Source organism: Phyllobates terribilis, unplaced genomic scaffold (genome assembly GCF_046119375.1).
Source record: "Phyllobates terribilis strain yellow unplaced genomic scaffold, ASM4611937v1 Scaffold_2__4_contigs__length_985480577, whole genome shotgun sequence".
In the NCBI taxonomy this organism is placed as follows: Eukaryota; Metazoa; Chordata; class Amphibia; order Anura; family Dendrobatidae; genus Phyllobates; species Phyllobates terribilis.
In genome coordinates, this window is record NW_027362762.1 from 390,382,187 (window position 1) to 391,468,667 (window position 1,086,481).

The window sequence follows — 1,086,481 nt, forward strand, 5'->3', positions numbered from 1 at the left end:
CTTCAGTAGATGAGCTCTGTCAGTGGCTTCATCCATATTAAAATAAATATGTATGTGTTAAGGCAATTTGAATTTGCAGTTTATAAAGGAATTAATAGATATAGCAGTTGATTGAAATCTATTTAAAGGTGTTGTCCGGTATTAAACTATATTTAAGCAAAGGAATGACTATTACATGTCTATACTCAGCACCTCTGGACCTATTAAATGGTGTCCTCAGATCGGTACTATAATTTTCCTGCTTTTATACTTAAATGCATGTATTTTATAAGCAAAGAATTTTTGCAGAAAAACTTCATAAAAAAATTGGGATCATTTGGATTCTATAGCTTTTATGTATAACTGTCCATAGCTGAATGAACAGTGAAACCCATTAGTAAACTCAGCCGATAACTTGGTCTGTAACCCCTATTTCTCTTCTCCTAAACGTTCTTCTAAGCTATTAAAGGAGAAGCCAAAAAATCCAATATTTCTAATAAAACCAAATGGCAAAAATGTATTGCATACAAAAATACATGTTTACTAAAGAGTACCTATTACTAATCTATTTAATAAAAAAAAGTGGGCAGCCCAGACTGGTGATTTTACTACATATCGCTAAGTATCAAAAGTATCCCTGAAATAATCCATCTTTGGTTGTGGGATCCCAGCATGCAAAGCAGGATCACACAAACCTCCTCATCCCCTCTCATTGTGAAAAAGCGAGATCTTGAAAAATCTCATTTTTTTTCACTTACCCCTGTATGTATATTATTAGTGCTGTTGCAAAGTTAGATAACCTAGGGTTAAATCATAGCACTGCACAGGTCTTGATTAGATGCACCAGCCTAGCTTTGACTAAGAACAAGGGCCTGTGTTCACTAGTTGTGTCATTCTGCTGGATGTTGAGCAGAGTTGATTATGCTGCTGGTGACTGACCAGCCAAAATGTGAGCTATAGCTGGGAGAAAGTGCATGGGTCAGCTGGGAAAGCTGAGCAGCCTGTGTGTTGGAGCTCCAGAGAACCGTGTGGATGCTGCAGCTTGTTCAGTGTGTACTGTGCCCAGAGTTGAACACTGTTGTTTGGTGCTGAGAGCTGCTGGAGCTTGGGCTGAAGGGGATACCACAACTCCCACTTCTGTGTATGAAGTTTGCTCCAGGACAATGGACTGTAATCTGTTTGGGTGAGCCCGCACTGACATATGTGTTCTGTTAAATTAACTGTTTGTTTGCTGTGATACCTTTGTGCCCAGAAGAGGCTGATTTTGGTTTTTGAATCACTTGGAGTTTTATGAAAGCTATAAAACTGTACCTGTTTGAACCAAACCGCAATGCCTGTGTGAACACTACCTAATGCCTACCAGAGAGAGTGAATTCCTACAGTCAGGCCCATATTTGCCACTAGGGGTCCGGTGCCTAGATTGGCGGGTTGCGGGGCCGGCACAAAATAGGGAGGTAAAGTTTTTTTGTTTTTTTTTTATCTCCTCTCTCATCAGGCAGACAATGTGATATATCTGCTGTCTTTTCGGAGGAGTGGGGAGCACGCAACTCCATTAATTTGTATTTGCGTCTTTAAGTATTCGCGGATTAAACTCAGAAGTACTAGCACTGGAAGAAGACAGCAGCCAAGAAGAAGAAAGCCACCGGAGCCAGGGTTAGGGGGCTATTTCTGTAGACTGGGGTTTAGGGGGGCTATTTCTGTAGACTCGGGATTAGGGGGCTATCACTGTAGACTGGTGGTTAGGTTAGCTATTTCTGTAGACTGGGGTTTAGGGGGGCTATCACTGTAGACTGGTGGTTAGGCTAGCTATTTCTGTAGACTGGGGTTTAGGGGGGCTATTTCTGTAGACTGGGGTTTAGGGGGTTATCACTGTAGACTGGTGGTTAGGTTACCTATTTCTGTAGACTGGAGATTAGGTGGGCTATCACTTTAGACTGGGGTTAGTGGGGCTATCACTGTAAACTGGGGTTTAGTAGCTATTCCTGTAGACTGGGGTTTAGGGGGCTATCACTGTAGGCTGTGGGTTGAGGGGCAATCACTGTAGGCTGGGGGTTAGGTGGGCTATTTCTGTAGACTTGAGGTTAGTGGGGGTTATTACTGTAGACTGGGGTTTAGGGGGACAATTACTATAGAGTGGTGTTTAGGGGGCTATAACTATAGACTGGTGTTTAAGGGGGCTATTACTGAAGACTTGAGGTTAGAGTGGCTTACAGAGTGAGGGAACAGTGCAAAGGACAAAATGGATGGGGGACAGTGTAAGGACTCAGTATGGTGGGGGACAGTGTGGGCAGGTCAGTATGGAGAGAGGGAAGCAGTATGGAGAGGGGCGACATAGGGGACTCAGTATTAAAAGTGGGGCAGTGTGAAGGGTCGCAGTATGGAGAGGAGGCAGCATTGGGGTCTCATTGGTCAGAGGTGTCAGGGTGAAGGGGCAGCATGAGAGATCAGTATGGAGAAAAGGCAGCATAGGGGGGTCAGTATAGAGAGGAGCAGTGTGAGGGCACAGTATGGAGAGGGGCAGCTTGGATGGCTCAGTATAAAATGGGAACAGCATGAGTGGGACCCCAGAAGTACTAGCGCTGGCACTTCCGTGTCAGAAAAGTGCCAACCAGCTCCCTGCTTTGAGGTGCTGTGGTGTCCAAACACTGCTGACATACCTACAGCGCGATGAAGTAATCTCACCGCACTGCAGACGTCACAGTAGGGCACCGCAGAAGAGGACAGACACCGGAGCCTGGAGGAGGACAGGAGCCCGGAAGAAGACAAAAGCCAAGAGGAAGATAACCACTGGAGTCAGGGGGAGGACAGACAAGGGAGCAGGTAAGGACTCAGATAGCTGAAGATTTGGGGGTTACGGAGGCTATTATTGTAGACTGGGGTTAGGGGAGCTATCACTGTAGGCTGGGGGTTAGGGGGCTATTTCTGTAGGCTGGGGGTTAGCGGGTTATTTCTGTAGGCTGTGGGTTGGGGGGCTATTTCTGTACACTGAGGATTAGGGGGCTATCACTGTAGACTGGAGGTTGGGGGGCTATTTCTGTAGACTGGGGGTTAGGAGGTTTTAACTGTAGACTGAGGGTTAGGGGGGCTTTAACTGTAGACTGAGGGTTAGGGGGGCTATTTCTGTAGACTGGGGATTGGGGGGGCTATTTCTGTAGACTGGGGATTAGGGTGGCTATTTCTGTAGACTGTGGTTAGGGGGCTATCATTGTAGACTGGGTTTTAGGGGAGATATCACTGTAGACTGGGGATTGGGGGGGCTTTTTCTGTAGACTGGGGTTTAGGGGGCTATTTGTGTAGACTGGGGATTAGGGGGGCTATTTCTATAGACTGAGGATTAGGGGGGCTATCACTGTAAGCTGTAGGTTAGGGTTTTTTTTCTGTAGACTTGGGTTTAGCGGGGGCTATTACTGTAAAATGGGTTTTAAGGAGGCTATAGCTGTAGACTGGGATTAGGGGGGCTACAACTGTAGGCTGGTGTTAAGGGGGCTATCACTGTAGGCTGGGGTTTAGGGGGCTATTTCTGTAGGCTGGGGTTTAGGGGTGCTATTTCTGTAGACTTGAGGTGGGTGAGACTATAACTGTAGACTGGGGTTTAGGGGGGCTACAACTGTAGACTGGGGGCTATCACTGCAGACTGGGGTTTAGGGTGCTATTTCTGTAGACTGGGGATTAGGGTGGCTATTTCTGTACACTGGGGTTAGGGGGCTATCATTGTAAACTGGGGTTTAGGGGAGCTATCACTGTAGACAGGGGTTTAGGAGGGCCTATTTGTGTAGACTGGGGTTTAGGGGGCTATTTGTGTAGACTAAGGATTAGGGGGGCTATTTCTATAGACTGAGGATTAGGGGGGCTATCACTGTAAGCTGCGGGTTAGGGGTTTATTTCTGTAGACTTGGGGTTAGCGGGAGTTATTACTGTAGACTGGGGTTTAAAGAGGCTATAGCTGTAGACTGGGGGTTAGGGGGACTATAACTGTAGGCTGGTGGTTAAGGGGGCTATTTCTGTAGGCTGGAGTTTAGGGGGGCTATTTCTATAGACTTGAGGTACGTATGACTATAACTGTAGACTGGGGTTTAGGGGGGCTACAACTGTAGACTGTGGGCTAAGGGAGCTATCACTGTAGACTGGGGTTTAGGGGGGGCTATTTATGTAGACTGGGGTTTAGGGGGGCTATTTTTGTAGACTGGGGTTTAGGGGGACTATTTCTGTAGACTGGGGTTTAGGGGGCTATCACTGTAGACTGGGGTTTAGGGGAGCTATTTCTGTAGACTGGGGATTAAGTGGGCTATCACTTTAGACTGGGGTTAGTGGGGCTATCACTGTAGACTGGGGTTTAGGTGGGCTATTCCTGTAGACTGGGGTTTAGGGGGGCTATCACTGTAGGCTGTGGGTTGGGGGGCTATCACTGTAGGCTGGGGGTTAGGTGGGCTTTTTCTGTAGACTTAGTGTTAGTGGGGGTTATTACTGTAGACTAGGGTTTAGGGGGCTATAACTATAGACTGGTGTTTAAGGGGGCTATTACTGAAGACTGGAGGTTAGAGTGGCTTACAGAGTGAGGGAATAGTGCAAGGGACAAAATGGATGGGGACAGTGTAAGGACTTAGTATGGTGGGGGACAGTGTGGGCAGGTCAGTATGGAGAGAGGGAAGCAGTATGGAGAGGGGCGACATAGAAGACTCAATATTAAAAGTGGGGCAGTGTGAAGGGTCGCAGTATGCAGAGGAGGTAGCGTGGGGGTCTCATTGGTGAGAGGTGTCAGGGTGAAGGGTCTCATTATGGGGAAGGGGCAGCATGGGAGATCAGTATGGAGAAAAGGCAGCATGGGGAGTCAGTATAGAGAGGAGCAGTATGAGGGCACAGTATGGAGAGGGGCAGCTTGGATGGCTCAGTATAAAGTGGGGACAGCATGAGTGGGACATTGTGAAGAGGGGGCAGAATTATGTGGGGACAGTGTGGAGATCATAGTTCATAATTGAGGAAGGTTTGGTGGGTGGGTATAATTTATAAGGGTGGCCAGTGTGGCATATTAGTTTATAAGGGGGCAGTGTGACGGTCATAGTACACAAGGTTGGACAGTGTAATGGTCATAGTATATAAGGGGGGACAGTGTGGTGGGAATATTTTGTAGGAGAGGATAGCGTGGAGGCCATGTACCGTAAGAGGGATAGTGTGGGGAAATATTTTTTTGCAGGGAGCACAGTGAGGAACAATTAATATTTTCAGGGGCAAACCATAGGGCTTATTTAAGGCACAGCATAGGTGGTTATTTTTATTCAGGAACATTATAATGACACTGTTATCTTTAAGGGCACCATGTAGGGATGTGCTGCAGAAGACCGGAGAAGATGGAAGTCTGCAGAGATGAGTTGTGGATGTGAAGTCATTATGGAGTCAGGTACATGAGAAGACAGTGAGTATATTATCACACATACTACATTACACTACACTAACATTTACACAGGTTTAGGGGGGAAAATTACCGGAACTCTTCTTTAATATTTGAAGAAAAATCTACTTTTATCTATTATGCAAATGAGGGCGCTTCGGTGCACCCTTTGTATGGCCTATACTTTGGTGCACCGTTACGCCCTCCTATTTGTATATTAAAGCCAGTATTTTGTCTTTTAACAGCGCTCTGTAAAAGTGAGTGCTGTCTAAAAACAGCTTGCAAGTCTGTGCTTGCACACTGCCACTGAACGAGCACAGCAGCGTGCTACGAGTGTCAGTGTGGGTGCACACAATTTGGCTGCAGGCTCTTTCTGACGCCTGGTGCTTGTCTCTTTGACTGCCCTTTGAACGGCTTCAGTAAAGAGGAGGAGTGTGGAATGAGCAGACAGCATTGTGCATATCACAAGGTCATCTCCACACTGAAGCAATGTGCTTGCTACTCTTCCAGGGCATCACAGGCACGCAGGAATCAGGCATCAGTACGCACCCACAGCCACAGTGCGTGCGCTGGGAGGACTCACAAGTCTGCGTCACAGATTTTTCATTCTAGACCGGACAATCCCTTTAAGCTAAACTGTATATGATTTTTGTAGGGGCTATGTCCCCTATATAAATGTTTATGCAGTTTAATTGCCATTTTGGGGTGACAGACTCATTTTATGTAATCTGAAAAATTATTTCACCCTACAAACAAACATTTTACTTGTGCATCAGGTGATTGACAACCTTTACATAGACCATGCAGGTTCCAATTATTGGCAACATTGTAAATGCACCTCAAAGAGTAACTAAACTTTGGGGAGATTTTTTTTATGTTTTATGGCCAATAATTCTGAGCAGATTGGTGGGGAATCTGGTCCTGAGAACTCAAACCATAGTTGAAAAGATCTTTTAGAAAAGTGCATGCAGAGCGGATGCAGTAGAAAGTCATAATCCTGTCTCCTAAGCTGTGTACTTCTAAGACGTCTTTTGAGCAATCGGTAGGGATCTAATGACCCAGACCCACACCAATGTGCTCAGGATTAATGGAGCTAAAACATGATATCTCCCAAAAGTTTAAAAATACCTTAATAGTTTAATAGTGCTACTGCCTGCCCCTCATCAGTACTGCGGTTCCTGCATGGTCCGCACTCTGATGATGGCTCGTAACAACAACTCCTAGTAACTCTTTACTATTGTTAAAGACATACTGGGAGATGAAATTTCATGTGATACCATTGTATCAATTGGCTGACCTGACATTGCAATTGTTCGTTGTACTAAATTTAGTGATGTACCAACGGTGGTACTGGTGACTTAGTCATGCACCAATGGTGGTACTGGGGATGTAGTCGTGCACCAACGGTGGCACTGGGGATGTAGTCGTGCATCGACGGTGGTACTGGTGATGTAGTCGTGCACCGATGGTGGTACTGGGGATGTAGTCGTGCACCGATGGTGGTAATGGTGATGTAGTTGTGCACCGACGGTGGTACTGGTGATGTAGTCGTGCACCGATGGTGGTACTGGTGATGTAGTCGTGCACCGATGGTGGTACTGGTGATGTAGTCGTGCACCAACAGTGGTAATGTAGTCATCTAGATGTAGCAATATTTTATTTATTAGACTTGATAGTTTTGATCATTACAGGGTCAGTGTGCCAGACTAAAAAAATAGTGAATGAGGCCATATATGTCAGCTGAACAAATATTTGACTAAAGCCCCCATATACTATAGACAGCTATCCCAACATTTGGCTGGCAGCTATCTCACCCAACTCTCCAATACACGGGAGCGCTCACTTTGTTGAGCGCTCTTGTGTTCTTTATAAGAGAACTGCTGCTAGACATCTCTGGTGGCGTGCTTATCTTTTAGAGAACAAAAGGATCCGCATTCCGAATTCAGATATGCTGGAACCTTATCTCCCTGACAATGATTAGACTGTCAGCCGAATCTGTCTATCTCTGGTTTCGGTCATCTTTAGCCTAATGTGTGTGAGTGCCTTAACTACTATCTAAAGAGTATGTGCATGCAATGTGTTTTAGATATCTGCGAATCCTGTGAGTTTTTCAGGCTGAAGACATATTAGGACACATTGACATCCTCTTTTGTCCTAAAGTGGCTGTTTGTTTATTCTTTTCCAACATCTTTTGGCCATTATTTTTTAAATTGAAATTGTATTAAGCACTAGTGAGCCGCTTCCTAGCGGTTTCACGAAAAATTATTAGGTTACCTATTTTAAACTCTTGGCGTCTTTAAAAACCTGAAGCTGTTAAAAGAAGCTCAAAAGACTGAACATATGAGCAGCAAGTGCAGATGTTCATCTTTTTAGGGTTTAATTAACGCTTTTTCAGGCGAGTTACATAGCAGATCTTCCTTTAATAAATTTTGTGTGCACATACTCATAGTTTGACTGAGCTAGAGGGGGTGTGATCACTTAAAGTGCCTAGAGCAACATGAATGCCAAATACGGCCCTGCCTACAGTGCATTATATAAACAAACTGAGAAATTGCTGTAAATGTTTGGATTTTTTCTTTATTAACTAGGTTGCGTTACAGATTGGCATAATTTTCGACAGGGAAACCTCTAACAATTACTGCATGCAATGAGATCCATCTATGAGATCTAACAAATAATTGTGGTGTCCCCTTAGTAATATTCTGGGATTATGGGTGCTAATTTTCTCCAAAATTTCCACCTTCTGATATGTTCTTCTACTCTTTAACATTAGTTAATCAAGTAGGAAAATATGTTGCGAGACTAACATTACAGGCACCCTTCAGTCTCTCTTCCTTCCTTGAGTTGACAGATTTGTTGCTTTTAAACAGTTGACCACGGCAGACACTGAACATTGCTTGAATTCAATTTGGAAGCAATTGTGGTTGTAATTAAATTATATGGCTCAACACTGAACATTAGTCTAGAATACATTTCCACTGGAAGAACTATTTCAAATCAATAAATTGTGCTTTTTATCTTTGTGCTCGAGGATTGCATTATTCTATATACCCCCTGTTTTACTGACCTCATTTAGGTATACAGGTTGCTACAAGGATTTCCTAATAAGAACATTTTCAATCATTTTACTATCCCTATGTGCTGCTATGGAGCTCAAACAGATCAATATGTAACGTCGGCGTCCATGCCTCCTGCTAGGCAGAGACGCCGTTCCTCTCACCTCCCTGCTTCGTCCTCGGCGTCCTCTTCCCGCGCTGCTGGCAGCGCTCGCCGCTTCCCGGGCACTGTGCTTAGGGCGTGCGCGCGCGCGCTCCATCTCTCTTAAAGGGGCCGCGCGCGCCGTCCTAAGGAGTCCCCGGCCAATTGCCGATGGAGCTCCCATATATAAGGCATCTCCTCCAAAATGGAGGTGCCCGAGCAAAGTTGTTGCAAAGCCTTTCACCTCTGCTTCAGCCCTCAGGTCCCGTTGCCAGTCTGTTTTCAAGCTCTGTTTACCTGCTTGCATTCCCTGCGGTCCGACAGTCTGTCTACCAGCATCCGCCAGTCTGTCTATGGACCAGTCCGCCTGATACCTGCCTGATACCTGCCTGAGACCACCGGCTAGCCAGCCGAGAGACTCTTTCCCGCTCACCTGGGAGCGCTCACCTGCTACCTGCCAGCTAGCCTACCTGGAGGCTCTGCCGTCACTTGCCGTGACCACCTGCCAGCCAGCCGAGAGACTCTTACCTGCTCACCTGGGAGCGCTCACCTGCTACCCGCCAGCTAGCCTACCTGGAGGCTCTGCCGTCACTTGCCGTGACCACCTGCCAGCCAGCCGAGAGACTCTTACCCGCTCACCTGGGAGCGCTCACCTGCTACCCGCCTGCTAGCCTACCTGGAGGCTTTGCCGTCACTTGCCGTGACCACCTGCCTGTCTAGAGACTCTTACCCTGCTGTCACTTGCCGTGACCACCCGCCTGTCAAGAGACTTTCCCCGCCACTTGCCGTGACCTCCTGCCCTTCTTCCCAGAGACTGTTCCTGCCACTTGCCGTGTCTACCTGCCCGCCTTCCCTGGGAGCCACCCGCTTCCTTACAAGGACTGCCCCTTTGTATAGTAGCTCAGAGGTTCCACCTCCCAGACCCGTTACACAATATAACACTGACAGCAATTCTGTGTGGCCCCAACCATATGGATAGAAAAATTCTTGTCTGACAGATTAACTAAATCAACCCACACTAGCGTAGGGGCCCGCAGCTGAGGAGCAGGGACTGGCAAGTCCTAATGGTGCCTTGTGTATCCCTGGATGGCTCACACATCAGGAGAATGGGGTATCGTCACCCGACGGGCACTCCAGAAAGCAGTATGTAAATTAGACAGGTGGCTTTCCATACTTGTGACTATCTCTACTGTTGTATATGGGAATTGTGAAACATTAGGAAGTAAGCAAGAAACCCATGACCTATTGTACAGAGCCATGTGCAATCATCACCTCTCCCTTTTTAGGGCCTATTCACACAGTCTTTAATGAAAATTTAGAAGCGGATTTTACTGCAATTTGATATTTAAATAGATACTTCAAATACTCTTTGAATACGCTTCCTGCTAGTTTTACTGTAAAATGTTCAACATAATGTAAAAAAACAGGATTGTGTGCACTACAGGAGCTTTTCCCATTAAAATCAGTCGGAAACTTATGCAAAGAGTATTTGACACATTTTTATGTGGATTTAGGAGCACAAGCTATTTTTAAATCCTCTTAAAAAAACTCAGTGTGAACATAATATTAAAGTGCTGATTGGTGGAGGTAAGAGTCCTGTAAGTAGAATTTGGACCAGACATTTATGATATATACTTTTGATATGCCACAAATGTCACAGAAAGAAATACCCCTTTAATTTTTAGTGAGGTCCTCGAATTGATTCAGTATGAGAATGTCGCCATTGGAGCAAAAAAGGCTGTGTGCAGCCCTGTTTTATAGTGTATAAGAAGTTAAATTGTTTAAGTAGTCCATAGAATTAAAATAGTACAAACATTTTTGGAAACCAGAAATCCAACATTGGGTGATTGTACAATGGTAAATTTAGATTTGAGACTGCCTTTTTGTTGATCTTACAATGCGCCTCCAACATCACTGACATTCTTTATTTCTTTTTTGAAGTTTAATTTTGTTGGCAGGTGATGCAGTTGACTGAAAGGGTAACAGTTGCAAAGACAACCATAAGTTACCAAAAAACATTTCTCCAAAGCTCCTTTAAAACAGAGATTTTGGCAGCCAAAGGCGGATTATAATGAGGGCAATCAGGGCTACAGCCTAGGGTCCTTGGCTCCAGGGGTCCCATGGCCAGATTGCTCTCAATACATTTTTTCTCCACCAGCGGCACTTAAAGTGTTCCTGTAGCTCCGCTGTCACCTTTCTCTATGACTCAGCAGGTACAATAACAACATCGCACTGGCTGCATCATTTAGCATGTACTCGCAGACCACAAGAGGAAGGATGCGGAGCCACGGAGGATAGTCTGGAGAGTTAAGTGGGATTTTTTTCTTTGATTTTAATGAATTAGGGGAGAGAGGTGTGGGAGAAGACACAACATTATAAAGAAGAGTTGGAGAGGACATGATATTATAATGATTTGGGGGATCGGGGTGAGAGACAGGACATGACATTATAAATTTAGTGATGAGCGAGTATGTTCTGTTAACCCTATCGACGAGTATGCTCGGGCCGAGCACCGAGTAGTTACAGCTGCTCGGTGTTATGTTTGAATCACTCCCATGTGCATGATTTGTGACTGTTTGACAACTTTAATACATGTGAGGAATGTGTAAGAAATAGACATTCCTTACATGTACTAAAGCTGTCAAACAGTCGCAAATCATGCACACGGGAGCGATTCAACCATATCACCGAGCAGCTGTAACTACTCGGTGCTCGGCCCGAGCATACTCGCCGAAAGGGTTAACAGAACATACTCGCTCATCACTAATTATAATGAATCGGGGGAGCGGGAGGCATGCAGTGGCGGTGGGTTTAAGACACAGGAGAGTGACTGGTAATGAATTAGGGATAGAATTTAGGGGCTAATTGACTTGTACTTTTATGGGGGGGTGGCTAATTACAGGCAGTAGGGGGCATAATGCAGGTTGATCGATGTATATTTTGAAGAATAGGTTGCACAATGGCTAATTATATATTAATGTTGTGGTCTATGTCTGTATTTAGCGGTGCAGTGTGTAGGGGGGATTACTCATCTACAGGTGCATCTCACCAAATTAGAATATCATCAAAGAGTTAATTTATTTCAGTTTTTCAATACAAAAAGTGAAACTCATATATAATATAGAGTCATTACAAACAGAGTGATCTATTTCAAGTGTTTATTTCTGTTAATGTTGAAGATTATGGCTTACAGCCAATGAAAACACAAAAGTCATTATCTCAGTAAATTAAAATAATTAACAAACACCTGCAAAGGCTTCCTAAGCGTTTAAAAAGGTCCCTTAGTCTGTTTCAGTAGGCTCCACAATCATGGGGAAGACTGCTGACTTGACGATGTCCAGAAGGCAGTCATTGACACACTCCACAAGGTCCCAAAGTTCCAATTCTCATTTAGAAATCAAGGTCCCAGAGTCTGGAGGAAGAGTGGAGAAGCACACAATCCAAGCTGCTTGAGGTCTAGTGTGAAGTTTCCACACTCAGTGATGGTTTGGGGAGCCATGTCATCTGCTGGTGTAGGTCCACTGTGTTTTATCAAGACCAAAGTCAGTGCAGACGTCTACCAGGAAATTTTAGAGCACTTCATGCTTCCCTCTGCCGACAAGCTTTTTGGAGATAGAAATTTCATTCTCCAGCAGGACTTGGCACCTGTCCACACTGCCAAAAGTACCAATACCTGATTTACAAACAACAGTATCACTGTGCTTGATTGGCCAGCAAACTCGCTTGACCTTAACCCTATAGAGAATCTATGGGGTATTGTCAAGAGGAAGATGAGAGACCCGAGACCCAACAATGTAGATGAGCTGAAGGCTGCTATCAAAGCAACCTGGGCTTCCATAACACCTCAGCAGTGCCACAGGCTGATCGCCTCCATGCCACACCGCATTGATGCAGTAATTGATGCAAAAGGAGCCCCGACCAAGTATTGAGTGCATTTACTGAACATACATTTCAGTAGGCCAACATTTCAGATTTTAAAAACATTTTTCAAGCTGTTGTTATAAAGTATTATAATTTACTGAGATAATGACTTTTGTGTTATCATTGGTTGTAAGCCATAATCATCAACATTAACAGAAATAAACACTTGAAATAGATTACTCTGTTTGTAATGGCTCTATATAATATATGAGTTTCACTTTTTGTATTAAAGAACTGAAATAAATTAACTTTTTGATGATATTCTAATTTAGTGAGATGCACCTGTATAATGTATACATTTTTTCTTGTGACCTATTTTTTCCAGGGGTGAAGTGATCACTGACCAACTAACTCTGAAGTGACTTGGTCTCGGCGTAAGGACGACGACATGAAGGCTTGACAAGATGAAGAAAAAACAAAGAAAATGGTTCTAATCAGATGAGATGTCATCAGTAAGTCCCTGGATGTAAATATTTATTCAATATCTATACTGTTAAAGGGTCATTTTATATGGACAAACCGGTGGTCGCACTGAACGACTATTGATGGGTAAACCTTTACCAATCTGTAGTCCTTTAATATCCTGTATAGACAAGTAGACCACAGTAAACGATCACTCAGTTTAGACAGAACGATGCACTTACGAGAACGATGATCTTTTGCCCTGAGCAATGAATAAGCTTTTTGCTCATTCATTGGATGATCGACAGATTGTTTACACTGAAAGATTATCGTGAACAAGCATTCTTATAAACACTCGTTCATGATTATCCTTCAGTGTAAATGCAGCTTTAGTTGCAAAAAGATGGGAGTAATACTCTTGTTTGTAAAAGAAAGGCCCTTATTATGTATAGCACCGTCCCTTAGTATATAGGGTCCTTTCTTCTTCTGTATAGTCTTTTACTACATGGCATTCCCACTTGTTATGTAGAGAGCTGTCCCTTATCATATAGCATCTTCTCTTGTTATTTATAGCACTGTCTCTTATTAAATACAGTGCCTTGAAAAAGTATTCATACCCCGTGAATTTTTCCACATTTTTTCATATTACATCCATAAACATAAATGTTTTTTATTTGGATTTTATGTGATATACCAACACTAATTAGCAAGTATTTGTGAAGTGTAAAGGAAATGATACATGTTTTTCTAATTATTTTAAAAATATAAATATGAAAATTGTGATCTTCATTTTTTATTTAGCTCCCCTGAGTCAATATTTTGTAGGTCCACCTTTTACTGCAATAACTGCTGCAAGTCTTTTAGGGTATATCTATAACAGCTTTGCACATATAGAGGTTGAAAGTTTTGTCCATTCTTCTTCTGCTCTAGCTCAGTGAGATTGAATTGAGAATGTCTGCGAACAGCAATTTTCAAGTCCTGCCATAGATTCTCAATAGGATTTAGGTCTGGACTTTGACTGGGCCATTCAAACACATGAATATACTTTGATCTAAACCAGACCTGCACAACATGCAGCCCACCAAAGGGTTTACTGCAGAGAGACGCCGCTCCCTCTTCCCTATTTTCAAATGTATTCACGTGTTTCAGACGCAAAATACATTTGAGCATTATAGCGCCGGTACTGGGGCAGAGGAGTGCTCGTCATCCCTGGCCCAGACATGTAGCAGCGTGATAAGGTCAAAGCGCTGCTGATATCATCACACTGCTGCTGACGCAGGCGCCGCAGAGGCAGCAGAGACTTAGGGCACTGGTAAGCACTCCATGGAGGAGCTGAAGATGAAATGTATAATTATTTTACATGAGGGTGCCGAGGGAGAGGAGGATTGGGGTTACTGCCAAAGCACATTATGGGGGAGGAAATTGTGAAAAGAGTCATAATATAGCGAGGGGCTGTGGAGCGTGGAGCACTGTGCTGAGGGGCACTGTGGGGGGATATTATGTAGAGGCTCAGTGTCGGGGGGTATATTATAGAGTGAGGCACTGTGGGTGTTTGGGGGGAGGAGGTAGATATTATGAAGAGGCTCAGTGTCGGATGGGATATTATGGAGTGGGGCAATGGGGGGATGAATATTATGGAAAGGGGCACTGTGTGTGTGGGGGGGGAGGTAAATATATTGAAGAGGCTCAGTGTTGGTCAGTGTCGGGGAGTATATTATGGAGTGGGGCACTGTGAGGGTGGATATTATGGAGAGGCTTAGTGTCAGGGGGTATATTATGGAGTGGGGCACTGTGTGTGGGAGGGAGGAGGTGGATAATATGGAGAGGCTCAGTGTGAGAGGTTAAATTATGAAGTAGGGCTCTGTGAGGATGGATATTATGGAGAGGGGCACTGTGGAAGGAGGTGTATATTATGGAGAGGCTCAGTGTGGGGTGTGGACAGTATGGAGAGGGACAGTGGGGGGGGCACATTGCTGAGCGTGGCAGAGTGGGTGAGGTAGTATGGGGAGGGGCAGTGTGGGGAGAATATTATGGAGAAGGGCTGTGTGGGGGACATTATGGAGCGGTTTACATTATGAAGAGGGTCAGTGTGGGAGGCAGTATTTTGTGTAGGAAGCAAAGTAAAAGGCAATTATTTATTCAGGGGCGCAGCATAGGAGATATTTATATTGTGGGGCAGTATAACGATACTTTTATTTTTAAGGGCACCATGTCAGGAAGTGCTGCTAAAGACAGAGCAGAGGGAAGTCTGATGAGACAAGCTCTGGGCATAATATCTCATTATGGCGAATGTATTAAGTGGAGACAAAAGACATGGGAACGACACCAATTAGAGAAGGTACCTAGATGTAAATGTTTTTTGTGATACTGATTATGTCTCATTAGTGCTGTGATTCCTGTATGGTCCACAGTCTAATGACTGGTTACAACAACTGCAAGTATCTCCTTACTATTGTTAAGGACATACTGCGAATAGTAGATTCAAGCAATATAATTATATATTGGGCTGAACTGACATTACTCTTGATCGCTGCACTGTGCTTGGTGCTGTATACATGTACTGATGGTGGTTCCAGCGCTGCCTTCATGTACTGAAAGTGGTTTGGCACTGCATTCATGTATTGATGGTGGTTCCAGCACTGCATTCATGTACTGACAGTGGTTCTGGAGATGCATTCATGTACTGATGGTGGTTCTGGCGCTTCATTCATGTACTCACGGTGGTTTTGGTGCTGTACTCATGTACTGATGGTGGATCTGACCTTCTACACATGTAGCAATCCATAACATGCTTCGTTGCTATGGTAAAACTTAATCTAAAATCTCTAAATTTTGAGTATTTTTATGAGGAAGATTTGGTGAGTTTCTGCTCACACTGTGTTCACACTGATTTTTTTGGAGCAGAAACTCTACCAAATCCTCCTCAAATACTTAAAACTTAGTTCTGGTGATGTATTTGATGTATTGATGTACGTACCCCTTTCATTTTTTTTTGAGGCCCTTGGGATTGGTTCAGTATAGCAATGTGGCCCTTGTACAATAAAATATGTTGAGCACTCCTAATCTAAACAATTCCATTGTGGTTCTGGTATTATGTTTAGGGTTGTTGTCCTGCTGGAAGGTGAACCTACATCCCAGTCTCAAGCTTCTATAAGGTTTTCCTCCAGGATCGCCCTGTATTTAGCTCCATCTATTTTCCCATCAACTCTGAACAGCTTCCATGTCCCTGCAGAAGAAAAGCAGCCCAACAGCATGACGCTGCCACCCCCATGTTTGACGATGGGGATGGTGTTTTCAGGATAAAATGCAGTGTTAGTTTTTTTGCCATACATAGCATTTTGCATTAAGTGCAAAAAAGTTCTACTTTGGTCTCCTCTGACCAGAGCACCTTGCTAGTTGTGTCCTAGCTGGGACTTATGGCTTGCTTTCAAAAATGGCTTTCTTCTTGACATTCTTCCATAAAGGCTAGATTTATGGAGTATATGACTAAGTATTCAATCTGGATCTCTAATTAATGCTCTCCTTGCTTGGGAAGTCAGTTCAGGTGGACGGCCATGTCTTGGTAGGTTTGCAGTTGTGCCATACTCCTTCCTTTTTTGGATGATAGATTGAACAGTGCTCCGTGAGATGTTCAGAGCTTGGGCTATTTTTTTGCACCCTAACCCTGCTCTATTCTTCTCCACAACTTTATTCCTGACCTGTCTGGTGTGTTCCTTAGTTTTCATGATGCTGTTTGATCCCTAATGTTCTCAAACAAACCTCTGAGGCCTTCTCAGAACAGCTGTGGTTATACTGTGAATAAATTACACACAAGAGGACTCAATTTACTAATTATGTGACTTCTGGAGGCAATTGGTCACTCATGGTTTAATTTAGGGGTATCAGATTAAAGAGGGCTGAATACAAATGCCAGTCCCAATTTTCAGATTTATATTTTTAAAATAATTAGAAAACCATGTGTCATTTCCTAATACTTCACAAATACTTATTACTTTGTGTTGCTACATCAAAAGAAATCCCAATAAAATACATTTAAGTTTGTGGATGTAACATGAAAAAATGTGGAAAAGTTCACAGGGTATAAATACTTTTTCAAGGCACTGTAATATACTCTATCATTGTGTATAGCGCTGTACACAAGGTAAAACATTTGTCATGACGTGCTACGCATCTCTGTGCTTTTACATTAGCAGATATGCACTAAAGCACCTGTGTGTATTCATCACATGACATGTCACAAGACACATTGGGTGCTGAAGGTGCCCACTATTCTACACTGCCCAGAGCCCTTGTTACCCTTAAAACTAAAATATCACTTACAGCATGGGCGGATTAGCAATAATTTTGACTGCTCACACTTGTTACAGCCTCTTTCACACCTCCGTTTTTCCAGTATGTGTGGTATTTGTTTGTTTTTTTCACAGATACCACACGTACCCATTATAACCTATGGGGCTGCTCAAATATCCATGTGTCTCTGCAAACCACAAGAAGACATGTCCTTTTTTTACCGGCAGCACTGGTGACAAGGGCTAATACAAGTCTATGGGTCCTTGGAAAACACGTACAACACACGGATGGTATCTGTGTGCCACCTGTGTTAAACATTGCAAAGTATAGAAGTTTTGTCATTTATTTATCCATACTGAAAAAACACTGATGACACTGAGGGTAAAAATGAACACATGGATGACACACTGATGGAAAACACTGATGATACTGATGGTAAAAATGGACACATGGATGACACACTGATGGAAAACACTGATGACACACTGAGGGTAAAAATGGACACATGGATGACACACGGATGGACAACACTGATGACAGTAGTACTGGTTTTTCACGTGTGTTTCATACGGACGTTTGAAGGAGGCCTTAGTGTTCTGTGCAAGGTGTCACTTATTTACTGTATATAGAGACTTCCCTTGGTTATTTATCTGTTAACTTTCACAATATTTTGGACAATAAAAATCAGACTGTCAGCTTGGTAAATAAACATAATTTCTAATTTATTTTCTTTTCGTTACTATTAAAAAAACCTGTGCTTTACTCATTCTCACAGGGTCCAGCACTCAGTCACTCAGTCTCTGCCACTGCTTCTGATATCTGGTATTGTCTGCAGCACTGAAATCATGTCAACAGTGCTCCAATCAATAACAGCTCAGTGACTCTGCCCGATTTGAGTCACTGAACTCACTGATTGGCTGCCATGATGTCAACGTGACGTCAGCACTATAGACTTAGTGTTGGAGCCAGGGAGGGTGAATAAGATCAGTTTGTTTATTAAAACAAACTGAAACCAGGAAACCTCTTTAACTCCTTAGTGACTAAGCCAATTTTAATCTTAATGACCAGGCCAATTTTTTTTAATCTGACCAGTGTCACTTCATGTAGTAATAACTCTGGATTGGTTCAACGTATCACAGTGATTATGAGCCTGTTTTTTCGTGACACATTGTACTATATATTATTGGTAAATTTAGGTCGATATATTTTGCGTTTATTTGTGAAAAGTTCAGAATTTTGGTGAAAATTTAGAAAACTTTGCAATTTTCAAACTTTCAATTTTATACGTCAAGGACCTAATCCCCCCTGTCCCAAGTATTACATACTGAAGGGGTAAATCTATTGGTGACCGCCTGGTACATAGCCTGTATCAGAAACCAACCAAACCAGGCACTTGGCTAGATAGAAAACCTTGTGGGTACTACAGATGTGGTAGCTGTAGTAGATGTGAGTGGATGTGACGCGCCCCTGGGCCTGTGTCGCGCTGCGTTGCGCACGCGGGAGCTTACCCGGAGCCGGATCTGTTTAGGGTTGTAGTCTCGTGGCGGTGACCCGGTCCGTGCCCAGGGAGTCAAACTGGACGGCAGTCTGTTAGCGGTAGAAAATGGTTGATGACTACGCCACCCGTTGAATGCAGCCAGGGGGCTGCTGCTGCAGGGCAGACCGCTGAGGCCGGTGGAAGGATGGTGCAGCGTGATAGTATAACCCCCAACGGGAGGGGTATGGCCTCAGGGCAGCCGACGTGGATGATGGGGGTAGCAGGAACCACTCAGAGACGGTATGGTAGCGTTCAGGGTCTTTACTGGTAACAACGATAGACCCTCCCGGAGTACTTGCTAGCGAACGGGGCCTGGTCAGTCCTTGAGCAGATGGGATCTCCCCTGGCCAGGCGTAGTTGTAGGCCTCCCAAGCTGACTGTACTCTTCTGGCTACCTTGCTAGAAGCTGATGTAAGTAGCCCACGTCCCTGAGTGTACCGTGTGGTGCTCACCCATATGGCCGGTGACTCGGGGCCTTCTAATGGCTTCCGCTCCACGATGGCGGTGCTGGTCCCACGCGTGTGACCGGGCCTTCGGGCTTCTGGGCCAGGGGACCTGAAATCCCCTGCCTGACGGATTCTGCTGCTGGGTAGAAGTTAGTCCCCACAGCCTCGGACTCCGGGTCCGGTAAAGAATCTTCTTAGTCAGGGCGAGCGCTGCAGCTGCCAGCCCCTGACTCCTTGTGACTCTGCTGCTTCCTATGCTGCTCTTGTCTCTACTCTTCCTGGACCCACTAACCCTGCCTCAGCCCCGGGTTTATACAGGGGAAGTTCTTCCCCTCCCAAGGCTGGGCAGGAGGTGTGGCATGCACAGGATCCCTGACCAAAGGACCTCCCACCTGCTCTCAGACGTAATATCTCTATCACTGTGACAACCAGACCCCTGGGGTGTCACACTCCCCCCTAGTGAAATTTAGTACTCCGGGACTAAACACTTTTTAGAAAAATATAACAAGGTATATCAAAGAACAATAAAATACAATAAGGAAACACAATAAGATGGTCACGGATGTCCGCAACCAGGTGCAGTCTTTGAAGAAAAGCAAAGGTGTCCATTTCACCAACACAGGGAGACGTAACCAGGTAGGGGTCTGTCCTACCCCGAGTCCTTAACAGTCTCTAGTCCATCCTGGGTTACGCTCCAACTATATACAAAGGATTCCCGGTAAATCCACCGAAGACTCCTAAAAACAACTAGAAACACAAAATTACACACAAGCAACAATAAACAGGTAAACATTGTAAAACAACTTAAACATTTAGATCCTCCAACGTGCGGGTAACTGGCCTCTAGTGGCCCTAGTGGACCTACGGAGCTGACTGTCTGGCCCTGAACTACAGGGTGTAGGAGCTGTCAAGGGTAAACTGGGCAGCTGTCTACCGGCTCTTTGTCTCACTAGGGGTACGGCAGGCTCACTATAAGCAGAGGGTGGATTCTCCTGTTCCGCTTGGGTGGAGTCTTCTGCCTCCTGGACCGGCTGCTCTTCCAGCTCTACCCGTTGCTCCGTAGGTTCTTGGGATGATGGTTGGAGGAAGGTGAGTACGGGTACCACAACTGCACCATTGACTTGAGTCCAAGACCGAGGGAAGTCCCCGAGCACGGTACTAACCATATCTTCCCTTTCTTCCACGGGTCGATGGTCTTCCTGTTCCTCCTCAGGGTTCCTCAGTTGTTCGGGGCACTTCTTCAGGTGGTCCCGGGATACAATGGCTGTGGTTTCCCCTCCGTCTTTACTGATGGTACAGACCTTCGGGTTCTCGTGGCTTGAGGGCAGTACGGTGTACGGGTCCTTCTCCCACTGGTCGTCCAACTTGTGGAGCCGTCTCTTCCTCTTCAAGACCTGCTCTCCGGGTACCAGGGGAACAGCGGGAGCATACTGGTTGTAAGTCTTCTCTTGTCTTTCCCTAGCCTGACAGAGACTTCGCTCCACGCTCTCCTGTACTTTCCGGTACTGCTGCTGCCTCTCTGTGTCCCAGTCTGTTTCTGGTGAAGTGTCCTCGGGCGTCAGGACTCCCATTTCCAGGTCAACAGGTAACTTACCAGGTCTTGCCCTCATTAGGTAAGCCGGGGTACAGTTGGTGGAACCTACCGGGATGTGGTTGTATAGGTCCACCAGATCGGGCAACTTCTCAGGCCACAGACTGCGTTCTTCCAGGGGCAACGTTTTTAGAAGATCCATTACCACCTGGTTCATTTTCTCACAAAGTCCATTAGTTTGCGGATGGTAGGGTGTCGTCCTTATCTTCCGGCAGCCATACAGATTGCAGAATTCCTGGAAGACCTCTGCTTCAAAGGCAGGTCCCTGGTCCGTCAGCACTTGGTCCGGGTACCCGTGTGGACGGCAAAAGTGCTGCTGGAAGGCTCTAGCTGCTGTTCGAGCCGTTAAGTCCTTGACAGGGACGACAACCAGAAACCGGGAGTAATGATCCACGATGGTTAACGCGTAGACGTAGCCACTTCTGCTGGGGGTCAGTTTTACATGATCCAAGGCTACCAGTTCCAACGGTTGCCGGGTGACGATGGACTGCAGGGGAGTCTTCTGGCTGGCCCGGTCCTTCCTTCTCAGATTGCACGGGCCACAGTCTCTGCACCACTTCTCGATGGTTCCCCTCATGCCTACCCAGTGGAACCGCTCGCGCAGCAGGAACTCCAGCTTTTTCCACCCGAAGTGTCCAGCTCCGTCGTGGTATGCCTCCATCACCATGGCTGCGTCTCTTCGTGGCACCACTACTTGCCAGAGTAGTTCATGCGTCCTGGAGTTAACCATTCTGCGGCACAACTTCCCCTTGTAAAGGAACAGTCGACTCTTCTCTGCCCATAGTTGTTTGGCTTCCTCTGGAGCGTCTGATTCCAGGCTAGCCTCCGGGCGAGTCAGCATCTCCTTCACCAGTCGGACGGCAGGGTCGCTGTCTTGCGTTTCCGCCCAGTTGTAGTGAGGTAAGGGGTTCAACGTAGCAGCCTGCTTACTCCTTACCCGGTGGGAATACTGGATAGTCCCATGACGGTGGAACGCAGGGAGTTCAACTTCTTCCAGTCCCTCCGGATCTTCTCCGTCCGGCAGGTTGGGCATCCTGGACAGGGCGTCCGCGTTGGTATTGGAGCGCCCTGCCCGGTATTTAATTGTGAACTCGTAGTTGGACAGACGGGCCATCCACCTCTGCTCCAGGGCACCGAGTCTTGCCGTGTCCAGGTGTGTCAGCGGGTTGTTATCCGTGTATACGGTGAACCGGGAAGAAGCGAGGTAATGCTTAAAGCGCTCGGTGACTGCCCATACCACGGCCAGGAACTCTAGCTTAAATGAGCTATAATTCTCGGGATTCCTTTCGGTGGGTCGCAGTTTTCGGCTGGCATAGGCGATTACTCGCTCTTTCCCCTGCTGAATCTGGGACAGTACGGCTCCTAGCCCGACGTTACTGGCGTCGGTGTAGAGGATGAAGGGCTGGCTATAGTCCGGATACGCCAAGATTTCATCCCCCGTGAGGGCCATCTTCAGCTGGCGGAAGGACTCTTCCTCTAGCTCTTCCCATTTGAAGGGCGGCTTCTGGTTCTTGGCCTTCCGGGACTGGCCTATCAGGAGGTCCTGCATAGGCGCCGCCTTTTTGGTGAAACCGGGAATAAACCTTCGGTAGTAGCCTACCAACCCTAGGAACTGCCGCACTTCTTTTACGCTGGAAGGGCTTGGCCATCCTTTGATTGCGGTGATCTTATCGGGGTCGGGAGCCACTCCGTCAGCGCTCACCACGTGTCCCAGGTATTGCACCTTTGGTTTCAGGAGGTGACACTTGGAGGGTTTCACCTTTAGGCCGTAACTCGCCAGAGCTTCGAACACCTCCGCCAGGTGTTTCAGGTGGTCCTCATAAGTTTTGGAGTATACGATGACATCGTCCAGGTACAACAGGACCGTCTCGAAGTTTCTGTGGCCCAGACAGCACTCCATTAATCGTTGGAAGGTTCCTGGGGCGTTGCAGAGTCCGAACGGCATGCAGGTGAACTCGCTAAGTCCCATCGGGGTGGTGAATGCGGTCTTCTCCCGGTCCGCCTCTGCTACAGGAACCTGCCAGTACCCGCTAGTGAGATCCAAGGTAGAGAAGAAGTTAGCAGATCTTAAAGCAGCCAATGACTCCTCTATCCTTGGTAAGGGGTACGCATCCTTGTGTGTGATACGGTTGATTTTCCGGTAATCTACACACATCCTCATGGTGTTGTCTTTCTTTTTGACTAAAACTAGTGGGGCTGCCCAGGGGCTACAGCTATCCCGGATTACCCCAGCCTCCTTCATGTCTCTAAGCATCCCCTTGGCGTGTTGGTAATGTGCAGGGGGTACGGGTCGATACCTCTCTTTTATGGGAGGATGATCTCCCGTGGGGATGCGGTGTTCTACCCCCTTGACTCGCCCGAAGTCTAACGGGTGTTTACTAAACACTCTCTCATACTCTTGAACCACCCGATAGACTCCTTGTTTCTGGTGTGAGGGAGTGGAGTCAGTACCCAGATGTAGTTGCTGACACCAGTCCTCCATGTCTTTCTTAGAGCCGTTACCTTCCTCCGGGTGAGATGGAGGCAAGGGTTCCACAGATTGTATAGAATTTTGATTAGTGGTATATAATTTGGCTAGCGTGGCATACCGGGGCAGGTACACTTCCCTCTCCCCGATATTTATTATGCGAACGGGCACCCTCCCATGGCGTACATTGACCACCCCCCGTGCTGTCAAAATGGTGGGCCTACTGTCTGAGTAAACTGGTTCTACCATTGCCTGGTAATCTCTACCTCTCAGACCAATAGCTGCCCGGCACCAAATCATCATTTCACTTTTTGGGGGCATGGCAATAGGAAAAGGGTCACACATTCTTACGCTACCAATCTCACCGCCGGAGAGTTCCACTTGTTGCCGTTGCATCAGTGCCCGGATCTCTTTCTGGAGCACCCGCTGCTCGCCGGAGCTGGCGTTCTTGGCAACCTGCTGTAAAAGGAAAATCACCTCTGCAAGACAATTTTCAATTACATTAGTTCCTAGAGTTATTTTTGGGTGACTCTCATGTTTGTCAATATCTACAATGATCAGTCCCTGTGCGGCCAGTTCGACTCTACCAATTTTGATGGTCACCTCTTTAAATCCGATCTGTGGCACGGGCTGACCATTGCTGGCGATGATACTCAAGTCGTCGTCAGGGTAGCGGGTAATATCCGAGTCATTCCAGTACTGCTTGAAGAGCACGTACGGGATGGTGGTGACCTGTGACCCGGTGTCCAGTAGGGCACTCATGGGAATGCCATCCAGTACCACAGGCAAGACTGGACGTCCTCCCACATATCTGTCGCGCCAGTTCGATGGGCCTGGTGATCTTTTTCCTGGGGGTTGGCCCTCTACCCCAGGTTGTGCCCGTTTAAAGAACAGTACCTTTCCATATGTCCGGGTTGATTGCAGCGGCGGCAGATGGGTCGTCCGTCCTCGCTGTATCGGTCACTGGGTCTTCCTCTGGCCGGTGGGGTCCTCCTTGGTCGACGCCACGGGATGTCCTCCGGTCCGGATGCCAGCTGGATCTTCCCTGGAGTGGAAACCTGTAAAGACTGCACAGTTCGGGTTAGCGCAGCAACGCTTTTAGCTAGCTCTTGGACCTGATGGTGTAGGTCTGGAGCCGGGTCATTGTCCAAAGCCTGCGCATCAGCTCCCACAGGCCCTGCTGACAAGGGCGCCGCCTCCTGGTAGTAAGTGGTAGTGGGGCGTCTGTGGGTCACAACGCCACCTGGTGCCGGTTCTCGGAGCACCCGGATGGCTCTGTCCTTGAACTGTGCAAATTCTAGATGAGGGTCCTGTAAGGCCATTGCCCGCAACTGGGTGCGGTGGGCATTGCAATATAAACCCTCTATAAATTGTTCGGTCAACAGCCTGTCCTCGTTTCCCACTCCATTAGGGTCGGTCTGCTTAATGGCCCTCAGGGCCTCTTGTAGGTTGAGTGCATAGTCCCTTATACTCTCATGCGCTCGCTGCTTGCACCCGTAGAATCTAAGTTTAATCTCGGCTGAGGTGCGGGTATCAAAAGTGTCCTTCAGCCGGGTTAGTATCCCTGCGACAGTCTTCCTCCCAGGTGGCCAGGATTTTACTTCCCTTTTGGCTGCCCCAGTTAGTTGGGCCACCAGGATGCTCACTTTTTGCTCTTCTGTGAGGGGGTACACCTGGAAGAGGCTATCCAGCTTTTCTCTAAAGTCATGCAGGGTATGTGACTCCCCTGAGTACTGGGGTAGCCAAGCTGCTCCCGGGATATAGGGCATGGTGAAGGGCATAACTGCAACAGCGGTAGCGCTGGCGGGGGTTGAGGCAGTGGAGCTCTCCTCCGTATCCGACATCTTCCTCCCCCCTAGTGGACCGTGGCCTACCTTGCGATGATCCTGTTCCGTAGGCCGCGGCTCCGCAGTGGATCGTCAGGGTTGAGGACCTTCCGTCGCGCTCCTGTGACGTCGGCGTCTGCTGGGCTCCTTCCAGGACCTTACGCAACGTCCGGACGTGAGGCGGGGCTTCAGTTCTCGCGCGCTTTCGGAGTCCACGCCCCTCTTCTTCCCGCGCGGCGTCCTCAAGATGGCGTCCAATGGCGGGAAAACTCCACGGATGGCGGGAAGAAGGCTGAAGATGGCGCCGGATGGCGGGAAACTTCACCGATGGCGGGAAGAAGGCTGAAGATGGCGCCGGATGGCGGGAATCTTCACCGATGGCGGGAATCTTCACCACTGGTAAGTTTGAACAGTCTTTGCTTTTCAGGCACGCAGTACCCGGTGGTTGCGGGCACGTGATCCTGCCGACTACGCCAAAGTTGACGCGCCCCTGGGCCTGTGTCGCGCTGCGTTGCGCACGCGGGAGCTTACCCGGAGCCGGATCTGTTTAGGGTTGTAGTCTCGTGGCGGTGACCCGGTCCGTGCCCAGGGAGTCAAACTGGACGGCAGTCTGTTAGCGGTAGAAAATGGTTGATGACTACGCCACCCGTTGAATGCAGCCAGGGGGCTGCTGCTGCAGGGCAGACCGCTGAGGCCGGTGGAAGGATGGTGCAGCGTGATAGTATAACCCCCAACGGGAGGGGTATGGCCTCAGGGCAGCCGACGTGGATGATGGGGGTAGCAGGAACCACTCAGAGACGGTATGGTAGCGTTCAGGGTCTTTACTGGTAACAACGATAGACCCTCCCGGAGTACTTGCTAGCGAACGGGGCCTGGTCAGTCCTTGAGCAGATGGGATCTCCCCTGGCCAGGCGTAGTTGTAGGCCTCCCAAGCTGACTGTACTCTTCTGGCTACCTTGCTAGAAGCTGATGTAAGTAGCCCACGTCCCTGAGTGTACCGTGTGGTGCTCACCCATATGGCCGGTGACTCGGGGCCTTCTAATGGCTTCCGCTCCACGATGGCGGTGCTGGTCCCACGCGTGTGACCGGGCCTTCGGGCTTCTGGGCCAGGGGACCTGAAATCCCCTGCCTGACGGATTCTGCTGCTGGGTAGAAGTTAGTCCCCACAGCCTCGGACTCCGGGTCCGGTAAAGAATCTTCTTAGTCAGGGCGAGCGCTGCAGCTGCCAGCCCCTGACTCCTTGTGACTCTGCTGCTTCCTATGCTGCTCTTGTCTCTACTCTTCCTGGACCCACTAACCCTGCCTCAGCCCCGGGTTTATACAGGGGAAGTTCTTCCCCTCCCAAGGCTGGGCAGGAGGTGTGGCATGCACAGGATCCCTGACCAAAGGACCTCCCACCTGCTCTCAGACGTAATATCTCTATCACTGTGACAACCAGACCCCTGGGGTGTCACAGATGGATGTTTGCAAAACCTTTACTAGCTCAACTACTAGCAGGCATTTCTCCTTGAGGGATTTTGGCAACTGCAGATCATCGGGGGTTGTTTATAAAGCGACATGTACTTGTCCAAAGGACTATGTGGGTAAAACCACTAGAGAGTTACGAGTGCGGGTGGGTGAGCATTTAGGAGACATTAGGAATAAGCGTGACACCCCCATCACACGTCATATGAATGGGACACATGGTGGACGACTTAAAGAAATATCTTTCACTATGATTGAATGCATAAGACCAAAAACAAGGGGGGGGGGGTGACATGAATAAGATAATCCTCAGAAAAGAAACTGAATGGATTTTTAGATTAAAACCTGTGGCCCCTAAGGGGCTAAATGAGCAGCTTTCCTATACATGCTTCCTGTAGACACCCACTGCATGGTCCTCTTTATGTCCACATGTTAGTGCCTGACCTGGTATTTGTTTGGCCTGCCTCCACCCATGTCCTGTTATGAGGATTTATTGCTGAAAGGATGTCTTCTCTATACCTCCAAGCTGGAGGTTCCCTATTGGGGGATGACTATCTATATATTAAATTTACATATCAATTAATTTTATCTCATTGAGTGGATCTAAAAAATCTACCCTCCTTCCCCCTTTTATATATGGTCCCCATAGGGACAATAACTTCCCTGGTTCTTAGTGGGTTTGATATGTATGTCTCTATTTATATGAATATACTTGATAAGTATACTATTTTCCCCACAATGGGATTATGAGGAGTTATTTCTTATCATAGTTATTAAGCACTGAGAGAAAAAATATAGGTGGGGGAGTCTTCTCTTATCGCCGCAAGGTTGAACGCAGAGGGTGGTGTGTATGCAGCAATTTCCTCTGCGTCTCACCCTGGAACGCAAGTAGTGAGATATTCCCGGAAGTGACGATGGGATACAGGCGTGAGCTTAGCCGACTCAATTTCCTTGCGGGTCATCGCTGGAACGCAAACGTCACTTCCGGTTTAGAAAGCGATACGTTCTGCTCGCTGACGACGCAACCTCTAGTGTCCGGGGAACTGGGCATGCGCAGTCCTAATTTCTAGACAGGAGACAACATAAGGTGGGGAGGACATTATTGGAAGTAGGTGTATGAGATTAACGGGCTATGATTGAGCACGATATTTAAACACAGCCGGGGCATATACCAGCATAGCCTGCCACATCTTCCATTGAGCTGCATCTGTTCACATGACGTTCTGGAGTCCTGTACATTTGGCCTCCTGATGAACCCACAGGAAGGGGAAACGCGTTGGGGTGAATTCCAGAATATGAGATAAGTCTGCCATCATGTTGCATTCTCTTTATCTATCGATTAGTATAGTATGAAAATTGTATTAGAGTAGGCAGCCACTCATTACCTGTTTATAGCTCACATTATCAGGGTATAGCAGGGAAAGTGAGGGACAGCCACCGTTGAATGGGGGCGCCAAACTCGTTTATTAGGGTGCCAACCTCCATGACAGGCAGTATCAGTTGAGGCTTTTTGAGATAGGGCAGTTTTAAGTCCTTATTGTATAATAATTAGTGTTGAGCGAGTATGTTCTACTAACCTTTTCGGCGAGTATGCTCGGGCCGAGCTCCGAGTATTTATAGCTGCTCGGTGATATGCTTGAATCACTCCCGTGTGCATGATTTGCAACTGTTTGACAGTTTTATTACATGTGAGGAAAGTCTATTTCTTACACATTCCTCACATGCAATAAAACTGTCAAACAGTCGCAAATCATGCACACGGGAGCGATTCAAACACATCACCGAGCAGCTATAAATACTCGGAGCTCGGCCCGAGCATACTCGGACAGAACATACTCACTCAACACTAATAATAATACTTATCATGTTTAAGATTTTACTGGCCCATTTGTGGTCATCTACTTCCATTTTTTGATTCAATGTTAAATAGTCCTCAAAGGATATTGGATGGTTCTTGATATAACCATGGAGCTTCTTACTCGTGTATCACAAGGGTTTTTTGGTGTTTTTTAAGAAAATTTGAATAAAATATTTTTTAGATGTTTTTTCATGTTTACACATATTCTAGTTACCTCTACTTCAATAGAGTTTTTGTACGTTTATTATTAAAACAAACAAACAAACCAGGAAACCTCTTTAACCCCTTAGTGACCAAGCCAATTTTAATCTTAATGACCAGGCCAAATTGTTTTAATCTGACCAGTGTCACTTCATGTAGTAATAACTCTGGATTGGTTCAACGTATCCCAGTGATTATGAGCCTGTTTTTTCGTGACACATTGTACTATATATTATTGGTAAATTTAGGTCGATATATTTTGCGTTTATTTGTGAAAAGTTCAGAATTTTGGCAAAAATTTAGAAAACTTTGCAATTTTCAAACTTTCAATTTTTATATCCTTAACCCCTTCACCCCAAGCCTGTTTTCACCTTCATGACCAGGCCAAATTTTAGAATTCTGACCAGTGTCAATTTACGAGGTAGTAACTCTGCAACACTTCAACGGATCCCACTGATTCTGAGAATGTTTTTTGGTGACATATTGTACTTCATGATAGTGATAAAATTTACTAAAATTTATTAGATATGATTTTTTGTGAAAAAATCTGAAATTTGGCGAAAATTTTAAAAATTTCATAATTTTCAAACTTTGAATTTTCATGCCCTTAAATCATAGAGATACAGGTGCATCTCACTAAATTAGAATATCATCAAAAAGTTAATTTATTTCAGTTCTTCAATACAAAAAGTGAAACTCATATATTATATAGAGTCATTACAAACAGAGTGATCTATTTCAAGTGTTTATTTCTGTTAATGTTGATGATTATGGCTTACAACCAATGAAAACACAAAAGTCATTATCTCAGTAAATTAAAATAATTAACAAAAAACACTTGCAAATGCTTCCTAAGCTGTTAAAAGGTCCCTTAGAAAATAGCAAAAGGCAATGGTACTCACCAGCCAATGTTTCAAGAAAAATGCACACCAGGACACGGCCGGCCCCCTTTTGTTGGAAGGAGGTAACACAGGTGCAGAATGCTGATGAACAATCACCCTCACCCACTCTCACTGGAGGAGCAATTGCCTAGCACTAAAGCTGCACACAGATGAAACTTGCAGTAGGGTGCAATTCACACACTCGCGGCACCGTGCCTAGCCAGCATCCTATTGCACGCCTCTCCTATTCGATTAGGCGGGATTAAAAATTCTTGAAACATTGGCTGGTGAGTACCATTGCCTTTTGCTATTTTCTAATTTGATTTTGGAATTTTTAAAAAATTCTGTTTATTGTTCTGGCTATGCTGTCTGTTTTTAATGCTAGAGTAGGGATTCGCAAAACCGTGAGGACCCTTGACAATGGGTTGCGAGCTTACGTATTTTGGCCAAAATATTAACTAATACCTCATATGATATTTTTTGCACTTTTTTATCTGCCAGGGCACGGCCAGGCCCAGTAATGGTGACCTTGTGAGTTGGGGCTTCGCAACTCTGTGATGCACGGATAGGGTACCGGGCATCCCGCCTAATCGAATAGGAGGGGCGTGCAATAGGATGCTGGCTAGGCACGGTGCCGCGAGTGTGTGAATTGCACCCTACTGCAAGTTTCATCTGTGTGCAGCTTTAGTGCTAGGCAATCGCTCCTCCAGTGAGAGTGGGTGAGGGTGATTGTTCATCAGCATTCTGCACCTGTGTTACCTCCTTCTAACAAAAGGGGGCCGGCCGTGTCCTGGTGTGCATTTTTCTTGAAACATTGGCTGGTGAGTACCATTGCCTTTTGCTATTTTCTAAGGGACCTTTTAACAGCTTAGGAAGCATTTGCAAGTGTTTTTTTGTTAATTATTTTCATTTACTGAGATAATGACTTTTGTGTTTTCATTGGCTGTAAGCCATAATCATCAACATTAACAGAAATAAACACTTGAAATAAATTACTCTGTTTGTAATGACTCTATATAATATGAGTTTCAGTTTTTGCATTGAAGAACTGAAATAAATTAACTTTTTGATGATATTCTAATTTTGTGAGATGCACCTGTATGTCACACAAAATAGTTAATAAATAACATTTGAAATGACTTTGAGGGGCCTTTATGACAGAAAATACCCAAGGAGCTCAAAACAACATTCAAGAATTTTATTAACCCTTGAGGTTCTTCACAGGAATTTTTGGAATGTGGAAGAAAACAATGAACATTTAACTTTTTTTCACAAAAATTTTACTTTAGACTCAAATTTTTTATTTTTGCAAGGTAACAGGAAAAAATGGACCCCAAAATTTGTTTTGCAATTTCTCCTGAGCACGCCGATACCCCATATGTGGGGGAAAACCACTGTTTGGGCGCATGGCATGGCTCGGAAGGGGAGGAGCGCCATTTGACTTTTTGAATGTAAAATTTGCTGGAATAATTAATAGACGCCATGTCGCGTTTGGAGAGCAACTGATGTGCCTAAGCAGTGGAAACCCCCTACAAGTTACACCATTTTCGAAACTAGACCCCTCAGGGAACTTATCTAGATCTGTGGTTAGCACCTTGAACCCCCAAGTGCTTCACAGAAGTTTATAATGTGGAGCCGTGAAAATAAAAAAATCCCATTTTTCCCACAAAAATGTTTTTTAGACCCAAATTTTTAATTTTCAAAAGGATAATAGGAGAAAATGGACCCCAATATTTGTTGTGCAATTTCTCCTGAGCATGCAGATACCCCATATGTGGGTGAAAACTATTGTTTTGGCAAACGGCTGGACTCAGAAAGGAAGAAGTGACATTTTGGAACACAGACTTTGATGGAATGATCTGCAGGTCTCATATCACATTTGTAGAGCCCCTGACGTGCCTAAACAGTAAAAAAAAACCTCCACAAGTGACCCCATTTTAGAAACTAGACCCCTCAAGGAATTTATTTAGATGCGTGGTGAGCACCTTGAACCTACAGGTGCTTCACAGAATTTTACAACATGGATGTGTAAAACTTAAAAATATATATTTTTCCCTCAAAAATGTTGTTTTAGCCCCAATTTTTTTAATTTTCACAAGGATAGCAGGAGAAAATGGACCCCAAAATTTGTTGTGTAATTTTTCCAGTGTAGCCTATGTGGTCAAAAACTACTTTTGATGCACAGTACAAAGCTCAGAAGGGAAGAAGCACCATATTGGAGTTTTTGCAGAATTTGCTGGACTGGTTTGTGGATGCCATGTTACATTGGAAGAGCCCCTGAGGTGCCAGAACAGCAGACCCCCCATAAGACACCCCATTTTACAAACTACGCCTCTCAATGAAATTAATTAATCTAGGGGTGCAGTGATTATATTGATGTGGCGCCCAGGGGATGGGGACTATTCTGCGCCCAGGACTTAAGGCCTGGTCTTGGGGGATGTCGCGGTGGTCGGCTCCCGGGCCTGTACCCTGGGGTCTCTCTTAAAAAAGGGGAAATTGAAATGTCAAAGTTCGTGACGCCACCTGTGGTGTCTGGTGAGGATCACCAGCGCTGCGGCAGTCCACTGAGGCCGGTGTTACGGCAGCTTTGATGGTGTAGCTCCCCACAGGTGGAGCTAGGCCTCAGGGCAGCGATGTTTGAAGAGGTGCACGATATGGCGGTGACCCAGCCAGGTCCAAGGAAGAACAGGGGACACACACACACACACGGTTTGCTTTTGTACCTTTTACTGGTGGGAATGCAGGTACCGTCCGGAGCACTGTAGGGTGAGGGGTGCACTGCAGGACTCTCCCCAGTGAGCAGGTGTAGGGCCTCCGGTTTCTTCGCCGCTTAGTGTTAGTCTCTGGCCTGCCTGGAGCTAGGCCTAACTTAGTCTCTGCTCTGCACCGGCTGATCCTGTGGTATGGCCTTCTGTTGGAGTACACACTCCCTGGTATATGGGGCCTCGGTAACTCCTGAACCTGGTATAATAGTCAGCGTTTGGTATTCCTGGGACCTGTAGTTCGCCAGGGGTTCTGGTTGTCTTCTGCTGGGTATAAAGAATCCCTGCAGACTCGGACACAGTGTCCGGGATATGGTTTCTGGGGTGAGCTGGTAAGGCTCCTCTGCCCCCAATGCTACTCACTCCTCTAGCCTTCGGCCTACTCAGACCCTCACTAGGCTATACACACTGGCAGTTAGGTGGCTGCCTCTTCTGCTGTTCTCTGAGTGTCAGCAACGCTCCTAGCTCACTTAACTCGAGTTGCTTGAGTCTGACTGAGCTCCACTGCAGACTGACCTGTTTCTCTGTGTCTCACTCTGCAGGAACTGGCTGTGGACTCCAGACTGTTCTGTCTCCACTCTCTTCCTGAGGAGAACTCACTCACAGACTCTCTCCTTCTGTGTCTGAGCAGAAACTGCTGAATCACTCTCTGGGCTGCCTAGCTCCACCATCCCTATTTATATCCCTATCAGGCTCCCTCTGGTGGTCTGAGGTGGAAGGTGGAGGTGTGTGTATGCTCTGAGGGCCTCTTGTGGAGAAAACCTGAAATGCACCCCTCCAGGATCTGTGGCTCCATGCACAGCAGGGCGTCACATTGACACCAAAGATAGGTCACAGAATGTTATACCATTGGACAGTAAAGAAAAAAATAATTAACTTTTTACCACCAAAATGTTGTTTTAGCCCCAGATTTTACAGTTTCACACTGGGAAATGGGTACAAATGCCACCAAAATTTATCCCACAATTTCTGCTGAATGTAGAAATACCCCATATGTGGCTGTACAGTACAGCTTAGACGCCCGGCAAGAATTGGGAGGGACAGAGCGCTATTTGCCTCCTGGAGCGCAGATTCTAGCCCCTAAGTGCTAGAATAGCAGAATCCCACCTCAAGTGACCACATTTTGGAAATTATACCCCTTTGGGAATTTATCTACAGGTATAGTGACGATTTTGACTCCATGGGTGTTTTCCAGAAGCAAGCAGCACTGGATGTTGCTGAATGAAAATGGCAAAGTGCCGTTGTAGTGACCAGTATGTTGTGCAAAGCTCATGTTTCTGGAGACACCCACCTGTAAATTAGGCAGGCTCTCATCAGTACAGAAATGCCAAGCATGTTGATGCTAACTGCAGTTTAGGCACACTGTGAGGCTCAGAAGGGAGGGGGGCATTTGGATTTGGGAGCGCAGAATTGCTGAATTTCTTTTGGGGGCGAGGAGCCATAGCGCTTTTCCAGAGCCTTTGTGTTACCAGTAAAGTATAAACCCCTAAATTTCCATTGACAGATGACAAACCTCAGTGGGGACTTTCTTTTTTTTTGTGGATTGATTTGAAGCTTTTGTTAGGAACATTTTGCATAACATTTTGGATTACATTTATCTAGTATTCTACACTGAGCACTTATATTAGGGTTTCCATCTAAATCTCAAAATGACGTGATTCAGATGAAACCCCTGAGAGATCCATTCACTATAATGAGGCAGCAGAGTTACTCTGGACTCCATCTGGCCTCTGTTCAGTGTTGACCTTTTCAGAAGTGCACAAAACTGTGGCCGACGGCACATTTATGCACGCCTAAAAAGACGGACACTGCCGGATAACAGGTCAGACGGTGTCCACAGTGCCTCCATTTGCCTCATTATAGGTAATCTTCCACCGGGGGTTGCGTCTGAATCACGCATTTCAGAGATTTACATGGAAACCTCGATGTAAGAGCTCAGCGCAAGGCAAGATAAATGTGCACCGAGCCTAACTGCGATCTGTGGGAGGCAGAATGAACAAATCAATAGCAGGTGAAGAATTGGTTTTATTTATTTTTTACGCCGCTCCTCATGCGGTATAAGTGATTAGACGACTTTATTCTTCAGGAAGTTGCGATTACAGCGATACGAGATTTATATCGGATTTTTATGTTTGACTACTGTCACACACTAAAAGACACTTTTTACTGCAAAAACTAGTTTTTACATCGCCATATTTTGAGAGCTATAAATTTTCGATATTTCGGCTGACAGAGTCATGTGTGGGCTTTTTTTTTGCGGGACAAGTTGATGTTTTTATTGGTGCCATTTTCGGGCACATGACATTTTTTGATTGTTTTCTATTTCTATTTTTGGGATGCGTGATAAACAAAAACCAACAATTCAGGAATTGGGTTTTTTTATGCCGTTCCGCATATGGTCAAATTGATAAGGCAACTTTATTCTTCAGGTCATTTCAATTACAGTGATACTACATTTGTATTGTTTTTTTATGTTTTAGCGCTTTTACACAATAAAAACTATTTTATAGAAAAAATAATTATTTTTACATCGCTTTATTCTGAGAGTTATAACTTTTTTGTTTTTCAGGTGATGGAGCTGTATTGCAGCTTGTTTATTGCAGGACAAGATGATGTCTTCAGCAGTAACATTTTTATTTACATTCGTCTTTTTGATCGCGTTTTATTCCACTTTTTGTTCAATGGTATGATGATAAAGCATCGTTTTTTGCCTCGTTTTTTTTTTTTCTTTACTGTGTTCACTAAAGGGGTGGTTAACCAGTAGTAACGTTTTATAGGTTGGGTCATTCTGGTAGTGGCAATACCAAATATGTGTACTTTTACTGTTTGTTTGTTTTTTTTTATAATATTTATTTATGGGTGCAAAAAAAAAAAAAATATATATATATATATATATATATATATATATATATATATATATATATATATATATATATACAGTGCCTACAAGTAGTACTCAACCCCCTGCAGATTTAGCTGATTGACACACGCAGAATTAACTTGGCATTGTGACATTTGTACTGTAGATCAGCCTGGAAGTGGGAAATGCACTGCAGCAAATTTTTTTTTTTTTTTTTTTTTAAAAAACGTTAAAAGTTAATTCAGAGTGTCATTTATTATTCAGCCCCTCAAACCACAAGAATTCTGTTTGGTCCCCCTAAAGTATTAAGAAGTAGTTCAGGCACCAAGAATAATGAGCTTCACATGTGTGGATTAAAGATCTCTTTTGCCAGCCTTTTCTGACTATTTAAGACCCTCCCCAAACTTGTGAACAGCACTCAGACATGGTCAACATGGGAAAGACAAAGGAGCATTCCAAGGCCATCAGAGACAAGATCGTGGAGGGTCACAAGGCTGGCAAGGGGTACAAAACCCTTTCCAAGGAGTTGGGCCTACCTGTTTCCACTGTTGGGAGCATCATCCGTAAGTGGAAGGCTTATGGAACTACTGTTAGCCTTCCACGGCCTGGACAGCCTTTGAAAGTGTCCTCCCGTGCCGAGGCCAGGCTTGTCCGAAGAGTCAAGGCTAACCCAAGGACAACAATGAATGAGCTCCGGGAAGATCTCATGGCAGTGGGGACATTGGTTTCAGTCAATACCATAAGTAACGTACTCCACCGCAATGGTCTCCGTTCCAGACGAGCCTGTATGGTACCTTTACTTTCAAAGCGTCATGTCAAGGCTCCTCTACAGTTTGCTCATGATCACTTGGAGGACTCTGAGACAGACTGGTTCAAGGTTCTATGGTCTGATGAGACCAAGATCGAGATCTTTGGTGCCAACCACACACGTGACGTTTGGAGACTGGATGGCACTGCATACGACCCCAAGAATACCATCCCTACAGTCAAGCATGGTGGTGGCAGCATCATGCTGTGGGGCTGTTTCTCAGCCAAGGGGCCTGGCCATCTGTTCCGCATCCATGGGAAGATGGATAGCACGGCCTACCTGGAGATTTTGGCCAAGAACCTCCGCTCCTCCATCAAGGATCTTAAGATAGGTCGTAATTTCAGCTTCCAACAAGACAATGACCCAAAGCACACAGCCAAGAAAACCAAGGCTTGGTTCAAGAGGGAAAAAGTCAAGGTGTTGGAGTGGCCTAGTCAGTCTCCTGACCTTAACCCAATTGAAAACTTGTGGAAGGAGCTCAAGAATAAAGTCCACATGAGACACCCAAAGAACCTAGATAACTTGGAGAAGATCTGCATGGAGGAGTGGGCCAAGATAACTCCACAGACCTGTGCCGGCCTGATCAGGTCTTATAAAAGACGATTATTAGCTGTAATTGCAAACAAGGGTTATTCCACAAAATATTAAACATAGGGGTTGTATAATAATTGACCCACACTTTTATGTTTAAAATTTAATAAAATTCAACTGAGCAACATAATTTTTTGGTTTGTAAGATTTATGCTTCTGTTCATAAAACCTACTCTCGTTTGCAGTTTGAAGGCTCTAACTTATTTGCATCTTATCAAACCAGCTAAATCTGCAGGGGGTTGAATACTACTTGTAGGCACTGTATATATATATGTATATATATATATATATATATATATATACTTTTTATTATTGTTTTATGATTTTTTTAAATATTTTTAACTTTTTTTTACTTAGTCCCATTATGGGACTTTCACTTTCTGCAGTCTGATCACAGTTATAAGGCATAGCAGTGCAGGATCACTGCAATGCCTTATAGTTGCCAGCCCTGCAGACAGAAGTTAGTTAGATCATGCATTGCGCATTGTGAAGACCCGGGGTCTTCTGTGAGCGTAACACTATTCAGACAACACAGGGTGAGGGTAAAACAGTGTGGCAATACTTTATTGAACCACAAAACTGGCAATAAACTGATAGAACAGTCCCAGCAAATACCCAAGATGGTACAACATTACACAGTCTCACCCTTCCACACACCTGCCTAGGATAGAACAGCTGCGACTTTGGGACTTCCAGGGCCAACTACCTCAACCAGTGGCCCCCCGCTTCTGGTGGGCCCCCACAGAAAAAGGTAGCGACAAGCTTAGGAAGCTAGCAGTGCATCGATTTACAAGGCCAGGAGACCCAAGGAGTCTCACTCTGGCCTCTGAGAGTTTCCATGGGGCCAAATGACCGGCTGGTCCCAATCTGGCTTCTCTGAATGTCTCCATGGGAGGGTCCCACCTGGCAATCCCAAACATATCCATGGGGCCAGGTGACTTCATCATCCCAACCGGGTCATCTCAAATATATCCATGGGCTCTCTGATGGTCAATGGAGCAGATCCGTATCTTTCCAGTCAGTGCCATATACCCTTAGGCCGGAATCATGTAGAATCCAAATCTGTGTCTCTTTGGATGAAGTCACCATGCTATCCATCTACTGTCCTGAAGGATGTCTTTCATTCTCGTTGTAAAGTCTTTCTCCAATCTCTGTTTCAAATCTGACTGCTACAGAAGCACATGTCCCTTAAAATAGTTACAGTTGTCCTTTCAAGTACACATTCACAGGTAAGGGGTCAGGGATGAAGATGGAAGGAGCTCATGACTCATTGTTTGAGCAGTTATTCAACTTGCATAGTTTGTATCCAGCCTGCTCTTTAAATTCACATCTAGCTGGCTTAGTACAATATGTCATTAGCACATTATCAAACATCATTGTTTCCAAACGAAGCAAAGTCAACATTCAGTTTTATACAAATACTGGTCTGTCCTTCTTGACCAGCCACAGAAATACACATACATTCATAAGTCAACAGAAACACAATAGTGTATTTCTCTTGGCTTAACAAATCTAATTGTCTGGCTGATTAAGATTATAAACTGTATCGTCACACGCATGATTTAACTATCTTGCTAGTGCCTAGTGACCCGAATATCGTCATGACGACATCGGGTCACCATGGCAATGATTCGGACCCCGTGATGATGTTGCGGGGTCTCCGATCCAAGAGCAGAGGGGCTTTTGTCCCTCTGCCTGCTCTCTAAAGGCTGCAATCGTAGCATTTAGGGGGTTAAAGTCCCGGGAGTGGTGCGGGCACTGCTCCCGGCACTGAGTGCCTGGTGTCAGCTGTCAGAATCAGCAGACATCAACAGACACTGTGCGCGATCGAGTGCGCGCAGCCTCTGTGGGCGTAAAACTGTCTAAATGTATCTATACGTCCCATGTCGGTAAGTACCAGGCCACAGGGCCGTATGGATACGTCTCATGTCACAAAAGGGGTTAAAACAGTTAGTCATACTGTATAAAATAATTAAAGACATTTCCAATATGTCTACTTTACATTTGCATAATTTTCAAACTTCATTTTATTTTCATAGGATGTTAGGTTTAAAAGCTTAGCATCAATTTCTCATTTTTCGGGAAATTTACAAAACCTTTTTCTGTAGGGACCTATTAAGATTTAAATGGACTTTGAGGGGCCTATATATTGGAAACTACCCAAAAGTTGTACCATTTTAAAAACCACACCCCTCAAAATACTTCAAAACTGCTGTCAGAAATACAATAACTCTTCAGGTGCTACACAGGAGTTAATGCAAAGTTGAATAAAAAAAAAAAAAATTTTACTTTACAATGTTGCATTAGCTCCAATTTTTCCACTTTTACAAGGAATAGCACAAAAAAAATGGACCCCACAATTTGTTACCTAGTTTCTTCTGAGCACACAGATACCCCACATGTGGCATGTTTGGGCACAGGGCAGGGCTCAAAAGAGCAGGAGCACCATTTTTTTTATTTTGGAACACAGATTTTGGTGAAATAGATTACCGGCACCATGTCGCATTTGCAGGGCCCTTAAGGTACCCAAACAGCAGAAAACCCCCACAAGGGACCCCAGTTTGGAAACTACACCCCTCAAGGAATTTATCCAGGGGTACAGGGAGGATTTTGAACTCACATGTAGTACACGGAATTTGACATGAGTAGTCATATTGAACATTTTCACGAAAATGTTGCTTTAGCCCCAAATTTTTCACTTTTGCAAGAGGGAACATGAAAAGTTTGTGACCAACATTCTTCTGAGCATGGTGATGCCCCACATGTAGTCATACAGTCATACATAAGAAAAAAACTGGCCAGATACATAATATATAAAACGAACCATGGTTGTCAGGCACCAGGTTCGTATTGCCTACTCATAAATAATATGCAAAGGAAAAAGGAGAACAGAAGAGTAGTTTGGCAAAAGAACAAAATCTTTATTTGTAATCCATCATCAAAGTGATAAAAGTTATATAAAAATAACAAAGCAAGGGGATAAGGAGAAAAGGTGCCAGAAACAAGGCATTTCCTGGAAATCAAAATGCTGTGCAGTCCAAAACTAAAGGGTACATGTGGGTGTAAAGGCAGAGGAGCAATACATGAGTATATAGCCAAATTAGTCAAAGGCAATACATTAAAAAGGAGATTAACCCATTATGGGACAAAAATCAGCTCAGTCAATATAGTAATAAATATCATGTGCAAAATCGCAAAGTATTGAACAGTAGCCGAGATAAGATGCAAATCAGAGAGTTAAATGTACATATATGCTACACCATATAATTATAGGTTACAATATCAAACAAGTACCCAGGACGTAGTTGAAATTACTCACCCAGCCTAAGTAAACACGGGTAAAGGAGGGCCCGCAGGATGCCAGGAAAGCCTCTTGATAAAGAAAAGCGAACGCGTCGGGGCACGTTCCTCACTGGTAGCAGTCTCTGGGGCTTTCCTGGCATCCTGCGGGCCCTCCTTTACCCGTGTTTACTTAGGCTGGGTGAGTAATTTCAACTACGTCCTGGGTACTTGTTTGATATTGTAACCTATAATTATATGGTGTAGGATATATGTACATTTAACTCTCTGATTTGCATCTTATCTCGGCTACTGTTCAATACTTTGCGATTTTGCACATGATATTTATTACTATATTGACTGAGCTGATTTTTGTCCCATAATGGGTTAATCCCCTTTTTAATGTATTGCCTTTGACTAATTTAGCTATATACTCATGTATTGCTCCTCTGCCTTTACACCCACATGTACCCTTTAGTTTTGGACTGCACAGCATTTTGATTTCCAGGAAATGCCTTGTTTCTGGCACCTTTTCTCCTTATCCCCTTGCTTTGTTATTTTTATATAACTTTTATCACTTTGATGATGGATTATAAATAAAGATTTTGTCCCTTTATACAGTCATACATGCAGGGCTCGGAAGGGAAGAAGCAACATTTTGAATTTGGAATGTAAATTTGGCTGGAATAAATTTGGCTGGAATAGATTGCAGACACCATGTCTTATTTGTCGAGCTCCTGAGGTATCAAAACAGTAGAAAACTCCCACGAGTGATCCCATTTTGGAAACTATACCCCTCAAAGATTTTATCCATGGGTATAGTGAGGATTTTGAAGAAAATTGGGCTAGGGGCGCTGATAGTGCACACAGTGTTCCTGCAGCGAGTGGTATGGGGCACCATATACCCTTACTGGAGAAAAGAGATTGAAGTAATAGGTAACCACCGCGCTGGTCCACTGGGGCCAGGAATAAACAGAGGAATGGAAGTGTAGTAGAAGATTTTATTACGCAAAATTAAATTAAAATCACAAGGTATAAGATTATTTAAAAGATATATGTAAAAAGTATATAGAGTGCACTTTCTTATTTCACAGATGGTCATAGTGGTAGAAATTGCGAGATTTTAGTGCATCCAGAGCCAATGGATATCGGCTGCTTGGACACCTGGCAGGGCTCGGAAAGGAAGGAGCGCTATTTGATTTTTGGAACGTAAATTTATCTGGAATACATTGTGAAAGCCATGTCGCATTTGCAGAGCTCCTGACATGGCAAAACAGTGGAAACCCCCCACAAGTCACCCCATTTTACAAACTAGACTCCTCAAGGAATTCATCTAGGGGTATACTGAGCATTTTTAGCCTACAGCTTTATTCATGAAACTTTATAACATTTAGATGTGAAAAAAAATACATTTTTTCCACTAAAATACTGTTTTAGCACCAAATTTATAATTTCTATGAGGGGTAATAAAAGAAAATGGACCCCATAGTTTGTTATGCAATTTTTACCGAACGTGGCAGTACCCCATATATGGTTGTACACTACTATTTGAGCTCACGGCAGGGATCGGATGGGAAGGAGTGCTACTTGGCTTTTAGAACATAGATTCTGTTTGAACAGGTTGTGGGCTCCATTAGCAGAGCTTCTGAGGTGCCAAAACAGCAGAAACCCCCACACAAATTGCCCCTTTTTGTAAACTAGACCCCTCAAGGAATTCATCTATGGGTGTATTGAGCATTTTTAACCTATATGTGGTTGCACACTACTGTTTGAGCACACGGCAGGGATCGGATGGGAAGGAGCGCTACCTTTGTTTATGAAGTAACGTTTCTCCTTGTGGAGAGCGACATGCTAAGCACGTCAAGGTGAGGAGACTTTTCAAGCCCTAATGCTCCCCTGGGAAATATGCAAATTGTCTCTTCAGTGAGGAAGAGAACTAGATATCTAGTGCCACCTATTGGAAGTAGCCATCCTAAAAGTCAATATTAACCCTTAAACGAGCCTTGTCACATGATTTAGGATAAAAGCCAAGACCAGAAACTCACTAGATACTAGATACCGGTCTGACGCCTCTCACCCAGCCAAACCAGAACTCACACTTTGCACTGATAAGGGGCAGTACCCCGAAATACAGTGTCTGCAAATTGAGTTTCTCTCTTGACTTTTATCCTAAGTCATGGGACAAGGCTCATTTAGGGGTCAATATTGACTTTTAGGATTGCTACTTCCAATAGGTGGCACTAGAGTTCCAGTTCTCTTCCTCTCTGAAGAGACAATTTGTACTTTTGTTTATAGAACGCAGATTTCGTTTGAATACATTGTGGGCTCCATTATTTAAGCCCCTGAGGTGCCAAAACAGCAGAAAACCCCCCAGGTGACCCAATATTTTAAACCCCACTACTTTTTCGATTTCATCTGGGGGTGTAGTGAGTATTTTGATTCCACAGATGCCTCATAGAATTGTATAACATGAGGATGTGGAAATATGACATTTTAGTGGTAAAAATTTAATTTTTGTATTTGCTGTAAATGTGTTAGTTACACAAGGGTTAATAGCTGAAACTGGACCTATCAATTTATTACACGATTTCTCCCAAAAGCAGTGATGTCCCATATGTCGTCAGAAACTACTATTTGGCCACATGACAGGGCTGAGAAGGCAGGAGCGCTATTTGACTTTTGGAGCACAGATTTTGCTAGAATAGTTTCCGGGCGACATTTGCAGAGCCCCTGAGGTGCCAGAACAGCAGAAAAATCCCAAAAATGAACCTATGGTAGAAATTGCAGCTCTCAAAAAATTATTCAATGACTGCAGTGACTATTTTGTAACATACACACCGTGATTTATTCTGGAAAATTGCAAATCTGCCAGTGTAGTGCCCATACATTGTGACCTCATACAGTGTAGTGCCCATACTTTGTGACCTCATACAGTGTAGTGCCCCCATATATTGTAGCATCCTGATACATTGTGCCCAGCTTGTGCTTCTGGCGACACGCACCCCGTAAATTGTTAATTGGGCTCTCCTCACTAAGATAATACCAAACATGTGGCCGCTTACTGCGGTTTAGATACAGTGGGTCTCTGTCGGAGGGGGAATTTGGATTTACGCAAATTTCACTGGATTTTATTTGAAGAGACAGGAGCTGTGTCACTTTTCCATAGTCTTTGTTCTACCAGTAACGTGGGAACCCTCTATAGTTCCAGATAATGGACCTGAGTGGGAGCTGGTTTTGTGCAGGATAAGTTAGGGTTTTTGTTGGTAACATTTTGGGGTATATAATAATTTTTGATCGCTTTCAGTATAAGGCTAGGATCACATTCTCTTGTTCTACGCTGAGCAATTACGTTGGAGTTTCCGTGTAAATCCCACAAAAATGTGAAACCTCTGACAGAAACATTCACTGTAATAAGACAGATGGAGAAACTTTGAAGTCCAATTGGCATCTGCTCTGGTGGTATCCATCTTTTTAGGCATTCACAGAACTGTAGCTGACCACACTTGTGTGCTAAAAAGACGCCTAAAATAATGGGACACAGCCGGAACACAGACCGGTCCAAAGGGACTCCATGTGCCTCATAAGTGAGGGTCAGAATGTGGGAATTTAATTGATTAAAGTTTTCCGGCACCCAGGACAAGAATTCAGTTTGGCGCCCCCCTCATGCGGTTTGAGTTGTTCAGTTGAGGTTTTGTCTTAATCACGGTTTTGGGATTTACACGGAGGAGAGCGCCGGGAAAATGTTAACCGAGCCTTATTCAGCAGTACAAAAACAGATTTTATTTTAATTATTGCACGGTTCACCGTCCAGTATGAATGATTAGACGGCTTTATTCTTTGGGTTGGTGCCATTACAGTGATACCAGATTTATATTGTTTTTTTATGTTTTGCTGCTATCACACAGTAAAAATCCTTTTTCATAAAAAAAAATAGTTATTTCGTCGCCATATTCTGAGAGCTGTAACTTTTTTATTGTTTGGTAAACTGAGCTGGATGCAGGCTTCTTTTTTGCGCGACAAGTTGGGGACTTTTTTGGTACTGTTTTGGGGCACATAACATTTTTTGATTTCTTTTTATTCAGATTTTTTCAGACACAGAATGAACAACAGTAATTAAATTGTCTTTACTTTTTATTTTTTGCTTTATTGTTTGGTAAAAGTCAAAAGACCAATTTATTAGAAGAGTCAATATGATTACAGCGATACCAAATTTATAGTTTTTTTATGCTTTGTTGCTTTTACACACTAAAAACAATATTTTGCAAAAATGAATTTGTTTTTGCATCACCATATTCTGAGAGCTGTAACTTTTTTCCCGCTCGAATGAGCCAAATTAGGGCTTGTTTTTTGCAGGACAATTTGGCGCTTTTATTTATACCACTTTTTTACCTATGATTTTTTTATCGCTTTATCTGACATTTTTTGTGCGTCAGTATGATGAAAAAGTGAAATTTTTGTTGCGTTTTTTTTTTTTTTTTTAAGGTATTCGGTGTACTGAATAAATAACGTGGCAGTTTTACAGATAAGGCTGTCGCGGCAATACCAATTTTGTGAACTTTTTTTTTTGTCTATCACAAACACTGCGTTTTTTATTGGCAAAACTTTTAACATAATTTTTGTGCACTCTTTTGTATTTTTTTTACTTTGATCTCTGGTCTTATGCACTGCATTACTGCTGTGCATGAGACATGTTAGTGACTAGGGATGAGCGAACCAATGGAAGTTTGGGTTCTGGTACCTGATTTTATTCCAAAGTTCGGTTCGGGTACCAGAACTGTACCCAAACTTAAACCAGAATCCGAACCCCACTGAAAACAATGGGGACCCGAACTTATGAGCCAGAAAATTCTCTCTCTCTCACTTTCCCCTCAACTCCAAACATTACAACAGACTTCCCGGAAAAGTCTGTGTTTGACGTTTAGCATCAAATAGTTACTGTCCAGTACGAACTCTGAATTTTTATGTTCGGGTTTGCTCATCTCTATCAGTGACTGTGTTTATAACAGGATCTTACAGGCCACCGTACCCTGGGAACATTAGATGACCTCAGGGTACCATGGCAACGATCGGCACCTGCAAATACAATCGTGGGGGTTGATCCTGCCATAGGGGGTTTCTTAACCTCCTTTTAATCAATTAGACAGCGATGTCACGATTAACAGCGTTATTTAAGGGGTTAATTGGCCCCAAATTTGCTCCAGAACCGGCCAGGGCCTATACCACAGAGTGTCAGCTGGTATTCCTTCCAAAAAAGCTGACGTGAAACGCGCGTTGGGGAACCTGCCCCCACCCTACGTAGGTTGTGTGGATAAGTATGCATTGATTATTTTTACACGGTGCCTTCAAACATGGTTGTACTACCCTATGGACATATACTGACAGTGGGATAAAAAGCGTTTTGTTGCTACTTCTCCTTATTTTAACATTTCTATATGTATATAATAAAGATATATTGGTTTTGAATTTAAATCAGCTGTACTTCTTTTCTTTCTTGGATTTATTTGCTATTTGAAGTGCTACATTGTATAGACCAGGCATTCTTATTGGATTAGTGTCAGCTGTCATGTACCGCTGTCACCCGTTGGAATTTTGGACCTGGGGCGGCGCTATTCTCTTATTTCCGATCGCCGTTTTATAACAGCGATGAGGGAATAAGGCCCCTTAACGCTCGCCGTTTTTATGAGTAAAGGTGGTCATTAAGGGGTTAATGAGCATTAACACCTGCCAAACACAGCTATTAAATGACTGCTGATCAGCAATATTAAAAGCCAAGGAGTAGCATCATGGATTGTTTAGACAGGCTGACCTCAATTCTATATGTGCAGAAGGATTGTTAATATGATCGTTCAGTGCGTATAGAATATCATTAGGCCACGTTCACACGTTCAGTATTTGGTCAGTATTTCACATCAGTATTTGTAAGTCAAAACCAGGAGTGGAACAATCAGAGGAAAAGTATAATAGAAACACGTCACCACTTCTGCATTTATCACCCACTCCTGGTTTTATCTTACAAATACTGAGGTAAAATACTGACCAAATACTGAACATGTGAATGTGGCCTTATATCGGCAGCACACAAGTTTTACTGCTGTTAATGGAATCATAACATGCAAATGATCCATTGCCAGTTTTAACTAGTATGAAGATGAAATTCATTAGTTTACTATAGTTAATTGAAATGAGTCAGTGTATTGTTTGTCAAGCTAAAAAGTTGCAGGTCCTAGTTTCTATGAAAACTGTATGAAACACAAGTAATCCCTAATCTAAATATTATCAATCAATTTTGCTATTATCATCCTTAAAAAAATTGTATTTGGAATATCAAACACATATTTAATGAACTAACACTGCAATTCTCATATAAACTATTGCATTTTAAAAGTCAGGAGATTTGCCTACATAGACCAATGAACAACACTAGAAAAGTGTCAGAACTCCATCACTTGATGCTTCAGTGTATGGAGCCCCCTAGTGGCCAGTCTAATATACACAAAAACCTCTGTATATCTAAGAGGCAGATTTTTAAAACTTTCTTAAATGTTGCGTTTTTGCAGTGTTTTTGTCTGCAGGCAAAACCTACCTTGGCAGTAAAGAAGCTGCTTACAACAAGCAAGTTTTACCAAGTTTTTGCTGCGTTTTCATGGTGCGGATTATATGTCATTTGTTTAGAGCAGTGGTCCCCAACCTTTTTTGCACCAGGGACCGGCTTGAAGCAAGATCATTTTTCCATGGCCCAGCAAGGAGGGGGTGGGGTGGGCGGGGCTTTGGTCATATGGGGGCGGGGTAATGGAGGGATTTGGAGTTTAGTGCATACTTATCATATAGTGTAGACCAGGTCCCCGCCAGGAGCTATGCCAGGAGCCCCACATAATGTGCTGTGCCAGGAGCCGCATCACTGAGGCCCCATCACGCCCTGCAGCAGGACAGGGCAGCTGTCCTGACAGCTGCTGTTCAGCTGCATTTACTTCATCCCAAGGGCGGACACAGACTGTAGTGAGCCCCTGTGCAAGAAATTTTTGGGGGCCCCCCCCGCCCTTCATAAGGCAACAAAGTTATGTAAACATAACCCCCCCATGTGCATCTCTCACCCCCCCATGTGCAGCTCACCCCCTGTGCATCTCTCATCCCCCTCTGTGCATCTCTCACCCCCCCGTGCATCTCTCATCCCCCCCGTGCATCTCTCATCCACCCCGTGCATCTCTCATCCCCCCCGTGCATCTCTCATCCCCCCCGTGCATCTCTCACCCCCCCGTGCATCTCTCATCTCTCCCCTCCCCCCCATGTGCATCTCTCATCTCTCCCCTCCCCCCATGTGCATCTCTCATATCTCCCCTCCCCCCCATGTGCATCTCTCCCCTGCCCCCCATGTGCATCTCTCATCTCTCCCCTCCCCCCATGTGCATCTCTCATCTCTCCCCTCCCCCCATGTGCATCTCTCATCTCTCCCCTCCCCCATGTGCATCTCTCATCTCTCCCCTCCCCCATGTGCATCTCTCATCTCTCCCCCCCATGTGCATCTCTCATCTCTCCTCTCCCCCCCATGTGCATCTCTCATCTCTCCTCTCCCCCCCATGTGCATCTCTCATCTCTCCCCTCCCCCCCATGTGCATCTCTCATCTCTCCCCTCCCCCCCATGTGGATCTCTCATCTCTCCCCTCCCCCATGTGCATCTCTCATCTCTACCCTCCCCCCATGTGCATCTCCCATTCCCCCCACTCCTAGTTAATTGTATTTAAAAAAAAATAAAACTTGTTATACTTACCCCCATGCGATCCCTGCAGAATCCTGGCGCTCGTCAAAATCGCTGACACCAGGTTCTCCTGCCTTCCGGTCATGTGACGGCGCTGTCACATGACCGGAAGTCAGAGGAATTATGAGATGTCCTGGACCCGGCGCTTTGCATGGGGCCGGGGGCCCCATGAGGAGAGAGACGCACAAGAGGGGGGCTCCGAGGGGGCTCCTACCGGCCGGGCCCCATACTGGAGTCAGGGCAGTCATGCCCTGATGGCGGCCCTGCTGGAGGCTGGAGGGGCCCCCTCTCCCTCGGGGCCCCCGTTCAATGAACCGGCTGCACGGGCGGTAGTTCCGCCCCTGCTTCATCCTGCTTCAGGACCTGTGGTGACATCACAGTTATGTACCTTGATGTCATCACAGGTCCTCTACAGGTCTACCCTGCGGGAGTCTAGAACAGCGGGCAGCATCCACCCCACACAGTGTGCTCTGAGCCACCGCAGACCAGAGCACACTGTCAATGTTTAGTGATTGTCTGTGGCGGTGCAGCGGACCGGCTGAAAAACCCCAACGGCCCGGTCCTGGTCCGCGGACCGGCGGTTGGGGACCTCTGGTTTAGAGTATATGTTTAATAAAGTTAATTTTATTCACCAAAAACATAGCAAAAATGCAAAATGGATGCACTCATTGCCTTTTATGGTGAAAAAAAAAACACTTAAAAAAAGCTGGAAGAATTGACATGCTGCAGATTTTAAAAAATGCAGCAGTTTTCTGATTCAGTCAGGAAAAAAAAAACAAGCGTGTGCATGAGATGTCTGAAATCCCATAGCTTTTATTGGTCCTGTAAAAAGCAGCTTTAATTTGCATAAAAAACACAGAAAAGAAATGCTGCAAAAATGCAACATGTGAATATAGCCTCATATTTTTTTTGTAGAACACACCTGTTCAGTGAATCTTTTGGGGTAAAGGTACAACCTCTTGGTTTCAGCTATGAAGTTATTTCATCTTACAAACGTCAGCAGCAGAATTCTGAAACATGAGAGATCTGTGGTCAGAATTTGTGACCCAGAGGGAAAAAGCTGATAGATTGGTCTTCTACACAAAAGAGATATTTCACGTTGAAACAAATGGTTAAAACAAGCAATAAATCAAATGGTATTACGTTCTATATCCTACACATTCATATAGTTACTTTAAACAGCAGACATATTGCTCTGAAATTATCCAATATGGTAGAAGCCAGATGCCCAACTGTACAAATAGATCAGAAGGGTCTAATATGTCATATTCAGAATATATTGCTTAACCAATTCAAGACTGGAACATGTTTCCCAGCTCTTGCCTAGGCACATTTTCATTCATGCAGTTTTAAGCGCTCTAAAATGTTTTATCATTCCAATTTCATCTAGTTTTGCCTTTTTTTAAGGATACCTTTTATGGGTTTTATAGGATAATGGGGAATTAACCCCTTCATCTGCAAGCCAGTTTTCACCTTCATGACCGGGCCAAATATTACAATTCTGACCTCTGTCACTTTATGCGGTAATAACTCTGGAACGCTTCAACAGATCCCCCTGATTCTGAGATTGTTTTTTAGTGACATATTGTACTTCACGATAGTGGTAAAACTTGTTTGATATGACTTGTGTTTATTTGTGAAAATATCGGAAATTTGGCGAAAATGTTGAAACTTTCGCAATTTTCAAATTTTTAATTATTATGCTCTTAAATCAGAGAGATATGTCACACAAACTAGTTACTGTAATTAATAACATTTCCCACATGTCTACTTTACATCTGCATCATGTTTGAAACATATTTTTTTTTGTTAGGAAGTTACAAGGGTTAAAAGTTGATCAGCAATTTCTCAATTTTCCAACAAAATTTACAAAACCATTTTTTAAGGGACCACATCACATTTGAAGTTGAGGGGCCTGTATGACAGAAAATACCCAAAAGTGACACAATTCTAAAAAAATGCACCCCTCAAAACAACATTCAAGAAGTTTATTAACCCTTCAGGTGCTTCACAGGAATTAATGCCATGTGGAAGGAAAAAATTAACATTTTACTTTTTCCAGAAAAATGTTACTTTAGCCACAATTTTTTTATGTTCACAAGGGTAATAGGAGAAAATGACCCCCAAATATTTTTGGAAGGAGCACCATTTGAGTTTTTGAATGCAAAAATAGATGGAATCAAGAGCAGACGCCATGTTGCATTTGGAGAGCCCTGATGTGCCTAAATAGTGGAAACAAGTGACCCCATTTTGGAAACTAGAACCCTCAAGATATTTATCTAGATGTGTGGGGAACACTTTAAACCCAAAGTGCTTCACAGAAGTTTATAATGTTGAGCTGAAAAAATGAAAAATCATATTTTCCACAAAAATACTGTTTTAGCCCCAAATTTTGCATTTTCACAAGGGTAACTGGAGAAAATGCACCTTACAATTTATTGTGCAATTTCTCCTGAGTACGCCAATACTCCATATATGGAGGAAAACTACTGTTTGGATGCACGGCAGTGCTCAGAAGGGAAGGAGTGCCATTTGACTTTTGAAATGCAAAATTGTCTGGAATCATTAGTGGACGCCATGTCGTATTTGGAGAGCCCCTGATGTGCCTAAACAGTGGAAATCTCCCCCCCCAAGTGACCCCATTTTGGAAATTACACCCCTCAAGGAACTTATCTAGATATATGTTGACCTATTTGAACCCCCAGGTGCTTCACAGAATTTTTTAACGTTGAGCCATAAAAAAATCAAATTTTTCCAACAAAAATGTTCTTTTTGCCCCAATTTTTTTCATTTGTTGTGCTATTTCTCCTGAGTACACTGATACCCCATATGTGGTCAAAACTTTTGAGGCACAGTGCAAAGCTCAGAAGTGAGGAAGCGCCATATTGGAGTTCAGATTTTGCTGGAATGGTTTGAGGGTGCCATGTCACATTGGCAGAGCCACTGAGGTGCCAGAACAGCAGAAACCACCCATAAGTGATGTAATTTTACAAACTACACCTCTCAATGAATTCAGCTAGGCGTGCAGTCAGCATGTTGACACCACATGTGCCTCACAGAAATTTATACCATTGGGCTGTGAAGAAAGAATAATTAAATCTTTACCACTAAAATGTTGTTTTAGCCCCAAATTATAAATTTTTATAAGGGTAAAAAGACCTCTCAGTTTGTTGTGCAATTTCTCCTGAGTGCGCTAATACCCATTTGTGTAATCAGGAACTATTTTTCAGGCACAGTACAAAGCTCAGAAGGGAAGGAATGCCATATTATAGTGCAGATTTTACTGTTATTGTTTGTGAATGCCTTGTCACATTGGCCGAGCCCCTTATAAGTGACCTCATTTTACAAATTACACCTTTCAATTAATCTATCTTAGGCTATGTTCACACTTTGCGTTTTTTCAGCGTTTGTTTATGCAAATTTTCAGCTGAGTTTAACAATACCAGCAAAGTCTATGAGATTTCATAAATCTCATGCACACAGCTTGTTTTTTTTGTCCTCATTATTTTGTCAAATACCTTCGGTTTTGCAAAATGTAGCGTGTCACTTCTTTCAGCGTTTTTGCAGCGTTTTTCACCCATTGGTAGTGCAAAAAATGCTGAAAAAATTCAGGTATCAGGTTTTTCTGCGTTTTTGGTGACAAAACCTGGGGAAGTTGAATCAGGTTATTTTTTTGCACTAAACTGTATCAGCATGCACAAAAGACAAGTATACAGTGGAAAAAACGCAGTAAAAAAAAACGCTCCAAAAACACAGCAAAAATTGCAGCAAAAACTCAGGAAAGCATGCTTTTTTGAAGAAGTTTCTTTACCTTAGGATGCAGTGATCATATTGACACCACGGATATGTCATAAAACTTTATATCATTGGGGAATGAAAAAATTATGAATTACATTTTTACCACAAAAATGTTGTTTTAGCCCCAGATTTTACATTTTCACACTGGGAAATGGGTAAAAAAGGCACCAAAATTTGTCAAACAATTTCTGCTGAACATGGAATAACCCATATGTAGTTGTACAGTACTGCATAGCCACACAGGAGGAATGGAGTGCTATTTGTCTCCCAGAGCGCAGATTTTCCTAGGATAGTTTTCAGACTCCATATACAGAGCCCCTAAGTGCCAGAAGAGCAGAATACCCACCTCGAGTGACATCATTTTGGAAATTATACGCCTATGGAAATTTATCTACAGGTGTAGTGATGACTTAACTTCATGGATGTTTTCCAGGAACAAGCAGCAGTGGATGTTGCTAAGTGAAAATTACAAATCTGCTATTGTAGTGCCCGTACATTGTAATGCCCATACATTGTAGTGCCCAGTACATTATGCCCAGCTCGGGCTTCTGGAGACATACTACACCCGTAAATTAGGCAGGCTCTTATTGCTACAGAAATGGCAAACATGTGAACTCTAAATGTGGTTTAGGCACACTGTGGGGCTCAGAAGGGAGAGGGATTTGTGAGTGCAGAATTCACTGGATTTCTTTTGGAGGGTGAGGAGCCGTAGCGGTTTTCCAGAGCCTTTGTGCTACCAGTAACATGGAAGACCCTTTTCCATTGACAAATGACGGACCTTAGTGGGACATGCTTTTTTTGTGTATTGAGTTAAAGCTTTTTTTGGGAACATTTTACATAACATTTTGGATCACATTTATCCCCATGGTCTACGCTGAGCACTTACATCGGGGTTTCCATCTAAATCTCCGAATGACGTGATTCACATGAAACCCTTGAGAGATCCATTCACTATAATGAGGCAGAAGAGTTATTCTTGACTCCGTCTGGCCTCTGTTCAATGGTGTCCTTCTTTTCAGAAGTCCACAAAACTGTGGCGGACCGCGCTTTTGTGCACGCCTAAAAAGACAGACAGCGCCGGATCACACGCCAGACAGTGTCCACAGTGCCTCCATCTGCCTTATTATTGTGAATCTTCCGTCGGAGGTTCCGTCTGAATCACGTATTTCAGAGATTTACACAGAAAACCCGATGTAAGCGGTCAGTGGAGAGCGCAAGATAAATGTGAGCCGAGGCTTACTGTGATCTTTGGGAGGCAAAATAAACAAATCAATAGTAATAGGTCAAGAATTGGTTTCATCAGATTTATATCTTTTTTTCTATTTGGCTGCTGTCACACAGTAAAAGATGTTTTTTTTTGCAAAAACTAATTTTTGCATTGCCATATTTTGGGAGCTATAATTTTTCCATATTTCTGCTGACAGTCATTTTTATTAGTGCCATTTTCGGGCACATGACATTTTTTGATCGCTTTCTATTTCGATTTTTGGGAGGCAGAATGAACAAAAATGAGCAATTAAGGAATTGTTTTTTTAGAGGAGGTTTTATGCGGTTCCGCGTGTGGTAAAATTGATAAGGCGCTTTATTCTTTGGGTCAATACAATTACAGCGATACCACATTTATATCACTTTTTTATGTTTTGATGCTTTTACACAATAAAAACTGTTTTATAGAAAAAATAATAGTTTTTGCAACGCTCTATGCTGAGAGCTATGCGTTTTTTTATTTTTCTGCTAATGGAGCTGTATGGCAGCTAGTTTTTTTGCGGGACAAGATGACATTTTCAGAGATACCATTTTTATTTACATTCGAATTTTTGATCGCATTTTATTCCACTTTTTGTTTGGCGTGATGGTTAAAAAGCATCGTTTTTTGCCTCATTTTTTATCTATTTTTTTAAGATGTTCACTGAAGGGGTTAACTAGTGACAGTTTTATAGGTAGGGTTCCGTACGCAGCGATACCAAATATGTGTGCTTTTTTTGTTTGTTGGTTGTTTTTTGACATAAAAATACTTTATTTTTGTGTACAAAATATATTTATTTTTATTATTTTGTGACTTTTTTTTATATATTTGGGACTACTATAGGACTTTCACTTTCAGCAGTCTGATGGCTGTTATAAATGATTGCAATGTACGAGCATTGCTTTATTGTTATGCGCTGTGCAGAAAGATCCAGCAAGACTGGCACCAAACTGAAGGCGCAGCCACAGACGCACTTGGCACAAGCTGTCCAGCTAGGCGAGCCCTTGAAGGCCAGGAATACTCTTCACCCAGCTCCCAGCAAATGGAAGGGGGACTTTGGCAGAGCCATTCCCAGGCCCAATGTCACCAGACAACTGGCATCTGGTGACGCGGCTGGTACCTAGTCAAGAACCAGGTGAGTACCTCTGCAAGAACCCCAGGAAATGAAACCAGAAGAGAGAATGAGAAAACCCCTGAAAGATAGCAACACTAATGCACCACTCACCACCAAGCACATTGAAACTGCAATAAACAGCAAAGGACTGAGCCAGGAGCAGGATTAAATAGCCCGCCTAATGATCAGGTGTTGAATGCCTCCCAATCATCCCCAGACAGCCACTTCCTGCAAGTTTGAACTTCAGAATGGACAATATCCCACCACTGCATAGTGCCAGGCACAGCAATATCCTGCATTGCCTGGCAATCTGAGAAATCAATGAGAGACACAGGGTCCCGTGTCCTCACAAATCCTACAACACCAGAACGCGATGCTCCATAAGATTAGGACAGTCTCCGTGCACGCGTAGTAGCTCCACCTCCAGGATCAGGACAATGGCAGCGCCTGCGACCGAAGTAGCATAGCACCGGACCTGCACCATTCCCAAGTGGGAGCACAGAGCCACGATCCCTAACATTTACAACTGTCAGTGCTGGACTGACACAAGCCCCTTAGACCATGATATACGCATGGTCTAACAAGCTTGCTGTAGCCTGGTGACCCGGATGTCGTCATGACGACCTCGGGTCACCATGCCAAAGATCGGGCCCACGCGATGACGTCGTGGGGGCTACGATTGGAGGAGAGTAGGAGCACCCTCCCTCTGCATGCATTCTAAATGGTGCGATCAATATCAAATGTAGCATTTAGGGGGTCAAACTGCCGGGAGCGGTGCGGGCACCGCTCCTGGCAGTGAGAGCCGGGTGTCAGCTGCCTGTGCCCACGTGATTGCCACGATGTAGCCTTACGTCCAAGGTCGGGAAGTCCTTCCCAACCAGGACATATGGATACATCAAATGTTGTGAAGCAGTTAAAGGAAATATGTGTATGTTTTCACATTTCATTTTTTTTATTACTTTAAAGGACCATTAAAATACATCTTAGGCCCCCCTTCACACTTCCGTATAAAACATGTAACGCTGTCATCAGTGTTTTCCATCAGTGTGTCATCAGCGTTTTCCATCAGTGTTTTCCATCAGTGTATCATCAGTATTTTTCCGGTATGTATAAATAAAGAAGGAAATCACAAAGCTTCTCCTATACTTTGCAATGTTAAACACGTACAGCACACGGATGACACATTGGATAAGAAAATTCTGCTGCAGGAAAAACTTTGCATTAAACATGCGCTTTTTTTGCCACATTTTTTACAAGTGTTTTTGATGGACCTGGGGATTTTCCCAATTCATTAGTATGGGTCAAAACTGCAGCAAAAACACTGAAAGAATTGACATATTGCAGATTTAAATCTGCAAGGAAAAAACGTGTGCATGAGACTTCAGCAATTTCATTCACTTGGCTGGTACTAGGAAATCCTTCAGGTTTTGTAACAAAACTGACAGCAAACCATATTTTTTCTTAAATCCTTTTATTATTGCATGTGTGTGAATTTACATATAGACTAATCACTAGTCATACATGTGTTAGGAGCCTGAATTTTGGGTTCCGTCAGCCAATCGAATACACATGGTATTTTTGACTGAAGCAATATCATTGTTTGCTACTATTGAAAAGAAAACATAACCCCATAAGACGGTGTGTCAGTGACCATTAAGATCTGGAGGACAACATATCCAGCATAGCCAAAACTCTAGTGTATATAAAGCCCAAATAGGTCTGCTAATTATACTATATTTCTTATCCACTAAAGGTTTATTACCATCTTCATTGATAGGTATTGTTGGAAAGTACTAGTAGATACAAGTACCAGGGCCCGGATGAGCGGCAGGCAGGGTAGGCACCAGCCTAGACCACTACCCCTTTCTGAAGGGGACGGAGTTAAAAAAAAAAAACACCCTACAGTACTGTGCTTGAGGCCGCCTGGTGCCTTCCTTCGGCCACAGGCATTCAGCTCAATGACGGTTGGCGTTCACTCCGTGCACTCGATTGTATTTGCGTCTTTAAAACACTAACACAATTGTTGTGAGCTATGATCAGTGGCTTGCACCGCCGGGAACTCCAGCTACTTCTGGCATCACTGCATTGAGCCATCAAGCGCCCATTGCTATACCAGTTAGAAGAGGAGACGGCAGCCTTGGAGGAAGAGGAGCCTGGATTAGGTGAGCATTAGCTTTTTTTAATGTTCTTATATTATTTGGCCATTGAAACCTAGGCTGTGAATTATATATTATTATATGGGTGTCTGTTGGGGAGACATTATAACTGGGCTGTGGGGACTTCATATTATATAGGGGCTGTGGGGGACATTATACCTGGACTGTAGGGACATCATATTATATTTGAGGCTGTGGAGGACATTATACTGGAGGTTGTGGGGACATCATACTGTATATGGGGCTGTGGGGACATCATACTGTACAGGCGGCTATAGGGGACAATATACTGTATATCAGGCTGCGGAGGACATCATACTGTATAGTGGTCTGTGTGGGACATTATACTAGGGGCTGTGTTGGACATCATAATGTATAGTGGGTCGTGGGAACATAATACTGTTTAGGTGGCTGTGGGGGACGTTATTCTTTGGGGCTGGGGTGCCCACACTGTATAGGGCACTGTGGGGGACATTATAATGGGGGCTGTGGCAACCATATTGAATGTGGGGCTGTACAGGATATTATACTGTATAGTGGGCTGTGGTGACCATACTGTATAGGGGGCTGTGATAAACATCATATTGTATATTTGGAGCCTGTTGTGTATATCATACCCTATTGACTGCTGTGGTGACCATCATACTGTGTAGAGGGGGTCATGTGAGGAGGGGGTAAAGTTCTGAGAGGGCTCTGTGGTCGGCAGTATGAGTGAATAATGTGAAGAGGGGGCACAGAATGGATATGGAGAGAGGGCAATGTGAAATAGGGGCAAAGCAAGGAGAACGGTTAGCATGGCGGGGGGACAGGGTAATGATATAGAGAAAAGAAGGAAAAGGAGTGGAGAGGGGGCAACCATGGTATAGCTGGTTGTTCATAAGGGCGGACAGTGTGGCTGTCATAACTGATGATGGCTCAAATTGTGGTGGTTACAGCTCATTAAGGCAGACCATTTGGCAGGTGTACCTTATAAAGGCAGACAGTATGGAGGCCAAATATCATAGGAGGCTTATTTAGGGCATAGTATGGACAGATATTTGTCACGGGGTTACCGCAATCGTGTGGAGCCAGAAGACCGCAGCGTCTGAGGGCTCCTACTCCAGTTCCGAGAAGAAGCATTTCTCCTACATTTTAAGATATGTTTTATTTCTTCTGGCAGAACAGTGGTTAAACATCCATGTTGGAAATCTTGGTGCTCACAGCTGAGTTCAGTTAGCCACTCCTTTTCCCTTTATAATCTGGGCTCTGATTTTAGTCCATGTCAGAGCTAGCTTTTGCTGCATGACTAACGGAGGGAGAGGAGTTATATAAGAACGAGAGTTGGAGGGATTATCGGAGACTGTTGTTTGTTTATACGCATGGTAATTCCTTATCCTTCTCCATTTTGGTTTATTCCCCTACCTTCACACCCTGGTGCTCCCCTCTGTTATACGTGAGTGAATATTTCGTGTGCTTGGAGTTTTCTGTTTACCCCTGTCTGTGTAGCCTTGTTTGTTGGGTGGGTGTTTTACAGTGCACAGTAGCGCCCCCTTCCCTGGGTGGTGGAGGAGAACAAACGGAGAGCTAACTCAGGAGTTAGGGCGAGGGCACAGGCCCCGGCATCCTCACCTTCAGAGGTATCTCAGGGAATATGGAGAGCTAGGGCTCCCACTAGTGTTAGGGACAGGGTAGGAGCCCCTGTTCCCTGGTCACCATCCAACTGTGCGGTGACAGTATTTTTATGTAGAGGGCATTTTATTAATATACTTTTTTTTAAGGGTACCTTGTCGGAATGTGCTGCAGAAGACTGAAAAAGAAGGAGGTCTGCAGCTTGGTTCTTATATTCAAGTGCTTATGATGGTTTTGAAGATGTGTTCATGTACTAATTATGGTTCTGGTGCTGTATTCATGTATTGATGGTGGTTCTGGTGCCTTATTCATGTACTGAGAGTGGTTCTGGTGATGTATTCATGTACTGATGGTGGTTATTTTGATGTATTAATGTACTGATGGTGGTTCTGGTAACATATTCCTGTATTGATGGTGGTACTAGTGACCTATATATTTACTGATGATGGTTCTGGTGCTAAATTCATGTACTATTGATGGCTCTGGTGTTCTACTGATTTTGGTTTCATATTCATGTATTTATGATGGTTCTGGTGATGAATACATCATCAGAACCTTCATCACTACATTAATACATCATCAGAGCAATTAGTGGTACATGAATACAGCACCAGAATAACCCTCACTAAATGAAAAAGTCACCAGAACCACCATCAGTACATAAATATGTAACAAGAACCACTATCAGTACAGGGATACAGCACTAGAACCACCATCAGTTTTGTTGCAATTTGCATTGGACGCATGACTGACGCAAACACCATCAGACGTATCCCTTTATCTATAATGGGGTCTGTTTAGTTTCCATTTCCATTCCATCGTATCTGCCAAATGCTGGACACCTTAATTGAAACCAAATGGCCCCATATTATAGTTATATTAGTTTCCATTACTATCCTTGGGTCTGACATTCTAAAACATAGGATCTCAGGGATGAATATCGCTATTTGTCCCTGGTATCGTGTAAATGATCCACAAACCATGAATGATTCTGTATCTAACTGTGGAATTGCACTTCCTGTTAAACCTCACCCCTAAAGTATACTTTTTTAGTTAGGCTGGTATTTTTTGGTGAAAAAGGTAACACTTCTAGTGGAAATGGTCGTCACAGGTTGTTACCTGACCCATCGGAGGGTTGTGGTGTGGTAGGAGTCCTGTTAACTTACTCTCTGACCCATTCCTTTGCTTGGGGGCGATGAAGAGGGCGCCATTTGCTATATCTGCCTAGAGGAGCAAAATACTTTGTCCCTGCCCTGACAAGCACTCCTATAATTTTTTATTTATTAAAATTCTGCTCCTTTTCCCTTATAATCACAATTGTATTTTTATTGTTTATTGCTTGTTGGCAGTGGGACCAGCTATTGTTGCTGTATTGGCAGATCATGTGCAGTCCCCAAATGTTTTTTTAATAGATTTTGTAAGCACTGCACTAAGCCTGCCAGGATCGCTGGCGCATATCATTAGCTCCCGATCATGGCCATGCACATCTAATGCTGCAGAGGCAAAGCTACCTCATTCAGTAGCATCAGGAGCGCATAAGGGTCAAGGGTGCAACAATGTTGCTGGTCCAAATTGTCAACAAAGCAGAACAGCCTGCTTGGCTAGTTGGGGAGCTGGGTAGTAAAAGTGGAACTAACCCTTCAACGATTCAATTAACACAAACAAAATGTGTTACTTTAACATGTATGGTTCCTTCAACATACTTCTTAGTTGTGTCAATTAAAAATTATATTTTGCTCAATTCCTGTAACTCCATCTTGTGCATTTAATGTTATATGGCTTGTTGAGCCTGAAAAACATATAGTTTGGTAGAAATATTATTGTACAATGGGACTATGTTTGTGTGACTTCTAAATTTGTCTATTCATGCTGTGAGGCTGTTTCTATAAATGTTCCCCAAAGGGTCTTATACATCTAGGATCAATTGGGAGACTAATTTGTTTTTCTTTTTTTTTGTTTTTTTCACAAGATATTCCCGAAGAAGAGACACATGGTGCAAAGACGGATAAGTCATATAATTGTAAAAATAAAAAGCATTAAGGGAAGAGAAGCTGTTGATTTATAGCAGAATTTGTAAGGTTAGGGAAGGATCTAGATTTTGCCTGTCTCCATTTCAGTGCTCAAGACAGCCATGAACTGTGAGCCTGTTGTGTTCTAATCTGGTGCACCTGGTGCTTTATTTTTGGTGCACTGGTCATTTACAGGTGCAAGGTCATTCCAACAGCTGGACGTGTGTATGGGCAGCCAAGATACCATGTATGTGCATCAGCTGTGCTGAAGCTGAGCAAGAGAATTCACAGCTCAGAATGTTAAAATGGATTCTCACAGTTGGTTTACATATAGCTTTACAGCTCAAGGGGACCTCATCCTGTTATCTGCAACTCATGAGCAAGAAAGATGTAGCCAGCGGAAACAATGGACATGTTTAGGACGAACCAAAAATCTTACACTACCATATAATGAGTCAATGTAAAGGAAACTAGAAGAGCTGTGAAATGACAGAATTGTTCATTAGAGCGTGCGACTTGCAAAAGGACTTAGCCATTTAAGTAGATAGCAAATTGAACTGTAGCAACTAGAGCCAAGCAGCTGCTGCCCAGACAAAAAAGATCATGGGATGCATCACACACAGCATAGATGCACATGATAGCATAACTTTTATACATATTACTAGTTGTTATCATACACACTTCTGGCACTCATGTATATAAACAAAACGTCCCCATTAGCTGGTGCAACAATTGAAAGAACTGATGGATCCACATGATGATATTCATGTATATGTTTAATTAATCTAAGACTGCCATTCTCTCCTCTAATTTAGTGAGAATGTTCTCAAAAATAAATAAGGGATGTATTGTTTTCCCTATATAAAAATATTGACAGGAAAAATATACAGTAAACAATATAATTCAATCTACAGTGGGGGAAATAAATATTTGCTACACTGCAAATTCTGCAAATTTTCCCACCTACAAAGAATAGAGAGGTCTGTAATTTTTATCGTAGGTACACTTCAACTGTGATAGACAGAATCTTAAAAAAAAAATCAAGAAAATCACATTGTATGATTTTTACATAATTAATTTGCATTTTATTGCATGAAATAAGTATTTGATACAATGGAAAAACAACTTAATATTTGGTACAGAAACCTTTGTTTGCAATTACAGAGGTCAGATGTGTCCTGTAGTTCTTGACCAAGTTTGCACACACTGCAGCAGGGATTTTGGCCCACTCCTCCATGCAGATCTTCTCCAGATCTTTCAGGTTTCGGGACTGTCGCTGTGCAACATTGGGTTTCAGCTCCCTCCAAAGATTTTCTATTGGTTTCAGTCTTGAGACTGGGTAAGCCACTCCAGGACCTTGAAATGCTTCTTACATATCCACTCCTTAGTTGCCCTGGCTGTGGTTTTTGGGTCATTGTCATGCTGGAAGACCCAGCCACGATCCATCTTCAATGCTCATACTGAGGGAAGGAGGTTGTTGGCCAAAATCTAGCGATATATGACCCCATCCATCCTCCCTTCAATAAGGTGTAGTAGTCCTGTCCCCTTTGCAGAAAAGCACCCCCAAAGTATGATGTTTCTCCCACCATGTTTCACGGTTGGGATGGTGTTCTTGGGGTTGTACTCATCCTCCTCCTTCCTCTAAACACGGCGAGTAGAGTTGATACCAAAAACTTCTATTTTGGTCTTATCTGACCACATGACCTTCTCCCATGCCTCCTCTGGATTATCCAGATGGTCATTGGCAAACTTCAAATGGGCCTGGAAATGTGCTGGCGTGAGCAGGGGGACTTTGCGTGTCCTGCAGGATTTTAATCCATGACAGCGTAGTGTGTTACTAATGGTAATGTTTGAGACTGTGGTCCCAGCTCTCTTCAGATCATTGACCAGGTCCTCCCATGTAGTTCTGGGCTGATTCCTGACCTTTCTCAGAATCATCCTTACCCCATGAGGTGAGATCTGGATTGGACCCCTAGACAGAGGAAGATTGACAGTCATCTTGTGTTTCTTCCATATTCTAATAATTGTGCCAACACTGCAGTTGTTGCCTTCTCACCAAGCTGCTTGCCTATTGTCCTGTAGCCCATCCCAGCCTTCTGCAGTTGTGTCTTTTCATTATAAACAATAACATTAAAAATCCCTCCGTTTTGCAGAAGTTATTTAATAAGAAGTCAATTGCACTTTGCAATTTTAACAATTCACAAAGCACTTTAAGTAGCAAAAAAACTATTTTTCTGCTCAGGCCCATAGCACCTGCCCTTTCTGCTACCCTAGTAATTACACTCATGGATGTATTTGTATCAATCTTTTTTTTCTCTCCCTTTTCTGTCTTTTGAACTGATTGTACCAATAATGGAAAGTGATGCAAGCCAAAAAACAATTAAAATTCTAGCAAAATCAAAACGCATTACATGTTCATGATAGTGCCAATAATTTCTGCTGGGAAATAACAAACAAGAAAAAGTAGGGTAATTAAAAAATGAACCAAGAATGAGACAGAAAGGAACAGATCATGCCCCACAGCTTATAATCATAATGATTAAACCTTGATTTGCAAATGCGGACACATGGAAATAAGATGAAAGATCACAAATGCATTAAACCAACTATTGTCTAACGACTGTTGTGATGTCTATACTGGTCTAAATTCTGGTCTGTCCTCTGGTTCCTTTTGCCCCAGTTTGTCATTTGGTCACTTCTCTAGGTTTGATTCTGAACCATCCTCTGCTTATGACTCCAGTCTTGCTGCTAAATACAAATTCAGAACATTTTTCAGTTAATTTATCTTTACAATGCTCATCTACTATTACCAGTCAGCGTTTTGACAGCCAGTTTGTCTGATTATGGTTTCACCAATGCTCTTCATATGAAGTGGAAACTGATACTACACATAGATTATATAAAAGATACAAAGAAAATTTTGTATAAAAAAAAAATATCAACAAAACAATCCTGGCACTACATCAACTTTCTTCTGTTCTGGATGCTTTCCAGTTTCCAGAACAATCTCCATTTAATCTTTTAGGCCTCATTCATACATTCAGTATTTGGTCAGTATTTTACATCAGTATTTGTAAACCAAAATCAGGAGTGGGTAATAAATACAGAAGTAATTATACTTTTCCTCTGATTGTTCCATTCCTGATTTTGACTTACAAATACTGATGTCAAATACTGACCAAATACTGACCATGTGGATATGGCCTTAGAGCTGGAGCATGTTCTACATGTAGATTCATTTAATGTAGTGACTGAAGTGGTTTTCTCAATCAATGCATTAACCCCTTCAAGACATTAAACATAAGTTTATGTCATGGTCGGGAAGAGATTCACAACTTATGACGTAAATTTACGTCATGACAATCGTGCAGGCAGCTGTTAGGAGCATAAATAATAGCTGAGACCCTGGGCCATTTAACCCCCTAAATGCTATATTAATTGCAACGTTTAGGAGACCAGGAGAGGGAGGAGGATCCCTCTCCCTTCCGATCAGCGCCCCCACGACATCATCGTGAGGGCCCGATAGTTGCTATGGCAACCTGAAGTCGTCATGACGACCCCCTGGTCTGCCAGCTACAGTGGCCTTGTTAGACCATGCTGGGAGCATGGTCTAAGAGGCTTCGGTCACTGCAGTACTGACAGGTATAATGCATTGCAATGTTGCTGCATTACAATGCATTATACCACCGATCAGAATAATGAAAGTTAAAATCTAGTGATGAGCGAGCATGCTTGTTATTTGAAATTTACGAGCATGCTCGTATGTTTTCCGAGTATCTTCAGAGTGCTCGAATGTTATGTTTCAGTCACTCCATTTCCATGATTTGCGACTGTTTGACACTGTGTCCCTCACTGATTTCTCTGCCCAGGAAAGATGGGACGCTGTCTTTCCTGGTTACCAAGCAATGCAGGACGCTGTTTTGATTGCCAATAAGCAATGGTGGAATTTTGTCCAGCCTGCTGTTGAATATAGCAGGGAGTGGCTGTCTGGGGATGATTGGGAGGTAGTCCGCACCTGATCTTTAGGATGGCTATGTAATCCTGCTCACTGCTCAGTCCTTTGCTGTTTATTGCTTTGGTGGTTTGTGGTGTTAGCATTAGGTTACATCAGGGTTTTCTCATTTTCTCTTTTGGTTATGCTTTTTGAAGTTCCTGCAGAGGTACTCACCTGGTCCTAGACTGGGCACCACCTGTGTCACCAGACGTCAGCTGTCTGGCGACAGTGGGACTGGGAAGGGAACTGTCAAAGTCCCCTTTCCATTTAATGGGAGCTGGGTGAAGAGTATTCCTGGCCCTCAAGGGCTCGCCTAGCTGGGCAGCTTGGTTTGGTGCCAGTCTTTTTGGGTCCCTCTTTGTAGCGCATAACCATATGCTTTTTCATCATACCGCCGAACAAAAAGTGGAATAAAACACGATCCAAAAGTCAAATGTAAATTAAAATGGTATAGTTGAAAATGTCATCTTGTCCTGCCAAAAACAAGCTGCCATACAGCTCCATTAGCGGAAAACTAAAAAAGTTATAGCTCTCAGAACAGAGCAATGTAAAAACAATTCTTTTTTCTAAAAAATTGTTTTTATTGTATAAAAGCGCCAAAGCATAAAAAAATTATATAAATGTGGTATCTCTGTAACTGTACTGACAGGAGAAATATAGCTGTCTTATCACTTATACCACACAGAGAATGGCATAAAAAAAACAATTCCTGAATTGCTGGTTTTTGTTCATTCTGCCTCCCAAAAATCGGAATAGAAAGCGGTCAAAATGTGCCCAAAAATGGTACCAATGAAAACGTCAACTCGTCCTGCAAAAAACAAGCCCTGATATGACTGTTGGCAGAAATATAGAAAAAGTATAGCTCTCAAAATATGGCAATGCAAAAACTTTTTTGGTAAAAAAAGAGAGTCTTTTAGTGTGTGACAGCAGCCAAACCTAAAAACTCGATATAAATCTGGTATCGCTGTAATCGCACCAACCAGAAGAATAAATCTGTCTAATTACTTATACCTCACGAGGAATGACGTAAAAAATAAATAAAACCAATTCTTGACCTGCTGTTGATTTGTTTATTCTGCCTCCCAAAAATCGCAGTCACCTGCGCTCTGCGCTTACATTGGAGTTTCTGTATAAATCTCTGAAATATGTGATTGGTATAAGATGGAGACACTGTGGACGCCATCTGGCCTATGATCCGGCGGTGTTCGTCTTTTTAGGCATAAATGGGACAGCTTACATCTGCGATTATTTTCTCATGCCGATTTGGTATGTGAAAACAATCACAGCATGCTGCGATTGCATCCTCAAATTGGATCGCACGCACCCATATAAGTCTATGCGTGCGTGTGAAACATCGCACTGCACTCAGATAACACCTAAGTGCACTGCAATTCCCGCCGATGCCAGCAACAGAGGAGATGGAGAAATTGATTTCTCCGTTCACTCCGCAGCTGTGCTGCGATTCTCTCTGTGTGAGAGGATCGGAGCATGGAGCCCTTACATTCGGCTCCCGCTCGCAGCAGAGCAGGAGCCGAATATCATTAGCATATCGTCTCCGATGCTCTAGTATCGGATGCCATACGCTAGTGGGAACCCGGCCTTAGATGGAAACCCCGATGCAAGTGCTCAGCGTAGAGCACAGGATAAATGTGATCCACAATGTTATGTAAAATGTTCCCAATGTTATGTAAAATGTTCCCAATAAAAGCTTCAACTCAATCCACAAAAAAAGCAAGTCCCCACTCAGGTCCGTCATATGTCAAGGAAAATACAATATAGGGGACTTCTGGTAGCACAAGGTCTCCGGAAATGCATATGGCTCCTCACCTCCCAAAAGAAATCAAGCAAATTATGCACTCCTAAATCCTAATGCCCCCCTCTCTTCTGAGCCCCATAGTGTTCCTACACCGCAGTTTGCATCCGCGTATGGCAGTTCTGTAGCAATGAGAGCCCACTTAATTTATGGGGACCATGTCTCCAGAAGCACAAGCTGGGCACAATGTATTGGCACTACAACGTACGGGCACTACAATGGTAGATTTGCAATTTTCACTCAGCAACATCCAATGCTGCTTGTTTCTGGAAAACACCCATGGAGTCAAAGTAGTCTCTACACCTGTAAATAAATTCCCAAAGGGGTGTAATTTCCAAAATGTGGTCACTTGTGGGGATGATTCTGCTCTTCTGACACTTAGGGTTCTGTAGTCCACAAGATTTAGTCCACAAACTAATCTACAAAAATTTGTTCTCCAAGAGTCAAATAGCGCTCCTTCCCTTCCAAGTCTTGTCATGTGGCTAAACAGTACTGTACAGCCCCGTATGGGGTATTGCCACATTCAGCAGAAATTGTGGTGCCATTTTTACCTATTTTCCCATGTGAGAATGTAAAATCTGGGGCGAAAACATTTTTTTGTGGTAAAAATGTAATTATTTTTTCTTCACCACCCATAACATTTTGTGACACACCCGTGGTGTCAATATGATCACTGCACCCTTAGACAAATTTATTAAGAGGTGTAGTTTGTAAAATGGGGCACTTATGGGAGATTTCTACTGTTCTGGCACCTCAGGGGCTCTGCCAATGTGATATGGCACCCACAAACCATAACAAAATTTGCACTATAATATGGCGCTCCTTCCCTTCTGAGCTTTTCACTGTGCCTTACAAGTAGACAAGTTGTCCCCGATTATATGAAGGGTATTGGCGCACTCAGGAGAAATTGCATAACAAACTGAGAGGTCCATTTTTCCTATTAGCCCTTATGAAAATTAAAAACTTGGGGCTAAAACTACACTTTAGTGTTAAAAATGTCATCATTCTTTCTTCACCGCCCAATGGTATAAAATTCTGTGAGGCACATGTGCTGTCAATATACTGACTGCACCCCTAGATTAATTCATTGAGGGGTATAGTTTGTAAAGTGCGGTCACTTATGTTGGGATCTGCTTTTCTGGCATGGCAGGGGATCTGCCAATGTGACATGACACCCTCAAACCATTCAAGCAAAATCTGCACTCCAATATGGCACTCCTTCCCTTCTGAGCTTTTCACTGTGCCTCAGAAGTAGTTTTTGACCACATATGGGGTATTGGATGACTCAGGAGAAATTGGGTAAGAAAGTGTAATGTTCGTTTTCTCCTATTACCCCTTCTGCAAGTTAAAAACTTGGGGCCAAGCAACATTTTAGTGGAAAAAAATGGTAATTTTCCATTTACTCAGCCCAATGTTTTACAATTCTGTGAATCGCCTGAGGTTTACAAATGCTCACTACACACCTAGATTAATTTCTTGGGAGGTATAGTTTCCAAAATGGGGTCACTTGTGGGTGTTTCTTCTGTTTTAGCATGTGAAGGGCTCTTCAAATGTGACATAGTGTCTATTCCAGCCAAAATGGCATTCCAAAATTTAAATGGCATTCCTTCCCTTCTGAGCCTTCTGAGCACCGAAACAGTAGTTTTCCATTACATATGGGGTATCGTTGTGCTCATTAGAAATTGCACAACAAATTGTATGGTCTATTATCTCCTGTTACCCTTGTGAAAATGAAAAATGGGGCACAAACATTTTTGTGGGAAAAATGTATTGTCTCATTTTCATGGCTCAGCATTACAAAATGCACCTGTAGGTTCAAGGTGCTTACCACACCTCTAAATAAATTCATTGAGGGGTGTAATTTCCAAAATGGGGTCACTTGTGTTTTTTTTCACTATTTAGGCAAATCAGGGTCTCTGAAAACACGACATGGCATCCGCTATCTATTCCAGCAAATTTTGCATTCCAAAAGTCAAATGGTGCTTCTTCCCTTCTAAGCTCTGTCGTGCACCCAAACAGTAGTTTTCCACCACATACAGGGTATCGGCGGACTCGGGAGAAATTGCATAACAAATTGTACAGTCCATTTTCTCCTGTTACCCTTGTGAAAAGCGGTGACGTCAGTAAGGTTACAATAGTTCACAGCCGCCGGGTCTCACGAGGGCAGCGCGAGAGCTGGAATGATGAGCTGTGACATCCAGCTCTTGTGCTGCAATCAGTGTGACCCAGTGGTTGTGAACTGTGGTAACCTTACTGATGTCACCACTCATCACAGCATCCGGGTTCTTGTGGAGTGCAGAGTGAGAATCAGCACTGCCTGCTGTTCCAGTCTATGGAGCTTCGTTCTTTGAACAGGGCTCCATATGCTGGATGAAGAAGACGGGGATCGTCGAAGGACCTCCATTTGGACTATGACAGATCGGTGTGTTTTTTTTTTCTTAATAGATGGGTGAAAGAGGGAAATTGTGGGGGAGTGATTTTTACAAATAAAGAGCTTTTGTGTGTGTGTTTATTTCTTTTGACCATGGGGTTAGTAATGAGGGTGTCTAACAGACGCCTCTCCATTACTAACCCTAGGGCTTGATTTCAGCGCCAGCTGCTGACATCAATCCCACAATCCCATTACCCCAATTGCCACTGCACCATGGCAATTGGTTAGAGCTGAGGCTAAGTGCCAGAATTGGCACATCTTATGGATACACCATTTCTAGAGCAGCCAAAGGCTGTTATTATTGGTCCATTAGCTTTCCATTAGCTGGTTATTAAAAATAAGGGGGACCCCACGTTTTTACATTTATTTATTTTTTAGCTGAATACATGTACAGTAAACTACACACGCACGGCACTAATTATGTATCTATCTATTCTCTATCTTTCCACATCTAACACCTAAACATCTGTAATTTCTATTCTGCATTCTATTCCAGTACCACACTGTATCAAACTGATGGTGCACACGGATGCCACACACATGGTACATATGAACACACAGATAGCACATGGATTGTACACATGGACACGTCTAGCACCGGTACTGTTTTTTCCAGTACCAGAAATATCAGGACGTGTGAAGTAGGCCTAAATGTGCATAGAGCAATAGCTGTCAGTCACTGATAGGACCGCTCACTGGACCGAAAGTCCCAGAAAAAGCATGCGGCCCCTCCGGCTGCTTCTTGCGGCCCGCAGGCACATAGACCCCGTAGCGATCGCGGCTCTCTCCAGCAGCTGCCGACATCAGCGCTGTAATGCAGTGTATTGCCGCGCAGAGACCGGCTCTCTGCACAGCAATACCAGTGTCAGCTGCTGGCCTCTGATAGGAGACAGCCGCGATCGTTACGGGGTCTGTGTCTGCGGGCCACAGGTGCAGAAAGGACGCCGAGGGAATGGAGGACAAGTGAGAATCTTTTTTTTTCTCTGTCATGTGAATTACAGCACAGGGGACCTGTGCTCAGTATGGGGGGGGCACTGTGCGCAGTATGGGCGGACGGGGACCCTGAGCGCAGTATGGGGGGACGGGGACCCTGTGCGCAGTATGGGGGAAAGGGGACCCTGTGTGCAGTATGGGGGGATGGGGACCCTGTGCGCAGTAAGGGGGGACGGGGACCCTATGCGCGTATGGAAGGACTGGGACTCTGTGCGCAGTATGGGGAGGGGGACCCTGTGCGCAGTATGGGGGGGCCCTGTGCGCAGTATGGGGGGATGGACAGACCCTGTGCGCAGTATGGGGGGGCGGACCCTGTGCGCAGTATGGGGGGGACCTGGATGGGGGACCATGTCTGCAATATGGGGGACCTGGATGGGAGACCATGTCTGCAATATGGGGGACCTGGATGGGAGACCATGTCTGCAATATGGGGGACCTGGACGGGAGACCATGTCTGAAATATGGGGACCATGTCTGCAATATGGGGGACCTGGATGGGAGACCATGTCTGCAATGTGGGGGACCTGGATGGGAGACCATGTCTGCAATGTGGGGGACCTGGATGGGAGACCATGTCTGCAATGTGGGGGACCTGGATGGGAGACCATGTCTGCAATATGGGGGACCTGGACGGGAGACCATGTCAGCAATATGGGGACCATGTCTGCAATATGGGGGACTTGGATGGGGGACCATGTCTGCAATATGGGGGACCTGGATGGGGGACCATGTCTGCAATATGGGGGACCTGGATGGGAGACCATGTCTGCAATATGGGGGACCTGGATGGGAGACCATGTCTGCAATATGGGGACCATGTCTGCAATATGGGGGACCATGTCTGCAATAAGGGGACCATGTCTGCAATATGGGGGACCTGGATGGGAGACCATGTCTGCAATGTGGGGGACCTGGATGGGAGATCATGTCTGCAATGTGGGGGACCTGGATGGGAGACCATGTCTGCAATGTGGGGGACCTGGATGGGAGACCATGTCTGCAATGTGAGGGACCTGGATGGGAGACCATGTCTGCAATGTGGGGGACCTGGATGGGAGACCAAGTCTGCAATATGGGGGACCTGGATGGGAGTCCATGCCTGCAATATGGGGGACCTGGATGGGAGACCATGTCTGCAATATGGGGGACCTGGATGGGAGACCATGTCTGCAATATGGGAGACCTGGATGGGAGACCATGTCTGCAATATGGGGGACCTGGATGGGAGACCATGTCTGCAAAATGGGGGACCTGGATGGGAGACCATGTCTGCAATATGAATGACCTGGATGGGGGACAACGTCTGCAATATGAAGGACCTGGATGGGAGACCATGTCTGCAAGATGAGGACCAGTTCAAAAGGTGTATAGAAAATAAAATGGTATCACTAAAAATGTCACTTTGTCATGCAAATAATGCGGCCCCCCAAATTAAATGTTTTTCTGTGTGCGGCCCATATGCACAGCTGAGTTTGAGACCCCTGGTTTAAATGATTAGATCACAGGTTATCCTGAATCTTTTCTCACAAAACTATATATCATTCTGCTTAGCTCCTTCTGCTCTGTAACATAATACCTTTTAAATGGGTTGTGCCACGAACAAAAGTATATTTTAATCAACAGATCTTGGAATAAAAATAAACTCCACAATTGGATATGTTTAAATAAAATGTCTCTGTGCTGAGATAATCTTATAAATGTGCCCCTGCTGTGTACTGTGTAATGTCTGATCCTGCAGGAACATAGTCTGATCATACCACATCTCCTGGGCAGGGAGGGGGGAGAGTATAGATACATTACAGCAGGAGATCACAAATGATTCTTTCTTTGAGGTAAAATATTGTTTAAACACAGGCCGGGAAATGCATTGTCTCACCAAAAAAAATCAGCTGTCATCCCCAGCTGTAATGTCTTTGCGTCCTCTCCTGGCCAGGAGCTGTGGCATGATCAGACTATGTTCCTGTACGGTCAGACACAGCCATTACACAGTACACAGCAGGGGCACATTTATAAGATTATGTCAGCAGAGGAACACTTTTTTTAAACATATCCAGTTGTGGAGTTTATTTTTATTGTTGATTAAAATATACTTTTGTTCATGGCACAACCCCTTTAAAGAGAACCTGTCATGTCCAATAACGTGATTATCCTGCAGATATAGGGTTAATCTGCAGGTTAATAGTGTTATGAAGGTGCCTAGCTACTGTACTGAAAGTGCGGCACTCGGGAGAAAATTAACTTTATTTCTCCCAGGAGCTGTCGGCTTTCAGTCACGTAGGAGAAATTACAATAACCACTCACAGCATTGAGAGCAGCAGTTGTAATCATATACTTACCGGCACTGACTGACAGGCTCTGCACTGAAGCACTTGCAAGGTGCCAGAGGGCAGTAGCTGCTGCTCCATAACACCAGTGTGCTTTCTAATATATGGTGTGTTATACTCACTTGCAGGCAGCAGGCCTCCGCTTTCTTCTCATCTCCATCTTCAGGAACAGCCGCACACAAATCAGGGGATACCCAGTTTGTTTCAACATTCAAAAGTTTAGTGGACAGTTCAAGTACATCAGATTGTAATGTGCAGTATTGGCACAGCACCCTCCAGTTCTTGTTTCACTAATACAGTACATTTTCCGCTTCACTTTCAGTTCTGCTATCCCCGTGCTTACTGGTTCTTTCAGCCCCAGGGATTTCCTGTCCGGCCCCACAGTATTGTCGAGAAAGACTACCTTTCCCACACGTGGTTCCATGTCCATCTTCCTCTGTACGGAAGGGGTTAAGGTACTCTCCATATCACCTGTTTCGGGCCTTAGAATCCGGACGCTACAGAAATGTCTGTAGGGAGTCTTGTAAGGTCTCATACTGCCCAACTCCAAATGTACTCCTCTAGTTGTCAGCCCACTGCTCCTTGAACTTAACCTTGTCATTGTCACCAACAAACTCTTTCACTAACTCCCTTAAACAGGAGGTGATTCCCTGCCATAATCCCCTCCCAATCTGGACTAGTCCCAAACATTAACTTTATCTTGCCCTAATGTACCTGCAGCTACTACCTATCTTCAACCTAAGCAGTAAACTATGTCCTATACTGTGCTCACCCTAAACTGGTGTACCTTACTCACACTAGGCATTACCTTTACAGCACCTACATAGCAGCACCATTACCTAAAAAACTATGCGTTATGACACATTACATTCCTCAAATCCCATGACATAGTTCACACTTCACATATCACAACACATGTACAAAAACAAATGACACTATTCCCTGTGTAAGAGCAGTATATGGGCCCTTTGATATCCAATAGCTCAACATAGTGCAACAATTCCACCTGTTGTGAAATGAGTTCCTGTAACTTTCGGGCCCCTGTGTGGCTGCACATGTTGCACTACACTGTGTGCAGAATTATTAGGCAAGTTGTATTTTAGAGGATTATTTTTTATTATTGATCAACAACTATGTTCTCAATCAACCCAAAAGACTCATAAATATCCAAGCTTAATATTTTTGGAAGTTGGAGTGTTTTTTTTTTAGATTTGGCTATCTTAGGAGGATATCTGTTTGTGCAGGTAACTATTACTGTGCCGAATTATTAGGCAACTTAATAAAAACCAAATATAATCCCATCTCACTTGTTTATTTTCACCAGGTAAACCAATATCAGTGCACAAAATTTAGAAATAAACATTTCTGACATGCAAAAATTAGTAATCAATATAGCCACCTTTCTTTATGATGACACTCAATAGCCTTCCATCCATAGATTCTGTCAGTTGCTTTATCTGTTTTCGATCAACATTGTGTGCAGCAGCCACCACAGCCTCCCAGACACTGTTCCAAGAAGTGTACTGTTTTCCCTCCCTGTAGATCTCACATTTTATGATGGACCACAGGTTCTCTATGGGGTTCAGATCAGGTGAACAAGGGGGCCATGTTATTATTTTTTCTTCTTTTAGACCTTTACTGGCCAGCCACACTGTGGAGTAGTTGGATGCATGTGATGGAGCATTGTCCTGCATGAAAATCATGTTTTCTTGAACGATACCGACTTCTTTCTGTACCACTGCTTGAAGAAGTTGTCTTAAAGAAACTGGCAGTAGGTCTGGGAGTTGAGCTTCACTCCATCCTCAACTGGAAAAGGTCCCACAAGTTCATCTTTGATGATACCAGCCCATACCAATACCCCACCTCCACCTTGCTGGCGTCTGAGTCGGAGTGGAGCTCTCTGCCATTTACTGATCCAGCCTCTGGCCCATCCATCTGACCCATCAAGAGTCACTCTCATTTCATTAGTCCATAAAACCTTTGAAAAATAAGTCTTAAGATATTTCTTGGCCCATTCTTGACGTTTTATCTTATGTTTCTTGTTCAAAGGAGGTAGTTTTTCAGCCTTCCTTACCTTGGCCATGTCCCTGAGTATCGAACACCTTGTGCTTTTTGATACTCCAGTAACGTTGCAGCTCTGAAATATGGCAAAATTGGTGGTGAATGGCATCTTGGCAGCTTCACGCTTGATTTTACTCAATTCATGGGCAGTTATTTTGCGCATTTTTTGACGAACACGCTTCTTGCGACCCTGTTGGCTATTTGCCATGAAACGTTTGATTGTTCGGTGATCACGCTTCAAAAGTTTGGAAATTTCAAGACTGCTGCATCCCTCTGCAAGACATCTCACAATTTTGGACTTTTCAGAGCCCGTCAAATCTTTCTTCTGACCCATTTTGCCAAAGGAAAGGAAGTTGCCTAATAATTAAGCACACCTTATATAGATTGTTGATGTCATTAGTCAACACCCCTCCTCATTACAGAGATGCACATCACCAGATTTACTTAATTGGTAGTTTGCTCTCAAGCCTATGCAGCTTGGAGTAGGACAACATGTATAAAAAGTATCATGTGATCAAAATACTAATTTGCCTAATAATTCTGCACACAGTGTATTGGTATTAGAGATGAGCGGTGTTCGACTGAAACTGTTCGCCAATCTCAAATTCAAGCTGTTTTGGCCGGTGTTCGAGCCGTTCGACGAACCCGAAAAATTTGCAAAAAATTCGGCTGTTCGAGGTTATGTTCGATAACTGTTCGTGCACCAAAAGCGTAACTGGATTTTTTCACAGTAATACTGTTAATCAATGTTAATAGACAGTTTCAGTGTAGAGTGGGCGGGGGAGGGGCAGGGGATGGATCTCTGCAGAAATAATGCCGATCTCCATTTTTTTTTTCTTTCCCGCATTTACAGTGGGGAGGTGCAGTCTGTCAGCCTATCAGCAGCGCACACACGCAGCAAAGTGCTTTTTTTTCACACAAGCAAGGGCATGTGTCATTGGCTGTGTATGTCACAAGTCCTTGCCCTATAAGACCCAGCCATTTTCCCCATCGCCACCATTTTCTCACTGCTACAGCTGAGTGTTAGACGGCACCGCTGCTGCTGTGGGCGCTATACAGTATAACTGTGTGAATTACGAGCGAATTTGCAGTTAAATAGAGAGATAGGATTAGGGAGTAGGGACTAGTTGTAATTGCAGTCCTTTTGAGGGCTAGGTTACAGCAGTTCCTAGCACTTTTTGCCAGGCAGGTCTGTGCCAGTGCTGTGCAAGTGTTTTTCACAGCATTTGGCTAAATGTAGCTAAGCCAATCCTTTTGGGCCTGTAGCAGTGTCTGGTAGTCAGTGGAGTAGCCCATCTGAACCAAGCTACACCACCTGTGTATCTAATAACAAATTTTTACTGCATCTAGCCCAGTAAATCCTTTTGGGCCTGTAGCAGTGTCTGTTAGTCATTGGAGTAGCCCATCTGAACCAAGCTACACCACCTGTGTATCTAATAACAATTTTTTACTGCATCTAGCCCAGTAAATCATTTTGGGCCTGTAGCAGTGTCTGTTAGTCATTGGAGTAGCCCATCTGAACCAAGCTACACCACCTGTGTATCTAATAACAATTTTTTACTGCATCTAGCCCAGTAAATCCTTTTGGGCCTGTAGCAGTGTCTGGTAGTCATTGGAGTAGCCCATCTGAACAAAGCTACACCACCTGTGTATCTAATAAAAAAATTTTACTGCATCTAACCCAGTAAATCCTTTTGGGCATAGTAGCAGTGTTTGTTAGTCAGTGGAGTAGCCCATCTGAACCAAGCTACACCACCTGTGTATCTAATAACAATTGTTTACTGCATCTAGCCCAATAAATCCTTTTGGGCCTGTACCAGTGTCTGTTAGTCATTGGAGTAGCCCATCTGAACCAAGCTACACCACCTGTGTATCTAATAACATTTTTTTACTGCATCTAACCCAGTAAATCCTTTTGGGCATAGTAGCAGTGTCTGTTAGTCATTGGAATAGCCCATCTGAGCCAAGCTACACCACCTGTGTATCTAATAACATTTTTTTACTGTATCTAACCCAGTAAATCCTTTTGGGCATAGTAGCAGTGTCTGTTAGTCAGTGGAGTAGCCCATCTGAACCAAGCTACCCCACCTGTCTATCTAATAGCAATTTTTTACTGCATCTAGCCCAGTAAATCCTTTTGGGCCTGTAGCAGTGTCTGGTAGTCAGTGGAGTAGCCCACCTGAACCAAGCTACACCACCTGTGTATCTAAGAATTTTTTACTGCATCTAGCCCAGTAAATCCTTTTGGGCATAGTAGCAGTGTCTCATAGTCAGCAGAGTAGCCCACCTGTGAAGCAAGCTACACCGCCTGTGTATCTAATAAAATTGTTTTACTGCATCTAACCCAGCCAATCCTTTTGGGCTAGTACCACAGTTTGGCCACTCAGCTCTGCTCGGTTTCCATCCATCGTTTTTTGTGCAAACAACTACAGAGTTGCCAATTAGTTAACCACCAAAATGAGTGGCAAAAGGCCTGCTGCTGGTGGAAAGGGGAATAGGCGTGTTGGAAAGGGAAAAAAAGGTTGTGTCCGTGGGGTAGGTGGTAAAGCAACAATAACATCTGCAGAGAAAAGACCATCTTCCAGCCAAACTAAGATGTCTATTTCTTTTCGTGGACAATGTGATACGATCCCTTTCTTACGGACACGCCCATCGCTACAAATTCCAGATGAGGCACAAAAACAGCACTTGCTTCAACGGATATCAAGTGCTCCTTCAGGTTGGCTCTCCTCCACCTCAACTTCAACATCACAAATACTCCAGTCCTTAGAGGTGTCACCCCAATCGCACTTGCTTCCTCACAGCTCCCAAGTCTCCATCTGCCCGTCTGAGTATGGGGTAACACAGATGGTTGAGTCTGCAGAGCTGTTTACTCATACTATAACCTGGGAATCAGAGGTCTGCTCCAGAGCTTCTGTGAATCCAGACGAGGAAATGATCTGCACTGATGCCCAGAATGTTTATGAGTCGGATCCAGGCCCAGATGAAGAAGGTTCTGAGCAAAATGTAGACCCTCGTTCCCAAACTGTAACTCCTGTTGGTGGAGACAATGAGGAAGACGATGATGAGACTCAGATACCTGATTGGAGCGACAACTTGACTTTTCGGTCAGGGCAGGAAGAGGTTGGCTCTGAGGACGACGGGTGTGAGAACACACAGGGTGATGATGACGAAGTTGGAGATCCCACTTACTGTCAACCCACAGTCAGCCAGTCGATGAGGTCAGCAGAGGAGGTGGAGGAGGATGCTATTGACGACCAGGTTAGGTTGCGCCTTCCTGGACAGAGACGGAGTGCTGGAAGCACGTGAACAACTGCATCCGCAACCACAACTCTGCCTCTGACCACAAGTCGTGGTGGCTCTTCAGGTCGCATGGGCTCTAAGACTTGCATAGCCTGGGCATTTTTGAGATCGATAAAGATGACCAAACTCATGCTATCTGTAACATTTGTCACCAAAACCAAAGTAGAGGCCAAAAAATCCATAGTTTGAGTACTTCATGCATGAACCGTCACATGGATATGAAGCATAAGTTGCAGTGGGAAGCTCACTGTGCTACAATGCGGCCTAGCGGGCTGGGCCAACCACCGTCTGCCCCATCTTGTGCATCCGCGGCCTCTTCATCCTCTGTGACTGGGGGGACAGCCGTCACACATTTTTTGGATGCAGACCTGCCACCTCTTTACCCGCAACAGCCAGTGTGATTGGCAGGTCGTCAGTTCATTTGGAAGTGGAAACACCTGCTGGTGTTGAGCACTCTCCGACATCGAGAGCACCACCTTTGGATCAAGGCAACATAACATGTCCGCCTGCATCTTCCTTACAGACCGGCAGTTTGACGGGGACACCCTACTCAACCCCGTCTAAGCACAACAGCCAGCCCTCGGTCCCTCAGATGTGGACAAGTAAAAGACCATTTCCTCCTAGCCATGACAAAGCTAAGAGGTTGAATTTCACCATCTGCAAGCTGTTGGCTACAGAAATGCTGCCTTTCTGCCTGGTGGACACAGAGGATTTTCGAGACCTTATGTCCATCGCAGTGCCCCAGTACCAGATGCCCAGTCACCATTACTTCTCAAAGAAAGGTGTGCCTGCGCTACACCAGGATGTCGCACACAACATCACCGCTTCCTTGAGAAACTCTGTGTGTGACAGGGTGCATTTCACCACAGACACTTGGATGAGTAGGCATGGACAGGGGCGTTACATGTCGCTGACTGGGCACTGGGTAACTATGGTGACAGCAGGACAAGGGGCTGCTGTCCAAGTCTTGCCGTCCCCACGAGTTGTACGTCAATCCTCTTTATCTAGAAGTTCCTCCACTGCTTCTGCCTCCTCAACCTCCTCTCGGTCCTCCACCTGCACGCAAAGCCTGTCTGGTAATGCCACCCGCTTTCTAACTGCGCAGAAGGAATCCTGCACACCTCCTTACTATGCTGGCAGCAGGGCTCAACGGCATCAGGCGGTGTTTACTTTGAAATGTCTGGGAAATGTGAGTCACACAGCTGAGGAGTTGTGGTCAGCTCTGGAGACCGAGTTTCATGAATGGTTGTCTCCACTGAACCTGCAGCTAGGGAAGGCCGTGTGCGACAATGCTGCAAACCTGGGTGCGGCCCTTCGCCGGGGCAATGTCACACACGTGCCTTGTATGGCTCACGTGTTGTACCTGGTTGTCCAGCAATTTTTAGCCCACTATCCCGGACTAGATGGCCTTCTGCAGAGGGCACGGTCGCTGTGTGCTCACTTCCGCCGTTCGCATCCCGCAGCTCAATGACTTACATCTCTACAGAAGTCGTTGGGCCTGCCAGTTCACCGGCTGAAATGCGATGTGCCGACACAGTGGAATTCAACTCTGCACATGTTGCAGCGACTGTGGCAGCACCGACGAGCCCTGGTGCAATACATTCTGACGTATAGCCTGGGCCAACGATATCCAGAGGTGGGGCAAATCACGCTGCAGGAGTGGTATCAGATCAGGGACCTATGCACCCTTCTGCACAGTTTTGAAATGGCGACTAAGATGTTTAGTGCTGACGATGCAATAATCAGTATGACTATTCCGGTGATTTACATGCTGGAGCGCACTTTAAACAGAATTCGGAGTCAGGTGGTGGGACAAGAGGAGGGGGAGGAAGTAGAGGAGGAGTCGTATGCTGAAGGGATAACATCTCCAAGGTCCAGATGGTCGACAGCACCAAGGCAGGCATGGGAGGGTGGGGGAGAGGGATTAACAAGGGCGCATGGTAGCAGCCAAACTATTGAGGAAGGTGCAGGAGCTGAGGAAGAAGTGGAGGACGAACTGGCGATCGGCGTGGAAGACTCATCAGATGAGGGAGACCTTGATCACATATCTGTTGAGCGAGGTTGGGGGGAGAGGGCAGAGGAAGGAAGCATGATTCTTACCTCGCCACCACCACATCAAGGACTTGGTCCTCCTGGATGCGCAAGACACATGAGTGCCTTCTTGCTGCACTACCTGCAACATGACCCTCGGATTGTCAGAATTCAAAGTAATCCCGACTACTGGGTTGCCACACTCTTAGATCCCCGGTACAAAAGTAAATTTGCCGAAATAATTCCTGCCATAGAAAAAGATTCACGCATGCAGGAGTATCAGCAGAGGCTGTTACAAAATCTTACATGTGCTTTTCCACAAAACACCAGTGGTGCATGTAGTGAATCTCACAGTTCTAACTTGCCAACCGTGGGACTGTCGAGTCTTCATCACTCAAACCGTAACAGAAACTCCGTATCTGCTGGTAACAGCAATTTTGTGGAATTGTTTCACCAATTTTTTAGACCATCCTTTGTAAGGCCACAGGAGACAAGAAGTCTGACACATAGTCAACGCCTAGAGAGGATGGTACAGGAGTATCTCCAAGTGAACATCGAAGCCATGACTGTGTCACTGGACCCTTGCTCATTTTGTGCTTCCAATCTAGAAAAATGGCCTGAGCTCACCACTCACGCCTTGGAGATCTTGTCGTGCCCTGCAGCCAGCGTTCTCTCTGAGCGTGTGTTCAGCGCTGCTGGTGGTGTGCTGACAGATAAGCGCACGCGGCTATCCACTGACAATGTTGACTGACTCACGTTCATAAAGATGAACAAATCATGGATCCGCAAGGACTTTTCTACCCCTGTGTCATCCTGGGGAGACTAAAAGCTTGAGGATTTTGGAAAATCACCTCACCAACCATTTTAAGCATCTCTGGGGCAATTGATGCCACTTAAGTGGTATCTGTGCCACAATTTTTGGAAAAAATGGAGACTCTTTTTGGAGTCCCCTTGCTGTGTTTTACATGACGTTGGCATCGTCAATTCCAGGTGAGTCGGGTCGCCCCCCCCTTTTAACCGTAAGAAACTACATACACTATGGCTTGGGGTAACACAGATGGTTGAGTCTGAAGAGCTGTTTACTCATACTATAGCCTGGGAATCAGAGGTCTGCTCCAAAGCTTCAGTGTCTGCTAGTCAGCATAGTGGCCCAGCTGTGAAGCAAGCTACACCACCTGTGTATCTAATAAAATTTTTTTACTGCATCTAACCCAGCCAATCATTTTGGGCTAGTAGCAGTGTCTCGTAGTCAGCGGAGTAGCCCATCTGAAGCAAGCTACACCGATTTGTATCTAATAACAATTTTTTACTGCATCTCTAACCCAGCCAATCATTTGGGCTAGTAGCAGTGTCTGGTAGTCAGCGGAGTAGCCCATCTGAAGCTAGCTACACTGCCTTTGTATCTAATAACAATTTTTAACTGCATCTAGCCCAGGCAATACTTTGGGCCTAGTAGCAGTGTCTGCTAGTCAGCGGAGTAGCCCAGCTGTTTTGTAAGCTACACCGCCTGTAGATCTAATTACAAATTTTTAACTGCATCTAGCCCAGGCAATACTTTGGGCCTAGTAGCAGTGTCTGCTAGTCAGCGGAGTAGCCCAGCTGTTTTGCAAGCTACACCGCCTGTAGATCTAATTACAAATTTTTAACTGCATCTAGCCCAGGCAATACTTTGGGCCTAGTAGCAGTGTCTGCTAGTCAGCGGAGTAGCCCAGCTGTTTTGCAAGCTACACCGCCTGTGGTTTGGACACTTAATTTTTTCAAAGGAAACGCTTCGGCCCCCGGGACACTGAGTGAAGAGCATAGGGGAGGCGCTCCAAGGCAAGGGGGCTGGGACTGGCGGTAGCACGCCTTGCGGCGGACCGCCAAGCTCGATCCTTATTAAAGCTTTTTAACAGCAGCAGCTTTAGTGGACAGTACTGGAGCTGGAATTACCGCGGCTGCTGGCACCAGACTTGCCCTCCAATAGATCCTTGTAAAAGGATTTAAAGTGTACTCATTCAAATTACAGAGCTTAGACCTGCCTCCACCGCGGGGGGTCTCGACCCACCAGCGGACAGGCACCAGTATTGGGAGAGGGGGGCTGGCCGTCAGGGCCCACCGCGGCTCTGGCACAAACCCGGCGACACTGAGGTCGCACGGGCAGGAACGGCCTGGCTGTGTCGGCTTCGCACTCCAGCGTAGTCCCTCTGCCCGCTCGAGCCCGTAACCTCAAAGGGATGCGCAAGTGGCTTTTCTTCCCAGGGCTGTTCCCCGCCCAGCAGGAACGTGGGGGAGCTCAGGTCAGCCTTCCACCGTACTCCCTTACCTCCCTCTCCCTCTTTCCGTTCTCCATCTAACCCCTCGGCTCTGTGGTGTCCGCTCTCCCTCCAGCTCTCTCCTTCTCCCAGGTGGACTACCGCATGTATTCACACTGTGGCGAATCTTTTGGGCCCAGGCATAAGAAGTCGTCGAGGTAAGGGATAATATGTGTCCCCTTAGAAACGTCCATGACGACCGATTTCGAGGAAGCAACTAAACGCCTCAAATAGTGAGCAGGATCTGGAGCACCCCATGGGCAAACAGCGATCTATATAGTATGCTCCTTCCCATAAGCAGCCCAATAGGCGGACAATATTCGGAGGCACAGGTAGTAAGTAACCGGAACGCCCCCTCAATGTCTGTTTTGGCCATTAGGGTGCCCCTTCCCAACTTCTTGACCCGCCTGATTGCCTTTTCAAAGGATGTACAGTATATACTACTGTACTTCGTTCTGCGTCGATGTTGTCGTTTACTGACCTGCCCCTTGGATATGACAAATGGTGGATTAGTCCGAATGTATTGGGTTCCGGTTTTGGCATGACTCCCAACGGGGATACCACTATGTCTTGTATAGAAAGTGTTCTGAATGGAACCGCCATTCTACCTAAAGATATTTCTTTTTTTAATTTTCTTGTCACAACGTCTGGGTGTTGGTAGGCTGATTTTAGATTTTTACTTCAGCCTTTCTTGATTTTAGAAGGGCATCACATGCCTATATCTGTGTCTCCTCCTCCTTTTACTCCTCCACCTCTTTTCTTTTCGCATGACTATACAGTGCTGGCCAAAAGTATTGGCACCCCTGCAATTCTGTCAGATAATACTCAGTTGCTTCCTGAAAATTATTGCAATAACAAATTCTTTGGTATTATTCTCTTCATTTAATTTGTCTTCAATGAAAAAAACACAAAAAGAATTGCCTAAAGCTAAATTGGATATAATTCCACACCAAACCTAAAAAAGGGGGTGGACAAAAGTATTGGCACCCTTTGAAAAATCATGTGATGCTTCTCTAATTCGTGTAATTAACAGCACCTGTAACTTACCTGTGGCACCTAACAGGTGTTGGCAATAACTAAATCACACTTGCAGCCAGTTAACATGGATTAAAGTTGACTCAACCTATGTCCTGTGTCCTTGTGTGTCCCACATTGAGCATGGAGAAAAGAAAGAAGACCAAAGAACTGTCTGAGGACTTGAGAAACCAAATTGTGAGGAAGCATGAGCAATCTCAAGGCTACAAGTTCATCTCCAAAGACCTGAATGTTCCTGTGTCTTCCGTGCACAGTGTCATCAAGAAGTTTAAAGCCCATGGCACTGTGGCTAACCTCCCTAGATGTGGATGGAAAAGAAAAATTGACGAGAGATTTCAACGCAAGATTGTGCGGATGGTGGATAAAGAACCTCGACTAACATCCAAACAAGTTCAAGCTGCCCTGCAGTCCGAGGGTACAACAGTGTCAACCCGTACTATCCGTCGACGTCTGAATGAAAAGGGACTGTATGGCAGGATACCCAGGAAGACCCCACTTCTTACCCCGAGACATAAAAAGTCAGGCTGGAGTTTGCCAAAACTTACCTGAGAAAGCCTAAAATGTTTTGGAAGAATGTTCTCTGGTCAGATGAGACAAAAGTAGAGCTTTTTTGGAAAAAGCATCAACATAGAGTGTACAGGAAAAAAAAAGAGGCATTCAAAGAAAAGAACACGGTCCTTATAGTCAAACATGGCGGAGATTCCCTGATGTTTTGGGGTTGCTTTGCTGCCTCTGGCACTGGACTGCTTGACCGTGTGCATGGCATTATGAAGTCTGAAGACTACCAAGAAATTTTGCAGCATAATGTAGGGCCCAGTGTGAGAAAGCTGGGTCTCCCTCAGAGGTCATGGGTCTTCCAGCAGGACAATGACCCAAAACACACTTCCAAAAGCACTATAAAATGGTTTGAGAGAAAGCACTGGAGACTTCTAAGGTGGCCAGCAATGAGTCCAGACCTAAATCCCATAGAACACCTGTGGAGAGATCTCAAAATGGCAGTTTGGAGAAGGCACCCTTCAAATATCAGGAACCTGGAGCAGTTTGCCAAAGAAGAATGGTCTACAATTCCAGCAGAGCATTGTAAGAAACTCATTGATGGTTACAGGAAGCGGTTGTTCGCAGTTATTTTGGCTAAAGGTTGTGCAACCAAGTATTAGGCGAACAGTTCGGCGAACATACCGGTGTTCGACGAACCAAACCAAACCCGAACACTACGGGGGTGGCTTAACACTAATTGGTATGTCTGCCACTGGCAGTCAATCAGCGAGCTCAGAGGCTCTGAGCGGCTTGTGCAGTCTACATTGACAGAACTGCTAAACTCAGTTGTCTGCAACACTGTCGACGTGACTTCAACTCTGCAGACTACAACAGACACCGGTAACAGCCAACAAGACAGCGTTGGAACAAGACTGGGTCATAAGATCACAATTTGTTTTTGTACTATGGGCACTTATAGGAATATTGACTTTGTCACTATAGGGTTAAGATTATGTTCACACAAAGTTTTTTTTTTATGTATTCAAATGAAATTCAGGAAATGCTTTTCTTTTGGGGAGTTTTTGGAGGAACTTTTCTTTACCTGAAGCGGTTTTGGGCTCTGCACGGATTATATCTTTAAAACAACTTCAGGAAAATAGCTTGCGGTCTTTTATTGAAGCACCTTCGCTGTCAGTTTTGCCATTGTCTTTGCAGTACAGCACATGAAGGAAACAATCCTATACAGTGTATCACTAGGATAGAATGTTATAAAAAAGAAGATAAAAAAACCTGCTTCTACTGTGTGTCTGATTCCGCTGAGGGTGAGGGGAACCAAAGAAGTAGGTTTGAAATGACACAGGGACAATCCGAAGGAAAGGCAGACTAGGAATTCAGGGAGGACTCAACCCATATACCTCAGATTTTATTGTACGTATCTTCGCAGCACTGGTATAGATAAATACTTTTCTTAAAAGCAAGGGAAAGATTAACCATTCAGAACTGGTGAATGTTCTATGAGACAACCAATGCCTAGCTACACATTTCCTATCCATAAACAAGGATTCAATTAGAAACAGCCTATCTGATGTCGCTGAGCACTGTTCAGGGTCAATAAACAAAAGGCAGGGCCCAGTCCTCTGTCATGGGATTCTCCATACTGTCAAGAAGAAATCTAACCACCTGGGTTCAGTAACCCTAATCACTGGACAACTCCATAGGGCAGGAGGAGCATTCAGGAACTGGTCTGCAGGACTTGCCGGAGTTGTAGGAAATGGAAAAGTAAATTTCTTGCGAAAAAGGAATGGAGAAGTTGAGACCAAACCCACCCTCTCACTTTAAGGTCACCAATCCGAATCAAGTAGTTCAGAAAGAGTCTTTTTGTTCCAGAGGTGGGAGTCATGATCATAAGAAGGTGCCTGAAAAATTTGTGGACTGCAGCACAGATAAATACAGCCTGCCTGAGGATTGGGAAACAGCTATGCACTTGAGAGACACCCGTGGAGGACGAAAAAGCACATGCAATGGTTGTGTAATCTCTGGGTCATAGGGTCAGACCGTAAGGGCTCTCATGAAGTCCTCATGATTCCACCTAAATATATGGGAAAACTGAGCTTCCAGACAGTACACTCATGGGACTGATAAAGCCGCCCCCCCCCCCCCCAACCCCTTGTCCAAGAATATTGTGAGAATAGAACAAGCTCTGCAACCTTGCCAAATGAAAGAAGAAAACATGGAGTTGAGCTTATTGAATGTAGACAGATTCACATTTCTTGGAGACTGTAAGGGAATATACAGTGGGGAAAATAAGTACTTAATACACTGCCGATTTTGCAAGTTTTCCCACATACAAAGAATGGAGACATCTGTAATTTTTATCATAGGTACACTTCAACTATGAGAAACAGAATCTTAAAAAAAGATCCAGAAAATCACATTCTATGACTTTTACATACTTAATTTGCATTTTATTGCATGAAATAAGTATTTGATACAATAGAAAAATAGAACTTAATATTTGGTGCAGAAACCTTTGTTTGCAATTACAGAGGTTAGACGTTTCCTGTAGTTCTTGACTAAGTTTGCACACACTGCAGCTAGGATTTTGGCCCACTCCTCCATACAGATCTTCTCCAGATCTTTCAGGTTTCGGGGTTGTCACTGGGTAACATTGAGTTTCAGCTCCCTCCAAAGATTTTCTACTGAGGTCAGGTTTGGAGACTGGCTAGGCCACTCCAGGACCTGTCCCCTTTGCAGAAAAGCACCCCCAAAGTATGATGTTTCCCCCACCATGCTTCTCGGTTGGGATGGTATTCTTGGAGTTGTACTCATCCTTCTTCTTCCTCCAAACTCGGCGAGTGGAGTTGATCCCAAAAAGTTCTATTTTGGTCTCTTCTGACCACATGACCTTCTCCCAAGCCTCCTCAGGAACATCCAGATGGTCATTGGCGACTTCAAACATGTGCTAATGTGAGCAGGGGGACCTTGCGTGTCCCTTTCTTCCCCCTTTTTTTTCATCAATATTTGAAAATTTTTATGACGACATTAAAGAGAACATGACATGAAAAATTACAATGATATATAAAGTATATACAATGGATAATGAATACAAATACCGCCTAGTGTACCCATGGGGGTGCTCAAATTGCAGTAACAGATAATGACCATTCCATATGAGAGAGTGACATATACAAACATCTACAGAATAACAGAATGTGGACAGCACACTAAACATTAGTAACCAGTGACAGACAGCAGTTGCCAAGACAAATAAAATCATGGGATACATTAAAAGAGGCATAGATGCTCATGACCAGAACATAAATTTGCCTGTATACAAATCACTAGTGCGGCCACACTTAGAATACTGTGTACAATTTTGGACAGTGTACTGTATATGAAGAACATAGCTGAACTTAAGCGGGTGCAGACAAGAGCGACAAAAGTTATTGATGGAATGGGTGAAGTGCAATTACAAAACAGGTTATTAACCCCTTAGTAACGGAGCAAATTTTAACCTTAATGACTAGGCCAAATTTTTAAAATCTGACTAGTGTCAATTCATGTGTTAAAGGGAATCTGTCACCCCCTGGGACTTATCAGACTTCTAATATGGGCATGCAGGTGATAGAAATGTAAATCTATACGTACCTGTATGCCCCATATTAGAGGTCTGGTTGCATTGAAATGTCTTTTTATTCAGTCCGTTTTCTCATTCTTGCGGGCTCAGGGATGGGAAGAAATCCCTGCCTACTTTTCTAATTACAATATTCCCCCCCTCCCCTGTGCACTGTGACTTCCCGGCGCCTGTGCACAAGATCACTGCTAAAAAAAATATAGCCGGGAGAAAAAAATGTGCGCCTTGCGTTATAGGTGATTTGCACATGCGCGGGATCTGGAAGACGAGACTGCATGTCACAGGGTACTGTGACGTGCAGGGGAGGGGGGGATTGAAATAAGAAAAGCATGTGGTGATTTCTTCCCATCCCCCGGCCCACAAGAATAAAAAAACAGACTGAATAAAAAGATATTTAAAATCAACAAGACCTCTAATTTGAGGCATGCAGGTAAGCATAGATTTACATTTCTATCACCTGTATGCCAATATTAGGAGGTCTGATAAGTCCGAGGGGGTGATAGATTCCCTTTAATAACTCTGGAACGCTTCAACGTATCCCAGTGATTCTGAGACTGTTTTCGTGACACATTGTACATTATGTTAGTTTTAAATTTAGGCCGTTTTTTAATTTAGCGTTTATTTGTAAAAATATTGGAATTTGAACTAGTTAGTCATGCTGGACAAAATAATTAATAATTAACATTTCCCATATGTCTACTTTATATCTGCAGCATTTTTCAAACTTCATTTTATTTTGTTAGGATGTTTGAAAGGTTTAAAGTTTAGCAGTAGTGATGAACAAGCATATTCGTTTAACCCTTTACCGAGCATGCATGTGTGCTTTCCGAGTAGCTTTGGCATGATCGTATATTATGTTCCAGTCCCTGCGTCTGCATGATTTACGCGGCTGTTAGTCAGCCTTAACACATGTGAATATTGCCTGTTTGTTAGGGAATCCTCACATGTATTGAGGCTGTCTTACAGCTGTAAATCATGCAGACACAGGGACTGGAACATAATATACGAGCACGCCGAAGCTACTCGGTAAGCACCCGAGTGTGCTCAGTGAAAGGGTTAAACGAGCATGCTCGCTCATCACTATTTAGCATCAATTTATAATTTTTTCAAGAGATTTACAAAACCTATTCAGATTTAAATGGACTTTGAGAGTCCCCAAAAGCGATACCATTTTAAAAACTGCACCCCTCAAATACTTCAAATCTGCTGTCAGGAAATTTTTTCACCCTTCAGGTGCTGCACAGGAATTAATGCAAAGTGTAATGAAAAAATATTTTCATTTTACCTCTAAAATTTAGTTTTATCCCCAATTTTTTTCATTCTTACAAGGGCTAGTGTGGCACCCCAGGGGTCTGGTTGCCACAGTAATAGAAATATTATGTCTGAGAGCAAGTGGGAGGTTTCTGTGGTCAGGAGCCCTAAGCATGCAACACGGCCCACCCAGACCTGGGAGGGGAGGAATCTGCCCTTATAAACTGGGTCTGGGGCGGGATTAGAGAGACAGAGCCTGCAGAACAAGCAGAGCAGTCAGAGCCTGGAGAGGGAAAGTAAGAACCAGGAGCTCTGTAGAAACAGTAGCTGAATACCAGGGGCTGGAGCTGAGCAGAGTTCGCCATGGTTGAAGACACTAATACCGGACACGGAGTCGAAGGCTGTGGGGACATCCAGGTCCAGCAGCAGAATCCAACCGGCAGGGGATTCCATGTCCTCTGGCCATAGAAGCCCGGAGGCACGGTCACAAGCAAGGGACCAGCAACGCCATTGTGAAGCGGAGGCTAACAGAAGGCCCCAAGTCACCGGCCATACGGGTGAGCACCACACGGTATACTCAGGGACGTGGGCTACTTCTACCCGCATAGAGCAAGGTAGCCAGGAAAGAGTGCAGATAGACGGGGAGGCCTACAACTCCACTTGGCCAGGGGGAGATCCTGCTTGCTCACAGACTGACCAGGCCCCTACTGCTAACCAGTACTCCCGGGAGGGTCTGCTTATTACCATCAGTAAAGACCCTGAACTGCACCACACGTCTCTGTGTTTCATCGCCGCACCAGCACCATTAGTACTAGGACGCTCACACCATCACTCCCATCATCTCTCACATTAACTGCCCTGAGGCAATACTTCTCCCGTGGGGAGTTATCCCATACTCGGCTGCGCAAACAACATCAGCCTCAGCGGTCTGCAGCACAGCGGCGGTCCCCACTGACCGCAATCCACGGGTGGCGTAGTCGGACATTGTTATTACCTAAGACTGCCACTGGTTTGATCGCCCTGGGCACGGACCGGGTCACCGCCACACTGAGACTACAACCCCCAGCGATCCGGCTCCGGGTATCCCCAGATACAACGAGGACGGACGACTCATCTGCCGCCGCTGCAATCAACCCAGACATATGACAAGGTACTGTCATTTAAACAGGCACAACCTTGGGTAGAGGGCCAACCCCCAGGCTTAAGATCATCAGGCCCATCGAACTGGCGTGATAAATACGTAGGGGGACATCCGGTCTTGCCTGTGGTACTGGATGGCATTCCTATGAGTGCCCTACTAGACACCGGGTCACAGGTCACCACCATCCCGTACGTGCTCTTCAAGCGGTACTGGAATGACTCGGACATAACCCGCTACCCAGATGACGACTTGAGCATTATAGCCAGCAATGGTCAGCCCATGCCCCAGATAGGATTTAAAGAGGTGACCATCAAGGTCGGTAAAGTTGAACTGCCGGCACAAGGACTTATCATTGTGGACATTGACCGTCGCGAGAGTCACCCAAAAATAACCCTAGGTACTAACGTAATTGAAAACTGTCTTGCAGAGGTGATTCTTCTTTTGCAACAGGTTGCCAAGAACGCCAGTTCCAGCCAGCAGCGTGTCCTCCAAAAAGAGATCCGGGCACTGATGAAACGGCAACAGGTGGAACTATCTGGTGGTGAGATAGGTAGCGTGAGAATGTGTGACCCGTTCCCTATTGCCATGCCCCCGAAAAGTGAGATGATGATTTGGTGCCGGGCAGCTATTGGTCTAAGGGGTAGAGACTACCAAGCAATGGTAGAACCCGTCTACTCAGACAGTAGGCCCACCATTTTGACAGCACGGGGGGTAGTCGACGTACGCCATGGGAGGGTGCCCGTCCGCATCATCAATATCGGGGAGAGAGAAGTATACCTGCCCCGGTATGCCACGCTAGCCAAATTGTTCACCATCAACCAGAACTCTGTACAGGCCGTGGAACCCTTGCCTCCATCTCAACCAGAGGAAGGTAACGGCTCTAAGAAACCAATGGAGGACTGGTGTCAGCAACTGCATTTGGGTACTGACTCCACTCCCTCACACCAAAAACAGGGAGTCTATCTCGTGGTTCAAGAGTACGAGAGAGTGTTTAGTAAACACCCGCTAGACTTTGGGCGAGTAAAGGGGGTAGAACATCACATCCCCACGGGAGACCACCCTCCTATAAAGGAGAGATACCGACCCGTACCCCCTGCACACTATCAACACGCCAAGGGGATGCTAAAAGACATGAAGGAGGCTGGGGTAATTAGGGACAGCTGTAGCCCCTGGGCAGCTCCACTAGTCTTAGTGAAAAAGAAAGACAACACCATGAGAATGTGTGTAGACTACAGGAAGGTCAACCGTATCACACACAAAGATGCGTACCCGTTACCATGGATAGAAGAGTCCTTAGCTGCATTAAAATCTGCTAACTTCTTCTCTACTTTGGATCTCACTAGCGGGTACTGGCAGGTTCCTGTAGCAGAGGCGGACCGGGAGAAGACCGCATTCACCACCCCGATGGGACTCAGCGAATTTAACTGTATGCCGTTCGGGCTCTGCAACGCACCCGGAACCTTCCAACGGTTGAAGGAATGCTGTCTGGGAAACCGGAACTTCGAGACGGTCCTACTATACCTGGACGAAGTCATCGTCTATTCCAAGACCTATGAGGACCATCTGGAACACCTGGCAGAAGTGTTTGAAGCCCTGGCAAACTATGGCCTAAAGGTAAAACCCTCAAAGTGTCATCTACTGAAGCCAAAGGTACAGTACCTGGGACACGTGGTGAGTGCTGACGGAGTAGCCCCCGACCCTGACAAGATCACAGTGATTAAGGACTGGCCAAGACCATCCAGCATAAAGGAAGTGCGTCAGTTCCTCGGGTTGGTAGGCTACTACCGAAGATTCATTCCCGGTTTTACCAAGAAGGCAGCTCCTATGCAGGACCTCCTGATAGGCCAGTCCAGGAAGGCCAAAAACCAGAAGCCACCCTTCAAATGGGAAAAGCTGGAGGAGGAGTCCTTCCGCCAGCTGAAGATGGCCCTCACGGGGGATGAAATCCTGGCGTACCCTGATTACAGCCAGCCCTTTATCCTCCACACGGACGCAAGCAACATCGGGCTAGGAGCTGTACTGTCCCAGATCCAGCAGGGGAGAGAACGGGTAATTGCTTACGCCAGCCGAAAACTGCGACCCACGGAAAGAAACCCTGAGAATTATGGCTCGTTCAAGCTAGAGTTCCTGGCAGTGGTGTGGGCAGTAACCGAACGTTTCAAGCATTACCTTGCCTCTTCCAGGTTCACCGTGTACACGGACAACAACCCGTTGACACACCTGGACACTGCAAGACTGGGTGCCCTGGAGCAGAGATGGATGGCCCGCCTGTCCAATTATGAGTTCGCGATCAAATACCGGGCAGGACGCTCCAATACCAACGCGGACGCCCTGTCCAGGATGCCAAACCTACCGGACGAAGGGGAGGATCCAGAAGAATTGGAAGAGATCAAACTCCCTGCGTTTCACCGTCATGGGATTACCCAGTATTCCCACCGTGTGAGGGGCCAGCGATCCGCTACGTTCAACCCCTTACCCCACTACAACTGGGCGGAGACGCAAGATAGTGACCCCGCAGTCCGTCAGGTGAAGGAGATGCTGACCCAGGCTGACGCCCGCCTGGACCCAGACGCTCCGGAAGAGACCAAGCAACTGTGGACGGAGAAGAGCAGACTGTTCCTCTACAAGGAGAAGTTATGCCGCAGAATGGTCAATTCCCGGACACATGAGCTGATCTGGCAGGTTGTGGTACCGAGACGGGACGCAGCTATGGTGCTGGAGGCCTACCACAATGGGGCAGGGCACTTCGGATGGAAGAAGCTGGAGTTCCTGCTGCGTGAACGGTTCTACTGGATAGGCATGAGAGGAGCCATTGAGAGGTGGTGTAGAGACTGTGGCCCGTGCAATCTAAGAAGAAGGGACCGTGCCAGCCAGAGGACTCCCCTGCAGCCCATCATCACCAGGCAGCCGCTGGAACTGGTCGCTCTGGACCATGTTAAACTGGCTCCAAGCAGAAGCGGGTATGTCTACGCCCTAACCATCGTGGATCACTACTCCTGGTTTCTGGTGGTGGTCCCTGTCAAAGACCTGATGGCTCAGACAGCAGCCAGAGCCTTCCAGCTGCACTTCTGCCGCCCACACGGGTACCCGGACCAAGTGCTGACGGACCAAGGACCAGCCTTCGAAGCGGAGGTCTTCCAGGAGTTCTGCAACCTGTATGGCTGCAAGAAGATAAGAACAACGCCCTATCACCCCCAAACCAATGGACTCTGCGAGAAGATGAACCAGGTGGTGATAGATCTGCTAAAAACATTGCCCCTGGAAGAACGCAGTCTGTGGCCTGAGAAACTGCCCGATCTGGTGGACCTGTATAACCACATCCCGGTAGGTTCCACCAACTGTACCCCGGCATACCTAATGAGAGCAAGACCTGGTAAGCTGCCTGTTGACCTGGATATGGGAGTCCAGATACCCGAGGACACCTCGCCAGAAGCAGACTGGGATACAGAACGGCAGCTGTACCGGAAGGTACAGGAGAGCGTCGAGCGAAGTCTCTGTCAATCAAGAGAAAGGCAGGAGAGGACTTATAACCAACATGCTCCCGCTGTTCCCCTGGTGCCTGGAGAGCAGGTCTTGAAAAGAAAAAGGCAGCTCCATAAGTTGGACGACCAGTGGGAAAAGGACCCGTACACAGTACTGCCCTCAAGCCACAATAATCCAAAGGTGTACGTCATCAGCAAGGATGGAGGAGAGACCACAGCCACTGTCTCCAGAGACCACCTGAAAAAGTGCCCCGAGAAGTTGCAAAGCACGGATGAAGATCAAGAAGACCCTCAACCCGTAGAGGAAAAGGAGGAAATGATCAGCACCGTACTCGGAGACTTTCCCCGGCCCTGGACACAAGTAAACAACGCTATCGTGGTGCCCGTCCTCACCTTTCTCCAGCCAGCCCCTCAAGTGCCTACAGAAGACCAGGTAGAGCTGGAAGAGCAGCCGGCCCAGGAGGCAGAAGAGTCCACACCAGCAGCGCAAGAGGATCAACCCTCTGCTAGTAGTGAGCCTGCCGTGCCCCTAGTGAGCCAAAGAGTACGCAGACAGCTGCCCAGCTTGCCCATAACACCTCCTACACCCTGTAGTGCAGGACCAGTTAGTGAGCTCCGTAGGTCCACTAGAGTCACTAGAGGTCAGATGCCCGCTCGCTGGAAAATCTAAACTAATGCACTGTGAATTTATCTGTTTAACTGTTTATGGTTTATGTTTGTTGCCTGTTATTAATTATGTCTCTCAGTTACCCTGCAGATTTCTATGGACTAACAGGTTATGGACACTGGATAACCGGAACAATTCTTGTAGATAGTTGCACCTTGGTGCCTCTTGCGAAGACGGCCGCGGAAGAGAAAACCTGTCTGGCGTGGCCTCCTTGCGGCCCAAAGTAGCTAGCTCCAGCCTTGCAGCCACGCCCAAGGCCAACGCAAGGGGTTTGCTTTGGACAGGTCCCCTACTTCGCTTAAAGCTTCACCTTAGGTGACATGGACACCCCCTAGTTTCACAAACTTCACCTTGGGTGATATGGACACCCGGTTACGGACACGCCGTGACCTTTAAAGAACTAAAGCTTCTTGTAAATATGTTATTGTATTATTGTTTATACCCTTGTATTTATGTTTCTTTAAAAAATGTGTTTAGTCCCGCAGTACTAAAATTTACTAGGGGGGAATGTGGCACCCCTGGGGTCTGGTTGCCACAGTAATAGAAATATTATGTCTGAGAGCAAGTGGGAGGTTTCTCTGGTCAGGAGCCCTAAGCATGCAACACGGCCCACCCAGACCTGGGAGGGGAGGAATCTGCCCTTATAAACTGGGTCTGGGGCGGGATTAGAGAGACAGAGCCTGCAGAACAAGCAGAGCAGTCAGAGCCTGGAGAGGGAAAGTAAGAACCAGGAGCTCTGTAGGAACAGTAGCTGAATACCAGGGGCTGGAGCTGAGCAGAGTTCGCCATGGTTGAAGACACTAATACCGGACACGGAGTCCGAGGCTGTGGGGACATCCAGGTCCAGCAGCAGAATCCAACCGGCAGGGGATTCCATGTCCTCTGGCCATAGAAGCCCGGAGGCACGGTCACAAGCAAGGGACCAGCAACGCCATTGTGAAGCGGAGGCTAACAGAAGGCCCCAAGTCACCGGCCATACGGGTGAGCACCACACGGTATACTCAGGGACGTGGGCTACTTCTACCCGCATAGAGCAAGGTAGCCAGGAAAGAGTGCAGATAGACGGGGAGGCCTACAACTCCACCTGGCCAGGGGGAGATCCTGCTTGCTCACAGACTGACCAGGCCCCTACTGCTAACCAGTACTCCCGGGAGGGTCTGCTTATTACCATCAGTAAAGACCCTGAACTGCACCACACGTCTCTGTGTTTCATCGCCGCACCAGCACCATTAGTACTGGGACGCTCACACCATCACTCCCATCATCGCTCACATTAGCTGCCCTGAGGCAATACTTCTCCCATGGGGAGTTATCCCATACTCGGCTGCGCAAACAACATCAGCCTCAGCGGTCTGCAGCACAGCGGCGGTCCCCACTGACCGCAATCCACGGGTGGCGTAGTCGGACATTGTTATTACCTAAGACTGCCACTGGTTTGACCGCCCTGGGCACGGACCGGGTCACCGCCACACTGAGACTACAACCCCCAGCGATCCGGCTCCGGGTATCCCCTGCACCAGCACAGGCCCAGGGGGCGCGTCACTAGCATGACAAAATGGACCACAAAATTTGTTACCCAGTTTCTTTTGAGCGTGATGATACCCCACATGTGGTCAGCAACCACTGTTTGGACAAACGGCATGGTTTGGATGGGAAGGAACACCATTTGAATTTTGGAACACAAATTTGGCTGAAATAGATTGCTGGCACCATGTCGCATTCGCAGGACCCCTAAGATGCTTAAGCAGCAGAAACTCCCCACAAGTCACCCCATTTTGAAAACTATACCCCTCAAGGATTTTACCCAGGGTTATAGTGAGCATTTTGAACTCACAGATATTACACAGAATTTGATAACACTAGGTTGCCATATTGAAAATTTTCATTTTGTCCATGAAAATGTTGCTTTAGCCCCAATTTTTTCACTTTTACAAGGAATAGCACAAGATAATGGACCCCAAAATTTGTTATTCCGTTTCGTCTGAGCACGCTGATACCCCACATGTGGTCAGAAACCTCTATTTAGACAAACGGCATGGCTTGGAAGGGAAGTTACACCATTTGAATTTTGGAACACAAATTTGGCTGAAATAGATTGCGGGTGCCATGTCGCATTTGCAGAGCCCCTGGTGGGCCTAAACAGGGGAAACCTCCTACAAATTACCCCATTTTGGAAACTATACCCCTCAAGGATTTTATCCATGGGTATTGCAAGCATTTTGAACTCACAGATATTACACAGAATCTGATACCATTAGGTCATCAAATTAAAAATGTTATTTTTTTCACAAAAATATTGCTTTACCCCCATATTTTTCACTTTTGCAAAAGGTAACATGAAGAAGTGGACCCCACAGTTTGTTACCCACTTTCTTCTGAGAGCGGAAATATGCCACATGTAGTCAAAAAGTTCTGTTTGGACACACAGCAGGGCTTGGAAGGGAAGAAGCAAGATTTGGTATTTGCAATGTAAATTTGGCTGGAATAGATAGAAGGCACAATGTCTTATTTACAGAGTCCTTCAGGTACGAAAACAGCAGAAACCCCCACAAGTGACCCCATTTTGCAAACTAGACCCAACAAGGAATTCATCTAGGAGGGTGTTGAGCTTGTTTAATCCGTATGTGCTTCACAGAAATGTGAAAATTAATATTGTGTTTTTAGCAATAAAATGTTGTTTTAGCCCCAAATTTATCATTTTCACACTGGATAATAGGAGAAAACAGACCAAATAATTCGTTATGCACATTCTCCTGAGCGCAATGATACACCATAAGTGGACAAAAACTGCTGTTTGGGCACATGGCAGGGCTCAGAAAGGAAAGAGCACCATTTGATTTTTGGAGAGTAAATTTGTGTGGAATTGAAATTGAATGCCATGTCACATTTGCTGAGCCCCTGACATGCCAAAACAGCAGAACCCCCCCCACAAGTGACCCCATTTTGGAAACTAGATCCCTCAAGGAATTCATCTAGTGGTGTACTGAACATTTTTGAACTACAGGCGATTCATAAAACTTTCTAACATTTAAATGTGAAAAAAATCAATTTTCCACTAAAATATTGTTTTAGCACCAAATTTATAATTTACACAAGAAGTAATTGGAGAAAAATGGACTCCATAATTTGTTATGTAATTTTTACCAAACATGGCAGTACCCCATATGTGGTTGTACACTACTGTTTGAGCACACGACAGGGATCGGATGGGAAGAAGCACTCCTTGATTTTTAGAATGCAGATTCCATTTGAATAAATTGTGGGCTCCATTAGCTGAGCCCCTGAGATGCCAGAACAGCAAAAAAAAAAACAGGGGGTTTTCGTTGGAATCATCAATGCCTAAGGAATTCATTTGTGGGTGTGCTGAGTACTTTGAACTCACATGTGCCTCACACAATTTTATAACATTGGGATGTGGAAATATAACATTTTAGTAGTAAAAATGTAATTTTTTTATTTGCTGCAAATTTGTCAGTTATACAAGGGTTAATAGGTGAAACTAGACCCCAAAATTTATTTAGAAACTTCTACCGAACGTAGTGATGCCCTATATGTCGTCGGAAACTACTGTTAGGCCACAGGTCAGGGCTGAGAAGGAAGGAGCGCTATTTGGCTTTTAGAGCACAGATCTTGGTAGAATAGTTTGTGGGAAACATTAATGGAGCTCCCAAGATGGTAGGACAGCAGAAAAACCCCAAAAGTGACCCCATTGTAGAAATTTCATCTCTCAATGAATTCATCTATGGCTGCAATGACTACTTTGTAACATCCAATAAGTCTGGATCACATTCTTGAGTTCTACGCTGAGCACTTACGTCTGGGTTTCTATGTAAGTCCCACAAAAATGCAATTCAGACAAAACCCCTGACGGAACTACTCACTATTATGAGGCAGATGGAGACACTTTTGTTTGAATTGCAGTTTTTGGGATTTACACAGAAATCCCAATGTAAGCATTCAACTAAGCACAGGATAAATATGACCTAAGCCTTTTTCCAATTTTTGGGAGGCAGAATGAACAAATAGACAGCAGTATAAGAATAGTTTTTATTTCTATTTTTGCATGGTTCACCATGCGATATAAGGGAAAAGACGGATTCACTCTTCGGGTCTGTGCAATTCCAGCAATACCAGATTTACAGTATATCGTAATGCTTTTTATATATATACAGTACAGACCAAAAGTTTGGACACACCTTCTCTTTTAAAGATTTTTCTGTATTTTCTTGACTATGAAAATTGTACATTCACACTGAAGGCATCAAAACTATGAATTAACACATGTGGAATTATATACTTAACAAAAAAGTGTAAAACAACTGAAAATATGTCTTATATTCTAGGTTCTTCAAAGTAACCACCTTTTGCTCTGATGACTGATTTGCACACTCTTGGCATTCTCTTGATGAGCTTCAAGAGGTAGTCACCAGAAATGGTTTTCACTTCACAGGTGTGCCCTGTCAGGTTTAATAAGTGGTATTTCTTGCATTATAAATGGGGTTGGGTCCATCAGTTGTGTTGTGCAGAAGTCAGGTGGATATACAGCTGATAGTCCTACTGAAAAGACTGTTAGAATTTGTATTATGGCAAGAAAAAAGCAGCTAAGTAAAGAAAAACGAGTGGTCATCATTACTTTAAGAAATGAAGGTTAGTCAGTCTGAAAAATTGGGAAAACTTTGAAAGTGTCCCCAAGTGCAGTTGCAAAAACCATCAAGCGCTACAAAGAAACTGGCTCACATGAGGACCGCCCCAGGAAAGGAAGACCAAGAGTCACTTCTGCTTCTGAGGATAAGTTTATCCGAGTCACCCGCCTCAGAAATCGCAGGTTAACAGCAGCTCAGATTAGAAACCAGGTCAATGCCACACAGAGTTCTGGCAGCAGACACATCTCTTCAACAACTGTTAAGAGGAGACTTTGTGCAGCAGGCCTTCATGGTAAAATAGATGCTAGAAAACCACTGCTAAGGACAGGCAACAAGCAGAAGAGACTTGTTTGGGCTAAAGAACACAAGCAATGGACATTAGACCAGTGGAAATCTGTGCTTTGATCTGATGAGTCAAAATTTGAGATCTTTGGTTCCAACCACCGTGTCTTTGTACGACGCAGAAAAGGTGAACTGATGGACTCTACATGCCTGGTTCCCACCGTGAAGCATGGAGGAGGAGGTGTGATGGTGTGGGGGTGCTTTGCTGGTGACACTGTTGAGGATTTATTCAAAATTGAAGGCATACTGAACCAGCATGGCTACCACAGCATCTTGCAGTGGCATGCTATTCCATCCGGTTTGCGTTTAGTTGGACCATCATTTATTTTTCAACAGGACTATGATCCCAAACACACCTCCAGGCTGAGTAAGGGCTATTTGACCAAGAAGGAGAGTGATGGGGTGCTACGCTAGATGTCCTGGCCTCTACAGTCACCAGACCTGAACCCAATCGAGATGGTTTGGGGTGAGCTGGACCACAGAGTGAAGGCAAAAGGGCCAACAAGTGCTAAGCATCTCTGGGAACGCCTTCAAAATTGTTGGAAGACCATTTCCGGTGACTACCTCTTGAAGCACATCAAGAGAATGCCAAGTGTGTGCAAAGCAGTCATCAAAGCAAAAGGTGGCAACTTTGAAGAACCTAGAATATAAGACATATTTTCAGTTGTTTCACACTTTTTGTTAAGTATATAATTCCACATGTGTTAATTCATAGTTGTGATGCCTTCAGTGTGAATGTACAATTTTCATAGTCATGAAAATACAGAAAAATCTTCAAATGAGAAGGTGTCTCCAAACTTTTGGTCTGTACTGTATATAAAAAAGAAAATATATATATACATACATACACTGCTCAAAAAATAAAGGGAACACTTAAACAACAGAATATAAATCCAAGTAAATCAAACTTCTGTGAAATCAAACTGTCCACTTAGGAAGCAATACCGATTGACAATCAATTTCACATGCTGTTGAGCAAATGCAATAGACAATAGATGGAAATTATTGGCAATTATCAAGACACCCTCAATAAAGGAGTGGTTCTGCAGGTGGGGACCACAGACCACATCTCAGTACCAATGCTTTCTGGCTGATGTTTTGGTCACTTTTGAATGTTGGTTGTGCTTTCACACTCGTGGCAGCATGAGACGGACTCTACAACCCACAGAAGTTGCTCAATTAGTGCAGCTCATCCAGGATGGCACATCAATGCGAGCTGTGGCAAGAAGGTTTGCTGTGTCTGTCAGCGTAATGTCCAGAGGCAGGAGGCGCTACCAGGAGAGAGGCCAGTACACCAGGATATGTGGAGGGGGCCGTAGGAGGGCAACAACCCAGCAGCAGGACCGCTACCTCCGCCTTTGTGCAAGGAGGAACAGGAGGAGCACTGCCAGAGTCCTGCAAAATGACCTCCAGCAGGCCACAAATGTGCATGTTCTGCACAAACGGTTAGAAACCGACTCCATGAGGGTGGTATGAGGGCCCGATGTCCACAGATAGGGGTTGTGCTCACAGCCCAACACCGTGTAGGACGTTTGGCATTTGCCACAGAACACCAGGATTGGCAAAGTCGCCACTGGCACCCTGTGCTCTTCACAGATGAAAGCAGGTTCACACTGAGCACATGTGACAGACGTGACAGAGTCTGGAAACGCCATGGAGAGCGATCTGCTGCCTGCAACATCCTGCAGCATGACTGGTTTGGCAGTGGGTCAGTAATGGTGTGGGGTGGCATTTCTTTGGAGGTCCGCACAGCCCTCCATGTGCTCGCCAGAGGTAGCCTGACTGCCATTAGGTACCGAGATGAGATCCTCAGACCCCTTGTGAGACCATATGCTGGTGCGGTTGGCCCTGGGTTCCTCCTAATGCAGGAGAATGCCAGACCTCATGTGGCTGGAGTGTGTCAGCAGTTCCTGCAAGATGAAGGAATTGACGCTATGGACTGGCCGCCCGTTCCCCAGACCTGAATCTGAATCCCCACATCTAGGACATCATGTCTCACTCCATCCGCCAACGTCACGTTGCACCACAGACTGTCCAGGAGTTGGCGGATGCTTTAGTCCAGGTCTGGGAGCAGATCCCACAGGAGACCATCCGCAACCTCATCAGGAGCATGCCCAGGCGTTGTAGGGAGGTCATACAGGCACGTGGAGGCCACACACAATACTGAGCCTCATTTTGACTTGTTTTAAAGGACATTACATCAAAGTTGGAAGAGCCTGTAGTGTGTTTTTCCACTTTAATTTTGGGGGTGACTCCAAATCCAGGTCTCCATTGGTTAATAAATTTGATTTCCATTGATGATTTTTGTGTGATTTTGTTGTCAGCACAACTTTGTACAGAGGAAAGTATTCAATGAGAATATTTCATTCATTCAGAGATCTAGGATGTGTTATTTGAGTGTTCCCTTTATTTTTTTGAGCAGTATATATATATACAGTATAGACCAAAAGTTTGGACACACTTTCTCATTTAAAGATTTTTCTGTATTTTCCTGACTATGAAAATTGTACATTCACACTGAAGGCATCAAAACTATGAATTAACACATGTGGAATTATATACTTAACAAAAAAGTGTGAAAAAACTGAAAATATGTCTTATATTTTAGGTTCTTCAAAGTAGCCACCTTTTGCTTTGATGACTGCTTTGCACACTCTTTGCATTCTCTTGATGAGCTTCAAGAGGTAGTCACCGGAAATGGTTTTCACTTCACAGATGTGCCCTGTCAGGTTTAATAAGTGGGATTTCTTGCCTTATAAATGGGGTTGGGACCATCAGTTGTGTTGTGCAGATGTCTGGTGGATACACAGCTGATAGTCCTACTGAATAGACTGTTAGAATTTGTATTATGGCAAGAAAAAAGCAGCTAAGTAAAGAAAAACGAGTGGCCATCATTATTTTAAGAAATGAAGGTCAGTCAGTCCGAAAAATTGGGAAAACTTTGAAAGTGTCCCCAAGTGCAGTTGCAAAAACCATCAAGCGCTACAAAGAACCTGTCTCACTTGAGGACTGCCCCAGGAAAGGAAGACCAAGAGTCACCTCTGCTTCTGAGGATAAGTTTATCCGAGTCACCTGCCTCAGAAATCGCAGGTTAACAGCAGCTCAGATTAGAGACCAGGTCAATGCCACACAAAGTTCTAGCAGCAGACACATCTCTTCAACAACTGTTAAGAGGAGACTTTGTGCAGCAGGCCTTCATGGTAAAATAGATGCTAGGAAACCACTGCTAAGGACAGGCAACAAGCAGAAGAGTCTTGTTTGGGCTAAAGAACAAAAGGAATGGACATTAGACCAGTGGAAATCTGTGCTTTGGTCTGATGAGTCCAAATTTGAGATCTTTGTTTCCAACCACCGTGTCTTTGTGCGACGCAGAAAAGGTGAACAGATGGACTCTACATGCCTGGTTCCCACCGTGAAGCGTGGAGGAGGAGGTGTGATGGTGTGGGGGTGCTTTACTGGTGACACTGTTGGGGATTTATTCAAAATTGAAGGCATATTGAACCAGCATGGCTACCACAGCATCCTGCAGCTGCATGCTATTCCATCCGGTTTGCATTTAGTTGGACCATCATTTATTTTTCAACAGGACAATGACCCCAAACACACCTCCAGGCTGTGTAATGGCTATTTGACCAAGAGGGAGAGTGATGGGGTGCTACGCTAGATGACCTGGCCTGCACAGTCACCAGACCTGAACCCAATCTAGATGGTTTGGGGTGAGCTGGACCACAGAATGAAGGCAAAAGGGCAAACATGTGCTAAGCATCTCTGGGAGCTCCTTCAAGATTGTTGGAAGACCATTTCCGGTGACTACCTCTAGAAGCTCATCAAGAGAATGCCAAGAGTGTGCAAAGCAGTCATCAAAGCAAAAGGTGGCTACTTTGAAGAACCTAGAATATAAGACATATTTTCAGTTGTTTCACACTTTTTTGTTAAGTATATAATTCCACATGTGTTAATTCATAGTTATGATGCCTTCAGTGTGAATGTACAATTTTCATAGTCAAGAAAATACAGAAAAATCTTTAAATGAGAAGGTGTGTCCAAACTTTTGGTCTGTATTGTATATATATATATATTGCAATGCAGCGGCTTGCTGCATTACTGTAATGGTCCAGGATGTGTTTTGGCTGACCATGTACCTTCCCCTCAGGTGACTGATCACATGACTGTGACATCAGCACAGGTCCTGTGCACATAGAAGGTCTGATCACATGACTGTGACATCAGCACAGGTCCTGTGTGCATTGGAAGATATTTAAACCCTGGTAGTTTTGAAACAGGTGTGAAAGGTGTGAGGCTTGTTCCCTGTGTGGGACACCATTAGAGTGTGAGGCCTAGTGAAGCCTGGTGAAGCCTGAAAGGCAGAGGCTGGATCCTTATGTGTAAGCGAACCCAGTAGCGTTGGAGGGCAAGAGGCTTGGAAGACAAGAGTCCCGGAAGGCAGTGGCTGGATGTAAGGTGTGTAAACATACCAGTAGCCTTTAAAGGTACGAGGGCTTGAGACCCCCATCTGGGAAGCCGTAAAGCCACAGCTGTGGCAGAACAAACCTGAAGCAGCTAAAACCCGGCAAAGGTAAAAACACTGATTGATGTGGACATTGATATTGTTGCCTTGCTGAGGGCTGTATCTGGAGCCAAGTGGACATATCTGTCACTGGAAAGGCTCTTGGACATTATGTGTGTGATATGTCGGCGAGCCACTGAGATGGACTCAGTTAGAAGCAGTTATGAAGTATAATAAACTGCTGGTTTGTGAAATACCGGAAAGGTGTTGCCTGGTGTGCTTTAATTGACCCGGTGCAGCGAGTATCCCCCAGCATGATGACTAGCGCTGCCTTACAATATATATATATACATATATATATATATATATATATATATATATAGTTTTCTCGTTGCCATATTCTGGGAGCTGTAACTTTTTTACTTTTTTATTTTTTGGCGAACAGAGCTTGTTTTTTGTGTGACAAGTTGGAGATTTTTTTGTTACCATTTTAGGAAACATAACATTTTTGATCGCTTTTTAATCAGATTGTTCAGAAGCAGAATGAACAAAAGTCAGCAATTCAGTTATTGCTCTAACTTTTAATTTTTTGCGCCATTCACTATGCTGTAAAAGTAAGAAAACTGATTTGTTCGTCGGGTCAGTACGATTGCAGCGATATCACATTTATATCGTTTTTTTAGGCTACTTTTATAGACTAAAAATAAAATTTTACAAAAATTAATTTGTTTTTTTGCATTGTCATATCCTGAAAGCTATAACTTTTATAAATTTTCTTCCCAAATGAACCAAAATAGGGCTTGTTTTTTGAGAGACAATTTGATTTTCATGATATTTGTGCATTTTTTGTGAGTTTTCTTAGTTTATCATATATTTTAGGTAACTTTTTTTTTTACTTTTCCACTTAGTCCCACAGTGAGACATGTATATTTTTTACTCTGATCACTGGTCTCATGCACTTCAGCACTCGTGTACTGCAGTGCCGGAGACCTGTCAGTGACTCACTGACAGATCCTGTGGGACCCTGCTTATAGCAGGATCTTTCAGGCCACCGTACCCTGTGGTCATCAGATGACCTCAGGGTTCTATGGCAACAATTGGCACCTGCGATTACGATTACGAGGGGTTGATCCTGCCAAAGGGGGTCTTTTAACCACTTAGATACCGTTATGGCGATTGACAGCAGTATTTAAGGGTTTAATTGCCCCGATCAGTTTCAAAACTGGCCTGGGCCGGTAATACAGGGCGTCAGCTGTCATGTACAGCTGTTATCTGTGGGAATTTCAGCCGTGGGGCAGCACTATTCACTTATTCCTCAGCGTTGTTAAAAAGCGACGCTGAGTAATAAGGCCCCTTGAGGGCCGCCGTTAAAAGGCATATTGGTGGTCGTTAAGGGGTTAAACTTGGTAAACTTGGGGTCATTCAGTTTGCAAAAATGAAGACTTAGGGCAATCTTATTACAATGCACAAATACAGGTGCATCTCACTAAATTAGAATGTCATCAAAAAGTTAATTTATTTCAGTTCTTCAATACAAAAAGTGAAACTCCTATATTATATAGAGTCATTACAAACAGAGTGATCTATTTCAAGTGTTTATTTCTGTTAATGTTGATGATTATGGCTTACAGCCAATGAAAACACAAAAGTCATTATCTCAGTAAATTAGAATACTGTATAACAGCAGCTTGAAAAATGTTTTTAAAATCCGAAATGTTGGCCTACTGAAATGCATGTTCAGTAAATGCACTCAATACTTGATCGGGGCTCCTTTTGCATCAATTACTGCATCAATGCGTCGTGGCATGGAGGCGATCAGCCTGTGGCACTGCTGAGGTGTTATGGAAGCCCAGGTTGCTTTGATAGCAGCCTTCAGCTCGTCTGCATTGTTGGGTCTGGTGTCTCTCATCTTCCTCTTGACAATACTCCATAGATTCTCTATGGGGTTAAGGTCAGGCGAGTTTGCCGGCCAATCAAGCACAGTGATACTGTTGTTTGTAAACCAGGTTGGTACTTTTGGCAGTGTGTGCAGGTGCCAAGTCCTGCTTGAGAATGAAATTTCCATCTCCAAAAAGCTTGTCGGAAGAGGGAAGCATGAAGTGCTCTAAAATTTCCTGGTAGATGGCTGTGCTGACTTTGGTCTTGATAAAACACAGTGGACCTACACCAACAGATGACATGGCTCTCCAAACCATCACTGATTGTGGAAACTTCACACTAGACCTCAAGCAGCTTGGATTGTGTGCCTCTCTACTCTTCCTCCAGACTCTGGGACCTTGATTTCCAAATGAAAATTGGAACTCTGGGACCTTGTGGAGTGTGTCAATGACTGCCTTCTGGACATCTGTCAAGTCAGCAGTCTTCCCCATGATTGTGGAGCCTACTGAAACAGACTAAGGGACCTTTTTAAACGCTTAGGAAGCCTTTTTCAGGTGTTTTTTGTTCATTATTTTAATTTACTGACATAATAAGTTTTGTGTTTTCATTGGCTGTAAGCCATAATCATCAACATTAACAGAAATAAACACTTGAAATAGATCACTCTGTTTGTAATGACTCTATATTATATAGGAGTTTCACTTTTTGTATTTTGTATTTATATAGGAGTTTCAACTTTGAATTGAAAGACCTGCCGACGTTGGCGTCACGTGACCCGTCACATGACTCTGACGTCAGCGCAGGTCCTTCAACTCACTGCAAGTGCCGGGAACCAAGCAGGAGCGCTGCGCGGGCCGACAGATAGTAAGTATATATATATTTTTTATTTTATTCTTGTTTTACAGCTTTTTTAATGGTACCTGGGTGTGGATGAGACTCTCCTCTTCTCCACACCCGGGTACCATCCGCACATTAGAACGCGCCAATAACGCAAGTACAGATGCAGTCTTGTGGAATTGGCGCGTTTTAATGCAAGTCAATGGCGACGAAAACGCCGCGTTTACGCAAAATTAATTGACATGCTGCGGATTTTTGAGCGCAGCGTTTACGCTGCGGAAAAATCCGCATCACGGGCACAGCACATGCGGATTTCAATTGGGGAACATTGCTGCCCTTCTACCATGCGTTTTTCATGCGTTTCTGCGGCGTTTACGCAACTGCAAAAACGCCGCGGAAACGCATTAAATACGCATCGTGTGAACTCAGCCTATAAAATAGCCCCTAAAAGGACCCATTTAAAATACTTGGGCAGTGTGGCTCTAGATGTAAATATTATTTGGCATCATGATTATAACATCAAAATTTAGTGGTGAATATGATATAGGAATTCAGTTTATATATTCCAGAGATGGGATTACATACAGTGGTGGCCAAAAGTATTGGCCCCCTGCAATTCTGTCAGATAATACTCAGTTTCTTCCTGAAAATGTTTGCAATCACAAATTCTTTGGTATTATTATCTTCATTTAATTTGCTTGCAAGGAAAAAACACAAAAGAGAATGAAGCAAAAATCAAATCATTGATCATTTGACACAAAACTCCAAAAATGGGCCAGACAAAAGTATTGGCACCCTCAGCCTAATACTTGATTGCACAACCTTTAGCCAAAATAACTGCGAACAACCGCTTCCGGTAACCATCAATGAGTTTCTTACAATGCTCTGCTGGAATTGTAGACCATTCTTCTTTGGCAAACTGCTCCAGGTCCCTGATATTTGAAGGGTGCCTTCTCCAAACTGCCATTTTGAGATCTCTCCACAGGTGTTCTATGGGATTCAGGTCTGGACTCATTGCTGACCACCTTAGAAGTCTCCAGTGCTTTCTCTCAAACCATTTTATAGTGCTTTTGGAAGTGTGCTTTGGGTCATTGTCCTGCTGGAAGACCCATGACCTCTGAGGGAGACCCAGCTTTCTCACACTGGGCCCTACATTATGCTGAAAAATTTGTGGGTAGTCTTCATACTTCATAATGCCATGCACACAGTCAAGCAGTCCAGTGCCAGAGGCAGCAAAGCAACCCCAAAACATCAGGGAACCTCCGCCATGTTTGACTGTAGGGACCGTGTTCTTTTCTTTGAATGCCTCTTTTTTTTTCCTGTACACTCTATGTTGATGCTTTTTCCCAAAAAGCTCTACTTTTGTCTCATCTGACCAGAGAACATTCTTCCAAAAGTTTCAGGCTTTCCCAGGTAAGTTTTGGCAAACTCCAGCCTGGCTTTTTATGTCTCGGGGTAAGAAGTGGGGTCTTCCTGGGTATCCTACCATACAGTCCCTTTTCATTCAGACGCCGACGGATAGTACGGGTTGACACTGTTGTACCCTCGGACTGCAGGGAAGCTTGAACTTGTTTGGATGTTAGTCGAGGTTCTTTATCCACCATCCACACAATCTTGCGTTGAAATCTCTCGTCAATTTTTCTTTTCCGTCCACATCCAGGGAGGTTAGCCACAGTGCCATGGGCGTTAAACTTCTTGATGACACTGCGCACAGAAGACACAGGAACATTCAGGTCTTTGGAGATGGACTTGTAGCCTTGAGATTGCTCATGCTTCCTCACAATTTGGTTTCTCAAGTCCTCAGACAGTTCTTTGGTCTTCTTTCTTTTCTCCATGCTCAATGTGGTACACACAAGGACACAGGACAGAGGTTGAGTCAACTTTAATCCATGTTAACTGGCTGCCAGTGTGATTTAGTTATTGCCAACACCTGTTAGGTGCCACAGGTAAGTTACAGGTGCTGTTAATTACACGAATTAGAGAAGCATCACATGATTTTTCAAACAGTGCCAATACTTTTGTCCACCCCCTTTTTTAGGTTTGGTGTGGAATTATATCCAATTTGGCTTTAGGACAATTCTTTTTGTGTTTTTTCATTGAAGACAAATTAAATGAAGATAATAATACCAAAGAATTTGTGATTGCAATCATTTTCAGTAAGAAACTGAGTATTATCTGACAGAATTGCAGGGGTGCCAATACTTTTGGCCACCACTGTAGATAGCATATACTCAAAATTTCATATATATACTACCTTATGATGACAACCATTTATAACAGTAATTACAATTGCAATACATGATTCTGAGGTAGATATTAGAGGCTAATCTGTATATCACACATAATCTCAATTTTGTATCATGGTCACTATCTCTATGGGTCAGAACATCAGGCAAATATAAAATACATAATGCCACCCAGAGATAAAACAGAATATTGAAGGACAAAGATAAATGCTGTGACCCCCATAACTTGATGAAAAACTTTTTAGTCAGCAATAAGCATACAGACCATGTGCCATCTTATTGGAAACCACACTGCCTTGTACCCCAACGCGCATTTTGCGTTCTGCTTCGTCGGGGGGTACTGAGGCAGGGCCATACCTGGGTTTTTATCTGGTATAGAGGATTGAGGTCACCTGGAACATCCCATGATCACAGGCGCATGTATTCTGCCTATCGAAATCCCGCAGCTGCCGTCCCGGAAGTCCAGCTGCGCATGACCGCAAAGCCGGAGTTCCGATTGGACGCCGGAAGCGAGGCCACGATGACGCGGTGCACACACGCACCACATGGAAAATAACAAGGCACCATGTTGGATTAGGGAAAAAATTCCCCCAGTGCCCATTACTAGCCATATAAAGTACATTGCATAAAGAAAGTGACAGGGGAATCTTATACATATATATCCTATATTGTTTGTTGCTTCAATGGGCATACATTTTTAATGATTCATCATACAGTCAGGGTTCAGAATCTTAAAGATAGAAATAATAATATTATTTACAGATGCCCATAATTCCACATAATCATATTACTTCATTGATATAGTATAAGCAACAGGATAATCTAACCTAAATATATGTTACTTATTCATCAAATTTTCTAATACCTTATATAATCCCATATCAGTCTATAAAATAATACTTTAATAGATAAACAATATACATACAATTCCCAGGAATAGCAGCATAGTATAGTGGTACGGGAGTGCATAATATATTTAAGATATTTAGGATCACAGCAATGTCAAGATTACACCAAAAATGGGACAAAGCTCACTAGATCATTCAAACCATTGGGTTTGACAGTATCCAAAACAGTAATCCATTTTGCTTCCGTTTTATAGAGGAGTTTTGTAGCATATCCTCCTCTCACACCTAGATGGATTTGATCAATCCCTTGAAATCGTGAATTACACCAATTGCAGTTGTGGGACTCACGAAAATGTTTAGGGATGTTTTTTAATTTGACTATTTATTCTGGATCAGAAATTTTAGCCGCATTTTTAACATCCCGTATGTGCTCCAGTGTAGCATTGGCGTCTCTGCCCCCTGACAGGCAGAGACGCTGTCCCGCTTACCGCCGAGCTCCTGGTCCGGCGTCTTCCGGCCCTCCTGCTGCTGCTGCGCGCGCCATCCTAAGGAGTCCCCGGCCAATGGCCGGAGGACCTCTCATATAAAAGGCACCTTCTCCAAAATGGAGGTGCCCGTGCAAGGTTGTAGCTCTGTGTTCTAAACTCTGATTCAGCCCTCAGGTCCCGCTGCTAGTCTGACTACCAGTCCAGTCCGCCAGCCTGACTACCAGTCCAGTCCGCCAGCCTAACTACCAGTCCAGTCCGCCAGCCTGACTACCAGTCCAGTCCGCCAGCCTGACTACCAGTCCAGTCCGCCAGCCTGACTACCAGTCCATTCCGTCAGCCTGTCTACCTGTGTCCGCCAGCCAAGCACACTCTCCAGCCCGACGGTCTGTCTACGGTCCTAACCCGCCAGTCTGTCTATGGGCCTGGCTTGCCTGCCTACCTGGAGAACGTACCGGTTACCTGCCGTGCCTACCAGCCAGCCTACCTGGAGGCTCCTGCCAGTTACCCGTGGTGTCTGCCCGGATCACCCGTCAGCCCGCCTGCCGTGCTCATCTGCTGTACCGGTCAGTCCCTGCCTTCTGACCCATGGGAGTCACCTGCTCTCATACAAGGACTGGTCCAGAGTAGCAACTAGTCCCTCTGCTCGGTCCTTCCCTGGTTCACGGAGTTGATTGAGCCGCCGTGCGACCTTGGACAGTCCAAGTTGATACCTAGTTACGCTCCTCTGGTCCCTCCTTGCACCGCAGCACAGAGGTTCCAACATCCAGAACTCTAGCGCAAAATTCTCTGGATGTTAATCCTATATAGATTAATTTACAGGGACAAATTGCCCAGTAAATTACATCAGTTGAGCGACAGGTTATACGATGAAGAATTTTAAAGGTATGAGTACTAGAAAAATCATGAAAGTCAAAGGCTCTATCTACCTGGGGACATGCCCCACATGAACCACATGGGTAACAACCCCATTTTGGAATACGGGAACCAAAAAAGGACCCTTCTGCTGGAGGTGGTATATAATGGCTTCTTACCTGTATATCATTTAGATTTTGAGATCTTTTAGGGGTTACCAAGGGTTTCGGAGACATAATATTTTTTAGGATGGGATCCGACATTAGTACTGGCCAATATCTTGTGAATATTGCAGAATATTTGCGTGATATGGAGTTATCAATCTCACCTGATCATCATTTTTCTTTTGTTTGTTTTTCAGAAGTTGATCCCTTGGGGTCGCCGCTGCTCTACTATAGCCCTGTTGGATGGCATCATTATTATAGTTACGGCCTTTAAAGCGTTTTCTTAGTTCACCAGCTTGATTCTCAAACAAAGCACTAGAGGAACATATTCACCTAGCCCGGAGGATTGACCAGTGGCAATAGATTTAATTACTTGAGGAGGGTGAGAGGATTTTGCACTTAGCAGTGAATTTACTGCCGTTTTTTTTTTATATATATCGGTTGAGATTTGACCATCCTCCTCCTTCCTGATTCTTAGATCAAGAAATTCAATTTCCACAGGGCTTGACGAATATGTCAATTGTATATTCCGTTCATTTCTGTTCAATTCATCAAAAAACCTCTCCAATTGGTGTAATTCCCCCTGCCATATCAAAAAAAGATCATCAATGAAGCAGACCCACATGTGGACCGCTCCATCATCTCTATTCGGGTAATTTATACTTTGTTCCCAATAATCCAGGAAGAGACACGCATATGACGGCGCACAAGATGCCCCCATAGCCGTACCCCTTTCCTGGAGGTATATTCTATCTTTAAAGAGAAAAAAAGTTATGCGTGAGGATATACCGTAATAGCTGGAGGAGTAGTTCAATAAATTGATGATCCATCTTAGTCAGACCCAGGAAAAATTTGACTGCTGTTAAACAGTCCTCATGGTTTATTGACGTGGAGTTTTTTCCCCTGATATGGAACTATCAGCGCCTACCTCATGTTTAATTTTACATTTTCCTGGATTAATATGTTAGGGTATAGGTTGTACTTGATGGACTTGTTGTCACGATTCCTCCTCCCAGTGTGTCTGGGATTCAGTGATGGACAGCTCTGTCATCTTATCCAGTGGTGGGGCATGCTGAGCTGTCAGTGCTTTGATTGACAGCTCACCTGATCTAGCTAAGTCTGGGAGATGCGGAGATTTCTCCAGGTGCTCCCTGTTCTTATTAATTCTCATACCTCATTAGAATAAATCATCGAATAATTATTGTGCTATCAAAATTTGTAAGTTGCTAAGATTTCTCTAGTTGCTCCCTGTTCTTAGTAAATGCCTGTTATTTAAGTGAGCTGTCTGGCCCAGATCACTGCCAGTCAAAGCTTCTGCTCTCTGGTGTGTGGTTGCCTGTCTCCTGTGCTGTGAGTTCTGATCTACTGTTGCCGGACCTTTGGACAATGTTTTGACTACCCGTTTGTTTAGCCCCTTTGCTTAGATCTGCAATTTCTCTGGTATTCTGACCCCAGACTGTGACCTGACTTATTCCTTTGTCTTTTCCCTTAGTTTACTATGTTCTCTCTTGGTACTGGTACTGACCCCAGAACGTCGGACTTCTCTGCTTCCCGGCCTGTCCGTGAGTAGTGACTAGCGTCACACTTGTGTCTTCTTTCATACTTAAAATTATGAAACAGACAGAAGAGGTAAGTACATAGTAAAAAAAAAACTCATGTATTAGTATGGCAGCAAATTGGAATGCTCTATAGATAAAGCAAATTATAATGCATTGTGGATAAAAAAAAAGTCAAACAGACTCACGAGTGGGTGACACTGTGCAATTGATAATAATTACCGTAATCATGTGCACTTTCCTAGTATCATAACAGCAACATTTAAACAAAGTTTAACGATATATTAAAATCTGAAAGATGTTATAACAACCTAAACATTTAGGGATCAATAACAGGCCAATGGAATACAGGGACAGATGTAGGCCAAGCAGAGATGTAGTACCCTTATTTAGAGGAGACAGTGGCGATATCAACACTAGTAGAACGATCGTAAGAAGTATGTTGTGTTATCTGTGTTTACACTGATACTTCCATGCCACTGTCTCCCTGTGGTATGGGACAATGCATTCAAAGTAATAGCGCATAATCTAAAAGTGTCATCAAAGGGAGCATGTGTGTGAGGACCTAGTTAGCCTGTCTAGATCTCAGGGAAGCATACAGTACATCAGTGGGATTGGCTTGATCAAATTAACACAAGGCCTACTTTGAGCAGTACATCCATTATTTTGCTACAGATTTAGCAAAATCGAGATGAAGTTTCTCACTTGATGACAGATGATACACGTTTGCAGAAACTGAGACAGCAGGCAGCATTCATAGTTATAGTAGTAGGTTAGGGCTGCTGGAATTCTTGCAATACAGGAAGCAAACATAAAAGGGCTGGCAGCAGAAAAGGAAATGCAGTCAAGAAACTAGCTACTGTATGTCGTAATCCATGGAAATAGTCATTAGGTACACCTTTACACGTAAGAGGAAGTTTTATAACCTTATTGCTGAGGAAATGAGCAGGAAATAATAATAATCTTTATTTTTATATAGCGCTAACATATTCCACAGTGCTTTACATACATTATCATCACTGTTCCCATTGGGGCTCACAATCTATATTCACTATTGGTATGTATTTGGAGCGTGGGAGGAAACCGGAGAACCCGGAGGAAACTCACGCAAACACAGGGAGAACATACAAACTCCTTGCAGATGTTGTCTTTTGCTGGGTTTGAACCCAGGACCCCAGCGCTGCAAGGCTGCAGTGCTAACCACTGAGCCACCGTGCTGCCCAGGAAATCAGCTAAGGACAGGGCCTTTGTTGCAAAGTCACCTAATAAGAGGCCCGGAAGCATGCATGCATTAGGAGTAGGAGCCGAGGTCCCAGTAAATGGGCATCAGTAAAAAGCAGGAGGTGATGCCTTGAGTCTAAGGGTTCAGTATGAAGGTGGCAACCGCCAACAGCCAGTAGTGATGGTTGCAGCAATAAGAGTTTGTGACAACACTATAGCCATTGACGTGTTTTGCTCCCTTAGTCATGCTGTAATTGCAAAAGGATCCTTAAACGTGTATTCTCAAGTTGTCTCTTGAACAGTTCAGACCAGTGCTTTCTCCATAGTTTCTATACTTCCTGGTTTCCAACAGGGCGGGCTCTTCTGCTTGAGTGACAGTTTTAGTGAATAGTTTAACTGTAGTATTAGTGGAACTGTACAGGTTAGCACTAGTTCTGCTGTAACACATTCCGCTATCAGTGCTTTTTTCTGAAATGTACACAGTTATCACTATATTTACATATAGAGATAACAGGGCATTTGACCAAGCACAGGGCTCCCACAGCTAGGAGCCAAGATTAGCAGACTTGCTGTGAAAGTTGCAGACTTGTGATTTATAACTGCATCTCTTCAAGAGATGAGAGGGAGAGGAGGGAGGGGGAGGAAGGTGAGCAGTAACTTCTATTTAGAAATCAATGGATTCGAAAGAGTTGACTGGTATGTTAAGATTTAACGCCTCACCTGAAATGTAACTAGTGCACACTCTGACAGGGTCTAGAGGCCAAGCTCTATGGAAATGAGCTGTACTGTATAAAAGATAAAAGCTGTAATTGCAGAAAAATGACAGCAGATAGAAACACGTATATTACTTACCGGTAATGTGTTTTTTGGGAACCCATGACGGCACAACGAGAGAGGGGATCCGCCCTTCAAGGACAGGAAACTTTCAAGATAAAAAGGGCGGCGCCTCTCTCCGCCTCAGTGGATTACAGAGCATGAGAGGACACTCCAGTTAGAATACATAAATCTTATTAACTATATACAAATTTCACCCATGTGAATACTTCAATACGCACCAGCCTGAAGGTGATCACCATAGTGACAGGGAGGGAATGTAAAGGTGCCGTCATGGGTTTAGAAAAAAACACATTACCGGTAAGTAATATACGTGTTTTTCTGTCATCCATGACGGCACAACGAGAGAATTACAGAGAACTAGGTATGTAAGGGAGTGACCACAGCCTGCAGAATCCTTCTCCCAAATGTGAGAACAGAGGAGGCAGAAAGGTCAAGCCTATAGTGATTATAGAAAGTGGACTGAGCTGACCATGTGGCCACCTTACATATTTGCTCAATGGGCATGTCCGCTGTTTCTGCCCAGGAAGCTGCCATGGCCCTTGTAGAGTGGGTTTTCAGATTGTTAGGAGGATCTCTGCCTGACCCCGTATAGGCCATCGTGATGGCTTCTCGGATCAACCTTGATAGAGTGCCTTTTGAGACCTTCGTCCCTTTCCGAAATATAGAGCCCTATCCTTCTTCCATGAGCTTGTGGGTACTAAATAATGTGTAAAGCATCTCCTGACATCCAAGGTATGACATTTTTCCTTCTTGCTATTTCTTGGTTCAGGGCAGAAGGATGGTAGTCCTATCTCCTGAGACATGTGAAACTTGGATACAATTTTAGGTAGGAAAAAAGGGTCTGGTCTCAAAACTACCCTATCGTCTAGAATTAAGGTAAAAGGTGGATCTGCAGATAGAGCCTGTAACTCACTAACCCTCCGTGCTGATGTTAAGGCCACAAGAAGTATTGTTTTTAGGGTAAGTAACTTTATGGACCTTGAGCTAAGGGGCTCAAAGGCAGAATTTGTTAATGCGTTTAGCACTAAGTTCAAATCCCAAGAAGGGCCCCTTATTATAGGGGCTGGTTTGGCTCTACTGCATGCCCTCACAAACCTGGAAACCCATTTGTTACCGACCAGATTATAATTATGCAAGGCCCCTAAGGCAGAGATTTGGACTTTTAGGGTGCTAACCGCTAGGCCTTTTTCCAGCCCTTTTTTGAAGAAATTCCAAAATGGACTTTACGGGAACCCCCCCTCCAGGGAGAACACCTCAGATGACAAGAATTTCTTCCAGGTTCTACCGTAAATCTTAGTAGTGATTGGTTTCCTACTACCTAGAAGAGTAGTAACTAGTTTCGATGAGAATCCCTGACCTTCTAGCAATGACCTCTCAAGTTCCAGGCCGCTAAGTGCAATCCTTTCACCTGAGGATGGAATATAGGATCTTGAGCAAGAAGGTCAGGAATCTCTGGAAGAATCCAGGGGTTCGTGATTGACATGCTTCTCAGCCAAAAGAACCATGGTCTCTTGGGCCAGAAGGGGGAAAACCACTCGTGCCTGATCCTCCCGGATCATCCTCAAGACTGCTGGAATTAGGCACGTTGGGGGAAAGGCATAGGCCAGACTGAAATCCCATCTGCACTGGAAGGCGTCTACTACTAGAGGATTTTCTGTGGGATCCAGTGAACAGAACTTTTTTAATTTGCTGTTCTGACGAGTCGCAAATAGGTCGACCTCTGGAGACCCCCACATGGCAACTAGCTGACGGAAGACTGAATGATTTAGAATCCATTCTCCCTGCAATAGTGGCCTGCGACTTAGAAAGTCTGCCTTCGTGTTGTCCCCTCCTCTGATATGAAGGGCATTTAAAGAGAGAACTTTCCCTTCCACTAGAGAAAATATCCTCCCCGCAACCCGCATTAGAGATTTTGAGCGAGTTCCCCCCCTGGTGGTTCACATATGCTACAGTGACCTGGTTGTCGGACAGAATTTTTACGTGATGTCTTTGTAGAAGGGGTAAGAAGCTGATTAGTGCATTCTCTACTGCTCGTAGTTCCCACATGTTTGAAGACTCCAGACTCTCCTCCTCTGACCAAGTCCCCTGTATCGGGTGGTTGTTTGGGTGCGCCCCCCACCCCCTGGGAATGGCGTCTGTGGTAATTACTCTGGTAATAAGGGGAACCCAGGGGACGCCTGTCCGGAACGTGTTCGTCCTTAACCACCAGTGCAGTGACTGAATTACAATGTGAGGGAGTGTCAATCTGCCCTCCAGATGACCCCAGAGGATGACCTCATTATTTAGGACGTCCCATTGTAATTCTCTTGAGTAAAATTGGGCCCAGCATACTGCTGGAATGCAGGAGGTGAGGGACCCCAGCAGAGACATGGCCCCCCTGAGAGTCATTACTGGGTTTGCTATGGCCGCCGAAACCAAGTTTTTTATTTTTTCTGTTCTGGCATGTGGCATTTATGTCGAACTGAATCCAGAGTAAGACCTAAAAAGATCTGAGTTGTTTGCGGGATCAGTTTTGATTTTTCCAGGTTTAAACACCATCCTAAGTTTTTTAAGATGGTGCACACCTGATCCACTTGGGCTAGGCAATGATCGTGAGTTTTTCCCACTATTAGGAAGTCGTCCAAGTACAGAATGATCAATCTGTCTTCCTCCCTGAGATGAGCCGTAACCTACGCTATAAGTTTTGTGAATATGCGGGGCGCCACTGCTAGGCCAAAGGGAAGAGCTCTGTACTGAAAGTGCCTGACGACTGCCTGTACAGTTATGGCCACTCTGAGGTATCTCTGAAAGTCGTGATGGATTGGCACATGATAATACCCATCTCTTAGGTCCAACACTGCCATGTAGCAAAGAGGAAATAGAAGGCTTATTGTTGATTTTATTGTTTCCATCTTGAATGATGGAATGTTCAGGAATTTGTTCAGGCCTTTCAAATTGATAATCACTTTGTATGAGTTGTCCGGTTTCAAGAAATAAGGGGGAATAGAACCCTCTTGTTTCCTCTTGTGGTGAAACCTCGTGTAAGACATTCTTTCGAAGGAGGCCTGAAATCTCTTCCTCCAGTGCACGCTGTTCCGGTAGAGAGGATCTTAAGGCAGTCAGGATAAATCTCTCTGGCGGGTTCCTCAGAAATTCCAGCTTTAATCCTGATGTTATCAATCTGAGGAGCCACCTGTTGGAGGAGATCCTTTCCCAGGCTGGAAGAAAGAGAGAGAGCCTCCCTCCCACCTGGGATAAAGAGTCATTTTGGGGGTTTACGACTATCTTGGGAGGGCCGCCGAATGAAAACGCTTTTCCTCTTCTGGAGCGATCCTCCCACCTAGGTTGTTCTGTGGATGTTCTTGTGCGGGTAAATTTCTTCCTCTGAAAGGAATGTTTGAAAGCCGAGAAGGAAGATTTAGGAAATCCCTTCTTGTTGTCCCCTGCTTTTTCAAGAATTGTGTCAAGAGAGGTACCGAAAAGAAAATCTCCTTCACACGGAAGAGAACATAATTTCCCTTTTGTCTGTATATCCCCTGGGCAACATTGCAGCCAGACTGCTCTGCGGCCGGCATTAGACAGGGACGCAGATCTAGTCGCTAATCTGGCGGAATCTGCAGAGGTGTCAGATAAGAAGGCCGCAGCTCCTTTCAATACTGGTAGAGAGGCCAGAATGGAGTCCTGTGACTCATTGTTTTTAACCTGGTCTTCTAACCTGTCTAACCAAACCATGAAGGATCTTGCAGTACAGGTTGCAGCTATGGCTGGTTTCAATGCACCTGCTGATGATTCCCAGGTACCCTTAAGGAAGGTATCTACCTTCTGGTCCAGTGGGTCCTTCAACATCCCTGTATCTTCAAAAGGGAGAGAAGATTTTTTAGAAGCCTTGGACACCACAACATCCAGCTTTGGGGCTTTATTCCAGGATGCGGTATCTTCCTCATCAAAGTGATATTTTCTTTTGAAGGAGGATGGAAGGGGACCCTTTTTCTCCGGCCTATCCCACTCCTTCTTGATAAGCCCCTGCACCTTATCATTAATCGGAAAAACTCTATGTTTCTTCCGATCCAGGGTACTGAACATAATATATTGGACGGATTTTTTTGCCTTCTGGTCAACTAACCCCATTGTGGACCTGACGGCTTTAACTAAGCTATCAACACTCTCTAGGGGAAAACAATGACCTGTGCCTATCTCTCTATCCGAAGAGGAAGAGTCAGTAGAGTAATCCAGCATTCCATCATCGGATTCTGAGTCTGAAAGGGTGGGTGGGGTTTTTGCTATATGGGTCTGGGACGCTTCTTTTGCCTGAGAAAACGATTTTAGCGATCTTTCCACCTCAGACCTAATAAGGGGTTTTAAATTTGAAGCAAAGTCCGGGGTTCCCTCCGAAATTGTTTCTTCAATACATGGCTGGCATAACTTTTTAGGCCAGTCCTTAGTCAGACACACACCCTGTATTTGGATTTCCCCGTATATTTTTTAGGGACATCCTGACCAGGGGAAAGGAGGAAGGAGAGGGAGAGAGAGAATCTACATTACATCAGAAAAAAGTCTACATTAATACGTCGACTTTCACGTAGCTCACTCACCACCCAGTAGTTAAAAACAGGGTACCGTGGAATCATCAATCCTGCTTGAGCTATGCCGGCTGGATCTTGAATCTTTGGTGCTGCGTGTCCCAGAACGCCCACTGCTCCTGCTCTGCAGTAGATGCTGCTCCTGGGTGCGCTTCTGGCGCCGAGGCTGTACACGCTGCAGCTGCTCCGTCTCCTCGTGCTGCTGCAGCATAATCTGCTGCTCTTGCTGCTGATGCGGTGGGGAGGGTTGCTGTGAGGCCATTATGGTGCACTGCGCCCCTGCCTAGCCAGTGATCTACCCTTAAGTACTCTCATTTGTGCCAGGGAGATCGCCGGCCGGCGTCCTTGCAGCTTTCGGTACCTCCCCCAAAAATTACATCCAGGGGTCAGAGGTCCCGTTGCGAGTCATCGGGGGCGCGACTTCCGGTTTCGTCACTTCCGCCGGCGCCCCGTGACATCACATCCGGGAAGCGGGGTTGCCGGCTACCATGCTGTGTAGGTGCCGCAAACCCCCGCCCGCATGCGAGGAGATCAATGTCGGCGCCCTCCGCGGAGCTTCCAGGACACACAGGACCGGCCGCAGCAGAGACTGTGCCCTGCCACAACTGACCGGCCCCGGACTGGGTAAGACGAAATCTTCCTGCTGTCGCCGTCGACGAATCAGAAGGTCCCCCATCAAGGACAGGAAACCACCGAGGCAGAGAGAGGGGCCGCCTTTTTATCTTGAAGGTTCCTGTACTTGAAGGGCGAATCCCCTCTCTCGTTGTGCCGTCGTTGTGCCGTCGTTGTGCCGTGATGGGTGACAGAAAAAAAGCAAGTTAATTGCAAACGTGCTTATTTTCATGCTGTTTAAATAATTGAAACAATATAAGAACTTGTGACTCTCCCATTAAACTCTGCTTGAAGCCTACTTCAATACGATTATAAAACAAATGCAATATTCAAGTGTATAAAACACTGTATTAAGTATGTGAATTTTTTTCATTGAAAATTACAGAAGTGCACACAAATATCAACTATTATATTTAAAGGGGTTGTCCGGTCTAAAACTACAAGGCTGCACTTACTCTATGTAATTCCTCACATCACGAGCACCTCATGCTGTCAGGATTCTCCAGTGTCAGCGCTGGGAATGGTGGTCATCTGACCGCAAGTCATACTCCTGGCCACAATCTAACTAGACTGTTTCCGGCCTCGGTCAATACACTTGTATTGTATGAGGCCATGCCTATTTAGTCGGATTATGGCCAGAAGTGTGCATACCGCACACTTGCGGTCAGATAACCACCATTCCTGTGCGATGTGAGGATTCCCAAGTCTGTAGTGAAATAGAGTGACAACCCTTTTAACCTTTAATTTTGGGTCATGTAGTAAGTAGGTAAATGAATAAGAGATTCTCCCTGGTGAAGTCCCACTGCCATAGTGATTGCAATCCTTTGACCAGAGATCAAATTATCTGACTGAGTGTTCTCTCACAATTAACATGATCAACACCAGGAAAGTCTGTAAAAAAATGGAAGAATTTTTATTTTGAATTGGTCAAGAAATGAATTTGAAAAAGATGAAAAATTTCTGGTATTAGATACACATAAATGATAATTGTCCAATGATCCTGATAAAGATTTACATGAATATGAACTTGAAAGCTGATAGTGTGAACAAACCCATTTTATTATGCTCATAAAAAGATTGTAATAATTAGAAAGACTAAAAAGCAAACAGTTAAAGGACAATTAGTATAATTACATTTTGTGCTGCCCTTTACATTACCTTATTGAAAGTGCTTGTCTGCTTTAGCCACATTACAAAACTAAAAAATATTTGTAATTAGGGGCAGAAGTAGCTAATACAAAAAGTTAGGTTTTCAGCAGAAATTCTATTAAGAGAAAATTAAGTTAAGGGTGTGATATTATTGTTAGCAGCTTACACATTAGTAGGTTGTACAGATTCACATGTCACTCTAGTTAGCACACCGCCTGTCCCCTCTCACTCACTTTTGATACAGGACTTCTGTCTTTCCCTGTAACCCACTACATGACAACAAGAACAGGTGCACTGCTTAGGATGGTGCCATTGCCCCAACCTCCATAACCGTCCACCAACCCCACCTTTCTTGCCTTTCGAAGCGACCACATGCTCAGTCTAAATGGAGCAACCATTCAAAAAATGACTTGCTGAGGTGTCAGTGGATCAAGTGGAGTTGCTCGCTACCAACAGGTGCTCCTTGCCTGCCGTGCATAAAAGTGATGGGAGCCCGGGGGATGGTGCTGCTGATGAGGACAGAGTCACAGGCTCAAGGCGTATACTGCAGGACCATGAAGTGTGTGAGTGCTGGCATTGGGCAACCTGTAGACTGTAGTAGTGGTTTACTGTCTGATGCTGAAGATCTAGAGAGTGTAAGTGACAGCTCAGAAAAATCTCTTGGCGGAGGAGAAGACGGCGGTTACAGTAGCCCATCTGGGGACAATAGGGGAAAAAGGAAAAAGAAGAGTAAATTGTCTGGAGTCAGCAAACAAAGACAAGCTGCCAATGCACGGGAAAGAGACAGAACACACAGTGTGAATACAGCCTTCACTGCTCTCAGGACACTTATCCCCACAGAGCCTGCAGACCGCAAGCTGTCCAAAATAGAAACCCTGAGGCTGGCTTCTAGTTACATTTCTCATCTAGCCAATATCCTGCTACTGGCAGAGGACTGCATGGATGGACAGCCATGTCTACAGTACAGAGCTTCAGTGACCAGTACTGTCCCCAAACCCATCTGCACTTTTTGCCTTAGCAATCAGAGAAAAATAGTAAGTAATGGTCTAATAGCCTTTACCCGTAAAGTATAGTCGTAATCATTATAGTCAGTATAAATATTTAACTGTATAATTTCCATGTATTTTATTAGACATAGATGTCCTGAGACATAGTCTATTGCAATTAAACAGCATTTTGTCAGGGACCCTATTATTTTTGCAGTGTGTAAAGTGTCTTACTGTGCATATGTAACAGCTGAGTACATGTGATCTATAGTCACTACAATGATTTTAGCAATATATTCTATATTTTCCTTAGAAGATACTGTTCGTTTAAAAATATATATATTTATCTCATATGCCAAACCATAATGAAAAAAATATATAATGTAAGTTGTTTTTTTCCTGTTAGAGAAAGTGCAAATTATGACAATACAGTGAATGTTCTGCTAAGACAAAATTGTGAATGGAGATATAAAAAGTTTAAGAGCCTACCAAATAAGCTAACATAATACCTTAATATGCATGTACCTTGAAATTATAACATTCAATCAATTCTAACTATTACACCCCATTATTTATAGATTATTACCAGCACTGTGTATTTTCAGTAATGTCCATAGTCTGCAAACTGTGACCTTATGAAACGTCTTCTAATCTAGTCTCTGTGTTTTCTTCACAGCACAGGGAAGGGGAGAAGCACTTGTCTATTTAAGGTGTATGTGGACATTTACTCTGAGCAGCTTGCACAATACTTGCACTGAATATAGACCTGTTCTAAATATACCCACTTGATACTCTATGTTTACATAGAATTTTTGTAAAGCAGCTTACGTAATTGTTATTTGTAAACAAAAGGAGAAACCATCATGAAATGCACTTTATTTTACACCGAATCAACTTTATCTAAGACAATTTTCAGCTGAAATCTAACTCAGAATGGATTGTTGCACCTGGTGTTGTTGCTATTTTTGCGCAAGAAATGTTAAACCTAAGCACGATACCGGCGTTGGTTAAACCAATGACACATGATGTAACATGATCCTGGACACGCAATGCTTTCATCAGAGTGTGTTGTCATAACACATTTTCACCTGTGCTTCTAATAATCAAGACCCAGTAGTATGTCCAGAAGGTAAATCCTGCAGCCCCTTTAAGAATACACTCTGAATGAAATAAAAACTGGCACATAAAGCACATTATAATATGCTCTTTCTATTATAGGGGATAATATTGTGTTAAGTGTAAAAAATGATATATTCCTGGAAAAATGTAAAATAGTTCTCTGCATACAATCTGTATATGATGGTTAGTAATCAAATATCATAAAGTAGAATGACTCTCTACTTAGAACACTAAATAAAATAGATAATATAATTACATTATGTTAATAATTTTATTTCTATCACTTTAATTAAAAAAATCTTAATTATTGAAATCTTTAAAATAATTTATAAATTGCTAAATTTCCTGCCACGTAATGAAATCAACTATATAGTACCATGTAGTTGAGAGACTACTGTAGGCTGCAAATGACAAGAAATTTAATGTATGTTAACTCCAGTTACATTTAATGTGCTGGAGGTTGTGATATCAGCCAAATATATGCTTTAAGGGTATGCTCATACAGATTTTTTTCATGCACACTTAAAGGGAATCTGTCAGCAGGTTTTTGCTACGTAATCTGAAGACAACATACGGTAAGGGTTAAAATACAGATTTCATCGATGCCTCTCTTATCAGGCTCCGTGGTGTTGCAATGATTGTTTTAGCCCCAGGAGGTTATCATTGCTGGACTTGGGCGTGCTGTGTATGCTAGTCCGACACGCCCCCTCCTGTGATAAGCACCTCACTGTCTATGGACTTTGCACAAAGAGAGCCTGGTGTAAGCGGGTTTAGCTTTCTCAGCTCTGCTTCATTTTAAACCAAAAAAATCTGATTGGGTCAGAATGGCTGCACCCAGTAAACTAAGTGATACATTGCTGGATTCAGCTTTTATTTTCCTACAATGTAGCAAAAACTTGCTGACAGATTCCCTTTAAGCTCTGTACCAAAATCTGGGTGAAGCAAAAAAGGGAACATGACACTCCAGTCCCAATGCAAGGTGCTCAATAAGGGTCCTATCTGTTATGTCATAATAAAAAGATCTAAGCACTTTTTCAAATTGCAAAGTATAAATATACTGTTTTTTGTTAGGCAATCCAAAATATGCCATTTTGGTCATATAAAGTGACCATTCTGAAATATTATATTGGCAATACAAAAATTGCCAGTTTGGTCACATATCATGACATCAGATTGGAGGAGCTAATCATAATGCTAAACAATGATGCAAGAGTGGCAGTATGACCGCTCAAGTAAGAGGCACCTCTCAACCGAACAATTATACTGCCACTTACTGTGCTTATCTTTTACATTCTGATTAGCTCCTCCAATCCAATGTATGAGAAAAGTCATGTTATGTGACCGAAATGGCAAGTTTTCAGTTTGGCAATCCAATGTTTGAGAAAGGTCATGTTATATGACCAAATTGACACAATTTGGATTGCCTAACAATAAACAGTATATCTATATTTTGCAATTTAAAAAAACATGATCACAAGGGGTTCCAATAGTCAGTTCCCTGTAATCTGCTAAAGGACAATCCCTTTAATATAGGTTATAGAAAGTTTCTGATGCCAAACATTCTAAACTGTATTTTGTTCATACAAACATTGCTCAACACTTATGTTAAATGTAAGGTAATAATTAGGCTTTTAAATTGCATTTCTAATAAGCAGAAAATACAATGGACAGTCATATAGTTAGTCAGCACTTAGATTCAATAATTGCATATTTGATAAATAAAATTGTGATCAATACAATTGTGGGACACATCATTGCAGTAATAAGAACATCACAGGTAGAGTTAATAATTATGACACTTTAAAGTGGATCTGTCACTAAGAAATTACACATTATACTAAGGAAGCGTTTCCTTTGTTTTAGTTCCATTTTTTATTTTATTTTTTCTTTTCTGTCTAACCTTAGTACCTTTACTTAAAATTTGTACCTATAATAGTTCACTTATATGAAAAAGTACAGGTGTTTACTAGGTAATGACAAAAATTATTATGCAAAGCCTAGATGAATCACAATTGTGAAATATGTTGTATTACTGAAGAAATAATGACAGGCCCACTTTAATGCACTTTACAACAAGAAATGTCTAAATACCTCAATGTGCATGATTGTATAAATTACTGAATGTACTGTACTTATGGAAACTTTGTATATTTGGTTCTTTATTAGCTATATACAAGATGACACTGATCTATATCATGCATAAATATTATCTTCTGTACTGTAAATACTAAGTATGAAGAACATTCTGACAATTTTCTCATAAATCTCCTCTGCTATTTCTGAGATTATGTTTAATGAATAGTGTGGTTACTTCAAGAATAATAGGTTATATGTTACTTTAGTTTACAATCAGTCAGATAAACACAGTGTCAGTACTCCTACTATTTACATGCTAGACAGCTTCCATGGCTCATGAAAAGACTACATTACTTAAAGGGGTTGTCCAATACCTATAATGCCCTTCATGAATGTTTATCTTTAAGACCTAACCTTATTTGTAATTTGCCTTATTTTAAAAGTCCCTACCATTCTCCCTATACAGCTATTCCCTATATGTGCTTTTTTTTTCTTTACTTCCTGTGATGCTTTGTTTGAGAGGAATCTCAAACAGGACATCGTAGAAGGATTACCCCCCAGTCACTTCTCTGAAGCTTCTATCATCCCTTCTGAAACAGGACGTCATCAGGGGGCAGCGCTGCGATCACTTACCACAGCTTCTGTTACCGCCCTCCCCTGATGACGTCCTGTTTCAGTAGCTGTGATAGAGAAGTGACTTCAGTGGCCACTGTCATACTTCTTTTTTTCCGCCTGCCTGCATCTTCAGTGGCTGCCACTACACTTATTCTGTCCCTGCTGTTTGGATCTTAAGTCGCCACCACAGTCCCTGCTTCTAGCACCACCACCTCTTTCCCTGAAATGAGACGTTCTCAGGGAGCGGTGATAGAAGCAGGGTGAATGACAGCAGTGCCACCCCACAGCTTCTGTCAGCATCCTGAAACAAATTGTCATCAGGGGGCGGATTGGTGTGAGTCACCCTTCATCGATCATCGCCCCTGGTGACTATTGGTTTGAGGGCGTTGCTGACACTTATCCTGCTTCTATCTCTGTCCCCTGATGACATCTCGTTTCAGTGAAAGAGATGGCGGTGTCAGAAGCAGGGTCTGTGGTGGTGGCCACTGAAGATGAGGGTGTCGAGACAGAAGTGTGGCAGTGGCCACTAGAGCTGCCATCATTTCATGACTGCTACTGGACCATGACGTCATAAAGGGACAGAAGCTGTGGTAAGTAACCACCACGGCGCACCCTGATAACATTTTGTTCCAAGTGGGGGGGGGGAGAAGTGACTGCAGAGCTCCCCCTGTGACATCCCATTTGAGACTCCCTTCAAACGAATCACAGGAAGTAAAGAAAAAAAAAGCACATATAGGGATTAGCAAGATAGGAAGTATAGTAGGGAATTTTACAGTAAAGCTTATTACAAAAACAGTTGGGGTTTAAAGATAGTTATTTATAAAGCGTATAAAGTATCAGATAATCCCTTTAACAAAATGTGAAGGGATCGTCTAATCAGCATGTTGTCACCACAGTGATTAGGTGAGGTCCCCCTGTTAGCACCTCCTGGCAAATGGCTGACTTGCTGGAGGAAGCAGCAGCCTGACAGGTAATTTTCCTGTAAAGATTACAGTACAAATGTAGTATTACATTGCCATCTATATAATACAAGGACAGCTCACTGCAGAAACAACTTTCTGTTCTGGCTCCTCAAAGAGGATTTAGAGGGCTATTCTCAAGTTGTCTCTTGAGCAACACACAACTTTTCAGACTCTTTCACTTCCTGGTTTCTAGCAGAGCAGGCACTCCTCCTTGTGTGATAGTTCTAGTGAGTAGCAGATCTGTATTATTAGTACAAATATAAAGCTCACCAAAAGTTCTGCTGTAACACATTCAGCTATCAGTGATTTGTTCTAGACTCTACATTGTTATCACTGTATTTGCATATAAAGATAACAGTGGGTTTGAACAAGCACACAGCTTAGGACAGTGAGAGCTGTGATGCTGGCTGCCAGGGATTGTGATTCTACAGGGTTGATAAGAACAGCTCATATATTAATCAGTGGGCTGGAATAGGATGGGTGGGATATTAGGAGTTAACTTCTTTCCCAGAATGTAATTATTGCACACTCTTGGCCAGGGTCTCGGCAGGCACTAGTGGTGAAGGTACATGGAAACAAGCTATGCACTATGAAAGATAAAAGTTCTCAATGACAGCAGAGAGAAAAGGCAAGTCAATTATAAAGTTGCAATGCTTGCTTACAGGTATATCTAGACACTGTTCAGAAAAACAGCAAGGGTTCCATAGCCATGGAGTTCTGTGAATTCATACTTCAACTTAATGTCCAATTGATAAACACCAATCTAGTGAGCCACTGAGCCTAATACTCTGCCTCACCTAGAAATTGTCAACAATTCTTGAAGGGAATCTGTCAGGAGGTTTTAACTACGTAATCAGAGAGCAGCATGTTGTATGGGGCTGAGACCCTGATTCCATCGATGTGTCACTTAATAGGCTTTGTCCTGTTGTTTCAATACAATCAGCATTTTATCAGCAGGGGATTATCAGTACAGGACTTTTGTGCCTCCTAGTCCTCCTCTTCTGTGTAACCAAGCCCCCCACCGCTGATTAAGAGTTCTCGGCCTTTCTGTCAATACACAGTGTACATAGAAAGCTGTCAATCACCGGTGTGGGTGGGATTATACAGTGCTCAACATTCAGAACACTGCTAGATCTGCAGCAGAGAAAGCTGTTTTATCACAACTGCTGCACCCAGTACAAACTAAGTGTTACATCGCTGGAATCAGGGTCTCTGCGCTTACATAATGCTGCTCTGATGAGGAAGAAATAACCTGGTGACAAATACTCTTTAAGATATAGAATATTGTTTAAATAAACTAACATCATTATAATATATAAGAAAGAAGTGAGAGCCTCTTTAACACTAAATACAAATGTCCTATTTACTATAAGGTGCTTGAGTGAATTAGGAATGTTTGTTACAGATGAATCCTTCAGTCCATATGATCCATAATGGTACGATGCACACTAATCTTTATCACTCTGGATTCAGTGTATTTTATGTGTTACTTAACTGTAAATGAATGTTGCTAATATTTTTAAAAAAAATGTTATACAAGTGTGGTTAACATAGAATTTATTTTGTGATATTTAAATTTCTATGACATTTACATGAATAGTATTTTAATAAATAAAGATTGCAGCAAAATACGCCTTTGTACATTTCATTTAGACTTAGTACAATTGTAATAGGTTTTAGCCACTTTGTTTTTCTCTAAAATACGACACAGATAAAAGATTTCTAAAATGTTTAATCTTTTAGACGAGTGCATGAACCCTGCAGTGTGGTACATTCTGTGTTGTGGGCTAGTAGGCGCTCTGTGTCCCACCATATCTTTCCCAGAGGATGGACAAATCTTAAGGCAATTTTCCACCACAGTGATTGTACAATATCACTTGTTGTGTAGCCCTGATGTTTGGTAATAGAGTTCTTGTACCCAATACCTGCCCTGAACGTGGGGTCTCTTGACCTGAACTAACTTCCTCATATTATTGGGGTAATAAACGAACCGTATATTATGGATGTGTAAATCTAGTCTAATACTGAGTAATATCACCAGACGTGAAAAGAGGATTTATAAACTATCCTTTATAAAAATAAATAAATAAAACACTTTTTGTTTCTTTTATGGTGCACAGTAAAAAAAGACAATAATCACTTCATTTCTAGGAATTCTTATCTTTTAAGTTCACAAAACACCAGGGGGTATACAGTACCAAACAGTAGTTATTGTAAGAGAGAAAATCTCTTAAAGAGTAACTAAACTTTATTCTTTTATAGAATTTTGTCCAGCTTTTTTAGGGGATTTGTCTTTATTACTTTAAAGTAAAAGAACATGTAAGTTGCTTCTAAACCTGATTTTTCCATGGTCTATTTGCCTTTCTTTAGCTGCACTTATATCTTTACATACATATTAAGATATTAAGAGTACAGATGATGGCAGCAAAAGACCTCAGCACTTGTCTCTATTTCTGAGTGTTGTGCGAAGGGCAGGTACAGACAAGAGTATTTTCTCTCATCCATGAGAATTGGGTCGATCTGATCTGATTCTCTCGGAAGAGGAGAAGATGGAGAAAAAAAAATGTCTCCATCTGCTCCGTTCTGTCAGTCTGTGGAAATCAGACTGCACTCAGATTTCACCTGAGTGCAGTCTGATGTTTTCTATTCATTCGTTGACTTGCATCGCCGAGTACAATCTGAATATTGGTTAAAACTTGGGCATTCAATTTTTCCCTCCGAGGAAAAGAACGGACATGTGCATGGGCCTATAAACTAACATTACAAAGAAAATGATAAAGTCCGCTCACCTATAAACTCCTTCCCGGTGTTTCCTTCTTTCTGCTCGGATAGCAGCAGGCTGCTGCATTGAACACAACTTTAGACCAAAATCCAGTGAGTGAGGATACTCCAGTGATGTGGTGTAATTAAAATTTCCATTAATTTGAAGGATGATATTTCCATAAAAAATGCACTTACAAAGACAGCCAATTCACACCATATGGGCAAACAGAGTAAAAGAAACGCTACGCATTTCGGCTTAGAAAAGCCTTAATCATGGTACCAACTCTAAACAAAGTGCACCGTGCATAATAAATCATCGTCATGCTGACTCACCATATGGAGTCTAAGGTTTGGAAACGCTGAATTGCCTGCAAGAAAAATAATATTCTACTACATACTAGCAATAAAGAGGTTCAATATACCTTCAGTCAAAGAAGTAACATGGCAACAGCGTGATTTTCCATATGATATGGTGACACAATATGACTATTCAACAGTGCCAACAAACAATTATAGGGAAGCTAAGTTCCCTCATGACAAAACAGCTCAGAATACCTTTAAGTAAAGGCCACCACGGGGAAAAGATGTAGGCTGTCTACCTCGCCCCAATGCCGTTTTGCTCTCGCTTTTTTTGGGGGCATATACCAAGAATAAGGGGTGGTCTCTATTTATAGTTGGGATGGCCAATCACAACTACCATGTGAGATGAGAGGGTGGGATAATACAACAGGGGGTGGTCTCTCTTTATAGTTTGGATGGCTAATCACAACTGCCATGTGAGGTGAGAGGGCGGGATATTAGTACTGCGATAGGGTGAGTCTGAAACGCCCCTCGGAAGTAAAGTGACTTCTGGAATCGTGTATGGTGGACCGCATGCTGGAACACAAGCGGTCACCTAATAGGCCAGTGGTGGCCTTTACTTAAAGGTATTCTGAGCTATTTTGTTGAAAAAAAAGATTTTCCTGCACTTCCATTCGTAAAATTCATCTTTTTATTAGAAATTAGTTTAAAAACAGGAGGACCCATCATGAGGATAAAACCTTATGCGTTTCTGGCATACACTACGCCCTTAGTCATAGGAATGGATTGAAGTGCTGGAAAATCCTTTTTTCTTCTTTGGTTCCCATGTTCCTTCTACGTTGCTCAGATTTTTCACAAACAGGGAGAATCGCAAATTACTTCTCTATGAAAGCCTAATGTAATAGGTAGCATGTATACACTGGCAATGGCTCTTACTGGTTTTGAAATAGTGCAAAAAGAGAGTAGGGACCTGCCAGAAATAGTGCAAAAATAATTAAGCCCTACATTGCAACATACTAGTGTCGTGCAGTGTGCATTTATGGCCCCTAATATATATTGCACACATATAAACATTACAAATAAATGCACATATACAGGGCTGTTCACCATTATTGGCACCCCTTCGTTTTTTCATAGACTGTACAATATCTTCAGAAATAAATGTAAATGTACCAAAGTTATATCCTCAGGATTTTTTAATTAGTGGTCCAAAGTAATACAACAATAAAATACCAGAATCACTAGCAGTACAAAAATAGATCACTATAACCCTCATCAGTACATGAATACATCACCAGAACTATCATCAGTACATGAATACATCACTAGGACCACCATTAGTACATAAATACATCATCAGGACCACCATTAGTACATTAATACGCTCCCTTGTAGGGAGTTGCCTTTACAACACCCTCCTTTGTGTTAGTTTAGTCTTTCCTGCTAAGTTAGTTGTTGGGTCCCTGAACCTATTCCTCTTCCTATTCAGTTAGTACCTAAACCTGTGTCCATGACTCTTGTTGTTTAACTGAAAACTTGTTCCATTACCTGTGTTACCTTCAGGGGTGTACATAGTAACCATGGTGCCCCATAGCAAAAGTCCTAATTGTCCCCCCTTCTCTCTTCGTGGAGTAGGTGGGGTCATGGCGCACAGGAAGAGTCACAAAATGGCATACCTCACAACTTTTAAAGATAGGGAGAGAGCCGTGTATTACAGCACATACACAATAATTGTGCAACTTCTTAAGCCCTTTTACTGTTTTCATCCACTACAATACACCTTTTGTGGCCCCATGGCCCCCTTTTGTGGCCCCATAATGCTTCTAAAAATGCATCTAACACGCTGCATGACACCTCCACCCAACAGGGAATTCCCCCGCACAGTATGATGAACCCAATGTCTCCAAAACAGTATGATATCACCACAGTACATACCCCCACATAGCATAACCCCCCCACACCCAATGAGACCCCCATATCAACTCATACAGTATAATGGCTCCTCCTGTACAATTCCCCCAAACACAGTATGAACACACTGACTGATAAAAGAAAGCAGAAATACCACTCACCTAGCCACGTTCCACTTTTGTGTTGCTCCACTTTGTGTAGCGTGTGGACTGAGGCACTGCGCAGCAGGCTCGATCTTGTGAAGTAATTGCATCTGCTGTGCTGAGACTTAGACTTAGACGTATAAGCTGAATGGTGGAGAAAAAATCAGACAGATTCCTGTTCCACCATTGTATTCATTGTCGGGCCCACCAGTGACATTGATTCTCAGGCCATGTACCCACGTAGCGTTTTTGTAGCGTTTTTGCGGCGTTTTTATGCCTGCGAAAACGCTTGTAAAAACATCTGCCATGCAAAGCAATGTGAATTTGGATGTGCTGTGCACATGATGCGCTAATTAGCGCGCCAAATTCACATTGCGTTGCAAAATGCAGCATGAACATTTCTACCGCGATTATCCTGCAAATTTTAAAAAAAAAAACAGTTGTTTATTCACCTCTCTGGCGGCCCCCGGTCTGCTCCAGGCGGCATCCTCTCTCCTTGGCATCCCGAGGTGTACTAGCAGGACCTGCGGTGACGTCATTTAGTCACCTGATGGTCACGCGACCGCTGACGTCGGCGGTCAGGTGATGGTCGCGTGACCATCAGCTGACTAAATGACGTCACCGCAGGTCCTGCCAGTACACTGTGGAAAGCCAAGGAGAGAGGAGCAGACCAGGGGCTGCCGGAGAGGTGAATATACAGGTTGTTTTTATTTTTAACTTTTTAATTCTTTATTTTTTTTTTACTATAGATGCTGCATTTAAAGCATCAGTTGTTCACACATTATAAATCCATGCCGGTTGCATGGATTTATATTGTGTGACCAACTTGTCAAGCACTTTTCCAAGTGATGCTCAAAATCTCTTGGAAAAGTGCTTGAAAAAACGCATGCGAAAATGCATGTAAAAACGCTGAAAAAACGCTTCTCTCTGGCACAAAAAACGCATGTAAATCTGCATGCGTTTTTTTCTGCCAGAGAGAGGCAAAAACGCTCTGCATCAAATCTGCTACGTGGGCACATAGCCTCAGACTCCACCTTAGACCTACATGATAACAATGCCCTGGAAGTGCAAAGCAAAGTTCACATCGCTTTAAGCTTCCACTTCTTATCACATGGATCGTTGTGGGTCAGGATGTAAATGAGACATTTGCGGCTATGAGCTCCCTCCATAATGGGAAGCTAGATACGTTTTACATATGGAGTTCAGCTTCTCCTGATGCCCTACACTGATCATGCAGATCAGTGCCAGCCAGAAGAGAATTGTGCAAATATGAACATCTCAGGAGTACATGATCAGGCAGAATGCTTCATTGGCTCTATGCCCAATATTTAAGGAAATAAACAGGGGGATGGCAATGCTGTGCCTCCCTGAACAGGAACTATAAGACGCACACTTAAACAACATTTTTTTTCTTGCTAAAAATTGTGTCTTATAGCCCTAAAAGTACATTGTATGGAAAAAAAACTATAATGGGGTTTTCTGAAAAAATGAAAATGATGTACACAGGCAGCAACATATACTCACTATTCTAGCTGGCGGTAGCTCCAGTGCCATGTCTTCGATGCTTCTATTCACATGGGCTACAGATGGCACAACCTGGATGCCTAAGTGTCTTTTGCATCTTGTCAGTGGTATATGGCTCAAGACCATGAAGCAGTTAGAAAAAAAATAGTTCTCAGCCCACCAATTTTTCAGAGTGGTGCACGGAACTCCGTTCTGATCCTCACGTAGTTAAGCAATGGATTAAAGAAATAAATGTTCAAGCTCCAAAAAGTTAATTTTTTAAAAATTTCTTAGAAAATTTTATTTGAGAAAAATTATTTTAAAAACAGACAGGATACAAGGGCCGCAGTGGCTAATACCATGTAACAACCATGCAAAAAAAATGCACAGACAAGAGGATAACAGGCTACGCGTTTCGACTGCAACTGCAGTCTTTATCCCAGCTAAACTCACAATTTACTGGACCTAGTATATATACAGTACAGACCAAAAGTTTGGACATACCTTCTCATTTAAAGATTTTTCTGTATTTTCATGACTATGAAAATTGTACATTGACACTGAAGGCATCAAAACTATGAATTAACACATGTGGAATTATATACTTAACAAAAAAGTGTGAAACAACTGAAAATATGTCTTATATTCTAGGTTCTTCAAAGTAGCCTCCTTTTGCTTTGATGACTGCTTTGCACACTCTTGGCATATATCCAGTATGCCTCACGGGTAAGGAGCCTTCTTTGCATGTCTCCTCCACGGAAAGTTCTTTTCACCCTTTCAATACCAAAAGCCTGGAAAGAGATCACTATGTTGGTGACAAGTAATTAAATGTTTGGCCGCCGCAGATATGCTGTGTTGATTATTATTGACATTAACGATATCATAAAGGTGTTCTGAAATACGGACCTTCATCTTATGGGTAGTACAACCAATATACATTTTAGAGCATATATTGCATGCTATAGCATATATCACATTATCCGTGTTACAGTTGATAAATTGTTTAATACAAAATTTAACTGAGTTGTCACTATTGAAAAAATGTTTAACATTATTCGAAAATGTATACATTTTACATTGTCTCCCACCACACTTATAAAAACCTTGGCATTTAAGCCAGTTTCTGTGGGGTGTAGTGGAGAGAAATAGACTTGGAGAAACTATGTTCCCTATCGATGGTGCTCTTCTGGCCACACAATTACAGCCATTGTCCAAAATCTTCTTCAAAACCAGATCCTCACTTAAAATAGGTAAAAACTTGAGGAAAATATTCTTGATACTTGAGAATTGTGGACCATATGTAAGGACAGACAGGGTTTACCACGATAGGAACCTTGATCAGTATTATTTTTTGCTCTCTCACTTTTTAACAATTGCTCACAATTTTTTTGACTGACAATATTGGTCGCCCGATCTAGCATCCAGTTAGAATAACCCCTTTCCCTAAGTCTAAGAGTGAACCAACTCCTCATTATAATTGTATTGGCGGCTACAGTTTCTTTTCAACCTGGTAAATTCGCCAACAGGGATAGATTTTACTGTATGTGCCGGATGGCTACTGTTGGCCCGCAGTATAGTGTTACCAGACAATGGCTTCTTGTAGGTGTATGTATATATAATTTTACCAGGTTCTCCCATAAGCTTGAGATCTAAAAATGAAATACATGAAATGTGAATTATGGGTGAAAACAAGATTAAATTCATTATCATTTATAAAAGACATGAAATGTATGGCAGATACATCTCCGACCCACAACAGGAGTAGGTCGTCTATGTATCTGCCATACCAGGGTATATATTGTGCAAAAGCCAGTGAATGGAAATGTCACAAGGGGCATCTGGGCTGAGACGTCTGCAGCCATTGTAGACGGAAGCATCAGGGAATGTGACACTAAAGCTTCCAGAAATCAGGAAGACGAGTATCTATACATTTAATAAAGGGGTTGTCCAAGAAAAGGTGACCATTACCTGGAGGCCAGATTCTGTAGAAATAATAAAATAAATCATCCTCACCCACTGCCACCCTCCTGGACTCAGTGCAGGCCACCCTATGGTCTGTACTAACATTAATTATGTCACCGTTCTACCAGACACACGACTGCTGCAGCTTGTGATACATGCAGTTCAAGTTACCTGACCGCTGCAGCCTATCACAAGCTGCAGTAGTCCTGTGTCTGGCAGAATTGTGACATTATTGCAGCTGGTGCAGATCACAGATCAGTCTGCACCGGATCCAGGAGGGGGACTGCAGGTGAGTAGGATTCATTTTGTTGGTTTTATTTTTACAAGATCTAACCCCCCATGAGAACCATTTGCCAGACAATCTCTTTAATGTAAATTTATTATTACCGGTGTCCAGCACTTTCATTATTTTGGAAAACTCCTTGAAAGGGAATCTGACAGCTGATACCCATCATCTACGGGAGAAGTATCAGGCACCGGCAGTATGATGTCAGCCAGGTGTGTTTGACTGTGAAACGCTGCGGTATTTCAGAGAAGAACGCACTTTAAAAGCAGTTGGGGACTGAGCCACATAGTGGACAAAATGGAGAGGCGTGACCCGACGGCTTCTCCTCACCCACTGTCAGTGACTGACAAGTCTACAGTATTCTTGAATGCGTGATTAGAGAGAGACCTGTCAGTCACTGGCAATGGGTGGGAGAAGCCACCAAGTCACATCTGTCCAACTAGTCTACAATGCGGCTTGTTCCATGGCGGCTTTTAAAGTATGTTTTTAACTGAAACTCTGTCACATTTCATAGTAAAACATTCCTGGCTGAGATCAACCAGCCAGTACCTGATACATGCTGCCTGTGGATGGAGCAGCATGTATCATCTGTCAGGTTCACTTTAGGCAGCGCTCTATATCACAGGTGGGAACAGAACAGGGACAGATTGTCCAGAGGAAACAAAAACAGCCACACCACGGACATCATGAAATGTATTTATTCACCTATATGTTCACATGTGGCACTTCAGCCCCACCACACTGGGCCTTTCTCGAACTAGTAATGGAGCTGAAATGCCACAAATGAACACACATGACATATTTCAAACTCTACACAAACATATTAGACATACATACAGTACAGACCAAAAGTTTGGACACACCTTCTCATTTAAAGATTTTTCTGTATTTTCATGACTATGAAAATTGTACATTCACACTGAAGGCATCAAAACTATGAATTAACACATGTGGAATTATATACTTAACAAAAAAGTGTGAAACAGCTGAAAATATGTCTTATATTCTAGGTTCTTCAAAGTAGCCACCTTTTGCTTTGATGACTGCTTTGCACACTCTTGGCATTCTCTTGATGAGCTTCAAGAGGTAGTCACCGGAAATGGTTTTCACTTCACAGGTGTGCCCTGTCAGGTTTAATAAGTGGGATTTCTTGCCTTATATAAATGGGGTTGGAACCATCAGTTGTGCAGAAGTCAGGTGGACATACAGCTGATAGTCCTACTGAATAGACTGTTGGAATTTGTATTATGGCAAGAAAAAAGCAGCTAAGTAAAGATAAACGAGTGGCCATCATTACTTTAACAAATGAAGGTCAGTCAGTCTGAAAAATTGGGAAAACTTTGAAAGTGTCCCCAAGTACAGTTGCAAAAACCATCAAGCGCTACAAAGAAACTGGCTCACATGAGGACCGCCCCAGGAAAGGAAGACCAAGAGTCACCTCTGCTTCTGAGAATAAGTTTATCCGAGTCACCAGCCTCAGAAATCGCAGGTTAACAGCAGCTCAGATTAGAGACCAGGTCAATGCCACACAGAGTTCAAGCAGCAGACACATCTCTACAACAACTGTTAAGAGGAGACTTTGTGCAGCAGGCCTTCATGGTAAAATAGCTGCTAGGAAACCACTGCTAAGGACAGGCAACAAGCAGAAAAGACTTGTTTGGGCTAAAGAACACAAGGAATGGACATTAGACCAGTGGAAATCTGTGCTTTGGTCTAATGAGTACAAATTTGAGATCTTAGGTTCCAACCACCGTGTCTTTGTGCGACACAGAAAAGGTGAACGGATGGACTCTACATGCCTGGTTCCCACCGTGAAGCATGGAGGAGGAGGTGTGGAGGTGTGATGGTGTGGGGGTGCTTTGCTGGTGACACTGTTGGGGATTTATTCAAAATTGAAGGCATACTGAACCAGCATGGCTACCACAGCATCTTGCAGCGGCATGCTATTCCATCCGGTTTGCGTTTGGTTGGACCATCATTTCTTTTTCAACAGGACAATGACCCCAAACACACCTCCAGGCTGTGTAAGGGCTATTTGACCAAGAAGGAGAGTGATGGGGTGCAACGCCAGATGACGTGGCCTCCACAGTCACCAGACCTGAACCCAATCGAGATGGTTTGGGGTGAGCTGGACCGCAGAGTGAAGGCAAAAGGGCCAACAAGTGCTAAGCATCTCTGAGAACTCCTTCAAGATTGTTGGAAGACCATTTCCGGTGACTACTTCTTGAAGCTCATTAAGAGAATGCCAAGAGTGTGCAAAGCAGTCATCAAAGCAAAAGGTGGCTACTTTGAAGAACCTAGAATATAAGACATATTTTCAGTTGTTTCACACTTTTTGTTAAGTATATAATTCCACATGTGTTAATTCATAGTTTTGTTCCCTTCAGTGTGAATGTACAATTTTCATAGTCAAGAAAATACAGAAAAATCTTTAAATGTGAAGGTGTGTCCAAACTTTTGGTCTGTACTGTATATATATGCTCACACATTACACAAGGACTTACCGTCCCTGCCGATGATTGCACATGGTACATTCAGCAGGTTCTTCTCTCAGAAGACTGTACTTCCATTTTGTCTGTCAAATTGACCATGATTAAGGCTGTGTAAGCTGAACCGCGTTGGTTACTCAGTGTGCATGCTGGAAATGCAACGTGACTTATTTTTAATTGGATTAAATAAACGAAGATTTTTTAACTGTTTTTTCTCCTCTGGATTTCTCCATTTTCCTTCATCGTGTGATGTCTAGTCGGGTCCCAGACTACTCCGTGCGGAATCCACATCTACATGGGCTTCTGGTGTGCATGCCTCCGGTGAGCTGACTTCCCCTCTCCTCCTCCCTCCTCTTGCATTTGATTCCAATTTCTCTGTGGTGCTGCCTCCCCTTCTCCTGGGGCCCGACTGCAGAGCTAATTGCAGGGCAGAAGGAAGGAGGGGGAGAGCGGCGCTCTAATAGACAGAGCAGGGAGAGCAGTAGACATGCTGTAAGCAGCCACTCTGCTCTGCTGGAGCCCCAAGTTGGTGGGCGGAGCCTCCTCTCCTCCTCTAAACAGAGCAGACAGTGAGTCATCCTCTGCGCGCAGGACCCACAAGTTTTGTAGAGGTGGATTCCTTCTCCTGACTCCCAAGTACCCCTGTCTCACGGGCCCCATAGCGGCAGCATGGTCTGCCACTATGGACTGTATGCCCCTGGTTACCTGAATCCTGACACAGCTCCCTGCGGTACCTGAACCATCATCGGTGCCACCTGAACCCTGACACTGCTCCCGGCGGTACCTGACCCTGAAGCCACACCCATGGTACCTGAACCCTGAAGCCACACTCGCGGTACCTTAGCCTGAAGCCGCACTCGCGTTACCTGAACCCTGAAGCCACACCAGCAGTACCTGAGCCCTGAAGTCACTCCCGCAGTACCTGAAAGCTGAAGCCGCTCCCACGGTACCTGAACCCTGAAGCCGCACCCATAGTGCCTGAACTCTGAAGCTACTCTCGCGGAACCAGAACCCTGAGGCCGCACCGGTGGTATCTGAACCCTGTAACCACACCCACGGTACCTGAACCTGAAACCGTTCCAACGGTACTTGAACCAGCACCAGTGTCTTCTATGGTTAGCGTTCCAGAGTCCGTAATGTTGGAGCTTGTTCCAGTATCTGAATCCAGCCTTGCCTGTGACTCCATGTCAGTATTCGTTCTGCCCGATGACCCAGAACCTGTGTTGTCTGAACAGAGTCCGAATCCAGCTCTGCCTGTGACTCTATGTCAGAATCCATTCTGCCCGAAGATCTAGAACCTGTGTTGTCTGAACAGAGTCCGAATCCTGTTAGGCCAGTGACTTAGATCACTGTCCTTGTCTGAGAGGACTGCCTAGGAATGGTACCTGGTGGCTCCCTGCAGCTCAAAACTAACTCCACCATCAGGAGCTCTAGCAAAAACCAGGTAGCCTCCTATGCAAGCCCGGCCCTGTGGCACAGGGGGTTCACGATCCACGCATGCGTGACACACTCCCTAGAACAAATCCTTAGAGCAACGGAGAGAACCACAGAGTACTATGTCTTCCAGAACTGACAAATTACAAAAACCCAAACTCTGATTTTTATTAAATCAAGATTACACCCAATTACCTCCCATCAGTGAGCTCATATGGGGGCTGGTTGTGAGATGTGCTAGGTCTTTAGAAGATTATAAGATCTCCAACTTTCAGGATCTCTTCGCCCCTGGAAGTCTCAGGAGGGAGATATTGTTGTCATGTTTCCTATCATGATTTTGCCTTTCTGTAGAGTTGAAAAATCATCCAATCTGAAGTTAAGTTGGAGGTGTAAGGTCAGCCTAACAGTGATGTAAGTGAATGCATTTTGTTCGTCACTTTGCCGAAAATATATCTCTCATAAATATCGGATCAATGCAAACCCCAATATTCATCACTGACTCCAGCGTGTCTGAGATAATTACTTTGAACAGAGGAAGCTCTTGCTTCAAAAGAGTACTTCTCCACCTCTGAGTAAACAAATCCTAGACTTGGTGGCTGGTTCTCAGCAGATCGCGTCCCGTTGTAATTACCTGTTCACAGCATGAGGTCCTACTTCAATGGAGGCTGACGTGTTAGCGCTTTCTCACTTCCCCAGTTATAATTAATGTTCAATATGAGGGTGGTATGTCCCCTCTTTGGAGATGTCTTTATGGATTTTACAATTTTTCTATATGACAGCATCTGTTTACCTTTTATGAATATTCTGATTACCAAATCTGAAAATGGTGACCACTATACTCAAACAAACGGGAAACTAATGGCAACAAATTCCTTATTGAGATGGTAAAGCAACCATCCAACACCTCTAAAAAGAGGTATCCTCAAAGGCCAATACCTATGAATTTGGAGAAATTGCTCAAATCTGAGAAAAAGACAAGCTAATGAATTACACAGATTTCTGGAAAGGGGGAATCTAAGGTGCTTCTCAAAGAAGCTTACCAGGAAGCTAACACAAAGGATCATACCCAACTACTAACACCAAGAAATAGTAACAAGGAAGGAGGTGATAAAGTCATACAATTCTAATGACTTTTGATAATGTTGCGTCATGGCTGACAAAAGATATAACGGGATGTTTTAAATGTTGTAACTGTGTGGCATGTAAACATGTCGAAAATATTCAGATGTATAGTGATGGAAGAAATGTATCACACTGAGAGCTTTATTAACTGCAAAACCTGAGGGGTGATTTACAAAGCCACCTGCACAGGTGGAATAGAATATGTGGACAAAATGAAACGGGAATTCAGATGGAAAGTAGGGGACCACATTGGAGATATCACAGATAAGAGAGATACCACACTGGCTAAACATGTCAACCTAGTTCATGAAGGTAGACCAATAGCTATTCAATTGACAATAACAACCTCGTAGGGGAGGGAACTGGGACAGACTGATTTTACAATATGAATATTTTGACCTAACACCATAGGGCCTAAATCGGGATGGAGAACCTCCGGCCCGCGGGCCGTAAATGACCTTTTCTTCGGCCCCCAGGCAGATTCCCGGGGGCCGCAGTGCTCAGACCAGCACCTGCGTTTTGGTGGCTGCCAGTCCCTTAATTTCTTCTTAGTCCATGAGCATGCGCATGCAGTGTTCACTACTGAATGCTGCGGCATGTACAATGAAAGATTACATCATGACGCTGGTCACTGCCAGCATTAGGACGTACTCTGTGGGTGGAGTTAGCACACGATGCGCTCCCATCCAGCAGCGTAACACAGCAGCGCCATCGTTTCCTGTGATGTCATACTCCTGGATTCGATCCCTTGAGTTTGTACTTTGTGGTCGGTTCTCTTTCTGCCGAGCCACAGGAGACACATCTTTTCTCTGGGTGTTTGGGTTCGACTTTTGTGGCTGCAGTCTGCTTAGCTTAACACAAGTGTTTTCATTTGTGTGTTTATCACCTTTTGGGTGCAGCTTTATGTTCTGTCCTCCTACTGGCATTTCCTGATGGTGATGGTGAGGTTCACCACTCCTGATTTGGATGTTCTAACATTCTATTGATGTTTGGAGCCAGTCTGTGAGATTCCAGCTAAGGGTGTTTGGCTTTGCTGTTTCTTTGCTATCCTTTGCACCTACCTTCTGTTTATCATTAGGAAGTAGGCAGTATATTTGCTAACAGTACTAGCTTTATTCTTTGTTTGGTATTTCGTTATTTACTTTACTCACTCTGTGATCTTTCCTTTGTCCAGCACACTTCTCTTGTAGATAATTCACACTCTGCTCTGCCCTTCTTTAGGAGGAACATGAAGCAACTCTTTAGCCTTTTAGGCAGTTAAGGCCAGATTTGCAATCTCCTAGGCTGTGGTTAGGTCTATTTTTGCACCTGCAGGTATCACTAGGGACTGCGTAGTCAGGATATCTAGTCTGTACAGGAACCGGCAGGGTCAGTTGCAGTTTTTAGTGTATAACTATTTTCCTGAGTGAGCTGCTAAATAGGCATAGCTATGCTAGGAGCTGTTAGGAGCATTCAGGGTGAGCCACCGTCGAGTGGGGGCGCCATTGTATTATGTTAGGGTACCAACCTCTGCGATCAGATAGGGACAGACCAGGGTCAGAGTAGGACTTTTACCAGTCTGAACAGGGATCTGTCAGGTTCAGGTATTTTTTCCCCTGGTTTGTACGCTACTCGTATGCATGTGTAGTCATGATTGCTGTCTATACATCATAGCCCCATATCTCCTGTGATGTATATAACGCAGTAGCATGTCTCCTGTGATGTATATACCGCAGCCCCACCATCTCTTATGATGACTATACCTCAGCCCCATATTGCCTGTGATGTCTATACCGCAGCCTAAAATCTCCTATGTGCTGTATATACAGCAGTCTCGGTGTCTCCTATGTGATATATACTTCAGATCTCCCCCTGCTTGAGTTCTATACTATTATATAGGTATGACAGGTTATTTTCCTTCTCTTGTTAGTACAACTTTCGTCACATACTTACAGCTCTCCAGTTCATAAAATTGCTGCTGGTGAAGGAGCATGTGACCAGACGTGTCCATGAGTCATGTCCAATTGAAAATCTCACATGAGAAAGCCGTGCTACATTTTTAATGAAACTCAATTACAAAAAATGATTTTTAGCCCCAATTGCGTGCATTTAGGTAAGAAACGTCCCCAAATATGGACAACCCGTTTAAGGAGTTATGTAAACACTGTGCATGTTCCAGACCTGTATTATAACAGGTTATAGTTGTTTCGTCAACTGTATTCCATCCACCAGATGGGCATGAACAAATATCACACTAATTGGTAAAAATGGAAGCGTATTTCATTGGCCTACAGTATGTTTGCGTTTCACTTGATGCGGATATGACGTAGGTTGCTTTCCACGGGGACCGGATATGACATGGTCAAACTGGAGGTGACCTGGGATGCTGACCTCGGCATCCGAAAGTAGATTAGTGTGGCTGTGCATGTGCAGATTGAGATGGCAGGTATTGCGAGCTGGGCTGGTTTCCTTTTCTTTCTCACCCCATTCAGATGATGCCTGGTTTGGTACATGGAGAGGTAGGACAGTAGTGTTTCAAACAGGAGGCAGGTCACTCATCAAGCAGTGACCTGTCAGACACACACCAGGGGCAGATGTAGGTGGAGGCAGGGACACCTAGGAGAGGTGAGTACATGGATTTTATTATTTTATTATAGGTGGGGACACTGCGGACTACCACTACCCTCATCATTGTCACTGCTGGTGCTGATGGCAGCGCTGGCAGGAAACCATGATGAGGGCAGTGTTTAGCACCCCGCGCTTGGGAACAGCATTAACAGTAGCGCTGATTCCCAGGCGCCATCCGTGTGATCCTGATGCGGCACACGTGCCGCACACGGATGCAACACATGATACACACGGGCGCAAGGATATCTCCAGTACAGGTTTTTCTGATACCGGAAATATCCGGACGTGTGAAACTGGCCTAAAGCTGTCCTTTGTCAGGTATAATCACACACAGCTCTGCAGTGAGATCAGGAGAGCAGAGAGCGACCATTACACCTCACACTGGTAACTCCCCTTCTATTTATAATAAGCCCCGGAGGCAGATTCTCATACAGAAGATCAGTGTCCAGCCCATAGCCTGGAACAGTTCATTTACATATAAAAAAAATGCAGATTTCTTTGGAATAAGACATCAGATCACAGATAGAAAGCTGAATAAAGTGATACCTTGATATGAGTTACATGCCCATGTAGACGGCTTAGGAGGGTTGATCTTACTGAAAGATTCCCTTTAAACAAATGTATCCATGTAGAGTTCCTGTTAATACGTTCCAGCTTTATCTGATCATTATAAGCATAAAATGAGAATAAAAATATAATGTAATAGTCCAAATTAAAGGAAATGAATTCCCGACTTTGTTAAATTATTTCTGGCTCCTAATAGATGGAGCTTGTGATCTGGAGTATTTTAAAACCTGTGATTGACAAGAGCAGGGGTGCAACTATTTTCTACCGCTTTCTAGGACCAAATGTTCTCACTTCATTGAACAGTATTCATCTGCAATGCTTTCATGATAACTGATCCCTGGTGATTTATCTTTGCAATTACACACTTCTAATATATATCTATATATTATGTATGTGGTTGTTTGCTGTAGCTTAATTTCCATTTGGATAGAGGCAGAATATTGGGAGATCAAACCGTCTGGTCTGAGATTATTCTTTTATATTGTGTTAGGGTATGTGAACAAGACATCTTTTTCAGGCTGGTACGCTCCATAACCTGCCTGAAAATGCGCTCAATAAATGTAAAAAAAAATGAAGATAGGCACTGCAATGACAAAATTACTTTCTGTTCATACAGTATGTTCAGTCTTTTTAACTTCTCTTAACCACTTCAGGTTAACAAAGATATGAAGCGGTTAAAAGAAGTGACCGTTCTATTCTTCATGTGGCTTCTGCTTGGAAGCCACTCACTAGTTTCTATATACAAGTTTAGCAAAAAAGACACCGGCGTCAAAACCATTGCAAAAATGACCGACAGGACACCAAAGAAGACGTTTCGGGAAAAACACCACTGACGTTTTCCCGAAGCGGCTTCCATTAGGAAAACTCAACAGATCAAAAAGACCGCTTGAGCACATACCAAAAACTCATTGTGAGAACATAGCTTTAGGGTGAGTATTTTACGCTGCATACTTTCGAAAAAATGCAAGTAACCCATTTTACTTAATGGGAGCAGAAATGGTACAGAAAATCTGCAACATCAAAACCTCACCAAAAGCTCATTCAAGGGAACATAACCTTAGTTTTTGACGCTGCAGAATTTCTGCACCTATTGTTTAAATTTGTTACTTGCGTTTTTTCATGGCATTTTTTTACATGTGTTTTAATCGCGTTTTTGATGCTGCAGTTTGTCTCTTGTTGGTATGTCGTGCTTTAAATAAAGCTGCTCTGTTTTCGATACTTCCTGGTATTTGGCTTTGACAAAACTTTATTACATAAGTTGATGCAGATTATATGCATTTTTGATGCGTTTCCACTGCGGAAGGGCACGAAGAATGCATGTGTGTTTTTTACCTACAGAATTTTCGCACCTAATGCAAGTCTATAAAGAAATTCCGCACAGAAAACTCAGTGTACCACAAGAGAAACTGACATGCTGCGGATTTGAAATATGCACCGCAGGTGAATTTACACTACATTAGCCTGTGTTCCCACAGTGAGTTTTTGAAGTTGCAGATTTCCTGCATCATTTCTTCCCTCTTTAAGTAAAATAGGTTACTTGCATCTTTTAAAAAATACAAAAACTGATCATGGGAACGTAACCTAAGCACAGAGGGCATGAGATTCCTATAAAGCCACATGCACATATTGAGTATTTGGTGAGTTTTTACCTCAGTATGTGTAAGCCAAAACCAGAAGTGGAACAAGCAGAGGAAAAGTATAATAGAAACACGTCACCATTTCTATACTTTTTCTACTTTTATTCATCCTTACCCATGCAAATTTAAATAATAAGTGATAAAAATGTCATATTGCTTCCTAAATAGTATCAATAAAATATACAGCTTTTCCGTTAAAAGAAGTTTGCCAAAAGCTCTGTAAAGAAAAAAATGAAAAGGTTTTAGGCCTCAGAATGTGAAATCCAAATATGCACACAGAACAATGAAAATAAATGGGGTAGTTCAGAAGAATGGGCCATTCTAATCTGTTTTTCAGATCAGACTAGAAAAAATGGAATCCGGCACTCAATTAATTTTGATTTATTCACTCTAAGAATTGTGTATTAACAAATTTTGACCTTCATCAGATATATATATATATATATATATATATATATATATATATATATATATATTATTGTAAGGCAGCGCTAGTCATCTTGCAGGGGGACACTCGCTGCACCGGGTCAATTAAAGCACACCAGCCACGTTTTCCAGTATTTCACAATCCAGCAGTTTATTACACTTGATAACTGCTTATAACCGAGTCCAACTCAGTGGCTCGCCGACATATTACACATATAATGTCCAGGAGCCTTTCAAGTGACAGATATGTCCACTTGGCTCCAGATACAGCCTTCAGCAAGGTAACAATATAAATGTCCACACCAATCAGTGTTTTTACCTTTGCCGGGTTTTAGCTGCTTCAGGTTTGTTCTGCCACAGCTGTGGCTTTACGGCTTCCCAGATGGGGGTCTCCAGCCCTCGTACCTTCAAAGCCTACTGGTATGTTTACACACCTTACATCCAGCCTCTGCCTTCCAGGACTCTTGTCTTCCAAGCCTCTTGCCCTCCAAGGCTACTGGGTTCGCTTACACATAAGGATCCAGCCTCTGCCTTTCAGGCTTCACCAGGCTTCACTAGGCCTCACTAGGCTTCATACTCTAACGGTGTCCCTTACAGGGAACAGGCCTCACGCTTTTCACACCTGTCTCAAATCTACCAGGGTTTATATATCCTCTAGTGCACAGACAGGACCTGTGCTGATGTCACAGTCATGTGATCAGACCTACTGTGTGCACAGGACCTGAGCAATGTCACAGTCATGTGACCAGTCACCTGGGGAGGTACATGGTCGGCCAAAACACACCCTGGACCATTACAGTAATGCCACAAGCCGCTGCATTACATATCCCCCCCTCTGTTCAAACTTGTGGGGTTGAACACATAATATACACAATCACCTTATAACCCACAGCTCACACCAAGACCATGTACTTGACAATTGCGCTGCCCAACCCCTGGAACATTAGTCATCGACATTAGCCCATTCCTTAGGGACCTACCATCCGTCATTGTCACTGACTTCGTCAAGTCACATTTCCAGGTCGCAACCTTGTCAGACCTCCCCCGCTCCCAGCGGTCAGTCGTAACCTTGTCAGACCTCCCCAGCTCCCAGCGGTCAATCGTAACCTTGTCAGACCTCCCCCGCTCCCAGCGATCAATACAGCAGGATGACTCACACGCCCTGGTATCTAAGGTCCGGTTAGACTCCGTACTGTCCTGTACTCTATTGGGTCGTTTGTATGGGCCTCTCAAACCTGAGTTACTGGAGGTCTCACTACCTCTAAACCCATGCCCACTACTCTAAGGACATCTTGAAAGGTCCCTAACTTCTGCTGTAGCTGTTCTGTTATTTAGGGGGCCCTTTCTCTGTCTGGTCTCACAATTTCTAGACGGCTGCCATCTTCTGCTGCTCAGATGATGCTGTCTATCCACTCGCAGTCTAGCGAGATTCAACTGTTCTACCTCTTGCAGGTAGGTGACTCGGTACTCCATCAGCATGCGTATATATGCAAGACTTTCTTCCGTTCCTACAGCGGAGAATGACACCATGACGTCTTCATCTGGTATCCAGTCTTGTCGATCACGTGGACTGCTTACTTTCATCACACCAGACTTCTTTATCATCATCTGCATGGCTCGGCCATTTCTCCCAATCAGCTTTCTCACCAGAACATGAGGCACCCGGATGACCTCTTCCCGCAGACTGTGAGCTTTTCTCATAAGCTCCAGTTGTCTAATGGCTTGTTCCGTCTTCAACCGGAGAAACCCCTTCGTGAGAATACATGGCCAGTGCATGTCACTTAGGATCGCCACCCTCTTCACTGTTACTTCGGTCGTGGACAGGACCACCAGCTGTTTAGCTTCTGAGGTCGAGTACACCTTACTGGCTCCCACGGCCTTCTTAAACTCTTCATGCACGGACTCACTGGTGCACTCTTCTCTCAAATCCTCGGGTACATCTATGAGGCATTTGTACAGAGACGTTTCACCAGTGGTTTCCAGACGATCAACCAGCTCAGGTTTCAGGGACCACTGACTTTCAGCTTCTTCACCCTGTATGCTTCCCCTGAGCTGACTCACAGCTACAACTTCAAGAATTTTCGTCTTGACCACTTCCATCTCATATTTGTCTTCTGTTAACACTCTCTTAGCTCTCCTCAGGTCCACCTTCTCATGGTATAAAGGAGTAAGTGCAACTTGTTTGCCCTTTTCCTTCTCCAAGGAGGCCTCGTTCACTGAGTGATACTTTGCTAGGCGACCTTTGAGCTCGAAAACAGCTGCTCCTTTAACAGTAGAGTTCTCTCAGACCTCTCTGTCTCCAATGTGCCCACTCGGCTCTCAACAGCCAGTCTCTCAAGCTTCTCTTGCTTCAAATGGGCTTGTAGCGACTCCTTGAGCTCCTTGATCTTGGCTCCTACATCCACCGAATCATCCGAGCTCGCATTATTCGAGTAGGTATTTGTTTCATACCTCCCGTCTCCAGTGGCCAACTCCTGGCCGTGGTCTGTGGCTTCTCCGATAGACTCCTCCATCTGTTTCCGCTCAGCTTCCATCTTGCTGATTCTTTCCTTAAGGCACGACTCTGCCCTCTGGAGATTATCACAGAATGTCTGCAGCTCCTTCACCTGAGCTTCCAGACCTAGGGTCTTTTTGCGGAGAGCATCATTTTCATCACGGTTGTCCTGCAGAGTGGTCTCAACCACTTGGCGCATGTGCTCTGCATCCGCCTTATTATCCTCTAGTTTTTCTTTAACCCTGAGGAGATCCTCATAGTCTCTCTTAATTTGTTGCAGTTCCCCACTGCGTTCACCATATTCCTTCTTGGATTCACACAGCTCCAGGTTGAACTGTTCGCGCAGTCGTTCTAGGTTTTGTTCACGCTCAGAAACTTCATCCTGCAGCGCCTCCTTCTCAAGCTTCAACTGCAAAAACCTCCTCCTTGGTTTTACGGCGGTCCTCCTTAATTTCCTGGAACATTTCCTTCCATTGGTTAATTTCCTCGTTGCTTCCCTCCAGGTCTCGCTGTAAGTTCCTCACAACCTGGTATATTTTCTGCCGTTCAGACTCCAGGCTCCGCTGGTCTGAGGACACGTTCTCCAGGTTTTCCCATAGTTGCTGCACGTCACTCTGATACTGCTGCCTGATAGGCTCCAGCTCTTGGTCATGACTGGCCGCCTCCTCTTTCAGGGCTGTCAGATCCTGATCCTTCTGTCTCAGTACTGTACCGGAGGTTGCTACTGGCAACGTCACCTCCTCTTCTGCCTCTAAAGGAGGATCCACACTTGAAACAAAGGCACACAGTACATTTTCTTTATTTTCACTTGCAGCAAAGACTACAGGAGCAACCTCTTTGTGGCCCTTGCACCGTCGACGACGAGAAGGGGACTTTCTCTCCTCGTCTAGCTCCTCCTGACTGAACTCTCCTTCTACTTTCGTAGTGTCACCGTCAGCTACGGAGTCTGTGTCACTCCCCATGGTTTTGTGGACTAACAGGTCACCTCCCACTTTGACGTCAACCCATTCTACTGGAGCTACCCCGTTATCAATGGTCAAATTGTCATTTTTAGGCGGTACCAACCCACAACCAGTAACAAATTTTGGTTTTCTATACTCCATGCTCTTTTGAAAATCCGCCCCCTTTTGAGACTCCGCCCCCTTTTGGACACCCACACCTGTAGGGGGAATTTTACAAAAAAAATCAACAATAGTCTTAGGCCTCAGTTCACAACATCTCTTACCACCTCCCCGGGCACACTGGGACAATACTGGCGCCCCCGGAGAGATCACAGAATGGTCCACTACCGCCATTCTATATGGTGCCCACAGCTCCTGCCGTTCCTGCACCATGTCCTGTAGACGTTTCTCAAATACCTGCTGCGGTTTTAATCGCTCAATAGCTTCATTTTCTTTTGCAGCTCCGTTCACAGCCATCGCGGTATACTATTCACACTAGACACTTCACCGCTTTCCCCGGAAAAATTTTCGTGGCCCCGCCAAGCCACAGCAAACCAGGTTTGAGTGCGAGGACAATTTTCGTAACCCCGCCGAGTTACAGCAAACCAGGTTTGAGTGCGAGGACAATTTTCGTAACCCCGCCGAGTTACAGCCAGATGCTTTAATTTTCGTGACCCCGCCGAGCCACAGCAAGATGCTTGTATCCACATTCGTTGTCCTGTGCCGTTGCCCCTAGCAACTGGGCTGCAGTTGCCCCTAGCAACCGGGCTGCAGTTGCCCGCATTGTCCAACCACATGTAAGGCAGCGCTAGTCATCATGCTGGGGGACACTCGCTGCACCGGGTCAATTAAAGCACACCAGCCACATTTTCCTGTATTTCACAATCCAGCAGTTTATTACACTTGATAACTGCTTATAACCGAGTCCAACTCAGTGGCTCGTCGACATATTACACATATAATGTCCAAAAGCCTTTCCAGTGACAGATATGTCCACTTGGCTCCAGATACAGCCTTCAGCAAGGTAACAATATAAATGTCCACACCAATCAGTGTTTTTACCTTTGCCGGGTTTTAGCTGCTTCAGGTTTGTTCTGCCACAGCTGTGGCTTTACGGCTTCCCAGATGGGGGTCTCCAGCCCTCGTACCTTCAAAGGCTACTGGTATGTTTACACACCTTACATCCAGCCTCTGCCTTCCAGGACTCTTGTCTTCCAAGCCTCTTGCCCTCCAAGGCTACTGGGTTCGCTTACACATAAGGATCCAGCCTCTGCCTTTCTGGCTTCACCAGGCTTCACTAGGCCTCACTAGGCCTCACACTCTAACGGTGTCCCACACAGGGAACAGGCCTCACGCTTTTCACACCTGTCTCAAATCTACCAGGGTTTATATATCCTCTAGTGCACAGACAGGACCTGTGCTGATGTCACAGTCATGTGATCAGACCTACTGTGTGCACAGGACCTGTGCAATGTCACAGTCATGTGACCAGTCACCTGGGGGAGGTACATGGTCGGCCAAAACACACCCTGGACCATTACAGTAATGCCGCAAGCCGCTGAATTACAATATATATATATATATATATATATATATATATATATACTGCTCAAAAAAATAAAGGGAACACTCAAATAACACATCCTAGAGCTGAATGAATGAAATATTCTCATTGAATACTTTGTTCTGTACAAAGTTGAATGCGCTGACAACAAAATCACACAAAAATCAACAATGGAAATTAAATTTATTAACCAATGGAGGCCTGGATTTGGAGTCACCCCCAAAATTAAAGTGGAAAAACACACTACAGGCTGATCCAACTTTGATGTAACAAGTCAAAATGAGGCTCAGTATTGTGTGTGACCTCCACGTGCCTGTATGCCCTCCCTACAATGCCTGGGCATGCTCCTGATGAGGTTGCAGATGGTCTCCTGTGGGATCTCCTCCCAGACCTGGACTAAAGCATCCGCCAACTCCTGGATAGTCTGTGGTGCAACGTGACGTTGGTGGATGGAGTGAGACATGATGTCCCAGATGTGCTCAATCGGATTCAGGTCTGGGAAACAGGTGGGCCAGTCCAACCCTTCAATGCCTTCATCTTGCAGGAACTGATGACACACTCCAGCCACGAGGTCTGGCATTGTCTTGCATTAGGAGGAACCCAGGGCCAACCGCACCAGCATATGGTCTCACAAAGGGTCTCAGGATCTCATCTCGGTACCTACTGGCAGTCAGGCTACCTCTGGCAAGCACATGGAGGGCTGTGTGGCCCTCCAAAGAAATGCCACCCCACACCATTACTGACCCACTGCCAAACCGGTCATGCTGAAGGTTGTTGCAAGCAGCAGATCGCTCTCCACGGCGTTCCCAGACTCTATCGCGTCTGTCACATGTGCCCAGTGTGAAACTGCTTTCATCTGTGAAGAGCACAGGGCGCCAGTGGCGACTTTGCCAATCCTAGTGTTCTGTGGCAAATGCAAAGCGTCCTGCACGGTGTTGGGCTGTGAGCTCAACCCCCATCTGTGGACGTCGGGCCCTCATACCACCCTCATGGAGTCGGTTTCTAACCGTTTGTGCAGACATATGCACATCTGTGGCCTGCTGGAGGTCATATTGCAGGGCTCTGGCAGTGCTCCTCCTGTTCCTCCTTGCACAAAGGCGGAGGTAGCGGTCCTGCTGCTGGGTTGTTGCCCTCCTACGGCCCCTTCCACGTCTCCTGGTGTACTGGACTGTCTCCTGGTAGCGCCTCCAGCCTCTGGACACTACGCTGACAGACACAGAAAACTTTCTTGCCACAGCTCGCATTGACGTGCCATCCTGGATGAGCTGCACTACCTGAGCAATTTCTGTTGGTTGTAGAGTCCGTCTCATGCTACCACGAGTGTGAAAGCACAACCAACATTCAAAAGTGACCAAAACATCAGCCAGAAAGCATTGGTACTGAAATGTGGTCTGTGGTCCCCACCTGCAGAACCACTCCTTTATTGAGTGTGTCTTGATAATTGCCAATAATTTCCATCTATTGTCTATTCCATTTGCACAACAGCATGTGAAATTGATTGTCAATCAGTGTTGCTTCCTAAGTGGACAGTTCGGTTTCACAGAAGTTTGATTTACTTGGAGTTATATTCTGTTGTTTAAGTGTTCCCTTTATTTTTTTGAGCAGTGTATCTATCTATCTATTTATCTATCTACACACAAACACACATCCATACGCATTAACAAGAGAATGTGTCTAAACATGTTGGTAGAATTACGGTATATAGATGAAAGGGAGTTATATTGCGCATACACACACAGTTGAAACCAGAAGTTTACATACACTATATAAAAAAAACACATATGCATGTTTTTCTCAATATCTGACATGAAATCAGAATAAACCTTTCCCGTTTTAGGTCAATTAGGATTACCATAATTTTTACTATTTGCCAAATGCCAGAATAATGAGAGAGCATGTTCTAAGGCATTTGAGGACCATCCTTACTGATATCATCTTGCACTCCTCCCCCTGAGACACGCTGTGCACCGTTGGCAGGTAACCTCTCCTCCACTTCTTAGTTCTTTTTTTTACTGTGAAGAGGTCTGATTCAGCACATTGATGTGCCCCCCTTTGGGCAATTACTGGTTTCTGTTGCTGCTGAGGACCATTTCTACTCACCGTGATACCTACAGGTAGATCTCACTAAATTAGAATATCATCAAAAAGTTAATTTATCTCAGTTCTTCAATACAAAAAGTGAAACTCATATATTATATAGAGTCATTACAAACAGTGATCTATTTCAAGTGTTTATTTCTGTTAATGTTGATTATGGCTTACAGCCAATGAAAACAGAAAAATCATTATCTCAGTAAATTAGAATACTTTATAACAACAGCTTGAAAAATGTTTTTAAAATCTGAAATGTTGGCCTACTGAAATGAATGTTCAGCAAATGCACTCAATACTTGGTTGGGGCTCCTTTTGCATCAACTACTGCATCAATGCGGAGTGGCATGGAGGCGATCAGCCTGTGGCACTGCTGAGGTGTTATGGAAGCCCAGGTTGCTTTGATAGCAGCCTCCAGCTCGTCTGCATTGTTGGGTCTCGTGTCTCTCATCTTCCTCTTGACAATACCCCATAGATTCTCTATGGGGTTAAGGTCAGGCGAGTTTGCTGGCCAATCAAGCACAGTGATACTGTTGTTTTTAACCCAGGTATTGGTACTTTTGGCAGTGTGGACAGGTGCCAAGTCCTGCTGGAGAATGAAATTTCCATCTCCAAAAATCTTGTCAGCAGAGGGAAGCATGAAGTACTCTAAAATTTCCTGGTAGACGGCTGTGCTGACTTTGGTCTTGATAAAACACAGTGGATCTACACCAGCAGATGACATGGCTCCCCAAACCATCACTGATTATGGAAACTTCACACTAGACCTCAAGCAGCTTGGATTGTGTGCCACTCCACTATTCCTCCAGACTCTGGGACCTTGATTTCCAAATGAGAATTGGAACTTTGGGACCTTGTGGAGTGTGTCAATGACTGCCTTCTGGACATCTGTCAAGTCAGCAGTCTTCCCCATGATTGTGGAGCCTACTGAAACAGATTAAAGGACGTTTTTAAACGCGTAGGAAGCCTTTGCATGTGTTTTTTGTTAATTATTCTAATTTACTGAGATAAGGACTTTTGTGTTTTCATTGGCTGTAAGGCTATGTGTCCACATAGCAGATTTGATGCAGAGTGTTTTTGCCTCTGGGTATGTGCACACGATGCAGAAATGAAGCAGAAAATTTCTGCATCATTTCTGCATCTCCCTGGCAGAAAAAACGCATGCAGATTGTGCATGCGTTTTTCCTGCAGAATACATGCGGATCCACATGCGGATTCACATGCGTTTCCGCATGCAGATTGACAAGCGCTTTCCAGGCGATTTTAGAATCACCTGGAAAGTGCTTGACAACTAGGTCACACTATATAAATCCATGCAAACGGCATGGATTTATATAGTGTGACCCGAGAGAGTGTATATACTTACCTCCGATGGCCCGCGCTGTCCTGCTCAATCCGTTCTCCCTCGCCGGCAACTTTGAATTGAAAGACCTGCCGACGTCAGCGTCACGTGACCTGTCACATGACTCTGACGTCAGCGCAGGTCCTACAACTCACTGCAAAGTGTCGGGAACCAAGCTGGAGCGGTGCGCGGGCCGACAGAAGGTAAGTATATATTTATTTTTTATTTTATTCTTTTTTTACAGCTTTTTTAATGGTACCTGGGTGTGGAGGAGAGTCTCATCTTCTCCACACTCGGGTACCATCCGCACATTAGAACGCGCCAATAATGCAAGTACAAATGCAGTCTTGCGGAATTGGCGCATTCTAATGCAAGTCAATGGCGGCGAAAACGCCGCGTTTACGCAAAATTAATTGACATGCTGCGGATTTTTGAGCGCAGCATTTACGCTGCGGAAAAATCCGCATCATGGGCACAGCACATGCGGATTTCAATTGGGGAACATTGCTGCCCTTCTACCATGTGTTTTTAATGCGTTTCCGCGGCGTTTACGCAGCTGCAAAAACGCCGCGGAAACGCATTAAATACGCATCGTGTGAACTCAGCCTCTCTCTGGCAGAAAAAAACGCATGCAGATTTACATGCGTTTTTTTGCCAGAGAGAAGCGTTTTTCCAGCGTTTTTACATGCGTTTTTTCAAGCACTTTTCCAAGCGATTTTTAGCATAACTTGGAAAAGTGCTTGACAAGTTGGTCACACAATATAAATCCATGCAACCGGCATGGATTTATATTGTGTGACCAACTTAGATGTTTTAAATGCAGCATTAAGAGTAAAAAAAAACAAAACCTGCATACTCACCTCTCCAGTCTCCTCCCGGCGGCGATCCTCCCTCGTCGGCTTCCCGCGGTGTACTGGAAGGACCTGCGGTGACATCATTTAGTGAGCTGATGGTCACGCGACCATCACCTGACCGCTGACGTCAGCGGTCGCGTGACCATCAGCTGACTAAATGACGTCACCGCAGGTCCTGCAAGTACACCGTGGGACGCCGAGAAGAGAGGATCGTCGCCGGGAGCAGACCGGAAAGGTGAGTATACAGGTTTTATTTATTTTTAACTTTTTTATTTATTTTTTTCACCGAGTGGTAGCCGGGATGAAGAGGAATTGTAGTCTCCTCTTCATCCTGGGTACCACACGCACCGTGATTACGCTGCAAATTCGCAGCCATTGAATTTAATTGAAACGCAGCAAATCCACATATACCTGCGGGTTTGCTGCGTTTCAATGTTCCTCAATGGCCACAAATTTGCAGCGTAATTGCGGTAGAAATGGTCATGCTGCGTTTTGCAACGCAATGCGATATTCGGCACTCTAATTAGTGCATCATGTGCACAGCACTAGTGTTGAGCCACCCCCATAGTGTTCGGGTTCGGTTCGTCGAACACCGGGATGTTCGAGGAACTGTTCGTCGAACTGTTCGTCGAACACCTTAGAACACCGTCGAACACCGTTAAAACCAATGGCAGGCAAACAAAAACACATAGAAACACATAGAAAACACCTTCAAAGGTGTCCAAAAGCTGACAAACTGCTCAGAAGACAATCTCTTTAAAAAAGCCGGCCGGCAAATTCAGCAGCGGCATACACCGGTACCCGACAATTTAGACAAGAAGGAATAGAGCATCACACATAGATTAGATAGATAGAAACATGTCAGTCACACATATAAGAAGCACAGTGACAGTGTTGGTTACTGTACTTGTCATTTAGTGTAAAGGATTTATTAAAGAAAATATTAGTGTTTTCATGCAACGTCTCTTTAAAAAAGCCGGCCGGCAATTCAGCAGCGGTACCCGACAATTTAGAACAGAAAGAGTAGAGCTTCACACATAGATTAAATAGATAGAAACATGTCAGTCACATATATAATAAGTACAGTGACAGTGTTGCTTACTGTACTTGTCATTTAGTGTAAAGGATTTATTTAAAAAAATAATAGTGTTTTCATGCACCGTCTCTTTAAAAAAGCCGGCCGGCAATTCAGCAGCGGTACCCGACAATTTAGAACAGAAAGATAGAGCATCACACATAGATTAGATAGATAGAAACATGTCAGTCAGATATATAATAAGTACAGTGATAGTGTTGGTTACTGTACTTGTCATTTAGTGTTAAAATAAAGGATTTATTAAAAAAAAAATTAGCGTGGGGTTCCTCGTAATTTTAGTCTCTAGCGGAGGTTAAGCAGACGGCTGGGGCAGATGTTTGAAGCCTGGGAAGGGGGTAATACCCATGGAGCTTCCCAGGCTACTAATATCAGCCCCCAGCTGAATACCTAGCCTTTACTAGCTATTAAAATGGGGGACCCCCCCCAAAAATGACGTCGGGTCCCCCCTATTTTAATAGCTAGCAAAGGCTAGGCAGACAGCTGGGGGCTGATATTAATAGCTCAGGAAGGGTGCCATGAATATTGGCCCCCTCCCAGGCTAGAAACACCAGCCGTCAGCCGCCCCAGAAATGGCGCATCCATAGGATGCGCCAATTCTGACACTTAGCCTCGCTCTTCCCACTGCCCTGTAGCGGTGGCAGTGGGGTAATAGGGCTGGGGTTGATGTCAGCTTATAATGCCAGCTGACATCAAGCTCAGGTTAGTAATGGAGAGGCGTCTATAAGACACCCCCATTACTAACCCCATAGTGAAAGTTAAAAAAAACACAAACACCCAGAATAAAATCCTTTAATTGAAATAAACACACAATTCTTTATTGTTCTAAATTAAACCATACTTACCGTCACGCCCATTCCAGCTGAAGCCAACGATCTCCTGCAATAAAAATAAAATAATAAACCAACATCATCCTTACCTTTCGATGGTTCCCAGGACAGCTCCAGCTCTGCTACATCGAGATGACAGGCTGGACCACAGCAGAACGCTGCCATCCAGCCTGTCAACCCGCAGACACTGAGAAGAGCAGGCTTGCTTGCGCTCCTCAGTGTCTCGCTGTGACGGCATCCAGATGAGCCGAGGTCATGTCCAATGAACTCGGCTCACCTCATGCACGTCACTGACAGCGTGGGAAAATTCTCCTGCACTTAGCTCTTCAGCGTGGGAGAATTCTCACGCTGAAGCGCTGAGTGCAGGAGAATTTTCCCACGCTGTCAGTGACGTGCATGAGGTGAGTTCATGTCCAATGATCTCAGCTCACCTCATGCATGTCACTTACAGCGTGGGAGAATTCTCACGCTGAAGCGCTGAGTGCAGGAGAATTTTCCCACGCTGTCAGTGACATGCATGAGGTGAGCTGAGTTCATTGGACATGAGCTCACCTCATGCACGTCACTGACAGCGTGGGAGAATTCTCCTGCTCTCAGCGCTTCAGCGTGAGAATTTTCCCACACTGTCAGTGACGTGCATGAGGTGAGCCGAGTTCATTGGTCATGACCTCGGCTCATCTGGATGCCGTCACAGCGAGACACTGAGGAGCGCAAGCAAGCCTGCTCTTCTCAGTGTCTGCGGGATGACAGGCTGGATGGCAGCGTTCTGCTGCGGCCCAGCCTGTCATCTCGATGTAGCAGAGCTGAAGCTGTCGTGGGAACCATGGAAAGGTAAGGATGATGATGGTTTATTATTTTTCTTTTATTGCAGGAGATCGTTGGCTTCAGCTGGAATGGGCGCGATGGTAAGTATGGTTTAATTTAGAACAATAAAGAATTGTGTGTTTATTTCAATTAAAGGACTTTATTCTGGGTGTTGTGTTTTTTTAAAATACTTTACTAGAAATTCATGGCGGTCATGTCTAATACTGGCGTGACCCCATGAATTTTGGGCTTAGGGCCAGCTGATAATACCAAGCTGGCCCTAACCCCTTTATTACCCAGTTTGCCACCGCACCAGGGCCCTGGATGAGTTGGGTACAGCGCCAGAAGATGGCGCTTCTATGAACGCGCCATTTTCCGGGGTGGCTGCGGACTGCAATTTGCAGCGGGGGGGGGGCCCAGAAAGCTTGGGCCTCCCTGCGCTGCAGATTCCAGCCCCCAGCTGCCTAGTTGTACCTGGCTGGACACAAAAATAGGGCGAAGCCCCACGTATTTTTTTTTAATTATTTCATGAAATTCATGAAATAATTAAGAAAAAAAGGCCTTCCCTATATTGTTGTGTCCGGCCAGGTACAAATAGGCAGCTGGTGGTTGGGGGCAGCCCGTTCCTGCCTGCTGTACCTGGCTGGACACAAATATAGTGCGAAGCCCCACTTCAATTTTTTTTAATTATTTCAGGAAATTCATGAAATAATTAAGAAGAAAAGGCCTTCCCTATATTGTTGTGTCCGGCCAGGTACAAATAGGCAGCTGGTGGTTGGGGGCAGCCCGTTCCTGCCTGCTGTACCTGGCTGGACACAAATATAGTGCGAAGCCCCACTTCAATTTTTTTTAATTATTTCAGGAAATTCATGAAATAATAAAAAAAAAATTGACGTGGGGCTTCGCACTATATTTGTGTCCAGCCAGGAACAGCAGTCAGGAACGGGCTGCCCCCAACCACCAGCTGCCTATTTATACCTGGCCGGACACAACAATATAGGGAAGCCCTTTTTTTTTTTTAATTATTTCATGAAATAATTAAAAAAAAATTGACGTGGGGCTTCGCACTATATTTGTGTCCAGCCAGGTACAGCAGGCAGGAAAGGGCTGCCCCCAACCACCAGCTGCCTATTTGTACCTGGCCGGACACAACAATATAGGGAAGGCCTTTTTTTCTTAATTATTTCATGAAATAATTTAAAGAAAATTGACGTGGGGCTTCGCCCTGTTTTTGTGTCCAGCCAGGTACAACTAGGCAGCTGGGGGCTGGAATCCGCAGCGCAGGGAGGCCCAAGCTTTCTGGGCCACCCCCGCTGCAAATTGCAGTCCACAGCCACCCCGGAAAATGGCGCGTTCATAGAAGCGCCATCTTCTGGCGCTGTACCCAACTCATCCAGGGCCCTGATGCGGTGGCTCACTGGGTAATAAAGGGGTTAGGGCCAGCTTGGCATTATCAGCTGGCCCTAAGCCCGAAATTCATGGGGTCACGCCAATATTAGACATGACCACCATGAATTTCTAGTAAAGTATTTAAAAAAAACACAACAGCCAGAAAAAAGTCCTTTAATTGAAATAAACACACAATTCTTTATTGTTCTAAATTAAACCATACTTACCGTCACGCCCATTCCAGCTGAAGCCAACGATCTCCTGAAATAAAAGAAAAATAATAAAGCAACATCATCCTTACCTTTCCATGGTTCCCATGACAGCTTCAGCTCTGCTACATCGAGATGACAGGCTGGACCGCAGCAGAACGCTGCCATCCAGCCTGTCATCCCGCTCCACAGTGTCTCTCTGTGATGGCATCCAGATGAGCCGAGTTAATGTCCAATGAACTCGGCTCACCTCATGCACGTCACTGACAGCGTGGGAAAATTCTCCTGCACTCAGCGCTTCAGCGTGGGAGAATTCTCCCGCTGAAGCGCTGAGTGCAGGAGAATTTTCCCACGCTGTCAGTGACGTGCATGAGGTGAGCTGAGTTCATTGGACATGAGCTCACCTCATGCACGTCACTGACAGCGTGGGAGAATTCTCCTGCACTCAGCGCTTCAGCGTGAGAATTTTCACACGCTGTCAGTGACGTGCATGAGGTGAGCCGAGTTCATTGGACATGAACTCGGCTCATCTGGATGCCGTCACAGAGAGACGCTGAGGAGCGCAAGCAAGCCTGCGCTTCTCAGTGTCTGCGGGATGACAGGCTGGATGGCAGCTTTCTGCTGCGGTCCAGCCTGTCATCTCGATGTAGCAGAGCTGAAGCTGTTGTGGGAACCATGGAAAGGTAAGGATTATGTTGCTTTATTATTTTTCTTTTATTGCAGGGGATCGTTGGCTTCGGCTGGAATGGGCGTGATTGTAAGTATGGTTTAATTTAGAACAATAAAGAATTGTGTCTTTATTTCAATTAAAGGACTTTATTCTGGGTGTTTGTGTTTTTTTTAACTTTGACTATGGGGTTAGTAATGGGGGTGTCTTATAGACGCCTCTCCATTACTAACCTGGGCTTGATGTCAGCTGGCATTATAAGCTGACATCAACCCCAGCCCTATTACCCCACTGCCACCGCTACAGGGCAGTGGGAAGAGCGAGGCTAAGTGCCAGAATTGGCGCATCCTATGGATGCGCCATTTCTGGGGTGGCTGACGGCTGGTGTTTCTAGCCTGGGAGGGGGCCAATATTCATGGCACCCTTCCTGGGCTATTAATATCAGCCCCCAGCTGTCTGCCTAGCCTTTGCTAGCCTTTAAAATAGGGGGGACCCCACGTCAATTTTTTGGGGGGTCCCCCATTTTAATAGCTAGTAAAGGCTAGGCATTCAGCTGGGGGCTGATATTAGTAGCCTGGGAAGCTCTGTGGGTATTACCCCTTCCCAGGCTTCAAACATCTGCCCCAGCTGTCTGCTTAACCTCCGCTAGAGCCTAAAATTATGGGGAACCCCACGCCAATTTTTTTTAAATAAATCCTTTATTTTAACACTAAATGACAAGTACAGTAATCAACACTGTCTCTGTACTTCATATATATGTGACTGACATGTTTCTATCTATCTAATCTATGTGTGATTCTCTATTCCTTCCATTCTAAATTGTCGGGTACCGCTGCTGAATTTGCCGGCCGGCTTTTTTAAAGAGACGGTGCATGAAAACACTAATTTTTTTTAATAAATCCTTTACACTAAATGGCAAGTACAGTAATCAACACTGTCACTGTACTTATTATATATGTGACTGACATGTTTCTATCTATCTAATCTATGTGTGATTCTCTATTCCTTCTATTCTAAATTGTCGGGTACCGCTGCTGAATTGCCGGCCGGCTTTTTTAAAGAGACGGTGCATGAAAACACTAATATTTTTTTTAATAAATCCTTTACACTAAATGGCAAGTACAGTAATCAACACTGTCACTGTACTTATTATATATGTGACTGACATGTTTCTATCTATCTAATCTATGTGTGATTCTCTATTCCTTCCATTCTAAATTGTCGGGTACCGCTGCTGAATTTGCCGGCCGGCTTTTTTAAAGAGACGGTGCATGAAAACACTAATATTTTTTTTAATAAATCCTTTACACTAAATGGCAAGTACAGTAATCAACACTGTCACTGTACTTATTATATATGTGACTGACATGTTTCTATCTATCTAATCTATGTGTGATTCTCTATTCCTTCTATTCTAAATTGTCGGGTACCGCTGCTGAATTGCCGGCCGGCTTTTTTAAAGAGACGGTGCATGAAAACACTAATATTTTTTTTAATAAATCCTTTACACTAAATGACAAGTACAGTAATCAACACTGTCACTGTACTTCTTATATATGTGACTGACATGTTTCTATCTATCTAATCTATGTGTGATTCTCTATTCTTTCTGTTCTAAATTGTCGGGTACCGGTGTTTGCAGCTGCTGAATTGCCGGCTTTTCATGTTTCACTGTGAGCACTGTTCCCATCGATTTGGGCAATCACTCTAATGCCACAACCACCATGGCTGTGGCATTACAGTGAGTGGCAGACAATCCCTGCATGATTGGTGCTCTAAATAGCGCCAGACATGCAGGACACGCTTTTGGTGCACGAACAGTTATCGAACATAACCTCGAACAGCCGAATTTTTCTGCAAATCGTTCGGGTTCGTCGAACAACTTGAACACCGCCCAAAACAGCTCAAATTTGAGATTGGCGAACAGTTCTAGTCGAATACCGCTCATCTCTACACAGCACATCCGAATTTACATTGGTTTGCATGGCAGACGGTTTTACAAGCATTTTCGCGGCCGTAAAAACGCTACATGGGCACATGGCCTAAGCCAGATGAATATGTCACCGACAAATGAATATGTCACCGTTTTACAAAAACTCAATATATCCGTTTCCTGTAAAGAGCTGCAAGCTTTCCAACAACTTAACTCTGAGAGAGAGATTGCATGGTGCGTGATATTAAAGCCAAGACAGAGGCAAGAATTGCACTAATGGCCGAGATGTCATCTTGCATTTATGGCTTAGCCAGGCAGTCAAAGTGATCATCTAAGTCACGCTCTTTAAAATCTTCAACCCTCAGCCAACAGCTTATAAAAGCACGTGCAGAAGCTGAGGCCACTAAGGTACAAGCCACTTTTACGTAAAAGAAAACTAAGATGGAAATAGAAGTAGCACGCCAAAAGGCAGAAATGGAAGCCGAATCAGCTCACAAGAAGGCAGAAAGGGAAGCCAAAGCACCACACAAGAAGGCAGAAATAGAGACCCTAGAGAAGGAATGTGAACAGGCCACAACCATGGCAAGGTTAAAGGTCCTGGAACAAGCGATCAGTGGGAGCCAAAGAGACAGCATCAGTTTAAGTGATTTTGATACTGAAGACCCTCTTAAGCGTACAAGAGACTATGTACAAAGCCAAAATAGTACACCCCCAGCTCCAGCAATCCTTCCTGGCAGCACAGACATTCCTTTAAGGCATCAGGGCACAGAGCATTTATCAGTATACTGCATTCAAGGTCAGTACAACACGCTGCCAACCCTTCATCCTGAAGCTCCTCCGTGCACCGGAATGTACCAGGCCCCTGATCCTCACCAAACCCTATACACAGAAGCATACGTGCAGGCCAATATCCAAGCAAGTCATCACATACCGGTCAGCCACAGAGTTCCAGCTCCACATATGGCAGAAACTATGCACATTAAGCCAGTTACTGAACTGAATGCCTACGCTGCACCATACTTTCCTGCATTCCTAGGTCACAACACTACAGACTGTATGAACAATGCTACTCAGCCAGCAACTGTCTTTCCAAAATCAGAGAATGCTGAGATGTCTGCCTTTGCGAGGTACATGATTTGCCGTGATCTAAGTAAGACCGGTCTTACAAGGTTTGATGATGAACCTGAAAACTACAGAGGTTGGAAATGTACCTTTAGGACCTCAACCTCACTGCTGCTGAAGAACTAGATTTGCTGATCAGGTGGCTCAGGCCACAATCCACAGAACGGGTAAAGAGACTTAGGTCTGTCCACATCAATAATCCAATGGCTGGTCTCTCGGCTGCATGGGAGAGACTAGAACAAAGCTATGGTAGCCCTAAGGCCATAGAAAAGGCCCTGTTCAAGCGACTAGAGGATTTTCCAAAAGTATCCAGTAAGGACAGTATAAAATTCCAAGAGGTCAGTGACCTCCTGTTAGAGCTTCAGCTGGCCAAAGCAGACACGCACCTGCCTGGCCTCAGCTACCTGGACACTGCTCGTGGGGTAATCCGAATAGTTTCTAAGCTACCATCCAATATCCAAGATAGGTGGGCCACACTTGGATCAAAGTACAAAAAGGAAAATTAAGTCTCCTTTCCTCAATTTTCCTACTTCTGTGAGTTTATCGAAAATATTGCAGAGTGTAAGACTGACCCAAGTTTTTCCCACAGAGAACCCAGTGGCCCTGTTTTATCTCCTAAACAAGAGAGTCCACGTCCTAATAACAGGAACCGCAGAGCTTCAGTGTCCGTCAAGAAGACTGATGTTCTTCCCACACCTTCATCATCACAAGACAAGTGCAACAAAGGTGAAAAGGTTGAAAATCCTAATCGTATGTGTCCCATTCATAAGAAACCACATCCCCTAAAGAAGTGCATCGGCTTCAGAAAGAAACAACTCCAGGAATGCAAAGAACTTCTAAAGAACTTTGGGGTATGTTACAGGTGTTGTGCTTCTACTGAACACTTTGCTAAGGACTGTAAAATCCTTATTAAGTGTTTGGAGTGCGACAGTGAGAACCATGTGCAAGTGCTCGATCCATCCCAATCTAATGCCACACAGCTGACGCCTTCTTCCACTACAAGGCAAGGCGGGAAGGATGCTGATCAGACAGTGAGTCCTATCAGAATATCGTCTTCATGCACAGAAGTCTGCGGAGAATGCCTCTGGGACAAGTTGTGTGCGAAGATATGCCTGGTTAAGGTGTATCCCAAGGGTCAACCAGAGAAAACCATAAAGGTGTATGTTATCCTGGACGATCCGAGTAACCGATTACTTGCAAAGTCAGAAATTTTTGATCTGTTTAACTTAAAGGGAAATGCTCACCCCTACAACTTGGGCACCTGTAGTGGTGTTACGGAGATCTCTGGGAGAAGAGTCAATGGACTCATGGTGTCTTCTCTTGAGAACGATATGGAGATACCCTTACCCACTCTAGTCGAATGCAACCATGCAACAGAGAGGGGATCCCAACTCCAGAGGCTGCTCGCCATCACCCTCATCTAAAGACTTTGGCAAACAAGATACCAGCTCTTGACAACAGCGTAAACATCCTGATTCTGCTCGGCAGAGACATCCTGAGGCTACACAAGGTACGTCAGCAAATCAACGGGCCACAAGATGCTCCATTTGCTCAACGCTTTGATCTAGGCTGGGTTATCATAGGCAATGTTTGTATAGAAAAGATGAAGAGACCTACAAGGATTTCCTCATTTAAGACTCATGTCCTGCCAAATGGTCGCAGCACTTAATTTCAGCCATGTCCACATCATTACTTTCTCCACATCATTAATGGGTGAAAGAGAAGCTAAGTGTAAGAAACCCCGGACAACACGAACATATTCCTGTCCTGTGATGACAACCTCGGGTCAACAGTGTTCAAGTCTACAAGAGAAGACAACCAGTTAGCACCCGCAAGAGAGGACAAAGAATTCATAAAGATTATGGAAAAGGAATTCGCCCAAGACGATTCCAACAGATGGGTAGCACCTCTACCCTTTCATTCTCCAAGAACAAGGTTACCTAATAATCTGCAGCAAGCAACGGCAAGGTTTTCATCTTTGAAACGCACCCTAAACAAAAGGCCGGAGATGGAGAAACATTTTGTCGACTTCATGCAGAATATCTTCGACAGAGGTCATGTAGAACCTACACCTCCACTGAAGGAAGGAGAGGAATGCTGGTATCTTCCATCCTTTGGTGTCTACCACCCTCGCAAACCTGACCAAATCAGAGTGGTGTTTGACTCCAACGCTCAGTATGAAGGCATTTCTCTCAATAGCCTACTCCTCACTGGGCCTAACCTAAACAACAGCCTTATAGGAGTACTGATTCGCTTCAGACAAGAACCTGTTGCAGTAATGGCTGATATTCAAGAAATGTTTCATTGTTTTATTGTGAGAGAAGACAGTAGAAACTACCTCAGGTTCCTATGGCACAAAGACAATGATGTCCACAACGAGGTCATAGACTACCGGATAAAAGTACATGTCTTCGGGAACAGCCCCTCGCGTGCCGTGGCAATCTATGGACTGAGACGGACAGCACAGGAAGGTGAGAGAGAGTATGGGTCTGATGCTAGTCTATTTGTGGAGGCAAACTTCTACGTAGATGATGGGCTTAAGTCTCTGCCCATATGTGAAGAGACAATTGATCTGCTCTCTAGAACAAAAGAAATGCTGTCAACAGCAAACCTTAGACTCCACAAGATCATCTCCAACAGTAAGGAGGTAATGAAAGCATTTCCATCCGAGGATCACACAGCTAGTGTAAGGGATCTCGTTCTGGGTTCTGACATTCCCCCTATGCAACACAGCCTCGGCCTGCTTTGGGGCATTAAACAGGACACGTTCACATTCCAGGTGTCGGTTTGTGATAAACCTTTCACTAAACGAGGAATCTTAGCTGTTGTGAACAGCATCTATGATCCTCTCGGGTATATTGCACCCATCACCATTCAAGGCAAGATACTGTTGAGACAGATGACCGCTGAGTGCACGGATGGGGACACTCCGCTACCATCCCGGAAACAACAAAGGTGGGAGACATGGAAGAAGTCTCTGAAGGTCTTAGAGCATCTCCAAGTTTCACATTGTTATTCCCTAAGCACCCTTTCAGCTGCCATCAGAAGAGAAGTCCACATTTTCTCCGACGCATCTACAGAGGCCATAGCTGCAGTAGCCTACCTGAAGACCTCAGAAGCTAACAACAAGGTACATTGTGGATTCAAACCCCAAAAAAGAGGTATAAAGAAACTACAATAGTATCAAATACAATTAATAATATATTTTATTTCATTCAAATACAAACAAATAAAAAAACAGACAACAAGACAATAAAAATAAATAAAACATAATTAAAATACAGCTCAGGAGGGGGGAGGGGGATGCTCACAATAAATATTCCACATGGATCTCCTATATAAAGACGTGTATATATATGAATGACAAACAAATTTGATTCACCGTAATTAAATATATAAAAAAATAAATTAAATACACTTAATCATCTCTAATAGCAGCATAATATTCAAAAAACAGTAAATATTATATCAAAAAACCAATATATATAGATGCATGTAAAGTGCTTGTGCCTTAAGCATATGTATATATGCAATTGATTAACAAGTGTTTAGTTACCATGATAATGAAATGCTGCTATGATGATAAAGCCTTAACTGAAAGTTTTGGCTGCAAAGAATCGAATCGTGTCATACACAAATCCTTAAATGAGGGGTAACATAAATGGTATATCACACAGAGGAGACCATGATTATAAAAATAAGATTGGAAACATACCCCGGCCCCCTCACACCACTCCCAGTTGGAGTTTCCAATCTTATTTTTATAATCATGGTCTCCTCTGTGTGATATACCATTTATGTTACCCCTTATTTAAGGATTTGTGTATGACACGATTTGATTCTTTGCAGCCAAAACTTTCAGTTAAGGCTTTATCATCATAGCAGCATTTCATTATCATGGTAACTAAACACTTGTTAATCAATTGCATATATACATATGCTTAAGGCACAAGCACTTTACATGCATCTATATATATTGTTTTTTTGATATAATATTTACTGTTTTTTGAATATTATGCTGCTATTAGAGATGATTATGTGTATTTAATTTATTTTTTTATATATTTAATTATGGTGAATCAAATTTGTTTGTCATTCATATATATACACATCTTTATATAGGAGATCCATGTGGAATATTTATTGTGAGCATCCCCCTCCCCCCTCCTGAGCTGTATTTTAATTATGTTTTATTTATTTTTATAATCTTGTTGTCTATTTTTTTATTTGTTTGTATTTGAATGAAATAAAATATATTATTAATTGTATTTGATACTATTGTAGTTTCTTTATACCTCTTTTTTGGGGTTTGCATTTTGAGTTTTGAGGTATTTGGATTTATTTATTTTTGAAATTTGTGGTATTTCCTTCTCTCTATAGGATTTATTATATTACATTTTGGATTCATCCTCGGTAAGGAAAAACTAACCCCGAAACCTGCTCACTCTGTACCAAGACTCAAACTTTATGCTGCCATATTGGCAGTGGAATTAGCTGAAGCTATAAGGGATGAAATGGACATTGCGATTGATTCATTTACATTCTACACAGACAGTAGAGTGGTACTTGGTTACATTTACAAACAAACAAAACAATTTTATATCTACGTCAGCAATAGAGTAGAACGCATCAGAAGCTTTTCTATCCCGGAACAGTGGCACTACGTCTCTACTGACCTGAACCCAGCTGACCGAGGGATAAGACTCACAGCCACGTCTAAGCTCAATGACAACATGTGGCTATCGCCTCCAAGTCACTTATACGGGGATTCTAGTTCAAAGGACATCAACAACACTTATGAGCTGATGAAACCGGAGTCTGACAAGGAGATCAGACCAATCACAATCATCTCTCCTCGCTACACTTCTGTGATGCCAAAATCGAAACTAAGATCTCACCGCTTTGAACACTTCTCAAAATGGTTAGCTGTTGTGTGGGCCATAGCTCGTCTTATTATTTATTTATTATTTATTATTATACTGCCATTTATTCCATGGCGCTTTACATGTGAAAAAGGGGTATACATACATGAACTATTACAAAGATCTTTAACAAAACGTGACGACTGGTACAGGAGGAGTGAGGACCCTGCCCGCGAGGGCTCACAATCTAAAAGGGATAGGTGAGGATACAGTAGATGAGGGAAGAACTGGTCGTGCAGCAGTATGGTGGAGCAATGGTTACTGCAGGTTGTAGGCTTGTCGGAAGAGATAGGTCTTCAGGTTCCTTTTGAAGGTTTCCATGGTAGGCGAGAGTCTGATGTGTTGGGGTAGAGAGTTCCAGAGTAGGGGGGATGCACGGAAGAAATCTTGTATGCGATTGTGGGAAGAGGAGATAAGAGGGGAGTAGAGAAGGAGATCTTGTGAGGATCGGAGGTTGCGTGAAGGTATGTACCGGGAGACTAGGTCAGAGATATAAGGAGGAGACAGGTTGTGGATGGCTTTGTATGCCAGGGTTAGGGTTTTGAACTGGATTCTCTGGGCAATGGGGAGCCAGTGAAGGGATTGACAGAGGGTAGAGGCCGGGGAATAGCATGGGGACAGATGGATTAGTCGGGCAGCAGAGTTTAGGATAGATTGGAGGGGTGTGAGAGTATTGGAGGGGAGGCCACAGAGCAGGAAGTTGCAATAGTCGAGACGGGAGATGATGAAGGCGTGCAATATTGTTTTTGCAGATTCGTGGTTGAGGAATGTGCGGATCTAGGAGATATTTTTGAGTTGGAGTCGGCAGGAAGTAGAAAGGGCTTGGATATGTGGTTTGAAGGAGAGATCACAGTGCAGGGTTACCCCGTAGCAGCGAGCTTGAGGGACTGGGGAGAGTGGACAGCCATTGACATTGGTAGATAGGTCAGGTGGGGGGGATGAATGAGATGGTGGAAAGATGATGGATTCTGTTTTATCCATGTTAAGTTTTAGAAATCTGTCAGAGAAGAAGGATGAGATAACGGACAGACATGGTGGGATTTTGGTTAGTAGGGAGGAGATATCGCATCTAGAGAGGTAGATCTGTGTGTTGTCAGCATAGAGGTGCTACTGAAAGCCATGAGACTATGAGTTGTCCCAGGCCAAAGGTGTAGATGGAGAAGAGCAGGGGTCTTAGAACTGAACATTAGAGGACACCGACAGATAGGGGGTGAGATGAGGAGGTGATGTGTGAGTGGGAGACACTGAATGTCCTGTCTGTTAAGTATGAGGAGATCCAAGATAGGGCCAAGTCTTTAATGCCAAGAGATGAGAGAGTCTGTAGTAAGAGGGACAGGTCTAGGAGGAGGAGGACAGAGTACTGCCGCTTGGATTTGGCGATTAGTAGGTCATTGGTGACTTTAGTCAGGGCAGTTTCAGTAGAATGGTGTGGTTGGAAGCCAGATTGGAGGCAGTCAAAGAGAGAGAAGGAGAGGTGGGAAGACAGTTCAGAATGGACGTGTTGTTCTAGTAGTTTTGAGGCGTAAGGGAGAAGTGATATGGGGCGATACCAAGTCAGAGAGGATGGGTCAAGGGAGAACTTTATGAGGATGGGTGTGATCGAGGCATGTTTGAAGCATGAGGGGAAGACACCCCTCGTTAGTGACAGGTTGAAAAGGTGGGTAAGGGTTGGGATGAAGACTGTGGTAAGGTTGGGGATAAGATAGGACGGGATTGGGTCAAGTTCACAGGTGGTGAGGTGTGATTTGGAGAGTAAAGAGGCTAATTGGTCTTCCGTAATGGTGGAGAAGCTGGTTTTGGAGGAGGAGGATTGAGTAGGTGTGAGGAGGGGCTGGGGGACTTTAGGCAAAAGCTTTGTCTGATGGTGTCATTCTTCTGCTTGAAGAATGAGGCAAAGTCTTTGGCTGAGATGAGAGGAGAGGGGGGAGGCGCTGGGGGACGTAGGAGAGAATTGAAGATGTTGAATAATTGTTTAGGGTTGTGAGACAGGGAGGATATGAGAGATGAGAAGTATGTTTGTTTTGCAGCAGTGAGTGTGGATTTGAAGGTAATGAGGGACAGTTTGAATGCGATGAAGTGCTCAATGGAGTGGGATCTTTTCCATTTACGCTCAGCAACCCTGGAGGCGCATCGCAGCTCTTTGGTTAAGCTGGTATGCCAGGGTTACCTGTTGATTGTGCGAGCTTTGGTATGTGTGAGGGGGGCGACCGAATTGAGAGCTGCAGCTGTTGTAGTGTTATATAGAGCGGCAGCAACATCCGCGTCATGTAAGGAACTGATGTCTCTAAGAGGGAGGAGGGATTCAGAGAGTGAGTGTAGGTCAAGGTGTTTAAGATTTCTGCGAGGGTATGCAAGTTTGTGGAGTGGGGATTGTTGCCCTGGAGAGGCGAGGGTAGAGAATGTAAGTAGGTTGTGGTCAGATAGTGGGAGAGGTGAATTAGAGAGGTTAGATAGGGAACAGAGGTAGGTGAAGATGAGGTCCAGTGTGTGGCCATCTTTGTGAGTGGGGGCAGAAGACCATTGAGCAAGGCCGAAGGAGGAAGTGAGAGATTAAAGCCTAGAGGCAGCTGCCAGAGAAGTGTCAATGGGGATGTTGACGTCACCCATGATGATGGTGGGGATGTCAGCGGAAAGGAAGTGAAGTAGCCAGGTGGTGAAATGGTCTAAGAAGGTGGTGGCAGGTACAGGGGGACAGTAGATGATGGCCAGTTGGAGGTTGGAGGGGGGAGTAGATGCGCACACAGTGCACCTCAAAAGAGGGGAGAGTAACGGAGGGTGGTAGTGGGATTTGTGTGAAGAAGCAGTGGTCTGACAGGAGAAAATCTACTCCTCCACCATGCTTGCCATTGGGGCGGGGGTGTGGGAAAGGTGGAATTCACCGAATGAAAGTGCAGCTGGAGAGACTGTGTCAGAGGGGGTGAGCCAGGTTTCAGTGATGCCGAGGAAGGAAAGTTTGCTATTGGTCAAAAGATCATGGATGTAGGACAGTTTGTTACCAATGGAGCGAGCATTCCATAGAGCTCCTGCTAGTGGAGCTGGGTGGATGTGTATGAGGTTAGAAGGGTTGTGAGAGTTTGTGATGGATCGTGGATAGGAGGTGGAAGTGACTGTGGGGATGTGGTGAGGAGGGCCAGGATTAGGGGAGATGTCGTCAGCAGTGAAGAGGAGAAGAGAAAGTGTTAGTACGTGGGAGGAGAGACCATGAGCTGGCTTTCTGTGCTTAGAGACACAGGATTGAATGTTGAGGAACAGATATGAGGAGGAGGTGAGATGAATAGGGAGGATGGAGGGAGATGTGAAGAGTACGTTGCTGGGTGTAGGGATTAGGGGTGGTTGTAAAAAGTGAAGGTTTATAGAAGAGAAAGTGAAAACAAAGACAAACATTGTTTACAGTGTCCAAGTATCCAGTTACCTTCTGTTCAGATCTCACACTTAAGCAATACACACTTAAGGCAATGCACTGCAGACTACATCTTTAGCAGACTCCTCGCTCACAATATATGGGCTACAGAATGCATTCACATCGCTCATTCCTTTGCCAGTGACAAATCATCAGAGTGTTGTGGCTGGTATATGTGTAAAGGACACCCTACTGTTGCTGACATCAGACATGCCGAGCAATTCATCATCCAATGCGTGCAACAAGAAGAATATTGTCCCGAGATCGACAGTATCACAAAGGGTACCAGCCTGTCCAAGAACAGTTCACTGCTTGAATTGAACCCAGTGGTCGATCATCACGGACTGTTAAAGGTGGGCGGTCGTACAGAGAAGTGTGATCTATGTGATAAGGAGCAGAATCCTATCATCATTTCGGGTCGGCACTACATTGCTACACTATTGGTCCATCACTATCATGAACGAGTGCAGCACCAAAGGAGACAGTTTACCGAAGGCGCCATAAGGTCCACTGGCCTCTGGATCAGGGGGATGAAGAGATGTGTCTCTCAGTGCTCCATAGATGGGTGTCAAAAATTAAGAGGTAAACACCAACATCAACAGCAAATCTCCCAGCAGATCGGCTAAACAAAGACCAGCCATTCACATATGTCAGCGTAGATGTTTTTGGCCCATGGTCAGTTGTTACAAGAGGGTCCCATGGTGAAGCCGCAAACAGTAAGCGGTGGGCCGTGCTGTTCACCTGTCTTAGCAAGCGAGCAGTTCACATTGAGGTTTTTGAATCCATGGATTCCTCTTGCTTCATCAGTGCTCTCAGAAGATTCTTTTCTATCCGGGGACCTGCCAAACAGCTTAGATCTGACTGTGGCACTAACTTTGTAGGAGCGTGCAAGGAACTACAGTTAGACAACTTCTTGACTGACAATGGGTGCACTTGGGTGTTCAACCCTCCACATTCATCACATATGGGAGGATCCTGGGAGCGTATGATTGGGATCGCTCGAAGAATCCTTGATTCGATTTTGCTGGATCATAAGCTCTCACCCATGAAGTCCTGGTTACCTTCCTTACTGAAGTGTAGGCCGTGATAAATGCAAGACCATTGGTACCAGTATCATCAGACCCCGATGCTCCAATGATTCTTACTCCTGCCACACTTCTTACTCAGAAGGTTGGAGCTGCTGCGATCCCTCCAGGGAAGTTTGTGAACAGAGACATTTACAGGCGTCAGTGGAAACAGGTACAACACTTGTCTAATGTCTTTTGGCACTGCTGGAAGACTGAATATCTGCACTTGCTTCAAAGCCGTCACAAATGGCAGACTGCAAAACCTAACCTCCGTGAGGGAGACCTCGTCCTCCTTAAAGATAAAGAAGCTCATCGCAATGACTGGCCAATGGGTCTTATCACCAAGGTTACACCAAGCAACAATGGAAAGACTCGTAAGGTAGAAGTCAAGGTCACGAAAGGTGGTTCAACTCGTGTTTTCTTCCATCCAGTCACTGAACTTGTACTGCTTTTAAGAAAGGAGGACATCATATGAAGGACATTGATACTGGACACCGCTTATGGCGGGGAGCTTACGGTCATATGCCTCCAGCTGTGTTAGGCCGTTGGAACTTTCTCCAGTGGATTGTTGGGTTGGTGTAAGTGTTTGCACGTTGCGGCTTCCCCAATCCGAACATGGGTTTCCATTTTGGACTCGGTTTATCCGGCTGTTGAGGACTTCAGGCCTCCAACTGAAAATTGGACTACAACTGTTATTGTTGTATGCTTGTGTTTATTTCTTTGTCTTTCTGGTCTACCGTGACATCCCAAGAAGACATCATATCAAAAGAATCATTGAAATCTAAAGATTTCAGACTGGGAGTGATATGTCCCATGATTGGGAATTTCATGGACAATAATGGACTTCTTACAGTTGCTATATATTACTGTTTATTGCATTTCTGTAAGGTTCACCTTCCTTGAAGTTTGCCCCTTCTCTCTCTCTGTCTCCCTCTCATGTGACTGTGATGTAGCTAACCCCTCCCTTCTTCTTCCAGCTTTTCCTCATTCTCCATTAACCACCATTAGAAGCTCATTCATGTGCACACAGCCTGTCTCTGAGGAAAAGTTCTTTTTAACTGCTGCTGGATGTACTTCAACAGGATTTCTGTAAGAAAATAAAGCTTCTTCTAAAATCTTCACAACGTGCTTGCCTGCAGCTGAGTTAAAGCTATCTGCGACCATTGCTCTTGTAAGTAAGGCGAAGAGACAGCGTCTCATAGCGCCCTAAATTTACAGCACAGCCATGGGGACAGTATGAGTACTACTATATTTATCGGGCCATAGGGCATTGTGCAATAATACATTATATACTACTTCTTGGGACATGATGATGATGTGTTGATGTCCTATAGTGTATACCGTTATCTGCACCTGGTGCACTGTTCCACTCTGTGTTACCTCATTGTTTGTCTGTTTGAAGAATTTCTCTAAATTCTGCAAATAAATTTTGATTATACATTTTCAAGATGTCTTTGCTGCGTTGTACTCCTCTTCTTCATATATACAGTGAAGGAAATAATTATTTGATCCCTTGCTGTTTTTGTAAGTTTGCCCACTGACAAAGACATGAACAGTCTATAATTTTAAGGGTAGGTTAATTTTAACATTGAGAGATAGAATATCCCCTCCAAAAAATCAAGAAAATCACATTGTATAAATTAGATAAATTTATTTGCATTTTGCAGTGAGAAATAAATATTTGATTCCTCTGGCAAACAACACTTAATACCTGGTGGCAAAACCCTTATTGGCAAGCACAGCAGTCAGACGTTTTTTGTAGTTGATGATGAGGGTTGGACACATGTCAGAAGGAATTTTGGTCCACTCCTCTTTGCAGATCATCTCTAAATCATTCAGATTTTGATGCTGTCGCTTGGCAACTCGGAGCTTCAACTCCCTCCATAAGTTTTCTATGGGATTAAGGTCTGGAGACTGGCTAGGCCACTCCACTACCTTAATGTGCTTCTTTTTGAGCCACCCCTTTGTTGCATTGGCTGTATGTTTTGGGTCATTGTCTTGCTGGAAGTCCCAGCCACGACCCATTTTTAATGTCCTTGCGGAGGGAAGGAGGTTGTCACTCAGGATTTTACGGTACATGGCTCCATCCATTCTCCCATTGATGCGGTGAAGTAGTCCTGTGCCCTTAGCAGAGAAACACCCCCAAAACATAAAGTTTCCACCTCCATACTTGACAGTGGGGACGATGTTCTTTGGGTCATAGGCAGCATTTCTCTTCCTCCAAACACGACGAGTTGAGTTAATGCCAAAGAGCTCAATTTTTGTCTCATCTGACCACAGCACCTTCTCCCAATAACTCACAGAATCATCTAGGTGTTCATTGGCAAACTTCAGACGGGCCTGCACATGAGCCTTCTTGAGCAGGAGGACCTTGCGGGCAATGCTGGATTTTAAACCTTTAAGGCGTAATGTGTTACCAATGGTTTTCTTGGTGACTGTGGTCCCAGCTGCCTTGAGATCATTAACAAGTTCCCCCCGTGTAGTTTTAGGCTGATCTCTCACCTTCCTCATGATCAAGGATACCCCACGAGGTGAGATTTTGCATGGTGCCCCAGATCGATGTCGATTGACAGTCATTTTGTATTTCTTCCATTTTCTTACTATTGCACCAACAGTTGTCTCCTTCTCACCCAGCGTCTTACTTATGGTTTTGTAGCCCATTCCAGTTTTGTGCAGGTCTATGATCTTGTCCCTGACATCCTTAGAAAGCTCTTTGGTCTTGCCCATGTTGTAGAGGTTACGGGCTGACTGATTAATTGAGTCTGTGAACAGGAGTCTTTTATACAGGTGACTATGTAAGACAGCTTTCTTTAATGCAGGTAACGAGTTGATTAGGAGCGTCTAACTTGTCTGTAGGAGCCAGAACTCATAATGGTTTGTAGGGGATCAAATACTTATTTCTCACTGCAAAATGCAAATAAATTTATCTAATTTATACAGTGTGATTTTCTTCTTTTTTTTTGGATATTCTATCTCTCAATATTAAAATTAACCTATCCTTAAAATTATAAACTATTCATGTCTTTGTCAGTGGGCAAACTTACAAAAACAGCAAGGGATCAAATAATTATTTCCTTCACTGTATGTATGTATGTATATATATATATATATATATATATATATATATATATACACACACACACACACACATACATACACAAAAACCGTATATACCATTATAAAAAATTAAGCAAAAAAAGGAAGAGAAAAAAATACAATGCCGTTTACCAATACTGGAGTGCCATACTTCTATTTTATTTTTTCAGATCAGACTAACACCTTCAACTCCATTGCAAGTAATAACGTAAGTAACTGTATTTGATGTATTAAATCGTATTAACCCTTTCACGACATATGACATATAGTTACATCATATGTCGTGCCTCCCCCTTTGATGCGGGCTCCGGCGCTGAGCCCGCATCGTTTCAGGCACATGACAGCTGATTTCATCAACTGACATTTGCCCCGAATAGATGCGGGTGGAATCCCTCACCTGGCACCAGATCCCGAAAAATGGAGACGCTACGGGTCTCAGAAAATGGCGACATTTATTATTTTTTTTTACAAACTTTGTTTTTTTTTTCAGCACTTAAATAAAACAGAACCAATATATGTGTGGTATCTGCAAACTCGTAATGACCTGGAGAATCATATTCTCAGGTCAGTTTTAGCATTTAGTGAACATGGAATTGCACTTTTTCTGCAATTTCACCCCACTTGGAATTATTTTTTTTCCCGTTTTCCTGTACATTATATGGTAAAATCAATGGTGCTGTTCAAAAGTATAACTCGTCTCGCAAAAATCAAGCCATCACATGGTTATATTGATGGAAAAATAAAAAATGTATGGCTCTGGGAAGAAGGGGTGCAAAAAATGAAAGCACAAAAACCGAAAATGGCCCGGGGGTGAAGGGGTTAAATGTTTATGTATAAAACGCAATTTAATATGGATTTAAAAAATGGAGATACAAATTTCAACAAGGATGAAAAATCGTTTGTTTTTCCGGATGAAAAAACTGATGATTTTTACATACGCTTGTCTGAACCTTGCTTAATAAAAAGTTATCAAAACGTCATGTGAACCACAAAGTAGTAAAACTTATGGTCCTTGGAATATGGTGGCAAAAATAGTGGAAAAAAGGCGAATTTATTGTAGAAACATAGCAAAAAGTAACTTAAACTATATAAATGTGTTCGTTCCATAACTTTACTGTGACACAGAAGAAAATTTGCATTTCAGTTTGTGCAGTAAAATGTCATTAAACAACAACAGTATCGTTATTTTTATCTCCCCCCATAGAGTTAATAAATATGTTCTAACTGGACAGTTGGTCGCCTTTTAGGATAATGATAAAAAGAGATGCAATCCGCTGTTGGCTGCGGAAAATAAGGGTGGCTACACATACACCCTACTGCAGGGGTCTCAAACTCGGCTGGGTATATGGGCCGCAAATGGAAAAAATTTGAATTTGGGGGGCCGCATTTTTTGTTCAATGTGACATTTTTAGTGATACCATTTTTTTTTGTGTACACCTTTTGAACATTTTTGCCGTGTTTATTTTTTTATAGCTTGGGTCCTTATGGATGTGGCGATAATAAACGTGTACTTTTTTGTGTTTACTTTAGTTTACATATAAAACAGCATTTTTAGCGCCCAATATTTTTTATGCTTTATTTTTATTTTTTTGATTTTTACAATTTTGTTTCCCCCAATTGGCCACATACAGTAAAATTGTCTTACAATTAGCATCATATAGTAATAATGGCAAACATCTTGTAGTAATGTCCCCATCTTGTACTAATGTGCCCCAACCAGGTCCCCATCCTGTGGCTATGTGCCCCATCCAGGTCCCCATCCTGTGGCTATGTGCCCCATCCAGGTCCCCATCCTGTGGCAATGTTCCCGATCCAGGTCCCCATCTAGTGGCTCTGTGTCCCATCCAGGTCTCCATCTTGTGGCTATGTGCCCCATCCAGGTCCCCATCCTGTGGCTATGTGCCCCATCCAGGTCCCCATCCTGTGGCTATGTTCCCCATCCAGGTCCCCATCTTGTGGCTATGTGCCCCATCCAGGTCCCCATCTTTTGGCTATGTGCCCCATCCAGGTCCCCATCTTGTGGCTATGTGCCACATCCAGGTCCCCATCTAGTGGCTCTGTGCCCCATCCAGGTCCCCATCTTGTAGCTATGTGCCCCATCCAGGTCCCCATCTTGTGGCTCTGTGTCCCATCCAGGTCTCCATCTTGTGGCTATGTGCCCCATCCAGGTCCCCATCCTGTGGCTATGTTCCCCATCCAGGTCTCCATCTTGAGGCTATGTGCCCCATCCAGGTCCCCATCTTGTGGCTATGTGCCCCATCCAGGTCCCCTCTTGTGGCTATGTGCCCCCTGTGCTGTTCTTCACACACATAAAAAAATAAAAGATGATTCTCACCTGTCCTCCGTTCCCTCGGCGTCCTTCCTGCAGATGTGGCCCGCAGGCACCACAGAGTCCGACCCCTTGACGATCCCGACCTGGTCCAGGAGGAGCCGCCGTCCGCAGCGCTGCATTGCCGCACACAGACTGTCTCCCAGCACAGCATTTCCAATGCCAGCCGCCGGCCAATCAGAGGCCAGCAGCTGACATCAGCGTACGGCAATGACGTCATACTCACTGCGCCGACACGCAGATATCAGCTGCTGGCCTCTGATTGGTCAGCGGCTGTCACTGGAAATGCTGTGCTGGGAAACAGTCTCTGTGTGGCAATTCAGCGCTGCTGTCGGCGGCTCCTCCTGGACCTGGTCAGGATCATCAAGGGGTCTGTGCCTGCGGGCCGCATAAAGCAGCCTCAGGGGCCGCATGCGGCCCGCGGGCCGCGTGTTTGAGACCCCTGCCCTACTGTTACATAACCTACATACTATTCCATTACACTCATTCAAATAAATGGGCTTATAGAATAAAGCTGGCCGAACCTACCTGCCATCTTCTCTGCTGTGAAGTATGTAGCATTATAATCCCCCTCTATGAGGCTCATGTCCACATCTAGGACATGCAGTCACCAGTAGATGGAGCTATCTGCCTATATACAGCCATTCTAAAACTCAATGAGCGCTACATGCAGAATGTAGAGAGTGCCTCCTAGTGGCAGCAGTAGGTTCTGTATATGTTGCACTTTTTTTTTTCTTCTTGGCTCTATATGTGAATACTTTTATGCCAAAAAAAAGCAAAAGTATTCCAGAAGTTATACTTTATTGGATAACCATAAAAATTAATTGCAAGATTTTAAAGCACAGAGTCTTCTTCATCAGACATGAGCACAATATTTAAAAGATGGTACAGCTGGACATTTGTGTATGGGGTGACAGGGTGAAGCCTCCTAAAGATGCATTTCTCACCCACTCCTGATTTTGGCTTACAAATAGTGATGGAAAATACTGACCAAATACTGAACGTGCGAACATAGATAGCCTAAAGGTAAGGTCTGGTGAGTCATAAGTCCAGGGGTTAGATTGAGTCCTTATCAGAGTGAATTCCCTGATTTCTTCTTGGCCAGAAGGTATCTAGCAAACCCCTTCCTTGTTCATGTCTCTGCCTATTTCATGCAGTCACCTGCAGGTGACGCTATCTGCACATAGATTTATGCAGCCACTATTAAGCTCATTGAGAACTACATAACTATGAGTGCGCTCCCCCTAGTGGCAGCAGTAGGTTCTGCATGTGTTAGTTTCCTTTCTTTTCGACCAGAAACAAAGAAGTGTCATGTGGCGCAGGATTTACCCTCACTGGAGACAGTGTGGGAGTTTGGGCACCACACAAATTTGCTTGTTTTTTTAGGACTTTGCTGCAAGTTCAGGTCACTCACAGCCTAGGTACAATGGTAAAGCCCCGCACTATGGCTGTCAGGACAGTCACTCAGCTTTCCCTGTGAGCGGCGGCAGCCATGGAGTCTCTTATCAGTAATGCTATGGAGCAGTGCCCCGTCAGTGACGAGCAGCCGGCGTTGTATAACAGCCCACAGCTGCTTACATAAACTGCTCAGGGTGGGGGCGGGGAGCAGTCACCTCACGTGTTCTCCTGAAGGTGACAATGCCGCTAGTGACCACTTGGGGGCAGCACTCGTCGCCAGTCAGTAATACTAATTAGATCAGCTCTGGCAGTAATCCGAAGCGCATCTGCCCGGTGTGGGCGCATTAACTCGTCCACTGCTGGTTCATTACTATACGTGACGCCGCACCATTCATCAGACTGGCATCTCCTGGAGCCGCGAGCCCTGCCAGGCTGTACAGTGCAGTCGTGTCCATAAGAGAACGGGCGGTGACGTCACGGCTGCTGACTCCGCCCCCTCTGATGAGGTCACGTTTTGGGGATAGAGCCGGGAGGAGAACTTGCTGGCGCCTGGCAGGCAGTGCGCTGTCCGGGGCACACACGGCGTTGCCCACACACACGGCGGTGCCCACATGCTGCCCGGGCGGGGTGTGCCTATGGATTAGGGCAGTGGCTCGCTTGGGTCCCACGTCTGCAGGGACATAGGCAGCACCACTGGAGACGTGAGCTGCATGGAGGCGATGACAGACCGGTGCCTACTTGGTTCCTGTGCTGGCAGCTGCGGTGGGCATGGCCCATGTGCTGCAATGGATTCTGAGGAATCGGGGCATCCTAGAAAGTCCTGGGCACTGGCACTATAATCCGATCTGCTGCACCCACAGGACACAAAGGACGGTGCCACTGGCACTACCCATGCTGTGAGCAGGGCATGACCCCAGACATGGTGATGGACAAGATGGCTCTACACTAGCCCTGCTGATCAACAATGGAGGTGAAGTCTCTGCCCCTGTCTGACCCCTTCTCCCTGGACCCCCCTGGACTATGCTCTGAGATGCTAGGGGTGGCAGAGGAAGCCTTCAAGGCTGGCAACTTTGAGCTGGCAGCAGAGATCTATGGGTCTCAGCTGGATGAGCTGGCCCAGCCTGACAGATCTTTGTATCTGAAGAAAGGAGATGCTTTAGCCTTGGCCGGACGAGTTGCGGAAGCTTTGGCCTCCTACACAAGGGCAGCAATGCTGCGCCAGCTTTGTCCGGAGGAGCTTGGCATACTGGTAGAAAGTATTGCTCAGAACATCAGAGAGAAAGAACTGAAATTACCTTGTGCCAAGATGAAGAGTGATAATCGACATACTAATGAGGTGTATCGAGGATCCGAGACCCCCTGTGCTAAAGACAGCCCTCCGGGGCAATCCCTGGTGTCTGACCTCTTCTCCTGCCCCCTGTGCGGACTCTTACTACTAGACCCCATTACCTTGAATTGTGGACATTCTTTTTGTAAGAGATGCAGAAAATCAACTGAATGTAGTTGCTGCAACCATAGAATAAAAGGCAAAGCGGAGGGGTTTGAAGCACCTTGCCTGGACTTGAAGGTGAACGTGGTGCTTGGAAACCTGATCGAGAAGTGGTTCGGTGCGGAGACGAAGGTACGGAGACTGTCTGTAGAAGGAGATACCCTATGGGAGAACAATGACTTAATAGGTGCACTAGAAAGATTCAACACGGCATTGGAGCTGGGTAAGTGGCATCGCAAACACCATCATGTCACAATATGTCATTATTACCGCCGAATAATGGTATAAAGCTCTATTCTGCTTATTCCAAGGTCACTAAAAATGTCCTTACTGTCCTGCTTGTGACCGAGGAGGAGAAATGTATCTGCACACAAGGCAAAAAGTTTTCAGGACAACCGAGCAATGCACAGCCGGTATTGTTCACAGGTCCCATTAACTGGAATAGGACTGCTGCACAATACTCACTGCATCCATCCTGCCTATCATGCGGTGGCATTTCTTCACACCTGATGCTTTTCCCACTGACCTGACATTAATAATAATAGCCCCATGCACATTAGATGAACAATCATTCATTTACCGATGGCCCCAAACACATTACAAACTGCAATGTGCAATGTCGGATTATTTCGCTTCCATTCCAGATCAGCGGCTGAAAATATCCAACACACCCAATTGTTTTTTTAACTACATCCTTCATCAGGTTGAAACAAACAATTCTTCCTTTAACCAGACCAGTCGGCCAACGTTCGTTACGGTCGAACTTTGAACTTGGTGTTTTGCCTACTTTAGTAGCAGTTCCTGCGTAAATATCTTTATACGTAGACACAATATGTATCTACATACAAAATTAATGGTAATTAAAGGGATATTCCCATTATTTTGTGTTATGACCTATTGCTAGGATATGCCATACTGTTTATGATTTATGGGGGTCCAAGCTATGTAACCCCTACCGTTCAGAAATCGAAAGGATTGAGGTTCTTTTGGCATTTCGGAACTTCAGCATTGCTTTTTGTCTAGTGCAAAAAAAAATCAATTAAAGGAGTGGTCACATCTTGGCTATCTATGGCATATTGATAGGATATGGCTTGTGTCCGATTAGATCTGGGTCCCATCTATGTCGACAATGGGGCCCCGGCCTGCTGTTTGGAATGGAGAGGTGGCTGAACACGTCACATTTTGAGCTCCCAGGAAGTCCCATGGGGAAAGCCTTCTAACCGATTGGGGCGTAATACATAGAATAGGAAGGCTGCAGTCCAGTACAACTGGGAAAGCCTAGGAGTGACACCAGTCTGGGAGAAGGGTACAGGTTATTTGTTTAATTACACCCCTTACGCCAATAGAGCTAATATGGTAGATTATCCCTGTAAATAAATATGATCCCTCACTCAGGTTAGGCAGCATTGTTTAATAGATATAGTATTGATGCTTTTACAAACTTCTGTATGAAAGTCAATAGGAAGATACATGGAGTGTTGGTTTCTACTCCAGCAATGAAAAACCTCACCGCCAGTGAGAAAGACAATGGTCATTTCCATAGATCAGAGTAAATGGGGAGCCTGAAGTTCAGAAAATGTCAGGCAAAAAAGTACTAAAGCGAAGGAGCTCCTGAAGATGATTACAGTTTGGGGCTTTTTTGGCCAACAATGGTGTGACAACTTTAAAGCCAGAAAATCTGCTTTAATTCCGTTCCATGTGCGTGCGTCCTTCAGGCATATGCTTTTCTCATTTCTGTAGGCACATATGCTTAGATAGTTTTAGGGGAGGATGCCTCTGTAATATGGCCTGCTATGGAAAATGCCACACTGTTTTTCTTATGACGGCATAGAGAATATGTGAAAAAAGAAAAACTTTGTGCCACAGAACATTCAATGGATACTGCGCTTAGGTTGCGTGAAATGTAAAAAAATATGCATAGAATTTAATTTTACTGCTGTTAAAAGGGATTAAAATTGTGAAAAAAACTCCCCTGTTTTTAGCTCCGTTGACCTGTTATTTCTTTAATTGAATCTCAGAAGTTTAAAAAGAACCCTTGCCAGTCAATGAAGTGAAAGGTCCTTATCTGTTGCGGGATCACTATGTGCACTCAGACTGCACGTATACAGGAAGGGAAACGTATTCGGTAAACTGGTGCATAGTAAACTCTGCTGCCAACTTACATAATTCCACTGCTATGTTTCCCATCAGGTTGGCTCAGAGTGCTGCAATGTGCAGAGCAACAGCTGTAGCCACAGGAAAGATTAAAGGGTTATTCCTAAAATATTAAACTAGCCCCAAACGTAGAACCAAACCGATTGCTAAGGGTTCCCCAGTGATACTGAGAACGGGGCTTTGGAACATGGGAATCAGGCTCTGCAAAGCCCTGTCTTCAATGGGGCAGAGGTTCACATGTTTCTCTATTCATTGCCTAAGGGTCTTCTGGATATAGAGGAGTACCGTGCTCCTTTTTCCCCCAGCAGTCCCTTAGCCATTTGGTCACTATTTGGTCTATTCATGCCGAGTCTCTGCCGAGCCAGCCAGATTCCCAGGTTCCAAAGCCCCGTATTCAGGATTGCTGGGACCCCAGCCATCAGTAAATGACCCCCTATCATATATAAAGGGGTAACGTAATATCTTGGGAATAACCCTTCAACAGAAATCTAATCCAAGCATCCAAGTTTAACATTTTTTGCACAAATTAGATTTGCACGGAAGATTTGACTTTTGCTAGTTATTTGGCATTAAGCCAGTAATAATTTCTCCCTTTTGTGTTTAACCCCTTCCCTCACAACAGCATATATGTACATTGTGGTGAAGTGTGATTTACCACACCACAACGTACATATGCATGGGGGGAAGCTGGCACAGGCGCTGTCCATGCCATCCACAGAGGGAGATGACGTAAATACAGCTAAGCCATCTCGCTGTAATAGTCAGTACAGCTTCCATTTGCGTTCTCGGGTGTTTAATTCCTTAGGTGCAGCGGTCCATAGTGAACTAAGCATCTAAAGAGTCTGACAAAGGGAGAAAGCTAGCTCTGCCTCCCTATAGCCCCTCTATCCCCTGCAGCACTATCACGGGGTGCCGACGGGTTGACATGCTGACTAGAAGCCTAAAAGTGCACACTGGGTCCGTACAATACGGAAGCCTATTAAAGGGAATCAGCAGGTTTTTGCTACCTCATCTGAGAGCAGCATTAGTAGGAAAAGAGACCCTGATTCCAACGATGTATCACTTAGTTTACTGGGTGAGGTAGTTGTGACACAATCAGAGTTTTTACATTTAGCATGAAGCAGAGCTGAGAAAGCTAACCCCGCCCACACCACAATGGACCCCGCCCACACCAGACTCTTTATGTACATTCTCTTGACAGTGAGCAGCTTATCACAGGATGGGGTGGAGTCGGACCAGTGCTCACAGGCTAGCTAGTCACAGCAATGATAATGTCCTAGTGATAAAATCTTCATTGTAAGTAAACCGAACATAGCCTGATAAGTGACACATCGTTGAAATCTGTGTTTTAACCCCTACCTCTTGCTGTCCTCAGATTATATAGCAAAAACCTGCTGACAGATTCCCATTAATGAACATTAACAAATAATGAGCCTTTGTCAAGTATCATTTCTCACTAAGGCCCAGTATTGGAGCTAAAACACGTACACTCGTGGTCAAAATTTTTGGTACTCCTCGTTTAATGAAAGAAAAACCCACAATGGTCACAGAAATAACTTGAATCTGACAAAGGTAATAATAAATTAAAAATCTTTGAAAATGAACAAATGAAAGTCAGACATTGCTTTTCAGCCCTGCTTCCACAGAATTTTTAAAAAAAATTAAACTCATGAAATAGGTCTGGACAGAAATGATGGTACTCTTAACATAATATTTTGTTGAACAACCTTTTGAGGCAATCACTGCAATCAAATGATTCCTGTAACTGTCAATGAGACTTCTGTACGTCTCGACAGGTATTTTGGCCCACTCCTCATGAGCAAACTGCTCCAGTTGTCTCGTGTTTGAAGGTTGCCTTTTCCAGTTTCAGCTCTTTCCAAAGATGCTCAATAGGATTTTGGTCAGGGCTCATAGAAGGCCACTTCACAATAGTCCAATGTTTTCCTCTTAGCCATTCTTGGGTGTTTTTAGCTGTGTGTTTTGGGTCATTATCCTGTTGCAAGACCCATGACCTGCCACTGAGACCAAGCTTTCTGACACTGGGCAGCACATTTCTTTCTAGAATCCCTTGATTGTCTTGAGATTTCATTGTACTCTGCACAGATTCAAGACACCCTGTGCCAGATGCAGCAAAGCAGCCTCAGAACATAACAGAGCCTCCTCCATGTTTCACAGTAGGGACAGTGTTCTTTTCTTGATATGCTTCATTTTTCCATCTGTGAACATAGAGCGATGTGCCTTGCCAAAAACTTCCATTTTTGTCTCATCTGTCCATAGGATATTCTCCCAGAAGCTTTGTGGCTTGTCAACATGTAGTTAAGCAAATTCTAGTCTGGCTTTTTTATGATTTTTTTTTCAACAATGGTGTTCTCCTTGGTCGTCTCCCATGAAGTCTACTTTGGATCAAACAACGACGGATGGTGCGATCTGACACTGATGTTCCTTGAGCTTGAAGTTCACCTTTAATCTCTTTAGAAGTTTTCCTGGGCTCTTTTGTTACCATTCGTATAATCCATCTCTTTGATTTGTCATCAATTTTCCTCCTGCGGCCACGTCCAGGGAGGTTGGCTACAGTCCCATGGATCTTAAATATCTGAATAATATGTGCAACTGTAGTCACAGGAACATCAAGCTGCTTGGAGATGGTCTTATAACCTTTACCTTTTAACATGCTTGTCTATAGTTTTCTGTCTAATCTCCTGAGACAACTCTTTCCTTTGCTTCCTCTGGTCCATGTTGAGTGTGGAACACACCATGTCACCAAACAGCACAGTGAGTATCTGTAGCCCTATATACAGGCCCACTGACTGATTACAAGATTGTAGACACCTGTGATGCTAATTAGTGGACACAACTTGATTTAACATGTCCCCTTTGTCACATTATTTTCAGGGGTACCATCATTTCTGTCCAGGCCTATTTCATGAGTTTAATCAAAAATGTGTATGTATCACACTATGGTACTGATTAAAACTAAAGCTCCAGATGCAAAAAAAACAAGCCCTAACACAACTCCGCTGACAGCAAAATGTAGAACTTAGGGCTCTCAAAATATGGCAACACAAATACAAAGATATATTTTTTTTTCAAACCATGAATTTATTGTACAATAGTAATAAAACCTAAATAACATTTCAGAAATTTGATTTCGCTACCATCGTACCTACCCACAGAATAAGGTTAGCACTTTATTTGCATGGCACTGTAAAATGTAAACAAAAAAAATGGCAGAATGGCTTTTTTTCCTCCTATTTGTTTCCATGAAGAGTAAATAAAAGTTATATAACTACATCTGGACCAACCATAGATTATAAACTGTCTAAGTTGTACATTGCAGTGACGTTCTAAAATGCCACGGCATAGTAGAGCAGCTGCACGACATAGTGTGGGAGCTGGGAGCCAGTTGTTAGACACAGCTCGACTATCAATAGAAAAGACAGCAACGGTGTGCTACCATCTCTGCCTTACCAGCACTGAACAAGCGCTGTGCATGCAGAATAAGAAGCAGTCACTGGGTCCTAGAAGACAAAGTGAGTTCTGCTTTGCAACCATAAGGTACACTTTACCATGTAACTGGGGTTCATTTTCCAGCCCCAGTTACCAAGGAAATCAGATTAAAAAAGTATTTAAATGTTGAAATGACATTATTATTATTATTATTATTATTATTATTATTATTATTAATAATAATATTTACCTTATGGGAGCATATGTAAAATAAATTAAAAATAAATACATAAATAAAAAGCAGGACAAACAAAATAAAAAAGCTGCTGCCATTTCAAATTGCTGTTACCAGCCCCACCTCCATAAAGAAAAAACATGTCTGATATATAAAAATAATTATTACGGAAAGGGGAATCAATTTTGAAAAGCATTTTAGTGGTCCTTTTGTGGTCATTAAAAAAAGTGAAGAACAGACACATATTTCCTTTATTTTCCCACTGATATCGTCAAAAAATTAGGCCACACATATCATGCAAAAAATATTTACATTTTCAAGCTAGAAAAAAAAAAGTTTTACAACTATTTAAAGGGAACCTGTCACCAGAAAAATTGCGATTAACCTGCAGATATGGGGTTAATCTGCAGGATAATAGCGTTATTTAATTGTTTTTTTGGGGGGGATTTTCTCCAGTCACAGGGGCGGTGCGGGTTCAGTCACCGTTCTGAGTATAAAGAGAGGCAGCTGTAACCGCGCCCCCGGTCCTGACTGACATGCAGCCCCAATGCAGAGGCGGTGTCAGTCAGGGTTGGGGACGCGGTTATCGCCGCTCGGCGGTATACAGAGCGGTGACTGAACCCGCGGCAGCGCTGCCCCTATGACTGGAAGCCTAATGCTGCTGGGGGGGAATAAAGTTAATTTTCTCTCGGCAGTGTTCGGCTAAGTGCAGACGCACGACAGGTTAATAAGGCTATTAAACCTGTGTATTAACCCCATATCTGCAGGTTAAGAGCATTTTTTATGGTGATGGGTTCCCTTTAAACTGCATGTAGCATAAAAAAAAAATGTGCCTAGTCTGGAATTTGGGCAAATGGCCTGGTCTTGCTTGAACAAGTTATTTATATGTACAATATATATTTGTGTATGTATGTATATATAAATAATATTTTACACCTCAAAGTGATGCCACCGAAAACAAGCCCTATATCAAATGGAAAATATAGTTATGGTTCTTGGAAAAAAAGCACGATTCATCTTAAAGACCCAAAATAGGCTATGAAGGGGTTCATTTTTCACCAATTTAAATATCACTGCTTGCTGTCACTTGTAAATATAGTTGTTTACTTTCCAGGCAGAAAATCTTTACATCCCATACAGCAGAAGGTGTGCTACAAAGTATCTGGGGTAGTTCCTGTCCTAAGGGTTTTATTTATTGTATCAGTGAACGTTATGAAAGGATGTGGAGAATGGAAACGGTGTATTAGAATGTTCCATAACACTTCATTATACAATGAGTCACCTACTTTATGTAAGACTTGACAACTCCTTTAATACAGTGCATATTGTTTCATAACTTTGTTGGAATAGTTTATTATTTCCAAACATGCCACATTTTATCCTTCAGGCATTGCCTAACTCTACCTTATTATTTCAGCAATACTAATTTTCGTCCTCGAATTTGTGCCTCAGGCAGGTAGAATATGTTTCTAATTCCTACAATGTCCTTACATAGTGATACAGGGAAAATATATATTTTTGTACCGTGTTAGCCAGTAGATAGAAAAATATTTCGATTTGAGAGTCCTCAGTGGTTGAAAACTTTTAATCACTAACTGAAAAGATGGTAACAAGTTGCAAGCTTTTGAGACTATCAGGCCTCTTCATCAGGCATAGTAGAAACCTGAGTAGTCTCGAAAGTTTGCAATTTGTTACCATCTTTTCAGTTAGCCATTAAAAGGTATCAACCACTGAGGACTCTCAAATCTAAATATTTTTCTTACATAGTGACAAATGTATAATTGGTGGAGAAAGATTGAATTTGATGGACCTGAGTCTTTTTTTCTACCTATGTAACTATATAGATGAGTATTAACATGAATTATGTATCCTCTTCGTGAAGTTTTAAAATAAGAAAATGAAGTTGGGCTCGTCTACACGGAATTAGTCTTCAAAGATTACGCTCTGATCCAGTTGAGTGAATGTACAATCGTGGCCAAAAGTTTTGAGGCTGACCCATATTTTGGTTTTCACAACATTTGCTGCTTTAGTGTTTTTTTAGCTCTTTTAATCAGATATTTCTATGGTGACGTAAGTCCAATTCTAAACACTTCATAAGTTTTAAAACTTTTATTGTCAAATACATCAAGTTTATGTAAATATATATTTACATAAATATATTTACAGTGTTGACCCTTATTACCCAAGACTTCTGCAATCCGCCCTCACATGCTGGATATCAGCTTCTGGGACAAATCCTGAATGATGACCACCCATTCTTGTCTAATCAATGCTTGGAGTTTATCATAATTTTTGTGTTGTTGTTTGCCCACATCTGATTAAATGCTCTTATAAACACTAAAACAGCAGACTTTTGTGAAACCCATCATTTGAGTCATTCCCAAAACTTTTGGCCACGACTGTAAGCATAAAGCTCTGCTGTGGGCCTCTCCTGCATTTTGTGACTGCACTTGTGACGAGTCGGCTCAGACAGCATCTTATTTGTGAATCCGAAGTCACTTTCTCAATGTAAGTCTGAGATCCTCATTCTGTGTCTCATAGACTCACATTAAGAAAGGAACTAATGGTCCACTATGTGAGCCGACAGCTCAGAACTGCGATCACATGATGCAGGAGATGACCGGAACAGTGCTGGAAATGGCAGAAGACCGTGACCGGTAAGTACTTTAATGCACACAATGTACACAAATTAATGGTGACTGATTAGGATGCAATATAAAAAAAAGGCTAGTATGACTTTAATTGTTGTTTAACTCTATCAACCTATTTCTTTCTTATTTATATGGCCAAGTTAAAGGGAATCTTTCAGCAGGTTTTTGCTATGTAATCTTAGTATAATATAGGGACAGAGAGCCTGATCCCAGTGATGTATCACTTACTGGACTGCTTGGTGCAGTTTTGATAAAATCCCTGTTTTATCTGTTGTAGATGTAGCAGTGGTCAGAATGCTGAGCTGTGTATAACCTGCACACACCACTAATTGGCAGCTTCCAGTGTACACTGTGCATTGTCAGCAAGCTGCCAATCAGTGGTGGGGGCAGGGTTGCACATAGTAGCCTGACTGCTGTGCATGTGAGACCTAGTCAGGCAGTGATAATCTCCTGCTGATATAACACGGATTTATATTAAAACTAAAACACACACCCTAATAAGTGACACATCTCTGGGATAAGGCTCACTTGCCCTATATAATACTGTTCTCTGATTAAATGGCAAAAATCTGCTGACAGATTCCCTTTAAAGGGATCCCGTTACATTGAACATGCAGTCTGATCTGGCAGCGGTATGTTATATAGCTGGAAAAGCTGAAGTGATTAATAAATAGGTTTGTGGGAAAAGATTTATTGTAACTTGTATTTTCTTAATTAAATATCTAATCATTCTGATCTTAGCAGTCAAGTGGTGGTGCTAATTAGTGATTGGAAATATCATTGTATACACTTGACTGCTTAGCCTAGAATGAGCTGAGATTTCAATGCATTAAATACCATTTTTATCATATCTTTTCCCACAAACCTATATCTCAATTTGTTCTTTTCCTCTAAAACATGCTGCTAATAGATTTCACTGCATTAGATTCCTTTTATCACCATACACACATAGGAGGTTATGCATCTACACTGCCACCCAATGGTCTCTCCCTGGTTAGCTTGCACTTGAGGTTTGAAGGTGCAGTCTTCCTTCCTGAAGGAGATGCCTTTAGCCTGTCTTCCAGTGCACCACTGCCCAGGTCCACTAGATCATCTCTAGCAGGACAGATATTTTAATGAGGACTATACTTACTAAAGGGTAAGAAAATGCTTCACACAATCACTTGTAGTCTAAGGACACATTTAGACGTGTGAACCATGGCCTTTAAATGACTGCCAATTGTCTACATGCAAGCCGATCAGAAGTTACTGGAGTGTTTGGAAAGGCCGAGCAGCGGTCCATGCACACATAGCAATTAATACAATTGTTGTGTGCTGTTATAATACCATGCTATCGGCAGCACATCATCTGTTTACACAGGACATGTGCTGCCGAGAATGCTGATATCTAAGCCTGCTAAAAAAAAACATTGCTCCAGAACAAGTATTTTGATTGACAATCACCAGACAATCTGTCTAGATGTGCAGATGATCCTAAAAATGCTTATTCCTCGATTGACCCATCTAAATGGGCCTTAAATGAAGAGAATTCAGAAGACCCATAACATGATTTTCACATTACAGTGCACTGACACTTTGTTACCTTTCACCTCATTCTACGCTTATCTTTCTGCAGGGTAAATAATCTAGTTATTGTCGTCTGTGCTTAGCTAGCTTGGAAAGTCTGTCAACAGCTGTGGTCAGTTTTAGATGTATTACATAAGTAATAATGGGCTCCACTATCTCTAAAAACACATTACTACATGCATGGGCACTTCGTGGTGGAAAAACTCAGATCACCTCATTAATCTGAAAGATTAAATACTAAAGCAAAAACACAGGCGTGTTAAGGTTTATTTCTATGTTGGGCAGTAGAAAAAGTCCTCTAGATATACGGAGAGCCTGATCAAATCTATATTAACTGAAGCCACCCCTTAAGGGAATATCCCATGATAAAATAAAAAAAAATTTCCGAAAGTAGTTGAAGGATGTTTGCTGTGACAATCACCTATCATGCTCAGTCCTGTTTCATCTACTGCAGGACTTCTTACCCTTCTTCTTTCTTTCTTTGGGGCCTCCCTAGAGAGACCATTATGATGGGCCTCTCCATATGTAGTGGTCCATTGCCAAAAAAATCTCTCAATTTTTTTGCATTAGTTTTTGGCATATGCTGGTGTCTCTTAGAAGAGCCTTTCTGTCATGTTTGGAAAAGTCTTTAGCATTTTGGAGATTCTTGTTGTATATAGACTTGCCAATGGCTCAGCGTGGATGTAGAGCACAATGCCCCCCTGGGCCCAAGGGCACATGGTTGGGCTTTGATCCATTTAAGGAACATGCTCAGTATTACTCCTTCATAACATCCATCAACATTGTAGAAACTATACACTGAAGTGTTTGTCATAATAACTTGTAGAATGTATAACCCAACTCAAGTCCAAATCAGATTTATGATATCACAGCTTGACTGTAACTTCCTAATACTGACCAAATACTGATAGTGGGGCCATGGCCTCACCGTGAGGCAGGATAGTCAAGGGGTCCGGGGTTCGTATCAAGAGGGCTCATAATAGACAAAGGGAAAAGACAGGTAACAGTCCGAGGTCAGAGTATCCGGAAGGTAGCGGATGGAGACAAAGAGGTAAGTCAAATGGATGGACAAAAGGAAATTCCAAGGTCGTAAACGGAGATCAGGATATAACTCTGAGCACAGATCAGACAAACACCACTTGAGCAAAGCTACAATTGGCAAAGATCTGGCAATTATAAGAGTGCTAAATAGCCTTGTAATGACCCAGAATAGATGACACCTGGAAGAGATCCTATAGACTCAGCCAGATAGGACTGATGAGCTGTCAATCACAACACTAACGCCTCAGATTGGGCGGCAGAGCTGTCATTCACAGCATCCCGAAAACACCATGAGTGATGGAATCAGGACCGTTTCTACTTTCATCTAATTGTTCAATGAAAAATTATTTAGCTCCTTATATCAAGATGTCTACAATGGATAAAACCGTTCTTGTTTGGATTAATTCGCTGACAAACAGGACAGACCTTGTCAGACTTACATTGGATTTACCCATCAGCTGTATCCCATCTAGACAATCCTCTGAGCTAAACAGATCGTGAGCAGCAGTATGGATCTCTTCTGTTTTCATAGTTTGCTACAGTGAATCCGTTTATTCTAAATATAGCAGCTACAGGGCCTGTCCTTTCCCATTTAAGCCGTTTATATCCAATAGATAAGTAGTGTGCAATGGATACCTGGAAGCACTAATCACCCCTGGGCTTAGAGGGCAAGATTGCATCTAATAGATGATCATCAGCTATGGTAACGGCCTATTTAAACAATAGGCATAATTGTATGCGCACAGAACAGTTGTTAATACTATCGTTCTGTGCAAGTAGAATATCACGTTATTGACACCACATAGTCTGGTGATACCACAAGACTACTGATAGCGATAATTTTTTAGGCTTGTTTAAAAATTGTCGCACTTGACAAATGAGCATTTTGCTAGTTTGTCAGGTGATTGCCGGCTTGTTTAGATGTGCAAATAGTTGGGAAGGAGCGTTCCTACTAACTCATTTCCTGATAGAAAGGGGCCTTTACCCTACCTGATTCCCCTTTTTCATGTGCGTAGTATAAACACCTTAATGCATGTGCTCACAGCCTGAAAAGTATGATAAGAGAGTAGGGAAAAGTCAAGATATGTAATGTAATCAGTGTACTGTTTGCTCAGTGCTGTTTGGGTTTAAGCCCTTTGCTGCAAGGAGTTTCGGGACAAGTTTTAAACTTTTTTTTTATTCAGGATGTATTTATCTATATGAAATGCATACCCATAACTATATTATTTATTTATGTTTTATAGTTACCTGGCACACAAATAATTGCCACCTGACATGTGGTCTTTGCGCAAATCTGCATCAAACAGTAAAAATTTGTAAAACATAATTGTTTGATAAAATGGAGACGATAACAAAAAACCTGTGTACTCAGATTACTGATTACTCCTTTGCTGGGATTATTATGTTAGCCTAATAAATAGTTCTCTATGTGATTGGTGCCGGTTACCACCTAATCAGGAATTCTGTACAGGTAACCTACACTGCGGAAACAGTTTTTATTGTTCTTGAAGTGCCCTTCACTTCCTTACAATTCCAGTTCAAGGATTTTGCTGCAGCACAGGTCTCCGTCTGACCAAATGTTTTTTTCACTTTGTAAGTATGTAATTGGTACCATGCTGGGCAGAGATTTAGAATCAAAGTATTTAATATTCAAGTACATATAAATTATGCATGTGCCATAAGCCAGCTTCAAAAGTCAGAATCGTGCTTACATGTTTCCTCCAGAAGGCCTCAGTGCTTGAGGGTTTGGAAAGCACCACTTATGATCAGGAAAATCAATAGCATTTTCTTACGGTGTCAAAAAAGTAAAAGTCTGTGCAGCTGGTATTTACTAGCAATTCCACTGCAAATAGCTCATGGGAACTATTTATAGTCAAGTCTTGAAAAGCGTCGTGTAAATGAACAATAGATTAACTCGTCATCGTCTTGATGAACACAACAGTGAATCCCTGTGTTAATTATAGTGTTAGGCATCATTGATTTTATGGGTTTCCTGCTTTTTTGCAGTTAAACTTTGTGATTTATTTAAAGAGGCTATAATTTATTTATTTTCCGAGAATAATAGGGCTGATTTTTATCAGCATGCTGGATCCAATTATCATCTATTTTTGTGTCCATTTTTATCAATGTGGCATCTGATATTATTTTATTTTTTTTGTATGTAGAAAAATAGGTGTACAAGATTATTTTACCCTTTAGTTCATGAAAAACAGATAGAATGTCTTTTTTTCACTGACTTATTGATTTGAATTGGTGATTGTGATCTCCACATCGAATTAAAATCGGATACGTCTCCTTTTTTATTTGCACGCTACTGGAGAATATGGCCATAGGCTGTAAAGGTTTTATATTCCATCAGCAAAAAATCTGATATTTCATTTACGTGAAACAATAATTTGTGTGAATAAGGCCTTGTATGTATATAAAGTATCAGTTGGTGAAAGAGCGCAAAATAAAATAGTTTTATTTACTTGCAGAATATGCTCTGAAGCACTTAGTAGCATTTCTTATGTTGTTCTGACACAGCCAACTAACACGAGTCATTTGTTAATGAGGTGCCGTGCATAAATATTTTCAGTTATTTTAAAGTAAGTGATCTTAATGAAAAAAAGGAAATTGTGTTTTAAATTCTATTCTCTACAGAATAACAGATTATACCTATGTAAACAAACAGAACAATCCAACCAGATTATGTGATCTAGGTCAACTCAGAGTGTTTTATTTGTAGCTTCTGCATAATGTGTCCTGAGTGTTTACTAATCTGATGGAATACATTCTGCCTGATGCTGTTACATGTAGGTATCATCAACCTTCTCCCTGAAGTTTTAAAGAGGTTGTCAAATTAGAACAAATTCTGGCTTTTCTCAGCCATTTGGGCATATTAAATAATTATGAATAGCCTCTATTAACCAGGACATAGGTGTATTAAAGAGTGGCTCTCACTCTAGGTGGCTTTACACGACTATGTATTACAGCATTTAAATTATCTCTGCCGTTTCATTAGTGCAAGAGGATATAAGGAACTATGTAACATATGTAAATATCCATTATTTACGGCCACAACTGTTTCTCCCCTTCCTACACTGATAGTTCTGCTTCATGTCTCTCGTCTCATTACTACACTATTCCTGTTGTGTAGAATATGTGACTCTTCAGATTTTATGTTATACTGACGCCTGATGAAGACACCCGAGTAGTCTGGAAAGCTGCTATTTGTTTCTCTTTTCAGTTAGCCATTAAAAAAGGTGTCAACCACTGAGGACTCTCAATTTTGAATATTTCTCTACTGGCTAACACTGTACAAAGGTATCTTTTTTTCTGTAATATTTCTCAATTTATGAGCCACTTCCGGCACTGCCTCCTAGACTCACCATCTACTCTGGAGAAAAAAAAACAGCTGAAATTTATCTTGCTCAAGTCAAGATGGACTTGCAGCACAGTGAGGTGTCAGGTTACACCTCCCATTTTAAACTTTAGAGAGGTAAGGGGTAAAAAAGAGTAAGGAGTACTCAGCAATAAGTCATCCGTCCCCATCATTCCACTGAAACTGCCCTGACAAAAATGACTAACGACCTACTTACAGCCAAAGCTAACAGACACTTCTCTATACTCCTCCTTCTAGACCTGTCCTCTGCCTTTGACACAGTTGACCACTGCCTCTTACTACAGATTCTCTCTTCCTTTGGCGTCAAAGACCTTGCCCTATCCTGGATCTCCTCATACCTTTCTAACCACACATTTAGCGTCTCTCACTCCCACAATACCTCCTCATCCCACCGTCTCTCTGTTGGAGTCCCTTAAGGCTCTGTCCTAGGACCCCCACTCTTCTCCATCTATACCCTTGGCCTGGGACAACTCATAAATTCATATCGCTTCCAGTATCACCTATACACTGATGACACCCAGATCTACCTCTCTGGCCCAGACATCACCTCTCTGCTGTCCAGAGTCCTAGAGTGTCTATCAGCCATATCCTCCTTCTTCTCCTCCCGCTTCCTCAAGCTCAATGTGGACAGAACTGAACCCATCATCTTTCCTCCATCTCACATATCTTCCCTACCTGATTTATCTATCACAATAAACTACATCACTCTTTCCCCTGTACCGGATATCTGCTGCCCCGGAGTAACCCTTGACTCTGCCCTGTCCTTCAAATCGCGCATCCAAGCTCTTTCCACCTTCTGTCGCCTCCAGCTCAAAAATATTTCCAGAATCCGTCCTTTCCTCAAACCTCAATCTACTAAAATGCTCGTACATGCCCTCATCATCTCCCACCTGGACTACTGCAACATCCTCCTCTGTGGCCTACCTCCTAACACTCTCGCACCTCTCCAGTCTGTTCTTAACTCCGCCGCCCAACTAATTTACCTCTCGTTACTCCTCCGCTTCCCCCCTCTGCAAATCCCTTCTTCACTGGCTCCCATTTCCCCAGCCTATCCAATTCAAACTACTAGCACTGACCTACAAAGCCATCCATAACCTTTCTCCTCCATACATCTCTGAACTAGTCTCCCGATATTTTCCCTCAGGTAATCTCCAGTCCTCCCAAGACCTCCTTCTCTCCTCCACACTTATTCGTTCCTCACCCAATCGCCTCCAAGACTTTTCCCGAATATCCCCCATCCTCTGGAATTCTGTGCCCCAACACGTCAGACTATCCACCACACTCGGATCCTTCAGAAAGAACTTGAAAACCCATCTCTTCAAAAAGCTTACAGCCTGCCATGACCCCGCTATCTCCTCAACACCACTGGATCTGCTGCCTTACCAACACTGGAGCTGCTGCAACCCCCACCTACTGTCTCCTTCCCCACCATCCTGTAGAATGTAAGCCGCAAGGGCACGGTCCTCTTCCCTCTCTACTAGTCTATTGTTGTTTATTTGTTACTGTAAGTGATATCTGTATCTTATATGTAACCCCTTCTTATGTACAGCACCATGGAATCAATGGTGCTATATAATAAATACCGTAAATAATAAAAATACTACATGTGCTGCAGCTTCAAGCAACTGTTATGCCTTGGTACAGAGCTGGATTCACAGCCGCAAAGCTGGCTTCACAGCCTGCACAGGCAAGAATCCCTTTGTGTCTATGGGATGTGTATGGGAGACATCATAGCAATTAGTCTCCGCCACCCAACTCGGAGACAACTGAGAATTGGAAATACAGCCTGTAGTGGACAAAACTGGTCTATCTACAAGACACGAGACATATAACAGCCAGAAATAGTGTTATTCTTCATGTTTTAAATCAAACATTGAATCTGAAAAAATCTCCATAGTTATTAATTAGGCCGATTACAGCCGAGACAAGTTCTTCTAGAATTGCCAGATTAGCTTCACCTTTCTTTGTCTTCTATTTCAGGGTTCCCCAACTCCAGTCCTCAAGGCCCACCAACAGATCATGTTTTCAGGATTTCCTTAGTATTCCACAGGTGATAATTACATCACCTGCACAAGCAGTAATTCCATCACCTGTGCAATACTAAGGAAATCCTGAAAACATGACCTGTTGGTGGGCCTTGAGGACTGGAGTTGGGGAACACTGTTCTATTTAATTGATTTTCTACTTATTTTACTGTCATACTGACTTCATGCAATAAAAAAGGAAAACGGAGAGATATTTTTAATTTTAGCAGGATCCTCCTTTACAGACGCTGAGGCCCAGATATAGATGTGCTCTTTCTGGTGAGAAGCTTTGGCCTAGACTATTCTAGGTGTCGCGTTTATTTACTTTTACTGCACAAAGCGACAAGCGCAGTAAATGATTGTTCATTTAATATAGATCAAGGTTAGTAGGTGAAGTGAATACTCATAAAGAACGATGCAAATGAAAATCTCACTTAAAAGCAGGCTAGGCGTGGGAGAGTGATTAAGCTGAGATAATTACAGGCAGTAATTTCAGTCTAAAGTGAATGCTTAGGAGAAGTGTAAAGCCACGCTCAGGGAATTGTCCTAATGCTTGTAAAAATGTGTCCTGTATGGAAGAATAAGACTTGTAAATAAAGCATAGATTCATGTGGAAAGGTAAATGACACTATTATGTATTGTACACCATGTGCTTGTAAACATAAAATAGGATTCCTTATACTTTATAGGTTTTATTTAGAATTAAAAAGATAATTTTATTAATAATGGTTTATACATCGACTTGCTCACAAAGTATAGATAGTGACTGATATAACAAGTAAACATTCAAAGAAAATACTATACGATAAAAAAAAAAAAAAATCCTTTATTAGATATTCATTAAAACGATTAATGTTAAGACCATAACAAGTGATCCAAAAACATATAAATACAGTAGAGGTTGAGCGACCAGCCCCAATTGGAACACTTAACACGCCAAAAGAAAATCACGAAGTCTAGGGTTCAACTATATGTCCCTTTTAGACACCCTACCTAAGCGCGGAGGTTGGCACCCTAAAAAATGTAATGGCGGTCCCGCTCAACGAGGACCATCCCTAACAGGCCAAATCTCTGATCAAAGAAACGTATGACTGTTACTGTAACAACCATATAGTACCAGTGACCATGGGTATCCGTATTAATACAACAACCATATACAGCCTTGTTTTACTGTTCTCCTACCAGACTGCAATGTTGCCCCATACAAGCTATTGTAAAGACCTTGTATTCCACATGTTCATTAATCCGATACTTTGTGCAATAGCCATGTTTGTCGGACTATAGGGCATTACAGTTTGCAGCAACTTCCTTTGCTAGAACAACCTAAAAATATATTACTAGTTACCCTAACCCCAACTACCAAAGCAGCGCAAAAAGAAATAACACTAATGTATCCCTAGAGTCTATCCTTCTTCTTTTTATAGAGAATGTCTGGCCGTGCAGTTAACTGTAGAACAGCATTTCCAAAATAACCTGCTGCTCCATTTTTTTGTCTTTTGAAGTATGGCATGAGCTGTTTTATCTTCTTGACGCTGAAGAGCTATGTAGACATTTACAACTATTTTATTGTGCCAATACATCTACAGTGAAAAATGAGGTATGTTTGCTATAAGTCTTGACTACAAGATTCCTATTGTTTTGTTTATACAAATCAAATTTGTATTTCCATGGCAGCAGTCCTAGTATAGTGTAATCCTGCACTCATGCTTTCTTCCATCAGTCCACTGATTCTTGGTAATCTTCTGAATGTTACCATGAAGATGCATTGGAGAACTTTAGACCCTAATTTTTAATTAAAGGGAAGCGGTCACCAGGTTTTTGCCACCAAATCGGAGAGCGACATAATGTAGGGACAGAGACCCTGATTCCAGCGATGTATCATTTACTGGACTGCTTAGTGTAGTTTTATCAGCAGGATATTATCACTAGAGGCCTAGTAAACCTGCTGCCAAGTAGTCCTCCATATTCATGAGCTCTGTATAGCCCTGCCCCACCACTGATTGACTGCATGCTGTGTACACTGTACATGGGCAGAAATCGGTCAGTGGTGTGGACTGGGTTATACAGAGCTCTGCATTCAGATAATGGCTAGATCTGCAGCAGATAAAACATTGATTGTATCAAAATGATATCAAGCAGTCCACTAAGTGACACGTTGCAGGAATCAGGGTCTCTTACTCTACATTATGCTGCTCTCAGATGGGTTAGCAAAATCCTGATGACAGATTCCCCTTAAGACCCATTGTAACGTTGCTTCAATTTTTATGTATCGTAACAAGAAAAATAGTTTTTGAGAAGGTGTACACAGATTTCAATAACTAGAATTCTCTGTACTTTTTTGTTTTTTGTTTTTAGAAACATTAGGGCTTGTTCACAAATTGTGTTTTTGCCAAGGAAAAATGCAGCGTTTTACAGTACCAAAAAATTGAATGAGATTTCTGAAATCACATACCCATGCTGCCTATTTTTTCCTTGCAGATTTGAATTTTCCAAGTGTTTTATTTATTTTTTTCCAGATCTTGAGCATGTCAATTCTTTCATCATTTTTCATCCATATAAATAAGTGGGGAAGAAAACCACAAATAAAAACACGTATGAATCGGAGACAAAAAAATGTGTGTATTTCATACAATGTTTTTGCACCAGAAAAATCTGCTGCAAACACTAAACAGGCACAGATAAAGATGCTGTTCTACCATGCCCAGCAGTAAGGAAGGTCAGGCTTTCATTATCTTTGGGGATTTGTCATTTAAAAGACAGATCAGTGCCGTGGCCTAATTAGCTCTGGCGTTGTATTTAGATATCTTTACAGGTATAAGCTACTTATGGCGACTATATTAAATGTGAGTTCAGCTTCTTCGTTATAAAGCGTTATACAGTTATTAACTAGCTAATGACTGTGTGTGATATATAAAGGGTGTAAGGTAAAATATCTAACATAGCTAGCACATACTTTACCACGTTGTCTTATACACTAATGTTTATGTCAAAGAATTAACTACATTAACAGCAGCTCATCTAATAGGCTGGGTAGTTCTGGCCTTCCAATATAGAACAGTTTATATGTTTTTGTTTTCATTATGCTTCTCTGACATGGTTACATAACATTGTGCCCTCATTATGGCTGGAGTTGATGGACGTAAATACTTTTATCCCGACGTGATGGATTATTTAGTAAATCTTTTGCCACAGTTAGATGCAGTCATTGAAGGTTGAGCTCATTTTTCATGTATTAGGCAGAAAAAAAATAAGTTGGGAAGGTGTACACAAATTTCAATAGCTATAAGGCTTTGTTCACACTAGATGTTTTTTTTTTCTGCAGCAAAACCTGATTTCTTGCCAGAAAGGCTTGTTTTTTGCTGCGTTTTTTTCACTGTCCTTTTGTCTCTTGATGCATGTACATAAAGTTCATTGAAAACAAAAATCTCATTCTATTTCATCAGATTTTGGCTCAAAAAACACTGCAAAACCCGATACCTGCTTTTTTTCACCACCTATTACTTCCAGTGGGTGAAAAACGCTGAAAGAAGTGAAATGCTCTATTCTGCAGAAAAACATGCAAAGCACAAAATACTGATGAAACAAAAACCAAGGTGTGTACATGAGATTTTTGGAATCTAAGGCTGTGTGCCCACTATGCATTTTTTAAGCATTTTCCGCAGCGGCAATTCCGCTGCAGAAACTCTTAAAAAACGCTTGGTAGAAGGTCTGCCATGCTCCCCAATGAAATTTCCGCTGCAGATTATCATTGCGGAAAAATCCGCAGCACTACCAATTATTTTGTGGAAGCGCAGCGTTTTCACCACCATTGACTTGCATTGGAACGCATGGAATCCGCATCACTGCATCTGCGGATTCTATGCGTTTCAATGTGCAGATGGTACCCGGGTCTGGAGAAGAGGAGACTCTCCTCCGGACCCGGGTACCATAGTACCTGTAAAAAAAAAAAAAAAAAAAAAAAAAGAATAAAATAAATATTATACTTACCTTCTGATGGCCCCCGGTGTCCTTGTCTCGGCTTGCCGGCAGCTCGCTGTAGACTAAAGGACCTGTGCATGTACAATCCGCATGTACAATCCGCATGCGTTTTTTCTGCCAGGGAGATGCAGAAACGCTCAGGAAAAATCCGGTGCATTTCTGCATCGTGGGCACATAGCCTCATAGACTTTGCTGGTACTGTAAAACGTAGCAGAAAATTTGCATAAAAAAAGCATCAAAAAACGCTGAAAAAACGCCTAGTGTGAACATAGCCTATTTCTTTGTCGCTTTCTTTTTCTTGTTTTTAGAAACTTTAGGGCTTGTTCACATATTGCGTTTTTGCAGAGCCCTTGCATCAGAATCAAAACCATAAGATTAAACTCTTTGAGTATGTGCACACTGAGGTTTTTATAGGAGTTTTTAGAGATGAAACTCTCCACATCCTTCTCAAAAACGTGGCCCCCAATTCATCAAGACCTATGTGAACAACATCGGTTTTGATGACAGGGCATGTTGGAAACATGCTCCTGATTGATTAAGAAGTCCATGCCTCTTAATAAGAACCTGTCACCAGGATTTTGCGAAGTGAAGTACAGACATGACCATTTTGGCACTGTTCTACTGATTAAAATGATACCTGAGGTGAAGAAATCTGTTTAGTGGATGTTGTGTAATGAGTGATTTGAAGTTTTCTTGTAATCATAGCTTAGTGCATTGGGGCGGGACTGGGGGTAGGGTTTTCAGCTCTGCCATGCCCCTTCACTGCCTCTAGTGTCTTTATTCCTCATGTTTCAAATTTTGCGCTGGCGCCATCCTAGCCATGGCTGGCGCTATCGCACATTGATCTATTGGCAGTCTTCTGGAAAATGGCACCAGTGGTGGTGCATGCACAGATTTAGAGCCATCTCCACTACCCTAATACTACCAAGCTGTTTACACATTCTCTTCTTAATGCATATCTATGTACACTGCTCAAAAAAATAAAGGGAACTCTCAAATAACACATCCTAGAGCTGAATGAATGAAATATTTTCATTGAATACTTTGTTCTGTACAAAGTTGAATGTGCTGACAACAAAATCACACAAAAATCATCAATGGAAATCAAATTTCTTAACCAATGGAGGCCTGGATTTGGAGTCCCCCCCAAAATTAAAGTGGAAAAACACACTAAAGGCTGATCTGACTTTGATGTAATGTCCTTAAAACAAGTCAAAATGAGGCTCAGTATTGTGTGTGGCCTCCACGTGCCTGTATGACCTCCCTACAATGCCTGGGCATGCTCCTGATGAGGTTGCAGATGGTCTCCTGTGGGATCTCCTCCCAGACCTGGACTAAAGCATCCGCCAACTCCTGGACAGTCTGTGGTGCAACGTGACGTTGGTGGATGGAGCGAGACATGATGTCCCAGATGTGCTCAATCGGATTCAGGTCTTGGGAACGGACGAGCCAGTCCATAGCTTCAATGCCGTCATCTTGCAGGAACTGCTGACACACTCCAGCCACATGAGGTCTGGCATTGTCCTGTATTAGGAGGAACCCAGGGCCAACCGCACCAGCATATGGTCTCACAAGGGGTCTGAGGATCTCATCTCGGTACCTAATTGCAGTCAGGCTACCTCTGGCGAGCACATGGAGGGCTGTGCGGCCCTCCAAAGAAATGTAACCCCACACCATTACTGACCCACTGCCAAACCGGTCATGCTGAAGGATGTTGCTGGCAGCAGATCGCTCTCCACGGCGTCTCCAGACTCTGTCACGTCTTTCACATGTGCTCAGTGTGAACCTGCTTTCATCTGTGCAGAGCACAAGGCGCCAGTGGCGACTTTACCAATCCTGGTGTTCTGTGGCAAATGCCAAGCGTCCTGCACGGTGTTGGGCTGTGAGCACAACCCCGATCTGTGGACGTCGGGCCCTCATACCACCCTCATGGAGTTGGTTTCTAACCGTTTGTGCACACACATGCACATTTGTGGCCTGCTGGAGGTCATTTTGCAGGGCTCTGGCAGTGCTCCTCCTGTTCCTCCTTGCACAAAGGCGGAGGAAACGGTCCTGCTGCTGGGTTGTTGCCCTCCTACGGCCCCCTTCACGTCTCCTGGTGTACTGGCCTGTCTCGTGGTAGCGCCTCCAGCCTCTGGACACTACGCTAACAGACACAGCTAACCTTCTTGCCACAGCTCGCATTGATGTGCCATCCTGGATGAGCTGCACTACCTGAGCAACTTCTGTGGGTTGTAGAGTTCGTCTCATGCTACCACGAGTGTGAAAGCACAATCAACATTCAAAAGTGACCAAAACATCAGCCAGAAAGCATTGGTACTGAGATGTGGTCTGTGGTCCCCACCTGCAAAACCACTCCTTTATTGAGTGTGTCTTGATAATTGCCAATAATTTCCATCTAATGTCTATTCCATTTGCACAACAGCATGTGAAATTGATTGTCAATCAGTGGACAGTTTGATTTCACAGAAGTTTGATTTACTTGGAGTTATATTCTGTTGTTTAAGTGTTCCCTTTATTTTTTGGAGCAGTGTATTTATGTATGCAGGTTTTATCCATCCTCAATAATAAAACTACATGCAAGGCACTGCCATCAGATCGAACCCTCATATTCAAACACATTCTTTCTAAATGTCTAGATGAAGGACTAGCTTTGAGTGTCACCAACACCAAAGCAAAAAAAAGTATTTACTAAGAGACCCTCCCATTACCCCCATTTTTCATGGGTTACCCAAAACACAACACAAAGATATGTTCCCCCTCCTCTACATCCCATAATTTTGGTATAGAATCATTGAATGAGGGTCTTAGTGACTGGCTGGACGAACATCTACAGCCGGTGGTCACTGTGGGACCTGGTTATTTGAAAGGCAGCTAGGATATTTGATCAGTTTTCTAGGTATGACAAATTCTCCTTTTTCATCTGTGATGTGGTTTATATTCGGTTATTCCTCACTATCTAGCTATGGAAGTTATACAGTATCACTTAAATCATAATTATTTCATGTTTAATTCTGAATTTTATTTACAGATCAAAGGTGCCCCAATGGGCTCAAAATTCTCTCCATGTTAGCAATTTTCTACATGGCTTGGTGGGAAGAAAAATTCATTTTGAATACCAATAATCCCTATTTAGGTGATGTGGTCTGCTACGGCTGCTATGTGGACGACCTACTTTTTGTGTGATAGGGCCGCATGGCGGCTGTACTGGACTTCATCACCTACCACAATGATAAGAACTGTAATTTACATTTCATGCATTCTCCTTCTGACATCCAAATCCCCTTTTTGGATATTTTCTTATCAGATGATCCCGTTGCTTGCAAAGTTCGTACTTCTTTAACATAGAAAAGACATTTCTGGCAACACCATCTTACAATCATCAAGTTGCCATTCCATATGGGGAAATCGTAAGTGCCAGACGTACCTGTTCTGATGACAACGCTTTCCTGCGGGAGGGTGCCATCATCGGTGACAGGCTCTCCAGTAGTGGCTACAACAAGTATTTAATAAAATCTGCCTTAATTAGAGCCAACGCCAAACCAAGATCAAAGTCCAAAAAGTGACACAAGGGGGCTGTAAATATGTAGCAAAGAGGGGCAGGTCATTTGGTAATATTCTTTCTCCAAGCCTTTTTCAGGAACGATCTTCTGTTCCAATTTGGCTTTCATTGGAAGGCGTCTTTAAGTGTGCAGGCAGTCGCTGTAATGTCTGCGTTTTTGCTGAAAATAAAAAACATCAGTTTTTCGAAGCAGTAGTGGATGGTGAGATATGGAGCCTGAAAGTTAAAAGTTCAAAGCATTGTCAGCCTTTTGTACTTCTAATTTCAGGTTTTATGGCTTGGGAAGCATACCATACCCTATTAGGGGAGGGAGTTGGCAGGAACAACTCACATTTAGTGTTGAGCATTCCGATACTGAAATATCGGGTATCGGCCGATATTCACTGTATCGGAATTCCGATACTTAATTCCGATACTTTTATAATATCGAATACCGGAATCGGAAGTTCCCATAATGCCTGCGCTCTGCATTGTCTGTGAAGGATGACAAGCTGGGTGGCAGCGCTCAGCTGCGATCCAGCCTGTCATCAGAATGCCATCCCAGCGTGGGAGAATTCTCCTGATTGTTTAAAAGCCGGCGGGCGGTAAAAAGCCGCCAGCTTTTAAACAATCACACAGCCCCATACTGCTTCCCCGCAGCCTCCCACCCCGATCCTCCGCTCCCCTCACCACCTCCAATCCCAATCGTAAATTAGGACCGGGCAGGGAGCGCAGCACCAAGGAGTGAAGGACCCGGGCGGGGAAGCCGGCATTGAAAAGACTTCACCGCCGGCTTTCCCGTTCTGTGCTGCGCTTTCCCGCCGGTTATTTCAAATGAACAGCTGAGGTATCAGGTGATGCCGATCAGCTGTTCATTTGAAGTCGCCGCGGTGCCCTCAGAGGGTTCATGTGAGTTCATGCTTGACTGCATTGCATGAACTCACATGAACTTTCCCACGGCCGCACAGGTCAGCCTCACCTCCCGGACCCGTCATGATTAGTGTGTGTGCGGGGTGTGTGTGTGCGGGGTGTGTGTGTGCGGGGTGTGTGTGTGCGGGGTGTGTGTGTGCGGGGTGTGTGTGTGCGGGGTGTGTGTGTGCGGGGTGTGTGTGCGCGGGGGGTGTGTGTGCGGGGTGTCTGTGCGGGGTGTCTGTGCGTGCAGGCAGACATAGGCCGATGTGACACTACTACTCCCATCGGCCTATGTCTGTCCCCCGTCCACTCGTGCCAGCAGGATTAGCTTGATGGGAGCAGTAGTTCCCATCAGCCTGATCCTGCTATTTAAATTGCCCTACTGTGTCCCCAATAAATGTTAGATACATGTCATTGGTGGCCAGTGGTTACCTAAAAGAAATTAGTTCATACATTACCTGTCCCCGCCGATCGCCACCTAAAATAAAGTAAAAAATAAAAAACTACACCTATACTCACCTAGACACCTAATTCCCCGAAGCCATCGATCTCCTGTAACAAAATATAAAATAATAAACCACAACCTTATCCTTACCCCTCCGTAGTAGTCCACGAGTGTCCCACGAAGATCTCCAGTTTAGAGCAGCCACATAGAATGTGACCGCTCTGAACCGCTGCCGCCGCTAGAATGACGGGGCCATAAGGGTTCACCGGAGTTCAGGCAGCGCTGCTCCGGTTAGCTCCTTTACGGCACTGCTGTATCGTGAGAAATTCCCACGGTACAGCAGTGCCGTAAAGGAGGTCTCCGGAGCTGCGCTGCCTGAATGCACTCCGGTGACCTCAGTCAGTGGCTCCTGCTGCCGGGAGCGGACGTGTTCCCGGCAGCGTGAGCTTACAGCAGCCATGCACAGCTGTCACCTTCTCCAGATGTGACAGCTGTGCATGGGAGATCAGCGCAGGAACGTGGACAGGTAACTATTTTTTTTTAGTAAACTAAGAATTAAATAAAATGGTGTGTTTTATTTCAAATAAATTATTTTTTTCTGGGTGTAGTGTGTTTTTTCTTTTTAACACTTTGTAGGTTAGTAATGGGGGTGTCATATAGACGGCCATCATTACTAACCTGGGCTTCATGGCAGCTGGCGCTGACATGAACCCCACCACTATTACCCCCTGCCACCGCACCAGGGCAGCGTGGAAGAGCGAGGCTAAGTGCCAGAATTGGCGCATCCTATGGATGCGCCATTTCTGGGGCGGCTGACGGCTGGTGTTTCTAGCCTGGGAGGGGGCCAATATTCATGGCACCCTTCCTGAGCTATTAATATCAGCCCCCAGCTGTCTGCCTAGCCTTTGCTAGCTATTAAAATAGGGGGGACCCCACGTCATTTTTTTGGGGGGGGTCCCCCATTTTAATAGCTAGTAAAGGCTAGGTATTCAGCTGGGGGCTGATATTAGTAGCCTGGGAAGCTCCGTGGGTTTTACCCCCTTCCCAGGCTTCAAACATCTGCCCCAGCCGTCTGCTTAACCTCCGCTAGAGACTAAAATTATGGGGGATCCCACGCCATTTTTTTTTTAAATAAATCCTTTATTTTAACACTAAATGACATTTGAGGAGTTAATAAAGATGCAGTCCCTAAATTATTATTTATTTTTTAATTAATTTTTCCCAAAACTTTTGACGTGGGCTTCGCCATATTTTTGTATGCCAGCCAGGTACAGCATCCAGCTTCTATGAACGCGCCATTTTCCGGGGCGGCCGCGGACTGCAATTTTCAGCGGGGGGGGGGGGGGGCAGAAAGCTTGGGCCTCCCTGCGCTGCAGATTCCAGCCCCCAGCTGCCTAGTTGTACCTGGCTGGACACAAAAATAGGGAGAAGCTCCACGTTTTTTTTTTTTTTAATTATTTCATGAAATTCATGGAATAATTAAGAAAAAAAGGGCTTCCCTATATTGTTGTGTCTGGCCAGGTACAAATAGGCAGCTGGTGGTTGGGGGCAGCCCGTTCCTGCCTGCTGTACCTGGCTGGACACAAATATAGTGTGAAGCCCCACGTCAATTTTTTTTTAATTATTTCAGGAAATTCATGAAATAACTAAAAAAAAATTATGTGACTGGCTGGACCGCGTTCTGCTGCGGTCCAGCCAGTCATCTCGATGTAGCTGGGGGATGGAATCTGCAGCGCAGGGAGGCCCAAGCTTTCTGCCCCCCCCCCCGCTGAAAATTGCAGTCCACAGCCACTCCGGAAAATGACGCGTTCATAGAAGCTGGATGCTGTACCTGGCTGGCATACAAAAATATGGCGAAGCCCACGTCAAAAGTTTTGGGAAAAATTAATTAAAAAATAAATAATAATTTAGGGACTGCATCTTTATTAACTCCTCAAATGTCATTTAGTGTTAAAATAAAGGATTTATTTAAAAAAAAATTGATGTGGGGCTTCGCCCTATATTTGTGTCCAGCCAGGTACAGCAGGCAGGAACAGGCTGCCCCCAACCACCAGCTGCCTATTTGTACCTGGCCGGACACAACAATATAGGGAAGCCCTTTTTTAAAAAAATTATTTCATGAAATAATTAAAAAAAAATTGACGTGGGGCTTCGCACTATATTTGTGTCCAGCCAGGTACAGCAGGCAGGAATGGGCTGCCCCCAACCACCAGCTGCCTCTTTGTACCTGGTTGGACACAACAATATAGGGAAGCCCTTTTTTTCTTAATTATTCCATGAATTTCATGAAATAATTAAAAAAAAAAATGCGGGGGGCTTCGCCCTATTTTTGTGTCCAGCCAGGTACAACTAGGCAGCTGGGGGCTGGAATCCGCAGCGCAGGGAGACCCAAGCTTTCTGGGCCACCCCCGCTGCAAATTGCAGTCCGCAGCCGCCCCAGAAAATGGCGCGTTCATAGAAGCGCCATCTTCTGGCGCTGTACCCAACTCATCCAGGGCCCTGGTGCGGTGGCTCATTGGGTAATAAAGGGGTTAAGGCCAGCTTGGCATTATCAGCTGGCCCTAAGCCCGAAATTCATGGGGTCACGCCAATATTAGACATGACCACCATGAATTTCTATTAAAGTATTTAAAAAAACACAAACACCCAGAATAAAGTCCTTTAATTGAAATAAACACACAATTCTTTATTGTTCTAAATTAAACCATACTTACCATCACGCCCATTCCAGCTGAAGCCAACGATCTCCTGCAATAAAAGTAAAATAATAAAGCAACCTCATCCTTACCTTTCCATGGCTCCCACGACAGCTTCAGCTCTGCTACATCGAGATGACAGGCTGGACCGCAGGAGAACGCTGCCATCCAGCCTGTCATCCCGCAGACACTGAGAAGCGCAGGCATGCTTGTGCTCCTCAGTGTCTCGCTGTGACGGCATCCAGATGAGCCGAGGTCATGTCCAATGAACTCAGCTCACCTCATGCACGTCACTGACAGCGTGGGAAAATTCTCCTGCACTCAGCACTTCAGCGTGAGAATTTTCCCACGCTGTCAGTGACGTGCATGAGGTGAGCTGAGTTCATTGGACATGAACTCGGCTCATCTGGATGACGTCACAGAGAGACACTGAGGAGCGCAAGCATGCCTGCGCTTCTCAGTGTCTGCGGGATGACAGGCTGGATGGCAGCGTTCTGCTGCGGTCCAGCCTGTCATCTCGATGTAGCAGAGCTGAAGCTGTCGTGGGAACCATGGAAAGGTAAGGATGAGGTTGCTTTATTATTTTTCTTTTATTGCAGGAGATCGTTGGCTTCAGCTGGAATGGGCGTGATGGTAAGTATGGTTTAATTTAGAACAATAAAGAATTGTGTCTTTATTTCAATTAAAGGACTTTATTCTGGGTGTTTGTGTTTTTTTTTTTAACTTTGACTATGGGGTTAGTAATGGGGGTGTCTTATAGACGCCTCTCCATTACTAACCTGGGCTTGATGTCAGCTGGCATTATAAGCTGACATCAACCCCAACCCTATTACCCCACTGCCACCGCTACAGGGCAGTGGGAAGAGCGAGGCTAAGTGCCAGAATTGGCGCATCCTATGGATGCGCCATTTCTGGGGCGGCTGACGGCTGGTGTTTCTAGCCTGGGAGGGGGCCAATATTCATGGCACCCTTCCTGGGCTATTAAAATCAGCCCCCAGCTGTCTGCCTAGCCTTTGCTAGCTATTAAATTAGGGGCGACCCCACGTTATTTTTTGGGGGGGGTTCCCCCATTTTAATAGCTAGTAAAGGCTAGGTATTCAGCTGGGGGCTGATATTAGTAGCCTGGGAAGCTCCGTGGGTATTACCCCCTTCCCAGGCTTCAAACATTTGCCCCAGCTGTCTGCTTAACCTCCGCTAGAGCCTAAAATTAAGGGGAACCCCACGCCAATTTTTTTTTAAATAAATCCTTTATTTTAACACTAAATGACAAGTACAGTAAGCAACACTGTCACTGTACTTCATATATATGTGACTGACATGTTTCTATCTATCTAATCTATGTATGATTCTCTATTCTTTCTATTCTAAATTGTCGGGTACAGATGCTGAATTGCCGGCCGGCTTTTTTAAAGAGACGGTGCATGAAAACACTAATATTTTTTTAAATAAATCCTTTACACTAAATGACAAGTACAGTAAGCAACACTGTCGCTGTACTTATTATAAATGTGACTGACATGTTTCTATCTATCTAATCTATGTGTGAAGCTCTATTCTGTCTGTTATAAATTGTCGGGTACCGCTGCTGGATTGCCGGCCGGCTTTTTTAAAGAGACGGTGCATGAAAACACTAATATTTTTTAAAATAAATCCTTTACACTAAATGACAAGTACAGTAAGCAACACTGTCACTGTACTTCATATATATGTGACTGACATGTTTCTATCTATCTAATCTATGTGTGAAGCTCTATTCTTTCTGTTGTAAATTGTCGGGTACCGGTGTATGCGCTGATGAATTGCCGGCTTTTCATGTCATTCTACATTATTCTTAGTTGTTTTACTTCATGTAGAATTAACCTACAAGGAAAGAAAGGGTTTATTTTCATTCCGATATTTGTGTCCCATTGACTTGCATTGGTTTCCGGTATCGGAATCGGCGATATCCGATACTTTTTGGGTATCGGCCCGATCCAATCCGATACGATATTTCCTGATATCGGAAGGTATCGCTCAACACTACTCACATTACATGAAGCTTACTGGATTCTAACCCTTAACACAATATTTCCCAATGGCATGAATTTAAAAAATGATCTTTTTTACATTTCTTAAATAATGTTGTTGGCCACATAACATCACACTTTGTTTTATACTGTGATTAAGGGCATTTTGTTGTGCCAGAAACGCCCATGATGTAATGTCTGTATACTCTTTTGCTTCCTCCCCTGCCCAGGAGATGTGGTATGATCAGACTATGTTCCTGTACGGTCAGACACAGCCATTACACAGTACACAGCAGAGGCACATTGATAAGATTATCTCAGCACAGGAACATTTTATTTAAACACATCCAATTCTGGAACTTATTATTATTCCAAGATATATTGATTAAAATGAACTTTTGTTCATGGGGAAACCCCTTTAAGTTTGTACATTTCCATTCTAGAAGGGCCACTTGACTTAAAGTATGTCTTCTTCCACTCCAGATGATTGTTGCATCTTCACGTTTTCCTTGGAAACGTGCTTTTTATCCTGCTGTTCCATCTGGCACACGTGTCCTGAGAAAGGAGCACTGCCTCGGCCTGGTTTCCTAGAGACAGCTACATAAGAGTCTTAGTCATTGTCCAGGGCTTTGCATGAGCGGCAGGGTTCTGAATATTATTGTAATCTATAGCGCTTGACTGTAGACCATTACAATGTCTTTTTTCATTGAGATGGAGTTTGGTGTCGTGCTTTTGAGGGCTCACTCATCTGCTTTTTGCTCCATGTGACAATCTGTTGTGTAACATATTTTCACAGTCATAACAAGCGACTAGCTTTCTCCAGCATTTCTCTGCATATATCAAATGCTTTATTGGTTAGGAATCCGTAATATTGTCTTACCTACATGTAAAAAGGATTATTTTGTTCTAATAGTGAATAAATCTGACACATACAGCATCCTTAGGGAAACTCTAAGGCCACGTGCACATATTGAGTATTTGGTGAGTCTTTTACCTCAGTTTTTCTAATCCAAAATCCATTTTTAGCTCATATTTGATGCTGCGGTTTTTGTCTCTTGTTGGTATGTCATGTTTTAAATAATGCTTTATTGTTTGGCTTTGACAACATTATTGATACAGTCATGTTCAGATTATTTGTGTTTTTAGTGCATTTCCAGAGTAGAAACGCACTTTTTACCTGCAGATTTTCCACATCTAATGCAATTCTATGGGGAAATGCTGCACATAACTCAGAGTACCTGCAAGAGAAATTGACATGTTGCTGATTTCAAACTCGCACCACAGGTCAATCTGCGCATCTTAAAAAAAAAATATATATATATATATATACACACACAGTGGGCATGAGAAAAAAATCGCAGATCTGCATTACCCCAGTGTATAATATTGGGCTGAGTCCAGCTGTATTTCTCTTGTGAGGATCGCATCCTAAACCATGTACTGGCCGGCACCACTCCTGACCTGAGCTTGACAGATGAATGGAAATTCATCATGCTGTCATGCTCAGGTCAGGAGAGGTGTCAGGCCAGTCCATTCAGTGTGATGGGATCATCGAACGAGTCATATGGCCGTGTGTCCCTGCCCTAAAACTACAAGTGTGCAGTTTAATGGCCCCATATAGTGCTCCACAGTATAATGGCCCCATATAGTGCCCCACAGTATAATGGCCCCGTTTAGTGCCCCACAGTGTATTGGCCACATATAGTGCTCTACAGTTTAATGACCCCACAGTATAATGGCCACCATCCTGTGCATATGAAATCCATACTGTTATATGGCCCTATATGGCCTCCATATATTCAATGCATAGGAAAAAAACAATAAACGCTTCAACTTACCTTCCCTGCACTCCCATGCAGCATTGTGTCTTGTTCTGTGCGTTCAGATGATGCTTGATCGCAGCCTGTACTGTAGATGCTGCGATCACCGCTCACCACCGATACCTCATCCTGGGCCTCAACTTCCCGGCACTAAGCAGTGCATGCGATGACCAGGGGAATGTGGAGCTCGCAGCATACACTGCAGGCTCCACAAAGATGGCCACAATCTCTTCCCACAGCTGGGACCTGGACAGCCCAGGGGGCGTGCCCAAGCCACAGCTAAGAGGCAAGAGAAACTGCCTCAATAAAAGAGATGTGGACGTTGTCCAACCGCAGTCTCTTATGCCCAGGGCTGCTACATGTGAGGTGTGTAACTGTCGTGCTCCGACACTTACACACCCCCAAAATTAAAAATGGCAGCCCCAAGTGGCTAATGTAAAAATGAATAAATACAAAACTATTAAAGTGGTACATTTAGTTTTGTATTAAAAATAATTGATTATATAGTCATTTTTATTTAAAAGCTTGAATATTATTGCATTCTGTGATAAATTATGTAGCTGTTTTTTTGTGCCATTAAGGTTTTTATACACATTTTTATTTTTTTTTGTCATTTATTGTCCTTGTTATATTTCAGCACTACTTATTAGTTGTTTTTTTTTTACTAGGTCTCTGTGTTTAGTTATGCAGGTTTTTAGGGTATACGTCTCCCCAATGATGTCCATAAGCCAAACTATGACATAGGGACAAGGATTAACAGAGTGAGACGACGCATTGAGGATGGTTTCACACAGAGCTTTTCTATAACACAAAATTAGTGTTCTCCTTGGCATTTTTTTCATGCTTTTTGTTGTCAATAATGAAATCTAAAACTCACTGCATTTCTGCATTTTTAGACTTTTTTCATCTTTTTCAAATGCTGTATTGACGATACTGCCTTTTTATGTATTTTCCCATAAATGTCTAAATGGGGAAAAAAGCCACGTATACAGCAGTCTGTGTGTCTCCTATGTGATGTATATACAGGAGTCTCGGTGTTTCCTATGTGACATATATACAGCAGACTCAGTGTGTCCTGTGTCATGTAGACAGCAGTCTCGGTGTTTCCAATGTGATGTATCTACAACAGTCTTGATGTCTCTCCTATGTGATGTATAAACAGCAGTCTCAGTGCTTGAGTTCTATAAATGTAACCTGAACAGTGATGAATTTCCCACCTTAAGGAGACCTTCAGTGTAATATACATCTGTCTTTAGAGCAACTTTCTGATGCAAGTTTTTTACAAAACTTATCGCAAAGAGCCGACTAAGCTCCATACCGACGTAAACCTTGAAGAGCCTTTGCGACATCATCCATACCACCTAACTTCCAGGGCTGTGGAGTCGGAGTCGTGGAGCCGGTATAAAATGTACGAACTCCGACTCCTAAAATATATAATAAATTGGGAACAGTAGTTCAATGCAGTTTGTGGGGAATATTTTTTCATAAGAATTTGGGAAAGTTATGAAATGTCCTATACATGTCTGTCCTATTCCTGATCTAAGGGTCTAGACTTTTAGCAGAGATGAATCTGTGCTACAGTAAATTTATCACTTAAACATGAGCCATGTATCAGGGAGTTAGTGTCATGGAAATTGAAGAGTCGGAGGTTTGGTTACTGACTCCACAGACCTGCTAACTTCACAGCCTCACCAAAGAGCAGTTCCAGCCATCACATTAGGAGTGTGTAATTATTATAGTAGGAACATTTCCAAATTGATAATTTTTTTATGGTTATAAGCATCCAAATAGCCATTGGCAGAGAAAAAGGTTTCCTACCTCTGCTTTAAAGACAGAAAAAGTGCGAAAGGAGCCTTAAGAAATCTGCTGCTAATGTCTTCTTGTCAGGTAACACAGGACATCTTCAGAAGTCTTGTGTAGTCAATGTCTTAACAGGTCAGAGCTGATTTGGTGGCACGATGGACCTACACAATACTAGGCAGTTGGTTTTAATGTTATGACTGATGAATGTGAATTTGTAGTTATCACTACATTTTCCATATAGTACAACATATCACCTTGTCCTGCCATTTTGTACTTTACTGAAATGCAACATAAACTTAATATCTTAATGTAGCCATGCATCACATTCAGTTTGCCTGCAGAGACTCTTCAATGTCTTCCAAATGCATTCCGAGGATCAGGGCTTGTTAGTTGTTTAGGTAATGATAGCTGTAGGTGGGAACCTGGCACCTGTTTTTGCCTGCAGGCTGTGATTTGTTCTCCTTAAAAAAAAAAGAAAAAAAAAAAAAAAGAAATGTAATTTACTGTGCGTACGTGAGGAAAAAGAGACCTTAAAATAAACAGAGAAATATGACAATCAGAGTAAAAAGCTCAACAGCTATTAAGTTATTATAAATGGTAAAATAAAGAATTGTTATAATCCTTGTGGGTGGGTAAGTACACTTCATAGCGTAACAAAGGTATTCTTCGGGCATTTATTTCCTATTTCTTTTTTTGTAAACTCCAGATATTTATTAAACCTACAGATACTGACATATTATCATTGAAGTGCCAACAAAAGAAAAAAAAATTCCTTGATGACTGTTAGTTGGTGCTGTAGGTATAGTAAGAAGTAAAAAAAAAAAAAAAAAATAGAAAGTAAATAATTTATCCTGGAAAAATACCAGAACTTGGAACGCAGCTTGTATACGAAACGCGTTGGTTTTCTATTTTGCCGCGCCGCACTTGCCATGAATTTTATCTGGAATCCAAAAAACTGTGAATATTTTTAGTCATTGGAGGAAGCTGGACAACACTTTTCTAATTCATGATCCTGCGAAAAACTACACTGCTTAGACTGGTTTCACACATTCATCTGCGATGTCCAGACCGGTAGTGGGTCCTCTGACCGGACAATGCAGATCGTCCTTGACCCATGAATTCTTTACATGTGAAACCGACCTTCTATAGTGTGAGCTTTTTTCATCTGACAATGTCTTGCATTCTAAGAAAAATGTACTTTATTGGGTGATTCTTAAACCATGTCTTCTATATGCCAGAAGGGCACATTGCTGCACCGTACGAGCCTATGAGTATGTTGCAGTATTCCTTTTTTGGTATCCAAAAATGATACGATCTAAATGAGCTAAAAAAAAAAGTGGTATAAAGAAAGAGAATGTATAAAATGTGTACAGTAGTGCGGCTTGTGGTGAGGTGTATGTGCACTGTTCATGTGTAATAGAACATCACAGTGACTCTCAGTGGAAAACAGAAGTCAGGAGTCAACGCCCCCTCAAAGTTATATTTGTCTGTTTTCTGCCGTTACAGAGGATTTTCACATCAGCTATATGTTGAAGTCCCAAGCAGCGATTGTCCTGAACTGCCTGGGAATGTGTACATAAGGCGATGTTCACACATGTTGGGTTTTGCAGCATATTTTGCTGCAGATTTTTATGCAAATTTTCAGCTGCGTTTTGCAGTACCAGCAAAGTCTATGAGAAACCAGAATACTCTGTTCACACATGTTGTTGTTTTTTTTTTTATGCGTATTTTGTGACTTCTTTGTGTTTTTGGAAAATAGAGCATGTCGCTTCTTTCAGCTTTTTTGCAGCAGAAAACCAGGGCTGTGGAGTCGGAGTCATGGAGTCGGTATAAAATGGAACGATATATAAATGTCTGTCCTATTCCTGATCTAAGGGTCTAGACCAGTGATGGCGAACCTTTCAGAGAACGAGTGCCTAAACTGCTACCCAACACCCACTTATTTATCGCATAGTGCCAACATGGTCATTTAACCAGAATACTGAGGTTTTAGTTTAGAAAAACAACTCATACAGAGAGCAGGCGAGGGGAACTGAAAGCAGCCACAAACAGGTGCAGGAGTATGAAACTGCAAATATAAAGAATATGCTCCCCCTTCCATCCTGGTATATGTTTGCCCAACCTTGTATATATGCTGCCCCCCCATCCTTGTATGTGCTGCCCCCCCATCCTTGTATATATGTTGCTCCCCCATTCTTGTATATATGATGCTGCCCCATCCTTGTATATATGATGCTGCTCCCCCACCCTTGTAGATATGTTGCTCCCCCAGCCTTGTAGATATGTTGTCGTCTCCCATCCTTCATCCTGGTACATGCCCCACCCATGAATATGCTCCCCCATCCTTGTATATATGCTGCTCCCCCATCCTTGCATATATGCTGCTCCCCCATCCTTGCATATATGCTGCTCCCCCATCCCTGTATATATGCTGCTCCCCCATCCTTGTATATATGTTGTTGTCCCCCATCCTTCAGCCTGGTACATGCCCCACCCATGAATATGCTCCCCCATACTTGTATTTGCGCTGCTGCTCATCGCTTAGTAAAAACATAATACAAGACAAACATAATTAAGACAAACATAATAAACGCTCCTACTCACCTTCCTTCCTCTCCCTCGCCGCGTCCTGTCCTGAAGCCGGCAGCTGATTTCAGTGTCCTGACGACGGGGCGCATGACGTCACTGCCATGCGCCCAGTCGCTTGTACACTGACTCCGGCTGCTGACAGCGTGTATTGCAGCGCACGGGCCTGGCAAGTTCGTGCGCTGCAATACACTTCAGCAAGATGTGTGTCAGAGAACGCACATCTAGCTGAAGTCAGCGGGCTCTAAGTACTCACCCGCCGGGCCCGGTCCTAGTGCTGAGGTGATGGCGCCCGTGCCCTTAGGGAGGGCTCTGCGTGCCCTCTCTGGCACGCGTGCCATAGGTTCGCCAGCACTGGTCTAGACTTTTAGCTGAGATGAATCTGTTCTGCAGTAAATTTATCACTTAAACATGAGCCATGTATGAGGGAGTCGGAGTTGGAGTTGGTGTCATGGAAATTGAGGAGTCGGAGGTTTGGCTTACTGACTACACAGGCCTGCAGAAAACGCACCTGCGTTTTTGCTTCGTATTTGCAGCGTTTTTTCACCCATAGGAAGTAATGGGTGGTCAAAAAAACGCAGCAAAATATGCACAAAAAAACTCAATTTTTAACGCAGCTGTTTCCTGCCAGAGAAAAGTTAGCAGCAGATTTGCATCAGAAAAAAACACAACGTGTGTGAACATAGCCTAAGGGTGCATTCAGATCTTGTTGTCAGTGTAGATATATTGTATATAGCATGTGTCAAACATATCCATAGACACATAGGTATACATTTTTTTACGCTATCATATACATACGTATGTGTATGAATGTACATACAGCCAGTAAAAGATAAATCCATATAGTATGTGGTTTATACACTGTGTGCAGAATTATTAGGCAAGTTGTATTTTAGAGGATTATTTTTATTATTGATCAACAACTATGTTCTCAATCAACCAAAAAAAGACTCGTAACTATACAAGGTTAATATTTTTGGAAGTTGGAGTGGGGTTTTTTTTAGATTTGGCTATCTTAGGAGGATATCTGTTTGGGCAGGTAACTATTACTGTGCCGAATTATTAGGCAACTTAATAAAAACCAAATATAATCCCATCTCACTTGTTTATTTTCACCAGGTAAACCAATATCAGTGCACAAAATTTATAAATAAACATTTCTGACATGCAAAAACCAAAACCCAAAAAATTACTGATCAATATAGCCACCTTTCTTTATGATGACACTCAATAGCCTTCCATCCATAGATTCTGTCAGTTGCTTGATCTGTTTTCGATCAACATTGCGTGCAGCAGCCACCACAGCCTCCCAGACACTGTTCAGAGAGGTGTACTGTATTCCCTCCCTGTAGATCTCACATTTTATGATGGACCACATGTTCTCTATGGGGTTCAGATCAGGTGAACAAGGGGGCCATGTCATTATTTTTTCTTCTTTTAGACCTTTACTGGCCAGCCATGCTGTGGAGTAGTTGGATGCATGTGATGGAGCATTGTCCTGCATGAAAATCATGTTTTTCTTGAACGATACCGACTTTTTCCTGTACCACTGCTTGAAGAAGTTATCTTCTAGAAACTGGCAGTAGGTCTGGGAGTTGAGCTTCACTCCATCCTCAACCCAAAAAGGTCCCACAAGTTCATCTTTGATGATACCAGCCCATACCAGTACCCCACCTCCACCTTGCTGGTGTCTGAGTCGGAGTGGAGCTCTCTGCCCTGATCCAGCCTCTGGTCCACCCATCTGGCCCACCAAGAGTCACTCTCATTTCATCAGTCCATAAAACCTTTGAAAAATCAGTCTCAAGATATTTCTTGGCCCATTCTTGACGTTTTATCTTATGTTTCTTGTTCAAAGGTGGTCGTTTTTCAGCCTTCCTTACCTTGGCCATGTGCCTGAGTAGCGCACACCTTGTGCTTTTTGATACTCCAGTAATGTTGCAGCTCTGAAATATGGCAAAACTAGTAGCGAATGGCATCTTGGCAGCTTCACGCTTGATTTTCCTCAATTCATGGGCAGATATTTTGCGCCTTTTTTGGCCAACACGCTTCTTGCGACCCTGTTGGCTATTTGCCATGAAACGCTTGATTGTTCGGTGATCACGCTTCAAAAGTTTGGAAATTTCAAGACTGCTGCATCCCTCTGCAAGACATCTCACAATTTTGGACTTTTCAGAGCCCGTCAAATCTCTCTTCTGACCCATTTTGCCAAAGGAAAGGAAGTTGCCTAATAATTAAGCACACCTTATATAGGGTGTTGATGTCATTAGTCAATACCCCTCCTCATTACAGAGATGCACATCACCAGATTTACTTAATTGGGAGTTGGCTCTCAAGCCTATGCAGCTTGGAGTAGGACAACATGTATAAAAAGTATCATGTGATCAAAATACTAATTTGCCTAATAATTGTAGTTTACTGATAAAATTGGCAGCATTGCAAGGTCTAGCTGCTCAGAAAGTCACCTTAAGGCTGTGTGCCCACGATGCGTTTTTTAAGCGTTTCTGCAGCGGCAATTCCGCTGCAGAAACGCTTAAAAAACACTTGGTAGAAGGCCTGCCATGCTCCCCAATGATAATCCGCATGTGCTGTGCACATGCTGCGGAAATTTTCGCTGTGGATTATCATTGCGGAAAAAAACGCAGCACTACCAATTATTTTGCGGAAGTGCTGCGTTTTCGCCGCCATTGACTTGCATTGAAACGCATGAAATCCGCATCACTGGATCTGTACATGCAGATTCCATGCGTTTCAATGTGCGGATGGTACCCGGGTCTAGAGGACAGGAGACTCTCCAACGGACCCGGGTACTATAGAACCTGTAAAAAAAAGAATAAAATAAATATTATACTTACCTTCTGATGGCCTCTGGTGTGCTTGTCTTGGCTTGCCGGCAGATCGTGGTGGACTGAAGGACCTGCGCTGACATCATTTAGTCATCTGACGGCAGGTCCTTCAGTGTACCGCGAGCTGCCGGCAAGCCAGGATGGATTGAATAAAGACTCCTGGGGCCATCAGAAGGTAAGTATAGATTTATTTTTTACCATTCTTTCGGTCACACTATATAAATCCTTGCTGGTTGCATGGATTTATATAGTGTGACCAAGTTGTCAAGCACTTTCCAAGTGATGCTAAAATCGCTTGGAAATCGCTTGTTAACCCGCATGCAGAAATGCATGTGAAGAACGCTTCACATCCGCTTGTCCCTGGCAGGAAAAACGCATGTACAATCCGCATTCGTTTTTTCTGCCAGGGAGATGCAGAAACACTCAGGAAAAATCCGGAGCATTTCTGCATCGTGGGCACATAGCCTAAAGGGAATCTGTCATCAGGTTTTTGTTATATAATCTGAGAGCATCAAAATGAAGGAGCAGAAACCATGATTACAGGGATGTGTCACTTACTGGTGCTGTTTGCTGTTTCAATACAATCAGTGTTTTATCAGCAGAAGATTATCACTACAAGACAACAGTCCTTGTGGATGATGGTCCAACCCTGCCCCCTGCACTGATGGCAGCTCTGTGTCACTATACAATGTACACAGAGAGCTGTGATGTGGCGGGATTATACACAAAACAACTGAGCTCTGCTAGATCTGCAGCAGAGTAAACTGTGATTCTATCACACCTGCTGCACCCAGTAAACTAAGTGATACATCGCTGGAATCAGGGTCTCTGTCCCTACCTCATGCTGCTGTCAGATTACATAGCAAAAGCCTGCTGACAGATTCCCTTAAACTGGACCACATAGTATCTGTGTCACTGGTATTTTTGCCCAATCCCTACAAATAAGCTTTGACTAAATAGGAAATAGGCTTTTTATTCTACCACATTTGAAAACACTGAGCTACTATTTGTAGAAATCTAGGTGACCAATTTAGTTAAATATTTTGAGCTCCTATAAAATGGAAGCACAAAGTAACGCTGCTGATGCAGTACCTAGTTCCCAGTGTTCTAAATATAGGGCGGCTTGCCCTGCAGAGAGCCTATTGATCGTGAAGAATAGCTCTCATTCTGCTGCCTGCTCCACATAATGGGAAAGCGTGAGGCTATTTTTAGCTAGAACAGAAGTGTGTGAACCGTGTCGCTATTATATATTGTTTTTTAATCATGTTTTGAAAGTAAAGTAACCCTGAGGAATAGAGGACATTTAAAGTAGCACTAATTATAGGAAATGCATGTTCTAGAATCCGTGCCGCATCAGACTACACTATAATAGATGTAGCTGAAAGTATCTGTGTGGATATTGATCATCCTACAGACCTTGTAGCATGTCCATTCTGTTGCAGGTTGCCTATGGATGACATCTACAGCACAGCTTTTTGTGACCGTGGCATAATTCTCCCCTTCTAATCCTATTTTGTCTTGTATTACAACTAAAACTGAAAAATGTAAAAAGAAATCTCCTTTGTATGCCATTCCCTTCCCTCTTCACTGTCCTGCATGCTTCTGTAAGCCATCTGGCCGTAGCAGGAGCCTATCTGCTTTGCCCATTCTGCAGAAAGAAAAAAGTTTTCTATTGTCTGGACTCCTCAGCTATGCCCTACTCCACAGTCAGGGACTAGCTGAAAAATGGAATAGAATATGTTTGTTTGAGGAGCAAACTGACAAACAGTGGGGGTAAGGTGAATTGCCTCACAGATATGCTTCTTCAGGGGCATAAGCCTCCCTTGAGGAAGCAATGGGTGAAACTTGTGTTGGGAGGTATATCTATCCTGTCTTCCCCATACATGTGCTGCTCATGCTTTCATTGGTTGTAGTGTACTGCTCCTAGATATAGCTTTCTTATTGTAGGTTTACTGTTTCCAAGTGGCTGGTATGTACATTAAGCTTAGTGAATGTTTTGCTGTGTATTTGTTACATTAGCCCTTTGATTTTTCACAAAAGATTTTATGTAATAATTTTGTCAGTTTGTTATGATTATGTATTTTGATTATTTGGTTCTACTCTTCCGTGCATTAGGATATTGGGGTGACAGTCAGATAATCCTAGGTCATATGTCTCCTTTTAATTTTATGTTTTGGTATAATATTCAATAAAGAGAATGGCTGTTTATTTGCAATGTACTCCTTCCTAATCCTTGTAGTTTTCTTTAGGATGTATAAAGTAAGGCTGTGGTTACATTTGCCAACTGAGTACACATATAAATATTTATACATGCAAACAGACTTTGTAATTAATTATGTTAATAGGAGAGTTACGCATTTTGCACTGAGTTTAATTGCATGTACTGTTGTGACTAGTGTTGAGCGATACCTTCCGATATCAGGAAATATCGTATCGGATTGGATCGGGCCGATACCCAAAAAGTATCGGATATCGCCGATTCCGATACCGGAAACCAATGCAAGTCAATGGGACACAAATATCGGAATGAAAATAAACCCTTTCTTTCCTTGTAGGTTAATTCTACATGAAGTAAAACAACTAAGAATAATGTAGAATGACATGAAAAGCCGGCAATTCATCAGCGGCATACACCGGTACCCGACAATTTACAACAGAAAGAATAGAGCTTCACACATAGATTAGATAGATAGAAATATGTCAGTCACATATATATGAAGTACAGTGACAGTGTTGATTACTGTACTTGTCATTTAGTGTAAAGGATTTATTTTAAAAAATATTAGTGTTTTCGTGCACCGTCTCTTTAAAAATGCCGGCCGGTAATTCAGCAGCGGTACCCGACAATTTATAACAGACAGAATAGAGCATCACACATAGATTAGATAGATAGAACCATGTCAGTCACATATATATGAAGTACAGCGACAGTGTTGCTTACTGTACTTGTCATTTAGTGTAAAGGATTTATTTAAAAAAATATTAGTGTTTTCGTGCACCGTCTCTTTAAGAAAGCCGGCCGGCAATTCAGCATCTGTACCCGACAATTTAGAAACGAAAGAATAGAGAATCACACATTGATTAGATAGATATAAACATGTCAGTCACATATATAATAAGTTCAGTGACAGTGTTGATTACTGTACTTGTCATTTAGTGTTAAAATAAAGGATTTATTTAAAAAAAAATTTGGCGTGGGGTTCCCCTTAATTTTAGGCTCTAGCGGAGGTTAAGCAGACAGCTGGGGCAAATGTTTGAAGTCTGGGAAGGGGGTAATACCCACGGAGCTTCCCAGGCAACTAATATCAGCCCCCAGCTGAATACCTAGCCTTTACTAGCTATTAAAATGGGGGAACCCCCCAAAAAAAATAACGTGGGGTCCCCCCTAATTTAATAGCTAGCAAAGGCTAGGCAGACAGCTGGGGGCTGATTTTAATAGCCCAGGAAGGGTGCCATGAATATTGGCCCCCTCCCAGGCTAGAAACACCAGCCGTCAGCCGCCCCAGAAATGGCGCATCCATAGGATGCGCCAATTCTGTCACTTAGCCTCGCTCTTCCCACTGCCCTGTAGCGGTGGCAGTGGGGTAATAGTGGTGGGGTTGATGTCAGCTTATAATGCCAGCTGACATCAAGCCCAGGTTAGTAATGGAGAGGCGTCTATAAGACACCCCCATTACTAACCCCATAGTCAAAGTTAAAGAAAAACACAAACACCCAGAATAAAGTCCTTTAATTGAAATAAACACACAATTCTTTATTGTTCTAAATTAAACCATACTTACCATCACGCCCATTCCAGCTGAAGCCAACGATCTCCTGCAATAAAAGAAAAATAATAAAGCAACATCATCCTTACCTTTCGATGGTTCCCACGACCGCTCCAGCTCTGCTACATCGAGATGACAGGCTGGACCGCAGCAGAACGCTGCCATCCAGCCTGTCATCCCGCAGACACTGAGAAGCGCAGGCTTGCTTGCGCTCCTCAGTGTCCCTCTGTGACGTCATCCAGATGAGCCGAGTTCATGTCCAATGAACTCAGCTCACCTCATGCACGTCACTGACAGCGTGGGAAAATTCTCCTGCACTCAGCGCTTCAGCGTGAGAATTCTCCCACGCTGTCAGTGACCTACATGAGGTGAGGTCATGTCCAATGAACTCAGCTCACCTCATGCACGTCACTGACAGCATGGGAAAATTCTCACGCTGAAGTGCTGAGTGCAGGAGAATTTTCCCACGCTGTCAGTGACTTGCATGAGGTGAGCTGAGTTCATTGGACATGACCTCGGCTCATCTTTATGCCGTCACAGCCAGACACTGAGGAGTGGAAGTATGCCTGCGGTTCTCAGTGTCTGCGGGATGACAGGCTGGATGGCAGTGTTCTGCTGCGGTCCAGCCTGTCATCTCGATGTAGCAGAGCTGGAGCCGTCGTGGGAGCCATGGAAAGGTAAGGATGAGGTTGCTTTATTATTTTACTTTTATTGCAGGAGATCGTTGGCTTCAGCTGGAATGGGCGTGACGGTAAGTATGGTTTAATTTAGAACAATAAAGAATTGTGTGTTTATTTCAATTAAAGGACTTTTTTCTGGGTGTTTGTGTTTTTTTAAATACTTTACTAGAAATTCATGGTGGTCATGTCTAATATTGGCGTGACCCCATGAATTTCGGGCTTAGGGCCAGCTGATAATGCCAAGCTGGCCTTAACCCCTTTATTACCCAGTGAGCCACCGCACCAGGGCCCTGGATGAGTTGGGTACAGCGCCAGAAGATGGCGCTTCTATGAACGCGCCATTTTCTGGGGCGGCTGCGGACTGCAATTTGCAGCGGGGGTGGCCCAGAAAGCTTGGGTCTCCCTGCGCTGCGGATTCCAGCCTCCAGCTGCCTAGTTGTACCTGGCTGGGCACAAAAATAGGGCGAAGCCCCACGCATTTTTTTTTTAAATTATTTCATGCAATTCATGGAATAATTAAGAAAAAAAGGGCTTCCCTATATTGTTGTGTCCAACCAGGTACAAATAGGCAGCTGGTGGTTGGGGGCAGCCCGTTAATGCCTGCTGTACCTGGCTGGACACAAATATAGTGCGAAGCCCCACGTCAATTTTTTTTTAATTATTTCATGAAATAATTTTTTAAAAAAAGAGCTTCCCTATATTGTTGTGTCCGGCCAGGTACAAATAGGCAGCTGGTGGTTGGGGGCAGCCTGTTCCTGCCTGCTGTACCTGGCTGGACACAAATATAGGGCAAAGCCCCACATCAATTTTTTTTAAAATAAATCCTTTATTTTAACACTAAATGACATTTGAGGAGTTAATAAAGATGCAGTCCCTAAATTATTATTTATTTTTTAATTAATTTTTCCCAAAACTTTTGACGTGGGCTTCGCCATATTTTTGTATGCCAGCCAGGTACAGCATCCAGCTTCTATGAACGCGTCATTTTCCGGGGTGGCTGTGGACTGCAATTTTCAGCGGGGGGGGGGGGGCAGAAAGCTTGGGCCTCCCTGCGCTGCAGATTCCATCCTCCAGCTGCCTAGTTGTACCTGGCTGGACACAAAAATAGGGAGAAGCTCCACGTTTTTTTTTTTTTAATTATTTCATGAAATTCATGGAATAATTAGGAAAAAAAGGGCTTCCCTATATTGTTGTGTCCAACCAGGTACAAATAGGCATCTCGTGGTTGGGGGCAGCCCGTTCCTGCCTGCTGTACCTGGCTGGACACAAATATAGTGCGAAGCCCCACGTCAATTTTTTTTAAATCATTTCAGGAAATTCGTGAAATAATTAAAAAAAATTGATGTGGGGCTTCGCCCTATATTTGTGTCCAGTCAGGTACAGCAGGCAGGAACGGGCTGCCCCCAACCACCAGCTGCCTATTTGTACCTAGCCGGACACAACAATATAGGGAAGCCCTTTTTTTCTTAATTATTCCATGAATTTCATGAATTTAAAAAAAAAATACGTGGAGCTTCGCCCTATTTTTGTGTCCAGCCAGGTACAACTAGGCAGCTGGGGGCTGGAATCTGCAGCGCAGGGAGGCCCAAGCTTTCTGGGCCCCACCCGCTGCAAATTGCAGTCCGCAGCCGCCCCGGAAAATGGCGCGTTCATAGAAGCGCCATCTTCTGGCGCTGTACCCAACTCATCCAGGGCCCTGGTGCGGTGGCTCACTGGGTAATAAAGGGGTTAAGGCCAGCTTGGCATTATCAGCTGGCCCTAAGCCCGAAATTCATGGGGTCACGCCAATATTAGACATGACCACCATGAATTTCTAGTAAAGTATTTAAAAAAAACACAAACACCCAGAAAAAAGTCCTTTAATTGAAATAAACACACAATTCTTTATTGTTCTAAATTAAACCATACTTACAGTCACGCCCATTCCAGCTGAAGCCAACGATCTCCTGCAATAAAAGTAAAATAATAAAGCAACATCATCCTTACCTTTCCATGGCTCCCACGACGGCTCCAGCTCTGCTACATCGAGATGACAGGCTGGACCGCAGCAGAACGCTGCCATCCAGCCTATCATCCCGCAGACACTGAGAAGCGCAGGCATGCTTGCGCTCCTCAGTGTCTGGCTGTGACGGCATCCAGATGAGCCGAGGTCATGTCCAATGAACTCGGCGCACCTCATGCACGTCACTGACAGCGTGGGAAAATTCTCACGCTGAAGCGCTGAGTGCAGGAGAATTCTCCCACGCTGTCAGTGACGTGCATGAGGTGAGCTGAGTTCATTGGACATGACCTCACCTCATGTATGTCACTGACAGCGTGGGAGAAGTCTCATGCTGAAGCGCTGAGTGCAGGAGAATTTTCCCACGCTGTCAGTGACGTGCATGAGGTGAGCTGAGTTCATTGGACATGACCTCACCTCATGTATGTCACTGACAGCGTGGGAGAAGTCTCACGCTGAAGCGCTGAGTGCAGGAGAATTCTCCCACGCTGTCAGTGACGTGCATGAGGTGAGCTGAGTTCATTGGACATGACCTCGGCTCATCTGGATGCCGTCACAGCCAGACACTGAGGAGTGGAAGTATGCCTGCGCTTCTCAGTGTCTGCGGGATGACAGGCTGGATGGCAGCGTTCTGCTGCGGTCCAGCCTGTCATCTCGAGGTAGCAGAGCTGAAGCTGTCGTGGGAACCATGGAAAGGTAAGGATGAGGTTGCTTTATTATTTTTCTTTTATTGAAGGAGATCGTTGGCTTCAGCTGGAATGGGCGTGACTGTAAGTATGGTTTAATTTAGAACAATAAAGAATTGTGTGTTTATTTCAATTAAAGGACTTTTTTCTGGGTGTTTGTGTTTTTTTTAAATACTTTACTAGAAATTCATGGCGGTCATGTCTAATATTGGCGTGACCCCATGAATTTCGGGCTTAGGGCCAGCTGATAATGCCAAGCTGGCCTTAACCCCTTTATTACCCAGTGAGCCACCGCACCAGGGCCCTGGATGAGTTGGGTACAGCGCCAGAAGATGGCGCTTCTATGAACGCGCCATTTTCCGGGGCGGCTGCGGACTGCAATTTGCAGCGGGTGGGGCCCAGAAAGCTTGGGTCTCCCTGCGCTGCGGATTCCAGCCCCCAGCTGCCTAGTTGTACCTGGCTGGACACAAAAATAGGGCGAAGCCCCACGTATTTTTTTTTAAAATTATTTCATGAAATTCATGGAATAATTAAGAAAAAAAGGGCTTCCCTATATTGTTGTGTCCGGCTAGGTACAAATAGGCAGCTGGTGGTTGGGGGCAGCCCGTTCCTGCCTGCTGTACCTGACTGGACACAAATATAGGGCGAAGCCCCACATAATTTTTTTTTAATTATTTCATGAATTTCCTGAAATAATTAAAAAAAAATTGACGTGGGGCTTTGCACTATATTTGTGTCCAGCCAGGTACAGCAGGCAGGAACGGGCTGCCCCCAACCACCAGCTGCCTATTTGTACCTGGCCGGACACAACAATATAGGGAAGCCCTTTTTTTCTTAATTATTCCATGAATTTCATGAAATAATTAAAAAAAAAAAAAACGTGGAGCTTCTCCCTATTTTTGTGTCCAGCCAGGTACAACTAGGCAGCTGGGGGATGGAATCTGCAGCGCAGGGAGGCCCAAGCTTTCTGCCCCCCCCCCGGTGCAAATTGCAGTCCGCAGCCGCCCCGGAAAATGGCGCGTTCATAGAAGCTGGATTCTGTACCTGGCTGGCATACAAAAATATGGCAAAGCCCACGTCAAAAGTTTTGGGAAAAATTAATTAAAAAATAAATAATAATTTAGGAACTGCATCTTTATTAACTTCTCAAATGTCATTTAGTGTTAAAATAAAGGATTTATTTAAAAAAAAATTGGCGTGGGATCCCCCATAATTTTAGGCTCTAGCGGAGGTTAAGCAGATGGCTGGGGCAGATGTTTGAAGCCTGGGAAGTGGGTAATACCCACGGAGCTTCCCAGACTACTAATATCAGCCCCCAGCTGAATACCTAGCCTTTACTAGCTATTAAAATGAGGGACCCCCCCCAAAAAAATGACGTGGGGTCCCCCCTATTTTAATAGCTAGCAAAGGCTAGGCAGACAGCTGGGGGCTGATATTAATAGCCCAGGAAGGGTGCCATGAATAATGGCCCCCTCCCAGGCTAGAAACACCAGCCGTGAGCCGCCCCAGAAATGGCGCATCCATAGGATGCGCCAATTCTGGCACTTAGCCTCGCTCTTCCACGCTGCCCTGGTGCGGTGGCAGGGGGTAATAGTGGTGGGGTTCATGTCAGCGCCAGCTGCCATGAAGCCCAGGTTAGTAATGATGGGCGTCTATAAGACACCCCCATTACTAACCTACAAAGTGTTAAAAAGAAAAAACACACTACACCCAGAAAAAAATAATTTATTTGAAATAAAACACACCATTTTATTTAATTCTTAGTTTACTAAAAATAATAGTTACCTGTCCACGTTCCTGCGCTGATCTCCCATGCACAGCTGTCACATCTGGAGAAGGTGACAGCTGTGCATGGCTGCTGTAAGCTCACGCTGCCGGGAACACGTCCGCTCCCGGCAGCGGGAGCCACTGACTGAGGTCACCAGAGTGCATTCAGGCAGCGCAGCTCCGGAGACCTCCTTTACGGCAGTGCTGTACCGTGGGAATTTCTCACGATACAGCAGGGCCGTAAAGGAGCTAACCGGAGCAGCGCTGCCTGAACTCCGGTGAACCTGCTTATGCAATGACGGGGCTGCTTTACGGCCCCGTCATTCTAGCGGCGGCAGCGGTTCAGAGCGGTCACATTCTATGTGGCTGCTCTGAACTGGAGATCATCGTGGGACACTCGTGGACTACTCCGGAGGGGTAAGGATAAGGTTGTGGTTTATTATTTTATATTTTATTACAGGAGATCGATGGCTTCGGGGAATTAGGTGTCTAGGTGAGTATAGGTGTAGTTTTTTATTTTTTACTTTATTTTAGGTGGCGATCGGCGGGGACAGGTAATGTATGAACTAATTTCTTTTAGGTAACCACTGGCCACCAATGACATGTATTTAACATTTATTGGGGACACAGTAGGGCAATTTATATAGCAGGATCAGGCTGATGGGAACTACTGCTCCCATCGAGCTGATCCTGCTGGCAGGAGTGGACGGGGGACAGACATAGGCCGATGGGAGTAGTAGTGTCACATCGGCCTATGTCTGCCTGCACGCACACACCCGCACACATCGCACAGACACCGCGCACACCCGCAGACATCGCACAGACACCGCACACACCCGCAGACATCGCACAGACACCGCACACACCCCCAGACATCGCACAGACACCGCGCACACCCCCAGACATCGCACAGACACCGCGCACACCCGCACACATCGCACAGACACCGCGCACACCCGCACACATCGCACAGACACCGCGCACACCCGCACACATCGCACAGACACCGCACACACCCGCACACACACCCCGCGCACACACATCGCACAGACACAGCACACACCCGCACACACACCCCGCGCACACACCCGCACACACATCGCACAGACACAGCACACACCCGCACACATCGCACACACCCCGCACACACACCCCGCACACACACCCCGCGCGCACACACCCCGCGCGCACACACCCCGCACACACACACCCCGCACACACACACCCCGCACACACACACCCCGCACACACACACCCCGCGCACACACACCCCGCGCACACCCGCGCGCACACACCCCGCACACACACCCCGCATACACACTAATCATGACGGGTCTGGGAGGTGAGGCTGACCTGTGCGGCCGTGGGAAAGTTCATGTGAGTTCATGCAGTCAAGCATGAACTCACATGAACCCTCTGAGGGCAACGCGGCGACTTCAAATGAACAGCTGATCGGCATCAGCTGATACCTCAGCTGTTCATTTGAATTAACCGGCGGGAAAGCGCAGCACAGAACGGGAAAGCCGGCGGTGAAGTCTTTTCACTGCCGGCTTCCCCGCCCGGGTCCTTCGCTCCTTGGTGCTGCGCTCCCCGCCCGGTCCTAATTTACGATCAGGATGGGAGGTGGCGAGGGGAGCGGAGGATCGGGGTGGGAGGCTGCGGGGAAGCAGTATGGGGCTGTGTGATTGTTTAAAAGCCGGCGGCTTTTTACCGCGCGCCGGCTTTTAAACAATCAGGAGAATTCTCCCCCGCTGGGATGGCATTCTGATGACAGGCTGGATCGCGCTGCCATCCAACTTGTCATCCTTCACAGACACTGCAGAGCGCAGACATTATGGGAACTTCCGATTCCGGTATTCGATATTGTAAAAGTATCGGAATTAAGTATCGGAATTCCGATACCGCGAATATCGGCCGATACCCGATATTACAGTATCGGAATGCTCAACACTAGTTGTGACCCATTTATTTGCTTCTCAGTGTGCTACAATCAACTAGCATAGCAACATTGTCTTAATTTCTAAGGGAAATCAGAGCTGGGTTAAGCCCTGCTTGTTCATGGCGAAGATGCATGGAATAAAAAAGCAGAAAAAAAAGTTGTCCAGTTAAAACATTTTATTACCTATCCACAGGAAATGTAATAACTTACTGATTGGTGGGTGTCCCACCTCTAGGACCCACATCGATATGCAGATTGGGGAATTTTTATTTCTGATGGGGAACATTTTTCCCCATTACAAAATGACACAGTAGGTTGGACTCCCGAATGTCAATCCATTTATTCTTAGTGGGACTGCCAGAAAAAGCCAAATGCAGCAATTAGAAGCCCATAGAGAATGAATGAAACAACGGTAGTGCATGCATACTACTGCTCCAGTCTAAGGCTACAGTCACACGTTGAGTATTTGGTCAGTATTTTGCATTAGTATTTGTAAGCCAAAACCAGGAGTGCAACAATCAGAGGAAAAGTATAATAGAAACATGTCACCACTTCTGTATTTATCACCACTCCTGGTTTTGGCTTACAAATACTGATGTAAAATACTGACCAAATACTGAACGTGTGACCGTAGCCTAATAGGGATAAAAGTTTGCCATTCTGCTGATCAGACCTCTACAGATCAACAAGTGGGTCAGCTCATAACTTATTTTCGCTGGACAGCCCCTTTAAGTGCCATCCTTCTCTGCATTGGCGTGGATCCCAGATATCGAACAACCACCAATCAGTATGTTATATCAGTGATGGGAATATCCCCTTTATCTCCAAATATTTCAGCTCCATTGCTTTGCCTCAAACTAATACTAAAATGAGTAAAACTGTTTAACATCTCTCCAGCATTGCTTTCATTATGAACAGGTCAAACTCTCCATTATGGCAAACTTGAGGGACGTTACTTTTGAGGCTTCTCAGAACAAATTGGATGTCATACTGCTATCTCCAATGGGTACCCCCTCAATTTCCGCTCTCTGTTCTATAATGAGATCTAATTTGTTCGGGGTGCACCAGGACATTTTTTTTTAAATATTGGAGGCAACAATTGGAGGAAATTCCTGTTAAGATCAGGCTGGGTTGGAGTATATTTAGGAAACACATTATAAGCGAAGCATGGAGAGAAACTCAGTATAAAATTATGCATGGGGTCATCTACGCCTTTTAACATACCGAAAAAAGATCCTCTATCAAATAGTCTAACTGCATGTCCTAAGTACCATCATCCTTATTCTGACCTAATATATGGTCTCTTGTCCTGCCCTGAGTCAGCTTCATATTGGAGTCAGGTATTAGATATGATTCACACTATTTGGGGTCCAGGATATACCCTCTCTCCATATCTAGTCTTTTTACACTTCTGGAGTAACACAGAGAACCCTAATAGGAAGACGGGAGGCACTCCTAAATTGCTCCACACCCTACTCTTACTGGCAAAAAAACAGTTACTTAAATATTGGCTAGACCCCAACACTCCCCCTATTGCAGAATTGACAGCTCAATTGAAACACTTTATGGGAGTGGAACAAGATGCCCTCAGCAATAAGGAAACGCAAGCTGGCAAATTTCTCCTAAAGTGGAAACAGTTTATTGTAACTTGCTGCTCATCAAATGAAAAAAAGAAAATGGTGGAACCCTTCACTTCTACAGCGTGGTATATGTTAGAGGACCTCAAAAATAACCTGGGACCACTACGCCTAAATTAAAAAAAAAAAAAAAAGGAGAGAAAGAATAGGGTACAGAAATTACTTGACTAGAGTCCGTAATCTATTCTAAAATTGATTACCCTTCCATGATGGCTTCAATAAAATATAATATGTTAGATCTTATATTAGCTTAGACTATAAAGATTTTATGTTGTTAATGTTAATTTTGTTCTATGTGCTTTACCAGTTAGTCCTATATATGATACTATTATTATATGCCCAGTCTGCGTACGGGCACCTGAATATCTTCTCAAATCTGAATTGTTTATATGTTTTATATGTTTTTTGAAAACTCCAATAAAATGATATATATATAAAAAAAAACTGTTTAACATGATAAAAGACAATAATTAATATTGTCATGTAAATTACACATGACCTGAAAAATAAAACTAAATTATTTTTTTCTTCAGCTCCCCGTGACTCTCTATTAACAGTACAAAGAGCTCAGCTCTACTCAGCCATGAAGAACTTCAAGCAAGCCCTTAATGATGCTGATACCGTCTGCAGAAAACAGCCACTCTGTTCTAAGGTTAGTAGGTACTACCCATATTAAAGTGTCAATCACTAGAAAACGTCACTTCTAGATGAAATGCAGAAAAAAGTTGTAGTGCCGGCGTCCCTGCCCTCTGCTAGGCAGGGACGCTGTTCCCCTCACCGCTCTGCTCCGTGCCCAGCGTCCCTCTCCCGCTCTGCTGGCAGCGCGCGCTCCTTCCCGGCCACTGTGCTGAGGGCGCGCGCGCGCGCCCTCCCTCCCTCTTAAAGGGGCCGCGCGCGCCGTCCTAAGGAGTCCCCGGCCAATGGCCGGAGGACTTTACCATATATAAGGCACCTCCTCCAAAATGGAGGTGCCCGAGCAATGTTGTTGCACCGTTCTACTCTGCTTCAGCCCTCAGGTCCCGTTGCCAGTTACCTGCCAGTTACCTGCCAGATTCCTGCCAGCTTGCTGTCCTAATCCCGCCTGATTTCCTGTTACCTGCCTGCCTGCCTGAGGTCCGACGGTCTGCCTTACAACTCCGGTCAGTCTGTCTAAGGACCAACTTGCCCGCTCACCTGGGAGCGCACATCAGCTACCTGCCTGCTTGCCTGAGGTCCGACGGTCTGCCTTACAACTCCGGTCAGTCTGTCTATGGACCAGCTTGCCCGCTCACCTGGGAGCGCTTCTCCGCTACCTGCCTGCTTGCCTGCCCGGAGGCTCCGCTGTCACGTGCTGTGACCACCAGCTATTCCAGACTCTTGCCCGCTCACCGGGAGCGCTTCTCCACTACCTGCCTGCTTGCCTGCCCGGGGGTTCCGCTGTCACGTGCTGGGACCACCAGCTATTCCAGAGACTCTTGCCCGCTCACCTGGGAGCGCTTCTCCGCTACCTGCCTGCTTGCCTACCTGGAGGCTCCGCCGTCACGTGCTGTGACCACCTGCTATTCCAGAGACTTTCGCTTGCTCACCTGGGAGCACACATCCTCCATCTGCCTTGCTAGCCTACCTGGAGGTTCAGCCATCACAGGTCGTACCTACCCTTTACCTAGAGACTGCCCCGGTCACTTGCCGTGACCTCCAGCCCGTTCTTCCAGAGACTGCCCCGGTCACTTGCCGTGACCTCCAGCCCGTTCTTCCAGAGACTGCCCTGATCACTTGCCGTGACCTCCTGCCCGTACACCCAGAGACTGTCCCGGTCACCTGCTGTGACTGCCTGCCTGGTCGCCACCCGCTCCCTTACAAGGACCGCTCCCTTGTATAGTAGCCCAGAGGTTCCGCCTCCCAGACCCGTTACAAAAGTTATTACTTTAAAGTGACAAAATAATATATTTGAGCGAAGTTCCTTTATATAATAAATATGACATTTTCCGAGACAAAAGCCTTAGTGATTAGGAAAATCCTCTGATCAGAAAGCTGTAAGTGTATTCCCATCTTACACATTTATGGGATATCCATGGCATGTATGCGGACCCCACTATGACTCTGTTAGAAAGGCTACTTATTTGTTAATTCAGAGGTCAAAGGTGGCCTCACCAGGCGTAACGGGTGTCGGAGAAACTCCATTCCGAAGACAAATATGGGACCCAAATGGAACCTACTTCCAGCAAACTTTTATGGCATATTCTTTGAATATGGATATCATTTGGATATGCCATAAAAGTTTGAAAATAGGATTGCACTTTTATTAATTTTATTTGCGCTTCCTAGAGACTTCTTTCTTTCCAAGAAACTTTGTATCATTTTTCTGTCCAATGTAAAATACTTATTTATTGCCCTATGCAGTTGTACCTAATAGAAACCAGACTAATCAATTATAAATTAATTTGTTTTTTTAAAAAAACCTGCTATAGATTAAGGCTATGTGCCCACGATGCAGAAATGAAGCAGAAAATTTCTGCAGCATTTCTGCATCTCCCTGGCAGAAAAAACGCATGCGGATTGTACATGCGGATTGTGCATGCGTTTTTCCTGCAGAAAACATGCGGATCCACATGCGGATTCACATGCGTTTCCGCATGCAGATTGACAAGCGCTTTCCAGGCGATAGCATCACTTGGAAAGTGCTTGACAACTAGGTCACACTATATAAATCCATGCAAACGGCATGGATTTATACAGTGTGAACCGTAAAAATTAAAACAAATAAAGCTATACTCACCCCCGAGGCCCCGGTGTGTGCAGCAGCGCTCGTTCCTGTCTGGTTTCCGGCTGCCGGCATATCGCGAGACAGAGCGGTGAAGGGCCTGCGGCCACATGACTGTGACGTCACCGCAGGTCCTCAAGCGATGCCGGCATTCAGAGAGAAGACGCCGGACAGGTGAATATAAACTTTATTTGTTATTTTATTCTTTTTTTACAGGTACAATGGTACCCAGGTCTGGATGAGAGTCTCCTCTCCTCCAGAACTGGGTACCATCCGCACATAGAAACGCATAGAAGCCGCTTGTAGAAATGTACAGTCGCAATTTCTATGCGTTTCAATGCAAGTCAATGGCGGGAGTTCCGCTGCGCTACCGCAAAATTAAATGACATGCTGCGGATTTTTGTGTGCAGCATAAACGCTGCGGAAAAATCCGCAGCATGTGCATAGAACTTGCGGAATCCCCTTGGGGACCATGGGGTGCGGATTACCTAGCGTTTCACAAGCGTTTATGCTGCGGAAATTCCACAGCATAAACGCTTGAAAAACGCTACGTGGGCACCCAGCCTTAATCGATCTTTTATGATCATGAATTCTGTAAGAACAGAAGCCATGACCCTAATGTGAAAAAGCCATGTGAACTTCTTTTTCATCTATGTAGTGAAATGAGCCATATCATACTTTTTTGACTATAGGACACATTTTACTATAAGATACACCCCAGGTTTAGACAGCAGAAAATAGGAAAACACATTTCTCACTAATTAAAACTTCCCTCGTGAGGTAAATATGTGGTGGGGGGTTAATATTACTAATTTTAAGGCAGTAAGTTAGAAGAACTCCTCCTTAGTGCTTCCTTGCAGCATTTTGTATTATACACATATAACTTTACAGTACACACTCTCTGCAGCGCACACATACACATGCACTGCTATATACACACTGTCTGCTACATACAGGAGAGAGAACTGTGCCGCTGTAAAGTCCTCTCAGTGATCAGGAAGGACGCTGTGTAAGTGTTCTCCTTGAACATAAAAAGCTACCCAGAGTGTTATTTATTATATTATAATAACTAAATGTATTAATCGCTTATGTAATGCCATTAATTCTACAAACATCATAATCTCTGTCCCCATTGGAGCTCACAATCTAAATTGGAGTGTGGGATAAAGCCAGACTACACAGAGGGTTTCCATGCAAACATGGGGGGAACATACAAACTCCTTGCAGATGATGTCCTTGGTGGGACTTAAACCCAGGACCCCAGCGCTGCAAGACTATATTGCTAACCACTGAGGCACAGTGCTGCCCAGTCTGTGGGTATCTAAAAATTTTTGCAGCTTCCTAATGAGGGTCAGTGTATTCAAAAAAACACTGTTTGCTTTTTATTTTATTTGTTGAAAATAAGTGCCCTAGTTAACAAGATGCTTTAATATGCAATGCAAATTAAAGAGACAATGCTGGATGAAGAATACGACAAGATACATTCCACAGGTTTTCTCACCAATGGTAACAGAGCGTTAGAGCTCATGATGTGCAACATCATCATCTTCTATCATAATATATTTTTAGCTCTCTATTATTTTGGGTAGCAGTACATCATTAATACATTTTCTTGTCTCTGGAGAACATGATGTCCTTTGCTGTTAGTGTAATCCTGTGTGCCAGTTTAATAGAGAGGATTATATTTAGAATGCATGGTACAAGATGCTTGGTTAATCGCTTTTAAAGCATGTCACGTTGTTGTGTATGCAGGGGCGTTATGTGAAGGCACAGGCGCTTTCTGGACTGGGGAGAACGGAGGAGTCGTTGAAGGAGTTTCTGCATTGTGTTGCCTTAAACCCTGAATGGAGTTCAGTGAAGGCAGAAGCACAAAAGGTAGCACTGAGCAGGTCACACTTTTTTTCTGTGTATCTCCAATGATTTCAGTTATCTATCTCATTAATTTTATCAGTTCGGGACTAGTACCTACTCTGTAAAATTTTGCATGGACTGGTAACTATTGCCCATCAAATAGTCCTGGGTTTATAAAATCTATCTATAGCTCAACTGATGGCCCATGGATTTGATCAGACCCTCACTTTTAAAAGGTTTATCCAAGACTATGTTTTTAGGCTCATATTAAAATATTTCCTACCTGCCTGCTAGGCCCAGTGCCGATCTCTGCTGGCACAGAGCAGTCACAGACCACTTCTGCCAGTCATTTTGCAGCTTCCACTAATGTCACGTCGACAGAGCAAGCGACTTCTCTTCTGGTCTGTTCTGGGACGTGACTGGCAATGTCACACTGATTGGCAGCCAGCTCCCCACAGTAGGTAGCGGGGAGCTGGCTGTTAATCTTCATGATGTCATCAGTCACACCCCATCGACAGAGCAGATCGGAAGAGAAAGAGCTGCTCTGTTGACGTTGAGCGGCTGTATCAACAGCAGGAGTGACTGATGACCCCTCTGTGCTCGCACGGAGTAGAACAGGCAGGTAGTGAACAACTGCCTGCTTGTTAATTTTTAGGCCCATGGTAAAAAAAAAAAAATAGTCCTTGATAAATCCTTTAACTGAAAAATGCAGAAGGTGTAGCTGTAATTATTTTTTTTTACCTGCACATCTAGGACCTGCAGCACACTGGAGAGAGAAATCCTTTTGTAATGTGTGTGCATATTTTTCTTAAATGTAGAACGTAAATGCACCTAGAAGTAGGTACATTTTGTTCATGTGCATTGTTCAGGTGTTTCATTTAGCATTTTATATGCATTGGGAAAATAGGTTTGCAAAGATGGACATGACCTTTACCTTTTGACGTAGATGAACTCTATTAGTAACTATAAAATTCTATCAACATACCCGTTTAATAAGATGAAGCTTAAAAATATTTTTTATTATTTTTTACTCTCAGCTGATATGTGAAATGCTGTTTCCGGACTTTGAGGATGTCCAGGCCAGTTTTACCGTCCGCGCACAATCTCCATATACTAGATTAAAGCCGGTCTCCCTAAATGGTCCAAACAGTTCTCCTTCTGTGGATGATGTATGTCTACCAGGAGGCTCAAAGGTAAAATGCATTGATTTGTATATTACGCCACTTTTTACTGCTAACCAACGACACCATGGCCCCAATTCATCAAGATCAGCAATTTTCACGTCGGTCTTGATAAGGAGGCATATTAGAGTCAGATGCTACTGATTCATTAGGGGTGCATGAATCTTTAATAAATTAGGCGCGTCTGAAAAGTGGCATGCGACTTGCCATAAATATTACTCCAGTCAATGACTGGAGTAAGATTTCTGACATAAGGTACACCGCAGCTCGTCATGAATCAAACAAGCTGTGGCATCCCACTCAGCTACGCCCATTTTAGCTCAATAATTTAGCAGCTTTTCAAAGCGATTTATGCCGTAATTCTAGTGTAATCTCTTTTTATGAATTGGGGCCTACATCTATTTATTCTTTTCTGTCCAATGGAGCTTGCAGTGCGATTTCTCAAACAAACACGTTAGGGTCAATTGTATAGCAAGGCAGGTAAAGCTTGTGAGCATAGTGTAAACCAAAAGCACTTTCTAAAGCACCCCATAGCAGCTTGACCAACTACCTGATACATTCATCATAATCATTGGAATTAGATTTAATATTTTGTATACTGCAGCCAGGAGGGACATGAGTTATTACTGACATTTGCTGTTTTATCTTCTTTACAGGACCCGGTGTTCAGACTAACCAAAGCCTCGTTTCAAATTAAAAATGTTCTAGCCTATCCTGATATATGTGATCTGTCCGATGACAAAACAACAAAGACCCTTGGAAGTGTCCTCTCTTGCCTTCCTGGAGCTGGTATTAAGAGAAAACGTGACAGCACCTCTGAAGATGTTCACAGTATTGAGCTCCCTGCCAAAGCCATCAGGAATGGTAAATAAAAGAGATATCGATAGATGTCCTACATCAAAATGTTAACTTTCTATTAAAAAGTGTTTTCCAACTTGGAAAGAAAAAAGACAAAAAATCAGGTAATGTTCTACAACAACAAATTAACTTACACTTACCAGTTCAGTTCTCAATGGTCCAAAAGTGGATATTCTCCAGCACCAAAGGGAAGTAGTTAAAACTTAGCTATGATTAAGAGTTTTTATACCCGAAACGCCTAAGCTGTATGGGTTGTTGTTTTTTTCCAAGTATGTGCGCATTCTCCCAATTTATTTATCTGCTAATTAAAGGCTAAGTGTTAACTACTTTCCTGTGGTGCTGCAGAACATCTCATTTTGGACCATTGAGAGCTGTTTGACCTGAAAGCAAAGCCAGTGCATTCTCCGTCCACCACACCCAGACCACTGACTGTCTACCCCGGAAGTCTCCTGGGATGCTTCTCTCAAAGACATAAGTGGTGATCTGAATTGACACTTTGTATTTTTTGTATATTACCCTATCAGTCCGGCATCGCCACTATATTGGTCTCTGCTGGGATTGAAAATGATGATCAGTGAATGCTGGTCATCTGGCCATTTGTTTTGTTTTTTTCATAGCTTGACAACCTTTCCAACCACTATATAAGCTCAATCAAGAAGTGACAATACATATGTGTAGTTATGCCAATATAAATCGCAGTCCCTAGCAGTTAGATAAATGTAAAAAAAAATAGTATAAAATGATGACAAACCTATCGTCACATACCGCTGTATTTATTCCACAGATGCTGAATCCCCATGGAAAGAGCCTACCTCACACTCAGCAGTTAGAGAGATCCCCAAAGAGTTGGTGGATTCTTCAGATTTTGAGTGTTCTCTCTGCATGAGGTATTATTTCACAAGTTCTTGTAACATTGCCTTTAATATAGACAACAATGTAACACAGGCATCGTGGCATATGTTGGAAATGTTCTGCTGAATTACTTATATGTGTTGGTTCCAAAGATTTTATCTGTCAAATGTAACAAAACAACCGTCAATGATAAAAAACAACTTGATTCTGGGAAACATTGCCATATCTACATTCTACTGAGCAGCAAATCTGCTGTAAATGGAAGAATTCATCCCAAAGCTGGTTTGCCGTTCATTAGTCTCACAGAGCTATATGATAGTTGTCACTGTAGCCATATTCTACTTGTCAATTAGCTGGCTATATCCTGGAAAGAATACTGCTGAAGCTTATGGAAAATATGTTACAATACGGATATTTATACATTGAGTAATAGAAAAAAAAAAAAAACTACACTCAACAGACAACTTTTGTATCACTCTGTGTCCACAGATCCCTTTGTGGTGTGTATCAGCATGAACGAAATTTTAGTGATCCAACTCGTAGGATAAAAATAATCCAACGTTATTGAGACTTGATTAAAAAATTCCTCAACATCCACTTTAAGGGCCTCGCTCACACTGGCGTATAATACGGCCGAGTGCAATGCCTTTTTTTTTTGTCAGATAGCACTTGGCACAATGTTATACTATGGGGCAGTGCACATCAGTGATTCTTTTCTCATGCCGGTTCGGCATGAGAGAACAATCGCTGCATGTGGCTCCGACCTTCGGATCACGAGCACCCATACAAGTCTATGGGTGCATGTGAAACATCGGACTGCACTCAGATGTACGTCCACAGAGACAATGAAGAAGATGGAGAAATTAAGTTCTCCATCTTCTCCGCACCTGTGCTGAGATTCTCTTATGCGAGAGAATCGGATCACACTCAGATGACACTTGGATCAAACTCTGACAGAGCCATTAACCTAATCGGCCCGACTCTCGCATGAGAGAATCTACAACAGTGTAAGCATACCCGATTAGACATTTATACAATTTGGATGCTGTTCTCTAACTTAGTTGTGAAAAAGGGTAACGTTTTCATCCAAAAAGTGTAAATCAGTCCTGATGAACTAGTAAACATTTTCTGACTCTTACAAGAAGGCTAGAAGCTAGCTAAAGCACCTTTTGGTCGAATGAGTGACAGAAAAAAAAGACCCTGAAGAGCTAATATGGCTGTCAATGCTAACTGTCAGATAGCCACTTTCTATATGAAAGACTGAATGCAGGTGAAGTCTAGTCAACAATTGGTTGAACTGCATATAAAGGATCAGTAGTACAGCAAGTTTTTTTTATAGAGATATATTCTAACAATAAATCACTAAAGCAAAGCGAAATAGTACTAGATGTTTCAGCTGACCAAGAAAATTAAAACTTTTCATAGTCTTGGTCATTGACTTAAAGGGAATCTGTCACCAGATTTTTACTACCCCATCTCAGAGCAGCATGATGTAGGAGTAGAGACACTGATTTCAGCAGTATATCACTTACTTTACTGGGTGCTGCAGTTTTGATTTAAAAAGTGACTTATCTGCTGCAGATCTAGCAGTTCTCTGAATGCTGAGCTCTGTATAAACCCACCCACACCACTGCTTGGCACGCTACATAGGCAGAAAGCTGCCAGTCAATGATGGGGGCGTGGTTGAACTACCTGGCAGCAGATTTACTAGTCCTCTAGTGATAATCTCCTGCTGCTAAAAGTGTTTTTATGAAAAATACACTAAAGAGTAAGTGACACCTCAGTGGAATAAGGTTCTTTGTCTCTACTTTATACTGCCTCGGATTGGGTAGGAAAAGCCTGGTAACAGATTCCCTTTAAGTGATGGGTTGCAATCCGTCAAATATGTGAAACCGAGGCAAGGGGTAAAGGGGTTGTCTGGGATTTGTCGTGTTTAAAAACTATTTCCAACCTGTAGGAAACAGCAAAGCAAAAAATAAACTTTCTTACACAGTACATAAACCAGACAGTTACATGATGTTACATCAATATGGACACCGACTTATTACACAGACTTATTACTCTTTAGCCAAACATCAAATTAAGCAAGTAAGAAGCCAGTAAGCAGCAGGGTATGTGCACACACACGTTAAGTATTTTCTGCAGACATTACTCCATCAAAAACATGTTTCTTGGCAGGAAAAACATTGCATAGAAAATGCATATTTTTGCATGTGTTTTTTTAATGCATTTTTATTGCATTTTTTTCCGCATTCAATAGAATGGGTATAAAATGCTGCAAAAATTATGAAATAATTGACATGCTACAAGTTGGAAACTACTTTAAATCTGCAAGGAAAAAATAAGCAACATATGCATATGAGTTCAGAAATTTCATTCACTTTGCAGCACCAAAACCGTGACGTCCGAACATACCCTTATAGGAACTTCTTACTTAAAGCAGGTTACTATAGTATTTTTTTTCTAATAACCCATAACCTCCCACTAATGATAATATTATCAAAAAGAGGAATCTGGGAGTTTGTATTCCCAAAAAGAAACTTTAAAAGATTGTAGTGAAAAATAAAAGTAATGCAACATCTTTGTACACAAGTGCAGATAAACTCTGGCCGCAAATTACTGTGGACTTTTCAGACACTAAAATGCTTTTTATTGGTCAAATTTTGAAAAAGGAAGTATGTGTATATGTAATAATGAACGTGTAGATAAAGCAGGCAACATAAAATAAATCCTGTCCTGTATAGAGGTCTCCATTGCTTCTGAAGCAACAGCGCCACCGTCTGATAGCACATAGATCTCCTTATATATACTAGCCGTGCTAAATAACAGCAGGTTTTTCTGTGTCATGTTAATACTTGGGAGATTATCAACAAGGGGAAATAAAAAAAATAAAAAAAAGAGTGGTCTAAAGTAAGCCAATCCCTTCCTATGTCAACGAAGGTGTAATATGCTGGTGCAAGTGATCCTTTTTCCCTGTTTCCTCAGTTATGCTCAGTTACTGCGAGGGTTGCACATATATAATATTTTCTATATGCTTTTCTTTGTTCAGGTTATTTTATGAGCCTGTAGCCACCCCATGTGGGCACACATTCTGTCTCAAATGCCTTGAGCGTTGCCTGGACCACAACCCTCACTGTCCCCTCTGCAAGGAAAATTTGTCACAGGTGAGTACATAATTTTATACAGGTTTTGGTTTGCCAGAGGAATTAAACCATTTATTATGAACACCCACAGGCATTGGTGCAGAGATTTTATGTCACTACAAGATGTTACACCATATTAGCCCTAAAGCATGCCGGTAGAGGAGGCTCCAGAAACTCATGTGAAGTTACAGTTATCTTCTCAAACAACAATTAAAGAAGTGATAACCCTGTAATGCATAACTGAATACATTTCCAGTCAGGCTTGGACTGGCCCACAGGAGAATCCTCTGCACTTGACTCACTATGTACTGACAAAGGCAGAATCTTATTCATTTACCAATCTACAAAGTTCATTGTTCTATAAATTTGTGATTGAGGATAATGTCACATTTGAATGTAGCTGAAAAGTGGGGCCCCAGAGTTGGTTACTGGTGGGCCCTTGGCATCACAGTCAGACACTGTATGCTTGAAAGCTAGTTGAGGGCCATTCCTACAGTCACAATTAATTGTGCATTCATTAACCCCTTTACGACCTTGGACGTATGAGTCGTACTCCATGCAGGCTCCAGCGATGAACTCAAATGTTTTTGGTCACATCTCAGCTGATCTGTACTGCTGACATGTGCCCCTAACAGTCGCGGGTGGAATCGTGATCTACCCGCGGCTGTTAACATGTTAAATGCCGCTGTCAATCTCCGACAGCGGCATTTAACATGAGTGCTCCGAAAGCACGTCACTAATCTCGCCCATGTCACAAGATCGCGGGTCGCCTATGGGTTGGCATGACAACCCAGGGCCTCCAGGAGACCCCTGCGGTTGTCATTGCCAGGATGGGATGAGCGCCGCCCAGCGGTCGGCGCTCATAGCAAGTGAGCATTTGCTATGAGCCCTGCTATGTGTAACACAAGCGATCGGATGATCGCAGCTTCTAGTCTCCCATGGAGACTATTGAATCAGGTAAAATCTAAAAAAAAAATGTTTGTAAAAATATTACATCTAAAAGTTCACCCCCCTTTCGCCCCATTCAAAATAAAATAATAAAAAAAATCAAATATACACATATTTGGTACCGCTGTGTTCAGAATCACCCAATCTATCAATATAAAAAAAGATTTAATCCGATAAGTAAATAGCATAACGAGAAAAAAAAAATCAAAACATCAGAATTACGATTTTTTGATCTCCACAACATTGCAATAACAGGCGATCAAAAGATCGTATCTACCCCAAAATGGTATCAATAAAAACATCAGCTTGGTGCGCAAAAAATAAGCCCTCAACCGGCCCCAGATCCCGAAAAATGGAGACGCTACGGGTCTCAGAAGATGGCGACTTTTTTTTTTTTTTTTTTTTGCAAACTTCGGATTTTTTTCTCTCCCCTTAAATAAAAAGGAACCTCTACATGTTTGATATCTATGAACTTGTAATGACCTTGGGAATCGTAATGGCAGGTGAATTTTAGCATTTAGTCAACATGGTACAAAAAACAACTCAAAAAACAATTGTGGTATTGCACTTTTTTTTGCAATTTCACTGCACTTTGAATTTTTTTCCGGTTTTCCAGTACACGATATGGTAAAACCAATAGTGTTATTCAAATGTAAAACTTGTGCTGCAAAAAATAAGCCCTCACATGGCCATATTGACAAAAAAATAAAAAGTTACGGCTCTGGGAAGACATGGAGCAAAAAACGAAAATGGAAAAACCCAAGGTAGTGAAGGGGTTAAAATCCATACTATCATTAGCAGGACTGGTAAAATATTGCTTAATAGTTATAGAACATGTATGTCTGAACTTGGGTTAAAAATGATGGCATGAAGTACAGTGATTGTCCTGAGGGAAATATCCATTAGATATTCAAAATTACTTTTTAAAACCCCTGAATGTTCAGAAAATAGGATTTACCAGTATCTAGAGTATATAAAAATGAGTAATGGTAGTTGCATAATCTGCAAAATTAGTTGCTAATGTAACTATATTATTTTATTAATTTAGCTTTTTTTATATAAAAATTGTATTAAGATGTTTGAAAATATACAAATGTACACTATTTAATGCATTAATTTAGCTACTATCAGTACAACCTGTCTAGCGGATGTGAGAGAGGAGAGAAGAAAGACGGGGGAGATAAAGCCCCACCCCCGCCAAAGCAAGATCGCCTTAATACTTAATATTAATTTTTTGAAAAATCCTATGCCTAAGGCCACGGCCCCACTATCAGTATTTGGTCAGTATTTTTTCTCAGGAGTGGGAGCCAAAACCATGGGTGGGTGATAAATGCAGAATTGGTGACTTGTTTCTATTCTACCTTTTCTCTGATTGTTCCTCACCTGGTTTTGACTCCCAATCCTGAGAAAAAATACTGACCGAATACTGACCAAATACTGATAGTGGGGCCGTGGCCTAAAGTCTGTTCTGTTAGAAATTGAAGCTTTCTCTTATTTATAGCTTCTGCTAGTCAAGTTCAACCACAGTTGAAATAAAAACTTTATTGAATAAGTCCAGTAGTGCCTGCCTATAATGACTCTGATATGAGCAGTAACAACTTGAGATAGCCATCAACTACTAATCCTGGCAATTCCCCAAAGAGGCATATACACAGATACAGAGGTAAAGGCAGTGTTACAGCCACAGTTCATTTTTTTCTGCAATTGCTGTAACACTGGAATATTTTGCTGTGATTTTTGAATATCACGGCAAAATGTTGCAGTTTTACACCCGTTGTACCGGGAAAAAAAACAGACAACAGTTGCATTGTGTGAATACAGCCAAGGAGCAGCCCAACTTGAACTTAATTAGCAGCAGAATGAACCTTAAAGGGAACATATTGAGTCAGATAATGATATTAACCCTTCACCACCTTGCTATTTTCTGTTTTTACCCTTTTATTTTTTGATCCCCTTCTTCCCAGAGCCATAACTTTTTTTTTTTATTTTTACATCAATATAGCCATATGAGGGCTTGTTTTTTGCAGGACGAGTTATACTTTTGAATGACACCATTGACTTTAAAACAAATATAGTATACTGGAAAACGGGGGGAAAAAATTCCAAGTGCAGTGAAATTGCCAAAAAAGTGTAATTCCACTATTGCTTTTTGAGTTTTTTATTTACCATGTTCACTAAATGCTAAAACTGGCCTGCCATTATGATTCCCCAGGTCAGTACGAGTACGCAGATACCAAACGTGTATAGGTTCTTTTTTATTTAAGTGATGAAAAAAACAAATCCGAAAGTTCTAAGAAAAAAAAATGTCGCCATTTTCCAAGACCCGTAGCGTCTCCATTTTTCAGGATCTGGGTCTGGGTGAGGGCTTATTTTTTGCGGCCTGAGCTGACGTTTTTATTGATCCCATGTTGGTGTAGATACGATCTTTTGATCGCCCGTTATTGCATTTTATTGCAGAGTTGTGGTGGCCAAAAAAACATAATTCTGGCGTTTCGATGTTATTTTTCTTGTTACACCGTTTACCAATCGGATTCATTTACTTTATATTTTGATAGATTGGACATTTCTGAATGCAGCGATACCAAATATGTGTATTTTTTTTTTATTATTTTATGTGTTTTTTTAAAAAAATTTAAAACTTTTTTTTTTTTACTGGTTTCAATCGTCCCTTTAGGAGACTTGAAGCTGCGGTCATCCAATCGCCTGTGCTACACATAGCAGTGCTTAAGCACTGCTCTGTGTATTATAAATCCTGATCTATGAACGCCGATCAGATCAGCTGTCATGTGCAGGTAAAGATGCGGGCTCAGCTTCCGGATGCAGAGACACGACTTTGGACGTACATATACATCCAAGGTTGTGAAGGTGTTAAATGGGAAGAACGAAAATGCCATGTCACTTCTTTGAACCGACTCCTGATGAAATCAGTTTCAAACTAGGCACTGTTCAATCAAATTTTGTGTGACCTGATCTATCAACCTGAGAAACTTGTGCTTCTGAATTGGTTGTTTAGTTGAGGTCCTACAGTCTGACAATATGGATGTGATAGCATTAATAATAATTAAATTCTATTATTTCTACATACATCTAGTACCTTGCAAGCAGAGCTTACAAGAAGACATTTCTGACAGAAGAACTAATAATACGTTACCTACCAGAAGAGCTAAGTGAGCGAAAGAAACTGTACGATGAGGAGATTAAGGAGTTATCAAAGTAAGTGTTGTGATTGAATAAAGGGTGTACGTGACACAGCCAAATGGCTTTTATTCACAGTGTACATCATATTGCAAGAAGTCACATACCCCATTAGCCTTATGGTTTATGTGCGGTATTTTTACCAAATTTGTAGAATGAGACTTTGCCATGTTTTTGCAGTATCTGGTATCTGTCTATGCGTGCGGGAAATTGATTTAGAATGGGACAGTTACTTACAGTAATATTTTTTACAATAATGTACCAAAAATTTTATCATATGAACATCTGTTGTTTTTTATAGAAGCAATCAAAAAGCTGTTTCTATATAGCTTTTATTGAAGTCAGCAGGTGGGGAATATGGAAAAGACCCTCCTAGTCTTTAAACTATTTAATGGCTGCAGATATATTCTCTTTCTCCAGAAATATATTACATAACCTATCATGCGCTGATCCTGAGTTAGAACCTGTATTGTAGGCCATAGTTTGCAACCGCTGCAATCACAATTCTAAAAGCTGTTAACATATTTAACAAAGATGATACCAATAAAACCCAAGGTCTCATAGAGCATATTAAAAGTTAGACAATATATTGTCTGTACCCCAAAACGGTGCCACTGTCAAATACAACACATCCAACTAAAAATTTTGTTTTAAAATAATAGATGTTGAGGAGCCAAAATAATAACCACAGATATTTTTTCGTTTGACTTAAAGCATTTTTGTAGACCATCCTCTATGCATTCATAGGCTTAAAGGGGTATTCCCACCTCTAAGATCCTATCCCAATATGTAGTAGTTGTAATAATAATAACATTAGCAAATCCCTCCAATTAGAGCGAATCAGAAAAACTATCCTACATTTCTGTCTCTTACCTCATGCGCAGGCATTGCAGGACCTTCGGTATCCATGGTTACGACCACTGATATTGTGACAGCTAGTTATAACTTATTAGTGGTCGTAACCATGGATACCTAAGGTCCTGCAATGCCTGCACATGAGGAAAGAGTCATAGCGAATCAGAAAAACTATCCTACATTTCTAATTGGAGTATTTGCTATTATTATTATTATTATTATTATTATTACACCTACTACGTATTGAGATAAGATCTTAGAGATGGGAATACCCCTTTAATGAGTCTTTCAGCTCCATCCGTCCCTTCTTTACGCCCTTCTTTAGCTGCCCACAGTTGGTAGATGGGAGTATTGTACTGCTGGGTAGGCTTACATCTGAAAATACAAATTGATTATTTCAATAGTGTAGATGAACTAACATAAAGCCATCACATTGACGTGTTTGTTTTTATCTCCAAACAGCTTGAATAAAGATGTTCCGATATTTGTGTGCACTATGGCCTTCCCAACAATTCCTTGCCCGCTGCATGTGTTTGAGCCTCGGTATCGCCTAATGATCAGGAGAAGCATGGAGACAGGAACAAAGCAGTTTGGAATGTGCATATCTGATGAACTGAAGGGGTGTGTAAGACGTATTTGGAAACATTGCTTCTGTATGGTATTATGGGAACAAATCAAGGAAATCTACTAAGAAATAGAGAATTTCACCTATGCTTTCATACAGTTGGGTATGCAACCTGAAAGTGGTAATGGTAGCAAGTTTTCTTTTTTTTAAATTCACTTAAATTGTTCACCGTAAAAAAATAAAGTACAAGTGGTTACTAGAATGTTAGCACTAGTTTTGAACTGTTGGACATGTAATGGCTACCAAACTAGCAAAGGATTTTAACGGTTGTAGAGTCTAGAAAGGGCGTATAGAAAACTTTTGAATGCCCCCCCTGTCACCTCAGGTCATTGTCGCTGGTTGCTGCCCACTGTGACTGTAACCACACGTGGTGCTGGCAGCCCTGCAATAGAGGCAGGCGGTTACATGTGTGTGTTTGTTATTCTTTGCCTGCCCAGCATCCCGGGCTACAATGCTATCACCGGACGCTATGGCTACCCATGGTTTACAATAAAACACAGCAGTATATAATATGGCCAAAACTATTGCTCTTTTTAGCTTGTGTACAACGAGACTGCGTCTCACAATATCTATATGAACAATTAGGAAAATAAAAGAAATCACCTCCATCCTGAAGCATTTATCTTGTATCTTTTAACTACCAGGAATTTCTCCTCTACTATAAATGGGTCAGACACATCACTGCAGCGTCTGAGTACATCTATAGAACTTTTTAGACACAGGGGAATGAGAGTTACCAAATATATAGCGTAGGTAAACTGTACTATGTTATATGCGGGTAATAATAGTACCACGATTTTGCAAAGTTATGCACTACTGATTATTTTTGACTCGGATATGAGTACCATGTATAAAATGCTTTCAGAGGAAAAGATAAATCAACACAAATTGAAACTTATATTGTCTTTTCAGATTCGCAGACTATGGTTGCATGTTACAAGTGAGAGATGTCAAGTTTTTCCCAGATGGTCGTTCGGTAGTGGATACAATAGGCCTGAGCAGGTTTAAGGTCTTGAGCCATGGACAAAGAGATGGTTACAACACTGCAAATATTGAATATCTTGAAGATAAAAAGGTAATAATAAAAGCCATAGAAGTGCAGTTATATATTTACTATTCATGAGAATGCATATAGACGTATAAGGCTATGTTCACACATGTTGGGTTTTTTCAGTCACAAATCTGCAGCAAAATCCAACTCTGGCAGGAAATCAGCTGTGTCAAAAACGCAGTTTTTTTGCTGTGTTTTTTCAGTGTTTTTTTCACTGTACTTCTGTCTATATTTATGCATGTAGATAAAGTTTGTGGAAAAAAAATCTCATTCTGGTTTTGGCAAAGTGGGGGAGGTGAATTGTTCAGGAATAGTTTAGACACTGGCAATGCACTGAGTTGGTATGACACTATTTACTTTCACACTATGGGATCTGCCATTCAGTTACATAAGCATTGTTCAATTTCACACCTCACTGGGCCACAGGTATTGTTCAATTTCACACATAGCTCAGCTAATATTTACACATTACTAATTTTAATTAAACTCTCCTAATACTAACAACTATCTCCATTACCAAGACAAGATGGTAAAATCACAAAAATAAATTAGTTTCACATACTGCTGTACTTGCTTATTTTCACTGAAAACGCAGCAAAACCTGATAGCTATGTTCACACTTCATGGTTTTTTCAGCGTTTTTTTACCACCCATTATTTCCAATGGGTGAAAAATGCTGAAAGAAGTGACATGCTCTATTTCCAAAAACCCAACCAAGGCACAAAATTCGCAACATAAAAAACAAGATGTGTGAACGGAGAATTCTGGTTTCTCATAGACTTTGCTGGTACTGCAAAATGCAGCTGAAAATTTGCATAAAAATCTGCAGCAAAAAACAGTGAAAAACCCAACATGTGTGAACATAGCCTAAATCACTAATAGTCTTTTACTAGTATGTGAATCTCAAGTGTATATTGTATATACAAGGGATTCATCATCCTTCAGTACATGTAATCTCATTCCACAAGTAGAAAATTTGGGATTGCAGGTTCTAAATGTTTTTTTTTTTTTTTAGCAAATACATAACTCGGACAATATTATAGGCTATAAAAACAAAGACATTGATATCAATCAGTCCCATTTTATGTACTGCAGTTCTTAGAAAATACAAGATTTTAACCATCATTTTCGCTTTTAGGTTGAAGGACAAGAATATGAAGAGCTTCTCCTGTTACACAATTCTGTGTATGATCAAGCCTTGGCCTGGTTTTCCTCTCTTAAGGACAATCTGAGGGCACAAATTCTGAACCATTTTGGGTCGATGCCAAACAAAGATGCAGATCCACAGGTCAGAACATAATTCCCGGGTATATTTATGAACAGTAGTGAAAAACAACAGTAAGCCAGCTCACTCTAGTCATGGTTTTTCTATTTTTCCCAACCTGCAGACCGCTGTTTAAGGCTTATTAGGCTTTCTCAGAGCTTGATATCGAAGCTATGTATACCTCTAGGGTGTAGGTCATGGGGTGTATTATAACAGAGATAGTTCGGGTGGGTGATGGGGGGCGGGGGTAGGGCTAAAAAGAACCTAAAGAAAAACAGAAGCCATGAACTCTAACTAATTTCAATGCCTATCTAAAATGGAATGAATTTGCCCACTCATTTCCAACACTTTTAGGTCCAAAACTAAATTATGTTCTATGTTTTAGATCATAAATCAATTTATGATCCATCCATTTTGTGCTTAGTTCACCTTGTGCCACATTTTGTCTTAACATCTTTATATTCTGTACATTTTTCACATTTACTGACCACTCCTGCCGGCAATTCTGCGACTTCCGGTGACGTCACGTCGACAGACCAGCTTTTTCTCTTCCACTTGCTCTGTTGACAGGGCGTGACTCCCAATGTCATGCTGATTGACAGCCAGTTCCCCGCTGCATACCTGCTCTATTGCCGGAACAGCCGAGAGGAGAAAAGAACTGCTTTATTGACATGATACAGCAGAATTGCCAGTAGGAGCGGTCTGTGATCACTTTGAGCTGGCACCGGGCTAAACAAGCAGGTATGTTAGTTCTTAACCCAATAGGAAAAAAATAAAATAGTCCCATAAAACCCCAAAGTGCCACACCCTTGGATGAAACCAAGATCTTGAATGAAAAGCAACCCCACTCATGAATAATCTCAGTATGCTTTACTGTTGGCATGATACGGGACTCATGGTATTGCTCACCTTTTCTTCTACGGACAATCATTCTTTCAGATGTCCCAAACAGTCTGAAGGACGCTTCATCAGAGAATATTATTTTGCAGGAAACCGAGGGAATGAACTGCTGAGGACTGGAGTTAAGATAATTTCTCTCATGACGCCCCCATCAGACTGTTTAGGACATCTGGAAGAATGATTGTCAAGTAAAGATGAGCGCTACCATAAGTCCTGTGTTATGCCAATGGTAAAGCATCCAGAGACCATTCATGTGTGTGATTGCTCTTCATCCAGGGGAGTGGGTTCATTCATAATTGTGTCTTGAGAACATGAATAAAGAATAGTATCAAAACATCCTCCAAGAGCAACTTCTCCCAATGAGCCAGGAGCACTGTTATTGATGAACAATGCCTTTTCCAGCATTATGTGTCACAAAGCAAATGTGATAACTAAGTGGCTCGGTGAACAAATCAAAAATTTTTGGATCCATGGCCAGGAAACTGTCCAGGTCTCAATCTCATTGAGAATGTGTGTCAATCCTCAAAAAGTGGGTAGACAAAAAAAAATACAGAAATTGGATAAACTCCAAGCACTGATTATGCAAGACTGGGTGGCCTTCAGTCAGGATTTGGCCAGATGCTGATGTCCATTATACAAGGGTGAACTGCAGAAGTCTTGAAAAATAAGGGTATAGGGAAAATATATATTCTTGTACCTTGTTAGCCAGTAGATAGAAAAATATTTAGATTTGAGAGTCCTCAGTGGTTGATACCTTTTAATGGCTAACTGAAAAGATGGTAACAAATTGATTAAATCATCGCCACACAATAAAAAAAGAAAAAAGAATAGATCTACCTGTAGCCAAGCATTTTTGTTCCCCTGATCACAGCATAAAAGACATGAAATTACTGGTATTAAAAGGTAATTTCAAATCTCAAAGAAAAGAAGAATCTCAGAATATAAACTGATGATGACCTTTAACACTTTCAGAGCAGGAATGAATGTGTCGCATGGATTTATGTCATTCTACATCAACTAAGGAATGTGCCCCTCAGACTTGTGAGGCCATCATTACACTGGACCTAGTCACAGAACAATAAAACTTTCACGCTCCTTATCTATATACTGCTAAAATATTTATAGCCAGAACTGTTTATCTCTTCTCTAATAACTCTGCTTTCCAAAACCTGTCTTATCTATTGCATTATTTTGTGTCTTATTGTGTATAAATATGTGACTCTTCAGATTTTGTGTTATACTAGCCTGATGAAGAGACCTCCGTAGTCTCGAAAGCTTGCAATTTGTTACCATCTTTTCAGTTAGCCATTAAAAGGTATCAACCACTCAAAAATAAGGATCAACACTATAAACATTGAGTCTTGGCATAAACCTGATGTACTGTATATGTCAATAAAAGTTTAAAAACATATGAAACTGTACCAGTTACAAATATAACTGTCTGACTATGAAATTGTTTTATTGTATTCATTTTTTTATGAAATTTACTTTTCTCTTTCAGTTGAACTCAAGTGGCCCAGCCTGGTGTTGGTGGATGCTAGCGGTTCTGCCTCTAGAAAACAAGGCACAGCTTACAATCCTCGCCATGACATCCCTGAAAGATCGCCTTCAGGCTATCAGACGGGTCTTATTATTTGTTACTCGTAAAAGACCCAGATGACAAAGGTTTTCTGCTGATGCTGTGACTTTGTTAATACTATTATTATTATATTATAATTTTATTTTAAGAAAAACTTTTTTTTCTCTGCACTGAAGGACACTTTTTTTATATTCATTGTCTTGGAATTCATCTGAACTCTTTCTGTGAAAATACCATGCAGTGAATGAACAACATTGCTACCTGGTTTATCTTGCCTCCATGCACTCTGCTGGTGCTTGATTATCATCAGATGCTCATTTGATGGCTACCAATCACCTAGAGTACCTTTTTTGTGGACACAAATGAAATCCTTCAACTTGTATGTCATCTATGTATTTTCTGCTGCATTTTTTAATGTGTTGTTAAATACACAATAGGGTGGGAGAGACTAGACGTTGACCACTATGCAGGCTCGCAATTTTCTAATGGCTCCCATACACCTGAGATTAATGTTGGGCAAACGCTCCAATTTTGGTGGCAACTTCTAACAATGTAATGTGTATGGGGCCTTCTAACTTTCTTCAAACAGATGTCAGAGGGAGAAAGAGCGGGCATGCTGATTCACCCAATTCTTTTATTCACACTAACGATAAGCTGCTGCCAGAGACCTCTACCACATTGAAAACACATGCATGATTGGCCAAACCAAAGTATGTATGTATTTAAGGGCTTTTTCAAGTACTTGTGGTGTCCGTTTCCACACGTACTGGAGACACTGACACACGAAGACCCATTCAAATGAATGAGTCTGTGCTTATGTCAGTGTGTTTCCGCGGACCATGTGTCCATGGGCAAAACACGCTGACATGTGCGTTTTTTTTTCTAGCAGCACGGGCCGCAAACCGTCTCGCACACTTGAACAGTGATGTGTCATCAGTGTAACAGGTACCAGTGCCTGGGAATGAGCGGTACAGTTAGGTCTGTTCCCAAGCGCCGGGTGCTGAATGCTGCCCTCATCATTGTCACCTGCTTGAGCAAGGGACAATGTTGAGAGTAGTATTCTGCTCCTGCTGTGTCCTGTTGTAAAAATAAGAATAAAATAAAAAAATCCTTATACTCACCTGTCCGAAGTTGTCCCACGCTGTAATCCATCTAACCGCTCACGCCAGGGAGAATGACTCTCTACAGCTAGTGGGCCCCTACTCCGTGGTGAGCCCACTGAGCAGTGTCCTGTCACTCACTGATGATCCTGATGCTGCACACGATTGCCACACAGGTGCACACGGGGACGGATATCTCCGGTACTGGTCTTTCCAGTACCGACGGATATCTCCGGTACTGGTCTTTCCAGTACCGGAAATATCCGGACGTGTGAAAGAGCCCTAAGGGGGTTACGGTTGAGATAACTGTTAGCAAAAAGAGTGCTCAGTCACCCGCTATCTATGGTGTATTGGCATGCTAACGGGATTGTCTCACAACAGCCATTTATCTGGCATATGCCATACTTGTTCAATAGGTGTAGATCCCAGAAGTGGAACTCTTATCTTTCTCAAGAAAGGGGGCCTCCCACTTCCCACTATAAGTTGCTCCTGTCCTATAGTGACAGGAAAGGTAATCTTGCATGCAAAGGTGGAGCCCACATCTATTAGACATTTATGGCATAAAACGTCTGTTGTGAGATAATCCCTTTAAGGGAAGTAACAGATTTTATTCCATTTTCTTGGAAAAATAATAGAGTTTAGTACATATAATTTCTTAAAGGGATATTCCTAATTCATTTACAGGATAGCCGCAGGATATTCCATAAATGTTTGATAGATTTAGGTTCTTTTTTTCCATCACCTATGTTAAGAATGAGGGGGTTCCTTGACCCCTGTCCTGCTTGCATCCCCAATTGCTGTGTCGATTTATTGTCCACCTTGAGGCCAACAGCCACCTCACCAGATAGTCCCCTAATTACTGTACTACCATTTTCACCATGGTTGAGGCTGCATTGGTCAGACATTTATTGCATATTAATAGCATATGGCATAATGTGCCAGTTAAAAATACCATTTTAAATAATATGTGCATTTAAAAAGGAAGCAAAAAGTCTTGATTAAAAAAAATCCTAGTGTAAAATGTACGCAGCTCTAATGCAGAGTTATATTTACCAATGGTTACAAACTAAATAAAACTAGTGTGCTTCGACAGAAATGTTACTTCAGTCAGAATCGGTCAAAGACTGGAGTAACATTTCTGGCGCAATGTACGCCGGGCACTTTTCATGAACTTGTCAGGCAGGCGTTGACACACCCCGTCCCACTACGGGTCCTCCTCAGCTACACCCACTTTGGCAGTGCTGGCCAGACCTGGCAAGAAAACGCTAAAATTCACAAACTTTTTGCGCAAAGTTGCAACTTTTCAAAGTGTTTATGCCAGAATTCTGGCGTAAACACTTTGGATGAATCTGGGCCACAGTTCTGTCTGTTGAGTGTTTATGGATTTTCATATTTAGCACATACTGCTTGATTTTTAGCATATTTGGAAAGATTTCGGCCTAACAAATTTGTGCAATGTGGACAAAGTCTGCCTCACTTTAAACTACCAGGTGATCCTATTGGCTAGAAACTTGCAGAATCCAGATATGACCACTACCAGAGATCCAGGAAGGACAGACGTCAGGGACGACAGACGTCAGGGACTCCCACCCACTCTCAATATGGAATTTGGTCTCCTACTTTAAAAAAATTAAACAAATTTGACAGATGTTTACAGAAAATGTTACGATAGTAGCAACATTATTATGATCAACCTGTACCTATTACTTACTTTTCAGACATATATATGAGAGAACATGGAGAACTGACAATATGGGGAATCATTTTGAAAACTGGTGCGCACGATAAAGGTCATTAAATGCGTACCTCCTGCTATAAACTACTATTTAGATTTCTACAGTCATGCCATTTTTACTGCATTTTCCAGTATATCTTATTAGGTGAAAGAGCTCTTTTATATTTATGCAGAGCCGCAGTGCCTGATTCCCATTGACATTTCCTATAGAAGTCAGTAGGAGGCTTCAATACCTTGCTGATTGATATGTGTGTAGACTGAGTAGGGGCCAGCAGTAGTTGAGGGCTGACAACATTTTGTAGTTTTTTGGGCGGGGAATGGAGCATCAGTGCTTTGTGTAAGAATAATTGAGTTAACACCCTTAATAAAATAAATTTATAAAACATAGTTTATAGCAGGAGATAAACTGTAAGACCATACATACATCAGTAGTGTCACCAACCACCATTGCAAAATTTCTTCAAAGATGGTCATTTCCTTTTAGTTTTGCACAACTTTGTCTGATCATATATCTTGAGGTAACTGGTAAACTCATACCCTGGGTCAAGTATCACTTCTATAATTCTCAGCAAACAGATATGATGAGCAGACATCTACTAAGTGACTGCTCCGGTTTACAACAGATTTGTGTCTTACTTCATGTTACCATTCAATATGTCGTGTTCTTTCCTCTTGTTTTAGAGTACAAATAGCTTTTTCATTGAAGATGATGGTGTGTTATAGGACTAAAGAATCTTCAAGTACTTTCTGAAAACCAGCATTTAACCACACTCTGTGCCTGCACTGAAGCTGAATGAGCCTCCGTCCATGTTATTATGTCGGAATATGTAGTCACCTTTGTTTTGTACACACCCATACCATATATTCAGAGAAGAGAGAAAAGTTAGAACTGTATGCATTGGCATCGATTTTACTTCCTTTAATGTTAAAGGAAATTGTTACACTTGCTGCGAGACGCTGACGAGGTAATCCAAATCTAGAGGAGGTTTACCACCACAATGGCTCTGGTGCGGTACTCCAACCTTATCTACTTGTCTTCCCTGCTGTGGGTTTGGGATGAAACAAAAAAAAGTCTTTTATATGTTTAAATGTATGATGTATGTACATCCCATTAGACTAGAAGGTCATTTTACATTTAGGTAACAAGTCTGCCTTGGTACCGCTTCTGTAGACTGGTTGACATTAGAACCCTTGCCAAGTAGTCTGTACCAGTATACTGAAGCAGGAGCATACATTGTAGACCAGCAGTAAGTGTGAATATTACTAGAATACTCAAGGTATGCTTTCCACATATAACAAACATTTCTGATGTGATCATTGTAAAGGTCATTATGAACGCTAACCCAAAGAAGAAATTGCAACCATGCTGCACATGGCCATTACTACATACTGATAAGATGGATTTGTAATGGTACTATATGCTGTAGAAATCATGACGAGAAGTGTCATGAAGACCACCCATGTCCATGTGCTCGGTAAGAAAGGCTGGCTGTAGACATTAGATGCATTACTGCTAAATTGTCCATTCGTGGGCAGGGGAGATAAGGGTTGGTCTGTTAGATTTTAGCTGCCTGACTGATCCTATTGTTTTCCAGGAATAAAACAGCCACTGGTGGAACCTGGCAGCTACTACTCCCCTCCTGCTACTAAAATCACATGCATACTCATCCAATCCGAGCGTGCGTGCGTATGAGAGAGACCGCTGCTTTACCGAGAAATAGCTATCTAATCTGTATGGCCAGCCTAAGGGAATGTGTTCACATGTACAATTTGCAGCAGATTTTTCTGCTGCAGAAACCAGAGTGTTGGCAGAAAAAAGGGCGCGTAAAATACACACATTTTTAATGTATTTTTACAACAGTTTTTTTTTTTTATTCATATGAATTGGCGAAAAACACTGAAAGAATTTACATGCTGCAGATTTGGAAAAAATGCTCCAAAAGTTTAAATTTGCATTGAAAAAAATAAGCAGCATGGGCATGAGATTTCAGAAAATGTCATTCACTTTGCTGGTACTGTAAAATCCTGCATTTTTTCCGCGGCAAAAACGCAATGTGTGGCTTCTGTTCCTGAAGACTTGATCTTTTCGTGTACTCATCTGAATGGCTCTCATGCATTACTGCATTTTCTCTGCACTATGCTAGAAGTGTCAGGAGTTGGCTTGGCAGCATGAATATCACTGAGCTCAGACAGCCACTTAAATTAAGCATGGCTGTGTGAGGAGATGGCTAAAACTGAAGTTCCAATTTAATTCATGCATGTAAAAAGGATTATATGAGATTAGAAAAGAAAATGTCTTTTTTATCCAGTCTTGTTCATAGATTGTGTTGCAGCTCAGCTCTATTCACAGCCAATGAACAAGTGAAGCTACTGTTTGTTTGTTTTTAAGAAAAGCAGCAATATTCTTTTAGACTTGTACAAACTCATTTTACGGTAATTCATTGACTATTGAATTAACCATAACTGGTACGTGCATGCCCTTCAAGTTGATTTGTTCATATGGAGAAAATCAAATTAATTGCTGGATTGGGTACTGTGGACAGTCTGTGTTACTGATGAGTTCTGTCAGTTTTTGGGGATGCTCTTTTTAATTTCTTTGTAAACGCAGACTGTAATGTACTTCAGTAATTGTAAGGAGACCTAACCAGACCCTTCAGTGATGAGCAGTGTAACGTAATGTTCAATTAGTGTGCATCTGTCAGCAGACATTATTAATTTTCAGCGTTACATTTCTTAAAGGGAATCTGTCAGTAGGATCAACCCTCCTAAGACATCTACATGGGCATATAGGTCATAGGAAGCTGAATAAAACGATAACTGCTGTCCGATGTCTTATTCCAGAGAAATCCACGTTTTTCCTAATATGTAAATATGCTGTTTAGATCTATGAGCCGGACACTCCTCTGCATGAGAATCTGCCTCCAGAGATTATTGTAAATGAAAGTAGGTGTTACCAGTGTGAGACATGTAATGACTGTCAGTTTGCTGTCCAAATCACACCCAGCTCTGCAGTGAGATCAGAGTTAACACTACAGTAGAACAGTAGAAGTGAACTTTGCCTCATCATTTACAGCAACATTTGTCCTCTCACAGTGCTTTAGCTTCCATCTCGCAGGCATCCAGTGTGGACGGAGGGCAGGACAGCAGAGCTAACAATACTATTGGAGGACAACTGCAAATGTGCTTTTTGTGTTTGTAATGAGACAAAATTCAGCTCTGTTGTACTGTGTTGATTATAATTAGGTACAGTTCTGCAGCAGAGGTAACAGCACTGAGAAGACTAGTGCTGCTGCAGTGTGTGTAATGAGACAAACTTAAAGGGGTATTCCCACATGCAATGACTTGACACTTTGCTCTCAGTCACACACGGCTCTGCAGTGAGATCAAAACTAACACAGTACAGCAGAGCTGACACAGAGCAACAGAAGATTCTATCCCAATATGTAAGGGTTTTTTTATATTGTAATATGGAAAATTAAAAAATATATATATTTTTTATTTGGTTAACAATAGGTCATTTTCTGATTATACATTCCCTTTCCATAAAAAAAGCAGTTTGCCATACCTTCATCTGACAGTTTGGGTCATAGTTCAGCAAAGTCTGCCATATTGCCAAGTTAATAGGATAACACAAGAAATGACTGCTAACAACTTGTAAGGTGGAGTCCTTAAATTATTGCCTAGCATTGGATTTATATTCCCTTTTCCAGCAAAACAATGTGGTAAATGCATTCAAAATGTTCCTTGTAAAGGTCTCATATTGTATGTTTGTTAATAATAATGTATGTGGTCAGATACATGTTACAACTGGTTATGATTACAAATCATGAAATTAAATCATCTTCATAACAGGCTATTGTGTTTTCTTTTAAATCCTCATTATAAGACAAAAAGTAAAACTATATAAATGCTACTTTATGGTATGTGTAGTGTGCGGTGTTAGGCCTTGTCCACTAATCTTTAGTATAAGAAAAATGAACTTCCTTAGTCCATGCATTATTCTCTGCATTGTACACATAATTACTCAGATGGGTCTCTTTCCCTAATGGTACTTACAATCTAACCTTCCTATATCAGACACTAGGGCTAGTTTCATTAAAAAAAAACAATTGACCTGTCACATTGCTGTGGCCTATTTTTCTCAGTGCATATATATTTTTTTCCCATGGGACATTGCTCTAAATACTGCCAACTAGCTGAATCTCCACAACGAGAATCAGTGCCTTCTGGTTAGTTGAGGAAGGGATGACCATCTCAATCTATGTCACTGTAATAACATTTGGTATCCAGTTATTGTCGCCTTCCTGTCCGGTTTAAACAGTTGAAATCTAACTTGCAATGGATAAAAGAGCTGAGATCAAGACATGCACCATATAATTACACACAAATATGTACAAAATAATGATAAAGTGCTCTCGTGCAGTTGTGACATGTGAGCCCGGCGCCCAATCAGCGCTGGCGTCACTGTCCTCGCCTTCATACAAATTGAACATGAAGAGGAAGTCAGAGATCAGCTGCATCCCGGACTTCCTCTTCATGTTCGATTCATGTGAAGGTGAGGACAGTGACGCCAGCGCTGATTGGGCGCCGGGCTCACATGTCACAACAAGCGCACGGGAAACCAAGGACCGCAAATGCTGACACTGTTGGAACGGCATGGGCACTGGAGGTGAGCATTGGCTTTTTTATTTTATCGGGGCCAAACATTTTAGATCAAGAAGAGATTGTCCTAGAAGTGGACAACCCCTTTAATGGTACCAGTGCCCGGGAAGAAAGGTTCGATCTCCCCTAATTCCTACTAGTTATGCATCGTCCTTTCCTGGATCAGGAAAAGAGGTCAAAAAAAAGGTAAGTCTTTAGCATATACTCCCTTGTCCTGCCCAGCATAGCTCCTGCCCTTACAAGGGCAGTGCCCAGGTGTATAGCTATAATATTATGAAAATTACCCCTACAGAAAAATCCCTCCCGACGCTTTTCTGCCTCAGTAAGGAGGTCTCATGAGGGGAAAGAAAGGGGATCCATATGATCCACCTAAAAAACATGGGGTATAGCCGGGCCTACAGTGTAATATAAACATTAAGGTATCTGAAGCGTGCAGAGTGCTGCACTACTTCCCAGGTTTAGTATAGAAAATGGGGCATTCAAAGTACTCCACTGCTTCCCAAATCAAGCACAGTACATATCCAAGGGATGCCTATCTATATGTACAAGTGCTTCTCACTAAATTAGAATATCATGCAAAAAGTTAATTTATTTCAGTTCTTCAATACAAAAAGTGAACTTCTTCAATAAAAAAAAGTGAAACTCATATATAGAGTCATTACAAACAGAGTGATCTATTTCAAGTGCTTATTTCTGTTAATGTTGATGATTATGGCTTACAGCCAATGAAAACGCAAAAGTCATTATCTCAGTAAATTAGAATACTTTATAACAACAGCTTGAAAAATGTTTTTAAAATCCGAAATGTTGGCCTACTGAAATGTATGTTCAGTAAATGCAATCCTTGGTCGGGGCTCCTTTTGCATCAATTACTGCATCAATGCGGTGTGGCATGGAGGATTAGCCTGTGGCACTGCTGAGGTGTCATGGAAGCCCAGGTTGCTTTGATAGCAGCCTTCAGCTCATCTGCATTGTTGAGTCTGGTGTCTCTCATCTTCCTCTTGACAATACCCCATAGATTCTCTATGGGGTTAAGGTCAGGCGAGTTTGCTGGTCAATCAAATATAGTGATACTGTTGTTTTTAAACCAGGTATTGGTACTTTTGGCAGGGTGGACAGGTGCCAAGTCCTGCTGGAGAATGAAATTTCCATCTCCAAAAAGCTTGTCAGCAGAGGGAAGCATGAAGTGCTCTAAAATTTCCTGGTAAACAGCTGCACTGACTTTGGTCTTGATAAAACACAGTGGACCAACACCAGCAGATGACATGGCTCCCCAAACCATCACTGATTGTGGAAACTTCACACTAGACCTCAAGCAGCTTGGATTGTGTGTCTCTCCACTCTTCCTCCAGACTCTGGGACCTTGATTTCCAAATGAAATGCAACATTTACTTTGCATTTACTTAGTGTCAATGGCTGTCTTTTGGACTTCTGCCAAGTCCCATAGTCTTCCCCAGGATTGTGGAACCTACTGAACCAGACTAATGGACCTTTTTAAATGCTTAGGAAGCCTTTGCATGTGTTTTTTTTTTTCAAATTCAAGTTTTTTATTTTTGTGTTGAAAAAGTACAAGAAAATACAATATACATAGTAAAAGGGGTAGCATAACTATAAATCTATGCATATCTACAGTACATTGGGGGGGGGGGGGTACAGGGAGGGTTTTCCATCAATATCCAGATCAAGCATGTATTTTTCCATATGAAAGATAGAGAGAGAGGGAGCGGACCACGGCAGACCACCAATCAATAGAGTGTGATTATGATCATTGTTGTGACGACATCCCGGATAACTTTAGTTGGGGTCTAGATGGTAGGCGTCAGAGTTTTGGAAATCCATCCAATCCCTCCAAATCACACAGTATCTATCAACATCAGCCGGTGAGATGGCAATCAGATGCTCCATCCTATTAAGGAGGGAAATCTCCGCTAACCATTCCTCCTCAGTAGGTGGGTCTCTGCTTTTCCAGTGTCGTGGAATGACATTCTTAGCCGCCTGTATTAGGTAGTCTATTGATGACCTTTTATAACTACGTTTACTTATTGGTAACATTGATAAAAGGAGGGCTTCTGGCGTATTAGGGATAGTCAAACCAGCTATTTTCTCAATCATGGGAACCACCTTTGCCCAAAATGCATTTATTATAGGGCACCCCCACCATATGTGTGACATTGTCCCTTCCCCCTCCCCACATCTCCAACATCTGTCTGAGACCACTGGGTACCATCTATGAAGGACTGCTGGTACCTGGTACCATCTAGAGATAATTTTGAAGGAGGTTTCCTGAGCTTTGGACCCTAGTGAGGTTTTATGTGTTAGGAAGAAACATTTATCCCATTGTGAGTCAGAGAAGGACTTCCCCAGTTCCCTTTCCCATGCACCGCAGAATCCTGGCCTATTGTCAGTTACCTGGGCAATGAGGAGATTATACAGTAGGGAGATGGAGTGTGTAGGGGATGACAATGATAGGCTCAATTTTTCAAAGTTTGTGAGATCTCTATGAAGATGTGTGTGCTTCTTCACAGTTGAATAGAAGTGTTGTAACTGACTATATTCAAAATTAGCCTTCGGGGAAGTGGCTCTTCCCTGTAACAAGTCATTGAGGGGGAGCAGCGAAGTATTGGAGATGACATGAGAAAAGAATATTTGCATGTGTTTTTTGTTAATTATTCTATTCTATTTACTGAGATAATGACTTTTATGTTTTCATTGGCTGTAAGCCATAATCATCAACATTAACAGAAATAAACACTTGAAATAGATCACTCTGTTTGTAATGACTCTATATAATATTCTCTTTCTGCATTGAAGAACTGAAATAAATTAACTTTTTGATGCTATTCTAATTTAGTGAAATGCACCTGTTTATGTAGGAGTTATGCAATTGCTCCTTATCAAGTCCCAGGTACATTATCCTGCATTTCTTGTCTGGCTATGCAGGCATCGCCGTGGAGATGTGATACGCCACATTGGCTCACGCTGCCATGACGTGTCTCACAACTGCTGCAATTCCTGTCCAGTCATGTAAGCATAGCCATGGAGATGCGATAGTTGCGCTCAATTGTCTCACGCTGCCATGACATATCTCACTGATACAGCGCTGTTGTGCCGGCCCTGTGTTTGTTGCAAAGGGAACGCAACCCTAGCGCCATTGGTTCCTGCTTCTGTTGCGCATCACACTCTCAAATGTTACTGCACCGCACTTCTTGGCCTGCAGTGGACACATTGTCACGGTAGACAAAATGCTAGCACTCAATTGGATAACGCTGTAATGACATATCTTGCTTCAATTGGATCTCCCCACTAAGTCACCCCTACGAGCTTACCGGCATTACAAAGGAAATGACTGTGCCAAAGTTAGTGGCACTCACTCATAATATATCCTCTATTTATTAGATATTAAACCTTAAGGGGAAATCATACTTAAATTTGATCTAGCTGGGTGGCCACCTAGATTATATATATTAGACGGGGGCCTTCACTTTTCTGTCTCTTGATCTTATCGGTCCAGAGGCATCACTTTTTTAATTGATCCATCAAATAAAAAATGTGTGACACACCAGCCTGTCTTATAGTCACAGGTCCATAGCTAAGCAGGGTTGTCCATCACATTATGGCACGAAAGGGGAGGGGGGGGGGCTTCGTATTTCTATATCAGAATTATATTGACGAGCAAAAGGGTAACAATGTTTTGAACTTTTGACTTTTAGGCTCCATATCTCACTATCCACAACTGCTTCGAACGTGAGACTACCATCATTTTATAGACTATCATCTTGGCTATCTCATACATAAGTTTGACTTGCAACTATTTAACATATGATTAATTATGCAGATTTTTGTCATGTCACTATATTGTTACGGTTCTGCTCTTGGTAGTGGAAAAATATTTTTCTTCCTGTATATTACAAATTGCAACTTGTTCTCACATTCCCTAATAGTTCAGTATTTTATTAGGTTGATTCCCAAGGGAAAGGTCACTGGTTTGAATGAAGCAATGAGACGAAAGTCAATAGACTAGGCTATGATGGGTGCAAATGGTTCTGGAAGACACGAGGGAAAAAGGGGCTGATGGATCGAGAAATTGAAGGAACTGTCAAGTTTGGTGGAGGAAGCCTGATGATACGGGGTTGTTTCACAGCCAAAGGCATTGGATACTTGACCAGGATCGATGGTGGTCTCAATGCTGAGTTATATGTGAGTGTCCTATAAGACGAGTTACTTCTTATACTCGAGTACTACAGGTATGAAAAGAACTAAATAGTGTTCCAGCAGGAAAACGACCCAAAGCATACATTGAGATTGGGGAAGAAATGGTTCAATGACAATGAAGTAGAGGTGATGGACTGGTCCCCACACTGCAACCCAATCGAACACTTTGGATAGAATTCAAGGAAAAGCTGTATACATATCCAACTGAGTCGACCAGTATGCACCAACTTTGGGAACGTGTAGAAGAGACCTGGGATCAGATTTTGATCGAGACATGCTTGAATCTGATGGAGAGCATGCCCAGAAGGATTCAGGCAGTGTTGAAAGCAAAAGGTGGATTTACAAAATACTAACAAACAAAATAACAAAAAATAAAATGTGGATTTTTGGGAGCAAAACAGTAACAATGCAGTGACATGACAAAAATCTGCATAACTAATCTTACGCAAAATAGTTGCAAGTCAAATTTATGTATGAGATAGCCAAGGTGATTGTCTATAAAATGAAGGTAGTCTCACGTTCGAAGCAGTAGTGGATGGTGAGATATGGAGCCTGAATGTCAAAAGTACAAAACATTGCTAACCTTTTGCTCATCAGTGTATGTTTAATAGTGAACTCACAATCCCTAAATCAAGGAGGGAGGATTGCAGGAAAACCTGTGCTAACCTATGTGATGTCAAGTACCATCTCATAATATTCTTATATCTAAATTCAGCCAGAGTAGTAGTAATTGTGAGCATGGCTAGGGGCTCAGCCATATCCTGACAATCTCTAAAAGGTATGGACTCCCCAAGAGCCTCCACCCATCGTTACATATAAGAGAGCTTATTTAAAGGAGAAGCAAATGGTTTAAACACAGTGGAAATATTTCTTGGACTACCAGAGTTATTAAAATATGTGTTCAAAAATAGATTAGGTATTTATGTCCCCATATTTTTATTTTAATGAAGCCGTAAAATGATGGTTTGATGAAAGCAGAAGTGTTCAGAAGGCAGCATACCATGAATATAAGTAAATAACTCTTGAGATGCCTTTCCTATCCACAAAATCTGTGATACGTATGATACTTATTTATCCACAACAAAAACTCCCCAACACTGTGGCCAGGAGGAAAATTTGGATTATTAACTAAAACTAATGTAGCAGGAGGGGTGTGAGGAGAGCAAATATGATATACACTGCTCAAAAAAATAAAGGGAACACTCAAATAACACATCCTAGATCTGAATGAATGAAATGTTCTCATTGAATACTTTGTTCTGTACAAAGTTGAATGTACTGACAACAAAATCACACAAAAATCATCAATGGAAATCAAATTTATTAACCAATGGAGTCCTGGATTTGGAGTCACCCCCAAAATTAAAGTGGAAAACACACTACAGGCTGATCCAACTTTGATGTAATGTCCTTAAAACAAGTCAAAATGAGGCTCAGTATTGTGTGTGGCCTCCAGATGCCTGTATGACCTCCCTACAATGCCTGGGCATGCTCCTGATGAGGTTGCGGATGGTCTCCTGTGGGATCTCCTCCCAGACCTGGACTAAAGCATCCGCCAACTCCTGGACAGTCTGTGACAGAGTCTGGAGATGCCCTGGACAGCGATCTGCTGCCTGCAACATCCTTCAGCATGACCGGTTTTAGCAGTGGGTCAGTAATGGTGTGGGGTGGCATTTCTTTGGAGGGCCGCACAGCCCTCCATGTGCTCGCCAGAGGTAGCCTGACTGCCATTAGGTACCGAGATCCTCGATCCCTTGTGAGACCATATGCTGGTGCGGTTGGCCCTGGATTCCTCCTAATGCAGGACAATGCCAGACCTCATGTGGCTGGTCTGTGTCAGCAGTTCCTGCAAGATGAAGGCATTGAAGCTATGGACTGGCCCGCCCGTTCCCCAGACCTGAATCCGATTGAGCACATCAGGGACATCATGTCTCGCTCCATCCACCAACGTCACGTTGCACCACAGACTGTCCAGGAGTTGGCGGATGCTTTAGTCCAGGTCTGGGAGGAGATCCCACAGGAGACCATCTGCAACCTCATCAGGAGCATGCCCAGACGTTGTAAGGTTGTAAGGAGGTCATACAGGCACGCGGAGGCCACACTCCATACTGAGCCTCATTTTGACTTGTTTTAAGGACATTACATCAAAGTTGGATCAGCCTTTAGTGTGTTTTTCCACTTTAATTATAGGGGTGACTCCAAATCCAGGCCTCCATTGGTTAATAAATTTGATTTCCATTGATGATTTTTGTGTGATTTTGTTGTCAGCACATTCAACTTTGTACAGAACAAAGTATTCAATGAGAATATTTCATTCATTCAGATCTAGGATGTGTTATTTGAGTGTTCCCTTTATTTTTTCTTGAGCAGTGTAGTTTAGATAGACAATCCCAAAATATGAGGTAGTAAGACAGCGAAGGGCTAATTTTTCAGGTTGGGACTGATTATACTATAAAAGCATGTAAAAAAAGAATTTGGGAGTGCTCTAATGTCCATTAAGACACAACAAGGATGTGAATGCATATCACAAATTGAGCTCAATTGAGTTAGCTGGGGTGCATGATATTTATTAAAATTTGGAACTCCTAATCAACCTAAAGGCCTACGTGTAAAAGGGGTAGACTAAAGGATTCCCTTTCTTACCATGACAAGTAAATTTAAGAATTTTATATCTTAGATCTTTAGATCACTTTTGTAGTTAGCTGTATTATAAAATTCTCCCTATCTATGTGTTCACTGCTGCTGATGCTTCCCTCACCCTGAAAGAAAGTGTCATCAGTGATATTCGTTTCAGGGGCTGAGCTAGTCCCTGCTCACGTGAGCATGCATCGGTTGTCAATTATGATGCATGCTCAGTATGAGCTCCCTGCTCACTGTGTAATATTCCTTTTCAATGCACAGTGACAGTGCGCTCCCTCTCCGCCTCTAATGAAAAGTAACGAGCCAGCAGGAGAGCGCACGGTCAGTGAGCATTGTAAGAAGAGAACGTGATGAGCAGTGACCAGCTCAGCACCCCCAAACAGACGTCACTCTGGCCTGTGACTGTTAGAGGCACATACTGGCTTTGTGTCACAATCATAATTTGCTGGGCATGCTGCAGGCTCCGCCTGTGAGTCTGCTCCACATACCTGCTCTCGACATGCACTGTACATGTATGGTGAATGTTAAATATATGCAGCAGTCCAAATGGAAGTGCTGCTGCATGGAAAAAATGAAGTTATTCTAAAGGCACACTAAGTGGAAGACTTGCAGCTCTTAAAAGGGGTTCCACTTTAAATAGAGTGTGGCCACACTCAAGGCTTCTAGCAAGGAGCTAATTAGATAAACACTTTTAAAATTAACCTGCAATCTCCCTGCATGGATGAAACCACAAGGTCCAGAAATCATCTAACACAATTGCCCTTGTTTCGCCCCGAGTTATCCACAATTAAAGTGTGGCACCGCCAAGCAGCTGATTTGGAGATAGTAGAGGGGAGTTCAGACATGGATGTTAGAGTTACATTCTCCTTACAACCACTAATTTCCAGTCATCAGGGCAACACTGGGATAGTGAAAAGTCAACACTTACTACACAGTCAGCAAGCTGCAATCACATGCTGCAAAACAGGATGTCAATCAAGGAGCAGGGGACATGATTACTGTGTAGTCAGTGCTGATTGTTCACAGCCCTGGTGCCACCCCGATTACTGGAAGCAAGCTACAGGGAGAACATAACTGTATTTTCTCCCTGCATACAAACTTCCATTTAGACTGCTGCATATGTTTAAAATGGTATGTGTAGCGCCGGCGTCCCTGCCCTCTGCTAGGCAGGGACGCTGTTCCCCTCACCTCCCTGCTCCGTGCCCGGCGTCCTTCTCCCGCTCTGCTGGCAGCGCGCGCTCCTTCCCGGCCACTGTGCTTAGGGCGCGCGCGCGCTCTCCCTTCCTGTTAAAGGGGCCGCGCGCGCCGTCCTAAGGAGTCCCCGGACAATGGCCGGAGGACTTCACCATATATAAGGCACCTCCTCCAAAATGGAGGTGCCCGAGCAATGTTGTTGCACTGTTCTACTCTGCTTCAGCCCTCAGGTCCCGTTGCCAGTTACCTGCCAGTTACCTGCCTGATTCCTGCCAGAGTCCTGCCAGTTTGCTGTCTGTTTCCTGCCTGTTATTCCTGCTGCCTGCTTGCCTGCCCGGAGGCTCCGCTGTCACGTGCTGTGACCACCAGCTATTCCAGAGACTCTTGCCCGCTCACCTGGGAGCGCTTCTCCGCTACCTGCCTGCTTGCCTACCTGGAGGCTTCGCCGTCACGTGCTGTGACCACCTGCTATTCCAGAGACTCTCGCTTGCTCACCTGGGAGCACACATCCTCCATCTGCCTTGCTAGCCTACCTGGAGGTTCAGCCATCACAGGTCGTACCTACCCTTTACCTAGAGACTGCCCCGGTCACTTGCCGTGACCTCCAGCCCGTTCACCCAGAGACTGCCCCGGTCACTTGCCGTGACCTCCAGCCCGTTCACCCAGAGACTGCCCTGGTCACTTGCCGTGACCTCCAGCCCGTTCATCCAGAGACTGTCCCGGTCACTTGCCGTGACCTCCTGCCCGTACACCCAGAGACTGTCCCGGTCACCTGCTGTGACTGCCTGCCTGGTCGCCACCCGCTCCCTTACAAGGACCGCCCCCTTGTATAGTAGCTCAGAGGTTCCGCCTCCCAGACCCGTTACAGTTTGCTCGGGCCATGGAACCCGGTGGCACCCAAGCTCCAAGCTCCCTCGCTCTCGGACCTCTGTCATGAACTGTCCCGTCAGAGGTCCCAACAGGAGTCCATCCTGGGTCACCTGCGGAATGTCAATTCTCGCCTGGATACTCTGACTGCTCCACCAGCAACCACCGCCAGTGCCATGACTCGCAACCCGGCAGCTCCGCTGCCCACCAATACCATGGTATCCTACCCCGGACTCCGGCTTTCTGCACCTCCTCGCTTCGGAGGCGACTCCGCCCAGGCTCGGGGCTTCATAAATCAGTGCACCCTGCACTTTGAACTATTGTCCCACCAGTTTAACTCCGACCGGGCCAAAATTGCCTTCATCATGTCCCATCTCACCGGGGAGGCCCTGGCCTGGCTAAATCCTCTATGGGAGAGAGGAGACTCCCTGGTGTCCGACTTGCCTGCCTTCCTCACGGCTTTCCGGAAAGTCTTCGACGAACCCGGACGGAAGACCTCATCCGCATCATCTCTGCTACGCCTCCGTCAGGGAAGTCTCACCGTGGGCCAATATGCCATACGGTTCCGTACCCTTGCCTCGGAGCTGGCCTGGGATAACGACGCTCTGGTATCCGTCTTCTGGGAGGGTCTGTCCGGCCGTATTAAAGATGAACTTGCCGGTCGGGACATTCCTACCACTCTCGATGACCTAATAACTCTTGCCACCCGGATTGACCTACGGTTCCAGGAGCGTGCCAAAGAGGTCACCCGTGAGAGGAGGTTTCCACGTCTAGCTCCTACCTTTCAGAAACCCGTCACTCCCTCCGTCTCTCCCCAGGTACACTCTCCTGAGTCTATGCAGGTCGACCAGACCAAGATGGTCAAAACCCGTCAGGACTTACGCCGTGCCGAGGGGAGCTGCTTCTACTGTGGCAGTAAGGAGCACCGGATCCGTGCCTGCCCAGAGAGGTCGGGAAACGCCTGTGTCTAGGTTCGCTCAGAGAGGTCGACCTAGACAAGAATAAATCCTCTCCATCTCTGCTGCTGTCAGTTTCAATCGTCTGCGGGGAGAACCGTTATTTCGAACTAGCCCAACTGGACTCTGGAGCAGCCGGGAATCTTATTTCACAGTCCCTGGTAGAGAAATACCGCATCCCCACCAAACCTCTGGCTGTACCCTTGTCTGTTGCTGCCGTGGATGGGGGTCTCTTACCACGCCCCATCCAACTCATCACTGAATCCATTACTCTACAGGTGGGAATGCTGCATTCTGAGAGTATCTCCTTTCATGTTCTGCCTGGACTCTCTCACGCCCTCTTGCTAGGTCTACCTTGGCTCCAGAGACATGCACCCGTGCTTGACTGGCAGACCGGAGAAGTCCTTCGCTGGGGACAGGACTGCCATAAGACCTGTCTGGTTCCCGTCCATCCCGTCCGTCCTTCTCCTACCCCAGCTAATCTACCTGGACTTCCGATTCCTTATTGGTCTTATGCTGATGTCTTTAATAAAAAGGAAGCAGAGACACTACCCCCTCATAGACCATACGACTGCCCTATCGACCTGTTACCCGGTACTACTCCTCCCCGTGGGCGTATTTATCCATTATCCGCTGCTGAGACCCGGTCGATGTCCGAATATATTGAGGAGAATCTGGCCAGGGGATTCATCCGGAAATCTACATCCCCGGCGGGAGCAGGCTTCTTCTTCGTAAAAAAGAAGGACGGCTCTCTCCGTCCCTGTATAGACTATAGAGGCCTTAACCAAATCACAGTGAAGAATAAGTACCCCCTTCCGCTCATTCCGAAGTTATTTGATCGTCTGAGAGGGGCTAGAATCTTCACCAAACTGGACCTCCGTGGGGCGTACAACCTGGTTCGTATCCGTCAGGGGGATGAATGGAAGACGGCATTCAACACCCGGGACGGCCACTATGAATATCTGGTAATGCCCTTTGGTCTCTGTAACGCTCCTGCCGTCTTTCAAGAGTTGGTCAATGACATCTTCCGGGACCTTCTCTACTCCTGCGTAGTGGTGTACCTGGACGACATCTTGGTCTTCTCTCCGGATCTCCAGACTCACCGGAGGGACGTTCGTCAGGTCCTGCTCAGGCTCAGGCAGAATCACCTCTTCGCTAAATACGAGAAGTGCCTCTTTGAGCAGACCTCGCTTCCGTTTTTGGGCTACATTATTTCTCAGACCGGCCTACGAATGGATCCAGAGAAACTGTCTGCCATCGAGAAATGGCCTCGACCGGAGGGGTTGAAGGCCATTCAGCGGTTCCTGGGCTTCGCCAACTACTACCGCCTCTTCATACCACACTTCTCTTCCCGGACTGCCCCAATTTCCGCGCTCACCCGTAAGGGTACTAATCCCAAAGAGTGGCCGCCCGAAGCAGAGGAGGCCTTTCTTTCCTTAAAACAGGCCTTCTCTTCCGCCCCGGTGCTGCATCGCCCGGACGGCAACAAGCAGTTCTTCCTGGAAGTTGACGCCTCCTCCTCTGGAGCCGGAGCGGTACTTACTCAAAAATCATCTTCCGGGAGGATGGTAACTTGCGGCTTCTTCTCTAAACTCTTCTCCTCCTCAGAGCGCAATTATTCCATAGGAGACCGAGAGTTATTGGCCATCAAACTGGCATTGGAGGAGTGGCGTTACCTGCTCGAGGGGGCTCTTCACCCGGTAATAATTTACACTGACCACAAGAACTTGGCTTATCTCCAGCATGCCCAGAGACTTAACCCGCGCCAAGCCCGGTGGTCCTTGTTTTTTGCTCGCTTTGATTTTGTTCTTCATTTTCGCCCGGCTGACAAAAACGTCAAGGCGGACGCCTTGTCTCGATCCTTTCTGGTGTCTGATCTCGAGGAAGATCCGAAACACATCATCGATCCCGCCAGAGTAATGCAGGTGGCTCCCGTGAGTCTAAATCGTCTCCCTCCCGGAAAGACGTTCGTATCAGTACCTGATCGGGAGAAGATCCTTCACTGGGGTCACTCATCTAAACTGGCTGGCCATGCCGGTCAGAAAAAGACCCTCCAGCTTATTACCCGGCACTACTGGTGGCCTACCCTGCACAAGGACGTAATAGACTTTGTTTCTGCCTGTGTGTCCTGTGCCCGCAACAAGGTTCCGAGACATCTGCCAGCCGGTCGTCTCCTTCCGCTCCCAGTACCTGCTGCCCCCTGGCAGCATATAGCAATGGACTTTATAACAGACCTCCCAGTCTCTGCCGGTTGTACGGTCATTTGGGTGGTCGCTGACCGCTTCTCCAAGATGGCTCATTTCGTTCCCCTGCCAGGCCTCCCGTCTGCACCCGAGCTAGCTAAAGACTTTATTCGTCACATCTTCCGTCTTCATGGCCTGCCCCTCCACATCGTGTCGGATCGTGGGGTACAGTTCACCTCACGCTTCTGGAGAGCCACTTGTAAACTGCTAAACGTCACCCTGGACTTCTCTTCCGCTTACCACCCACAGTCCAATGGTCAAGTGGAGCGGATCAATCAGAACCTGACCAGTTACCTCCGGCACTTCGTTAATGCCCATCATTCAGACTGGGTGGATCTCCTACCATGGGCCGAGTTCTCTTATAACAATCACGAGAGCGAATCCTCCTCCAAATCCCCGTTTTTTGTAGTCTTCGGTCAGCATCCTCGGATTCCTTTTCCTGTCTCCACCTCTGTGGACAACCCGGCTGCGGAATCTCTCGTTGGCAAATTTTCCTCCATTTGGGAGAGTACCCGATCCGCACTCCTTCAGTCGTCCGAACGGATGAAAAGACACGCTGACAAAAAACGCCTGGATCCTCCACAATTTCGTCCCGGAGATAAAGTCTGGCTCTCATCTAAATATATCCGACTCAAGATACCTTCTTACAAGTTAGGGCCTCGGTTCATCGGCCCCCTGGAGGTCATCAGTCAGATCAACCCGGTGGCCTATAAATTGAAACTCCCGGCCAACTTACGGATCCCTAACTCCTTCCATGTATCTCTCCTCAAACCTGTGGTACTTAACTCTTTTTCCAAGTCTACAGGTACGCCTCCTGCTCCGGTTTCTGCTGAGAACGAGTTTGAGGTAGAGAACATTCTTGCCACCAAAAGGGTAAGAGGAAAGACCTTTTTTCTAGTAGATTGGAAGGGGTTTGGTCCTGAGGAGAGAACGTGGGAGCCCCGGGAGAACATCCATGCCCCTCTTATCCTTGCTAAATTTCTGTCTGGCCTAAAAAAGGGGGGGCCTAAAGGGGGGGGTACTGTAGCGCCGGCGTCCCTGCCCTCTGCTAGGCAGGGACGCTGTTCCCTTCACCTCCCTGCTCCGTGCCCGGCGTCCTCCTCCCGCTCTGCTGGCAGCGCGCGCTCCTTCCCGGCCACTGTGCTTAGGGCGCGCGCGCGCGCTCTCCCTTCCTCTTAAAGGGGCCGCGCGCGCCGTCCTAAGGAGTCCCCGGCCAATGGCCGGAGGACTTCACCATATATAAGGCACCTCCTCCAAAATGGAGGTGCCCGAGCAATGTTGTTGCACTGTTCTACTCTGCTTCAGCCCTCAGGTCCCGTTGCCAGTTACCTGCCAGTTACCTGCCTGATTCCTGCCAGAGTCCTGCCAGTTTGCTGTCTGTTTCCTGCCTGTTATTCCTGCTGCCTGCTTGCCTGCCCGGAGGCTCCGCCGTCACGTGCTGTGACCACCAGCTATTCCAGAGACTCTTGCCCGCTCACCTGGGAGCGCTTCTCCGCTACCTGCCTGCTTGCCTACCTGGAGGCTTCGCCGTCACGTGCTGTGACCACCTGCTATTCCAGAGACTCTCGCTTGCTCACCTGGGAGCACACATCCTCCATCTGCCTTGCTAGCCTACCTGGAGGTTCAGCCATCACAGGTCGTACCTACCCTTTACCTAGAGACTGCCCCGGTCACTTGCCGTGACCTCCAGCCCGTTCACCCAGAGACTGCCCCGGTCACTTGCCGTGACCTCCAGCCCGTTCACCCAGAGACTGCCCCGGTCACTTGCCGTGACCTCCAGCCCGTTCATCCAGAGACTGTCCCGGTCACTTGCCGTGACCTCCTGCCCGTACACCCAGAGACTGTCCCAGTCACCTGCTGTGACTGCCTGCCTGGTCACCACCCGCTCCCTTACAAGGACTGCCCCCTTGTATAGTAGCTCAGAGGTTCCGCCTCCCAGACCCGTTACAGTATGTATCTGCAGATTACCATTGTAGCTGACATTATTTTTTGCTGACAACGTCCCTTTAAACTTTATGCTGCAGTTAAAAGCATGCCCATAAGAGGGCACTTAAATACCAGGTTTTTATTCTTAGTAGGTGAATTAGATGACTTTACATTTCTGCAACTACGACTTGTCTAGTCAAACATACAGTACTGTACAAATATTTTAGGCAGTCGTAGAAAAAAATGCTGCAAATTAAGAATAGTTTCACAATAGAAGTGTTAATAGTTTATTTTTATCAGATAAAATGCAAAGAGCATGAACAAAAGAAAAATCTACATCAAATCAATATTTTAGGTGACCACCTTTTGAATTCAAAAACACAATTTTTGAAGGAACTTGGCATGGAAGTTGTTCCAAACATCTAGAACTAACCACAGACTTTCTGTGGATGTAGGCTTCTACAAATCCTTCTGTCTCTTTGTGTAATTGCAGACAGACTCAATGACGTGTCAGGGCTATGTGGGGGCCATATCATCACTTCCACGGCTCCTTGTTCTTGATGCTGAAGATAGTTCTTAATTACTTTGGCTGTATGTTTGGGGTTGTTGTCCTACTGAAGAATAAATTTGGAGCCAACCATATACCTCCCTGATGGTATTGCATGATGGATAAGTATCTGCATATATTTTCAGTATTGAAAACACAATAGATCTTGACCAAATTCCCAACTCCATTTGCTTCAATGCAGCCTGAAACTTGCAAAGAACCTCCACCATGCTTCACTGTTGCCTGCAGACACTCATTATTGTACTGGTCTCCTGCTCTCCGGCAAACAAACTGCCTTCTGCTACAGCCAAATATTTCAAATTTTGACTCTTTAGTCTACAGATCCTGCTGCCATTTTCTGCATCCCAGTTCTTGTGTTTTTGTGCATAGTCGAGTCACATAGCCTTGTTTCCATGTTGAAGGTATGATTTTTGACTGTAACTCTTCCATGAAGACCACTTATGGCCAGACTTCTTTGAACAGTAGATGGGTGTAACTGGATCACAATGGATGCTTCCAGTTCTGAGCAGGTGTCATTGCTAGATATCTTTCGATTTCGAACGGAAGTAAGCAGGTTGTGTCTTTTGTGTGCTGCACTTGTTTTCCTAGGCCAGCAGACCACTGTGTCTATGGTCCTCAATGTTGAGCATTTCTTCATGTACCTAATGCTAAGTAATACAGACAGAAACTTATTCATCATCATTTGCAGTGCTGGGGTTCTTAGTTCGAATCCCACCGAGGGCAAAATTTGCAAGGAGTTTGTATGTTCTCCCTGTGTTTGCGTGGGTTTTCTCCAGGTACTCGGGTTTCTTCACACATTCCAAGGACATGTGACGCACCCCTGGGCCTGTGTCGCGCAGCGTTGCGCACGCGGGAGCTTACCCGGAGCCGGATCTGTTGAGGGTTGTAGTCTCGTGGCGGTGACCCGGTCCGTGCCCAGGGAGTCAGACTAAGTGGCGCTGTATTAGTGGTAGATGTTGTACGACTACGCCACCCGTTGAATGCAGCGAAGGAGCTGCCGCTGCAGGGCAGACCGCTGAGGCCGGTGGTAGGATTGTGCAGCGTGATAGTATCACCCCCAACGGGAGGGGTATGGCCTCAGGGCAGCCGACGTGGATGATGGGGGTAGCAGGAACCACTCGGAGACGGTACGGTGTAGTTCAGGGTCTTTACTGGTGACAAAGATAGACCCTCCCGGAGTACTGGCTAGCGATTGGGGCCTGGTCAGTCCTTGAGCAGATGGGATCTCCCCTGGCCAGGCGGAGTTGTGGGCCTCCCAAACTAACTGTACTCTTCTGGCTACCTTGCTAGAGGCGGGTATAAGTAGCCCACGTCCCTGAGTGTACCGTGTGGTGCTCACCCGTATGGCCGGTGACTCGGGGCCTTCTAGTAGCTTCCGCTCCACGACGGCGGTGCTGGTCCCACGCGTGTGACCGTGCCTTCGGGTTTCTTGGCCAGAGGACCTGAAATCCCCTGCCGGTCAGTTTCTGCTGCTGGGTAAAGATTAGTCCCCACAGCCTCGGACTCCGGGTCCGGTGATAGCTTCTCAGTCAGGGCGAGCTCTGCAGCTGCCAGCCCCTGACTCTTTGTAGTACTGCTCCCACAGAGCTCCTGTTGTTTCTTCCTATGCTGCTTCTCTTCTCTGTCTCTACTTCTTCTCTACTCATTAACCCTGCCTCAGCCCTAGGTTTATATAGGGGAAGTCCTTCCCCTCCCAGGACTGGGCAGGAGGTGTGGCATGCATAGGATTCCTGACCAAGAGACCTCCCACCTGCTCTCAGACACAACATTGCTGTTACTGTGGAAACCAGACCCCTGGGGTGCCACATTCCCCCCTAGTGAAATTTAGTACTCCGGGACTAAACATATTTTTAAACATAACAAGGTATAAACAATAATAGTACAATAAGAAAAACATATAAAGATGGTCACGGCGTGTCCGCAACCGGGTGCAGTTTTTGAAGAAAAGCAAGGTGTCCATTTCACCAAAACAGGGAGACGTAACCAGGTAGGGGTCTGTCCTGCCCCTAGTCCTTAACAGTCTTTAGTCCATTCCTAGGTTACGCTCCAACCATGTACAAGGATTCCCGGTAAATCCACCAAGGACTCCTATAAATAACTAGAAACACATTATTATACACAAGCAACAAGAAAAACAGGTAACCACAAATAAAACAATTTATACACTTCAAATCCTCCAACGTGCGGGTAACTGGCCTCTAGTGGCCCTAGTGGACCTACGGAGCTGACTGTCTAGCCCTGAACTACAGGGTGTAGGAGCTGTCAAGGGAAAACTGGGCAGCTGTCTACCGGCTCTTTGGCTCACTAGGGGTACGGCAGGCTCACTATAAGCAGAGGGTTGATCCTCCTGTTCTGCTTGTGTGGAGTCTTCTGCCTCCTGGACCGGCTGCTCTTCCAGCTCTACCTGTTGCTCCGTAGGCACTTGGGATGCTGGTTGGAGGAACGTGAGGACGGGTACCACAACTGCACCATTGACTTGAGTCCAGGACCGAGGGAAGTCTCCGAGCACAGTACTAACCATATCTTCCCTTTCCTCTACGGGTCGATGGTCTTCTTGTTCCTCTTCAGGGTTCCGTAGCTGTTCAGGACACTTCTTCAGGTGATCCCGGGATACAATGGCTATGGTCTCCCCTCCGTCTTTACTGATGGTACAGACTTTCGGGTTCTCGTGGCTTGAGGGCAGTACGGTGTACGGGTCCTTCTCCCACTGGTCGTCCAACTTGTGGAGCCGTCTTTTCCTCTTCAAGACCTGCTCTCCGGGTACCAGGGGAACAGCGGGAGCATACTGGTTGTAAGTTTTCTCTTGTCTTTCCCTAGCCTGACAGAGACTTCGCTCCACGCTCTCCTATACTTTCCGGTACTGCTGCTGCCTCTCTGTGTCCCAGTCTGCTTCTGGTGAAGTGTCCTCGGGTGTCAGGACTCCCATTTCCAGGTCAACAGGTAACTTACCAGGTCTCGCCCTCATTAGGTAAGCCGGGGTACAGTTGGTGGAACCTACCGGGATGTGGTTGTATAGGTCCACTAGATCGGGCAGCTTCTCAGGCCACAGACTGCGTTCTTCCAGGGGCAACGTTTTCAGGAGATCCATTACCACCTGGTTCATTTTCTCACAAAGTCCATTAGTTTGCGGATGATAGGGTGTCGTCCTTATCTTCCGGCAGCCATACAGATTGCAGAATTCCTAGAAGACCTCCGCTTCAAAGGCAGGTCCCTGGTCCGTCAGCACTTGGTCCGGGTACCCGTGTGGACGGCAGAAGTGCTGCTGGAAGGCTCTAGCTGCTGTTTGAGCCGTTAAGTCCTTAACGGGGACGACAACCAAGAACCGGGAGTAATGATCCACAATGGTTAACGCGTAGACGTAGCCACTTCTGCTTGGGGTCAGTTTTACATGATCCAAGGCTACCAGTTCCAACGGCTGCCGGGTGACGATGGACTGCAGGGGAGTCTTCTGGTTGGCACGGTCCTTCCTTCTTAGGTTGCACGGGCCACAGTCTCTGCACCACCTCTCGATGGTTCCCCTCATGCCTACCCAGTGGAACCGCCCACGCAGCAGGAACTCCAGCTTCTTCCATCCGAAGTGTCCAGCCCCGTCGTGGTATGCCTCCATCACCATGGCTGCGTCTCTCCGTGGCACCACTACTTGCCAGATTAGTTCATGCGTCCGGGAGTTAACCATTCTGCGGCACAACTTCCCCTTGTAAAGGAACAGTCGACTCTTCTCAGCCCACAGTTGCTTGGCTTCCTCCGGAGCGTCTGGGTCAAGGCGAGCCTCTGGCCGAGTCAGCATCTCCTTTACCAGCCGGACGGCAGGGTCACTGTCTTGCGTTTCCTCCCAGTTGTAGTGAGGCAAGGGGTTAAACGTAGCGGCTTGCTTACTCCTTACCCGATGGGAATACTGGATAGTCCCATGACGGTGGAACGCGGGGAGTTCGACTTCTTCCAGTCCCTCTGGATCTTCTCCTACGTCCGGTAGGTTTGGCATCCTGGACAGGGCGTCCGCGTTGGTATTGGAGCGTCCTGCCCGGTATTTGATTGTGAACTCGTAGTTGGACAGACGGGCCATCCATCTCTGCTCTAGGGCACCGAGTCTTGCCGTGTCCAGGTGTGTCAACGGGTTGTTATCCGTGTACACGGTGAACCGGGAAGAAGCGAGGTAGTGCTTAAAGCGTTCGGTGACTGCCCACACCACTGCCAGGAACTCTAGCTTAAATGAGCTGTAATTCTCAGGGTTTCTTTCGGTGGGTCGCAGTTTTCGGCTAGCGTAAGCGATTACTCGTTCTTTCCCCTGCTGGATCTGGGACAGTACGGCTCCTAGCCCGATGTTACTTGCGTCGGTGTAGAGGATAAAGGGCTGGCTGTAATCAGGGTACGCCAGGATTTCATCCCCCGTGAGGGCCATCTTCAGCTGGCGGAAGGACTCTTCTTCTAACTTCTCCCGTTTGAAGGGCGGCTTCTGGTTCTTGGCCTTCCGGTACTGGCCTATCAGGAGCTGCCTTTTTGGTGAAACCGGGGATGAATCTGCGGTAATAGCCTACCAACCCGAGGAACTGCCGCACTTCCTTTACACTGGAGGGACTTGGCCATTCCTTAATTGCGGTGATCTTATCAGGGTCGGGAGCCACTCCGTCAGCGCTCACCACGTGTCCCAGGTACTGCACCTTTGGTTTCAAGAGGTGACACTTGGAGGGTTTTACCTTTAAGCCGTAGCTTGCCAGAGCTTCGAACACTTCCGCCAGGTGTTTCAAGTGGTCCTCATAAGTCTTGGGATATACGATGACATCGTCCAGGTACAACAGGACCGTCTCAAAGTTTCTGTGGCCCAGACAGCACTCCATTAATCGTTGGAAGGTTCCCGGTGCGTTGCAGAGTCCGAACGGCATGCAGGTAAACTCGCTAAGTCCCATCGGGGTGGTGAATGCGGTCTTCTCCCGGTCCGCCTCTGCTACAGGAACCTGCCAGTACCCGCTAGTGAGATCCAAGGTAGAGAAGTTAGCAGATCTTAAAGCAGCCAAAGACTCCTCTATCCTTGGTAAGGGGTACGCATCCTTGTGTGTGATACGGTTAATTTTCCGGTAATCTACACACATCCTCATGGTGTTGTCTTTCTTTTTGACTAAGACTAGTGGAGCTGCCCAGGGGCTACAGCTATCCCTGATCACCCCAGCCTCCTTCATGTCCCTAAGCATCCCCTTGGCGTGTTGGTAGTGTGCAGGGGGTACGGGTCGATACCTCTCTTTTATGGGAAGATGGTCTCCCGTGGGGATGTGGTGTTCTACCCCTTTGACTCGCCCGAAGTCTAACGGGTGTTTACTAAACACTCTCTCATACTCTTGAACCACCCGATAGACTCCCTGTTTCTGGTGTGAGGGAGTGGAGTCAGTACCCAAATGTAGTTGCTGACACCAGTCCTCCATTGTTTCCTTAGAGCCGTTACCTTCCTCCGGGGAAGATGGAGGCAAGGGTTCTACGGACTGTATGGAATTTTGATTGATGGTATACAATTTAGCGTGGCATACCGGGGCAGGTACACTTCCCTCTTCCCGATATTTATTATGCGAACGGGCACCCTCCCATGGCGTACATTGACCACCCCCCGTGCTGTCAAAATGGTGGGCCTACTGTCCGAGTAAACTGGTTCTACCATTGCCTGGTAATCTCTACCTCTCAGACCAATAGCTGCCCGGCACCAAATCATCATTTCACTTTTTGGGGGCATGGCAATAGGGAAAGGGTCACACATTCTTACGCTACCAATCTCACCACCGGAGAGTTCTATCTGTTGCCGTCGCATCAGTGCCCGGATCTCTTTCTGGAGCACTCGCTGCTGGCCGGAGCTGGCGTTCTTGGCAACCTGTTGTAAAAGGAAAATCACCTCTGCAAGACAATTTTCAATTACATTAGTTCCTAGAGTTATCTTTGGGTGACTCTCGTGTTTGTCAATGTCTACAATGATCAGTCCCTGTGCTGCCAGTTCGACTCTACCGATTTTAATGGTCACCTCTTTAAATCCAATCTGTGGCACGGGCTGACCATTGCTGGCGATGATACTCAAGTCGTCGTCAGGGTAGCGGGTGATATCCGAGTCATTCCAGTACTGCTTGAAGAGCACGTACGGGATAGTGGTAACCTGTGACCCGGTGTCCAGTAGGGCACTCATGGGGATGCCATCCAGTACCACGGGCAAGACTGGACGTCCTCCCACATATTTGTCGCGCCAGTTCGATGGGCCTGATGATCTTTTTCCTGGGGTTTGGCCCTCTACCCCAGGTTGTGCCAGTTTAAAGGACAGTACCTTGCCATATGTCCGGGTTGATTGCAGCGGCGGCAGATGGGTTGTCCGTCCTCGTTGTATCGGTCGCTGGGTCTTCCTCTGGCCGGTGGGGTCCTCCTTGGTCGATGCCACGGGATGTCCTCCGGTCCGGATGCCAGCTGGATCTTCCCTGGAGTGGAAACCTGTAAAGACTGCACAGTTCGGGTTAGTGCGGCAACGCTTTTAGCTAGCTCTTGGACCTGATGGTGCAGGTCTGGAGCCGGGTCATTGTTCAAAGCCTGCGCATCAGCTCCCACAGGCCCTGCCGACAAGGGTGCCGCCTCCTGGTGGTAAGTGGTAGTGGGGCGTCTGTGGGTCACAACGCCACCTGGTGCCGGTTCTCGGAGCACCCGGATGGCTCTGTCCTTGAACTGTGCAAATCCCAGGGTCCTGTAAGGCCATTGCCTGCAACTGAGTTCGGTGGGCATTGCAATATAAACCCTCTATAAATTGTTCAGTCAACAGCCTGTCCTCGTCTCCCACGCCGTCAGGGTCGGTCTGCTTAATGGCTCTCAGGGCCTCTTGTAGGTTCAGGGCATAGTCCCTTATACTCTCATGTGCCCGCTGTTTGCACCCGTAGAATGTAAGCTTGATCTCGGCTGAGGTGCGGGTATCAAAGGTGTCCCTCAGCCGGGTTAGTATCTCTGCGACAGTCCTCCTCCCAGGTGGCCAGGACTTTACCTCCCTTTGGGCTGCCCCGGTTAATTGGGCCACCAGGATGCTCACTTTTTGCTCCTCTGTGAGGGGATACACCTGGAAGAGGCTATCCAGCTTTTCTCTAAAGTCATGCAGGGTATGTGACTCCCCTGAGTACTGGGGTAGCCAGGCTGCCCCCGGGATATAGGGCATGGTGAAAGGCATGACCGCAACAGCGGTGGCGCTGGCGGGGGTTGAAGCGGTGAAGCTCTCCTCCGTATCCGACATCCTTCTCCCCCCTAGTGGACCGTGGCCTACCTTGCGATGATCCTCTTCCGTAGGCCGCGGCTCCGCAGTGGATCGTCAGGGTTGAGGACCTTCCGTCGCGCTCCTGTGACGTCGGCGTCTGCTGGGCTCCTTCCAGGACCTTACGCAACGTCCGGACGTGAGGCGGGGCTTCAGTTCTCGCGCGCTTTCGGAGTCCACGCCCCTCTTCTTCCCGCGCGGCGTCTTCAAGATGGCGTCCAACGGCGGGAAAACTCCACGGATGGCGGGAAGAAGGCAGAAGATGGCGCCGGATGGCGGGAAAACTTCGCGGATGGCGGGAAGAAGACAGAAGATGGCGCCGGATGGCGGGAATCTTCACCACTGGTAAGTTTGAACAGTATTTTTCAGGCACGCAGTACCCGGTGGTTGCGGGCACGAGATCCTGCCGACTTCGCCAAAAGTTGACGCACCCCTGGGCCTGTGTCGCGCAGCGTTGCGCACGCGGGAGCTTACCCGGAGCCGGATCTGTTGAGGGTTGTAGTCTCGTGGCGGTGACCCGTTCCGTGCCCAGGGAGTCAGACTAAGTGGCGCTGTATTAGTGGTAGATGTTGTACGACTACGCCACCCGTTGAATGCAGCGAAGGAGCTGCCGCTGCAGGGCAGACCGCTGAGGCCGGTGGTAGGATTGTGCAGCGTGATAGTATCACCCCCAACGGGAGGGGTATGGCCTCAGGGCAGCCGACGTGGATGATGGGGGTAGCAGGAACCACTCGGAGACGGTACGGTGTAGTTCAGGGTCTTTACTGGTGACAAAGATAGACCCTCCCGGAGTACTGGCTAGCGATTGGGGCCTGGTCAGTCCTTGAGCAGATGGGATCTCCCCTGGCCAGGCGGAGTTGTGGGCCTCCCAAACTAACTGTACTCTTCTGGCTACCTTGCTAGAGGCGGGTATAAGTAGCCCACGTCCCTGAGTGTACCGTGTGGTGCTCACCCGTATGGCCGGTGACTCGGGGCCTTCTAGTAGCTTCCGCTCCACGACGGCGGTGCTGGTCCCACGCGTGTGACCGTGCCTTCGGGTTTCTTGGCCAGAGGACCTGAAATCCCCTGCCGGTCGGTTTCTGCTGCTGGGTAAAGATTAGTCCCCACAGCCTCGGACTCCGGGTCCGGTGATAGCTTCTCAGTCAGGGCGAGCTCTGCAGCTGCCAGCCCCTGACTCTTTGTAGTACTGCTCCCACAGAGCTCCTGTTGTTTCTTCCTATGCTGCTTCTCTTCTCTGTCTCTACTTCTTCTCTACTCACTAACCCTGCCTCAGCCCTAGGTTTATATAGGGGAAGTCCTTCCCCTCCCAGGACTGGGCAGGAGGTGTGGCATGCATAGGATTCCTGACCAAGAGACCTCCCACCTGCTCTCAGACACAACATTGCTGTTACTGTGGAAACCAGACCCCTGGGGTGCCACACATGCTGCTAGGGATTTAGATTGTGAGCCCTAAGGGGGACAGTGATGACAACGTCTGTAAAGTTCTGTGGCGTATGATGGCACTGTATAAGTAAAAAAAAATAAAATATAATCATTGAGGTATTTGGATTAGCTCCAAATTTATTCTGCAGCAGGACGACAATCCCAAACATACAGCCAAAAGAAGAAAAAGGAGTCGAGTTCCTTCAGTGTGCAGGTGTACTTAGAAAAACTGATGCTGTTTTGAAGGCACAGTGATCACACCAAATATTGATTTGATTTAGAGTTCTCTTTTGTTCATTCACTTTGCAACTTGTTAATTAATAAAAGTAAACTATTAACACTTATATTTTTAAAATGATTCTTACGTTACAGCATTTTTTTTCATAGCTGCCTACAACTTTTGCACAGCACTGTATATTTATTTTAAATGAACAAAGTTTACACAATTCTGTTACTAAAAGAATGATTGAAATAGGATTTAGGATTAATAATTTGTCGCCAGGTATTATGTTAACACATTTTGATTTGATGATTTGTAATTTTTTTTAGTTTCTTAAAGGGGTATTCTCAAGTTGTCTTTTGAGCAGCTAAGAGCTCTGCAGTCTCTTTACTTCCTGGTTGCTTGGTGCAGGGTGGGCACTCCTCCCTGACAATTCTGATCCAAAAGCTTTGTCCTGATATTACACATTAATGGTATGTTAGTGTTTGTTCTGAGTCTACATTCTTATCACTATATTTACATATATGGATAACAGTACATTTGAGCAAGCACATGGCCCAGGAAAGTGAGAGCCGTGATTAGGAGAACTGCTCTGGAGTCTGCCAATGGTGGGGGCTGTGGTCTGGGTATTTTTGAGGACTATAGTCAGTTCACGGCCTGAGAGGGATGGGAGGGAGGTGAGTCGCTAACTGCTGTATAGAAATTAATGGGCTGGAGAAAGCTGACTGGGGTGTAAGGAGTGAACAACTGTGCACACTCAGCCAGTGGCTATGGTGGCAGGGCTTCTTGGAAATAAGCTGTACAATGTGAAATAGAAAAGCTCCCACTCCAGGAGAATGAAATCAGGTAGAAAAAAACTTGTCAATTGCAAACCTGCTGATTTTTATGATCACTAAGTAACACAATTTAATAACATGAGAATACCCCTTTATTTTTTTTAAATTCCAGATCCCCAAAATGTTTGCTTGTAGCCTTCCCACATCTTAAAATATGAAGCTTTAGTCCATTCCGCATTTTTAAAAAATGGCTCAAAAGTGCACTTGGTGCAAATGGAACGGCTAAGCTACGTATATTCACTTTAAAGGCTTGTCCATTTCTTTTTTTGTATGTGTTTTTGTCATGATTTGAGGCACTTACTTACTAAAATATAGGTATTACAGGTTCAACACTGGTTTCTTACTTCCTTTACAGGCTGGACGGTTCTCCTGTTCTCAACATGTCAGTCGATGAAGGAGCTTGTGACCAGACCTGTCGATTGCCCTCCTCCGATTCAAAACACTACACTTGCACATTCCCACATAGTAGTTGGAATTTATCATTTCATATATGCATAAGAAAATTATGGAAAATGCCATATTTGTGGGTTTTTTTCACCAGTCATCGTATTTTTCTAAAATAAGGTGGGGCTTAGCAATATAGGATAGGCCATACATAGCTAGGCCAATTTACTGCAATTAATGCCATAAAGTAGCGCCCTGCTGCCGCACACACAGCAAGAGATGCACCTAATCTATTATGAGGCATGCCTCTTAATAAATTAGGTTCAACTTACCCCACTGTTTTTTAAGACTAGTATAAAAACTGCCGGTCTTCATTCTTCTCAGTGTTTTTCAGTTGACGGAGACTAATGGATAGGTCTGGTCACATGCTTCTTCATTAACTTAAAGGGGTTGACTACTACTATTGAAAATAGCCCAGTGTATTTTTAAGATGAATAGAAGCTTCTTTGTAAATACCTTCCTCTGCTGTTTCTGCCTGTGAGCGGCACTATCACTAGCCGCTCACAGGCAGCACGTGACTCCCCGTTGATGTCACGTCAACTAAGGCGTGATTCAGCGCTGGGGTCCCCGCGGTGGCTGCTGGGTTGTGAGCGGGGTTACCCCCCCGCATCACACCCATCATCCACCGCGCGCTTTCCCAATGAATGAGGAGAGGCAGACCGCACTGTGGATGCCGGGTGTGACGCGGGGGGGTGTGGCCCACAACCCAGAATCCACTGTGGAACGCAGAAGAGAGAGACCACCGGCTTCATCCGGAACCATGACGTGACATCAGTGGATGTCAGAGCCGGCTGCAGCCGGGGGTCATGTGATGCCTATGAGCGACCAGTGATAGCGCCTCTCACAGGCAGAAACAGCAGGGGAAGGTATTTACAAAGAAGCTTCTCTTCATCATAAAAATACATTGGGCTATTTTCAATGGTAAAAACAAAAGACAAAAGCACAATACACAGTTACCCTAAAGAATTTACTTTAGGGTAACTGTGTATTGTGCTTTTGTCTTTAGTTTTTTCTGTTCAATGGCCATGTGTGAAAATGTACTTACAGTGCATGCACACTAATTTACTTTTTCAGTTCAGAATTTCTATTTTTGTCAGTCCAATGTGCATTAGTGCATATAAGGGAGTGGCCACCCTTTCTCTGAACTGGAAAATTCATTCTGCTTCCCGGGTCTATGCTATTACAAGTGGTTCAGTCTCTCATCCTTATTCATATGCACGTCACTTGACAAATGGTAAGGTTTTAATACAGAGTTAGGACTGTCCCACAAGGGTTACTGTGACGAGGCGGGATGGCTTTTAGGCTATGTCCCACGATGCAAAAATGCTCCGGATTTTTCCTGATCGTTTCTGCATCTCCCTGGCAGAAAAAACGCATGCGGATTTTACATTTCCTGCCAGGGACAAGCGTAAGTGAAGTGTTTTTCACATGCGATTTCGCATGCGGGTTGTCAAGCGCTTTCCAAGCGATTTTAGCATCACTTGGAAAGTGCTTGACAACTTGGTCACATTATATAAATCCATGCAACCGGCATGGATTTATATAGTGTGACCAAGTTATAGTAAAATAATGATAAAAAAATAAACATTATACTCACCTTCCGATGGTCCCCGGTCTCCTCCGGTGTTTCCGGTGTGTTGGGCGGCTCGCGGTGGTCTAAAAGGACATTCCATGACTAAATGACGTCATGGATGGTCCTTTTAGACCATCGTGAGCCGCCGGGACGCCAGGACGCATCGCTATGGGGACCGGGGGCCATCAGAAGGTGAGTATAATGTATTTTTTTATTTTAAATTCTTTTTTTTTACAAGTATTATGGTACCCGGGTCTGGAGGAGAGTCTCCTCTTCTCCAGACCCGGGTACCATCCGCACATTGAATCGCTTAATATCCGCATGTGCACATATAGTCATGCGAATATTAAGCGATTCAATGCAAGTCAATGGCAGCGAAAACGCCGCGATTACACAAATTAATTGGTAGTGCTGCAGATTTTTCTGCAGCGGAAATTTCCGCAGCATGTGCACAGCACATGCGGATTATCATTGGGGAACATAACAGACCTTCTACCAAGCGTTTTTTAAGCTTTTCTGCGGCAGAATTGCCACTGCGGAAATGCTTAAAAAACGCATAGTGGGCACACAGCCTTACATTATTTTGATCAAAATTATATTAACTAAATACCCTTTATTATTTTCATTATTATCATTACCTTCATGCACTTTTGCAGTTTATTTATTTATTTTATTTACTTTAGGGTAACTGTGTATTGTGCTTTTGTCTTTGTTTTTTTCTGTTCAGTGGCCATGTGTGAACATGTACTGTACTTACACTGCATGCACACTAATGTACCTTTTAAGTTCAGAATTTCCGGTTATTTTCAATAGTAGTGGACAACCCCTTTAAGAACAGTAGAGTTGTGCAGTCTCTGAGGAAGGCTCTAACTTTCCTATAAATTCTAAGTAATCTTTGGCAAGGTCCTCTCTCCCATTGTACCAGTCTGTCACTCACTTAGCTGTGTTTATATGTACTTGTTTTGTGCCTTGTTATATATTGTTATATGAATATTACATCAGAGGTATAGGTGGGCTTTCCTGCACCTGGGGCAAAGATTTACTTTGGCACCCTCACCCCACCCTCACCTAATGCTTAAGGGTTAGGCCTGGCATGCTGTGTCGATGTCCTGGTGGGGGAAAAATGTATTGTGACTAGGGTATACAGTATGGTATCTGTATTGCTTGGCAAAGAACACTGGCACCAGTACCATCCAATATTCAAGTTTTCACCATAGCACAACTGCAAAAGGTGAGTACCTCTTTTTTATGCCATTCTTTTAAACTTTTATTAACTTATTTACCTAATGAGCGCTACTCTCCTCTGTGTTTCTTTCCAAATCGTTACAATTGGTTTTATGGGTAACATAACTGTTATGCAAAATCAAATAAAATGCTGCAGCCGCTGTTACCTGTGTTGTTTTTGGCTGCACCATGGGCATGACACAGCTGTTCCTATTGGCCTTACCCTCAGGTCACACCTTTTAGAGACCATGCCTCTTTTCACTGTTCACACCCATTTACATCCCCCTACCTCAGACATAAAATAAAAGTAATAGTAACCTAAATTAAAGGCACATTAGCCATCTGCAGTCCTATGTACAACACAGATAAAAGTGATAAATCTCTGAGTACAGATAATTTAATAGGTGTTACATGCAGTCTCTATGTAACATGACAGGTGACACAATGATAAATGTGAGTACAGGTAATGTAGTCGATGTTAACTGCACTCTTATGTAACACCACAGATAACACACAGTAATGTCAGTACAGATAATGTAGCTGTTACCTGCAATACTATGTAACACCAAAGTTTACACACAGCGATGAATGAGTACAGATAATGTAAATGTTACCTGCAGACCTGATAATACACAATGATAACACTCTACACACCCTATTGATAATGTCAAAGAAGAAAGAAAACCTTTAACTTTGTTAAAGTAAAACCATTCTGACTTATTTCTTTACATTAAAATGTTACATGGACAGTTACAGATTGAATCACTGCTAATAGTGGCACATAAGAGGTGATGCTATTTGTAACTATTTATAACTGTCTGTTGACATGATCAATATAACATTTTTATGTTAAGATATAAAAGTTGGAATGGTTTTACTTTTACTTTAACGTTGGCTTTCCTTCTTCCTTTACGTCATTTTCTGTTCAGAATATTACAAGGTGGTCAAACAAACAGCAGGTGAGCTGACTATTGCTTGATTATCTATTCTACAGAAAGTAGGCATTAGACCTACTGGTAATAGGTAGTGATGAGCGAGCATACTCGCAAGTATTCGGTACTCGACCAAGCATCTCGGTACTTGAGATGCTCGGAGCTCGCCAAGTACTTTCGAGATGCGCTGGCGGATGCTCGGGTCCCGTCCCTGCATGTTTGGAGCTCTTTAGAGCGCCAATCAACATGCAGGGATTATCTGTCACACACTCTAATGCCACAGCCATGTTGGTTGTGGCATTACAGTGATTGGGTGGCCGCACAACGTCATCAGGTCTATATCAGACCAGGCGCCGCCATGCTCGTCACAGTCTACTCCGCAATCAGGCAGTGTAGGGAGAGGTGCTGCTGAGCTAGGGAGAGATTTGGTTGTTTATTAGTTAGTGTAGGTATTCCGCAAGATTCTCTACATATCCATCTCAACTAACAGTCCTTCTGAGGACTAATCCAGCTGCAGAGATATCAGTGCTAGGCAGGCAGGCAGGGTATATAGCAGACTGCAGTGCATATAGCAAGAGGGTCAATTCCAGTTCTGTCTGCTGGTGCATTTACATATATTATATTTGTAGAAATAGCCCCAGGTATCAGGGGCCAGGAATAATTATTTTTTATCTTAATTCTGATTATTTGCTTAAAAGCAGAGAACGTTTTTCTGCGCCATTTGCTTGTTGGCACTGCAGAATACAGCCAGGTCCTTTCCATATTACAGTGCTAAAAATCCAGCTATTTAAAACTGTGGTTTGTCCGTCACACGGATCACATATAATTGCGCTGAAAATTCTGCCATTTCTGGCCTCCATTGAAATTTTGTTGCAGTGTGTCAGCGAACTTATTGACACGAGATCTCTGTTAAAAATAGTTACCTACAGGCCAGCTATTTAAAACTGTGGTTTGTCCGTCACACGGATCACATATAAGTTTGTTCCAAATTCAGCCATTTGTAGTGAGCGTGGAAGACATTTAAAATGGGCAACGTGCATGGCAAAGGACGGGGAACTGGACGTGATGGTGCATGCAGAGGCCGAGGCCGTGGGCAAGCTGAAACAGTGCCAGAGCAAACACTCACATCTTCTCGCCCGACCTTCCTGTCCCAATTCCTAGGGGACCACAGCACACCACTATTGAACCCAGAGCAGTGTCAAAAGGTTGTTGGTTGGATAGCGGATAATGCTTCCAGTCACTTTGCCACCACCACCACCCTGTCTTCCACACGGTCAAGTCTCAGAAGCCATGAGTCTGGACCCGCATATTCCTCACCCTGACCCTCCTTACTCCCACCATGCCGAGTGCCCAGAGACAACTGATCCCACACTTGGACACCCCGAAGAGCTGTTCACTTTTCCATTTATAGATTCGGGCCTCTTGCCTGGTCCACTTTAAGCGGAGCAAGAGGAGATCGCATGTAGCGATGCACAAATATTTGAGCAGCCACAGTCATACAAAGGCGTCGGTTGGAAAGTGTCACAAGAGGTGGACGATGATGAGACACAATTGCCAGAAAGTCAGGAGGAGGACCAGGGTGCAGAAGTGGAAGACGAGGTGGTGGATGATATAGTAACTGACCCAACCTGGCAGGAGGACATGCAGAGCGAGGACAGCAGCACACAGGGGGAGGGAGGCAGAGCACCCTAACAGGCAGAAACAAGCAGTGTGGTGGCCGCAGACAGAAGGCTGGCAACCGTTCCCCGTAACACCAACACGGCGTAAGTTGCCAGTACAACTGTTAGGTCTTCCCGAGTCTGGTTGTCTTTTAAAGACTCTGCCAATAACCCCCAAAAGACCTTTTGCACCACCTGCCAGGCCAGCATCAGCAGGGGTAGCAAAGCTACCAGCCTGACCACCACCAGCATGATCATGTACATGGCAGCAAAGCACCCGACTTTGTGGGCCGAACCCCAGGGTCCAGGAACACTGTCTGCGGGTGACACCACTGCTTCTTCCGCTGTTGTGCGTGCAAGCCAATCCCCTGTCCATAGTGCATGCGAAGATGCCTCCTGCCCTGCACCTGTCATTGCACACTCTCAACTACCACCATCAGCAAGCACGTTCTTGTCCCAGCGCAGCGTGCAGTTGTCCATACCCCAGTCCTTGGAACGCAAGCGCAAATACGCAGCCAATGCCCCACAGGCCACACTACTAAATTCCCACATTTCGCGACTGCTTGCGCTCAAAATGTTGCCTTTTAGGCTCATGGAGACGGAAGCTTTCCGCAACCTGATTGCGGCGGCCGTCGCTCGGTACTCGGTCTCCAGCCGCCACTATTTTTCCCAGTGTGCCGTCCCCTCATTACACAAGCACGTATCCCACAACATTAGCCGTGCCCTCAACAATGCAGTTACTGGGAAAGTCCACCTAACCACGGACACGTGGACAAGTGTTTGTGGGCAGAGATGGTACATCTCACCGGCGGCACACTGGGTTAACATAGTGGATGCCGGGACCTACTCGGACCTTGGGATGGAACACATCCTCCCGACGCCGAGGATTGCGGGCCCTAGGTCAATCAGGGTTGCCCCTACAGTCTAGAGATCCTGCACCTCATCCTCCTCAGCCTCCTCCTCTTCTTCAGCCTCCATCTCCGAAATGACCACGTCAGTCACAAGCTGGAAGCACTGCAGCACTGCCTCAGCCAAGCGGCAACAGGCTGTGCTGAAGCTAATATGCTTAGGTGACAAATCGCACAATACTGAAGAGTTGTGGACTGCTCTGAAAGAGTAGGTAGATCTGTGGCTGACACCGCTGAACCTACAGGCAGGCATAGTCGTGTGTGACAATGGCCGGAACCTGGTGGCGGCTCTGAGGCGAGGCAAACTCACACATGTACCATGCCTGGCCCATGTGCGTACTTTGACAAGCAGATCCGGCAGCTCCGGGTAGGTTTTGAGAAACCGCTGAACCACGAGGTTAACCTCGTGGTTCAGCGGTTTCTCAAAACCTACCCGGAGCTGCCGGATCTGCTTGTCAAAGTACGCCGCCTGTGTGCCCATTTTAGAATGGTGTGTGATGTCCCCATGCATTGGATCTCTACACTGCAGATGTTGGGAAGGATTTCTGAGCATAAGAGGGCAGTTGTTGACTATCAGAATCAACAAGGCCATCGGTATTCAGTTCACACTCCACATATAAGACCTCAGTAGTGGACATGGATGTCAGACATATGTACCATGCTCCAAAACTTTGAGGACTCCACCAAGATGGTGTGTGGCGATGACGCCATAATTAGCGCCACCATCCCGCTTCTCTGTCTTTTGCTCACAATCAAAGAGGATTGGGTGACAATGAGGAAGAGGAGGAGGAAGAACAGGAGCTAGTTTTATGCGCTATAGACGGTACTACCTGCACAACTGTCATACCGTCTGTTCAGTGTGGATGGCCTGAGGACAGTGAGGAGGAGGAGGAGAGCATGGTCAGTCGTCCTCTTGGTGAGGACACAGAAGTCTTGCCTGTTAGTAGTCTGTCACGCATGCCCCTCGCGTTCTCAAAATTTTGGGTGACAGTCATTACTGGTTGGTGACACTTCTAGACCCACACTACAAGGAGAACTTTCTATCTCTTATTCCTGAGGCGGACAGGTCTACAAAAATGGGGCAGTACCAAAACGACCTTGTTGGGGAACTATTATAAACATTTCCCATCTGAAACCGCTGGCGGCAGAGGTCACAGTTCATTGGACAACCAAGGAGTACAGGCGAGAGAGACACAATTCCAATCCAGCAGAGGCAGGGGAACCTTGTCAAAGTTCTGTGAGAGTTTTCTCAGCCTCTCCCATCGCACAGGCCCTGAGGCGCAGGGTACTCTCACAAGGAGTGCAAAGTTTGGCAAGATGCTAAGGGAGCCTGTAGGGACCAAAAAGACCTACGCATTTCAGAAACAACGGTTTCCTTCCTCAGGGTTCTCCTTTTTTTTTTTCCTCTCTTTTCTCCTCCAGGGGATGACTGCTTTCTAAGTCATGTTATACCCATTGGAAAACTAAGGACCATTTTATATACTAAACCAAAAGCTACAAGGAAATCTTTTTCTCCCCGCCTACAACGGTTTTCATCTTTTAAATCCCCCGATCTTATCCACACGCCATCTTTTATCTCTAATAATTGTTTTAACTGAACCAATAAAATTGTTTTTACTCACTACTGTACTAATTAATTAGTACTGTACTGTACTAATTATTATTACCATTACCTTGGTTTTTTAACTACCCCTTTGATATCACCCCTTTAACTACCCCGTGGATATCACCCCTTTTCCCTCTACGTGCTTATTTTATTAATTATGTCTATATTCATTGTCAGCATATTGATTCTTTTTATATTAATTGAATGCTCTTTATTTCTGGGTGACATTTTGCTTTTTGCACTTTATTTGATATAGTGCTCTACCTGCTGGTGCCACTCACTGTTGATCATCGCACCATTTCTTTCTTTTTCCATATATATGTAGATATGATTATTTTTTTAAATATTTCTTCACATTTTCACTTGCATTGTACTATACCTTGGGGTTTTCAGGCTGATCCTCACATTTTTCTCTGTTTCCGCATTTCACATAGATCCTTTGTATTGTATTTTGAGCATGTTTTTATTGTTAACTGTCTAATAAAGTGAATGATTTTTTACTTATTGAATGGTCGTAGTCATCTTATTATTCAGGATTTGGCCAGATGCTGATATCTAGCACGTCAGGGAAAATTGCAGCTATTTTGAAAAATATACATCAACTTTGTTAGTATTGAAACTTTGATGTATTTTTCAATAACATTTTTAAATCTTATGAAATTCTTATAATTGCACTTCTGTAACTATACACACATCTCACTAAAAGATCTAAAAATACCGAAGCAGCAACCTTTATGAAAAGAAAAATTTGGGTCAGTCTCAAAAATTTTGGACACAACTTTACAATAGTTTTCTGACTATTCCTCTTCAAGTTTTGTAATCCACAAGAATATGGATTGAATGAATGTTTTATTATTAACAAAGCCAGAGGACAGTCTCAGATAATACAAATTCTACTGCGTCTAGTTTTTTAACCCCATCTGCCACTGCACCTGGGTTTGGAACTTCAACCCGCCATCCATGTCACACCATCCAGTTTTGTCTCCAAAGACTATTTTACTTCTGCCTGATGCTACTACCCTGAACTCCTGGTCTTCTATCTACCGTATGTCTTCTCTGAAGGACAATCATTTGCTTGGAAAGTGGACTCCCATCTGCACAGAAAGCCGCTGTAGCTACCCTACCTAAGTCTTCCAGGGAGCAACATGTTCTTTGCACTTTTTTTTCATCTGTACACCATCCACATATATTTGGATCTAGTAAAAAAAAAAGAATGAAAAAATAAATGACTACCAAAATAATCAAGAGCTTCATTGCAGCCATAATAGATATCTTTATAGTTTGTATGCGCCTGTTTAGTCCAACAATCTAGATATTCATGCTGGTTTGATTGGCCTAAAAATCCATACATATACAGTGTAAACTCAGACTAATACAACGTGCTTCTTTTATTAAATAGTACAGAAGCAAATCTTTTTGACTATTCTTTAGAGGTATAGTCTTCTGTATAGGACCAAAAAGTCACAGTCTGCTTAGGGAGTTACAGCTATTTTGATTAACTAAGCAAAGGGGGTGACTGGAAGGTTTGTCATACAGTGCAAATATAAATGGTAATCAGATTCCAATATATGCGGCCTATGCTTCAGCCATGGACACTAATGAGTTCTCTTGAGAACAGCTGCTCTGTGCAGTCATACTACCTTTGCTCTCTTCTACAATATATTAGAAAGGAGGAAGGATGACAAAAGGTCTCTAATGTAAATATCAAAAAGAAAACTATTAAAATCTTGAGTAACATGTAGCGAAATTGATTCTTAATTCAGAGATAAGAAATAGGCAATTTATTTACACCCTGGAACTGATATTTCATTATATTCTTGAATACGCTGGTGCCCAATTATATTACAACCAAGTAGCCCAGGATAAACTATTTATTATAACTAGAAGTTTTTGTATTGGTAGTATATAAAAATTAAAGATGTGTAGAGTGTTTGTGGGAACTGTAAATCATTTTTTAAGAATTTCTGGCTACTACTTGGCAGTTGTTAATTTTATAGTTTGTACTGAAGTTCTTTATGATTTAATGGAGATATATTAGAAGCAGTAATGGTGGGTTTTAAAGAAATAACTTTAACATGAGACCAAGTTATTTCCACATTCTTGCCACTGCATTATTTAGTCTTTGCAAAAAGAACAAAAAAATATAAATAAATATATAAATAAATTGATAGGACAGACGCTGTAACATCCCTGGCGGCGTGCTTGCATAGTGCACCACCTCCCACTATGCAAGACCGCAATCTTACCTGTCAGTCCAGCCTACAAACCTTGCTCCAGTTCATGCTATGTGCATGTCTCTTGACTGACTGTTTAGGGCGGCAGCCCGGTTACTTCCTGATTCTTATAACTGCTGTGGGCGCACCCCTAATTTGTCTCCAGCCTATTGCTGTGAGTTACTGGATATTTAAACCCCCTCCACCCAGTAGGAGGTGCCTGAGCAACACCTTCACTCAGTTAGTCTTTGCTACTGAATTGCCAGGTCCTGTCCTGTTTCTAGTCTGTTCCCGCCATTCTGGGGGCTGTATACCCAGGCCTGTTACCTGTGACTTCTAGTCTGTTTCTGCCACTCTGGGGGCTGTATACCCAGGCTCGTTCTTGTATCTCATTGCAGTAGCAGTTCCTGTCTGAACTGTATCCTAACCTGTTACCTGTTTGTCTCTATGTCCGTACCTTCCCTTTTCCTGCAGTATCTGAACCTGCACCTAACTCCAACTCGTTGTCTCTGTACTTCTCTTTGTGAGTTTTGTGTCCACTCGCTACTTCATGTGAAGTACCTTGTGTGTATCTGGTTCTGCTTGTCCCTTTTCCCTTTCTCCGTATCTTCCTCCTGTGTTCTAGCCATCTTCCTGCATTTTCCTGTCTGTTCCATGTGAACAAAGCCCTGTCCTCTCTGCCTTGTCCTCCACACCTGCGGTTTCGCTCCGCTCTGTCTTGCCCACTGCTCAGGCGGTTTCTCTCCGCTCTGACTTGCCCACCGCTCCGGCGGCTTCCCTCTGCTCTGCCTTACCCACTGCTCCGGCGGTTTCTCTCTGCTCTGACTTGCCCACCGCTCCGGCGGCTTCCGTCTGCTCTGCCTTACCCACCGCTCCGCCGGCTCCTCTCTGCTCTGACTTGCCCACCGCTCCGGCGGCTTCCCTCTGCTCTGCCTTACCCACCGCTCCGGCGGTTTCTCTCTGCTCTGCCTTGCCCACCGCTCTGGCGGTTTCTCTCTGCTCTGCCTTGCTCACCGCACCAGCGGTTTCTCTCTGTTCTGCCTTGTCCACCGCTCTGGCGGTTTCTCTCTGCTCTGCCTTGCCCACCACACCTGTGGTTTTCGCTCCGCTCTACTTGCTCACCGCACCAGCAGTTCCTCTCTGCACTGCCTTGTCCTCCGCTCCGGCGGTTTCGCTTTACTCTGCTTGTCTACCGCATCTGCGGCTCTGTACCTGTCTCCCAGTCTGTACTGGACCCTATCCAGCCTGCGCTCCAACCTGCTAGTACCTCCCTGTCTGCACTCCAGCCGTGCTTGCTAGTATCTCCCTGTCTGCATACCAGCCGTGCTTGCCAGTGCCGACCTGTCTGCATACCAGCCGTGCTTGCCAGTGCCCACCTGTCTGCATACCAGCCGTGCTTGCCAGTGCCCACCTGTCTGCATACCAGCCTTACTTGCCAGTACCCACCTGTCTGCATACCAGCCGTACTTGCCAATACCCACCTGCCTGTATGCCAGTCTAACCTGCCTGTTCCTGCATTCCCCGGTGTGGGTCAACAACTGTGACCGGGGTCTGACCTGGAGTCGCACCTGGTCCCTCTGCTTTGTTCCTCCTTGGTCCACGGAGTCGACTAAGCCGCCGTGCGACCTTGGTCGGATCGGTTCATGGTACAGTGGGATCACTAATCACGCTCACGCCAGTCAGTCCGGGCACGAGCGTAACAGAGGCTATATAAAGAAAACACTCTAATGTCAAGTCAACCAGGATATAACCAAATAAGTATTTTCTGAATGACTCAACAGCCCTTGTCAATGCTTCGTGTTTGGTACCACATTTTGGGTTGACAATGGCAAAGTTCAAGGTTACAGTTGTAGGAAAAAGTAATAATTGCAATAATTAGTAATGATATAATGTGTCTTGATTGTCATTTAAGTATAGACAAACACAATTTGAACTATGACACACAATCACTTCCACTGTTCGTGTCTTTTATTAAGAACATTGAGTAAACAACCAAAGTGCTGGGAGAAAAATAAGTGAACCTTTGTGATAATGATTCAAGATCTAGGTGGCAAAAATAGATAAGATTGGAAGTATGGGCTTCACAGAGGCTTTGCTCTTTAAATAAAGGCACGCAATGCCTGGTTACTAAGAAAGCTATTCTTCTCAAGAAATTTTGATTAGTGTAAACCATGCCTTAAGGCAACCAATTTTAAGAAGACAATTTATCGAGAACAATTAAAGGTGTAAAAGGCTCCAAAAAATTTGCTTAAGGCCTACACATGTGGTCAAAATTGTTGGTACCCCTCGTTTAATGAAAGAAAAACCCACAATGGTCACAGAAATAACTTGAATCTGACAAAAGTAATAATAAATTAAAAATCTATGAAAATGAACAAATGAAAGTCATACATTGCTTTTCAACTCTGCTTCCACAATTTTTTTTTAAAAATTAAACTCATGAAATAGGCCTGGCTCGAAATGATGCTACTCTTAACTTAATATTTTGTTGAACAACCTTTTGAGGCAATGACTGCAATCAAACAATTCCTGTAACTGTCAATGAGACTTCTGCACCTCTCGACAGGTGTTTTGGCCCACTCCTCATGAGCAAACTGCTCCAGTTGTCTTGTGTTTGAAGGTTGCCTTTTCCAGACAGCATGTTTCAGCCCTTTCCAAAGATGCTCAATAGGATATAGGTCAGGGCTCATAGAAGGCCACTTCAGAATAGTCCAATGTTTTCCTCTTAGCCATTCTTGGGTGTTTTTAGCTGTGTGTTTTGGGTCATTATCCTGTTGCAAGACCCATGACCTGCGACTGAGACCAAGCTTTCTGACACTGGGCAGCACATTTCTCTCTAAAATCCCTTTATAGTCTTCAGATTTCATTGTACCCTGCACAGATTCAAGACACCCTGTGCCAGATGCAGCAAAGCAGCCCCAGAACATAACACAGCCTCCTCCATGTTTCACAGTAGGGACAATGTTCTTTTCTTGATATGCTTCATTTTTCCATCTGTGATCATAGAGCTGATGTGCCTTGCCAAAAACTTCCATTTTTGTCTCATCTTTCCATAGGAATAGAGATGAGCGTTGTTCTACTTGAACTGTTCGCCAATCTCAAATTCGAGCTGTTTTGGGCGGTGTTCGAGCCGTTCGGCGAACACGAACGATTTGAGAAAAATTCGGCTGTTCGAGGTTATGTTCGATAACTGTTCGTGCACCAAAATCATAACTGGATTTTTTCTCAGTAATGATGAAAATTAATGTTAATACGCAGTTTGAGTGTACAGCGGGGTGCGGGGAGGGGCAGGGGATGGATCTCTGCAGGAATAATGAAGATCTCCATTTTTTTTTCTCTTTCCCGCATTTACAGTGGGGAGGTGCAATCTGTCAGCCTATCAGCAGCGCACACACGGAGCGAAGTGCTTTTTTCACACAAGCAAGGGCATGTGTCATTGGCAGTGTATGTCACATGTCCTTGCCCTATAAGACCAAGCCATTTTCCCCGTCGCCACCATTTTCTCACTGCTGCAGCTGCGTGTTAGACGGCACCGCTGTTGCTGTGTGCGCTATACCTTGTTAATTTCAAGCCAATTTTCGCACAAATCTACAGATAGCTTGGGAGTAGGGAATAGTTGTGATTGCAGTCCTTTTAAGGACTAGGTTACAGCATTTCCTACGACTTTTATCAGGCAGGTCTGTGCTCTTAAATAGATAGATTGTGGGAGTAAAGACTAATTGTAATTGCAGTCCTTTTCAGGACTAGGTTACATCAGTTCCTATCAGTTTTTGCCAGGCAGGTCTGTGCCAGTGCTGTGCAAGTTTTTTTCACAGCATTTGGCTGAATCTAGCAAAGCTAATCCTTTTTGGCCTATTGCAGAGTGTGTTAGTCAGTGGAATAGCCTATCTGTGTTGCAAGAAATACCACCTGTGTATAGAATACCAATTTTTTTACTGCACCTAGTGAAGTAAAATCTTTTGGGCATAGCATCATTCTATTAGTCCATCTATACTGACCTCCATCAGGTTGCAAATTGAATATAATTTTTTTCTGCATCTAGCTCTGAAAAAATATTTGGGCTTCTAGCAGTGTGTGGGACTTGTTCTATTAGTCCATCTATACTGACCTCCATCAGGTTGCAAACTGAATATAATTTTTTTCTGCATCTAGCTCTGAAAAAATATTTGGCCTTCTAGCAGTGTGTGGGACTTTCTCTATTAGTCCATCTATACTGACCTCCATCAGGTTGCAAACTGAATATATTTTTTTTCTGCATCTACCTCTGAAAAAATATTGGGCTTCTAGCTGTGTGTGGGACTTGTTCTATTAATCCATCTATACAGACCTCCATCAGGTTGCAAACTGAATATAATTTTTTTCTGCATCTACCTCTGAAAAAATATTTGGGCTTCTAGCTGTGTGTGGGACTTGTTCTATTAGTCCATCTATACTGACCTCCATCAGGTTGCAAATTAAAAATAATTTTTATCTGCATCTACCTCTGAAAAAATATTTGGGCTTCTAGCTGTGTGTGGGACTTGTTCTATTAGTCCATCTATACTGACCTCCATCAGGTTGCAAACTGAATATAATTTTTTTCTGCATCTAGCTCTGAAAAAATATTTGGCCTTCTAGCAGTGTGTGGGACTTTCTCTATTAGTCCATCTATACTGACCTCCATCAGGTTGCAAATTAAAAATAATTTTTATCTGCATCCAGCTCTGAAAAAATATTTGGCCTTCTAGTAGTGTGTGGGACTTTCTCTATTAGTCCATCTATACTGACCTCCATCAGGTTGCAAATTAAAAATAATTTTTTGTCTGCATCTAGCTCTGAAAAAATATTTGGCCTTCTAGCAGTGTGTGGGACTTTCACTATTAGTCCATCTATACTGACCTCCATCAGGTTGCAAACTGAATATATTTTTTTTCTGCATCTACCTCTGAAAAAATATTGGGCTTCTAGCTGTGTGTGGGACTTGTTCTATTAATCCATCTATACAGACCTCCATCAGGTTGCAAACTGAATATAATTTTTTTCTGCATCTACCTCTGAAAAAATATTTGGGCTTCTAGCTGTGTGTGGGACTTGTTCTATTAGTCCATCTATACTGACCTCCATCAGGTTGCAAACTGAATATAATTTTTTTCTGCATCTAGCTCTGAAAAAATATTTGGGCTTCTAGCTGTGTGTGGGACTTTCTCTATTAGTCCATCTATACTGACCTCCATCAGGTTGCAAATTAAAAATAATTTTTTGTCTGCATCTAGCTCTGAAAAAATATTTGGCCTTCTAGCAGTGTGTGGGACTTTCTCTATTAGTCCATCTATACTGACCTCCATCAGGTTGCAAACTGAATATATTTTTTTTCTGCATCTACCTCTGAAAAAATATTGGGCTTCTAGCTGTGTGTGGGACTTGTTCTATTAATCCATCTATACAGACCTCCATCAGGTTGCAAACTGAATATAATTTTTTTCTGCATCTACCTCTGAAAAAATATTTGGGCTTCTAGCTGTGTGTGAGACTTGTTCTATTAGTCCATCTATACTGACCTCCATCAGGTTGCAAACTGAAAATAATTTTTTGTCTGCATCTAGCTCTGAAAAAATATTTGGCCTTCTAGCAGTGTGTGGGACTTTCTCTATTAGTCCATCTATACTGACCTCCATCAGGTTGCAAATTAAAAATAATTTTTATCTGCATCTACCTCTGAAAAAATATTTGGGCTTCTAGCTGTGTGTGGGACTTGTTCTATTAGTCCATCTATACTGACCTCCATCAGGTTGCAAACTGAATATAATTTTTTTCTGCATCTAGCTCTGAAAAAATATTTGGCCTTCTAGCAGTGTGTGGGACTTTCTCTATTAGTCCATCTATACTGACCTCCATCAGGTTGCAAATTAAAAATAATTTTTATCTGCATCCAGCTCTGAAAAAATATTTGGCCTTCTAGTAGTGTGTGGGACTTTCTCTATTAGTCCATCTATACTGACCTCCATCAGGTTGCAAATTAAAAATAATTTTTTGTCTGCATCTAGCTCTGAAAAAATATTTGGCCTTCTAGCAGTGTGTGGGACTTTCTCTATTAGTCCATCTATACTGACCTCCATCAGGTTGCAAACTAAATATATTTTTTTCTGCATCTACCTCTGAAAAAATATTTGGCCTTCTAGCAGTGTGTGGGACTTTCACTATTAGTCCATCTATACTGACCTCCATCAGGTTGCAAACTGAATATATTTTTTTTCTGCATCTACCTCTGAAAAAATATTGGGCTTCTAGCTGTGTGTGGGACTTGTTCTATTAATCCATCTATACAGACCTCCATCAGGTTGCAAACTGAATATAATTTTTTTCTGCATCTACCTCTGAAAAAATATTTGGGCTTCTAGCTGTGTGTGGGACTTGTTCTATTAGTCCATCTATACTGACCTCCATCAGGTTGCAAACTGAAAATAATTTTTTGTCTGCATCTACCTCTGAAAAAATATTTGGCCTTCTAGCAGTGTGTGGGACTTTCTCTATTAGTCCATCTATACTGACCTCCATCAGGTTGCAAACTGAATATATTTTTTTTCTGCATCTACCTCTGAAAAAATATTTGGGCTTCTAGCTGTGTGTGGGACTTTCTCTATTAGTCCATCTATACTGACCTCCATCAGGTTGCAAATTGAATATAATTTTTTTCTGCATCTAACCCAGCCAATAGTTTTGGCCTAATACCACAGTTTGGCCACTCAGCTCTGCTCGGTTCCCATCCATTGTTTTTTTGTGCAAACAACTCCAGAGTTGTGAATTAGTTAACCACCAAAATGAGTGGAAAAAGGCCTGCTGCTGGTGGAAAGGGGAATAGGCGTGTTGGGAAGGGGAAAAAAGGTTGTGTCCGTGGGGTAGGTGTTAAAGCAACAGTAACATCTGCAGAAGAAAGACCATCTTCCAGCCAAACTAAAATGTCTACTTCTTTTAGCGGACAATGTGATAAGATCCCTTTCTTACGGTCACGCCAATCGCTACAAATTCCAGATGAGGCACAAAAACAGCAGGTGCTTCAACGGATATCAAGTGCTCCTTTAAGTGGGCTCTCCTCCACATCAACTTCAACATCACAAATACTCCAGTCCTCAAAGGTGTCACCCCAATCGCACTTGCTTCCTCACAGCTCCCAAATCTCCAGCTGCCCGTCTGAGTATGAGGTAGAACAGATGGTTGAGTCTGCAGAGCTGTTTACTCATACTATAGCCTGGGAATCAGAGGTCGACTCCAGCGCTTCTGTGAATCCAGACGAGGAAATGATCTGCACTGATGCCCAGAATCTTTATGAATCGGATCCAGGACCAGACGCAGAAGGTTCTGATTCTGACCATAATGTAGACCCTCATTCCCAAACTGTAACTCCTGTTGGTGGAGACAATGAGGAAGACGATGATGAGACTCAAATATATGATTGGAGCGACAACTTTAGTTTTTTGTCATGGCAGGAACAGGTTGGCTCTGAGGACGACGGGTGTGATAACGCACAGGGTGATGATGATGAGGTTGGAGATCCCACTTACTGTCAACCCACAGTCAGCCAAGAGATGAGGTCAGCAGAGGAGGTGGAGGAAGATGCTAGTGACGACGAGGTCAGGTTGCGCCTTCCTGGACAGAGACGTAGTACTGGAAGCACGGCAACAACTGCATCCTCAAACACAGCTCTGCCTCTCACCACAAGTCGTGGTGGCTCTTCAGGTCGCATGGGTGCTAAGCCTTGCATAGCCTGGGCATTTCTTCAGAACGATAAAGATGACCCAACTCGTGTTATCTGTAACATTTGTCAGCAAAAGCTAAGTAGAGGCCAAAAAATACATAGTTTGAGTACTTCATGCATGAACCGGCACATGGACATGAAGCATAAGTTGCAGTGGGAAGCTAAGTGTGCTACAATGCGGCCTAGCCGGCCGGGCCAACCACCGTCTGCCATATCTTGTGCATCCGCAGCCTCTTCATCCTCTGTGACTGGGGGGACAGCAGTCACACCTGTTTTGGGGCGCAGACCTGCCACCTCTTTACCCGCAACAGCCAGCGTGATTGGCAGGTCATCATTTCCTTTGGAGGTGGTAACACCAGCTGGTGTTGAGCGCTGTCCGACATCGATAGCACCACCTTTGGATCAAGGCAACCTAACATGTCCGCCTGCATCTTCCTCACAGACCGGCAGTTTGCCGGGGACACCCTTATCAACCCCGTCTAAGCACAATAGCCAGCCCTCGGTCCCTCAGATGTGGACAAGAAAAAGACCATTTCCTCCTAGCCATGAGAAAGCTAAGAGGTTGAATTTCACCATCTGCAAGCTCTTGGCTACAGAAATGCTGCCTTTCCGCCTGGTGGACACAGAGGATTTTCGAGACCTTATGTCCGTCGCAGTGCCCCAGTACCAGAAGCCCAGTCGGCACTACTTCTCAAAGAAAGGTGTGCCTGCGCTCCACCAGCATGTCGCACACAACATCACAGCTTCTTTGAGAAACTCTGTGTGTGACAGGGTGCATTTCACCACAGACACTTGGACGAGTAGGCATGGACAGGGGCATTACATGTCACTGACTGGGCACTGGGTAACTATGGTGACAGCAGGACAAGGGGCTGCTGTCCAAGTCTTGCCGTCCCCACGAGTTGTGCGTCAATCCTCTTTATGTCAAAGTTCCTCCACTGCTTCTGCCTCCTCAACCTCCTCTCGGTCTTCCACCTGCACCCAAAGCCTGTCTGGTCATGCCACAAGCTTTCTAACTGCGCAGAAGGGATCCTGCACACCTCCTTACTATGCTGGCAGTAGGGCTCAACGTCATCAGGCGGTTTTTACTTTGAAATGTCTGGGAAATGTGAGTCACACAGCTGAGGAGTTGTGGTCAGCTCTGGAGAACCAATTTCATGAATGGTTGTCTCCACTGGACCTGAAACCAGGGAAGGCCGTGTGCGACAATGCTGCAAACCTGGGTGCGGCCCTTCGCCGGGGCAATGTCACACACGTGCCTTGTATGGCTCACGTGTTGAACCTGGTTGTCCAGCAATTTTTAGCCCACTATCCCAGACTAGATGGCCTTCTGCAGAGGACACGGTCGCTGTGTGCTCACTTCCGCCGTTCGCATCCCGCAGCTCAGCGACTTACATCTCTACAGAAGTCGTTGGGCCTGCCACTTCACCGGCTAAAATGTGATGTGCCTACCCGGTGGAATTCAACTCTGCACATGTTGCAGCGACTGTGGCAGCACCGACAAGCCCTGGTGCAATACGTTCTGACGTATAGCCTGGGCCAACGAGATCCGGAGGTGGGGCAAATCACGCTGGAGGAGTGGTCTCAGATCAGGGACCTATGCACCCTTCTGCACAGTTTTGAAATGGCGACGAAGATGTTTAGTGCTGACAATGCCATTATCAGCATGACTATTCCGGTGATTTACATGCTGGAGCACATGTTAAACAGAATTCGGAGTCAGGTGGTGGCACAAGAGGAGGTGGAGGAAGTAGAGGAGGAGGAGTTGTATGCGGAAGGGCTAACATCTGCAAGGTCCAGACGGTCGGCAGCACCAAGGCGGCAGGCATGTGAGGGTGGGAGAGATGGTTTTACCAGGGCGCATGGTAGCAGCCAAACTAGTGAGGAAGGTGCAGGAGCCCAGGAAGAAGTGGAGGACGAACTAATGGAAGACTCATCAGATGAGGGAGACCTTGATCACATTTCTGTTGTGCGAGGTTGGGGGGAGAGGACAGAGGAAGGAAGCATGATTGTTACCTCGCCACCAACACAACAGGGACTTGGTGCTCCTGGATGCGCAACACACATGAGTGCCTTCTTGCTGCACTACCTGCAACATGACCCTCGAATTGTGAGAATTAGAAATAATCCTGACTACTGGGTTGCCACACTGTTAGATCCCCGGTACAAAAGTAAATTTGCAGAAATTATTCCTGCCATAGAAAGGGATGCACGCATGCAGGAGTATCAGCAGAGACTGTTGCAGAATCTTACATGTGCTTTTCCACAAAACACCAGTGGTGCACGTAGTGAATCTCACAGTTCCAACTTGCCAACCGTGGGACCGTCAAGTGTTCAGCACTCAAACCGTAACAGAACCACAGTATCTGCTGGTAACAGCAATTTTGCGGAATCATTTCACCACTTTTTTAGCCCATCCTTTGCAAGGCCACAGGAGACAAGAAGTCTGACACATAGTCAACGCCTAGAGACGATGGTACAGGAGTATCTCCAAGTAAACATTGAAGCCATGACTGTGTCACTGGACCCTTGCTCTTTTTGGGCTTCCAATCTGGATAAATGGCCGGAGCAAGCCACTTACGCCTTGGAGATCTTGTCATGCCCCGCAGCCAGCGTTCTGTCTGAACGTGTGTTCAGCGCTGCTGGTGGTGTGCTGACAGATAAGCGCACGCGGCTCTCCACTGATAATGTAGACAGACTCACGTTCATAAAGATGAACAAATCATGGATCCGAAACGACTTTTCTACCCCTGTGTCATCCTGGGGAGAGTAAAAGCTTGATGATTGGTTAAAATCACCCTACCAACCGTTTTAAGCTTTCAAATTACTAATCATGTTTATCTGTATCTTGACTGGAAAATAATTTGGGCTTTGTAGCAGTGTGCAGCACTGATCCTATTAGCCCATCTATACTAAGCTCCACCAGATTTAAAATTAATAATAATTTGTAGCTGCATCTAGCCCGGAAAATAATTTTGGGGCTCCGAGATGCGCAAGACACATAAGTGCCTTCTTGCTGCACTACCTGCAACATGACCCTCATATTGTCAGAATTCGAAGTAATCATGACTACTGGGTTGCCACACTCTTAGATCCCCCAAACTTTTCGATCAACCTTTTCATTTTAATAAAGACCAAAAAAATGGTCATTTTTGAAATTATAAGCATTAGCAGGTTATTAGAAACTGAAATCAAACAGTTTTCAACTCAAAACTTTATTCTAGGTGATGTTACATTTTCACATAGGACCCCTTGTTCGAAAGGAGCTTCTGAACTCTCTCGTCCATTGAATTTGTCAGGTTTTGGATGGTTTCTGCTTCAATTGTTTTGCATGAGGACAGAATACCCTCCCAGAGCTGTTGCTTAGATGTGAACTGCCTCCCGCCATCATAGACACTCCTTTTGATGATGCTCCAGAGGTTCTGAATGGGGTAGAGGTCAGGGGAGCATGGGGGTCACACCATAAGTTTGTCCCCTTTTATGCCCATATCAGCCAGAGATGCAGATGTTTTATGTGCAGCATGAGATGGTGCATTATCATGCAAAAAAATGATCTTACTGTGAAATACATGGTTCTTCTTCTTGAACCATGGCAGGAAGTGCTGTTTGAGAAAATCCACATACATTATGGAGTTCATCTTTAGCGCCTTCAGGGATCCTAAAGGGGCCAACAATCTCTCTCCCCATGATTCCAGCCCAAAACATTACTCCACCTCCTCCTTGTTGGCGCTGTAGCCGTGTTTGCGTGGGGTGTCCATCAACCAGCCATCCTCCACTCCATCCATCTGGACCATCGAGCGCTGCACGGCACTCATCCGTGAACAAAACAGTTTTGAAATCAGTCTTCATGTAATGTTTGGCCCACTGGAGCCGTTTCTGCTTGTGTGAAGTGGATAGAGGAGGTCGACAGGATGGCATATGCACAGCTGCAAACCTCTGAAGGACCCTGCATCTTGTTGTTCGGGGGACGTTGGAGGCACCAGCAGCTTCAAAAACTTGTCTGCTGCTATGACAAGGCTTTTTTGCCGCTGCTCTTTTAACCTGACGTAATTGCCTGTAGGAAAGAGTCCTCAATTTGCCCTTATCAGCACGCACACGTGTGTACTGTGAATCAGCTACATACTTCTTGATTGCCAAGACACTTCATCCTGATCATCGCACAATGTTGATTGTAGTCATGCCTTGACCTAAACACTCCACAATTTGTTGCTTCTCAGCAGCCGACACATCCTTTTTCTTTCCCATTTTGGCAGAAAATGTAGGCTGCTTAATAATGTGAGACAGCCTTCTTAAGTAGTCTTGCCTTTCATTGGACACACCTGCCAAACTAATTAGCACACGTGTCTGCAATTGCTTACAGTGATATAAAGAGCCCTGACACACATCACCATCAATGAGTTTAACTGACAAACAAACAAATTCTTCCCTTATCACTCCTAAACACTTTTTGCATAATAATTTGGAACACAGTGTACATGTGCTTTTCCACAAAACACCAGTGGTTCACGTAGTGAATCTTACAGTTCTAACTTGCCAACCGTGGTCTGTATGGAGTTGTTCAATAAAGGGCCCAAAATTAAGATAACATAGATGGGAGAGGTCTCTATGAATAGGAATTCCTTGATACCCTGTGAGGGCCAGGCAAAGGGAAAGTTGGACTGGATGGAATCCTATATGGATTTGGGGAGGGAGACATCGAGGGTCTCAGACTTCGCTGCATTGATTTTAAAATTTGACCATGTAACAAAGTGATCTATTTCAGCCATAACAGCATGGATGGATATATGTGATTGAGTGATATATACTAGTACATCATCAGCAAATAGAGAGCACTTGTACTCGGTGCCTCCCACCTCAATCCACCTAATATTGGGGTTATGGCGAATTGATGAGAGCAGGTGCTCCGTCACTAGGATGTATAAGAGAGGGGACAGAGGACATCCCTGCCTTGTCCCATTGGTGATTGTGAAAGGTGATGAAAATGTTCTGATGCACCCCCTGGGCCTTGGGACACCCGGAGCCGGACCGTTTTTGGTGGATGCTGGTGGTTGTAGTCTTCGTGGCGGCGACCCGGTTCCGTGGCTCAGGGTGGTCAAACCAGTGGCGGAACTATTTATGTGGTTTTGATGTTTAAATGTCCGACTACGCCACCCGTGGATTGCGGTCAGAGTGAACCGCCGCTGCAGGGCAGACCGCTGAGGCTGGTGTTGTGGGTGCAGCAGAGCGTAGCATAACTCCCCACGGGAGGAGTATAGCCTCAGGGCAGTGTATGCGGAGCATGGGGGTGATGGTGCAGGGCAGCAGCAGTAACGACACGGAGTCAGTGATGCAGTCCAGGGCCTTTACTCACATCTGCAGGTAACGGCTGCCCACGTCGTACTGTGCTCACCAGGTGAGGGGCTCAGACAACTCCCAGATAACTTTGGAGCGCTTCACAGGACCCCCTTTGTGTGTCCTTTGTCTGGCCTTTCTTACCAACCCTTCTGTCTGGCTGCCTCGGGCCTCCTCTTGGTAAACTTGGCGCCAGTTTCCCTGACCCTATGTGCTGCCCTCCTAGCGGGTGTAGCGAGGGGCTGTGCCACATAAAATGTCACAGCCTCCGGTTTCTAGCTGAGGGTCGTTTCCTGCCTCCACTAGTTTCGGGGACCGGTCTCCCCCTTTGGCCTGACCCCTCCATGCAGGTGGATTCGGGCGTGCGGTGGCGACTCGCCCGTCCGCACCCCTGGGATCCCTTCGTTCCTCGTTCCTGGAGCCTTCTCCGCTCCTCTTCCTTCCTTCTCCCTCTTCCAGGCCTGGGCCTCTGTTACTAGGCCCGCCTCCGGAGCAGAGCTCATGCAGAGCCCCTGCTCCCTGCCACTTCTGCTCAGACTTCTCTGCACTGAACTAAGATGGTGCCCACCTTTTATACTCCCTTCTCAATGCACCCAGGAACTGCTTCCTCCCTGCTCCTGCACTACAGGGTTCCCCTTCCTCAGTGTTCCCTCCCCCCACTCCAGCCAGGGACAGGGACTGTCGTGCCCATCTCAGGGGCATATTGGTCGCCCTGCCCCACGGCAATGTGGTGTAATGCATGCAGGTGTCGGGTCCTGATCCACACTCCATCCTTACCTGAGAGTGAGATATCACACCTCTGGGTGAGGTGCAATACCTCTGTAGCAGCCGAGCCCTCAGGGTGCTACAGTTCCATTTATCTTCAGCCTAGGTGACGTATTGCGATACAGGGCCGTGATTTTGGCTATAAAAGGGTCCCCTAGACCCCTACCCCAAGCTTTTTAAGAGAATCATATATGGCGTGCCAGGAGACTCTATGGAATGCTTTCTCAGCATCCAACGAGAGTATCTAATTACAAATTTTTAACTGCATCTAGTCCAGGAAATACTTTGTGCCTAGTAGCAGTGTCTGCTAGTCAGCGGATTATCCCGGCTGTTAAGCAAGCTACACCACCTGTAGTTTGGACACTTAATTTTTTCAAAGGAAATGCTTCGGGACCACGGGATACTCAGTGAAGAGCATCAGGAGGCACCCCAAGGCATAGGGGCTGGGACTGGCAGTAGGATGCCTTGCGGTGGACAGCCGAGCTCGATCCTTATAAAAGCTTTTTAACTGCAGCAGCTTTAGTGGACGCTACTGGAGCTGGAATTACGCGGCTGCTGGCATGAGACTTGCCCTCCAATAGATCCTTGTAAATGGATTTAAAGTGTATTCATTCAAATTAGAGAGACAATTTAAATTAAAAAGCTTAGAGCTGCCTCCACCACAGGGGGGCTCGCTCGACCCACCAGCGGACAGGCACCAGTATTGGGAGAGGGGGGCTGGCCGTCAGGGTTCACCGCGGCTCTGGCACAAACCCGGCGACACGGAGGTGGCACGGGCAGGAGCGGACTGAACGTGTCGGCTTCTCACTTTTTGGATTTTAGAAGGGCATGACATGCCTATATCTGTGTCTCCCCCTCCTTTTACTCCTCCACCTCTTTTCTTTTCTCATGACTATATGTACTTGTCACTTTTCCATGTGTTAGTTGTGTCTTCTGAGCAGTTTGTCAGCTTTTGGACACCTTTGAAGGTGTTTTCTATGTGTTTCTATGTGTTTTTGTTTGCCTGCCATTGGTTTTAACGGTGTTCGAAGGTGTTCGACGAACCGAACCGAACTCGAACACTACGGGGGTGGCTCAACACTACATAAGACATTCTCCCAGAAGCTTTGTGGCTTGTCAACATGTAGTTTGGCAAATCCCAGTCTGACTTTTTTATGATTTTTTTTCAACAATGGTGTTCTCCTTGGTCGTCTCCCATGAAGTCCACTTTGGATAAAAAAACGACGGATGGTGCGATCTGACACTGATGTTCCTTGAGCTTGAAGTTCACCTTTAATCTCTTTAGAAGTTTTCCTGGGCTCTTTTGTTACCATTCGTATTATCCGTCTCTTTGATTCATCATCAATTTTCCTCCTGTGGCCACGTCCAGGGAGGTTGGCTACAGTCCCATGGATCTTAAATTTCTGAATAATATGTGCAACTGTAGTCACAGGGCCATCAAGCTGCTTGGAGATGGTCTTGTAACTTTTACCTTTAACATGCTTGTCTATAATTTTCTTTATAATCTCCTGAGACAATGCTTTCTGTTGCTTCCTCTGGTCCATGTTGAGTGTGGTACACACCATGTCACCAAACAGCACAGTGAGTATCTGTAGTCCCTCACACAGGCCCGCTGACTGATTATAAGATTGTAGACACCTGTGATGCTAATTAGTGGACACACCTTTATTTAACATGTCCCTTTTGTCACATTATTTTCAGTGTATCATCATTTCTGTCCAGGCCTATTTCATGAGTTTAATTTTTTTTTAAATTCTGTGGATGCAGGGTTGAAAAGCAATGTCTGACTTTCATTTGTTCATTTTCATAGATTTTTAATTTATTTTTACTTTTGTCAAATTCAAGTTATTTCTGTGACCATTGTGGGTTTTTCTTTCATTAAACGAGGGTACCAACAATTTTGACCACGTGTGTAAGTATACATCAATCCACTGTTCGACAAATTGCCAATAAATGGAGAAAATGTAAAACTGTTGCAACTCTCTAGATGTGGGTATTCTGTAGATCATTCAAACAGAATACCCACATCTGGGTAAGAAACAACCGAAGGGTAATAAAAAAAGACTTTCTGAAGACTCTACAAACTGCTATTACAAAAACACAGAACAAGAATTGTGTTTATGGAAAGACACCACAAAGAAACACAGTGGTGTCTAGAAAAAAAATTGCGGCCAATCTTAACTTTGCCTCAGACCACCAGGATGTTCCACAAAATTCTGGTAAAATGTTCCATGGACAAGATGAAACTTTAGTATGTTTGGCAGACAAAGAACACTTTACAAGAACACCAAAGCCTCATCCCAACTGTGAAGCAGGTAAGCGTCATGGTTTGGGGCCACGGGCATAATGATCATAGTTGCAGAGACAGTAACCTCAACCAGATCCAGAAAGCTGGGGGGCCCACCAATGCCAGCACTATTTTCATCTGGCTCCCCTCGCCACTGGTGTTGGGATATCAATGCAATGCAATGACATCCCTGCTTTGTCTTTTTTATAGAAGTATTAGTTAGAAAATGACCTTATTGCTGCATTTTCTGTGAGATTTATATTTATCTGTATTTTTTTATTTATTTATGACAAACGAACACATACAGTATGTCTTTATAAGCTCCAGCAGTGCCACTGGGACACATGTATCTGAGCAACACTTTGGTGGGGGCGAGGAAGCCCAGATAAAAATTTTACCCTGGGGCCCAAAAGATTGTATTGATGCAACTGTTTGGGACTGTTTTCTACCTCAAAGACTGGATGCCTTGTGATCATTAAGGTAACAATGAATTAAGTTATATGATACCATTTTATAAGAGAATATGAGGGCAGCAGTCCATGACCTCAAGCTGAAGAAATGTTGAGTAATGCAACCAGTCAATGACCCACAGCACTAGTAAATTAACTAAAGATTTGTTATTGTGCAATGGAGTCCTGAACTTAACCTGATGAAGACATTATGGAGTGACCTGAAAAGGTCTATGCAGACCAAGCGTCATACAGATATTGATGGACTGAAACACATTTGCAGGGAGAAATGATCTAAAATTCCTCCTCAACATCATCCAAATCTTATATTCAGCTACAGGAAACAATTTGTAAGCTGACTGCTGTTAATGAGTAGGGTTAAGAGTGGACTTGAGGAAGTTCGGGTTTGGCGGGTTCGTCCGAACTTGAGGAAAAAGTTTGGTTCGGGTACAAGAACTTAACCCCGGACCCAAACCCCATATAAGTCAATGGAAACCTGAACTTTGGTGCTGTAAAATGGCTGTAAAATTGTCATATGAAGGCCTAGGGGGCTGAAAAAGGAAGCAAAATGGGGTTAAGAGCAGGACAATTGCCCTGAAAGCAAATGTGGATAGGAAAATTATTTAAAATAACATAGAAAAAAAGAAAAAATACTCTTGAACCACAAGGCAGAGGTCCAAGTGAAGCAGTGGATCAGTGCCTTGAGTGTGTATTTTACTGTAATTGTTAATAAATAAATAAATGGGAAAAAATGACATGGGGTCCCCCCGATTTTTATAACCAGCCAAGGAAAAGTAGACAGCTGTGAGCTGGTCTTATTATGATGGGAAGGGGCCAATATCCATGGATCTTCCCAGCTTATTAATTTATCAGCTCACAGCTGTCTGCTTTGCCTTTGTTGGTTATTAAAAATGGGGGTACCCTAAACAAAATGACGTGGGATCCCCCCTATTTTTAATAACCAGCTTTATATATATTGGGCCATTCCTAACCTAAAAATATCAGCCTGCAGCCGCCCCAGAAGTGGCATATCATATTTTATGTGCCAATTGTGGCGCTTAGCCTTGGCTCTTCCCCATTGCCTTGGTGCGATGGCAGTCGGGGTAATTGCTTTTGGGGTTGATGTCAGCAGCTGACTGACACAAAGCCCAGGGGTTAGTAATGCAAAGATGTCAATCAGATACCCCCATTGCAAACCTAGTAGTAAAAATAAATAAATACACAGAAAAAAAAATTAAATAAAGACTCCCCCACCCTCCCTCGTTTACACATTTATTAATTAAAAATAAATCCAGGAAGTTCATGTGGGAGATTCCCCAAATGAGGAAGGTGCAGTGGTCAGATGAGACCAATATTGAACGTTTTGGCAACCAAGGTAAACGCTATGTCTGGCGTCAAACAAACTCAGTTCATTACCCCAAGAACACCATCCCCACAGTGAAACATGGTGGTGGCAGGATCATGCTGTGGGGATGTGCTTCAGCACAGGGACAGTGAAAATGGTCCAAGTCAAGGAGAAGATGGATAGCACAAAGTATAGGGATATTCTTGTGCAAAACCATTTTCAGTTGGTCAGTGATTTGAGACTGGGACGGAGGTTCACCTTCAAATAAAACAATGACCCAAAGCATACTGTTAAAGCAACACTTGAGTGGTTTAAGGGGAAACATGTAAATGGCTTGGAGTGGCCTAGTCAAAGTCCAGATTTTAATCCAATTGAAAATCTGTAGTCAGACTTGAAAATTGCTGTTCACCAGAGGAAAGCATCTAACTTGAAGGAGCTGGAGCAGTTTTGCCCTGAGGGATGGGTAAAAATCCCAGTGGCAAGATGTGGAAAGCTCATATAGACTTATCCAAAGCTACTTGCAGCTGCAATTGGCACAAAAGGAGGCTCTATAAAGTATTGAGTTTAGGGGGTGAATAGTTATGCACAGTGAAGTTTTCAGTAATTTTGTCCTAATTGTTGTTTACTTTACAAAAAAAAAACAAAAAACAAATGTTCACAGATGTAGGCATGTTCTTTATATCAACTAATGCAAACCCTCAAAATAACAGTGAAATTCCAGGTTGTGAGGTACCAAGACACGAAAACTGCCAAGGGGAGGGGTGAATACTTTTGCAAGCCACTGCATATATATATATATATATATATATATTATTTATTTATTTTTTTCTTCATTTTTACATTCCATTAGGGAACTTCAACATGCGATTGATTATTATTGATGTACTGTATATAGTGATTCTCCTGTGAAGCTCAGCTTGTGAGCTCGCTCACAACACCGTATAAATCGGACAAGTGCTATCCGATTTTTTTTATGGGATAGCACTCAGACCAATGTTATTCAATGGGGCAGTGCTGATGACTGATTTTTTTCACCGACAGAATCTGTCGGTGAAAAAAATCGCAACATGCTGCTATTTCACTCTAAAATCGGATGAGTGCGGGAAATAAATCTGATCTCATACAGACCATCAATATAGCACCTGATTTGTACGGATACATTACAATTCTGTAACATAGGAAACTGTAGATGGTCCTGTAAAAGATTAATAGCTGCTGAGTAAAAAAACACATTGCATTCGGACAGCAAATGATTAATAACTGACAATTAAAAAAACGGATTCCATACGGATGACACACGGATTACAAATGAGCAAAAAATCGTACCACTTTTCTGGATGAAAATCGTACCGATTTTTTTATACTGACATGTGACCCTAGCCTGTGACTGAGTTTCACAGAAGGACCAAGGAGACAGTTACAGGGGTCTTTAGCATACCCCGACTGCCATGGTAACCCTTTGTTTCTCCACAACTGCAAACATCTGGCTCCACCAGCACCAAGGACAGCTAATCGATGGGGGTTTCAGTTGTTGAACCCAATCCACATATCTTTAGGCTATTTGAGGGCAAACTGTCAGGCTTCCTAGTTAATTTTGGGGGGCATTTTCTATGGTTTTTTTTTGTTGGAGTGTTTATTGTTGTAATTATTATTCACATTCAGCGGTTTTTGCTACATTTGTGTACTTTTTGGGGAATTTAATTTTATTTATAGCACCAACATGTTCGACAGCACTTTACAATTAAGCAGGGACATGTACAGGCAATAAAGACATCACAAAGTGACACATAGTTCAGGAGGAGTGAGAATCCTGCTCGCAAGCTTACAATCTATAAGGAAATAGGGGAGACACAATAGGTATAAGTGCTTGTTATGTATGGTCCAGCCATCGTTATAATAAATAAGGCATTTCAAGTAAACTGCATGATCCGGTCATCAGCCAGAATCTGTCTAAGTACAGTTACCAAGTTCTATTGGGTGCATGGAGGATATGGACACTGATGAGTAGGAATGGCCAGAGTCTGAGGAAAGTTTGAAAAGATGGAACAGATAAGAATTACATTAGTGAAGTATGGAGGCTAGGTATTAGTGGGATTGTCTGAGGTAGTGCATTCCAGAAAACTGGCGCAAAAGAGTATGCTTTTTTTTTATAGAGTGCTTATCTTTGTAACAATTCACATGCAGCGTTTTTGCCACATCTGTGCACTTTCTGGCAAATGATTTTTATATACATATAAATTTAGATTTATTTATGGAAAGTATGTTTTCTTATATAAGTGATGTTACCGTTAAAGTAAACACATTTGAAGATAATTATTTTTTAGAGTGTTTTTAGTTATATATAATATTTATTGACAGACTGGTTGTCTTTCAACAGGTGTCTTTTATTAATGAATGAAAGACCTTGTCTATTCACACTTATTTAAATAGGCTGGTATTTTAATATCTGTCTAGTTTTTAACTAAAAGTTCTTTTTACTTTTTACTAGGAGTAAGAGTGATGTGATGCCCCCTCGTGAAAGCCTCATCATGCGTTCCCCACTTGGTCTCCAGGCCAATCTCCAGGTATCATTGCATTCAAGAAAAAATTAAGACTCATCAATGAAGAGGAAAGACCTCCATTCCAGCCTCCATTGCATTCTTCCTCTGCACCATTATAGCCTTTGACATCAGTGGTGTGAGGTCAATGGACATCTGTAGTTGGACGTCTGGCTTGCTGCCCAATGTCATGTAAAGACCTTCAAATGGTTTGTGTGGAGACTGGATGTTGCATACCACATCTAAGGCGTCAAACTATTTCACTTGCAGTACGGAATGGATCAATGTTGGTACCAATGGTGTGGCCAATTCTCCAACATGTCCAAGGATCCATTTCTCAACATGACAAAGCTAGGCCGCATGTTGCTTGTGCTACTGTGAGCAGCCATAAAGGGCTGTCCAGGCTTGGTATTCAAGTCTGCAGTCACTCTACAGTACATGCTGTCAGGATTCTCCGGTGCTTGGAGCTGGTGGTTATGTGACTGCAAATATGGGATTTGCATACTTCTGGTCACATTCCGTTTAAATGTGTTTCCGGCCTCGCTCAATTCACTTGCATTGAGTGAGACTGTGCACGCCTAGCCATCATGTGGTCTAGTCATATCATTGCGGTAACAAGCCCGCCCGTTCCTGGCGCTGGTACTGGAAAATCCTGACAGCACGCATACTGTGAGGATTCATAAATCTGCAGTCACATAGAGTGACTTGTTTATCCATCCTCTGATTTCCATAACTCCATGACTTTTCCATCTTGGTGTTGCAATTTCATTGTTGAGGATTGTATATATTGTGTGGAGGTGTGCCTGTATGTCACGCCAGTACGGTTACCACTCTGCTCCCTAGTCTTGGGCTGTCTTGCTGAGCTGATTCTTGCAGCATTTCCAACACCGTTGCATCCTCCTGCTGCTGTTAAGTCTCCACCTGGCAATGGGGTCATATTCTGCAGGAATTTAACCCCACTGTGACCTGCAGAGGTTAGTTTCCCTCTAGTGAATACCAGGTAGTCACTTAGTTATGCCCCTCCAGGGTAAGCCTGTCCCGTGGCACAGTGGGTCCACACCACCCACCAGCTTTACAGTTAGATCAGGCCATGGACCCCGCTGACAAATTAGGACCCAGAGATACCCAAGTCAAACATATATTTACTGTGTGCTCTCAACATGAGGGTCAGGACCAGATGATGCAGGCTATTAATGTGGTGGCAACCCAGCTGTAGGTTCTGTCTGATGCAATGTCCACCCTGTCTTCTGCCTTTACCACATCTCGCCAACTCTCCCCAGGACTGTCAGCCTCCCTGATGGAAACACCTAGGGCTCTAGTTCGTGGTGGAACTGCTAAGCACCAGCTTCAACTTCTGTCCCGCTACGATGGAGAATGCCACGGCTTCATTCATTAGTGTCAGATCCACTTAACACTCCACACATATCTTTTTCCTTCGGACCAGACCAAGATAGCATTTATGGTCTCACTGCTGTCTGGACAAGCTCTGGCCTGGACAAATCCCATTTGGAAGCATGGTGATCCGGAGACCCGGGAAGTTCCTTGAGATATTCCAAGCGGTATTCGAGGTTCCAGACCGCACCCCCTCAGCTGCTTTGTCCCTTTTGTCTCTAAGGCAGAGCACGGACACCATATCCCAGTATTCCTTACGCTTCCGTACCTTGGCGGTGGAGTTGGCTTAGAATGAAGAAACCCTGATGGTGATCTTCTAGCAGGGCCTGTCTGGTCGTATAAAGGATGACTTGGCAGGCAGACATCTATCTTCCTCGCTGGATGCCTTTATACACCTGGCCACTAGAATAGATCTCCAATTCCATGAGCAAGCATTAGAACAAGTTTGGTGTCTCCTCGTGCCAGAAGACCACCCAAACTGGCTTCAAACTTCCAGTTCTCCTTGCTACCGCAAGTCGCACCACCTGCCACTGAGCCGATGCAGATTGCGCTGGCCAAACTTTCTGTGCAGAAAGTCCATCGACTTCAGTTCCCTACACGACAGCTGGATCATTCCCCTGACTATTGCCTCCATTGATGAACAACTTCTGGCAGAGTCTATTTGATTCATCACGCTGCTAGTCACACTGCGGATTGGAGTCCTGCATTCTGAAAAAAATATCCTACTACATGCTACTCTGATTCGTGAATTCTGTTCTCTTAGGGGTTCATGTCTACACACGCCAGTTGTAGACTGGTCCACCGGTCAGGTGCTTCACTGGGGATCATATTGTGTTTCCAACTGCTTTGCCAAGATCATGCCCAAGACTCCACCTTGTGTGCCTTCGAACTTTGCTTCTCTGCCCGTCCAGTATCGTGCCTTTGCAGACGTCTTCTGTGAAAAATCGCAGAGGTCCTGCCACCCCACAGGCCTTATTACTGACCCGTTGACCTTCTACCTGCCAGTTCACCACCCAGGGTCCACTGTGTTCACCATCTCTGCCTGAGACTCAGTCCATGTCTGAATACATTCAGGAAAATTTGGCCATGGGATTCATCCGTAAATCCTCTTCTCCAGCCGGCTTTTTCTTCGTGTCTAAGAATGATGGATCCCTACATCACTGTATTGACTATAAGGGTTTAACAAAATCACCATTAAAAACAAGAATTCCCTGCCTTTCATTCCGAACTGTTGGACAGAATCCATGGAGCAAAGGTCTTCTCCAAATTTGATCTGTGAGGGGCTTACAACCTGATTCGTATCCACAACAGTGACGAATGGAAAATGGCCTTTAATGCTCGTGACGGTCACTACGAGTATCTTGTTATGCCTTTTGGTCTTTGCAATGCACACGTCGTGTTTCAGGAATTCATTAACAACATCTTCCGGGATTTCCTCTACGCTTCCGTGGTAGTGTATTTGGACGACATCCTGATTTTTCTCTCCTGATCTACCCATAGAAGGCACGTTCGTCAGGCTCTGCAGCATCTACGAGAGAGCAATTTTTTTGCCAAGTTATCAAAATGTATCTTTGGGAAACCCTCTTTGCCTTTCCTCAGCTATTTTGTTTCCAGCCTGGGCCTCGAAATGGATCCTGAAAAGGTTTCTGCTGTTCTCTCCTGGCCTCATCCACAAGGCTTAGGGGCCATCCAGCGGTTCATGGATTTCGCTAAATTTTACAGATAATTTATTCCGCACTTCACGTCCCGCCTTAACTAAGACAGGGGCTAATGCCAGAGTCTGGCTAGAGTCTTCAGTGTCGGTTTTCCAGCATTGCAAAGTGGCCTTCGCGACAGCCCTGGTTCTGCACCACCCTGACCCTAACAGTTTCTCTGAGAGTTAGGCTTGTCCCAAGTAGGGTCACCGTGACATGGTGGGATGGGTTTTGCATTATTTTGATCAAAATTATGTTAACTAAGTACCCTATATTACTTTCATGCACTATTGCTGTTTATTTATTTATTACAGGGTATTTCCTTATTGTGTTTCTGTCTTTGTTTTTTTCTGTTTAGTGGCCAGGTGTGAACATGCACACCAATTTATATCCCAGTTCACTTTTTTAGTTTTTTTTTTTAAGTTTTTCTGGGAGGTTGATGCCTGCTGGGACAGTGCTCCTGAAAAGAACTTGTTCAGGGAAGTCTGTCTCGTGTTTTTTTTTCTCCAAACTGTTTTCGCCGACCAAGCAAAATTATGCCATTGGGGATCGTAAGCTTCTGGCCATTAAGATGGCGCTTGAGGGATGGCAACATCTACTGGAAGGTGCCATCTCTCCGGTAATAATATACAAGGACCATAAAAATCTGACCTTCCTGTAGTCCACCCAGCGGTTGAATCATCATGAAGCCAGGTGGGCACTCTTCTTTGCTTGTTTTAACTTCGAATTACCAACCGATTCCGTGGAGGAGTCTCAACACATCATTGACCCGGCCAGGATTATTGAAGCTGCCACTGTCCTTTTAAAAGACATTTCTCTGAGTAAAACCTTTGTCCCTACTGCTAGGAGGAGGAGAATTCTGTCCTGAGGACACAAAGTTGGCTGGTCATATGGGCAAGTCCACTGAACTGATTGCTTGCCGCTTCTGGTGGCTCTCATTGGTAAAGGATGTCCGAAACTTGGTAACCGCCTGTTCACAGTGTGCCAGTCTTCCAGGGACAAGCCTGCTGGTCTCCTACAGCCTTTGCCGGTTCCTTCTGCTCCCTGGCAAAATACTGCTATGGACTTCATCACCAACCTGCCTCTTTCCAAGGGTTATGACACCATCTTGGTTGTGGTGGATCGGTTCTCCAAGATGGCTCACTTCATTCCCCTCTCCGGCTTCCCTCTGCACCTAAGCATCCCACGCAATTCTTCCAGCATGTTTTTCATCTCCACGGTCTATCTCTCCACATAGTCTCTGACCATGCAGTCCAGTTCCCTTCTAAATTCTGGAGAAACCTTTGCAAGCTGCTGAATATGCGACTGGATTTTTTTCTCCGTGTACCATCCAAAGACCAATGTACAAGTGGACCGGGTAAATCAGTTTCTCAAAAACTACCTTCGCCACTTTATCTCTGCCCGTCAGCATGATTGCGTACAACTACTCCCCTGGGCAGAGTTTTCCTACAACAACCACGTTGGGGAGTCTTCTGAGGAATCTCCATTCTTGTTTGTTTATTCCCAGCACCCTCGAGTGCCCCCGCCTGTGTCCGCTTTCTTCGAGGTACCAGGAGCTGACTCCTTTTATAGCGTCTTCCTTCAGATCTGGCAGCAATCACAGTCCACCCTCCTTAAGCACGTGTCTCGGATGAAGTTTCATGCAAACAAGAGGAGCGATATGCCACCTCAGTATCACCCTTGAGAAAAAGTCTGGTTGTTTTCCTGGAACATGCGCTTGAAGTGCCTTCTGTTAGGAATACCTGCCGTGGATGCAATTGTCCTGCTTTGGTTTCCAGACTGCTCCGCCGATCTGTCCATGCTGGGGGCAAGCTAACGTGCACTTGGGTGGTGCAACTACATATGGTGATGCCTCGTGTGTGGAAGTGGTGAGTAATGTGGGAACATTGGACATCTTGCTTCCCACTTGTTTCACGGCCAGGGAGACATGGGACACTGTGTCTACCAGTTGCCAGGCAAGGCAGGAAACTGCCTTGCCTGGTGTTAGCCAATGGTGGGAATGTGTGCACTCTGCTGTACAGGTGAGCAGGGAGTGGCTCTCTGGACATGACTTGGAGGAATACATCACCTGATTGTTATCCATAGATTTGGGCTGGCTATTTAAGACCTGCTTCTTATCCAGTTCAGTGCTGGTTATTCAGTTCCTTTGCATAGTGATATGGTGAGTGCTTTTATGCTGCTAGCTTTGGATTTACTCTTGTACCTGAATCTACATCGTCGGCGTCACCAGATGCCAGCTATCCTGCGACAGCAGTCTGGTATGGGCCCCTTCAGAAGAATATCCTGGCCCTTAAGGACTTGCCTAGCAGTGGTGGCTTGCGCAAAGTGCATCTGACTATAGGAAGAAAAAGGAGGGAAGGAAAGCAATTTACTTATTTTAAGGAGAGTTGTAAACTCTACTTTCTACTCCGTCCGGTGTCCTCTGGGGACGAAAAAACTCGGGTTGGCCTCATAATTTCTCTCCTCAGAGGGGACCCTCAGTCATGAGCATTATCATTACCACTGAATCGTTCATCAATTAATTAATTTTTTTAAGCCATGGGGCAGATATATGATGAACCAGACCATGCAGCTTTAGCTGAGTCCAACCTCAGGGCTCTATACCAGGGAGACCTCACTGCAGAGGATTATTGCTCCCAATTTCGGACATGGTCTATAGAAACGCGGTGGAATAATGCCTCTCTCCGCAGTATATTCCTGACTAGTTTGAATGATCAGATTAAAGATATGCTGATCCATCGCTCTCCCTCATGGTCTCTTGAAGTCACCTTGACTTTAGCTGTCCATCTGGAAAGGAGAAGACAAGAACGGCTTCGGTAAAAATGATCCTCTGGACAGTATCTTCCTTCCCCTGCTGTGGGTACCTCTCGAAAGTTGAAACAACAAAGACGGCGTCAGTGGCAATGTCTTCTCTGTGGCGCCCCAAGTCACCTGGTCCATGAGTGTCCACGCCTGGAGCCGGCAGGAAACGACCGCGCCTCGTCGGGACAGGGGCTACCCGGCTAGGCGCTCAGGTATCCCTAGATATGAAAAGAATACTTTTGCCAATTGTTGTTTATTTTTCTAATAAACATTTGAGGATTATGCTTTTTATGGATTGTGGGGCTGAAAAGTTTTTTGGATGCCGCTGTAGCTAAGAAACTGGGGGTTCCCCTAATCTCCTTAGATACTTCTATGAAGCTATCCTCCTTGGATAATTCTCCTCCTCTTAATCCTATCCCACCTCCTCCCCAACCTCACCCCCACACTCATCCCATCCCTAACCCATCTCTTCAACCTATCACTAACTTCTGGTACCTTCCCCGCTGCCTTCAAACATGCCACAATCACGCCCATCCTCAAAAAGCCATGCCTCCACCTAACAGCCTTGTCCAGCTACCGCCCCATATCGCTGCTCCCATTTGCCTCCAAACTCCTTGAGCAACACGTTCACGCTGAATTTTCCTCTCACTTCTCATCTAAATCTCTCTTCGACAACTGACAATCCGGCTTCCGCCCCCACCATTCCACTGAAACTGCCCTTACCAAAATCACCAATGACTTACTTACAGTCAAAGCTAACAGACAATTCTCTGTACTCCTTCTTCTTGACCTGTCTTCTGCTTTCAACACAGTTGACCACTGCCTCCTACTACAGATCCTCTCTTCCTTTTCCGTCAAAAACCTTGCCCTATCTTGGATCTCCTCATACCTGTTTAACCTCACATTTAGCGTCTCCCACTCCCACACTAACTCCTCACCCCGCCCCCTGTCTGTTGGAGTCCCTCAAGGCTCTATCCTAGGACCCCTATTCTTCTCAATCTATACACTTGGCCTGGGACAGCTCATAAAATCCCATGGCTTCCAGTACCATCTGTACGCTGATGATACCCAAATCTACCTCTCTGGCCCAGATGTCATCTCTCTGCTGTCCAGAATCCCAGCATGTCTAGCAGCCATATCCTCCTTCTTCTCCTCCCGCTTTCTCAAACTCAATGTGGGCAAAACTGAACTCATCATCTTTCCCCCATATCACATATCTTTCCCACCTGATCTTTCTCTCACAATAAATGTCATCACACTTTCCCCTGTACCGGCAATCTGCCTTGTCCTTCAAACCCCACATCCAAGCTCTCGCCACCTCCTGTTGCCTCCAGCTCAAAAATATTTCCAGAATCCGTCCTTTCCTCAACCCTCAATCTACTAAACTGCTTGTGTGGCACCCCAGGGGTCTGGTTTCCACAGTAACGGCAATGTTATGTCTGAGAGCAGGTGGGAGGTCTCTTGGTCAGGGATCCTGTGCATGCCACACCTCCTGCCCAGTCCTGGGAGGGGAAGAACTTCCCCTATATAAACCTAGGGCTGAGGCAGGGTTAGTGAGTAGAGAAGAAGTAGAGACAGAGAAGAGAAGCAGCATAGGAAGAAACAACAGGAGCTCTGTGGGAGCAGTACTACAAAGAGTCAGGGGCTGGCAGCTGCAGAGCTCGCCCTGACTGAGAAGCTATCACCGGACCCGGAGTCCGAGGCTGTGGGGACTAACTCCTATCCAGCAGCAGAAACCGACCGGCAGGGGATTTCAGGTCCTCTGGCCAAGAAACCCGAAGGCACGGTCACACGCGTGGGACCAGCACCGCCGTCGTGGAGCGGAAGCTACTAGAAGGCCCCGAGTCACCGGCCATACGGGTGAGCACCACACGGTACACTCAGGGACGTGGGCTACTTATACCCGCCTCTAGCAAGGTAGCCAGAAGAGTACAGTTAGTTTGGGAGGCCTACAACTCCGCCTGGCCAGGGGAGATCCCATCTGCTCAAGGACTGACCAGGCCCCAATCGCTAGCCAGTACTCCGGGAGGGTCTATCTTTGTCACCAGTAAAGACCCTGAACTACACCGTACCGTCTCCGAGTGGTTCCTGCTACCCCCATCATCCACGTCGGCTGCCCTGAGGCCATACCCCTCCCGTTGGGGGTGATACTATCACGCTGCACAATCCTACCACCGGCCTCAGCGGTCTGCCCTGCAGCGGCAGCTCCTTCGCTGCATTCAACGGGTGGCGTAGTCGTACAACATCTACCACTAATACAGCGCCACTTAGTCTGACTCCCTGGGCACGGACCGGGTCACCGCCACGAGACTACAACCCTCAACAGATCCGGCTCCGGGTAAGCTCCCGCGTGCGCAACGCTGCGCGACACAGGCCCAGGGGTGCGTCACTTGTGCAAGCCCTCATCGTCTCCCGCCTCGACTACTGCAACATCCTCCTCTGTGGCCTAACTGCTACCACTCTCGCACCCCTTCAGTCCATCCTTAAATCTGCTGCAACTGGTTCATCTCTCACCTCGCTACTCCTCTGCTACCCCCCTTTGCAAATCCCTTCACTGGCTTCCAATTGCCCAGCGTATCCAGTTCAAACTACTAACACTGACCTACAAAGCCATGCATAACCTCTTTCCTCCGTACATCTCTGAACTAATCTCCCGATACATTCCTTTACGTAATCTCCGGCCCTCCCAAGACCTCCTTCTCTCCTCCACACGTATTCGTTCCTCACCCAATCGCCTCCAAGATTTCTCCAGAATATCCCCCATCCTATGGAATTCTGTGCCTCAACACGTCCGATTATCCGCTACACTTGGATCCTTCAGACGGAACCTGAAAAAAACCCATCTCTTCAAACAAGCTTACAGCCTACCATGACCTTGCTTGCTGCCACCTCAACAACACCGGAGCTACTGAACCCCCCCCCCCCCAACCTGCTGTCTCCTTCCCCGTTCCTGTAGAATGTAAGCCTGCAAGGGCAGGGTCCTCTTCCCTGTGTACCAGTCTATTATTGTTAGTTTTGTTTACTGTAAGTGATATCTGTATTTGGTATGTAACCCCTTCTTATGTACAGCACCATGGAATCAATGGTGCTATATAAATACAGTGGGTATGGAAAGTGTGCCGACCCCTTTAAATTTTTCACTCTTTGTTTCATTGCAGTCATTTGGAAAATTCTAAAAAGTTCATTTTTTTTCTCATTAATGTACACTCTGCACCCCATCTTGACTGAAAAAAATTGAAATGTAGAAATTTTTGCAAATTTATTAAAAAAGAAAACTGAAATATCACATGGCCATAAGTATTCAGACCCTTTGCTCAGTATTGAGTAGAAGCACCCTTTTGAGCTAGTACAGCCATGAGTCTTCTTGGGAATGATGCAACAAGTTTTTCACACCTGGATTTGGGGGTCCTCTGCCATTCTTCCTTGCAGATCCTCTCCAGTTCCGTCAGGTTGGATGGTGAACGGTTGATGGACAGCCATTTTCAGGTCTCTCCAGAGATGCTCAATTGGGTTTAGGTCAGGGTTCTGGCTGGGCCAGTCAAGAATGGTCACAGAGTTGTTCTGAAACCACTCCTTTGTTATTTTAGCTGTGTGCTTAGGGTTATTCTCTTGTTGGAAGGTGAACCTTCGGCCAAGTCTGAAGTCCAGAGCACTCTGCAAGAGGTTTTCATCCAGGATATCTCTGTACTTGGCCGCATTCATGTTTCCTTCAATTGCAACCAGTCGTCCTATTCCTGCAGCTGAAAAACACCCCGATAGCATGATGCTGCCACTACCATGTTTCACTGTTGGGACTGTATTGGGCCGGTGTGAGCAGTGCCTGGTTTTCTCTACCCATACCGCTTAGAATTATCACCAAAAAGTTCTATCTTCGTCTCATCAGACCAGAGAATCTTATTTCTCATAGTCTGGGAGTCCTTCATATGTTTTTGAGCAAACTCTGTGTGGACTTTCATATGTCTTGCACTGAGGAGAGGCTTCCGTCAGGCCACTCTGCCATATAGGCCCGACTGGTGGAGGGTTGCAGTGATAGTTGACTTTGTGGAACTTTCTCCCATCTCCCTACTGCATCTCTGGAGCTCAGCCACAGTGATCTTGGGGTTCTTCTTTACCTCTCTCACCAAGGCTCTTCTCCCACGATTGCTCAGTTTGGCTGGACGGCCAGGTCTAGGAAGACTTCTGGTGGTCCCAAACTTCTTCCATTTAAGGATTATGGAGGCCACTGTGCTCTTAGGAACCTTGAGTACTGCAGAAATTCTTTTGTAACCTTGGCCAGATCTGTGCCTTGCCACAATTCTGTCTCTGAGCTCCTTGGGCAGTTCCTTTGAGCTCATGATTCTCATTTGGTCTGACATGCACTGTGAGCTGTGAGGTCTTATATAGACAGGTGTGTGCCTTTCCAAATCAAGTCCTATCAGTTTAATTAAACACAGCTGGACTCCAATGAAGGAGTAGGACCATCTCAAGGAGGATCACAAGAAAATGGACAGCATGTGACTTAAATATGAGTGTCTGAGCAAAGGGTCTGAATACTTCTGACCATGCGATATTTCATTTTTTTCTTTTTTAATAAATGTGCAAAAATTTATACATTTCTGATTTTTTTTCAGTCAAGATGGGGTGCAGAGTGTACATTAATGAGAAAAAAAATGAACTTTTTAGAATTTACCAAATGGCTGCAATGAAACAAAGAGTAAAAGATTTAAAGGGGTCTGAATACTTTCCGTACCCACTGTAAATAATTTGGGTTCCATACTGCGGAGCCAGTGTCCCTTACCACTGGTTGTTTTCACAGGGAGGAGGTATCATTTTTCATTATACAGGACCGCACTCGTGCAGTGATTTTTGGTCTTCCATGTCTTTGTGCTCACAATCCTATTATTGACTGTGAGGGAGGGGATATTGTTAGACGCCTCGCAGGTTCCTTGGTACTTGGCAGAGTTTTCACATGTGTTTTCTGAGAAGGCCACACAAAGCTGCTGCCACATAGAACTTATGATTGCTTCATTCAACTTAATAAGGGGGCGAAATTGGCTAGGGTAGAATGTTTTATTTTTCAGAAACTGAGAGACTTGCCATGTGAGATTATATTAAGGAAAATTTAGCTAATGGGTTTATTCGCCCCTCCAAATCCCATGTGGGTGCGGGATTTTTTTCAGTTTCCAAAAAGGTTGGGAGTTTGTGCCTATGTATTGATTATCGGGAGCTTAATCGTATTTCTGTACGTAACTAGTACCCCCTTCCACTTATTCCCAATCTCTTTAGCCAAATAATTGGAGCTAATTGGTTCCCCAAGCTGGAGCTCAGGGAAGCCTATGACCTTGTCCGCATCAAAAGGGGAGATGAGTGGAAAATGGCCTTTAATACTTGGAAGGTCACTATGACTATCTTGTCATGCCCTTTGGGCTTTGTAAGGCCCCAGCTGTATTTCAGGTGTATATTGATGATATCCTCATCTTTTCCAAAGACCTTGCAACACATAGGGCCCATGTGCATCCCTTTCTGAAGATATTAAGGTTAGAACCCTCCTGTTCGATTTTTTCCATCTTGTGTTTTGCGGTCACGTGACCATCTGCCTTTATATTCCAGCTCCGCCCTTTTGGCTGTGCTGGACTTCAGTGTTTGACTGTTTCTCTAGCCAGGTGCTTCTGTGCCTTTCTCTGTCAGTTCGTTTTGTCCTTCTGGGACCTCTAGTACTTTTTTGTCTGGTTGTCTTTTTGTGTTCTCTGTTTAGGAGGTGTCCCATTTTTGTCCCAGTCCTTAGTTCTTTTAGGGACCCCTCCCCTTATGCTATAGGTCTTTGTTCAGACTAGCCGAGGACTAAGGCGGGTCTGTTCACTAGGAACAGGCAGCCCGCTACATCGTAGGGATTCAGCTTAGTTTTACTGTAGGGACAGTTTTCCCTTATCTTTCCTTAGTACATGTTGCAGATCATAACAGTAAGTCCAGCCCAAAAAAACTAAAAGGAAAGAAATTCGGGGATCAGTATGGTTTCCATCCAGGATTTGGCTCAATGCCTGAAGGGATTGTCTCTGGAGGTAGCCAAGTTCCAGCAACACGTGAGTAGCTGCTCTGAAGCGCATTTTGTGGAACCCAAGGTAGGACTGCCTGATGTTTTTTATGGTAAACAGCAAGATTTTTTTTCCTTTAAAAATACTTGTTTGTTATATTTTCATTTGAGACCAAGGTCCTCTGGGAAAGAATCACAGCGCATTGGTTTTATTATGTCACTTTTGCACAAAGAACCACAGGGGTGGGCCTTTTCTCTCCAACCTAATGATCCATGTTTAAGGTCTGTAGAAGACTTTTTTTCTGCTATGGGGCTATTATATGACGATCCTGATCGAATCTCATCTGCTGAGGCAGAATCAGGCGTTTGAATCAGGGGTCAGGTGATGTTGAAAATTATTGCACACACTTCAGAAGATGGGCTTCAGAATTTAAATGGAATGATCCAGCTCTGAAATGTCTATTTCTTGCTGGTCTAAGTGGAAGGGTTAAGGATTTGCTAATTGCATTCCCCGCACCTGAGACTCTGCAGGATGCCATGCAATTAGCTGTTCGTGTGGATAGGAGACTGAGATTTAGACAGAATGAGGTAAAGACTCCTGTAATGACAGGTCCTAGTCCTCAGAAAATCTGCTCTGACGGCGGAGAACCGATGGAGGTTGGGGCAAAGTCGCTCCCCTCTCAGGTAAGAGACCGGAGGTTCGCCGAGGGATTGTGTCTTTATTGTGGTAAAGCTGACCATTTGATTAAGTATTGTGAGCTTCGTTTAAGTAAAGAAGAAAAAAAGGTCAGTTACGCCCGTATAGCTTGTTTACGCTCTGCAGGAGTATTTCTTTCTGGGAGTACTACTTTGCAGGAAAATTTGATTGAATTTCAGGTATTTGTGGATTGTGGTTCAACACTTAATGTGATTGATAAAGGGTTTTTGGAAAACCTTAAATTGAAATCCAAACCTTTGTCATCACCTATTTCTGCCATTGCAATTGATAACACTCCCTTGAAATGTATTACTCACAAGGTTGCTGCATTTCCCCTCACTGTCAATGGAGTTCACCAAGAAATTTTGGACTTGGTTGTATTAGATAATTTACCCTCTCCGGTCTTTCTAGGATTGCCTTGGTTAAAACTGCACAATCCTTTGCTGGACTGGTCTACTAATGTGATTAAGTCTTGGAGTCCGAAGTGCTATGATAAATGTTGTAATGGTCGCATTGCGGCTGTGGGAAAAGGGTAATTACCTGTACCTATTCAAGATTTTTGGAGGTTTTTTTCAGAGGAGGAGTCGCAAGTTTTACCTCCTCATAGGGACTATGATTGCGCCATTGAGTTTGTTCCTGGAGCTCTACCCAAGAGTCGCTTGTTTAATCTGACTATCCCTGAAAGAAAGGCCTTGGAGGAGTACATACAGACTAGACTGGCTGCTGGTCACATTAGACTTTCTAAGTCGCCTGTGGTAGTTGGATTTTTCTTTGTTAAAAAAAAGGACGGGGGTTTACGTCCATGTCTGAAATTAATAAGATTATCGTACGCAATTCCTACCCATTACTGTTAATTCCTGACTTGTTTAACCAGTTGGTGGGTCCAAGTGGTTCTCTAAAATTGATCTCCGGGGGGCATACAATTCGTTACGAGTGAAGGAGGGTGATGAATGGAAAACTGCTTTTAACACTCTGGTAGGTCATTTTGAGAATCTGGTGATGCCTTTTGGTCTTACCAATGCACCTGCATTTTTTCAGAACCTTATTAATGACATCCTGAGACCTTTGATTGGTAAGAATGTGGTTGTGTATTTGCATGACATTTTGATTTATTCACCAGATCTAGAGTCCCATTGGCAGAGTGTACTTGAAGTTTTGCAGTTATTGAGTGATAATTCACTCTTTGCTAAGCTGGAGAAATGTGAGTTCGCTATGCAGAAAATTAGTTTTTTGGGCTACATTGTCTCCAGCGAGGGCTTTGAGATGGACCCGGTGAAGGTTCAAGCTGTGCAGGAATGGCCTAGGCCTATTGGTTTGAAATCTATACACAGATTTTTGGGTTTTGCTAATTATTACAGGAAATTCATTAAGAATTTTTCTGTAATTGTTAAGCCTCTGACCGATCTCACCAGGAAAGGTGCGAATACGGTCCAGTGGACTACTGAGGCCATTTAAGCGTTTGAGTATCTCAAAGAGAGGTTTAGTTCTGCCCCTATCCTTATGCAGCCTGATGAGACCAAGCCTTTTTTGGTCGAGGTCGATGCTTCATCGGTGGGGGTCGGAGCAGTTTTGTCTCAGGAGAACAAGGATGGAGTACATCCTTGTGCCTTCTTTTCGAAAAAAAAATTCAGAAACCGAACTGAATTATGATGTTGGAAATCACGAGTTGTTGGCTATTAAACTCACGTTTTAACATTGGCGTCATTTTTTGGAAGGCGCTAGATTTCCTATTCAGGTTTTCACAGATCATAAGAATTTGATCTATCTGGATGCTGCCAATCGCTTGAATGCCCGTCAAGCTAGGTGCGCACTTTTTTTTTCTCGGTTTCATTTTTCTGTTACATACAGTGGGTACAGAAAGTATTCAGACCCCTTTAAATTTTTCACTCTTTGTTTCATTGCAGCCATTTGGTAAATTCTAAAAAGTTCATTTTTTTCTCATTAACGTACACTCTGCACGCCATCTTGACTGAAAAAAAACAGAAATGTAGAAATTTTTGCAAATTTATTAAAAAAAAAAAACCTGAAATATCACATGGTCATAAGTATTCAGACCCTTTGCTCAGTATTGAGTAGAAGCACCCTTTTGAGCTAGTACAGCCATGGGTCTTCTTGGGAATGATGCAACAAGTTTATCACACCTGTATTTGGGGATACTCTGCCATTCTTCCTTGCAGATCCTCTCCAGTTCCATCAGGTTGGATGGTGAACGTTGATGGACAGCCATTTTCAGGTCTCTCCAGAGATGCTCAATTGGGTTAAGGTCAGGGCTCTGGCTGCGCCAGTCGAGAATGGTCACAGAGTTTTTCTCAAGCCACTCCTTTGTTATTTTAGCTGTGTGCTTAGGGTCATTGTCTTGTTGTTAGGTGAACCTTCGGCCAAGTCTGAGGTCCAGAGCACTCTGGGAGAGGTTTTCATCCAGGATATCTCTGTACTTGGCCGCATTCATGTTTCCTTCAATTGCAACCAGTCGTCCTGTCCCTGCAGCTGAAAAACACCCCCATAGAATGATGCTGCCACCACCATGTTTCACTGTTGGGATTGTATTGAGCAGGTGATCAGCAGTGCCTGGTTTTCTCCACACATACCACTTAGAATTATTACCAAAAAGTTCTGTCTTCATCTCATCAGACCAGAGAATCTTATTTCTCATAGTCTGGGAGTCCTTCATGTGCTTTTGAGCAAACTCTATGCGGGTTCTCATATGTCTTGCAATGAGGAGAGACTTCCGCCGGCCACTCTGGCATAAAGGCCCGACTAGTGGAGGGCTGCAGTGATAGTTGACTTTGTGGAACTTTCTCCCATCTCCCCACTGCAACTCTGGAGCTCAGCCACAGTGATCTTGGGGTTCTTCTTTACCTCTCTCACCAAGGCTCTTCTCCCACGATTGCTCAGTTTGGCTGGACGGCCAGGTCTAGGAAGACATTTGGTGCTCCCAAACTTCTTCCATTTAAGGATTACGGAGGCCACTGTGCTCTTAGGAACCTTGAGTACTGCAGAAATTCTTTTGTGACCTTGGCCAGATATGTGCCTTGCCATAATTCTGTCTCTGAGCTCCTTGGGCAGTTCCTTTGAGCTCATGATTCTCATTTGGTGTGACATGCACTGTGAGCTGTGAGGTCTTATATAGACAGGTGTATGCCTTTCCAAATCAAGTCCTATCAGTTTAATTAAACACAGCTGGACTCCAATGAAGGAGTAGAACCATCTCAAGGAGGATCACAAGGTAATGGACAGCATGTGACTTAAATATGAGTGTCTGAGCAAAAGGTCTGAATACTTATGACCATGTGATATTTCAATTTTTCTTTTCTAATAAATGTGCAAAAATTTCTACAGTTCTGTTTTTTTTTTCAGTCAAGATGGGGTACAGAGGGTACTTTAATGAGAAAAAAAATGAACTTTTTAGAATTTACCAAATGGCTGCAATGAAACAAAGAGTGAAAAATTTAAAGGGGTCTGAATACTTTCCGTACCCACTGTATATCCCTGGTACTAAGAATGTTAAAGCCAATGCTTTATCTCACAGCTTCTCTCCTACGGTCGGTGCCGAGGAGGAGGAGAGCATTTTACAGAAAGGAGTTGTGGTGGCGGCATTGGACTCCGTTTTGGATAATGGGATTCTGAAAGCTCAAGATGATGCTCCATCTAACACTCCCCATGGGAGGTTGTTCGTGCCTAGAGCCTTTAGGAGAGATTTGTTTGTGGAGTGCCATGAGTCTCGGTTGGCAGATCATCCAGGAATTTCGGAGACTAAGAGACTTATCAGTCGCAGTTTTTGGTGGCCTGGATGACCTGATTCCTAGTGCGCCTTGTACGCATCTCACAATGGATTTTATTACTGATCTTCCTGTGTCCGAGGGTTTTACTGTTATCTGAGTGGTCGTGGACCGTTTTAGTAAGATGTGTCATTTGGTTCCATTCATTAAGTTGCCCTGCGCCAAGACACTCGCTAAAGCGTTTGTTAAGGAGATTGTCAAGCTCCATAGCGTTCCCACGGATATTGTTTCTGATAGAGGACCTCAGTTTGTGGCTCGCTTTTGGCGCGCTTTTTGTGACAGGTTGGAAGTCCATTTGTCATTTTCGTCTGGGTATCATCCTGAGTCTAATGGACAGACTGAAAGAAAGAAACAGGATGTTGAACAGTTTTTGCATTGTTTTGTGGCGGACAATCAAGAGGTGTGATGTGAATTTCTGCCTCTCGGAGAATTTGCTCTTAACAATCATACATCCTCCTCTGCTGGGTGTTCTCCATTTTTTTGTTCTACTGGGAGACATCCGTCTTTTGGTTCGTTCTCCAAATTGGGGTCGGCGGTGCCGGAGGAGGAGAATTTTTCCGGTGATTTGGAGAGAGTTTGGACTAATGTACGTTGCAACCTGCAAGAGGCTAACAAGAAGTCCAAGAAGTATTTTGACAGGAAACGTAAGGAGGTTTTGTTTACCGTGGGTGACATGGTTGGGTTGTCCTCAAAGAACCTGCGGTTGAGGATTCCCTCTAAAAAACTGGGTCCTAAGTTTGTGGGTCCATTTAAGGTGCTTCAGGTTGTTAACCCGTCTGCTGTTAGGTTGGATGTCCCTACTTCCTGGAAGATTAATCCTGTGTTTCATGTTTCCTTGTTGAAAAAAGGCTGATGTATTAGATAGGGATGCCACTGTCTCAGTTCCTCCTGTGGTGGAAGATGGCGAATATGAAATTTCTCGTATCTTGAATTCTAGATGGCATAGAGGGAGATTACAGTATCTTGTCTCCTGGAAGGGTTTCGGTCCCGAAGACAACTCCTGGGTAAGGACGGATGATGTCTCTGCTCCTAGGCTTGTTAAAGCTTTCCACAAGAGGTTTCCGGATAGGCCTGGTCCTGGAGGATCCAGAAGATCCTCATAAAAGAGGGGGTACTGTTAGAACTCTCCTGTTTGTTTTTTTCCATCTTGTGTTTTGCGGTCACGTGACCATCTGCCTTTATATTCCAGCTCCGCCCTTTTGGCTGTGCTGGACTTCAGTGTATGACTGTTTCTCTAGCCAGGTGCTTCTGTGCCTTTCTCTGTCAGTTCGTTTTGTCCTTCTGGGACCTCTAGTACTTTTTTGTCTGTTTGTCTTTTTTGTGTTCTGCAACAACTTCTCTGTTTAGGAGGTGTCCCATTTTTGTCCCAGTCCTTAGTTCTTTTAGGGACCCCTCCTCTTATGCTATAGGTCTTCGTTCAGACTAGCCGAGGACTAAGGCGGGTCTGTTCGCTAGGAACAGGCAGCCCGCTACATCGTAGGGATTCAGCTTAGTTTTACTGTAGGGACAGTTTTCCCTTTTCTTTCCTTAGTACATGTTGCAGATCATAACAATTAAAGGATCATCACTTGTATGAAAAACTAGAGAAATGTGTATTTGAAGTGCAAGAGTTGGGGTTCCTGGGGGTTATCCTCTCCCCGGCGGTTTTCGGATGGACCTGCAAAGGTAAAGGTGGTGCTCGATTGGTTCTAACCATGCAATCTCAAAGCTTTACAGCATTTCTTGGGTATTGCTAATTATTACAGGAGGTTTATCAGGGGGTTCTCCAAGGTGGTAAAAAACCCTACTGATCTTACTCATAAAGGGGCTGATGTCTCTAACTGGGATCCTTCTGCCATCAAGGCATTTAACACTCTTAAAAAGGCATTTTCCTCTGCTCCCATTCTGGCTCAGCCAAAAGTTAATAGGCCTTTTGTGGTGGAGGTGGATGACTCCGAGGTAGGGGTGGGGGCGGTGCTCTCCCAGCGACCCCCTACCTTAACCAATTTGCACTTTTTTCTCTCATAAATCTTCCCCCCTAGAGCTGAACTGTGACGTTGGCAACAGAGAACTCCTAGCCATTAAGTTAGCTCTAGAGGAATGGAGACATTTCATAGAGGCAGCAAAACATCTGTTTACTCTACTTAAGAACCTGATTTATTTAGAAAATGCCAAGAGATGGGCCTTGTTCTTTACCAGATTTAATTTTTCTATTTCTTACCTCCCAGGGACCAAGAACGTATGGGCGGATGCTCTCTCTTGGAGTCTTTGTCCCACCCAGTCTGAGGTAATTGAGTCTGTGGTCATTCTTCCCAAGGGAGTTGTGGTGTCCTCAGTCAATGTGGCCTGGGAGGTGGTTAAGGCACAGAGATTGGCTCAGTCACCCCATGACAAGTTTTGTTCCTGTGCACCTGAGGTTGGTGTTGCTCAGGAAGTGCCATGACTCTGTGGGTAACCTGGGCATCAAGAGTACGTGTAAGACATGTAGACAGACGATATTGGTGGCCATCCTTGGGAAAGGATGGTAGAGGCCTATGTTAAGACATGTGAAATTTGTGCCAGAAACAAAATCCCTCGCACCACCCTGGCAGGGAAACTCAGACCCCTGCCTATCGCTGTACATCCTTGGTCTCACATATCTGTGGATTTCATAACTGATCTCCCAAGTTCCAAGGGCATGACCACTGTTTGGGTAAATTGTTGACCGCTTTTCTAAACAATATCATTTGATTCCCCTTGCTAAGCTGCACAATGCTCAGGAGATGGTTGATCCGTTTCTCACTCAGGTGGTACGACTGCATGGTGTTCCTATGAATATTGTCTCCGATCGAAGTTCCCAATCTATTTCCAGGTTTTGGAGAGCATTCTGTAAGCGCCTCGAGATGGAGTTGTCATTTTCATCTGCGTACCACCCTCAGACTAACGGGCAGACTGAGCGAACCAACCAGTGTTTGGAGCCATGTTTAAGGTGTTTTTGCTCCCATAATCAGCTAGAATGGGGGCTTACCTGCCTTGGCTGAACTCACTTTAAACAATAGGAACCATGAGGCTCTTGGTACATCCCCTTTCTTCTGTATCTAGGTTTCCATCCTAGGTCCCATGCTTTGAAGGGGGGTTGTGGGACGCTACTGGCAGTCTCTGATACACTCCACCATCTCAGGATGGTCTGGGGGGTGGCTCGACGTCATCTTAGGAAAGCAGGGGAGGGCATGAAGAGGCAGGCCGATAAATGTTGTCAACAAGGGCTCGAGCTCAGGGTTGGGGATAGAATCTGGGTGTCAACCAAGAACCTTAAGATTAAGGTGCCTTCCCACTAGCTGGCATCCAGGTTTATTGGACCTTTCACCATTATTGAAAGAATCAATGATGTGCCCTTTAGGGTTGATCTTCTTATCTCCATGCATATTCCCAATGTGTTTTATAAGGGGTTGCTTAAGAAGGTAGTAATTCTGTTGGTGACCCAGGACCTCCTCCTATTGTGGTAGACAACGCAGAAGAGTATGAGGTAGAGAGTATTGAGAACTCTCGGAAGATTCAGAACTCTGTCCAATTTAATCCACTGAAAGGGGTTTGGTCCGGAGAAGAGGTCCTGGGTCATGAGAAACAGAATTCATGTTCACCTTATCACTGAAATCCATAAGCGGTTTCTGAATGAGGTGGGTGGTGAGAGTCCAGAGGTCTCTCTTAGACAGAGGGGTACTGTTAGGAATACCTGCCGTGGATGCAATCGTCCTCCTCCGGTTTCCCGACTGCTCTGCCAGTCTGTCCGCACTGGGGGCGGAGCTATCGCGCACTTGGGTGATGCGACTACACATAGTTGTGCTTCTTGTGCGGAAGTGGTGAGCGATGTGGGAACACGGGACACCGTGTTTCCCACTTGTTTCACGGCCTGGAAGACATGGGACACTGTGTCTCCCGGGTTGTCAGGCAACGCAGGACATTGCCTTGCCTAGTGTTAGCCAATGGTGGGAATGTGTGCACCCTGCTGTACAAGTGAGCAGAGAGTGGTTCCCTGGACATGACTAGGAGGAATGTTTCACCTGATTGTTATTCTTAGATTTGGGCTGGCTATTTAAGGACTGTTTCTAAGCCAGTTCAGTGCTGTTTATTCAGTTCCTTTGCGTAGTGGTATGGTGAGTGCTTCCTGGTTTGGTTCTGGTTGATTCTCAGCAGTTGCTAATGGTCGTTATTGGTTCTTCTTTATTAGCTATTTTCCCGGGGTTTCCTTTTGGTTTTTATTTGGATTTTATGCTGCTAGCTTTGGATTGACTCTTGTATCTGACTCTACTACATCGTCTGGGTTGCCAGACGCCAGCTATCCCAAGACAGCAGTCTGGGAAAGGCTCTGTAAATGCCCCCTACCCTTTGGGAGTGGGTGAGGAATATTCTGGCCCTTAAGAATTTGCCTAGCAGTGGTGGCTTGCGCAAAGTGAGTCTGAGATTGCGCTTTTGCTGGTCTGATGCAAGTTGCTACAGAGTAGTTATTCCTGCGCATAACACCTTTGTACAAGTTGGACCCTTGGTACTTTGGAACATTCAAGATTTTTTTTCAGGCAGGTCAAAACGGTGACCTATTAACTTCAGCTGCCACCCAATCTTCGGATCTCAAATTTCTTTCACGCCTTGCTCTTGAAGGCGTAGTACTAAATCATTTCTCCAAGGTCCATAATCCTGCCCCTATGCCCATTCCTGAGGGCCCTTTGGATGTGTTCGAGGTTAAGGACATCTTGGACTGCCATTCTCAAAAGGTTCCTTTGATGGTCTGGCCAAAAATGAAGGGAGCATGGGGAAGGGGGTATTGTTATGCCAGTGACTTGCACAGATAATAAGCGCCACCCTTCTCTGAGGTCACCACTCTGCTCTCCCCAGTCTCTGGCTGTCTCGCTGAGCTGCCCCTTGCAGCATTTCCAACATTGCTGCATCTTCCTGATGCTGGTGAGCCTCCATCTGGCTATAAGGAGGCTATACAGTCAGATTCTGGAACAACTTAACCCCACTGGGTTCTGCAGAGGTTAGCTTCCCTGGCCTATTCCCAAGCAGCAGGGGGCATATTATGTGGCTCTTCGCCTGATATAAGGTTCTAGTTTAGTTCCTGTAATGTGCTCTTTTGTATTGTCTCTCCTGTTTTCTGACCCAGCTAGCCTACTCGTTTATTCTGATTTCTCCGCTCCTTTGGCTACGTATATTGATCTTGTGCTGCCTGCCCTGATCTCGGATTGTCTGACCTTGTCTTTTCCTTTGTCCAACTGTACCTCGTACCCGTTTCTCTGACCTTCTGGTCAGCTATTGCAGACCAGGGGACGGCCCTGCAGTGGTAACTGGTGATTACTTGCGCCCAAGCCTATCCTCACCATCAGAGGCTCTAGTAAATACCAGGTAGTTACTTAGTTATGCCCCTCCACCAGGGTAAGCCCAGTCCATGGTGCAGCAGGTCCATACCCACTAGCATTACACTGTGAATAAGGTACATAGAGTGAGGTCCATACTATATACACAGCATCATACTATATATACAGGTCCACACCATAAATTCTAGTATGCCACATGTAGTAGTGGTGAAGGTAGTTTCCCTCCTGCCTCTAAAAGGAGGTTGATTGAATTCGTCCTCCAGAAGGGCTACGGATTCCTGGAGGAGGAATGGACAGGCGACGAGGTATACGTCAGCTGAGACGTTAGTGAAAAGAAAATATCTGCCTGCCTGTCTCCATAATCTACCCATAGGGGACATTGTGTACTTAGTCTAGTGTGAATGTACACGAGGATGTTACGCAGCTGCGTTAACCCGTCCCTACGAGTGGGAGACATCTTGGAGAGGGACCAGGAGGTCCTCCAGAAGAGGGCTAAACGGGAAGCCCAACAGCGATGGGCCAGGGAAGTTCCCAAGGACTTCCTGCTACCTCCAAAAGCGGATGGCCCACACATTGAGAAACATCAGGTGAGACAACGATGGGGAGGGTCTGAAGACGAGGAGGAAGAGAGCTTCGAGAGCTGCGGTGCAGCCGATTCTCCCAGTGAGGTGCAGGCTGTCGGCTTCCCGCCCAAACAGCCGGAGGAGGTAGAGGTGACTGGTCAGGTGGCTGTTAATGACTCATAAACCAACACTAGTCATGTGGTCTAAAAGTTCAGGGTCACTAGCTATGGTCCCACCCAGGTAGGCTGTGGCACCCTATGCCTAGCAGATACCCTGACCAACCCTGGAGGTGGAAGAAACCCCCTCAATCCACTGCATGGGTTTCCTTCATGAAGAAGAAAGGGCAGCTCGAAGGAGGAAGTGAGGCGGCTGTGAAAAGGTCCGTTGACCTTAGAGTTTTGTTTAAATAATGCCCATTGGTGGTTGGTGGTGGTTCCTGGCAGGGACTGATTCCCGATGGGGGTGGATCGCCCCATGTTGATCAGAGTTTTGTTCAAGAAAAAAAATTGGAGGACTGTTCTTCTACCTCCAGGGCTGAGGAGGCCTAAAGCAGTAAAGAGTTTTTTGTTTCTGTGAGCTGCTCTCTTTAATTTTAATTTTGTTGCGCCTGTTGCGCCTTTTTCTGCTGGAATTTACAGCACTGAGACAAGCCTTGAGGATTGATATCCTCTACCACTAAGAGACTTGTGGCCTAGCGGGAAGAATCGGTGACCCCCACTAGGGCCAGACAGAAAGAACTCATGTGGTGACTCCCACGACTGTGTGTCTCAGGACTCTGCCCTTAAGAAAATGAAGGGCTATTGTTGAGTTGACCTATGCTGATAAAATGGACATGGACACTGTGCTTCCAGGGTCCTTACCGAGAAGGAACGATACTATTGAAGAGTTTTAAATGTTATAACAATGAACTGTCCTGAGTGAAGTTCCAGGTCCTTTAACCGAGAAGGGCCGGTTCTTACCCAAGAAGAGGGCGTCAGGACCAGTCTTCCACTAAAATGTTTTAATAATATGTTATAATATTATAAATGTTAATATTTGATTGGTTGTCTAGTATGGCCGAGGATGACCATAATTAAAGCGTGGGGGAATGTAGTAGTAGTGAAGGTAGTTTCCCTCCTACCACTAAAAGGAGGTTAAAAACATGTTCCCGAGAGTTAGATCTCCCTGGGTTGCAGTTAGGTCCAGTTAAGGGGTTAGCACTGACAGCCAGCCCAGTAGAGGGAGGGGGAAACCAGTGTTATTGTTGAGTACAGGAAGTGAATAGTTCAGTAGTGTACAGGACTCAAGAGAAGACAGACAGGCTCCATATACTGGCTGCTAGGGTAGACATTGGCCCAGTATCACAGACACTGGATCATCAGACACAAGAATTTCTTCACCAGAGTTCCCTTGGCCGGCCTGGCAACCTCTAAACAGTCGTCGGGGACCTAGGGGCGCATTCTGTCTGCAGGACTGCAGAAGAAGTTAGGACTCAAGGCTAGTGTGTGGAGAGAACTCAGATCCAGATATACTGTTGTAGCACCCTGAGGATTCGGCTGCTACAGGGGTATTGCACCTCAACCCAGAGGTGTGATATCCCACTCCCGGGTAAGGATGGAGTGTGGGACTGAGCCCAGAAAGCTGCATGCACTACACACATCCCATTTCCGAGGAACAGACCAACGGTACTCCCACTTAGAAATGTGCAGGTACGACCGAGTCTGTTCCTGGCTGGAGTGGGAGGGGGGTGGTACATCCCAGTAGTGTAGGGGCAGATAGGGGGAGCAGCCTGGGTAAAGATAGGAGCTCATTGGGTGCTGGTCACCTGAGCTCACACATAGAGGGAGTATTTAAGGTGGGCACCATCTAAGATCAGGGTCAGTCAGTCTTTGCAGAGGAGTCAGCTTGCCACAGTCAGTCAGTCTTTGCAGAGGAAGAGAACAGAAGAGCAGAGGAGCAGAGCAGCCCCAGGCCCAGAGAGAGTGAGAGAGGAGAGTCAGAAGGACCCAGAGAAAACAAGCAGGAACTCTGAGCACCCACATACAAACACAGGGTGAAGAGTTGGCAAAAGGGTACCGGATCCCAAACTGGTGGGGGCTAAAGCACACCTCAGCCAGAGACCGGAGGCCGTGGGCAGGATCTGCCACGGCCACCCACCACATCCACCCTGAAGGCAAACCACGAGTAGGGTCAGGGAACCCAAGGCCAAGGGTTTCCCAACAGAAGGCCCGAGGGAGCTGGACCTAGGTGGATCCCTGGTGGGGATGGCCAGAAGACAGGACAAGAAGGAGGGCTCAGGGTCACGCTCCGGACTTGCTTGGGGGTTGGCTGAATCCAGGACCTGGTGGACGCAGCACGGCTCGGGTGGTCACTTGAAGCTGGAGTGACCGGAACATCAGCAGTAAGTAAATACCCTAAACTGCACAACCCGACTCTGTCTTTAATTACCATCTATGCTGCACCACCACAACCCCCATCCTCTGCACCTGACCCCCTGAGGCTATACCCCACCCGTTGGGGGTTATACTATCAAAAGCTGCACCAACACCATCAGCCTCAGCGGACCCTGCTGCAGCGGCGGCCGTAGTGACCGCAATACAACGGGTGGCGTAGTCGACATAAAGAACTTTATAACATCTGTAGGACTGCCACATACTCTGAGCTTGACACCCTGGGCACGGACCGGGTCACAGCCACTCGGAAGACTACAACCCCCATCTGATCCGGCTCCGGGTATTCCTCTAAAGAATATGGCCCAGGGGGTGCGTCAACTTTGGCGTAGTCGGCAGCATTACGTGCCCGCAACACCCGGGTACTGCGTGCCTGAAGAAAAGAACGAGTTTACCTCAAAAAGAAGTCTCCTGCCGGTTCCGGAGGGTCCCCGCCATCGGACTCCATCACAGATCGATTCCTGCCGGTTGTCCGCCATTAACAGCTTTTTCCCGCCATCTGCAGAGTTTCCCGCCACTGGGAGACGATTCCCGCCATTTCCAAAGGTTTCCCGCCTTAGAAGAGCGGACGCCATTATGGGCGTGCCAGAGGGTGGTGAGAGGCCGCCTCCCATCGTGGGCCAGGACCGAAAATGGCGCCAAAAGTGGAAACCGCCCCCACCAACAGAGACTGTGATGCTAGAGGTGTCTGTCAGCGTGAAAGAACTGCCCCTGGAGCTGACAATCACCAAGTGGCCCCGGGACCGCCCTCGAAGTGGGAGGACTGAGAAGAAGAGAGCAAAGATGGGTGTCGCTTGGAGCAGTCTGGAGAGAGCGCACCCGGAGACAAGAAGCCTAGAGCTGAGTCCAGAAGAAGCTTACCCGGAGATGGGAGAAGAGCAGAGCAGCACCGGCCCGCTGGCCAGGAGCCTGCTGGAGACAACAGAAGGAGAGCAGAGCAGCACCGACCCGTTGGTCAGGAGCCTGCTAGAAGCAACGACCCCACTAGGCCTAGTGGAGGTCTTGGCACAGCTCCCCCGAGATCGGGAGTGTGCGCAGACTGCGCTGGAGGGCCTCGCACGGAGGATGGCCCGGGTGCAACGAGAGACGTTGGCGGAGTGGAGCCGAGAGATGGCCCAGCGGACCGAGACTCGTCAGCGGAGCACGCCACCCGAGACGAGGAGACAGACCGCCTCTGAGGATGGCGCAGGAGGACTGAAGGCCGGAGACGGCGCCGAGAAGGGAGCCGAACGAAAGGAGGCAGGTAAAGGGGACGTCTCTACCCCAAACCGGGAAACCGCGCACCTGCCCCAGCTCCCCGTCGCAGAGCCCGAAGTACCCCCTGCCGTGCCCGTAACCGCAACGTCACCGCCACAGACTAGGCCTCAACCGGAAGCCGCAGCCGCGACCCCTGTGACGTCACACGCCTTGACCCCGAGCGTGACCAAGCAGGAAGTACCACCAGCCTGGTCGCAAGGCCTAGTACCCCCGGGCGCCGCAATACCAACAGCGCCCCCTACCTCCGCGGAGCCACCGGCCTGGTCGCAGGGCCAAGTAGCCCAGGGCGCCGCCGTCCTTACGGTGCCCTTCACTTTCCAGGTGCCCCAGGCCTGGCCGCAAGGCCTGGGCAACCCGGGCGCCACCACCACCGCGCCCATAAAACCAAGAGTGCCGCATCTGGGAGAAGATCTGTTTGCCCAACATACGTGCCCAAACGGGTCTGAAGTTAAAGGTAACCATAAAGAAAGAGCAGGAGGACGTCGTCGTTAAGTACAGCGAAGCAGAAGCTGTATATAGTTGCCCGTCGGGGCACAGTGAACTGTTACTGCTGCTATCATAGTCCCCGTTGGGACCAGCAAGTGTGAACTGTTTACCCGTTTAACCCTTAAATCCCACTGACCGAGGACTGAGAGCGGTCATTCCTCCCTAATACCTGGCCGAGGACTGAGAGCGGCCATATCCCTTGTAAATAGTTGCGCGTCCTAAAGCGCCCCTACTGGTTTTATAGGAAAGCCACGAGTTCTAAAGACTGTCGCACTTTACCCGGTCACACGTTGCACAGTGACCGGAGGAGGAGCCAGAGACGACGAGAATGTTATTAATATTAAAAGTTTTATGATGATGCTGATATATATATGATATTTTATATGTTTTATTATGTTGTTTATATGAAAAAAAAAAAAAATGTATGTTTGTGGATGTTTTATATCTTACAGCCCGAGGACGTGCTGTGATTTACCAGGGGGGAATGTAGCACCCTGAGGATTCGGCTGCTACAGGGGTATTGCACCTCAACCCAGAGGTGTGATATCCCACTCCCGGGTAAGGATGGAGTGTGGGACTGAGCCCAGAAAGCTGCATGCACTACACACATCCCATTTCCGAGGAACAGACCAACGGTACTCCCACTTAGAAATGTGCAGGTACGACCGAGTCTGTTCCTGGCTGGAGTGGGAGGGGGGTGGTACATCCCAGTAGTGTAGGGGCAGATAGGGGGAGCAGCCTGGGTAAAGATAGGAGCTCATTGGGTGCTGGTCACCTGAGCTCACACATAGAGGGAGTATTTAAGGTGGGCACCATCTAAGATCAGGGTCAGTCAGTCTTTGCAGAGGAGTCAGCTTGCCACAGTCAGTCAGTCTTTGCAGAGGAAGAGAACAGAAGAGCAGAGCAGAGGAGCAGAGCAGCCCCAGGCCCAGAGAGAGTGAGAGAGGAGAGTCAGAAGGACCCAGAGAAAACAAGCAGGAACTCTGAGCACCCACATACAAACACAGGGTGAAGAGTTGGCAAAAGGGTACCGGATCCCAAACTGGTGGGGGCTAAAGCACACCTCAGCCAGAGACCGGAGGCCGTGGGCAGGATCTGCCACGGCCACCCACCACATCCACCCTGAAGGCAAACCACGAGTAGGGTCAGGGAACCCAAGGCCAAGGGTTTCCCAACAGAAGGCCCGAGGGAGCTGGACCTAGGTGGATCCCTGGTGGGGACGGCCAGAAGACAGGACAAGAAGGAGGGCTCAGGGTCACGCTCCGGACTTGCTTGGGGGTTGGCTGAATCCAGGACCTGGTGGACGCAGCACGGCTCGGGTGGTCACTTGAAGCTGGAGTGACCGGAACATCAGCAGTAAGTAAATACCCTAAACTGCACAACCCGACTCTGTCTTTAATTACCATCTATGCTGCACCACCACAACCCCCATCCTCTGCACCTGACCCCCTGAGGCTATACCCCACCCGTTGGGGGTTATACTATCAAAAGCTGCACCAACACCATCAGCCTCAGCGGACCCTGCTGCAGCGGCGGCCGTAGTGACCGCAATACAACGGGTGGCGTAGTCGACATAAAGAACTTTATAACATCTGTAGGACTGCCACATACTCTGAGCTTGACACCCTGGGCACGGACCGGGTCACAGCCACTCGGAAGACTACAACCCCCATCTGATCCGGCTCCGGGTATTCCTCTAAAGAATATGGCCCAGGGGGTGCGTCACTGTCACTGGTGAGGAAGATTCTCTAGGGCTAGAGAACAGAGCAACAGAGATGCTTCACCTAAATTGGGAACCAGGGTTGAAGTTGTATCAAATACCTGTGGGAAAGATGACAACCCGTTGGGCCTTATCCTTTATACTTGCCTGTAAATACTGTAAATACTCCCAGTTACCCAGTAAAGTCCCCGTTATTGTTATGAACTTTGTGGCCTCTGAATTCATTGCTGCCCTGGTTCCAGAAGAGAAATCCCTGGAGACAGAAGAGCCCGGCTGGTCAGAAGTAAGTGGAAAACACCACATACACCGCAGCACATCAGATAGAGGACACACTTTGTCTGTAGGGTGTCAGAGCATGGGCTACAGCTCACCAACAACTACCTCACTGGGGCACCTTACACATATACATGACATGGGATGTGCTGAGACCCTGCCGTATACATCACTCATGAAACACTGAGACTATATCATATACAGTACAGACCAAAAGTTTGGACACACCTTCTCATTTAAAGATTTTTCTGAATTTTCATGACTTTGAAAATTGTACATTCACACTGAAGGCATCAAAACTATGAATTAACACATGTGGAATAATATACTTAACAAAAAAGTGTGAAACAACTGAAAATATGTATTATATTCTAGGTTCTTCAAAGTAGCCACCTTTTGCTTTGATGACTGCTTTGCACACTCTTGGCATTCTCTTGATGAGCTTCAAGAGGTAGTCACCAGAAATGGTTTTCACTTCACAGGTGTGCCCTGTCAGGTTTAATAAGTGGGATTTCTTTCCTTATAAATTGGGTTGGGACCATCAGTTGTGTTGTGCAGAAGTCAGGTGGATACACAGCTGATAGTCCTACTGAATAGACTGTTAGAATTTGTATTATGGCAAGAAAAAAGCAGCTAAGTAAAGAAAAACGAGTGGCCATCATTACTTTAACAAATGAAGGTCAGTCAGTCCGAAAAATTGGGCAAACTTTGAAAGTGTCCCCAAGTGCAGCTGCAAAAGCCATCAATCGCTACAAAGAAACTGGCTCACATGAGGAGCGCCCCAGGAAAGGAAGACCAAGAGTCACCTCCGCTTCTGAGGATAAGTTTATCTGAGTCACCAGCCTCAGAAATCGCAGGTTAACAGCAGCTCAGATTAGAGACCAGGTCAATGCCACACAGAGTTCTAGCAGCAGACACATCTCTTCAACAACTGTTAAGAGGAGACTTTGTGCAGCAGGCCTTCATGGTAAAATAGCTGCTAGGAAACCACTGCTAAGGACAGGCAACAAGCAGAAGAGACTTGTTTGGGCTAAAGAACACAAGGACACAAGGACATTAGACCAGTGGAAATCTGTGCTTTGGTCTGATGAGTCCAAATTTGAGATCTTTGGTTCCAACCACCGTGTCTTTGTGCGACGCAGAAAAGGTGAACGGATGGACTCTACATGCCTGATTCCCACCGTGAAGCATGGAGGAGGAGGTGTGATGGTGTGGGGGTGCTTTGCTGGTGACACTGTTGGGGATTTATTCAAAATTGAAGGCATACTGATCCAGCATGGCTACCACAGCATCTTGCAGCAGCATGCTATTCCATCCGGTTTGCGTTTAGTTGGACCATCATTTATTTTTCAACAGGAAAATGACCACAAACACACCTCCAGGCTGTGTAAGGGCTATTTGACCAAGAAGGAGAGAGATGGGGTGCTACGTCAGATGACCTGGCCTCCACAGTCACCAGACCTGAACCCAATCGAGATGATTTGGGGTGAGCTGGACCGCAGAGTCAACAAGTGCTAAGCATCTCTGGGAACTCCTTCAAGATTGTTGGAAGACCATTTCCGGTGACTACCTCTTGAAGCTCATCAAGAGAATGCCACATATATAATTCCACATGTGATAATTCATAGTTTTGATGCCTTCAGCGTGAATGTACAATTTTCATAGTCATGAAAATACAGAAAAATCTTTAAATGAGAAGGTGTGTCCAAACTTCTGGTCTGTACTCTATATACTGTATATTTCTCTGCGGTATCTGTGCATCATGAATCGTGGTATGTGTTAAAGGGGCCGGCTGAGACTCTTTCACCCAGGGCCCACAAAAACCTAGAGCCGGCCCTGGTATGGAGGACTTAGTGGTAGGTACCCATAATAGTGTATGGAGGACTATGTGAGGCCCATAATGCCGTATGGAGGACTATATTGTCCGGTCTGCACTGTGCGCTGTGAGGATTCGCCGGTTTCTGAGCTATTGTAGAATTTACAATAGATATCGCTCATATAATGTAAGAAGTGAAATCTTTGGCCTTGTACTATATCTATATTTCTCTGCGGTATCCGTGCATCATGAATCGTGGTATGTGTTAAAGGGGTCCACTGAGACTTTTTTCGCCCAGGGCCCACAAAAACCTGGAGCCAGCCCTAGTCAAACTCCACTGTCAAGTAGGAAATTATCCTCTATAGGAACTTATAGTTATTAGAGCTGATCTTTTTGTACACAAGTATGATAGCCTATAAGCATTATTATCCTAGTTGTTTTTGATTGTTGACAATATTACCCTTAGTCGTTACAATATCAGTTCTGTCTACTAGTGTATTGGATGCATTGTGTGTTGGCATCTTTTGTATTTTCTTGACAAGTGTATTTAATAAAGCTTGTATTAATACAATTGTATTAATTACAAATAGTAAATCCAGCTGGTACATAATTACTAAGCTAGTTTAGCCATAAATGCATTGAAAATTAAATAGCAGCTCCGTATAAAGTAGATTGCACAAAGGAGAAAGAAACTGAGACTCTCAAATCTAAATATTTTTCTCAGCTATATAAAAGATTCTTATTTTATTAGTATCAAATATCATAAAAAGACAAGAAAAAAGGATAGACAAAAAACAGTACATAAGTGACCAGCAAAAAAATAAGGGAATGAATGCATAAACATATTAGAGCGTATATATAGCAGACACAGTTGTCATAAATATATATGTAGACATATGGATACATAGATTAGGTATATGGCACAAGAAGGCTCATACTCATAGCAAAAGTGCAAATTGCGAGGTCACCACATGAGGAAAAATCCCCAACGTGTGTGTCTCGCATTAAGTGTGTTGTTTCCTCAGGAGGCTGTTAAGCTAAACTGACTAACAGTACCATAAATCTCAAAAAAATCCGATCATGTGATCAGAATTCTTCCAATGAGTTCCGACAGAGCGGCACACTTTGTTGGTCACTTATAAACTGTTCTTGTCTCTCCTTATCTAATTTTTCTTGTCTTTTTATGATACTAATAAAAATAAGAATCTCTTATATAGCTTCTTTTTCCTTTGTGCAATTGTATTAATTAGTCTGGAGAACAAATGAAAAAAACTTTTTTGGTGCCTCAGGTATTAGGCTTGATTTTAGGTATATTCATTCCTCTGAATCAGAATATGTCACTGTAAAAGGATTGTAGATACTATATGTATCAGATCAGTCCCATAAAGAATAAAGGGAGTGGTGGCGGGCATATGCAGTTACTGCTCCATTCTAAGGGGTCATTTCAGAACCATTGATCTACAAGCTATTACTATTACCTATCCTTTGGATAGGTGAAAACTAATAATAATGAAAATAACCCTTCAAGAAAGAAAAAGTCTTAAAATGTCAGAATATAATTATGTATTTCTCTCTACTACCTTCAATATAGTGTATACTCAGAGGCATATGTGGCATGGAATGATGAAACATGCTCACATATTACTTATAATTTTAAAATTCCCTTATTTTAAGTTGAGAATTATATAAAGATACACAGTTTGTACAAACAGAAAGGGAATGTAAAGGGTTACTGGCTTATTTTGACATTAGGAAGGGGTTACATTTATATTTGCTGTAAAGGTCATACAACCTTACAAAGCAATATAAAAACTGACTTATAGTTTGCAAAAATTTACAGCACATCACTGCCTTTGATAAATTGTTCTTACTGTGCTAGCTGGCAGCTTGTGTCAAGGAAAAAATAAAACCAGTCATGAGAAACAAAAAGAAAGTCTTAGTATTTTTTTAGGGTCTAGCCTCTAATAGCTATATTTGCCCTTTAGAAAGTGCCTTAACAGATTACTGCTTTGGTACACTATGTGTTAGTTCTATTTTCAGTCTTCGGTGTACAAAAGAAAGTGATTCAAAAGGCCGAGAAATAACACCGAGTGAATTGAGATGGAAAGGGCCCAAGATGTTCTCTGAGTACAAATGAGCATCTGTGCACAAAAAGAAAATAACTGCAAAGATTTTTTTTTTCTTTTATTTTCTCAGAAGTGTCACGATGAGAAAAATGATACAGATAAAGCTTGAGCAGAGATGTTGGTAAAGAATGTCCTGTCTGCACCGTTGTTGTGTTAGCCTGGGGACATTTTTAATTAGGATGAGATTGCGGTTCTTTTTCAGGAAACTCCAGACGACATGCTGACTTTGAAATCACAGGCCGTGCAGGTTGGGAGAAAGGAGGACTGGTGTACATGACAAATTGCAATATTCCTGTGGGTACAAGACAGTATTTTTAGTGTAGTGTAATTAAAAGATAAATAAATTTAGATAAAAAATCGTTACATAAAAAAAATTACAAACTGCTGTAGCTAAGGCTTTGTTCACATAGGAGACAAAAGCCATAGCGGTCTGACAGATCTTTGTCAGCAGCTCAAAAACAGTTGAATTTAAAGGGGCTATGAGAACATAATTCCAAGCACGATAATCCGCCTAAGAAGCCGGACATACAGGTGCTTCTCACAAAATTAGAATATCATCAAAAAGTGAATTTATTTCAGTTCTTCAATACAAAAAGTGAAGCTCATATACTATATAGAGTCATTACAAACAGAGTGATCTATTTTAAGTGTTTATTTCTGTTAATGTTGATGATTATGGCTTACAGCCAATGAAAACACAAAATTCATCATCTCAGTAAATTACAATACTTTATAACACCAGCTTGAAAAATTATTTTAAAATCCGAAATGTTAGCCTACTGAAATGTATATTCAGTAAATGCACTCAATACTTGGTCGGGGCTCCTTTTGCATCAATTACTGCATCAATTCGGCGTGGCATGGAGGATCAGCCTGTGGCACTGCTGAGGTGTTATGGAAGCCCAGGTTGCTTTGATAGCAGCCTTTAGCTCGTCTGCATTGTTGGGTCTGGTGTCTCTCATCTTCCACTTGACAATACGGGGTTAAGGTCAGGCGAGTTTGCTGGCCAATCAAGCACAGTGATACTGTTGCTTTTAAACCAGGTATTGGTACTTTTGGCAGTGTGGACAGGTGCCAAGTCCTGCTGGAGAATGAAATTTCCATCTCCAAAAAGCTTGTCGGCAGAGGGAAGCATGAAATACTCTAAAATTTCCTGGTAAATGGCTGCACTGACTTTGGTCTTGATAAAACACAGCAGATGACATGACTCCCCAAACCATTACTGATTGTGGAAACTTCACACTAGACCTGAAAACAACACCTTGGACCACTGAGCAACAGTCCAGATTTTTTTCTCCTTGGCCCAGGAAAGACGCTTCAGGCACGGTCTATTGGTCATGAGTGGCTTGACACAAGGAATGCGACACTTGTAGCCCATGTCCTGGATACGTCTCTGTGTGGTGGCTCTTGAAGCAATGACTCCAGCAGCAGTCCACTCCTTGTGAATCTCCCCCAAATTTTTGAATGGCCTTTTCTTATCAAACCTTTCAAGGCTGCGGTTATCCTGGTTGCTTGTGCACCTTTTTCTACTACACTTTTTCCTTCCACTCAACTTTCCATTAATATGCTTGGATACAGCACTCTGTGAACAGCCAGCTTCTTTAGTAATGACCTTTTGTGGCTTACCCTCCTTGTGGAGTGTGTCAATGACTGCCTTCTGGACATCTGTCAAGTCAGCAGTCTTCCCCATGATTGTGGAGCCTACTGAAACAGACTAAAGGACCTTTTTAAATGCGCAGGAAGCCTTTGCAGGTGTTTTTTTTGTTAATTATTCTAATTTACTGAGATAATGACTTTTCTGTTTTTATTGGCTGTAAGCCATAATCATCAGCATTAACAGAATTAAACACTTGAAATAGATCACGCTGTTTGTAATGACTCTATATAATATATGAGTTTCACTTTTTGCATTGAAGAACTGAAATAAATTAACTTTTTGATGATATTCTAATTTTGTGAGAACCACTTGTATAGCCTCGAGAATATGACTCTAAAAAGCATAGAGGAATTCTATAAAATATAATTTTTAATCTCATTTGCAATATAAAAAACTAACATACCCTCCTTCAGTTCTCTCAGGGGGTGCTCAAGGGTGCATCTGTTAACTCTTAGCACTACCTGATCCATAAACTTATATGGATCAGTGGTGGTTCTGAATATTTTGAGTTAGCACTTTATTAGCACTTTATTTATGGATCAGGTGGTGGTAAGAGTAAACAGATGCACCCTTGAGCACCCCCTGAGAGAACTGAAGGAGGGTATGTTAGTTTTTTATATTGCAAATTAGATTAAAAATTATATTTTACTAGCAGCCCGTGTTCCAAAACAAACATGTTTCGGAAGCTAGAAAAATGTGCTCTACATAATAAAAATTAACTCAAATTTCCCATGTCTATTCACTTTCAGCCTTTTTACACGATAAACAACAAAGTTGTCATAATTAATAAGTTAGTAAATGGCATTACGGAAAACAAAAATAAAATAACATTGGGATATCTGTTTTATGCTAAAGAATTAATTTGGCCGCTTGGATTTCTAGCACATGCATTATTGTACGATGGAAATCACTTAATAAAACTTCATATTTCTGGAACCACTTCCAATTTAAAAAAAAACGAATTACATTTCTGGATTCTTCGCATTTAAATACATATTTCATAAGCAGGTTGATTCTGTGTTGTAGCATTACGTTTTGAGTTAATCAGAAAAGAACAGATCCGTAGAAGCTGTGTTGGTAAGTTAATGTTGTTGTTGAATGTATGTATGTATAGAACTTGGCAAGACAACGAACAGTAAACAAAACAACCTCAGCTGATGTTTTTCTCGGACTCACCTCAACATTAAGCTCTTTGTCATCAATCTTATCGTGCTTGGTGCCTTAAAGTAATTATTCCTCCTCTGGACAGATACAAATGATGAAGGTGAATCTATTCCATAATAAAAATATGCATGAGATAATTATTTGTGTTTCAAAGCCTGTACAACTGTAAACTGAAGAATATAAGTCGATCCTGGCTGTTGGTGCAGCTGTCAGTAACAGCCTTCTGTGGGTGATTACACGGTAAAAAACTTTGCAATCAAAAAAACTTTATAATCACTGGATAGTGGGACCTCCTGAACGTGTTAGGCTATGTGTCCACGATGCAGAAATGCTCCAGATTTTTTCCTGAGCGTTTCTGCATCTCCCTGGCAGAAAAAAACGCATGCGGATTGTACATGCGGATTGTACATGCGTTTTTCCTGCCAGGAACAAGCGGAAGTGAAGAGTTTTTCACATGCATTTCCGCATGCGGGTTGTCAAGCACTTTCCAAGAGATTTTAGCATCACTTGGAAAGTGCTTGTCAACTTGGTCACACTATATAATTCCATGCAATCGGCATGGATTTATATAGTGTGACCGTAAAAGATTGGAAAAAACTAAATATATACTTACCTTCTGATGACCCCCGGTCTCCATAGCGATCCGTCCTGGCTTGCCGGTAGCTCGCGATAGTCTAAAAGGACCTGCGCCGACGTAATTTAGTCATGTGACGGGTCACGTGACCGCCGACGTCAGCGGTTGCGTGACCCGTCATATGGCTAAATGACGTCGCCGCAGGTCCTTTTAGACTATCGCGAGCTACCGGCAAGCCAGGACGGATCGCTATGGAGACCGGGGGCCATCAGAAGGTAAGTATAATGTATATTTTTTATTTTATTCTTTTTTTTTACAGGTACTATGGTACCCGGGTTTGGAGGAGAGTTTCCTCTTCTCTAAACCCGGGTACCATCCGCACATTGAACTGTATGATATCCGCATGTGCAGATGCAGTGATGCGGATGTCATGCGGTCCAATGCAAGTCAATGACGGCGAAAACGCCGCAATTCTGCAACATAATTGGTAGTGCTGCACAGCACATGCGGATTATCATTGGGGAACATTGCAGACCTTCTACCAAGTGTTTTTTAAGCGTTTCAGCAGCGGAATTGCCACTGCAGAAACGCTTAAAAAATGCATAGTGGGCACACAGCCTAAGACTGTATATTTTCATCAAAGTGTATTAAAACGTTAAACATTGTACTACACGATTATTTATTTGGTTTTGATGATGTGGCTGAATATTCATCTAGATAATTTAGTTTTTATTACATCTGCTCTTATGAGGCTATCTAAGGCAGAACTCAGAAAAAAAGAGAACTAAATTGCAAGATTGTAGATCTGCTTTTATCTCTGAGTTTGATGAACATTTGAATCTTATAAAAAATACTATTAAAAAATATTAGGATCATGTTCAAAATTTGGGAGGCTATTTAGGGATCCCCTTAGATTTATTGTTTGAAAAGGCAAGTCAGTTGCCAATAGTCTTATAAGAGCAAATCTATGGGTGCGAGTGAAAACATAAGACTGCACTGGGATGTCATCCGAGTGCAGTCCAACATCTGTGAACAGAGACAAATGAGAAGATGAAGAAATTAAGTTCTCCATCTTCCTTGCACCTGTGCAGCAATTGTCTCATGCGAGAGAATCGGATCCCACTCTGATGACACTCAGATCAATCTCTGACAGAGTTTGAACCAAGTGTCATTAGCATAATCGGCCGAATTCTGACGCATGAGAGAATATATGGCAGTGTGACCCTGGCCTAAAGTTAAATTCCCACAATGAGTTTTTGCTGAGCAAAGAATGCAGCTTCTTACAGTTCCAGCAAAGTGGATGGCATACATAGAAATCTCATGACCACTGTGCTTTTTTTACACTGTGTAAACTGATCTGCAGTGCGTTTTTGAATTATGCAACATGTTAATTTCTCTTGCCGGTACGCTGAGTTTTATATTTGAATTTCATCATAGAATTGCATTAGACCAGGGATGTCAAACTCAAACACACAGAGGGCCAAAATGAAAAACTTAGACAAATTCGTAGGCCAACCAGTATACAGTATAATGGGCCCCACATAGTCCTCCATACTGAATAATGGTGCCCACATAGTCCTCCATTCAGAATAATGGCTTCACAGTCCTCCATACAGAATAATGGTCCCCACATAGTCCTCCATACAGAATAATGGCCCCCATAGTCCTACATACAGAATAATGGGCCCCACATAGTCCTCCATACAGAATAATGGGCCCCACATAGTCTTCCATACAGAAAAATTGACCCCACATACTCCTCCATACAGAATAATGGGGCCCACATAGTCCCCCATACAGTATTATGTGCGCCACATATGGGTGGTAGTTCTGATGTTGCGGGCCAAATAAAACCACCCTGTGGGCCAGAGTTTGACATGTATTGATTAGTTGCAGCAAATCCGCAGGTAAAAAAAACACATGTAATTCACATATGACTGTATCAATACAATTTTGTCAAAGCCAAATACCAAGCAGTATTAAAAAACAAAGCAACTTAATTTAATATATGGCATGCCAAAAAGAGACCAAAACTGCAGCATCAAAAACGCGATAAAAATATAGCCCAAGTGTTACATTTATTGATCCTCTTCCTGATTGTTTATAGCCTTACATCTAACATATTTTCTTTTAGATATTCCTCTATATATCTGATTACTTCCTATACAGACTCAGTTAAGGGAATCTGTTGCCAGGTTTTTGCTATGTAAGCTTCAAGCAGCATGATACAGGGACAGAGACCCTGATTCCAGCTATGCGTCACTTAGTTTACTGGGTGCAGCAATTGTGACAGAATCACAGTTTTCTCTGCTGCAGATCTGGCACCAGCAGGGACAATGATTAGAGTAGTAGTGTCTGCTCCCACAGTGTCCACCTGTAAAAATAAAAATAAAATAAAAAATCATTATACTCACCTGTCTTAAGTGTCCTCCTCTGTAATCCATGCGACCGATCAGCAGAGGAGCCGGGGAGAATGACTCTTGCAGTAAGCGGGCCCGGAGCTCTGCTGAGCTCAGGAGCGGTGTTCTGTTACTCACTGAGTGCAGCTCCAGGGGCCTGCTCGCTGCAGTGGCTCATTCTCCCTGCTTCCTCTGCTGATCGGTCGCATTGATTACAGTGGGGGACACTTAGGACAGGTGAGTATAAGGATTTTTTATTTTATTCTTATTTTCACAGGTGGACAATGTGGGAGAAGAAACTACTACTCTCATCATTGTCCCTGCTGGTGCTGATCACAGCGCCGGCAGGGAACCATGATGAGGGCAGCGTTCAGCACCCGGCGCTTGGGAACAGCGCTACCTGTACACTGATTCCCGTGTGCGGCACATGTTTACACGGACCCATTGACTTGAATGCGTCCATGTTATCTGTGCTGTCGTCCAAAAACGGACATGCCAGCATGTGGAGCACAGGGACACAGGCACACTGACATGTGTGCAGACCCATAGATTTGAATGGGTCTGCGTGTCTCAGTGTCTCCAGTATGTGTGGAAACTGTCGCCACATATACCAGAGATACTGACGTGTGAAAGAGCCCTGAGACCTAAATATGGCTCGTGACCCTCTCTCAAAGCTGAATGTGACTCTCAAGGTCAGAAAGGTTAGGGACTACTGATATATACAATAAATATCAATTTTAAAGGGAACCTGTCACCAGAAAAAACATTATTAACCTGCAGATATGGGATTAATCTGCAGGTTAATAGCATTATTAAGCTGCCCGGCGCCCGCACTTAGTTGAACGCTGCAGGGAAAAAATAAACATTATTCCCCCCGGCAGCGTTCTGGTTTCAGTCACGGGGGCGGCGCCATTTCAGTCAACGCTCTGAGTATACAGAGCGGTAGCTGTAACTGCTCCCCCGGCCCTTCCTGACATCCGACCCCATTGGAGAGTGGTGACTGATCCAGTGCCTGCGCCACCCCTGTGACTGAAACCAGAACCCTGGGGGGGTAAAGTTAATTTCCTCTCCGCAGCATTCAGCTAAGTGCGGGCACTGAGCAGCCTAATAATACTATTATCCTGCAGATTAACCCCATATCTGCAGGTTAATAACATTTTTTCTGGTGACAGGTTCCCTTTAATGTTGGGGCGGCAACCCCTGTAAAGAGAATAGTTGCTCATAAGTGGAAGAGTCACATCTTTTTTCTAAGAAATGACCATCATGTAGAGGATTTTTGTGAACAAAAGTTTTTTTTTAAAAAAGCAACAATTTTGCCTCAGTTTGGAGGCATTCCATCACATAATATACATGCCATATTAACCAAAAACAAAGGGAAAAAACGACAAGGAAGTCAATGTTAGGCTGTGTGCCCACGATGCGTTTTTAAGCGTTTCCGCAGCGGAAAAAATGCTGCAGAAACGCTTAAAAAACGCAAGGTAGAAGGCCTGCCATGGTCCCCAATGATAATCCGCATGTGCTGTGCACATGCTGCAGAAATTTCCGCTGCGGGTTATCATTGCGGAAAAAAACGCAGCACTACCAATTATTTTGCGGAAGTGCTGCGTTTTCGCCGCCATTGACTTGCATTGAAACGCATGGATTACGCATCAGTGCATGTGTAGATGCGCATTCCATGCGTTTCAATGTGCGGATGGTACCCGGGTGTGGAGGACAGGAGACTCTCCTCCAGACCCAGGTACCATAGAACCTGCAAAAAAAAGAATAAAATAAAAAATAAATATCATGTTTACCTTCTGACGCCCCCCGCTGCGCTCGTCCTCCCTTGCCGGCAGCTCGCGATGGACTGAAGGACCTGTGCTGATGTCACAGTCATGTGACGGCAGGTCCTTCAGTGCAGTGTACCGCGAGCTGCCGGCAAGGGAGAATGGAGCGAAGCAAGACTCCGGGGGCCATCGGAAGGTAAGTATAGATTAATTTTTTTATTTTTAAACATTCTTTAAGGTCACACTATATAAATCCATGCCGTTTGCATGGATTTATATAGTGTGACAAAGTTGACAAGCGCTTTCCAAGTGATGCTAAAATCTCTTGGAAAGCGCTTGTCAACCCGCATGCGGAAATGCATGTGAAGAACGCTTCACATTCGCATGTCCCAGGCAGATAAAACGCATGTACAATTCGCATGCGTTTTTTCTGCCAGGGAGATGCAGAAACGCTCAGGAAAAAATCCTGAGCATTTCTGCATCGTGGGCACATAGCCATAAGGTGCAAAATAGCAAATCAAGGATTAGGTGTACAAGGTTAAGAACAACAACCAAAGGAAAGAAGGCGCTAAATCATTTAAATTGCTATTAGATATCAAAGGCATATATCCATTCATATGGGCCAAATGGTATACACAGATAGTACCGTATATACTCGAGTATAAGCTGACCCGAGTATAAGCTGAGGTACCTAATTTTACCACAAAAAAATTGGGAAAACTTATTGACTTGAGTATAAACCAAGGGAGGGAAATGCAGCAGCTACTGGTAAATTTCCCCATCCTGGTAAGCATTGCCCACTCATCCCCAATCCTGGTATGCATGGCCCCCTCATCCCCAATCCTGGTATGCATGGCCCCCTCATCCCCAATCCTGGTATGTATGGCCCCCTCATCCCAATCCTGGTATGCATGGCCCCCTCATCCCCAATCCTGGTATGCATGGTCCCCTCATCCCCAATCCTGGTATGCATGGCCCCCTCATCCTCCCCAATCCTGATATGCATGACCCCCCTCATCGCCAATCCTGGTATGCATGGCACCCTCATCCCCAATCCTGGTATGTATGACCCCCTCATCTCCAATCCTGGTATGTATGGCACCCTCACCGCCAATCCTGGTATGTATGGCACCCCTCATCCCCCAATCCTGGTATGCATGGTCCCATCATCCCCAATCCTGGTATGTATGGCTCCCCTCATTCCTCAATATTGGTATGCATAGCCCCTCATCCCCCAATCCTAGTATGCATGGCACCACTCATCCTCAATCCTGGTTTGTATGGCTCCCCTCATCCCCACAATCCTGGTATGCATGGCCTCCTCATCCCCCAATCCTGGTATGCATGGCCCCCTCATCCCCATCCTGGTATGTGTGGCACCCTCATCCCCAATCCTGGTATGTATGGCACCCCTCATCCCCCAATCCTGGTATGCATGGCCTCCTCATCCCCCTATCCTGGTATGCATGGCCTCCTCATCCCCCTATCCTGGTATGTATGACCCCATCACTGCACACATTAAAAAATAAACACTTATACTCACCTTCCTTCCTCACCTCTGGTCCAGTGCTGCATCCTGTTCTGCTGAAGCAGCTCATGTCAGCATCTGAGCAGCGCATGGTGTCACAGCCTTGCACTCTCCGACGCTGCTGTGAACTGCCGGCATATTCACACCTGTCCATGATGGGACTATGTGCGTGGAGAGGAGCGAATATGCATTTTCTTTAGTAGCGGGCACTGTCAGCAGGAGCCGCGGCTCAGCGCTCCTCTGTGCCCGCTACTAAAGAGAATGAATATTCATTCTTCTCCACGTCCATGGGAGTGGAGAAGAGGGAATATTCATTACCCTTTAGCAGCGGGCACACGTGGTAGTTACAGCAGTGACTGCTGCGTGTGCCCCGCTCCTCCGCCGCTGCAACCCCCCCTCCGCTATCCACTACTGGAATATGTATATACTCGAGTATATACCCGAGTATAAGCCGAGGGTGGCTTTTATCAGCACAAAAAATGTACTGAAAAACTCGGCTTATACTCGAGTATATACGGTAAATATGGGAGAAGTTATTAAAATATATCTAAGTACAATGACTTAGTGTAAATCATGTGAGCCCATGTATCATATATACCGCTACATACAAATATGTACACTACCGTTCAAAAGTTTGGGGTCACCCAGACAATTTTGTGTTTTCCATGAAAACTCATACTTTTATTTATCAAATGAGTTGCAAAATGAATAGAAAATATAGTCCAGACATTGACAAGGTTAGAAATAATGATTTTTATTTGAAAGAATAATTTTCTCCTTCAAACTTTGCTTTCGTCAAAGAATGCTTCCTTTGCAGCAATTACAGCATTGCAGACTTTTGGCATTCTAGCTGTTAATTTGCTGAGGTAATCTTGAGAAATTTCACCCCATGCTTCCTGAAGCCCCTCCCACAAGTTGAATTGGCTTGATGGGCACTTTTTGCGTACCATACGGTCAAGCTGCTCCCACAACAGCTCAATGGGGTTGAGATCTAGTGACTGCGCCAGCCACTCCATTACAGATAGAATACCAGCTGCCTGCTTCTTCCCTAAATAGTTCATGCATAATTTGGAGGTGTGCTTTGGGTCATTGTCCTGTTGTAGGATGAAATTGGCTCCAATCAAGCGCTGTCCACAGGGTATGGCATGGTGTTGCAAAATGGAGTGATAGCCTTCCTTATTCAAAATCCCATTTACCTTGTACAAATCTCCCACTTTACCAGCACCAAAGCAACCCCAGACCATCACATTACCTCCACCATGCTTGACAGATGGCGTCAGGCACTCTTCCAGCATCTTTTCAGTTGTTCTGCGTCTCACAAATGATCTTCTGTGTGATCCAAACACCTCAAACTTTGATTTGTCTGTCCATAAAACTTTTTTCCAATCTTCCTCTGTCCAGTGTCTGTGTTCTTTTGCCCATATTAATCTTTTCCTTTTATTAGCCAGTCACAGATATGGCTTTTCCTTTGCCACGTTGCCCTGAAGGCCAGCATCCCGGGGTCGCCTCTTCACTGTAGAAGTTGACACTGGCGTTTTGCGTGTACTATTTAATGAAGCTGCCAGTTGGGAAGCTGTGAGACGTCGATTTCTCAAACTAGAGACTCTAATGTACTTGTCTTGTTGCTCAGTTGTGCAGCGGGGCCTCCCACTTCTCTTTCTTCTCTGGCTAGAGCCTGTTTGTGCTCTCCTCTGAAGGGAGCAGTACACACCGTTGTAGGAAATCTTCAGTTTCTTGGCAATTTCTCGCATGGAATAGCCTTCATTTCTAAGAACAAGAATAGACTGTCGAGTTTCACATGAAAGTTCTCTTTTTCTGGCCATTTTGAGAGTTTCATAGAACAAACAAATGTAATGATCCAGATTCTCAACTAGCTCAAAGGAAGGTCAATTTTATAGCTTCTCAAATCAGCCAAACCGTTTTCAGTTGGGCTAACATACTTGTGCAAGGGTTTTCTAGGGTTTTCTAAACATCCATTAGCCTTCTTACACAGTTAGCAAACACAATGTACCATTAAAACACTGGAGTGGTGGTTGTTGGAAATGTGCCTCTATATACCTATGTAGATATTGCAATAAAAACAAGACGTTTGCAGCTAGAATAGTCATTTACCACATTAACAATGTATAGAGTGTATTTATGATTCATTTAATGTTAGCTTCATTGAAAAAAAATGCGTTTTTCTTTCAAAAATAATGAAATTTCTAAATGACCCCAAACTTTTGAACGGTAGTGTATATATACACAAGTTTATGATTGTGATGGAGTGCATGGATATCTATGGAGAACTGTTCCCAATAAGTGATGTTATACTAAATGAAAATTATATAGGTGACTGAATATACAGTGGGGAAAATAAATGTTTGATACACTGACGATTTTGCAAGTTTTCCCACCTACAAAGAATGGAGAGGTTTGTAATTTTTACAGTCGGTACACTTCAACTATATGAGACAGAATCTTAAAAAAATCCAGAAAATCACATTGTATGATTTTTACATAATTAATTTGCATTTTATTGCATGAAATAAGTATTTGATAAAATAGAAAAACAGAACTTAATATTTGGCACAGAAACCTTTGTTTGCAATAACAGAGGTCAGATGTTTCCTGTAGTTCTTGACCAAGTTTGCACACACTGCAGCAGGGATTGTGGTTCACTCCTTCATACAGATCTTCTCCAGATCTTTCAGGTTTTGGAGCTTTCGCTGGGCAACGTTGAGTTTCAGATCCCTCCAAAGATTTTCTATTGGATTCAGGTCTGGAGACTGGCTAGGTCACTCCAGGACCTTGAAATGCTTCTTACGGCGCCACTCCTTAGTTTCCCTGGCTGTATGTTTCGGGTCATTGTCATGCTGAAATATGTAAAGAGAGCAGAGAACAAGGCGCAATGGGTGACTCAGTATTGCAATTGTTAGAGGGGTGTGGGGATGGCTACTAACCTTGTGAAGTTGTGCACCTCTGCACAACCCCAGTGTAAAGCTCCACAAGCTCCGCTCTGTTGGTGGCTGTCATCTATTTTCAGCGGCGTTCACAGATCCTGATCTCTCGGTGGTGGATCACGTGGTCAGGTTAGTAGCATGTAACGCCGAGATGGACGCCCAGCTTCACCAACACCCCCGGCAGCGTTCCGGAGGGGTTAGGGCAGCGCAGCTTGGAAAACCAGGGTAGTAATTCTAATTAAATTGCTCCCACAGGTGAAAGAACAATAGATTAAAGGCAGCTCTACCGCACCCCAACAGGGGGAAAGGGACAATCAGTGAATATGAAGGTGGCTGATGAAGGTGGCTGTGTCCACCGAAACGCATTGTGTGTATTAATAAACCAGTCCTTTTAATATTTTTGCCCTGTTATTGGCGCTCTGGTACCGCTATTCATATTCACTGATTGTCATGCTGAAAGACCCAGCCACGACCCATCTTCAATGCTCTCACTGAGGGAAGAAGGTTGTTTGCCAAAATCTCGCCATACATGACCCTATCCATCCTCCCTTCAATACGGTGCAGTCGTCCTGTCTCCTTTGCAGAAAATCACCCCCAATGTATGTTTCCCCCACCATGCTTCACTGTTGGGACGGTGTTCTTGGGGTTGTACTCATTCTTCTTCTTCTTCAAACACAGCGAGTGGAGTTGATATCAAAAAGTTTATCCAGATGGTCATTAGCAAACTTTAAACGGGTCTGGACATGTGCTGGCATGACCAGGGGGACCTCGCATGCCCTGCAGGATTTTAATCCATGACGACATTGTGTAATGTTTGAGACTGTTGTCTAAGCTCTATTCATGTCATTGACCAGGTCCTCCCATGTAGTTATGGGCTGATTCCTGACCTTTCTCAGAATCATCCTTACCCTACGAGGTGAGATCATGCATGGAGCCCCAGACTGAGGAAGATTGACAGTCATCTTGTGTTTTTTCCATTTTCTAATAATTGTGCCAACAGTTGTTGCCTTCTCACCAAACTGCTTGCCTATTGTCATGTAGCCCATCCTAGCCTTGTGCAGGTCTACAATTTTGTCCCTGGTGTCCTTAGACAGCTTTTTGGTCTTGGCCATGGTGGAGAAGTAAGTGTGATTGATGTAGTGTGTGGACAGGTGTATTTTATACAGGTAACAAGTTAAAACAGGTGCAATTAATACAGTTAATGAGTGCAGAGTAGCAGGGTTTTTTAAAGAAAAACTAACAGGTCTGTGAGAGCCAGAATTCTTGCTGGTTGGTAGGTGATCAAATACTTACTTCATGCAATAAAATGCAATTTAATTATTTAAAAATGCTACAATGTGATTTTCTGTTTTTTTTTCTTTTTATATTCTGTCTCTCACAGTTGAAGTGTACCTACGAAAAAAATTACAGACCTCTCCATTCTTTGAAGGTGGGAAAACTTGCGAAATCGTCAGTGTATCAAATACTGTACATGATGTTAGGTATAACCGTATGGGAGCCAGCTGCAATTATCACGAGGATGTGCCCACCCCAACGTGCATTTCAGCATCTGCCTTTGTCAGGGGGTGTGATTACGTTTCACCCCCTGATGAAGAAAGGGCGAAACGCGCATTTGGGCGGCGGGCACTGCACACAATCTTCAGCATTACATGTAAGTGTTTACATAGACGATGTATGTTTGTATTACTAAGTGTAGCACACTTCAATAGTTACTGTAAAATATATAATCAAATTAGGTTTCCCTGTGCACTGGTTACATGCTGTAATATGCTTACTTACCTGGTATAGTGTATAATCTGTTCCCACATTTAAATAGCAGCACATTTTTATGTTATGATATTTTAATCATTTAATAAAGAATTATTTGGGTTCAATATTCTTTTGTTGTTTGGTTTTTCATGCCCCTATTATATATTTGAATATTGCATAATGTAACAAATTTACTTGTAAATTAATTTTATCTTCTTTTCAAGAAGCTTTTTAACCACTTCGCGCCAGAGCCTGTTTTTGCCTTCGTGACCGGGCCAATTTTTTCAATTCTGACCACTGTCATTTTATGAGGTAATTACTCTGGAACGCTTCAACGGATCCCCCTGATTCTGAGATTGTTTTTTTGTGACATATTGTACTTTATGATAGTGGTAAAATTTCTTTGATATCACTTGCGTTTGATTGTGAAAAAATCGGAAATTTGGCGAAAATTTTGAAAATTTTGCAATTTTCAAACTTTGAATTTTCATGCCCTTTAATCAGAGAGATAAATCACACAAAATAGTTAATAAATAACATTGCCCACATGTCTACTTCACATCAGCACAATTTTGGAACCAAAATTTTTTTTTTAGGAAGCTATAAGGGTTAAAAGTTGACCAGCGATTTCTCATTTTTACAACAAAATTTACAAAAACATTTTTTTAGGGACCACATCTTATTTGAAGTGACTTTGAGGAGCCTTTATGACAGAAAATACCCAAAAGTGATACCATTCTAAAAACTGCACCCCTCAAGGTGCTCAAAACCACATTCAAGAAGTTTATTAACCCTTCAGGTGCTTCACAGGAATTTTTGGAATGTGGAAGAAAACAATGAACATTTAACTTTTTTCACAAAACTGCTACTTTAACCTCAAATTTTTAATTTTCACAAGGGCAGCCAGAAAAAATGGACCCCAAAATGTGTTGTGCAATTTCTCCTGAGCACGCTGATACCCCATATGTGGTGCAAAGCCACTGTTTGGGTGCACGGCATGGCTTGGAAGGTAAGGAGCGCCATTTGACTTTAGGAATGGAAATTTGACTGGAATGGATAGCGGACGCCATGTTGCATTTGGAGAGCCCCAGAGGTGCCTAAACAGAGGAAACCCCCAACAAGTGACCCCATTTTGGAAACTAGACCCCTTAAGGAACTTATCTAGATGTGTGGTGAGCACCTTGAACCCCCAGGGGCTTCACAGAATTTTATAATGTTGAAGTGTGAAAATAAAAAAACAAATTTTTAACACAAAACTGCTACTTTAGCCTCAAATTTTTAATTTTCACAAGGGCAGCCAGAAAAAATGGACCCCAAAATGTGTTGTGCAATTTCTCCTGAGCACGCTGATACCCCATATGTGGTGCAAAGCCACTGTTTGGGCGCACGGCATGGCTTGGAAGGTAAGGAGCGCCATTTGACTTTTGGAATGGAAATTTGACTGGAATGAATAGCGGACGCCATGTTGCATTTGGAGAGCCCCTGAGGTGCCTAAACAGAGGAAACCCCCAACAAGTGACCCCATTTTGGAAACTAGACCCCTCAAGGAACTTATCTAGATGTGTGGTGAGCACCTTGAACCCCCAGGGGCTTCACAGAATTTTATAATGTTGAAGTGTGAAAATAAAAAAACACATTTTTAACACAAAACTGCTACTTTAGCCTCAAATTTTTAATTTTCACAAGGGTAGCCAGAAAAAATGGACCCCCAAAATGTGTTGTGCAATTTCTCCTGAGCACGCTGATACCCCATATGTGGTGCAAAGCCACTGTTTGGGCGCACGGCATGGCTTGGAAGGTAAGGAGCGCCATTTGACTTTAGGAATGGAAATTTGACTGGAATGGATAGCGGACGCCATGTTGCATTTGGAGAGCCCCAGAGGTGCCTAAACAGAGGAAACCCCCAACAAGTGACCCCATTTTGGAAACTAGACCCCTTAAGGAACTTATCTAGATGTGTGGTGAGCACCTTGAACCCCCAGGGGCTTCACAGAATTTTATAATGTTGAAGTGTGAAAATAAAAAAACAAATTTTTAACACAAAACTGCTACTTTAGCCTCAAATTTTTAATTTTCACAAGGGCAGCCAGAAAAAATGGACCCCAAAATGTGTTGTGCAATTTCTCCTGAGCACGCTGATACCCCATATGTGGTGCAAAGCCACTGTTTGGGCGCACGGCATGGCTTGGAAGGTAAGGAGCGCCATTTGACTTTTGGAATGGAAATTTGACTGGAATGAATAGCGGACGCCATGTTGCATTTGGAGAGCCCCTGAGGTGCCTAAACAGAGGAAACCCACAACAAGTGACCAAATTTTACAATCTACTCCTCTGTATAAATTAATCTAGTGGTGGGAAAATAAGTAGATAGGTAAATGGTCACTAAACCCATAGATGAATTCCCACAGAGGTGTCATTTCTATAATGGGGTCACTTCAGGGGGGATTATGCTGTTCTGGCACTTTTCAGAGTACCAGAGCTAAAGAATCCCCCCTGAAGTGACCCCATTTTGGAAATGAAACCCCTCTGGGAATTCATCTATAGGTTTAGTGACCATTTTAACTCAATGGATGATTTCCAGAAACAAGCACGCAATGGAAGGTTTAGATTCTGGAGAACCCCCCCTGGAAATTAAGTGAGCTCTACTCGAATGTGTCATTCACTAAATGAACCAAATGTTTGAATGACAAATTGGGATACATTTTTACAGTTTAAAAACGTGGTTCTGTGTGGAAGATTTTAAAGCAGTCAGTGACGCATAAGGCTGGCAATGATGGGCATTGTGGGCAATAGTAGCGGGTATCACGCCTCATTCCTCTCTTAGTACATATACGACATCTTTTCTGGGGGTTCCTTCTTGTTTCCGTTGCTGGAATAAGTGCAATAAAATGTCGCTCAGTGAGTCTTTTCACATCCTCAGATTCTAATGGATGAGCGGGGCTAACACTTTGAAAGACAAGATTTTCAATTACCTTTTCTTGATAATCAAGAAAAGGATCTGAATTTCCTGCTTTTTTGTATAACACAAAAGAATTGTATGTGGCCACCTGAAACAAATAAATAACCAACTTTTTATACCAGGTATAGGACTTTCTTGATACCTGGTATGGCTGTAGAACCTGGTCTGCAAGGTCCACACCCCCCATGTGTTTGTTGTAGTCAATGACTGACACAGGTTTTTGCTTCGGAGTGGTGGATCCTAGTTCTACAGTGGCCCTTGTGGCATCTGTGTGGATCGAGCTGAAGACAAAAATATCCCTCTTATCCCTATATTTCAGGGCAAGCAGCTCTCCGTTGCGTACAGCCCCTGACTGCCCCTTTTGAAACTTTTGGTTGACCAATGGTTGTGGAAACCCCTGACGGTTTTTACGGATGGTCCCACAAGCCCCGATGTTGTGTTCAACCAGACTTTTAAATAGGGGTATGCTGGTGTAATAATTGTCCACATATAGATTGTAGCCTTTTTGAAAAAATGGACTTATCAGCTCCCAAACAATTTTTCCAGATGTCCCCAGATAAGTAGGGCATCCTGGTGGGTTTAGTTGGCTATCTTTCCCCTCATATATGCGAAAAGCGGATGTGTATCCGGTTGAACTTTCGCACATTTTATAGAGCTTTATTCCAAACCTTGCCCTTTTAGATGGGATAAATTGCTTGAGGTGCAGTCTTCCTTTGAATTTTACAAGGGACTCGTCTATAGAAATATTTTGTGTTGGGGTGTAGAGGCTTAAGAATTTTTCTGACAAATTTTCAATGATGGGTCTAATTTTATATAACCTGTCATGTTCTGGGGCATTTCTGGGCAGGCATTGACTATTGTCGTTAAAATGCCAAAACCGCATGAGCATTTCATAACGGGTCCTAGGCAGAATGACTGAAAACATAGGGGTGGCTTGAACAGGGTGGTTGGACCAGTAGGATCGAATGCTCGGTTTTTTAACAAGCCCCATGGCAAATGTAAGTCCTAAAAATTTTTTTATTTCCGGGACATTAGTTGGTGTCCATAAATTTGCCCTAGCATAGTAAGATCGGGGATTCTGGCTTATGAATTGGGACGCGTATAAATTTGTTTGCACGATAATATGCTCTAGCAAGCTGTCTGTAAAAAACAAATTAAAAAAATGAATTGGTCCAAAATCTTCCACCTCCACATTTATACCAGGAATGGCGTTGAAATCAGGGCTGAATGGAGCAGCCGAATCTGAAGCCTCCCATCTGGGAAATGCTAGATCATGTGGCAATGCCCCTTGTACACTGGCGTGCGCCAATTCACTAGTAGCAGGGACAGCGCTTGTACTGGGCAGTGTTCCCTGATTTGGAGACGTTTCTCCAGTAGCGCTATTTGCCCCTATTGCTGTACTGGTCCTTGGGCTTGAGGATGGAACAGAATCACTGCTCATTTCTGGGCTCTCAGTGTCGCCGCTACTAAAGCCCTCAAAATCCATATCTCCATCTGAGATTGCGCTGTCATCAGTGTCAGAACACAGCAGGGCATACACCTCCTCTGCGGTATAAGTCTGACGGGCCATTTTATTTTTATATTTTTTGACTGGACTGAACGGACCGGACTGAAAGGACGGGACCGGACTGGACTGACCGGACTGATCTGACAGGACTGACTGATCTGACAGGACTGACTTACTGATGTGACAGGACTGACTTACTGATGTGACAGGACTGACTGGACTGATGTGACAGGACTGACTGACAGATCTGACAGGACTGACTGACTGACAGATCTGACAGGACTGACTGACTGATCTGACAGGACTGACTGACTGACAGATCTGACTGACTGACAGATCTGACAGGACTGACAGATCTGACAGGACTGACTGACTGACAGATCTGACAGGACTGACTGACTGACAGATCTGACAGGACTGACTGACTGACAGATCTGACAGATCTGACAGGACTGACTGACTGACAGATCTGACAGGACTGACTGACTGACAGACTGACAGGACTGACAGGACTGACTGACTGACAGATCTGACAGGACTGACTGACTGACAGATCTGACAGGACTGACTGACTGACAGATCTGACAGATCTGACTGGACTGATCTGACAGGACTGACTGACTGACAGATCTGACTGGACTGATCTGACAGGACTGACTGATCTGACAGACTCACTAACCCTAACTCTTACTTTCTTTTTTATTTTATTTTTTTTTTTACTTTCACAGTGGCAAGGCTGACAGCTCTTGTCACACTGTTTCTCCTCTGCTCTCTCACTGAGATCGGAGGAGAAACTGCATTTATCAGGCAGATCGCCCGGGAAAGTTTGTTGCTAAAACAAACTTCCCTGGTGATCTCTCTGATTGGCTGGTGTGACGCTGACATCATCGAGACCTGAGCCAATCAGGTCTTGATGATGTCAGAGGTCACAGCACCGGGATCCCCGCCGCTGACAGGTATGTGGGGGGTCCCGATCGCCGACCACCGGCTGTCCCTATCTTTTAAATGCCGCGATCGCTATGGATCGCGGCATCTAGAAGATAGGAACAGGTTAACATCATGGGGACCTGATCCAATCAGGTCCCCATGATGCCACATGTCAGAGCTATCGCTCTGAACCGGTACCGCAGCGCTAGCAGGACCCTGGGGGTCCTGAGCGCTGCGGGACCACCCACCGTTTTTAAACGTCGGCGCTGCACAGAGCCCAGGCAGCGCCGACGTTTATGTACAGTGGGCGGTCCTGAACCGGTTAAAAAGGAACAGATACACCTGATCTTCTTTTATTTCAGAGAATGCTGATCAGACTGTTTGGGGACAGCTTAAGTAAAAAAAAATTAGACAAACTGCAAAATAAAGCAATATTAATAAGTCTAAAATAAAATATAGCGTATTTGTTTTCCCAGTGGGACTAGTTATCAAAGCTGAGCCCCTACATTCCTTCATTTAATAACCCCCTGCAGTTTCACTATGCTTTATATGTATATGTGGAGATATAAATGTTATCCAGCGTTGATATTCAAGACGCTCTACCTATTATTTATAATGCTATATGCATAGGGGGCAGAAGTACCTGCAAAGCACACATAGTCCAACTCAATCACTTTATCACTCAGTTTTGCAGAAGTCTAGTTTTAAACCACTTTAATCATTGCATTAGGGAAGGGAAATAAGTTTTATCATCAGGCTTTCAAATGCATAATTAGTAGTAGTTTACTGCTGTTTGTAAATCATAGAGTCATAGAATGTTAAGGCCCTGTCACACATAACGAGATTGCTAGCGAGATCGTTATTTCGTCACGAATTTGAGATCGCTGTAAAGTCAAATCGTGATCATTGGGGAGCCGTCAAACATGCAGAACTTCCCAACGATTTCGGCCGCCCCAGCGATCTAACTAACGATCTCGTTGGTCGTTGGGGCGCTTTCACACAGCAGCTACTTCAACGATCCACACTTTGATAGGAATTGTACTGTGTCACAAAGGCGTGCATAAAATTACTTTTCCCCGTCCCCTCATCTCCGATTGGTGGACGCTACTGCGTTCTGATTGGCGGAAGGTTTAAAATAAGGCGACGTTGCAGAAATTCCGTTCCTTTGTTCCTATCTGCGCTTTGGTTTCGGATCGTTCCTTTATTCCTATCTGCGCTCTGCTTTCGGATCGTAGCAGTGTTCTCCGGCAAAAAGAGTCGTTCATCTGGGATTTGTTAAGGCCCTGTCAGCGTCCTGATTTTTGGATCCTAGTAGCGTTCTACAGCTGTGATTCCATTCATCTGGGCTTTGTTCCTGACAAGCGTTCTGGTTTGTGGATTTTCTTCAGCTGTGACTCGACATCGATTTTTTGGTTCTTCAGGCAGCTATATTGCTTTGTTTATACGGTTAGTTATTTTAGTGGGTTTTTGCCACATCCAACAAGTATACATTTGCTTATGCATCGGAGGCCATTTTAAGGGGGTCAACAAACAGTGTGCAGTATTTTTTACTGTGTTTTAAAATGTTTCATGTATGCTCACTATATGCTATCCTTTTCCAGATGGCTTTCAAAAGTGAAGAGTTTGTGAGGGAAATGATTGACCTGTACCGCTCCCTGCCGTGCCTTTGGCAAATAAAATCAACAGACTACTGCAATAGAGAGAAAAAGAGGGAGGCATACCAGCAATTGATTGCCCTCTTTAAAAGGCATGAACCCAACGAGAAGGTGGATGAAGAGCTGGTGAAGAGAAAAATCCAGGGTCTACGCACCGTATATAAGAAAGAACTCAACCGGGTGGAGAAGTCAAAGAAGTCGGGTACCGGCACAGATGAGGTTTATGTGCCAACATTATGGTATTATGACTTGCTTGCCTTCACCCGTGACCAGGAGCTACCTCGGCGAATGGCGTGTACGATGCGGCCGACCCCGGAAGAAGACCCTGATATCCAGACTGACTCCCCTGTTGAAGATGTAAGTACCTTCTTTGCTTCCCTGTAAATAGCATTTATACTTTCAATGTACATGCCATAGTTTAGCCGCCCCTCACATTTGTTTTTTAGTGCACGTGTACCCATGCTGGTCATAACTTTGGAGTCGGCTTTCCTGCCCCCGCACTGCTCGTCAGGCAGTATCACACAGGATAGGGTTAGATACACGGCTCAGCAGACAGTATCACACAGGATAAGATTAGATATATAACTCGTCAGGCAGTATCACACAGGATAGGATTAGATACACAACTCAGCAGACAGTATCACAAAGAATAGGATTAGATACACGGCTCAGCAGACAGTATCACACAGGATAAGATTAGATACATAACTCATCAGGCAGTATCACACAGGATAGGATTAGATACACAACTCAGCAGACAGTATTCGGAGTCGGCTTTCCTGCCTCCACACAACATCAGCTGATAACCTCAATTAGCAGGCGGCTATGAAAGCCGACTTCGGAGTCGGCTTTCCTGCCCCCGCACAACATCGGCTGATAACATCAATTAGCAGGAGGGTGTGAAAGCCGACTTTGGAGTCGGCTTTCCTGCCCCCGCACTGCTCGTCAGGCAGTATCACACAGGATAGGATTAGATACACAACTCAGCAGACTGTATCACACAGGATAGGGTTAGATACACGGCTCAGCAGACAGTATCACACAGGATAAGATTAGATATATAACTCGTCAGGCAGTATCACACAGGATAGGATTAGATACACAACTCAGCAGACAGTATCACAAAGAATAGGATTAGATACACGGCTCAGCAAACAGTATCACACAGGATAAGATTAGATACACAACTCGTCAGGCAGTATCACACAGGATAGGGTTAGATACACGGCTCAGCAGACAGTATCACACAGGATAGGATTAGATACACAACTCAGCAGACAGTATTGGGAGTCTGCTTTCCTGCCCCCGCACAACATCAGCTGATAACCTCAATTAGCCCGCAGGCACAGACCCCGTAAGTATCGCGGCTCTTTCCAGCAGCCACAGACATCAGCGCTGTAGTGCAGAGTATTGCCACGCAGAGACCGGCTCTCTGCACAGCAACACCAATGCCAGCCGCCGGCCTATCAGAGGCCAGCAGCTGACATCTGCACATGGCAGTGACGTCATACGCCGCTGCGCTGGGGTGCAGAGGTCAGCTGCTGGCCTCTGATAGGCCGGTGGCTGGCACTGGTGTTGCTGTGCAGAGAGCCACTCTCTGCACAGCAATACTCTGCACTACAGCGCTGATGTCGGCGGCTGCTGGAAAGAGCCGCGATACTTACGGCGTCTGTGCCTGCGGGCCGCATGAAGCAGCCGGAGGGTCCGCATGCGGCCCGCGGGCCGCGTGTTTGAGACCTCTGATCTATACAGATGCATACATATAATGGGTGTGAGTGATGAAACATCTTGTTTGTTTGTAACAAAGTGTAGACAACAGTGGATATAAACTTTAACTTTTTTTTATAAAAATAGAATAAATATAACAACCAACCAAAAAATATCAACAGCAAAAAAATATATTTTATTGGCTGCCGCGACGCTCTTGGGCTGCCACAAATCTTGCCAGCATCACTCCGTGCTGGTGGATTTCTTCGCTTAGTCTCCGCTCTGACGCCAGGAGATCATCTAATGTAGGGATTTCTACGGAGGTAATTGTTAAACTTAAGACAAATAATTCTGTACATTCATCAAATTAAGGCTATGTGCCCACGATGCACCACACCCGGGTACCATCCGCACATTAGAACGCGCTAATTACGCAAGTACAGATGCAGTATTGCGGAATTGGCGCGTTATAATGCATGTCAATGGCGGCGCAAAAAAAAGCGCTTCCGCAAAATAATTGGTAGTGCTTCGTTTTTTTCCGCAATGATAATCCGCAGCGGAAATTTCCGCAGCATGTGCACAGCACATGCGGATTATCATTGGGGAACATTGCTGCCCTTCTACCATGCGCTTTTAATGCGTTTCCACAGCTGTAAAAACGCTGCAGAAACGCCTTAAAAAACGCATCGTGGGCACACAGCCTATCAGTTACATGTTTGTTATTTAACACTTACGGTTTTCGTTTTGCTCGGGTGATGACGAGCTTAAGGACCACCCGGATCCCCTGGCATCACCGGCTAGGGAAAGACACAACACTTCATAGTACATGACAGCCCTATACTTTCCAAGTTGTATGGACCGTATTTTGAAAGCATTACCGTAAGACGAAGCTGCACCCATATCACGGAGTGATGCTGGCGAGCCTGTAGATGACTGCTGCTGGGGCTCCGGGGCTGCAGGTGACTCCCGCTGGGGCTCTGGGGCTGCAGGTGCTGGAAAACAAATAACATTACATACCTAAGGTACTGCACTGTAATTGCAGTTGTAACTAATGTGCTGCCATATACTGTGCTAACGTATTTTAAAACCACTCACCACGATGGGGCAGGGTCTGTGACCGGATGTTGGTGATACGGTTGGCGGATCTGTACTTCAGATCCGCCAGCTTCTTCCTGATCTGGGTAGCAGAGCGCTGCACCCCAAATCTCCGGACCAGGCCCCGACCGATCCTCTGCAGCACCGCCTGTTTATGGAGCACTGGATGTTCAGAGTGCTCATGGCACTCATAATCCAGTGCATCCAGCTGCGCTACGGGGTAGCGCACCTCGGCATCGCCCCACGGAGATGCTCTTGTCCTGGCTGCCATATTACTACCTCTACTGATGAGCTAGGCCGCAACTACATCGTTAAACACGCCCACAACGCATCAACGTCGGTAACCACGCCCATGACGCATTAACGTCGCCCATAAACCCGCACGTTTATTAGAGGACGCTACTACGCGCGAGCTGCGACCTGAATTATTAGCATCTCTGTCAGACTGAAGATGCTGTATTAATAATGCGTCATCTGTAGAATGCAGCAGCGTCTCCAGTCTGACGGTCACACAGGAACACTGGTGTCTAGGTGGTTTTAAGTAGGAATATATATCTATATTTTTAGATAGGTATGCATACTTGTGTGTCTGTGACTATGTATGTGTATATGTAGTTATCTGTATATAAGTGTGGATATGGGTGTAGATTTTTATGTATCTGAATATGTATGTGTATATGGATGTATCTGTATACATATGAGTACACCAGTGGCGTACCGCCATTGGCGGCAGGCCACACAACTGCTATTGGGCCCGTGGCCGTAGGGGGCCCGTGAGCCAGCGGACCCCATAGCAGTCTCCCCCCTTCTGTACTCCACGCTCCGCTGTTTGATTGCCGCCGCCGCCCACTGCCACTGTGTTCAGACATGGCCGCGCGCTGTGCGGCTGTGTCTTGTAGTAATGACGGCAGGGGCGACACTGCACCTTTAATTGTGCTTGTGTCGCCCCTGCTGCGTCATTACTACAAGACACAGCCGCACAGCACACTACGCGCAGCCATTACTGAGTACAGTGCCGGTGTGCGGCGGTTAATCAAACAGCGGCAACGCTGCTACGATGCACCACGCTGTGTCAGACAGTGGAGCTGCCAGCTGCTGTCGTGATGAGAGAGACGGGCTGCAGAGACTGAAGCAGCGGGGAACGAGGAGCGGTAACTATGTATTTATTTATTTTTGTAAATCAGTCAGTACTGATAATACTGGAGGACTGGGGCTGCCTTTTACCCTATGGGGGCTGCATTATACTGTGTGGAGGACCATGGGGAGTGCATTATGCTGTGTGGAGGACCATAGCGGGTGCATTATACTATGTGGAGGACCATGTCAAGCACATTATACTGTGTGGAGGACCACAGCGAGTGCATTATGTATATGTATGCATATGTATATGCTCTCCCACCCTGGTATACAGGGCTGTGGAGTCGGCAAGCCAAACCGACGCCTCAATTTCCATGACTCCGACTCCACGACTCCGACTCCCTCATACATGGCTCATGTGTAAGTGATAAATTTCCTATAGCACAGATTCATCTCAGCTAAAAGTCCAGACCCGATCAGGAATAGAACATTTATAGGACATTTCATAAATTTCCAAAATTCTTTTGAAAAAAATATTCCACACAAACTGCATTGAACTACTGTACCCAATTTATTATATATTTTATGAGTCGGTCCTTTTTATACCGACTCCCACTCCGACTCCACAGCCCTGACAGTAGGGTCATTACACTGTGCATGTGGAGGCTAAAGAGGAGGAATTCACCATCGGGGTATCATACTGTGTTAAGGGGGACACTTTTGTTGGCATCACATTTTATGGGGCTATGAAAGAGGAATCTAGGAGTTCAGCAAGGAAGAAAGTTGCTATACAAAGGCTGGAAGGTTGTGAGATCTGCTCTTCTGTGTCCCCAACAATTAGTTACATTTTTTTTTTTTTTTGTGGGGGTCCCCAATTATAACTTCTGCTATGGGGTTCCATGATTCCTATGTACGCCCCTGGAGTACACGTATGTATATACGGGCCCTTACTACTGAAACAATGAGAAACAAAGCTTTTGCAAAGTAAAACACAGTTTATTAGACAAATCAGTACAAAGCTGAAAGTAGTGTATAATTGTCAGTAATTGCCCACTATAAGTTCTGATGCTGCCAAGTAACAGCACCAGGACCGTTAAAATACTGGCAGTAGTTGTCGCGGCAGGTCTTCGCATCCTGGGTGTTTCTGCCATATCCCACTGGTTGAAGGCCTGCAATTGCTGGATCGTTTGCACGCCATTCTCTGAGCTCCACTTCCCCATTGGCTAGGTCCACAGAGTCCACGAAGCCAGGCGGACAGTACGTAATTGCATCACGTTGACTCAGAAAGTTGTGAAGCGTGCAACAGGCCAAAATAACAGAGTCTATTGATGTAAGCTTCATGCTAATTGGCGTATGAAAAACTCTGAAGCGGTTGGCCATGATACCGAAGGTATTTTCTACAACACGACGTGCCCTTGACAAACGATAATTGAAAATTCTTCTTTCCTGGGTAAGACTTTTTTGGGGGAACGGTTTAATAAGATTGGGATGAAGTGGGAAGGCTTCATCGCCGACAAAAACAAAATTAAGGTTACCTGTAGTCTCTGAGTTGGGAGGCAAGTGTAGGTCACAGTTGTCCAATCGCTCTCCAAAAAGTGTGTGCTCTAAAACACCACCATCAGAAACCCTGCCGTTCATGCCAACATCTACATTCATAAATTCGGAATTGGCATTAACAAGGGCCATCATGATGATGCTGAAATAGCCCTTATAATTATAAAAATAGGATCCGCTATTTGGTGGCTGAGTGATTGGGACATGTTTCCCGTCCAAAGCCCCACCACAGTTAGGGAACTGCCACAGCTGCTCAAAATCAGAGGCAATCTTTTTCCATTCCTCCTCCGTGTTGGGAAACTGTATGTAACTACGTAGACTGTGGTAAATCGCATTACATGTCTCCGGAATTAGAACGCTGAGCATGGGCCTTGAAATGGCTGCAGAAAAATGTAAGTCTTGGAGTGAGCGTCCGGTGGCCAGGAATCTCAGTGTGACTGCCAATCTTTCATCTGCCGGAATGGCAGCACGCATCGCTGTATCCTTCTGTTGAATACGTGGCGTAACTCTTTCCAGTAACAATTTAAATGATTCCTCTGACATCCTCAGATAGTTGCGGAAATCATGAGGATTCTTCTCCTGAAGCTCTCTTACAAGTTGCATGTGGGACAATTCAGACCTCTTCTGCAGCCACTCTCTGGTCCACATGCGACGCTTTCGTTTGGAACGCCTCTGTAGCTCCCTTGCCACATCTTGACGCCGAGCTTCCTCAACCAGCAATGCAGCAACCACAATAGCACACTGCCCGTCGTCTATGATGTGCAAACTGCAAACATAACATGAAAAGATGAGAACACTTTCAACAAAACAATTAATGCAAGTATTTAAACTGTACATAAAAAATATCATGGAAAACCGTGTTCCATTCCGTTAGTGAGCGTGACAGAAAAACTCTGAAGCAGTTGGCCAGGACAGCGTGTCACAAAACGTGCTGTGTGGGTGCGTGTGCATGAGACCCCTAAAATATCTGTCCATGCAAAAGCATATATATACAGATAGAAGCCAAGCCCTCCCTCCCTGAAGAGCAATGATAGCAGATAATTGGTAAATGTCCTATAAATGAATTAAAAATGGAAACTCATTTGAGACCTCAAACAATACCTACCTCGCTAAAGATGCCTGATTTCTTCAAAGAGGAGTCACAGCTGGAGAACGCTACAATGATCCGCAAAAATCAGCACTAGTCCAATGAACGGATATTAACAGCCCGGAGAACTCTGCTAGGATCTGCAATCAAGCACGAGGTCAGAAACAAAGGATGGAATCGCTATTCAGTTGCCTTCTTTATGAGCGGCCGGAAATGAGAACGCTGTAGGGACCACCAATCGGGGATGAGGGGCACGGAAAAGTCCAATTTATGCATGCCTACGTGTCTCAGCTCTGAATCGCTAACGAGGTCGTTGGTTAGGTGTCAAATACAGCGATGCACACTGCCCAGAGGGAGTGCAACGACCCAGGAATGGTCCAGGAAGCTTTGTAACGATCAGCGATCTCGCAGCAGGGGCCTGATCGTTGCTACCTGTCAAACGTAACGAGATCGCTAGCGAAATCACTGTTGCGTCACAAAACCCGTGACGTATCAACGATCTCGCTAGCGATCTCATTATGTGTGACAGGGCCTTTAGAGTTGGAAGGACCTCCAGGGTCATCGTGTCCAACCCCCTGCTCCATGCAGGATTCACTAAGCAAATCAGACAGATGTTTGTCCAGCCTATGTTTGAAGACTTACATTGAAGAACTCACCACGTCTTGTGGCAGCCTGTTCCAAGAGGTGGTGATCTACTTACAAATTATTACTAAATCTCTTACGAAATCTCTACTTCCAAATTGTTACTGTAGTTGCAAACACGCACACAGCTACTAGAGGTGTTGATGTGCTGTGTTAGTGTGACACCATCCGTGTGGTATACGTATGTACGTGTGTTCGTGTCTGTGTGTACCATTCATGTGCTGTCTGTGTGCACCATCAGTGTGACAGGTACTGGAATAGAATGAAGAATATAAATGACAGATGGTTAGGTGTTAGATGTGTAAAGATAGATAGATAGATAGATAGATAGATAGATAGATAGATAGATAGATAGATAGATAGAAATATGTCAGTGAGATATATATAATAAGTGCTTTGCGTGTTTACTTTTCTGTTCTTGCATTTATCTAAATAAATACGGTAAATGAAAAAAATGGCGTGGTGTTCCCTTTATTTTTAATAACCAGCTGAAGGAAAGCAGACAGCTGGGGGCTGGTGCTATTATTCTGGGAAGGGGGCAATATCCATGGAGGTTTCCAGCCTATTAATATCAGCTCACATCTGTCTGTTTAGCTTTACTGGTTATTAAAAAGGGGGTTATTAAAAATGTCATAGGTTCCCCCTATTTTTAATAACCAGCAAAGGCTAAATAAACAGACAGCTGTGGACTGATATTAATAGACTGAGAAGGGGCCATGGATATTGGCCCCCTCCCAGACTAATAACACCAGCTCTCAGCTGCCCCAGAAATGGCGCATCCATTAGATGTGCCAATTCTGGTGCTTAGCCTCGGCTCTTCCTGATTGCCCTGGTGCGTTGGCAATTGGGGAAATGGTTTTGGGGTTGATGTCAGCTTTGTAATGTCCGCTGACATTAAGCCCAGGGATTAGTAATGGAGAGGCGTCTGTCAGACACCCCCATTACTAATCCCGTAGTCAAAAGTAATAAACACACACACAGAGAAAAGTTCTTTAATTGTAAAAATCAGTCCCCGATAAGTACCCTCATTTATCCATTTATTACCATAAAATAAAAGTAATTCACAGGTGTCCGCCATAAATCCATAATAAGGAGATCCCACGACAATCCCAGACTCTGCTACATTTGGATGCTGTGGTGAGTGGTGACATCAGTAACGTGACCGCTCGCCATGGTAGCGGGAACACACACAGTAGCTTAAGAACCGGGCTGCAGTGACGAGCGGTGAAGTAAATAAGGTTACCGCAGGTCACACACAGTGGTTCTCACGGTAACCACTGTGTGAGCTGGCCATGTGTGACATGCGGTAACCTTATTGACTTCACCGCTCGCATCGTAAGAACTTGCTCACGCTGCGAACGGTGATGACGGTAAGGTTAAAGCAAGCAAGGTGGCAGACATCCATTAACAAAGATATTACTGTGGACAATAGTACTCTCTTTGCATTAGCTACAGTGATGCAAGTTCCCTGATTTGTGGCCAGGACTTCATCTCAGGGAGTATGAAAAATGGTTGAATTGTAATTCCTAAGTTCACAGTGAAAAAAAAATCTGTCGGCTTCCTCCTCAATATTGTCTTAGGTGCTCATGAAGCGATGAGAGTCCCTTTAGGATACAAAGTTCCCTTTGGATAGTCTGTTGATGGCTTCCAGAGTTGTCCTAACCTTTTCTTTGGTAAAAGAGAGAACTTCTGCTAGACGTTTGAACATCGTGCCAATGGATTCCATAGTTCTTTTCAGTGATTTACTCTCGATTCATCATTTGCTATTTATTGAACTCACTTTTGTTTTTTGTCTTGTTATATTCGCTGGCATTTTATTCGCCAAATTCTTCAAAATGGAGCATGCAGTTCATTAATTTTGCACAAAATCAAAAATGCTCTTTTTTGTCTTTTTTAGCACCAAAAGTTGCAAATCCTTTAAAATCCTTTAAAAAGTTGAAAAAAATGTGCCTTATTGAAAACTCATCCAGAAACCTTACCCCAGGGGGAACTGGAGTACAATGTGCCCAAAAAATGAGACATCAATCTGTCTAAGGGGAGATTCACAAGGGCGAATAAAAAATGATTCAGAGGTTTATCCAGAAAATGGCACGATTTTTTTCTCACCTGTCATATGTGTTTTTTACAGCAGCAGCTATTAACCCCTTTCTGACAGGGAGCGTAATAGTACGTCCCACGTCAGATCCCCCTATTTACTGCGGGCTCCGGTGCAGAGCCTGCACCTTTCCGGGCACATGTCAGCTGATCTGTACAGCTGACATGTGAACGCAACAGCCACGGTTGGAATCGCGATCCACCCGTGACTATTAACCGGTTAAATGCCGCTGTCAATCTCTAACAGTGGCATTTAACTTGCGTTTCCGGAAAGCGCGTCATTAGCTCCGCCTATCAGCGACCCCGTCACATGATCGGGAGTCACCGATGGGTTGGCATGACAACCTGGGGTCTGCAGGAGACCCCTGTGGTTCTCATTGCCAGATTGCTATGAGCGCCGCCCAGTGGTCGGAGCTTATAGCAAGTGAGAAATTCTGCTACACACAGTCGATCTGATCATCGCCTGTGTGTAGTACATGAGATCAGACAATTGCAGCTTCAAGTCTCCCATGGAGACTATTGAAGCATGCAAGAAGTGTAAAAAAAAAAGTTTTTAAAAATATTAAAAAAAAATATATATAAAAGTTTAAATCACCCCCCTTTCACGCTATTCAAAATAAAACAGTAAAAAAAAAACACACATACACATATTTGGCATCACTGTGTTTAGAATCGCCTGATCTATCAATATAAAAAAAGAATTAATCAGTTCGGTAAACGGCATAACGAGAAAAAAATGAATTAATCCGATCGGTGAACGACATGCTAAACGCCAGAATTACGTTTTTTTGGTCACCGCAACATTGCAATAAAATGCAATAACGGGTGATCAAAACATTATATCTACCCCAAAATAGTATCAATAAAAACGTCAGATCGTAGCGCAAAAAATAAGCCCTCAACCAGCTCCAGATCACGAAAAATGAAGACATGACGGGTCTCGGAAAATTGCGCCATTTTTTTTTCACCACAGAAATAAATAAGAACCTATACATGTTTGGTATCTACAAACTCGTAATGGCCTGGAGAATAATAATGGAAGGTCAGTTTTAGCATTCAGTGAACGTGGTAAAAAAAAAAAAAAAACAACAACTGTGTAATTGCACTTTTTTTGCAATTTCACCGCACTTGGAATTTTTTTTCCCATTTTCCAGTACATGATATGGTAAAACCAGTGATGTCGTTCAAAAGTACAACTTGTCCCGCAAAAAATAAGCCCTCACAGCCATATTGACCAAAAAATAAAAAAGTTATGGCTCTGGGAAGAAGGGGAGTAAAAAAACGAAAACGGAAAATGCTTTGGTCATGAAGGGGTTAATCATTTACAGGACCATTTACAGTTTCCTATGTTACAGAATTGAAATGTATCCCTAAAATTGGATGCTAACCTGTAGCTTCATGTGGCATCTGATTTTTTTGTTGTGCACCCATAGATTTGAATGGGTGAGTCTCATCCGATTTACGGAAGAAACCACTGCCTGCTGCAAATTTTTTCACAAACTGATTCGGTCACTGAAACAAAATCGCTCCTATTGAATAAGATTGGTCCGAGTGTTGTTTTTTTCACGGACAGCTCTCGGACTGACAGATGTGACAGATCCCTGGATAAGCAAAGTTGTTGAGGAAAAATAAAAAAAAAGAAAGACAGCTTAAAAAGTGTCACAAATCGTAAAGAGAATAAGGAGCAAATACTGAAGCCAATAATAAAGAGCAAATTACTCCAGAAAATGATGAATCAGGGCCTCAGAGCCCAATTAATTATTGCATTTCCAAATGTTTTTAGCGTTTTGTGCCTTTTTTTCTTTGAGCCATATTCATATTTCCATTTGTGCCTTTTTTTAAATAATGTTATGTGTTTGTGGTTTTTTTTTCTCCAGGTTTTCCACTGTGGGTGGAATCTGCAATGGTGGCCATACTGGTTGTCAGTCAGATTTCACACAGGCAGTGCGCATATAACTAAGAACTCGATTCACTATTGCATTTGCGCCTGTTTTTCGTTCAGTTTTTGACATTTTGCGCCTTTTTGTTGTCCCAAATTGACCTTTCCATTTGTGCCTTTTTGAAGTCTATGTTATATGTGTTCGCCTGTGTCTTTATGTTCGCCGCTATTACGGTCTCCAGATGTTTTCGCCTTATTTGTTTGCAACTGTTCAAAAAGTCCCAGAATTTGTTGAAAATTGTACTCCACTCCCCTCCTGAAGTGATTTTTGGAAGTCATCAATTTTGCCAAACGTGTGACTTTTTGCACAAAAAAGCTGCAAAAACAGTTGAAGATAAAAAATGCTACTTTTCACTTTGTGCAAAATTCACGATCATATGCGCCATTTTGATGAATTTGGTGCAAAAACAAATCAGTGAATACCACATGACAAAAAAAGTGTCTTAATTAATTGGGCCTTAAGTTACTAGTATCCTTGGGGGTAAAATGCAAGCAGCTTCAGTCTGAAGAAATCAGGGCAGTTTTTCAAACTAGAGTGGATTATTTCTGACAGGAATGGGTGTGAGGACATCTTGGTCCCATTTCCCGCCCATAGATATGTGCCCTTCATTCACATGGAGATGGAGGGGCATTAGATGCTGGAGGTTGCACCTGCCCGTGTGGATGCTGAGGCTGCTGCTTCCTCAGCACAGGGCGGGAGGTGGGGACAAGGAAGAGGGAGAAGGAGCAGAGCTGCAGCCTGACAGGAGAGCGTCCTCACAGCTCACTGCTCACACCCGCGGACATAGCAGGAGGCTACTGCTCCCTGCCATTAACTGAGGGTGCTGGACGAGTAGCACAGGCTGCCACCATGTGAGGTGGCTACTACTACTTCAGCAACCAGACTATGGACACCTTTGACTGGGCTCTGCTGCAGGAATGGGAGCTGGATGACTTGTGGTAGGTGCACGTATTATGTGGCTGGTCTTTTATTATCCTGTGACCTAGGCATGTTTATACTTGGTGTTGCCTCAGTCCTCGCACTTCTCTGGTGGCAAGAATGGTACACATGCCATTGGTGCTTCAGGTAAGCGCGGGTATCGTAGGATTGAAGCAGTATTTGGTGTGTGCCACCAGAGGGCGCTGTCACCCCTCACTTAGATCTGACTAATGAAGGATAAGTTGTGGTCTTGTGTGCCAGTCTCCCCATGTGGCAGTGCCATGCAGACAAGAGCCCATGAGCCCCACTCATTATTGCATTACTCTTTTTTTTGTCTCATTTTTGTTGTTTTTTTGTTTTGTCTGTTTTTCATTTCTTCTGTTACTTTGCGCCCTTTTTGTCTGTTTTATACGTGTTCACTCGTTCTTTTTTAATGTTCACCATTGTGGGCAGAGTTTAGCGCACCCAGATATTTTCATCTGATTAATCAATTGTGAATTGTCAAGGTCGCAAAATTTGTTGCAAATTTAACTCCAGCCCCCACCCCTCCCGGAGTGATTTTATGTACCTCTCATATATCAACATCATTTTTGCAACAAAAAGGTGTGCCAAAAGTGTGACCAAAAGGTTAAAAGATGATTTTTTTTTTTTACTTTGCACAAAATACACGAACTGCGTTCACCATTTTGAAGGAATTGGCACAAAAAACGGCAGCGAATGCCACGAAGCATGAAAGAAAAGTCAATAAAAAAAATTAAATAGACCCAAATGATGATTCGGCACTGTGCCATTTGTCTGGAGGATTGGGCTAGTCCGCTTCATTACTTGTGATGATTGGACCTTTTGCTATTTACTAAATATAAAATGACTACTTCAATGAAATGACAGAAAATGTTGTAATTCACACATTAATATGGAGCATCTAGTCCCTGACACTGGTCCCTAAGTTCTGAATGTACTTTTTGTGGGGTGCAAACATTTATCCCTCTGATGCTTCTCTACTGAAAATGGAACAATCCCAGCGATTGAAGAGATGGATAAAACATACATGACTGCAAAAACGCTGCCTGTGTTTAATTCTTGCTGCCCATAGTTCGGGCTACTTGAATCCACCTTTAGGTTCCTTTTAAATATTGGTTTATACTTGGTTTAGCATTTGCACAATATATCTGCTTCCTTTGTTGTAGTTATCAAGAATAAGAGATCGGTTATATTGTATTGTGTTTTTTAAACATTATCTTAAAGGGGTTATCCGGTACTACGGTACTTTATTTTTGTACTATTGGGCTAAGAACTGACAGGCAGGTAGTTTCTAACTACTTGCTTGTTCTACCTGGTCTTGGCTCGGAATGGTCATGGACCGCTCCTGCTGGCGATTCTGCTGCTTGACATCAACAGAGCAGCTCTTCGTTGACGGGGCGTGACTGGCAACGTCATGCTGATTGAGACAGCCAGCTTCCCGCAGTTAGGCAGCAGAGAGCCGGCTGTCAATCAGAATGACATCCACAGGCACTCCCCGTTAACAGAGCAAAGTGGAAGAGAAGCAGCTGCTCTATCGACATGATATCAGTGGAAGCCGCAGTCGCTGGCACGAGCTGTCTGTGACAGCTTCGGGCAGGACAGACACATAGTTACCTGCCTCTTAGTTCTTAGACCCATAGTAGAAAAAAAAATAAAAAAGTCCCTGATAACCTCTTTATTAAAGAACATTTTTTCAGTTGTTTTACGGCTAATCTAGCGATGAAAACCTACGAGGTTGCAATATTTTCTTCTATCAGCCATTGCCATTGGAAAAAGGTATCTGTAGATTATCAGAAAGTCTGCCATTCAAGTAAGGGCAGACAAGTTACTGGACATTGGCAGAAGTAATGTATGCTGGGGAATGAGGGAAATACAATTACAACATCTGTAGTGGTGGCAAAATGCTGATGGAGTACTGCCTACTCAAAAGAGGGTTAATCCTAGGGCTCGTGCACATGGCTGTATTTTCGATAAGAGAGTGATCAGACAAAACATCAGATCGCACTGGGACCAATGTAAATCTATGGGACCGTGCACATGTCAGATTTTATCCTCGGACTGACCCGGTCTGAGGAAAAAAATCAAGGAAAAAAAATTGCTGCGTGTCCGAGTTTGATATGATATTCGGACCGCACTCGGCCATGCAAGTCAATGAGTTTTGTGGAAACCATCGGACTGCACTCGGATGACATCGACTGACAGAATGGAGAAGATGGAGACATTTTTTTCTCCATCTTCTCCTTATCTGAGAAAATTGGATCACTCTGTGATCACACTCTGATCAGAGTGTGATTTGCATAATTGACCCGATGCTCTTGGATGAGAGAATATATGCTCATGTGACCCTAGACTTTGATTGTATAGTTACTCAGGAGGTAAAGCTCATGTGAGGGGGTTACATAAAGCTGAAACAGGTGGTGGTGAAAAGTAGCATTTAGTAAAGCGCTGCACATGTTATGGTGAGAGATGTTAGGATGGTGAACATGGATTCTAAAAATCATAAGGGGCTGGCTATATTTTCCTAGTAGTAATATAGTTCCTCGACTTTTAGACTGGTGTAAGGAGATGAATATACTGTGCACTTTCCTCCTTGAAGAAACAAGTGTAACATTATATTGTGTAATGTGAATTCTGATATGCGTTAACGTTGTGTGTTGCTTGACAGTAGGGAGAGTTAGAGTTAAGGTTAGGACTAACCCAGAGTGTGAGGGGATAAGATGAAGGGACAAAGACCGTTTCCTGTCAGAACATCAGAAAGGGCCCAGTGTGCATAGAAAGCAGACCTAAGGTCTGAACAGTGAGCAGTGCTGCATTACATGGGTGTCTCTAATGTCAGAGGATACCATGAAAGGGGATAGCAAGATCCTAGTGGAAGAATGGAGAGTAGTGACCGAAGAACAGAGTAATTGTTCTGAGACGGGTCCTGGGAGAGGACGCCTAGCAGTACGGCCCAGAATTTATAACTCAGAGAGGTAATGGGCCAAGACGTGACAGAGTGCATAAGTACATAACTCCCCGGGCGGGAGTTCCAAAGCATCGGAGGCAGAGAAGATAAGTACTGGCCATACTGGGGAAAGAAGACGCAGAACCGCGGGTTGAGAATAGGACTCTAGATAACTGGACTGTAGTTCTGAGCTGGGCTGTGGTGAAGTAGAGAGGAAGGTGAAGATAGAGAACAAGCAAGTAAAGAGGAAGGAATTGAAGCTGTGTGTGGAAAATGCTCCGTATTGTGAAGGAAACGTTCATCAACTTGTGTACTACTGTACATAATCCCCACAAAGTTATCGTTTAATAAAATTTTATTTTTGACTGGTGGTTTCCCTCATTGAATTGTCAAGAATCTGATCCTGGCCAACCTGTGTCATCAGTAACATGCGGCCTGCAAAGGCCTAGCACCCTCATAGCACAAGTCCACACACCAAGCCAGGACCCCCACATTCATGTGACGTGCCAGGGTCATAAGAGTTGAGTACCTCACACACGGCTACCGCCTTGTGCCACGTTACACTGGTATATGCAGCAAAACCAGTTGTATCTTGCATGGACTGAGGGCAGCAAGACCATGCATTTTTAGATATTTTCTGTGAAAGGACAGGTACGCCTAATAGAAAAAAAGGTTATATTTAATATAATTTTTTTTCCAATTAGTATTAAATGTAAATTCCTTGTTTCAAATTCATAACATGTCTATGTTTATGACATTTTGCCTTTCATCCTGGTGACTATTACTGCCTAATTTTAAATGATTCCTCTATAATATTAGTAGCTGCTGTGCTGATTTGCTCAGATCTTTGAATATTAGTCTTTTAGAGCATGCTGGGAAATAGTCATAGCAGCTTCTATATGTTGGCCCTGCTGTGATCAAAACATTAGCCAGCAAATCAGGTTTAAATATGGTGCATCAATCATAAGGCTTATTAAAGGGACGTGCTGACATATTGTTAACCTAATTTGTATCAAATATATTTAATCAAAAACCTGCAGATTAACAACATTTTGGTGAGCAGATCTGTGGTGTCAGGTTTTCACCGTCAGGGTCATGCCATTACCATTTTCAGAGATAGCATATATAATATGGCCTTTCAGTCACTTCCTAGATTTCTAGCAGAAAATGGAATAATTTTAGTTAATTTTAGGCTACATATATTAACTGTCTGCATCAAAGATGTAGCAGTCAAGGTTTAAGGATACGTTCCCATGATGAGCTTTTGGTGAGTTTTTGATGTTGCAGAATTTCTACACCTTTTACGTAAATTAGTATACTTGCATTTTTTCGTGTGTGTTTTTTACATGTGTTTTTATCACGTTCTTCACTCCGCGTTTTTTGTTTCTTGTTGATATGTCATGTTTTTAACAAAGCTGCTTTGTTTTTGATACTTCCAATTATTGGGCTTTGACAAAATTTTATTAATACAGTCATGTGCAGATTAACATGTGTTTTGATGTGTTTCCTCCGCACAGTTTACACTGAGCAAAAAAGAAGCACATTGGGCATGAGGTTTCTATAAATCCCATCCACTCTGCTGGAACTGTAAGGCTACATTCTCACAATGAGCTTTTAGTGGGTTTCTGATGCTGCATATTTTTGCTGCATCAAAAACGCAGCGTTTTACAATTCCAGCAAGGGGGATTGGATTTATAGAAATCTCCTGCCCACTGTGCTTTTTTTTAACTCAGTGTAAACCGACCTGCGGTGCATGTTTCAAATCCTCAACATGTCAATTTCTCTTGTGGGTACGCTGAGTTTTCTGTGCAGATTTTCCCCATAGACTTGCATTAGATGAGGAAAATCCACAGGTAAAAAATGCTCATGCGTTTTTAGTGTATTTCCACAGCGGAAATGCATCAAAAACGCATGTAATCCGCATCTAAGTATTTCAATAAAGTATTGTAAAAGACAAAGCTACTTTATTTAAAGATTAAAAGATTAAAAAAAAAACACAGCGTCAAAAACATGATAAAAACGCATTTTAAAGAAAGGCACACAAATGCAATGAAAAACTGCAAATAACCTAATTTAAATAATAGGTGAAGAAATGGTGCAAAAATTCTGCAAGATCAAAAGCTCACTAAAAGCTCATCGTGGGAACGTATCCTCAGACGCTGTGTTTTTGATACTGTGAAAATACACAACATCAGAAACTCACCAAAAACTCATCGTGTTCACGCAGCCTTAGTGGTTGTCTGCCTTTTGGAATAATTTCATTTTTTTTACTTAAACACATGTATTTGGGGCTTAAAATAATTTTTGTTATTGAATTTCATTTCAAAATGTGCACTTTTTGTCTTCTGTAGCCAATTTGTTCAGCTGTATTACTGACTAAAGAAAAGAATGAGTTAACTGAGAATCCATCACAGTTTCTTCTGATGAGAACAGGAGAGTTCGAACTCTTTTATTTTTTTATCTGAGATGCTGTTATCTCATTTATGACTAGATACTACATCTAAGGTCGGGGTCACACTGCCATATATTCTGTCATGCGAGAGAATCTGGCCAATTATGCAAATGTCACTCAGATCAAACTCTGTCAGAGTTTGAGCCGAGTGTCATCTTAGTGTGAACCAATTCTCTCACATGAGAGAATCTTATCACAGGTGTGGAGAAGACCGAGAACTTAATTTCTCCATCTTCTCCGTTCTCTGTGTCCGCGTACATCGGACTGCACTCAGATGACATTTGAGTTCAGTCTGATGTTTTACACGCACCCATACTCTTGTGTGGGTGCGTGGGATTCGGTCATCGGATGCACCAACAGCGTGCTGCGATTGTTTTCTCATGCTGAATCAGCAGGAGAAAGCAATCGCAGATCTGCACTGACCCAGAGAATAAAGCATTGGATAGCGCTTGGCTGTGTTATACGCCTTTGTGAGAAACCCCTCAGTCAGTTGAATCCACAGGGAACTGATGCAAAATGATGCAAACTTTTTTGAGACAATCAAGTGCACAAATAATTTTAATCCCAAAATACTTGAATTTAAGTAAAAAAAAGTTTCCAAAGGTAGACAACCCTTAAAGGCGTGGTGCGATACTGATAAAGCTCTTTATAAATGCCCTAACTACTTTAAGCCCTAACTACTCTTGTAATTAGCTTTATTATTAAATTCCCCACACTTCTCCATATCCTGCTATTTCCTATTTGTTTTTTTTACTTTACTTCCTGTGATGTTTTGTTTGAGAGGAGTCTCGAACAGGACGTCACAGAAGGCTGGGGCTGCACTCACTTGTCTGCAGTTTTGCCCAGTGGCTAGCACTGTATTTGCAACGTTGTGCTCCTGGGTTCAAATCTCAACATCTGCAAGGAGTTTGTATGTTTTCCCTGTGTTTGTGTGGGTTTCCTCCGGGTTCTCCGATTTCCTCACACACTCCAAAGACATACTGATAGGGAATTTAGATTGTGAGCCCCAATAGGGTCAGTGATGATCGCATCTGTGAAATGCTGTGGAATATGATAGCTATATAAGCAAGCATAATAAATAATAACCTTTCCTGGGACAGGATGTCATTAGAGGGTCAGCACTGCGGTCACTTATCACAGCTACTATCACTGCCGTAACTTGGATCAGTAAAGGTGATCAAGAAGTGACCACATCTTCAGTCTCCGCCATTACAGTCACTGCTTCTAACAATGCAGTCTCCCTGACACACTGCTGAAGTCACCTGACCACTGAAGCCAATGGAAGGCCACAGTGGTCCTGCTTCTGGTGGAACAGTGACATTTCTTCTTCCTGTGTCAATGCAGACCATGGAGTGGCCTACGCTAGATCCAATCACTTGGATCTATCACTTACAGATCCCAGCCCCTGGGAAACTTTTCTTTTTTACAGAACAGAGACAATAATCATGTATTTTTTATCTTTGCTCACCACAGAGCTGCCAGTACCAGATATAATACGAGAGGGTGGGGGTAAACAGTGTTTTCTATCTAGTATTACCTTCATAAGAAGTATGGCTGCATATGATTAAATATTGGTAAAATACCTGGCCCAGGTAGAATTCATCCATGGATACTGAGGGAATTAAGTTTGGCAATTAATAGATTGCTGTATATCATCTTAATAGACTTTCTTGTAACAGGGTCAGTAAAGAAGGGTAAAAAGGTGTATCCCTGTGGCTATTGTCCATTGAGTTTGTGAAATATTTTAAAGTAATCTGAGAGAAAATTCAAGAGTTTATAGTGGTAAATTATTATTAACTGATTACCAGCAAGGTGAAAAACTTGTCACACTTGATTTATCAACATGCTTGATTTCTATTATGAGGTAAGTGCATATCTGGTTTTGAGAAGCTGATGTGATGTATATTTTTAAAAAGCATGTTATACTGTATAAAACGACATCTTTAAACTAAAGCTCCAGTAGCATGGACTAGGCATACTATATGCACTTGGGTAAAGAGCTGGATAAGGCCGGGTTCAGATGGTCATACTAAAACTCAGGTCAGTCATGTCCACAAATTGCACGTGACTGGTTCTGTGTGTAGCTCTGTGTGCTCATCCGCGTAGCTGTCTGCTATTTACCTGTACTAGTCAAGTCTAGAAATTGGATGAGAATAGCGCATGCTTCAAATTTTAACAAAGTGGCTATAATGGCCCACAGAAACAGCACATATACGATTAATAAGATTGTCTAAGCGAGCCCGAAGACAAAATGAGTTTTTGTAGATAGTACATACTTGGGCTAATATAAAAAGTTGTTGCCTTATATGTCAAATATATCCATAAGGCCACGTTCACACGTTCAGTATTTGGTCAGTATTTTACATCAAAGCCAGGAGTGGAACAATCAGAGGAAAAGTATAATAGAAACACGTGCACCTCTCAGGTGTTCTAGGAATGCTGTGAATGACAGCTCTTCCGTGCTATGGGATCAAGGGCTGGCTGAGCTGTCAGGGTTGTGACAGAATTACTGTCAAATCTGAGGCAGAGATGTGAGTATTGTGATTGACAGCTCAGCCGTCCTATCCAGCTGGGTCTATGGTATCTACTCAAGGTGTCATCTATTCTGGGTGATTACAGGGATATTTAGCACTCTGATAATTCTCAGATCTTTGCCAATTGTAGCTTTGCTCAAGTTTTGTGTTTGTGCTTGCTCTGTATTCTGAGTTGTTTTCTGATGCCCATTGCCGACCTTGGATTTACCTTTTTGACCTTCCATTTGACTTATCCCTTTTTCTTGATCCGCTACCTTCCTGATACAGTGACCGCAGACTGTTAACTGACTACGCTTTTGTCTTTTCCCTTTGTGTATTACGAGCTCTCTTGGTACTGACCCCGGCCCTCTTGATTATCCTGCCTCACGGTAAGTTCGTGAGTAGAGTCACAGCATCACTTCTGTATTTATCACCCACTCCTGGTTTTGGCTTAAAAATACTGAGCTAAAACTTCACCAAACACTCAACGTGTTGTATAGGGTAACAAAGCAGATTTCGCTTTCCCATTTGGTGGGCCACCACAAAAAAAGTATAAATAATATTTAATTGGTGACAATAAGTAATATTTACCATTATTTACAGTACCATACATTGAAGCCTTTAGTTGGAGGATTATGTGGGAAATCCTCTTGATATGTACCTCCCTAGAAAGGTAATGCAGTGTGCACAGAGCCCCAAAAAATATAGGTAGTTTAATAAGGCGCATAATGGTAACTTAATACAATCCAAAGCAGATGGGTGCACATATTTTCCAATCAACAGACTCCATCCCAGACCTATTAATTTCAGTGCAATTATCTGGTTGAGACCAGGTACATTTCTTCTCAACAGACTATAGATTTGTAGAATAGGTCGTTTTTTCAGGTTGAGTCACCTTTGTGTAGTTCATTTGGAAGACTATAATAAATTATTCTTCAAGACTTTAATTCACTTGATTGTTTCAATTGAAAAATGAATGACCTGTTCAGTTAATACTATTTGAGCAAAAGTTACCAATTTGAGTTAATATTCACTATTCATCTGCAAAATGACTGATGCCTAAAGAGTACTCATATTTTTATTACAGTATTTCCCACAAGACCACTTAAAGGAAAGCAATTTTCAAACTCATTATAACTGGCACAGTTTTGTCAGGCCAAAAATAATTTACTGCAGACTTGAGTTTAGCATATCTCACTTACATTATTTCCCTGCCTTGGAGTATCTGGATAATTACACTTCAATCACATTTTCACTAGACCTTTGTGTACGAATTCTTACAACTCTTACATTAGCATCTAAAAAAAACGTATTGGTTTGCCCAAAAGCTATTATAATAACTTGGGAGACTGTAATGCTATCCTGTCACTGACAATGGTATCAGATAATTGTAGGTTCCAGTTTCTTTGAAGGTTATTGCAATCTGTTGCTTGCAATATACACAGCTGTGGTTTTATCTTTTCCCTTGCTCTACCTGGAATTAATGTGCTCCCTCATGTTTGCCAATGAGATTTATACACATGTTGAAATAAACTCAAAAGGGCACCCGACTGAAAAAATAAGATAAAAATACAATAAGGTGTTTTTGTTATTTTTGAGGGGGGGGGGTGGAAGGTAAGTTGTTAAAACAGGTGTCCACTTTTATAAAACCTGTCAAGTCGATTTATGCCTCCCAAACTGCCCCCAGTATCAATTAGCTGCCTCCCCAGCATGTTACATGTGTTACTGTAAGGCTTCATTCAGAGGTTCGTGTTTCACATACACGTTTTATCCATGTGCTCCCTTTGTCTGTTATTGTCTGTAACACTGACGTCACGTCTACAGAGATGCAGCCAATCAGTGAGCTTAATGGCTCTTTCTAGGTAGGTGTCACGAGCCATCAAATATGCTGAGCTCACTGATTGGCTGCAGCTTCGTTGACATGATATAAATTATGCAATAACAGACAGTGAGAGTAATTGTGGAGACTCAGCACTAGACCTGGGGAGAGAGACTAAAGCAGAGCTCTGGTCTTGGCTATTAAACATTTATATGCTGCTGTCAATCTCTGACAGCGGCATTTTCATGGAAAGCGCACCAGTGCTCACACGAATTGGCTCTAATTGCCTCCTGCCATGATGAGCGATGGGTTACCATGGCATCTGGCCACTGTCATTTTTGTACTATTATGAAGCCCAGCCTTAGGCCAGGGTCACACGACTGTATATTCTCTCATCCGAGAGAATCGGGGTGATTATGCTATCTGAGTTTGCTCAGAGTGTCAGCATAGGATGAGAAAACTGAAGCACACCGTGAGGAATCCACTTTCACCATCTTCTCCATTGTATGAGTCCGCAGAAATCGGACTGCACTCATCTGAGTGTAATCCGATGTTTTTCATGCACCCATAGACTTGAATGGGTGAGTGTCTTCCGATTTCAGAGTGAAATCGCAGCATGCTGCGATTTTTTTCACAGACAGATTGTGTCACTGAAAAAAAATGGTCATCAGCACTGCCCCATTGTATAACATTGGTCCGAGTGCTATCCGATAAAAAAATCGGATAGCACTTGTCCGATTTATATTCTCGTGTGACCCTGAGCTTAGGCTGAGCTTCATAGGGAACCGTGATTTTCACTATAAACTTCAATACCGTGGTATGCAGAGTATATAGTACAAGTGATCAAACAATCGCAGGTTCAAGTCCCCTGAGGGGATTAAAAAATGAAGTAAAAAATAAAAAGTTTTTAAAAATATATATGCAAATAAAAAATATAAAATTTCAATCACCTACCTTTTTTCTCTTTAGGCATAAAGAAAATGAAAAATAAACATATTTGGTTTTGCTGCGTCTGGAAAAGTCAAATGTCTTAAAATATAGAATTAGTTAACCCTTAGGTAACATACTTGAGAGAGAAGAAAATCATAAGGCAATTGTATCTTTTTGGTTACCTTACCTCCCTAAAATAATTCAATAAAAACAATCAGAATGTTGTTTCCACCCCAAATTGGCATCATAAAAATGTCAGCTTAGTGCAGAAAAAAAGCCCTCATTCAGCTCCACAAACAGAAAAATGAAATTGGATTTTTTTTAATATAATATTTAGAATTTTTATTCATCACTTAAGTATAAAAAAAATCATTGCAAGTTTGGTATCGCTATAATTGTACAGACCTATACAATAATTTTTACAGGTAATTTTTACTGCACAATGATCGCCGTAAAAACAAACCTAAAAAACTATGGCGGAATTTCATTTTTTTCATCATCCCACATGAAATTGTTTTAGCATTTTTTAGTACATTGTATGTCAAAATGATTGGTGTTATTCAAAACTGCAGCTTGTCCTGCAAAAACACAAGCCCTCATACATCTATATCGATGGAAAATAACAGTTATGGCTCTTGGTAATAGATGAGAAAAAAACTAAAGTGCAAAAAATGCAGTTCTCTGGTCCTTAAAAGTTTAACGATAGCTCATTGTATGCAAATTACGAGTCTACAGTTAAGGCAGTGCAGACTTGTGCTGAAAAGTCAAGCTTGATTTTCTTGCACCCTTTTCTGGCTGCCTCTGACTTGATTGACATCAATGAGGACAGTGTGCATTATCCCATACTGTTTGGAAATCTAATGCACACTTGCTTTGACATCTAGTTTAAGCACTAGAGTAGTAAAGCAGGATTTAGTTTGTTCAATCTCAACTCTCAGCTCATTAAAAAATTGACAGGGTTCTCTAGTTTGTACAGTCCCTACTTAGGCCATGCTCATACGTTTCATATTTGGTCAGTATTTTACATCAGTATTTCTAAGCCAAAAGCAGAAGTGGGTGAAAAATGCAGAAGTGGTGACGTGTTTCTATTATACTTTTCCTCTGATTGTTCCACTCCTGATTTTGGCTTAGAGTTGAGCGGATCGAGTTCCAGAAGAATATCCTGAAATCCTCGGTTTCACACGAATTCGAACAATCTGTGATAAGATTTGTGGTTTGCAATAAAAAAAATTGCCCAATGCTATAAAAATGCCCAATGTGGTTCACACTCAGGGAGCAGGCTAATGCAATCTGGCGTGGTCGCGTGCACTTCCCAATAAGGCCCTGCTGCAATCTAGTCACATGGTGTAGCACAGCCAATCAGGGGGGCTATCACAGGCAATATTAAACATAGGGGCCGGCCGAAGAACACCATTTTGTGGCCTGTACTGTATTGGGATAGGAGCGATCAGAGCACACAGGATAGGTAAAGATAAAGACCTAATGCTATTGTGTTGTACTACTTCAGTAATGGTGTACCATATTTAAAAATGGGAATGAGAGTCTGAGTCTGTGACTAGAAATCCTAGATTCAATTGATATACAGTGAACAGTTGTAGCAATCTCATCATTACCACTCAGAGTGTGTGACTGAATAATACATCTGTGATATACAGAGGCAACAGCACCTTAATAGCAACTAGGGTCAGGGACGATACATGAGTTTCACAGCTCAGTGGGTGAATGTTTTCACCAGCGATGCACCACCACATCTGGGACAGGTGGTGAGGCCTGGGAGCTCCTTTTGTTTCCGCCTCCAGGCCCAGGTTATCTGTCTTCTACACCTCCTCAGTATCCTGCTCACCTAACATGACCTCATCCCCAACAAGCACTGGGCGCATCATTTCAAACTGCGCCCTCATTCTTTTCGGTTATGCATGGCAAAGTGCTGCTAAGCAGTTTTACAGCTTGAAATCCGTAGGGTGAGAAGACACACTGCAGAAGAATTGCTGATCATCCAGAGGCAACTAACCAGCTGGCTACCTCCCCGTGAACTGCGATTTGGAATTGTCATAAGGAGCAATGCCCAGAACATTCTGGCTGCCTTATGGACAGATAAAATAACCCACGCTCCATGCATGGCCCACATTCTGAATTTAATAGTGCAAGTTTATTTTCATAAACATACAGTACAGACCAAAAGGTTGGACACACCTTCTCATTTAAAGATTTTTCTGTATTTTCATGACTATGAAAATTGTACATTCACAATGAAGGCATCAAAACTATGAATTAACACATGTGGAATTATATACTTAACAAAAAAGTGTGAAACAACTGAAAATATGTCTTATATTCTAGGTTCTTCAAAGTAGCCACCTTTTGCTTTGATGACTGCTTTGCACACGCTTGGCATTCTCTTGATGAGCTTCAAGTGGCAGTCACCGGAAATGGTCTTCCAACAATCTTGAAGGAGTTCCCAGAGATGCTTAGCACTTGTTGGCCCTTTTGTCTTCACTCTGCGGTCCAGCTAACCCCAAACCATCTCGATTGGGTTCAGGTCTGATGACTGTGGAGGCCAGGTCATCTGACGTAGCACCCCATCACTCTCCTTCTTGGTCAAATAGCCCTTACACAGCCTGGAGGTGTGTTTGGGGTCATTGTACTGTTGAAAAATAAATGATGGTCCAACTAAACGCAAACCGGATGGAATAGCATGCCGCTGCAAGATGCTGTGGTAGCCATGCTGGTGTAACACGGGTACTTTAGATGCAGTGACACAGAAAAACATAGCAGCCAATAATAATAATAATAATAATAATAATAATAAACAGGGGAGGTTTATGATAACAGGGTCAATCTCCACACAGGGAGTAACATGGGAAAATATGGTGGAAAAACAAGGGAGAAGCAGATAAAAGTCTATCACTGACAGTTCACAGTTTAACTGGACGTAGCAGAGTCGAAACGGTTATAATCGACAGTTTTTTCACTTAGCTGACTCTTGCTCCTCACAAGGCAGTTGCCAGCTGATGCCGGTGTTGATTTTTCAGGTGTTCCCGCCCAAACAATACTCCGTCTTCTGGCGGCAGCGGGCGGTCTCCGGTTTTACCCGCTGAGCCCCTAGTCCATAACACGGCACCTCACGTGCCCGGCTCCACCAACCCTGCGTCTCTTCTCTAGTCGGCTTGACTCCTCCGGTCCACTGCACTCGGCTCTTGCTCCCAGTCCTGGAGCCAGGAGCCTGGACCCTCTCACGCTGTTCTGCTGAGCAGGACCCAGCTCCGCTTTCCCGCGCAAATGTCCTTGTCTCTTCCTATCTCTACCCACGTCACCAGTCTCTCAGTCACCTGACCTCCCAGCTCTCACTCTGGACATGCCCCCCTGCAACCAAAGGCACGGCCCCGGCAGTTCCGGATCCCTTGCTCTGAAAGCACTTACACCCCGGTCTTCACCCTTACACTGGTTCAGTATGCCTTCAATTTTGAATAAATCCCCAACAGTGTGACCAGCAAAGCACCCCCACACCATCACACCTCCTCCTCCATGCTTCACGGTGGGAACCAGGCATGTGGAGTCCATCTGTTCACCTTTTCTGCGTCGCACAAAAACACGGTGGTTGGAACCAAAGATCTCAAATTTGGACTCATCAGACCAAAGCACAGATTTCCACTGGTCTAATGTGCATTCCTTGTGTTCTTTAGCCCAAACATGTCTCTTCTGATTGTTGCCTGTCCTTAGCAGTGGTTTCCTAGCAGCTATTTTACCATGAAGGCCTGCTGCACAAAGTCTCCTCTTAACAGTTGTTGTAGAGATGTGTCTGCTGCTAGAACTCTGTGTGGCATTGACCTGGTCTCTAATCTGAGCTGCTGTTAACCTGCGATTTCTGATGCTGGTGACTCGGATAAACTTATCCTCAGAAGCAGAGGTGACTATTGGTCTTCCTTTCCTGGGGCGGTCCTCATGTGAGCCAGTTTCTTTGTAGCGCTTGATAGTTTTTGCAACTGCACTTGGGGACACTTTCAAAGTTTTCCCAATTTTTCGCACTGACTGACCTTCATTTCTTAAAGTAATGATGGCCACTCATTTTTCTTTACTTAGCTGCTTTTTTCTTGCCATAATACAAATTCTAACAGTCTATTCAGTAGGACTATCAGCTGTGTATCCATCAGACTTCTGCACAACACAACTGATGGTCCCAACCCCATTTATAAGGCAAGAAATCTCACTGACATGGCACACCTGACAGGGCACTCCTGTGAAGTGAAAACCATTTCCGGTGACTACCACTTGAAGCTCATCAAGAGAATGCCAAGAGTGTGCAAAGCAGTCATCAAAGCAAAAGGTGGCTACTTTGAAGAACCTAGAATATAAGACATATTTTCAGTTGTTTCACACTTTTTTGTTAAGTATATAATTCCACATGTGTTAATTCATAGTTTTGATGCCTTCAGTGTGAATGTACAATTTTCATAGTCATGAAAATACAGAAAAATCTTTAAATGAGAAGGTGTGTCCAAACTTTTGGTCTGTACTGTACATGCTTGAAAAAAGTGGTGGCTATAGCCAGAAAAGTGTCAGTCCATTTCAGTAGGTCTTATGTGGCAAAGCAAGGCCTCCTGGCTTTGCAACAACAACAAAAAAAAGACGGGCTTCCAGAGCACTACCTGGATTGCAATGTCACAACCTACTGGAATTCCACGCTGTATATGTTTCAGCGTTTGTACGAACAGCGTAGAAAGGGTGACAAACTACAAACTACATCATTCAGCAGTCTAACTGGAGCGTGGGACACTGGCTGCTAATGAGGGATGCATGTTGCTTACTGAAACCCTTTGAAGAGGCGACAGGATTGGGCAGTAGGGACAAGTGTGGAATTAGTATGGAAACGTGAAGCAAAGCAATCATTATTGGATAGCCATGTGTAACGACAACGCTTTTCTTCTTAATTATGCCAGACATACATTCCATAGGTCCGAACCATACATCTTTATTGTTATGTTGACTTTTGAACTTGTGTTCTTCTTTGGTTGCTCAACACAGAATAGTGTTCCTATAAACCTGAATGCTGATCACTTGAGGTGATATTGGTAATTGATGAATGGCTGCTATTCACATCTTATATCATCTCTTACAACGTATCGTCTGCCAGTTTTGCAATACAGGGACTTTGAACAATGGATGTTTGTTAGTCATGTTAAATACCATTGTAGGGTGTTTGCCAGCCAACGTTGGGGGGATGAGCTGTGGATTTTCGAGCATTGTAAATTAATATCATGATCCCTGACACTTGACCTGTGAATGATGGCTTGAAAGGTGAACTATAAAAAGGGGGTCTCTGTGTCTGTTCTGAGAGACTCAATAGGATGTCAGCCTAAGGGACCACAGCCCTGGCTGGAAAAATGCAGAACTACTCCATTGACCATTGCTTAACTCTCAGAGACGATTTGAAGAATCCAGGTTGGGACAATCAGGTCACCTGGCCACATATATCACTGCCCAAATCCCAGCGAGCCAGCGGAAGGGTGAGACTCTGTAATTTGCCCCATCTTGTGTAGTTGATGGGACTGTTCTATATGTTATTGATTGCCTGTGGTTTAATAAATTATTGCCACACTGTTTACCATCACCCTGTGTTGTCTGAATAGTGTTCTGCAGATTCATGAAATAAAAATTAAAATGACTGTTACACTTTAACACAAAAAAATCAGTAATTTTCTTGAATGCATTTTATTTCGGTACATGTCACACGGATGGCACACATGGATGGCACACATATTGTACACACAGATGGCCAACAGAAAACCACATGGATAGCAAAAACGGATCGTCTCACGTGTCTGTTTTTTTAAGCGGACGTGTGAAGGGGGCCTAAGAAGGAGAGGTGTGGAATACATACGTGATTGCTATCCTCATTTTAGTTTCATGGGAGTAGTTGAACAGTTGGCATATTCAGTAAGTCACATAAACTGCAACAGAGATCCCCACTTACATACATGGTCTCCTCCTTTCTGGACTGCAAAGAGTGAAGAAAGGTATGCTGATTCTAAAGATAGGTGGGAGTCCAGCTATGGCCACCAGAACCTCTTCATATATATTTGTTTGTGTAATTATGCTAGCTTGTATGGCACCAACATATTCTGCTAACATATTGTGCAATGTTTTACAGGCATTATATATCATCAATGCCTGAGATGGTTATACATACATTTCAATGTGGCCCTTGGGAGAGGTTCAATCTGACATTGTGGTCCTTAAATCACAAATGGTTGTGCATCCCTGCTTTATGAGAGCAGAACAATAGATTCTAAATTACAAGCACAAACAGTACCTGACATACTTCTTAGACTACAATGGAATCAATTAGGTTTCTGTCATCATGTCCTTCATTTTACCATGAAAAATATCACATAATACTGCTCAATGCAAAATCGTACATGAACACAGATATGAACAAAGCTCTAAAGGGAACCTGTTAGCTTCATTTTCCATTGTCATTCAAAGGTACAGTTGTATAGCTCAGCGTGCCACAATTTCCTTGATACCTCTTTGGTATAGATTTGTTTTATTTCTATGTAAATTTGGCTTTTGAAGTGCACTGCTGGGTGTATCAGTGCACATGCAGTCCATGTCTCTGCTACTCTCTGCCCAGGGCTGTCCTCTGATTTATTGACTCTAGTGTGTGATGTCATTTTATTACTTCTCTGCTACAGTACATTGTATAGACATGTCTCTATTGCATTTGTGGCACCCCAGGGGTCTGGTTTCCACAGTAACAGCAATGTTATGTCTGAGAGCAGGTGGGAGGTCTCTTGGTCAGGGATCCTATGCATGCCACACCTCCTGCCCAGTCCTGGGAGGGGAAGAACTTCCCCTATATAAACCTGGGGCTGAGGCAGGGTTAGGAAGAAGAGTAGAGAGAAGAAGAGAAGCAGTAATAGGAAAGAAAGACCAGGAGCTCTGTGGGAATCGTGCTAAGAAGAGGTCAGGGGCTGGTAGCTGTAGAGCTCGCCCTGATCGAAGCTTTCTCACCGGACCCGGAGTCCGAGGCTGTGGGGACTAACTTTTACCCAGCAGCAGAATCCGTCAGGCAGGGGATTTCCGGTCCTCTGGCCAAGAAACCCGAAGGCACGGTCACACGCGTGGGACCAGCACCGCCGTCGTGGAGCGGAAGCAAATAGAAGGCCCCGAGTTACCGGCCATACGGGTGAGCACCACACGGTACACTCAGGGACGTGGGCTACTTTTACCCGCCTCTAGCAAGGTAGCCAGAAGAGTACAGTTAGTTGGGAAGGCCTACAGCTCCGCCTGGCCAGGGGAAATCCCATCTGCTCAAGGACTGACCAGGCCCCATTCGCTAGCCAGTACTCCGGGAGGGTCTGTCTTTGTCACCAGTAAAGACCCTGAACTACACCGTACCGTCTCCGAGTGGTTCCTGCTACCCCCATCATCCACGTCGGCTGCCCTGAGGCCATACCCCTCCCGTTGGGGGTTATACCATCTCCGCTGCACAACTGTGTCACCGGCCTCAGCGGTCTGCCCTGCAGCGGCGGCTCCATAGCTGCATTCAACGGGTGGCGTAGTCGTCCAATATCTACTGCTACGTACACCGCCACTCAGTCTGACTCCCTGGGCACGGACCGGGTCACCGCCACAAGGACTACCACCCCTAATAGATCCGGCTCCGGGTAACCCCTGCGTGCGCAACGCTACACCAGAAAGCAGGCCCAGGGGCGCGTCACATTCACCTCTGAACGCTAATTGTATAGCAGAAACAGGTATAACACAGCAAATTTAAGTGTACAGGACTTTCCTTACTAGACAGTGGCACAGTGCTCTGTAAATAACATAACAGTATGTTCTCTACTGTCAGTTAACCAGTGGAAGGTGGCTTTGGACAGTGAGAACAGCAGAGAAGACAGGGACTGCAAGTACACTGATAGACCTAGCAGTGCACTTGCAGCCGAATATACATAGAGATAAAGCAAGATTTTTTTGATGATGCAACAGATCTGGAACATCTGGATACCTGTTTAGAACAAGTGGATGTGAAGATGGTAACCTTTGCACTTTATCTTCATCTGTTTCCTAACATAAGTGCTTATACCTTGACTGTCCTTATTCAGCACATTAATCATTTATGACCATAAGATCCCACCACATTTTTTCCAGTGCCAAATGACAGGCTGTTTAAATTAATGGAGCAGGGGTTATCTTCAGGCAAAGTTACATATGGAGTCTAATGACATAACACTGCAATACTGGGAAGCTTTTAGCCAATATATCCAGTTTCACTCTGCTTGCATAGGTAATAGCTTGTCCATACTTAACACATTACAGTAGCTTTATATTGTCAAAGTCATATATAACAATTCAGCATTGGAATAATAAGAATAGTGGTGACTACTTGACAGTTAAACAGAAACAGCTGGTCTCCAGTGCCTTGCAATGGACATCTGCTGTATTCTGCATGTTCCTGTAGAACAAAATATAATATGAATAATAGTGAAAGGAAGCTAACATAATAATTGAACCAGCAGGTATATCTGACCAGGTGTTTGCCTCTATCTAGCATGCAGCGATGTATGTAGCACACAGCTTGCTGATGTACATGATATTAAGATCTATGCCACCCATTCTCTTCCCCCCTATACTAAATGTTACTGATGCGCACCATTAAAGGAAACTTTCAGACAAACATTAGCTTCAATACATGATAAGGGAGAAGAACTTTTTATATAGCTTTCTACCTTAGCAAGTCAATAGTAGTCTTGCTTACAAAAATATAACAAAAAATCATGTTGCTTAGAATTTAAAAAAAATAGTTCCTACTGTAAGTGGTACAATCAGTTAAGTTACATGCGATATGGCCCCGATTCTTCTTTTTTACACCCAAAAAGTGGCGTAAAAGCTTTGAAAAGTCAGAAAATTTTGGCACAACTAAGAGTTGTGGCAAAAGTTTGCCACTTTTGGGGTTTTAACACTAGTTTCTTCCAGTTCTGCCAAAATTGGTGCTGCTGGGGCAGGACGGAGGTGCGCGGGGTCGTAACGTCACCGCTTGTCTAATTCATGACGAGCTGTGGCATTCCCTACGCAAGAAATCTATCTTCAGTCTCTGGCAGACGTGGCGAAGATTTCTGGCAGGGCGCACGGAGGTACATACCACTTGACAGACACTGTGTCATGATTCCACCCCTGAATGTGTCTGGGATGTAGTTACTGACAGCTCAGCCTTCCAATCTGGTGCAGGGGCGTGCTGAAGCTGTCAGTACTTTGATTGACAGCTCATTCATCCAGCCTGGTGCAGGGGCGTGCTGAGTTGTCAGTGTTTTAATTGACAGGTCGGCTGGCCAATTTGAGACTGGGAGGTTCTGGGCTGCCCTCAGGTGTTCCCTGTCCCAGGTGATTGCCCAGCTACTTAGCTGGGCTGTCAGTCCCCGATCTCTGCCATACGTACAGACATACATTCAGCTCTATGTGGTTTGTCTCTCTGTGCCCCGTGTTCTACTTGTGAATCTTTTTGCTGCCTGAACCTAGACCTCGTCCTGACCATCTGTTTTGCCTGCTCCCTTTCCTCTGATCTGCTTTCCTCCTGCTATTCTGACCTTGGAACCGATACCTGACTATGCCTTTGTCTCTTCCCCCTGTTTGTGAAGTGCCCTACAGGCTTTTGACCTCGGATTCATTGACTACCCTGACTCTCGACTTGTCCGCGTAAAGTGTCTCAGCATCACTAGCTCCAGATTCAGTTCATGAAGAGGCATGCAGAAGCGTCTGACTCCACCATGCCCCTTCATTAAGACCGGCGAGAAAATCGCCAGTCTTGATGAATCGAGACTTAGCATTTACTCAGACTCACTTTCTGTAATATTACATTATTTGTAAAGATAAACTATTTAGAGTGGAGAAATAAAATAGGGGACACTAAAAGGCGCAAATTTCACAGTACCATAGTAATCTACTTCCAGTGACCATGGTACATATTAACAGCTGATCACAAAAGGATGCTAACTCAGCTTGCGTTTGATTCATTCATTAGGGTTTGTTCACATGTGGCGTTTTATACGCAATGCCCAAAAGTGAAGGTTTTGGCTGTAAAAAAAAAACTGCAAAAACTCCACGTGTGAACATACCCTTCGAATCATCCTATTTTGGGATATGGTAACCTTACTATTGGGCATTCTGTCAGATTTGAGAGCAAGAATAGTGCTTCATGTATAATTTTTCTAGCCATCAAAACAATAAAAAAGTGACAGACCCCCAATTTTAGTCAATAGATTCTGTTGTGCTCTGTTAAGATATTTTGTATAATAAATGTTTTGAGTATACGCCACCAGCCATATGTGAACAAAGCAGTAATGATTGCCCATTACCACTACCTTCCAGCATTAGTGTATATCTGCAGATCAGTCCTATTTATGTAGCTTGCCAACTATTTCTATATTGTAACTCTAAGAATGTGTGCCAAGTTTAAACAATAGAACCCGCCTTCAACACTTTACTGTAGCTGAATTAGGAACTGCTGAGTATAAATAATTAGTAATTACTGCTCAGTGACTAACAGTTAAGAACTTCTCAGTACAGTAACTTCTTGTCATTGTAACAGTTTGAAATGTTTCTCATGGGAGTTGCACATAATGTAAGGATTGCTAAGATGTAACAAACATTGGCATGAACGCAGCTAACAAAATTAATTGTTCTTTACTCTCATAATTAAGAACAATGCTAAACATCTCATGCTTGTCAATGTAATTAGAATGCTGTAATCAATATTTATTATCATTGTATTTCTCATTTAGTGTGCCTGGGGAGAAACCTGTCAATCAGGAGCTGGAGGGTGGGGGAGACTTGCAACTCATGAATACACTGGTATTCTAGGTTACAGTTATTGCATCCTGATGCAGCTATGAGGGTACATCCAAATAAGATTTATTCACTACGAATTTTCTGCAGCTGCAAAATCTATACCACATTGTGTAAATTTTGCTGTGGATTTGCCATGGATTTCCATCATTGCATGGTAAAGGATACAAACTGCAGTGAAAATCCACAGTTTAATTGTACATGAGAATTAATAATCTGCACCACAGTTCAATTTACACTGGGTTTTTTTTTTGTACGGAATGTTGGTAAGATTTGGTAAAATCTCCTTCATAATACTTCCACTGTAATATTCTGTGAATTATCCATCTGCAATTCTATAGCATTCACTACTTAGAAATATGCTCTAATATTGTAAGTTTAGCAGATTTTCACATACACTACATGGGAACATTATTAGATGATGGAGTCCATTGTTAGAGGATGACGGACACTATTACATAATGGGGGACGTTACTACAGGATGGGGACCAGGACAGGGGACATTATTCCAGGCTGGGAGACATTATTACAGAAAGTGGCCAGGATGGGGGACATTAATAAAGGATGGGGGCCAGGATGGGGAACATTATTAAAGGATGGAGAACATTGTTAGAGGATTTGGGACATTATTACAGGATGGGGACCAGGACAGCGAACATTATTCCAGGATGGGGGATATTATTACAGAAAGCAGCCAGGATGGGGGACATTAATAAAGGATGGGGGATGCCATTATAGGTTGGGGGACATTATTACAAAATGGAGACCAGGATTGAGCAAATTATTCCAAGATGGGAGACATTACAGAAAGTGGCCAGGATGGGGAGCATTAGTAAAGGTTTGGGGACAGGATGGAGAACATTATTACAGGATTGGTGACATACAGTTATATGAAAAAGTTTGGGCACCCCTATTAATCTTAAGCTTAATGTTTTATAAAAATTGGTGTTTTTGCAACAGCTATTTCAGTTTGATATATGTAATAACTGTTGGACACAGTCATGTTTCTACCTTGAAATGAGGTTTATTGTACTAACAGAAAATGTGCAATCTGCATTCAAACAAAATTTGACAGGTGCATAAGTATGGGCACCTCACCAGAAAAGTGACATTAATATTTAGTAGATCCTCCTTTTGCAAAAATAACAGCCTCTAGTCGCTTCCTGTAGCTTTTAATGAGTTCCTGGATTCTGGATGAAGGTATTTTTGACCATTCCTCTTTACAAAACAATTCCAGTTCAGTTAAGTTTGATGGTCGCCGAGCATGGACAGATGTTCAATGATATTCAGGTCTGGGGACTGGGATGGCCATTCCAGAACATTGTAATTATTCCTCTGCATGAATGCCTGAGTAGATTTGGAGCGGTGTTTTGGATTATTGTCTTGCTGAAAGATCCATCCCCTGCGTAACTTCAACTTTATCACTGATTCTTGAACATTATTGTCAAGAATCTGCTGATACTGAGTGGAATCCATGCGTCCCTCAACTTTAACAAGATTCCCGGTGCCGGCATTGGCCACACAGCCCCAAAGCATGATGGAACCTCCACCAAATTTTACTGTGGGTAGCAAGTGTTTTTCTTGGAATGCTGTGGTTTTTTGCCGCCATGCATAACGCCTTTTTGTATGACCCAACAACTCAATCTAGGTTTCATCAGTCCACAGGACCTTCTTCCAAAAAGAAATTGGCTTCTCCAAATGTGCTTTTGCATACCTCAGCCGACTCTGTTTGTGGCGTGCTTGCAGAAACGGCTTCTTTCGTATCACTCTCCCATACAGCTTCTCCTTGTGCAAAGTGCGTTGTATAGTTGACCGATGCACAGTGACACTATCTGCAACAAGTTGATGCTGCAGCTCTCTGGAGGTGGTCTGAGGATTGTCCTTGACTGTTCTCACCATTCTTCTTCTCTGCCTTTCTGATGTTTTTCTTGGCCTGCCACTTCTGGCCTTAACAAGAACTGTCCCTGTGTTCTTCCATTTCCTTACTATGTTCCTCACAGTGGAAACTGACAGGTTAAATCTCTGAGACAGCTTTTTGTATCCTTCCCCTGAACAACTATGTTGAATAATCTTTGTTTTCAGATCATTTGACAGTTGTTTTGAGGAGCCCATGATGCCACTCTTCAGAGGAGATTCAAACAGAAGAACAACTTGCAAGTGGCCACTTTAAGTAGCTTTTCTCATGATTGCATACACCTGGCTATGAAGTTCAAAGCTCAATGAGGTTACAAAACCCCAAAAAAGTGCTTTAGTAAGTCAGTAAAAAGTAGGTAGGAGTATTTAAAACAAGAAAATGATAAGGGTGCCCATACTTATGCACCTGTCAAATTTTGTTTGAATGCAGATTGCACATTTTCTGTTAGTACAATAAACCTCATTTCAAGGCAGAAACATTACTGTGTCCAACAGTTATTACATATATCAAACTGAAATAGCTGTTGCAAAAACACCAATTTTAAGAAAACATTAAGCTTAAGATTAATAAGGGTGCCCAAACTTTTTCATATAACTGTAATTACTGTATGATATCCAGAATTAGAAACATACATTATTAGAGGTAGCAAGGGGGTAATAGAATTACTGTAAGACGCCAAGTAGGGGACATTATTACAGAATGGTGGGACAGTATTACTCCACAATGTTTGACAATAATAATTCACATTGTGACCCATACATTATTAAGGAATGTAGCCACAATATGAGATATTCCAACTGTATTAAGGGAAAAAAAGGTGGACACTTACTGTATAGGGGGGAAAATGGTTTACCATACTTACTATATTGTTGCTATTTGAGCACAAAGAAAGATATTACTACTGTATAAAGAGCATAAAGAGGAATTTTACTAATGGACAGGGGTCACAAAAGGGGACATATGCATTGATATTGTATGGGGACACAAAGTGGGACATTTCTACTGTGAGGAGCCACAAAGTGATATATTATCACTACTGTAATATATATATTTTTTGTAGCTACTGTTACCATGAGAGGAACAAAATGGAGGTACTATTACTCTGTAGTGCACCAGGGTGATATTGCAATTTTCTTTATCTGGTGCAGTGTAGAAGTGGGGGGAAAATGTGAAGGGTTCTGTAGAAGTGACTAGTCAAAGATTTATGAGTGTTACTATTTGCAGAAACGAGTTCTAGCTAGCAGAAATCATATACGTCTGTGTTGGATGAAGAAGAAAAGCAAAAATAATTGATTTTAATTGGAAGCGTTAGCAGTTAGTCACTTGATTTATTATATAACTTATACTCTCTACAGAACTCCAGTATATAACTGTCACTAATGCTAGAGTCGTTTTTGATAATGATCAGTATTTTCCTGTTAGGCCACGTTCACATGTTCAGTATTTGGTCAGTATTATACCTCAGTATTTATAAGCTAAAACCAGGAGTAAGTGAGAAATGCAGAATTGTGATGTGTTTCCATTATACTTTTCCTCTGCACGTGGCCCTAGGCTTCGCTCACACAAGCGTATAGCACGGCCGAGTGCTTTATGATGTTTTATCGGATAGCACTCGGCCCAGTGTTATTCTGTGGGGCAGTGCTGATCAGCAAATATTTTCTCATGCCGATTTGACATGAGAGAACAATCACAGCATGCTGTGATTAGCAGTGAGACTCGGCTCACTCGCACCATACAAGTCTATGGGTGCGAGTGAAACATCGGACTGCACTCGGATGTCATCCCAGTGCAGTCCAATATATACCGAGACAGGCCATGGAGGAGATGGAGAAATTAGTTTCTCTGTCTCCTCCGCACCTGTGCTGCGATTCTCTCATGCGAGAGGATCTGAGCACAGTGAACTGACACTCGGCTTACTCTCGCAGCAGAGCAGGAGCCGAGTGTCATTAGAATATCACATCTGATGCTCTCACATTGCATGCTATACGCTAGTGTGACTCCAGCCTTACTCAGTTATTATGTGGCAGTAATATGTGGTCCAGTCATGGTGTGGTGGTATTTGTCCCTTGTATGTGGTATTATTGGTATATTAGTCTTGGTATAGTGAATTTTGTTCAGTAACAGGATATTAGTTATACCCAGACACTATGTGGGGATAATATATGGTAATTGTGTTGGCAATGTTTATCTTATTTTGGTTGTTTATTATTAGTTTTGGTATAGTGGATTTTTTCTGTAACAGTATGATAATATTTGTTGTTTAGTTACTGTACTGTATGTATTTAGAAGTACTACTTAGAAAATTATTTCAGTGCTGTGTTTACTATGAGATTTATATATTTTATCTGTAGTTTTTCTTTTTATTTTAATTGGGACTAAGGGGAATGAACAAATATGTTTTATAGGATCTAGAATGCTACAGCTTAAAAGGTTTTCCAAGACTTTAATATTGATGGTTTATTCATAGGCCATCATCATCAGATTAGTGGGGGTCTAATTAAATGGTTTCAGTGAGTGCAGTATCACCTTTTTTTACCAGGTACAGCTGTGTACATTTTGTAGTAGTTGTGTTACATTACAACTCATCACCATTAACATGGATGAGGCAGAGCTGTAGAAAATTGCAACAACAGCTGTTGCGACTGCAACAGCTGCTACAAAATGTACAGAACTGTTATGTGTGAATTTTGTTGAAGATTTCAATGGCTGTAAACAAGCTGAAGGTCTGACGTACAGAAGTGAGCCCAAGAAAACAAGTAAGGTTTAGGTGACAAATGGGTAGAAAGTTACAAGGCACTTGGCAGCAAGAATACTCCTAGGCTTCACTCTGTAACACCAGAGGACATTATTCATACAATGTGACTAAAGGGGTTCTCAGGTGTAAACAAGTTATCACCTATCCACAGCATAGCTTGCTTGTACATCGGTGGGGGTCTGGCCGCTCCGACCCACATAGAATGGGGAACTTTCCCGTTAGAATAGAGGTAAAATTGTGCGCATTATTTTGCTGCGTGGTTATCCGGCGCAATGCTGAATGCCGGAAAGAATGCCATAATCTTAAGAGTTGTCTAGGATTTTAAATAAATTGTGTAAAAAGCAGTACATATAGAAAAGTAGGAATATACAGTGGGGAAAAAAAAATATTTAGTCAGCCACCAATTGTGCAAGATCTCCCACTTAAAAAGATGAGAGAGGCCCGTAATTGACATCATAGTTAGACCTCAACTATGAGAGATAAAATGAGAAAACAAATCCTGAAAATCACATTATCTGGTTTAGAAAGAATTTTTTTTCAAATTTTGGTGGAAAATAAGCATTTGGTCACCTACAAAAGGTTATCTCAATACTTTGTTATATATCCTATTGTTGGCAATGACCGAGGTCAAACGTTTTCTGTAATTCTTCACAAGGTTGGCACACACTGTTGCTGGTATGTTGGCCCATTCCTCCATTCAGATCTCCTCTAGAGCAGTGATGTTTTGGGGCTGTCACTGGGCAACACGGACTTTCAGCTCTCTCCAAAGGTTTTCTATAGGGTGTAGATCTGGAGACTGGCTAGGCCACTCCAGGACCTTGAAATGTTTCTTACGAAGTCACTCCTTTTTTGCCCTGGCGGTGTGCTTGGGATCATTGTCATCCTGAAAGACCCAGCCACGTTTCATCTTCAGTGCCCTTGCTGATGGAAGGAGGTTTGCACTCAAAATCTCACGATACATGGCCCCTTTCATGTACACTGATCAGTTGTCCTGATCCCTTGGCAGATAAACAGCCCCAAAGCATGATGTTGCCACCCCCATGCTTCACAGTAGGTATGGTGTTCTTTGGATGCAACTCGGCATTCTTTCTCCTGCAAACACGATGAGTTGTGTTTCTACCAAACAATTCTACTTTGGTTTCATCTGACCATATGATATTCTCCCAATACTCTTCTGGATCATCCAAATGCTCTCTAGCAAACTTCAGACGGGCCTGGACATGTAGTGGCTTAAGCAGGGGGACACGTGTGGCACTGCAGGATCTGAGTCCCTGGCGGCGTAATGTGTTACTGATGGTAGCCTGTGTAATGTTGGTCCCAGCTCTCTGTAGGTCATTCACTAGGTCCCCCCGTGTGGTTCTGGGATTTTTGCTCACTGTTCTTGAAATCATTTTGACCCCACGGGGTGAGATCTTGTGTGGAGCCCCAGATCGAGGGAGATTATCAGTGGTCTTGTATATCTTCCATTTTCTAATTATTGCTCCCACAGTGGATTTCGTCACACCAAGCTGTTTGCCTATTGCAGATTCAGTCTTCCCAGCCTGGTACAGGGCTACAATTTTGTTTCTGGTGTCCTTCGACAGCTCTTTGGTCTTCACCATAGTGGAGTTTGGAGTGTGACTGTTTGAGGTTGCGGACAGGTGTCTTTTATACTGATAACAAGTTCAAACAGGTGCCAGTACTACAGGTAATGAGTGGAGGACAGAGGAGCCTCTTAAAGAAGAAGTTACAGGTCTGTGAGAGCCAGAAATCTTGCTTGTTTGTAGGTGACCAAATACTTATTTTCCACCAAAATTTGAAAAAAAATTCTTTCCAAATCAGACAATGTGATTTTCAGGATTTGTTTTCTCATTTTGTCTCTCATAGTTGAGGTCTACCTATGATGTCAATTACAGGCCTCTCTCATCTTTTTAAGTGGGAGAACTTGCACAATTGGTGGCTGACTAAATACTTTTTTTCCCCACTGTAAATGTAATAATTCTTCACCTTTTGGGCTCGCTCACACTATCCGTATTTGGTCATTATTTCACATCAGTATTTGTAAGCCAAAACCAGGGGTGGAACAATCAGAGAAAAAGTATAATAGAAACACGTCACCCCTTCTGCATTTTTTACCCACTCCTGGGTTTGGCTTACAAATACTGATGTGAAATACTGACCAAATACTGATAGTGTGAGAGAGACCTTAAAACACCACTCCTTTTTAGCACTGATGCTCCACTTTTCCATGCTGGTCTCTGCAGCAGTGCAGCTGACTACTGCAATCACTAGCCTCAGTGCTGATTTACTGCTGTGGTCACATGGAAAGATCATTGAGACCAGGGGATCACCAGAACGGTCATGCTGTATCAGCATTTACACATTTTTTTATAGTCTTGGACAATGTTGTTGAATAGGTAAATCTGATTAATCATATCAGGTTCTCTTCCCTCATTGTAAGTTCCAGTGGCGTACCGCCAATGGCGGCAGGCCACGCGACTGCTATGGGGTCCGTGAGCTGGGGGGGCCCCATAGCAATTGCCCCCCTCCTGCACTCCCCGCTCAGCTGCTTGATTGCCGCTGCCGCTCACCGGCACTGTCTTCAGGCATGGCCGCACGCAGTGTGGCTGTGTATTGTAGTAATGACACGGCAGGGGCAACACTGCGCCTTTAATTGTGCTTGTGTCGCCCCTGCCGTCATTACTAGCAGACACAGCCGCACAGCGCACTGCGCGCGGCCAATCAAGCAGCGGAGCGGGGGGTGCAGGAGGGGGGCCCCGATGAAGAAGGGGTCCTGATGAAGGGAGGCCCTGATGAAGGAAGGCCGCGAGGGGGGCACTGATGAAGGGAGGCCCCGAGGGGGGTCCTGACGAAGGGAGGCCCCGAAGGGGGCCCTGATGAAGGGAGGCCCTCGAGGGGGGCCCTGATGAAGTGCCGTCAATTAAGCTGCGCCGGTGGAGCAGGAGGGGGGCCCTGATGAAGTGCCGGCAATCAAACACCGCCGGAGGTCCTCCCTGCGGAGATGCTGGGGAAGCGGTGTGGGCCCCAACGGCAAGTGGGCCCCTCTGATGGTCCAGGGCCTGTGATGGCCATCAGACAAGCCGGGGGCCCTGCACAGATGGACAGGACACAGGCCAAGGAGCAGGTGAGTGAGGCTTGTCGCCAGATTCCCCAATCCCCATATTAAATATATTTCTAATGTGTCTTGTGTGTATGTCAGTGTGTATGACTGTGTATATATATATTTATGTCTGTTTTATGTGTTTTTAAGAATGTGTTCAAATATGTACATATGTCTGTATGTGTACTTATCTGTGTATCTGTTTGTGTATGTGCATATCTGTGTACCATGTGCATGTCTGCTTACCATGTGCGTGCATGTCTGCTTACCGTGTGCGTGCATGTCTGCTTACCATGTGCGTGCATCTCTGCTTACCGTGTGCGTGCATGTCTGCTTACCGTGTGCGTGCATGTCTGCGTACCAAGTACGTGCATGTCTGCGTACCATATGCTTGCATGTCTGCGTACCGTGTGTGTGCATGTCTGTGTACTGTGTGTGCGCATGTCTGCATATTGTGTGTGTGCGCATGTCTGCATACTGTGTGTGTATGTCTGCGTACTGTGTGTGTACGCATGTCTGAATACTGTGTGTGTGTGCATGTCTGTGTACTGTGTGTGTGTGCGTGTCTGCGTACTGTGTGTGTGCGCGTGTCTGCGTATTGTGTGTGTACATGTCTGCGTACTGTGCGCATGTCTGCGTACTGTGTGCGCATGTCTGCGTACTGTGTGCGCATGTCTGCGTACTGTGTGTGTGTGTCATGATCTGCTACAAGCACTAAGGAAAGACAGGAGATCTGTCCCTACAATAGAACTAAACTGGATCCCTACGAGTAACGGGGAACCTGATCCTGCGATCAGACCCGCTAAAGTCCTCAGCTAGTCTGTACGAAGACCTAAAGATGCAAGGGAGGGATCCCTACAAGAACTAGGGACTGGGATAAAGTTGGACACCTCCTAGCAGAAATTGTAGCAGTAAAAGACAAACACACAACATAGAACATAGAGGTCAGAAGACCTAGCAAAACTAACAGAGAAAGGTAACAGAGCACCAAGCTAGCTCAAGCGTAGAAATTACAATGAAGTCCAGCAAGGCCAGGAGGGCGGAGCCGGATTAAATAGGCAAAAAAGGTCATGTGACCAGCAAACTAGAAAAAAACCAACAGGAGAGTTCTAACAGTACCCCCTCTTCTAAGAGGATCCTCCGGATCCCCTAGGCCCGGGCTTGTCAGGAAACCTCCTGTGAAACGCTCTGACAAGTCTGGAAGCAGAAACATCATCCGCCCTCACCCATGAGTTATCCTCGGGTCCGAAACCCTTCCAAGCGACGAGATACTGCAAACTCCCTCTATACTGTCTAGAATTTAGGATGCGGGAAATTTCATATTCCCCGACCTCCACCACCGGAGGAACAGTGGCAGATGCGTCACCAACCGACACATCAGCTCTTTTCAACAGAGAAACATGAAACACCGGATTAATCTTCCAGGAGGTAGGAACCTCCAACCTAACAGCAGATTGGTTAACTATCTGAAGCACGTTAAAGGGCCCTACAAACTTGGGACCCAATTTTTTAGAAGGAATCCTCAATCGCAGATTCTTAGAGGACAACCAAACCATGTCACCAATAGCAAACGAAACCTCTTGCCGTTTCCTATCAAAGTACCTCTTAGATTTTTTGTTAGCCTCCTGAAGATTATCACGCACATCCGTCCAAACTCTCTCCAAATCACCGGAAAAACTCTCCTCCTCAGGCACAGCCGATACCAATTTGGAGAATGACCCAAAAGACGGATGTCTCCCAGAACAACAAAAAAAAGGCGAACACCCAGCAGAAGAGGATGTATGGTTGTTAAGAGCAAATTCAGCAAGCGGCAGAAACTCAGACCACCCCTCTTGATTGTCTGCCACAAAGCAATGCAAGAACTGCTCAACATCCTGGTTCTTTCTTTCTGTCTGGCCATTAGACTCAGGATGATATCCGGATGAAAACGACAAATGAACTCCCAACCTGTCACAAAAGGCACGCCAAAAACGAGCCACGAACTGAGGTCCCCTATCAGAAACAATGTCAGTAGGAACGCCATGTAGTCTGACAATTTCCTTGACAAAGGCCGAAGCGAGTGTCTTAGCGCAAGGCAGTTTGATGAAGGGAACCAAGTGACACATCTTGCTAAAACGGTCCACGACCACGCAGACGACCGTGAAACCTTCAGAGGGGGGAAGGTCAGTAATAAAATGGATAGCCAGATGTGTCCAAGGTGCACTAGGAACCTCCAGAGGGCAAAGCAACCCCGCAGCAGGAGCATGCGAAGACTTAGATCTAGCACACACAGTACATTGACGCACCCACTTAATGACTTCCTTCTGCCATCCAGGCGACCAAAAACTGCGACCCACAAGTCTCTTGGTCTCAGAAATTCCTGGATGACCTGCCAACCGAGACTCATGACACTCAACAAACAAATCTCTCCTAAAGGTCCTAGGCACAAACAACCTCCCATGGGGAGTGTTAGATGGGGCATTCTCCTGAGCTTTAAGAATCTCATCCTCCAAAACGGAGTCCAAAGCAGCAATCACAACACCTTCTTGTAAAATGCTCTCCTCCTCCTCCTCAGCACTGACCATGGGAGAAAAGCTGCGAGACAAAGCATCCGCTTTAACATTCTTGGTACCCGGGATGTAAGTAACGGAAAAATTAAACCGCGAGAAAAAAAGTGCCCACCTAGCCTGACGGGCATTCAAGCGCTTGGCAGCATCAAGATAGATCAGATTTTTATGATCAGTGAAAACCTGAATGGGAAATTCAGCACCTTCCAAGAGATGACGCCAGTGTTCAAATGCGAGTTTAATAGCCAGCAATTCCTGATTACCAATATCGTAATTAAGTTTGGTCTCAGAAATTTTTTTTGAAAAAAAGGCACAGGGATGTACTCCATCCTTGCTTTCCTGAGACGACACCGCACCGACCCCCACAGAAGAAGCATCAACCTCGACCCCCACAGAAGAAGCATCAACCTCAACCAAAAACGGCTTAGTCACATCAGGCTGCATAAGGATGGGAGCAGAGGTGAACCTCTCCTTTAGAAACACAAAAGCTTCAATGGCCTCAGAAGTCCACTGAACCGCATTAGCACCTTTCCTGGTGAGATCGGTCAGCGGTTTGACAATAATAGAAATTTTTTTTATGAATTTTCTGTAATAATTGGCGAAACCCAAAAACCTCTGTATCGATTTCAAACCAATAGGCCTAGGCCATTCCTGCACAGCTTGAATTTTAACCGGGTCCATCTCAAAACCTTCACTGGAGATAATGTAACCCAAAAAACTAATTCTCTGTACATCGAACTCACATTTCTCTAGCTTAGCAAAAAGGGAATTGTCCATTAATAACTGTAAAACCTCACGTACGCTCCGCCAATGAGACTGCAGATCAGGCGAATAAATCAGAATGTCATCCAAATACACAACCACATTTTTGCCGATCAAAGGTCTAAGGATGTTATTAATAAGATTCTGAAAAAATGCTGGAGCATTGGTAAGACCAAAAGGCATAACCAGATTCTCAAAATGACCCACAGGAGTGTTAAAAGCAGTCTTCCATTCATCACCCTCCTTCATGCGCAACAAATTGTATGCCCCCCGGAGATCAATTTTAGAGAACCACTTGGCCCCCACTAACTGGTTAAACAAATCAGGAATCAATGGCAGTGGGTAAGGATTGCGTACAGTAATTTTATTAATCTCACGAAAGTCCAGACAAGGACGTAAACCGCCATCTTTTTTTTTTACAAAAAAAAATCCAACAGCCACAGGAGACTTGGAAGGCCTAATGTGACCGGCGGCCAAGCTTGTCTGTATGTATTCCTCCAAAGCCTTTCTCTCAGGAATAGTAAGATTAAATAAACGACTTTTAGGAAGAGTCGCTCCAGGGACAAATTCAATGGTACAATCATAGTCTCTATGGGGAGACAAAATTTGTGACTCCTCCTCAGAAAAAAACTCTCCAAAAATCCTGAATAGGTACAGGTAATTCCCCTTTTTCCACCGCAGCAATACGTCCGTTACAACACTTGTCATAACATTTAGGGCTCCAGAACTTAATTTCATTGGTAGACCAATCCAGCACAGGATTGTGCAATTTTAACCAGGGCAACCCCAAAATTACTGGAGAAGGCAAATCCAAATTCTCTTGATGAATACCATTAATAGTGAGGGGAAATTCACAGACCTTGTGAGTAACACTCTTCAAGGGAGAGCCATCAACAGAAACCACAGCAATAGGGGATGACAAAGGTTTAGGTTTTAATTTAAGTTTTTCCAAGAATCCCCCATCAATCACATTCAGAGTAGAACCACAATCCACAAATACCCGAAATTCAATTAATTCTTCCTGAGCAGCGGTAGTAGCAGATAGGAATACTCCATTAAAATTTAAACAGGCTATACGTGCATGACTGACCATTTTTTTTTCTTTGTTCATACGAAGCACACAGTTCTTAATGAAATGACCAGAATTTCCGCAATAGAAGCACAAACCTCCGGAAAGCCTGCGGTCTTTTTCCTGAGAGCGGGGTGCCATCGCCCCAATCTCCATCGGCTCTCCTTTGTCAGCACAGACCCTCTCAAGACTCGGAGCTGACATGGCAGAGGATTTACTCTCATTAACCCTTGCACGCAGTCTCCTGTCCACCCGTATAGCTAATTGCATTGCCTCCTGCAAGTTTCCAGGTGTGGGATAAGCAATCAACAAATCCTTAACCCTTTCTCCTAGCCCTGCAAGAAACAAACTTTTCAAAGCTGAATCGTTCCACCCCACCTGGGCAGACCACCGGCGGAAGTGAGAACAATATTTTTCCACATTACCTGATCCCTGCCTCAGATGTCTCAATTCAGACTCAGCAGATGAGACACGATCAGGATCATCGTACAACAAACCCAAAGCAGAAAAAAAGCTATCCACTGATCTAAAGCACAGATCACTAGGTTGGAGAGAAAATGCCCATCCCTGAGGATCTTTGTGCAAAAGTGACATTATGAACCCTATGCGCTGTGATTCATCACCAGAGGATCTGGGTCTTAAACGAAAATACAATAAACAAGCATTTTTAAAAGAAAAAAAATCTTGTTGTTCACCAAAAAATAGATCAGGCAGACGTACCTTTGGCTCCACAAAATGTGCTCCAGAACAGCTACTCACGTGTTGTTGGAGCTCGGCCACCTCCAGAGAGAGTCCCTGCAAGCGTTGAGCCAAATCTTGAACCGAGACCATGATGGAAACTGGAGGTCTTTCCTTAGAGAAATTTTTTTTTAGGCTGGACTTACTGTCATGATCTGCTACAAGCACTAAGGAAAGACAGGAGATCTGTCCCTACAATAGAACTAAACTGGATCCCTACGATGTAACGGGGAACCTGATCCTGCGATCAGACCCGCTAAAGTGCTCAGCTAGTCTGTACGAAGACCTAAAGATGCAAGGGAGGGATCCCTACAAGAACTAGGGACAGGGATAAAGTTGGACACCTCCTAGCAGAAATTGTAGCAGTAAAAGACAAACACACAACATAGAACATAGAGGTCAGAAGACCTAGCAAAACTAACAGAGAAAGGTAACAGAGCACCAAGCTAGCTCAAGAGTAGAAATTACAATGAAGTCCAGCAAGGCCAGGAGGGCGGAGCCGGATTAAATAGGCAAAAAAGGTCATGTGACCAGCAAACGAGAAAAAAACCAACAGGAGAGTTCTAACAGTGTGCTCATGTCTGCGTACTGTGTGTGTGCGTGTCTGCATACTGTGTGTGTGCGCGTGTCTGCGTAATGTGTGTGTGTGCATGTCTGCGTACTGTGTGTGTGCGTGTCTGTGTAATGTGTGTGTCTGTGTAATGTGTGTGTGTGTGCGTGTCTGCGTACTGTGTGTGTGTGCATGTCTGCATATATGAAGGATGAGGGGACAGCCTGGGCCCTGTGTACTATACCTATATTTCTCCGCCTTATCTGTGCATCATGAATGTTGGTATGTATTAAAGGGTCCACTGAGACTCTTTCGCCCAGGGCCTACGAAAACCTGGAGTCGTCCCTGGTTGATAGCAATGATGGAGGAGGGAACGTCATGTGACACTCTCTCTCCCATCATTCCTCCTCTGCGTCTGACGCAGCGGCGTGATGACGCTCCACGCTCTGTCAGACAGTGGAGCTGGCAGCTGCTGAGGTGATGACAGAGATGCGCTGCAGAGACTGAAGCAGCGGGGAACGAGGAGCGGTAAGTGTGTATTTATTTATAAATCAGTGAGTACTGATAAAACTGGAGGACTGGGGCTGCATTATACTATGTTGAGGACCATTGGGAGTGCATTATACTGCGTGGAGGACCATAGGGAGTTCATTATACGGTGTGGAGGACCATGGCGAATGCATTATACTGCATACAGGACCATGGAGAGAGCATTATACTGCGTAGACAACCATGGCGAGTGCATTATACTGCGTGGAGGACCATGGCGAGTGCATTATACTGTGTGGAGGACCATGGCGAGTGTCTTATACTGTGTTGAGGACCATGACGAGTGTCTTATATCGTGTGGAGGACCATGACGAGTGTCTTATACCGTGTGGAGGACCATGGCGAGTGTCTTATACCGTATGGAGGACCATGGCGAGTGCATTATACTGTGTGGTGGACCATTGCGAGTGCGTTATACTGCATACAGGACCATGGGGAGACCATTATACTGCGTGGAGGACCATGGGGAGTTCATTATACTGCATGGAGGACCATGGCGAGTGCATTATACTGTGTGGAGGACCATGGCGAGTGCATTATACTGTGTGGAGGACCATGGCGAGTGTCTTATACTGTGTTGAGGACCATGACGAGTGTCTTATATCGTGTGGAGGACCATGACGAGTGTCTTATACCGTGTGGAGGACCATGGCGAGTGTCTTATACCGTATGGAGGACCATGGCGAGTGCATTATACTGTGTGGTGGACCATTGCGATTGCGTTATACTGCATACAGGACCATGGGGAGACCATTATACTGCGTGGAGGACCATGGGGAGTTCATTATACTGCATGGAGGACCATGGCGAGTGCATTATACTGTGTGGTGGACCATTGCGAGTGCGTTATACTGCATACAGGACCATGGGGAGACCATTATACTGCGTGGAGGACCATGGGGAGTTCATTATACTGCATGGAGGACCATGGCGAGTGCATTATACTGTGTGGAGGACCATGGCGAGTGCATTATACTGTGTGGAGGACCATGGCGAGTGTCTTATACTGTGTTGAGGACCATGACGAGTGTCTTATATCGTGTGGAGGACCATGACGAGTGTCTTATACCGTGTGGAGGACCATGGCGAGTGTCTTATACCGTATGGAGGACCATGGCGAGTGCATTATACTGTGTGGTGGACCATTGCGAGTGCGTTATACTGCATACAGGACCATGGGGAGACCATTATACTGCGTGGAGGACCATGGGGAGTTCATTATACTGCATGGAGGACCATGGCGAGTGCATTATACTGTGTGGAGGACCATGGTGAGTGCATTATACTGTATGGATGATCATGGCGAGTGCATTATACTGTATGGAGGATCATGGCGAGTGCATTATACTGTATGGAGGATCATGGCGAGTGCATTATACTGCGTGGAGGACCATGGCGAGTGCATTATACTGTGTGGAGGACCATGGCGAGTGCATTATACTGAGTGGAGGACCATGGTGAGTGCATTATACTGTATGGATGATCATGGCGAGTGCATTATACTGTATGGAGGATCATGGCGAGTGCATTATACTGTATGGAGGATCATGGCGAGTGCATTATACTGTGTGGAGGACCATGGCGAGTGCCTTATACTGTATGGAGGACCATGGCGAGTGCATTATACTCTGTGGAGTGTGGAGAGGTGTGGGGCCATTATATTGTATGTAGGCCCATTATACTGCATGGAGGGCTGTGTGGGGGTCACAGTTGGGGGATCATACTGTGTTGGGGTCACCATACTTTGCCTTGGGAGTTGAGGTGGGATATAATAGGGTCATTATACTGTGAATGTGGAGGAATTCACCATGGGGGTATCATACTGTGTTTGGGGACACTTTTGTTGGCATCACACTTTATGGGGGAATGAAAAAGGAATCTAGGACTTCAGCAGGAGGAAAATTACTATGTAAAGGCTGGAAAGTTGTGAGATCTGCTCTTCTGTGACTCCGACAATTATTTACTTTTTTTGGGGGGGTGGGGCCCAATTAGAACTTTTGCTATGGGGCCCCATGATTCCTATGTACGCCCCTGGTAAGTTGTCATGTTCTCAGCTTAGTAAACAACTTTAATCCCCACCTGTGTGTTTGTTACACTTACCTTGCTAATAGACTTCTGCAGGAGATACCGCACTGAGACTTGATGCCATCCATTTTCAGAACAAGTTTTGCGGCTCACACAATGTCCTGATACTGCTGTTATTAGAACCTAGTAAATAGCAAGGATCACTGCAGAGAAGGAGTTCAGCAATAAGAGGGGTAAGAAAAGAATACCTTAATTAAGGTTGTCACCTGTGGGGCAATTAATTTATACAGGATCTATCACCACTCCTTTTTTTTAGTAAATATTAGTATATTCCATGAGACAACATTGCTGGGAAATGTTTTTCTTAAACTATGGTCAGACTTACTAAACATGTATAGTTGTTAACCAGTGTAAACTTAGATTGGGCAGTGTAATTGCTCCTAAAAATGAATGAATAAGGTCAGGCCTACATGGATACTTTCTTTGACAAAACTTATTGATTTTGATGGATGTACAGCAGCAGTACATAGTTACATATATGTTGAAAAAACAACTAGGTCCATAAAGTTCAACCTTTCTCCACTTATACCTTTTATACCCTTTTTTCACTAAATTGTCTAAAACCCACAATGTTATGTGTATCGAGGAAATCATCCAGCCCTTTTTTAAAAGCTGTTATTGTGTCTGCCTTTTCTACCTCTTGTGTTAGGGCATTCCACAGTCTGCATGTTCTAACTATACACTTTCCTGTTTAGTTGCCGGAATCACCTTTCTTCAACTCGTAATGAGTACCCCCTGGTCCTTAGTAAGGTCTTTGGAAGGAATAAGTCATGTGTCAGTCCTTTGTACTGACCACACATATATTTATACATGTAAATGAGATCTCCTCTGAGGCGTTGTTTTTCTAAGCTAAACATGCCCAACTTTTCCAATCTCTCATCATATGAGAGACCTTATGTCACGCAAGGTATGGGAAAGACTAAGTGCAACACAAAGGGAAGAGGGGTAGGGAACCAGACTCTAGGGAAGGGGGAAGTGGAGACCTCCTAGGCTTATCTGATATCATCCTGTCTCCCTTACAGTCCCTATATTGGTTCTGTACCAATCGCCGCACAGGAACCTACCCCTGTATTTCCCTAGCACTTGGCCCTGGATAGGGAAGGAGGGAGATGAGCACTAGTCGATCCCCACTAACAATTAAAGACAACAAGGTAGACAGACACGGGGAAAAAATAACTTGAGCCGACTTCGGAGAGATAACACACATGTCCTCTTTTACCAGAGAGTAAGTAAACAGACAGCACTCGCTCCAAGCTTTCACAAGGAAACATGTGAATATCACTGGCACCGCCCTGCAGCTAAGTGAAACTATTTAAACACCCAGGCAAGGGTGAAAATTACAGCAGGAGGGAGGTAGCCGCTGGGTCCGAGAGTGAAACAGCTAAGAAGGTGTCTGTAATGCCAAACGAAGAGATCTTCTGCAACCAACTGCAGGGCGACTGTCTGTCCCATCTGACACACCCGTGACACCTTCCATCCCATGCAATAATCTAGTTGCCTGTCTTTGAACTGACTCTAACTTCTGAATATCCTTTTTAAAATGTGGAACCCAAAACTGGATCACTTATTCTAGATGTGGCCTTACAAGTAATTTATAGAGAGACAGCAATACGTTGGGATCACGGGATTGTATCTCTTTTTACACACACTAAAATCTTGTTTGTTTTTGCAGCTGCTGCTTGACATTGAGTACTGCTGCTCAGCTTGCTTGTAATCAGAATACCCAAGTCATTCTCCTGTTCTGTAGTCCCGAGTATACTTACATTTAACCCCTTAAGCCCCGCGGGTGGTTTGCACGTTAATGACCGGGCCAATTTTTACAATTCTGACCACTGTCACTTTATGAGGTAATTACTCTGGAACGCTTCAACGGATCCCCCTGATTCTGAGATTGTTTTTTCGTGACATATTGTACTTCATGATTGTGGAAAAATTTCTTCGATATCACTTGCGTTTATTTGTGAAAAAAACGGAAATTTGGCGAAAATTTTGAAAATTTTGCGATTTTCAAAATTTGAATTTTTAAGCCCTGAAATCAGAGCGATATGTCACACAAAAGAGTTAATAAATAACATTTCCCACATGTCTACTTTACATCAGCACAATTTTGGAACCAAAATTTTATTTTGTTAGGGAGCTATAAGGGTTAAAAGTTGACCAGCGATTTCTCATTTTTCCAACAAAATTTATAAAACCATTTTTTTAGGGACCACATCACATTTGAAGTCACTTTGAGAGGTCTTTATGACAGAAAATACCCAAAAGTGACACCATTCTAAAAACTGCACCCCTCAAGGTGCTCAAAACCACATTCAAAAACTTTATTAACCCTTCAGGTGCTTCACAGGAATTTTTTGAATGTGGAAGAAAAAAATGAACATTTAACTTTTTTCACAAAAATGTTACTTTAGACCCAATTTTTTTTATTTTCACAGGGGTAACAAGAAAAAATGGACCCCAAAATTTGTTGTGCAATTTCCCCTGGGCACGCAGATACCCAATATTTGGGGAAGAAACACTGTTTGGGCGCACGGCAGGGCTCGGAAGGGAAGGAGCGCCATTTGACTTTTTGATTGTAAAATTTGCTTGAATAATTAGCGGACACCATGTTCTGTTTGGAGAGCCCCTGTGTGCCCAAACTTTGGAGCTCCCCCACAAGTGACCCCATTTTGGAAACTAGACCCCCCAAGGCACCTTTCTAGATGCATAGTGAGCACTTGGAACCCCCAGGTGCTTCACAAATTGATTCGTAAAAATGAAAAAGTGAAAAAAAAAACACTTTTTCATTTTTACGAATCAATTTGTGAAGCACCTAGGGGTTCCAAGTGCTCACTATGCATCTAGATAGGTGCCTTGGGGGGTCTAGTTTCCAAAATGGGGTCACTTGTGCGGGAGCTCCAATGTTTGGGCACACAGGGACTCTCTAAATGCAACATGGTATCCGCTAACAAATTGAATGGAAAATCGGCTCAAATTGTTAGCGGACACCACATTGCGTTTGGAGAGCCCCTCTGTGCCCAAACTTTGGAGCTCCCCCACAAGTGACCCCATTTTGGAAACTAGACCCCCCAAGGCACCTTTCTAGATGCATAGTGAGCACTTGGAACCCCCAGGTGCTTCACAAATTGATTCGTAAAAATGAAAAAGTGAAAAAAAAAACACTTTTTCATTTTTACGAATCAATTTGTGAAGCACCTAGGGGTTCCAAGTGCTCACTATGCATCTAGATAGGTGCCTTGGGGGGTCTAGTTTCCAAAATGGGGTCAATTGTGGGGGAGCTCCAATGTTTGGGCACACAGGGACTCTCTAAATGCAACATGGTATCCGCTAACAAATTGAATGGAAAATCGGCTCAAATTGTTAGCGGACACCACATTGCGTTTGGAGAGCCCCTCTGTGCCCAAACTTTGGAGCTCCCCCACAAGTGACCCCATTTTGGAAACTAGACCCCCCAAGGCACCTTTCTAGATGCATAGTGAGCACTTGGAACCCCCAGGTGCTTCACAAATTGATTCGTAATAATGAAAAAGTGAAAAAAAAAACACTTTTTCATATTTATGAATCAATTTGTGAAGCACCTGGGGTTCCAAGTGCTCACTATGCATCTAGATAGGTGCCTTGGGGGGTCTAGTTTCCAAAATGGGGTCACTTGTGGGGGAGCTCCAATGTTTGGGCACACAGGAACTCTCCAAATGCAACATGATATCCGCTAACAATTTGAGCCGACAATTTGTTAGCGGATATCATGTTGCATTTGGAGAGTCCCTGTGTGCCCAAACATTGGAGCTCCCCCACAAGTGACCCCATTTTGGAAACTAGACCCCCCAAGGCACCTTTCTAGATGCATAGTGAGCACTTGGAACCCCAGGTGCTTCACAAATTGATTCATAAAAATGAAAAAGTGTTTTTTTTTTCACTTTTTCATTTTTACGAATCAATTTGTGAAGCACCTGGGGGTTCCAAGTGCTTACTATGCATCTAGATAGGTGCCTTGGGGGGTCTAGTTTCCAAAATGGGGTCACTTGTGGGGGAGCTCCAAAGTTTGGGCACAGAGGGGCTCTCCAAACGCAATGTGGTGTCCGCTAACAATTTGAGCCGATTTTCCATTCAATTTGTTAGCGGATACCATGTTGCATTTAGAGAGTCCCTGTGTGCCCAAACATTGGAGCTCCCCCACAAGTGACCCCATTTTGGAAACTAGACCCCCCAAGGCACCTTTCTAGATGCATAGTGAGCACTTGGAACCCCAGGTGCTTCACAAATTGATTCATAAAAATGAAAAAGTGTTTTTTTTTTCACTTTTTCATTTTTACGAATCAATTTGTGAAGCACCTGGGGGTTCCAAGTGCTTACTATGCATCTAGATAGGTGCCATGGGGGGTCTAGTTTCCAAAATGGGGTCACTTGTGGGGGAGCTCCAATGTTTGGGCACACAGGGGCTCTCCAAACGCAACATGGCGTCCGCTAACAATTTGAGCCGATTTTCCATTCAATGTGTTAGCGGACACCATGTCGCGTTTGGAGAGTCCGTGATGTGCCTAAACAGTGGAGCTCCCCCACAAGTGTCCCCATTTTGGAAACTATACCCCTCAAGGATTTTATTAAGGTGTATAGTGAACATTTTGAACCCAGAGGTACGGCACAGAATTTGTTTACATTAGGTCATCATATTGAATAAGTTGTCATTATTCTTGAGCGCAAGTGCTCGCTACTTGAGTTTGCATCGGGTACTCAGGTATGCACCATGTACAGCGTGTGCTTGAGTGACATGCTCGAGTCCCTGCTCCGCATGTTTCACGGTTATTAGGCACCCAAAAAAAAACATGCGGGGATCGCTCGTGCATGGCAGGCAATCCCCGTAAAGTTTTTTGGCCGCAAAGCATATGGGGCAGAGACTCGAGCATGTCACTCAAATACCCACGATACTCAATGCATACCAGAGCACCCGATGCAAACTCAAGTAGCGAGCACTTGCTCTCAACACTAGTCACCATATCGTCATCTTTTTTTCTTACTTTTGAAAAAAATCCCAACCCCAGCCCTAGCCCTAGCACAACCCTAGCCCTAGCACAACCCTAGCCCTAGCACAACCCTAGCCCCAGCACAACCCTAGCCCCAGCACAACCCTAGCCCCAGCACAACCCTAGCCCCAGCACAACCCTAGCCCCAGCACAACCCTAGCCCCAAACCCAGCCCTAACCCTAGCCCAATCCTAACCCAAGAGTTTATTTTTGACGCCGTTCCGTGTGCTTTATAAGTGATTAGACGACTTTATTCTTCGGGTCGGTGTGATTACAGCAATGCCAGAATCATATGGGGTTTTTATGACTGACAGCTGTCACACACTAAAAGACGCATTTTTTGTAAAATCTAGTTTTTGCATCGCCATATTTTGAGAGCTATAATTTTTCCAGATTTTGGCAGACAGTCATGTGATGGCTCGTTTTTTGCGGGATGACTTGACGTTGTTATTGGTGCCATTTTCAGGCACGTGACATTTTTTGATCGCTTTCTATTCCGATTTTTGGGAGGCAGAATAAACAAAAACCAACAATTCAGGAATTGTTTTGTTTTTTTTTTTTTATTCTGTTCCGCGTGTGGTAAAATTGATGAGGTAGCTTTATTCTTCGGGTCAGTACGTTTACAGCGGTACCACATTTGTATAATTTTTCTATGTTTTGGCGCTTATACACAATAAAAGCTATTTTATAGAAAAAAATATTTTTTAGCATCGCTTTATTCTGAGAGCTGAAACTTTTTTAGTTTTCGGCTGATGGAGCTGTACGGCGGATTGTTTTTTGTGGGACGAGATGACGTTTTCAGCGGTATCATTTTTATTTATATGCGTCTTTTTGATCGCGTGTTATTCCACTTTTTGTTTGGCGGTATGGTGATAAAGCATTGTTTTTTGCTGCGTTTTTTTTTTTTTTTTTTTACCGTGTTCACTGAAGGGGTTAACTAGTGGGACAGTTTTATAGGTCAGGCTGTTCCGGACGCGGCGATACCAAATATGTGTACTTTTATTGTTTTTTTTTTATTTTTTTTATAATAATATTTATTGATGGGTACATTATATTTTTATTTTTGGTGTATTATTTTTTTTATTTTTTTATAATATTTTTGCACATTTTTTTTTTTTTTTCCACTTTCAGACAGTTTGTACACCTTATTACTTTGTCCCACTCTGGGACTTTCACTTTTTTTTTTCTGATCGCCTGCATGGCATAGGAATGGAGCACCATCCCTATGCCATGCAGGCTGTCTTTAGTGCACAGTGTTAAGATTGCTTGGAGATGCACTGCGCATGTCCAAGCAATCTTCCTGCTCTCTGGTGACCCGGATGTTGTCATGACGACATCGGGTCGTCATGGCAACACCCGGGAAGCCGCTGCAGTCTGCGCTGGAAGCCGGAAGAGGAGGTGAGTATCGCCGATCACCTCGCCTTGCCCCCGCAATGCCGCGATCGATTTCGATCGACTTCGATCGCAGCATAGCGGGGGTTAATGTGCTCCCTGCACATAGTACCGGGTGTCAGCTGTGACAATCAGCTGACACCCGGCGGCGATCGCGCCCGCACAGCCTGTGTGCGCGCGCGATCGCCATGACGTACTAATACGGGTCTGGCTCTTAAGTCCCAGGGCACAGACGCGTATTAGTACGTCAAATGTTATTAAGGGGTTAAAGGGGTTTTCCCAGAAACAAAAGTTCATTTTAATCAATAGATCTTTGAATAATAATAACTTCCACAATTGAATGTATTTAAATAAAATGTCCCTGTGCTGAGATAATCTAATAAATGTCCACCTTCTATTTGCTGTGTAAAGGTTGTTTCTGACCGTGCAGGAGCATGGTCTGATCATACCACATCTCCTGGGCAGGGGAGGAAGAAAAAGAGTATACAAACATTTCAGCATGGGATTGCAGCTGATTCTTTCTTTGAAATAAAACATTGTTTAAAAACAGGCAGTGAAATGTTTTACCTCACAAAAAGAATCAGCTGTGATCCCGTGCTGTCCTGTCTGTATACTCTTTTGCTTCTTCCCCTGCCCAGGAGATGTGGTATGATCAGACTGTGTTCCGTACATGGTAAGATACAGCCATTACACAGTACATAGCAGGGATACATTTATAAGACTATCTCAGCACAGGAATATTTTATTTAAACACATCCAATTGTGGAAGTTATTATTCCAAGATCTATTGATTAAAATGAACTTTGTTCGTGGGAAAATCCCTTTAATGTATATGCAGCAATAGAATTACTCCATCCTAGGTGCATAACTCTACATTTATCAACATTAAATCTCATTTGCCAAGTGTTTGCCCATTCAGACATCTTATCCATATTGTTTTATAATATTGTACTGTCAAGGTCAGTTATTAATATCCTACATAGTTTGGTGTCGTCAGCAAAGACTGACACTTTACACTCAGTCCCATCCGCAATGTCATTAATAAAGAGATTAAAAAGAATTTGTCCTAGTAGCACAGATCCTTGCGGTACCCCACTGCTGACTATATCCCATTTAGAGAATGTACCATTTATGGCGACTTTGTTTCCTGTCTTTTAGCCAGTTCCTTACCCATCTGCATATAGAGCCCCCAATTCCTCCTTGCTTCTGGAGCCTCAGTATAAGGCTGTTATGTGGTACAGTATCAAATGCATTTGCAAAGTCCAGATAAATCACATCAGCTGCTTGACCAGATTTGCACTTACCTCCTCATAGAAACCCAACATGTTGATCAGACACGACTTATCTTTCATGAATCCAGGCTAATTGTTAGTTATTATATTATTCTCTGTAGTATATTTCTGCAGATCATCTCTTATAATACCCTCAAAAACTTTGCACGCTACTGATGTCAGACTTATCAGACGGTAATTGCCTGGATCCACCTTCTTACCTTTCTTAAATATCGGTACCACATCAGCCATCTTCCAATCTTGTGGCACCAACTTTGCTACAAGAAGATAAGATACAGTGGTTTCCGGTTCAAAGTACAGATACAGATCGGACTGGAACAGGTACTAGAACAGATGCAGGTTCAGGGACCAAGACAACAGGCTTGCAGCTATCATACTGCCAAAACTCAATTGTTGCTCAGGCACCTCTCTACATAAGGAGGTGCCTTAAGTACTAAGTGCCTCCCAGCTATTGGCTGGGAACACATAGGATTGTGCTCGCTGCCTCTTTGAGAGACAGGGAGTGCACGCGCCCTAACCAAGACTAGGATGCGGGAGCAGGGGACATGACAGGGCAGACTGGGCAGTGAGTAAGTGCATTACAGTAACTCCCCCTTACGCCCCTTTTCTTCAAGCCCGCAAGAAATCTCTCTAGAAGAAGTGGGGCATTGATATTCTATTTGGTTCCCACTATCTTTCTTTGAGACTGAACCCCTTCCAATACACAAGAAAAAAGTTTTTTCCACACCTTCTTCATGGCCATGATGCTGTCTACTTCAAAGACATCCTCAGAGCTGTCTGGCGCAAGAGTGGCACTAAGATCTTCGAAGAAAAGTCTTAAAACGATTGGCTTGAGAAGGGAAACATGCAAGGAGTTAGACACACACAATGAAGCTGGGAGCTTCAATTTATAAGATACCGCATTGATCTGTCTGAGGACCTCGAATGGACCAATGAAGCTGGTACCCAACTTGTAAGATGTCTTCTTAAGGTGGATGTATTTTGAAGAGAGCCACACCTTATCTACTGGCTGGAAGGTTGGTGGATCTAAGAGTCTCTTGTTGGCATGCCTCTTCATCTGGTTAGAAGACTTCTGCAGCGTGGCTTTGGTATCCCTCCAGATCTTGGAGAATTCTTCAGAAAGAGCACCGGCTGCAGGAACGCCAGAAGCATCCAACACCAGAAAGGGAGTACTAGGCAAGTAATTATAAATGATGAAGAATGGTGATTTCACGGAGGACTCTTTTACATGATTATTATTAGAGAATTCTGCCCAAGATAACAGCTTGACCCAGTTGTCATGGTGCACATTTGTGAAATGCCGAAGAAAGTTGGATAGGATTTGGTGGGTTGACTCACTCCACCTGACCATTGGACTGGAGATGGTATGCAGATGAAAAGTCCTAGTTCACATTTAACAGTTTCCAAGCAGCTCTCTAAAACCTGGAAGTGAACTAGACACCCTTGTCAGACACAATGTGAAGAGGAAAGATGGAAGATGTGCTGTATAAACCTCTCAGCTACCTCGGCAGCAGACGGAAGACCAGGCAGTGGAATAAAGTGAGCCATTTTCGGGAAGCGGTCTACAACGACCCAGATGATGGAGCAACCAGAGAATACGGGGAGGTTCATAATAAAGTCCATTGCGATGTGCTGCCAGGCAGCTGAAGGAACGGGAAGTGAAAGAAGATGCCGAAATGGGAGATGCTAAGGGGTCTTGTTGCAAGCACAGGGACGGCAGGCACAAACATACTATCCTTTCTCATCGCAGGCCACCAATAATGATGAGAAATGAGTTGAGTAGTCTTCCTCTGCCTGGTATGACCAGCCAACTTAGAAGAGTGCCCCTACTGCAGAATTAGCTTTTTAGCAGATTCCAACACTAAAGTCTTCCCGGGAGAAATCTGAGACAATTTCACCAAAGCCACAGTCACCATCCTGGAGGGTTCAATAATATGCAGGGGTTCTTCCTCTTGGTCAGGAGGTAGAAAGGTCCTAAAGAGGGCAGCTGTTTTGATGTTCTTGTCGGCTGGACAAAATGTAGGAAGAAATCAAAGGGGGTGAAGAACAGCGACCACCTAGCTTGGCGCGGATTCACCCTTTGTGGTAGGTAGGCCAAAGTTCTTGTGGTCAGTGTATATGACAATCGGATGGACTGCTCCTTTTAATAAGTAATGCCATCCTCTAGAGCCATCTTGATTGCCAACAACTCTCGGTCACCAATCGAGTAGTTTAATTCCGGAGCTGAGAAAATCTTGGAAAAGAACCAGCAAGTTACCATACGACCGGAGGAAGAATTCTGTGTGAGAACTGCCACTGCTCCAGAGGACTAAGCATCCACTTCCAGGAAGAATTGTTTGCTTAGCTCGGGACTGTGGAGCACAGGAGCAGAAGAGAAGGTCTGTTTTAGAGAGAGAAATGCCTTCTCAGCCTCCAGAGTCCAGATCATGGTATTAGCACACTTGCAGATCATTGCAGAAATGAGAGCCGTGCAGGATGAGAAATGAGGAATAAACTGGCGCTAATAATTGGCAAATCCTAGTAAATGCTGAATAGCCTTAATGCCATCTGGATGTGGCCAATTGAGAATGAAAGACACCTTCTCTGGATCCATCTTCAGCCCCGTATCCGAGATGATATATCCTAAGAAAGGCAGAGAGGTCTGCGCGAAAATGCATTTCTCATACTTAGCATACAGGTGATTCTCTCTGTGTCTCTGCAAGACTAGACAAACATTTTTCCTATGAGAAGGCAGGTCTGGAGAGAAAACCAGGATATCATCTAGGTACATCACCACGCAAGAGTAAAGGAGATCTCTGAAGACATCGGTCACAAACTCTTGTAAGACAGCAGGGGCGTTACTGAGCCAAAATGGCATAACACAATATTCGTAGTGACCCGACTCGGGTGTTGAAAGCCGTCTTCCACTCGTCTCCTTGGCGTTATCGTATGCGGATCAGATTATATGCTCCTCTCAGGTCCAACTTGATGAAGATCCTGGCACCTCTTAAGTGATCAAACAATTCCAGTGGATATTTGTTTTTGATCGTTATCTGGTTGAGACCTCTATAATCGATACATGGTCAAAGAGAATCATCCTTCTTCTTAACAAAAAAGAAGCCAGCTCCAACCGGAAAAGAGGACTTCTGGATGAGTCCCCTTGCTAGATTCTCCTTTACATATTCAGACATGGCTTGGGTCTCTGCTTGCGACAAAGGAAAGATAGGGCCTCGAGAAGGGGAGGATCAAAAAAAATTCTATTGTCATTTTCTACATTTTAGAAATGACAAAAAGGAAAATAGGCCGATACAAAAGTTTGTTAACCCTTGGAGATTTGTGTGCTCAGATAACTTTGACCAAGGTTTCAGACCTTAATTAGTCTGTTAGAGTTGTGGCTTGTTCACTATCATTGTTTGGAAAGGTCAGGTGATGTAAGTTTCCCAGCTTTATATAAACCCAGCCTCCACTAACCTTGTGCCAAAAACCAGCAGCCACGGGTTCTACTAAGCAGCTGCCAAGCACTCTGAAAAAGAAAATGGTGGAGGCACACAAAGCAGGAAAAGGCTATATGAAGATAGCAAAGCATTTTCAAGATGCCATTTCCTCAGTTCGAAATGTAATTAAGAAATGGCAGTTAAAGTGAACAGTGGAGGTCAAGATATGGTCTCGAAGACCAAGCAATATTTCAGTGAGAGCTGCTTGAAGGATTGCTAGAAAGGAAAATCAGAACCCCCGCTTGACTTCAAAAGACCTTCAGAAGACTCTGTAGTTGTACATTGTTCTACTGTTCAGAGACACCTGCACAAATATAGTCTTCATGGAAGATTCATCAGAAGAAAACCACTCCTGCATCCTCACCATAAAATTCAGCGTCAGAAGTTTGCAAAAGAACATCTAAACAAGCCCTGTAGATCAACGAGGTTAAAATAGAACTCTTTGGCCACAATGATCAAAGGTATGTGTGGAGAAAAAAGGGCACATAATTTCAGGAAAAGAACATCTCACCAACCATTAAGCATGGGGGTGGATCAATCATGATTTGGGGTTGTGTTGCAGTCAATGGCAAGGGGAACATTTCATGGTTAGAGGGAAGAATGGATTCAATGAAATTTCAACAAATTTTTTATGCAAACATAAACCCATCTGTAAAAAAGCTGAAGTTGGAAACAGTATGGCTTCTACAAATGGATAATGATCCTAAAGGTTTTTCAATGGCCCTCACAGTCCCCTGATCTGAACATCATTGAAAATCTGTGGCAAGACCTCACAATAACAGTGCATGCAAGACGACCCAGGAATATCACAGAACTGTAAAAATTTTCCAAGGAAGAATGGATGAAAATCCCTCAAACAAGAATTGAAAGACTCTTGGCTGGCTACAAAAAGCATTTACAAGCTCTGATACTTTCAACAGGGGGTGCTAACTAGGTACTAACCATGCAGGGTTCGCAAAATTTTGCATTGGCCCATTTTCCTTTTTGTTATTTTTAAAATGTAAAAGATGGCAAAATATTTATATATATATATTTTGCCTAAAATACAAAGGAAATGTGTAATCTTTAACGTTAGGCCTTTTAGAGTTAATTTCATATTCAACTTTCTTAACTGTTCACAATACCAGTCATTTTGACCAGGGGTGCCCAAACTATTGCATGCCAATTGTATATATGTTGTAAGTTGGCTGCCAGACACATAGCGGCTGATAGATATTTATCATATATATAATTTATATGTTACTGGTCTGAAGTTTAGACACACCTGTTCATGCGATGATTTTACTTATTATTAGTTGAAAGTGTAAATTGTAGATCCAGATGAAAGACAACAAAACTACGCAGGGGCACAGGTGAAAACCAGGAGTTAAAAAACACTTGTGAAGCGAACCACAATATCTGTTAAACCTTAGATTCCTGAAAATACCCCCCTTTTACTCTGATGATAGCTTTATACATACAGGTGTATCTCACTAAATTAGAATATCATCAAAAAGTTAATTTATTTCAGTTCTTCAATGCAAAAAGTGAAACTCCTATATTATATAGAGTCATTGCAAACAGTGATCTATTTCAAGCGTTTATTTCTGTTAATGTTGATGATTATGGCTTACAGTCAATGAAAACACAAAAGTCATTATGTCAGTAAATTAAAATAATTAGCAAAAAACAGATGCAAAGGCTTCCTAAGCATTTAAAAAGGTCCCTTAGTCTGTTTCAGTAGGCTCCACAATCATGGGGATGTTCAGAAGGCAATAATTGACACACTCCACAAGGTCCCAAAGTTAAAATTTTCATTTGGAAATTAAGATCCCAGAGTCTAGGGGAAGAGTGGAGAGGCACACAATCCAAGCTGCTTGAGGTCTACTGTGAAATTTCAACAATCAGTGATTGTTTGGGGAGCCATGTTATCTGCTGGTGTAGGTCCACTGTGTTTTATCAAGACCAACGTCTGAGCAGCCGTCTATCAGGAAATTTTAGAGCACTTCATGTTTCACTCTGCCAACAAGCTTTTTGGAGATGGAAATTTCATTCTCCAGGAAATTTCATTCTCCAGCAGGACTTGGCACCTGTCCACACTGCCAAAAGTATCAATACCTGGTTTAAAAACCACAGTATCACTGTGCTTGATTGGCCAGCAAACTCGCCAGACCTTAACCCCATAGAGCATCTATGGAGTATTGTCAAGAGGAAGATGAGAGACACCAGACCGAACAATGCAGACGAGCTGTAGGCTGTTATCAAAGCAACCTGGGCTTCCATAACACCTCAGCAGTTCCACAGGCTGATCGCCTCCATGCCACGCCACATTGATGCAGTAATTGATGCAAATGGAGCCCCGACCAAGTATTGAGTGCATTTACTGAACATACATTTCATCAGGCCAACATTTCGGATTTTAAAAACATTTTTTCAAGCTGCTGTTATAAAGTATTCTAATTTACTGAGATAATGATTTTTGTGTTTTCATTGGCTGTAAGCCATAATCATCAAAATTAACAGAAATAAACACTTGAAATAGATCACTGTTTGTAATGACTCTATATAATATATGAGTTTCACTTTTTGCATTGAAGAACTGAAATAAATTAACTTTTTGATGATATTCTAATTTAGTGAGATGCACCTGTACCTTGGTATTTTCTCAAGCTGCTTCATCAGAGAATATCCTGATTTAAACAGATATGCCTCAAGAGTTCATTTGTGGAATCACTGGCCTTCAAAAAGTGTTTGTGAGCATCAGGTGTGTTTTGATGAGGGTTGGTACACCGTTCCAAACTGTGCTGAGCACTGTTTCACAACTGTTCTAAACCAGAGTATGGCAAGAACAGCTCACCTAAATAAAAACAAATAACAGTCCATCATTGCTTTTAAGAAATAAAGGTGCGTTAATCCAGAGAATTGGTAGAACCTTGAAGGTATCCTCAATTGCAGTCACGAAAACCATCAATTGTTATGATGAAACTGACTTTCTTGAATATTACCCTAAGAAAGGAAGGCCAAGAATTACCCTTGCTGCAGAGGATAAGTTCATTAGTGTTTCCCGCCTCAGAAACTGAGAAATTGACAGCACCTCAGATAAAATTCCTCATAAATGATGCACAGATATCAAGTAGCAAACATACCTCAACATCAACTGTCCACAAGAAGCTGCAAGGGGCATGCTTTTATGGTCAAATTACTGCAAATAAACAGCTACTGAGAACTGCAAACAAAAAGAAGAGATTTGTTAGGGCCAAACAGCATGAGGACTGGGCATTAGATCAGTGGAAATCTGTATTGTGGTTTGATAAATCAACATAAGCGAGAGATGAGATGATGTGCAGAGACTTGGCTGGTGACATTGATGGTAATTTATTCTAAATTCAAGGCTCAGTTACATAGCATAACTACCACAGTATACTGCAATGATATGTCATCCCATTTGGTTTAAACTTAGTGGTACCATTTGACCATTTGATGAAGCTGCTGGAATAATTGCCAAGGGTACAGTGTGCATTTTAGGACATGATCAGATATCAAAATCTAACATCAGAATGATGTCAGTTTGAGGCTAAATACCCTGTGTGACAAGTGATCCTAACAAGTGACTTTGATAAGTGACTTTTACAACTGTAATAACAATAAAAAGCACTGTTGGCTGATGGGACTTGAACCCAAAAGTCTGTGTCCAGAATCCAGTGCACTAACCACTGAGCTATAAACTCAATTGGTAAACACTAGGAGTTCTATTTGGTTATATTATTTTCAGTGCAAACCTGTCTGAAACTGATTGGGACTTTCAGAAATACCTCCTCCAAGCCAAATTCAAATGATGTTTGATTTTGATGTGTGAGTCTGATGTGTGACTTTCTTCAAACATGAAAATCAGAATCACAATGACTTTTAGTCACCCTGAGTATTTTCATGGTTGATCTCAAGACAAGAAAAGCTGCCAGCTACTATTACTTGACTGGATAGCTCATTGGTTAGACATCAGCCCCTGAAACTACAGTGTTAGGGTTTAAATCCCAGTAGGAATATTATTATTTTTTTTAATTATGCCTATTTAGCACACAAACTACAGGGGTGTTTTACTTTTAATATCTGACATTCTGATTGTCATCCTGACGTGTTAAGAGTTTCAGACATGCTGTCTATTTGCATGGTAAATGACATAGCCAAAGTAAATTGGGAGGCACTAATTTACTACATATCTATTTCCAGGTGACTGTACATTTGCATAATTTCTTAAAGGGGTCTAATGATAACATTTCTTTATTGTAAATTTTTCTTTCCATCCACCGAAGAACTGGCTGCAAACTCCCAATTTACTTTTGCTATGTAATTATCATTAATAAAGAGATTAAAAAGAATTGGTCCTATTAGCACAGATCCTTGCGGTACCCCACTGCTGACTATATCCCATTTAGAGAACGCACCATTTACGACGACTTTGTTTCCTGTCTTTTAGCCAGTTCCTTACCCATCTGCATATAGAGCCCCCAATTCCTCCTTGCTTCTGGAGCCTCAGTATAAGGCTGTTATGTGGTACAGTATCAAATGCCTTTGCAAAGTCCAGATAAATCACATCCGCTGCTTGACCAGATTTGCACTTACCTCCTCATAGAAACCCAACATGTTGATCAGTCACAACTTATCTTTCATGAATCCAGGCTAATTGTTAGTTATTATATTATTCTCTGTAGTATATTTCTGCATATCATCTCTTATAATAACCTCAAAAACTTTGCACACTACTGATGTCAGACTTACTTTTAGTCACCCTGAGTATTTTCTTGGTTGATCTCAAGACAAGAAAAGCTGCCAACTACTATCAATTGAGTGGGTAGCTCAATGGTAAGACATCAGCCTCTGAAGCTACAGTGTCAGGGTTTAAATCCCAATAGGAATATTATTTTTTTTTAATTATGCCTATTTAGCACACAAACTACAGGGGTGTTTTACTTTTAATATCTGACATTCTGATTGTCATACTGACGTGTTAAGAGTTTCAGACACGCTGTCTATTTGCATGGTAAATGACATAGCCAAAGTAAATTGGGAGGCACTAATTTACTACATATCTATTTCCAAGTGACTGTACATTTGCATAATTTCTTAAAGGGGTCTAATGATAACATTTCTTTATTGTAAATTTTTCTTTCCATCCACCCAAGAACTGGCTGCAAACTCCCAATTTACTTTTGCCATGTAATTATCATTAATATATATCACTACCTAAATAATCAAATAATGAACCTACAGTTTAATGGTAAGGCACTAGTAGCTCTTCTTGTCTTATGAGATCAACCATGAAAATACTCAGGGTGACTAAAAGTCATTGTGATTCTGATTCTGATGTTTGAAGAAAGTCACACATCAAAATCAAACATCATTTTAATTTGTCTTGGAGGAGGTATTTCTGAAAGTCCCAATCAGTTTCAGACAGGTTTGCACTGAAAATCATATAACCAAAAAAGAACTCCTAGGTTTTATTAACTGAGTTTATAGCTCAGTAGTTACTGCACTAGCTTCAAAATGCAGAATTTTGGGTTCAAGTCCCATCAGCGAACAGTGACTTTTTTTTATTATTATTACAGTTGTAAAAGTCACTTATCAAAGTCACTTGTCAGTATCGCTTGTCAGGATTGCTTGTCTGGACCACTTGTCAGGATCACTTGTCAGAATCACTTGTCAGACAAGGTATTTAGCCTCAAACTGACATCATTCTGATGTTTGATTTTGATATCTGATCATGTCCTAAAATGAACACTGTACAAGGGGATGTAAAGCTGTCATCAGAATAAAAGAAGTGTACTTTGAGGAATCTAAAGTTTAAGACATACTCTTACATCAATAGGTGTGTCCCAACTTGTGATTGGTACTATGTTCACAATATATTTATTTATATATATATATATACATATATATATATATATATATATATATATATATACACACAGTGGGGAAAATAAGTATTTGATACACTGCTGATTTCACAATGTTTCCCACCTACAAAGAATGGAGAGGTCTATAACTTTTATCGTAGGTACACTTCTACTGCGAGAAACAGAATCTTTAAAAATAATCCAGAAAATCACATAGTATGATTTGTACATAATTAATTTGCAGTTTATTGCATTAAGTATTTGATACAATAGAAAAACAGAACTTAATATTTGGTACAGAGACCTTTGTTTGCAATTACAGAGGTCAGATGTTTCCTGTAGTTCTTGACCCAGTTTGCACATACAGTACAGACCAAAAGTTTGGACACACCTTCTAATTTAAAGATTTTTCTGTATTTTCATGACTATGAAAATTGTACATTCACACTGAAGGCATCAAAACTATGAATTAACACATGTGGAATTATATACTTAACAAAAAAGTGTGAAACAACAGAAAATATGTATTATATCCTAGGTTCTTCAAAGTAGCCGCCTTTTGCTTTGATTACTGCTTTGCACACTCTTGGCATTCTCTTGATGAGCTTCAAGTGGTAGTCACCGGAAATGGTTTTCACTTCACAAGTGTGACCTGTCAGGTTTATTAAGTGGGATTTCTTGCCTTATAAATGGGGTTGGGACCATCAGTTGTGTTGTGCAGAAGTCTGGTGGATACACAGCTGAAGAAAAAAAGAAAAACGAGTGGCCATCAATACTTTAAGAAATGAAGGTCAGTCAGTGCGAAAAATTGGGAAAACTTTGAAAGTGTCCCCAAGTGCAGTTGCAAAAACCATCAAGCGCTACAAAGAAACTGGCTCACATGAGGACTGCCCTAGAAAGGAAGACCAAGAGTCACCTCTGCTTCTGACGATAAGTTTATCCGAGTCACCAGCCTCAGAAATTGCAGGTTAACAGCAGCTCAGATTAGAGACCAGGTCAATGCCACACAGAGTTCTAGCAGCAGACACATTTCTTCAACAACTGTTAAGAGGAGACTTTGTGCAGCAGGCCTTCATGGTAAAATAGCTGCTAGGAAACAACTGCTAAGGACAGGCAACTAAAAAACACAAGGAATGGATATTAGACTAGTGGAAATCTGTGCTTTGGTCTGATGAGTCCAAATTTGAGATCTTTGTTTCCAACCACCGTGTCTTTGTGTGACGCAGAAAAGGTGAACGGATGGAATCTACATGCCTGGTTCCCACCGTGAAGCATGGAGGAGGAGGTGTGATGGTGTGGGGGTGCTTTGCTGGTGACACTGTTGGGGATTTATTCAAAATTGAAGGCATACTGAACCAGCATGGCTACCACAGCATCTTGCAGCGACATGATATTCCATCCGGTTTGCGTTTAGTTGGACCATCATTTATTTTTCAACACGACAATGACCCCAAACACACCTCCAGGCTGTGTAAGGGCTATTTGACCAAGAACGAGAGTGATGGGGTGCTACGCCAGATGACCTGGCCTCCACAGTCACCAGACCTGAACCCAATCGAGATGGTTTGGGGTGAGCTGGAGCGCAGAGTGAAGGCAAAAGGGCCAACAAGTGCTAAGCATCTCTGGGAACTCCTTCAAGATTGTTGGAAGACCATTTCCGGTGACTACCACTTGAAGCTCATCAAGAGAATGCCAAGAGTGTGCAAAGCAGTCATCAAAGCAAAAGGTGGCTACTTTTAAGAACCTAGAATATAAGACATATTTTCAGTTGTTTCACACTTTTTTGTTAAGTATATAATTCCACATGTGTTAATTCATAGTTTTGATGCCTTCAGTGTGAATGTACAATTTTCATAGTTGTGAAAAAACAGAAAAATCTTTAAATTAGAAGGTGTGTCCAAACTTTTGGTCTGTACTGTACTACAACAGGGATTTTGGCCAACTGCTTCATACAGATCTTCTCCAGATCTTTCAGGTTTCGGGGCTGTCGCTGGGCAACATTGCGTTTCAGCTCCCTCCAAAGATTTTCTGTTTGGTTCAGGTCTGGAGACTGGCTAGGTCACACCAGGACCTTGAAATGCTTCTTACGGAGCCACTCCTTAGTTGCCCTGGCTGTGTGTTTTGGGTTATTATCATGCTGGAAGACCCAGCCACGTCCCATCTTCAATGCTTTTACTGAGGGAAGGAGGTTGTTTGCCAAACTCGCGATACGTGACCCCATCCATCCTCCCTTCAATATGGTGCAGTAGTCCTGTCCCCTTTGCAGAAAAGCACCCACAAAGTATGTTGTTTCCTCCACCATGTTTCACGGTTGGAACTGTGTTTTAGGGGTTGTACTCATCCTTCTTCTTCCTCCAAACACGGCAAGTGGAGTTGATACCAAAAAGTTCTACTTTACTCTCGTCTGACCACATGACTTTCTTCCATGCCTCCTCTGGATCATCCAGATGGTCATTGATGTACTTCAAATGGGCCTGGACATGTGCTGGCGTGAGCAGGGGGACCTTGGATGCTTTGCAAGATTTTAATCCATGACGGTGTAGTGTGTCACAAACGGTAATGTTTAAGACTGTGGTCCCAGCTCTCTTCAAGTCATTGACCAGGTCCTCCCTTGTAGTTCTGGGATGATTCCTGATGTTTCTCAGAATCATCCTTACCCCGCAAGGCGAGATCTTGCATGGAGCCCTAGGTCGAGGAAGATTGACAGTCATCTTGTGTTTCTTCCATTTTCTAATAACTGTGCCAACAGTTGTTGCCTTCTCAGCAAGCTGCTTGCCTATTGTCCTGTAGCCCATCACAGCCTTGTGCAGGTCTACAATTTTGTCCCTGGTGTTCTTAGACAGCTCTTTGGTATTGGCCATGGTGGAGAGGTTGGCGTGTGATTGAGTGCGTGGACAGGTGTCTTTTATAGGTAATGAGTTCAAACTAGTATAATTAATACAGGTACTGAGTGCAGAGTAGGATGGCTTCTTAAAGAAACACTAATAGGTCTGTGAGAACCAGAATTCTTGCTGGTTGGTAGTTGATCAAATACTTATTTCATGCAATAAAATGCAATTTAATTATTTAAAAATCATACAATATTATTTTCTGGCTTTCATTTTTAGATTCTCTCTCTCACAGTTGAAGTGTAGCTACGATAAAAACTACAGACCTCTCCATTCTTTGTAGGTGGGAAAACTTGCAAAATCGCCAGTGTATCAAATACTTATTTTCCCCACTGTGTGTGTATATGTATATATATATATATATATATATATATATATATATATATATATATATGTGTGTATGCATATATATATATATATATATATATATATATATATACATACAGTATATATATATATATATATATATACTGTGTATACAGCAATACAGTAACAAGAGTCTGTGTCTATGAAATGTCATTGTTTTGTTTTTATAAAGCCATTCTATATTATGAAACTGTATGCCATAGAAAACTTGTGTCATACAGTGCAATACTTAGTCACTGTATAGATCTCTTCTGCACAGAAATCCCATCTGCTGCAAGGGGATGATGCAAGTGGCAGTTAACAGGATGGCTCAGTTGTCAGGTCATTGCAGCTTTACATTCAACTAATATACAGCCTGTGATCTAGATACTGTACATCCTGCTATGCTGCTTGTATTTGATCCTCACTATGCTGAACTACTGAAATATCAAGTAGGTGACATTATTATGTTTTTATTTTTATAAGATGATGCAAATTTTATATGATGATTCAAAGCTTTAATTTGATGATTTATAATAGATAACTTGACAACTTTAATTTCTGTTTGTGATCTAGTATTACGCTACTTGATTCCATATTTTGCAGAAGTATCTGCAGTAGCCATATTAAAGTACTAATTATTTCAAGAAAAGGATTGATAGACCTCTGTTTAACCTCCAGATTACATAGCCAAAAGTAAATAGTGGTCATAATGCCGTTTTCACACATTTGACATTCACAAACTGTGATTTCGGAGCTGTAGTGGGTCTTCCAACCGAACTCAACAGCCTCATATCTCATTGTAAAACTGTTGTGGTCAAGAGACCCCCTGTGATTTCACAAACATCTGCTATGATAAGAAATATTAACCCCTCTATATCGATTGTCTGGACATTATGGTTCGACCTAATAAGAGATATTAAGTAAATATAAATATACTGTAATTTTTTCAATGTCGCTTTACAAGAGTCTTAATATTATTTTTCTATCTATGGCATATTTTTTTGCATGCAGACTTGTAATGGCAGCATTTTGGGGTACATATAATTAATTAACTTTTATTATCTCTTTCTTCGTGGTAACGGCAAAAAAAAGCAAATCAGACTTTCATCATTATGCTTTTTTTAACATTTGGCATGGCTGGGGCAATACTCAATATGTAAAGGTTTACTAAAACTTTTTGTACTTTTGCACAGCTTAAAGGGGTATTCCCATCTCCAAGATCCTATCGCAATATATAGTAGGTGTAATAATAATAATATTAGCAAACACCTCCAATTAGAAACGTAGTATAGTTTTTCTGATTTTCTGTGTCTCGTTCCTCATGTGCAGGCATTGCAGGACCTTAGGTATCCATGGTTACGACCACTAGCAACTGGCTAACTAACTTTCACTATCTCAGTGGTCGTAACCATGGATACCTAAGGTCCCGGACATGAGGAAAGAGACAATCCAAATCAGAAAAACTATACTACATTTTTAATTGGAGGCATTTGCTAATAATATTATTATTATTATTATTATTATTATACCTACTACATATTGGGATAAGATCTTGGAGATGGGAATACTCCTTTAAAAATGTTTGATGGAAAAATGTAAATTTTGTTGACTCTACATACCATAACTTTTTTCTTTTTTTTTCAACTGATGAAGGCTTGTTTTTCGCTTGATGAGTTGTAGTTTTATTGATAACATTTTGGGGCATATAAAATATATTTACTGTCTGACTTTTGTTCACTTATTTTATGTTTTATCCATTTAAAGACCAGGCCATTTACCACCATTCTTGACCAGGCACACTTTTTTTCCATACAAGCAGTTGAAAGTGCTGCAACATTTTTACTCTTCCGTTCAAATCATTTTTCAACTATTTTCCATGATATGTAGGGCATAATTTTTATGTTGTTTTAATAATATTCTTTTGCCAACATTGTGTTATATCTGCCAGGAAATAAAGGAAATGCGTGTGTCTGTTTTTCACATTTTTTTTTAAAACCACAAAGGACCACTGAAATACATTTCAAAATGTATCCCCCTTTACGTTACAATTATTTTTATATATTGGAAATGTTTTTTTTTTTTTTACAATGGGGCGAGTAACAGCAACTTTTTTCAACAAACTTTTTTTTCTACTTTTTACTTAAATATTTAGGTAATTTTCATTTATTTCACATACAGTTATATGAAAAAGTTTGGGCACCCCTTTTAATCTTAAGCTTAATGTTTTATAAAAATTGGTGTTTTTGCAACAGCTATTTCAGTTTGATATATGTAATAACTGTTGGACACAGTAATGTTTCTGCCTTGAAATGAGGTTTATTGTACTAACAGAAAATGTGCAATCTGCATTCAAACAAAATTTGACAGGTGCATAAGTATGGGCACCTCACCAGAAAAGTGACATTAATATTTAGTAGATCCTCCTTTTGCAAAAATAACAGCCTCTATTCGCTTCCTGTAGCTTTTAATCATTTCCTGGATCCTGGATGAAGGTATTTTTGACCATTACTCTTTACAAAACAATTCCAGTTCAGTTAAGTTTGATGGTCGCCGAGCATGGACAGCCCTCTTCAAATGATCCCACAGATGTTCAATGATATTCAGGTCTCGGGACTGGGATGGCCATTCCAGAACATTGTAATTGTTCTTCTGCATGAATGTCTGAGTAGATTTGGAGCAGTGTTTTGGATCATTGTCTTGCTGAAAGATCCATCCCCTGCGTAACTTCAACTTTGTCACTGATTCTTGAATATTATTGTCAAGAATCTGCTGATACTGAGTGGAATCCATGCGCCCCTCAACTTTAACAAGATTCCCGGTGCCGGCATTGGCCACACAGCCCCAAAGCATGATGGAACCTCCACCAAATTTTACTGTGGGTAGCAAGTGTTTTTCTTGGAATGCTGTGTTTTTTTTCCGCCATGCATAACGCCTTTTTGTATGACCAAACAACTCAATCTTTGTTTCATCAGTCCACAGGACCTTCTTCCAAAAAGAAATTGGCTTCTCCAAATACCTCAGCCGACTCTGTTTGTGGCGTGCTTGCAGAAACGGCTTCTTTCGCATTACTCTCCCATACAGCTTCTCCTTGTGCAAAGTGCGTTGTATAGTTGATCGATGCACAGTGACACCATCTGCAGCAAGTTGATGCTGCAGCTCTCTGGAGGTGGTCTGAGGATTGTCCTTGACTGATCTCACCATTCTTCCTCTCTGCCTTTCTGATGTTTTTCTTGGCCTGCCACTACTGGCCTTAACAAGAACTGTCCCCGTGTTCTTTCATTTCCTTACTATGTTCCTCACAGTGGAAACTGACAGGTTAAATCTCTGAGACAGCTTTTTGTATCCTTCTCCTGAACAACTATGTTGAATAATCTTTGTTTTCAGATCATTTGACAGTTGTTTTGAGGAGCCCATGATGCCACTCTTCAGAGGAGATTCAAACAGGAGAACAACTTGCAAGTGGCCACTTTAAGTAGCTTTTCTCATGATTGCATACACCTGGCTATGAAGTTCAAAGCTCAATGAGGTTACAAAACCAAAAAAAGTGCTTTAGTAAGTCAGTAAAAAGTAGGTAGGAGTATTTAAAACAAGAAAATGATAAGGGTGCCCATACTTATGCACCTGTCAAATTTTGTTTGAATGCAGATTGCACATTTTCTGTTAGTACAATAAACCATATTTCAAGGCAGAAACATTACTGTGTCCAACAGTTATTACATATATCAAACTGAAATAGCTGTTGCAAAAACACCAATTTTTATAAAACATTAAGCTTAAGATTAATAGGGGTGCCCAAACTTTTTCACATAACTGTACTGTCCTCCCATAAGGTCATAAAGGACCTTTGGGGGCATTTCAACATATAAATCCTTTTTTTTTCTTTGATTTCCCACGTAGCCCCAGTTGCAGAAAAAATTCAGCCTCCTGACTGCATAGCAAAACTGACTTGTTCCCTATGAACCCGCATCTCCTGATCCTTCCCTACACCCAGGGATCATATGACCACTGGGTTTGGAGGATGAAGTGTTGGTAACACTTCCTGTTACTGTATACACAACACTTGTTTAGTACTGGGTATACAGGGATCATGAAGGCAGAGACAGTAATAAACTGACTCTGCATTCTCAATGGGGAGTCCAGCTGTGTCTTACAGCCTGCTCCCCACTCCTGCAGGCTGCACAATTGTATGCAGCTGCTCTGCTGTGCAGTGACGTGTTAGAACGCAGACTGCCTGAATGTTTATCATCTATGGGTGATCTGGAAGTAGTTACGGAAAATGCAAAAAACCTCAGTATTGTCTTTTGCTTTTTTTACATCATGTTCTATACAGTGTAATTAGTTATATTGCATGAGTATCAAATATGTATTTTTTTTATTAAAAATGTAAAAATGTTTTTTGGGGGAGGAAAAAGACTTAAAACAGAAACTTATAAAACAGAATTTTACTTTTCTTTTTCTTTCTGTACCCATAGACACGAGCAGCAAGTTCCCTAATGGCACATTCTTTGATCACTTGCATAGTGCTTTGGAATAAATAGAAATAAAATAAAAATAAGAAAGTATGGCAATACAATAATCCCTGCCAGATCCTATTACTTGCTAACAGTGATTACATGCTGTAAATCTATGTGACCACTTCACGCAATAACTAGCATCAATTAAGATGCCTATGTTTACAGCACAAAACCACTGAGACCTTTGATTGGCTGCATTGGTGACTTGGATCTATGACACATGATTGCATCAGCAAAGTGAGCAAAAACTTTAACCCCTTCACCACCCAGCCTGTTTTCACCTTCCTGACCAGGCCAATTTTTTTCAATTCTAACTAGTGCCACTAGTAATAACTCTGGAACGCTTAAACATATCCCAGTGATTCTGACATGTTGTACTTCATATTAGTAGTAAATTTAGGTAGATATGATTTGGGTTTATTTATGAAAATATCGAAAATTTGACAAAGTATTTGAAAACTTTTCAATTTTCAAACTGTAAATTTTTATGCCATGTGGTAGATCGGCTCACTCGGTTGCACATAGAGGTAGACACAAGAACACTGTCTGTTTAAATCTTCCACTGGTCTTATTAAAAGTGTTGCATAAAACTAGGATAACGTTAGCAAAACAAAAGCTGCCTTCCCAGCCTAACAGGAAAACAAAAACATTATGTATGGCACAGTCCTTGTTGCTACGGGAGTCCGCCCACTCCAGGAACAATCAACACAATGTCCAGTTTTTCTTAACATGAAATAACAGCTCCAGAGCTTGAACCTCCAGGCCCACCCACACACACTGCTCTAGAAAGCTGGATATTTATCCTCTGGACTCCTACCACTCTACAGCTGTTCAATCATCCTAGCACTAAACATGGCTTAACCCCTATCATCACTTAGTGTGCTGGGTGATTTCGCCTAGGTTTATTTTACTGAAGCTAACAATCTCAGTGCTACATATCAGCCCTCTATTACTTTGCCAGTGACTTTGTCACTAGCCTTAACCCAGATAGTTACAGTACAGACCAAAAGTTTGGACACACCTTCTCATTTAAAGATTTTTCTGTATTTTCATGACTATGAAAATTGTACATTCACACTGAAGGCATCAAAACTATGAATTAACACATGTGGAATTATATACTTAACAAAAAAGTGTGAAACAACTGAAAATATGTCTTATATTCTAGGTTCTTCAAAGTAGCCACCTTTTGCTTTGATGACTGCTTTGCACACTCCTGGCATTCTCTCGATGAGCTTCAAGAGGTAGTCACCGGAAATGGTCTTCCAACAATCTTGAAGGAGTTCCCAGAGATGCTTAGCACTTGTTGGCCCTTTTGCCTTCACTCTGCGCTCCAGCTCACCCCAAACCATCTCGATTGGGTTCAGGTCTGGTGACTGTGGAGGCCAGGTCATCTGGCGTAGCACCCCATCACTCTCCTTCTTGGTCAAATAGCCCTTACACAGCCTGGAGGTGTGTTTGGGGTCATTGTCCTGTTGAAAAATAAATGATGGTCCAACTAAACGCAAACCGGATGGAATAGCATGCCGCTGCAAGATGCTGTGGTAGCCATGCTGGTTCAGTATGCCTTCAATTTTGAATAAATCCCCAACAGTGTCACCAGCAAAGCACGCCCACACCATCACACCTCCTCCTCCATGTTCACGGTGGGAACCAGGCATGTAGAGTCCATCCGTTTACCTTTTCTGCGTCGCACAAAGACACGGTGGTTGGAACCAAAGATCTCAAATTTGGACTCATCAGACCAAAGCACAGATTTCCACTGGTCTAATGTCCATTCCTTGTGTTTTTAGCCCAAACAAGTCTCTTCTGCTTGTTGCCTGTCCTTAGCAGTGGTTTCCTAGCAGCTATTTTACCATGAAGGCCTGCTGCACAAAGTCTCCTCTTAACAGTTGTTGAAGAGATGTGTCTGCTGCTAGAACTCTGTGTGGCATTGACCTGGTCTCTAATCTGAGCTGCTGTTAACCTGCGATTTCTGAGGCTGGTGATAAACTTATCCTCAGAAGCAGAGGTGACTCTTGGTCTTCCTTTCCTGGGGCGGTCCTCATGTGAGCCAGTTTCTTTGTAGTGCTTGATGGTTTTTGCAACTGCACTAGGGACACTTTCAAAGTTTTCTCAATTTTTCGCACTGACTGACCTTCATTTCCTAAAGTAATGATGGCCACTCGTTTTTCTTTACTTAGGTGCTTTTTTCTTGCCATAATACAAATTCTAACAGTCAGACTATCAGCTGTGTATCCACCAGACTTCTGCACAACTGATGGTCCCAACCCCATTTATAAGGCAAGAAATCCCACTTATTAAACCTGACAGGGCACCCCTGTGAAGTGAAAACCATTTCTGGTGACTACCTCTTGAAGCTCATCAAGAGAATGCCAAGAGTGTGCGAAGCAGTCATCAAAGCAAAAGGTGGCTACTTTGAAGAACCTAGAATATAAGACATATTTTTCAGTTGTTTCACACTTTTTTGTTAAGTATATAATTCCACATGTATTAATTCATAGTTTTGATGCATTCAGTGTGAATGTACAATTTTCATAGTCATGAAAATACAGAAAAATCTTTAAATGAGGTGTGTCCAAACTTTTGGTCTGTACTGTATATCACACAAAATAGATAATAAGTAACATTTTCCACATGTCTACATCACATCAGCATTATTATGAAACATTTTTTTTTGTTTATCAGCAAGCTCTCATTTTTCCAACAAAATTTACAAAACCATATTTTAGGGACCACATCCCCTTTGAAGTGACTTAAAGGGGCCTATGTGACAATAAATACCCAAAAGTGACATTATTCTAAAAACTTCACCCTCAAGGTGCTCAAAACCTCATTCAAGAAGTATATTAAACCTTTAGGGGCTTCACTAGAATTAAAGCAACATGGAAGGAAAAAATGAAAATGTTACTTTTGCCACCAAAATATTGATTTAGCTCCAAATTTTGCATTTTCAAAAGGGTAACAGCAGAAAATATAGCATACAATTTGCTGAGTAACTCCTCCTGAGTACATTAATACCCCATATAAGTGGTGTGAACTACTGTTTGGGTACATGGCAGGACTCAGAAGGAAAGGAGCACCCTTCAATGTTTGAAGCACAAAATTGGCTGGAATAGACAGCGGATGCCACAATGAACCCATTTTGGAAATATACCCCTCAAATGAACTTATCTAGAGGTGTGGTGAGCACGTTGAACCTGCAGGTGCTTCACAGAATTTTATAACGTTGAGCCGTGAAAATAAAAAATCACAGTTCCACAAAAATGTTCCTTTGACCCTAGATTTTTCCTTCTCACAAGGGTATTAGCAGAAAAAGGACCCCAAATATGTTGTGCGATTTCTCCGGAGTACGCTGATACCCTACATATGGTGGAAAACTACTGTTTGAGCACACAGCAGGGCTCGGAATAGATTGCAGGTATAGATTGCGGGTGCCATGTCACATTTGAAGAGTCCCTGACATTCCAAAACAGCAGAAGCCCCCATAAGTGACCTCATTTTGGAAACTACACCTCTTGAGAAATTCATCTAGGGATTTAGTGAGCATTTTTAACCCTCAGACGATTCACAGAATTGTACAACATTGGGCTGAGTCAATGGAAAATTACCATTTTTTCCACTAAAATGTTGCTTTAGCTCTAAGTTTTTCGTTTTCAAAAGGGATAATAGGAGAAAATAGACCATACAATTTGATATGTAATTTCTTCTGAGTACGCCAATACCCCATAGGTGGTCCAAAACTACTTTTGAGGCACAGTAGAAAGTTCAGAAGGGAAGGAGTGCCATATTGGGGTTCAGATTTTGCTGGAATGGTTTGAGGGTGCCATGTCACATTGGCAGAGCCCCCGAGGAGACAGAAGAGCAGAACCCCGCCATAAGTGATCCCATTTTACAAACTGCACCTCAATGAATTAATCTAAGGGAGCAGTGATCAAATTGACACTATGGGTGTGTCACAGAATTTTATACCATTGGTCAGTAAAGAAAAAATGATTACTTTTTTACCACAAAATTTTTGGTCTAGCCCCAGATTTTACATTTTCACACAGGGAAATGGGTAAAACTGGCAACAAAAATTTGTCACACAATTTCTGCTGAACCATGGCAATAACCCTCAGTGTACATTACTGCTTAGCCACATGGCGAGACTCGGGAGGGAAAGAGCGCTATTTGACTCATGGAGAACAAGTTATCTTAGAATAGTTTGCAGACTCCATATACAGAGCCTTTAAGTGCCAAAAGAACAGAATCCCCCCTCAAGTGACCCCATATTGAAAATTATACCCCCCTTTATCTACAGGTGTAATGATCATTTTGTTCCATGTGTGTTCCAGAAACAAGAAGTGGTGGATTTTGCTGAGTGAAAAATGCAAATCTGCCAAATCTGCCATTGTAGTGCCCGTATATTGCAGTGCCCAGTACATTGCAGTGCCTGTACGTTGTAGTGCCCAGTACGTTGTGCTCAGCTTGTGCGTCTGAAGATATGGACCACATAAATTGCCAAACATGTGGATGCTAAATGTGGTTTAGGCACACTGTGGGGGCTCAGAAGGGAGAGGGGCATTTGGATTTGGGAGTACAGAATTAGCTGGATTTCTTTTGGTGGGCAAAGAGCCATATCGCTTTTCCAGAGCCTTTATGCTACCAGTAACGTGGAAGCCCTCTATATTTCCATTAACAGATGATGCACCTGAGTGGGGACTCAATTTTTTTTGTGGATTGAGTTGAAGCTTTTTTTGGGAACATTTTACATAACATTTTGAATCACGTTTATCCTGTGCTCTACGCTGAGCACTTACATCCAGGTTTCCATCTAAATCTCTGAATGACATGATTCAGATGTAACTCCAGAGGGATCCATTCACTATAATGAGGCAGCAGAGTTACTCTGGACTCTGGCCTCTGTTCAGCGGTCTCCTCCTCCTTTAGAGGTGCACAAAACTGTGGTCGACCGCACTTTTATGCATGCTTAAAAAGATAGGCACCACCGAACCATAGGACAGACAGAGTCCACAGTTTCTCCATCTGCCTCATAGGGAATCTTCCTTTGTGGGTTCCGTCTGAATCACGTATTTCCGAGATTTACATGGAAACCCTGATGTAAGCGCTCAGCGTAGAGCGCAGGATATGTTTTGCCGCTTTTACACAATAAAATCTATTTTATAGAAAAAAAATGTTTTTGCATCGCTTTATACTGAGAGCTAAAACTTTATTTCTCTGCTGACGGAGCTGTATGGCAGCTTCTTTTCTGCGAGATATGATGACGGTTCGAGTGATACCGTTTTTATTTCCATTCGACATCTTGATCGCATTTTATTCCACCTTTTTACGGTGGTATGGTGAAAAAGCATTATTTTTTTACGGTGCTCACAAAAGGGGTCAACTAGTGTGACATTTTTATAGACTCAGCTATATCAAATTTGTGTATTTTTTGGGGGGTTATTTTTACATAAATATGTGTATTTATTGGTATATTTTTTTTTCATTTTTTTGTTCTTTATTTTGGGATTTTTTTTTTAAAAAATATATTTTTACAATTTATTTTTTATTTTTATTACTTAGTCCCGTTATGAGACTTTAACTTTTTTAACTCTGATCGCTGGTATAATGCATTGCAATGGACCAGCACTGCAATGCATTATACCTGTCAGTGCTTCACTGACAGATGCCTCTTAGACCATGCCCTGAGGATGGTCTAACAGGCTTGCTGTAGCTGGCTGACCCGGGGTCGTCATAATGCCTCGGGCTGCCATGGCAATGATCAGGCCCTCGCGATGACGTCGTGAGGGCGTCGATTTGAAGGGAGAGGGAGCCCCCTCTCACAGGCTTTTAAATGCGATTGATATCAATCGCGGCATTTAGGGGGTTAAAATGTCCAGGGCGGTACAGGCAGCATTCCTGGCAGTGACAGCCGGATTTCGGCTTTAACTTAAGTTGAGCTCCGGTGATTATTGCGCGGTTACAGCTCGTGTGCCTGACACGATCGCCATGACGTACCCATACATCAAAGGTCGGGAACCCCTTCATAACTATGGTGTGTGGGCACGTCAAAGGCCGTGAAGGGGTTAAAATTTTGAAGCAATATTCTCTGTGATTAATATGTCACTAACTTAAAGCCCCCCCATACACATTATTTAAACGTCAGACGAACTTACCAATTTTATCAGGATCAGACAGCCATCTAATGTATACGGAGGCCTTCTTACTCTCATTTCATGTCATGGTAGACAAGTATCAAGCAACATCCAAGAGTAAACATGAGAGCTTGGCCCTAATCAAACATTCATATATATAGGAGAGTCGGAAAAAAAAACTGACATACGGCCACCAGTTAACTAAGATGGCACCTTAAAAGGGGTATTCCCATCTCCAAGATCCTATCCAAATATGTAATAGGTGTAATAATAATATTATATTAGAAATGTAGTATAGTTGCTCTGATTCACTATGTCGCTTACCCCATGTGCAGGGCATTGGAGTAGCTCAGATATCCAAGGTTACGACCACTAACAACTAACTAAATGTCACTACACCTACTACATATTGGAATAGGATCTTGGAGATGGGAATACACCTTTAAAGAGTAACTGTAGTTTTAATTTTTATTTCAGACATCAACAGTACGTAAGAAACTTTGTAATATATTTTATCAGAGAAATCTACATTTTCCTCTGCCAGAATTGATCAGTCATTATCAAAATTCTCAATTCTGAGGTAAAATTTGTATTCAGTGAAGACAGACTTTCCCATTACTGAGATAGGAGATGGCAGCTGCTACTGATGCAATTCTATGTAGACGGGAGGAGGGAGGAGCTAGAGACAGAGCTCCTCCTTCCTCCTCCCCCTTCTTTCTAGATAGAATCTTACCAGTACCAACTGCCATCTCCTATCTCAGTAATGGGAAAGTCTGTCTTCACTGAATACAGATTTTACCCCAGATTTGAGAATTTTTATAATGATTGATCAGTTTTGGCCAAGAAAAAAGCAAATCTTGTTGATAAGATATATTACAAAGTTGTTTATTTTCACGTGTACTATTGATTTATGGAATACAAATTAAGGCCATGTTCACATGTTCAGTATTTGGTTAGTATTTTACATCAGTATTTATAAGCCCAAGCCAGGAGTGGGTGATAAATACAGAAGTGGTGACGTGTTTCTATTATACTTTTCATCTGATTGTTACTCTCCTGGTTTTGGCTTACAAATAGTGATGTAAAATACTGACCAAATACTGAACATGTGAACGTGGCCTTAAACAATGACTCTAAGTCTCCCAGTAGATTACCTAACTACTAGTGAATACCATTAACTTTAATTATATTAAAATACAAACTTGTTTGCATAGCTGTAATTGCATGCTTCTCTATTACTTGTAATATGGACACATAACTTATTGATGTGTATATGATTTCTTACTTATTTTCCGCATTACATTCTGTTGAATCCTCATTATTTAGCTGTTTGCTAACATAACTCTGTTTAAAAAAATCAAGAATATGGCCGGACGGTAAACCTGTGGCAGATCAATGGCCGTATGATTGTAAAACATGATCTTGAAGCAATTGGTCATGGTGGTGGACAGAGTTTTGACCACATACAACCAGCCACACCACTGCTACACTGTGTAGCTTTATGTTTATAAGAAATGGGATATGAAACCAGTTTATCAATGTGAACACATTGCTGGTAGGTAATGTGTAGTGCTAATTATTCTAATGGAAATAGTTTTTCAGCTATATGATAGATTAATTAACAGAATTTATTGGAAAAAAAACTATTAAATGAATGTAAGCTAACAGAAACATATGTAGCATGTATAAACATATGTGTGCTATAATATCACTTTTAAATTATATTAAAGGGATATTCCTACCTGTTTTAATTGTGTTTATTGAAAAGTTATCAGCTTTAAAAATAAGATATAAATACCCCAATACATCCAAGTTTTCAGTCCTAAAAGAGAATCAAGAGAATCAAATCAAACAAATGAGTTAGAAATATTAGACTATGCCATTTTTTATTTAGGAAAATGGTCCAATACCATGTCTGTGAGTGCAAAAGTATATGAATCTTTGCTTTCAGTATCTGTGTTGCTCCTCTTTTGCAGCAATAACTGCATCCAAACGTTTCCAGTAATTGTTGATTAGTCGTGCACATTGGCTTCATGGAATTTTAGCCCATAACGCCCTAAAAAAACAGTTTCAACTCTGTTATGTTGGTGGGTATTCTCTCATGAACTGCTCGCTTCATGTCCTCTCACAAGATTTCTATTGGATTAAGCTCAGATCTTTGACTCGGTTGTACCAAAACTTTGATTTGGTTCTTCTTTAACCATTCTGTTTTGCATCAACTTTTGTCCTTTATGTTAATTTCTTGCTGCATGACCTTTTGAGATTCATTTCATAGACCTATGTACTGACTTTTTCCTTTAGAATTTGCTGGTATAGCTAATAATTCATTGTTCCATCAATGAAGGGAAGCCGTCCTAGCCCGGATGCAGCAATACAGGCCTAAACCATGATGCTACCACCACTGTGTCACAGATGGTATGGGATTTTTATGTTGTAATGCAGTGTTTTTCTTTCTTCAGAAATAATGCTTGTCTAGGTAATTTTTAAAAAACTGCAGGTACAGTAGTCGCAATTTTCTTTTTGGAGAGGAGTGACATTCTCATTGCAATCCTGCCATGCACACCATTGTTATTCCTTCTGATGGTGCATTCATAATCATTATCTAGTGTGAGAGAGGCCTTTAGTTGCTTATAACTCACCTTGGGTTCCTTTGTGAGCTTGTGAACTATTATACACTTTGCGTTTAGAGTGATGTTTGTTCATCCAGCGGAGGGTAATAATGGTCTTCAATTTCCTTTATTTGTACAGAATCTGTCTGACTGTGAATTGGTAAAGTCCAAACTCGTTAGAGATGGTTTTGTATCCTTTTCCAGTCCAGCCTGATGAGCATCATCAACTCTTCTTCTGAGATCCTCAGCAATCTCCTTTGTTCATGCCATGATACACTTCCACAAACCTGTATTGTTAAGATTGGACTTTAATATATCCCTTTTTCTTAAATAAAACAAGTCGCCCACCCACACCTGGTTGTCATCTCATTAATTGAAAACACCAGACTCTTAATTTCACCTTCAAATATCTGCTAATCCTAGAGGTTCACTTACTTTTGTCACTCACAGACACGTGATATTGGATCATTTTTCCCATAAAAAAGTGACAAAGTCTGTCTACTTTTAGGACTGAAACCTTAAATATATTGCCTTTTAAAGCCCTGTAAAGGTAGATGGTCTTGTTGTAATTTTGTAACATAGCTCTTTAGGAGTTGTGTCCTCTGTAATATTGGAGTTGGGCAGCTAAGAAGCTAAGAAGTAAATCCAGCGGTTAGGGAGCACCAATCCCTCCATGCCTTTTTCCCTCTGAAAAGTTTCTTGTTTAGTATTGGCTGGGCCCCTCTCCAAATTAGTCTTTTAAACATAATGTTAATTTTATGAAAATATCACATTGGGATCCATGCAGGTGGTTTATGTAAGACAAAACAGCGGAAAGATAGATATAATTTGGATTTGGTTTGTTCTGCCTACAACTGACAGGGAAATTTTATTCCAAGTTTGTAATTTTTGGTTAAATCTGGATGTAGTTGGGGTCAAGTTCAACAGTTCATGGTACAGAGTTGATGGGAATATATCCAATGGAAGTCTCAAAATGTTTCCTGTTGTCTATTTGGATTATTTATTATTGATTTTGATTAGGCTTATTATTAGGCCGTAATGTATCTGAAACATTAAGATGACCTTCATAGCAACCGATAATACATAGTAACATAGTAACATAGTTTTTAAGGTTGAAGGAAGACTAAGTCCATCTAGTTCAACCCATAGCCTAATATATTGATCCAGAGGAAGGCAAAAAAAAAAACATGTGGCAAACACTAAGCTCCACATTGGGGAAAAAAATTCCTTCCCGACTCCATACGACAATCAGACTAGTTCCCTGGAGCAACGCCCTATCAAGGAATCTAGTATATATAACCTGTAATATTATACTTTTCAAGAAAGGCATCCATGCCCTTCTTAAATTTTAATAGTGAATCACTCATTACTACATCATGCGGCAGAGAGTTCCATAGTCTCACTGCTCTTACAGTAAAGAATCCCCGTATGTGATTATGATTAAACCTTCTTTCCTCCAGACGTAGAAGATGCCCCCTTGTCCCCGTCTCTGGCCTCAGAGTAAAAAGATCAGTAGACAGGTCTTTGTACTGTCCCCTCATATACTTGTACATAGTAATAAGATCACCCCTAAGCCTTCATTTTTCCACAGTAAATAACCCCAAGTGTAATAACCTGTCTTGGTATTGCAGACCCCCCAGTCCTCTAATAACCTTTGTTGCTCTTCTCTGCACCCTCTCTAGCTCAGCTATGTCTTTCTTATATACCGGAGACCAGAACTGTACACAGTATTCTAAGTGTGGTCGCACTAGTGACTTGTATAGAGGTAAAATTATGTTCTCCTCATGAGCATCTATGCCTCTTTTAATGCATCCCATTATTTTATTTGCCTTTGCAGCAGCTGCCTGACATTGGCCACTAAACGTGAGCTTGTCGTCCACCAATACACCCAGGTCTTTTTCAGTTACAGTTTTGCCCAGTGTTTTACAATTAAGCATATAATTATACATTTTATTTCCTCTGCCCAAGTGCATTACCTTACATTTATCCCCATTAAAGCTCATTTGCCATTTATCAGCCCAAGCTTCGAGTTTACATAGATCATCCTGTAATATAAAATTGTCCTCCTCTGTATTGATTACCCTGCAGAATTTAGTGTCATCTGCAAATATTGAAATATTACTCTGTATGCCCCCTACAAGGTCATTAATAAATATGTTAAAAAGAAGGGGGCCCAATACTGACCCCTGTGTTACCCCACTGTTAACTGAGACCCAGTCTGAATGTTTTCCATTAATAACCACCCTTTGTTTCCTATCACTGAGCCAATTCTTAACCTACATACATATATTTTCCACTATCCCCATTGTTCTCATTTTATGTATCAACCTTTTGTGTGGAACCGTATCAAAAGCTTTTGAAAAGTCCATATACACAACATCCACTGCATTTCCTTGGTCCAGTCCAGAACTTGCCTCTTCATAAAAACTGATCAGATTAGTTTGACAGGAACGGTCCCTCGTAAACCCATGTTGATATTGGGTCATGAGGTTATTCTTCTTCAGATACTCTAGTATAGCATCTCTTAGGAAACCCTCCAGGATTTTACCCACAGTAGAGGTTAAGCTTACTGGCCTATAATTTTCAAGTTCAGTTTTTGTCCCCTTTTTGAATATTGGCACCACATTTGCTATACGCCAGTCCTGTGGTACAGACCCTGTTATTATGGAATCTTTAAAGATTAAAAATAATGGTCTATCATTACTTAATTCCTGCAGTACTCGCGGGTGTATCCCATCAGGGCCCGGGGATTTGTCAATTTTAGTGATTTTTAGACGCTGCCGTACTGGGTTAAGCAAGTGACATTTAATGGTGAATTTTTGTTATCACTGATCATGTTTTCTGTCATGCGATTTTCTTGTGTAAATACGGTTGAAAAAAAATCATTTAGCATATTGGCTTTTTCCTCATCCTCATCCACCATTTCACCCAGACTATTTTTAAGGGGGCCAACACTATCATTTTTTAGTTTTTTACTATTTATGTAGTTAAAGAATATTTTGGGGTTATTTTTACTTTCTCTGGCAATGATTCTCTCTGCCTCAATCTTTGCTGCCTTGATTTGGTTTTTACAGAATTTATTTAATTTTCTATATTTATTTAATGCCTCATCACTACCTACTTGCTTTAGTTCTCTAAATGCTTTCTTTTTGTCACTTATTGCACCCCTTACAGCTCTATTTAGCCATAGTGGTTTCCTCCTATTTCTAGCATGTTTATTCCCATAGGGTATATATTGTACACAGGTCCTATTCAGGATCCTAATAAATGTCTCCCATTTGCTTTGTGTAGCTTTATGTCTCAGGATATCTTCCCAGTTTATTGCACTAAGATCATCTCTCAACCGTTGGAAATGTGCCTTCCTGAAGTTTAGTCTCCTTGTAACCCCTCTACTACACATCTTATTAAAGGTTACATGAAAACTTATTATTTTGTGATCACTATTACCCAAGTGACCCCCAACTTGTATATTTGATATGCGGTCTGGCCTATTGGTTAATATTAGGTCTAGCAGTGCCCCCCTTCTTGTTGGGTCCTGAACCAGTTGTGAAAGGTAATTGTCTCTCATAGTTGTCAAAAACCTATTACCTTTGCTTGAACTACAGGTTTCTTTCCCCCAATGTATTTCATGGTAGTTGAAGTCCCCCATAATAATGACTCTTTAGCATTTGCCATATTTTTAGGGGAGGGGGCTGGACAACTCCTTTACTCAAGTCACTAATTTTCTCTCAGGTACCAAAACATCACAGAATTACTCATACCTCCTCAAATGCAGATTTAGTGTTTCTCTCTAGTGACACCACCTACTCTTCTCACCCACTTTAGTTTTGTGTCCCTCAAAGCTGCATCTTTGGACCTGTGATCTTTCCATATCTTTGGCCTAAGTGAGTTCTGCTTGTTCTTTGTTCAGCTACTACCCTATTAATTGCTCATGTTTCCTTCAAAACACCTTGAACAACCTATCCACATTAAAGGGGTTTTCCTACTAACAAAGGTTCATTCTAATAATTGTCTGTGTCTGACCGTGTACGGAACATACCACATCTCCTGGGCAGGGGAGGAAGCAAAAGACAATAGAGACATTACAGCAGGGGATCACAGAGGATTCATTTTGTGAGGTAAAATATTGTTTAAAAACAGGCAGGGAAATGTTTTACCTCACAAAATGAATCCTCTGCGATCCCCATGCTGTAATGTCTGTATTGTCTTTTGCTTCCTCCCCTGCCCAGGAGATGTGGTATGTTCGGTACACGGTCAGACACAGCCAGTTTTTAAAATTAACTTTTGTTAGTGGAAAAATCCCTTTAAGCCCTCACCCATCTCTAATCAACTCTTCTCAACCACCAGTATTTTGGCTTCTGAGCCCACCATTTTACAGAAACAACCTTAACCAAAATCACTAATGGTCTATTTACTAGCAGAGTGTCAAAAACTCATACTTGAATAATTACCGTACCTAATCAACCATCTATAGCAATGTCCTCAACTGCGAAGCTAAGATATTCTACATTTTGCCTTGTTCCCCTGCAGCCTGGCCTGCCTTTCTCTAACCATTGCCAAATAAATGAATTTGAGGCTAAGTGCCCACGTTGCGGATCTGAAGCATATTTTTTACGCTTCTCCCTGGCGGGAAAATCGCATGTGGATTTTACATGCGGTTTTCCCGCCAGGTAGAAGCGTTTGTGAGGCGTCTTTGCAGCGTCTTTGCATGCATTTCTGCATGCGGGTTATCAAGCACTTCTCCAAGTGATTTAAGCATCACTTGGAAAAGTGCTTGACAACTTGTTCACACTATATAAATCCATGCAACCAGCATGGATTTATATAGTGTGACCAAGTAATACTTAAAAAAAAAGAATCAGAATGGTAAAAAATAAAAAAATAAAGTTTATACTCACCTTCCGATGCATTCTCTGCCCCGTCCGGAGTCTTGAGCGGCTCACGCTGTTGTGTGCAGGACCTGCGGTGAAGTCATTGAATGATGGGTCACATGACTCAATGACGTGGCAGGTCCTTCACACAACAGCGCGACGGAGGGAAAACATCAGAAGATAAGTATAAACTTTATTTTATTATTTTTTTTACTGGTTCTTTGGTACCCAGGTCTGGATGAGAGTCTCCTCTCATCCAGACTTGGGTACCATCTGAACATTGATTCCGCTGCGCTTCCGCAAAATTAATGAACATGCTGCGGATTTTTGACCGCAGCATATACGCTGCGGAAAAATCCGCAGCATGGGCATTGACATTGCGGAATGCCATTGGGGACCATGTGGTGCGGATATGCATGCGTTTTACAAGCGTTTACGCTGCGGAAATTCCGCAGCATATACGCTTGTAATACGCAACGTGGGCACGCAGCCCGAAGGTTTTAGCAATAACATGCAAGGCTGTCCACAACCTGTCCCTTCCAGACATCTCAGTGTTAATCTCCTGATAACTCCCAACACATAATGTCTGGTCCTTACAAGACCTTCTCTGCTTTCTTCTTGTCTGCTCTTCATATCTGACACGACTTCCTAAGAAACCTTAAAATGTGCAATAACATTCAACTCTTCAGCAATACAAGCAGTATCTACCTTGACCTGACATTTCTTATCCCTCCTTTGTAGATTGCAGTTCTCTCTCCTTTTGTTCCAGTCCCTCAGTAAGGTTATTATTTTGTACTTAAAAGGAACCTGTCATGTAAAATAATGCTATTATCCTAAAGATATGGGGTTAATCTGCAGGTTAATAGTGTTCTGACACCGTGCGGCGCCTGTACTGAGAGCCCCGCTGCCGGGAGGAAATTAACTTTATTCCCCACAGCATTGTTTGGCTTCCAGTCATATGGAGTGGTGCCAACGCAGTTTCAATCACTGCTCTGTGAATAGAGAATGGCTGCTGTAACCATGCCCCCGGCACTGACTGACAGCCAGCTCTAATTCTGAAAGCAGTTGGGGAAAATAAAGTTCATATCCTCCCTGCAGAGGGGCTCTCAGTGCTGGTGCTGCACAGTGTCAGAATGCTGTTAACCTGTAGATTAACCCCTTATCTGCAGGTTAATAGTATTATTTTACATGACAGGTTCTCTTTAATGGTTTTGTTATGTTATATGTTTAACCCCTTCACACCTAAGTTTGTTTTTACCTTCCTGAGCAGGCCAAATTTTTCAAATCCAGCCTATGTCACTTTGTGGTAATAACTCTGGAATGCTTCCACATTTCTCAGTGATTCGAAGACTTTTTTTGTGACAGATTGTACTTTATTATAGTGGTAAATAGAGTACGATATGATTGTCTTTATTTATGACAATATCGAAAATTTGACAAAAATTTGGAAAAAATTGCAATTTTTAGAACTTTGAATTTTTATGCCCTTAAATCAGATAGTCCTACTATACAAAAAAAAATAAATAAAAAGAAATCTGAAGATGTCAGGTAAAAAATATTCAGATTTGGATCACTTGACATGGAATGAGCCTATGTCATGCAGCACTGTTCTTATTAGACCTATGCACTCTGGGCCCTATCTGACATTGTAACAGGAATGGTCTCTTGTCCCTTCAGCTTAGCCCCTCCCACTCTGGTCTAGTCCCAACAATTAACTGTCCCTACTGTCAAACAGCACACATTATCAGCATTGCTAACTCAAGTCACAATTCACATTACAATAACACTTGTTCTTCCAGGGGGAAACTCAGGCAATATGTCCATCTCTTTACACAATCAGAACTGATAGTATCAGAATGTATATGGACTTTGACAAGGAGAACGTTAACACTCAGTTGTTAATTTACTCATGAATTTCCAGCAGAAATAACAGAGAAATGGCACAATTTAGAGTTATTGATAAGTGGAATTGTTATTGCATAGATAATAAAAGAATTGTGCAGTTCCTCTTTAAAGGGGTTGTCCACTTCTCAGACAACCCCATCTCAATCACCATGTTTCCACTAAGTAAAATAATAACACCTAACTCACCTCCGGTGCCGGTGCTGTTTCAGCGGTGTCGGCGCTAGCTCTCACGGGGCCAGTCAAGCGATCCCTGCTACCAATTAGAGGCCACTTCATTCTTCCCGCCTTCAGACAAATCAGACATCCGGAGGAGGTGAGAGCTGTGGAAAACCCCTTTAAACTCTTCTGGAATTCACATGTATATTATTATTATTATTATTATTATTATTATTATTATTATTATTATTATAGCAGTGCTAATAGAAACTGTAGAGAGTTAAACCTGTTCCATCTATATATTATGATCTCAATTATGAATTGCACTTTAAGCGGTTTTGTAAATAAAAATTAATCCCTTTCTGCCATGGGGCCTAATTAAACATATCTGTGCCCTGGGCCTATTGGGCCAAATACGTATTATTACGCACTGGCGATCGCACCCGAACAGTGCAGGCCCGATCGCCAGTGGGTGTCAGCTGATTGTCACAGCTGGCACCCGGTACCATGTGCTAGGAGCGGTGCCGCACCGCTCCCAGCACATTAACCCCCGAAATGCTGTGATCAGAGTCGATCGCTGCATTTCCGGTGCAGGCACCGGTAAGAGCGCGCCTCTTACCTCTATCCGGCATCCCGCGCTGTGTATGCCGGGTCCGGATAGTTGCTATGGTGACCTGATGTCGTCATGACTACATCTGGGTCACCATGCATCAGCAAGATAGGTAGATCATGCTCAGTGCCCAATCTACCTAACTTGTGTGTGCAGGGGCTGCAGCCTGCACAGCATAGGGGATGATGCTTCATCCTTATGCTGTGCAAGCGATCAGTCTGCAAAAAATAAAAGTCCTATAGTGGGACAAAGTGTAAAAGTTAAAAAAAAGTGTTAGAAAGTGAAAAAAAAAATAATTTGTAAAAATATGAAAAAAAATCCAAAAATTAAAAATATACTGTACCCATAAATAAATATTATAATTAAAAAAACAAACAAAAAAGCAATAAAAGTACACATATTTGGTATCACCGCGTCCGTAACGACCTGACTTATAAAACGGTCTCACTAGTTAACCCTATAGTGAACACGGTAAAAAAAAGAAATAAAAAACGAAGCAAAAAACGATGCTTTATCATTATACCGCCAAACAAAAAATGGAATAAAGCGTGATCAAAAAGACTAATGTAAATAACAATGGTACCGCTGAAAACGTCGTCTTGTCCCACAAAAAATAAGCCGCCATTCAGCTCCATCAAGCCGCAAAAATAAAAAAGTTATAGCTCTCAGAATAAAGCGATGCAAAAAAAATCATTTTTTCTATAAAATAGTTTTTATTGTGTAAAAGCATAGGCAGAAATATGGAAAAATTATAGCTGTCAAAATATGTCGATGCAAAAACTAGTCTTTGCAATAAAAAAGGTTTTTTTAGTGTGTGACAGCTGTCAATCATAAAAACCCAGTATAAATCTGGTATTGCTGTAATCGCACCGACCCGAAAAATAAAATGGTCTAATCACTTATACCGCATGAAGAACGGCGTAAAAAATAAACTCAAAGTTTAGGGTTGTGCTTGGGTTAGGATTGTGCTTGGGTTAGGATTGTGCTAGGGTTAGGGTTGTGCTAGGGTTAGGGTTGTGCTAAGGTTAGGGTTGTGCTAGGGTAAGGGTTGTTCTAGGGTTATGCTAGGGTTAGGGTTGTGCTAGGGTTAGAGTTTTGCTAGGATTAGGGTTGTGCTAGGGTTAGGGTTGTGTTAGGGTTAGGGTTGTGCTAGGGTTAGGGTTGTGTAGAGTTAGGGTTGTTCTAGGGTTAAGGTTAGGGTTGTGCTAGGGTTAGGGTTGTGCTACGATTAGGGTTGGGGTTAGGGTTGTGCTAGGGCAGGGGTTGTATTAGGGTTGGAGTTAGGGTTGTGTTGGGGTTGGGATTTTTTCAAAAGTAAAAAAAAAATGACGACAATATGGCGACGAGTGTTAAGCGCAACTGCTCGCTACTTGAGTTTTCATCGGGTGCTCGGGTATGCACCGAGTATCGCGGGTGCTCAAGTGACATGCTCGAGTCTCCACCCCATATGTTTCGTGGCTGTTATGCAGCCCAAAAAAACCACGCGGGGATTGCCTGCCATGAACAGGCAATCCCCTAATGATTTTTTTTCGGTGTCTAACAACCGTGAAATATGCGGGGCAGGGACTCGAGCATGTCACTCGAGTACCCGCGATACTTGGTGCATACCCGAGTGCCCGATGCAAATTCAAGTAGTGAGCACTTGCGCTCAAGAGTAATGACAACTTATTCAATATGATGACCTAATGTTATCAAATTCTGTGTCGTACCTCTGGGTTCAAAATATTCACTATACCCCTTGATAAAATCCTTGAGGGGCCTAGTTTCCAAAATGGGGTCACTTGGGGATTTCCACTGTTTAGGCGCATCAGGGGCTCTCCAAACGCAACATTGCGTCTGCTCTTGATTCCAGCCAATTTTGCATTCAAAAAGTCTCACAGTGCTCCTTCCCTTCTGAACCCTGCCGTGAGCCCAAATAGTGTTTTTTCCCCACATATGGGGTATTGGCTTACTCAGGAGAAATTTTGCAACAAATTGCATGGTGCAATTTCTCCTGTTACCCTTATGAAAATGCAAAATTGGCGGCTGAAAAACATTTTTGTTGGAAAAATGTGAAAATTTTATTTTTACGGCTGAATGTTAGTAACTTCTGTGAAGCACCTCGGGGTTCAAGGTGCTCACTGCACATCTAGATAAGTACCCTGAGGGGTATAGTTTCCAAAATGGTGTCATTTGTGGGGGGTTTCCACTGTTTAGGCATATCAGGGGCTCCCCAAACGTGACATGGCGTCCACTAATTATTCAAGCAAATTTTACATTCAAAAAGTCAAATGGCGTTCCTTCCCTTCCGAACCCTGCCGTGCGCCCAAACAGTGGTTTTCTCCCACATATGGGGTATCGGCTTACTCAGGAGAAATTGCACAACAAATTGCATGGTGCAATTTCTCCTGTTACCCTTATGAAAATGCAAAATTGGGGGCTGAAAAACATTTTTGTTGGAAAAATGTGAAAATTTTATTTTTACGGCTGAATGTTAGTAACGTCTGTGAAGCACCTCGGGGTTCAAGGTGCTCACTGCACATCTAGATAAGTTCCCTGGGGGGTATAGTTTCCAAAATGGTGTCATTTGTGGGGGGTTTCCACTGTTTAGGCATATCAGGGGCTCCCCAAACGTGACATGGCGTCCGCTAATTATTCAAGCAAATTTTACATTCAAAAAGTCAAATGGCATTCCTTCCCTTTCGAACCCTGCCGTGCGCCCAAACAGTGGTTTTCTCCCACATATGGGGTATCGGCTTACTCAGGAGAAATTGCACAACAAATTGCATGGTGCAATTTCTCCTTTTACCCTTATTAAAATGCAAAATTGGGGGCTTAAAAACATTTTTGTTGGAAAAATGTGAAAATTTTATTTTTACAGCTGAATGTTATAAACTTCTGTGAAGAACCTGAGGGTTCAAGGTGTTCACTACACATCTACATACGTTCCCTAAGGGGTCTAGTTTCCAAAATGGTGTCACTTGTGGGGGATTTCCACTGTTTAGGCACATCAGGGGCTCCCCAAACGCGACATTGCGTCCGCTAAGTATTCAAGCAAATTTTACATTCAAAAAGTCAAATGGCGCTCCTTCACTTCCGAACCCTGCCGTGCGCCCAAACATTGGTTACATTTTTGTGAAAAAAAAATAAATGTTCATTTTTTTTCTTCCACATTCCAAAAATTCGTGTGAAGCACCTGAAGGGTTAATAAACTTCTTGAATGTGGTTTTGAGCACGTTGAGGCTGGGTGCCCACGTAGCGTTTTTCAAGCGTTTATGCTGCGGAATTCCCGCAGCGTAAACGCTTGTGAAACGCTAGGTAATCCGCACCCCATGATCCCAAGGGGATTCCGCATGTTCTATGCACATGCTGCGGATTTTTCCGCAGCGTTTATGCTGCGTACAAAGATCCGCAGCATGTCATTTAATTTTGAGGAAGCGCAGTGGAATGGCCGCCATTGACTTGCATTGAGACGCATAGAATGCGCGTCTGTACATTTGTCAAGCGGATTCTATATGCGTCTCTATGTGCGGATGGTACCCAGTTCTGGAGGAGAGAAGACTCTCATCCAGACCTGGGTACCATTGTACCTGTAAAAAAAGAATAAAATAAAAAATAAAGTTTATACTCACCTTTCCGAAGGCTTCTCTGCATGCCGGCATCGCTGAAGGACCTGCGGTGACATCACAGTCATGTGACCGCAGGCCCTTCACCGCTCTGTCTGGCGATATGCCGGCATCCAGGAACAAGCCAGGAAGCAGCGCTGCAGTCACGCCGGGGCATCGGGGGTGAGTATAGCTTTATTTTATTTTATTTTTACGGTTCACACTGTATAAATCCATGCTGTTTGCATGGATTTATACAGTGTGACCTAGTTGTCAAGCACTTTCCAAGTGATGCTAAAATTGCTTGGAAAGCGCTTGTCAATCTGCATGCGGAAATGCATGTGACTCCGCATGTGGATCCGCATGTATTTGGCAGGAAAAACGCATGTACAATCTGCATGCGTTTTTTCTGCCAGGGAGATGCAGAAATGCTGCAGAAATTTTCTGCTTCATTTCTGCATCGTGGGCACATAGCCTAAGGGGTGAAGTTTTTAGAATGGTGTCAGTTTTTTGTATTTTTGTGTCATAAAGGCCCCTCAAAGTCGCTTCAAATGTGATGTGGTCCGTAAAAAAAATGGTTTTGTAAATTTTGTTGGAAAAATGAGAAATCGTTGGTCAACTTAACCCTTATAACTTCCTAACCCCAAAAAAATTTGGTTCCAAAATTGTGCTGGTGTAATGTAGACATGTGGGAAATGTTATTTATTAACTATTTTTTGTGACATGGCGTGAAAAATCAAATTTTGAAAATTGTGAAATTTTCAAAATTTTTGCCAAATTTACAATTTTTTTACAAATAAACACAAGTCATATCAAAGAAATTTTACCACTATCATGAAGTACAATATGTCACGAAAAAGCAATCTCAGAATCAGGGGGATCCGTTGAAGCGTTCCAGAGTTATTACCTCATAAAGTGACAGTGGTCAAAATTGTAAAAATTAGCCTGGTCATTAACGTACATACCACCTTCGGGGGTAAAGGGGTTAAAAAAATGTAAATCTCATTCCTAAAGATATAATCCTGTTGATGCAAAAAATAAATCATTATCTGGTCCATGCATGCTATTTTAATCCCTGGAGGATATCCAGCATGTCTTAAAACGTGACAGCTTTGTGTATGTTTTGCTGGAGAGATATTTGCAGCCTTTCCATTCAGAAGTAGAGTAGTGCTGTAAGCGCATGTCACTGAACTGAGAGCAGCCAAGCAATATGCAGACTCTGTCAGTACTGGCTGTCCTATTTATATAAGTCCTCTCTGTTGTGTTATGCATGTGTGCTCACACAGCAAGACATTCAAAGGGAGGATTGTTAACATCTTTAAGGCTTTCAGAAGCTGGATACATCATATCACAGGCTGTAAGGATCCCTTCATGTTTGGTAAGAGCTCATTTTTCATTACTTGTTTTAGAAAACTGGAGGGATTTATCATTAGTGAGGACTGAGGAAATAAAAGGCACTGGGCTAGCACAGTCATCTGTCACTTGAAAGAGAAAGCACACTGCCATAGCACACAGGCTCTCTTTCTGGATTTCTAGCGAGCAAACTTTTTTTTAACCACTAAAATAGTGCTGAAATCAAATGCTGCAGCATATAAAGAGCAGCACAATTTATTAACAGTGTGTACATGCATCTACAAGCATCACAGTGTTGGGCAGCTGTTCTTGGAGTGTTGATTACTTGCATAATTGGAATATTTTGGGCACATAGTAGATCATTGGAATGAATTACATGATGGCAAAAGTTCATAAGGGTTGTGGTTAATTTGCCTTCTGCCAAAACAAACAAGTAAATTAGAAAATAAATTATTGTGGGTGGCACTGGCTGCATATGACAAGATGTGTGTGTTTTGAAGAAATTGCTGTAGATGAAAGGGTATGGCAGATTTAATTAGGCAGTTTCATGGCGTGTCACATATAAAATAGGAGCAAGATGTAAAGTAAACATTCCCTTCTAATTAGCAATTGCTTGAGCAGTTTGAGACATTCTGCAGGCAGCTGATTGCTGCCTTAACAGCTCCTTAACAATAAAGGAAGCTGACATAGCAGGTGTAAACAGAGACAGATTCTTCAAATGGCAAGCCTCAGAGGTTGCTTTCAAGGTGAAAGCCGATTATGATAACCATATCCATAAATATAAGATCATTACACCCTCACCAACTGCATCAATTGAGACACTTCTGCGTGATATGCCTTTTATGTATATATACATATTTATGTTTTTACATGTATGTTTCTGTCTGCATTTAAATATATTTGCAATGCAGTATTAATACAGGTATAAAAGTGTTACTTTCAAATCTAGAAATATTTGGGGATTGCATCATTTCCATTGCTGCATAAATTGTAAGATTACAACATTGTAACATGGCTAAATGAGAAGATGAGCAGGTACATTTTGTTCAGTACAGTATCATATTCCCATGAGAGTATCTTCACTGTGCTTTGCTAAGTGCTTGCCATTGATGTTTGTCTTCTCAAATATATATTACTTAAGTGTTTCCTGAGAAACTGGACAAATGCAGTGTACCCAAGAAAAGGATAAAGCTGATGGATTTATTGGTAAAGATTGCATTGCCCTGCGCAGTATGAAGTCAGCATAAAGGGCATCTGATACACACTCTTGCTGTTAAAGGAAATTTAATGTATTAGTTTTTTCATTAATTAAAACCAAGTGAATTCTAATTTGTTTTAATTTTCCATTTTTAAATTCCAGTATGCATGTACATAATTATAGGGACAGCTATCATGACTGATCTACTGTTAACAGAATTCAAAGCCATGCATTCCAGCAGCCAAAGGACAGGAGATGTTTATTGACTTGTAGTGGAGTGTGTCCTGGGCATGCTCTTTAACATTTGCAGAGGTCATTGTGCAAGGGTACCTTTCATTCTAATCCTGCCTGTGATAATAATGAAATAACTTCTGAAAAGTAATCTCTGCTGAACAGAGGAAGTGTCTCGACATTATGAGACTAAAAATATAACCAAAACGTTTCAGTTTTTTTTTTATTTTAAATAAAAAGTGACATGGAAATTAAAAAACAAATCTTTAAAAATGTTTAATATAAAACTTGATACAAACTATTCCAATTAAAGGTGTGTGTGAAAGTTCTGCAAAAAATAAACATAGTGCACAGCAATGTCACAATGACATTGCTGTGCACATGTTCCATCTTATGTCACTTATTTAACCACTTTAGGGTTCAGAAACCTTGAAGCCCTTAAAAGACGTAACATGTTCATTGTTTGGCGGCTTCCATTGGAAGCCACCCACTCTATATACTTGAAAGCACAGATGTCGGCGATAGCAAAGCCGCTTTAGGTAAAAACGCCTGCTTTTTTCCTGATGTGGCTTTGCCATTAAAAACTTGTCATTTCCGTCAGAGTCTTAAATATACCATGTGCACATACCCTAACAGAAATGTGCTGTTGAACATGTTGAACATGCTTTATATGACTGTGGTAACTGAAAATCCCTGACTATCCCCTTTGTACAGTTTATTAGAAGAGGACTTACATGGTGAAAGTATAAGGGTATGTGCACACGGTCTGGAAACGCTGCAGATTGGATGCAGCGCACATGCGCTGCATGCAAACCACAGCGTTCTACATGAAAGCAAAGTGGATGGGATTTCAAGAAATTTCAAGAAATCCCATGCCCACTATGCGTCTCCGTGCACCTGCGGATCACCCATAGACACGGACATGCGGCATTTCTTTCCAGACCATGTCAATTTCTCTTGCGGAGTCGCTAGTCTACACAAGAGAAATTAGATCAGTGCAATGTATTGATTGAGGTGAATCCGCATGGTTCAATTAATACATGCAGATTCACCTGCATGCAGCTCTGGATGCAGCATAAAGTATACTGCTTTCAAAGCACTGCCTCTACGGATGATGTGCAAATACCCTAAACATTTTCCTATGCTTTTTTGCATGTGTGCGTGTATCCGTTGACAGGTGAAAGGAATAACATATGGAATAGCTCTGATTATCTCTTAATAGTAAATATCAAGGCGTGGGAATAAATTAAGCAAAAAGTGAACAGTCAGTTCTTGATGTGTTGGAAGCAGGAAAACCAACATGCATAAGGATCAAAGCAACTTTGACAAGGACCAAATTGTGATGGCTAGAAGACTAGGTCCAAGTATCTCCAAAACAGCAGGTTTTGTTTCCTGGTAAAAATAGACTAATACTAGTAGAAGTGCTGCAAGGAAGGATTAATGGAGAACCAGCAAAAGGGTCATTGGTTCCCACAGAAGAGCTACTGTAGCACATAGTGCTGAAAATTTATGATGATTAAGAAAAGTTTTTGAATATACAGCGCATTGCTGCATTAATTAAGGGTGCGCAGACACCTAAAACGCGTTGACGTGTGCTTTGAAGGCTGTACCGCTGAATCTGTATGTCCTTGAGGCATTTCTTGAGAATAAAACATTCACTGTTCGTGGAACTGGATTTCTCTTTACTTTTGCATTTACCCACGCCTTGACGATGTCCCCAGAAGTTCCAAAGGATATGGGAAAGTTAGAGTGACTCGCCCTTAACATACCTATCCCTTGATGCCATGACCTCGTTAATCTCGCGTTATGAGTCCTGATATATGCCCCTTCAAACACATGCAAAATGATATATGATATATATAGATTATAAGAGTGTACCTTTGTTACAACCATAACTGATAAGTGTACTGAATTCTGATAAGGAAGTGGCCTGGTTTAGTAAAGAGTGCAGTGCTCCATAATGAAACTTATGTTTCAACTTGTTTGTTTGTTTGTTTTTCTTTAACTGTTAACTCTAATTATTGAGAATGTGATGTAAACGGTATTGAACGGAGAAAGGTTAATGTTTGGATTATTCTGACCTTATAATATGACAGTATTTGTTTGTAACCATTATCCTGTGGAATTTTTCAAAAGAGTTAAAAAAAAAAAAAAAAAAAAAAAGATGATAATATCATCCAAATATGTGGACACATACTTCTGATGGGGCTCCAACACTATGTCCATCAGCCTCTGGATGTAGCCGGGGCCCCATGTAACCCAAAAAGCAAGATGACATAGTGATAGAGACCCTCCAGTGTTATAAAGGCGTTTTTTTCCTTCGCCGCTTCTGTCAAAGGCACCTGCCAGTAACCCTTGGTCAGATCGAGCGTGGTGAAGTACTGGGCCTGCCCCAGTCTCTCAATCAGCTTGTTCACCCAGGGCATTGGAAAAAGGTCAAATTTTGATACCTCATTCAATTTTCTGAAGTTGTTACAAAACCGTAACGACCCATCCGGCTTCGGAACCAGCACAATGGGGCTATCCCACCCATTCCTGGATTCCTCGATGACTCCTAGTTTGAGCATCTGTTTTACTTTAGCCGCGATGGCTTGCCTCCTTGCTTCTGGTTCACGGTACTGTTTCATTCATACCCTCACCCGAGGCTCGGTGACAATGTCATGTCGGATCACAGAGGTCCGGCCTGGCAGTTCTGAGCATACGTCCGTATTCTGCTGCACCAAATTCCAAGCCTCCCTTCGCTGCTGTTTAGTGAGAGTGTCGCTTATCTTTACCTCTCCCCCGGCCTCGTCTCTGGCCGGTGTCAGAGGGTTCCCAGATGGTACGACCGGAGTCGCATCCGTAACCAAACATTCCCAGTCTTTCCAGGCTTTTAGCAGGTTCACATGATACAATTGTTCCAGTTTTCTCTTTCCGGGCTGGTACACTTTGTAATTCACCTCCCCCACCTTTTCCGGTACTTCATATGGCCCTTGCCACTTGGCCATGAGTTTACTCTCTGCTCTGGGCACTAGCACTAACACCCGATCCCCTTCTTTAGAGGACCTGACCGTGGCTTTTTTATTATACATGCAACTGCGCTGCCTGGGCATCCATTAGATGCTCTGTTACTATAGGCATGAACGCCGTGATCCGATACTGCATGCTTGCAACATGCTCAATTACACTCTTATGCGGAATTGGCTCCCGTTCCCACATCTTCTTGGCTACGTCCAACAACCCCCTAGGATGCCCGCCATATGATAGCTCAAAGGGTGAGAACCCGGTGGAAGTCTGTGGTACCTCACGGACAGCGAACATCAAATAGGGCAGTAACATGTCCCAATCCCTCCCATCCTTGGAGACCACTTTTTTGAGCATAGATTTAAGTGTCTTATTAAATCTCTCCACCAACCCATCGGTCTGTGGATGGTGCACCGATGTGCGCAACTGTTTAATCCGGAGCAACTTACATAGCTCCCTTGTCACCTTGGACATAAAAGGAGTCCCCTGATCTGTAAGGATCTCCTTTGGTAGCCCAAGGCGGCAGAACATGGCAAACAGCTTGCGGGCGATACGTTTTGCCGAAGTGTGGCGAAGTAGTATTGTCTCTGGGTAATGGATGGCATAATCTACTATGACCAAAATATGTTGTTGGCCACGGGCAGATTTTACTATAGGCCCCACCAGATCTATCGCAATCCGCTCAAAAGGTACCTCTATAATGGGTAGAGGTACCAATGAACTCCAGAAATTTGCAGTGGGTGTGGTAAGTTGACACTCAGGACACGATTCACAATGCCTCTGCACCTCAGCATAAATCCCGGGCCAAAAGAACCGCTGTAAAATACTTTCTTGTGTTTTTTTCACCCCTAGGTGTCCACCCAGCATGTGTGTGTGAGACATCTATAGCACCGCCCGACGGGGATACTACCAGCTGTTCCACTACTTCATCCCGGATTTTACCAACTCTATATAATAAATCCTGATTGACAGCCTTGCGTGGGAAAACCGCTTCGAACCTGGTTGCTGAGACACCCCATTTATTTCTACCACCCTTTCTCGTGCCCGGGCTAGAGTTGGATCTTGGAGCTGAGCTGTCCCAAAAGTACCAGGGGACACTTCCAGCTCTGGGATTGACGGGGTTTTCTCAACCTCTCCTGCCAATACCTCTAGGGGAAACCTATCAGGGTTACACTCTGTCCCTAGGTTGGCGACCCCTAGGGCAGGTATTGCTGACTTGGGACCTTCGGGTTCCGCACCCGGACACATCTTTATTCTGGGAGGGTTAATCTTACTTTCCCACAAGGCCCAAAACAGCAGTAAGTCTCTTCCCAGCACAGTCCCATAAGGAAGAGTCTTTACCACTCCGACCAAATGTTTAATCTCTCCGCACGGAGAGGAAAAGGTAACCTCAGCCGTCGGATACTCACAAAGTTCACCATGTATGCATATGATCCCGACCTTCCCTCCCAATGGGTTCCAACCCAGAGATCAATGACCCATGGCGAGGATGACTAGGCTCCCTGAATCCAAGAGAGCTTCCGCTCGATGTCCATTGATGCACTCCTGGCACAGATGGGGTTCACCGCGGTGTAGATGGTCCAAGCATACATAGACAAACTACTGTTAAACCCGCAGTTCATGGGTTCAACAGTCAGGGGGCAGTTGGCAGCCATATGTCCTGGCCCTTGGCATCGCCAGTACCTGATAGCAGTGGCACCACTAGTACTTGAGACAGTTTAAGGGGAAACTGGTCTCCTACCACTCTCTCTCCGGGATACCCCCTCAGTATGGGCTTGGTTCCGACTGTCTCCACAGAGGGACGTGACCCCCTTACAGGCTCCTGGGCATGCAGGGGCAGGCGTGCTACCCACAGTGGGGCAGAGTCCCATACAAAGTCCTGGGCGGTTGTACACCACTCAATCAGGCTAAACACCTGGTCTAGATTACCCGGGTCCCCTTGCCCCAGAGTTCACACCAACCAGTCAACCACTACCCTTACCACCATTTGGGTTGGGCTCAAGGTCTCAGGCTGGAGCCACTTTTTGACTAATTGTAACAAGTCATATGCCTGAGACCTAGCGGGTCGGGACTCCGCAAAGGACCACTGGTACACACTTTGTGCCCGCACATAAGTTTTAACCTCCAGTCGAGCAAGGATCTCACCTTTCAGCTTCCTGTAGTTCAGGGCATCCTCCCGGGGGAGGTCAAAGTACGCCTTCTGGACATGTCCCATCAGGAACGGAGCCACCACCTCAGCCCACTGAGCAATTGGCAAGCTCTCTCGCTCCTCTGTGCGTTCAAACACCGTGAGGAAAGCTTCCATGTTGTCCTCAGGACTCATCTTCCTCAGTGCTGACCTGACTTTGTCCCGGGCCTCAGAACAAATCGGGGGCAGTGTTGGGGGCGTCTCTCTCAGGGCCGTAATCTGCTGCAAAATCAGTTCGTTAGTTTTCTGCTGCTGTTGATACAGTAGCTGCTGCTACTGATTGTGCTGCTGTTGCTGATTGTGTTGCTGTTGCAGCTGCTGTTGCTGCTGCTGGGTGAGTACCAACTGCTTTAGTAACTCCACCATGTTGTCAGCAGGCCTGAACTATTGCTTTGCAGGCTTGATCACAGACATGCAGCTTTTGGGGCATGCCTCAGTTCACACTGCCCACAATCTCCACCATATTGTAGTGCGGTGGTGTTCACACAGTGCGAATTAACAGGCAGTGACCCAAGAATGTCCAAATTAAAGTTTATATTGTGCAAAAAAACTCACACAGTGAAGGCAGCTTTATTCTCTGGATTGCAGCCAGGTTGTCCACAATAGGCCGTACAAACAAAACACCGTTTCCGTGGGCGATTGCACCGCCGTATCACTCCAAGGAGTGTCAGAAACTTTGCCTTCCTGGGGCTCTGTGTTCACTTCACACCGGCCTCTATAGCACACTTCTATAGCACAGAACCTCCTGCTCTGCAGCTTGCAAACCAAAAATTGACACACCCAAACCTTTGCTGCAGGTATTTAAATGAAAATTGTGGCAAATGCAAGACGTGGGCTGCAGGGAGTGAACCGCCCCACTGCTATCCTGTAGTTTACTCCAAAAATAAAAGCCCATGCTGGGTTTTCTTGAATCCAACTTGGTCAAATAGCCTGACCAAGTCCAAACTTACTTTTATTTTGCACTGCAACCACAGTTAGGTATGTGATTGCAATGCACTCCAGCGGGTTCAATATGCTTCTATGCACATCCTGGGGGATACATACCGTCCCTCGCATATAACTCTCCTCACTGCCTCACATGTGGTTTCGGAATGCAAGACCTAGTGAGCTAAATAGCCAAACTGTCAGAGATTACACATCAGGGTATTAACTCGCTCAGGAGCAAACAGCTCCTGAGGTGCTGCCTCCTATTGCAGATTGAGTCTTTACTTCAATTTCACACACATGGAGTCTGGATTATGCAAAGCAATAGAAAATTCTGGAGAAAGCTGGGGGTTTGGAGGCGACTTTCATCATATTATTGAACAGGAAAGAAACCAGACTGCCTAATGAAGTGAATTGCAAACTTTCATAACTTTCCATGCTGCGCTCAATAATGGGTGACAAAAATGAAAATGTAGTTAAACTTTAAATGATACTAACATTAAAAATAAAGTATGTGTTATCTTCTGTGTACAATTTCATATCTTCTGGTATGTCAAGTTGTAGATGTTAGAAGATAGTGGCCCTATCGAGTGCAAGTATAGTAAACTTTACGCTTGCATTGACTTTGTTTGGCCATTTTTTCAGGCCTTCCTATGAAGCAGGGGTAGTGAACTTTTTTTTCTGCCAAGAGCCATTTGGATATTTATAACATTAGTAGTGGGCTGTATAAAATCATCAACTTGAAAATTGCCTTCAATATTTGGTCAATTAGCTCACCCGTGTGATGACTGGAATTGCTTCTCTTTGATGAGGCATGTAATCTTAGGTGGTAGTGATGATGATATTACTCACAACTGCTTTCCAGATTTGCGTCAGTCTGGAGCGCAGTCGAGATTTTGTGATAAGTTTTGTAAAGAACTGATCACATCAGTAAGTTGTACCGAACACAGATATGTATTACACTGCATGTCTCCTCACAGTGGGAAATTCATCTCACATAAGAGACACTTGGGCTTCAGCATAAACATCACATCGGACACACTGGGGCTAGTGCATATACATCACACATAGGAGACACTGGGGCTGGTGCATATACATCACACATAAGAGACACTGGGGGCTGGTGCATATACATCACATAGTAGGAGACACTGCAACTGCTGCCTGAACAGGACAGGAGCGCAGCGGGCACTATGTCTGCAAAGAATGTCCTTCGTTGCACTCGCTGTCTGCGCATGCTCACAGTGTAAGTAAGTATTAAAGGGCTAGCAAAATGGTGCCGCCATCCCCACCTCTGTGGTTCCTGAGACTCTGCACAGGTGCCGGAGGAAATTACACTGTGGGCGATAAATGGCCTGCGGACCAAAGTTTCCGCACCCCTGGTATAAAACATCACAATTCTTTAAATCCTGCAGTTAAACTGATCATTCTCAGACCTTTGGTATCTTCCCCTTTAAAGTTCATTTAGTAGATGCCATGATGGCAAATTAATATAATTATTATACATTATACCAAATCAGTTGGTATCTTTGGATTCATTTTATGTAATCCTTAGAGTTCCCTCTTTAAATAGAAGGACATGGACCAAAGCAATATTTCCTGAGCACTAAGATGATACGCTATGGACCTACCCAAGTATAAATTCATATACAGTACAGACCAAAAGTTTGGATACACCTTCTCATTTAAAGATTTTTCTGTATTTTCATGACTATGAAAATTGTACATTCACACTGAAGGCATCAAAACTATGAATTAACACATGTGGAATTATATACTTAACAAAAAAGTGTGAAACAACTGAAAATATGTCTTATATTCTAGGTTCTTCAAAGAAGCCACCTTTTGCTTTGATGACTGCTGTGCACACTCTTGGCATTCTCTTGATGAGCTTCAAGAGGTAGTCACCGGAAATGGTTTTCACTTCACAGGTGTGCCCTGTCAGATTTAATAAGTGGGATTTCTTGCCTTATAAATGGGGTTGGGACCATCAGTTGTGTTGTGCAGAAGTCTGGTGGAGACACAGCTGATAGTCCTACTGAATAGACTGTTAGAATTTGTGTTATAGCAAGAAAAAAGCAGCTAAGTAAAGAAAAACGAGTGGCCATCATTACTTTAAGAAATGAAGGTCAGTCAGTCTGAAAAATTGGGAAAACTTTGAAAGTGTCCCCAAGTGCAGTTGCAAAAACCATCAAGCGCTACAAAGAAACTGGCTCACATGAGGACTGCCCCAGGAAAGGAAGACCAAGAGTCACCTCTGCTTCTGAGGATAAGTTTATCCGAGTCACCAGCCTCAGAAATCGTAGGTTAACAGCAGCTCAGATTAGAGACCAGGTCAATGCCACACAGAGTTCTAGCAGCAGACACATCTCTTCAACAACTGTTAAGAGGAGACTTTGTGCAGCAGGCCTTCATGGTAAAATAGCTGCTAGGAAACCACTGCTAAGGACAGGCAACAAGCAGAAGAGACTTGTTTTGGCTAAAGAACACAAGGAATGGACATTAGACCAGTGGAAATCTGTGCTTTGGTCTGATGAGTCCAAATTTGAGATCTTTGATTCCAACCACCGTGTCTTTGTGCGATGCAGAAAAGGTGAACAGATGGACTCTACATGCCTGGTTCCCACCGTGAAGCATGGAGGAGGAGGTGTGATGGTGTGGGGGTGCTTTGCTGGTGACACTGTTGGGGATTTATTCAAAATTGAAGGCATACTGAACCAGCATGGCTACCACAGCATCTTGCAGCGGCATGCTATTCCTTCCGCTTTGCGTTTAGTAGGACCATCATTTATTTTTCAACAGGGCAATGACCCCAAACACACCTCCAGGCTGTGTAAGGACTATTTGACCAAGAAGGAGAGTGATGGGGTGCTACGCCAGATGACCTGAACCCAATCGAGATGGTTTAGGGTGAGCTGGACCGCAGAGTGAAGGCAAAAGGGCCAACAAGTGCTAAGCATCTCTGGGAACTCCTTCAAGATTGTTGGAAGACGATTTCCGGTGACTACCTCTTGAAGCTCATCAAGAGAATGCCAAGAGTGTGCAAAGCAGTCATCAAAGCAAAAGGTGGCTACTTTGAGGAACCTAGAATATAAGACATATTTTCAGTTGTTTCACACTTTTTTGTTAAGTATATTATTCCACATGTGTTAATTCATAGTTTTGATGCCTTCAGTGTGAATGTACAATTTCCATAGTCAAGAAAATACAGAAAAATCTTTAAATGAGAAGGTGTGTCCAAACTTTTGGTCTGTACTGTATATATATTTTTTCCTTGATTCATGCTTTACTTTATACTTTATCCCGGCTATTGGTTTGGATTAATGTATTGCTTGTTCTTTGTAATGTTTCTGTCACATCTCTACCTAGAACTGTTCCAGCACCACTTCCCTGTGTTGCCAAGCGTTGGTGGTAGAGGAGACGTTATGGGCAATATCTCTAGGATGTAAAGATGCTGTCTAGCCAGGAATTAGAGTGGCTGAAACCTATGGTGCCATGTAGCCAGGCTATGGGTGTGTTTTCTGTCCAGCAGCACAGCAGGTATAATCAACTTCCTGCTGTGGCCAATGGGGCAGTACCACCCCTACTTAAACTCCCAGCATTGTGCTGATAGTTGCCAGAAATTGAGCTAAGTTACTTTAGGCATCTCTTTTGCTATTCCTGTGGATATCCTGTTACTGACCCAGCATTGTACTAACTTTGTTTTATCTGATTTCTCTCCTGATACTGGCATGTCTGGCTCAGCTCTTGACTAACCTCCTGGAATCTGACCCTAAATTCCCCTCTGACTTTGGTATTAGCTGCTGTTTCTGTATTTGTTTTTGTCCCTCCCTCTTGATATTGACCTGTCTTTGTTTGACAATCTTTGCTGCAGGCTTGCTTCTCTGCTCAGCAGCCACTCCGTGGACGCAACATGGAGTGCCACAGTATGTCTAGGTGTCTGTATAATGGTAAAAGGGTGAAGCTCCGGGTTCTTCTGCTGTTTAGACGGAGTAACTTGAGCCAAGTTTGTCCAAGTTAGCCTTTTTTGAAGTGATTACTTCTGACAGAATTTACAGTTTGCTTATTTACCTTAGGCAGGAAAACTTTATGCTGTGATGAAGGGAGCACATTTTAAATATTTGCATTTTCTCAAATCTAAAAAATAGAACTATACAATATACTATCTCAGTTTGAACCCAAAAAACTGTCATACATGTCATGGACCACATTTATTAGGTATTTTAGACACTAACTCAACAGTGTGGTTTGGTGGAAAAGGGTTAAAATTTGACAACACGTACCAAATTTTGGTACAAATTATCTGCATAAACAAAGCAAAGTGAAAAGGCCTAAAATTAAATAAAAGTTTCTAAAAATGTATTACATTTTAATTCATTGAGAGCCACTGTGACAAATTTAGCTTATGTTGAGACTATCTAGTCTAGGGATTGGCAATTAATTTTCCCGAGGGGCCACATGAGAGACCATGACTGTTGTGGACAGCCGAACCAAAAAGCTGAAATTAATTCTGCTCAATATTAACATATTAATTAAAATTCTGTCATGTTAATGTTAATTGTATCACTTAGGCTGTGTGTACATGTTGCAGATTTAGTGCAGATTTGCCATGCAGATTTGCTAGCAAAACCTGATGCATGCAAAGTGAATGAGAAACCTGAAGTGTCATGCACACAAGTATTTTTGACTTGCAGATTTGGTGTAGAAAATAATCTTCAGCATGTCAATTCTATGTGCTTTTTTGCCTGCGTTTTTCACCCATTGAATACACTGAAAAAATGCAGGCAAAAAAAAAACGTGGTAAAATCGCAGCAAAAACACAATGTTTTTGAGATTGCTTTTCCTGCCAAGAGATACAGAATTGGTGCAGAAATTTCAGCACATAAGATGCTCAACGTGTTGTGAGGCAGTGACTGGGATCGTATACGAGGAACGTTATGTATCCCCCAGAATGTGTACAGAGATCTATTAAACCCATTGGAGTGCATTGCAGTCACAGACACAGCTGCGGCTGCAATGCAGGAATGAAGGTGAGCATTGACCTGGTCAGGCTATCTGGCTAAGGCAGATTAAGTTTTTACTGGCTTTACAGGGCTTTCATTTCTTGGAGGAGGCTACAAGAAGGCAGTGGGGCGGCCTCCTCCCACAGGTCCTTTAAAAACCCTGCACTAAGGGTTAGTGGTGTTCAGTGTTGGGACCTGCTAGGAGCATAGTCGGAAAGCTCGGTGGGCCTGTGAGTAGCTGAACCCACGCCTGGGAAGGCTCTGCACCCGTCAGGCTCTGAGCGGCCCGGTGTGGCTGTTGCCCCCGGCAATCGTTGTTATGGACTTGTGTTAACCCGGCTGCGAATCGGAGGACTTTCTGTTTACCTGTGAGTTTTGCTGAATAAAAGCTGCTCATGTTGGACTTGCTTGGGTCACTGCCTCAGTTACTGCACGGTGTGAACAACGCCACCTTACAGCTTGGTGGAGAATGTGGACATTATGACTGAGGCATACCCTACCGGCAGCTGCATGACCACAATCCGGCCTGCCACTTTTCAGCCCAACCCCGTGGACAAAATGGAGGAGCTGTTAAGGCAATTGGTCCTCACGAAGCGGCAGCAGCAGGAGCAGTTCAAGCAGCAGGAGCAGCTCAAGCAGCAGAAGCACACCAATGAGCTGATCGTGCAGCAGCTCACAGCCCTGCCGGAGACGCCGACGGCACCAACTCCTTAACGTCGAGGCCCGGGACAAGGTTCGCTCAACGTTGAGGAAGATGGGACCGGAAGATGACGTTGAAGCCTTCCTTACCATCTATGAACGCACAGCAGAGCGGGAAAACCTACCAGCTGGCCAGTGGGCAGAAGTGGTGGCTCCGTTTTTGGTCAGCGATGCCCAGAAGGCCTACTTCGACCTCATTCAGGAGGACGCCCAGGACTACCAGAGGCTCAAAGGTGAGATCCTTGCCCGACTGGGGGTCAATACATACGTGAGGGCTCAGCACGTATTTTCATGGGCCTTTGTGGAGACCCGACCCGCCCGGTCTCAGGGTTATGACCTTCTGCAGCTGGTAAAGAGGTGGCTCAAGCCTGAGACTTTGACTCCAGCCCAGATGGTGGAGAGGGTGGTGGTCGACCGGCTTGTGAGGACTTTGCCGGCCGCTATCCAACATTGGGTGGGGCAAGGGGACCCCGGGACCTTCGACCAGGTGGTCAGTCTGGTCGAGCACTACTCGGCCACTCAGGACTTTATACGGGACTCTGCCCCCTCGCGGCTGTCACTCCGGACCCTGCCAAACCAGGAACCGGGAAAGGGGTCACGTCCCTCTGCTGAGGACAGTCAGCACCGTACCCGTGCTGAAGCGGAACCCCGGAGTGAGAGTGGCAGGAGACCAGTTTCCTCCCAAAAGGTCACAAGATCTAACAGTACCTCCGCCATTAGGTGCTGGCGGTGTCAGGGGCCAGGACATGTGGTTGCTAACTGCCCCCTGACTACAGAGCCCATGGACTGCGGGTATAACCGCCGGGTCTCACTGTACACCCGGACCGTCTGCTCTGCGAGTGCCGACCCCTCAGACAGTGAACCCCAACTGTGCCAGGTACTGGTTAATGGGTACCCTACGGAGGCCCTCTTAGACTCAGAGCCTAGTGACTTTGATACATGAGTCGCTGGTGGCAGGAGACAACCTCAGTGGACGGACTGTCGGGGTTGTGTGTATCCATGGGGACCTCTGAGAATACCCAACTGCGGAGGTAGTGTTGTGCACGCCATGTAGGGACACGAAACATGTGGTGGGGGTGGTAAAAACTCTTCCCTATGGGACTGTGTTGGGAAGAGACTTGCCTCTGTTCTGGACTCTGTGGAAAAACAAAAACTTCTTTTCCCCCAGTAAAATTTATTACGGGCGCTGTACCCGAAGAACCCGAGTCAGGGGTACCTACCGTAGGGGTGTCCAACCTAGGGACAGAGTATAACCCCGGTAGGTTTCCCCTAAAGCTGCTGGCAGGAGAGGTCGAGGAGACCCCATTGATCCCCGAGCTGGAAGTGTCCCGGGGCACGTTTGGGACAACTCAGCTACAGGATCCCACCCTAACTTGGGCATGGAAAAGGGTGTTAGAGGTAAATGGTGTAGCTCAACAGACGGGTTCAGATACTGTGATTCCATGCATGGTGGTCAATGGTGAGTTGCTCTATAGGGTAGACATAATCAGGGACGAGGTCGTGGAACAGTTAGTGGTACCTCAGTCGTATCGTTGGGCGGTTCTGGAGATGGCACACACACACCTGCTGGGTGGACACTTAGGGGTTAAAAAGACACAAGAGCATATCTTGCAGCGGTTCTTTTGGCCGGGGATTTACGCGGAGGTCCAAAAGTACTGGGAATCCTGCCCCGAATGTCAGCTGACCACACCCACCGCAAGCTTCCGTAGCCCATTGGTACCCCCGCCAGTGATAGAGGTACCTTTTGAACGGATTGCAATGGACTTGGTAGGGCCCATTGTAAAATCCGCTCGTGGCCACCAACATATACTTGTGGTCGTCGACTGTGCCACCCGGTACCTGAAGGCTATACCGCTATGCCACACCTCGGCAAAACTGATTGAACCGGAGCTGTTTGCCATGTTCTGTCGCCTTGGGCTACCTAAGGAGATCCTGATGGATCAAGGGACCCCTTTTATGTCCAAGGTGATGAGGGAACTGTGCAAACTGCTAAAAATAAAACAATTGCGTACCTCGGCGTACCACCCTCAAACCGACGGGCTAGTAGAACGGTTCAATAAAACCCTTAAGTCCATGTTAAAAAAAGTAGTTTCTAAGGACGGAAGGGATTGGGACATGTTACTACCCTATTTGATGCTTGATGTCCATGAGGTACCCCAGGCTTCCACAGGGTTCTCTCCCTTTGAGTTATTGTACGGCAGACACCCAAAGGGTCTGTTGGAAGTAGCCAAAGAGATGTGGGAACAAGAACCGACTCCACATAGGAGTATAATTGAACACGTGGCTAGTATGCAGGTCCGGATCGCGGCGGTCATGCCCATCGTGAAAGAACATCTGTTATATGCCCAGGCAGCGCAGAGGCGCACATATAATAAAATAGCCACGGTCAGGTCTTTTAACAAGGGCGATCGGGTGGTAGTATGTGTACCCTCAGCCAGGTGTGCGTCCGGGGGAGAGGTCAGGATAAGTGATGCTCTCACTAAACAGCAGCGACGGGAGGCTCGCTCGCTAGTGCAGCAGAATACCAACGTGTTCTCAGAGCTACTGGGTAGGACTGCGGTTCTCCAACATGACATTGTCACCGAACCTGGGGTAAGGGTACGAATGAGACCGTACTGGGTACCCGAAGCCCTGAGGCAAGCCATCATGGCTAAGGTAAAACAAATGCTCCAGTTAGGAGTCATCGAGGAATCATGGAGTGAATGGGCAAGCCCCATCGTATTGATCCCGAAAGCAGACAAATTGTTACGCTCCTGTAGCTAACGATTTCCGGAAATGAAATAAAGTGTCGAAGTTGGACCTTTGTCCAACGCCAAGGAGAGGAATGCGCGAGTCACCAGGTGGTTTCTGTCACTGCAAAATTTCAGTTTCTCTGTAGAACATTACGCTGGGAAGTCGCAGGCAAACGTGGATGCCCTGTTCCGGGCACCCTGTATGGTGACAAATGTTCAACCCCACAAGTTTGAACAGGGGGAGATATGTGAGGCAGTGACTGGGATCGTATACGAGGGACTTTATATATCCCTCAGAATGTGTACAGAGACCTATTAAACCCATTGGAGTGCACTGCAGTCACAGACAGACACACCTGCGCCTGCAATGCAGGAATGAAGGTGAGCATTGACCTGGTCAGGCTATCTGGCTAAGGCAAATTAAGTAAAACCCGGCAGGACCTTCATTTCTTGGGGGAGGCTACAGGAAGGCAGTGGGGCGGCCTCCTCCCTCCAACCTGGGTTTTCCAGTGGCTCTTGCCACAGGTCCTTTAAAAACCCTGCACTAACAGTTAGCGTTGTTCAGTGTTGGGACCTGCTAGGAGCATAGCAGGAAAGCTCGGTGGGCCTGTGAGTAGCTGAACCCATGCCTGGGAAGGCTCTGCACCCGTCAGGCTCTGAGCGGCCCGGCGCGGCCGTTGCCCCCGGCAACCGTTGTGATGAACTTGTGTTAACCGGGCTGCAAACCGGAGGACTTTCTGTTTATCTGTGAGTTTTGCTGAATAAAAGCTGCTTATGTTGGACTTGCTTGGGTCACTGCCTCAGTTACTGCACGGTGTGAACACCGCCGCCTTGCAGTATGCACATACCCTTAATATTGAGCAGAATTAAGTATGCTGACACCCCCTTATATACTGTATGAGCTGGCACACAGCCCTCTATATAACATATGAGCCCATACACAGCTTCTTACAGTGCTGCTCACCATTATTGGCACCTCTTCATTTTTTTCATAGACTACAATATCCTCAGAAATAAATGGAAATGTACCTAAGTTATATCCTTAGGATTTTTTAATTAGTGGTCCAAAGTAATAAACATTAAAAAAAATTGTTTTTCAACTTCCATGTTGCAGTTTCAAAGAAGAAACAGAATGAGCAGCATGTGCAGCAATAAAGGCACCCCTGATTAATACTTGGTTGCACACCCTTTGGCATTGCTGACAGCCTCCAAACGTTTCTTGCAGCCATCTATAAGCTTCTTGCACTTCTCAGCTGGAATTTTCTCCCACTCCTCCTTTGCAGTTTTTTCAAGTTCTTGAATGTTTGCAGGGTTCTTTTTGTCAATGGCAGATTTCATCTTACCCCAAAGATTTTCAATGGGATTGAGGTTAGGACTCATTGCTGGCCATTTTAAACAGTCCATTATTTCTTTTTCAACTATTCCTGTGTGCTTTGGGTCGTTGTCTTGCTGGAGGACCCATGATCTCTGACTCAAACCAAGTTTTCTTACACTGAGTAGGAAATGTCTTGATAATTCTCTGATTTCATGATTCCTGTGATACAGTCAAGGCCTCCTGTACCAGACGCAGCAAAGCAACCCCACAGCATTATGGATCCTCCACCATGTTTAACTGTTGTTAAAAGCTTCATTGCGCCGTCTGTAAACAAACTGTTGCTTTGCATTGCCAAAAAGCTCTATTTTTGTTTCATCTGTCCACAGAACATTTTGCCAGAAGGATTGTGGTCTGTCAAGGTACTCTTTGGCAAAGGTCAGTTGTTCCTTTTTATGTCTTTTCTTCAGCAATGGTTTCTTCCTTGGCCTTCGCTCATAAAGCTCTGCTTGGTTCAGTGTGCAACATATGGTACTTGTTGAAACCATGACCCCAGACTGTTCCACGTTGGCCTTTAGGTCTTTGGATGTTTAACGTGGTGTTTTTACTAGTGTTGAGCCACCCCCGTAGTGTTCGAGTTCGGTTCGGTTCGTCGAACACCCGTGTGTTCGCCGAACTGTTCGTCGAACTGTTCGTCGAACACCTTCGAACACCGTTAAAACCAATGGCAGGCAAACAAAAACACATAGAAACACATAGAAAACACCTTCAAAGGTGTCCAAAAGCTGACAAACTGCTCAGAAGACATAACTAACACATGGAAAAGTGACAAGTACATATAGTCATGCGAAAATAAAAGAGGTGGAGGAGTAAAAGGAGGGGGAGACACAGATATAGGCATGTCATGCCCTTCTAAAATCCAAAAAGTGAGAAGCCGACACGGCCAGTCCGCTCCTGCCCGTGCCACCTCCGTGTCGCCAGGTTTGTGCCAGAGCCGCGGTGAACCCTGACGGCGAGCCCCCCTCTCCCAATACTGGTGCCTGTCCGCTGGTGGGTCGAGCGAGCCCCCCTGTGGTGGAGGCAGCTCTAAGCTTTTTAATTTAAATTGTCTCTCTAATTTGAATGAATACACTTTAAATCCATTTACAAGGATCTATTGGAGGGCAAGTCTCATGCCAGCAGCCGCGGTAATTCCAGCTCCAGTAGCGTCCACTAAAGCTGCTGCAGTTAAAAAGCTTTTATAAGGATCGAGCTCGGCTGTCCACCGCAAGGCATCCTACTGCCAGTCCCAGCCCCTATGCCTTGGGGTGCCTCCTGATGCTCTTCACTAAGTATCCCATGGTCCCGAAGCATTTCCTTTGAAAAAATTAAGTGTCTAAACTACAGGTGGTGCAGCTTGCTTAACAGCCGGGATAATCCGCTCACTAGCAGACACTGCTACTAGGCACAAAGTATTTCCTGGGCTAGATGCAGTTAAAAATTTGTAATTAGATACTCTCGTTGGATGCTGAGAAAGCATTCCATAGAGTCTCCTGGCACGCCATATATGATTCTCTTAAAAAGCTTGGGGTAGGGGTCTAGGGGACCCTTTTATAGCCAAAATCACGGCCCTGTATCGCAATACGTCACCTAGGCTGAAGATAAATGGAACTGTAGCACCCTGAGGGCTCGGTTGCTACAGACGTATTGCACCTCACCCAGAGGTGTGATATCTCACTCTCAGGTAAGGATGGAGTGTGGATCAGGACCCGACACCTGCATGCATTACACCACATTGCCGTGGGGCAGGGCGACCAATATGCCCCTGAGATGGGCACGACAGTCCCTGTCCCTGGCTGGAGTGGGGGGAGGGAACACTGAGGAAGGGGAACCCTGTAGTGCAGGAGCAGGGAGGAAGCAGTTCCTGGGTGCATTGAGAAGGGAGTATAAAAGGTGGGCACCATCTTAGTTCAGTGCAGAGAAGTCTGAGCAGAAGTGGCAGGGAGCAGGGGCTCTGCATGAGCTCTGCTCCGGAGGCGGGCCTAGTAACAGAGACCCAGGCCTGGAAGAGGGAGAAGGAAGGAAGAGGAGCGGAGAAGGCTCCAGGAACGAGGAATGAAGGGATCCCAGGGGTGCGGACGGGCGAGTCGCCACCGCACGCCCGAATCCACCTGCGTGGAGGGGTCAGGCCAAAGGGGGAGACCGGTCCCCGAACTAGTGGAGGCAGGAAACGACCCTCAGCTAGAAACCGGAGGCTCTGACATTTTATGTGGCGCAGCCCCTCGCTACACCCGCTAGGAAGGCACCACATAGGGTCAGGGAAACTGGCGCCAAGTTTACCAAGAGGAGGCCCGAGGCAGCCGGACAGAAGTGTTGGTAAGAAAGGCCAGACAAAGGACACACAAAGGGGGTCCTGTGAAGTGCTCCAAAGTTATCTGGGAGTTGTCTGAGCCCCTCACCTGGTGAGCACAGTACGACGTGGGCAGCCGTTACCTGCAGACGTGGTCTGGATAATAAGAACTGTGAGTAAAGGCCCTGAACTGCATCACTGACTCCGTGTCGTTACTGCTGCTGCCCTGCACCATCACCCCCATCCTCCGCATACACTGCCCTGAGGCTATACTCCTCCCGTGGGGAGTTATGCTACGCTCTGCTGCACCCACAACACCAGCCTCAGTGGTCTGCCCTGTAGCGGCGGTTCACTCTGACCGCAATCCACGGGTGGCGTAGTCGGACATTTAAACATGAAAACCACATAAATAGTTCCGCCACTGGTTTGACCGCCCTGAGCCACGGAACCGGGTCGCCGCCACGAAGACTACAACCACCAGCATCCACCAAAAAGGGTCCAGCTCCGGGTGTCCCAAGGCCCAGGGGGTGCGTCAGAACATTTTCATCACCTTTCACAATCACCAATGGGACAAGGCAGTGATGTCCTCTGTCCCCTCTCTTATACATCCTAGTGACGGAGCACCTGCTCTCATCAATTCGCCATAACCCCAATATTAGGTGGATTGAGGTGGGAGGCACCGAGTACAAGTGCTCTCTATTTGCTGATGATGTCCTAGTATATATCACTCAATCACATATATCCATCCATGCTGTTATGGCTGAAATAGATCACTTTGTTACATGGTAAAATTTTAAAATCAATGCAGCGAAGTCTGAGGCCCTCGATGTCTCCCTCCCCAAATCCATATAGGATTCCATCCAGTCCAACTTTCCCTTTGCCTGGCCCTCACAGGGTATCAAATACTTAGGAATTCCTATTCATAGAGACCTCTCCCATCTATGTTATCTTAATTTTGGGCCCTTTATTGAACAACTCCATACAGACCACGGTTGGCAAGTTAGAACTGTAAGATTCACTACGTGAACCACTGGTGTTTTGTGGAAAAGCACATGTACACTGCGTTCCAAATTATTATACAAAAAGTGTTTAGGAGTGATAAGGGAAGAATTTGTTTGTTTGTCAGTTAAACTCATTGATGGTGATGTGTGTCAGGGCTCTTTATATCACTGTAAGCAATTTCAGACACCTGTGCTAATTAGTTTGGCAGGTGTGTCCAATGAAAGGCAAGACTACTTAAGAAGGCTCTCTCACATTATTAAGCAGCCTACATTTTCTGCCAAAATGGGAAAGAAAAAGGATGTGTCGGCTGCTGAGAAGCAACAAATTGTGGAGTGTTTAGGTCAAGGCATGACTACAATCAACATTGTGCGATGATCAGGATGAAGTGTCTTGGCAATCAAGAAGTATGTAGCTGATTCACAGTACACACGTGTGCGTGCTGATAAGGGCAAATTGAGGACTCTTTCCTACAGGCAATTACGTCAGGTTGAAAGAGCAGCGGCAAAAAAGCCTTGTCATAGCAGCAGACAAGTTTTTGAAGCTGCTTGTGCCTCCAACGTCCCCCGAACAACAAGATGCAGGGTCCTTCAGAGGTTTGCAGCTGTGCATGCGCCATCCTGTCGACCTCCTCTATCCACTTCACACAAGCAGAAACGGCTCCAGTGGGCCAAACATTACATGAAGACTGATTTCAAAACTGTTTTGTTCACGGATGAGTGCCGTGCAGCGCTCGATGGTCCAGATGGATGGAGTGGAGGATGGCTGGTTGATGGACACCCCACGCAAACACGGCTACAGCGCCAACAAGGAGGAGGTGGAGTAATGTTTTGGGCTGGAATCATGGGGAGAGAGATTGTCGGCCCCTTTAGGATCCCTGAAGGCGCTAAAGATGAACTCCATAATGTATGTGGATTTTCTCAAACAGCACTTCCTGCCATGGTTCAAGAAGAAGAACCGTGTATTTCACAGCAAGATCATTTTTCTGCATGATAATGCACCATCTCATGCTGCACATAAAACATCTGCATCTCTGGCTGATATGGGCATAAAAGGGGACAAACTTATGGTGTGACCCCCATGCTCCCCTGACCTCTACCCCATTCAGAACCTTTGGAGCATCATTAAAAGGAGTGTCTATGATGGCGGGAGGCAGTTCACATCTAAGCAACAGCTCTGGGAGGGTATTCTGTCCTCATGCAAAACAATTGAAGCAGAAACCATCCAAAACCTGACAAATTCAATGGACGAGAGAGTTCAGAAGCTCCTTTCGAACAAGGGGTCCTATGTGAAAATGTAACATCACCTAGAATAAAGTTTTGAGTTGAAAACTGTTTGATTTCAGTTTCTAACAACCTGCTAATGCTTATAATTTCAAAAATGACCATTTTTTTGGTCTTTATTAAAATGAAAAGGTTGATCGAAAAGTTTGGGGGATCTAAGAGTGTGGCAACCCAGTAGTCATGATTACTTCGAATTCTGACAATATGAGGGTCATGCTGCAGGTAGTGCAGCAAGAAGGCACTTATGTGCCTTGCGCATCTCGGAGCCCCAAAATTATTTTCCGGGCTAGATGCAGCTAAAAATTATTTTTAATTTTAAATCTGGTGAAGCTTTAGTATAGATGGCCTAATAGGATCAGTGCTGCACACTGCTACAAAGCCCAAATTATTTTCCAGTCAAGATACAGATAAACATGATTAGTAATTTGAAAGCTTAAAACGGTTGGTAGGGTGATTTTAACGAATCATCAAGCTTTTACTCTCCCCAGGATGACACAGGGGTAGAAAAGTCGTTTCGGATCCATGATTTGTTCATCTTTATGAACGTGAGTCTGTCTACATTATCAGTGGAGAGCCGCGTGCGCTTATCTGTCAGCACACCACCAGCAGCGCTGAACACACGTTCAGACAGAACGCTGGCTGCGGGGCATGACAAGATCTCCAAGGCGTAAGTGGCTAGCTCCGGCCATTTATCCAGATTGGAAGCCCAAAAAGAGCAAGGGTCCAGTGACACAGTCGTGGCTTCAATGTTTACTTGGAGATACTCCTGTACCATCGTCTCTAGGCGTTGACTATGTGTCAGACTTCTTGTCTCCTGTGGCCTTGCAAAGGATGGGCTAAAAAAGTGGTGAAATGATTCCGCAAAATTGATGTTACCAGCAGATACTGTGGTTCTGTTACGGCTTGAGTGCTGAACACTTGACGGTCCCACGGTTGGCAAGTTGGAACTGTGAGATTCACTACGTGCACCACTGGTATTTTGTGGAAAAGCACATGTAAGATTCTGCAACAGTCTCTGCTGATACTCCTGCATGTGTGCATCCCTTTCTATGGCAGGAATAATTTCTGCAAATTTACTTTTGTACCGGGGATCTAACAGTGTGGCAACCCAGTAGTCAGGATTATTTCTAATTCTCACAATTCGAGGGTCATGTTGCAGGTAGTGCAGCAAGAAGGCACTCATGTGTGTTGCGCATCCAGGAGCACCAAGTCCCTGTTGTGTTGGTGGCGAGGTAACAATCATGCTTCCTTCCTCTGTCCTCTCCCCCCAACCTCGCACAACAGAAATGTGATCAAGGTCTCCCTCATCTGATGAGTCTTCCATCAGTTCGTCCTCCACTTCTTCCTGGGCTCCTGCACCTTCCTCACTAGTTTTGCTGCTACCATGCGCCCTGGTAAAACCATCTCCCCCACCCTCACATGCCTGCCGCCTTGGTGCTGCCGACCGTCTGGACCTTGCAGATGTTAGCCCTTCCGCATACAACTCCTCCTCCTCTACTTCCTCCACCTCCTCTTGTGCCACCACCTGACTCCGAATTCTGTTTAACATGTGCTCCAGCATGTAAATCACCGGAATAGTCATGCTGATAATGGCATCGTCAGCACTAAACATCTTCGTCGCCATTTCAAAACTGTGCAGAAGGGTGCATAGGTCCCTGATCTGAGACCACTCCTCCAGCGTGATTTGCCCCACCTCTGAATCTCGTTGGCCCAGGCTATACGTCAGAACGTATTGCACCAGGGCTTGTCGGTGCTGCCACAGTCGCTGCAACATGTGCAGAGTTGAATTCCACCGGGTAGGCACATCGCATTTTAGCCGGTGAAGTGGCAGGCCCAACGACTTCTGTAGAGATGTAAGTCGCTGAGCTGCGGGATGCGAACGGCGGAAGTGAGCACACAGCGACCGTGCCCTCTGCAGAAGGCCATCTAGTCTGGGATAGTGGGCTAAAAATTGCTGGACAACCAGGTTCAACACGTGAGCCATACAAGGCACGTGTGTGACATTGCCCCGGCGAAGGGCCGCACCCAGGTTTGCAGCATTGTCGCACACGGCCTTCCCTGGTTTCAGGTCCAGTGGAGACAACCATTCATGAAATTGGTTCTCCAGAGCTGACCACAACTCCTCAGCTGTGTGACTCACATTTCCCAGACATTTCAATGTAAAAACCGCCTGATGACGTTGAGCCCTACTGCCAGCATAGTAAGGAGGTGTGCAGGATCCCTTCTGCGCAGTTAGAAAGCTTGTGGCATGACCAGACAGGCTTTGGGTGCAGGTGGAAGACCGAGAGGAGGTTGAGGAGGCAGAAGCAGTGGAGGAACTTTGACATAAAGAGGATTGACACACAACTCGTGGGGACGGCAAGACTTGGACAGCAGCCCCTTGTCCTGCTGTCACCATAGTTACCCAGTGCCCAGTCAGCGACATGTAACGCCCCTGTCCATGCCTACTCGTCCAAGTGTCTGTGGTGAAATGCACCCTGTCACACACAGAGTTTCTCAAAGAAGCGGTGATGTTGTGTGCGACATGCTGGTGGAGCGCAGGCACACCTTTCTTTGAGAAGTAGTGCCGACTGGGCATCTGGTACTGGGGCACTGCGACGGACATAAGGTCTCGAAAATCCTCTGTGTCCACCAGGCGGAAAGGCAGCATTTCTGTAGCCAAGAGCTTGCAGATGGTGAAATTCAACCTCTTAGCTTTCTCATGGCTAGGAGGAAATGGTCTTTTACTTGTCCACATCTGAGGGACCGAGGGCTGGCTATTGTGCTTAGACGGGGTTGATAAGGGTGTCCCCGGCAAACTGCCGGTCTGTGAGGAAGATGCAGGCGGACATGTTAGGTTGCCTTGATCCAAAGGTGGTGCTATCGATGTCGGACAGCGCTCAACACCAGCTGGTGTTACCACCTCCAAAGAAAATGATGACCTGCCAATCACGCTGGCTGTTGCGGGTAAAGAGGTGGCAGGTCTGCGCCCCAAAACAGGTGTGACTGCTGTCCCCCCAGTCACAGAGGATGAAGAGGCCGCGGATGCACAAGATATGGCAGACGGTGATTGGCCCGGCCGGCTAGGCCGCATTGTAGCACACTGAGCTTCCCACTGCAACTTATGCTTCATGTCCATGTGCCGGTTCATGCATGAAGTACTCAAACTATGTATTTTTTGGCCTCTACTTAGCTTTTGCTGACAAATGTTACAGATAACACGAGTTGGGTCATCTTTATCGATCTGAAAAAATGCCCAGGCTATGCAAGGCTTAGCACCCATGCGACCTGAAGAGCCACCACGACTTGTGGTGAGAGGCAGAGTTGTGTTTGAGGATGCAGTTGTTGACGTGCTTCCAGTACTACGTCTCTGTCCAGGAAGGCGCAACCTGACCTCGTCGTCACTAGCATCTTCCTCCACCTCCTCTGCTGACCTCATCTCTTGGCTGACTGTGGGTTGACAGTAAGTGGGATCTCCGACCTCATCATCATCACCCTGTGCGTTATCACACCCGTCGTCCTCAGAGCCAACCTGTTCCTGCCCTGACAAAAAACTAAAGTTGTCGCTCCAATCAGGTATTTGAGTCTTATCATCGTCTTCCTCATTGTCTCCACCAACAGGAGTTACAGTTTGGGAATGAGGGTCTACATTATGGTCAGAACCTTCTGCGTCTGGTCCTGGATCCGACTCATAAAGATTCTGGGCATCAGTGCAGATCATTTCCTCGTCTGGATTCACAGAAGCGCTGGAGTCGACCTCTGATTCCCAGGCTATAGTATGAGTAAACAGCTCTGCAGACTCAACCATCTGTTCTACCTCATACTCAGACGGGCAGCTGGAGATTTGGGAGCTGTGAGGAAGCAAGTGCGATTTGGGTGACACCTTTGAGGACTGGAGTATTTGTGATGTTGAAGTTGATGTGGAGGAGAGCCCACTTAAAGGAGCACTTGATATCCGTTGAAGCACCTGCTGTTTTTGTGCCTCATCTGGAATTTGTAGCGATTGGCGTGGCCGTAAGAAAGGGATCTTATCACATTGTCCGCTAAAAGAAGTAGACATTTTAGTTTGGCTGGAAGATGGTCTTTCTTCTGCAGATGTTACTGTTGCTTTAACACCTACCCCACGGACACAACCTTTTTTCCCCTTCCCAACACGCCTATTCCCCTTTCCACCAGCAGCAGGCCTTTTTCCACTCATTTTGGTGGTTAACTAATTCACAACTCTGGAGTTGTTTGCACAAAAAAACAATGGATGGTAACCGAGCAGAGCTGAGTGGCCAAACTGTGGTATTAGGCCAAAACTATTGGCTGGGTTAGATGCAGAAAAAAATTATTTTGAATTTGCAACCTGATGGAGGTCAGTATAGATGGACTAATACAAATAGTCCCACACACAGCTAGAAGCCCAAATATTTTTTCAGAGGTACTGTAGATGCAGATAAAAATTAGTTTTAATTTGCAACCTGATGGAGGTCAGTATAGATGGACTAATAGAGAAAGTCCGACACGCTACTAGAAGGCCAAATATTTTTTCAGAGGTAGATGCAGAAAAAAATATATTCAGTTTGCAACCTGATGGAGGTCAGTATAGATGGACTAATACAAATAGTCCCACACACAGCTAGAAGCCCAAATATTTTTTCAGAGGTACTGTAGATGCAGATAAAAATTATTTTTAATTTGCAACCTGATGGAGGTCAGTATAGATGGACTAATAGACCAAGTCCCACACACTGCTAGAAGCCCAAATATTTTTTCAGAGCTAGATGCAGAAAAAAATTATTTTTAATTTGCAACCTGATGGAGGTCAGTATAGATGGACTAATAGACCAAGTCCCACACACCGCTAGAAGCCCAACTATTTTTTCAGAGCTAGATGCAGAAAAAAATTATATTCAATTTGCAACCTGCTGGAGGTCAGTATAGAAGGACTAATAGAACAAGTCCCACACACTGCTAGAAGCCCAAATATTTTTTCAGAGCTAAATGAAGAAAAAAATTATTTTTAATTTGCAACCTGATGGAGGTCAGTATAGATGGACTAATAGACCAAGTCCCACACACTGCTAGAAGCCCAAATATTTTTTCAGAGCTAGATGCAGAAAAAAATTATTTTTAATTTGCAACCTGATGGAGGTCAGTATAGATGGACTAATAGACCAAGTCCCAAACACCGCTAGAAGCCCAAATATTTTTTCAGAGCTAGATGCAGAAAAAAAATATTTTTAATTTGCAACCTGATGGAGGTCAGTATAGATGGACTAATAGACCAAGTCCCACACACCGCTAGAAGCCCAAATATTTTTTCAGAGCTAGATGCAGAAAAAAATTATTTTTAATTTGCAACCTGATGGAGGTCAGTATAGATGGACTAATAGACCAAGTCCCACACACCGCTAGAAGCCCAACTATTTTTTCAGAGCTAGATGCAGAAAAAAATTATATTCAATTTGCAACCTGCTGGAGGTCAGTATAGAAGGACTAATAGAACAAGTCCCACACACTGCTAGAAGCCCAAATATTTTTTCAGAGCTAAATGAAGAAAAAAATTATTTTTAATTTGCAACCTGATGGAGGTCAGTATAAATGGACTAATAGACCAAGTCCCACACACTGCTAGAAGCCCAAATATTTTTTCAGAGCTAGATGCAGAAAAAAATTATATTCAGTTTGCAACCTGATGGAGGTCAGTATAGATGGACTAATAGAATGATGCTATGCCCAAAAGATTTTACTTCACTAGGTGCAGTAAAAAAATTGGTATTCTATACACAGGTGTTATATCTTGCAACACAGATAGGCTACTCCACTGACTAACACACTCTGCAATAGGCCAAAAAGGATTAGCTTTGCTAGATTCAGCCAAATGCTGTGAAAAAAACTTGCACAGCACTGGCACAGACCTGCCTGGCAAAAACTGATAGGAACTCATGTAATCTAGTCCTGAAAAGGACTCCAATTACAATTAGTCTTTACTCCCACAACCTATCTTTTTAAGAGCACAGACCTCCCTGATAAAAGTCGTAGGAAATGCTGTAACCTAGTCCTTAAAAGGACTGCAATCACAACTATTCCCTACTCCCAAGCTATCTGTATATTTGTGCGAAAATTGGCTTGAAATTAACAAGGTATAGCGCACACAGCAACAGCGGTGCCGTCTAACACGCAGCTGCAGCAGTGAGAAAATGGTGGCGACGGGGAAAATGGCTTGGTCTTATAGGGCAAGGACATGTGACATACACTGCCAATGACACATGCCCTTGCTTGTGTGAAAAAAAGCACTTCGCTCCGTGTGTGCGCTGCTGATAGGCTGACAGATTGCACCTCCCCACTGCAAATGCGGGAAAGAGAAAAAAAATGGAGATCTTCATTGTTCCTGCAGAGATCCATCCCCTGCCCCTCCCCCCACCCCGCTGTACACTCAAACTGCGTATTAACATTAATTTTCATCATTACTGAGAAAAAATCCAGTTATGATTTTGGTGCACGAACAGTTATCGAACATAACCTCGAACAGCCGAATTTTTCTCAAATTGTTCGTGTTCGCCGAACGGCTCGAACACCGCCCAAAACAGCTCGAATTTGAGATTGGCGAACAGTTCGAGTAGAACAACGCTCATCTCTAGTTTTTACCACCATTCGCACCAACCTTCAAAGACATCTCTTGTCAATTTTCCTCTTTTCCCCACGTCCCGGGAGGTTCTTGATGGTTCCATGCTTGGCAAACTTCTTAATAACATTGCGCACTGTTGAAACTGGGATACCAAGGTCTTTGGATATGGCCTTTGTAATGCAGCGGCTTGCGGCATTACTGTAATGGTCCAGGGTGTGTTCTTGCTGACCATGTACCTCTCCCTCAGGTGACTGATCACATGACTGTGACATCAGCACAGGTCCTGTGCACACAGAAGGTCTGATCACATGACTGTGACATCAACACAGGTCCTGTGTGTGCAATGGAAGATATATAAACCCTGGTAGTTTTGAGACAGGGTGTGGAAAGGCGTGAGGCCTGTTCCCTGTGTGGGACACCGTTAGAGTGTGAGGCCTAGTGAAGCCTGGTGAAGCCTGAAAGGCAGAGGCTGGATCCTTATGTGTAAGAGATGCCAGTAGCCTTGGAGGGCAAGAGGCTTGGAAGACAAGAGTCCTGGAAGGCAGAGGCTGGATGTTATGTGTGTAAACATACCAGTAGCCTTTCAAGGTATGAGGGCTGGAGACCCCCATCTGGGAAGCCGTAAAGCCACAGCTGTGGCAGCACAAATCTGAAGCAGCTAAAACCCGGCAAAGGTAAAACACTGCTTGATGTGGACATTTATATTGTTACCTTGCTGAAGGCTGTATCTGGAGCCAAGTGGACATTTCTGTCACTGGAAAGGCTCTTGGACATTATATGTATAATATGTCGGCGAGCCACTGAGATGGACTCGATTATAAGCAGTTATGAAGTGTAATAAACTGCTGAATTGTGAAATACTGGAAAACGTGGCTGTGTGCTTTAATTGACCTGGTGAAGCGAGTGTTCCCCAGCATGATGACTAGCGCTGCCTTACACCTTATACCCTTTGGAAATCTTGTGTTTGAGTTATGATGTCCTCAGACAGCTCCTTTGTCTTCACCACTGTGACAAAGGAACAGGACCTACCATGTGGCTTTTTAAAACACTGAAGTCATCATTCATTGGTTTTTCATGTCACATGGGCACCGGCAATTAATCACAGGAGAATCTCTTTTGTGATTTACCACAGACAAGTCAAAATGTGTTTTCATATTAAATTAATGTAAAGGGTGCCAATACCAGTGACACAGCAAGCTTTAGGGTTTTCTATTTTTCCCTCCTATTGTTTTTGGTTTTAAATTATTGTATTATTGTATCATTTTCTCTTTTGTATTTAACACGAGTGCTGTATACAAAAAAACTGTTTCACTTGATTCATTTTTTTTCACGAGATATTCCACATTATGTACTTAAATTTCAAGGGTGCCAATAATAATGAGCAGGACTGTATATACAGTATGAGCCCAAACATAGCCCCTCCATATACCTTATGAGCCCCTACATAGCCCCCTGTATACAGTGTGAGCCCCCATATAGCCCCTCTATATGCAGTATGCGCCCCCACATGCCCCCTGTATACAGTATGAGACCCCCACATGAGCCTCCACACAGCCTCTTTATATATCATATGAGTCCTCATATAGTCCCCTGTATACAGTATGAGCCCCCACATAGTCTCCTATATACAGTTGAGCACCCATATAGCCTCCTATATACAATATGAGCCCCCACATAGCCCACTATACACAGTATGAGCTTTCACATAGCCTTCTAAATACTGTATGAGCCCCATATAGCCTCTTAAATACAGTATGAGCTCCCAAATAATCTCAAATGTACAGTATGAGCACTCACATAGCCCCTAAATGCAGTATGAACCCCCACATAGCCTCCTATATACATGCAAACATCCCATACACATGTGAAAAAAAACAACAATGCATACCCACCTCACTTCCTTTCCCCTAACGCTCTGCTCCTGTCTCCGGTGCACTGACTCTCCACACAGCAGACGCGATGAAGTGATGTCATCACGTCTCCTGGCTCAGTCGCGCACACTGATTGGTGGAAGAAGAAGCCTCCGTCCTCCACTTATTCATCTCTGTCTGCATCCTAGGATACAGATAGCGGTGACTGCGGGCGGTGGTGGATGGACGGCAGGCAAGGGAACAGTGCAGCCCTTCGGCTGTCTTGGTCCACTGGCCAGACAGGAAAGGCCAGTGGGTCAGATGTGACCCACGGGAAGTGGTGTGACCAGCTCTGTGTAGTTCAAGTATACTTTGTCTAAATTATACAGGATTAGTAAATTCTCTAATACACTGCTCAAAAAAATAAAGGGAACACTCAAATAACACATCCTAGATCTGAATGAATTAAATATTCTCATTGAATACTTTGTTCTGTACAAAGTTGAATGTGCTGACAACAAAATCACACAAAAATCATCAATGGAAATCAAATTTATTAACCAATGGAGGCCTGGATTTGGAGTCACCCCCAAAATTAAAGTGGAAAAACACACTACAGGTTGATCCAACTTTGATGTAATGTCCTTAAAACAAGTCAAAATGAGGCTCAGTATTGTGTGTGGCCTCCACGTGCCTGTATGACCTCCCTACAATGCCTGGGCATGCCCCTGATGAGGTTGCGGATGGTCTCCTGTGGGATCTCCTCCCAGACCTGGACTAAAGAATCCGCCAACTCCTGGATAGTCTGTGGTGCAACGTGACGTTGGTGGATGGAGCGAAACATGATGTCCCAGATGTGCTCAATCGGATTCAGTTCTGGGGAACGGGCGGGCCAGTCCATAGCCTCAATGCCTTCATCTTGCAGGAACTTCTGACACACTCCAGCCATATGAGGTCTGGCATTGTCCTGCATTAGGAGGAACCCAGGGCCAACCGCACCAGCATATGGTCTCACAAGGGGTCTGAGGATCTCATCTCGGTACCTAATGGCAGTCAGGCTACCTCTGGCGAGCACATGGAGGGCTGTGTGGCCCTCCAAAGAAATGCCACCCCACACCATTACTGACCCACTGCCAAACCGGTCATGCTGAAGGATGTTGCAGGCAGCAGATCGCTCTCCACGGCGTCTCCAGATTCTGTCAGGGCTGTCACATGTGCTCAGTGTGAACCTGCTTTCATCTGTGAAGAGCACAGGGCACCAGTGGCGACTTTGCCAATACTGGTGTTCTGTAGCAAATGCCAAGCGTCCTGCACGGTGGTGGGCTGTGAGCACAACCCCCGTCTGTGGACGTTGGGCCCTCATACCACCCTCATGGAGTCGGTTTCTAACCGTTTGTGCAGACACATGCACATTTGTGGCCTGCTGGAGGTCATTTTGCAGGGCTCTGGCAGTGCTCCTCCTATTCCTCCTTGCACAAAGGCGGAGGTAGAGGTCCTGCGGCTGGGTTGTTGCCCTCCTACGGCCCCCTCCACGTCTCCTGGTGTACTGGCCTGTCTCCTGGTAGCGCCTCCAGCCTCTGGACACTACGCTGACAGACACAGCAAACCTTCTTCCCACAGCTCGCATTGATGTGCCATCCTGGAGGAGGTCCCACAGGAGACCATCCGCAACCTCATCAGGAGCATGCCCAGGCATTGTAGGGAGGTCATACAGGCACGTGGAGGCCACACACAATACTCAGCCTCATTTTGACTTGTTTTAAGGACATTACATCAAAGTTCGATCAGCCCGTAGTGTGTTTTTCCACTTTAAAATTAGGGCTGACTCCAAATCCAGGCCTCCATTGGTTAATAAATTTAATTTCCATTGATGATTTTTGTGTGATTTTGTTGTCAGCACATTCAACTTTGTACAGAACAAAGTATTCAATGAGAATATTTCATTCAGTCAGATCTAGGATGTGTTATTTGAGTGTTCCCTTTATTTTTTTGAGCAGTGTATTTAATTTAATGTAATAGTTATTTCAAAGTGAGCATTGCTTGAGGAATTTAGTACCAAAAACATAGGGATAATAATGTGTAAAAATGACACCGAGTCACGAACAATTTATTATTACTATATAAGTTTTGGCATTTAGATTGGACAAGCTGGGAATGACAGCTGGGTGAACATAAGGCTAGAGATAGATGCACTGAAGACCTGCAGTGTTGGCATTTGTTTCTTTGATACATATGGCTATTTTAGAAATGACCTGTTTGATATTTGTGTTTTTTATGTTTGGGATTTTATCAAATGAGAAACAGAAACAAGTTCCTACCTTGCTTCAAAATAACAAAAGTTTTAAAACTTTATTTTTAAACTTGTATTGAAATGGTATGAAAAAAACCCCAAAAACTACAAAAGAGCATAAAAAGTGTCAAGACACAATGAATGACTTTTTTCCTGAAAAAGATAACGCTAGAGGGCAAGAGAGAAAAGTCATTGTTGTTCATCTTTATGGGGATAGGCCTGTGTGCGTAAGGCTAAGTACCCATGTAGCGTTTTTCAAGCGTATATGCTGCGGAATTTCTGCAGCGTAAACGCTTGTTAAACGCTAGGTAATCCGCCCCCCCATGGTCCCCAAGGGGATTCCGCAAGTTCTATGCCCATGCTGCGGATTTTTCCGCAGCGTTTATGCTGCGCTCAAAAATCCGCAGCATGTCCATTAATTTTGCGGAAGCGCGGCGTAATCGCCGCCATTGACTTGCATTGAGACGGACATAATCCGTGTCAGTACATTTGTACTCACAGATTATATGCGTTTCAATGTGCGGATGGTACCCAGTTCTGGAGGAGAGGAGACTCTCCTCCAGACCTGGGTACCAATATACCTGTAAAAAAAAGAATAAAATAAAAATAAAGTTTATATTCACCTTCCGACGGCCCCCGGTCTCCTTCCCTTTGCTTGCGGGAAGGACCTGCGGTGACGTCACAGTAATGTGACCGCAGGCCCTTCAGTGCAGTGTCCCGCGATCAGCTAGCAGACAGGAGCGAGCGCAGCTACACACGCCGGGCCATCAGAGGGTAAGTATAGGTTTATTTTTTTATTTTTAAACATTCTTACGGTCACACTATATAAATCCATGCTGTTAGCATGGATTTACACTGTGTTCCAAATTATTATGCAAATAATATTTTCTCAGATTTTCCAAAATTATCTATATGAATTGCAGTCATTGTAATTTTCCAGTCAAATAACTATTAGAGTACAATTGAAAGGTTTTTGCACAAACTGCCTATGATAACAGTATATTTTTAAAAAAATAAAAAACTCAAACTGCACTCAAAATGCATGTTCCAAATTGTTATGCACAGCAGAGTTTTCAACCTTTTCATTTTAATAAAGAACAAAAAAATGGTCATTTTTGAAATTATAAGCATTAGCAGGTTATTACAAACTGAAATAAAACAGTTTTCAACTCAAAACTTTATTCTAGGTAATGTTACATTTGCACATAGGACCCCTTGTTCGAAAGGAGCTTCTGAACTCTCTCGTCCATTGAATTTGTCAGGTTTTGGATGGTTTCTGCTTTAATTGTTTTGCATGAGGACAGAATACCCTCCCAGAGCTGTTGCTTAGATGTGAACTGCCTCCTGCCATCATAGACACTCCTTTTGATGATGCTCCAGAGGTTCTCAATGGGGTTGAGGTCAGGGGAGCATGGGTGTCACACCATAAGTTTGTCCCCTTTTATGCCCATAGCAGCCAGAGATGCAGATGTGTTATGTGCAGCATGAGACGGGGCATTATCATGCATGAAATGATCTCGATGGTCCAGATGGATGGAGTGGAGGATGGCTGGTTGATGGACACCCCATGCAAACACGGCTACGGCACTAACAAGGAGGAGGTGGAGTAATGTTTTGGGCTGGAATCATGGGGAGAGAGATTGTCGGCCCTTTTAGGATCCCTGAAGGGGTAAAGATGAACTCCATAATGTATGTTGAGCACTTCCTTCCATGGTTCAAGAAGAAGAACCGTGCATTCCGCAGCAAGATCATTTTCATGCATGATAATGCCCCGTCTCATGCTGCACATAACACATCTGCATCTCTGGCTGCTATGGGCATAAAAGGGGACAAACTTATGGTGTGGCACCCATGCTCCCCTGACCTCAACCCCATTGAGAACCTCTGGAGCATCATCAAAAGGAGTGTCTATGATGGCGGGAGGCAGTTCACATCTAAGCAACAGCTCTGGGAGGGTATTCTGTCCTCATGCAAAACAATTAAAGCAGAAACCATCCAAAACCTGACAAATTCAATGGACGAGAGAGTTCAGAAGCTCCTTTCGAACAAGGGGTCCTATGTGCAAATGTAACATCACCTAGAATAAAGTTTTGAGTTGAAAACTGTTTGATTTCAGTTTGTAATAACCTGCTAATGCTTATAATTTCAAAAATGACCATTTTTTTGTTCTTTATTAATATGAAAAGGTTGAAACTCTGCTGTGCATAATAATTTGGAACATGTATTTTGAGTGCAGTTTGAGTTTTTTATTTTTTTAAAAATATACTGTTATCATAGGCAGTTTGTACAAAAACCTTTCAATTGTACTCTAATAGTTATTTGACTGGAAAATTACAATGACTGCAATTCATATAGGTAATTTGGGAAAATCTGAGAAAATATTATTTGCATAATAATTTGGAACACAGTGTATATAGTGTGACCTAGTTGTCAAGCACTTTCCAAGTGATGCTAAAATCGCCTGGAAAGCGCTTGTCAATCCGCATGCAGAAATGCATGTGAAAAAGCTTCAAATCCGCATGTATTTGGCAGGAAAAACGCATGTACAATCTGCATGCGTTTTTTCTGCCAGGGAGATGCAGAAATGATGCAGAAATTTTCTGCTTCATTTCTGCATCGTGGGCACATAGCCTAAGGCTTCCTAAGTCAATTTTGGAAGATTGATAGTGATGGTGATAGAAATCCTGCAAAAATTTAAAACCTCTCAGATCTACCTATTTTTTGTTGGATGACAACGAAGAAATGATATTCCTATCTATAGGAAATGTTCTGTAAAGTGAGAATGATTATCATTATTTTTAAAGCAGTGCAAAGTATGATGGAAACATATGAGAGGAGAGTAATCTTCAGGCCTTAGAGTTCCTATCATCAATCTGAGACTGCCCGTTTTATTTAAAGGGAATCTGTCACCCCCTGGAGATATCAGACCTCTACTATGGGCATACAGGTTATAGAAAAGTAAATCTATACATACCTGTATGGCCCATAGTAGAGGTCTGATTGTAGAGAAAAGTGTTTTTATCCACACTGTTTTCCAAATCCCCGCCTAACTGTTTATTATTCCCCTAAATCCCCACCTATATGCTTAATTACCATATTCCCTAATGCTAGAGGGCAAGAGAGAAAAGTCATTGTTGTTCATCTTTATGGGGATAGGCCTGTGTGCGTAAGGTTTCCTAAGTCAATTTTGGAAGATTGATAGTGATGGTGATAGAAATCCTACAAAACTTTAAAACCTCTCCGATCTACTTATTTTTTGTTGGCTGACAAGGAAGAAATTGTATTCCTATCTATAGGAAATGTTCTGTAAAGTGAGAATGATTATCAATATTTTTAAAGCAGTACAAAGCTTATATGCCCATAGTATAGGTATGATATCTCCCAGGGGGTGACAGATTCCCTTTTAAAGGGATTGTCTGGTTTTCTGTTACAAGTCTGCAGTCACTCTATGTGACTGCAAACTTCTGAATTTTTGCAGCATGTGCATCGCACTCTGTCAGGATTCACGGGTATCACTGCCGAGACCAGGTGGTCAGTATGCAAACTACTGACCATATTCCGACGATGTGTATTGAGAGAGGCTGAGAACATGATGGGTCAGACCTAGATTGCAGATTTGTCTACAGATAATCTAGTAATGACACTGTTCAGAAGTAGGCCTAGTGTCCCCTAAAAGGGACCAACTTTCTAGAAAATTCGAGCCCAAACTTCTGGGTTGTGGAATCCAAGTATGTAGGGCGGGATCCCACAACCCTCTACTGGCGCTCTTGTAATGATGCTACCATTTGTCAACAGCTTTACAAAGTGCACAGCAGTGCTGGGTTAGTGGAAAAAGTGATATCTCACTCTTTAATTACAAGTGCGACCATGGAGGGTTGTGCAATCCCCTTCTGAATGCTAGAATCCCACAACCCGGTAGTTCGGGCCTGACTTTGCTGGGAAGTTGAGCTCTTTCAGGGGATATTAGGAACCTTTAAGCATTTTTTTTGCTAGATTATATATAGACAAATTACCAATCTGGAGCTGCCACTGTGTTATTAAATAAAGAGAACAATCACATATTGGTGATAGGTACTCTTTATGGCAAAGGAAGTCTGTAAGAGGTTCCAAAAGAGTCTGCCACCCTGTTAAAAAAGGACTCAAACATTATATGGATCCCACTGTTTTGTCCTATACTTTCATATTCATTAGTGGTTGCTAATCCCTGACCTTTGAAAGCAGGAGACAAATGGAGCTTTTTAGATGCAAATAGAAAAATTCTTTATTAAATCCATTTGTCTCCTGCTTTCATATGTATTTTGGAGTTATGCTGCTGTTGTGGCACACTCTCACTTATGGGTGTTGATGTGCCTCCAGCCATTATGTACCTGGGTTCTCTGTTACTAATCCCTGACCTTGTTGCAGCAGATATATGATCTGGTGACCAAGTTGCATTATTGTCTAGCAAAAGTCACATTGATTACTTGTATGTGCCATCCTAATGCTATGTGATATGTTGTTACGCCGTGCTATATGTGCTGTATATCGTCATCTAAATGTTATTGCCAGGTAGTATTGTGCCTCTTTAGCTAGGTATCTTTCAGCAATAATATAGCTATGTATGCGTTATGACATGTATATTATGCTGCATGGAGGTTTGATTGACGGACTATGTCACAGATATTGTTAGCAAGAAAAATATGCCTTATGCATGGTGTCGCTGGGTAGCGGATGTGAAGAGCTGCTTGCAGCAGTGAGGAGTTTTGCACAGTGTTTTAAAGAATTATTGTGCACCAAGTTATCAGTGTGATTGCTGGGTCATGCTGGTAGCATTTCGGGGAGTATATAAGTAAGTATTTTCCCACCAGTAGAGGTTAGACTCACCGATGTCACAAACTAACATAGAAAGAGGTTATGTTGGAAAAACATCAGTGCCATTAAGTAGCTAGAAGTGAAGGTGATTAAGCACTTGCTTTTGAGGTGGGCTACACTAAGGCTGTGTACCCACGATGCGTTTTTTAAGCGTTTCCGCAGCGGCAACTCCGCTGCAGAAACGCTTAAAAACCGCTTGGTAGAAGGTCTGCCATGTTCCCCAATGATAATCCGCATGTGCTGTGCACATGCTGCGGAAATTTCCGCTGTGGATTATCATTGCGGAAAAATCCGCAGCACTAGCAATTATTTTGCGGAAGCGCTGCGTTTTCGCCACCATTGACTTGCATTGGAACGCATGGAATCCGCATCACTGCATCTGTACATGCGCATTCCATGCGTTTCAATGTGCGGATGGTACCCGGGTCTGGAGAAGAGGAGACTCTCCTCCGGACCCGGGTACCATAGAACCTGTAAAAAAAAGAATAAAATAAAAAATAAATATTATACTTGCCTTCTGATGGCCCCCGGTGTGCTTGTCTTGGCTTGCCAGCAGATCGCGGTGGACTGAAGGACCTGGGCTGACGTAATTTAGTCATGTGACGGCAGGTCCTTCAGTGTACCGCGAGCTGCCGGCAAGCCAGGACGGATCGAATAAAGACTCCGGGGGCCATCAGAAGGTTAAGTATATATTTATTTTTTACCATTCTTTTACGGTCACACATGCCGGTTGCATGGATTTATATAGTGTGACCAAGTTGTCAAGCACTTTCCAAGTGATGCTAAAATCACTTGGAAAGCGCTTGTCAACCCGCATGCGGAAATGCATGTGAAGAACGCTTCACATCCGCATGTCCCTGACAGGAAAAACGCATGTACAATCCGCATACGTTTTTTCTGCCAGGGAGATGCAGAAATGCTCAGGAAAAAATCTGGAGCATTTCTGCATCGTGGACACATAGCCTAAGGCTCAGTTAGGTCCACAGAAAAGTTAAACAGTCTTTCAGCCTAAGATGTAGTGTGTGAGGTCAGACATAGGTGGAGTAGACTGGCCCTGCTGCATAAGAGTGTCCCCCATTTGAAAGCTCTGATATAACCACTAAAGAGGGGTATATAGTAGTCACACCAGAGGAGAAGCAAAGCTGATGCCCAAATGTGAAGAGGAGTCTTACACCATAGCTGAAAAAAAGGTGAATGCCTGTGACGCGCCCCCTGGGACATATTCCTTTTTGAGGGGAATACCCGGCACCGGATCAGATGGGGGGTTGTAGTCTCCGAGCGGCTGTGACCCGGTCCCGTGCCCAGGGCGTCAAGCTAAGTGTTATGTGGCAGTCCTACAGATGTTATTAAAGTTCTTTTGTGTCGACTACGCCACCCGTTGTGATGCGGTCACTGTGGCCGCCGCTGCTGCAGGGTCCGCTGAGGCTGATGGTGGGTGCGCAGCTTGGTGAGATAACCCCCAACGGGAGGGGTATAGCCTCAGAGGGGACAGGCGCAGAGGATGGGGGTTGTGGTGGTGCGATGCAGCCGGCAATGAAGACAGACTCGGGTTGTGCAGTTAAGGGTGTTTACTTACTGCTGATGTTGTACTGGTCACTCCAGCTGCTAGTGACCACCCGAGCCGTGCTGCGTCCACCAGGTCCTGGATCCGGTCAACCCCCAAACAAGTCCAGAGCGTGGCCCTGAGCTCTCCCTCTGTCCTTTCTTCAGCCGTCCCCACCAGTGATTCACCTAGGTCCAGCTCCCTCGGGCCTTCTTTTGGGACACCCTTGGCCCTGGGTTCCCTGACCCTTCATGTGGTGTGCCTTCGGGGTGAATGTGGTGGGTGACCGTGACAGACACTGCCCACGGTCTCCGGTCTCTGGCTGGGGAATGTCTTTACCCCCACCAGCTTGGGTTCCGGTACCCTGATGCTGACTCCTCACCCGGTGCTCTAATTTGGGTTCTTGGGTCCCTTCAGTCTTCCCTCTCTGGGTCTTTCTCTGCTCCACTCTCTCTCTCTCCAGGGCTGCTGTTTCCTTCTCTCTCCTCTCCAACTGACTTGTTCTCAGCGTCTGACCCTGATCTAAGTTGGTGCCCTCCTTATATATCCCTCTATGTGTGAGCTCAGGTGACCAGCACCCAATGAGCTCCTATCACTACCCAGACTGCTCCCCCTATCTGCCCCTACACTACATGGGATGTACCACCCCCCTCCCACTCCAGCCAGGAACAGGCTCGGTTGTACCTGCACATTTCTAAGTGGGAGTACCGTCGGCCTGCTCCTCTGGAATGGGATGTATGTAGTGCATGCAGTCTATCTGAGCTCAGTTCCACACTCCTTCCTTACCCGGGAGTGGAATATCACACCTCTGGGTTGAGGTGCAATACCCCTGTAGCAGCCGAATCCTCAGGGTGCTACATTCCCCCCTGGTAAATCACAGCACGTCCTCGGGCTGTAAGACATAAAACACCAAAACATACAAAATTTTTATATGAACATATAAAACATATAAACATTATATATATATAAAACTTTTTATATAAACATTCTCGTAGACTTCTCTTGTCTCTGGTTCCTCCTCCGGACACTGGGCAACGTGTGTCCGGGAAAAGTGCGACAGTCTCTTAGAAAAACTGTTTTTCTATAAAACCGGTAGGGGGCGCTTTAGGACGCGCAACTATATACAGGGAATATGGCCGCTCTCAGTCCTCGGCCAGGTAAGGAGGGGAAAGGGAATGGCTGCTCACAGTCCTCAGCCTGTAGGATGAAGGGGTTAACGGGTAACAGGTCACTGGTCCCAACGGGGACTTATTTTAGCAGCAACAGTTTCAGTTTCTTTATACCCCCATGGGGTAACTATTTACAGCTCCTGCTCTGCCGCACTCAACGGCGTCTTCCTCCTGCTCTTTCTTGATATGATGTTTCTTCAGACCCGTCCGGGTCCTCTTGTTATGGGCGCGGTGGTGTTAGCGCCCGGGTTGCCCGGGCCTTGCGGCCAGGCCTGGGGTATCTGGAAGGTGAAGGGCACCGTTAGGACGGCGGCGCCCTGGGCTACCTGGCCTTGCGGCCAGGCCGGAGGCTCCGCGGAGGTAGGGGGCGCTGTTGGTGATGCGGCGCCCGGGGGTACTAGGCCTTGCGACCAGGCTGGTGGTAATTCCTGCTTTGTCACGCTCCGGGTCGGGGCGCATGACGTCACAGGGGTCGCTGCGGCGGCTTCCGGTCGGGGCCTAGTCCATGGCGGTGACCTGGCGGCTACGGGCACAGCAGGGGGACTTTCGGGCTCTGCGACGGGGAGCTGGGGCAGGTAAGCGGTGTCACGGCTTGGGGTATAGGCGTCCCCTTTACCTGCCTCCATGCGTTCGGCTCCCTCCTCGGCGCCGTCTCCGGCCTTGGGTCCTCCTGCGCCATCCTCAGAGGCGGTCTGCTTCCTCTTCCAGGGTAGCGTGCTCCGTTGACTGGTCTCTGCTTGCTGGGTCATCTCCCGGCCCCACTCCGCCAGTATCTCGCGCTGTACCCGGGCCATCCTCCTTGCGAGGCCCTCCAGGGCAGTTTGTGCACACTCCCGGTCTCGGGGGAGCTGCGCTAGGATCTCCGCTAGACCTAGCGGGGTTGTGGACTCTAGCAGGCTCCTGACCATCGGGTCGGTGCTGCTCTGCTCGGCTTCCGGCAGGCTCCTGGCCAGCGGGCCGGTGCTGCTCTGCCCTCCTTCCTCGGTCTCTAGCAGACTCCTGGCCAGCGGGCCGGTGCTGTTCTGCTTTCTCTCCATCTCCGGGTGAGCTTCTCCGCTACTCCTTGTTAGACCTCTTGCCTCCGGGTGCGCTCGCTCCAGACTGCTCCAAGCGACACCCATCTTTTCTCTTCTCTTTCGTCTCCTCCCACTTAGAGGGCGGTCCCGGGGCAACTCGGTGACTGTCAGCTCCAGGGGGAGTTCTTTCACGCTGACAGACACCTCCAGCATCACAGTCTCTGTTGGTGGGGGCGGTTTCCACTTTTGGCGCCATTTTCTGTCCTGGCCCACGATGGGAGGTGGCCTCTTGCCCTCCTTTGGCACGCCCATAATGGCGTCCGCTGCTCTTCCAAGGCGGGAAATCTGCGGTTTTGGCGGGAAGCGTCGCCCAGTGGCGGGAAACTCTGCAGATGGCGGGAACAAGCTGGAAATGGCGGACAATCGGCGGGAAACGACTGGTGATGGAGTCCGATGGCGTGGACCCTCCGGAACCGGCAGGAGTCTTCTTTCTGAGGTAAACTTGCACTTTTCTTCAGGCACGCAGTACCCGGGTGTTGCGGGCACGTAATCCTGCCGACTACGCCAAAGTTGACGCGCCCCCTGGGACATATTCCTTTTTGAGGGGAATACCCGGCACCGGATCAGATGGGGGGTTGTAGTCTCCGAGCGGCTGTGACCCGGTCCCGTGCCCAGGGCGTCAAGCTAAGTGTTATGTGGCAGTCCTACAGATGTTATTAAAGTTCTTTTGTGTCGACTACGCCACCCGTTGTGATGCGGTCACTGTGGCCGCCGCTGCTGCAGGGTCCGCTGAGGCTGATGGTGGGTGCGCAGCTTGGTGAGATAACCCCCAACGGGAGGGGTATAGCCTCAGAGGGGACAGGCGCAGAGGATGGGGGTTGTGGTGGTGCGATGCAGCCGGCAATGAAGACAGACTCGGGTTGTGCAGTTAAGGGTGTTTACTTACTGCTGATGTTGTACTGGTCACTCCAGCTGCTAGTGACCACCCGAGCCGTGCTGCGTCCACCAGGTCCTGGATCCGGTCAACCCCCAAACAAGTCCAGAGCGTGGCCCTGAGCTCTCCCTCTGTCCTTTCTTCAGCCGTCCCCACCAGTGATTCACCTAGGTCCAGCTCCCTCGGGCCTTCTTTTGGGACACCCTTGGCCCTGGGTTCCCTGACCCTTCATGTGGTGTGCCTTCGGGGTGAATGTGGTGGGTGACCGTGACAGACACTGCCCACGGTCTCCGGTCTCTGGCTGGGGAATGTCTTTACCCCCACCAGCTTGGGTTCCGGTACCCTGATGCTGACTCCTCACCCGGTGCTCTAATTTGGGTTCTTGGGTCCCTTCAGTCTTCCCTCTCTGGGTCTTTCTCTGCTCCACTCTCTCTCTCTCCAGGGCTGCTGTTTCCTTCTCTCTCCTCTCCAACTGACTTGTTCTCAGCGTCTGACCCTGATCTAAGTTGGTGCCCTCCTTATATATCCCTCTATGTGTGAGCTCAGGTGACCAGCACCCAATGAGCTCCTATCACTACCCAGACTGCTCCCCCTATCTGCCCCTACACTACATGGGATGTACCACCCCCCTCCCACTCCAGCCAGGAACAGGCTCGGTTGTACCTGCACATTTCTAAGTGGGAGTACCGTCGGCCTGCTCCTCTGGAATGGGATGTATGTAGTGCATGCAGTCTATCTGAGCTCAGTTCCACACTCCTTCCTTACCCGGGAGTGGAATATCACACCTCTGGGTTGAGGTGCAATACCCCTGTAGCAGCCGAATCCTCAGGGTGCTACACCTGTATGTGACATACTGTGACTCTGTAGCTGTAAAGGGGAGGTGGCAGGTAGGTGCAAAATGCCAGATAAACTACTGTAGGACATTTCTGCCAAAGAGATGTGACTGTGGGACCCACACCACTTGGCAGAACAGGAAACTTTTATCCCCATTAGAATGGAGCAACAGTGCACATGTTCGATCACTATTCCATTCATTCCCTTTGGGCTGTTGAATGCTGCACTCGCTTATTCTTGCAGCCCCATAGAAAATGAGTATGGCAGTAGTCGGGCATCTGATTTGCTACTCAATTTTAAAACAGTGCCCCATCTTTCCCCCTTCAATAAGCAGATTATCACCTAATTTGCAGATAGAACTTGTTTTCACAGGACAACCCCTTTAACTAAAAAATAATTAATTTAATGTACTATTATAAGTATTATATTATTATTTGTAGATATCTCCACCTTACGGATTGATTTTATGATTATTGAGTAAAAAATCTGGACTTCTATTTTATAGGTACTAGGAAGGAAGGGTTAACAAGTTAGGAAGTGGTCTCATTTATATGGGCAGGTTTTTATTAGGAGCCAGTAACTAAGAGAATATAGGACCTGATTCATGAAGTTGCTTTTGCAAAAATCCTTCAAATGTTGCTCGAGGTTGCAGAAAAAAATTGCAACTTTTTGCATTTTTACGCCAGTTCAGCCAACTTCAGCAAAATAGGTGGAGGTTGGACCGAATGGGGTGTGGTAAAACTCGCCAGCAAATTGTTCAAAATTTACACCACTCTAGTAAATAATTCCAAAAATATACCCTAGGCCCTGAGTGCAGTAAGGCTATGTTCACACATGTTGGGTTTTTCAGCGTTTTTTTGCTGCAGATTTTTATGCAAATTTTCAGCTGTGTTTTGCAGTACCCGCAAAAGTCTATGAGAAACCAGAATTCTCTGTTCACACATCTTGGTTTTTTTTGTTGTGTATTTTGTGACTTGGATAAGTTCTTGGAAAATAGAGCATGTCATTTCTTTCAGCGTTTTTTCAGCGTTTTTCACCCATTAGAAGTAATGGTTAGTGACAAAACGCTGAAAAAAACCATGATGTGTGAACATAGCTATCAGGTTTTGCTGCGTTTTTAGTGAAAATAAGCAAGTACAGCAGTATGTGAAACTCATTTATTTTTGTGATTTTACCATCTTGTCTTGGTCACTGAGATGGTACTGTAGTTTGTATTAGGAGAATTTAATTAAATTAGTGATGTGTACAGTATAAACATTGGCTGAGCTATGTGTGAGATTGAACAATACCTGTGGCCCACTGAGGTATGAAATTGAACAATGCCTGTGCAACTGAATGGCAGACCCCATAGTGTGAAAGTAAATAGTGTCATACAAACTCAATGCATTGCCAGTGTCTAAACTATTCCTGAACAATTCACCTTCCCCACTATGCCAAAACTAGAATGAGATTTTTTTTCACTGAACTTTATGTACATGCATAAAGAGACAAAAGGACAATGAAACCAGTGAAAAAAAAGCAGCAACGCAGCAAAACCTGCATTTTTGACGCAGCTGATTTCCTGCCAGAGTTGGGTTTTGCTGCAGATTTGTGACGCTGAAAAAAACCAACATGTGTGAACATAGCCTAACACTGCTAGCAGCACTTGACTCTTGTTAAATTTCCCTAATTCATTAAGATGCATGTACCTCTTAATGAATTAGGTGCATCTTACTCAGGCTCTGCCTTCATTAAACATGGTGTGCACAAGGACATTCTTAATTAATCTAGCCCTTGGAGTTTTCTAGTTTAGGAGAATTTAATGTTTTCCACATATTAATGTTGTTTTTTTAACACCATCATTCCACGGAGCTTTGCAATTCAGAGAGTACATGTAGAAACAAATTCATATATTACAAAGTGACAAGTAATTAACAGTTCATACAAGAGTGGGAGTTTTGTTCGCAAGAGCTTACTATCTGTGAAAGTCTATATACAAAAGATTGTCTCACATTTCCACTGGAATATTTTGTGACTGCTGTGTCTCTACAAATGCCAGTTCGACTTAAAGCCAGCCAAATACTTGTAATTGTCTCACCAGGAAAGGAGAAACGCTGTAGGTAAATTGCACTTTGCTAGGTAATTATCTCCTATCATCTGAATTAGACGGGGCAAATATTACTCAGTTACAGCTAATATGCACATTTAACTATTAAAGAGATTTTCTGGGTTATTAAAGCTTTGTAAAGCCTATCAGAAATGAAGGAACTTCATAATTTACTTGCTGTTAAAATTCTGCTCTTTTCCTGAGCTTACTTCTCACTGCAGTCCATTTTTTAAGTAACTCAGCCAGTGTGTTCTGAATGGTGATAGCATGGGGTTGTGGTCAGTGATCTTCTGCAAGATTAGTGTGACAGGGGATATGCACAGGAAGGAACAGCAAGAAAAGCACATTGTAGACTCCACACAGAACAAGTAATCTTGACATCCTGTTACTTTAGCCAGATTTCACAAATGCTAGATTACATTAGCATAAATCTGCTAATTATATTACTCATTGCTCCCCTGTAGTACACTGAGCCTGTGTGGTGCCAGGTCAGTATCTGTAACATAGCTGACTTCAGGAGACTGTCTGGATATTACATATTGTGTAGGTATCTCTAGAGCAGGGATTTGGAACCTCAGGCCCGAGGGCCATTTACGGCCTGAGATTACCTTTTCTCCAGCCTCCAGGCAGATTCCTGGGGTCCATATTGCTTGGGCTAGTAGCTGTGTTTTCATGGCCACCTGCCTTTTAATATCTTCTTGCTCTGTGAGCATGTGCACGCAGCATTCACTACTGAACGCTGAGGCACGTCCAATGAAAGATTACAACAATCTTCTGACATCCTGCAAAGAAATTCAAGCATAGACTATCCCAAAACTTACAAGTTCAGTTGATGCAAGAATTGTGAAGGTGATATCAAAGAAGGGGTCCTATGTTAACATGTAACTTGGCCTATTAAGATGTTTTTGATTGAAAAAGCTTTTGATTTCAGTAAATATGACCTCTTAATGCTGCAAATTCAGCAAATGACCATTTTCAGTTTTTTAGAATCTATAAAATGTTTGGAAACTGTTGTGCATAATAATTTGGAACAATGCATTTTGAGGTTTTTTTTAGTTTTGAAAAAAATACTGTCATCATAGGGAGGTTTGTCCAATTAAAATTTGACTTATACTCTAACAAGTTGATGATTTGAACATTATATTGACTCATTTGCATCTACAATTTAGGAAAATCAGAGAAAAATAGCATATGCATAATATTATTTGCGAAGAGCTACATCACAAACCCACAAGTTGCTATAATTCAAATTTGTGTTAATTTACAGTCTTTAGCCAGTTCAGTACTGTGCCATTCTCACACGTCTTGACCAGGCACACTTGCGTGCTTTTGTGTACTTTTGTGCATCTAACAGCTTTAAAAAATGTTCTTGTTCAGATATTCAAATTATTTTTGCCTCTTTATTTCATGATACATGGTGCTTAATTTTTATGTGATTTTTATGGGGTTTTTGTTGCTGATATCAGCGACAAATAGATATGTTTCTATTTTTCATGTTTTAATTTTTTTTTACAACCACAAAGGACCACTGAAAACATTTTAATTGACATTCCCCTGTCCATAGAAATTATTATTTAGATGCGGCGGAGCTAGAATCTGAGATTCGGACTCTGTGTCTATTTTTCTCTTTTTTAAATTCCTATTTTTTTCTTGCTTGTTTAATTTATTTTTTTGCACACTGTATGACCCATAATGTCTTAAAAGACCTTGGAGGGGGAATTTTACCATAACACATTCTTTGCATTTCTGATTTCTCCTGTACCTGAGGCTGGTATTTTAGCCCCAGTTATAGGGGAAATTCAGACTCCTGCCTGCATAAGGCTGCGTGCCCACTATGCGTTTTTCAAGTGTTTTTGCTGCGGAATTTCCGGAGCGAAAACGCTTAAAAAGCTCTTGGTAATATGTGCTCCATGGTCCCCAATGATAATCCGCATGTGCTGTGCACATACTGCGGAAATTTCCGCTGCGGATTATCATTGCAGAAAAATACGCAGCATGTCCATTAATTTTGCGGACACGCAGCGTAATCACCGCCATTGATTTGCATTGGACCGAGTGACATCCGCACGGTTCAATGTGCGGATGGTACCCAGGTCTGGAGGAGAGGAGACTCTCGTCCAGACCTGTGTACCATAGAACATGTTAAAAAAATAATTTAAAATAAAAAATAAAGATTATACTTGCCTTCCGATGTCCTCCCGGTGTTTTCTCCCCTCTGTCTGGTCTGCTGTATGGGTCGCGGTGTTGTGAAGCACCTGCCATGGCGTCATTGAGTCATGTGACCTGACACATGACTCAATGACGTCACCGCAGGTCCTTCACACCACCGCGAGCCGCCCAAGACACCGGACACAGGAGAGAAAACACCGGGAGGACATCGGAAGGTAAGTATAATCTTTATTTTTTACCATTCTTATTCTATTTTTTTTAAATAACTTGGTCACACTACTATAAATCCATGCCGGTTGCATGGATTTATATAGTGTGAACAAGTTGTCCAGCACTTTTCCAAGTGATGCTAAAATCGCTTGGAAAAGTGCTTGATAACCCGCATGCAGAAATGCATGCAAAAACGCTTGACAAACGCTTCTACCTGGCGGGAAAAACGCATTTTAAAACCGCATGGGAGAAGCGGAAAAAATATGCAGCATTTCTGCTATGTGCCCACGATCCAGAAATGCTCCGAATTTTTCCTGAGTGTTTCTGCATCTCCCTGGCAGAAAAAACACATGCGGATTGTACATGCGGATTGTACATGTGGATTGTACATGCGTTTTTCCTGCCAGGGACATGCGGATGTGAAGCGTTCTTCACATGCATTTCTGCATGCGGGTTGACAAGCACTTTCCAAGCGATTTTAGCATCACTTGGAAAGTGCTTGTCAACTTGGTCACACTATATAAATCCATGCAAACGGCATGGATTTATATAGTTTGACCCCAAAGAATGGTTAAAAATAAAAAAATAAATCTATACTTACCTTCCGATGGCCCCCGCAGTCTTGCTTCGCTCCATCCTGGCTGCCGGCAGATCGCAGTAAACTGAAGGACATGCCGACGTCAGCGCAGGTCCTTCAGTCCACCGCGATCTGCCGGCATGGGAGGACGAGCGCAGCGGGGGCCGTCAGAAGGTAAATATAACATTTATTTTTTATTTTATTCTTTTTTTCACAGGTTCTATGGTACCCGGGTCCGGAGGAGAGTCTCCTGTCCTCCACACCCGGGTACCATCCGCACATTGGAACGCATGGAATGTGCATCTACATATACAGTGATGCGGAATCCATGCGTTTCAATGCAAGTCAATGGCGGCAAAAACGCAGCGCTTCCGCAAAACAATTGGTAGTGCTGCGTTTTTTTCTGCAATGATAATCTGCAGCGGAAATTTCCGCAGCATGTGCACAGCACATGCGGATTATCATTGGGGAACATGGCAGGCCTTCTACCATGCGCTTTGTAAGCGTTTCTGCAGCGTTTTTGCCGCTGCGGAAACGCTTAAAAAATGCATCGTGGGCACACAGCCTAACTGTGCTGATTGCAGCTCCTGCTCTCTTGCCACACTCTGTGATCACATGATAGTACTTCCTCCTGCGGACCCAGCTAACAAAGCTTCCTGTACTGTATAAACAGCACTTATGTGGAGGCAAGCACACCTCATCAGTGAAGAAAAACATAAGAGAAAAAGGATGGAAGCAACTGGGACGCAACTAAAGGGCACTTAAGAAAGAAAATGGCCCGTTTTTCTCACATGGTAACACTCACACAGATGTGTGAATTTAGTCTGTAGTGTCGACTGCCTGGATGTTTCAAGTCTATGGGCGGTCCAGCACTGACTAAAGCCATAAATGTGTCATCAAAGACTGAAAAATAGTAATAATAACCATGATTGGGATTTTTGTTCAGAGTAATGTAAATAACTTTTACTTGGAAACTTATGCAATGTAAATGGTAAATTATGTTAATCATGTCAAACATCACCACTTTGGAAGTGTTGTAATTTGTACCCGCTCTTTGTGCCACATTTTGTCAAAAACTACTCATAAGAAAAGCACATTTAGAGGGAATAGTGGGGAATTTTATGATAAATCTAATTACAAAAATGGTTAAGGCTTAAAGATATATATTTATAAAGGACAATACAGGTATCGGACAACCCCTTTAGCTTTAGGTGAGACCACACAGTGCCACTGGCCATGCGGCCAAAACCCGACCTAGCAATGCCAGACAATGGTTGCACGACTATAAAACAAAATTGTGCAGATATTAGCCACCACAGGTGGATAGCTGGGTGACCGACTGTACGTGTGGTTACGCCCTTATCATAGGACAAGCGATGCACTGAGAGTAATGGAGGACCAAATTCATGTTACAAACTTTTGGTTATGATACAGAGCCTAAGATTTCTCTGAAGCAAAATAATTAGACACTGGCTGTTATTTTATTTGTGGGGTTTATTACCCATTCTTATTACGTTTTTGCACTGGTATCTGAAGTGTAATGTTATACAGTATGTAGTATTATATTATGTACACTGTGTTCCAAATTATTATGCAAATAATATTTTCTCAGATTTTCCCAAATTACCTATATGAATTGCAGTCATTGTAATTTTCCAGTCAAATAACTATTAGAGTACAATTGAAAGGTTTTTGTACAAACTGCCTATGATAACAGTATATTTTTTAAAAAATAAAAAACTCAAACTGCACTCAAAATGCATGTTCCAAATTATTATGCACAGCAGAGTTTTCAACCTTTTCATTTTAATAAAGAACAAAAAAATGGTCATTTTTGAAATTATAAGCATTAGCAGGTTATTACAAACTGAAATCAAACAGTTTTCAACTCAAAAGTTTATTCTAGGTGATGTTACTTTTGCACATAGAACCCCTTGTTCGAAAGGAGCTTCTGAACTCTCTCGTCCATTGGATTTGTCAGGTTTTGGATGGTTTCTGCTTTAACTGTTTTGCATGAGGACAGAATACCCTCCCAGAGCTGTTGCTTAGATGTGAACTGCCTCCCGCCATCATAGACACTCCTTTTGATGATGCTCCAGAGGTTCTCAATGGGGTTGAGGTCAGGGGAGCATGGGTGTCACACCATAAGTTTGTCCCCTTTTATGCCCATAGCAGCCAGAGATGCAGATGTGTTATGTGCAGCATGAGACGGGGCATTATCATGCATGAAATGATCTCGATGGTCCAGATGGATGGAGTGGAGGATGGCTGGTTGATGGACACCCCATGCAAACACGGCTACGGCGCTAACAAGGAGGAGGTGGAGTAATGTTTTGGGCTGGAATCATGGGGAGAGAGATTGTCGGCCCTTTTAGGATCCCTGAAGGGGTAAAGATGAACTCCATAATGTATGTTGAGTTTCTCAAACAGCACTTCCTTCCATGGTTCAAGAAGAAGAACCGTGCATTCCGCAGCAAGATCATTTTCATGCATGATAATGCCCCGTCTCATGCTGCACATAACACATCTGCATCTCTGGCTGCTATGGGCATAAAAGGGGACAAACTTATGGTGTGGCACCCATGCTCCCCTGACCTCAACCCCATTGAGAACCTCTGGAGCATCATCAAAAGGAGTGTCTATGATGGCGGGAGGCAGTTCACATCTAAGCAACAGCTCTGGGAGGGTATTCTGTCCTCATGCAAAACAATTGAAGCAGAAACCATCCAAAACCTGACAAATTCAATGGACGAGAGAGTTCAGAAGCTCCTTTCGAACAAGGGGTCCTATGTGCAAATGTAACATCACCTAGAATAAAGTTTTGAGTTGAAAACTGTTTGATTTCAGTTTGTAATAACCTGCTAATGCTTATAATTTCAAAAATGACCATTTTTTTGTTCTTTATTAAAATGAAAAGGTTGAAAACTCTGCTGTGCATAATAATTTGGAACATGCTTTTTGAGTGCAGTTTGAGTTTTTTTTTTTTTTTTAAATATACTGTTATCATAGGCAGTTTGTACAAAAACCTTTCAATTGTACTCTAATAGTTATTTGACTGGAAAATTACAATGACTGCAATTCATATAGGTAATTTGGGAAAATCTGAGAAAATATTATTTGCATAATAATTTGGAATACAGTGTAGATATTTACTGTAGCAGACTTTATCAGTAATATTTAGATAGAAAGCTGGTTTTCTGGATTTAATGGTCAAAATGTCATTCACCTTAAATAGGAATTGCTTGCATAGCTATTTGGCAACAGTCGGAAAAGCAAGCTGCCAACAGGTGGCAGACCTTTCCTTGCCATGGGTGACAGCTAACAGCTGATGCTGTCTTCTTTAAGTACAAGGAGCAATTTTCTGTAAAAGTTGGGTCAGCTGCATGTACTTTGAAGGGTGTAGCGTTAAAAGCTTTCTCTCTTGTATGAAGGAAGCTTGGATGGTAGTCTCCAGAACCAAATTCTTGTGCAGATTAATAGATTATGCAATAAAGTTGACAGTTTTGATGTGCGCAAATTGCCTTCCACTTTGTACTTCAGCATTGTGTTTGACATGTTCAATAGTAATAGATGTAATGCTTATTGATTATACATTTGCTTTTATTGCTAGTTCTGTTTTCGGTTGCATTTGCCCTACTGTCCTTTTCTAGGCTGATACCTTCCACTTTACTGTACAGTTTATAGTCAGGACAAATTAATTAGTGATTATAAATAAGATGGCAATCAGCTAGAGCTGGAAAATATCCCAGGAGATAATACTGCGCTCTTGTGCTCCTTAAAGGACCTAGCACAAAATTGCCATTTGTCTATTTCATGCAGCATCTGTTCTGTCTTTTGCAATTGCAAGAAAAGTTCTGGATATCTTTAATTTGATTTATTTGTTGTGCATTTTCATTTTGATGTGAATAAAGATTGATGAATTGACCACTACATTCTGACCTTTAAAGCCCTGTATAACTGCAAGCATTTTTTATTTATGTGTTTATCTTGTTGAATTACTAAAAGAATAAACAAACAAATGGGTATCAACATGAGAAATAACCTGGTATAGTCTTATTTCTAAACTATAAAAAAATTATTAGATTTTCTCACATGGTTGTGAGCAAGATAATGTATTCAGTGGAGTTATATTATGTTGAAACAAATTGTATAGATGGTCGTCAGATTTGAAGAACATAAATTAATTGAAGAGGTTTCCCAATATACGATAGATATTTTTGGTACATCAACTAGATATACCTTAAATGTTTGATGGATGGGTTTTCAACTTCTGTGGATTGCCCATCTTTCTGAAATTGTTCACCTCAATGAGTTAGTCTAACCTTAATCCTTAAAGGAAGTGTGTCATCAGAAAATGATCTTTCATTTAAATCTGGATTTTATGTTAAATTTATTTTAAAAAAAGATCATTTTTTTTACATTTTTCATATCTCTAATTATAAAAAAAATAACCAGAAATCTGGCAATTTACGAAGCCTGGTACTAGACTCATGCTCCCTGTTCTGTACAGATGACTTTTCAGCAGTTTCATTATAATCATGGACAGGATTACAATGACAGATAACACCCCTGTTATTCAGTAGATAATGCAGGTTTCACAGTGGGGTGTTGTCTCAACTTGCTTCCTCCCTCTCCCTTCACAATGACCTTTGCACAGATTAGAGCATCCTAGAAAATTCTTCCATGGAAAGTCAGCAAGGCAGAGCCTATCTATTGCTGCTTATATGAGTGTAGAATTCGATTACTGGCCAGTGTGAAAATTGCTACATTTCTGAAATGTTTTAGTATAGATGATGATATGGAAAATACATGAAAACTGATTTAAAAAATAGGTCATTTTCAGATAACACATTTTTCTTAACACAGGGATTATTGTATGCACATGTCATTGACAAGTAAGTTTTAATAGATCCCTGGAGTAGTTTCATGGTCTTGCTGTTGCACCTATTTATTGAATGAAATATTGGCTTGATGTTCCTGAATGCACAACAATTTCTATATTTTTTGAATAATTGAAAATCAGAAATAGCATGTGGATAATTATTGTATCATGGATCCTCATTGTAAATGTATGGCTGGTTTACCATAAGTTGATTTACCGTGTTGAGACTTATAAACAGGGGCGTACCGATCGTGGTCGCAGGGTATCTGAGGGGGCCGCCAGGACCAACGTTACTGTTAACTGGAGGTGTGTCTTTGGATGCACCTCCAGTTGAAATCCATTGCTTAGCAGAAGATCTGCTGGCTTCCTGCCCCGCACTTACTTTACAGCTGCGGGCCTCTGATAGGCCAGTGGCTCGCAGCTGTAGAGTATGTGTGGGGTGGGGATCCAGGATGGAGACCGAGAAAGAAGAAGACCAAGCCACTCGGCAAGGGAATTAAAACAAGTGAGAGATTTGGTTGTGTAATGCAGCGGCTTGCGGCATTACTGTAATGGTCCAGGATGTGTTTTGGCTGACCATGTACTTCCCCCTCAGGTGACTGGTAACATGACTGTGACATAGCACAGGTCCTGTGCACACACAGTGTCTGATCACATGACTGTGACATCAGCACAGGTCCTGTGTGCGTTGGAAGATATATAAACCCTGGTAGTTTTGAGACAGGGTGTGTAAGGCGTGAGGCCTGTTCCCGTGTGGGAAACCATTAGCCTGGAGAGGCTTAGTGAGGCCTAGAGAGGCCTGGTGAAGCCTGAAAGGCAGAGGCTGGATGTTGGCTGTGTAAACATACCAGTAGCCTTGGATGGTACGAGGGCTGGAGACCCCCATCTGGGAAGCCGTAAAACCACAGCGGTGGCAGAACAGACCTGAAGCAGATAAAACTCGGCGAAGGTAAAAACACTGATTGATGTGGACATTTATGTTGTTGCCTATCTTAGGGCTGTATCTGGAGAAGTGGACGTGTCTGTCGCTGGAGAGGCTCTTGGACATTATGTGTATGATATGTCGGCGAGCCACTGAGTTGGACTCGGTTATAGCAGTTATGATGTATAATAAACTGCTGGAGTGTGAAAACTGGAAAAACGTGGCTGGTGTGCTTTAATTGACCCAGTGCAGCGAGTATCCCCCAGTATGATGACTAGCGCTGCCTTACAGTTGTTATAATTAATAGTAGTGGAGCACTGTAGGTGCAGACCGTAGATACACATTGGGGGTGTTATGCACACGCCCGGGCTAAGCGGCGTGTGCGTGTGATTGGTAGTGATTCCACTGGACCGTGCCGGAGAGTGAATGCCTGGAGGGGCGTGACTAAGTATTCACCCGATCCGACCAGGGTCGCACGACGGCATACGACGCCAGTGCACCAAGGAGGAACCGAGCAGAGGGACCAGGTGCTACTCCAGGACAGACCCCGGACACGGCTGTTGACCCACACAGGGGAATACAGGAACAGGCTGGTAGGCTGGCACACAGACTGGTGGGTATAGGCAGGCACGACTGGTATGCAGGCAGGCGGGTATGCAGGCAGGGGGGTAAAGGCAAGCACAGCTAGAGTGCAGACAGGGAGGCACTAGCAGGTAGGAACACAGGCGGGATAGGACCCAGTACACACCGGGACTCAGGAACAATACAGGCAGAGGGTTACAGGCAAGCACAGCTAGAGTGCAGACAAGGCTGAGCAGGGAGGACAGGGCTCTGTTCACACGGAACAGACAGGAAGGGAAAGACAGAGCCAGATACTCACACAGTACTTGCAGAGACAACAAGCAGGAGTTAGGTACGAGTTCAGACTCTGCAGAAAAAGGAAGGGAACGGACATAGAGGCAAAACAGGTAAAGGACAGGAGAGAGTTCAGACTGGAACTGAGTGTACGGAGGAGACCGACACTGCAGAGGGATACAGGAGCGGGTCTGGGAATACGGCCCCCAGAGAGGCGGAACGAACAGGCAAGGAGCGTGTTCAGACAGGACAGACCAGACGCAGGAGCGGGTCTAGGAAATCGGCCACTAGAAGGCAGAACGAACAGGCAAGGAGCGTGTTCAGACAGGACAGACCAGAGAACACAAAAAGGACACAGTTCAGACACAGGAGCTGATACCGCAAAGCAGGAGACATACAGGACTCAGTTCAGACACGGGAGCTGAAACCGAAAAGCAGGAGACATACAGGACTCAGTTCAGACACGGGAGCTGATACCGCAAAGCAGGAGACATACAGGACTCAGTTCAGACACGGGAACTGCTACAAAAAGCAGGAGACAAGAGACGGGACCTGGCACCTTCAGAGTGAAAGCACACACTGAAGGAAACACTATGCTCAGGCAGGGAAAGAAGGGAGCTGCTGAGCTATATACCAAGTGACAGACAGCAATAGGCTGAGGACGCACAAGGGGTGTGACCCACAGCAGGTACAAAAGGCAGGAAGTGATCGGGCGCCACCCTTAAGCAGCAGAAACAGACACAGACAGCATGGAGGGAAGCCAGAGAGACATTCTGGACAGGAGATCAAGTGCGCCCTCTTGCACAGTGGGAGATGGACCACCATGCAAGGACGCCGCCAGGTATGTTACAGTACCTCCCCCCTTACGCCCCCTCTTCTTCAGGCCTGCCAGAATCTTCCGCAGGGAATTCGAGGGCCAGTCGTTCACTGGGTTGGAGGGGGACAGAGACTTAAGGGTAATCTCTGCTTCGAGGTACATCTTGTCAAGCTCACAGGAAGAAATAGACGGGTTATCACGTACATAATGAGGAAAAGTCACTGTCTCTTTGTTATCTGGTGGTATCCCGGAGGATTCAGGAAACAACTGGAGGTCCTCCGCCGGGTCAGAAGAGTGCAGAGGCTCAGAGAAAACAACTGCTTCAGAGTACACTAGGTCGGACTCACTGGAGGAAGCAGGCGAGGTATCGGGTACCGAGTATAGGAAAGTCTCTGTCCATTCACCACCAGGTGGCACCCCAAAGGGTTCTGGAGACAGCTGGCGGTCCTCCGCCTGGTCAGAGGGGTGTAGAGACTCACGGGTAACCTCTGCTTCAGAGTACACTAGGTCGGACTCACTGGAGGAAGCAGGCGAGGTATCGGGTACCGAGTATAGGAAAGTCTCTGTCCATTCACCACCAGGTGGCACCCCGAAGGGTTCTGGAGACAGCTGGCGGTCCTCCGCCTGGTCAGAGGGGTGTAGAGACTCACGGGTAACCTCTGCTTCAGAGTACACTAGGTCGGACTCACTGGACGAAGCAAGCGAGGTATCAGATCCAGGATATAGGAAAGTCTCAGTCCATTCACCACCAGGTGGCACCCCGAAGGATTCTGAACACAACTGGAGGTCCTCCGCCTGGTCGGAGGGGTGTAGAGACTCAGGAGTAACCTCTGCTTCGGAGTACACTAAGTTGGACTCACTGGACGAAGCGAGCGAGGTATCAGGTACAGAGTATAGGAGAGTCTCTGTCCTTTCGCTACCAGGTAGCACCCCGAAGGGTTCAGGAGACAACTGGAGATCCTCCGCCTGGTCGGAGGGGTGTAGAGACTCGGAGGTAACTACCACTTTGGGGTACCCATTGTCAGGCTCACAGGACGAAGCGGACAAAGTATTGAGTACCGGGTGTAGAGAAGTCTCTCTCCATTTGTCATCGAGTGGTATCCCGGAGGGTTCAGGAGGCAACAGGGGATCCTCCGCCAGGTAGTAGAGGTGCACAGACTCTGAGGTAACCACAGCTTTGGAGCATCCTTGGACATGCACACCGGTTAAAGAGAAAGAAGCATCTGATGCCGGGTGCAGGAAGTTCTCCTGTGTGGAGTCTGGATGGGTAGAAGTCTCTTCGGCCAGGAGAACTGGTGCACTACCCACGCACATTACCCATTGGGGTTTCTCCGGGATACAGGGAGATGAAGCTTCAGTAGGGACTCCAAGGCTGGGGTCAGGAGGTCTCAGGGAGGACAGACCCTGGCGTGACGGCTTGCCTCTAAGTCTAGCACGTCTGGACTGCCTCTTGAGGTTGAGAGAAGTATTCCGGAAAGCGTAGTCACCCTGTGAGGATTCTGGGTGGGCAGTAGTCTCATTGGGCTGGAGGACTATTGCGCTACCCACACACATTACCCGTCGGGGCTGCTCCGGGATATTGGGAAGTGAAGCTTCAGCAGGGGCTTCAGAGTTAGGGTCCTCGAAGACCATACGAAAGGCCACCAGGAAGGCCTGCAGGTCAAGGATGACAGGATCCCATGCTTCCCATAGGGGGGTGACCCATTTCAAGGCATCACCCGCTAGGTAGTCAATCATAAAGGCCACTTTAGCCCAATCGGAAGGAAAATAGAGAGGGTAGGCCTTAAAGTGTAACATGCATTGCTCCACAAATGCACGACACTGTCTTGGATCCCCATAGTAACGTGGCGGATCCGCAGGAACGAGGGCTGATAGATCCATCTGGACGGGTGCGTAATTCGCCTGGAACTCAGCTAAAGGGGGGAAAAAATTTATTTATTTATTTTAATGCATGTATTCGCTGGAAAAACTTCTCAAAGAGCGAAGGCCGTGGGGCTCAACGGGAACCATGGCCTGAGCATGCTGTTATGCACACGCCCGGGCTAAGCGGCGTGTGCGTGTGATTGGTAGTGATTCCACTGGACCGTGCCGGAGAGTGAATGCCTGGAGGGGCGTGACTAAGTATTCACCCGATCCGACCAGGGTCGCACGACGGCATACGACGCCAGTGCACCAAGGAGGAACCGAGCAGAGGGACCAGGTGCTACTCCAGGACAGACCCCGGACACGGCTGTTGACCCACACAGGGGAATACAGGAACAGGCTGGTAGGCTGGCACACAGACTGGTGGGTATAGGCAGGCACGACTGGTATGCAGGCAGGCGGGTATGCAGGCAGGGGGGTAAAGGCAAGCACAGCTAGAGTGCAGACAGGGAGGCACTAGCAGGTAGGAACACAGGCGGGATAGGACCCAGTACACACCGGGACTCAGGAACAATACAGGCAGAGGGTTACAGGCAAGCACAGCTAGAGTGCAGACAAGGCTGAGCAGGGAGGACAGGGCTCTGTTCACACGGAACAGACAGGAAGGGAAAGACAGAGCCAGATACTCACACAGTACTTGCAGAGACAACAAGCAGGAGTTAGGTACGAGTTCAGACTCTGCAGAAAAAGGAAGGGAACGGACATAGAGGCAAAACAGGTAAAGGACAGGAGAGAGTTCAGACTGGAACTGAGTGTACGGAGGAGACCGACACTGCAGAGGGATACAGGAGCGGGTCTGGGAATACGGCCCCCAGAGAGGCGGAACGAACAGGCAAGGAGCGTGTTCAGACAGGACAGACCAGACGCAGGAGCGGGTCTAGGAAATCGGCCACTAGAAGGCAGAACGAACAGGCAAGGAGCGTGTTCAGACAGGACAGACCAGAGAACACAAAAAGGACACAGTTCAGACACAGGAGCTGATACCGCAAAGCAGGAGACATACAGGACTCAGTTCAGACACGGGAGCTGAAACCGAAAAGCAGGAGACATACAGGACTCAGTTCAGACACGGGAGCTGAAACCGCAAAGCAGGAGACATACAGGACTCAGTTCAGACACGGGAACTGCTACAAAAAGCAGGAGACAAGAGACGGGACCTGGCACCTTCAGAGTGAAAGCACACACTGAAGGAAAAACTATGCTCAGGCAGGGAAAGAAGGGAGCTGCTGAGCTATATACCAAGTGACAGACAGCAATAGGCTGAGGACGCACAAGGGGTGTGACCCACAGCAGGTACAAAAGGCAGGAAGTGATCGGGCGCCGCCCTTAAGCAGCAGAAACAGACACAAACAGACAGCATGGAGGGAAGCCAGAGAGACATTCTGGACAGGAGATCAAGTGCGCCCTCTTGCACAGTGGGAGATGGACCACCATGCAAGGACGCCGCCAGGTATGTTACAGGGGGCCACATTTGGTGGTTGTAGTACTTACTATGTTGGAGCAACAGAAAGGAGCATCTTAAATATATTAGGACACACATATGGATATTATTACTATATGGAAGCGAGAATGAAGGGACATTATTACAGTATGGGGGCTACATAGGTAGGCATTATTAATGTAGGGGAGCCACGTATGGGGACATTATTACAATGTATGGGGACATTTTTACTATATAAGATCCACATAGGGGGACATTATTTCTATATGGAGGCGTGGTTAACGTATAGGCCAGGTACGTGGACATTATTAATGTATGAGGCCACAAATAGGAATATCACTACTATATTAGGGCCACAAAGAAGAACATTACACCTGTAAGGGGGCATAATAGGTGGAGAATTCTACTGTATGGGTGCCACCATGGGGGCATTTGTAAAATATTTGCGCACAAAGGGGACATAACCATCACTACTGTATAGGGGACATATAGCAGAACATCACTATTGTATTATATTTCATTTTGGGGAATACTGTTCTTGTATAAGTGGGGGGAAAGTTGGGAAAGTGTTCTAGATGTGATCAGTCATAGATGTCTATGTGTTGCAGTTTGTAGAGACAAGTCATGCCTTAAAAAAGTCATATAACTACCTGCACCAGGTGAAGAAGAAAACGCTAACGCTAGTCGCTACTCACGGACAAGTCGTGAGGCTGGGTAGTCAAGAGGTCAGAGGTTAAAAGCCAGGAGGGTACGTGAGACAAAGGTGTAGTCATGTAACAGTCCAGGGTCAGGATTCCAAATAGGTAGCGGATCACGACAAGAGGGCTAGGCAAATGGATGGTCAAGGCAAATCCAAGGTTGAGCAGCAAAGATCAGAATACAAGACTAGGAGCTCAGAGCAAATACCTCTTGAGCAAAGCTACAATTGGCAGCAATTTAAGGCAGAGAGCTGGCTAATTAGCCAGGTAATTACTCTGAACAGGAGACACATGAATGAAGAACTGGCACACCCTAGTGCTGATTGAAAAGTTAAACTGTCACTCAAGACACTGACTGCTCAGCACGCCCCAGCAACCGAATGGGTGGCTGAGCTGTCAATAATAATAATAATAATAATAATCTTTATTTATATAGTGCCAACGTATTACGCAGAGCTATACAATTCAGAGGTTCACATTCAACAGTCATAAGTAACAAAGCTAAAGATAATACAATAATTAAAGCAAAAATAATGACGACCCTGCTCGTAAGAGCTTACAATCTACAATGAGGTGGGGGTGACACAAAGTACAGGGGCTTATTTACAATGATGGTCCAGCCATCTTGAGGGGATGAGGGATAGATAAAGGCTGTATGAGCTCATCACCAGCCAGTATCTGTAGTGCTTTTGAGTTCGGTGGAGACTTATGTTTGTGTATGTTGGTGTATGTCAATGACCATACTGATAGTTCAGCACGCCCCTGCCTATATTGGACAGCAGAACTGTCATTCACTGCGTCCAAACACATAGATAGGAGGAATTGTGACTGTGGGTTTTACTCAGGAACAGGAAGGTCTTCATATTCAGACACTATGTGGTAGCATTGTATGGTCATGGTGTGGCAATATTATTTGCCTCTTGTGAGTATTGTTGCTAATTGCCTCTTGTGTGTATTGTTGCTAATATTGGTCTTGGTATAGTGGACCTTGTTCATTAATAGTGTGGGGATAATATTAGTTATTCAGTATCTTCATGACTGTATAATACTATTATTTAGAAAAACACAGCAATAAGATAATTTTTAGATTTGTATATGTAATTGTATTTTTTATGAGTGGCTAACACAGATTATGAGGCCCAAATTCTGCCCTGTCTTTAGTTACGTCACTGCTTAACCCCTTAATAACATCTGACGTACTAATACGCGTCTGTGCCCTGGGACTTAAGAGCCAGACCCGTATTAGTACGTCATCGCGATCGCGCACGCACACAGGCTGTGCGGGCGCGATCGCCGCCGGGTGTCAGCTGATTGTCACAGCTGACACCCGGTACTATGTGCAGGGAGCGGTCCTGCACCGCTCCCAGCACATTAACCCCCGCGATGCTGCGATCGAAGTCGATCGCGGCATTGCGGGGGCAAGGGGAGGTGATCGGCGATACTCACCTCCTCTTCCGGCTTCCAGCGCAGTCTGCAAAGGCTTCCCGGGTGTTTCCATGACGACCCGATGTCGTCATGACAACATCCGGGTCACCAGAGAGCAGGAAGATTGCTTGGACATGCGCAGTGCATCTCCAAGCAATCTTCACACTGTGCATTTCTGACAGCCTTCATGGCATAGGGATGGTGCTCCATTCCTGTGCCATGCAGGCGATCAGAAAAAAAAAAGTGAAAGTCCCAGAGTGGGACAAAGTAATAAAGTGTATAAACTGTGTGAAAGTGGAAAAAAAAAAAAAATGTGCAAAAATATTATAAAAAAATAAAAAAAATAATACACCAAAAATAAAAATATAATGTACCCATCAATAAATATTATTATAAAAAAAAAAAAAAAAAAACAATAAAAGTACACATATTTGGTATCGCCGCGTCCGGAAAAACCTGACCTATAAAACTGTCCCACTAATTAACCCCTTCAGTGAACACGGTAAAAAAAAAAAAAAAAAAAACGAAGCAAAAAACAATGCTTTATCACCATACCGCCAAACAAAAAGTGGAATAACACGCGATCAAAAAGACGCATATAAATAAAAATGATACCGCTGAAAACGTCATCTCGTCCCGCAAAAAACAAGCCACCATATAGCTCCATCAGCCGAAAAATAAAAAAGTTATAGCTCTCAGAATAAAGCGATACTAAAAAATATTTTTTTCTATAAAATAGCTTTTATTGTGTATAAGCGCCAAAACATAGAAAAATGATACAAATGTGGTACCGCTGTAAACGTACTGACCCGAAGAATAAAGCTACCTCATCAATTTTACCACACGCGGAACAGAATAAAAAAAAAAAAAAAAAAAACAATTCCTGAATTGTTGGTTTTTGTTTATTCTGCCTCCCAAAAATCGGAATAGAAAGCGATCAAAAAATGTCACGTGCCTGAAAATGGCACCAATAACAACGTCAAGTCATCCCGCAAAAAACGAGCCGTCACATGACTGTCTGCCAAAATCTGGAAAAATTATAGCTCTCAAAATATGGCGATGCAAAAACTAGATTTTAAAAAAAATGCGTCTTTTAGTGTGTGACAGCTGTCAGTAATAAAAACCCCATATGATTCTGGCATTGCTGTAATCACACCGACCCGAAGAATAAAGTCGTCTAATCACTTATACCGCACAAGGAACGGCGTCAAAAATAAACTCTTGAGTTAGGATTGGGCTAGGGTTAGGGCTGGGTTTGGGGCTAGGGTTGTGCTGGGGCTAGGGTTGTGCTGGGGCTAGGGTTGTGCTGGGGCTAGGGTTGTGCTAGGGTTAGGGCTGGGGTTGGGATTTTTTTCAAAAGTAAGAAAAAAAGATGACGATATGGGGACTAGTGTTGAGAGCAAGTGCTCGCTACTTGAGTTTGCATCGGGTGCTCTGGTATGCATTGAGTATCGTGGGTATTTGAGTGACATGCTCTAGTCTCTGCCCCATATGCTTCGCGGCCAAAAAACTTTACGGGGATTGCCTGTCATGCACGAGCGATCCCCGCATGTTTTTTTGGGGTGTCTAATAACCGTGAAACATGCGGAGCAGGGACTCGAGCATGTCACTCGAGCACACGCTGTACATGGTGCATACCTGAGTACCCGATGCAAACTCAAGTAGCGAGCACTTGCGCTCAAGAATAATGACAACTTATTCAATATGATGACCTAATGTAAACAAATTCTGTGCCGTACCTCTGGGTTCAAAATGTTCACTATACACCTTAATAAAATCCTTGAGGGGTATAGTTTCCAAAATGGGGACACTTGTGGGGGAGCTCCACTGTTTAGGCACATCACGAACTCTCCAAACGCGACATGGTGTCCGCTAACAAATTGAATGGAAAATCGGCTCAAATTGTTAGCGGACGCCATGTTGCGTTTGGAGAGCCCCTGTGTGCCCAAACATTGGAGCTCCCCCACAAGTGACCCCATTTTGGAAACTAGACCCCCCAAGGCACCTATCTAGATGCATAGTGAGCACTTGGAATCCCCAGGTGCTAAACAAATTGATTCGTAAAAATGAAAAAGTGAAAAAAAAAAAACACTTTTTCATTTTTATGAATCAATTTGTGAAGCACCTGGGGTTCCAAGTGCTCACTATGAATCTAGATAGGTGCCTTGGGGGGTCTAGTTTCCAAAATGGGGTCACTTGTGGGGGAGCTCCAATGTTTGGGCACGCAGGGACTCTCTAAATGCAACATGGTATCCGCTAACAAATTGAATGGAAAATCGGCTGAAATTGTTAGCGGACACCACATTGCGTTTGGAGAGCCCCTCTGTGCCCAAACTTTGGAGCTACCCCACAAGTGACCCCATTTTGGAAACTAGACCCCCCAAGGCACCTTTCTAGATGCATAGTGAGCACTTGGAACCCCCAGGTGCTTCACAAATTGATTCGTAATAATGAAAAAGTGGAAAAAAAAACACTTTTTCATTTTTATGAATCAATTTGTAAAGCACCTGGGGTTCCAAGTGCTCACTATGAATCTAGATAGGTGCCTTGGGGGGTCTAGTTTCCAAAATGGGGTCACTTGTGGGGGAGCTCCAATGTTTGGGCACACAGGGACTCTCCAAATGCAACATGATATCCGTTAACAAATTGTCGGCTCAAATTGTTAGCGGATATCATGTTGCATTTGGAGAGTCCCTGTGTGCCCAAACATTGGAGCTCCCCCACAAGTGACCCCATTTTGGAAACTAGACCCCCAAGGCACCTATCTAGATGCATAGTGAGCACTTGGAACCCCAGGTGCTTCACAAATTGATTCATAAAAATGAAAAAGTGTTTTTTTTTTCACTTTTTCATTATTACGAATCAATTTGTGAAGCACCTGGGGGTTCCAAGTGCTCACTATGCATCTAGAAAGGTGCCTTGGGGGGTCTAGTTTCCAAAATGGGGTCACTTGTGGGGGAGCTCCAAAGTTTGGGCACAGAGGGGCTCTCCAAACGCAATGTGGTGTCCGCTAACAATTTGAGCCGATTTTCCATTCAATTTGTTAGCGGATACCATGTTGCATTTAGAGAGTCCCTGTGTGCCCAAACATTGGAGCTCCCCCACAAGTGACCCCATTTTGGAAACTAGACCCCCCAAGGCACCTATCTAGATGCATAGTGAGCACTTGGAACCCCTAGGTGCTTCACAAATTGATTCGTAAAAATGAAAAAGTGTTTTTTTTTTCACTTTTTCATTATTACGAATCAATTTGTGAAGCACCTGGGGGTTCCAAGTGCTCACTATGCATCTAGAAAGGTGCCTTGGGGGGTCTAGTTTCCAAAATGGGGTCACTTGTGGGGGAGCTCCAAAGTTTGGGCACAGAGGGGCTCTCCAAACGCAATGTGGTGTCCGCTAACAATTTGAGCCGATTTTCCATTCAATTTGTTAGCGGATACCATGTTGCATTTAGAGAGTCCCTGTGTGCCCAAACATTGGAGCTCCCCCACAAGTGGCCCCATTTTGGAAACTAGACCCCCCAAGGCACCTATGTAGATGCATAGTGAGCAGTTGGAACCCCCAGGTGCTTCACAAATTGATTTGTAACAATGAAAAAGTGTTTTTTTTTTCACTTTTTCATTTTTACGAATCAATTTGTGAAGCACCTGGGGGTTGCAACTGCTCACTATGCATCTAGATAGGTGCCTTGGGGGGTGTAGTTTCCAAAATGGGGTCACTTGTGGGGGAGCTCCAATGTTTGGGCACACAGGGGCTCTCTAAACGCAACATGGTGTCCGCTAATTATTCAAGCAAATTTTACAATCAAAAAGTCAAATGGTGCTCCTTCCCTTCCGAGCCCTACAGTGCGCCCAAACAGTGTTTTTTCCCCAAATATTGGGTATCTGCGTGCCCAGGGGAAATTGCACAACAAATTTTGCGGTCCATTTTTTCTTGTTACCCCTGTGAAAATAAAAAAAATTGGGTCTAAAGTAACATTTTTGTGAAAAAAGTTAAATGTTCATTTTTTTCTTCCACATTCAAAAAATTCCTATGAAGCACCTGAAGGGTTAATAAAGTTCTTGAATGTGGTTTTGAGCACCTTGAGGGGTGCAGTTTTTAGATTGGTGTCACTTTTGGGTATTTTCTGTCATAAAGACCTCTCAAAGTGACTTCAAATATGATGTGGTCCCTAAAAAATGGTTTTGTAAATTTTGTTGGAAAAATGAGAAATCGCTGGTCAACTTTTAACCCTTATAGCTCCCTAACAAAAAAAAAATTTGGTTCCAAAATTGTGCTGATGTAAAGTAGACATGTGGGAAATGTTATTTATTAACTCTTTTGTGTGACATATCGCTCTGATTTCAGGGCTTAAAAATTCAAATTTTGAAAATTGCAAAATTTTCAAAATTTTCACCAAATTTCCGTTTTTTTCACAAATAAACGCAAGTGATATCGAAGAAATTTTTCCACAATCATGAAGTACAATATGTCACGAAAAAACAATCTCAGAATCAGGGGGATCTGTTGAAGCATTCCAGACTAATTACCTTATAAAGTGACAGTGGTCAGAATTGTAAAAATTGGCCCGGTCATTAACGTGCAAACCACCCGCGGGGCTTAAGGGGTTAAGCAAAAGTTTATGGTATTGGTAGCATGGGTTGGCTTCCTTGGTTTTGCGGTGTTCTTTACATCAGAAATTGATCTAAACTAGTGACAAATTACATCAGTCTGCTTTTTTTCCCAGTGTATCACCAACTGACATCAATAATATAAAAACTGACTATGCTGTTAAAGTAATCATGACTGTATTGGTAAAAATAGATTGAACTCTATAGAAACAAACATGATCTGCCAAATGATTTGTCAAGATCGGGTGGGGGAGGGGGGTTTAGAAAAAAACTAGATATCTCTAAGGCTATTTTTACAATATGACTTTGCCCTCTGTTTAATGTATACGCTTGACCTATACATATGCACATTAAATGTGCGGCAGAAATGTCATATGAGCAGGACCTAAGGCTATGTTCACATCTGTGTTAGGAATTCTGTTTTTCTCTTCTGTAAGATCCGTTACATTATAAACACAAATGGTGGTTTATCCTGCCTTATTTCTTCCGTTAAAGATCAGAGAATCTGTGAAAGGAGCCTGAGTCTCCAAAGCAGATGTGAACAAGGCCTAAGGGTAGTGCGTTTACATCTGTGCTGTGGCTTTGGTTTAGAACCATATTGTAGTACTGATTCTATAGTACTATAGATACAACTTTTGCCCAACACACCACATTGACTTTCCATTAATAACTAGTTTATCCAACCAGACTATTTGAAAAATTACTTCTTATTGCTGCTGACAAACTTGTATAACCTTGTGATTGAATATTATGTGGGTAAAAATTTTTCTTTCCATTGTAAATATAGGTTTTACGTGAATTGCTGCACATGTAAAACAATGTATAGCCTATTTAGAAAAAAATGTTCTTGTTTAGCACTTTCCTTGCACCACTGAGTTCTTGGCTTTGATTCTGACTGTAAGGGTGCTTTCACATTGTTCTTATCTTCACGTTCGTGGATCCCATAAGAGCTTGCAGCCAACCCCCCCCCCCCGCAAAACACTTGTTTGATCAAACAGTGTCTAAGTACCCTACATTATTTACAATTGACTATTACTATTTATTTATTTACTGACTCCAGGGTATTTGCTCATTTTGTTTTTATCCCAGATTATGTCTATATAAAATAGTAAACAAATACATAACTTTCTGTTCTCTTAGGAATTTTGTGCTAGTGGCAATGCCTGCATATAAATGCAGGAAAAAAAAACAGGTTTCTTCAAAGCCATACATGTCTATAACCGTAATCATGAATTTAAAAACCTTTATCAAATAAATCTCAATACCACTAGGTTAGTTTCAAAATATAGTGTTAGAAAGAATCACCTATTTCTATATTTACACCACATTCCAAATTATTGTGCAAATTGGATTTAAGTGTAATAAAGATTTCATTTTTTTTATTCACGCAAACTCATGGATGATTTGTGTCTCAATGCTTTTTGGATTGCTGAAATCAATCTCAAACACCTTTGATAATTAGTTTGCCAGGTGAGCCCAATTAAAAGAAAACTACTTAAGGAGGACATTCAACATTATTAAGCAGGCCACAGGTTTCGAGCAATATGGGAAAGATAAAAGGATTTCTCTGCTGTTGGTAAGCATCAAATAGTGCAATGCCTAGGACAAGTTATGAAAACAATAGATATTTCACGAAAATTTAAACGTGATCATCACACCGTGAAGACATTTGTGGCTGATACAGAGCACAGACAGGTTTGTGCAGATAAAGGCATAATGAGGAAGGTTTCTGCCAGATAAATTCATAGGATTAAGAGAGCAGCTGCTAAAATAGCATTACAAAGAAGCAAACAGATATTTCAAGCTTCTGGTGCCTCTGAAGTCCCACAAACCTCACAAGTGTGGGATCCTCCAGAGGCTTACAGTTGTGCATAAACCTACTATTCGGCCACCCCTAAACAGTGCTCACAAGCAGAAACGGTTGCAGTGGACCCAGACATACATGAAGATTAATTTTAAAACAGTCTTGTTTACTGATGAGTGCCGTGCAACTCTGGATTGTCCAGATAGATGGAGATGTGGATGGCTGACTACCATGTCCCAAAAAAGGCTGTGACATCAGCAAGGAGGCGGCAGAGTCAAGTTTTGGGCTGGAATCATGGGGAGAGAGTTGTTAGGCCCTATTAGGGTCCCTGAAGGTGTGAAAATGACCTTGGCAAAGTATATTGAGTTTCAATGGATGCAAGAATTGTGAAGGTGATATCAAAGAAGGGGTCTTATATTAACATGTTACTTAGCCTTTTAAGATGTTTTTGATTGAAAAAGCTTTTGATTTCAGTAAATGTGACCTCTTAATGCTGCAAATTCAGCAAATGACGATTTTCAGTTCTTTATGTAGCGTCGGCGTTCCTGCCTCCTGCTAGGCAGGGACGCTGTTCCCCTCACCTCTCCGCTCTGTGCCCGGCGTCTTCCTCCCGCTCTGCTGGCAGCGCGCGCTGCTTCCCGGACACGGTGCTTAGGGCGCGCGCGCTCCCCCTCTCTTAAAGGGGCCGCGCGCGCCGTCCTAAGGAGTCCCCGGCCAATGGCCGGAGGACTTCACCATATATAAGGCACCTCCTCCAAAATGGAGGTGCCCGAGCAATGTTGTTGCAAAGCCTTCACTCTGCTTCAGCCCTCAGGTCCCGTTTCCAGTTACCTGCCAGTCACCTGCCAGATTCCTGCCTGTTACCTGCCAGTCACCTGCCAGATTCCTGCCTGTTACCTGCCAGTCACCTGCCAGATTCCTGCCTGTTACCTGCCAGTCACCTGCCAGATTCCTGCTTGATACCTGCCAGATATTCGTTTACCTGCTTGCAAGCCTGCGGTCCGACGGTCTGCCTTCCGACACCTGTCAGTCTGTCTATGGACCAGCCTGCCCGCTCACCTGGGAGCGCTCGTCTGCTACCTGCCTGCTAGTCTACCTGGAGGCTCTGCCGTCACTTGCCGTGACCACCTGCCTGTCCAGAGACTCTTGTCTGCTCACCTGGGAGCGCTCATCTGCTACCTGCCTGCTAGCCTATCTGGAGGCTCCGCCGTCACTTGCCGTGACCACCTGCCTGTCCAGAGACTCTTGTCTGCTCACCTGGAAGCGCTCATCTGCTACCTGCCTGCTAGCCTACCTGGAGGCTCCGCCGTCACTTGCCGTGACCACCTGCCTGTCCAGAGACTCTTGTCTGCTCACCTGGGAGTGCTCATCTGCTACCTGCCTGCTAGCCTACCTGGAGGCTCCGCCGTCACTTGCCGTGACCACCTGCCTGTCCAGAGACTCTCGCTTGCTCACCTAGGAGCGCTCACCTGCTACCTGCCTGCTAGCCTACCTGGAGGCTCTGCCGTCACTAGCCGTGACCACCTGCCTGTCCAGAGACTGTCCCTGTCACTTGCCGTGAGTACCCATCCTTCTACCCAGAGACTGTCCCTGTCACTTGCCGTGACTACCTGCCCTTCTACCCAGAGACTGTCCCTGTCACTTGCCGTGACTACCTGCCTTTCTACCCAGAGACTGTCCCTGTCACTTGCCGTGATTACCTGCCCGTCTTCCCTGGGAGCCACCCGCTTCCTTACAAGGACCGCCCCCTTGTATAGTTGCTCAGAGGTTCCGCCTCCCAGACCCGTTACAGTTTGCTCGGGCCATGGAATCCGGTGGCACCCAAGCTCCCTCGCTCTCGGACCTATGTCATGAACTGTCCCGTCAGAGGTCCCAACAGGAGTCCATCCTGAGTCACCTGCGGAGTGTCAACTCTCGCCTGGACACTCTGTCTGCTCCACCTGCAACCACCGCTAGTGTCATGACTCGCAACCCGGCAGCGCCGCTGCCCACCAATACCATGGTATCCTGTCCCGGACCCCGGTTTTCTGCACCTCCTCGTTTCGGAGGTGACTCCGCTCAAGCTCGGGGCTTCATAAACCAGTGCACCCTGCACTTTGAACTCTTGTCCCACCAGTTTATCTCCGACCGGTCCAAAGTAGCCTTTATCATGTCCCACCTCACGGGGGAGGCTCTGGCTTGGCTAAATCCTCTGTGGGAGAGAGGAGATCCCCTGGTGTCCGACCTGCCAGCCTTTCTCACGGCTTTCCGGAAAGTCTTCGACGAACCCGGACGAAAGACCTCATCCGCATCGTCTCTGCTACGCCTCCGTCAAGGAGATCTCACTGTGGGCCAATATGCCATACAGTTCCGTACCCTTGCTTCGGAGCTGGCCTGGGATAACGACGCTCTGGTGTCTGTCTTCTGGGAGGGTCTGTCCAGCCGTATTAAAGATGAACTCGCCGGTCGGGACATTCCTACCACTCTCGACGACTTAATAACACTTGCCACCCGGATTGACATCCGATTCCAGGAGCGCGCCAAAGAGGTCACCCGTGAGAGGAGGTTTCCACGTCTAGCCCCCACCTTCCAGAAACCCGTCACTCCCTCCGTTACTCCCCAGGCACACTCACCTGAGCCTATGCAAGTCGACCAGACCAAGATGGTCAAAACCAGTCAAGACTTACGCAGTGCCGAGGGGAGCTGCTTCTACTGTGGCAGTAAGGAGCACCGGATCCATTCCTGCCCAGAGAGGTCGGGAAACGCCTGTGTCTAGGATCGCTCAGAGAGGTCGCCCTAGACAAAAATAAACCCTCTCCATCTCTGATGCTGTCAGTCTCTATCACCTGCGGAGAGAACCGCTATTTCGAACTGGCTCAACTTGACTCAGGAGCTGCTGGAAATCTCATTTCTCAGTCTCTGGTAGAGAAATACCGCATTCCCACCAAACCTCTGGCCGTACCTTTATCTGTCGCCGCCATGGATGGGGGCCTCTTACCACATCCCATCCAACTCATCACCGAATCCATAACTCTGCAGGTGGGAATGCTGCATTCTGAGAGCATCTCCTTTCATGTTCTGCCTGGACTCTCTCACGCACTCTTGTTAGGCCTACCTTGGCTCCAGAAACATGCACCTGTGCTTGACTGGCAGACCGGAGAAGTCCTTCGCTGGGGACAGGATTGCCATAGGACTTGTCTAGTTCCCGTTCATCCTGCTCGTCCTTCTCCTACCCCAGTCAGTCTACCCGGTCTACCGGTTCCCTATTGGTCTTATGCGGATGTCTTCAATAAAAAAGAAGCAGAGACATTACCCCCTCATAGACCATACGATTGTCCAATCGACCTGATACCCGGCTCTACTCCTCCCCGTGGGCATATCTACCCTTTGTCCGCAGCGGAGACCCGGTCCATGTCAGAATATATTGAGGAGAATCTGGCCCGGGCATTTATCCGGAAATCTACCTCCCCGGCGGGAGCAGGCTTCTTCTTCGTCAAAAAGAAGGACGGCTCACTCCGTCCATGTATAGATTATAGAGGCCTTAACCAGATTACAGTGAAGAATAAATACCCCCTCCCGCTCATTCCTGAATTATTTGACCGCCTGAGGGGGGCTAGAATCTTCACTAAACTGGATCTCCGTGGAGCGTATAACCTGGTCCGTATCCGTCAGGGGGATGAGTGGAAGACGGCATTCAACACCCGGGACGGCCACTATGAGTACCTTGTAATGCCCTTCGGTCTCTGTAACGCTCCTGCCGTCTTTCAAGAGTTGGTCAATGACATCTTCCGTGACCTCCTCTACTCCTGCGTGGTGGTGTACCTGGACGACATCTTGGTCTTCTCTCCGGACCTTCCTACTCACCGGAGGGATGTTCGTCAGGTCCTGCTCAGGCTCAGGCAGAACCACCTCTACGCTAAATATGAGAAGTGCATCTTTGAGCAGACCTCTCTTCCATTTCTGGGCTACATAATCTCTCAGAGCGGCCTACAAATGGATCCTGAGAAACTGTCTGCCATCCAGAAGTGGCCCCGACCAGAGGGGTTGAAGGCTATTCAGCGGTTCCTTGGCTTCGCCAACTATTACCGCCTCTTCATACCGCACTTCTCTTCCCGGACTGCCCCTATCTCTGCGCTCACCCGTAAGGGTACTAATCCCAGAATATGGCCGCCCGAAGCTGAGGAGGCCTTTCTTTCCTTAAAACAGGCCTTCTCCTCCGCCCCGATGCTGCATCGTCCGGACGGCAACAAACAATTCTTCCTAGAAGTTGACGCTTCCTCCTCCGGAGCCGGGGCGGTACTTACCCAAAAGTCATCTTCCGGAAGAATGGTAACCTGCGGTTTTTTCTCCAAACTCTTCTCCTCTTCTGAGCGCAACTATTCTATTGGAGACCGTGAATTGTTAGCCATTAAGCTGGCACTGGAGGAGTGGCGTTACCTGCTCGAGGGGGCTCTTCACCCGGTAATAATTTACACGGACCACAAGAACTTGGCTTACCTTCAGAGCGCCCAGAGACTTAACCCGCGCCAAGCCCGGTGGTCCTTGTTTTTTGCCCGCTTTGATTTTGCTCTTCATTTTCGCCCGGCAGACAAAAACATCAAAGCTGACGCCTTGTCCCGATCCTTCCTGGTGTCTGATCTAGAGGAGGAACCTAAGCACATCATTGATCCCGCCAGAGTAATGCAAGTGGCTCCCGTGAATCTAAATTATCTCCCTCCCGGTAAGACGTTAGTAACTGTACCTGATCGGAAGAAGGTCCTACACTGGGGTCATTCGTCTAAGCTAGCTGGCCACGCCGGTCAGAAAAAGACCCTCCAGCTCATTACCCGGCATTACTGGTGGCCTACCCTGCACAAGGATGTAATAGACTTTGTTTCTGCCTGTGTGTCCTGCGCCCGCAACAAAGTTCCGAAACACCTGCCAGCCGGTCGCCTTCTTCCTCTTCCAGTACCTGCTGCCCCGTGGCAGCATATTGCTATGGACTTTATAACGGTTCTTCCTGTCTCTGCCGGTTGTACGGTCATTTGGGTGGTCGCTGATCGCTTCTCCAAGATGGCGCACTTCATTCCCCTGCCGGGTCTCCCGTCTGCACCCGAACTGGCTAAAGACTTTATCCGCCACATCTTCCGTCTCCATGGCCTGCCCCTCCACATCGTGTCAGATCGTGGGGTTCAGTTCACCTCACGCTTCTGGAGAGCCACATGTAAGTTGCTTGACGTCACTCTTGACTTCTCCTCCGCTTACCATCCACAGTCCAATGGTCAAGTGGAGCGGATCAATCAGATCCTGACCAGTTACCTCCGGCACTTCGTTAATGCCCACCATTCAGACTGGGTGGAACTCCTACCATGGGCCGAGTTCTCTTACAATAATCACGAGAGCGAATCTTCCTCCAAATCCCCGTTTTTTGTAGTCTTCGGTCAGCATCCTCGGATCCCATTTCCCGTCTCCACCTCGGTGGACAATCCGGCTGCGGAATCTCTCGTTCGCGAATTCTCCTCCATTTGGGAGAGTACCCGATCCGCACTCCTTCAGTCGTCCGAACGGATGAAAAAACACGCTGACAAGAAACGCCTGGATCCTCCACAATTCCGTCCTGGAGATAAAGTCTGGCTCTCGTCCAAATATGTCCGGCTCAAGATTCCCTCCTACAAGTTAGGGCCTCGGTTCATCGGCCCACTGGAAGTTATCAAACAGATCAACCCGGTGGCCTATAAATTAAAACTCCCGGCCAACTTACGGATCCCTAACTCCTTCCATGTATCTCTCCTCAAACCCGTGGTACTTAACTCTTTTTCCAAGTCTACAGGTACGCCTCCTGCCCCGGTTTCCGCTGAGAACGAGTTTGAGGTAGAGAACATTCTGGCCACCAAAAAGGTAAGAGGAAAAACCTTTTTTCTGGTAGATTGGAAGGGGTTTGGTCCTGAGGAGAGAACGTGGGAGACCCGGGAGAACATCCATGCCCCTCTCATCCTTGATAAATTTCTCTCTGGCCTAAAAAAGGGGGGGCCTCAAGAGGGGGGTACTGTAGCGTCGGCGTCCCTGCCTCCTGCTAGGCAGGGACGCTGTTCCCCTCACCTCTCCGCTCTGTGCCCGGCGTCTTCCTCCCGCTCTGCTGGCAGCGCGCGCTGCTTCCCGGCCACGGTGCTTAGGGCGCGCGCGCGCTCCCCCTCTCTTAAAGGGGCCGCGTGCGCCGTCCTAAGGAGTCCGAAGGACTTCACCATATATAAGGCACCTCCTCCAAAATGGAGGTGCCCGAGCAATGTTGTTGCAAAGCCTTCACTCTACTTCAGCCCTCAGGTCCCGTTTCCAGTTACCTGCCGGTCACCTGCCAGATTCCTGCCTGTTACCTGCCAGTCACCTGCCAGATTCCTGCCTGTTACCTGCCAGTCACCTGCCAGATTCCTGCCTGTTACCTGCCAGTCACCTGCCAGATTCCTGCTTGATACCTGCCAGATATTCATTTACCTGCTTGCAAGCCTGCGGTCCGACGGTCTGCCTTCCGACACCTGTCAGTCTGTCTATGGACCAGCCTGCCCGCTCACCTGGGAACGCTCGTCTGCTACCTGCCTGCTAGTCTACCTGGAGGCTCCGCCGTCACTTGCCGTGACCACCTGCCTGTCCAGAGACTCTTGTCTGCTCACCTGGGTGCGCTCATCTGCTACCTGCCTGCTAGCCTATCTGGAGGCTCCGCCGTCACTTGCCGTGACCACCTGCCTGTCCAGAGACTCTTGTCTGCTCACCTGGGAGTGCTCATCTGCTACCTGCCTGCTAGTCTACCTGGAGGCTCCACCGTCACTTGCCGTGACCACCTGCCTGTCCAGAGACTCTTGTCTGCTCACCTGGGAGCGCTCATCTGCTACCTGCCTGCTAGCCTACCTGGAGGCTCCACCGTCACTTGCCGTGACCACCTGCCTGTCCAGAGTCTCTCGCCTGCTCACCTAGGAGCGCTCACCTGCTACCTGCCTGCTAGCCTACCTGGAGGCTCTGCCGTCACTAGCCGTGACCACCTGCCTGTCCAGAGACTGTCCCTGTCACTTGCAGTGAGTACCCGTCCTTCTACCCAGAGACTGTCCCTGTCACTTGCCGTGACTACCTGCCCTTCTACCCAGAGACTGTCCCTGTCACTTGCCGTGACTACCTGCCCTTCTACCCAGAGACTGTCCCTGTCACTTGCCGTGATTACCTGCCCGTCTTCCCTGGGAGCCACCCGCTTCCTTACAAGGACCGCCCCCTTGTATAGTTGCTCAGAGGTTCCGCCTCCCAGACCCGTTACACTTTACAACCTATAAAATGTTTGAAAACTCTGTTGTGTAAGAATTTGTAACAGTGCATTTTGATTCTTTTTAGTTTTGAAAAAAATACTGTCATCATTGGGGGGTTTGTCCAATAAAATTTGATTTATACTCTTAACGGTTGATGATTTGAACATTTTACTGACTTATCTACCATTTAGGAAAATCAGAGAAAAATAGAATTTGCATAATAATTTGGAACGCGATATATACGAAAAATGATTTATACAGAGGATTCTAATAAAATATTTTATTATAACATGAATGTTAGAACCCTCCTGTTAGTTTTTGCTATATTGTGTTTTGCGGTCACGTGACCAGCTGCCTATATATTCCAGCTCCGCCCTTCTGGCTTTGCTGGACTTCAGTGTTGTTTTGACTGTCTCTCTAGCCAGGTGCTTCGGTGCCTATCTTTGTCCCTTTTGCTCTGCAACAACTTCTGTTTAGGAGGTGTCACTTTTTTGTCCCAGTCCTTAGTTCTTTTAGGGACCCCTCCCTTAATTCTATAGGTCTCCGTTCAGACTAGCTGAGGACGAAGGCGGGTCTGTTCACAAGGAACAGGCAGCCCGCTACATCGTAGGGATTCAGCTTAGTCTTATTGTAGGGACAGCTTTTCCTTATCTTTCCTTAGTTTATGTTGCAGATCATAACAATGAAAATACTATGTTTGCAGTGGTATTTTTAGTGAAAAACTGAAAAGTGTTCATTGTATATTTCTATATATTGGCAGGACTGTGACTGAAATTAATGTTATTTGTTTTGCTCACTTATATTGCACCATTTATTTCCACAGCATTTTACAAGCATCATCAATTAAGCTTTGGCATTTGACACAGGGCTACCATGCCCCCCTTTACACACTGCCCCATATAGAAGTCTTTATTACAAATATGACCCTGCCTGATGCTGCAAGAAATCAAGATTTACTGTAAGACCAATATTATCAATAATACTGCTATATAAGGTGAAATAATACCAGTACATGATGACAGATTAAAGGAGCTGTCCTGCCTTTGGGAAACAAATCTGCAGTAGCTCTATGTGACTGCAGACTTCTGATTCCTCATAGTAACCACACAGCTGTAAAAATTCCCTGGGAGCAGGCGGTCATCTGACCCCAAGTATGGGATTTGCATAATGTTGCCCACTATTGTGCCTCCTTATTATTGTAGTATTGCCCTGATTGTGCAATATTGCATCCCATTGTGCCTCCTTATGGTAGTAATATTGCTTTATACTAATAATCACCTCACGCTGCTCTCTCACCGAGCAGTGATGCACTTTTCATTCAGTCCCTGGCCAAGCTCAAGCAACATGATAAAGTAATGTCATCACACCACCTGACGTGCCCTATGTGGCTCTGACCTCTTGCAGGCAACAGGACAGATTCTGCCTATGGCCTGCTTGTGTAAATAATGGAGCAGGGAGCTGATGACTCTCTGATCTGCTACAGTTGTTACATTGATACTGTTAAAAGTGTAGCGGGGCATGTGGCTTGCTGCTGGACCGACCCATCTAGCATTTACCAGAATTGCCAGATGCCCAGTCCAGCCCTGCTATATATTTTAAACATTTATACTTCTCCCTAATTAAACATTGTAATGTCCTATTTTTTGCATACATAATCTCATAGGAAGTAAAAACCATCTCAAATGCTACTGGTTCTTTTTGCAAGCAGCTACAGTATGTGAACTAGGATGCTGTTTCACTGTGAGATAAGGAAGCATTAAATAAAAAGGCTGACATGCCACAGTCAAATTTAATCTCTTCAGTATTTATTTTCTGCTACACTGCGGTAATCACCACTTTGCTCAAGGGATCTTGAGCTACGAAGCTTTGTGAGTAATGTGCTCCAAGCAAATTAAACTGTAGCAAGTTACACAACTTCAGGTTAATGCTTTCAGATTTATCTTTTGTTTTTCTCCCCCAAGCCGACTTTAAGTGATGCTCCATCCTGGAGCCACTTATATTAGGAAAATTATGTTATTAGTAATTTCCTAATATGTATCTTTTACGAAATTACTTTGTTGTTGAGCCAAACAAATTTTGGAAATATGGCCATAAAATGTGAACTCTTTGCATTCAACCTTCTACTTTTTCCATCCATGATACTTGTGACGCTAGTCACTAATGGACAAGCCGAGAGGCTGGGTAATCAAAAGATCTGAGGTCAGAAGCCAGGAGGGTACGTCATAGACTGGTAATGCAGAATAGTCAGGTCACGATCCAGGGGTCAAAAGTCAGGAGGGTATGTCATAGACAGAGGGTGAGACAAAAGAATAGTCAGGTCACGGTACAGAGGTCAAAATACCAGGGAAACAGTGGTTCAAGCAACGGATTAAAGACAGAGCACATAACAGCAAGACAAACAAATACCAGTGAGCAGAAGCTACATGTGGCACTAGTCTGAAGCAGAGAGCTGGCTAAATATACAGGTAATTATATGAACAGGAGTCACATGAATGAAGCTCAAGCAATACCCTACTCTGATTAAACAGCTAAACTGTCAATCAAGACACTGACAGCTCAGCACGCCCCCGCATCCGATTGGGTAGCTGAGATGTCCATCAAATACTGACAGCTTAGCATGCTCTTGCTCTAGATTGAATGGCAGACAGTATTTCACTGCATCCAGACACACAGAAAGGTGGAATTGTGACACTTGTGTTAAAATAGTTGTGAGGAAAATTCCCTCATAAAGGGTAAAAAACAACAACAAAAAACACATTTCTATGGATTGACATCATAGTGCAGTTTATCTAAAATTTCACCTTAAGTGGGCCACAACAATTTATGGTGGCTGTGGTGGCAAATGTATTTTTAAGTGAAATGGATAAAAGTTGCATTTCATTGACAGATACAGTGATCAGACAAAATGTTTATTTACTTCGCAATGGGCACTTTACAAATTAATGAAAAGAATTGAGTAGATGTTAAAGGGGTTTTTCTGTAATACATGAAAGATGTGGGATCTGTGTGTAACCAAGTCGCTGATCTCTTCACTTGGTTTAAAGAGGACCTTTCACCAAATTTGAATTGTACACACGATGTAATAGTGGCTGTTTTTTTATTTCGCCTCTCCATTGCAGAGATAGTAGCAATTAAATATTTGGCACTTAATGAGTTAACATTTGTTAAGTCCAAGTGGGTTTTATTAAAAAGAAATTCATAGAGAAGGGGAGAAGTAGGCACCCCAAGTGAAAAGTATCGAACAGCACCCACTTAAACTTAACTAAAGTTAACTCATTAGATACCAAATACTGTGATTGCTAATATCTCTGCAAAGGAGAGAAAAAAAAGTTTTATTCCGCTATGTAGCCAACATTTGTGTGTCCAGTTCAAGATGAAAAATCCTTATTAAAGGAGAAATTTTACATTGAGGGCCAATCTTAGTCTAGGTTATCAATATCTGATCATTGGGGGTGGGATACCCTGCACCCCCGCCGATCAGCTGTTCACTATGCTAGCGGAAATGCTCAGTTGCAGAGCTGCACAGCTCAACAACCCTTTTAATGTATCAGCACGGTTCCTGAACTGCATTTATTTCCTCATTATCTAAAGCTTGTTTCCTTTGCACTTTCTGAGACTTTAGATACTTTCTCACCTCTCCAGTTATCTGTGTACAACCTCTTGCTCCTCCCTGGTGCTATCCTTAAGGCTAAGTACACACGAGCATAGAAACGATTTAGCGTTTAGGAAGCAAATGAACAATGAAAAAGATTCTCTATGTTCATCAGCAAAATGTACAAAATATCACTGGGGGACTATAGCAGCTACTGTAGAACATAAATACAGGTTAAAACACTATATTGATAACAACAAAAGTTGGATTTGAAATTTACACTCGGACATGCTGACAAATGTCATTTTCTGTTGAATCGAACAAGTAAAAGGGATTAAATGAAGTAAAAGCTACTTACAATAAAGTCGGCAAGGCAAACACTCAATTAAAGAATTTGAATCTAGGAAATCTCCTGCCAGTGTTAGTAATGTATTCCACTCTCTGAGCTGTGTATTTCTTTTATCACCACACATTTCATTCTGAGCTGAGATCAAACCAAACTAATGTACTTCTATTCATTTTATTTTCTGTAGGTGTTTTTATTATGTCATAGATTTTACATGTCAGAGATGTGGTCCCTGCAATAATCTGCACAATAATAGTCCCTGCAATAATCTGCACAATACTCTTTCAGGAACTATTTTCTAAATGGATGTATAATGACTATGATTGCAAACAGTGATGCTTCATGAGTGATTGACCAATCTCTTTATGCACATCAATTGAATCCGAGCAGCATGTACAGTACAATAAACATGATTTTTATGTTGACTTGTTCAGGATTTGATGATGATTTAGGTGCAGATCCACCAATACATCACATCCAGTTGCACCGTTTCTATATTTAAATAAAATAGGCCTAATTCGTGTACAGATCCACTGGAAAATCAATGACAGAATTCAATTGTTAGCTTAGAATTTTTGTCAGAGGTTAGAGACACTCATGAATCTGTGAATGAATATAGTGGTATTGCTATTTCAGACATTTAAGGCTTCTTCAGGGTATATGCCATAAATGTCTGATAGCTTTGGGTTTGACCTCTAGGACCCATGCTTATCTCTGGTACAGGGTTCCCCTAACCCCAGTCGTACCTGGTGAAATGACAATCCCCCTGCACATTTGGAAGGAGAAAAGCAAGAGGTATCGACAGGTGCGGTCAACTGTCATTTTATTCCTGAAAGCTTGCTTTGTAACATCACTTATTTTATTTTTGTTAGCCATTAAAAGGTATCATAACTACAAGATTATTATAATTTTGTTTCTCACTCAGAGAACAATCAATCTTTATGCGCAGGGGATGGTGATTCCTGGTCTTGAATTACCTGGTGAAGTGATCACCCCCCTCTACATTTGGAAGGAAAAAGACAGGAGTGGCCAGCTGTCATTTTATTCCAGATGCGCAGAGGATGCTGATTCCTGTTCTTGAATTTCCTCTATTTGTACACAGTCTGTCTGACAGGATTCATTAACTAATGTGAAAGAGGCCTTTATGTACTTAGACGTAACCTTGGGTTCCATTGTGACCTTGTGAACTGTTATACACTTTGCTTTTGGAGTGATCTTTGTTGGTCGACCACTCTTGTGGAGGGTAATAATGGTCTTGAATTTCCTCCATTTGCATATAATCTGGCTTTGGATTGGCTTAATAATAATAGAAAAAACAATTTCTTAGCTAGATATTCCACAGCACTTTACAATTCAGAGCGTACTTGTACAAACAAGATAAGACATTAATGAGTAACACATAGTTCAATGCATATGAAGAGGAGTGAGGGCCCTGCTCGCAAGCTTATAATCTTTGAGGAAATAGGGGTAACAATAGGTAAAAATAATGCACTTGTCATGGACGGTCCAGCCAACAATATAATAGGGACATTAGAATGACACTGCGTGAACCAGTCGACCCCCAGTATCTGTATAAGTACAGATACAATGTGCTACTGAATGCGTGGAAGAGAGAACAGGAGATATTTAGTTAGATTAGTTAGGTGAGGTGATAGGCTAGTCTAAATAAATGTATTTCTAGGGCTTGCTTGAAACAGTGGATACTGGGAATTAACTGGATTGTCTGGGGTAATGTATTACAGAAAATTGGTGCTGCACTATAGATGTCTAGAGACCGGAGTGGGAGGTTCGGATTATAGAAGATGTTCGTATTCGGTCATTAGTAGAAAAGAAAGGGTGAGTAGGCTGGTAGACAGAGATGATGGAGGAGATGTAGGGAGGTGCAGAACTGTGTAGAGCTTTGTGTGTAAGAGTGATAAATTTATATTGGATTCTGTAGCAGTTGGGCAACCTGTGCAAAGAGTGGAACATGGTGGTGGCATCAGTGTAGCAGTTGGACATAAATATGATCCTGGCTCCTGCACTCATGATAGATTGGAGAGGGGAGAGTTTAGTAAGAGGGAGAATGATCAGAAGAGAGTTGAAGTAGTCCAGGCGAGAATGAATCAGAGCAGTAAGAGTTTTTGCAAAGTAAAAGGTGACATGAGCGAGTAAGTAGTCGGACATTGGGAGTGAAGGAAAGATCTGAATCAAATGTAACCCCAAGACAGCGGGCATTCTGCTTGGGAGTTATGGTAGAACCATACACTGAGATAGCAATTTGAGATATAGGTAGGGTAAAAGAGGGGGTAAGAAAAGGAATTTAGTTTTTGACAGTTTCAGTTTTAGATAGAGGGTGGTTTATATTGTAAAAGTGATTACTAGAGTTTATGGACTTTTTATGGGATCTATATACTACTTATTTTTAGATCACATAAATCAGTACTCACCTGTAGGTGTTATGTTCATATTGGGATACTGTTAATGGTTATCCATAACTGTACTTTACACAATGTGAGTACAGTACAATCCTCTTAGGGATGTTTATCTGAGCATATCACACAAATGTGAAGCACATAGCAGATGGTTTTCAAACTATACAGGGAAAGTAGAAGTGAAGTACAATGGGGCATCTCTTCTAGAAAGTAAATTATTGGTTGTGGGATGAAAAAAGCAGAGAGAGCAAACATCCATCTCATCTCAGGCCTCATCAGATTGATGTCTGCTTCAAGCAGCTGCCTGGAGGTAAACTCTGTAAAACAAAAAAAAAGCATTCAATGTACTTTATCTGTCCGAGAGTTTGCGAGGCTTCTATGTTTTCTTTTGACTCCGCTGCATCCTAATTTTCAATTGGAGAGGCAGCTGTAAATATGAGTAAAAGGTTCACCCTGAGGTGCCTTTATTTATGCACATAGAAACACATATGTGCCATCCCAGCACGGCTTAACTTCATTCACCATCATTCAAAACAAAATTTTGAAACTTTTTGATGTCTTTATGCTGTTGTTATAGTTTTATGTCTTTATGCGGTCATTGGACTACCACCACAGAAAAGTTATAGATCAGGTTTCAAACTCATCAGCGTGTAACACCATGTTCTAAGTGCACAGAGGTCTTCAGTTTCATTTGGAAAAGCACTTCACCATGTGAAACCTAACACTGTCATGCTGCTCGCCATTAGCACCGTGTCTCAATCCATCATCATTTTTTATAGTGTTTGAAAATGAAACTGGCACCCATAAATTGCTCAGTAAAGGAGATGGAAATGACAATGAGAGTTAAAAAAAATACAGAGCTTAACATTACCATACCATGATGAATTAATAGGTGTCGTTATCCAGTTAGGCTTCAGAAATAAAAATGTCACAAATGTATTATAGTATGACCAATAATTGAATTAACAGCATGTGATCATTATTAAGGTAGGTTCGCACGACTGTATTTTCTCCATCCGAGAAAATCGGTCTGATTATGCTAGTCAAGTTTGATCAGAATATGATCAGAGTGGGATCCAATTTTCACGGAGATGGAGAAAAAAATGTTTCTCTACCTTCTCCATTATTTCAGTTCATGGAAATTGGATTTTTTTAATGGAAATATAGACATGAATAGACGAGTGCCATCCGACTCTTGAAGGCAAATCGTGCATGCTGCGAATTTTTTCCTTGGACCACAAGGTCCAAGGTAAAAACCGGGCATGTGCCCTGCCTTAACGAATAACATTGGCCCGAGTTTGATCCAATTTTTTGATGGATTGCACTTGGACCAAAAATCTGATAATCTGCATGAGCCCTTACTGTCATTCTATTCAGTCTTGTGTTAATCTGAGAGTAGCATCATGTGGAAGCATAGACCCTAATTCCAGCAATGGACCGGACATCCATTTGTAAAATGGACGCTGCCTTTTTTTCACGGAGAAAAACCTGGCCTAGAATGTTAGGACAGGTGCCTGTGAGCATGTGCAGTAGGAAGCCCCGTACCTTCCCTTCATATATAGGAAGATGTGCTCTACTACTACTACTTGGAGATATCAGAGGTGCTGAGGTAAGAAGAGTCCACTCAAACCTGTGTGTACCTCTCCCTGTGTTTCTTAATAACACTATAACACTGTGCTCACAGGCACCTGACTTAACATTCTGGCAGTTTTGCAAGGGGACGGCCATTTTAATTCTATAGTGATTACCTTTCTAGACAAAATGATAGTGATTTGTTAATTAAATAAATTTAAGAATTTATTTATTATGACATTTTCTTATTTTTTTTTCTATTCCCAGAGATTCCCTTTAAGGAGAATGTTTTCATTATAAAATTACTTATTGTTAAATCAGGCTTTTATATCAAATGTAAAACAATTACATTTGTTTTTTTCATTTTCATATCACTATCTATAGTAGAAAAAATCAGAAATCTTGTAACTGATAACACAAGATTCTCCATTTGCGCACAATGCCTTTGCCCATATTAAACCATGCTTACCTATCCACGGAAAAATGCTGAAAACAATTTCTCAAAACAAAAATAACAAACCAATTCACTGATTAAATGTTAAGGGTCTAAATGTATTAAAACATAACCTTTACTGGGTATTAATTAAAATAAACGAGCACAACAGAAATCAAATAAGAAACCTATACCTATAAGGATAGTATTATATAGTGTGTAATTCTCTCAAATTCCAAAATCATCAATAGAACAAAGCTATCTACTCTTAAAATAGTATATCAATATAGTGGTGCACTCAACGATTACACAAGGCTAACAATAATAATAACATCAATTTAAATGTTGCTTTTATAGCTCGCCTGTAGAAGTTGGTGAGCCTATTTCTTACCATGTCCACATGGTTGATGTAAAGGGATCTTTAAATAACAGGAAATATGAGTCTAATATTAGACTTAGTGGCCAATATACAGTCATGGCCGAAAGTGTTGGCAGCCTAGAAATTGTTCCAGAAAATTAAGTATTTCTCCCAGAACATAATTGTAATTACACATATTTTGTTATACACATGTTTATTTCCTTTGTGTGTATTGGAACAACACAAAAAACAGAGAAAAAAAGGCAAATTGGACATAATTTCACACAAAACTCCAAAAATGGGCCAGATAAAATTGTTGACACCCTCAACTTAATATTTGGTTGCATACCCTTTGGAATAAATAACTGCAATCAATCGCTTCCTATAGCCATCAACAAGCTTCTTACACCTCTCAACTGGAATGTTGGACCACTCTTCTTTTGCAAAGTGTGCCAGGTCTCTCATATTTGAAGGGTGCATTCTCCCAACAGAATTTTTAAGATCTCTCCACAGGTGTTCAATGGGATTTAGATCCGAACTCATTGGTGGCCACTTCAGAACTTTCCAGCGCTTTGTTTCCATCCATTTCTGGGTGCTTCTTGAAGTATCTTAGGGGTCATTGTCCTGCTGGAAGACCTTGGACCTAAACCCAACTTTCTCCTTCTCCCTTTATCTGGTTTCAGGTGTGATTTTCACATTGCGCTCATCTTTTACTTACCACAGGTGAGTTTGAACGAGCATCACATGCTTGAAACAAAGTTGTTTAGCTACAATTTTGCAAAGGTGCCAACAATTTGGGGGTTGTATGTGAAATGATTTCCAATTTGCCTTTTTTTACTCTTTTTTTGTGTTCCAATAAACACAAAGGAAATAAATGTGTATAGCAAAACATGTGTAATTTCAATAATTTTCTGGGAGAAATACTTCATTTTTTGGAACAATTTCAAGGGTGCCAACACTTTCGTCCATGACTGTATGTTAATAATTGAAGACTTCTATTTTTTTATATATAGTGATATCAAAAACTTAAACAAGAACATCAAAAATTAAAAAGAATATACATTAAACATAAAACATGATAAAAAATAGACCAGTTTCTGATGACAAATTCCCTTTAAAGTGGCAAAATAATGAATGAGATCTCAGATGACAGAAAGAGTAGATAGCAGTGATAGCCATCATTCTTGTATGAGTGAGGTAAAACTGGGAAAACAAGCAACTTAAGATATCTGCTGCAGTGTATTTGCATCTCCAGGTGACATTCATAAGAACCATACTATTTATCAGAGTGCGTCAAATCAAAATCCCTTCTGCAGAGATAAATTATATGGTCTCTTATTTTTGCCAATGCCTTCAGTTAAATAACCTCCACATTTCCATCTCTTCAGATCACAATCACTCAGATGTGCAGCGACACAATTCAGTCTCCATGCATTTTTCATGTTTAGAACTTGTGCTCATGCCACATCAGTCAGAGAAGAGAGGATTGATTAAGGAGTAGTTTGACGACCTGGCTGATTACTAGAGATCAGACTACAGAAGTGCGGCTGTAAAGAAATCTACTGCTGCACAGAGTTTTAACAGCTCTTCAGGGAACAAGCTAATAAGAGATTCGCCACCAAAACAGGCATAGTATTACGTTGAGCACGAAAAAGACATTTCATAAATAAAAAATTCTATTCAGAATTAACATTTTAAAATATACATCTGCCTGTGAACACTTAAAACATAACAAGGGGCTGACTTATGGAAAGTGTTATTTTTCATACAGAATTCACAAAACAATTCACTAAATTAATAAATATGTCACTTAGGCTTACATGAACCTGGCACACATACTGCACGTTAGAAATTCTGAATACTGTCATGATCATCATGCTATATCAATATGACTTCTGCCATTCTCTACTCCAAATATACTATCTGTCACTTTTTTTTCTTTTTATAAATGTGCTTTTTATAGTAATATTTCAGTATTTATATTATACAATTTACCTTATAATATATATATTAATATTATACATATTTATTTATATTATTTATATTTATCATATTAATAGTATACAATTTATTGTAATATTCCAATATCTATACATTTTTCTTTATAAATTGCAGACTCAAAACTTTTCTTTTTTGAGATCCTACAAAGTTGTTTTTTTAATAATTTTGGTTGAGTCACAGAGTTTCATATACTCTTTTGTCACATCACAGGTCTACAAAGCTCAGAACACACTGATCTTACTCTAATGACTGTATGTTTCATATTTTTTTCTCCGGAAGATTTTCAATTATCTGTTCAGTGTGCAAAGAAAACACAGGCTTATCCAGAGACCAGAGCTCATTCAGCCTGCTAGTACTGTCATTAATCAGATTCATGTTTCTGTTCTCTTTGCCATCTGTTTGATGACTGCTTTTCAGGTTTGTGCACAGCGTTATTAGTAATTTTTACAAGTAAATGTCTAAATTATTACATGTCATTTCCTTTTGACAGCGGGTATGAACAGGACAAAAGTGTGTTGCGTAGAAAAGAATGGGAAAGACGAAGTCAAGATGTACAGCCAAGTGAGAATATCTTTTTTGCCAATTATCCCCTTTTCAACGAACCATACAAGGTAACTTGTACTCATATCAGTTCTCATAAAATATATATAAAAAAACAAAAAACACTTTATTCACCTATAAAACCATATTAAAACTAGTGAATGATTTTTGACACCTAGTTATCTGTATTCAGCAGCTTGCAGCCATTTATACATCTACTGGTTAGGCTGGTGACAGTACAATGACATTGCTGTGAAAGAAACCTTGAAAGTGGAAAAATCAACACTAACATCATAAATATGTTTGCATCAGAACAATAGCGCGCTCAAAACTATGGTATCGGATATTTGGATCAAAGAACAATAACTAAAGTGATCATTTAGGCCAAATGGTTGTACTGAGTAACACATGAAAACAAAGTCAAGCCAAAATAAGATTACTTAATATTCCTCCGTCCTCCATAATATAAATTATATCAGGGATTGGAGATGTGGTTAGTAGTATGATAAAATCATGATGGACCTCAACTGCCACTTTAAGGAGCTTAGTCCACTGTATATGAAGTCATTGCAGACATTCTGTTACTGTATGTCATTAGGTACCATAAAGATTAGCGGTAGAGCAACTGTCTCTTATAAGAACCAAAATAGATTTTATTGGTAATGTTTATGCTCTCTTCGTACTTTATTTTTCTGTCTGAAGGCTGAAATACTGTATATGTCAGTGTAAACTGTCATACAGTCATTGTGAAATAATGTATACAGTGGTTGCCTCTATATAGGAAACTGTCGTTGTACACTACACTTTAATATAGAGTGAAATAAGTAAAAAATAAAATGAGAACAGAAGCTTACATGTTTCCAACTGTATTTTATTCAAGTTATTCAATACTAGAAAGTTATTTTGCAAAGCTCAAAATATCACTCTTATAAAGATTTAATTTGTAAAACATCTAAGAAACTTCAAGCTCAATAATTAAGGATGACATGCCACCATTTCAAAAGTGACAAGTTTTCTGTTCTTATCATACCCCTGTAGTTTCCCTGAGTATTAATTTGTTTAGTTTAAATCCACCATGCGGTTTTAGAGATATGGGCATATTTGATTTTTTCGGGAAGTATGTTTCGCTGCTCTGCATAATTACCCAATGAGCAAAGCTTCTTGATAAAGACCATGAAAATTCATACTAAGGCTCGTATCTCTGGAACTGTATGATGGATTTAAAAAAAAGGAATACGCAGGGAAATAGCAGGAAAAAAAAGATTAAAAACTGGCCACTTTTTACCTGGTAACATGGCCTCTTTAAGTATTAATTTAAAGTGTTTCGTTGTTTTTTTTTCTATTCTGGATCCTTTTCCAAAAATGTGGAATTTCTCATTCTTTCTTTTGTTAAACGGAATCTGTCACCACATTTGACCTATCTAAACTATTAATATGGGCATATAGTTTATAGAATGCTGAAAAAAGTCCTCCCTGTATGCCTCATATCAGATGCCTTGTGGTTGATAAATCATCTTTTATCACTTTATATAAATGACCTCTTCCAATCTCTGGGGACGACGCTGTCTGGAAGATGACTCTGCCTCCAGAGCTTATTTTAAATATAAGGGGGAAATACCAGTGTGATGTATAATGGCCGCTCTCTGCTCTCCTGATCTCATTGCAGAGCTGTGTGTGATTATAGCTGACACATCTGCAGGTCCAGCTTCGATCTCATAGGCAGACATGCTTGTAATATTGTTACAATAGAGCAGAGCTCAGAGAGCTGCAAAAAATGTGTTTGCAAGAAGACAAAGTTCATTTCTCCTGTTCTGTGTTAGTTACTTGTCTCACACTGGTAACTCCTCCTTTATTTATAGTAATCTCTGGAGGCAGAGTTATCTTCCAGGCAGCATCCGCCCCATAACCTGGAAGAGATCATTTATATAAAGTGATAAAAGATGATTTCTCAACCACAAGGTATCTGATATGAGACATACATGTAGCACTCTTTTTACAGCAGTCTTTAACCTGAATGCCCATATTAATCGTTTAGATAGGGCAAATGTGGCGACAGATTCCCTTTAAGTTTTTACTGAATCCAGTGTAGTTTTTGATATATTTTTTGTTAATTCTTTAGTTGAATTTCCAGATGCAGTGTCTGAAATTTGACAGCCTGGATGAGGCTAAACATTTGTGATTCTTTTTAATTTAGTATGTTGAGGGTCATCTCCGAATGAAATTGCATAGCAATTGTAGATCTACTGGAGCAGTCTTTTCAACCTATGTTGGCTTTGAAGTGACAAGTCTAGAAATATACTTTAGCCAAACCATTTGCCAGAATGTTTACAGCTACAGGTAGCTAGCTAAATAAAGCTTTTGAGCATCAACTTCAAAAAACAAATTCAATTACCTGACAAAAGGAGCAAAGTATGAAGACTGCAAAAGACACACAGTAACCATATACCTGTGTGAAAAAAATAATTTGTTCCACTTGCCTTTGTATTTTACTACCATACACCTCTGCCCTAATCTCCCCATAACGCCCCATGCATAATCTCCACTCCTTACATGACCTAATTCTTTCCAAGATTTTAATAATGCATTCCCCATATTCTAGAATTCTTTGACCCAACACACCAGATTCCCTTCCTTCATCCAAGCTTTTCAAAAGCATCCTAAAAATGAACCTATCCTAAAAGATTAAAAAGATTACAACCTGCAATAAACCTATGTTCCCAAAATGACGATATTAAGTCTATGAGCCCACGATGCAGAAATGCTCAGGATTTTTCCTGAGCGTTTCTGCATCTCCCTAGCAGAAAAAATGCATGCGGATTGTACATGCGTTTTTCCTGCCAGGGACAAGCGAATGTGAAGCGTTCTTCACAAGCATTTCCGCATTCGGGTTGACAAGCGCTTTCCAAGCGATTTTAGCATCACTTGGAAAGTGCTTGACAACTTGGTCACACTATATAAATCCATGCAAACGGCATGGATTTATATAGTGTGACCGTAAAGAATGGTAAAAAAATAAATATATACTTACCTTCTGATGGCCCCCGGAGTCTTTATTCGATCCGTCCTGGCTTGCCGGCAGCTCGCGGTACACTACACTGAAGGACCTGCCGTCACATGACTAAATGACGTCAGCGCAGGTCCTTCAGTCCACCACGATCTGCCGGCAAGCAAAGACAAGCACACCGGGGGCCATCAGAAGGTACCGTATTTTTCGGACCATAAGACGCACTTTTTTCCTCCAAAAATTTTGAGGAAAATGGGGGGTGCGTCTTATGGTCCGAATGTTGGGGGGGGGTGTATATTTATGTGTGGTGTGGGGGGAGTGGTATCGGTGGAGGACCGGGGCACAGGAGGCAGCAGCCGCCCGCTGCAGCCTACACTGTCCCCGCAGCTAAAGAAAATGAATATTCACTGCTCCCCACACCCATGGGGCATGGGGAACACTGAATATTCATGCTCCTTAATAGCGGTATACAGTGTAGCCGTGCTGCGGCTGCTGCTGCTGCCGGCTATCTCCTGTACCTGCTGTTAAAGGGCATGAATATTCAACCTCTCTCCACGCCCATGGGCGTGAGGGGGGGATGAATATTCATGCCCTTTAATGAGCGGGCACAGGAGATAGCCGGCAGCAGCCGCAGCGCGGCTCCGCTGTGTGCCGGCTATGAAGGAGAGTGAAGTCACTGATCCCCACGCACACAGACTCGGCGTGGGGAGCAGTGACTTCCGGCAGCTGATCTCTCCTTGTGAGCCGCGCATGGCAGTGACGTCATGCGCGGCTCACATGGAGAGATCAGTGCAGGCAGACCGGACGCAGCGCTGGAGGAGAGAAGAAAGGTGAGTATGAGTGTTTATTTTTTTTTTAATGTGCAGCCTGATGGGGATTAGGGGTGCCATGCATACCAGGACAGGGTTTAGGGGTGCCATGCATACCAGGACAGGGATTAGGGGTGCCATGCATACTTGGACAGGGATTAGGGGTGCCATGAATACCAGGACTGGGATTAGGGGTGCCATGAATACCAGGACAGGGATTAGGTGTGCCATGCATACCAGGACAGGGATGAGGGGTGCCAAGCATACCAGGACAGGGATGAGGGGTGCCATGCATGCCAGGACAGGGATGAGGGGTGCCATGCATACCAGGATAGGGAAGATGGGTGCCATGCATACCAGGGTAGGGATTAGGGGTGCCTGCATACCAGGACAGGGATGAGGGGTGCCATGCATACCAGGACAGGGATGAGGGGTGCCATGCATGCTAGGACAGGGATGAGGGGTGCCATGCATACCAGGGCAGGGATGAGGGGTGCCAAGCATACCAGGACATGGATGAGGGATGCCATGCATACCAGGCCAGTGATGAGGGGTGCCATGCATACCAGGACAGGGATTAGGGGTGCCATGCATATCAGGATAGGTATGAGGGGTGCCATGCATACCAGGATAAGGATGAGGGGTGCCATGCATACCAGGACAGGGATGAGGGATGCCATGCATACCAGGACAGGGATGATGGGTGCCATGCATATCAGGATAGGTATGAGGGGTGCCATTCATACCAGGATAAGGATGAGGGGTGCCATGCATACCAGGATGGAGGGATGCCAGGCATACCAGGATGGGGATGGGGACCACATATAAAAGGAAGGGGGGTGGCATATATACCAGGATGGGGGATATTGTCAGAATTGGGGGACATTACCCTACACCAGTGTCAGCAGAAGACCCCCTCTCTCTTAAAAGTGCATCATGACCACATTTAAATTTTTATTTTTTTATTTTCCTCCTCTAAAACCTAGGTGCGTCTTATGGTCCGGTGCGTCTTATAGTCCGAAAAATACGGTAAGTATAATATTTATTTTTTTATTTTATTCTTTTTTTTACAGGTTCTATGGTACCCGGGTCCGGAGGAGAGTCTCTTCTCCTCCACACCCGGGTACCATCCGCACATTGAAACACATGTAATCTGCATGTACAGATCCAGTGATGTGGATTGCATGCGTTACAATGCAAGTCAATGGCGGCGAAAACGCAGCACTTCCGCAAAATAATTGGTAGTGCTGCGTTTTTTTTATGCAATGATAATCATGGTAGGCCTTCTACCAAGCGTTTTTTAAGTATTTCTGCAGCGGAATTGCCGCTGCGGAAACGCTTAAAAAGCGCATCATGGGCACACAGCCTAACTCTTTCTGCCCCTCACCTACTATCTGTTTCCTCTGTTCTTTTGTAAATTGCAAGCCCCGGTAATGAGGGACTTCTCTCCTGCCCCTCTCTACTCTTATATGCACACAACTTTAGAAGCTTTGGTGGTATCATGTTTTAATTGTAATTCATAGAGCCAGGATAGCTTTGTCTAAATAGGGTTACATCTGTTTACTCTATAATTGTCAGTTCCTTATGCATTTGAAAAGATGGAATAATATCAGATGCAATCCATTATTTTATATTGACAATTCAGAAAATGAAAGCACTGACGGGATTGATTTTTTTTTTTAAAACGTATCCACTTTTTCCTTTTTGTTTTCTTAACAATGGAAGATCTTTTACTTTTTCTACTTGATTGGAACTGAGGAAGACCAACTAAGGGTCACAGCACCTTGTACTAATATTTTTTATTTTAATGGCATATAATTAGCATTAAAATAACTTAAATATCACATGAATTATAATTTATTTTCACTGTGATACTATATGAAATAACATCTGTAGTAAAACTGCTGATAATCTCATCCTACTGCTTTCTATGACATGACTTTAAATTGTAATTTGCATAATTAAAACCCACACAGAACAGAAACTTGCTCCACAGTGAAGGTCGCATTGACCTAATTTAAGGTATTTTTAATCTGTTAGAAGTACAGTAGCTCAGATTACACTCTAAGCATTTGAGAATTCAGGTGTCTGTTGCCAGGTCTGATAAGAAATGACTAAAACAAAATTTTCTTATCCTGGAAGCAGATGGTGCAAAATGCAGAGACTTGTAGACTGCGTTCCTTATGTCCTTTTTAAAACCTTATGAATGTAAAGGAGTATCTTCCTAAATACATTATTAAATAAATATGATTAAGGTTTAATCACACAGTTTTTTCAACATCTCTGTGTTGTTAATTTTAGAAAATGAATAGTGTTGAGCGAGCACTAAAATGTTCGGGTGCTCGAAGCTCGGGCCGAGCTCACCGTGATACTCGGGTGCTCGACCCGAGCAACGAGCCCAATGTTAGTCTATGGGAGACCCGAGCATTTTTGCGGCGGCACCCCCGGCAGTCTTTTAAAAGCCTAACAAGTGCCCAAAACGATAGTGACAGTGCTCAAATGACATGGGGACAGTATGGGGATCGCCCCAGGAAGCATTTCTGACCCCCCAGGTCACTGCTGTCAACAACGTGGTCAGAGGTATTAAGCCACTGTTAAGGGCTCACAATAAAACGTTCAAAAACGAAACTGAAAGTGCTTTCCTGTGAAATATTTTAAGGAAGTTCCTTTCCAGGGTAAAGACTTGTGTATAAGGTAAAATAAATAACCCCACCAAAAAAATACTCCTCCACACCTTGGGCTATGTTCACAAGTAGCATTTTTTATGCGTTTTTGCACTTTTGTATTGCTTTCAACCATGACAAATGCATTCACCGGGAAATGTCATTTTAACATTTTACAACCTTATCTGGCCATGTGCTGTGTGACACATGCATACAGTGCTGAAAAGACATGGGGACAGCATGGGGAAGACCCATTGAAGCATCTCTGACACCCAGGTCACTGCCTAAAAGTGTGCCCATCAGAAGTCATCCTTGCCGCATCAGAAGATGCAGACTTGCAACTATCCCCGTGCAAGTTCTTGTCCCAGGGCAGTGTTCAATTGTACCTCCCCCATTCCTTTCAATGCAAGCGCAAATATGCAGCCAACCACCCACCCACCCCCAGGCTGCAATACCATACTGCTTGCTTGCTTGCACTTGAAATTGGGCCTTTTAGGCATGTGGAGGCGGAATCTGGCTACCACGTCATGGCTGCGTTGGCGGCCTGGTATCCATACTCAGTCCCCAGCCGCCCGGCGGCCAGGTGTCCACATTCGGTCCCCAGCCACCAGGGGGCGGCCGGGTGTCCATACTCAGTCCCCAGCCACCCCGCGGCCGGGTGTCCACACACAGTCCCCAGCCGCCTGGGGGCAGCTGGGTGTCCATAAACGGTCCCCAGCCGCCGCTATTTCTTCTTAGAACATCCCCCCACACACTTTTCTTAGCCCGGCCTGCTTTAGGGCAGCATTGGACGAGCCCACCAGAGAACCAGACTCCTCCGGTGGGCCCTGGCTTCTCCATCAGGGGAGTTGAGAGTGCCAAGGTGAGGAGCATGATGATGATAGAAGTTAGCATCTGCTTTGTTTTCTTGGAATGCAAGCGTAAGTGTGGTGCAGCCTGCCACCCACCCACCTCCAGGCTGCAATACCATACTGCTTGCTTGCTTGCACTTGAAATTGGGCCTTTTAGGCATGTGGAGGTGGAATCTGGCCACCACGTCATGGCTGCGTTGGCGGACTGGTATCCATACTCAGTCCCCAGCGGCCCGGCGGCCGGGTGTCCACACTCGGTCCCCAGCCGCCCCGCGACCGAGTGTCCACACACGGTCCCCAGCCACCTGGGGGCAGCCGGGTGTCCATAAACGGTCCCCAGCCGCCCCTATTTCTCCTTGGAACTTAAGTACAGTAGCTTAACATGACAGTTTTAATGCCCCTTACAAAAGCCATACAGTACAGCATCTTAAAAACATTATTCCCATTATTGGGGAGTGTGTCTCCCATAGTATTTGCTTATGCCTTCCAAGCAAAAGCTGCCAAAAATTAGGAAGGAGGAACTTGCAATGCCCCTTACAAGAGCCATGCAGTACAGCATATTACAAACATTATTCCCATTATTGGGGAGTGTGTCTCCCATAGTCTTTGCTTATGCCTTCCAAGCAAAAGCTGCCAAAAATTAGGACGGAGGAACTTGCAATGCCCCTTACAAGAGCCATGCAGTACAGCATATTATAAACATTATTCCCATGATTGGGGAGTGGGTCTCCCATAGTATTTGCTTATGCCTTCCAAGCAAAAGCTGCCAAAAATTAGGACGGAGGAACTTGCAATGCCCCTTACAAGAGCCATGCAGTACAGCATATTACAAACATTATTCCCAAGATTGGGGAGTGGGTCTCTCATAGTATTTGCTTATGCCTTCCAAGTAAAAGCTGCCAAAAATTAGGACGGAGGAACTTGCAATGCCCCTTACAAGAGCCATGCAGTACAGCATATTACAAACATTATTCCCATTATTGGGGAGTGGGTCTCCCATAGTCTTTGCTTATGCCTTTCAAGCAAAAGCTGCCAAAAATTAGGAGGAAATGCAATGCCCTTTCGAAGAGTCGTGGAGGTTAGAGTTAATTAAAAAACAACATTTCAATGCCCCTTGGAAGAGCTGTGGAGTTCAGAGTGGTTTAACAAGACGCTTTTAATGCCCATCAGAAGAGACGTGGAGGTCCCAGTAGCTTAACAAGACTTTTTTAATGCCCCTCGGAAAAGTGGTGGCGTTCCCAGTAGCTTAACAAGACACTATTGATGCCCCTCAGAAGAGACGTGGAGGTCCCAGTAGCTTAACAAGATGCTTTTAATGCCCCTCGGAAAAGTGGTGGAGGTCGCAGTAGCTTAACAAGACGCTTTTAATGCCCATCAGAAGAGACATGGAGGTCCCAGTAGCTTAACAAGACGCTTTTAATGCCCCTCAGAAAAGACGTGGAGGTCGCAGTAGCTTAACAAGACAGTTTTAATGCCCCTCAGAAGAGACGTGGAGGTCCCAGTAGCTTAACAAGACACTTTTAATGCCCCTCAGAAGAGACGTGGAGGTCCCAGTAGCTTAACAAGACGCTTTTAATGCCCCTCGGATAAGTGGTGGAGGTCGCAGTAGCTTAACAAGACGCTTTTAATGCCCCTCAGAAGAGACGTGGAGGTCGCAGTTGTTATGATCTGCTACAAGCATTAAGGAAAGAAAGGAGATCTGTCCCTACAATAGAACTAAGCTAGATCCCTACGATGTAACGGGGAACCTGATCCTGCGATCAGACCCGCTAAAGTCCTCGGCTAGTCTGTACGAAGACTTATAGATGCAAGGGAGGGATCCCTACAAGAACTAGGGACTGGGATAAAGTTGGACACCTCCTAGCAGAAATTGTAGCAGTAAAAGACAAACACACAACATAGAACATAAAGGTCCGAAGACCTAGCTAAACTGACTGAGAAAGGTAACTAAGCACCAGGCTAGCTTAAGAGTAGAAATTACAATGAAGTCCAGCAAAGCCAGGAGGGCGGAGCAGGATTAAATAGGCAAAAAAGGTCATGTGACCAGCAAGATAGAAAAAAACCTAACAGGAGAGTTCTAACAGTACCCCCTCTTCTATGAGGATCCTCCGGATCCCCTAGGCCCAGGCTTATCGGGAAACCTCTTGTGAAACGCTCTGACAAGTCTGGAAGCAGAAACATCATCCGCCCTCACCCATGAGTTATCCTCGGGTCCAAAACCCTTCCAAGCGACGAGATACTGCAAACTCCCTCTATACCGTCTAGAATTTAGGATGCGGGAAATTTCGTATTCCCCGTCCTCCACCACCGGAGGAACAGTGGCAGAGGTGTCTCCATCCGACACATAAGCTCTTTTCAACAGAGAAACATGAAACACCGGATTAATCTTCCAGGAGGTAGGAACCTCCAACCTAACAGCAGATTGGTTAACTACCTGAAGCACCTTAAAAGGCCCTAAAAACTTGGGACCCAATTTTTTAGAAGGAATCCTCAACCGCAGATTCTTAGAGGACAACCAAACCATGTCACCAATAGAAAACAAAACCTCTTGCCGTTTCCTATCAAAGTATCTCTTAGATTTTTTGTTAGCCTCCTGAAGATTACCACGCACATCCGTCCAAACTCTCTCCAAATCACCGGAAAAACTCTCCTCCTCAGGCACAGCCGATACCAATTTGGAGAATGACCCAAAAGACGGATGTCTCCCAGAACAACAAAAAAAAGGCGAACAACCGGCAGAAGAGGATGTATGGTTGTTAAGAGCAAACTCAGCAAGTGGCAGAAACTCAGACCACCCCTTCTGATTATCTGCCACAAAACAACGCAAGAACTGCTCAACATCCTGATTCTTCCTTTCTGTCTGGCCATTAGACTCAGGATGATATCCGGATGAAAACGACAAATGAACTCCCAGCCTGTCACAAAAAGCACGCCAAAAACAAGCCACGAACTGAGGTCCCCTATCCGAAACAATGTCAGTAGGAACGCCATGTAGTCTGACAATTTCCTTGACAAAGGCCTTAGCGAGTGTCTTAGCGCAGGGCAGTTTGATGAAAGGAACCAAGTGACACATCTTGCTAAAACGGTCAACGACCACCCAGATGACTGTGAAACCCTCAGAGGGGGGAAGGTCAGTAATAAAGTCCATAGCCAGATGTGTCCAAGGTGCACTAGGAACCTCCAGAGGGCAAAGCAACCCCGCTGCAGGAGTATGTGAAGACTTAGATCTAGCACACACCGTACATTGACGCACCCACTTAATGACTTCCTTCTGCCATCCAGGCCACCAAAAACTGGGACCCACAAGTCTCTTGGTCTCAGAAATTCCTGGATGACCTGCCAACCGAGACTCATGACACTCAACAAACAAATCTCTCCTAAAGGTCCTAGGCACAAACAACCTCCCATGGGGAGTGTTAGATGGGGCATTCTCCTGTGCTTTAAGAATCTCATCTTCCAAAACGGAGTCCAATGCAGCAATCACAACACCTTCTTGTAAAATGCTCCCCTCCTCCTCAGCACCGACCATGGGAGAAAAGCTGCGAGACAAAGCATCTTCTTTAACATTCTTGGTACCCGGGATGTAAGTAACGGAAAAATTAAACCGCGAGAAAAAAAGTGCCCACCTAGCCTGACGGGCATTCAAGCGCTTGGCAGCATCAAGATAGATCAAATTTTTATGATCAGTGAAAACCTGAATGGGAAATTCAGCACCTTCTAAGAGATGACGCCAGTGTTCAAATGCGAGTTTAATAGCCAGCAATTCCCGATTACCAATATCATAATTAAGTTCAGTCTCAGAAAATTTTTTTGAAAAAAAAGCACAGGGATGTACTCCATCCTTGTTTTTCTGAGACAACACCGCACCGACCCCCACAGAAGAAGCATCAACCTCAACCAAAAATGGCTTAGTCACATCAGGCTGCATAAGGATGGGAGCAGAGCTGAACCTCTCCTTTAGAAACACAAAAGCTTCAATGGCCTCAGGAGTCCGCTGAACCGCATTAGCACCTTTTTTGGTGAGATCGGTCAGTGGTTTGACAATAACAGAAAATTTTTTAATGAATTTTCTGTAATAATTGGCGAAACCCAAAAACCTCTGTATCGATTTCATACCAATAGGCCTAGGCCATTCCTGCACAGCTTGAACTTTCACCGGGTCCATCTCAAAGCCCTCGCTGGAGATAATGTAGCCCAAAAAACTAATTCTCTGTACAGCGAACTCACATTTCTCCAGCTTAGCAAAAAGCGAATTGTCAATTAATAACTGTAATACCTCACGTACGCTCCGCCAATGAGACTCCAGATCCAGTGAATAAATCAAAATGTCATCCAAATGCACAACCACATTTTTGCCGATCAAAGGTCTAAGGATGTTATTAATAAGATTCTGAAAAAATGCTGGAGCATTGGTAAGACCAAAAGGCATAACCAGATTCTCAAAATGACCCACAGGAGTGTTAAAAGCAGTCTTCCATTCATCACCCTCCTTCATGCGCAACAAATTGTATGCCCCCCGGAGATCAATTTTAGAGAACCACCTGGCCCCCACTAACTGGTTAAGCAAATCAGGAATCAATGGCAGTGGGTAAGGATTGCGTACAGTAATTTTATTAATCTCACGAAAATCCAGACAAGGACGTAAACCGCCGTCCTTTTTTTTAACAAAAAAAAATCCAACAGCCACAGGAGACTTGGAAGGCCTAATGTGACCGGCGGCCAAGCTTGTCTGTATGTATTCCTCCAAAGCCTTTCTCTCAGGAATAGTAAGATTAAATAAACGGCTTTTAGGAAGAGTCGCTCCAGGGACAAATTCAATGGCACAATCATAGTCTCTATGGGGAGGCAAAATTTGTGACTCCTCCTCAGAAAAAACTCTCCAAAAATCCTGAATAGGTAAAGGTAATTCCCCTTTTTCCACCGCAGCAATACGTCCGTTACAACAATTGTCATAACACTTAGGGCACCAGGACTTAATTTCATTGGTAGACCAATCCAGTACAGAATTGTGCAATTTTAACCAGGGTAACCCCAAAACTACTGGAGAAGGCAAATTATTTAATACTACCAAATCCAAATTTTTTGGTGAATACCATTAATAGTGAGGGGAAATTCACAGACCTTGTGAGTAATACTCTTCAAGAGGGAGCCATCGACAGAAACCACAGCAATAGAGGATGACAAAGGTTTGGGTTTTAATTTAAGTTTTTCCAAGAATCCCCCATCAATCACATTCAGAGTAGAACCACAATCCACAAATACCCGAAATTCAATTAATTATTCCTGAGCAGCAGTAGTAGCAGAAAGAAATACACCCTTAGTATTTAAACAGGCTATACGGGCGTGACTGACCTTTTTTTTTTCTTTGTTCATACGAAGCACATAGTTCTTAATAAAATGGTCAGATTTCCCGCAATAAAAGCACAAACCTTCAGAAGACCTGCTCTTTTTCCTGAGAGCGGGGTGCCATCGCCCCAATCTCCATCGGCTCTCCAATGTCAGTACAGACCCTCTCAAGACTCGGAGCTGACATGGCAGAGGATTTACTCTCATTAACCCTTGCACGCAGTCTCCTGTCCACCCGTATAGCTAATTGCATTGCCTCCTGCAAGTTTCCAGGTGTGGGATAAGCAATCAGAAAATCCTTAACCCTTTCGCCTAGCCCTGCAAGAAACAAACTTTTCAAAGCTGAATCGTTCCACCCCACCTGGGCAGACCACCGACGGAAGTGAGAACAATATTTTTCCACATTACCTGATCCCTGCCTCAAACGTCTCAATTCAGTCTCAGCTGATGAGACACGATCAGGATCATCATACAACAAACCCAAAGCAGAAAAAAAACTATCCACTGATCTAAAGCATGGATTACTAGGTTGGAGAGAAAAGGCCCATCCCTGAGGTTCTTTGCGCAAAAGTGACATTATGAACCCTATGCGCTGTGATTCATTACCAGAGGATCTGGGTCTCCAACGAAAATACAACAAACAAGCATTTTTAAAGGAAAAAAAATCTTGTTGATCACCAAAAAATAAATCAGGCAAACGTACCTTTGGCTCCACAAAATGTGCTCCAGAACAGCTACTCACGTGTTGTTGGAGCTCGTCCACCTCCAGAGAGAGTCCCTGCAGGCGTTGAGCCAAATCCTGAACCGACACCATGATGGAAACTGGAGGTCTTTCCTTAGAGATATTTTTGGGCTGGACTTACTGTTATGATCTGCTACAAGCACTAAGGAAAGAAAGGAGATCTGTCCCTACAATAGAACTAAGCTAGATCCCTACGATGTAACGGGGAACCTGATCCTGCGATCAGACCCGCTAAAGTCCTCGGCTAGTCTGTACGAAGACCTATAGATGCAAGGGAGGGATCCCTACAAGAACTAGGGACTGGGATAAAGTTGGACACCTCCTAGCAGAAATTGTAGCAGTAAAAGACAAACACACAACATAGAACATAAAGGTCCGAAGACCTAGCTAAACTGACTGAGAAAGGTAGCTAAGCACCAGGCTAGCTTAAGAGTAGAAATTACAATGAAGTCCAGCAAAGCCAGGAGGGCGGAGCAGGATTAAATAGGCAAAAAAGGTCATGTGACCAGCAAGATAGAAAAAACCTAACAGGAGAGTTCTAACAGCAGTAGCTTAACAAGACGGTTTTAATGCCCCTCAGAAGAGACGTGGAGGTCCCAGTAGCTTAACCCCTTTAAAGCCCATGACGTACTAATACGCGTCTGTGCCCTGGGACTTAAGAGCCTGACCCGTATTAGTACGTCATCGCGATCGCGCGCGCACACAGGCTGTTCGGGCGTGATCGCCGCCGGGTGTCAGCTGATTGTCACAGCTGACACCCGGTACTATGTGCAGGGAGCGGTCCCGCACATTAACCGAAGTCGATCGCAGCATTGCGGTGGCTAAGGGGAGGTGATCGGTATACTCACCTCCTCTTCCAGCGCTGTCTGCCGTGGCTTCCCGGGTGTTGCCATGACTACCCGATGTCGTCATGACAACATCCGGGTCACCAGAGAGCAGGAAGATTGTTTGGTCATGCGCAGTGCATGACCAAACAGTCTTCTCACTGTGCAGCGCTGACTGCCTGCATAGCACAGGGATGGTGCTCCATCCCTATGCTATGCAGGCGATCAGAATAAAAAAAGTGAAAGTCCCACAGTGGGACAAAGTAAAAAAGTAAAAAAAACTCTCAGAAAGTGAAAAAAAAAAAAAAAAAAAAGTTGTAAAAATATAAAAAAAAAATAAAAAAATAATCCACCAAAAATAATCCACCAAAATAATCCACCAAAACCAGGGATTGAAGCTTGAAGAGGACAATTTGCATATTTCAGGTGCCTTCTGGGAAAAGCGAAGAGTCTCTTTCAGCTGGAAGATCTTTGGGTACAGCCGGGACCAGCTGCTTGGAAAGCATCGCCAAACCAGGGATTGAAGCTTGAAGAGGACAATTTGCATATTCCAGGTGCCTTCTGGGAAAAGCCAAGAGTCTCCTTCAGCTAGAAGATCGTTGGGTACAGCCAGGACCAGCTGCTTGGAAAGCATCGCCAAACCAGGGATTGAAGCTTGAAGAGGACAATTTGCATATTCCAGGTGCCTTCTGGGAAAAGCGAAGAGTCTCCTTCAGCTAGAAGATCGTTGGCTACAGCCGGGACCAGCTGCTTGGAAAGCATCGCCAAACCAGGGATTGAAGCTTGAAGAGGACAATTTGCATATTCCAGGTGCCTTCTGGGAAAAGCGAAGAGTCTCCTTCAGCTAGAAGATCGTTGGGTACAGCATCGCCAAACCGCGCGCCGTCAGTCAATTTGTTTAATTTGTTTATCCTAGGGTATCACAAGAAAGAAGACAGACATCAAATCAGCAGGGACAAGGAGCAGCATGGCAGATGTGACAACCTACATGGTGTGCTACATGTTCACAGATCGACCAGAAGCTGAAACCAACTTCACCTGCCAGAAGTGTAGACTACTGGCTCTTTTAGAAGAAAAGGTGCGGGGACTGGAAGAAAGAATTGCGACATTAAAACTCATCAAGGAAAATGAAGACTTCCTGGACAGAACAGAAGCGTCACTACTGGTCACGGAAAGTGAAGGAAGCGTCAGAGAACCTCCAGAGGCAGACAAGTGGAGGCAAGTGACCAAAAGAAGCAAGAAGACCATGGAGACACCACCAACCACACAACTGAGAAACAGATTCCAAGGACTTGTGGAGGACGAAGATGACACACCTAAGGATGAGGCACTACCAGCAAGCAAAAAAGAAAAGAGTACCCAGAAACACCCAGAAGCGACAAGAAAAAGGACAGCCAAGAAGGGAAGAAGAGTGGTGGTGGTCGGAGACTCACTACTGAGAGGAACAGAAGCAGCTATCTGCAGACCGAACATAACCGCAAGAGAAGTATGCTGCCTCCCAGGGGCGAAGATCAAGGATGTTACCGATAGGATACCGAAGCTCATCAGTTCCAAGGATGTCCACCCATTTCTTCTGATACATGTTGGCACCAATGACACGGCAAAGAAGGACCTACCGACAATCTGCAAGGACTTTGAAGCATTCGAGAAGAAAGTAAAAGAACTGGATGCGCAGGTAGTTTTTTCTTCTATCCTTCCAGTAGACGGACATGGTGTCAGGAGATGGAACAGGATCCTTGATGTGAACAACTGGCTGAGACGATGGTGCAGACAACAAGGATTTGGATTCCTGGACCACGGTGTGAATTACCTCTATGACGGACTCCTTGCCAGAGACGGACTACACCTCAACAAACCCGGGAAGCACACATTCGCCAGGAGACTCGCAACACTCATCAGGAGGGCGTTAAACTAGAAGAAGAGGGGATGGGAAGAAAAACGCCGGACACGAACATGCAACCAGAGAACATACTAATGAAAGATATGAAGTGCGACAAAGAAGGTCCAAGACAAGATACTTGGAAGGGAGGTAAGAAAATTTCTAATACAATCCACAGGGAGAAGATTGGAACAAAACAAAATTGTGTAAACTGCGTGCTAGCAAATGCCAGAAGCCTGACAAACCAGATGGATGACCTGGAAGCAGAAATATCTACAGGTAACTATGACATAGTGGGAATAACCGAGACATGGTTAGATGAAAGCTATGACTGGGCAGTTAACTTACAGGGTTACAGTCTGTTTAGAAGGGATCGAAGAAATCGGAAAGTGGATGGAGTCTGTCTATATGTAAAGACGTGTCTAAAGCCTACAATACGGGAGGATGTATGGGAGGGAAATGAGGAGGTCGAGTCCTTATGGGTGGAGATACATGGGGCAAAAAACAATAATAAAATTATCATAGGAGTCTGTTATAAACCACCAAATATAGCAGAAGCCACGGAAAGTCTATTAATGAGACAAATAGACGAAGTAGCAAAAAATAACGAGGTGATTATTATGGGGGACTTCAACTACCCCGATATAGACTGGGAAACCGAAAGCTGTAGATCTCAGAAAAGAAACAGGTTTCTGTCAATTATCAAAGACAATTATTTGTCACAACTTGTACAGGAACCAACTAGAGGGACTGCCCTTTTAGACTTAATATTAACTAACAGGCCAGACAGAATAACTGAGGTGCAGGTCGGGGGGCACCTGGGAAATAGTGACCACAACATTATACAATTCCACATGTGCTTCAGTAGGGTGCCCAGCAAGGGAGTCACAAAAACACTGAACTTCAGGAGGGCAAAGTTTGATCAGCTAAGAGATGCCCTTCACCTTATAGACTGGGATAGTATCTTTAGTAATAGGAGCACGGATAGAAAATGGGAAATTTTCAAAACAGTCCTACATAGTCACTGTAGAAGGTACATACCTTATGGGAATAAAAGGGATAGGAATAGGAGGAAGCCAATGTGGCTAAATAAGGAAGTCAAGAGGGCACTGAAAAACTAAAAAAGGGCTTTCGGTAAACTTAAACAAGAAGGCAGCGAGGAAGCGCTAATATCTTATAGGGAAAAAAACTAAATCTGTAAGAAACAAATAAGAATAGCAAAAGAGGAGACAGAGAGACTAATTGCCAAGGAAAGTAAAATGAATCCCAAACTGTTCTTTAACTATATAAACAGTAAAAGGATTAAAACTGATGGAGTTGGCTCATTGAAAAATAACCTGGGTAAAATCATAGAGGGCGATGAGGGTAAAGCAAACCTACTCAATAGCTTCTTCTCCACTGTTTTCACAAAAGAAAACAATTTATCGGAGGAAATGCAGAGTGATAAAGTAAACCCTCCGCTAAATATCACCCACCTAACCCAGGAGGAAGTTCAGAAACGCCTAAATAATATCAAAATAGACAAGTCACCAGGCCCAGATGGCATACACCCCCGGGTACTAAAAGAATTAAGTAACGTGATAGACAGACCGCTGTATCTTATATTCAAGCACTCTTTATGGACAGGGACTGTCCCACTAGACTGGCGCCAAGCAAATGTGGTACCAATATTCAAAAAGGGGTCTAAAAGTGACCCTGGGAACTATAGACCAGTCAACTTAACGTCTGTTGTGGGTAAATTGTTTGAAGGATTTCTTAGAGATGCTATTGTAGAATATCTTAATGATGATAACTGTCTAACTCCATATCAACATGGATTCATGAGGGATCGCTCCTGCCAAACAAACCTGATCGCCTTCTACGAGGAGGTGAGCTCACAGCTGGACCGGGGAGAGCCAGTGGATGTTGTATACCTTGACTTCTCCAAAGATTTTGATACCGTGCCACACAAAAGGTTGGTATATAAAATGAGAATGTTTGGTCTGGGGGATAATGTGTGCAAGTGGGTAAATAGCTGGCTGAGTGATAGAAAGCAGAGGGTGGTTATCAATGGAGTAAGCTCAGGGTGTGTCAGGGTTACTAGCGGGGTGCCTCAAGGGGTCTGTCTTGGGCCCTATATTATTTAATATATTTAATAATGATCTAGTGGAAGGGTTGCATAGTAAAATAGCAATATTTGCAGATGATACTAAAGTTTGTAAAGTAGTTAATACAGATGAGGATAGGGCACAGCTACAGGAGGATTTAGATAAATTGGGGAGTTGGGCCAAAAAATGGAAAATGGGGTTCAATGCCGATAAATGTAAGGTCATGCACATGGGAAAGAAAAACAGCAGTCACCCATACATATTAAATGGGAAACCGTTGGGGAAATCTGACATGGAGAAGGACCTGGGCGTCTTGGTTAATAGCAAATTAAATTGGAGTGCCCAGTGTCAGGCAGCAGCTGTGAAGGCAAATAGAGTCATGGCATGCATCAGAAGAGGAATAGGGGCATATGATGAGAACATTGTTCTTCCTCTGTATAAAGCGCTGGTAAGGCGGCACTTAGAATATTGTGCACAGTTCTGGGCTCCAGTGCTCAGGAAAGACATATTGGAGCTAGAGAGGGTACAAAGGAGGGCGACTAAGGTAATAAAGGGAATGTATGGACTAGAATACCCAGAGAGGTTGTCAAAATTAGGCCTATTTACGTTGGAAAAGAGAAGGCTTAGGGGAGACCTCATAAACATGTATAAATACATCAGGGGGCAGTACAGAGATCTCTCCCATGACCTGTTTATACCAAGGATGGTGACAAAGACGAGGGGGCACACTATGCGTCTGGAGGAAAGGAGGTTCCTGCACCAGCATAGAAGGGGATTCTTTACGGTCAGAGCCGTGAGACTCTGGAACTCTCTGGGAGAGGAAGTGGTGATGTCCAACTCACTTAATGAGTTCAAGAGAGGCCTGGACGCCTTTCTTGAGAACAATAAAATTACATCTTATGCTTAGTGATAGTTAATTAATCCAGGGATTTAATCTGACTGCCAGATTGGTGTCGGGAAGTGAATTTTTCCTCAATGATGTAAATTGGCCTATACCGCATGTTTTTTTTTTGCTTTCCCCTGGATCAACGCTGCGGAATAGCTGCAGTGCACAAGAAATAGGCTGAACTGGATGGACGCTTGTCTTTTTTCGGCCTTATAAACTATGTAACTAACTATGTAAATAAAAATATAATGTACCCATCAATAAATATTATTATGAAAAAAAAAAAAAACAATAAAAGTACACATATTTGGTATCGCCGCATCCGTAATGACCTGACCTATAAAACTGTCCCACTAGTTAACCCCTTCAGTGAACACGGTTAAATTTTTTTAAAAAAAACGAAGCAAAAAACAATGCTTTATCATCATACCGCCAAACAAAAAATGGAATAACACGCGATCAAAAAGACGAATATAAATAAAAATGGTACCACTGAAAACGTCATCTTGTCCCGCAAAAAACAAGCTCAATCATCCGAAAAATCAAAAAGTTATAGCTCTCAGAATAAAGCGATGCAAAAAAATAATTTTTTCTATAAAATAGCTTTTATTGTGTAAAAGCGCCAAAACATAGAAAAACTATATAAATGTGGTACCGCTGTAAACGTACTGACCCGAAGAATAAAGCTACCTTATCAATTTTACCACACGCGGAGTAGAATAAAAAAATTAAAAAAAAAAACATTCCTGAATTGTTGTTTTTTGTTTATTCTGCCTCCCAAAAGCTGTAATAGAAAGCGATCAAAAAATGTCACATGCCTGAAAATGGCACCAATAAAAACATCAACTCATCCTGCAGAAAACAAGCCGTCACATGACTCTGTCGGCCAAAATATGGAAAAATTATAGCTCTCAAAATATGGCGATGCAAAAACTAGATTTTACAAAATATGTGTCTCTTAGTGTGTGACAGCTGTCAATCATAAAAACCCGATATGATTCTGGTATCTCTGTAGTCGCACCGACCCGAAGAATAAGGTCGTTTAATCACTTATACCGCACTAGGAATGACGTAAAAAATAAATGCTAGGGCTGGAGTTGGGGTTAGGGATGTGCTAATGTTAGGGTTGGGATCAGGGTTGGGCTAGGGTAGGGTTAGGGTTGGGGTTAGGGTTGTTTTTTTTTTCAAAAGTAAAAAAAAAAAAAAAAGATGACGATATGGCTACTTGAGTTGGCATTGGGTGCTCGGGTATCCATTGAGTATCGCGGGTGCTCGAGTCTCCGCCCCATATGCTTCGCGGCCAAGAAAACATCGCGGGGATTGCCTGCCATGCATGAGCGATCCCCGCATGTTTTTTTGGGGTGTCTAATAACCATCAAACATGCGGGCGGGGACTCGAGCATTTCACTTGAGCACCCATGATACATGGTGCATACCTGAGTACCTGATGCAAACTCAAGTAGCGAGCACTTGCGCTCAAGACTAATGACAGCTTATTCAATATGATGACCTAATGTTATCAAAACCTCTGGGTTCAAAATGTTCATTATACCCCATGAAAAAATCCTTGAGGGTTGTAGTTTCCAAAATGGGGTCACTTGTGGGGGCTTTCAACTATTTAGGCACATCAGGGGCTCTCCAAATGCGACATGGCGTCCGATCTCGATTCCAGCCGATTTTGCGTTCAAAAACTCACATAGTGCTCCTTCCCTTCTGAACTCTGCCGTGCGCCCAAACACTGTATTTTCCCCACATATGGGGTATTGGCATACTCAGGAGAAATTGCACAAAAAAAATTGGGGTCCATTTTCTCCTCTTACCCTTGTGAAAATAAAAAAATTGGGGCTAAAACATCATTTGTGTGGAAAAAGTTAGATTTTTTTATTTTCACAGCTCCATGTTATAAACTTCTGTAAAGAACTTGAGGGTTCAAGGTGCTCACCACACATCTAGATAAGTTCCCTGAGGGGTCTAGTTTCCAAAATGGTGTCACTTGTGGGGTGTTTCCACTGTTTAGGCACATCAGGGGCACATCCGCTAATTATTCAAGCAAATTTAACAATCAAAAAGTCAAATGGCGCTTCTTCCCTTCCGAACCCTGACGCGCGCCAAAAACAGTGGTTTTCCCCCACATATGGGGTATCTGCTTACTCAGAAGAAATTGCACAACAAACTGCATAGTGCAATTTCTCCTGTTACCCTTATGAAAATGCAAAAGTGGGGGCTGAAAAACATTTTTGTGGGAAAAATGTGAAAATTTTATTTTTACGGCTCAATGTTATAAACTTCTGTGAAGCACCTGGGGGTTCAAGGTGCTCACCGCACATCTAGATAAGTTCCCTGAGGGGTCTAGTTTCCAAAATGGTGTCACTTGTGGGGGGTTTCCACTGTTTAGGCACATCAGGGGCTCCCCAAATGCAACATGGCGTCCGCTAATTATTCAAGCAAATTTTACATTCAAAAAGTCAAATGGCGCCTTCCCTTCCAAACCCTGCCGTGCGCCCAAACAGTGGTTTTCCCCCACATATGGGGTATCTGCTTACTCAGGAGAAATTGCACAACAAATTTTGGGGTCTATTTTTTCCTGTTACCCCTGCGAAAATAAAAAAATTGGGTCTAAATTAACATTTTTGTGAAAAAAGTTAAATGTTCATTTTTTTCTTCCACATTCCAAAAATTCCTGTGAAGCACCTGAAGGGTTAATAAAGTTCTTGAATGTGGTTTTGAGCACCTTGAGGGGTTCAGTTTTTAGAATGGTGTCACTTTTGGGTATTTTCTGTCATAAAGACCCCTCAAAGTGACTTTAAATATGATGTGGTCCCTTAAAATGGTTTTGTAAATTTTGTTGGAAAAATGAGAAATCGCTGGTCAACTTTTAACCCTTATAGCTCCCCAATAAAAAAAAATTTTGGTTCCAAAATTGTGCTGATGTAAAGTAGACATGTGGGAAATGTTATTTATTAACTATTTTTTGTGACATATCTCTCTGATTTAAGGGCATAAAAATTCAAATTTTGAAAATTGCTAAATTTTCAAAATTTTCACCAAATTTCCATTTTTTTCACAAATAAACGCAAGTGATATCGAAGAAATTTTACCGCTATCATGAAGTACAATATGTCACGAAAAAACATTCTCAGAATCAGGGGGATCCGTTGAAGCGTTCCAGAGTAATTACCTCATAAATTGACAGTGGTCAGAATTGTAAAAATTGGCCTGGTCATTAACGTGCAAACCACCTTCGGTTGTACAGGGGTTAACAAGATGGTTTTAATGCCCCTCAGACGAGACGTGGAAGTCCCAGTAGCTTAACAAGATGCTTTTAATGCCCCTCAGAAGAGACGTGGAGGTCGTGGTAGCTTAACAAGACGGTTTTAATGCCCCTCAGAAGAGACGTGGAGGTCCCAGTAACTTAACAACACGCTTTTAATGCCCCTCGGAAAAGTGGTGGAGGTCGCAGTAGCTTAACAAGATGCTTTTAATGCCTCTCAGAAGAGACGTGGAGGTCCCAGTAGCTTAACAAGACTCTTTTAATGCCCCTCAGAAGAGACGTGGAGGTCGCAGTAGCTTAACAAGACGGTTTTAATGCCCCTCAGAAGAGACGTGGAGGTCCCAGTAGCTTAACAAGACGGTTTTAATGCCTCTCGGAAAATGGTGGAGGTCCCAGTAGCTTAACAAGACGCTTTTAATGCCCCTCAGAAGAGACGTGGAGGTCGCCGTAGCTTAACAAGACGGTTTTAATGCCCCTCAGAAGAGACGTGGAGGTACCAGTAGCTTAACAAGATGCTTTTAATGCCCCTCGGAAAAGTGGTCGAGGTCGCAGTAGCTTAACAAGACGCTTTTAATGCCCCTCAGAAGAGACATGGAGGTTGCAGTAGCTTAAGAAGACGCTTTTAATGCCCCTCAGAAGAGACGTGGAGGTCCCAGTAGCTTAACAAGACGCTTTTAATGCCCCTCAGAAGAGACGTGGAGGTCGCAGTAGCTTAACAAGACGGTTTTAATGCCCCTCAGAAGAGACGTGGAGGTCCCAGTAGCTTAATAAGACGCTTTTAATGCCCCTCGGAAAAGTGGTGGAGGTCGCAGTAGCTTAACAAGATGCTTTTAATTCCCCTCAAAAGAGACGTGGAGGTCCCAGTAGCTTAACAAGACGCTTTTAATGCCCCTCAGAAGAGACGTGGAGGTCCCAGTAGCTTAACAAGACGCTTTTAATGCCCCTCGGAAAAGTGGTGGAGGTCCCAGTAGCTTAACAAGACGCTTTTAATGCCCCTTACAAGAGCCATACAGTACAGCATCTTAAAAATATTATTCCCATTATTGGGGAGTGGGTCTCCCACAGTCTTTGCTTATGCCTTCCAAGCAAAAGCTGACAAAAATATGGACGGAGGAACTTTCAACAATGGCAACACGGACCGCTGTCACCCTGGTGGTATAGTGGTGGTGGAGGCTGAGGATAAGGAGAAGAACATAAAACAGCCGAAATGAGGAAGCGTATACCCATGTGTGGGTGTGAAGCGGTGCATGTGAATACATCTCCCGAAAAAACACAGTGGATTTAACTTCATGTTACTCTGCTGTCATTTGGTGGTGATGAGAAGTCTGGCCCAATCCAGCCCTTGTTCATTTTGATAAGGGTCAGCTTGTCAGCATTTTCAGTTGACAGGCGAGTGCGCTTATCAGTTATAATTCCCCCAGTGGCACTAAAAACACGCTCCGATAACACGCTAGCGGCAGGGCTGGCCAGGACCTTCAAGGCGTACAGAGCGAGTTCATTCCAAGTGTCCAGCTTGGATACCCAATAATTAAAAGACACAGAGGAATCACGGAGGACGCTGGTACGGTCGGCAAGGTATTCGCTCACCATCTTTTGAAACTTTCCACTCCTTGTGAGAGTACCCCGCGCCTCAGGGTCTGTAAGCTGGGCGGGTCTCAGAAAACTGTCCCAGAACGTTGACAGTGTTCCCCTGCCTCTGCTAGATTAGAGTTGCCTCTCTCTCGCTTGTACGCCTTGGTTGGTCAACAAACTGTGACCTCTGCCGCTAGCGTGTTCAGATGGGAACTTTTTTAACAGTTCTGCAGCAAGGGCCTTCTGGTACTGCCCCATTTTTGTAGACCTCTCCACCTCAGGAATAAGAGAGTGAAAGTTCTCCTTGTAGCGGGGGTCTAAAAGTGTCACCAACCAGTAATGACTGCCACCCAACATTTTGACATCGCGAGGGTCACGGTTAAGGCAGCGTAACATAAAGTCAACCATGCGTGCCAGACTGTTAACGGGCAAGACTTCCGTGTCCTCACCAAGATGACGACTGACCATGCTCTCCTCCTCCTCCTCCTCCTCCCCCCCCCTGTCCTCAGGCCACCCACTCTGAACCGACGGTATGACAGTTGTACAGGTACTACCGTGTACAGCGCATGATACAAGCTCCTGTTCTTCTTCCTCCTCCTCTCCCTCATTGTCCCCCAATGCACGTTGGGATGAGATGAGGCTGGGCTGTGTGTAATCGACCGCTCCGGCTTCTTGATCCATCTCATCATACTCTGGCTGCAATGCCTCCTCTTTAATTCTCTGCAGAGAGCGTTGCAACAGACAGACAAGTGGGATGCTGACGCTAATGATGGCGTCATCGCCACTCACCATCTGGGTGGACTCCTCAAAGTTTGTCAAGATGGTACAGATGTCAGACATCCAGGTCCACTCCTGAGGTCTTATATGTGGAGTCTGACCTGAATATCGACGGCCTTGTTGTAGCTGGTACTCCACATCTGCTCTCTTCTGCTCACAAATCCTTTGCAACATGTGGAGGGTAGAGTTCCAACGTGTGGGGACATCACACACCAGTCGGTGTGACGGAAGCTGCAAACGCTGCTGCAACACAGCAAGGACGGCGGAAGCTGTAGCCGACTTGCGAAAATGAGCTGACAGGTGGCGTACTTTAACGAGCAGATCTGGCAACTCGGGGTACAATTTAAGAAACCGCTGAACCACGAGGTTAAGCACATGAGCCAGGCATGGTACCTGTGTGATCTCGCCTCGCCTCAGAGCTGCCACCAGGTTACGGCCATTGTCACACACGACCATGCCTGGATGTAGGTTCAGCGGTCTCAGCCACAGATCTGCCTGCTCTTTCACAGCTGTCCCAACTCACAAGCAGTGTGAGGTTTCTCACCTAAGCTTATGAGTTTCAGCACAGCCTGTTGCCACTTGGTGGAGGCAGTACTGCAGTGCTTCCGGCTTGTAACTGATGTGTTGATATCTGAGATGGAGGCTGAACATGAGGAGTCAGTTACTAGATCATCCACCACCTCCTCCTCTTCCATTTGACCACCACGATCCTCCTCCTCACTTCCTGGCAATTGTGTCTCGTCATCGTCCACCTCTTGTGACAAATTGCCAGCGTCGACTTCCTATGGCCGTGGCTGTTCAAATATTTGGGCATCGCTACATGGGATCTCCTCTTCCACCACTTCAAGTGAATCAGGTGAGGGGCACAAATCTGGAAATGGACCAGTGAACAGCTCTTCAGAGTGTCCAAGTGTGGGATCAGTTGCTGTCTGACGACACTCGGCATGGTGGGAGGAAGGAGCATCAGGGTGAGGAGGAGTATGCGGTCGAGACTCACGGCTACTAAGAGTCGACAGTGTGGAAGACAGGACTGAGGTGGTGGTGCCCAGGTAACTGGAAGTATTATCTGCTATCCAATTAATAACCTGTTCACACTGATCAGTACGCAATACTGGTGTTGTTCTGTGCTTCCCTAGTAATTCGGTCAAGAAGTGGGAGCGAGAAGATGTGGCTGTTGGTTGTGGCACATTTTCACCTTGGCCACGGCCCCGTCCTCTGCAATCACCATCACCAGAACGTCCACTTCCACGTCCCTTGCCACGCGCATTGCCCATTGTAAAGGAAGTAAAATAGCTTACACTCGCACTATCAATGGAAAAAGGGTAATAAAAAGTAGATTAGAACCATGGAAGAGGAAAACCACAGTTCTATTTCTCTGGCCTACACCCGACTCTTTTAAACAATCTGAGCAATCAGGGAGAAACTATTACTGTTTTTCTTTACGGAAAAAATACCAAAAGCTGAATAATAGAGATTTCTTACCGTGGAACAGCAAAACCACAGTTATAATTTACTGGTGTATACCAGACTTTTTTAAATATATATATTTGCGACTGAACAGTGAGCGACACACTCAAACTGTTTTTTTTAGATACAAATGGCCCAAAAGTGGATAATACGGAGGTTTGAACCGTGGAACTGCAAAACCACACTTGTATTTCTCGGGCCTACACCAGACTATTTTCAACAGATATATTTGTGTCTGAACAATCAGGAGACACTATTATTTATTTTTTTACGGCAAAAAATGCCAAAAGCAGGATAATAGAGATTTTTTACCGTGGAACAGCAAAAGCACACTTCTGTCTCTCTGGCCTACACCAGGCTATTTTCAACAGATATATTTGTGCCTGAAAAATCAGGGAGACACTATTATTTTTTTTTTTACGGCAAAAAATGCCAAAAGCAGGATAATAGAGATTTTTTACCGTGGAACAGCAAAACCACACTTCTGTCTCTCTGGCATACACCAGACTATTTTCAACAGATATATTTGTGTCTGAAAAATCAGGGAGACACTATTATTTTTTTTTTTACGGCAAAAAATGCCAAAACAGGATAATAGAGATTTTTTACCGTGGAACAGCAAAACCACAGTTATAATTTACTGGTGTATACCAGACTTTTTTATATATATATATTTGCGGCTGAACAGTGAGCGACACACTCAAACTATTTTTTTAGATACAAATGGCCCAAAAGTGGATAATACAGAGGTTTGGACCGTGGAACTGCAAAACCACACTTCTATTTCTCTGACCTACACCAGACTAATTTCAACAGATATATTTGTGTCTGAAAAATCAGAGGCACACTTTTTTTTTTGGGGGGGGGGTGACACCAAAAGGTTAATAAGACGGGTATTTGTACAGTGTGAAGGAGGGGGGAAAAAAAGAGGATTTAGATGAAAAAAAAAAGATTTTTCCTGGCCCCCGAGACCTGGAGCTAAGTCCAGCAATTTCAGCAACAGGAGCACACAGGACTGTAATGCAGCGTTTGCTGGTATAACCACTGCGTCTCCTATACAGCCTGCCTGATATCTGGGATGGATATTAGTCCTGAGAAGGACTATTTGTTTGATCTGGCAGCCTTTACAGACCCTACACTAACTATTTCGCAGTATATATCTCTCCCTAAATCAGCAGCGCTGTCCCTACACTGTCTGATCCCTGCCGTCTGTGTCCAAGATGGCGGCGCCCGGTTTTAAATACTCGAGGTGACGCTGTGCGGCCAGCCAATCAATGTAATGCCCACAACCAACATGGCTGCGGCATTACAGTGACTGGCTTGCAATCCCTGCATGTTCATTGGCTCTGTAAAGAGCGCCAAACATGCAGGGCGGAGACCCGAGCTCCCGCCCGAGTAACCCGGAAATGCTCGGTGCTCGCCGAACATCCTGAGTAGCGTGATGCTCAGGCGAGTACCGAGCAGTGTCGAGCATGCTCGCTCAACCCTAAAAATGAACCCATACAAGTCAAAGGAGCTATATGTGCTTGTTTTGAGAAAACCTTACTGCATTTCCTATTCTGATCCATTTTTGTATATCAGACTCTCCCATTCATGTATTCATGTATGTGGACTATCTGTGAGTTATCTTTTTTTACAGACTTTTTCCTTCAATATAATTGAACATGGTTGTGTTAATGTCTATAAGGCTTCCATACACATTAGATAAACTTCAGCCATGCCCGCTGTTATTGGCGGGCTCAGCCGTCAGTCTATTGTGTATGTAGGCCTCACAACTTTCCCCCAACGGATGATGTCTGGGGAGATAATTATCCAGCTTGTTCAATTTTGGACGGCCAATCCTTTTAATTTTGGCAACATATGACACCGCCAGGGAAATCTGGCAGCAGCTGTCTCATAGAGAAGACAGGAGAGCTTGGCAGGGTGAGCACACCTGTGTATGTGGAGCCAGAAGAGCTAGATGACACCGGAACAAAAAGTCGAACCATCATTCAGCCAACAGCTATCTATTGTATTTAAGGCCCCTTATATCCCAGCCTGCAATGGTAAATGATCATGGTTTAACTGTTTCCAAAAATATAAGTTTACCCTTTTCAGCAATGCAGTATTTAGCTAATCAGTTAAGATGTGTGATATTGTGTATATAACAAGTCTATACACCTCTGTTAAAATTACAGGTTTTTGTAATGTGATTAAAATCGTAACAAGAGAAATAATTTAAGAACTTTCTCCAGTTTTAATGTCATCCACAATCTGTACAGATCCATTGAGAAATAATCTGAAATTATTTTGACAGGGAAAATAAAAATAACAAAACTGAATAAGTGTGAACACTGTCATATAAGTGGGGATTTGGTTGCAGAATTAGCCAATCACATTGAAACTCATGTTAAATATTTTTCAGTACACATCTGCCATCATTTACAATTATTTTGATTAACCTCATATAAACTTTAGCTGTCTGGAAGGATTTCCCTAACATTTTTAGTTGCATTTTACAGCAAAAGCCATGGTCCAGAAACTGCTTACAACACAGCAAAGGAATCTCATAGTTGAACTTTATCAGTCAGGAGAAGGGTACAACTAATTTCCATGGCATTAGATATACCAGGAAACACTGTGAAGAAGATAATCAATAAGTGGCTTAAATTTGGCAAAACAGTGACCTTACCTAGAACTGGACATCCCACAAAAAGACAAGAACCAAATTTGTCTGGGAGGCTGCCAATAAGTCTATAGTAACATTAAAGGAGCTGCAGGAATTTCTGGCAAGTACTTGCTGTGTACTGCATGTGGCATGTGAGACAATCTCCCATATTCTTCAAATGTCTGCCCTATGTGGTAGGGTGCCAAGACAACATTTTTTATAGCAAATAAAAACATCCAATCCTGGCTATGTTTTGCCAAAACCTGCATCACATTTGCCAAAAGCATGTTGGAAATGTGTTATGTTCTGAAAACACAGAGGTTGACCTTTTTGGCCATAATTCCAAAAAGTATTTTTGCACTAAAAGAACACTGTGCATCACCGACAGAAAACCATACTCAAAGTGAAGCATGGGGGGGGGGAGCATTATGCCAAGTCAAGATGGAGGAAATTATGAACAGTTCCAAATAGTCAATTTTGCAACAAAACCTTCAGGCCTCTGCTCAAAGTTGACGATAAAGAGGAATTTCACATTTCATCACAACAATCCTCAGCATACTTCCAAATTAACAAAAGACTGGCTTTACCAGAATAAGATCAAAGTGATCCAGCCCGAGCCCAGACCTGAATCCAATTGAGCATCTGTGAGTGACCTAAAGAAGGCTGTACACAGGAGATGCACTCTCAGTCTGACAGATTTGGAGTGCTGCTGCAAGGAAGAATAGGGAATGATTGCTAATTTTAAATGTGCCATGCTTATAGACTCCTAACAAAAAAGACTGAATGCTATCATAAATTCAAAGGTTACTTCAACAAAATATTAGTTTAAGAGAGTGCACAATTATGCAACCACATTATTTTAGTTTTTTTTTCCACCCAAAAAAATTTGCTTACTTTCCAATTGAATTGTACAAATTAAGTGTAATTAAGCAGAATGTGTAATCAAATGGTAGCCTGGCATTGGTAGTACAATATCAGGCCGCCCTACCTGGGCTCACCACTGCTGTTTCCTGTCACTGCTCACCCCTGAACTCTGAGTGATCGGTGACAGGGGGACAGCTCTGGGCTACAATAAAATTGCACCTGGCTCCCAACCACAGCTATAAACTGGACAGCCCAGGGGACATGCCCAGTTCACAATTGAGGCAACCAGAGGATAGGAGACCGCAGTCTCGTATGGCCTAAGGCTGCCATATTTGCGGTGTGTAAGTGTCATGCTCGGACACACCAGCAAATAAAAATGGCAGCCCCCAGCAGCTGCAGACACAATTAATAAATGTTAAAACATGATATTTTGAAATTAAATTATTATATAATCAATAATTATAATTAAAACAAATATAAAAATCACAGCACATTCGCTTTAGAGGTGGAAAAAGTTCTGAAATTATTCTTCCTGGTATGATTTTTAACATGACAAAAACCTGGCATTTTAACGGGGTGGGGTGGACTTTTTATATCCACTGTAAATAGTTTGCTGTTTAGGGTTATCCTGCTATAAAAGCCGTTTTAATAGACTTGTCCAGCATATCACTAGCAGTCAGACTGTCTATTCTCTTTGAGTTTGATTGAATCAAGGACCATGGAGGCAGGACTTAACATTGAGTACTATTTTGTTTCTTTGTTCTCTCGGTAGATTATAAATATGTGTCTAAGGTTTGGTTTCCTAATACAGAGCTGCATAGATGTAGATTTATAAGATAATATTCTGGCACTTGCTATAAGAGGAAGTACGGGAGCTAACTGCTCAATGTCATACATTGAACTCAATAATAAGACAATATTCTGTTATGTCTCTTGTGTCCTTAAGTGGGGCTGTAAGCAGCTTACAAAAAACATCTAGAGACAAATGTTTTACAAATGGAAATTGCTTGCACAGCTATTCCACCTGTATCATCTCTAAAACAATGTGTGGTTAATAACTCCATTACAATAACTTTGCATGAAGACATTTGACAATCACAGTAACCTTCTAAGCAGTATGCCAGAAATGGCTCAAATTTACAACTAAGGCTACTGATATGGAACTGAACTCACCTTTATGCTCTACACCTCTAGCCCGTGGGATTGAACCGCTATGAGGCAGCCTCCTCCAACTTGTTTTACCTGGCAGCATGCCACAGTACATGATACAGAAAGTAGCTCTGTTGCACCTTGTGCAGCGGCATCTCCCTGCTTCTCAGTCACTCTCTTACACCGGTATTGCTTATCTTCCATCCAACAGTCCACCAATCACTTTCTCTTCCGCTTCTCTCAATTGCGACCAAATGGTCGGCACATGATTGGAAGTATGCAAACCACATATGGAAAGGCCACTTGGTGAGCACGGGGAATGTGGAAACAGCAGAATCCTAATAGTGCATCCATTACACAGTTAGGATTCTTTATGTTAGATTCACTGTTAAATTCCATAAATGTCCCGGACCACCCCATTATCATCTTACTAGGAGCATTTGAACAAAGATTGCTATTCTGAAAAAAGGAGCCTAGGCAAAAAGTACATGAACTGTCTTTATTTCTTTAGTGTATTTCCAGTATGTAGCTCAGACATTGGGAGGACTATTTATCTTGGTTGCTTTTGTACTGCATACAGTAATTCCAGCCCTTGTATAATGAAAAAATGGATATAGCTCTAACTTCTGATTTATTAATTTAGGTTTTTTTACATTTAACCCCTTAACACTGAATGACCAATATATCCGTCATGAGCACGTCACTTAGTGCTCTATGACTGATAGGTCCGTCATGCTGATCGCACTGTACAGCTTCTGTACCACCAATGTGATCAGCTGTAGGAGCTCGACTTACACACAGTCAGGCTCCTGCTGTAACTGTTAGGACTAGCATTCTTGCCAATCATAGCAGTTTAACCCCACATATGCCGCTGTCAGGAGTGACAGCGGCACATGAGGAGTTAGAGGGAAAGCGATCCCTTTATTAACCCATCGGAACACCCGCAGTGAGATTTTGGGTTTCGATAAGTTGCTATAGCATACAGAGAACTGATAAAGGCTTCCAGGTCTACCATACACAGCCAATCAGATTCCACCAGGGGTGGGGCCTGATTGGCTGTCAGTTAAGTACTGGCAGGTATAGTGTATTCCACTTTTCTTCTGCAAAAGTAGTAAGGTATTAAAAAAAATTGTTTAAGTTGGATGTCACTGTAATCGTATTGACCCTACTATAAAAAATATAAATATTTAACCCATCTCGTGCACGCTGTAAGAAAAAAATATAAAAAATAATTCCAGAATTGCTGGATTTTGCTCATTTAGCCTCACAAAAAAATGAATTATAAAGTGATCACAAAATTACATATATAGTATGTCATGCAAAAAATGTATGGCTCTCAGAACACGGTGACACAAAAATAAATGATTTTTTTTTTTCAAATAGTCTATTTATTGTAGAAAAGTAGTAAAACATGAATAAAACTATATAAATTTGGTATTACCATAATCGTGCTAACCTGCAGAATAAAGTTAACCTTATTTGTTCAGCACATGAATAGCGGAAAATATGAACTGCAGGTTTTTTATTATCTTCTTTCTCCTCATTAAGAGTTAATAAAAGCTAGGTAATAAGTTATGTGTACTTTAAAATGCTGCCACTGACAAATGCAACGCATCCTGAAAAAAAACACCCTCATATAGCTACATCGACAAAAAAATAAGTAAAGATACTATGGCTCCTGGAATGTAACAAAAACTGAAATAAAATTGCAACTGAAACAAGGGTTCATGCAGACATCTGTGGATCTTGGTCCAATCTCTGACTGCAATGCGCCGACTGGCTGCGGGTCTCCCGACCCGAGCATGACAGCCTCATAGAAATGCATTAAGCTGGCATACTCTGGTCGGGAGATGTGCTGCTAAGTCCGTGCATTCCGGTCCTTGCAGTGATCGATTTACACGGACATCTGCAGGAGCCCTAAAGGCATAAAATGGGCACAGCTCGAATTTTATTTTTTAACTTTGTTGCTTTTAGATTAAAGTAGACATATGGAAATATAAATTTCATCACATATACAGTATTGAAACATATATGAGACATATTAAGGTTGAAATATTTAGAAAAAAATACAAAAATGTTCTTTATTTTTGTGGTTTTAATTAAAAAATAAAAATTATAGTAACGTACTCTTGCTGCATAAGTATAGAACTATACTGTTACTATACTATAGAACTCTTACAAAAAAAAAAGTCTTAATTACTTGGATACATAAAATTTTTACAGATTTTACAGAGTGATTATTAAATATAGTACATATACCAGATTTTCAAAATCTGTCTTGGTCATTAAGTGACAAAAAGATTAAGTCCTTAAGGGGTTAACATGCAAAATGTTTTTTTACAAAATGCTTGTGTTGAGAAATCTCTGTTAACGATGTCTTTTCTTCCCCTTCTTTAGACCAGTAAGGGAGATGAGCTTTCAACTCGTATACAATGTACACTTGGAAACTATGATGAAATGAAAGACTTATTAACGGAAAGATCCAACCAAAGTCATCTAGTGGGCATTCCAAAAATCGAGGCAGTTGCCATACCAGAAGAGAAGAGTGAGGAACATTACCAACAGAACACGGCAGAAAGCCATTACTCAATTTGTCGTACTGTACAGATTGGCATCACCCCTGAAACTTTACCCATAAAGGTAAATACAAGAGCCACCATGGACTGGCAGAAAGCTGAAAATTCCTCTGAGGGACAAAAAACATTAAGCAATGCTAACCAAAGAACCATTGGCTCTCCTAATAATGATTTTACATATGGACAGCAGAAACATAAAATGGAAAAAAATAAAAGCTGCTTACTAAGCCCATCATCATCTGGAAATTCTTCTGACCATCATGTGAGCATTTCATCTTGCATGTTGGACAAGCCTCTCAATAGACAGATACTAAATTCACAAGTAATTTGCAATCTAGAAGTGGAACTCCCCAATGAAAATAAGGCTAGCAAGACAAATAGAAATGGCTCCCATTGCCTGCAGAACTTTCCCACGTCCATTGTCTCTAAACTGAATCCAATCCAGCAAAAGCCAACGGCATATGTTCGGCCGATGGATGGTCAAGATCAAACACCCAATGAGTCACCAAAGCTAAAATTATCAAGTGAACTTAACACGCTCTTTCCATTATTCAGAGGTCTTTCCAACAAAACTGACCCTGACCAGGTACCATGTAATAAAACAGAAACATTTCCAGAACTTGAAGAGGAAGAGGTAGGTGTTATCACAATATTCATGCTTTATTTATGCACTTAATAAGCAAACTATGACAGGTTAATGCAGTTGTTAAAGGATCACTTTTAGGGGGCCTACACACTCCCTATTTAGAAAAATGCCACATTTTTATAATGGTTTTTCTGTAATTTTTTGGTGGTTTTTGTTTTGTCAGATGTTCAGCCAGATGTTAGGTGGATGTCGAAAGATAAAGAGCCAAACAAACTGTGCATTTTTATTTTCTTCAAAACATAGCATGCTGTATGTATGGCAATTTTTCGGGAGTTTTTGCACATGATTTCTTAAAAGAAAAAGACATTTTAATAGATGTGTGAATAGAAATGCATGAAATTTAGTTTTTTTTTTTTATAAACTGAAAACCCTGGCAAAAAACCCTTATGCTGATATCTATTTTTCACGTATATGTTCTATTGACATTTTTCATTCCTAGAACACATACACATTACGATTTATTGAACTATTTACATGTCACTTTTTATGAGACTGCAAACAAATCAGAGAGATATGTCCTATGTCCGCTTTTGAGCAGTCACAGATCAAAATTACTCATACAATCTATGGGTCTGTGAAAAATTACTGATAGCACACATTCCCGTCTGTGTGCTGTCCGCTTTGAATGTTGTAATGGATGAAGCTTTGCAATTTTTCATTTTGGTACATTAAAAAATCACCAATGAAACATTGATGGTAAAAACTGACATACTGACGAAACACTGATGAAAATCTGTCTGTGTTATTACTTACGAGAAAAAGCACTGATGTCTGAATGAGGCCTAAAGGAAGTCCAAGACTGGAATCACACTTGCATTTTTTGTGGTAATTTTTGGTGAATTTAAAAGATATGGTAAATGCAGAGTCCTTTTGAATCCACTTCTAGCTTTGGCTTAAAAACTGCATCAAACATGAATGTGTGATAAAATCTCAATAGACCCAGAAAAGGCAATCTAAGCAGTTTAGTACAAAATTGGAATAATGTGCATTAGAAAAATGCTGTGTTCTTCTTACTTTACAGGAAAAACAACAATCCAAATGACAAACACTATGGCAAAGGATCCAGCACTGTGTCCTGGCTTCCATTGCAAATGGAAACCAGTATGTAGGTGTGAATAGAGCTGTATTATATATATAATTAAACCATAAAAATAGAACGCAGCACAAATTAAATGTAAAAAAGGTGGACTTTTGAGAAATCCTTGAGAAAGGTTCTGTGAACCGAAATGTTGCCTCTGGGCTTAATAAAGTCTATCTTTTTTGCATTTAATTTGGATTGATGCCTTTTTATTTTATTATGGTTTATACTCCAGAACTGACCAGACTTTTGTTTGGAGGCCTGGCACCCACTGTGAATAAAAATTGTGGTGCTTTTCCATATAACATTTTATATATAGAGAGAGAAAGAGAAAAAAAGGTTTATAGACAGCACCCGATATATATATAGTCATGGCCGAAATTGTTGGCACCTTGAAATTGTTCCAGAAAATGAAGTATTTCTCCCAGAAAATAATTGCAATTACACATGTTTTGTTATACACATGTTTATTTCCTTTGTGTATTGGAACAACACAAAAAAAAAACAGAGAAAAAAAGGCAAATTGGACATAATTTCACACAAAACTCCCAAAATGGCCCAGACAAAATTGTTGGCACCTTTCCAAAATTGCGGGTAAACAACTATATGTAATTGCAAAAATTTGCTGGGAGAAATACTTCTTTTTCTGGAATAATTTCAAGGGTGCAGACACTTTGGGATTTGACTGTATGCAGTAAGAGTGACAAATGTGTTTTATTTTATTTAAAGGTTTGTCCCATGACAGACATTAATGGCATCCTGAATTTCTAATAGATTTGGGTATTGGGGATGCATACAAACCTCCTGAATCCTCCTCCAACCTTCATTTCCGACTAGTGCTTTGGCCAGTGACAGGAAAGATGGCACTCTCTCTATTCACAGATATAGAAGTTCTAAATACAACCAAGCCCACCTGTTACATTCAAAGTATGTGCGACTGACTGCATTTGCTCAGGTTCAATTTGCAGCTCTAGTCCTGTATCTAAATACCCTATTCAGGGCTTGTTGATGCCCCTCTAAGGACTCAACACTTAAAACACATGCACAGTACCCACCGGCAGCTACAGGTGCTTTTCCTCACGTGATCGTGCAATGAAGAAGAACAGGGGGTTTGTTCTACTGATTGGTGATGGCCCCAGGGGCCCTCAATGAGCAGTATTTTATTATCTATCTTTTGAATAGGTGATACTCTTAAAACAAAGTTTGGCATGGTGAATATAACATTACTTAAAGATATTTGTCCAAGTTGACATGATAGCATCATCCATTTGCTACAGAGTTGCTGTATATTCATGCTTCAAATATCCCACCATAACCCAAAAGTGCTCTACTATCTATTAGAATAAAATTTGGTGACGGTGTAGGCAACTGGAGACACTGATCTTATTGGAATGATGTGTAGATCTTGGCGCTTCATCACTTTGGTCCATTATCCTTATGGTAGAATGAATAGGCACGATGGATCACTAGATTCGGATAGTGTATCCCGGATTCTATCCCTACTATCAGAATGGTGCAACCAAAAAACTGATTTGTCAGGACGGGCAACATATTTTTAATGTTTGTCTGTCCAGTTTCCTCTCCTGGTTTGACAGGAATGGAACCCGCTGTGTGCTTCTCCTGCTGTACCCATCCGGCTGGCTGTGAGTTCATTTCTGAACGCTATTGTTTTACTCCACAATTCTTTGAGTTACAGTATTTCAGTCTTCCATTGGAGTACCATGTATGACAGAGCATGCCACAATTTTTCATATATCCATATAAAATCTGGAAAAAATGAATCAAATTATGATTTTGTACATAAGCCTTTGCACAATAAATTACTGCCACATAAGTGTGCATGTGTATATATACCATATATACCATTTCACCATTCACAAGGAAAAAATTATTTATATTATATTATAATATATTATAGTTATATTGTTAATATATTATATATAGGGGTAACACGGTGGCGCAGTGGTTAATTAGTGAAATTAAATGGTAATGCCCTCTTTCATTTAATATAAGCCCTCGAGGCAGATTCTCAGGGAGATCTGTGTCTGGCCAATAGATCTGTGTCTGACCAATAGATCTCTACATCTAATTTTCGTATTAAGAAAATTGTAGATTACTCTGGAATAAAACATCAGATCGCAGATATCAAGGTATCATTTTATTCAACTTTCCATGACCTGCATGTCCATATAGATTGCTTAGGAGGGTTGATCCTACAGACATATTCTCTTTAAGGGACTGCTGCCTTTCATTGTTACAACATACCACGTATTAACAAAGCCACCTATTAATTACATGAGTAATTAACACAAATTATGCAAATTTATGGAGACCATTACATTACATCAAAATAGCACTTTACTTAGTCACTTTATTTGACACACTCATAACTTAACGGAGATATTGGAAGCTTGTATGAGTAGAACCAATTTATCTACAAGAAAGCAAGACTTCTGAGATTTAATACTCCGTCACTCTTGGTTACCTTACTATGAAAATGGATAACTTTCAAATTAAAGCTGGCACCAGCCAGTCTGAAGGAAATATAGCCATCTTGTCTTTTGTATAATGCATTACATTTTCATGTCACTTAATGCTTTAAATTAAATTAGAGCTGGTCCATTCTTTCATTTAGTCCACTATGGCAAGTAGTTTAATTACTTCATCAATTAGCAGGAGTCAAATTCTGAACTAAGGATAAAGAACTGATTCATCTCTAGCCACATGCTGCTGCTAATCCCCATCTTCAAGATCCTATCCCAATATGTATTAAGTGTAATAATAATAATATTAGCAAATAACTCCAATCAGAAATGTAGTATAGTTTTTCTGATTCATATGTCACTTACCCCATGTTCAGGGTGTTGCAGTAGATTAGGTATATATAGTTATGACCACTAACAACTACAGTGGCTTGTGAAAGCATTCACCCCCGTTGGCATTTTTTGTGTTTTGCTACCTCACAACCTGGAATTTCACTGTTTCATTTGAGGGTTTGCATCAGTTCATGTAAAGAAAACGCCTACAACTGTGGACATTTGCTTTTCTTCTTTTTGTGAAGCAAACAACAAATAGGACAAAATAACTGAACACTTCAGTGTGCATAACTATTCACCTCCCTAAAGTCAGTACTTTGTAGAGCCTCCTTTTGTGGCAATTACTGATGCAAGTGACTTTGGATAAGTCTCTATGGGCTTTCCACATCTTGCCACTGAGATTTTTTTCCCATTCATCAAGGCAAAACTACTCCAGCTCATTCAAGTTAGATGGTTTCCTCTGGTGAACAACAATCTTCAAGTCTGACCGCAGATTCTCAATTGGATTAAGGTCTGGGCTTTGACTAGGCCACTCCAAAACATTTACATGTTTCCCGTTAAACCAGTCGAGTGTTGCTTTAGCAGTATGCTTTGGGTCATTGTCTTGTTCGAAGGTGAACCTATGTCCCAGTCTCAAAACACTGACAGACTGAAACAAGTTTTTGTTAAGAATGCCCCTGTATTTTGCGCCATACATCTTCCCCTCAACTAGGACCATTTTCCTTGTCCCTGCTGCTGAAAAACATCCACACAGCATGATGCTGCCACCACTATGTTTCACTGTGGGGACGGTGTTCTTGGGGTGATGAGCTGTGGTGGTTTGGCCCCAGACATAGCATTTACCTTGGTGGCCATAAAGTTCAAATTTGGTCCATCTGACCACAGCACCTTCCTCCATACATTTGGGAAGTTTCCCACATGTATTTGCCAAACTCAAAACGAGCCTTACAATTTTTGTGTGTAAGTATAGACTATTTTCTGGCCACTTTTCCATAAAGTCCACCTCTATGGAGGACACGGCTTATTGTGGTCGTATAAACAGATACTCCAGTCTCTGCTGGAGAACTCTGCAGCTCCTTCAGGGTTACCTTTGGTCTCTGTGCTGCCTCTCTGATTTATGCCCTCCTTGCCCAGGCTGAGAATTTTGGTGGGTGGCCCTCTTTTGGCCGGTTTGTTGTGGTACCATGTTCTTTCCATTTGATGATAATGGATTTGATGATGCTACGGGGGATCATCAGAGATTGGGATATTTTTTTATAACCCAACCCTGACTTGTACTTCTCAACAACCTTGTCCCTGACTTGTTTGGAGATCTCGTTGGTCTTCATGGTGTTGTTTGGTTAGTGGTGCCTCTTGTCTAATGGTATTGCAGCCTCTGTGGCCTTTCAGAAAAGGTGTGTATATACTGACAGACCATGTAACACTTAGATTGCACACAGGTGGACTTCCTTTCACTAAGCATGTGACTTATGAAGGTAATTTATTGCACCAGAAAATTTTAGGGGCTTCATCGCAAAAGGGGTGAATACATATGCACAAGCCAATTTTTAGTTATTTGATCCCATAAATTTCATTTATACCTACTGTATATTTTTCTCACTCCACTTCACCAACTTAGATTATTTAGTGCTGATGCGTCACACACAAATCGGAATACAAAAATATTTAAACACAGGTTGTAATTTAACAAAATAGGTAAAAAGCCAAGGTGGGGGGGGTTGTCAATACTTTCGCAAGCCACTGTAACTGTCACTATATCAGTTTTCGCAACCATGAATACCTAAGCTACTGCAATGCCTGCACATAGGGTAAGTGACATAACTAGCCTTCTAATAGGAGGTATTTGCTAATATTATTATTATTATTACACCTACTACATATTGGATAGGATCTTGGAAATGGGAATATACCTTTAACGGTAACCTACCAGCTGATTCACCCTGCACAAAGCACAGGCAGCATGAATCGGAGACTGACTCCGTTATTGCAGCCTTGTATGTGCCACATTGAAATGCAGCCAGTGATGACAGGTCCTGGTGTCTACTGCCAGACCTGCTTGCCCAGTCTAACAGGTCACTTGCTATACATACACACAATAGGAAGAGACCTGTCAATCTACGGGAGCGACGCAGGAAGAAGGTGCCCGGGACCTGTCTCTTAAACTAGTCATCTTGTTTGCATCATCCCTGGCTGCCATTTTATAAGGTATGTTTTCTCTGAAGCCCTACAGTGTTTCAAAGTGAAATACACATGGCTGAAGTGATGAAACCAGTCTCTGCCCATGTTTAGAGCAGCATGAATTTGCTGATTGAGTCTCTTTAACATGATGATTAATAAATAATAAATGTCTGTTTTTATTTTCTGTATATTTATTATTTTTATGCATTTGACACTTTGGATTATTATTAATGAAATTTAATGGGTCTTCGCAGTACGTTAATATTCATCAGCTAGTCTTCAATATCAAATTTGAAGAAGTTCGGTTTAACAAAAAAGGGGTTTAGAGTCATAGCAAACAGCACATCCCTCCTTTGTTTATAAGCAGAGTTCTGTTTGATTTTTAGTGGCTGTACAAGGTAATGTTCCCGAGTCTCAATACCAGGCTCAGCCACTACCCGAAGTACAAAGCTGTGACTGGTGAACAATACAAGGATGAACTTTAATCAGCTGATTGATAGAAATGCCAGTAGTTGGAGCACCACCAATGATTATTGACGGCCCATCCTAATGATAGCTCATCAGTATCAAAGCTCTTACTTTAAATATGAAAGAGATTTCCCATTGTGTATACTTGCATTACCTGTCAGTCACCACAAAGAAAGAAGAGCTCCTATCATGAACTCAGCAGACTCATAACTATTCACATAACATCACAACATAGCATAACATCACAATTGTATCCACTTTAATTTCCGATCTGTGCACATTTTAGTTGTAAAAGAAAAGTTACATTAAAGGGGATGTTCAATACTTAGATATTGATGGCATACATACTTAGAATAGGTCAACAGTATCAGAAATATGGGAATCCCATCATTTGCACCCCCATCATACAGCTGTTTGAATCAATATGCTGTCAGTGGCCTTCTGTTGGCTGTCATTTTTTCTTTACTCCATGCTGTGAGACTGTATTATTAGTAATCTGCAGATTGATGCACGAAACATCACCACAGTCGTTACTTTCAGATAGATGATATAGTATACTTATATTGAGGATATGAACACATCTCTTACAAAAGACATGCAAAGATTAAATTAGCAGCACACCAGCCACCCAGCACTTTATCTAATGCACAAGAGGGACGTTTATGGAAAGTGTTCTTGATGTTACAGCACATATAATATAATTTATATTGTAGTGAAATGACATTTAAGTAGCTATTATAGTGGTACTTATAACTCTCTGCTTGTGCTAAGGCAGCATAATGTGTTCTTTATGAATCTATTCAAGAGAGCACTACAAACCATGCATCGTCTCTGTTCACATGTTACATTTTAAGACTTTTTTTTTCATTTTTTATTTCAGTTAGAACTTAACCCAACTAAATAAATCTTCATGTACCATAATATGATATGAAAGGCATATGGACCTACAGTAGACTAGAGAGCTCATGTACCTTTATGGCAGCACTATTATAATTACCGTATGTATTAAGAAAAGACTGTCAGAATAGCAAACCTTGTACAATTATAATTTATGGGTTAGGATCTGTTATGATTAGTAAAAAAATAGGTTTTCAAGATATCAAAGTTTTTGTTTTCATGAAATGAAGCACATTGGAGAACATTCAGAGCTAAAGTGTAATGCTTTCTATAACCCATAACATGCATGAACTTGAAAAATTAGCATACTAGAAAAGAAAAACTAAGTATTTGTTTTGCTAATGGAAGGAAAGGTACAGATTGGAAAATAGCCCATCCAGCTTCTACCTCCAATAAAATTGAAATAGGAGAATAAAATCATAAACGGAATCTGTCAGGGTCACCATGCCTCACAACACCACCCCCCCAGTACCATTTTAATATTTAATCCTACATCCTAAAAAGTCCCATGTAATATCAGACAATAGTTATTAACTTCACAGAAATCAACTTTCAGTTGTTGTCCTTAGTATGTAGTCCAAGGGGGTGTTTCTTCACCAAGAGCAGTAAGCACTATTCACATAATCCAGGCCTCCTTTTTTACCCCCTCTCCTCCTTCATCGTCACGAAAAATATACATCGTCTTAGCAAGTAATTTCAGAAGTGTTTGAATTCTTTCCAATGTGTAAGACTACATTCCCCATTGTGCATGTACAAGGTGCCAGTGAATCTGGGGAGAGTATAGCAAGCTTCTCTGCGCATGTTCAGGGAAAAGTTTATTTTTAGTGGTATTAACAACTATTATCTGGTCTAACAGGAATATTAAAGCAGTTGTCCAACAGTAGTTTTACATATATACAGGGTGGTCCAAAAGTAGGTGGACAGAAAATAATAACTTTTATTTTGATTTATACAGTGCAGACCAAAAGTTTGGACACACCTTCTCATTTAAAGATTTTTCTGTATTTTCATGACTTTGAAAATTGTACATTCACACTGAAGGCATCAAAACTATGAATTAACACATGTGGAATTATATACTTAACAAAAAAGTGTGAAACAACTGAAAATATGTCTTATAGTCTAGGTTCTTCAAAGTAGCCACCTTTTGCTTTGATGACTGCTTTGCACACTCTTGGCATTCTCTTGATGAGCTTCAAGAGGTAGTCACCGGAAATGGTTTTCACTTCACAGGTGTGCCCTGTCAGGTTTAATAAGTGGGATTTCTTGCCTTATAAATGGGGTTGGGACCATCAGTTGTGTTGTGTAGAAGTCTGGTGGATACACAGCTGATAGTCGTACTGAATAGACTGTTAGAATTTGTATTATGGCAAGAAAAAAGCAGCTAAGTAAAGAAAAACAAGTGGCCATCATTACTTTAAGAAATGAAGGTCAGTCAGTGCGAAAAATTGGGAAAACTTTGAAAGTGTCCCCAAGTGCAGTTTCAAAAACCATCAAGTGCTACAAAAAAACTGGCTCACATGAGGACCGCCCCAGGAAAGAAAGACCAAGAGTCACCTCTGCTTCTGAGGATAAGTTTATCCACCAGCCTCAGAAATCGCAGGTTAACAGCAGCTCAGATTAGAGACCAGGTCAATGCCACACAAAGTTCTAGCAGCAGACACATCTCTACAACAACTGTTAAGAGGAGACTTTGTGCAGCAGGCCTTCATATTAAAATAGCTGCTAGGAAACCACTGCTAAGGACAGGCAACAAGCGGAAGATACTTGTTTGGGATAAAGAACACAAGGAATGGACATTAGACCAGTGGAAATCTTTGGTCTGATGAGTCCAAATTTGAGATCTTTGGTTCCAATCACCGTGTCTTTTGCGATGCAGAAAAGGTGAACGGATGGACTCTACATGCCTGGTTCCCACCGTGAAGCATGGAGGAGGAGGTGTGATGGTGTGGGGGTGCTTTGCTGGTGACACTGTTGGGGACTTATTCAAAATTGAAGGCATACTGAACCAGCATGGCTACAACAGCATCTTGCAGCGGCATGCTATTCCATCCGGTTTGCGTTTAGTTGGACCATCATTTATTTTTCAACAGGACAATGACCCCAAACACACCTCCAGGCTGTGTAAGGGCTATTTGACCAAGGGGGAGAGTGATGGGGTGCTACGCCAGATGACCTGGCCTCCACAGTCACCAGACCTGAACCCAATCGAGATGGTTTGGGGTGAGCTGGACCGCAGAGTGAAGGCAAAAGGGCCAACAAGTGCTAAGCATCTCTGGGAACTCCTTCAAGATTGTTGGAAGACCATTTCTGGTGACTACCTCTTGAAGCTCATCAAAAGAATGCCAAGAGTGTGCAAAGCAGTCATCAAAGCAAAAGGTGGCTACTTTGAAGAACCTAGAATATAAGACATATTTTTTAGTTGTTTCACACTTTTTTGTTAAGTATATAATTCCACATGTGTTAATTCATAGTTTTGATGCCTTCAGTGTGAATGTACAATTTTCATAGTCATGAAAATACAGAAAAATCTTTAAATGAGAAGGTGTGTCCAAACTTTTGGTCTGTACTGTATATGTATGTATGTATGTGTGTATATATATATATATATATATATATATATATATATATATATATATATACACACACATATACAGGTGCATCTCACTAAATTAGAATATCATCAAAAAGTTAATTTATTTCAGTTCTTCAATACAAAACGTGAAACTCATATTATATAGAGTCATTACAAACCGTGATCTATTTCAAGTGTTTATTTTTGTTAATGTTGATGATTATGGCTTACAGCCAATGAAAACACAAAGGTCATTATCTCAGTAAATTAGAATACTTAATGACAGCTTGAAAAATGTTTTTAAAATCTGAAATGTTGGCCTACTGAAATGTATGTTCAGTAAATGCCCTCAATACTTGGTTGGGGCTCCATTTGCATCAATTACTGCATTAATGCGGCATGGCATGGAGGCGATCAGTCTGTGGCACTGCTGAGGTGTTATGGAAGCCCAGGTTACTTTGATAGCAGCCTTCAGCTCGTCTGCATTGTTGGGTCTGGTGTCTCTCATCTACCTTTTGACAATACCCCATAGATTCTCTATAGGGTTAAGGTCAGGCGAGTTTGCTGGCCAATCAAGCACAGTGATACTGTTGTTTTTAAACCAGGTATTGGTACCTTTGGCAGTGTGGACAGGTGCCAAGTCCTGCTGGAGAATGAAATTTCCATCTCCAAAAAGCTTGTTGGCAGAGGGAAGCATGAAGTGCTCTAAAATTTCCTGGTAGATGGCTGTGCTGACTTTGGTCTTGATAAAACACAGTGGACCTACACCAGCAGATGACATGGCTCCACAAACCATCACTGATTGTGGAAACTTCACATTAGACCTCAAGCAGCTTGGATTGTGTGCCTCTCCACTCTTCCTCCAGACTCTGGGACCTTGATTTCCAAATGAAAATTGGAACTATGGGACCTTGTGGAGTGTGTCAATGACTGCCTTCTGGACATCTGTCAAGTCAGCAGTCTTCCCCATGATTGCGGAGCCTACTGAAACAGACTAAGGGACCTTTTTAAATGCTTAGGAAGCCTTTGCAGGTGTTTTTTGTTAATTATTTTGATTTGCTGAGAGAATGACTTTTGTGTTTTCATTGGCTGTAAGCCATAATCATCAACATTAACAGAAATAAACACTTGAAATAGATCACTCTGTTGTAATGACTCAATATAATATATTAGTTTCACTTGTTGTATTGAAGAACTGAAATAAATTAGCTTTTTGATGATATTCTAATTTAGTGAGATGCACCTGTATATATTTGTTTATTTGTGCTGTGAATTACAAATTTAGCAGATACCGCTTCCGGTGTCAGCACAGACCTGTGGAGCGGCCTACACTGGTTCCCTGAAGGCCCCGGAAGATGAGTAAGCCTCCGTTTGTTATTTTCCAATGATTTATGCATTAAAAGAAAATTATTTTTCTGTCTAACAACTCATTTACTGGGATGCAGGATTGAAGATATAGAAAGTACTAAAGGTAGTTTAGGAGACCTAAAAGATTCCCTTTAAGGCATACCTGTTGTTTCATACTTATTGTTTCATGTGACTTTTCAGAATAATCTGGCATCTGTGTGTAAATGAAAATTCCCTCAGCATGCTCCTTAATTTTATGCTTTAGCTGAAGAATTGGGCAGCAATTAACATGTCTCCACATGCACTACCCAGGGAGATAAGGAGATTCTGCTGCCATGTCTTTCAGAAGCACACCCTCAGAAGCTAAAAAACAGCATAAAGGACATTATATAGCAGTACTGGGCAGTGTAGCTGTGAATCCAGCACTGGGATGACATAACTAATAGAAGCAGCACTGCCTTTCTGTATGTCTCTCCATCTTTATTTCCCTCGACCAGCTCTTCCCTCTTTATGCACCATCCTTGAAAGTCTGTCTTCACTTTCAAGATGGATTGAGTGGATAAAGATGCATTTTTCAGATTGATTGCGAAGTTTCTTGTATTTGCTGATACTATTAATTTGTTGAAATAATAGTTCCTATTATAACTTATAACTATGTCCATACAGTTAATACAGTACGACAGTATGCACCAAAGCTATCACCGCTGAAATGGTTATCATGCTGCACTATACAATATGCAAAATTAATCGGTTATTTAAAGAGGACTAAATGAAAAGATCCAGATCTCTTAAAATGTATGGCTGATTAAAAATAAACAGAATACTCCGGTTAGTAGCAGAAATAAAATAAAAGCAAAAACTAGCCACTTTTGACCAGGTGATAGGCACTCTTTAAGATTAGTAATGGTTCTAAAAGTATGAATATACTCTTGCTATACAGAACATCATTCTCCTATGATAATGAGGCACATCTGTGTATTTGTTTTACTGAGCAAATCCTGAGCATGTCAATGTGTAAAATCTGTTGCTAATTATGATAACAGCTGTTGTCATAGCTGTCATTAGTGCTGCTCAGGCTTCTGCTCAGTGAGTGCTCTCCCCCCAGCATCACCAGCTCGTTTCATGCTGCAGCATACTCTGACTTCCTTCTTACTATGTGATATTGTATTGCTAATAGTAAATAGTAGTTAATAGTGAATATGTCAAATGGTGATTAGTTATTACCCTTATGGTAAACCGCACACCCTTTTCTTGGCACTTTTTTGGAGGGGTCGAGAGGGGAAAAAGTAAAAAAATGTTTGCATAGTTCAAAATACAACTTTTTTACACTATTAAGCCCCGGCCCCACTATCAGTATTGGGTCAGTATTCGGTCAGTATTTTTTCTCAGGAGTGGGAGCCAAAACCAGGTGAGGAACAATCAGAGAAAAGGTATAATAAAAACAAGTCACCAATTCTACATTTATCACCCACTCCTGGTTTTGGCTCCCACTCCTGAGAAAAAAATACTGACCAAACACTGATAGTGGGGCCGTGGCCTTAAAGGTTCATGTAGTTAGTGATAGATTCTTGCAATGTATTTTTTCAATGTATACAGCTTTCCCATGTTTTGGCTACCTAATGAACCTCATTACTATAGGTGCTAGCTAATAGGATTCTTAGGGTGTGTTCCGACAGTCATGTTTTCCAGGACCAGAAAATATATTGCCATGTATTTGGGGTAAAAATCATTTTTGCATTTGGATTTCATTCCAAATTTTGCACCATTTGGTTTTTACAGGATTTTTGTTTCCCTACACATTCAACTTTAATGTAGTCTGTGGCCATAAATCAGCCAACAGGATCTCAGGAAAATAAACTCTCCTGTCAGAATGAGCTCACTGACGGATTGTCAGGTAAAGAGGTCGGCCACTTTCTCTTGTTAGTGCAGCTTTCCTCACAAACGGACCAGCACTTCTGTCCATACAATGGCTGCTAGTTAAGGAGCATGAAGTGAAAGAGCATGTGATAAGACCATCAGCCTCATCCAATAGAAAAGCAGCTTTCCCATGTGAACAGTTTTACAATTAGAGGAGACTAATGGACAGGACTGGTCACATGCTCTTCCACTAGCAGACATTGTATGGACAGAAATGCTATATTTACGTAAAAAAAATTGTGTCAATAGGTGGACAATCCCTTTTAACCTCTTGATGACATGATTGATGGTATGGATGAAAGTTTGTTTGAAGTGCAAGGTTGTAGGCCTGCACCTGATAGTTATGAAAAGATGTTTGTGTAGCTGTATATGTATAGGGTTTTTTTGTGCAAATGTGATTTGCCTTTCTGCATGAGAGGAATGTAGCTGGTCAAGACTAGTTTTAAACAGTCTGTTGGTCTTAAACTTGATGTTCTAGTTTTTCTATTCCCTGGCAATGGCAAATCTGTGAGCTTGATCAAGCGTGGTCTTTTCCTGTCCACAGAGCTGGCAGGAACATTGGAGGCTACCTGACTATAAAAAGCATTGTGTGCTATAATTGAATCTAGCCTTAGTTTTAACTATTAGTGTTATTACCCCAACCTAGTTGTGGTTACGACAGTCTAAGTTTTGTCTCAGTCTGACTTAGTCTATTTATTTGGTTTATTTCCTGTATTGTACGTAGTCTTCACTTTATCATTTTGATTCTGGACCATCTGACAACCCTCATGATTACTCCTTTTTGTATTATGCATTCTTGGCTCTTAACCTTGGCCAGACGCCTGACTACTCTCTTGTCTTGTCCTTCAAATACCATGCCTGGTACTTGTAGATCTGTTTCCAAGTCCTTATTCCTCTCCTTTTCTGTCTTTTAAATACCACGTATGGAAACTGTAGTTCTGCTCAAGGCTGTGGAGTTGGTAAGCCAAACCTCTGACTCCTCAATTTCCCTGACTTCCGACTCCAACTCCACAGCACTGCCTCACTACTGAGCATGTACATAAAGTGTAGCACAGATTCATCTCAACTAAAAGCTGAGATCCTTAGATCAGGAACAGAACAGACATTTATAGGACATTTCATAACTTTCCCTAATTCTTATGAAAAAATTTACAGCACAACCTGCATTGAACTACTGTACTCAATTTATTATATATTTTAGAAGTCGGAGTCGATCCATTTTATACTGACTCCGACTCCACCAAAATGAACACCGACTCCACAGCCCTGGTTCTACTCCTGACCCTGACTACTGGCTATTCCTGACTACACTCCTGTCTAGACCTTTCACTTATTCTGGATATTTAAATGCTTTATGTAAGCCTGCCACCCATCTATGTTTCCTCTGGAGACTGCAGTCTAGGAATTCTCCAGGAGCTAGGTTGAATGCCATTAGGTCTAATAGACTCTGCAATCGAGTCTAGCCTGAACCAAATCTTCATGAATGGGCAGCAATAGTGTTAATGTAGTAATAGCATAGTCAGAAATGCAGTCAATAGTCATCAACAAGCCATCAGAATATGGCAAGCCAGAGGACAAAGAAGTGCTGTCATTCAGTACAGTCAGTATTGTAGTTAACATTGAGAACCAGGATAAGAAATACGAGGCAGACAATCTAAAGAGTAAATCGGGAAAAATAATAAGACAAAAGCAATGCACATAAACAAGAGCCAGGAAGAAATGTGTTAGGCAAAGCATGGCATGTGGATTCCCCTTTGAAGCCCACTTTGGGGGAAGATTGCCTTGGCAACCAGAGCAGAATGGGACATGGTCTGCAATGGAAGATGGGAGCCAGAGCAGGAAAATAAGATTTCAGTTGCGTAGAGATTAGAGATAGCCAGTACCCACTGCCATACATCCTGATATAAATACGGACTCCATGCCATAGCCATATAACTGTGGTTTGAACGCAACATAGAGCCCCTCTTGTCACTAATGCTGTGAGAATATATAAATCCATCCCATGATCCAGTGTATAAGGGGCACTATGACTTGTCATGTTAATTCTAAACTCTTATCCCATGGAATGTAGAAGGATAAACTATTAACACATTAAACAATTTGTAAAGTACATTTTTCGGTTCATCTACGCTTTTTTGTAAGCATTGTACTTCTTTCCCTAATCAGTTCTAGGGCTCGACTCTTATGGGAATTGCTTGGATGAAGATTAGAGATGGCAGTTCATGAAATTAATGAATGTATCTGTCTCTTTGTATGTCTCAGTTCTCTGATTATAAGCCTGATGTGCTCTCATATTAGCAAAGTGCCTCATTAATGCAGTTCTTCAAGGCCCTGGCAGAATCCACAGCAGGCGATTTCTCCTCCCTGCAGCACATCAGAACACGGGGCCTAAGTCGCATCCATTGAAATAGGAAATTAAGGTAAACTACCACATTACAATAATACCATCAGAAGCTAGATTATATATTCATAAAGCAGAAAATAAAAGACCAGTATAAATTACAGAAAAAATAATGTTCAATTTAAAATCATTACAGTGTTATTATGCTGTTAGCAAAGATGCAATCCATCGCTCCTTGTTGACATGCCTCCAATAATAATTAGCACATGTCCAAATATCAAAATCGATGCGTACCACTTCAGACTAAATATAACAACACAACCCAAGATATAAGTAATCCAAGAGTTAACGAAGAGATATATGCTAAAAATGTCTTAAATCATTAATTTTATTCAAACAATTTATCAAAAACAATTATTAAACATAAAATAGCAGGGAGAATCCGTATCAACAAACCACATGTGAGCCAGTCCAAAAATATTGTAGCTAAAGGCTATGGGCAATATCACAGTACTATATAGGCTAAGGTGCAATACGGCAGAGGTATATTTCAAATCAAATATGCAATCTTGATTTTAATAAAAAAAGTATCAATGTAAACCAAATAAAGTGCATAATGCTTTTGTAAACCTTTGTTCCAATTGTTAAATAAAGTGTATACACCTTGATCCACCCTCACAAGCCAATATATGGCTGATAACCAGGTAGGCATAAATAGATCTAATGAAAGCCTCCTCAATGTAAAGTGCTTAGTGCGGTTTTGCTGAGGCATTTATATTTATACCTCCTGATCTATGGCATAGCCCAAGGTCTAATAAACTTACTATTTAATGCTGATTGCTTTCAATAATCTCAGATAGTGACTTTCCTTTTCCAGCATTCCCCTTTTTATCAGTTGATATCCAACAAAAAAAGTTAACTTTTGCTTACTCAATCATTTACCATTTTCTCCCACAATTTTCCAAATTTATTATTATGCCATGTGAAAATTCTAATTTGACTGCATTACTTTCTCAGTTTATAATAGATCTTGCAACTGTCCAGAGATATTGCAGTATGGGCCACTTGTTGTCTGGCATGTACAGTAAGTCATGTATAACGTCCAATCATACAGAGCATGCTTTCCTTCTCTTAGACTTTGGCATTCAATATAAGAGTCATGCTTTACAGCTCCTATTATAATGAATAAAGATTTGGTCCTACAGTACCAGAATACAGGATACAGACCACAGTGTCTTTTCGGCTTCTTGTTTTCCATTTAATTCAACAAAAATATATAGATACTGTAGCATTGGTGGTAAGAACAGGGTTAAATCCCAGCTCTGCAGTGTCTTGTTTAGATGCACCTGTAGGGTTTTGCCAAGGACCAGGAAGTAGCTTCTTGGAGTCTTAGTCTCCTGAGGGAGTGTCAGTCTGCTGGTAGTTGAGCACAGTTTAATTTGCTACTGGTGAGTGACAAACCAAAATGTGAGCTGTAGCTGAGAGAGAGACAAGCCTGAGACCTAATGCCTACCGGAGTGAGGTAACCCCTAATATATATATATGTATATTGTGGTAGGTTGACTCACTCAGCTGCTCTCAGAGGTAGTAGATACAGGAATACTTGGGATCAAAGTCCGTGGCTGGTTTATTATTTTCATAAACCAGAAAACAACATAAACATGCCTTTCTGGCAAAACAAAAGATAAAAGATAGCACACACCATATGCATGTGGGATTCGCCCTCTCAGGTTGGAACACACTTCAGCTCCTACTGAAGTTCCACACAGGACACTTCCTGGTCTCCAAACACACAACAGGAAAAAAAACTCAGTAGCTGGAGATTTAACTTCTCCAGCCACACCCTTGAGGTGCAGATATGGTGAGCAGCTGTCCCGCCCATCTCACACCTACTCACAAAAAACCCAACCCAAACATGGCTGATTAACCTCTTCAGCACCTAACATGCTGGAGAAAACCTTCTGGGTTTAGCAACTTTACTAAAGTCCGGTGCGACCAGGACCAGTTGCTTACATAGTGCCAGCTTCAGCTTTTGGAATGCCATCTCCATTTCAGTTGTCCATTTTGCCATCGTTGACTTGGTGCCTTTAAGAAGATCCGTCAGTTGTGTGGCCATTATGGCGAAATTTGGGATAAACCACCTGTAATATCCCACAATTCCAAGACACGCCCTCACCTGCTTCTTGGAGAGCGGTTGTGGCCACTTCTGGATTGCCTCGACCTTGTTTACTGGGGCTTGATTTTGTCTCTCCTGACAATATAGCCTAAGTACTTTGCCTCTTCCTTCCCAATGGCACATTTTTTTTGATTTATGGTAAACCCCGCCTTTCTCAGAGCATCCAGAATCGCCTGTATCTTTGGTAGATGACTACCCCAGTCTGGGCTAAAGACCACAATTTCATTAAGGTAGGCTGCGGCATACTTCTTATGTGGAGCTAGGATCTGATCCATGGCCCTCTGGAAGGTGGCTGGCAGGGCCGGCGTCAGCACCCGGCGCACCCGGTCAAATGCCGGGGCCCTGAGCAGGCAGAGGGGCCCACTGGCGGTCGCGCACCCCGCTGGGCTATGGGCGGAGGAGAGCGGTGTCAGCGTCCGCCCTTCTCCGCCGCTTGCTCAGGGCCCCGGCAGCCCGATACTTACCTCTCCCCGTGCCTCCGCAGATCCGCTGTCTTCCTGCTCTGCGCTCCCTGTGACGTCTCAGGTCAGAGGGTGCGGTGACGTCTTTTCACCGCGCCCTCCCCTGAGCCGTCACAGGGAGCGCTGAGCGGGAAGACGCCGACAACGCTGGAGTTCGGAGCCGAGCAGCGAGCGGCGGGCAGCGGGCAGCAGGCAGCGGGCAGCAGGCAGCAGGTGAGGAGAAGGGAGGTGAGTATTTGATTTTTTTTTTTTAATGTATGGAGGCATGGGGTATTATAAAGAGGGGGGGGGGACATCCTGCATGGGGCATTATATAGAGGGGGGGGGACATCCTGCATGGGGCATTATATAGAGGGGGGGGGGCAGCCTGCATGGGGCATTATATAGAGGGGGGGGGACAGCCTGCATGGGGCATTATATAGAGGGGGGTCGGACATCCTGCATGGGGCATTATATAGAGGGGGGGGGACAGCCTGCATGGGGCATTATAAAGAGAAGGGGGGGGCATCCTGCATGGGGCATTATAAAGAGAAGGGGGGGGGCATCCTGCATGGGGCATTATAAAGGGGGGGACATCCTGCATGGGGCATTATATAGAGGAGGGGGGGGAACAGCCTGCATGGGGCATTATAAAGAGAAGGGGGGGCATCCTGCATGGGGCATTATAAAGGGGGGGACGACATCCTGCATGGGGCATTATAAAGGGGGGGCAGCCTGCATAGTGCATTATGTGGGGGGGAACAGCCTGCATGGAGCATTATAAGGGGGGGCAGCCTGTATGGGGCATTATGTGGGGGGTAACAGCCTGCATGGAGCATTAAAAGGGGGGGGCCTGTATGGGGCATTATGTGGGGAGTAACAGCCTGCATGGAGCATTAAAAGGGGGGGGCCTGTATGGGGCATTATGTGGGGGGTAACAGCCTGCATGGAGCATTAAAAGGGGGGGGGCCTGTATGGGGCATTATGTGGGGGGTAACAGCCTGCATGGAGTATTATAAGGGGGGGACAGCCTGTATGGGGCATTATGTGGGGGGTAACAGCCTGCATGCAGCATTATATGGGGGCCAGTATCCTGTATGGAGAGTTATAAGGGGACCGGTATCCTGTATGGAGCGTTCTAAGGGGACCGGTATCCTGTATGGAGCGTTATATGGGGGCCAGTATCCTGTATGGAGTTTTATAAGGGGACCAGTATCCTGTATGGAGCGTTATATGGGGGCCAGTATCCTGTATGGAGCTTTATAAGGGGACCAGTATCCTGTATGGAGCGTTATATGGGGGCCAGTATTCCGTATGGAGCCTTATATGGGGGCCAGTATTCCATATGGAGCCTTATATGGAGGCCAGTATTCCGTATGGAGCCTTATATGGGGGCCAGTATTCCGTATGAAGCGTTATATGGGGGCCAGTATTCCGTATGGAGCCTTATATGGGGGCCAGTATTCTATGTGGAGCGTTATATGGGGGCCAGTATCCTGTATGGAGCGTTATATGGGGGCCAGTATTCTGTGTGGAGCGTTATATGGGGGCCAGTATCCTGTATGAAGCGTTATATGGGGGCCAGTATTCCGTATGGAGCCTTATATGGGGGCCAGTATTCTGTGTGGAGCGATTCACCGGTTTCTGAGCTATTGTGGAATTTACAATAGATATCACTCATGTAATGTAAGAAGTGAAATCTTTGCATTGTACTATATATATATATATATATATATATATATATTCCTCCGCTGTATCTCTGCATCATGAATCGTGGTATGTGTTAAAGGGGCCCACTGAGACTTTCGCCCGGGGCCCAGAAAAACCTGGAGCCGGCCCTGGTGGCTGGGGCCCCCTGCAGTCTGAAAGGCATTCTAGTGTATTGAAAACACCCATCAGGTGTCGAGAAAGCTGTCTTCTCCTTGGCCCTCTGGGACATGGGAATTTGCCAGTAGCCCTTCGTCAGGTCAAGGCTACCTCGCAGGTCCAAGCCTCTCAATAAGTTAATCGATGTGGGGCATCGGGTATGTCACACTTGAATACTTCATTCAGCCTGCGGTAGTTGTTGCAAAATCTCCACTCCCTGTCGGGCTCTGGCACGAGAATGATGGGACTCGACCATCCGCTCTTTGACTCCTCGATGACGCTGAGGTCTAACATTCTCTTCACCTCGGTTGAGATCACCTTCCAGCGTGCTTCAGTAATCCTACATGGCTTAAGGTTCACCCTTATATGCGGCTCTGTCAGCACGTCATGCTCCACCACCTGCGTATGCCCCGGCAACTCCGACAGCAGGTCACGGTTCCGCTGCAACAGTTCTTGACACTGTTGCTTCTGGGCCGGCGATAGAGTCTCTGCTATAGTGACATCATCCACTTTGGCTTCGGGAGTGGCTGAACATGAACAAGTTCGTGTGATATACCTGGGGTGGCTTTCTTCGGCCTGGCTTGTGGACTTTGTAATTAACTTCGCTGAGTTTCTCCACCACCTCATACGGGCCTTGCCACTTGGCCAGGAACTTGCTTTCGACTGTGGGAATTAACACCAGAACGCTGTCCCAAGGCCACTGCTTCAACCTCGCTGATCGGTTATACACCCTTGCCTGTGCCTCCTGTGCCTGGAGGAGATGCGCCTTCATGATAGGCATCACTTTTGCCATTCTCTTCTGCATCTGGGCAACATGCTCTATGATGCTCCGGTGAGGTGTAACCTCGGCTTCCCAGGTTTCCTTAGCAATATCCAGGAGCCCTCACGGATGTCGACCATACAGCAGTTCGAACCATAGAGTAGAGGCTTGAGGAACATCCCTGATGGTGAAGATCAGGAGCGGAAGCAGGTAGTCCCAGTCTGATCCATCCTTCTCCACGACCTTCTTGAACATCACCTTTAAGGTCTTATTAAAGCGCTTCACTAGTGTTACGCACAGAGTGGGAGAGACTAAGTGCAAAACGAAGGAATGAGGGGAAGGAAGCACAGACACTAGGGAAAGCGGGAGGGAAGACCCCTAGGCTGATCTAATAACACCCTGGCTACCTTACCGTCCCTATATTGGTTCCACACAAATCGCTGAGCAGGAAACCTAAGCCCAGTATATCCCTAGAGCTAGACCCTTGATAGGGAGGGGGGTGAGCACTGGTCAGTCCCCACTAAATTAAAGACAACAAGTAAGACAAAAAAAGAGGGAAAATTTAGCTTGAGCAGACACCAGAGAAATAACACCAGACGTCCTCCAAGGGCACCAGAGAGGAAGCTAGCCAACTGCTATAGCTCAAAGCCTTCACAAGGGAAAATGTGAATATCAGCGGCGACTCCCTGCAGCAGACTGAGAGTTTAAAAACACACAGACCAGGTGTGTCAGTCAGAGCAGGAGAGAGGTTGCCGCTGGGTCCAAAAGTGAGAAGGATTTAAGAAGATGTCTGCAATGCCAAACGCAGTGACCTTCTGCAACCAGATGCAGAGCGACTGTCTGTCACATCTGACATACCCATAACAGTACCCCCCCTTCTACGAGTGGCCTCTGGACACTCAGGACCAGGTTTCTCAGGATAAGAGGTGTGGAATGAATGAACCAGCCTGGAGGCATTCACTTCTTATGCTGAAACCAACTTCCTTTCTTCTGGACTATAACCCTTCCAGTGCACCAAGTATTGTAGGGAACGACGAAATCGAAAACTCGAAATCTGAAACTCCAGATTACCATCAACCATTATTGGGGGCAGCGGTAGGGGTGAGGACTCAAGAGGTTCGACATATTTCTTGAGCAGAGACCTGTGAAAGACATTGTGAATCTTAAGGGCCTGGGGTAGCTCAAGATGAAATGCTGCTGGGTTTATGATGGCGGTTATTTTATAGGGACCAATAAATCTAGGCCCCAGCTTTCGAAGAAGGAACCTTCAACTTGATATTCCTGGTAGACAACCACACAAAGTCATTCACATTCAGATCCGGACCTGGCAAGTGTCTCCTGTCAGCAATACGTTTGTACCTGTCTCCCATGATCTTCAAATTACTCAGACCGAGGAGAGCGACGAAGCAAAACGTTCCTCCTCAGGAACTCCTGAAGCCCCACCCCTACTAAAAGTACCAAACTTTGGATGGTAACCGTATGCACCAAAGAACGGTGACCTGCCGGTAGATTCTTGACGATGATTATTAATAGCAAATTCTGCGTGCGGTAAGTAGGATGCCCAATCCTCCTGATTTTCAGAGACAAAACACCTGAGGTAAGTCTCCAAATTCTGTCCATTCGACTGAGGATGAAAGGCATAGGAAAAGGACAGCTGCATCCCCGGTTGAGAAGAGAACGCTTTCCAGAACTTGGAAACAAACTGGATCCCCTGATCTGACACCACATGGGAGGGATCCCCGTGAAGCTTTACGATCTCATTTATAAACACCTGAGCAAGAGTCTTGGCATTAGGAAGTGCCGGTAATGCGGCGAAGTGAACCATTTTACTGAACCTATCTACAACCACCAAAACCAGTTTTGCCAGCAGATACTGATAGGTCAGTAATAAAATCCATGGACAAGTGTGTCCATGGCCTGCTAGGAATAGGCAGCGGAAGAAGAGTACCAGACGGACAGGTATGCGATACTTTAGAACGCGCGCAAATACTACAAGCAAATAAGTGTTCAACCACATCCCAATGCAACCCCGGCCACCAAAAACGACGAGAAAGGAAGTCCGCAGTTGCCTTACCACCTGGATGCCCAGCAAGCACAGAGTTATGATGTTCCCTAATTATTTTGCAGCGCAGATTAGATGATACAAATAATCTTCCTGAAGGGCAGCAGGCAGGGGCGTCCCCCTGAGCCTCCAACACCTCACCCTCCAGTTCAGGGAACAATGCTAAAATGACTACCCCCTTCTGCAAAATCGGGGAAGGGCTCTCATGGTCACCACCACCAGGGAAGCTCCGGGATAAAGCATCAGCCTTGACATTTTTGACCCCTGGACAACAAAATTTTTGATCCCTGTGACAACAAAATTGAACCTAATAAAAAACAAGGACCATCTAGCTTTCCTAGGGTTGAGACGTTTAGCCGATTGAAGATATGACAGGTTCTTTTGGTCAGTAATAACAGTAATAAGATGGACAGCCCCCTCCAACCAATGTCGCTATTCTTTGAACGCCAATTTAATCTGCAAAAGCTCTCTATTACCCATGTCATAATTTCTCTCAGCCGAAGATAATTTCTTAGAAAAGAAAGCGCATGGACACCAGTTACCAGAGGACTGACCCTGAGACAACACAGCCCCAGTCCCCACCTCCAATGCATCAACTTCCACAATAAAGGATTGGGAAACATCGGGTTGACTGAGTATAGGTGCCATGGCAAAATAGCTCTATAGGGAGGAAAAAGCCTGCATGGCGGCATCCGACCATTTGGAAAAATCAAACCCCTTCCTTGTCATGTCAGTGAGGGATTTCACAATGAATGAATCATTTTGGATGAATTTCTGATAAAAATTAAAGCCCAGAAACCGTTGTAGAGCTTTCAGATTCTCGGGATGGTCCTAATCAAGGACAGCACGGATCTTCTCCGGATCCATCCGAAAACCTGAAGGTGACAACAGGTACTCCAAAAACTGCACCGCCTGGACAGTGAAAACACACTTTTCTAGTTTGGCATATAGTTTGTTATCCCTTAATATCTGAAGCACCTGTCTAACATACCCCCGATGTGTCTCAAAATCAGGTGAGTAAACCAAAATATCATCCAGATAGCCCACCACAAACCTGCCCACCAAATGATGGAAAATATCATTAATGAAATGCTGGAATATCGCAGGTGCATTGGTCAGACCGAAAGGCATAACCCGACTCTCGAAATGCCCTTCAGGAGTATTGAATGCTGTTTTCCATTCATCCCCATCTCTGATTCAAACCAGATTGTAGGCTGCCCTTAAATTCAACTTGGAGAACACCTTAGCTCCCACAATCTGGCTAAACAAATCTGGAATCAGAGGAAGAGGGTATAGATCCCGGATGGTAATTTGATTTAATTCCCCGAAATCTAAACAAGGATGTAGACCGCCATCTTTTTTCTTCACAAAGAAGAACCCTGCCGCCACGGGCAAAGATGAGGGTCTGATATGTCCCTTCTCCAGAGTTTCCGCAATGAAATCCTTCATGACTTGTCTCTCAGGGCCAGAAAGATTATACAGTCTGGACTTTGGTAGTTTAGCACCGGGGGTCAAGTTAATAGGTCAGTCACATGCACGATGAGGAGGCAAATCCTGACACCCCCCTCTCAGAAAAAAAAAAAGGCCTCAAAACCAGACAAAAATGCAGGTAAGCTCTCTGTAGAGACTGTAGAAAGGGAAATATTTAAACAGTTGTCATGGCAGTAATCTCAATATTCTCCCTGGATTGCCAATCCACCAACGGATTATGTTTCACCAACCAGGCTAAACCTAAAACAACTGGGGTGGAAAGACCATCCAGGACATAGCAAGGAATTATCTCACAATGGACCGACCCCACCCTGTTTTACACCATGTACAATCTGAGTCAGAGCTCTCTGTGCAAGTGGCGCTGAGTCAATGGCAAAGATGGGAATGGGCTTAGCTAAAGTACAGCAAGCAAGACCATGAGTTCTCATAAACTAAGCATCAACCATGCTGACTCCAGCTCCACTGTGAACAAACACAGAAATCTTCTCGGTTATGCTCTCTAGCACCACGTCTGCTGTCAGGACAAACCGGGAACTGCAGGTTGACAATAAATGCACCCCTTGCTTATCCAACTCTAGACTACCAAGGGTTAATCGAGTTTCATTTTGCTTAGGAATCGAAAGACTGACCCCAATAAAATATCCCTTTTTTCCACAAAAAAAACATACACCTTACTTCTTTTTGCGGATCTCCGGGGAAACGTACGATGCATAAGCACCCCCTAACTGCATGGGTTCTTCCACCTCCCCCCGTACTTGTTCACCACCAGACCGCTCCCCACTTCCCCTGGCAAAGGAGCATTACCCCGAAAAGGCTCCGGAGAAGGTGGTCTCACCCACCTATCCCGAAGGCGTCTATCAACGCGTATAGCCAATGACATGGCAGCCTCCATGGACTCTTTTGTTTCATACAGTGCCAAAGCATCTTTCAACTTTTCAGTAACGCCTTGACAAAATTAGCTTCTAAGAGCTCGGTCATTCCATTTTGTATCAGTTGCCCATCTGCGGAATTCGGAGCTGTACGTCTCCACTGACTGATTCCCCCTGATGAATTACGCAGCCTGGACTCAGCCAAGGAGATTTGGTCAGGGTCATCATAAATGAGGGCTAAAGCCCCGAAAAACCCCTCCACAGACTGGAGAGAAACCAAATCCTGCAGCAAAGAGAGAGCCCAGGATTGAGGATCTTCTTGCAGCAGTGAGATCACAATCCCCATTCGTTGCTCCTCATCTCTGGGGGAGTAAGGACAAAAATTAAAATACAGTTTGCAAGCTTCCTTGAACACAAAAAAATTGTCCCTATCTCCTGAAAACCTGTCCGGGAGGGAAACCATGAATTCATGCTGGACCGGCATACCTGCAGAGACCCCAACAATAGGGACCCGTTGCTGCTGCTGAACCTCATAGCAGATGTCAATCACCTCCAGAGACAGCCTGTGCAGCAGCTCTGACAGGTCAGTAATGGGATCCATGAACCAATAAAAAACAACAACACCCGAAAAAAAAACACAAAAGAAAAAAAAACACTTGTCGTTTTTTTTTTTTATATATATGCACGTCCGGTGATAATGTCACGCACAGTGTGGGAAAGACTAAGTGCAACATGAAGGGATGAGGGGAAGGAAGCCCAGACATGAGGGAAAGGGAGAGTGGATACCCCTAGGCTGACCTAATAACACCCTGTCTACCCTACTGTCCCTATATTTTATTCCACATCAATCGCCGAGCAGGAAACCTAAGCCCAGTATATCCCTAGAGCTAGGCCCTTGATAGGGAGGGGGGGGGGGTGAGCACTGGTCAGTCCCCACTAAACTAAAGACAATAAGGGAGACACACAAAGGAGGAAAACTTACTTTGAGTAGACACCAGAGAGATAACACCAAACGTCCTCCAAGGGCACTAGAGAGGAAGCGAGCCGACTGGTATAGCTCTAAGCCTTCACAAGGGAAAATGTGATTATCAGCGGCGACTCCCTGCAGCAGACTGAGAGTTTAAAAACTCCCAGACCAGGGTGTGTCATTCAGAGCAGGAGGGAGATTGTCGCTGGGTCCAAAAGTGAGAAGGATTTAAGAAGATGTCTGCAATGCCAAACGCAGTGACCTTCTGCAGCCAGATGCAGAGCGACTGTCTGTCACATCTGACACACCCATGACAACTAGGCTGTCCGTCTGTTGATTGTAAACTGAAGTTCGTAGCTGGGCAATCTGGAGGACCTTACACATCTCCTTCATCACTTTGCTCATGACAGGGGTTCCTTAGTCCGTCATTATCTCCTTTGGCAGGCCCGTCCTGGTAAGAATATGGACAAGTTCCCAGGCTATACTTTTGGCCGACGAGTTCCTTAGTGGTACTGCTTCTGAGCATTGGGTCGCATAGTCCATGACCACTAGAATGTATTGATGTCCCCATGCCGATTTAACTAAGGGACCCACTAGGTCAATGGCAATCCTCTCAAATGGGGCCTCTATCGCAGGTAACGGGACTTGGGGACTGTGGAAGTGAGAAGAGGGAGCGGTTATCTGGCAGGTGGGACAGGACCTACAATAAATTAGGATCTACCAGCAATATCCAGGCCAGTAGAATCTCTGCATTATCCTCTCCTGAGTTTTATCTAGACCCAGATGTCCTCCCAAAGCCTGTGAATGGGCTATGTCTAAAACTCTCTGCCAGTAGGATCCTGGAACTAACAACTTCTCCTCTATCTCACCACTCCTCAGTTTGGTTACCCAATACAAAAACTCCCCATTAATAGCAAAGTGGGGGAATTTGGTGTCTAACCCCAGCTCTTGAGCAACCCCATTACAAAGAGTAACATTGTCATACGAGCCTTTTAAGGTCAGGTCCCGAACTTGAGCAGTCCCAAAGTTCTCTCTGGACACTTCTAACTCAGGGAGTTTGGCCTCCTTGGTCACCGCCTCGTCCTCTTCCCCGGCAAGGACACACAGGGGGAATCCCTCCACCTTTTAATTCGGTGTTGTTTCTTCCCAAGGGATCTGGCTTATGTCCGTGACACTTGATACAACCCCCTTTTTCCACAAGTCCCAAAATAAGGAAAAATTCCACCCGAATATGATGGAATGTATCAAGTCCTTTACTACCTCAACCTCATGGAACTGGGCACCACAGTCTGTTGCCACGGTTACTCTGGCCACACAGTAGTCCTTGGCATCCCCATGTATACAGCGAACGCCCACGGTTTTGGCAGGGATCAACTGGTGGGGAAGGGTAGCACTGATTAGGGCCACCAGACGCACCTAGTCCAACAGTCCATGTACCATCAGCGGGATTGGGATACCCCCTGTTTGTGGCTCTAGACCCCCTATGTGGTGAGCCCACCCCCCTTTTTGGTTTTCCAGTATGGGGAAGTGACAGTGTCCGGTTTCCCAAGGGATTTCTCAACCACCTGGTACCTCTCTAATAGGCCAATGAGGTTGTCCGCATTCCGAAGGTCTCCCTGGGCAACCCAGGTCAACACTGTCCTGGGAAGAGAGTGGATGAATCTGTCCATCACCACTCGCTCGACCATCTGAGCAGAAGTGGAAGACTCTGGCTGCAACCACTTTTGGACTAGATGTAACAGGTCAAACATCTGAGAGCGAGTGGGTTTATCACCAGCATACACCTAGTGGTGGACTCATTGGGCTCTCACCGACATAGTTACTCCAAGCCGTGCCAAGTTCTCAGTCTTTAGCTTGATATTTCCTTGGCATTCTGTAGTGCCAAGTCGTAATATGCCTTTTGGGGTTAGCCCATCAAATAAGGCGCCAGCACTTCTGCCCATTACTCCTGATCAGCCACCCTCTCAAAAACCGTAAGAAAGGTTTCCACATCATTATCTTCTGCATGGCCTGTCTTACCACCTTCCGGATGTGGGAATCACCAGCCAGACTTGGGGGTGGGACAATACTTTACCATATAATGTCCTGAGAAAAAAACGCAATTCTACAATGGCTTTGCTTTTACATCATTCACTAGAAATTATCTGCAAAATTTATACTTTTCTATTATTAAGATTTAATGCTTTAAAAAAATGTAGAACTTTATAAAGAAATGTTTTGTTGATGTCAGGTACAGGGGTTGCTGTCACACTCGGCCCTGGAGCCTAAGGGGGCTTATATGAAAAGACGAGTACTATTAAAGATTTGCAATTATTGGGGGCCCCGTTGGAGATTTTTCATTGGGGTCCATGAGTTTCAAGTTACGCCACTACCGACAACTTGTTTTATTTTTCCATCAATTGATCTATGTAAGGTTTGTTTTTTTATGGGGCAAGATGCAGTTTTTATTGATACCATCTTAAGGTGCATATAACTTTTGGATCGCTTTTTATTTCATTTTTTGTGAAAGGCGAGGTCACAAAACATTAAATGATATTATTTTGAAAGACTGAACTTTGACAAATGTGGTGAGACCATTTACGGCTATTTTAATTTATTTAGTTATTTCAATGGGAAAAGGGGACTGATTTGAACAATTAAAGGTTTTTTTTTTTTTTTTTTTTCAACTTTATAATTATTTTCTACACAGGTTTTTAGACTTGAACCTTGATCACTGTTACAATATACTGCAGTACATTATCAAATTACGGACGTCCTATGGATTCCAGCCACAAGCATGCTTCATAGGAGTACAAAGAAGGCAGGAACAGCGGCTCCTGGCTGTCATTGAAACACCATAAGCACCATCGGATTTTTGCAGATCATACCACAAAAAGTAGTAATAGCAGATACTGTATCAATATGTAAAAATTATAATTGATTATGAGACGTTGAACTTGATGGACCTGTGACTTTGTTTTTCTAGTGACTTTAATTATAAGGAGAAAAAAAAGCTATGTATTATGTATACATTTAAATATGTTGGTCTATTCAGGAGTTAATAGGATTCCCAGTTGCACATAGGGTGTGGTATATGGGATATCTCCTGAATGAATACTATATACTAGCAGCCCAAGTTCTGAAACAAATAAGTTTCGGAAGCTAGAAAAGCTGTACATAATAAAAACTAACTCAAATTACCCATCTATTCACTTTCAGCTTTTTTACACGATAAAGAACAAAGCTGTCATTACTTCTGTAGACCAGAGGGGCAGCATACAGACAGATTTCCACGCGATCTGCTCTGGGCAATTCACTTTTTGAATTGGCAAACGTCTCTGTAATCTTCTAAATTTTATTTTTGTTTTCCGTAATGCCATTTACTAATTTATTAATTATGACAACTTTGTTGTTTATCGTGTAGAAAGGCGGAAAGTAGATAGAGATGGGTAATTTGAGTTAGTTTTTATTATGTACAGCACACTTTTCTATCTTCCTAAACTTATTTGTTTCGGAACTTGGGCTGCTAGTAATTATTAAATTAGTAAATGGCATTACGGAAAACAAAAATAAAAATTAGAAGATTACAGAGACGTTCGCCAATTCAAAAAGTGAATTGCCCAGAGCAGATCAGGTGGAAATCTCTCTGTATGCTGCCCCTCTGGCCTACTGAAGTAATTGCAGCTGATGTTTTTGTCAGACTCACCTCAACATTAAGCTCTTTATGTAGTAAGATAACTGAGGAGCACAGTTAGTAACATGTTTGCAATGAATAAGGACAAATTTTATACATTTTTTCATGGTGAATTCTTGCAGTTCTACAGGACTTTCCGGGCAACAGGCATCCCTTTATAGCATAGGTGAGCTGATTTGTGGACCCTGACAGGTCTCTCACAATTTTTGTCCTTCTTTTAATTCTATTTTCCTTATAGACTGTAAGCTTGCAAGCAGGGCCTTCACTCCTTTTAATATCTGAGTTATGCTTATTCTGTATTGCCTGTATAAGTCCCCCCCTAAAATTGTAAAGTGCTGCGGAATATGTTAGCGTTATAAAAATAAAACATTATTATTATTATACTTCTACATATAAGGTCATCAAAAAAAAACTTCTGGTCCTTATGCAGCCTTAAAATTAGGTAAATACAATCTTAAATAATGACACTGGGTAATTTTGTCTCTTGTTATTGTTCATCTGAGGTTGTATTTATCTAATTTTAAGACCCTTTAAACCCTTTGTGACTGGGTTATTTTCCATTTTTTAAGTTGTTTTTTCCTCCCCTTCTTCCCAGAGTCATAACTTTTATATTTTTCCATCCACATAGCCATATGAGGGCTTGTGTTTTGCAGGACTAGTTGTACTTTTCAGCAACACATTTTATCATGTGATGCACTGGAATGCGGGAGAAAAAAAATCCTAGTGCTTTGAAATTGCAAAAAAAGTGCAATTCCACAATTGCTTTTTATTTACCGTTTTCAATAAAACTGACCTAGCAATATGATTCTCCAGGTCAGTACAATTACGCAGATACCAAAAATATATATATTTTTTTATTTAATTGGTGAAAAAAATCCGAAATTTGAATTTATTGCAATGTCACAGCGGCCAAAAAAACTTAATTCTGGCATTTCGAGTTTTTTTCTTATTATGCCATTTATCGTATTAATTTATTTTATGTTTTGATAGATTGGACTTTTCTGAACTCAGCGGTACCAAATATGTGTATTTTTATTTTTTTTACATTTTTTATTTTTAATGGGGCAAAAGAGTGGTGATTTGAATTTTTGTATTTTTATCATTATTGTTACTTTTTTTTTTTTAAATTCTCACTTTTTACTGTACTTGTTGGTCCCCTTAAGGGACATGAAGCTGCATCAGCACTGCTATGTATAGCTAAAACCACATTCTCCTATAAACGCCACTTGAACGCTGGCTTTCACAGGAGTATCAAATGACAGACACAGGGGTCTTCAGCAGATCACTGGCTGTCATGGTAACATATCCACACCCCAGGTCAATCATGTCACGGGCGAACCAATGAGTGCATGGAATGACACGTTCCCCACTGGCACGTGTTAAATGCCACTGTCAGAGCCCGCATCAAAGGCAGGGACACAACAAATGACGGAACTGTACGTCATATGTCGTGAAGGGGTTATTTTTTATTATATCCCAATATGTAAAGCCAAGAGGGTTCTTTAATTTTTCTCATGACTATATGTAATCATAATGGTTATTTGCAGGGTGGATATCATGGGACAAAGTGGGCAGCCCTGCCTTGTACCCTTATGCATGTTATTAGAAGATGGGGACATGTTTGGAAAAATGTGCCAAAAAGTGAATAAAATTGCACCCAAAATACTAAGAGTCTTTAGCACGTTTTAGAAATAGGAAAAGGAAAGGCTATTAGAAACCTTCTCTACATCAAGGGCGAGCAGCGAAACTAGATGTGAATTTGTATTTTGGTATAAATAGCTACATTTTTGGAGCATTGCCTCCTGAATTTACTTATACATTGTCTCCACATGTATAAAAAGTGAAACATGCTAGAGGAAAGACTTGTGTGCATATGTTTTCTTGGTTAAGGGTTATATTATCATTTATCCCACTGATAACACATCATTTTCATTAAATAAGTACATGTTAAATGTGTATGACTCAAGTTAGGTATCCCTTGTGGTCATCTGACAGCAAAATGCAAAACCAATAAAGAGGAAACAGTTTGATTGATTCAGCTTAAACTACTTGTTTGCTTGCACTAATTATCACTACTTTGGTTTAGCAAAGAGTGATAATTAATTTATAAATGGTAGTACTTACTTTAAAGAAAGTATGATTTTAATAACAAGTAGCATCATCATAAAGATTATTTCTTGGATCAGATTCAGAATTATTTGTGTTATGGACATTCTGCATGTATGTAAAAGAGAAGACATGTTAAAGAGGACATGGCATGTGTCTTGGCATGTCTGTTTTAGCATATATTTTTTTTTAGAACTTTGGGTTGTGCTGTTCCTCTGTTAATTCTCCTAGAAATGTATCAATAGAATGACAACTGGGTGTTACCATTTCCCTTGACAAAAAGGTGTATCTTTGTACCATCTTACACTGGCAGTGCTGATTAGTGGGAGACTATAATTATATAGGAAGACACTCACATGTGGTACCATGTAGTTGTCAATTTATTCATAAAGTTATTGGAGAAATAACAAAGGGATAGTATAACCCATAATTCTAAGAAAAAGGGTACACATTTGTTACATTATGGAAAATATAATTATTTACTAGGAAAGACATGTAAACAGATGTGGAAGGTACTCTTAAAAATGTTACCCACTCTTCCAAAGAAGCGCATGCACACAGAAGTTTTCATTGGAGCATAGACTTGTCTTTAGCATGCCAGTTTTGATGAAGAGTGCTCTGGAGTAAAATGTGCCTATTCATGTAGAGGCATGCGCCATCACAAAAAATGTACTTCAGTCAAATACTGGAGAACATTTCTCTCCTAATTTACACCTCTTTTGTGGTGTAAATTATGACAAACTTGAGTGGTGCAACATTTTAAATAGTTTTACTCTTAAATTCTGTCAAAATTTTTTGATAGATTAGCCTCTTAATGTTATCTGCCGAATGTGGCAATTGCTTATGCTACTGTCCAAGCTCATTTGACTATTGCTTAGCAAACACTTCTTGAGATAAATTAATCACAAAAGTAGAAATATAATCAAGATGATTTTTGCTATGTGAAGATCCCCAAAGAGTCTGGAATAAGATATAAAAGTTATTTCATGCCTATAAAGGAGTTGACCACTACTGGGCAACTGCTCCTTAACTCTTTAAGGACCGATCCACTTTGTAGGTTAATGACCAGGCCAATTTTTTCAATTCTGACCACTGTCACTTTAATAGGTAATAACTCTGGAACGCTTCAACGGATCCCACTGAGGTCGGTTTCACACGTCCGTATATTTCCGGTACCGGAAAAACCGTCACCGGAGATATCCGTGTCCCGTGTGTCAGTGTGTGTCACACATGGGGCAACCGTATGCTGCATCAGGATCACACGGACCGGCGCCTGGGAATCAGTGCTACATTTAGTGCTGTTCCCAAGTGCCGGGTGCTGAACACTGGACTCATCATGGTTCCCTGCCGGCGCTGCGATCAGCACCAGCAGGAACAATGATGAGGGTAGTAGTAGTCTGCTCTCGGTGTCTTCACCTGTAAAAATAAGAATAAAATAATAAGATCCTTATACTCACCTGTCCGGAGATGTCCCCCGCTGTAATCCTCTGACTTCTGATGCCGGGGAGAATGACTCTTGCAGCGAGCGGCCCTGGAGCTGAGCTCAGGAGCAGTGTCCTGTCAGTGCTCATTCTCCCCAGCTCCTCTGCGTCAGAGGATTACAGCAGGGGACATCTGCGGACAGGTGAGTATAAGGATTTTATTATTTTATCCTTATTTTTACACAGGGACACTGCGGGAGCAGACACTACCACCCTCATCATTGTCCCTGCTGGTGCTGATCGCAGCGCCGGCAGGGAACCATGATGAGGGCTGTGTTCAGCACCCGGCCTTTGGGAACAGCGCTAACTGGAACGTTGATTCCCACGCACTATTAGGTGTCACACGGATGACACACGGATGTCCATCCGTGTGACACCTGTGTGGGACGTTTTGCGGACCGTGCATCCGCAAAAAAACGGATATGTCAGCGTGTGGAGAACACGGACACACTATCCGCGGAAACACACTGACATGTGCGCAGACCCATTTGAATTGGTCTGCGTGTGTTAGTGTCTCCAGTATGTGTGGAAACTGTCACCACACGTAGTGGAAACACGGACGTGTGAAAGAGCCCAAATTCTGAGACTATTTTTTCGTGACATATTGTACTTCATGACAGCGGTAAAATTTTTTCGACATGACTTGTGAAAAAAGTGGGAATTTGGCAAAAATTATGAAGATTTCACAATTTTTAAACTTTGAATTTTCATGCCCTTAAATCAGAGAAATATGTCACACAAAATAGTTAATAAATAATATTTCCCACATGTCTACTTTCCATCAGTACAATTTTGTAATCAAAATTTTTTTTTGTTAGGAAGATATAAGGGTTAAAAGTTGACCATCTCAGGGGTGCATGGTCTGACAAACTAACCTGAACTTTCGGCCTAACAGGTAGTACCTTAGGGTCTCAATGGTTCATTTGATGGCCAGGCACTCCTTCTCTACGATGGCATAGTTCTTTTCACAAGAGGAGAGTTTCCTACTCAGGGATAGGACTGGATGTTCGTCCTCATCTATTTCCTGGGACAACACGGCTCCTAAACCGACCGCGTCAGTCTGAACCACAAACTCCTTAGTGAAGTCAGGTGCTACTAAGACTGGCTGCTTACATAGGGTGAGCTTCAACTCCTGGAATGCCATCTCTGCTTCAGGGGACCACTTGGCCATCGATGTCTTCGTGTCCTTAAGAAGAGCAGTACGGGGGGTGGCTATCCTGGCGAAATTTGGGATAAATCGCCGATAATACCTCACAATTCCACCTTCTTTACTTGCGGCATTATTTCGCCCCTTCCGACAACTTAGCCCAAGTATTTTGCTTCTTCCTTCCCGATGGTGCACTTCTTTGGGTTTATCTTAAGCCCTGCTTTCCTTAGCGCATCCAGTACCGCCTGGACCTTCTGTAAATGACTTCCCCAATCCAAGCTGAATATTGCGATGTCATTCAGGTAAGCTGCGGCGTACTTCTTATGAGAGGCTAGTATCCAGTCCATGACCCTCTGGAAGGTAGCTGGTGCTCCCTGCAGACCGAACGGCATCCTGGTGTACTAGAAGCACCCGTCAGGAGTAGAGAAGGCCATCTTCTCCTTGGCACTTAGGGACAAGAGAATCTGCCAGTACCCTTTCGTTAGGCCCAGGGTTGTGATATATCTGGCTGACCATAGCCTCTCAATAAGCTCATCGACGCGGGGCATCGGATACGTGTCAAATTTTGACACCTCATTCAGCTTCTGGTAGTCATTACAGAATCGCCACTCTCCATCCGGCTTCAGCACCAGGACAATGGGGCTGGACCAGCCGCTTTTTGACTCCTCGATGACGCCCAAGCTCAACATTCTCCTCACCTCTTTGGAGATCACATTGCAGCGAGCTTCTGGAATCCGATATGGCCTTTGAATCACCCTCACTTGTGGCTCTGTGAAGATTTCGTGTTCGACCACCTGCGTACAACCTGGCTGCTCTGAAAATAGGTCCCGGTTCCACTGGAGCAGCTCTCGGCACTGTTGCTTCTGGGCCGATGACAGTGTCTCTGCTACTGTGACATCCTCTATACGGGCTTCAGGTTGGGCCCCCAGGCACGTAGCTCCCTGTCTCGCCAAGGTTTGAGCATGTTAACGTGGTATACCTAATACGGCTTCCTTCTTCCTGGTTGGTGGACCTTGTAGTTGACGTCACTCAACTTTTCGACCACCTCATATGGCCCTTGCCACTTAGCCCGGAATTTACTCTCCACTTTTGAGATCAACACCAACACCCGGTCTCCAGGGCTGAACTGTCTCAGTCTCGCTGATCGATTGCAGACCCTTGCCTGGGCTTCTTGGGCTTGAAGGAGGCTCTCTTGCAATCGGCATCACTCTCGTGATCTGGTCTTGCATCTGGGGCACATGCTCGATGATGCTCCGGTAGGGTGTCACTTCGGCTTCCCAGGTCTCATTCGCAATGTCCAGCAGTCCCCAAGGGTGCCGTACGTAAAGCAGCTCAAAGGGTGAGAATCCTGTAGAGGCCTGGGGAACTTCCCTAATGGAGAATAGCAGGTAGAGGAGTAGGCAATCCCAGTCTCAGCCATCCTTCTCCACGACCTTTTTAAGCATGGCATTCAGGGTCTTATTAAACCTCTCCACCAGGCCATCCGTCTTTGGATGGTACACTGACGTCCTGAGTTGTGTAATCTGGTGAGCATCGCACAACTCTCTCATCACCTTCGACATGAAAGGAGTTCCTTGGTCTGTCAGGATCTCCTTTGGCAGGCCCGTCCAGGAGAAGATATGTACCGGCTCTCAGGCTATACTCCTAGCAGAGGAGTTTCTCAATGGTACTGCCTCGGGGTACCGTGCTGCATAGTCCAGCACCACTAGGATGTATTGGTGACCCCTGGCGGACTTAACTAAGGGCCTTACAAGGTCCATTGCAATTCGGTCAAACGGGACCTCTATAATGGGTAACGGGACAAGGGGACTCTAGAAGTGGGTCACGGGAGCAGTTAACTGACATGTAGGATAAGACCGACAATAGTTGACCATCTCCTGGTGACACCCAGGCCAGTAAAATCTTTGAAGGACTCGCTCTTGGGTTTTGTCTATGCCCAGATGCCCACCCAAGACATGAGAATGGGCTAGGTCTAGTACTCTATGCCTATAGGGCTCTGGTACCAGCAGCTGTTCTAACACTTCCCTTCTCTGTTTAGTGACCCGATAGAGCAAATCCTCATTGACTGAAAAATAAGGAAACCTGGTGTCAGCCCCTGGCTCCTAGGCAACCCCATTTATCAACGTCGCATTGTCCCATGCCCCTTTCAAAGTAAGATCCTGAATTTGTGCAGTACCAAAATTCCCCCCAGAAACCCCCAGTTCAGGAACCTCATCCTCAAGGGTCCCTGTCTCATCCTCGTTGCCAGCAAGGACACACAGGGGGAACTCATCCGCCTCTAGCTGTAATGGGGTTTCTTTGTGGACGCACCGGCTCTCATCTGAGCAAGTGGACACCCCTGCCTTTCCGCACAAGTACCAGAACAGCCTGAAGTCCCGCCTGATTATAACCGGATGTAACAAGTCCCTGACTACCCCGACCTCATGGGACTCAGTACCACGGCTCGTTTTTATAGTCACTTGGGCGACGGGGTAGTCCTTGGCATCTTTGTGGATACAGCGGACACCCACGTGTTTCCCAGGGATCAACTGTTGGGGAAGTGTAGCCCTTACCAGAGTCACCAAACTCCCGAGTCCAAAAGTCCTGACATCAGTACCACATTTACGGTCACGGGACATGACTGTGGCCCCTCACTGGGCTGATAGTCCACACTGCAGGCGGGATAAGCATAGTATGAGCAGTGTCTTCCTACGCTGCAGTCCATCTGCTCAAAGGACATAGGACACCTGGCGGCTATGTGTCCAAGACCGCGACACCTCCAGCAGATCATGTCTTTCCCATTGGCCTTTGGCGGCCCCTCAGCAACCTCTTGGGACCTTGGACTCCCCCCAGTAATGGCACTACTCCCCCTCTTTTGGGACTCTGGCTCCCCCTGAGTACCCCAATATGGAGATGCAGCACCACCCAGCTTCCGTAGGGACCTCTCGACCACCTGGTATCTTTCTATGAGGCCAACCAGGTCCTAGGCAGGGAGTGAGTAAACCTGTCCATCACAACTGATTCTACCATCTGGGCTGGGGTGGAGGACTCCGGCTGCAACCACTTCTGCACAAGATGGAGGAGATCGAACATTTGGGAGTGAGGAGGTTTATCACCGCAATATGCCCAGTCTCATGCTGCACATAACACATCTGCATCTCTGGCTGCTATGGGCATAAAAGGGGACAAACTTATGGTGTGGCACCCATGCTCCCCTGACCTCATCCCCATTGAGAACCTCTGGAGCATCATCAAAAAGAGTGTCTATGATGGCGGGAGGCAGTTCCCATCTAAGCTGTAACGGGTCTGGGAGGTGGAGCCTCAGAGCAACTATACAAAGGGGCAGTCCTTGTAAGGAAGCGGGTGGCTCCCAAGGAAGGCGGGCAGGTAGTCACGGCAAGTGACAGGGACAGTCTCTGGGTAGAAGGGCAGGTAGTCACGGCAAGTGACAGGGACAGTCTCTGGGTAGAAGGGCAGGAGTTCACGGCAAGTGACGGGGACAGTCTCTTGACAGGCGGATGGTCACGGCAAGTGACAGCAGGGTAAGAGTCTCTAGACAGGCAGGTGGTCACGGCAAGTGACAGGATAAGAGTCTCTAGACAGGCAGGTGGTCACGGCAAGTGACAGCAGGGAAAGAGTCTCTAGATAGGCTAGCAGGCAGGTAGCAGATGAGCGCTCCCAGGTGAGCGGGCAAGAGTCTCTGGACAGGCAGGTGGTCACGGCAAGTGACGGCAGAGCCTCCAGGTAGGCTAGCAGGCAGGTAGCAGGTGAGCCCTCCCAGGTGAGCGGGCAGGAGTCTCTGGACAGGCAGGTGGTCACGGCAAGTGACGGCAGAGCCTCCAGGTAGGCTAGCAGGCAGGTAGCAGGTGAGCGCTCCCAGGTGAGCGGGCGGGCAGATCCATAGACAGACTGACAGGTGTTGGAAGGCAGACTGTCAGACCGCAGGAATGCAAGCAGATAGACAGGAATCAGGTAGGTATCAAGCAGAGATCTGGCAGGTCACTGGCAGGTATCTGGTAACGGGACCTGAGGGCTGAAGCACAGTTGATAGGCTTTGCAACAACATTGCTCGGGCACCTCCATTTTGGAGGAGGTGCCTTATATATGATGAGGTCCTCCGGCCATTGGCCGGGGACTCCTTAGGACAGCACGCGCGGCCCCTTTAAGAGAGGAGGAGCGCGCGCGTGCGCACCCTATGCACAGAGGCCGGGAAGCAGCGCGCGCTGCCAGCAGAGCGGGAGGAAGACGCCGGGCACGGAGCGGAGAGGTGAGGGGAACGGCGTCACTGCCTAGCAGGAGGCAGGGACGCCGACGCTACATAAGCAACAGCTCTGGGAGGGTATTCTGTCCTCATGCAAAACAATTGAAGCAGAAACCATCCAAAACCTGACAAATTCAATGGACGAGAGAGTTCAGAAGCTCCTTTCGAACAAGCGGTCCCATGTGCAAATGTAACATCAACTAGAATAAAGTTTTGAGTTGAAAACTGTTTGATTTCAGTTTGTAATAACCTGCTAATGCTTATAATTTCAAAAATGACCATTTTTTTGTTCTTTATTAAAATGAAAAGGTTGAAAACTCTGCTGTGCATAATAATTTGGAACATGCATTTTGAGTGCAGTTTGAGTTTTTTATTTTTTTAAAAATATACTGTTATCATAGGCAGTTTGCGCAAAAACCTTTCAATTGTACTCTAATAGTTATTTGACTGGAAAATTACAATGACTGCAATTCATATAGGTAATTTGGGAAAATCTGAGAAAATATTATTTGCATAATAATTTGGAACACAGTGTAGATTGGAGATTAAATATTTTAAATTTTAAACCTTCCCTGTACTTAAATACAGATAGATTTAAAGGGGTTCTCTGGTGAAAAGAAGTTATCACCTATCCACAGTAATAATAACTTATTGAACAATGGGAGTCCAACTGCTGGGACCCGCACCGATTGTCTGAGCGGGGAACTTTAATCCTTTTGTCCCCATTAGAATGGAGCGGCATGTTTAATCGCCACTTCATTAATTCCCTATGGGGCTGCTGAGCACTAAGCTCAGTTTTTTGGCAGCCTCACAGAGAATGAATAGAGTTGCGGTCAAACATCCAACCTGCCATTCCATTTTGAAACAGGGATAAACGTGTCCTGTCAGGGATAGAAGTTCGGACCCAACCTTAGGCACCCCAGTCCAACACTGCTGACGGCAAACTTTTCACAGAAATGTATCTGCTCTTTGGAAAAGCACATCTCTCTCTGAATCTCTAGGATACACTAGGAGAGGTGGATTCACTGATCAATTGGTCTTGATGAACAGCATGAATCAGATGTGTTTTGAAGTAGAACAGAACAGCAGAGCTGGAAAGGCGGGACGGCACTTGATGTGTGGAACAGCAAAGCTGTGTATGCAGATAGGCACCTTGGAACAGCAAAGCTACATATGCGGACAGACATCTTGGTACAGTTGAGCTTAATATACTGACAGGCACGCTGGAACAGTAAAGCTGAATGTAACTAAAAGTTGAGTTTGTCAGAAGACTCACAGTTGGATAGGTATTTTGGACATAGTGGAGGCAATTTTTGTAGACAGGCGCCCTGGAACAGCAGAGCCGAGTATAAGGATGGGCACCTTGGGATAGTAGACCTGAGTAGAAATCAGAGTTGGGTTTGTCTGGAGATACACTTGATACTGGATGCAGCAGGGCTCGAAAGAATATCTGAGCTGAGTTTGTCATGCGGCAAATAATAGAAATAGAGTCCAGAGGAATAGTAGAGGCGAGGACGCCTAATTGCCTATATACTATTGTAGTTCACCACTACCTGAAAAGTTCTATAAGACCTTAAATATATGACATCAGAGGTGTACACCGTGTTACTATGGTAACCTGATGCACACCGCTGCAAAGCGAAATCTAAATCTGTGCATGCGCCGCATCTGATGGCCATTTTCCTGAAGCACAGCGCCGGGAAATCATTGTACAGAGTGGGGACTCTGCTCCTGCCTTACCGCCAACATTTTCTTCAAGCCAAGTGCCCGCAGCCTCGCACCATCGGACACCTCTTCCTCCCAGCCCAGGGCCCACAGCATTGCCCCACTCCTGCCCCCGCTGGCTTCCTGCAGCAGCGACCCTGCCTCCTGTTTCCCCACTCTACCGCGCCACCCCCCTCGGTAAGCTACATTTGGACTATAAGACGCACCCCCATTTTCCTCCCAAATTTAAAGTGGGGGGTGCGTCTTATAGTCTGAAAAATACGGTACTTAGTCTGAAAAATACGGTACTTACAATTGCTGATTTTGCCTTTCTACCCAGTTAATTTTTCTCTTTCTCTGCTCTATATAGAAACAGGAAGTCTCTTGTCTCTACATTTATCATTCCCCCTCTTCAACTTCTGAACCAGCTGCTCTCTCCTCTCCCCGCCAGGGTCTTTTGCAGTAACTTATGGCTCGTGCAGGGAAAATTGACCTTCAGTTTCTACATAGAACTTAAAAGGATTCAGCTATTCAGTTTTGGAATCATGTGATATCATAGACCTAATGGAAAAGAGAAGAATTTGCTGGGTAGAAATGTAAAATGAGCAATTGTAAGTACATAGTGCTATATAATATAATGATTGCAGTATATTAAGGGGATAAAAACTTTTGATGGGAGTGCCTCTTTAAGTGATTGTGTAGTTAGCAATTAAAAGACCACTGCGGCTAAACTTTGCAGCTTTTTTTGGCCACAGGACCATAAAAGTATTATAGAGATGAAAATGTGCTTGTTTGAGGTAATGATTAGTCTAGCTTAATACTGTCACATTGCGACGGCTTGAAGTAAGGGGGAGGGGCCTACAACCGTCCCTGGAACCCTAACTATCCTTGTCTCAGGGATACTCTTGATGGTAGAGAGGTCTGGGTCTCCGACCTTACTATGCTCCGTAATCTGTCCCCTCCCCCACCCCATGAGGCATGGAACAGAAATGTAAGGGAAAACAGACACAAAAACAGATCGGGATAACTGAAACCACTAGCATTCAAAGACGCTCACCCAAAATAGGGAGGAGGTTAGAGAAAGGGACGAACAACAAATTAGATAGGAATAAGGACTAGGAGATAAACACTCATGCTGCTACTGCACACAGATCACTACTACTCCAAACTACACAGCTCAACTCTTTCCAGGAAGAAGATTCTTTCACCAGCAAGGAATAAACGCCTAGAGCTAGGATATATAGGGATAAAAAATTATAAAGCAGATGCAACTGAGAACAACCATGCTGTATGATCTCAGCCAGCATGGTAAGAGTCCTTAACCCTTTCAGCACTGAAGGAAAGGAAATCCATTTAAAATAGGACATGAATCACACCGTCTCTAAAGAGAATCTGTGATTCATTACACAACGTGAACTTCTTACTCCAGGTCTCCCAGGGCGACGTGACACCCTCGTGACAAATACATAAATACTAATGGAAAACATAATGATGGAACCATGGAAAATAAAAAGTAGGGGAGGATGGGCAAGAAAAAAAGGAAGGTGCCAAGTAGATAAGGTGTTTGTAAATACTTTGTTAGAGTTAGTTACTAGTGATGAGCGAGCATGCTCGCCCGAGCATCTCAGTACTCGAGATGCTTGGAGCTCGCCGAGTACTTGCGCGATGCTCGGGCGGGAGCTCGGGTCCCCGTCCTGCATATTTGGCGCTATTTAGAGCACCAATCATGCAGGGATTGTCTGCCACTCACTGTAATGCCACAGCCATGGATGCGCCATTTCTGGGGCAGCTGACGGGTGGTGTTTCTAGTCTGGGAGGGGGCCACTATTCATGGAACCCTTCCTGAGCTATTAATATCAGCCCCCAGCTGTCTGCCTAGCCTTTGCTAGCTATTAAAATAGGGGGGACCCCACGTCATGTTTTTTTGGGTCCCCAATTTTAATAGCTAGTAAAGGCTAGGTATTCAGCTGGGAGCTGATATTAGTAGCCTGGGAAGCTCCGTGGGTATTACCGCCTTCCCAGGCTTCAAACACCTGCCCCAGCTGTCTGCTTAACCTCCGCTAGAGACTAAAATTACGGGGACCCCACGCCAATTTTTTTTTTAATAAATCCTATATTTTAACACTAAATGACAAGTATAGTAACCAACACTATCACTGTACTTATTATATATGTGACTGACATGTTTCTATCTATCTAATCTATGTGTGAAGCTCTATTCTTTCTGTTCTAAATTGTCGGGTACCGGTGTCTGCCGCTGATGAATTGCCGGCCGGCATTTTTAAAGAGACGGGTGCATGAAAATCGGAGGGCACTAGTGTGTTCTGAGTTCCCTGCTATTTTTTTCATGCACCCTCCTATATACCCTGCCTGCCTGTCTGCCTATATATTCTGCCTGCCTGATGGTTAATTGAGCACTGTTCCCATCGATTTGGGCTATTTTTGACCTTCTGCAGACCGCCGGGGGGGACTGCCAGAAAGATGCTCGAGTTTCCCATAGACTTACATTGGGCTCGTTGCTCGGGTCGAGCACCCGAGTATTCCAATGTGCTCGACCCGAACTTCGAGCACCCGAGCATTTTAGTGCTCGCTCATCACTATTAGTTACTGTAAGTACTTGGATACTTTCTAGGTATCAGTTCTATTACTATCATCTATTTCATAATGCTTTCCCTGTCATTAATTAAAACAGACAGAAATTACATCTGCTTTATGCTTGTATTTCGCCATTTTGGAGACTGCACACGTCTCTGGATATTGTTTAGGATTGTGAAGTCTCGGAGGAATATTTAGCTTATTAATGGTGAAAGATCTAGAAAATTGTAGTTGCGTATGCCTAAGGCAAAACTTGCATTTTACAATTTCTAAAATAAATGTGTTAGTACTTATCAAAGAATTAAGAGCCAAGAGATATGTAGATTATTATATCTAATTTTACAAGGATCAGGGTTTCAGTTAAATTTTCAGCAAATTAAATACAGTTAGTATACTGTGAAATACTGTGTTCACAACAGAGCAAGTAGCGACATTTTTTCTTAAAAATGGTCAGTGGGGTTTGTCAGCTGCTTCTTGTGTCTATGCATCGGATTCAGTTCAGTGATTTGTATTTATTTTGTAAGCAGAAACCACAATGTTGAGCATTACTGCATGCTTTTACATGGATAAATAAAGTTATTTTTTACATATGTGTAGTTTGATTTCCAATGCATTCTCAAAAAGAAGTGTAAAGATATGTTTACATGTAACTTTTCTTAAAGTATGTTCTGTCATACAGTTAGTTATAACAATATTTATTTATTTACTTCACTCATTTATATAGTGCCATTAATTCCATAGCACTTTACAGACATTATCATCACTGTCCCCATTGGGGCTCACAATCTAGATTCCCTATTAGTATGTGTTTGTAGTGTGAGGGGAAACTGGAGTACCCGGAGGAAACCCAGGCAAACATGGGGAGAACATACAAAGTTCTTGCCGATGTTGTCCTTGGTGGCATTTGACCGCAGGACCCCAGCGCTGCACGGCTCCATTGCTAATCACTGAGCCACTGTGCTGCCCAATATAGTGCAATCTTACCGCATGCTATAATATTACAAGCATTTAAATACTTTTTTTTTATATGAAAGCCTATAAGTCACATATGGCTGGTAAGGCAGCCTTCATAGTCATCTGGAAAAAAAATGTGTACCTAAACCATTTACCATTTTTTAAAGGGAATCTGTCAACAGGTTTCTGCTATTTAATCTAAGAGCAGCATAATGTGGGGACAGAGACCCTGATTCCATGGATGTGTCACTTGCTCGGCAGCTTGCTATAGTTTCAATAGAATCAGTGTTTTATCAGCAGGAGATCATTACAGGACTAGGTGTCATGTGCCACTTTGTCCAGCTAATCTGTGTAACATGAACCTGCCATTAAGGGGTGTGGGCGGGTCATACACAGGTCAACATTCTGACCACTGCTACATCTACAGAAGAGAAAACAGGGATTTTATCAAAACTGCAAGAAGTGACATATTGCCGAAATCAGGCTCTCTGCCCCTACATCAAGCTGCTATCAGATTCCATAGCAAAACCCTGCTGACAGATTCCCTTTAATATTAGAATCAATGGGTGTTGGATAGGCTGACTGACAACATCCTTTGAGGCATTCATTGGAAATATTTTTTATTCAGGTTTAACATTTTGCATTATCTGATATGTCCGATTTATAGATAAGTTAAGGAAAACCACATCTCTAGGTAACACATATTGGACCCCAATGGGGTTGGGTCTTATTAGTAATGTGTATGTTGTTTTGAAAACATTTTGATGAAGATTTGGGTCTGGCATTCTAAATTCTAAATACCTTGGTCACAGATTTGTCTAAATTTACATTATGAATGTAATAATATGAATAATAATGTAAGTATTATGAATAATAATAATGTTATAATTACTTTTTGTAAAATTCTGACTTGGTAATATTTAAATCCATTATTTGTGATGCAGTAAATACTCAGTGACAATAAAAATCACAGATTTAGAATAATGACAAAATAACACTTTGCCTCTGGTTTATATAATAGCTAAAAAAATCAAATAGTATTATAGAGTTTTTACCAATATGCAATTGTTACATAAGCATATCTCAATTTTGCAGGCAATGTTCTTGTAGTATTCCTAATCATTTTTGTCTGCTGGGACAATATTACTGTATCTGACAACATGAATTTCCATCTCTCTTTTTAAATGAAAGCCCTAGATGTGGTTAAGTGTTCCCATAACAAGTCATTAATCCTATACTGTGTTCTCTACAATACCCATAAACTGAGCCAGGCTTATCCAGTATCAGCTACTGCGCCCAAAGTGACTTTTCTTTAATGCAATGTGTAATGCATGTAACCGGATGCAACGCACAGAATGCACGAGGAGGGAACAGTCAATGAACTATTTGATTCCTTCCGATATAGCGGGTATTTACAATGGTCAGGAAATAGTTAATAATATAAAACAGTGTAAATAACAGTAAACCATATGACAGAAAACATACAATAGATTTTAAAATACAATTTCAATAGCGGAAAAGTCTCAGAGATTATACTTGTGTCCTTCCTACAAGGGTAGTACATCGCTTCATGGGAAGCTATTACATTAGCTCTGTCTGCAGCAATGGCCCTAGCGTGGGTCACCGGGTTTTCCCTCTAGGCCGCAAGTCCTAACAAAGTCTATCAGGGAATGTTGAGCTTCCTGTACTCCAACCGGCCCCCACGCCACCTGTTGTCCTAATCCAGGTTGACCCCTGTACCGTATGTTACTGCTGGAAGTGATGGCCTCATGTCTTCCTTCCACCATCGCAGGCGTCCCCTTCCAGGTGGAGTCTCCTCTAGAGTCTTCGCTGCTTGACCGACGACTGCGGTCTCTTGTATCTGGGGAGAAGATGGCTGGGCTCTGGATCTTGACTGGCGTCGTCAGGGTTCGGTATCTTGACCGGCGCAGGTCTGGAATTCGTGTCTTGACCGGCACAGTCTGAACTCTGGATCTGATTTGGTGTTGTCTGGATCCCTTCCTGCCTCTCTGGCTGCTGATTCTTCTTTGGACGTCTGCACCTCTCTCTCTTGGCGCCAAAACCCGCTCCGGTTTGGCGCACAGACCCTTTATATACAGGAACTCTGTCACCGGTGGCACCTGACTGGGCGTTGCATCTGAACTCGTCCCCCCTACAACTCTTCCTGTTCAGGTTAGTTCCACATGGTCGCGTCCGAACAGCAGGTGTCAGCCTTCTCGCACCAATGATACACCGCATCGGAATTTCTCAGGAGCATTGTCACCTCCACTTACAAATGACCTAGTAAGTACAAAAGTGTTTCATTTCTTTCTTTATTGTAGTTATTGCAGATACTTTTGTGCACAGTAAGGAAAACAAATAGAAAAACAGAAGTTTGAGAACTATCCTGTTATTGAGGTTTGTGCCAGAACAGATGCAGGAATATATAGTTTTGTGCTACAGCAAGCAGTACATTGTTTATTCCCTCTAGATGTAAGTATTCTACTTAATTAGAAAATTTCTTTATAAGAATCGATTGAGCGCTGGCACTAGATGATAGCAGACTTACAACGCTTATTTTGTGCATAAGCATTTCTTTGTTTCTTTCGGGAAGGTATTGAAGTAAAAGAAATACACTGTTATCATCATAGACCACACATCTGGGAAAATATTATCATTATTAAACATGAATGTCAATTTTAAATGTCATAAAAATGTCATTCAATGGTTTGCAAATGTAAAATAAAAAATCTTACTTATGTACTTTAATTCATGGCTTCACGTGGACCAGTTTTGAGGAAGCTCCCTGGCATCACAACTTGCAAAAGAACCCTCAAACTTGTGATACCAGTGGGTAGCCTGGTAGCTGTTGGTGCTGTTCATTTGTCTTTATGCTCAGGTCCCAAGATTCCTGTGCATCTTTAGTTGTCCAAACCTTGATTTGTAGTGTATCTTGAGTTACCTAAATTGTTAAGTCTACCATGAGCTACCTGAGTTGGGAGTTTAGTGTTAACTTAATACTACCACATGCTTTTTTAATTAAAATCAAGTGTTCAAATAATGTGGCAAAATAATGATTTAATAATAGCATTCAATGCTAAATTGATTGACAATACACAGTACCTAAATAATAAGGGCATTTAGTGTCTTGATAAATACACATTTTGAAACCAAACACATATTTATTTATATACACACATCAATATATTTTTCTCAATATTTTTTATATGAAAATTGTAATTTTTAAATTTTCTTTCTAAGGCAAACTAAAAAGATCAGAAAAGCTTTTACAGAACTGAGCACAAATCCGGTTCACTAATTGTGTCCATTTTCTTCCAGTTTAAAATCTCCTTTCATACAGTGTAATGTGTATGAAAACATGAGGATTAGACTTTTTGTTCAATAGTGCTTTTGTACAGGTCTCTCATTACTTTTCTAGAATTATCAGCATATAACACATTGACGGTTGCAGCCTACAGCCATGCTCAGATTTTTCATTCTCTTGTTATGAACGTCTGGCCTCTGATTTATTTAAATTAAAATTTCCTATATTAAACTTTGAAGGCTCCTTCTAAGATGTGAGATTATAAGGTTTCTGGGCCAGCAGAGCAGACTTAACACTAAAATACCATATTTACTCAAATAGTAAAGAAAGACTTCATCTTCATGTATATATTTTTAACCTCCTATAAATATTTCATATATCTTGTTATACCGGGAAAAATATATTTCTAAAACTATGTTAAAGATTGTCCACAAGGTACAGGATATCTGTATATTTTACATATGGATCTTGTTCGTCATTGGTCACAGAGTTCACCATGTATATTGCAAACGGTGAAATCCATGACTTTCACTGTTGCCCAGCAGTGAATATCTAGCCACATCACAGGCCGGTCAGCAGTCATTCTTGGAAGGCAAACTAGTATAATATTATGCATTCTAAAAGTTGTTTAAGGCTATGTGCCCACAATGCAGAAATGCTCAGGATTTTTTCCTGAGCGTTTCTGCATCTCCCTGGCAGAAAAAAACGCATGCGGATTGTACATGCGGATTGTACATGCGGATTGTACATGCGTTTTCCTGCCAGAGACATGCGGAAATGAAGCGTTCTTCACTGGCATTTCCGGATGCGGGTTGACAAGCGCTTTCCAAGCGATTAGCATCACTTGGAAAGTGCTTGTGACAACTAGGTCACACTATATAAATCCATGCAAACAGCATGGATTTATATAGTATGACCCGAGAGAATGGTTAAAAATAAAAAAATAAACCTATACTTACCTTCTGATGGCCCCCGAGACTTGCTGCGCTCCTGTGCTGGCTGCCGGCAGATCGCGGTACGCTGTGCTGAAAGACCTGCCATCACATGACTGTGACGTCACCGCAGGTCCTTCAGTCCTGCGCGATCTGTCGGCAAGCGAAGAGAAGGGGTCCGGGGGCCGTCGGAAGGTGAATATAATCTTTATTTGTTATTTTATTCTTTTTTTTATGTTACCTGGGTGTGGAGGAGAGTCTCCTGTCCTCCACACCCGGGTACCATCCGCACATTAGAACGCGCCAATTATGCAAGTACAGATGCAGTCTTGTGGAATTGGCGCGTTCTAATGCAAGTTAATGGCGGCGAAAACGCAGCGCTTCCGCAAAATTAATGGACATGCTGCAGATTTTTAAGTGCAGCATAAACGCTGCGGAAAAATCCGCAGCATGGGCATTGAAAGTGCGGAATTGCATTGGAGACCATGGGGGAAGGTTTACCAAGCGTAAACGCTTGAAAAACGCATCGTGGGTACACAGCCTTAGGCTATGTGCCCACAATGCAGAAATGCTCCGGATTTTTCCGGAGCGTTTCTGCATCTCCCTGGCAGAAAAAATGCATGCGGATTTTACATGCGTTTTTCCTGCCAGGGATAAGCGTAAGTGAAGCGTTTTCACATGTGATTTCGCATGCGGGTTGTCAACCGCTTTCCAAGCGATTTTAGCATCGCTTGGAAAGTGCTTGACCACCTGGTCACATTGTATAAATCCATGCAATTGGCATGGATTTATATACACCTCGTGCAGAATTATTAGGCAAATGCGTATTTTGATCGCTTTGATACTTTTTATACATGTTGTCCTACTCCAAGCTGCATAGGCTTGAGAGCCAACTACCAATTAAGTAAATCTGGTGATGTGCATCTCTGTAATGAGGAGGGGTGTTGTCTAATGACATCAACACCCTATATAAGGTGTGCTTAATTATTAGGCAACTTCCTTTCCTTTGGCAAAATGGGTCAGAAGAGAGATTTGACGGGCTCTGAAAAGTCCAAAATTGTGAGATGTCTTGCAGAGGGATGCAGCAGTCTTGAAATTTCCAAACTTTTGAAGCGTGATCACCGAACAATCAAGCTTTTCATGGAAAATAGCCAACAGGGTCTCAAGAAGCGTGTTGGCCAAAAAAGGCGCAAATTAACTGCCCATGAATTGAGGAAAATCAAGCGTGAAGCTGCCAAGATGCCATTCGCTACCAGTTTTGCCATATATCAGAGCTGCAATGTTACTGGAGTATCAAAAAGCACAAGGTGTGCGATACTCAGGGACATGGCCAAGGTCAGGAAGGCTGAAAAACAACCACCTTTGAAGAAGAAACATAAGATAAAATGTCAAGAATGGGCCAAGAAATATCTTAAGACTGATTTTTCAAAGGTTTTATGGACTGATGAAATGAGAGTGGCTCTTGATGGGCCAGAGGCTGGATCTATAAAGGGCAGAGAGCTCCACTCCGACTCAGACGCCAGCAAGGTGGAGGTGGGGTACTGGTATGGGCTGGTATCATCAAAGATGAACTTGTGGGACCTTTTCGGGTTGAGGATGGAGTGAAGCTCAACTCCCAGACCTACTGCCAGTTTCTGGAAGACAACTTCTTCAAGCAGTGGTACAGGAAGAAGTCGGTATCGTTCAAGAAAAACATGATTTTCATGCAGGACAATGCTCCATCACATGCATCCAACTACTCCACAGCGTGGCTGGCCAGTAAAGGTTTAAAAGAAGAAAAAATAATGACATGGCCCCTTGTTCACCTGATCTGAAGCCCATAGAGAACCTGTGGTCCATCATAAAATGTGAGATCTACAGGGAGGGAAAACAGTACACCTCTCTGAACAGTGTCTGGGAGGCTGTGGTGGCTGCTGCACGCAATGTTGATCGAAAACAGATCAAGCAACTGACAGAATCTATGGATGGAAAGCTGTTGAGTGTCATCATAAAGAAAGGTGGCTATAGAGATCACTAATTTTTTTGGTTTTTGTTTTTTCATGTCAGAAATGTTTATTTCTAAATTTTATGCACTGATATTGGTTTACCTGGTGAAAATAAACAAGTGAGATGGGATTATATTTGGTTTTTATTAAGTTGCCTAATAATTCTGCACAGTAATAGTTACCTGCACAAACAGATATCCTCCTAAGATAGCCAAATCTAAAAAAAACACACTCCAACTTCCAAAAATATTAAGCTTGGATATTTATGAGTCTTTTGGGTTGATTGAGAACATAGTTGTTGATCAATAATAAAAATAATCCTCCAAAATACAACTTGCCTAATAATTCTGCACACAGTGTAGTGTGACCAAGTTATAGTAAAAGAATGGTAAAGAATAAACATTATACTCACCTTCCGATGGCCCCTGGTCTCCTCCGGTGCGTCCGGTGTGTTGGACGGCTCGCTGTGGTCTAAAAGGACATTTAGTCATGTGACCGGTCACGCGACCGCCGACGTCATGGAAGGTCCTTTTAGACCATCACGAGCGGCCGGTAAGCCGCTATGGAGACTGGAGGACATCAGAAGGTAAGTATAATGTATTTTTTTATTTTAAATTATTTTTTTTACAGGTACTATAGTACCCGGGTCTGGAGGAGAGTCTCCTCTTCTCCAGACCCAGGTACCATCCGCACATTGAATCGCTTAATATCCACATGTGCACATGTAGTCATGCGGATATTAAGCGATTCAATGCAAGTCAATGGCGGTGAAAACGCTGCGATTACGCAAAATAATTGGTAGTGCTGCGGATTTTTCTGCAATGATAATCCGCAGTGGAAATTTCCACAGCATGTGCACAGCACATGCGGATTATCATTGGGGAACATGGCAGGCCTTCTACCAAGCGTTTTTTAAGCGTTTCTGCGGCGGAATTGCCGCTGAAGAAACGCTTAAAAAACACATAGTGGGCACACAGCCTTACACAAGCCAATAGAGGAGTAAAAGAGAAGGAAATTTCAGATCAGTCTTTCCTTACCCTCTTCTCAAATAGGCGATTTTCCATGTTTGAGCTTTCGTTTTTCCTTCCCATTCTTCCAAAAGCCATAACTTTTTCTTATTTTTCTGTTGACATAGCCATATAAGAGCTTGTTTTTTGCAAGACAAGTGTGGTGAATTTTCACAAAAAAAACCCCGCATTTCCACAATTGTTTTTTTGATAAAAAGTCACAAGGTAATATAATTCTCCAGGTCCTGTTTGGTATCAAACTTGGATAGTGGAAAAAAATTGGAAATTCATAAGAGAAAATGTTTTGCTTGTTTTGCCATTTTCCAAGACCTGTAAACATTTTCATTTTTACATTGATGGAGCTATGTGAGTGCTTGTTGTTTGCTTGGCAAGCTGGCATTTTTATTGATAACATTTTGGGGTGGATATGTTATTTTGATCGCTTATTATTGCACTTTTTGTGGTGTTACAGTAACAGAAAAAAAGCAATTTTGTACTGTAATTCAAAAGCCTATTTAATTTAATATTTTGATAGATTGAATATTTATGGACATAGAGATGCTACATATGTTTTTTTTTATTTTTAATGGGGAACGATGGGGATGATTTGAATTTATATATGTGTGTATATTGTAAGGTGGCTAATAGTCACATAGTCGATGGGAGGTATGTGTCACAGAGATGGCTGTCCTCTGTGATGTAACCTGGAGTGTTTCTCTAGTGCATGTAAGCATTAAGAGGATCGTTTGGTGCACCTGGGACCAGATTACGGGTAGCTGAGAGAGATGGGCGGGTCTAGCTACCCACATACCTCACCTCTGGGTTTGGTTAACAGCCTATTAAATGGAGGCCGTTGTTTGGCATATGGTCTGTGTGTCTGGAGGGAGAAGGCCTCCTGTGTGTGGTTGTCTCCAGACTAGGCCATGTACTGGATGCCTACCAGCCTGTATGACCACAGTGCTGGCTAACCAGAGTCTTTGCTAAACGGACTGTTTTCTTTGTTTTTGTCTGCACTAAAGGCTGTTTGTTTGCATTTTGCTTTTTATCAGTTTATGAAGCCAATAAACCGTTATGGACACTTAAAGGAACATGCCTCCTATTTGCCTCCCACTGCACCCAAGTGAGTATGATCCCTACACTATATACAGTGCCTTGAAAAAGTATTCATATCCTGTGACCTTTTCAACATTTTTTGATGTTAGACCCACAAACTTAAATGTGTTTTATTGGGATTTTATGTGATATACCAACACAAAGTAGCAAGTATTTGTGAAGTGTAAAGGAAATGATAAATGGTTTTCTCTATATATTTTAAAAATATAAATCTGAAAATTATGACGTGCATTTGTATTCAGCCCCCTGTAGTCTGATACCCTAAATAAAATCCTGAGTGACTAATTGCCTATTTATTTGAGAACATTAGGGATCAAACAGCATCATGAAAACCACACCAGAGCAGTCAGTGATAAAGTTGTGGAGAATAGTAAAGCAGGGTTATAAAATAAAAATGAGAATTGTTCAATCCTTCATCCAAAAATGAAAGGAGTATAGCACATCTGCAAATGACTCGCCCCCTGGGCCGTGGGGCACTCGGATCCGGGCAACAGGGCAATGATAGGGGTAGTAGTGGCAACCCGGTCCGTGGCTCAGGGTGGTCAGACCAGTGGCAGACTACTATATGTTTTGCAATGTCCGACTACGCCACCCGTGGATTGCGGTCAGGGTTAACCGCCGCTGCAGTGCAGACCGCTGGGGCAGATGTGAATGTGCAGCACTGAATAGTACAACTCCCCACGGGAGGAGTATGGCCCCAGGGCAGTATATAATGGATGATGGAGGGGATGATTCCGACCGCAATAGCCAGGAAACGGAGACCTCTTAAACAGTTCAGGGTCTTTATTAGAACAGGTGAAACGACCCAAAAACAGGCCCGGCTAGGAGGGGGCCTGGATGTCTGAGAACAAGTGGGAAGCTGGCCCTGATCAGGGTGAGGGTGTAGGCCTACCGTGCTCTCTGCGCTCTCTCTGGCTATTTCCCTCCTCGTGGTGTAATAGCCCACGTTCCTGAGCTCACCGTGTCTTCTCGCCCGTATGGCTGGCGACTTGGGTCCCTTTTTACTCTTGGCTTGGTGAAGCTCTGCTGGTCCCTTCTGCTGTGGCGGAACCTCCGGGCTTCTTAGGCCAGGGAACATACAATCCCCTGCGGACTGGTTATTTGCTGTAGGACCTGGAATCCTCGCAGCCTCAGACACCAAAGTCTGGTTGATTAGTTTCTCTATCTGCCAGGACAGGCTCGCTTCGCCTCTTGTCCCTGGCTCATGGCTCTCCTACTGCCACACGGCCTCTTAGGCTGCAACACAACTGTCTGTCCCTGCTCTGGGACACCTCTCAATCCAGAGACAGGTTGTCCAGTTCTCTTACCCTGCCCCCAGCTCCAGCTTTTATAGGGGCAGCCTGCTCCCCCTACTGGCCTGGGACAGGAGGTATTGCATGCTAATGGACCTCGACCAGAGAACCTCCCCCTTGCTCTCAGACACAGCTTTATTATACATTTGTGGCATCCAGGCCAGGGTGACACACAAACCTATCAAGACATGACCATCCACCTAAACTGACATTCCAAGAAGGGAGAGCACTAATTAGAGAAGCAGCCAAGAGGCCCATGGTCACTCTGGGTGAGCTGCTAAGTTTTACAGCTCAGGTGGCAGAATCTGTTAATAGGACAACTATTAAGCCGGGGTCACATGAGCAATGATTCTCTCCTGTGAGAGAATCAGCTCAATTATGTAAATGACACTCGGCTCAAACTGTCAGAGTTTCAGCCGAATGTCAGTTTACTGTGATCCAATTCTCTTGCATGAGATAATTGTATTACAGGTGAAGGGAAGATGGAGAACTTAATTTCTCCATCCTCTCCATTGTCTAAGTTCACGGATGTAGACTGCACTCGGATGTTTCACCCGCACCCATAGACTTGGATGGGTACGCATGATCCAATTTTTGGAGCCACTCACAGCATGCTGTGATTTTTTTTCTCATGCCGAATCAGCATGAGAAAAAAATAGCAGATCTGCACTGCCCCAAAGTATAACATTGGTCCGAGTACTATCTGATAAAACATCATATAGCACTTGTCCGAGTTATACACTCATGTGAGCAAGCCCGTAGTCATATACTCCACAAATCTGGCCTATATGGAAGAGTGGCAAGTAGAAAGCCATTTTTGAAAGCAAACCATAAAACGGTTTGTTGGAAATTTGCAAAAAGCCATGTAGGGAACACAACTAGCATATGGAAGAAGGTGTTCTGTTCAGATTAGACCAAAGTAGAACTTTTTTTGCTAAATACAAAATGCTATATGTGGCGGAAAGCTAACACTGCCCTGAAAACGCCATTACCACTGTCAAACATGGTGGTGGCAGCATCATGCTGTGGGGATTCTTTTCTTCAGCAGGGACAGAGAAGCTGGTCAGAGTTGATGAGACGATTGATGGAGTTAAATAAAGGGATATCCTGGATGAAAACCTGTTAGAGGCTGTAAAAGACTTGAGACTGGGGTGTAGGTTCACCTTCCAGTAGGAAAACAACTCAAAACATACTGTCAGGGCTATAATGTAATGGTTTAGATCAAAGAATATTCATGTGTTTGAATGGCCAATTCAAAGTCCAGATGTAAATCCCATCGAGAATCTGTGGCAAGACTTGAAAATTGCTGTTCACAGATGCTCTCCTTCCAATCTCACTGAGCTAGAGCTAATTTGCAAAGACGAATGGGCAACAATTTCCGCCTTTCAGCCTCTAGATTTGCAAAGCTGATAGAAACAACTTGCAGCAGTAATTGTAGTGAAAGGTGATCCTGTGAAGTATTGACTCGGGTGACTGAATAGAAATGCACATCACAATTTTCATATTATTTGTGGGTGTAACGTGAAAAAATGTGGAAAAGTTAACAGGGTGTGAATAGTTTTTCAAGGCACTGTGCATAGAGCAATACCACAGTACTGCTCTATATAGCAAATATCATGGTTGTCTATGAACACAAGCCGGAAGCTGGCAGTCACAGGAGATCTGTCATGAAAGGCACGGCAGAATTCAGAAGATCTCCGACTGTCACAGCAACTCATTGGCACCCCTCGATCGTGTCATGGGGACATGGAATGATGTGCCCCTTTGTTGTTGCGCTATAAATGCCGCTGTCAGAGATTGATAACAGTATTTAACAGGTTAACAGCTGTGGATTGAGCTATGCTCCACACACAGCTGTTAGGAGCAAATGATGGCTGAATATCATAGCCATCATCTGCTGGCATCAAAGGCAGAGAGCCGTCATATGAAGTAACTGTACGTCATGTGTCAGTAAGGGGTTAATTGTTACCCATCGCTATGGTGCTACCTGATACTCCTCTATTCCATAATCTGGAAAATACATATGGCAGCCTCCAGACACTGTTAGGTGTGTCTATGATCGCATAGTTGAGGGCCACACAAAAAGGTATCAAGGGCTGCATGTGGCTCCTGGGTTGCAGGTTGTGCACTGCTGCCATATATTTACACCAGGATTGACACCAAGAATAGTATCAAAACTATGAAACCTACAGTACAGACCAAAAGTTTGGACACACCTTCTCATTTAAAGATTTTTCTGTATTTTCATGACTATGAAAATTGTACATTCACACTGAAGGGATCAAAACTATGAATTAACACATGTGGAATTATATACTTAACAAAAAAGTGTGAAACAACTGAAAATATGTCTTATATTCTAGGTTCTTCAAAGTAGCCACCTTTTGCTTTGATGACTGCTTTGCACACTCTTGGCATTCTCTTGATGAGCTTCAAGAGGTAGTCACCGGAAATGGTCTTCCAACAATCTTGAAGGAGTTCCCAGAGATGCTTAGCACTTGTTGGCCCTTTTGCCTTCACTCTGCAGTCCAGCTCACCCCAAACCATCTCGATTGGGTTCAGGTCTGGTGACTGTGGAGGCCAGGTCATCTGGCATAGCACCCCATCACTCTCCTTCTTGGTCAAATAGCCCTTACACAGCCTGGAGGTGTGTTTGGGGGTCATTGTCCTGTTGAAAAATAAATGATGGTCCAACTAAACGCAAACCGCATGAAATAGTATGCCACTGCAAGATGCTGTGGTAGCCATGCTGGTTCAGTATGCCTTCAATTTTGAATAAATCCCCAACAGTGTCACCAGCAAAGCACCCCCACACCATCACACCTCCTCCTCCATGCTTCACGGTGGGAGCCAGGCATGTAGAGTCCATCCGTTCACCTTTTCTGCATCGCACAAAGACACGGTGGTTGGAACCAAAGATCTCAAATTTGGACTCATCAGACCAAAGCACAGATTTCCACTGGTCTAATGTCCATTCCTTGTGTTCTTTAGCCCAAACAAGTCTCTTCTGCTTGTTGCCTGTCCTTAGCAGTGGTTTCCTAGCAGCTATTTTACCATGAAGGCCTGCTGCACAAAGTCTCGTCTTAACAGTTGTTGAAGAGATGTGTCTGCTGCTAGAACTCTGTGTGGCATTGACCTGGTCTCTAATCTGAGCTGCTGTTAACCTGCGATTTCTGAGGCTGGTGACTCGGATAAACTTCTCCTCAGAAGCAGAGGCGACTCTTGGTCTTCCTTTCCTGGGGCGGTCCTCATGTGAGCCAGTTTCTTTGTAGCGCTTGATGGTTTTTGCAACTGCACTTGGGACACTTTCAAAGTTTTCCCAATTTTTCGCACTGACTGACCTTCATTTCTTAAAGTAATGATGGCCACTCGTTTTTCTTTACTTAGCTGCTTTTTTGCCATAATACAAATTCTAACAGTATATTCAGTAGGACTATCAGCTGTGTATCCACCAGACTTCTGTACAACACAACTGATGGTCCCAACCCCATTTATAAAGCAAGAAATCCCACTTATTAAACCTGACAGGGCACACCTGTGAAGTGAAAACCATTTCCGGTGACTACCTCTTGAAGCTCATCAAGAGAATGCTAAGAGTGTGCAAAGCAGTCATCAAAGCAAAAGGTGGCTACTTTGAAGAACCTAGAATATAAGACATATTTTCAGTTGTTTCACACTTTTTTGTTAAGTATATAATTCCACATGTGTTAATTCATAGTTTTGATGCCTTCAGTGTGAATGTACAATTTTCATAGTCATGAAAATACAGAAAAACCTTTAAATGAGAAGGTGTGTCCAAACTTTGGGTCTGTACTGTATACAGAGTCCTTCTGAACCAAATTTTTCAGGCTTCATCATACTATGAATTTGGCAAACCGCTATGGTTTGTGTGATAAACTGAAGTGAAGATGCCAATGTAAACAGAGCTCTATAAGTCATTCCTTTATATTCTTCCTTTTTCTATGATATCTTACAATTAAAAAGAAATACATACAATTATACAAACATGCCCTATGTAAACCTAGACTATATAGCTAGACTAATAGTGTGAACAGTTATTATTATTTTACTCACTTATATAGCGCCATTCATTCCACAGTGCTTTACAGACATTATCATCACTGTCCCCATTGGGGCTCAGAATCTAAATCCCCTATCAGTATGTCTTTGGAGTAGTTAGCCAGCAATTTGCAGATGTATAAATTCCCAAGTGGAACATAACTGAATACTGGGGGTTTTATATAATGGACATTTTTCACCTATCCCACCGATCACGAGAAAGGGGACCTAAGCTACCTTTCCTCCTTTCTGCCTGACTAGATAGAGGAGGATATTAAATGGATGGGCAATTAAACGTGTGTTATGAAGCTCCATTCAAAACCTATGGGACAGATGGAAACAAGAGAGTACAGCATTTGGTTGTTTCCGTCAGCCCCATAGAAAATAATTAGGCCATGTTCACACTTTCAGTATTTGGTGAGTATTTTACCTCAGTATTTGTAAGCTAAAACCAGGAGTGGAACAATCAGAGGAAAAGTATAATAGAAACACGTCACAAGTTCTGAATTTTTCACCCACTCCTTTGACTTACAAATACTGATGTAAAATACTGAACGTGTGAACGTGGCCTTAAACTCCTCTTCATTACAGTGGTGCAGGGACAAAGAATAGGCACTTAGACGTTGCATTTCTTTCTTGTCTTGTAAATTTAGTTCAGTTTTATAATTAATTATCCTTACCAAAAGATCTTAAACATAATCTATCAGTGATAAGTGCTCATACCTTTGCGTCTTGTATGATTTGTAGTGAGTTATAATGCACACATTTCTCCTATCTTTATTGATTTGTAAATTACCTAGAGGAACACTAGGTGTAAAAAATTAATAGTATGAAAACACACGCCAACGGCAATAATACAGTTTCTTGCATTATGTTCATTTAATGAGCTTTCTGCTGGGATTACTAAAGCAAAGAAATCCCAACAAAGGCATAAGGAGAAGGACATTACATTTATATACACTGCAGAAACGCAGACTGGTGATACAATGTGATGCATAGAGTGTGCCTGGATGATATGACTTAGTTGTTGAAACCTTAGAATTACAGACATGCACACTCAGCAAGCCTGTTAATGCCATTCCAAGAATATAAATCCTTACCATATCTTCAATACTGAAGTAATCAAATGCGCTTAGTGCATTTCCATTTTTTTCAAGCAGTGATTATACATTTTCCACTGGTATATTTAACTGAACAAGGTTTATTCTATTTTGTCTTAAAAAATTGTCAGAAAAGATAAATAGATCAATTGACCCCAGGAGCAGTTTATTTATCCCTTTAGTCACACTTCAGTGGCAAAATCGATATTCTCCTGAAATATCTGATCCTCCAGTGGCTTCTAGTAAACACTAACAACTCAAAGCTTCGTGCAAAACTGAACAAGAATTCATTATCGGCTTAGATTTTTACTACCTTTATCGATTGCACCATGTCTGCCTGTGGATTTCTATTTATCTGTGGTAAACCCAATGACCTTTGCTTTAGAGAACCACAGTTTAACAGTATACACAACAGAAATGGAATAAGTCACACAAAGATATTATTTTTGAATAAAGTGTCAGATCATTGTGTAATGGCCATTTTTATGGAGCCTCTAAATCAAACATTTATATTGGCAGGTGTGCTTAAAGGGAATCTGTCAGCAGGTTTTCGCTACCTCATCTGACAGCAGCATAATATAGGGGAAGAGACTCTGATTCCAGAGATGTATCTAATAGTTTATTGGGTGCAGCAGTTGTGATACAATCAGAGTTTTCTCTGCTGTAGATGTAGCAGAGCTCAGAAGCTGACTCTGCCCAAACGCTTGATTAGCAGCTTTCTATGTATATTATATATTGACATTATGCTGCTAATCAATGCTGGGGGCATGGTTGGACTGGGAGGCATGTGGGCAGCTTGTCCGGCAGTGATAATCTCCTGCTGATAAAACGCTGATTTTATTGAATCAACAGCACACAGCCTAATAAGTGACACATTGGGGAAATCAGTGTGTCAGCCTCTACCTCATGATTCCCTCAGATTACATAGCAAAAACCTGCTGGCATAGTCCCTTTAAAGGGTTAATCTAATGTTCTTTGTTCAGGAGTGAACTACTCCTCTATCTCCTGACTTCCTGGAGAAGTGCTGGATCCTGCCATCTTCATAGCCACGCACACCTAACCAGCCACTCTGAGGCTGCAGGGTGGCTGGTAACCTAGGCAACGACCTGTAAACTATATAATTAAAAATCCCTTCATTCATGAGAACAGAGAGTATTCACACACACTTTGCAATTTAACCATTTAAGCACTTGAGACTCGTTGATTTCAGCATAATTTTCATTGGGCAGGATTAAGATGTGGTTGTAGATCAAAAATAGTGAAATATTCGTACTGGCAGATTACTAATATCAGAAGTGATGTTTAATAAATTAATTTGAATAAGTTGACATACCAATTTGACAAAAGTATTAATACTATTTGGAGCAGTTGGGTTCCTATGAAAGGGCACTCTGGATGGCTCAACGTATACTTTTAAGTATACAGAGCAGGCAGCTTCCAAATGAAGCCGCTTGAAGAATTGAACATGTTAGTTCTCTTTAACTAAAGTTTCTGAACCCTAAAGCAGTTAAAAGAAGTGATATAAGACAGGACATGTGCACAGCAATGTAATTGTGACGTTGCTGTGCATTATATTCATTTTTCGCAGCACAGGAATCTTCGTGAATAAAACATCTTGTGCAAATACGCTTAAAGTGAACCTGACAGCTGATACATGCTGCCCAATCTGGGGTTGGGAATAAAGGTTTAGCAGTGGGGTGGCTTTACAATTTTTACTGTTATGCTCATGGAAGCTGGGAGCTGCAACACAGCTATGCTTGAACTAATTCATCAGGAACCGATTTGGTAGCACTTTCTGTGATGAAAAACCCTTTGTAGGGGAATGTACACGCTGAGATTTTTTTTGCCATGTTTTTGGAGCAGAAACTGAGTGCAAACTCATAAGTTTTTGAGAAGTTTCAAGTTTTTTGAGGATGATTTGGAGTTTTTGCCCCAAAAGCTTGGCAAAAAGACTTATGCCTCAATTCATCAAAGCTTTTACACCAGAAAACTCGCAGTAGCATTTATCAGCATTTACAGTAATGTTCCACAATCTGCTTGTAAACCACAAATAGTTTTAAGTAATTTTGTTTGTAGCTTCTAGGCTGTCAGGTGTTCCATTTCAGACTATCCGGCTCAGTCTCTGCTCTATGCGTGAGCTATAAGTCTCTTTTACAATGTAACTCTATGGAACCTCGTTCTGATGCTCCACAAGCTTGGGGCTCTTTCACAAGTCCGGATATTTCCAGTACTGGAAAAAAACAGTACCGGAGATATCCATGTCCGTGTGTCCATGTGTATGATACGTGTGGCAACCGTGTGCCGCATCAGTATCACATGTACCAGCACCTGGGAATCAGTGGTACAGTTAGAGCTGTTCCCAACCACCAGGTGCTAAACTCTGCCCTCATCATTGTCCCCTGCCGGAGCTGTGATCAGCACCAGCAGGGGATAATGTTGAGAGTAGTATTCTGCCCCGCTGTGTCCAAAACCTGTAAAAATAAGAATAAAATAAAAAAATCCTTATTCTCACCTGTCCTAAGTGTCCCACACTGTAATCCATCTGACCGCACACGCTGAGGAGCAGAGGAGAATGACTCGCTCCAGCGAGCGGGCCCAGGTCCTGCGCTGAGCTCACCAAGTGGTGTCCTGTCACTCAGTGAGCTCAGCGTAGGTCAGGGGCCCGCCTTGCTGTGCTCCTTAGCGTGTGCGGTCAGATGGATTACAGCATAGGACACTTAGGACAGGTGACTATAAGATTTTTTTTTATTTTATTCTTAGTTTTACAGGTTTTGGACACAGCGTGAGCAAAATACTACTCTCAATATTGTCCCCTGCTTGCGCTGATCGCAGCATCGGCAGGGGACAAAGATGAGAGCAGCGTTCAGCAACCGGCGCTTGGGAACAGCGCGAACTGTACCGCTGATTCCCAGGCGCTGGTATGTGTCATCAGTGTGCACGTGAGCGGGAAGTTTTGCGGCCCATGCTGCGGGTAAAAACCGACATGTCAGCATGTTTACTCACAGACATATGGTCCGTGAAAACACACTAACATGTGCACAGACCCATTAATTTGAACGGGACTACGTGTGTCAATGTCTCCAGTACGTGTGGAAACGCACACCACACGTACTCGAAACACGGACGTGTGAAAGAGTCCTTACATTGTAAAAGCCACTTCCTGGTCACTCAGAATGCTATGTGATCCGGGGAGTCTGAAGAGCGGTGCTGTCACATAAAAGCAGAGCAGAAGGTGCTGGATCCCAGAGAGAGCAGTGATAGGTGAGTATATTAACATACAGACCTACTCATCGTTATTAGCACCAGTGAAGTTTAAGTACATAATATAGAATATCTCCTGAAAAAAATGAATCAAGTGAAACAGTTTTTTGTATAGCGCACTCGTGTTAAATACAAAAGAGCAAATGATAAACAATAATTTAAAACCAAAAACAATGGGAGGAAAAAATAGAAAAACCTAAAGCTTGCTGTGACACTGGTATTGGCATCCTTCACATTAATATAGTATGGAAACAAATTTTGACTCTCCTGTGGTAAATCACAAAAAAGATTCTCCTGTGATTAATTGTCAGTGCCCATGTGACATGAATGAGCCAATGAATGATGACTTCACTGTTTTAAAAAGCTACATAGTAGGCCCTGTTCCTTTGTCACAGTGAAGACAAAGGAGCTGTCTGAGGACGGGGTAAGAGGAAAATTGACAAGAGATGTCTTCAAAGGTTGGTGCGAATGGTGGAAAAAACAACACATCAAACATCCAAAGACCTGAAGGCCAACCTGGAACAGTCTGGACATGGTTTCAGCAAGTACCATACGCCACACACTAAACCAAGCAGGGTTTTATGGACGAAGGCCAAGGAAGAAACAATTGCTGAAGAAACGACATAAAAAGGGACGACTGATCTTTGCCAAAGAGTACCTTAACAAACTACAATCCTTCTGGAAAAATGTTCTGTGGACAGATGAATAGAGCTCTTTGGCAATGCAAAGCAACAGTTTGTTTACAGACGGTGCAATGAGGCTTATAAGAAAAAGAACACCTTACCAACAGTTAAGCATGGTGTAAGATCCATAATGCTGTGTGGTTGCTTTTCTGCGTCTGGTTCTAGAGGTTTTGACCATATCACAGGAATAATGAATTCAGAGAATTATAAAGAGATTTTAGAGTGAAATGTCCTACTCAGTGTAAGAAAATTTGGTTTGAGTCGAAGATCATGGGCCCTCCAGCAAGACAATGACCCAAAGCACACATCCAAAAGTACACAGGAATGGTTGAAAAAGAAAAAATGGACAGTTTTAAAATGGTCAGCATTGAGTCCTGACCTCAATCCCATTGAAAATCTTTGGGGTCAGCTGAAATCTGCCATTGGCAAAAAGAACCCTGCAAACATTCAAGAGCTTGAACAAACTGCAAAGGAAGAGTGGGACAAAGTTCCTGCTGATAAGTGCAAGAAGCTTATAGATGGCAATAAGAAACGTTTGGAGGCTGTCAGCAATGCCAAAGAGTGTGCAACCAAGTATTAATTAGGGGTGCCTTCATTGCTGCACATGCTATTTATTCTGATTCTTCTTTGGAATTGCAACTTGGAAGTTGAAAAACAATGTTTTATTGTTGTATTACTTTGGACCACTAATTAAAAAATCCTAAGGATATAACTTTGGTACATTTCCATTTATTTCTGAAGATGTTATACAGTCAATGGAAAAAATGAATGGGTGCCAATAATGGTGACCAGCACTGTACTCTACACCCTACACATAAACACACCCTTTAGCGACAGAGCCTGTTTTCACCTTTCTGACCAGGCCAATTTTTTCAATTCTGACCAATGTCACTTTATGTGGTAATAACCCTGGAATGCTTTAACGAATCTCAGTTATTCTGAGGGTGTTTTGCCATGAATATTGTACTTTATGTTAGTGGTAAAGTTAGGTCGATATTTTTTGCATTTATTTGTGAAAATATCGGAATTTTGGTGAAAATTTAGAGAATTTAGCAATTTTCAAAATTTTAATTTTCATGCCCTTAAACCAGATCATTAGATAGCAAACAAAATAGTTAATAAATATCAATTGCCACATGTCTACTTTACATCAGCATCATTTTTGAAACATCATTATTTTGTTAGGAAGTTAGAACGGTTAAAAGTTTATCAACAATTTCTTATTTTTCCAACAAAATTTACAAAACTAATCTTTTTACGGACCACATTTGAAGTGACTTTGAAGGGCCTATGTGACAGAAAATACAAAAAGTAACACCATTTTAAAAATCTGCTCAAAACCACATTCAAGAAGTTTATTCTTCAGGTGCTTCACAGGAATTAAAGCAATATGGAATTAAAAAATTAAAACTTTACTTTTTCACACAAAAATGTTACTTTAGCCCCAAATCTTGCATTTTCATAAGGGTAACAGGAGAAAATGGACCATACAATTTGTTGTACAATTTCTCCTGAGTACACCGATACCTCATATGTGGTAGAAAACTATTGTTTGGGCACTCAGAAAGGAAGTAGCACCATTGACTTTTAGAATGCAAAATTGTCTGGAATAGATAGTGGGCGCCATTTCACGTTTGCAGAGCCCCTGATGTGCCTGAACAGTGGAAACCCCCCACAAGTGAACCGATTTTGGAAACAACACACCTCAAGGAATTCATACAGATGTGTGGTAAGCACCTTGAACCCCCTGTGAAAATAAAAAAATCTATTTTTTCCTACAAAAATGTTGTTTTAGCCCCTTATTTTTAATTTTCATAAGATAAACTGGAGAAAATGGACCATACAATTTGTTGTGCAATTTCTACTGTGTACGCCAATACCCCATATGTCGTAGAAAACTACTGTTTGGGTCCATGGCACAGCTCAGAAGGGAAGGGACTCCATTTTATCTAGAGTAGGTTGCGGATGCCATGTCACATTTGAAGAGCCCCTTGACCTGTCAAAACAGCAGAAACCCCCACATTTTGGAAACTACACCTCTCGAGGAATTCATGTAGGAGAGTAGCGAGTATTTTTTACTTTCACAGAATTGTATAACTTTGTGTGGAGTAAATGAATTATTACCATTATTTTCCACTAAAATGTTGCTTTGTCCCCAAGTTTGTAATTTTCAAAAGGAATAATAGCAGAAAACGAATAGTACAATTTGTTACGCAATTTCTCCTGAGTAAGCCAATACCCCATAAGTGGTCAAAAACTACTGTTGAGGCACAGTGAAAAGCTCATAAGGGAAGGAGCGCCATATTCGAGTGCAGATTTTGCTGTTATGATTTGATGGTGCCATTGACAGATGACGGACCTGAGTTGGGAGTTATTGTTTTTTGTGCAGTGAGTTGAAGCTTTTATTCGGAGCATTTTACATAACATTAACATAACATAACATTTTAAATCACATTTATTCTGTGCTCTATGCTGAGCACTTACATCTGGGTTTCCATCTAAATCTAAGAATGACATGATTCAGATGAAACCCCTGAGGGATCAATTCACTATAATAAGGCAGCAGCGTAACTCTGGACTCCGTCTGGCCTCTGTTCAGCAGTGTCCTTGTTTTCAGAGGTGCACTAAACTGTGGTCAACTGCGCTTTTATACACACCTAAAATGACGGGACACCACTGGATCATAGGCCAGACCACGTCCAAAGTGACTCCATCTGCCTCATTATATGGAATCTTCCGTGTGGGGTTCCATCTGAATCACGTATTTCAGAGATTTAAATGTAGGCGCTGAGCATAGAGCGCAGGATAAATGTGAGCCGAGCCTTACTCTGATCTTTGGGAGGCAGAATTAATAAATCAACAGCTGGTCAAGAATTGGTTGTATTTATTTTTTACGCTGTTCCTCATGCGCTATAAGTGATTAGACAACTTTATTCTTCGCGATTACAGCGATACCAGATTTATGTTATTTCTTATGTTTGGCTGCTATTACACGCAACCTTTTTTAAACTTTTTTACTTAGTCCCTGTATGGGACTTCTACTTTTAATTCTCTGATTGCTGGTCTCATGCATTGCAAAACATACTGTATGTATCGCAATGCATGAGAACTGTAAGTTTTACACTTAGTTCGTTCCTGCTGCTGGTTGAGTCTAACAGGCCACCGTAGCTGGCAGACCCGGAGGTCATCATGACAACCCTCGGCTCCCCCGTTACCATGTTGCGGGGGTGCCGGAGGGGTGAGAGAAGGAGTCCTCTCCCTCTCACAAACTTCTAAATGCCTCAATCACTATTGATCACAACATCTGGAAGATAACACAGGGTTAACATCATTGGGACCTCAGGCAATCAGGTACCGATGATGTTGCATCGCTCTGCATTGGAATCCCATCGCTTGCAGGACTTTGGGGGTCCTGAGCGCTGCAAGATCGCTAACTGTAGAGAAATGTCGGTGCTGCACAAAGACCAGTAAGAGTTGTGAAGGGGTTAATGAAAATATATATTCTTAGGGGTGCTTCTTTAATATCATAGTCTGTATGACGGATTCTTCCAGTAGTTCTAAATTATGGCTGAATATACTGAAAAAGTTGCAAAAGATACTGTGCGCTGCATTCCACACGCTACTACCTCAGAAAGTCCAACACTGCACTTGGAACTATGCTTATAGTGCAAAAACAGCCTTCAGCATTGATATGGGAATGCCCCTTCAATATATCTTTCCTTAAAGCACTACATTTTGCTCGCTATTACCTGTCATTCTTATTCCTTCAGGCTATGTGCCCACGTTGCGGAAATGAAGCAGAAAATTTCTCCTTCATTTCCGCATGTCCTTTCCCGGAAAAACGCATGCGGAATTCCGCACGCGTTTATTGCGCGTTTATCGCGCGCTTATCGCGCGTTTTCCACATGCGGAATTGCCTTGAGTTTTTAATGCATTGCACAAGGCAATTCCGCATGCGGAAACGCAAAATTAATGGACATGCTGTGGATTTTTGAACTCAGCATAAATGCTGCGGAAAAATCCGCAGCATGGGCATAGAACTTGCGGATTCTCATTGGGGACAATGGGATGCGGATTACCAAGCGTTTTACAAGCGTTTCCGCTGCGGAAAATCCGCAGCAAAAACGCTTGTAATCCGCAAAGTGGGCACGCAGCCTCAATGTGGCCACAAATGGAATTTGACCTTCCGGAAGAGAGCCAATTTATGTTAGTCTAGAAGGACACATAAGTAAGTACAGGCTTAATGCAAGTGTGATAACAGTATCATGGGCACATTATTAAGGTTTATTGTTTATTCATAAATATTTACAATCTGTGTCTGACTGGCATAAATCCCTGGTAGTAATCTACATTAAAAGAAGCCGTGTTCCAGATTAATCAGCGTTCCCAGTTTAATTTCCATTTTGAGAGCTTATTATAATAAGGAATGTTAATTCAGTAAACAAACAGCTTAAAAGAACGGGTGCTGTAATATAATAACCTGTTTTATTAACAGCTCACACATCTATCAAAAATGAATGAAATTTATCCCTGTGGTTTTGTTAAAGTCATTTTTATTGTGCTTTGTTCTGAGTACTCTACAGGGAACAGTAATTCAGACTATGACATGCACTTATTAACTTCAGTGAAGTATGCAGCGCAGGGGCCTCCGGTATTTACATTATTCTCAGCAGTAGTGATTTTATTGCTGGAAGCTACAAGCATAATCACTGTTTATATACCGTCATGTTGTAAATGGCACAATATAATAACCTTCAGATGTCTCTAATTTATCAAAGCAGTAACATCATGGCTAGGCTTTTGTTATAGGAGCCCATCAAAATTGGAAATGTCATGTTGGGAGCAGTACTGCTGACCAATGTAAACGCAAATATACTACACATCAGTAGTCAATTTAGCCTCATTTAGCTTAAATGGGTAAAACAAAAAAAATGTATTAGCCTCCTGGTAAATGTAAATGCAGTACTGCATAATCCAACTGTATTTTTATATTAGTGGCTGTTTTAAACACCAAGATTGCATAGTAATCAATTGTCTCACAACATATAAAAAGGCTTTGGGTTGGGGAACATACTAGATTTTGTACATTCAGATTTGATGAAAGCATTTCTGTAGCGCAGTGGTCCCCAACCTTTCTTACATTGAGAGCCATATTCAGCTCTGAGAAAGGGACGTGAGCCATATCCAGAGCCCCCTAAGCATCCACATCCAGCTCCTGCCCCCCCTCGATAGCCCACAGTAGTGCAACCCAAAGCCCCTAATACCACTATAATGACAGCCAAAACTTCCCCATAGAAATCATACCTGGGCAGTATATTTACATATAGGGATTCCCAACTTACCCCCATTAGGTATTCTCGCATCAGACACTCCCACCATACTATTGCATCCAGCTTCAAGCACCCCTCTAAGGCCACGTTCACACTATCAGTGTTTGGTTAGTAATTTACATTAGTATGTGTAAGTCAAAACCAGGAGCGGAACAATCAGAGGAAAAGTATAATAGAAACACGTCACCACTTCTGTATTTATCACCCACTCCTGGTTATGGCTTACAAATACTGATGTAAAATACTGATCAAATACTGATAGTGTGACTGTAGCCTGTTAGTATCATCGTATCTCCAGTATTTGCCTTCCCCTCTGGTATTCATGGATCCAGATCTGCTCTTCTGTGCAGGTCTACACACAAAAGTCACCATCTGGAGACCTGTTCTTCATAACTTTTTGTTAGAACTTTATTTTAACATTAACATTAAGGCTATGTGCCCACGTTGCATTTATGAAGCAGAAAATTTCTGCTTCATTTCTGCAAGTCCTCTCCCGGAAAAACGCATGCGGAATTCCGCACGCGTTTATCGCGCATTTTTCGCTCGTTTATCACGCGTTTTTCACATGCGGAATTGCCTTGCGTTTTTTATGCATTGGACAAAGGCAATTCTGCATGCGGAAATGCAAAATTAAATGACATGCTGCGGATTTTTGAACGCAGCATAAACGCTGCGGAAAAATCCGCAGCATGGGCATTGACATTGCGGAATGCCATTGGGGACCATGGGGTGCGGATATACATGCGTTTTTCAAGCGTTTACGCTGCGGAAATTCCGCAGCATATACGCTTGAAAAATGCTACGTGGGCACACAGCCTTAATGGCCTATCATGAACTTTCATATGTTGAATGCAGCACAAAGTTGTATTGAAGCTGGGCAGCAGCGATCTATTGCTCATGCAATTGGCTGGACTATCCTTCCAGTCAGCATGTACCTTCTTTGAGTTTCACATATGTGACTGGTTTCAGCCAATCAGCTCTTACCATTTGGATCTCCTATAGCCATTTAAAATATCACATTAAAAAACACTAATGAGCTGAACATGGACACCCATGGACCTGAATAGTTGCTGCCTACTAAAGTATAAAGTATGTACACTACTACTGAAACAAGACAATGAGGATCCCTGCAAAAAGTACTGCATAGAACTATGTACTTGTACAATACAGTACTGTATAAGCAGCTTTACTATTCTGTACGCCTAAATCACCTTTTTCATTAAGGGGTGATTCCTATCATTAAAACATTTCACATTGTAATAGGTTATAAATCTCGCTCAAACCTTGAGCGAGCTATAAACTTTTGAATAGCAGAAAAGCATACAGTATATGTAAATACAGTGTTGAAGAGACTGTCCTCAGGAAACATTACAGGCCCCGGGTAACTCTGGCTGTGATATATGTAAAATTTAGCCAAATTCTACAATCAATTTATTGAAGTAAAACTAATTTATATAACAGGTTTTTGTGTCTGTGCGATATGCTAATCTACAGTGAGCACAATATTGTCTGCACACTGACCCTACAATGATCATTCATTCAATCCATATGAACTATTTTCTATACCGACACATGCAGAGTTGGCCATCGTTAACATAAAAACACAGCATCCATCATTAGATGTTGATTTGTGGCTGAGAGTTGCCCAATAAGTAAAAGAAAAAAAAATCACATTCATAATATGGATCTGAAACATAATGCGATTATAGAAGAATTGTGTATGGGGCAATAGAGGATCTTATTCTTGATGATCTCTGAGAATATATACAGACTTAAAAAGAAACAGATCAATGGTAATAAAAGCATAATACCGACACGCTTATGGAAATTCACAGAATGTAAATATTGCCTCAGAGTAAATAAAAGACATATATTTATTTTTTTCCCAAATTCAGCAGTTCTGTTGAGTTCATTAACTTATTGAGCTGTGTTAATCCCTCTCATTATATTTCTTTGGTCCAATGCTGTCTTCAGAATATAAGAATCTAAACATGAGGACACTAATTATGAGTACTTGCTGTACCTAGGATGGATATTATCATTATGTAATCTGTTGCAGCAGATGTAATGGGTAAATGTTTTCCATTATGGCTGAGTATAAGACCTCAATCATACATCAGTGATTTTTGTCTTATGCTGAAAAGCGATCCGATTTTTATCAGTATATGGTCAGTGTGTTCGTTATTACCACCAGTTTCATACGGAATTCTCTCATATCACAGCTCACTTTTTGTGAAGTTAAGCTAGTGAACTGTGAGTCAAGCAGAGGAAGGTGGGGCTGGGTAAGGATTAGACATGGAAGGAGACCTAGGAAGTACTTTGACACTCCCACAGCACTTAGGCCTCATTTGCATAGGAATTAAAACTGACTTTTCAGTTGGAGCAACAGGTATGGATGACATTAAAGGAACTGGATCGTGCTGACAGATTCCCTGTCCCATCATGAAGGGGTTACATAAGGGTCCTTTTAAAAGTGAAGTTCAGATAATGTTTACAACTGTGCTATTAATTTGTTTTTCTGTTCTGTCATAGGAGTAGAAAAATACAATTTAACACACCGTCTAAAAGGCCCTTAAAAAGAAGCTATCTTCAGAAAGTGCCCTATTGTCTAAATTATTTTCTTGTGTAACAGTTTTTTTCAAAACATTTTTGGCTTTTATTTTATTTCATGACCTTTCTTACATGTAAAACTAGTACTCTTGCAATTTTCACATTGAACACTAGGGCATTTTTATACTCAACTTCCTGTCCTTTTAGGTCAGAGTTTTCAACAAGGCTCCATATTATCACAGGCAGGATTACAATCACAAGTAACACCTCTATACACAGCTGATAACACAGGATCCACCAATCACAATGGGCGATGTCGCAGCTGACCTTGCTCCCCCTCCCTTCTTAATGACCTTTGCTCATACTCATTACATGCTTCATGACAACTATTGTGGCTAATGTACATGACTTGTTTCTTGTAATAACAGGGAGTTAAAGTCTAAATAAACCCCAATATCCAGTGTAGAGATGGCAAGTTTTATATTTTTATTCTTAATACAGATTGTGCTATGGAAAAAAAAATAATTTAACATAACCTATCGATTGAAACAATAGGTCATTTTGTAATACTAGCTTCCCTTTAAGCCTTCATCTTAGTATCAGGCTAGTAATACAGTTGGTAAGGTTGAAGAAGAGACTTAAACCTACAGTGTTGTTCCAGAGGAAGGCAAAAACTCCTGTGATGCTAATTGCCTCATGTTAGGATGCTTTCATCCTGCAGTCTTCGCCTTGTTCAGTGATTTTGTTGGGGTTTATGTTCGAACCCCCGCAAAACCGGATTCAGGTATATGCGCCGACGAGGGCCATTGATTATCATGATGCAGACGGAGTCGCCGTGTGCTCTGTCATGCATTATTTTCAGTCATATTCACCTACTGGAGGAGGACATCCAGGGTCAGTCTACTACTAATAAATCTGTGGATCACCAACCCATCTCCACTGTTCTAGCAAGTTCAGCAGGCCCCTTGCTGCCATGGTAATTGGTCATGGACAAAACAACAACCATTTCATTTAAATGCCACTGTCAAAGATTGACAGCGGCATTAATTAGTTAACAGCAGCAATTGTAGCTCAGCTCCGGCCGCCTGTTAGAGACAGATGCCAGGTACAGTGGCATATAAAAATTTGGGCACCCCTGGTCAAAATTACTGCTATTGTGAACAGTTAAGCAAGTTGAAGATGAAATGGTCTGTAAAAGGCCTAAAGTTAAAGATGACACATTTCCTTTGTATTATAGCCAAAAAATATATAAATAACCCTTATTTTGTGAATTATAAAACGCACCCCAAATTTTGAGGAGGAAAATAGGAAAAAAATGTTTAATAAAATAGTGGTGCATCTTACAATCGGCTTTTACGGTATCTTCCCTGGGGTTAGCGACGGTAGAGCGGGAACCCAGGTGGCAGGGTCGCTGCTACAGGAAGCAGGCGAAGACAGGACATGCTGCGGGCCCCAGGCTGGTAAGAGATGGTGTTCGATGGTGCTCCACCTACATTTTATGAAAGCCCAGAGCCTCCGCACTGTCCATGCTTTTCAATGTGGAGCACTGTGGGAAAATGGTCGCTGGAGGCGGCGTATGCGCTATTGAGATGTCGGGAGACGAGATCTCGGTGCCGATATCTCAATCTGCGCATGCGCCGCCTCTGGCAGCCATTTTCCTGGAGTCCACCACATTGAAAAGTATGGAAAGTGCTAGGGCTCTGGGCTTTCACAAAATGTCAGCGGAGCCCCCGCACCGCCAAACACACCCTCCTACCAGCCTGGGACCTGCAGCATTGTCCTATACTTCCCTCTACCCGTGAAATGTTCCCCATGCCATTGGCTGCAACACAACCCCAAAGCATGACTATAAGACATATTTTCAGTTGTTTCACACTTTTTTGTTAAGTATATAATTCCACATGTGTTAATTCATAGTTTTGATGCCTTCAGTGTGAATGTACAATTTTCAAAGTCATGAAAATACAGAAAAATCTTTAAATGAGAAGGTGTGTCCAAACTTTTGGTCTGTACTGTAAATACAGAAAAAAAAATCCTTGACTTTATTTCATACTGCTCCACTTTTGTGTCAAGAATATTTTTGATAGGGCCACTTTTAGTTGCCTTTATTTATTGTGATTTTTATTATTATTATTATTATTATTTACTGTATATAGTTAAAAATATTTTGGTACTTAACTTTCCCTGGAGGACATTTGGCCACCAATAAATAAATCCACTGTTCTGACACCCACAGTGGACACAAATGTATTACAATATAAGAATTATGTTACAATTAGTGTTGAGCGATACCTTCCGATATCAGGAAATATCGGATCGGATTGGATCGGGCCGATACTCAAAAAGTATCGGATATCGCTGATTCCGATACCGGAAACCAATGCAAGTCAATGGGACACAAATATCGGAATGAAAATAAACCCTTTCTTTCCTTGTAGGTTAATTCTACATGAAGGAAAACAACTAACAATAATGTAGAATGTATTGGGGGAGGTGGTTGCCCAAATCGATGGGAACAGTGCTCACAGTGAAACATGAAAAGCCGGCAATTCAGCAGCGGCATACACCTGTACCCGACAATTTAGAACAGAAAGAATAGAGCTTCACACATAGATTAGATAGATAGAAACATGTCAGTCACATATATAATAAGTACAGTGACAGTGTTGCTTACTGTACTTGTCATTTAGTGTAAAGGATTTATTTAAAAAAATAATAGTGTTTTCATGCACCGTCTCTTTAAGAAAGCCGGCCGGCAATTCAGCAGCGGTACCCGACAATTTAGAACAGAAAGATAGAGCATCACACATAGATTAGATAGATAGAAACATGTCAGTCACATATATAATAAGTACAGTGACAGTGTTGCTTACTGTACTTGTCATTTAGTGTTAAAATAAAGGATTTATTAAAAAAAAAATTGGCGTGGGGTTCCCCGTAATTTTAGTCACAGCCAGACACTGCAGAGTGCAAGCATGCCTGCGCTTCTCAGTGTCTGCGGGATGACAGGCTGGATGGCAGCTTTCTGCTGCGGTCCAGCCTGTCATCTCGATGTAGCAGAGCTGAAGCTGTCGTGGGAACCATGGAAAGGTAAGGATGATGTTGCTTTATTATTTTTCTTTTATTGCAGGAGATCGTTGGCTTCAGCTGGAATGGGCGTGATGGTAAGTATGGTTTAATTTAGAACAATAAAGAATTGTGTGTTTATTTCAATTAAAGGACTTTTTTCTGGGTGTTGTGTTTTTTTTAACTTTGACTATGGGTTTAGTAATGGGGGAGTCTTATAGACGTCTCTCCATTACTAACCTGGGCTTAATGTCAGCTGGCATTATAAGCTGACATCAACCCCAGCCCTATTACCCCACTGCCACGGCTACAGGGCAGTGGGAAGAGCGAGGCTAAGTGCCATAATTGGCGCATCCTATGGATGCGCCATTTCTGGGGCGGCTGACGGCTGGTGTTTCTAGCCTGGGAGGGGGCTAATATTCATGGCACCCTTCCTGAGCTATTAATATCAGCCCCCAGCTGTCTGCCTAGCCTTTGCTAGCTATTAAAATAGGGGGGACCCCCACGTAATTTTTTTTGGGGGGTCCCCTATTTTAATAGATAGTAAAGGCTAGGTATTCAGCTGGGGCTGATATCAGTAGCCTGGGAAGCTCCGTGGGTATTACCCCCTTCCCAGGCTTCAAACATCTGCCCCAGCCGTCTGCTTAACTTCCGCTAGAGACTAAAATCACGGGGAACCCCACGCCAATTTTTTTTTAAACAAATCCTTTATTTTAACACTAAATTGACAAGTACAGTAAGCAACACTGTCACTGTACTTCTTATATATGTGACTGACATGTTTCTATCTCTCTAATCTATGTGTGATGCTCTATTCTTTCTGTTGTAAATTGTCGGCTACCGCTGCTGAATTGCCGGCCGGCTTTTTTAAAGAGACGGTGCATGAAAACACTAATATTTTTTTAAATAAATCCTTTACACTAAATGACAAGTACAGTAAGCTGAGCGCTGCCATCCAGCTTGTCATCCTTCAGAGACACTGCAGAGTGCAGGCATTATGGGAACTTCCGATTCCGGTATTCGATATTCTAAAAGTATTGGAACTCAGTATCGGAACTCCGATACCGCGAATATCGGTCGATACCTGATATTTCAGTATCGGAATGCTCAACACTAGTTACAATATAATATAAGAACTAGTAGTTTGTTTGTTTTTGTAATGGATTTTGGCTCGACTGGTGACTTGATGTATGATCTTGTGCAAGCCTAGATAGATCTATCAGGGTCTTCTCCGCCGTCATCTTGATAGTATCAAGCCATTGTGTTGTTTGTCTTCCTCTTTGCCTTGCTCCTTCTATTCTTCCGACCATGATGTCCTTCTCCAGTGATTGCTCTCTTCTTATGATGTGTCCAAAGTAGGCAAGTCCGTAGCTTGGTGATCCTTGCTTCAAGTGACATATCTGGCTTGATTTGTTTCAAAATTTATTTGTTTTTTCTTTTTGACATACATATGGTATTGAGAACCTCCTTCTCCAGCACCACATTTCAAAGGAGTCGATTCTTCTTCTGTCTTGTTTCTCTGTCGTCCAGGTTTCACATATGTTACCACAGAAAAGACCAAACTATGTATGAGCCGTGTCTTCATCGCCAGTAAATGTTCCTTGATTTCAAGACCTTGTCTAGTGTTGATATGCCCATAGCTATTCTCCTTTTGACTTCCGGTGTTGTTATTGCATCTTGAGTGATCATTTATCCGAGTAGGTTGAACTTCTTTACAACTTGCTTGGTTCGTCGCCATCCATCTCAAATGTGGCCCGGTCGTACCTGACAGTAGTCAATATCTTTGTCTTTGTGTTGAGTAGCAGTCCCATGCTCGAGCTTTTCATCTTGACACTCCGTTATAAGTCCTTCATTCCATCTACGCTTGTTGCTATCAATGTTGTATAGTATGCGTATTTAAGATGGTTAATGATTCTCACAGCAATTTTGATTCCTTCTTTTTGGGTTTTGTGTTACAATATAATATAAGAACTAGTGATACAGCTAGTAAAAAAAATCCCGATGCAAAGTAAGGAGAGCATGTGCTGCTCCATCAGATTCAATTTTGTGATTTGCAGTTCGGCCTGTGAAAGATGATGAAAAGACTAATTTTAAATCTCATAATTTTATGTATTATTACTAAATTGGTACCTTAGTACAGTCAAGAAGTTTCCAGCTATTTAATGTTGACTGTCACCATCAACACCATGGATTGTGGAAGGTGAACATGACATTCTCCACGAATCTCAAGCAGACAGCAGAACTGTCTATTCTGTTGAGATGTAAAGGGCGTTTACACTGGAAGAAAATCGCTAACGGGCTTTGTTAAAACCGCTAGTTTCACAATTATATTGCCAGGTAAACAGACTGCTGATCATCCGATGAGCAAGCAAAAAGCTTGTTTATCAGGTGAAATGATCTTTTATACAGCACAAAACATCATCGTTCTTGGCGGTGCATTGTCCTGTGTGAACAGGGCTCGCACTGCTGAGAACTATGGCAGCCTATGTGCACTGAGCGATCTAGTATACATAGCTCAGTATCCATTATTTACTTTGGTCTGCTTGTATAAACAGGCATTTAATAGACTGCCAATCGGTAAAATTTTACTGATATGTGGTCGTATCGTGCCGCTGGACCTTAGCACTAAGCATACCAGAAGGGCAAACATGCTTTTTTGCTCAGTAAAAGTAAATATTAACCACCAGACAAAAAGATTATTGGGGACACAGGAATCCATAGTGATCACCGGTCATGCTCTAAGTGTTGTTACCCACATACATAATTATTGATAATACATTAGGTACAGTTGTACTATTTATACATGTATACACATACTGTATTTATTTTTGTGTCCATTGCATCTATGACAATTGTGACGCTTACATTTATCATCCTAAAGCCGTCATGTAAATTAGTATTGGTCTGCAGTGTATTGAGCAGATGACATATACAATTGGCTATCACGCACTTTATAGCAGTGCTTAGAGTCCTTTTCTAATTTTTTTTGCTACATAATATTGTCTTTCACAGTCTGCTTATATTTGAGTCTGCCTGAGAAAAAAGGTTAAATTAGGTTCACAGGAAAAGAATGATTACTTATTTATATGTTTCATTTACTTATTTATTTGGGTAAGGAAGAAAATACAATTACTGTGTTTACTTTCCATTTCAATGTTGCATTACCATAATTCATGTCATTGTTTTAGACGTGTAATCACATCTGAAACTATTTTCTGAGATCTTGAAATGATCATTAGCCTGGCACTAATGTAATCTACAAATAAGTAATTGCCCAAAACAAAAAGATCTTCATAATAAACACTGGAGTGCCATTAAAGTCAATTCACCTGAAGGTTCTTTGCGGTGCACACTGACTCTGATATACTGTGGTTATTACTGTTTACATTGTTTGCAGAGCACAATGACCTAGATTTATCTAAGGTCTGGGCATTTTAGCACTGTTTCCTTTTCATTTATTTCACTGGAAGTGAAAGGAAGGATTAAATATCCTTCCATTTATTTTTAATAATTATGATTTGTATACTTTTAAAATAACCTAATAGATAGCACATTTTGTTGAAGGTCTGAGGTATTCACATAAAAAATAAAAAAAAAAGATTTATTTTTTCTTTATAAATGAAAATTTGTTTATTTGGCTTATTCTACAGAATTTATTATAGCAGGGTTTTCTGAACTTTTTCTGCTAAGCTATACTATTCTGAATATATTAAGTGAAGCACCTGCAAAAATGAAAAATACTAACAACTAATGGGTTCCTCACTGGTGAGCAGTTTATCTCTTGGAGAGCACTAGGATCGTCCGCGGAAATCTGACATGCCAGATCCTTCTTTCAGGAGATGGCAGGGCCCCCATACATATTACTCTTTTGACCAATCCACCGATATCACCAGGTTCAACTGCCTTTAGTCAAATGAGTGTTTCCTAAACTCCAGACCTCATAACCATCCAACAGATCATGTTTTCAGGATTTCCTTAGTATTGCACAGGGAATGGAATTACTATCAAGTTATCAGAACTTGCAGCAAGTATAATATATATTGAACAAGACGACTACACCTTCGCTGCATACACTTATATGGAGCAAGGCTGCGCCCACTAGACAGCTTCTGCCAGGCAGTATGCATATCGCATACATCACCGCTATCCCCAGCTCAGAAACTGGTGAATCTTCAAAATTGATTCAAAAGTTTACTGTCATACAGAGTAACTGCTGACTGCTGACCCCTTTAAACTGATCTGGAAATGTATGCGTGTGAATTTGGGATATTGAGTGCTAGTGCTTCCGTTTTAGTAGTGTTAATTTTGTATCCGGATAGATGACCATAAGTCCACAGGCGAGCATCTAGATTGAGAGTGAGATATGTGGATGTTGTCAATATTATTAAGATCTCATCTGCAAAGACAGAGAGTTTAAATTCTTTATCTCTTATTTTAATAATGTGAATATCATTACAATGCCTAATTGCTGCTTCTAAGGGTTCAATACATATAACAAATAGCAATGGGGATAATGGGCACCCTGACTTGTTCCATTTGTAATTTATATTAAAGAGACGTGACATGAGGAAGTTTAATGGATGCAGAGGGGTAGGAACTAGTATTGAGCGAGCATGCTCGGTTTACCGTTTCATCGAGCACGCTCAGGTACTGCCTGAGTATTCTCAGCGTGCTCGACAACTATGTTCGAGCCGCCATGGCTGCATGTGTCGCGGCTGTTAGACTACTGCAACACATGCAGGGATTACCAAACAATCAGGCAATCCCTGCATGTGTCGCAGCTGTCTAACAGCCTCAACACATGCAGCCACGGCGGCTCGAACATAGTTGTCGGGTTAACCGAGCATGCTCGCTCATCACTAGTAGGAACATAAGCTATTTATGGCTGTTTTGAAGGGGCCCGAAAGACCAAATGCTTCAAGCATGTCAAACATGAAAGTCTATCCTAAGCAGTCATTGTTTTTTCTGCATCTAGCATCTATACATAAAGAATGGCCTCTGCTCCTGTTTTTTTAATGCATCTATTAGATCGACGGTCCTCCTTGTGTTATCACCACCTTGCATTCATGGAACAAAACCCACTTGACCTTTATGAACCAGGTGAGGAATTCATATCAGAAGGCGATTAGCTTGGATTTTGGTAACTATTTTAAGATCTGAGTTGAGAAGGGCAATCGATCTATAGTTAGCACAATCTTTTGGATCCTTACCCTGTTCCGGTAATGAAGTTATATAAGAATAAAGCATTTTAAGAAGGATAGGTGTTCCAGTTAGAAACGCATTGAATAAGGTTTTGAGATGGGAGATTAACAAAGAGCCAAAAGTCTGGTAGTGTAAATGTGTGAGCCCATCTGGGCCTGGCCCTTTGCCTCGTGGAATTTCCTTGATGACCCTTATTACAGTGGCTTGCGAAAGTATTCATCCCCCCTTGGCTTTGTACCCATTTTGTTACATTACAACCTGTGATTAAATATTTTTGTAATCTGAATTTTGTGTGAAGCATCAGCACTAAATAGTCTAAGTTGATGAAGTGAAGTGAGAAATATATAGGCGTAAATTATATGGAATCAAATAACTTAAAATTGCCATGTACACATGTATTCACCCCCTTGCCTATGAAGCCCCTAAAAATTTCTGGTGCAATCAATTACCTTCATAAGTCACATGCTTAGTAAAAGGAAGTCCACCTGTGTGCAAACTAAGTGTCACATGGTCTGTCAGTATATACACATATTTTCTGAAAGGCCGCAGAAACTGCAACACCATTAAGCAAGGGGCACCAGTAACCAAACAACACCATGAAGACCAAGGAGATCTCCTAACAAGTCAGGGACAAAGTTGTTGAGAAGTATAAATCAGGGTTGGGTTACAAAAAATATCCCAATCTCTGATGATCTCCCTGAGCACCATCAAATCCATTATCATCAAATGGAAAGTGTAACGGGTCTGGGAGGTGGAACCTCTGAGCTATTATACAAAGGGGCTGTCTTTGTAAGGAGGCAGGTGGCTCCCAGGGAAGGCGGGAAGGTAGACACGGCAGGTGACAAGAACAGTCTCAGGGTAGAAGGACAGAACGGACACGGCAAGTAACGGGAACAGTCTCTTGACAGGCAGGTGGTCACAGCAAGTGACGGCTAAGCCTCCAGGTAGGCTAGCAGGCGGGTAGCAGGTGAGCGCTCCCAGGTGAGCGGGCAAGAGTCTCTGGACAGGCAGGTGGTCACAGCAAGTGACGGCTAAGCCTCCAGGTAGGCTAGCAGGCGGATAGCAGGTGAGCGCTCCCAGGTGAGCGGGTAAGAGTCTCACGGCTGGCTGGCAGGTGGTCACGGCAAGTGACGGCAGAGCCTCCAGGTAGGCTAGCAGGCAGGTAGCAGGTGGGCGCTCCCAGGTGAGCGGGCAAACTGATCCATAGACAGACTGGCAGGTGCTGGTAGGCAGACTGTCGGACCGCAGGAATGCAAGCAGATAGACAGGTATCAGGCAGGTATCAAGCAGGAATCTGGCAGGTAACTGGCAGGTATCTGGTAACGGGACCTGAGGGCTGAAGCAGAGTTGATAGGCTTTGCAACAACATTGCTCGGGCACCTCCATTTTGGAGGAGGTGCCTTATATATGGTGAGGTCCTCTGGCCATTGGCCGGGGACTCCTTAGGACGGCGCGCGCGGCCCCTTTAAGAGAGGGGGAGCACGCGCGCGCCCTAAGCACAGTGGCCGGGAAGCCGCGCGCGCTGCCAGCAGAGCGGGAGGAAGACGCCGGGCACGGAGCGGAGAGGTGAGGGGACCGGCGTCCCTGCCTAGCAGGAGGCAGGGACGCCGACGCTACAGAAAGAACATGGTATCACAACAAACCTGCCAAGAGAGGGCCACCCACCAAAACTCTCAGCCCGGGCAAGGAGGGCATAAATCAGAGAGGCAGCAAAGAGACCAAAGGTAACCCTGAAGGAGCTACAGAGTTCCCAAGCAGGGACTGGAATATCTGTCCATACGACCACAATAAGCCATGGTGGCTTTTCTGCCCACTACAAGGAGGTGTCCTTTATGGAAGAGTGGGCAGAAAAAAAGCTTTTACTTGCATGCAAAAATTGTAAGACTCATTTTGAGTTTGCCAAAAGACATGTGGGAGGCTCCCCAAATGTATGGCGGAAAGTGCTGTAGTCAGATGGGACCAAAATTTAACTTTTTGGCTACCAAGGTAAACGCTATGTTTGGCGCCAAACCTTCACAGCTCATCACCCCAAGAACACCATTCACACAGTGAAACATGGTGGTAGCAGCATCTTGGTGTGGGGATGTTTTTAGGCAGCAGGAACAGGAAAACCAATCTGAGTCAAGGGGAAGATGGTGTGAAATACAGTGATATTCTTGAGCAAAACCTGAGCATGAACTGATGCAAACCCTCAGAAACACCAGTAAAATTCCAGGTTGTGAGTTAGCAAAACACGTAAAAATGCAATGGGGGGGGGGTGAATGCTTTTGCAAGCCACTGTATTTCGTCCCTGGAAAACCTTTTTAATTCAGTAGTAAAAAAAATTGATAAAACAGTATTTTAAAATGACCTTCTGCAGTTTTGTTTTCCCAGAGAGTAGGCTCCTATCCTGCCACCAAAGTTGTACTTGACTTCACATTGGTTCACATAGGTTGTTCATTCATTGAGGCTGCTTATTTAAGCCCGAGCAGAGGTTTTAGTAAGCTGCATGGGAACCTACACAGTTTATAACTCTGCATATGCATGAGGGATTGCAGTTTGCAGCTTAATTACAATAATAGGCTACTTTAACTGTAGATTAACCTGCAGGAGTGACACAAGATATAAGCCACCACTAGTGATGAGCGAGCACTAAAATGCTCAGGTACTCGTTGCTCGGGTCGAGCAAATTAGAATGCCCGAGCAACGAGCCCAATGTAAGTCTCAGGGAAACTCGAGCATTTTTACGGCGGCCTTCCTCCGGCGGTCTGCAGAGGACCTAAAAATTGCCCAAATTGATGGGAACAGTGCTCAAATGACATGGGAACAGCATGGGGAAGACCCCTGGAGGCAACTCTGACTCCCAGGTCACTGCTGTCAACAATGTTGTCAGAGGTATTACGCCACGTTTACGGACCCACAATAAAACATACAAAAAAGAAACCAAAATGGATTTTCCTGGGAAACATGTTAAGGGACATCCTTTCCAGGGAATGACTTGTATATAAGGCAAAATAAATCTGCAAAAACAAAAGTGCTCCTCCACACCTTGGGCTATGTTCACAGATAGTGTTTTTCATGCGTTTTTGCACTTTTGCATTGCTTTCAACGATGAAAAATACATTCACCGGTAAATGTCATTTTAACATTTTACAACCTTATCTTGCCATATGGTGTGTGAGACATGATCAGACACATCCTGTTTCATTTATGAAGGAGGGACTCTGAAAGTCACAAAGACTATTTTTATTGGGCCATTAGGTGGCCCTTACTATTCTTAAAGGGTCAGCAGTCGGCTATGCTTTGTCGTTCCCATTATTAAAGAGTGGGTCTCCTATACTGTTATTGCATATGCAGTGACTGCAAGGGCTGCCAGAAATTTGGACGCACCCCAAAACCCATTTGAAGAGACATAGAGGAGGGCCTCAGCAAAACAAATGTTCCCATTATAAAGGAGTGGGTCTCCTATAGTGATAATGCCCATGCAGTAACTGCAGGGGCTGCCAAATATTTGGACGCACCCCAATACCCCTTTGAAGAGACATAGAGGAGGGCCTCAGCAAAAAAAATTTTCCCATTATAAAGGAGTGGGTCTCCTATAGTGATAATGCCCATGCAGTGACTGCAGGGGCTGCCAAAATTTGAGAAAAAACCCAATACCAATTTAAAAACACATACAGCTGGGCCACAGTAACGACATGTTCCCATTAGAAAGGAGTGGGTCTGCTATACAGTTATAGGGTATGCAGTGATTCCAATGGCTGCCAAAGTTTAGGAAAAAAAACCAATAACAATATAAAGACACATAGAGCTGGGCCACAGTAACAACTTGTTCCTATTAAAAAGGAGCAGTTCTGCAAAACACTTATAGGGTATGCAGTGAGTTCAACGGTTGGCAAAAGTTAGGAAAAAATCCAATAACAATTTAAAGACACATAGAGCTGGGCCACAGTACGACATGTTCCCATTAGAAAGGAGCGGGTCTGCTATACAGTTATAGGGTATGCAGTGAGTCCAACGGCAGCCAAAATTTAGGAAAAACCCCAATAACAATTTAAAGACACATTGAGGTGGGCCTCAGTAATGACATGTTCCCATTAGAAAGGAGCGGGTCTGCTATACAGTTATAGGGTATGCAGTGAGTCCAACGGCAGCCAAAATTTAGGAAAAACCACCAAAACAATTTAAAGACACATTGAGGTGGGCCTCAGTAACGACATGTTCCCATTAGAAAGGAGCGGGTCTGCTATACAGTTATAGGGTATACAGTGAGTACAGCAGCTGCCAAAATTTAGGAAAAAACCCCAATAACAATTTAAAGACACAGAGGTGGGCTTCAGTAACGACATGTTCCCATTAGAAAGGAGTGCGTCTCCCATACTGTTCTTGCGTATGCAGTGACTGCAACGGCTTCCTAAAATTTGGAGGCACTTCAATGCCTCTTGAAAGAGATATAGAGGTCGGAGGGCCTCCTGAAAACAATATTCCCATTATTAGGAAGTGGATCTCTCATACTGTTTGCCTATGCAGTGAATGCAATGGCTTCCAAAAATTTTGAGAATCTCCAATGCCCCTTGCAAGAGACGTAGAGGTTGGAGGACCTCCTGGAAAAGATATTCCCATTATTAAGAAGTGGGTCTCCCATACTGTTTTCCTATGCAGTGAATGCAATGGCTGCCAAAAATTTGGAGGAACTCCAATGCCCCTTGCAAGAGATGTAGAGGTTGGAGGGCCTCCTGAAAACAATGTTCCCATTATTAGGAAGTGGGTCTCCCATACTGCTTGCCTATGCAGTGAATGCAATGGCTGCCAAAAATTTGGAGGAACTCCAATGCCCCTTTCAAGAGACGTAGAGGTCGGAGGGCCTCCTGAAAACAATGTTCCTATTATTAGGAAGTTGGTCTCCCATACTGTTTGCCTATGCAGTGAATGCAACGGATGCCAAAAATTTGGAGGAGCTCAAATGCCCCTTGCAAAAGACGTAGAGGTCGGAGGGCCTCCTGAAAACAATGTTTCCATTAATAGGAAGTGGGTCTCCCATACTGTTTGCCTATGCAGTGAATGCAATGGCTGCCAAAAATTTGGAGGAACTCCAATGCCCCTTGTAAGAGACGTAGATATGGTAGATATGGTTGTGATATAGTGGTGGAGGATGAAGAGAAGGAGGTGGACAAGAGCAAATAGACAAAATCAGGAAGCGGTTACCCATGCCTGGGTGTGAAGACAGAGGTGCATGGGAATAGAGTTAGACTTCCCAAAAAAAAGATACTGTATTTGAGTTTATGTTACGCTGCTATCATTCGGTGGTGTTGGGAAGTCTGGCCCAATCCAGCCCTTGTTAATTTTTATAACAGTCAGCCTGTCAGCATTTTCAGTTGACAGGCGGATGCGCCTATCGGCTATAATTCCACCAGCGGCACTAAAATCCCACTCTGACTAAATGCTAGCGGCAGGGCAGGCCAGGACCTCCAAGGCGTAGAGAGCCAGTTCATGCCACGTGTCCAGCTTGGATACTGAATTATTATAAGGCACAGAGGAATCATGGAGGACGTTGGTACGGTCGGCAAGGTACTCCCTCAGCATTTTCCGAAACGTTTCCCTCCTTGGGAGAGTACCCCGCGCCTCAGAGCCTGTGCGATGGGAGGTTCTGAGAAAACTGTCCCAGAACTTTGACAGTGTTCCCCTGCCTCTGCTGGATTGCATTTGTGTCTCTCTCGCCTGTACTCCTTGGTTGTCCAACGAACTGTGACCTCTGCTGCCAGTGTTTTCAGATGGGAATTTTTTTAATAATTCCGCAACAAGGGTCTTCTGGTACTGCCCTATTTTATTAGGCCTGTCCGGCGCGGGAATAAGAGACAGAAAGTTCTCCTTGTAGCCTGGGTCTAGAAGTGTCACCAACCAGTAATGACTGTCACCCAAAATTTGGACAATGTGAGGGTCACGGGAAAGGCAGCATAAAATAAACTCAGCCATGCGTGTCAGACTGCTAACAGGCAAGACTTCCTTGTCCTCACCAAGAGGACGACTGACCATGCTCTCCTCCTCCTCCTCCTCATCCCTGTCCTCAGGCCATCCACGCTGAACAGACGGTATGACAGTTGTGCAGGTAGTACCGTCTATAGCGCAGGAAACTATCTCCTGTTCTTCCTCCTCCTCTTCCTCATTGTCACCCAATCAATGTGGGATGAGATGAGGCTGGGCTATGTGGAATCACCCTGTATGTTTCCTTGCTACATCTCATCGTGCTCTGCCTGCAATGCATCCTCTTTAATTGTGAGCAGAGATCATTTCAGAAGATAGAGAAGCAGGATGGTGATGCTAATTATGGCATCATCGCTGCTCACCATCTTGGTGGAGTCCACAAAGTTTTGGAGGATGGTACAGATGTCTGACATCCATGTCCACTCCTGAGGTCTTATGTGTGCAGTCTGACCTGAATACCGACAGCCTTGTTGATGCTGGTAGTCAACAACTGCCCTCTTCTGCTCACAAATCCTTCCCAACATCTGTAGAGTTCCAACGCATAGGGACATCACCAGTCAGTGAGCTGGAAGCTTCAAACATTTCTGAAGCACGGCAAGGGCGGCGGAAGCTGTAGCCAGCTTTCTAAAATGGTCACACACACGGCATACTTTGACAAGGAGATCCGGCAGATCCGGGTAGGTTTTGAGCAACTGCTGAACCACGAGCTTAAGCACATGGGTCAGGCATGCTACGTGTGTGAGTTCGACTCGCCTCAGAGCCGCCACCAGGTTCCGTCCATTGTCACACACGACCATGCCTGGCTGTAGGATCAACGGTGTCAGCCACAGATCTGCCTGCTCTTTCAGAGCTGTCCACAACTCTTCAACGTTGTGCGGTTTGTCACCTAAGCATATTAGCTTCAGCACAGCCTGTTGCCGCTAGGCCGAGGCAGTACTGCAGTGCTTCCAGCTTCTGACTGATTTGGTGATTTCGGAGATGGAGCCTGAAGAGGAGGAGGAGGTGCAGGAGCTGTAGAATGTGGGGGCAACCCTGATTGACCCAGGGCCCGCAATCCTCGGCTTCGGGAGGATAGGTTCCGTCCCAAGGTCCGACTGGGTCCCGTCTTCCACTATATTAACCCAGTGTGCCGCAAGTGAGATGTACCATCTTTGCCCACAAGCACTTGTCCATGTGTCCGTGGTTAGGTGGGCTTTCCCAGTAACTGCGTTGTTGACTGCACGGCTAATGTTGTGGGACACATGCTCTTGTAATGCAGGGACGGCACACCAGGAGAAATAGTGGCGGCTGGGAACCGAGTACCCAGGGACGACCGCCGCCAACAGGTTGCGGAAAGCTTCTGTCTCCACGAGCCTAAAAGGCAACATTTCGAGCGCAAGCATTCGCGAAATGTGTGAATTTAGTATTTCTGTGGGGCATTGGCTGTGTATTTGCGTTCCAAGGACTGGGGTAGAGACAATTGAACGCTGCGCTGGGACAAGGACGTGGATGTGCTTGCTGATGGTGCTAGTTGAGAGTGTGCAACGACACGTGCAGGGCGGTAGGCATCTTCGCATGTGCCATGGACAGGGGATTGGCATGCACGCACAACAGCGGAAGAAGCAGTGGTGTCACCCGCAGACACTGTTACCCTGGGGTTCGTCCCACTTAGTCGAGTGCTTTGCTGCCATGTGCCTGATCATGCTGGTGGTCAGGCTGCTAGTTTTGCTACCCCTGCCGATGATGGCCTGGCAGGTGGTGCAAATGGCCTTTTTGGGGTTATCTGTATAGTCTTTAAAAAACAAGCAGACTCGGGGAGACCTAACAGTTGTACTGGCAACTTTCGTTGTGTTGGCTTTACAGGGAACGCTTTCCCGCCTTGTGTCTGCAGCCATCACACTGCAACAAAATGGAAATGGAAGCAAAAAAGGCTGATTTTGGAACACAGTTATATGTGATACGTCTGACATAGAACCACGGTTTTAAATAGCCGGCCTGTAGTTTACTAATACTTTTCTTCACAGAGACCTCGTATGAATAGCTCCACCGACACACTGCAACAAAATGGAAATGGAAGGCAGAAATGGCTGATTTTGGAACGCAGTTATATGTGATACGTCTGAGAGAGAACCACGGTTTTAAATTGCAGGCCTGTAGTTTACTAATACTATTCTTCCGGGGTAGACTGTGACGAGCATGGCGGCGCCCGGTCTTATATAGACCTGATGACGCTGTGCGGCCAGCCAATCACTGTAATGTCTAAAGAGCGCCAAACATGCAGGGCGGGGATCTGAGTTCCCACCCGAGCAACCCGGAAATACTCGCCGAGCTTGTTGAGCACCATGATGCTCGGGCGAGTACCAAGTACTAGCCACCACCAGTTAAAGTTGGTATTCAGAATAGACATTTGCCCACATGTTTTGTAAAGTATTCTAGTTTGGCTCCACAGATTGTATCTAGAAATGCAAGTGGACTCCAGTGCAGTGCTGTGCATACAGCACACAACATATGTACGGGTGTGATGCAGTTTTAGGAAGAAAATACCCATGTTTTTTATCCATAACAACTTCCATGAATAATATCACTATTATTGAGTAAAAATATAATTAGTTTTATACGTCTTTTATCTGAAGTAATTAACTTGATAATTTTTCTTAATTATTTTGCTCGAACAAAGAAAGCTGTCCTTTAGTGCAAGGATCAGGCATACTGAAGTACCCATTTCAGTTTCTTTGACCTCTGTGAATATGAGGACGAAATAATATTGTATTTTTCACACTTGACTGGAGGTGTGCATTAAGTTTTTTTAAGCGGTCCATACAGAAATCTTGTATGCTGTTAGGCAGGGGGTGGGCAATTAATTTTCCAAAGGAACCACATGAGAAGCTGACACTGCTGTGGAGGACCAAACCAGTCATCTAAACCTAAAGGGGTGGTCCAAAATCAAACGTGAATTTCATACTAAATGTACAGTACAGACCAAAAGTTTGGACACACCTTCTCATTTAAAGATTTTTCTGTATTTTCATGACTTTGAAAATTGTACATTCACACTGAAGGCATCAAAACTATGAATTAACACATGTGGAATTATATACTTAACAAAAAAGTGTGAAACAACTGAAAATATGTCTTATATTCTAGGTTCTTCAAAGTAGCCACCTTTTGCTTTGATGACTGCTTTGCACACTCTTGGCATTCTCTTGATGAGCTTCAAGAGGTAGTCACCGGAAATGGTCTTCCAACAATCTTAAAGGAGTTCCCTGAGATGCTTAGCACTTGTTGGCCCTTTTGCCGTCACTCTGCTCACCCCAAACCATCTCGATTGGGTTCAGGTCTGGTGACTGTGGAGGCCAGGTCATCTGGCGTAGCACCCCATCACTCTCCTTCTTGGTCAAATAGCCCTTACACAGCCTGGAGGTGTGTTTGTGGTCATTGTCCTGTTGAAAAATAAATGATGGTCCAACTAAACGCAAACCGGATGAAATCGCATGCCGCTGCAAGATGCTGTGGTAGTCATGCTGGTTCAGTATGCCTTCAATTTTGAATAAATCCTCAACAGTGTCACCAGCAAAGCACCCCCACACCATCACACCTCCTCCTCCATGCTTCACGGTGGGAACCAGGCATGTAGAGTCCATCCGTTCACCTTTTCTGCGTCGCACAAAGACACGGTGGTTGGAATCAAAGATCTCAAATTTGGACTCATTAGACCAAAGCACAGATTTCCACTGGTCTAATGTCCATTCCTTGTGTTCTTTAGCCCAAACAAGTCTCTTCTGCTTGTTGCCTGTCCTTAGCAGTAGTTTCCTAGCAGCTATTTTACCATGAAGGCCTGCTGCACAAAGTCTCCTCTTAACTGTTGTTGTAGAGATATGTCTACTGCTAGAACTCTTTGTGGCATTGACCTGGTCTCTAATCTGAGCTGCTGTTAACCTGAGATTTCTGAGGCTGGTGACTCGGATAAACTTATTCTCAGAAGCAGAGGTGACTCTTGGTCTTCCTTTACTGGGGTGGTCCTCATGTGAGCCAGTTTCTTTGTAGCGCTTGATGGTTTTTGCAACTGCACTTGGGGACACTTTCAAAGTTTGCCCAATTTTTCGGACTGACTGACCTTCATTTCTTAAAGTAATGGTGGCCACTTTTTTTTCTTTACTTAGCTGCTTTTTTCTGTCATAATACAAATTCTAATAGTCTATTCAGTAGGACTATCAGCTGCGTATCCACCTGACTTCTGCACAACACAACTGATGGTCCCAACCCCATTTATAAGGAAAGAAATCCCACTTATTAAACCTGACAGGGCACACCTGTGAAGTGAAAACCATTTCCGGTGACTACCTCTTGAAGCTCATCAAGAGAATGCCAAGAGTGTGCAAAGCAGTCATCAAAGCAAAAGGTGGCTACTTTGAAGAACCTAGAATATAAGACATATTTTCAGTTGTTTCACACTTTTTTGCTAATAATAATTCCACATGTGTTAATTCATAGTTTTGATGCCTTCAGTGTGAATGTACAGTTTTCAAAGTCATGAAAATACAGAAAAATCTTTAAATGAGAAGGTGTGTCCAAACTTTTGGTCTGTACTGTATATCATTTTAAATGTAATAATCTAATCTCCTTGTCTAATAAATTTCAGTTAAAAATTCCCCAACGTACCCTCCCATTCTGACTTCCTGTTTTGTTTCTTACCATCCAATGACATTTTGTTTGAGAAACCCCAGTGCATGCTGGTAAACTCAAATGAACCGTCATCAGGGGGCAGAGGCTGCGACCACTGCTGCAGCCTCTGCCCCCTCCCTTAAATCAAGTGTCATTAGTGATGTCCATTTCTGGGGCTGGACTAGTCCCTGCTCTACTCATAATGCGTTGGTTGCAAATTTTGACGCATTCTCAGTATGAGCTCCCTGTGCTGTATTCCTTTGAATGCACAATGACAGTGCGCTCCCTTGCCGGCTCTAAGGAGAAGTGACGAGCCAGGAAGAGAGTGCACTGTCAGTGGAAATTGTAAGGAGAGAACGTGGCAAGCAGGGACTAGCCCAGCCCCTAAAACAGATGTCACCGATGACTGTTCATTTAAAGGTGGTGGAAGCAGCTTTGGCAGTGACCGCAGCCTCTGCCCCCTGATGACGTCCCGTGTGAGTATCCCGAAATGCACTGGGATTCTCAAACGAAAGGTCATTGGAAGTAAAAATAAAACAAAAAAAAACAAGCAGTCAGGGAGTTAGAATAGAGCGGAAACGGTAAGGAATTTTTAAATGAAGTATATTAGAAAAGTGATTTGATTCTTGAATTAAATAGACATTTTGTATGAAATTCACCTTCAGTTTCAGACCACCCCTTTAATTATGCACAATATTAATTTTATCACTTTATAAAAAGCAGTTGATTATATGGTTAAGTTTACATAAGCGTATAAAAAAAACATAATTTTTATCCAGAAAAATAGACGATTTTTTCACCTGTATTGTCATCCGTATGGCATCCATTTTTATACATGAGAAGTGAATAAAATTTACAAGAACTAATACAGTTTCCTGTGTTAGTAATGAAAAAGTATCCTGAAAAATCAGATGCTATACAAATGATTCATATGGGATCCAATTTTTATTTTTTCACAGCCATATACTTAAATATTCAAGTCTCATCCGAAATACTGAAGACCCGTATATGCTGTGATCTTTTTCTCACGAACAATTGGTCTGTATTAAACTGCAATTTGAATAGCTCAATTGCATAACATTGCTCCTACTGCTGTCTGTATGGGGTCAGGTTTTTTTATTTCACGGAGAGCACTTGGACCGAAAGTACAGTCATGTGAACGTAGCCTGATAATACTTGTTGCAATAAAGCTTATCGTAACAAGTATTAGCATTTGTTCAAGCAATAAATAAATTGGGAGCACTGGAAAAAAGTTGGTTGCCCACCCCAGTTCCACATGCATAGATCCACATCACAAGTGGGGCAGAGGGTGAGAAATCCTTAATGCAGTCTATGGAGAGGATGTGATAAGCCACATATCCCAGAAGGGAACACTGTGAGTGGCTTAACCCTTACCTCTCCTGCACAGGAGCCATTATTCACTAGGAATACAAGTGTTTTATCTCTTTTCACCCTGAGCTGCCAGAAGACTCAGTTAGATGCGACTGCTGAAAATTAGCTGCTCTCTCTGAACATAAACTGCAGTCGGAGCTTTTATCCAGCAGAGGGGGTTAAGTGTGAAAGGAAGTGTAGCGCCCCGAGGGTTCGGTTGCTACAGGGGTATTGCACCTCAACCAGAGGTGTGATATTCCACTCCCAGGTAAGGATGGAGTGTGGACCAGGGCTCAGTTATCTGCACACACATACACTCCCCATTTCCTGGGGACAGCTCGACGGTGCTCCCATATTGCAGGCACAACTGACCATGTCCCTGGCTGGAGTAGGGAGGGGGGAGAGAACCCAGTGGTGTAGGAGCAGAAAGGGGACAGTTTCTGGAGCACAGGAAGGAGCTCATTGGGTGCAGGTCACCTGAGCTCAGACACAGAGAAGCAGATAAAAGGTGGGAGCCATCTTAAGTCAGAGGAGAAGCAGAGCAGTGTAAAGGAGTAGAGAGCTGACAGGGAGCCGAGTCTCAGCCTGAGCTCAGCTCCACGAGGCAGGCCTAGAAAGAAGGCCGGGGCCAGAGAGGAAAAGAGGAGAAGGAGAAGGAAGGAAGGAGAAGAGACAGAGGAGTGGAAGGGCTCCAGAAACAAGAAGGCAGAAGGGACCCTAAGAGAGCAGAATGGACAGCAACCGTTGCAAACCCGCGTTATATCGGGTGAAGGGTCAGGCTGTGGAAGGGTACCAGATTCCCAAGTTGGTGGAGGTAAATTATCCCCCAGCCAAGAACCGGAGGTCGTGATCATTTATTGGTGCGACCCCCCGCCAAACCTGCTAGGAAGGCGCCATATAGGATAGCGGGAAGTGGAGGCCAGCGCTTATGTGGCACCCCAGGGGTCTGGTTGCCACAGTAATAGAAATACTAGAGAGGTTTCTCTGGTCAGGAGCCCTACGCATGCAACACTGCCCGCCCAGACCTGGGAGGGGAGGAATCTGCCCTTAAAAACTGGGTCTGGGGCGGGATTAGATCAGACAGAGACAGAGCCTGCAGAACAAGCAGAGCAGTCAGAGCCTGGAGAGGGAAAGTGACAACAGGAGCTCTGTAGGAGCAGGAGTGAGTGCCAGAGGCTGGAAGCTAGAAAGCTCACCTTGGCTGAAGACACTAAACCAGGACACGGAGTCCGAGGCTGTGGGGACATCCAGGTTCAGCAGCAGAATCCAACCGGCAGGGGATTCCATGTCCTCTGGCCATAGAAGCCCGGAGGCACGGTCACAAGCAAGGGACCAGCACCGCCATCGTGAAGCGGAGGCTAACGGAAGGCCCCAAGTCACCGGCCATACGGGTGAGCACCACACGGTAGACTCAGGGACGTGGGCTACTTCTGCCCGCATAGAGCAAGGTAGCCAGGAAAGAGTGCAGATAGTCGGGGAGGCCTACAACTCCACCTGGCCAGGGGAGATCCTACTTGCTTACAGACTGACCAGGCCCCTACTGCTAACCAGTACTCCCGGGAGGGTCTGCTTATTACCATCAGTAAAGACCCTGAACTGCACCACACATCTCTGTGTTTCATCGCCGCACCAGCACCATCAGTATTGGGACGCTCACACCATCACTCCCATCATCCATATTAGCTGCCCTGAGGCAATACTTCTCCCGTGGGGAGTTGTCCCATACTTGGCTGCGCATACAACATCAGCCTCAGCGGTCTGCATCGCAGCGGCGGTCCCCACTGACCGCAATCCACGGGTGGCGTATGTCGGACATTTGTCACATTACTAAGACTGCCACTGGTTTGACCGCCCTGGGCACGGACCGGGTCACAGCCACGGAGGACTACAACCCCCAGAGATCCGGCTCCGGGTATCCCCTGCACAGCACAGGCCCAGGGGGCGCGTCAACTTTGGCGTAGTCGGCAGGATTTCGTGCCCGCAACCACCGGGTACTGCATGCCTGAAAAAAGACTTTTATACTTACCTGTGGCGAAGTTTCCCACTGTCCGGAGCCGTTTCCCGCCATCGGACGCCATCTTGGGTCGTTTCCCTCCGTCTTCTGCCGTCTTCCCGCCATCTGCAGCTGCTTCCCGCTGTAGTGCCGGCGTCCCTGCCCTCTGCTAGGCAGGGACGCTGTTCCCCTCACCGCTCTGCTCCGTGCCCGGCGTCCCTCTCCCGCTCTGCTGGCAGCGCGCGCTCCTTCCCGGCCACTGTGCTTAGGGCGCGCGCGCGCGCCCTCCCTCCCTCTTAAAGGGGCCGCGCGCGTCGTCCTAAGGAGTCCCCGGCCAATGGCCGGAGGACTTTACCATATATAAGGCACCTCCTCCAAAATGGAGGTGCCCGAGCAATGTTGTTGCACCGTTCTACTCTGCTTCAGCCCTCAGGTCCCGTTGCCAGTTACCTGCCAGATTCCTGCCAGCTTGCTGTCCTAATCCTGCCTGATTTCCTGTTACCTGCCTGCCTGCCTGAGGTCCGACGGTCTGCCTTACAACTTCGGTCAGTCTGTCTAAGGACCAACTTGCCCGCTCACCTGGGAGCGCACATCAGCTACCTGCCTGCTTGCCTGAGGTCCGACGGTCTGCCTTACAACTCCGGTCAGTCTGTCTATGGACCAGCTTGCCCGCTCACCTGGGAGCGCTTCTCCGCTACCTGCCTGCTTGCCTGCCCGGAGGCTCCGCTGTCACGTGCTGTGACCACCAGCTATTCCAGACTCTTGCCCGCTCACCTGGGAGCGCTTCTCCGCTACCTGCCTGCTTGCCTACCTGGAGGCTCCGCCGTCACGTGCTGTGACCACCTGCTATTCCAGAGACTCTCGCTTGCTCACCTGGGAGCACACATCCTCCATCTGCCTTGCTAGCCTACCTGGAGGTTCAGCCATCACAGGTCGTACCTACCCCTTACCTAGAGACTGCCCCGGTCACTTGCCGTGACCTCCAGCCCGTTCTTCCAGAGACTGCCCCGGTCACTTGCCGTGACCTCCAGCCCGTTCTTCCAGAGACTGCCCTGATCACTTGCCGTGACCTCCTGCCCGTACACCCAGAGACTGTCCCGGTCACCTGCTGTGACTGCCTGCCTGGTCGCCACCCGCTCCCTTACAAGGACCGCTCCCTTGTATAGTAGCCCAGAGGTTCCGCCTCCCAGACCCGTTACAGTTTGCTCGGGCCCTGGAACCCGGTGGCACCCAAGCTCCCTCGCTCTCGGACCTGTGTCATGAACTGTCCCGTCAAAGGTCCCAACAGGAGTCCATCCTGGGTCACCTGCGGAATGTCAATACTCGCCTGGACACTCTGACTGTTCCACCAACAGCCTCCGCCAGTGCCATGTCTCGCAATCCGGCAGCTCCGCTGTCCACTAACACCATGATATCCTACCCCGGACCTCGGCTTTCTGCACCTCCTCGCTTCGGAGGCGACTCAGCCCAGGCTCGGGGCTTCATAAATCAGTGCACCCTGCACTTTGAACTATTGTCCCACCAGTTTAACTCCGACCGAGCCAAAATTGCATTCATCATGTCCCATCTCACCGGGGAGGCCCTGGCCTGGCTAAATCCTCTATGGGAGAGAGGAGACCCCCTGGTGTCCAACTTGCCTGCTTTTCTCACGGCTTTCCGGAAAGTCTTCGACGAACCCGGACAGAAGACCTCATCCGCATCATCGTTGCTACGCCTCCGTCAGGAAAGTCTCACCGTGGGCCAATATGCCATACGGTTCCGTACCCTTGCCTCGGAGCTGGCCTGGGATAACGACGCTCTGGTTTCCGTCTTCTGGGAGGCTCTGTCCGGCCGTATTAAAGATGAACTTGCCGGTCGGGACATTCCTACCACTCTCGATGACTTAATAACTCTTGCCACCCGGATTGACCTACGGTTCCAGGAGCGTGCCAGAGAGGTCACCCGTGAGAGGAGGTTACCACGTCTAGCTCCTACTTTTCAGAAACCCGTCACTCCTTCTGTCTCTAACCAGGTACACCCTCCTGAGCCTATGCAGGTCGACCAGACCAAGATGGTCAAGACCCGTCAGGACTTACGCCGTGCCGAGGGGACATGCTTCTACTGTGGCAGTAAGGAGCACCGGATCCGTGCCTGCCCGGAGAAGTCGGGAAACGCCTGTGTCTAGGTTCGCTCAGAGAGGTCCACCTAGACAAGAATAAATCCTCTCCATCCCTGCTGTTGTCAGTTTCAATCGTCTACGGGGAGAACCGTTATTTCGAACTAGCCCAACTGGACTCTGGAGCAGCCGGGAATCTTATTTCACAGTCCCTGGTAGAGAAATACCGCATCCCCACCAAACCTCTGGCTGTACCCTTGTCTGTTGCTGCCGTGGATGGGGGGCTCTTACCACGCCCCATCCAACTCATCACCGAATCCATTACTCTGCAGGTGGGAATGCTGCATTCTGAAAGTATCTCCTTCCATGTTCTGCCTGGACTCTCTCACGCCCTCTTGCTAGGCCTACCTTGGCTCCAGAAACATGCACCCGTTCTTGACTGGCAGACCGGAGAAGTCCTTCGCTGGGGACAGGGCTGCCATAAGACCTGTCTGGTTCCCGTTCATCCCGTCCGTCCTTCTCCTACCCCAGCTAATCTACCTGGACTTCCGATTCCTTATTGGTCTTATGCTGATGTCTTTAATAAAAAGGAGGCAGAGACACTACCCCCTCATAGACCATACGACTGCCCTATCGACCTGTTACCTGGTACTTCTCCTCCCCGTGGGCGTATTTATCCATTATCCGCTGCTGAGACCCGGTCGATGTCCGAATATATTGAGGAGAATCTGGCCAGGGGATTCATCCGGAAATCTACCTCCCCGGCGGGAGCAGGCTTCTTTTTCGTCAAAAAGAAGGACGGCTCTCTCCGTCCCTGTATAGACTATAGAGGCCTTAACCAGATCACGGTGAAGAATAAGTACCCCCTTCCGCTCATTCCGGAGTTATTTGATCGTCTGAGGGGGGCTAGAATCTTCACCAAACTGGACCTCCGTGGGGCGTACAACCTGGTTCGTATCCGTCAGGGGGATGAATGGAAGACGGCATTCAACACCCGGGACGGCCACTATGAATATCTGGTAATGCCCTTTGGCCTCTGTAACGCTCCTGCCGTCTTTCAAGAGTTGGTCAATGACATCTTCCGGGACCTTCTCTACTCCTGCGTAGTGGTGTACCTGGACGACATCTTGGTCTTCTCTCCGGATCTCCAGACTCACCGGAGGGATGTTCGTCAGGTCCTGCTCAGGCTCAGGCAGAACCATCTCTACGCTAAATATGAGAAGTGCCTCTTTGAGCAGACCTCGCTTCCGTTTCTGGGCTACATTATCTCTCAGACCGGCCTACAAATGGATCCTGAGAAACTGTCTGCCATCGAGAAATGGCCCCGACCAGAGGGGTTGAAGGCTATTCAACGGTTCCTGGGCTTCGCCAACTATTACCGCCTCTTCATCCCGCACTTCTCTTCCCGGACTGCCCCAATTTCCGCGCTCACCCGTAAGGGTACTAATCCCAAAGAGTGGCCGCCCGAAGCAGAGGAGGCCTTTCTTTCCCTAAAACAGGCCTTCTCTTCCGCCCCGGTGCTGCATCGCCCGGACGGCAACAAGCAGTTCTTCCTGGAAGTTGACGCCTCCTCCTCTGGAGCCGGAGCGGTACTTACTCAAAAATCATCTTCCGGGAGAATGGTAACTTGTGGCTTCTTCTCCAAACTCTTCTCCTCTTCTGAGCGCAACTATTCCATAGGAGACCGAGAGTTATTGGCCATCAAGCTGGCGTTGGAGGAGTGGCGTTACCTACTCGAGGGGGCTCTTCATCCGGTAATAATTTACACTGACCACAAGAACTTGGCTTACCTCCAGCATGCCCAGAGACTTAACCCGCGCCAAGCCCGGTGGTCCTTGTTTTTTGCTCGCTTTGATTTTGTTCTTCATTTTCGCCCGGCTGACAAAAACGTCAAAGCAGACGCCTTGTCCCGATCCTTTCTGGTGTCCGATCTCGAGGAAGAACCTAAACATATCATCGATCCCGCCAGAGTAATGCAGGTGGCTCCCGTGAGTCTAAATCGTCTCCCTCCCGGTAAGACGTTTGTTTCAGTACCTGATCGGGAGAAGATCCTACACTGGGGCCATTCGTCTAAACTAGCTGGCCACGCCGGTCAGAAAAAGACCCTCCAGCTTATTGCCCGGCACTATTGGTGGCCTACCCTGCACAAGGACATAATAGACTTTGTTTCTGCCTGTGTGTTCTGCGCCCGCAACAAAGTCCCGAGACATCTGCCAGCCGGACGCCTCCTTCCGCTTCCTGTACCTGCTGCCCCCTGGCAGCATATAGCAATGGACTTTATAACTGATCTCCCCGTCTCTGCCGGTTGTACGGTCATTTGGGTGGTCGCTGACCGCTTTTCCAAGATGGCTCACTTTATTCCCCTGCCAGGCCTTCCGTCTGCACCCGAGCTGGCTAAAGACTTTATCCGCCACATCTTCCGTCTTCATGGCCTGCCCCTCCACATCGTGTCGGATCGTGGGGTACAGTTCACCTCACGTTTCTGGAGAGCCACTTGTAAACTACTAGACGTCACCCTGGACTTCTCTTCCGCTTACCACCCACAGTCCAATGGTCAAGTGGAGCGGATCAATCAGAACCTGACCAGTTACCTCCGGCACTTCGTTAATGCCCACCATTCTGACTGGGTGGATCTCCTACCATGGGCCGAGTTCTCTTATAATAATCACGAGAGCGAATCCTCCTCCAAATCCCCGTTTTTTGTAGTCTTTGGTCAGCATCCTCGGATTCCTTTTCCTGTCTCCACCTCTGTGGACAACCCGGCTGCGGAATCTCTCGTTAGCAAATTTTCCTCCATATGGGAGAGTACCCGGTCCGCACTCCTTCTGTCATCCGAGCGTATGAAAAGACACGCTGACAAAAAACGCCTGGATCCTCCACAATTTCGTCCAGGAGATAAAGTCTGGCTCTCATCTAAATATGTTCGACTCAAGATACCTTCTTACAAGTTAGGGCCTCGGTTCATCGGTCCTCTGGAGGTCATCAGTCAGATCAACCCGGTGGCCTATAAATTGAAACTCCCGGCCAACTTACGGATCCCTAACTCCTTCCATGTATCTCTCCTCAAACCCGTGGTGCTTAACTCTTTTTCCAAGTCTACAGGTACGCCTCCTGCTCCAGTTTCTGCTGAGGACGAGTTTGAGGTAGAGAACATTCTTGCCACCAAAAGGGTAAGAGGAAAGACCTTTTTTCTGGTAGATTGGAAGGGGTTTGGTCCTGAGGAGAGAACGTGGGAGCCCCGGGAGAACATCCATGCCCCTCTCATCCTAGCTAAATTTCTATCTGGCCTAAAAAAGGGGGGGCCTAAAGGGGGGGGTGCTGTAGTGCCGGCGTCCCTGCCCTCTGCTAGGCAGGGACGCTGTTCCCCTTACCGCTCTGCTCCGTGCCCGGCGTCCCTCTCCCGCTCTGCTGGCAGCGCGCGCTCCTTCCCGGCCACTGTGCTTAGGGCGCGCGCGCGCGCCCTCCCTCCCTCTTAAAGGGGCCGCGCGCGCCGTCCTAATGAGTCCCCGGCCAATGGCCGGAGGACTTTACCATATATAAGGCACCTCCTCCAAAATGGAGGTGCCCGAGCAATGTTGTTGCACCGTTCTACTCTGCTTCAGCCCTCAGGTCCCGTTGCCAGTTACCTGCCAGTTACCTGCCAGATTCCTGCCAGCTTGCTGTCCTAATCCTGCCTGATTTCCTGTTACCTGCCTGCCTGCCTGAGGTCCGACGGTCTGCCTTACAACTCCGGTCAGTCTGTCTAAGGACCAACTTGCCCGCTCACCTGGGAGCGCACATCAGCTACCTGTCTGCTTGCCTGAGGTCCGACGGTCTGCCTTACAACTCCGGTCAGTCTGTCTATGGACCAGCTTGCCCGCTCACCTGGGAGCGCTTCTCCGCTACCTGCCTGCTTGCCTGCCCGGAGGCTCCGCTGTCACGTGCTGTGACCACCAGCTATTCCAGACTCTTGCCCGCTCACCTGGGAGCGCTTCTCCGCTACCTGCCTGCTTGCCTACCTGGAGGCTCCGCCGTCACGTGCTGTGACCACCTGCTATTCCAGAGACTCTCGCTTGCTCACCTGGGAGCACACATCCTCCATCTGCCTTGCTAGCCTACCTGGAGGTTCAGCCATCACAGGTCGTACCTACCCCTTACCTAGAGACTGCCCCGGTCACTTGCCGTGACCTCCAGCCCGTTCTTCCAGAGACTGCCCCGGTCACTTGCCGTGACCTCCAGCCCGTTCTTCCAGAGACTGCCCTGATCACTTGCCGTGACCTCCTGCCCGTACACCCAGAGACTGTCCCGGTCACCTGCTGTGACTGCCTGCCTGGTCGCCACCCGCTCCCTTACAAGGACCGCTCCCTTGTATAGTAGCCCAGAGGTTCCGCCTCCCAGACCCGTTACACCCGCCATCGGACGCCATCTACAGGACGCCGCACGGGAAGAAGAGGGGCGTGGACGCCGAAAGCGCGTGAGATCCGAAGCTCCGTCCCACGCTCCGACGCTGCGTAAGGTCCTGGAAGGGAGGAAGAGCGACGCTGACGTCACAGGAGCGCGACGCAAGGTCCTCAACCCCGACGATCGACTGCGGAGCCGCGGCCTATGGAAGAAGAGCATCGCAAGGTAGGCCACGGTCCACTAGGGGGGAAGGAGGATGTCGGACACCGAGGGGAGCTCCACCGCCACACCGGCCGCCAGCGCAACCGCTGCAGCGGTCATGCCATTCACCATGCCCTATATCCCGGGGGCAACCTGGCTACCCCAGTACTCAGGGGAGTCACATACCCTGAGTGACTTTAGGGAAAAACTGGATAGCCTCTTCCAGGTATACCCCCTCACGAAGAGCAAAAAGTAAGCATCCTGGTGGCCCAGTTAATCGGGGCAGCCCAAGGGGAGGTAAAGTCCTGGTCACCTGGGAAGAAGAGGACTGTCAGAGAGATACTAGCCCGGCTGAAAGACACATTTGATACCCGAACCTCAGCTGAAATAAAACTCAGATTTTACGGGTGCAAATAGCGGGCACATGAAAGTATAAGGGACTATGCTCTAAACTTACAAGAGGCCCTGAGAGCCATTAAGCAGGCAGACCATGACAGCGTGGGAAATGAAGACAAGCTGTTGACCGGACAATTTATTGAGGGTCTACTGTGCAATGCCCACCGAACCCAGTTGCGGGCAATAGCCTTACAGGACCCTGACCTGGACTTTGCACAGTTCAAGGACAGAGCCATCCGGGTGCTCCGAGAACCAGCACCAGGTGGCGCTGTGACCCACAGGCGCCCTGCTATCACTTATCACCAGGACGCGGCGCCCTTGTCTGCAGGGCCTGTGGGAGCTGATGCGCAGGCTTTGAACAATGACTCGGCTACAGACCTGCACCATCAGGTCAAAGAGCTGACTAAGAGCGTTGCCGCGCTAACCAGAACTGTGCAGTCTTTACAGGTCTCTTCTCCAGGAAAGATCCAGCTGGCATCCAGACCGGAGGATGTCCCGTGGCGCCGACTGAGGAGGACCCCACCGGCCAGAGGAAGACCCAGCGACAGATACAACGAGGACGGACGACCCATCTGCCGCCGCTGCAATCAACCCGGACATATGGCAAGGTACTGTCATTTAAACGGGCACAACCTGGGGTAGAGGGCCAACCCCCAGGCTTAAGATCATCAGGCCCATCGAACTGGCGTGACAAATACGTAGGGGGACGTCCGGTCTTGCCTGTGGTACTGGATGACATTCCTATGAGTGCCCTACTAGACACTGGGTCACAGGTGACTACCATCCCGTACGTGCTCTTCAAGCGGTACTGGAATGACTCGGACATAACCCGCTACCCAGATGACGACCTGAGCATTATAGCCAGCAATGGTCAGCCCGTGCCCCAGATAGGATTTAAAGAGGTGACCATCAAGGTTTGTAAAGTTGAACTGCCGGCACAAGGACTGATCATTGTGGACATTGACCGTCGCGAGAGTCACCCAAAAATAACCCTAGGTACTAACGTAATTGAAAACTGTCTTGCAGAGGCCAAATTGTTCACCATCAACCAGAACTCTGTACAGGCCATGGAACCCTTGCCTCCATCTCAACCAGAGGAAGGTAACGGCTCTAAGAAACCAATGGAGGACTGGTGTCAGCAACTGCTTTTGGGTACTGACTCCACTCCCTCACACCAAAAACAGGGAGTCTACCGCGTGGTTCAGGAGTACGAGAGAGTGTTTAGTAAACACCCGCTGGACTTCGGGCGAGTAAAGGGGGTAGAACATCACATCCCCACGGGAGACCATCCTCCCATAAAGGAGAGATACCGACCCGTACCCCCTGCACACTATCAACACGCCAAGGGTATGCTAAAAGACATGAAGGAGGCTGGGGTAATTAGGGACAGCTGTAGCCCCTGGGCAGCTCCACTAGTCCTAGTGAAAAAGAAAGACAACACCATGAGAATGTGTGTAGACTACAGGAAGGTCAACTGTATCACACACAAAGATGCGTACCAGTTACCAAGGATAGAAGAGTCCTTAGCTGCATTAAAATCTGCTAACTTCTTCTCTACTTTGGATCTCACTAGCGGGTACTGGCAGGTTCCTGTAGCAGAGGCGGACCGGGAGAAGACCACATTCACCACCCCGATGGGACTCAGCGAATTTAACTGTATGCCGTTCGGGCTCTGCAACGCACCAGGAACCTTCCAACGGTTGATGGAATGCTGTCTGGGACACCGGAACTTCGAGACGGTCCTATTATACCTGGACGATGTCATCGTCTATGCCAAGACCTATGAGGACCATCTGGAACACCTGGCGGAAGTGTTTGAAGCCCTGGCAAACTATGGCCTAAAGGTAAAACCCTCAAAGTGTCATCTACTGAAGCCAAAGGTACAGTACCTGGGACACGTGGTGAGTGCTGACCTTGACAAGATCACCGTGATTAAGGACTGGCCAAGACCATCCAGCATAAAGAAAGTGCGGCAGTTCCTCGGGTTGGTAGGCTACTACCGAAGATTCACTCCCGGTTTTACCAAGACGGCAGCTCCTATGCAGGACCTCCTGATAGGCCAGTCCAGGAAGGCCAAAAACCAGAAGCCACCCTTCAAATGGGAAAAGCTGGAAGAAGAGTCCTTCCGCCAGCTGAAGATGGCCCTCACGGGGGATGAAATCCTGGCGTACCCTGATTACAGACAGCCCTTTATCCTCCACACGGACGCTAGCAACATCGGGCTAGGGGCCGTACTGTCCCAGATCCAGCAGGGGAGAGAACGGGTAATTGCTTATGCCAGCCGAAAACTGCGACCCATGGAAAGAAACCCTGAGAATTACAGCTCGTTCAAGCTAGAGTTCCTGGCAGTGGTGTGGGCAGTAACCGAACGTTTCAAGCATTACCTTGCCTCTTCCAGGTTCACCGTGTACACGGACAACAACCCGTTGACACACCTGGATACTGCAAGACTGGGTGCCCTGGAGCAGAGATGGATGGCCCGCCTGTCCAATTATGAGTTCACGATCAAATACCGGGCAGGAAGCTCCAATACCAACGCGGACGCCCTGTCCAGGATGCCAAACCTACTGGACGAAGGGGAGGATCCAGAAGAATTGGAAGAGATCGAACTCCCTGCGTTTCACCGTCATGGGATTACTCAGTATTCCCACCGTGTGAGGGGCCAGCGATCCGCTACGTTCAACACCTTACCCTACTACAACTGGGCGGAGACGCAAGACAGTGACCCCGCAGTCCGTCTGGTGAAGGAGATGCTGACCCAGGCTGACGCCCGCCTGGACCCAGACGCTCCGGAAGAGACCAAGCAACTGTGGATGGAGAAGAGCAGACTGTTTCTCTACAAGGAGAAGTTGTGCCGCAGAATGGTCAATTCCCGGACACATGAACTGATCTGGCAGGTTGTGGTACCGAGACGGGACGCAGCTATGGTGCTGGAGGCCTACCACAATGGGGCAGGGCACTTCGGATGGAAGAAGCTGGAGTTCCTGCTGCGTGAATGGTTCTACTGGATAGGCATGAGAGGAGCCATTGAGAGGTGGTGTAGAGACTGTGGCCCGTGCAATCTAAGAAGAAGGGACCGTGCCAGCCAGAGGACTCCCCTGCAGCCCATCATCACCAGGCAGCCGCTGGAACTGGTCGCTCTGGACCATGTTAAACTGGCTCCAAGCAGAAGCGGGTATGTCTACGCCCTAACCATCGTGGATCACTACTCCCAGTTACTGGTGGTGGTCCCTGTCAAAGACCTGACGGCTCAGACAGCAGCCAGAGCCTTCCAGCTGCACTTCTGCCGCCCACACGGGTACCCGGACCAAGTGCTGATGGACCAAGGACCAGCCTTCGAAGCGGAGGTCTTCCATGAGTTCTGCAACCTGTATGGCTGCAAGAAGATAAGAACAACGCCCTATCACCCCCAAACCAATGAACTCTGCGAGAAGATGAACCAGGTGGTGATAGATCTGCTAAAAACATTGCCCCTGGAAGAACGCAGTCTGTGGCCTGAGAAACTGCCCGATCTGGTGGACCTGTATAACCACATCCCGGTAGGTTCCACCAACTGTACCCCGGCTTACCTAATGCGAGCAAGACCTGGTAAGCTGCCTATTGACCTGGACATGGGAGTCCTGACACCTGAGGACACCTCGCCAGAGGCAGACTGGGATACAGAACGGCAGCAGCAGTACCGGAAAGTACAGGAGAGCGTCGAGCGAAGTCTCTGTCAATCACGAGAAAGGCAGGAGAGGACTTATAACCAACATGCTCCCGCTGTTCCCCTGGTACCTGGAGAGCAGGTCTTGAAAAGAAAACGACGGCTCCATAAGTTGGACGACCAGTGGGAAAAGGACTCATACACCGTACTGCCCTCAAGCCACAATAATCCAAAGGTGTACGTCATCAGCAAGGATGGAGGAGAGACCACAGCCACTGTCTCCAGAGACCACCTGAAAAAGTGCCCCGAGAAGTTGCAAAGCACGGATGAAGATCAGGAAGACCCTCAACCCGTAGAGGAAAAGGAGGAAATGATCAGCACCGTACTCGGAGACTTTCCCCGGTCCTGGACACAAGTAAACAACGCTATCGTGGTTCCCGTCCTCACCTTTCTCCAGCCAGCCCCTCAAGTGCCTACAGAAGACCCGGTAGAGCTGGAAGAGCAGCCGGCCCAGGAGGCAGAAGAGTCCACACCAGCAGCGCAGGAGGATCAACCCTCTGCTAGTAGTGAGCCTGCCGTGCCCCTAGTGAGCCAAAAAGTGCGCAGACAGCTGCCCAGCTTACCCATAACACCTCCTACACCCTGTAGTGCAGGACCAGTTAGTGAGCTCCGTAGGTCCACTAGAGTCACTAGAGGTCAGATGCCCGCTCGCTGGAAAATATAAAATAATACACTGTAAATTTACCTGTTTCTTGAAAATGTTTATAGTTTTTGTTGTTGCCTGTTATTAATTATGTTTCTCAGTTACCCTGCAGATTTCTTTGGGCTAACAGGTTATGGACGCTGGATAACCGGAACAATTCTTGTAGATAGTTGCACCTTGGTGCCTCTTGCGAAGATGGCCGCAGAAGAGAAAACCTGTCTTGCGTGGCCTCCTTGCGGCCCAAAGTAGCTAGCTTCAGCCTTGCAGCCACGCCCAAGGCCAACGCAAGGGGTTTGCTTTGGACAGGTCCCCTACTTCGCTTAAAACTTCACCTTGGGTGATATGGACACCCGGTTGCGGACATGCCGTGACCTTTAAAGAACTAAAGCTTCTTGTAAATATGTTATTGTGTTATTGTTATACCCTGTATTTATGTTTCTTTAAAAATGTGTTTAGTCCCAGAGTTCTAAAATTTACTAGGGGGGAATCTGGCACCCCAGGGGTCTGGTTGTCACAGTAATAGAAATATTATGTCTGAGAGCAAGTGGGAGGTTTCTCTGGTCAGGAGCCCTAAGCATGCAACACTGCCCGCCCAGACCTGGGAGGGGAGGAATCTGCCCTTAAAAACTGGGTCTGGGGTGGGATTAGATCAGACAGAGACAGAGCCTGCAGAACAAGCAGAGCAGTCAGAGCCTGGAGAGGGAAAGTGACAACAGGAGCTCTGTAGGAGCAGGAGTGAGTGCCAGAGGCTGGAAGCTAGAAAGCTCGCCTTGGCTGAAGACACTAAACCCGGACACGGAGTCCGAGGCTGTGGGGACATCCAGGTTCAGCAGCAGAATCCAACCGGCAGGGGATTCCATGTCCTCTGGCCATAGAAGCCCGGAGGCACGGTCACAAGCAAGGGACCAGCACCGCCATCGTGAAGCGGAGGCTAACGGAAGGCCCCAAGTCACCGGCCATACGGGTGAGCACCACACGGTAGACTCAGGGACGTGGGCTACTTCTACCCGCATAGAGCAAGGTAGCTAGGAAAGAGTGCAGATAGTCGGGGAGGCCTACAACTCCACCTGGCCAGGGGAGATCCTACTTGCTTACAGACTGACCAGGCCCCTACTGCTAACCAGTACTCCCGGGAGGGTCTGCGTTATACCATCAGTAAAGACCCTGAACTGCACCACACGTCTCTGTGTTTCATCGCCACACCAGCACCATCAGTATTGGGACGCTCACACCATCACTCCCATCATCCACACTAGCTGCCCTGAGTCAATACTTCTCCCGTGGGGAGTCATCCCATACTTGGCTGCGCATACAACATCAGCCTCAGCGGTCTGCAGCGCAGCTGCGGTCCCCGCTGACCGCAATCCACGGGTGGCGTAGTCGGACATTTGTTATCACATTCAGACTGCCACTGGTTTGACCGCCCTGGGCACGGACCGGGTCACAGCCACGGAGGACTACAACCCCCAGCGATCCGGCTCCGGGTATCCCCATGCACAGCACAGGCCCAGGGGGCGCGTCACTTACCCGACACGGTCCACGGTAGCTGGACAGAAGTTTGGTCACTGGTGAGGCACGAGAGGCCAGAGAAAGGACAGAAAGGGGTCCTGTGCCATACTCCTGAATTGCCTGGGGGTTGACCGAGCCCCTCACCTGGTGGACGCAGCGCGGCTTGGGCAGTCATTGCTGACAGAATTGACTTGGATAACAACTGTGAGTAAAAGACCCTGGACTGCATCATTGGACTCTGTGTGATTTCTGCTGCGCCGGCACCATCACCCCCAGAATCCACCTACACTGCCCTGAGGCTACACTCTTCCCGTGGGGAGTTATCCTACCCCTGTGCTGCACACCAACACCAGCCTCAGCGGTCTGCCTGTCTGGCGTAGTCGGACATTCAAAACACTGATAAATAGACTGCCACAATTTGGTCTGACCACCCTGAGCCACGGGATCGGGTTGCCACTACTACCCCCATCAGCACCGTACACCAGAAGGCCCGGTTCCGGGTACCCCACGGCCCAGGGGGCAAGTCAGAAGCAGCTCTGTTCTGTGACCTTATCAGCACAGCAGACACACAATGCCGCCTCCTAGGCGTTATTTAATATATTATCTGGGCTCCACTTAGAAGCTACTTGCCCATTATGTGTGCAGCAGATTGGTAAGGCTGTAGTCCCAGCTTTCCTCCTGAATGCTTCTGCAGAAGTTTGTGCAGCTCTGCAAACAAGGAGCTCAGCAGCCTCCTCAACCACCAATGAGAAGATGGCACCATTGGGGAGCAGGGCTACAATTGGAATGACGATTCTGAGAAAATTCAGAACCGTAGATCAGTCCCTCTCCTGCCCTCTGGCTATGCTTGTCAGTGGGTCGAACAGGAACTATCAGAGGGTCGGAGAGGAACAGTCTGAGGGCCGGTTGTGGCCCGCGGGCCGCAGTTTTCCCAGGCCTGCTGTAAGGTATTATCTGCATGCCTACAAATGATCTACTTACTGCACTTTGCAGACAAGTAGAGACATTTTTAAATGTAAGCAGCTGTTGCTGTATTGAGTAGGTTAAATCTCTGCTTCTTTTAGAATAAAAAGGAATTATGCATTTTCCTCAGAGAAATTGGGCAATTTGGAATTGCCGACTCATAATGGCAGACCAGCATGAAGGTAAAAATTATAAATCAAAAGGCTCTCTGTAGGGAAGAAGGGAGAGAAAATGGAAATCTGTGAACATTGTCATATTGACTTACTTTTTAATGCAACTCACCAACAAAACAGAATCACAATACACCAAGCACCATTTGGCCTTTGTCATGTTCCCTGGTACAGAACACCCACTGCGAGGTAAATAAAAGCCCTGAATATGAACTTTTCTTCGATGAGAGCAAGACGAAAGGCATTTCAATCACATCAGAAACTGGTATAGTTGATCGAACAAAAGTAAAGTATTTAATGAAAGCCAAAAGTAATTACATAAACAGCAGCAGTATCATAAGTATAATTTTTGTATACTATCAACGAAATGTATGTCCATTCCAGGATGATACTAGATGATATTACATGGAAATAGAAATAGATTAGCTACCAAGAAGTACCTTTGTCCAACAATCTTTGGATGTGTGTACAATAAAGCAGAATTATCCAGTGCAAGTTAGGTTTTTTTTTATAATGCACACTTCTATACATGGTGAAAGAAATATTTTTTATTAAAAGGCTATCTTAATAATATAGTAAAAAATATTTACTTGTGATTTAAGTAAGTAACCCAGGTTAAATATTTACAACAAAATAAACAAGTGAGGATGAAAATGTAAAGGCATGTTTGCAACATTATCATTAGCTTTAACCGGAGTGGTAAGCAGATATTCTTCCACCAGTACTATCTTGGTCTTTTATATGTACATGGTTTTATGAAATTTTGAGCATCATATCCACATGTAATATACTGCACATTACCTTGAAAGAGTGATGTGGAACCCTTATTGCAAATCCGCAAGAAATCCTTCAATCCTGAACTAATGTTCAACTCCTCCATCTTTCTGTTATCTAAGTGAATTTAATTAAAGGGCGGTTTCCGGGACTTTTATATTGATGGCCAATCCTTATGATAGGTCATCAATATCTAATTGGTGGCGGTGTGACACCCAACACACAGCGCCGATCAGCCTTTCCCGATGCCGGTGGCATCCGGATGTCCTGAGTTGTGGAGCCGCACAGCTCTGTCAGCGGAATAGTGACTTTGGCTGGATACTGCACATCGACCCCAATTAAAATCAATGGGGGATGGATGTGCAGTAGCTGACCGCGGCCACTATCTGTTGACGATGCTGTGCACCTGTAAAAGTCTGCACATCTGGCTACCACAGACTCCGAGAATAGATGTTCGGCAGGGGTGCCGGGTGTTGCATTCACACTGATCAGATATTGATGCCCTATCCTAAGAATAAGAATTCAGCATAAAAGTCCCAGACAACACCTTTAATTAATTTATGCCAGCAACTAACCGAAAACAAAATGCAAGCACAACCATTCAAATGTATGGTTAAAATGTAACTTTCCTAGATTTATTAGTTTAAAAATATTTTATTCAATTTTTAATTCATATTATTAAAAATGCTTACCTATTTAATTTTCGAGACTGATATCTGACACCGTTTTCCCATGGTCAGTGAGTCTAGATCTGGCTTTTGGAATTGTTCTGTAGTAGTGATGATCGAGTATGCTTTATTAACAGTTTCCAGTGAGCACGCTCGGATGCTTGCCGAATATTTCAGCGTGCTCGGGATTTCTTTTATTGTCGCCGCAGCTGCAAGTGTCACAGCTGTTAGACAGCTGTGACACTGTCACGGGTGTGTCAGACGTGACAGACAGTTGCCCTGCAGTTGGTTGCAGGAGATCTCTACGTTTGGCATTACAGACATCTTCTTAGAGGCTGTCTCTAGGACTCAGCGGCTACTTTCCTCTGGCTAATTAACTCCCTGGCCTGGGTGTATAAATACCTGGTGTGTTCTAGAAGAGGTGCTGACAGCATTCATTACTACTGGTGAAGGCTTTAGCAAGAGCAGTACTTTGTTCTCTCTGAAACTTGAGGACGTGTTCGCATTTGTCTGGAGTCGTCTAAAGCTAAGCAATTTCCCCCTATTTGTCCTTCCTTGTTGTCTATAGTGTTTAGTGGAGATCGACTCGCCGGAAAGGGTTTTTGAAACATACTCGATCATCAATATTCTGTAGCAATCCGTAAAACAGCATGGAGTTGTCATCAGGGATCTGTGACCTTTGATTAGTCTTGTTTAACTAATTTTCTTTCCACTGAGGAAGCTGCCATTTTGCAGCAATATGCGTGGGGTATATTCCCACTGACATCTCCAGCTGGCACTGTTCTAGGTTGTAGATCCCTTATTTGCTGGTCTGTTGTTCATTATTATTTTCCCATATTACTTTCCTTTTTTCACAACAGTGTTTTATTACATCATCTTGGTATACTGACGAGCAAAAATGTAACAATGTTTTGAACTTTTGACTTTCAGGCTCCATATCTGACCATCCACTACAGTTATGAACGTGAGACTACCATAATTTTATAGACAATCATTTTGGCTACCTCTTACATAAATTTGACTTGCAACTATTTAGCATATGATTAGTTATGCAGATTCTTGCATGTCACTGCATTGTTACTGTTTTGCTTGAATTTTTATTATTTTGTTAGTATTTTGTAAATCGACCTTTGGATTTCAACACTGCCTGAATCCTTTTGGACATGCTCTCTATCAGATTCAAGCATGTCTCGACCAAAATCTGATCCAAAGTCTCTTTTACAAGTTTCCAAAGTTGGTACATACTGGTCGACTCACTTGGGTACGTATATGTGGCACCCCAGGGGTCTCGTTACCACATTAATAGAAATATTACATCTGAGAGCAAGTGGGAGGTTTCCTGGTCAGGAGCCCTTAAGCATGCAACACCTCCTGCCCAGTCCTGGGAGGGGAGGAATCTGCCCTTATAAACTGGGTCTGGGGCGGGATTAGTCAGTCAGAGCCTGGAGTGAAGTTCCAGACACAGGGCGAGAAACAGCTAGGAGCTCTGTAGGAGCAGGAGCTGAGTGCCAGGGACTGGAAGCAGATATATTGCTCGTCCAGGCTGAAGAGACTACTACCAGACAACGGAGTCCGAGGCTGTGGGAACCTCTAAGTCCAGCAGCAGAAACCAGCCGGCAGGGGATTCCAGGTCCTCTGGCCATAGAAGCCCGGAGGCTCAGTCACAAGGAAGGGACCAGCACCGCCATCGAGGAACGGAGGCTATCAGAAGGCCCCAAGTCACCAGCCATACGGGTGAGCACCACATGGTATACTCAGGGATGTGGGCTACTTCCACTCGCTTACAGCAAGGTAGCCAGGAAGAGTGCAGATAGACGGGGAGGCCTACAACTCCACCTGGCCAGGGGAACTCCTGCTTGCTCGCAGACTGACCAGGCCCCTTATGCTAGCCAGTACTCCCGGGAGGGTCTGCCTTAATATCATCAGTAAAGACCCTGAACTGCACTGCAAAGACTCTGAGTCGTTCCTGCTTTCTCACCGCATACAGCACTACTAGTACTGGGACGCCTGCGCACCATCACTCCCATCATCCACGTTCCCTGCCCTGAGGCTATACTCTTCCCGTGGGGAGTTATCCCATCCTTTGCTGCGCACACCACACCAGCCTCAGCGGTCTGCCTCGCAGCGGCGGTACACCCTGACCGCAATCCACGGGTGGCGTAGTCGGACATTAAACCACAAAAACCCTATAAAGACTGCCACTGGTTTGACCACCCTGAGCCATGGGACCGGGTCGCCGCCACGGAGACTACAACCTCCAGAGACCCGGCTCCGGGTATCCCACACACGTGCACACACGGCCCAGGGGGCGCGTCATATACAACTTTTTCTTCTACTCTACCCACAAGTGTTTGATTGGGTTAAGGTATGGGGACTGTGGGGTCCCATCCCACATCTATACATTAATTGACATTGAACCATTTCTTCGCCAATCTCGACATATGCTTTGGGTCATTTTCGTGCTGGAACATTATGTCTTCCTTTTCATTCCCATAGTACTCAAGTGTACGAAGTAACTCGTCTTGTAGATTGCTCACATATAGCTCAGCATTGAGACCACCATCAATCCTGGTCAGTTATCCAGCGTCTTGTGAAACAACCCCATATCACCAACCTTCCTCCAACGAAATTGACAGTTCCTTCAATTTCTTGAACCATTGGCTCCTTTTTCCCGTTTCTTCCACATCCATTTGCACACATCGGATCCAAGTCTATTGATTTTCATCCAAATCACCTGTTTCCAATCTTCTACTCTCCACTTTACATACCTTTTTGCAAACTCAAGCAGACGTTTCTGATGACGATATTGAAGTCAAGGCATCTTCACATTTTTTTGGGCCACCATTCCACACCATTCTAACCTCCACTGCCATTTTTGTTGCGCCAGAACTGATACACCTTGTGATGAACCCGACTTGTTGACTCCGATATTTTGGATGGACATCCACCTCTTGGCTTTTGAATGGATGGATGGACTTCATTTTGTATTCTTCTAACTCTCCTGGCACTCACAGGATGCAGTTTGGCAATTTTCTTGGCCAAAAGACCGCTATCAATGAGCTGGATGAAGTGGTTTAACTTTTCTTAGGAAATCTTCATGGCTGCTCCTTGATTCAAACCAGGGACCTTTTGCTTGGGAATCAACCTAATAACACACTGAGATATTAGGGAATGTGAGGACAGGTTGTAATTTGTAGTGTACCGGAAGAAAAAAAAAATTACACCACAAGTAGTAAAACAGTAACAATGCAGTGACATGACAATAATCTGCATAACTAATCATATGCTAAATAATTGCAAGTCAAAATTATGTATCGGATAGCCAAGGTGATTGTCTATAAAATGATGGAAGTCTCACGTTCAAAGCTGTAATGGATAATGGGATATGGAGCCTGAAAGTCAAAGTTCAAAACATTGTTACCCTTTTGCTCGTCAGTGTATATACAGTTAGATCCAGAAATATTTGGACAGTGGCACAGTTTTGGCATTATATCTGTTTACCAAAACATATTCAAGATATTAGGTTAAAGTGCAGACTCTCAGCTTAAATTTGTGGGTATTCAAATCTTAGCTGGAGTATGGGTTTAGGAATTACAATTCTTTAATATGTAACTGACTCTTTTTCAAGGGACCAAAGGTCATTGGACAATCATCTCAAAAGCTCTTTAATGGGCTTCATGGGCTTTTCCCTCATTAATCCATCATCAATTAGGCAGGTAAAAGGTTTGGATCCGATTCCAGGTATGGCATTTGCATTTGGAAGCTATTGCTGAGACTCCACAAAATGCGGTCAAAGGAGCTCTGAATGGAAGGGAAACAGACCATCATTAGCCTGAAAAAAAGAAGAAATCCATCAGAGAGATAGCAGATATGTTAGGAGTAGCCAAATCAATAGTTTGGTACATTCTGCAAAAAAAGCATACTGGTGAGCTTGGGAACTCAAAAAGGCCTGGACATTCACAGAAAACAACAGTGGTGGATGATCAAAAAATCCTTTCACAACATCCACCCAAGTGAACACTCTCCAGAAAGTGGGTGTTTCAGTATCTAAGTCTACCATAAAGAGAAGACTTCATGAGAGCAAATACAGAAGGTTCATCACAAGGTGCAAAGCATTCATCACCCTTAAAAATAGAAAGGCCATATTAGACTTTGTCAAAATACATCTAAAGAAGCCAGCCCAGTTCTGGAAAAGCATTCTTTGAACAGAAGAAACTAAGATCAACCTGTACCAAAATGATGGGAAGAAGAAAGTATGGAGACGGCAATGTGATGACATGGGCATGCATGGCTTTCAATGGCATTGGGTCACTAGTGTGTATTGATGATATGACTGAAGACAGAAGCAGCTGTGCAGGGCTATACTTTCTGCTCAGATTCAACCAAATGCAGCAAGGTTGTTTGGACAGCGCTTCACAGTACCGATGGACATTGACCCAAAACATACTGCGAAAGCAACCCCAGAGTTTTTTAGGCAAAGAAGTGGAATATTCTGCAATGGCTGAGTCAATCACCAGATCTCAACCATCATTGAGCATACATTTCACATGCTTAAGGCTATGTGTGCACGGTCTGGATTTGAAGCAGAAACTTCTGCTTCTCTTTGGCAGAAAAAACGCTGCAGAAAAAAAACATGCATTTTGACACAATTTTGACTCGTTTTTGATGTGCTTTTTGATGTGGTTTTTAATGCATTTTTGTATATCAATGAATGCTTTTTGGCGCTAAATAAAGTTATTTGAAAAATGAAACGTGGAACATTGCTTTAACCCTTGGATTACTTTCAGAACTGGGGTGAATATATTGCTTAATTTAAATGAATAAAGAATGCATCTGTTGTATTTCAAATAAAGTGTTTGATCTGTGTGTTTATTTAACTCTTTAATTTTACTCTTTTTATTTTACTTTAATTAGGTTTGGTAATGAAAAAGTCTGATTGACACCTTGTCATCACCACACAAAAGGGTTAGGTGTCAGCTAATCCCATACACGTTAATCCCATTAGCATTCCCATTCAAGTAATTTCTGTGGCAGCCAAGAGCTGCTATTTTTAGCCTGGGAAGGTGCCATTAGGCAAACATGTTCCCTGGTTTTATGAACAGCTCACAGCTGTTTCATTAGCCACTATGTGCCCCCCGATCAGCAACAAGCAGCATATTTTTGCTGCGTCTAAAATGCTGTATTCTAATGCCGCACTTTTGTTGTTCGTAAATGTGAATTCACCGCATATAATGACATTTCAATTGGTCAAAATCTGCAACGGAGACTGGCATGTCTGTTACAGAAATTGACATGCTGCGGGTGAGTTTGGGTACGTGGCCACGATCAGGATCCGTAGCGGGTTTGAAGCTGCGTGTTTATACAGCGTTGAACCCGCAGTGTCCAGATGTTACAGAATAGTGGATGGGATTTCTAGAAATCCCATGTCCACTATGCATGTATCTGAGGCTACGGATCACCCGTGGACACTGACATGCCGCACGTCTTTCAGGACCTCAGCATGTCAAATTCTCTTGCGGAGTCGCTAGTCTCTTCATCAGAAATTTGACCACTAGAATGTATAGAATGCGATAAATCCGCATGGTTCAGTGAACACATGCGGATTTACCTGCATTCCTTAGAACACAGCGTTTTGCATGCAGCAAAAATATGCGTCCAAAGCGCTGCTAAGTCTGAAACGTGGGCACAGAGCCTAAAATGAAAAAAAAAAAATGGCGTGGGCTCCCGCATCATTTTCATAACCAGCAGAGGGAAACCAACCACTGGGGGCTGATATTAGTAGCCAGGGAAGGGGCCATTAGCCAAACATGTTCCCTGGCTATTAATAACAGCCCACAGCTGTTTGCTTAGCCTTTACTGGCTAGATTACAAGGGGACCCCAGAAAAAAATTGACATAGGGCCCCGCTATAAAATCTAACCAGCAAAGGCTAAGCAAACAGCTATGGGCTGTTATTAATAGCCAGGGAACATTTTTGGCTAATGGCCCCTTCCGTGGCCTGATTAAATCAGCCATCATCTGCTGGGAAGATGCGGGCTCAGCGTGCGAGCCCGTATCAAAGGCAGGGACATTACATATGACATAAATGTTCGTCATATGTTGTGAAGGAGTGCATTAAACCTAAAAGTCTATACTTCAACTGCATCACAGTTCTTTTATTTTAAATCCAAAATGGAGGCATGCAGAGTGCATATTTCTGGACCTAATTGTATGTTTATTATATCAATTTTGACGTGAATATTTATTATCTCAGTGCCAAACAATTACATATTTGTATTGGTTTACAGTATATTACCATCTGATGTCGTCGGGGATATTATGGTTTTAATTGTTTTTAACTTTGGAGTATTATTGTGCCTATATAAATTTGCTTTTGTATTTACATGTGTACACATGTTTTCTGTTTTGATTTTTCTTTCCTTGTTGTTTAATTTTTTTTAGAAACATTATTGAAAATATTTCTCAGAGCTGTGTATTGGTAGGGCTCACAGAGCAGTACCTGGGTAGGGTTCTTGGAGCTGTGTCTGGTTAGGGCTCATGGAACTATGTCTGGGTAGGACTTTCAGAGCTATGTCTAGGTAGGGCTCTCGGAGCTGTTCCTAAACAATGCTGTCAGAGGCATGCGTTGGTTGGGCTCTCGGAGCTATGCTTGTATAGAGCTCTTGGAGCTGTGCATGGATAGGGCTCTTAAAGCTTTGCCTCGGTGAGGCTCTCAGAGCTATGCCTGGGTAGGGCTCTCTAGCTATGGTTGAATAGAGCTCTTTGAGCTGTGCCTGGATAGGGCTCTTGAAGCTTTGCATGGGTAAGGCTGTCAGAGTTATGCCTGGGTAGGGCATAAGATGCATCCCAGCTATTGGGATTTTAGCAGGTGTGCGCGCTTCCCCTCTAAGAACAGGGGAGCGCGCGCGCACTAGGCACGCCACCAGAAAGTGCACAGACAGAGGCAAAAAGCAGGGACACATGACGGGGACCACGTCTCATGGCATGGGCGCCGGCATAAGTGTTGCATAGCTCTTAAACACGAAGAAGAAGCCAGCTTCGGCATTGGAAGAGGATTTACGGATGAATCCCTTGGCTACGTTCTCCTGAAGTATTCTGACATTGGTTGAGTCTCAGGTAGAGATAGGGGATACACCCGTCCCCGGGGTGGAGAAGTGCCAGGAAGAAGGTCGACAAGACAGTCATAAGGTCTGTGGGGTAGCAGGACCTCAGCCTTCTTTTCACAGAAGACATCCGCAAAGACACTATAATGAATAGGCAATGAAGCAAGGTTCGAAGGCAAAGGAGGCTGAGTCTTGGACGTAACCTTGGCCAGGCAGTTGGAAGCACAGTGCGGTCCCCAGTGAAGTGTTTGACCGGAGGACCAGTCAATTTACGGCGCGTGAAGACGCAGCTATAAAAGGTCCAGGAGAACAGAATTTATCGAACTGGATAGCATGTAGAAGGAGATCCTCTCTATATGCAACGCCGCGATCCGGCAGCATAACTGGCAACATAATGAATCAAACAAGTTCAGCTAGGTGTTGTCTGTCTATGGAGGCAACAGTCAGGGTATAAACCAACTGTTGCATAGGGAGCTGACGTCAATGGACCAGATCCGATGAATGAAGTTGCCTGCGGATCCAGAGTCCAGCTGGGCAGAGACAGAGAGGGACTTCTCCTGCCAAGTCAAGGTAACTTCAGACATTAGTCTAGGAGAGCAATCACTCTCACCTAGGGTCGTCTCTCTTGCCAACCCTAGGTGCTGGAGTTTCCCGTTCTCACTGGACACTGGCAAACAAAATGTCCTTCGACTCCAGTATACATTCAGACGTTCTCTCTGTACCTCTGCTGTCGTTCCTGTACAGAAAGTGTGGTGTGCTCAACATGCATTCATGCCGAAGCAGGTGGTTACACTTGCTTTGGTAAAGAAGCCCGGACTTTCGGAGCCAGCCTGGAAGGTCCTCTGGCACGAGGAGACACTGAAGCTTGTTCCAGAGCTCGCTCATGGAAGCGGAGATCAATCCTGGTGGCCAGGTATATCATGGCGTCCAGCAAAGAGGGTAAGTCTGCTAGCCTGACATGGTAACAAGGAACAGACATCTAAGTCAGCTTTTTGACTTCACAATCAACTATTTGTAGAAAGAAGCTGTGGGGAAAAGCTCACACAATAGGGTGACTATTTAAGGAGGAGAGAACAAAAAATAAAAAGGTGTTGTTCACCTAGGGCAGTGGTTCTTAACCTTGTTTGAGGTACCGAACCCACCAGTTTCAAATGCACATTCACCGAACCCTTCTTTAGTGATAAATCAAATATGATTTTTTTCCAAATTCAAGACATAGTTATATGTTTTTTTACTGGTACACAAAATGAACCGTGCATGAACATCACCTTGATCAAAGAACAAAACCAACACAGTGCATGAACTCACAACAAATTACATACCTGCAAATCAGTGTGACTTCTGCTGTTGTTTTTGAGAGACCAGTTCAGATATGCGTGGCTTCACCTTGGCAAGTGCTACTCTCATGTCATATTCACAGCAAAGTCTGTTCCTTTTCTTTGTTTTTATGTCCAGCATCCTCGAAAAGGATTGTCCGCAGAGATATGTTGTAACAAATGGTATAAAAAATTCCAGGGCTTTCTTAGCAATAATTGGGTACTTTTCCAACTGTCGACACAAAAACGTTGAGAGTGTTGTTGTTCTGAAGAGTTGCTGTTGAACCTGGCTCTGCTGAATTTCAATGATTTTGTCGAGGTATTCATAATTGACATCTGCTGTCTCAACAGCAAACGTGAACGGCTGTCTCACCCATGCTGGATATGACTCTCTTGTAGGGAAATATCCGTCAAGAGACTTTGCAAGCTCATCTAAGTGTGTGGCAATTGTTTGCTTCAGTTCCATGGATACAGAAATGTCTCCGATTCCAGACACATCTTCAATCTTACTTACACAGTCGTCCAGAAGGGGAAAGTTTGCGAAGTTATTGTTCTCTGTTCGTCGTTTCCATAACGGTAGTTTTTTTTTAAAAGCCTTCAGGTTTTCTTCTGCTTCCATGATGTTGACTCCACCACCCTGCATCTGCTGATTGAGATGATTTAGAGCTGCAAATATATCAGCCATGTACACTAAAATGAGAATGAACTCAGGATTTTTGAAGCAATCTGCATGACAATGTTGGTGCTCTTGCAAAAACAGGGCTAATTCCACACGCATGGCAAAAACACAATTCAGCACCTGTCCCTGGGATAACCACTGAACATTAGAATGGTACAGGAGTACCTCGAATTCAGAGCCTATTTCTTTACACAGCTCACTGAAGATGCGGTGCCTCAGAGCACTATTTCGCACATAGTTCACACATTCCACTACAGTTTTTAATACTTTTGCCATTTTTGGAGGCAAGGTTTTTGTTGCCAACGCATGCCTGTGCAGATTACAATGCGTAACAATGATGTGTGGTGCATCGGCTTTTACTAGCGCACCAAAACCAGACTTTCTTCCCAGCATGACTGGAGCTCCGTCCGTACAAACTGCAGAAACCATATCCCATGAAAGATTGTTGTCTCTGAGGAAGTCATCCACAAGCTTCTTCACATCGGCTGCCTTAGTTGTTGTTGTAAGAGGCTTACAAAATAAAAACTCTTCTTTTATCATGTTGTCTTTCACATAGCGCACGAAAACAGCAAGCTGGCTTACATTAGAAACGTCTGTGGTCTCGTCGAGTTGAAGGCTGAATTTTGCCGGACTTGAAATTAGATCTGCGACTACTTGAGCCAAGGTGTCTTTACTCATGCACTCTATTCTGTCACTGATGGTGTCATTTGAAAGAGGAATTTTGGATAATTTACCTTCGGACGCTGTTCCGAGTATCAGATTCGCCATCTTTAACGCTGCTGGTTTTATGAGTGTTTCACTGATGGTGTGCGGCTTGCCCTGCTTTGCGATCAGGTAAGCAACTTCGTACGATGCGGTGAGGATCGGTTTGTTCACGGGTACAAATCCAAGAGCAGGCAGAGTGGCCCTTTCATCGAATCTGGCTCTTTTCACCTTGAATTCAGAAAGCGTTGTGTTCTTGTATTCCCCATCTCCATGCAGCTTCAAGAAGTGTTCCTTCAGTTTTGCCGGTGCGAGACTAGAGTTGCTCAACTTGGCATTGCTAATCATGCAGATAGGACGCTGACTCCCATCACGTTCCGTGATACATGTGAATCCATGTTGTACATATCCGCCGAACCCCTGAGACCAACTCACCGAACCCCTAGGGTTTGATAGAACCCCGGTTAAGAACCACTGACCTAGGGTATTGCATGATGCCCCTGTTTGAAATTCCGCTGGCTGCTACCTCGTGGCTGGGGAGAGCTCCCAGGTAAAAATTCTCCTTATAGAGAATAAAAGCACTTTGAAGATAGGCTGCGTAGATGGAAAAGAGTCTCTTGCTGCAAAGTAATTCAGTTTAGGGCTCATTCAAGCCATGCGTTTCAACGCCGTACAGGCGTCTTTTTCAAGTCTGTCTTTTTTTATGAGAAAGCAAGCAAAGATGTCTCCAGCAGGACCAGGGTTGTATATATCTTGTTAAAACTTCACTTTTAATTTCAAATTGTAAAAGCCAAGGATGAGTTACAAAATGAGCAATATAGCGGCTCTTAAGTACAGCACATTCCAACGCGTTTCGGCTAAACCTTATTCATGGAATGTGAGCTGACATAAGTTTTCCCTTTCCCCTTGTTTTTTCATTGTCTTTTTTATGACTTAAAAAAGACGCCACTATGGGGTTGAAATGAGTAGTCTGAATAAAAAAAACTTCACTGAACTACTTTGCAGCAAGAGACTCTTATCCATATGCGCAGCCTATCTTCAAAGTGCTTTTATTCCCTGTACGGCACACAATTAACTATTAACTCATGGTATGTTATATTTAATTCTCTTATATGGTGCTCCTCTCTTACTGGTAGAAATCCAGGTCTCTTCATGACATCATAATTATCATGAATGTTTAGCTTTTGTGCCCCTCAACTTCCTAACTTTTAATATAGTAATCTCTAGTGCTCTTTCAATATAATTTCTATTAGTGAATATTGAAAGTTATAACCTAATTTGTCTTAATTTTATAAATAAAACATTTATTTATAAATAAAACTAATTGTATAAATGTAATTAATGCAAATGTCCTTAGCTTTCCCTATTTTGCCCCCAGACATATCCTAATATGTGTATGTGTTACACACCAATTTAATATCACAAAACTGTTCTATGTTGCTCATATACCATTTCCTTGTCATTTATTTTTCTGGCGGACCAGTCAGTTTATCACATGGCAGACATATAATACTACATTTTCACTGTATGTCATTGCTGCATGTACAGATATCTACATAAGTCTCAGTGCACGCAGCGTTCAAGCACTACTTTTAGAGTACAGGGTGATTCAAAAAGGATGGTGCAAAATTATGTCCTCAGTATTCATAACCAAGAGAACATAACACAAATTTATTATCAGGAAAAAACTCTATCCACGTTTTTCGGATATAGACTTCACTATTTTAGCAATGTCTCAGGTCAATTCTCCAATGTTGCGCTGACCTCAACGATCACCAGATCTAAAACCCTGCGACTTCTTCTTTCTGTGGCTACATGAAGGAATCAGTATTTCACCCCACCCCCCTAGCTTTGGGATCTGAAAGACCTGAGACAGCGCATGGCTAAAACAGTGAAGTCCATATCAAAGGATATGCTGGTATGCGTCTGCATAGAACTGGTCACTAATGGACTTTGAACATTTGTAGTGCAAAGATAAAACTTATATAGATAGTGAGTCTTTTCATGTTAATAAAATGTGTTATGTTCTCCGGTTATGAATACTTATCATTTTAAGCCATCCTTTTTGAATCACTGTATACACCATCAAAAGTTCCCAGCATAATAGGCTCCTTTCACAAGATGGAGGTCTCCATAAAGCCAGTGTGCATCAGTATGCCACTTTTAACTGTATTGCAAAGTACAGCTCTCTATGCTCTTCTGTTCAATGAGTGACTGTGAAAAGGTACATTATTTATTGATGTATGCTATTGTAGTTCTGTATAATATACATATTGCAGAGTCAATTTTTTTTTACAAGAATTCAAGGTACAGAGCCATCCATGGAGTATGCCTGAGTGAGGAAGCTGTACACATTTCCACTCAGTCCTTTATTTCACAATAAAATATATACTATAGAGCCAATGTCTAATGAAGCTGAGAGACGTAAGATGTCCAAGGGGCCATACTTATTTTACTGTATGGGGCCAGGTTTCTTATTCCAGTCTGTTGCTCGGAGGAGGGTTTTGGAGCAATGTCTATGTGGTACAAGTGCATGGAGTAGCATGTTGGTTAAATAATAATAATAATAATCTTTATTTTTATATAGCGCTAACATATTCCGCAGCGCTTTACATACATTATCGTCGATGTCCCCATTGGGGCTCACAATCTAAATTCCCTATCAGTATGTCTTTGGAGTGTGGGAGGAAACCGGAGAACCCGGAGGAAACCCACGCAAACACAGGGAGAACATACAAACTCCTTGCAGATGTTGTCCTTGGTGGGATTTGAACCCAGGACCCCAGTGCTGCAAGGCTGCAGTGCTAACCACTGAGCAACCGTGCCGCCCATGTTGGTTGTCTCATTGTTGAAGAAAGGATAAATGAATGGATGTTTTTTAGCTCGGAGATGATGAGTCAAGGCTTATGAGAAGGGCTTAATGGGGTCTTATTATTAGAGATACTTCAGATATGAGCACAGAGGGCTTGGAACGGAAAATATGGTAGGTGGCATTAAACGTGTCGCTAGAAAGATAGAACTATACTGCAACATATGTAAGAAAGAAAGAAATATTTTAGAAATTGATTTCCAGCTTGACTGTACTCCCTCTCACCACGTCTGAGTGTCACATGTACTGGATGCATGTGACTGTGACGCCAGGCCATCTAAAGGGGGCTGCCCTCCTACTCATGACTACTGTGGTTCCACGCAAATGATTTCTATAGACAGCCATGAAGCCGCTGATGTTCTTTGACTTATTCATTGGTTCTTTGCTGGGAGCATGTCCTATTATTTCTGAAATTTTGGTCTTATATTGACGCACATCCGGCCAATAACTGAATAAGCTCCACAGATTTCTTTAGTGTGTTAATGTGGACATTATTACAAACGCTCAGGTTTCTTTGTTTTCCCAGCTGTGTCTTTCTATCAGAATGATTCATTAGACGCCCAATCGATGGGTTTCTACTCAGAAATGAGGCTGACATCATACAATTAGGAAACACCCTGTGTCTATGTTTGAAGCATTAAGAGGTCATTAAGTGAATGCGTATTATCCTCAAGTGCTCAAAGCTGAAGCGGTTGTATTTTATGTAAGTGAAATACAAGATATAGCCTGGAACTAATCCTGTTTGACATTATCTCCTCTGTGGTCCTCAGCAGGTAACCTATATCCATATGTAAAGAATAAGAACAATACTAATTTCCTATCTTATCTTGCTAAGCAACACATGATTGCTGACATGTCACAAAGGTACTTGCTTTATTCTTAGGAGGTGGGTTTTACTCTTTCTCTTATCGATTCTCCAGTTCTTCCTCAGATACCTATTGATTGAGGTTTCTGCCATTATCCTACCAGGAAATAAGCAGTTGCAATATTTATGACACACAGTAGAACTGACTGAGTAACCGAGAAGATTAGGAACAATCATTAGTTGTTTCATGTATCATCACGATGTAGTTACTGTACGTAGAGATCATTAGAGAGAATACGGTAGATATTGGTAACTTTTTGGTACTCTTGAAAAAAACTAGCAATGCTGTGGCAAAGAAAGTATATTATCATCTTGTGGGGTTTAGTCTTATAAAAGAGTGCGTTGTAGAGATGAGCGTTGTTCTACTCGAACTGTTCACCAATCTCAAATTCGAGCTGTTTTGGGCGGTGTTCGAGCCGGTCGGCGAACACGAACAATTTGAGAAAAATTCGGCTGTTCGAGGTTATGTTCGATAACTGTTCGTGCACCAAAATCATAACTGGATTTTTTCTCAGTAATGATGAAAATTAATGTTAATACGCAGTTTGAGTGTACAGCGCGGCGGGGGGAGGGGCAGGGGATGGATCTCTGCAGGAACAATGAAGATCTCCATTTTTTTTTCTCTTTCCCGCATTTGCAGTGGGGAGGTGCAATCTGTCAGCCTATCAGCAGCGCACACATGGAGCGAAGTGCTTTTTTTCACACAAGCAAGGGCATGTGTCATTGGCAGTGTATGTCACATGTCCTTGCCCTATAAGACCAAGCCATTTTCCCCGTCGCCACCATTTTCTCACTGCTGCAGCTGCGTGTTAGACGGCACCGCTGTTGCTGTGTGCGCTATACCTTGTTAATTTCAAGCCAATTTTCGCACAAATATACAGATAGCTTGGGAGTAGGGAATAGTTGTGATTGCAGTCCTTTTAAGGACTAGGTTACAGCATTTCCTACGACTTTTATCAGGCAGGTCTGTGCTCTTAAATAGATAGATTGTGGGAGTAAAGACTAATTGTAATTGGAGTCCTTTTCAGGACTAGGTTACATCAGTTCCTATCAGTTTTTGCCAGGCAGGTCTGTGCCAGAGCTGTGCAAGTTTTTTTCACAGCATTTGGCTGAATCTAGCAAAGCTAATCCTTTTTGGCCTATTGCAGAGTGTGTTAGTCAGTGGAGTAGCCTATCTGTGTTGCAAGATATACCACCTGTGTATAGAATACCAATTTTTTTACTGCACCTAGTGAAGTAAAATCTTTTGGGCATAGCATCATTCTATTAGTCCATCTATACTGACCTCCATCAGGTTGCAAACTGAATATAATTTTTTTCTGCATCTAGCTCTGAAAAAATATTTGGGCTTCTAGCAGTGTGTGGGACTTGGTCTATTAGTCCATCTATACTGACCTCCATCAGGTTGCAAATTAAAAATAATTTTTTTCTTCATTTAGCTCTGAAAAAATATTTGGGCTTCTAGCAGTGTGTGGGACTTGTTCTATTAGTCCTTCTATACTGACCTCCAGCAGGTTGCAAATTGAATATAATTTTTTTCTGCATCTAGCTCTGAAAAAATATTTGGGCTTCTAGCGGTGTGTGGGACTTGGTCTATTAGTCCATCTATACTGACCTCCATCAGGTTGCAAATTAAAAATAATTTTTTTCTGCATCTAGCTCTGAAAAAATATTTGGGCTTCTAGCAGTGTGTGGGACTTGGTCTATTAGTCCATCTATACTGACCTCCATCAGGTTGCAAATTAAAAATAATTTTTTTCTTCATTTATCTCTGAAAAAATATTTGGGCTTCTAGCAGCGTGTGGGACTTGTTCTATTAGTCCATCTATACTGACCTCCATCAGGTTGCAAATTAAAAATAATTTTTTTCTGCATCTAGCTCTGAAAAAATATTTGGGCTTCTAGCAGTGTGTGGGACTTGGTCTATTAGTCCATCTATACTGACCTCCATCAGGTTGCAAATTAAAAATAATTTTTTTCTGCATCTAGCTCTGAAAAAATATTTGGGCTTCTAGCAGTGTGTGGGACTTGGTCTATTAGTCCATCTATACTGACCTCCATCAGGTTGCAAATTGAATAAAAAAATTTTCTGCATCTAGCTCTGAAAAAATATTTGGGCTTCTAGCGGTGTGTGGGACTTGGTCTATTAGTCCATCTATACTGACCTCCATCAGGTTGCAAATTAAAAATAATTTTTTTCTGCATCTAGCTCTGAAAAAATATTTGGGCTTCTAGCAGTGTGTGGGACTTGGTCTATTAGTCCATCTATACTGACCTCCATCAGGTTGCAAATTAAAAATAATTTTTTTCTTCATTTAGCTCTGAAAAAATATTTGGGCTTCTAGCAGTGTGTGGGACTTGTTCTATTAGTCCTTCTATACTGACCTCCAGCAGGTTGCAAATTGAATATAATTTTTTTCTGCATCTAGCTCTGAAAAAATATTTGGGCTTCTAGCGGTGTGTGGGACTTGGTCTATTAGTCCATCTATACTGACCTCCATCAGGTTGCAAATTAAAAATAATTTTTTTCTGCATCTAGCTCTGAAAAAATATTTGGGCTTCTAGCGGTGTGTGGGACTTGGTCTATTAGTCCATCTATACTGACCTCCATCAGGTTGCAAATTAAAAATAATTTTTTTCTGCATCTAGCTCTGAAAAAATATTTGGGCTTCTAGCAGTGTGTGGGACTTGGTCTATTAGTCCATCTATACTGACCTCCATCAGGTTGCAAATTGAATAAAAAAATTTTCTGCATCTAGCTCTGAAAAAATATTTGGGCTTCTAGCGGTGTGTGGGACTTGGTCTATTAGTCCATCTATACTGACCTCCATCAGGTTGCAAATTAAAAATAATTTTTTTCTGCATCTAACCCAGCCAATAGTTTTGGCCTAATACCACAGTTTGGCCACTCAGCTCTGCTCGGTTACCATCCATTGTTTTTTTGTGCAAACAACTCCAGAGTTGTGAATTAGTTAACCACCAAAATGAGTGGAAAAAGGCCTGCTGCTGGTGGAAAGGGGAATAGGCGTGTTGGGAAGGGGAAAAAAGGTTGTGTCCGTGGGGTAGGTGCAGAAGAAAGACCATCTTCCAGCCAAACTAAAATGTCTACTTCTTTTAGCGGACAATGTGATAAGATCCCTTTCTTACGGCCACGCCAATCGCTACAAATTCCAGATGAGGCACAAAAACAGCAGGTGCTTCAACGGATATCAAGTGCTCCTTTAAGTGGGCTCTCCTCCACATCAACTTCAACATCACAAATACTCCAGTCCTCAAAGGTGTCACCCAAATCGCACTTACTTCCTCACAGCTCCCAAATCTCCAGCTGCCCGTCTGAGTATGAGGTAGAACAGATGGTTGAGTCTGCAGAGCTGTTTACTCATACTATAGCCTGGGAATCAGAGGTCGACTCCAGCGCTTCTGTGAATCCAGACGAGGAAATGATCTGCACTGATGCCCAGAATCTTTATGAGTCGGATCCAGGACCAGACGCAGAAGGTTCTGACCATAATGTAGACCCTCATTCCCAAACTGTAACTCCTGTTGGTGGAGACAATGAGGAAGACGATGATAAGACTCAAATACCTGATTGGAGCGACAACTTTAGTTTTTTGTCAGGGCAGGAACAGGTTGGCTCTGAGGACGACGGGTGTGATAACGCACAGGGTGATGATGATGAGGTCGGAGATCCCACTTACTGTCAACCCACAGTCAGCCAAGAGATGAGGTCAGCAGAGGAGGTGGAGGAAGATGCTAGTGACGACGAGGTCAGGTTGCGCCTTCCTGGACAGAGACGTAGTACTGGAAGCACGTCAACAACTGCATCCTCAAACACAACTCTGCCTCTCACCACAAGTCGTGGTGGCTCTTCAGGTCGCATGGGTGCTAAGCCTTGCATAGCCTGGGCATTTTTTCAGATCGATAAAGATGACCCAACTCGTGTTATCTGTAACATTTGTCAGCAAAAGCTAAGTAGAGGCCAAAAAATACATAGTTTGAGTACTTCATGCATGAACCGGCACATGGACATGAAGCATAAGTTGCAGTGGGAAGCTCAGTGTGCTACAATGCGGTCTAGCCGGCCGGGCCAACCACCGTCTGCCATATCTTGTGCATCCGCGGCCTCTTCATCCTCTGTGACTGGGGGGACAGCAGTCACACCTGTTTTGGGGCGCAGACCTGCCACCTCTTTACCCGCAACAGCCAGCGTGATTGGCAGGTCATCATTTTCTTTGGAGGTGGTAACACCAGCTGGTCTTGAGCGCTGTCCGACATCGATAGCACCACCTTTGGATCAAGGCAACCTAACATGTCCGCCTGCATCTTCCTCACAGACCGGCAGTTTGCCGGGGACACCCTTATCAACCCCGTCTAAGCACAATAGCCAGCCCTCGGTCCCTCAGATGTGGACAAGTAAAAGACCATTTCCTCCTAGCCATGAGAAAGCTAAGAGGTTGAATTTCACCATCTGCAAGCTCTTGGCTACAGAAATGCTGCCTTTCCGCCTGGTGGACACAGAGGATTTTCGAGACCTTATGTCCGTCGCAGTGCCCCAGTACCAGATGCCCAGTCGGCACTACTTCTCAAAGAAAGGTGTGCCTGCGCTCCACCAGCATGTCGCACACAACATCACCGCTTCTTTGAGAAACTCTGTGTGTGACAGGGTGCATTTCACCACAGACACTTGAACGAGTAGGCATGGACAGGGGCGTTACATGTCGCTGACTGGGCACTGGGTAACTATGGTGACAGCAGGACAAGGGGCTGCTGTCCAAGTCTTGCCGTCCCCACGAGTTGTGCGTCAATCCTCTTTATGTCATTTTTCCTCCACTGCTTCTGCCTCCTCAACCTCCTCTCGGTCTTCCACCTGCACCCAAAGCCTGTCTGGTCATGCCACAAGCTTTCTAACTGCGCAGAAGGGATCCTGCACACCTCCTTACTATGCTGGCAGTAGGGCTCAACGTCATCAGGCGGTTTTTACATTGAAATGTCTGGGAAATGTGAGTCACACAGCTGAGGAGTTGTGGTCAGCTCTGGAGAACCAATTTCATGAATGGTTGTCTCCACTGGACCTGAAACCAGGGAAGGCCGTGTGCGACAATGCTGCAAACCTGGGTGCGGCCCTTCGCTGGGGCAATGTCACACACGTGCCTTGTATGGCTCACGTGTTGAACCTGGTTGTCCAGCAATTTTTAGCCCACTATCCCAGACTAGATGGCCTTCTGCAGAGGGCACGGTCGCTGTGTGCTCACTTCCGCCGTTCGCATCCCGCAGCTCAGCGACTTACATCTCTACAGAAGTCGTTGGGCCTGCCACTTCACCGGCTAAAATGCGATGTGCCTACCCGGTGGAATTCAACTCTGCACATGTTGCAGCGACTGTGGCAGCACCGACAAGCCCTGGTGCAATACGTTCTGACGTATAGCCTGGGCCAACGAGATTCAGAGGTGGGGCAAATCACGCTGGAGGAGTGGTCTCAGATCAGGGACCTATGCACCCTTCTGCACAGTTTTGAAATGGCGACGAAGATGTTTAGTGCTGACGATGCCATTATCAGCATGACTATTCCGGTGATTTACATGCTGGAGCACATGTTAAACAGAATTCGGAGTCAGGTGGTGGCACAAGAGGAGGTGGAGGAAGTAGAGGAGGAGGAGTTGTATGCGGAAGGGCTAACATCTGCAAGGTCCAGACGGTCGGCAGCACCAAGGCGGCAGGCATGTGAGGGTGGGGGAGATGATTTTACCAGGGCGCATGGTAGCAGCCAAACTAGTGAGGAAGGTGCAGGAGCCCAGGAAGAAGTGGAGGACGAACTGATGGAAGACTCATCAGATGAGGGAGACCTTGATCACATTTCTGTTGTGCGAGGTTGGGGGGAGAGGACAGAAGAAGGAAGCATGATTGCTACCTCGCCACCAACACAACAGGGACTTGGTGCTCCTGGATGCGCAACACACATGAGTGCCTTCTTGCTGCACTACCTGCAACATGACCCTCGAATTGTGAGAATTAGAAATAATCCTGACTACTGGGTTGCCACACTGTTAGATCCCCGGTACAAAAGTAAATTTGCAGAAATTATTCCTGCCATAGAAAGGGATGCACGCATGCAGGAGTATCAGCAGAGACTGTTGCAGAATCTTACATGTGCTTTTCCACAAAATACCAGTGGTGCACGTAGTGAATCTCACAGTTCCAACTTGCCAACCGTGGGACCGTCAAGTGTTCAGCACTCAAGCCGTAACAGAACCACAGTATCTGCTGGTAACATCAATTTTGCGGAATCATTTCACCACTTTTTTAGCCCATCCTTTGCAAGGCCACAGGAGACAAGAAGTCTGACACATAGTCAACGCCTAGAGACGATGGTACAGGAGTATCTCCAAGTAAACATTGAAGCCACGACTGTGTCACTGGACCCTTGCTCTTTTTGGGCTTCCAATCTGGATAAATGGCCGGAGCTAGCCACTTACGCCTTGGAGATCTTGTCATGCCCCGCAGCCAGCGTTCTGTCTGAACGTGTGTTCAGCGCTGCTGGTGGTGTGCTGACAGATAAGCGCACGCGGCTCTCCACTGATAATGTAGACAGACTCACGTTCATAAAGATGAACAAATCATGGATCCGAAACGACTTTTCTACCCCTGTGTCATCCTGGGGAGAGTAAAAGCTTGATGATTGGTTAAAATCACCCTACCAACCGTTTTAAGCTTTCAAATTACTAATCATGTTTATCTGTATCTTGACTGGAAAATAATTTGGGCTTTGTAGCAGTGTGCAGCACTGATCCTATTAGGCCATCTATAATAAGCTTCACCAGATTTAAAATTAAAAATAATTTTTAGCTGCATCTAGCCCGGAAAATAATTTTGGGGCTCCGAGATGCGCAAGACACATAAGTGCCTTCTTGCTGCACTACCTGCAGCATGACCCTCATATTGTCAGAATTCGAAGTAATCATGACTACTGGGTTGCCACACTCTTAGATCCCCCAAACTTTTCGATCAACCTTTTCATTTTAATAAAGACCAAAAAAATGGTCATTTTTGAAATTATAAGCATTAGCAGGTTGTTAGAAACTGAAATCAAACAGTTTTCAACTCAAAACTTTATTCTAGGTGATGTTACATTTTCACATAGGACCCCTTGTTCGAAAGGAGCTTCTGAACTCTCTCGTCCATTGAATTTGTCAGGTTTTGGATGGTTTCTGCTTCAATTGTTTTGCATGAGGACAGAATACCCTCCCAGAGCTGTTGCTTAGATGTGAACTGCCTCCCGCCATCATAGACACTCCTTTTAATGATGCTCCAAAGGTTCTGAATGGGGTAGAGGTCAGGGGAGCATGGGGGTCACACCATAAGTTTGTCCCCTTTTATGCCCATATCAGCCAGAGATGCAGATGTTTTATGTGCAGCATGAGATGGTGCATTATCATGCAGAAAAATGATCTTGCTGTGAAATACACGGTTCTTCTTCTTGAACCATGGCAGGAAGTGCTGTTTGAGAAAATCCACATACATTATGGAGTTCATCTTTAGCGCCTTCAGGGATCCTAAAGGGGCCGACAATCTCTCTCCCCATGATTCCAGCCCAAAACATTACTCCACCTCCTCCTTGTTGGCGCTGTAGCCGTGTTTGCGTGGGGTGTCCATCAACCAGCCATCCTCCACTCCATTCATCTGGACCATCGAGCGCTGCACGGCACTCATCCGTGAACAAAACAGTTTTGAAATCAGTCTTCATGTAATGTTTGGCCCACTGGAGCCGTTTCTGCTTGTGTGAAGTGGATAGAGGAGGTCGACAGGATGGCATATGCACAGCTGCAAACCTCTGAAGGACCCTGCATCTTGTTGTTCGGGGGACGTTGGAGGCACAAGCAGCTTCAAAAACTTGTCTGCTGCTATGACAAGGCTTTTTTGCCGCTGCTGTTTCAACCTGATGTAATTGCCTGTAGGAAAGAGTCCTCAATTTGCCCTTATCAGCACGCACACGTGTGTACTGTGAATCAGCTACATACTTCTTGATTGCCAAGACACTTCATCCTGATCATCGCACAATGTTGATTGTAGTCATGCCTTGACCTAAACACTCCACAATTTGTTGCTTCTCAGCAGCCGACACATCCTTTTTCTTTCCCATTTTGGCAGAAAATGTAGGCTGCTTAATAATGTGAGAGAGCCTTCTTAAGTAGTCTTGCCTTTCATTGGACACACCTGCCAAACTAATTAGCACAGGTGTCTGCAATTGCTTACAGTGATATAAAGAGCCCTGACACACATCACCATCAATGAGTTTAACTGACAAACAAACAAATTCTTCCCTTATCACTCCTAAACACTTTTTGCATAATAATTTGGAACGCGGTGTACATGTGCTTTTCCACAAAACACCAGTGGTTCACGTAGTGAATCTTACAGTTCTAACTTGCCAACCGTGGTCTGTATGGAATTGTTCAATAAAGGGCCCAAAATTAAGATAACATAGATGGGAGAGGTCTCTATGAATAGGAATTCCTAAGTATTTGATACCCTGTGAGGGCCAGGCAAAGGGAAAGTTGGACTGGATGGAATCCTATATGGATTTAGGGAGGGAGACATCGAGGGCCTCAGACTTCGCTGCATTGATTTTAAAATTTTACCATGTAACAAAGTGATCTATTTCAGCCATAACAGCAGGGATGGATATATGTGATTGAGTGATATATACTAGGACATCATCAGCAAATAGAGAGCACTTGTACTCGGTGCCTCCCACCTCAATCCACCTAATATTGGGGTTATGGCGAATTGATGAGAGCAGGTGCTCCGTCACTAGGATGTATAAGAGAGGGGACAGAGGACATCCCTGCCTTGTCCCATTGGTGATTGTGAAAGGTGATGAAAATGTTCTGACGCACCCCCTGGGCCTTGGGACACCCGGAGCCGGACCCTTTTTGGTGGATGCTGGTGGTTGTAGTCTTCGTGGCGGCGATCCGGTTCCGTGGCTCAGGGCGGTCAAACCAGTGGCGGAACTATTTATGTGGTTTTGATGTTTAAATGTCCGACTACGCCACCCGTGGATTGCGGTCAGAGTGAACCGCCGCTACAGGGCAGACCGCTAAGGCTGGTGTTGTGGGTGCAGCAGAGCGTAGCATAACTCCCCACGGGAAGAGTATAGCCTCAGGGCAGTGTATGCGGAGGATGGGGGTGATGGTGCAGGGCAGCAGCAGTAACGACACGGAGTCAGTGATGCAGTTCAGGGCCTTTACTCACAGTTCTTATTATCCAGACCACGTCTGCAGGTAACGGCTGCCCACGTCGTACTGTGCTCACCAGGTGAGGGGCTCAGACAACTCCCAGATAACTTTGGAGCGCTTCACAGGACCCCCTTTGTGTGTCCTTTGTCTGGCCTTTCTTACCAACACTTCTGTTTGGCTGCCTCGGGCCTCCTCTTGGTAAACTTGGCGCCAGTTTCCCTGACCCTATGTGGTGCCTTCCTAGCGGGTGGAGCAAGGGGCTGCGCCACATAAAACGTCACAGCCTCCGGTTTCTAGCTGAGGGTCGTTTCCTGCCTCCACTAGTTCGGGGACCGGTCTCCCCCTTTGGCCTGACCCCTCCACGCAGGTGGATTCGGGCGTGCGGTGGCGACTCGCCCGTCCGCACCCCTGGGATCCCTTCATTCCTCGTTCCTGGAGCCTTCTCCGCTCCTCTTCCTTCCTTCTCCCTCTTGCAGGCCTGGGCCTCTGTTACTAGGCCCGCCTCCGGAGCAGAGCTCATGCAGAGCCCCTGCTCCCTGCCACTTCTGCTCAGACTTCTCTGCACTGAACTAAGATGGTGCCCACCTTTTATACTCCCTTCTCAATGCACCCAGGAACTGCTTCCTCCCTGCTCCTGCACTACAGGGTTCCCCTTCCTCAGTGTTCCCTCCCCCCACTCCAGCCAGGGACAGGGACTGTCGTGCCCATCTCAGGGGCATATTGGTCGCCCTCCCCCACGGCAATGTGGTGTAATGCATGCAGGTGTCGGGTCCTGATCCACACTCCATCCTTATCTGAGAGTGAGATATCACACCTCTGGGTGAGGTGCAATACGTCTGTAGCAACCGAGCCCTCGGTGCTACAGTTCCATTTATCTTCAGCCTAGGTGACGTATTGTGATACAGGGCCGTGATTTTGGCTATAAAAGGGTCCCCTAGACCCCTACCCCAAGCTTTTTAAGAGAATCATATATGGCGTGCCAGGAGACTCTATGGAATGCTTTCTCAGCATCCAACGAGAGTATCTACTTACAAATTTTTAACTGCATCTAGCCCAGGAAATACTTTGTGCCTAGTAGCAGTGTCTGCTAGTCAGCGGATTATCCCGGCTGTTAAGCAAGCTACACCACCTGTAGTTTGGACACTTAATTTTTTCAAAGGAAATGCTTCGGGACCACGGGATACTTAGTGAAGAGCATCAGGAGGCACCCCAAGGCATAGGGGCTGGGACTGGCACTAGGATGCCTTGCGGTGGACAGCCGAGCTCGATCCTTATAAAAGCTTTTTAACTGCAGCAGCTTTAGTGGACGCTACTGGAGCTGGAATTACGCGGCTGCTGGCATGAGACTTGCCCTCCAATAGATCCTTGTAAATGGATTTAAAGTGTATTCATTCAAATTAGAGGGACAATTTAAATTAAAAAGCTTAGAGCTGCCTCCACCACAGGGGGGCTCTCTCGACCCACCAGCGGACAGGCACCAGTATTGGGAGAGGGGGGCTGGCCGTCAGGGTTCACCGCGGCTCTGGCACAAACCCGGCGACACGGAGGTGGCACGGGCAGGAGCGGACTGGCCGTCTCGGCTTCTCACTTTTTGGATTTTAGAAGGGCATGACATGCCTATATCTGTGTCTCCCCCTCCTTTTACTCCTCCACCTCTTTTCTTTTCGCATGACTATATGTACTTGTCACTTTTCCATGTGTTAGTTGTGTCTTCTGAGCAGTTTGTCAGCTTTTGGACACCTTTGAAGGTGTTTTCTATGTGTTTCTATGTGTTTTTGTTTGCCTGCCATTGGTTTTAACGGTGTTCGAAGGTGTTCGACGAACAGTTCGACGAACAGTTCGGCGAACAGTTCGGCGAACACACGGGTGTTCGACGAACCGAACCGAACTCGAACACTACGGGGGTGGCTCAACACTAGTGCGTTGTCAAAATATTAAAACAGTAAGCATATGACTTTTAAAAGGATTACACAATAGATCTAAAGTACATAAGTACTAAGCCTGCATGAACCAATCTGCATCACAACTAACATCTTAATCCTTTCTGTGTGGGGGTGTAATAATGCATTAGCAGCGAGAGTGCATTTCCGCAGCACAATGTACTATTACAGTCCTGAGCGTTTAGAAACAGGATTGTAGTTGCCAGACATTTCCAGAAAAAATTCTGATCACCAGAGGATGATGGAGTTGGATGATCCATTTGTAATAGCAAAAAGAAAATAAATATTCCATAAAATTAATATGTTCTTCTGTAAATTCATTTTTTTAATCTGTGTTCAGAGATGTTTAAGATATTGTCTGGGCTTGTAATATCAGTGACCAATCCAATATTATCACATTGGTTAGGGTCTGACACCTTGCAGTCCAACTGATCCACAGTTACTGCAGCTCTGACAGCGGCGGGATGCACACTTCAAACAGAGCTGAACAGCACAGCTCCATACAATGTGTAGAAGCTGCTCCTGAGTCAAACAGGTCAGCTCCCATTTAAGAGAATGGAGGTTTATCTGCAATTTTTGGCAGCAGCCACTAGATATACAGTGGGGAATGTAAGTATTTCATACACTGCCGATTTTGCAAGTTTTCCCACCTACAAAGAATGGAGAGGTCTGTAATTTAGGTACACTTCACCTGTGAGAGACAGAATCTAAAAAAAATCTAGAAAATCACATTGTATGATTTTTACAAAATTAATTTGCATTTCATTGCATGAAATAAGTATTTGATACAATAGAAAAACAGAACTTAATATTTGGTACAGAAACCTTTGTTTGCAATTACTTATTTTCCCCACTCTATAACAGAGCCAAGGAGAGCAGATCGGCAGGGGTGCTGGATGTTGAACCCCACCAATCTGACATTGGTCACCTACTCTAAAACTAGGTCATCAGCATTCTATGCCTTGACAACACCTTTAAATTATAGACATTTGCATTTCCCCATAACATTAATAAAAAATAAAATCTATATTGTAATTATCTTTTTCTGCAAATACCCCATGATGCAAACTAATTCAAATTAAATGGTAAAAATATCTAAAAAAAATGCACGTCTATACAAGTTGCCTCACAAAATTACAAAAATAAAAGAATTATAGAATGTAATGACTAGTGTTGAGCATTCCGATACTGTAATATCAGGTATCGGCCGATATTCGCGGTATCGAAGTTCCGATATTTTTAGAATATCGAATACCGGAATCGGAAGTTCCTATAATGCCTGCTCTCTGCAGTGTCTCTGAAGGATGACAAGCTGGATGGCAGCGCTCAGCTGCGATCCAGCCTGTCATCAGAATGCCATCCCAGCGTGAGAGAATTCTCCTGATTGTTTAAAAGCCGGCGGGCGGTAAAAAGCCGCCGGCTTTTAAACAATCACACAGCCCCATACTGCTTCCCCGCAGCCTCCCACCCCGATTCTCCGCTCCCCTCGCCACCTCCCATCCCGATCGTAAGTTAGGACCGGGCGGGGAGCACAGCACCAAGGAGCGGGGAGCGAAGGACCAGGGCGGGGAAGCCGGCAGTGAAAAGACTTCATTGCCGGCTTTCCCGTTCTGTGCTGCGCTTTCCCGCCGGTTATTTCAAATGAACAGCTGAGGTATCAGGTGATGCTGATCAGCTGTTCATTTGAAGTAGCCGCGGTGCCCTCAGAGAGTTCATGTGAGTTCATGCTTGACTGCATTGCATGAACTCACATGAACTTTCCCACAGCCGCTCAGGTCAGCCACACCTCCCAGACCATCAGACCCGTCATGATTAGTGTGTGCGTGCAGGCAGACATAGGCCGATGTGACACTACCACTCCCATCGCCCTATGTCTGTCCCCCGTCCACTCGTGCCAGCAGGATCAGCCCGATGGGAGCAGTAGTTCCCATCAGCCTGATCCTGCTATTTAAACTGCCCCATGTGTTATTCTTGCCCCTATACGTGTTTTTTTAGGCCCCCATATATTTTTTTTGTTTTTGGTCCCCAATAAATTTTAAATACATGTCATTGGTGGCCAGTGGTTACCTAAAATAAATTAGTTTATACATTACCTGTCCCCGCCGATCGCCACCTAAAATAAAGTAAAAAAATAAAAAACTACACCTATACTCACCTAGACACCTAATTCCCCGAAGCCATCGATCTCCTGTAATAAAATATAAAATAATAAACCACAACCTTATCCTTACCCCTTCGTAGTAGTCCACGAGTGTCCCACGAAGATCTCCAGTTTAGAGGAGCCACATAGAATGTGACCGCTCTGAACCGCTGCCGCCGCTAGAATGACTGGGCCGTAAAGCAGCCCCATCATTGCATAAGCGGGTTCGCCGGAGTTCAGGCAACGCTGCTCCGGTCTTATAGACGCCCATCATTACTAACCTGGGCTTCATGGCAGCTGGTGCTGATGACGCGCCCCCTGGGCCTGTGTTGTGCAGGGGAACCCGGAACCGGGCCTGTTGTAGAATGCTGGGGGTTGTAGTCTCCGTGTGGCTGTGACCCGGTCCGTGCCCAGGGTGGTCAAACCAGTGGCAGTCTATTTGTATTGTAATAAGTGTCCGACTACGCCACCCGTGGATTGCGGTCAGTGGGGACCGCCGCTGCGCTGCCGACCGCTGAGGCTGATGTTGGTTGCGCAGCCGAGTATGGGATAACTCCCCACGGGAGGAGTAATTGCCTCAGGGCAGCTAATGTGAGAGATGATGGGAGTGATGGTGTGAGGGTCCCAGTGCTGATGGTGCTGGTGCGACAAGGAATCACAGAGACGTGTGGTGCAGTTCAGGGTCTTTACTGATGGTACAAGGCAGACCCTCCCGGGAGTACTGGCTAGTATAAGGGGCCTGGTCAGTCTGTGAGCAAGCAGGAGTTCCCCTGGCCAGGTGGAGTTGTAGGCCTCCCCTTTAATCTGCACTCTTCCTGGCTACCTTGCTGTCAGCGGTTACAAGTAGCCCACGTCCCTGAGTATACCGTGTGGTGCTCACCCGTATGGCTGGTGACTTGGGGCCTTCTGTTAGCCTCCGCTCCTGGATGGCGGCGCTGGTCCCTTCTCTGTGACTGAGCCTCCGGGCTTCTATGGCCAGAGGACCTGGAATCCCCTGCCGGCTGGTTTCTGCTGCTGGGTGTAGATCAGTCCCCACAGCCTCGGACTCCTGTGTCCGGCTTTAGTGTCTTCGTCCAGGGCGAACTCTGCTCAGCTCCAGCCCCTGGACTTCAGCTACTGCTCCTACAGAGCTCCTGTTCTTGCTTTCCCTCTCCAGACTCTGTCTGCTTGTTCTGCAGGCTCTGTCTAACCTAATCCCGCCCCAGACCCAGTTTATAAGGGCAGATTCCTCCCCTCCCAGGTCTGGGTGGGCCGTGTTGCATGTTTAGGGATCCTGACCAGAGAAACCTCCCACTTGCTCTCAGACATAATATCTCTATTACTGTGGCAACCAGACCCCTGGGGTGTCACATTCCCCCCTAGTAAATTTTAGTACTACGGGACTAAACACATTTTTAAAGAAACATAAATACAAGGTATAACAATAACAAGACAACATATTTACAAGAAGCTTTAGTCTGTAGAGGTCACGGCGTTTCCGTGACCGGGTGTCCATATCACCCAAGGTGAAGTTTATGAAACAAAGGGGTGTCCATGTCACCCAACAAGGCAAAGTCTTGGCACAGAACAGGGGACCTGTCCAAAGCAAACCCCTTGCGTTGTCCTTGGGCGTGGCTGCAAGGGTAGACTAACTACTTTGGGCCGCAAGGAGGCCACGCCAGACAGGTTTTCTCTTCCGCGGCCGTCTTCACAAGAGGCACCAAGGTGCAACTATCTACAAAACTGTTCCGGTTATCCAGTGTCCATAACCTGTTAGTCCAAATAAATCTGCAGGGTAACTGAGAAACATAATTAGTAACAGGCAACAAACATAAACCATAAACATTTTTCAATAAACAGTCAACTTTACAGTGCATTGGTTTAGATTCTCCAGCGAGCGGGCATCTGACCTCTAGTGACTCTAGTGGACCTATTGAGCTCACTAACTGGGTCTGCACTACAGGGTGTAGGGGATTTGATGGGCAAGCTGGGCAGCTTTCTGCGCACTCTTTGGCTCACTAGGGGCACAGCAGGCTCACTACTAGCAGAGGGTTGATCCTCCTGTACTGCTGGTGTGGACTCTTCTGCCTCTTGGGCCAGCTGCTCTTCCAGCTCTACCGGTTCCTCTGTAGGCACTTGCGGGGCTGGCTGGAGAAAGGTGAGGACGGGTACCACGACAGCGCCGTTCACTTGTGTCCAAGACCGGGGGAAGTCTCCGAGTACGGTACTGATCATTTCTTCCCTTTCCTCTGCGGGTTGAGGGTTTTCTTGATCTTCTTCAGAGCTTTGCAGCTGCTCGGGACACTTCTTCAGGTGGTCTCTGGAGACAATGGCTATGGTTTCTCCTCCATCCTTACTGATTACGCAGATTTTTGGGTTCTCATGGCTTGATGGCAGTACGGTGTACGGGTCCTTCTCCCACTGGTCGTCCAACTTGTGGAGCCGCCTCTTCCTCTTCAAGACCTGCTCTCCAGGTACCAGGGGAACAGCGGGAGCATACTGGTTATAAGCCTTCTCTTGCCTTTCTCTAGCTTGAGACAGACTTCGCTCGACGCTCTACTGTACTTTCCGATACTGCTGCTGCCGTTCTGTATCCCAGTCTGCCTCTGGCGAGGTGTCCTCAGGCGTCAGGACTCCCATATCCAGGTCAATAGGCAGCTTACCAGGTCTTGCTCTCATTAGGTAAGCCGGGGTACAGTTGGTGGAACCTACAGGGATATGGTTATACAGGTCCACCAGATCGGGCAGTTTCTCAGGCCACAGACTGCGTTCTTCCAGGGGCAATGTTTTTAGCAGATCTATCACCACCTGGTTCATCTTCTCGCAGAGTCCATTGGTTTGAGGGTGATAGGGCGTTGTTCTTATCTTCTTGCAGCCATACAGGTTGCAGAACTCCTGGAAGACCTCCGCTTCGAAGGCTGGTCCTTGGTCTGTCAACACTTGGTCCGGGTACCCGTGTGGACGGCAGAAGTGCTGCTGGAAGGCTCTAGCTGCTGTTTGAGCCGTTAAGTCCTTGACCGGGACCACCACCAGGAACCGGGAGTAATGATCTACGATTGTGAGGGCGTAGACATACCCAGATCTGCTTGGAGCCAGTTTCACATGGTCCAGGGCTACCAGTTCCAGTGGCTGTCTGGTGATGATGGGCTGCAAGGGAGTCTTCTGGCTAGCATGGTCCTTTCTTCTCAGGTGGCACGGGCCACAGTCTCTGCACCACCTCTCGATGGCTCCTCTCATGCCTACCCAGTAGAACCATTCACGCAACAAGAACTCCAGCTTCTTCCATCCAAAATGCCCTGCTCCGTTGTGGTATGCCTCCAGAACCATAGCCGCGTCTCGTCTTGGGACCACTACCTGCCAGGTCAACTCATGTGTTCGAGAGTTAACTATTCTCCGGCACAGCTTCTCCCTGTAGAGGAACAGCTTACTTTTCTCCTTCCACAGTTGCTTGGTCTCCTCCGGAGCATCTGGGTCAAGACGGGCATCGGCCTGGGTCAGCATTTCCTTCACCAAATGGACTGCGGGATCACTGTCTTGCGTCTCCGCCCAGTTGTAGTGGGGCAAGGGATTGAACGTCACGGAGCGCCTGTCCTTCACACGGTGGGAATACAGGGTAATCCCATGACGGTGGAACGCAGGGAGCTCAACTTCTTCCAGATCTTCTGGATCTTCCCCTACGTCCGGTAAGTTCGGCATTCTAGACAGGGCATCCGCGTTGGCATTTGATCGTCCTGCCCGGTATTTGATGGTGAATTCAAAGTTGGACAGGCGGGCCATCCATCTCTGTTCCAGGGCACCGAGCCTTGCAGTATCCAGGTGTGTCATCGGGTTGTTATCCGTGTACACGGTGAATTTGGAGGAGGCAAGGTAATGCTTGAAACGTTCGGTCACTGCCCACACTACTGCCAGGAACTCCAGCTTGAATGAGCTATAATTCTCAGGGTTCCTCTCCGTGGGCCGTAGCTTTCGGCTGGCGTAAGCTATTACCCGTTCTTTCCCTTGCTGGATCTGGGACAGTACGGCTCCTAGCCCGATGTTGCTTGCGTCCGTGTGGAGGATAAAGGGCTGGCTGTAGTCTGGATATGCCAGGATTTCATCCCCCGTGAGGGCCATCTTCAGCTGGCAGAAGGACTCCTCTTCCAGCTTTTCCCACCTGAAGGGCGGCTTCTGGTTTTTGGCTTTCCGAGATTGACTTATCAGGAGGTCCTGCATAGGGGCTGCCATTTTGGTGAAACCGGGAATGAATCTTCGGTAGTAGCCTACCAACCCGAGGAACTGCCGCACTTCCTTTATGCTGGAGGGTCTTGGCCAGTCCTTAATCACAGTGATCTTATCAGGGTCGGGAGCCACTCCGTCAGCACTCACCACATGTCCCAGGTACTGCACCTTTGGTTTCAGGAGGTGACACTTGGAGGGTTTCACCTTTAGGCCGTAATTCGCCAGAGCTTCGAACACTTCTGCCAGGTGTTTCAGGTGGTCCTCGTAGGTCTTGGAATAGACGATGACATCGTCCAGGTATAACAGGACCGTCTCGAAGTTCCGGTGTCCCAGACAGCATTCCATCAACCGTTGGAAGGTTCCTGGTGCGTTGCAGAGCCCGAACGGCATGCAGTTAAATTCACTGAGACCCATCGGGGTGGTGAATGCGGTCTTCTCCCGGTCCGCCTCTGCTACAGGAACCTGCCAGTACCCGCTAGTGAGATCCAAAGTAGAGAAGAAGTTAGCAGATTTTAATGCAGCTAAGGACTCTTCTATCCTTGGTAACGGGTACGCATCTTTGTGTGTGATACAGTTGACCTTCCTGTAGTCTACACACATTCTCATGGTGTTGTCTTTCTTTTTCACTAAGACTAGTGGAGCTGCCCAGGGGCTACAGCTGTCCCTGATTACCCCAGCCTCCTTCATGTCTCTAAGCATCCCCTTGGCGTGTTGGTAGTGTGCCGGGGGTACGGGTCGGTATCTCTCCTTTATGGGAGGATGGTCTCCCGTGGGGATGTGGTGTTCTACCCCCTTTACTCACCCGAAGTCTAGCGGGTGTTTACTAAACACTCTCTCGTACTCTCGAACCACCCGATAGACTCCCTGTTTCTGGTGTGAGGGAGTGGAGTCAGTACCCAAATGCAGTTGCTGACACCAGTCCTCCATTGGTTTCTTAGAGCCGTTACCTTCCTCTGGTTGAGATGGAGGCAAGGGTTCCACGGCCTGTACAGAATTCTGGTTTATGGTGAACAATTTTGCTAGCGTGGCATACCGGGGCAGGTGTACTTCTCTCTCCCCGATATTTATGATGCGAATGGGCACCCTCCCATGGCGTACATCGACCACCCCCCGTGCTGTCAAAATGGTGGGCCTACTGTCTGAGTAGACGGGTTCTACCATTGCTTGGTAGTCTCTACCTCTTAGACCAATAGCTGCCCGGCACCAAATCATCATCTCACTTTTTGGGGGCATGGCAATAGGGAACGGGTCACACATTCTCACGTTACCTATCTCACCACCAGATAGTTCCACCTGTTGCCGCTTCATCAGTGCCCGGATCTCTTTTTGGAGCACACGCTGCTGGCCGGAACTGGCGTTCTTGGCAACCTGCTGTAAAATGAGAATCACCTCTGCAAGACAATTTTCAATCACATTAGTTCCCAAGGTTATTCTAGGGTGACTCTCATGACGGTCTATGTCCACTATTATCAGTCCTTGTGCCGCCAGTTCGACTTTACCGATCTTAATGGTCATCTCTTTGAATCCCACCTGCGGCACGGGCTGACCATTGCTGGCGATGATACTCAGGTCGTCATCTGGGTAGCGGGTTATGTCCGAGTCATTCCAGTACTGTTTAAAGAGCACGTACGGGATGGTGGTCACCTGTGACCCAGTGTCTAGTAGGGCACTCATAGCAATGCCATCCAGTACCACAGGCAAGATTGGACGTCCCCCTACGTATTTATCACGCCAGTTCGATGGGCCTGATGATCTTATGCCTGGGGGTTGGCCCTCTACCCCAGGTTGTGCCCGTTTAAATGACAGTACCTTGCCACATGTCCGGGTTGATTGCAGCGGCGGCAGATGGGTCGTCCATCCTCGTTGTATCTGTCGCTGGGTCTTCCTCTGGCCGGTGGGGTCCTCCTCAGTCGGCGCCACGGGACGTCCTCCGGTCCGGATGCCAGCTGGATCTTTCCTGGAGAAGAGACCTGTAAAGACTGCACAGTTCTGGTTAGCGCGGCAACGCTCTTAGTCAGCTCTTGGACCTGATGGTGCAGGTCTGTAGCCGGGTCACTGTTTAAAGCCTGCGCATCAGCTCCCACAGGCTCTGCAGACAAGGGCGCCGTCCCCTGGTGGTAAGTGATAGCAGGGCGCCTGTGGGTCACAGCGCCACCTGGTGCCGGTTCTCGGTGCACCCGGATGGCTCTGTCCTTGAACTGTGCAAAGTCCAGGTCAGGGTCCTGTAAGGCCATTGCCCGCAACTGGGTCCGGTGGGCATTGCACAGTAGAGCCTCAATAAATTGTTCAGTCAACAGCTTATCTTCATTTCCCACGCTGTCAGGGTCTGCCTGCTTAATGGCTCTCAGGGCCTCTTGTAGGTTTAAAGCATAGTCTCTTATACTCTCATGTGCCCGCTGTTTGCACCCGTAAAATCGGAGCTTTATTTCGGCTGAGGTGCGGGTGTCAAATGTGTCTTTCAGCCGGGCTAGTATTTCTCTGACAGTCCTCTTCCTCCCAGGTGGCCAGGACTTTACCTCCCTTTGGGCTGCCCCGATTAATTGGGCCACCAGGATGCTCACTTTTTGCTCTTCTGTGAGGGGGTACACCTGGAAGAGGCTATCCAGTCTTTCTCTAAAGTCATTTAGAGTATGTGACTCCCCTGAGTACTGGGGTAGCCAGGTTGCCCCCGGGATATAGGGCATGGTGAATGGCATGACTGCTGCAGCGGTTGCGCTGGCAGTGGCTGTGGCAGTGGAACTCCCCTCGGTGTCCGACATCCTCCTTCCCCCCTAGTGGACCGTGGCCTACCTTGCGATGCTCTTCTTCCGTAGGCCGCGGCTCCGCAGTCGATCGTCGGGGTTGAGGACCTGGCGTCGCGCTCCGATGACGTCAGCGTCGCTCTTCCTCCCTTCCAGGACCTTGCACAGCGTCAGAGCGTGGGGCGGAGCTTCGGATCTCGCGCGCTTTCGGCGTCCACGCCCCTCTTCTTCCCGTGCGGCGTCCCGAAGATGGCGTCCGAAGGCGGGAAGCAGCTGCGGATGGCGGGAAGAAGCAGAAGACGGCGGGAAACGGTCCAAGATGGCGTCTGATGGCGGGAATCGGCTCCGGATGGCGGGAAACGACTCCGGACGGCGGGAAACTTCACCACAGGTAAGTATAAAAGTCTCTTTTTCAGGCACGCAGTACCCGGTGGTTGCGGGCACGAAATCCTGCCGACTACGCTAAAGTTGACGCGCCCCCTGGGCCTGTGTTGTGCAGGGGAACCCGGAACCGGGCCTGTTGTAGAATGCTGGGGGTTGTAGTCTCCGTGTGGCGGTGACCCGGTCCGTGCCCAGGGTGGTCAAACCAGTGGCAGTCTATTTGTATTGTAATAAGTGTCCGACTACGCCACCCGTGGATTGCGGTCAGTGGGGACCGCCGCTGCGCTGCCGACCGCTGAGGCTGATGTTGGTTGCGCAGCCGAGTATGGGATAACTCCCCACGGGAGGAGTAATTGCCTCAGGGCAGCTAATGTGAGAGATGATGGGAGTGATGGTGTGAGGGTCCCAGTGCTGATGGTGCTGGTGCGACAAGGAATCACAGAGATGTGTGGTGCAGTTCAGGGTCTTTACTGATGGTACAAGGCATACCCTCCCGGGAGTACTGGCTAGTATAAGGGGCCTGGTCAGTCTGCGAGCAAGCAGGAGTTCCCCTGGCCAGGTGGAGTTGTAGGCCTCCCCGTTAATCTGCACTCTTCCTGGCTACCTTGCTGTCAGCGGTTACAAGTAGCCCACGTCCCTGAGTATACCGTGTGGTGCTCACCCGTATGGCTGGTGACTTGGGGCCTTCTGTTAGCCTCCGCTCCTGGATGGCGGCGCTGATCCCTTCTCTGTGACTGAGCCTCCGGGCTTCTATGGCCAGAGGACCTGGAATCCCCTGCCGGCTGGTTTCTGCTGCTGGGTGTAGATCAGTCCCCACAGCCTCGGACTCCTGTGTCCGGCTTTAGTGTCTTCGTCCAGGGCGAACTCTGCTCAGCTCCAGCCCCTGGACTTCAGCTACTGCTCCTACAGAGCTCCTGTTCTTGCTTTCCCTCTCCAGACTCTGTCTGCTTGTTCTGCAGGCTCTGTCTAACCTAATCCCGCCCCAGACCCAGTTTATAAGGGCAGATTCCTCCCCTCCCAGGTCTGGGTGGGCCGTGTTGCATGTTTAGGGATCCTGACCAGAGAAACCTCCCACTTGCTCTCAGACATAATATCTCTATTACTGTGGCAACCAGACCCCTGGGGTGTCACACTGACATGAACCCAAACCCTATTACCCCCTGCCACCGCACCAGGGCAGCGTGGAAGAGCGAGGCTAAGTGCCAGAATTGGCGCATCCTATGGATGCGCCATTTCTGGGGCGGCTGACGGCTGGTGTTTCTAGCCTGGGAGGGGGCCAATATTCATGGCACCCTTCCTGGGCTATTAATATCAGCCCCCAGCTGTCTGCCTAGCCTTTGCTAGCTATTAAAATAGGGGGGACCCCACGTCATTTTTTTGGGGGGTCTCCCATTTTAATAGCTAGTAAAGGCTAGATATTCAGCTGGGGGCTGATATTAGTAGCCTGGGAAGCTCCGTGGGTATTACCCTCTTCCCAGGCTTCAAACATCTGCCCCAGCTGTCTGCTTAACCTCCGCTAGAGACTAAAATTACGGGGAACCCCATGCCAATTTTTTCTTTAATAAATCCTTTATTTTAACACTAAATGACAAGTACAGTAACCAACACTATCACTGTACTTATTATATATGTGACTGACATGTTTCTATCTATGTAATCTATGTGTGATGCTCTATCTTTCTGTTATAAATTTTCGGGTATCACTGCTGAATTGCCGGCCGGCTTTTTTAAAGAGACGGTGCATGAAAACACTAATATTTTTTTAAATAAATCCTTTACACTAAATGACAAGTACAGTAATCAACACTGTCACTGTACTTATTATATATGTGACTGACATGTTTCTATCTATCTAATCTATGTGTGAAGCTCTATTCTTTCTGTTATAAATTGTCGGGTACCGGTGTATGCCGCTGCTGAATTGCCGGCTTTTCATGTTTCACTGTGAGCACTGTTCCCATCGATTTGGCCAACCACCTCCCCCAATACATTCTACATTATTGTTAGTCGTTTTCCTTCATGTAGAATTAACCTACAAGGAAAGAAAGGGTTTATTTTCATTCCGATATTTGTGTCCCATTGACTTGCATTGGTTTCCGGTATCGGAATCGGCGATATCCGATACTTTTTGGGTATCGGCCCGATCCAATCCGATCCGATATTTCCTGATATCGGAAGGTATCGCTCAACACTAGTAATGACACAAAACAAATAAATATCTAGCAGGGTGTTTGACACTTTTCATAATATTATGTTTTTGTCTTTCAGAATTTGTTTTGGTTTGGGTATTCAAAATTTGCAAAGATATAGTACACCCTAAGGCAGGTCTTAAGGTCTAATCTATAATAAAGTTTATCTAGTTGTGCTTAAGTAAAAATTTGTGTATAAATTTGTGTTGTAATCAATTTCCTAGCTGACAGACACATAAATATAATGCTAACAGTTTAATTAATAGACATTGTTTGGGTCATATGAAGTATTGTTCATGCGGAATACATCAATACCATAGAGCAAAGGATGTTTGCATTCAATTTTAAAATAGTTCACAAAGCAAAGTCTTTTAAAAATATGTGTTCACTGTGTTCAATTAGATACCTTGTTCTTTAAAGGGGGTTTCCCACAAACAAAAGTTCATTTTAATCAATAGATCTTGGAATAATAATAACTTCCACAATTGAATGTATTTAAATAAAATGTTCCTGTGCTGAGATAATCTTATAAATGTTCCCCTGCTGTGTACTGTGTAATGGCTGTGTCTGACCATACAGGAACATGGTCTGATCATATTACATCTCCTGGGCAGGGGAGGAAGCAACAGAGTATACAGACACTACAGCATGGGATCACAGCTGTTTCTATCTTTGAAGTAAATCATTGTTTAAAAACAGGCAGTGAAATGTTTTATCTCACAGAAAGAATCAGCTGTGATCCCGTGCTGTCCTGTCTATATATTATTTTGCTTCCTCCCTGCCCAGGAGATGTAGTATGATCAGACCATGTTCCTGTACGGTCAGACACAGCCATTACACAGTACACAGCAGGGACACATTGATAAGATTATCTCAGCACAGGAATATTTTATTTAAACATAACGGGTACTAGCGCCATTATGTTTTTGAATTAGGTTCTAATTTGCAAGAGGAAACAGTGTAAAGCATGTGTAAGCAGGTGCAAGAATGCAGTGGCACAGAAAATACCAACTCAGTGGTACAGTAAAACAAACCATTATTTATTAACTATGTACCGTTCAGTAAGTCAAGATACAATATCAAATAGAAGACAATTAGCAAACTACTGGCAATGAAATACAACGGTTCTTGAGATTTTCCTTTGCCCTTGTGATTACTATCTGTCCCTAACACAGTCCATATAGCCCTTGCCACTGCCCTATAAAATAATAAACCCGGTACTACTGCACTTAGAAGTGAGACACCGATAGGTTAGTCGTCGACTAAGAATTCCCCAGCTCTCCCTAATACAGATAACCGCTATCTAGTATATGAAACACAAACTGATTTACTAATATCAAATTCATCCAAACTATAAGCTTGGTAGATACATTATGTATCACATGGTCACGAGCCTCAAACATGACCATAATAATAAATCCACATGGACACTCCATCACTAATGATTACTATAACTAACTGGGAGTACAAGTCCACTGATATATAATTCATCCCAAAAAAATATTTATTGGTAAATACAAAAAATATAGGCTATATTACATAATATAAAAAAGTCCATCACAGAGACACAGGTGTTTGTGGCTGCAGATCCACAATAGAGTAAAAGACACACGTAATGTACATCCACAATGTAAAAAGGTAAAAGAACCTCCTGGATATGGATATTACTATATCAATGACCAAGTGCCACTATGGTCAAAACAGTGAACAGAAGTGAAACCACTAGTTCCCGTATTCATAAATGGACAATAAGTAAACTGCTAGTGCATAAGAGGAATATTATTCCTCTTCCCAGTGAATCAATTTAAATAGGTCTGTAGCCCCATTGATCATTGAGAAAAGGCCGTCCCTAAGTACAGGTGCTCACTGCACCCTTGGCATGCCCAGACACGTAAATGCGCCTTCCATTCTGCTTGTTTTCCATTCATCTATACCCTTCTTTGGCTCTATAAATCCACAGCTGTCAATCAAAATAGAGGGGGTGGAGATAGAAGGAAGACAAGTAGATGGGAAGGTGCACTTAAATGTTTGGCCTCGCCAAGTGCATCAAGAGCCTGAACTCAGCTTGAACAGTCATTCTGTGCTGACAGACTCCTTGTAAAGTAATGTACAATGTTTCTAGCATACAGAATACCATTTTCGTCTTTTTCCTCTTGCGTCAGCCATGGTGCTGCTGCTTTCTATGCAGAATCAGAATTGTTTCCGCTATTGCTGTTGATAATATTGTCCCGTGTTACTTCCCCTGCAGAAGTCTTTTTATATAGGTAGCAAAGCTATGGCAAAGGCTTTGCTCCCCTCCTGACAAGTAGTACATAAATCTATTTCTATTGGCTGCTCTGCGGTGTACATAGGATCACTCTGCAGAGAGACTTGGCGTAGAGAAAGTAGCAGAGCATGGTGTGTACTAGCACTCCGCTTATTAGATGGAGATCAGAGCTGTATTAACCAATGACACACAGTGCAAAGTGCCTCTGACCACTGGAGCCCTAGGGCATAGATAACAGTGCCTCAGCAAAATGAAATGGACAGGCCCCTAGTCCCATGGGGCCCCTAAGCTTTAGCCCAATTAGCCTTATTAATAATATTATGGCCCTGAAGAAGATGAATATTGCGACGCACTGTGAACACTAGGTGGCACCATACTATGTACTGTAAGTAAAGTTCCCTCTGCATCATTTATTACAACCTGAAAATGGCAAATCTTGTTCATGCTTTTGCGATCCATACAAGGAATGTGACGTATTATAGCAGGAGAACCCTTTTAACCCCTGTTAGTGATTATACTGCTGAATTTCCTAAATGATTATTTCTGTATAGCCCTGGGGCCTCCACCTGACTGCTCTCTACATGATCCAGATTTTGATCTTTGAATAAAGCAAGCTGATGGAATTACACAACATTTATATGTTGTTTAAATGAGACTGTAAATTCCAAAGGCTTTTCTCTCATTTAACACCATTAAATCCATCATTAAGCGATTCAGTGAACAGCAGTTGCATTTAATGCCGCCCTCCAGCATTAACACAGGTACTTGACTGTGCTAATATTGCTATATTTGTAGCTGCTGTAAATTATGCTTAGGTAAGCTAGAACTGCATGAATTGATTGCTGTGTCAATAGTAATAGAGTCTCTCATTAAAGCAAGAATCTGCAACTTCTGTTTCCAATAACGGATTTGTTTCAATCGAAAACAAGAAGTACAAAGTCTAGCCTGTATTAAGTACAATAATGATTTTCATTACTTTAATTTACCACTTGTGTCTATAGAGCTAAAATTGATGGTTTAATATATACGTTCACTCCAGGAGAAGTTTTGCCTGTTTTATTAACTTTTATCACTTTCTTATAGACTTGTCTGGCTAAGGTGAGCCTGCTTTTGTCAGCTTATTGTGGCCTTAAAGGGGTTGTCCCATGAACAAAGTACATTTTAATCCATAGATCTTGGAATAAAAATAATTTCCATAATTGGATGTGTTCTAAAGAAAAAATCCTGTGCTGAGATAATCTTATCAATGTGTCCCTGCTGTGTACTGTGTAATGGCTGTGTCTGATCCTGCAGGAACATGATCTTGTCATACCACATCTCCTGGGCAGGAGAGGAAGCAAAACAGTATACAGACATTACAGCAGGAGATCACAGCTGATTCTGTTAGGTAAAGTATTTGCTGCTTTTTAAAAAAACAAAACATGTTTCACCTCAGAGAAATATTCAGCTGCAATTCCATGCTGTCTTTTCTGTATACTCTCTTTTGTGTCCTCCCCTGCCCAGGAGCTGTGGTATGATCAGACCATGTTCCTGTATGGTCAGACACAGCCATTACACAGTACACAGCAGGGACACATTTATAAGATTATCTCAGCACAGGAACATTTTCTTTGACATATCCAATTTTGGGACTTATTTTTATTCTAAGATCTGTTGATTAAAATGTACTTTGTTCAAGGGAAAGCCCTTTAATAATAAAACTGCAAAACAGCCAGATCTAAAGACCATTTCAGTTTATGCTGTTGTGGTCCGTACTTTGCAACAATTTTAAAATAAGTCTTAAAGGGTTATTCTTATCCCAGTCATGAAGATTGGAACATCACTTTAGATGGACCTGCTACCTTGAGAATGTAATCCAAATTGCAGGCACAATGTTATAGAACAGAACACTGGTGGACACAGACAGAAAAGGGCCCCGGTGCAAGAAGAACAATAAATGGGCCCTTTACAGCCCAAGAGCTCCTAAAAATGTAAAATTACACCTGCTTCCATTTAAGGCCTATTTTCACCATAACATCTGTCTCTATGAACCTGCCTTAAGTGGCTGAAGCTACAGAAACATGCTGCATTTCACTTACACTGTGCTGAGGTCTAACAGGTGTCTGCGCAGTTTAGAATCTTGGACTACTATTTTCCTGATATTGCCATCTGAAATCACATTGGCATATGATGACTACTGGGATTGTAGTATTGTTTCAAATGCCAGTTTTACATATAAGCATCTCCCGTAACAACGAGGCTGTCAGTAGGCCCTATACATTAACCAAAGTTAGATTGTTGTTGACAGCAAAGCAACCTTATAAGCCCTTAAAGTTTTTTCCCACTAGTGTAATTAGAGCCTATCAACCACTTTTAAAATGGGTATTTTCAAGTGTGCACGTTATACTCTATATATGGCAGTGATACCCAACTCCAGTCCTAAAGAGCCACCAACAGATCATGTTTTCAGGATTTCCTTAGTATTTCACAGGTGATGGAATTATCATCTGGGCAATACTAAGGAAATCCTAAAAACACAATCTGTTGATGGCTCTTTGGGACTGGAGTTGGGTAATGCGGATATGGTATAGCAGTTGACTTCCCATTCATTGGGGGTCTGGCCTCTGTGACCTCCACCGATCATGAGAACTGGGGCTCTTAAGAGTCCCATGTGAATGAAGTGGTGGTTGATCCATTCATACTTTATGTAATTGCTGAAGACCAACCAAGCACAGCACTTGGCTAACTCTGATGGCCCCATTAAGAATGAATAGAGCTGCAGTGCACATGTTCAGACTCCGCTCCATTCACACAGGGGTTCATGGGATGGTTGATAGTTCCAGCAAGTTGGGCCCCTAGCTGTCAGAAAGTTATCTTGTATCCCATGTGTAATGCCAGTGATGCACTACTCTGCCACAGATCAAACACAGGGAGTGTGCTAGTATTATCACTTCACTAAGGCAGGAATAAAAGTAAAAGAAAATGTAGTTCGTGATGCCAGGGTGCACTGTATTAACTTGTGTTTCTTGATGTGATGTTATGTTGTGCACCCGATAGTCCAGAAAACAGAGCGACGGATAGGCTATTGGTAAACTTTACTTCTTGCAAACAAATACAGGTAAATCCAGACAGATGATAAAGCAGAGTTTCTATTTTAATGCAGCAAGCACAGTTACTTTCCACTATGATAATGCAGATACACAAATGGTGCAGTGACTCCTGAGTCCTCGCTTCTGCTTATCTGTACAGTCCTTATGTAATACGGGATACTTTAGATGCAGCGACACAGACAGGGCAGCCAATACAGGGTTAATAAACAGGGGAAGTTTATAATAACAGTGTCAATCTCCACGCAGGGAGTAAATATGGGGGAAAACAAGGGAAGTAGCAGATAAAAGTCTTTAACTGACAGTTCACAGTTTAACTAGATATAGCAGAGTAAAACCGGTTGTAATCGACAGTTTTTACACTTAGCTGACTCTTATCCTCCACAAGGCAGTTGCCAGCTGATGCCGGTGTTGATTTCTTCAGGCTTCCCCGCCCAAACAATGCTCCATCTTCTGGCGGTAGCGGGCGGTCTCCGGTTTTATCTGCTGAGCCCCTAGTCCATAACACGGCACCTCACGTGCTCGGCTCCACAGACCCTGCGTCTCTTCTCCCTCTAGTCGGCTTGACTCCTCCGGTCCACTGCACTCGGCTCTTGCTCCAAGTACTGGAGCCAGGAGCCTGGACCCTCTCACATTGCTCTCCTGAGCGGGGCTCTGCTCTCGCTTTCCCGCGCAAAAGTCCTCGTCTCTCCCTCTCTCTAGCCACGCCACCAGTTTTCCAATCACCTGACCTCCCAGCTCTCACTCTGGACATGCCCCCAGCTTCCCAGTCACCTGACTCCTGTGCTGGAAGTCTGTCTTCCCCCTGCAACCAGAGGTACGGCCCCGGCAGTTCCGGATCCCTTGTTCTGAAAGTACTTACACCCCGGTCTTCCCTCTTACACTTATCACACAGCTGATTGCTGCTGTGACTGGTTTCTCATACACCAGAGATCTGAGCTTCCATACCTGTTCCTCAGCTTCCAGGCAAGACCAGACACCACACAATGTCTCCTCCTCTCTCCTTCTCTCTGAGCATACACTGCACTAAGCTCAGGACCTTGTCATGTTGTCTAACCATGTGACCTTATTGTTATATATGGAAAGCAGGGCTAATTCATTAACTCTTAGTAATCTGATAGCAGAACACAATAAGTACATCACTCTCTGCATATATAAACCATTCTGTGTACTGGATCCTCATGTACATTATCTGCAAAGGGAAATATAAACATTGTGCAAACATAATTAGGTAGCTGCTGGCTCTGCTACATCTTAAAGGTACATACACATACACTTTGGGGCATTACACATGGATAGGGGATAGCGTCCAGACTTGAGAATACCCCTTTACTGGAAGAAAAAAACCTAGTTCCACTGTTTTGTTCTAAACAAGACCATTTTTTTCTTTTCCTCAGACTGAAATGTTCATCCTAATTGGGAGAGAAGAGCAATGTAGAAATGAATTTGATTTCCCTACTGCACCTACCCTCTCCAATCCCACATGTTAGAGAATTACCACATGTGCATAATAGACAGACGGACATTATATAAATATATATTCATACAAGTAATGTATTGTGCTTTGTTTTGCAGGATGATCTATATAGCAGCACAGGATTTTGCAGTCAAAGTAAGAAACTTTTTTCTTATTTCTCTTTCATGGCATATGTTATGATCAGGTAGACAGCAGATGTTCTGAGCTTGATATGAATTACTACAAAAAAAGAAGTGACTGCAAATACTGGCACATTTGTAATATACCATTTCATGTTAAAGGGAAATTATGTGAAATCTGGTCTGTCAAATTTTTAAAGGGAATCTGTCACCCCCTGGGCGATATCAGACCTCTACTATGGCCATACAGGGTATAGAAAAGTAAATCTATACATACCTGTATGGCCCATAGCAGAGGTCTGATTGCAGAGAAAAGTGCTTTAATCAATTCTTTTTTTCCACAGGCTTGATGTCCTCTGGGCTATCCCCGCCTATGTGCTTATTATTCCTCTAAATCCCTGCCTATATGCTTAATTATCATATTCCCCCCTCCCCTGTACGTCACAGGGCACTGTGACGTGCACTGTGCTCCCTGACTTCCCGGGCATGCGCAAAGCGCCGCTCACATAGAGCTCGCATAGAGCGCGCTTTGCTTCATCTCGGCCCCGTCTACCTGTGCTCTGCGCCGCAGGTTTCTATTGCGCAGGCGCCGGAAAGTGACAGTGACTCAAAGTGACACAAGCCAAGCCTGTGGAAAAAAGAATTGATTAAAGTGTTTATCTCTGCAATCAGACCTCTGCTATGGGCCAGGTAAGTATAGATTTACTTTTCTATCACCTGTATGCCCATAGTAGAGGTCTGATATCGCCCAGGGGGGTGACAGATTCACTTTAATACAGAATGCGAGCCATATCCTGATATGCGGGAATATATACCAAAATGTTTCAGAACAGCTTTTATAAAGGGAATAGAATTCCAAGGTACTTTTTTTCCACTGAACCTGGCATATGCGTTAGCAGACTATTTCAATCAAAGACATTTGTGGCATCCTTTGGAGATACTATTAATGTAAGTGATGGGAATACCCACTTAATGTCAGGTTATACACATCAGTACAATGTAGTAAATTAGGTGAAGGGTATGCGCACCCTTGTCATGGATCAAATATAGTAAGCAGCCTTGAATGTTGACTGATTTCTGTCATGCCTATTCTATTTTCAAGTTCTGATTTTTCTGACACACTTGCTTGTGAAATTACATGGAATCAGTGGTTGGTCCTATTCTCTCATTCTTCCCCTCAGTTCATAAAGCCAATAGATTACCCATAATCTTATTGAGGTTCAATGACAGTCTTTTGAAAAGAATGTAATAAGATCTAATTTAAACCCTTGAGAAACTAATGGAAAAAGCCATATGCTAGACTCTAGAGCATGGGATGAATGCTTTCTGCATTTTAGGTGTAGGTGACCCATCAAGGATTGATGAAATCTTGATGATCCAATTAAGCCACGAATTGCTGCAATTTTCAACAGTGTGACATGTACAGGTGAATCATGTGCTTCGCCTTTTCATACAGCGAGGCGAAAAATTCTAATGCAAAGCCGTAACAATTTAAAGTAAGACAAGGTACTGCAGGTAATAAAAAAAATCCCCTAAAATATAAATAATTATGAATCCATTTAAAAACAACCGCAAACAATACTTGACAATATGAAATATAGAAAAGCACACTATAGAGAGGAGATATGTCGACTAATCTGTAGACAGGGAAATTCCAGTATCAAATGTAAACACTTCAAATCCCTAGTCTAAAGTCCTACCTGACTTCGGAGGTTGACACCCTAGATAAACGCAATATGGCGTCCCCACTCAATGTAATTACACCCTGGGCTACCTTATAGGTGTTGATACTGTTATCGTAAACATTTATACTTTGCTTAATTTTTTAGACAATTCATATATCTTTGATCATTTTGTATTTTAATATTAGCTTTATAAGTGTTATTCGTAAAAGCAAATTACATAAGGCGTAACTAATATAGAGCTGTCTTTGTATTAAAGCCTTCCTTTGTTTCTGAAAGTATAGTAAACTAGATATAGCCAGTCTCTAAGGAATTTATCAGAATACATAATTTATGACTTTGTTATTTCCAACTTGGATATCTTCATTTTTAGGTAATGTAATGTAAGCCATTCCCACTTTCCTTATCTTTGTGGTTTGTAATAAAAACTTGTGACCAGGCATCTGTGGACACATACAGAATTTGTTGTATTCTATTGTCTCCGATCGATGATTTGATCAAAACTGGCAAACGTGTGAAACCTTTTGAGTTTCCCCTAAAACTTTCCATATAGTTTTCTCCATCAATACTTATGCATACAAAGTCACTAGGTTTAACCAGAACCATGAAGAGGATAGATGTGCACATTTAAATAAACCCAAACAACAAAGGTAACAGTAATCCCTTAGTAAGTAAGTATGTATCAATGATTCCACATATGGGCATATGATCAGTTGGATAAATCAACAACAAATACAAATAATTATCATCTATAGATGAGGAAATCACTAACGTGTATATTGCAGATCCCTAGTGTGGGATCCTGCCTAGCTGTGGAGGATGGCACCCTAAATGCATGCAAATAGCGCTCCCACTCAACATGGTCTGTCCCTGTTACACCCTAGGTTACCTATTAGGTTGTAATAGTTGTACAAAGAAACCTATAGGTGTGACCAAAGCACACCTAACACTGTGGGGCCAGGAAAAAACACCTTGAGAATTTATACATATGCAAGTTTATGTCCTCACTTAAGAAATACTTAGGGTACAGTATATCGGAGTACAAGTGATTGACAGATACATAAAACATATTGATAAGTCGAGTAGCCGAACATTTAAACTCCTACAATGGCATCAGTATGTGTCCATGTATTTAATACTAGTCCACAAATTGTGCTACAACAAAAAAAAAAAAGAAAAAACTCCTTCAGTAAGAATAATCGTGCCAAAATCCTTATAAGGCCACATGATGTGCCTCAACGCATTTACCCACCCCCAATGTGGGTTCATCAGGAAGCCTTGGGATGAAGGGTTTTCACTGTGGAAATAGATGCCCGGCTGAATGCTGAATGCTTTTTTCCGCTATATAAAGCTGAATGCTTTTTTCCGCTATATAAAGGAGCCATGTTGATGACATCACACTCCCAGAATGCCAGAGGAATAATGCCGTGAGAAAGAGTGTCCCCAAATAGTGTATACAAAGAAAGAGACAGGAGCTCCAAGTGTATAACCACACGCAGGGAACAAACTAGCAAATAAACATGTGGGCTCACCTGTGTGAGTTGTGACCTGGCACAACTGTTAATCGTATCGTATGGCAAGTGGATAGGCTACTGATCTGATCCACACACTGGTGGGTGGAGACATGATTGAATTAGAAGAGAAACAGGAGTGGGGATTCTTGGGCACTCCCAAGAAGTGCAGAGATTTAACATATGGTAATCTCCTTCTTCCTGAGGAAGGAGTCAACCCTATTCTGAAATGCATACACCTATACAGACCGAAAAATTATAGGCACTCCCAAAACAATTAGAACCTATACAAACAACTGGAGCAAAGGCCAGAGTAGTGCTAAAAATCAGATTTTATTAAATATAATTATTAAAATGTAAAGACATAACAATTTAAAAGGAAGAGGAAGCACACAGCAAAACGCCCGTCAGGGGTTTCTGTGGCAGCCTAAACAGGTCATGTATTTGCATTTATATATATTTCTATTCTTCAGTTTGTTCTTTGTCCTCCCATACTCACTTGTATATAGGTTTAATATTACCAGGGATAACTTTTGACCCTTTAATTTGATCATTTCTTTTTGCACGTATTTATTTTTTTTCTGTTTTAGGACATATATCTATGAAGCCCAGGTTAATATTATGTATTTATGTAGGAGTATTCCAAAATTGAATTAATTGTCTATATTTGGTTTATTCATATTAGTGCACTGGACTTTGGGTGACAATATATAGACTAAGGGTGCTTTCCTGTTAGTTTCCTATCTTATAACTATTTATATGGATTGGATTTAAATGAGTGAACAATACCTGTTTGGCTAGCCTATGTCTGTAATTCTCCTTTTAAATTGTTATGTCTCTACATTTTAACAATTATATTTAATAAAATTATTATTATTATTATTATTTATTATTATAGCGCCATTTATTCCATGGCACTTTACATGTGAAGAAGGGGTATACATACAAAAACAATTACAATAATCTTGAACACAATGTGACGGCGACTGGTACAGGAGGAGCGAGGACCCTGCCCGCGAGGGCTCACAGTCTACAAGGGATGGGTGAGGATACAGTAGGTGAGGGTAGAGCTGGTCATGCAGCATTATTTGTGGAGTGGTGGTTACTGCAGGTTGTAGGCTTGTCGGAAGAGGTGGGTCTTCAGGCTCTTTTTGAAGGTTTCCACGGTCGACAAGAGTCTGATGTGTTGGGGTAGAGAGTTCCAGAGTAGAGGGGACGCACGGGAGAAATCTTGTATGCGGGGAGTAGAGAAGGAGATCTTGTGAGGATCGGAGGTTGCGTGCGGGTATGTAGCGGGAGACTAGGTTAGAGATGTATGGAGGAGACAGGTTGTGAATGGCTTTGTATGTCATGGTTAGGGTTTTGAACTGGAGTCTCTGGGCAATGGGGAGCCAGTGAAGAGATTGACAGAGAGGAGAGGCCGGGGAATAGCGGGGGGACAGGTGGATTAGTCGGGCAGCAGAGTTTAGGATGGATTGGAGGGGTGCAATAGTGTTGGAAGGGAGGCCACAGAGCAGGAGGTTGCAGTAGTCAAGGCGGGAGATGATGAGGGCGTGCACTAGTGTTTTTGCAGATTCATGGTTGAGGAATGTGCGGATCCGGGAGATATTTTTGAGTTGGAGTCGGCAGGAAGTGGAAAGGGCTTGGATATGTGGTTTGAAGGAGAGTTCAGAGTCCAGGGTTACCCCAAGGCAGCGAGCCTGAGGGACTGGGGACAGTGGGCAGCCATTGACTATGATGGATAGGTCAGTTGGGGGGGTTGAATGAGATGGCGGAAAGATGATGAATTCTGTTTTGTCCATGTTAAGTTTTAGAAATCTAGCAGAGAAGAAGGATGAAATAGCAGACAGACATTGTGGGATTTTGGTTAGTAAGGAGGTGATATCAGGTCCAGAGAGGTAGATCTTTGTGTTGTCAGCATAGAAGTGATAATGAAAGACATGAGACTCTATGAGCTGTCCCAGACCTAAGGTGTAGATGGAGAAGAGCAGGGGTCCTAGAACTGAACCTTGGGGGACACCGACAGATAGGGGGTGAGATGAGGAGGTGGTCTGTGAGTGAGAGACACCGAATGTCCTGTCTGTTAGAAATGAAGAGATCCAGGATAGGGCTAAGTCTGTGATGCCGAGAGATGAGAGAGTTTTTAGTAAGGGGGAATGGTCCACCGTGTCGAAGGCAGATGACAGGTCTAGGAGATGGAGGACAGAATAGTGTCGCTTAGATTTGGCGGTTAGTAGGTCATTGGTAACTTTGGTCAGTGCAGTTTCAGTAGAATGGTGCGGTCGGAAACCAGATTGTAGGCGGTCGAAGAGGGAGCAGGAGGAGAGGTGGGAGGACAGCTCAGAATGGACGTGTTGTTCCAGTAGTTTTGAGGCATAGGGGAGAAGTGATATGGGGCGATAGCTAGACAGAGAGGATGGGTCAAGGGAGGGCTTTTTGAGGATGGGTGTGATTGAGGCATGTTTGAAGCATGAGGGGAAGACACCAGTTGTTAGTGACAAGTTGAAGAGGTGGGCTAGGGTTGGGATGAAGATAGTGGTAAGGTTTGGGATGAGGTGGGACGGGATTGGGTCAAGTTTACAGGTGGTGAGGTGTGATTTGGAGAGTAAAGAGGAAAGTTGATCTTCCTTAATGGTGGAGAATGTGGTTTTGGAGGAGGAGGGTTGAGTAGGTGTGGGGAGGGGCTGTGGGGGCTTTAGGTAAAAGCTTTGTCTGATGGTGTCAATCTTCTGTTTGAAGAATGAGGCAAAGTCTTCGGCTGAAATAAGAGGAGAGGAAGGAGGCACTGGGGGACGGAGGAGAGAATTGAAGGTGTTGAATAGTTGTTTGGGGTTGTGAGACAGGGAGGAAATGAGAGATGAGAAGTATGTTTGTTTTGCTGCAGTGAGTGTGGACTTGAAGGTAGTGAGGGACTGTTGGAATGCGATGAAGTGCTCATTGGAATGGGACCTTTTCCATCTACGCTCAGCAACCCTGGAGGCCCGTTGCAGTTCTTTAGTTAGGCTGGTGTGCCAGGGTTGTCTGTTGATTGTGCGAGCTTTGGTATGTGTGAGGGGGGCGACCGAATCGAGAGCTGCAGCTGTTGTGGTGTTGTATAAAGTGGCAGCAACATCTGCATCATGTAAGGAACTAATGTCTGTAAGAGGGAGAAGGGATTCAGAGAGTGAGTGTAGGTCAAGGTGTTTGAGATTTCTGCGAGGGTATGCAAGTTTGTGGAGTGGCGATTGTTGCCCTGGAGAGGAGAGGGTAGAGAATGTAAGTAGGTTGTGGTCAGAGAGAGGGAGAGGTGAGTTAGAGAGGTTAGATAGGGAACAGAGGTGGGTGAAGATGAGGTCCAGCGTGTGGCCGTCTTTGTGGGTGGGTGTGGAAGACCACTGGAGGAAGTGAGGGATAGAAGCTTAGAGGCAGCTGAGAGGGAAGTGTCATGGGGAATGTTGAAGTCACCCATGAGGATAGTGGGGATGTCAACTGAGAGGAAATGAAGTAGCCAAGTGGTGAAGTGGTCAAAGAAAGTGGTGGCTGATCCTGGGGGGCGGTAGATGACAGCCAGTTGGAGGTTGGAGGGGGAGTAGATGCGCACGCAGTGCACTTCAAAAGAGGGGAGAGTAATTGAGGGCGGCAGTGGGATATGGGTGAAGGAGCAGTTTTCTGAGAGGAGGAAACCTATTTCTCCACCGTGCTTGCCGGTGGGGCGGGGGGTATGGGAGAGGTGGAATCCGCCGTACGAAAGTGCAGCAGTAGAGGAAGTGTCAGAGGAGGTGAGCCAGGTTTCAGTGATGCCAAGGAAGGGAAGCTTGTTGGTGATGAAGAGGTCGTGAATGTAGGAAAGTTTGTTGCAGACGGAGCGAGCGTTCCATAGAGCTCCTGTTAGGGGAATTGGGGAAGCGAGGGCTGGGCGGATGGGTATAAGGTTAGAAGGGTTACGAGAGTTTGGGATAGATCGTGGGTAGGAGGTGGAAGTGACTGTGGGGATGTGGTGAGGAGGGCCAGGATTTGGAGAGATGTCGCCGGCAGTGAGGAGGAGCAGAGAAAGCGGTAGTAGGTGGGAGCAGGAGAGGGCATGAGGTGGCTGTCTGTGTTTGGAGGCAAAGGATTGTATGTTGAGGAATAGCTCTGAGGAGGAGGTGAGATGGGTGGGGAGAATGGAGGGAGAGATGAAGAGTTCCTTACTAGGTGTAGGGATTAGGGGTGGTTGTAAGAAGTAAAGGATTAAGGGGGTGAGAGTGAAAACAAAGACAAACACTGTTTACTGTGACTTAGTATCCAGTTACCTTCAGTTCACTTCAGATATTAATCAGAATTAATTCATATTTCTCACACTTCAGCTAATGGACAGTTAAGGTGATGGACACAGACTAAAGTCTGACACAGACTCCTGGCTCTCAATATATTTGTAACAGAATGCATTCAGCTGTGAACCAGATGGGAGTGGTTTGTGCTCATCTTGATCAGCTGATTAAGGCTGAACCAGATGCTGGATACTCAAAGGTTCAGTAAACAAGGTCATAAATGAAAGTGGGGGGTGGGTGGTGTAACTTGGGTCACGTACCATTAGTATATAGTAGGAGCAGAGAGATATAAAGAAGGCTGCATGGAAATCAGGATGGCAAAGTTGGGTCACGTACCATTAGTATATAGTAGGAGCAGAGAGATCTAGAGAAGGCTGCATGGAAATCAGGATGGCAAAGTTGGGTCACGTACCATTATTATATAGTAGGAGCAGAGAGATATAGAGAAGGCTGCATGGAAATCAGGATGGCAAAGTTGGGTCACTTACCATTAGTATATAGTAGGAGCAGAGAGATATAGAGAAGGCTGCATGGAAATCAGGATGGCAAAGTTGGGTCACGTACCATTAGTATATAGTAGGAGCAGAGAGATATAGAGAAGGCTGCATGGAAATCAGGATGGCAAAGTTGGGTCACGTACCATTAGTATATAGTAGGAGCAGAGAGATATAGAGAAGGCTGCATGGAAATCAGGATGGCAAAGTTGGGTCACGTACCATTAGTATATAGTAGGAGCAGAGAGATATAGAGAAGGCTGCATGGAAATCAGGATGGCAAAGTTGGGTCACGTACCATTAGTATATAGTAGGAGCAGAGAGATATAGAGAAGGCTGCATGGAAATCAGGATGGCAAAGTTGGGTCACGTACCTGTAAGAGGAATGGATAAACAGAGATGCTGATTAGAGTGCAGTGGTGGCAGATAAGGTACAGTCTGCATGCATCATATTATTCAGAATTAATTCATATTTCTCACACTTCAGCTAATGGACACTTAAGGTGATGGACACAGACTAAACTCAGATTTAATAAAATAATTTTTAGCACTACTCTGGCCTTTGCTCCAGTTGTTTGTATAGGTCCTATTCCGAAATGCATTGTATGAATAAAAATCCCATTAATGCATGTTCGGTCTCAGCACTTCTTGGCAGCGCTTGGGAATAACCCCTCCTGTTTCTCTTCCAACCCAAATGGTGTATAGCACATGCATACGGGTAATAAGAACAAGGTACTGGACAATGCTTTACAGACCTCTACATGTATGTAGACATACCGGTAAAACACTTTGTACAATCTGTAAAACATGGATTGAAAAAACATAAGAGGTTCCTTAAGTTACTTTGGTAAGAAAGTTCTTTTGGTAAACACTAGCAATGAAGAATGAGTAGAATGAATTATAATTCCCTCAGTCCAAGTTACAGTTTATTTTGTGTGGATACTAAAAGTGAGGAGAGATATAAGAGCACCATCCATAAGACATTCACATTTTAAGGCCAATTTAAACTTTGTTTATGTGTAACGTAAAAACAGGAATTTAGCTGTAAATATAAAGGCCCTTTATGCTGGGTTGATATAATGACTAATTTCAAATTCAGCCTGTTGTAAAACTGGATTTATAACTGGGGCAGTAATTTCATGTACTTGATCATTAAAACTCAATGTGGACTATGTGCTGATTCATTTTGTATCATAAAGGGGCATAGATTTTAGATTTTGATTGAAAACAAAATAAAACAACCAAATAATGTTTATCAAGTTGAATCAAATAACAGCAAAATTATTCTTCACGGCTCTTTACCTCTTGGGAAAAAAAAGAGAAGAAAGCATGTTAGGCCAGAGCCATTATGTATTATTAATTAGGGAATCAATGTTACATTTTTTTTCTTAATAAAGGAAAGGAAACCATCCAGAATCTACTTGTTCTGTCATGCTATCGTCTAGTAGTTTAACAACCAGCAAACATAAAATCCACACAATTTACATACAGCGATGAAGTCAGCTTAGTGTGCCATTTTTTAGACTTTTTTCGGAAGTAAATGTTCAGATTTTTACTATCACTATGGGGAAATCTGGCGAAAGTGGTCAAAAACTAAGTGTCCTTGATGACAACAACCTGCCAATTTCTTTAAAATTTTAAATTTATTTATTTTTGTTTCTGTTTTTCTTTTTCTAACTATTCTTATCTCATATCTTTTTTTAAAGAGCATGGCAATTTGAAGGCCAGAAGTCCAACACATTGTGCTGCACAAATATCGTAAGTGTTATTTATGTTTTTTTTGCCTTTAATGCATTAAAATATGTAATGGCAGAAAAGAGTCCATGGCAGAAGCAGTAGTGGAGAGAATGTATAGCTGGTGTAGCAGGGTAATAGGAAGATTACAGATAGTCTTGGTTTGTTCAGAGAACTTAGTTCACTAAGTCATTAATAGGTACAATTTTTATTTTCTGGGGCTCTAGAACTAAAGGAATATTGGGAAGGTTCAGTGGGCCTGACATTCATATTCAGCCAGTATGGGTTTTCATATTAAGCCCTGGAGAATTTGCCAGGTCCATTGCTCGGTCATAAAGAGTGTGTACATAATGCAGACTGGGCCAGCGAGAGAAACAATTAAAGAGAACCTGTCACGGGAAAAAACGCTATTAACCTGCAGATATGGGGTTAATCTACAGGTTAATAGCATTTGGCTAGTTGCCTGGCGCCCGCACTTAGCCAAACGCTGCGAGGAGAAAATGAACTTTATCCCCCCCCCCCGGCTGCGTTCCAGTTTCAGTCACAGGAGTGGCGCCGGTGCTGGTTCAGTCTCCGCTCTGTGGCGGCTGTAACAGCGTCCCCTGTCCAGACTAACACTGGCTGTTCATTGGTTCCGACTGTCGGTCAGAACCCAGGGCGCTGTTACAACTGCTTCTCTGTATACTCAGAGCAGTGACTGAATCTGCCCTGGCGCCACCCCCATGACTGAAGCCGGAACGCTGCCGGGGAGAATAAAGTTAATTTTCTGCCCACAGGTTTTGGCTACGTGCAGGCACCGAGCAGGTTAGTAACGCTATTAACCTGCAGATTAACCCCAGGCTGTAAGTTAATAGCGTTTTTTTTCTGGTGACAGGTTCCCTTTAAGTCTTGTGGACTTGCTAAGGAAGTTATCTCACTGTATGTAATATGTCTTTTAGAGGTGAGGAAACCTGGTAAAGTTTTGGGGCCAGACAATTAAGGTGTTTATCTTGTTCTGTTATGTAACTTGTTTTCCGCTGAACATATTAAAACTGATGTTAGCTAGTTTTACCTGTCATGTCATTCATGATTAGTGTTGAGCCACCCCCGTAGTGTTCGAGTTCGGTTCGGTTCGTCGAACACCCGTGTGTTCGCCGAACTGTTCGTCGAACTGTTCGTCGAACACCTTCGAACACCGTTAAAACCAATGGCAGGCAAACAAAAACACATAGAAACACATAGAAAACACCTTCAAAGGTGTCCAAAAGCTGACAAACTGCTCAGAAGACATAACTAACACATGGAAAAGTGACAAGTACATATAGTCATGCGAAAATAAAAGAGGTGGAGGAGTAAAAGGAGGGGGAGACACAGATATAGGCATGTCATGCCCTTCTAAAATCCAAAAAGTGAGAAGCCGACACGGCCAGTCCGCTCCTGCCCGTGCCACCTCCGTGTCGCCGGGTTTGTGCCAGAGCCGCGGTGAACCCTGACGGCCAGCCCCCCTCTCCCAATACTGGTGCCTGTCCGCTGGTGGGTCGAGCGAGCCCCCCTGTGGTGGAGGCAGCTCTAAGCTTTTTAATTTAAATTGTCTCTCTAATTTGAATGAATACACTTTAAATCCATTTACAAGGATCTATTGGAGGGCAAGTCTCATGCCAGCAGCCGCGGTAATTCCAGCTCCAGTAGCGTCCACTAAAGCTGCTGCAGTTAAAAAGCTTTTATAAGGATCGAGCTCGGCTGTCCACCGCAAGGCATCCTACTGCCAGTCCCAGCCCCTATGCCTTGGGGTGCCTCCTGATGCTCTTCACTAAGTATCCCATGGTCCCGAAGCATTTCCTTTGAAAAAATTAAGTGTCTAAACTACAGGTGGTGCAGCTTGCTTAACAGCCGGGATAATCCGCTCACTAGCAGACACTGCTACTAGGCACAAAGTATTTCCTGGGCTAGATGCAGTTAAAAATTTGTAATTAGATACTCTCGTTGGATGCTGAGAAAGCATTCCATAGAGTCTCCTGGCACGCCATATATGATTCTCTTAAATAGCTTGGGGTAGGGGTCTAGGGGACCCTTTTATAGCCAAAATCACGGCCCTATATCGCAATACGTCACCTAGGCTGAAGATAAATGGAACTGTAGCACCCTGAGGGCTCGGTTGCTACAGACGTATTGCACCTCACCCAGAGGTGTGATATCTCACTCTCAGGTAAGGATGGAGTGTGGATCAGGACCCGACACCTGCATGCATTACACCACATTGCCGTGGGGCAGGGCGACCAATATGCCCCTGAGATGGGCACGACAGTCCCTGTCCCTGGCTGGAGTGGGGGGAGGGAACACTGAGGAAGGGGAACCCTGTAGTGCAGGAGCAGGGAGGAAGCAGTTCCTGGGTGCATTGAGAAGGGAGTATAAAAGGTGGGCACCATCTTAGTTCAGTGCAGAGAAGTCTGAGCAGAAGTGGCAGGGAGCAGGGGCTCTGCATGAGCTCTGCTCCGGAGGCGGGCCTAGTAACAGAGGCCCAGGCCTGGAAGAGGGAGAAGGAAGGAAGAGGAGGCGGAGAAGGCTCCAGGAACGAGGAATGAAGGGATCCCAGGGGTGCGGACGGGCGAGTCGCCACCGCACGCCCGAATCCACCTGCGTGGAGGGGTCAGGCCAAAGGGGGAGACCGGTCCCCGAACTAGTGGAGGCAGGAAACGACCCTCAGCTAGAAACCGGAGGCTCTGACATTTTATGTGGCGCAGCCCCTCGCTACACCCGCTAGGAAGGCACCACATAGGGTCAGGGAAACTGGCGCCAAGTTTACCAAGAGGAGGCCCGAGGCAGCCGGACAGAAGTGTTGGTAAGAAAGGCCAGACAAAGGACACACAAAGGGGGTCCTGTGAAGTGCTCCAAAGTTATCTGGGAGTTGTCTGAGCCCCTCACCTGGTGAGCACAGTACGACGTGGGCAGCCGTTACCTGCAGACGTGGTCTGGATAATAAGAACTGTGAGTAAAGGCCCTGAACTGCATCACTGACTCCGTGTCGTTACTGCTGCTGCCCTGCACCATCACCCCCATCCTCCGCATACACTGCCCTGAGGCTATACTCCTCCCGTGGGGAGTTATGCTACGCTCTGCTGCACCCACAACACCAGCCTCAGTGGTCTGCCCTGTAGCGGCGGTTCACTCTGACCGCAATCCACGGGTGGCATAGTCGGACATTTAAACATGAAAACCACATAAATAGTTCCGCCACTGGTTTGACCGCCCTGAGCCACGGAACTGGGTCGCCGCCACGAAGACTACAACCACCAGCATCCACCAAAAAGGGTCCCAAGGCCCAGGGGGTGCGTCAGAACATTTTCATCACCTTTCACAATCACCAATGGGACAAGGCAGTGATGTCCTCTGTCCCCTCTCTTATACATCCTAGTGACGGAGCACCTGCTCTCATCAATTCGCCATAACCCCAATATTAGGTGGATTGAGGTGGGAGGCACCGAGTACAAGTGCTCTCTATTTGCTGATGATGTCCTAGTATATATCACTCAATCACATATATCCATCCATGCTGTTATGGCTGAAATAGATCACTTTGTTACATGGTAAAATTTTAAAATCAATGCAGCGAAGTCTGAGGCCCTCGATGTCTCCCTCCCCAAATCCATATAGGATTCCATCCAGTCCAACTTTCCCTTTGCCTGGCCCTCACAGGGTATCAAATACTTAGGAATTCCTATTCATAGAGACCTCTCCCATCTATGTTATCTTAATTTTGGGCCCTTTATTGAACAACTCCATACAGACCACGGTTGGCAAGTTAGAACTGTAAGATTCACTACGTGAACCACTGGTGTTTTGTGGAAAAGCACATGTACACTGCGTTCCAAATTATTATACAAAAAGTGTTTAGGAGTGATAAGGGAAGAATTTGTTTGTTTGTCAGTTAAACTCATTGATGGTGATGTGTGTCAGGGCTCTTTATATCACTGTAAGCAATTGCAGACACCTGTGCTAATTAGTTTGGCAGGTGTGTCCAATGAAAGGCAAGACTACTTAAGAAGGCTCTCTCACATTATTAAGCAGCCTACATTTTCTGCCAAAATGGGAAAGAAAAAGGATGTGTCGGCTGCTGAGAAGCAACAAATTGTGGAATGTTTAGGTCAAGGCATGACTACAATCAACATTGTGCGATGATCAGGATGAAGTGTCTTGGCAATCAAGAAGTATGTAGCTGATTCACAGTACACACGTGTGCGTGCTGATAAGGGCAAATTGAGGACTCTTTCCTACAGGCAATTACGTCAGGTTGAAAGAGCAGCGGCAAAAAAGCCTTGTCATAGCAGCAGACAAGTTTTTGAAGCTGCTTGTGCCTCCAACGTCCCCCGAACAACAAAATGCAGGGTCCTTCAGAGGTTTGCAGCTGTGCATGCGCCATCCTGTCGACCTCCTCTATCCACTTCACACAAGCAGAAACGGCTCCAGTGGGCCAAACATTACATGAAGACTGATTTCAAAACTGTTTTGTTCACGGATGAGTGCCGTGCAGCGCTCGATGGTCCAGATGGATGGAGTGGAGGATGGCTGGTTGATGGACACCCCACGCAAACACGGCTACAGCGCCAACAAGGAGGAGGTGGAGTAATGTTTTGGGCTGGAATCATGGGGAGAGAGATTGTCGGCCCCTTTAGGATCCCTGAAGGCGCTAAAGATGAACTCCATAATGTATGTGGATTTTCTCAAACAGCACTTCCTGCCATGGTTCAAGAAGAAGAACCGTGTATTTCACAGCAAGATCATTTTTCTGCATGATAATGCACCATCTCATGCTGCACATAAAACATCTGCATCTCTGGCTGATATGGGCATAAAAGGGGACAAACTTATGGTGTGACCCCCATGCTCCCCTGACCTCTACCCCATTCAGAACCTTTGGAGCATCATTAAAAGGAGTGTCTATGATGGCGGGAGGCAGTTCACATCTAAGCAACAGCTCTGGGAGGGTATTCTGTCCTCATGCAAAACAATTGAAGCAGAAACCATCCAAAACCTGACAAATTCAATGGACGAGAGAGTTCAGAAGCTCCTTTCGAACAAGGGGTCCTATGTGAAAATGTAACATCACCTAGAATAAAGTTTTGAGTTGAAAACTGTTTGATTTCAGTTTTTAACAACCTGCTAATGCTTATAATTTCAAAAATGACCATTTTTTTGGTCTTTATTAAAATGAAAAGGTTGATCGAAAAGTTTGGGGGATCTAAGAGTGTGGCAACCCAGTAGTCATGATTACTTCGAATTCTGACAATATGAGGGTCATGCTGCAGGTAGTGCAGCAAGAAGGCACTTATGTGCCTTGCGCATCTCGGAGCCCCAAAATTATTTTCCGGGCTAGATGCAGCTAAAAATTATTTTTAATTTTAAATCTGGTGAAGCTTTAGTATAGATGGCCTAATAGGATCAGTGCTGCACACTGCTACAAAGCCCAAATTATTTTCCAGTCAAGATACAGATAAACATGATTAGTAATTTGAAAGCTTAAAACGGTTGGTAGGGTGATTTTAACCAATCATCAAGCTTTTACTCTCCCCAGGATGACACAGGGGTAGAAAAGTCGTTTCGGATCCATGATTTGTTCATCTTTATGAACGTGAGTCTGTCTACATTATCAGTGGAGAGCCGCGTGCGCTTATCTATCAGCACACCACCAGCAGTGCTGAACACACGTTCAGACAGAACGCTGGCTGCGGGGCATGACAAGATCTCCAAGGCGTAAGTGGCTAGCTCCGGCCATTTATCCAGATTGGAAGCCCAAAAAGAGCAAGGGTCCAGTGACATAGTCGTGGCTTCAATGTTTACTTGGAGATACTCCTGTACCATCGTCTCTAGGCGTTGACTATGTGTCAGACTTCTTGTCTCCTGTGGCCTTGCAAAGGATGGGCTAAAAAAGTGGTGAAATGATTCCGCAAAATTGATGTTACCAGCAGATACTGTGGTTCTGTTACGGTTTGAGTGCTGAACACTTGACGGTCCCACGGTTGGCAAGTTGGAACTGTGAGATTCACTACGTGCACCACTGGTATTTTGTGGAAAAGCACATGTAAGATTCTGCAACAGTCTCTGCTGATACTCCTGCATGCGTGCATCCCTTTCTATGGCAGGAATAATTTCTGCAAATTTACTTTTGTACCGGGGATCTAACAGTGTGGCAACCCAGTAGTCAGGATTATTTCTAATTCTCACAATTCGAGGGTCATGTTGCAGGTAGTGCAGCAAGAAGGCACTCATGTGTGTTGCGCATCCAGGAGCACCAAGTCCCTGTTGTGTTGGTGGCGAGGTAACAATCATGCTTCCTTCCTCTGTCCTCTCCCCCCAACCTCGCACAACAGAAATGTGATCAAGGTCTCCCTCATCTGATGAGTCTTCCATCAGTTCGTCCTCCACTTCTTCCTGGGCTCCTGAACCTTCCTCACTAGTTTGGCTGCTACCATGCGCCCTGGTAAAACCATCTCCCCCACCCTCACATGCCTGCCGCCTTGGTGCTGCCGACCTTGCTGATGTTAGCCCTTCCGCATACAACTCCTCCTCCTCTACTTCCTCCACCTCCTCTTGTGCCACCACCTGACTCCGAATTCTGTTTAACATGTGCTCCAGCATGTAAATCACCGGAATAGTCATGCTGATAATGGCATCGTCAGCACTAAACATCTTCGTCGCCATTTCAAAACTGTGCAGAAGGGTGCATAGGTCCCTGATCTGAGACCACTCCTCCAGCGTGATTTGCCCCACCTCTGAATCTCGTTGGCCCAGGCTATACGTCAGAACGTATTGCACCAGGGCTTGTCGGTGCTGCCACAGTCGCTGCAACATGTGCAGAGTTGAATTCCACCGGGTAGGCACATCGCATTTTAGCCGGTGAAGTGGCAGGCCCAACGACTTCTGTAGAGATGTAAGTCGCTGAGCTGCGGGATGCGAACGGCGGAAGTGAGCACACAGCGACCGTGCCCTCTGCAGAAGGCCATCTAGTCTGGGATAGTGGGCTAAAAATTGCTGGACAACCAGGTTCAACACGTGAGCCATACAAGGCACGTGTGTGACATTGCCCCGGCGAAGGGCCGCACCCAGGTTTGCAGCATTGTCGCACACGGCCTTCCCTGGTTTCAGGTCCAGTGGAGACAACCATTCATGAAATTGGTTCTCCAGAGCTGACCACAACTCCTCAGCTGTGTGACTCACATTTCCCAGACATTTCAATGTAAAAACCGCCTGATGACGTTGAGCCCTACTGCCAGCATAGTAAGGAGGTGTGCAGGATCCCTTCTGCGCAGTTAGAAAGCTTGTGGCATGACCAGACAGGCTTTGGGTGCAGGTGGAAGACCGAGAGGAGGTTGAGGAGGCAGAAGCAGTGGAGGAACTTTGACATAAAGAGGATTGACGCACAACTCGTGGGGACGGCAAGACTTGGACAGCAGCCCCTTGTCCTGCTGTCACCATAGTTACCCAGTGCCCAGTCAGCGACATGTAACGCCCCTGTCCATGCCTACTCGTCCAAGTGTCTGTGGTGAAATGCACCCTGTCACACACAGAGTTTCTCAAAGAAGCGGTGATGTTGTGTGCGACATGCTGGTGGAGCGCAGGCACACCTTTCTTTGAGAAGTAGTGCCGACTGGGCATCTGGTACTGGGGCACTGCGACGGACATAAGGTCTCGAAAATCCTCTGTGTCCACCAGGCGGAAAGTCAGCATTTCTGTAGCCAAGAGCTTGCAGATGGTGAAATTCAACCTCTTAGCTTTCTCATGGCTAGGAGGAAATGGTCTTTTACTTGTCCACATCTGAGGGACCGAGGGCTGGCTATTGTGCTTAGACGGGGTTGATAAGGGTGTCCCCGGCAAACTGCCGGTCTGTGAGGAAGATGCAGGCGGACATGTTAGGTTGCCTTGATCCAAAGGTGGTGCTATCGATGTCGGACAGCGCTCAACACCAGCTGGTGTTACCACCTCCAAAGAAAATGATGACCTGCCAATCACGCTGGCTGTTGCGGGTAAAGAGGTGGCAGGTCTGCGCCCCAAAACAGGTGTGACTGCTGTCCCCCCAGTCACAGAGGATGAAGAGGCCGCGGATGCACAAGATATGGCAGACGGTGATTGGCCCGGCCGGCTAGGCCGCATTGTAGCACACTGAGCTTCCCACTGCAACTTATGCTTCATGTCCATGTGCCGGTTCATGCATGAAGTACTCAAACTATGTATTTTTTGGCCTCTACTTAGCTTTTGCTGACAAATGTTACAGATAACACGAGTTGGGTCATCTTTATCGATCTGAAAAAATGCCCAGGCTATGCAAGGCTTAGCACCCATGCGACCTGAAGAGCCACCACAACTTGTGGTGAGAGGCAGAGTTGTGTTTGAGGATGCAGTTGTTGACGTGCTTCCAGTACTACGTCTCTGTCCAGGAAGGCGCAACCTGACCTCGTCGTCACTAGCATCTTCCTCCACCTCCTCTGCTGACCTCATCTCTTGGCTGACTGTGGGATGACAGTAAGTGGGATCTCCGACCTCATCATCATCACCCTGTGCGTTATCACACCCGTCGTCCTCAGAGCCAACCTGTTCCTGCCCTGACAAAAAACTAAAGTTGTCGCTCCAATCAGGTATTTGAGTCTTATCATCGTCTTCCTCATTGTCTCCACCAACAGGAGTTACAGTTTGGGAATGAGGGTCTACATTATGGTCAGAACCTTCTGCGTCTGGTCCTGGATCCGACTCATAAAGATTCTGGGCATCAGTGCAGATCATTTCCTCGTCTGGATTCACAGAAGCGCTGGAGTCGACCTCTGATTCCCAGGCTATAGTATGAGTAAACAGCTCTGCAGACTCAACCATCTGTTCTACCTCATACTCAGACGGGCAGCTGGAGATTTGGGAGCTGTGAGGAAGCAAGTGCGATTTGGGTGACACCTTTGAGGACTGGAGTATTTGTGATGTTGAAGTTGATGTGGAGGAGAGCCCACTTAAAGGAGCACTTGATATCCGTTGAAGCACCTGCTGTTTTTGTGCCTCATCTGGAATTTGTAGCGATTGGCGTGGCCGTAAGAAAGGGATCTTATCACATTGTCCGCTAAAAGAAGTAGACATTTTAGTTTGGCTGGAAGATGGTCTTTCTTCTGCACCTACCCCACGGACACAACCTTTTTTCCCCTTCCCAACACGCCTATTCCCCTTTCCACCAGCAGCAGGCCTTTTTCCACTCATTTTGGTGGTTAACTAATTCACAACTCTGGAGTTGTTTGCACAAAAAAACAATGGATGGTAACCGAGCAGAGCTGAGTGGCCAAACTGTGGTATTAGGCCAAAACTATTGGCTGGGTTAGATGCAGAAAAAAATTATTTTGAATTTGCAACCTGATGGAGGTCAGTATAGATGGACTAATACAAATAGTCCCACACACTGCTAGAAGCCCAAATATTTTTTCAGAGGTACTGTAGATGCAGATAAAAATTATTTTTAATTTGCAACCTGATGGAGGTCAGTATAGATGGACTAATAGACCAAGTCCCACACACTGCTAGAAGCCCAAATATTTTTTCAGAGCTAGATGCAGAAAAAAATTATTTTTAATTTGCAACCTGATGTAGGTCAGTATAGATGGACTAATAGACCAAGTCCCACACACCGCTAGAAGCCCAACTATTTTTTCAGAGCTAGATGCAGAAAAAAATTATATTCAATTTGCAACCTGCTGGAGGTCAGTATAGAAGGACTAATAGAACAAGTCCCACACACTGCTAGAAGCCCAAATATTTTTTCAGAGCTAAATGAAGAAAAAAATTATTTTTAATTTGCAACCTGATGGAGGTCAGTATAGATGGACTAATAGACCAAGTCCCACACACTGCTAGAAGCCCAAATATTTTTTCAGAGCTAGATGCAGAAAAAAATTATTTTTAATTTGCAACCTGATGGAGGTCAGTATAGATGGACTAATAGACCAAGTCCCACACACTGCTAGAAGCCCAAATATTTTTTCAGAGCTAGATGCAGAAAAAAATTATTTTTAATTTGCAACCTGATGGAGGTCAGTATAGATGGACTAATAGACCAAGTCCCACACACTGCTAGAAGCCCAAATATTTTTTCAGAGCTAGATGCAGAAAAAAATTATTTTTAATTTGCAACCTGATGGAGGTCAGTATAGATGGACTAATAGACCAAGTCCCACACACCACTAGAAGCCCAAATATTTTTTCAGAGCTAAATGAAGAAAAAAATTATTTTTAATTTGCAACCTGATGGAGGTCAGTATAGATGGACTAATAGACCAAGTCCCACACACTGCTAGAAGCCCAAATATTTTTTCAGAGCTAGATGCAGAAAAAAATTATATGCAGTTTGCAACCTGATGGAGGTCAGTATAGATGGACTAATAGAATGATGCTATGCCCAAAAGATTTTACTTCACTAGGTGCAGTAAAAAATTGGTATTCTATACACAGGTGTTATATCTTGCAACACAGATAGGCTACTCCACTGACTAACCCACTCTGCAATAGGCCAAAAAGGATTAGCTTTGCTAGATTCAGCCAAATGCTGTGAAAAAAACTTGCACAGCACTGGCACAGACCTGCCTGGCAAAAACTGATAGGAACTCATGTAACCTAGTCCTGAAAAGGACTCCAATTACAATTAGTCTTTACTCCCACAACCTATCTATTTAAGAGCACAGACCTCCCTGATAAAAGTCGTAGGAAATGCTGTAACCTAGTCCTTAAAAGGACTGCAATCACAACTATTCCCTACTCCCAAGCTATCTGTATATTTGTGCGAAAATTGGCTTGAAATTAACAAGGTATAGGGCACACAGCAACAGCGGTGCCGTTTAACACGCAGCCAATGACACATGCCCTTGCTTGTGTGAAAAAAAGCACTTCGCTCCGTGTGTGCGCTGCTGATAGGCTGACAGATTGCACCTCCCCACTGCAAATGCGGGAAAGAGAAAAAAAAATGGAGATCTTCATTGTTCCTGCAGAGATCCATCCCCTGCCCCTCCCCCCACCCCGCTGTACACTCAAACTGCGTATTAACATTAATTTTCATCATTACTGAGAAAAAATCCAGTTATGATTTTGGTGCACGAACAGTTATCGAACATAACCTCGAACAGCCGAATTTTTCTCAAATTGTTCGTGTTCGCCGAACGGCTCGAACACCGCCCAAAACAGCTCGAATTTGAGATTGGCGAACAGTTCGAGTAGAACAACGCTCATCTCTATTCATGATGCCTGAAATATGGACAGCATGAATCAAGGACAGGTTCCCTGATTACAGATGTCCCTGTATCACTCTGAAATATTACAGCACTTCAGAGAAAATACACTTTACAAAGAGGTCCTGGAAAGAGATGACTGAGATGACTAGTTGCCGAGGTGGCTTCCGCTGGCTTCTTCCCACCTGGCTCTGCTTGATTGATGGGTCTCTACTTATTTTTTTTTTATAGGAAGACACCTGTCAATTATGCAGAGGCTGACAGTGACTAGTCATCTCAGTCACCTTGTTCTGGGTCCCCTATTTAAAGTTTGTTTTGTCTGAAATGCAACAGATTTCCTTTCAATAGTAATCCACTGTATTGGAGTGAAAGTTATTCTTGTGCTAATCATCTTAGACATAAGATGTTAATTCTGTGAGATAATTTACCCTCGAGCTGCCAAAGATATTATAGAAAGCATATAACTACAGGTCTGATCCTATATATATATATACAGTTATATGAAAAAGTTTGGGCACCCCTATTAATCTTAAGCTTAATGTTTTATAAAAATTGGTGTTTTTGCAACAGCTATTTCAGTTTGATATATGTAATAACTGTTGGACACAGTAATGTTTCTGCCTTGAAATGAGGTTTATTGTACTAACAGAAAATGTGCAATCTGCATTCAAACAAAATTTGACAGGTGCATAAGTATGGGCACCTCACCAGAAAAGTGACATTAATATTTAGTAGATCCTCCTTTTGCAAAAATAACAGCCTTTAGTCGCTTCCTGTAGCTTTTAATGAGTTCCTGGATCCTGGATGAAGGTATTTTTGACCATTCCTCTTTACTAAACAATTCCAGTTCAGTTAAGTTTGATGGTCGCCGAGCATGGACAGCCCTCTTCAAATGATCCCACAGATGTTCAATGATATTCAGGTCTGGGGACTGGGATGGCCATTCCAGAACATTGTAATTGTTCCTCTGCATGAATACCTGAGTAGATTTGGAGCGGTGTTTTGGATCATTGTCTTGCTGAAAGATCCATCCCCTGTGTAACTTCAACTTTATCACTGATTCTTGAACATTATTGTCAAGAATCTGCTGATACTGAGTGGAATCCATGCGTCCCTCAACTTTAACAAGATTCCCGGTGCCGGCATTGGCCACATAGCCCCAAAGCATGATGGAACCTCCACCAAATTTTACTGTGGGTAGCAAGTGTTTTTCTTGGAATGCTGTGTTTTTTTGCCGCCATACATAACACCTTTTTGTATGACCAAACAACTCAATCTTGGTTTCATCAGTCCACAGGACCTTCTTCCAAAAAGAAATTGGCTTCTCCAAATGTGCTTTTGCATGCCTCAGCCGACTCTGTTTGTGGCGTGCTTGCAGAAACGGCTTCTTTCGCATCACTCTCCCATATAGCTTCTCCTTGTGCAAAGTGCGTTGTATAGTTGACCAATGCACAATGACACCATCTGCAGCAAGTTGATGCTGCAGCTCTCTGGAGGTGGTCTGAGGATTGTCCTTGACTGATCTCACCATTCTTCTTCTCTGCCTTTCTGATGTTTTTCTTGGCCTGCCACTTCTGGCCTTAACAAGAACTGTCCCTATGTTCTTCCATTTCATTACTATGTTCCTCACAGTGGAAACTGACCGGTTAAATCTCTGAGACAGCTTTTTGTATCCTTCCCCTGAACAACTATGTTGAATAATCTTTGTTTTCAGATCATTTGACAGTTGTTTTGAGGAGCCCATGATGCCACTCTTCAGAGGAGATTCAAACAGGAGAACAACTTGCAAGTGGCCACTTTAAGTAGCTTTTCTCATGATTGCATACACCCGGCTATGAAGTTCAAAGCTCAATGAGGTTACAAAACCAAAAAAAGTGCTTTAGTAAGTCAGTAAAAAGTAGGTAGGAGTATTTGAAACAAGAAAATGATAAGGGTGCCCATACTTATGCACCTGTCAAATTTTGTTTGAATGCAGATTGCACATTTTCTGTTAGTACAATAAACCTCATTTCAAGGCAGAAACATTACTGTGTCCAACAGTTATTACATATATCAAACTGAAATAGCTGTTGCAAAAACACCAATTTTTATAAAACATTAAGTTTAAGATTAATAGGGGTGCCCAAACTTTTTCATATAACTGTATATATATATATATACTCCTCAACATTGAAATTCCAACACCAAGAAGGAAAAGTAATAGGATTATGGAAATCACAGGATTGATAGACATGTTAATGATATGCAAATGATGAAGAAATGAAAGCCCCATTTTTAAAGCATCTCAATTTATTCAGTATCAAGTGTGAGCACATGACATTGTCATGTTGAAAAACAGCTCCTGGGACACTTTGGAGAAATCTCTGTACTACTGGTTTCACAACACAATCATTGTAACACCGAGCTGTCAGTGTACCTGGAATGAAATAAGACTGGGGTGCTGTTCCCTTGTGAAGGGCTCTTTATGACGCTGCCCACGTGGTCACATGGTCTTCAGATGGAGACTGGAGGCTGGAATGGAGCAATGGAAGCTGGAATGGAGGTCTTTCTATCCCGCTTTTGTCTGGGATGCAGTGATTGCTGGAGATTTGACTGAAGACCATATGTGCAATACCATGAAGCGGGCTTCATGAGGGAATGTCAGACCGTTCCTACTCCGGGGACTATGGTGCAGGCTGGCATAATGTATGGTAGCCGGACCCCTCTATTCTTCATTGCACTTAGCTGCACCAACTTTTCCTGTATCTTTCATAGATTTGGTGATTAAACCGGTGACCATTTCTCCAAAGTGTTTCATGAGCTGTTTTTCAACATGACAGTGCCAGGCTGCATGTTGCCCATGTTACTGTGAGCAGCCTGCCGGGCCTAAATGTGCTATCATGGCCTGCATTGTCTCCAGACTTGACTCCCAATAAGTAAACTTGGGACGTCATTGGTTGGCAATTATAATTGAACCTGCCAGCAGCGGATCTTGATGATTTGCGTGCCCAAGTGCATTTACCATGGCAAAACATTCCTCAGACAACCAATATAGGGTGGTTCCCATTCAATTAAATTTCCACCCTGGCTGCGGTTTGATATAAAAAAAACACGCTGTTCATACCTACCCTGAGTACACTGGTGAGTCTTCGTTGCTGTTCCCAGTGTCTTCCATTTGCTGCGGCTCTGATGGCGAGATATGTAAATGTGTGTATTTCTGCACCTACTGCTCATACACTAAATTGAATAAATCAAGATGTTTTGAAACTTTTGTTTCTATTTTCTGTTCATTTGCATATCAGTAAAATGTCCATCGATCCTGTGATTTCCATAATTCTATGACCTTCTTGGTGTTGCAATATCAATTTTGAGGAGCTTTATATACATTATATCTTTATATACAGCATATGTAATACTAGTCATTATTTCACAATGTTTGTAGAATAACTTTCCTTTTCCCATTTTATCTTGGTGCCATATGCTGTTTCCTCTAACTTGTGTGTACTCTGGAAATGACAGCGTAAAAAATATCACACTTTGCAGACGGATGCAACAGATGCTATGAATAAGGACCCATAACCTATGTCTGTTATAGATTGTAGATGGATTCTGATTAAAGCCTGAAATTTTATATGGCAACTGAATGCAACACATTCTTTTTTTCTATACACTTTGCAGACAGGTACTGCTCTTATAGGAATTGGTGACCCCATTAAGGCTGCACGAACAACTAGAAACAATTTTCTATTTTTTTTTTTTTTTCAGAAAATGTATTATTTGCAAAATCAAATAAAACAAATGTGATGTGTAAATTAAACCCTTTGTATGTTATAGTAACTCTTTTCTTTATCAGAGTATGCAGCTTTAGGCCACGGCACCACTATTAGTATTTGGTCAGTATTTTTTCTCAGGAGTGGGTGATAAATGCAGAATTGGTGACTTGTTTCTATTATACTTTTTCTCTGATTGTTCCTAAGCTGGTTTTGGCTCCCACTCCTGAGAAACAATTCTGACAGAATTCTGATCAAATACTGATAGTGGGGCTCTTTCACACGTCAGTATCTCCGGTACGTGTGATGACACGTACTGGAGACACTGACACACGTAGACCCATTTAATCTATGGGTCTGCGCACATGTCAGTGTGTTTCTACGGGTCGTGTGTCCGTGTGCTTCATATGCTGACATGTCTATTTTTTACACGCTGCACGGTCCCCAAAATGTCTCACACTGAACACAGACAGATGACATCCGTGTGTCATCAGTGCAACACGTAGCGGTGCCTGGGAATCAGCGGTACAGTTAGTACTGTTCCCAAGCACCGGGTTCTGAATGCTGCCCTCATCATTGTTGCTTGCTCGCGCTGTGATCAGGGAGTAGTAGTCTGCTCCCGCAGTGTCCCTGTGTAAAAATAAGAATGAAATAATAAAATCCTTATACTCATCTGTCCGGACATGTTCCCCACCATAATCCTCTGACCGCTGACGCCGAGGAGCGGGGGAGAATAAGCTGATCCAGCGAGCGGGGCTCACTGAGTGACAGGACACCGCCCCTGAGCTCAGTGCAGCTCCGGGGCCCACTCGCTGGAGCGGCTCATTCTTCCCCGCTCTTCGGCGTCAGCGGTCAGAGGATTACAGCAGGGGACATCTCCGGACAGGTGAGTATAAGGATTTTATTATTTTATTCTTATTTTTACACAGGGACACTGCGGGAGCAGACACCCAACGCTTGGGTACAGCGCTAACTGTACACTGACTCCAAGGCACTTGTACGTGTGATCCTGATGCGGCACACGGATGGCACAGGGTTGCCACACGTGTGACACACACGTACACACGGGACACGGATATCTCCGGTACTGTTTTTTCCAATACCGGAAATATCCAGACGTGTGAACCTGTCCTTAAGGAAACATCAGTAACAAAAGAGGAAATTGGTATGTGCAGCAAGCCAGCTTTGTAGGTGAATAGTACAGTATTGCTGTACTCTGAGTCTACAGGTGTATGTGGTTGTGACTATTTAAATACTGCTGTACTTGTGGTTTCTTTTGCTTAAAATTTGGGTGTTCTTAACCCTTTCACGTTTCATGACAGATATACATTGGTGTGAAATAGTCATTGCCCCCTTCCTGATTTTTTATTCTTTTGCATGTTTGTCACACTTAAATGTCTTAGATCACAAAACAAATTTAAATGTTAGACAAAGATAACACAAGTAAACACAAAATTGAGTTTCTAAATGAAGGTCTTTATTATTAAGGGAAAAAGAAATCCAAACATACAGGGCTCTGTGTGAAAAAGTGATTGCCCCCCCTTCCTTAAAATATAAATTGACTGTGGTTTATCACATCTTTGGGAAGCTGAGTTCAATTTCCCAGTCCACACACAGGCCTGATTACTGCCACACCTGTTCTAAATAAAGAAACCACTTAAACAGGACTGTCTGACAAAGTGAAGTAGACCAAAAGATCCTCAAAAGCTAGACATCATGCTGCGATCCAAAGAAATTCAGGAACACACGAGAACCAAAGTAATTGAGCTTTGGGACTCCAGCAAACTACAGTGAGAGTCATTATCCACAAATTGGGAAAACATGGAACAGTGGTGAACCTTCCCAGGAGTGGCCGGCCAACCAAAATTACCCCAAGAGTGCAGCAATGACTCATCCAAGATGCCACAAAAGACCCCACAAACAGCATGCAAAGAACTGCCGGCCTCACTTGCCTCAGTTAAGGTTAGTGTTCATGACTCCATCATAAAAAAGAGACTGGGCAAAAGTGGCATGCATGGCAGAGTTCCAAGACGAAAACCACTGCTGAGCAAAAAGAACATAAAGGCTTGTCTCAGCTGTGCCAGAAAACATATTGATGCTCGCCAAGACTTTTGTGAGAAAACCCTGTGGACTGACTAGACTAAAGTTGAACTTTTTGGAAGGTGTATGTCCCATTACATCTGGTGTAGAAGTAACACAGCATTTCAGAAAAGGAACATCATACCAACAGTAAAATATGGTGGTGGTAGTGTGATGGTCTGGGGCTGTTTTGCTGCTTCAGATCCTGTAAGACCTGCTGTGGTAAATGGAATAATGAATTCTGCTGTCTATCAAAAAATCCTGAAGGAAAATGTCCAGCCATCTGTTCGTGACCTCAAGCTGAAGCACACTTGGGTTATACAGCAGGACAATGATCTAAAACACACCAGAAAGTCCACCTCTGAATGGCTTAAGAAAAATAAAATTAAGACTTTGGAGTGACCTAGTCAAAGTCCTGACCTTAATCTGATTGAGATGCTGTCGCATGATCTTAAAAAGGTGGTTCATGCTTGGAAACCCTCAAATATGGCTTAATTACAACAATTTTGCAAAGATGAGTGGGCCAAAATTCCTCCAGAGCTTAGTAAAAGACTCATTGCCAGTTATCGCAAACGCTTGATTGCAGTTGTTGCTGCTAAGGGTGGCTCAACCAGTTATTAGGTTTAGGGGCAATCACTTTTTCACACAGGGCCCTGTAGGTTTGGATTTCTGTTTCGCTTAATAATAAAGACCTTCATTTAAAAACTGCATTTCGTGTTTATTTGTGTTATCTTTGTTTAATATTTAAATTTGTTTTGTGATCTGAAACATTTAAGTGTGAGAAACATGCAAAAGAATAAGAAATAAGGAAGGGGGCAAACACCTTTTCACACCACTGTATATGATATGGAGCAGGTTGGAGTGTGTGGAAGGGATTCAGGAACTAAGCACTCTTCACAGCTGTGTTAAACAGCAAGCATATGCCTATTTTAGCAGCAATTGTAGCTAGCCCTGATCGCTGTTGTTAACCCCTTAAATGCAACTGTCAATCAGCTGTATTCAAGCCACATAATCTTACCTGGGCATCCGTTTTGGTGCCCATTGGACCCCCACAACATGTTCACAGGGTGCCAATAGGCTGCCATGGTTCTTCTGTGAAGCCCAGCTACAGCATCCATAAGAGACCATCATTTCTCCCCTATCTACCATACTGTAAGTCTGAAAGTTTAAGTCCTCTGTGTCAACTAAAATCAACAAAGTGTAAAGTAAAGGTTGTTAAAAATATAAAAAAATAAATAAAAGAAACCTAAAAAGTCTAATCAACACCCCATATTCTTAACTAAAAATAAAGAAATAAATTAAAACGCATAATCCAGTATTGCCATGTTCGTAGAAGCTGAATCCATGAAAATATATAATTGATAAAGGTTGTAAAGGAAATACAGATATTTTTCCTGTTGAAGTGTGTATACATGTTTTTTGGGCCGCCCTGTATAATAATCCGTAATTATTCTCTACAGCTCTGAGATCTGAGATAGCTCCAGACATTTTAACTAAGGGCCAAGCAACAACATAAAAATATTTAGTCAAAGGGCATATTTACACAGGCTGATAGTTAGGGACGAATGTTCCAATGAATGCTCATTTCTCAATTATCATCCAGTCTATAAACAGGCTGTTAATCACCCAGCAAACAAACAAAATGCTTGTTTATCGGGTGAAATGATTTTTAGATTTGGTTAAAAATCATTGTTTTTTAGCAGCACATAATCCTGTAAACAGAATATGTGCTGCCGAGAACGGTGATATTCTATGCGCATAGAATGATCTATTAGTATCGTTCTGTGCATATGGAAGTGCGGTTGGCATTGTCCAAACAGGCTATTAATGACTGCCGATCAGCTTGCATGTAGACACTGTTGTAGTCCATTGTAAATGCATAGTAAGGCCTCATTCAGACATCTGTGTTTTTTACGGACAGAAAAAAATGGTACTCATGTCATCAATGTTTTGGATCCGTGTGTCATCAGGATTTCATCAGTGCATTTCACGTATGAATAAATAAATTACAAAGCTTCTCCTTTCCTTTGCAATGTTAAACACGGACAGCAGTTTTTCACAGACCTATAAATTTGTATTGATACTTTCCATCTGTACTGCCGGAAAAATCTCTGAGTTTTGCACAGACACATGGTCCGTGAAAAAACGCGAACATGTGAATAGTGTTACGCTCGCGCCCGGACTGACTGGCGTGAGCGTGATTAGTGATCCCACTGTACCATGAACCGAGGAGTGCCTGGAGGGGCGTAACTAAGTATCAACCCGATCCGACCAAGGTCGCACGGCGGCTTAGTCGACTCCGTGGGCCAAGGAGGAACCAAGCAGAGGGACCAGGTGCGACTCCAGGTCAGACCCTGGTCACAGTTGTTGACCCACACCGGGGAATGCAGGAACAGGCAGGTTAGACTGGCATACAGCAGGTGGGTATTGGCAGGCACGGCTGGAGTGCAGACAGGAGGATACTGGCGAGCACGGCTGGTATGCAGACAGGGGGGGGTACTGGCAAGCACGGCTGAAGTGCAGACAGGGAGGCACTAGCAGGTTGGAGCGCAGGCTGGATAGGGTCCAGTACAGACTGGGATTCAGGAACAGAACCGCAGATGCGGTAGACAAGCAAAGCAGAGCGATACCGCCGGAGCGGTGAGCAAGGCAGAGCAGGGCGAAACCGCCGGAGCGGTGGACAAGGCAGAGCAGAGAGGAACCGCCGGAGCAGTGAGCAAGGCAGAGCAGAGAGGAACCGCCAGAGCGGTGAGCAAGGCAGAGCAGAGAGGAACCGCCGGAGCGGTGAGCAAAGCAGAGCAGAGCGAAACCGCCGGAGCGGTGAACAAGGCGGAGCAGAGAGGAACCGCCGGAGCGGTGAACAAGGCAGAGCAGAGAGGAACCGCCGGAGCGGTGAGCAAGGCAGAGCAGAGAGGAACTGCCGGAGCGGTGAGCAAGGCAGAGCAGAGAGGAACCGCCGGAGCGGTGAGCAAGGCAGAGCAGAGCGAAACCGCCGGAGCGGTGAACAAGGCAGAGCAGAGAGGAACCGCCGGAGCGGTGAGCAAGGCAGAGCAGGAAGGAACCGCCGGAGCGGTGAACAAGGCAGAGCAGAGAGGACAGGGCTCTGTTCACACTGAACAGACTGGAAGGGACAAGCAGAACCAGATACACACAAGGTACTTGCAATGAAGTAGCGAGTGGACTCTAAACTCACAACAGAAGTACAGAGACAACGAGTAGGAGTTAGGTTCAGAGACTGCAGGAAAAGGGAAGGTATGGACACAGAGACAAACAGACTAGGAGAGTGTACAGACAGGAACTGACACTGCAACAAGATACAGGAGCGAGTCTGGCTATACGGCCCGCTGTATGGTGGACAAACAGGCTAGGAGAGTGTTCAGACAGGAACTGACACTGCAACAAGATACAGGAGTGAGTCTGGGTATACGGCCTCCAGTATGGCGGACAAACAGGCTAAGAGATAGTTCAGACAGGCCTGGGAATACGGCCCCCAGGTTGGCGGACAGGCAAGAAACAGAAAGGGACCTGGCACATTCAGAGTCAAGGAGCACACTGAATGTTAGAGTTGCTCAGGCACCTTCTTCTGGGAGAAGGAGGTTTAAATATCCAGTGACCCACAGCAATAGGCTGGGGACGCATTAGGGGTGTGCCCACAGCAGCTACAAGAATCAGGAAGTAACCGGGCCACCGCCCTAAGCAGTCAGAACAGAGGCATGCACACAACATGAACAGGAGCAAGATTTTCAAACTGGACTGAAGGGTAAGATTGTGATATTGCATAGTGGGAGATGGTGCACTATGCAAGCATGCCGCCAGGGATGTTACAAATAGCAGCATAGATTATAATGGTTTGTGTTCTATTGATGAAAAATATGGGTAGAATATGTACGTGAAGCACATGTATGAATGAGGCCTAAGAGACAGGAGAGAATACAGGAAAGATGATGACCAATTTTCTATGCCTGCGTGAACCTCCCAGTTATCTTTTTTGTTAATAAATAGGGGCCTTGGGTTGATAGAACAGAACAATAAAACATCAATAATATTTTGAATTTTATTTACTTTGGCTTGACAACTCCAGCTCCACAGCCCTCAATTTACTGCCAGCCATTATTACCACATTGGGCTGATGGACCCATATATAAAATACAGTGTATTTTAGGCTCACATTGCATAAGTTATTGGAAGAATCCTGGGTTATGCCAAAAACTTGTGAACTATTTTATCTTTGTTGTGTCACCATAAAACAATCTTTACATATCAAGCAAGCAAAATACAATGCTATTCGCTTTGATAGCTGCAATAAATCTGTACTACCATATTCTAATGGCAAATAGAAATGTAACAATTGTTTTGATTTTCTGATGATGTACTCAAAGAGCTAATAAGGCTCAGGGCTCGCTCACACTTGTGAATAAATCGGCATGCGAAAACAATTGCAGCATGCTGCGAATTGCTGTGAGATTCGGCTAACACACACCCATACAAGTCTATGGGTGTGTGTGTGAAACATCGCACTGCATTCAAATGTCACCCGAGTGCAGTGCGATCCCGCGGATGCCGGCAATTGAGGAGATGGAGAAATTAATTTCTCCGTCTCCTCCGCAGCTATGCTGTGATTCTCTCATGCGAGAGGATCAGAGCACAGAGCACTGACACTCTGCTCCCGCTCACAGCAGAGCTGGAGCCGAGGGTCATTAGCATATCGCATCGTATGCTCTCGCATTGCATGCTATACGCTAGTGTAACTCCGGCCATAGGCAAATTTTAAAAAAAATTCTATAAAAACCTAGCAGTCAGTCAGCAAAACATTTTCCTAGAGTATTGTACTTTATTGCCACAGTGCTTAAAAAGTGTCACAGAATTGCAGTTTCAAGCAGGGAAATGTTTAGATGGATGAACTGCAAGGAAGGCTTGTATTACTTACCCGGAAAAATAAGTACAAATAAGGAAAATATTCTTATTTTAGTCATTTACATTTTTTTTAATTTTCATTAAAGAGAATCTCTCATCATGTTTTTGCTATTTTATCTCAGAGTAGCATAATATAGGGCACAAGACCCTGATTCTAGAAATGTGTCACTTATTAGGCTGTGTGTTGTAGTTTCAATACAAACAGTGTTTTATCACCGGTAGATGTAACACTGCCTGACTACATCCCAGGAGCAGAGCAGTCAGGCTAACGTGTGTAACCCTGCCCCTACCAATGGTAGCATCTGGCTTACAATGCACAGTGTACACAGGAAGCTGCCAGTCAGGGGTGTGGGCCGGTTATACACAGAGCAGAAGACTTCGCTCTGATACATCTACATCAGACAAAACAGGAATTCTATGAAAACTACACCAAGTAAGCCATTAAGTGATACATCCCTGGAATCAGGCTTTTTTGCCCTATGCTGCTTTTTTTTACACTTTATTGGCCTGATTCAAAGCTTTCACACCAGAATTCCAGTGTAAAAATTTGAAAAGTCACAAAAATGTGGGCACTACTCGGACTTGCGTCAAAGTTTTGCAACTTTTGTTGTGTTCACGCCAGTTTCTCTCAATTTCGACAAAAAGTACTGGAGTGAGATTTTGGCATAGCCCACAGAGGCGCACGCCACTCGTCAGACACTCCAGACTCATGAAGAGGTGTGCATCTGACTCCAGCATGCCCCCGCATTAAGACCACCGGCCTTTATGACTTAGGCCATTTATGTGTATTGTCTTTTTGTATATAGCACTATTCCTGTGGGACTACTGTGGTTTTAATATTTATTGTTGATTGATTGATTGATGTATAGGTATGAAAGGTTTTCCATCATACATTTTTTACACTGTGTTGGGTGGTCTTGTCTGCTGTATTATGAGCAGAGACCTTTGGCTTTGTCGTTTGTGATTTTTATTTATATTTATTTATTTGTTGCATAGTTAATATGGTTGAAAAAAGACACGTGTTCATCAAGTTCATTCAAGGGATGGGAAAGGGTAGAAGGAAGGGTTTCCTATACAACCACAATGCATGATCCAGTCCTCCCCCAAAGAGCTAATCTTGCCATCTTGATCCCAATCGATCCAATGCTTATTTGTATTCCTTTGTTGTTTTTTGTTTTGTTTTGTAATAAAGATACTTTTCCTGTATTTGTGCAGCCTGTAATGTGTTTATCTGTATTCTTTTGTTGGTTTCTGGATTATACTGTTAATTTACTGAGGCCAGCACTTGATTTTGTATATTATATTGGTGGTGTGTAGTGTTGAGCAAATTTGTTCGGCATTTCAAATTCGAGTTCGTGTTCGGGGTTCCGGCTTATTCGTACCAAAAAATCGGCTCCACCCATGAACATCCCTGATTTGCCACGCTGTCACGCAGATAGCATGCAATATGCACACAGTCAGGATTTGTCTTAATTGCCAGATCAAGCTGGCAGTCACTTGACTATTAGTTTGAGTTTCTATTGAGAGAAGCGGATTAGAATCTAGTCAGCATATGAATTCCAGTATGCAGATTTCATAATTTTAGTCATATGGTCGCCCAGTTGATCTTGCAATTAAATGGAATCCTAAGAGTGTGACTTAAAATTTAGCTCAAACCTGGAAATCCCTTTGAATGGTTTGTAAACATGCATACAGGGTACAGACTTGTTTAGGAGAAAATCCAGGCTGCTAAAAGATGAGGACGATATTATTGTCTTTAATAAAAAAAGTCACATATATTTCTCATTTATGCAAAAAAAATCTAACAATACACGCACTTTAATTTTTACATTTTTGCTTAAAACCTTCATGAAAAAGCAAAGGTTTAGAGGTGATGTGAGCTAATGTCTGACACTTTAATCCCATACTATCTGACTGAAACTAGACAAATGATGTCTTGTGCTTGCATCAGTTTACTTTAACACTGCCTTGGATAAACCACTCCATGAATCAGACAGGAATTCCGTGAAAGGGCTGATTCAATCTTTCTGAGCCAAAGAGATTTCTAAAATAACCTAAATAAATACACACAGTGTTCTCAAAGGTTTTTTTTTTCTCCTGACCAATTTAGTTCCTTACTTGAGGGTCATTTACATTGTAAAAAATGCCCCCATAGGATTTTATTTAGCATGACCGATCTTCTTTCTACAAATCGCATATGAATACATTAACGGCTCAGTTTCTTTCTCCATCTGTTCAATTGCTTAATGCAACCATTTCATATTCCATATGTTTTGCTGGGAATGATACCAAGTCTTATTATTATTTGGACCTCTTCCCAACAAACCTTTATTTTTACAATCAAGAGACTTATTTTTTTAGTTTGCTGTTTTAGAACTCAAGGGTAAACTAGAACTGCATTCTGATACAAGCTTTTAGGCAAGCACTGAAACTGAACCATGTTTCCTGTCATACACTTACATCTTAGGTTGAAGGGGTTGTCCGGTCCAAAATGATAAGTCTGCAGTCACTCTGTTTGACTTATGGATCCCTCCAGCGTATATATATTGTGTGCTGCGGAGATTTGCCGGTTCTTGATCCGGAAACGGCGGTGATGTATGCGTTTTGCATACTCCCGGCCAGAACCCGAATAGTGGGCGCAGTCTCGCTCCATACACTTGTATTGAGCGAGGCCGCGCCCACTGGACGGATGCATTACTAGACGGAGTGCCGCCTCGCTCTATACACATGTATGGTGCGAGGGTGTGCTCACCAGTCGTGCTCTGGCCAAGAGTATGCATAACGCATACATACACTCGTGGTCAAAATTGTTGGTACCCCTCATTTAATGAAAGAAAAACCCACAATGGTCACAGAAATAGCTTGAATCTGACAAAAGTAATAATAAATTAAACATCTATGAAAATAAACAAATGAAAGTCAGACATTGCTTTTCAACCCTGCTTCCACAGAATTAAAAAAAAAAATTAAACTCATGAAATAGGCCTGGACAGAAATGATGGTACTCTTAACTTAATATTTTGTTGAACAACCTTTTGAGGCAATCACTGCAATCAAACGATTCCTGTAACTGTCAATGAAATTTCTGCACTCCTTGACAGGTATTTTGGCCCACTCCTCATGAGCAAACTGCTCCAGTTGTCTCGTGTTTGAAGGTTGCCTTTTCCAGACGGCATGTTTCAGCTCTTTCCAAAGATGCTCAATAGGATTTAGGTCAGGGCTCATAGAAGGTCACTTCAGAATAGTCCAATATTTTCCTCTTAGCCATTCTTGGGTGTTTTTAGCTGTGTGTTTTGGATCATTATCCTGTTGCAAGACCCATGGCCTGTGACTGAGACCAAGCTTTCTGACATTGAGCAGCACATTTCTCTCTAGAATCCCTTGATAGTCTTGAGATTTCATTGTACCCTGCACAGAATCAAGACACCCTGTGCCAGATGCAGCAAAGCAGCCCCAGAACATAGCAGAGCCTCCTCCATGTTTCACAGTAGGGACAGTGTTCTTTTCTTGATATGCTTCATCTGTGAACATAGAGCTGATGTGCTTTGCCAAAAACTTCCACTTTTGTCTCATCTGTCCATAGGACATTCTCCCAGAAGCTTTGTGGCTTGTCAACATGTAGTTTGGCAAATTCCAGTCTGGCTTTTTTATGATTTTTTTCAACAATGGAGTTTTCCTTGGTCGTCTCCCATGAAGTCCACTTTGGATCAAACAACGACAGATGGTGCGATCTGACACTGATGTTCCTTGAGCTTGAAGTTCACCTTTAATCTCTTTAGAAGTTTTCCTGGGCTCTTTTGTTACCATTCGTATTATCCGTCTCTTTGATTTGTCACCAATTTTTGCTCCTGCAGCCACATCCAGGGAGGTTCGCTACAGTCCCATGGATCTTAAATTTCTGAATAATATGTGCAACTGTAGTCACAGGAACATCAAGCTGCTTGGAGATGGTCTTATAACCTTTACCTTTAACATGCTTGTCTATAATTTTCTTTCTAATTGTTAGAATCTATGTTGTTTTACTATCGGCCATCTTGTTTACTGGCTTCTAGTCTTTTCCTGTGGTGCTGGGTTTCTTGGTCACGTGATCTCTGCACTCTTTATTACCCAGCACCTGGGCGCCATTCCCTGCTGGACAACAGTGTTGTATTGCTCGTGCTCTGGCTAAGTAGCCTTTTTTTAGTTCTCCTTGCTTTTGACTATAGTTATCCTGGTACTTCTTGTTCCACCTATTTTGTTTTCTTTAATTTTAGTTTCTGCAACTAGCTTTTCTGTTAGGAGGTCTCCTGCTTTTGCTCCCAGTCCTTAGATCTTTTAGGGAACCCCTTTTTCCTTTTTCCCCTTCCTACAGGTCTTCGTTTGAGTTCAGTACAGGAGTTTCGGTGGGGCTATTCATAAGGAATAGGGCATCCACCCCAGCGTAGGGTTAAGCTGAGTCTCAGTGCAGGGACAGCTTTTCCCTCCTATTCCTTAGTTCTAAGTTGCAGAACATAACACTAATCTCCTGAGACAACTCTTTCCTTTGCTTCCTCTGGTCCATGTTGACTGTGGTACACACCATGTCACCAAACAGCACAGTGAGTATCTGCAGCCCTATATACAGGCCCACTGACTGATTACAAGATTTTAGACACCTGTGATGCTAATTAGTGGACACAACTTGATTTAACATGTCCCTTTTGTCACATTATTTTCAGGGGTACCATCATTTCTGTCCAGGCCTATTTCATGAGTTTAATTTTTTTTTTAATTCTGTGGAAGCAGGGTTGAAAAGCAATGTCTGACTTTCTTTTGTTCATTTTCATAGATTTTTAATTTATTATTACTTTTGTCAGATTCAAGTTATTTCTGTGACCATTGTGGGTTTTTCTTTCATTAAACGAGGGGTACCAACAATTTTGACCACGTGTGTATCAGTCGGTTCCGATTCAGAAACCGGCAAATCCAACCAGCGCAAAGTGTGTGTCCTGGGGGGACTCATAAGTCTGCAGTTACACAGAGTAACTGCAAACTTTTCCTTTTGGACCGGACAACCCATTTAAGCTCCCATAATTAGTATTTAGTGAATTTTTGATGTTGTGCATTTTTGCAGCACAAAAAAACAAGCGTCTTACAGTTCCTGTACAGTGGATGGAATTTCTAGAAATCTCATGCACACTGTGATTTTTTTTTTTTTTACACAGGGTAAACTGACCTGCGGTGCGTGTTTCAAATCTGAAACATGACAATTTCTCTTTTGGGTACGCTGAGTTTTATGTGCAGATTTTCCCCATACACTTGTATTAGATGCAGAAAATCCATAATTAAAAAATGCATTTGGATTTTTCATGCTTATCTGCTGCGGAAATGCACTATAACGCATGTAATCCGCATTCGACTGTTAATAAAGTTTTGTCAAAGCCAAACACAAGGAAGTATCAAAAATAAAGCAACTTTACTTAAAGCATGATATGCCAAAAAGAAACAAAAACTGTGGCAAAAATATTGTAAAAAAAACCCAATAAAAATCATATTGAAAAAAACACAAGTAACCTAATTTACATAATAAGTGCAGAAATGCTGCAGATATTCTGCTACATCAAAAACTCTTCAAATACTCATTTTGGAAACGTAGCCTTATGGTTCCCTTCAACAAGAGTGTCCAAGTGATTTCTTAATTTATGAGTAAAGTATGGTACTAAGGCATATGCACGTTTATATACTATACACTATATTATTTATTGCCTGAGTTTCTAACTGACAAAATGCAGAAATTTGTGTAATTGCTTATCACCTAGGCAATCTTAGACGATTATTCTTAAATTGTAACTGCACTTTTTCTTAAATAAATTGACAGTACAAGTGAAGATAATAAGCTTTGTAATATATCTTATTAGAGTAAAATCTCTCTGTTTCCACTTTTCAGTTATGTTTTGTCTCCCTGTACTGATCTTTCACTCACAAAAATTTCTCAAATCTAACTTAAAGGTTGTGCAAAATGATTCACAGGATCTTGGTTCAACAGCCATGTCGGTAGTCCTTAGTTGCACATCTGGAGCCCTGCGAACCTCCACTGGTATCCCCATTGTCTCTTCTGATTAGTAGGTCCAGTACAACGCCATGTGTGCGTCACACTGCAACACTGACGTGTCGGAACTACTAATCAGAAGAGGCTACTTGTTACTTATTCTGCATAATAAAAAGAAAAACAATGTCAGAATTGATGGTTTTATAACGCTACTGACCTAAAAAAGAAACAAGTGATCAAAAAACTCTTCCTACCCAAAAAAAGTTAATTCTATTAAAAGTAGTAAAATATAGGAAAAGCTGTAAATTTGGTATTGCCGTAATCATACAGAACTGCAGAATAAAGTTAACTTGTCAATTATACCAATCATTGAGCACTGTGCTGTTTTTTTTATTCATACTGCATCACAAAACAATGAAATAAAAAAATTCTGAGTGACCCATACAGTACCCCAAAATGGTACGAAGAAAACTAAATCTTGTCTTTAAAAACAAAAAAGCAAGGTGCCATACAATTCTGCCGACCGTGGAAAAAAAATTGCTCTCAAATTATGGTGACAGTTTTTTGTAAATAGGGTTTTCTCTTGTTCAAAAAAAGTCAAATATAAAAACTATATTAAAGGAGGATTCTCATGTTCTAAAAATACTTTAATTAGTTAGACAACATGAAAATAAGCAAGTTTGCAATTGACTTGCTTTTTGTATCTACTGTCATGGTTTTGCTATAAGAGTTTTTATCTTTTAGGCTATGTGCCCACGATGCAGATTTGAAGCAGAAATTTCCTGAGCATTTCTGCATCTCCTTGGCAGAAAAACGCATGCGGATTTTACATGCGTTTTTTCAGCGTTTTTCAAGCGCTTTTACATGCGTTTATGCATGCAACTGGCATGGATTTATATTGTGTGACCAACTTAGAGGAAATTTCTACTTCAAATGCTGCATTTAAAGTAAAGAAAAAGAATTAAAAAAAGTAAAAAGAAATAAAAAACCTTATATTCACCTCTCCCGCGGCCCCCGGTCTCCTCCCGGCAGCGTCCTCACTCCTTAGCGTCCCACGGTGTACTGGCAGGACCTGCGGTGATGTTATTTAGTCAGCTGATGGTCACGCAACCATCACCTGATCGCTAGCGTCAGCGGTCGCGTTACCATCAGCTGACTATATGACGTCACCGCAAGTCCTCCCAGTACACCGCGGGATGCCAAGGAGAGAGCATGCGGCCGGGAGGAGACCGGGGGCCGCCGGAGAGGCGACTATAAATATATATATATTTTTTTTATTTTATATTCTTTTTTAACTTGCAGGTACCATGGTTGGAGGAGAGTCTGCTCTTCTTCAGACCGAGGTACCATCCGCGCATAGAACCGCATAACATCCGCATGTATACATGCGGTATTATGCGGTTCAATGCAAGTCAATGGGTGCGATTTCGCCACAAAATCGCGTCCATATTGGTTGTGCTGTGGATTTTTCTGCAATGATAATCTGCAGCGGATATTTCCGCAGCATGTGCACAGCACATGCGGATTATCATTGGGATACATCCCAGACCTCTTACCAAGCGATTTTAATGCTTTTCCGCAACAGAAATTCCGCCGCGGAAATGCATTAAATCCGCATCGTGGGCACACAGCCTTATAGTGTACAGCTCATTTCCATGGAGCTTGGCCTCCAGACCCTGACTGAGAGTGTGCCGTAATTACATTATTGGATTTGGGTTAACTCTTAATATACCAGTCAGTTCTCTTCAGCTCATTGATTTATATACAGCAGTTAGCTGCTCACCTCTCTTCTGGTCCCTCTCATCTTCTGAAGAGATGCAGTTATAATTCACTAGCCCAGCAGCTTTCAGAGCAGGTCTGCTAATCACTGCTCTCCTCTGCTGTCCAGAACTGTGTGCTTGTTTAAATGCCCTGTTATCCCTATGTGTAAATACATTGATAACAATGCACACACTCTAGAACAAACAACTGATAGCTTAATGCATTACAGCAGAACTTTGGCTGAGCTTTATTTTCTATTAATACAACAGCTCTGCTTATCAGAGCTGTCACTCAAGATGGAGTGTCTGCTCTGCTAGAAACCAGGAAGGAAACTGTAAGGAGACTGCATAGCTATGAACAGCTCAAGAGACAGCTTGAGAATACTCCTTTAATTTTTTATTGTCATATTTTTACTGACACATAGAATAAAGGACCAGAGTATTTATAGCTGTTTTTCATGTATTATTGGGGTACTAAATTTAAACATAAATAAGTTATGGCAGAATTGCTGTTTTTTGTTTTCCATTTCCCCAGAAAGAGTTATTCAATTTAATCAATCAGTCAATTAATAAATTATAGTCACACCAAAGTACCCACAAATAAACAAGCCTTCATACATCTGTGAAAAGACAATAAAGTAAGATACTGTTTTCAGAATGCTGAGATTAAATAAAAATCACCTCATTCTTAGGTCTCATTCAGATGTATTTTTTTCACGTACATGTTCTATCTGTGATTTTCATGAATAGAACACATACACATTGGAATTTACGCAGCTGTTTACATGACATTGGGTGTTTTTATGGACTGCATTGGTTTTTTTTTACAGGCTGTGTCCATTGAAGAATCAGAGACATGACAATTTTTTTTATCTGAGTCACTGATCAAAGTTACACATTAAAAAGAATCTGTCAGCAGGATCAACAATCTTAAGAGTCTATATGGGCATGCAGATCATAAAATGTTGAATATAACTATACTTTGATATCTGGATCCAATGTCTTGTTATATCACGTTTTTCTCAATATGTAAATTAACTTTTAAGATCTATGGGCCGGATATAGATCTTCCTGAGAATCTGCCTCTAGAGCTTATTGTAAATGTAAGGGGGTATACTAGTGTGAGACGTGTAATGACTGACAGTCTCCAGTCCTGATCTACATGGCTCACACTGCTAATGCCCCCTTTAATTTAATTTAAAATTATTTTTGAAGGCAGATTCTCAGGAAGATCTGTGTCCAGCCGTAGATATTAACATCTCATTTACATATTAAGAAAAAAGTTGGATTTCTCTGGAATAAGACATTGGATTGCAGGTATCAATGTATCACTTTAGTATACTTTCTATGACCTGTATGCCCATATAGATGGCTTAGGAGGGTTGATCCTACTGACAAATTTCCTTTAAAGTCTGGGTCTGTGAAAAATTGCTGACAGCATACATTGTCATCCGTTTGCAGTATGTTTTTAACATTAGGTAGGAGAAATTGTCATTTATCCAAATCCATACAAGGTATTATGTTCCTCATAGAGCTTTCTATAGATATCTTCAATTGAGGCATGCAATAATGCACCAGTTTCCTCCTTCTAGGATGCATATATCAAGATATCCACTGATAGGGTTAATTGTTACCCAGTGAGCCTTGGGTGTGATATCCACGCTTTATATATTTCTCCTAAACTCTAAAATTGTATGTACTCAACTCCCTGTTGAGGACAAATGGTATCAATTGATTCTTTCAATAACTGAAGAACAATGGAATGATTCCTTAGAAGCTCATATTGTAGTGCCCCAAGCAGCAAATAATAAGCCATTACAATTATATACCTTTCACCAGTCTTTGCTAACCTCAAATTTATATCGGTTTGGTAGATTATCTTCAAATAGTTGTGACAGGTGTGGGGAACTGGACATGGATTTCTGGCATCCTAATGCACCATAATAAGGAGATATTGGAATGAAGTGATTTCCACATTCACACAGATAATTAGGGCTTCAATTGATTGTGGTCTAGAACTCTGTGTTTTGGGTATTGTAGATGAGGGATTTGGCCCCATTATGATAAAATATTTCTCTGTGAAACTACATTCTTTGCAGGAAGGCAGTAGCATTGAGATGGAAGGGGGTGAGATCTCCCACCATCACTCAATGGAGAAAGTTGGTTAATAACATAACATATGAAAATATAGTTTATTGGAATAAGGTGTGTCCTCAAAAGCTCCATAAAATCTTGGGAAAATGGTGCAATTCACCTTTAACATACGTATCTATCTCCCAACGCACTGACTTCCTCACTTACACACTACGTTTATATGTTCCAGGTTTCTAAATACACGGGATGAGATTCCTGATGTTGAATGGATCAAGAAGAGTGTACTCTTGAATTGAATTAATGTGTACTCTGATCTCTGCTACATTCACATAATTCTGATGCCTCAGATGAGTGCAATGTCCTATATATTAAAATATTTTACTCTATTGCAGTAACCTTTTGTCAAATGTACGAACGATACAATATCTGCAACATTGTTGTAGAATGGATATTTACTGACGCTTGTAACAAGATTTATATATTATTGTTGTATGTTTGTAACATTCATTATGAAGAAATTTTAAATAAAATGACTTAAAAAAAGGCCTTAAAAGGTACCTGTCACTTCCGGTGACTTCTCAGAATAATCTATTGTGTGAGAGTGCATTATGAATAATACTATTACTAGTCATTATATGACTTGTGTCCTGCACTTTTCATCAGATTTTCCATCTGCAGGCTTGAGAGAGGGTCAGCCAGGTGTTAAGCTGTTGTCTGAGTGAAACTGGGACTGGGATAGAAGTCATTTAATGGCTGGCTTCCCTCCTTTCTGGGTCAGTTGTAATGGTTCATGTGGATTGGTTATGAGCTACACTGTCTGTAAATTGAGAGTGTGTGATCCCATACAAAGAGCCACTGTGCCATATCAACTGAGAGGCGTTGTGAGGATGGTAAGGAGTGGCGATTGTGAAATATATGGACACTAACTAAGAACTAACAAAGTTCACAACTAAGAAGTTGCCATCTGGATTGTGAGACCTTTACTATGAATGTGTTTGTAAACCTGCTGAAGATGTGTGCCAGAAGCGCAGTCAGCTTAAGTATCCCTCAGTGAGAGATTGACAGAGAAGTGGTCTTGCTATCTTGTGGCCAATAGTGGGCTTGAGTTTTGAAGGAGATTTGCAGAAATTTTAAATAAGTTGATGCAATAACATTTAATCTAAATATCTATTCATAGTGAATTTCTTTTGTTACTGGGGATAAAGAGATTGTGTCATGTTCGTGCTTATACACTGGCTTGAAATCACCAAGCAACAGCCATCCTTTAAGTTATACTGAGGTTGCAGCCTACTATGCAAGTTCGGCATACCTCTGTCTTTATTTGTCAGTTATCTCTGAGCTAGTTGATGGAGACCATCAGCGATGATGTATTCAGTGGGCAATGCAATCTGTTTCCTCAGTGAGCTGACAGTCTCTCTTGTCTTGATCGAGGCAGAGATTAGCAATTTTCCATTGCAAATGATGAGTTCAGGAGGCAGGTGGGAGGAGATGGCAGGTGGAAGGAGAAGAGGCGGCTGATAAATGGAGAACGAAGCATATTTCTCTAAGAAAATATATTACAAAGTTTTCTTGTACTGTGGATTGATGTAAAGTTTGTTGAAACAAAAGTGACTATTTGAAGCACTAGCTTGCTCCTTATGTACTTCCCAACACCTGACGTACATGTACGGTGTATGTCAGGTTTATGGAAATGTCACAAGACTTGAGCCTCTAACAGCAGTCATCTGAACGATGCTGTTAATTCCTTGAAGGGACAATGTAGATATAAAGAAACAGTCGGCACTCAGTAGTCCTTGTTGGTGGTGCACGTGGCTTTTGTCAAAAGCCTGTAAGGGGCTGAAATGTTTTGTTGTAGTTCTTCTACATGTGGAATAAACGGATTGATTATATATACGTGAGTGCCGAGACCTTTCTACTTCACTTGCAATTCCTTAAAGGGAACCTGTCATGTAAAAAAAACGTTATTAACCTGCAGATATAGCATTAATCTGTAGGTTAATAGTGTCCTGAAGCTGCCCAGAGAATACACTGAGAGCCCCTCTGTCGGGCGGAAATTAACTTTATTCCTCCTGGCAGCCTCAGTATATAGGGTTGCAACCAGCACGGCTTCAGTCGCCTTTCAGACCATAGCATTAGAGCCGACTGACAGTCAGTGCTGAGGCGTGGTTTCAGCCGCCACTCACTATGCACTGAGCAGTGACTGAAGCCGTGCAGGCCACTCCCCTATGACTGAAAGACCGAGACTGCTGGGAGGAATAAAGTTAATTTCCTTCCCGCAGTGGGGCTCTCAGTGTGGTGGTTGCACGACTTCAGAACGTTATTAATCTATGGATTAACAACATATCTGCAGATCAACAGTGTTTTTTACATGACAGGTTCCCTTTAAATACTGCTGTCAATTTCTGACAGTTGTAATGGCAATTCTGGCTCTTCCAAGACACCAAAATTGACCTTTTTAAATTGTTGAACATTCACAAAAAATAATATAATTATTATAATAAGTGAAGAAAACATTAATTATACTACAAAACCCTATTAATTAAAATGTCAGGTTGTTACGCAAAATTCAAGCCCTCAAACAGCTTGCTTGACAGAAAAATAAAAAAGTTACAGGTCTCAGAAAATGGCATCACAAACGTTCCTAATTTTTGTTTTTACAAAGACATTTTTAACACATAATGAATGCTATAAAAACAAAACACAATGGTGAGTTTGCAGTTTTTTGACAATTGCACCTCACTTGGCCTTTTTTTCATTTTCCAGTTCATTGTATGGTTAATTTAATGGTGTCATTCTAAACTGCATCTCAACAAAAAAGCCCTTATACAGCTAGATTGATAGCAGGGAAAAAAGCCTTTTGAAGAAGGGCAGTAAAAAAGGAAAGCCCAACACAAAAAAATTGGCTGCATCAAGAAGGGGTTAAAAGGCTTGTCCTGTTTGGGACAGTTATTGAATATCAGTAAAATATGCTATATTTGTCCGATAAATGCAGGTCCCACCTCTGGGACCGACTATGTTGAGAGCTTGGCCCTGGCACACAGTGTCATGGAATGAAGAGGTGGCCTTGCATGGACGTCTGTCTCCAGTTATTTCTATGAAAGTGCCAAAAATAAAGTATTTATGAAATGCTTCATGCTATTTTCAAATGGGTCGATTTCCAGAGGAATCTCTAGAGAAATATAGCTAACATATTGTATAACATGTCAAGATGCCATTGACATAGAGAATAAAAAAGAAAAACATTTAAACATAAAAACTAGAAATAAAACAATTGTTGGATTGCTCTATTCTGTATTTTAATGAAAAGTACATAAATAAGATCCCAATCAGGAGTGAAAAATTACAGAAAAGCATAGTACTTTAAGGGGTTGGCCAGTGTATCTTTATTTTAACAGATGTCTTGGGATATGATATTTTGTGCATTTACTATACAACCATAAAAGGTGTTCTCAAAATGTTGTCATGTTCTCAAAATGGCTGCCGATGGAGAAGCATGTGACCAGACCAGCCCATTAGTTTACCCCAATAGAAAGCCCCTTTTCCATGTGCGGTGTTTTACTATGGATGAAGCCTTGGACAGGTCTGGTCACATGCTCCTCCACCAAAAGCCATTTTATGGACTGTGCAGTCTAAGGAAAGCTGCAGTAACAAGAGCAGAAGAACTTGCCATTACTATATAATAGTAAGTGATCCAAAAATTATACATCTGTTACTTTAAAGATAATGTGGCCAACCCCATTACCGCATTCTGTAGCCAGCAATAGACACTGCAACACAGAGACCATTGAAGGCCAACGGTGCAACATTTTTAATGAAACCCAATTGAAAAAAATTATTTTTAGCCTTAACTGCAAGTATTTAAGTAATAAAAATGTCCCCAAAGGTGGACAACCCCTTTAAGTCAAAGCAACAATCCCGGTTTAAGATGATGGCAGTCCAAATTGCTTGATTAGAAGAGTATGCAGGACAATGGGTTAATATCCAGAGCTGTCATATCATTCAATATTTAACCATTGCGTCCATTATAGTCACATTTATCTTGTCATATATCGTAATCTTGTTGATAGAAGAGATTACCATTTTATTGTTGAGATCAGGAGATTTCCATTTGTACAAAATATGAATTCCTGCCGCTGGCAAAATTAAATGAAGTAAATTAAACTGCGTATGTAGAAGGTTTCTCTCTAAGGAGACAGACACAAGACTTCTTCTGGGGTATATTGTTGATGACATTCACAATACAGGAGCATCAATGAGCCATCAAAAGAAAGTGTCCACCCAATATGGTACGTCAAGCCTAAAGCATCGCACGCCCTGAAATGGAACATTCTATAAATTTTCGTGCCAATAGTGATGAGCGAGCATGCTCGTTTAATCCTTTCACCAAGCACGCTCGGGTGCTTACTCAGTATCTTCGGCGTGCTCGTATATTATATTCGAGTCCCTGCATCTGCATTATTTACAGCTCTAAGACAGCCTGAACACATGTAGGGATTGCTTGTTTGTTAGGAAATCCTCACATGTGTTGAGGCTGTCTTACAGCTGTAAATCATGCAGACGCAGGGACTCGAACATAATGCCGAAGATACTTGGTAAACACCCGAGCGTGCTCGGTGAAAGGGTTAAACGAGCACGCTCGCTCATCACTACTTGCCAACAAAATAGGTTCTGTGGAGAATTTTTAAAGATATTTCCGTAAAGAAAACTTGCCAGCTACCCTTTCCCGCAGATCACTGTAGCGTGCCAAAAAGAGATTGATAGGCAGGTTCCTAGATCTCCCTCACATTTTGGAGGTTGTCCACTACTTTACCATTTATGGCCTATCCTTAGGCCACACCCGCACACCGATCAGACATTGATGAGCTATCCTAAGGATAGGCCATCAATGTTAAAGTAGTGGACAACCTCTTTAAGCGTTTTACTACTGATGCCTCTCCGCACTGACAAAGGTGATGATTGGGTCTCGCCATTTGTCGTCAAAAGCCATCCCAAAACTGAACATACTGCTCAATTTACATTTCATTTCTTCTAGTACTCTGTATAACCTAAAAATAAGTACAAAATTAGTCAGTTATGTTGCTAAACCAGAGATTGCACAGTTTATAATAATTTCTGTAAAAATTGCCTCCACAGGTGTGCATGACTAACAAGAAAAGCTAGGTGATTTTAAAGTCCTCTTTCCATGGAGGGAGTTGAGTAGCTTGGAGAAAGCTAGCACTGATTAGCTGTTCCTCAGAGACCAAATTATGTAGTCTAGTGAGTTTATCATTTATGCATCAATGAAAATTACAATTTGCAGAGTTTAAACTTAACTTTTATTAACAACAAAATATAGTGAGCGCACTAAAGAAATCACATATTACTCGTATATGTTACTTTGAGTACTATGAATACCTGAGAACTGGATCTGAGGTTTCCACCCAGGTCGGTGCGACTGTTAATTTTGTTTTCCACCGCAATTATTGGGATTCATTTATTATATAGCACCCGTAAAGGGAATCTGTCAGCAGGTTTTGTTATTTAATCTGAGAAAAGTCTAATGTAAGGGCAGAGAGCTTGATTCCAGCTATGTGTCACTTTTTAGTCTGCATGCTGTAATTTCAATAAAACAGTGTTTTTATCGGCAAGAGATTATCACTGCCGGACTAGGTGTCATGTACCAGGTAGTCCAATTAATTTGTGTAACCCAGCTCCCACCACTGATTGGCAGCTTGCTGACAATGTACAGTGTACACAAAAAGCCTCTAATCAGTGATGTGGGTATGGTTATACACAGCTCAACATTCTGACAATTGCTACATCTGCAGCAAAGAAAACAGGGATTATATCAAAAGTATGCAAAGCAATCCAGTAAGTGACGCATCGCTGGATCAGGGTCTCTGCCCCTACACCATGCAGCTCTCAGATTCAATAGCAAAATCCTGCTGCTAGATTCCTGTTAAAAGGATGCTCACCATTAGTGCCTTAATTAGAATGTTTTGTATATCTGGCCCTGTTAGGGCTTTCCTATTGTGAATGTGAAGGCTGTAGTCAATCAACAGCCACTGATGGCTGCAGCCGTTGTGTGACAAGATTTGGGGGGAACACAGTAGCCAGTACAGCGGAGTGGGAGGTGAGTACAGTTTGTTTTTCTATTTCCCACCCTAAGCCCATACCCAATACGTTTTAAAGTAGGGGAAAATGCCTTTAATATAATTTACTTTATTGATCCCCAAAGTATCTGCTTCCTTACTGTTTATTAGACTCATATTGCATATTATTTCATGATTTGGTGCAATTTAAATAAAAAATATCTATGTTTGATGATATTTGTGTTTTGTTTAAATTAAAACTATTCAAATGTATACATATGTAGGGAGATGGACATATTGCCCTGGTCCCCCTTGATGACATCAGTGCTGTGTACAATGTGAAGTGTAATCTGAATGTCCTGCGTCTTGTGTACATATTGTGTTATGTGAAGTGTAAGATGTTTGCCAATGTGATGTATGTAGTAATGTAAGCAATGTACAGTACAGGATTTTATAGTATAGGATAAGCATTATAAGTGTAATAGGCTTAGTGTATAAAGATGTTTTACATTGTTAGTATGAAGATGTAGCCTGCCCAGCCACAGGTAGCTGGCAGGGAGAGTTATAATACAGTTAATGTTTGGGAACAGCCCACAGTGAGAGGGGGGGTAGCCTAGGGAAGGCAGATGACTTCCTGAATAGAGTGAGTGAGTGAGAAGTTGGAGAGCAACAAGTGTGCAGTGCCGCCAAAGGGTGATCCACAGCTAGAAGGAGACGGGAACTGACAGAAAAGACAAAGTGGCCTTCCACCTTAAAGGGGTCCTTGGATAGGACGACGTGTCACAAGAAACCCTGAGCTTGATAAACGCCAAAGGTACGGACCTAAAGAGGACTGAGACTGTGGGGCTAGTGAGGGTCCCGAGCGGTGGATCCAGGGCGTTCGTAGTGATAGGACGTGGAGCTGAGTGGGTGTAGAGAAAGTCGCTGAACTGTACTTTGGCGGCAAGCTAGGCTGTAACGAAGTAGGGCGAAACAGTGTGCTATATCGGTTCAGGAGTAGACTACAGCGGAAGGAAACGATGTCTGTGAAAAGATTTCTGCTGTGAATGAAATGTGCTTAAGACTCTGTACTCGCTATTCCTTATATGTAACCCTTATTAAGTTCAGTAAAATACCCATGTTTGCACGGAAGTCTCAAAGCCCACATAACTCCAACATCAACACCCAGCCAGGACCCACACAATTTTCCTGTAAAGTGCCAGAGTGTGATGGGACAGCAGCACCAGTTGGTCATGAGTGCCGCTCTGCAGCACTTTACACATGTGCCAGGGAAAATTGATCTTTAACATACAAACAAGAGTGTCCCTGTTTAACCATCCATAATTTTGGGAGACATGCACATGACCTCTTCATAACTCCCCAAAGTGAATACAGAGTGTATTCAGACTCAGATTTTAAAAGAAAATCAGATCCAAACTGGACCTTAAATAAATTCAGACAGCAGTCCAAACCCCAAAGTGATTGTGGACCCTTTACCACAAAATACAGACCTCAGTTCAGTCCTAATTATAAGTTCCTGACGATTCCTCAAAATACAGGCCCCCAAATCAATACAGACTCCAGCCCCCCTCTTAAAAAAAACCATATCCCAGACCCCAAAATAAATACAGAACAAAGATCAAATACCTCCAAAGGAATTCAGAACCCAGGGTAAATACAGACTTTGTTAGAGATATAATAGATCTGTGGGAACTTTCTCCACAATTTTTCAGCAATTCATCAGAGCATTAAGCCATCCTAGGGTGAATTCAAAGTCCTTGATTGGGAAATTTCCAGTGACCCTTTACTATACCTCTTGAAATTGACACTGTTTCCCATATGTAAATGTAAGAGGGTGACCGGGACAGTCATGTGCCTCTTCCATCTTAATGCACATAATGCTGTGTTCTATGTTTATATATGAGCATTCATATGATCTAATGTCTGATGGGTTACTTATAGGTTTAATATAGGAAGGTGCGCGGATCCGAGGACAGAGACTAGGCACTAAGCAGAGTCCGGCAGCCATAGACCCAGGCCAGGGTTAGAAGGTGCGCGGGAGAGAGAGAGAGTGCCGACAGCCCTCAGCAGGAGCTGAGGACCGAACAGAGGCTGTGAAAAAGGGATGTACATATATATATCTATATCCGAGTAGCACAGCGAGAGAGAACAAGGACTGTGGAAAAGGGATAGGAGCCTTATCAGAGTAGCACAGCTTCCAAAGGACAAGCGGCAACCAGGACAGAGGGTGTGCTGAAGGTGAAAGTCTGCCTTCTGTGATAAACCGAGTCGGAAGGTAGAGAAACGGCTTATTGTCCCTGCATAAGACCTGGGCCTGAGAATATCTGCTGCACCTGCCTGTACACTGCAATCTGTCAGTAAAGTTGGTTTTATTTAAAAGCACTGACTCTATCCGTTTATTCATGTGCGAGGTGTCGGGGTGCTCGCTGAAGGTTGCTCAGTAGACTCGCCCACGACTGCCACCTCGTTACATAAACATGCTACAAAATTGCTTTTAGACATCTTAACAGTAGCCCGATGTCTTGTTGCAAGATGGTGGAAACAGACCTCCCACCTTCCCTTTTGCTTTATATACAAAAACCAAGGAAGTTAGGAATTTAGAACACATTGCAGCCTTAATTAACTAGTTCAGGACTGACCATTTACCCCCATTTCTTACCAGGCACATTTTTCTTTTTTTCCGTACATGCGAGAAAAAACAGTTGTAAAAAGTTCTCATTTTGATATCCAAATCATTTTTGCATCTTTTTTAGTGATACATGGGGTTTAATTTTTATCTTCAATGGTGTGTAAAAGTGTTTGCCCCCTTCCTGATTTCTTATTCTTTTGCATGTTTGTCACAATTAAATGTTTCAGATCACAAAACAAATTAATATTAGACAAAGATAACACAAGTAATCACAAAATGCAGTTTTTAAATGAAGGTCTTTATTATTAAGTCTATGTGCGCACGTTCAGTATTTGAATGCAGAAATTTCTGCAGCGTTTCTGCATCTCTTGGTGAGAAAAATGCTGCAGAAAAAACATGCATTTTGCCGCGATTTTGATGCGTTTTTTGATGCGTTTTTTTTTATGCGTTTTTGGACATCAATGAATGCTTTTTGGAGCTAAATAAAGATGTTTCAAAAAAGAAACGTGGACATTGCTTCAACCCATGGATTACCGTCAGACCTAGGGTGAGTATATTGGTTAATTTAAATGATTAAAGCATGTGTCTGTTGTATTTCAAATAAAGTGTTTACTCTGTGTGTGTTTATTTAACTTTTTATTTTGCTTTAATTAGCTTTTAGTAATGAAAGGGTCTGATTAACACCTTGTCATCACCAAACAAAATGGCTAGGTGTCAGCCAATCACATACACCCAATCTCATTAGCATTTCCATTTAAGTCATTTCTGGGGCAGCTGAGATCTGCTATTTTTAGCCTAGGAAGGTGTCATTAGGCAAACATGTTCCCTGGCTATTAATAGCAGCTGTTTCATTAGCCTCTACGTCCTCACGAACAGCAACAAGCAGCGCTTTGGACGCATCGTATTTTCGCTGCATCCAAAACGCTGTTTTCTAATGCCGCACTTTTGTTATCAATACATGCGGATCCACAGCATATAATGACTATTTTATGTCAAAACGCATTGTATGGTGAATAATAAATAAAAATTGTACAGGAAATAATATTTGCCTATATTTACCTGTATTATCGATTATTGGGACCGCATTTAGCCTGGAGAGAAATCAATGTCCATTACATTCCTATGACAACTCTGAAGGGGTTCTCAATAGCTACCAGGAACGTGCAGCAGACCAGCAGCGAAGGAAAACTCACTATTGTGATCTTTAAGGATCGATATGCAAGACTGCAAGATCCATAGATAGGTGAATACAATATTGATTTGTATGCACCCATCTTAGCAAAGCAGCTACATTTAGATCTGTGCTCTCTCTGTTTCTTTCGCCTTCTTTTTCTACGGCGGACAATAATTTTTTTATTGTTCTCTCAATCCCAGACACCCTCGTCTCCTGAAAAAATACAAAAATAAAAAAAACAACTATATCCCTCACCTGTCCGCCGTCATGACGTAATCCAGATTGTCCCTCGGTGATCCGGGTCACTTCTACAGCAGCCACATCAATCACTGATGGGACTGCTGTAGAAGAGAGCACTATAGACTAACAGGAGTGTAAAATCACTCCTGTCAGTGTACATTGCTCTGCTGCAGGCTGAGGTCAGGTGAGTTCATCAGCTGAAGATCAGCTGATAAGCTCTAGTGACCTCATACTGCATCAGTACTGTGTGGGAACATTCGTGAGAATATTCCCATACAGCACGGGTGCCATAAACTGAGGTCCCGGAACTCTCAGCTAATCTTCAGCTGATGAAATCACGTGACCTCAGCTGGCAGCAGCAATGTACACTGCCATGAGCGAGTGCGCTCCCATTAGTGTACCGCCGGCCGCCAGGATGATCGCGTCTCTGGGGGACATTAGTAGGATGGCGGGACACCGGAGGACGCCGGACAGGTGAGGATAAAAGGTGTTTTTTATTTTAAATAGATTTTTACTCTTTTTTTTTCACCGCGCTCGGCTGAGGAGACTACTGCTCCCCTTAGCCGCGCCGCTCTCGCTGTTATCAGCGGGAGCGGTGGTCGGATGATGGGAGAAGTAGTCTTCTTCCCCAGCCCGAGTATCATTCTTTGAGCGTTTTTGCGCTGCAGAAACGCTGCAAAGAATGGACATGCTGCATATTTTAACGCAATGACAATCCTGAGTGGAAATTTTCGCATTATGTGCACAGCACATCAGGATTGGCATTGCATTAGCTGGCACAAGGATTACCTAGCATTTTTGGTGCATTTCCGTGTGGGAAAAACGCAGTGAAAACGCATCAAAAACGTACAGTGTGTGTAGCACCCTGAGGATTCGGCTGCTACAGGGGTATTGCACCTCAACCCAGAGGTGTGATATTCCACTCCCGGGTAAGGATGGAGTGTGGAACTGAGCTCAGATAGACTGCATGCACTACATACATCCCATTTCAGAGGAGCAGGCCGACGGTACTCCCACTTAGAAATGTGCAGGTACAACCGAGCCTGTTCCTGGCTGGAGTGGGAGGGGGGTGGTACATCCCATGTAGTGTAGGGGCAGATAGGGGGAGCAGTCTGGGTAGTGATAGGAGCTCATTGGGTGCTGGTCACCTGAGCTCACACATAGAGGGATATATAAGGTGGGCACCAACTAGAGTCAGGGTCAGACGCAGAGAGTCAGTCAGCTGCAGAGGACAAGTCGGATGCAGAGAGCAGGAAACAGCAGCCCTGGAGAGAGAGAGAGTGGAGCAGAGAAAGACCCAGAGGGGGAAGACTGAAGGGACCCAAGAACCCAAATTAGAACACCGGGTGAGGAGTCAGCATCAGGGTACCGGAACCCAAGCTGGTGGGGGCAAAAACAATCCCCAGCCAGAGACCGGAGATCGTGGGCAGCGTTTGCCACGGTCACCCACCACATTCACCCTGAAGGCAAACCACATGAAGGGTCAGGGAACCCAGGGCCAAGGGTGTCCCAAAAGAAGGCCCGAGGGAGCTGGACCTAGGTGAATCCCTGGTGGGGACGGCTGAAGAAAGGACAGAGGGAGAGCTCAGGGCCACGCTCCGGACTTGTTTGGGGGTTGGCTGGATCCAGGACCTGGTGGACGCAGCACGGCTCGGGTGGTCACTAGCAGTTGGAGTGACCAGTACAACATCTGCAGTAAGTAAACACCCTTAACTGCACAACCCGAGTCTGTCTTCATTGCCGGCTGCACCGCACCACCACAACCCCCATCCTCTGCGCCTGTCCCCTCTGAGGCTATACCCCTCCCGTTGGGGGTTATCCCACCAAGCTGCGCACCCACCATCAGCCTCAGCGGACCCTGCAGCAGCGGCGGCCACAGTGACCGCATCACAACGGGTGGCGTAGTCGACACAAAAGAACTTTAGTAACATCTGTAAAGCTGCCACATAACACTGAGCTTGACGCCCTGGGCACGGGACCGGGTCACAGCCGCTCGGAGACTACAACCCCCCCCATCTGATCCGGTGCCGGGTATTCCCCTCAAAAAGGAATATGTCCCAGGGGGCGCGTCAACTTTGGCGTAGTCGGCAGGATTACGTGCCCGTAACACCCGGGTACTGCGTGCCTGAAGCAAAGTGCAAGTTTACCTCAGAAAGAAGTCTCCCGCCGGTTCCGGAGGGTCCACGCCATCGGACTCCATCACCAGTCGTTTCCCGCCGATTGTCCGCCATTTCCAGCTTGTTCCCGCCATCTGCCGAGTTTCCCGCCACTGGGAAGCGATTCCCGCCAAAACCGCAGATTTCCCGCCTTGGAAGAGCAGCGGACGCCATTATGGGCGTGCCAAAGGAGGGCAAGAGGCCACCTCCCATCGTGGGCCAGGACAGAAAATGGCGCCAAAAGTGGAAACCGCCCCCACCAACAGAGACTGTGATGCTGGAGGTGTCTGTCAGCGTGAAAGAACTCCCCCTGGAGCTGACAGTCACCGAGTTGCCCCGGGACCGCCCTCGAAGTGGGAGGAGACGAAAGAGAAGAGAAAAGATGGGTGTCGCTTGGAGCAGTCTGGAGCGAGCGGACCCGGAGGCAAGAGGTCTAACAAGGAGTAGCGGAGGAGCTCACCCGGAGATGGAGAGAAAGCAGAACAGCACCGGCCCGCTGGCCAGGAGTCTGCTAGAGACCGAGGAAGGAGGGCAGAGCAGCACCGGCCCGCTGGCCAGGAGCCTGCCGGAAACAGAGCAGAGCAGCACCGACCCGATGGTCAGGAGCCTGCTAGAGTCCACAACCCCGCTAGGTCTAGCGGAGATCCTAGCGCAGCTCCCCCGAGACCGGGAGTGTGCACAAACTGCCCTGGAGGGCCTCGCAAGGAGGATGGCCCGGGTACAGCGTGAGATACTGGCGGAGTGGAGCCGGGAGATGGCCCAGCAACCAGAGACCAGTCAACGGAGCACGCCACCCTGGAAGAGGAAGCAGACCGCCTCTGAGGATGGCGCGGGAGGACCCAAGGCCGGAGACGGCGCCGAGGAGGGAGCCGAACGCATGGAGGCAGGTAAAGGGGACGCCTATACCCCAAGCCGTGACACCGCTTACCTGCCCCAGCTCCCCGTCGCAGAGCCCGAAAGTCCCCCTGCTGTGCCCGTAGCCGCCATGTCACCGCTATGGACTAGGCCCCGACCGGAAGCCGCCGCAGCGACGCCTGTGACGTCACGCGCCTCGATCCGGAGCGTGACAAAGCAGGAATTACCACCAGCCTGGTCGCAAGGCCTAGTACCCCCGGGCGCCGCACCACCAACAGCGCCCCCTACCTCCGCGGAGCCTCCGGCCTGGCCGCAAGGCCAGGTAGCCCAGGGCGCCGCCGTCCTAACGGTGCCCTTCACCTTCCAGGTGCCCCAGGCCTGGCCGCAAGGCCTGGGCAACCCGGGCGCCACCACCACCGCGCCCGCGCCCGCAATACCAAGGGTGCCACACCTGGGGGAGGACCTCTTCAGCCAGCTCACATGGCCGGACGGGCGACCCTTCATCTGGCCCGAAGGATACCATGAGCTGGAGCGGCAACAAAGACTAGGGCCCTTGTGTGAGCCCCTGATCCCGGCTCCGAAGCCCGTGACTCGGGTCTCGCCTCCTTTGGAAGACGCACAGTTTGAGTGGGACCCCACCGGAGAAGATCTAATGGGGTTCACTCAGGAAACTCGGGCAGTCGCCGCTGAGCGGACTGAGTGTTGTCGTCAGCAGCTAGCAGAGTTTACGAGAGAACGGGAGGAGAGGCGGGTCAGAGAACAACGGGCCCAAATCCGGAGCGCGGAGCAGAAGAGCCGGACTAGGAGGAACCCCCGTGCAGCGCATTGTCCCCGCACCATCGGGACAGTGATAAAGTTCAACCCGCAGCATGGGTGGGGCTTTATTCGGGACCGTAACAACCGCGGTGACGTTTTTGTGACTCGCAGAGACGTCGAGTCCCACCTGCCGGAAGGTCACAAAGGCCGTGACCTCTACGTCGGAGACGAGGTCACTTTCACCCGGCACAAGTGTGCCAAAGGACCTTACGCCCTCCACGTACACCGCTTGACGGAGGAGGAGTTGCGGTACGGAGAGGAGGAGCCAGAGGACCCGGACGGGTCTGAAGCAACACCATATCAAGAAAGAGCAGGAGGAAGACGCCGTTGAGTGCGGTCGAGAAGTGATGTAAATAGTTAACCAATCGGGGTATAAAGGAACTGAAACTGGAACTGTTGCTGCTGCTAAAATAGTCCCCGTGGGGACCAGTGAACTGTTTACCCGTTGACCCCTTCATCCTACAGGCTGAGGACTGTGAGCAGCCATTCCCTTCCCTCTACCTGGCCGAGGACTGAGAGCGGCCAACTTCCAACTTCCCTGTATATAGTTGCGCGTCCTAAAGCGCCCCCTACCGGTTTTATAGAAAACCAGATTTTCTAAGAGACTGTCGCACTTTTCCCGGACACACGTTGCACAGTGTCCGGAGGAGGAACCAGAGACAAGAGAAGTCTACGAGAATGTTTATATAAAAAAGTTTTATATATAGAATGTTTTATATGTTTTATTATGTTTATATGAAAAATTTTGTATGTTTTGGTGTTTTATGTCTTACAGCCCGAGGACGTGCTGTGGTTTACCAGGGGGGAATGTAGCACCCTGAGGATTCGGCTGCTACAGGGGTATTGCACCTCAACCCAGAGGTGTGATATTCCACTCCCGGGTAAGGATGGAGTGTGGAACTGAGCTCAGATAGACTGCATGCACTACATACATCCCATTTCAGAGGAGCAGGCCGACGGTACTCCCACTTAGAAATGTGCAGGTACAACCGAGCCTGTTCCTGGCTGGAGTGGGAGGGGGGTGGTACATCCCATGTAGTGTAGGGGCAGATAGGGGGAGCAGTCTGGGTAGTGATAGGAGCTCATTGGGTGCTGGTCACCTGAGCTCACACATAGAGGGATATATAAGGTGGGCACCAACTAGAGTCAGGGTCAGACGCAGAGAGTCAGTCAGCTGCAGAGGACAAGTCGGATGCAGAGAGCAGGAAACAGCAGCCCTGGAGAGAGAGAGAGTGGAGCAGAGAAAGACCCAGAGGGGGAAGACTGAAGGGACCCAAGAACCCAAATTAGAACACCGGGTGAGGAGTCAGCATCAGGGTACCGGAACCCAAGCTGGTGGGGGCAAAAACAATCCCCAGCCAGAGACCGGAGATCGTGGGCAGCGTTTGCCACGGTCACCCACCACATTCACCCTGAAGGCAAACCACATGAAGGGTCAGGGAACCCAGGGCCAAGGGTGTCCCAAAAGAAGGCCCGAGGGAGCTGGACCTAGGTGAATCCCTGGTGGGGACGGCTGAAGAAAGGACAGAGGGAGAGCTCAGGGCCACGCTCCGGACTTGTTTGGGGGTTGGCTGGATCCAGGACCTGGTGGACGCAGCACGGCTCGGGTGGTCACTAGCAGTTGGAGTGACCAGTACAACATCTGCAGTAAGTAAACACCCTTAACTGCACAACCCGAGTCTGTCTTCATTGCCGGCTGCACCGCACCACCACAACCCCCATCCTCTGCGCCTGTCCCCTCTGAGGCTATACCCCTCCCGTTGGGGGTTATCCCACCAAGCTGCGCACCCACCATCAGCCTCAGCGGACCCTGCAGCAGCGGCGGCCACAGTGACCGCATCACAACGGGTGGCGTAGTCGACACAAAAGAACTTTAGTAACATCTGTAAAGCTGCCACATAACACTGAGCTTGACGCCCTGGGCACGGGACCGGGTCACAGCCGCTCGGAGACTACAACCCCCCCCATCTGATCCGGTGCCGGGTATTCCCCTCAAAAAGGAATATGTCCCAGGGGGCGCGTCATGTGCACTTAACCTAAGGGAAAAAGAAATCCAAACTTACAGGGCCATGTGTGAAAAAATGATTGCCCCCTTAATCTAATAACTGGTTGGGCCACCCTTAGCAGCAACAACTGCAGTCAAGCATTTACGATACCTGGCAATGAGTCTTTTACAACGATCTTGAGGAATTTTGGCCTACTTATCTTTGCAAAATTGTTGTAATTCAGCCAAATTGGAGGGTTTCCAAACATGAACCGCCTTTTTAAGGTCATGCCACAGCATCTCAATCGGATTAATGTCTAGGCCACTCCAAAGTCTTAATTTTATTTTTTTTAAGCAATTCAGAGCTGGACTTGCTAGTGTGTTTTGGATCATTGTCCTGTTGCATAACCCAAGTGTGCTTCAGCTTGAGGTCACGAACAGATGGCCGGACAATTTCCTTTAGGATTTTTGGATTTATTTTTCCCTTAAAGGGGTTGTCCACTACTTTGACATTGATGCCCTATCCGTAGGATAGAGCATCAATGTATGATCGGCCGGGGTCCCGCACACGGCACCCCCCTGATCAGCTGTTATCGGTGCCGGGCAGCCGCCGGCCAGAAGTCCTTATCTGCGGTGCTTGGCCATCAAGTTGTAGTGGCCGCTGCTTCTAAGTGCATTTCCGCCTCCCATTCAATTGACTGGGAGGCGGATGTGCGGTTACAAGTGGCGGCCACTACAGATGGATGGCCAAGCACCACAGGTAAGGACTTCCGGCTGGCGGCCGCTGCCGCCAGCACTGATAGCAGCTGAACGACGGGGGTGCCACGTGCGGGACCCCGGCTGATCATACATTGATGGCATCAATGTCAAAGTAGTGGCCAACTTTTTTAATAATAAAGACATTAATTTATAAACTCAATTTTGTGTTTACTTGTGTTATCTTTGGCTAATATTTAAATATGTTTTATGATCCGAAACATTTAAGTGTGACAAATATGCAAAAGAATAAGAAATCTTTTCACACCACTGTATTTATTTTATAGTTATTTTTATACTCCCTTTTTTATATTCTTTTGGGAATACGTTTCAGTTTTCCCATGTTTTAGGTTATTTTGTTGACCACTAAGAACAACTAAAATATATTTTTATACATCGGAAATGTGTTGTTTTTTTTTCATAGGGGTGGGGCTAGTAACAGATTGGTATTATCTGTAGCTTTTTTATTTATTTTTTTATGTAGTTTTTATTTATCTTTAATTTAGTTCACATATTGTGCCCCCCTTAAGGTCACTAAAGAACTTTTGGGGTCATTTCAACATTTACAGTGGCATGTGAAAATTTTGGCACCTCTGGTCAAAATTACTGTTATTGGGAACAGTGAAGCAAGTTTAAGATGAATTGATTTCTAAAAGGCCTAAAGTTAAAGATGACACATTTCCTTTGTATTTTAGGCAAAATAAATACACTGCTCAAAAAATAAAGGGAACACTTAAGCAACAGAATATAACTCCAAGTCAATCAAACTTCTGTGAAATCAGACTGTCCACTTAGGAAGCAACACTGATTGACAATCAATTTCACATGCTGTTGTGCAAATGGAATAGACAATAGATGGAAATTATTGGCAATTATCAAGACACACTCAATAAAGGAGTTGGTCTGCAGGTGGGGACCACAGACCACATCTCAGTACCAATGCTTTCTGGCTGATGTTTTGGTCACTTTTGAATGTTGGTTGTGCTTTCACACTCGTGGTAGCATGAGACAGACTCTACAGCCCACAGAAGTTGCTCAGGTAGTGCAGCTCATCCAAAATGGCACATCAGTGTGAGCTGTGGCAAGAAGGTTTGCTGTGTCTGTCAGTGTAGTGTCCAGAGGCTGGAGGCGCTACCAGGAGACAGGCCAGTACACCAGGAGACGTGGAGGGGGCCGTAGGAGGGCAACAACCCAGCAGCAGGACCGCTACCTCCGCCTTTGTGCAAGGAGGAATAGGAGGAGCACTGCCAGAGCCCTGCAAAATGACCTCCAGCAGGCCACAAATGTGCAAGTGTCTGCACAAACGGTTAGAAACCGACTCCATGAGGGTGGTATGAGGGCCCGACGTCGACAGATGGGGGTTGTGCTCACAGCCCAACACCGTGCAGAACGCTTGGCATTTGCCACCGAACACCAGGATTGGCAAAGTCGCCACTAGCGCCCTGTGCTCTTCACAGATGAAAGCAGGTTCACACTGAGCACATGTGACAGAAGTGACAGAGTCTGGAGACGCTGTGGAGAGCGATCTGCTGCCTGCAACATCCTTCAGCATGACCGGTTTGGCAGTGGGTCAGTAATGGTGTGGGGTGGAATTTCTTTGGAGGGCCGCACAGCCCTCCATGTGCTCGCCAGAGGTAGCTTGACTGCCATTAGGTACCGAGATGAGATCCTCAGACCCCTTGTGAGACCATATGCTGGTGCGGTTGGCTCTGGTTTCCTCCTAATGCAGGACAATGCCAGACCTCATGTGGCTGGAGTGTGTCAGCAGTTCCTGCAAGATGAAGGCATTGAAGCTATGGACTGGCCCGTCCGTTCCCCAGACCTGAATCCGATTGAGCACATCTGGGACATCATGTCTCGCTCCATCCACCAACGTCACGTTGCACCACAGACTGTCCAGGAGTTGGCGGATGCTTTAGTCCAGGTCTGGGAGGAGATCCCACAGGAGACCATCTGCAACCTCATCAGGAGCATGTCCAGGCATTGTAGGGAGGTCATACAGGCACTTGGAGGCCACACACAATACTGAGCCTCATTTTGACTTGTTTTAAGGACATTACATCAAAGTTGGATCAGCCTGTAGTGTGTTTTTCCGCTTTAATTTTGGGGATGACTCCAAATCCAGGCCTCCATTGGTTAATAAATTTGATTTCCATTGATGATTTTTGTGTGATTTTGTTGTCAGCACATTCAACTTTGTACAGAACAAAGTATTCAATGAGAATATGTCATTCATTCAGATCTAGGATGTGTTATTTGAGTGTTCCGTTTATTTTTTTTGAGCAGTGTATATAAATTGTCATCTTTTGCATTTTAAAAATTACAAAAAGGAAAATGGGCCGATGGAAAAGTTTGGGAACCCTTGGAGATTTGTGCGCTCAGATAACTTTGACCAAGGTTTCAGCCTGTTAGGGTTATGGCTTGTTCACTATCATGGTTAGGAAAGGCCATGTGATGCAAATTTCCCAGCTTTATAAAAACCCAGCCTCCTCTAACCTTGTGCCAAAAAACAGCAGCAACTAAGCAGTTGCCTAGCATTCTGAGAATGAAAATGGTGTAGGCCCACAAAGCATGCCACTGTAAATACTTCCTGATATTAAAAGGAATCTGTCACCAAGTTTTTGCTACCGCATCTGAGAGTAGCTTGTCATAGGGACAGAGACCCAGATTCCAGTAATGTAGCACTTACTGGGCTGCAAGCTGTAGTTTTGATAAAATCACTGTGCATATCCACGAAGCTGCCAATCAGTGATGGGGGCAAGGTTATACAGAGCTCTTGAATATGAAGGACTACATGGCAGCAGATTTACTAGTCCTCTAGTAATAATCTAGTAATAAAGCAATGATTTTATCATAATTATAGCTAGCACCCCAGTAAGTGACACATCGCTGTAATCGGTATTTCTTGACTACATTATGCTGCTCTCAGATTAGGTGGCAAAACCTGGTGAAAAATTGTCCTTAAGATGAGAATTTTATGATTGCAGCTAAAGAATGAAATAGCTTATGAGTCCAAAAGTATTCAGTCTCCACCCACTCAGACTGACTGATTGCTGCAGCTTGTACTGAGCACTGTAAGATCTCAGCAGCAGGAGGGACATTGAGAAGCTGTCAGCCTAGGTGAGAATAGACTAACCCAGTGGGTGCTAAAAAAATACAGCATACAGTCTAGAATTATGTGTTGAAGGGATAAACATTTTTTTAATTGACTGTATTTGATCATATGTATTTTAAAGTGTTGATGTCTAAAAATGGATGTCACACGAATATCACAAGGACATAAAAAATGGACATATGAATAAGAACATGGCTGAAAATCGTCTGAGTTTTCTGGATGAAACTTACGGTAAATTATTTTTCATACACTTATCTGTCCCTGGCCTAACTGAGAGAATGGATATTCTCAGTTAGATAAAGGACACTTTTCCACCAAAATAGGAGGTATTTTTAAAGAAGTCTATTTAAAAAGTTGCTTACATTTGTATTTAGGAACGAAATAAACAATAAATGCTGTGTAAAGGTGTAAATAGCCTTAAAATACCAGCTCACAATTTGCGTATAATATTACTAACATTCTTTAATTATAGAATTAATTATTGAATGACAAGAGTTTCTATTTACTTATAAGGATAATAGAAACTACAAAGCTGTTTGTAAAATTAATTAAGCCTCTCTCATTCTACAGTACTTAAATGCTGTTTGATCTGTAATATCCTGCCCAGAAGCCACTTTAGGTCTTGGATTTGTTTCCTCAGGTAATTATAATTTGTCAAACACCAACAAGGATTGTGCTGCGACTCTGTAATAACATACTAATTAGCCTAACTCTGATGTCCTATAGTATTTTTATAATGAAGCTAATAGTCTGACACTGTGGCTAACATAATTGCTGGTTACTTGTTACAATTCTTCACACTAAATAAAAGCCTTTTTAACAATCTGTAATATTTTTCTTTTACTTTGTCATTTATAGAACATTAGAAGATGACTTGAAGCTAAGCAGTGACGAGGATGACTGTATTCAGGTAACATTAATTATCTCTACGTAACCATATATCATCGTTCATGATCTGAAATTATGGAATTGCATCACATCCATTATGTCGCAGGAAGGATTCAGGATGCAATATGGACTCGACCTTTGTGTAATCAAGTGAAGTGAGGAAGAAAGAAATATTTCACTTGTTATGTCATTGATGAGTAATTGCTACAGTTTTAACAGTATATTGTGATGTATAATAGCAACCCTTTTTCATATACCATAATAGGGTATATGAAGTCTTCCTTTTAAGCTGCCTGGTCATTTGTGAAGAATATCTGATCAGCGAAGTTAAAAGTCTGCACACTGGGACAGTGTCAGATTGTGGGGAAAAAACTAGGCAATTGCCCGAGGCGCCCATCACCAAAAGAGCCTCCAGCCTTTAGAAGCCAGAAACTGCACTGGTAATGCCAGTCCTGCATTATTAGTGCAGTTTCCGAGGTAAGAAGTGAAGATGGACCTTTGATGACATCATGGTGTGACCATCATGAGACCAGAGGTCTTTTACCCTGCTAAGGTTGTGGAATAACAGTGGAGAGAGACTAATACATTCTCTAGTATGTGTGTGTTTGTGTGTCATAGACTAATATACTGATGTATGTGTTATATACTGATGTGCGTATGTTATATAATGATGTATTTGTTATAGACTAATATGTCTGTGTTATATACTGATGTGTGTGTTATATATTGATGTGTATGTGTTGTGACAGAGTCATTGGTTTTATATGCGAGGGGAGGTACAGTACAGACCAAAAGTTTGGACACACCTTCTCATTTAAAGATTTTTCTGTATTTTCATAACTATGAAAACTGTACATTCACACTGAAGGCATCAAAACTATGAATTAACACATGTGGAATTATATACTTAACAAAAAAGTGTGAAACAACTGAAAATATGTCTTATATTCTAGGTTCTTCAAAGTAGCCACCTTTTGCTTTGATGACTGCTTTGCACACTCTTGGCATTCTCTTGATGAGCTTCAAGAGGTAGTCACCGGAAATGGTCTTCCAACAATTTTGAAGGAGTTCCCAGAGATGCTTAGCACTTGTTGGCCCTTTTGCCTTCACTCTGCGGTCCAGCTCACCCCAAACCATCTCGATTGGGTTCAGGTCTGGTGACTGTGGAGGCCAGGTCATCTGGCGTAGGACCCCATCACTCTCCTTCTTCGTCAAATAGCCCTTAAACAGCCTGGAGGTGTGTTTGGGGTCATCGTCCTGTTGAAAAATAAATGATGGTCCAACTAAACGCAAACCGGATGGAATAGCATGCCGCTGCAAGATGCTGTGGTAGCCATGCTGGTTCAGTATGCCATCAATTTTGAATAAATCCCCAACAGTGTCACTAGCAAAGCACCCCCACACCATCACACCTCCTCCTCCATGCTTCACGGTGGGAACCAGGCATGTAGAGTCCATCCGTTCACCTTTTCTGCGTCGCACAAAGACACGGTGGTTGGAACCAAAGATCTCAAATTTGGACTCATCAGACCAAAGCACAGATTTCCACTGGTCTAATGTCCATTCCTTGTGTTCTTTAGTCCAAACAAGTCTCTTCTGCTTGTTGCCTGTCCTTAGCAGTGGTTTCCCCGCAGCTATTTTACCATGAAGGCCTGCTGCACAAAGTCTCCTCTTAACAGTTGTTGTAGAGATGTGCTGCTGCTAGAACTCTGTGTAGCATTGACCTGGTCTCTAATCTGAGCTGCAGTTAACCTGCGATTTCTGAGGCTGGTGACTCGGATAAACTTATCCTCAGAAGCAGAGGTGACTCTTGGGCTTCCTTTCCTGGGGCGGTCCTCATGTGAGCCAGTTTCTTTGTAGTGCTTGATGGTTTTTGCAACTGCACTTGGGGACACTTTCAAAGTTTTCCCAATTTTTCGCACTGACTGACCTTCATTTCTTAAAGTAATGATGGCCACTCGTTTTTCTTTACTTAGCTGCTTTTTCCTTGCCATAATACAAATTCTAACAGTCTATTCAGTAGGACTATCAGCTGTGTATCTACCAGACTTCTGCACAACACAACTGATGGATCTAACCCCATTTATAAGGCAAGAAATCCCACTTATTAAACATGACAGGGCACACCTGTGAAGTGAAAACCATTTCCGGTGAATACCTCTTGAAGCTCACCAAGAGAATGCCAAGAGTGTTCAAAGCAGTCATCAAAGCAAAAGGTGGCTACTTTGAAGAACCTAGAATATAAGACATATTTTCAGTTGTTTCACACTTTTTTGTAAGGTATATAATTCCACATGTGTTAATTCATAGTTTTGATGCCTTCAATGTGAATGTACAATTTTCATAGTCATGAAAATACAGAAAAATCTTTAAATGAGAAGGTGTGTCAAAACTTTTGGTCTGTACTGTATGTGTCACTCAGGATGCTCTCCTGTGTTAACTAAGACCTACGGAATTTCTGCCAGCATGTTATATACTGGGGGTAACCTCTTTTAAAGGGAGTGGTTTTATGGGAATGACGTAGAGATGGGAGGGAAGTAATTCCCCATACCTCCCCCTCAGGGTATGGCTGAACAGGGTTTAAATGTTCAGTCAGTTTGTTTTCCTGTGTGGAGTGTGTGGTCTGGAGATTGAAGTCTCCAGGCTGTGTGTGGCTGATGCCAGAGAGCAACACTGGAGGACTGGTGTTGCTGAAACTTCACAGGACTATCTCCAGCCAGCAAAGGCCTTGCTGGCTAGAGGACTTTGTTATATTTCATCTTTTGGTTTCCCATTAACCCCAAGAGGGACTGTTTATTTTTATGGGACGCTGCTGGAGTTTATGCCGCACAATAAATCCGCAGTACGTTTACCCAAACTGTGTGTCCTGTGTCTGCCTCCAGAGAGCCGAGCAAGTCGCATTACAGTTGGTGTGAGAGTGCTGGCAAACATCCAGGAACACATGTACCTGCCACAGAGAACGGTGGATGTCCTGGGTGAAGGCCGTCAGCTACCAGAGATGTCCGGCAACATGGAGGAGCTTATTAAGCATTTAGTCCAGAGCCAGCAGCAGCAACATCAGCAGCACCTGCAACAATTACAGCAACATCGGGAGCTACAGCAGCAGCAGATCCTGCAGCAGCAAGCTCAACAGGAGACAACCAAACTGTTACTACAACAGTTCTAGTTATAGCAAAAGGCGCAGCACTAGCAGGAACAGCAACATCAGATACAGCTTCTGGCGGACGCCATCCAGGGTAAAGCGGCCACCCCAACCCTAGGGCCGACTGATGACTCCCACGTCAAGAAGGCGGTAAGACGGGCCATGCAGAAGATGACCCCTGGGGATGATGTAGAAGCATTTCTGACAGTCTTTGAGAGGTTGGCTGATCAGGAGAGACTTCCACAGGAAAGTAGGCAGAGGTTCTGGCACCATATTTGTCAGGGGAACACCAAAAGGCATGTTACGACTTGGCACTGCAGGATGCCAAGGAATACGCCATGCTAAAGACAGAGATCTTAGCATGCCTGGGAATGAATATGGCAGTGACAGCCCAACGAGTCCACCACTGGGCATATGCCAGCGACAAGCCTCCTCGCTCGCAGATGTTTAACCCACTGCATCTCGTTCAAAAGTGGTTGCAGCCACTCCAGCCCAGATGGTCGAACAGGTGGTGATTGATAGATTCGTGCACTCCCTTCCCAAGCCAGTACAGACTTGGGTTGCCCAGGGCGATCCCCAGAACGCAAATGATTTAATCGGCCTGGTAGAGAGGTACCAGGTGGTTGAGAAATCCCTCGGGAAACCGAATATAGTCACTTCTCCGTACTGGGATACCCAAAAGGGGGCGGGTTCACCACGGAAGGGGTCTAGAGCCACCACTGGGGGGCGTCCCACTCCCACTGAAGGTGCCACAAGGACTGTTGCAAAAGATATAGTCTGTTGGCGGTGTCACAACCTTGGACACGTAGCCGCCAGGTGTCATATGTCCCCTGAGTCCATGGACTGCAGCCTAGGCAGACGGGTCACCTATTATGCTTATCCAGCCTGCAGTGTGGACTGTCGACCCGGCGAGGGGCTGCAAGCTTGTGCCGTGTCTGTCAGTGGGGTAAAGGTGCTTGGACTGATGGACTCTGGGAATCTGGTGACCTTAATCAGAGCTACCCTTCTCCACCATTTGATCCCTTCCGAAACTGTGGGCGTTCAGTGCATCCATGGGGACGCCAAAGATTATCCCGTGGTCACAGTGACAGTGGGAAAAGACTGTTGTGCCCAATCCCACGAAGTCGGGGTGGTTAAGGACCTGATACATCCTGTCATACTGGGCCGTGATTTTTCTTTATTTTGGGACTTGTGGGGGAAGGGAACTGGACTAAGTAGCGTGGGCAAAAGCCAGGTCCCTGGAGAAGAACCCCCGACGAAGTCTCAGGTGGATGAGTTCCCACTGTGTGTCCTTGCCGGCGATGAGGGCAAGACGGTGACCAAGGAGGCAGACCTCCCTGAGTTAGATATGTCCGGAGAGAACTTTGGGACTGCTCAAGTTCGAGACCTGACCTTAAAGAGGGCGTTTGAGCAGGTTACTGTATGTAATGGGGTTGCCCAAGAGCCGGGGGCCGACACCAGGTTCCCTCACTTTGCAGTGCAGGGGGAGTTGCTATATCGGGTGGCCAAACTAAGGGGCGGTGAGATAGTGGAACAGCTGTTAGTGCCGGGGCCATACAGATGGAGGGTACTAGATATGGCCCATTCTCATGTTGTGGGGGGACACCTAGGGGTCGAGAAAACTCAGGAGAGGATACTGAGAAGGTTTTATTGGTCAGGGTGTTACCGACAAATTCAGAACTATTGTAGGTCCTGCCCCACCTGCCAAATAACCGCTCCCTCTTCCCACTTCCGTAGTCCATTAGTTCCACTACAGGTAATAGAAATCCTCTTTGAGAGGATTGCTACGGACCTAGTAGGGTCCTTAGTCAAATCAGCTCGAGGCCACCAATATATCCTGGTGATCATGGACTATGCGACCCGATATCCAGAAGCAGTGCCGCTTAGGAACTCGTCAAGTAAATGCATAGCCAGGGAGCTCGTCCATATATTTGCCAGGACCGGTCTGCCGAAGGAAATCCTAACAGACCAAGGGAACCCGTTCATGAGCAAGGTAATGAAGGAGCAGTGCAAGGTCTTCCAGATTACCCAGCTGCAAACCTCCATTTACCATCCGCAGACCGACGGCTTAGTAGAGCGCTTTAACAAGACCCTGAAAGCGATGCTCAAGAAAGTTGTAGAGAAGGATGGACGGGACTGGGACTACCTGCTGGCCTTCCTGCTCTTCTCGGTAAGGGAGGTTCCACAAGCCTCTACCGGTTTTTCTCCGTTTGAGCTCCTGTATGGACGACATCCGCGAGGGCTCCTGGACATCGCTAAGGAAATCTGGGAAACCGAGGCTACGTCACACCGGAGCATCATTGAACATGTCGTCGCCCAGATGCAGGAAAGCCGCACCAAATATACCATGTGAACTTGATCAAGCTGTGGCGGGACCGGGAACCTGTGGAAATTCCTTGCCTGGAAGCCGCATCCGAAGGCAAGGTGGAGGAGGTCACTATAGCCGACCCTGAAGCAATAGTGTTGAGAACTACTACAGCGGAATGGAGAGCTGTTCTCAGAGTTGCCGGGGCATACTCAGGCGGTAGAGCATGACGTGCTAACAGAGCCCCACATAAGAAGTATGCCGCGGCCTACCTTGACGACCTTCTAATCTTTAGCCCAGACTGGGCTAGCCATCTACCTAAACTACAGGCCATTCTGGATGCTCTAAGGAAGGCGGGATTTACCATAAATCCGAGAAAATGCGCCGTCGGAAAAGAGGAGGCCAAGTACCTATGTCGTCGGGAGAGGTGAAATAAAACCACAGGTCAATAAAGTGGAGGCAATCCAGAACTGGCCGCAACCTCTCTACAAGAAACAAGTAAGAGTGTTCCTGGGAATGGTGGGATATTACTGGCGGTTTATCCCAAATTTTGCTATGATGGCTGCGCCACTGATGGATCTCCTAAAAGGCACCAGGTCAACCATGGTGAAGTGGACGGAGGAGACAGAAACTGCTCTTCAACTGTTGAAGTCAGCACTGTGTAAACAGCTGGTCCTGGTCGCACCAGATTTTAAGAAAGAGTTCGTGGTCCAGACAGACGCTTCAGAGATGGGTCTAGGAGCCGTATTCTCTCAAGAGATAAATTGGGAAGAGCATCCCATTCTCTATCTGAGCTGGAAACTTTCATCATGCGAGAAGAACTATGCAATAGTGGAGAAAGAGTGTCTAGCCATAAAGTGGGCCGTAGATACCGGAAGTTTATGTTGGTGTCAGACCATGCCCCATTGAGATGGTTGAGGGAAAAGAGGGGTAAAAAATGCCAGGGTAACTAGATGGTTCCTAGCTCTTCAGGACTTCAGCTTTCACATAGAGCATAGGCCAGAGAAGTTACATGGGAATGCTGATGCCCTTTATAGAATTCCCTGTCTGGTATCGGAAGGTGCCCAAACCTCCGGCTATGGGCAGAGGGGGGGAATATGTGACAGAGTCACTGGTTTTATATGCCAGAGGAGGTATGTGTGGCTGAACAGGGTTTAAATGTTTAGTCAGTTTGTTTTCCTGTGTGGAGTGTGTGGTCTGGTGATTGAAGTCTCCAGGCTGAGTGTGGCTGACGCCAGAGACCAACACCGGAGGACTGGTGTTGCTGAAACTTCACAAGACTATCTGCAGTCAGCAAAGGCCTAGCTGGCTAGAGGACTCTGTTATATTTCATCTTTTGGTTTCCCGTTAACTCCAGGAGGGACTGTTTATTTTTATGGGACGCTGCTGAAGTTTATGCCGCACAATAAACCCGCAGGAAGTTTACCCAAACCGTGTGTCCTGTGTCAGGGGTTGATATAACCACTTTATATGTATAACAATTATTCTAAAAGGGGTTAGTAACAGTGGTAACAAACAGTAACTTGAAATAAGCATAATAAGTCTTTTCAGTAAGTAATAGTAAAGTACTTTGCAAAAATGTGATGCACCCAGTCGTGGGAGTCACCACGTGAGTTTTCTTCCTCTCTATATGGCCCTAGCTGGGGGTCACCCGTTCTTCCCGCTAGGCCGCAAGTCTCTTTCGGATATAGTCAGTCAGGTCCCTTTTAGCTTCCCATGCACCAACCGGTACCCTCCCAACCTGAAGTCTTAATCCCAACTGTCCCGGTACCATAGGTGAAAGTTGGAAGTAAAGGCCCTGCTCACTTGCGCGGTTCCTCCGCTACTGCTCGCGCACCTCTCCTGTCACGGTCTTCTCTCAGCTCTTCTCAGCTTGACTGATGGCGATAGTCTCTCAGACTAGGAGCAAAGGGGTCCAGACTTTGTCTCTTGACAGGCGACATCGGATCCAGGGAACTTGATCAATGCAGAGCACGGGTCCTGGATGGACAATATGCGCAGAACTCGGGGCTCTTCTTTGAGGGGTCTGGACCTTATCAGGCGGTGTCCAGCACTTAGGCAACGCAGGCCTCTGGCTGAGGCCTGTCATACTGGACTTTGCGGTACCTCTGGAGCACGTCTGCTCTGCAGCCTGACGCCAAATCTGCCTGTGGCTTGGCGTGCTGGGCTTTTATATCCTGGAAATCGCGTCTCGGGTGGGGGTCACCACCACAAACTTGGTGAAGTGATCAGTCATCACCAACAAATACCCATAGCCATGTACGAAGTTCCGATCATCAGATAGTCAATCATCAAGACCTCCAAGGGCGCAGAAGTTTGGATGGTCTGAACATGAGCTCTATGTTCCGGGGGTTTATTTAGCTCACACAGGCAGACTCCTTCAACTTCTTGGCACAGGTGGGGCCAATACACCAGCTGCTGTAACCACCGAAAGGCCTTCACCACACCAAAGTGGGCACCCCTCTCATGAGCTTCCTTAGCTAATTGCACTACTACACTTCTGGAGCCACCACTTGCCAGGTAACATCGAACTCCCGAGGTAGATGAATCCTTTGGCACAGCAGGCCATCTTTCAGGAAGAGCCTTTCCCACTGGCCAAAAATTTGCAGGGTAGTTGGGAGTGAAGCAGCCCTGGCCTCCTGGTCAGGTCTTTGCCTCAGGGTAACCCATTTTCTCAGTTTCGCTAGTTCTGGGTCGGACTGTTGCAGATGTAGCCACTCGTCGATTCAGTGGCCCAGAATCAGGGTGGGTCTGGACTCTTTTCCAGACTTCTGGGTGGCTATTACAGCAGCAGCAAACTGTTTGAAATCATCATTATCCAGTACACTATGTGGTAGAATGAATGGTGTTATTCAAAAGTTCAACTTGTCCTGCAAAAAACAAGCCCTCATACAGCTATATTGAAGGAAAATAAAAAAGTTATGGCTCTTGGAAGAAGGGGAGAAAAAAGCGAAATAACGGAAAATGGCCATGGCATGAAGGGTAATTCCTTGCTGTAATTCCTAAACCCTTTCTCCACTTAGGATGTGAATACCCTTAAATTAAAGCTGAGAGTCTGCACTTTAAGCCCATGTTTATTATATAACTGTACTGTGAATGTTTTGTTAAACAGCTAAAATGACAAAACTTGTGTCACTATCTAAATATTTCTGGACCCAACGGTATTTTTGATAACCTTAGAAATAAATTAAAGGGGTTGTCCGCTCTAAATTGATGAGTCTGCAGTCACACATAGTGACTGCAGACCTGGGAATCTCCCTAGCGCATGCACTGTGGGGATTCGCCGGTTTCTGAGCCGGTACCAGTGTGTACGTATGCATTATGCATACTCCCAGCCAGAACCCGACTAATGTGCGCAGCCTCGCTCCATACAAGTGTATGGAGCGAGGCTACGCCCACTAGACGGGCTCAGGCCGAGAGTATGCATAACGCATACATACTTTCTGGTCCCAGCTCAGAAACCAGCGAATCCTCGCAGCACACAATGCGTGCGCTGGGGAGATTCAATTTGGACTGGATAACCTTTTTAACTGACAACACGCCGATGCAGTGTTAAGAAATTGGAAAAATTACTAAGTAGGAAGAATTTGAGCCCATTGATTAGACGGTGTCTTCTTGCTTTCTGAAAACAAATAATAAAGAAATGCGTTTGAAAATTTTGCATAATAAAGTTCATGTTATCAATTTTCTTTGCAACCCTTTAAAGCTAAATAGGATAACAAAATGCCATAAATTAAGGGGTGGTCAACTGATTGATTTCCTGGCTTATGATTTGCTTGGTTTCGCAAAGATTTCCGGGATAAGTGGAAGGAATTAAACCCAACCCCAGAGATTAACTACTTCCAAGAGTAAAACACATCCTAATCATGGTAGCCAAGAGCTGTTTGTTCTAAAAATGGCTTAAAAATTGCTTTAACCAGAACTATCTGGATTAAACCAGATAATCATTCAAACTAAACATTTATTATTTTTTAGAGATTAAAAGTTACCAAGTGTATGGAGAAACAGGCAGTGAAAATTTTTAAAACATGAAGTTCATTTATTTGCAACCACATTATATGTTACAAAGTGATATACAATTTATCCAACCATTTTGACGCGGGAATTAGAGATTTATATTAAAACGTTTATTTTATTAGTATTGTATTAAAATGTAATTCAAAAAAGACAGTCACCAAAAACAACTAGATTTAAAATATACAGTACAGACCAAAAGTTTGGACACACCTTTTCATTTAAAGATTTTTCTGTATTTTCATGACTATGAAAATTGTACATTCACACTGAAGGCATCAAAACTATGAATTAACACATGTGGAATTATATACTTAACAAAAAAGTGTGAAACAACTGAAAATATGTCTTATATTCTAGGTTCTTCAAAGTAGCCACCTTTTGCTTTGATGACTGCTTTGAACACTCTTGGCATTGTCTTGATGAGCTTCAAGAGGTAGTCACCGGAAATGGTTTTCACTTCACAGGTGTGCCCTGTCAGGTTTAATAAGTGGGATTTCTTGCCTTATAAATGGGGTTGGGACCGTCAGTTGTGTTGTGCAGAAGTCAGGTGGATACACAGCTGATAGTCCTACTGAATAGACTGTTAGAATTTGTATTATCGCATGAAAAAAGCAGCTAAGTAAAGAAAAACGAGTGGCCATCATTACTTCATTGATGATAGGGACCGATATAGTCCCTGCTCTACTGAGCATGCGTCGGTTGTCAATTCCAATGCATGCTCATTATGAACTACGTGCTTACAATGCTATATTCCTTTGAATACACACTGACATTGCACTCCCTCGCTGGAACGCATCACGTGTCTTGGCCTGGTCTCCAGCCCTCCGGATACTTTATCACAGTTTGTGCTTTTTCTGGTCATGTGATCAAGAAGGTCCTGGAAGGGCAGTACTCATTCTGCTCCAATCCATTGTACGATCCCATTTGATAGCCCGCAAGTTTCAACTTGGTCCTTATCATAACTACACATAAAGTGCCAAGGGAGCCCTACATATGTATTATAAATAAGTTATAATTGGAGCGGATGGATTCTGTACCAGGACTCACCTGATTTTCATACCCTGTTCTAATAGTTTCAACAGATACATGTGATTGTGTTCATAATTAGTCACACAGGCATAAGGACCCTACCCACCCCCCCCCTTGACCCTTTGCCTTTTCTTTTCCTCTTTCTTTTCTTCATTCTTTTCTTTTTTTCTTCTTATATGGGCTTTTCAGATATAATATGGAATTTTCCTCAACATATATGATTCTCTTATAGGAGGTTACCTTACAAATATTATATTGTTCAATATACTACCATTTGAATTATTTGAAAAAAGTGACCCTATTTAAACTTTGGGCATTTTTCTATAATTTTATTTTGTTATATTTTCTTCAAAATTGAATACAATATATTTTTCTTGATTTGCAAAATGTAAAATGATTAATAATTAATAAGTTATAATTAAACAGGTTTAATATAAGCAACTGCTTTGAATCCACCTCTTAAGGGTATATTAACAGTTTTTATTTTATTATTTTCAGGACCCTTATTCGGACCTTTGATAGTTATATTAATGACCCATATATTAGCATTGTCTCAAAGTCCAAGAGAGAGAATAAGGTATACTTCTTGAAATACCATAGATCATGTTATCTTTTTTGTTATAATATTTCTGATAACATACAGCTGTGCTCAAAAGTTTACATACCCCGGCAGAATTTTTCCTTCCTTGGCCTTGTTTCAGAGAATATGAATGATAACAAAAAAAAATTTTCTCCACTCATGGTTATTGGTTGGGTGAAGCCATTTATTGTCAAACTACTGTGTTTTCTCTTTTTAAATCTTAATGACAACAAAAAACATCCAAATGACCCTGATCAAAAGTTCACATACCCTAGTGATTTTGGCCTGATAACATGCACAGAATTTGACACAAATGGGTTTGAATGGCTACTAAAGGTAGCATCCTCACCTGTGACCTCTTTGCTTGTAATCAGTGTGTGTGCATAAAAGCTGAGTGAGTTTCTGGGATCCAGACAGACTCTTGCATCTTTCATCCAGCCACTGATGTTTCTGGATTGTGAGTCATGGGGAAAGCAAAAAAATTGTCAACGGATCTACGGGAAAAGGTAGTTGAACTGTATAACACAGGAAAGGGATACAAAAAGATATCCAAGGAATTGAAAATGCCAGTCAGCAGCATTCAAACTGTGATTAACAAATGGAAAATCAGGGGCTCTGTAAAAACCAAACCACGGTCAAGTAGATCAACAAAAATTTTGGCCACAACTGCCAGGAAAATTGTTCGGGATACAAAGAAAAACCCACAAATAACATCAGCTGAAATTCAGGACTCTCTGAAAACTAGCGGTGTGGCTGTTTCAAGATGCACAATAAGGAGGCTCTTGAAGAAAAATGGGCTGCACGGTCGAGTTGCAGAATAAAGCCATTACTGCGCAAATGCCACAAAGTATCTCGCCTACAATACGCCAAACAGCACAGAGACAAGCCTCAGAACTTCTGGAACAAGTTAATTTGGAGTGATGAGACCAAAATTGAACTTTTTGGCCACAATCATAAATGTTACATTTGGAGAGAGGTCAACAAGGCATACGATGAAAGGAACACCATTCCTACAGTAAAGCACGGAGGTGGAGCGCTGATGTTTTGGGGATGTGTGAGCTACAAAGGCACAGCAAACTTGGTAAAAGTTGAAGGAAAGATGAATGCAGAACGTTATCAGCAAATACTGAAGGCAAATAATGGAAGCAAATCAGTCTAGTCTTCTCTATGATTGGTATTTTCTTGATTGTTTTCAGGTGTTTTTTGTATCCATGATTATTTGTTAGTATACTTAAGTTCAGTTTAGAATATTCTTTTTCATAGCCAGTGTTCAAGAGGTTTTCACTCGAAACGCGTATGGCGTTTTTTATACACACCACCCCATAATATATGCTTTGTCGTCTGAGATGTCCATTTTTTTGTCTTTTCTACAAATTTTTAAAAGGATTTGCCAATAAAGATTGTTGAATTTTAATTAATTGCCCGGTGTGTAGAGCTGGATCCATCTTCACTTCCTCACTGGGATTCTCAAACAAAACATCAAAATGGAAGTTTAAAAAAAAAGGAAGATAGAATGGAGAGAGAGCGGGAACTGTAGGAAAGTTTTAATTAAACTACATTAGAAAAGTGATTAGATTATTACATTAACTAGACAGAGATTTAGGATTAACATAAACTTTGGTTTCGGACCACCGTTTTCAAATGCAGTATATATTCCAATATTTATACATGTACACTACCACTGTATAAGATGTTATTTACAGTATGTACCTCTAGTTTCTGCACAAATCTGCTATAAAATGCAAATAAAAATATATTTATAAAAGGGATATAAAAATGCAACAGATAATTAGTGACTTTTTCCTGAAACCATGAATATTCTAAATATAGACATGTTAAATCTCAGCATGAGACATGCTAAGTTCTTCGGACCAGAAACATCTCTTTTTAAAACACTATTCATATGAAAATATCCAATATCCTTTAAAATATTCCATAATTTAGTTGTCAGAACAACAGACGTATAAAACTATTAGTATATGCCAGAACACCTCCACCTAATGTACTTCCACCATTCCATATAGCATAATATATAATGGTCCCATCCTACAGACTAACTTGAGGGTTTTTCTCCCCCAAGCAGACAATTTCAGTTATATGCTGAGTGATCAATCAGGTACAATGCACCTTTCTGGATATTTTTCTTCCTACCAAATCTTTTACCAACAACAAAAAAGGAGCGAGCAACTAATTGCCGATCAGAAACTAAACAAAGCACAATGACAGCTCAACAGAGAAAGCAAAAATATGACCTGTGAAAGTGGCAGCTCTATGCAGTTTTGTTTAATATCTGTGTCCATAACTTTGTCATCACCTATTTTTAGGAGTGTCACTTGGGCTGTGTGTAACATTAGTTTAGATTTATCCTCTTGATTGTTCTATACTTTACAGGAGGTTAGATCACATTCTGTTTCCACAAGTGTGCAATTGCTTAGTCTTCTTGATAAGGTCAGTGAACTCTGCCGTGGGTGCAATATGAAAAACAGATTGACATTTCAGAAGTGCTCATTTTTCATAGGCTTGCTCTTTAGCACATGCCTTATTATTAATTCTTACATAAATCATCTAATACTATTGTACATTATGAATTAGTCAGAAGGAAATGAGGAAAAAGAGAAACTGGTAGGGCTCGCTCACATTAGCGTATAATACGGAGGAGTTCAATGAAAGAGAACATCACGTTGCACTCTGACCAATGTTAGAGTGTTGCGATTGCCTGCAAGAATCGGATCGCACTCACTAAAGCATGTCAATGGATGCGAGAAAAAAGTTGCATGGCATACGGACCATGCATGTGCAGTCCGATTTTTACGCACACATCTCAAAGGAAACCTGACATTTCATCAGCCAAGTAAATTCACAGCCAGAACTGTCAGAATAGATTAGATAGACATATGTCAGTGAAATATATAATCAGTGCTTTGCGTGTGTAGTTTTCTGTACTTGCATTTAGCTAATAATTAAATAAATAAATGAAAAAAATGGTGTGGAGTCCCCCCTATTTTTAATAACCAGCTGAGGGAAAGGAGACTGCTGTTAGCTGGTGTTATTATGTTGGGAAGAGGCCCATATCCATGGCGTTTCACAGTCTATTAATAACAGCCTGCAGCTGTCTGCTTAGCCTCTGCTGGTTATTAAAAAGGGGGGCCCAAAAAAATGATTTTGGGTACCCCCCTATTTTTAATAACCAGCAAAGGCTAAGCAAACAATTGCTGTCTGATATTAATAGGCCGGTAAGGGCCATGGATATTGGCCTCTTCTCATACTAATACACCAGCCCTCAGCTGCCCCAGAAATGGTGCATCCATTAGATGCGCCAATTCTGACGCTAAGTCTCAGTTCTTTCTGATTGCCCTAGTGCGGTGGCAATCGGGGTAATAGTTTTGAGGTTGATGTCAGCTGTCTAATGTCCGCTGACATCAAGCCCAGGGGTTAGTAATGAAGAGATATCTGTTGGACACCCCCATTACTAACCCCCAATAGTAAAAAGAAAGAAACACAAGCATAGAAAAGTCCTTTAATTGTAAGAAGCACTCCCCCCTCTTTTACCCATTTATTACAAAAAAAAAAACTCTTCACCCGTCCGGCGTAACCCATAATATGGACGTCCCACGATGATCCCCGACTCTGCTACATCCGGTGGCTATGATGAGCCGTGACATCAGTAACGTTATCGCTCACCACGGCCGCCGGAACACACTGAGGGTAGCATGAGAAACAATGATGAGCGGTGACGTTATTACGGTTACCGCAGGTCACAGACAGCAGTTCTCACAGTAACCTCTGTGTGAGCCGCCAGCTGTGAACTCGGTAATATTACCGCAGGTCACAGCCTGTGGTTCTCACGGTAACCTCTGTGTGAGCCGCCAGCTGTGAACTGCGATGAACTCTGTAAGGTAACCGCAGTTCACAGCTGGCTGGTTCACACGCTGTCCTCTGCGGCTCACACAGAGGTTACCATAAGAACTGCTGAGTGACCTGCAGTAACCTTAATCCCTTTAAAGTCCAAGACGTACTAATACGTATCTGCGCCCTGGGCTTTAAGAGCCTGATATGTATTAGTACGTCTTTGCGATCGCGCCCGCACACAGGCTGTGCGGACGCGATCGCCGCCGGGTGTCAGCTGATTGTCGCAGCTGACACCCGTTACTATGTGCAGGGAGCGGTCCCGCACTGCTCCCGGCACATTAACCCCCGCAATGCTGTGATTGAAGTCGATTGCAGCATTGCGGTGGCAAGGGGAGGTGATCGCAATACTCACCTCCTCTTCCGGCCTCCAGCACTGTCTGCCGCGGCTTCCCGAATGTTTCCATGACGACCCGATGTCGTCATGACAACATCCGGGTCACCAGACAGCAGGAAGATATTTTGGTTATGCGCAGTGCATGACCAAACTATCTTCTCCCTGTGCAGCGCTGACAGCCTGCATAGCACAGAGATGGTGCTCCATTCCTGTGCTATGCAGGCGATCAGAATAAAAAAAGTGAAAGTCCCATAGTGGGACAAAGTATAAAAGTAAAAAAAGTGTCAGAAAGTGAAATAAAAAAATTGTAAAAATATAAAATAAAATAAAAAAAATAATAATCCACCAAAAATAAAAATATAATGTACCCATCAATAAATATTATTATGAAAAAACATTAAAAGTACACATATTTGGTATCGCTGTGTCCGGAACGACCTGACCTATAAAATTGTCCCACTCGTTAACCCCTTCAGTGAACACGGTGTAAAAAAAAAAAAAAACGGAGCAAAAAACAATGCTTTATCATCATACCGCCAAACAAAAAATGGAATAACACGCGATCAATAAGACGAATATAAAAAAAATGGCACCGCTGAAAACATCGTCTCGTGCAGCAAAAAATAAGGCGCCATACAGCTCCATCAGCCAGAAAATAAAAAAGTTATAGCTCTCAGAATAAAGCGATGCAAAAAATATTTTTTTCTATAAAATTGCTTTTATTATGTAAAAACGCCAAAACATAGAAAAACGATATAAATGTGGTACCTCTATAAAGGTACTGACCCGAAGAATAAAGCTGCCTTATCAATTTTACCACACGCGGAACAGAATAAAAAAATTAAAAAAAAACAATTCCTGAATTGTTAGTTTTTGTTTATTCTGCCTCCCAAAAATCGGAATAGAAAGCGATTAAAAAATGTCACGTGCCTGAAAATGGCACCAAAAAAAACATCAAATCACCTGCAAAAACAAGCCGTCACATGACTCTGTCGGCCAAAATATGGAAAAATTATAGCTCTCAAAATATGGCGATGCGTCCTTTAGTGTGTGACAGCTGTCAGTCATAGAAGCCCATATGATTCTGGTATCTCTGTAGTCGCACCGACCAGAAGAATATAGTTGTCTAATCACTTACACCGCACGAGGAACGGCGTAAAAAGTAAACGTTGGGGTTAGGGTTGGGGTGAGGATTGAGGTTAGGGTTGGGGTTGGGCTAGGGTTGGGGTTGGGCTAGGGTTGGGGTTAGGCTTGGGCTAGGGTTAGGGTTGGGGTTGGGGTTAGGGTTGGGCTAGGGTTAGGGTTGGAATTTTTTTCAAAAGTAAAAAAAAAAAGATGACGATATGGCAACTAGTGTTGAGCGCAAGTGCTCGCTACTTGAGTTTGCATCGGGTGCTCGGGTAGGCATTGAGTATCGTGGGTGCTCGAGTCTCCGCCCCATATGCTTCGCGGCCAAAAAAACCTTGCAGGGATTGCCTGCCATGCACGAGCGATCCCCGCATGGCTTTTTTTTGGGTGTCTAATAACCGTGAAACATGCGCACGGGGACTTGAGCATGTCACTCGAGCACCCGTGATACATGGTGCATACCTGAGTACCCGATGCAAACTGAAGTAGCGAGCACTTGCGTTCAAGACTAATGACAACTTATTCAATATCATGACCTAATGTTATCAAATTCTGTGTCGTACCTCTGGGTTCAAAATGTTCACTATACCCCTTGATAAAATCCTTGAGGGGTCTAGTTTCCAAAATTGTGTCACTTGTGGGAGGTTTCCACTGTTTAGGCACATCAGGGGCACATCCGCTAATTATTCAAGCAAATTTTACATTCAAAAAGTCAAATGGTGCTCCTTCCCTTCCAAACCCTGCCGTATGCCAAAGCAGTGATTTTCCCCCACATATGGGGTATCTGCTTACTCAGGAGAAATTGCACAACAAATTGCATGGTGCAATTTCTCCTGTTACCCTTATGAAAATGCAAAATTGGGGGCTGAAAAACATTTTTGTGGGAAAAATGTGAAAATGTTATTTTTACGGCTCAATGTTATAAACTTTGGTGAAGCACCTGGGGGTTCAAGGTGCTCACCACACATCTAGATAAGTTCCCTGAGGGGTCTAGTTTCTAAAATGGTGTCACTTGTGGTTTCCACTGTTTAGGCACATCAGGGGCTCCCCAAATGCAACATGGCGTCCGCTAATTATTCAAGCAAATTTTACATTCAAAAAGTCAAATGGCGCTCCTTCCCTTCCGAACCCTGCCGTGCGCCCAAACAGTGTTTTTTTTTATCTGCGTGCCCAGGGGAAATTGCACAACAAATTTTGGGGTCCATTTTTTCCTGTTACCCCTGTGAAAATAAAAAAAATTGGGTCTAAAGTAACATTTTTGTGAAAAAAGTTAAATGTTCATTTTTTTCTTCCACATTCCAAAAATTCCTGTGAAGCACCTGAAGGGTTAATAAAGTTCTTGAATGTGATTTTGAGCACCTTGAGTGGTGCAGTTTTTAGAATGGTGTCACTTTTGGGTATTTTCTGTCATAAAGACCCCTCAAAGTGACTTCAAATGTGATGTGGTCCCTAAAAAAATGGTTTTGTAAATTTTGTTGGAAAAATGAGAAATCGCTGGTCAACTTTTAACCCTTATAGCACTCTAATAAAAAAAAAATGTTGGTTCCAAAATTGTGCTGATGTAAAGTAGACTTTATTAACTCTTTTGTGTGACATATCTCTCTGATTTAAGGGCATAAAAATTCAAATTTTGAAAATTGCTAAATTTTCACCAAATTTCTTTTTTTTTCACAAATAAACGCAACAGATATCAAAGAAATTTTACCACAATCATGAAGTACAATATGTCACGAAAAAACATTCTCAGAATCCGGAAGATCCATTGAAGCATTCCAAAGTAATTACCTTATAAAGTGACAGTGGTCAGAATTGTAAAAATTGGCCTGGTCATTAACGTGCAAACCACCTTGGGTTGTAAAGAGGTTAATAGTGTCACCGCTCGTCACTGCCGCTGATTCACCCGCTACTCTCAGTGTGTTACGGTTGCCGTGGTGAGCTGTAAGTTACTGATATCACTGCTAATCACAGCCTCCGGATGTAGCAGAGTCCGGGATCTTCGTGGGACATCCATATTATGGATTACGTCGGACAGGTGTGGAGTTTTTTTTTGTAATAAATGGGTAAAAAGGGGTAATTGTCTGGGGATGCTTTTTACAATTAAAGGACTTTTCTATGTGTGTTTCTTAGTAGTGGGGATATCTGATGGACGTCTCCGTTACTAACCCCTGGGCTTCATGTCAGCGGACATTACACAGCTGACATCAACCCCAAAACATTACCCCGATTGCCAACGGAACAGGGCAATCAGGAAGAGCAAGGCTAAGCTCCACAATTGGCGCATCTAAAGCTGTCTGCTTTCCCTTGGCTGGTTATTAGAAATATGGAGGACCCCACACCATTTTTTTTTATTTATTAGCTACTTGTAAAATAAACTACACACACACAGCACTATCTCACGGACATCTATCTATCTATCTATCTATCCTATTTATTCTATCTATTGTATTTATCTACTCAATCTACAGTACAGACCAAATGTTTGGACACACCTTCTCATTTAAAGATTTTTCTGTATTTTCATGACTTTGAAAATTGTACATTCACACTGAAGGCATCAAAACTATGAATTAACACATGTGGAATTATATACTTAACAAAAAAGTGTGAAACAACTGAAAATATGTCTTATATTCTAGGTTCTTCAAAGTAGCCACCTTTTGCTTTGATGACTGCTTTGCACACTCTTGGCATTCTCTTGATGAGCTTCAAGAGGTAGTCACCGGAAATGGTTTTCACTTCACAGGTGTGCCCTGTCAGGTTTAATAAGTGGGATTTCTTGCCTTATAAATGGGGTTGGGACCATCACTTGTGTTGTGCAGAAGTCTGGTGGATACACAGCTGATAGTCCTACTGAATAGACTGTTAGAATTTGTATTAATGCAAGAAAAAAGCAGCTAAGTAAAGAAAAACGAGTGTCCATCATTACTTTAAGAAATGCTACTAGTCGAGTCCACTCTTCCCATGCCTTACAGTATGCTTGCCACATCGACGGGGCAACTGACGCTCTGATTAATGGCATCAACTATTCGCCACTAGATCCCATAGGGAGGGTGGGCAACTGTTGCCCGATGGGTGGGCGTTGGGGAAGAGCTCTGTGAAAATCTGCCAATTGAATTGTGATAAAGCGTTAGCAGCAGCTTCAGACCCCTCAGCATCGTGGCTAGCGTGGACCCATACATTGTGTTTTAGGCACAGGAATGCTAGCCGGCGTAGTAGGCCTAGCACTGGGAGAGACGATGATGCCATCTTATTAATGCAGTGCGCTAGGCTGGTGTTTTTTGTTATGAAGCGTATATTTTTGTTAGCCAGGCGCTCGCCCCATATTTCTATTGCTACCACTATTGGGAAGAAAAATTATTTTCAGGGCTAGATGCAGCTAAAAATTATTATTAATTTCAAAGCTGGTGGAGCTTGGTATAGATGGCCTAATACAATGAGTACCACACACTGCTGCAAGCCGAAATATTTTTTTCAGAGCTAGATGCAGAAAAAAATTATATTGAATTTGCAACCTGGTGGAGGTCAGTATAGATGGACTAATAGAACAAGTCCCACACACTGCTACAAGTTGAAGCCCAAATATTTTTTCAGAGCTAGATGCAGATAAAAATTATTTTGAATTTGTAACCTGGTGGAGGTTAGTATAGATGGACTAATAGAATGATGCTATGCCCAAAAGGTTTTACTTCACTAGGTGCAGTAAAAAAATTGTATTCTATACACAGGTGGTGTAGCTTGCAACACAGATAGGCTACTCCACTGACTAACACACACTGCAAGAGGCCAAAAAGGATTTGCTTTGCTAGATTTAGCCAAATGCTGTGAAAAAAACTTGCACAGCACTGGCACAGACCTGCCTGGCCAAAAGTGATAGGAACTGATGTAACCTAGCCCTGAAAAGGACTGCAATTACAATTAGTCTTTACTCCCAACCTATCTATTTAAGAGCAGAGACCTGCCTGATAAAAGTCGTAGAAAATGCTGTAACCTAGTCCTTAAAAGGACTGCAATCACAACTCTTCCCTACTCCCAAGCTATCTGTAGATTTGTGCGAAAATTGGCTTCAAATTAACAAAGTATAGCGCACACAGCAACAGCGGTGCTGTCTAACACGCAGCTGCAGCAGTGAGAAAATGGTGGCGATGGGGAAAATGGCTGGGTCTTATAGGGCAAGGACATGTGACATACACTGCCAATGACACATGCCCTTGCTTGTGTGAAAAAAAGCAGTTCGCTCCGTGTGTGCACTGCTGATAGGCTGACAGACTGCACCTCCCCACTGTAAATGCGGGAAAGAGAAAAAAAAAATGGAGATCTTCATTATTCCTGCAGAGATCCATCCCCTGCCCCTCCCCCCGCCCCGCTGTACACTCAAACTGCGTATTAACATTAATTTTCAGCATTACTGAGAAAAAATCAAGTTATGATTTTGGTGCACGAACAGTTATTGAACATAACCTCGAACGGCCAAATTTTTTTAAAATCGTTCGGGTTCGCCGAACAGCTCGAACACCGCCCAAAACAGCTCGAATTTGAGATTGGCGAGCAGTTCGATTCGAACACCGCTCATCTCTACTGCATAATAATAGATCACCAAGTATACCGCTCTCTATACATGCAAGAACCATGAGATAAGGATTATTGGCCATGTTTCCTCTTTTTATCTAGCGTTTGCATTCTTGCTTTGTTAGAAAATCTGGTCTCGAAGGGCATGTTGACATCAAGTTTTTTGAGGAGTCTGAAAAATTGCTCAAAAGACGCTTAAAAGACTCTTCCTATCCAGTCTTTTAAGCATATTTTTCAATTTCAGGATTCGAAACAAAACACAATGTCCGAAAAATTGGTAAAACTTTGAAAGTGTCCACAAGTGCAGTTGCAAAAACCATCAAGTGCTACAAAGAAACTGGCTCACATGAGGACCGCCCCAGGAAAGGAAGACCAAGGGTCACCTCTGCTTCTGAGGATAAGTTTATCTGAGTCACCAGCCTCAGAAATCACAGGTTAACAGCAGCTCAGATTAGAGACCAGGTCAATGCCACACAGAGTTCTAGCAGCAGACACATCTCTACAACTACTGTTAAGAGGAGACTTTGCGCAGCAGGCCTTAATGGTAAAATAGCTGCTAGGAAACCACTGCTAAGGACAGGCAACAAGCAGAAGAGACTTGTTTGGGCTAAAGAACACAAGGAATGGACATTAGACCAGTGGAAATCTGTGCTTTGGTCTGATGAGTCCAAATTTGAGATCTTTGGTTCCAACCACCATGTCTTTGTGGGACGCAGAAAAGGTGAACGGATGGACTCTACATGCCTGGTTCCCACCGTGAAGCATGGAGGAGGAGGTGTGATGGTGTGGGGGTGCTTTGCTGGTGACACCCGTTGGGGATTTATTCAAAATTGAAGGCATACTGAACCAGCATGGCTACCACAGCATCTTGCAGCGGCATGCTATTCCATCCAGTTTGCGTTTAGTTGGACCATCATTTATTTTTCAACAGGACAATGACCCCAAACACACCTCCAGGCTGTGTAAGGGCTATTTGACCAAGAAGGAGAGTGATGGGGTGCTACGCCAGATGAACTGGCCTCCACAGTCACCAGACCTGAACCCAATCGAGATGGTTTGGGGGTGAGCTGGACCGCAGAGTGAAGGCAAAAGGGCCAACAACAAGTGCTAAGCATCTCTGGGAACTCCTTCAAGATTGTTGGAAAACCATTTCCGGTGACTACCTCTTGAAGCTCATCAAGAGAATGCCAAGAGTGTGCAAAGCAGTCATCAAAGCAAAAGGTGGCTACTTTGAAGAACCTAGAATATAAGACATATTTTTGTTAACTATATAATTCAACATGTGTTAATTCATAGTTTTGATGCCTTCAATGTGAATGTACAATTTTCATAGTAATGAAGATACAGAAAAATCTCTAAATAAGAAGGTGTGTCCAAACGTTTGGTCTGTACTGTATATATATATGTATATATATATCTATATATATATATATAAATTATAATTTCAATTGTTTGTGCAACATACTGCAATACCGTAATAATATTGCAGTGTATTATAAAATTACTGTTCTCCTATGAAATCTAGCACAAGCTGCCATAATAACGCCATCGGGGACCCCATTCTCAACCTAATAAATGCTCTTGTCACAACTGACGGGCAGCTAAAGGGTTATCATGTTGTGAGTGGTCCTAGCTTCAGTCACAGCACTTAGACTCAGGTGCCGGCTGCACAGCACAAGTAGCACCCATGGTCTTTGGGCAGGTTGCACCCCATACATGCAGTGTGCACAGTTCTGAGTGATCCCACAGACACATAGGGACCCCACACTCGTCCAGGATCGCTGGGTGCTGGCGTCAGCCCACTGTATAGAGACACTCTATTTCAGCATATTGGATATAGTACAAATAAATCTATTGCTCTATAGCACAATTTTTTTCTAAATTGTTTTCAACTCTCTTGCATTCATATGCATGGCTGTTGTGATATTGACTTTTCTCTTGAAACCTTCTTGTATTGTAATATAATTGAATACTTTAACTGTAGTGAGAGAAACCCATTTGAAACCCTGTGCAAATAAATGAAAGCATAATCTAATATTTTGTTTTTAATACGCTATGACAAGAGCTTTTCTCTCTCCTGGCTTCGGTTACCTTGTTTGGAATGATGTGAAAATTTATAGCCAGGGCAGTCAATCTGTATTCGGTTTGCCAAGACTGAATAAGTAGTCCTTTGTGCTTGGTTGTTATGTGTAGAGCATGTTCATCTGTATGGCTTGAACACAAGATCCACAGGGATTCATAAAAGTCAAAGCATTGGTATGTGCTGCTGAGAACTGCTGGATAAATGTATAAATTAAAGCTGGAAAGGAAATTGCACAGCAGTGTCATGTAGCGAGCACCAACGTGAGACATCACCCTTGCAAATAAGCAGTTATCTGTATTGAAATATCATTCTACTCAGTAATCTTTCAAAATGTAGAGGGAAAAACTGACTTAAGATCATTTATCATAAAGTCACTGTGCAATTGTAATAACTCTGGATCAGGGTAACCCTTAGGCCTCATTTAGATGTCTGTTATTTTCATCAGTTTTTTTTAATCAAACTCTCATCAGTGTTTGGTCAGTGTGCCAGTTTTTACCATCAGTGATTTTCTTCAAATAAATAAATAAATTGCAAAGCATCTCCTGCCCATTGCAATGTTAAAAACAGTCAAGTATACAGATAGCATCCATTTGCTGCCCATAATTTCACAGACCCATAAACTTGTATGGGTGATTTTGATCTATAACTTGGCTCAAAAATGAACATGTCTTTCTGATTTTTTTTCTGGACACTTGGTGTGTACATTTGAACAGCGCCATAGATTATATTGGGTACATGTTCTATATGTGAGAGACACATATGTGAAAAGCAGACATCTGAATTAGGCCCAAGGCTGAATTCAGACATTCCCATTTCCTGACCCAAACTAACAGCCTCATTTGTATGTATGAAACTGGTAGTTCAGGTTAGGAGAGTCTTGGTCCTCCTGGGCATCACGGTCCATGTGCTGTCACGGATGTGTCAGGAGTGACAGACATTCACTCTGGAGCCGGGTGCAGAAGGACACTGCAATTGGCATTGCAGACGCCTTCTTGATCCTCTCATCTCTTTAGTATGAATATATTCTTCTTCCTTTAGGACCCAGCAGCTACCTCCACCTTCTGCTGCTGATTGACACACCCTTGCTTGGTAGTTAAAAACTCTCAGTTTCTCCAGAGAGGTGCCGGTGATGGTTCTATGTATCTTTGTGTAGGCTTGGAGCACTAGCAGTTGGCTAGTTTCTTCTCTGGTGCCCTTGGAGGATGGTTGGCGTTATCTCTCTGTTGTCTGCTCAAGCTAATTTTATCCCTTTGTCTACCTTGCTGTCTTTAGTTTGAAGTGGGCTTGACCAGTGCTAACACTGTCCCCTCCCTATCTAGGGTCAAGCTCTAGGAACATTTAGGGATTAGGTTCCTGCTCGGCAATAGGTGTGGAACTTATACTGTATAGGGACGATAGGGTAGGCAGGGTGATATTAGATCTTCCTAGGGGTCGCCACTCCCCCTTTCCCTAGTGTTTGGGTTTCCTTCCCCTCTTCCCTTCGTGTTGCACTTAGTCTTTCCCTCACCTTGCGTGACATATACAGACTGTGAAACACAGATCTCTGAATTCTGCCTAACTGTAGGCAATAGCATATTTTGTACAAAACTATAGACTTATCTTGTCTATTTGCATTCTACAAATAACATTTTTCAGCTATAATGGGATAAAGCCCTGAGACTTTTGTATAACTAGCCAAATTACAGCAGATGTTTTGTCAATCTAGCCTGTGCTAGATACAGTGCTGCTCACCATTATTGGCATCCCTTCATTTTTTTCATAGCATGTACAATATCTTCAGAAATAAATGGAAATGTATTAAAGTTATATCCTCAGGATTTTTTAATTAGTGGTCCTAAGTAATACAACAATAAAACATTGTTTTTCAACTTTCATGTTGCAATTTCAAAGAAAAAAAACAGAATAAAAACATGTGCGCAATAATGGTACCCCTAATTAATACTTGGTTGCACACCCTTTGGCATTGCTGACAGCCTCCAAACTTTTCTTGCAGCCATCTATAAGCTTACGCACTTTTCAGCTGTAATTTTCTCCCACTCTTCCTTTGCAGTTTATTCAAGCTCTTGAATGTTTGCAGGGTTCTTTTTCCCAATGGCAGATTTCAGCTCACCTCAAAGATTTTCAATGGGATTGAGATCAGGACTAGTGTTGAGCGATACCTTCCGATATCGGGAAATATCGGATCGGATTGGATCTGACCGATACCCAAAAAATATCGGATATCGCCGATTCCGATACCAGAAACCAATGCAAGTCAATGGGACACAAATATCGGAATGAAAATAAACCCTTTCTTTCCTTGTAGTTTAATTCTACATGAAGGAAAACAGCTAAGAATAATGTAGAATGTATTACATGAAAAGCCGGCAATTCAGCAGCGGCATACACCAGTACCCGACAATTTAGAACAGAAAGAATAAAGCATCACACATAGATTAGATAGATAGAAACATGTCAGTCACATATATAAGAAGTACAGTGACAGTGTTGCTTACTGTACTTGTCATTTAGTGTTAAAGGATTTATTAAAAAAAAATAATAATAGTGTTTTCATGCACCGTCTCTTTAAAAAAGCCGGCCGGCAATTCAGCCTCGGTACCCGACAATTTATAACAGAAAGAATAGAGCATCAAACATAGATTAGAAACATGTCAGTCACATATATAAGAAGTACAGTGATAGTGTTGATTACTGTACTTGTCATTTAGTGTTAAAATAAAGGATTTATTAAAAAAAAAATTGGCGTGGGATTCCCCGTAATTTTAGTCTCTAGCGGAGGTTAAGCAGATGGCTGGGCAGATGTTTGAAGCCTGGGAAGGGGGTAATACCCACGGAGCTTCCCAGGCTACTAATATCAGCCCCCCGCTGAATACCTAGCCTTTACTAGCTATTAAAATGGGGGACCCCCACAAAAATGACGTGGGGTCCCTCCTCCAGCCTTAGCTGTCTGCCTAGCAAAGGCTAGGCAGACAGCTGGGGGCTGATATTAATAGCCCAGGAAGGGTGCCATGAATATTGACTCCCTCCCAGGCTAGAAACACCAGCCGTCAGCCGCCCCAGAAATGGCGCATCCATAGGATGCGCCAATTCTGGCACTTAGCCTCGCTCTTCCCACTGCCCTGTAGCGGTGGCAGTGGGGTAATAGGGCTGGGGTTGATGTCAGCTTATAATGCCTGCTGACATCAAGCCCAGGTTAGTAATGGAGAGGCGTCTATAAGACACCCCCATTACTAACCCCATAGTCAAAGTTAAAAAAAAACACAAACACCCAGAATAAAGTCCTCTAATTGAAATAAACACACAATTCTTTAATGTTCTAAATTAAACCATACTTACCGTCACGCCCATTCCAGCTGAAGCCAACGATCTCCTGCAATAAAAGTAAAATAATAAAGCAACCTCATCCTTACCTTTCCATGGTTCCCACGATGGCTCCAGCTCTGCTACATTCACATGACAGGCCGAAAGCTGCCATCCAGCTTGCCATGCCGCAGACACTGAGAAGCGCAGGCATGCTTGCGCTCCTCAGTGTCTCGCTGTGACGGCATAAAGATGAGCCGAGGTCATGTCCAATGCTTGCAGTGAGAGTGAGAGAATTCTCCTGCTGAAGCGCTGAGCGCAGGAGAATTTTCCCACGCTGTCAGTGACGTGCATGAGGTGAGCTCATGTCCAATGAACTCAGATCACCTCATGCACATCACTGACAGCGTGGGAGAATTCTCCTGCGCTCAGTGCTTGAGCAGGAGAATTCTCCCACGCTGGGATGGCATTGAGATGACCGGCTGGATCACAGCTGAGCGCTGCCATCCAGCTTGTCATCCCAGCGTGGGAGAATTCTCCTTCTGAAGCATTGAGCGCAGGAGAATTTTCCCACGCTGTCAGTGATGTGCATGAGGTGAGCCGAGTTCATTGGACATGACCTCGGCTCATCTGGATGAGCCAATCAGGTCTCGATGATGTCAGAGGTCACAGCACCGGGATCCCCTCGCTGCTAAGGTATGTGGGGGTCCCGATCACCGACCACCGGCTGTCACTATCTTTTAAATGCACGATCGCTATGGATCGCGGCATCTAGAAGATAGGAACAGGTTAACATCATGGGGACATGATGTCACATGTTAGAGCTATCGCTCTGCACCGGAACCGCAGCGCTTGCAGGACCCTGGGGGTCCTGAGCGCTGCGGGACCACCCACCGTTTTTAAACGTCGGCGCTGCACAGAGCCCAGGCAGCGCCGACGTTTATGTACAGTGGGCGGTCCTGAACCGGTTAAAATACTGAGTGGCCAACTGCCTCCAGAAGTTAAATAATGTGTAATTTCTTTTCAGTATAACTATAGCTGTTATCTGAATGCCTCGGAGGTTTGTTTGAGAACATTAGGGCTCAAACAACATCATGACAACCAAAGAACACACCAAACAGGTCAGGATTTTAGTTTTATTGGCTGAGGAAATTACTTTTATTTCATATGCAAATGAAAGAACTTCTGTGCACCCTTGATATGGCCAAGTGTTCACCATTACAGCCCCTTAATTTGCATTGTAAGCATTGTCCTTAATGTCTGCCCCACAGGGAATGTAAGTTTAAAGTTAAGTTAGACTATTTTAAAATGCACTAAATATTGGAACATTTTTTGGACATGTCACATATTAGGTTGCGTTCCTTTTCCACAAAGCTACACCACTTCACGGAGGAGACATAGAAAGTGTCTGAAACTCAAAATAAATGTAATGCAAGACATACAGTATAGGCTCGAATTTACCAAAGCAATTTCGCCAGAAGTCTGGCGTAAATTTCTTTGAAAAGTCACAAAATGTTAGCACATCTAGGAGTTTTGTAAAAATTTTGCTCCTCCACCCTAACTATTTAAATTCAAATATTTGTAAAAGGGTTCCTAGAAAAGGATTCCATTCTGTTCCATTGACCCACTGACCCTAAAAAGTAATGTGTTAGACTAGGTTAGTATTAAACCATGAAAACTTTATTGGTACCGCTAAAATTACTGGATATAAAATTGGAGAGTAACATTCTAGCAGCAATAAAACTAAAAAAAAGGAACAAAAATGTATCTGATGTGGCGAGCAAACATATTTACACAGAAAATCGCTCACATGCCAGTGTGTTGAAAAGCTGTACTGTATTGTAGTCTTCATTTTTATGTCCAAAAATGCTATTAGCACCAATAAAGATGTTTTTTTAATATCTTCCTGGTTTTGCAACATTCCTTCTTAGGAGTCTAGCTTTTTGCTTGTGTGCTAATTGGTACACATACTATAAGGCACTTATTGGTATATCATTGGTAAAAGTTACTTTGCTATAATTAGCACCCAGCTTGATATATTTATTGGTAGTGCTTAAGGCAGATTTTTTTTTTTTTTGCCTGGCTGCAACACTTTGCATTATCACTGGCAGAGGGACTACCAACGTGTCAAAGATCATTGTTTCAAATGTTACAAAACACTATCTAGTTTATAACCTAGCATGAATGCAAGAACAGCTCACATGCTCTACTTCAAACACTAAATCTCAGCAATCTCTGTGCATAATATGTTCTCATTCTTGCACTACTTCTGATGCCCATAATTACCAGCTATCAGAATGGCCAAGTAAAAATGCCCTTGCTTCTGTGCTTTCACGGCATTTCCCTTTTTGGATGCTATGTTAATAGAGCTCATCCAGCTTTTCTGTGGAAAAATGTTCTATACATATTTTGCATTTAAATATCTTTAGAATAGTTTTGTCTCCGTTGCATCACAATCTCTAAATCGTGCTACTTTCCTTAGCCAATGGAATTGTCACCTTATCACTTACTAGTTTTTCCGATAAGCGTTTCCTGTTTGACCACACAATGTAATCTGTATCATTTCCTATGAAAAAAGTGTCTGTTATCCAAACTATATGTGTAACCTTTACACAGCCCATTTACATTCTTGTTTATAAAGGTTTTTTTTGTCTCTTAGTTTCAGCATATCCTGTGTAAATGCTTTTGACTTTGAGCTAAGTCTTCATAGCAGATTCTGTGGTACAGAGGCTAATTAGAATAGAAATTTGGTTGGGTATGTCCTATGAACTGGCATATTTGCAAAAAAAGATTGTCTGGTCGTATTAAAGTTCATGGTCAATACTTTGCTTTCAGCATTTTCATGGCAATAGCCAGCTAATAATAATAATATTTTTTTATTTTTCTAGCACCAACATATTCCACAGCATTTTACAATTTTAGGGAGGACTTGTACAGACAATAAAGATATTACAGAAAAAGCATAACTCAGATATCAAAAGGAGTTAGGGCCCTGCTCGCAAGTTTACAATCCAGCTAGCTCGCTAGTTAAAATAAAGTAAGTGATCTTATTGGAATTATCTATAGTTCTATATTGATTACTAACAAAATGCAGTCTGATTGTAATTGAAACATACAAATAAAGACAAACACTAACTAAACTAAGAACACACAAACAGTTGTACTCTTCATTTCTTTTATTGAGAAAGTACAGTAATTATTCACAGTGCAGAAAAAAACAATGAGAATGGCTTCTCCAAGATGCAATGACAAAAAGTTTAGTTAAAGGGAATATGTCAGCAGGTTTTTGCTATGTAATCTGAAGACAACAGGAGATAGAGGCTGAAACCAGGGCTGTGGAGTTGGTAAGCCTAACCTCCGACTCCTCAATTTCCATGACACCGACTCCCTCATACATGGCTCATGTATAAGTGATAAATTTACTGTAGCACAGATTCATCTCCGCTAAAAGTCTAGACCCTTAGATCAGGAATAGGACATGTCATAACTTTCCCAAATTCTTATGAAAGAATATTCCCCACAAACTGCATTGAACTACTGTACCCAATTTATTATATATTTTAGGAGTTGGAGTCGGTCCATTTTATACCGACTCCACCAAAATGGACAGAAACACAGAATTCAGGGATGTGTCACTTGTCAAAGTGGGCACTGTTGTTTACTAACTGTGAAGGATTAAGAGATTAACATTGCTGGATTACATTAGTCCAGCAATGCCCCCTCCTTTGATAAGCACCTTACTGTCTATGACTTTGTACATGGAGAGCCTGGTGAGGCCAGGTTAGCTTTCTCAGCTCTCCTTCATTCTAAATATAAAAGCTCTGATTGTGTCAGAGCTGCTGCACCCAGTAATCTAAGTGATACATCATTGGATTCAGCTTCTCTTTGCCTACATTACGCTGCTCTCAGGTGAGATAGCAAAAAAACCTTTTGACAGATTCCCTTTAATGAGATGAATTTGGAAGTGTCAGTTAAAGAAGCACTCCCTGCATGAATCATCCCTTTCTTCAGCTCCTGACCCACCGGGTCTTCACCTCCCCCTTGCCAGGGACTTTGCAGTGAGCAGAATTGTAATTTTAATCATGACTTATTCAGGGAAAAGAGAATTCCTGTTACTACATAGAGCTTAGAAGGATTCTGCTAGTCAGTTTTTAATCATGTGATGTCATAGACCTAATGGAAAAGAAGCATTAGCTGTGTAAAAGGGCGAAATGAGCAATTGTGATATACAATATGATGACTGCTATATAGTAAGAGGATACAAATTTTGAAGGGGGTGCTTCTTTAAAGAGAATCTGTCAGTAGGGTCTACTCTCCTAAGCCATTTATATGGACATTTAGGGCAAAGGAAGTTGAATAAAATGATACCTTGATAACTGTGATCTCTTGTTTCATGATGGAGAAATCCATGTTTTTCTTAATATGTAACAAAAGGTTGGTTTATAAAATGAGAATGCTTGGTCTGAGGGATAATGTGTGCACGTGCGTAAATAGCTGGCTGAGTGATAGAAAGCAGAGGGTGGTTATCAATGGAGTAAGCTCAGGGTGTGTCAGGGTTACTAGCGGGGTGCCTCAAGGGTCTGTCTTGGGCCCTATATTATTTAATATATTTATTAATGATCTAGTGGAAGGGTTGCATAGTAAAATAGCAATATTTGCAGATGATACTAAACTTTGTAAAGTAGTTAATACAGATGAGGATAGGGCACAGCTACAGGAGGATTTAGATAAATTGGGGAGTTGGGCCAAAAAATGGCAAATGGGGTTCAATGCCGATAAATGTAAGGTCATGCACATGGGAAAGAAAAACAGCAGTCACCCATACATATTAAATGGGAAACCGTTGGGGAAATCTGACATGGAGAAGGACCTGGGCGTCTTGGTTAATAGCAAATTAAATTGGAGTGCCCAGTGTCAGGCAGCAGCTGCGAAGGCAAATAGAGTCATGGCATGCATCAGAAGAGGAATAGGGGCATATGATGAGAACATTGTTCTTCCTCTGTATAAAGCGCTGGTAAGGCCGCACTTAGAATATTGTGCACAGTTCTGGGCTCCGGTGCTCAGGAAAGACATATTGGAGCTAGAGAGGGTACAAAGGAGGGCGACTAAGGTAATAAAGGGAATGGAGGGACTAGAATACCCAGAGAGGTTGTCAAAATTAGGCCTATTTACGTTGGAAAAGAGAAGGCTTAGGGGAGACCTCCTAAACATGTATAAATACATCAGGGGGCAGTACAGAGATCTCTCCCATGACCTGTTTATACCAAGGATGGTGACAAAGACGAGGGGACACACTATGCGTCTGGAGGAAAGGAGGTTCCTGCACCAGCATAGAAGGGGATTCTTTACGGTCAGAGCCGTGAGACTCTGGAACTCTCTGGGAGAGGAAGTGGTGATGTCCAACTCACTTAATGAGTTCAAGAGAGGCCTGGACGCCTTTCTTGAGAACAATAAAATTACATCTTATGCTTAGTGATAGTTAATTAATCCAGGGATTTAATCTGACTGCCAGATTGGTGTTGGGAAGTGAATTTTTCCTCAATGATGTAAATTGGCCTATACCGCATGGTTTTTTGTTGCCTTCCCCTGGATCAACGCTGCGGAATAGCTGCAGTGCACAAGAAATAGGCTGAACTGGATGGACGCTTGTCTTTTTTCGGCCTTATAAACTATGTAACTATGTAACTATGTAAATGAACTGTTAAGATCTATGGTCTGGCCATATATCTCCCTGAGAATCTGCCTTCAGAACTTATTTTAGATGAAAGAGGGAGTGCGAGACATATAAGGACTGACAGTCTGCTCTCCTGAGTTACACGTCTCAGTGGTAATTCCCTTTTTTATTTAAAATAGGCTATGGAGGAAGATTCTTAGAGAGATCAGTGTCCGGCCCAGAGATCTTAACAGCTCATTTACTTATTAAGAAAATGTGTATTTCTCAGTAATAGGACGTTGAATTTGTGAAGATATGAGGATGTGGGTTGCAATAATCACCTAGGCTGGTTAACAATGCAACAATATTTTATTCCTTACATCCAAGGTTTTACAACAACTCCAGGTAAATGGCCAGAATACATTACCCTCAGTCCACAAGATCCCGTCCCCGGGGCGGTAGTTCCACTGCCTTTGTACCAGGCGATACTCACTGTCTCCCAACTTTTGGTTGGCCCATAGATTTCGTATCTCCAGCCAGTATAGTCTATATTCAAATTCCACACTCCTCCAGACAACAGTTAAAATGATAGAAGCACAGGTATCCAGTAGCAACAGTCCTGAACAAGAAAGTTAATCAAATCCAGATGACAGATCCCACAACTGTAGTGCGTTTATCCAGCCCAGTTGTCAACCAATCTCTAAACTCCATAGGCCATCCATCCATGGGCTCCAGGTCCTCAGACTAGATCCTATCCCTTCAACGTCATTCCACTCACTCTGACTAAACATGTGGCTTTTTTTCTTGGGATCATCCCTCTGAGTGGGCAGAAGTTTTTACAACCTCCCCTTTAAACATTTGCTATTAGCTAAAAGAATGAAGACTATTCCAGCAGCCTTTCACCTGGGACTGCATGTGATACCCCTCTGCTGATGGCTCCTGTGGACTATTTTCCCCATCCACATAATGGGACTAGTGGCTGTTAGAACAAGTGGAATTAGTGCACATAAACTGATGAGCAAGCAGAACATTAATAAAAGACAGCAAGCGAATCTCTAATAAAACACAATAATAAGATCGACGGAACCGGTGCTCCATGTTGGAAAAAGTTTGTATGTTGGAAAAGGCCAGCTCCTCACAGAATCGTAAATATCAAGGTATCTAAAGAAAGGCACACACTGGCTGGTTGCTGACAAATCTGTTGTAAAGAAAGACTGGTTAGTGGGAACCACATTATCATACAATGACCTATGGTACTCAGAAGTCCACCAATTATAAAACCAATATCACTGAATTGAGTGCTCTAATGAGATAAAATATAATCTTTATTTACACATTAAAATATATTTTTTCCCAACTCCACCATGCTTAGTGCAAGTCTACCCAGCAAACTGCAGCAGCAGCAGTTATTGGTGCTACACTGCAAAGCATCCTCTATACCTGTTAGCTGTTGGTTGCTGGATACTAGTATAGTGATGTAATATCATTGCAATTTTATAGTGTCGATAGATGCTGGTTACTGGTTATTAATGTGACAATACGTTGTAATAAATTATTGCACTAACGAGTGAAAGGGGTCATGAGTCCATTTGCATTCAATCTGTGCTTGCACAGCCTGACTAGCAGCTATAGCTTGTACTGAATAATGTGAGGTTTCAGCAGCAGGGAGGATGAACACTGAGGAGCCGCCAATCAACCTAGGTGGGTGGAGATTGAGTTTATACTTTCTAAAAGGATTATGCAACTATTCTGACATGGATTTTCAAAGTAAGTTCACCAGCCTCATGAGGTCCAAGAAATCTATTTACTATGTTATGCAGTTCTTATTGTAAAAACTGGTGAGCCCTCCACTTTGAATTAAATAATTACATTTTCTCACTGTCCTGTGGATATTTAGTGAATGTGCTCAATAAAAGAAATGTGTGGTAAAACCTTGTGTGCAGTATTCATTCAGTTACATAACAATCAGACCCCATTTTTAAGTTATCAATGCAGAAATATGTGTCATTTCAAAAGGTTCACTTACTTTTTTTTTACTGTACTTTATGTCCCTGATAGATAAATAGATTGATCAGATTTCATAACTTCTGGACAGATTTGCTCCTGCAGTAGATAGACCAGTCATTTTTGCCCTGTACTTGTTTATTGCATAAATCAAAAGGTACAATCTGTTGAAGTATTTGAATAGGAAGGCAGATGATGAAGTTGCTGCTTTGTTTTAGGACATAAACTAAATTTTCCTGCTTTGTTTTTTTCTCAGCCAGCAACCCAGGGGCAAGCCATTGGACTCCAAAACGACAGGTATCTTTTATCATTTTTGTAAACCATAAATTGCTCCATGAAGCATAGAAACTAGTTTATAGCAGCATATAAGTCATAGTCCGATTGTGTGCAGAGAGCCTGACTTACTGAAATGTTATTGGGCATGTCCAAGAAGAAGCATTCAGCCAATTAATGAAAATGAACAATTTTATATCTTTATAGAGTGGAATGTAGTAAATTTAATTTTAATAGTGGCAACCTATTACTGTTATTTGGAATGCCCATACATTCAGCACATCAAATGTATATTTCAGTGATTTTAAGAGCAAAAGTAGAAAATTACATTCCGCTGTTTGCAGCAGCTCTCTGTTTCGGCTCATAGTGAGAGGCCTTCTCCTTTATGGGATTCTGCTTCAGTTTTCAAGTCAGTTTTCGGAAAGCAAGCAGACATTTTAAAAATGGCGAGGAACTGAAATGCAAGTATATTAGAAAGTAGAAAGTTGCATAAGGCTATGTGCCCACGTTGCATTTATGAAGCAGAAAATTTCTGCTGCATAAATGCAAGTCCTCTCCCGGAAAAACGCATGCGGAATTCCGCACGCGTTTATCGCGCATTTTTCGCGCGTTTATCACGCGTTTTCCACATGCGGAATTGCCTTGCGTTTTTTATGCATTGGACAAAGTCAATTCCGCTTGCGGAAACGCAAAATTAAATGACATGCTGCGGATTTTTGAACGCGGCATAAACGCTGCGGAAAAATCCGCAGCATGTGCATAGAACTTGCGGAATCCCATTGGGGACCATGGGGTGCGGATATACATGCGTTTTTCAAGCGTTTACGCTGCGGAAATTCCGCAGCATATACGCTTGAAAAATGCTACGTGGGCACACAGCCTAAGTTTTCATTTTCAAGATTTTTCATGACTAAACTGACGGCGTGATGCTGTAGTAAATGTCAACAACGTTCTAAATATGCCTTTGATAAAATCGTAATTTTCCCATTGGGGCGGAAACAGAAGTTTTTTTTATCATTATACTGTTTGAAAAAGCATGCCACGCGATATGGAAGTGATGCTAGAGCTGTGCCTACTATTTCCCTATGACTGACATATTCCTAGGTGGGATTTCGGAAACCTTAGTGCTAATATCAAATGGTCATGGGGATTGGGTGCACATAGGGCCAGTATCACATGGAGAAAGAGCAGAGAGTTCACATTGCAGGCTTCACACATAACAAGCAATCTTACAAGCTTGTGACATTATTCACAGGGGATGGTGCTCAGTGTCCTAGAGTGCCAATTTACTCCCCTGGAGTACATAGAGTCAGCCAATGGCAATGCATGTAAGATTACTGACTGCAAAAGTCAGGATAGCACATAGGTGAAGTGGAAATAATCTTAGGAAGATAAAACTGTGTGCAGCAATTTATCCATCCTGAGACTGTGTGAGGAGTCTCAAGATGTAGCCCTGTAGGAGTCATAGGTGGGCACTGAGGGCGGGAGTGTGTGAGCTGAGTGACAGAAACTGCTCTGCCTCTTGCAATATGTAGTCTAGAAGCACAGAGGGAGAGCTGTCAGGAAGTTCAGGATATGAATAAATAACAAAACACAAGGATAACTGTAGAGGGCTAAAGGAGAGCTGGAAAACAAAAATAAAGTTGACAGGTGCTTTGGGGACTTATTACATATTCAGACAGATCATATTTTTTTTGTGCATAGAAAACACCTTTAAGTCCAGATTATGTACACATTAAGGAGTTTTTCTCATCATAAATGAGTAAAATTGCAAAGTGCTTGTAAGAATGGAGAGATTTTTGATTCTATAGAGTACTGCTTTTGGCCTAAGTTACTAGCCATTTCTGCAGTCTCATTAGCGGTGGCCGGTTTCCTTTCTAAGGAGAGTTCTTGCAAGCTCTTTATTATAAGCTGGATCTGACCAGCTTCATTGCCCTTACACTCCTCTGATGTAGAGGGACAACTGCCTCTGCTAGCAGCATCGGAGAGCACACGGTTCATTCCAGAGGCTCAGCCATGCTGCTGTTCTAAACAGACAAACATTGGTAGCACACCGCCCCCTGGCAAACGGAAAGTTATATATATATATATATATAAATATATATATATATATATATATATATATATATATATATATATATACAGTACAGACCAAATGTTTGGACACACCTTCTCATTTAAAGATTTTTCTGTCTTTTCATGACTATGAAAATTGTACATTCACACTGAAGGCATCAAAACTATGAATTAACACATGTGGAATTATATACTTAACAAAAAAGTGTGAAACAACTGAAAATATGTCTTATATTCTAGGTTCTTCAAAGTAGCCACCTTTTGCTTTGATGACTGCTTTGCACACTCTTGGCATTGTCTTGATGAGCTTCAAGAGGTAGTCACCGGAAATGGTTTTCACTTCACAGGTGTGCCCTGTCAGGTTTAATAAGTGGGATTTCTTGCCTTATAAATGGGGTTGGGACCATCAGTTGTGTTGTGCAGAAGTCCGGTGGATACACAGCTCATAGTCATACTGAATAGACTGTTAGAATTTGTACTATGGCAAGAAAAAAGCAGCTAAGTAAAGAAAAACGAGTGGCCATCATTACTTTAAGAAATGAAGGTCAGTCAGTCTGAAAAATTGGGAAAACTTTGAAAGTGTCCCCAAGTGCAGTTGCAAAAACCATCAAGCGCTACAAAGAAACTGGCTCACATGAGGACCGCTCCAGGAAAGGAAGACCAAGAGTCACCTCTGCTTCTGAGGATAAGTTTATCCGAGTCACCAGCCTCAGAAATCGCAGGTTAACAGCAGCTCAGATTAGAGACCAGGTCAATGCCACACAGAGTTCTAGCAGCAGACACATCTCTACAACAACTGTTAAGAGGAGACTTTGTGCAGCAGGCTTTCATGGTAAAATAACTGCTAGGAAACCACTGCTAAGGACTGGCAACAAGCAGAAGAGACTTGTTTGGGCTAAAGAATACAATGAATGGACATTAGACCAGTGGAAATCTGTGCTTTGGTCTGATGAGTCCAAATGTGAGATCTTTGGTTCCAACCACCGTGTTTTTGTGCGACGCAGAAAAGGTGAACGGATGGACTCTACATGCCTGGTTCCCACCGTGAAGCATGGAGTAGGAGGTGTGATGGTGTGGGGGTGCTTTGCTGGTGACACTGTTGGGGATTTATTCAAAATTGAAGGCATACTGAACCAGCATGGCTACCACAGCATCCTTGCACCGACATGCTATTCCATCCGGTTTGCGTTTTGTTGGACCATCATTTATTTTTCAACAGGACAATGACCCCAAACACACCTCCAGGCTGTGTAAGGGCTATTTGACCAAGAACGAGAGTGATGGGGTGCTACGCCAGATGACCTGGCCTCCACAGTCACCAGACCTGAACCCAATCGAGATGGTTTGGGGTGAGCTGGACCGCAGAGTGAAGGTAAAAGGGCCAACAAGTGCTAAGCATCTCTGGGAACTCCTTCAAGATTGTTGGAAGACAATTTCCGGTGACTACCTCTTGAAGCTCATCAAGAGAATGCCAAGAGTGTGCAAAGCAGTCATCAAAGCAAAAGGTGGCTACTTTGAAGAACCTGGAATATAAGACATATTTTCACTTGTTTCACACTTTTTTGTTAAGTATATAATTCCACATGTGTTAATTCATAGTTTTGATGCCTTCAGTGTGAATGTACAATTTTCATAGTCATGACAATACAGAAAAATCTTTAAATGAGAAGGTGTGTTCAAACTTTTGGTCTGTACTGTATACAGAATAGCATGCCGCAGCAAGATGCTGTGGTAGCCATGCTGGTTCAGTATGCCTACAATTTTGAATAAATCCCCAACAGTGTCACCAGCAAAGCACCCCCACACCATCACACCTCCTCCATGCTTCACGGTGGGAACCAGGCGTGTAGAGTCCATCCATTCACCTTTTCTGCGTCGCACAAAGACACGGTGGTTGGAACCAAAGATCTCAAATTTGGACTCATCAGACCGAAGCACAGATTTTCACTGGTCTAATGTCCATTCCTTGTATTCTTTAGCCCAAACAAGTCTCTTCTGCTTGTTGCCTGTCCTTAGCAGTGGTTTCCTAGCAGCTATTTTACCATGAAGGCCTGCTGTACAAAATCTCCTCTTAACAGTTGTTGTAGAGATGTGTCTGCTGCTAGAACTCTGTGTGGCATTGACCTGGTCTCTAATCTGAGCTGCTGTTGACCTGCGATTTCTGAGGCTGGTGACTCGGATAAACTTATCCTCAGAAGCAGAGGTGACTCTTGGTCTTCCTTTCCTGGAGCGGTCCTCATGTGAGCCAGTTTCTTTGTAGCACTTGATGGTTTTTGCAACTGCACTTGGGGACACTTTCAAAGTTTTCCCAATTTTTCGGACTGACTGACCTTCATTTCTTAAAGTAATGATGGCCACTCGTTTTTCTTTACTTAGCTGCTTTTTTCTTGCCATAGTACAAATTCTAACAGTCTATTCAGTAGGACTATCAGCTGTGTTTCCACCGGACTTCTGCAGAACACAACTGATGGTTCCAACCCCATTTATAAGGCAAGAAATCCCACTTATTAAACCTGACGGGGCACACCTGTGAAGTGAAAACCATTTCCGGTGACTACCTCTTAAAGCTCATCAAGAGAATGCCAAGAGTGTGCAAAGCAGTCATCAAAGCAAAAGGTGGCTACTTTGAAGAACCTAGAATATAAGACATATTTTCAGTTGTTTCACACTTTTTTGTTAAGTATATAATTCCACATGTATTAATTCATAGTTTTGATGCCTTCAGTGTGAATGTACAATTTTCACAGTCATGAAAATACAGAAAAATCTTTAAATGAGGTGTGTCCAAACTTTTGGTCTGTACTGTATATATATATATATATGTATATATATATATATGTGTGTGTATATATATTTATATATACATATATATACACATGACATTCTTACTAATCAGGAATTGATGAGTCTCCTGTTACACTTATGTCTCTTACATGGTTTTTATTTTGTACTGGTTATGCTTAGCATTTCTGGGTGAACTACACCGTACTTTATATTTACCTGTTTTTTTTCTATCTACTGCGGATTCTGTGTAATACCCTTTATTTGAACACAGTATATATGTCAACATGGCCGTATTTGCCACTAGGCACCCGAGGGCGGGTGCTTAGGGCAGCAGGTTGCAGGGGGGCAGCACCACCATGAAGGAAGATTCTTTTTTTTTTAAATTTCCCCCTTCTTCTTACTTCTGCTGGATGGAGTATGAAAGCTGCCATTTACATTGGGGTGTGTGTGTGTGTGTGGGGTGGGGGGCATGGGCAGAGGAGCACTGATCAGCTCCCTGCTCCAACGGAGGAAGATAAATGATAGAGGTGAAGGGCCTGTGATTACGTCATGCCCATTTGACTCTTATGGGCGAAGCCTTACTACAGATTACAAGTGAAATGTTTTCCCAGGCAGGAAGAGTCACTGGTGACAGGTAATTAGGGAACAGGGGTACATGGGATCGCAGGCTGTGTGTGGGGGTGCATATTTGGGTGCAGGCTATATGTGGGAGTACATAAGAGGGTGCAGGCTATATGTGGGGGTACATATGAGGGTGCAGGCTATATGTGGGGGTACATCTGAGGGTGCAGGCTATATGTGGGGTACATATTAGAGGTGTTGGAGATATGTGGCGGTGCATATGGGGGTGCAGGCTATATGTGGGGGTACAAATGGGGGTGCAGGATATATATAGGGTGCAGGCTATATCGGCAGCATGGTGGCTCAGTGGTTAGTGCTGTTGCTTTGCAGCACTGGGGTCCTGGATTCAAATCTCACCAAGGACAACATCTTCAAGGAGTTTGTATGTTTTCCCCGTCTTTCGTGGGTTTCCTGCAGGTTCTCCGGTTTCCTCCCAAACTGCAAAGACATAGGGAATGTAGATTGTAAGCCCCTTTGGGGAAAGGGATGATAATGTCTGCAAAGTGCTGCGGAAAATGATGGTGCTGTATAAGCAATGCATAATAAATAAAATATATGTGGGGGTGCAGGCTATTTGTGCAGGCTGTATATGAGGGATACATATGGGGGTGAATGCTGTATGTGGAGGTTACATGGGGGTGCAGGTAGTATGGGGGGTGAAAGCTGTTTGTGGGGGGGTACATGGGAATGCAGGCTGTATGTAGGGGAGACATAGGGGAGCAGGCTGTATGTGCATGGTCCATAGGGTTTGGACTGTATGTAGGGGGTGCAGGTTTATGTGCGTGGTACATGGGGTTTGGACTGTATGTAGAAGGTGCAGGCTTTATATGCGTATTACATGTGATGTGGACTGTATGTAGGGGGTGCAGGCTGTATGTGTGCAGTACATCGGGTGCGGACTGTATGTGATAGAGTGCCATAAAGGAGGGGAAGGTAAGCCCTCTTTAGTGGAGCTGAAGATACAAGGAATATTTACTGTAGACAGTGAGGAGGAGTCGTATTTATTGAGGACACAGTATGGAGGGTCACATGTCAGACTAAAGCCCCCACATACACTTTAGAAAGCTGTCGGCTGAATGATCGTTCAGCTGATTGCTCAGCCAGCAGCTATCTCTCCTGAGTTTCCCATATACCAAGTTCTTCTGTGTTCTCTATGAGAAATTATATCTGTTAGAAAATGATCAGCAGTCCGATAGATCCTTAGCTCACTCAACAATCATCTGTCAGGGGCCCCTTATATATTAGACTAAGTTCCCCAGATGAGCATTTGGTGGATGGGATTTCTAGAGATCTCATGCCCACTGTGCTTTTTTTTTACTTTGTCGAAACTAAAATGTAGTGAGATATTGAAATCTGCAACATGTCAATTTCTCTTGCGGTAAATATCTGTTTTATTTGCAGATTTTACCCATAGACTTGAATGTGATGAGGAAAATCCACAGGTAAAAATGATTTTGTGCTTTTCCACAGCAGAAATGCAATAAAAATGCATGTAAGCTGCACAAGACTATCAATGAAGTATAAGAAAAGCTAAGTTATAGGAAGTTTCCAAAACAAAGTAGTGTTAAAACTTGACATGCCAAAAAGAGACAAAAACTGCAGGTGAAAAAGTTCAAATTAAGCTATTATATTTGATGAGTTTTTGATGCTGCAGATTTTCTGCACCAAATACTCATTGCAGGAACTTAGATTGAGGGCGCAGTCAGACAGCCTTAAAACACGGATGACAATCACATTGCAGTGCACGGACTGGCCGGCGGCTCTCCTGACCTGAGTGTATTTCTGTGCAGCTGTCACGCTCAGGTCAGGAGAGCCGCCGTCCAGTCCGTGCACTGTGATGCAATCATCGTCTGTGTTATATGGCCGCCTGACTGCACCCTTAGGCCACGCCCCACTATCAGTATTTGGTCAGTATTCGGTCAGTATTTTTTCTCAGGAGTGGGAGACAAAACCGGGAGTGGGTGATAAATGCAGAATTGGTGACTTGTTTCTATTATACCTTTTCTCTGATTGTTCCTCACCTGGTTTTGGTTCCCACTCCTGAGAAAAAATACTGACCAAATACTGATAGTGGGGCCGTGGCCTTAAGCTAATTCACATCCGAGTGCTGTCCAATTTTTATTTTTTCTCAAGCAGCACTTTGTCCCATAAAGTAGAATAGACGTATTCACAAATTGTTAAAACCATGGATCTTATAATGAGAACCCTGTGACTCAGATCAGGTCTCATTCTGATCCTATGTGGATCCTATCCACAGATCAGACACGGTCATTCAAGTCCATGGGGATCTATCCGTTAGACACAGATGTAGATCGGAGGCTTCACATTTGCTTCTGACGCGCCCCCTGGGCCAGTGTTGTTTGGGGGATACCCGGATCCGGATCAGATGGGGGTTGTAGTCTCCGAGTGGCGGTGACCCGGTCCGTGCCCAGGGTGTCAAGCTCAGTGTGTGGCAGTCCTACAGATGTTGCTGGATGTTCTTTAGTGTCGACTACGCCACCCGTTGATTTGCGGTCAATACGGCCGCCGCTGCAGCAGGGTCCGCTGAGGCTGGTGGTGTGTGTGCAGCTTCTGATAGTATAACCCCCAACGGGAGGGGTATAGCCTCAGGGGGTCAGTTGTGGAGGATGGTGGTTGTGAAGGTGCAGGATGGATCAGCAAGAAGACTCAGAGTCGGGCTGTGCAGTTCAGGGGTTTTTACTTACGGGTGTTCTTATGGTCACTCTGGCCTGAAGCGACCACCCGAGCCGTGCTGCGTCCACCAGGTCCTGGACTCGGCCAACCCCCAAGTAATTCTGGAGCGTGGTCCTGAGCTCCTGTCTGACTTTCCCTCTCTTCTGGCCGTTCTCACCAGGGATCCACCTATGTCCGGCTCCCTCGGGTCTCTTGGTGGGTACACCTCCTCTGGGTTCCCTGACCCTATACTTGGTCTGCCTTCCTCGTGGATTTGGTGAGGGTCGTGGCAGATCCTGCCCACGACCTCCGGTCTCTGGCTAAGGTGTGCTTTTCTCTCTCTGCCAGCTTGGGATCCGGTACCCTAGGTGCCAACCCTTCACCCTGTTGCTTGTATTCTGGGGTCTTGGGGTTCCTTCTCCTTCTCTCTGGGTCCTTCTGACTCCTCTCTCTCTCTTGGCCTTGGAGCTGGGCCCAGCCGGAACCACAACTCCCTGTCAGCCCTTCTGGCTGAGCTTCTCTGCTCTGCTCCTCAGGTTACACTCTGACAGATTGACTCACTCTACAAAGACCCTGTCCTAAGATGGTGCCCACCTTATATACTCCCTCTATGTGTGAGCTCAGGTGACCAGCACCCAATGAGCTCCTAGCCTTACCCAGACTGCTCCCCCTATCTGCCCCTACACTACTGGGATGTTCCAACCCCCTCCCACTCCAGCCAGGGACAGACACTATCGTACCTGCACATATATTGGTGGGAGTACCGTTGATCTGTCCCCCGGAAATGGGATGTATGTAGTGCATGCAGCCTACTGAGCTCAGTTCCACACTCCATCCTTACCCGGGAGTGGAATATCACACCTCTGGCTTGAGGTGCAATACCCCTGTAGCAGCCGAATCCTCAGGGTGCTACATTCCCCCCTGGTAAATTACAGCACGTCCTCGAGCTGTAAGAGAATAAACATCATAAACATACAATCTTTTTTTTTTTTTCATAAAACATAAACATATAAAACATCATATATTATCAGCATAAACTTTTCATAAATAACATTCTTGTTCCTCCAGCCACGGTGCAACTTGTGACCGGGTAAAGTGCGACAGTCTCTTCAAGAAAAACAACAGTTTCCTATAAAACCGGTAGGGGGCGCCTTAGAAAGCGCAACTATATACAGGGGGAAAGTGGCCGCTCTCAGTCCTCGGCCAGGTATAAGGAAGGAATGACCGCTCTCAGTCCTCGGTCAGTGGGATTAAGAGACACACGGGTTAACAGTTTACACTTGTCCCAACGGGGACATATTTAAAGCAGCAACAGTTCACTGTACCCCGACGGGTAACTATTTACAGTCTCTTTACCATACTTTAACGACGGCGTCCTCCTGCTCCTTCTTTATCTTCAGACCCGTCCGGGTCCTCTTGCTCCTCCTCACACCGCAGCTCCTCCTCCGTCAGGCGATGCACATGGAGGGCGTAGGGTCCTTTGGCACACTTGTGCCGGGTGAACGTGACCTCGTCCCCTACGTACAGGTCACGACCTCTGTGTCCCTCCGGCAGATGGCTCTCTACGTCTCTGCGGGTTACAAAGACGTCGCCGGGGGTATGATGGTCTCTTATGAAGCCCCACCCATGCTGCAGGTTGAATTTAATCACAGTCCCGGTGGTACGGGGACCATGAGCTGCACGGGGGTTCCTCCTGGTCCGGCTCTTGTGCCCTGCGCTCTGTTCCTGCAGCCGCTGCTTACGGATCCGCCTCTCTTTCCGCTCTTGCTCAAAGGCTGCCAACTGCTGGCGGCAGCACTCCACTCGCTCTGCTGCGGCTGCCCGCGTTTCTTGAGTGAACCCCATGAGGTCTCCTCCGGTGGGGTCCCACTCGAATTGTGCTTCTTCTAGCGGGAGCGGGGTTCTCCTGACGGGCTTCGGAGCCGGAATCAGGGGCTCGCACAGGGGCCTTGCTCTTTGGAGTTCCAGTTGGTAGTACTCCTGGGGCCATACAAAGGGCTGCCCATCCGGGCACGTGTGCTGGGCAAATAGATCTTCGCCCAGGTGCGGCACTCGAGATGTTGAGGGCGCGTTGATGGTAGCGGCGCCCGGGTTGACCAGGCCTTGCGACCAGGCTTGGGGCACCCTAAAGGTAAAGGGCACCGTAAGGACGGCGGCGCCCGGGGGTACTCGGCCCTGCGACCAGGCCGGTGGCTCCGCGGAGGTAGGGGGCGCTGTTGGAATTGCGGCGCCCGGAGGTACTAGACCTTGCGACCAGGCCGATGGTATTTCCTGTTTGGTCGTGCTCAGGGTCGAGGCGTGTGACGTCACAGGGGTCGCGGCCGCGGCTTCTACTTGAGGCCTAGTCTGGCACGGTGACGATGCAGCGACGGGCACGGCAGGGGGAATTTCGGGCTCTGCGACGGGGAGCTGGGGCAGGCTCACGGTTTCTCGGCTCGGGGTAGTGACGTCCCCTTTACCTGCCTCCAGTTGTCCAGCTCCCTTCTCGGCGCCGTCTCCGGCCTTCACTCCTCCTGCACCATCCTCAGAGGCGATCTGTCTCCTCGTCTCGGGTGGCGTGCTCCGCTGACGGGTTCCGGTCTGCTGGGCCATCTCACGGCTCCACTCCGTCAGCGTGTCTTGCTGCACCTGGGCCATCCTCCGTGCGAGGCCCTCCAGCGCGGTCTGTGCACACTCCCGGTCTCAGGGGAGCTGTGCTAGGATCTCCACTAAGCCTAGTGGGGTTGTTGCTTGCAGCAGGCTCCTGACCACTGGGTCGGTGCTGCCTGTCTCTCCCTCCATCTCCGGGTACGCTTTCTCTGGACTCCTCTCCAGACTTCTTGTCTCCGGGTGCGCTCTCTCCAGACTCCTCCAGGCTGCACCCATCTTCGCTCTTTTGTTCCGTCTCCGCCCACATTGAGGGTGGTCCCTGGGCAACTTTGTGATTGTCAGTTCCAGGGGCAGTTCTCTCACGCTGATGGACACCTCCAGCATCACAGTCTCTGTTGGTGGGCGCGGTTTCCGCTTTTGGCGCCATTCTTCGACCTGGCCCACGATGGGAGGTGGCCTTTTGCCACCCTCTGGCACGCCCATAATGGCGTCCGCTCTTCCAAGGCGGGAAATCTTTGGAAATGGCGGGAATCGTCTCCCAGTGGCGGGAAACTCCATGGATGGCGGGAAAAAGCTGCAAATGGCGGACAACCGGCGGGAAACAACCTGTGATGGGGTCCGTTGGCGGGGACCCTCCGGAACCGGCGGGAGACTTCTTTTTGAGGTAACGGTGAACTTTTCTTCAGGCACGCAGTACCCGGTTGTTGCGGGCACGTGATCCTGCCGACTACGCCAAAGTTGACGCGCCCCCTGGGCCAGTGTTGTTTGGGGGATACCCGGATCCGGATCAGATGGGGGTTGTAGTCTCCGAGTGGCGGTGACCCGGTCCGTGCCCAGGGTGTCAAGCTCAGTGTTTGGCAGTCCTACAGATGTTGCTGGATGTTCTTTAGTGTCGACTACGCCACCCGTTGATTTGCGGTCAATACGGCCGCCGCTGCAGCAGGGTCCGCTGAGGCTGGTGGTGTGTGTGCAGCTTCTGATAGTATAACCCCCAACGGGAGGGGTATAGCCTCAGGGGGTCAGTTGTGGAGGATGGTGGTTGTGAAGGTGCAGGATGGATCAGCAAGAAGACTCAGAGTCGGGCTGTGCAGTTCAGGGGTTTTTACTTACGGGTGTTCTTATGGTCACTCTGGCCTGAAGCGACCACCCGAGCCGTGCTGCGTCCACCAGGTCCTGGACTCGGCCAACCCCCAAGTAATTCTGGAGCGTGGTCCTGAGCTCCTGTCTGACTTTCCCTCTCTTCTGGCCGTTCTCACCAGGGATCCACCTATGTCCGGCTCCCTCGGGTCTCTTGGTGGGTACACCTCCTCTGGGTTCCCTGACCCTATACTTGGTCTGCCTTCCTCGTGGATTTGGTGAGGGTCGTGGCAGATCCTGCCCACGACCTCCGGTCTCTGGCTAAGGTGTGCTTTTCTCTCTCTGCCAGCTTGGGATCCGGTACCCTAGGTGCCAACCCTTCACCCTGTTGCTTGTATTCTGGGGTCTTGGGGTTCCTTCTCCTTCTCTCTGGGTCCTTCTGACTCCTCTCTCTCTCTTGGCCTTGGAGCTGGGCCCAGCCGGAACCACAACTCCCTGTCAGCCCTTCTGGCTGAGCTTCTCTGCTCTGCTCCTCAGGTTACACTCTGACAGATTGACTCACTCTACAAAGACCCTGTCCTAAGATGGTGCCCACCTTATATACTCCCTCTATGTGTGAGCTCAGGTGACCAGCACCCAATGAGCTCCTAGCCTTACCCAGACTGCTCCCCCTATCTGCCCCTACACTACTGGGATGTTCCAACCCCCTCCCACTCCAGCCAGGGACAGACACTATCGTACCTGCACATATATTGGTGGGAGTACCGTTGATCTGTCCCCCGGAAATGGGATGTATGTAGTGCATGCAGCCTACTGAGCTCAGTTCCACACTCCATCCTTACCCGGGAGTGGAATATCACACCTCTGGGTTGAGGTGCAATACCCCTGTAGCAGCCGAATCCTCAGGGTGCTACACTTCCATTTTGCATCACAGATTTGCTGCTTAGTGATAAACTTGAGTAAAAACATGATCTTCCAAAGGTTTTTTTATTGGCTTGGAAGCAAGGACACCTCTACACACAAAGGCAATTAGATACAACTAGGGTGACACCTAAGAGCAAATTGGTCTGTTTCTCTTGGATTGTAACACTCACACAGATGTGTGAACGTAGCCTTAGGGCTCATGCAGACGAGTGTTTAAATCGGTCGTGTGCTGAGTGATTTTTGATCAGATAGCAAACAGACAGCGCACTGACACATGTTATTCAATAGGGCTGTTCAGATGAACAATTTTTTTCTCGGTCCGACTGTCCATGAGAAAAAAATCTCAGCATGAACTACTTTCTACCGGGTCTTGGATGAGACTCAGACATTCAAGTCTATGGGTGCGAGAAAAAAATCTGATCGCACACAGAGCATCCAAGTGGCATCCAATGTTTATGGATAGATTTCTATTATAAACCTAGGAAACTGTATATGATCATGTACATGTGCTAAAGTAGTTGTATGAAAACGGATTGCACACGGACATAAAGCCGGTTTCACACATCAGTATATTTCCGGTACCTGAAAAACCGGTACCGGACATACCTGTCTCCTGTGTGTGGCACACGTGTGGCAACCGTGTGACGCATCAGAATCACACGTACCAGCACCTGGGAATCAGCACTACAGTTAGCGCTATTCCCAAGCGCCAGATGCTGAACACTGCCCTCATCATGGTTCCCTGCTGGCGCTGCGATCAGCACCAGCAGCGACAATGATGAGGGTAGTAGTAGTCTGCTGCTGCAGTGGCCCTGTGTAAAAATAAGATTAAAATAATAAAATCCATATACTCACCTGTCCGGAGATTACAGTGGGGGACATCTCCGGACAGGTGAGTATATGGATTTTATTATTTTAATCTTATTTTTACACAGGGACAACTGACAACTGATTCCCAGGCGCAGGAATGTGTCACACGGATGACACACGGATGTCATCTGTGTGGGACATTTTGAGGACCGTGCATCTGCAAAAAAACAGACACGTCAGCGTGTGGAGCACACAGACACACAGTCCGTGGAAACACACTGACATGTGCACAGACCCATAGATTTGAATGGGTTTGCGTGTGTCAGTGTCTCCAGTACATGTTGAAACTGTCACCACATGTACTGGAAACACGGACGTGTGAAAGAGCCCTAAAAAACAGACACATGGATGGCACATGGATTAAATCCTGATTAAAATTAGAAAAAAATCGTCCAAGTTTTCTGAATGAAACTCAGGTGATATCTCATACACTCGTCTGCAGGCACCCTTAGACTGTCAGCCGAACCCGGTGATACCGGCGAGTTTGGCCAACATTAGTCTGGTGTGTATGGAGGATTTTAACTACTATCTAAAGGGTATGGACACTTTTAGTCTGACTTATCAGTAGGGGGTGTCACAACTTAGAGTGCCTAGGGCAGCATGAACACCAAATACAGCCCTGTATGTCTGATAGAAGTATACTTCTGTAAAAACCTTGTTACATAAAGGAAATTCAAACAAAATAAGACTTGATTCTGGTAAATGTAGATTAACTACACAAAGTGATCTTAATGAATATAAAATATAGTACTAACATTAAGTGTAGTGGTTTGTTACCGTTGTTTTGTCCTGTCAATGGCAATATAATAATAATATCAAATAAAAAGTTGCGATTCCAAGATTTTATATATCCAATTACTTTGAGCAAACCATGCATAGCAAAACTATTGACATACTAAGCGATTTTGCTGATGGTAAACTGCTCAAGCCTATGTCAGCAGAACCCTGGTGTAATACAGTTCCTACAATTCATCATGCATTATAATGATCCGAATTGTACAGAAAATGCACATGGACATTTTTTTTTTCGTGTGTGTCTGTTGAATAGTACATCATTTATAAAAATAAAATTCAGCATTTAATATATTTGAAAAGATTACATTTGTAGCATTTATATTTCAGTCAGCTAGAGGTTTAGACTGAAATGAGCAATTACAAGAGTATTAATACATTATAAGTGTTTTACCTTGAAGGTTAATGGGAAATAAGTAGAAAAGTGTGTTTATTCCATGAGTATGAATATAAATCAGAGATATTTGTTTCTGTGCAGTTAGGGATTGCCGTTTGTTTATAGCCCTTATGAACATGGGGCTGTTGGGGATTTTAAGAATGGTATTTGCAGAATTCCCCATGTAGTGCAGATTTCCAGAGGAACTGATGAATTGCACACCTAATGAGGTGTAATATAGACTCTATTGTCGGCTGCAGAATGAGATAACAGAGAATCCGATGGTCTGCCATTCTGATGGAGTATTTACAGATGGTATTTTTCGTCTTCTGAGCTCCTCTCAGCTGATTTATGACAATGAGATTCAGCTCTACATTTATGTGGTCATGAATCAGCTGAGAGGAGCCCAGAAGTGCCGGATTCATTATTGCATTTTCGCCTTTTTGTTTAATTTTGTGCCTTTTTTTGTTTGAATCAAATTCATCATCTTTCTATTTGCACCTTTTTTGAAATCTATCTTATATGTGTTTCCGGTGCTTTTTTTTTTTTAGCTTGTCATTGTGGGTGAAGCTCACTGTCGGTGAAAATTAGGGCTTCCAGATGTTTTCGACTGATTCATCATTTGTGACTTTTCAAAAAGTCACTCATTTTTTTGCAAATATACTCCATTACCCCCTGGAGTTATTTTATGTGCGTGAGTAATTTTCAAGCAACTTTTGAGAGATTTTGAGAAAAAGATGTGGCTTTTTACTTAACTCAATAGTACACATGAAAATAAGTAATTTTGTAATATATCTTATCAGAAAAAACTGCTTCTTTCTCTACCAGCACTGATCAGTTATTATTAGCGATGAGCGAGTATGTTTTGTTAACCCTTTCGCCGAGCATACTGGGGCGAGCACCGAGTATTTACAGCTGCTCGGTGATATGTTTGAATCACTCCCGTGTGCATGATTATGCGACTGTTTGACAGCTTTATTACATGTCAGGAATGTCTGTTTTTCCAGCATCCCTCTTATGTATTAAAGCTGTCAAACAGTCGCAAATCATGTTCACGGAGCAACGAAAACTTAAAGCCCGAGCACGCTGTAAATACTCGGTGCTCGGCCAAGCATGCTCGTAAATCTCGAGCAACGAGCATGCTCGATCATCACTAGTCATTATCAAAATTCTCAATTCTAAAGTAAAATCTGTATTCAGTGAAGACAGACTTTCCCATTACTGAGATAGGAGATGGCAGCTGCTATTGATGAGAATCTGTGTAGATAGGAGGTGGAGGGGGGAGGAGCTATGCCTCTAGCTCCTCCCTCCTACTGGCTACATAGAATCTTATCAATACCAACTGCCATCTCCTATCTCAGTAATAGGAAAGTTTATCTTCACTGAATACAGATTTCCCCTTCGGAATTGAGAATTTTGATAAAGATCAATTTTCGCAAAGGAAGAAGCAAATTTTTCTGATAAGATATAATAGAAAGTTGCTTATTTTCATGTGTAATATTGATCTATGAAATAAAAATAAAAACGACAGTTACTCACTCACAGAAAAAGATAATTTTTGATTGTGCATAAAATTCATGAACTGTGTGCACCACTTATGAATTTGGCACAGTAAACTTCTGAAAATATTAAAAGATAAAAAAAGAAAAGTGACATCGAAAAACGCACTAATGATGAATCAGGCACAAAGAGTTATAAACTTACTGATTACTTACTGATGCATTCAGAGTGCCAAAATTTTAATAAAACACAATTACAAAAATGATTTCAGCTCAAAATACCTGCATTTAAAGAAAAATAAAATTCCCCTGAAGGATACCCCTCAAGTCTACTGCAGTAACATGTTCTGGCATAATGTAAAAAAAGATATTTATTTATTTATGTTGAATTGGACACATGATGTAATTGTGGCTGCAAAGCGGAATACAACTTTTTTTTATATATTTTTGCCTCTTTGTTGCAGAAATGTTAGCAAAGTATTTTGCACATAATGTGTTAACACCCACTTGATCTTAAAAAAGTTATTAGACAGTTTTCACTGTGGTATGTACTTTTTCTTCCTGTATGATGTTGATTAGCAGACAGCAACACGCAAAGGAAAGAAGAACACACTTCACAATAGCTTAGAGCAGGTTTCTCATTGTGTAAGATGTATTCACACTTATGTCTGCTGTGCTCAAGCAACATTTAATCCATGTGCAGTGAGCTCAAACCGTCATTATAATATGCAAATAAGCGCTGTTCACCAAGTCAGCGTAGGGTAATGCAATCATTAACAAATTGCCAAAGGCAAAAAAAGACACTAAATAAAGACTATTAAAACATAACTTTCATTAACTTTTAAAAGGAACAAATCTAAAATTTGCGTTAGTCAATATGTGTTCAAAGACACTCAGGTATAATACTCATTTCTCTCATTTATATCATTATAATAATAATATTTTTATTTATATAGCGCCATATTTCTTTACAATTCAGACAATTTACAAACATTATCGGCACTGCCCCCATTGAGGCTCACAATCTACATTCCCTATCGGTATGTTTTTGGAGTGTGGGAGGAAATCGAAGAACCCGGAGGAAACATACAAACTCCTTGCAGATGTTGTCCTTGGTGGGATTTGAACCCAGGACCCCAGCGCTGCAAAGCAACCATACTAACCACTGAGCCACCATAACCACCACTTAGCTAGATGTCCCATAAGCAATCACTCCTTTGCGGTGTCAGAATTGGTTTGGTGCGGCCGCAACATACGCTATCCTATAGTACTATATTCACCATACACTTCTTACTGACGCTATTAAAAAACAATCCTAAGCCTACTTGTGAGGAGCTGGCCACTTTCTAAGACTTATTGGATTTTTTCCAGCATGGAGCACCGGTCCGTCGATATTATTGTTATGTTTTATTAATGCTCTGCTTGTTCGTTAGTTTATGTGTACTAATTTCACTTGTAAAGTGTCCAGCATTCCCATAATCTCATCAGTAGCTCAGGAGCCTTAAGCCATTGTTCAAACAGCGACTAGGCCCATTGTGCAGATGGGGAAAGTAGATCCAGCCGAGCCGTCACCATAGGGAGTCGCACATGCAGTCTCAGTTGATGAGTTCGGCCTGAGAAAAATACCTCAACTAATACACACTTAGCTTTGAGGGGGTTGATCCCAGTGAAGGAGAAAAGAAGCCACATGTTTAGTCAGGAGTGGGTGGAATGTCATCAAAGGGATAGGATCAAGACTGAAGTCTTGTAGCCCAAGGATGGGTGGATGGTCTATGGAGTGTTGGAGATCAGTACCGATTGGGCTGGATAAACGTGGGATCTGTCATTTAGATTTAAACTTTCGTAAAGGACTATTGCTACTGGATACCTGTGCTTCCAGCGTTTTATCTGTTGTCTGGAGGATTGTGGACTGTGGCTACAGATAATACTGGCTTGAGGTACAAAATCTGTGGGTCAACCAAAAGTTGGGAGTCAGTGAGTATCGCCTGGTACAGGGACACTGGGACTACCGATCCAGGCTGGGAACTTGTGGACTGAGAGCATTGTATTTTGGCCATTTTACCTGGAATTGTTATAAAACCATAGATGTAAGGAATAAAATATTGTTGCATCGTTAACCTGCCTAGGTGTTTATTACAATCCACAAACTCAGATCTTCACACTCTCCAACATGTTTCATCAGACTAACTGGCATCATTAGGGAATTGAGTCTATATGAGTAAGCACATTGATTACTTGCTCTTTTAAAGGTTTGGTTCTGATGTCCTATTGGAATCAACCAATCACACTAATCAATGTATCAGACCAATGGATGATCATATCGTCCAAGGTCAATGCATATCAACAATAGGTGCCTCTGTTACACTTATACTTTAGGGTATGTGCACACGTTCAGGATTTGAAGCAGAAATTTCTGCATCTCCTTGGCAGGAAAAACGCTGTGGAAAAAACGCGTGTTTTTGCTGCGTTTTTTGATGCATTTTTTTAAGCGTTTTTGTACATTAATGAATGCTTTTTGAAGCTAAATAAAGGTATTTGGTGGGACATTGCTTTTTGGATTACCTTCAGGACTGTGGTGAGTATATTGGTTAATTTAAATGATTAAAGAATGTGTCTGTTGTATTTCAAATAAAGAGTTTACGCTGCGTCTGTTTATTTAACGCTTTACTTTATTTTAATTAGGTTTGGTGATGAAAGGGTCTGATTGACACCTTGTCATCACCAAACAAAAGAGCTAGGTGTCAGCAAATCCCATTCACCCAATCTTCATTAGCATTTTCATTCATGTAATTTCTGGGCAGCTGTAAGCTGCTATTTTTATCCTAGGAAGGTGCCATTAGACAAACATGGTCCTTGGCTATTATTAACAGCTCACAGCTGTTTCGTTAGCCTCTACTTCCCCATGAACTGCAATAAGCAGCGCTTTGGATGCAGCGTATTTTTGCTGCGTCCAAAACACGGTGTTCTAATACCGTACTTTTGTTGTCGGTACATGTGAATCCACCACATATAATGACACTTCAATCGGTCAAAATCTGCAGCGGAGACTGACGTGTCCGCTACAGAAATTGACATTCTGCGGGTGAGTTTGGGTACGTGGCCACGGTCAGGAGCCGCTGCTTGTTTATACTGCGTCAAACCCGCAGCATCCAGATGTTACAGCATAATGGATGGGATCTCTAGAAATCCCATGTCCACTATGCGTGCATCAGAGGCTGCGAATCACCCGTGGACACTGACATGCGGCGTGTCTTTCAGGACCGCAGCATGTCAAATTCTCTTGCAGAGTCTCTAGTCTCTGCCACAGAAATTTGACCACTAGAATGTATTGAATGCTGTAAATCTGCATGGTTCATTGAACATGGTTCAGTGGATTTACCTGCATTCAATAGAATGCAACTTTTTAGGCGTAGCAAAAAATATGCGTCCAAAGCGCTGCTATGTCCGGATCATGGGCACATAGCCTAAAATTTAAAAAAAAATGGCGTGGGCTCCCGTATCATTTTCATAACCAGCAGAGGGAAAGCCGAACACTGGGGGCTGATATTAGTAGCCGGGGAAGGGGCAATTAGCCAAAAATGTTCCCTGGCTATTAATATCAGCCCACAGCTGTTTGCTTAGCCTTCACTAGCTAGACTACCTGGGGGACCCCAGAAAAAAATTGAAGTAGGGTCCCTCTATAAAATCTAACCAGAAAAGGCTAAACAGACAGGTGCGGGCTGATATTAATAGCCAGGGAAGGGACCATGGATCCAGGCCCCCTCCACAGGTAATAATATCACTCATCAGCAGGCCCAGAAATGGCGCATCCATAAGATGCACCAAATCTGGTGCTTAGCCTCCACTCTTCCCACTGCCCTGTAGAGGTGGTGAGTGGGGTAATGGGGTTGGGGTTCACGTCAGCCTTGTATTGGCGGCTGAAGTGAAGCCCAGGTTAGTAATGGAGGGCGTCTATAAGATGCCCCCATTACTAACCGCGTAGTAAAGTTGACGCCGCTTTTTCAATAAATACATGGCCAGAATAAAGTATTTTAATGAAATAAAAAACACACCGTTTTTTTTAACATTTTTTTCTTGTACTCTCAGTCCCCGAATCCCACGATCTTCTGAAAAAAAAAGTAAAATAAAAAACAACCATATCCCTCACCTGTCCGCCGTCATGACATAGTCCACGATTGTCCCTCGGCGATCTGGGTCACTTCTACAGCAGTGACATCAGCAATCATTCTTCAGAATTCCATAAAGTGAGGTCACGTGAGCTTCCAGTTGATCTTCAGCTGAGAGGTCACGTGACTGCAGGTCCTGGCTGCATAGTACACTGCGGGGAGTGAGCGCGCTCCCCGCAGTGTACCGCCGGCCGCCGACCTGATCACATCGCCGGGGACCGAGGACCAGGTGAACACCAGGGGCCGCCGGACAGGTGAGAATAATGTTTTTTTGTTTTTTTACTTTTTTTTTTCTTTTTTTACTACGAGTGGTTCCCGGCTCGGCTGAGGAGACTACTGCTCCCCTCAGCCGCGCCTCTCTCGCTGTTATCAGCAGGAGCGGCGGTCGGATGAGGGGAGTAGTACTCCTCCTCTGCCGACCCAGGTACCACCCGCAGCGTTTCACCGCCTATTGGCTTTAATTGAAACGTAGGAAATCCGCAGGTATAAATATTATACCTGCGGATTTGCTGCAGTTCAATTAAAGTCAGTGGGTGGGAAACGCTGCATAGAAATGACATGCTGCGTTTTTTTTTTCCGCAATGGCAATCCTGAGCGGAAATTTCCACATCATGTGCATAGCACATCAGGATTGCCATTGCAATAGCTGGCAGACCGATTATCAAGCATTTTCGCTGTGTTTTCACGGCGAGAAACCGCCGCGAACACGCATAAAAAACGCTACGTGTGCTCTTAACCTAATACAGGAAGTGCCAATGGGATGTAATTTTCCAGTGCACCTTCTTCTCTACGTATTTCCAGGATATGATGATGTGCTTAAACGTCCCCCTGCAGTGATCCGTCCTCCACCAATCCACAGGACTCCAAGGGGACGTGATTGCCTGTTACTCCTTCTACCCTTAGTGTTTCTTGGTCTAATCACTGACGTATGCGTGCCTGCACATCACCGCAGTTTCTAAAAGGACTCAAGAGCGCATGTCATGATATCTGGGTCTCGCATCTGCGCAGAAAAAGATATTTTAATACCGCACATGTCATCCTATATCTCAATATATTAAATGGTTTACAGATTATTTAGCGTGCACATCTAGAGGACCAACTATGGATTAATAAATGGTCCAGTGACTCTTTGTCTATTTAATTTATCATATTGTACTCAGAACTTTTCTCCATATCGATTCACTCTCATAAATCAAAATTCAATGATCACAGACATAAAATCATGATCTGATGTACAGTTATATGAAAAAGTTTGGGCACCCCTATTAATCTTAAGCTTAATGTTTTATAAAAATTGGTGTTTTTGCAACAGCTATTTCAGTTTGATATATGTAATAACTGTTGGACACAGTAATGTTTCTGCCTTGAAATGAGGTTTATTGTACTAACAGAAAATGTGCAATCTGCATTCAAACAAAATTTGACAGGTGCATAAGTATGGGCACCCTTATCATTTTCTTGTTTGAAATACTCCTACCTACTTTTTACTGACTTACTAAAGCACTTTTTTTGGTTTTGTAACCTCATTGAGCTTTGAACTTCATAGCCAGGTGTATGCAATCATGAGAAAAGCTACTTAAAGTGGCCACTTACAAGTTGTTCTCCTGTTTGAATCTCCTCTGAAGAGTGGCATCATGGGCTCCTGAAAACAACTGTCAAATGATCTGAAAACAAAGATTATTCAACATAGTTGTTCAGGGGAAGGATACAAAAAGCTGTCTCAGAGATTTAACCTGTCAGTTTCCACTGTGAGGAACATAGTAAGGAAATGGAAGAACACATGGACAGTTCTTGTTAAGGCCAGAAGTGGCAGGCCAAGAAAAACATCAGAAAGGCAGAGAAGAAGAATGGTGAGATCAGTCAAGGACAATCCTCAGACCACCTCCAGAGAGCTGCAGCATCAACTTCCTGCAGATGGTGTCACTGTTCATCGATCAACTATACAACGCACTTTGCACAAGGAAAAGCTGTATGGGAGAGTGATGCGAAAGAAGCCGTTTCTGCAAGCACGCCAAAAACAGAGTCGGCTGAGGTATGCAGAAGCACATTTGGAGAAGCCAATTTCTTTTTGGAAGAAGGTCCTGTGGACTGATGAAACCAAGATTGAGTTGTTTGGTCATACAAAACGGCGTTATGCATGGCGGCAAAAAAACACAGCCTTCCAAGAAAAACACTTGCTACCCACAGTAAAATTTGGTGGAGGTTCCATCATGCTTTGGGGCTGTGTGGCCAATGCCGGCACCGGGAATCTTGTTAAAGTTGAGGGACGCATGGATTCCACTCAGCATCAGCAGATTCTTGACAATAATATTCAAGAATCAGTGAAAAAGTTGAAGTTACGCAGGGGATGGATCTTTCAGCAAGACAATGATCCAAAACACCGCTCCAAATCTACTCAGGCATTCATGCAGAGGAACAATTACAATGTTCTGGAATGGCCATCCCAGTCCCCAGACCTGAATATCATTGAACATCTGTGGGATCATTTGAAGAGGGCTGTCCATGCTCGGCGACCATCAAACTTAACTGAACTGGAATTGTTTTGTAAAGAGGAATGGTCAAAAATACCTTCATCCAGGATCCAGGAACTCATTAAAAGCTACAGGAAGCGACTAGAGGCTGTTATTTTTGCAAAAGGAGGATCTACTAAATATTAATGTCACTTTTCTGGTGAGGTGCCCATACTTATGCACCTGTTAAATTTTGTTTGAATGCAGATTGCACATTTTCTGTTAGTACAATAAACCTCATTTCAAGGCAGAAACATTACTGTGTCCAACAGTTATTACATATATCAAACTGAAATAGCTGTTGCAAAAACACCAATTTTTATAAAACACTAAGCTTAAGATTAATAGGGGTGCCCAAACTTTTTCATATAACTGTAATTACCATCTTTCTTACATATGGACATACTAGGAGATAAGAATATTATCCTGGATATACGTTAGGTAACATTTACTAAATATAATCCACCCATATCCATATTTTTATTTTTAACTCTTAACCTATTTTAGGAGGCTTTTTCCTTAACTAAATTGATTTGTAATCTATCCAGGTTCTTATAATATATTTACTCCTTGGGATAGCCTACCCATATCGGATGGAATAATAAGGATAGAGGGATCTCAATTATGTGGCTCTTGTTCATTCTGCAAGTATTTCCCAAAAATGAAGGAGTTCATTAACCCTGTAGACAACAAAAAAATCTTCTTAATGGATAACATCAATTGCAAAACCAGAGGGGTAGTATATGCTATAATGTGTCCACGTCCGAAACGATTTATTGGTAAAACGGTGCAGGAGCTGAGGAGATTGATCTCCAAATACATTAGCTCGATTAACACAGAAGTGGACACACCTTTATCGGTACATATGAGGAATGTGCATACTAGTAAGGTATGAGGAATTAGACATTTGGTTTTGGAACCTAGAAAATGAAATTTGGACAAAATGCTTCTTCAATCTGTAGATGATCTACAGACTGAATGCTCATAGCCCCAATGGCCTAAATAAGGGCTTTACCTTCTCAGCGTTTTTATCGAATTAGAAGCTGAAATATAGGTTTTGACTACTTCTGAGTAATTTATAGGTGAAATGATGGGTCAGTGGTTTTACCACTGACCCATGGCCTGCAGTGGTAGTCTTCCTTATGACAAATGATTATCTCCGGAAGGGGAAATCTTATATGTATTGATTATAATATTATGGGAATTAGGATCCCTGTCATCATAGAAAAAATATGTTTTTGGAACACTAGTTTATATGAATTCGGATTTATTGATTACTTTATAAGTGAGAATAATACTAGTTGAGAATTTATAAGAGCTGACCTGGATAGATTATAAATCAATTTAGTGAAGAAGAACAAAAAAAAGACCCCTAAAATAGGTTATGATTATGAGTTAAAAATAAAAATATGGATATGGGTTGATTATATTTGGTAAATGTTACCTACTGTATATCCAGGATAATATTCTTATCTCCTAGTATGTCCATATGTAAGAAAGATGGTACGGACGGATCACTGCAGGGGGCGTATAATCACATTGTCATATCCTGGAAATACGTAGCGAGGAAGGTGCACTGGAAAATTACATCCCATTGGCACTTCCTGTATTAGCGATGCAGGGATTGGTGAGTACATATAAAGATGAACCAGTAGAAATTGTGGATAAGTATAACAGAGGCACCTATTAGTGATATGCATTGACCTTGGACGATATGATCTTCCATTGGTCTGATACATTGATTAGTGTGATTGGTTGATTCCGATATGACATCAAAACCAAACCTTTAAAAGATTAGGTAATCCATGTGCTTACTCATATAGCCTCAATCCCCTCATGATGCCAATTAGTCTGGTGAAACATGTTGGGGAGGCTTAGGATTGCTTTTTAATAGCGTCAGTTAGAAATGTATAGTGAATATGGTAATATAGGATAGCGTACAGTCATGGCCAAAAGTTTTGAGAATGACACCAAAATTATATTTTCACATGATCTGCTGGCCTCTGATTTTTATTAGTGTTTGTCTGATGTTTATATCACATACAGAAATATAATTGCAATCATATTATGAGTACCAATAGATTATATTGACAGTGAGAATGAGTTAATGACGCGCCCCCTGGGCCAGTGCTGTTTGGGGATTACCCGGAGCCGGATCAGATGGGGATTGTAGTCTCCGAGTGGCGGCGACCCGGTCCGTGCCCAGGGTGTCAAACTCAGTGTGTGGCAGTCTTGATAGATGTTATTGGTGTTCTTAGTGTCGACTACGCCACCCGTTGATTTGCGGTCAAAAGGCCGCCGCTGCAGAAGGGTCCGCTGAGGCTGGTGGTATGTGTGCAGCTGTGGTAGTATAACCCCCAACGGGAGGGGTATAGCCTCAGGGGGTCAGATGTAGAGGATGGTGGTTGTGAAGGTGCAGGATGATCAAGCAAGAAGACTCAGAGTCGGGCTGTGCAGTTCAGGGGTTTTTACTTACGGGTGTTCTTATGGTCACTCTGGCCTGAAGTGACCACCCGAGCCGTGCTGCGTCCACCAGGTCCTGGACTCGGCCAACCCCCAAGCAATTCTGGAGCGTGGTCCTGAGCTCCTGTCTGACTTTCCCTCTCTTCTGGCCGTTCTCACCAGGGATCCACTTATGTCCGGCTCCCTCGGGTCTCTTGGTGGGTACACCTCTTCTGGGTTCCCTGACCCTATACTTGGTATGCCTTCCTAGTGGATTTAGTGAGGGTCGTGGCAGATCCTGCCCACGACCTCCGGTTCCTGGCTAAGGTGTGCTTTTCTCTCTGCCAGCTTGGGATCCGGTACCCTGGGTGCCAACCCTTCACCCTGCTGTTTGTATTCTGGGGTCTTGGGGTTCCTTCTTCTTCTCTCTGGGTCCTTCTGACTCCTCTCTCTCTCTCTCTGACTTGGCCTTGGAGCTGGGCCCAGCCGGAACCACAACTCCCTGTCAGCCCTTCTGGCTGAGCTTCTCTGCTCTGCTCCTCTGACTCCACAAAGACTGACTCACTCTACAAAAGACCCTGTCCTAAGATGGTGCCCACCTTATATACTCCCTCTATGTGTGAGCTCAGGTGACCAGCACCCAATGAGCTCCTAGCATTACCCAGACTGCTCCCCCTATCTGCCCCTACACTACTGGGATGTTCCACCCCCCTCCCACTCCAGCCAGGGACAGACACTATCGTACCTGCACATATATTGGTGGGAGTACCGTCGATCTGTCCCCCGGAAATGAGATGTATGTAGTGTATGCAGCTATCTGAGCTCAGTTCCACACTCCATCCTTACCCGGGAGTGGAATACCACACCTCTGGCTTGAGGTGTAATACCCCTGTAGCAGCCGAGTCCTCAGGGTGCTACATTCCCCCCTGGTAAATCACAGCACGTCCTCGGGCTGTAAGAGAATAAACATCCATAAACATACAATTTTTTTTCAAAAACATCATAAACATATAAAACACTATATATATCATCAGCATAAAACTTTTTCATAATAAACATTTTTGTAAACTTTCTTGTTCCTCCGGCCACGGTGCAACTTGTGACCGGGTAAAGTGCAACAGTCTCTTGTAGTAAAAAAAAACAACAGTTTCCTATAAAACCGGTAGGGGGCGCCTTAGAAAGCGCAACTATATACAAGGGAAGGTATGGCCGCTCTCAGTCCTCGACCAGTGGGGAAAAGGGATGGCTGCTCACAGTCCTCAGCCTGTGGGGAGATGGGACACACTGGAACAGTTCACACTTGTCCCAACGGGGACCTTATTTTAAGTTAGCAGCATGGCATATACCCTGACGGGTAACTATGTACAGTCTCTTTACCGTACTTTAATAACGGCGTACTCCTGCTCCTCCTTCAGACCCGTCCGGATCCTCTTGCTCCTCTTCACACCGTAGCTCCTCCTCCGTCAGCCGGTGTACATGGAGGGCGTAGGGTCCTTTGGCACACTTGTGCCGGGTGAACGTGACCTCGTCCCCTACATATAGGTCACGACCTCTGTGTCCCTCCGGCAGATGGGACTCCACGTCTCTTCTGGTCACAAAGACGTCGCCGGGGGTGTGGTGATCTCTTATGAAGCCCCACCCGTGCTGCATTTGGAATTTAATCACAGTCCCGGTGGCACGGGGACCATGAGCTGCACGGGGGTTCCTCCTGGTCCTGCTCTTCTGCTCTGCACTCTGTTCCTGCAGCCGCTGCTCTCGGACCCGCCTCTCTCTTCGCTCGCGGTCAAAGACCTCTAACTGCTGCCGGCAGCACTCCGCACGCTCAGCTGCGGCTGCCCGAGTCTCTTGGGTGAATCCCATGAGGTCTCCTCCGGTGGGGTCCCACGCAAACTGCGCTTCCTCCAACGAGAGTGGGGTGATCTTAACGGGCTTCGGAACCGGAATCAGGGGCTCATCTAGGGGTCTTTCTTTCCGGAGTCGGGGATGGTGTGAACTCCGGTGGCCACACAAATGGCTGCCCATCCGGGCACGTGTGCTGGGCAAACAAGTCTTCACCCAGGTGCGGCACGGTGGACGTTGAGGGCGCGGTGGTGGTAGCGGCGTCCGGGTTCACTAGGCCTTGCGACCAGGCTTGGGGCACCCTGAAGGTAAAGGGCACCGTGAAGACGGCGGCGCCCGGGGTTACTTGGCCTAGCGACCAGGCCGGTGACTCAGCAGAGGTAGAGGGCGCTATTGGTACTGCGGCGCCCGGGGGTACTAGACCTTGCGACCAGGCCGGTGGTGTTTCCTGCTTTGCCGCGCTCAGGGTTGAGGCGCGTGACGTCACAGGGGTCGCGGCCGCGGCTTCTGCTTGAGGCCTTGTCTGGAGCGGTGACGATGCAGCGACGGGCACGGCAGGGGGAATTTCGGGCTCTGCGACGGGGAGCTGGGGCAGGCACGCGGTTTCTCGGCTCGGGGTTGTGACGTCCCCTTTACCTGCCTCCATCTGTTCAGCTCCCTCCTCGGCGCCGTCTCCGGCCTTCACTCCTCCTGCACCATCCTCAGAGGCGGTCTGTCTCCTCGTCTCGGGTGGCGTGCTTCGCTGGCGGGTTCCAGCCTGCTGGGCCATCTCTCTGCTCCATGCGGCCAGTACGTCCCGCTGCACTCGGGCCATCCTCTGAGCCAAGCCCTCCAGTGCGGTCTGTGCACGCTCCCGGTCTCGGGGGCGCTGTGCCAGGATCTCCACCAGGCCTTCTGGGGTTGTCGCTTGCAACAGGCTCCTGACCACTGGGTCGGTGCTGCCTGCCTCTCCCTCCATCTCCGGGTACGGCTTCTCCGGAGTCCTCTCCAGACTTCTTGTCTCCGGGTGCGCTCTCTCCAGACTCCTCCAGGCTGCACCCATCTTCTCTCTTTTGTTCTGTCTCCGCCCACATTGAAGGTGGTCCCGGGGCAACTTTGTGATTGTCAGTTCCAGGGGCAGTTCTCTCACGCTGATGGACATCTCCAGCATCACAGTCTCTGTTGGTGGGGGCGGTTTCCGCTTTTGGCGCCATTCCTTGACCTGGCCCACGATGGGAGGTGACCTCTTGCCACCCTCTGGCACGCCCATAATGGCGTCCGCTCTTCCAAGGCGGGAAATCTTCTGGAAATGGCGGGAATCGTCTCCCAGTGGCGGGAAACTCGGTGGATGGCGGGAAAAAGCTGCAGATGGCGGGCAACCGGCGGGAAACGACCCGTGATGGCGTCCGATGGCGGGGACCCTCTGGAACCGGCGGGAGACTTCTTCTTAAGGTAAATTTGAACTTCTCTTCAGGCACGCAGTACCCGGTGGTTGTGGGCACGAAATCCTGCCGACTACGCCAAAGTTGACGCGCCCCCTGGGCCAGTGCTGTTTGGGGATTACCCGGAGCCGGATCAGATGGGGATTGTAGTCTCCGAGTGGCGGCGACCCGGTCCGTGCCCAGGGTGTCAAACTCAGTGTGTGGCAGTCTTGATAGATGTTATTGGTATTCTTAGTGTCGACTACGCCACCCGTTGATTTGCGGTCAAAAGGCCGCCGCTGCAGAAGGGTCCGCTGAGGCTGGTGGTATGTGTGCAGCTGTGGTAGTATAACCCCCAACGGGAGGGGTATAGCCTCAGGGGGTCAGATGTAGAGGATGGTGGTTGTGAAGGTGCAGGATGATCAAGCAAGAAGACTCAGAGTCGGGCTGTGCAGTTCAGGGGTTTTTACTTACGGGTGTTCTTATGGTCACTCTGGCCTGAAGTGACCACCCGAGCCGTGCTGCGTCCACCAGGTCCTGGACTCGGCCAACCCCCAAGCAATTCTGGAGCGTGGTCCTGAGCTCCTGTCTGACTTTCCCTCTCTTCTGGCCGTTCTCACCAGGGATCCACTTATGTCCGGCTCCCTCGGGTCTCTTGGTGGGTACACCTCTTCTGGGTTCCCTGACCCTATACTTGGTATGCCTTCCTAGTGGATTTAGTGAGGGTCGTGGCAGATCCTGCCCACGACCTCCGGTTCCTGGCTAAGGTGTGCTTTTCTCTCTGCCAGCTTGGGATCCGGTACCCTGGGTGCCAACCCTTCACCCTGCTGTTTGTATTCTGGGGTCTTGGGGTTCCTTCTTCTTCTCTCTGGGTCCTTCTGACTCCTCTCTCTCTCTCTCTCTGACTTGGCCTTGGAGCTGGGCCCAGCCGGAACCACAACTCCCTGTCAGCCCTTCTGGCTGAGCTTCTCTGCTCTGCTCCTCTGACTCCACAAAGACTGACTCACTCTACAAAAGACCCTGTCCTAAGATGGTGCCCACCTTATATACTCCCTCTATGTGTGAGCTCAGGTGACCAGCACCCAATGAGCTCCTAGCATTACCCAGACTGCTCCCCCTATCTGTCCCTACACTACTGGGATGTTCCACCCCCCTCCCACTCCAGCCAGGGACAGACACTATCGTACCTGCACATATATTGGTGGGAGTACCGTCGATCTGTCCCCCGGAAATGGGATGTATGTAGTGTATGCAGCTATCTGAGCTCAGTTCCACACTCCATCCTTACCCGGGAGTGGAATACCACACCTCTGGCTTGAGGTGTAATACCCCTGTAGCAGCCGAGTCCTCAGGGTGCTACATTCCCCCCTGGTAAATCACAGCACGTCCTCGGGCTGTAAGAGAATAAACATCCATAAACATACAATTTTTTTTCAAAAACATCATAAACATATAAAACACTATATATATCATCAGCATAAAACTTTTTCATAATAAACATTTTTGTAAACTTTCTTGTTCCTCCGGCCACGGTGCAACTTGTGACCGGGTAAAGTGCAACAGTCTCTTGTAGTAAAAAAAAACAACAGTTTCCTATAAAACCGGTAGGGGGCGCCTTAGAAAGCGCAACTATATACAAGGGAAGGTATGGCCGCTCTCAGTCCTCGACCAGTGGGGAAAAGGGATGGCTGCTCACAGTCCTCAGCCTGTGGGGAGATGGGACACACTGGAACAGTTCACACTTGTCCCAACGGGGACCTTATTTTAAGTTAGCAGCATGGCATATACCCTGACGGGTAACTATGTACAGTCTCTTTACCGTACTTTAATGACGGCGTACTCCTGCTCCTCCTTCAGACCCGTCCGGATCCTCTTGCTCCTCTTCACACCGTAGCTCCTCCTCCGTCAGCCGGTGTACATGGAGGGCGTAGGGTCCTTTGGCACACTTGTGCCGGGTGAACGTGACCTCGTCCCCTACATATAGGTCACGACCTCTGTGTCCCTCCGGCAGATGGGACTCCACGTCTCTTCTGGTCACAAAGACGTCGCCGGGGGTGTGGTGATCTCTTATGAAGCCCCACCCGTGCTGCATTTGGAATTTAATCACAGTCCCGGTGGCACGGGGACCATGAGCTGCACGGGGGTTCCTCCTGGTCCTGCTCTTCTGCTCTGCACTCTGTTCCTGCAGCCGCTGCTCTCGGACCCGCCTCTCTCTTCGCTCGCGGTCAAAGACCTCTAACTGCTGCCGGCAGCACTCCGCACGCTCAGCTGCGGCTGCCCGAGTCTCTTGGGTGAATCCCATGAGGTCTCCTCCGGTGGGGTCCCACGCAAACTGCGCTTCCTCCAACGAGAGTGGGGTGATCTTAACGGGCTTCGGAACCGGAATCAGGGGCTCATCTAGGGGTCTTTCTTTCCGGAGTCGGGGATGGTGGAACTCCGGTGGCCACACAAAGGGCTGCCCATCCGGGCACGTGTGCTGGGCAAACAAGTCTTCACCCAGGTGCGGCACGGTGGACGTTGAGGGCGCGGTGGTGGTAGCGGCGCCCGGGTTCACTAGGCCTTGCGACCAGGCTTGGGGCACCCTGAAGGTAAAGGGCACCGTGAAGACGGCGGCGCCCGGGGTTACTTGGCCCAGCGACCAGGCCGGTGACTCAGCAGAGGTAGAGGGCGCTATTGGTACTGCGGCGCCCGGGGGTACTAGACCTTGCGACCAGGCCGGTGGTGTTTCCTGCTTTGCCGCGCTCAGGGTTGAGGCGCGTGACGTCACAGGGGTCGCGGCCGCGGCTTCTGCTTGAGGCCTTGTCTGGAGCGGTGACGATGCAGTGACGGGCACGGCAGGGGGAATTTCGGGCTCTGCGACGGGGAGCTGGGGCAGGCACGCGGTTTCTCGGCTCGGGGTTGTGACGTCCCCTTTACCTGCCTCCATCTGTTCAGCTCCCTCCTCGGCGCCGTCTCTGGCCTTCACTCCTCCTGCACCATCCTCAGAGGCGGTCTGTCTCCTCGTCTCGGGTGGCGTGCTTCGCTGGCGGGTTCCAGCCTGCTGGGCCATCTCTCTGCTCCATGCGGCCAGTACGTCCCGCTGCACTCGGGCCATCCTCTGAGCCAAGCCCTCCAGTGCGGTCTGTGCACGCTCCCGGTCTCGGGGGAGCTGTGCCAGGATCTCCACCAGGCCTTCTGGGGTTGTCGCTTGCAACAGGCTCCTGACCACTGGGTCGGTGCTGCCTGCCTCTCCCTCCATCTCCGGGTACGGCTTCTCCGGAGTCCTCTCCAGACTTCTTGTCTCCGGGTGCGCTCTCTCCAGACTCCTCCAGGCTGCACCCATCTTCTCTCTTTTGTTCTGTCTCCGCCCACATTGAAGGTGGTCCCGGGGCAACTTTGTGATTGTCAGTTCCAGGGGCAGTTCTCTCACGCTGATGGACATCTCCAGCATCACAGTCTCTGTTGGTGGGGGCGGTTTCCGCTTTTGGCGCCATTCCTTGACCTGGCCCACGATGGGAGGTGACCTCTTGCCACCCTCTGGCACGCCCATAATGGCGTCCGCTCTTCCAAGGCGGGAAATCTTCTGGAAATGGCGGGAATCGTCTCCCAGTGGCGGGAAACTCGGTGGATGGCGGGAAAAAGCTGCAGATGGCGGGCAACCGGCGGGAAACGACCCGTGATGGCGTCCGATGGCGGGGACCCTCTGGAACCGGCGGGAGACTTCTTCTTAAGGTAAATTTGAACTTCTCTTCAGGCACGCAGTACCCGGTGGTTGTGGGCACGAAATCCTGCCGACTACGCCAAAGTTGACGCGCCCCCTGGGCCAGTGCTGTTTGGGGATTACCCGGAGCCGGATCAGATGGGGATTGTAGTCTCCGAGTGGCGGCGACCCGGTCCGTGCCCAGGGTGTCAAACTCAGTGTGTGGCAGTCTTGATAGATGTTATTGGTGTTCTTAGTGTCGACTACGCCACCCGTTGATTTGCGGTCAAAAGGCCGCCGCTGCAGAAGGGTCCGCTGAGGCTGGTGGTATGTGTGCAGCTGTGGTAGTATAACCCCCAACGGGAGGGGTATAGCCTCAGGGGGTCAGATGTAGAGGATGGTGGTTGTGAAGGTGCAGGATGATCAAGCAAGAAGACTCAGAGTCGGGCTGTGCAGTTCAGGGGTTTTTACTTACGGGTGTTCTTATGGTCACTCTGGCCTGAAGTGACCACCCGAGCCGTGCTGCGTCCACCAGGTCCTGGACTCGGCCAACCCCCAAGCAATTCTGGAGCGTGGTCCTGAGCTCCTGTCTGACTTTCCCTCTCTTCTGGCCGTTCTCACCAGGGATCCACTTATGTCCGGCTCCCTCGGGTCTCTTGGTGGGTACACCTCTTCTGGGTTCCCTGACCCTATACTTGGTATGCCTTCCTAGTGGATTTAGTGAGGGTCGTGGCAGATCCTGCCCACGACCTCCGGTTCCTGGCTAAGGTGTGCTTTTCTCTCTGCCAGCTTGGGATCCGGTACCCTGGGTGCCAACCCTTCACCCTGCTGTTTGTATTCTGGGGTCTTGGGGTTCCTTCTTCTTCTCTCTGGGTCCTTCTGACTCCTCTCTCTCTCTCTCTCTGACTTGGCCTTGGAGCTGGGCCCAGCCGGAACCACAACTCCCTGTCAGCCCTTCTGGCTGAGCTTCTCTGCTCTGCTCCTCTGACTCCACAAAGACTGACTCACTCTACAAAAGACCCTGTCCTAAGATGGTGCCCACCTTATATACTCCCTCTATGTGTGAGCTCAGGTGACCAGCACCCAATGAGCTCCTAGCATTACCCAGACTGCTCCCCCTATCTGTCCCTACACTACTGGGATGTTCCACCCCCCTCCCACTCCAGCCAGGGACAGACACTATCGTACCTGCACATATATTGGTGGGAGTACCGTCGATCTGTCCCCCGGAAATGGGATGTATGTAGTGTATGCAGCTATCTGAGCTCAGTTCCACACTCCATCCTTACCCGGGAGTGGAATACCACACCTCTGGCTTGAGGTGTAATACCCCTGTAGCAGCCGAGTCCTCAGGGTGCTACATTCCCCCCTGGTAAATCACAGCACGTCCTCGGGCTGTAAGAGAATAAACATCCATAAACATACAATTTTTTTTCAAAAACATCATAAACATATAAAACACTATATATATCATCAGCATAAAACTTTTTCATAATAAACATTTTTGTAAACTTTCTTGTTCCTCCGGCCACGGTGCAACTTGTGACCGGGTAAAGTGCAACAGTCTCTTGTAGTAAAAAAAAACAACAGTTTCCTATAAAACCGGTAGGGGGCGCCTTAGAAAGCGCAACTATATACAAGGGAAGGTATGGCCGCTCTCAGTCCTCGACCAGTGGGGAAAAGGGATGGCTGCTCACAGTCCTCAGCCTGTGGGGAGATGGGACACACTGGAACAGTTCACACTTGTCCCAACGGGGACCTTATTTTAAGTTAGCAGCATGGCATATACCCTGACGGGTAACTATGTACAGTCTCTTTACCGTACTTTAATGACGGCGTACTCCTGCTCCTCCTTCAGACCCGTCCGGATCCTCTTGCTCCTCTTCACACCGTAGCTCCTCCTCCGTCAGCCGGTGTACATGGAGGGCGTAGGGTCCTTTGGCACACTTGTGCCGGGTGAACGTGACCTCGTCCCCTACATATAGGTCACGACCTCTGTGTCCCTCCGGCAGATGGGACTCCACGTCTCTTCTGGTCACAAAGACGTCGCCGGGGGTGTGGTGATCTCTTATGAAGCCCCACCCGTGCTGCATTTGGAATTTAATCACAGTCCCGGTGGCACGGGGACCATGAGCTGCACGGGGGTTCCTCCTGGTCCTGCTCTTCTGCTCTGCACTCTGTTCCTGCAGCCGCTGCTCTCGGACCCGCCTCTCTCTTCGCTCGCGGTCAAAGACCTCTAACTGCTGCCGGCAGCACTCCGCACGCTCAGCTGCGGCTGCCCGAGTCTCTTGGGTGAATCCCATGAGGTCTCCTCCGGTGGGGTCCCACGCAAACTGCGCTTCCTCCAACGAGAGTGGGGTGATCTTAACGGGCTTCGGAACCGGAATCAGGGGCTCATCTAGGGGTCTTTCTTTCCGGAGTCGGGGATGGTGGAACTCCGGTGGCCACACAAAGGGCTGCCCATCCGGGCACGTGTGCTGGGCAAACAAGTCTTCACCCAGGTGCGGCACGGTGGACGTTGAGGGCGCGGTGGTGGTAGCGGCGCCCGGGTTCACTAGGCCTTGCGACCAGGCTTGGGGCACCCTGAAGGTAAAGGGCACCGTGAAGACGGCGGCGCCCGGGGTTACTTGGCCCAGCGACCAGGCCGGTGACTCAGCAGAGGTAGAGGGCGCTATTGGTACTGCGGCGCCCGGGGGTACTAGACCTTGCGACCAGGCCGGTGGTGTTTCCTGCTTTGCCGCGCTCAGGGTTGAGGCGCGTGACGTCACAGGGGTCGCGGCCGCGGCTTCTGCTTGAGGCCTTGTCTGGAGCGGTGACGATGCAGCGACGGGCACGGCAGGGGGAATTTCGGGCTCTGCGACGGGGAGCTGGGGCAGGCACGCGGTTTCTCGGCTCGGGGTTGTGACGTCCCCTTTACCTGCCTCCATCTGTTCAGCTCCCTCCTCGGCGCCGTCTCTGGCCTTCACTCCTCCTGCACCATCCTCAGAGGCGGTCTGTCTCCTCGTCTCGGGTGGCGTGCTTCGCTGGCGGGTTCCAGCCTGCTGGGCCATCTCTCTGCTCCATGCGGCCAGTACGTCCCGCTGCACTCGGGCCATCCTCTGAGCCAAGCCCTCCAGTGCGGTCTGTGCACGCTCCCGGTCTCGGGGGAGCTGTGCCAGGATCTCCACCAGGCCTTCTGGGGTTGTCGCTTGCAACAGGCTCCTGACCACTGGGTCGGTGCTGCCTGCCTCTCCCTCCATCTCCGGGTACGGCTTCTCCGGAGTCCTCTCCAGACTTCTTGTCTCCGGGTGCGCTCTCTCCAGACTCCTCCAGGCTGCACCCATCTTCTCTCTTTTGTTCTGTCTCCGCCCACATTGAAGGTGGTCCCGGGGCAACTTTGTGATTGTCAGTTCCAGGGGCAGTTCTCTCACGCTGATGGACATCTCCAGCATCACAGTCTCTGTTGGTGGGGGCGGTTTCCGCTTTTGGCGCCATTCCTTGACCTGGCCCACGATGGGAGGTGACCTCTTGCCACCCTCTGGCACGCCCATAATGGCGTCCGCTCTTCCAAGGCGGGAAATCTTCTGGAAATGGCGGGAATCGTCTCCCAGTGGCGGGAAACTCGGTGGATGGCGGGAAAAAGCTGCAGATGGCGGGCAACCGGCGGGAAACGACCCGTGATGGCGTCCGATGGTGGGGACCCTCTGGAACCGGCGGGAGACTTCTTCTTAAGGTAAATTTGAACTTCTCTTCAGGCACGCAGTACCCGGTGGTTGTGGGCACGAAATCCTGCCGACTACGCCAAAGTTGACGCGCCCCCTGGGCCAGTGCTGTTTGGGGATTACCCGGAGCCGGATCAGATGGGGATTGTAGTCTCCGAGTGGCGGCGACCCGGTCCGTGCCCAGGGTGTCAAACTCAGTGTGTGGCAGTCTTGATAGATGTTATTGGTGTTCTTAGTGTCGACTACGCCACCCGTTGATTTGCGGTCAAAAGGCCGCCGCTGCAGAAGGGTCCGCTGAGGCTGGTGGTATGTGTGCAGCTGTGGTAGTATAACCCCCAACGGGAGGGGTATAGCCTCAGGGGGTCAGATGTAGAGGATGGTGGTTGTGAAGGTGCAGGATGATCAAGCAAGAAGACTCAGAGTCGGGCTGTGCAGTTCAGGGGTTTTTACTTACGGGTGTTCTTATGGTCACTCTGGCCTGAAGTGACCACCCGAGCCGTGCTGCGTCCACCAGGTCCTGGACTCGGCCAACCCCCAAGCAATTCTGGAGCGTGGTCCTGAGCTCCTGTCTGACTTTCCCTCTCTTCTGGCCGTTCTCACCAGGGATCCACTTATGTCCGGCTCCCTCGGGTCTCTTGGTGGGTACACCTCTTCTGGGTTCCCTGACCCTATACTTGGTATGCCTTCCTAGTGGATTTAGTGAGGGTCGTGGCAGATCCTGCCCACGACCTCCAGTTCCTGGCTAAGGTGTGCTTTTCTCTCTGCCAGCTTGGGATCCGGTACCCTGGGTGCCAACCCTTCACCCTGCTGTTTGTATTCTGGGGTCTTGGGGTTCCTTCTTCTTCTCTCTGGGTCCTTCTGACTCCTCTCTCTCTCTCTCTGACTTGGCCTTGGAGCTGGGCCCAGCCGGAACCACAACTCCCTGTCAGCCCTTCTGGCTGAGCTTCTCTGCTCTGCTCCTCTGACTCCACAAAGACTGACTCACTCTACAAAAGACCCTGTCCTAAGATGGTGCCCACCTTATATACTCCCTCTATGTGTGAGCTCAGGTGACCAGCACCCAATGAGCTCCTAGCATTACCCAGACTGCTCCCCCTATCTGCCCCTACACTGCTGGGATGTTCCACCCCCCTCCCACTCCAGCCAGGGACAGACACTATCGTACCTGCACATATATTGGTGGGAGTACCGTCGATCTGTCCCCCGGAAATGGGATGTATGTAGTGTATGCAGCTATCTGAGCTCAGTTCCACACTCCATCCTTACCCGGGAGTGGAATACCACACCTCTGGCTTGAGGTGTAATACCCCTGTAGCAGCCGAGTCCTCAGGGTGCTACATTAATGCAGCAAGTCAATATTTGCAGTGTTGCCCCTTCTTCTTCAAGACCTCTGTAATTCTCCCTGGCATGCTCAACTTTTGGACCAAATCCTGCCTGATAGCAGTCCATTCTTGCATAATCAATGCTTGCATTTTGCCAGAATTTGTTGGTTTTTGTTTGTCCACCCGTCTCTTGATGATTGACCACAAGTTCTCAATGGGATTAAGATCTGGGGAGTTTCCAGGCCATGGACCCAAAATCTCTGTTTTGTTCCATGAGCCATTTAGTTATCACCTTTGCTTTATGGCAAGGTGCTCCATCATGCTGGAAAAGGCATTGTTGGGCGCCAAACTGCTCTTGGACGGTTGGGAGAAGTTGCTCTTGGAGGACATTCTGGTACCATTCTTTATTCATGGCTGTGTTTTTAGGCAAGACTGTGAGTGAGCCGATTCCCTTGGCTGAGAAGCAACCCCACACATGAATGGTTTCAGGATGCTTTACAGTTGGCATGAGACAAGACTGGTGGTAGCGCTCACCTCTTCTTCTCCGAATAAGCTGTTTTCCAGATGTCCCAAACAATCGAAAAGGGGATTCATCAGAGAAAATGACTTTGCCCCAGTCCTCAGCAGTCCACTCCCTGTACCTTTTGCAGAATATCAGTCGGTCCCTGATGTTTTTTCTGGAGAGAAGTGGCTTCTTTGCTGCCCTCCTTGAAACCAGTCCTTGCTCAAAGAGTCTCCGCCTCACAGTGCGTGCAGAAGCACTCACACCAGCCTGCTGCCATTCCTGAGCAAGCTCGGCACTGCTGGTAGTCCGATCCCGCAGCTGAAACAGTTTTAAGATACGGTCCTGGCACTTGCTGGTCTTTCTTGGGTGCCCTGGAGCATTATTGACAACAATGGAAGCTCTCTCCTTGAAGTTCTTGATGATGCGATAGATTGTTGACTGAGGTGCAATCTTTGTAGCCGCGATACTCTTCCCTGTTAGGCCATTTTTGTGCAGTGCAATGATGGCTGCACGTGTTTCTTTAGAGATAACCATGGTTAACTGAAGAGAAACAATGATACCAAGAACCAGCCTCCTTTTAAAGTGTCCAGTGATGTCATTCTTACTTAATCATGACTGATTGATCGCCAGCCCTGTCCTCATCAACACCCACACCTGTGTTAATGGATCAATCACTAAAACGATGTTAGCTGCTCCTTTTAAGGCAGGACTGCAATGATGTTGAAATGTGTTTTGGGGGTTAAAGTTCATTTTCTGGGCAAATATTGACTTTGCAAGTACAGTAATTGCTGTTAAGCTGATCACTCTTTGACATTCAGGAGTAAATGCAAATTGCCATTACCAAAAATGAAGCAGTAAACTTTGGAAAAATTACTATTTGTCTCATTCTCAATACTTTTGGCCATGACTGTAGGTTGCGGCCACATTGAACCAATCCTGACACCACAAAACGGTGATTGCTAATGGGACATCTAACTAAGTGATGATTATAATGATATAAATCAGAGAAATGAGTATTATACCTGAGTGTCCTTGAACACGTACTGATTCACGCAAATTTTAGATTTGTTCCTTTTAATAGTTAAATAAAAGTTATATTTTAATAGTCTTTAGTTAAGGTCTTTTTTGCCTTTGGCAATTTGTTAATAACAAACTGTCATTATGTCTCACACATGAGCAGACTGTTCTGGGCTACTCCTGCCTGAGATGTAATGAGTCCCTGCTCTGATCGCACTGCAGAGTGATTTGTGTGATTACTGACACATCTCCAGACAGGCAGTGTGGAGGGAGGTATTGCAGATGTGACTGTGCTAATAGAGAAGGAGAGCTGATAAAAGGGTTTGTAATGTGACACAGCTAAACTCAGCTGTGTTGCTCCTTTCCCACAAGGACTTTATCTAAAAAGGTGTTAGTCATCTGTGTTTTCTAATTATGAGGAGGTTAAACCTGGAGATCAGGGCTGTATCATTAGATGTCACACATTGAGAAACTTGCTCTAAGCTACGGTGGGGGCATGTCCTTTTTCTGCTGTGCTGCCTCCTGATTGGTCAGCATGATACTCAAAGAATTTTGCGCCCCCAGTGAAAACTGTTTGATAATACCCACTTAGACTTTAAAAATGTTAACTCATTAGATGCAAAATACTTTGACTACTAATATCTCCTGAACGGAGAGCAAAATTAAAGAACAAACAAACATTGTATTCCACTTTCCAGCCACTATCAAATTGTGTGTCCAGTTCATCATGAAAAATGTGGTAAAAGGTCCTCTTTAATGTCCTCAGTAGATCTATGGACTCTCCTAGGGTATGTGCCCACAACGTCTTTTAGACGGTGGCGAATCTACCGAGTTTTGCAAGAGTAAGACGTTTCAGGACACGCCACCTTCTTTTGTCCTGAAGCTTCTTTTTATAGGCATATTTTTGATTGTTTTTTTACGCGCTTCTAGCATCGTTTTTGCCAGCGGCTTTTTTCCTTACTTTTTAATATAAAGTAGTGAGTGGCTTCCAAGCATAAGCCACCTGAAGAATTGTCAGGTCATTTTTTTATCTCCTTCACTTCTTTGGAAACCTGAAGTGGTTAAAAGAAGGTCAAAAGAATGAACAAATGCACAGCAAGTGAGTTTTAAAAAACGCAGGTATCAGGTTTTGCTGCGTTTTTGGTGCCAAAATCTGTTGAAGCTGAATTAGGTTATTTTTTTCTGCACTAAACTTTATCAGCATGCAAAAGAGACATAAGAACACTGACAAAACCACAGTAAAAATACGCAGCAAAAACGCTGCAAAAAAAGCAGCAAAACCTGATTTTTTTTACGTTGCTTCTTTAATGCCAAGAGAGAAGATTTTGCCTGCGGAAAAAAAACGCTGCAAAAACGCAGTGTGTGAAAATAGCCTAATTGTGTACACATAAATAAGAAGAGATTTGTCCGTCAGCAGGGTGGGGAGAAACTGCCAGGAACCCACCGTGGATTAGTCACTTGAGGCACATAATTCCTGGACAGTTTCTGTACACACATATTCTGAAGCTTATCTGAGTAAAACCTACACAGCTGCAATAACACAGCCTGAGTCAAATTCATGTTTCCTGTAATTTGGACAGCTTGAATCTCATGTCAGGTTCCCTTTAAGATCCAAAGCCTATGACTAATATTATTAATTAAATCCTTCATGCGTTCTGATGTTATTTTTGGCTATTTCAGTCATGTCTTGGCACAGAAGTATACCACATATTAGACAAGACAGAGGCACCAAAAATACTTCCTGCAGACGAAAATAATCTGCTACAGCCATGAAGAGATCCCAAACGCCTAACTGCTGAGCGAGTCGTTTTAAATATCATGTTAACACTCCGGCTTTTATCGGGGTATTGACACCTGTCACACTGTTTCTTTGCTCTCATTTTAACTGCAAATGAGCATATTTTAACTGTAGGCGATACAGGAAAACACAGTCTGTATAGGGTTATACCGCAAGCAGAGTAGTGTTATATCAATCACCCGTCATCTGCTGTCAGCGTGATATGTTTTTTCTACCTCTCAGTCCTGCATCCTATCAGTAAGTGCAAATCATGAATGTTTTATGTTCATGAACCTAGCAGAAAGCTCAAAGGGAAGTTCTCAGAAATCTTTCCATTGTTCTCTTTTACTAAGGAGCCTTGCAGGGAATTACAATGAGTATTTCTTCTAGTATAGGAAAGGCACAATGAAATTTAAATTTCATGTTGTGCTCCTATCAGTCTGGTCTGTCTGTGCTGTTTTAACCATATTATATACAGTACAGACCAAAAGTTTGGACACACCTTCTCATTTAAAGATTTTTCTGTATATTCATGACTATGAAAATTGTACATTCACACTGAAGGCATCAAAACTATGAATTAACACATGTGGAATTATATACTTAACAAAAAAGTGTGAAACAACTGAAAATATGTCTTATATTCTAGGTTCTTCAAAGTAGCCACCTTTTGCTTTGATGACTGCTTTGCACACTTTTGGCATTTTTGTACAATTTTTATAGTCATGAAAATACAGAAAAATCTTTAAATGAGAAGGTGTGTCCAAACTTTTGGTCTGTACTGTATATATATATATATATATATATATATATATATATATATATTTTTTTTTTTAAATCACTGTCTAAGAATTATTCTTCTTTTAATATGATATTTTAAGATTTATTTATTTATTTTTACGTCAGGGTATCATTTATGGCAAGTGAATCTGTCAGCATGCCACATTACACTATTTAAATTAGCGTGTCTGCGTTAGCATTTTGTGCTAAATTACATTCCTATTACTGATATATATCATATTTTATTTTAAAACATTTTAATATTTTAAAGTTAAAGGGGTTATCCGGGACTTTTGTATTTTTTTTCTTATGGGGCTAAAAAACTAACTACCTGCATGTTCTTCCCGCCGCCGGCTCCTGCCAACGCAAAGTGATCATGGACCGCTCTTTCTAGTGATTGTGCTGCTTCACTGGACCTCAGGCAATGGGCAGCTGGCTGTCAATTAGCATGACATTGACAGAGATGCCCCAACAGAGCAGAGCGGAAGAGAAGAAGCTGCTTTGTTAGCGTGACATCACCAGAAGCCAAAGAGTCGCTGGCTGGAGTGGTCCAGAGGTTACAGAGGTTGTCCAGTCTAAAATGAAAATTTTGCAGTCACCATGTGACTGCAGACTTAAGAATCCTCCCAGTGCATAAATTGTGAGGATTCGCCGATGTCAGCACTGGGAACGGCAGTCAGGTATGCAATATGCATACTCCCAGGCAGAACCTGCTAGTGGGCGCGGCCTCGCTCAATACACTGGTATTGAGTGAGGCCGCACCCGCTAGATGGATTCTGTCAGGGAGTATGCATATCACATACTTTACTGCCGTTCCCAGGACAGACACCGGCTAATCCTCGCAGTGCACAGTGCACTGGGAGAACTCACAAGTCTGCAGTCATCTCTTTTAGACCCCCCCTTTAAGCTTGAAGAGGTTTTATGTTCTTTTGTGGGTACTTCCTATGAATCTGACTTCATATACAGTGTTGGCTGTTTTTAGCTAACCGATGTATTGTAAAGATATCATACTTATCGCAGTTTGCGCTCAGCTAATGCAAACACACACACTCCTAACTGCATTATTTGCTGTGACATAACAGGACTTTCATGAATGTTTATAGGCATTTATAGAGGAAGCCAAACATTCTGCTCTAGAAATAGTGTAAGTCTATGTGCCCACGATGCAGAAATGCTGCATATTTTTTCCGCATCTCCCTGGCAGGAAAAACGCATGCGGATTGTACATGCGTTTTTCCTACCAGGTAGAAGCGTTTGTCAAGCGTTCTTCACATGCATTTCTGCATGCGGGTTATCAAGCTCTTTTCCAAGCGATTTTAGCATCACTTGGAAAAGTGCTTGACAACTTGGTCACACTATATAAATCCATGCAACCGGCATGGATTTATATAGTGTGACCAAGTAATAGTTTAAAAAAAAGAATAAGAATGGTAAAAAATAAAAAATAATGATTATACTTACCTTCCGATGGCCCCCGGTATTTTCTCCGCTCCGTCCGGTCTCCCCAGTGTCTCGCGGTGGTGTGAAAGGACCTGCGATGACGTCATTGAGTTATGTGACAGGTCACACGACCGCCGACGACAGTGGTCGCGTGACCTGTCACATGACTAAATGACGTCATGGCAGGTCCTCACACCACCGCAAGCCGAACCAGAGACCGAACGCATCGCTGAGGAGGCCGGGGGACATCAGAAGGTAAGTATAATCTTTATTTTTTATTTTAAATTCTTTTTTTTACAGATTCTATGGTACCCGAGTCTGGAGGAGAGTCTCCTCTTCTCCAAACCCGGGTACCATCCGCATATTGAAACGCTTAATATCCGTGGGTGCAAATGTGCTGACACGGATATTAAGCGTTTCAGTGCAAGTCAATGGCGGCAATTACGCTGTGTGTCCGCAAAATTAATGGACATGCTGCGTATTTTCCGCAATGATAATCCGCAGCAGAAATTTTCGCAGCATGTGCACAGCACATGCGGATTATCATTGGGGACCATGGGGCACGTATTACCAAGCGTTTTTTAAGTGTTTCCGCGGCAAAAACGCTTGAAAAAGGCATAGTGGGCACGCAGCCTCAAGGGATATTCTCAAGTTCTTATTTTCAGGAGCAAACCGAGAGGGAGAGCACTGCTGAAGGTTGGCAGTTCAGACTAGTGGCATGGCTGAACTGCTGATACAACCTTCCCTCTCTTTTGGCTCTGAAGCTGGCTGGATCACTTGCAAGAGCCCCAACAAGCTGTACACTATAGAATTAAAAATTCTGTTGCTCTTGAAAACAGAGAGGATTTTTAATAATAGGTAAATTTGCAAAGTTGCTTGTTTTTTTTGGTCTTTGCAATCTTACATTTATTAAGATGAGACTACCTCTTTAATCATTTGCTGTGCTCCATGTGGTCAGTTTAGGAATTAGACAAATGTAAATGAGTGGCAAAAGAATTACAGAATGCCCAAAGTTAATCATGGCCTTCACGCACTTCCACATGTGTTTGAAAGACTGCTCTAGTATAGCTGAAACTCCAGAAAAAGAAGATTACAGTCAACGGCTGTCACTGCCAACATAACATGATGCTTGCCACTAAGTAGTTTCAATGGGTATTAGCTGATATTTCTAAGGATGTTGTGCTGTGAGAATCCTCTTCTGCAATTACTATGCTATGTAGATATATACAAAATACACTATGAAAAGAGATGATTATTAACAATAATATATTCAGGGCATTCACATTTTACATTCAGAATAATTCTACACAAAGGTAAAAAGTACATTGCATTACTTATCTTTTACTGATCCTGAGTTCAATTTGTATTATTGTCCAGATCTGCATTAACAATTCTGCAGGCTTTAGAGCCCAATTCTCCTACAATTCATTGCTTGCTCAGTGTTTGCTTTTTCCCACATCTATCAGATATTAATGCAATATGCTGTAATTATGCCAAAATGCCGGAATAGCATGCCTGATGAAGACGCTGACCTGGCATTGAAGACCATTGCATGGACTTTATGCCTTTAATTTTATGTTTGATTTTTTTTTATGCTTTCATGTAAAATTTTTATAATAAAATACTCATTGATTTTGCATCCAACTGAATCTATTTTGTATTTCATTTAGACTTCCCTAAAATGTAGCATCCAAAGCTCAGTAATATTTTCTGAACTTAATGTTAATTATTTACATGGATGCCCAGACATCACCAACGCTCCCATGCGGCTGCAGCTTGTTTTTCTTGTACTTGGACCTACACGATACGCTTAACTCCCAATATTGTGCCAGTTCGTTGCACAAAACCCTAAGGTGAGATGCCCTGTGGTGGGTTGGTAATAGCCCATGGTTGCAAACCCATCTTGAAGTTATTTACATTTGGAGGGGATAGATTTCTCTTTTTTTCTTTCCCTAACCCATTTAATATGCCATAAATATGCGATTGAGGAATACCTCTTCAAATAGTAGTCTTTAGAAGCAGGCTCGGACTGGCCCACAGGGGAACAGGAGAATCCTCTGGTAGGCCCCAGTGAAGAAGAGCTGATGAGCAGTGTTATTGCACTTGATTCACTCTTTGCAGAAAAGATATTATCTACTCATTCAGTACACAAGCTAGACAATTTAATATTGCATAGAAGTAAAAGTAAATTTGCGTACTAAGGTTGGGTCTTTTTTGCATATGACGCGCCCCCTGGGCCATGTTTGGGGAATACCCGGAGCCGGATCCGTTGCGGGTGGTAGTCCTCGTGGCGGTGACCCGGTCCGTGCCCAGGGTGTCAAACTAAGTGGCGATGTTTTTAGTGGCAGATGTGATATTGTTCGACTACGCCACCCGTTGAATGCGGTTACGAAACCGCCGCTGCAGGGCAGACCGCTGAGGCCGGTGGTACAGTTGTGCAGCGTGGGTAGTATAACCCCCAACGGGAGGGGTATGGCCTCAGGGCAGCGGACGTGGATGATGGGGATGGTAGTGACGCACCCCCTGGGCCATATTCTTTAGGGGAATACCCGGAGCCGGATCAGATGGGGGTTGTAGTCTCCGAGTGGCTGTGACCCGGTCCGTGCCCAGGGTGTCAAGCTCAGAGTATGTGGCAGTCCTACAGATGTTACAAAGTTCGTTATGTCGACTACGCCACCCGTTGGATTGCGGTCACTACGGCCGCCGCTGCAGCAGGGTCCGCTGAGGCTGATGGTGTTGGTGCAGCTTTAGATAGTATAACCCCCAACGGGAGGGGTATGGCCTCAGGGGGTCAGGTACAGAGGATGGGGGTTGTGGTGGTGCAGCGTAGATGATAAGTAAAGACAGAGTCGGGTTGTGCAGTTCAGGGTGTTTACTTACTGCAGATATTCCGGTCACTCCGGCCTTCAGTGACCACCCGAGCCGTGCTGCGTCCACCAGGTCCTGGATTCAGCCAACCCCCAAGCAAGTCCGGAGCGTGTCCCTGAGCCCTCCTTCTTGTCCTTTCTTCTGGCCGTCCCCACCAGGGATCCACCTAGGTCCAGCTCCCTCGGGCCTTCTGTTGGGAGACCCTTGGCCTTGGGTTCCCTGACCCTACACGTGGTTTGCCTTCAGGGTGGATGTGGTGGGTGGCCGTGGCAGATCCTGCCCACGGCCTCCGGTCTCTGGCTGAGGTATGCTTTAGCCCCCACCAGTTTGGGATCCGGTACCCTATTGCCAACTCTTCACCCTAGGATTGTATTTGGGGTCTCAGAGTTCCTTCTGTCTTCCCCTCTGGGTCTTTCTTTCTGTTCTCCTCTCTCTCTCTCTCTGGGCCTGGGGCTGCTCTGCTCCTCTTCCTCTGGCTTCTCTGCAAAAGGCTGACTGACTCCTCACAGACTGACTGACCCTGATCTTAGATGGTGCCCACCTTATATACTCCCTCTATGTGTGAGCTCAGGTGACCAGCACCCAATGAGCTCCTATCTTTACCCAGGCTGCTCCCCCTATCTGCCCCTACACTACTGGGATGTACCACCCCCCTCCCACTCCAGCCAGGAACAGACTCGGTCGTACCTGCACATTTCTAAGTGGGAGTACCGTTGGTCTGCTCCTCGGAAATGGGATGTGTGTAGTGCATGCAGCTTTCTGAGCTCAGTTCCACACTCCATCCTTACCCGGGAGTGGAATATCACACCTCTGGGTTGAGGTGCAATACCCCTGTAGCAGCCGAATCCTCAGGGTGCTACATTCCCCCCTGGTAAATCACAGCACGTCCTCGGGCTGTAAGATATAAAACACCAAACATACAATTTTTTTTCATATAAACATAATAAAACATATAAAACAACATATATTAGCAGCATCATTAAACTTTTCATATAAATAACATTCTCGTCTTCTAGCTCCTCCTCCGGACACTGTGCAACGTGTGCCCGGGAAAAGTGCAACAGTTTCTCTAGAAAAATGGTTTTCCTATAAAACCGGTAGGGGGCGCTTTAGGAAGCGCAACTATTTACAAGGGGATATGGCCGCTCTCAGTCCTCGGCCAGGTATTAGGAAAGGGATGACCGCTCTCAGTCCTCGGTCAGAGGGATTAAGGGAAATACGGGTAACAGTTCAATTCTCTGGTCCCAACGGGGACTACAATAACAGCAGTTCACTGTGCCCCGACGGGCAACTATATACAGCTTCTACTCCGCTGTACTCAACGACGACGTCCTCCTGCTCTTTCTTTGTGGTTACCTTTAACTTCAGACCCGTCCGGGTCCTCTTGCTCCTCTTCACACCGCAGCTCCTCCTCCGTCAGGCGATGCACATGGAGGGCGTAGGGTCCTTTGGCACACTTGTGCCGGGTGAAGGTGACCTCGTCCCCTATATACAGGTCACGTCCTCTGTGTCCCTCCGGTAGGTGGGACTCAACGTCTCTTCTTGTCACGAAGACGTCGCCTGGGGTGCGGTGATCTCGGATGAAGCCCCACCCGTGCTGCATATTGAACTTGATCACAGTCCCGGTGGAAGGGGGACCATGAGCTGCACGGGGATTCCTCCTGGCCCGGCTCTTCTGCTCCGCGCTCTTTATTTGGGCTTGTTGTTCCCGGACCCGCCTCTCTCTCCGCTCCCTCTCAAAGACCTCGAGCTGCTGCCGGCAGCACTCTGCACGCTCCGCTGCAGCTGCCCGGGTCTCCTGAGTGAACCCCATGAGGTCTTCTCCGGTGGGGTCCCACTCAAACTGTGCCTCCTCTAGCGGGGGCGAGGTCCTTTTTACGGGCTTTGGAACCGGAATCAGGGGTTCATCTAGGGGTCTCTCTTTCCGGAGTCGGGGATGGTGAAACTCCGGTGGCCAAATAAAGGGCTGCCCATCCGGGCACGTATGTTGGGCGAACAGATCTTCTCCCAGATGCGGCACTCTTGGTTTTATGGGCGCGGTGGTGGTAGCGCCCGGGTTGCCCAGGCCTTGCGGCCAAGCCTGGGGCACCTGGAAAGTGAAGGGCACCGTAAGGACGGCGGCGCCCTGGGCTACTTGGCCCTGCGACCAGGCCGGTGGCTCCGCGGAGGTAGGGGGCGCTGTTGGTATTGCGGCGCCCGGGGGTACTAGGCCTTGCGACCAGGCTGGTGGTACTTCCTGCTTGGTCACGCTCGGGGTCGAGGCGTATGACGTCACAGGGGTCGCGGCTGCGGCTTCCGGTTGAGGCCTAGTCTGTGGCGGTGACGTTGCGGTTACGGGCACGGCAGGGGGTACTTCGGGCTCTGCGACGGGGAGCTGGGGCAGGTACGCGGTTTCCCGGTTTGGGGTAGTGACGTCCCCTTTACCTGCCTCCATTCGTTCGGCTCCCTTCTCGGCGCCGTCTCCGGCCTTCAGTCCTCCTGCGCCATCCTCAGAGGCGGTCTGTCTCCTCGTCTCGGGTGGCGTGCTCCGCTGACGAGTCTCGGTCCGCTGGGCCATCTCTCGGCTCCACTCCGCCAACGTCTCTCGTTGCACCCGGGCCATTCTCCGTGCGAGGCCCTCCAGCGCAGTCTGTGCACACTCCCGATCTCGGGGGAGCTGTGCCAAGACCTCCACTAGGCCTAGTGGGGTCGTCGCTTCTAGCAGGCTCCTGACCAACGGGTCGGTGCTGCTCTGCTCTCCTTCCGTTGTCTCCAGCAGGCTCCTGGCCAGCGGGCCGGTGCTGCTCTGCTCTTCTCCCATCTCCGGGTAAGCTTCTTCTGGACTCAGCTCTAGGCTTCTTGTCTCCGGGTGCGCTCTCTCCAGACTGCTCCAAGCGACACCCATCTTTGCTCTCTTGTTCTCAGTCCTCCCACTTCGAGGGCGGTCCCGGGGCCACTTGGTGATTGTCAGCTCCAGGGGCAGTTCTTTCACGCTGACAGACACCTCTAGCATCACAGTCTCTGTTGGTGGGGGCGGTTTCCACTTTTGGCGCCATTTTCGGTCCTGGCCCACGATGGGAGGCGGCCTCTCACCACCCTCTGGCACGCCCATAATGGCGTCCGCTCTTCCAAGGCGGGAAACCTTTGGAAATGGCGGGAATCGTCTCCCAGTGGCGGGAAACTCTGCAGATGGCGGGAAAAAGCTGTTAATGGCGGACAACCGGCGGGAATCGATCTGTGATGGAGTCCGATGGCGGGGACCCTCCGGAACCGGCAGGAGACTTCTTTTTGAGGTAAACTTGTTCTTTTCTTCAGGCATGCAGTACCCGGGTGTTGCGGGCACGTTATCCTGCCGACTACGCCAAAGTTGACGCACCCCCTGGGCCATATTCTTTAGGGGAATACCCGGAGCCGGATCAGATGGGGGTTGTAGTCTCCGAGTGGCTGTGACCCGGTCCGTGCCCAGGGTGTCAAGCTCAGAGTATGTGGCAGTCCTACAGATGTTACAAAGTTCGTTATGTCGACTACGCCACCCGTTGGATTGCGGTCACTACGGCCGCCGCTGCAGCAGGGTCCGCTGAGGCTGATGGTGTTGGTGCAGCTTTAGATAGTATAACCCCCAACGGGAGGGGTATGGCCTCAGGGGGTCAGGTACAGAGGATGGGGGTTGTGGTGGTGCAGCGTAGATGATAAGTAAAGACAGAGTCGGGTTGTGCAGTTCAGGGTGTTTACTTACTGCAGATATTCCGGTCACTCCGGCCTTCAGTGACCACCCGAGCCGTGCTGCGTCCACCAGGTCCTGGATTCAGCCAACCCCCAAGCAAGTCCGGAGCGTGTCCCTGAGCCCTCCTTCTTGTCCTTTCTTCTGGCCGTCCCCACCAGGGATCCACCTAGGTCCAGCTCCCTCGGGCCTTCTGTTGGGAGACCCTTGGCCTTGGGTTCCCTGACCCTACACGTGGTTTGCCTTCAGGGTGGATGTGGTGGGTGGCCGTGGCAGATCCTGCCCACGGCCTCCGGTCTCTGGCTGAGGTATGCTTTAGCCCCCACCAGTTTGGGATCCGGTACCCTATTGCCAACTCTTCACCCTAGGATTGTATTTGGGGTCTCAGAGTTCCTTCTGTCTTCCCCTCTGGGTCTTTCTTTCTGTTCTCCTCTCTCTCTCTCTCTCTGGGCCTGGGGCTGCTCTGCTCCTCTTCCTCTGGCTTCTCTGCAAAAGGCTGACTGACTCCTCACAGACTGACTGACCCTGATCTTAGATGGTGCCCACCTTATATACTCCCTCTATGTGTGAGCTCAGGTGACCAGCACCCAATGAGCTCCTATCTTTACCCAGGCTGCTCCCCCTATCTGCCCCTACACTACTGGGATGTACCACCCCCCTCCCACTCCAGCCAGGAACAGACTCGGTCGTACCTGCACATTTCTAAGTGGGAGTACCGTTGGTCTGCTCCTCGGAAATGGGATGTGTGTAGTGCATGCAGCTTTCTGAGCTCAGTTCCACACTCCATCCTTACCCGGGAGTGGAATATCACACCTCTGGGTTGAGGTGCAATACCCCTGTAGCAGCCGAATCCTCAGGGTGCTACAGTAGAATTGCACGCAGGCACCAGGAACCACTCAGAGACGGTGCGGTGTAGTTCAGGGTCTTTACTGGTGACAAAGATAGACCCTCCCGGGAGTACTGGCTAGCGGTCGGGATCTGGTCAGTCCGTGAGCAGACAGGATCTCCCCTGGCCAGGCGGAGTTGTAGGCCTCCCCAACTAACTGTACTCTTCTTGGCTACCTTGCTAGAAGCGGGTAAAAGTAGCCCACGTCCCTGAGTGTACCGTGTGGTGCTCACCCGTATGGCCGGTGACTCGGGGCCTTCTGGTAGCCTCCGCTCCACGACGGCGGTGCTGGTCCCTTGCGTGTGACCGTGCCTTCGGGTTTCTTGGCCAGAGGACCTGAAATCCCCTGCCGGTCGGTTTCTGCTGCTGGGTATGGAACAGTCCCCACAGCCTCGGACTCCGTGTCCGGTGGGATCTCTTCAGCCAAGGCGAGCTATCTCGCTTCCAGCCTCTGGCACTCACTCCTGCTCCTACAGAGCTCCTGTTGTCACTTTCCCTGCAACTGCTCCACACCAGACCAGACTGTGTCTCTGTCTGTGTTCTTCTTCTTTTCTTTTTTTTTTCCTAACCCCACCTCAGCCCCAGTTTATATAGGGGAAGTTCTTCCCCTCCCAGGACTGGGCAGGAGGTGTGGCATGCATAGGATCCCTGACCAAGAGACCTCCCACCTGCTCACAGACGTAATATTGCTATTACTGTGGTAACCAGAACCCTGGGGTGCCACACATACAGCTGAACAGTGATCCTAAGAGTCCACGTTTTTGGTGGACCTTTTCCAACCCAGTCAGACATTGTTTTTAAGTTGGACACAAGTCAAATGATATTTTCCCACTCTGGTATGCAACGTCAGAGATGACTGTGGGTTTATGATTGAAAATCTATAATAAATTCTGCAGTTTATATGTCCTCCTTGTGCTCGCAGACATTCCCTCTTTTCTCCCACCTTCCAAAAGCATATTGGATAGTTCTTTGCCATTAAATAGTCCCTAATGTATGTGAGAGTAGATGTCAACAAATGCAATTTGTATATAATGCTGAATCTGGCACTGTGTACCTAACAGGATATAAGTTATGTGTACATTCATTTAATATTTCTTGGGTCTAGATTTAATTCCATATAAAATGCTTGTGGTTAGGACTTTAAAAGTGGGCCCTGCTATAATCTGCTGAAAGCGAACGCTCAGGTTTCCTGCCACATTACACATAGTCTCTAATGTACTCATTTGTGTGCTCTGAATTCTTGTGCAAGTGATGAATCTGGAGTCTTTATGCAGACCCTGCTTTACCACACAGCAGGGGGCATGCAGATTTCTCAATGTGCATTACATGAATATTTTTATAAAGGGTGCAAAAAGAAATTCAGCAGCAGAAACTTGTGAACCATCTACATTTTGCACATTCTTTGATGAATTTTTTTAACCCCCCCATGCACATAATAGTCAAAGTCGTGTGATATTATGTATAAAGTACGGTACCTATTATGGCTCGTATATCAATTCTCTTTGAGGAAGCAATAACCGCGGTCACACAATGGATTCTTATTTATTCTGTGAAGCTATGACGTTTATTTTATAGGTAGGTCGCTCACCCTCCGCTATAAACGAAGGAAGGGAATGATTTATAGAAATATCAAACATAACGTTCACTCTGTGACTTCAATATAACTCATGTCTGTAATGAATGCCTATGTACCAGGGAGACAATGGACATATATTGAAATAACTTTAGACTAAGACAAGATTGAGGAATTCTTGAATATTTCTTGTGTTTATGGTATTTTTAATACATCTGTATGTAGAGAAGAAATATAATCTGATGTAACATTTCAGCCATGCCAAAGTAGTCTTTAGTTTAAGCCTGAGCTCTACTATAAGAACAATTTTATTACAATGTACTATTATAGGAACAGTATGTTATTAATAGCCAGTTAGTACTTACTATTAGCATTTTTCAGATAGCAATTATGAAACTCTCCATCTCCTAAGAATGGAGGTTTGTCTATTAAAATGATTTGGAATGATATTCTAACAAGCAGTGTAAGCCCTGCCAGCTTTTGGTGCCACGTAGACCTCTTTGAGAGCTTGCCAGATAGTCACAAAGTTTTATAGTTTCATAGATGAAACCATAAAGTATCGAAATTAAAAGCCTTTGGGGAAGCTGTTTCCATGTCCTCCAACGGCAGGTGAACAGCCTCCTTATAGATGTTTAATACATTGGTTTTACACCTTGTACACATTTTTCCATGATATATCCCCATTAAAACTGATTAAAACCAATGCATCCTGTAAAATAGTAGAGTCAGCCGGTCTAGGATAAAATAATGCATTGTCCTTCATGCCTCAGAGATAGCATTTATTTCTAGACAGTTAGGTGAAGACAAACAACCCCCATATAGTGATAAGTTGTTTTTGACAATATCCATAGACATTCCATAATGTTGGTATAAAGTCCTGACCATTCAGTAAGTACATGCGGTACGCCAAAAGTGACACGTTTTTAACAAGATTTTGTTCTATAGGAATGTCATACTTATGAATACCCACCATTTTTTAGTCCGTAATAAGTGTAAAATCGGCCCTGGGTTCAGTTTTACTGTCATTTAAAAATACCAAATCTCCACCATGGCGCACCCTAACTTCAAGTTTTTATCCAATAAATGAGTATTGATAGATTAAAGCTGTCCTCCTCCCCTGACATTAAATGTGACGTTACAATTCTAATATATACTCACCATATCTAATGTCCTCCTGCTGCTGTTGCCTCCATCTTTCAGATGGGCAACGCTTTCTTCTTACCCAAAAGGACCACTGAAGAGGCATGAGGTAAGTCTAAACCAGTGATGCATAAGGTTATCTGGTCCAATAGCCAACTTGCCATATTTAACCAATCCCAAGGGCCGCAATAAACCTATATTGCATTCATAACATATTGAAAAGCTAATAGGTGTCACATACATCTATCGGAAGAATGGGCTGTTGTTGTACACCAGAGTCTTCAGAAAAGACCATGCAAACATGCAGGTATCTTCCTTGTATAGGTTTCTGAAAGAACTATATTTTCCACATCTCCCATAATTTACAAGGTATCTAGTAGCATTCACACATTGAGTCCTCTCCACCTCATCTACTGCTTTCTGTTATGCTCCATAGGAAAACCCCAATTCTGCCTGCCGATATGGGGGTCTCACAGATGGTAACACAGAGCTCCATTAGTATTTACCTGTCCCTGCTCCCACTATATGTGCCACTTCTCTTTTCTGAGCAGCAACCAGACACAGACAAGCACATCTGGAGTCGCAGAGAGAGAGCAGAGCATAGGTTGTGCATCCCTGGTCTAAACCATGACTTCTATGCCATTCTCTCCCTGAACCAGCCCTGATGACTATAGTGCTGTGTCCATTCCACGGCAGAGAACAGACTGGGGAAGAATGGTTTAGACTTTCCACAGCACTTCTCATTCGTCTCCATTGGTCGTTTTGGGGAAGAATCAAAAGGGCAACACGGGTGGCTCAGTGGCAGCTTTGTAGCGCTGGGGTCCTGGGTTCAAATCCCACCAAGGACAACATCTGCAAGGAGTTTGTATGTTCTCCCCGTGTTTGCGTGGGTTTCCTCCCACACTCCAAAGACATACTGATAGGGAATGTAGATTGTGAGCCCCAATGGAGACAGTGCCCATAATGTCTGTAAAATTGTCTGAATTGTAAAGCGCTGTGGAATATGTTGACGCTATAAAAATAAAAAGATTATTATTATTATCTGACAGATAGATGCATCAGAACAGTGGACATCAGGTATAGTGACTATACATTAGGGATATATAGTCACATCTAATGTTAATGGTGGAGGGTTGCTTTTATTATTATTATTAATTATTATAGCGACATTTATTCCATGGTGCTTTACATGTGAAAAAGGGGTATAATACAAGAACAATTACAATAATCTTGAACACAATGTGACAGCGACTGGCACAGGAGGAGCGAGGACCCTGCCCGCGAGGGCTCACAGTCTACAAGGGATGTGACTTAGTTATGAATATGCATAATGAATATGCTGCTTTATTGTGTTATAATAACATAAGCGCGGGGATTAAGTATAGTTATCCCTCCTCTGCTAACCAGTTCAATGGAATTTCTTCCTTGTGTTTACGATTTGCGTAATCTCAACTAGTGCTTAGAGTAGCAATGTCTGACAACCTCAAACAGATAGTGGCTGTAAGTCAGAGTATCCCGAGCATTCAACTGTCAGACATAACTGAACTGCATGCCATAGCACTCTTTTCATATGTGACATCAATAGTAGAAGGCAGTGTCACCATGTAGCATAAAACAACTTGTGATCTGTCTAGGGAAGGCGTGTGCTTCTTAACTTTGTAACATTCTCTATTTTTATTCTGGAAACCACAAAGTATAGTTCAAGAGTTTTTTCTCTCTCTCCTCTTTGGCACTATTAGTGGTGACGTTCAGAAATGCAGTAACAGCGCCTCAGGAGTCTCCATCAAAGGGTCAAGCAGCAGCTCCAGTGAAACTGACACCAGCTCTGAATCAGACTCAGAGAGTGAGAGTAGTTCCAGCGAGAGTGAGAGCAGCCAGCCATCTGCATGTACCAGCCCTGAGGTAAGCAATTCTTCACAGTTTTCTCAGGAAGATATGAGTTATGTTTGTACACCCATCTGCTGAGAATGTGTGATCCTCCAATATGTAGACTGTTCTTACAGGTAGATTACATACAGGTAGCCTGTATCATGCATGCTCAATTATCCTAAAATGCAAGTTTAGTAGCGGTGGGGTGTATGGCCGAATTCTCAGATATAAGTTTAGTGTAACAGGAGATGCTCGAAGTTAAATAAACATATATCATGTAAAATTGTATGAGACTAAGATTCCTATATTTATTAGTAAATTCTTACCTTTGGAGAGTTAAAAAAAAAACTTAAATTTCCACCTTACAGCCATGTATACTTGCATTATAGATATTTGTAATTTTGCTTATGAAATATTACTTGTATTGTCAAAGAGATTCCCATGATGTGACTTTTTGCTGCAGACTAAAAAGAAATTTGCGATCTCTCACTAAAGAATAACAGAAAAAGTTTTATGTTCTAGCTTCCACCCTTACATATTGGTTTCGGAGACTGTTTGTACAGAGTGGGGGCTGGGATTGGAAGTTTATGCATGGCCGTTCGTACAGGCAGGACTATGAGCAGAATATGGATGCATTCCATGTCTAGAGCGGCCTGGGTGACAGCTTCCTATAAACAATCCTCAAAAGCGGCCCCTGACATGAGACAGAGTTTTAATGAAGAACACTACCTTATTATTCTGTATACTTATATAGGACAGCTTTTAGACATGGGTTCTCAAGAACTCAAGAAAAAGAGTTTATAGTAGTAGGGAAATCCTTAGCAAGATAGTCTGTGTTGTTATTCAGAGCTGTGACTATGACCCAAGGATTGTGCAAAATGTGTCACCCTCAAGTTATATATCTTTCTATAACATATGATAAGATTCTTCCACCGATTATGGTTTAGCTATTTTTGAATCAAATTTTCTCATCATTCTCTAACTTTCTCCTTCTCTATACTGTTAGCATATCTGGTACTCTAACTGTGCAAATGGGCCAATTAACATCTGTAGCCATTGGTCCTGGTGATCTGCTTCCAAGCACTGACTTACTACATATATATTGCAAGTCACCAAATATTTCCTCTTTTAGTCTCTGTTTAAAGGGTTATTCCCATCACAGGAACATCAGCCTCCAAGGCTGGTTACAGGAGGTATTGTATAAGTCGAATGCAGAGGTGAAAATATAGCTGTAGTGGGAAGGAGTTAATGAGCGGAACGCAGAAGGTTAATTTAAATGCCAGCTATGGGTCCCTGGTCTTTTAGTTGGACCTCTGGTTGAACAGATGCCTGTAACAGATTTTGTTTCAGTGGCGTCCATTACCCATACACAGACCATCTTTAGGAAAACTTATACTGTGCGGCATACATATTTTTATGTATGTATTATGCTCTTCCATAACATTTGGCCTCCATTTGAATAATGGAGACCTATTAGTACACAAGTGTGAACAAAAAATAGGATGTAAGCAGGATATTATATTATTTTATTTCATGCGCTTTTTGTACACAGCAGTTATAATAACAATTTGAAATGTCATACATGAATAGGTGGTACCAGTTGATATAATGGTGCTTCTCACAAAATTAGAATATCATCAAAAACTTAATTTATTTCAGTTCTTCAATACAAAAAGTGAAACTCATATATTATATAGAGTCATTACAAACGGAATGATCTATTTCAAGTGTTTATTTCTGTTAATGTTGATGATTATGGCTTACAGCCAATGAAAACACAAAAGTCATTATCTCAGTAAATTAGAATACTTTATAACAACAGCTTGAAAAAGTATTTTAAAATCCGAAATGTTGGGCTACTGAAATGTATGTTCAGTAAATGCACTCAATACTTGGTCGGGGCTCCTTTTGCATCAATTACTGCATCAATGCGAAGTGGCATGGAGGCGATCAGCCTGTGGCACTGCTGAGGTGTCATGGAAGCCCAGGTTGCTTTGATAGCAGCTTTCAGCTCGTCTGCATTGTTGGGTCTGGTGTCTTTCATCCTCTTCTTGACAATACGCCATAGATTCTCTATGGGGTTAAGGTCAGGCGAGTATGCTGGCCAATCAAGCAAAGTGATACTGTTGTTTTTAAACCAGGTATTGGTACTTTTGGCAGTGTGGACAGGTGCCAAGTCCTGCTGGAGAATGGAATTTCCATCTCCATAAAGCTTGTCGACAGAGGGAAGTGCTCTACAATTTCCTGGTAGACGGCTGCACTGACTTTGGTCTTGATAAAACACAGTGAACCTACACCAGCAGATGACATGGCTCCCCAAACCATCACTGATTGTGGAAACTTCACACTAGACCTCAAGCAGCTTGGATTGTGGCCTCTCCACTCTTCCTCCAGACTCTGGGACCTTGATTTCCAAATGAAATGCAAAATGTACTTTCATCTGAAAATAACACCTTGGACCACTGAGCAACAGTCCAGGTCTTTCGCTCTTTGGCCCAGGTAAGACGCTTCTTCCGTTGTCTATTGGTCATGAGTGGCTTGACACAAGAAATGCGACACTTGTAGCCCATGTACTGGATACGTCTGTGTGTGGTGGCTCTTGAAGCAATGACTCCAGCAGCAGTCCACTCCTTGTGAATCTCCCCAAATTTTTTAATAGCCTTTTCTTAACAATCCTTTCAAGGCTGCGGTTATCCCGGTTGCTTGTGCACCTTTTTCTACCACACTTTTTCCTTCCACTCAACTTTCTATTAATATGCTTGGATACAGCACTCTGTGAACAGCCAGCTTCTTTAGCAATGACCTTTTATGGCTTACCCTCCTTGTGGAGTGTGTCAATGACTGCCTTCTGGACATCTGTCAAGTCAGCAGTCTTCTCCATGATTGTGGAGACTACTGAAACAGACTAAAGGACCTTTTTAAACGTGTAGGAAGCCTTTGCAGGTGTTTTTTTGTTAATTATTCTAATTTACTGAGATAATGACTTTTGTGTTTTCATTGGCTGTAAGCCATAATCATCAATATTAACAGAAATAAACACTTTAAATAGATCACTCTGTTTGTAATAACTATGTAATATATGAGTTTCACTTTTTGTTGAAGAACTGAAATAAATTAACTTTTTGATGATATTCTAATGTTGTGAGAAGCACCTGTATACTGAAGATGTCCTCTATTTATGTAAGTACAGTACTATGCAAAAGTTTTAAGCAGCTGTGTAATAAATCCTTCAAAGTAAAAAAGTGAATGAACAAAAGAGAAATGTAAATCAAATCAATATTTGGTGTGACCACCTTTTGCCTTCAAAACAGCATTATTTCTTTAGTTACACTTGCACACAGTTTGTGCAGGAACTCAGCATGGAAATTGTTCCAAACATCTTGGAGAACTAACCACAGAATTTCTGTGGATGTAGGCTTGCTCAAGTCCTTCTGTCTCTTCATGTAATCCCACACAGACTTGATGTTGTTGAAATCAGAGCTGTGTGGTGGCCATATCATCACTTCTAGGACTCCTTGTATTTCTTTACACTGCAAATAATTCTTCATGACATTGGCTGTATGTTTCAGGCTGTTGTCCTGCTGAAGAATAAATTTAGAGGCACCTCCCTGATTGTATTGTTCGATGTATAAATATCTGACTGTATTTCTTAGCATTGAGGACACCAAGAAAAGGACAATGTTAAAGACTGTTAGCACAGTGGTCGACCAAGGAAACTCAGTGCAGCAGATGAAAGACACATCAAGCTTAATTCTCCTCAAACTCAGAAGATGTCCAGAAGTGCCATAAGCTCAGAACTGTCAGCAACCAATGGGACTCAGGTACTGTTTGCATAAGTCTGGTCAGAAATGGTCTTCATGAAAGGATTGCAGCCAAAAGCCATTCCTTTGACATGGAAACAAGGCCAAGTGACTGAACTATGCATGACATCAAATTAACAAGAGTGCAGAAAAAGACAGCGGGTGCTCTGGACTGATGAGTCAAAATGTGAAATATTTAGTTTTAGCAGAAGGCAGTTTGTTTACTGAAGGGCTGGAGAGCAGTACAATAATGAGTGCCTGTAGGCAACAGTGAAGCATGGTGGAGGTTCCTTGGAGATTTGAAGCTACAGTAAAGTAAATGGTGTTGGGGATTTGGTTAAGAATTATAGTGTCTTCAACGCAGGGAGATGTCTCATTGGCTTTAAATGTATACTGCAGCAGGACAAGAACACCAAACACACAGCCATTGTCATTAAGAACAATCTTCAGTGTGAAGAAGAAGTCCCAGAAGTGATGATATGGCCCCGACAGAGACATGATTTCGACATCATTTAGTCTGCCTGGGATTATATCAAGACACAGAAGGATTGGCGCTAGCCTACATCCACAGAATATCTGTGGTTAGTTCTCCAACATGTTTGGAACAACTTTGTGCCAAGTTCCTTCAAAAACTGTGTGCAAGAGTAGAAGAATCGATGTTATGTTGAAGGCAAAGATTGGTCGCACCAAATATTGATCGGATTAGGATTTTCTCTTTTGTTCTTTCACTTTGTATTTTGTCAATTAGTAAAAATAAACTATTAACATGTCTATTTTTGAAACATTCCTACTTTAGATTGTTCCACACCTGCCTAAAACTTTTGCACAGTACTGTATAGTTATAAAAAAAATCACCTAATACATTTTTATTACCTATATTACAAAAATCATTTTGAGATACTTTAAGAAATAGGGTTTGAATATAATTTTAGTTTGCATAGTTTTGCCCAATGCTGATTTGCTGTTACATGTGAATATAAAATGATCCTTACAGTGTTACCCTTTACATGCTACACTTCATGTTATCATAGAAAGATTGCCTTACAAAGCAGAAAGTACCCTACAATTGATCTCTCCGTTACAATGAATTCTAATATTATGGCTTAGGGAAGACTTGTCTGTATTTAGGACTAGTCATAGGCCAAATGTCAGGTTTTTTGTTGCCGTCATTTAATTTCACACATTTGTCTTCCAGCCTCAGCATGCAACAGCAAACAAATGGCAACTGGATAAGTGGTTAAACAAAGTCAATCCTAACAAGACCTCTATTCTCAGCCAAGCATCAAGCCTAAATCACGGAGGAGTAAGTGAGGGTGAGCAGGGCTGTGAGAAAGTATCTCAGGATGATCAAATATGTCCAAGTGACAAGGATGACAGGAGCCCCGTCACTGAAGACCGGAGTGTTGGAGCATCCTGCACAGTTATAGGACATAGAGGTGTGAAGCTTCGGTCACCACCACCTGTTGCACGCGCTGCCACAGTAGTGGTTGCAGATCCTTCTGAAGGTACATCCCAAAGGACACCAGTGTTCAGAAAGCTAACACGGAGGGTGGAGAGGACATCTAGTGGTGATAGTCTGAATTACCGAAACCCAGATGATCATACTCTCAGCCAAGGAATTCTAGGGAGTGAAGTATCTGAGCAAACTAAAAATAAGTTAACTTGTTACAGCAGAGGATTGCACAGAAAAGAATCTAGAGCAAGTCTGTTTGATTACAAAAATAGGAGAACTCAAATTACCAGACTTGCCCCAAAAAAAGAGAATATTGAACTCTCATTGCAACCTTCCGATCACAGCAAAGAAACACAACCAGACGTACCTCCTCCTTGTGAAAATAAGTCCGTCGTTACATCAGAACATAATCACAGGAATAAAGAGTGCGGGGGTGATAATATAAATCAAGCTGGTTCTTCTGGTGCACAACATTATATTCATAGGACTACAAGTGAGGTTACCCCTGAGCTGGAAGAGCAGTTTTATACTCTAGTTCCTTTTGGGAGGAATGAATGCTCTATAAAAGGCAGCAATGACATCAAGTCTCTATGGGTACGGATTGATTTAATGCTTTTGTCGAGATTTCCACACGGTGTTCCCCAGGAGAACTTCAACATGAATAACAGCACAGACAAGATACTGACTTCCTCACAAACTAAATGTTTATCCCAAGCAACAGATAACCCTTTATTGAAAATGCGGCGGAAACGTAAGGTACGTTCAGTTCTGTGCAACTTGAAAATGTGTGGGCTGCATTTCAAGTACAGTACAGACCTTCTCATTTAAAGATTTTTCTGTATTTTCATGACTATGAAAATTGTACATTCACACTGAAGGCATCAAAACTATGAATTAACACATGTGAAATTATATACTTAACAAAAAAGTGTGAAACAACTGAAAATATGTCTTATATTCTAGGTTCTTCAAAGTAGCCACCTTTTGCTTTGATGACTGCTTTGCACACTCTTGGCATTCTCTTGATGAGCTTCAAGAGGTAGTCACCGGAAATGGTTTTCACTTCACAAAGTCTCCTCTTAACAGTTGTTGAAGAGATGTGTCTGCTGCTAGAACTCTGTGTGGCATTGACCTGGTCTCTAATCTGAGCTGCTGTTAACCTGTGATTTCTGAGGCTGGTGACTCGGATAAACTTATCCTCAGAAGCAGAGGTGACTCTTGGTCTTCCTTTCCTGGGGCGGTCCTCATGTGAGCCAGTTTCTTTGTAGCGCTTGATGGTTTTTGCAACTGCACTTGGGGACACTTTCAAAGTTTTCCCAATTTTTCGCACTGACTGACCTTCATTTCTTAAAGTAATGATGGCCACTCGTTTTTCTTTACTTAGCTGCTTTTTTCTTGCCATAATACAAATTATAACAGTCTATTCAGTAGGGCTATCAGCTGTGTATCCACCAGACTTCTGTACAACACAACTGATGGTCCCAACCCCATTTATAAGGCAAGAAATCCCACTTATTAAACCTAACAGGGCACACCTGTGAATTGAAAACCATTTCCGGTGACTACCTCTTGAAGCTCATCAAGAGAATGCCAAGAGTGTGCAAAGCAGTCATCAAAGCTAAAGGTGGCTAGTTTGAAGAATCTAGAATATAAGACATATTTTCAGTTGTTTCACACTTTTTTGTTAAGTATATAATTCCACATGTGTTAATTCATAGTTTTGATGCCTTCAGTGTGAATGTACAATTTTCATAGTTATGAAAATACAGAAAAATCTTTAAATGAGGTGTGTCCAAACTTTTGGTCTGTACTGTATACAAAAATGGTTCTAACAAATATTACAGAGCTGTATAATTGGAAAAAAGTTATGACTCTCAGAACATGATGTAAAAAATTACATTTTTTTAAAAACTGTGATTTTCTTGTGCAAAGGTAGCAAAACATAAACAATTTTTTTATAAATTGTGTATCACTGTATTTGTATCAACCCAAGCTTTAAAACTATACCATTATTTATCCCATATGATGAATGCTTTAAGGAGAACAATACAAATATTGCTGTTTTTTTCTCATCCAGCCCCATGCAAAAAAAATTAAAAGCAATCAAAAAATCGTATGTAACAAAAAAAAATGTCTCAAGTGAAAAGTATAGCCCCCATACAAATCTGTCTATGGAGAAGTAAAAAATGTTATGGGTAATGGAATTTTTTTTTTTGTGTAAAGTAGTAAATTGTTTGAAGTAGTAAATCACTAAAGTGCTACTTAAATTGTGTATCTACATTATTGTATTGACCTGCAGAATACAGATAACATGTCAATTAAGCTAAATAGGGAAAGGTGTTTAAAAAACCTCACAAAAATAAATTCCAGAATTATGGTAGTTTCTTTTGGACACTCCACCTCTCAAAACGTGTAATAAAAAGTGATGAAAAAGTCATATGTACCAGAAAATGGAGCGAAAAATAAATCCTCACACAGCACATTTGACAGAAAATTGTATATATACAGTACAGACCAAAAGTTTATACACACCTTCTAATTTAAATTTTTTTCTGTATTTTCATGACTATGAAAATTGTATATTCACACTGCAGGCGTCAAAACTATGAATTAACACATGTGGAATTATATAGTTAACAAAAAAGTGTGAAACAACTGAAAATATGTCTTATATTCTAGGTTCTTCAAAGTAGCCACCTTTTGCTTTGATGACTGCTTTGCACACTCTTGGCATTCTCTTGATGAGCTTCAAGAGGTAGTCACCTGAAATGGTCTTCCAACAATCTTGAAGAAGTTCCCAGAGATGCTTAGCACTTGTTGGCCTTTTTGACTTCACTCTGCGGTCCAGCTCACCCCAAACCATCTCGATTGGGTTCAGGTCTGGTGATTGTGGAGGCCAGGTCATCTGGCGTACCACCCCATCACTCTCCTTCTTGGTCAAATAGCCCTTACACAGCCTGGAGGTGTGTTTGGGGTCATTGTCCTGTTGAAAAATAAATGATGGTCCAACTAAACGCAAACCGGATGAAATAGCATGCCGCTGCAAGATGCTGTGGTAGCCATGCTGGTTCAGTATGCCTTCAATTTTGAATAAATCCCCAACAATGTCAGCAGCAAAGCACCCCCACACCATCACACCTCCTCCTCCATGCTTCACGGTGGGAACCAGGCACGTAGAGTCCATCCGTTCACCTTTTCTGCGTCGCACAAAGACACGGTGGTTGGAACCCAAAATCTCAAATTTGGACTCATCAGCCCAAAGCACAGATTTCCACTGGTCTAATGTCCATTCCTTGTGTTCTTTAGCCCAAACAAGTCTCTTCTGCTTGTTGCCTGTCCTTAGCAGTGGTTTCCTAGCAGCTATTTTACCATGAAGGCCAGCTGCACAAAGTCTCCTCTTAACAGTTGTTGAAGAGATGTGTCTGCTGCTAGAACTCTGTGTGGCATTGACCTGGTCTCTAATCTGAGCTGCTGTTAACCTGCGATTTCTGAGGCTGATGACTCGGATAAACTTATCCTCAGAAGCAGGGGTGACTCTTGGTCTACCTTTCCTGGGGCGGTCATCATGTGAGCCAGTTTCTTTGTAGCTCTTGATGGTTTTTGCAACTGCACTTGGGGACACTTTCAAAGTTTTCCCAATTTTTCGCACTGACTGACCTTCATTTCTTAAAGTAATGATGGATACTCGTTTTTCTTTACTTAGCTGCTTTTTTTTTGCCATAATACAAATTATAACAGTCTATTCAGTAGGGCTATCAGCTGTGTATCCACCAGACTTCTGTACAACACAACTGATGGTCCCAACCCCATTTATAAGGCAAGAAATCCCACTTATTAAACCTGACAGGGCACACCTGTGAAGTGAAAACCATTTCCGGTGACTACCTCTTGAAGCTCATCAAGAGGCAAGAGAATGCCAAGAGTGTGCAAAGCAGTCATCAAAGCAAAAGGTAGCTACTTTGAAGAACCTAGAATATAAGACATATTTTCAGTTGTTTCACACTTTTTTGTTAAGTATATAATTCCACATGTGTTCATTCATAGTTTTGATGCCTTCAGTGTGAATGTACAATTTTCAAAGTCATGAAAATACAGAAAAATCTTTAAATGAGAAGGTGTGTCCAAACTTTTGGTCTGTACTGTACATAAATATATGAATAAAAGAATATGGCGACACAAACAAATAATTTTTTTCAAACAACAAATTTACGATACAAACTTTATAAAACTACATAAATGTGCTGTAACACACCATAGCGCAGGGTATGTAAGCTGGCCATGGGTCGGATCCTCTGGGTCCCTGGTAACACGGTCGGTGGTGGCCGTGCCCGACGCGTGGCACTGCGGAGGCACAATAAATAAGGACAGTGGGTGTGCGGGAGTTAAACGTTGTTTTTTATTGTCCCCTCTGATTGTGTGTGATGTTGCTGACATTCACTGTGATGTTGGTGCGGAGGGAGACAGGGGTACGACGAGAGAGAGGAGGCAGGTGTACTTTTCAAGCAGATGGAAACTTTTACTTGTGAAAACACGGCCCAGCAGGATCACAGCCATAGGCGGTACAAAGTAAATGTGCAGTTGACAAGGTTCCTCAGACAGGCGTTTAGTGATAGATACAGGAAAACGGCAGATAAGAAGTGCGATAGACAGCAAGTGTGAATAGAGCCTCTCCTGTTCTCCAAACTGACATGATAGAGTCCTCTTCTATCCCGCAGGGGAGGTGTTCCCCAGCAGACCCCTGTCTACCTGCTCCCTCTGACCTTCATTATGTTGTAGGATTCCTGTTTTCCACTATGGGGGGCCACTCTCCAGGCCCGTACTCCTCATGTGTCCACAGCGTAGTATTTCAGTAGGCTAAGGGTGCTTTGCAGACCAGTGAATTCCATCTGCCTCAAGGTGTCCTAGTTCTCAGGTTATCCTACTGTTTTCCTCCAGTCAGTCCATCACTATCTGGCCCACTGGAAGGGGAAGAATAAGGAATCCCCTCACATGTTCCTCTGACTGATCTCCTAGGGTCCTCTCACGGTGTTTCCTGAAACTCTGCAACTCTAAAACCCAGGGGCTCCACCCACTAAGCTATTTGCCTAGCAACTATTCTAGTGAGGAGACTTAAAGCGCACCTGTCAGCAGGGTGGTGCTTAGTAAACCACATACACTGTCAGGTGGGCGACATTACACTGATTAAAATGATACCTGGGTTGATTAAATCTGTCCTGTGGTTCTTGTGTAATCTTTACTTTCAGTTTGGAAATAATGATATGCTCGTGCTCTGGGGCGGCCTGTGGGGGGCGCTCTATCTGGTGCTCTGCTTGCATATTCATCTGTATGCTCTTATAACAGGTCATTGTGCCTTCACTGACCTGCCTCCTATTTTACCTAGCCCGGCACCACTAGATGCATTATGTAAAATAGGAGGCAGGTCAGTGAAGGCACAGTAACCCATCATAAGAGCATACAGATGAATATGTAAGCAGAGCACCAGATAGAGCGCCCCCCACAGGCTGCCCCGGAGCACGAGCATATCATTATCTCCAAACTGAAAGTAAAGATTACACAAGAACCACAAGATGGATTTAATCAACCCAGGTATCATTTTAATCAGTGTAATACATAGTAACATAGTTTTTAAGATTGAAGGAAGACTAAGTCCATCTAGTTCAACCCATAGCCTAACATGTTGATCCAGAGGAAGGCAAAAAAAACCACGTGGCAAACACTAAGCTCCACATTGGGGAAAAAAATTCCTTCCCGACTCCATACGACAATCAGACTAGTTCACTGGATCAACGCCCTATCAAGGAATCTAGTATATATAACCTTTAATATTATACTTTTCAAGAAAAGCATCCATGCCCTTCTTAAATTTTAGTAGTGAATCACTCATTGCAACATCATGCGGCAGAGAGTTCCATAGTCTCACTGCTCTTACAGTAAAGAATCCCCGTCTGTGATTATGATTAAACCTTCTTTCCTCCAGACGTAGACGATGCCCCCTTGTCCCCGTCTCAGGCCTCAGAGTAAAAAGATCAGTAGAAAGGTCTTTGTACTGTCCCCTCATATACTTGTACATAGTAATAAGATCACCCCTAAGCCTTTGTTTTTCCAAACTAAATAACCCCAAGTGTAATAACCTGTCTTGGTTTTGCAGACCCCCTAGTCCTCTAATAACCTTGGTTGCTCTTCTCTGCACCCTCTCTAGTTCAGCTATGTCTTTCTTATACATCGGAGACCAGAACTGTACATAGTATTCTAAGTGTGGTCGCACTAATGACTTGTATAGCGGTAAAATTATGTTCTCCTCATGAGCATCTATGCCTCTTTTAATGCATCCCATTATTTTATTTGCCTTTGCAGCAGCTGCCTGACACTTGCCACCAAACGCGAGCTTTTTGTCCACCAATACACCCAGGTCTTTTTCAGTTACAGTTTTGCCCAGTGTTTTACAATTAAGCATATAATTATACATTTTATTTCCTCTGCCCAATTGCATTACCTTACATTTATCCCCATTAAAGCTCATTTGCCATTTATCAGCCCAAGCTTCTAGTTTACATAGATCCTCCTGTAATATAAAATTGTCCTCCTCTGTATTGATTACCCTGTAGAGTTTAGTGTCATCTGCAAACATTGAAATACTACTCTGTTTGCCCCCTACAAGGTCATTAATAAATATGTTAAAAAGAAGGGGGCCCAATACTGACCCCTGTGGTACCCCACTGTTAACTGAGACCCAGTCTGAGTGTTTTCCATTAATATCCACCCTTTGTTTCCTATCACTGAGCCCGTTCTTAACCCACATACATATATTTTCCCCTATCCCCATTGTTCTCATTTTATGTATCAACCTTTTGTGTGGAACCGTATCAGTGGAACCGTATTAATGTCGCCCACCTGACAGTGTATGTAGTTTACTGAGCACAATCCTGCTGACAGGTGCACTTTAACTATTAATCTACGGAAAGTGCAACAGACAACCATAAATAGAAATATTAGAGATATCTTACACAAAGTTTTCATAGTAATATAACTCTGGGGTATTACATAAAATTTGCTATCACTATAATCGTTCTATCAATCAGAATAATGTTAACACTTTACTTGTGAAAAAGTAGAAAAAACGTGGCACAATGATAGTGTAAAATTTAAAATGTCAGGAGACAACAGAATTACAATTTTTTTTTCTTTTTCTTCCCATAAATAGTTAATAAAAGATTGGTAATAAGTTATATTTACTTGGTGACAAATACAACTCATCCTGCAAGAAAAACAAGCTGTCATACAGCTCCGTCTACAAAGAAGTAAAAATATTATGGCTTCTGGAATGCAACAATTAAAAAATGAAGAAAAAAATGCTATGTCCTAAAGGAAAGTCCAAAATGTCCTTAAATACATATATTATTCAAAAACTCTTTTACAGCAGATGAGTGTACTTTTAAAAATCCATGTCCGAATGGCTGTATGATTTTGGAATTAAACATGAGCCTTTTTTGAGTCCAACTACAGCTGAATCCATACAATGCTCATTTTAATAACAGGCAAGAATAGTTTCAATAACTCTGACAAGTATTTTCAAAGAAAGTACACCAGCCTTATCGGTTCTAAAATATCTATTTACTAATGTAATGCAATTTGTATTGTGAAATTTGACATTAGATCCCTTTTAAGAATGGCTGTACACTTAGCCCCATTTTCTGTACTTTTTTTGTCAGGATGTGTTTTTTTTTACAATAGAAATACATATACTAAAGCTAAAGACCATACAAATTAGCACTAAAAATGAAGGTTCGTTTCTCTGGAACTGTATGGCATATTTCAAAAAAGAAATAAAAGTGGAATGCTCCATTTCCTCACACCCTCGTAGGAAAACAAAATGTATCAAATTAAAAGATGTAAAACCGGCCACGTCATGATTTCTGTAAGCACATGGGAGTACATATGAGTGTCTTTACTCTAAAGATCTTTATAAAACTTAACCGAAAAAAGTTAACTGGAGTATAAATTGGTATGCATGCAAAATAGGAGCATGTTCATACTTGCCATTAAACATAAAACAGAAACATTTCTTTCGGTTAAGTCTCAGGTTTCTGCAAGGGTGTGGCCTACCTTCCCTTGAGCTGGGCATAACATTTTATATAGCTTCCCATTGCTGGGTATCTATATTTGGGACCGGTTCTGCTCGGTCCTTATGCACATTGATGTCACTTTGACACCTGGTAAGGATTTAATGCTAGAGGTCAGGATCATCCTGATTGTGGTTCACCTTGACATGGTGGGATGGCTTTTCTGCTTTTTTATCAAAAACTGTGTTTACTAAATAATGTTATTTATATGCACCATTGCTTTTACTTATTTACTTACAGCAAGGTTTATGTTCATTTTGTTTCTGTCTTGGGGTAGATCTTTATAAAAGAAAAGCACAGCGTAAGACACTTTACTATACATCTACAAAACCATTTGGCTCCGCTGGGGGGTAACTTTTAAAGGGGTGTTCTCAAGTTTGAAGGTTATCTTCTATACATGGAAAAACAACAGTAGAATTACTTTTTTTTCTATTTCTCCACATAAAGAGTTAATAAAAGATTGCTAATAAGTTTTATGTACCTCAAAATGGTGCCATTGACAAATACAAGTTTTTCAGCCAAAAAACAAGCAGTCATGGTGCTATAGCGACAAAAAAATAAAAATATTGTGGCTTCTGGAATGCAACAATGGAAAAAAAAATGCTGTGTCCTAAATGAAGGCCTGAAACGCATACATTATTCAAAAGATCTCTTACACTTGATGAGTGTACTTACTTTAAAAAAAATCCATGTCAGAATGGCTTTATAATTCTGGTATTAACATGAGGGATCAGGGTCGCTGGGGACCACGTTGGTTGGACCCCCAGTGATCGGAACGTTATCCCCTATCCCGTGGATGACTTTCAAAGTTGAGATCACCTTTTTAATACTTTTTTGTAATTTTAAAATGTACTCATTTTGTACATTCAAGTACAGCATTCCTTTTATTCTAATGGAAACCTTTATGTGCCCTCAAAAATGTGCAACTTGCAGGCACTACATGCCGAATGGCCAGTTGGCATAGCTTCACTTCAAGGAGATGAATAGCTTCCTATGTGCTCGGTGAAAGAAAACCTTATATGCGTTGTTTGTAGAACTTGTTAGTATTGGCATACATATTTACTGTGATTCTCTAGGTGGGTTGTTTGATGTACTGCCGTGGGTGCATTAACCCATTAAAAAATGGTTTATCTTGTGTAGTGTGAAAGTGAACGATCTCAAGAGCTGAAGAAGAACCCAGTGGAAAAGGAAGATAGTCTACAATTCCCTACTGGGAGTGATCATACAACAAACAGCGAGAGCCTGGAACTCAACAGGTACGAAATTCTCCTTCTCCCGGGAGTGATGTACAAATGGCTAACTGGAGCAGGGTTACCCATCTAGTCCTCTTACCTGGGACCAACCAAAAAAGCTATACTTATCGCTGTTAGATTCTCTTCACTTCAGGAACTGTAGGACACAACATCCTGATGCTGGCTAGTGTCAGGACTTTATGTTCTGGACCCCTGGAGATAGTTCCAGTCCTGACCGCAGTCATGCTGTCAATTGTAGCAGGTCTTTAGGGAGTGTTCAGCTGGTGTCCACACCAAGGATTTGGGAAAAAAAATATACATACCCCTGATTTCTTAAGTTAGAGCCTATTTTTCTAAATTTCTTTCTATCCCAGGATCTGATGGCATTACAATAAGAGTGCCGGTGACACATGCTGTTTTCTGTAGGTACCAGAGATAAGTAATGTTAAGGCTTCCACACTATGGACATGTATCTCTAATGTCACACATATAGCAGACTTGTAAAATGTATTCCACATATGCATAAATCTCTTTTTCTCTGTTTTCTAGTATACGATATGAGAAGCATAGTTACTACAGAGTGGAGGTGAAATAAATCACAACTAAGGAAAGAGCCGAACACTTGTTAATCAATAATTTCGTTAAATACAAATTAGTGAAAATATACTGTACCTTTAGACATATCACCTATGAAATAAATGCCATGTCACAATATCACACCTTAGCTAATACTCAAGAGATAGAATAGGAGAACTAAGCGTGATTGGACAATAAAGGAAAGTCTGTTAGAATCTTATCCTGGGGGTTATAGTTCATGTATACCTCTTGAGTAATTTTGACAAAGCCAAATTATGCTTTTGTCAGGAAATCTTTAAATCAGCAGGGCTTGTGGGGTTTTCCCAGTAGGTAGTGGTTAGTACCTAATAAAAGGTGGAAGAAGGGGGCCTGAACTCATGAGTCATGTTTTCTTTTATATAATGTGAGGGGGCTGATTGCTTCATTCACTTCTGGAAGAGACTGCACCATGGAAAAAAAGGCAAGCCACATGATTTAAGGAACATGACAAAAATAATATTAAGCATCTGTACAATGTGCTGGAGGCCCTATACATGGATACCCCAGCTTGTAAATTACACAAATTAAATAATCTGCAATTTATACCTAAGTGCAAAATCCAACAAGATACATTCAGGGGTCTCCTGAGGTCCATACATCAAAGGATCAAAGCTGGCAGAAGGGGAAGCTGCACAATATTAGCCAGGTGGTTTTAATGTAATTGCTGAAATGGCGTTTTCTGAGAAATCTCTCCAAAAGGTATACTTTTCACCGAAAATACTGCTTTGAATGTGGATTCCATTTAAAGTTACAAATTAATACTAGATTAATGTTAAAGGGGTTTTCCCACGAACAAAAAAGTTCATTTTAATCAATAGATCTTGGAATGATAATAAGTTCCACAATTGGATGTGATTAAATAAAATGTTCCAGTGCTGAGCTAATCTTATATATGTGCCCCTGTATAATGGTTGTGTCTAACCGTGCTGGAACATGGTCTGATCATACCTCATCTCCTGGGCAGGGGAGGAAGCAAAAGAGTATACAGACATTACAGCAGGGGATCACAGGTGATTCTTTCCTTTAAGCAAAACATTTTTTATAAGCAGGCAGGGAAATGTTTTACCTCACAAAAAGAATCAGCTGTGATCCCCTGCTGTAATGTCTGTATACTCTTTTGCTTCCTCCCCTGCCCAGGAGATGTGGTATGATCAGACCATGTTCCTGTACGGTCAGACACAGCCATTACACAGTACACAGCAGGGGCACATTTATAAGATTATCTCAGCACAGGAACATTTTATTTAAAGACATCCAATTGTGGAAGTTATTATTATTTCAAGATCTATTGATTAAAATGAACTTTCGTTCGTGAGAAAACCCCTTTAAGTTAGAAAGTCAGCCTGTTACCAGCCATTGTCGTATGAAACGTATCCACATTATGTTGATAATTTTTCACAGCTTTGAGATGTCTCTATCAAAACCTGAGAAACGTCTGTCTCCATTACATTTCCTTGCTGATGAGCCGAAACCAAAATGCACAAGTGAGGAACTCTCTTCTGCACATAAATGTGATAGAGGTATAATGTCCAGCTATGCTTCTCGACACTATCAAGAAAAGCATTCACGTTCTCGACAGGTAGGTTTTATTCTGTGTTCTACAACTAACCTCAAAGAAGAATTCTACTTATATATTCAGTCAAATAGTTTGTGGTTCATTATATGAGTGGATTTGGTTACAGAGTAACTGTATATAGAAACTGTAGTAAAATGTTTAGTCCAACATCTCATGTAACTGCATACAATACACTACCAAAGGAATGGGGCACTGTCAATGCCAACCCAGGGACGAAAGTCTTTGTAAGAATGGCACTTGCTTACAGCAATTAGCATTTCTCTCACTATTATTGGTACTGATATGGAACGAAACGTGTAATATCTTGGGGATAATATTATAGACTACATAAAATGTCATCAGGAACATTTTTTTAAAATCACTTTTAGGCTGTGTGCCCACTATGCATTTTTAAAGCGTTTCCGCAGCGGCAATTCGGCTGCAGAAACGCTTAAAAAACGCTTGGTAGAAGGTCTGCTATGCAATGATAATCCACATGTGCTGTGCACACGCTGCGGAAATTTCCGCTGCTGATTATCATTGCGGAAAAATACGCAGCACTACCATTTATTTTGCGGAATTGCGGCGTTTTCGCCGCCATTGACTTGCATTGGAACGCATGTAATACGCATCACTGCATAATCTCCGCATAATCTGCAGATGTGGATTCCATACGTTTCAATGTGCGTATGGTACCCGGGTTTGGAGAAGAGGAGACTCTCCTCCAGACTCGGGTACCATAGAACCTGTAAAAAAAAGAATAAAATAAGCAATATACATTATACTTACCTTCTGTTGGCCCCCGTTGTCCTTGTCTCGGCTCGCCGGCAGCTCGCGGTGGACTCAAGGACCTGCCATGACGTCATTTAGTCATGTGACGGGTGTCACACGACCACTGACGTCGGCAAGTCCTTTAGTCTACCGCAAGCTGCCGGCAAGCCAGGACGCATCGGATAAAGACACCGGGGGCCATCGGAAGGTAAGTATAATATTTATTTTTTACCATTCTTTCGGTCACATTATATAAATCCATGCCGGTTGCATGGATTTATATAGTGTGACCAAGTTGTCAAGCACTTTCCAAGTGATGCTAAAATCACTTGGAAAGCGCTTGACAACTCGCATGCGGAAATGCATGTGAAGAACGCTTCACTTCCGCTTGTCCCTGGCAGGAAAAATGCATGTACAATCCGCATGCGTTTTTTCTGCCAGGGAGAAGCAGAAACGCTCAGGAAAAAATCCAGAGCATTTCTGCATTGTGGGCACATAGCCTTAGAGTAGATGTTTTTTCGGACCTACATGCACTCATGGTTCCAATGTGAGCATTATTATAAAGGAGTAATACCAATACACTATGTTTTGTCGCCTTGCACATCTTTTACTATGATTTAGTAGGGAAGTGCACTGTAGTACAATATAGTTCCCTTAGGGGTGTCAAACTTATTTTCACCGAGGGCCACATCAGTGTAACATCCCTGGCGGCGTGCTTGCATGTCTTACCACCTCCCACCATGCAAGACCGCAATCTTACCTATCAGGCCAGGCTGCACACTTTGCTCCAGTACCTGCTGTTTGTATGTCTCTTGTCTGCTGGCTTAGGGCGGCGGCGCTGTTGCTTCCTGATTCTTAAAGCTACAGTGTGCGCAATCCTAATGCATCCCCAGCCTATTGCTGTGAGTCACTGGATACTTAAACCCCCTCCAGCCAGTAGGAGGTGCCTGAGCAACACTTTCTTACAGTGTGTTCTGTGCAACTGTGAGTTGCCAGGTCCTGTCCTGACTCTAATCTGTTTCCGCCACCCTGGGGGCTGAGTACCCAGGGCCACTACCTGTATCTCTGACTTCTAGTCTGTTTCCGCTACCCTGGGGGCTGAGTTCCCAGGCTCGTTCCTGTATCTTGTTCCCGGTTCAGTTCCTGTCTGAACAGTGTCCTAGCCCGTTACTTGTTTCTCTCTATGTCCGAACCTTCCCTTTTCCTGCAGTGTCTGAACCTGCACCTAACTCAAACTCGTTGTCTCTGTACTTCTGTTTGTGAGTTTTGTGTCCACTCGCTACTTCATTGTAAGTACCTTGTGTGTATCCGGTTCTGCTTGTCCCCTTTCCCTGCCTCCGTATCTACCTCCTGTGTTCTAACCATCTTCCTGTATTTTCCAGTCTGTTCCATGTGAACAGAGCCCTGTCCTGTCTGCCTGCACCTTCTGCTCTGTTCTGCTCTGCTTGTTCACTGCACCTGTGGTTCTGCTCCGCTCTGCTTGTTCACCAAACCTGCGGTTTTGCTCCGCTCTGCTTGTTCACCGCACCTGCGGTTTCGCCCTGCTCTGTTTGTTCACTGCTCCTGCGGCTCCGTTCCTGTGTCCCAGTCTGTACTGGCCCCTATCCCGCCTGCGTTCCTACCTGCCAGTACCCGCCTGTCTGCATACCAGCCGTGCCTGCCAGTGCCCACCTGTCTGCATGCCAGCCGCGCCTGCCAGTGCCCACCTGTCTGCATACCAGCCGTGCCTGCCAATACCCACCTGTCTTCATACCAGCCGTGCTTGCCAGTACCCACCTGTCTGTATGCCAGCCTAACCTGCCTGTTCCTGCATTCCCCGGTGTGGGTCAACAACTGTGACTGGGGTCTGACCTGGAGTAGTGCCTGGTCCCCCTGCTTGGTTCCTCCCTGGTTCACGGAGTCGACTGAGCCGCCGTGTGACCCTGGTCGGACCAAGTTGATACTTAGTTACGCCCCTATAGGCACTCCTCGGTTCATGGTCCAGTGGGATCACAAATCAAGCTCACGCCAGTCAGTCCGGGCGCGAGCGTAACAATCAGCATTATTGTTGACTTCAAAGGGCTACTTGTAATTGTAAGGGCTCATGCAGACGTCCATGCAACATGGTTCGAGCATGGACTGCAATGCACAGACTAACCAGTGATTATAAGAGAGCTGTCTCTGGATAGTAGGGCTATAAGACAGATGTCTATGTGTAGTAGGGCTATAAGACAGCTGTCCCTGGATAGTAGGACTAAGAGCACTGTCCCTAGGTAGTGGGGCTGAGAGTGCTGTCCCTGGGTAGTAGAGATAAGAGAGCTGTCCCTGGGTAGTAGGGCTAAGAGAACTATCCGTGAGTAGTAGGGCTAAGAGCGCTGTCCCTGGGTAGTAGGGCCAGAGCTGTTCCAGGGTAGTAGAACTAAGAGAGTTGTTCCTGGGTAGTAGGGCTAAGAGTGCTGTCCCTGGGTAGTAGGGCCAGAGCTGTTCCTATTTGTGCTGTTTGACTGCGTTCACTTTCACTGTTTGTGCAGGCTGACTGCGTTCACTGTTTGTGTTGGCTGACTGTGTTCACTTTTTGTGCTTGGTGGCTGTGTTCTCTGCCTTCTCATTTTGTGCTGGCTGACTGCGCTAACTGCATTCACCATTTATGCAGGGTGATGATGGTCACTGCGTTCTCAATTTGTACAGGCTGACTGCGATCACTGTATTCACCATTTGTGCAGGCTGACTGCGATCACTGTGTTCACCGTTTGTGCAGGGTGACTGCGATCACTGTGTTCACCGTTTGTTCAGGCTGACAGCGATCACTGTATTCACCATTTGTGCAGGGTGACTGCGATCACTGTGTTCACCGTTTGTGCAGGCTGACTGCGATCACTGCATTCACCATTTGTGCAGGCCAACTGTGATCATTGCGTTCACCATTTGTGCAGGCCGACTGCGATCACTATGTTCATCGTTTGTGCAGGGCAACTGTGTTCACAGTGTGCACTGTTCACTCTCAAAGATGGCACCTACTGCTTGTGCTGGCGCCACCCCCTCAATTGGCTGCATCTGCTTAGATTCAAAGATCGTATCAGCTCCCTGTGCTGGCTCTACCCTCTCTGCTAAGCACTGACTGTGTCGACGTAGAATGCAGCCAGTACTTAGGAGAGGGGGTGCGCCAGCAGAGAGCGTGACTGCCATCGTAGATTTTGAGTTCCGGCGCACACTTCAACACTGTTCATCACAGTTCATCACTGCACATTTATGCAGTGATGTCTATAGTAATTGGATAGAAAGTGGAAGTACTCTTTAGCTATGCTTCAGAGTATAACATTGAAATTTCATTGAAGTCTCATTGTGGACCTATTTTAACTGGAACAATCTTGTAATCTCCTTCTCCATACACAGACCCAATACATTTTCCACATGTATGACATTAATGATATAGGCAGAAACACCAGGTGTCATCATCTGTCTCAATACCTGAGCTTATAAAACACATAGCCGTTATTTTCCTGCAGGGCTTTATTGGTTTTAGTCATTTCATTTTACCATTTAATCAATATATTCTTACCTATAAATTGATGTTTATAAATCTCAATTACAAACTTTTCATCCAGTTCTGATAATTTTACAAACATGTGACAATTGTGCAGCAGTCTCGTGACATGTAACATTTTATGTCAAGGATAACAGCAGGGGGTGAAGATCCCACCGATATGTCAGGGAATGTAACTCTGCTGCCTCCAATAGTCAGGACACTTACACAATTGTCTGACAAGTGATGGACGAGGCCGCGGCTGTTTCCACTACTATGCCAGTTATTGGGGAACTCACAGTGAGCGTACGATATATACACCTCCAATTACAATGCATGGAATATATATTCCGGTACAGTGACTGCCAACCCCTTAATAATAAAAGGAGATATTAGCTGCAACAACCAGTCATTTATACAGAACGATTGGACACCCATTTCAGGTGGCGTATAGCTTCAGGGGTGCGGTTTACAGAGCAAGAGGAACAGAACTATTACATTTTATATATTAAATCTGGAAAGGTAGGCAGTGTTTATAAAAATTATACAAAGATGACACAAAATGGGAACAATACCGTATATACAATCTTATAAGCTAAAAAGAGATCACAAAAGAAAAGTACTAAACCTCATGTTGCAGAAATGTATCTATCTTTATCTATCTTTATGGAGGGAAGCACTCCAATTAGGAAAATGGAACACTCTCACAGCGAACTATGTCTTCTGGAAAATGAGCAATGACAGAAATCCAAACTCTGATTTTTATTAGCCCACATACTTCCACTTGGTGAGCTCATATGGGGGGCTGGTCGTGGGATGTGCTAGGCCTTTAGAAAATTATGAGATCCCCAGATTTCAGGATATCTTTGTCCCTAGGGATCCCAGGAGGGAGATACTGTTGTTATGTTTCCTATCACGATTTTACCTTTTACCGATTTTATCATTCATCTGATCAATATTAAGTTGGAGGTGTTCTGCCTTCCTTATGGTGATATGAGTAAATGCGTTGTTCATACCTTCGCTATGACGCAGAAAATATACCTCCCATAAATATCGGATCGATGTAAACCCCAATATCCATCACTGACCACTGGCTCCAGAAAGTCTGAGATCAGTCCTTTGAACAGATGAAGCTCTTGCCTCGGAAGTGTACTTCTTCGCCTCTGAATATACGAATCCTAGACTTGTTGGTTGGTTCTCAGAGCAGATCTCTGCTGGAATTACCTGTTCATGGCAGGTCATACTTCAATGGAGGTTGAAGTGTCAGCTTTTTTCACTTCCCCAGTTTTATTTAATCCATTTGTTCAACATGAGGGTGATATGTCCTCTCTCTGGAGATGTATTTATGGATTTTAATTTTTCTCTACAAGATTGTATGTTCCTCTTAGGCCCCCTTCACATGTCTGTGTTTCAGGTACGTGTGGCATCCGTTTTTTTCACGGATGCCACACGTACCCATTATAATCTATGGTGTTGCACACATGTCCGTGTGTTTGCCCGGTCCGTCTGCTGTGTAAACCACACAGAGACCTGTCTGTTTTATTACAAGCAGCATGGATAACAAGGGCCAATACATGTCTATGGGTCTGTGTAAAACATGTGCAGCAAACGAATGGCATCAGTGTGTTATCCTTGTGCCATCCGTGTGCTGTACGTGTTTAACATTGTACGGTATACGAAAAGCTTTGTAATCGATTTTTCTTAACCATACCGGAAAAAAACGTATGGCACACTGATGGCTCAATGATCCAAAACACCGATGACCCCGGTAACGTTTTTTCATTGAAAGGCTGCATGCATAGGGCGTAAGCGTAATCTTTCATGTCTTTACTTTTTCTTATTTGCCTTTAATTAGCGAATGCTGTGGTTGTTATTGAATTCTCATAATACTCATTTTAATGCAATTGAGAGTTACCCGTCAGGAAATAGCTGAACATTTTTGTTAATGGTGAACAGAAATGCCTGTTCCTGCTGCTGACTTTTCCATACGACTTTAAACTTTTAATGAAGAAAATTTATTTATGATCAATGTCCTTTTTATGCATTCCTCCTCTCTAAAAAAATCATCTAGACTAAATACTACCATATATTACCCCAAAATGATCCTTGTTAACTATACAGCTTTTTTCAACCATAAAACAAGGCCTCAATTAGCTACATAGCCTTAGAAGTAATAAAGGTGCCATTGACAGAATGCAAGGAGGCAAAAGCTATAAAAAATTATGGAAGGTGAAAATTGGCTTTAGGGTATGTGCACAGAATGTCTTTTTCAGGTGGATTGCTCAAAAGAATGAACTTATGCATTTCTATGTAAAAAAGAGCTTGTTGTGCACATGTTAAGGCTTTTGAAGGTCTTAACTACTTCAGGTTTCTAAAAATGCCAAGCGGTTAAAAGAAGTAACATGTCCATTCTTCAGGTGTCTTGCCCTTGTATTGTAAAGTACAAAGTGACTTCCAAGTCAGTGGGAAAGTTTTGCCTTGGACAACACTAGCAATTTCTTCATTATTCAATGGAGTGAAAAAAAAAATGACTATAAAATGACAGTAAAAGGGATGTCACAAAAACTATGGGAAAACCCTCCAAAAATCGACTGGCAGCCAAAACTGCTAAGGAAACAACCGTAAAAAGACACAAAAGGCGCTTCAGGAAAAAACACCAGTTTTCTGAAGAGTCTTCTGCTTGAAAAACTTGGTGGGTTCACCTGAGTTTAAAAGACATTTTGTGTCCATACCCTTAAGTAGTTAAAGGGGGTTTATAAGAAAATCTGCATTTGAATTTGATACTGTAAATGGTTATTTACTTTCTGACTGATTGGGATTTGTGTGACACGTACGGCTGGGTTCACATCAGCATGTTAATTTCTGTTTTCCTGTTCCATTAGGAACATAAAAATGGTATCCAGGGATGGATCTGACACATGAAAGACATCATCAGTGGCAGACTGACCCCCATTGACTTATAATGGGGACAGTAAGGCTATGTGCCCACGATGTAGAAATGCTCCGGATTTTTCCTGAGCGTTTCTGCATCTCCCTGGCAGAAAAAACGCATGCAGATTGTACATGCGTTTTTCCTGCCAGGGACATGCGGATGTGAAGCGTTCTTCACATGCATTTCCGCATGTGGGTTGTCAAGCGCTTTCCAAGCGATTTTAGCATCACTTGGAAAGTGCTTGACAACTTGGTCACACTATATAAATCCATGCAAACGGCATGGATTTATATAGTGTGACCGAAAGAATGGTAAAAAATAGAAAATAAATATTATACTTACCTTCTGATGGCCCCTGGTGTCCTTGTCTTGGCTTGCCGGCAGCTCGCGGTAGACTAAAGGACATGCCGACATCAGCGGTCGCATGACCAGTCACATGACTAAATGACGTCACCGCAGGTCCTTGAGTCCACCGCGAGCTGCCGGCAAGCCAAGACGCATCGGATAAAGCCACCGGGGGCCATCAGAAGGTAAGTATAATATTTATTTGTTTTATTCTTTTTTTTACAGGTACTATGGTACCCGGGTCCGGAGGAGAGTCTCCTGTCCTCCAGACCCGGGTACCATCTGCACTTTGAAACGCATGGAATCCGCATGTACAGATTCAGTGATGCGGATGACATGCGTTCCAATGCAAGTCAATGGCGGCGAAAACGCCACGATTCCGCAAAATAATTGGTAGTGCTGCGGATTTTTCCTTAATGATATCATTGGGGAACATGGCAGGCCTTCTACCAAGCGTTTTTCAAGCGTTTCTGCAGCAGAATTGCCGCTGCGGAAACGCTTAAAAAATGCATTGTGGGCACACAGACTAAGTCTTCTGTCTGTCTTGATGTATGTCATATTACAGGAAAAAATAGCACGTCATTCTGTTTTATTTGGTCCATCAAAAATGGCGGAATCTGCAACAGAGACTTCAACGCAGATGTGAACCCAGCTTAAAACAGACTCCTCTATGCTGAAAAAAAAAGTTACTCTTAAAAATAACATATGTAATGTGTGTTTGTATTGTATTACATGACAGCATGTGTACTCCTTTTTATTAGAGATCGCAACCATCACACCATACAGGCTCGGCACATAATAAAGACAACTCAAGACCGAACCTTTGGTCTCCTGAACGGAATGGGCATACGGATACAAGGATAACTAAGCAGTTGCTTGATAGCACAAGGTAGAGCAATACCTTATAATGCTGTGTGTAATGTGTAGAGTATATGATTGTATGTGGCAATGTGAGATTACAGGCATATCAGAGAATTGGTGCCCCTAATCTAGTTAGAAGCAGCATATTAGAAGAATATCATACGTGATGACTATTGACCCAGCTAGTATATGTTGTAATAGTACCATCGACACTACTGCTACTAAACTGCTATCCCTTGCCATGTTAGTGGAATAGTTATTTCTTTTAGTCTTCTGCACAGTTTTTAGTGAATGCTAGCAAAAATTGAATAGGAGTGACAACATTTAGTTTTATTTTCCCTCTCTATTGGGATTGACCAGTGATGAGGATAAACAATTAGGGATATCCAGAGATATGGGACTTTTAATTTAGTGTTAATGTTTTGGTGTCTTTTCCAAGGGGGTGTGGCTCACAAGATTCTCTGGGAACGTGTTTTTAGGCTGCTCTGCATTATTATGCTGTGGGCAACACCCCCTTGGTAAAGTTCATAACAATTAGCACTAAGTATAAATGCCCATATCTCTAGAACCATATGGCGGATTTAAAAAGACACAAAAAAACCCCAGCATACTTAGGGGAGCAGCGGGAATAAAATAAGAGCAAAATCTGGTGTATTTTAATCTGGCGACAGATCCACTTTAAGCGCAGTTTTTCTCTTTTCAATCTTAAATGGGATGTCCAGTGAGATAAGTTATTACCTACGCTCGGAATAGGTGATAACTTGTAGATCGGTGGGGGACCAGCACTGATCAGCAGTATGGGACGCTTATATTCCTGTTGTCTCCATTTAGAATGGAGTGGCAGCGTACCTGCCCAACCACCACTCCATTCATTCTCTATGAACTGTTGAAATGTTGAAAAAAATCTGAGTGCAGCGCTCAGCGGCTGCATTCTAAATAGGGATAACGGGGTTATAAGTGCCCAATTCTGCTGATCAGTGTGTGTCCCAGCGGTTGGACCCCCACCGACCTATAAGTTTTCTAATTTTTTTGTGATTGTTGCTTTATTTAGAATCACGGCATGCTCAGGTGTTAATGTGTATTGTATTTTTTTAAATATTTTTTTGCTATGTTTTTGACACTACAGCACATGTCATTTTATGAGGTAGCTTAGGGTCACGTAAACTAGGAATCACTTTTCATGTTAAAAACGCAACTAAAAGAAACACTTTAGAAACTGCAGGAACGAAAAGACATAAAAAAGGAACCAAACCTCAAAGTAAAATATGAACTTGTAATCTCCTAATATCTGCCCTTCAGCAATGATAATAGTATAAGCAATCTGATCTACGATGGTTGATAATAATTATATTATAGTTTACAGAAGGTTACAAGCAGGGCAAAACACCTCTGAAATGCACTTACGATAGGAATACTTCTAAGCTTTCTCTTTCTCATTTCTTAGACCTCACAATGCTGATTACTTTATGCAGGAAGCTAAGCGAATGAAGCATAAAGCAGATGCCATGGTAAGTACACTTTCCTCCCTGATACAGTATGCTAAATTAATTTTGTCCTGGTATTTTATGGGCATGAAGTTATCATCAGCACAAACCACCAAACATAATTATAAAACCTATTACAAGCATGACTGGCTTTGTTAAATTATGGAATGCTTGTATCATTGAGTGTTTTTGTCAAGCAATTACTTTGAAAATAAGTAATTATACAACCCCGGTGTAAGAGCGTGTTTATAGCAATATTATGTTACAGGCACAAAAACCTTGTATAATGTAGTCATAGAGGGATCAAGTGAAATCCAATAGATGTCATTTTTAGCTTTCAAGGTTATTCTTATTGCCTTTAATATTTCTAGTCCCAGGTGGCTTTTCATGTCAAGCATAAACCCAAGAAATACAATTAGTTGAACTGAAAGAGAGTCTAAGCACTAAGACACACCCTACATGACCGAAAAAAGGTAGACCTTATGTGAGCTGAAAAAGTCAATGACTAAGACTGGCCTCATTCAGACGTCCATGATTCATGTACGTTTTATATTAGTCTCTTTCACAGATGCAACATGTAAGACCACGGCCCGACTATCAGTATTTGGTCAGTATTCGGTCAGTATTTTTTCTCAGGAGTGGGTGATAAATGCAGAATTGGTGACTTGTTTCTATTATACCTTTTCTCTGATTGTTCCTCACCTGTTTTGGCTCCCACTCCTGAGAAAAAAAAACTGACTGAATACTGACCAAATACTGATAGCGGGGCCATGGCCTAACCGCTATAGTCTGTGGGGCTCTTCATATGTCCATGTTCATTTGCGAAAATTAAGACATTCCCATGATTTATCCAAGTCAAAGTCGTCCATTCAAATCAATTGGCCCATGAAAAAAAAAACCTGTCAGCATATGTATTTTATTTATGTGTAATCCGATAGCTGTCCATTTTTTTCGTTTGGATTTTTATTTTTTTGTACATGAGTAAAATGAATGACACACAGGTTTAGCCCATAAAAACTATAATGAGAGTGCTTCTTTAAGGCCTCATTTAGACATAAGTGATTTTTCTGGTACGCAAAAAAACTATTCGATTTTCATCAGTGTTTGGTCAGTGTCAGTTTTTACCATCAGTGTTTCATCATGTTTTTTTTTATGAAAAAATAAATAAATGAATTGCAAAGCTTCTTCTTTGAAATACATTGAAATATAGAGTGCACATTGATGGCAATGTGCGCTATCAGTGATTTTTCATGGACCCTTAGACTTGTATGGGTAATTTTGATTGGTGGCTGAGATCAAAAATGGATATGTCACTAGCTCCAATATAGGTACATATTGGGTACTTGTTCAATCAATGAATTGCCTCTTCAGAGAGGATGAGGACTTGAACTCTAGTGCCACCTAATGGAAGTAGCAATCCTAAAAGTCAATTTGGAGTGTTTAACGAGCCTTGTCACATGACTTAGAATAAAAGCCAAACCAGAATCTCTATAGCAGACACATGTTTCGGGCTGTTGCCCCTCCTCAGTGCAGAGCAAGAGATCTGATTTGGTGTTATCAGAGCCTGGGGTAACATCTCTCCTTGTGGAGAGTGACATGCTGATGTAAGGAGACTTAGACGCCATGCAATTTGCATATTTAATTTCCCAGCTGAGCATTACATGACCTATAAGTCTCCTTATAATGGCATGTCACTCTCCACAATTAGAGATGTTACCCCTTAGACTTCAAGCCATTAAAAAGACAGAACATGTACGGGATACAGAAGTGTTGGAATGAGGCATTTAGCAAATTAGCTTCGCTGCTATCTATGTACGGCGGGGTCCTGTGACATCTGACATCATTAAATTTGTCTTCAAAAAATTGATTTCTTTAATTTCTATGTACCCATCTGTATGAAAAAGAAGAAACCCACTTAATCACTTTGTATAAATTTATTACATCATATTAAAAAGCTCGACCTCTTTTGAATCAGCATTATAATTCAGTATTGTAAATAATTTAATTTTAAATCCTATTGAACAAGAAAAATAACAAATAAAATGCATCCCTATATAAACTCACATTTAACTGTTAGATATACCCTTAAAGTACAAATATCATTAACATTAAAGCAAGACGCCTTAAGCTTACCTTTTTACATTTTCTGAAATGTTATTATTCTCATAATTGTTATTTTTTGTTAACATGTTATCATTTACCTAAAAATAAAGAATACATAAAAAAAAAAGAAATTACATCAAAGGAATACAGTTAAAAGTACCATTGGACTTTTCAATTATATCATAAAAGAATATCAACACGGAGAGCACACAGACCTATTGTAATCAGTGGGCCAGTGCCCATTGCTGAGTCTACACTCTTGCAGATGGTGCTCTGCATGGAAAAAAATCACAGCATGAACTATTCTGATCTGATTTATGGACCGGACTAATACATGTAAAACCGGACGAGCACACGGAATCAGTGGACTGCCCGTGAAACTCGTACCATGTACAGGCTGTGATGCATGGACTGGCAGCGGGTCTCCGGACCCAAACTTGACAGCCTTTTATGCATATATGAGACTGTTTAGTACAGTTAGGGAGGCCCACAGCCATTCCATGTATTACTGTGCTTGAGTCCCATCTGAATTTGCCCTAATACAGGCATATCCTATAGGTTACTACATCTCATTTTTTAGTTGTCACAGTAAGAGTATGTGCACATGTGTAGTATTTGTAGCAGATTTTTTTTTTTATGTGTGATGTTCTAATTTTTCCATCAACATTAACTTGAGTAAAACTGAAGATTTTGTAATTAAAGTTATAATATTAACCTTACTTTCATGTTATGGGTTAAAAAATATTCTATGAGACCTGGTCTTGTCAAAAATTTGGAAACTGTTCTTGTATTCAGTGAGATATTGATTCAAATCTTACTTTTCAAAGGGGGTGTACTCATTTATGCTAGTACTGTTTATGTCTGGATTTTTATATATTTTGTTTTTGCTAATTTTTTTTTAACACAATTAACCTCCTCTTCCCAAAAAGGACATTACTAGAAATGCTAAGTAGCTAAGTACAGGTCCAGAAATCCTAATGAGCAACAGGCAGCAGTATTCATATAGCATTTACAGGTGTCAAATTGGACTTGTAAAAATACAAGTGTGAAAAAAGACATGCTCAGGGAAAACAGTACCTACAATCAGGGCTGTGGAGTTGGCAAGCCAAACCTCCGACTAATCAATTTCTATGACACCGACTCCACGACTCTGACTCCGACTCCCTCATACATGGCTCATGTTTAAGTGATAAATTTACTGTAGCACAGATTCATCTCAGCTAAAAGTCTAGACCCTTAGATCAGGAATAGGACAGACATTTATAGGACATTTCATAACTTTCTCAAATTCTTATGAAAAAATATTCCCCACAAACTGCAATGAATTAGTGTACCCAATTTATTATACATTTTAGGAGTATGAGTCGGTCCATTTTATACCGACTCCGATTACAACTCCAACTCCACCAAAATGGACACCAACTCCGACTCCACGACTCCAACTCCACAGCCCTGCGTACAATACAGTACTTGTGTTTTTGCTTACATTTCTTCCCCACTCATTTGAATGGGATTTCACTTATTCACTCATTCACTTTGCTGTTACTATAAAATGTTTTTTTCTGGCGTAAAAATGCATAGAAAAAAACGCAGCGTGTGAACAAGCCCTAAGGTTGGCAAATAATAGTGCTGTAGCATTTTGTCTACATTCATAGAGATATGTCGCCATCTAGTGGCTGAGTTACTATTTACAACAATTGTTTAACAGCAAAGTGCTCAGTGTAGATAAAGTGCATTTTTTCCAAATTTTTTTGTTTATATAAAATTGTAGGGGTTCAAAAATATAAGAAAACAATTTGTTCCAATTCATCAAACAGTTTGGCTGAGAAATCTGGTGTAAAACTGTTTAAAATGCGACAACATTTTTCTGTATTTTTTAGTTGTGGAAAAATAAAAGCTGCTCTGTAGTGGCCACTATTCTTTTTTATGTACAATAATGACACACTGACTCAATGATTTTAAGATCAGGGCTCTATGGAGGCCATAAAATCAATTCCAGGACTTCTTGTTCTTTACTCTGTAGATAGTTCTTAATGACATTGGCTGTATGTTTGCAGTTGTTTTCCCGCTGCAGAACAAATTTGGAGCCCATCTCCCTGATGTGTTGCATGGTGGATAAGTATCTTCCATTATTTCTCAGCATTGAGGACACCATTAATCCTGAACAAATCCATTTGCTGAAATGTAGCCCTAAACTTGCAAAGAACCTCCACCATGCTTCGCTGTTCCATGCATACACTTATTACTGTACTGCTCTCCAGCCCTTCGGCAAACAAACTGATTTCTGTTACAAATAAATATTTTAAGTTTTGAGTCCTCAGTCCAGAGCACCTGCAGCCATTTTTCTGCACCTCAGTTCCTGTTTTCATACGTAGTTGAGTCGTTTGGCCTTGTTTCCATATGAAAGGTGTGTGTTATAAACATGTTCACACACTAACTCGGGCAATGGTAGAAGAAAATGACTTACAAAGAGAGATGCTGTATCTGCACCCAACTGGTCGCGAAAATGAAAAAATAAACGAACTAAGTGAAAAACCTCACAGACCCTCAAGCGTAAAAGAAAGGGAAGGGTGCTGGGAGGACTCACAGTCAGACCATAGGAAAGCAACTGGGGTTAATCAAGCAAGATAACTCCTAGTAGAAGAGCTGGAACTCCAAACACAATCTACTTAGAAGTATAGCCAGCAAAGAAAGTCAGTGAGAGGTGATTATATAAAGCTCATCCCAAAATGTGATAGGAAAGAACCAAAAGAGAAAATGGAAAACACGTGAAGTGAAGGAAAGCAACGAGCAAAAAAATATTAGCATTTGGACACAGACGAATCAGGCTGTGGCTCAACAGAAAGGGAAACCGACCACTCAGCAAAAGGTCACCCGATTGAGCTCTTGTTGACCACAACTCTTCCATGAAGACCTCTCTGAATAGTAAATAGGTGTATCTAGGTATCACTGTTAACAGCCAGTCATCAGCTAATGACACTGCTGGACTGTTCAATTACGAAGGGAAGTAAACATGTTTCTTTCATCTGCTGCACTGTTTCCTTGGATGACCAATGCGTTTATGGTCCATAACGTTGTCCATTTCTTGATGCTTCTTGCTGATGCAGTGTAACTACCGTGTGTCTTGTTGCTGTGCTCAGCCTTGCCATGGTGTATGATCTGTGACATTAAATTGTCTTCCACAACATTACCTTTGTAGCAGAGTTTGGCTGTTCCTCTCCCAGTTTTAAGCATGTTTTTGTTTCAGTTAATGGCTGTGTTTCAACCTACATATGAAAATAAAGATCATTATCACCTGTTTGGTATAATAGGTTACTCATACACCTGATTATAATCCTACAAAATCCCTAACTTTGTCCTCAAAACATCATCACTTGTTTTAGGTTCCCTTCCACAAAGGGTGGTCACACCAAATATTGATTTCAATTAAATTTTTCTTTTGAACATTCACTTTCCATTTTGTAATTGATAAAAAATAAACTATTAACACTTCAATTTGTGAAACCATTCTTACTTTGGAGCATCTCTTCCACACCTGCATAAAACGCTTGCACAGTACAATAGATACATGCAAGAAATGAGCACTAAGCGTAACTATGAGCCACATCTATTGGATAACACGTTCAGGTGACATAACGCCACTATGATGGCTGTTTCACTGTGACCTATGATTACACCGAAGTATGGGGAACCAATGAGGAATTTTGAGACAATTTTTACAGACTTTTCAGGTTGACAAGGTTTATTTTTATAAACTGTGCTTTACATTTCAGTTTTATTATTACACTTTTACATCTGAAGTTTCCTTTTTCTCAACAACAAAATATAATTACAATATTCTGTCTGCCTTTGTTAGCCACTAGGGGGAGCTTACTGTATATGAATTTGTACAATTTCCATTGAACTCAGTATTTGCTGTAGTCTAGTGTACTTTGAATCTGTATGCAGTGAGTTTTCTGCAAAATAAAACCACAATGTTTGCAGAATCTTAGTTTTATTTTCCTGTACACACGTCTCCTTTAGCAAATGTAATATTGCTGCTTACGCATTTAATATTTCTTTTTTACAAGGTGGACAAATTTGAAAAAGTGCTGAACTATACAGAAGCAGCTCTGGCTTTTATTGAATGTGGAAATGCCATGGAGCATGGGCCAATGGAATCCAAGTCCCCCTATACAATGTACTCGGAAACAGTGGAGCTTATAAGGTAATCCCTGCAATCATAGCAAACTGCAACATTTTGGGAATGCGAGAGTTTAGAGAGCATTTCTTGGAATAAAAAAATGATTCTTAGGATAGACGATTAATATCAGAACAATGGGCATCTTCTGATGCAACCCAGTCCCTTCAATCAGCTATTAGATGGCAATCCAACTCCTGGCATTCCCATGGATCTAATATTCATAACCTATCATAAGGATAAAAAAACTTTATCATAACACATTACTGCAGTTGTCTCTTATTATTGCATATTTGTAACAAAAAAATATGTAATATTTAAGTAAAAAATTACATAACAGGGTGAAAGTGGCTCAGTAGCCAAGTATGTCTCCTGATCTGAACCCAATCAAATACCTATTGGGAATTCTGAAGAGACAAGTTGTCATCACTCTCCATCTAGCATCCAGGCTCTAAAAGAGGTTGTCCTTGAAGAATGGAAAGATAGATGTTGCAATATGTTGATTTCATGACTTAGAGACTTAGTTTGTGTGCACATGTTGCATTTTTGCTGCGTTTTTTTTTCAGTGCAGCTTTGTCACAAATCCTGATCGGTTTCCTGATGTCAGCAAAGTGAATGAGAATCCTGAAGTCTCATGCACACGTTGCTTATTTGTGACTTGCAGATTTGGTGCAGATTTAAATCCATACTAATGAGTGGGGAAAAATCTGCAGCAAAAACCCAAGTAAAAAACACAGCAAAAACGAGCATTTTTGCCGCTGCGTTTTTCTTTCCAAGAGATGCAGAAATGGTGCAGAAAGTTCTGCACCAAATACTTAACATGTTCACATATCCTTAGTGCTGTCCTTAAAAATTATAGAGGTCATTCAAAATGCTAGATGTAGTAGTTTTTGATGTGGGATGCATTAATTTTTGCATCAACTAATTTAAGTAAAACTGAAGATTTTGTAATGAAAGTTATATTATTAAACTTATTTTCATGATATGGGTTAAAAAATATTCTTTAAAACTCGGGTCTTGTCAAAATTTTAAAAACTGTTCTTGTATTCAATGGGATATTAATTAAAATCTTAGTTTTTAAAAGGTGTACATTTATTTTTGCCATTTTTTTAACACAATTAACCCGCTCTTCCCAAAAAGGACATAATTAGAGATGCTAAGTGGCTGAGTACAATTGCTAATGCAGTAACAGGCAGCAGTATTGATGTGGCGTTTACGGGTGTCAAATTGGACTTGACATGCTCAGTTAAATGTCTAGATTTTTGTAAAAAAAATTTAAAGATTTTTCTTTTTTTTTTAAAACAAAAAAAAACAAAAACAAAAAACAATTATCTCCCCTTTCTATAAAAGAACATAACAAGCAGTTCCAGGTACAGTAGGTAGGTATACATCCAAAAAGCTAGTAACTGCAACAAGCCACTGTATTGGTGTGGTGTGTCCAGTTGTAAAATTCGACTAGTTAGACGTGTTAAAAAGAGAAAAGTAGTTTGTGAAATGCATGCTTTGTCAGGTAATCAGTTGCAGTTATAAGTTTGGATTTTGGTTAATTTTCTTTTGCATTTTTTTAACACAATTACGCCATGTTCACATGTTCAGTTTTTGGTCAGTATTTTACATCAGTATTTGTAAGCCAAAATCAGGAGTGAAACAATCAGAAGAAAAGTATAATAGAAACACGTCACCACTTCTGTATTTATCACCACTCCTGGTTTTGACTTACAAATACTGATGTAAAATAGTGACCGAGTACTGAGCATGTTAACGTGGCCTTATTTCCCCCTTAAGAAACAGGATTCCACAAGAAATGCAAAATTTCAGTACAGTCACTTTAGACAAGCACAATCTCTCTAACATAAAGGGTTTTTTTTATCTTTAAGGTAAAAGACAATTGTTTTAATTTTTTTAAATTTCATAAATCAATAGTACACGTGAAAATAGGAAACATTGTACTATATGCTATCAGAGAAATCTGCTTCTTTCGCCTCCTGGACTGATCATTCATTTTCAAATTTCTCAATTCACAGGTAAAATCTGTGTTCAGTGAAGACAGACTTTCCCATTACTGGGATAGGAGAGGACAGTTGGTACTGATAACATTCTATGAATGAGAAGGAGAAAGGAGGAGCTAAAGGCAGAACTCCTCCCTCATCCTTACCCCTTATCTACATAGAATGTTAGCAGTAGCAACCTTCATCTCCTATCTTAGTGATGGTGAAGTCTGTCTTTACTGAATACAGATTTTACCCGTGAATTGAAAAATTTGAAAATGAATGATCAGTCCAGGAGGCGAAAGAAGCAGATTTCTTTGATAGTATATATTACTAAGCTTCTTATTTTCATGTGTACTGTTCATTAGTTAAATAAAAATTAAAACAACGGTTACTCTTTAAGAAATGTTTTGTTGACTTGCTGCTTTCTAGTGCATGAAGAAAAATATGTGTAATTCAAATACAGCACAACAAGCTACCAGATATACTATATCACTGATTACTCACACTGGGTATGGCACCTCTCCTATCTCTCTCATCCTTTCAGTTGAATCTTTGTATTATTTGCAGACTACTACACTCATCTTACCCGTCTGTTGAAGTTGAACAGACACTGAATGTAGTATTTTTCGAATGTTTTATGGCTTTCTCTCCATATTTCTATTGCTGAGCTGTGAACACAGATGTTCTCTCACTATCCATAATGACCACAACATAGCTGCTGCATTCCTTATCTTGGCTTTTTTACAGGTTTTGATAGTCCATCCTTGTAGGCTGTGCTATACCATATCATGTGATAGCTGCAAGGCATTATGGCGAAGTCCACACGGCTGTGGCTGAGGTCATGTGAGCCTTCTATAGTTGTCAGAATCTTATGCTTTGTGAAAAATAGTGACGTTTTTTGGCAATTTGTGTGAATCGAAAATTATTCCTATTCGCATGGTCCAGCGAATTTCCTACAACTTAGCAAAAATGTGATTCACATCAAATTGATTCACTCAGCTGTAATAACTATATATTGTCTGTATGCTGTGTCATCTTTGAATGTTTTTTACATTTATGTTTTGTTTTTTTTAAAGGTATGCCTTGAGACTAAATTCACATTTGAGACACAGTGCATCTACTCAGGACAAGAAAATGACAGCTCTATGGTTTGTAGCCTAACAATTATTACTCATAAATTGGAATATATTATAAGCTTTATTTTATGTCGCTTTAATTTACCCCTTCATGACATATGATATATATTTACGTCATATGCCGTGTCCTTGCCTTTGATGCGGGCTCATGCTGAGCTTACGTCTTTCTCATCACATGACGGCTAATTTAATCTGCCATAATATGCTTTTAACAGACAAGGGTGGAGTGATGGTCCGCTTACGGATGTTAACCTGTTAAATCCCACTGTCAATTTTTGAAAGCAGGACTTAAGATGCGCTGACAGGGGCATGCGCCATTCCATGCCCCCATCAGCGCGCCCATGATGCGGTCGCGGGGTGCCGATGGCTTGTCTGCTGATGACCCCCGTGCCTAACACTATGATCCATCCTTTCAAAAGGTGGTTTCTACTATACATAGCTATGCAGGAGCATTGCTATGTATGGCACAAGTTTCAAGTCCCCTAAGGGGTCTAACAAATACAGTAGAAAAAAATAAAAAAAGGCTTTAAAAATATGAAAGAAAAACACAAGTTCAAATCACCCCCCTTTAGTCCCATTGAAAATAAAAAAATAAAATAAAAAAACCCACACATTTGGTATTGCTGCATTCAGAAATGTCCGATCTATCAAAATATAAAATAAAATGATCCAATCGGTTAACAGCGTAAAGAGAAAATAAAAATCTAAAAAAAATTTTTTGGCCGCCGCAACATTGCATTAAAATGCAATAAGAGGCGATCAAAACATTGTATCCACCCCAAAATGGTATCAGTAAAAACATCAGCGCAGGGTGCAAAAAATAAGCCTTCACCTGGCCCCAGATCCCGAAAACTGAAAAAGCTACAGGTCTTGGAAAATGGTGACAAAGGTAAAAAAAAATTCCATACAAATTGCCAAATTTTTTTCACCACTTAAATAAAAAAAACATGTACATATTTGGCACCTGCGTACTCATACTGACCTGAAGAATCATATTGCCAGTTCAGTTTTAACATATAGTGAATATGGTAAATAAAAAAACAGAAAACCATTGTGGTATTGCACTTTTTTTACATTGTCACCACAGGTGGAATTTTTTCCCGTTTTGCAGTGCACTGTATGGTAAAAGGAATTCAAAGGTACAACTTGTCCCGCAAAAAAACAGGCTCTCATACGGCTATATTGACTGAGAAAAAAAAGTTATGGCTCTTGGAAGAAGGGAAGGAAAATAGTCTGGGGGTGAGGGGGTTAAGGTAGGCACAGCCCTTAATAACAGACGCATCTGTTTATCTAAAATGACATTTTTGGGACCCTGGTGTCCTTAAATTATGCCATAAATGTGAATTATATGAATAACCCTTTAGGGTTGTGTATGCTGGTGGAGCAAAGATGTTAATGCTGACTAATGTTAGTCTACCATATCTACTTAAATGGCGCTAATACTAATTATTTCAGTCATTCTATCACAACATCTCCTGCCTATCATATGAAAAAGAGAGGAGTATAACACAAATTGGATTTTACTGTCTATCTTCACAGCTATTATACTGACATAACGCCTATAAATAATTTTACAACTGGCACAACCTCATCCATCACATTTTGATGAGCAGAATAGTTGTATTTTGGGTGCGATGTAATTTATGGACTGTGTTTTACTGGCATATTTATATACTTCTAGTTACCGCTGTTTGGCTCTTCTGTACTGGAGAATGTTTCGTCTCAAAAGGGACCATGCAGTGAAGTATTCTAAAGCTCTCATTGATTATTTTAAGGTAAGAAATCAAACATTATTTTAACATACAACCCCTGGCAAAAATTATGGAATCACCGGGCTCGGAGGATGTTCATTCAGTTGTTTAATGTTGTTGAAAAAAGCAGATCACAGACATGGCACAAAACTAAAGTCATTTCAAATGGCAACTTTAGGGCTTTAAGAAACACTAAAAGAAATCAAGATTAAAAATGTGGTACTCGGTAAGGGTAATTTTTTTCAGACCAAGCAGAGGGAAAAAATTATGGAATCACTCAATTCTGAGGAAAAAATTATGGAATCACCCTGTAAATTGTAATTTCCAAAACTAACACCTGCATCAAATTAGATCTGCTTGTTAGTCTGCATCTAAAAAGGAGTGATCATACCTTGGAGAGCAGTTGCACCAAGTTGACTGACATGAATCATGGCTCCAACACGAGAGATGTCAATTGAAACAAAGGAGAGGATTATCAAACTGTTAAAGGAAGGTAAATCATCACGCAATGTTGCAAAAGATGTTGGTTGTACACAGTCAGCTGTCTAAAATCTGGACCAAACACAAACAACATGGGAAGGTTGTTAAAGGCAAACATACTGGTAGACCAAGGAAGACATCAAAGCGTCAAGACCGGAAACTTAAAGCAATATGTCTCCAAAACAGGAAATGCACAACAAAACAAATGAGGAATGAATGGGAGGAAACTGGAGTCAATGTCTGTGACCGAACGGTAAGAAACCTCCTAAAGGAAATGGGATTTACATATAGAAAAGCTAAACATAAGCCATCATTAACACCTAAATGGAAACAAACAAGGTTACAATGGGCTAAGGAAAAGCAATCGTGGACTGTGGATGACTGGATGAAAGTCATATTCAGTGATGAATCGCGAATCTGCAGTGGGAAAGGTGATGATGCTGGAACTTTTGTTTGGTGCCGTTCCAATGAGATTTATAAAGATAACTGAAGAGAACATGCAAATCTCCACAGTCATTGATGATATGGGGCTGCATGTCAGGTAAAGGCACTGGGAAGATGGCTATCATTACATCTTCAATAAATGCCCAAGTTTACATTGATATTTTGGACAGTTTTCTTATCCCATCAATTGAAAGGATGTTTGGGGATGATGACATCATTTTTCAAGATGATAATGCATCCTGCCATAGAGCAAAAACTGTGAAAACATTCCTTGAAAGAAGACACATAAGGTCAATGTCATGGCCTGCAAATAGTCCGGATCTCAATCCAATTGAAAATCTTTGGTGGAAGTTGAAGAAAATGGTCCATGACAAGGCTCCAACCTGCAAAGCTGATCTGGCAACAGCAATCAGAGAAAGTTGGAGCCAGATTGATGAAGAATACTGTTTGTCACTCATTAAGTCCATGCCTCAGAGACTGCGAGCTGTTATTAAAGCCAGAGGTGGTGCAACAAAATACTAGTGATGTATTGGAGTGTTCTTTTGTGTGTTTGTTTTTCATGATTCCATAATTTTTTCCTCAGAATTGAGTGATTCCATAATTTTTTTCCCCTGCTTGGTCTGAAAAAAATTACCCTTACTGAGTACCACATTTTTAATCTTGATTTCTTTTAGTGTTTCTTAAAGCCCTAAAGTTGCCAATTGAAATGACTTTAGTTTTGTGCCATGTCTGTGATCTGCTGGTTTTCAACAACGTTAAACAACTGAATGAACATCCTCTGAGCCCAGTGATTCCATAATTTTTGCCAGGGGTTGTATATGACAATGTCTGCGCAGGACCAGAGATGCCAACGCTACAAGGGTTTATTAACATGTAATTATTTTTTTTGTTTTGCCATATTGTGCCAAATTTTTTTTAGCAATTTTGCAAAACGACTGCAATAATGAAACAGCAGTTTTTTTTTGTTTTTTTTTAATGTAATTTTACAATAATAGCCGCAAAGTACACCATAAAACCAGCATGTCTGAATATAACCTTAATAGTTCTTAATTACTGTATTTGTCATATGATTTAAGAAAAACTACAGTACAGACCAAAAGTTTGGACACACCTTCTCATTTAAAGATGTTTCTGTATTTTCAAGACTATGAAAATTGTACATTCACACTAAAGGCATCAAAACTATGAATTAACACATGTGGAATTATATACTTAACAAAAAAGTGTGAAACAACTGAAAATATGTCTTATATTCTAAGTTCTTCAAGCAGCCACCTTTTGATTTGATAACTGTTTTGCACACTCTTGGCATTCTCTTGATGAACTTCAAGAGGTAGTCACCGGAAATGGTCTTCCAACAATCTTGAAGGAGTTCCCAGAGATGCTTAGCACTAGTTGGCCCTGTTGCCTTCACTCTGCGGTCCAGCTCACCCCAAACCATCTCGATTGGGTTCAAGTCTGGTGACTGTGGAGGCCGGGTCATCTGGCGTAGCACCCCATCACTCTCCTTCTTGGTCAAATAGCCCTTACACAGCCTGGAGGTGTATTTGGGGTCATTGTCCTGTTGAAAAATAAATGATGGTCCAATTAAACGCAAACCGGATGGAATAGAATGCCGCTGCAAGTTGCTGTGGTAGCCATGCTGGTTCAGTATGCCTTCAATTTTGAATAAATCCCCAAACAGTGTCACCAGCAAAGCACCACCAAAGATCTCAAATTTGGACTCATCAGACCAAAGCACAGATTTCCACTGGTCTAATGTCCATTCCTTGTGTTCTTTAGCCCAAACAAGTCTCTTCTACTTGTTGCTTGTCCTTAGCAGTGGTTTCCTAGCAGCTATTTTACCATGAAGGCCTGCTGCACAAAGTCTCCTCTTAACAGTTGTTGTAGAGATGTGTCTGCTGCTAGAACTCTGTGTGGCATTGACCTGGTCTCTAATCTGAGCTGCTGTTAACCTGCGATTTCTGAGGCTGGTGACTCGGATAAACTTATCCTCAGAAGCAGAGGTGACTCTTGGTCTTCCTTTCCTGGGGTGATCCTCATGTGAGCCAGTTTCTTTGTAGCGCTTGATGGTTTTTGCAACTGCACTTGGGGACACTTTCAAAGTGTTTCCAATTTTTCGCACTGACTGACCTTCATTTCTTAAAGTAATGATGGCCACTCATTTTTCTTTAGTTAGCTGCTTTTTTCTTGCCATAATACAAATTCTAACAGTCTATTCGGTAGGAATATCAGCTGTGTATCCACCAGACTTCTGCACAACACAACTGATGGTCCCAACCCCATTTATAAGGCAAGAAATCCCACTTATTAAACCTGACAGGGCACACCTGTAAAGGGAAAACCATTTCCGGTGACTACCTCTTGAAGCTCATCAAGAGAATGCCAAGAGTGTGCAAAGCAGTCATCAAAGCAAAAGGTGGCTACTTTGAAGAACCTAGAATATAAGACATATTTTCAGTTGTTTCACACTTTTTGTTAAGTATATAATTCCACATGTGTTAATTCATAGTTTTGATGCCTTCAGTGTGAATGTACAATTTTCATAGTCATGAAAATACAGAAAAATCTTTAAATGAGGTGTGTCCAAACTTTTGGTCTGTACTGTATGTAGAAATTCCAACTCTTGTAAGTGGGACATCGCTTTCTACGTAGATAATCTGATGCGTATGACTTGTCCACTCATGCATCTGCTCTAAAGACTAGTGATGAGCCACCCCCGTAGTGTTCGGGTTCGGTTCGCTTCGTCGAACACCGGGATGTTCGTGGAACTGTTCGTCGAACACCTTAGAACACCGTTAAAACCAATGGCAGGCAAACAAAAACACATAGAAAACACCTTCAAAGGTGTCCAAAAGCTGACAAACTGCTCAGAAGATACTCTCTTTAAGAAAGCCGGCCGGCAATTCAGCATCGGTACCCGACAATTTAGAACAGAAAGAATAGAGCATCACACATAGATTAGATAGATAGAAACATGTCAGTCACATACAGTACAGACCAAAAGTTTTGGACACACATCACTGACAGCGTGGCAGAATTCTCCTGCGCTCAGCGCTTGAGCAGGAGAATTCTCCCACACTGGGATGGCATTGAGATGACAGGCTGGATCGCAGCTGAGCGCTGCCATCCAGCTTGTCATCCTTCAGAGACACTGCAGAGCGCAAGCATGCCTGCGCTCTGCAGTGTCTATGAAGGATGGCATGCTGGATGGCAGCGCTCAGCTGCGATCCAGCCTGTCATCTCAATGCCATTGCAGCGTGGGAGAATTCTCCTGCTCACCGCATGCGCAGGAGAATTCTCCCAAGCTGTCAGTGACGTGCATGAGGTGAGCTGAGTTCATTGGACATGAACTCGGCTCATCTGGATGCCGTCACAGCGAGACACTGAGGAGCGCAAGCGTGCCTGTGCTTCTCAGTGTCTGCGGTATGGCAAGCTGGATGGCAGAATGTGAATGTAGCAGAGCTGAAGCCATCCTGGGAACCATGGAAAGGTAAGGATGAGGTTGGTTTATTATTTTACTTTTATTGCAGAAGACATTGGCTTCAGCTGGAATGGGCGTGATGGTAAGTATGGTTTAATTTAGAACATTAAAGAATTGTGTGTTTATTTCAATTAAAGGACTTTATTCTGAGTGTTTGTTTTTTTTATATTTGACTATGGGGTTAGTAATGGGGGCGTATTACTAACCTGGTCTTGATGTCAGCTGGCATTATAAGCTAACATCAACCCCAGCCCTATTACCCCACTGCCACCGCTACAGGGCAGTGGGAAGAGCGAGGCTAAGTGCCAGAATTGGCTCATCCTATGGATGCGCCATTTCTGGGGCGGCTGACGGCTGGTGTTTCTAGCCTGGGAGGGGGCCAATATTAATGGCACCCTTCCTGGGCTATTAATATCAGCCTCCAGCTGTCTGCCTAGCCTTTGCTAGCTATTAAAATAGGGGGGACCCCACGTCATTTTTTTTGGGGGTCCCCCATTTTAATAGCTAGTAAAGGCTAGGTATTCAGCTGGGGGCTGATATTAGTAGCCTGGGAAGCTCCGTGGGTATTACCCCCTTCCCAGGCTTCAAATATCTGCCCCAGCCGTCTGCTTAACCTCCACTAGAGATTAAAATTATGGGGAACCCCACGTCAATTTTTTTTTTAATAAATCCTTTATTTTAACACTAAATGACAAGTACAGTAACCAACACTATCACTGTACTTATATATGTAACTGACATGTTTCTATCTATCTAATCTATGTGTGATGCTCTATTCTTTCTGTTCTAAATTGTCGGGTACCGGTGTATGCCGCTGCTGAATTGCCGGCTTTTCATGTTTCACTGTGAGCACTGTTCCCATCGATTTGAGCAACCACTGTAATGCCACAACCACCATGGCTGTGGCATTACAGTGAGTGGCAGACAATCCCTGCGTGATATGAAAAAATCCAGTTATGCTTTTGGTGCACGAACAGTTATCGAATATAACCTCGAACAGCCAAATTTTTTGCAAATCGTTCACGTTCGTCGAACGACTCGAACACCGCCCAAAACAGCTCGAATTTGAGATTGGTGAACAGTTCTAGTCGAACACCACTCATCTCTACTAAAGACCCTTTTACCTGAGCCATGATGGGGTGTTCCTGACCATTAGCCCATGGAAACATGTCTGTCTATCAGTCGACAAACAACCAAACACATGCTTGTTGTTTGATTGCATCTTTTCTGTGGACAGTGAAAGCATTGCTTGTCAGTAGCACATGGCCTCATATAAACAGGAATTTATTGCTCACAATAATGTATCTGTATGCTACCAAATGTTCGCACTAGCAAATGTTTGGTCATATATAGTACCAATTATTGTTCCATGTACTGTATATGGATTTAAACGAGGGCTGTTTGACACTTGTTCTGGGAGCATCTGTCTGTGTAAGGCTACGTTCCCCCTATGAGCTTTTATCCCTTTTTTGATGCTGCGTATTTTCCCTGCTTCAAAAACGCAGCGTCTAAGGCTCTGTTCACACATGTTGTGTTTTTCAGCGTTTTTTGCTGCAGATTTTTATGCAAATTTTCAGCTGCATCTTGCAGTACCAGCAAAGTCTATGAGAAACCATAATTCTCTGTTCACACATCTTGGTTTTTTTTTGCTACGGATTTTGTGTCTTGGGTGTGTTTTTTGAAAATAGAGCATGTCACTTCTTTCAGCGTTTTTTCATCGTTTTTTCACCCATAGGAAGTAATGGGTGGTGAAAAAAAACGCTGAAAAAAGGCATCAAAAACGCACCAAAATTTGCATCAGCGTTTTTTCAGCGTTTTTGATGGCAAAATAGAATTGGGTTCTTTTTTTTCACAGAACTTTATGTACATGCATAAATAGAGACAGAAGGACAGTGAAAAAAACGCTGAGAAAACACTGAAAAAGCGCAGCAAAACCTGCGTTTTTGACATAGCTGATTTCCTGCCAGAGATTAGGTTTTGCTGCAGATTTGTGATGCTAAAAAACCCAACATGTGTGAACATAGCCTTACAGTTCTAACAAAGTGGATGGGATCTATAGAGATCTCCTGCCCACTGTGCGTCTTATTTAAGCTGCGTAAACTGACCTGCGGTGCGTTATTCAAATCCGCAGCATGTCAATTTCTCATGCAGGTACTCTGAATTTTATGTGCAGATTTTCCTTATAGACTTACATTAGATACGGAAAATCTGCAGGTAAAAAACACACATGCATTTTTAGTGGGTTTCCACAGTGGAAACACATCAGAAACACAGGTAATTTGCACTTAAGTATGTCAATAGAAATCAAAATACCAGAAAGTTTCAAAAACATGCCAGCTTTATTTAAAGAATGACACAGCAAACAGACAAAAATCGCAGCGTCAAAAAGACGATAAAAACAAAAGTAAAAAAAACATACACAAAAATGCAATGAAAAAACGCAATCAACCTAATTTAAATAATAAGTGCAGAAATTCTGCAACATCAAAAACTCATTGTGGGAACGTAGCCTAAGGATGCGTGCACAGGCCATCTTTTTCAGATGGATTCTGACAGATAAAGTGCTGAAAAAAATGAAGCCTAAAACACTATAATGTAAAAACGACATTGCGGTGCACATGTTCTTTTTTTACTTCTTTTAAGTGCTTTAGGCTGTGTGCACACTATGAGTTTTTGGTGAAGTTTTGACAATGTGTATTGTGCTTTTTTTTAATCAGCGTAAACCGAGTGTTTCAAATCCACAACATGTCAATTTCTTTTGCAAAGTTTTATGTGCAGATTATTCCCATAGCATTGCATTAGATGTGGAAAATGCACAGGTAAAAAACGCATTCGTTTTAAGTGCGTTTCCATGGCGAAAATTAATCAAAAACGTTTGTAAGCCACACAGGACTGTATTAATAACGTTTAGTCAAAGCCAAATACCAAGAAGTATCAAAAATAAAGTAGCTGTATTTAAAACATGACATGCAAAAAAGAGAAAAAACAGGTTGTCCTGCTTTATATAGTTAAGAAGTTATATAGCTTAAGGAGTGTAATAAATACATTCTCTGCCTTCTAATGCCAATGAGATCACTGTCCCCATCCACATAGCAGTCTACAGTCCTTCATTCTGACTAGTAAACTGCAGAAAACAGGGAAGGCCTAATGTGTCTGCTTTAATGATAAACTGGAATATTTCATGATATTTATGTGGATAGCTACATGCACAAAACAGACTAAACTGATATGACAATGTCATTTTCTGATAATGCCTTGCCCTTAGGAATATTACCTTTGATGCCTAGTCTCTGTTGCATACAAACGTATTTCATCCTATGACTTCACCAATCCGGCTGCATACTTTTAGTAAGTATACTGCATTGTAATGTATGTAATGTACTAACAGTATGGCTTTTGCTTTTCAGACTTCATCTAAAGGGCCACGAGTACAATCACCCTGGAACGCCAATGGAAAGTAAGCAATGAGAATAATGGCTGATAAAAGTATTCCTCGGCTTGTTGAAGTATTGCAGGGCTGTTTTTCATTTTTAACAATGGTTCTGTGCATACCTACATGCAAGAGTAATTGTGAAGACTTTGTCACAGTCTATGGACACGTTTGACATGGAAAAAAATATTTTTACATATGTTATACAAAAACAAGATCCGGCACTCTGAAATGTGCAAAAAAGGAGTGCCGGTTGGGCTATTTTACTTTTCTATATAGCTTGGTTTACTGCCCAACTATCTAAATAGCAATCCATCTGATGAAGGTTTGAGTGTTAGACCGAAACGTTACATATAATGGATTGGATTTCAAATAAAGCCTTTTTCTTTTTTTTGCACAATTGAGTGCTGGATCCTCTTTTTATATTGGTTGTATGGAGTGGTATCCTTTCCGTGCACCCAATTATACAGAGTGACGTATATTCTTTTTCTGTTTTACATAGGTTAGTGGTTCGCTTTAGCTAATAAAATTGTACTAAATTTCATGCTGCAATCTTCGTTCCCTCATCTGTTTTCAGACCCCATAATATGCAATTTGCAGCCTGATTCAAGTATCAGATTTTTCGAAGTCTATGTGTATCTAGGGTACAGCTGACTTCACTGCTTCTATCTTGCACTTTATTCCTTTTCTGTGCTTAAGGCCATGGTCCCACTATCAGTATTTGATCAGTATTTGGTCAGTATTTTTTCTCAGGAGTGGGAGCCAAAACCAGGTGAGGAACAACAAGAGAAAAGGTATAATAGAAACAAGTGCACTAATTCTGCATTTATCACCCACTCCTGAGAAAAAATACTGACCAAATACTGATAGTGGGACTGTGGCCCTACTCCTTTTCTATAGCCTGCTTTTTCTGCCATCCTTCAGATACTTTCTCCTCGCCCCATTCTGTGGAGATCTGTGTATAACCACCCTCCTTGCTGTTATCTCTAAGGCTGGACTTACACTGGAATCCATGTTTTGCAGACTGTATACGTACCCCAATGCACAGACCAACTACGGGTCTCCCGATACAAAATCTACAGCCTCATAGACATATATAGGCGATTGAGTTTAGGTCAGGAGATCCGCAACCAATCCGTACATTGTGGTCTGTCCACTGCTTTATGGGCAAAGGTCAAGGAAGAAACTATTGCTGAAGAAAAGACCAAGGAATAACTGATCTTTGCCACAGAGTACCTTGACAAACCACAATCCTTATGTTCTGTGGCCAGATGAAACAAAATAGAGCTTTTTGGCAATCCAAAGCAACAGTTTGTTTACAGACAGCGCAATGAAGATTATAAAGAAAAAAAACACCTTACCAACAGTTAAGCATGGTGGAGGATCCATAATGCTGTGGGGTTGCTTTGTGGCATCTGGAGGCTGTCAGCAATGCCAAAGGGTGTGCAACCAAGTATTAATTAGGGGTGCCTTTATTGCTGCACATGCTGTTTATTCAGTTTTTTCTTTGAAATTGCAACATGGAAGTTGAAAAACAATGTTTTATAGTTGCATTACTTTGGACCACTAATTAAAAAATCCTGAGGATATAACTTAGATACATTTCCATTTATTTCTGAAAATATTGTATAGTCTATGAAAAAATGGGGTGCCAATAATGGTGAGCAGCACTGTACAGTATTAATAGTCTTACCCAGTCTTAGTCTTAATAGGGTACACAGGACTGAGGACCATGGTCTGTGGGACTCTGCATGTTGCAGCCTATAGTGGGTAAGACTATGAATGTTTTACACATGCCATATTGGTATTTATACTGTTAATATAAGGTTTATGGATTTTGTGGTCATTATGCTTTATAATTATACCCATTGTCATCTATGATCTGGCTTTCTTATATTGTATTTCTGGCATTAAAGCCTTCTTTTTGTTGATTATATACAGTAAAATACATACCATATTTTTAGCTAAAAACTCTTTGTTCACATAAAAATACAGGTAGTTTACAACAAAAACTCACGATAATTCTATTATGATCAGTAAACGTACCTACTAAATGTTGATCTGGTAATACTAGACATTTGTCTCACGATGCCAGGCAATACAGGTGTAAAATTCACACTATATACACAATGGAGACACAATATAGCTATTTTATCATGAATTAAACATGTTATATCCAGGCATAGTCATTCTAAATGAGGCTGCTTTATACCTGAAAATGCTCTGAATTATATGTATCAGGTTCTTTAGCAATAAATCATAGTAAAGTGTTATTCTTCACTTATTTTTCTCCTTAGTCAGGTACATACCGTATTTTTCGGACCATAAGAAGCACTTTTTTTCCCCAAAATTTTGAAGGAAAATGGGGGGTGCGTCTTATGGTCCGAATGGTACTTTACCGGTGGTGGTGGAGCGGGGATCGCAGGGTCCTCCGTCGGCGGCAGAGGTGAGATGCGGCTGGAGCCGGGGCCTGTACCTGTGCTGGTGTCGGGTGGTGAAGCAGAGGAGCCGGGGCCTGTGCCGGGCTATGATTGGCGTCCGGCGGTGAGGTAGAGGAGCCGAGGCCTCTGCCGGGCTGTGAGCGGTGTCTGGCGGTGCGACAGAGCAGCGTGTGCGGCTTCCGGTGGCCGCGGCCATCTTCCAGAGGCCGTAATTCACAGGAAAATGGCCGCCGGAGCTCCGGGTCGGCGCATGCGCCTGCTCCGGCGGCCATTTTCCTGTAGATCACAGCCTCAAGCCACCGGAAACTGCACACGCTGCTCTGCCGCATCGCCGTAAGCCACTCACAGCTCAGCAGAGGCCCCGGCTCCTCTGCCTCACCGCCGGACGCCGCTCACAGGCCCCAGCTCCTCTGCTTCACCGCCGGACGCCGCTCATAGATCCAGTCCCCAGGCCAGTCCACAGGCCCCAGTCCAGGCCAGTCCACGGGCCCCAGTCCAGGCCAGTCCACAGGCCCCAGTCCAGGCCAGTCCACAGGCCACAGTCCAGGCCAGTCCACAGGCCAGTCCACAGGCCCCAGGCCAGGCCAGTCCACAGGCCCCAGGCCAGGCCCCAGTCCAGGCCAGGCCCCAGTCCAGGCCAGTCCACAGGCCCCAGTCCAGGCCAGTCCACAGGCCCCAGTCCAGGCCAGTCCATAGGCCCCAGTCCAGGCCAGGCCAGTCCACAGAGCCCAGGCCAGGCCAGTCCACAGGCCCCAACCAGACACCGGCATCTCACCTCTTCTGCTGCCGCCGGGTTCCTGAGACAGGGAACGGAGGGACCTGCGATCCTGCTTACCCCCCAGGTAAAATATCTAATCAGACTATAAGACGGACCCCATCTTATAAAAATTATTTTTTTCCTATTTTCCACCCCAAAATTTGGGGTGCGTCTTATGGTCCGGTGCGTCTTATAGTCCGAAAAATACGGTACATACTCTATTCAACTATTCCTGTGACGTGATCCATACCCAACTATGCCTATGGCTATCAGTATACCCAACTATTCCTGTCATTGGATCCATACCCAACTATCCCTATGTCAGTATACCCAACTGTTCCTGAGATTGGTTCTCTACCCAACTATTCCTGTCACTGGATCCATACCCAACTATCACTATGACTATCCCGTATACCCAACTGTTTCTGACATTGGTTTTCTACCCAACGATTCCTGTAATTTGCACTCTACCCAACTATCTCTGTCTCTCTACCCAATTATCACCCCCTCTGGTTCTTTGTGCAGCAATCCTGTCATGGTTTCTCTCTCTAACTATTCCTATTTCTATCCCCATTTGATACTGAGAAAGGGCTGTAAGTTTAAGAGAGTTGGAAGGAATGTGCATATTCTGGGCAAAGTGTTTGCGTGTTGGCTAGAATAACATGGTAATGTTAAAAATCTTTATGTATTGAACAACATGCCTATTTTATGTATCATCTAGAACCACAGGAACTTCGTCGCCATCATCCCCCACACCATCTCCAGTGAGCTCTCAAGGAAGTATCCCCAGTTCTGGTGCCACCAGTTCTAGTTCTAGCTCCATTATAAGCATTCCCCAGCGCATTCACCAGATGGCTGCCAACCACGTCAGTATTACTAACAGTATCCTGCACAGCTATGACTACTGGGAAATTGCTGATAATCTTGCCAAAGAAAACACAGGTACATTGGCATAATACAAAAGTCCTACATTTGTTCCAATAAAATAATCACTCTGTGCTAATTATGTTCAGCCTATGCCTTTCCCATCTTAAATATTTATAACCCATTTCGACCCTTCAAATAGCATGCTGCACACTTCCCCCTAGATTGACAACGCTCGCTTTCCCACAATGAATGTTGCCTGAATTGCATTTTCGGCTCTATGCATCGGCACTGACACTGCAGGAGCCCAGTGAGCGAGAGCGTACACAGTGTCAGTGTGGCTGCACTCTCATCTCTCTGTCTTGCCTGCAATAGTCTCACACTACTGTGTGATTCCGTGTGTAGCAGGTGGGCAGTGCAGTCAACAGAACAGGATGAGAGTGTGCCCGCACTGATACTGAGTGTGTGCACTTGCTGGGCTCCTGCCGTGTCAGTGCAAATGCACAGGGCCGAGGATTCAATTCAGGCTGTGCTCGCTTTGGTCAAGAGAGTCAGTCTAGCTATAGGAAGTGCTGATTGAGGGAGCGGAATAGTGAGCCGTTCCAATCATGCACCGAGAGCCCTCATTTATATATGAAATAAAACTACTAAAACCGTGAAATCATACTGTAGGTATGATTTTTTTTTTTAGGGGCTACGTCCTCTGAAGTACTGTATAAATAGTTTAAAACGAGTTTTTGGCAATAACCGACAATATTTAAATTGATTAAATTTTGTTGTTTGTAGGGGAAACAAAGAGATAATTATTGTATTATAATAAAGGGATTTTATGATATTATTTGTCATGAACGTAATCACTGTACAACAAAATGTTCTGTAAGTTTCTATTATAATACTTCCCCTTATTTCCTCCTCCTATTCTACATCTCTGCCTTCTGTCAAGATAAATGATTTGCATTGGAAACAATTGTGTCTAGCCTACGCAGCACAAATCTCTCTTGCTAAATTGCTTCATTCTGCAGTCAAGCAAACCTAGCTTACAAAGGATCAGATGGGATATAACTGTAGCAACCCCTCAGCTGTTAGGAGTATTAGGTCTCTAGTAAGAATTTCTAGAACCTAAATGTAAAAAAAATGTTTACATTCATCAGGAAGAAAAGATCTTGACTGAGGTAATAAAAAACACTGGGCAGTTTTATCAGTACGGTCTAATTCTTAGACACTGCAAACTTAGACTAGGCAGTCTAAAAGGGAACCGGACACGTACAATAATGCTGTTTACCTGCAGATATAGGGAAGAGGCAGACAGCCGTATAGCTCTCCCGACCCGAGCGTGACCGCTGCATAGAAAATCATACTGTCATGCTCAGGTCAGGAGAGGCGATTGCCAGTCTGAGCATTGCGTTGCTATCCTAATCCGAGTTACACGGCTGTCTGACTCTTCCCTTTGGGTGACTCTGCAAGTTAATAAGAGAAAATTAATCTCATTCCTCCCAGAAGCCGCAAGCCTACAATCACCGCTCAATAGTGTGAGTGTCGGCGGTAAGCCCACCCCGGCATTTTGATTGACAGCTGGCTCAGCAGAGCATCTGTGTAGAGCTGGCTGTTAGTCAAAGTGCCGGGACATGCTTACAGTCGCCGCTGACAATGCTGTGAGCAGTGGCTATAGCCATGTCAGCACACCTGTATGACTAAATGTCGGCAGCACCAGGGAGGAATACGTTTTTTAATTTCCTGTGTCATTGGATAACACCCTATTTGCGCTTATTGCTTTTCCAACAATATTTACCTCATCTGATGAGTTGTGATATTTTGATACTGTCTAGCTTAAGTTTACACCACATATAAGTAAACTTACTTAGTGCTACCATTTTAGTGCATGCTATTGCAAGTTAGGCCATGCTTCTTTCCTCCATGCCACACCCCTTATCAGTAGGGCCATGTTGGACAAAGCACATAAAATGCAAGTCATTACAGACAGTTTATTTTGGGGTAAATTGCATCAAATTTCTTGTGCATTAAGTTTCCTAAGTCTCCCCCAATGTCTTCTAAGGGTATGTTCACACCAGTTGTTTTTTCAGCTTTTTTGTTATGCAAATTTTCAGCTTCGATTTATAGTACCAGCAAAGTCTATGAGATTTCAGAAATCTCAGGCACACACATTGGTTTTTGTGTCATCAGTATTTTGTGCTTTGTATGGTTTTCTGCACAATAGAGCATGTCACTTCTTCAGCGTTTTTTACCCATTGAAAGTAAAGGGTGGTGAAAAAAACGCAGAAAAAATGCCTAGGTTTTCCTGCATTTTCAGTGGAAAAAAAAGCAAGTACAGCAGTATGTGAAACTTTTTTATTTTTTGTGATTTTCCCAAGTTAATTAAACTGTAGTAACCCATATTGTGGCTGACAAAGGTGTGAAATTGAACAATGCCTGAGCAACTCAATGGCAGACCAAAGTGTGAAAGTAAGTAAATGCACTGCCATTGGTGACCTGTATTCATACTTCTGTGGTGGAAGCAAAAATGAACTTTGGGATCCTGAAAAACGCACCAAAAAAGGTTTTTGCTGCTGCTTCTTTCCTGCCAAGAGATTAGGTTTTGCTGCAAAAAAAAAATGCCTAGTGTGAACATAGCCTTACAATACATACATAAACTAAAAAGTTTATATATATATGTATATATAATGCTGACGTTGGTGTAATAAAATGATAAAATCACACTCACCTCTCCGATCCCCTTCCACTCTCACACAGGCCAAACCCTCAACAGTCTCTACTCCATACTGCAGTGAGGACAGCCTGTTGCAGTGTCTCAAGCGTGATTCCTGTCACTGGTCACTCTTGTCACTGGCTGAAGCAGATCAACGCTGTGGACAGTAATTAAAAAAATTGTAAAATGTTACTCTCACCTCTTATCTCCAATACTTAAGTAATGATATTATTTTGGAAAATAAAAAATGCAGTCAACCCATATTTCAGCTAAGTTGGCTAAACAACTATTTATAGAGAACAAAAACTCCTTCACAAAAAAACACCAGAAAACATTAAAGTTCCAAAAAAATGTTGGAATTATAGTGTATACAATGTAGCTAACCAAAACTAATTTTGTTTGTTTTCAGAGTTCTTCAATGAGCTTGATTCATCAGTGGGACCGATAACACTGCACAGTTCAATGGAGCACCTGGTCCAATATACCAGACAAGGACTTTCCTGGATACGGCATAGTTCTCGCCATGTTATGTAGTGAATTTGTAACACTGCATCTGTTTCCACTGAACTGCTACTTTTCCAGGTATTACGTTTATGAACAGCTCCATCACTTCTCGCACTACTTTAGAATTCTGTAAATCGCTCATCAGCATTGGACAGATACATAGAACGCTTTTACTATTGAAGAGTTCTGACAGATTACAGTGTGCATCCAAATTGCCACACCTCAGACAGTACTTTATGTAATGAAACATTCATTATTTGTATTCTTTAAAAGTTTATCTAATAGCATAAGCAATTCGGGTACTGGGAGAGAAAGAAACTAAAATTCCCCATATTTGCTCTCTGACACCATCTTAGGCTATGCTCCCATGATGAGTTTTTGATGTTGCAGATTTTCACCATTTCTGCACCCATTAAGTAAAATATGTTCCTTGCATTTTTTCTAAAATAAGCAACGTAAAATACTCACCAAAAACTCATTGTGGGAGTGTAGCCTTAGTGTCTGTATTCTTGTAATGTGCTAACAGCTTCAAAGTAAAACTAAATCACTACAAAATTGTCAGAAACTCAGGAGTGGACCCACCAGGTTACATTTGGGTTTGGTTTAGGGCTACACAAGTTGGCACAGTCTAAGGCCACATTCACCCTATCAGTATTTGGTCAGTATTTTACATGAGTATTTGTAAGCCAAAACCAGGAGTGGGTGATAAATGCAGAAGTGGTGATGTGTTTCTATTATACTTTTCATCTGATTGTTCCTCACCTGGTTTTGGCTTACAATTACTGATGTGAAATACTGACCAAATACTGAACGTGTGAACGTGGCATAAGGTTAAGTTCCCTCGATCAGTATTGGTGAGTTTCTGATGTTGCAGATTTTCTGCACCTATTATGTAAATTAGTTCCTTTTTTTTCATAGTGTTTTTCAGTGTGTTTTTTTTTTTAAAAGCATGTCATATTTTAAATAAAGCTGCTTTGTTTTTGATACTTACTGGTATTTGGCTTTGATAAAACTTTATTGATACAGTCAGGTGCATTTTTAGTGTGTCTCCACAGTGGAAATGCACTAAGAACGCATGTGATTTTTTTACCTGCAAATTTTCCGCATCCAATACAATTCTATGGGGAAAATCTACATATAAAACTCAGCGCACTTGCAAGAGAAATTGACATATTGTTGACTTCACGTATGTACCACAAGTCAGATTACACTGAGTAAAAAAGAGCACAGTGGGCAGGAGATTACTATAAATCCCATCCACTTTGCTGGAACTGAGATGCTTTGCGTTTTTGCGCAGTGAGAATATGCAGGGTCAAAAACTCATTGTGGGAACTGATCGTGGGAACCTAAGGGATTATCTGCTACTCACACTAAATATCCAACAGGCAATATGGAAATTGCAATAGGGGATCTTCAGGATTCTAACTGTCGAGTTGTAGCCCAAAGATTGCATACAACTTGATGGGGAATATTTCTTATAATTGTCTTCAGACAACTTAAAGAGCACCTGTCAGCAGGATTGTGCGCAGTAAACTACATACACTGTCAGGTGGGCGACATTACACTGATTAAAATGATACCTTGGTTGATGAAATCCATCCTGTGGTTCTTGTGATAGAGCGCCCCCCACAGGCCTCCCTGAAGCATGAGCATATCATTATCTCCAAACTGAAAGTAAAGACTACACAAGAACCACAGGACGGATTTCATCAACCAAGGTATCATTTTAATCAGTGTATTGTCGCCCACCTGACAGTGTATATAGTTTACTGAGCACAATCCTGCTGACAGGTGTGCTTTAAAACTGGAACATACAGGGAGAAGAAGTGCAAAATTTATCACAGAATTGCAAATGCTTGCAGAATTTGCCAGTTTTTGGGCAAATTGAATTAGAATTCTGGCACATCTCTCTTGGTAAATCTCCCCCAAAGTATTCTTTTGGGCTGCAGCTTTAGCTCAGTAGTTAATAAAAATCGGTAGCACTACAAAAAGTCTCAGCAGAAAGTCCTACTGCCCAGCCATCACCCAGTCGCAATGTAGCTGCAATTCGGCAGGCGTGCATAGTTTTCATCGTTTTCAAATGGATTGTTAAAAAATTCATTAATTGAGAGTTGACAGATAATGGCTACATGGTGGTCATAAAACCATTCAGGAATTATCAATCTACACTTAATTAGCAGTGACTTTCTAAACAGTCCATTTGAAACTGCATGGACATGCATATTGGGCCACGTTCACACGGTCAGTATTAGGTCAGGATTTTACCTCAGTATTTGTAAGCCAAAACCAGGAGTGGAACAATCAGAGGAAAAGTATAATAGAAACACGTCACCACTTCTGTATTTATCACCACTCCTGGTTTTGGCTTACAAATACTGATGTACAATACTCACCAAGTACTGAATGTGTGAATGTGGTCTTAGGGTGGTGTTCTGCAGCACTGCAGTCATGTCACATCTGAGTCTCAGCCACACGTGCACACTACATGGAATCCAACATTAAGAATACAGGCAGCCCACCACGGCCAAAGGCCACACAATCGGAAAGTAAAATCATGTGGCGATTGGCCGCTGAGGCAGGCGGGCCACATCGTCAGTCCCTATCCTAAGTATAGCTTAGGCCTAGAATTTGACCCTAACACATGCATTCAGCTGTGGAGGTTGATTAGTTCCACTGGCAATAATGCACATTGAAGATATATTTCTTTCCCTATTTTTGCTTGATCTAAGGCCTACTTCACACGTCCGTGTTTCCTGTACGTGTGGTATCCATTTTTTTTTCATTATAACCTATGGTGCTATGCACATGTGCGTGTTTGTACATAGAGCATGTGTCCATGTAAAACACACGGAGACATGCTGTTTTTTCTCGAGCAGCACAGATGATAAGCGCCAATACAAGTCTATGGGTCCGTGAGAAACACATACAGCACACGGATGACATGCGTGTGCCATCTGTGTTTAACACTGCAAAGTATAGGAGAAGTTTTGTCATTTCTTTCTTTATCCATACGGGAAAAACACTGAGGACACTAATGGTAAAAATGGACACCCGAATGCCACACTGATGGAAAACACTGATGACACCGGTACCCGTTTTATACGGATGTGTGAAAGAGGCCTAAGACAGATTTTTGTTAATGGAATATGTATCTAATCGTACTAAGGCCAATTGTTATATGAAATCCGTATCTGAGATGAGCGAATCAATTCTCAGAACCCTGGTCCAGCGACCATGTAAGTATTCCCTGTGAACTGCCTCATACCTGCCGGCATCTCCAGCTCCTCTCGATTAGTAGGCCGGGCGCTACATCATCATGGCGCCATGACACATACACGATATTGCACTAAGTCAAAAGTGGGGCTGAGGATGCCAACAGGCCAAAGATGGTTCACAGAACTGCTGGTCAGTGGCGATTGAATACTGACCATGGCTGTGGAGCAAGGTGTTGTGAATTTATTAGCTCATCTCTAATCCAGATGAGTGTGTGTGTCAGAAATTGTGAATTCCAACTGGGTCAGGACTTGCTTTATGAGAAAACATTCTATGTATATAAAAAAAATGGAAATCTCAATAATCACCATATCACTGTGTTGTGTAAACAGCCAAGTGTCATTGACATTCTTTGCAAATAATTTTCACTTTTCGCTATACACCACATATACAATGCTGATGAAAGGATGAACAGTGAAGCTTTCAACTCTGTGTATGGTCATAATAAACCTATGTAGCACACTTTTTAAACTTGTAAAATAACAGAATGGGCCTTAATTATCATTATAAAAAGCACTTTTCTATTTAAGAAAGAAACAATTATGTTGACAAACCTTTTTTTAAATGTGATATTAAAAATAAAAAGAACAAATCTATTATCACAGTTGTCTCCTGTGCATTGTATGTATTTTTGTTATATTTCTAATGTTCTAGTTTAGTTTAGAGTTTGAGCTTTAAGGCTCGTTCAGAGTTTGAATGAGATTTCTGAAATGCATCAAAATTACTGCGTCTTAAAGTTCCAGAAAAGTGGAGGGAATTTATAAAAATCTCATGCCCCTGTGCTTTTTTTTACTCATCGTAAACTGACCTGCGGTGCGTGTTTCATCCTCAGCATGTAAATTTCTCTTCCGGGTACGCTGATTTTTCTGTGCGAATTTTCCCCATTGACTTACATTAGATGCGGAAAATCCACAGGTAAAAAATGCACATGCATTTTTAGTCCTTTTTTGCAGCGGAAATGCATCAAAAACGCATGTGATCCGCACCTAAGTATGTCAATAAAGTTTTGTCAAAGCCAAGTACCTAGAAGTATCAAAGCACAGCTTCGCCCCACTCCCAACTCCCACCATCGCCCAAGTCATCCTGAATCAGACCCTTCTGAGAGGACAGAGCCTGCCGCAGCCGCCGCCAACCTCCTGTATCTGTGACCCTGGCTCCTGCGATCCCTGCTCGACCACCGCCGCCCCCCTCAAGTAAAACGGATTATAAGGTGCATCATTTTAATAAAAAAAAATGTTTTCCCTATTTTGCACCCCAAAATTTGGGGTGCGTCTTATAATCTGGTGCATTTTATAATCCACAAAATATGGTAACAGATGTGGGCAATATGAAAATCACACCTGAAACCAGATAAAAGGGGAGAAGTTGACACACTCTTTGCACTGTGTGTGTCACAATTCTGTTGTCAGATTACCCAGGGCCAGGGGCTAATTCCCTGTACCTAACGCTAGGGGCTCCCTAGCTATCCCTGCTCTCCAAATTACTTCTGATGGGGAAGATGCTGGGGCCACGTACCTTGCTGAACTCCTGAATCAGCCCTATATCTGCCCCCCTCCTCCACCCAGGGAAGTGGGGAGGAATAGTGTATGTATATACACAAACCAGACAAACAAGGAAAGACGTACAGGGATAAATGAAAATACCAATCATACAAATATGCACTCACAGACAACCGAGAGGAACACTGGGAAGAAAAGCAAGGGAAACTAAATAGGAGAGAATTTGGATTTGCACACAGCCGAAACACCTAGCAACAGTAAAAGATAAATACTCCAAATGCCTCTATCAACAACTGACTTCACCACTCCTCACCAGGTGGTACAAGACTAAACACTGGCAATCCAGATTGCCAGAGGCGAGTATATATAGGAGGGGGGAGTGGCCAATACTGAACAGCTGAGATCATCCAAGCTGGGAAGCTTCAGAGACTCCAAGCTAAAAAGATTAACCACTGCACTGCTAACAGAAACCTGCACCATTTAATATGAAGGATAAATGCTTCTGATCAGTGCAGGGGTACATGAAATTAGACACTGTAGTCTTCTGGCCCATTTATGTTGCGAAAAATCCGTGACAGTCTGTCTTTGTTTGCCACACTAAGCATGGAGAACAGAAAGAGGAGAAGTACACTGTCGAGGACTTAAGAACCCAAATTGTTGAAAATATCAACAATCTCAAGGTTACAAGTCCATCTCCAGAGATCTTGATGTTCCTTTGTCCACAGTGTGCAACATAATCAAGAAGTTTACAACCCATGGCAATGTAGCTAATCTCCATGGACATGAACGGCAGAGAAAAATTGATGAAAGGTTGCAACGCAGGATAGTCCGGATGGTGAATAAGCAGCCCTAATCAGGTTCCAAAGAAATTCAAGCTGCAGACTCGGGGTGCATCAGTGTCAGCGCGAACTATCTGTCGACATTTGAATGAAATGAAACAAAGAAAATAACACAGTACATACAGTGAAAAATGGTGTGAGGTTCAAAGATGTTTTGGGGTTGTTTTGCTACCTCTGGCACTGGGTGCCTTGAATGAGTGCAAGGCATCATGAAATCTGAAGATTACAAAAGGATTTTGGGTCACAATGTAGTGCCCAGTGTCAGAAAGCTGGGTTTGCATCCTAGTCATGGGTATTCCAGCAAGACAATGATCCCAAACATAATTCAAGAAGCACCCGAAAATGGATGGATACAAAGCGCTGGAGAGTTCTGAAGTAGCCAGCAATGGGTTTCGGATCTAAATTCCATTGAATACCTGTGGAGAGATCTTAAAATTGCTGTTGGGAGAAGGCACCCTTCAAATGTGAGAGACCTGGAGCAGTTTGCAAAAGAAGACTGGTCAAAAATTCCACTTGAGAGGTGTAAGAAGCTTGTTGATGGCTATAGGAAGCGATTGATTGCAGATTTATTCCAAAGGGTGTGTAACCAAATATTAAGTTGAGGATGCTAACAATTTTGTCCGGCCTAATTTTGGGGTTTAGTGTGAAATTATGTCCAGTCTGCGTTTTTTCTCTGTTTTTTGTGTTGTTCCAATGCACACAAAAGAAATAAACATGTGTATAACAAAACGTGTAATTGCAATAATTTTCTGGGAGAAATACTTCATTTTCTGGAAATATTTCAAGGGGGCCAACACTTTTTTTTGCCATAACTGTATGTATTTATGTAACATCCCTGGCAGCGTGCTGGCATGGCTTACCATCTCCCACTATTCAAGACCGCCAACTTACCTACAAGTCCAGGCTGCGCACAATGCTCCTCTACTTGCTGTGTGCATGTCTCTTGTCTGCTGGCTTAGGGCGGCGGCGATGGAACTTCCTGAGTCTTAAAGGAACAGTGCGTTCCGTCCTATTCTGTCCCCAGCCTATTGCTGTGAGTCACTGGGTACTTAAGGCACCCCCTCCCTGTGGGAGGTGCCAGAGCAACACCTCTCAGTGTGTTCTGTGCATCTGTGAGTTGCCAGGTCCTGTCCCTTTGCAGAAAGGCACCCCCAAAGTATGATGCTTCCTCCACCATTCTTCACAGTTGGGATGGTGTTCTTGGGGTTGTACTCATCCTTCTTCCTCCAAATATGGTGAGTGGAGTGGATACCAAAATGTTCTATTTTGGTCTCATCTGACCACTTGATCTTCTCCCATGTCTCCTCAGGATCATCCAGATGGTCATTGGTGAACTTCAAACGGGCCTAGACATGTGCTGGCATGAGCAAGGGGACCTTGTGTGCCCTGCAGGATTTTAATCCATGGCGGCGTAGTATGTTACTAACGATAATGTTTGAAACTGTGGTCCCAGCTCTCTTCAGGCCATTGACCAGGTCCTCCCATGTAGATCTGGGCTGATTCCTGACCTTAGAATCATCCTTACCCCATGAGGTGAGATCTTGCATGGAGCCCCAGACCGAGGAAGATTGACAGTCATCTTGTGTTTCTTCCATTTTCTAATAATTGTGCCAACAGTTGTTGCCTTCTCACCAAGCTGCTTGCCTATTGTCTGTAGCTCATCCCAGCCTTGTGCATGTCTACAATTTTGTCCCTGGTATCCTTAGACAGCTCTTTGGTCTAGGCCATGGTGGGGAGGTTGGAGTGTGATTGACTGAGTATTTTGTTCCTGTCTGAACTGTGTCCTAGCCCGTTACCTGTTTGTCTCTTTGTCCAATCCTTCCCTTTGCCTGCAGTGTCTGTACCAGAACCTATCTCCTACCTGTGGTCTCTGTACTCCAGCTTATGAGTGTGTCCACTTGCTACTTCATAGCAAGTATCTTGTGTGTATCTGGTTCTGCTCTGCCCTGCTCCACTTCCCCCTCCACACCTGCGGCTCTGCTCTGCAAGGCTCTGCTTCGCGTCCGCACCTGCGGCTCTGCTTCCCGTCCGCACCTGCGGCTCCGCCCTGCCCTGCTCTGCTTCCCGTCCGGACCTGCGGCGCTGCTTTGCTTCCTGTCCGCACCTGCGGCTCTGCCCTGCCCTGTTTCCCGTCTCACTTGCGGCTTTGCCCTGCCCTGCTCTGCTTCCTGTCCGCACCTGTGGCTCTGTTCTGCTTCCCGTCTGCACCTGCGGCTCTGCTCTGCTCCACTTTCCGTCCGCACCTGCAGCCCTGCTCCGCCTCCCGTCCGCACCTGCGGCTCCGCTTCCCGTCAGCACCTGCAGCTCCGCTTGCCGTCAGCACCTGCGGCTCCGCTTCCCGTCAGCACCTGCGGCTCCGCTTCCCGTCCGCACCTGCGGCTCCGCTTCCCGTCCGCACCTGCGGCTCTGTCCTGCCCTGCTCCACTTCCCGTCCGCACCTGCGGCTCTGCCCTGCCCTGCTCCGATTCCCGTCCGCACCTGCGGCTCTGCCCTGCTCTGCTTCCCATCCACACCTGCGGCTCTGCCTTGCCCCGCTTCCCGTCTGCACCCTGTACTGGTCCCTATCCAGCCTGTCTACCCACCTGTCTGTATACCAGCCGTACCCGCCAGTACCTGCCCGCCTGTATATCAGTCGTGCCCGCTAGTGCCTGCCTATCTACACACCAGTTGAACCTGCCCGTTCCTGCATACCCCGGTGTGGGTCAACAGCTGTGTGACCGAGGTCTGCCCTGGAGTAGCACCTGGGTCACCTCCCTCGTCCCTCCTCAGACCACGGAGTCAATTAAGCCGCCATGCGTCCAAGGTTGGATCTGACGAGGCCCCTAGACACGCCCCTCCAGGCACTCCTCGGTTCGTGGTCCAGTGGCCAGAAAATCTGGGCGTGAGCATAACAATTTATCACAGCAAACTAATAGTGCATCTGCCTCAGGGTTGTGACATGCTGCCTCCTGCCTTATTAAACCGCAATACAGACTAGATGTGACCTTGATCCCTCGTGCTTGAACGTTCCCAGAGACCGCTGAAACCAGCCAAAAGTTATTCTTTATACATTATTAAAAAGGACAAATGGCAGTGAAACATGTACAAGCACAAGTCAGGATTTCAAAAGAGAAAAGAAACGGAAGATTGATTGCGCTGTGAGAGAAGAGGTCAGCAGACTTTATTTCAGCTGGGTGTCTGCATCCATGTAAATACTGAAGTTGCAAATGATGGCATAAGCTCTGCTTCTCCAATGTCCTTGGCATAAAGATGGACACTCATTTTTTCAAACTCTAAGGCTAAGTGCCCACGTTACGGATCTGAAGCATATTTTTTACGCTTCTCCCTGGCGGGAAAATCGCATGTGGATTTTACATGCGTTTTTCCTGCCAGGTAGAAGCGTTTGTCAAGCGTTCTTCACATGCATTTCCGCATGCGGGTTATCAAGCACTTCTCCAAGTGATTTAAGCATCACTTGGAAAAGTGCTTGACAACTTGTTCACACTATATAAATCCATGCAACCGGCATGGATTTATATAGTGTGACCAAGTAATAGTTAAAAAAAAAAAATCAGAATGGTAAAAAATAAAAAAACAAAGTTTATACTCACCTTCTGATGCATTCTCTGCCCCGTCCGGAGTCTTGAGCGGCTCACGCTGTTGTGTGCAGGACCTGCGGTGACGTCATTGAGTCATGTGATCGGTCACATGACTCAATGACGTGGCAGGTCCTTCACACAACAGCGCGACGGAGGGAAAACATCACAAGATAAGTATAAACTTTATTTTATTCTTTTTTTTACAGGTTCTTTGGTACCCAGGTCTGGATGAGAGTCTCCTCTCCTCCAGACTTGGGTACCATCCGCACATTGATTCCGCATGCGGAAACACAAAATGAATGAACATGCTGCGGATTTTTGACCGCAGCATATACGCTGCGGAAAAATCCGCAGCATGGGCATTGACATTGCGGAATGCCATTGGGGACCATGGGGTGCGGATATACATGCGTTTTACAAGCGTTTACGCTGCGGAAATTCCGCAGCATATACGCTTGTAATACGCAACGTGGGCACGCAGCCTCATAGTGTGAAATATTGAGGTACTAGAGGGGGCCCCAAATACCTGAAAGCCAAGGTTGATTCGCCATGGGTTAATATGGCCAAGGTGTCAATTATGTGAGAATAACTTTGTAATGCTTCATTCAAGTGACTCCAAGATTCTTATTTTCTGACACAGTAGGTCAAATTTATGAGATAGGTATGAAAATTTGTCTTTGCTACCTATAATATCCAAACACAACTTTCATATTTTAATGGAAGAATAAAAAAAGAAAGTTGGGCCATGAATAGTTATTGGCAACAATGCTAGATTTTTTTAGGCAGTTTTCATAAACCACTTTCATAGGTCAAAAATTGAAGTTCTAAAAGTAACCATTAACATACAGTACAGACCAAAAGTTTGGACACACCTTCTCATTTAAAGATTTTTCTGTATTTTCATGACTATGAAAATTGTACATTCACACTGAAGGCATCAAAACTATGAATTAACACATGTGGAACTATATACTTAACAAAAAAGTGTGAAACAACTGAAAATATGTCTTATATTCTAGGTTCTTCAAAGTAGCCTCCTTTTGCTTTGATGACTGCTTTGCACACTCTTGGCATTCTCTTGATGAGAATGTCCAAACTTTTGGTCTGTACTGTATCTAAAACAAATTGTCAAAGGTGTCCATATCCTTTAAAGGGAATCTGTCATCAGGTTTTTTCTACCTCATCTGAGAGCAGCGTAATGTAGGTAAAGAGACCCGGAATCAAACGATGTATCACTTAGTTTACTGGATGTAGCCGTTCTGCCACACAAGGCTTTGTTATACACTGTCTATAGACAGTGAGCTGCTTATCACAGAAGGGGGAGGAGTTGGATTTGCAAGCCCTGGCCAGCTAGCCACAGCAATGTTAATCACCAGGTGATTAAAGCTTCAGTGTAAGTAAACACCACACAGTCAGAAATGTGCCACATCATTGAGTTCAGTATTTTAACCCCTACTTCATGCTGTCCTCAGTTTACATAGGAAAAACCTGTTGACAGATTCCCTTTAAAGGTTTCCCTTTAGCGCTGTTCTACATCTCTTTCATCCTTGTATCGCATACACTGCTTTTCTGGTTTTGTAGAAGTCCGTTACTTCCACATTTCTGACAACAGCCAGCTGGGCAATGTTTCATGTGTAGATATATATATATATATATATATATATATATATATATATATATATATATATATATATATATATATATATATATAGGGCCTGATTCATCATTAGTGATTTTTTTTAAGTCACTTTTTTTTTTGTCTTCCGGTATTCACTGGCTTTCTTTGCACCAATTTTATCAAAATGGCATGTATATTTCATGAACTTTGTACAAAATAAAATGTGCTCGTTCTTTCTTTACTGTTTTGTGACGTTTTAGAGTAAAAAGTTGCATGTTACACTAAAACATTGCAAAAAATGCGCTAAGGTTCTAGGCGTACATAAAATCACTCCAAATGGATAACTGGAGTACATTTGTGCCAAATTTTGCAACTATTTGAAAAATTGCAAATGATGTAAGAGAAAACTTTTGGAAATCCTGCCCACAGTGGCGAACTAAAGAAAAAAAAAGATGTACACAAAAAGTCATAAATGGAAAGATGAATTTGACACTAACAAAAAAAAACACAGAAACACTTAGGCTATGTGCACACGGTGCGTTTTTTGTGTATTTTTGATGTGGTAAATCCGCGCGTATTTTTGCAAGATCTGTGCACATGATCAGGAGTTTTCCTTACAGAATTTAATGTGCAGAAAAAGAAATTCATTCTTTAAGCGTTTTTGCCTGCATTTTTACTATACAATGCATTGGAAAAAACGCATGGCAAATCCGCTGGCAAAAACGTACAAAAAATGCATGAACATGCAAAAAAACGCACGGAATTTCTGCAACGTTTTTGCTGCCAAGAGATGCAGAACCTTGCAGAAACGCTGCAGAATTTTCTGCAAGCAAATCCTGAACATGCGCACATAACCTAAGGCTACATTCTCACAATGAGTATTTGATGAGCTTTTGATGTTGCAGATTCTCTGGACCAATTCTCTTCCTATTAAGTTACTTGCATTTTTCATTGCGTTTTTGAGTGTTTCTTTTACATCAATTTCTATCGCAGTTTTGATGCTGCATTTTTTGTCTCTTGTTGGTATGTCATGTTCTAAACAAAACTACTTTGTTTTTGATACTTCCTGATACTTGGCTTTGACAAAACATTATTGATATAGTTAGATATGTACGGATTACATGTGTTTTTGATGCGTTTCTGCTGCAGAAACGCACTAACAACCTATGTGTGTTTTTTACTCTATAAATCCCATGCACTTTGCTAGAACTGTGTATAAAATAAATACACCACATGAGATATTGGTCGATATTTTGGCCAAAATACGCAACCTCGCAACTCACGTCAAGGGTACTCACACTTGCGAGTCCTAACACTAAAATTAAAAATGGCGAACATGGGACAAAATTTCAAAAAAACATCACAGAAAAAGATAAAGCCTTACCAACACCAGGTCAGATCACTAATGTACTGCAAGATGCAGCAGGCAAATATACACTATTTTTCATCTTTTTTGCACATTTTTATGCAGGATGCACCCAGGTCTCTTTAGTGTTGGCTGGGTGAATTGGGGCGTCTGTCCTGTGGGGGTGCACGTATATAGTGCTGTGCAGCCCGCCTGATCTAATAGTATGGGCGTCACCAATAGGCTGTAAGCCAGACACTGTGCATCGCACATATCTGTGTGACTGGCGTCCTATGCAAGTCCCACCTGTGTGCATGTATAATACTACACAGCCACCCCCTCCATGAATTGGCAGGTTAGTGAGTGGCAGTTTGCATCAGTATTTTGCACATGTGTTTCCCCCGCCTTTACCATGAGGGTCTGCTGCATCCTGCTAATGCATTAGTAATCTGACCTGGTATTGGTAAGGCTTTATCTTTTTCTGTGATGTTTTTTTTTTAAATTTTGTTCGCCATTTTTAATTTTAGTGTCTGGAGTACATACATCACAGTAGACGCTAGGGCTGGAGCATAAGCATCACAGGAAATGTTGGATCATTAGCATATACATCACAGGTGTTGCTGGGACTAGAGTATATACACACCACATAGGATATACAGTACAGACCAAAAGTTTGGATACACCTTCTCATTTAAAGATTTTTCTGTATTTTCATGACTTTGAAAATTGTACATTCACACTGAAGGCATCAAAACTATGAATTAACACATGTGGAATTATATACTTAACAAAAAAGTGTGAAACAACTGAAAATATGTCTTATATTCTAGGTTCTTCAAAGTAGCCACCTTTTGCTTTGATGACTGCTTTGCACACTCTTGGCATTCTCTTGATGAGCTTCAAGAGGTAGTCAGCGGAAATGGTTTTCACTTCACAGGTGTGCCCTGTCAGGTTTAATAAGTGGGATTTCTTGCCTTATAAATGGGGTTGGGACCATCAGTTGTGTTGTGCAGAATTCAGGTGGATACACAGCTGATAGTCCTACTGAATAGACTGTTAGAATTTGTATTATGGCAAGAAAAAAGCAGCTAAGTAAAGAAAAACGAGTGGCCATCATTACTTTAAGAAATAAAAGTCAGTCACTGCGAAAAATTGGGCAAACTTTGAAAGTGTCCCCTAGTGCAGCTGCAAAAACCATCAAGCGCTACAAAGAAACTGGCTCACATGAGGACCGCCCCAGGAAAGGAAAACCAAGAGTCACCTCTGCTTCTGAGGATAAGTTTATCTGAGTTACCAGCCTCAGAAATAGCAGGTTAACAGCAGCTCAGATTAGAGACCAGGTCAATGCCACACAGAGTTCTAGCAGCAGACACATCTCTTCAACAACTGTTAAGAGGAGACTTTGTGCAGCTGGCCTTCATGGTAAAATAGCTGCTAGGAAACCACTGCTAAGGACAGGCAACAAGCAGAAGAGACTTGTTTGGGCTAAAGAACACAAGGAATGGACATTAGACCAGTGGAAATCTGTGCTTTGGTCTGATGAGTCCAAATTTGAGATCTTTGGTTCCAACCACCGTGTCTTTGTGCGACGCAGAAAAGGTGAACGGATGGACTCTACATGCCTGGTTCCCACCGTGAAGCATGGAGGAGGAGGTGTGATGGTGTGGGGGTGCTTTGCTGGTGACACTGTTGGGGATTTATTCAAAATTGAAGGCATACTGAACTAGCATGGCTACCACAGCATCTTGCAGCGGCATGCTATTCCATCCGGTTTGCGTTTAGTTGGACCATCATTTATTTTTCAACAGGACAATGACCCCAAACACACCTCCAGGCTGTGTAAAGGCTATTTGACCAAGAAGGAGAGTGAAGGGATGCTACGCCAGATGACCTGGCCTCCACAGTCACCAGACCTGAACCCAATCAAGATGATTTGGGGTGAGCTGGACCGCAGAATGAAGGCAAAAGGGCCAACAAGTGCTAAGCATCTCTGGGAACTCCTTCAAGATTGTTGGAAGACCATTTCTGGTGACTACCTCTTGAAGCTCATCAAGAGAATGCCAAGAGTGTGCAAAGCAGTCATCAAAGCAAAAGGTGGCTGCTTTGAAGAACCTACAATATAAGACATATTTTCAGTTGTTTCACACTTTTTTGTTAAGTATATAATTCCACATGTGTTAATTCATAGTTTTGATGCCTTCAGTGTGAATGTACAATTTTCATAGTCATGAAAATACAGAAAAATCTTTAAATGAGAAGGTGTGTCCAAACTTTTGGTCTGTACTGTACATCACATAGAATACGTAGGATATACTGTACATCACATAGGATACACTGGGGCTGAAGCATATACATCACATAGGATACACAGGGGCTAGAGCATATACATCATATAGGATACACTGGGGCTGGAGCATATACATCACGTAGGATATACTGGGGCTGGAGCATATACATCAGAGGAGATGCTGGGGCTGGAGCATATACATCACATAGGATACACAGGGGCTAAAGCATATACATCACAGGAGATGCTGAGGCTAGAGTATATACACACCACATAGGATATACATCACATAGAATACGTAGGATATACTGTACATCACATAGGATACACTGGGGCTGAAGCATATACATCACATAGGATACACAGGGGCTGGAGCATATACATCACATAGGATACACTGGGGCTGGAGCATATACATTACGTAGGATACACTGGGGCTGGAGCATATACATCAGAGGAGATGCTGGGGCTGAAGCATATACATCACATAGGATACACGGGCTAAAGCATATACATCACAGGAGATGCTGGGGCTGGAGCATATACATCACATAGGAGACACGGGGGCTGGAGCATATAGACTACAGTAGATGCTGGGGCTGGAGCATATACATCATATAGAAGACACTAAGGTCCACAAAAAAAACCACAAATGTATGAGTAGTACCATAGACTATACTGGGTACATGTCATATCTGTGAAATCATGGCTAGAAAAAGTATGTGATTCAAGATGTCTGAATAAGACCACGTTCAGTATTTTACATCAGTAATTGTAAGCCAAAACCAAGAGTGGGTGAAATATACAGAAGTGGTGATGGTGACGTGTTTCTATTATACTTTTCCTCTGGTTATTCCACTCATTGCTTACAAATACTGATCAAATACTTAAAGTGTGGGCTAGAACCTGAATTGGTACAAATAAATACTTTAGCTTACCCCCTCCCCCCAAAAAAAGCCTTACTTAGGTCCATGCAATAAAAAAGTATAGTTCTCAGAATATGGAGACACGTAGCAGTAAAACATAAGAAAATCAAATGCATTTGCTAATAGTGAAATAATCATACTGAGTTATGGCTCTCAGAATATTGCAATATAAAACATGACTTTTTTTAAGGCATATTTGTGTAAATGTAGTGAAACATATCGTTGTTAGTGTACTGGCCAAGTTACCATATCAGTCATACAACACAGTGAACGTTGTAAAGAGAAATCCTGCAAAGCAATGTTGGGATCGCTATTTTTTTTTCTATTCTTCACCCAAAAAGAATCTGAAAAAGTTTTACTAAATAGTGCCATTAAAACACCAAATAAAATGTTTTTCTTTTTGTACTTCTTTACAAGTACACTATGGGGTATTTCCATATTTGGTTCACATTTTGGAGGCCTCCATTTTAAGACTCATCCAGACCTCAGTTTTTCATGTACATGCTCTATCCGTGGCTTTTATGGATAGTACCTGTACCCTATATAGATCTATGGGGCAGTTTTTTCTGCGAACTGTGAGTGTCCAAAAAAGAAATCATAGAGACATGTCCATTTTTTTTATCAGATGCTCAGATGAAAATCAGCCATACAAGTCTATGGGCATCACAAACATGCATAAAAGTCTATGGGCATCATGAAAATAGCGGACAGCACACAGACAGTGTCAGAGTAATCTGTGTGCGCTATGTGATTAACATTGTAATAAATTTGAAAAAGCAGCGATCAGAGCCTGTTCTATACACCCACATCCAATTTGTGACGTACACGTGTTGCATTTCAGGAAGGGGTTTTAAGATCTACCTACTAGGCCTATTTGCCCCGTTGTTTAATATCATGGGAAAATTAAAGCAACTCAGCAAAATTGTGGACCTTGCAAATCTGGTACATCCTTGGGAGCAATTTCCAAACGCTTCAAGTACCACATTTATCTGTTCAAAAGATGATCTCCAAGACTAAACACCATAGGACCACAAAGCCATCATGCCATTTAGGAAGAAGATGCGTTCCGTCTCCTAGAGTTGAAGGTACAAAATCAATCCGAGAACAACAGCAAAAGACCTTGCGAGCATGATGGAGAAACAGGTACATAAGCATCAATATCAACAGTGAAACATGTCCTTCATCAACATGTCCTAAAAGGCCACTCGACAAGGAAGAAGCCACTGCACCAAAAGCGCCATAAAAAAGCAAGGTAAGGCCGTGTTTACACTAAGTTGGGTTTTTTGCTGTAAATTTTTGAAAACAATGTGGCAATTTTTTTGCGCTTTGCATCTGGAATGCATCGTGTCAACTTGGCCGTACAGATTGCAACTATACTCAGGGACAAAGATATTAAATTTTTGGACATGTGCTCTGGTCTGATGAAACATAAATGGAAATGATCAGAGTCCTGGTTCTCAGGATCGATGGGGGTCTAAGTGGTCAGACCCCCAGCAGTCGGGAAGTTATACCCTCTGCTATGGATAAGGGATAACTTACAAACTTGGTGCAACCACTATAAGGCAGTCAGGGCTGAACAGCCCATCAAATATATCAAGGGACCACTTGATGGCAGTATGTGAACACACAGCTACAAATCCTATTCTGATAGAGGAAATGTAACTATGGGAGTATGTCAGCAATAACTGAGCCAGCTTTTTTACTGTTTCTCATTTATAATGAAGTGCTTAATGCTGACTATAGGATACACAACACAAGGGCGCAGATGCATTAAAATTTTTATGCCATAAAACTGTCATAAAAAGCTTTGAAAATTGTGCAACTCATAGTTGTGCAAAATATTTGTGAATTTTGACATTTTCACCAAAATGTGCAGATTTGGGATGGGGGTGTGACACCACAGCTCGACTGGAGTAAGATTTGTAGTGAGGTGCACTCCACTTGTCAGATGCTCCTGGTTCATTAACCGCTTAACGACCTTGGGATTTTCCGTTTTTGCGTTTTCATTTTTTGCTCCCTTTCTTCCCAGAGCCATAGCCTTTTTATTTTTCTATCAATATGGCCATGTGAAGGCTTATTTTTTGTGGAACAAGTTGTACTTTTAAATGCCATCACTGGTTTTACCATATCGTGTACTGGAAAACGGGAAAAAAATTCCAAGTGCGGTGAAATTCCCAAAAAAATGCAATTCCACAGTTGTTTTTTGTTTTGTTTTTTACCACGTTCACTGAATGCTAAAACTGACCTGCCATTATTATTCTCCAGGCCATTACGAGTTCGTAGATACCAAACATGTATAGGTTGTTTTTTATTTAAGTTGTAAAAAAAAATCCAAAGTTTGCTAAAAAAAAAAATAAAAAATGGCGCCATATTCAGAGACCCGTAGCGTCTACATTTTTCGGGATCTGGGGCCGGGTGAGGGCTTATTTTTTGCGCGTCGAGCTGACGTTTTTATTAATACCATTTTGGAGTAGATCCGATGTTTTGATCGCCCGTTATTGCATTTTATTGCAATGTTGAAACGACTAAAAAAACGTAATTCTGACATTTAGAATTTATTTCTCGTTACGCCGTTTACCGATCGGATTAATTATTTTTTTATATTGATAGATCGGGCGATTCTGAACACGGTGATACCAAATATGTGCATGTGTTTTTTTTTTTATTATTTTATTTTGAATGGGGTGAAAGGGGGGTGAATTAAACTTTCATTTTTTTTTATATTTTTAAAAACATTTTTTGACACTTTCTGCTTGCTTCTATAGTCTCCATAGGAGACTAGAAGCTGCAGTTGTCAGATTGCCTCTGCTGCACACAAGCGATGCATTACTTCAACTTTGATATACAGTAAGGTTTTTAATATAGGCAGTATAGGTACCGTCCCAATTTAGGGTCACCTTGCCGCTGGTGGGACGGCTTGTATACTTTTTTTGATCAAAAATAGTTCACTAAGTACCCTATATTTATTATGCAATTTTGCTTTACATTTATATATAATTATGGTAGGGTATGAGATATATTTTTGTCTTGCTTCTTTTTTGCTAGTGTGAACATGCCTCTGTTTCTTGTATGTCTGCCATCTTAGACCTCAGTTCACATTGTCTGGTTTTTTTACACAAGCGATGAGCAGATTGCTTGTATGCAGCAGAAATGCTCACTAGCTATGAGCGCTGAGCACTGGGTGGCGCTCATAGCAATCGAGACATGACAATCACAGGGGTCTGCTGCAGGCCAGGAAGGGTTTAAGGGGTGTGCACTCTTTCATGAATCAGGAGCGTCTAACTCCAGCATGCCCCTTCATCAAGACCGGCACGAACAACACTGGTCTTGATGAATCAGGGCCTAGATGTGCATTTGAAAGTGCAATAGACATAAGGAAATCTTGGTGTAGCAAATGTTGAGGTGAGAGTTTTTGTATAAAATACATTATATTATGACGTGGCTCCATTGAGATGATGGAAACTTGTGCAGCAGCAGGGGGCTCTACAATCCAGAAGACCAATGCCGCCATGGTATACTCTTCCTTATTTTACATCACATGTGAGAAGCTATAATTATTCCCATACATGCCATACTAGTGAGAGAATTTCTAGAGAGCTGTGAATGAGGTGGTCCATGGCTAGAAATGTTCTGTCATCAAGTCAGGAGCCAGTACATAAGGGGGCCATTTTTAAGTTGTTCATAGATCTGTCATTGTGAAAGGTTCCTTTTTAAGGGGTATTCCTAAGGATATGTCCTCACTTTATCATTGGTGGTGGATAACTTCTGTGCCCTTCACCAATCCTGATAATGCAATGGATGACGTGTTGGCTTAGTGCTGTATCTCTTTGATTGGTTTTCCCTGTACAGCTCCCTTCGCCACCCAGCAATGCAGGGAATTTAAATATTGGCCTATTTAAGTGGATGGAGGCATCCAGGGAACAAGGCGCTAAATCAGTGCTTAAACCCTTTTATTCTTAGGATCTCCCAGACATCGGACCCCCACCAATTAAAAAGTACGTCTTCTCCTACCAATACGCCTTGACATTATGAGATGGGAATAGACCGTTACGCTATGTTTACACAAGGATATAAGGTAAAAAATAACAAATATAGACGTTTGGACACTACATTTACTATATCAATATATCCAAGGTTTTTACTCCAATGTTTGTAGCCACTGCAATTTTTCTAAACACTGGGTATGACTATGCAGTAGGTATTATACACGTCAACACATTCTCATATCCTGATCGTGTGGACTTTATTCCAGCTGAAACGTCATTCAACCGTTAATAAATATGATGAAAAATATGGCAGATGTCACTATTAGCTGTCATTCAGTGTCTGGCAATCACAGCTTATATAGTATGCACACTATGAAGAAAATGAGCAGCGGCTGTTTGCATTGCACGGGTCCAGCGTCACTGCAGCCCTCAGGACGGGGGCTTTGTCATATTCCATCTACAGCAGAGACCTCACACCAGTAATATTAACATTTCCATGGCAACCACAATCCTAAGACTCATTATTAGGCTCTAATTTTGTAGCCATTTTCCCAGCTCTGTGAATAAAAGCAGGGGAAATCGACGTGTATCCGTCCGGCGTGGCCTTGTGCAATAATTGTCATGGTAAAAGTCATTATCCTAAGCACTGCAGTGAAAATGCAGAAAATATCACAATAAATCTCATGATAATAGCTAGTCAGATTATGGCCTTTTTTGATTTTTGGCAGCTGGGAAATATTAGCAATTGTTTGATGTCATGTCCCACAACACATTCAGCTTTCTCTTAGAAGCAATTCACATTGCGTTTTGGCCCTCAGACTGGGCAAACAATGACTGAGCCATACTGTACAATGCCACAAATTACAGATGGAATCCGTTTGTGCTTTTCCCCCTCGCTGTCTGCCGTTTCAGACAGACACGTGGATGTGGTGTCTCTTGTATCCGTCTTTCCAGACAGACAGCCTTGGAAAGAAGCACAAGTAGAGTCCATTTGAACTATATGGCTCAGTCAGTGTTTCTGGGACTGACAGAACGCCCGACGGAAGGGCCAAAAAGATCTCTGAGTGGAGTCATTGCTATGTTACATGATGACTGTCACACTCAGGTCAGGAGAGCAGACGGCCGGTCCGAGGATTGCGATTTGATCCTCAGGCGAGTAAAACTGCAGTCTGACTGCACCCAATCAGTGACGCCGGCCGGGAGGGGTGAGCGGGATTATGGGCGGGGGAAGGGGTGAATACTCATTTCGCAGTTACATATGCTTGACTTGCTGATGCGCATGTAAATGTGAAATGAATATTCACACCTTCTCCCGCCCATAATCTCGCCCACCCCTCTGCGTTGGCGTCACTAATTCAATCAGACTGCTACTCCGGCGAGGATCACATCACAATACTCGGACTGGCCGTCTGCAGCTGTCATTCTCAGGTCAGGAGAGCAGACGGCCAGTCTGAGCATTGCGTTGCGACCCTCGGGCATATGGGAGTCTGACTGGATCAGTGATGATAGTGCAGAGATTATGGGTGGTGGAAGGAGTGAATATTCATTTACCATTTACAAAGGCTTAACTTGCCAGGGCGCAACTATAAATTTGTCCGGGGATTACAGGAACACAACGGGGCCACGTACAGAAATAAAAGTTACATATCCTGAAACGGCTGCCCAAGCCCCATTTCAGGGTACAATTAGGATACTACACAAGAATCACCTAACAGATTCTCTTTAAAAGGTATCGTAAATACAAGATTATCATTTTGTTTCTCCCACTGAGAAGAATCACATTGAGAAAAAAATGGCATGTCCTTGTGCCTGTCAAATAATAGCAGTATTCTCCCCTAGAAAAATAGCCTCTAGAGGAGAACATGGTACCTCATGGAAGCACTGTCTTGTTGGTGTTGTGTAGTGTTTGTACACAAGGGTTCCCTGAATACATGATCCCAAATACAACAGCACACTGTGCAATGGATGAATTTAGTGCAAGATCATGGGCCTGATTCATTAAGGATGCCATTTTATAGGCCAGTCTTAATGTAGGCACTGGCAGAGTAAGATGAGCCTACTTCACTAAGAAGAGCACACCTCTTTATGAATTAGATGCATCTTACAACTGATGTACAACATGCACCTCTGCCAGAAATGATACTCCAGTCAGGGGCTGGAGTACATTTCTAACATAATTTATGCCACCAAAGTGGAGCAAATTTTGATGAATTTGCCAGGCGGACCTCGTCCAAGTTTTATCCACTTTAGTAATTCGGATTGGGAGTGGAGTAAAAACATACAAAATCAGAACAATTTTGCACAACTTTGAGTAGAAGGGCCGAAGAGCAGTACAATAATGAGTGTCTGCAGGCTATAGTGAAGCATGGTGTAGTTTCTCAATGCTGAGAAATACAGGCCGATATTTATCCATTATGCCATACCATCAGGGAAGCGTCTGATTGGCTCCAAATTTATTCTGCAGCAGGATAACAGCCCCAAACATACAGCCAATAACATTAAGTCCTATGTTCAATTTAAAGAAGAACAAGTAGTCCCAGAAGTGAGGATATGGCCCCAACAGAGCCCTGAACTCATAGTCATCAAGTCTAAGTGGGATTACATGAAGACACAGAAGGACTGGCATAAGTCTACATCCACAGAAGATCTGGGGTTAGTTCTCCAAGATGTTTGGAACAATTTTCCTGCTGAGTTCCTTCAAAATCTGTGTGCAAGTGTACTTAGGTGAATTCTTGCATTGATACCGTTTTGAAGATAAATACTTTATTCATACATCAGTGTAATGTTGTAGCCATGCTCTGTGCTGCCTTTTTCTTCACTTTATGCTTAGTGTGCTGCTACGTTTTTTATGATGTGTACACAAAGTATATACTTTTAGCACTTGGATGAAGAAAATATGATCTTGGTCTCCCCCATCTCCTATAACTTGTCTGGCATGTAGGTTTATTAGAATGCTGATGTAATATATAATGTAGGGGGTCCTTCCTATTCTGTACTGTAGGGGTCTTTTCACATATTCGGTTGTCTGGCCTATTTAAGGAACAAACCGAATTCATGCCGAAAACAGATAGGTTTGCTAACTGATGCAAACAGAAGCAGCCTAGTTTCCACTATGGGTTCATTTTTGAACTGATAAATGTAGCGCCGGCGTCCCTGCCCTCTGCTAGGCAGGGACGCTGTTCCCCTCACCCCTCTGCTCCGTGCCCGGCGTCCTCCTCCCGCTCTGCTGGCAGCGCGCGCTCCTTCCCGGCCACTGTGCTTAGGGCGCGCGCGCGCTCCCTCCCTCTTAAAGGGGCCGCGCGCGCCGTCCTAAGGAGTCCCCGGCCAATGGCCGGAGGACTTCACCATATATAAGGCACCTCCTCCAAAATGGAGGTGCCCGAGCAATGTTGTTGCACTGTTCACTACTCTGCTTCAGCCCTCAGGTCCCGTTGCCAGTTACCTGCCAGTTACCTGCCAGAAACCTGCCAGTTTGCTGTCTGTTTCCTGCCTGACATTCCTCCTACCTGCTTGCTAGCCTGAGGTCCGACGGTCTGCCTTCCTACCGCTGTCAGTCTGTCTATGGACCAGCTTGCCCGCTCACCTGGGAGCGCTCATCTGCTACCTGTCTGTTTGCCTACCTGGAGGCTCTGCCGTCACATGCTGTGACCACCTGCTTATCCAGAGACTCTCGCCTGCTCACCTGGGAGCACTCATCTGCATCCGCCTGTTAGCCTACCTGGAGGCTCCGCCGTCACATGCTGTGACCACCTGCTTATCCTGAGACTCTCGCCTGCTCACCTGGGAGCACTCATCTGCATCCGCCTGTTAGCCTACCTGGAGGCACCGCCGTCACATGCTGTGACCACCTGCTTCTCCAGTGACTCTCGCCTGCTCACCTGGGAGCACTCATCTGTCATCCGCCTGCTAGCCTACCTGGAGGCTCAGCCGTCACAGGTCGTACCTGCCCGTTCACCCAGAGACTGCCACGGTCATTTGCTGTGACCTCCTGCCCGTTCACCCAGAGACTGCCCCGGTCACTTGCTGTGACCTCCTGCCCGTTTACCCAGAGACTGTCCCGGTCACTTGCCGTGACCACCTGCCCGTTTACCCAGAGACTGTCCCGGTCACCTGCTGTGACTACCTGCCCGTCTTCCCAGGTCACCACCCGCTTCCTTACAAGGACCGCCCCCTTGTATAGTAGCTCAGAGGTTCCGCCTCCCAGACCCGTTACAGTTTGCTCGGGCCATGGAACCCGGTGGTACCCAAGCTCCCTCGCTCTCGGACCTATGTCATGAACTGTCCCGTCAGAGGTCCCAACAGGAGTCCATCCTGGGTCACCTGCGGAATGTCAACTCACGCCTGGACACTCTGACTGCTCCACCAGCAACCACCGCTAGAGTCATGACTCGCAACCCGGCAGCGCCGCTGCCCACCAATACCATGGTATCCTGCTCCGGACCCCGGCTTTCTGCACCTCCTCGCTTCGGAGGCGACTCCGCTCAGGCTCGGGGCTTCATAAACCAGTGCACCCTGCACTTTGAACTCCTGTCCCACCAGTTTAATTCCGACCGGGCCAAAGTAGCCTTCATCATGTCCCATCTCACGGGGGAGGCACTGGCTTGGCTGAATCCTCTATGGGAGAGAGGAGACCCCCTGGTGTCCGACTTGCCTGCCTTTCTCACGGCTTTCCGGAAAGTCTTCGACGAACCTGGACGGAAGACCTCATCCGCATCGTCTCTGCTACGCCTCCGTCAGGGAAGTCTCACCGTGGGCCAATATGCCATACGGTTCCGTACCCTTGCCTCGGAGCTGGCCTGGGATAACGACGCTCTGGTATCTGTCTTCTGGGAGGGTCTGTCCGGACGTATTAAAGATGAACTCGCCGGTCGGGACATTCCTACCACTCTCGATGATTTAATAACTCTTGCCACCCGGATTGACCTACAGTTCCAGGAGCGTGCCAAAGAGGTCACCCGTGAGAGGAGGTTTCCACGTCTAGCTCCTTCCTTCCAGAAACCCGTCACTCCCTCCGTTTCTCCCCAGGAACACCCTCCTGAGCCTATGCAGGTCGACCAGACCAAGATGGTCAAAACCCGTCAGGACTTACGCCGTGCCGAGGGGAGCTGCTTCTACTGTGGCAGTAAGGAGCACCGGATCCGTACCTGCCCGGAGAGGTCGGGAAACGCCTGTGTCTAGGTTCGCTCAGAGAGGTCGACGTAGACAAGAATAAATCCTCTCCATCTCTGCTGCTGTCAGTCTCAATCGTCTGCGGGGAGAACCGTTATTTCGAACTAGCCCAACTTGACTCTGGAGCAGCCGGGAATCTTATTTCACAGTCCCTGGTAGAGAAATACCGCATCCCCACCAAACCTCTGGCTGTACCCTTGTCTGTTGCTGCCGTGGATGGGGGCCTCTTACCACGTCCCATCCAACTCATCACCGAATCCATTACTCTACAGGTGGGAATGCTGCATTCTGAGAGTATCTCCTTTCATGTTCTGCCTGGACTCTCTCACGCCCTCTTGCTAGGCCTACCTTGGCTCCAGAGACATGCACCCGTGCTTGACTGGCAGACCGGAGAAGTCCTTCGCTGGGGACAGGACTGTCATAAGTCTTGTCTGGTTCCCGTCCATCCCGTCCGTCCTTCTCCTACCCCAGCTAATCTACCTGGACTTCCGATTCCTTATTGGTCATATGCTGATGTCTTTAATAAAAAGGAGGCAGAGACACTACCCCCTCATAGACCATACGACTGCCCTATCGACCTGTTACCCGGTACTACTCCTCCCCGTGGGCGTATTTACCCATTGTCCGCTGCTGAGACCCGGTCTATGTCCGAGTATATTGAGGAGAATCTGGCCCCGGGATTTATCCGGAAATCTACCTCCCCGGCGGGAGCAGGCTTCTTCTTTGTTAAAAAGAAGGACGGCTCTCTCCGTCCCTGCATAGACTATAGAGGCCTAAACCAGATCACGGTGAAGAATAAGTACCCCCTTCCGCTCATTCCGGAATTATTTGATCGTCTGAGGGGGGCTAGAATCTTCACCAAACTGGACCTTCGTGGGGCGTACAACCTGGTCCGTATCCGTCAGGGGGATGAATGGAAGACGGCATTCAACACCCGGGACGGCCACTACGAATATCTGGTAATGCCCTTCGGTCTCTGTAACGCTCCCGCCGTCTTTCAAGAGTTGGTCAATGACATCTTCCGGGACCTTCTCTACTCCTGCGTGGTGGTGTACCTGGACGACATCTTGGTCTTCTCTCCGGATCTCCAGACTCACCGGAGGGATGTTCGTCAGGTCCTGCTCAGGCTCAGGCAGAACCACCTCTTCGCTAAATATGAGAAGTGCCTCTTTGAGCAGACCTCGCTTCCGTTTTTGGGCTACATAATTTCTCAGACCGGCCTACGAATGGATCCTGAGAAACTGTCTGCCATCGAGAAGTGGCCTCGACCGGAGGGGTTGAAGGCCATTCAGCGGTTCCTGGGCTTCGCCAACTACTACCGCCTCTTCATACCGCACTTCTCTTCCTGGACTGCCCCAATTTCCGCGCTCACCCGTAAGGGCACTAATCCCAGAGAGTGGCCGCCCGAAGCAGAGGAGGCCTTTCTTTCCTTAAAACAGGCCTTCTCTTCCGCCCCGGTGCTGCATCGCCCTGATGGCAACAAGCAGTTCTTCCTGGAGGTTGACGCCTCCTCCTCTGGAGCCGGAGCGGTACTTACCCAAAAATCGTCTTCCGGGAGAATGGTAACTTGTGGCTTCTTCTCCAAACTCTTCTCCTCTTCTGAGCGCAACTATTCCATAGCAGATCGAGAGTTATTGGCCATCAAGCTGTCATTGGAGGAGTGGCGTTACCTGCTGGAAGGGGCTCTTCACCCGGTAATAATTTACACTGACCACAAGAACTTGGCTTACCTCCAGCATGCCCAGAGACTTAACCCGCGCCAAGCCCGGTGGTCCTTGTTTTTTGCTCGCTTTGATTTTGTTCTTCATTTTCGCCCGGCTGACAAAAACATCAAGGCGGACGCCTTATCCCGATCCTTTATGGTGTCTGATCTCGAGGAGGAACCGAAACACATCATCGATCCCGCCAGAGTAATGCAGGTGGCTTCCGTGAGTCTAAATCGTCTCCCTCCCGGTAAGACGTTTGTATCAGTACCTGATCGGGAGAAGATCCTACACTGGGGTCACTCGTCTAAACTAGCTGGCCACGCCGGTCAGAAAAAGACCCTCCAGCTTATTACCCGGCACTACTGGTGGCCTACCCTGCACAAGGACGTAATAGACTTTGTTTCTGCCTGTGTGTCCTGCGCCCGCAACAAGGTTCCGAGACATCTGCCAGCCGGTCGCCTCCTTCCGCTCCCAGTACCTGCTGCCCCCTGGCAGCATATAGCAATGGACTTTATAACTGATCTCCCCGTCTCTGCCGGTTGTACGGTCATTTGGGTGGTCGCTGACCGCTTTTCCAAGATGGCTCCTTTCGTTCCCCTGCCAGGCCTCCCGTCTGCACCCGAGCTGGCTAAAGACTTTATCCGCCACATCTTCCGTCTTCATGGACTGCCCCTCCACATAGTGTCGGATCGTGGGGTACAGTTCACCTCACGCTTCTGGAGAGCCACTTGTAAACTGCTAGATGTCACCCTGGACTTCTCCTCCGCTTACCACCCACAGTCTAATGGTCAAGTGGAGCGGATCAATCAGAACCTGACCAGTTACCTCCGGCACTTCGTTAATGCCCACCATTCAGACTGGGTGGATCTCCTGCCATGGGCCGAATTTTCTTACAACAATCACGAGAGCGAATCTTCCTCCAAATCCCCGTTTTTTGTTGTCTTCGGTCAGCATCCTCGGATCCCATTTCCCGTCTCCACCTCGGTGGACAATCCGGCTGCGGAATCTCTTGTTAACAAATTTTCCTCCATATGGGAGAGCACCCGGTCCGCACTCCTTCTGTCATCCGAGCGTATGAAAAGACATGCTGACAAAAAACGTCTGGATCCTCCTCAATTCCGTCCAGGGGATAAGGTCTGGCTCTCGTCCAAATATGTCCGGCTCAAGATTCCTTCCTATAAGTTAGGGCCTCGGTTCATCGGTCCTCTGGAGGTCATCAGTCAGATCAACCCGGTGGCCTATAAATTGAAACTCCCGGCCAACTTGCAGATCTCTAACTCCTTCCATGTATCTCTCCTCAAACCTGTGGTACTTAACTCTTTTTCCAAGTCTACAGGTACGCCTCCTGCTCCGGTTTCCGCTGAAAACGAATTTGAGGTAGAGAACATTCTGGCCACCAAAAGGGTAAGAGGGAAGACCTTTTTTCTGGTAGATTGGAAGGGGTTTGGTCCTGAAGAGAGAACGTGGGAGCCCCGGGAGAACATCCATGCCCCTCTCATCCTAGCTAAATTTCTCTCTGGCCTAAAAAAGGGGGGGCCTAAGGGGGGGGGGTACTGTAGCACCGGCGTCCCTGCCCTCTGCTAGGCAGGGACGCTGTTCCCCTCACCCCTCTGCTCCGAGCCCGGCGTCCTCCTCCCGCTCTGCTGGCAGTGCGCGCTCCTTCCCGGCCACTGTTCTTAGGGCGCGCGCGCTCCCTCCCTCTTAAAGGGGCCGCGCGCGCTGTCCTAAGGAGTCCCCGGCCAATGGCCGGAGGACTTCACCATATATAAGGCACCTCCTCCAAAATGGAGGTGCCCAAGCAATGTTGTTGCACTGTTCACTACTCTGCTTCAGCCCTCAGGTCCCGTTGCCAGTTACCTGCCAGAAACCTGCCAGTTTGCTGTCTGTTTCCTGCCTGACATTCCTCCTACCTGCTTGCTAGCCTGAGGTCCGACGGTCTGCCTTCCTACCGCTGTCAGTCTGTCTATGGACCAGCTTGCCCGCTCACCTGGGAGCGCTCATCTGCTACCTATCTGTTTGCCTACCTGGAGGCTCTGCCGTCACATGCTGTGACCACCTGCTTATCCAGAGACTCTCGCCTGCTCACCTGGGAGCACTCATCTGCATCCGCCTGTTAGCCTACCTGGAGGCTCCGCCGTCACATGCTGTGACCACCTGCTTATCCTGAGACTCTCGCCTGCTCACCTGGGAGCACTCATCTGCATCCGCCTGTTAGCCTACCTGGAGGCACCGCCGTCACATGCTGTGACCACCTGCTTCTCCAGTGACTCTCGCCTGCTCACCTGGGAGCACTCATCTGTCATCCGCCTGCTAGCCTACCTGGAGGCTCAGCCGTCACAGGTCGTACCAGCCCGTTCACCCAGAGACTGCCCCGGTCACTTGCTGTGACCTCCTGCCCGTTCACCCAGAGACTGCCCCGGTCACTTGCTGTGACCTCCTGCCCGTTTACCCAGAGACTGTCCCGGTCACTTGCCGTGACCACCTGCCCGTTTACCCAGAGACTGTCCCGGTCACCTGCTGTGACTACCTGCCCATCTTCCCTGGTCACCACCCGCTTCCTTACAAGGACCGCCCCCTTGTATAGTAGCTCAGAGGTTCCGCCTCCCAGACCCGTTACAATAAAAAGAGCATCTATTCTAAACACTGACACCAGATGGACCTCACAATAATCAATGGGGTTCCTCTCAGCTCTATTTGCATGTAAAGCCCCCGTCACACTAAGCGAGATCGCTAGCGAGATCTCTGCTGAGTCACAAGTTTTGTGACGCAACAGCGACCTCAGTCGCGATCTCGCAACATTTGTCACTTAGCAGCGACCAGGCCCCTGCTGTGAAATCTCTGGTCGTGTCGGAATGGTCTGGTCATTTCTTTGATCGTTGAGGTCCCGCTGGGTAGCATGCATTGGTGTTTGACACCTTACCAACGACCTTGTTGACGACTCAGACACAGAAACACATACAGTGCCTACAAGTAGTATTCAACCCCCTGCTGATTTAGCTGGTTTGATAAGATGCAAATAAGTTAGAGCCTTCAAACTGCAAACGAGAGTAGGTTTTATGAACAGAAGCATAAATCTTACAAACCAAAAAGTTATGTTGCTCAGTTGAATTTTATTAAATTTTAAACATAAAAGTGTGGGTCAATTATTATACAACCCCTATGTTTAATATTTTGTGGAATAACCCTTGTTTGCAATTACAGCTAATAATCGTCTTTTATAAGACCTGATCAGGCCGGCACAGGTCTGTGGAGTTATCTTGGCCCACTCCTCCATGCAGTTCTTCTCCAAGTTATCTAGGTTCTTTGGGTGTCTCATGTGGACTTTATTCTTGAGCTCCTTCCACAAGTTTTCAATTGGGTTAAAGTCAGGAGACTGACTAGGCCACTCCAACACCTTGACTTTTTCCCTATTGAACCAGGCCTTGGTTTTCTTGGCTGTGTGCTTTGGGTCGTTGTCTTGTTGGAAGATGAAATTACGACCCATCTTAAGATCTTTGATGGAGGAGCGGAGGTTCTTGGCCAAAATCTCCAGGTAGGCCGTGCTATCCATCTTCCCATGGATGCGGACCAGATGGCCAGGCCCCTTGGCTGAGAAACAGCCCCACAGCATGATGCTGCCATCACCATGCTTGACTGTAGGGATGGTATTCTTGGGGTCGTATGCAGTGCCATCCAGTCTCCAAACGTCACGTGTGTGGTTGGCACCAAAGATCTCGATCTTGGTCTCATCAGACCATAGAACCTTGAACCAGTCTGTCTCAGAGTCCTCCAAGTGATCATGAGCAAACTGTAGACGAGCCTTGACATGACGCTTTGAAAGTAAAGGTACCTTACGGGCTCGTCTGGAACGGAGACCATTGCGGTGGAGTACGTTACTTATGGTATTGACTGAAACCAATGTCCCCACTGCCATGAGATCTTCCCGGAGCTCCTTCCTTGTTGTCCTTGGGTTAGCCTTGACTCTTTGGACAAGCCTGGCCTCGGCACGGGAGGACACTTTCAAAGGCTGTCCTGGCCGTGGAAGGCTAACAGTAGTTCCATAAGCCTTCCACTTACGGATGATGCTCCCAACAGTGGAGACAGGTAGGCCTAACTCCTTGGAAAGGGTTTTGTACCCCTTGCCAGCCTTGTGACCCTCCACGATCTTGTCTCTGATGGCCTTGGAATGCTCCTTTGTCTTTCCCATGTTGACCATGTCTGAGTGCTGTTCACAAGTTTGGGGAGGGTCTTAAATAGTCAGAAAAGGCTGGCAAAAGAGATCTTTAATCCACACATGTGAAGCTCATTATTCTTGGTGCCTGAACTACTTCTTAATACTTTAGGGCAGGGGTCTCAAACACGCGGCCCCTGAGGCTGCTTTATGCGGCCCGCAGGCACAGACCCCTTGACGATCCCGACCTGGTCCAGGAGGAGCCGCCGACAGCAGCGCTGAATTGCCACACAGAGACTGTTTCCCAGCACTGCATTTCCAATGCCAGCCGCTGGCCAATCAGAGGCCAGCAGCTGATATCTGCGTGTCGGCGCAGCGAGTATGACGTCATTGCCATATGCAGATGTCAGCTGCTGGCCTCTGATTGGCCAGCGGCTGGTATTGGAAATGCAGTGCTGGGAGACAGTCTCTGTGTGGCAATTCAGCGCTGCTGTCGGCGGCTCCTCCTGGACCAGGTCGGGATCGTCAAGGGGTCGGACTCTGTGGTGCCTGCGGGCCACATCTGCAGGAAGGCCGTCGAGGGAACGGAGGACAGGTGAGAATCATCTTTTTTTTTTTCTATTTTATGTGTGTGAAGAACAACACAGGGGGCACATAGCCACAAGAGGGGACCTGGATGGGGCACATAGCCACAAGATGGGCACCTGGATGGGGCACATAGCCACAAGATGGGGACCTGGATGGGGCACATAGCCACAAGATGGGGACCTGGATGGGGCACATAGCCACAAGATGGGGACCTGGATGGGGCACATAGCCACAGGATGGGGACCTGGATGGGGCACATAGCCACAAGAGGGGACCTGGATGGGGCACATAGCCACAAGATGGGGACCTGGATGGGGCACATAGCCACAAGATGGGGACCTGGATGGGGCACATAGCCACAAGATGGGGACCTGGATGGGGCACATAGCCACAAGATGGGGACCTGGATGGGGCACAGAGCCACAAGATGGGGACCTGGATGGGGCACAGAGCCACAAGATGGGGACCTGGATGGGGCACAGAGCCACAAGATGGGGACCAGAGCCACAAGATGGGGACCTGGATAGGGAACATTGCCACAGGATGGGGACCTGGATGGGGCACATAGCCCCAAGATGGGGACCTGGATGAGGCACATTAGTACAAGATGGGCGCCAGGATGGGGAACGTTGCTACAGGATGGGGACCTGGATGGGGCACATAGCCACAGGATGGGGACCTGGATGGGGCACATTAGTAAAAGATGGGGACTTGGATGGGGAACATTACTACAAGATGTTTTCCATTATTACTATATGATGCTAATTGTAAGACAATATTACTGTATGTGGCCAATTGGGGGAAATAAAATTGTAAAAAAAATAAAAAATAAAATAAAGCATGAAAAAATATTGGGCACTAAAAATGCTGTTTTATATGTAAACTAAAGTAAACACAAAAAAGTGCACGTTTATTATCGCCACATCCATAACGACGCAAGCCATAAAAAAATAAACACGGCAAAAATGTTCAAAAGGTGTACACAAAAAAATTGGTATCACTAAAAATGTCACATTGAACAAAGAATGCGGCCCCCCAAATTCAAATTTTTTCCATGTGCGGCCCATATACCCAGCCGAGTTTGAGACCCCTGCTTTAGGGGGACCAAACAGAATTCTTGTGGTTTGAGGGGTTGAATAATAAATGACACTCTGAATTAACTTTTTACGTTTTAAAAAAAAATAAATAAAATTTGCTGCAGTGCATTTCCCACTTCCAGGCTGATCTACAGTACAAATGTCACAATGCCAAGTTAATTCCGCATGTGTCAACCAGCTAAATCTGCAGGGGGTTGAATACTACTTGTAGGCACTGTAGGCGTGCATCGTTATACAGATCGTTACAGGTCACTGCATCGTTGCTGCGTCGTTGGGAAGATTTGACTGTTTAACATCTCACCAGCGACCACATAGCGGCGCAGCAACGATCCCTGACAGGTCGTATCGTTGTCGGGATCGCTGTAGGGTCGCTTAGTGTGACGGGGCCTTTAGGAAACAAATCCATTTTGGGCAGGAATGGTTTGTCTGTTCGTAAAATGTAACAAACAGAAGGACCACACAGACATCAGCAGAGCCTGGATAAAAAGTGCTGCAGAGATGCCCTCATTACCTGGGTCCAGTAGGAGATTACAGGTAACTTGATGGCAGTCTATACGTTCTTCTGCGCATGACTTTGCGGTTAGAATGGCATCCACCTACTTGTTCACCAACACTTTGAAGAGTAGTGAAATCTCCATGGCTGTTGTGGGACAAGTGCCTTGGGTGGTGTATGGATGGGGGATTACGGGTACGTCACAGAGAAGACTGCTTGGTAATGTCCGTCTCCCATAAACGGTCCTTTCCTTACCATATTCATCCACAAATTTACTGTAGAAATTTCTGACTGAAAATCAGCTGAAATTTGGTTGTTTCAGTGTCCGGCACATGGGTTCATTTCAAAGTATTTGGTCAGTATTTTACCTCAGTATGTATAAGCCAAAACCAGGAGTGGGTGATAAATACAGAAGTGGTGACGTGTTTCTATTATACTTTTCCTCGGATTGTGCCACTCCTGGTTTTGGCTTACAAATACTGATGTAAAATACTGAATGTGTGAACGTGGCCTTACTGACAGGTCTCTTCCATGTGTACATATGAAGAAACCTCTCAATCACCTGGAGCACAGCGGAGAGAAGCCGGGCGGGGGGCATTACCGGACTAGTCAGATCTCTCCCTATAGTCCCCGGCTGGATGATCAAATGGTGTTTTCTTTGAAACACCGGATCGTTTCAGAGTAAAACAAATCTGGCTGCAGTTGTTATTGACGTGGACTCACATGTAGTGATGAGCGAACATGCTTGGGTGCTCGCTGAGTATCTTCAGCGTGCTCGGTGATATGTTTGAGTCACTCCGTGTGCATAATTTGCAACTGTTTCACAGCTTTAATACATGTGAGGAGTCCCTGTTTCTTAGGCATTCCTCACATGTATTAAAGCTGTCAAACAGTCGCAAATCATGCACTGGAGTGACTCAAACATAACACCTGAGCACACCGAAGATACTCAGAAAACACCTGAGCATGCTCGCCGAAAGGGTTAACAGAACATGCTCGCTCATCACTACTCACATGGCCTGGGTTTTGAGCAGCATGAATCGCGACAAGTTCCCATTAAAAGGGGTATTCCAGTAACAAAGTTATTAAGTTGGGTGGATCAACTCGTGGGGCTCTAGCCAATTGGCCAGGTCAGTAGTCTGTGGCTGATGGACAGGGGGACGCCAATCTCTTACCTGCACTGCTTTTCATTATCCAAGCTGGCACAACAGCAGGGCCAGCCGGCTAATCAAAGGTAAGAGATTGGTGACCCCGTCCAGCAGCCACAGATCACTGCCAGAACGATGGACCAGAGCCAGTGAATAAATCCACCCAAGTATAGCTATTACCTGCTCTGGAGATGGGCTAGAGTCCCTGTGGTCAGACCCCATCAGTCTAGAAGTTATCACCTATCCTGTGGAATACCCCTTTAATTCTACCCTTCTTATTCAATGGATAGTAATCACAGGGGTCCTGTAATGGCAGCACAGAATAGATCACTAGGCACCAATCATGGAGAGGACGGGTCATCACATGAATGCACAGAGGAGTGCAGCGCACAGTGCGCACCCGACAGCGCGAGCCGCCATTACTCCTCTACTCTAGTACTCTCTGTTCGTTTTGTCCCTTTTGAATAAAGCTTAGTGAAGAGACTGCCGGGGAGGGAGCGCAGGGCCGGGGGAGGTGCAGACAGAAGGCGGGAGAGACAGCCGCCGTACGGAGGAGGGGACAGACACACAGGAAGCGGTGCAGGGGACACGGACCTCCCGGGACCGGAGACGGCTGCGCTTGTGGTTTCGCTCCTAGACGACAAAGGCCAAGCAGTGAATAGCGCCGTCCGCAGACACCGGCTGGGAGCAGGGCTGTCATACTGGGAATGCTGGGCTCAGCCTGGGAGAACGGTAAGTGGTTGGGAACCGAATGCGTGCGGCCGGCGCTGCTGTATATAATGTGAACACTGGCCTGGGATGACCCGCACTCCCGCGGGCGTACACCCTCCTCATAGCTCCTCCCCCTGTGCCTGCTGCAGGACTTCTCCACAAGAATGACAAATGCAGAGCTGTCACCCGGCCACGCTGTAGTGTAAGGCCATCTGCTGCCTGCCCCGTGCCACTGCTGCCTGTCATCTGCTGCCTGCCCCGTGCCACTGCTGCCTGTCATCTGCTGCCTGCCCCGTGCCACTGCTGCCTGTCATCTGCTGCCTGCCCCGTGCCACTGCTGCCTGTCATCTGCTGCCTGTCATCTGCTGCCTGCCCCGTGCCACTGCTGCCTGCCCCGTGCCACTGCTGCCTGTCATCTGCCGCCTGTCCCGTGCCACTGCCGCCTGTCCCGTGCCACTGCCGCCTGCCCCGTGTCACGGCTGCCTGCCGTCGATCGCCTGCCCCGTGTCACGGCTGCCTGCCGTCGGCCGCCTGCCCCATGTCACGGCTGCCTGCCGTCGGCCGCCTGCCCCGTGTCACGGCTGCCTGCCGTCGGCCGCCTGCCCCGTGTCACGGCTGCCTGCCGTCGGCCGCCTGCCCCGTGTGACGGGGCTACATGACGACTATGGTTTGTGACAATCATCATGTGGCCAAAGATCACTGTGTGCTGCCGCTAAATCACAGCATAATGCGAGAGCCGTCACAATGCGACCCGCAAGGTGCTATGACATTATCTGAAAGCCAGGAGCCATTTGGATTTTTTTGTGATTTGCTCGCCATGGTTGTAGTACCTAGCTGTACCCCATGCTGTTACATAGCAATGGCATACATCAGTCTCTGGCCGGGTGACCTGTGTCACGGCCACGGTCACCATGTAGCCCCGGCCTAATATTGATATGCTGTGTTGGGACTAGTGCATGAAGAGAGGGGGCGGAGTATGGCACAGAGATCACTGGAGAGAGACCATGCCAGTCATGCCATGCCCCCTGCACTTGTCAGAATACAGCATGTGTGCCTATATTACTGTAGATAACAAACTAAGCTTTACTACTAACACATTAATGTTCCAGCGTCGCCTTTACTGCTCTTCAAAATTCTTTGGGAACAGAGTTGTAGATCTAAAATGTGACTGCTGCTGCCAGTCACTAGCATCATCAGTCTCATGCTGTCTAATTGGCATCACCTTTTGAGCCTAGTGATTGGCTGCAGTGGTCACATGACATGTACAGGAGGTTGCCGCTGCAGCTCTGCCAACAGATACTAACAGAGCAGTGGAGAGGCGGCTCTAGAGCGGCAGGTGCTTCAGCAGAAAGGGAATGTTTGTCTTCACGCATCACCTGCCTTTCACTTTTTTTAAAATTAATTTATCTATTTATTTAGACTCTCCCTGCAGGGTTGCTTTAAACAGGATTTCACATCCAATTAGTGGCAGTCATAGAATATGGTGCTCTACACCATCTGAGTCCACGATTAGTGCACATGTCTATGCTCTCGCCTCTGAAACTAGAAGGCGCTCACTTTAATCTTCTAAAACCTGCACTGATTAGTGCAATGAACTGTAGGGTAAATTGAGCTGCCATTAATTGAGGATGGCTTTCTGGGCTACAGTTTATACACTGTACACAAAGCCCATGCATCAGTTTTATTGACGCAATGTAGATTTTCAACCCCACCAGTCATCTCGTAATGATGTAATCGATGTTCTTCGCATAGTTAAGGGACGCTGGTGACATGAACCCGCCATGTAGAGGGCCTACACTTCTGTTTGTGGCCTGGTTGTTCAGTACCTTTATATAGGGTGTTTGGCGGAGGAACAATGGAGGCCATTCCTGATTACCGTATATACTCGAGTATAAGCAGAGGTACCTAATTTTACCACAAAAAAACTGGGAAAACGTATTGACTCGAGTATAAGCTTAGGGTGCGAAATGCCGCAGCTACTGGTAAATTTCCCCATCCTGGTACGCATGGCCCCCTCATCCCCCAATCCTGGTACGCATGGCACCCCTCATCACCCAATCCTGGTACGCATGGCACCCCTCGTCCGCCCAATCCTGGGACGCATGGCGCCCCTCGTCCGCCCAATCCTGGGACGCGTGGCGCCCCTCGTCCGCCCAATCCTGGTACGCGTGGCGCCCCTCGTCCGCCCAATCCTGGGACGCATGGCACACATGCACACATAAAAAAATAAACACTTATACTCCCCTTCCTTCCTCACCTCTGCTCCAGCGCTGCGTCCTGTTCTGCTGCAGCAGCTCATCAGCATCTGAGCAGCGCATGGCATCACAGCCATGTGCTCTCAGACGCTGATGTGAGCTGCCGGCCCAGCATATTCACTCCTCGCCACGCCGGGACTATGGACTGTGGATAGGAGCGAATATGCATTCTCTTTAGTAGCGGGCAGTTTCTCCAGGAGCTGCGGCTCAGCGCTCTTCCGTTCCAGCTACTAAATAGAATGAATATTCATTCTTCTCCACGCCCATGGGAGTGGAGAAGAGGGAATATTCATTTCCCTTTAGCAGCCGGCACACGTAGCTGCAGCAGTGGCTACTGCGTGTGCCCCGCTCCTCCTCCTCCGCCTCAACCCCCCCCCCCCACCACCACCACTATCCACCAACGGAATATGTATATACTCGAGTATAAGCCGAGGGGGACTTTTTCAGCACAAAAAAATGTGCTGAAAAACTCGGTTTATACTCGAGTATATACCCAGAAGAGAAAAATGTCCTGTCTCTACTGTAAACTATATCGCCATACCACCACCTCAGATGAGAATCTTTTTTCTGATGGAGCTCAAGGCTGTTTTTCCCATTTCTCTTTTCAGACCATCATATGAAGCTCACTTGGGTTCAATGCTGCATTTCAATGTGTTTTGGCAGCATCTTTCCATTCTGTTCTTTTTATTTTTTATAATTTTGATCAGTTTTGTTTTTTTGTATTGTCTTTTTGTCATTTCAATAAACAGTTGAAGTACACAATGTTTTTAAAGTGGCAACATTTTTTATGAAGGAACATATAAGGTGTTTTCCACACTTGTGACATGTTGATTGTCTCTCCAGTACATTGAATAAACCAGTAGGGCTGATTTTCTGCTCTGGCCACGTCTCTGCTGCAAACAAGGGACATTGAATGCTCTCTGTTGACCTCCTGTCAAATTAGCGGCCATGTCTGAAAAAAGCACCTTTGTAAGGTCTCCTATGCTGCATTATGCAATCCTCAACATTGAGATTGCAGCAGCAAGCAGGAAAAGTCGTGAAGTTATGAGAATCATAGGATTGATAAACATGTTAATAATATGCAAATTCTAAAAATATTGGAACACAATTTTTGAAATACCTCAGTTTATTCGGTATTGAGTTTAAGCACCACATGCAGAAATACACACACTTTGCATATCTTAGCAAATCTCATTTTAGAACATGCAGTTTATCCTATTTCAACAAGGTTACTATTGGTTGTCTGAGGACTGGTCTGCCATGCTGAATGCACTTGGGCACACAAATCATTAAAGCGCACCTGTCAGCAGGATTGTGCTCAGTAAACAACATACACTGTCAGGTGGGCGACATTACATTTATTAATATGATACCTTGGTTGATGAAATCCATCCTGTGGTTCTTGTGTAATCTTTATATCAGTTTGGAGATAATGATATGCTCATGCTCTGGGGCGGTCTGTGGGGGGACGCTCTATCGGGTGCTCTGCTTACATATTCATCTGTATGCTCTTATGACGGCTCACTGTGCCTTCACTGACCTGCCTCCTATTTTACATAATGCATCTAGTAGTGTGGGGCTAGGTAAAAGGTAAAATAGGAGGTAGGTCAGTAATGGCAAAGCAAGCTGTCATAAGAGCATACAGATGAATATGTAAGCAGAGCGCCAGATAGAGCGCCCCCAACAGGCCGTCCCGAAGCACGAGCATATCATCTCCAAACTGAAAGTAAAGATTACACAAGAACCACAGGACAGATTTCATCAACCAAGGTATCATATTAATCAGTGTAATGTTGCCCACCTGACAGTGTATGTAGTTTACTGAGCACAGTCCTGCTGACAGGTGCGCTTTAAGGTCCACTGCTGGTAGCTCCCTTTGCAATTGCCAAAAAATGACGTCCCAGAAGTGCTCAATGGGAGACAAGTCCAGAGATGCTACTACATTTAAGCCATGCTGCCTGCTCACAGTACCAATAGCAACATGCAGTCTGGCATTGTTATGTTGAAAAATGGCTCTGGGGACACTTTGGTTCCATGACCAAATCATTGTAAGATAAAGTTAGTGTACCGGGAATGAAGCCTAAAGAGATCCAGCTACCGTACATTAGGCCATCCCACAACATAATCCCAGGAGTAAGTGTTGTGTTGCCTCGTGAAGGCCTTTTCATGACATTGCTGATATGGTCTTTTCAGAGTCGATGAATGGTGATTAGTATCTATTCTGTACTGCAAATGAGATTAGACATTATATACCCAACCTTAAGGTATCAAACAAGGTGTACACAAACCATCAGAAGACGTCCAGCTGCAGGTGTTCCATTGACCTCACACCATCGCATTCAAAGACTATCATTGTGCATAGTATAACGGCAGTGGAATCGAGGTCTATCCTCATCTGCAATGAATCCTACTTTTGTCTTGAATGCAATGTTAGCTGGAGATTGGTCTGGAGAGCACATAGGCAATGCCACGAAGAGGCCTCCACAATGGAATGTGAAAGTGTCCTAGAAGTTGTATTTCAACCTGACAATGCCAGGCAGCATTTTGCTCATTCTACTGTGAGCAGCCTACATGGCTCAAACGTGCTGCCATGGCCTGCAGTGTTTCTGAACTTGTCTCCCATCAAGCACATTTGAGGTGTCTTTGGTCGGGCATTGAAAATTGACTTGCCAGCAGTGGATCGTGAAGACTTGCATGCCCAAGTGCTTTCATCGTGGTTTTCTTTGAAACCATTATCTCCTTGATAACATGTCAAGTTGTGTACATACGTGTATTTCTGCATGTGGTGTTCATATTCAATACTGAGTATCTCAAGATGTTTCAAATTTTTTTTCTCCAATTTTTCAGCATTTGCAGATCATTAACATGTCTATCATCCAGGGCTGGACTGGGACTAAAGTTCAGCCCTGGCATTTGAAGGTACACAGGCCCACGTGTCGCGTGCTGAATGTGTAATATCCTTGTGCACCTGTATCTTACAATAAGTGAGGTGAGTGTAACTCGACTATATAACATATAGTCACGGCTGCGTCCAGTATTACAGCTCAGTCCTGTTCATTGCTCTTAGTTGCAGGACCTGGCATAGCCGTTATTTTATATACAGAGCTGGGTCTTGTAGATAATGAAGAGGAAGCTGTGCTCTCCATAGTGCTGTGGCCTTTTCATATAGCTAATGGGTACGGATGCAGAGTCAGATACCCCCCCTGAACTAATATTGATGATCTATTCTACAGACAGATGATTAGTTTCATGTTCTTGATCATCACTTCAAAGGCCAGAGTAATTTAATAAAATATAACAATCTAAACCACCCCAGAAAACAAAATATTTTTATTGTTTTACAAAGTAATAAGTTAACATGAAAAGCACAACAGTGCGAAGAACAGTTAAGTAAAAATGTTTAGTGCAATGAAAATTAAGCACCACTCCAGTGTTTATTTTTTGTTTTTATTTTACCACTAGAGCAGTTACATAATCGAAGATCCCTGACCCTAGTCTTAAACTCATCAGCCGCCGTCTTCATCTGTTCTCAGCTCCGTTCCGTTTGGTCTCCACCAGTTTGTGACATGCCATAATATTCCCCCCCACGCTGCCCCTCTGCAAAATATTCCCTCCTATGCTGCCTCTTTCCAAAATATCACCCCCACACTGCCCCCCCCACACACGGTCTCTCTGAATAAACAATCCCCTCCACTACCTCTCACTAAACTGTGCTCCCTTTCACAATTGTTCCCCCAAACCCCTCCCCCACTCATCCACATTGATAAAATCATTTAATCTTTGCCTCTTTGATGGAGCACTTACCGGTTCCTGACGAGTCGCTGCGGCGTCAGCAGCGTGCTGACCTCATCACGCTGCTGCTGACCTCATCACGCTGCTGCTGACCTCATCACGCTGCTGCATGTTGGGGCTGGGGCTGACTAGAGCTCCTCTGCTCCAGTCCAGGCGCCGCAGTGTTCAAATGTATTCGCTTCTGAAAGATGTGAATACATTTCATTATAGGAAGGAGGGAGCGGCGTCTCCTGGACATCTCCGCGTGCCTGATATAGAGGCTTGATCTATCGTGACCGCCACTCTCTTCAGCAGCATGCATGCCAGCCAGCTTTATCTTGCCTTGTGCACATGATCGCGATTCATAATTTAAATCAGCAGGGCCAAGGGGCGGCACAGAACAGCACAGCGCGCCGCCCATGGTCTTGTTGGTTCAAGCTGTGCAGCACAATCGTGTGGGCAAGGCGAGCTACTGCTGGCTGGCATGCATGCTGCTGAAGAGAGAGTGGAGGTGATCGAGCGGCCCAGTACAGGGACCAGCCCTTCTGGCATTTGCCGGATGGCCAGCCCGGCCCTGATATCAACCTTGTAATTTCTATAATAACATCACTTTTTCTTCTTGGTGTTGCAGTTTCAATGTTGAGTAGTGTATAAAGGCAGGATTGGATCGAGGTGGAGACTCTGAGCTCGGGACATACAGTTCTCTGCTTAAAGAGGCCGAGTCAGCAGATGAAAAGTATCTAGTTTTGCTCTTATTTTATTTATGCAGTTTATTATTATTTTTTTAAATCCATCTTGTGGCTCCAAAGATACTGACCTGTTTATATATTGCCCAAAAATGTTATGTTCTTATAGTTGTACAACAAACACATACACAGCAAACCAATATTTCATTATGTAAATGAGACTTAAAGGGGTTATGCCTACAAGGAATAGGTGATAAATGTATGATTGCTGGGTGCATTGCCGTTTGGACTCCCTGTGACTACTTGAATGGATGTCCCTTGACCATTATTGCTCTTCATTGACCACAGTGAGTAGACATTTGAATGGAGCATATGCACTGACATGACTATGGGGCAGACTGAAGCAGCAGAGCGATGTACACTGGTGCCTCCCTCACTCCCATAGTCTTTGAATGTCACAGAACCAACATTGCTCCACTATTACTGCAGCTCTATTCAAACTCCTTATCTCTACGGGAATGCAGAGAGAAGGGACATGACCTCTGCACCCCTCTTCCAGTGATCAGTGGCGGTCTCTACAGTGGGGAGACCTCAGCGATCACAGCTATTACCTATACTGCAGATAGGGGATAAATGCTTTTTGTGGGATATAACCCCTTTTAATGCTTTCAGAATGAACAATTGTAAGGAATTCTTACATTAAGGAGAACGTTCTTCTCATTAGATTGCTGGTATTCTGGCTAACCTACATTTACATAGAAGATTCAGCAATTTTTAGTTTGTGACAGAAAAGGCGCCTTGTTCAGGAGTACTATTGATTTATCTGCCTTGTCTTAAGCCAAATGTGGGGATAAATAAGGACACATAACTTGGTATGGTCCAGCTGTGAGTGATGTATGACCCAACACAGCACACCCCAACCATTGCACTACTATTCCCCGGTGGGGCGTAACAGCAGTATGTGTGCCAATATTATTCATATAACGTATCAAATGATGTCATGTGTGGTCCGCTGGTGCCATTAATTACACTATATAGTAATACCTTAAGAGTAATACAAAAAATAAAACTAATTAAAAAAATTATAAACTGGTTCATTTGTAATTGTCATAGTGCAGTAATAATAAAAATGGTAATACACTTGTAAAGACTAGTTCCAGTAAAGTAGTAAGTTAGTGTAGTGTTAGTGTAGGGAGCACAATTGGGGGAGAAAGGTTGAACTTGATTGACCTAGGTCTTTATTCATCCTACATTACTTTGTTACGATGTCACATTTGGCACCAATTTTAATGGCAGTTGCTCCCATTGCTTGCAGTTAGGTCATAGTACTCTTCCAAAAGTTTCTCAGCTTCTGGTCTCAAGCCAGTTATTATGTCACAATACATGGGAATATGCCTCAGATAACAACGCTGCTTATGTGCGTCCTTATAATATAATATAGGAGAACTCTGAACACTGGCACATTTATCTCTGCTGCCACTGGGGACGTTCTCTGTGAAAAGAAAAAGAAAAAAATATATATATCATTTGGAGCAATTACTGCAATATAATCTCTTCCAGTCAGTTTCTAAAACATAGAATGGATTGATACAGAATTCCAGAGTAACTGGTACAATGTGAAGATTATACCATTATGGCTAAATATCTTTTTCAAGTCACCAGATAGGCAGGAGAACAATGGAGGATTTTTGCCAGAGCTTTCCGAGAGCACAGGAGTCATTAATTTTTAATAACAAATAGATTTATCCATCTGAAAAATTGGACTGAATGCAATGAAATGCGTTGTTTTTATCATAAATTGTACTAAAAAAATAATTCTAATTTAACTCCTCTATTGCTGGGAAACATCGTCAAAAATCTCCTAACTCTGATCCGATTTCTATTTAGGACTGTTGGGAGAGAAATAAGGCAGCAAGATATGCAAAAGTATACTCTTATAAATCCACTGGGATTTGTGTTCCCAATACAAGCCTAGTTGGTGACTGCATCTTGATATAAACCCACTGCTAGACCACTACTGGACCATGATATTGCAATTAGTTACGGTACTTCATTAAAGGGGTTCTCCTCAGTGAAACAAGTTTTCACCTATCCAAAGTCTAGATGATAATTTACTGGTCAATGGGGTCCCAAACACTCAGGCCGGCACCAATCAGCAGAACAGGTAACTTTTATCTCTGTTAAAATGGAACGACGGTGTCCATGCTCGACCAGCATTGCATCCCTATCGGCAGTTGAGCGCTGCGCTCGGCTTTTTCCGGCACCCCCATAGAAAATGAATGGTGCGGCGGTAACGTATCTAACCTTTTGAATAAGTGATAATTTATTTCACCTGAAAAACCCCTCTAATTAGCTAGAGTGAAAAATGGCTTGTCCATCTATAACACGACGGCTGATTAATTTCTATGGGCAGCATGGCATTTCCCCTGTGGTGGAGTGCAGGAGAATTGAACACTTGCTACAGAGTTCCTTTTAATTAAAGCCAATTGCGGGAGTTTCCCAGGAACAAGACACCCTGTAATCAGTAAGAGGACCTCCTAAGGGAGCAGTCACTCGGCCATGTAAATTGGACCACAATACATGGTCTGGCTGACGGATCTCCCGACCTGAGCTTCATATTTCTATGTAGCTGCCATGCAAGGGTCCGGAGAGCCGGCATCAGTCCAAGCATTGCAGTCCCATTTATATGGCCATCTAACTGCGCCCTAGCACAAACAAACTATCTACAGCAGGAGAACGCAATACTTAGGTGATGTGCTGAAATCTACACTGTGAAATCCTCCTTTCCATTTTCCTATGGCATGTTCACACTGCAAACACTAACCATTTTGTCGTCTGATTGATTTTCCAAATATTTCATGGATATTTATCATAAAAATAATTTTAGTAAATGTTTTGTAGTTTCAATAAAGCTATGAACTTTGTTTCTTTTTATTTCCCAGGACCTGCACAATGCGTCGAGGAGGGTGGCGGAATCATGCCAGCAGCGATGATGGCTGGGGTGCCTGCGTATGTCACACACATTATTTTTTCTTGTATATTGGGTGCTTTACCTCTCATTAGGTTATAGCCATTGATCAAATACTAACGATTCACAATGGGTCCAATTTATCTGCATTCCCCTTGTATTGTAGGGATACATTGCGGCTAAGGCACTGAAATTAGATCAGCAGTTTCGGATAGATGCCCCACTGCAGCAAGAGAAGGATGGAACAGCCACTAGCATCTTTAATGGGGTTTCCATTTATGTGAACGGTTATACAGGTATGGTACTTGTACTCTTCTTTAGTATATTTTGTAGATGTAAGCCAAAGCCAATTTCCCACCAAAGGACTTTTTGTACCATTTTATGTAAACTCACCACCTGGATGCTGTCACTGGTGATGGTACAAGTTTCCTGCAGTGGCCAGGCTGAAGGACCTTCTCAGAAGACAGTCTGTGCATTTCCTGCATATTTGTAGATACAGATCAGTGATTTCATGGGCTTTATCGGTTTTCTGTATATGCAGTCATGCACAGAACACACTAATCTGTATTGTATAAATTAGATAAATCAATGCAGTAAAGCAAAACATACCACATGAACACACTGCCAGAATCCACACTTACTAGTATTGGCCAACCTATGTGATACAAACGCTGCATGCAAGGACGTCGGATGCTTAGGCATTAATACATATACGCCAAACGTGCAAAAGTTATCACTGGCCACCATTTCTCTCTTACTTGCCTGACCCTATGTGGTTTTCTTTAAACCTCCAAAATTTATTTCAGGATTATTATCACCTATTTACAAGGGAATAGATGTACCGTATAAGCAGAGGTACCTAATTTTACTCCCAAAAAACTGGGAAAACGTATTGACTCGAGTATAAGCCTAGGGTGGGAAATGCAGCAGCTACTGGTAAATTTCCCCAATCCTGGTATGCATTGCTTCCTTATCCCCAATCCTGGTATGCATTGCTTCCTCATCCCCAATCCTGGTATGCATTGCTTCCTCGTCCCCCAATCCTGGTGTGCAGGGCACCCCTCGTCCCCCAATCCTGGTGTGCAGGGCACCCCTCGTCCCCCAATCCTGGTGTGCAGGGCACCCCTCGTCCCCCAATCCTGGTGTGCAGGGCACCCCCATCACCGCACACACACAAAAAAATAAACCCTTATACTCACCTTCCTTCCTCCCCTCTGCTCCAGCACTGCGTCCTGTTTTCCTGCTGCAGCTCATGTCAGCATGAGAGAGCTCATGGCGTCACAGCCTTGCGCTCTCAGACGCTGCTGTGAGCTGCCGGCTTATTCACTCCTCTCCACGCTGGGACTATGTGCGTGGAGAGGAGCGAATGTGCATTCTCTTTAGTAGCAGGCACTGTCAGCAGGAGCCGCGGCTCAGATCTTCTCAGTTCCCGATACTAAAGAGAATGGGAGTGGAGAAGAGGGAATATTCATTTCCCTTTAGCAACGGGCACACGTGGTAGCTGCAGCAGCGGCTACAGCATGTGCCCAGCTCCGCTGCTGCTACCTGAGTATAAGCCGAGGGGGGCTTTTTCAGCACAAAAAATGGGCTGAAAAACTCATCTTATACTCAAGTATATATGGTAAATCTACATACATTTGAGACAAGGCTCTTTGTTCTCTGCTATCCATAAGATATCTGGTGGATCATTTAGAATGATCCATAGCAATTCTTAGCAGATCCTTAGTGATCCTTAGCAATCAGCAGGCATGTAAGAAGAAATATATATATTAGTTATTGACCATTTTCAAAATGTTTTTTATTTTTCGGTCCATGTTCCCTTCCAGTATTTCTGGTTATAAATAAGAATTGGTGCAAGTATTGGGGGGTAGGATTATTTTTTCCCTCTGGTTAAGGGTTGCCCACTTGTCTGTGCTCCTGTAATTGTGAAGGTTTGCTTGTTGTAAATGGGCTTTGTTCAGTTTTCCTATAATATTGCTGTTTCTCTCTGGACGTGAGCGAAGGCTATGAATTGCATACAAGTCATTGTCACTAGGTTGCGCAGAAGCGGCTGCTGTGTTTCATTCACAATTTTGCAGCGGGCAGACTCGGTATCTCTCTGTAGTACACGTTCTGCATGCATCAAACACTCGGTTGCCTAGCAACACTCGCAAAGCACATCCTGTGTGTGACTGCTCATACAACCCTCGTATTATGTGCTGCGGCTGGAATATTACAGAACAAAGAAAACCAGATCAGGACATAAGAAGGAAGCCAATAAAATGCATACATTTGTGTGAGAAATGGTCATAACCACTTTTTACTGTGCACTTTTGTATAAGAAGACATGATGTATTTGGATACCACTTAGGGTAAGGGCAGATTGACATCAGTGTAGTTTTTAAATCGGTTGTTAAAAGGGCCCATGATTTTGGAGGAGAACAGTGTAATCTGACGGTGCTGTCATTACTGTCAGCCACACTGTTTTGCTAATGAAATGGCTGTTCTGTAAAATCATGCACTCCTTTAACAATTTATGAAGCCTATACGTGTCAGTGTGTTGTCTGGCTTTACCCTAATAGTGGGTTCCAGTTTATCCACACCATTGTTTAACTGCCGCTTAAAAAAACAGTATACATACATCAATGTAGTCTTCAAAACAAATATGGCCACCATATGGTGAGATGAGTTGAGAATAGGAGAACAGGTGGCCCAGGAGTTGTTTTGGTAGCACAGATGCTAAAATGTGTCCATCTGAAACTAACCAATGTTTAAAGGGAGTCTGTCAGCACAGAATGACTGTTGAAACGAAGTATAAGTGTTCGTCTTGGCGTGGCCAAATATCTTAGTGCACCTTCCTTACTCGTTTTCGGTCTACCTACGCCCTTCTCTGGTTCTTAAGCCAAAGCTGTCAATCAAAGAAGATCGGTCGGAGATAGAGGGAAAGCAAGTAGGTGGGAAGGTGCTCTTAAATGTTTGGCCATGCCAAAGGTGCACTGAGCGCTTAATATATTGTAATCATCATACTGTATAGCGCTGTGCTCTTACAATTGCCCATTTTGCCTTTCTACCCAGCTAATTCTTCTCTTTTCCATTCTGTGACATCACGAGATTAAAAACTGACTAGCTGAATCCTTCTAAGCTCTATGTAGAAACAGGAGGTCAACTCATACAGGTATGAGTCATAAGTCACTGCAAAAGTCCTGGCAGGGTGAGGAGGAAGCAGCTGGGTCAGGAGTTGAAGAGGGGAATAATAAATGCTGGGACAAGAGACTTCCTGTTTGTACTGTAAGGTAGCGCTATTCATCACGCTGGGGGACACTCGCTTCACGGGGTTAATTAAAGCACACCAGCCACGTTTTCTGATAACACGACATCCCGCAGTTTATTACACTTCATAACTGCACATAACATAGTCCATCTCAGTGGCTCACCGGCATGGTTATACACATAACATCCAGGAGACCTTTCCAATGGCAGACATGCCCGCTTGGCTTTAGATACAGACTTCAGCAAGTTACAACATCAATGTCCATATAAAGAACCATTTTTACCTTTGCTGGGTCTTAGCTGCTTCTCTCAGCTCTGTTCTGCCACAGCTGTGGCTTTAAGGCTTCCCAGCCGTGGTCTCCAAGCCACGTGCCTTCCAGGGCTACTGCGTCCCAAACACAGGGATTTAGCCTCTTGCCTCACCAGGCCTCTCTCTTCCAGCCCCTCCAGGCTAATGGTGTCCCACACACAGGGATCAGGCCTCATGCCTTTCACACCTGTTTCTAAAACTACCAGGGTTTATATATCAGTCTGTGCATACAGGACCTGTGATGATGTCAGTCATGTGATCAGTCACCTGAGGGGAGGTACATGGTCAGCCAGAACACACCCCCTGGACATTTTAGCAATGCAGTAAGGTGCTGCATTACACTACATAGAGCAGAGAAAAGAGAAGAATTAACTGGATAGAAAGGCAAAATGAGTAATTGTAAGTACACAAAACTTTGATGGGAGTGCTTCTTTAAGTGTGGGGGACATTTACTGAAATGTTTAACCACATATCTACACGTTTTCTGCATTGCAATTGTCTGTATAGAATCAGATGTATTTTTCATTTTTTATTGAAATGGTGTGAAAAATTCTGAATAGGGTTTGCCGCTGATGCTTAATTTTCAGAATTTTATTAATTCAAATGGGAGTATTTTTGGTGCCAAAAGTGGATGTACACAAAACATACAGTAAGGGTGGGGACCATTGAATGAATGACTACCCCTTTTACCTTCGTCTCCTATAACACAACGGACATCTGTGGCGGCCTAATATATCCCATCAGATTCCACACAGGTGTTCTTCTCTTTCTTTAATAGGAAGGTGTCGGATACTTGCTGCTCATGCATGTAAGGATTCAGCATCCCAGTTAAGCTTTCATGTTTTCTGGAGATGCTTTTTGTTTTGTTCCTAAGACAATACGTTACACACCTAAAAGTGATATACAAGTTAAAAGATGTACTTTTATTGTTGTTACAGATCCAACTGCAGACCAGCTAAGACATCTTATGATGCTTCATGGAGGCCAATTTCATGTTTACTATTCACGTTCTAAAACAACCCACATTATTGCAACTAATCTCCCAAATAGCAAAATCAAAGAGCTAAAAGATGAGAAAGTGGTCCGTCCTGAGTGGATAACAGATAGGTAAGGTCATTTTATTTCCCTTGTATGCTGGGCAGCATGGTGGCTCAGTGGTTAGCACCGTTGCTTTGCTGGGGTCCTGGGTTCAAATCCCACCAAGGACAACATCTGCAAGGAGTTTGTATGGGTTTCTTACGGGTTCTCTGGTTTCCTCCCACACTCCAAAGACATACAGATAGGGAATGTAGATTGTGACAGTGCCGATAATGTCTTTAAATTATTTGAATTGTAAAGCGCTGCAGAATATGTTGGCGCTATATAAATATTATTATTATAATACACCAATCTGGAAAGCTAGTAAAAACACAGCCAAGTATTGAGCGGTAACTAGGGATGAGCGGACCCGTGAATGTTCGGGTTCTTTGGATTCAAGTTCGGTTTGGGTACCAGAACTCTTCCCGAACTTGAACCTGAACCCCATAAAAGACAATGAGGAGCCAAACTTTGGTGCTGTAAAATGGTTCTCTTGGAACTCTGAACACTAAAAGGGACTTCCGGGAGAAGTCCGTATTCAGAGTTCAGCACTTTGCAGTTCAGGTTCGCTCATCTCTAGTGGTAACCGTACAAGAGGTAACATCTTGGTTTGCATTTTAACTCTAAAAAAGTATCTCAAAGTGGAATTCCAACCTTAGATATTTTATAGCATAGTCTGTAAATGTCTGTAGAGATGAGGTTCACAGCCAAGAGGTGAGACCCAATCTCCTGTCCCATCTGGTAAGGAGACTACTGGCTGTCACATCCAGGTTGAAAATGAATGGAGAGTTGGCCACACACATTCACTTCTGTGGTAGTCACAGACTCATCCAAGCTCTGATGAGAGCGAATGGAGAGAGCAACACACATGCATACCACCCCTTCATTCATTCTCCACTTGAAGACTTTATCTGGCTGTGATTTGGGACAATGGATGATTGGGATCCCTCTTCTGGAGCTTAGTGCAGGTCTCTGAGATTCTTCCTACATAATGGTTAAGCATACAATGCATTGCCCGTAGGGGTTTGCTTAGCGTGTCTATCCATCCGCTCTTCTTCCGTTATAATCAATGCGTCTCTTGATTTGTCTGCACTGTATTTGGCTCATACTGCTTCAAAATATCTGTAATTATTCGTGAATAAAGTGTGAACAGGTGCAGAAGTCATGAACTCTATCTAATCTCACAGAAGTCTACTGTTCAAGAACCAATCATATGATGAAAACTACTTAATGGTATTCATTGTTATTGATGCTGTTTCAATATCAAGTAACCACTGTATGATCACGGTATAAGTACAAGCAATTTTACTTTTTTTAATTTGTTTTAACAGCATCAAAGCTGGACGTCTTCTTTCTTACGTTCCCTACCAGCTTTATACAAAGCAGTCCAGTGTTCAGAAGAGCTTAAACTTCACTTCCAAATGCAAACCAGAAGACCCATTCCCAAAAAGCAGCAACCAGAAGTTGTAAGTATTGTTAGCAATTAGTAATGAAAATTTTTAAGTAATACATGTAGTTGGTGTGATATATCATAAGTATATTACCACAAGGCAGCCCGTCCTACACTTTCCTTTGACATAGATGCCAGCGACACAGCACTTGTGAAGCTTTGTTACAAGTGCTCTTTACTCCCCACTTTTTATAAAATGCCAGATAAATTGTATGCAGCCACAATTATTTTTGTGAAGAACGCATTAGCTGCTAAAAGCTGCTGCCTTTATCAATGCTGATATAACCCTACACAACTGGCCCCGCATGGGACAATGTCAGCAGAGACTACTTGATGGAATTGATGAACAGAGGATTATTACATAATTTACTATCATCAATTTTAAAGAACCAGCTAAGCCCTTTAAGTGTAGGATTGTGTGAGACGTTCTTATGACAGGCTTGGAAATGCTATTATAACATTCTTATAGTTCTTATGCTTTGTTTTTATGATTCCTCCTTAGAAGCCATTCTACAGCAAGCACCATTCAGTCAAATGGAACGAATGGTTGGGAAGAAGATTGTGAAAAGTCTGAAGAGGAAAAAGATTTTGAAGTAGATGTTTTAGAAGACTTTTCTGATTATATTCGAGAACAGAACTGCATAGACAGCACTGTTGTCATCAATGGACACAACTGTAGCCCTAATGGTGCCTTAAAGCCACTGGATATCTCAGTGCATTCAATTAACTCTTCTACAAGTAGACTTCAGTCATTGACTCAGCAGGAAAAGCCTAATGTAGGCTGTACAGACTGCACTTTAGAGCAATTACAACCAAACAATGGACACCTAGATATTTCATTGGATCCTCACCGGACTGAATCAAGCTCAGCCTCCTCCTCATATTTGCACAATAAAACTAAACTCAATGGTGCTCACCACTTGCTACAGGGGCCTTCAAGCACAAAAAGCACCTCCATACACTTGCTTAGCAAGGCAGCCTCTCCACAACTGCCTAAAACCACAGACTCAAATTTTATTTCAGACTTTTATTCTCACTCTAGACTGCATCATATATCAACATGGAAGTGCGAGTTCACAGAATTTGTACGTGAGCTACAAAGTCATTATAATGGCAGCTTTCCAGGTCGGGAGAGGTTAAAAAGAATGAAGACAGGTAAAATGCTTTATTAAATATTCTGTGGAATTATTGTGCTTTGGATATATTACTCTGTATACATGTTTCCTTTGTAGTCAACTACTTTTAAAGAGATTTTATCGTGATTTAATAATAATCTTTTTATTTATATAGCGCCTAACATATTCCAAGGTGCTTTACAATTCAGACAATTTACAGACATTATCGGCACTGTCCCCATTGGGGCTCACAATCTAGATTCCCTATCATTATGTCTTTGGAGTGTGGGAGGAAACCGGAGAACCCGGAGGAAACCCACACAAACATGGGGAGAACATACAAACTCCTTGCAGATGTTGTCCTTGGTGAGATGTGAACCCAGGACCCACAGCGCTGCAAGGCTGCAGTGCTAACCACTGAGCCACCGTGCTGCCCTGATTAAAAATCCATTGCATTTAAATGATCTTGGAAATGCACTTTAAAAATTTCTATTCATTTCCAGAAATGGCACCTTATTTTCTATATCAAGTGAACCTATGTAGCCTGATCACTGGTCTTCTAATTTGCTTCTAATCGCATAGTTCCTGCAATTGTCCGCTGTGGCTAAGTGCGCGCAGATGATATCTGTAGTTGACTTCAGTTGAAAAGCACACATATCCTTCACACGGGCCCAGGTAATAGAAATAATTTATTTATATAGCGCCAACAATTAAGCGGGGACATGTACAAACAATAAAAACATCACAAAGTAACACATAGGGCGTTAGGTATTAGTCAGATCGTCCAGGGTAGTGCATTCCAGAAAACTGGCGCAGCATGAGAGAAGTCTTGGAGAAGGAATTGGGAGGTTCGGATTATGAAGGATGTTAGTCTAAGGCTATGGCCCCACTATCAGTATTTGGTCAGTATTCAGTCAGTATTTTTTCTCAGGAGTGGGAGCCAAAACCAGGTGAGGAACAATCAGAGAAAAGGTATAATAGAAACAAGTCACCAATTCTGCATTTATCACCCACTCCTGGTTTTGGCTCCCACTTCTGCGAAAAAATACTGACCAAATACTGATAGTGGGGCCGTGGTCTTAGATTAGTTGTGGAGCAGAGAACATGGGTAGGGTGATAGGCAGAGATGATGGAGCAGATATAGCATGGTGCAGAACTGTGGAGAGCTTTGTAGGTAAGAGAGAGAAGTTTGTATTGTATTCTGTAGCAAATGGGCAAACAGTGCTGTTCAATGACTGGCACAGGGTGGAGGCATCGGTGAAGCAGATGGACAAAAATTCCGACCCTGGCTGCCACATTCAGGACGGATTGGAGAGGAGAAAGTTTGGTTAGAGGGAGACTGATCAGTAGAGCCAGCGAACAGACAATCCCTGGTATTTTGTATTAAGTTAGGGGTAATGTCAGGAGAAGATGTGTATAATTGGGTGTCATGAGCATTGAGATGATTCTGGAAGTTTGTCCAATAGGAGCAGTGTATAGAGAGAACAGAAGTGGGCCTTGAGACTTGGCCTTGAAGAACCCTGATGGCAAAGGGAAGATTAGAGGAATAAGAGCTGGCAAAAGATGCAGTGAAGGAGCAGTCAGATAGGTAGGAGGAGAACCAAGAGAGAATGGTGTCCTTGATGCAGATAGAGCGGAGGAGCATAGTGAGGAGGAGCTGGTGTTCCACAGTGTCAAATACTGCAGAGATCGAGGAGTAGTGACCATTAGATTTCGTTAGTTAGACAGCGGAGATCACATACACATAGCAGGCTGTCTGACACTGGGCCGAGCAGGCATGTGCACTGTTATAAGCAGCGCTCATGACAAGTGTAAGGCAGCGGTGTTCACACCGTGCAGTAGCTGAGGCAGTGACCCAAGCAAGTCCAACATAAGCAGCTTTTATTCAGCAACTCACGGGTAAAACAGAAAGTCCTTCGGTTCACAGACTGGTTAACATTAGTCCATGAACAACGGTTGCCGTGAGCAACGGCCGCGCCGGGCCACTCAGAGCCTGACGGGTGCAGAGCCTTCCCAGGCGTGGGTTCAGCTACTCACAGGCCCACCGAGCTTTCCTGCTATGCTCCTAGCAGGTCCCAACACTGAACCACACTAACCCTTAATGCAGGGTTTTTAAAGGACCGGTGGCAAGAGCCACTGGAAAACCCGGGTTGGAGGGAGGAGGCCACCCCACTGCCTTCCTGTAGCCTCCCCCAAGAAATGAAGGCCCTGCCGGGTTTTGCTTAATCTGCCTTAGCCCGATAGCCTGACCAGGTCAATGCTCGCCTTCATTCCTGCATTGCAGCCACAGCTGTGTCTGTGACTGCAATGCACTCCAATGGATTTAATAGGTCTCTGTACACATTCTGGGAGATATATAACGTCCCTCGTATACGATCCCAGTCACTGCCTCACACAAGTGACAGTCAGGAGTGTTCATATGGATGCAGTCACACAGCATTGTTCTATGCTGCTATCTGTCTGCCCTACGGGCCAAGAGCGTGCCGTTCCAAAACCCCTTTAATGTTGTATTAACTAACATGGAGAGCATGATTGGAAATACACTGTGCCGTGTCTGTCCACAGAGATTGTGAATTGAACAGAGCTCTAGCTCTTGGATATGTGTGACATTGTACAACCCCTTTAAAGAAAGGCCAAAGTTGCTACCCCATAATTACCTTATTTTTTTTGTCTTTTTGCATTAAATTGAATGGCAACCAAGGAAGCGCTGATATATCTGTAACTTGCTTTCATTTCAGTAGAGAACGACTGTGTATGTGCGACAATTGCCTTTGGTGGTCAGCCATGAAATTTGCTGTTGTGCCGCAGACAAAAGGTTTCCATATCTTGCACTAAAGCACCTGTGGGTTAGAAAAATAAGATTCATAATCTAAGGTTACCTTATGAAAAAAAAAAAAAAATTTTTATTAATTTCAATTGAGCTCAAAATGTTAATGGTGTTTAAAGCTCGGATATGTCATTGCTTACTGATCAGCACTGATGTCCTGCGGTTACTCTTTTAGTGGTTTTCCCTGCTCAGTGGTGCCCCCAGCCACCTGGCTATGCAGGGAACTGCAGCTTGGCTCTATTCAAGTCAATAGAGCTATCCAGAAATATTCTGCACCGTGGGGTAACTGGTAAAGGCAATGGCACCGTGTGTCCCCACCAATTCTAAAGCTGTACAGAAACTGTAATAAATAGGTGGAGATGCTTTGTATTTATCTGTAGTGGAATTCTCTGCAATGATCTTGTCACACTAGTGTGCTTTTTCATATCCCCTGCGACTACAGTTACAGAGCAAACGTGTTAGAATTAAGTGACCCCGGCATCCCACTCACTGGCTGTTTTTTTGCTTTCTCTTGATCTTTGCCTGCACCATTTGTTCCCCCTGCTCTCTATATATGCTATCTTTGTGTGTCTGTCTGCATGTACCTGATTTATAATAACAGCACATGATGGAAGAGAGTGCGACTGGGGTAAATTAAGTACAGTTCCACAATCCGTTAATGGCACAAGACCAGAAATGTAATAACAAGCACAAAACTAGGCGGCCCCCAGAAGTGTACCATTAATGATCTTACACACTTGTATTACATCACCTGATTGAGGCAGGGCTCTACTACATTTTTTGTGACCTTAATTTTGCATTGTGAAGTAAAATATTTAACATACACGTTTAATGGTAGGCTCTGTTCACAATCTATGTGTATGCCTGGAAAGCCATAGGTGCATAATTGCTCAATAGAGACCAATCTATATATATTATTAACTGTATAGAAAAACCTGGTATACTATGCTTTTCTATGCAGAGGTTTCCAGTAAAAGGAATAGTGTACAGAATATATTCATCGTACATGGAAGCCTATGAGCGATGTATGCCTATTTAGTGGCGTATATCGGAGGTATACATCATACCCTCCCATCATATATCTCCAACAAAAGACAACGTAATCTGAACAAACCTTAGCTTTTTGTGTTTTGCCCCACCTGCCACAATTCATTATTGTATTTGATCATGTTTTAATTGTATTTTACTTGTTCTCGTCTGTGTTGTTGTTTTTTTTTTTTGTGTTTTGCTTCGTGGGCAGAGTCCAGCAATTCCAAATGTTTTCACCTGATTCATCGATTTCGACTTTTTAAAAAGTTGTAAAATGTAGTGCAACTCAGTCCAGTCCTTCTCTATTGTATTGCGAAGTACGCCAGTATTTGGCCACAATTTTTGCTCCATTTTGTGGACAGTGACTTTTGGCAAAAAAACACCCCACAAATGATGAATTGTGGCCTACATGTTTTGTTTGCTTGATCACTGTGATCCTGTTTATTCGCTTTAATGGGGTTATCTGGGAATATTTTTTTTTTCATGGACCTAAGAACTGACAGGCAGGTAGTTGATAACTGCCTGCTTGTTCTATCTGGCACCAGCTCAGAGTGATCACCGTTTCCTGCTGGCGATTCTGCTGCTTCATGTCAACAGAGAAGCTCTTCCTCTTCTGGGCTGCTCTGTCGACTGGACCTGTCTGCTGACGTCATGCTAATCGACAGTTTGCTCTCCGCAGTTAGGCAGCAGGGAGCCGGCTGTCAATCAGCATGACATTGGCAGTTATGCCTCATCAGCAGAGCGGAAGAGAAGCAGCTGCTTTGTCAACGTGATGTGATCAGAAGCCATAGGATCGCCAGCAGGAGCTGTCGGTGACCACTCTTAGCCGGCAGAGATCATAGCCGGGCACAACGGACAGACAGTAACTACCCGCGTGTAAGTTCTTAGGCCCATAAAAGAAAAGAAAATAGTCCTCAATAACCGCTTTAATATAAAATGAAGAAGGCTCTAGCATGTTAGCATCATAAGAGCCATGACAGCTGTGATGATCTGAATGGTCCTATAGACGAGCAGTGACATTAGATTTCCGTTTCTTATGACAAGAATAGCGCTGGAGGGTATTTCTCTGCTATTATGTAGTCCAAAGTTTCTTATATTTGCTTGCACTATTAATTTATGTAAAGTGTGTTGAAAGGTCTAATCTAATTATTACAAATTTTGTTTTGTAAGCGTCTGTATATATCGTTGAGCCTGATGCTGTTTGCTATTCTGTCCATATAAATATTGTTTTTATAACCTTTTTTAGGAGCCATGCCTGCCTCGGCCAATTCCAAGTGCCAGAATTGCATAATTCATGTGGACATGGATTGCTTCTTTGTGTCTGTTGGTGTTCGTAACCGACCAGATCTAAAAGGTAATAAGTCCACAACATCTCCCAAGCGGGGATGAAATCCTGCTAACCATGGTCTTATTCTAAAATGCCATATGTGTTTTTTATAGCATTTTGCACCTAGAATTCCTGTTATATGAAATCTACATTTTTATTTTTGATCATTTAGTTTCATCCAAAAAATCACAGAGAAAAGGCAGCCGTATTTACCAACACCAGGTAACAATACCAATGCCCTACAGGATGCCGCAGACCCCCATGATAAAGGTGGAGGCAACACAGGTGCAAAATACTGAGGAAACAACCACTCACCCACCTACCGTTCATGTAGGGGGCGGCTGCCTGTAATTATAAATGCACATGGATAGGGCACCAGTCAAACAGATAGGTGTAATCCTCACTGTATAGCCTACAGCATATTGGTCAACAATAGTTTTATTTTGATTTTTTTTTCACACTAATAATGTGTGCATATTCATGGCGTACTGGTTATCCCTTGTGTGTGCGCCATGGCTGTGGAGTCGGAGTCGGTATAAAATGGACCGACTCTGACTCCTAAAATATGTAATAAATTGGGTGCAGTAGTTCAATGCAGTTTGTGGGGAATATTTTTTCATAGGAATTTGGGAAAGTTATGAAATGTCCTATAAATGTCTGTTCTATTCCTGATCTAAGGCTACATTCACACACAGCGTTTTTGCTGCGTTTTTTGAGGATACGTTTTTCAGCTGCAAAAGCAGATAAGCTTTTTAAGAAACCGCATCACCTGAAAGGTTTTTGAGCTCATAGATGTTTTCAATAGCAAAAGCAGATTAGAAAAACGCTGAACAAACTGACATGCTCATTCTTTGTGAGGATCTGTTTTTGAGCCCAAAAACGGATCCTCACAAAACGATGTGTCTGAATGTCATATCTTGAAACCCATTGACTTTGCTGGGATGCACAGAGACACACTGCATTTTACTGCAAAAAGCGGATCCGCAAAAACGCTGTGTGTGAATCATGGCCGAAGCCAGTGAGGGGCAGGGAGGGCAGCTCCCCCCCCCCCTTCCTAGAAGAAGGGGCTTGCACCTATCAAAACTCACTTGTATGCTGCAGTGCTCCTGCCCTGCACTGGCTCCAGACTGCAGGGGGCAATCTCCCCTCCTCTGTCCTGTCTTCTGCCATCTTCACCAGAGAGAGGAGGGGGAGGGGTGCCTGCCCTGCACAGGATCCGATTCCTGGCCCCCTGAGCTGGAGAAAGTGAAAGTACTACTGCTTATCTCTGTCACAGGTAGGGAACTAATGCTAATATTGTAGGTGATTATTATGTGCTCTCTGTACAATGTGTGTGAACTATATGTGCAATGTACTATTTGCTGTCTGTAGCTGTCATCTGTCTATCACTATCTATCCCTCTATCTATCTATCCCTCCATCTATCTATCTATCCCTCCATCTATCTATCTATCCCTCCATCTATCTATCTATCCCTCCATCTATCTATCTATCCCTCCATCTATCTATCTATCCCTCCATCTATCTATCTATCCCTCCATCTATCTATCTATCCCTCCATCTATCTATCTATCCCTCCATCTATCTATCTATCCCTCCATCTATCTATCTATCCCTCCATCTATCTATCTATCCCTCCATCTATCTATCTATCCCTCCATCTATCTATCTATCCCTCCATCTATCTATCTATCCCTCCATCTATCTATCTATCCCTCCATCTATCTATCTATCCCTCCATCTATCTATCTATCCCTCCATCTATCTATCTATCCCTCCATCTATCTATCTATCCCTCCATCTATCTATCTATCCCTCCATCTATCTATCTCTCCATCCATCTATCTATCCCTCCATCTATCTATCTATCCCTCCATCTATCTATCTATCCCTCCATCTATCTATCTATCCCTCCATCTATCTATCTATCCCTCCATCTATCTATCCCTCCATCTATCTATCTATCCCTCCATCTATCTATCCCTCCATCTATCTATCCCTCCATCTATCTATCTATCCCTCCATCTATCTATCTATCCCTCCATCTATCTATCTATCCCTCCATCTATCTATCTATCCCTCCATCTATCTATCTATCCCTCCATCTATCTATCTATCCCTCCATCTATCTCTCCATCTATCTATCTATCCCTCCATCTATCTATCTATCCCTCCATCTATCTATCTATCCCTCCATCTATCTATCCCTCCATCTATCTATCCCTCCATCTATCTATCTATCCCTCCATCTATCTATCCCTCCATCTATCTATCCCTCCATCTATCTATCTATCCCTCCATCTATCTATCTATCCCTCCATCTATCTATCTATCCCTCCATCTATCTATCCCTCCATCTATCTATCCCTCCATCTATCTATCTATCTATCCCTCCATCTATCTATCTATCCCTCCATCTATCTATCTATCCCTCCATCTATCTATCTATCTATCCCTCCATCTATCTATCTATCCCTCCATCTATCTATCCCTCCATCTATCTATCTATCTATCTATCCCTCCATCTATCTATCTATCTATCTATCTATCCCTCCATCTATCTATCTATCTATCTATCCCTCCATCTATCTATCTATCTATCCCTCCATCTATCTATCTATCCCTCCATCTATCTATCCCTCCATCTATCTATCTATCTATCTATCCCTCCATCTATCTATCTATCTATCCCTCCCTCTATCTATCTATCCCTCCATCTATCTATCCCTTCATCTATCTATCTATCTATCCCTCCATCTATCTATCTATCTATCTATCCCTCCATCTATCTATCTATCTATCCCTCCATCTATCTATCTATCTATCCCTCCATCTATCTATCTATCCCTCCATCTATCTATCTATCTATCTATCCCTCCATCTATCTATCCCTCCATCTATCTATCCCTCCATCTATCTATCCCTCCATCTATCTATCTATCTATCTATCTATCTATCCCTCCATCTATCTATCCCTCCATCTATCTATCCCTCCATCTATCTATCCCTCCATCTATCTATCTATCTATCCCTCCATCTATCTATCTATCCCTCCATCTATCTATCCCTCCATCTATCTATCTATCTATCTATCTATCTATCTATCTATCTATCCCTCCATCTATCTATCTATCTATCCCTCCCTCTATCTATCTATCCCTCCATCTATCTATCCCTCCATCTATCTATCTATCTATCCCTCCATCTATCTATCTATCTATCTATCCCTCCATCTATCTATCTATCTATCCCTCCATCTATCTATCTATCTATCCCTCCATCTATCTATCTATCCCTCCATCTATCTATCTATCTATCCCTCCATCTATCTATCCCTCCATCTATCTATCCCTCCATCTATCTATCCCTCCATCTATCTATCTATCTATCTATCTATCCCTCCATCTATCTATCCCTCCATCTATCTATCCCTCCATCTATCTATCCCTCCATCTATCTATCTATCTATCTATCCCTCCATCTATCTATCTATCTATCTATCCCTCCATCTATCTATCTATCCCTCCATCTATCTATCCCTCCATCTATCTATCTATCCCTCCATCTATCTATCTATCCCTCCATCTATCTATCTATCTATCTATCCCTCCATCTATCTATCTATCTATCCCTCCATCTATCTATCTATCCCTCCATCTATCTATCTATCCCTCCATCTATCTATCTATCCCTCCATCTATCTATCTATCTATCCCTCCATCTATCTATCTATCCCTCCATCTATCTATCTATCCCTCCATCTATCTATCTATCCCTCCATCTATCTATCTATCTATCCCTCCATCTATCTATCTATCTATCCCTCCATCTATCTATCTATCTATCTATCCCTCCCTCTATCTATCTATCTATCCCTCCATCTATCTATCTATCCCTCCATCTATCTATCTATCTATCCCTCCATCTATCTATCTATCTATCCCTCCATCTATCTATCTATCTATCCCTCCATCTATCTATCTATCTATCCCTCCATCTATCTATCTATCTATCCCTCCATCTATCTATCTATCTATCCCTCCATCTATCTATCTATCTATCCCTCCATCTATCTATCTATCTATCCCTCCATCTATCTATCTATCTATCCCTCCATCTATCTATCTATCTATCCCTCCATCTATCTATCTATCTATCCCTCCATCTATCTATCTATCTATCCCTCCATCTATCTATCTATCTATCCCTCCATCTATCTATCTATCCCTCCCGCCCTCTACCTAGCCATCCCGCCCTCTACCTAGCCATCCCGCCCTCTACCTAGCCATCCCGCCCTCTACCTTATTGTATCATAAAAATGATTAAATGTCTGATGTTCACATTGTACTACAATAAATTTTTCACTTAAATATAAGCAATATATGTGGGAGGTGGAGTCGGTGTAAGGGAAATTGAGGAGTCTGAGTCGCAGGTTTGGCTTACCGACTCCACAGCCCTGGTGTGCGCTACAAGAATGTAGAACATACATGTCAAACTCTGGCCCATGGGCCAAATTTGGCAGCAGGGTGGTTTTATTTGGCCCACGACCCGGAATCGCCACCCCTATGTGGGGCCCCTTATTCTGTATGGAGGACTATGTGGGGCCCCTTATTCTGTATGGAGGACTTTGTGGGGCCCCTTATTCTGTATGGAGGACTATGTGGGGCCCCTTATTCTGTATGGAGGACTATGTGGGGCCCCTTATTCTGTATGGAGGACTATGTGGGGCCCCTTATTCTGTATGGAGGACTATGTGGGGCCCCTTATTCTGTATGGAGGACTATGTGGGGCCCCTTATTCTGTATACTGGTTGACCTGCGACTTTGTCCGAGTTTTTAATTTTGGCCCTCTGTGTGTTTTGAGTTTGACATCCCTGATGTAGAACGATACATGGAGAAACTACATCTATATTTATTTTTACTACATAGTGAATACACTAAAAACAATGTTGGAATTGCATTTTTTTCTTGCAATTTCACTGCACTTGGAATTTTTTCCCATTTTCCTGTACATTATATGGTAAAATGAATGGTGTCATTCAAAAGTACAACTGGTTCGCAAAAAAACTACATCCGTGTGGAAGAAAACATAAAAAAGCTATGGCTTTTGGAAGACTGGAAGGAAAAAACAAAACCGTGAATTGAAAATTGACTCAGGCGGGAAGGGAATAACTGTACAAAGTTTCAAAAGTTGCTTTGTTGAGAAATGAAGTGTGGCATTTCTTAAAGGAAATCTTTACCCCCTCCCCAAAAAAACTATTTGCGCATGTATCTCTTTCAAAGACAAATCCAGTCATACCTTTACAAGGCCAGTCCATTCCTCTGTTACTGGGGAATAGAGCTGGAGTTACAGAGGCTTCAGATGTACAGCCTCAATTAAACCGCTGATTTCTCAGTAATGGAGGAACGGGACTGGTCATGTAACTGCACTGGTCATGTAACGGCAGGCCTGGACTGGCCCACCTGAGAACAGGAGAATCCTCCAGTGGGCCCCTGTGCAGGATCGGGCCACCACCCTCTTATATGAGCAGCACTTGGCACAATATACTTGGCTCACTATGTACAGACAAAGGTAACATCTTATTCATTTACCAATCTACCCCATTCATTGTTATATATATTTGTGATTGAGGATAATGTCACATTTCATGAAGCTGAAAAGTGGGGACCTGGAGTTGGTTACTGGTGGGCCCTTGGAACCCCAGTCCGTCACTGCTTGTGTCTCTTGTATTCGGCAGCTCTGTGTCTCGGTCTTCAGTCTTCGATCAGGTAGTTTTTGTGCAGGAAATAAACTATTTTAGCGCCCTGCCCCCATCACAGAGATCGGCCCCCATAACACTTGCAATGTAACTTGGGACAGGAGCTGACATTATGATAACACAATGGATGGAGATATATGTGGTCGGCCGTCTGTAAATGGCACCCCCATAATTCCTGGTTCTACTTGAGGAATATTGAGGGTAGTAATGGTCACTCCCATCATTATAATGGTGTTTAAAAAAAAAAGCCAAGACAAAAAAAAAACAGATGACACTTTTTTTATTTTCTTTCTTTTTCTCTTTTATTGGAATAGCAATAAGCAACATTGTAATAAAAATATTACTGGCCCTTTAAGAAATTAAACCCTGATCACAATGACTCTCAGGTGAGGCCCCATAGAGACCACAGAACTGGCTGTGGTCATTGAGGACCAGCTGAGAGCCACTGGACCCAAAGATCCAGAGGAAGGCGAAGAAACCCCCCGGAGAGTTCTGCCTCAGGGGGGGAAAAAATTCCTTCCTGACCCCAGTTGTGGCGATCGGATATTTCCCTGGATCACATCTGTCCTGCTGCATATTGCTGTATGTCTACATGTATTATAAGCTCAGGAGAGCCGACCCTGGGAAGGAAAAGACAAATACACCCTGCTGAAGAGGAGATTACAATCTAATATACAGGCTGCTCCTGAGGGCATGCAGAATAATGCACACCCTGTCCTAGGAGCTTACAATCTAATATATAATATACAGACTGCTCCTGAGGGCATGCAGAATAATGTACACCCTGTCCTAGGAGCTTACACTCTAATATAAAATATACAGACTGCTCCTGAGGGCATGCAGAATAATGCACACCCTGTCCTAGGAGCTTACAATCTAATATATCATACACAGGCTGCTCCCGAGGGCATGCAGAATAATGTACACCCTGTCCTAGGAGCTTGCAATCTAATATACAATATACAGACTGCTCCTGAGGGTGTACATTATTCTGCATGCCCTCAGGAGCAGTCTGTATATTATATATTAGATTGTAAGCTCCTAGGACAGGGTGTACATTATTCTGCATGCCCTGTCCTAGGAGCTTACAATCTAATATATAATATACAGACTGCTCCTGAGGGCATGCAGAAAAATGTACACCCTGTCCTAGGAGCTTACAATCTAATATACAATATACTGACTGCTCCTGAGGGCATGCAGAATAATGTACACCCTGTCCTAGGAGCTTACAATCTAATATATAATATACAGGCTGCTCCTGAGGGCATGCAGAATAATGCACACCCTGTCCTAGGAGCTTACCATCGAATATATAATATATAGGCTGCTCCTGAGGGCATGCAGAATAATATACACCCTGTCCTAGGAGCTTACAATCTAATATACAATATACAGACTGCTCCTGAGGGCATGCAGAATAATGCACACCCTGTCCTAGGAGCTTACAATCTAATATATAATATACAGGCTGCTCCTGAGGGCATGCAGAATAATGCACACCCTGTCCTAGGAGCTTACAATCTAATATACAATATACAGACTGCTCCTGAGGGCATGCAGAATAATGCACACCCTGTCTTAGGAGCTTACAATCGAATATATAATATATAGGCTGCTCCTGAGGGCATGCAGAATAATATACACCCTGTCCTAGGAGCTTACAATCTAATATACAATATACAGACTGCTCCTGAGGGCATGCAGAATAATGCACACCCTGTCCTAGGAGCTTACAATCTAATATACAATATACAGACTGCTCCTGAGGGCATGCAGAATAATGCACACCCTGTCCTAGGAGCTTACAATCTAATATATAATATACAGACTGCTCCTGACGGCATGCAGAATAATGTACACCCTGTCCTAGGAGCTTACACTCTAATATAAAATATACAGACTGCTCCTGAGGGCATGCAGAATAATGCACACCCTGTCCTAGGAGCTTACAATCTAATATATCATACACAGGCTGCTCCCGAGGGCATGCAGAATAATGTACACCCTGTCCTAGGAGCTTGCAATCTAATATACAATATACAGACTGCTCCTGAGGGTGTACATTATTCTGCATGCCCTCAGGAGCAGTCTGTATATTATATATTAGATTGTAAGCTCCTAGGACAGGGTGTACATTATTCTGCATGCCCTGTCCTAGGAGCTTACAATCTAATATATAATATACAGACTGCTCCTGAGGGCATGCAGAAAAATGTACACCCTGTCCTAGGAGCTTACAATCTAATATACAATATACTGACTGCTCCTGAGGGCATGCAGAATAATGTACACCCTGTCCTAGGAGCTTACAATCGAATATATAATATATAGGCTGCTCCTGAGGGCATGCAGAATAATATACACCCTGTCCTAGGAGCTTACAATCTAATATACAATATAAAGACTGCTCCTGAGGGCATGCAGAATAATGCACACCCTGTCCTAGGAGCTTACAATCTAATATACAATATACAGACTGCTCCTGAGGGCATGCAGAATAATGCACACCCTGTCCTAGGAGCTTACAATCTAATATATAATATACAGACTGCTCCTGAGGGCATGCAGAATAATATACACCCTGTCCTAGGAGCTTACAATCTAATATACAATATACAGACTGCTCCTGAGGGCATGCAGAATAATGCACACCCTGTCCTAGGAGCTTACAATCTAATATACAATATACAGACTGCTCCTGAGGGCATGCAGAATAATGCACACCCTGTCCTAGGAGCTTACAATCTAATATATAATATACAGGCTTCTCCTGAGGGCATGCACAATAATGTACACCCTGTCCTAGGAGCTTACAATCTAATATATAATATACAGACTGCTCCTGAGGGCATGCAGAATAATGTACACCCTGTCCTAGGAGCTTACAGCCTAATATACAGTATACAGACTGCTCCTGAGGGCATACAGAATAATGTACACCCCGTCCTAGGAGCTTACAATCTAATATACAGTATACAGACTGCTCCTGAGGGCATGCAGAATAATGTACACCCTGTCCTAGGAGCTTACAATCTAATATATAATATACAGGCTGCTCCTGAGGGCATGCAGAATAATGCACACCCTGTCCTAGGAGCTTACAATCTAATATATAATATACAGGCTGCTCCTGAGGGCATGCAGAATAATGCACACCCTGTCCTAGGAGCTTACAATCTAATATACAATATACAGGCTGCTTCTGAGGGCATGCAGAATAATGTAAACCCTGTCCTAGGAGCTTACAATCTAATATATAATATATAGGCTGCTCCTGAGGGCATGCAGAATAATGTACACCCTGTCCTAGGAGCTTACAATCTAATATATAATACACAGACTGCTCCTGAGGGCATGCAGAATAATGTACACCCTGTCCTAGAAGCTTACAATATAATATATAATATACAGGCTGCTCCTGAGGGCATGCAGAATAATGCACACCCTGTCCTAGGAGCTTACAATCTAATATACAATATACAGGCTGCTTCTGAGGGCATGCAGAATAATGTAAACCCTGTCCTAGGAGCTTACAATCTAATATATAATATATAGGCTGCTCCTGAGGGCATGCAGAATAATGTACACCCTGTCCTAGGAGCTTACAATCTAATATATAATACACAGACTGCTCCTGAGGGCATGCAGAATAATGTACACCCTGTCCTAGGAGCTTACAATCTAATATACAATATACAGACTGCTCCTGAGGGCATGCAGAATAATGCACACCCTGTCCTAGGAGCTTACAATCTAATATATAATATACAGGCTTCTCCTGAGGGCATGCACAATAATGTACACCCTGTCCTAGGAGCTTACAATCTAATATATAATATACAGACTGCTCCTGAGGGCATGCAGAATAATGTACACCCTGTCCTAGGAGCTTACAGCCTAATATACAGTATACAGACTGCTCCTGAGGGCATACAGAATAATGTACACCCCGTCCTAGGAGCTTACAATCTAATATACAGTATACAGACTGCTCCTGAGGGCATGCAGAATAATGTACACCCTGTCCTAGGAGCTTACAATCTAATATATAATATACAGGCTGCTCCTGAGGGCATGCAGAATAATGCACACCCTGTCCTAGGAGCTTACAATCTAATATATAATATACAGGCTGCTCCTGAGGGCATGCAGAATAATGCACACCCTGTCCTAGGAGCTTACAATCTAATATACAATATACAGGCTGCTTCTGAGGGCATGCAGAATAATGTAAACCCTGTCCTAGGAGCTTACAATCTAATATATAATATATAGGCTGCTCCTGAGGGCATGCAGAATAATGTACACCCTGTCCTAGGAGCTTACAATCTAATATATAATACACAGACTGCTCCTGAGGGCATGCAGAATAATGTACACCCTGTCCTAGAAGCTTACAATATAATATATAATATACAGGCTGCTCCTGAGGGCATGCAGAATAATGCACACCCTGTCCTAGGAGCTTACAATCTAATATACAATATACAGGCTGCTTCTGAGGGCATGCAGAATAATGTAAACCCTGTCCTAGGAGCTTACAATCTAATATATAATATATAGGCTGCTCCTGAGGGCATGCAGAATAATGTACACCCTGTCCTAGGAGCTTACAATCTAATATATAATACACAGACTGCTCCTGAGGGCATGCAGAATAATGTACACCCTGTCCTAGGAGCTTACAATCTAATATACAATATACAGACTGCTCCTGAGGGCATGCAGAATAATGCACACCCTGTCCTAGGAGCTTACAATCTAATATATAATATACAGGCTGCTTCTGAGGGCATGCACAATAATGTACACCCTGTCCTAGGAGCTTACAATCTAATATATAATATACAGACTGCTCCTGAGGGCATGCAGAATAATGTACACCCTGTCCTAGGAGCTTACAGCCTAATATACAGTATACAGACTGCTCCTGAGGGCATACAGAATAATGTACACCCCGTCCTAGGAGCTTACAATCTAATATACAGTATACAGACTGCTCCTGAGGGCATGCACAATAATGTACACCCTGTCCTAGGAGCTTACAATCTAATATATAATATACAGGCTGCTTCTGAGGGCATGCAGAATAATGTAAACCCTGTCCTAGGAGCTTACAATCTAATATATAATATATAGGCTGCTCCTGAGGGCGTGCAGAATAATGCACACCCTGTCCTAGGAGCTTACAATCTAATATATAATATACAGGCTGCTCCTGAGGGCATGCGGAATAATGCACACCCTGTCCTAGGAGCTTACAATCTAATATATAATATATAGGCTGCTCCTGAGGGCATGCAGAATAATCTACACCCTGTCCTAGGAGCTTACAATCTAATATACAATATACAGGCTGCTCCTGAGAGCATACAGAATAATGTACACCCTGTCCTAGGAGCTTACAGCCTAATATATAATATACAGACTGCTCCTGAGGGCATGCAGAATAATGCACACCCTGTCCTAGGAGCTTACAATCTAATATATAATATACAGGCTGCTCCTGAGGGCATGCAGAATAATGCACACCCTGTCCTAGGAGCTTACAATTTGATATACAGTAAACAGACTGCTCCTGAGGGCATGCACAATAATGCACACCCTGTCCTAGGAACTTACAATCTAATATACAATATACAGGCTGCTCCTGAGAGCATACAGAATAATGTACACCCTGTCCTAGGAGCTTACAGCCTAATATATAATATACAGACTGCTCCTGAGGGCATGCAGAATAATGCACACCCTGTCCTAGGAGCTTACAATCTAATATATAATATACAGGCTGCTCCTGAGGGCATGCAGAATAATGCACACCCTGTCCTAGGAGCTTACAATCTAATATACAGTATACAGACTGCTCCTGAGGGCATGCACAATAATGTACACCCTGTCCTAGGAGCTTACAATCTAATATACAATATACAGACTGCTCCTGAGGGCATGCACAATAATGTACACCCTGTCCTAGGAGCTTACAATCTAATATACAATATATAGGCTGCTCCTGAGGGCATGCAGAATAATGTACACCCTGTCCTAGGAGCTTACACTCTAATATAAAATATACAGACTGCTCCTGAGGGCATGCAGAATAATGCACACCCTGTCCTAGGAGCTTACAATCTAATATATCATACACAGGCTGCTCCCGAGGGCATGCAGAATAATGTACACCCTGTCCTAGGAGCTTGCAATCTAATATACAATATACAGACTGCTCCTGAGGGTGTACATTATTCTGCATGCCCTCGGGAGCAGCCTGTGTATGATATATTAGATTGTAAGCTCCTAGGACAGGGTGTACATTATTCTGCATGCCCTGTCCTAGGAGCTTACAATCTAATATACAATATACTGACTGCTCCTGAGGGCATGCAGAATAATGTACACCCTGTCCTAGGAGCTTACAATCTAATATATAATATACAGGCTGCTCCTGAGGGCATGCAGAATAATGCACACCCTGTCCTAGGAGCTTACCATCGAATATATAATATATAGGCTGCTCCTGAGGGCATGCAGAATAATATACACCCTGTCCTAGGAGCTTACAATCTAATATACAATATACAGACTGCTCCTGAGGGCATGCAGAATAATGCACACCCTGTCCTAGGAGCTTACAATCTAATATATAATATACAGGCTGCTCCTGAGGGCATGCAGAATAATGCACACCCTGTCCTAGGAGCTTACAATCTAATATACAATATACAGACTGCTCCTGAGGGCATGCAGAATAATGCACACCCTGTCTTAGGAGCTTACAATCGAATATATAATATATAGGCTGCTCCTGAGGGCATGCAGAATAATATACACCCTGTCCTAGGAGCTTACAATCTAATATACAATATACAGACTGCTCCTGAGGGCATGCAGAATAATGCACACCCTGTCCTAGGAGCTTACAATCTAATATACAATATACAGACTGCTCCTGAGGGCATGCAGAATAATGCACACCCTGTCCTAGGAGCTTACAATCTAATATACAATATACAGACTGCTCCTGAGGGCATGCAGAATAATGCACACCCTGTCCTAGGAGCTTACAATCTAATATACAATATACAGACTGCTCCTGAGGGCATGCAGAATAATGCACACCCTGTCCTAGGAGCTTACAATCTAATATATAATATACAGGCTTCTCCTGAGGGCATGCACAATAATGTACACCCTGTCCTAGGAGCTTACAATCTAATATATAATATACAGACTGCTCCTGAGGGCATGCAGAATAATGTACACCCTGTCCTAGGAGCTTACAGCCTAATATACAGTATACAGACTGCTCCTGAGGGCATACAGAATAATGTACACCCCGTCCTAGGAGCTTACAATCTAATATACAGTATACAGACTGCTCCTGAGGGCATGCAGAATAATGTACACCCTGTCCTAGGAGCTTACAATCTAATATATAATATACAGGCTGCTCCTGAGGGCATGCAGAATAATGCACACCCTGTCCTAGGAGCTTACAATCTAATATATAATATACAGGCTGCTCCTGAGGGCATGCAGAATAATGCACACCCTGTCCTAGGAGCTTACAATCTAATATACAATATACAGGCTGCTTCTGAGGGCATGCAGAATAATGTAAACCCTGTCCTAGGAGCTTACAATCTAATATATAATATATAGGCTGCTCCTGAGGGCATGCAGAATAATGTACACCCTGTCCTAGGAGCTTACAATCTAATATATAATATACAGGCTGCTCCTGAGGGCATGCAGAATAATGCACACCCTGTCCTAGGAGCTTACAATCTAATATATAATATACAGGCTGCTCCTGAGGGCATGCAGAATAATGCACACCCTGTCCTAGGAGCTTACAATCTAATATACAATATACAGGCTGCTTCTGAGGGCATGCAGAATAATGTAAACCCTGTCCTAGGAGCTTACAATCTAATATATAATATATAGGCTGCTCCTGAGGGCATGCAGAATAATGTACACCCTGTCCTAGGAGCTTACAATCTAATATATAATACACAGACTGCTCCTGAGGGCATGCAGAATAATGTACACCCTGTCCTAGAAGCTTACAATATAATATATAATATACAGGCTGCTCCTGAGGGCATGCAGAATAATGCACACCCTGTCCTAGGAGCTTACAATCTAATATACAATATACAGGCTGCTTCTGAGGGCATGCAGAATAATGTAAACCCTGTCCTAGGAGCTTACAATCTAATATATAATATATAGGCTGCTCCTGAGGGCATGCAGAATAATGTACACCCTGTCCTAGGAGCTTACAATCTAATATATAATACACAGACTGCTCCTGAGGGCATGCAGAATAATGTACACCCTGTCCTAGGAGCTTACAATCTAATATACAATATACAGACTGCTCCTGAGGGCATGCAGAATAATGCACACCCTGTCCTAGGAGCTTACAATCTAATATATAATATACAGGCTGCTTCTGAGGGCATGCACAATAATGTACACCCTGTCCTAGGAGCTTACAATCTAATATATAATATACAGACTGCTCCTGAGGGCATGCAGAATAATGTACACCCTGTCCTAGGAGCTTACAGCCTAATATACAGTATACAGACTGCTCCTGAGGGCATACAGAATAATGTACACCCCGTCCTAGGAGCTTACAATCTAATATACAGTATACAGACTGCTCCTGAGGGCATGCACAATAATGTACACCCTGTCCTAGGAGCTTACAATCTAATATATAATATACAGGCTGCTTCTGAGGGCATGCAGAATAATGTAAACCCTGTCCTAGGAGCTTACAATCTAATATATAATATATAGGCTGCTCCTGAGGGCGTGCAGAATAATGCACACCCTGTCCTAGGAGCTTACAATCTAATATATAATATACAGGCTGCTCCTGAGGGCATGCGGAATAATGCACACCCTGTCCTAGGAGCTTACAATCTAATATATAATATATAGGCTGCTCCTGAGGGCATGCAGAATAATCTACACCCTGTCCTAGGAGCTTACAATCTAATATACAATATACAGGCTGCTCCTGAGAGCATACAGAATAATGTACACCCTGTCCTAGGAGCTTACAGCCTAATATATAATATACAGACTGCTCCTGAGGGCATGCAGAATAATGCACACCCTGTCCTAGGAGCTTACAATCTAATATATAATATACAGGCTGCTCCTGAGGGCATGCAGAATAATGCACACCCTGTCCTAGGAGCTTACAATTTGATATACAGTAAACAGACTGCTCCTGAGGGCATGCACAATAATGCACACCCTGTCCTAGGAACTTACAATCTAATATACAATATACAGGCTGCTCCTGAGAGCATACAGAATAATGTACACCCTGTCCTAGGAGCTTACAGCCTAATATATAATATACAGACTGCTCCTGAGGGCATGCAGAATAATGCACACCCTGTCCTAGGAGCTTACAATCTAATATATAATATACAGGCTGCTCCTGAGGGCATGCAGAATAATGCACACCCTGTCCTAGGAGCTTACAATCTAATATACAGTATACAGACTGCTCCTGAGGGCATGCACAATAATGTACACCCTGTCCTAGGAGCTTACAATCTAATATACAATATACAGACTGCTCCTGAGGGCATGCACAATAATGTACACCCTGTCCTAGGAGCTTACAATCTAATATACAATATATAGGCTGCTCCTGAGGGCATGCAGAATAATGTACACCCTGTCCTAGGAGCTTACACTCTAATATAAAATATACAGACTGCTCCTGAGGGCATGCAGAATAATGCACACCCTGTCCTAGGAGCTTACAATCTAATATATCATACACAGGCTGCTCCCGAGGGCATGCAGAATAATGTACACCCTGTCCTAGGAGCTTGCAATCTAATATACAATATACAGACTGCTCCTGAGGGTGTACATTATTCTGCATGCCCTCGGGAGCAGCCTGTGTATGATATATTAGATTGTAAGCTCCTAGGACAGGGTGTACATTATTCTGCATGCCCTGTCCTAGGAGCTTACAATCTAATATACAATATACTGACTGCTCCTGAGGGCATGCAGAATAATGTACACCCTGTCCTAGGAGCTTACAATCTAATATATAATATACAGGCTGCTCCTGAGGGCATGCAGAATAATGCACACCCTGTCCTAGGAGCTTACCATCGAATATATAATATATAGGCTGCTCCTGAGGGCATGCAGAATAATATACACCCTGTCCTAGGAGCTTACAATCTAATATACAATATACAGACTGCTCCTGAGGGCATGCAGAATAATGCACACCCTGTCCTAGGAGCTTACAATCTAATATATAATATACAGGCTGCTCCTGAGGGCATGCAGAATAATGCACACCCTGTCCTAGGAGCTTACAATCTAATATACAATATACAGACTGCTCCTGAGGGCATGCAGAATAATGCACACCCTGTCTTAGGAGCTTACAATCGAATATATAATATATAGGCTGCTCCTGAGGGCATGCAGAATAATATACACCCTGTCCTAGGAGCTTACAATCTAATATACAATATACAGACTGCTCCTGAGGGCATGCAGAATAATGCACACCCTGTCCTAGGAGCTTACAATCTAATATACAATATACAGACTGCTCCTGAGGGCATGCAGAATAATGCACACCCTGTCCTAGGAGCTTACAATCTAATATACAATATACAGACTGCTCCTGAGGGCATGCAGAATAATGCACACCCTGTCCTAGGAGCTTACAATCTAATATACAATATACAGACTGCTCCTGAGGGCATGCAGAATAATGCACACCCTGTCCTAGGAGCTTACAATCTAATATATAATATACAGGCTTCTCCTGAGGGCATGCACAATAATGTACACCCTGTCCTAGGAGCTTACAATCTAATATATAATATACAGACTGCTCCTGAGGGCATGCAGAATAATGTACACCCTGTCCTAGGAGCTTACAGCCTAATATACAGTATACAGACTGCTCCTGAGGGCATACAGAATAATGTACACCCCGTCCTAGGAGCTTACAATCTAATATACAGTATACAGACTGCTCCTGAGGGCATGCAGAATAATGTACACCCTGTCCTAGGAGCTTACAATCTAATATATAATATACAGGCTGCTCCTGAGGGCATGCAGAATAATGCACACCCTGTCCTAGGAGCTTACAATCTAATATATAATATACAGGCTGCTCCTGAGGGCATGCAGAATAATGCACACCCTGTCCTAGGAGCTTACAATCTAATATACAATATACAGGCTGCTTCTGAGGGCATGCAGAATAATGTAAACCCTGTCCTAGGAGCTTACAATCTAATATATAATATATAGGCTGCTCCTGAGGGCATGCAGAATAATGTACACCCTGTCCTAGGAGCTTACAATCTAATATATAATACACAGACTGCTCCTGAGGGCATGCAGAATAATGTACACCCTGTCCTAGAAGCTTACAATATATTATATAATATACAGGCTGCTCCTGAGGGCATGCAGAATAATGCACACTCTGTCCTAGGAGCTTACAATCTAATATATAATATGTAGGCTGCTCCTGAGGGCATGCAGAATAATATACACCCTGTCCTAGGAGCTTACAATCTAATATACAATATACAGACTGCTCCTGAGGGCATGCAGAATAATGCACACCCTGTCCTAGGAGCTTACAATCTAATATACAATATACAGACTGCTCCTGAGGGCATGCAGAATAATGCACACCCTGTCCTAGGAGCTTACAATCTAATATATAATATACAGGCTGCTTCTGAGGGCATGCACAATAATGTACACCCTGTCCTAGGAGCTTACAATCTAATATATAATATACAGACTGCTCCTGAGGGCATGCAGAATAATGTACACCCTGTCCTAGGAGCTTACAGCCTAATATACAGTATACAGACTGCTCCTGAGGGCATACAGAATAATGTACACCCCGTCCTAGGAGCTTACAATCTAATATACAGTATACAGACTGCTCCTGAGGGCATGCAGAATAATGTACACCCTGTCCTAGGAGCTTACAATCTAATATATAATATACAGGCTGCTTCTGAGGGCATGCAGAATAATGTAAACCCTGTCCTAGGAGCTTACAATCTAATATATAATATATAGGCTGCTCCTGAGGGCATGCAGAATAATGCACACCCTGTCCTAGGAGCTTACAATCTAATATATAATATACAGGCTGCTCCTGAGGGCATGCGGAATAATGCACACCCTGTCCTAGGAGCTTACAATCTAATATATAATATATAGGCTGCTCCTGAGGGCATGCAGAATAATCTACACCCTGTCCTAGGAGCTTACAATCTAATATACAATATACAGGCTGCTCCTGAGAGCATACAGAATAATGTACACCCTGTCCTAGGAGCTTACAGCCTAATATATAATATACAGACTGCTCCTGAGGGCATGCAGAATAATGCACACCCTGTCCTAGGAGCTTACAATCTAATATATAATATACAGGCTGCTCCTGAGGGCATGCAGAATAATGTACACCCTGTCCTAGGAGCTTACAATCTAATATAGAATATATAGGCTGCTCCTGAGGGCATGCAGAATAATGTACACCCTGTCCTAGGAGCTTACAATCTAATATACAATATACAGACTGCTCCTGAGGGCATGCAGAATAATGCACACCCTGTCTTAGGAGCTTACAATCGAATATATAATATATAGGCTGCTCCTGAGGGCATGCAGAATAATATACACCCTGTCCTAGGAGCTTACAATCTAATATACAATATACAGACTGCTCCTGAGGGCATGCAGAATAATGCACACCCTGTCCTAGGAGCTTACAATCTAATATACAATATACAGACTGCTCCTGAGGGCATGCAGAATAATGCACACCCTGTCCTAGGAGCTTACAATCTAATATATAATATACAGACTGCTCCTGAGGGCATGCAGAATAATGTACACCCTGTCCTAGGAGCTTACACTCTAATATAAAATATACAGACTGCTCCTGAGGGCATGCAGAATAATGCACACCCTGTCCTAGGAGCTTACAATCTAATATATCATACACAGGCTGCTCCCGAGGGCATGCAGAATAATGTACACCCTGTCCTAGGAGCTTGCAATCTAATATACAATATACAGACTGCTCCTGAGGGTGTACATTATTCTGCATGCCCTCAGGAGCAGTCTGTATATTATATATTAGATTGTAAGCTCCTAGGACAGGGTGTACATTATTCTGCATGCCCTGTCCTAGGAGCTTACAATCTAATATATAATATACAGACTGCTCCTGAGGGCATGCAGAAAAATGTACACCCTGTCCTAGGAGCTTACAATCTAATATACAATATACTGACTGCTCCTGAGGGCATGCAGAATAATGTACACCCTGTCCTAGGAGCTTACAATCTAATATATAATATACAGGCTGCTCCTGAGGGCATGCAGAATAATGCACACCCTGTCCTAGGAGCTTACCATCGAATATATAATATATAGGCTGCTCCTGAGGGCATGCAGAATAATATACACCCTGTCCTAGGAGCTTACAATCTAATATACAATATACAGACTGCTCCTGAGGGCATGCAGAATAATGCACACCCTGTCCTAGGAGCTTACAATCTAATATATAATATACAGGCTGCTCCTGAGGGCATGCAGAATAATGCACACCCTGTCCTAGGAGCTTACAATCTAATATACAATATACAGACTGCTCCTGAGGGCATGCAGAATAATGCACACCCTGTCTTAGGAGCTTACAATCGAATATATAATATATAGGCTGCTCCTGAGGGCATGCAGAATAATATACACCCTGTCCTAGGAGCTTACAATCTAATATACAATATAAAGACTGCTCCTGAGGGCATGCAGAATAATGCACACCCTGTCCTAGGAGCTTACAATCTAATATACAATATACAGACTGCTCCTGAGGGCATGCAGAATAATGCACACCCTGTCCTAGGAGCTTACAATCTAATATATAATATACAGACTGCTCCTGAGGGCATGCAGAATAATATACACCCTGTCCTAGGAGCTTACAATCTAATATACAATATACAGACTGCTCCTGAGGGCATGCAGAATAATGCACACCCTGTCCTAGGAGCTTACAATCTAATATACAATATACAGACTGCTCCTGAGGGCATGCAGAATAATGCACACCCTGTCCTAGGAGCTTACAATCTAATATATAATATACAGGCTTCTCCTGAGGGCATGCACAATAATGTACACCCTGTCCTAGGAGCTTACAATCTAATATATAATATACAGACTGCTCCTGAGGGCATGCAGAATAATGTACACCCTGTCCTAGGAGCTTACAGCCTAATATACAGTATACAGACTGCTCCTGAGGGCATACAGAATAATGTACACCCCGTCCTAGGAGCTTACAATCTAATATACAGTATACAGACTGCTCCTGAGGGCATGCAGAATAATGTACACCCTGTCCTAGGAGCTTACAATCTAATATATAATATACAGGCTGCTTCTGAGGGCATGCAAAATAATGTAAACCCTGTCCTAGGAGCTTACAATCTAATATATAATATATAGGCTGCTCCTGAGGGCGTGCAGAATAATGCACACCCTGTCCTAGGAGCTTACAATCTAATATATAATATACAGGCTGCTCCTGAGGGCATGCGGAATAATGCACACCCTGTCCTAGGAGCTTACAATCTAATATATAATATATAGGCTGCTCCTGAGGGCATGCAGAATAATCTACACCCTGTCCTAGGAGCTTACAATCTAATATACAATATACAGGCTGCTCCTGAGAGCATACAGAATAATGTACACCCTGTCCTAGGAGCTTACAGCCTAATATATAATATACAGACTGCTCCTGAGGGCATGCAGAATAATGCACACCCTGTCCTAGGAGCTTACAATCTAATATATAATATACAGGCTGCTCCTGAGGGCATGCAGAATAATGCACACCCTGTCCTAGGAGCTTACAATTTGATATACAGTAAACAGACTGCTCCTGAGGGCATGCACAATAATGCACACCCTGTCCTAGGAACTTACAATCTAATATACAATATACAGGCTGCTCCTGAGAGCATACAGAATAATGTACACCCTGTCCTAGGAGCTTACAATCTAATATACAATATATAGGCTGCTCCTGAGGGCATGCAGAATAATGTACACCCTGTCCTAGGAGCTTACACTCTAATATAAAATATACAGACTGCTCCTGAGGGCATGCAGAATAATGCACACCCTGTCCTAGGAGCTTACAATCTAATATATCATACACAGGCTGCTCCCGAGGGCATGCAGAATAATGTACACCCTGTCCTAGGAGCTTGCAATCTAATATACAATATACAGACTGCTCCTGAGGGTGTACATTATTCTGCATGCCCTCAGGAGCAGTCTGTATATTATATATTAGATTGTAAGCTCCTAGGACAGGGTGTACATTATTCTGCATGCCCTGTCCTAGGAGCTTACAATCTAATATATAATATACAGACTGCTCCTGAGGGCATGCTGAAAAATGTACACCCTGTCCTAGGAGCTTACAATCTAATATACAATATACTGACTGCTCCTGAGGGCATGCAGAATAATGTACACCCTGTCCTAGGAGCTTACAATCTAATATATAATATACAGGCTGCTCCTGAGGGCATGCAGAATAATGCACACCCTGTCCTAGGAGCTTACCATCGAATATATAATATATAGGCTGCTCCTGAGGGCATGCAGAATAATATACACCCTGTCCTAGGAGCTTACAATCTAATATACAATATACAGACTGCTCCTGAGGGCATGCAGAATAATGCACACCCTGTCCTAGGAGCTTACAATCTAATATATAATATACAGGCTGCTCCTGAGGGCATGCAGAATAATGCACACCCTGTCCTAGGAGCTTACAATCTAATATACAATATACAGACTGCTCCTGAGGGCATGCGGAATAATGCACACCCTGTCTTAGGAGCTTACAATCGAATATATAATATATAGGCTGCTCCTGAGGGCATGCAGAATAATATACACCCTGTCCTAGGAGCTTACAATCTAATATACAATATACAGACTGCTCCTGAGGGCATGCAGAATAATGCACACCCTGTCCTAGGAGCTTACAATCTAATATACAATATACAGACTGCTCCTGAGGGCATGCAGAATATTGCACACCCTGTCCTAGGAGCTTACAATCTAATATATAATATACAGACTGCTCCTGAGGGCATGCAGAATAATATACACCCTGTCCTAGGAGCTTACAATCTAATATACAATATACAGACTGCTCCTGAGGGCATGCAGAATAATGCACACCCTGTCCTAGGAGCTTACAATCTAATATACAATATACAGACTGCTCCTGAGGGCATGCAGAATAATGCACACCCTGTCCTAGGAGCTTACAATCTAATATATAATATACAGGCTTCTCCTGAGGGCATGCACAATAATGTACACCCTGTCCTAGGAGCTTACAATCTAATATATAATATACAGACTGCTCCTGAGGGCATGCAGAATAATGTACACCCTGTCCTAGGAGCTTACAGCCTAATATACAGTATACAGACTGCTCCTGAGGGCATACAGAATAATGTACACCCCGTCCTAGGAGCTTACAATCTAATATACAGTATACAGACTGCTCCTGAGGGCATGCAGAATAATGTACACCCTGTCCTAGGAGCTTACAATCTAATATATAATATACAGGCTGCTCCTGAGGGCATGCAGAATAATGCACACCCTGTCCTAGGAGCTTACAATCTAATATATAATATACAGGCTGCTCCTGAGGGCATGCAGAATAATGCACACCCTGTCCTAGGAGCTTACAATCTAATATACAATATACAGGCTGCTTCTGAGGGCATGCAGAATAATGTAAACCCTGTCCTAGGAGCTTACAATCTAATATATAATATATAGGCTGCTCCTGAGGGCATGCAGAATAATGTACACCCTGTCCTAGGAGCTTACAATCTAATATATAATACACAGACTGCTCCTGAGGGCATGCAGAATAATGTACACCCTGTCCTAGAAGCTTACAATATAATATATAATATACAGGCTGCTCCTGAGGGCATGCAGAATAATGCACACTCTGTCCTAGGAGCTTACAATCTAATATATAATATATAGGCTGCTCCTGAGGGCATGCAGAATAATATACACCCTGTCCTAGGAGCTTACAATCTAATATACAATATACAGACTGCTCCGGAGGGCATGCAGAATAATGCACACCCTGTCCTAGGAGCTTACAATCTAATATACAATATACAGACTGCTCCTGAGGGCATGCAGAATAATGCACACCCTGTCCTAGGAGCTTACAATCTAATATATAATATACAGGCTGCTTCTGAGGGCATGCACAATAATGTACACCCTGTCCTAGGAGCTTACAATCTAATATATAATATACAGACTGCTCCTGAGGGCATGCAGAATAATGTACACCCTGTCCTAGGAGCTTACAGCCTAATATACAGTATACAGACTGCTCCTGAGGGCATACAGAATAATGTACACCCCGTCCTAGGAGCTTACAATCTAATATACAGTATACAGACTGCTCCTGAGGGCATGCAGAATAATGTACACCCTGTCCTAGGAGCTTACAATCTAATATATAATATACAGGCTGCTTCTGAGGGCATGCAGAATAATGTAAACCCTGTCCTAGGAGCTTACAATCTAATATATAATATATAGGCTGCTCCTGAGGGCATGCAGAATAATGCACACCCTGTCCTAGGAGCTTACAATCTAATATATAATATATAGGCTGCTCCTGAGGGCATGCAGAATAATCTACACCCTGTCCTAGGAGCTTACAATCTAATATACAATATACAGGCTGCTCCTGAGAGCATACAGAATAATGTACACCCTGTCCTAGGAGCTTACAGCCTAATATATAATATACAGACTGCTCCTGAGGGCATGCAGAATAATGCACACCCTGTCCTAGGAGCTTACAATCTAATATATAATATACAGGCTGCTCCTGAGGGCATGCAGAATAATGCACACCCTGTCCTAGGAGCTTACAATTTGATATACAGTAAACAGACTGCTCCTGAGGGCATGCACAATAATGCACACCCTGTCCTAGGAACTTACAATCTAATATACAATATACATGCTGCTCCTGAGAGCATACAGAATAATGTACACCCTGTCCTAGGAGCTTACAGCCTAATATATAATATACAGGCTGCTCCTGAGGGCATGCAGAATAATGCACACCCTGTCCTAGGAGCTTACAATCTAATATACAGTATACAGACTGCTCCTGAGGGCATGCACAATAATGTACACCCTGTCCTAGGAGCTTACAATCTAATATACAATATATAGGCTGCTCCTGAGGGCATGCAGAATAATGTACACCCTGTCCTAGGAGCTTACAATCTAATATACAGACTGCTCCTGGGGGCATGCAGAATATTGTACACCCTGTCCTAGGAGCTTACAATCTAATATATAATATACAGGCTGCTCCTGACGGCATGCAGAATAATGTACACCCTGTCCTAGGAGCTTACAATCTGATATACAATATACAGGCCGCTCCTGAGGACATGCAGAATAATGCACACCCTGTCCTAGGAACTTACAATCTAATATACAATATACAGGCTGCTCCTGAGAGCATACAGAATAATGTACACCCTGTCCTAGGAGCTTACAATCTAATATACAATATACAGACTGCTCCCGAGGGCATGCAGAATAATGTACACCCTGTCCTAGGAGCTTGCAATCTAATATACAATATACAGACTGCTCCTGAGGGTGTACATTATTCTGCATGCCCTCAGGAGCAGTCTGTATATTATATATTAGATTGTAAGCTCCTAGGACAGGGTGTACATTATTCTGCATGCCCTGTCCTAGGAGCTTACAATCTAATATATAATATACAGACTGCTCCTGAGGGCCTGCAGAAAAATGTACACCCTGTCCTAGGAGCTTACAATTTGATATATAATATACAGGCTGCTCCTGAGGGCATGCAGAATAATGCACACCCTGTCCTAGGAGCTTACCATCGAATATATAATATATAGGCTGCTCCTGAGGGCATGCAGAATAATATACACCCTGTCCTAGGAGCTTACAATCTAATATACAATATACAGACTGCTCCTGAGGGCATGCAGAATAATGCACACCCTGTCCTAGGAGCTTACAATCTAATATATAATATACAGGCTGCTCCTGAGGGCATGCAGAATAATGCACACCCTGTCCTAGGAGCTTACAATCTAATATACAATATACAGACTGCTCCTGAGGGCATGCAGAATAATGCACACCCTGTCTTAGGAGCTTACAATCGAATATATAATATATAGGCTGCTCCTGAGGGCATGCAGAATAATATACACCCTGTCCTAGGAGCTTACAATCTAATATACAATATACAGACTGCTCCTGAGGGCATGCAGAATAATGCACACCCTGTCCTAGGAGCTTACAATCTAATATACAATATACAGACTGCTCCTGAGGGCATGCAGAATAATGCACACCCTGTCCTAGGAGCTTACAATCTAATATACAATATACAGACTGCTCCTGAGGGCATGCAGAATAATGCACACCCTGTCTTAGGAGCTTACAATCGAATATATAATATATAGGCTGCTCCTGAGGGCATGCAGAATAATATACACCCTGTCCTAGGAGCTTACAATCTAATATACAATATACAGACTGCTCCTGAGGGCATGCAGAATAATGCACACCCTGTCCTAGGAGCTTACAATCTAATATACAATATACAGACTGCTCCTGAGGGCATGCAGAATAATGCACACCCTGTCCTAGGAGCTTACAATCTAATATATAATATACAGACTGCTCCTGAGGGCATGCAGAATAATATACACCCTGTCCTAGGAGCTTACAATCTAATATACAATATACAGACTGCTCCTGAGGGCATGCAGAATAATGCACACCCTGTCCTAGGAGCTTACAATCTAATATACAATATACAGACTGCTCCTGAGGGCATGCAGAATAATGCACACCCTGTCCTAGGAGCTTACAATCTAATATATAATATACAGGCTTCTCCTGAGGGCATGCACAATAATGTACACCCTGTCCTAGGAGCTTACAATCTAATATATAATATACAGACTGCTCCTGAGGGCATGCAGAATAATGTACACCCTGTCCTAGGAGCTTACAGCCTAATATACAGTATACAGACTGCTCCTGAGGGCATACAGAATAATGTACACCCCGTCCTAGGAGCTTACAATCTAATATACAGTATACAGACTGCTCCTGAGGGCATGCATAATAATGTACACCCTGTCCTAGGAGCTTACAATCTAATATATAATATACAGGCTGCTCCTGAGGGCATGCAGAATAATGCACACCCTGTCCTAGGAGCTTACAATCTAATATATAATATACAGGCTGCTCCTGAGGGCATGCAGAATAATGCACACCCTGTCCTAGGAGCTTACAATCTAATATACAATATACAGGCTGCTTCTGAGGGCATGCAGAATAATGTAAACCCTGTCCTAGGAGCTTACAATCTAATATATAATATATAGGCTGCTCCTGAGGGCATGCAGAATAATGTACACCCTGTCCTAGGAGCTTACAATCTAATATATAATACACAGACTGCTCCTGAGGGCATGCAGAATAATGTACACCCTGTCCTAGAAGCTTACAATATAATATATAATATACAGGCTGCTCCTGAGGGCATGCAGAATAATGCACACTCTGTCCTAGGAGCTTACAATCTAATATATAATATATAGGCTGCTCCTGAGGGCATGCAGAATAATATACACCCTGTCCTAGGAGCTTACAATCTAATATACAATATACAGACTGCTCCGGAGGGCATGCAGAATAATGCACACCCTGTCCTAGGAGCTTACAATCTAATATACAATATACAGACTGCTCCTGAGGGCATGCAGAATAATGCACACCCTGTCCTAGGAGCTTACAATCTAATATATAATATACAGGCTGCTTCTGAGGGCATGCACAATAATGTACACCCTGTCCTAGGAGCTTACAATCTAATATATAATATACAGACTGCTCCTGAGGGCATGCAGAATAATGTACACCCTGTCCTAGGAGCTTACAGCCTAATATACAGTATACAGACTGCTCCTGAGGGCATACAGAATAATGTACACCCCGTCCTAGGAGCTTACAATCTAATATACAGTATACAGACTGCTCCTGAGGGCATGCAGAATAATGTACACCCTGTCCTAGGAGCTTACAATCTAATATATAATATACAGGCTGCTTCTGAGGGCATGCAGAATAATGTAAACCCTGTCCTAGGAGCTTACAATCTAATATATAATATATAGGCTGCTCCTGAGGGCATGCAGAATAATGCACACCCTGTCCTAGGAGCTTACAATCTAATATATAATATATAGGCTGCTCCTGAGGGCATGCAGAATAATCTACACCCTGTCCTAGGAGCTTACAATCTAATATACAATATACAGGCTGCTCCTGAGAGCATACAGAATAATGTACACCCTGTCCTAGGAGCTTACAGCCTAATATATAATATACAGACTGCTCCTGAGGGCATGCAGAATAATGCACACCCTGTCCTAGGAGCTTACAATCTAATATATAATATACAGGCTGCTCCTGAGGGCATGCAGAATAATGCACACCCTGTCCTAGGAGCTTACAATTTGATATACAGTAAACAGACTGCTCCTGAGGGCATGCACAATAATGCACACCCTGTCCTAGGAACTTACAATCTAATATACAATATACAGGCTGCTCCTGAGAGCATACAGAATAATGTACACCCTGTCCTAGGAGCTTACAGCCTAATATATAATATACAGGCTGCTCCTGAGGGCATGCAGAATAATGCACACCCTGTCCTAGGAGCTTACAATCTAATATACAGTATACAGACTGCTCCTGAGGGCATGCACAATAATGTACACCCTGTCCTAGGAGCTTACAATCTAATATACAATATATAGGCTGCTCCTGAGGGCATGCAGAATAATGTACACCCTGTCCTAGGAGCTTACAATCTAATATACAGACTGCTCCTGGGGGCATGCAGAATATTGTACACCCTGTCCTAGGAGCTTACAATCTAATATATAATATACAGGCTGCTCCTGACGGCATGCAGAATAATGTACACCCTGTCCTAGGAGCTTACAATCTGATATACAATATACAGGCCGCTCCTGAGGACATGCAGAATAATGCACACCCTGTCCTAGGAACTTACAATCTAATATACAATATACAGGCTGCTCCTGAGAGCATACAGAATAATGTACACCCTGTCCTAGGAGCTTACAATCTAATATACAATATACAGACTGCTCCCGAGGGCATGCAGAATAATGTACACCCTGTCCTAGGAGCTTGCAATCTAATATACAATATACAGACTGCTCCTGAGGGTGTACATTATTCTGCATGCCCTCAGGAGCAGTCTGTATATTATATATTAGATTGTAAGCTCCTAGGACAGGGTGTACATTATTCTGCATGCCCTGTCCTAGGAGCTTACAATCTAATATATAATATACAGACTGCTCCTGAGGGCCTGCAGAAAAATGTACACCCTGTCCTAGGAGCTTACAATTTGATATATAATATACAGGCTGCTCCTGAGGGCATGCAGAATAATGCACACCCTGTCCTAGGAGCTTACCATCGAATATATAATATATAGGCTGCTCCTGAGGGCATGCAGAATAATATACACCCTGTCCTAGGAGCTTACAATCTAATATACAATATACAGACTGCTCCTGAGGGCATGCAGAATAATGCACACCCTGTCCTAGGAGCTTACAATCTAATATATAATATACAGGCTGCTCCTGAGGGCATGCAGAATAATGCACACCCTGTCCTAGGAGCTTACAATCTAATATACAATATACAGACTGCTCCTGAGGGCATGCAGAATAATGCACACCCTGTCTTAGGAGCTTACAATCGAATATATAATATATAGGCTGCTCCTGAGGGCATGCAGAATAATATACACCCTGTCCTAGGAGCTTACAATCTAATATACAATATACAGACTGCTCCTGAGGGCATGCAGAATAATGCACACCCTGTCCTAGGAGCTTACAATCTAATATACAATATACAGACTGCTCCTGAGGGCATGCAGAATAATGCACACCCTGTCCTAGGAGCTTACAATCTAATATATAATATACAGACTGCTCCTGAGGGCATGCAGAATAATATACACCCTGTCCTAGGAGCTTACAATCTAATATACAATATACAGACTGCTCCTGAGGGCATGCAGAATAATGCACACCCTGTCCTAGGAGCTTACAATCTAATATACAATATACAGACTGCTCCTGAGGGCATGCAGAATAATGCACACCCTGTCCTAGGAGCTTACAATCTAATATATAATATACAGGCTTCTCCTGAGGGCATGCACAATAATGTACACCCTGTCCTAGGAGCTTACAATCTAATATATAATATACAGACTGCTCCTGAGGGCATGCAGAATAATGTACACCCTGTCCTAGGAGCTTACAGCCTAATATACAGTATACAGACTGCTCCTGAGGGCATACAGAATAATGTACACCCCGTCCTAGGAGCTTACAATCTAATATACAGTATACAGACTGCTCCTGAGGGCATGCAGAATAATGTACACCCTGTCCTAGGAGCTTACAATCTAATATATAATATACAGGCTGCTCCTGAGGGCATGCAGAATAATGCACACCCTGTCCTAGGAGCTTACAATCTAATATATAATATACAGGCTGCTCCTGAGGGCATGCAGAATAATGCACACCCTGTCCTAGGAGCTTACAATCTAATATACAATATACAGGCTGCTTCTGAGGGCATGCAGAATAATGTAAACCCTGTCCTAGGAGCTTACAATCTAATATATAATATATAGGCTGCTCCTGAGGGCATGCAGAATAATGTACACCCTGTCCTAGGAGCTTACAATCTAATATATAATACACAGACTGCTCCTGAGGGCATGCAGAATAATGCACACCCTGTCCTAGGAGCTTACAATCTAATATACAATATACAGACTGCTCCTGAGGGCATGCAGAATAATGCACACCCTGTCCTAGGAGCTTACAATCTAATATATAATATACAGGCTGCTTCTGAGGGCATGCACAATAATGTACACCCTGTCCTAGGAGCTTACAATCTAATATATAATATACAGACTGCTCCTGAGGGCATGCAGAATAATGTACACCCTGTCCTAGGAGCTTACAGCCTAATATACAGTATACAGACTGCTCCTGAGGGCATACAGAATAATGTACACCCCGTCCTAGGAGCTTACAATCTAATATACAGTATACAGACTGCTCCTGAGGGCATGCAGAATAATGTACACCCTGTCCTAGGAGCTTACAATCTAATATATAATATACAGGCTGCTTCTGAGGGCATGCAGAATAATGTAAACCCTGTCCTAGGAGCTTACAATCTAATATATAATATATAGGCTGCTCCTGAGGGCATGCAGAATAATCTACACCCTGTCCTAGGAGCTTACAATCTAATATACAATATACAGGCTGCTCCTGAGAGCATACAGAATAATGTACACCCTGTCCTAGGAGCTTACAGCCTAATATATAATATACAGACTGCTCCTGAGGGCATGCAGAATAATGCACACCCTGTCCTAGGAGCTTACAATCTAATATATAATATACAGGCTGCTCCTGAGGGCATGCAGAATAATGCACGCCCTGTCCTAGGAGCTTACAATTTGATATACAGTAAACAGACTGCTCCTGAGGGCATGCACAATAATGCACACCCTGTCCTAGGAACTTACAATCTAATATACAATATACAGGCTGCTCCTGAGAGCATACAGAATAATGTACACCCTGTCCTAGGAGCTTACAGCCTAATATATAATATACAGGCTGCTCCTGAGGGCATGCAGAATAATGTACACCCTGTCCTAGGAGCTTACAGCCTAATATATAATATATAGGCTGCTCCTGAGGGCATGCAGAATAATGTACACCCTGTCCTAGGAGCTTACAGCCTAATATATAATATACAGGCTGCTCCTGAGGGCATGCAGAATAATGCACACCCTGTCCTAGGAGCTTACAATCTAATATACAGTATACAGACTGCTCCTGAGGGCATGCACAATAATGTACACCCTGTCCTAGGAGCTTACAATCTAATATACAATATATAGGCTGCTCCTGAGGGCATGCAGAATAATGTACACCCTGTCCTAGGAGCTTACAATCTAATATACAGACTGCTCCTGGGGGCATGCAGAATATTGTACACCCTGTCCTAGGAGCTTACAATCTAATATATAATATACAGGCTGCTCCTGACGGCATGCAGAATAATGTACACCCTGTCCTAGGAGCTTACAATCTGATATACAATATACAGGCCGCTCCTGAGGACATGCAGAATAATGCACACCCTGTCCTAGGAACTTACAATCTAATATACAATATACAGGCTGCTCCTGAGAGCATACAGAATAATGTACACCCTGTCCTAGGAGCTTACAGCCTAATAAATAATATACAGGCTGCTCCTGAGGGCATGCAGAATAATGCACACCCTGTCCTCGGAGCTTACAATCTAATATATAATATACAGGCTGCTCCTGAGGGCATGCAGAATAATGCACACCCTGTCCTAGGAGCTTACAATCTAATATACAATATACAGGCTGCTCCTGAGAGCATACAGAATAATGTACACCCTGTCCTAGGAGCTTACAGCCTAATAAATAATATACAGGCTGCTCCTGAGGGCATGCAGAATAATGCACACCCTGTCCTCGGAGCTTACAATCTAATATACAGTATGCAGGCTGCTCCTGAGGGCATGCAAAATAATGCACACCCTGTCCTAGGAGCTTACAATCTAATATACAGTATACAGACTGCTCCTGAGGGCATGCACAATAATGTACACCCAGTACTAGGAGCTTACAATCTAATATACAATATACAGACTGCTCCTGAGGGCATGCAGAATAATGTACATCCTGTCCTAGGAGCTTACAATCTAATATATAATATACAGGCTGCTCCTGAGGACATGCTTAATAATGCACACCCTGTCCTAGGAGCTTACAATCTAATATACAATATCCGAATGTAGCTTACCATGGGGTGGCTGTGGTGGAGCGGGGTCACAGGAGGCCGGTGTCGGCGGCCCTGGGCTCTCATAAGATGTCGGTGCCGGTGAGCAGAGTAGCTTTTCCCATTTATTGCCCTGCTGTGGGCTTTGGGAAAATGGACGCTGGAGGCGGCGCATGCATCTCCCGAGATCTCAATCTGCGCATGTGTCACCTCCAGCAGCCATTTTCCCAAAACCTACTGCAGGGCAATCAATAGGAAAGGGGACTCTGCTCACCGGCGCAGACATCTTATGAGAGTCCAGGGCCCGCAGCATCGCCCCACTCCTGCCACCGCCGGCCCCCTGAAGCAGTAGCCCTTCCTCCTGTGACCCCGCTCCACCACCGCTGCCCCCTGGAAACCTACCATTAAACGGACTATAAGAGGCACCACCATTTTATTTAAAAAAAATTATTTTCCACCCCAAAATTTGGGGTGCGTCTTATGGTCCGGTGCGTCTTATAGTCTGCAAAATATGGTAATGGCAATGCAAGTCTATGAGTCTGTGAAAAAATTGGACGTCGCTTTGAGATCTGAGTGTGGTCCGATTTTCACCGACTGACAGAAGGGAGAAGGTGAGAAACCTTTTGTTTCTCCTCTCCACATCTGAGAAAAATTGATACCACTCTGATCAAAGTCTGATCAGACTATGTAACTCTATTACACCAGTTGCCTCAATTCTGCTCTTGATTTCCTTTGGTTCCAGTTCTGGTCCTCCTGCTGCCATCAAGCTACTACGTTCTCCGTTGTTTCTGCTCGGCCATCCTGCGGCACCACCGTCATCTGTCCGTGCTTCATTACTGCTACTCATCTGAACTAGATGAGACATTCACCTATCATTACAAAAAAGAGGATTAAATGATAGGTCCTATTTAAGGCATCATCCTGATACACAAGAGAGAACACATCACTCAGAGATGTTTGCTGAGATTATTAGAGGTAAATGGTGCAGTTATACACTTCACCACAAACTCCCCACAGCTGCACAATGTGTGAATGGGGCCTTAGTGTTAAGTGAAGAGCTGCCTACCCGGACTTGTCTTCCTCAAGGTGCTGCCTCTGAGACACAAGATGGTTCAGGACTAGAACTTTACACATTCTGTACCAACTGTGATGTCATGTGATATCTATGATGTCATGTGCCCTATGATGTCATAATAACTGCCACTGCTGTGTTATGTATCGAGTTTCCAACATCAAGGAAGAGTTGAATTAATAAAACAAAATCACAGGCTGCAAATAATCACCAGCCTCATTTTTAATGACGCACATAATAACCTAAACATTTCCACTCTTATTCTAATCTGCATCACCTACTGTTCTATGAACTAAAGGAAAACACAGGACGCCATACTGCAATTCCTGATCACGATAAACCGTCAGTTCCCGGTCACTCCTGATCCAGCAGGACCATGAGAGCTGACAATGGAGAACTGTACCAGTCTGCAATTAAATGTATGTTCTGAAAACGCTATGTTTTGACAACATTAATGGCAAAGCTACCCAAAAATGGAACCAAGTGGGGTGGTGTCAGCTGGCCCTCCCCTTTCTATATGCTTTTATTAGAGCACATGGGTGTCATAGAGGGCAAGGCCAGCCGATTGCTGAGGGTCTTCAAGACCAGTGATACATGATCAGTTGATCACCAGCAAGTCCTCATTTAGGGAAGGGTTTGTCCAGATTGGTAACCCCTGTTAGGCCGGGCTCACACTGGCTTACTAAAGCACCCAAATGATTTTCCTTGGAATCTGGTCAATAACATTTTTTTTTTTTTCTAAATCATAGACTCATTATAACAATCACAGCACGGGACACATGATCCAGCGCCATTTGCTGAGATTTTCAGGTTAATAATGCAGTTCTGAATCCCACTACTAACCCCCCATCTATACAATGTATGAGTGAGGTCATAAGTGAAGAGTTCCCTACCTGGACTTGTCACCGTCAAGCAGTCAGCCTCGAATGAAACAAGATGGCTCAGGTGTTACACTTTGTACATTCTATACCAATTGTGATGTCATATGATGTTTATGCTTTGTGATGTCATCAGAACTGCGTGTTTAACCTCTTCCAACCCAATGACCTACTTTTGATTTTCTGAACAGGTTATGTGGATGCAACGGCGCAGACAATGAAGGGACAATAGTAATCATCCAAAACTATAACTATAGGGAAACACACACACACATGCAGTTGAAACCAGAAGTTTACATACACTATATAAAAAGACACATATGCATGTTTTTCTCAATATCTGACATGAAATCAGAATAAACCTTCCCACTTTAGGTCATTTAGGATTACCATTGTTTTTAATATTTGCCAAATGCCAGAATAATGAGAGAGAGAGAATGTTTAAGGCATTTTTATTACTTACTGTAAAGTCAAAAGTTTACATACATTTGATTAGTATTTGGTACCATTGTCCTTAAACTGAATGACTTGGGTCAAACGTTTGGGATCCTTCCACAAGCTTCTCACAATAGTTGGTCAGAATTTGGGCCCATTCCTCCTGACAAAACTGGTGTAACTGATCCAGGTTTGTAGGTCACCTTACTCGCACCTGCCTTTTCAGCTTTGCCCATAAATTTTCAATAGTATTGAGATCAGGGCTTTGTGATGGCCACTCCAAAACATTGACTTTGTTATCCTTAAGCCACTTTATTACTATTTTGGCAGTATGCTTCGGGTCATTGTCCATTTGGAAGACCCATTTCTGCCCAAGCTTAAACTTCCTGGCTGATGTCTTGAGATATTGCTTCAATATTGCCACATAATCTTTTTTTCTCATGATGCCATCTATTGTGAAGTGCACCAGTCCCTCCTGCAGCAAAACAACCCCACAACATGATGCTGCCACCCCCATTTTTCACAGTTAGCTTCCAAGCTTCTCCCTTTTTCCTCCAAAATATAACGACGGTCATTATGCCCAAAAAGATCAATTTTAGTTTCATCAGACTACAGGACATGTCTCCAAAAATTAAGGTCTTTGTTCCTGTGTGCATTTGCAAACATTAATCTGGCTTTTTATATTTCTTTTGGAGTAATGGCTTCTTCCTGGCAGAGTGGCCTTTCAGCCCATGTTGATACAGTGCTCGTTTCACTGTGGATACTGACACAATCTTGCCAGCTTCCGCCATCATCTTCACAAGGTCTTTTGCTTTTGTCCTTGGGTTGATATGCACATGTCAATCCAAAGCACGTTCATCTCTGGAACACAGAACCCGTCTCCTTCCTGAGCAGTATGATGGCTGGACATTCCCATCTTGTTTGTATAATTGTTTGTACAGATGAACGAGGCACCTTCAGGTATCTTGAAATTGTACCCAAGGATGAATAAGACTTGTGCAAGTCCACAATTCTCTTCCAGATATCTTGGCTGATTTCTTTAGACTCCCATGATGCCACACAAAGAAGTAGTGTGTTTCAGGTTTGCATTAAAATACATCCACAGGTGTGTCTCTAATTAACTCAGATGTTGCCAAAAAAACTATCAGAAGCTTCCAAACACGTCCAGACCTATTTCATGAGTTTAATTTTAAAAAATATTCTGTCGAAGCAGGGTTGAAAAGCAACGTCTGACTTTCGTTTGTTCATTTTCATAGATTTTTTATTTATTATTACTTTTGTCAGATTCAAGTTATTTCTGTGACCATTGTGGATTTTTCTTTCATTAAATGAGGGGTACCAACAATTTTGACCACGTGTGTGTGTGTGTGTGTGTGTGTGTGTGTGTATATATATATATATATATATATATATATATATATATATATATATATATATATATATATATATATATATATATATATATATATATATATATATATATATATATATATATATATATATATATATACATATATGGTCATACTGGCCCACCCTGGGACCGGAGGATCCTCCGGTGGCCCCTCGCGCTGTCAACTGTCTAAGCTACAGTCACAGCGGTGATATAATGCTTGCTGATCAGAACAGTGTTCTGTTCGGTAAACATGAGCTGCAGAAGAGAAAGATTCACTGATGGCAGCACCACGCTCCCTGGTTGTTCCAGGATCCAGCAGGATTGATCAGTGTTATGGTCAGTACGAGAAGTGAGCTGCAGTCTGCAGCTGAAGAGATTCAGTGACCCGTGCACTGGTCTCCCGGGATGTCTAATGCTGGGAGGAGCAGTCAGCAGTACTCAGTGGCACTAGCACATGACATGCTGCAAGCACGACAGCTCACACGTGTTAGTGCTACTGATTACTTTTCACCGCTCCTCCCAGCATTAGACATCCTGGCAGAGAGCGCAGGTCACTGAATCTCTTCTGCTGCAGTGCAGACAGCAGCTCACTTCAGGGACTGACTGATCGCTGATCAATAATGCTGGATCTTTGTCAATGCGCACCTGGAACAACCAGGGAGAGCGGTGCTGCTGTTGTAAGTCTAAGGCTATGGCCCCACTATTAGTATTTGGTCAGTATTTTTTCTCAGGAGTGGGAGCCAAAACCAGGTGAGGAACAATCAGAGAAAAGGTATAATGGAAACAAGTCACCAATTCTGCTAGATCACCATCTCCTGGTGGGTACTGATAGTGGGGCAGTGGCCTTACAGTGATTGGCAGCAGCTCAGCCAATCAGTGTTAATTTTTTTTGTGGCCTCTTCCCCACGCTGACAGCAGAACTGAGGTAATGAGCCATGATGTGCTGAGTAACAGTGCTCCTCCCTAACTGTGTCACAGGCTGACAGTAAGAAGCACAGGGAGATGGATGGCTGCCTGCTACATCACTTACCAAAGGTTAGATATATGTAGCTGAGCAGGATTATCACCCATAACTAAGTGAGCCCCCCGTCAACACCAACACTGAGGGGCTTTACTCACTGGTGATAGAGGGTGAGAGGGCTCAGTCACTAAGGAGGGATTTCCCTCATTTTTTTTTTTTTCACCCCTGAGTGTCCCTGTATCACCCCTGACTGATATAATGTCCCCATTTTGGTATCATGTCCCCCATCCAGGGCCCCATGCTATAACCATGTCCCACTCCTGGCATTATGTCCGCCATCCTGGGCCCCATGCTATAATCATGTCCCCCTTTTGGTGTAATGTCCGCCATCCTGGTGTAATGTCCCCGTCCTAATAATGTTCCCAGCCTGGTATGTTATTCTTCATCCTGATATAATGTAATGTCCCCGACCTAATATAATGTTCCCAGCCTGGTATGTTATTCTTCATCCTGTTATAATGTTCACCATCCTGGTGTAATGTCTGCCATCCTGGTATGTAATGTCCGCCATCCTGGCATGTAATGTCTGCCACCCTCGGCCCCATGCTATAACCATGTCCCCCTTCTTGTATAATGTCCGTTATCCTGGTGTAATGTCCCCTTCCTAATATAATGTTTCCAGCCGGGTATGTTATTCTTCATCCTGATATAATGTCCGCCATCCTGGTATAATGGGTGTGACGCGGGGGTAACCCCGCCCACAGCATGGCATCCACCTGGAACGCAGAAGACAAAGACCCTCGGCTGCTGCCAGAACTTGTCGTGACATCAGCTTATGTCAGAGCCGGCTGCAGCCGGGGGTCACGTGATGCCTGTAAAGGTATTTACAAAAAATCTTAGGGGCCCCGGGGGGATACGTTGGGAGGGTAATATAAAGTAGTGTACAACCCCTTTAAATAATTTGCACCAAATTTATTATTAGTGACGAAATTTGATAAATGTGGAATAATGGCGTTGAAGTGAGTACACAAGATTTGGCTCAAACTATTCTGTTTTTGATAAATGTGAACCATTGTGTTTTTATGTTACACCACAATATTAGCATATTTTATTTCATAATTGGTGGGCTTGTATTATTTCTATGTAGTTACATAGTGGACCCCAGGAATGATTTTTTCTGGTGGGCCAAAGGCACACCAGTCCGACGCTGTGTAATGGTATAGATGGACTTGTCTTTGAATGCGCTACTTGAACATATAAATAGAGGGGGGAATGAAATCCTGCTGACACATTCCCTTTAATGTTTTGATATGCTGAATTAAAATATAACAATGAAAACGGTCAATTGGGTCAATTGTTTCAATCAGGGCTGTGGAGTCCGTGTCCATTTTGGTGGAGTCGGTATAAAACGGACCGACTCCAACTCCTAAAATATATAATAAATTGGGTACAGTAGTTCAATGCAGTTTGTGGGGAATATTTTTTCATAAGAATTTGGGAAAGTTCTGAAATGTCCTATAAATGTCTGTCCTATTCCTGATCTAAGGGTCTAGACTTTTAGCTGAGATGAATCTGTGCTACAGTAAATTTATCACTTAAACATGAGCCATGTATGAGGGAGTCGTGGAGTCGGTGTCATGGAGATGGAGGAGTTGGAGTCGGAGGTTTGGCTTACTGACTCCACAGCCCTGGTTTCTATGATATCAAAGTGCTTTCTTTTTTACTACTACTGCAGCCAAAGTACTGGTTGTAGGCATTCCTAATCATGGGAGTTTAGTCACTTTGCCACATATATAGCAGAAATTATTTGCTTTACCAGTGCAAATAAGAGGCATTTCTAAATAACCAAAAGGCTAACAAATAATGGGGTGTGACTGCTGGAGGGACGATCTATGAAGCCATGTGATACAATTGCATCGTCGGGGCTAGTATGGCGGGTTTCTATTGGTCATTCGGAGACGATACAATACTGATGGAACAATAAACTGCTTATGATAAAGTTAAGCATTATTTTAATTTTCAGCTCCCTAAAGTTAGAAACAGTTGAGCTTAACTATCTCTAAACCAATTTGGCAGTAGACTAGTGTAAGGATTAATTTGGCGCAGATTACACTTGCACATTTGCTGGATGGTAGTACACTGTCCAGTATGGGATAAGAGCCTGAGATCAATGTGTCAAATGTCACACATCAGTACAAAATTTGTCCACACAATTGCGACTTTTTATGTGTGTGTTGGTACACTTCCTAACATAGTAGACTTATCAATGTCTACTATTTGTTGGATAGGCACTGCCAGCCCAGTATGGTGTGGCTCCAGGCTGGTACTGCAATGTGTCACTGAATTCTAGAGACTTGTTTAGGAAGCAATTGGGGATCTTAAACCACAAGTATGAGGCCCATGAGCCATGTATAGCTCCACTACGGTTATATATGTAGTGTGAGTCAATGACAGATATTTACCCTATGCCAAGGCTTTATAAGATCCCAATTGTTAGGGTTGCTAGCAAGTAACCTACAACACAGAAATAACCCCATAAAAATGAGAATAATCGGTAAAATTATAAAACTGTCCTATTTTTTCACACACTGTTACTACTTTTTTATCTTTGGGTTTCTGTAGGTAAACCTGTGGCTGTTACAAGCAATAGAGGTAGTGGGAAAACCTCTTCCCGTGAAGGAGCCAACCCACAACTAGAGTTACAGTACTATCAGAAAAGGTTCATGAGAGACAAAACAGGTAAAGAAACTGTTATTTTCCACTTGGTGATGCATAAAATGATGAAGTAAAGCCAAATCTTATAGTTTTATCAGGGTGCATTCAAAAATATTGCTGTTTTTTTGTTGCAATCCACTTGCCTTGTGTTCGCTTTTCCTCCCCCTTTTAATACAAATAGGGTTCATTTGGGTGTAAATAAGAACTTTAATGTGAGCATGTCAGGTCGGCTAGCGCTATTAACCTGCAGATATAGGGTTAATTTGTAGGTTAATAGGGTTAGGAAGGTGCTCGGCTGCTGTACTTAAAGTGTTGCACCCGAGAAAAATAACTTTATTCCTCTCGGGAGCTGCTGGCTTTCAGGCATACAGGCGTGCCAGAGCAATTACAGTCACCGCTCACAGCACTGAGTATGGTTGCTGTAAACACGCCCCGGCACTGACTGACAGCCGGCTCTGCAGTGCATCGCCTGACTCTCAGTGCTGCGAGCAGTGACTGTAATTACTCCGGCACGCCTGTATGCCTGAAATCTGTCGGCTCCTGGGAGGAATAAAGTTCATTTTCTCCCGGGTGCCGCACTTTCAGTATGACAGTCAGCACCTTCCTAACACTATTTACCTGCAGATTAACTGTATATCTTCAGGTAATAGCGCTATCCGATCAGACAGGTTCCCTTATAGATACTTCTACATCCCCAAACAAGCTATATGGTGCCAAAGGTTAATTAACAGGTCCTTTGCTCCTATACACGGCAGGGAATACAGTGTGTGACTGAGGAGCTGTAAGTGCATCGTCACGCCCAATGCACTTCCAGACACATTTATACGGAACTTCAGAATGTGATTTCTTGCTTCTAGAGCTGTGCTTTGGGATCCTAAAGAAATCACGATTAGTGTTGAGCGAGTATGTTCTGTCCGAGTATGCTCGGGCCGAGCACCGAGTATTTACAGCTGCTCGGTGATATGGTTGAATTGCTCCCGTGTGCATGATTTGCGACTGTTTGACAGTTTTATTACATGTGAGGAATGTCTATTTCTTACACATTCCTCACATGTAATAAAACTGTCAAACAGTTGCAAATCATGCACACGGAGCGATTCAACCATATCACCGAGCAGCTGTAAATACTCCGAGCTCGGCCCGAGCATACTCGGCGAAAGGGTTAACAGAACATACTCGCTCAACACTAATCACGATGCTTATCCTTTAAAGGGCTACACTGTCATATAAATGGTTTGGGCATTTTTTTTTTTATTTAGAGATAAGTGTTTGTTTGTATGTATGTGGATTATCAGAACTTCTAGATTATCAGATGGTTTTAGAAAAGTGGAAGTTTCATATCCTGGAAGAATAAAACATTACTAAGTCTTCTGTTTTTGATCTTGTGAATTTATTGTGAAGCTATTTTTCCCTCTTTCTATTCCATCCTGTTCAGATGAGGCTGCACTGAACAGTCCCAATTCTGCACAAGAAAATGGACACAACATGGATTTCTCTGTATGGGATCATCCAGATCTTGCAAATAAAAATGGTCTGGATATAGATTCCTCACAACTGTCATTTGCAGAAATTGCATCATGTAGTTATGAGGCGAGGTAGGAAACCACAACATATTATTTTTTGCATAGAGACTTCTATATTATCCATCTGTTCACCTCTATACCTATCTATCTAATCACACATATTTCTTAACCGCTAGACTTTTCATATATTTCTCTTCATTATTCTCCAGGAAGGCTGGTGTGAAGAATGGAATGATGTTTGGTAAAGCAAAGCAATTGTGCCCTGACCTTCAAGTTGTCCCCTATGATTTTGAGGCGTATAAGGAAGTTGCCATGACTTTGTATAAAACACTGGCAAGGTAAGTTGTTTTTTTTTGTTGTTGTTTTTTTTTTTCCTTTTGCAAAGTATGAACGCATTTGATTAATTGTATCAATCAGCCAGAGCTGATTTGGCTGCTACTCAACTCACAATCCTGAAGGGGCCTCAGGACCCCCATATAGGGGTTAATAAAGTCCCAGCCTTTGGGCCATCGTGAACAATTTTTTATCAGCTGTCATGCTAGTAAATGTCCATTATCCTTATCAATATACTGCTCATTCTTTGGTTTTCCCATCATTTATCGTAATGTTTTTTCTTCTTTGTGTCTTTACTCCAGTTATACCCATGACATTGAAGCTGTAAGCTGTGATGAAGCCTTGGTGGATATTACAGAAGTCCTTATGGAGACCAAACTCACTCCAGATGAAGTTGCTAGTGCGATTCGAGCTGAAATTAAAGAGAAGACTTTGTGTGCTGCATCTGTGGGAATGAGTTAGTATTAACTTTCTTCTGTATCTGTTCATGACATGACCTGTTAGTTGCAATCTTTAAAGGGGTTGTCCGGACCAAAACTACAAGTAGTGTGACTGCAGACTTATGAAACTTCACAATGCATGCTGTGAGGATTCTCCGGTGCCGGGGGTGTGCAAGTAATGTGACCACTGTATGCAATATGCATACACCCAGCCACATTCGACTAGATTTTTTTTTCCGCCACACTTTCATTGAGCGAGGCCGCACCCATCTAGTCTGAATGTGGCCAGGTGTATGCATATTACATACTTGCGGATACATGACCACCTGCTCTTGGCACCAGAGAATCTACACAGCACGCAAGGTAAGGATTCACAAGTCTGCAGTCACATAGAGTGACTGCAGACTTGCAGCTTTAGACCGGACAACACCTTTAAACTGTAATATTATTTTTCCTTTCCCTTTTACTACTGTTAATGTTCATATCTGTACACTCTATTGTTTTGCTTACCTCCCGTTGCTCCTTTTGCCCAAGTCTAATAAACCTACACTAAGCTCCATCATCCTATAAGCTTCGGCATTGCGCTCCGTCCCTCTTTTTTGTTTTATGGCCATCTCTCTAAAAACTTGAAAGTGAAATATCATTCCAGGTCCTTTTTCAAAATAAGTCTTTTGTGGTGTTAAGTAATAATGGTATTCCTGCCATAATGTCAGTTTATGATTATAAAGTACAGCAGTTTTTCCCATCAGAAGGCTCCAACTCTAATTCTCATTTTTTCTTGAATTTAGCTCGATAAGGCACTTTCACTATCTGTAATGATGCCCTCACACACTCTAGAACCTTTACCATCTTCAAACCCTGCTTCTAATTAACTAGATGGAGGCCCGATGCTACCGCATCGGGAGGCCGGTAATGTCACGATGGGGGCTGGCTTTGCAGCGTTGAGAATCTCTCCCCCCCCCCCCCATGTACTCACCCACCTATCCACTCTCTCTTTCCCCCATGTGCTGACTTCTCCCGTTTGTGCTCTCTTCTTTGACCTTTCTACCCCATGTGCTATCCCCCTAGTCTGCTGTCTCTCTCCTTCCTGTACTGTGTTCTCCCCTCATGTGCTGTCCCGTTTGAGCTGTCTCCCCCATGTGCTCTGTCGCTCTCCCCCCGTGCGCTTTCCCCCCCCCCCCATCTGCTGTCTTCTCCTCTCATGTGATCTCTTCTTTGACCTGAGTACCCCATGTAACGTGTTTTTTTTGGTCCTTGACACTCTGTAACGTGTTTTGGTTTTTTTTTGGTCCGTGACCCTCTGTAACGTGTTTTTTTTGGTCCGTGACCCTCTGTAACGTGTGTTTTTTGGTCCGTGACACGCTGTAACGTGTTTTTAGGTCCGTGACACGCTGTAACGTGTTTTATTTTAAGGCTGTGTGCACACTATGCGTTTTTCAAGCGGTTTTTGCTGCGGAATTTCCGCAGCGTAAACGCTTGGTAATCCGTGCCCCATGATCCCCAATGAAAATCTGCATGTTCTGTGCCCATGCTGCCGAATTTTCCGCAGCGGAAAAATCCGCAGCATGTCCATTATTTGTGCGTTTCTGCATGTGGATTTGAGGTCCCAATGCATTTGAAAAACGCAAGTCAAATCCGCATGTAAAAACGCGTCAAAAACGCGTGTAAAATCCGCAAGCATTTTTTACTGCCAAGAACATGCAGAAAGGCTGCAGAAATTTTCTGCTTCAATTCTGCATCGTGGGCACATACCCTAAGTCCTTGACACACTGTAACATGTTTTTTTTGGTCCGTGACACACTGTAACGTGTTTTTTTAGGTCCGTGACACGCTGTGTTTTTTTTTTTTTTTTTTTTTATATTATTATTTATAATTTTCACCTATTCATTATATTCAAATTTTTACAGATGTAGTTGATTCTTATGTTCACCGACTGAGGCTGCTGGCAGGCTGCCGGCGCGTCACTGCATCTGTCAAACACAGATAGCAGCGTCACATTAAAACTGCGCATGCGCTCCTCCTGTGCAAAGATGGCGGCGGTCAGTGAATCATTCGGCCGATCCCGGTGGCGGCGAGTGCGGCGTGTTCGCGACGGTGTTCTGCTTGTGGTACCGCGCAAGAGGCTGGTACCACCAGTGGGTTCCATATTGAGACACCCATCACTTGGGTGTCCCAATATGGCGGTCGACGAACTTTCGCCGCTTGGAATTCTGGGATCCGGACACATCTGGACGGAACCGGATGTGAAGACATTACAAGGTAAGTATAAATATATATATAATTAATTAGCAGAGGATCCTACACGGTGTGTTTGTGAAACAGAGGAGCTAACATTATATCAGTGGCATAGGCACTGGGTAATCAATGCAGTTATTACAGGAAAGAGGCAGAAAGCGTTAGCATTACAAATAATAATTTTACAGTGTGAAAGCTAATATAATACACTACCTGTAATTACTCTAAGCAACTGGCTTTCAATGCTGTATGTTTGTTAAGCAATTTGCATAGGTTGCAAGGAATAATAATCAAAGTAGTGCCTTATATGCCCTGAAGCTAGTGCTTAAATGGAATGTCAAGAAAAAAAATCAACAATTGAAAACATGTAAAGTATTTTTATTTTTTTTTAACAAAAATGTACATAGTTTTATGATATAAAATATGAAAAATAATTAAAGAATTGATATTACGACTGCAGTAAATGTGGGCGGGGTCTGGTCACATGTATATGATGTCACTCCTCTCCTTCCATTCTGGGCATTTGCAAGGATAACAGAGGATGAAGTTTAGGATCACAGTGCAGAACCATTTTTGCTAGGGACTGCAAAGTGATACTGAGATGTGGACGTTGTCACCGAGGACGGCTGGCAGCACCGATTTACTGTATCAAACATGATAGGATTAGATACACAGCTCATCGTATTGTATCACATGTGATGGGATTAGATACATGGCTCAGCAGACTGTTTGACTGTATTGCAGATGCCGCAGTAAAGCTTCATTCAGATGTCCCTGTTTCACAGACGTCTAAATGAGGCTTTATACTGACATAGCAGAGCTGAGTTGGTGTTCAGAGCACAGCAGCTGGATGATTTCACTGTTGGGCTCTGATCGCAGAAGCATTGGCAGCCTGATATTCTGCTGCTCATGTCAGGCTACCGAAGCTCTGTTGTTGGTACTCGGAGCAGGGCTGCAGCCGTGACTTCTTCCCGTAGTGACAGCATGGGTTCCCTGGCATTAGTAGTACCAGGGCTATGGAGTCGAAGCCCATTTTGGTGGAGTCGGTATAAAATGGACCGACTCGAACTCCTAAAATATATAATAAATTGGGAACAGTAGTTCAATGCTGTTTGTGGGGAATATTTTTTCATACGAATTTGGGAAAGTTATGAAATGTCCAATTTCTGATCTAATGGTCTAGATTTTTTTGCTGAGATGAGTCTGTGCTACAGTAAATTTATCACTTAAGCATGAGCCATGTATGAGGGAGTCGTGGAAATTGAGGAGTCCGGGTCGGAGGTTTGGCTTACTGACTCCACAGCCCTGAGTAGTACGTCAGGCTGCCAGACCCGTGCTCACGATGGCCACAGTGGTGCTCTTGTTAAATCTGCTTCTCAGTCCTTCTGTCATCTCTTGCCACTAAACACTGAGTGGTGACAGGCAAATTGTAGCTATGCGCACAGCACAGGGCTATAAAAAAAAAAAAAAAAAAAAAAGTCACATACCTCCACCCATTTTTGTGGACTGGGCTGTCCATGGGACATGGTGACTGGTCCAGCGCCAGTAAAGGAGAGGAGGTCAAACATCGACCACAGCCTTTTATGGCCTAGAGCTGCCATATTTGCAGTTTGAAGTGTTGTGCTCAGATACCTAACTGCAAATACAAATGGCAGCCCCCAGTGGCTGCAGAAAAAATAATAAAAAAAAAATAAAAGTTAAAACAATACATTTCATTTTATTTTTAAAGATATACAAGACCTGGCAAAAATTATGGAACCACCGGGCTCGGAGGATGTTCATTCAGTTGTTTAATGTTGTTGAAAAAAAAGTAGATCACAGACATGGCACAAAGCTAAAGCCATTTCAAATGGCAACTTTAGGGCTTTAAGAAACATTAAAAGAAATCAAGATAAAAAAATGTGGTACTCAGTAAGGGTAATTTTTTTTCCGACCATCAGAGGGAAAAAATTATGGAATCAATCAGTTCTGAGGAAAAATGATGGAATCACCCTGTAAATTTTCATTTCCAAAACTAACACCTGCATCAAATTAGATCTGCTCGTTAGTCTGCATCTAAAAAGGAGTGATCACACCTTGGAGAGCTGTTGCACCAAGTGGACTGACATGAATCATTGCTCCAACACTAGAGATGTCAGTTGAAACAAAAGAGAGGATTATGAAACTCTTAAAAGAAGGTAAATCATCACGCAATGTTGCAAAAGATATTGGTTGTTCACAGTCAGCTGTGTCTAAAATCTGGACCAAATACAAACAACATGGGAAGGTTGTTAAAGGCAAACATACTGGTAGAGCAAGGAAGACATCAAAGCGACAAGACTGGAAACTTAAAGCAATATGTCTCCAAAACAGGAAATGCATAACAAAACAAATGAGGAACTAATGGGAGGAAACTGGAGTCAATGTTTGTGACCGAACTGTAAGAAACCGCCTAAAGGAAATGGGATTTACATACCGAAAAGCTAAACATAAGCCATTAACACCTAAACAGAAAAAAACAAGGTTACAATGGGCTAAGGAAAAGCAATCGTGGACTGTGGATGACTGGATGAAAGTCATATTCAGTGATGAATCGTGAATCTGCAGTGGGCAAGGTGATGATGCTGGAACTTTTGTTTCGTGCTTTTCCAATGAGATTTATAAAGATGAATGCATGAAGAGAACATGCAAATTTCCACAGTCATTGATGATATGGGGCTGCATGTCAGGTAAAGGCACTGGGGAGATGGCTGTCATTCCATCTTCAATAAATGCCCAAGTTTACATTGATATTTTGGACAGTTTTCTTATCCCATCAATTGAAAGGATGTTTGGGGATGATGACATCATTTTTCAAGATGATAATGCATCCTGCCATAGAGCAAAAACTGTGAAAACATTCCTTGAAAGAAGACACATAAGGTCAATGTCATGGCCTGCAAATTGTCCGGATCTCAATCCAATTGAAAATCTTTGGTGGAAGTTGAAGAAAATGGTCCATGACAAGGCTCCAACCTGCAAAGCTGATCTGGCAACAGCAATCAGAGAAAGTTGGAGCCAGATTGATGAAGAGTGCTGTTTGTCACTCATTAAGTCCATGCCTCAGAGACTGCAAGCTGTTATTAAAGCCAGAGGTGGTGCAACAAAATACTAGTGATGTATTGGAGTGTTGTTTTGTGTGTTTGTTTTTCATGATTCCATAATTTTTTCCTCAGAATTAAGTGATTCCATAATTTTTTTTCCCTGTGCTTGGTCTGAAAAAAATTACCCTTACTGAGTACCACATTTTTAATCTTTATTTCTTTTAGTGTTTCTTAAAGCCCTAAAGTTGCCATTTGAAATGACTTTAGTTTTGTGCCATGTCTGTGATCTGCTTTTTTTCAACAACATTAAACAACTGAATGAACATCCTCCGAGCCCGGTGATTCCATAATTTTTGCTAGGGGTTGTATATGATTTGTAATTAATGATTATTAATTCTAAAATAAAAATTGTGACACCTTCCATTTAATGTAAATGAATGTACAAAATGATTGTCATTGTGCATCAAGCAAAACACATTCTTAAAGTTTGAGGACTGGTGTATAGTTGTTTTGAAATGAAAAATGGAGAATCCGGCTCAACGGAATGTGAACAGACTTTTGTTCATGAAAGTGATTGACAGAGGATAAAACGAAATCAGCAGTACAGCTTGCATATGAGACATTGACGCGTTTCAGGTGGTTGCGCACCCGGTCCATTGATTCACAGCTAAACTATGGGAGGAAGGCTGCTTGGGACCGAAGAGTCCTGTCCATGGTACTATCAGCCCTTTATTTGCATTGAATATAATAATGTTTTCTCCAAAACTATCCAGTGGATTTTTAAACTTGAAGTTGTCCACAACTCCTTGTCATCCCCCACGCTTGGCCCCGGTAAAATAAAGCTTATACTCACTTCCCTTGCCAGCGCTGTTCCCGCGGTGTCAGCACTCGCTCTCCCCGGGGCTCCAGTGCTGTTGTGACATCTGACCCCGGCGCCCAATCAGAGCTGGCGTCACTGTCCCCGCCTTGTATCGAATTGAACATGAAGAGGAAGTCAGAGATCAGCTGCAGCCTGGACTGCCTTTTCATGTTCGATTTGTCCGAAGGCGGAGACAGTGACACCAGCGCTGATGAGGCAACCACACGGGAGCCGCGAGTGCTGACACCACTGGAACAGTGCCGGCACAGTAGACTAGTATAAGCTTTTTCATTTTATTGGGCCAGGCGTGGGGGATGACAAGGAGTTGTCCAACTAGTGGACAATTAAATATGCAAATTGCCTCTTCAGAGAAAAAGAGGACTTGTACTCTATAGTGCCACCTATTGGAAGCAGCAATCCTACAAGTCACAATCAACCCTTTAACAAGTCATGCAATATGACTTAGGATAAAAGCCAAATCAGAATCTCAATTTGCAGACACAGTGTTTCGGGCTGTTGGCCCTCGTCAGTGCAAAGTATGAGAACTGATTTAGCTAGGTGAGAGGCTCTGGACTGAGGTCTAAGGGGTAACGTTTCTCCTTATGGAGAGTAACACACCAGCTCTGGCACGTCAAGGTAAGGAGACGAGGGCCAACAGCCCGAAACACCGTGTCTGCAAATTGAGATTCTGATTTGGCTTTTATCCTAAGTCATATTGCACGACTCGTTAAAGGGTTGATTGTGACATGTAGGATTGCTGCTTCCAATAAGTAGCGCTATAGAGTACAAGTCCTCTTTTTCTCTGAAGAGGCAATTTGCATATTACATTTCCCAGAGGAGCATTGCATGGCGAATAAGCCTCCTTACCTTGACGTGCCAGAGCTGGTGTGTCACTCTGTCACTCTCCATAAGGAGAAACGTTACCCCTTAGACCAACTAGTGGAAAAATTCTTTAAGGGTATGGCTCCTTTTAGGACCTGTGCTTAGTTAGATATGAATTCTGAAGCTGACAAAGATGGTAAGTAATCCTCTTATCACAGGACGGGAGCATTTACTGATCACAGAGACCCCCAATGATCCCGAGAGTGAGGCTCTGAAACTTGAGAAGTGTGCTCTGCTGAGCCCCATCTTGATTGGAGTGGAGGTGTACATGCTTAACCTCCATTCCATTCATAGTCTATGGGACTGCAAGAGAAGGCCAAGTACTAATTTCGGCAGTCCCAGATAGTGCCACAATGCAGTTGCAGATCTCAACATTTTCCTCATTTTATCACTATCCCTAAGGTTATCATGTCTTTTGCTTACACTTTGTGTTATTGTGCTACTTTGACTTTTCACAATTCTGTGTTAAATATTTTTTAATGGAAATATGTTGTTCTGTACTAGCTTGGGAATGTGAATCATAGCAATAATATTGTATTCTATTCTTACCTTTTTAGGCTCCAATATTCTTTTGGCTAGAATGGCAACCAGGAAAGCAAAACCAGACGGACAGTATCATTTAAAACCCGAGGATGTTGATGATTTCATTAGAGGTCAACTAGTTAGCACATTACCAGGTATTTTAACCTTACAAAGTTGCAAGTCAGTACCTACTGCTCTGTGTTAAATATTTATTCTAAGATTATTAATATTATTTATTCATATTTATTCTAAGAGAAGGTAGTGCAAACCAGAAAACACATTTACACCGATTAAATGAGATTCGCAAGATTTTATGAAACCATGTGAAAATCTCATTGATATGTGAGAAACTGGTTTTATTATAGATCGAAAACTACATTTTCATTGTCTGTATTTTCTAGGAGTTGGTAGATCCATGGAATATAAATTGTCATCTTTATATGTAAAAACCTGTGGAGATCTACAAAATCTTTCAATGTCAAAACTCCAGAAAGAGTTTGGGCCAAAAACAGGTCAGATGTTGTACAGATTCTGCCGAGGATTAGATGACCGGCCGATTAGAAAAGAGAAAGAGAGAAAATCTGTATCGGCTGAAATCAATTATGGTATCCGGTTTACAAAGGTATTGCCTTATGTTAAAATCCTTGGATGTTTTACTTGAGGTTAGGAGTCTTAAAAGGGTGCTCCATTTGGATTATTTATGGTATATCGACCGTAGGTGCTATAAATGTTCTGAAATGGGGCCCTATTGCTCTTATTCAAGAATGAAGAAGTGGTGGGGTGGGTGGTTGTGACTTTGCTATGGCAGCATGAGGCAGCTTGACTAAGGAGCTCTGTGCTCCCATCCACCTTTCTTGCTATTTTCCATGCCTAATCCAGTGATATCCGGGAAAAGAAAAGGTGCAAACTTTGATTCTTCACTTCCAAGTCTACACTTGGGAGAGTCGTGACGCAACACAGAAAGATGCCTTTCTTCCTCAGCGTCTGACCTACTTTGATCTTCCAGTAATGGCATTATTGGTTCCTTACTTAGCCCACACAACTGTGGATCCTCAGAGAGGTCGAACACCACTGATCACAAAGATGAGTGTTGCTACAAGTTGCCCATCTGGTTCTGTCTCACAGGCCCTGCTGTATTCGACCCCAATCATTTCTGGATTTAAGCACACTCAGTGGTATGTTGTTGTATCACATCAATATGGCGGCATAGTGTCCACACAGGCTGTTGCCTGTTATTCATCTAGAACTACAGCTTCTACGAGACCTAATTCAAATGCGTCCAACCAGACTTGATTCCTAGATTGCAATTCTCTTATTGGCAGGCCCTGGACTCTGTCAGGGAGGAGAATAATATTCTTTCCTCCGAAACATTTGCTATGGAGGCCACTTCCAGCTCTATTTTTTGTAGATTGTGTGCTGTGCTATCTTTGGAGAAAGAAGCAGAACGGTCCTGAATCCAAGTAGAGAACCTGTCCTTGCTATAAAAGACCAAGAAAACAAAGGCCGTAGAAATAGTATCTGCATAAAAGGTATACCTGAACAAGAAGACCTGAAACACATACCGTAGTTACCACTATCTTTAGTAGAAGCACCCACTGGAGGTTTCCTATATTATTGACAGGGTGCATCGTGTAGCAAGACTGAACGCTGAGGATCCTATTAACTCAGATGTCTTGTGTATGCTCCCTTACTATGTCGGACACTATATTGGGGAGGTCTTGGAAGGTGTAGAGATGAAAGTGTTCCCTGATGTCTGCAGTCTCTTTACTAAGATTCGCAAGTGTGGTGCTTCCTACAATGGGGTCACCCCTTTCACTTAATTGTCCATAAAGATGGCTCTTCCTTTCTTATGAAAAATCTCGCTGAACGCTTCATCTTTTTTGAAGCCTTGTCGACCCCTAATTGTCCGTTAATCGTCCAGTGCTACTGAAAGTCAAAACGTAAAGCTGGAGTTCTGAGGCGCATACGGTACAAAGTTCAAGTGCAATCAATCTACAGTACATCACTCTCACTATCTGTTCTAGATTTTCCTCCTCCATTTTATCTTTCACAATAGATCCCATCAGAAGCTTGAGTGACTGTCATATGAGTTCTTTGAGTCAGTCTAGTTGTGTTTCCCCAATGGCATCATGACCAAAGTCATTATTTGGGGTTTTACCCTTATACATTATCGTTCAGAGTGGGCTTTTAGTGATCCTATTTTTCCTGTTCATTTGGCCCTGGTCACGGATTAAACGTGAGCAAGCACAGGAAATAACCAAATTACTGATGATAATCAGAGACTTGGAGAGGTTGCATCAACGTACAACAACGGATGACCTTAAAACTGCCCTAACACAAAAAAGAGATGCTCTACTTTATTCAGTAAAGCAAAAGCTACTCTTTCTAAATGGCATGGTCATTATTGTGAAAAAAGGAATGAGTATGGTAGATCCCTGGCTAAAGCACTTTGTGTCCAGCGAGCTCAGATGTATGTCCACCTCTATTTTTGGTCAATCTGAAATGAACAAATTTTTTCTGCCAGATATAGCTGAGACTTTTAAAAACTTTTTCTCCTCACTATATTCGACAGATTCTTCTAATTTCACAACCCAGTGCTCAGATTTCTGTTTACTCATCCAAAAATATATTTTGTATTCAGGCTTACCAGCCCTTACTGATGTGGACTCAGAGGCTCTCGGGTCTTCAATTCAGGGGCATAGCTTTGTGCTACTATCTGAGACACCAAGCCAAAGAAGGCCCCAAGACCAGATGGTCTTTTGCTGCCTTACTACAAATGTTTTGCTGACTTTTTAATACCCTCTCAAAAGACTCCATATTCCCTAGAGACTAAGGCAGAGATCCTCTTCAACATATTAGGTCTATCAGCTTCTGTCCGGGTGAATGTTCTGGAGGAGTTCGAGATACATAATGGAAACAGTCAGGGTTGTCACCACTGTCCACTAATTTTTATGCCCACTTTGGAGAGCTTTTCAACTTGCACATTTTTTACAGTCATAGCCCATTAGATCTAACTATAATAGACCAAAGACAACCTTTTGAAATTTCTTGTGCGGGAAATGGAATTTTACGGCACACTTGGGCCCCCAATTCACCAGTGTTTATGCCAGAAATCTGGCGTAAAACAATTTAGAAAGTTGCAAAACAACATTTTTGCAACTTTTGGCCTTTCATTGCCAGTTTCAGCCAGCTTTGCCAAAATAAGCAGGGCTGAGATGGAGAGTTGTGATGTACCTTATGACACAAATCTTACTTTAGTTTCTACTTTTAATGAATCGGGTGCTTTTGATTCCAACATGCCCCCTTTTAAGAATAGCTCCGGTTTTGATAAATTGAGGCCTTAGTTTCTTACGCTTTTTTTTTAAATAGCTCTAGTCTGCAGCCCCCTTATTTTATTACAAAAGGGGAAACTGATTTGGAAGTTTTGCTAACCAATGAACATATTTGCTGGTGGGAAAAACCACTGCCTAGTACAGTATGATAAAAGTGGATGAGATTTTAGGAAATTGCACTGTAAGTTTGAGATCTACAGCATGTTAATTTATGATGCAGATTTTCACAGTGGATTTCACAGTTTGCATTATTGCTCTGGAAAGTCTGAAGTGGATTAGCTTTAGTTTTGTGTGAACTAATAGTGTTCTGTCTGATGGAGTCGGTTTACGTCTATCAGGATCTATAGTTTTTGTACCATAGATAAACCAAATCATTAGAAAGGTATAATCATTGCCTGTTGCCATTTTTAGATGATACTGCTCTTCATAGGAGATGCTTTTAATACTTATTGAGCAGTGCTGAGTACTTATAATTTAGTTAACCACATGTCAGATGTCAAATATCCGTGGTGGTTTGGATTGGCTTTTTGGCGCAGTTTTGGTCTAGTTGTTTCAGACCCAGATGACATCCCAGGCTGGGACATTATTGTATTTACTCACAGTAATTGAATATTTCCAGCTAATAAAGTGTGTGTTCTTAGACCAGTGAAGCAGAAGTCTTCTTGATCAACCTATCAGAAGAAATCCAGCGAAGGCTAGAATCTGTTAAAATGAAGGGCAAGAAACTTACACTGAAGATTATGGTGCGAAAAGCCGGGGCACCCATTGAACCTGCAAAATTTGGTGGTCATGGAATATGTGATAACATTGCAAGGTGAATGTAGTAATTGTATTCAACTTGTCTCTTTATTGTGATGTTCTATATCAATAGCTGCTGGTTATTTGCCATTAAGGGATCATAACAATGGCCATTCAGGAGACCGGAGTGTAGAATCCGAGAGTGCTCAAATCTTATAATGCTAACTCCCCTGAATTGCTCCAACTGGTCTTATTGACACATAAATGAATTTATTTGAGTGGAATTGAATTGTCAAATTGTATGAAAAATGATATTTTCAGCAGCAGAATGGAAGGAAGGGAGACACAGACATTACTAGTGGGTAGGCGGAGCCCACACAGGATAGAACACCTCAGATTACAAAAAAGTGTTGACCGGCCCCTCCAGCTTGGGCTCCTCCTACTCCAGCTCCCCAGTCTAAAATTTGAGGTCGCAGAGGATAGTCGCTGCGGGAGCAGCTCCTCAGAAATTTTTTTTATTTTTATCGGACGGAGACTTGGACCCCCCGTGGTCTAGAGGTCTCAGGGGTCTCAGCGCTGCTGGACCCCCACCCCTCCCCTGGCGGATCTGCATACCCTTTATGGTGGTCCCTGCAGAACCCTGCCGGCCCCGGGGGATGAGGGACGCTTCCCGGAGGAGACGCAAACCGCGCCATTGGGGTCCCTGCGTGCTCCGTCCTGGGGGGAAGCTAAGGGCCACAGCGCCACAAATCCCTGGGGGTCCCTGTGGCGCTCAGCTGGGTGAGTACTCAGCATTTGTAAATGTGTTTGAGTGCTTCAGCGGCTGCTGCGGCGGCCGCTGTTACATGTACCGTTGGTGACTGTGTGTTTTTCGTCCGCAGGTGGATCCCTGCAGGACATGTGAAGCGGGGCAGGAGCGGAGAGCGGAGGAGTCGCGTGCCTTTTTGAATGCCGGTGGGGGGCGTGGCTTCGCGCCTTCCCGGTCTTTTCGCGGGTAGGTAGCGCTCTGAGCGCGCGCTTTCTCCTGTCCCTCCCCTTCCGGCTTCTCTCTTCACTGCGCGGCGGCCATTTCTGACGGCCTCCTCCGGCTCCTCACTCTCCTCTCCTCCCGTCAGAACTGAAGGAACGCTGCACCGCTGCCAGCTGGGTGAGTCGCTTCTGCCTGTCAGGGCAGAAGCTTAACCTCCTCACCCCCACAGCGCAGGGCACCTTTCTGCGGCGCAATTAGGTGGCAGACTGCGCTGCCCTGCAGCTGCTACCTCATATAGAGGTTTTTTTGTCTGGGACTCGCACACCTCTTTCATTTAGCAGAGGTTGTGGGGAGTCTGCTGCATTAACCCCCTGGTAGGCGGTTAACCCTTAATTGGGGGACAGCTGGGGTAGCTCTCCCTGTAAGAGCCTTAACCCTTCAGCGTTCGTTTCTTTCCTTTTAGAAGCCACACTGTCCTACTTACTGACAGGTTGAACCTGCCATATACTGTGTGAGGGCATGTCAGATCAGGGTCCAGGAGGCGCGGTCCGTCTCCCAGGTCCGCTACAGGATCAGTCTCGCGTATCTGACTCGCAGGATTCCTCGACAGCGTCAAGTGCAGCGCAGGTCGGGGGACTCAGTGATGTTAAAATGGAGGCTCTCACTCGTTCTATTGATAGCCTGTCTGACCTTCTAGGTCATTGGGTGTCAGCTAGATCCCAACTGTCTTCTCATGGCAGGAAGCGCCACAGGCCGGTACTGTCCTCCCCGCGCAGCGACTCGGAGATCTCTGATATGGAGGGTTCCCCTTCAAGCTCTGCTGGGGAGATGTCCGATTCGGATAAAGAGGATCGGCAGGGGCGCTCTGCCTCTCTTTTGGGCCGTGTGGATGCTTTTATTGGAGCTATGAGGGAGGCGTTACAGTTACCGGAGGAGGTAGCTAGACGCCCTGGTAAGTCGGTCCGGCTTTTTCAGGAGTCGCATAGGTCGCGGTTAACGTTACCATCTCTGGATGAACTTGATGGGGCGGTGGAGAAGGAACGCCTGTGTCCAGATAAGCGTTTTCAGGGGACACGGTTTTTTGAGGCACTGTATCCGTGTTCTACGGAGTCGATTGCTAATTGGATTCCTTCTCCTGAAGTGGATGTCCCTTTATCCCAGCTTAGCAAATCTTCATTACTTCCTGTTAAAGGGAAGGCGAGTCTGCAGGATCCGCTGGACAGAAAAACGGAGATGGCGGCTAAATCCATCTACAAGGCCGCGGGTCATGGATTCAGAGCGGCTTTAGGAGCCATGTATGCTGGTGAAGCTTCCCTGAGGTGGTTGGACCGCCTACGGACGGCGTGGCAAGATGGATCCCCGCTATCCGAGGTAGAAGGGCTTTGCAAGTTGTTGGAAGAGGCAGCGCGATATGGCAGAGATGCAGTTCTGGATACTACGTCGCTGCTGTCCAGGGCGCAATCCTCGGCTGTCACAGTCAGAAGAGCACTGTGGCTTAAGCAGTGGACCGGAGACGCGGTTTCCAAGCAAGGTTTGCTGTGTTTAGCTTACAAGGGTGGTCAGCTGTTTGGGTCTGACCTCACGGAACTGATTGCGAAGGCCAGGGCAAAAGAAACGGCTTTACCGCAGCGTAGAGCTGTGGCTTCTGCGTCTGGCAAGTCTAGTGCCGGTAGTAGTCGGCGGCCCTTTCGGCCCAGGGGACGGTTTGGTCAGCCCTCTTGGGGATCGGGTCGTCCCTCGTTTTCGGGAAAAAAGATCTCTCAGAAATCCCGCACTCCCTGGAAACAGAACTTCCGTCAAGACAAACGGGAAGCTGACAAAAAGCTCGCTAAGGCAGACTGATGCCAGGGTTTCACTCGAGGGTCCTCGAGTTGGGGGTCGCCTGCTCCAGTTCGAGTCGACTTGGGCGTCCCACGTTTCAGACGCCTGGGTGACGCGGGTTGTGTCGGCAGGCTATTTCATAGAGTTTCTTTCTCGACCCCCGGACAGATTTTGTCAATTTCGCATTCCGTCAGAGCCCGAGCTAGTTACCGCTCTACGGTGGGAGGTCGATTCCCTTCTGCAGAATGGTGTGGTGGTGCCGGTTCCGCCGGAGGATTGGGGAAGGGGGTTTTACTCCAACCTCTTTGTGGTCCCCAAAAAGGAGGACAAATTTCGCCCCATTCTGGATCTCAAAAAATTGAATCTGCATGTCCGGACCCGGAAATTCCGCATGGAGTCGCTTCGCTCAGTTGTGGCGGTTCTGTCGCAGAACAATTTTTTAGTGTCAATCGACATTCGCGACGCTTATTTGCATATTCCCATCGGAAGGGCTCACCAGCGCTTCCTACGTTTTGCCATAGGTCAGGACCATTACCAGTTTGTGGCCCAGCCATTCGGGTTGGCATCAGCGCCCAGAGTTTTTACAAAAATTCTGGCGCCTCTCATGGCGATCCTTCGAAGGCAGGGGGTGACAATTCTTCCCTACCTAGACGACCTTTTGATTGTGGCGTCCACAGAGGAGGAGGCGGTGAGGGCTCGCAATCTATCCCTTCAGCTCCTGGAGGACTTCGGATGGCTAGTCAATTGGAAGAAGTCATCTCTGGAACCGTCGCAGTCAATCCTATTTTTGGGGATGCACTTCGACACGGTATGGGCAGTGGTGTTCTTGCCTCCGGACAAGCAAGCAAGTCTTCATCAACATGTACAGGTTATGAAGTCTTCGACAGCAATGTCCCTTCGAAGGTGTATGTGCCTTCTGGGTTTGATGGTGGCGTCAATGGAAGCGGTCCCGTTTGCTCAATTTCATTCCAGGGGTCTCCAAATGCTCATTCTGACCCGTTGGGGTCGATCGCAGGCTTCGCTGGATCGCAGTGTCATCATCTCCCATAGGGTACGAGAGTCTCTAGGATGGTGGTTACATCCAGAATTGAGGGCGATTTTCCTTTGCCTCCAACACTGGACGGTCCCTTTAAGCGGTCTGCCAGTCCGAGTGCATATCAACCATCAAGGTGGGACGAGGAGCTCCAGGCTCATGATGGAGGTCTCTCGGATCATGGTATGGGCCGAAGCCAGGGTTCCAGCCATCTCCGCGATTCACATCCCAGGAGTCCAGAATATCACGGCGGACTTCCTCAGTCGCGAGAAGGTGGATCCCGGAGAATGGAGTCTTCATCCGGAAGTTTTTGCACTACTGTGCTCCCGTTGGGGAACTCCCCAAGTGGATTTGATGGCATCCAGGTTCAACGCCAGGTTACCGACGTTCATGTCCAGGTACAAGGACCCGGAGGCTGTGGCGGTGGATGCTCTAGTGGCTCCGTGGGACCAATTCGAGCTGATCTATGTGTTTCCGCCGATATCCTTACTTCCTCTGGTGTTACGTCGGATCGAACTGGAGAGCGTCTCGGCTATGTTGGTGGCCCCAGATTGGCCAAGGAGGACGTGGTTCTCAACGCTGGTGTCGCTTCTGGCAGTGCCTCCGCTTCCACTTCCACTTCGCCCGGACCTGTTAACCCAGGGGCCCATTCGTTATCCGGACCTGAAGTCTCTGCGTTTGACGGCGTGGCTCTTGAGACCGAAATCTTGACCCGTCAAGAATTTTCAGCCGAAGTCATTGCCACTCTGCGAGCGGCCAGAGGTCCTGCTACCACTAGGATTTATCACAAGACTTGGGAAGCCTTCTTCTCGTGGTGTTCCGGTTCTTCAAGGAACCCGAGGATTTTTTCCATTCCCAATTTGTTGGCCTTTTTGCAGTATGGGCTGGACAAGGGTTTGGCAGTTAGCACTCTGAAGGCTCAGGTTTCCGCTCTATCCTTGCTGTTTCGGAAGGCTATCGCCTCGCGTAGGGACGTACGTTCCTTTTTTCGCGGGGTAATCCGTCAATTTCCGCCGCGGAAGGCACTTGTGACTCCTTGGCGGCTCAATCTTGTCTTGGAGGCTCTTCAACATGGGCCTTTTGAGTCTATGGACTCTGTTAGCCTTTCATTGCTTTCCTGGAAGGTTGCCTTCCTGGTGGCGGTCACCTCTTTGAGAAGGGTTTCTGAGTTGGCGGCTCTTTCTTGCTCGCCTCCTTTTCTGGAGTTTCACCCGGATCGTGTAGTGCTTCGCACACGGGGCGACTTTCTACCTAAGGTGGTGTCACAATTTCATGTTAACCAGGATATTCTGTTGCCCTCGCTCTGTCCAGAGCCGAGGAATGCGAAGGAACGGGCCTTGCACACTTTGGATTTGGTGCGGGCGTTAAAGTTCTATTTGTCTATTACTCAAGGTTTTCGGAAGTCGGACTCACTTTTTGTGATTCCAGCAGGTTGTCGTCGTGGTCAACGAGCTTCCAAGGACACTATAGCTCGATGGATTCGGTCGGCCATTTTAGAAGCTTGCCGATTTAAGGGCGAGCCTTGCCCAATTAAGATTCGAGCTCACTCCACGAGAGCTGTGGGTTCATCGTGGGCTTTTCATCAAGGGGCCTCGGCAGCTCAACTCTGCCGGGCGGCTACCTGGCGCTCCGTCCACACTTTTACAAAGTTTTATAAGGTGGACGTCAGTGCTTCCGCGGATGCGGCCTTAGGACGTAGGGTCCTGCAGGCGGCTGTAGTTTAGGTTATCTCCTTAACTTGTGTTTAGCGCTGGTTGCGCATTTATCTAAGTTGTTGAGAATCTGCCTTTGTTGTTTTTTCCCACCCTTAATTTCTGGACTGCTTTGGGACGTCCCACTAGTAATGACTGTGTCTCCCTTCCTTCCATTCTGCTGCTGAAAGACAGATTTTGGTAAGAACTTACCTGTAAAATCCTTTTCAGCGAAGGAAGGAAGGGAGACACATGGCAGAAGTGTGTTGTTGTGTTTTCAGATGCAGCGTGACCCTTCTCTGATAGCGATTATCTGGGCTGAGGTCGGCGCGCTAAGGCTCTGTTCCAGCATTGCCAGCTCATCGCAGTGGTCAGGTGCAGTGAGTAGTACCTGGGACTGTGTGGTTTTTTCTGTTATATGCATAACCTGTCTTCTTGCTTTTTTCTAAGTTTTTCAGAAGGGGTTGTGTTGCTCCGCTGGTGTTAATTGCTCTTCCTTAGCTTGTGTACGGACTGGAGAGCTGGAGTAGGAGGAGCCCAAGCTGGAGGGGCCGGACAACACTCTTTTTTAATCTGAGGTGTTCTATCCTGTGTGGGCTCCGCCTACCCACTAGTAATGACTGTGTCTCCCTTCCTTCCTTCGCTGAAAAGGATTTTACAGGTAAGTTCTTACCAAAATCCGTCTTTCCAAATACAGATTTTTTTTTGCAATTCTTTCTATGCAAATGCAACAATATGGCTTTCAGCTGCAACTGCCACTTTGCTGAACTGTATAGATCTAGCAAAAGGCTTGCTTCACTGCTCCTCTGGGCTACCTGTAGCCTATCGTCCAGGCCTCCGAGGCTTTTCTTTTCACCTTCCCCAGTCTTCTTCGGCCTTCTTCACTCTGGGCCGGGACTTTTGCCTCAACAGGGCCTCCGACATCACTGCACGTTGTTTCGTCGCAACAGCACACAGAGTCAATGATGTGCGCACCCACAGGCACTGACTAGGCCTCAGGCGATTTGGGCGATGTGTGCTTTGGCTTAGTGCTCACGATGCAGAAATGAAGCAGAAATTTTCCTGAGCATTTCTGCATCTCCTTGGCAGAAAAATGCATGCGGTTTTTACATGCGTATTTGACGCGTTTTTTCATGCGTATTTGCCATGCGTTTTTCCAATGCATTGTATAGGCAAATACGCATGCAGAAACGCACAAGAATTGGTCATGTCCTTATTTTTTCTGCGAGTAAAATCTGTGCAGAAAAAATCCTGACCATGTGCACAGAACTTGCAGAATGTCATAGGAAGTCATGGGATAAGGTATGCAATGCGTTCCTGGACCGTTTATGCGCTGCAAATACGCACCAAAAAGCGCACCAAAAATGCATCATGGGCACACAGCCTTTGACTGTAAGCGTGCAGTAAAATAAGAGGCCAGGTTCGAGCCAAGAGTGAAGAAGACCAAAGAAGTTGTGCATGACTGGGGTGGTAGGACAGGCATACTGTGAGGTGAGCAGAATAAGAAAAAATATTCAATTTGCAACTAATAACTTTGATGCAAATGGAATTTCCCTGTAAAACCCGCACAATTTGGTGAATTCAAATCTTGGCAGAATCCATCACCCCTAGCACCAGCATTTTCTACACTAAGGCCATATAGCTTGCAGATATTCCACATTGATGTACCTAAACAAAAGGGCACCAGCTATTTTGCATTTAGCATTCAATAATTATATTGCAGTGCCCACAGAATAGTTACTCCTACAGGGTTTGTTTTTTGCTTCATTATGTTACACCGATCAGGATGGTTCTCTTATTTCCTGTTAGTGGCAAGTTGTCCCTGTGACTGCTTGTCCCTATGTAGAGTACACGGGCTTCCCTTGATTTTTAAGTTTGTATGTGGTTATCATAAGGTTTAGGTAGATTTTAATGCCATGGTGAACCAAAATTATTTTAACTGCATTTTCAAGTATTTGCTTCTACTGACTTTTTGTCTTTTGGTTACTCAGGTCAGTGACTCTGGACCAAGCCACAGATAATGCCACAGTGATTGGCAAAGAAACATTGAAGATGTTTCAGTCAATGAAACTGAACGTTGCAGATATGAGAGGGGTAGGTCAATTACACCTAGCACCATTTCCCTCCATATCATATATCGTGTGTATGTGATTTAACTAACTGACTAATAACACTGTTCAACAAATTTTCATGAATTCTTTGTAAATTCATTTAAATGAGGTTAATTGCATTTATATGACCATAAGAGAACAGAATATTACCAGATCGCTAAATCATTAGCTCTAGTTTTTAAAATAGGAGATGTGGGGCAATGAAATTAATGAAATACACAATTCATGGTTACAAAAAACTTCCACACATTTATTGAGAATTTTTATTGCAAACAGTCATTGCATGGGCCGAAGTACATAATAAATCACTAAATAACTACATTTATTGCAATTTCAAGTTGGGCACTTTCTCTTGGCCTGCCTTTTGTAGTGTAGATCTGGAGTGTCTGTCTTGATTGTCCAGCAGTAGTCTCCTAACATTGCCGGGCTCCATTTCCCTTCATACCTTTTCGCAATGGCATGTCCTGATGGAATATTTCACAGTGTTCATCACTGACTGCTCCACCGGCTCTGATCAGCTGACATGTGCCTCCAACAGCCGCGGATGGATTCAAGATCCACCTGCAGCTGTTAACTAGTTAAGTGCCGCTGTCAATCACTGACATCGGCATTTAACACTCGCCAGCTTGAAGCGTGCCCCTGTCACGTGATCGCAGGGCGCCAATGGGTTGTCATGACAGCCGGAAATCTGCTTGTGGCCAGTTTTCGTAGGTGATTATGATTTTTGCTACACATATTAGTGCTGATCGCAGCTTCAACTCTCCTAAGGGGACTATTAAAGCCGGTAAAAAAAATAAAAATTAAAAAACACTTCAAATCAGCCCCCTTTGAAAATAAAACAATTAAAAAAATGTAAAAATTCACATATTTGGTGTTGCTGCATTCAGAAATGTCCGATCTATCAAAATATAAAGTAAATTAATCCAATCGGTAAACGGAGTAACGAGAAAAAAATATTGAAATGCCAGACTTTTGTGTTTTTGGTCGCCGCAACAGTGCAAGCAGAGGCGATCGTATCTACCCCAAAATGGTATCAATAAAAACATCAGCTCAGGTCGCAAAAAATAAGCCCTCAACCAGCTCCAGATTCTGAAAAAAGGAGACGCTACGGGTCACCACTTAAATAAAAAAGAACCTATATATGTTTGGTATCTGCGTACTCGTAGTGACGTCGGAAATCATATTGCCAGGTCAGTTTAAGCATTTGGTGAATATGGTAAATAAAAAAAATAAAAAAAACAATTGTGGAATTGCACTTTTTATGCCATTTCACCACACTTGGAATTTTTTTTTCCTGTTTTCCAGTACAATATATGGTAAAAGGAATAGTGTCCTTCAGAAGTACAAGTCGTCCCGCAAAAAACAAGTCCTCATACAGCTATATTGACAGAAAAATAAAAGTTATGGCTCTGGGAAGAAGGGGAGGGAAAAGGGAAAACGCAAAAATGGAAAATCGCAATCTGGTGAAGGGGTTAAAACTATTCCACGTTGCCTCCTGATGGCCTGAACCTAATGTTCTTGTAAAGCTCCCTAATCTGTGGGCCAACAAAGATACCCTCTTTCAACTTTGCATGAGTTAATCAAGGACATTTTGATGTTAAATGCATTCACTTTCATGTATGCTCTTTACAAAGTTTTTCATTAGTCCTAGTTTGATGTGTAGCGGAGGGAGTAAACATTTCTTAGAATCAACCAATGGTTCATTTTGTAAAGTTTTTGTACTAAGCTGTTCTCCTCATATTGCCAACCTAATATGAAAAAAAGTATTCGCTTCCATACATTTACTGCATTACAATTCTCCACGATCGACACTTGTAAAATAAAAACTAGAGCTAATTCTAAATTTTATCTGTCATTTTTCTTTTTTTTATAAGTATCAAATCTCTACAAATTAGCTAGTTTTTGTTCATCTTATAATTTTGTTGTTGAACAGTGTAATTATACTTATCTGGCAACATGTATTGTATTGTATCATACCTAGTTTAATCTTTAGTTTCCCAAAGAGTTTATAAATTACAACTTCTTGTCTTCATAAGGTTGGACTTCAGATGCACCAGTTGGTTCACACACATGTATCTAACGGTGGTTCCTTGTTATCAAGATCCGGACTGTTACCAGGAGGGTCACGTTCACTAATTGATATGTTTCAAGAGAAAAGGAAAAATAAGCCAGCCATGGAAGAAGATGGCAAGAGAGGTTAGCACTTACTGACAGTCATCTGGTCAAAATGTAATGAGTAACAGCTGCACAAAGAAAGATCTTTCTACTACAGAACGTATTTTCATCCTAGGGACGTCCTCAAGGGCACTGGTTGGAGACATTCAAAAATATTGCTTAGAGGGAATCTGAGTAGGATCAAATCTCATAAGCCATCTATATGGGCATGTAGGTCATAGAAAGTTGAATCAAATGATGCCTTGAAATCTGCGAACCAATGTTTTATTCACAAGAAATCTACTTTTTTTTTAATATGTAAATGAGCTATCAAGATCTATCGGCCGGACATAGATCTACTCGGCTTATTTTAAATGAAAGGGTTCCCAATGGGGGGACATGTAGCTTAGCTTAGGACAGCAGGCTGTCAGTCATTTTATGTCTTACAGTGGTAATGACCCCTTTCTTTTAAAATAAACTCTAGAGGCAGATTCTTGGGGAGATCTATGCCCGGCCCATAGATTTTAACAGCTTATTTACATATTAAGAAAAACGTGGATTACTCGGGAATAAAATATATCAAAATATAATTTTATTCAACTTTCTTTGACCTAAATGTCCATATAGACTGCTTAGGAGGGTTTATCCTACTCACCGATTCCTTTTCAATTGGTAAAGGCAAAATGCTATATAGTAAATTACTTAAAAAAAAATTTGGGGGTCCCCCTCATTTTTCAAGTGCTTGCTGCTTATAAATGTTGCAACGTTTAAAGGGAACCTGTCATGTAATTTGTATAATGTAAGCTGTCCCCAGGTCACAATTAGTGATGCAGTGTGCATGACTAACATTCCTTTTCCATGAAAATGAAAATTTGTGATGTTTAGTCCAAATGATCTTTCCTTACGACCTCCTGTCTTGGAAGGAAAGTCTCTGATATGAGTCACTTATGTTCCATCATATTTGCATACTGCCCATTTTTTTGAGCGGACTGCCCTCCAGAAGACCAGTTTTAGCTATTTTAGTCTCACCAAAAAGGTACAGTGTCTAGAATCTAGAACACTCCTTTCCTTACTGTCATGGGAATGCTTCATGTAGTGTAATATAAAAATGTCATGTGTGTGGTTTTTTTTTTCATCTGCCTCCAGTCATTGTCGCTGCTTTCGATGTTGAAATTTCATCGGCCTCAGACACATGTGCTTCAGTTTCATCTGTCCACAAAAATCTCACTTCTACTCCGGATCCAAGCACTAGCAAAGCAGAACCTCCAGGAAGGAAAAATGGTTTTCATACCCCAATTAGCATGAAATCAAGAGTTAATTTTACCATTGAGGTTCCATCTCCTTCACAAGTAAGTTATGTCCTTGTACAAGACTAGTATTGTTACACATTTTGGGTTGATACTTTGTAGCATTTTTAGGTTTGAAAAAAGGGTTTGATACAAGATTTTTATTACAGGTTGACCCATCTGTTTTAGCAGCGCTGCCCCCTGATATTAGGGAACAAGTTGAGCAGACATTTGCCCTCCAGCGCAAACTACACATTAGTGAAGGCAAAAAAGAAAATGGTTGCAGTGCTATTGGGTTGCAAGAAGAGCCAGTGGCAACCGTCCTCTTACAGATCCCACCACTTTCTGATCAAGCAGAGTCTGGAATTAATGTTATTGCCCTCCCAGATTTTTCACAGGTAAACCCATAGTCTCTCTGCATTGCATTGTGGAATTATTCTGATCAAGATCTCAGGCTTGGGCCATTTCATGACAGTGAATTAAAATTGGCAATCACGGCATATTACAGAAAGCAAAGTTGTTGTAGTCTAAAATTTCTTGGTGAAAACATTGGTAAAATCAGTTTCCCAGGCAGGGGATTCTCTGCATCCAATAGAAGTAACGTCCTCACTAAATTGAAAGACGTACAGTAGTTCAGAACATGTGCTGCAAACCAGATGTATGAGTAAAATAATTATCTGCATATAAATCCCTTTCACCAGGTGGATCCCGAAGTATTTGCTGCCCTTCCTGCTGATCTCCAGGAGGAGTTAAGAGCTGCTTATGGTCAAAGAAATAAATCCGAAAGCAGTGTTAATGTGAACCCAACAATAGGTAAGGCAAAGTGAATATTTCTCCAAGATACTTGAGAATTTGTAGAATAACAAAAAGAAGGAACCTTTCCCAGCGGCTTGAGGAGTGCCCACCATTGATGCTGCCACTATTGTTATTACTGCTATCATAACCTAACTTGGAGATGAAAGTGGATATAAAACCCTCGCTGCCCAGGATCCAATATACAGTAGGAGACCAGATGCACTATAGATGGGGTTTTATTTGTCAAAGCGTTTCGAGATAATACCTCTTCATCAGGACAAAGCACAATGTTATGATGATCCTGATGGAGAGGTATGATTATCTCGAAACGCGTTGACAAATAAAACCGCATCTATAGTGCATCTCGTCTGTTGTATATTGGATCCTGGGCAGCGTGGGTTTTATATCCACTTTCATCTCCAAATTTTCTTACTATCTGTTTGGTGAATCTGCAGCAGCCATCTTTGCTTAAAAGCTAATAAAGGGGGTGTGATTTTCACAACTCCCCCAGGTGAGCAAATCCCATTTTACTCTTTCCCTTGTAATCTGGATAAGACCCTATTGTTCTTATTGTCATTCCAGTTTTTATCTAAACACGTGCTATCATAACTTCACACTGCTGATGCGAGTTGCCAATTTCAAGATATTTTACTATATATTTTTTATATTCATCTTTTGCAGTTTCCAAGCATCCTTTATTGCAGCTCAAAAAGCCTGCATTGAAAGCAAAGAAAAGAAGTAGAAAGAAAAATCAAGTCAGTCCTACAAAAAAGCTGCATAGTCCTTTAAAAAACAAACTTTTTAATAGCCCTACTAAAAATTTTGTACCAAATGGCAGTCCTCAAAAACTGAAGGAGTCTCCTCTCAAAAAAGAAGCCATACCTTTAAGGCAATCTCAGGTACACTGGGTTATTGGACTTTTGTATACTTATGTATGTGTGCTTTGCTTTTTAAAAAGACTTCCATAACAAGTACTAATAAGGCCATGTTCACATCTGCATCAGAGGCATGCAGCTTTATTTATCCCTTCAAAATGACAGACACCCCAGGAAAACCCGACATATATCATTATTAGTTAGTGGGGTCCGACAGCCACTTCTGATGTCTGCCATGCGACAGATCTGGCAGAGCATAGTAGCTTCCATTTAGAAAGGAAATGTGAATTTATTTTTTTTTAAATAAGTTTTATAGCAATTATTTTGTAAAAAGAGGTGAATAATTTGATCACATATACTGTTTTTAGGTTGAAACTGGTCCCTCAACATCAAAAGCCCAAGGATCCATGACTGAAGGCTGCAATTCCTACAGATCAAAAGCTCCTAATCTGGCGGGTGCTATTGAATTTAATGACGTGAAAATCTTGCTGAGAGAGTGGATAACCACCATTTCTGGTACGTGCTGCAGAAAAGACAAAGCCCTTGAGAGATCCTGCTTTTACATTTAATACTTGGTAGGATAGGTCTATTATATTAGGCAGGAACACATTTGACTTTTTCTTAAACAAAATCCTTTGTATTTTTTCAGATGCATGCTAATGTAGATAGCTTTGGATGTGTTACTAAAGTTTTAGCTCCTAAATATTGAGAGCCTTGTGCATTAGACCTGCTTCATGGGACCTAGTCACCCAGAGGTTAGCCTCTAAAAGGAATGTCACTACGATCAACTCTCCCTCAAACTGCATAGATGGGCAAGCAGGTCGTTTAAATGTAAATCCATAGATGCTTTTATATCTTTTGTCTGTTGCTGCATTCCCAAGTATTTTAGCATTTTAATTTGGATACAAATGAGGTGTTTAGTGCTCTGGGTGTAACAGAGCACTTAAAGAATAACCATCATTTTAGTTTTTATTGCATGAGTCTATAGTACAAGTGAAAATAAGAAACTTTGTAATACATCAGATAATACATCAGATAAATCTGCTCTTTTCAGACTGATCAGTCATTCTCAAAATTGTTAATTACCAGGTAAAATCTGTATTCGTTGAAGATTCCCATTACTGAGATAGAAGTTGGCAGTTATGACTGTTAAAAATGTATACAGATTGGAGGAGGGAGGATCTCTGCTTCAAGCTCCTCCCAGCTACGTAGGAGATGACCGTTGCTACCGATAAGATTCTTTCTCAGTAATATGAGAGTCTGTATTCACTGACGACACATTTTATCCAGGAATTGAGAATTTTGAGAATGAAGGATTAGTCCAAGAGGAGAAAGGGAGCAGAGTTCTTTGATAAGATACATCACAAAGTTGCTTATTTTCATGTGTACTATTGATTTTTGTAATAAAAATTAATATGACTGTTACACTTTAAAAAAAACCTTTCCGACATGTGCCATACATGTACGGCACATGTCGTTTCTCTCCCTTTTGGCACAGGCTCCGGCAATGAGCCTGCACCCTTCCAGGCACATGACAGCTGATCTGTACAGCTGTCATGTGCCCCTAATAGCCGTGGGTGTTAAATGCCGCTGTCAATCTCTGACACCAACATTTAACATGGCCACGGCGGAAGGACGTAATTTCATAAGTCCCGCCCATCAGCACCCATGTCACATGACCACGGGTCGCCGATGGGTTGGCATGACAACCGGAGTCTGCAGGAGACCTCTGTGGATGTCATTGCCGGGATGCTATGATCTGATGATCACCTGTGTGTAGTACAGGCTATCAGATAATCATAGCCTCAGGTCTCCCATGGAGATTATTGAAGCAAGTGTAAAGTAAAAAAAAAAAAAAAAAAAGTTTTTAAAAATATTTAAAAAAATTGAAAAAATATAAAAGTTTAAATCCCCCCTTTTGCCCCATTCAAAATAGAACAATAAAAAAAAATCAAATATACACAGTTGGTTGCGGCGTTCAGAATCACCCGATCTTTCAATATAAAAAAAGAATGAATTGTTCGTAAACGGCGTAACAAGAAAACAAATCAAAACCACAGAATTAAGTTTTTTTGGTCGCTGCAACATTGTAATAAAATGCAATAACAGGCAATAAAACATCATGTCTACCCCAAAATAGTATCCATATCGTCAGCTCAGCGCGCAAAAAATAAGCCCTCATCCAGCCCAAGATCCTGAAAAATGGAGACTCTACGGGTCTCGGAAAATGGCGCCATTTTTTTTTTCTTTAACAAAACTTTGGATTTTTTTTTCACCACTTCAATAAAAAAAGAACCTCTACATTTTTGGTGTTTATGAACTCGTAATGACCTGGAGAATCATACTGGCATCTCAGTTTTACCATATAGTGAACGTTGTAAAAAAACTATTGTGAAATTGCACTTTTTTTTTTTTGCAATTTCACCATACTTGGAATTTTTTCCCAGTTTCCAGCAAACTATATGGTAAAATAAATGGTGTCGTTCAAAACTACAACCTGTCCTGCAAAAAAGTAAGCCCTCACATGACCATAATGACCGAAAAATAAAAAATGTATGGCTCTGGGAAGAAGGGGAGCAAAAATCGAAAGCGCAAAAACAGAGAATGGCTTGGGGGTGAGGGGGTGTATGAAGGGGTTAAGGAGCCACTGCCTGCCGGGGTTGTTTTTCCTCCCAGCACCAGCCTCTTTAGCTTGATTGATACTTCACTGTCTGATGTCACACAGAGCTATTAGTCAACCTTAAAGCGAACCTGGCACCATGTTATAGAGAAGGAGGAGGTGAGCAGAATGATATGTGATTTTGTGAGAAAAGATTCAGTATAACCTGTGATTTATTCATTGATACCTCTGCTCTTTCTGGGATTTCCAGTCCCGTGGCTGACAGTTATTTCTGTATTCACACTTATATAAAGATAGCTGTCAGTTATTGATAGCCCCGCCCACTGGACCTAACATCCCAGGAAGAGCAGCGGATTAAATGATGAAAATACAGGTTAGCCCTTGTCTTTTCTCACAACACTTTACATCAATCTGCTGAGCTCCCCCTGCTTTATACCATAATACCTGCAAATTATACTACATTTTCGAGGTGACAGGATTCCTTTAAGAAGCTTGTGCTGGGTGGGGAAACAACCTCGGGAGGCAGTGGCTCCTTATGGGCACTGGGTGTTACAGAAAACGTTAACAGCTCATTTGCATAATCAATAAAATGCTACATTTTCAGGAATGTAGCAAGAGATATAAGATCTAAAGATGTCTGCGGATTTTCATTTCAAAGACTTGCAGGCCCATAATGTGCAGTTTGGGGAGTTGATCTTACTGACAGATTCCCTTTAATTTTCTAAACTGCACTGGAAAAGTAAAACACTATTACAGGTTGGTTACTATAGAAACGAGGACCAAAACGGATGGACTGAAGCCTTGTTTTAATAGCTATGCTTGTCTGACATGAGCTTTATTAAATTATTAGGGAATTGTGTGTACTGCTTCCGTAATGAAAATGCTGTTTCATATGGGAAATGTGAGACATTGATAACCTTTCAGTTGCAGGATTTCAGTTTTCTAGTACCACCCCTCCCTGCAAACTGTTGTGATGAGCTCACATACCTTGTTCATGGATCCCACTTAGGCTACAGTCAGACAGCCGTAGATTCTCTCATCCAAAAGAATCAGGTCTATTATGCAAATGACACTCTGATCAAACTCTGATAAGCATTTGATCAGTGTGTGTTCATAGTGTGATCTCATGCTCTCTGATTAGAGAATTGGAGCACACTGAGGAGGAGATGGGAGAACAAAGCTTCTGCATCTTCTCTATTGTGTGTGAGGTAGTGACTGGGATCGTATACGAGGGACGGTATATATCCCCCAGAATGTGTACAGAGACCTATTCAATCCATTGGAGTGCATTGCAGTCAGGCTGCGTGCCCACGAAGCATTTTCCAAGCGTTTATGCTGCGGAATTTACGCAGCGGAAACGCTTAGTAATCCGCCCCCCATGGTCCCCAATGACAAGCCGCAATGTCAATGCCCATGCTGCGGATTTTTCCGCAGCATTTATGCTGCGCTTAAAAATCAGCAGCATGTCCATTAATTTTGCGGACACGCAGCGTAATCGCCGCCATTGACTTGCATACCATTTTGGTAGAAAAAAAAACAGCCATTTGGTAGTAATTTAGGAAAAGTAGAAGAATGTTGTACACAGCTCCGCAATGTCTACTTCAGACATCTGTATAGCATATGTATCTTTAAAAGTAATCTTTTAGATTACTTGGACGTAAAAGGTCGGAGAAATACATAATGCAAATTATAGCGTAGTCGGATCTTAGCCACATTTACAGAATCGGCAAAATTTCTTCTATTGTGTATGGTAACCTTTACTATAAAGCATATTACAGACAAAAACAAACATATTGTCACACATTCCACATCTTTAAAATTAACAATTATGATAGTTTCATTGATTTGTAGCTACTTTTCCAAAATTGCCAGCAAACAAACTATTGCACACCTAAAAATAAAATTAAAAAACATAGGCCTCCTTCATATCACCTCAAAGCCTCCTTTCCATCGCCAATATAGGTGTGTTTTCTACCATTTTGGTAGAAAAGAAAACAAAAGTGATTTGCTCGTAATTTAGGAAATGTAGAAGAATATTGTACACAGCTCTGCAATGTCTACTTCAGACATCTGTCTTGGATATGTATCTTTGAAAGTAATCTTTTAGCTTACTTAGACCTAAAAGGTCGAAGAAACACATCCGCATCACTACATGTGCACAAGCGGATATCATACGGTTCAATGTGCTTATGGTACCCAGGTCTAGAGGAGAGAAGACTCTCATCCAGACCTGGGTACCATAGAAACTGTAAAAAATAGAATTTAAAATAAAAAATAAAGTTTATACTTACCTTCCGATGTCCTCCCGGTGTTTTCTCCCCTCCGTCTGGTCTGCTCTATGGGTCGTGGTGTTGTGAAGGACCTGCCATGACATCATTGAGTCATGTGACCTGACACATGACTGAATGACGTCACCGCAGGTCCTTCACACCACAGCGAGCAGTGCAAGAGACCGGACGCGGCGGAGAAAACACTGGGAGGACATTGGAAGATGAGTATAAACTTTATTTTTTTACCATTTCTTATTCTTTTTTTTTTTTTTAACTAACTTGGTCACACTATATATGCCGGCTGCATGGATTTATATAGTGTGACCAAGTTGTCAAGCACCTTCCAAGTGATGCTAAAATCGCTTGGAAAAGCGCTTGATAAACCCACATGCAGAAATGCATGTGAAGAACGCTTCACAAACGCTTCTACCTGGCGGGAAAAATGCATGTACAATCCGCATGCGTTTTTCCTGCCAGGGAGAAGCGGAAAAAATATGCAGCATTTCTGCATCGTGGGCACATAGCCTTACAGACACAGCTGTGGCTGCAATGCAGAAATGAAGGTGAGCATTGACCTGGTCAGGCTATCGGGCTAAGGCAGATTAAGTAAAACCCGGCAGGGCCTTCATTTCTTGGGGGAGGCTACAGGAAGGCAGTGGGGCGGCCTCCTCCCTCCAACCCGGGTTTTCCAGTGGCTCTTGCCACCGGTCCTTTAAAAACCCTGCATTAAGGGTTAGTGTTGTTCAGTGTTGGGACCAGCTAGGAGCATAGTAGGAAAGCTCGGTGGGCCTGTGAGTAGCTGAACCCACGCCTGGGAAGGCTCTGCACCCGTCAGGCTCTGAGCGGCCGTTGCCCACGGCAACCGTTGTTCATGGACTAATGTTAACCCGTCTGCGAACTGGAGGATTTTCTGTTTTACCCGTGAGTTGCTGAATAAAAGCTATTTTTGTTGGACTTGCTTGGGTCACTGCCTCAGTTACTGCACGGTGTGAACACCGCCTCCTTACATGTGTCAGTGCGTGGAAATTAGACTGCACTCTGTCTTCCGAGTGCAGACCAATGATTTCCACGCATTCATTGACTTGCATGGCCGAGCGTGATCTGAATATCCTCAGACCGGCTTGTTGCACAGTCCCTTAGAATAACATTGGTGCGAGTGCAATTCAATGTTTTGTCGGATCACACTTGGGCGGAGAATAGAGTGGTGTGAGCGAGCCCTTAGCTTACTTTGTTGTAGCAGAGTTGGTTAGTTTGGGCTACACCTTTTTTTATGAACCTGACAGTTTATAATGACTTCCAGTGAGTTTATTGTGTTCTGATTTCTTTAACCAGAAAAGCAGCACAGCAGACTCATGTCGGAGAACAGTATTTCGACTATGTGGACGTAACATTTGATATTGCCATTAGTCATATGCTACTAATTTAGAATTTTTTGTTAAATTGGAATGTCATTTGCTTTATAGCATACTACTGTCCTATTGAAATATATTTTCATTCAAGAGGCTATAGAAGAATAGCTCTGGAATTAGACCTGGTGCTGCTAACACTTGTTTTAGAGAATGTATCTGCAGGTTTATACGGCTTTGTATACAAAGTTGTGCAGATGGCTGTCAGCAGTGTTCATGGAAATTACACCACTTAAGTTATTTGATGAAAGGGAACCTGTCATTAGATTCATGTTGGCCAAGCTATAGCCTACATGAGTCAGTCTGGTTGCACAATTGCAGTCAGGCTCCGGCGTTTCAATGAAAACAGAGATTCATCACTGTTTTATGCCAGATTTCTGTTGTAAAATACTTTTGTAAAGTTGCAAAAGTTTTGCGCAAAAATGTACTGATTTCTGGTGTTTTCACTCCAGTCCCCGCCAGCTTCACTGAAGCATGTGGCACACTGATGTGGCAGCGCCCACCTGCCGAATTCAAGATTTATGTCATTACTTACACCATAAATGCTACTCCAGTCGATGAATTAAGATGAGATGTGCTGAATTAAGGGGCACGCGCCTAGAGTTCAGTCACAGGTCTCTCACTGTGTACATTCATGAATTAAGCAATAGGTTCTCTTTTACAGTGTAAAAATGTGATTGCTATGTACAACACATAAAATATCAGTAGATTTAAAATCATCTCAATAAAACATTGCTCAGGAATAACATTGGAAGAAGGACATCACTAATAAATCAGCACTGTGGAACAGAGCCTAGGAATACACACAAATACTGCGTCTTCATCTTGAAGGGAATCTGTCACCCCCTGGGAGATATCTGACCTCTACTTTGGGCATACAGGTGATAGAAATGTAAATCTATACTTACCTGTATGGACCATAGTAGAGGTCTGCTTGCAGAGAAATCTGTGTTTATAAAATCGGTTTTCACAGGCTTGGCGTCTGGGGGACGCCAAGAAATCCCCGCCCATCTGTTTATTATTCCCCTAAATCCCCGCCTATCTTCTTAGTAATCCCACAAAATCCCCGTCTCTGTGTTTAGTTATCATATTGCCCCCCTCCCCTGCACGTCACAGGTCCCTGTGACGTGCACTGGTCTCCCTCGGGTCCCGCGCATGCACAAAGCGCCGCTCACATAAAACTTTCTTTGTTCCCTTCCGGCCACGTTTGTCTGTGCACTGCGCCGCAGGGTTCTATTGCGCAGACGCCGGGGAGTCACTATTGTGACTACAGTCACTACTCCCCGACGCCTGTGCAATAGAACCCTGTGGCGCAGTGCACAGACAAAGGTGGCCGGGAGGGAACAAAGAGTGTTCTATGTGAGCGGCGCTTTGTGCATGCGCGGGACCCGAGGGAGACCAGTGCACGTCACAGGGCCCTGTGACGTGCAGCGGAGGGGGGCAGTATGATAACTAAACACACAGACAGGGATTTTGTGGGATTACTAAGAAGATAGGCGGGGATTTCTTGTCGTCTGGGGGACGCCAAGCCTGTGAAAACCGATTTTATAAAAACGGATTTCTCTGCAATCAAACCTCTACTATGGTCCATACAGGTAAGTATAGATTTACTTTTCTATAACCTGTATGCCCATAGTAGAGGTCAGATATCTCCCAGGGGGTGACAGATTCCCTTTAATAGAGCATAATTTAGGAGTAAATACACAGAACATTTTAAATTCTACCAATAATAGACAGCCTAGGAACAAAAACAATCACTACGGTGATCTTATAATTCAACAGATCCTAGCAAGAAAAACAATCCCTTTTTATGGCATACTACTGTGATATCACTCCAAAGAAAACAGTCCAGGGAAAACACTTTGGCACCGATGCATCTACAGTGATGGCCAAAAGTTTTGAGAATGACACCAAAATTATATTTTCACATGATCTGCTGGCCTCTGGTTTTTATTAGTGTTTGTCTGATGTTTATATCACATACAGAAATATAATTGCAATCATATTATGAGTACCAATAGGTTATACTGACAGTTAGAATGAGTTAATGCAGCAAGTCAATATTTGTAGTGTTGCCCCTTCTTCTTCAAGACCTCTGTAATTCTCCCTGGCATGCTCTCAATCAACTTTTGGACCAAATCCTGACTGATAGCAGTCCATTCTTGCATAATCAATGCTTGCATTTTGCCAGAATTTGTTGGTTTTTGTTTGTCCACCCGTCTCTTGATTGACCACAAGTTCTCAATGGGATTAAGATCTGGGGAGTTTCCAGGCCATGGACCCAAAATCTCTATGTTTTGTTCCATGAGCCATTTAGTTATCACCTTTGCTTTATGGCAAGGTGCTCCATCATGCTGGAAAAGGCATTGTTGGGCGCCAAACTGCTCTTGGACGGTTGGGAGAAGTTGCTCTTGGAGGACATTCTGGTACCATTCTTTATTCATGGCTGTGTTTTTAGGCAAGACTGTGAGTGAGCCGATTCCCTTGGCTGAGAAGCAACCCCACACATGAATGGTTTCAGGATGCTTTACAGTTGGCATGAGACAAGACTGGTGGTAGCGCTCACCTCTTCTTCTCCGAATAAGCTGTTTTCCAGATGTCCCAAACAATCGAAAAGGGGATTCATCAGAGAAAATGACTTTGCCCCAGTCCTCAGCAGTCCACTCCCTGTACCTTTTGCAGAATATCAGTCGGTCCCTGATGTTTTTTCTGGAGAGAAGTGGCTTCTTTGCTGCCCTCCTTGAAACCAGCCCTTGCTCAAAGAGTCTCTGCCTCACAGTGAGTGCAGAAGCACTCACACCAGCCTGCAGCCATTCCTGAGCAAGCTCGGCACTGCTGGTAGTCCGATCCCGCAGCTGAAACAGTTTTAAGATACGGTCCTGGCGCTTGCTGGTCTTTCTTGGGCGCCCTGGAGCCTTTTTGACAACAATGGAAGCTCTCTCCTTGAAGTTCTTGATGATGCGATAGATTGTTGACTGAGGTGCAATCTTTGTAGCTGCGATACTCTTCCCTGTTAGGCCATTTTTGTGCAGTGCAATGATGGCTGCACGTGTTTCTTTAGAGATAACCATGGTTAACTGAAGAGAAACAATGATACCAAGAACCAGCCTCCTTTTAAAGTGTCCAGTGATGTCATTCTTACTTAATCATGACTGATTGATCGCCAGCCCTGTCCTCATCAACATCCACACCTGTGTTAATGGATCAATCACTAAAACGATGTTAGCTGCTCCTTTTAAGGCAGGACTGCAATGATGTTGAAATGTGTTTTGGGGGTTAAAGTTCATTTTCTGGGCAAATATTGACTTTGCAAGTACAGTAATTGCTGTTAAGCTGATCACTCTTTGACATTCAGGAGTATATGCAAATTGCCATTACAAAAAATGAAGCAGTAAACTTTGGAAAAATTACTATTTGTCTCATTCTCAATACTTTTGGCCATGACTGTAGACCGGCGATTTTCTCCATGGTTCTTGATGTGGTGGAGTCAGACGCTCCGGATTCCTGGAAAGAAGCACGCCTCTTCATGAATATGGAGTGTCTGATTAGTGGCATTCGGTACGCCGAAATCTTACTCCAGTCAGGGACTGGAGTGAGATTTCTGAGCGTAAGGAAAATCAGATGAGCTGTGGTATCATGCCCCAGGTCTCCCCATTTTGGTGGAGCTGGGAGAAACTGGCGTTAAAATTGCAAACGTTGAAAACTTTTGGCGCAACTTCGAGTTATGCCACAATTTTGTGACTTTTCAAAGCTTTTTCGCCACTTTTTGGACGTAAAAGCTTTGATAAACTTGGGCCTTTGTATTTTTTCAGGTACATGCTGATGTAGCTAGTACACAGCTTGGCAATAAAAATAATCATTAGTGTGTAGTGTTGAGCGAGTATGTTCTATTAACCCTTTCGCCGAGTATGCTCAGGCCGAGCTCCGAGTATTTACAGCTGCTCGGTGATATGGTTGAATCACTCCCGTGTGCATGATTTGCGACTGTTTGACAGTTTTATTACATGGGAGGAATGTCTATTTCTTACACATTCCTCACATGTAATAAAGCTGTCAAACAGTTGCAAATCATGCACACGAGAGCGATTCAACAATATCACCGAGCAGCTGTAAATACTCCGAGCTTGGACCGAGCATACTCGGACAGAACATACTCGCTCAACCCTATAGTGTGACAACAAAACAATTGGATACAACCTATGAATGAAGACCATAGCTTAGTAATAATGGCACACACATTTGTGACTGCATTACAATAGATCACAGCTTTGAACAGGGGCTGACACATGCAGCAAAAGGGACTCTTTCAGTTCAGCCTGTTCAAACCAAGTACAGGCACAAACCAAGTCCCAGCACTCGGGGCATCGTGGCGTGGCCATTCATTTATATACACCTTCCCACCTTCTTGTTTTCTTCCAATCTCCACTCCTCTTATTTGATTGACAGCTCTGGCTTCATAGGGACAGAGAAGGGCAGATATAGGTGGGAAGGTGTATATAAATGATTGGCCCCGCCATGATGCACTAAGCGCCTCCACTTGGTTTGAATAGTCATGCTGTGCTGATAGACCCTTTAAAGGGAACCTGTCAGGTCCAATAATGCTATTAACCTGTAGATGTAGGCTTAATCTGCAAGTTAATAGCAGTATGAAGGTGTCCAGCTACTGTAGTGACAGTGCAGCACCCAGAAGAAAATGAGCTTTATTTGAGAGCTGCAAACTTTCAGTTATGGAAGTCTAAACTGAGCAGGTACGGTCACCGCTCACAGCACTGAGAGCAGCAGCTGTAAGCAGGCCAGCCACTGACTGACAGCCGGCTCTGTACCTATATGCACTGTGGACCCAGCTGTCACTCAGTGCTGATACGTGCTTGCTGCCACTGCTCTGTGCTGTGAGTGACGACTGTAATTGCTCTGGGCACTCCTGAATTCCACTGTTATTTTAATCCTGCTGATCCTCTAAGTATTCTCTTTTTTGGGTTTTGTAAATCTGTCATAGGGTTCCAGAGATCCGAGCCTACTTATTTAATCCTAATTGTTATGTTTTCCATAAGGGTATGGCTCACACCCCCAGAGATTCTGTAAGCTTTGACCCCTTGGTGAAAGTCATAAAAATCACCACTAAATAAAAAGACTGTAATGGTGGAATTTAAAAAAAAAAAGAGACCTAAAAACCCATATTACTCAGGAGCAGCAGGAACAAAGTAACAACATACACTGGCAGCTTTTGACTTGGTGACAGGTCTTCTTTAAGCAAGATCTGTTTTACTCCATTGTTCTTCAGCTCCTATCACTGCCCTGTGGCTGTCTTTAAGAAAACAGTAGACTGCTCCACACTAAACACTTATTAGGACTAATTAAAAATGAACAAAATTGGCCCTAACCACCTTCACGACTTGCCTTTGCGGGCCTGGGGTTTGTTGAAGTCCCCCCTTGCCTGTCATCACAATCCTTGTGATTTTTGGTATACACCACTCATATATATATATATATATATATATATATATATATATATATATATATATATATATATATATATATATATATATATATATATATATATATATATATATATATATATATATATATATATATATATATATATATAGCAAAGGTGATCGGACAATCGCAGCTTCAAGTCTCCTAAGGGGACTATTAAATACAGGATAAAAAGTCAGATTAAAACAAAACTAATAAAAGTTCAAATCACCCCCCTTTTGCCTCATTAAAAATAAATCAAAAATACACAAATTTGGTATTGCTGGGTTCAGAAATGTCCGATCTGTCAAAATATAAAATAAATTAATCTGATCAGTAAATGGTGTAATGAGAAAAAAATCAAAATGCCAGAATTGTGGGGTTTTTTTGGCCGTCGCATCACTGCAATAAAAGGCGATCAAAAACATTGTATCTACCCCTAAATAGTATTAGTATAAAACATCATTTCAGGGTGCAAAATGTAAGCCCTCACACAGTCCCAGATACTGAAAACTGAGGACGTCATGGGTCTCAAAAAATGGCGACTCAAGCGATTTTTTTTTTTTTTATATTTATTTATTTATTTTTAATACAAATTTCTGTTTTTGCTTTTTTTACCACTTTAATAAAAAAATATATACATATTTATATATACATATATACACACATATGTTTGGTATCTGCCTACTCGTACTATATGGTTAAAGAAATGGTGTCATTCAAATGTACACTATATCACAAAAGTGAGTACACCCCTCACATTTTTGTGGCAGAATCAATGGTGTCATTTAAAAGTACAACTCATCTTGCAAAAACCAAGCCCTGATACGGCTATGTGGCTGGAAAAATAAAAATGTTATGGTAGAAGGGGAGAGAAAAACGAAAACCGAAAATCGCCCGGGGTGAAGGGGTTAAAGGCCCCAACTCTCCAGCAGGAGTCCGGTCTGGACCTTGGCAGTGATGGGTATTCTTTATAGTGCTCATGCCTAGTAAATTTAATTGCAAAATACTTAGAATGACATGGAAAGCTGTCCCTCTCATAGCTCTGCATTCATATCTGGTCATCACAAAACCACCTCTATTCTTCTTGTCTGCTCTTCACATTACTGTCTTGAAGTTGTTCCTATACCTCCCCCATACGCTAATTCACTAGTCCCTTCCCGATCAAAAAAATCTTTCAACATGCATTAACCCTATCTCAACTACTTGGCTGGATAATCAGCTTTCGCTCTCACCTCCAGTCTACTTTTCTCTTGTAGATACCACAGGCAGGTTCTTTCCTTTTGTAGCAGTGTGTCACTTGTGTACTTGGTTTTATTGTCTCAAGATAGGCACTTAACCCCTTTTTTATATTTCAGATGTTCAGCTTCCGGGAATAATGACACATTAGTAATAAGGCTATTTATGAACTAATAATTGCACTAGAAGCTGTTTTACCAGTTGGTCAATAGTGATTGTAACGTCTCTTATATTTCTCCACAGATCCTATGGAAGAAGATATATTGCAAGTAGTAAAGTACTGCACCGATTTAATTGAAGAGAAAGATCTGGAGAAATTAGATCTAGTTATAAAATACATGAAAAGGTGAGTGTGTTTTGTTGTTTTTTTTTGTAATTTATAAGGTAGAAACAGCTTGTGCAACATTACAGCGAGGGAAAATGTAGTTGGTCGGTTTTTGTTTTCTTTCCCCTTTTCGTTAAGTCCAAGGGAACTTTATAGTTTTCACTGGTGGCATGTACTTCTTCCCCCTGTATGACATTGCCCCATCATAAGCAGGTAGCAACACACAGGAGAAAAAGAACACGCCCCACAATAGCTCAGAACAGGCTACTCCTTTATGACATGTAATGACAGCCTGCTCTTCTCTCACAGCACAGCCTTTATAAGTTGATGTTCGCACAGCAAGACCTAAAGGTGATTAGAGATATCTCAACTCTAGACCGGTAGTGAGGGAGGGAAGGAAGGGCAGGTGCGGTGACAGTGCTATAAGAGGAGGAGAACTGATAAACAGCTTCTTAATGTGACACAGCTAAACTCACCTGTTCTAAACACCCCCCACACTGACTGCCGTAATCTAATATGAAATAGTGTTGGTTATCAGTGCTCTACTTCCAGCTCTTTCTAATAATGGAGGAAGTAAAGTCTGTCTGACATTATATCACACACACTGAGGATGCTGCTATAAGCTTTTAAGGGGTGTGTGTTTTTTCTTTTGTCTGCTTTATGATTGGGGAACGTCCTACAATGGAAAGAAGTACACACCACAGTGAAAACTCTTAACACCCACTTGGACTTAATGAAAATTAACTTGTTAGTTTCCTAATTAATTTCATTACTAATATCTCTGCAACAGAGAGGCTAAATTAAAAAAAAAAGTTTTATTCCACTCTGCAGCTACTATTAAATCATGCGTCCAGTTTAAGATTAAAAATTTGAAAAGTCCTTTTTAAAAATAAATAAATTTAAGACATTTAGTGTATTACAAAGAAAGCAGAGCCTTGGCTCAATATTGTGGATTATCTGTACATATTAATGCTTTTTGTTTTCTGTGTTTTAGGTTAATGCAACAGTCTGTGGAATCTGTGTGGAACATGGCATTTGACTTTATTCTTGATAATGTTCAGGTTGTTTTACAGCAGACTTATGGAAGCACACTGAAAGTAGTGTAAAACGCGACGAGAAGCACCCCAGTCCTACAGCTGGGCCATAGGTGCTTGTGGAGTATTTGCATGATTTTAAGGATTAAAAATAATTTTAAATTTCTTTTACTAAATAATTTTGTACATTTTCTTCATAAAGTGCCAAATTTGTCAGTATTGCATGTAAATATTTGTGTTTCAGATTCTTTTATTGTAGTATAGGCTATTTACAAATTGTTTGTTTATAAGAGTTTTATGGATTTTTACAGTGAAGTGTTCACAAGTGTTTAATAAAGAAAAGTGCTAAAATCTGTGTTCTTAATTACCACATAGAAATGTCTAAATATGATTTTAAAGGCGTCCCCCAGCAAAGTTGATGAAAACAAGATCACACAGTGCCAATTAAAAAAATGTATATATTTTTTTTAATCAATAGAGTCCCCAGGGGACACTGGCACATTGGTATGACCTAAAGTAGAGAGAACAAGGGAGAACAATTAAAGGGAACCTGTCACCAGGATTGTCCCATATGAGATAAGACCACCACCTTTCAGCCCTGATATACAACATTCTAGTATGCTGTGTATATGCCTGTAAGATCAGAAAAAGACCTTTTATAATACTCACCTACAGGGCGGTCGAGTACGATGGGCCTCGCTGTCTTGGTCCGGTGCCTTCTCTTCTTGCAATGTAGTCCTCATTCTTGCTTCGCGTGGATGACGCATAATACCTCATCCAGTGTCCCCGGCATTGCGCTCCTGCACAGGCGCACTTCTCTCTGCCCTGTCGAGGGCATTGCAAAGTTCTGTAGTGTGCATGCACAGGAAAAGGCCAAAGAGCCCCGGTGCACGCACACTGCAGTACTTTACTCTGCCCTAGTCAGGCCAGAGAAGTGTGCCTGCGCAGGGGACGCCGGGGACACTGTCTATGACTTAGGATGCATCATCCACCCGAAGCAAGGAGGACGGCATCACAAGAAGAGATGAGGCAGCGGACCTGACCGACCCGTAGGTGTAGGTGAGTATTATGAAAGGTCTTTCTTGTCTTGCAGGCTGGATTGGGGGCATATATACAGCATATTAGAATGCTTTATATGAGGGCTTACAGGTACTGGCCTCATATGGGACCAACCTGGTGACAGGTTCCCTTTTAGGGTTGCCTAATCCACCACAACCTTCAGGCAAAAGAAGCATCTGTAGATTTCCGTGAAGGGAACACTAGTTGGCTGCCTTGCACACAACTGGACAGCGGAAGTGCCCACCACTAATGGAATTTACAGTAAGAGCTCATTCATTCATCATTTTTTCACAGAACGCGTACCTATTAAATAGTCTATGGGACTGGATATACAGTGGTGTGAAAAAGTGTTTGCCCCTTCCTGATTTCTTATTCTTTTGTAGGTTTGTCAAATGTTTCAGATCACAAAACAAATTTAAATATTAAAGTGTGACAAAGATAACACAAAATGCAGTTTTTAAATGAAGGTCTTTAGGTTTTTATTTCTTGTTCCCTCAATAATACAGGGTGTATGTGTGGAAAAAGTGATTGCCCCCTAAACCTAATAACTGGTTGGGCCACCCTTGCATAACAACTGCAATCAAGCGTTTGCAATAACGGGCAATGAGTCTTTCACAACGCTCTGGAGGAATTTTGGCCCACTCATCTTTGCAAAATTGAAACCCTCCAATGTGGCTGAATTACAACAGAGCATGAACTGCGTTTTTAAGGTCACGCCACAGCATCTCAATCGGATTAAGGTCAGGACTTTGACTAGACCACTCCAAAGTCTTAATTTTTGTTTTTCATAAGCCATTCGGAGGTGGACTTGCTGCTGTGGTTTGGATTATTGTCCTGCTGCGTAACCCAAGTGTGCTTCAGCTTGAGGTCACGAACAGATGGCCAGACATTCTCCTTCAGGAATTTTTACCACAGCCAGTCTTCCAGGTCCTGAAGCAGCAAAACAGCCAAAGACCATCACATTTTACTGTTGGTATGATGTTTCTTTTCTGAAATGTGTTAATTCTACACCAGATGTAATGGGACACACACCTTACAAAAAGTTCAACTTTTGTCTGGTCAGTCCACAGATTATTCTCCCAAAACTCTTGGCGATTATCAAGATGTTTTCTGGCAAAACTGAGACGAGCCTTTATGTTCTTTTTGCACAGCAGTGGTTTTCGTCTTGGAACTCTGCCATGCATGCCATTTTTGCCCAGTGTCTTTCTTATGGTGGAGTCATGAACACTGACCTTAACTGAGGCAAGTGAGGCCTGCAGTTATTTGGATGTTGTTGTGGGGTCTTTTGTGACATCTTGGATGAGTAGTCAATGTGCTCATGGGGTAATTTTGATTGGCCGGCCACTCCTGGGAAGGTCCACCGCTGTTGCATGTTTTAGCCATTTGTGGATAATGGCTCTCACTGTGGTTTGCTGGAGTCTCAAAGGTTTAGAAATCGCTTCATAACTTTTTCCAGACTGATAGATTTCAGTTACTTTGTTGCTTAATTGTTCCTGAATTTCTTTGGCTCGCAGCATGATGTCTAGCTTTTCAGTATCTTTTGGTCTACTTCACTTTGTCAGGCAGCTCCTTTTTAAGTGATTTGTTGATTGAGAACAGGTTTGGCTGTAATCAGGTCTGTGTGTGGCTAGGGAATTGAATTCTGTTTCCCAAAGATGTGATAATTTATGTTTTAATTGTGGTTTAAGGGAGGGGGCAATCACGTTTTCACATGGGGCCCCGTAGGTTTGGATTACTTTTTCCCTTAATAAAGACTTTTGTTTAAAAACTGCATTTTTGTATTTAATTGTGTTATGTCAAATGTTTCAGACCACAAAATAAATCTAAATATTAAAGTGTGACAAACATGCAAAAGAATAAGAAATCAGGAAGGGGGCAAACACAGTGGTGTGAATGTCCATATGTTTTTGCAGACCTAGTGCTAATGGTCCACACCAAAACAGAGACCAGTCTGATTGATTTTGATTTGAGTTATAGCTCAAACTCACCAATACAAGTCTATGGCCCTGATTCATCAAAGCATTTACACCAGAATTTTGACTCCAGCACAGCCACTGATCAAGACCAGCATTAAAATTACTGATCTTCATGAATCTGAGCCTATTGGTCCATGAAAAAAATCTACAGCACTCTGATGACGTGTGCTGTCCATTTTTCCACAAATAGCTTGAGCAACTTTATTTTTCTCCTTCCCCATGATGGCACCACGGAGAGAGGGGATCCGCCCTTCAAGAATAGGAAACCTACAGATAAAAAGGGCGGTACCTCTCTCCCGCAACAATTGATTTTCCTGTCCTTGACTGTGGACCTACAGAACCTGGAGGAGACATACCTGCGGGGTTCCAGAAGAGTGAGATCATCGTTGGAGCCAGGCCCGGACAGACCGACTCAGGCAGCGGGGATTCCCTGCCTTGGCTGGTGCGGTGTCCTGAAGCGCCACTGCTGGGGTCAGAGGCCTTTAGGGTGTGCGGGGGAATCCAGACAAAGATGGGAGTTGCGCCTGTCAGGGCCCGCCGAAGCAAGCTGCGCTGGACCTCCCTGGATGCGGCGGCGTGATCGCGCCTCAAGATAGCGTGGCGCCGCTAGGCATGATTGGGAAACCAGTCTGCGCAGGCACAAGCGTCCCCCCGCAGGTGCGGGGGAGGAGGGGCGCACCAGAAGACACCGGCGGTATGGGGGAAAAAAAAAACAACTTGATGGCCAGGGGGAGGGCCCCCAGGGCTTTATAAGGCAGCTAAGAACCCCAGTAAGTGCTTCTTGGAAGCTCTGGCACACTGTCAGGCATGAGTGACCAGGAGTTACTTGAAGCGCAGGCACTGCATCTTCAGTCACCACCACCGCTGCCAGCTCAGCATAAGAATAAGCGGGAAGAGACTGGACACCAGGACCTGCACCATCGCCGGGAATGGGATAACAGTGGAAGCGGGCGCTCTGGCAGGTTATCCCAGCGCAGCAAAGACACTATTACAGCATCTACTAAAAGGGAAACCCCATCTACAAAGATGGCTCCACCTACTGACCCTCTCTTCCATCAGATTGGTAAGTGATCTTCGTTAAAGTCCACCTTGTAACTAGGGTCCCCCCCACCTTTTCTTCCCTAATAAGAGAAAAAGAGAGTACAGGCAAAAGTAAGAATAGGACCTGTGCGCTTTGCACGGAAGATTTACCCACTACTTGAGATAAGACTCTGCAGTTTCTGTATAGAGCAGACCATATGCGAGGAAACTCTGAAATTTGCCTCAGAACTTAGATACCTGATAAAATCGCAGGTTGAAGATAGCGTTAAGTCCCTTCGGGGATGGGGGAAACCCCCCCGAGTCCGGGTCTAGCAGTTCGGAGAACGACGAAAATTCAGACACGTCAGATTCTTAGTCATCCTCATCTAGGGATAGGGGAGGACAGAGCTGTTTTCCTATTGAGGAAACAGTCTCATTAAGGCCGTCAGATCCACCATGGGGCTGGCGGACCCTCGGCCCAAAAGATCTATCCAAGACGTGATGTTCAGCGGGTTAGAACAAAAAAAGAGATCTTTTCCACTTAATGAGAAAGTTCACTCTTTAATTAAAAAGGAGTGGGAAAGAAAGGGCCTCCTTTCCCCAAAAAGAAAGTACCCGTTCGATGACCCTGCGTGTTCCTTTTGGGAGAAAGCGCCAAAACTGGATGTAGCACTTGCTAAAGCCTCAAAAAAAAGTTCTCCCTCCCATTTGAGGACATGGGTGTGTTAAAAGACCCCATGGACAAAAAGCAGACACCTTCCTAAAGCTGCTGGGGGAGGGTTAAAACCTGTAGTAGTAGCTACATGTAGACCAGCTTGAAACGCAGCTGCGAGAGAAAACGTCTAGAGACATATTAGAATCCATCCCGGTAATGAAAGGGGCGGCTGCCTTTTTAGCTGATGCCTCTGCAGTCTCTGTCAGATTAGGAGCTAGGGTGACAGGGCTCGCTAATGCGGCCAGGCGAGCCCTCTGGCTTAAATGTTGGCCTGGGGATCTACAAACAAAATCAAGATTATGCTCCATCCCCTGTGAGGGCGAATTTCTGTTTGGGTCCATACTTGCTGACATCTTAGTGAAAGTCGGGGACAATAAAAAAGCGTTTCCCTATCCTATTGAACACTGCCTACAGGAAGCCCTTTCGGAGCAAAAGGTTTATCCGCAGGAAGCCCCCTAAAGACCAGGATAAGTGGGAGGATAGAAGAAGGAAAACCAAAGGGTTCCTGTTCAACAAATCCCCCAATGACCGCAGAAAGCCCTCCCAATGAGGGTTTTCCCCGGGTGGGGGGGGGAGGCTATCAGAATTTCTCCCTGCCTGGGAAAAAAATATCCAACAGCTCTTGGATTCTGAACCTAATAAAATCAGGCCTAAAATTCCAGTTCCTCTCATTTCCACATCAAAAAGGAGCAGCTGGCCTTGGAGCAAGAAATCCGAGACCTGATAGGGAAAGCGGTCCTTCAGGAGGTCCCAACAGGGAAAAAAGGCGAAGGGTTGTACACTCCGTTATTCCTGAGGAAGAAACCAGATGGGACTTACAGAACGATCATAAATTAAAAAAAAACTGAACAGGCTATTGCAGGTGCAAGCCTTGAAGATAGAAACAATAAAAACATCAGTGAAAATGCTGTTTCCGGATTGTTTCATGACTGTTCTGAATTTAAAGGACGCCAATTATCATGTCCCCATACACAAAGATTACCAGAAATTCCTCAGAGTAGCAGTTTCCATAGGTGGAGTGGTCAAACACTATCAATACACAGCCCTCCCATTCGGCATTGCCATAGCCCCAAGGGTATTCACCAAGGTTATTGCAGAGGTGATGGCACATCTAAGGGAACAGAACATCTTAGTCATTCCATACCTGGACAACTTTCTGGTAATAGGCAGCTCCTTCCTGCACTGCAAAACCCAACTAGAGAAGGTTATGGATTCCTTGACAAACTTAGGTTGGCTTTTGAGTCTGAAAAAATCCAAAACAGAGCCATGCCAGGTACAGGAATATCTGGGCATCGTGTTGGATTCAAAAAGACAAGAGTGTCATCTCCCCACAGAAAAAATTCACAAGATCATAGACCAGATATCGCGGGCAAGAACCCACCCATCTATGACTCTACGGAAAGCCATGTCCCTTCTAGGCTCCTTGAATGCGTGTTTCCTGGCCTTGCAGAGGGAAATCTTAGAGGCAGAAAAATCTCTAAAAAGGGCATTTAGAAGGGCAGCTAACGCTATCATCAGAGACCACACTTTCCCTAAGGTGGTGGGAGAAGATAGACATTCTAGCTTGGGGTATTCCATTGGTAATCCCTATACCTCAAATCCTAACCACAGACGCAAGTCTCGGGGGCTGGGGGGCTCACCTCAACAATCTTGTAGCTCAGGGGGTCTGGACAGAACACCTGAAGCCAGTTTCCTCAAACATAAAGGAGCTTATAGCCGTAGAGTTTGCACTTCGGGAGTTTGTACACACACTCCAAGGTCATCACGTGAGGGTGTTCTCGAACAACCGAGTAGTAGTAGCGTACCTGAACCACCAGGGGTGTACCTGGTCCCATTCTCTGATGCAAGTGATGGAGGTCATCTTTCAGTTAGCCGAGGAAAACTTACAATCCCTATCAGCCCTACACATAAAAGGAATAGACAGGGCGAGTGAAAACTGACTGATTCAACTCCCAGATTGTACAGATGTGGGGACATCCTTCCATAGACCTGTTCGCCAACAGTCAGAACAAGAAAACAGACACATTCTGCTCTCTAGACCCCAAAGGGAACCCCATAGCTTTAGATGCCTTCATGATCCCATGGAGTCACCCTCTAGCTTACGCTTTTCCTCCAACTGCCCTGATTCTGGCTGTTCTGAGGAAAATCAGGGAAGAGCAAGCAAGAATAATCTTGATAGCCCCATTCTGGCCAAAGAGGATGTGGTTTTCTTGGCTGAGGATGATGCCAATCTCCGACCCATGAGTTCTTCCGGAGCTCCCAGACCCTCTTTCGCAAGGTCCGGTACTTCATGCTCCGGTAACAAACTTGCACTTGACAGCCTGGAATTTGAAGTAGTGTGGTGATGAGATTTGGGGAAAATCCTTTGTCCCTCAGGAGAGCCCTTTCAAAGTAGGAAACCCATGACCACCTAACTTTACGGGAAAACTTGGAGGAAGTTCCTTTCAGTCTCAGGTTCCAGGTTAGGAGGGGAGGTTCCATTAACAGCTATCCTAGAATTCTTACAGAGGGGTTTAGAACAGGGCCTGGCCACAAGTACCTTGAAAGTCCAAGTTGCAGCGCTGGGAGCCCTATACAACTTTGACCTGGCCAGGGATAGATGGGTATTTAGGTTCATTAAGGCATCATCCAGATCCCGACCCATCCCCTCTCAAAATACTGCCCCTTGGGATTTAAACTTGGTCTTTTCAGCTTTAACAAAGCCCCCTTTTGAACCTCTGTCAGAAGCGTCCCTAAAAATCCTATCCAAGACAGCGCTTTTAGTAGCTCTCACATTTGCACGTAGGGTCGGTGACATTCAGGCTCTATCTGCGGGCCCTCCTTTCACACAAATCTTGGAGGATAGAGCTACTCTTAGAACCGACCCTGCCTACCTACCAAAAGTGGCGTCGAGATTCCATAGGTCTCAGGAAATCACCTTCCCTTCTTTCTGCCCCAATCCTAGGAACAAGAAAGAAAGACTTGCATACGGTAGATGTTAGAAGGTGTCTAATCCAATACCTAGAGGCGACACAAGAGTGTAGGGAGGATAGGTCTCTCTTTGTTTGCTTTCAGGACCCTCGAAAGGGGAAAAAAAAAGCTTCAAAGGGCACGCTGGCTAGGTGGATAAGGGAAGCCATCACACTGTCGTACTCCTCACGTGGGGAAGCCACCCCGGAGAAACTAAAAACCCACTCAACAAGCAGCCTCCAGGGAGATAAAGGCCGGTGCCACGATAGAGCAGACATGTAGAGCGGCAACCTGGTCTTCCCCCTCTACTTTCTTCAATCACTACCGGCTAGACTTAACCTCTTCTTCAGACCTTACTTTCGGGAGAAGGGTTCTGGAAGCTGTAGTCCCCCCCTAATGATTCACCTCTCTGTAATTCTCTCCGTGGTGCCGTCATGCGGGAAGGAGAAAGACGTAGTTACTTACCGGTAAAGGGATTTCTCAGAGCCCATGACGGCACTCGTACATTCCCTCCCTTCACGTGTGGGTGTGCACACTTATTAGTTACCTATACGTTGTCACATGGTGTTTCTGATAAGTTTCTTGAAAATGTTAAAATTTTGTTTTAAGAATCTGGTGGTCCTCTCGTGCTCTGTAAACAACTAATGTGGGAGAGAGGTACCGCCCTTTTTATCTGTAGGTTTCCGGACCTTGAAGGGTGGATCCCCTTTCTCCGTGGTGACATCATGGGCTTTGAGAAATCCCATTACCGGTAAGTAACTACATCTTTTTTAATTAGAAAAACTGATGAAACACTGAAGTTAAAATACACACAGATGAAAATTGGGCAGGTTTTTTTTTTTGCATAGAAAAATAATCACAGACGACTCCATAAATTAACTTGGATTTTGGGATTCTTGACAATGTGAATGGGATGGAAGGAAAACAATCAGTGTAAGGAGCAATTGAGAAGAAGAATCAATCCAGAGTGGTTCCAGTAAGAAAGGTGGAGGGTGTAAGGGTGAAGCCATCATAGTACCCTGTATTCTTATGCAAAAAGATGGGCTTGACAGTCTTCTGTACGGATGAACTTACTGTATCTTGCGCTATGAGGCAACAACGGATTTCTGAGCAGTGTGACTGATATGAACAGATCTGTTGATGTTTGAAGTCTAGTATATCCAAAACTGAGCCATCCATCTTGGAACCAAAAAGTAATTGAGATGTTTACACCAATGTATGAGGGCTTGAAAGAAGATTTGGGTTACATAAACCCACCATAGACCTAAAAAACAGTCTGGTCGTGGTACAGCTAGACGAGAGAACAGCCTCTTATATGCAAGGTATCTGACAGCTCTGCAACTTTTTTTGAGCCAGGCTCAGACGAACACATGCAAAAGCCTGTTTTTATTCAGTAAAAATAATTTTTCATCTGTATGCCCGCTATTTACATAAATGTATTTATAAGAGGCCCCATACAGTTTATACAATAGATTCAGAAAAATGGATGCCATATGGATAGTGTCCATAGGCCATCATTTTTTTTATGCACCCATTGGGTAAAATGTCTAGATCAAAGTAGCAGATGTTACAATTTTTTTGCCTTTATACGCAGGTGCTCGTTCTTTGTAAAACAGTTCATGTGAATTACCACATTGACTTGCATTGGTCAGTGTGTTATTCGTGTTACACACTGACTGAATATACACTCGTCAGAAGGAGAGAAGCCGACACAAGAAGCAGCATGTGGTTGTGTGTAGTGTTTTCTCACAAGATAAGTCAGCAGGACAGATGGTTAGATTTGATGTGAAAAAAAACATCCTATTCATTACATACATATATTAATGGAATGGCATCCAGCAGATATTATAAAGTATCGTTAATGTTTGTCATTTTTTTGTGTGTGATCCACCGATCATAAAAGTGCACAGATAATACAAGATGCAACAAATAGAAGAATTTATGGCTTAAGATGTAGGACAAATGGTTGCAGAAAAGCACTCCTTCTCTACAGTGTGTGCAACAAACTAGAAACAAGAAACCCACCTCTTGCCGCACACATGCACCTCTAACTCCCAGCTTAAAATGAAACGTGTGGTGAAGGTATTAAAGAACACCTGTCAAATACAAATATTTGCCATCAAATAATTCAGGAGAATCTTTTCAGAACTTAGTTGTGCCACTCATGTTATTTTTTACCTAGAAGTTTATAAACACCTGAGCATTTTGATTCCCTTCGTTAAAGGGGTGTCATTACATTGTCCAATCAGTG

The 1,086,481-nt window shown here is 43.9% G+C and overlaps 4 protein-coding genes across 11 annotated transcripts; all 4 read left to right on the forward strand.

The window, feature by feature from the left end:
- Positions 1 to 119,364: 119,364 nt before the first annotated feature.
- LOC141211818 (transcription factor 15-like) lies at positions 119,365 to 126,400 on the forward strand. Its single transcript, XM_073664853.1, has 2 exons — positions 119,365 to 120,135; positions 120,764 to 126,400. The coding sequence occupies exons 1-2, from the start codon at positions 119,587 to 119,589 to the stop codon at positions 120,794 to 120,796; spliced, it is 582 nt and encodes a 193-aa protein (XP_073520954.1). The 5' UTR covers positions 119,365 to 119,586; the 3' UTR covers positions 120,797 to 126,400.
- A 51,432-nt stretch (positions 126,401 to 177,832) lies between these two features.
- On the forward strand, positions 177,833 to 256,950 carry LONRF2 (LON peptidase N-terminal domain and ring finger 2). The gene is made up of 12 exons (XM_073664852.1): positions 177,833 to 179,266; positions 231,185 to 231,303; positions 235,144 to 235,266; positions 236,280 to 236,435; positions 237,080 to 237,287; positions 238,066 to 238,168; positions 241,183 to 241,297; positions 245,316 to 245,437; positions 246,737 to 246,895; positions 247,812 to 247,974; positions 249,089 to 249,238; positions 251,616 to 256,950. The coding sequence occupies exons 1-12, from the start codon at positions 178,519 to 178,521 to the stop codon at positions 251,772 to 251,774; spliced, it is 2,325 nt and encodes a 774-aa protein (XP_073520953.1). The 5' UTR covers positions 177,833 to 178,518; the 3' UTR covers positions 251,775 to 256,950.
- A 122,550-nt stretch (positions 256,951 to 379,500) lies between these two features.
- On the forward strand, positions 379,501 to 943,463 carry AFF3 (ALF transcription elongation factor 3). 5 transcript variants are annotated; one of them, XM_073664860.1, is made up of 20 exons: positions 379,501 to 379,861; positions 481,134 to 481,182; positions 549,301 to 549,421; positions 582,586 to 583,398; positions 735,195 to 735,231; positions 744,898 to 744,949; positions 797,402 to 797,453; positions 831,738 to 831,778; positions 886,520 to 886,682; positions 891,645 to 892,658; positions 901,163 to 901,278; positions 903,271 to 903,448; positions 911,736 to 911,863; positions 913,280 to 913,343; positions 919,493 to 919,629; positions 922,670 to 922,741; positions 924,411 to 924,504; positions 932,296 to 932,345; positions 936,238 to 936,458; positions 939,494 to 943,463. In XM_073664860.1, exons 1-20 carry the CDS (start codon positions 379,852 to 379,854, stop codon positions 939,616 to 939,618), a joined length of 3,537 nt encoding a protein of 1,178 aa, XP_073520961.1. In that variant the 5' UTR covers positions 379,501 to 379,851; the 3' UTR covers positions 939,619 to 943,463. The 5 variants fall into 5 exon arrangements, with proteins under 5 accessions (XP_073520961.1, XP_073520962.1, XP_073520965.1 ...); XM_073664861.1 differs by lacking the exon at positions 481,134 to 481,182; XM_073664863.1 differs by lacking the exons at positions 379,501 to 379,861; positions 481,134 to 481,182 and adding an exon at positions 463,344 to 463,479.
- Positions 943,464 to 973,775: 30,312 nt separating this feature from the next.
- Positions 973,776 to 1,076,858, forward strand: REV1 (REV1 DNA directed polymerase). 4 transcript variants are annotated; one of them, XM_073664855.1, is made up of 23 exons: positions 973,776 to 974,022; positions 983,656 to 983,722; positions 983,848 to 983,977; positions 988,179 to 988,347; positions 989,649 to 989,783; positions 990,270 to 990,922; positions 995,985 to 996,092; positions 1,035,388 to 1,035,504; positions 1,036,916 to 1,037,075; positions 1,037,213 to 1,037,341; positions 1,037,639 to 1,037,793; positions 1,045,372 to 1,045,491; positions 1,045,738 to 1,045,958; positions 1,049,310 to 1,049,482; positions 1,056,913 to 1,057,015; positions 1,059,069 to 1,059,228; positions 1,060,333 to 1,060,535; positions 1,060,643 to 1,060,870; positions 1,061,174 to 1,061,285; positions 1,061,949 to 1,062,166; positions 1,062,511 to 1,062,658; positions 1,075,396 to 1,075,498; positions 1,076,472 to 1,076,858. In XM_073664855.1, the coding sequence occupies exons 2-23, from the start codon at positions 983,666 to 983,668 to the stop codon at positions 1,076,581 to 1,076,583; spliced, it is 3,714 nt and encodes a 1,237-aa protein (XP_073520956.1). In that variant the 5' UTR covers positions 973,776 to 974,022; positions 983,656 to 983,665; the 3' UTR covers positions 1,076,584 to 1,076,858. The 4 variants fall into 4 exon arrangements, with proteins under 4 accessions (XP_073520956.1, XP_073520955.1, XP_073520957.1 ...); XM_073664854.1 differs by lacking the exon at positions 973,776 to 974,022 and adding an exon at positions 974,157 to 974,203; XM_073664856.1 differs by lacking the exon at positions 973,776 to 974,022 and adding an exon at positions 979,187 to 979,245.
- The last annotated feature ends 9,623 nt before the right edge of the window (positions 1,076,859 to 1,086,481 follow it).

Bases quoted from the DNA above. Each gene is read 5' to 3' on its own strand.
- LOC141211818 (XM_073664853.1), top strand. From the start codon at position 119,587: ATGGGAGCCCGGGGGATGGTGCTGCTGATGAGGACAGAGTCACAGGCT. The intron at 120,136-120,763 runs GTAAGTAATGGT...TTTTCTTCACAG, and splicing joins TTAGCAATCAGAGAAAAATA to CACAGGGAAGGGGAGAAGCA.
- LONRF2 (XM_073664852.1), top strand. From the start codon at position 178,519: ATGGAGGTGAAGTCTCTGCCCCTGTCTGACCCCTTCTCCCTGGACCCC. The intron at 236,436-237,079 runs GTAAAATGCATT...TCTTCTTTACAG, and splicing joins GTCTACCAGGAGGCTCAAAG to GACCCGGTGTTCAGACTAAC. The intron at 238,169-241,182 runs GTATTATTTCAC...TTCTTTGTTCAG, and splicing joins GAGTGTTCTCTCTGCATGAG to GTTATTTTATGAGCCTGTAG.
- AFF3 (XM_073664860.1), top strand. The intron at 481,183-549,300 runs GTCAGTTGTTCC...TCCTTTTGACAG, and splicing joins CAAGGTACTCTTTGGCAAAG to CGGGTATGAACAGGACAAAA. The intron at 831,779-886,519 runs GTATCTTTTATC...TGGCACTATTAG, and splicing joins ATTGGACTCCAAAACGACAG to TGGTGACGTTCAGAAATGCA.
- REV1 (XM_073664854.1), top strand. From the start codon at position 974,166: ATGACAAATGCAGAGCTGTCACCCGGCCACGCTGTAGT. The intron at 1,045,959-1,049,309 runs GTATTGCCTTAT...GTGTGTTCTTAG, and splicing joins ATGGTATCCGGTTTACAAAG to ACCAGTGAAGCAGAAGTCTT. The intron at 1,049,483-1,056,912 runs GTGAATGTAGTA...TTGGTTACTCAG, and splicing joins ATATGTGATAACATTGCAAG to GTCAGTGACTCTGGACCAAG.